The following is a 1,151,181-nucleotide window of genomic DNA, read 5'->3' as shown; positions in this document are numbered from 1 at the left end:
AACCCTGGTATTGACGTTTTGTCGATGTTGCTCTCAAGGCTAGGACTCCGGCAGCATCTCTGCCTGCATTTTATTTTGATGTGTGCGGAGATGCTGTAGTTTGCTTTGGAGACCAAATGCTATTACACCAATATGTGTTAGGTATCCATGTAAATGCCTCCCGGCATGCTCTTCATGATGGTAATGTAACATGGAAACAATGTTAACCTCTTAGTTTTGTGTTACATTTCTGGCCACTGACAAAAATGATCAAAATCGCACAGAGAGGACTGCGTGCAAGGAAGTGCACTCATATGTGGTCCCCTAAGCGCTATTTACCATGCCTGCGAAATGACCACCTATGAGCTCATCTACCATATGCCGCAAACAGCAAGAGGGATCTAGCCAATGGAGACCATCTTGGCAACATCTGATCTGTGAAACATGCATATATTACAGTGAAACTCACACACTGGGTACTTGATTCTTCTTAAAATGGGTGGTGCGTATTCCTTATCTGGAGTCTGGTAGGAATATCCACATGTTGTCCTCTAGGCTAAGGCTTAAACCACACAAAGCATGAGCAAAGAGTGAGGGTGATATTCTAGTGCAGCAAGAGGCCAACATGGCATATTACCGTAGTTCAATCATCTACACTTTTTAAAATAATCTGTAGCAATAAAGAGACTCATTCATAAGGACCAGAACATTGTTTTTACTTAAAGGTTGTACAAATGCAATGACCTTGTCTCTTAGGGGTTTGCGCTGTTGCATGTCAAAATAAAAGTATTGATGGAAATTGCTATGTGTGTTTTCAGGATGAAAATGAAACTACAATGGCTGGAAACAAGAAACAAAGCAATTCCTAAATAAAACTTTAGACAAACATACAATTGCGTAGGGCAACAAGCACAAAGGAAAGCGTTAAACATAATCCAAGAAGTCACAAGAAGCAACCAGTAGGTCTTCTGCTGTTACATCCTACCTTTAACGAATATTTAAAATCATAAATGTGTTTCTGATAAACTATGGGCAAAAGCCTGAGAAAAAGGCCTTTGCCCCTCTCTGCAGCTCTGCTGCGAGAGCCCACAGTGCCTCCAGGACCCAGGAAGACCCACCCGCAACAGCAGACACGAGAGGATCCTCCGCCCTGATCAAACATGCGGCCTCCGCCGCAATACACAAACTGGAGGAGCCCTGCCACATCTCCATGGTTTTGGGACGCAACTCAGCTGAGCCAGCTGACTGGTGCTCCACAGCCTGCAGCCCCTCATCTCCCGATTTAAAGGGAGAGGACGTTCCCCGCCAGGCAAAGCCGCTTTCAGGCAAAGGCCTGAGGAAAAGGCCTCTGCCCCTCTCTGCATCTCTCCGCTGCTCAACGGTGCCCGAGGGGGCCAGCTGCAAAACAAAAGGTAAGGCAGAGACACTCTGCGGAGGACTCATCGCCTGCTGCATGTATCCCCCTAGTGGAATGCTGGCCACTGAACCCCTGCTTCGCCCACCTCCTACTTCCTCTGCCCCCAAGTTCGCAACTCAAGGCTGGGAGTTTGGTTCCTTCCATGTGCGCATGTCCGACCAAGACACCGGCACCTAACAAGGGTCGCTGCTCCCTCCACACGCTCTGTGACCCTACATGCCTCAAGCAAAATGTGCGTCACTCTTTCCCTCGTGTCCGGTCACACGAACCGTGTACAACCCATGACTACTACAAAGACTCCTTTTCAACCTATGGATAGATGCTTCAGCTGCACCACTAACACCAATACTGACCTCACCAAAGACGCCGGATCACCCTTTCTTATCAGCTGTGGTCTGTCATTAATTAATGGCGCTGTGTTCAGGCCCGCTTTGCATGCCCTTTGCACACATGCCCATACTGTTGAAGGCTGCTCTGTGCCCGCTATCCCTCCTATGGATCAGGTCACCACCAATATGCCCACACCTCACGTTACTAGCCCTACTATGCTTGCGCATCTTGTTGTGCCTATGCCACTACCTGTTGATGCTGATGTTACTAGCCCTGCTATGCCTGCGCATCGTGTTGTGCCTATGCCACTACCTGTTGATGCTGATGTTACGAGCCCTACTATGCCTGCGCATCTTGTTGTGCCTATGCCACTACCTGTTGATGCTGATGTTACTAGCCCTACTATGCCTGCGCATCTTGTTGTGCCTATGCCACTACCTGTTGATGCTGATGTTACTAGCCCTACTATGCCATTGCATCTTGTCGTGCCCATGCCTATGCCTGTGCCCCTGCCATTACCTGCACGTACCACCATTGCCTGCCCAGCCATGCCTGCACACCCAGCTCAGCCCTTGCCACTGCCTACCCCCACCACTCCTCTGCCTACCAACACCCTCAACTGTGCACTCATTAATGCACGTTCACTACCAGCTCATGCCCTTGACATTAATGACCTCATTATCAAGGATAACTTCGACCTCTTCATAATCACAGAAACCTGGCTTAATGAAGGCTCTGGTCCCGCTCTGTCACTTGCTATCCCTACAGGGTACACAATATTAAGAAAAGACTGTACTCTTCAGAGAGGTGGGGGAGTGCCCTCATCGCCAGGGACACCCTTGCCATTAGGGAGGTTGAAGGTCAGCATAGTCACAACTGTGACTACCTGCGACTTAAACTGAACATCTCCCACAAATGCACCATCACCATGCACATTGTATATCGTCCCCCTAGTCCTATCGCTGACTTCCAGGAAAACTTCATCCTCTCCTTGTCTGACAACATCAAAAAGACTTCCCAAGTCGTGCTTCTGGGCGATCTGAACTTAGGCCTCAACGATCCCAATGTCTCCTATGCCAATACCCTGAAAAAAGCCCTTACCACGCTAGGTTTCTCCCAATCCATCCGTGAACCAACCCACATTAAAGGACGCACCTTGGATTGGATTAGTCAGCATAACTGCACCGTCCAAATGACTGCCAACACGCCTCTCCCATGGTCTGATCACCGTTATATTCAATTTAACCTTTTATCCAAAAAAGGCTCCTCTAAACCTACTGCCCCCTGTCCGGCAGCCCTTGCAAGGAGCTCTCGTCAGCTCACTGCTGAAAACATTGCACCCTTTCTAATGGTGCCCGCTTTGCAGGCCCCTTTCTCTGATAACCCTGAAATTCTAGCTAACACCTTCAAAAACATCATCACCCAAGCTGTTGACGCTATAGCCCCACTCTCCCTTAAGAAAGCGAAAAGAGCCAAACACTCCAACGCCTGGTTCTCTAAGGAATTGCTTGACAAACGCACTAAAAAAAGGTTAGCACTATCTGCCTGGAAAGCCAACCCTCAGATGCTACCAGGAGTGCCTTCAAAGCCATCTATAAAACCTACAAAGCCAACATCATCCAAGCCAAAGCTGCATCCTTTAACTTTAGGATTAATGATGCTAAATCTGGGTCCAAAGAAATCTTCACAATTTCTAGAGAGCTGGAAAAGCCATCCAAACCCCCACCCCAGCCCACTCTCCTTAAGTACGAAAACTGGTGTAACAGCATTCAGTCGGCTATGCTAGACAAACTGAATACTCTCCAAACCAAAATTCGGGGTCATCAAAAAGCCCTTAGCCGTCTCATAGTCAATTTGCACGGCGAAAAGCCTGTGGTCACCAAGTCTAACTCTGCCACCCCTTTTGACTTTACAGAAATGACGGAACTTGAAGTCATGGATTTGCTAAAATCCATCAACCCTCTAATTGTAAGGGCAATGCCTGCCCGGCTCAACTGATTAAAGACTCAACAAACCTCCTTGTACCCTTCGTAACGGCCTTCATGAACACCTCCTTCAAGTCTGGCCACGTCCCCAAGGATCTCAAGGAAGCTTGGGTTTGCCCCCTCTTAAAAACCTTCCCTCGACCCAACGGTCCCAGGGAACTATAGGCCCACCACCACTGCCTCTTGGACAAAGCAGCCTACATGCAAGTCCAAACATTTCTGGAATGTACATGGTACTGAAACGGCTCTTCTTGACCTAAAGAATTAAATGGATGATCTTAGAGATTCAGGCAAACCTGCGTTCCTATTGCTCCTTGACTTGTCGGCGGCCTTTGATTTGGTGGAGCACAACACCCTTTGCCGCCACTGCAGCCAACTTCTCCCCCAAAGCCTGTGCCTGCATCACTTCCTTTCTTCAAGAGAGGGCTATGAAAGACTTCTCTGACTCAGCCTGTGCCACCCCTAGCCTCATCAAATGCAGAGTCCCTCAAGGCTCCTGCATTGCGCCCACCCTATACAACCTCTTCACGAGGCCTCTGTTTAGTATGCTCGACTCCTTGTGCATCTCGTATACCAACTATGCGGATGACACACAGGTGCTTAACCCACTCACCGGAAATTACAAAGAGGACATGATCACCCTCACCACCATATACTCCACAATCCAATTTGAGGCTGTGCCTCAATAGTGAAAAATGGAAATCCTCCTGATGTGTTCACCCACTACTTTGGGCAATCTTGACCAGCAGTACGTGTCTTTCACCATTGACAACACTCCCATCAAGGTATGCAATAATGTCAAGACGCTTGGAGTCTACCTAGACTCAGATCTGACCATGGACAAACAGGTTAACACCACTGCCTCCTCCTCGGCTTACTACTCCAAATTCCTTAACGCGGCCAGACCCTTCCTATCCCGCCAGAATTGCCTTAACCATTGCTAGGGGAATAATTGGCTCAAGGCTTGATTACTGCAAAGCCCTCCTCATAGGGACTTCCTGTAAAAACCTAGCCAAGCTCCAACTGGTGCAAAACAACGCCCTTAGGGCTGCCACGGGCACCTCAAGGACAGACCACATCTCTGAGGTGAGGAGGCAGGCTCACTGGCTCCCAGTCAAAGAGAGGATCATCTTCAAGACACTCTCCCTGACCCATAAATGCCTCCATGACCTGGCTCCACCCTACCTTGCTCAAAGAATCGTTAAAAACAAATCCACAAGACCTCTCAGAAAGGAGTACTCTAACATGGTCATCACTCCAAAGACGCTGAAAGTACCCGCTGGGGGTTCAAGCTTCCCCACGATGGCCTCATCACACTGGAACACCCTTCCATCACACCTAAGGATGATCGAGTCCCACCATGCATTCCGCAAAGCCATCAAAACCAAGCTTTTTGTCTAAACTGCTTGGCTAACTCGTATATGTTCTGTTATCTCTGCTGTAATACTATTGCTGGCTCACTTTTCATGTATGTAATTACTTGTCTTGCTTAAAGTCACCTACCTGTATTGCACCTATACCTAAAGAGACCACGTTGGTCACCTGTATCCACCTAATACAAATTTCCTACAAACACCTTGTAACAGCGCCTCGATGCCCTTGGTCTGTAAGCGCGCTATACAAATGCAAATAAATAAAATAAATAAATATACAATTGTGAAATATTAGATATAGAAATTCACTAAAATGTATCAATTGGACGTGAGCATTTCATAAATGTGGTGTTAAAAGGAAAAACTATCATCCTTCAATTACTGGTTCATGAAACCTACCATGAAAGATTAACTTGTCTTGATGCTTCAATTAAATGTGCTCCAAATCACTTGTGCAGTATATAAATACAAGTAAAATGAAACGTGTGCATGCTTGCATCATCATATAATCAACACAGATACTGGCAATTATTATCATCAAAATTATTATTATTAGGTCTATTTATTGAGCATGGACCTAGCTTTGGGAGGTAACTGAACACTTTACAATCATAGGGGCAAGAACAAGGTTAGAGAGCAAAGAAACAAGAGAGTGGGGATCTAACAAAAGGGCAGAGAATGGAATTGTCAGCAATGGATATACAACTAACCAGGGATGGAAGCAGTTGGGATCAGATAACCCAGTCTCAGGTGTGGTGGGGATTGGACGGTGTACATAGCTCAGTGTTAGGGAAGAGCTATTCCTTGAAGAGGAGGACCTTGCACTCCTTCTTGAACTGTAGAAGTGAGTCAGATGTTGACGGGGATCAGGTTCCAGAGTCTTGAGGCACATGTCCTTACTTCTAGTGAATTGTAGGCCTACAGAAATTAACTGTGCTTCAAATGGTCTTGACTTCCAGAAATCAATAGATACTGAGCATTATGTTTGATGATGATGTTGACCTTTTAAGTTTGCACAGAGTGCATGTGCATAAGATTTCTTTTTGTTACCCTTTGATAGACCCAAGACGATAGTTGAGGTGCATGCGCCTATGCAAGAGCTATCATGGATTACAGAAGGCAAGTGGATGGTGACCTCATTTGCACTGCATGCCAGCATTGAACATGTTCCCAAATTCATTGTACTTCTCCAGGCAAGAAATATATACTTTGTGTGAGGAACCTGAGGGCATCCTCCCATCTACTCCCCTTGGGTCTTCCTTTACAGTGGCCAGGGAATGACCGTCGCTTTTGAATCCAGACCCTGGGGGTGGATATGCGAGGGAGGATCACCTGGTGGAGGGTCTTTGGGGAGGCATGGTATCCCCCTTTCACTTGTCAGAATACACCCTACCCTTCCCCTACCTTTGTAGGTTATTACCATTCTTCCCCACAGTCACACACACCAACTGTCCCATATCCACTCCCTTTAAGATTGGGACGAGGAAGGAGCAACTAAGAGTAATGCACACTTCCCTCTGTATACACCACTTTGGTACTGGGACGAGGAAGAGGACTGTGGAACACCACTCGAAGGGTCAGGCATGTCCCATTGACAGAAGTAGTTATAGTCAGGCAAAGGAGTTGCACCTGCAGCCAATTGAGCGGCTACAGGTGCATAAATGGAAGAGAGCCATTTGGAAAGAGAGCTCCACATGGGAAGGAGGACAAGGAAACCCGATGTGGAGAAAGTTGGAGTGGGGCCGGTGAAAAGGGCACCAACAACTGCAGAGAGAAAGAAAGACACAAGGCTGAGAGGGGCCTCGAGAGTGTTGAGAGCACTGCAGAGCCCTGAGCCGTGTGTCCCCTACTGGAGCTGGGGGACACAGAAGTCCCCAGTAGAAAGGTTAGGAAGAGGTGAGAACTGCTCGCCCAAACTCCCGACGAGAGAGAGGGGAGCAAACGAGAGCCATAGAGGAAAGAGAAAGCACCCGGAGGAGCGGCCGTACACCGGTGAGTGATACAGAGAGACCACTCATGCCGGGGTGCTCCATGGGCTTGGTATGGGCAAAGGAATATTCCGACCGAGTGAAAGCATGTACTGAATGGGTCTGGACACCAAATGGACAAAATTGAATACCGAACAAGTTACAAACTACTTAATGTGTTATTGAATACCGGACTAAGGAAAGGATATGCAAAAGATATGAAAATACCACACAAGTGAAAATAAAGTGATGTGCATTTGCGAATGAAGCGAATTTGAAGGAAGAGCATGCATGAATAGTGTGAAAGTACAAAGCCAAGTGAAAGCCAGTAATGAATACTTGTGAAGCTAGTGAAAAGCAAATGATAAGCACTATTGGATAGTGTGTAAGCAAGGTGGTGACAAAGAGAAATAACACAAAGTGAAGCGTGTGAAAGTCACATGTAGGCAGCGTCAAAAGGCTGTCAAAGTGAAACAGAAGTGCATATGGATTCATGACACAGATACAGAAAGGAACCCTGTGTTGGCAAGGAAGTCCAATGAGATGTAATGAACATTACAAAGTGCCTAGGGTTATCGGTTGTGTGCCCTGTGATGGTTGGATCGTGTGGTCTGACTACTGCACTTAGACAGAGTAACCCTACTTGGAGTGAATCAAGGAAAGTCAAGAGGCTGTAGCTGTGTTGCCTAACAAGTGTTCAAGTGACTAAAAGAAAAGGCAAATCAAGTGAAGTGTTGAAAAGCCTAAGAGGTTACAACGTGGATTTGAAATCAGTATTGAGAGTATTGAGAGTTAAGAAAGTTGAATTGACTGTGAATTTGAAGTCCAAGTTATTTTGGAACTGTGTTGAACTTGGGGAAGGGAACCCTGAGGGCTTTTGGAACTGTGTTGAACTTGGTGAACACTGTATGTTTGGTTGCTGACATCCCTACCCCTTGTTTATCTTTAATTTTGAGGGCAAGTATAGGTTTTGGAGACAGGCAGACTTTTGAATTGAACTTTATTACACAGACTATCCTTAGTTTCTTTAGGTAGGGAAATACAATCTTAGCACAGGGAAATATAGCCCTTACTCCATCCTGACATTCAAGAAATAAACCATTGATTTTTAGAAAAAGTGAATTTGTTGTCTGTCTTACTTCATGATGCCATCACATTTTCCACAGCACATGCTAGAGGTAAATAGCCAGAGTTATGACTCAATGATAAAACCTCTTGAGCAGTTAGTAGGTTCTAAATACATTGATTTATGCCTGGCTTCTTAGTTGTATTTACAATGGATAGAATGACAAAAAAGAACAATTGTTTCCTTCGCTTAATTACACAAACATTGTCTCACCTGTATTACCTATCATTTTTGGATTTGTGATGCCAAATAGAGAACACAGAACATAAACAGTATATATTGCAACAATTCACTGAATGGGTAACCGCCACCAACTCGTACTCGGTCAAATGCACACTCAAAATACAGAATTGCCACATAGTTGTGGTTTGCACCCTCCCTACAATTAGTGGTAGGCAAATTGTCATTTTAACAACATACCTGACATATGTAAACTCTGGGAAGAGAACCAGAATTGATTGAGGTGAATAAAGTAACTTTTTAAAGTGGGCAAAATGGTTAACACAACAAAGTGGGCAAATCCTTTTAGGCAGTCACAGGGAACACCAGTCATTGCTGAAAGTATCCCTGTAGACTGACCATAGGGGAGCTGAATGAGTGAGCAATGTTAAGGTACATTAATATTTCCAGTTGATCACTAGGGTTGGTTTACGCTGAAATTTTAGTGACCTCTAAAATAGTTCCAAAAGGACATTTGTTTCATAACCCCTTTTCGTTGCCCCACATAGGGCCAATGAGCTACATTTGGCTTTTTAAACTTCAAGAGGGGGTGTGGGTGGAGTGGCTGGTGTTAAGCACAGCCCACACAAATAACATTGAAACATTTTACACAAGCTTCATTTTACATCATTGTGGTGTTTACCCAAACAACATCAGGAAAGCTGACCTACCAGTGCAGGTAATGAGAAATCGGTGAGCTACCTAAAGGGGGTACAGGTTGGATTCCCAGGGCCCCACTACTAGTCAATGTCACCTCTCCGAGGCTCAGAATGTAGCATGTAAAGACCTAGGTAATAGTAATGATGATCTCCCTTGATCATTTCCCATGTTTAAGGCCAATAGCCCAACTGCACATGAGGTGAGAGGCAGGATCCCCTTGCTTTAGTTAGAACAACCAGAGTACTAGGAAACAAAACAACAATACAACCCCAATGCAATGCCAAATTTCATGCCTCACTGTCAGCTCTTCAATGCTAGTTGGAATCTTCTTGGTCATGCACCACTATGAAGGGGCCCCGTTTTATTATCATGAAATAATGCATCCTACTATTGTTTATCGCTGGCTGGTATTTGTCAGAGGAGAAGTGGCAGGAAATACAGGGAAGATGAAAGATCAGAGGAGGAGCTGCCTCAGTAGAATGATTACTCCTGGATCTGACTGAAGGTTCCGGATATCCTGGGGGATCTCCACAGACATTTGCTAAGGTGAAGGTGGGAAGGACGCCAGAGTAAAAGGCACTGTTCATTAGGCCTGCAGCACCAGTCAAATGGGTTGATGCCCTAGATAAGACGCAATACATCAATGAAGGGTCAGGAATCAGAAGCTCTGAGAGAATCAGGACAGTGGAAGTGATACTCATCAGGCTAAGAGCACATACCTGCACAGGCTACACCATTGCATATGGCAGAATAATGTCCTGTACATGGGCAGGGTTGAGTGGCCTAGAGAAGCTACAGAGTAGATTAGTGCTAATAGGCCCTGATGTCTGAATCCCTTCAAGGCTGTGCAAGTGTGTGGGCCACTGTTGACCTGAATAGAGAGCTTGGCACAATATGCCTGAAGAGTGGGTTAGGCATTATATTGTTTAAGGGTGTACTGGGCTCTAGATTCCTGGAGAGTGAGTTCGGCACTATGGCCAGCCTTTTCCAATAGGGTTCTGCCATTATTTGTATTTATTTATTTATTTATTTTGACATGTGTAAAGCGCACCAAACCCAGAGGCATCTGGGCACTTGTTGCATAAGAGGTTGGTTAATGTGTTTGCATGTTACATTGGTAGGACCAAAGGGAGGGATCTGATCTGAGTGCTGGAGGCAAGAAGTTCCATTATTTAGCCGCAATCACAGGGAAGCTGCATCCTCCATCTTTTTGGCGTCTGAATCTAGGGATAGCAAGTCAATGGGAATATGCAGATCGGGTGGGTCTCTTGGACTGGACTTTGGAAATTTGTCTGGCGATGTTTGACAGGCATTTGTGTGTTAGGCATTTGTGTGTTAGGGAAAGGGTTTTGAATGTGATGTGATCCCGAACTGGTAGCCAGTGGATATTTCGTCTGGCCAAGGAGATGTGTTCTTTTTTAGGTATGTTGAATGCAGCTCTTACAGAATTTTTCTGGATGATTTGTAGTTTGTTGATGTTTCTGGCATTAGAGCCTGCAAAGAGGGAGTTACAGTAATCAATCCTTGACAAGATGAGGGCTCTAGCGAGGGTGATGCAGTTGTCGGTGGTCAGGAAGGGTCTACTGGAATTTATCAATTTGCCTGTGTAGGCCGCTGCCATTGCAATAGCATTGACTTGCCCTGTTAGGGAGAGTGAGGAATCAAGATAGACTCCTAATGTTTTAACTTATTTTGCCACCATGATGACGTTACCGTCAAAGGTAAAATATTTGTAGGAGTGGGGTAGGTTGTTTATCTGAGATAGACTGCCAATGAGGAGTAGTTCAGTTTTCTCATCATTCAGGCATAGTTCGTGTTGTGCCATCCAGGCTTGGATGGTAAGGTAGATTTAATTCAGTAAGTTGTAGTCGGTGTCATAGTTGCCGGAGATAGGTAGGAGTATTTGGATGTCAACCGCGTAGTTAGTATACGTGACTCCTAATTTGTCTAGTAGGTCAAAAAGTGGCTTGGTGAACATGTTGTATAGTGTTGGTGAGACACAAGAGGCTGGGGGCACTCCACACATGACTGGGGCTATGGAGAGAAGTGGGGCTGCTGCAGTAGTAGAGAATACTCTCATGGTGTGGTTGGATAAAAAAAGATTAAATCCACTTTATGGCTTTGGCCGAGAAGTGGGCGGCTAGGGCAAGGTGTTGGCAGAGTATATTATGGTTTACCAAGTCAAAGGCTGCTGAGAGGTCAAGTAGGAGGAGAATGGCCAAACTGCCTTTGTCTTTAATCTCATCCATTTGGATTTTAAAGTCCAGTAGGGCGGTTTCTGTACCGTGACCAAGGAGGTTGTGAGTTTCCAAGTATTTTTGAATTTGCACATATGCCACTCTGTTGAGTATTCTTAGGAGGAAGAGTACCGTTGTGATAGGGCGGTAGTTTGTGGAGACATTGGGGTCCAATGTAGGTTTGTTGAGCAGTGGGAGAACCCAAGCTTCTTTCAGGTTTTCTGGTACATTACTGGAGAAGAAGGAGTTATTGATCAGGGCTGTAATGAATGGGGCAAGCTCTTCAGCGCAATCTTTGATGAAAGAGACTGGGCAGATGCCTCCTTAGCATCTAGATGGTTTCAGGCCATTAATGATTTTGGTGGTTTAAGTGATTGTAACAGGGGTGAATTCGAATCTGGGTGTGGAAGTGAGTGGTGTTGGGACAAGACAGTGGTCTGGATGGCTGGGGCAAGATTAGATTTATTAGCATTAATTTTGTTTTGGAGTAGGGAGTGCTTTTTGAATGTTCATGCACCAAGGTAGGTCTTTTTTACAGTGGTCCGGTGAGGGGGATGGTGATTCGAGTTCCCGTAATATAGTGAAGAGCTCTCTAGTGCCTGAGTTCTCTTTTCAATTTTCTCATTGTATGAGTTGTCTTTTGAGTGCATAGTGGCTTGTTTATACTCAGCGCATAGGGTGTTGAAGTGTAATTTGTTCGCATGAGGGGGTGTTTTCTTCCACACGCTCTCCGCACTTCTTTTTGTGGTTTGTAGGTCTTTGAGGCTGAAATTATACCAGGAGTTTAGGTGGGCTGTTGGTTTAGTTTTGCGGTTGCCCAGAGGCCCAACCTGGTTGATGGCATCAAGGAGAGTTTGGTTATAGAGTATCAGCATATAGATGGGATCAGTGTTGGTATGAGGGCAGGTAGTTAGTGGTAGTAGCATGGGGAGCTTATGGTCTGGAGTGATGTTTCGAGAGTTTCATGAGAGTTCCGCCAATGTATGTTGAGGCGGGTTATTCAGCTGGGCCACATCGTTGATAGAGAATAAAATGATGTTGTGGTCTGAGCAGGGGCATGGGTTGTTGGCTAGTATGTTAGTGTGGCAATTGAGGTCTGCTAGCCAGTATCATATATGTCCTTTATCGTGCGTGGGGTTGGAGATTCGCTGAATAAAGCCTTGTGCTTCAATAGTGTTTGCAAGAGTATGAGCCTGGGAGTCTGACGGGTCATTGAGACCTACATTGAAGTCCCACAGATGATGATTTTAGAAGAGGGCTTGGTGTTGGTAGAGAGGATATGTGCTATGTCTTCCTCGAATGATAGCAAGGGGCCTGGAACTCTGTAGATCAGGTGGGGTATGAGGGTTAATGTGGCGGACAGGGACATTTTGAGTGAGATTAGTTCACCCAAAGGGATAGCTAGATTGGGTATTTCTCTCAGATGAAGGTTATTTTTGGCGATGACAGCTACTCCGCCTCCTTTAGATACCAATATTTCTTTTCTGAGGATGTAATATCCCTCAGGGATGGCCAGGAAGAGGGCAGGTTGTTCAAGGAGATGAGATCAGCAATGTCAAGGGCATGTGCCTGGAGGGGTCTGCCATTGATGAGAGCACCCTTCAGGTGAGTTGTAGTGTCTTTTTTCCAGTCGTCCAGGGTGGTGAATTTTGTAGTGTTAGGTTCTAAAGGTGTTTCTTTTTTAGGCATAGGTTCTGTGGCTGAAAGAAGTTTGAAACTTGTAGTCTTGAGTGGTTTTGTGTAGTGGTTTGTAGCCCCTGATGGACTCGAGTGAGTGTGCTTGTTCTCCTCATAGTGTGTTGACTTCTGATCATTGAGGAGGTTTTCGTTCTGGTATTGAGCTGTTTGTTTCTTTCGGCCGATGGATAGGGTGGTAGTTAGTGGGATTTGTTGGCTGGTGTATAGGCGAGAAGCTAGGCGTAGTTCTAGTGCTCAAGGGAGCATGGTTTTTTGGAGTTTGGAGTGAACTTGTGTCCAGCGGTATGCCAGATTGTGGGGGTGTAGATTGTCTTGGTAGATAGGCGGGATGCTCGACGCTTGTGCCTTTGCTTAAGCGAGCATGGGTCCTTCGAGTTTAGTGTAGTCTTGTGTGCAGAGGTTTGCAGGGTTGTAGACGTGTGTATTAGTCAGGCCTTGGGAAGGCGGGGGGATGGTGGGATGTCCTGTGAGTTAGAGAGTACAAGTGTCATTTTCAGGGAGTGTAGATATTTGAGCTTGGTTATGGCTTGTGGACAGTGGTTGTTAAGGTTGACTGTTTGGAGATGGGAATCATTGGCTTGGTTCGCCTGGACAGGGATGGGGTTGGTCATTGTAAGAGGTGTTGTCACCTATGAGTGCCAGGTGGATGTAGCCTAACGAAATGGAGATCCTACTTAGATGTGGGTGTGGACCAAAAGGGCTGAAAAGCATTTAAAAATTATAACAAAATTTGCATAACGGCCAAAAGGGCCTGCAAAACATTTAAAAAGTAACAGCAAAATATGCGTGGTGGACAAATGGCCTGCAAAACATTTAAAAAGTAAACCAACATTTGCGTGGTGGCCAAAGAGCCTGCAAAACATTTTAAAATTGCACCCCGATTAGAATGGCGGCCAAAGGGCCTGCAAAACATTTAAAAGTAACACCAGAAATTTGCGTGGCGGCTAAAGGGCCTGCAAAGTATTTAAAAATTATACAAAATTTTGCACAGTGGCCAAAAGACCTGTAAAACATTTAAAAGTAACACCCAAATATGTGCAGCGGCCAAAGGACCTGCAAAGCATTAAAAAATTATACCAAAATTTGCCAAAAGGCATGCAAAACGTTTAAAAGTAACACGAACATTTGTGTGGCGGCCAAAGGGCCTGCAAACCATTTAAAAGTAATACCCAAATTTGCGTGGCGGTCAAAGGGCCTGCAAAGCATTTAAAAATGATACCAAAATGTTCACGGCGGCAAAAGGGCCTGCAAAACATTTAGAAGTAACACCAAAATGTGCATGGCCGGTGAAGGGCTAAAGGGCCTGCAAAGCATTTAAACATGATACCAAAAATTGCACTCAGATTAGAATGGCGGCCAGATTATAAAACGCTTCTGTATATTAGGCCCTCTTTATTAGCCCCTCTTTGTGACATTGGGCCTCATTACGAGTATGGAGGAAGCCATGCCGCTTTTAGCGAGATTGGTACCCCATACTGGGTACCGGGTCCGGGTTCCTTGAATGGGGAAATACCGGGCCATTCCGACCTTGGAGGACCCGGTATTTCCTCATTCAAGGAACCCAGACCCGGTACATCCCCATTCCCATTTGAGCCCCCATAGGGCTCAAATGGGAATGGGGAGGATGTTAACAACTGGCCCGTTAATGACGGGCCAGTTGCTAGCATCCTGGTCTGCTCGCGGGTCAAGCTAAGGACGCCTGGTTTTACCAGACGTCCTTAGTGGGACCCGCAAGCAGACCTCGTAATGAGACCTCGTAATGAGGCGGTAGAGGGTTAAAGGCGCTGGCAGCTCTAGCAGCGCCGTTAACCCTCTACCGCCTTCCTCATAATGACCCCCATTGTATTACTAAGTGATTAAATATATGGCACTATATTATTATTATTATTATTATTATTATTATTATTATTATTATTATTATTATTATTATTATTATTATTACACCTGAACACATTTCGAATATATGGAGTTGGGGGAAATATATCCCTCGGATTGTGTTTTGGGAAAAGACACAGCTGGGTGGTATATATCTGAAACTGTGTTTAGTGCTGTTTCCCCAAAATTATATTTTGGGAAAATAAGCGTGCATTTAGCAGACAAGAGATGTGCTAGGCATTATGTCCCTGAAACCAACTACAGAATGGAGATCCTCAGAAGTATGAGTATCCCTATCACAAGGGCTACCCTTTCCGATTATAGTCGATCCTTCCACTGCATATTTGTTTGGGTCATAGATAAGCTTAATGAAATCTGCTGACATGCCACCAAATGGATTTACCCTTACCGCCAATTGGTGCAGTGGAAAGACCGCCAGATTGCAAGTGGTGCTCGGCGGTGTTAGTCCCCAATTATTGGAGTCCATAGAAATCCATGATGATTTCGGCAGAAAATCCTCCACCTCTCAGCCACAATTGTAGTACAGCACTGCAGTAATGTGGTGGTAATAGGGATACTTCCGTTTCACTGCCGTTTTTCAAAGCATCGCCGTACTTCTAATGAGGCACCATATCTGCAGTCAGACTAAAGTAATTTACTAATTATAAATACAGCCACATTGAATCTTTTAATAACCTTCTTTTGGTGAGAATTGTCAGGTCACAGAACTGTTACTGCTGTGGCCCTTGGAGACCTACCTGGCAATGTTACCCGCGATGGCGCCTTGTATACGGGAGGGTAGAGAGGTGGGCATCGGGCACCGGGCTTGGAGTCCAGCCCGGCACCCAGCATTTCCATCATACAGGGCTCTGCCATGTTGATTCCAGCAGGCATGCCCGAGGACTCAGCACTGGTCTCTCGCGCATGCGCAGTCGTAGCAGCATCATTTGGTACCATGGCAAAGCCACCCATGGCATTGAGTATTTAAACACTGCCTTTGCACGGGTCTGATGCATCTGAAAGCGCTCTGTATGTGCAATTGTTCTTGCCTTCCTTACCTACTCTTGCCTCGGTTCTACAGTCCGGTCTGTTTGTGCGTGACCTTTCCTGTCTGTGCCTTATCTCGGCCTCTGACTGAGCCTGACCTTCACTACTTTTCCACTGCCTAGCTTCTGACTCTGGCCTTCTCTTCCCCGCTGGCTACCTTCCTGGTCCTCCTGGGTTGCCTGCTGCTCTCGCCTGATCCTCTCTGCTCTTCCTTGCCAGTGCCCTTTTCATGTACCAGCCATCAGGACTAAAATTGGACTTAGTGCTGTTCCATCGGTCTCCATCTACTCAGCACTCTGTGACTTCCCCAGCCAGCATATCAGCGCTGTTCCTGCACCACGTAAAACCGGGGAAACTTTCCCGTGGTGTGGGGGGTTGTTCTCCTTGCTCTCATCTCGAGTTCTAACGAGCAGTGGGCTTAGAGATGGCTTCTCATGTCACACATTGTTCCGACAACACTCTGGACAAGTCACCAAGACCAAGGCTGGGGAGACATCAGCACAACCTCTCCAGCGACGTGACCCGGTACAACAGAAAATTGAGTAGGTCTACAATCTCACCTAGCAGAAGTCATGGAAGAGCAACTGCAATCAACACAATCAAACATTTTTAAAAGGAAACCTTACTGTTACCAAATAAAAGATCATGCAAATTTTCTAAAAATTGACAAAAGAAAACTGCACAAAGAGACCTAGAAGACTTCCTGGAATATTATCATATGCCTTCCTTAAGGTATCTGGTTGAGGTAAAAGATTCTGTCATCACATCCAGAAGTTAATGCAGCCAAGACCTTACCACCTTCCTGAGGCTAGGAGAACACCTATATAAGAAGAACTTGAGCTAATAATGAAGTCTCTTTTTGTTTTAAATGCCCTACAGTGACCAGATTGAATATGGAACTTCTACAATGACTTCGACAATGTCAATAAATTACCAGAATTTAATGTTAAAACAATGCTGAGAATAGACAAATTAATAGTCGAACTGTAAATGCATATACCATACTTGTTACATAATCAACAAACTATTGCAACAAAAAGGTCTATTTTTAAGATTCTTCCCAGATCCATCGGAATTTTACACAGTCAACATTTTGTAATATGAATCATTACAACGCCATTTTATTATTCACAAAATATTTTTTTTTCTTAAAAAATTATATATATATCTCTCTCCCACATAAAGTTCAGATAGAACATAACCACTTATTTACAAAATATACAACTCATTTCATTATACCATTAAAAAACAAATTCACCCGCAATCGCTGTGATTCTGCTTTTTCACCCTAAATCAAAAGCAATTGAATTTAAGTGCAAATTATCCCCCAATGTTCCGTTTTTTTCAAAACATCAACAGTCTATCTCCTATAGCCTTTTGCACCCCAACCTGGACATATATCTGTCCTCAGCACGTCACTAGTACAATGGACATTCTTCAGGGGGAATCGTTACACTTATTTGTAGATGGGGAATTCAACTCGTTTTGTTATTACAGGATCTCCACTGGTGATTGGCCACGCATAACACAGTCGAAAAAAACAGAATACCATCCATTTCAATCAGTCGTCACTGCTTACTGTCTAATTTTATTTTAATCTATTTTAGTAGAAATGAAAGAATACCGTTTCCTACCGTTTCCTACCGGCTTCCTACTAATTGCAAGTAATTTTCAATGTGCTTTTACTCACACTTTTTCTCAAAACGACATTCTGAAAGAAAAAGACCAAACATAGGCATGTAACACGGGAAAGGCCTCTTTTTGCCACATCTGATTAAATAAATTACTGACCATTGTATCCCAAAACACAGTAGTTGGAAAAACAGGTAAAATGTACTACTCAATTGGCCCGTGCAAGAACCATTACAAGAGGGCACAAGGTAATGCTCACCCAATGATTTATGACTCCATGACTCTAGACTTATCACATGGTCCCAATAGCACTATGAAAAACCAGGAAACCGTGTTTTCACCATGTTTCAGAAACTGAAATCATTATAGACAGTGCCAAGTGCAGCCATCCCCTCCCTAACAGAGATAACAACGCAAGCATGGTAAGCATCAGACATATACTGTAGCTGCAAGGCCTCAAAAGAGGGGGGAACCAGTGTGTCCCAGGAAATAGACACAGAGAGGTGCTGCTCATTTGGGCCCTGCTCATGCACTGACGTGTGTCAGCGTGCTGCCCCTTTTATTGCGACTGCAGTCAGCTTCGTCACACTGCTGCGTCTTTAAAGAGACCCCACCAGAAGACGCTCATTTGAAACATCAGTTCTGGAAATACATTTCCATTATGTCACAAGGTCCTAATTGGTATATGAACACACTGGGAAACGTAGTTTATACCCTGCTACCCAGACTGACATCATTGCAGTTATATGCTTCGGCTTGAAAAAAAATGTCAAGGTATTTAGAACATTATTTAAAGAATATTTGACATTAGCGTTTCACTTGCCAGAGAAATCATTTCACCATTTAGACATACATCTGCTTGTGAATTAGCATGAAACATCCCAAGAAAGCCTTTTCTTACCTATTTTCTGAAGAATACCACGGATAATGTATTATGTTATGCATGGGAGCGCTGTTTATTTCACAATCGATGATAAAAATGACATTTTTTCGTTCAGACCTTTTCTATGATGGTATCCGAAATGAGTTCTAGTTCAGTTAGAATTCTCTTTCCTTTTACATCTGTTAGACCACGAACCTGTTGTGAAACTATCAATTTAAACTCTTCCAGCCGATGCTTGTTTTTTCCATGAAATGTTTCGCTAAGGGTGCTGTTAAAACCTGTTTTCTGATCCAACTTCTATGCTCTATCAACCTGGCTTTAACGCTTCTTTTGGTTTTGTCAATATAGCTCAAACCACAAGGGCAGGTGATCATATTTAACACAATTTGTGCATTGCAGTTAGTCATTTCTTTTAGGGTATCTGCGTACGCATGTCCAGTATCTATCTCCTTGGTGATAGTCACTTGAGCACACATAGTGGAATTCTTGCACGGGTAGTGTCCACTTACCCCTCCAAGTACCCAAAGTTCATTTAGAGTGGGGGTCTGTACTAAGGGATTTCTTTTATATAATTCTAAATAAATAGATCACGAACACTGGTGCTTTTTTAAAAAGCAAAAATTAGCTAATTAAGAACTGAATTACTACTATTCAAATCTTCCAAATTTTTTTAATGCAATTCTTGATTTTATAAGACACATAAGTGAAAATGGTCACACAAACAAACCTATGATCAACAGACCAGGGTCTCACTTTGTTCATTTAGAGCAGGAATTCCCTGTTGTTATTCCATGGCCCTTTAGCTGCTTGCTTGAGTTGTTTCCTGGCATACCCTCTTCCCTGTAACCTGCAGATTAGCCTATTTGCTACTTCCTCATATACCTGTTTCATCTAAGGTGTGAAAACTGTCCAAACGGATGGTTGTCCTTAATATAATTAGGAACTCTGGTAAGTCAAGCAGTCACGTCAAATATTCTTTAAATCATTTTCTAAATATCTTAAAAGGATTTTGAAGCCGTGTATTATTGCAATGATGTCAGTTGGTGTGACAGGGTATGAACTACATACTGCACGTTTGTATTCCAATTAGGACCCTGTGACACAATAGAAAAGCAAATCCAGAATTGATGTTTCAAATGTGCGTCTGATGCTTATAACGCTTGCATTGTTGTCCCAGCTAGGGAGATGAAGGCTGCCGATTTGACTCTTCTGTAATGATTTCATTTCTGAAACATGGCGAAAACTACGTTTACCTGGTTTTTCATAGTCCTGTTTAGACCACGTCTTATAATGAAAATGCAACTGTTGCTTTAAGCTTGGTTATGATGCTTACAAAGTTTGCACTGTCGTTCGAGCCAGAACGCTGATGGCTGTCAACTGGAGCAGAGTCTACGGTCATATATCATGGGGTGAGTGCAACTTTGTGCCTTCTTGTAATAGTTCTTGCACAACCCATTTGAGTAGAAGATTTTACCTGTGTTTCCATCTACTGTGTTTTGCGATAAAATAGTCAGATGGTTGAATGTAAGGGCTCCTCGCTAAACCCTGCTCTACCCAGGGGGGTTAGTAATCAAACAGACAAATGACCAGGGTGACTAAACCCGGTGTACACACCTCTAACAATCTTCACACAATGATCAACATTATTTCGGATTAATTAAACAACATCAAAACTCCAGGATAGACAAAATGTTTTTCTTTTTTTATCCAATGATCTAATACCTGACACATTGCTTTTGTTAAAACGTGTTTACAGGACACTCATCAATTTAGGAACAGTATCTCCACATGATACATTAGTGTTTACCCAAAGCTATGTGCTTGGATCACGGTACAAAACATATATATATAAACTTAAATCAGTAAGGGATCACATTAAAACAAATGAAAATGTAGACAAAGTGTATCTGATTACACAACTTTTACAGTGTGTGTTTTTAACACTGGCAGGGGGAGTCGACACAACAGTGTTTCGGTCATTCATTAGCTAATTTATGTTGCTGAGAGTTAGTATGCCTTCATCATAACGAGAAGAGAATTTGTAGTGGGTGGGTCCCGTTCTCTCTGTCAAGGAATGAGCAGAGACGTGTGTGTTAAAAGTGTGTGCTAGGTCCAGAATTGATTTCTTAAAGTTATTTCAAAAAGCCAAAAAATGCATCTCTTACTATATTAAACAAAGATCTCACTTTCACTGAAGGGAGATTAAAATGGTTTTACCGTGTTTCAGTTATACCACAGCGTAGTTCTATGACATCCAAACTTTGAATGAGTTCCGAAAACGCTGGCTGGCAATTCTAAATTAATTCTTGCACATCATGTTATCCATTAGTGAAAACAGCTACATTTTCAGGCTAAGAATCTACCCCCTACCTAAAGGAAGTGTGTATCACTATCATTGATAATATCTTACCCCATTTTCTGATTCCGCTATGAGCAGATCCTAAATATCTTCACCAACAGGAAGCGGATATTATATGGCGCTGTGAAGCTGGTAACTGTGGCCCTTTCCGTGGGTTAGGAAATGAGCCCATTAGTGCCTGCTTTGTCATGGTACTCAGAGCAAAATTTAAACACAAGTAAATGATCCTGCTGCAGGATCTGAACCTATTAACACCTTGCTACTGTTGGTACTAATTAAACACCCTCCAAAACAGAGGTATTACACAGCCACATTAGTGGCTGTGTAGGTATGGTTAAGTTGCTAATCCCATAGGAAGAGCACTTATTGGGCGGCTTATAACTTTGCTCTCCCTGGACAAATCTTCACCAAACTTTGCAACAAAAAGTATATGGCCCACTCTTAATTTTCCTGCAAAGTTGAGGTTTGGTCCAGAGGGGCCAAAGTTATAGGGGGGGTCCCAAAATGTATTTTTTTCCCATAGACTAAATGGGGAAAAAAACTTTGCTCACGCCAACAGCCCAAACCGCTAGACGGATTTTCACCAAATTTACGGCAGGAGCAGCGGCTTCATCCTGAAAGCGTGCTTTTGTAAATTTGGTGAAAATCCATCCAGTAGTTTTTTTTTTATACGACCTTTTATACGACCAAAATGTAGGTCACAAAAAATGAGTGATATCTATGTCCGCTCCACAGACGCACTTCCCTGTTCGCTCCGCGGACAAGACACTGATTGGTTAATCGGCTCGCGTCATGTCCGCAGCCATGTGACATGCTCTCTGATTGGCTGGGGTGAAGCGTGAAGTGCGTCAGATTTTTGGAGACGCCCGCCATCTTGTATTCACGTCCGGTGTCCGCGGACATTGCGGTAAAAACATATTCAAAAACACAACATTGCACTTGTCAAACTTATCAAATAATCTCTGGGTCGGTGAGGGCTGGTGAGGATGGGATGGGATATGGCTGCAAGAAGCAAAAAACAGGTGTTTTTTTGCTGCGAAAGTCCGAACAGTTCTGATGTTCGTGAACAGTCCTGTGCAGGAACGGAAGAAGAAGTGGTTGATTCCAGCTTCGCCTCCACACAAAGCACTTGAGAAGATTGTGTTTGATACAACTCTACTAAGAGATCTGACGGGACTCACAGCATTCTGTCACACGGTAGATTTGGAGGTGTTCCACAATATGTGCCTAAAGTACAGGCCAAAAAGATTGCATTTCGGCATTCAAGGATTGAAATATAGGATATTAATAGTGGTACTAGCACATAATGAGAATGTAGGCCGTGACCAACAAGGACTGCGGGAAACCTTGGGATGCTTCACTACAATATGGCCTTTACAAAAAGAAGCAAAAAATGGGTGGTCAAGCCAGTATATGATGAAATGGAATTAGATTTTTTGAAAGATCTTATAATTAATGTTTTGGAGATGTATAATCATGGAATTGCATGCGATTTTGTTCCGAGTACACATACATTGTCAGAAAACATTGCCAACTTGCCCTGTCCACCTAAAACAGAGCTTGTGGAACAGTTCAAATCCAGGTACAAATGATTACTATCTGTTTTTTTGATCAACAAAGTTTTTAAGAAGTGCCCAAATAAAGCATTCAATTTATCTGTTAAAATGTATCCTCTTTGTTAATTTTTTTATTCAACTACTGCAGTTTTTACAATTGCCTTACAATCCCACAAAAGGGATGAGACTTAGGCTACATAAGTGAAGGTGTCCATGACCTAAGCATAGGTGGGGCTATTGCTAGAAACACTTTGACTCCTTTTTGTGTACCCTCTACTCCAATTTTGGAGTAGGGCGCATTCTGTCATTGCAAAGTTTCCCACACCCCTCAGCAGCACCCCAATCATCGAGCAAGGACAGCCCCCACATTTTTCCTCCCGTGCCCGTGCATCACAATTACGGTTCTCATGGATGCGGTGAGCCAAGATGTTGCAAACTAAGAATGTATGTTCATTCTGGGTGAAGGGCACCAGCTTTGAATTTTTGCTTGCGAGCTAAGGAAGCCCATGCAACGGACACACAGTATAAGGTTCAATTGTTTTTTGACCTTGGGAGAAAGGGACCATTCCGAAAGGAATTGAATGAAAGGAAGGGTGTAATAATGTATGATATGATAAGGTTATTTATTCCAAAACTGGACTAAGGAACATGTAAATTCAGTTTATGAAAAATCGTTGGTGCAAACGGAGTCTGCGTTACGGTCTGAGTTACGCCAAGAGAATGGAAATGCCGAATATAATGTAAGTTGGACTTTCGACGATTTTATACCCGAACGAGCATCAACTTATCATTAGCTGACCATTATTGCTGGGTTATATTCCACTTGTTTGCTCTGTGTGGCATATTGCAATGAAACACAAGAATAACCTTTGTGTGTAATGTTCTTTCTACCGCCCACATGTGCAGTCCAGCATTGAGATGCACGTAGACTACTACTCGGTTCTCCCAGGATCAGCGCTAATATTTCATTAAAATGCCATCTATGTGCACCTCGAATTGTAGCGTCCGCTTCCGTATCCCGTTTAGAGTTGAACATACTACATAGCACTATCCTCAGAAGCAAATTGTGTAGTACTTTACATGTTGTCTTCTCTCTGTTGACATTGTTTCATGTCTGTGCTAATCCTTAGTTTAAACTCTATGCCGAATTAATACGTCAATAGATAAATTGTAATAAAGATTGGCTACTGAGACACATTTCTATGACGTTTTCAAAACAGGTACATCCTGCCGTTCTGCGATTTTCATAGATTCCAGATGCCAACTGACGGTTTCTTCAACCGGCAGCTGCAGATACTTGTGAACAACTGGATATATTTGATTCTTTTTTGGGACGATCGCCAAGGGCTGATATGCCCTTACACTGTACTAGTGATTGGGAGCAACATAACATCCTTTACGGTGGTCTAGCCCCAAGTTGATGAACAAGCCCCGCAATTCACTGTGTGACCCAAGCACTTCTTTTACCCAAAACGAACACCTTGTGTACCCAAAAGGAACAATGCGTGACTCACGATAAACATTTTTGGATCGCGAGTAAAGAAACAAATTTCCAATTTCATTGAATATGGCAATAGCCGGATGTTCTCGGAGCGTTTACTGTGAAATAAAAGCACTTTACAAATTGTACAGTCTTGCTGTTTCCTTTTAAAGTATGGTTTCATATTCCGAATTGTGACGTGCTGTGTTGTGAGATGATGTGTGTTGGTTTCTGGGTTCTGTGTCACGTTACGTAGGTGATGACTGGGCGCGTTTGGCTAGGCTGCCCAGTAACATCACTGAGAAAGGCAGAGAATATCACTAGATTTGGTGATGTCATCAGGCTCAGGGGCGGGGCATATGATTTAGTGCTGCCAGGGCAGTTCACCTTAGGGCGATGCAGCAACGGATAAGATTAGCACAAGATGGCCGCACCCTGCTGCTAGATTTCGCATGAGTACAAAAGAGGAAAACTAAGGTAAGGTGCATAAAAACACATGTCCGGATGGAATGGGATATTTCTGACCTGATTCCGAATGAGTTTACAAAGTTTGGCGGAATTCTGTCAAGAGGGGGCAAAATTAGAGTCGGGGTCTCAAAATATTGTAAAGGCTTATAAATGTGGTGCCATTTGACAAATCTACACAAAGGTTTGCAAAAAGATTATAGATCTAGATATACATTTTTTTCGTCAAGTCTGAATGGATTTTGTAAAGTGGGGGCTAGGTTATATGATGCATACATTTGACACTTTTGAAAAAATAAAACATGGGTGGATTTCCAGCAAACTTGCGTAAGGAGCATTGGCAAGGACATACAAGCATGGTTTTGGAAATGTGCCAGTGTTTTATTTTTTGACAAGTGTCTTAATGTAGCTACATAAAATAGCAGTATACCTTTAGTGACTGAGGGGTAGCCTGTGGCCATGGGCAGTGGCCAGATTGTCTGGGTCATGGAATAAGGTCATGATTCGGACAATCTGGCTACTGGCCATGACCACAAGGGACAAAACATAGGATTAAAGTGGCCATGTCCACCTGGGAGTGGCTTTGTGGTAAAGTTATTCGAAATTAGGATAGATTTGAAAGGGAAGAAAAATGTGCTTGTGGTAATATGATCATAGGGTTCTCTTTTTGCCTTCTGCAGGCTGCCATGGAAAGCAAAGTGGGGCCCTGTATGGAACCCCCACCTTCCCTTTGCATGGTGGTGAAGTGGGAAAATGGGACACCCCGTTCCCCCCATTCTCATCCAGACCCTGGCCTAGAGGATCACGACCCAAGCACCTCCCAAGAGAGGAGTATGACCCGCTCACTTCCTTACCAGATGACAAGGTACCATGTGTTTGCGGCCCACATGCACGAGGAGCCTGCCCATTAACATGTCCCGGTCAAGCCGACGCCTGCGACATGGACCAGATCGACTGAAACAACAGGCACAAGCCATCAACATTGTTAGAGATGCCATGACGACATAGCCAACTGACAGGAACACACGTGCCACCATGCACACTGGTCACTCACACACCAACCCACACGAAGAACATATCCAGTGCTATGATGTAGCGGACTGACTCATGGACGTGCATCGTTGTTATTTTTCACATAGGCCCAACAGCACAGCAGAAACGCAAGATGCCTCAAGAGCTTGTGTATACACTTGCTGACGCTTTATGCTACCTGACCCCTATAGAGATGCCGTCACATGTACATACAGTACTACTACTTGTGATACTCTGTTGCCCCGTGGCACCCATGTTGTGGATCATACATTGCTTCCCGGGAACTAGGCCCGAGTAGGCCTCAAGCAAGAGTCCCCAGGCAGGAGAAAACCTCTCCGAGACGAAACGCACTGCACTGACCAGGCAGAGCGAGCCTCAGCGAGAGCCATCACCAAGGCCGAAATGTTGCAACCCACATACCGAGCTCCCAGCTCCAAGGTTACACCTGCCGCCGCCAAGCACCCCCCAAGCCAATAAGCCAAATTAAATGCTCGTAATTATGCTCCAGCTACAGTCTCTCCACATGTGATCAAGCCAATCTGACAAGGTGCCAGACTCGCGAGACAGAAAGTCGCCGGGGTCCGAAGTCTGGAACACAGGTTGCAACAACGATGCGCCGAGTTGGACATTTATACCGATGGGAAAGGCGTGATCATCCGCCACTAGCAAAGACCTGTCCATTGTCCCCCATTAACACATAGTTACACAATGTTGCAAACGCCAGGTACCTCGCGGGCTAGGAACATCGATAGTCCCAGGCTTGGGGGCTCACAAGGGAACCAATCAGGGGACAGGGGGCTCTTTACTGATGCCATTTTGGTTAGCCAATCTTCGAGGGTCCCCATGTAACAAGTTCAGTGTAGCAAGTGTTAGAGACACCCCAAAGTGTGCCACCTGACCCGTCCTTACCCAATAACCTTCTTCCATATAAGCTTCTATACTAACCCTACAACTCGGGGAGCCAACTCGGGGAGCCAACCCGAAGTGGCGATAGGTTTTGTGACGATTTTTCTCAGATGAGCGAGTAGCGCATCATGTTACGGTAAAAAGGGCCTGCTAGCCCTCCTAAGTTTGAGACGGTCTCCCCAGATGCATACGGGCGAAGCTCTATCCCTGCCGTTGTTATAATAAACAGCAGTAATTACTTTGCTTTTGTGTGTGCCTTATACTCCTTTTGGGACACAGGAGGAGTTGTGGCCTCCCCAGCCTGAGAGGTCCGCGGACGGCTATGCTGGCCCCCGGGAGATCACCCCGACAAGTTGGAGGCACTGCTGAGATCTGGTTGAGATCTGCCTAAATTGCTCTAAGGGCACGACTACCAGGCTTCCTGCAGCGAGGCAACTTGGCAGCGCGGCCCCCTCTGCCGTTGCCCCCTTTCGAGGACTACATGACCATCGCGGAACTGCAAGAAGACCGGACGGCGCAATCCGGACATTGGCCCTCGGGAGCCGACTTGAAAAGTATCCCTCCCGCGGTTGACGAGTGTCCGGACGTGGTCCAGACAAGGGGCGGTGGCGAGCCGCTTTCTGGAGGGGGGCCCGCAGTTGAGCGGCCCTGACTCACAAGGACTTGGTGAGTATGGCACACCCAACCAGCAATGTAATGTTGTGCGGGAGGGGGGAGGAGTTGTAAAGAGGGAGGAGGGCGGTTGACACAGTGTGTGGAAATTGATTTTGGCTGTTCCATGGCAACAAAGGTGCGAAGCGTAAGGGGACAGACACGAGGGTCGTCCCCTATAGAGTTACGGAGTGGATAAGGTGGGGCTTCGAGCACCCACGAGTGGTTGTTAAAGGGTGCGGATTGGTTGGAGATCGCGGACACCTGTGTTAAAGGGGTGTGTGGCTTTCCTATGAGTTGACGTTATAGATCAATGAGTAGATGAGGTTCCCTACTAAGTGAGTGTTGAAACTCGTTAAGTAGATGATGTTTTCCTGCAGGAGGTAGCTAGATTGTTCCCGAGTGTGGAAGATCATTGGCTGGTTAAGCTCCTCTGGAGAGGGGGCGTATCACACGTGAGGCGACGCAGCGTGCGCTGACCGATTATTTTGATTGTGGATTTCCTTGCTCCAGTAGAGGCGAGAAGACAGCTGTGTGGTTAAAGGGGGATGAGAGGGTAATGAACAGGCGCTCATTGATAATGATTTGACATTGTGTAGGTACTTACGGTGCATTGTAGAGATCGGTGACGTCACCCACAGGGTTTTGAATAGGACACCGCAATACACTTCACGTCTCATCTTGCGTCCATCCAAGGACGGTTAGGGACGGAGGGTGCGGAAGAAAAGGATAAGGGGAAGAGGCGGACATGCATGGAGAAAGCCGGCCGCGTCCCGGGGAAGGGCCACAGGGAATGAGGCAGCCGTGCACGGAGAATGCCAGCAGCGCTCAACGAGGGTTTGTGAAAGTAAGGGGTGTGGTTTGAAAAGAAGACGAGCAGAAGAAGGGAGGAGTAGTTGCGGGGTAAGGTAGGAAGAGGAAGGTGGGGCCGTCCAGAGGCACGCCACACCGGACACATTGCCACAGGGGGCTTTGTGTACCACGGTCGAAGGGGGCCGTAGTAATAAGAAATAAACTGTTATATAAAAGTTGCTTCCTTTTCAGCGGACAATTGAAGTCCCCAGTTTACGGGGACAGGTAAAAGGTTGATATTTGGAAATGCAAAACTTGTAATATGGCGTTGTACTATGGATCGGGGCCAGTAGTGGGGTGCAGAAACATGGGGAGTGCATTAACAACTCCACTTCAGCACATCTGCACGACACTGACACAACACAGAGAGAAAATAATAAAATACAGTATAGAATGGACACAAGGGACGGACAATAAAATAAGGGTACCATGGCCACCCAACGGCAGCTTCGATGCATACACGCAGCATAATTTGTTAACATACATTCACAACACCTATAAAGGAAGAAATTAGCAAGCCATTTAGAAGTATTTGACCTCTGGAAGATGTTCCAGGGAACTAGGCCAGGAAATACAGGTATGTACACAGTACAAGGGGTAAACGAGGAGAAGGGAATGGAAGAAACACTACAAGTAAAGGAAGACAAAAAGAAAAGAGGAAGCAGAGGTAAGAAAAATAAAAACAGGCACAGTGCTGAGGAAAGTGAAGAGGAGGGGGAAGGTTTGTTTGCGGTAACAGAGGTAAAGGTGAAACAAGAAGGGGCGGAAGATGGGCAAATGGAAAAGGTAGTGAAGAAGGAGGAAGGGGGGCTGTACCCATTAACAGAACTAAGCGAAGCAGCCCAACAAAAACTAACGGCTGCTGATGGGTACTGTAGGGGAGGACTGGTCCAAGAAGACCCCCCCTCGCCTACGCTTTCTCCCCAGGTGAGGACTATGGCTCCTTTGGGCGTCCCCTCATGCCACCCGGGCCCAGGTGGTGGAGGGTTCACCCACTGGAGACATTGCCCGCACGTATTAATTGCCCACACGTATTAAAATTTAGCTAGGCATAGAAACCATTTTGTCTGGTAAAGATGGTGTGAGCTCAGCGCACTGTAGCGCGGCCCCCACCCTTGGAGGGTTTCAGTCATCCTTGTTGCCGCAGCACCCTGGCGGATCCGCTGCGAGCACGTTCCCACGAACAAGACGGACATGAGCTAGTGTAATACACTAACATTGTAACAATTCACCTCCCGCAGTGTATCATCGCTCCCAGCATGACCCGGCCAGCAGGCCTAGGCAAATGAAAAGAACAGTAAAATGGTTGTTATATGCCAGACAATCTTTGTATATTAATGTTGAGACTACTTGCAAAGGATGCTTTTCTCTCATAAAATCCCTTATATTACAAAAGCCTGTAAGATGTATAATTACAAGAGATCATGCCCCCATGATATAAGCGATGGTGGGCATATACCATTGCAGTTGGGTACTAATAATAACGGCACGCACCAGGAATCTGTTTGTTACGTGTATGACTGGAAAACTTGCACCCCATGGGCTCGTGCCATAACTGAACTAATGCTGCTAGAGGACACAAGAAAACGAATGTAACCATACAAAGGGCCCATGTGAAGAATGCATGAGAAGGCGCATGTCATGTGTGCATGTCTAGGCCCCACATGCGCCACCACCGTCACGAACAAGTGGCGGGTTACTTTCTATGTTCTCCACCAACCCTAACTCTACCTCACTTACTGCAAATATATATGCATATAACTAAATACTGCACTTGTTAAAACATAATGTATGAATAAGGTACTCAGACTGGGTATAATCAAGACACATCCAGCAAAGTTTAAATGCATGTTTTGTAATGTTTTAAATAAGTATTATAGAAGTGTTCAAATGTTTGTGATGTCTTTACCTAAATCGGCAACACACGAGGGAGATACCTTTGTGAAATACGTGCAAGGCCATTGCCCCTCCCACCCTGCGACGGCTGCCAAGGCATGAGAGCAGAGACCGCGCCGCGCTGCGTTACCTCCCCCAACTAGGCTGGAGCCGCTTGAAAGACTTGTAACCCCCTCTGTAGCACCCAAGGCCACCACCCGCCACCTGCATTATTTACAGCACAGCAGTAAACCTCTGCCTGAACACACGCGCCCCCTCGTAAACCTCACAACCCACCGGACCATCTCAGACTTATGGCCCTGTGCAATCAGGACACCCAACACTTTGACAACACACAGCGGAACATCCATAACAACTTCTAACAAGGCAGAAAGACATGTACCGCCCGTCCCAGGCCCCGAAGCTTAGCCCCTTGACCTATGGCCCCGGTCAACAGGACACTGGTAACCATGTCCTGACGTATTACCTCCAGACCCCTCACAAGGTACATTCCTCCTGTGTTGCATTAACCTGTTGTATAACCTATTGAAAGATTTACTAAAGAAGATAATAGCAATATGCCAGAATGACTGCGGTGTGCATGGCCTAGGGCTAATAAGTCAGGAGAAGACATTCATCTCTGCCACTGGCCGCGATGGCCCCACAACACCGCCTGGATGAACTCTGCCACCCTGCCAGGCCCAGCCCAACCCACGAGGCTGCCCAGTGACGTCTGCCAGCCAGAGCCAACCACATCACAGCAGCACCTATAGTTAGTCGTCGCCACCCAATCCCCATGAACTTGTGCCCCCTATAGTGTGTAGGTTCTTCTGACGTTTTTTGTAAATATATACGCCTGTCTTTGCGATTGTCAGACAGAGCGCTCTCGGAGTTTGCAGAGTCCTTTGCATGCCCTATTCTGATTGATAAACTCCCATTTACTCTCACCCGCACTCTGTCTTGGCCTTATTCCCATTTTGGGAGAGTCCTTCATTGTCTCTCATTGCGGGGAGGATCGTGCTGTGTGGGGACGCTTGCCTTCAGTGGTGACCCCGATAGCGTGATATTATTTCTTCCTAAACTCGTTATAACCGTCCCCTTTTGGCACGAGAATCTCCGGTCGAAAAGGGATACGCACGGTGAGCCGGCTCCGGGAGGCTGCCCGCCAACGGCGACCGGTACACTAAGAAGTGCGCACTCAATAGAGAAAGGGTACGGGATCCCGGTTGAAAAATCCCCTTTGAGTACCGCTCGCTGGAGTCGGGGCTGACTGTTGAGCTGACGGCGACACTGCCTGGACGGACCCAGTTTCGGAGACTATCGGTTCAAGACGGGCACGTGAGTACTGAGTGTGAGCGATTGTAAAGGGAGGGGGGAGAGAAGTGTAGGACAGGGAACGAAAAGGGGGTACGAAGGTATACTAAAGATTAGTCTAAAATTTCCTTTCTTTTTCTTTGCATATGGCCATTAGGCTTGGGAAGAAAGTAAGAGAAAAGGGGGCCTACTAGAAGGGGGAGAGCAGGTTAAAACGTATAAATATATGCATATGCGCATTCATCTATCTAAGTAAGACAAACAGGGACAGCCGGCTAGGGAGGAAAGGGAGGGCAGCGTGAATGGTGTACTGAGTGTTACCAAGAGGTGTGTGCACCTCGTATGTGTCAGAGGACAATTTGAGGTTGCGAATGTGTAAAACGGCTATAAATGTATAATTGTCAAATGGTCATGGTAAGTGTGACCGGATGAAACTTTTTTGAAGGCAACGGTGATACAGTGACGTGAGTGGGTGCCTTTTGATTTCCGGGCTGCTATTGTCAAAATAAATGATGGGTTGCTCTTGTATGTGTCCTCCAAAGAGAACAAAGTAGAAACTGTGTACAGTCAGTTTCGTATTGAATAGTCAAGGGAGGGAGAGCCCAACCGAGCATAACAGTGAATGTGAAGTAGAATACGAAAAATAATATTGATACTACATTCATATTGTAGTTGCAGACACACAGAGACAAATAAGCACAAGGAGAGCGCTGAAATGGGGGCTGAAACACCCTTATCACATATTTGTAAAAGTCTTCCAGGGTACGCGGAGCGGATTAAGAAATATCACGACCAATGGGTAACTGAGTTGAAGGGAGAGGGGCTACCCCAGATATGGCCAGAGGGAGGGTCATTTGATAAAAGCGTTCTGGATATGGTGGTCACATGTGTTTTCTTGAAATATAAAGGAAAACAGTTGCAAAATAGGAGGGAAATAATAGATCTCTGGAGGTTATTTGAAGAGGTACCACCGCCTAAAGCACCAGCATTAAATGCTGACCTCCCATCCACTACAGACAATCCACTGATGATACAGAAAGATATCAAAGAATTGCCAAGTGTAGCGCCACCAATAGAGGTAATAAGTTTGTACCCGATACTGAAAAAACCTGTACCCGCAGAAGGATACAGTGATCCAACGTATGTACCTCCCCCGACAACTACTACACCCCACAGGCCCACTGCACCCCCACCATATGAAAGTACAAGGGAGCGAGGCCAGGCGAGTACACAAAGGGTGGACATAGAGAAACTTACAGATGATTTACAGTCAAGACTCTCAATAGCAAAAGATGAGCTCTCAAGGATAAAAGATATGTGCGGACAAACAGCACTTAATGCGACTAGGTCAGGGCGCACGTCTAGAGCGCCAGGCGAGACAAGAAGACCCGAAGAGGGGTGGAAGAAAGGCGAGATACTGTTCAGAATTGAGGAAGAACCAACCCGAATAATTGAAATAGAGGCACATGAGGGAGATCCTGACAATGATGAAAGGCCTATGGGGGATAGAGATGAATTACTATGCGATATAAGGGACGAGTTAGAAGAAGGTGACAGGTTGAGCATGGCTATGGGAGGGGGAAGCGAAGGGGGGGATGGCACATGTTCAGTGAGAACACTGGACGATGAGTGGTCGGGACGACTAAGGAACAGAGTGGGGAAAATGGCATCACTAGAGACATCAGCACCCACATCAGGTCCGGGGGCCATAACGAAAGGAAAGCTGCAGCTCCCGTTGATACACAGAGGAGGAGGGAGACCTAACTATATCCCATGGGCACAAATGGATAAAGCCAACTTATTAAAGCTATTGCCCCCGTTATCAGAAGGGGCAAGTAAGTGGATATACGCCTTTGAAAAACATACTGCTGGGGTACCCCTAGCAGTAGGAGATGTGAAAAGTCTGCTCGTATCAGCGGTGGGCGATCAGGCTGAAAGAGTATGGGTTAAAGCCGGTTTCCCAGGAGTTACGTTAGATTGTGACCGCCATGATGGGGCCTCCTTTAACACAGTGCGGGCTAGGGTGTGGGACGTCTTGCGCGAAACATTCCCAGATACGCCGGACTTGCAGTCGGTGATGCAATGTACCATGAATGAGGGAGAGGAGGCTATGGATTACATTTTTCGGGTTCAAGAGATGTGGAGAGCGGAGACGGGCACGCCCTGGTATCAATCGACATCTTTATTTTACTTCATTATAAAAAGAGGGCTCCCCAAGGAAGTGCAGAAAGCGCTCGACAAGATTGCAGGCATTGAAGCGAAGGGATGGCCAGAGATCCAAAGCATAATAATACACCATTGTAAAAGGATAAAGGAGAGGGAGAAGGAGGTGGCACAGAAAAGGTTGGCAGACGAAGCAAAGTTAGTACAGACAAAATTGGTGAAGGTCGCAGCAGCAGTAGCTGCACTCCCACACAGCAGGGAGGGAGAGGACGAGGAGGAGGGGCTGATAGCAATACAAGGAAGGATGGCAACTAATTGGGCGGGAACAGGACAGCGGCAGTGGAATGAGCAAGAGCAAGGTGGAGGTCCGCAGTGGCAAGAGTGGACCCCTCGAGGGGGAAGAGGTGGGTACAGGGGCCGAAGAGGAGGCGGAACGGGGCATGGGGGAATGGGAGGAAATGGATGGCAGGGCCCTAGAGGTGCACAAGGAAGTTGCTGGAACTGCGGGCGATGGGGGCACTATTCTAGAGAGTGCAGAAGCAGACCCAATAACGGGTTCCAAGAGGTAGAACAATATGGCCATCCCCACCCGGGAAGCCCATATGGCCTCCCAATGGGGCAACAACAATTAAGAAACCCAAGCCAAGGTAATGCCGGCCAGCAACAGGGACCCCAGTATAGAACACAGAACCACCCACAAAACATGCCTAACAACGACAGCATGCAATATACACCAGGCAACCCTTTCGCGACAGCAGCAAACGGGGCCCCCGCACCAGCACCTTACAACGGCATGTCAGTGGTCTCAGGTAACGTATTCAATGAAGGGGGGGCGATGAGACACCCCGCATAGGACAGCCCACAGAGAACACTTGCGTGTCCAGTTCTATCTACCACCGACAGTGCAGCAGAGGAACCATTGGTAGGGGCGCAGATAGGAGACAGGCAATTTGTATTCATGGTTGATTCGGGAGCGGAGAAATCATGTGTCAGGGAGGGCCGGTTCCCGTTATCTAACAGGAAGTTAGAGACGCAGGGGTTCTCTGGGGCTGTAATTGAAGTTCCTTACACAGAAGTTTTGGATGTAACCGTAGGGGGCAAGACTGTAAAGGCACCCTTACTGTATTATGAACAGTCCCCGATAAATTTGCTGGGGAGGGACCTTATGAGTAAACTTAACATGACCATATCATTTACCGAAGGAGGAATAGTGTGTTCTACACCCGGGATATGCCCCTTGCGTGCAATGTTGGTAGTGCAAGCCTACACAACCACACAGGAAATACGAGGGCTGCCACAAAATGAAGAGATGTTTATTGAAGGGCTAAAGACTTTGGCCCTTATAGTTCCAGAGCTAAAAAGCATGGATTGGAGGATTCCAGCAGAATTCCTCTTCCGCCCCATAGTGTGTCCAAATGCAGCACCAGGATCAGTGGTGTCGTTGGATTTGCACGCTGTGCAGGTATCAACGAAACGGATCGCTGTTATTGGAATGGACAGAGAAGGATGTGAGTGGCGCACCGTGCTGTGTACAAACGCCAACCTCGCCCTACGCGAGGTAACAGATGAGGATCTCTTTTCAGACACAGAAGCAGATGGTGAGATAGTAATGGAAATAGCGATGCCCTGTGACATTTTGATCCAAGCCAGAGAGATCCCCGTCCAATTGATGGCAGTGGTAGGAACACCACCGTCATTTTTTGATGACGACATGAGGCTAGTACCAAACAAATTATGGACAACAGGCCCCCATGATGTAGGGCTGTTGCATGGAGTACAACCTGTGATAATAAAACTAAAACAAGGAGCTATCTTACCCCGAGTCAAACAGTATCCATTGTCCCGTGAGGCTGAAGAAGGGATAAAAGAAACGATAAATGCACTACTAGTACAAGGGATAATAGTGCCTTCAAACTCACCATGTAACACATGTATTTATCCAATCAAAAAAGCGAAAGGGGGATCTTGGAGGATGATACAGGACTTACGCCCCCTCAATGATGTAATACAGAAAGAGTTCCCTCTAGTCCCAAACCCTGCATCAATACTATGCAGTATCCCAAAAGCAGCATCACATTTTACAGTAGTGGACTTGAAAAACGCATTTTTCTCAATACCCCTGGCAGAAGAGAGTAGATATCTTACAGCGTTCACACTGGGGGGAAAAAGATATGAACACTGCAGACTGCGACAGGGATACTGTGAGAGCCCGAGCATATTCAACCGCATATTGCATGAAGACTTGGGAAACCTATCAGTAGAGAGTACGATTATTCAGTACGTTGATGATTTACTGGTGTGTGCACAAGACGAAGCAACATGTAGAAAAGATTCAACAACGCTCCTGACTTTACTAGCCAACAAAGGATACAAGGTAGACAAGGAGAAGCTACAGTATTGTCTGACTGAGGTCCTATACCTGGGACAGCTCATATCAAAAGATGGAAAGAGAATAATTCCTGACAGGGTGGAGGCAATAAGGTCAGTAGGAGAGCCCACGACAGTGAAAGACATGCAGAAATTTTTGGGGATGTGCAATTATTGCCGAGCATGGATACTAGACTATGCAGCATACACCAGACCCCTCCTACAAGCACTCAAAGAAGCACAACAGGAGAATGGAAAAATAAAATGGTCAGAAGAAATGAGCATATCATTTCAATCACTGAAAGAGCTAATTTCAAGCGCTCCAGTACTAGCAAACCCTGATTATGGACACAAATTTTACCTATTTTCCCATTGCAAAGGAACACTTATGACAGCAGTACTGACACAAAAAACATCCTTAGGACACAAGCCCCTGGCGTACTATAGTGGTACTTTGGATGCCGTGATGCAGGGTCATTTCGCGTGCGAACAATCGCTCGCAGCAGCCGCATTCGCGATTGAGAAAAGTGCCACAATAGTAATGGGATGCCCTGTGACATTGTTTGTGGAACACTCATTATTTGCAATACTTGAAAGATCGAAAAGCACACTGACCACACAGCGGGCAACAGCATACGAGATCATATTGTCCAGCGCCAACATCCACATAGTGAGATGTAAAACAGTGAACCCCGCCACATTCATTACAGAAGCGTGCACATTAGAGGATATGCAAAATCACGACTGCGCAACCCACACAGGAGAAGGAGGGGAGGACACAGTGGTGTGTGAAAACGCTCTCAGCGAGGGGGAAGTGTACTTTGTGGATGGGTCCGCATCAATTGATATGGACACGGGAGAAAAACACGTTGGCATGGCGGTAGTGAGATTAGAGGAAGGTGAGTTTGAAACATTAGTACAGTACCGCCTCCCGTCGCATTACTCTGCACAGGCAGCAGAACTGATTGCGCTCATAGAAGCACTACATGCAGCAAAAGGCTGTGCAGTAACAATATACACAGACTCAGCTTACATGACGACAACAGTACATGGAGGACTAGCAAGATGGGGCCGTAGGGGATTCAGAAGGGCAGATGGAACACCAGTGCAGCATGCAGAACTGTTAAAAGAATTAATAGAGGCGCTACAAAACCCTACTGCTGTAGCAATAGTGAAGTGCCAGGCCCATACATCCAACAGAGACGTTGTGTCTTTAGGAAACGCGGCAGCGGACGCTGCCGCGAAAGAGGCTTCTTATTTTCAGAAATACGACACAGGTGAGTTCATGATCAAGAACACAACAACCGAAGAACTGTCAGAAGGCTACAACATGATGTCTTTATCACAAATACTAGAATTGCAGGAAGGAGCTAGTGTAGAAGAAAAACTAACGTGGACAAAACGGGGATGCAGCCAATCAGGAACAGACCTATTATGGCGGCAAAATAACTCAGGAAAAGTGGTAATGCCACTACAGTTACTAGAAGTAGCCTTTCAACAGCTACACTTCCCTGCACATAATACCAAACAACACATCGCAGCAGAAATACAGGAAGAATGGTTTGTGCCCTGTCTCCAGGAGCATGTGTCTCGATTAGCACTGGAATGTACAACATGCCAAATATACAACTCAGGAATGACATTACGCACACTCCGGGGAACAATTCCAAAACCCATCGGCCCCTTCAGAGAACTACATATAGATTATGCAGACATGGGGGAAAGGTGTAATGGCTCGCGGTACATGATCGTGGTGGTGTGCCCATTTTCAAGGTGGGTGGAAGCGGGACCTTGCGCGCGGCCTGATGCAAAAAGCGCCGCCAAGTTCCTAGTAAGGGAGGTGTTCCCGCGCTGGAGAATTTGTGACGTGATTCGCTCAGACAACGGCTCTCACTTTGTGAATGAACTCTTCAAGGAAGTGACCACATTACTGGGTATAAAACATAAATTATGTTCGATTTATCATCCCCAAAGTAATGGCGTAGTGGAAAAGATGAACGGCCTGTTAAAAGGCAGGTTATCAAAACTATGCTTCTCATTGAAGAAAAATTGGATTTACTGTCTACCCCTGGCGCTATTTGAACTAAGAAATCAGCCAAGCAAAGACCACCATTTGTCCCCGCACGAAATTGTGACTGGGAGGAGAATGAACACAGCACACTCTCCACTGCGCGAACACTCAGATGCTCACAGAAGTGCCGCAATATTGGGAGACGAATTTACAGACTATTTACGAAAATTGACAAGAGCAGCGCGCGCCATATCAAAACAACTGTCCCCACCCTTCACTAGAGAAGAGGGAAACGTAACAGGATCTGTCACGGAGCCAGAGCAACAGCTACAGCTGATGCCAGGTGACTCAATTTATGTTAGAAGCTTTGTGCGTCGGTGGAATGCACCACGATTCCATGGCCCCTATGAAGTAATATTTTGCACACCCACGGCAGTGAAGGTGAAAGGATTGAGGTACTGGGTGCATTTGACCGACGTACGAAAAGCATACAGCAATGTACAAGAGGAGATAGATGAGGAGGCACAGACAACAGCAAACGATGCAAATGAGTAGGATGGCTAAATAACGACTTTCGTGTGTGTGTGTGTCAGCACTGGACTTGAATGGAATAATGACTGACAAGGATATTCCAAAAAAAAAAAAAATTGTGTGTGTGTGTGCTTTCCTTTTTTTTATCTTGTTGAGTGGTATGTAATTAATGAAATAATAATATTATAGCCTGTATATACCCTTGTCTGTGAATACCCCTCCCCCGCATCCCCACCCGCTTCCATTCCCCATCAAATGTATTGGCACAGATGGTGCCAGCAAAACGTTTACATGCATGCACTTAATGCACTTTTATATCTCAAACAGGAGCTTCCATGGCATCTAACGGGCAGCCTGCAAAGGATAGAATTAGTAGAATGAGAGAAGTAGTATATGAGAGATGTAGATATTCGTATGAGTGTGGATTATCAGTATGCATCACATTGTTTTTTATGATAATGTTTGGCTTGGTTACATATTGGTTTATAGCGTTCATCTCTATCGAGATGTACGAGGGGGGAGGGAGTAACAACACTACTGGACCAATTAACAGTACCACCGGGCCCAATGCAACTGCAGGGGTCAATACCAGGGAAGGTGATTTTTTGATATGGGACGGAACTAAACTTGTGTGGGGGTATCATACCACACCATCCAGTGTCGTGACCTCAAAAAGAGAAAAGCCACAAGGTGGAATGCAGAGCAACACAGTGTCTCCACCAGGGGTACCCAATTACAATGCCCACAGTCTTAATGACCGAAACCCGTCTGCCATATCATGGTTGTATAACACCCCCACCAGCCAGCTTGCCCCAATCCCAAAAAACAATCTGCCAGATAACGTCAGGAAAGAAGACGATAAGCTACTAGCAATGCACGAAATATTATATGATGAATGGGCCAAGGGGGGCGGGAATGAGAAAGGGGGGTCTAGTTGGTCCACTGCCCAGGGGGTTGGGAAGTACTACATGAGTAACAAGAACAACAGATGAAAGAGAGAAGCAGGGAGGAGGAAGTATGATGAATACTATGGGCTAGGTCTAGATAAGATGGAAGACCCACGACACCCCCATCAAACAAATAAGTGGTATGCAGACATGAGTGCCACCGCTAAACAGACTACAAACGAGACCTGTTATGTCTGTTCCCTCAACCCCCATGCATCAGGTACACCCAAAGTGTTGCTACCCAAAGAGTTGCCTATTGTGGATGCCCAATGTCTCCTTCATCTCACGATGTGCAGGATTAAGAACACCTTCCAGGCACACGATGTGACTCTTCAAATGCTGCAGAACGAGAAAACGTGTTACCCAAAAACGGCAGGAGTGGTATGTTTGAAAGAACCATTTTTTGTAATTGAAGGGACACTTTTTTCCGACAACAAGCGGAAGGATGAAGAAGTACTGTGCAAAGCGGAAGCACTAAGAGGAGTGGCACCGGATAAATTGCAGTGGATAGAGGAAACCTGTACACCAGTATGGAGAGAACACATTTCAAAACTAACTTGGGTAACTGCCATTGAAAAACCGTTCAAACTGCAAAGCGAAATGGACTACAAACTGTGCTTTAAAGGAGAAGGGAGAACCCCCATGGGAACAAACAAGAACTGCAACAAGACCCTCACCATCCCAGACCTAAGGAAAGGGACAGCGGCCCTGATGGACACGTACTGGGTGTGCGGCAACCAGGCATACCTACACCTCCCCCAGTCATGGAGTGGCAGCTGCTCAATGGCCACTCTGCACTCAGCCCTAATGGTGATACCAGAAAGCCACGTCGATGGGACACAGGAGCACAGTGTGGCTCAACCAACTGCAGAGACACAAATGTATGTCCTGTCTTCTGGAAGCAAGGGAGAAGTGCTGACCCGTAACAAACGAGCATCAAATTACATATCAAAGGCATCATCAGAACTGTTGGCTCAGATCCCAGACAAGTATCGATTATTCAGCTCGACAGAAACATTTTTTGCCTCACTCGTCTCAAGTGTCCAAGCAAGGGCAAACGCAAAATGGCTCCAGATAACACGCTGGGGATTGATTCAGCTGGCAAACGACACTGAAGAAGGATTCAATATTATTAAAGTGGAACTAAGGGCTTTACGACTAATGACCATGCAAAACAGGTATGTGTTGGACCTGTTGACGGCGATGGACGGTGGTGTTTGCCTTCTGAAGACGCAGAGAATGGCTCCCTATCCCATGTGATCGAAGCAGTCCACAACCTAGGAGAAAAAATGAAAATGGAATGTGGAGCAGAAGCGAGTACATGGTTCGACAACATCTTCTCCTGGGTTCCCTCATGGCTTGGAACAACTGTGAAATTTTTAATACCAGCTGTTGTGTTCCTCCTTCTACTTTTTTGCCTGTGCCAGGTGGGTCTTCGAGTTTGTGCTAACGCAGTACCAAATGGTGCAATGATGATGGTGACAATGGGCAACTCACACGGTACAATAAAAACGATGCAAGAAGCACAAGTACAAACAGGGATAGATAACTCGCCCAGGTACCAACTGGTGCCTATATACCACGATAAAGATATTGTAGATAAGTTGTGGCACACCACCATCAAAGAGCCCCGTATACTAGAATGGTATGAGGAAGTTTGGGTAGATTTGGAAGGAGATGGTGGGTGCATATATCTAATGTGTACCCCAGATGAATATGCCCGGAGAGGTGAGAGCTTAAGGGGGGTGTGCAGAGCATGGATGCCCATCAAAGGAACTCCTGCATGGGATGAGGCGGTGATGGACGAGGCAGAATGTAGGAGGATAGAAGATTTAAAGAATTCGTTACTTTAGTAACGAAAGGGGGGAAATGTAGGGGAGGACTGGTCCAAGAAGACCCCCCCTCGCCTACGCTTTCTCCCCAGGTGAGGACTATGGCTCCTTTGGGCGTCCCCTCATGCCACCCGGGCCCAGGTGGTGGAGGGTTCACCCACTGGAGACATTGCCCGCACGTATTAATTGCCCACACGTATTAAAATTTAGCTAGGCCTAGAAACCATTTTGTCTGGTAAAGATGGTGTGAGCTCAGCGCACTGTAGCGCGGCCCCCACCCTTGGAGGGTTTCAGTCATCCTTGTTGCCGCAGCACCCTGGCGGATCCGCTGCGAGCACGTTCCCACGAACAAGACGGACATGAGCTAGTGTAATACACTAACATTGTAACAATTCACCTCCCGCAGTGTATCATCGCTCCCAGCATGACCCGGCCAGCAGGCCTAGGCAAATGAAAAGAACAGTAAAATGGTTGTTATATGCCAGACAATCTTTGTATATTAATGTTGAGACTACTTGCAAAGGATGCTTTTCTCTCATAAAATCCCTTATATTACAAAAGCCTGTAAGATGTATAATTACAAGAGATCATGCCCCCATGATATAAGCGATGGTGGGCATATACCATTGCAGTTGGGTACTAATAATAACGGCACGCACCAGGAATCTGTTTGTTACGTGTATGACTGGAAAACTTGCACCCCATGGGCTCGTGCCATAACTGAACTAATGCTGCTAGAGGACACAAGAAAACGAATGTAACCATACAAAGGGCCCATGTGAAGAATGCATGAGAAGGCGCATGTCATGTGTGCATGTCTAGGCCCCACATGCGCCACCACCGTCACGAACAAGTGGCGGGTTACTTTCTATGTTCTCCACCAACCCTAACTCTACCTCACTTACTGCAAATATATATGCATATAACTAAATACTGCACTTGTTAAAACATAATGTATGAATAAGGTACTCAGACTGGGTATAATCAAGACACATCCAGCAAAGTTTAAATGCATGTTTTGTAATGTTTTAAATAAGTATTATAGAAGTGTTCAAATGTTTGTGATGTCTTTACCTAAATCGGCAACACACGAGGGAGATACCTTTGTGAAATACGTGCAAGGCCATTCCCCCTCCCACCCTGCGACGGCTGCCAAGGCATGAGAGCAGAGACCGCGCCGCGCCGCGTTACCTCCCCCAACTAGACTGGAGCCGCTTGAAAGACTTGTAACCCCCTCTGTAGCACCCAAGGCTACCACCCGCCACCTGCATTATTTACAGCACAGCAGTAAACCTCTGCCTGAACACACGCGCCCCCTCGTAAACCTCACAACCCACCGGACCATCTCAGACTTATGGCCCTGTGCAATCAGGACACCCAACACTTTGACAACACACAGCGGAACATCCATAACAACTTCTAACAAGGCAGAAAGACATGTACCGCCCGTCCCAGGCCCCGAAGCTTAGCCCCTCGACCTATGGCCCCGGTCAACAGGACACTGGTAACCATGTCCTGACGTATTACCTCCAGACCCCTCACAAGGTACATTCCTCCTGTGTTGCATTAACCTGTTGTATAACCTATTGAAAGATTTACTAAAGAAGATAATACCAATATGCCAGAATGACTGCGGTATGCATGGCATAGGGCTAATAAGTCAGGAGAAGACATTCATCTCTGCCACTGGCCGCGATGGCCCCACAACACCGCCTGGATGAACTCTGCCACCCTGCCAGGCCCAGCCCAACCCACGAGGCTGCCCAGTGACGTCTGCCAGCCAGAGCCAACCACATCACAGCAGCACCTATAGTTAGTCGTCGCCACCCAATCCCCATGAACTTGTGCCCCCTATAGTGTGTAGGTTCTTCTGACGTTTTTTGTAAATATATACGCCTGTCTTTGCGATTGTCAGACAGAGCGCTCTCGGAGTTTGCAGAGTCCTTTGCATGCCCTATTCTGATTGATAAACTCCCATTTACGCTCACCCGCACTCTGTCTTGGCCTTATTCCCATTTTGGGAGAGTCCTTCATTGTCTCTCATTGCGGGGAGGATCGTGCTGTGTGGGGACGCTTGCCTTCAGTACTCAAACCCCACATACAGCCCCCCGCCATATGTTCACCCTGATGACTATCAGAAGAAGACAGGGGAGGTAGGTACGGTAGACTCAACGACTGCGCCAGTAAGGAAGGGGGAGAACGGGAGGTACCTGGGGAGGTTTCCCGACGTGGGACCAGAAGAGTGGATAGCAGCGCAGGTGCTTCTGAAGCTTCGAAGAACATTAAGCAAGGAAGAGGAGGATACAGTAAAAAAGGTAAATAAAGAAGAGAAGATGGAAAAACAGATCGGAGGTGAAGGACGACTATCGCAGGAGGAGGAAGAGATATTGGAGGAAAGGTTGGTGGAATTGAGGAACATGAGAAGTGCCCTGCTCAGGCAGTTCAAGGAAGAAGCACGGAAGAAGCAGAGTGAAAAGAAAGCAAATAAAGAAGAGCTGGCGAGGATGAAGGCGAAGCAGGAAGAAAGGAAAAAGGAAGAAGAGCGCATTGAGGCAATAGCAGAAAGAATGGCACATGCAGTGCAAAGGGATATGAGGAGAAAGGAGGAGGAGAGAGAAGAGAATGACAGAGAACTGGGAATGTGGAAAAAGAGGATCATAACTGAAAGTGCACGGAAGTATGAAGAAGGGAAATTAATAGAAAGTATACTAAGAAGGGAAGGGAGGATGAAGGAGCGAGAGGATGATGAAGAGAGCATACTAGCAAAGGTAAGTGAAGAATTATGGGAGGAAGAAAAAGGAAAAGAGAGGAGATAGGTGGTAAAGTTGCAGGGAAGAAGGAAGAAGAGAAAAGAAATGCGTGGACGGAGAATGGAGTGCGGAGACACACACCACGATAATGAAATGTCATCAACATCAACACGAGTAGCAGAGGGTAAAGGAGGTGAGTGTATAAATGAAGATTTAATTGATCTAAGGACATTTACAGTAGGGGGCAAACGCACAGAGTGGGTATCGACATTAACTGATGGGTTTTGCATTGAAGAAGAGGAAGGGTTGAGCGCAAACGAAAGGAATGACAGTAGGGGAAGTTTAGACAAACTGTACATCACACGCACAAATTGCAACTCACCATAGGCATGCGAAAGAAGGGGAGGACCAATCCCGAGGGAGCAGAAGGATAGGGACATGACGGGGAAAAAGCCGCGACCACTACCACCCACCCCCACGTCTGCACAAACATCACGTCCACTTACACAGACACCCGTACACACTCAATATATTGACAGGCTTAGGGATCTCCCTGGGCATAGGCAGGAAGAGAAAGAAGGTACACATGTAATAGGACCACGGGAACACCAGAAGGGAGGAGGGATACAGAGGAAGGAAGGGCACACACTTGCAACACTGGCCACGTCGAAGATATACTAGACATAGAGGAAAAGGATGAACATAATTCCATGACTACATATGGAGGGCGAAGGTAGAGGGTACTGTGAGTCCCCGTCCATATTTAACAGAGTGATACAAATGGACCTGGGAAACATTGAAATGGAAAGCACGGTATTGCAGTATGTTTATGACATAATGATATGCAGTACAACAGAGGAGAAGTGTAGGAAAGACTCTATCAAGATGCTCACAGTGTTAGCAGAAAAAGGGTACAAGGTAGACAAGGACAAGTTACAGTACTGCCAAGAACAAGTAGCAGAGGGTAAAGGAGGTGAGTGTATAAATGAAGATTTAATTGATCTAAGGACATTTACAGTAGGGGGCAAACGCACAGAGTGGGTATTGACATTAACTGATGGGTTTTGCATTGAAGAAGAGGAAGGGTTGAGCGCAAACGAAAGGAATGATAGTAGGGAAAGTTTATACAAACTGTACATCACACGCACAAATTGCAACTCACCATAGGCATGCGAAAGAAGGGGAGGACCAGGCCCGAGGGAGCAGAAGGATAGGGACATGACGGGGAAAAAGCCGCGACCACTACCACCCACCCCCACGTCTGCACAAACATCACGTCCACTTACACAGACACCCGTACACACTCAATATATTGACAGGCTTAGGGATCTCCCTGGGCATAGGCAGGAAGAGAAATAAGGTACACATGTAATAGGACCACAGGGACACCAGAAGGGGAGGAGGGATACAGAGGAAGGAAGGGGACACACTTGCAACACTGGCCATGTCGAAGATATACTAGACATAGAGGAAAAGGATGAACATAATTCCATGACTACATATGGAGGGCGAAGGTAGAGTAAAGGGGATATAATTTAATGCCACTAATGGAGAGGGGAGGAGCGAGAACACAATACATCCCCGGAAGCATGCAGATAAGGAAAATATAAAATGCAGACTCCCATCACTAAGTGCGGGAGTGGGGAAATGGATATATGAGATGGAAAAACATACTGCAGGGTAGACGCTAGTGGTGGGAGACGTGAAGGGCCTCCTACTTTCCATATTGGGGGATGCTGCTGATGACATATGGAAAAGGGCTGGATATCCTGGGGTGAGAATACATGACACAGCACATGATGGAGCACCATATGCCAATTGCAGGCATGCGCTATGGCAAGCTTTATGAACACAGTTTCCAGACACCTCGGACATAGGGGCCATTACATCACGGAAGATGCGTGAGAATGAAGATCCTGTTGAGTACATCCAGGAAATTCAGGAGAAGTGGTGCTTGGAAACACAGGAACAGTGGGACAAAACACCAGCAATATTTTATCATATACTAATACAAGGGCTCCCGGAACAAGTACAGAGACAACTAAAGAAGTTAGTGGGGATGGAAGCTAAAGGGTGGCCGGAAATACAACTAACCATAGTACACAATTGCAGGATGTGGCAGGAGAAGATGAAACAGAAGGAGGAGGATGGGAAGGCAGAGGAGGATAAACTGGTTCAGAAGAAGTTATCCAAATATGCCATGGAGGGAGCGCTAATAACAGCCCCCGCACAACCACAGGCAACAGCGACACAAGACACAACACAACCACAAGTAGCACCGTCACTGCAGGCACAGGTAGTGACACAGCAAATGCTTCCTCTCCCGACATGTACACAACAAATGGGGGGGGTTATATGCACATGGGAAACGGATACTGGAACGGCTATAGAGGGAGTGGCGGGCAAATGAGAGGGAGAAGGTATGGTCCGCCCATTAATCAGCAGGGGGAGGATTCCGAGGGTATAACCAGCAGGGGCAACAGGGGTACCAGGACTACCCGGGAGGACTTCAATGGCAAGCAAGGGAACCACCGACATGCTGGATATGTGGGATGGTGGGACACATGTCTCGCACATGTAGAATGAGGCCAGTGCAGGCAGCATGGGAGGGAAGGGACAGCGGGGGCCTATGGGAGAACCACAAGTTTACCAACAGCAGGGAGTAAAACAACAATTGCCATCACAACAAACACCAACGACACAACAAAAGACACTGCAACCACAATTGCAGCAACAACCACAGGTGCAACCACATGTGCAAACACCACAACAGCCAATCGTACAACAACAACCACAAGCTCCAACAGGCCAACAACTGACCCAAATACAAGACAACGCAATAACATCTACTAACACACCTATAGCACAGACACAGCTTGGGAAGGTGACGATATTGGGTCACAACCCATACACAGGAAACGGACAGTCGCTATACCCACAATAGGATAGCCCACAGGCATCCTTGATGTGTCCCATCCCACCACGCATATACATACAGGTGACGATAGGTGACAAAAAATGTTCCTTTTTGGTTGACACAGGGGCCACTAGATCATGCATAAGAGAGGGGAAGTTTGAACTGTCAGGCGACGCCATGAACACACAAGGGTTCTCTGGGGCTCGAGGGTTGGTTCCCTTTACAAACAACATCTCCTTATCAGTAGGAGATCATGATATGTCATTACCACTACTATACTCGAAAACGTCACCAGTGAACATATTAGGCCGAGACATAATGAGCAGATTGAACATGAGTATTTCCTTTACTGATAAGGGAATAATTTGTTCAACACCGGGAATAAGCATGCTCACAGCACGACAAATATTACAGGCCTATTACGGCAAAACAGTAGCAAGGGCTGAGCCAGTAGACGGAGAACTATTTCAATAAGGGTCAGACATGGCAATAGCATTGTTGCCAGGGATCGAAGGGAAGGTTTGGAGGAGGCCAGCAGCTTACGTTTTCAGACCTGAAACACCAACAGGTGAGAAGGAAGGGGCAAGGATACCATTGAGAATTGAAAGCATTGTGGCAACACAAGACTACATTGCAGTACATGCCCAAGACGAGGGAGGGAGGGCATGGAGAGCAGTAATAGCGCTAGCAGAGGGATGCCGACTGACACAAGTATCGGATGAGGAGCTCTTCTCAGACAATGATGAAGAAGGAGAGATAGTGTTTCAAATGAGCGTTCACATCTGGGCGAAGGTCACCTACAGAGACGTAGAGCAGAGGATGGCATTGGCGCTAGAAGCACCAGCAGCCACAGCTGCGCGTTTTATGAGGAAGATATGGTGAAAGTACCTGCATCTCTATGGACCGCCAGTCTGTATGATATGGGCTGCATCAAGAGCATTGGAGGAGTGAAAATAAAGCTGAAAAAAGGGGCCATACTGCTAAGAGTAAAGCAATACCCACTATCGAAAGAGGCAGATGAAGGAATATACGAAACAATAACAGCACTAATTGAGATAGGAATATTAGTGCCATCAGAATCCCCATGTAACACGGCTGTGTATCCTGTGCACAAGGCTAAAGGAGGGTCCTCGTGTTTCATCCAAGACCTAAGACCCCTCAACCATATTGTAGAGGCAGAATATCCTATAGCGGCTAACCCAGCCACTATACTATGCGGAATACCAGCAGAGGCCTCACGGTTCTCTGTGGTTGACCTAAAAAATGCCTTCTTCTCAATACCACTACACCCTGACTCACAAGATTTGACAAGTTTCACATACCGCAACACTAAGTGGAAACATACAAGGTTGCCCCAAGGGTAATGTGAGTCCCCGTCCATATTTAACAGAGTGATACAAATGGACCTGGGAAACATTGAAATGGAAAGCACGGTATTGCAGTATGTTGATGACATAATGATATGCAGTACAACGGAGGAGAAGTGTAGGAGAGACTCTATCAAGATGCTCACAGTGTTAGCAGAAAAAGGGTACAAGGTAGACAAGCAAAAGTTACAGTACTGCCAAGAACAAGTGCTCTACATAGGACAGCTCATCTCACAAAATGGAAGGCACATTGCACCACAACGAGCACAGGTCATAACAAACACACCACAGCCACAGACAGTGAGAGGATTGCAGCAGTTCCTGTCATGATCTCTGCTTCCAAAAGGTCAGGGTTTTCCCAACTCCCTTGGAAGCAGATCCATAACCCAGGTTCCGAGTGCCAACCAGTCCCAATTGGGACCTTTTGGACCCAGTCCTGGCGCCAGTGGCACCAGGCTCATAAATATGCCCAGTCCCAGCGCTGGAAGCGCCGGGCTCATAATGCTTGGGTGGACTTACCTGCAGCAGACCATGCTGCTTACTTGCCTGCCAGTTGAGCCTCTGATCCTCTTCTGTTTGGAACTACTTTTCCTGTTGGGTGGGGCAGGAGCCACTCCCTAGATTCAAAACACTGGAACTCTTCTGGAAAGCAGGAACTCTTTTCTTACCTAGGCGTGGCTGTGGAAGGAGACACCTAAGCACTACAGGAGGCTATTTAAACCACACCCGATGGATGAATCTTGCTTTGCGTTATTCTACATCCTCTGCAGCAGAACGCTCATCGTGTCTTCTGCATCTGATCCTGGGCCTAAGGAAAAAGGCTTACCATCCTGAATCCAGTCTTCAGCAACACCTATAAAGACAAGAAAGAACAGGTTAGCATTACGGTCTTCAGTGACAGCTCTTCACTTACCTGGTCCATCGGCTGTCACCAACGCCTCGCGCTGCATTCCAGCATCTGAAAGACAAAAGCTTACCAACTCTTCGTACGCTCCGGAGGCCTTCGGCGCTGCATCCCGCATCTGAAAGACAAAACAAGGTGCGTTTAAAGACATTGGGGAACTTTAATACTCACGTGCCATTACTCCTTTCCACATCTAACCCAGTGGGTATTCCTGCACCCTGCAGCCGCTCCGAACTTGTACCTGCAAAATAAAAAGACAGTTAGAGCGCATCGTGAAGCAGGCAACAAGCGCTTACTTACGTGCTTCCAGGCGCTTCTATTCATCACACGGGCTCCACCTTCAACTCACTTCAGCCCGTCATCCGCCATCGCCGGAACCCTGCAAAACAAGAAACATCATTACTAAAGACTTTAAAGACATTAGAATTACTCGAAACTTACCGTTCGTGCAGTAAACGACGGACAGCAGTCCTCTGAAGTCAAGAGGCCTGCTCCCCTTATCCAGTGAAGAAACTGGTTACAGCACCCTGCCCCGAGGCAGATGGAGAGCACGGCGTTCACTTACCTAAGGTGAGAGCGTTAACCTTTGGGGTTCTACAGGAGAAGAGAAAGGGAAGAAGAGAGAGACATTCAATAACCCAGTTCCTTAATCCCATATTTTCTATCTGCAGACATCTTACCCTTCAAGTCTGACATACAGTGCACAGAGGTCCAGCCCAAAGAGCCAGCCATGTGTTACACATCACCTTTGCAGATACGGTATACGCCCAGTCAAGACCGGCGCCTCTACGGGAATCAGGTGAGCGTTACAGAACGCAAAGCCTACCACAAAACTCCCGTCCAGGCGCTATGGAAACCTCGGATACCGACCAGCTAGCCCAGTTACTTGGGGAACTAAGGGCAGAAGTGCATGCAGCCCGTCAGGAAACGAACGCTCTAAGAAGGGAACTGATTATTTCCAAGGAGCGAACAGATGATCTCGCTAGACAAATTCTACAGTCACAAGCCGGACAGACCCCGTTACCCGCATCTGGGTGAAATCTTCCTTCTACATACTCTATGAATCTAGTGCAGATCAACCTACCTGGGAATGTACCTCTGGCTCCGCCCAAACGATTTTCTGGTGACCCAAAGAGATTTGCAGTATTTATCAATCAGTGCTGGTTGCATTTCTTATGCCGGCCAGCAGCCTTTCCAACTGATCAAGCTAAAGTAGCTTTCGTGCTTTCGTACCTTAGTGGCAATGCGGCAGACTGGTCGATCCCTCTAGTAAATTAAGATGATCCGGTCCTCCATGATTTTCAAGCTTTTCAGCTCAGTATGGAAAAACTGTTCGCAAGACATTCACAGGGGCAGGCCTTGGACAATGAGCTTCTTTCGTTGCGACAAGGTAATCAAGACCTTTTGGCTTATATTGCGTCTTTCAACAGACTGATAGTGGAAACTCAATGGCCTGAGGACAAAAGGATTACGCTGTTTTATAGAGGTCTACGTGGAGAGCTCAAAGATGTGTTAGCCCAAGTAGTGAATCCCCCACAAGATTGTTCGGACTATATAGACTTAGTCGTTCAAATAGATCACAGACTGCAGAACAGGAAGGCCGATCGTTCCAAGTTTGATGCTCGAGTATTTTCCAAACCGCCAACTCCTTCCAAAGGAGTAGACTCCGGGGAACCCATGCAAATAGGGGGTCTGAAAGGTCCTCTAACACAAAAGGAGCGGGCAAGGAGAAAACAGTTGCAATTATGCCTCTATTGCGGAAACTCAGGGCACTTTCTTCGAGACTGTCCGGTGAAACCTGCCAAGAAGGCAGTAGGAGCTGCAGTTACGAAAGTTACAAACTCTGGCCAGGGAAACGACCTCGCCCGACAAGAATAGAGGTCCTCTTGCCGAGCGTGAAAACAAGTTCCGTGACCTCGCATTTCGTGATACCTATGGTATTCATTAGCCCTGATAATCCGGATCGATTACATGCAATTGAAGCTTACGTCGACAGCGGTGCCATCGGCAATTATGTGGATCATGAAATGGTTTTGAGGATGAATCTAACTCTTTGTCCCAAGGCTGTAAAGGACGTCATTACTACGGTGGATGGTACGGAGATAGCCTCCGGGCCAGTAACGCATACCACTCAAGAGGTGACGCTAGTAAGTCAAGATGGACACCATGAGAAGATCGTGTTCGATGTGATCAAGGCCCCACAGTTTCAGATTATTCTAGGAATACCTTGGTTAGAGAAACACAATCCTCTGATCAATTGGCGAGCAAGAACGGTCCAGTTTCCAGAATGTGTCTCTACTTGTCACCCTCCACCTGGTGTTGCACTGGCAGCAATTTCTTCAGAGACTCCCCAGTTACCTCCCGAATACCTAGAATACCAAGATGTTTTCCGGAAGGATCAGGCTAACTCTCTACCTCCTCATAGGTATTATGACTGCCAGATAGACCTGATACCTGGATCTACTCCTCCTTGTAGTAGAATTTATGCCCTCACCGAGCCTGAGAACCTTCACCTTCGACAATACCTGGATCAATACCTGGCAAATGGGTTTATTCGTCCTTCCAAGTCCCCTGCTTCTTCAGCTTTGTTCTTCGTTCCAAAAAAGGAAGGAGACCTTAGAACTTGTATAGATTATCGCTCCCTGAACCAGATCACCGTTAAGAATAGATATCCGTTACCTTTGATCCCTGAACTCCTGGACCAAGTCAGAAAAGCATGCATATATACAAAGCTGGATCTTAGAGGAGCTTACCACTTGGTACGAGTAAAAGAGGGCGATGAATGGAAGACGGCCTTCCGCACCAAGTATGGACTATTTGAATATCAGGTCATGCCCTTCGGACTTTGCAATGCCCCGGCCACCTTTCAATATTTTATGAACGATGTCCTCAGAGAGCTCATAGATGTGTGTGTTGTTGTTTACATTGACGACATCCTCGTTTATTCTTCATCAGAATCTGAACATCGGAAACACGTGAAAATGGTCCTCGAAAGATTGCGTCAACACAAACTTTTCGCTAAGTTGGAAAAATGTGTTTTCAACGTGACTGAAGTTGAATTCTTGGGATTCATATTATCACCTGGCGGAGTGCGTATGGATTCAAAGAAGGTCGATGCAGTTCTCAAATGGCCATCACCATCCTCCGTAAAAGGTGTGCAAAGTATGTTAGGCTTCGCTAACTTTTACCGCAGGTTTATCCCCGAATTCTCTCGAATAGTCCAGCCCATCACTGCCTTGTTAAAGAAAAACAAACGTTTTGAATGGTCTACCGAGGCGGAACAAGCTTTCCAGGATTTGAAGACTAAATTTATCTCTGCACCAATCTTAAAACACCCTCGCCCCGAACTCCCCTACATCGTGGAAACTGATGCTTCAAGCCTTGCCATGGGGGCAGTTCTATCACAAAAGGACCCGGTAACCAATCAGTTGCATCCCGTGGCATTTTGGTCCCGCAAATTCTCGCCTCCTGAAATCAATTACACGATTACTGACAAGGAACTTCTGGCTATCAAGTCTGCCTTTAAGGCTTGGCGGCATTATCTGCTGGGGGCCCGACACACCGTTACTGTGATTACTGATCACCGAAACCTGCAATATTTGAAAACCGCAAAAGCCCAATCCTCTAGACAACTCCGTTGGGCATTATTCTTTGCCGAGTTTGACTTCATAATTACCTATCGACCTGGTACAAAGAACGGTAAAGCTGATGCCCTTTCTCGGATGGGAGTGGAAGAACACTTGATCAACCCTAAACCTGTACCAATTATTCCCGAACAAAGAATTCTGGGTGTAATCGCCACAGAATCCATAGAGGAAGTTAAGGATAAGGCCAGGCAACTTGTAACTCCAGCAGAAATACAAAATTGGCATCTGCAGGGAAAGGACTTTGCAGTAAAGGACAACTTATTGTATTTCCAAGAACGATTATACCTACCCAGCACAGATTTACAGAAAAAAGTAATCTCTTGTTATCACGATTCTTTAATGGAAGGACATCCCGGTATGGCCAAGACCTCAGAAAAGATCAAGCGCTACTTCTGGTGGCCGTCTTGGAAAAAAGATATCAGAGACTTTATAATGTCCTGTGGAGTATGCGCCCAAAACAAGAGTCAAAAGGAAAGACCAGCAGGCCTCTTACGCCCTATTGACATCCCACCTCGCCCTTGGCATACGCTTTCTATGGACTTCATCACCGATTTACCTCCATGCTCCGGATACAATACGATTCTAGTAATCGTGGACTTATTCTCCAAGATGGCGCATTTCATTCCGCTCAAAGGCTTGCCAACAGCAGCAACTCTGGCCCGAGAATTTCTCGAAAACATCGTCCGACTGCACGGTTTTCCTTCGGTTCTAATTTCGGATCGAGGTAGTCAATTTATTTCACATTTTTGGCGAAGTTGCTGTCGGTCGGCTCAAATTGATGTGAGACTATCGACCAGTCACCACCATCAGACCGACGGACAAACCGAAAGGACCAATCAAACTCTGGAACAGTATTTACGCTGCATGCTGCAACAAACTGAAAAAACTTGGAAAGACATCCTTTGGATAGCCGAATATGCCTACAATAACTCTGTCCATTCGGGAACTGAGAAAACCCTGTTTTTTCTTTTGTACGGCAGTCACCCTCGAACCTCGGAGTTGGATCCCCTCCAAGAGCTTGAAACACCAGCAGTAGACTACCTGCATTCTACAATCACCCAAGCCTTTAAGGAAGCTGTTTCTCACCTTCAAAGGGCTAAAGAACAATACAAGAAAGGAGCAGATCAACATCGGAAGGAAGCCCCTCAATATCAAGTAGGGGATCAAGTCTGGTTATCCACCAAATATCTACCTCTAAAAGGGCCACGCACATTCAACCCAAGATACCTTGGTCCCTATTCCATCACTACCATAGTAAACCCAGTAGCGGTCAAGTTGGACTTGCCCCCGCACATGAAGATACATCCGGTCTTCCACGTCTCTCTATTAAAACCCGTGCAACCTCAAACCCGACTAACTAAATCTCCAAAACCTATCCTAGTTGATGGAGAACTCGAGTTTGAAGTCAAAAGCATTCTGGACTCCAAGATCTCCAAATCTAAACTATTTTACCTAATTGACTGGAAAGGCTACGGCCCCCAAGAGAGATCCTGGGAACCTGCTGAATATGTCCACGCTCCTCACCTAATCAAAAGATTTCACCGAACATTTCCTGACAAGCCAAAACCCCCGGAGAAGCCCGGTTTGGGAGGGGCCTTGAGGGGGGGTACTGTCATGATCTCTGCTTCCAAAAGGTCAGGGTTTTCCCAACTCCCTTGGAAGCAGATCCATAACCCAGGTTCCGAGTTCCAACCAGTCCCAATTGGGACCTTTTGGACCCAGTCCTGGCGCCAGTGGCACCAGGCTCATAAATATGCCCAGTCCCCGCGCTGGAAGCGCCGGGCTCATAATGCTTGGGTGGACTTACCTGCAGCAGACCATGCTGCTTACTTGCCTGCCAGTTGAGCCTCTGATCCTCTTCTGTTTGGAACTACTTTTCCTGTTGGGTGGGGCAGGAGCCACTCCCTAGATTCAGAACACTGGAACTCTTCTGGAAAGCAGGAACTCTTTTCTTACCTAGGCGTGGCTGTGGAAGGAGACACCTAAGCACTACAGGAGGCTATTTAAACCACACCCGATGGATGAATCTTGCTTTGCGTTATTCTGCATCCTCTGCAGCAGAACGCTCATCGTGTCTTCTGCATCTGATCCTGGGCCTAAGGAAAAAGGCTTACCATCCTGAATCCAGTCTTCAGCAACACCTATAAAGACAAGAAAGAACAGGTTAGCATTACGGTCTTCAGTGACAGCTCTTCACTTACCTGGTCCATCGGCTGTCACCAACGCCTCGCGCTGCATTCCGGCATCTGAAAGACAAAAGCTTACCAACTCTTCGTACGCTCCGGAGGCCTTCGGCGCTGCATCCCGCATCTGAAAGACAAAACAAGGTGCATTTAAAGACATTGGGGAACTTTAATACTCATGTGCCATTACTCCTTTCCACATCTAACCCAGTGGGTATTCCGGCACCCTGCAGCCGCTCCGAACTTGTACCTGCAAAATAAAAAGACAGTTAGAGCGCATCGTGAAGCAGGCAACAAGCGCTTACTTACGTGCTTCCAGGCGCTTCTATTCATCACACGGGCTCCACCTTCAACTCACTTCAGCCCGTCATCCGCCATCGCCGGAACCCTGCAAAACAAGAAACATCATTACTAAAGACTTTAAAGACATTCGAAACTTGCCGTTCGTGCAGTAAACGACGGACAGCAGTCCTCTGAAGTCAAGAGGCCTGCTCCCCTTATCCAGTGAAGAAACTGGTTACAGCACCCTGCCCCGAGGCAGATGGAGAGCACGGCGTTCACTTACCTAAGGTGAGAGCGTTAACCTTTGGGGTTCTACAGGAGAAGAGAAAGGGAAGAAGAGAGAGACATTCAATAACCCAGTTCCTTAATCCCATATTTTCTATCTGCAGACATCTTACCCTTCAAGTCTGACATACAGTGCACAGAGGTCCAGCCCAAAGAGCCAGCCGTGTGTTACACATCACCTTTGAAGATACGGTATACGCCCAGTCAAGACCGGCGCCTCTACGGGAATCAGGTGAGCGTTACAGATCCTGGGTCTATACAATTATTGCAGAGCATGGGTTTTTGATTATAGCTCATACACAGGGCAATTACTTGAGGCATTAAAAGAAGCACAGAGAGGAGATAAAAGGTTGAGATGGACAACAGAGATGACAGAAGTGTTTAAGGAACTGAAGCATGCCATCTCCTCCGCACCAGTATTAGCCACACCAAAATACGATGCGCAATTTTTCATATTTTCACATTGCAGCTCGACAGTAATGAGAGCAGTGCTAACACAAAAAACAAGCATGGGGCACAAACCAATAGAATTTTACAGTGGGCACTTGGATCCTGTAATGTTAGGTCGCTTCCCATGTGAACAGAGCTTGGCTGCGCAGCCTTTACTGTGGAAAAAGCGTCATCAATAACAATGGGGTTTCCAACAACATTGTATGTAGAGCATGCCCTTTTTGCCATCCTGAACAAACCCAGATCAACACTAACAACCCAAAGGGCATCAGGGTATGAGGTTATACTATCAAAGACTCAGTTAACAATTGTGAGGTGCAACACTGTGAACCCAGCAAGATTTATAGCAGAAGTAGCGGAAGGCAACGACTATGCACACGACTGCACACAGGCTATCGACACATATTGCAGCACAAGGAAAGTTGAGGAAAATGCCCTAGAGGGGGGAGAAATAATGTACATTGATGGGTCCTCAACAATTGACCAGGGGGATCGGGTCGCAGAATTGGTGCAGCAGTGGTAAAATTGACTGAGGACTGGACATATGTTCCAGTAAAATGTGTCCAACTACCCCAACAATACTCTGCCCTTTAGCACTCAAAGAAAGCAATGACAAAAGAGTAACTATATATTCCGACAGTGCATATGTCACATCAACTGTACACTCTGGGTTAATTAAATGGCAGCGCAGAGGGTTCAGGAGGGCTGACGGCGCACCAGTGTAACATGCCCTATTACTTGCTGAATTAATTGATGTAATTGAAGAACCTAAAGAGGTGGCCCTGTTGAAGTGTCAGGCCCATACAAACAGGGATGATCACATTTCCAAAGGTAACAAAACAGCAGACGCACATGCCAAATATGCTGCGTATTATGGAGAGATATGGATTCCCCCAGGAAAAGAAAAAGATAAGGGGAGAATGGGGACAAGGCACATGCTGATGAGGGATGGGTACACTCATATCCCTGAGAATGAAATAATGGAGCTGCAGGCAGCAGCACCCATGGCAGAAAAGGAGCTTTGGGTGAAAATGGGGTGCACAATGTCCCCTACAGACGCGTTATGGCGACAAAATAATACGGGCAAAGTAATTATGCCCCTAGCCTTATTGAAAATAGCCCTGGCACAACTACATCATCCTGCGCATATAGGGAAAGAGGTGATTGCAGCACGAATTAAGGAAGGTTGGTTCTGTCCTGAGTTAAATTCACATGTTGCAAATTTCATTAGCAATTGCCTTACTTGCCAACAGTTCACGGCTGGTCACATGCTGCATGTGATAAAAGGTGTTATATCCCGGCCGGAAGGACCATTCCTGCACCTCCACATAGACTATGTTGACATGATCTACGTATGTCAAGGGTACAGATACATGATTGTAGTTGCATGTCCATTCTGAAGGTGGATTGAAGCTGGTAATGTTCCCATGTGGATGCTTTTAGAGCAGTTCCTAGTGAGGGAGGTTTTCCCTTGGTGGGGGGTGTGCGAGGTATTGCAGTCAGATAACGGCCCACACTTCGCAAACAAACTGTTCCAAGACATAACTACCCTTCTTAGCATCAAACATAAGTTTGCATGTGCATATCACCCGCAGGCGAATGGCATGTGTGAACGCCTCAACAGCCTCCTGAAAGAAGAAATAGCGAAGATACACCAGTCAACAAAAAAGAGCTGGCTCTATTGTTTGCCCTTAGCACTATCTGAATTAAGAAACAGGCCAGGGTCGGATCACCACCTCACGCCCCACGAGGTGGTGACCGGGTGACAAATGCACCTTCCGCTGATCCCACCGTCAAGGGCCATAACTGACTGTCACACTGTACAAAATGTTTTTGGTGATGAAATGATAGAATATGTAAATTCCTTGATTACTAGTGTCACCTTTATCTCTCAACAGCTAGAGAAGACGCGGGGCGGGTCGAAGACCACCCAGCAAGAGGACAAGGAAACAGATGGACTGGAACAACCTTCACAGTGGACAATTAAGGAGGGGGACCACGTCTTCCTCCGTAACTTTAACAGCCGGTGGCACAGCCCTAGGTTTACAGGGCCCCACCAGGTGGAAGCAGTACCTCCTAGAGCAATTAAGTTAAAAAATAAGAGCGCCTGGAACCACCTGCATGACGTCAAGCCCTACAAAGGTAAGACCCGCCCTTGCGTCGATGACAGGGCCAACGCAGCAGCAGCGACAATGGAGGAAAACACAGTACCAGCATTAATAAAAGATACCAGTGACACAGACACTGTCCCCTCCCAAACCCCAGAAGCACATAAGGACTCAAACGGACAATCGCCCATAGCCCACCCCATGGTGACAAGGTCCCAGAGCAAACAAACACTGTCCCGGCCAGTACCGCCCCTGCCACTACCCCAGTGAAGGACATTGTCTAACAAACTGTATTATTGCACCACACTTGTAGACACGTGTATGTTCTCTTTCTTTTTGTCTCACACATGCAGGTACCGCGTTCTACTGTCTAAAATTAAAGAAAAGTAACTAACATTGCGTTTTGCCCAAGAGTAAATGCTGTCCACAGACAACGACACACCTGAAGAAATGTCCCACCAATTTGTATATGTTATAAAAAGACCAAAGTATTTACAGAAGAGGAAAATATGTGTGTATTACCTGCATCTTCACAAACATTTACCAGCCCTAAGAGATAGATCACTAAGGTACGCGTGGGAGCAGCTTTTCGCTTGGGCATTAAATGACTACCTAATAGGGAGGGCTTAAAATAAACAAAACTAACAAATTAATGCTTGTTCTTAGAAATTTTCAGGCGGGCATCTTTATCATCAGAAATAACAAGCTGCAGGACCGCAGCAAAGGTAAGAGTAACATGCCAGTGATATTAGCTATTATATTAAAGATTGTAGGGGTGTTGTTTATCACTGGTCTACTTGCTGCCACTGTCTGGCAAGCGCACTATGCTTCCCTTGTTATGGCTACACGCCCTACTAATGAACCCCCTACCACAGCTGCAACAGGTACGGTTCCCGGTGGCATGAGCAAGGAAGGAATAAGGAGGGGGAGGGTTAAACGCAGCATGTCCATTGATAATAATGGGGTTGACACATGTCTCACAGATTCTGCACACGTCTCAAACAACATGTGGTATCAGCACATGTCTAAAATTGGTAAGGGGACGACTAAAGATAACTGCTACGTGTGCTCACTGATCCCATACGCCATGAGTGCCTCGAGAACCTTTGTGGCTACTGAAGTACCAGCAACATCAGTAGAATGCCTGATATATTTGGCCATGTTCCAGACAAAAGGAAGATTTCAAGAGAGAATGGCGATGATGAAATGGAAGACGATGGATACATACCCGTATAAAAATAACTTCATAAAGACATTACACATGTACAATCACTATTGGTAACTAGCAGAAGGGCTCCAATATGTAACGGATGGGCCAGACAAAGGAGAGATGAAGGAAGTAACGCTGAACTATTTACCATGTGAATGGCGCGCAAGCGAAGTTGCTGGGGTAATGGGGTGCTGGGAAAGACCCCTATTGCTGATATATGGGAAGGTATACACGAAGGAGGGATGGACAGATGGAGTTGTGGGGAGCAAAATGATAACACTAACAAAGCCAAATATAGCAAAAATGGACGAAGAGAACAACAAGTGTTTCAATGGATGGATAAAGACAGCTGGACTAGTTACTTGGTTGGAGAAGGACGAGGACCCGGTGTCCATACTTCCTCTAACTGCACCGACACTATGCTACCAACACAACGGAGACGTCCATGTCGGTAGGAACAACAACTGCAAAAGAATAGTGACAATAATGAAGGAGGGTGCCGGTAGAGCAGTTTAAATGGATCACTATTGGGCCTGTGGAGATAAAGCTTACCACAGATTGCCACCATCATGGAATGGATTGTGCACTATGGTACACATAAATGTACAATCCTTAGTGGTACCACAGAAAGATGTGAACTTAGAAAACTTCCCTAAGATGGATGAAGGGAATAAAAGGAGAAAGAGATCTACAACAATTTCAGAAGGGAAAAGGAATAATAGAACAAACATGTTGTCAAGAGCAAAAAGACAGGGGGAGCCACTGACGGGGAATTACTTGTGGGAGAGATCAGAAACAGCTCTAAGCGATATCCCACCAGGACACAGACTGTTTAGCAGGGTGGCAATGTTTTTCTCCTCTATAATACATCCAGGACTGCAGGCATACGAAAATGCCAAATGGCTGCAAATTACCAGGTGGGAGCTAATGATGACGATAAACTCAACAGTAAACGGATTCAATGCAATAAAAGAAGAATTGAGAGCAGTGCGAATGGTAGCACTGCAGAATAGATATGTACTGGATCTTCTCACCGCAATGGAAGGAGGAGTTTGAGCAAAAATTGGAAAATCATGCTGTACATTCACAACTGCTAACGACGCAGACAACGGTACACTTACTGAAGCAGTGTCACAACTAGCCACAATGCACGCAAAAATGGAAGAAGAAGCTAAGGGAGTGAAGAAAGACGGAAGCTGGTTCTCTTATTTATGGTCCTGGATGCCATCATGGTTGTCAGACGGCCTTAAAATAATAGCTGGTTGCATAATATTGGGAATGGCAGCCATTTTAGGATTAAGATTTTGGAGAGCTCGGACTGCCGGAACTACTGACGAGATGATGAAAATGATTGGAATGCACGCCCTGATGCCAGCTGAAGATGATAAAAATGCAGATATAATAATAAGAGAAAGAGAAAGATTGCGCAAGCAGATATTAGAATCAGACTCACACCCTCCGTCTGTGAAGGTAGAGAACCCAAGGAACCTGAAGAGCTATGTTGGAAAGTGGGTTTATTGCAAATCCAGTGGTGGATGTGTATAAATGTACTGGTCGTTTGAAGATCATGTGAACCAGTATGGATATCTAGGAGGGATAACAAAAGTATGGAGGGCACGCGGAGAAAGATGAGCGGATAATTTTGTGGTTGACAAGTCGACCAGAGGGGGGACTGAAGTGGGAAAATGGGACACCACCTTACCCCCATTCTCAACCAGACCCTGGCCTTGAGGATCACGACCCAAGCACCCCCCAAGAGAGGAGTTTGAACCGCTCACTTCCTTACCAGATGACAAGGTACCATGTGTTCGTGGCCCACATGCACGAGGAGCCTGCCCATTACCATGTCCCGGTCAAGCCGACGCCTGCGACATGGACCAGATCGACTGAAACAACAGGCACAAGCCATCAACATTGTTAGAGATGCCATGATGACATAGCCAACTGACAGGAACACACATGCCACCATGCACACTGGTCACTCACACACCAACCCACACGAAGAACATACCCAGTGCTATGACGAAGCGGACTGACTCACGGACGTGCATCGTTGTTATTTTTCACATAGGCCCAACAGCACCGCAGAAACACAAGATGCCTCAATAGCTCGTGTATACACTTGCTGACGCTTTATGCTACCTGACCCCTATAGAGATGCCGTCGCATGTACATACAGTACTACTACTTGTGATACTCTGTTGCCCTGTGGCACCCATGTTGTGGATCATACATTGCTTCCTGGGAACTAGGCCCGAGTAGGCCTCAAGCAAGAGTCCCCAGGCAGGAGAAAACCCTTCCGAGATGAAACGCACTGCGCTGACCAGGCAGAGCGAACCTCAGCAAGAGCCATCACCAGACCGAAATGTTGCAACCCACATACCGAGCTCCCAGAGCCAAGGTTACACCTGCCGCCGCCAAGCACCCCCCGAGCCAATAAGCCAAATTAAATGCTCATAATTATGCTCCAGCTACGGTCTCTACACACGTGATCAAGCCAATCTGACAAGGTGCCAGACTCGCGAGACAGAACGTCGCCGGGGTCCGAAGTCTGGGACACAGGTTGCAACAACGATGCGCCGATTTGGACATTTATACCGATGGGAAAGGCGTGATCATCCGCCACTAGCAAAGACCTGTCCATTGTCCCCCATTAACACATAGTTACACAATGTTGCAAACGCCAGGTACCTCGCGGGCTGGGAACATCGATAGTCCCAGGCTTGGGGGCTCACAAGGGAACCAATCAGGGGACATGGGACTCTTTACTGACGCCATTTTGGTTAGCCAATCTTCGAGGGTCCCCATGTAACAATTTCAGTGTAGCAAGTGTTAGAGAAAAAGTGTGCCACCTGACCCATCCTTACCCAATAACCTTCTTTCATATAAGCTTCTATACTAAGCCTACAACTCGGGGAGCCAACCCAAAGTGGCGATAGGTTTTGTGACGATTTTTCTCAGATGACGCGAGTAGCACGTTTTGTTATGGTAAAAAGGGCTTGCGAGCCCTCCTAAGTTTGAGAAGGTCTCCCTGGATGCATACGGTGAAGCTCTATCCCTGCTGTTGTTATAATAAACAGCAGTAATTACCCTGCTTTTGTGTGTGCCTTATATTCCTTTTTGGACACGGGAGGAGTTGGGGCCTCCCCAGCCCCGGAGGTCCGCGGACGGCTCTGCCGGCCCCCGGGAGATCACCCCAACCGTGGCCATCTTGGTGTCCCAGAGTAGGAAGAAAAATCCTCTTTTTTAGTACCCTGGGTTCTCACTTTGGGAACCTAGGCTGCTAATGGCCTTCATCCCCCACTTCAGGGGATGGAATGGGGGGATAATGGTCCAGAGACCTCATTATCCACCCTCGCTTCACTTAGGCTGATAACTTCGTACCTCATGATATTTAATCCAATGATCCTTGACACTTTTTTATTAACATTAAAATAAGAATCTCTTGTACAGACTTTTCATGAAAGGTAAATGCACATGTGATGTCATCAGTGATGTCATCAATGACATTTGTGATGTCATCTTTGATGTCCTGGGTGTTAGTTTTAGCAGTGCACGGTGGTGGCGCGAGTGATGGTTGCTTAGCTTACCATAACTGGCGAATTTCAGGGGTTTTTCGGTTTTACTTGCAACCATAACGTCCCTTTAACAATGTTTTTTCAATGAATTTCATAGATTATTAGTAGCGCAACTTAACCATAACGTCCCTTTAACAACGTTTTTTCATTGAATATTATTATATTTCTATCCCTGTTCGTTATAGCCAGGGTGTTTGGTGCTCTTACCCCCATAAACCGCTTGAGTTGCTGCTGTGCGGAATATGTCAAGCCACCAGTATTAATTGTAGCTGAAATACGGGAGATTTAAAATCTAAGGGCCTCATTATACGGAATGCGGTAAGGGTTTACCGGTGCTGGTAAGGGCACCGGTACTGGTACACCCTTACCGCCTTGCTACGAGGTCCCTTTGCGGGACCCGACCTCAACGGCTGGTTTTACCAGCCGTTAAGGAACGGGCCCGCAAAGGGACCTTGGTGCTAATTACGGTACCACAATTTGCCGTACTGTAATTAGCTCCTTCCCCATTCCCATTGAACCCTATGGGGGCAAAAATGGGAATGGGGAAGTGCCTTGGTGAATGGGGAATTACCGCCCCCGCTCACCTTGGAGTAGGGCGGTAATTCCGCCATCCACCAAGGCGGATACGGTAAAATACCGGCGTTAACCATGGCGCTAATAGCGCCATGGTTACCGCATAACGTGTAATGAGGCTGTAAGTGTCTAAACCCATTTAATGTATATTGACATGCTGGATGCTTACCTAGAAGAGATAAATCATCAGACGATCTACGTGCATGAAAGGCGAAGCTGTGAAGCCTCCGGCTGCAGTTTTCAGAATGCCGTGCGGCCGTTATCATGATCAGTAATGCTTTTTGTATCAGCAACTAGCTTTGGATTGTTGACGTGGCAAAACCTGCTGTACGCCTCTAAAGCGTTAATTAAATCAAATCGATCTATGCAATGGTAATCATACACACAAGTGTAGTAGAAAAGTGGGTCCTAGATGTGCTATAAGTAGATTCACAGCAATTTGCTGGCACAAAGGGCCTTTGTGAAGTGATTAATGCAAGGGGCTGACAGATCACTGTGTGAATTTCTATCGACTCCAGAAAGTCGGGTTCTTTGGCGAGGCAGATTTAAGAATTTATGTTTTTAGGTACACCAATGTGCTTTTGACGCTGTAGACAACATGCCAGTTTAGTAAAACAAAGAATTGCCCTGAAAACGCTAGCCTTGACCCACAAATGCTTGAACAACAATGCCCCACCCTACCTTTCCGCGTACCTCACACTCCACATCTCCTCTCGACCCATTAGATCAGCCCAAACTCACAGCCTCTCCTTGCCTAGATTCAAACTCCATAAAGCGGGCGGTGTGAGCTTCCCTGTCCTAGCTTCCAAACTTTGGAACACCTTGCCTATTCCTATCAGAACTGAACCGTCGTTCCAATCCTTCAAGAATAATGCCAAAACCTGGCTGTTCTCTCATGATTTATGAGGCCCTCACTCAGTCCAGTATCCACGTGTATTATAGGCCATGAATATTCACCTCTCATTGTACTTTTATTATAATCTGCTAAGGGTATTCTCTCTGTATATTCCTCTATATTTGTGTAATTCGCTGTGTATTCACTGTTTTATTGTGACCTGTTCTCAAGATTATGTGCCCGGATGCCCCTGGGCCTGTTTTTCTGCGCTTTATAAATAAACAAACTACAAACTACAACTACATCTTTATTAGCTGCATCGCCATGTTTTTGAATTTACTGGATTGCACAGTCCATGTGGGTGGGGAAACCAATTAAGCAAATGAATTGGGCTTGCTTTGAACTCAGTGTGCTCCTTTGATGAAAGATCCGTCAGTTTGTTGTCACGACCATAGCCCCTGGCCTTGGGACTCGGGGTCTCTGGCCCTCACCACACTGTTCCTGCAAGGCCCCGAGAGCCCAGTCATGCCCCCCCCGGCTGTCCTGGAGCCAGTCCTGGCACCTTTGGCATCAGGCTCATAGGGCAGGTGGAGTTCCCATTGGGGAATGGATCAACATGGCTGCCCACACAAGGTTCAGTTTGGAACTGAACCATGCAGTCTAGCATCTAGGGCGTGGTCCGCCCTGGAGACACCTGGGATACCTGCAGGCTATTTAAGCCACACCCAAACTGAAGCACGCGCTTCGCGTGGTTCTGCACTCGCAGCGTGACGTTCACTGAGACCTGCTCGCAGCATTCCAGGCCTGCATCTACAAGGGAGGAGAAGAACACCATTATTCCTCCGTACCTGTTCTGCAATCCAGCTCCTCGATTGCTCCGGAGTCTTGCCTGGAGCCCTTCCTCACCAGCAAGCAACATCCTAGGGAGACGAAAAGCAGAGGCCAATTTAGAAAGCATTCGTCTTCCGATTCCATCGCCTTTCAGACTCACGCTTACCTATCGAAGCTCTCCTGGAATGCAACAACGGTCCGGACACCTCCCACTCTACTTTCCACTTCCATCTGGCTGCACTCCTTCTAGGAACTTCTCGGTGACCTGCAAGGGAAGAATAACTCAGGTTAGCCCGATTCTACGATGCTCATAGCGCCGCGCTCTGCACATTCACTTAACTTCGCGAGCTCCGGCCACTCCTTCAGCTCAACGTCTTCATCATCCCTTCTGCACCTACGAGAGAAGGAGAGGATTAACAGGGCAACTACTATTACGGACACACTCTATTTAAAGACTAAAGACTTACCTCAAGAACAGAGTCACAGCAGGACTGGACTCCCGGGCCCACGCCAGTGAAGTAACTTGGCTGTAAGGTGCCAAGCCTCGACGTGCCCCTGCACAGAACAGCAGGACGGAGAGTGCACCTTATCAAAATACAAGGTGAGGATGACTCTAAGGGGTGGCTAGGGGGACACGGGGGAGGCGGGCCCCGAGAGGGGGTGATTGTGGCTAAAACAGAACCCCAGTCTTCCAGAATAGATCCACGGCAGAGCGAGTCCCCAGGGGAGGTGAATCCAACTTAGAAGCGATCCAGCCCAGTCGGGTGGCATCCCTGTGGATACAAGGTGAGCGTTACATTTGTATTTCTTCAGGTGGCCAAGCAAATTCCTGGGGCCTTAGGCCTTCTCCATCAGGAATGTGGTTTCACATAGGTTGAACAGAAATTTAGCTTATATCAGACCCACTGGAGAATCAGGAAAAACAACTATTGGCCAATCCAAAAAAAGAGCTGCTTTCTGGCCATGCAGTTTAAAAAGTAATGTATTCACTGTATAACCTCTAACATTCGAACTTGTAATTATGGACAGTTGATACATTTAAAATATATGTCTCTCTATTTTTATAGTTGCCTGATTTTCATATTTGATATATGTTCACCTGATTAGAATGAAATACAATACAAAATTAAAGCACAGTAATGATTCATTTGAAAACGCATTGCATTGTGGCTTATGAAATTAAAGGGTCATTTGCTTGACTTGTGTAGTTTTAAAACTGATATTTCTAACGTTTAAACTGGATTTTCACCTGTGCTTGCTAGCATTTATGATAAAACATGTAGAAACATGCCCATGCCCTAGTGTTGCCCTGCATTTCAGGTGCCCCATATCTCTTGATTGCAGACTTTGGTAAAGTACCTCACTATTTTAATGATGTAAAGTACCACATTTTCTGTTCACAGTTTGAGAAAATGTATACCATAGATAAAGACAGCCACACATCTGTTCAGTGGTTGCTCCCTGATTTCCCCAGTCTCACTCTTCCTTCACTTTAACCTACCTTATGGAATATATATATTTATGTTCTCCTTAATTGTTCAGTATACACATGAACATCTCAAATGTAATGCTCCCCAGTGCAAAAAAGAAACAGGATAATTTAATCTGACTATTTTATTTTATTAAAAAAATAATAAATCAAGGAGTTAAACATTGTCCCCTACCTTAAAACGTTGGGAACTTCACCCAGGATATTTCCACTGTTCCTTTGTTTGTTTGTTTATTTCAGAATTAAATTTCATGAAACACAGACAAATAGTACGTATAAAATACATCAAAAAAACATTCATCACATATAGAATACAAAACAGTAATAACATTAATCAAATTCAAATTGGACATTATATTATGGTATTGCATTTCTTCTCCTTAGTCTAGCCACCTGTCTGAGGAACGATAATAGTGCCCAACCTATTTGCAGGGTTTCAACTCTAAGTAAATAATAAAGAGCTGGACAACATTGTGTAAGACCAGCCCCTTTTAGGATAGTTCTTATTGTTCTTGCCCTAACCTGATGATATGCTGTGCATAAAAATATGAAAAGTATTAAGTCTTTGGATAAAGCAGAGTACATATTGACATTTCGTCCTGATCATTCCCTTTCCAATTTGCTGTTATCACCCTGAGTGGTGAACAGTTGAAGTGAGCCCATGTGGAAAGCCATGTATCTTTAAGCATATTGCTATATAGCAGGTTCTGGATTTTATTTGTGGCAATCAATACATACTATACGTCAGGTCATTATTAATTTCAATTAGGGAATTATGCTTGAACCAAGGGATAGATAGTGCACCAAGTTTTTCCAAGGGTTTAGTGATAATAGATTGAGTTAGGATTGCTTTAAAGTTTGACCAGAGGCGTATCCAATGATGGCCAGGCACCAGCCTCCGATCATCCTCCAAGGGGTGAATACTTATCCCTAGGTGGACAGCATAATTGGGTGTGGATTGTGGAAGAACCGGCACATTTTTAAGGAAATTGTTCTCATTTATTTTGCACTGAGAAAACATTACATATTCTCCACAGCATGGCCCCATAACGTGCTACAGATTTAGATTTCATCGCATAGATTTTTAAAATCATGTTCAGGTTTCATGATTTACACATTCTTATATATCTTACAATGCCGCCAAGGGCTTGTTTCATTCTCAGTGTTTGCTTGGCAATGTGTGGGCCCCCTGTTAGGGATGTTGAAAATCTAATTCTAAGCTACTCAAATTCTGTCACCTGTGGGATTGGGTTATGCAACTGAGGAATGTTGTAATGTCTCATCTTTAGATAATATCCCATTATTGCAGACTTCTTAGTATTGACACGAAGATCTAAAGAATTCATGAAAGTGGAGTGCTCATTAATTAATCGCTGCAAATATCACACAGAGCGAGCAATGAGCACAGAATGATCTGCTTAGGCGAGCTCGGGTAAAAGTATATACCAAATCTGTGGTGCAACTGTGCCACTGTTCATAAGGGCCTCGTAGACACCATGTATATATAAGGAGAACAACAATGGAGCCAGAACACACCTTTAACGTACTGCTGCTGATGTCCTAAAGTAAGGGTTTCAATGGCCATTTGCTCCACTTCTGGCACAGGCTTTGGTGTGTGAACATATATTTATCAAGATGTTTAAAACATCTTTTCGACAATTCAAAGACCTGAGCACATGCCAGAGTTTGGATCTATTAACTTTTTCCAAGACTGTTCTCAGGTCCATAAAGGCCAGATAAACTGGTTATTGTTTTATTTAAAGAGAATGATCTATTATTAGATAAAGGTTAACCGCTTGTTCGATCATGCCCAACGCCGGACAGAAACCCAACTGAAACCCAGCAGGATTGTTGTTTTCATGTATCGACTGTTCTAACGTTTAAAGCAGAACTCTGCCAAAGTTGTTATCTGAAAGGGAAATCGGCCCCTAGGTAAAGGGGCTAGATGTATTTCATTTTTTTAATATTGTAAATATTATTGCCAATTTCCATGATTCGTGGACCCTGACTGATTACAATATTGAATTGTAACCAAGGAGGATTGGTGCCCAGAAATCGATCTTCTCTCGAAAACGGTCCATTGGAATTCCATCCGGACAGGGAGAATGATTTGCAGACTGTTTCATTATGAAAGCCATTACCTCTTGTAATGTACAATCGTTTAATACATGTCCCATCATTTGGTTGCCATTTTGGTATGGTGTAAATGATGGGGCAACTTCAGATGGAGGATTAGTTTTGTTGTTGAGTGCTGAAAAGTGTAAACCCACTCTTGATCCTGCACATTATTTTCAAGACCAGTAAGGTTTTGTTTATAAAAAGTGATGAACACAGTTCCCGTTGCTGCAGAAGTGACCGGGCAAATCTCATTTTGTGCCTTGGCCCCACATGGATTGGGACAACTTAATGCGCACCTTGCCCTCCTAAACACAGGGGCTGGCAAGTGGATTTTTGCAGTAGAGAAGCACACAGCAGGAATCACTGTAGGAGATATAAAGTCTTTGTTTGACTCCCTGTTGGGAAAGCAGGCTGACAAGAAAAGGAAGGGGTATGGAGGAGTGTCGTTGCGCAATACCGCCCACAATGGCACTTTGTTAAACAACTGTGAAGCACAAATATGGAAAGTTTTGAGAGACATGTACCCTGACAGACTTGAGATAAATTCTATCATGTTTCGCACGATGAAGGTAGATGAGGACCCTGCACTCTATCTACAGCAGAAACAAGAGATGTGGTGGTTAAAGATGGGAGGGGCTTGGTATAGAAATTTCACTGTTTTATTATCACATGTTGCACAAGGGTCTAGCTGCAGAGGTAGAAGCCAATTTAAATAAGGTGGTTGGGATCGAAGCAAAGGGCCGCCCTGAGATACAGGTACACATAATACATTAATGCAGACAGAAACAGAAAAAGGGTAAGGATAGGGTAGAGCAAACCCATGGGACAGAAACAAAGCTAGTGCAAAAAAAAACTGGCTAAGCTGAACATTGAAGGGGCAGTAATAACAAACACCATGGAACGGCAACAGGAACATAGCCCTGTCCAGCGAAGGACAGAGGAACTGACAGATGGTACAGGGGAAAAGGGAGGGTTCCAGAGGGGAAAAGGGAGGTTTCCAGAGGGGAAGAGGAGTTTTTCAGAGAGGTCAAGTTGGCAGATCCATCTAGATGTGTTCATGTATGGGGTAACAATTGTGTCAGGTTGGGTGCCAGGGATTAAGGATAAGATCTGGTGCATACCTGGGGAGTTTATATTCAGATCAGCTATCCCCCAGAAAAGGTCACCAGGCACCATTTGGAATCAGTGAACACCAAGGCAGACATTGTCATACTGTCCGGTTGGAATGAAGATCTTAAATGGTTGCATTGGTGCAGCACAGCGATTGAGGGAAGCATCAGATGAATGGCTGTTCGAAGACACTGAAGATGAGGGCAAAAGGATATTTGACATTTCAGATATGTACCCCACACCATACACTTTGCCAAGACATTACCTTTGCACATGCAGAGAGACATAAAGAAGGTGCTGTAAGGTTGCAATAGTACGAGGCCAACACAATGGTGGCATAGTAGTTGCTTTGGTTCAAAAGAAAAGGGGAAAACCTACCTAGCCCTAATGATAAGAGGGGTTTCCCTGCCTCAAATAATAAACTAAGGAGATTATCAGAATGTCCAAAATCATAAATATCCACTGCCATGGCAAATCCTATTCACTTCCCTTACACTTATAAACAACTAAGGATAAAGTCTCTGCTTGGTCTAGAAGCATGACTCATCCAGAAGAGTGTCTTGACAATTATACCGGGTGGAATGTCACCCTTTCCCTGGTTTTCTCTTAAGGTTTCCAATGTCAGGGGGAATGTCTTCCTTCCCATGTCCTCTTTCTCAGTGTCCAAGAACACCAGTGTGAAATGCCTCCCTCCCACTGGTTCCTTTGATTCTCAGTGCCATGAGGAATTACTCCCTTTCCCCAGGCTTCCTTCTAAGTGTACAACAACACATGTTGGTATGATTCCCTTCCCCTGGTTTCCTTCTCCGGTTTTCTCAGGCGTGGGTCCCAAACCCTGGTTGGCAGACCTGATTTTCTCCCTCACCAGGAACTGCGATGAAGAAGAGGGAAGGTGCCTATCTTGCTTCTTGAAATACCTGGTTCACTACCCTGCCAAGTGTTTGTGTGGTTCCTTCCCTTCTCCTGCTGCTCTTATGATAGACATTGTTCACTATCCTGCCAGGTACTATCTGCCACTTCACTCAGTGATTTGCAACTTCCACTGCTTTCCGGGTCCCAGACCCTCCTTTCTTGGCTTTCTCTAAGCCTTTCTGCTTGCCACCTTCTTCTTAGCTCCCCTTTGCCCATTTGGCAACCCGCGTACCTTTTGACATGGTCCATGTGGGCTCTGACCTCTCCTGGGCATCTACAGTTGAGCGGAAGCTTGTTCTGGCTCTCAGTGACTTCTCATTGTCGAGGCAGATCTGCAACTTCCCTATTTCTCTGGGCAGTGCAGTTCTCATTCCCCGCTCTGCCCAAGTCTCAGGGACTCCAGAAGTTACACTCCACCAGCTCAGTAAGTGGACTTGCCACTCTGTATCAGCTGGGAAGCGTCCAGCTCTCGGCTCAGTGTCCCAGTCTGCTTTTCTCCTTCCTGTCTCATTTGGCCTCTCACGGTTCCTCCTGGGATGGCTTGACTTCATGTTAAGTCCTTCTTCCTTTTTTATGTCACTTTGACTAGTCCGCTCCTGTTGGTTCAGTGGGGTGCTCTTCAGCACTCCACACTTCTTCTTCGTCTCAGGCAAAATAATGCTCTCTACTGAGTAGCTGCCATTCTTCTTCATCCCAGTTTTGTTTGAGGATTCAAATGGGCAGTCCTTACTCTGCCTCACCTCAGTATAAGGCATTGAGGTGCAATGGTCTACCTTACACATATAGATGAAGGTATGTGGGGCTATGTTACCTGACATAGAGTAATAGGGTCAGAGAGGCTGTAAAGGGGTAGATGAATATTGCATTCTCCCTAAAAGGTTTTCCCTCATCTCATAAGGGGTTTCCCTTCCCATGTGACCCCCCTGACGTTCCACCCCCAGGTGGGGTATTTGACTATGGCTGCACCGCCCGGGCTCCATGGGAAGGGTCCTCTCCAATGGTAGAAGGGACGACATCTAAGGATTTGTCACATCACTCATTCTGTTATGGACTAACAGCCCACATAGTGCAGGGCTGCTAAAGGGCATAGGGGCGGTTTGCATCAAATTGTAACCACATGCAGTGTTGCCCCAATTTTGCTAGTATCCCATGTCCAAAGAAACAGAGGAGGTGATCTATGAAACTATTGTAGCTTTACGGCAGCAGGGCATACTACAACCATCAGAATCACCATGTAACACAGTTATGTAACCTGTCAAAAAAGGAAAAGGGTCGTCTTGGAGGATGGTTGAGGACCATCTGCCCCTTTTATAATATTGCAGAGGCAAAATTCCCAATGGTCCCCAATCCTGCCACCATCCTTTGAAACATCCCCACAGAAGCCACTCATTTCACTGTAGTAGATCTCAAGAATGCATATTTCCCCATCCCATTACACCCTAAGTCTCAGCCCCTCAGAGCATTTACATATAAAGGCCAGAAATTCCAACACACTCATTCGCCTCAATTGTATTGTGTAATTGTGTATTTTTAACAGAGTAGTTCAGATTATTATTACAATTATTATTATTATTAGTATTATATTATCATTATTATTATTGTATTTATTCAGCGTAGACCTAGCTTCGAGAATCAGCAGAGTGCTTTACAGAGCTATAGAGCAGTACAGATGCATAAGAGAGCACTTTTCAGAGGTAACAACAGAGCAGATATACACTGGGGGGCTATTGTCCAGAGGGACACAGAGGATAGGTACATCTGTACAGGGTGGTAGGGAGGAGTGGGCCGGACGGTGTCTAGCAAGACAGGTGACACAGAGACGACATGATGAGGTGGGTTTGAAACATTTTCTGAATTGTAGGCATGTAGGGGCAAGTCTGATGCTGGCTGGGGGGAGATTCCAATAGCTTTGGGCATGGGCAGAGAAGGCTTGTTTCTTGGTCCTTTCCATTTTGCTGCAGCAGATTTCAAGTATGCACGTGTCCTGGCTTCTGGTGGTGCACTGTCTGCCGATGATGTTGAGTTTCTCTGAGAGATAACTGGGTGACTTGAGGTCAACTGCCTTTTAGATGATGCAGCAAGACTTGAAGGTGATTTGTGCATGCATTGGGAGCCAGTGAAGGTCAATGAGGTGATGTGGTTGTATCTGCATAGACCCTTGATGAGGCTTGTGGCTGTGAGTAGGACATTTCTCAGGGGCACAAGAGAAGACGACAGGAGGCTGTCAGGGAGGGCATTCCACCCATTTAGGTGGGATAGGACCACTGATTGAAAGGTTGATCTAAAGCTGTCTGGACGGGTGAACAGTTTGACTATTGTCAGGAGGGAGAGCTAATATCAGGCTGTCTAAATTTTCTTAGCTACGTTTTCTTGAAGGAGAGGTGTTTGTGCATGTGGTACCCAAGGGACTAGGCGCAGAAGGTGAGCGTGGGTATAAAGCCCGCAAGGTTCATGGTTGATAGCCGCGTCTGTTTGTCTAGGTGTTCGTTGTTGTTGATGAAGAGTAGGAATTCGGTCTTGGAGGGGTTGAGCTTCAAGTGTGCACTGGAAATCCATGACTGGATCAGCGAGGGGCAGGTTTTGTGCCCGTGGATGTCCTTGATGGAGTCGATCTTGAAGTATAGTTGTGTGTCATCAGTGTATTGGTGGATGTGGATGTTGTGTGTGACTAGGAGGTCTACCAGCGGCTCAATGTATAGATTGAAAATCACTGGAGAGTGGATGGAATCTTGTGCGATTCCACAGGTGACGTGCAGCATTGCCGATCTAGAGGAGTCTATCTGAACAAGCTGCCGACAGTTGGCGAGGTAGGACTTGAACTAGCACAAGGTCGCTGATCCTCATGCAGGGTGTCCGTTAGTGCCTGATGGTCTACTAGGTAAAAAATGGCCAAGAGGTCAAGTAGAACCAGGAGGCAGGGGTGGCCATCGTCAAGGATGTTGAGGGCGTTGTCGACCACCAATATGGTACCTGTCTCTGTGCTGCATCTTGGTCTGAACCTGGATTGGTAGGTTTGGAGATTGTTGGTGTCGATGTGTTGCTGCAGTTGCATGGCTACTGCTTTCTCGATGATCTTACCTAGGAATGGAAGATGGGTGATGGGGCGATAGATTCCTAGGTTGTTGGGATCCAGAGTGGGTTTCTTCAGTAGAGGGAGGATTTGTCCTGTCTTTAGGGTTGCTGGGAAGGTGCCGTGAGTTAGGGGGCTGTTGATGATCTCCGGGTAGGGAAGGAGTACTTTTGCATGGAGGGTCTGGAGGACGGATACTGGGAGGATGTCATCTGTATATGATGTGGCTTTGAGGGTGGCTAGGTTTTCTACCAGGTCTTCTGAAGAGAATGTCTTGATTGTTGTCCAGGGTGTGGAGATTTCGCAACAAGGGACGTGAGGCAGGTCTGTGGATGCAGAGCTGGTGTCTATGTGCTGGCGAATCTTGTTGATTTTCTCTATGAAGAAGGTGTTGATGGATGGTGGATTTTTCGATGGAGTGTAGAAAGGTAGGGTCAGGTACAGGTTGACGCACTGCTTCACCACTTTGAAGAGCATTCTGCCTTTTTTGTTGGCTTCTGCTATGGTGTTCTGATAGTAGGGGACCTTGGCTGTGTTGATTAGTTGTCGACGGGGTTCCTTGAGGATCGCCAGGTCAGATTTGTTCCTGGAGTGGCACAGCATGTTGAAAGGCACCCCAGGTGGTCAGACCAGTCAAGCGGGAGAGGAGAGCTCTAGTGGAGGGATGACAATGCAGTGATGATAAGGTTGAGGATGTTAGCTTTCTCATGTGTTTGGTGTTTCATGTGCTGTGTGAAGCTAATGGTGTCGAGAAGGTCGAGGAGAGCTTCCTTCATTGGTTGGGTGGCCTTGTTGCCTGGGAGGTTGAAATCGCCTTTGAAGATGTTGTTGGCATGCGTGAGGGACATGGTGGTGACCAGGTCGGTGAAGTCTTTGATGAAGGAGGCCTTGAGTTTTGGTGGTCTATAGATGAGAAGTCAGGTGACTACGTCCGTTGAGGAGAGCGTGAATTGGCAGGAGAGAACTCATAAGGAGCCAGTGTTGTCAATGTCAAGTCTGGCGCAGGGTCATGAGGTCTTGTGAATGATTGCTATGCCTCTGCCTGTCTTATTCAGCCGGTCTCTGTGTTGGATGCTGTAGCCATTGGGGCAAGGACATCTAGGATGGGGTGGAGGTGGGTGTGAACCATGTCTGGTGATGAAGATGGCGCCATGGTTATGTGTAGTAATGAGGTTGCCGATGTCTGCTGCATGGTTGATAGCTGAGATGACGTTGTTGAGCATGGACATCTTCCGTGTTGTGGAGGGGGAAGGAGTGCTGATGGGCTAGAGGCTGATGTGGGTGAGGTTTCTGTATTGCGGAGTCCTTGCCTGAGAGGATGGACGATGACATTGCCGTGGAGCATGCAGTTTTTCGAAATATTAGAAAAATCAAAATCCACTCTCACTCTTGTGGCCAATGTGCTTTAGCACCTTGAAACATCTGTGTGCTATATGGAATTAATAGTAAAATATCTCAGACCAAGTAACCGTACATACTCAAAGGAGATGGTAAAATACTGCTCTAATCTCAAAGAAGTAAAGCAGGGCAAATAACACTCATCAAATCGATGCATGCAGGATTAAAATGTCGCCTTGATTATACTTAGTTCATATATTGCTAGATTCGTCATCTATGACGTCATCCTAAGTGGCACACTACACAAACCTATTGAAGAGTAGGATTGGATAAAGGGTACATGTCAACATATAGAAAATGTGCATGTTAGTTCCTCATTGGTATTCTATTATCTGTAAGACACACCCTGAGCTACGTCTATACACTTGTAAGGCACTCGCCATAGCAGCAAATATGGTGCTGGAATAATATTTTGCAACATTGTATGTAAAAATGCATGGCATGCTATTCTAATTGGTTGGCAACCCAAATCCAACCTTGGACATTCGGCTTGCTAGCAGCATGTAAATAGAAATGAAACCCAGGTGCGTGGTGATACGTCAGCTTTCCCTTTGTTTCCAAATTAATCTACCCTCTCTCATCGGTAGGCCTCATGTATTTTGTTTGAAGACTGACCTTGCCAGTCTGCACTGTCTTGGGATGTTCGAGGGAGTGTAGGTACATCATTATCTTAGTTTTAGACTTAATGAATAGCCTTTGTTTACAAGCTCTTCATCACGTGCTACAAGACCATGTCCATATCGACGGTGCATTTAACATCATTTGATTGAATTATGATGGGTGCAGTTGCTCCTCTTGGCCTTTAGAGACTTGCTCACTCTATCCCATATTAACTTCTTGCCCTTTTAATTGTCCAATATTTGGCATCAGTAAATGTTCTTGTTCCTCCTAATCTTTGGGAAATATGTCCTTGCACATGGTCTGCTTGTTAGACTCCCTTTGTGCTTTCCTTCATCTCTCGAAATAGCATCCTTGGTTCCAAGCCAATGTACTCCTTTATTTTGCAAGGGAAAACATTCTTCATCATCTTTTCACGTTAAGATCCTGGAATTGTATTTTGAGATAGCTGGGTTGATTGACATGAGCCGTCATCCATCTTCTTCTAAGGGTCATCCTAAACGTTTGATACATACCTCTCATAAGCAAGCTTCTATGTATTCTTTCTACATTGCGTTTCAGAATATTTACAGTTATTGACCAATGAGTCACTACATTCTTCTTTGTATTTGTAAGTACTGCATTATGGAGTACAGGTTTCTCTTAGACTAGTGCTTCAATTGCATCGTCATTCTGAAGTATTTTCATATCGTTTCAGCATAGGATAATATGGGCCTCATTACACGTTGTGCGGTAAAATCCGCAAATTACCGGCATGGCGCCCTTAACGTGTCCGCCCTCGTAGGAGTGCGCTAATAGCGTACCATTACGAGTATGCGGACACGCGCTTTGCGCCATGCCGGTAATGCCCCTCCAGCCTTGCCGCTAATCTCCCCCAAAAGTCACTTACCGTCTTCCACGACAGTGCAGATAGTGACTCCGCCTTGACGCATCGTGCAAATAGCGGCCACCGCTAATAGCGGTGACCGTTAAATACCGGAACCGGAAATAGCATCATCGCACAGGAACGGGAAAGAGCACGGCGACCATCTTTAAAAACACAATCCATTGCCATCCTCTGCCCCCTGGACCTGTTCGTGTTACCTTGCTGCCTGAGACCCATTGCTACACTGTCACCATGCCCAAGGCATTAAAAAAAACAACAGACCGCCAGCGAAAGGAGAAGTACTCCACCGAGGAGTTAGTGATGCTGACTCAAACCTTAGCGGACAATGCAGAAGTGGTCTTCGCAAATGACATGCGGCGGGAGACCCTCCTAAAGAAGAAATCAATCTGGGCTGAAGTGGCAACAAAAGTGAGTGCTGTAGGCACCAGCACGCGCACTGTACGCGAGTGCAGAAAACGATGGGACGACCTGAGACTCCGGGTCAGGGTGATCCTGTCCGAGAACCACAAGACTGCCACCGCTGGAGGATCAGGGTCACCGATCAAGCTGAAGGAGTGGGAGGAAACATGTGCAAACCTCAATGGGGTAGAATGTTATGAGGGAGTCGGGAGGATGGAGCACGGCGTGCCGGACACTTCTGATGGAGGTAAGTGCACTGATGCAAGCATGCAATGTGAATGTACAAGTCCCCACAAATGGCAGCCCTGGATCACTGCATGGATGGCCCGGCATCCACACATGCATCCCACCCTGCGCATGTCAGCGCCAGACCCCAACACACAGACATGCATACATCAACAGAGCCAAGTGCCACACACAACACTGCATGGATGAGGCACTGAAATGACACCTCACCTGCTTCATCCACAATGAAGTTCAAACGGCCCCAAATGAATTCATGATGTAGCCTACATTCAGTACATGCGACCATAACCAATGACATCCCCCTTCATGTCCCCGACAGGGTCGCATACAGTCTGCGAGGGAGCACCCCAGGCACCCCCTGTGCAAAAGAAGAAAAGGCCACAACCCAGCGAGGACGCACCAACAACATCAGGTGAAAAAAGGGCAAGACCCCTATTGCAGCGCCCAAAACAACTCCTGCACGCCACTGCCAGTGCCACGCAAAACCTTACTGCCCCTCCTATGGAGGTTAAAATCACCGCCACCGAGGGTCCACCCTCAGCTGCTGCCAGTTCGGCAGGGGAGGCAGCAGCCATTGCCCCATTGTCCGACGTGGATGAGCCCACGGAAATCGATCTGCCAATGCACACCCCAAGCCCTGCTGTAACCCCTGAGCAATCACCCCTACACACACCTTGCTCGCACGTCACCGTTCACAAGTCTATGGAGGCCTTCAGTAGCCCCACAGAGGCGGCATCTGCACACCAGCCAGCATCAGGATGCGCAGCAGACACACCACCACAGGCCGCCACTTCCCCTGACCTGGCCAGCGTCATCCAGCGCCAGCAGGATCTCACAGACCTTGTAGGTCAACATGTGGAGGAGGTTGCCCGTCTCAGGGCTGACCTCGGGGAGACATCCAGGCACTCCAGGGAGGGAATGGAGTCGTGCACAGACAGGCTGTGTGGGGAGCTGATACGCGTCCGGGAGGTGCTAACATGCATCGCAGATGCTATGGAGCGCCAATTTCCACCAGGACAGTCTGCCACCTCTTCGACCACCAGTTCACGGCAGACAAGCCCAATCAGACGCTCTACACGCACCACCAGGCGCACCTCCAGCCAGCCCCCAAATGCTGGCCATGGCATTGAACAATAGGGCGTGAATGTCCATTAGCCTCTGTGCATGACTGGACACATACATTGTTGGAGACTCATGAGGGTCAGTTGGGGGGAGGGGAGGGTGTGATGGGACAGTTGTGGGGCGTGGGGGGAAGGGTGTGATGGGACAGTTGTGGGGGGGAAGGGTGGTGGGATGGTTGGGGCCTTGCACATTTTCCTTTTTCTGTTCATTAATACACTGTTGTTTGAGCAAAACACAGGCCTTGACTCCTTCATTGTGTGTGATCAATTTATTGACGGCAAGGTCCATTGTGAGCTAACAAACAGACACCAGTGCACCACCAGCCATATACAGGTGACAGTATGACTACATGTCACTCAGAATATTTGGTTAATCAAATGCTGCCTCACAGCACGTCCCTCCTGGCCATCCCCTCTTGCATGACCTGCATCCCCTTCACCTCCATCCTCATCCCCGTCATCATCCTCATCAGGTGCCTCCATTTCAACGTCAGGGGGCAGTGGCACATTCCGTCTCATACACATATTGTGCAGCATGACACATGCCGTGGTGATCTTTGCAACCTTCTCATGGCCATACAGGAGGGCGCCACCAGACCTGCTAATGCACCTAAACCGTGACTTCAGCAGTCCGAAAGTCTGCTCGATGACGAGGTGGGTACGGGTATATGCATGATTGTATTCTTCTTCGTGCCTGTTCTGTGGGTTCCGTACAGGTGTGAGGAGCTACCTCTTCAGGGGATAGCCGGCATCACCTACATGAGGGGAGGAATGGGTTCCTGTTACTTTTTGACACATGTGTGGCCTGTTCATGTCACATACTTTGGCCTATCATTTTGATTCATGTACACATTCAACTGCATCAATGAATATGGTCTGTGTGACTGCTTTGTGCAAAGGTGAGCACAAGCATGCAAGTAGACATGCCCCATGGATGCCTCCAACAGTGACTGCCATGTCCTGGGTGAGGCCAGGTCATTGGTGTCCCTGTGGGCAGGCACATTTGGTACCACACTGGTGGTGTACTGTCCTTCTGACATTGCTGTTGCCATGCTGAGAGGCAACACTTCAGTGGTGCCATGGGTTTGTGGTGCGTTGCCATAGCTAGGGGGTATACCTTTGCATGCATCCAATGGCACAATGCATTGTTGATGTTGTGCTGTAGGAATGCTGCATGACTATGTTGGCGGCATGGATGACATTTGTGTATTTCATGGCGTGGAGTGTCGTGCAATGTGGATGAGGATTGATGTTTGATGTCACCAGATTTGAGTTGTCAGCTCTGTCGTGTGGCATATACTTGCATGTCCGTTCATCCCAAGTACGTTGCTGCCCTCACAGATGCCCATTGGCGTACATTGGTACGTGCATTTGGGCGACGGACTACAGGCTACACCCAGTTGGAGTATCTATCTATCCCCCCCCATGCACACCCAGTTGGAGTATCTATCTATCCCCCCCAATGCACACCCAATTGGAGTATCTATCTATCCCCCCCAATGCACACCCAGTTGGAGTATCTATCTATCCCCCCCCCCAATCACACTGCCATGTGCTTAGCATGGAACTCACCAAGTAGCCACAAACGTTGTCCCATTTGTCGCTCCATGTAGCGGGGGATAGTTGAGTTCCGCAGGACCATGGAATCATGGGTAGATCCTGGAAATCGGGCACAGCAATGTGTGATTATCTTGTTTGCGTCACATACCATTTGGACATTGATGGAGTGGAATTGCTTCCTGTTTCGGTAGACTACTTCATTGTGATGTGGGACGACCAATTCCACATGTGTACAGTCGATGGCCCCAATGCAACTTGGGATGCCTGCCAGTGAATAGAAGCCAACTTTGGTGTTTGCAATCTCCTGGGCAGTCCGTGGCATGGATATGTGTTCGGGTGCATGCTTCAGGAGGGCATCGAGTACCTGGTTCAGTATGCATGAGAATACTGGTTGGGAGATGCCATGCATCTGCCCCACTGTATGCTGGTAGGTTCCTGTGGCCAGGAAGTGGAGCACTGTCACCACCTTGAGTAGAGGGGGGATGGCAGTTCGGATATCTATGAGGCTCACAATGTCATTGTGTATCATGTCCACGATGCTGGTGATGGTGTCCCGGTCCAGACGGTACAGGGTGTGTATCTCCTCAGGTGTTAGGTTAAATGGACTGGCTCTGATCCGGGGAATTGGTGGGTGCCTCTGTGGTATGATTAGGTGGCATGGTGGTGCTTGCTGTGCCTGTCTGGCCCTCCTCCTCCTCCTGCCTCTCCTCTATGCAGCCTGTTGTTGTAGCAGCAGCGCTGCAATCAGGTCCTCCAGGCCATGTAATGCTGCCAGTATTGGAACCATCTTGGTGTGGGAAGGGGTGTGGTGTGCTTCTTTTGAGCAGCCACAGTCTCCATTGCCTCCACCTGTGCTGATTTTGGCCACCTGTGGCAGGTGTTGACACTGCTTAGTTCTTTTAACGGGTGGTTCACGATGATGGTATTGCTGCCATGCCGGTAAGGGGTTTTGGGGTATTTACCATGGCGCTATTGCCGTGTGCACTGGCCTTGTGATGGTGTGCTATTAGCAGCATCTCGTTATTTACGGGTTGGTGGGTCGCGCGCACGCGGACTGACCGCTATTAGTGGCACCGTAATTAGCGGTGCCGCTAATGGCGGTGAGCCGGGTCGTAATCCGCATGGGCATTTATCGTTACCGGTATTCCATTACCGGTAATGTTAAATTCCTACTTCCATCCGTGTAATAAGGCCCTATATGTTCTTCAGGACATTAGCGCTGATGAGCAAATATTTGTTAAAAGGAGGATGTACGCGAATAAGGTAACATACCTTTCGTTGATGGTTCATCAATAATTGATTAACAGGCACTGTGTCAGGCGCACAGGAGCAACTGTGGTGAGACTCACATCAGGGGAATACAAGGTATTGTCAAGGGTGCCCCTGCCATCAAGTTACTCCGGCCAGGCAGCTGTACTAATGGCCCTTATCAGAGCATTAGAATTGTCCATAGGATGTCCCATGACTATTTATTTTCACTCAGCATATGTCACGTCCACAGTACACTCAGGCCTTTCAAGCCAGCCATTAAGAGGATTAAAGAAATCTGCTGGCACACCTGTGCAACATGCTGCATTATTGTCCCGGGACGTACGTGTAAAGCACTTCCTCAATATAAGAAAACGATTTTACAGTACAACAAAGAATGGATGCAGGGAACAGTGGGTAAACTGTTTAAACCAGGACCAGAAGAAGGCTTATTAAAGGCAATTAAAACTTACTAGAACATATGCTTATGTATTTGTTGGCAAATACATAAGCTTACTTATGTCCTACAGACAATATACCCAAGGACAAACAATGGTGCGCTAGCATCTAGAATGCATTAGCAAACAAAATAATAAATTTACAGTCCAAAATTGCAAAGAAAAAGGCCCCCCTGAGCTCTACAGGAACTCAGACTACCTCTCTGACTGACACACCAACCTCTGATGTACCAAGCAGCTGTACACCTTTTAGCTTCACCAACATTTCCATACTGGAAACTGAAAAGGTTATTTTATCCCTGAAACCATCGAACTGCCAGGGCAACAGTTGCCCAGCACAAGTAATTAAAGACACAGCTAGAGACTTAGCACCCTTCATTTCCAAGCTAATCAATGCCTCCTTCAGATCTAGCACTGTGCCCTCCAACCTCAAAGAATCATGGGTACTGCCTCTCCTTAAAAAGCAGACCCTGGACCCAGCCATCCCCACTAACTATAGGCCCATTACTACGGTCCCGTTCCTTCTTAAAATTATCGACAGAGTAGCCTACCTCCAGATCCAAAACTATCTGGAGACGAACCAACTACTAGGATCATGCCAATCTTGATTCAGACCTCAACATGGTACTGAAACGGCATTAATTGACCTCAAGACTCAAATCGACGAGTTGAAGGATAAAGGTAAAACAGCTATGCTTCTCCTCCTCGACTTATCGGCGGCTTTCGACCTGGTTGACCACGCAGTGTTATGTAAGCATCTAACGTCTGCCGCCCATTTCTCAAGGGAAGCTATAGCCTGGGTACAATCCTTCCTAGCCAACCGCACAATGAGATGTTCTCCCCCTTAGCCTCAACTGACCCAATACACATCACCTGTGGCGTTCCACAAGGTTCATGTGTCTCTCCCACAATGTACAATATCTTCACTAAACCACTCTTCGACAAACTTGACATATTGGGGATAACTTATACAAATTACGCGGACGACACGCAGATCCTTATACCACTATCTGGCAACTTTGTCGCAGACTCAGTTCTAGTGAACAAGATTTACCTTCTTATTCAGGCATGGATGGCCTCCCACGGCCTCTGCCTGAATGACGACAAAACAGCGATACTGATCCTGGGCTCCGACTCCAACCTCAAAAAACTCAGCCCTAGTTACACAGCCTTTAACATAGATCAAGGTGGTAACCGAGGTAAAAACACTAGGTTTCTACCTTGATTCCACACTTTCTCTCAAAAAACAAGTTAACTCTCTGGCCTCATCTACAGCCTACACCTGCAAATTAATCAGGGCCTGTAGACCCTACCTTTCCAAAACTAACTGTATCACGCTAGCCAACGCCTTAATAATGTCTAAATTAGATTATTGCAACGCCCTATATGCAGGCGCCAATAAAACCATCATAAACAAAATGCAAATTCTACAGAACAATGCTCTCAGAGCTGCCTTGGACATACCCCGAAGAGAGCATATATCTAATATCAGGAAAGACCACCACTGGCTTAAAATTAGTGACAGAATACTCCTCAAGACGCTCTCTATCACTTACAAAGGACTGAACAATACCGCACCACCCTATATCTTGGCCAGACTGACTAGAAAATCCACCAGACACCACACTAGAGCCTCTAACCATCTTCTGCTAGACACCCCCAGATTCAAACTCACAAAATCGGGCGGTGCTAGTTTCCCGGTTAGAGCGGCCTGCGCTTGGAATGCACTTACTTCTGCACTAAGAGTTGATCAGCCCTACTCTAGATTCAGATGTAAAGTGAAAACCTGGCTCTGGTCTAAAGACACCCACCAAACTGGTCCCCGGCACTAGACACTAGCAGGCCGATTCATGTAATTCCTCACAAAAGTGTTGCACGCGGCTGGCGCACAGCGTGCCCGTGCGAATGTCTGCGCCAGCCTCGTGCGATAAAATCAATTTCCGCGCACAGCGTATTCATGGATTCTCTCCTCCAAAAGCAGACGTGGCGCAGAGACCCTGCAGCAGCGCCAGTTACGCCCCCAAGAACGCCCTCACGCAAGGAAAAGCCATCAAGATCGCAAAACCATCGCAAAGGGCTGCACCAACACTGTACCAGTTTACCTGACTGGCAAATAGCAAACGCAAAGCGGGGAACGCGTATTACGGGTGTCGGGAACACGCGTGCGTGAGAAGTTTCACACGCGATCTGGCCTGGGGGAGCGTGTGCGTGTATTTCAGGGGTGCGCGAGAAGTATTACATGCGAATGGCCTGGGTGCGTGTATTTCAGGGGTGCGCGAGAAGTATTACATGCGAATGGCCTGGGTGCGTGTATTTCAGAGGTGCGCGAGAAGTTTCACACGCAATTGGGCTGCGTGCGGGTATTTCAGGGGTGCGCGGGAAGTTCCACACGCGATTGCCCTGGGCGCGTGTATTTCAGGGGTGCGCGAGAAGTTCCACACGCGATTGCCCTGGGCGCGTGTATTTCAGGGGTGCACGGTAAGTTCCACACGCGATTGGCCTGGGCGCGTGTATTTCAGAGGTGCGCGAGAAGTTTCACACGCGATTGGGCTGCGTGCGGGTATTTCAGGGGTGCGCGGGAAGTTTCACACGCAATTGGGCTGCGTGCGGGTATTTCAGGGATGCGCACGAAGTTTTACACGCGATTTCAGCAGGGTACGTGTATTTCAGGGGTGCCGGGGAGTCCTACATGTGATTTGGCAGTGTGGGTCCTCCCAGGTGTTCCCTGTACACCCTCCACAGCCCCTGCAGGCAGCCTACACCACAGGGGACTACCCTGCATCCCTGGTCATGTCCCGCAGGCAGCCCACCCAACATGGGCATGCCCCCCTGCTAAGGCACATGTCTCCTTGCACTAATGATCACCAACTCATATCCCCTTGCACCCTCACCCCCAGCATTTCGGGGCAACTGCCAGCAGGCCCCCACCCATGTCCAACTCATGTTCCCCACCACCCCCACACACCAGCACTATGGGGCACCTGCCAGCAAGACCCCACCCATGTCCAACTCATGTTCCCCACCACCCCCACCCCCCAGCACTGTGGTGCACCTTCCAGCAGGCCCCAACTCATGTTCCCCAGCCAACATGTCATCACAATCTAGATCCCTGGTCCCTATGGTCAGCCTCCAAATGCAAAACACCCACCCAAGTATTGCATCCACCCACTCAGAAATGGCAATTACATGACAGAACACCAATTGCAAGTTTCGAAACAAACACATGTCCCTCACATACACCCAATGGGTGTCAGTGAATCTCAAAACCCATATCATGATATGCATGAAACCAATGAGATGATACTACACATTGAAGTTCGATAAAAAAATATGTATTAAAGGAAACATAAATAGATTCAAAAATAAAGAAACAGAAATGGGAATGTACAAAAATGAAAAGAAGCAGGTCCGTGAAAAAAAGCAAAACCAAAAATCATAATCCAAAGTAATGGTGTCCAAAGTCACTGTCCACAAAAGCAAATCCAATGGGAAATAATAATTGAAAGCTATTGCTCCATGGGTAAATTGTGAAAGAAAAATAAAATCCAACAGTGAACTATGTACAGACGAACAAGCCAGGGTCCATTATCCCAACAAGAGAAATGAAACCTATCTAACAACACTAACTAATAAAATAAACTATATACAAAAATGTGGCCAATGTCCAAAAGGTCCAAAATAAATCAAAAAACAAAGGAAACCTAACACTACCTACATAACTATGTACAAGGGCAGTGGGCTAGTCTGACGGCTCACTTTTGGATGTCCCGGCCCAGGGCATCATCGAACTCCTGCTCAATGTCCCGGAGGCGGTCCTCCTCCATGGCCCCGAGGGTCCGCAGGGCCGTCAACGTGTCCACCTCCAACCCCCTGCGGATTGCCTCGAGGCACTCGGCCCACCTCAGGGCCCTCCGCATGGAGTTCTCCGCCCTGACCATTGTGAGCCGTGCCTCTTCCGCCCGCTGCCGCTCCGCATCTATGGCGTGGCCCAACCGCTGCCACACGGAAGACACTCTCTGTCCTGGGTCCTCCTGCCCTCCGGCCGATGCCTGCCCCTCCGATGTTGAAGGCCCTGAGTCTTCATGGCTCCCACCACGTTGCTGCTGCTGCTGTGGCTCTGCCCGTACACTGCCTCCTGCTGCCTGCACATCCTCCGCCAGCTGGGGTGCAGTCGTTGATGTGGCCACCCCTGCTGGACGTCCGACTCCCAACTGTGGCAGGGATGCCTCCTCCACCAGCCTGGCCGCACCGTCAGAGGCAGCTCCACAGGGCACCCAGGTGACTGATGGGTGGGAAGATGGCACGGAGGACGACTGGCGCGTAGGGGGTTCAGTTGAGGAGGGGGTCGTAGCAAGCCCCATCAAACGGAGGAATCCGGCCTGGGTGACCTGTCCCAGCAGGCTGACGTGGTCAACAAGCCATTAGAGATGACGTGCAGCCTCCTCATGAAAATACTGCAGGTCACCTCGCATGGCCTTTTGACGCAACGCCACACCAGTCAGGACAGGCTCAACCCGGACACGGATAGCCACATCTGCAGGCAGAGGAAGGCCAGTTGTCGTTTGCTCATCCCCTGCCTGAAAACGGGTCTGGACGTAGGCATCCCTGCTGGTGCAAGATGATGCAGGGACAGGATCAGGGACAGGATTGCACACAGGCACCTCCCCGGCGGCCTGTGCTGCCTCCTGTCCTTGGTCCTGCACTGCACCACTAGCACCAGTGGGATCCCCACCTCCAGACCCCATCTCTGTTGCTTGCACGGCCTCCTCCTCCACCAAACCCCCCACCAACCTGGATGACTCCGTGCCATCTTCCCCTGTTGGGCCCTGTGGGGTCCCAGCTGCCCCTTCTGCTGCCGAGGATTCCAACTCCAACCTCTGCCTCTTGGACCTCCCCCCGGCAGCTGCGGCCTGGGACGCGGCACCGGACTCCTCACTCCCCGACGAGATTACAACATGGGAGGGTCGCCAGGCCTTGCGTCTCCGGCTGGCGGTGGGATCCCCGCCGCTGTGCTCCACAGCACCTTCTCCGCCCTCTTCATCAGTTGATGCTGCAGACAGGGAGAAATAAAACACAGGCATCAGGGCACTGTACAATGGACACATACACACATGACAGTTGTACATGAGTGGCATTGGCAAACCTCAGACATGCCATCACAATCCCCAACACACATGTCATTTCAACTCGCACACATGAGCCATACCACAGCCATATCGCAACTGCCAGCACCATCCATACCCATACAACAGCATGAGCAGGCAAAGCTGAGGCAGACATCACATGCAACACAGGAAGTGCACCACACATGTACACACACCACCACACTTGCATGCATGTGTACACCTCTGCCAAGTGTCGCAGTGTACAGATGGGCATCCATGTCACATCTGCCAATCAGGCTTCCACATCCTGCTGTCACATGCATCCATGTTGCATCACTGTTGCACCCTTGTCAAATACACCCAAATGCACATGTACACAGTGCTGATACATGCAGCTGAAAACAACATACATGCGTGACATCACGGACATGTCTACTTACATACACATTCATCCAAACATGTGTGCCCACACAACTGCATCTGGCATGCAAGCCTACACACACAAGCACCATCCATGTCTCACACATTACAGCCCTCGCATGTGTTAGCCCCACGGCCCTGTACACCCCCACCCATACTCGACCCCATACAAACAGATGTGCAACCTGCACACTACTGAAACATCACCACACACACAGCTCACAATCAGGATGCATGTACACTTACCGCTCGACTCCAGACGGGTCTGCCTCTCAAGGACCTGGACGTGGAGCGCTGGGGATATGCGTTCCAGGACCCTCATCTGATCTTCTGACAAGTGGCCCCGGCGCCCCTTGGCATCCGCTGCCTTCAAGAGGCGCCGGGCCTTGTTCAGGGTCCTGGACCTGAAGTCCTCCCAGCGCTTCTTGACATGTTGGAAGTCGCGGACTGCCACCCCCTCCGCGTTGATGGCAGTCACGATGTCAGTCCAGATCCGAGTCCGTCCTTCCTTGTCGGCGCGGGAACTTCCGAAGAGAGCATCATACTGCCCCAGGACTTGCTCCACCAGGACACCAACTTCGGTGGCACTGAAGCTGGTGCCCCTCTGCCTCTCTGGCCGGGGGTTGTCAGTGGTGCCAGATGTTGCAGTGCCCGACATGACAACCCCAGAGGCAGGAGTGGGTGGGCAACTGGGTCCTGGGGCTGGGCTGTGGAGAAATGGAATCCCAGTCGGGAGTCCTCGGTTCCAGCAGGGGTGGTCACAGCAACAGCACCCCTGGCTGATGTGCAGGCAGAAAATGGCAGGGCACGTGGGCAGCAGGCAGTCAGGCAGCAGCAGATGGCAGGTGGGAGCGTGCTCGGGGCTCTGGGGGGCAGTAGTTCGGCCTTCTGGGCAGGAGCGTGGTCTTCCGTGTGCTTACGCGTGGCCAGCTTGATACGGAGTGATTTGGCACGTGAAAATTCTGCACGTCAGCGTGTGAATCGAGAAAAGGCCCTTACTGCGTGAGCGTGTCAGCACGCATACGCGATTCCATTGGACCAAAGGCCCTTAGCACGGGCATTGCTTTTCGTGGGGTGCAGTGCGTGTGTCTTGCAGGCGTTGGGGTTCACACGCTATTACTTCACAGCGGGTGGGTGTTGGCTACGCGTTCTTCTACACGCAAGGCAGACGGTGAGTGGTACCCTGCTCCCCCAGGCCCGATCGCGTGTAAAACCACCCGCAAGCCCCTGAAATACACGTACCCCGCTCCCCCAGGCCCGATCGTGTGTAAAAACACCCGCGAGCCCCTGAAATACACGTAACCCGCTCCCCCAGGCCCGATCGCATGTAAAAACACCCGCGAGCCCCTGAAATACATGTACCCCGCTCCCCCAGGCCAGATCGCGTGTGAAAACACCCGCGAGCCCCTGAAATACACGCACACGCTCCCCCAGGCCCGATCGCGTGTGGAACTTCTCGCGCACCCCTGAAATACACGCACACAGGCCAATCGCGTGTGAAACTTCTCGCGCACCTCTGGAATACATGTGCCCAGGCCAATCGCGTGTGGAACTTCTCACACACCTCTGAAATACACGCGCACAGGCCAATCGCGTGTGGAACTTCTCACGCACCTCTGAAATACACGCGCCCAGGCCAATCGCGTGTGAGAAACTTCTCGCGCACCTCTGGAAGACACGCACTCGCTCCCCCAGGCCCGATCGCGTGTGAAACTTCTCGCGCACCTCTGAAATACACGCACACGCTCCCCCAGGCCCGATCGCATGTGGAACTTCTCGTGCACCCCTGAAATACACACGCCCTGGCCAATCGCGTGTGAGAAACTTCTCGCGCATCTCTGGAATACACGCACACGCTCCCCCAGGCCCGATCGCGTGTGAAACTTCTCGCGCACCTCTGAAATACACACACACGCTACCCCAGGCCCGATCGCGTGTGGAACTTCTCGCGCACCCCTGAAATACACGCGCCCAGGCCAATCGCGTGTGAGAAACTTCTCGCGCACCTCTGGAATACACGCACACGCTCCCCCAGGCCCGATCGAGTGTGGGCCTTCTCGCGCGTGTAGGACTTTGGTGCACATTTTTTTCCTGCGCAGGGACGCTACCGCCTGCTTTCGTGTGGCGGACATGTATGGGCCTGTGCGCGTCTTTGGCCGTACGCTGTTTTTCCCTATTCGATTCCATGAATACGTGTTGTAGGCGAGGGTGTGGGCGTTCTGCGCACTTGCCTCCTGTACTTCCCCCGTGACGCCCACATTTTCACGAGTTGTTCCTCATTCTGCGTGTGACGCCCCGTGTTACGCCTACTTTTGTTATGTGCGCCGCGCTATGTGCGAATTCGCTGTGGCCTTATTGCACGGCGTTCGATGACCTGTGCGCCAGCGTGCGCCAGCGTGCGCCACGCACTTTTTCAGCGTACATCCCACATTTTGCGCGTGCACGGACTTCCATGAATTGATGTGCAATGTTTTCTGTGCGATAATCGCACTTGCACTGCGATTTTCGCTATTTCACTGCGAATCCCACGTTTTCGCAAGCGTGCGCCGTTTTTTCGGTGCACATTAATTCCATGAATCGGCCAGTAGATCTTTGCATGTAATAATTTGAAACCTGGACTGCCTTGAAACCTGTACTATAGACTAGTGTGATCTGATGTACCCAGCTTGTATATGTGTACTGTAAATACTGTAATAACATGTAACGCATTCATTGTATGTAACCAAGCTTAAGTATTCTTGTTACCGCTGCGCCCGGCCACCCCAGGGTTTTGAGCGCATTATCAAATAATAAACTAAACTAAACATATAAAGGGAAATGGGTGAAAAATAGGCTGAGCATACTTGATTAATGGAAAATGTTTGTAGAGGAACAGAATGTCCCCGAGAATGGTAAAGAAGGATTCAGTCAGGTGTACAGTCAGGCCACCGCCCCTGCCCCCTTTTGGGTCGTACCTGCTACAGCCTGCTGTAGGATACACCAAGCCCCAGTTCTCACCACCAGACAAAGACACAAAGGGAACATAGGGAAACCCAAGGACAAAACCAGAGAAAATTAGAAGGCAGAGGAGGAGCTGGCAAACAGCACAGTGGCAAGGGGAGGGGCAGTGTGTGTTTATAGGTACAGACCAATGGAGTGTGGGGAATGTTATTTTTAAGATTGCTAGTAAAGCTATCAAATATTTTCAGATTGCTACAAAGGAAGAAACACCCAACGCAGGGTAGGCCACAGGGGTCCACAATATTCGAGCGAACACAACAGTGTAGATCATGAATCGATATATACTGATGGAGAAGTAGAGGACAGTGACTATGGGTGGGGGAAGGAGAACCCAGAAGGGTATGATGCGAGGGAATGTATCACAGTATAAAAAGTAATTTAGTGTGTATGTAGTGTAGTTAATGAGAATGGGGTGAATGTTACTGCTAGTGTTATGTTGTGTATAGTTGATACATTGTAGATTCACACACAACATAATAACAAGTCTATCGATACAATGTGAACACAAAGTAGTTGTGTGAATAGATTGATTGGAAAGACATGTTGTTTTGGCAGACATTTTAAGATGCAGGAGTTTTCCACTGTTGATTGAATGAAAACAAATGTGGGGGCAATTTCGTTAGATTGGGCTGTTTGTCTCATTGCTATGTCAATTGTTTCCTAGGGCTATATATGAGCTCCGGTTCTTGCATTCTGTTCATTGGAGCAGTGTACATCCATCCTTCAGATATTTCCTTCATGTCCAGCTGCAAAATCTTACATTTCAATAGAAGAGTCAAACTTGAATCATGATTCACGATTATTTTCCTTCGAAGACATCACTTCACCTATGGTGCCAGTATTAAGCAACTTATTGAGAAATTCAAAAGACAAATATGGTGTATTGCTATTGTAACTTTTAAGTAGAAGATAGCATATTTTGGTATGATGCACAGGCATAAAACGTACTTGGTGGTACTGACTATTACGATTATATTGATTCATTATTTACCTCAAAGATGTTACAGTCTTACCATGGTTTTGAGGTGCATTATCATCATGGAGTGCTGAACTTATTTCTGTATTATTTTGTATGTGGCCAAGTGAGGGCACACACTATTTCATTTATTCAAAGACCTTAAAATCTGTATTTATATATTTGATTTATTTACAAAAGCCCAGAGGCATAGGAGTGCTAGAACATCACAACCACACACTCAAACAGATAGATGGAGTCATTCAGAGACCATTGTACTTGTGGCAAGAAGTAGGTCAGCAGAAAGTCTTGCTTTCAATTTCCTTTTAAATTTCGGAAATGCTGCTCAAGCTCGAAAATCAGGAAGAAGAGCATTCCACAGTACCGGGGCTGCATGTGGAAAAGATCCACGAGTAACACAGGACAATTGGGTATGTGGGGTGACCAGCAGGCAAGTGTTGTTAGACTGGAGGGCTCTACGGTTTCTACGGCTGGAAGCCAAGAGAGATGTTTAGCCAAATATTCAGGACCTTGCCCATAGATGCAAGAATGGGAGATGCAATGGACCCGAAACAGAATGTGCTTGCTCACGGGGAGCCAATGTAGGGCTCTGCGAGCAGCGGACACATGGTCTGTTGTAAGAAGACCTTCAACTATGCACACTGCACTGTTCTGGATAATCTGGAGCCGAGATAGATCCCCACTGGTGAGGCCTAGCAGGAGACTGGCACAATAGTCGAGTCCTGATCCTATAATGGCATGTGCCACCATAGCACAGTTGTTAACCTTCAAAAATGGCCATACTTGTGCGAGCAATATGAGGTGCATGTCATCAGGCTGTTCACCTGAGTCCACGTTGTCAGGTTCTGATCCAGGGTAACACCCAATGTTTTTACTTTTGGTTGCGTTTCCCAGCCACATCAAACTGTCATATTCTTGCCCTAGTTTCTTGATTTGGGGCCCAGAACTGACCACCATGAGTTCTGTTCTGGCGTCGTTTAGTGCTAGCTTAATCGCCAGAATCCATGTTTGAATCAGTCTGTAAGTGCTATTTGAGGAAGCAGAGTCAACATCATAATCACCTGACAGTGGCACAAGGCACTGCGTGTCATCACCGTAGTTTTCATAAACTATGCCAGCGGCATCCAGTTGGTCAAATAAGGGGTGCGTAAAGAAATTAAATAGAGTAGGGGACACGCTTGATCCCTGGGGCACCCCACAAGAAATGAGAAACTCCTCTGCACAAATGTCTTGGATATTGTTAATCATGAAAGCTCTGGCCTTATGCTCAGATAAGAATGAGTGTACCCATTGTGCCGCCTCCACTGAGAAGTATGCTGTGCTACAAAGTCTATTCACGAAGATGCTGTGATCAACAAGATCAAACGCTGCAGACAGATCTAGTAGAACCAGCAGGACTGTGTCACCCTTATAAAAGATGTTTAAAATGTTAGATTTAAGGTCTAAGAGGGTAGACGCTGTACTATGGGCACGGCGGAAGCCGGATTGTGCACATAGGAATGGCGTGAATGGAGGATAGCACAGGGGCAATGCACTGGTCTTGGAAGCAAGGCCATGAAGAGCAACAGAGGCTTGAATCCCGGAATCCCGGATCCACGCTTTGAAACCAAACTCAGCTATGGTATTAGGCGTGTTATAAATACCCAATTAAATAAATAAAATAAAATTGTTTCTGTTAGACTTTTTTTATCAATGGGGAGATCCAGGCCTGTTTAATACTCACCGGGGCAGAACTTTCCCTAAAGGGGGCATTTATACATTAAGAGATTACCGGGACCAATTGCGGGCCTCACTCATTGACGATCAGGGCAGGACAAATATCTCCCTTTCCATTTGTAGGTTTTAGCTGCCTTGGAACATTTGTGAGATGCTCCTCGCTAATGGGTTGAAACTCAAATGTAGGGTGTTGCACAATGTGAGTTGATCAGAAAGTTTCCCTGTGCATGCTTGGCTTTAATAGAGATGTTCTTTTGGATATTCAGCAATTTATTACACATAGGGCAACATTACAAGAATTGTGGAATGGGTTAATGTGTGCCGCTAATGGAGGCGGACCCGTTAACACCATTCTGCAATATTATGAGGTCCGCTCGCGGGACCCGATGTGGGTCCCGCAAGGGGACCAGGGAGCTAACAACGGGCCGGTCATAATCGGACCATTGTTAGCTCCCGCACCCATTCCCATTGAGCCCTATGGGGGCTCAAATGGGAATGGGGAGGGTCCGGGCCTGGGTTCCCAGTAGGAGGAATTACCGGGCCTTCCGAACTTGGAATGGCCCGGTAATTCCCCATTCAGGGAAGCCAGACCCGGTATTGGAGGCAGCCATGGCGCCAATAGCGCCATGGCTACCTCCAAAGTCGTAATGAGGCCCATGGTGTCTTCGATGGTCTGACATCACTTAATATACCTTGTGAACTGCGATGAAATAAGACATGGGTCCCCCAGTTCTTTAAGAATCCTAAACAATTCCTTTGCGTTGGAGCCCGCCCCCTCAATCCTCATGTTATAGATGCATTTTTTTGCTGTTAAAATTGCATTTTTTATTTTTTATTTTATTGGTTTAAATTCAAACCTTTAAAATATTACAAAAACAATTTCAAATCAAATCAGATCCATCAACTTAGATACAAAACCCCAAAGACCACCACCCTCCCATACTCCATTGTCGTCCTACTCCAGTCTAGTCAGCTAGTGTGACTCCACATGGCTTTGTTTGGGGTTGATCAGTCTGATGCTGAACATCCATATTTAGCCTCTCCTCTATTGCCGCCAAAAAGATGTTAATGGCAAGATTAGTTTCATGTCAGTACCATTCCACATTCTCATCCACCATTCTTCTGCGCACACAAATATCTTTTAGACCTGGACAGAACAACACCAAATGTTTGAGTGATTCCACTTCATTCTCACAGAACCGACAGACAGGATTCACTCCTGCATTGCCGGCCCAATGACTGTATCGCTCTTTAGCGAAACAGCAGAAAAAGTCTGCAGGCTTTTGGACTCGTAAATAAGTGCAGATATTTTTGTAGCACATTATATCCTCTTGCTTCTGCAGGTGATTTTTTCATTGCCCTAGCAACGAGACGCTCACTACAAGTGGCTTCCCAGTCTGCCTGCCAGATCTTTACTTTTGCTGCCGTGGGATTTCCTTGTAGAGTGACCAGACTAATATTATATGCGAATAAAAGATCTTCACAGCGTTTTGTCCATAAGGAAACCATATCCACTTCCGCATTGTGAACTATGCGAAATTGCAGAATTCCTTCCTGAGCTCTAGTTTTCCGGTATAAAGCCAATTGGTTCCAGATGATCCGAGCATGCAACGAAATTAACGCCAGTTCGTATCTTATGCATGCTATTGAAATTCCAATTGGAAGACTTAGAGCTTTAGTCCAGAACATATGTTCGAGCGATGCCCAGTGATTTGATGGACATCCGAAAGCATTTTCTGCTCCGTACGTAAGGATTGGCGACACCTTTTGTTCGTAAAAGTTTCTCAGGGGTTGCATCGAGAATCTTTCAAATTTTTTATTAATCAAAAGGCCCTGACATGCTAACTGACCACATTTCCTCTTTGATTCATGCGTCCAAGGGTCGTCGCAAATGCTGGAATTTACCATCATGCCCAAGTACTTCACGCTTTTTGATATGTGTAATTTATCTTGCCCAAGTTTCCACACAAATTTTGTCTCCAATGATCTCAAAGTAACGCTAGAGTTATGGAATATAAGTATTTCACTCTTTTTGGCGTTAATTTTCAAGTTGTTTAGATTCACGCACCTCTGTACAGCCTCTAGTTTGCGTTGTAGGCCGATTGGAGTCAAATCCAAGATTACCAAATCGTCAGCATACAACATCCAATTTATTGGTGACGATTTGAGCTTAGGTGGAAACGCCCTCACTGCTGATATTGCATCACCAATATCTGATATGAAGAGGCTGAAAATTGCAGCTGCCAGTGGGCAACCTTGTTTGACACCCTTATGTGTCTTAATCTGGGCAGATAGAGAGCCAGACTGGTCCAAACAAATGGTGATCGATGTATCCGTGTGTAGTTCTTTGATAGCAGCTAATAAACCAGCAGGGCAGCCCCATGAACCTAACTTTTGCCAAAGAAGCTCTCGATCAATCATATCAAAGGCACAGGAGAAGTCCACAAACGCAAGGTAGATTTTGCTGTTTGTGCGCTGTGCTTCCATTTTTAATAGGTTCAAGATGAGTAAGTTCAGCAAACACCCAACATTTTTGACAAAACCTGCTTGTCTTTCATCGATCCTTTTTGCTGATTGAACCCAAATAACCAGTTTTTTTTGTAATAGCGTTGCGTAGATCTTGCCTAAAACATCAAGCAATGCAATTGGCCGATAATTTTGAGGTGACCTTCTGTCACCTTTTTAAAAAATTGGCACAATTATCCCTGTTTTCCAGGAACTTGGCGACTGCCGAGACATGATTATTCTTGCAAATAAATCCACACATAAGTCAGCCCAAAGGTCAGGAAACTGTTTGATCATTACATTCGCCAACCGTCAGGACCGGGTGCCCTAGAGTTTTTGGCTTTCTTGATAACCTCGCAAATGTCTTCTCTCGGGAAATGTAAGTCCCATGGAGTAGGGTCAATCACTGTTAACGGCTGTACCAACGGGTCTTTATTGTAAAGTGTTGTAAAATGCTTCACCCACTCGAATTCGGTTACCGGACGCACTTGCAACGCTTCTTGTGGTGATTCCATGCGATTAATAACAAGCCAAATTTTCCACTCTGTTTGGTTATTAGGGTTTTCAGCATGGCCTCCGCGTCTTGCTGATGTAATAGAAATGTATGGCTTTTTAGCCAATTTTTATAGGCTTGTTTTGTGATTCTGTTTTTGACGCTATTTCACACTTTGGCCCATGGTTGTTACTCTGAATTTTGGCTCGCATTCATCTTTTGCGCTGCATCACTATTAAATCAAAACAATGTTTGTTATGAAATGATAGGTGTTTTAGACCAATGTTCTTTACTTTAAATTGACACAGTAGCGAAGCATATTCAGCCTCCTTCGGGCTGCCCTTTAATTGGTTACATAAGTTTAACACCTCTTGTTCTTCCAGCCTTACTCTTAAGGGGTTAGATTCGACCCGCACTTTTGTTCTCCATTGTCGTGGTTGAGCTACTATCATGTTTTGAAATTTCAGCTCTAACAATTCATGGTCACTATGAACCATTGCCCGAACTTTTAAAGAGTTTATCCTGCCATGCATAGCATCCGAAATGAAAACATAATAAATCGTTGACGATTGATCATCACAATGCCACGTAGACTTTGCTGGAATATCCCCATGCGTGCAGCCGTTTACCATAGTTAAGCCTCTTACATTCAATTCTTCCGACCAGTCTATCGCCAGTTGTGATTCAGCTGGATTCTGTGGCTTAAAGAAATCGATGTTTAGATCACCACATATTATCATTCCCCCCCTTTATTTGCTTCAAGAAGGTTGTCAATGATTGTTGTAACTTGATCAAGGAACGGGTAAGAACCTGTCCAACGATGATTCCAGTACAGGTTTATTAAATGGATTATATCTACCTCCTTTCCTGCATGATTGAATTTGCCTATCTCAGAGACTTGAATGTATGAGGTGTAATTTTTTCAGTTTAGTAATCAATACCCTGAAGATCGCTTAATCATTGTTAGCAGGCCAGCTATCGGTCTCCCCTTTTCGGCTCTAGTGGCAGGATTCAGTGCACATTCAAACTCTGAGATCACTGGTGTTTCTAACATCCAGGTTTCTTGCAGACACACCAATTGCAAATTGAGAAGCCAGTCATCATTTTGCAAGTGCATGAAGCCACGTGTGTTCCATGACGCAAAAGAGCAGAGCTGTGATTCCTCCTTCGTTGGGCATTAACTTGAAGTTTTAGTGTTCAGAGCACTAGCAAGCCAATTCCAGTCTCGGCTGCTTTCTCTACCCAAAGCGCTTCATTTTTATGTTTTTTAGTTGCTGCACTGTAGGTGGTTTTGTCTTGAACTGTCTGTGTTTTTGGCCATTGCTTCATGGCTCTCACCATTGCTATTTTTAACATTTGAATCTCAGAGCGATACAATTTTTTATTAGGTTGGTGTTTAAGCAGCCTAGGTTTTATTTGAGCTAGCATATTGACCGCCTTCTCAAGTGTGTTGCCAAAAGTCATTGCTAGTTTATCTGAATTATTTAGATTATTATATTGTCCGTCATGGGAGAGAGCAAAGGTGTAATTGCCGTAAGGGATAGCTTGCACAGTTTTCTATACAACGTCCATACCTTTGCAGGCTTGATTTTGTGCTGTGCAGGTAGGGACATATTCCATTCCAAAAGGAAATTGTCGAACCAAGGAGAGGTAAAGCTCTTGAGGCTATTTATAGAGATGTTCGGTGTGAGATGTTATGTAAAACCCCAGCCCCCCATAGTCAACTTCACAAGTATTGCCTGTGAGTCTGCCCTCAGCAGAAAGTCTGGCATATTCTGAGGAGGTCTGTAGAGGAGGAAGATGTTCACTGTGGTAATGGAATTCATTTCCAGTTTGGTCCAGAGTATTTCACACTCTACTATTGTAACATTATCTGGTTTCCTAATATGCAGGGAAGAGCGAAAGTAAATAGCCACTCCACCACCTTTGCCCAGCATCTGGTTAGTCCTTAAAATGCTAAAGTCTCTGGAACAGCCAGTGTGAGAGCAGGACCTGCTGAATCATGCAGCCAGGTCTCAGTAAGGGGCGCACAAGTCTATTCCATGTGAGGTGATGTAATCTGCTACATTAGAGGAGTGTTTAATAAGGGACCTAGTGTTAAGCAACATTCCTTTTAAGTCCTTAACATGACCTGAAACACCCCTGTCCTTCACGTCGCCTGGGTGTGCTTTCTCAGCATTTTGCGTAGAGTGAATTTGGACCATATTGGGAGCTTGCTTCTCCAGTGGCTCATCTCACAGATTGGTGCCAGTTTGTATCCCAAGTTCTGCTGAGCAGGAGACCCAGCCAATGAAGGATCATTGGCTCCTTTCCTGCCCAAGTTTGAGCCTCCAAACATCCCTCCTTCGCTTTCTCCATTGTGAAACGGACCTATGTCAGGACAAGTGGTGGGGGGTGTAACCACAGTCTGGGCATTACACTGTAGTTCTTCCCCTCCCTCTCCCACCGCACCAGAGTCGGGCTGCACAAAAGACCACAAAGATTTCAACAGCTTGTTGGCAGGATTCAGTCCCAGTGCCAGATATTTCTGGAGAATCTCAGCCGCTGTGGTGCGCCACGCCACTGGGGCAGGGGGCAGCATGGCTGAATCGGCAACAAGCAGTCAAGCACCACAACACTGTGACTCAGCGTGATCCAGCGCTAACTGGCCTTGCAGAATGCGCCAGTGCTGACGCGCCCATGCCGGGATTAAGAAGCCTGAAGGATGGTGGGATTTGTAGTTCACTACTCAGCAAGCAGTTTTAAATAACTATAAGCAGTGTGCTGCTTAGCCGAGTACCTCTAGTGTCAGCAACTCAAAGTAAGGATTAGCCCGAGTAGACCACAGCTGCCCCTAACAGTATTGCACCAAAATGTATTTTTCAAATACACAATCCACCAGCCACAATTCACAATTCTGTACAAATTCAATTTCAAACTCCCCATGTACCAGCATATATGAGCGAGACGCAACTCGCAGTCCCTTTTGAATACTGGCGCTAACTTCCCTTGCAGAATGCACCGGCGCTGACCGCAGATGCTGAGATTAAGAATCCTGAAGGATGTCGGGATTTGTAGTTCGCTAAGAATTAGCTACTCGCCAAGCAGTTTTAAATCACTGTAGGCAATGTGCTGCTTAGCCGAGTGCACCTCTAGAGGGAGCAACTGAAAATAAGAATTACCCTGAACATTCTTTTCAGTAGAAACAACATTGTTTTAAATCTTCTTACTACCGCAGTTAAAATACATGGCAGTTTGAAGCTAAAAGTAATTGCATTGTGGAAACTTTTTTTTTTTTTAACATAACACATTTGGTACATATGAGTATATGTATTCAAGTTTCATAATAATGTTGGTGTTTTTTAAAAAACAAAATAGTGTCTACCAGGCACAATATTTTTTCCAATAGGAAATAGCATTCTCAAGTATTTATTATTAACGATTTGATAGGTTTATAAGCGCGGACCCAGGGATCGAACCTGTGTTGCTCCTGCCGTCTTGCTTCCATGGCTCCCCTGAGCTATCCTCCCAAACGCAAACAAATATGTGCAAAATACAGTTTAGGAACTATATATACAGTAAAGGGGTTCTGATAATATGATATCTTTCGGCTGAAGTTCCTAGTTTGAAAATGTTTAGATGGGCCTATGAAAAGATGCACAACTATAACATTAGAAAGATTTGTTTCTAATTTTAGGGTAGCAAATCAAAGACGCACCCTAATTTCAGAAGATCAGTTTCCAAACATAAATTGTTATAGATATGAATTGATATGGAATCTCTAGAAAGGACCACAGAGCACGAAGCCCAGTTTACTCTTGTTGAGGGCACTCAATCAAGATAAATTGAACAACAGATAATCTGGACAAAGGTCACTTCAGAAGTTGCCAACTCCATTGCAGGGAACGTCAGGGTTCTTCAGGCTCAGACAGAGCTCCAGGAAACTGTCTCTATCCTGCAGACCACTTCTTGCTTTTGCAAGTCATCACCATCAGATATGCATAGAGGGCTGCAGGATTCTAGCACAAGCACTCAAGTGAACCAAATGGAAAGCTGGAGAAGACAGAATCTAATTTGTACCTTAAAAGACTGCTTTCATGGAAATAATAACGCCCACAGAAGGAGACTAGACAAAGTGCTGTGAGAACATTTAAGGATCATCGGGAGCCCAAACCAGATGCTACCCTTATTGCGCACAATGTCGGACTGCATGTACTGCAGCGGTTGCAGAGTAAGAGTAATGTTTGCCGATGCAAGCATACACAATATATTTTGGAGCAAGCAAAAGATCTTCTCAAATGCAGTCATAGAGGTATACCTTGGTACAAGGCCCAAGCAATGCCACCTTCACGAGCATTGGTAATCTCTTGCACAGAATATCAAGGAAGGCAAAACCACGGGCAAAGGCACTCACAGGGGGCCCGCTGATATTGCGCACTGTGTGGGCTCTCTGGGTCCAGTGGAAACCATGAACATTAATCCCTTGGCGCTGGAAAGTTCTGTAAGTGGCCCAGTGAGACTAGAATTAATCAGTGCGTCACAAGATCTGTTCTACAAAACGAATGCAAATGGCGCCACACAACAGATGGAAGTCTAGGAATGGCCAGACCCTTGCAAGGGTGTTTTGGAATAACCTCCTGGAACATAGCAGGTCTAACGTGTACATTCAGGGATCCCATGTTCATCTATTTTATATCGTCTTTTGTCCCACTAATATTCCAAAAGACATGGGAGTTAACTCCAATGCAATTAACTAATGTTCACAGGTTTTATACCCCAGCTGTGAAGAGCACGAGAGGCAGGAACAAAGGAGGTCTTGCAACTTACAACAAAGTTAACATAGACATCAGTTGTAGCCTGGAAATTATCTCCAACACAGTGCTAAGGGTCCATATTAGCAATGGCGTGGCAAAACCACTGTTAATTACAAACATTTATAACGCTTTGCAACAAAAAACCCTGAGCTCTGATATTTGGTTTCTATTTAATTCCCTCAATGAGCCCTCTATTACTCATTTACCAAATTTCACTGAAAGCCCAATGTTAATAGTTGGGGGTGATCTTAATATAAGGCTTGCTGATTGCTCCTCAGAGATGGGTGAATCTTACAGAGAAGTAATTCAGTTTTAGCACCATTAAGAACCAGTAAATGAGCCGACATACAAGATTGGATGGCCAGGAGATCTGTAGAAAGTTGAGTGTGTATCAGTGGAGAATGAGGAAAAGGAAAGAAATAACTGACTGTGTATCATCAGTTTAGAAGTAATGGCAAAGCCCAGAAGACGAGATAACTTCAGCAAGGGGGGAAGTATCAAGAGATAAAAGGAAGGGACCAACGACTGAGCCGTGAGGGACACCGTGAATGAGTTGGTGTGTATCAGAGGAAGACCCGGACCGAGAGACTGACAACTTCTTTTGGGACATGTATGATTTAAAGCAGGAAAGAAACAATCGGGTAAAACCAAAGGAAGAGAGATAAGCTAGAAGAAGGGAGTGATCCGCCGTATCAATAGCAGTGGATAGGTCGAGAAGAATACGAAGAGATGAATGTTTAGAATAACGAGCAGATATAAGATTATCAAGTACAGAAAAAAGGACAGTTTCAGTAGAATCAAAGGGACAAAAAACAGACAGAAAGCGAGGATGCATATTATTGTCAGAATCAAAAGTAGAGACTTGAGAATAAACAATATGCTCAAGTACTTTAGAAAGATACAGTAGCAAGGAGATAGGGCGAAAATGTAAAGTCATGGAAGGATCGGAAGAAGGGTTCTTCAAAATGACAATAACTGTAGCATGTTTAAATGAAGTTGGAAAAGTAGAGGATTGTTGACTGATATTAAAGAAAGAAGTAAGATAAGAAAGGTCATTAAATAGTTTCGTTAGGAAGGGGGCCATCAAGGGACCAAGCCTTTTGAAAAAGGCTGATGTAGACTGTAGTGTGGATTATTGTTTGTAGAGCATGTCATCACGCGTACTGCCTATTGGCTGCAGAGCGTGCCATTACGCGAACCTCCTTGTTCGTATTATGATTCAAGGGACCGGGATCGCGTGACGGCAGCTACAGTTGGAGGACGGCCGTAGAGAGGGATCCTTTCCGGCGGGCTCGCCGAAATAAACTTAAAGTGTTTAAGCACTCACCGTGTCTGGCCAACCCTGCCTTAAGTTTCGAAATGGCTTTCAGAACTTCATCACTCTCTATAGGGATAGATAGCAAGGCATGTTCCTCTGAGGTCAATGTTTTAAGGGAACACGCCCGAAGTAGTCCTGCATTTCCTCTTCTTCGAACGTGCTTTTGGTCATATATAATAGGGTGTAAATATTGTATCTTTCCCGTCCCTAACTTTAAAAACTGACCTCTCAGGCAAACAGAAAGTAAGGTGTCAGTTTTATCGCCCTTTTCATAGTATTTCGGTTTAACAGAATGCACCTGTGCAATAGCTTTCCCTTTCCAGACATCTTTAAGTTCTTGTCCTATTTCCCTTACTTCAGCGAGCCTTGTATCTAGTTGATCCCTTGCATTTTTCAATGCTGCTTCTTTCTCCTTCATTTCCTGCTTCAATTTAGTATCCTGTAGCATCTGCACCTTTTTCAGCTGACCCTTTAGAAATGAGTAGGCACAAAGCTGCATCTCAAAGTACATGAAGTGGTGTTTCCCCAGTGTAATTATATTGAAAGAATGTGTTGATCTCTTTTCAGAGGGTTTCTCTAAAATACCAGATCCCTATATAATGTAAGTGGTGCTAAGTGGGTGTTTGCTGCTGCTGCTGCTGGAGATTACTGTTTCTTTAATCCTGAGAGGAGAGAGTTCCATCCAGCATCGGGCTACGTACTACATGCTATGGTTTGTTTTCACCCTCTTTAAAAACACCATTGCTAGCAAAGTGCTGCTAAGTGGGTGTTTGCGGGTGTTCGTAGGGTTAAGAGAGCCCCCCTAAAACCTGTATTAGGGAGAGGAAGATGTTGCTGGATCCCAACAATCAAACATGAGCCCGGACAAGACACTAGGTGAGACGGCATGCAGCGCCTGCCCCTGTAGGATCATGTTCTATAGTGCCATTATTGCCTTAGTCTCTCCCAGGATCTCTAACTTCATTCTTAGGCCAGCTAAATCTCCCACCTTAACATCATGCCTTGTGACCCCGTTTGTGACTGAGGTCCATGGCCCTGGTTCCTCAGGTGTAGGAACTAGTATGTGTGTACCCTTCCAACTTGGAAACATTCAAGCAAATGTGGATAAGTCTTTTGTGACAAAGGTGGTTGATGCTTTGATGAACAGTACTAAAGGGGGAAATCTTGACACTATTGTTAAGCGGGACACTGTATGGGAACCCAGTGATGCAGCTTGTTTGGGGAGGGCTGTTGGCACCGAGGACAGAAAAAACCCACTTCATGCCATGTGCAGAACAATTCCCTGCCAATAAACCACATGCTGCCCTAGGAGGGGTCCACAGAGGAGCCTTTAGAAGCGATGCTTGACTGTGTAATTATTACACAATCCCCACAGCATTCTATTTCCTCCACGACAAGAGTTCTGAAAGGGAGGAAGTATTGTTGCCCAACCCGATGGATTACAGGGAAAGATCTACAATTCCAAGCTCCATTGAATGGGTGGGTCAACCCATAAACTCTGATTTAGCCGCAAAGTTGGTGGCTTACCTGTCACTCTTGACAGAAAAAATAAACACACAAAGGCAACTAAGTCTCACAATGATAAAAGACAGAATTGATGCTTTGAGTGATGATCAAAGTGCTCCAAGGGTGGACACTCCAACAAGAAGTGAGCCGAACCATAAAGTAGGTGGTTATCTACAAAGTACTAAGGAGAAATACCCAGGAAGCGAGGTGATTGTGGCCCGGTTGTCATGGAGCCCAGCAGTCAATTGTAACAGTGCATCTGTAAAGTGCCCAACTTTTTGGGAAATGTCTGAGGAGGACAAGAGCTGAAAAGAGGGGACCCACTCTCAAGTCACCCCAGTCAGAAGGCACAGCTCATCATCCGCTGATTTCAGCTTGCCGAACAATGACAGTGGCACAGGATGTGTGCCTCGGCTTGGAGGCCTTGCCCTCAAAGAAGATTTTGCCATTATCCAAAACACATTGATGGCCACCTTGGCTGTGTCGCTATGTGTAGCTATGTGACACACTAAACTCTACCATCCAAGAACAAGTGAGCCTCCTAATGTGTACGCTGAATACAAATCTGGCAAACCTTGATAGCTTCATGAAAAAGCTGGAACAAAGACTTGACACTGAGGTGGAATTCTCTAATTAGTGACAGCTACGGCTTTGAGATTTAGCCAGGACATTGATGGAGGCCATCATAGAAGATGGAAAATGGATGAGAGCCCACTGTAGTTCGACTCAGCATCTTGCCCCGACCATTAATACTGACTCTGTGGCGAGACAACGTGCTGAAGACAGGTTAGCTCTGAAAGCTAGTAAGGTGGCGGAAAATGGTATGGAGGATCTTCCTGAAATAGCCAATAGTGAGTCGGCGAAGGATAGTACCTTTGCCATATATAATCCTGCAGTTTCAGTGGTATGGCAAGCCCTTGGTTGGAAAAGAAAGAGTAATGTCCTACAAGAGAAAACATCTAAAAATCGAAAACAGGCTTCGAAAAGAAAAATGAATGGCTCACAATCCTTTCTACAGAATATCCAAGTGCCCTTACCAAAGGAACTTATTCACCCCAGGAAAATACCCTACATTGAATTAGTGATGGTTAAGGAGGCATTGTCCTTGGCGGATAATGACTTTGGTAGGCTGGATGAAAGTCTACAGTCTAAGGCCAGTGAAACCTCACCCCAGTCAGGCACCTGCCTCAGTGATCTTATAGAGATTATGGACAATGAGGAGGACGACTGATGGAACATCTTGAGTTACTCAGACGGGAAAGAAATTGAGAAACACAAAGCTTTGATCTCACAAAAGTCAGGATTCAAAAGAACTGTCTTAGGTGTGAATCCGGTTGGGAGACCCTTGCAAGAACATCCGGTCCCAATCTTCCAAATGTTGGAAGCAAAAGGATAGGTTGCTGATCTGAAGAGACGATCTGCCAATATTGGTCTTAAGGCACAAGGGGAAAGGAGGCAACAATCCTGTAACGATGATCGATTACGGAAGAACACAGAGCAAGACGGTCACACAATCTCCTCAAGAAGATCTGAGGAGGTCCCTAAAGTCTCCCCGGAAAGAATTCTAGCAGACTGCAAACCGCTAATTCTCAACAGATGAAATGTGATGAAGCTTCTCCAGTGCATTCCAGTACTGAGATTTATAACAACAAATGGCATTAGAGTGGTCTAAATTGTATCAGAGGATCAAGGACATTGGCTAATTCTCCACCTGGAATCTCAGCTAATCAGGGACGCCCTCCTAGAACATGGCCAGAAGTGATAACCGGCCTTATATCAATCAGGCTAACAAAAGTGCTGTCCCTCTCGCCCCGAAGATACATATGAAAGTGACTAAAGATCAAAACATAGAGGCCTTGCCATTGTCATCAAATGGAGTGAAGATTAATTAAATGAGATCCTTGGGGCAATTCACGGTCAAGAATTGAGGACTCAAAAACCCCTATAGTGCCAGTAATGTTCGACACGATTCTATCCAAGCTAACCCATCGGATTGGAGTTGGCTAGCCAGTGTGCTGGCCCAACCATCCTTAAAACTGGGTCATGGAACACTAGGGGTTTTAAATTTCTGTTCACAGAGGAAGGGAATGTACTTGGTGGTTACAATGTTTTGTGTCTCAGGAACCTTGGCTCTAGGGGACAAGCCTGCATGTGACCGCTATGAAGCTTTTTTAAACCCCACTTTGAAGGAAATTTTGGTTGGCCCTTTCTCCGGTCTTCTTTCGTTAATTAAAGTGGAGCAGGGTTTCGTAATTCGCAATCACTCAACGCCTAATCCATACGTTCAAATTCTGTCAATAGATAGGCCACATTCAGTGGGGGTATTCAACCTGCTTCTGATAAATGCTTGTGTATGAGCGCGATAGAAATAAAATATCAATCAATCAATATCGGGGTGTAAATAAACAACAAGCAGGCAAGTTTGTTGAGTACATTTTGGCGAGGGTGGATGAGGCACTAATTGAATAGGGTGACCCTGAAATTGTAATGTGTGGGGATTTCAATTTCCGCCTGCTATCATTAGAGGGGTTTCTACTGCGGCTGGCTGACCTGGAGGGGGTTGCTCGGGCGGGGGCTAAGGAAGTTAATTTGCATTAATTATGGCAAACGAAGGGTGATTGCCATGGAGCACCGACCTGGGGTAATGGTGGACAGGCAGCATGCCTGGACTATTGCTTTGTGTCACCCAATCTCGGAGGAAAGGTGTCCATGTTTGAAATAGTGGCTATGCCAAATAGTGATCATGGTCTGCTGTCTATCACCCTGCAGGTGCCTCCTATGACATAAGGAAATGCCAGTGGTGGAATTAAGCTCAGGGAAGAATAGACTGAACATTCCAACAGTAGATGTCCCACATCTACGATATAGGTTAGCCCAGGGTATACTTAAAGACTCAAAGTCTGTGGAGTACGTTTGGATTCTGTGTGATTTTAAACAGAGCCAAAATAGAGGGGGCACAACCAATCATACCACAAGACACACCTATAACATTGATGTAGTGAGAGCCCATAGCGCTTGTAGGGTGGACGTAAGGAGGAGAAGGTGACAGAATTCCCCAGACACACAAGAACAAATAAGGAAACGCAGACAGGCCTATAAAAATTGGGTCGAAGCATCTAAAATTGTAATAGGTCAGAATGATGCAGAAAAGATGCTTTTGGCAGTCTGCTCGAAAAACTCCTGACACATGTGGGAGCTTATTAACAACAGAGGTAATTTCAGGAAAGCCCCTATGATGGGTTGTGTGACTGAGGAAGGTTGAGTAAGTCATTATTCATCATTTTTTGCTAAGGGGGAAGCCCAGACTCCCACTCAGGAGGTTAGTAAGACCAAGGGCTGGGACTTTAAATTTGATGTGGCCGAGGCAAGAGCCATGATAATGAAGCTCATTCATCTTGAGCGGCCGGGTGCTGACAGCATATCCAATTGCACCCAAAAAAATAATCCTGATGTCTGGGCTGAGCTGACGGTGCTATTGTTTGATCAAGTAATATTGAATAGACAGCTTCCTGGGTCATGACGAGAGGCCTGGATTTTCCCGCTGTTCAAGAAGTGCAGTAGGGCTGATCTAAAGAACTATTGCCCTATCGCCCTCTTGATTCTTTGGGTAAACATTTTGCATCGGTGGTCCATAGGGACCTGAATGTTTGGGCGACCAAAGCTGAAATACAATACAATCGCCTGTGGGGAAAACTGAAAAATTGGAATTGTCTGATGTCTTGGAGGCTATTCAGTCTTTATATACAGATACATCTATTCAGATCAGATTAAGAACCAAGGGCTCGATGGTACGCCGGGGATCCCAGATGTGTGAATTTTCTTTTCTTTGGATATCACTGAAGCATTTAGTGAGTTTTGAATTTATGTTGAATTTGTGGGATTTTGTTGAGCTTGGCTGATTTAATGTATCTCTCTCTAACTCTGTGCCTTGATTTTATGTGAGAAAGGGAATGGAAGCCTTGAAGGCCCCAGTAAAAAAATCGATTTTTTTCTTTTAAGTGGATGGAATGTTGCATGAGGAGTGGGGGAGTCTTAACACTGTTAAAGGTTTATTTTGCTGTCTTGTGATGTTGGCATGAAACCATTAAAACTTTCAATTAAACAAAATGATTATTTATCGTTACAGACCCATCTCCTATCATGTGGGACACAGGCCTGATGTGGACTGATAATCTACACATATCATGGTCCAACCAGCCCATGACTTGGATATTCATTTCTAATCTTGTGGCTGGGAAGAAAAGGTGAATGCCTTTGTGTGAGCGTGCTTTGTTCACGTGTTTATGACAAAGTGTTCCCGGAGGAGGGCCTTCAAGTTATCACTGTCATGGATGGGCAGTGGGGCGGCCCCAACCATCAATGATGACCAGTCCTGCGAGGCATCCCCTATTAGGGTCAGGTCCCTTGCGCAGATTAAGAATCAATTTTTCTATTTGTTTAAAAATGCCATCACCTCACTACAAAATGAGATTTTCTCTTGGTTAGGAGCATAGATCACGAAACAATGTTACTGATGTGTGACCTATCGTAACATTGATCGCCAGAAGTAACTAAGCAATTCCCCTTTCGATCTGTTAGATGTCAAGACCCAGAGACTTCAGGATTGAAAAACCCACCCCTATTTTCTTTGAAGAGCCAGATGACCAAAATGTTCCCTCCAGTTCCCACCTCAAAATGAGTATTCCTCACCTTGTTTAAATGTGGTTTCCTGTAGTAAGAGAATGCCCACCCCTGATTGCATGAACTCCTGCACCACCATTGACCGTTTATAAGGGGAGTTAAGGCCTTTCCATTTCAACGACCCTGTTTACAAGTCGTTATTCTGAAGGCCCACTTCCAGCTTCACCTCCTTAGAGACATTCTCCTTTTCCTCACATTTCTCTAGAAGCTCAATGTCTACAGATCCCTGGTTCTCTCTAGGATGGACTACTGCCAAAGCCTCTTCCTCAATTTCCCCCTTCAGCTAACCCAGAATAGAGCTGCAACACTTATCCTTGGCATCAAGTTTAGGTACTGTATCTCTCCAGCCCTAAAATCTCTCCACTGGCTCCAGGTGGATGCAACAATCATATTCAAGACCCTCAGCATCATCCACAAGGCTTTCTGGGGCAAGGGACCACACTATCTCCAACTGTCCCTCCCTAAATACTTCCCTGCAAGAGCGCTCTGCCCCTCTAACTACACCTCTCTGCATGCCAAATGCTTCTCCAAGCAGAGAGTGGGGGCAGGTCTCTCTCCTCAGCTGGTCCCTCTCTTTGGAACAGCCTCAATGCCTCTCTGAGACTTGATCCGGACCTTCTTAAATGCTGGAAACATCTCAAAACACTTCTTTTCTCTACCTCTTTCCCTCTTCCATGCCAATCACCCCACTGCTGCTGAGACTGGTGGCCTGGTTCCCCATGAATCTCACAGGTTACCACGTCCTCTACCCAGCCAACACCAGCACCCCACCCCCCTCAGAACTGCCCTTATGCGCCCATGCCTGGTGGCTGTGCATCCCACCCATGGGATGCCTATTGCCATAGCACTTAGCCAGTGGCACCCGCCCCGGCTCCCGGTGGCACTTTCCTTCTGGGCTCCCACCCTGCTACCTTCACCCCCTCCTCCTCTCTATCTCCCACACTTCTCTTCACTGCTTTTGCACGTCCGAATGTCACAAGCCCTAGTAGGACCACACTAGTATATTTACTGTTTTTGATACTATTATTTCCTTCCCTGTTCCCTCCTCACTTAGCCTTGTGGCACCTGGAAACACTATTCTGTTGTATAGGTTCCTAAGAAATGCCCAATAAATAAATTAATACATTCCAACAAAAAATGAAAAGCTTCCCAAGGTTCTATCGTTTCCCCAGTCCACCCTCAATCCCTCCTGGTCGTGAAGTAATTCCAGGTCAGTATTATACCTTCCTCGATTCTGAGATGCCCTGTAACAGTAGGGCCCTTTTTTAGAAGACATTTGCCACTAGTTCACTCATAAAAATTGTCCAGTGTAACGGTAGAATCAAATCAAGATCCTAACATTTAGGATGATGTCCAGATTCTATTCCCCACTGCAACATACCTGCTAGTGCGGCAAGCAGTGTTCTAAATCAGGAATCAGTCAAAGACATTGGGCCTCATTACGGATCCGGCGGTAACCCTGCTGGTGCTACTGGCAGGTTGCCGGTGGACTCATAAAAAATCACTGGCTTCTGACTTTCTGGTGCCATCAGGCTATTACAAGTCCGGCAGCCGGGAAGTCAGGCTCTGGTAATTTTGTTAATCCCAATTCTCATACAGTCCGATAGGTTAATGTGCCAGTGCTTCCATGATGGCTTTGCCTACTGTGACCGCTGTGCCCGGCAGGGTCAGTGTGTGGAAATCGAAATAATATTGTACCCCCTATCACATTGTTTGAATGTATGTTGGCCTACGCCAAGTTGTCTAAAAACACTGTGTACATAGATTCCGCGGCAAGGTCTTGACCTTAATGTATTGTGCAAATCGCCATCTTGGATTTAGCCGCCATTTTAGGTTCTCTTGCAGTGTGGAAGTCACCCTGAACAACAAAATGGAGGCCGAATGACATTTCGAGTGGGATTCTGGCCGTTGTGACCTCCGCACACATGAATAAGTAATATGCCCGCAGGCCACTTGTTGGGGTCGCGAACTGAGACCTTTTCCTATCCCTGACCTATGTGTAAATGAACAACTGTATCAGCGGAACTGATCAAAATGCATACATTATGGGATTGACCTGGCAACGAACCCTAGGCCTGGTCCCAAGAATGGTTAACCCGCGAGGGGGTTGGCCAGAGCTGGATAAAGAGTATAAAAACCCAAGTATCCCAATGTACGCTCTCTCACACTAACACGGCGAACTACCGTTGATAGTTCGTTCTGTTACTCTGAGGGCCGAATAGCTATCCGTATGTCAGTTGACTTTTGGTAATTGTTGTAACTTTGAATAAAGCGCTTTGTATGTCCTTTGTAACCTGTGTTGGTGTGTTTCCTTTGGGCTTCCCGGCCTCATATCAATTTTTCTGTTTCCACAAGACCTGTTGGTCACAGCGTCTCTGGCAGGCAAACCCGTAGTTTGCCAGTGAGCTTACCGGCACCCTTATTTCCTGACCGGCAAATTTGTAATGAAGACCATTGTGTCATGGTGTGTGAAATCTGCTGAACTTCCTCATGCCAGTTGAACAACCTCTTTGTGGACACAACTTTTGCTTCCTATTTTCTGTATCTGATGCCTGGTCCCTATCACCAATTTCTGCAGTGTGATCTTCTGAGGACAGCCATCGCCAGACGCCTTCCACTTCCTCCCTTGATGTGACTCAATACTCCATACATCTGTGCTTAAAGGTCAGTGCGAACGGGGATGTCGGATGTGCCGCTCTTGCAACTATTTGGCCAATCGGCGGCATTCCCTCCTTTTGGTCAATGTCATTGCCAACAGGTCCTGGTAATATACACATTTACGTGCCTTTGAAAAGCATGTGCTCTTTCTCTCGTGCCTTTTGCGTGATGTCCTTCTTGTGCTTGAAATAATGACTCTTTGCAAGGATGGATCGTGGGCTGGAAGGAGGGCCACCCGCCCAATGAATTCTATCAAATCTAATTTCAGGGGTTGGAGGTTCAGCAAAGAGGCTTTTGATTACCGACTTCACTCGATGTTTGAGAACAATGTTGGACTCACCCTCAAGTGCTTTCAACCCCATGATTTGGATGTTAGAATGCCTCTAACAGTTCTCAAGGTCGTCTACTTTTAACACAAGATCAGTTTACCTTTGATCCATGTCCTGAATGCAGCCTTCCATTTTCATTTCCATGAGGTTGGTTGACAATGTTTGTTTTCCAGTGTTTTGAGTTTTTCTTTTACTTTATCAACTCGCCCCTTCAGTTCATTGATCGCTGTGGCTATTTCAGTCTTCATCGATCTAATTTCTTCCAAGAGTAGGCATATATCCGCTTTAGCGGATGCCTTCTGGTTAGCACCTGAGGTGGATGGCAAGTCTTCCATTTGCATCTCAGTGGCCATCTCAGATTGTCTGAAGAATTGTTCAGTGATATGGCCATTGAGGATTTACATGCAGTATCTGTGTATTTCTGTGCAACGTCAGTGAGATGCGTTGTTATGGTGGGTGAGTAGATGTATGGAGCTGGCTTGTCACTTGGGAGCCTTAGCTGTGAGAACTGCAATGTAGGGATTGCAGCCCCAGTTAATTTATCAAGTGTAGGCTCCCCTTGTGTGCAACAAGCTGAAGAGGATTCAACAGACATGTCCAGCCCTTGGTGTGACTGGTACTGTTCAATAATATAGCCCCCCCTCTTTTTTATTGTTTACTTTTTGCGTTTGAGCAGTTCCTGATCGACCGACACTCTGTCCCTCTGGGGGTTGAATGTCCCAAACCCAGCTACTGGCAAACTGCTGTGGTAGTCAGTGGGTGGAGGGAGATTTACTGGGGCCACAGATCTGGCACGGCTCACTAACATGTTATGTTGGCATTCCCAGGGGCCTCAATAGGATCGTAGAGGCGCTCTGCAAAGGGTCACAGGCTCCCCAAGTTTGGGTTGGCCTCTGCTGTGTCACTGTTCCATGGGGGTGACCATTCCAATCACTCTGTAGAAGCACTGGGTTCCCGGCAAGCTGCAGTCCCTACTGAGCGGCAGTCAGGCTGTTCCGTAGTCTCCTGTCCTCTTATCTCCACAGTTCCTAAGGGTATCCCATGGCCGTTCACCCTCTTTTACCATTTTCGGTTGGGTAATAATAGAAATGTATGTAAATATGTAAATCGCTTTAGATTAAAGCGCTATATAAAAAAGTATAATTATTATAATAAATGATTACACTCCACATTGCCCATGAGGCAAGGGCTGTGACAAGGTGGTTCTTCTCTGGAGTGGGGGTCATCGTCAGTAATCTGCAGTGCTCTCTCGCAGGCCACCAGAAGTACGGGCTGATATCTCAGCATGGGGCCGTCCGTATTCTTTGATCTTCGGTCGACAGCTTCTACACACCATCCGATTGCTCCCTGGCCCCTTCTAGTCCATGGATGATTTAATTAAATTTTTTTTATAATCTTTATAATTTGCTGAGCAATGGAGTGGACATATCAGGTTTTCATGTCATCTGCGTTCTGTGGTGGTCACCTTTATGATGTTTTTTAACCCATGAAATAAAGATTGTTTCATTTCAATAGGAAGTAGTATTCTCAAGTATTTATTTATTACAAATGAACACAAACAAATATGTCAAAAATACAATACAGGAAATATATATATATATACTAGAGTAGTTCTGAAAATCTGAAAATAGTATTTCTTTCTGCTGAGCCTTTGGTTGTCGATTCTTTGACCGGACACCGATTGCATCAATGCCAGAGTTCAAGTTGGCTGGTGGTTGGACTACCATTTGCAGTAGTTGTGGGAACCACAATGGTCTGGCATGGGCAACAAAGATTAGCGTAATGCTTGCATATTGTAGGTTGTAAGCTACCTTGCATACCAGTGGCAAAGGTTTGGTATTTTGAGTTTGTACTTTTTGTGAAAGGAGCTATTGTTGGCATTCCCCATTTGAGGAAGATCTGTTTAGGCACTTTTGTGTTTACCTCCTATTTGTGCTTTTGCAGCAACTGTCTTCTTAATCTGTCTGCTATACATTTATCACTTCCCAATACAGACTGGCTCTAGAGATGTGTCCCTCTCAGAATCCAGCACCAAAGCAATCAATATCTGTCATGTTATGTCTGAGAATGATAAGGACTGTTTTCTACTTAGTTTGTTTGTGTGAGACATTGCAGTGCTATTATCTGTTCCAATGAATATGCTATTTTATGCTATTTGTGTTAAAAAGTAGGAGAGTTTTGTGAACTGCTTTGATGTGAACTGCTTTTATGTATCTGGAGACGTGCTCCTCATTGTTTCATGGATGCATCTGTGGCAATGTTCCCTTGTGTTCAGGGATTTGAGAAGGATCATTCTCGAAAGAGTTTTGCCTTGTTCCACCAATTCAGTGCCTTGTTGGCCTCTTTGGGCTCAGCCGCTAAATCTTGCCAGCACACCATTCCTGTATTTGTCTCATGTGGAGCCTTGCATGTGGTACCGAAGAAATACATGACACCATTATGCCCCCCCATTTCCATGATTGCACTTACTGTGACTTTGTTTTGTGGCTGATAAAGGAGGCCCATCAATCTCTTTAGCTGAATTGGAATTAGGCTATGCTTTGTCACAGTTATTGACAACCTTAACTGATGTAACAGCGGTTTGGTAGTTTGTGTGTGCGTGCTGCCCTGCTTTGCACGGTTTCCTGTTATGATCACATCATTCAGGTGAAGATACAATTGTATACCTTCCCTGTGTAGATGGGCTCCAACACTATGGTAAAGACACATGGTGAAGATGTTAAACCAAAAGGCAGTACCTTGAACTGGATCTGGAAGTGTTTGCAGCCCACAAAAGATTCTAAGCTATTTTCTGTGTATCTTGAATATCGAAATGTGAACAAAAGCACCCTTCAACTCTTATGTTGTCATGCATATGCCCCTTTTTTTGATGTTTTTTTAAAGATGTCTTTATTAGTTTTCCAGGTATAAACAGTGCACTTACAATGCAATGAAAGAGTAATTACAGCTGAGTACAGTATGCAAATAAGAGACATTTTTCAACATAATAGTCTAACACTCCCACCCCTGATACACCCACATTTCCCCACAAAGGAGACAACTGTCTGGACACATTTGCTATTGAAATTCTTTTCCATGCCGAGTGTTACATACCACCCACACTCCCCATTGCCACAAACAACCCAAACCAACATGACCTGTTGAGCATGAAAAGTAATGCATTCTGTGGGATGTTTTTACCCATGCATACAAGCCCTACCATAAAACTGTGCAGTACTGGCATGGAAAACATCATGATGGCCAGAACTCCCCAGAGAGTGCACAGGGAAAACATGAAGAATAGGCTGCCATTTTGCCTATGTTGTGAGCACAGGAGGGCACTGCCTAAAACCACCATTGGGCTACACACACAGTAGCCTGAAACCATTGGGAATGGCAATGCTGATTGCCAAAAAAGCAACTCAGAACTGTGGGGAAATAATTTTCTTAATCCCAAAAATGGTTGCATTACCAGTACTCACCACTATCAGAAAGCCGGCGTTTTAAAACCACCAGACTTTTGTGTAAAACTGAACAAATGAAACAAAACCAGACCAAGGAAAGACTTGCTAAGAGGTGGATACAATGTAAAACTATATTCTGAAATGACTTGAAGGAAGTAATTATTTAATGTATATGTAAGAATTGTAAGTGATTTAAACTGGGAACAAAAAGTGACATTTAGCTGAAACCCGGCTTAATGAAACTGGATTCTGCTTGACAACTACCCCCGATAGGAGTTGAAACCTGCTCAGCCACTCTTCCCCTTGCCAAAAGGAGTTGTCACCTCTCTGATTAGATTAGGGGTGGAGCAGCTGGGGACTACAGGGAGTTGAACAAAGGCCTGTCCTGGACTCAGGCAAATGTTATATTGGGGGCGTCGTAAAATAGCTTCCTCTTGGGAGAAACTGGGGGGCAGCTGTGCCTCTGTGAAAAAGCTGGCTTGGGGGAAGTGGATAAACCAGTTATTCCACCCTGTGATGGGGGAAGACACACCCCTTTTTGACCAGGGCATAATTTTAAAAAGATAGATAACTCATAGTGCGGACTTGTCAGAATTATATAAGTAATATCATTATTTTTGTGATTTTTCTGTGAACATTTTGAGAGGCGTTAGGACCCTGTGGTGTATTTCGCGGGATTGCTAGGGGAAAATAGGGTCTCACTCCAAATGTATGCATGTTAAAAATCTGACACTTTATCATCTGTAACCCATATCCCTGGTGCACATTTGTGTAAAATCTGGAAAGGTTTAGAGGTCGTTATCTGGATGAAAAGGGGAGAATTCTGTCATCAGTGGACACGACATCGTACAAAGACAGGGATCGGATGGTTTGGTGCTACAGAAAATATGTAAACTGGACCTATAATATTAGAACAATGGTACATAGATAAATATGTATTTGGGTCAGAAATAGATTTGTGTGCAATCTGACAAGGGGAGGTTCCTCTGACCATAAAACCTACAGCATCACTCTGACTCACATTTCCTTCCCCCAATCAAGGGAGAGAGGAGGAATTGGCCAATGATAAGTGAGAGGGGCAGGTTTAGTTATGACCAACGCACACACCCACTTTCCAAAACACATAAAAAGAGACTGCTGGGACAGGTAGAGAGATTCAATTCCATTTGCTGGGGAGCATGCTGACCGACGACTTCACATACAGAGATCAAGACTTCAAATTCATCAATCTCCAGAACATGTAGCAGAAATTAACTCCAGAATTTGTAGCAGAGAGGCCTGAATCCACCAGCTGAATCGTCTTCAGCAGGCCTCAAAACTAACCAAACTATTCAACAGCCGGGCGAGCTGTTTCAAGTTTTGCCGAGAATTTTTGCAAGAACCTGTAGTAGTACCCAGAAAGCAGTGTTACATCCAGAATCCAGAGAGGCTAGACCAGCAGAGTAGAGCTGACCCAGATCGCTGTGAGCAGAACCGGTGCCTGACTGACCCGCCGAGCAGACAGAACCGCAGCCGGACGTGTTGACCAGATCCGTGACGAGGCGTAGTGCAAATTTATATTGTGAGTACCTAACAGAACTGTGCAGAACCAATCTCTTAGTTAAAATAATCTAATCCAAACTATTTTAACCTAAGTAGAACAGCCTCCTAGAAATCGTGTCATCTGCCATTTGTAAAGCTGCACAACTGTCACCTATCAATTCTGAAGCTGCAAGCTGTCACCTGTCATTTTGAGTTTTACTTTAAATCCGAAAATCTACCTTTATTAAATTGTCCGTATCTCTGGAACCGTTTGGGCTAGGAACGAGAATCTAAGCTTTCCAACAAGCCTAGAACCGACTTCCTACTCCTTATACTTTTACTGCAATCGCGATTCACGCACTCGCGAAATTTACCGCGATTTGTGATTTTGGCTCAATTTCTCCACTTGTCAAAATAGCAGCTCCATTCTTTCTTTTGTTAAAATCCGTTTGCAACTTGGTAATAACTCATAGAGTATTGCTAAAGTGAGCCTGAACTAATACCAACACGCATATCCCACTCACCCTGAATCTCTAGAGGGAATTAAAATCAGTTGGCACATTTTCCCATCCATTGCCATCACAATTAAAAAGCATTTTGGGCCTCTGTTTCAAACTCCTTCCTGTTTCCTCTAAGCTTGCTGAGGGGAACTGAATTTCATATTTTATTTGATTGCATTCCTGAGAACTGTGTGCTCCTCTTTCCATCTCCTTCAATTTCTTACATTGCATAGGGGAGGGGGGTGAATTGTCAGAGAAAAAGTGATTATCTTATCTTTTGCTAAAATCATATCAAGTATTTCTGTACTGCATTTTATTCCTCATTGCTTTTCCCTTGAAACCATAAAAGTATTTTTGCTACTTTATCCATCCTATACTAACTCCTCATTGATTTTAAAGAAGTATGCTAGTGCCAGATTACCCATTGATGATCAACATCATATGTCTAAGTGTACTATCAGATATTAATTTATTATAAAAGTGTGATATATATATATATATTGTTTAATTTTTCAAATAAACCTTTTAATTTGCAAAACAAACCTACTTCTTGGCTCAGTGGGGTCAGGGGGATTCTAAGAGGGGGGTTTTATACAAGGGTTGTCATCCAGAGTACTGAACTGGATATGAAAATACATCAATAAGGGTTTTCCTCAGCATCACAGACTAGGCATTGACTTGGCTGTAGTGTTGATTGAATATCGCTTACAAAAGTGGGGGCTCGGAGACGGGACATTCTGGGTTAGATTTACCACTTGTGCAGATTAATACACTGTGAAAGCATCCCTCAAAGGAACGCTCTAAGGAAACGGTCTGTTTTGCAAAATAAAATACAAACTTCTGTAAGTCAGGAAGGAACTCAAATTCCAGATTGACGACCTTGGTAGATATGAAAATAGCCAGAGAGCACTTCTTACATAAGCTATTTGTGAGAGGTGAGTGGACTCATCAGGACCAAACGGTCTGGTTGCAGGCAATCGCTCAACAGGTCACTGAAACAGGGTCAGATATATGGGGAGATCAGGGTCCCCTACCTGTGGCCCTGAGTGGCCCCTAAAGCCAAAGATGAACATAATAAGATTGCCAGGATAGCTGCATATTTGTATCTATATATGGGAGCCATGCAGGACAAATGTGCTGAAGGCCAAGATCTGGCAAATAGGCAACAGATGGCGTTAGAGAAGGCCCAATCTGATCTGGACTCTTCTGAGCAGAGGCTGCTCAGGAGCTAGGAGTCAGAAAAGGACAGCAGGCAGTACATCACTAAAATAAAGGAGGATATGGATGTGCTGCAACAGGAAAAGGCAGACCAGGATACCAGATTTCTGGCCTTGCAGAAGGAGTACCAAGAAGGTTTGGACTCCCTACTGCAGAGCCAGAAAAAGCTGGAGCAACAATTAGATTTCAATAGGGCATGTGCCGAGCAGGGAGTCACTCTGCAAAGCCACCTAGATAGGGAGAAGGCAGAGAGCAATAAAGTGATTTTGAAAGACCTGGATACCCAGGCAGAGTTTGACCAGGAGCGCCAGAAAGCTGGTGCCTTCCAAAGGCAAAGGGATGACCTGGCGGCACATATGCAGGCTCTTAGTCAGGAAAGGGATACCTTAGGCCAGGAAGTCTGCCACTTAAAAAGGAAAATGAAAGAAAATCACCTGGCCCTCCAGGGACTGGGTGACCTCCAAAAAGAACACCATAACTTGTTAGAGCACACCAGGAGGGTGGAGGATGGTCTGCCAAGAAAGGAGCAGGCCAATAGGGACACAGCTAAGGAGATAACCCTCCTGCAGCAGAGACTGGCCCAGTACTCCAGGACCAATCAGGAGGCACAGAGAGAAAAAGAGGCTCTCTGTCAGCACAATGATAGGCTCCAGCAACAGGTAGCGATGCAGGAGAGACTGATAGAATCTAGTAAGGCCTTAACTGAGGAACTGAAAGCGCAGGCTCTTGCATTGCAACAGGGAACAGGGGCGGATAGAGATGAGGTTCGCTTGGGAAGAGAAACTCCTGAGCATAACCTCAGGAGCCCTAGTGCCAGAGGCCTTCACCTCTACCAGTCCCTGGACTCTGCCACCCCCATGTTCCCTGGCGCACATGAGCACGGGGCCACAGGGATGGCAGATCACTATCCAGCTAAAAGTATGGGGCTCATAGGCCAGTACCACCCATGAATGGAGGGGCGGGCATCCGGGTATGGGCATCCAAGCACAGTGCAATTTAGTGGGGAACCCCAGGAGAGTAGGTCCACTAAGGGCATCCTGAAAACCTCTGCCCAGTTAGGTCAGTGGGGGGGATACCCAGCAAATCCTGGTAGCAAGGAGGGATCTGAAGACTCCTCTGAGCGTCACAGGACACAGGAGACCAGGTCCCCACATTCTGCCAGCCATTCCCAGGCTCGCAGAATCCGGGAAAACCTGGAAGATCAGACGGGCACCTCTGGGAGCAGTGCTTCTGAGTCAGAGGATGAATGGGCCAGGGTTACCCGAACCAAAAAGGCCAATAAGGCAAAAAGGGCCTTGCTTAAGGACCCATTGAAACAAATAAAGGCAATCAGGAGTGTCATCACTTCTTATCATAAGAACGCCAAGTATTCTGTTTGGGAACACTTGGAGCTCTATGAGCAAATGATGGAGACTTTCCATTTGAAGGACAGCAGTAGCTGCATCCAGTACGTCAAATGGACATTCTCCCCAGAATACTCCAGTTTCTTTGCGGGGCTGGAGAACCAAAATCATTTAAGATGGTCCACCTATAAGGCGGCCATCTTGAAACATTTTTCTGTGCACAGAAATCCTCAAGAGGCTCGCAAGGCAGCCTACAATTTGCAATGTGGGGAGGATCAGGCCCCACAAGAGTTTGTGCAAGAATTAAAGCGTGCTTTTGCGCAGACCACCAGAAGGGTGCGCACGGATAGCAGAGAATTTATCAATACGTTTTTCCATGCCTTACCCAAATACATAATGACCCAGCTCGTGAGAGATTTTCATGAGAAAAGATCTTTAGACTGGGTCATTGAACAGGCTACCCGGATCTATGAGGTGCAGAAGCCCATCGAAAATAAAAATAATGCGCCGAAAAACCCCAAAACCAACAGCACCCCTGCTGCTGCCAAGGTGGCAGAGGTAAAGGTTGCCCCGTTTTAGATTTGGAGATGGGGTGGCCTAAAGACCTGCCTGCACCAAATCATTCACAGCCCAGAAGGCCCTCGGGCCAGTCACAGACAGGGAGTCTAGGAGGTAGTCCCACAAATGGGGTCCCCCGCTCCCCTGACTATGTAAGTCCCCGCTACAAGGGAAACCGACCCATCCTGGGTTATGTGTGGACTCCTCCAGCCCAAGGGGGGATCCAGCCAAGCACCTGACCCGGGGAACTTCCCTCCTAACTTCCCCCAGGAGGGCAGAAATTCTCCAAATCCTGGCCAGAACTTTTTCCCCAGGTATCCACTCAATTTCCAGCCCCAAAATCATCCATCCTTCTTTCCCCAATTCCCTGAGCCCAGACAACCTAATCCGGGAGAGGGGAGGCCAAGGGTGGAGGGGTACCAAAATCTTCCCAACCAGGGGTACTACCAGAGAAGGGATAGCTACCCTTCCCGGGATCAGCCCAGGGGAGAAAATAGAGCCCCGTATCAGCCTGAGCGGGTTTCACGACTTGAGCGCCAGGTCCAAAATATGGCACAGGATATGGGTCACATACTGAGGGCTCAACAGAGCCCTCAGATGAGCATGCCACCGCTGAATGCCCCAAACTCTGGACCTGCTGCTCCAGGACAATGAAGGGGCAGCACCCCGATAACCCACCGGTTCCCAGGGATGAGGCACAAGGGGAAGGGGGGTGTAAAGCCTTGGAGGAAGCTTCCTTCCCAACTTGTAAACAGCCCCTGGAAAACCAGGAACCGGAAACAAAATCTCCTGCCCCTGAAAGCCTGCCTCCCAAGGAACAGAGGGGGGTAGGAGAAACAAAGGACCTAAACAGACCCACTTTGAGGAGGAGGTACAGGTCCTCCAATTTGAGGGAGAGAGATCCTCAGAAGATCCTGGGAAAAGGATCTTCTCCTTCGGAGATGGGGGAACTCCTCCCATGGAAAAATGGGTCCCAAGGGATGCCAATTGAGACTGGGGAGATGTGGAGACTGAGCTACCGCCGCCCATCATCTCATCCCAGAACCGACAATACCAAAATCCTGTGGGTCAAACACATCCTGAGGACTGCCTCCAAAAAGGGGGGGGGGGGTGGCCCAGAACCCGAAACCATTTCCATTTGCCAACTTTTTCTTTCAGATTCCCCAGGCTCTCCACAGAATTCTGCCCAAATCTCTTCGCTAGCAATGTCCAAAACAAGCAAGTTAGCCCACTAGTTGTCCAAAAATGTGCATTATCTGTGCCCCCTCGAGGAGAAGGAGGGAAGATACTATGCCCCGGTACAAGTACAGGGGCAGGGTACAATTTTGGCACTGGTGGACACTGGATCCCAAGCTACCCTTCTGTCCAAAAGGGCCTTTGATGAACTAAATGCAGGAAGGGGGGAGAATTACCGTATCCTCTCACCTCTCTTCCTGGACAACTGCAGAACTTTGACGGGAAGGAAATTCCTGTCGAGGGGACTGCAGATTTGGACATCAAAATTGGGCGACACAAGGCGAAACACCCGGTCATAGTAGTGACTCCCGAGGGCACCCCTTGTTTAATAGGGAATGACCTCCTAAGAAGGTTGTCACCCCTAATAGATTGCGTAAACAAGGTCCTCTGGACCCAGACTAGCCGACCAATAAAATTAAAACAGAGTGTCAACCATGTTAGTTTAAACGGCACCTGCCACATGGTTGAACAACAATCTGACCAGGTAGAATTTCACTTCCAGAACAACCAAACTCCAGACGTGAGTAGGACAACAGACTGGTGATGGGGGGTCCTCCCTATTTCTGAAAATCAACCTTCCTTACAGTTTAAGGTGGCATTCCACACTGGAAGGAAGCACCCTGAAATTCTTTACTAATCCACAATCAGAAACTCCCACTCCTATAGTCCAGAAATATGTGAAATCAGCTCAGAGCCTGGCTGATATTCAGCAAATTGGAGAGCAGTTGTTCATCCCTGTTCAGTTAAATGATGGGAAGGACTCTGTTCTCGCTCGAGTGTGTGTGAACAACGGTAAGAGCTTCATCAGCGAAGCCATGTTCCGCCAACACCCAAAAGATCCAGCCATTCCCACATTCAAACTGATAGACAAATGGGAAATGGACCTGGAAGCACCTAATTCCAAACATCTCCTGCCAAGCAGGTGTATGCTCAAAATCTCCATTGGCAAAAAGAGCATAGTCCATAATTGTTGGGTCGTGCGAGACGTCACTGCCGCCTTTTACTTAGGCAGTGACATTCTCAATCGCTTTGCCATTAGTTTGCACCTAATAAACTTCAAAGCTTGGTCCCAATTAGCGGATAATCCCATGGGCTTTGATGATCCAGAACAAGCATTTAGGTCAGCTCAATTGCTACCTTATGCAGTTGAAATTCAGATCAAAGAGGAAGTCACCATCCCAGAAAGGACCCGAAAATTCTCCCTGGAAGTGAAAGTTAAAAGAGGACAAAAATTGAAAAACCCTGATTCTTATATCCATCTAAATGCTTCTCTCCAACAGCAAGGGTTAGGGGTAAACCCAACACCATTAGTCAACATAGAACATGACACCATTCCAATAGAGGTGGATAACAGCGACTTAAAGAGTATTACTCTAGCCGCAGGCACCATTATTGGAATGGCGATTGATGACCGACATTTCTCCATTCATTTAGGAAATGAACTGTTAGGACCAATCCCCAAGGACTGTTTTGACCGTGACAGTGAGGACAATACAACACCAGACAGGATTTTCACCCGGCATGGGGGGAACTTCCTGGTGTACACTTCTTGCCCTTATGGTAAGGAAGATGTGACTTGTGACTTCAGGAGGGATGAGGTGATTTTCCAGGTCCATGAGGGCTGCCTTTCCCACCTGAAGCCTCCAGTCCAAATCAGCACTCTGACCAGGGACTTCTCCACCCAGCTGGAGGAGGCCGCTGAGATAGCCAAACCAGAAGTCTTTCCAGGCTTCAGGCAGATGGTGGAAGAGAGAGTCAACCTAGCTGATGGCTGTGTGACTCTGGAACAGAAGCAAAAGTTGAAACAAGTTTTCTTGGATTTCCAAGATCTCTTTGCGGTAGACTCATATGACTGTGGTCGCACCGACATCCACACCACAACAATTCCCACGGACCCTGGAATGACTCCAGTGTATGTGAAGCAATATCGCTTGCCTCTCGCATCCATGGAGTCCCTTACTGAAATAATTAAGAACCTTGAGACCCGGGGAATAATCCGTCCAGTCCACAGCACTTTCAATAATCCAGTGCTGGGAATATTAAAGCCAAACGGCCAGTGGAGACTCTGCGCCGACCTTAGGGAGCTCAACAAACGGGTCCATACTTCCCGATGGCCTCTGCCCTACATTGACCAAGGGCTGGCCCAGATTCAGGGGTCACAGGTATTCACAGCAATAGACCTGACCAATGGATACTGGACCGTGCCTGTCCGTAGGGAGGACCAATACAAACTGGCTTTTACCTTTGGGGGCCAGCAGTACACATGGACCCGGACTCCCTTCGGATACCTCAACTCCGGCAATGAATTCAACATTTTCCTACATAAGGCCATGCCCGACCTGGGTGCGAGGGGTAACTTGGCTTATGTAGATGATGTCCTCATCAAAAGTTCATCTGTGGAGGAACACATAGCGGAGATCCGTTATGTTCTGACACAGTTGAGGGCCACCAGAGCAAAACTTTCCTTTCAGAAAGCACAGTGGTGTAGAACCCGTGTTAATTTCTTGGGGCATGAGATTACTCCTCAGGGTCTCTGTCCCCAAGAAAAGAAAGTGGAAGCACTCCAGAAACTGAATGACCCCACAACTCTGCGGGAACTAAGGAGCCTCCTTGGACTGACTAATTACAGCAGAAAGTTCATTGAAGGCTACGCAGAGATCACTAGACCCCTGATTCATCTCTTGAAGGGGGGGTCAAGTGGGAATGGGGTCCAGAACAATCCGAGGCAGTAAGACAACTCAAGAGAAGCCTCTCACAAGCGCCTTGCCTAGCTTACCCTGTCCGAAACAAGGAGTTCTTCCTGGAGACAGGGTTCTCTAATACGTGCTTGACAGCAGTATTATACCAAAAGCATGACAAGGTCAATAAAGTAATCTCCTATGCGAGCAAAACTTTATCCTCTGTGGAGGAAAAATTCAGCGATTGTGAGAAGGCACTCCTGGCAACAGTGTAGGCATTGAAGAATTACCGCCCGTTTATCCAGGGGGAACACATCATAGTGGAGACTCCACACCAGCCTCTGCAATACCTCCAAAGTGACAGAATCCGGGCTGGAAATGTGAGTAATTCCCGAATTACTTCCTGGATTATGTCAATGCAAGGCTTTCCTGTAGAGGTCAGATATGGCCAAAACAAGAATAGTCCCCTCGCGCAAGGTCTGGCTGACTTGCATGATTGTGCCAGAGAAAACTGTCTCGAGGACGAAAGTCTCAAATTCAAGGACAACATGGAGGCATACCTTAATTCCCCACACAGAGTCTTTGAAGAAGACAAGTGTGAGGGAATGCCCACTGTCTATGTGGATGGATGCTCTTACCATGTTGACAACCACGGGGAGAAAGAACTGGTGGCTGGCGTAGGGAATGCATGGGTGAATGAGTCCCCAGAACCCTACGCTGGATACAAAATTGGTCCCCGAAGTAGTCAGGTGGCAGAATTGATGGCTGTGCATCAGGCCATCCTCACTGCTGTCTAACATCAACTCCACAAACTGGTCATAATCACAGATTTGGATTATGTACGGGTTCGTGGAGCACCTGGTTAATTGGAAAACCAGAGGCATGTTATGTGCTAATAACAAACCCCTGGAACTTGGGAAGCTAATCCAAAATATTGATGATCTGGTCACATCGAATGGGATGACCATCTACTGGAAAAAGATCAAGGGTCATTCCAAAGTAGAGGGACCAGACAAAACTGGAAATGACTTAGCTGATCAGCTGGCCAAAACCGGGGCCATCCAAGGGGATCTAATCGAAATAGAGTCCCTGTTGGGGGAAATCCAGGTCACTGCTATCACTAGGTCCCAGACAAATGCTCACAATGATCTTTCAACTGCCCAATGGAGTAAGGAGACCCCTGATGCTGATTTAAATACAGCTGAGAAGGGGGATCCAATTATTGGTAAGTTTTACCAACACCTTGAGGACCCTGAGAACTTTCCCCTGACGGATAACGATTACATTGGGAAAGAGGACCTAAGAGTGTTGATGAAATGTCCAAAAAATGTTCCGAATCCAAGACGGTTTGCTGGTAAGGAAATCCAAAGCTGGCCACGATCAGTGGGTGGTTCCTACCTCTTTCCGAAGCCTGATGTTAAGTCACGCCCATGATGCGGCCACCGCCGGTCATAGGGGGTTTCACACAACACTAGAAATCTTAAGAGAGGTTGCATACTGGCCACACATGGGGCAGGACCTCGACCAATACTTGAAGGGGTGTCTTCTGTGTGCACAATTTCAGCCATCATCCCTCACACACCGTGCGCCTCTCCAAAAGAGGGGGATGACACTGCCATGGTCAGATTTGCAAATCGACTTTGTAGGCCCTGTAATTCGCTCGTCTAGAGGAAACAAGTACATGTTGACCGTTACATGGTTGTTTACCAAGTGGGTGGAATGTCTCCCAGCCCCAAACTGCAAGGCAGAAACAGCAGCTGCCCTGATGATTAACCACATCTTTTCCCGTTTTGGTCTACCTCAAAGGATTGAGTCAGACAGGGGTAGCCACTTCACCAGTGAAGTAATGACAAAGATGTGGGAGATACTGGGGGTCAAAAGGAAGTTACATATTGCTTACAGGCCAGCTTCTTCTGGAGCAGTAGAGAGATATAACCGAACCATTGTGAGCATATTAAAAAAGTTTGTGGCAGATTCTGGGCCAAGTTGGGATATCCGATTACCTCTGGTCCTAATGACCATCAGATCTACCCTTTCATCTGCAACCAAAATGTCACCATTTGAGTTGATGACCGGACACAAGATGGTGCTTCCCCAGCATTTGCTCTACAGAACCCAAGAGCAAACGTTGATAAATGCCTCCACAACTCATGAGTATGTGGAGAATTTAAGGAAACACCTTCAGCATGCTTTTGCCTATGCTCAGAGGAATCTAGAAAGATCAGCCGAGAGCATGAAGACCCACTATGATTTAAAAACTACCCGAAAGGAATATAAGGTGGGTGATCGGGTCTATCTATACAATTTCCAAAGGAACCAGGCCAAACAGCGAAAATTCTTGCCTACATGGAAGGGACCGTTTGAAATTAAAGACAAGATCTCCCCTGTGGCCTACAAGATCGGCATCCCCAAAGGCGGTTTGGCAGAGGGGGAAGACAAGTGGGTACATATAAATCAGCTAAAGTGTTGCCATCCCAGGCAAACTCTGCAACAACTGGAGGAATCTACTGGAATCCCAGAGGGGGCCGCTCCAGAGTAATTCAGTTCCAACCCTAAAATATTCCACATATAGCATATAAAATTCTGTGATCCTTGTATATATATACATATGTTCTTGTCTCCTAAGTTAAAAAAGAAAATGTATATGTTCATATCTTCTGATTCATAAATGTATATGTTCGCCACACCATTAATAGTGGTGAAGAAATGTCTACGAATAGGTATTGCCGCTTTGCTTTATCATCCTAGGAGAGATGAAATCAGGGAGACTGACCAAGGAGGTCGACCGGGGACCGGGAGCAGAGACCCGAGGGGCCCGGGGTACCGCCCAGTCCTCCCATCAGGACCAGCAAGGAGAACTGATTGATCGACTGGAGGGAGGAAAAGATGCTGAACTGTGCCATCCATGGAATTGGGGAAGAAGAGGAGGCGAAAATCCCAGATCTTGCGAGCCCATTAGCGAAAGCCAGATGGCCATCGCAAGAGGGGGGGCTTGTGGGATGTTTTTACCCATGCATACAAGCCCTACCATAAAATTGTGCAGTACTGGCATGGAAAACATCATGATGGCCAGAACTCCCCAGAGAGTGCACAGGGAAAACATGAAGAATAGGCTCCCACCCATTTTTGCCTATGTTGTGAGCCCAGGAGGGCACTGCCTAAAACCACCATTGGGCTACACACACGGTAGCCTGATACCATTGGGAATGGCAATGCTGATTGCCAAAAAAGCAACTCAGAACTGTGAGGAATTCATTTTCTTAATCCCAAAAATGGTTGCATTACCAGTACTCACCACTATCAGAAAGCCGGCATTTTAAAACCACCAGACTTTTGTGTAAAACTGAACAAATGAAACAAAACCAGACCAAGGAAAGACTTGCTAAGAGGTGGATACAATGTAAAACCATATTCTGAAATGACTTGAAGGAAGTAATTATTTAATGTATATGTAAGAATTGTAAGTGATTTAAACTGGGAACAAAAAGTGACATTTAGCTGAAACCTGGCTTAATGAAACTGGATTCTGCCTGACAACTACCCCGACAGGAGTTGAAACCTGATCAGCCACTCTTCCCCTTGCCAAAAGGAGTTGTCACCTCTCTGATTAGATTAGGGGTGGAGCAGCTGGGGACTACAGGGAGTTGAACAAAGGCCTGTCCTGGACTCAGGCAAATGTTATATTGGGGGCGTCGTAAAATAGCTTCCTCTTGGGAGAAACTGGGGGGCAGCTGTGCCTCTGTGAACAAGCTGGCTTGGGGGAAGTGGATAAACCAGTTATTCCACCCTGTGATGGGGGAAGCCACACCCCTTTTTGACCACGGCATAATTTTAAAAAGATAGATAACTCATAGTGCAGACTTGTCAGAATTATATAAGTAAAATCATTAATTTTGTGATTTTTCTGTGAACATTTTGAGAGGCGTTAGGACCCTGTGGTGTATTCTGGGGGGTTGCTAGCGGAAAATAGGGTCTCACTCCAAATGTATGCATGTTAAAAATCTGACACTTTATCATCTGTAACCCATATCCCTGGTGCACATTTGTGTAAAATCTGGAAAGGTTTAGAGGTCGTTATCTGGATGAAAAGGGGAGAATTATGTCATCAGTGGACACGACATCGTACAAAGACAGGGATCGGATGATTTGGTGCTACAGAAAATATGTAAACTGGACCTATAATATTAGAAAAATGGTACATAAATAAATATGTATTTGGGTCAGAAATAGATTTGTGTGCAATCTGCCAAGGGGAGGTTCCTCTGACCATAAAACCTACAGCATCACTCTGACTCACATTTCCATCCCCCAATCAAGGGAGAGAGGAGGAATTGGCCAATGATAAGTGAGAGGGGCAGGTTTAGTTTCCAAAACACACCCACTTTCCAAAACACATAAAAAGAGACTGCTGGGACAGGTAGAGAGATTCAATTCCATTTGCTGCGGAGCATGCTGACCGACGACTTCACATCCAGAGATCAAGACTTCAAATCCATCAATCTCCAGAACCTGTACGAGAAATTAACTCCAGAATTTGTAGCAAAGAGGCCTGAATCCACCAGCTGAATCCTCTTCAGCAGGCCTCAAAACTAACCAAACTATTCAACAGCCGGGTGAGCTGTTTGAAGTTTGCCGAGAATTTTTGCAAGAACCTGTAGCAGTACCCAGAAAGCAGTGTTACATCCAGAATTCAGAGAGGCTAGACCAGCAGAGCAGAGCTGACCCAGATCGCTGTGAGCAGAACCGGTGCCTGATTGACCCACCGAGCAGACAGAACCGCAGCCGGACGTGTTGACCAGATCCGTGACGAGGCCTAGTTCAAATTTATATTGTGAGTACCTAGCAGAACTGTGCAGAACCAATCTCTTAGTTAAAATAATCTAATCCAAACTATTTTAACCTAAGTAGAACAGCCTCCTAGAAATCGTGTCATCTGTCATTTGTAAAGCTGCACAACTGTCACTTGTCAATTCTGAAGCTGCAAGCTGTCACCTGTCATTTTGAGTTTTACTTTAAATCCGTAAATCTACCTTTATTAAATCGCCCGTATCTCTGGAACCGTTTGGGCTGGGAACGAGATTTAACTTTCCTCTGTAAGCTTAGAACCTAAGCTTTCCAACAAGCATAGAACCTACTCCTTATACTTTTACCGCAATCGCGATTCATGCACTCGCGAAATTTAACGCAATTTGCGATTTTGGCTCAATTTCTCCACTTGTCAAAATAGCAGCTCCATTCTTTCTTTTGTTAAAAACCATTTGCAACTTGGTAATAACTCATAGAGCATTGCTAAAGTGAGTCTGAACTAATACCAACACGCATCTCCCACTCACCCTGAATCGCTAGAGGGAATTAAAATCAGTTGGCACATTTTCCCATCCATTGCCATCACAATTAAAAACATTTTGGGCCTGTGTTTCAAACTCCTATCTGTTTCCTCTAAGCTTGCTGGGGGGAACAGAATTTCGTATTGTATTTGATTGCATTCCTGAGAACTGTGTGCTCCTCTTTCCATCTCCTTCAATTTCTTACATTGCATAGGGGAGGGGGGTGAATTGTCAGAGAAAAAGTGATTATCTTATCTTTTGCTAAAATCATATCAAGTATTTCAGTACTGCATTTTATTCCTCATTGCTTTTCCCTTGAAACCATAAAAGTATTTTTGCTACTTTATCCATCCTATACTAACTCCTCATTGATTGTAATGAAGTGTGCTAGTGCCAGATTACCCATTGTTGATCAACATCATATGTCTAAGTGTACTACCAGATATTAATTTATTATAAAAGTGTGATATATATATATTGTTTAATTTTTCAAATAAACCTTTTAATTTGCAAAACAAACCTACTTCTTGGCTCAGTGGGGTCAGGGGGATTCTAAGAGGGGGGTGTTATACAAGGGTTGTCATCCAGAGTACTGAACTGGATATAAAAATACATCAATAAGGGTTTTCCTCAGCATCCCAGACTAGGCATTGACTTGGCTGTAGTGTTGATTGAATATCGCTTACAATTCAATGAGGCCTAAGATCAGACGGCACAGTCAGCATGTCCCACATTTCATGCCAAACACTGTATCATCAGACTCTGCCCCGGATATACGATTGCACTCTGATATATCCATCTCTGCCTTGACCGATTCACAGACTTTGTGCAAACAGGACCCAATGACAGGAGCAATGATGCACTTTCCAAAATGAACCCCAATGACAATGCCTTGGTGAGCAATCTGTTCTTCCTCCCTCGTTTGTCAGGCAGTAATACCAGTAAGCATGGTTGCACTGTAGCCTTAATTCGTACACCTGGGAGTCCTAATAGTTTGTCAAGTACTTGTCTCCAAAATGTCCTCTCTAATAACCACAGCAAATAGTGTCCAGGGCCAGAGCCATTTTGGCCACCACAACTTATGTCATATAGGAACTCACAATGCATTTATATTGAATCCATGGAATCAAGCATTCTAAGATACCTGTTTCGTGTGGGACAACACCCTAGCCCACTCCTGGTCCATGATCGGTTCATCTAGATCAGGGGTGCACAACTGATTTTGACAGAGGGCCGAAAGTACCTTACATGAGGGCTATAGTGGGCTGAAAAGTAAAAGTGGGCGGGCGGTAGGCGGGACATGTCAGGAGGCTTTTTCAACCCCCAATTTGTATTAAACACATGCAAAACAAATGTTTTTGAGGGGTTACGATTTTTATTGCATTTCAAACTTACATTTTGTACTACACATTTTCCATTGTTATCATTTATTTCAATGTAGTTATTGTATGTCGTCTGTTTAATTAAATTATACATATTTTATTGACCCTTGATTGGACATTCCGTTATTTTGGAATGCTATAGTTTGCTGTTTGGGTTGCTCAAGAGGAGTATGGCCTTCGTTGAGTCAGGTTTCCTCAAAAAAACAAAGGATGTACATCTCCTAACTGTGCCTGTTTTAGCTTTATTATTGAGTTCACTCTTGGAGTGCAACACTATGCCCCATGGCTCCCACCCCCAACCCAACACTATGCCCCTGTCCCTCACCCCCCAAGCAAACACTATGCCCCCTGTCCCTCACCCCCAACCAAACACTATAGCCCATGGCTCCCACCCCCAACCAAACACTATGCCCCATGGCCCCCACGCCTCAAGCAAACACTATGACCCCTGTCCCTCACCCCCAACCAAACCACTATGCCCCATAGCCCCCTCACCCCCAACCAAACATTATGCCCCATGGCTCCCACCCGCAACCAAACACTATGCCCCATGGCCCCCACGCCTCAAGCAAACACTATGACCCCTGTCCTTCACCCCCAACCAAACACTATGCCCCATGGCTCCCACCCCCAACCAAACACTATGCCCCATGGCCCCTCACCCCCAACCAAACACTATGCCCCATGGCTCCCTCACCCCCAACCAAACACTATGCCCCATGGCTCCCACCCCCAAGCAAACACTATGCCCCCTGTCCCTCACCCCCCAAGCAAACACTATGCCCCATGGCTCCCACCCCCAACCAAACACTATGCCCCATGGCCCCCACGCCTCAAGCAAACACTATGCCCCTGTCCCTCACCCCAACCAAACACTATGCCCCATGGCTCTCACCCCCAACCAAACACTATGCCTTATGGCCCCCTCACCCTCAACCAAACACTATGCCCCATGGCTCCCACCCCCAACCAAACACTATGCCCCCTGTCCCTCACCCCCCAAGCAAACACTATGCCCCATGGCTCCCACCCCCAACCAAACACTATGCCCCCTGTCCCTCACCCACCAAGCAAACACTATGCCCCCTGTCCCTCACCCCCCAACCAAACACTATGCCCCATGGCTCCCACCCCAACCAAACACTATGCCCCATGGCCCCTCACCCCCAACCAAACACTATGCCCCATGGCTCCCTCACCCCCAACCAAACACTATGCCCCATGGCTCCCACCCCCAAGCAAACACTATGCCCCCTGTCCCTCACCCCCCAAGCAAACACTATGCCCCATGGCTCCCACCCCCAACCAAACACTATGCCCCATGGCCCCCACGCCTCAAGCAAACACTATGCCCCTGTCCCTCACCCCAACCAAACACTATGCCCCATGGCTCTCACCCCCAACCAAACACTATGCCTTATGGCCCCCTCACCCTCAACCAAACACTATGCCCCATGGCTCCCACCCCCAACCAAACACTATGCCCCCTGTCCCTCACCCCCCAAGCAAACACTATGCCCCATGGCTCCCACCCCCAACCAAACACTATGCCCCCTGTCCCTCACCCACCAAGCAAACACTATGCCCCCTGTCCCTCACCCCCCAACCAAACACTATGCCCCATGGCTCCCACCCCAACCAAACACTATGCCCCATGGCCCCCTCACCCCCAACCAAACACTATGCCCCAAACACACTCAAGCATGCACCCATACAGACCCAAACCCCCCAAATCAGCACACTCTAAAACATGCACCCATACAGACCCAAACCCCCCACCCCCCAACTCAGCACACACTCTCAAACATGCACCCATAGAGACCCAAACCCCCAGCTCAGCACACAAACTCTGAAGCATGCACCCATACATGCATCTCAACATACACAACACAAACATACAAAAACAAACATTCTATGCACACCCAAACCCCCGAACCCCCAACTCAGCACACACTCTCAAGCATACACCATGCACCCATACAGACCCGAAATCCCCCACCCCCCAACTCAGCACACACACTCTCAAACATGCACCCATACAGCCACGAACCCCCCACCCCCAAAATCAGCACACTCTCAAACTTGCACACATACAGACCCGAACCCCCCACCCCCCAACTCAGCACAATCTCAAACATGCACCCATACAGGCCCGAACCACCCACCCCCCAACTCAGCACACACACTCCCAAACATGCACCCATACAGACCCGAACCCCCCACCTCCCAACTCAGCACACACTCTCAAGCATACACCATGCACCCATACAGACCCGAACCCCCCACCCCCCAACTCAGCACACACACTCTCAAACATGCACCCATAGAGACCCGAACCCCCACCCCCCAACTCAGCACACACACTCCCAAACATGCACCCATACAGACCCGAACCCCCCACCCCCCAACTCAGCACACACACTCTCAAGCATGCACCCATACCGACCCAAACCCCCAACTCAGCACACAAACTCTGAAGCATGCACCCATACATGCATCTCAACATACACAACACGAACATTCAAAAACAAACATTCATACACATCCGACATGCCCCCCCACCCCCATCTCAACATACACAACACACTCAAAAACAAACATTCATACACATCCGACACAGCCCCCCCACCCGCATCTCAACATACACAACACACTCAAAAACAAACATTCATACACATCCGACACAGATCCCCCACCCCCCATCTCAACATACACAACACAAACACTCAAAAACAAACATTCATACACATCCGACACCCCCACCCCCATCTCAACATACACAACACAAACACTCAAAAACAAACATTCATACACATCTGACACCCCCCCAGCCCCCATCTCAACATACACAACACAAACACTCAAAAACAAACATTCATACACATCTGACACAGCTCCCCCACCCCCATCTCAACATACACAACACAAACACTCAAAAACAAACATTCATACACATCCGACATGCCCACCATCCCCCCATCTCAACATACACAACACAAACACTCAAAAACAAACATTCATACACATACGACACTCCCCCCACCCCCCCATCTCAACATAAACAACACAAACACTCAAAAACAAACATTCATACACATCCGACATGCCCCCACCCCTCATCACAACATACAAAACACAAACACTCAAAAACAAACATTCATACACATCCGACACAGCCCCCCACCCCCATCTCAACATACACAACACAAACACTCAAAAACAAACATTCATACACATCCGCCAGAGCCCCCCCAGCACCCCATCTCAACATACAGAACACAAACACTCAAAAACAAATGTTCATACACATCCGACATGCCCCCCCACCCCCATCTCAACATACACAACACATACACTCAAAAATAAACATTCATACACATCTGACACGCCCTCCACCCCCCCATCTCAACATACACAACACATACACTCAAAAATAAACATTCATACACATCCGACACACCCCCCACCCCCCCATCTCAACATACGCAACACAAACATACAGCAGAACAGACCCGACACACAAACACAAACACACAGACCACTTACCGGAGACGTGCTGGAAGGCAGGTAAGCTGGAACGCTGGCGAGGTAAGTGGAATCGTACTACGGCTGGCGTGGCAAGCAAGGCTGAAATGCCTTCCGGCATCAAGCCTTACTGGCCACGCCAGTCGTAGTGCTGGCACTCCATTGGTGCAGCACACACGCACTATGTGGCTCGTAGGAGTGACGTGGTGCGTGTGTGCTGAGCCAATGACGGCCAGTGTTTTGTCCGGCCCAGAAGACAAGAAAGACTTTCCTAATGTCTGCCGCCCTCCATTAGGAAACTCTTTGTGCCTCCCGGGCCGGAATAAACAGCATAGCGGGCCGAAACTGGCCCGCGGGCTGTATGTTGTGCACCCATGATCTAGATCCTCCTCCCATTTACGTTATGGTCTGAACGTTAACTGACAATGACCAATCCCCTCAGATTGGAATTGAGAATATGCATACCTGTGCATGCCCAAAACCCTCCCCACAGACCTCTGACCACAGCCATCAACCTTGCATACTCCATAACATTGAGCCACACTTCATTGTGTAACGCACAGAACTGCCAATGTGGTAGTGCCCCATCGTCTGCATAGAAATCATCAACCCGCCCTTCCCAACCAAGCCAGGCCACCATTGCTTCCTTATATGGCCTCATAACATAACCCAGCCTGCCACATGACAACCTCAGCTCAAGCAAGAATGGAAGTTTCTATCCAGGAAGTCTTGCCACCCAACACAAAACTTTTATTAATATCTGTGCGACTCTTGTATAATTAACGATGAATCTAAATACACAATGCCGGAACAAATATACATTTCACTATGACCGATGTGAAAAATGCGGCGAAAGCTGAAGAGGCAAAATACCCTTAGCGAAAAGTTAATGTAAAAATGCCAGTATCTCAATAGGGCTCGTATTAAAGGAGAGGGATCAACATAAATTCGAAATAGCAATGAATGATTAGCACAAAAGCAAACTGATATAAGCTGGCGCCCATGTTAACTGAGATTCAGTAACCGGCTGCCATACAGATCATGCACTCGCATTGCCCTAGGTTACTTGGATAAACAAGTCGGTAACGCACGTGACAGAGAAACAGAGACTACCAATCTTTCCAATGCCTAGGACGTACACAAGAGTGGCTTGGTAAGTCGAATTAGATGGAAACAGGAACTTGGGCATTGTTTGTTTGTTTGTTTATTTGGTAATGCACACCAAACACTCAGGTAGCTTGGCGCAGCTCTTACAAGAATATTTGAAGCTTAGTTACAACATAAAAGGTCAGTACATGAACATAAACAATTACAGCGCATACAATGTGGGTGGGGGTGCATAAAATAGATATGTGCAGTAGTAGGGTCAATAGTATAATACAGATATGTGCAGTCATAGGGTCAATAGTGTAATACACATACAGTCACGCGGATTGTCCTGCGGTCAGAAACGCAAGGAGGTAGAGTAGGTGAGCGATTTCTTAGGTGTCCTTGGTACGAAACCAGTTCATTAAATTACGTCTAAATCTAGAGTATGGTTGTTCCACTCTAAAGGCAGTGGGAGTGCATTGCTTTTTCTAACACCAGAGCGGATAGGTTTAACTAACTGAGAGACATCATTTTGTTTCCCTGTAGGATGCGGTGACAGCCTTGTAGAAACTGGAAGCCATATGGGTATACTTTTACACAAAGGACTGGGGAAAGGTCAGTAATCTTTACCATACTGACAAGTAAGTGTATGCACTAGATATATGCTTGAGAGTTATGACACTATAACAACAGAGACAGTCACTCAAAAAGAAATCATCAACCTGGCCTTCCCAAACAAGCCGTGCCACCATTGCTTCCTTATGTGGGCTCATAACATAACCCAGCCTGCCACAGGAAAACCTCAGCTCAAGCAAGAATGGAAGCTTCTGTCCAGGAAGTCTTGCCTCCCAACCTGAAACCTTGATTAATATCCCCACCGTCGATAGGAGCAAACCAAGTTCCCGATCCCTGGCACTAATCCCCTCAAACAAATGCAGTGGCCTAATCTCAACTGCTATCATCCAGGTAATTGCATCCTCCCGTGGCACTGCAAACCAATTCACCATATGTTGGAGCGTAGCCATCCAGTAGTATCATAGAAAATTAGAGGCACCACACCCACAGTCCCAGCAGGGAGTTAGTGTCCTCAGAGGAACCTTTGAACTTCCCCAGTATCATATGCATCCTGCAGATGTGTACAACAGTCTAGGTAGGGCTATTATCTTGGCAAGAGTGACCTGTCCCACAACAGAGAGGGGGAACTTGATAAAAACGTAGCCAATCTATTGAAAAAAACATTCCTTGCCCCATGTCATACTCTTACACCCATTCCCAATCACTTCTATCCCTAAATTAAAATCCATAATTCAGAATCACCATGCCTAAGTACGTCAATGCGCTCCCCACACTCTCTGGGACTGTATAAAGGACAGATTTCGATTGAGTGATCACTAACCTAGATAATCCACCGAAATCCCTGTCTGTATCCAGAACCCCCTTGCACCGGTTCATAAATATATAGCAACACGTCATCGGTGTACAATCAAATACATTGCTGGTGGGATGTATTGACCCATTCCGCTGTGCTATGCGGCATCACTCTGCTACTTATGGTGCAAGAAACAGCAACAATGGCGGCAAAACTCTTGTGTGCCCCAAAAACCGCATTCTGCAACACACAAAAGGATGGATGCACAACCTGCCACCCATAGTGCATATGTGGTGGGATAGAGCACACACTGCCGAAAATGTGCCAGTGGGCTCCATGACCAGCAAACAGAGTGCAGAAAGAGAAGCAGCTCTTTGCAAATAAAACTCCAAATTGTGCCTATAAAGGACATTTGCTTTGTTGCTAAAAACTCCAAAATGTCTATACACAACACTTCTCAACATTTAAAATCTTGCATGGTGCTCAAAATCATGTAATCTTATGAAGCATGCCGAACATTATAATTAATTTTTTTATTTGATTTGGCTGAATTTAATTAACCTTTCAAAAATACAAACCAAAAATTCATTAGTACAATTCATAATACAAAATTCATAAAATATTTCTTAAAAGGTACATTAATTCATTATTACATTTATAACTTGATTAGACAAAAAAAGGAAATGAGAAAATGAAATAGAAAGAGGACACGAAACAAAGAAGACCTGTAAGAATATAGAAGAAATAAATTCACATGCATATATTATAAAATAAAAATAAATAAATAAATAAACCTGCCATTGTCAGTTATTCTCTTCTAACTTCAGGCTGTCTAGGAAATTAATAGCAGCAAGTCGAATTGCCATGTTATTACACCCCAATAAAACCGCCCAACATTCAGATTGGGATAAATTCCCCAAGTAATCACAATGTCTAGTGAATATAAGTTCTCGTTTAGATCTTAACATTGGACACTCTGTAATCAGGTGAACAAGAGTCTCGAGAATTGTGCCAACTTTACAAAAACAACATATGTTTTGGTCCGTGCACACAAGCCGGACGCCTTGCTTTTATGTCACCGGTCACCCACAAATTAAGGCGGAGGCGTAGTATGCCATTATGATATTTGGGTGAAGGGCATCGTATTAAGTATGGTGGCAAGAAGCCTACCTTTTTCGGTGGAAAGTGGGCCTTGCCGACATCACAAAAGGTTAGACAAAGGTCACAAGTCTATCCAATCGGTCTGCTGGATCTTTAGTTTTGCTTTATCAGGATTGGATAACAACAAGTCGATGGTTATATCGGCTTTAACTAGAGTATTGTAAGCTTTGTCCAACCAGGTGTTCACAAATGCATATTTAGCTGTAAAGACATAGTTCGAGAGAATTTTCAACAATACATTTTCGTTTGTGGATAACAGGCATTTCCTAAATAAGGAACACAGGCACCAGCTATAATGCGCCTGGAGTGAAGGCAACCCTAGCTCATATCTCAACCGGGGTATTGGTGTGCATTGGAGCAGGTGGAGTACTGAACGCCAGAATTTGTATTTTCTTGGTCCAAAAATGCCATGCCGGCAATATTGAGAATTTGCCATATTTATGCATGATAATGCGGGCTTGGGATATAGCTGAAGTTAACTTGGTCTCCACCTGCTCCAACTGCCCCTGTGCTTTCAACTTCCCATCGAAGATCATGCCCAAGTAACAGTAATTTGGTACTATCCCAATCGGGGTACAGCCAATGGTCCAAACAAATGACAGTGGGCCTACGCGTCTAGGGGAGTATTGTACAATCTGCATTTTCGTGGGATTAATCGAAAGTTCATTCAGTTTAACATATTCCTGAAAGGCATCAAGTAAGCGCTGTAGTCCGACCTGAGTCCTAGAAATAAGGACCAAGTTGTCAGCGTACATGAGTGATTGTATTTGTTGGTTGTTCAACTTGGGGGAGTCAGAGGTGACCTTTGACAGCGGCTCTTTGACATCATGTATATAATAGTTGAAAGCAGCAGAGGCCAAAAAGCACCCCTGCTTTTGTCCCCGAAATGTTGGCATTTTTTTGACAGAAGTCCATCTAAAGTAATTTGAATTCTGATAGTTGTTGCATGATGCAATGAATGAATGATTTCTTGCAATGCAATCAGACAATTGTCTCTTTTTAATTTATTCACTAGTAAAAGGCGGCTGACTGAATCGAAAGCTGTGTTGAGATCGATAAATGTAAAAAAGACCTGTTGCTTGGTCTCCTGGCATTGGGCTTTAATGGCATTAAAGGACAGTAGGTTGATGTTCGTTCCCATGCCCGCCATAAACCCTGTCTGGTTAGCATCACGAAAGTGACAGGTCTTTGTCCAGTTGTTAAATTCACAAAGTACAAGCCTAGTAAAGATCTTACCTGGGGCGTCTAGCAACGCTATTGGCCGGTAGTTTGCTGGGACAGTTCGATCACCTTTTTTAAATATAGGAATAATTATGGAGGACTTCCAAGACAACGGGATAATACGGGTCAGCATAAAGCTTTGAAAAATGTTCAACCCATGCTTGCTCTGATGCTCCACTGAGTTGAGCTTCTGCCTTCTGGTGGCAGGTGTGATTGTTTAACAAATACCACATTCCAGAGGAATTCTTACTGCGCATTGCATGCGCCATGACTTCACTATCTTGCTGGAATAGAATTGACTTTCGGGCACGCAACCAGTTCTTGTCTCTGCATTTAGCAGATTTGAGTTTAGCCCATTTAAGTGGTGATGTTGACATTAAAATTTGTTTTTTAGTCACCCTGAATTCAGCTCTTCTTTTTGATGTCGAATGGTCAAATGCATGTGGATGTCTGATAATGTTGCGCTGAGGAATTGTGACTGTTTGGGCAAAAGAACGTTACAAGTTTGTATACTCATTTCTATCAAGTGTTTTCAAGTTATCATTAACCATGTGTTCAAACTCATTCAGTTTATTCAGGTTCCATCTGAGTCTTGAACGCAAACTGTTGACTTCCAGATTACCATTATAATAGGCATTACTGCATTCTGGCATCATAACCAGATTAATCTGAAGGATCAACAAACTGTGATCACTCTTAGGGTGATCTTTGGTGGTTAATGATTCAATCTTTTGAAATAGTTTGAAGTCGACAAAGATGTAGTCAATTATGCTGGTAAATGAGCCACGATGCCATGTATAGTGGGCTGGGACATCACCCTGAACTGAGCCGTTTATCATATAATAATTTCGCTCACTCATGAGTGCCATCCACTTTGACACTACTTGGCTTTGAGGCCTATGCTTCCAACCATCTAAATTTAGATCTCTCAATAAGATGGTATATGTTATCATATTATCCAGTGCAATGAACTGTAAGGTGTCACTAAGCCCAGCAAAAAAGATTTCATCAGGCATGCTAACAACATTTCTATATATGTTAATCACGGCTAGAGTTTACGCACCATGGATGATCTTGACTAGCTGTATGTGTGATCCTACGGAGGTCCATGGCACAATAGAGAAGCCAGCTTTAATGTTTACTGCAACAAGTAATCCCGATGATGGTCTACCTCCCGTGGGGATGGCTAGAATCGGTGGCGATTCATAATTTTCCCAGAGTGGGAGTTTAGTTAGCCAGGTCTCTTGCAACACTATGATGTGATAAGAATCACACAACTCTCTAAATGAAGTAGACAAGTGGCTATGGCCTCTAGAATTCCAGCTAACAACATTTATTTTTGTTAAGGTGGTACATTTTAATTGTTATTGCTGTGAGCTCTCAGCCACCCAATTCTCTCTTGTTTCATGACGCATTCCTTGATAAATCTTTGGCATTGTTGCGGATGATTTGGATTTTGGTAAGGGATATTCTAGGTCCTCCGCTAGCAGTAATCCCATGTCAAATAGGAGCATTTTACTGCGCCAAATTGAATGCCAAACCAGGCCTGAAGGAATCCAAAGTCTGACCATAGAGAGTGGTGAGTCAGTTAAAAATTCAATCTGGTCTATGTCTGATGTAGAGATGTTACACAGATCTTCTATTTCGCCAAATATGTTCAACACACTTTAGTCATACATGGGGTGATTTCCCTCCCTACATTTTAAGATCAGTGTATGAAACTCAGCACGTTGAGGATGGAAATGACGTGAGGGCAACCGGATTTCAGGTTTGCGGGAATACCATTTCGGAGTGGTCGGAGTACCAGGGCGATCAGATGACCATGCATTCCTTTGCATCTGAGCATCCCTGGAACTAGCCGAATGAGTAGATGGAGGAGGGCCAGACGAGTTATTGGCACCTTGTGACACATCAGATGGACATGGAGCCTGGCCAACTATTTGAGCAAATGTCTTAGCAAGATTGATGGCTAAATATTTGTCCACTATTTTTTTAAGTTCATCAGTTATGGTCTGAGGCACAAAGGAGTCCACTGTGCGAGGCTGTTGTGATTAAGGCGCAAAGGATACTGATTTTGATTGAGTTGAAGGAACCATTGACAGTTGTAATGGCACTGGCATTTTCAGGGACCCAGGTTTAGCCGATATTTGTTGATCAGCATTTAGAACTGACTTGCCACATGCAAAGAAACTGGCAATTATATTTGGTTCTTGAGAAGAGAATTCCTGCGCCTCACACAGAGAGTGGACTAGTTGTGATAAAGGGGAAAGTCTTGCAGTTGACTTTGGATTTGCACTGATGTTGGTGGTTGAAAGTGGGGACTGGTGGGTCACTCCCGCTGTCTTGGCTTGCTCTGAATCACTAGTGGCAATAGTGATGGGTTGAAGTGCTACAGGCAAAGATGCTAGTTTACCAAGTACTTTAAAGAAAGTATTGAGAATACTTTTTCGGTTCTTTGTTCCGATCATATATTTTTTTTCTTTTTCGGAATAGCAGTTTTATTTTTGTTTTATTATTATTGAGCTTTGGGTTTCTAGATTTCAATTGTTGTAGGTGACTTTGCCTGTCAGGCACAATGGGTTGCAAGTGAGGCGTCTCCGTAACTTGAGGGGGAGCTTCATTACCCAAAGTTGGAGTTGGTAACAAAGGAGTGGGTTTTTTCCACATGAGAAGCCACAGGGCCTATTATGCCCGAGATTGGCGGAAAACGGCAGGGAGCCAAGACAGCAGGAAACACCACCAAAGTAATTTGAGTCGGTCTTTGTACGTTGGATACATTTATGTCACCGCCATCCATGTGTCTAGAAATCAGGATAACAGACTCTTCGGGGCATTCATGACTTTGGGCAATTTTATACAACTGCTGTGATGACAGCCATTTCATCAAGTCTTCAAATTGGAGAGCTTGACGAGTGACTTTGGAATCAAGTGATTCAAAAAGTTTACACAGACTATATACAGTGGTGTTAAGTGCAGTAAGCGCTAGGGGAATAATTAGGATAGTTTGCGCCGAGTTATCAATTGGATAGGGGTTATTAGGTCGAGCAATTGGCATTGCAAAAGACTTGAGCATTGGCAATTTGTTCACATAAGAAGAGTCACAAATTGCAGACGTGACACTAGATATGCAGTCAGCCCCTTGGGAAGAGGGATCAGACAAATGTGTAGTAGCGTGGATTGAAAGCGCGACTGAATCAGATAATAGTTGAGGAAATGCAATTGGGGAGATGGACAACTTCGAAGTATGCAAAATGTGACAATTTTTGGTAGATTCCATCATGGTCAAATCTGAGATTGGTTGAGTGTTAACTCGCCTCAAGGGTGTATATTGTGAAACATTAAGTTTCCCGATGGTTAGAGGGGAAAGCGTATGTGTTTCACATGATGAGATGGTCACAGGAGACAGCGGTGACATGCAAGGTCTATTATTATATTATTATTATTTTGGAAGTTAAATGGAAATCTTGTTTGCTTGTTGGCAGACCGTGGGGTGACAGATGAGGCAGAAAAAAAGTTTTGAGGTAATAAGGCAGAATCAAGTGAAGGTGGGTGTGTTGATGCGTCAAATTGAGACGCTAGCGACAATGGCACTATAGGTGGCATATCTATTGTTAGCTTATAATAGGAATAAGAGGAATAAGCAGTCATAAATGAAAAAGATACTTACAAAAACAAGTAACAGTGTGAGGCACAACAGAATACTCTCCCAGTGAAACAGACAGTAACAAAAGCTTAAGCAAAAAACCAAAACAAATATGCGTATTCGCAACCCATCTCACCTGAAAGAAAATATAATATTTGTGTCTGCTTTACAATAATCCAAGTGACATAGAAATTAAGCTCTACCGAGGCACCGTGGTTGCGTGGCTAAGCGGCCAAGCGGTACTTAACTTAGTACTTGCCCGAGATGCACGCCCGCGATGCGTGTGTGTTCTGTTTAAAATGCAGAATCCAATGAATGGGCCAGAAGACAAGCCAATCTCAGTGCGGCGGAGGCGGGCCAAATTTGGTAGTGTCAATCAGTCTAAAGAAGAAAGCGAAGTGGAGTCAGCAAATGTTCGAGCAAATGTTCGAGCGTTGCTTGGGCGAGGCAGAATACAATGTGGATAATCAGTCACCTGATAAAGTCAGTTCTCCAACGCTTCTCCGCCACCTGAAAACACAGAGCTTCAGTCGGAGCATACAGCAGAGTCAGAAGCATGCCGAATATTTAAAGTCCCAAAGTGTAAAGAGTAAAACATTTCTTCAGAAAAACTGGATTGTCTGTAAGCTGACAGCCCCAGCCAAAATCTGTGCACAGTACCCTGGGCTACCTGTGGATGACAGCTGTCAGATGAGCTCCTGATTAAACTTAAAAACATTTAAACTAAAAGTCTGCCAGATTACCAAACATAAAAGGATTGTTGCTAAAAGGAATACAGATCTCAGTTGTGTTTGTGATCCCACAGATTTAAAGCTCAGAAAGTAATGTATTTATGTTTGATGCAACAAGTTTGGTTTTTGCTAGATTTTTAATTAAGAATAACTTAGCCTGGCTGAGCTGCAACCCTTTGGAAGTGGAAAAACAGGTTTCTTCCAAGGGGAGGGAATATCCTCTCAGCAGAAACTCACTGGGAGATTATAATTGTGGGTTAACCCAGACTTTTGTCTACAGAAAGAGCATGAACAATAGCAGACCCTTCAGTCCAGGAAACAGAGGTGTGAAAGGGGTCGTAAACTGCTCCTGGAAGGAACTCCCAAGGGAGGGTGCTGCTCCTGGTCTGCAGGGAGAGACAAAGGAGCAGGACCATTTGCTGTTAAGCATGAACAATGAACAATTTTTAAAGACTCATAACTTGTGATTCAAAGTGGTGAAAAATATACCAAGGACAGATCTGTTAGTCTAATTTGTGGCTGTACGTTTTAAGAGGCGTAAGAACTGTGTAACATATTCTGGACATGAATAGCAAAATATGTGGTTTTATGTGAACTGTGTTGATGCTAAACTTGTGAAACTTTACACACATCCCTATGGTAAACTCACACATTTGTGGAAAGTTGCAGACAGTTTGGAAATTGTGTTCATGGCGAAAAGGACAACATTCTGTAGAAAGGTGAAACAAGATCCCACAGCTGCAGGACTTTGAGGAACAGATGCTACATAAAATAGGTATCTTTGTGTGTGATTTGCGTAGAGGTGACCAACGTAGAAATATGTATTTAGGATGAAATCCAATTTTGAGACCAGTGGCTAAAGGGAGGTTTCTAAGAACTGTAAAGCAAACCATAAAATGTGACATCATCCGGCCTTTATCCAATCACTCAGATGCAAGGCGGAGGTGAGGTTTTGATCCAATCCCAGCTCACAGGGGCAAGATTAGTTAAGCTGAAGCTGGCCCATACCCATTTTGTGTTGTCATTTGAAAGGATAAATAGAGACAGCTGACAACACATAGGGATTCACTGATCCACTCACTTTCCTGATTCTGTCGAAGCACTCTGATCCAGCATTTTACATCCTACTTTAACATCCTTCCAGATCCAGATCCAGATGCCAAGACTCTTGCCAGCAGTAGAAGAACTATTGACTTTCAGCAAAGCCTATAATCTTTAAACTTATTAACACAACCCAGTGAAGCGCTGTTGTGTGAGAAGGCCTTTTGAACCAGTATCCTGAAACTCTCTGGCTTGCTACTACAAGGCTTGCCTGAGGAACTCGCTATCCAGCTGATTGAAATACTCACAAACAAGAAGGGCAGATCCTGTGAAAATTTGGTGACCAGCCTAGCTGATCCAGTCCTACGCCTGATGTACTGTACTTCCTAGACCAGATCCAATCTATGACCAGAACTGAAGGTCCAATTTAATAACTTTTTCTGTGAGTACCTGTAGGAAGAACAGTGACCCATAATATATCTGCATTGTATGATCCCTATCTCAAACACATACCATCTTTCATTCAGAACCATAGTATTGCTAGAACTATCTTTGCACTGACTCTTTTCTCATCTGTGTTATTCAACCCTAATTTCTTATCAATTTGATTAAGAAAAGTAAATACCAGGAAGAAGTAGAGTATCCACAACAGGCAAGTTACGCTGATCACGTGACTGTAAGATCCATCTGTGGCATTAACCTTTTCATAGTCATAATATAGTGTAATCAAACCCATCTGTCATGTTCAAAGTGCATTTCCATTCTTGTGCCTATTTTACAAAAACAACTCTTACTAAAACCTCTATAACTCCCTCAGTTTTTATGATAGAAGCGAAATGTCAACTCCTAATTGCACCTAACATCGCTAGCTATCCATATAACCCAGTGCAAAACAGTGCGATTGGCCCGTTATAGTGAATATCGCGCAAGGAAAAGTTTGCCATGATTGGAAATTCAGAAAGGTTTTACTCGTGTGAAATAGCTTTAAATTGTTTCCTACTTGGACTTTGAGATTTCAAATGTTTTCTTTTGACTTACTCATTGTTTTTGATTGTGTGCGACTGTTCAAAGCGGCCCCCATAGGAGTTTATAATAATTTAAGTATTTTTGACCACATTTGTTGTTTTTGCTCAGTCAATTCCAAAGACAATTTCAAAGCCATGCTGACAGCTGATAAGTCAATTCCGTTTTTCTCTTGTGTTTGAAGTGGGAAAGTGGGAGTGATATTCTGTTTGATTTGTGCTATTCCTGAATACCTGCTCTCTCCTCACATCTATTTCATTGCCTATTGGGGGTTTGGGGGTTTGCAGGGGAACCCCTAACCCAAGTGCTATCTATTACAAACCATCCCAAAAGTATTCTTTTCTGTGCTGCATTTGTTTTTGTGCTCATTACTTGATTACTAGTGCATAAAAGATATGATTCTGTGTTCTGTCACCCCATTGGTGATTGTTGTTACTGATTAAAATATATTGTGATTTAAATTCTAAATACATAAATAAATATTTACCTTTTGCAAATTAGCCTGATTCCTGGTTCATTGTGACTGGGGGGGAGGGGGCCTCAGGAGAAGGGTGTGATATGAGTGGTATATCGTTCAGATTATTGAACTTATAGATAAAATAAATAAGGTTTCATTTGCGCACTACATGCTGAGCGCGACTTGGGTGAGTGCCGGATTGAAATCGCTTACAGCTGTTCAGCCTGCATAATCTAATCAACAGATTTATGCCTTGTGCAGATGATCCTAGCCATCGGTTCAATCAGAAGCACAAAGACCAGTGGCGATAATGGGCAGCCTTGATGTGTACCCCTTTGCACCAACCATGGGGTCGACACCACCACATTCACCCGCACCAGAGATGTCGATCCTTCATACAATAACTTAACCCAGTCCACAAAGGAGTAGCCCAGCCCCATCCTTTTCAAGATCATCCATTGAAAGTTCCAACAAATCGAGTCAAACACTTTATACAAGTCCAAACTAACAACCACAATTTCCTCCTTGGAGTCAATGTATTTATCAAAAATTAAGAACAACCTTCTCAGTATAATCCCTTTTTAAGTAGTGGAATTACTCTTTGTAATATCACCATCCTGAGCCTATGCACCTTGATGAATTTCTTTGCTGGGTGATGGTCAAGGACTGTGCACATTGTAAGGTGTTTTCTATGCACCACAAAGTATGATGAGATGTGGCATTCATGTGGGGGCACCTCTGTAGTCACCTTTTTAGTAGGATGGATATCACCTCTGATAAAAAACACCAGTGTTCTGGATTTGTATTGGAGTTCATTGGTGGGAGGGTGTAGGGATAGGACAGAAACTCTGCAACATCCATATTTTGCAATGTCTAGCACCCACATGTCTGAGGTTATTGCCTCCCATTCATGGGTGAAATGTTTGATCGCTTGTCCTACTGAGGTTGCATTGGTGAGTACATTACATTGTCACTGGTGCTTTGTGGTAGTGCCTCGTTCCCTACCTCTTCCACCTAAATGTTGTTGGTATAGAGAGTGGTGGGGTTGTGCCTGCTGATGCCCTCGGTGTCCCATGGGCCAAGCGACTAGGGGAGATTGAACACCCTGGTAATGTTATGTTTATATGGTGGGTGTGCAAGAAATCTGTGATTGCCCCATGGGAATATTCTAGCATTAAGCTGATATGAAGCTATAAAGGCCTCCTGTCTCTTTTGATTGTTATGTGTCCTTTCTGATAAGCTGTTAGTTTACGAGGGGAGCATGTATATTGAGCTGAAACGTGGTTATCCTCAGCTGCAAATACCTCTTTGGCCCTCCTTTATCATTGAATGACCTTTAGTTCTTATGTTTTCTGGCATTTTACTGACCAGTTCTGCAAATGCACCACATTGTGCCATGCAGCAGTGCCACTGTTTTAATAGGTATTCCAGTGCTCTATGCCGCTGCTGTAACCATGTTTTTTTCCATCACATATACAGTCTTTTGCTTTCCCTTTTAGTGGAGCACTGTGTGTAGCAGGTCTGTGCTCCACATCTCTGCCTGGCACTGGTTATGATCAAAGAGTCTGAGTTTGTCTTGGTCAGATCCCTAATTACAAGTGGGTCAGATAGTGAAAGTTTATATTTCTTCTCTATTCTTGTCTCTACTTCCTTACTGATAGTCAGAGCTACCATGGAGGCTTTTCGCTGGCGTTTTACATATTCCATGGGTGGACTATGTTGTGCCATTGCTTTGGACAAACATTTCCTCTGTGACTACCTTCTCTTCTACCTCCTGGATAAATGCGATGTTCCTCTTTGCTATTGGATTTTTTAATAAAGCTCCATATTTGGATTGATACTCTTTTCATGCTTCAGAAGTAGGTGGTTCTCTTGTATGTACTCAATATTGCAGTCTTGGGATTGTATATGCCTTCATTGTGAAGGATTGCCACCTGGCAAAGAGTGCAAAAGCCATGCCCTTTTTATTTTTTGTAATAATAAAATGATAAGGGTAATTCATTGAAGAATGTTTGGTCTGCTAACCAGACCAACCTTCCCCTAAAGTCTATGCCAAAGCCTACCGTACACCTGTGCCCTGCTCCATCAATATTCTGATTAGCAGCCTCTGCCCTCCCTTGGCAAAGAGCAGGTTTAGAGGTCACAGATCACCTGTTTGTCAGCAGCTGTGGCAGCCAAGACACCACAGTAAAAGGTTGCATTTAGGTTTACACCTCTGTTCCTAAACCATCATAATTATGATAGACTACCCAGATGGTGGCAGAATAATCTCACAATATAAGCCATACCTATTTTGGTGTGGTTGTTGGGGGTTTATATAATTATTAAAGCCACATCTAATTGCTATCTTACCAGCTTACCAGCGTCATTCCTTTGGACTTCAGGCACCTTTCTTTCTGCATTCCAGTGAATGAGACAAAAGCCAAGATTCCTGCCTTCATCAACTGTCAGCGAGGGAAGATAGCACCCTCTTTGCCAGGCCTGGGATCTCCCAGCAGGAGAACACATCTGAGTCTAGATTCAAAGAGACACATCTGTAAGAAAATGCCTCACACCAGGAGGCTGCACACCAGAGAGCTTTTGAAGCTGCAGGCTGGTCAAGTGGTCAGGTTAGGGCATCCAGGGAACAGGTGGATTGGAAGAAAGGTTTCTCCATCTTACTTTTCTTACTTTTCTGTGGGCTCTCTCCTTCCAGTCCTCTTCACTTCCTGTGGAACCAGGGAGTCAGTGCATGAAATGGAAGGCAAGGGACACGTATCACATGGACAGGTATTTGCCCCTTAAAGCAGGTTTGCTTTCCTCCTATCTGATGTGGCATTTTGAATATGAAAGAGAGGGTCTCTCACTCCCTCTTGGATTCACATTTGGACCATACATGAGTTAGGGAAAATGCATGTGGACCTCTTTTGAAAGAGTTGATCTTTCCGAAGCACTCAGCCAATTGAGGTGAAGAGGTTGTGCTCCAAAGCGCAGACAGGAACACTCCATACCCATTCCCAGGTCATATTGGGGGGGACTCTTGCTGAGGACCAAGGCCTACAACTCCACTTGCAAACCTCCCTTAGCTTGGAGGGATGAGGTTGAGAAGGACTCACTGTCCCCTACTGCCACTAGCAGTGGGTATCAAAGGATCCCTGTTTTCATTTCATCAAACTGTCTAAACTGTATTTGAGCAATTTTACCACACTCCAACCAAACTGACCGGCTGGTGCTGCTTTTGGAACTCTCTCAAACTTCGAACCGCCGCTTATGATAAATTGACATCTGACAATGGTTTGACAGTCCTGGCATTTTTATTTTTCTTTAATAAAAAAACAATGCAGATAATTCCATCTCTGAAAGGGCAGTCTTCTGTTCAGATTCGCCTTTCAAAGTCTCCTTGCCAAACGTGTAGTGTTATTTGTGATATGCTGCATCAGTGTCCTAATTTACAGCGCATACTCTTGCCAGAGGCATTAAGCAGGTTCACAGAAAACAGCTACCAATTTGACAACTGCAGTGACAGCCAAGTATCTGCATTGACTGGGCTGCATTTAAGATATGTGCCTTTGTACCAAAATTATAATGACCATAAGTAGCCATTGTGGCAGTAAGAGTTTTGTGTTTTCTCCCATACAGGTCTGACCCTGTCCTTCTGGAAAGAATATAGCTTGGTGAGATTGCCTCTCTTTGCTCCTTTGTAATGGCAAGTAACACTCTTCTCTTATGGACAGACTTTCTACAGGACGCTGCCCTGGGGACAAGAATCAAGGTGCACACAAATTCACAAAGAGCGAGGCCTCACACCAGGGGGCTGCATTTGCAAAGGTCTTGTTTCTATTGAGAAGGGAAGTGGAAGTGGGTGGAGTTAGAGCAGTCAGCGGAACCCTGTTCAAGGGAAGGAAACGTGCACCATTTTGAATCATTCTGCCTCTCTTTCTCTTTCCTGTGCCCTCCACTTCCTGTAGCACAAAGCACTTTGGGCGTGATGTCAGAAGGGCAAAACCCACTCATTTCCAGTGCTGGAATTGGACCCTTAAAGCGGACTAGCTTTAATTCAATCGTGTTTGGGCTTTTTGTCTTTAAAAGTCTTCCAGTTGTGAGGTGAAGGCAGGTGTTACAAGGAACAGGAGAGCTCTGTCACCTAACCAACCTCAGGGACCATTGGGGGTGATCTGATGCTGGAATAGGACTTTCCTCTCTGCAGCTATAGCGGTACCCAGGATCTCACCATGTTGAAGGATCCTTGTAGTTGTTGTGTGCCAGCCTACCCTGTGTTTGGGAGCACAAACACAAGGGCCCATCTTGTCCTTGAGTCCCTGGAGTGGGACTCATAGAAACCTAAAAAGTAACCTGCTGCCGAAGCAAGACTGCTGCTCTGCCAGCCACGATGTACCCAAGAATCCACCATGTTTAAGGACTCCCGCAGTTGTGTGCCTGCCTCGCCTGTGTTTGGGAAAATGAGAAAAGGACTCATCCTGTCTGTGAGCCCCTGGATTGGGACTCAGAGCACCCTGACAGCCAAGACAGCAAGGTAACTTGTGTTATTCACCATTGAACTGCTTGGAGAGTGTTCCAAGAAATGTTCAATACATATTAATCAGCAGCACCACCCATTACCGCCTTTTGCTCTCGCCCAACCTATCCATAGTACCAAGAAATCTGGTTTGGCACTGCTGAAACACCAAGAACTGCAAGGAAGGTACTATTGACTGGTAACTACCAACTCCTTGGTCCACGTTTGGGCCCTTGAGACTGGCTAGGTCACTTTGAGATATTTTTGCTCACAATTACATATCCTTTTTCATGAACATTGTTTCTTTTACTTGCCTTTCAGCCATGATTCATTACCCAGAGTACTGCATCTACTATTGCTTGTTCTGTGTTCTATCCTCAGGGGTGGATTTCATGTAGTGTTTTTCTAGTTAGTTATTATTGTACATAGTTTGGTTAATTGAAGCATAGTTTGTTTAATTGAAGCATATATATTTGTACAGAACATTGATTGGACATTCCTTTATTTTGGACTGTAATTCTTCATTGTTTGGGTAGCTGCTGAATCACGTTTCGCCCACACCACTTAAGAGTATAGAACCCTCGGCCCATGCTACAACAAAAGGTGAAGGAGGTATATCTCTTAGGTATGCTGGTTTTACCTTTATGATCGTGATGGCTCTTGGTTGAAGTAGTGTAAGGGGTGAGTGGGCGTTTTAGCCCCTACTCACCCTTGTACTCCAGCAGGGCAGAAGTAAATTCATCACATTGGTTGTCAGCGCTTGGGATTTGGAACAGACTGTGCCTGTAGCCTCGTCAGTCAGAATACGAGTGTACATTTGCTGTTATCTCACCGCCAAAGCATATTTTGTAAGTACACAATTGCACTTGATATGAGTGACGTAACCACATTGTCACTAGGTGAACTGTGAGAGCTTTGTGAAGCCAGGGATCTCCCCTATGGCAATAAGGTAAAGAAAACTGAACTGCTTAAAAGTCTCCAAGCTGTTGAGCAAGTTATGGGGCTTGAAGTTTCCCCAGAGGACAGCAGCAGTGCTGACTCTCCAGCTCATTATCCCATTTCTCTGGAGGGTGAAGAAGTGGATGTGGAGAGAGACAGTGATCGCACTTCCAACTTTCCCCCAGAGAGCAGGTAGCATAGTTTCCCATAAATCCCTGTGATCCCACAGGTCCCAAGCCTCATCCAGCTCCCAAACATCTGTAACAACAAGGGTTTAGTCAACCTACCACATATTTAACTATTAGGGAACTCCTCATTGACGAAAAGAAGTGGGCCTTAGAGCAAAGGAGAGAAAGAAGCAATGGGCTGCTGTGGTGCTAGAAGAATAGAAACAGCAGGACTGTGTGCTAATGTGAAAGATGGAGATAAAGCAGTAAAGGGAGGAATGGAGTTCTTGCAATGGGGAAGGGAGTATTTCCAGTGGTGGCACCCAATGGAAGCCTAGGCACCACATCCCCAAGGACTCCTTTTGAGATGGGGAAGGACATCATTGGTTGGTTTGAGGGGCTAGAACTTGCCTTCCAAATGCACAATGTGGGAGAAGAGTTTTGGGGTGCTGCCCTTATAATCGGTCCACCAACTGATGGTATTGATATAATCATTCAGTTTGCTCCCAAGGAGAGGCTCATTTATAAGACAATGAAGGCTGCTGTCCTCGCAAAGTTCACAAAACTTCCAAATAGTACCTCTGGAGCTTAAGAAAACTCACTAAGAATTGAGGACAAACATTTGAGGCCTTTCTGCAACAATCTCTAAAATATCTGAACGGATGGATTACAAGTAACAAGGTTGACCCATTCCAGGGCATGTTTAATGTGATTGCATGCAAGAGTATCCTTGAAAAATGTGAGATGGAGTTACACCGCTATTTAGTGCACAATAATATCACAGACCCTAGGGAGCTAGCCAAGTGCAAGGCTGCTGATGGGTATGTGAGTAAAGTCCAAGGCTATCTCATGTAAGTCAGATGATGAGGGAAATTATAGAAATCAAATGGAGGGAAATGACAGAGTTTCTGACCTTTCCTCAAAGAAACCCCCCAAAATATGAAGGGAAAACCCAGTCCCATGGTTGGTCACCCCCCACAGTAATGTAGTGAGTAACCCTCTCAACCATAGGCACCTTGCAACTTCAACACCCAGAGGTTGCTTTTCTGTGTGGGGATATGATACATAGAAAGGGAGATCCAGGTTGCAAGGGGAGACATAAGCAAGGAATGCTACCTTTTGGACTCCTGGAAGAGGAGGCCATAGTTAATGTAGGCATCTTAAAATATCAAGTCCCACTTGGCTAGGGATTGACTGAAAATTCCCTCATTCTTAGTGGGAAAGGTACCAGGTCTTTGAGGGGGCTTCAGTTCCCACCAGTGCTCAGATATTTCTGGAGAGTGTGCCCAAAAATGGGGAAAAGTCTCCCACTTAGAAGGAAGGGCAGTGCATTCCAGGACCAAAACAACTAGTAAGAGGCTTTGATGATCTGACCTACTGTCCCTTGGCAGAGGTAGAGCCTCATCCACTTGTCAATAACTGATAATCTGTAGGCACATTTTTGTTTTTCTGCCCTTTTCCATACTCAAGCAGCCCTCCTGCCTCCTTTTCTCTGCAGTTGATGAGCCAATGCAAGTGGGTCTAGGTCATGTTACTTAAGCCACACCCACCTGTCAATCACTGCTAATCTGTTGGTGCCTTGTTGTTTTGCCACCCTTTTTTCCTACTTAAGCATCTCTCAGCCTCTTTCCCTTTCCAGCTGATGGGCAAGTGCAAGTGGATTTAGGTCAAGTGACCTAACACCCACCCACCTTCTTAGTCCAGCCTCTTCCTTTCTGTTCTTAACTTTTAGAGCAAGTGTGTCTCTCACCTGGGCGTCTGAAGTAAAGGGCAGATGAATAAAAGTGCAATTCCTGTTTGGACCAGTTCGGACCAGAAGGACCCAGGACCAACACACCTGCTCCTCTAACAGCAAGTAAGCTGGAATATTCGTTTCAGCCATGTTTCACAAAACACAACCCTACCATCACTGATCATCGCCATCCATGCCGTTCACCAGCAACGTCATGGACACTGCATCGCAGCAACCTCACCCACATCACCATACAGCCCATCACCACTTCAGCATCCATCACTGTATATGACTTGTTTGCCCTCTTCATTACTGAGACTTGGATTACATCCACATCAGCCACATCAGCCACTAGTGTAAACTAGTAAGGAAGCTGCTGCTCGGCTGCTCGCTGGTAATTTTAAAGTATATTTGGTGTAATTTTATTCAATTGTGTTTATTTTTCCGTTTCCCAAAACCTCCTCTGATAGTGCTTACCTGAATTTATTTGTGGAGGCTTGAATTGTGGGTCACTTCTTCTGTAGGTGCCAAACAGCATTTACAGAAGAAGCGACCCACACTTCAAGCGGCAATAGCCTTAGGGACTATGCAAGATTGAGCAGAAACTTTGCCAACCGGCAGCCTGGACAACATGGGACAAACTCCCTCAGACAAACTACAATTGCCTTGATAAAGACCCATTGGGGTTGAAACACGTGTCAGCTGACCACCTTTCCTTTACCACATTTTCATTCAAGAGTAGTTTGAATAGCTACCACCAGGATATTCATCTCATGAAATCTGTTTTCTATATACACAAGGTGGAAAGTGTGCTCAGTCAGCCTACAGAGCTTTTCTCTGTGGTGCAGTCCCCTTTGTCTTCAACTGATACAACTGCTGGCATAATTCCCATACAAGCACTATGTGACTCTATGTCTGACTTCTTTATTAAAAAGGTCAATGATTTTCAGAACCTGATTTTTTCTACAGCGTTGTTTACTGATACCATCAATGTAGCGGCCCAGCCAGTGGTGAAGATGGAATCGTGGTCCGTTTTTCCATCTTTCTCACTGGTTGACATTATAACTCCAACTTAAATCAGCCTCCCCTTCGGATGCTATTCCCTTGAGGATTCTCTAGTACATTATATCTCAAATTGCACCAGGGGTATCCCAGACAGTCAATGTATTTTGTTCATCTGGCCTCATTTCTGTACAGCTAAAACAGTCCTGTATCATTCCTCTTCTGAAAAAAAACTTCTCTTGACCCCAGTGTGCTTGCTAATATCTGCCTCATTTCCCTCTTCCTTCTTCTATGAAGCTCTTGGAATCTTTGCTTTCTCCGTTACTCAATTCTTTTCTTGAAAACTCTAAGTTTCTTGATCCCTTCCAGTCAGGATTACGGCCTGGTCGAGGCACTGCAAGTGTCCTGGTCTCTATTTGGATGACATGACGTGATTGGTTGACCAGGGGAGTAGGTGCACTGATTCTTTTAGATCTGTCGGCAGCGTTCGATACAGTGGACCACCCTGAGCTGCTGCACCGCTTCTACCTGGCTGGCCTTTCCAGGCAGGTCCTCTCCTGGTTCTCCTCCTTTGTGATGGATAGGATACAGACTCTGTCTCTCTCCTCTTTTCTATCGCAAACCAATACACTTTCTTGTGGTGTCCCACAGGGCTGTGCATTGTGTCCTGCCTTATTGAACATTTATATCCAACCTCATTTGCTGCTCACCTGTTCCCTCAGCTTCCGCAGCTTCTCCTATGCTGATGACACACAAATCATTGTCTGGCTTGACCTAGCGCAGACGGACACAACGTTTCAGCTTAGGGCTCGCTTGGCAGTGGTGGGTAGCTGGATGGGTAGCAATTGGTTCAATTTGAATTGAGGCAAGATGGAGGTGCTGGGTCCCCCCTCTGCTCCCCGCTCTGGCTTCCCATCCCCTTCTTCATTCTGGTAACCTTCTTGTTGGCTTTTAGAACTTGGCCCCTGCCCTTCTCCTGCGAAGAATCTTGGATTCATGTTCGCCAGTTCTCTGCCTGCCTCAGACCAGGTTAGTTCTATCTGCAAAACAGGCTTCTAGCAACTAAGGGCTTTGTAAAAGGTTTTGCATTTTCTTCTGGCTCCTCTCCAGACCATGGTAGTTTCCTCCCTCATTTTGAGTTGGTACGTCTATTGCAATTCCCTTTGCCTTGCATCATCTGCAAAACGTGCGGCCTGTGCTGCCGCAGCAACTCCTCGCAGCTCACACATCTCTCCGATCCACTGGTCACTCCATTGGTTGCCTGTCCAAAAACTGATCAGTTTTAAATCTATTTGGTCCGTTCATCTGACATACTACGGACTGGCAGTGGAGTATTTAAAGGAGAGGTTCCAACCGTAGGTGCATAGCTGCCTCAAACGCTCGTCTGATATTCACCTTCTGGTGGTTCCCCGATGCCGACTTAGCCAGATGGGGGGGGCACACATTCTCCATTATAGCAGCCAAATTATGGAATGCTCTTCCCATTTATCTTTGAACTACTGAAGACCACTTGCATCCGCAACTTATTGAAAACTCATCTGTTTTAGGCAGCCGTTGTCTGGTTTACCATTCAGTGTCATGATGCCCTCACCGACCGCGTTCTTTATTAAAACATATGGGATAACATAACATCCTGGGTAACAGAACTCTACAACAAGACCGTCCAAACAAGATTGGTAGAGGCATCTCCATCATTCACAAGGCATCATGGCCATGTACCAACTGGACGTCACTATTGTTGGCTCTTTTGATAAACTATCCTATTGCTCCCCACTCTTCCCAATGCACACAGTCTCTTTTAACCTCATCTACAGACCACACAAGCAGAACAACACCTTCATCAAATAATTTGCAGACTTGGTCACCACCATGTCTCTAATGTGTGCCAGTATCTTCCTCAGTGACTTCAACATCCTTGGCAACCCAGCAACCAAGTCAGTGAAGGCAGAACTCTGGTGCCTACTCATCACACAAACCTCACACTGCAAACAAAAAAAGCCCCAACTCACAGGAAAGCTAATATCCTCAACCTCATCATCACTACCCTGCCCGCCTTCCATCACCACTATCCTATTGCACTTGACTGGCCGGACCATCTAGCAATCCCCTTTGATATTAGTCACACCACACCTCTCCAAGAACTCAACACCACCCTCACAAACAACATCAACCACCATGCCCCAGTAAAACAGTGCACCCTTAAGCCTAAACCTTCCACACCCTGCTACACTCAAGAACTCAACCTGAATAAATGAACCAACTGATGACAAGAAAATAATTTAGAAAAATCCTGCAGCACAGCCAACCTCGCCCTGCTCAAAAACACATTTTCCAAGGCCAAACAATGATAGCAGAACCCTCTTCAATGCTATCCAGCAGCATCAACCATCTACCTGACCCACCCTTGGCACATTGCATCAAAAAATGTACTGCCTGCAACTCTTTCTTTGTTAACAAGATCAACATGATCCACCAACACAACTACCTGGACAACCTTCAAGACCTGCCTATGGTAGACCTCAATGCCACCTTAGCATCGCCCAAGGGCACATCAAATGCAGATGGCATCCTCCCTGCCTCCGTACTCAAAGCCTTTCTGACTGAAGCACTTCTCCCCTACCTGACCATCAACACCAGTTCCCTAACTCTAGGCACCTTCCTGGCAAACCCTCAAGACTGGAAAAGTCCTCCCACTTCTTGAGAAAACAAAACTGGACCCTGACAAACTCAGAAACTATCGCCCCATCACTAATTTTCCCATCTTCCCTTTCTAGGTAAGATCCGTGAGTAAGAAGTATCCACGCATTCCTCCAACACTTTGAATCCATTAACCTCCCTCAGTCCTACCAATATGGCTTCAGACCCAGATTCAAACAGAAACAGCTATCATCAAGTTGATCAACAATGCCCTTTAAATCCCCTATGATGGCCGTCCTTGACTCCTAGTTCTCCTTGACGTTGCAGTAGCATCTGACACAGTAGAACAGCATTCACCAACAATCTACATTGCCACAATGGGATCATCAACATCGTCCTCAGATTGTTAAATTCATACCTTGTTAATTGTCAACAGTTCATACAAATAGATTCTTCCAGATAACCAAATCTACCCATCACCTGTGTAGTCCTGCAAGTATCCATCCTGTCCCCTGTGACCTTCAACCTTTAAATATAAGCACTCAGAACCCTACTTGCTCCACACAACATCCACATCCCAATATGCAGATGACATACAGATCTACATCAAGATATCCTCTATCGAAGACATCCACAGGCTTAAGGCCTGCCTCACATTGATGCAGTCCTGGACGTCTGGTGGATATGATATGGCATTTGTAACACACCTATACACAAGTGTTTCAAGGCGCGACGAGGCAGGGAGGGGGGAACAAGGGGAGACAGACAACGATCCTATTAGGCCAGGTGTCATTCAGATCCCGCAAGTGCATGGGTAGGGGGGGGACGGGAAAAGTGCAAGGGGGAAGGGAGAGGGGAAAGTGCAGTACAGGGTTAGTAATGAACAGGATAAATAATAAGGGCCAGCTGGTGGCAAGTGCAAGATAAGTGCAGACAAGTGCTGGGAAGGGGGGCTGTAGGAATACAGAGACAGTCCCGCAGTGAAGGGGTTGCCAGGAAGGCAGTGCAGGTGAGAGTGGCTGGGCCAAGGACCAAGATTGGTGAGTGGCCCAGTTGCTGATTCAGTACAGTTTCAGTGATTTAGCAGGGGAGAGGGAGAGAGAAAGCAGAAGCAAAGAGGAAGGTTTTGAGGTGCTTCCGGAACCGGAGATGGTTCTCCTCAAGTTTCAGGGAGGCAGGAAGGCTGTTCCAGAGGGAGGCCCCTGCTGCGGAGAGAGATCTCTCCCCAACTTGTTGCTTGGAGAAGCGGCTGACCCTGAGGGAGTTGGAGGCGGAAGAGCGAAGTGCTTGAGAAGGAAGATATTTAGGAAGGGAGAGTTGAAGGTAATTTGGCCCCAGGCCCCAGAAGGCCTTGTGGACAATGCAGAGGGTTTTGAAATTAATGCTCGCAGCCACAGGGAGCCAGTGAAGCGATTTCAGTCCTGGAGAGATGCGGTCCCTGGGCTTGAGGCCAAGGACAAGTCTCGCAGTCCTGTTCTGGATGAGTTGCAGAGGGCGGAGAGTAGAGGCAGGCAGATTTAGATAGAGGCTGTTACAATTGTCCATCTTCGAGAGAACCAGGGCTCTGGAGACAGTGAGCTTCTGGGGGAAGGAGAGGAAGGGAAGGATACCTCTGAGGAGGTGCAGCTGGTAGTGTGACTTCTTAGAAACGTCAGAAATGTGAGGAGAGAAGGAGAGTGTGGAGTCGAAGATGACCCCGAGGTTTTTTGCCTTGCAGGTAGGAGCAGGAAGAGAGCCAAGAGAGGCCAGCCAGAGAGCTGCAGGGAAGGAGGGAGTGGGTGTGCCGATGAGTAGAATCTCGATCTTACTGGCATTAAGGCAGAGGTCGTTAGCGGCACACCATTCCTGGATAGCAGAAAGACAGTCAGAGATGAGGGAGGAGAAGAGGAGGCCGAGGGTAGCCTGAAAATGAGCTGGGTATCATCCGCATAGCACTAAAAGTTGGGGCAGAGAGAAGCGATGCGGTGGGCGAGAAGTGCCAGATACTGGTTGAACAGCCAGGGAGAGAGGTTAGAACCCTGGGGGACACCACAGGTAGAGAAAAAGATGTCAGACAGGAAAGACCCCAGTTGGACCTGGGAGGGTCGATTTGAGAGGAAAGAGGTCAGCCAAGCCAGAGCCTGATCAGTGATACCCAGGTTATCATGGAGACGGTTAAGCAGGATGGTATGGTTGACAGTATCAAAGGGAGAAGAGAGATCAAGCAAAATGAGAACACATGGAATGTTAGAGTCAAGGTTCAAGAGCAGGTCCTCACGGATGTTCAGGAGAGCAGTTTCCGTGCTTCTGGCAGCTCTGAAGCCAGACTGATGGTCATGAAGGCTACCAACAGATTCAGCATCGAGATTAAGCTGGGAGATGGCAAGTTTCTCCAGGAGCTTGCCCAGGAAAGGAGTGATAGAGATAGGGCGATAGTTAGCTGGGCAGGACGGGTCGGAAGAGGGTTTCTTAAGAAGGGGGTGCACAAGGGAGTGCTTGAGAAGGGATGGGAAGACTCCAGAGGCGAAGGAGTGATTGCAGAAGTCAGCAAGGGCAGGAGCCAAGGAGTCGATGTGGTCCTTAATAGTTTTGGAGGAGCAGGGGTGGACCTGTGTTGACGAGACTTTCATAGATCGGACTTGTCTCGAAACCTCATCAGCAGAAAAAAGGGGAAAGGCAGAGAAGGAGAGAGGAGGGGTGGTTGCAGAAGGGCCAGAGGATGGGCAGGGAATAGAGGGGGGGAGGTGATGCGAGGAGAGTGAAGACAAGATGTCCGGAGTTTTTGAAATTAAGTGAGAGGCCAGTGCCGTACAGAGGGCCTGGGAGGGGACAGGAGAGGTAGAGACTGCAGAAGGGTTGGCCAGCTCCTTGCAGATTTTAAAGAGTTCAGCCGAATTGTTAGATGCCGCAGTGATGCGGGCTTGGATAAGGGCTCTCTTCTTGGTGAGAACGGAGAGCCGGTATTGCCTTTGGAGCAGGCGACAGGCCTGTTTGTCAGAGGATGAACATGAAGCACGCCATTTCCTCTCTGCCACCCTGCACAAGCGTTTAAGGGTGACAAGATCCGAGTCATACCAGGAGTTAAATTTGGCTTTGGGCTTCAGGCGGATTCTCATAACAGGGGCAAGTTTATCAAGAGTATCAGATATAGCAGAGTAGAAAGTGGAGAGGGCTGTGTCAGGGAGGGAGTCAGCCGAGGGGGGAAGAGGGGGCGAGAAGGTGGCAGCGAAAGCCTCAACTGACACACGCTTCATGGGTCGGATGACCGAGAAGGAAGATGGCAGTGATGAGGGTGGCTTTGCCTGGGGGGTAGGGAGGGTGAGGTGAGAGGAGAGGGGAAAGTGATCATTCCAGGAGAGAGGGGTGGAGAGAGGGACAGAGAGGAGAAGGTCAGAAGAGATCAGGGCATCAAGAGTGTGCCCAGCAGAATGGGTTGGCCCAGACGGGAGAATAGAGAGTGAGAGAGTCGCAGAGGTCGCGAAAGAGTCCAGAGGGGGGACAGGAGGCATCCAGGTGGATGTTGAAGTCTCCAAGAAAGAGGAGTTAAGTGGTTGAGGACAGGAGTGAGGAGGAGAGGTCCGCCCACTCGTAGAGGAAGGAGGAAATTTGACCAGGTGGCCGATAGATAGTAGCCACGTTAAGGGAATGGCTAGGAGAGAAAGAGAGTCGGCAGACAAGACATTCAAAAGAGGAGTAGGTCTGCGTGGGAATAGCAGTGGCAGGAATCCACTCAGGCAAGATAAGGGCCACACCCCCCCAGCACGGTTGGGCCTGGGCAAGTAGACAATCTTGTAGCCGTCAGGTAGGAGTGTGTCAAAGCTGGTGACAGAGCTGGCCGTGAACCATGTCTCAGTGAGACCGAGTACGTCAAGGTCCAGTTCCTCAAGAAGGCGGCAGATATCAGAGGAACGTTTGACAGCAGAGCGAGAGTTAGGAGTGGCAATGTGGAGGAGGTTGCCATCTTTGAAGGACTTCTGGGGAGGGGAACAGATCAGAGGTACGCCCTGCGGAGGAGAAGAAGGAGCACGGGAGGGGGCAGGGAGGTAGGGTAGAGGCAAGGTAGCCAAGGACAGAGGAGGGGGGACATCAGGCGAGGAAAGGAAGTTGATGAGGCGCGGGAAGCGTCTATCAAAGAGGTGAAGATTGGCCTGAGGGCCTTGGACCAAGACGGTCCTATTAGCGTAGACATTAATGATGGCCTTAGAGGAGTGGAAGGAGGCCAAGAGGACGTCCCAGCGGGTGCCACCATTAATGGGAGAAGAGGAGAAAGGAGAGAGCACCGAGACCATATGAAGGGTCCATAGGTCAGGTGAAGGCACGAAAAAGAGTAGGTCAGTGAGAGTTTCCTTAGAGGAGGCACTGGTGTAGGTGTCAGCGATAGGGAGGCCTGGGTTGGAGACCAGGATGTCCTTTTTAAACTTTTTTCTACTAGATTTAGTGAGGAGAGCAGGATAGTCAATGGAGAAGCAGTTAGAAAAGATAGGTGAGATAGAGAGCACCATGGGATAGGAGGGAGTGGGGGGGTAGGACATGCATGAGCGGGCAGGAAGAGAGCAGAAAGCCCTAGTTTACCACAAATTCAGAGCACAGCGAACACAGTAATGCATATCAGGTACCCAGTGGAGAGGCCACCTAAGTGTGAAAATCCTGCGAAGGGAGAAAAAACCCTAGTTTACCACAGATTCGGAACACAGATTCGGAACACAGTGAACACAGTAATGCATATCAGGTACCCAGTGGAGAGGCCACCTAAGTTTGAAAATCCAGCGGGGGGAGAAAACCCTAGTTTAACACAGATTCAGAACACAGTGAACACAGTAATGCATATCAGGTACCCAGTGGAGAGGCCACCTAAGTTTGAAAATCCAGCGGGGGGAGAAAAACCCTAGTTTACCACTGATTCGGAACACAGTGAACACAGTAATGCATATCAGGTACCCAGTGGAGAGGCCACCTAAGTTTGAAAATCCAGCGGGGGGAGAAAAACCCTAGTTTACCACTGATTCGGAACACAGTGAACACAGTAATGCATATCAGGTACCCAGTGGAGAGGCCACCTAAGTTTGAAAATCCAGCGGGGGGAGAAAAACCCTAGTTTACCACAGATTCAGAACACAGTGAACACAGTAATGCATATCAGGTACCCAGTGGAGAGGCCACCTAAGTTTGTGAGTGTTAACAGGATTAACAGGTTAACAGGTGGAGCTAACCAAGGTGGACCAGCGCCAAGCGTCCCCTGTGGACACCTGCAGACACACAGGGAGCCGCAACTGTAGGCGTCGCCCTTGGCCTTGGGGCCCTTAGCCGCAGGGGGCTGCTGGGCAGAGGGATGCCCAGGAGGGGGTGGTTATAGGCAGAGGGAGGAGAGGAAGGGGAGGGGGGGTGTGGGCGGGCAGGGAGGCGGGAAGGGAGAGGAGGTCCAGGAAATGGGAGGGGGGAACAGGCACAACAACGCACTCAGAGCGCGGAAACAAAAACAACTCATGGATGCCCGCAAGGGCCAGGCAGGGCTTCCTTGGCCTGCAGTTCCCTCAGGGCTACCGGCGACCGCTCTCCCACGCTCCACTGAACAAAGAAGCGAGCAGGGGGAGCAGCCGTCGAGTAGGCCAGAAGGGAACCAGCCAGACAGCCAATCAGAGGGGGGGTGGGCGGGCAGGGAGGCGGGAAGGGAGAGGAGGTCCAGGAAATGGGAGGGGGGAGCAGGCACAACAACGCGCTTAGAGCGCGAAAGCAAATAATCAATTTTTCAAACAAAAACAACTCACGGAGGCCCGCAAGGGCCAGGCAGGGCTTCCTTGGCCTGCAGTTCCCTCAGGGCTACCGGCGACCGCTCTCCCACGCTCCGCTGAACAAAGAGACAGAATACCCAAAGCACAACCCCTCCAACACTGAGTTCCTATAGCTGGCCAACAACAGTGGCTCTTGCTATAATGCTCGAAGGCTTCACGCCCTAGCTGGCCACATGTGCAAAGTCTCTTGGGTTCAACATCGACAAGCACCTCATGCACATAGCAAAGAAGAAACAAATGGCTTGATGTCAACTTTCTCTCCTGCGAAAAATCAAGCCCTTCATCCAAGAAAACATCTTCAGATCTGCAGTCCATGCCTTTGTGGGGTGAAAAGACAGCCGCAGAGTGACAGAGAGGGAGAGGCCACGCTAGGCCCCTTTTCTGAGAGTGAGGCTGGCTAATGTGGTGTTCCATTGAAACATAAAAGCCAGTAGATAACAGTGATTTTCGACATAAGGCCTAGTGACTTGGAAAGAAATGGGCCTAGTCAATGCCACTAAAATGGACAGGTGCGCAAGTGAAGGGGAATCTTCCTGAGAGCTTAAAACTGATGCATATTCCCAATGAATGGGTAATGACATGGGTGCTGCATAGGCTGACTTTGTGTAAACTGGGAAAAGGCACCTTTGACAGATGTAAAACTGCAGCAGTGCACGTGGAAAGAAAAGATACATTTGAAACACTGTGCATTTGGAAGATAAAAAGGAGGAATGATGCCTGACATTTAAGAAATAAAGTCAAGTGACGGATTGATTTTATCAGGAATAAGGAGATTTAATTTCCATCATATAAAATGACAGCCTGTAAAGAGAAAGAACCATTTATTTTTTGTAGAAGTGAACTCTGGTTTCCTATGTTAACTGTGGCCTATCTGTGTGTATAAGAATAATAATGAATCTACCTCTTTTCTAATATAGTAGAAAAGAAAGATTGTATTTTTGAACAGCAGGCCTAGGTATAATACAAAATGATACATGTGTCAATGTAAAATGCTATTCTTTTAGAATTATGGATGCAGCTGTTGTTTTCCCCACTCAACTGGAAGGTTGTGCCTCTGAACATTTGGACTGAATACCTTTGACTGAGGACCTCCAGGAGAAGAATGTCTGGTTTTCAGTTATAAATACAAAGAATATACAGAAAAGTAGATAACAATGGTGAGATTTGCAGATAACACAGCTAGCAGAAATTGCCTTTAAGATCAGTTTCCCCATTAACTGTGCATTAGTGGCCAACAGAAATGACCTTTTCAGAGATAAGTTGAACTCAAGAAATGGCTTCAGAGCCACTAATGGATGACCAAACATTGTGTATGAAACACATTGCTGATGAGCAGATGTTCATGTCAGGTACCAAGAACAGGCATTTATCTTAAAATTGGTGGGGGCTATGTGAAACTGAGGGACACATGGGATGCTTTGCCATTGACACTGAATACATTTTCTTGAATAAAAAGTGCATTGTGCATCCCAGTGAGCTCATCCGGTCTCATATTCAAGGGGATACATTTTGTGTGATGGTTATGAGAAAAATTATGATTCCGGCAATTCCATAATTCCAACAGAATAGAAAGTTGGTGGGATGGTAGGTTGTGGAAGTAAGGTTTGAATCAGGAAGGGGCAAATGTGTAACTATTTCAGCTCACGAGTAAATTGATAACAATGGTAGTTCCTCCCAGGTTGGGCATGCCGAGATATGATTAGTATTTTATGACTTACCATACAATATTGAACTCAAAAATATATATGTACCGGCAATTATCTGAATAATTAGGGTAGCTGCCATGTTAGATTTTAAGGACACTGAAGAAGTTAAATCCACTTGTCATTTTGGGATGATGAATCTTTCTCCTTCCTCAGCTGCCATCATTCACACCCCCTAACTTCTTGTCCTATTAGAATACAGTGGGCGTATTGGGGAGAGCGAGATGGAGAGAGCTTGCCAATCCGTAGCGTGGGAATTTTTATAATAACGGAGTGTCATCAGCACTATATCTTGACAAGCTCCATTGTATTTGGGGACTTGCAAAAAAACCACTATGGAGAGAGACAAGGAGAGCTGCCTAATACATCAGGGCACCACCTTGATAGGAGAACATAGCTAAACCAATGCCTACCTAGCAGGAGGGAGAAAAGGAGACCCAGGGACTTTGCTTGGAAATCTGAGAGAGGCCTGTGGCTGGAGATACCTACCTTTTGGATAGAGGCTTGAGGTGTGAACTGCTTGCCTGAAAAAGGGTCCTAGGATTGAGAGGGCTTCCTGAGCTAAGAACAGAGATCTCCCATGTAAGTTGATGTATCCCAATGTTATCAATTGCGTGGGAAGCTACCTGCCTTAATACCTTTCCCTTAGTGGGCGAAGGTGGGGGCAATACTGGGTAGACCTTGTCCATATTGAACTGAAAATGTAACTCAAGGAATTCTCTATAGAGGAACACTCTATCCAGTTACATTGGATTGTGTTGGAATCTTTCTGTTTAACCCTTACATTTGCATTGGTGGGTGCTCTCCATTAGTGGGAGGGGGTGAAACCGTGTATATCCTTAGAACAATTAACTAATAATTTAATTAAATGAGTTCCCATAGGGTCATGTATTGCGGGGTCAAAATTCAAAATCGACAAAGGATTATCCCAGTGCACTGTAAATGAGTCAATTGTTCAACACAAATGTTCCCTTGCTATCCAAACCAGAATCCCAAGGCCCTGCATTTCACGCAAATAAAAAGCCCAAAACAATGTTCCCCTTGTGCTCCTTTCCTTTCCTGACTATGCTTTTCAAATAAAAAAAACAATAATAATTTCATTGTGTCTACAAACCCTGCCTTTTAATCAAAAGCCAAAACGATTTTGCTAATTCATTCCCACTCCCTGTACCTTGCCTTCAAATTAAAGGGTCATATATAATTGATGCCTGGGGTTGGGGTTGCTGGGAGAGAAGAGCATTGTGATAACCCAAGCAATCACTGGGGGTTGTTCAATTTCATAATTGTTAATGTGCAAGAAATTCTCTGTGTGTGGTGCAAATTCTCTGTCAATTGGTGCAAGTAATTTGAAATTGTGACATTGTGTTGTGCCATGACATTGGTGGTTGATGTTTTGGGTTTCTATTATTATTTGTGAAACCTTAAATAAATATATATTCTTACTATATATTCTTACTATACACCGGCCTGGTTCCTAGCTCATTGGTGGTACAAAGGGTATTTGTTGGGGTGGTGCGAGGCAGGTTGGAGGACTCACTAACGTTGATTCTGAGCCACCTTGCTTGGGGGCGAAAGGAACTCCCTGAGAGTGACCACCTAATTAATCGTGACACCTTCGTCCTCTCCCACCTGGTTGGTGGCAATGACCTTTTAGATGGCCTTCCAGTGACTACCCTGTCATCCCTGAGATGTCTCTTGCATGCTGCAGCAAGTCTCATTAAATGACCCTGCAAATTTGACCACCTCATCCCGACCATCATCGAAATGTCCTGGCTCTCGCCTCAAACCTGTATCATTTTCAAATACTGATCCATCATCTACAAGGCTGTCACACTGAAGTCCCCAAGCTACCTCATTGAGAAGCTCAGCATCTCCTGAGACCTGCAAGCCATCAGAAGTAAGGAAATGTGCAGACTTGAACTCCAATGTGCCGGAAGGAAAGAACCAGAAGACAGACCTTCTCTGACTACTCTCCAAGAATCTAGAACATCCTCCCCATCAACCTCAGACTTTCCCCATTGCTTCTACAGTTCCGAAAGAGCTTAAGACCTTCCTCTTCAAGGAATGGCTCAACCCTAGATCCACACACCCTGCACTCCCCACCCTACCTGAGACTCAGTGATCTGCTCCCCATTGTATCCTCCGCTGGTTGATTGTAGATCTCTTGCTGCCCTTTTCTCTATGTTCGTCTCCAATGATTTTATAGCCCTCTGTGGCTTCCCATAGCTAGGCCCGTCCTCAATAAATACCCTAATATTAATACTAATAATAGTCATAATAATAACTTAAAGCTTAGTTGGATGGATAACACCTCCCTGTATCATGCTGCAGTGAATAACTGCATTCCAAACAATTGAGGCAGTATTTAGAGCACAAGCTCAAAGAGCAGCACAGGAGGAAATGCTTGAGGGACAATTCCCTGAGGCTTCCTCATCTGGAGTGTGTGAGATACTGGTCTCACCGGTAGCTCCCAGTCCAGGCTGTAAGTCCCCTGAGTCTCCTTTTCTTTTGAGAAGGCGGACGGGGAAGTTTCAGACCTGAAGGGCTGGAGCTGGATGAGTGGTCTTCAGCTGGAGGCCCAGATCTGGTTGACTTTCGCCAGGTACAGGGGGACTGGCCCACTCTAAAAGTCTGTTGAGGCAGAAAGAGGAGCAGGTGCACGATGGAGGCATTTAAACACTCCTAAAAAAGGAAAGGGTGCGAGTTAAAGCACTGGCCTCTTCCAAAACCAGGAACCAGTGCAAGGTGAAAGCCCTTCCCAGGTCAAAGACAAAGAGTCCAAGAATTTCGGGGCAGGGCACATTCAGGAGTTGGTTGTTCACTCAGGACTCAGGAGTTTCCGACCAGACTTGGTTCCTCATAAACCTGCTTGCCACATAGATGTAGCTGGGACATCTGACAGCTTGTCAGATCATTTCTGTAATCACTGCGTCGATTCAGAGTTGGAAACTGTGCTCTCAGTCCAATCCTGCCTATGTACTTACAGGACAGGAGAGGCACACCCAATGCCTTTAAATCCACTACCTGTGGTTGGCTGGTTACGTGAGACAAAAGGTAAATTCACTTGGGTAGGATTCCACCAAGATGTCATAACCTTAGGGGACCCAATGTCATCTCGATGGCTATGCAAACACCACAGAAACATCAGCAGGGCTCTGCCTGGCAAACCACGTTTCAGCGCTGGAAAGCTGGCTTAAGCAAGGCCCCAGTTCTAGAATTCCCAGACAATGGGCCAAGAAATAAAAGCCAAGCAGGCACCTGTAAAATTGGAATTGGAGTGAACCCAGTGCAGCTGAGCCTAGATGCTGCTGATCAGCCCATTACCTGTATTCACAGGTGACTGATGGGATTAGAGAGAAGCTGGACAGTTTTTGAGAAGAGTCAATAGCTTGGGCATGGGGCATCTCTCTATGGAGAGTTAAAAAGGGCATGTTGCTTGAGTCCGGACCTCAACATGATAGTGCAGGTTGTATTCAGTTATTTTCTCACCTTGAGGATGAGCCTGGCACTTAGAAGGGTGATTGGCATCTTTATTCACAGGCGGTGGGGCAGGTGTGTGATGAATTGCCATTAGGTAAGGGTGTGAAACCCCTGGCTTTTTTATTTTTATTAAATAATAAAATGATGCAGGTACATCTGTCTGCTGTTTAGATTCCCCTTTCATAGGCTTCATGCCAAAAGCATAGTGTTATATTGGACCTGTTGCATCAGTATCCTGATTTACAGAACCTGCTCTACCAGTGGCACAGAGCCAGCTCAGAGGTCACAGGTCACAGCTGTCCATTTGACAGCTGCAGTGACAGCCAAGTCTCTGCAGCATAGGAGCTGCATTTGCGATATGTACTTTTGTAGCAAAACTATAATGACCATAAGTAGCCATGATGGTGGCAGAATAAACTGTAAGACTAAAGCTATACCTGAGTTAAGGCATGGTGCATGGCCCTACATATGATCATTTAAGCCACATTATGTTTATATTGTACATGCGTCAGGCCTATGGGCCAACTTCAGCTGTGGAAGGGTTATGTGTATTCCACCAGACATGCCAGACCCTGCCTTACTTGCACGAATACAGCATGGTGGGATTTCCTTAATCTGTTGCTTTATAAGGGTAGGTAACACCCTTCTCCCAGGGATAGCCACTCCACAGGACTCTAGTCTGGGAACAGGAATCACAGAGCACAACCATTCAGAAAGAGCCATGCCTCCCACCATGGGGCTACATTTCTAAAAGGCCTTTGTTTCTATTGAGAAGGGAAGGGGCAGAGTTAGAGTAATTAGAGGAAGGGCACTTCGACCATGTTTAATCTCTCTCTTTCTCTTTTCTGTCTCCTCCATTTCCTGAAGCATAATGCACTTTGGGTGTGATGTCAAAAGGGCAAAGTCCATTCATTTGAAGTGCAGGAATTGGACCCCTAAAGTGGGCTAGCTTTAGTCTAATTGCCTGTGGGCTTTCACCTTTAAAAGAAGGGGTCCCAAACCATTTCTTAAAATCAACTTGAGCATGTTTTGATTATCACTTGAGAAGATTATTTTGGACCCTGCTGGGAGAGAAGTCCTTTTCAGAGTCCTCCAGTTGTTAGGTGAAAGCGGGTGTCCCATGGCAGAGGAGAGCTCTGTCCCATATCCAACCCCAGGCACCAATGGGAGATGAGATGGTGTTGGAACAGGACCTGCCCCTCTGCCAGCCTCAGTGGTACCCAGGACCTCATCAAGTTGAAGGATCCCTGCAGTTGTGTGCAAGCCTCTGCCATGTTTGTAATCCCGAGACCAAGTTCCTATCTTGTACCTAAGTTCCTGGAATAGGTCTCACAGCAACCTAAGAAGTGGCATGCTGCTGGAGCAAGACAACCTCTCTGCCTGCCACAGCAGAACCAAGGACCTCACTGTGTTGCTGGACCCCTGCAGTTGTGTGCCAGCCTGTCACGACCCGTGGCCCAGAACCCCACTGGCATGGTCACATGCCAGGTAGGGTTAGGGCTCGGGGTTCATTTGGGGCCCCGAGGGCCTTGCATTTCCACCGGGGACTCTCCTGGAGTCAGTCCTGGTGCTTTTGGCGCCAGGCTCATATTTGGAATGGGACTTGAAGGGACTACTTTTTATGTGGAGGCATGCAGCCAACATGGAGACACCCACACAGTCTAGTCCCTAAGAACCAGACTGTGCGGTACAGTGTTTTGGGGTGTGGTAGCCCGGACTACTTTACCTGGACTACTTTACAGGGTAGGCTATATAAACCACACCCAAGCTAAAGGACGTGCTTTGCGTTATTCTGCAGCCAGCAGCGTAACTCTCACCATGTTCAGAGACCAGCACCCGGCGTTCCTGGAATCGCGGACCTGCACAGGAGACAAAAGAACATCATTAGCAGTTCCAGCTTACCTGCAGTCTTCCATCCTTCACTCCCAGCTGCTCGCGGTCTTCCATTATCCCGTTGGCAGCATCTTCAGGACATCGTGCTCGCACCAGAACGAAGCACCTGGTGAGGAGAGAAAAAGGGACAAAGTTAAACAGGTTACTCAAGGCAATCATAGCAGCAACCGAAATCTCCTCACCTGGCTGGGCATATCTTGGCCGGTTCCGCTCCGGAAACGACCGCACGCCCAGAAAGACCCTTGTAACCTGAAAAGGAATAAAGAATACAGGTTAGCCCAAAAAGACATTAGCGCTCCGCACTTCGCGCTGAACCTACCTTTCTTCATAAGCTCTGCGTCCATAAATCCCAGCAGGAGCCGAACCCAAGCAGCGCACCCAGCAAACCTCTGCATACCTAAGGGGGAAACAATCAGGTAAAGACATTAATAGCCCAAAGGAAAAGCAAAGGCCCTCAGAGACTGCAATAATCGAACTTACCTCTTTAAAGACACTTGAATGGGTTGGCACCAGTGAAGTTAACTCGGTCGCTTCAACCCGCAGAAACTATGCGCCCCTGCACAGAAAGCAGGACAGAGAGCACGCCAGGCATCATAACAAGGTGAGGAGGGGGCCATCAGGTCGAGTCCAAGGGGCTGGTGGGAGGAAACAAAATCTGTGTTTAAGTCCAGTCCTCCTGTGTTTTCAGGCCCACCTGCCATAGAAGACATCATCCCTAATTGAGTACATCTGGGGGAAATCCGGCAACCAGGGCATACAGGTGTCCCCATGGATACCAGGTGAGCGTAACAAGCCTCACCCATGATTGGGAGAACAATAAAAGGACTCATCGTGTCCCTGAGCCCCTGGATTGGGACTCAGAGCAAGACCCAAGACAGCTGGGATGCAAGTGTTTTTTACCGTTGAACTGCTAGTAGCATGTTTCAAGGACTGTCCAGCACATGTGAACCAGAAATACCCACTGGTTCTGCCTTTTGCTTGCTTCTGAACTTTAACACAGCACCATGAAGTCTGGTTCAGTGCTGACAAAACACCAAGAACTGCAGAGAAGTTTCTATTGTCTGCCAACTACCCCTTTTCTCCATTCTCGGGCCCTAGAGACTGGTTAGGTCACTTTTTGCTCAAAAGTATATATAATTTTTCAAGAACATTGTTGCTTTTGCTTACTTTTCACCCCTGATTCATTACCCAGATTGCTGCATCTACTATCTTTGCTAATTTTACGTTCTTTCCTCTGTTAAGTGACTTCAATTCAGCACTCCAACTAAGTAAATGCCTAGTCTGGGATGCCCAAGGGAAGCCCTTATTTATATATTTTTATGACAAGTTCATAGATCTGGATGATAAACCCTTGTATAACGCTCCTCTCTCTGAATCTCCCTGATCTCACTGAGCCAAGAAGTAGGTTTGTTTTGCAAATTAAAAGATTTATTTGAAAAATTAAACAATACATATATATCACACTTTTATGAATACATTAATATTTGATAGCACACTTATGAATATGACAGTGATCAACATGGGTCAATATTACACTAGCACACTTTTGTAATCACTTAGGAGTTGGTATAGAAAGGATAAGGTAGCTGAGAATACTTTTATGGTTTCAAGGAAATGCAATGATGGAAAAGAATGCAGCACAGAAATAAACTGATAAGGTTTCAACAAGAGATAATATGATCACTTTTTCCCTTGTGGCAATTCACTCCCCCCCTATGCAATATAAAGAGATGGAAGGGGAGCACACAGTCTTCAGGAAGACAATCACAATACAATACAAATTCTAGTTCCCCCCTAGTAAGCTTGGAGCAACCGGTATGCTTTTAAAACATGCAGAAATACTTTTAATGTGATTTGCAATGAAGTGAAAATATGCTAAAAATTATTTTAATTCCCTCTAGGAGATTCAGGGTAAGTGACAGCTACTTTGAATTAGTTCAGGTCAACACTATCAGTGCTTCATAAGTGATTATCAGGTTGAAAACAGAGTTCAGCAGTTGCAAGCAAAAGGACAGCTATATTTTGACAGGCGGAGAAAATTGAATCAAATTGCAATTTGCTGCACTTTTTCCGAGTGCGTCGATCGTGACTACGGAAAACCTATAAGGAATAGAAAGTTGCTCTGGGGCTTGCTGGAAAGCATAGGTTCTTAGCTTTAAAATTAAAGTTAAATCTCATTCCTAGCACGTATGGTTCAAAAAGATATGGACGATTTAGTGGAGGTAGATTCTCAGAAATAAAGTAAGATTCAAATGACAAATGACACTTTCACAGGTTTGGAATCACAGAAAATGTACACACGATTTCTATGCAGTTCTAAATAGGTTGAAATGGATGGGATGAGATTATTTTAAACTAAGAGATTGGTTTTGCACAGCTCTGGCTGGAACTCACTCCTAATTTTGGAAGGAATGGGCCTCGTCACAGATCTGGTCAACAGACGGGAGTTCTGGCGGGTGGTTCTGAAGTCACAGCTATCTGGGTCAGCTCTGCACTGCTGGTCTGGATCTCTGGTTCTGGAAAAAGTTCTTGGCACTGCACTGCTTTCTGGGTCTGGTTCTGGATACCGCTCTGCTTTCTGGGTCGGGTTCTGGATACAGTTCTAGCCAGAAGCGAACAGCTCAGCCCGGCTGTTGAGAGTCAGGTTGCAAAAGATTTTGAGGCCTGCTGAAAATTGATTCAGCTTGTGGTTCAGGCCCCTCTACTTTAAGTTCTGGAATCTGGAGTCTTCTGGCAAAGCGCTTCGCAAAAAATCAGTTTGAAGTGGAAAGTGAATATGTCTACCTGGGTCTCAGTGGCTCTTTTTATGTCTTTTGAAAATGGGTGGGAAGGCTGACTTTCTATGCCCAACCCTCTGAGGATCCTGATAGGCTAGAGGATTCTCTGTCGCCTGACTGGGGAACTGAGTTGTGAGTCATCCCGTGTCATGAGACATCATTTTTATGGCATACAGAAAGAACACTCCCCTTGTCACTTTGCACACAAATCTATTTTTGACTTAAATGCGTATCTATCTATGTACAATTTTTCTAATATTATATGTCCAGTTAACATATTTTCTGTAGCGCCAAACCATCTGATCCCTGTCTTTGTAAGATGTTGTGTTCACTTCTGACAGAATTCTGCCCTTTTCATCCAGAACACAATCTCTAAACTTTTCCAGAATTTACACAAATGTGCGCAAGGAATATGGGCATCAGATGATGAAGTGTCAGATTTTTAACATGCATACATTTGGAGTAATACCCTATTTTCCGCTACTACCCCAGAACATACCACAGAGTCCTAACACCTCTTAAAATGTGCACAGAAGGATCACAGGAATAATGATAATATTGATATAATATTGACAATTATGTACTATGAATTATCCAGCTTTCTAAAATTATGCTCTGGCCTAGAGGGGTGGGGTTTCCCAAAGCACATGGGGGAATTTCTGGTTTGTCCACTTCCTCCAAGCTCAGCTGGCTCACAGAGGCAGCACCCCTCCCATTTCCTACCAAGAGGAAGCCATTTACGACCCCCTGATTTAGCAATTGCTTGGAGCAAAGGGAAGTTCATTGTTCTGTTTTCCTGCAGTCCCAGGTACTCCTCCCCTGATTCAATCAGAGAGGTGTGATCTCCTTTTGGTGGGGCAGCAGAAGGCAGGCCAGGCCTGTGAATGCAGTTGCTGGGCAAGTTTCAACTTCTGTCGGGGTTAGCTGCCGGGCAGAATTCAGTCTCCTTAAGCAAGGCTTCAGCCAAAGGTCACTTTTGTTCCCATTTTTCTTCATTCAAATCAAACTTACAATTTTGACACATGCAGCTAGAACGCTGATTCTAAGTTCAAAACTATGACATTTAAACAGTTGCAACCTATGTGACACTCAAAAGTAGGTCACTCATTTATTTTAAACATTTTGATTTTAGTTGCTTTAATCCTATTTCACTTAAGCTGCTGACATCCACAGCTTAGCGTGTTTTGTTATGAACATTATTTTAGGCTCTTCATCTTTCCAGATTTGGTATGCACACAAGACTTCATTCTACCAGACGTCTGCTGGTGTTCAGTAAGATTTTTGAATATCTTGCAATGTTTGAAATAGGCATTTTCAGCTTGCATTTCAGAGAAACAAAAGTGATTTCAAAGCGCTTTTTGAGCTAACAGGCACTGCTGTTTTTCATTTGGCACCACGTTTCACTCATGGCCCTCCTGCCCATCACGCTCGCACTAGTGGGTGGCAGGTCAGGCGACCATTTTGGTGTGCGCAAAAACTGTGCAGTTTTCCTGGATTCTGGCGCAAATGTGGGCTTTTCAGCCATCTTGGATTTTCTAAGCCCACAGCACCAAATGTTCCACATAATAACTTGAACGTGGGTCGATACACCTGACGCCTCAGGGGTGAGTTTTGTGTAGTGTTTTTCTAGTTAGTTATTCTTGTACATGGTGTGTTTTATTAAAGTGCATATATTTTTATAGAACCTTGATTGGACTTTTCTATATTTGGATAGTGATACTTTGCTGATTTGGTTGCCACTGAACCACATTCACAACCCTCTTAAGAGAAAAGCCTTTACTCGGCCCACGCTACCACAAAAAGCAAAGGAGGAATATATTGTGTCTCTGCCTGTTTTACTTTTATGATTGTGTTGGCTCTTGGTTTGTAGAAGTGTGAGGGCTGAGTGGACATTTTATCCTCTACTACCCTTGTACTCTTGCAGGGCAGAAATCAATTTGACGCAACACCGTTTTGTATCTTTTGAACCGGCTTGTCAATACATCGCACCAAGCAGAGCACATCACCTGTTCGGCTTGAACAATCAACTCACTGCTGTGGATGACTTCACACTGCCGCCTCTTCTGACATTGGGTCGGTCCATCAGGATCAAAGCTTCAAACCACCTACCTTTACATGAACTGATGTAGCACTGTATTAGTCAAACATTTACCAACATCTCAATCTGACTCGAGCAGTAAACCGACCCTGGATTGCTTGAATGTTGCACTCTAACAACACTGAGCACCAGTTCAAGCTGGCTCGAAAGCAGCTTGAATCGGTACAACACCCCACACCCGAACCTAGTTAGACCCACATCTTCAGCACCTCAAAGCCTGTTTCATAACTGGCAAACCACTTAACATTAGAATCATGTACTTTCAAGTGACCCTGTCCTCTGGCCTACCTTTTCAGTCCCTAGAGATTGGTTAATTCCTTTTTGCACTTTTTTCCATCAAGCTATATCCTTCTTAATCACATTGTTTAATTTTTTGTCTGTTTTCTCCCCAACAATGAATCTAGAGTGTTTATACATTTCTGTTCCGCATCTTCACTCTCCTATTAGAGGCCTGTGTTTTTGATAGTGTTTTTTGTTAATTGATTTGTTTACGTAAAGTCTATATATTTGTATAGAACCTTGATTGGACATTCTTTTATTGCAGGACTATTGTTCTATTGATGTTTGGGTAGCTACTGGCTCATATGCACACCCCTTCTGAGAATGTAGCCTTTCTTCGTCTCAAGATACCACAAAAGGTAAAGGAGGTATATCTATTAGCTGTGCCTGTTTTAACACTATGATTGTGATCACTGGTCGCTTGGAGAAGTGTGGGAGCTGAGTAGGTAGATTAGCAAATACGTATCATTGTGCTCCTGCAGCACAGAAGCCATTTTGTCACAGTCATCATCCCCATAATTGTGAATCTCTAATTGTAGAAGTAAAGTTAGTGTGACCCTGTTCCTCAATTGTTGGGGTTTTTGTCAGTGGTCTATCTTTCCCTGCATGGAAACCGTCCATCTATTTCTTTTACGAATGCTGACAGTAGCTTGTGACTGTGCTACGGTGTGTTCTTCCCAAAGAAGTGAATCATCTTCGGTGAGATCATATATAAAATCCTTCCATGAGTTGTATTCTACTTCCTCACCTTTGTCTTCCTGCTCCTCTCATATAAATTCAAAGTTTTGTGACTCCTTTGTGTGTAATCTGTCAGAAGCAGTAATTCTTGGAGGGTTGTGGAAAGTATCTAGATTGAGAGATTTTTTAAAACCTCATAAAAACATATTTTTTTTAAAACTGAGAAATGTTTGTGTACATAGTAGTCTGTTTCACCACCTCCGTAAGGTCCTGTATTTGGTTGCCTTCTATTTGCATGTCCTGTCTTTTGGCATCTTGTTTCTCACCACTATGTGTTTCTGCACCATGTTTGTCAGAGGAATTTTTGTTTGCACCATGTATTTCTGTACCAAGTGTGTTTTCTACCTGTGCGACTGCCCCCTCTTCTTGTGCTGGGTCATTGTCTTTGTGCTTGACTTTGGATTCTATACAGAGTCCTGGATAGTGTCCTTTGGACTTGCCTTCTGCATTTTGCCACCTTGAACTTTGAGCGCCAAGTTGTGCCTCCTGATCAGGTCGTCGTCTAGAGAGTTGTAGGTGATGGAGGCTTGCTGACTAGAGTCCCTTAACATGTGGAGTCCAGGGTGGCTCATTCGTTCGAGAGTCCAATTCATTAGCCTCTCTGTTATCCACAGTTACCTTTGCAGAAGTGTGGATGTTTCGTTCTCCATGAATTACACTGCCCAGTGTTGTGTCCTTGGAGGTCTTAGAGCTTTTGGTTTCGACTTTTGGCACAATGTGCACACATCCTCTAAAGTACCCCTTGCAAGACACCATTTGCACAGTAGATAAGTGTACATGTGTGTTCTAACCATCGTGGAGATGAGGGAAAGGTATGTTTTACATGTATAATATACATTTACACTGTGGTGGGTCAGAAAAAAAGACGCAGGCATTTTTATGGACATGGTTCATCATGAGCTTTTATTGAAGAACAAATATATAAAACCTAACTTGAAATATATATGTATACATGTTATTATTGAGTTCAATTGATCCAGTAGTTATAAGCATATTCAGATGTTGCTATATTTTCAGGTAAAGTATTTTTGTATGATGTCTTCTTTATTTACTTGGAGTGACACAAAGCATCACAACTTTTTGTAACTATGTAAAAGTTCTAGCACTTTTTTAAAAAAACTTTGTTTAAAATGTTGCTTAAATAAAAATAAAATGAACATCCAAAGTAAGTTATTTAGTAATTCACTCTTATTCTTTTTTTTGTAGAAAAGCTAACATACGATTATGTTACTTTCATTCATGACCTATCAAGAGAGTAAATGACCACTGACAAGCAGGTCTGCTGGTGTCTAGCATTCACTGATAGTTAAACGTGTTGGTGCTATTTTAGGGAAGCAAACATAATTTGTTCCTATAAGTTAGTTCAGTAAGGGATAAAAGTTCAAAACCAACCTCACAAAAACTGCACCTCAAATGGCAACATATGAGCGACTAATTTTGAAGTTTTTCAAATGTTGGGTTGAGGGTTGTGCACAATTTCTAACATAGACAGTTTTGGTAGATGTGCGCTGCTTCTTATATATTTGTTTCAATTAAGGAGCAGTGCAATGTCATCACCAATATGTTAAAGGCATATTGCTGTAATAAATATTTCATAAATATCAGGATTTATAAATATCTAAAATTCATGGTGGACCCAGCATATTTCTTTCTTTTCAAGTGTTTGTGTTCTTCTCATAATCTTATTGTATATATTCTGTTTTCATAGATTTCTGTCAATGAGAAAAACACGATTCGATCTAGCAAGTCTGTGAATTATCTTATGTGTGAAGGAGATATATGTTGTTGAGGTTTTGCAAATCTTACAGATGTTTTCAATGTTACCATTATATTTCACTATGTTCAATTCCTTGTCAGCATTATGTAGTTAAGGATCAAATGAGGAGTAACTTGCATACCAGTCCAAAATCTAGAAGTGTTCAACCCAATTCACAGTAAGTGACAGGGTGATTAACGTGCAGGGAAAAGCAGCCAGTGTCCTGGATCTACAATCAAGCTAACAACCTGAGTGTGTATCAGTATTTCTGCAGTATGTCACACATTACCTAGCCCAAACATATATTTTCTCGACTATCTTCTCAAGTCAATATAAAAATGGCACTCAGAAACATAATTTTGACAGGCGGTTGAAATAACTGAAATTCAAAAGGAAATCTTTTTTTCTAAAAATGTGTTTATTGTAAAATAGCATGATTTAAAGCTCTGTACAAAGAAACATTATTCAAATGGGTCAACGAAAAGGTAAATGAAATCAACAACAGGGTATGTACAGATATGAACATATTTGGATGTAGATTGTATTTACACTTAGCAGCACATAATTGATACACAATCAGTTTAGTTTTTTTGGTTTAGCAACTTCTTTTCTGAAAGGATAACAACCATTCATGTTAAAGAACAGATTACATTTTGCATAATGATAGTTCAGTAACCATATCGACCTTAAGGCACATGATTTCCATGAAAGTTACATAAATGTGATAACCCGTAGTCACATTTCCCATAAACAGAATATGCATTGCAATCATAAAATAAAAAGTGTCTCTTCACTATAGCAAAGAATGTTAAAAAAAACATTACTTCCTGAAATATAACAATGATATTGGGCAATGTTACATGATCAGTGGTTTTAAAAAAACAAATGCTCTATTTTAAATTCAACACAAAGTTTTTTTTAGATGCCATAGGTTGAACATGAATGCTGGTGCCTGGCATCCCTTGATAGCTAACATGTTGGTTCTATTTTGGAAATGCCCTGTCTTGTGAATTGGGATCACATACAATATTTCCCATTTGGTACATTGAATGAAAAACATATGGTAAATAACTCATATTTACCCCATGCAGCACTTTCTATGTATGCAATTTGGTAAATAACTCATGCCATACCAAGTTATACTTTGGTGGTATTTTTTTTTTTAAAAAAACAGTGGTTTCAAAATAGCTAATGTTTTAACAATTACCACCATGGTCAGAATGAGGCCCACTGTTTGTATGAATACTGAATTTCTATCTTGATACAAGTAATATTTGAATTACTCGCACATGTTGATGGTTTTATGCAAAAATCTATGGAAAAAGTGCTGTTCAACATTTCGACTTCATTGATATTTGATCATTTATATGTTCACAGACTGACTGAGAACGTGCTTCCTAGAATGTTCTTGATATCCACTTGTACTTCTGTTTAGGCATTAAGGATTATTTAAATAACACAGTAAGGTTTGGAGGATATAGCAGTGGGATAAGGACAAGGAATGTTGGAAACAACAAATGCAAATGTCGCCTCATGAATTGAATACAATTCTGAATTAACCATTATGAGCTGTTAACATTATCCCAGGTACAGTGGCATTTGTTTTAGTTAAATTCAGTTGTCACAAACATGTCTTAATGTAATGGATCCTTCCAATTGCTTGCTTGGCTACTTGTTTATGTTTAAATCATGTGTGAATAAGCACAATAACCTAAGTGACTCATGACATATCCAAATGACTGTGTACAAAGAAAGCATACTTTAGCATGATGGTGGTTTAAAGATACCTTATGTACAGAACATGCAAGTTATGCAACTGTGCACAACTTTTATCATTTCATATGTTTTAACGAACAATGAAAATAAAAATCAAAAATTCTTAAAGTATGTTTTTTTCTCTATGATGAAACTAATTAAGTCTCCTGTGACATTTGTCAGTCTCTACAGAAATGCTCCCAATTTTCCACCAAGTGATACACTTTTTCACACATATCTCACACATATTGCACCACATATGCCCTGATCCCTCAGGTGTAACTTAGATGTCGATATAACTGTGATAAGTGTAATATCTGCATTAGTGAATACCTATGCTAGTTACAAATTAGTTTATGTTAACCAATGTTTACATTTACACATTTTCCTCTACTGGGCAGCACCTTGGATTGCATACCTTCCAAATAGAGTTTTCCTTAAACAACTGTGTGTAGCATATTACAAAATGTACACACATTACTCAGTGGACATATCTTTCATTAATCGGCTATAAGCCCGGGGGTGAATTATTTATAACTTGCACGTTATTCACATGTACACCTTGAAAAAAGCTTTTCAAATTAGGTTCAATTTCATAACTAATTATGCATAATACACACAAACAGATCAATGAGATGAAAACCATGACCTGTACACTAAACAACACAAATTATGTGTATCTCAGAGTTTGTCATATATTGAAACTGTTAATCAGTGATTATTTATAAAAATACACTATCATTTTGCATTAAACAAATGTTGCAATTATGTACCAATTTAAATGATACATGTGACCTTTTTCATTGATGAATAGGTGCCATTTTTTCTACATTTGAATTATTCTGTTAAGCGATACACTACCTATTTAATGCGATTCAGCAGAAACTTGATGGTACAGGAAAGAAGATTAACTCTTGATTCCTGTACAATGGCTACCCTACATTGGGGCTCATTACGAGCCCGCCGGTCTGGAAAAGATTCTGCTAACAGTGGTTACCAGCACCTTTTCTGGACTGGCATACTCCGAGTCTGCCGGCAGTGCCTTGGTACTGCCAGCAGGTGTGACCTGCTGGCAGTTCAGGCCCCTGCCGGCAGATAATTCACTGAAGCACTGGCACCGTTACCAACTGTGCCGGTGCTTCAGTGGTTCCCATCCCATGGAGTCCAAATGGACTCCATGGGAGTGGGAACTTACCGTTCCGTCACCCCCCGTAATTTCCCAGTAACAATGGGATATCGGGCAGCGGAAACGGTAAGGCGAGGTTGCCGGGAACCCACTTATGATACCAGTACCTTACCGGCAACCTCCTAATGACCCCCATTGTACAGTTATTACATCTTACATTGTTGTATTTTCTTTCCCGCTGTGTTGAAACTGTTAATCTAGTTTTCACGATGTCCTGTGTGTGAGGGTGTGGATGTGCCCACAAACATCATAAAATATAAACAAAAACCCATCCAACTCTTCAGTGTTTTCACTGTAATTAGCATGCTCATTCCTGTCCAGTCCAATGTTAGCACCTTAATATTTTAAAAAAGACTTCTTCTGTAGATTAATAATGGCAAATACCTACAATGATATTGTGTATGCAAAAGTTGAAAGGAAAGGGTGTTTAGTGCAGAGTGATACGTGTAGCTTTAACGTGGTTGATTCTAGAAATATGTAGCACTCGAGATTAATCTTGCTACCACAGCGTGACTGTCACATTTCATAAATGATGGGCATCTTTTTGCATAAAGGGTCAATCAAGCAATGACTATTGAATGTTGATTGTGACTGGGGCAGACTATGCCTATTTAAAACACACATTAAGGGTCTTATTGGTACAGTATGGGGTAAACAGAATGTACTGCATCAGGCAGCTACGATTATGATGCAGTACTGGCTGTGCACCTAATGCAGTAAGTATCACATGTGTGGTCCCTCCCCAACTCATAAAAAAATAAAATAAATAAACGCTGTGTTATATAAAACAGCACATTTTAACTGTTACCAACACACACATGGGGCCCATAGGAGCAGAGCACACGGGAGATCTCACATAATTACACTATATTGGTCATTCTACTTTGAAATACATACCTATGCCTGACAATAGGCACATTAATAGGACCAGTCGAGTAAAAAAGAAACGCAAATGAAAGCACATACGTTTACAACCATATTCCATGTTTTCAGCTTCAGGTGTTTAAAGACAAAACAGATTACCATCCAATAGTAAGCAAAGTACAAGAACCACAACATGTACCTATGCCATTCAAACATTGATGTGTTTACATTTTTAATCCTGCAAAACAAAGTTCTCTAGTTCTGTTAAGTTCAAGCAACTTTCAGGGAAAAATATTAAAAATAAAGTGTACAGATTTGCCAAATTTAGCCTGAATTTCTCCAGAATGGAACAGATGCTCTCTCTCAATGGTTTGCTACATTTCTTGTGAATCACCTTACTTCACATGACTTTGTGTGTCCCTCATTTGCATCGCCTGCACATGGCCATTTCTCCAGGATCCCCTGCTTTGCATAAGCACATTGGAGGTATGCATCGGTCCATGCCCCAAAACTAAGTTGCACATATGTCTGCTTAGTTTTCACACAAAGCTCACAACCTGTGCGTGAATCTGCATGCGCATTTGCCTACCGCCACACATCTTTGAAACAGTGATAGTTTTCCCATATGCATATGCAAACTGTGTTTTTTGTATTTACACTCACACACAAGCATCTTTGTGAATCGGGCTCTATGTCTCCAATTGTAATGTCACATGGTGCCACTTCAAAGGGCAGCTGTTCTAGAGCATTTAATCCTGAACTGAAGAATGTTCTCCTCCCTTTCAACATTCGAGTCACAATGCACTTTGCCATTGTTCTGGACAAACATTAGTGTTACCATTAGGTTGACTAGTTGCTATAATAGAACTCAAACACCTGGGGTTGTTCATATGTGTTTAATGTGAGTCATGTTAAGATGAGGGGACTGAGGAGAGAATTTTAGGAGTGCATCATAAAATATTGGGCCTCATTACAACCCTGCCGGTCCAGTAACAACGATGCTGTTACCGGACTGGCAGAGTACAAGTTTGCGGGCCGGGTGCCTTTCTGCCCACCAGGTCTGACCTGGCAGGCGGAAAGGCACCCGCTCGCAGACTTTGACAGTAGCCCCGGCACCATTACGAATGGTGCCTGTGCTACCGTCTTCCCCATTCCCATTGAGTCCTATGGGACTCGAATGAGAATGGAGAGTCACTTTTTCCGGCGCCAGAAAAAACACACAACTCCGGCGGTAGCACGCCGTTTTTACTGGCACGGCTACCGCCAGAGTTGTAATGAGGCCCACTGACTTTTAAATAATACGTGAAGCAATATGAAACCTAATTCATATGTTTTAGTGTATTCGAAATTGCTAATACATCAGATCGTTATTTTTATCTGTGTATTTCTCTTACTGCAGATTTTTTTAACGGAAAAGCGAAACTAAGTCGAACGTGCCTGAAACAAAATCCTGACAAGGTCCACATTATTTCTCCAACCAGACCACCTATTGTGTTCCTGTCCGTAATTAAGTTATCTGTGTAAAGTTTAACAGCAGAGCAATATTCGGATATAGTCATATAGATCATGTCATTGATGTATGAACCAGTATTTAAGAAGAGTGAATGGCAACTCCTTAATGGGAACACACGCACATATCTGGGCAAGTTAAAGAAAAGCCTTTGGGCCTGATTTACAGAATTTTATCGCAGTGCAAAGTGACTTTGTACTGGAGCAAAGTGACTTTGTACTGCACAACATACACTGTGCACTGTTCTGTAAATCAGGGTGTTTGTTGGCAGTGCTAAGTCTCTTTGCACTAGTACAAAGTCACTTTAGACCACGCTAAATTCTGTAAATCAGGCCTGCTGTATTTTATAAAGCTGATAGTTCTGACTACACTATGACTGTTTGGTTTTCATCTCACTTTTTGAAACACACTCGGTTCCGCAGATGAATACATGGCTATCGTAACGAAATATATTCATAAACAAATAAATAATTACATTTAATCTGAAAATGGACCAGTAGATTTGTCGTCTAATATTAACACATCAACACTTTTCACCCAGGTAGGTACATCATACTAAACACCTAGGATTTGTGAATAACCCCCAAAAGTTCAGTGAAAACAGATCATGCATTGAGCCTCATTTAAGTCACTGTTTAAATAAGAAAAGTATTTGTTTGTTTTTCCATTAATGATACATCGGTAAACAAAACCTATTGGCGGCTTACAGAAAGAGTGCATCTTCCTTGCAACACGTAGATGAGTTCCACGCCTCAGGTAGTGGTTCCCCAATTCAAGACATCGTCAATCCAGTGAATCTTACAGTTTTGAATTAAGTAAGGTACAGCACCACAGTTTTTCGAATAAAATACATGTTTAGTGATCATGAGTAATGCATTCATGACCTGCTTCTTGAACCAGCCTCTGGTGTATCTAAGAATTGTTTATTTCCAGGTTGGAAGGTTGTTCCCTTCATGATGCACAAGTTTCTTTCCACACAGGCCTTTCACTTATTTTTCACTCCTTTACAACATTCCAGTTTTTATTCAACCATGACGACTTTGTACCTAAAACAGAAATTATATATTTTACAAATATTTTACTAAAAGCTGCTGTTAGATCACAAATCCCATCATTGCTTTTATTTAGTAACATGCTTTATTATGGATTAAATATAGTACCAGTCCTCTAAAACACCAACTTAAATTGGCTTTTCTGTTTAAAAAAATAAAAATAAAATAGTGGCTGTTAACATTTGGTTAAACCTCAGTAAGTGATTGCAAATAACATAGTGCGAGTGGAATGGGGTCAAGGCATCGGCAGTGTGGGTTTGAAATGGGGAATACCTAGCTGTTAGTGAAAATAGTATTGGAAGTTGAAATGCGGTTTCTATGCTTATGTTGGCACCCACAGCAACTATGGCATGGCAGTAGATCCACCTGGCACATTAAATGAGGCAGCAATGCTTTCCAGTATTGCAAAGTAGTTGCCCCATCACAGTCACTTGCATCAGACACAATCACTCAATGTTGGCACAGATGTGCATTCACATACAGTATCCCTCGAGCGGCACATTCATCCCATCCTATTAGGCTTAGCCATTCACATCAGGTAGAGATCAATGCTTAAAGCAAAGTAACCTCATTAGGCTCACTCGCCTCTGCGTGAAATGCCAACCCCGCTTGTGTAGCTCCATTAGACAAAGTCACCCTTTCCTGAAAATTGGCCCATGTCAGACAAGTGTGCCGGTCCATCAACTACGGTACCGCTAAACTTGCCGGTACCGTAGTTCCCGGACCGGCAAACTACGAGTTCTGCTTGTGTGTCCGTACTGGCACCTGCGAGCAGAGCATGTCAGATGCAGCAGCACCATTCTGAATGGTGCCGGTGCATCCAATCTTCCCATTCCCATTGAGCTGTAAGTGATTTCAATATTTCACTCCAACTAAGTCAATGCCTAGTATGGGATGCCCAATGGAAACCCTTATTTATATATTTTCATGTCAAAAGTTCTTTTAATTCTGGATGATGTACCCTTATATAACGCAACTCTCTTTGAATCCCCCCGGTCTCACTGACCCAAGAAGAAGGTTGTTTTGCAAAGTTAAAAGATTTATTTGAAGAATTGAACAATATATATCACACTTTTATATATAGGAATTATATCTGAATATCGCACTTATGAATATGAACAATGATCAGCAATGGGTAATATTACAATATCAACACTCTCTTTAATCAATAAGTAGTAGGAATAGGAAGAATAAGGTAGCAGAGAATACTTTGTGTGGGTTGAATGAAATGCAGTGATATGAAAGAACGCAACACAGAAATAAACTTGATATGAATTTAACCAAAGACAATGTGATCACTCTTTCCCCCTGTTATTACTCACTCCCCCCAGTATGCAAAATGTATAGATGGAATGAGGGCACACAGGTTTCAGGAATAACAATCACTAATTGCAGTTTCAATCCCGATTCCTCCAGCAAGCTTACAGAGAACAGTAATGATTTTAAACAGGTCAATTGCTTTTAAATGTAATATGAATTGAATGGGAAAAATGCAAAAAAATACTTTAATTCGCTAATTGGGATTCAGAATTAGTGAGAGTTGCTTTGGATTGGGTCAGTTCAACACTAGCAATGATTATAGAATGATTAGCAGATGGAAAACGAAATACAGAAGTTGAAAGCAAGAAATGGCTGTTTTACATGGAATGAAATTGATCCAAATGCAAATTCGTGGCAACTTTTCCGCGTGCGAGAAACGCGATTACGGAAAAACTATAAGGAATTGGAATGTCATTTTGAAAGCTGAGAATGTTAGCTTCAAAATTACATTTAAAGTTTGTTTCTAGGACGTACGGTTCAAAAGTTACATAGGTTTTAGTAGAGGTTGATTTTTCTCAAAAGGAGTCAAGATTTCCAATGAAATTGCGCTTTGAATTACAAACAGGTTGGCTTACACTAACAATTCTCATAGGATTAGATGGATGAGAAAGAATTCAGAATGGACAAAAGAGATTCTACAATGCAGTCTGGATATGTTGGAATGGGTTGGATGGATTACTTTAAACTAAGAGATGACTATGGACAGTTCTACGCTAAATACTCACACCTCTGGTTTAAAATGGACCCGTCAAAGATCTGGTCAAGGGTTTGGCTGGGATTCGCTCACCACCAGACAGGTCTCAGGCGCGTGGTTCTGCTCTCAGCAAGGCACTCGGGTCTGCACGGCCTCTGGGACTGGATCTGACGGGTTCTGGGTTACGGCTCTGCTAGACTGGTCTGGATCTTGGATTCTAGCATGGGTTTTGGCCAGAAGCAGCAAAACAGCTGTGCCAGGCTGTTGAATTAGCTAGGTTAGGCCCCGTGGACATTTAGGGGTTAAATCAGGTTGCAAGATTTTAAAGGCCAGCTGAGAAGGGTTCAGCTTTTTGGATTGGCCTTTCTGCTTCTGAGTTCTGGAGTCTAGATCTAGGTTCTAGAGTCTGGATCTAGGTTCTGGAGTCTGGATCTTCCTGCAGGGTGCTTCGCCAGTGGATCAGTTGATGAGTGAAAGTGTGTCTTTCTCTGGGTCCTCAACAGTCCCTATTTATCCATTTTCCAAAGGGGTGGGGAGGCTGATTCTACTATGCCCAACCCTCTAAGGATCTGATAGGTCAGAGAATTCCCCTTCTCCTGATTTGGGAAAGGAACAGTGTGTCATGATGTGTCATCATGTGTCAGAATGACACTGTGTTTAGAGTCCAAAGAAACCCCTCCCCTTTGCTTTTACCCAGCACTTCTGCTACCCCTTTTGGTGAAATGATGTCCCTGGCCCTAAAGTTATTTGCTTTCAGATTATAAATGATAAGGCTATCCTGTTGCATTGCTATTTGTGGCCGCTCTGGTAAAATGGTAAAAAGAATTTAAAGCAAATTTGTGACACACTTGTTCAGCAAATTTACAAGCATTCAAAACATCAGGAAAATGTTCCACAGTCTCAATATACACGTTGATATTTTACCTGCAGCTTCTTACTGCAACCTATTCCAGTGTATCCAGGACGGCATGAGCAGACATTCGGCGACACACATTTTCCTCCATATAGACATTTTAAGTTGCACAAAGCTGAAATAGGAAGGCAGTGCAGAATTAGAGAGACAGCTACCCACTGGAAATATACAATATTCCATTATATACGTGGACCTTTACAATTTTTATCAAGTGACATTTAGCATTTTTATTCTTTTATAAATTCTAAAGGCATGGGTGATATGCTTACGTGTTTGGCACTGCATTCCCTCCCAGTCTGGAAGACAATGGCATTGGTTTGGTCCTATGCATTCCCCACCATTCTTACATTTTTGAAGACAGACAGCTGAAATGAGTACAAGGGCAAAACCATTACTAATAATGTGGCAAAGAGTAGTAATATATTTAAGAATTCTTCAGGTCTAATGCTAAGAACAAGCAAAAGAATGCACGGCTTTGCAAAAATAAATGTTACTGTTACCTGGGCCTAACAAGATATAGATGAACAAGAGTACTGATAAGCAGTGATTTTAGAATTAGTAAAATGACAGAAACAAACATTTGCAGAGGCAACAGCTTTGGCATTGTGTTGTATAGGATAGGCATTTGCCAAACACATGCAATACGTTTATTACCTTGCCTCTCAATAGCTGGTAGGACAGTTTTTAAGGGCTTCATAAAACCATATCTGAGGCAACACAGAAACTCCACTCTTAGTATAAGACTGTACCACCTGAGAACATTTGGTAGCATAGACAGAGCAGCCAGGTTTATCTTAGAAGGGAGAGAGGGCTGTAGCTTGGTACAAATAAATTGTAGCATACATATGGTCCAAGAAAACACTTAAACACTATGGGCCTCATTACGAGTTTGAAGCTATACCTCCAAACCGGGCTCCATTACCGGGTTCCTGCAATGGGGACTTACCGGGTCATTCCGACATAGGAGGACCCGGTAAGTCCTCCTTGCAGGAACCATTCCCCATTCCCATTTGTGCCCCCATAGGGCTCAATGGGAATTGGGAGGGAGGTAACAAAGGGCACTTTACAAGTGTCCCATTGTTACCTCCCTCTTACTCTCGCGGGACCCGGAAAAGACGTCTGGTTTTAGCAGACATCAGATCCGGGTCCTGCAAAGGGAAACTCGTAATAGGCGCTCCCGTAATGAAGGGGGCAGGTCACGTACCAGTCTCCTTCATTACGGGAGCGCCAGGGTCGTAATGAGGCCCAATGTATTGTACAATTAATGATTTATTATAAATGTATGTACACACAGATAAATCTTTGGGAAAGTAAGTACTGTTACATATTATATAAACACAATCATAAAAACCAATTCACTACTTATGGCATAGAAATGAAAGTATAACCTTATTTAGAATTGCATTCAGCAAATCAAGGTGCAAAACCTAAAGTTATACATTCAGAATGGCACAATGCTATTCTTGGGGAATAAGACCGAGTTAATTATACTTTCTGAATACAATGGGCCTCATTACGACTTTGACGGTAGCCATGCCGCTATTGGTGGCATGGCTGCCGCCAAAATCCGGTCCGGGTCCGGGTTCCCTGAATTCCTCCCTCCAGGAACCCGGGCCCAGACCTTCCCCATTCCCATTTGAACCCTTATAGGGCTCAATGGGAATGGGAGATGGAGCAAACAACGAGCCGATTACGAGCCGCCCGTTGTTTGCTCCCTCTTCCCCTCGCAGGACCCGGTAAGGACGCCTGGTTTGAACAGGCGTTACTTACCGGGTCCCACGAGGGGAGCTTGTAATGAGGCGGAACGGGTTTAATGGGTCCGCCTCCTTTAGCGGAGCCCGTTAACCCGTTCCGCCTCAGTCGTAATGAGGCCTAATAAGTAATTCAAGGGCAGCAAACCATATTGCTCCTAATTCGCAGTGTTATTCAGGTATAGTATCACTTAATTAAACCAACACTGTTACAAGTATATAATAATAATAATAATAATAATAATAATAATAATAATAATTAGTATTATTATTATTATAAAAATGAGTTTATGAATGGATACAGTTACACCACCAGTATTAATATTAAGAATCAGAGCTAGTAAAGTAACTCATATACCTTCTAGAGGGGTCTTAAGCTACTCAGGGATAAGTATGAACACTGTCAACTATTTTAGAAGTGCAATAAAGCATTTCAGGAAAAAGCATAACACAATGCTATGGTTCAAGAAAAGGAACAGCTATTCAAGGTCAATATAAACAATTGGTATCTACACGTTTTCACAATTACTAATACAGGAATAGACAGTTTAACCAGGTATACTTTTCAGGAGTGTAGAATACAATTCTAGGGTAAGCAAGAATGGTAGCAGACTTTTAAGAAAGGCAATCAGCAGTTTCAAGGTAAGTAAAGAACTATATAATTTTTAGAGCATCAGTATGCAACTCTTAACACAAGTAAGAACATAAAGACTGTTTTAGACATGCTCTAAAGCAGATCAGAGGAAGCAAAACCCAATAGTACATTTTAAGAAGAGTACAAAGCTATTCAAGATAGGTAAACCTTGTTGGTAAGCCTTTTATACCCATTCACTTTAGAAATGATAAAACAGTACCAGCTCTTATTACTTTATAGAAAGTAAGTAAAATAACATATATACTTCTTAAAGAAGCAACAAGAAAGTTAAAGGTAAGTCATAACGTACAGACACTTTGTAACTCATTCTGTCATAGAGATAAAGTTGCAACACTAACCTCTTTAGCAAGTAAGTACTTTTCACACTGGCTGTAATTTCAAGATAGAAGCCTTAGCTTTTAAAGTACTTCCCTATTCCAGAGCATGAGTTTTCTCCGAGGCAGAAGAGGGACCCTTGTGGTTTAGAAGCCAGCTGTAGGCAGGTCAGGATAGGGTTCAGTTGCAGGAAAGTTAGAGTTCCAGAGAATATTGCAGCAAACAAGTATTAACTTCAGAGTTGGTTGAAAGTGTTCAGGGACTTCACATAAGGCTCCCTATGGGTGTTCCAGCATTAGTCCTGGGCAAATGGTATGGGCAAACTCCCAAATGCATGAATCACCCATCCAACCACACAGGATCAACACCAGACTTGAGGTAAGTATTACCCAAGCCAACACAGTACCTCAGCTAAGAAGAAGAGCTTGGAGATGGTCGACTTCCTGAAGCAGCATCATTCCTTGAAATCTTGGTCTGGATACTGAAGAAATGGACAATGGAGGGAAACTGGCAGCAGCAGTTGACAGGAGAGGCTTCCACCAAAGGATTCTTCAAGACCCCTAATGGTTTCCCAGATTTGGCACACTTTTACATGTATCTGATGAAGAGAAAATATCGCCAGTCGGATTCTCTTCACTCTCTTGGTCCTGCACTCTGGTGAGGGGACTTCAGGGATTTGAATCATGACCCTGGCGGTCCAGCAGGAGTCCAGCAAAGTTTCGACTAGAATCAGACTTCGGAGGACCATGCACTGCACACTGGCTCGAGGACCATTGGTATTGGTGGTTCACAGCCCATCAAGGTTGCAGCTCATCGAGGGATATGATCTGATATGATATGATAAGTCATTTATAACGTGCCTGTACTCAAATGTTTCTAGGCGTCACACGACAAGGGAGGGAAGACAGAGGGAGGACAAGACAAATGATCTTACTAGGGCTTGTGTCATTCAGATTGTGCAAGTGTGAGAATGTGAAGTGCAAGGGGAAATGAAGGGTGGAAAGTGCAAGGGAAAAGGAGAGAAGAGGGGAAAACAGGACAGCAATGTTCTGAGTAAGTGCAGCTAGGGCAGTACAGCTCTGGGTAGTGCAATGAGAAGAAGGGCCTCTAGGGTTGCAGTTACAGCCTCTAAATGCATGGTAGGAACAGAGACAGTGCAAGGGTGACTGATCATGAAAGTGAGACTCTGAGGGTAGCCAAGCAACCAGTCAGTACAGCAGACCGGTAGGTCGGGTAGGTCAGCAGGGGAGGGAGAGGGAGAAAGCCGAGGAGAAGAGGAACGTTTTGAGCTTGTTCCAGAACTTCAGGTGATCCGGCTCAAGTTTGAGAGAGGCAGGGAGGCCATTCCAGAGGGAGGCACCTGCAGAGGACAGAGATCTACCCCCCACTCTCTGCCTGGAGAAACGTTTAACCCTTAGAGATTTGGAGGTAGTGGAGCGAAGGGCTCGAGAAGGAAGGTATTTTGAAAGAGAGAGTCGGATGTAGTGCAGGCCCCAGCCCCAGAAAGCCTTTTGTACAATGCAAAGGGTCTTGATCTTGATCCTTGCAGCTACTGGAAGCGAGTGGAGAGATTTCAGGGCTGGAGAGATATTGTGCCTGGCATTGAGGCCAAGGAGAAGTCTTGCAGTCCTGTTCTAGATTATTTTGATTACGGCTCAAAATGCAGATCTCCTTTAGTATAGTGGGTCTCAATAGCCTCTTGGTAGGAGTCATAATTTTCACGACCCTCAGGTTGCTTGAAATGAAAGATTTAAAAAGGCACTGGTTACACTGCAGGCTCTCTGGTCGCTGGCATTTGTTCCAGCCATCTTTTCTTCATCTTCCTCTTCAGATTGTGTTCCAGTGATCGACTTGTCAGCAGCCTCCAGGATTGGACTACTTATCAGGTACTATAGCATAACTTCTGCAAACTCTCCCTCCATTTTACAGAAAGGGGTGGCTGACTGTCCAATCAGGACAGCCATTTCGACAGAAGGTACTAGTTCCTTTCAGGCAAGCTCGAAGACAATGGGCTGGAAAGCTTTGGACTCCTCCCTTGCTTCCTGCCTTTACAAACACTCTGGAGCCTGGCCCGGAAACACAAAGGGTCTCTGATGAAGATAAAAGTTCAACCACGATCTTTCCCACCTAGGATGGGACAAGAAGACCCAAGAAATAACAAGCAAACCAGAAATGGCAATAAAAGAAGCAGCCCGCCATTCTAGCAGAATGGTGACCCTCCTATGCATTAATGCAGCTGATTTGACAGCCTGTGAGTAATATGACTTAAACGTCATTAAGGTATAACCGATGCCACCAGCCATTCAAGTTAACTTGCAATTGTAACAAAAATGTTACCATGATAGTGAGAAAGGGGATACTTTGTATCTCCCCAGCACTCTACATAAGTTGGGGTGTGCTGCTATCACATAGCCAATGGAAAGGGGATTGGAATCCCACTTTACTCTTGGGAACAGTAGTTCACCCAAGATATTAAGAGAAGGAAGTCCAAAGCAACCCAGCAACACTGCCCATAATGAGCTGTGTGCCGCCATAGTAAATTACATACAGTCCAAAAGTTACACACACTATGGGGAGACATGAAAAGGTCACCCTGAAAAAGAGTACAATACTAGGTGAAAAGGGAACACATTCCCACACACCTAGGGACAAGGGAAAATACTCACCAAGTCCAGTAAAACGTTCTGGGGTTGACACAGGTCAGGAAGGTGTATCACATTTATGACAATCTTACCTAACAATGGCAACAGCTGGAAATTGTCTGAGTACATGTATATAAGATAGCAGTGCCTGGAAAATGCCCATCTAGCATTTGTGATGTCATCTTCCATGTCTTGGGTGTTAGTTTCAGCAGTGCACGGTGGTGGCGCAAGTTATGGTTGCCTAGTATACCATAACAGTTTCAGCAGTGCACGGTGGTGGCGCAAGTTATGGTTGCTTAGTATACCATAACTGGTGAATTTCTGGGGGTTTTCGGTTTTACTTGTAGCCATAATGTCTCCTTAACAACGCTTTTTCATTGAATTTCATAGGTTTTTTTATTAGTGCAACTTAACCATGATGTCCCTTTAGGAAACATTTTTCTACAACTTACTAATATCATCCTTACCCCAATATAACAACATTTCTGTCCAATTTACAAGGTTTCAGCTTAAAACTCGGCCATTCCCCACCTTCTAGCATCATTTTGAACGCTTCTACATGTTTTGCAACGTTTTCCACTGTTTTTGTGTTTGTCAACATCCGCGAACATCTAACATCATCGCAGACTTTTTGGACAGTATCACGTGAACACGCACTCATGCACGAGAATGAGTCTGTGGTTAGCGAACAGTTTGGAACTGCATTTTCTGCTAATTTAGGAACTTTCAAGCTCAAAATGTACCTTTGCACAGCTCTTACACCTATTCTTACTCATTATCCATTAACAATCTAGCACAGAGCACATACTTGGGAGAATATTAGCAAAACGGCTATTTATCTTAAAAATGGCATCAATTATTGCCATCACTACTCCCCAAGAGACACCACCAACAGCTGGAGGACCTACACAACAAAAAAGCACAGTATTTCAAAAGACAATGAAGAGGACCAAGAAGATGTGGTAGAGGAAGGGCCTATCTCTAGCACACAGAGAGAATCATGGGTGTGGCAATTCTGAACCACGGTTGGGAATGTACCAAAGGCTAAAGCTTCCAAAGTGAAATGCACTGAGTGCTCAGTCACAGACTACCTGGACAGTACTCCTACGGGACCACCTCCATTTAGCGTTACACCAAATCCAACCACTGCAATGCTCCCAGAAAGTTTGTTCCATTCTTAAAAAGTAGTAGGCTGTCTTCCTCCACCTCATCTTCCTCAACCAGTTTATTTATTTATTTATTTTATTTATTACAGGTATCACGGCGAAATACTGTAACCACACAGCCTACTTCTGTGGGATACCCAATTCCACCAGCTACCTTACAAGTGATAAAAGAGGCTGTTGATCCATATCTTTCAAAGACAACAGTACTCTTTATAGACTGCAACATATCACTCTGCAGGGGGGATCAATTTTGAAGTGTTTTTAAAGATGTAATCAAGGAGCATGTGAAACTCTGCCCCCTACCTTGGAGGTAATACACACACAAAATCTTCCCCTGTCCACTTGCCCTTCCATATTTGTGGTTGGTGCTTCTTCCATCATTTGCAACAAAACAAATCTTATAGAGTCCATCTACCTTACATTTCTCAGTAAAGTAGTTAGACTCAATAAGATTCTCCAACATTTCCATTAGCATTTTGTGTCATGCTAATGGGAATAACGGACAATTGTATACTAGAAAAAAATATAAAAGGACAGAAACAATTTTCTGTCCCAAAAACGTTTCTCTTGCTTACAATAAGGACCATAATTGATGGACTTTTATAACTATCCGCAGTCTCCACAGTCCCCTTTCCAGGCCATGGATCATTAAAAGACCCGGATGACAAGTGCACACTATCGTACAGGTCAGCCCTTTGACCCTTTTTAATTTTACTACCCAGACAAAATGCTTTCAGGTCCTTGCTAATGCTTGAGCGCAAAGGTGTTGTAATCAAGTCCACCACTTCAGGCTGTAACCGCAAGACTATTTTTTCCCATTTAACCTACCGCTTTGGCCATGCCACATGCCCCAATAGGCAAATTACAGTACACATTTCTCCTTGCTGACGGCCAGGCCCATTGCCCAGACACCAATGTTATATCACTGTGTTGTGTGCTTACATTTTCACACTTTCAAAAAAAAATAAAACACAGGACATTTTTCCAAAGCCATGCTTTCAAGTTCTTGCTGACCCCCCCATGTGCATATTTGCTGCAATCCCATCCAGCCCTTAAACTTGTACCCACAAGTAGATTTTTATTTTGCTATTCAAACCTCTCCAAATTTCAAAAAACATTACCACATAGCCAGTCCCTGGTGGCCATGCCCACTTTAACCACATTGGGAGTCCCTCATGTTCATGGCCAGTAGCCAGATTGTCTGGGTCATGGGCCATGGCCCGGATAAATCTGACCACTGCCCATGGCCACAGGCTACACCTCAGTCACCAAAGGTATATCACTAGTTTTTGCACCTACATTATGACACTTTTCAAAAAATAAAACACGGACACATTTGCAAAACCACGCTTTCATGTCCTTGCCCATGTTCCTTACACAAGTTTACTGCAAATCCGCCCATGTTTTTTTTTTAAGTGTCAAAATGTACGTATATAAAATAGTCATATAACGTAGCCCACACTTGACAACATCCCTTAAGATTTTACTCAAACATTCAATGTTGGGTCTATAATCTTTCGGAAAAGCTTTGTCCACTTTCATGAAATGGCAACAAAGTTATAAGCCATCTAAAATGTTGAGAAGCCCCCTCTAGTTTTGCCCCTATTGACAGAATCCCACCTAACATTGCAATAACATTCATATCTACGTCGAAAATCTTTTTGTAAACATTTGTGCAGATTCGTCCAATGGCACCACATATAGAAACCTTTAAAATATTTTGGGAGCCCTCTCTAATTTTGTTCCTTCTTGACAAACCAGCACCACACTTTGCAGAACCATTCAGAGTCAGGACTAGAATGATATTCCAAAATCTCATGCAATTTAATTGAGTGGCGGCAAGGTTATAAGCCATCAACAAACTGCTTTTCACCAACTCTGTAATGCAGAAATAGGTATACATTTCCCTTAACATTTCAGATGTTTGCGAACATCACAGGACTGCGCCGGACATCCAGACTGTTTGCAGATGTGGGAGTTGAAACAACCCCCATTTTCGGGGCTTTTTAAGACCATATCCCATCCCATCCTCATCACCCCTCACCTCACTTGTTTCATTAGTTTGACAAGTGCAATGTTGTGTTTTTTAATATGATTTTATCACAATGTTCGCGGACAACGGGCGCCTTTCCATGAATGTAACATGGTGGGCGTTTCCCAAAAATATGGCGCAGGCTCGCTTTTCAACATCCAATCAGCGGGCGTGTCCGATGACCGCAGACATCACGGAGGCCGACCGCGGAGCGTGAGTCCGCGGACTGAACCCAGATATCATAAATTTATGTTAACCTACTTTTTCGGCTGTAGGAATGAGCACATTTTCTTTTTCCGTTGCATCTATGGAAAAAATCACTCATATTGGGACCCCCCTATCACTCTGCCCCTGCACAAAACCTCACCAAACTTTGCACAATCAAACCAGGACGAACCCTGCATAATTTCAAAGTGAGGAAGGCTCCAGCCCCCTTATGCCATGTTTCTCTAAGTGGTCTTGTAAGGTGGTCTCATTTATTAGGCAACATGGCCGTAGGGTGGCTGACCCCTTCCATGCTGTGAAGCTAAGCAGGGGTTGTCCCAGTTACTGCAGGGATGGGAAATCCACTGTTGCGTTAAACATAGCTATTTTCTTTTATTATTGACTGGGAGACTACAAATACCAGGATGCATTTCAGCAAAAGGCAGAAATTGGCATTTGAGCGCAAAAGTTTCAAGGACTGACAGTAGCATGGTTTAAAAAAATGTATAATTTGGATGCCCAATTGTTTGCCCATCCAGGCAGTAACCAGAACTGACTCTGCATAGCTTCAAAGCGGGACTGACCCTGCTTAGCTTAACAGCATGGAAGGGGTCAGCCACCCTACGGCCATGTTCCCTTCAAAGCAAGGAAAGGGCCGGACCGTTTCTGTAAAGGGTCTTGTACGTTGGGGTTGTTTTATTGGGCAACTTGGCCTGAACGGCTGGCCCTTTTCTTACTTTGAAGCTAAGCAGGGGCGGTCCTGGTTACTGCATCGATGGGAGATCTGGATGGCAATCATACTGCTGATTTTTCGCCCCCAACTTCACTCTAGCTGTAAAAATATCTTTTAAAAAAACTGTAACCGAGGTACTGAACTACACATTACCTCGGCTATCTGTAGTCCTTCATATACATGAATTTCAGAAACACAGCTGAAAAAAATGCTTTGCTGTCCCTCAAGCGCTCACCAAGTGCCCCCTTCATCTGTGCCAGCTCCCCCACTCCCCAGAGGGCCTCCTTTGCCCTCTCCCTTTCCCTCCACAATACACACTGTTTCTGTGACACAGTTTGATTTGAGATGTCAGCTACTCGCACCTACAGCCGAGGCTACAGAAAGCTTTGTGTTGCAAATTCAGTACCTAGACCCCCCCCCCCAACTCCCAAATTTCACTTGGAGCCCTCTAGCCTGATGCCATCTGCATGTTTTTTGACATGAAAATGACTTTTTTCCTGCAATTCATTTTCACATATTCTCAGCTGTAACCTCGAATATCTCTTGCATCGAGAGAAAAACAAGAAGGCGGCTTTTTCATTTCTGAAAACCATGATCCTGCAATGCACCATGGGAGATATAACTATCCATTTTGAGAAGGTGACACATCTTCTCTGTCAAATATTTTAATAACTACTTTCCTGGGAATAACCCCAAACCATGCATGGATCGCAAGTCAGTGCTTTCTGGCCAAGTTATTTCGGACTTGGTCCAAATCCGTCCAGCGGTTTTGGCTGTGCTCTTTGGCATACATTTCCCTTGTTTTCTATGAGAAAGTAAATAGGAAGTAGGCCACAACTTTGGAAAAAAATATTTTTTTCTTCTTAGTAACGTTATTATTTTTTAACGTACCTTTACAAAGCTTTGCTGTCTGGGGAACCCATGATTCCCTAAGCTTATCAAAAATGTAGGTCAAATACATTATTCAAATCAAAAGTTATAAACAATAGAATTCTGAGGGGTTGCTATGGGAGTCCGACTCACCTTAACTATATATATAGGATAAATTACTCGCCGTAATCATATTACTAATGCTTAATTCTGCTTAGATTCACATGCTTTACATGGGCTGACATCTAGTGGAAGTTGCAGAGTATTGCACATAAAGTTTTCAAAGTTTGAAAAGGGACTACGACATGGTGTGACTGTAATACATTTCCTAGTGTGACGTACCCTATACCCATGATCCCTCATGCGTCGAGGTCCCTCAGATTATTTGTTTCCGACAAGAGGGAGTGTAAGTTGTAAGCATCAAGTGTAAGTAGAGACCAGGAGGTGTGAAAGATCTATGCATTTTTCTTTTTCTCAGGCAACTTCTACTCCAAGAGGGCTTCCTTCTAAAACCCACCTCCTTCTACAATACTGCTTGCTAATCTATGCAAAGCATGTGAATCTAAGCAGATAAAAGCATCAGAAATACAATTATGGTGTGTGATATATACCTTCTGAGGCGTGTGTATCTGCTTAGAATCACATGCTTTTCATATATTAGTAATTAGTACTAGTAGAAGGAGGTGAGTTTTAGAAGGTAGCGCTGCAAAGAGATGTTTCAACACCACTTGTCCCACCTGTGTATCACCCCTAGAATGTGTATCCAAACAGTAATGTTGGGTGAAGGTGTGTACTGAACTCCAAGTGGCAGCCTTGCAAATGGCATCTAGAGACATGTTTCCTATGAAGGCTAATGTTGCCCCATTGCCTCGTGTTGAGTGTGCCTTGGGCCTAAAGGTTAACGTTCTCTTGGCAAGAGAGTAACAGAGTTAGATGCAGTTGACATTCCATTTAGAAAGTGCTGCTTTAGGGATAGTGTATTGGGGAAATTGTTGACTAGAGAGCATGTGCCCCCCTGCCTTCCTCAGAAAAAACAGAATTACAAAATCAGAAAGGACACATTTGAAACTGCACTTTAAATTCTCTTGGAAATGCAGCTGACACAAAGAATAGTTAGTTTTGCACACAAGTAGGGACAGATGAGGCATAAGCTTACACAAATAGTGGATTTCTAAATAGAATAGACTAGGTGACAGGAAGGCGCCGTTGTTACCGGACCGGCAGAGTCCAAGTTTGTGGTGCCGATGCCCTCCCGCCAGCCAGGTCTGACCTGGCGGGTGGAACGGCACCTGCTCGCAGACTTTCACTACCGTCATCCACATAGCTACAGGACTCAATGGAAATGGGGATTAAAAATGTCCCGGCGCTTGACTTCCAGGAAGACCGTAAAGGTACACTAGAATAGGCTGCCTGCGCAAGTGGGCTGCCACCACTGCTAGGACCTTTGTGAATACCCTGGAGGCTGACGCAATGCAGAATCGTAGCTCCTTGAATTGGTATTGCCCGTTTCTCAATTTGAATCTGCCGTATTTTTTGTGCCATGGCAACATTGAAATATGAAAATAAGCATCTTTCATGTCCAATGTTGCCATGTAATGCCCTATTTTCAATAGTGGGATGACCTCCTTCAGTGTTGTCATCCTGAATTTTTTTAGGCTTCACAAACGTGTTTAAAGAGAGCAGGTACAGCACTGGGTGCATTGTTCGATCTTTCTTAGGAACAAGGAAGTACATTGAATAAATACCTTTATTTTGTTCCATGAAGGGCACCAGCTCGATTGCTGTAATAGGATTAGGATCTCCTCCTGGAGGATGTGGAGGTATTCGGAGGACAGTTGTCCGACACGCAGTGGGTGGTGTTCCACCGAGTATCCTTTGGCCACAGTATTGAGGACCCTTTGTACTGATTTTATTCTCTCCATTTGCTGGGCAAAGAGTGTTATGCGACCCCGACTGGGAATGCATGTGAGGGAACATGGATCGGCATGTCATTTGGATGTAGGGGATGCTGTTCCCATAGAGGCTGCAGCTCTGCCTTGTCCTTTCCCACGTCGAAACCCACGGTAAAATGACTGACCATGTTGGCTGTTAAAGGAGGCACCAGACCTAATTGCTCTGGCATGACCTTGTTTTCCCGAGCCTTCTGTCCGAAATTTACGGCATGTGTTAAACGCGCCTGTATGAACAAAGGGCTTGTTGGAGATCTGACCAAGGGCCTTGATTGTCTCATGCTCCTTCTTTGCTGTTTCCAGCTGGTTGTTGACAGCTTCGCCAAAAAAGCGACCCTCCTCGATGGACATGTTCATTAAGGCAGCTTGGTTTTTCTGGCTTAAATCCTGGGTCTCTGAGCAAGGAGTGTCTTTTTAAGAGAGTACCCTCTGCACTGACTCTTCTAGAGGTGTCTGCAGAATCCAAGACATGTTTTAGGATGTTCTGGGAACCTGTTTGCCAAGGGTGGTGATCTTGAGAGGGTGGGTGCGTGCTGGCTCTGGTACTGAGTCTAGATGCTGCAGGACCTCATCCCACTGGTTGCTGCTGTACCTGGTAAGCAAGGTGGTGTTGTTTGCTATCCTGGTGAGTTACGCATCTCAGGGTTTAATATGCTTTCCATGTGTATAGTCTTTTGCACTCCTTGTTGGGGGGTGCCTCAGAGGTTGAGAGTGGAATACCAGCACTTTATTCTGGTAGTGGTCAGAGAATCCGGCTTGATGTGACCCTTAATATAAAGGGGATCTGAAGGAGAGGATCGAAAAGATTTCTACACCCATGGTTAACTGCCCTGGTAATAGAGGGACTAGGCAGGGAAAGAGCAAACCTCTTTTTTGTGGACTCTAGGAGAGGAATAGTCGGTCGGTCCCGGCAGGGCTCGATTCTTCCCTGTCAAAGCCAAAATGGTGAGCAGACTTTTTCAGCAGCTCATTGTAAAGAGGCTGGTCCACAATAGGGGACGAGTGATCATCCTCAACTACGAAGGGGTCGACAGGGTCAACAAAGATAATGTCTGGGTCGTCCTGGTCTTGAAAGTAGTCGTCCCCATCTGCCTAGCCGGGAACATTATGGGCATCTACCCACATATCCTGGTCAGCCAGGATGGACTGCATGTCCTCTTGAAGATATCCTTGTGAAGGCTCCCCGGGCGGCAGGGGTGGGACTGGGAGAGAAGGCGTTGTTGACATTGAGGGAGGTATAGTAGGCTGCTCAGCAGGCTTTGAGTGAGTGGGCAGCTTACTCATTAGGTCCACAAAGAATGAAATTGTGCCCATAGAGTCCTCAAACTGTGATTGAGTCAAGGGGCCAGAAGAAATGACAGTGTCAACCGATGGAGTGTGGCCTTGCCTTGACGTATCCTTTGAGGCACATCAAGAGGGGTATGTGCTTATGGGAAGTGTTTGTGTGTGAACGTACGCTGGCTTCGCCAGAGACCATCATCATAGCAGCGCTCTGCATCTGCCTTTCGAGGCTGGGAACAGGTGTGCAGGAACTAGATTGTTCCATGGTGGCGTCCTCTGAATCAGAGGCTCGGCTGCCTAGGCCTTCGTGGTCTGATTCAACAATCCGAGCTGCTGTTTTCTGACTCATGCGACATGGCGTATGCTGCCCACTGCTTGGTCTAGCACTACTTTATGGTCTTGGGGCTAAAGAGCTTACACGCTGCGCAAAGGGATTCGAGATGGTCTCATGGAAGGCAGTGGTTGCAAACTCTGTGTTTGGCAACCCAAAGGAATTTTCTGTTGCACTTGGGACAGAATTTGAAAAGAAGTGCGATCCATAGTGGAAGGTGGACACAAAGGCAGCAGGACAAATGTAGTAGGGGCAGAAAATGGGGCTATACATTCTCTAACATTCTCTAACAAAGACGGATCAGTCCCCTAACTCTCCCTACTTGTTAGGACAAAGCCTGGTGTAGGCCGAAGCCGTCATCAGAACAGAGCGTCTGTTTCTGAAACCAGGATCAGCCATCGAATTTGTGCATTGAAAAGCAAACGACAGAAGCCGTTTGGATGATTTTTAACTCACAAAGTAGCTCAAGCTATGGACTCTGCGAAAGAACAACTTGGGGGAAAAAGATTATTTGAGGGACCTCGACAGGTGAGGGATCATGGGTATAGGGTATGTCACACTAGGGTTAGTATTACAGTCACACCCTGTCGAAGTCCCTTTTCGAACTTCGAAAACCTCATGTGCAACACTCTCCAACTTCCACTAGATTTTGGCCTCTGCAATGCATGTGATTCTATGCAGATCCACAAGCCTCAGAAATATATATAAAAAAAATAGATTGCCATCATGCAGAAGTCTGCATATTGTTAACAAATGACAAACAGGATTAATTTGATGTGCCACCTTATGCTATTTCAAAGACAATTTTAAATCAACAATGTGTGAGATACATTGAATGAGTATCTCTGCTCGACAACAGCACCTGGAATTCTTACTTTCTTTACAAAAAAAAAACTTTCAAGCCCTCTAATAATTAGCCATGTTTTAAAGTTTTTACGAAGGACAAGTTCGTCTTCAGCATTCCAAATTTCCCTGTGGAGAACATTTCAAGGAATAGAATCAGGTTTGAAAGAGCTCATCCTCTCCAGCCGTTCAATGCAACTTCCATCTAAGGGTTTTAGTAGTGGTGCATCTGTTGATTTCTTTTGTGGCCTTGGGGCATGTCAGACTAGTTTAACTCTTTTACTAGAGAAGGTGAGCAAAGCATCAAAATAATACAGATAGCAAGGCCATTTGGTGATTCCATTCCCTTCCATCTACAACAGAACACATCAATTATTGGTTCCTACTAAATACTTGCAAGGATACAATATTTATGAGTAAATAATTTGCTCTAAAATGTTAATATTGAAACAAAAAAGCACTTACGGGTGTTGCATCTTTTTCCTTTCCACCCTGAGGGACATGAACACAGGTTGGGCCCTACGCACCGTCCTCCATTCATGCACATTGGATCGCAGACACCTTAAGAGATGGCAGTATTGTTAGGAATTCAACGGCTCAGGATGTGATAAATTGGACAACAATTAACTTGTGTTGTGATTGGCATTGTCTTACTTTTTTGGCATCTTTTGCCATTATAGCCATCAGGGCAGGAGCAGACATTGTTCCGCATGCAGTGGCCACCGTTCTTGCAAGGAGGGTTACAGACCGCTAAAGAAAACAAAAACTCAGTAAATGGCATATAGACCAATATCAGATGCTTTTACTGAAAATTACATAATATCTGGCCTATCAACGCAAGCTTTTAAATATAGGTGGAAACTTTGCCATGCTTAATGTACGCCTACTACTGGCTATATGCCTGACAGCCTCATTCATCATATTATGTTTTGATCACCACATACCCTATACCTCGTGATTTACTGTCCTATTCCTTTCTCCAGCCTGGTGCCATTCCTGACCCACCATCCCCACCAAAGAGAAGGATGCATCCCAAGGCACACCTTCAACGCACATACTATTGTGACAGGCAGACAGACTGTGGTTAGTCAGTGATCATTGCTTATCTATAACAGCAAGGTCATTTGTTTGTTGGGCCATCCTCTTCCGACACCAACCTCCATGTGTAAACAGTAAGACAAGTACTAGCAACTATCCCTCCAAGCACACCAATGTACTCAGGAAGGGTTCTCCCAAAAAGGGGTGAATCCACACTGTCTCAGGAAGACATCTGCATGGGCCAGTCAGACTGGCTTTAGCAAGGTGTTAGGTGAGTGTCCCTGCACCAGGATCATCAGTTAGCTCTCCACCCCCACCTTCACAAGTACTCATGATGAAAGAGACTGATATTTAGTAGAGAAGGCAGTATTTGCAGTGACTCTTGCCCTGCAAGAGAGAAAGAGCAATGAGAGCACCCACAAGCCGGCATGTGTGCACTTTCCAAGCCATGTTTGCTATCCTCCCGGGCTTTGCACTGTGGTTGCTCCAACACCTTATACACCTCCCATGCCAGACAATCAATGACAACGTGTGGGGGAATTGGCAGCTCTAGGTTTTTTGTGTGAATACAGTACATACCTGCAAGTAATGACTGAGTGTGGTCAATACAAGTATTTATTGGATGGTTGTGGTGTGGTAATAACAATGCTGTAAATATTGACTAGTGGGCCCACAGCCTCTACTATCAACTATCCCACAATTAAACTACCAATGAAGGGGAGTGAGCATGTGCTGGTACAACATGCCCACAGGCCCTAAAGAGCAAACAGTCCAAAGAACACACATACATACTGCACATTGTGTCTACACTCTCCATACTGATATGCATCTTTCTTTGGGGCATAGCTATGGTGCTACTCCGTCTTGAAACCCCTCATCTGACAATGTGGTTCTTATAGTGGTCAGCGGGGTTGTGAGAAGTGGAAGTTTGTGGGGCGTGTTTGTAACAAACTGTTACACAGTGACTTCCTGGACAGAAAGAGCAAAAAGAGATGCAAGCATAAATGCAGATTCCACTGCACGTCTTTATTCTCTCTGCCCTATTTGCTTTTGCTTCGTTGAAGGCCCCTGGCACTACTATTACATTAAAAAATTTAAATATAAGTTCACCAATATGAGCTTTCTTACAAATAAATACAGGGGGTCAGGTGTGGAACATAGATTACAAAACAAGATACATTCCTATTTACAGAAATTACAGGCATTATGTACAATGATATAGTTATCCCCGTAAGGTAACATATATTGAGTCTTGGAGGTGAAATACAGTCCTTTCAATAGCAGGATTTGCAATGTTTAGAACTGTTATATGCTAAGGGCAGTACATAGGGGTAGCAGCTAGGGATAGGCGTTGTTAATTACTGTCCAGTTGACATCAAGTGATTTAATAGTCATTAGCTTTCAGCCACAGGATGATATTGGTTCTAAAGTTGAGGTTGGGTTGGTCTGTTCTCAGTGTAGGGGGCAGGGAGTTCCATAATTTAGCCGCTTTAAAAGGAAACTATTGCCTGTGATCGTGGTTAGTTTGAATTTGGGGATAGTCAGGTGGTCCCTTTTTACTGATCTGGTAGGTTTTATGGATGTCTGTTTATGAAATCTCTCTGAAAGGTAGATAGGTGCTGCGTTATTGAGAGATTTATGAGTTTATGAGTGAGTGACAGGGTTTTTAGCAGGATCTTGTTAGTTTGGAGCCAATTATTCTGTTGTCTATTTTCAGAAATGTGGTTTCTTTTGTAAATGCCTAGTGCCGCTATAAGGGCATTATTTTGTAGGGTTTGAATTCTTCTAATAGTGGATTTGTTGGACCCTATGTACAGGGTGTTGCAATAATCCAGGCGGGACAGGATGAGTGCTCTGGCCAGGATGGTACAATTGTTATTGGAGCGATATGGCTTTCCTGTTCTTATGTGTTTCTGAGGGCGCTAGCGTGTTGACCTGTTTGGAGAATGAGAGTGTAGAGTCAAGATAAAAACCTAATGTTTTTACCTCCTGTGCTACCTTAATGCAGTTACCATCGATTATGAATGAAGAGTAGTCGGGTCCCAGTTTTTTTTAATTGGTGCGGGTGCCCAAAACAATGAGTTCAGTTTTATCATCATTCAGGCATAGACCATGCGTGGCCATCCATGCCTGGATGATGATGTACACTCTGTTCACCAAGGCCAAATCCTTGTCGTAATCCCCTGAAAGTGGGAGGAGGATCTGAGTATCATCTGCATAGTTAGTGTAGGTGATACCAAGATGGTCCAGATCATCAAAAAGGGGCTTGGTGAATATGTTGTACAGCGTAGGTGAAACGCAGGATCCCTGTCGAACACCACAAGTGATGGGTATGGGGTCAGCAGCTGCAGAAGGTGAGAAGACCTTCATTGTTCTGCCACTTAAGAAGGACCTGATCCAAGTTACAGCGTCCTTAGAGAAGTGTGCTGCTGTGTCGAGATGGTTACATAATATTGTATGGTCCACCAGGTTGAACGCAGCTGAGAGGTCCAAGAGGAGGAGCAAGGCTGATTTGCCGTTGCCTCTAAGTTCGACGACTTCGGTCTTGAGATCAATGAGGGCAGTCTCTGTTCCATGTTGTGGGCGGAATCCTGACGTTCTAGCTCCTAATAAGTGGTGCAATTCCACATATTTTTGAATTTGTGTGTAGGCTACCTTGTCTAATATTTTTAGAAGAAAGGGGACTGTTGTGATTGTCCTGTAGTTGGTAGGTGTTGAGGGATCTAGTGTTGGTTGTTTTAAGAGTGGAAGTACCCATGATTGTTTGAGGTTCGTAGGTATAGTGCTGGTGGTAAAAGAGGTGTTAATGAGCTTGGATATGAAGGGTGAGAGGTCTCGAGTTGCATCCTTGATGAGCTGTGCCAGGCAAAGATCACCCTGACAGTTGGCCTTATTTAAAGGCTGCATTTCTTTCATCATCATTTAAAGCTATACAGTACACGTTGCAGTTTGCAGTACTTTTACCTATATTTGTAAAAAATTCTAATCGAAAGAATGCAATGTAGTGTGATATAGCCAATATGACAAAGGTGGAAATACTGTTGGCCCAGAAGTGTGACTTTAGATATCGTTAACTTGAATGAAAGAAATAGGTAAGGACTTAATTCTGAATAGCTGTGTGGTACTAAATGCATCTCCATAAAGCTACACATGCACACACTCCACTCCATTCTTTAATATATATTTTGTTAGCATTTAATGATTACTTCTCCAGGGCTGGTCATAGATGTAATTATTGCTCAAAAAAAGGGACCCGTGTTTACAAACTCAGAGGGTGGAGCCTAGTCCCACCGTCAGATCCGTGATCTTCTCAGCCACGGAGTGTACACAGCCATGTTACTGAATCCTTGCACTGGTGCAAATGCAATTTTTATATTATGTTAATGGCAAAACAACATGTTGTCAGGTCATTTTGGCACTAAGGCACACTTTGCCCTAATGAAAATAACATTCTCGTACTTTGGCCTGCTCCATAAATGAACATAAAGAATACTTGTTTGTGCTGGGAGATGTTTGCCTTAATGAAAACACCAGGAGTGTTGCTAGGACTGAAAAATATCCGGGGCTACCCTAATGTCAGGACTGTCGGGACTTGGGGCTAGCTAGCCATTTGGCCCCTGAGCTTCTATCTGGGGCTACAACCAAAAGACCCAGGGACTATAGCCTTCCTAGCCCTCAACCCTAGCAATGCCTCTGGAGAACACTATGAAGAATTACTGTTGCACCAGTGCAAAGATTCTGTAATCAGGTCTGTTGGGTAAAGATTTGAGGTAGTAGCCTTTGGGTGCACTACAACAACCTTAGCCTCCTGGCAATAGGACCCAACCTTTGGTATAAGTCTGAATTACACAAGTTGGTAGTGTGGCTGAGCAGCAAGGATTATCTCAAGAGCGGTCAATGTGAGCTGTAGAGTGGTTACACAAAGATTCACAGTGACATGTATCCAAATAAACACTTACACTCAAGGTTTCTTGATAAAACAATTCATTATTTATTTACCAGTCATTTGAATAAGCCTTCTTTAGAAGGGAGCAATATAATATCAACACACAAATACCTTCAAAATACACCCTCTTAGTTTCTAAATCTGCAAACACACATTGGGGATGACACACATACACTTCCTACACCCGCAGGTGACTTCAATAGCTAGAACAATGTGGTCATTGATATATTACTGTTGGCATTTAAAATAGTACTGAGATGAGTGTCAAAGAAAAGGTTATTAGAACAAACAAGAGATCACAAATATTCTTAAGCAAGCAAATACCTTTGTACGCCCCAGTGCAGAGTATATTAATCCCTTCATTGAACGATAGGTGCAACACAATGTCAGAGCAGAGAAGAGTCATTCAGTTAAACAGGCTAAGCCAAAGTCAATGGGCAAAAGTCTATGTGGCTGAAGCACTTCTTGCAGGTAAGTAAGAAAAGTCTTTGAAGAAAAAGAAGAATTAATGTAGGGCCACAAGCTGTTAGACTTGTGAGTAGTAGAAGATTCTACAAGAGGTAAGTTCTCTTAGACTGTACAGTACCTTTAACTAGAAGAAAAATGCAGCAGATGACTTCTGTTTCTCTGGTGATCCTGGTGTTCCTGGGCCTCAGTCGTGGGGACAAGTGGGAAGTCTTCTGGGGACTCTTGCACTGCAATGGGATGGTTATTGACAGCAACCAGCAATCTTCAAACAAGTGGCAATTCGGTTTTTCAGCTGTTTGCATCTACAGCAAACAGCAACACCATGGTTTCTGGCTGTCAAGAGGGGCTTTCCTTGCATCTGGGGTCCAGCACACTGTTGGGGTGGCTCAGGCTCGGCCAGTCCTGCTTCCTGGGAGTCTGGAGGATCTTCCTGGAGCTCTTGGCCAGCTTAAAAGTAACACACACAAACTGGTGTTCCTCTCCCTGGCTGTTTGGTTCCAGCAGCAATGGCAGTGGAAGTGCAACCAGCTTCGAGAGTAAGTCCAGGTGACTTACTTGATTGGTCCCACCAATTCAAGGGGAGAAGTCGTTCTTGCAGGGCTTCCCAAACGAAAGTGGAGTTTCAGCAGCAGGGCTTCACCGGGCAAGCCAACAGTCCAGAAGTTGCAGCAGGCGTCTTCTTCAAGTTCTTCTTCAGATTCCTTCATCCAGTGGTCGACTCTGCCTTCCAAGCCAAAAAGCCTCACCTTTTATGCTTGTTTCTCCCATTCATTTCAGCCTAGCTGCCAGTCAAACAGCAGGGTGGCTGTTCTTGCCGGACAGCCAGCCAGCCAATCACCTAAGAGTGCGTTCCTGTCTCCTAGGACAACACTGGAGGCAGAGGCGGGCTTAAGTCATGAATCCCGCCAAGGACAAAATGATCAAAGGGACCAGACCTGGTTTGGCATGCAGATTAAATCTCAAGAAGGACCTTTGCAAAGAGAAATGGTGGAAAAAGAAGACTGGGGCCATTTTGAATAAAATGGCACCCAAGGGTGCTTTACTGCAGCTGCAAACGCAGCCCGCGGTAAAGACACTCAACGGTAGTAAAAAGTAAACCACTGCCACCAGCCATTAATCATAGAAAGGGTAACATACAAATGTTACATGAGAAGTTTAGACAAAGGGGATACTAAGTAACCCCTCCAGCACCCTATTGTAGGATACTATGTGCTGGTTCTGGAAAGTTACAAATGTAAGTAAAGTCAATTTCACGTTACTGCTCTTGGAAACAGTAGTTTACCCAAGAGAAGGTATTCAAACCTTTGGGAAATCTGATTCCATGTGCCACTGCACTGACGGTGCTGTGTGTCACAATGTAAAACGATGCCTATGGAGTTTGTCAGACTCCAAAAAACAAAAGAAACACAGAGTTTAAATCACATTAAAATACATGAGAGAGTGGGAAAAAGGGTCTCACTCTCTGCAGGTAAAAATGAAAAAGTCCTAGAGACCAGCAAAATAGCTGGGGGTCTCTAAGGTAGAGAGGAATTAGCACATTTCTGAGAATTCTCCCAAACAAGGAAGGGATATGCATTTTGGTTATTTGCTTTGATTTCGGTAACAAAAATTGATGTCCCCTTCAGTGCATAATTCGGTTTGTGTATATATATAGATATATATAGATAGATATATATTTATATCTATCTATATATATATATATATATATCAACTCGATCGAAAATCATGAGATTCTGATTCGACCTACGGCACACTAGAACAAGACAAGATGTATGAAGCAAAGACAAGGACATTAAGCTAACCTGCAGGTACTGTGAAAATTAAACAAACCAGAGACTTTACAACATATAATGTGTGAATGTGAAACTCTCTTTAATTTAAGGCAAGAAATGTTCTCAACGTTTTTTAGTGATATTAGATGAATAAATACGAGTACTGCGTGGACTATGATGTGTCATGCCAGGCAAGTCTCAATGAATGTAGCTATTATTAACTATCTTGACAAAATCCAGCTGGATGATCACTTAAACAACAAAGTCTGATAAAGTAATTCTAAGAGGATAATATAACCCAAAACGATGAAATTGTACACTACAAGTTATTAAGTGTAGCCAATGTATTACATGCTTCCAAAGTGCAAATGTGAATTGTTGTTTAGTGATGCCCAAGACTGTTATAATTTCATTAAACTGATTGAATGCCACTTTAATATTTTTGAAAACGTATGTTTTAATAATTGATTTTGAGTTTTATTGATATGATCTTGTATGCAAAATCAACTTTTAGCAATTGTATGCGTAAAGTTGCATTGCAACTAATTCAAAATAATTAAAAAAAAATGGGTTTATATATTGAAAGAGTACGCTGTGTCCAACAGCTTGATTTGAACCTCACTCATTCATAATTATAATCTGACTGAGATAGAATCAAAACTGAAGCTGTTGCAAGTGCTCCTAAAAAAAGTTACCAAAAGAAGCAGCATGCTTGACTAATTTCATTAGATTTTCACCAAAATAAATATAAAAGAACGTGATGTAAATTGTACAATAAAGTTCACATTTGTGCCCCAGATGAGGCAATGAGAGTTTAAAGTCGTTGCACGAATCACATAAAAAATGTGTGGTAACGAACTGTAATGTACATTTATTTGACAATCTTACACAGTTAAAAATTGTAAATATTACCGTTCTGACATTGAGTACCGAAGAATCCATTCGGACAAAGGCAAACATTTGACTTTATACACGTTCCACCGTTGAGACAGACTGGGCTACAAAGTGCTGCAGGGTAGTAAAAGAAAATCGGAAACTCTTGAAATATGCAAGATAGCTAGTGTGTCAGGCAGGTTAGTGGCATTGCATCATACTATAAGCACATCTCTGTATTTAAGTCGGTGGATCACTCACACAGTAGTTCCTCATTCAAACTGAAAATAAGGTAATGTACCTGTGCTGCATGTTGGTCCATACCAGCCAGATTTACACTTGCAGACCTCTGGAGCAACACAATGGCCACCATTTTCACAGTGTCGATTACAAACCACTAGTAGATATACAAGAGAAATACAAAACTTTAGTACTGATACAGTGGGGATTTAGAAACAGAGTTACAAAATACATTTTGGTAGGGCCTGTGCATTGCTTAAGGGAGTTATGAAGCTTGAGTGTGCATTGAGTCTGAGCTTCAAGAGTTTCGTTCCAATATATTATAATGTTGCAATTACAACTAAGGGGGCACAAAGGCAGTAATGAACAATAATATGGCTGTGTGTATCTCAGTTACTCTGTCAGCAGCTGAAGAGAAGAAGGCTCTCCAATGGCTTCATGCCCCATATCAGCTTCTTTCTTATGTTACTATACTGGGATGTGCTAGCAATTCTTTGACTGAATGCAATGCTTTTCATGAAACAATGAGGATTTTGATTGTCTTTGCAATGAAATATCCTGTAAACTAATGCTAAACATAACAAGACCAAGAGTTGTATTCAAAAAATAAATTAGCTAATGCAAGGTAACTGTTGTATTTGTGCTAATATGTAGCTTGAAACATGTGGCAAACCAGGCACTTATAATGAAAATGATAGAATGTATATTATAATTATCTGATGTATTGAGTTAAATTTGTTAAAAGGTCTACACTTGGTTGGATTGTCAAACCAAGCAAAACGTACACTTCTAAATGGTCAAATTAGTTTCAACTCTGACAATGATGGTTATGCAGAGCTCAGCATTTTGAGAAACATACTCCATTATCCATCATTGTGACAAAGCCAATTAGGATGCTAATGTAACATCAGTGTTTACTCAGAGCAAACAGCTTAATGTAAATCACAAACAAATAAGCCAAAATTAATTTCAAATCCAGGGTTTCCATGTGTCTAATTTTGTAAGTGTAAATCCAAGCCCAACCTGGTAAGAGATTGAGGATTGCAGTGTCAGTCAGTAATGGAAACTTCAAATAGCATTTGTCTTAAACAACCCGTGGTCTCTGTCACATAACCAATCAATAAGGCCTCATCCAAAAAGTGCCCACTCTATTAGAGCAGCCCCTTTAAATGGGCCTTTTGTTCATAATAGCAGCTATTTTGTATTGATGTCAAAACATTAGCAACCCATGCAATTGTTTGCAGCATTTAAAACAATGAGCTTGATAAACAAAAGCATTTTTTAATAGGGAAATCACATTAAAAATGATTCATATATCAGTCTCAAGGTATTTTAAAGTAACACATAAGGAACTGCATTATTTGCTCTAAGTGAAGAACCATTTGTCTGATATGAAAAATAAAAATATATTTCAGAATTCAACAGAGCATCCCCATTGACCTGCATATATGTAAAGGATATATTCATCATCGTCATATGTTTTTTTCAGATATGCACAGAAAATTCCACAAAAACAGTGCAAAATACAAAAATACATTTCAATTGTAGCACAATAAAATACAACACAAAACATCACAAAAATAGCAACTAAAAAACTCAGAGCCAAGATCGTTAATAGTTTTACATAATCTAATTTCAAAGAACTCTATTTAGCATTTGTTTCTGCAGACAAAGTGCTGATTTCACATATGAGAGCAAAGATCAGCCCACACATGGTGAGTCCACCCACAGCAAGCATATTAGGGCAGGTCGGTATTGTGCAAAAAACAATTCCTGCAGAATGGGTCGTAAGAAGAAAGAAGAAGCCTCTAACCCTTACATAGGACGGACAAAAAATACCAGATGGGCCAAGTCTTTGTAGGGTGCCTCACACTCAGGGCAGGACCAGTCGGCATCCCCCCAGACCAGGCTGCCACAACTGCCCATAGAGGTATTCAATTAAACTGTGCCCTAGATAGGAGTACGCAATCCAGAGGGAACTCTGCCCACAACAGATAGCTCTTAAAAACCAGGGACATGATCATCATTAGCCCTTGGTTCTTAGGTTTCAATAATTCTGTACTTTCTCTGTTCACACTCACAAACTCATAAAAAACAGGCAGTTCATAGTTTTATCTCTCCATGAAAAAGCATACTACAGGGTGGGTACAGATACATTATATTAATCACCTTCAGCTGTTTCTTGATATGAGACAGCCAGGGTACCCTACCTCCCGAATCCTTGTCAATACAGCCCAATTCCGCATGCACTCTGAAATTTGGAGCAGAAGCTGGCAATTCCAGCATTTTCTTAAAGAAATGGTTCTCCGTTGTCTGGACCGCACTAACATTAAAGTAGCCCCACAGTTCCATCCCGAATCTGGCAACTGAGGCTGCTTTGTCCTTGTACAGTTGAAACAATGGATCAAATGGTCTAGCTCTGAACATGGCCATGGCCCTAGAGACCCCACCCAGAGCCTGCTTCAACCACACCGCCTGCTTAGTTATGTGGGCAGTGGTGCAGAAACTGGCAGAAAATCAATTCACATATTTTAATAATACGTTTATGCACGCAGATACATTTTTATAATGAATTCTGGGTGTGGATTCTGAGAGGTCACCCTTTTTACATTGAAAAGGGAGAAGGCACTGCTGTCTAGCCAAAACCAGACGAGGTAGAGTAGCAGAGTAGTAAGGGTTTGACTCAGGAGGGTGTAAGTGTTGTTTAGGGCTACAATGAGACACATACAGAGCACTCCAATATTCAAGTTAGACAAAAGAAGTACAAACATATACAATCATTTATAGACCTATGAATACTATCTAAGCAATGAAAACCTCAGGTAAGTATTGTCACAGGTTCTCATAGCAGTACACCAACACTTTACCTTTAAAACCACTAGGCAATTGTAAGCCATGTTAAAAGCGATACTTTGAAAATTAATAAAGAAAGTTAACAAAAATAAATTTAAAAATCAATACTTTAGGCTATTGTTTAGAATAAAGCAAGTGAAACGAGAACACATAATTTAAAACCAGCTGGATGCAGGTAAGGAAATATTTAGAAAACAGTTATCACACTCACATTACAGTTTAGTTTCAGGTCCCTAGTTCTTAATCACTCCTGCCCTAATAGGTGATGGGGCCTAGTGCCCAAAAGTGACCGGTTCCACAAGATTTGCTTTGCAGAGAGTCAGGAGTGTTTACTATCTGAACCAGACACAAGAGTTCACAAAGCCTGCAGTTACAGGTAATTGCTCCAGAAACAGAAAAGCAAGGTAGGTATAGTTCTTACATGGTCCTCTTCCAATCTCACCATAGCTGAGGGAGAGGATGTTTGGTGGTATGGCGGTAAGGATAGGTATGAAAACTCCAAACTTACTCCAATGTATTCAGCAACCAATTCAGGGTTTCCTGAATCTGCTAGGCCCACTTACTTCTAGGCTTTGCCCAGATGAGGGAGGTCCAGAGTTCACAGGTGCAGAGGTCACTTTTGCTATCGGCATTGGGTCAGACTAGTCAACAGTTCTGGGCTCTGATGAGATAGTACAGAGCAGACAACCTCAGGGAACCTCTAGGACATGAAGAAGGAGGGTTGTAGTGGTGGTTACCACAATCAGGCCACGATGGGCGATCCTCATGGCAAAAAAGAGGACAGTCGCTGCACAGCTTCTTTTCATACAGGAAGGCAGAAACTGCAGATAAACATGTCTTGTTGCACAGTTTCAAGATCTACAAAGAAACAAGACAGAACGTGGAACAGTGACAAGTGAAGCTACGTGGCCCAGGAAGGATCTAGTCAATACACCAGTTGGTGCAGGGACACTTCCAAAGGCTCAGCAGTCACAGATCCTTAAGCAGGGGTTGTGATAGGTTGGTTCCACCAGTTCATGAGTCAAAGCACCACTGATGTCCTTGTGGGGATCTGTAGAAAGAAGCAGGGCTTCACCGGGAATTGGATTGATGTATTGTTGTCGCTCATCTTCGGGATTATTAGCAGGTTGCACTATTTTCATAAGGGTCTTGGCTCCAAATGTGATCTGTTTAATGGCTGCTGGAGGCCTCCTTTTAACCCCAATTTGGACTGAGTTGTCCCTAAGCCCACCAATATTAAGGATCTTCACCATTCAAACCAGCAAGAGCTATTTTATCATGGGCAGCCACTGGCCAAGACATCTGCCAGCAACAGAAACACTTTGGCTAGGATGTGGTCTGGGTCCAAACAGACCCAATGATGCTACATAGGTGAAGTTTTCTGTGTACTTAAAGACAAATACATAGGAGGAAGGGAGCATTTATGGAAAATCAGGAAAAGGAAGAAAACTGGATTGTGGTTCCAGCTGGAAGTAGATTCTCCTTAATAAGGCCCTATTCAGGGAACTGAATACAGATGCATTTAAAATGGCAGAAACAGATCACCTGAGATTGGTTGTGGGAGTTGGTAGACAGACAGAAAGGAAGAGTTTGCCTGGTCGAGTTGCCAAGAACTGGTTGATCTGGTTTATGTCTTTGCCTCTTCTGGGCCTTTGGAAGACAAACAAAATGTGACTTAAATAATCCAGAATATTTAAACAAATGTCCCAACAATTAATGAAATCTTAGATAGTAATTTAAAGTGTTTGGGGGGACCTTGCATATTAGCTATGTCATGGAAAGGGGGAAATGTAGTACATGGTGCATGTGGTTTGTGATTGAACCGCATACACCATTGTGATTTCCGAAGGCCTTAGGCATCCAAAACTGAAATGTGGAATAATAAGATTTTGTGATTGGTGTCTGCCCTAGTCAATGTATTAGTTGACACATTCTCTAAATGAACATAATGAATTTGAGTGTTGAGAGGGTATACCTTTTAACACAAATAGACAGGCCCAGGTCCAGAAAAAGTGTGTTTATAGGGCGATTTTCATTTGTTTTTGTATCAATAATTTATAACATGCATAGCATGGCTAAGTTCAGAGCAGAAGAAACTTAATCTGGACATAGATGGAACTAAAAAATACACAACACAAGAGAGAGTAGGAGGAGAAATTATCAAAAAAGAAAAGTGTTTAAGCTTTTCCAAAAACCTATTAAAGAATGAGCTCTTCGACATTCTAATGCCATTGCGTTCTACCAACAAGGGCCCAACATTGACAAGTAACAAGTTACTAAACCTGTGAGTGCAGGGAGATCCCTGGCAGAAACTATTCTTGTTAGAGAGGGACAGTGGGGCCAGCTCATGAAGTAATTTAAACATGAGTCAGTGAACAGGCAAGGATCGTCTAGAATTTAGAAACTGAGGACAATGGTGCCAGTTTGAAGAGAAGATGTATAGCCAGATCTGATGTGAGGAAGAGTTGGCATTAAGGAAGGGAATCTGCTGGGATAGCTTGGCTGCACATTCATGTAGGTGCTGGCATGCCACATTGAATGAATGAATGTTGGTAAAATGTTTTATGCCAGGAGTCGTGATTTCAGGTATGTGGGGTGGAGGGAGGAGGAGTGGAAGCATGAAAGGGAGTAGGGTGGGTGTGGCACAGAGAGTATGAGAAGCATGCTGGAATTGGAGGTGTGTGGAAGAGAGTGGTCAGAGATGACAGTATCCAGTTTGCGGTGGGGTGGGCAAGTCCATGAAAAGATTTCCAGGCACGCAGGAAGAGAACTAGCATTGAGTTGTTGCAGGGACATCAGAGACTACCAAGGGAGGTTGTAAAGAGTGTTTGTCAAGTAAGAAAAAGGAAAAAAGAAGGAGTCCCAAGAGGATATGTAAGCAGTAGTCCCTCAGGCAGAAGGTCACTATGGAGATATGAGTTTTGGTAGAGTAATAAGTGAGGAGAAAGAGAATCTTAGTGATGTTTTTCAGGTTGGTGCTAGCAGCAGTGGCAGTAGAGGTGATACAGTGGTGGAGTTCAAGATCCAATATTCATGACAACTACTTAGTTATTCTGTTCCTAACAAGCACTTCTCAGGTATCCACACTTGATGATATTTTTGTTCCAAATAACTATTAATAACCTATCATGTTTTAATTGCAGCTTTGAGGGTGTCATGGTCTACAATGGCATTGGAAGCTTGCCTCTACCTGAATGTCTGTGGTGCGATGGAATCCTGACAAGCCCAAAGAGGCATATATACATCTGGGTAGTCTTGTTGTTCTGCGTAGATTATTTCACTGCTGCTATAAAGGAGTAACTTAATTATCATGAATCGCTGCAGGCTTACTTGTTTCACATCGGGGTCCGACGTAACCAAAGGGACAGGTGCAAACATTTCGAGCCAGGCAAGCACCCCCATGTTGACAAGGTGGATTACAAAATGCTGCAAATAAAAACATAAGTGTTACAACAAAACCATTACGAGTTACATTTTACAGTTGTTTATTGTATTTTACAATGTTTACTTTGCTGATGCTGTCAACTTGTTGAGGTCTAATTTACACAGACTTGTAGCCCCTTCACCATCATTTAATTTCCAGCCTGTCTTAAGATTCAACTCAAAATTAGAAATTACACTTTTTACAGGTCTCCTTCTTGTTGCTCCCAAAAGATACATTCTCTAGAAGTAGCCAAAGAGGGAAACAGCTCATGGGGAGGCAGCAAGGGTCACGTAATAGGTCAATCTTGATGATTAGAAGGGCGATAGGTTAAGGTGCATTCCCGCTGCTCTTGCTCTAGCTTTTAGGAGAATGTGAATTTAGGGAAACTTGAGTGCCCTCCACAACACAGCCACACTTGCATCTAGGTGTAGAGCACACCCTCAAAGAATATCACCCATTGTTTAATAATAGCTGATAACCAATCCAGTTTTTTTGGGACATATGCACACCCTTAAAACGCCAGTTGTATTTATTGCTTTTTTATTTTTGTACATAAGTTCAAATATTGACTGTGCAGCGCAAGCTCCACAGCCAACATCTGAATCAGGGTAGTCTTTCATTACAACCCTGTTCCATGTCCACACTCAAAAAGGGGGAGGGAATGAATTATGTCGCGGATGCATGTACCAATACAATCAGGTATGTGTGTGCATGGTGATATTCAATGGCGCAAGCATGCTGTTCCTTCTTTGTAACTCATTGTTGGGGGGCAAAAAAAGAGAGGTATAGAGGTCAAATCAGCTATGAACGTTTGCAAGAGAAGAGGACACAAAGAATGGTCAATCAACATCTCCATCATCATTTACTTTCATTTACTTTCAATAATGAAATCAGCAATAAGGCCTCAGTAACAGGCCTTGCGAGGGACTGTGTTAGGCAAGACTGTATGCAGTAACCATAGGTTGCACTACAACAAGCCTGACCTCCTGACAGTAGTAACCCAACCTTTGGTATAAATCTGTACTACACAGGTCAGTAGTGTGGACGAGTAGCCAGGCTTATGTCAAGAGGGGCCAATGTGAGCTGTACGGGAGTTGCACAGAAGTTCACAGTGACAAGTATCCAAACAAACACACACAGGGTTTCTTGATAAAACAATTATTAATTTATTTACCAGTCAGTTAATGTAAGCCTTCTTCAGAAGGGAGCACTGTACAACACCACACAAATATACTTCACAATTACACCATCTCTTAGTTCAGAATCATTAAATACCCTTTTGGGATGGCATACAGCAGAGACCTACACCCACAGGTGACTTCAATTGCTAGGGTGCTGTTGACATTAATGTATTACTGTTGGCATTCAGAATTAGTTAAGAGCAAGTAAAAAGGAAAAGATTATTAGAGCAAACAAATTACCACAAATATTTCTTAAACAGGCATATACTTTCAGATCCCCCAAAAAGAGTCATTCAGTTAAAACAGGATACGCCAAAGTCAATAGGCAGGATTCTAGATAGGCTAAAGCACTTCTTTGAAGGTAAGTAGAAAAGTCTTTGCACAATGTTTCAGAAGTTTTTGAAGAAAAAGATGAATCAATGTAGGGCCACAAGCTGTTAGACTTGTGAGAGTAGAAGATGAAAGCAACTGTACAGCAAGAGGTACAGTACCTTTAAAAGGAAGAAAAGATGCAGCAGATGACTCCTGTTCCTGTGCAGCTCAGAAGATCTCCCTGTTCCTGGGCCTCAGTCGTGGGGACAAGAGGGAGGACATTGGGGGACTCCTGCACTGCACTGGGACGGTCAAAACTTGCAACTGGCAAACTTCACATACAGTGGCTGTTCGTTGTTTCAGCTCCTCGTGTCTACTACAAATAGCAACATTGCGGTTCTTGGCTGTCGAGATGGACTTTCCTTGCTTCTGGTGCCCCGCACTGTGTTAAGGGGTCCCAGGCTCAGTCAGTCCTGCTTCCTGGGAGTCCGGAGGATCTTCCTAGAGCTCTTGGCCAACTTAAAAACAACACACACAAACTGGTGTTCCCCTCCCTGCCTCTACGGTTTTCAGCAGAAACTCTGTGGAAATTCAACCAGCTCTGAGATGGATGTCCAGGTGGCTTACTTTGGAGTTGATTGTTCCACTAACTCAAGGGGAGAAGTCGTCCTTGGAGGGGCTTCTCTGTCGATGCGAACATGGCGTTTCGGCACTGCAGCAGAGCTTCACTGGGCAAACCAATGGTCCAGGAGTTGCAGCAGGCACCCTCTTCAAGTTCTTCTTCGGTTCCTTTATCCAGTGGTCGACTCTGCCTTCCAAGCCAACAGACTCGCCTTTTATACAGTTCTCTCCCTTTCATTCCAGCCAGCTGTCACTCACCGAGCAGGGTGGCTGTCCTTGCCGGACAGTCAACCAGCCAATCATCACAGACTGCATTTGGGTCTCTTAGGAGACTAAGCACAGGGAGTTTTGGGCACCTCCCTCACTTCCTGCCTACACCAGACACCCTGGAGCCAGAGGCTGGCTTCACTTGTGAATCCCCCCAAAGACAAAATGAACAAAGGGACCAACCCTGGTTTGGTGCACAGAGTAAATCCCAAGAAGGACCTTTCCACAAAGAAATGGTGAAAAAAGAAGAACAGGGCCATTTTGACAAAAATGGCACCCTTGGGTGCTTTACTGCATCTGTGAACGCAGCCTGCGGTAGTAAAAATTAAACCACTGCCACCAGCCATTCAGTGAGGAAAAGGTAACGTAATATTGTTACATGAGAAGTTAGACAAAAGGGGGTACTAGGTAACCCCACCAGTACCCTATTGTAAGATAGTGTGTGCTGGGTATAGAAAGTTACAAATGTAAATTAAGTCAATTTCACTTTACTGCTCTGGGAAACAGTAGTTTATCCCCGGAGAAGATATTTAAACCTTGGGGAAATCTAAGAGACTTCCCTGTGTCACTCCACTAAAGGTGCTGTGTGCCACAATGTAAAAAAAAGATGATACCTATGGAGTTTGTCAGACTCCACAACCAAAAGAAACAGAGTCCAGAAATCACATTAAAATACCTGAGAGAGTGAGAAAAAGGGTCTCACTCTCTCCAGGTTAAATAAATTAAGTTCTCAAAATCCAGTTGCTGGGGGTCTCTAAGGTAGAGGGAATTGCCACATTTCTGAGAATTCTCCCTAACAGCCTGGTACAACCCACTCTAGCCAATGTATTGCCATTAGCACCTGTTGCCTGGCTTATCTTTTTTGGAAACCAGCTTGCATAATGTTCTCCACTCCATTCCGTAAAATGAAAATAAGACACTTCAGAAAAGATGATGACTAGGAAAACAAAAAAGGAGCTTGTTCAGTGCACTACAACCCGTTTTCAGTTTCGATAGTAGCACCCTGAATGAGATGACAACATGGCAGCACATCAGGTAATTGGTGTTATCCAGTTCAAATAGCTTTGTTTGGAAAATGAATTCCATCCATTGGACTACCTCGTTGGAGCCATCAAGGGCATCCTTGAAATTTAGAGGATCTTCAATTTGTACAATAAGATGCCTACTAGTGCATTTTCACCCCTTCTTGCATCAACAGAAGCCATGCACTACCTGCTCCTTTGTTAGTCCCTGGAAGATTGCCTGTCACACCCTGATCATGGTGACTCATGTTGCAACTCATCTTAGAAGCCTAGAGGTGTTCTGAGGTCACCTGCACTGCAGAAGTCTTCATCTTTTCGTTTTGGGTGTTCAGCTAGGAGGAGTCTGGAACCAATTCGACCGACTGAAATCCTGCGTCTGAAAGTGACCTTTGCACCCACAGCTCCTGGACCTTCCTTGACCGGACCAATTGCAGAAGACTGTGTGCCCAATGGATTCTGGACCATTAGCCGTAGTCTCTGGAGGCAGAGAGGTAAGTTAACATGGCTCTTTCTATCCCCCCGTTCCCAATAGAGTTACATGGACATAAAGTCCTATCCCTGAACTACTCTTTCCTCACTTTGGTCAGCGCATGCCTAGGCCTATATAGTGACTGGGATTGAGTTAGTTTACTTACCTGAACTTTACTTATGAATCATAACCACTGGCATTGTCCAACTCTCTTAAAGTTACAATGTGGATATGATGTCTTCAGGGCAGAAAAGGCCCAAAGCATATTAGGGATGGACTCATTAAATGTTCAGGAACATCCCTGTTATGCAATGTGCACCCCTACACCTATTCCAAACAGGCGCATGGGATTGCTTTAGTGCACTGCATGTTTAAAAGCACACCTTGTTTGTGCAATCAGGATCGACTTTTAAATGCACATAAGCACCCCATGAGTTACGATAATGCGCAAAGGTAGAAAAGCCCATCTGAATGTGCCATATAATATACACCCATTCAGATGTCCCTTGTGGATAGGGCTGCTCCTTTTCTCTGCGTAAATGATGAGATGTGCTAGCACATTTCATTTCTTGTATCAAGAAAGTTTTTGAGAACCTTGACCTTTGTATTTTTTTTAAATACCTGTTTATGCGAAAAAAAAAAAAATTTGTGGGTGTTTTTGCAGAAATTGCAGTGTTTGCCTTTTTTAAAAAAACACAATCATATTCATGGCATTTTGCGGGATTGTGAAATCGTGATAGCTGGAGGGTCTGGTAATTGCTGGAAGCACAATCTAGCTTTGATGCTAATTTTGTCTATAAAATGGTAAGTATAAGGTGACTAATCCTAAATTGCCTAGGGTCATACAGACGTGGACCCCTTCCTCACTGTGCTCTGAGAGGCCCAGCTCCACCTCATGGATGAGGCCCAACAAGGCTAAAACACGTGTATGGGGTTGCTGTTGGTACTCTTTTTCAGAAGGGAATTGCCATAACATTTCGGTGTTGGACTGCCCGTGTGGACGGGACAAAGACTCAAATGCATATGGATATTTTCTTTCTGTGAAAGGTACATTGAGTTTAAGTGTGGCTGCGGACTCTCGAGTGGGTACCTTCCCAAAGAACCGGTCATTTTGCCGTGTTTGTTCTCGCATAGGGGTGCCTATGACTATGTTTTGTTTACATTGTAAATGCATTTTCATTAAAATATCTTAATACAGAATTCCTATTTTTGGGACATTTTGCTTTTTTCCCAATGTTTTTGAATAGCTTACTTCATTTTGGTGGCCAGGTGGACTTAACCTGACATTACAACCTTTTTTGCCTTCCAGTCCCAGGAGTGCATCTCAGGAATGCCATTTTTACTCCTATGTGAATTCGATCAGCCTACAATGGTTTAAAGGTGTAGGGTGGTGACAGCTGTACTTTAGCTTTAGTTTCATCTGGAGTACAACCTATTTGACTGCGTTGGTAGCCTTTTGAAACTTGTTGGTAGCCTTTGGGTACCGATGCTTTATTTCAAATCCGCTCTCAGCCTTTTATATTTTAGGGGTGCCTTTGTTCAGGGCAAATGTGAGGCTTAAAATGCTTGTTGTGAACATGTATTTTTGGTGAACCCACATGGCATCTTTTATATCGGTTCCAATTGATTTAGACCAGTGTAGGTCCTTGGGCTCTCCCTCTCACTTCCTGTGTGGGTGGTTTACACTGAGTGGCAGCACTACCGACCACCCAATATGGTTGCTCATTCGATCCCTTGCATTCCCAGGCCTGTTCTAGCGTTTGCAGTGGTCATTAGGGCTCTTACTGTACCCTGCTCTCGCCTTATACAACTTGGAAGAAGCAGGTTAGACAACCTGATAAACAGGGGGTCAAGCCCTAAAAATGAAAGTGGGGCGGATTCATCAATAAACACAATGGCATGTGACGTCACCAGAAATAAGACTATACAGGTGAAATATGCACATTTCATTAAATGGGCTTTGCATAACCAAGCAAATTGCACAGGACGAATTACACTTGCCTTTTATAAAATCAACTCACAAAATACCAAGAGAGGATATTTTCTTGCAATAGTGTTTTTGGAAACGAAAAAGGTGTGCTTTTTTAAACTCCAAGAACCAATACACGTTTTCCCTGGAACTTGTAGTACTGAAATGAAACATTTCACCTTTAGTTGTTTCTTTTTTTTTCATCCGGTTATGTAGTGCAGTGGTGAAGTGTCTGGTCTGCAAACTGCATGACTGCAGTTCGAGCCCCGAGGTCGGCTTTAATTCAAAGAGGGCATTCAAGGTTTCTGATTTTAGCTGGGGGGGAATTAGTCAATCCTCTGAAAAAAGTGGGTGGACGGGTGTACCCTCGACTTGAGCCGTGCTGATAAATTAGTTTGCCCACATAGTTCAGCCCTTTTTGCCAGTTATAAACTCTCCCTTGGGCATATTGGCTGAGTACAGTAGTTTGGAAACATACTGTTTTTGGTCTTCTGCCTCTGGAGGTCCAATCCAGAATTTGCCTCCCCTCTTCCGCTGGGTCGGGTCTTTAATTTTGGAACTATTTTCTGGGGGGTTTTCCACTGCTTTCTGCAGTTTACAGCCAGGGTCTTCCACTTGTCTGTGGGTTGCGGTTGTTGCCTAGAAGAGAGCTGGGAGACCAACAGCCCACCATAGTCACTCTCTGGGACATCCTGGGTTCACTGCCACTCTTATACCCATGCTATGCTCGTGTTCTGCTGGACCTCCACTCTTTTTTGCTCACTGCATCACTGGGAGCCAGATTCATTGGTTCCATAGACTTCCAAGAGTCTACCTCACCTGATTCTTCACTCTTGGCTTGAAGGCTATCATTATAGGATAGATGTTTGTTCTTATTGTCTGCCTTGGGCATTGTTGTTGTCTTGGGGTTCAAGTCACTGGGCATTGGACCCTGTAAATACCAAACAGGAAAGAAATCTGTATTTACCCAGATTGTTTTGCCATGCTCGAGATGTTTTCGCCAAATCTGCTACTCTAGGTGCATACCACTGATGCCTGGGTGGGCAATTATTCAAGATATTCTCTTGTCCGGGTCGAGATTCTTTGGAGGCAAGGCTCAACTTCATTCCCCATTGCCTTACAATAGGGGTCTCCTGCTTTGTTGCAATTTCTACTGGGGCTTCTGGTTCTGCAACTGACATTTGGTCCTCCCTGAGGCTGTTTGTCATGGAATCCACACCTGTGTGGTAAAACAGATATACCACCATACAAGGGTTCCATGTAATTTCAATGAAGTAAATTACTTCAGTGCAATTTACTTCATTGAAATGAATACGAAAAAACATAAAGCGCCCATTCCCTCCATTTCTGCCCTACCCCAGCCCTCCCAGCCCATTTTTAACTCTTACCCCACAAACATATGTATACTTCGAAGCGTTTTCGAACTAATTTTCACAAGGTAAATTACATGGAAGTCATTTGCATCGTGGAAACCACAGGACAAGAATACAAGCGCATGGCCAGTTGTCTCTGTCCCATTGATTCCTAATGAACTTGTTAGGGAGTTTTATGATGTCCGCCTGTGGTAGGACTATAGAAGACTCACTCATTGGAGTACAGGGCTCCAACTCTTAGGTTTGGCCTGAACTACCCAAATGGTTTGGTAGCAATGGATGAGCAGCAGGCTTAGTCTAGGAGGGAGAAGGGCAATAGTTGAGTACAAAGACATTTGAGCACACTCATAGTCAAGGAAACACTTTCACACTGTAGTTATATAAACATATTTTTACTTATTATATATAGTAGGCAACGTTAAATTCAAAACAATTCAAGTATGTAAAAACAGTTCATACAGATACATATTTACACAAGATATTTGCTGTTGCAATACTTATTTCGAACAGTAGACTTTTATATGATAATCAGATAAGTACAAGAGTAAATTTGTGTTAGCAAATCATACATTAGCCAACATTTAAAGAATAGCAATACTGGTAGGTTAACAAATATAGGAAAGCCTTACATTTTGAAGTCCAACCCTACCTGGGAAATGAGAGTCTCAAAAGCACTGGGGGTCCAGTAAGCTTTGGGCGGAAAAACAAAGGATGACAGCCACTGTCAACTTTGTCAAATGCACAGGTGATGCTTTTTATAGAACTGAATAGCCCATTTTGTTTCAAAGGGTCCGGGGATTGGGCAGGCCCTCTGGACTATTTTAGCCTAAAGGACAGATGTCCAAAGGCCGGGGAGAACACGGTTTTATCACCCACACCAATGTGACTCTACAAGCTCAGTAGGAATTAATAGCAACAAATAAACAGCGCCTGTAAGCCCCCAGAAGTCAGACAGTACCTTCTATGTTGAAGAAATGTGGTATCTCTGGTAGTTTCCTATGGGAAGATGACAGCAGCTCTGGTTTGAGTCTATGGACTTGGCGGCTGAATAAGAACTTTTTGCGGGCACAGGGATGCCCAGCAGATGATCTTCACAGCATTTGGTTGTGGAGGCATCGATACAGGCTTTGGAACAGTGACAGTTGTCATCCAGCAGACTTTGTTCCTTCTATCAGTCTTCAACTATTCTGAAGGGAATTCTATGGTCAGGATGGAGTCACTGTAGGCTCAGGAGGATGCCCACATGTTTGTAGCCAGAACTGCACTCATGAGATGATGCACTGCAACAGTGCCTTAGGTCCCAGTGTATTCAGGTTTTGCAGGCCTGGAAGGTTGCAGAACTTTGCGACATAGCTCAAACTGCAGATGGTCTCGAGACTGGTTAGACCCACTAGTTCAAGGGAGGAAGTTGTCTGGTCTGGATCTTCCCTGTTGCACATAAGATAGGGCTGGAGCAGCAGCAGTCACTCAGTCAGCTTTGGCGGTCACTGGAGGTAGCTGCAGATTTCCTCTTCTTTCTTGTTCCTCGGAATGGATCTTCCAGTGCTCAACTTTGGCATAAGCATCAAGGCCTTTGTCGTTTATGCAGGAATGCAGCCAATCAACATGCATGCATGCAACATTCAAACTTTGGGTGGTGTGCTGTCCCAGTTGGACAGCCAGGCACCCAGTTAGAACTGGATCCAAGCAGACACAGTGGAGGACAAGGACCTGAGGAATTTTGGTGTCCTGCTAGCTTCCTGTCCTCCCAGACACACTGGAGCCTCTGGGCAGGCTCCCCAATGGGAGCCCATTGAACACAAAGCAGGACTTTCCCTATCCAGGTTAGAAGAGGAAGATTCAAGAAAGGGCAAGCTATTGTGAGTTGGGGAAAAAAGAAGACAGGCACCATTTTAGGTCCATGGTGACCCATGTGACCTTTACTGCAGCTGCAAAAGCAGCCTGTGTGTAAAACCATTAGAAAATATTCACTGCCCCCAGCCACTCAGATAGACTTGCCACTGTATCTAGAAAGTTACAGGAGAAGTGAGAAAGGGAATACTGTGTATGCCCTCAGCCCTCCAAATAAGGTGGCGTCTGATATCACAAAAGAAAAGCATAGATAGGATACAAAGTATCCCCCTATCCTGGTAACATTAAGTTATTACAGGAATATAAAAGAAACCAACGAGGGGAGTTCAAGGAGCCCCCAGCAACACTGTACAGAGGATGCTGTGTACTGCAATAGTAAAATACAGGTGCCATTGAAAAAGACAGAGGAAAGCAAACTCCATCAAAGTTAACCAAAAAGGGTTTCCAGAGTCTCATAAAAAGAATGAAGGAGTGAGGAAAAAAGGTTTGCACTCAGGAGAGTCGGAAAAACAATAGTCCAGCAAAAAGTGCTGGTAGGCTCACTAAGTGGGGATACATAAACACAAAATGGAAATGCTACCTAACATTCACCCCCCCAGACTTTCGACAGGAGGATCCACTCCTGGGTGGACTTCTGGTTCCAGTAGGTCAAACCTTCTGGAGAGTACATCAGAATTCTTATGTATGGACCCTAACCTATGCTTTATGTTGGAACTCATTACAAGTTTGACAGGCATTAAATCCACCTGGATACCAGCAAACTGGATTACCGTTACAGGTACTCGTCCCGGTGGAATGTCCATTGGATTCTGAGTGCCGGGTGACGGTGTAACTCCCTATTCATGGAGGCCCACAGAACTCCATGGGGGAGTTTTCTGGTATTACTGGTGCCTGTAATACCAGTGTTTTCTGCTGGTAAGGTGGTGGAATGACCTCCAGCTTTTTGCTGAGGCCATTCCGGCTACCCCACTGGAATACTTGTAATTAGCCAGTGCGGTAATGTGCCGGTATACCTTAATACCAGCACTTTATCTCTGCACCGGCCAAGTTGTAATGACCCCCTTGAAAGCTTATGTACCACCTGAGAAATATAGGATTCCCCCCCTTAATCTGCATCATCAATCTCAGCGGTTAGAGGCCAGTTTTAATTCTGAAGGTAGTCCCATACAAGTATGGCCTAAACTTCTTCAACAACCAAACTATGGCAACACACTCACATTCTATCGTTGCCTATTTCTTTTCCCTGGATGTAAGCTGGAGCTCTCAGCACTGGAGCATTGTACAATGCATCTGCATATAATCTGGAGATCTCAGCAACACTGGAGCATTGTACTAGGCATCTTTCAGCACCTGAAAAGCCTTCTGACATTCTTCTGTCCATTTTACCTTCTTAGGCTACTTGGGAGAAGAAATGTTATTCGGTGGTGCTGCTATTGTTCCATAATAAGCAATTACATTTCTATAGTATCCTGTGAAGCCTAACTGGACTCTCACTGGTGTCTAAGTAGAAGGGGTTACCCAGTCTTGTACAGCTTTTACTTTGCTGGGCAGGGCTTTACTTCTACCCCTCCTACCTTGTGTGCAAGGTAGACCGCTTTGCTCTGACCATCTTGCACTTGCTTGCCTTGATGGTCAGATTGGCCTGCTGAAGGGCCTGCAACACCTGATCAAGATGGGAAAGATGTTCCTCCAAGTCGGTGCTGTCTCAGTTCTGGTGAACAGGCATCAACAATGATTTCTAGCGTGAGAAGACTCCTCATGTCATCATAGGTTCTCACTTTATGGCCTTCAATCCACACATCTAAGTTCTTCAAGTACTCACATACCGAGGTTGTCCATAACATGCCATCCTTTTCTAATGGTCCCTAAACCTTTTTTGATATTGGGAAGGAGTCTTCTCATATATAGCTATTGGAGCTTGATTGAACAGGCTATCAGCAACATCCATCTTCAGAAGCACATCACAGCCATTCTGGGGGAGCCTAGAAAGAACCCATGGTACAAGTGCACTATCACTTACTTCTTGGATTTCACAAGCAAATTCACTCACCAAATCCTTAGGTAATTCAGGCTGTAAGCATCAGCCAAGGAAGACCCTGAGGAGGAGGAACAGTTACTGAGACACATCCTTCTAATCTCTAACTCATTTCACCATCTACCACAGCTTTCTGGGGCTCCCCTGAATCTCCTTGAATTAAGTGTGATTCATACTGAGACTTTGGACAAATGGTCCTGGTGTGCACTGTGCAAGTATGCACATCATCTGGATAACATCATTGTGTCCTAAATTGATGTTAGCAATAAACCAATGCTAGCAATGCTGATTGGGTCACCACAAACCCCCTGGCTGATTCTTGTTTATTTCCTGCTCCTGTTAAATATGCCAGTCATCTCAACCATGTACCTTCTGATTGTCGGCTGCCTGCTTCTTTGGTTTTAAAGCTTGATTTCCATCTGTGCCTGATTTGAACTTGTGTTAACCCCAATTGCAGACCATTTGACTGCCAACTGCCTGCTTCTTCAGTTGTTTACTTGAAACTTTGACATGAGCTCACTCAGACCGTGCCACTGGCTCAGGCCACCCCATAAAGTGTAACATTGGATTTACCCTTCCCTTCGTGTCATTGCCCCTCCATTGTTCTTTTGTCGGTTGAACTTCTCACTATCAATGTGTCTGGACTTTTCTTGCATAACCCTATTAACACTTAAGTTTCCATCCAGTTTTTCCTCTCTTCCTGGGCCTCTCTTGAATCCTATAACCACTGAGGCTGCAGCTCTGCCTGAATCATTTGGATTACACTGTCTAATTTCCAACTCTGTCTTCTGGAGCGCTCTGCTGGTAACTACACCCCTACTTACTTTGAACTTTACTGCATGTACCTCTTAGGACTCAATCATGTGCCGTCATATCAGGCTCCCAAGCTGCCATTCTTCTTCTTTTTTATTTTGGCCTGGTTTCATTGGGCATACTGTTTGGTCTATATAATCAGGTTGGTGGGTTGTTGGCAATAGGTTCAGGCCTGTTCCTCTCCTCCTCTAGGATATGTATTGTTTCTGGAAGGGCAGGGGATGTCCTTATTCACACCTTTCCCCCTGGTTCTTCTCCACTGCTTTACTCCTCTACCTTTTCAGTACAGTCTTTGGGTCATACTGGGTGTGGCCTTGGAGCGCAGTGGGAGGTTTGAGGGAATGTCCTTGTGGATACACCCAATTGCTGACAGGCCCCCTCCTTGCCCGTGTAGCCGTAAGGACTACCACTGCTTACAATGAAAATGAGTTACAGTGGTAAGTGATGTTTAAAAATAATGTCACTTCCTCCGCAGAAAAGTCAAAAACAAAGAAAGCCAGCAAAAAGACTAGTGATCTCACAAATGCTCCCTAAAACCAGCACAATGGAAAATCCTCCTTAGCACCTATAAGTAAACCATGAGTTCCAAGATCTCAGATTGGCTAAGCCGGACAATCACGGTGCTAATTACCTTGACAGTATAAACGGCACTGACTCAAAATGGCTGTTATTGAATGACAGCTGAGGCATTCTCCCAGAGAATTTGAGTAATCTACCTTTTTATCAAGAATATGCATTACAATAGGGAAACAGGAAGCAAAGGTTTCTTACCATCATCACACGTAGGACCGCCATATCCTGGGGCACATTCACAGATATTAGGCTTAATGCACTTTCCACGATTCTTGCAATCAGGTCGACACACAGCTGCGTAAAATAAAAGCATTGATTTAAATGACACATAATAAAAAACTAATTGACTGATTTAGGCCACTGTTATTTAATCATGCTCACCAGTTTGGCAGTTGTATCCAGAATAACCAGGCTTGCAACGGCATGTATTTGGCGCACCACACTCCATGTTTTTACCACATGGCTGCCTACATATTGCTGAAAACACAATAGCATTTATCAATACAGCACACATTTCTTAAAGTACCTCAGACGTCATTGCATTACTATGTAAAAGGCAAGAACCGTGGTAGCAAGTTTTATACACAAACACCTAATTATCACTAATATTATTATCATTATAATTATTATTGGTGGCAGTGAATAATAACAATAATGTTTGTGGCCACATTTTTTATTTGTAACATTCTATTTTATTCTGACATTGTTTAAACCAAAATGACACTTATGTAATAAAATATAGTATTTTGAAACACTTGGTTGAACAGGCACCATATATTCCTTAGCTGCCCTCCACCTCTCCTCATTGCTTAGCTCACTCTCCCTTTTATTTATTTTGAATTATAATGTTTGACTGATATGATTTTGATAGCAGTTCAGCCTCAAATGCTTTCTATCAGGAAATGTACGGCACTGTTAATCTGCAGAGGGGTTTGTCATTCTTTTGTATTAACAAACCCATCTTTCAATATCTATTGATTTTTGTAACTACTAGATACATTTGGTCATGTATCAATTATGTTTGTCAAATATAGATTCATTATTATCACCAATCGGTTCCTTTGTAGCAATTATATAAATGCTTGTAAAAAACGAGTTTGTTTCAGGGATATTATGCTAGGCTTGCCAGGGGTACCAATAGACACCCCTCACAACTCCAGTAGTTTCACTGGCACAGCCCTTGCATCCCCAGGCTCGGTGAGGGTAGGGTATTGTAGTAAAATTAAAGTAAACCATGCTTTGAAAACTTTCAGGAGCGCCATGCCTTGCTCCGACACTCGCTTCTCAGCAGCTCCCCATTGGCTGCTTAGCAGTTAGGGGTTGTCACTAGTGGTGGAAGCGCTACCAGGGATGTTGTTTCACCAACATGCCAGAGGAAGAAAACATGACGCCACACGGTCCTCTGGTGACATCACAGGAAGTGATGTCATTTGACCGCATCCCCAAGTGACATCACAGGAAGTGATGCCACATGACCTTTCACCTCTTGACAAAACAGGAAGTGGCATCACATAGCACTGTTCCTCAGTACATTAAGAAAAATATGGTTACAATATCACTGTAATATGATATACATTCCATACAAGAATGATGACCATATGTAGTGTTAAGGCCCATATTACCAAATTACTGTGAATGTAAACAGGCGCCCAACACAACAACCTGGGCTATTGTGCATCACTTGGGCTGAACTGTAGACAGACAGAGCATCTCGAAGAGGCCTGAACTCCAAAGCGCAGACATCCAGTGCCTGCCAAGTGTCTGGCCACGGACTCGAAACAGCAACTGACCAACACAAGTCCAACCAGAAAAACGATGGTCTGGAGGCTTGCCCAGAGCTGTGCCAGTGGTTATAAAGGATTTGAAACCTTCCAGCTATCACCTTTCTGTTTTGCTTATTTGGTAAGTAACCCACAGTTTGTTGTTAGATGGAAGATAGAGGGGAAAGATGTGTTGCAGGTAACTATATTTGTAGGTTTTTTATTTTAAAATGTAATCAGCAGCAGCAGCTCCACAACATCACCCCCAGAAAAGCCTGCTGGGACTACAGACTTAACTACTCCTCACTGATGATGCCCAATGAGGCTGGAACATGTGTGGGGATCCTAGAGGTCTCGTGCAAAAGGGATGTGACATAGCAGTTCGGGCTGCACTACCTCTTTTGGGGTGGGACCAAGCCTGATTTGCATATTCTATGATAGGTTATTTGTAACGCGCTTAATACCCAGAGGTTTCTAAGCGCGGACATGGGATCAAACCTGTGGTGCTCTGTGTTGTTTTGCTTCCAAGGCAAGCACATTGTCCCTGAGCTATCCTCCCGAGACACTCCCAAATGGTCTTTCCCCTCCTGTAGTGGCTTGGCAGGCTGAACAACGATGGTGTGTAGGGTTGCCCAGAGCTGTGCCAGTGGTTAAGAATGATTTGAAACCTTCTAGCTATCACCTTTCTGTTTTGCTTATTTGGTAAGTAACCCGCATTTCTTTTTGTTAGATGGGAGACAGAAGAGACGTGTTGCAGGTCCCAGTAATTGCAGGGTTTTTTATTTAAAAATGTAAGAGGCCGCTCCACAACATTACCCCTAGAAAAGCCTGCTGGGCCTATAGACCTAGGCTACTGACGCCCAGTGAGGCTGGAACATATCTGGGGATACGTTTGGTCTTGTGCAGCATAGAAGTGACCTAGCAGTTTGGGTTGGACTACCCCTTTTGGGGTGGGACCAAGCATGATTTATATATGATCTTTTCCATTCTGTAGTCTCTTGGCAAGCTTAAAATCGATGGTCTGTAGGGTTGCCCAGAGCTGTGCCAGTGGTTATGAATGATTTGAAAACGTCCGGCATCACCTTTCAGTTTTGCTTATTTGGTAAACAAATCACAGTTATTTTTGTTGGGAGATAGAGGGGAGGATGTGTTGCAGGTCACAGTAATTGCAGTTTTTATTTATTTTAAAATATAAACAGCAGCAGCTCCATGACATCACCCATAAAAAAGGCCCATTTTACTATTTTCTTTGACCCTTTATATCTTGCTTAATGCCAGCCTCCTCCAGCTTCTATGCACTGGAACAGGAACTGGACCCATGTTGCACTGCATCCCCTTGTTCCTAAAGCAAGTGCATTGCCCCTGAGCTATCCTTTCCCAATATATAGGAAGCAAAAGATGGTTTACTTCAAAGCTGAAGGGCAACGTCATGTAAATGAATGATCTCATCTTGCGTCTATCTACAGTGTTCCTATGATGTAGTTCTTCTGGCAGGTATGGGTCAGGCCACAGAGTGCCCAGGCAAGATTGATGGCAGAAGCCACTCGGGCACACCCCTCTCATCACAGGCCCGGTGGCTCACGCGATGTGCAAAGCAGACGACAAACACTGATGGGTTGTGCTGTCACTGAGTACAAGCTGCTCTTACCCATTCCCAGCTAACTAGACGTAGCCTTCATACCCATCCTATTGATACTGCACTGAGTATGAGCTGCACAGACAGCCTGACCTCTGAATCTAACCAATCAGGCATTCCTCACTAATGGACCGCCAACCTGTTAGTGATGGTGGCTTCATGGTTTTTCCTGCATCCCTGTGATTTCTCCAGTTAACGAGATTTAGATTCCTGGTGAGAAAAGCGGTGGCACCTTTTTCAGGCGCAACATAGATATCTGATCTTGGCACTGCCTCTTTGTCCAGTTGCCATGGGGTCGCAAGGACAGGTGTAGGGGGAAGCAGATGGGGATCCAGGGGAAGAGGTTGCTACCCATGGCAACCCTGAAATGTTGTCTTTGAGCGCCACTTTTCTACTCTCAAAGATCAGCACTGACATTGCTGACACATTAAGCATGAGAAGAAGGAAGCCATCAGCTGGCAAAAAAGAAAAGTCACAGGTTGGGTATTGGTAAGGAAGATAATGGCCCTCACTATAAAGTTGGCAGAATGGGTTTACCGGCACCGATAAAGGTGCCGGTGCCGGTAAACCCGTTCCGCCCTATTACGAGGTCTCCTCGCGGGACCCGCAATGGGCGGAAAAACCAGGTGTCCTTACCGGGTCCCGCGAGGGGACCAGGGAGCTAACAACGGGCCCGTCATTAACGGGCCCGTTGTTATCTCCATCCCCATTCCCATTGAGCCTTATGGGGGCTCTAATGGGAATGGGGATGGACCGGGTCCGGGTTCCTTGGACGGGGAATTACCGGGTCTGCCAAGGTTGCGATGGCCTGGTAATTCCTCATTCAAGGAACCCGGGCCCGGATTGCAGTATGGAGGCAACCATGCCGCTAAAAGCGGCATGGTTACCTCCAACCTTCTAATGAGGCCCAATGAGTGTTTCTTCCCGGTATTTGTGCAGTGTTAGAAGCTTAAGTTTCAGCCAGTGCCGGCAGCAAGTGGCTAGATCGGGGTGGGTTGGATTGGGATCACGACAGCACAGTAATACAATTAATTATGGCATGTGGCATTGTATTGTATTGTAGGATTTTATGAAATTACATATGGCTTATGAGCCCAGTAACTGAAAATGTGAGGCTGCACCTATACATGTGGTGGCTAAACCATGCATGTGAGGCATTATAAATGGTTTTGGAGGGTATTAACAGGTTATTATGCATTCCCTTCTGCTGCTCATGTTGCTCTTCGTACTCACATCTCCCCATGCGTTCTCCAATCATGCTACAACTTCTGACTTTCCTATCCCTATCATAAAACACAAACTCAAAACACCTACTACTCTATCTCTTCTGCACCACCAACTTCAAACAAAGGTGACAAGCTAAGCATACCTCCCCTAACACCTATCCACCTTGCCTATCTTACTCCGAGGCTCAACATATGTACACATCCTTACCCCATCAACTGAAAATTGCACCCTGGAATGTTCAGTCTGTATGCAACAAAACATTCTTTATCACTGACTATTTTCACTCCAGCTCTCCTCTAGACCTCCTTGCTATCACATCACTGAAATCTGGATTTCTCCATCTGACAGTGCCACGCTTGTCCTTAAGACAACATGTAGACTTTTTTTTAATTGTTATCCTTTATAAAATAGAGTTTTTGAACAGTACCAGGGATGCTATCCAGTTAATTGACAATAGCAAATACCATCCAGATCAGAACCTACTGGACATTTCAGCGTTATATACAAGTATACCACAAGAAGAGGCACTGGAAGTTGCAGAAATACCACTTACGCACCAACTGACTTCCTAGTATGACTGCTTAGACTAACATCAAGCAAACATTTTTTGCCCAGAATCATTTCCTGTAGATCAAGGGAATGGTTATGGGTGTGGCATGTTTGACTAATTTGTCAATTTAATTATGGTAAATCGCTTCATCCAAAAAATCCAAAATTGGCATTGTTACATTGATGACCTCTTGCTAATTTGGCCGAGAGACAGTAACGCTCTTCAGCAGTTTGCCAAATGGCTCAGCAGTCTGAACCCGAACCTAAAGTTTATGATAATTTGGAGCGCACACAAGATTGCATTTTTGGATTTAACCATTTACGTAGCAGGCCATGCACTATGTATTAGACTTTTTGAAAACCGACTGACAGAAATACTCTTTTGCAAAACTCTAGCTAATATCCTAGACATTTACAAGATCATTTACCATTCAGTCAGTTCTTGTGCCTTTGGCGTAGTTTCACCATGAAAGAGGATTATCAGAAACAGACAGAATACATGGCCATAACATTTGAAGAGAATGGCTAAAAGGGTATTGCATACTGACAGGGATATTTTGTTCAACTCGACAAAACAGCCAGACAATGATTCAATCTGCGCTTGTGTTGCCACTTTCTGTCGGTACACCCCAACCCTGAAAAAGTTGGTTAGAAAATATTGGTCACTTAACCTAACTACAATAGCGGAGGCCTGCCTTCTGTTTGCACTGAAGAGAGGCTATAATCCCCAGGACAAATTGGTGAGAGCAGCTCAGCAAACAAAGAAGAGCCCACAGAATATCATACAAGCCTTGGGGTGCCAAACCACAATGCCAAGGGACAGCACCCCTGCGGCCATTGTACGTCATGTAAATTCACGATTAAGACAATGGAATTTTCACACAATAATTTCCATTGGACCTTGAAAAATTATAGCACTTGTCAAACGAAAAATATGATATATGCCATAATATGCTGGTCCGATCGGTGGTATATTGATGACTTCACGCACTAGTAACACACACACTGTGGAAACCTGGCCCAATATAAAAATGGAAACATGCAGTCTCCTCTTGTTAAGAACTTCCATGACCAAGCCCACAATGAAAACAATTTGAAGTGGTATGTGTATGAGAATATCATTCCGGATTCCACCAACTTCTCCATGCCCAACAGATTTTATAAATTAGAACAACATTGGATCTTTCACCTGAATACACATAATGCAGGACAGAATCAGCAGATAGCTTGGACTGTCTTATTGGCCGGGTGAAACTTGACAGTTGCCTTCCTACATAGTCCTCTATAGCATAAAAACAATCTTTCAGAGTCTACAATCCCTACAGTTCCATGCAGCAAGTTGTGTTCCACAGACTGTATTGCCCAGGCCTTTTTTGGTATTTGTAACCTTTTTGAGCAACCCGAATGTATTTATCCAACATGGCCGACAAATTGATTTTATGCACGCAATGTTTAAGAGTAGTCTAGCATTCGCTCAGCATCACAAATGTTAATCGGAGAACGCAGCCACTAGAGGACAAAGATGAATGCGCATGCACTTGCATCTTCCCAACAGATACAATTGTGCTCTTTGAAGCAACAAAACCATAAGGTAACCCCAGCCTTGCTGTAACACATCTGAGCCTTACGTACGTAATTTGTGAGTATGTTTATACAGTGATCCATAATACAAATTCACCTCTTTCAAACAACAAATGACCATAGACGGGTGAGTGCTTGTGTGTTGATTCATGTGAGGCTCCACTGCTAATGTTGCTTTGCGAGACGCGTGGTACACACATCCCTTACATATGGGATTAATTACTCAAAACAAACTTTTCTTTCCCTCTCTCTTTAGTTTCACACATTATCCGTGACGCTCGATAATCCAGCAGCTACTGGTTTATGAAAGATGTAACCCCGGGATCAGGGCTATGAAAGTAAACCTCGACTGGGGTCACGTTCATCTAAAACGTACAGAATGTAAGAATTTGGCTAATACAGTTACCAGAATGTTTTTTTTGCTTTTAAAACTTCGGAAAAGTGTTTTTAAAATTACCAACAACAGTGTCACGCTGGTAAACAGCATGTTTGTTTTCACTTTAGAAATTGCTGAGTGCACTACAGTCCGAACAACATTGTGCCTGACTACTTAAACTGTATTAACCCCCTGAGGAGGGCAAGGCCACATTCTTGTGTTTTTTTTGGCAACCCAATCAGCCAAAACACAAGCTACTTGAGTCGACGATTTGTATTGTCCTTCGCATTATGAATATTGTGTCTTTCGTGCGTTATTTTTTGTGTACCTTCATCGTGTGTTTTTAGAGCACTCTAGTGTTAAGTGCTAAGACTTGTTTTTTGTATGCGTCAGACATTTTTTGTTACCTCAGCAAATCATGTAAAATCGGATGGCTACTTTTGCCTTCAGATTGTATAAGTCGTTTAATGTACAATGTAAATCCACATGTAGATAGTCTGGTTGCAACCAACTATGCAAACACTTTTTGAGATTATACTATTATTTAAGTAATTTCATTCTTTACTTAATTGTATGTAATATCTTCATTATTAAAAATGCACAATTCAATATTGCGATCATTATTGCAATTTCATTTATCTATGTGCAAGCTTGACATACTACAACAATGGATTTTCCTTTGCTACACACACCACTCTGGTGACCCTAACAAGACTCCAAACTATCCTTCATTAACTCTCCTCATCTGACTGGCAGCCTCATTGCCTCATAAACCTACAATGACAGGTCCTCTCCTGCCTCTTCTGAATGCACCATCTCTCCTATTGCTCCACCTCACTTGGTTCACATCATCTCCATCTATCGCCCTCCTAGTCCCACTGGGCAATTCTTTGATGAACTTGGGCAACTCCTTGATTCTATTTCCACTAAACATCACCTCATTCTCTAAGGTGACTTTAAGCTTCCCTCTACAACCACTTCTCAAAAATCTGAACTTCATTCTTTTTTTACTGACCACATTCCCCACGCTATCCATAAGCTACCAGCCCACGTCGGGAGTATCTCTGTGGACCTCTAATTCATCTCAACCTCTCTCTCTCAGCCACTAATACTACTGTCACATCATCCATATCTGATCACTCCATTGTTTCCACCACCATCTCCTTTCCACCCTCTGACCTCTCCTTACCACATGCATCACCTATTACTAAAAGGAAATGTAAACCTTCTGCCATTCTCCCTTTATGTAGGACCTAGAGTTCACACTATCCTCCTTCACACCTGATGCATCATCCACTAACACTGCCTATGCCACCTTCCAGTCCCAACTATATGACTCATTCCCCTCTCACTTCCCACAGCTAACTATCACCCTTAAGCATCCTCAGCTATGGGTCAACCCATTCATACACTGTCACTGCACAGGCATGCGTCGACTGCTGTACCAATGGAGGCATCATCACTCGTGCGAGGACCTGCAATTCTACCTCTCTTCCCTCAACTCTCTCAAGGCCTCTCTTGATAGTGCAAAAAAACTGAATTCTACCTCAAACTCTTTGCCTCTCAATTCAACAATCCCCACCAGCTACAGAGCACTATAAACTCACTTCTCACTCCTCCTAAACAAATGACTATCAACTCCACTTTCACAGCTAATGAACTAGCTGAATACTTTGACTGCACACATTTCCAAAATAAGACTCTCCTGTGACCTTCCTCACACTACTGTCTCCTACAATCAATACTCTGCCTACTCTACCATCATCCTCAGCCTCTATCTTCCACGTTAGTGACACTAATACTGAAGAAGTCCTATCTGTTCTGATGAAGGCTAACCCCTCTTGTGTCCCATCAGAAATTCCTGCTCTTTAGCTAGTCAAGCCTATTGATTCTTTAGTGGCATCTCACCGCTCTGAACTCTTCAACCTGTCCTTTGACTCTGCTTGCATCCCTCAATTTTCAAAATGGCTACAGTCATTCATCTCCTAAAAAAGCAAGGGACTGACCTGAAATTACCAGCTAACTTTCGCCATGTGTCTCTCCTTCTGCACTACTGTACTTGACAGTGTTGTGTTCAACCATCTTATACATGCTGTAGACATCCACAACCTTCAATACCCCTTACAAGCACGCGTGTGCTCCTGTCACGCCACAGAAACTGCTCTCATGAATGTCTCCAACTTCTTCGCCTCTGCTAAGCACTCCAACCTATCATCTATCCTAATTCTCCTTGAACTCTCTGCTGCCATTGACATTGCAAATCACATTGATTTCCTCAATACTCTCTTTTTTCTTGGCATTCACGATCAATCCCTTGCCTAGAATGAATTGCCAATTCTCTGTCCCCTGAACCAACAACATATTTCAACTCACTCCTCTAACTGTAGGTGTTCCACAAAGCTCTGTCTTGGTTTCCCTCCTCTTTACACTCCACAACTCTGCCCTTGGGGCACTAATGTCCTTGTTTTGTCCTCGTACCAACTCTTTGCAGATGCAACCCACAGCGTCTTCTCTTTTCCTGAACTCTCCTCTGATCTCTCTATCAACATTTCCAAAGGTCTCTCTACCATTAAATATGGGGTGGCTTCACACTCTCTGATGTTAAATTCTACCAAAACAGAGAAGATACTCTCACCTCTTCCCCTGCTTATCCAGTTCCCATCTGACACTCTGCCCTTCACTTCCTTAGCTAGAAACCTCAGCATCATCTATGCTCCTTCTCACAGCTTTTCTACTTTCATCTCAAAAAGTGCAACAACAGCTCACCACAACCTCTTAAATATTAGAAAAGTCAGGCAACTAATTCCTTTCAATACCACCAAGCATCTCTTAACCCCACTTGTCTTCCCTAAACTGGACTACATTGCCAGCATCCTGTTTGGTTTCCCCAGCCATGCTTTCTGTCGTCTTGAAAAGACCAGTAACTTTGCTTCCAGGACTCACTTTCAACTCCCTCACTTCACACCTACTTTCTCCTTCCGTCACCAGGCTGGATGGCTGACAATGCAAAAAAAAGGGCCAGACTTAAATTTCTTCTCCTGGCTTATAAATCTATCCATGGTAAAGCACCACCGTATCTATCCTCTATCGAACTTTACAAGCCTTCTTGTCATCTCCACTATTTCTCCTTGACTACCCTTGTGGCACCTCGCCATCCCAGTGCTTCCTCTCGCTTCCACTCCTTCTCTATTCTTGCTCCACTTGCACGGAATTCACTTCCGATGGACATCCTAGAAACAGTCCACACCGCTTTGTTCAAAGCCAAACTGAAGGTCTGCCTCCTTGCCTCTGAGTTACCCTATTAACCTACTCCTCCTTTGCCTCCAAGCTAACATTTTTCCCTGTCCTCTGACCTGCGTCAGTCCCTGACTTTCTTTGCCTCCCCTACAGCACTTCATCCATCATGGTCACATCCGTAATACAGCTGGCCGTACTGCCTACCTGCACTTCAAAATGTATAATGTTGATTGTCCTTAATCTGTTTAAGTCCACCCATGTATTGTCCATGGTGGCAGTTCCATTTACTCATCACCACAGCATGGTCTGAATGCAACTCAAACTCACCCCATTGTAAGAAGCACATTACTTCCAATCAAATCCGACCTCTTATCTAATGTACGTTCTTTTGTGATTAAAAGAGCATTGTTCCATCAATATATATAAATAAATAAATACAAATACATAAAGTATTTGATGCTACAGTTCCCATGTGGTTCCAGAAACCCCATGTCTGAGGATGCAGCGTTGTTGTACAAACTATAACTGACATGCGTGTCATTTACTTGCATTTAAACATCATTGGATGCTGCCCTATAAAAAATGATACCAACAACTGGCCATGTGGGGCCGCATTTTCACATTTAGTGATTATACCATGAACACGAGGTATCAGCTAGCACTGAATGAATTCATGTGGCATTTTATTCTGCTCTTGTCATACGAGTAACAAGACATAATGGCCTTTGCTGCCATGGTAGTTTTGCTCAGTTTTGACAGCTTTTGTAATTATTTGTTATTTTATCAAATATACGCTTGATACATTTTTATTTGACATCAGCAACTTTATGATTTCGAATTTCTTAATTTTTGAGATTTATTCATGGTCAAAAGTCATGTGGCAGCACTTTTCTGGCGCGGTTATCAACCCTGCGATGTCACTTTTGCTACATCTGGCATTTTGGGGAATGGATGTACATGGCTTGTTTCTGTCAAGAGAACATTTCAAGAAAAGCAAATCGATTTTTACTTGCGATGATTTGGTCGGGGACTGGATAGTACAAACTGAGAATTTCATGTTCTGTGTGAAATACATTATTCAGTTAAAATCAACTAATTTATTTTTGGACTAAAAAAATAAATCACCCCAATTATGAGCTATGTAGAACTTGGTAAAGGGCATGAGTTTGAGCTTTCATTGATGTAGGAGAAAAAGGACATGATTACGATACTATTGTTCTTAATAATCGATACTATTGTTCTTAATAATCGATACTATTGTTCTTAATAATGCGTGTACAATATTACACTGATATGAATTCAAATTGGTTATGTGAAAAACCTGATAACTATCCATACCAGATTGGTGCTTTATAAGGCAGTTATCTTAAACTGTGACTCGTGACACACAATATATGAATGTGCAATTAGATGTACACACATTTGTAGGAAGATTAAGCAGATGGTCACGCTTATGAGGGTGAAAGTTTCAGACTTTACCTCTCATGAGAGGTGTGGTTATTTTAGCTTTTTCCTGGCAGGTTTACCAGCCACTTTTTTAAAATGATGTCCTTAACCAGTGCCTCATTTGGTGATGTGCGCCATGACAGATTCTTGTCCTCTAAAGGTTGAGGTGCCCCAAAGATACCCTGCCCCTTCGTGGGTAATCGCTCACAGTTCACTCTGATACATTTGGTTGGGGGCTATCATTACTGTTAGGAAATTGCGGCTTTCCCTCTACTGACATCAGTGGAACACTCCCCTGCCCCGCCAGACGTTTTGCTATTGTTTGATGTCTGTCCTGACATTTTGCTTTACTTCCTTTTCTAATCTGTTTTGGGAGTGTGTGTCTGACCCTAAGGCTGGCAATGCAGTGGGGCTCTTTCTTCCCTTAGAACATTGATTGTTTTGTACATTGAATCAATGTTTCTCTTTCTTTTAGTAATGTTTCTGGTACTTTCATGATGTGTCCAAGACAAACTGGAGGCAGCATATATTTGTCTAACATGTTTTTCGGTTTTCACACGTCCATGTTTACATTTTACTACATAATGCCATTTTGACTACCATATACTCACACTGGCCCTGCCACTCATTTTTCGCCCTGTCTATTGGCAATCTTGCCCTTAGACATACTTCCTGCCTCTTCAGGTCAGGAAATGCCTAATATGGAAAGCCATGTTCTGGGCAAAGCCTAAACATTTCCGAGCAAAGTGGCAGTGTGAGCATCTGACCAGGTATGGGATCTGCAACTGTATGGTCCCAATCCACACTCTGGCCAGAGGTATGTATCTTGCTTGGCAGATGTTTGGAAGGAGGGTGTCCATGATTGGGCAGCCATTGCCAGTCTGAAAGGTGCAGATCCATTCCACTGCTGGGCTGGGGTGACAGTCTCACATTTAGAATACATGGACAAGTCCTGTAGCAATTTGACAGCCATTTGGAGCCAAGAACCCTATGAAAAGCTGCAGCCAAATGAAGACCCAAGGACAAACGTTGACGTCATCCAGTCTTTTCTCCAGCCATGTTCCAGTGAAGCCCTGGCTCTCCAGATTGCTCTCCTGAAGATCCTTGTCAGTGCTCCAACACTTTTGTTGGTGGGACTAACCATTCTGGAACACGGCACGGTGATCATACCCTTCGGAGCCTTCTGAAGAGTCCCATGGCCATCACTCCTTTCCTGGGCAAACTCTTGGAAAAGCTGGCCAACTCCCATCTTCATCTACATACGGAATCTGTTGGTTGCCTCCATGACCACCAGTCTGGCTTCAGAGCTGCCAGAAGCACAGTAACTGCTCTGCTGAACACCCGCGAAGACTTGCTCTCCAATCTTGACTCTAATCTCCCTTCTGTCCTCATTCTCCTATCCTCTGCTTTTGACATTGGGAGCACTGGAAAGCCCAGAGCTTGCTAACAGAAACTATGGCATGTTATTAGAGAACTGAAAAAGTACACATATCTCTACAATTCTGGTTGGGATTCTGAACTCTAGCCGCTGAACTGTGACTGCATCTGTCTGGAACTCTAATGTCTTCGAACAGCAGACCTGCAGCTGCATTGTTTAAGCGTTGCTCTCTTTCAGCAGCCATCCCACACCCTTCTAGCCTCCTCCTATTCTGATTAACTTTGTCGCCATAATAAGAATTTACAGACAAAAAAGACACCAGCATTGTCAACGGTGAACTTTTTAAACTCACTAGGATAGGCGGTTGGTGTTAAACAAAAAGAAAAAAATTGCACACAACCTTGCACAATTGCAAGGTTATATTCTAGAACCCTATGGTTAACAGTGGGGTGAACTGCATCAACAAGCCCACACCATATTCCTCTCAGAGACTGACATCCGGTCGAGAATACTGAGATTTCAAAGTACTCCATGATAGAGAGCACCATATTTTGAATCTGTGGTATACCCTGTAGTGTTGTCATTCACAGTGACCCTAATGTGTATGGTTATAAATTCCAAACACTAAAACACTCTTCCTTGCTATAGGTTACTTAGCAGTACCTGCACAACTGCATTCATAAATACATTGGGTGGGCAATCTCATATTGAATGTTATAAGCTATTAAAACAGTATCTTAACTACCCCATTGCCATCCCAAGAGTCCCCTGGACTGTCAGAGATCAGCCATGTCTACCACATGGTAAAACACGTAACACCTGAAGGAAACCTACCCTGTTGCCTAACTGTTGGTCTGTCACCTGCCTCAAAGAGACCTAAAGATTCTAAATCTAATACGCATCTTTTTGACTACTTTGAAGTTATCTCAGTCCACAGGAAATATGGCTTTCCGTTCCAGGAGTGATCTCTTGGGAGTTAGCTGAGGCTTTGCACCATCACTAACAAAAGACCTTAAAGATGTGTCGAACAATAGAGCATAGACTAATTCGAGAGAGGAAAATATGTAGTATATTGCTGGATGTGTACCCTCTTTATTACACACCAAAGGGGAATGCAGAAAAAGAAAATACACACCAGAAGGGAATGTAAAAGATGAAAAATATGGGTAGATCCCTATTTACCTTGGGTTTCACTCTGCCTCTGCAGACCCCGGGGGTCGCAAAGGCAGAGGCAGGGGTCGCACAGGATTTGCCAAGGGTCACCATTGCAACCTCTGACAACCCCCAATTGACGTGCCTGGGTAAGAGAGTGCACAGCCTTGTGCAATGTAGCCAGCTTTAAGAAAACACAAGAGTAGCAGGAGAATATTTGCAGGCAGGACAAAATAGAATGTAATCATTTTTAAATTCATTTTTTGTAAGTAATGGTGTATGCACTAGTAGTGTCAAACATTTCGGTATGGAGTACCATTCCAGGAAGGACCTGGGCATTGTTTATGCTGCTGGGGGAGTATTTGGACCATTAATTGATTAAAGCATATGGTGTGGAGATGTAACAGAGGGACAACAGAATTTGGATCTGATTCTCACTTGCGTTTGTTGATTAGGAACTAAACACATGCCTTGGCTTTTGTATTCCAGAAAAACGTTTTTAAAATGAGCTTTTTCGTTTAGCTAATACATTTGGCTCAAGTGGTATTTGACTGTCATGTTTCATGTAAGATTGCAAGCAATGTTCATATACATGAAGGAGAAGAAGGCAATTGTGCCAACATACATCTAGATTTGGCAGGGTTTTAACAAGTCGAGATTTTACTAAGAATACCTGTGCAAGTCGCGCCGTTGCCATGGTACCCATATGGACAGCGGCCACATTTGAATCCTCTCTCTTGACTGGGTTCACAAGGCACACCCGGAAAGCATGGGAAGTCTGCACACGTCACTGTCTTGTAGACCGCTGTCACTGGTGTTTCACCTTCTTCGGGAGCATCTGTGATCTTTACAGAAATTGGATGTGAAGAGCCAATTCTTTGCCTGACTGTTGGGTTCTGAAATCTGGAACCAGTGTTTCTCACAGGTAGCTTTTCTTTTAAAGTGCTCACTTCGCTCAGTTTTGTTTCAGCATGGGATTGAGTTTCTTTGTGGGTCGTTGTCAGATTTTTAAATTGAGTCCATATGTTGTTGTCTTTTTCTGGTAAAAATACATCCTTGATCCCACTGGTACCAGCCAATGTCTCCCCTACAAAAGATGTGCCCAACGGGTCCAAATTCTCATGTGTCCTAGAGCCCCGCCCTATGAATCTGGTTGCAGAAGAACGGCTGTTAAGGGATTCCTGGACATCAAGTGGCTTTGATGTGGTAGATGGCGGTTGTGCTTCAGGGGGAGAAGGTGACAGCAGATTCCTTGCAGCCTCTGGACTGGGAGTGACACTTCTATCAATGCCCGTTCCTGGATGGTCTATCGGGAGAGGCTGAAATTCTAAAAACAAAGAAGGAGTGTATTACTTGGAGAAAACCTCAAACAAAGTCAAGATTTTGAAATATGGGAAACTTAACTCTGCAAGAAATGCATAGATATGACAGCCCTTCTACTAAAGGTATTGAAGTTGTCAACAGCTTAACATCATTTATGACAGGGTTGTCCAACTCCAGCCCTCGAGGGCCGGCGTCCTGACAGGTTTTCAGGATATCCCTCATTAATATTCATGAAGAAAAATGTGCATACATTTAGAGTCATTGTAGGCACATTTATCTCATGATTATTAATGAGGGGTATCTGGAAAACCCAACATGGATCCGGTCCTCAAGGCCTGAAATTGGACAACCCTGATTTATGATGACATTCATGATGGATCAGGCAGTTTTTAACATCGAAAATATATTTGTCTATGAAATCTATTACTTATTACAACAAGTTTAGATTTCTAGATTTGTGCTGGGAACTTGAGTGCAAAGATGTACACCAGGGAGAGAGCTTAAATATAGCAGCCCTAATGGTGAATTCTGGTGCCTTGTTTCTATTTACCTGACAACCAGCTGGGTGAGTTGAGCAGTTACTGCTAGGATCTGCGTGTACACTGAAGGTCAACGATTTAAATACTGGGTTGGCGGAAAGCAATTTAATCTTTCAACCTTCTTACTAAGTTTGATAAATTGGGTACATTTAAATTAGGTTACAGTGACACTTAAAATGTTCAGTGTTGTGAAAGTGACAACACTTTGGCAGCAAGCACTATATATACATAGCAAGATGTTATGGTTAATATTGTTAATCGTTCGTTTATCCTAATGTTGCTGTTACATGAGCAGGCATTCACTTAACTGTTGCTTTTCAGCTGTATGCATCAGATGTAGGAGGTAACTGACCCACACTGACTGCGGAAATGGGCACAATAGGTGACATAATGGAACATTGTTAAGTGCTTCAAAATTAAATGTAGATAATAATAATGCATTTCTTATATAACGCTCCACAACCATAGGTCTCAGAGCGCTGAAATAACTGAAGACATTATTATGCCACAGAGTAGTACTCAATGTATCGACCTCGGAAGGATGAAAGGCTGAGTTGACCCAGCCAGTATTTGAGCCTGCCATAGCAGGTTTCACACAGATATCACTGTTGCGATTCAAACCTTCCACAGCAGGCTGCACACAGATTTCACAGGTGAGCGCTTAGCTCACTGTGCTATCTGACCAGCATATGCAAATGCCTGGTTTGGGATTTTAGCTTAGGAACAGAAGCATTGCTGTTGGAAAATAACATTCCAATATTTAATCGTATTCACTCTATTGTTAGGGAAATTTCACCACAGCCTTTTGGTGAGGAGGTTGAAGCGATATACCCGAAGAGGGAAATTAGTGTACCCACCAAGTTACACCAAAACTCTCTCCATGGGTGATGTAACAGAGAAGTCAGGCAATACTGTAAGGATAGGAAGGACTGGCAGCTAGGTACAGGTCGGCTGAATAGATTACACAAATGAAGGCATTGCTCAGGTAAAATGAAACATATATACACTATTCATTAAGTTGAAATAAGTGCTCATTAATATACAAGACCCAGGCAATGTCTTTATACAAAATAGTCAAGGTCTTTAGACATGACCCGTCCTACTTGTAAACCAGTTTCAGGGAGGATACCTGGTGAGAAGGGGATGAAAAGGGAATTACTAGACACAGGCAACATATGTATTGTTAGTCATAGAATCACAATGCTAAAACATGGGTTCAGCAGTGTTCTCTACTGCCTAAAATACAATACAGATGATCCTAACACATGAGTACTGAACACAGAGTAATGCATGAATACATGGTGGGGGAAAAAGGGGTTGACACGTGTGTGGTCCATAAAAGTCTCTTTTTTGTAATTATACAACACGTTTTTGGGCCGATACAGGCCACATTACACTCAAAACCTCACAGGAAACAACTGTAACAGTAGCAACAACAGGTATGAAATAATCAATGTTGTCCTATGGCAAATAGTGATCAGAAGTGATTTAGGGGCTCATTACGATTTTGGAGGCAGCCATGCCCTTAACAAGGGCATGTCTGCCTCTAAAATCAGGTCCGAGTCCGGGTTCCCTGAATGGGGAAATACCGGGCCATTCCGACTTTGGAGGGCCCGGTATTTCCTCCTTCAGGGAACCCGGACCCGAAACATCCCCATTCCCATTCGAGCCCCCATAGGGCTCGATGGGAATGGGGAGGGAGCTAACAACGGGCCCGTTAATAACGGGCCCGTTGTTAGCTCCCTGGTCCCCTCGTGGGACCCGCTCTGGAACCTTGTAATAGGGCGGAATGGGATTAACGGTGCCGGCACCATTACCGGCACCGTTAATCCCATTCCACCCATCTTGTAATGAGGCCCTTAGTATTCTAAAATAAATGATAAATCAATGGTAGCCCCTAAAATCATTGAACTGCTCACAAAGGATCTATAGCCCGGCGGACCTAGCACATGTTCACTCATCAGGTAATATATCCTGTTAGAGTCACTCTTGCAGAGTTTTTGAAGTTCACAAATGTTTTCCCATTGGAAACAATGAGACATATCCAACAGGTTTATCACAGTTATGGGGAAAAGCAGAGTAAGATCTTTTTACGCCATAGACACAACAGCTAGTGCAACCCACCAAAGGTAACACCAGAGGGGAACCCCACAAAGAGTACCAGCCCAGGCAGGGATTGAGAACCAGCAGCAAGAGTTGATTGCAGCAGGAACAGAGGTCCACTCCAGACAATGGAAAACATGGTAGACCTGCACCCATTAGAAATCCATTACTCCCACACACAGCAGAACCTTGATGAAGAGTCAAACGAAGATGTCTATCTCTCAGGACCCAGGGACACATACTTACATTGATGGAAGAATACTGAGTTTAGGCTCCAAATGTGGCTTGGGATAGTTACTGTTAGCAACCTCTTACTTGAACAAACTCAAACCCACTAACCACACATGATCCAGATAGCCTCAAGGAGGAACAAACAGGACACCAGGAAGCACAGACCTCAAGGCAGAAGCACCAGCATTCACAAAGAAGGAGAAAGGAGGATGTATAAACCGAACATAAATCCAGGTACAGCTCAAGGGGCTTAGATGGGTCAGCCAACCAACAAGAAATGCATTCAACCTTGGGTAATGGCAAGGGGTGACCCAGCCGAAGCAGAAGCAAGGCCCCTGACATACAAGCCAGGGTAACTCCCCACCTTAAGGCACTTGTTAGAGAAGAATTTTGCAGAGGGGCAGCACCCAAAGGCTCGAAATCTGTCCTATAAAGGAACAGGCAGTCTAGTGAGCATTGAGAACGTGGATGAAGAACACATGTTTGGATACCACCAGCATAGAAGAAATTAAGGTCAGAGGTGCTAATGTCCACCCAGTATGGACAGTCTATGTAATCAGTGGCAGCACACAATCTTAAAGTGCAATCTTCCACTATTACGGATATATATTAAAAGAATGCACAGGGTCTCCCACTAATAATATATTCACTCATATCTGACTTGCGGCCAATTTTGCCAGCCAGCCATACACACACACACACAAACACATGCAACAACGCACGCACACACACACACGCACACATGCGCCCGCGCGATTGGTAAGTTTGGAGACCTTGCCCTAAACTAGAGGGCATTAAACCAGTCTACAGTAGTTTTAACTCAGACTAAGGGATATTTCCCTCATGGCACGCAAGGGATGCCGAAAACAAACTGGTTGGGAGCAGGTTTTAAAAAGTGCATTAGTTCCCCTGTGGCTACCAGATAGGTACATAGAACTAGTGTTATGGTAAAAGTGACTACACATCTGGTGAAGCCAATGTGAGGGTTGTCAAGGGTTTTGACCCATGTTGAATTATTAGGCGACAACAAAAATTGAATTAATAGACTGGGTAGATGTGGGGATGAGCTGTTGCCACCCATCATTCTATCCCAGAACAAAACTAAATCAATAGACCGGGTAGATGTGGGGATGAGCTGTCGCCGCCCATCATTCTATCCCAGAACAAAACGAAATCAATAGATTGGGTAGATGTGGGGATTGAGCTGTTGCCGCCCATCATTCTATCCCAGAACCAGGAGAACCGCGCAGTTTTGCGCACACCAAAATGGTCACCTAACCTGCCACCCACCAGTGCAAGCGTGATGGACTGGAAGTGCCAGGGGTGAAAGGTGGTGCCAAAGGAAAAATAGCAGTACCTGTTAGATCAAAAGTGCCTTGAAATCACTGCTGTTTCTCTGAAGTGCAAGCTCAAAATGTCCATTTCAATTTGTTCAAAATCTGTTTTTATTGATGTCAACAAGTTGCTAAAATCATGGGCACAAGACCACTCTAAAGATTCAACCTTCTTGAGGGGGGTTACACATCACCACTCTACTGTAAGGATGCCCATCAAAACAATGGCAGCAAGGATTAGAGCTGTCAAGCAAAATCCTCCTGTCAAATTCAACTCCTAAAAATAGCAGTACCAGGTTTGGACACAAGCCAGCGCTAGCGGTCTAAACTCTGACAGTAGAACTGTACTTCAGGAGTTGCCAGCCTCCTGAGACAGCTGGAAACTTCAAAGCCTTTTTGGTTAATTAAAAATGTAAACACCTGCTGTTCCCAGAAGACAGGCTGATTCAATTAACATTGCAAGAGGCCGGGAAACCTTCTCACCTCAGAACTACACACAAGAAGCCAGGAGATCACATGGACATGCTAACCAAATGCAGAGTGGCCCCCTGGCCTGCTGACCTCAGCCGACACAATAGACTCTTTCTATTGAATAGAGTATGCTGATTTGAGTGTTGACTGTAAACAGAGCTCTGTCTGGAAGAAGAGACATGTGATCCCTGACTCCCAGGTTTCTGGGGGCGGACCCAAACAATGAAGTGAATTCAATTGAAGGCAAATATATGTTTTATAAAAAACACTGATAACTAATTGTAACCAGATGACAGAAATGTACAACTTTGGGATCTTTAAATTGACACATTCACTCCCAGTTCAAAACTAGACTGGTCGCTCTGTGATGTTCTGAGCCAAAACCCTGCTAATTATTAATACTACAGATATTGTGTTTATGCTAAAGAACTAGTAAATTAATGGAATATGGGTAGAAAGGTGGTGTACATGTGTGCCATTTTTGGTAAACGTCCGATATTGGTAAATCAACTAAAAATGAAAATAAGTTGTCATTTTTGAATGAGAGCCCCCAGGAAGATCAGAGTTGGGCCAGAATGTACCTTACATAATCTGTAATATGTACATGTAATGTCAAACAACTGTGTATCTGGGAAATATGTATAGTTATGAAAAATGATTTCTAAGGTAAAAGCAAAGCGGCGTTTCTTCAATAGATCGTAAATGGCTGACATCACTCTGACACACTATCCTTTCTCAAATCAGGGACCAAAGAATCCTTTGGCCTATCAAATCTTGAGAGGGTTGGGAATGCAGAATTAGCCGACCCACCCATTTTCAAAACACATAAAAAGAGCCACTGGAAGCCAGACAGGGACTTTCAATTCCCATTTCCTTGCGGAGCACGCTGACATACGACTTCACATCCAGAGATTCAGACTTCAAATCCATCAATCTCCAGAGACCGGTGCCTGACAGACCCAGAGAGCAGAGAGACCAGAGATCGCTGTGAGCAGAACCAGGCAGAGACCGTCCGTGGCCAGGGAACCGCGGTCCAAACCTGTTGACCAGATCTGTAACGAGGCTCAGTCCTTCCAAAATTAAGAGTGAGTATCCTTAGGACTGTGAAAAAACCCAATCTCTTAGTTTAAAATAATCTAATTCAAACTATTTTAACCTATTGAGAACTGCATCATAGAAATCGTGTCCCTTCCTTTTGATTCAAAGCTGAAAAATTGTCTTCTGTCATTCTGAAACTGTAATTTCAATTCTGAAAATCTACTTCCACTAAATCCTCTGTATCTCTTGAACCGTTGGTGCTAGGAACGAAATTTAACTGTCATTTTAAAGCTAAGATTCTGGGCTTTCCAGACTCGACTTATTCATTATACCTTTTCCCAAAATCGCGCTTGACGCACTCAGAAAAAATTGCTGCGATTTGCAATTTGGCTCAAATTTCTTCACGTGTCAAAATATTTGTCCTTGCTTTCCTTTGCTGAAATTCGTTTGCAACCTGACAATCATTCATAGAGCATTGCTAAAGTGAGCCTGAACTAATTTAAAGTAGCCATCACTCACCCTGAACCTCTAGAGGGAATAAAAATCATTTTAGTATATTTTTCACTTCATTGCATACCACCTTGAAAGTACTTTGCCTGTGTTTAAAATCAGCCTTGTGATCTAAGATTGCTAGGGGGGAACTGAATTCGGATTGTATTGTAATTGTATTCCTGAAGACTGTGTGTGTTACTTCCACCTCCTTACATTGCATAGAGGGGGGGTGAATTGCCAAAATGGGAAAAGTGATTATATTATGTTTTGCTGAAATCATATCAAGTTTATTCCTGTGTTGCTTCTTTTCCGCCTTGCATTTCCTTGTACCATATAAAGCATTCTCTGATACCTTATTCCCAGGTTCCTAGTCATAAGTCACCAGAACTGTGCTATTGTAGGATTACCTATTGCTGATTACTGCTCATATTCACAAGTGTGATATCAAATATTAATTTGGTATAAAAGTGTGATATATATATTGTTTAATTCTCAAATAAACCTTTTAAATTTGCAAAACAAACTTACTTCTTGGCTCATTGGGGTCAGGGGGATTCTAAGAGAGGGGTGTTATGTAAGGATGGTCATCCAGAGTAGACGAACTGGACATAAAAATATATAAATAAGGGCTTCCCTTGAGCAATCCCAGACAAGGCACTGACTTAGTGGGACTGCTTGATTGGAGTCTTTAACAGGGTATTCTTCTTCTCTGAGGCTTCACAGTTACTGATTTATGCTGTCAGTAAAGAGCAAATTAAATGTAGGGGCTAAACATACCTCTGACTCATTAGTAATCTCCCCACTAGATGCAACCAACACACAGGCACAATTATCCACTTGGAGCAGCCAAATTGCCTTAACCAGGTCCTTGGCCATCTTCACAATGTCCACTAAGGTATCCCACAACAACTCACTGGAGACTACATCAAAAGAGGCTTCGAGACCCACAAAGAAAGATAGCAATCACCCTGCCGCCACTTATGTCAACATGCTACATTTTTAGGAGCGCTGTTTGGAAACCCTAATCTATGGTAATTATTTGCTTCTGAAAAAACTGCCTAAACTGAAGAAATCATAAAGTCGGGCCACATCCAATCTTACACCCTCTGCAGAAATGAACCTCCGCAGAAACTTAGCTACAGTGGCAGTCTTATACGGGAATAGTGGTGGGGAGGCTAGTATAACGCTCTTTGTATATCTAGATGATTTTGTTAACCCCACATCCTCAAGATCTTGGCTACTTAGTGCATGCTAAAAAGGAATTTATCAACACCAGTAACAATGGGGTCCAGAACCCCAATTCTGTGCTAAATAAATCCATGAGTAGTGGATCCAGCTGAGGAGTCTAAAGTATTTTCTGGTTGACAGATGCTGGGCAAATAAAAACTGGGTAGAGGACTCTTCTTAAATCTGGCATATGACACCCCAATCTGCTGTATGTGGGGACTTGATGTTTATCAATATTGTCACCAGTTTTCACAAAGTAGTGTTTAAAAGTAGTGCAGGGGGCATTTTTGGAGTCATAGATGAAGTAATTCAATGTCATGCCTTCATAACATGTGTGAAATTGTCATCCGCCGAGCTGATTGGCGGTTACTTCTGCGTTGGCGGCTCCGTCGCGGAAGGCAATACCACTCGTTCCAGCATGTTTCATCAATACGCGCTGTGTGGGTCTAGTCGTTGCCCAAGATGGTAGCCGCTGAGAGGTACCAATTCATTCCTCTCCCAGCAACCGTTGCGTTGCAACCCCTGAATTTTGGCTTCCGCTTCTCTTTGGGTCAAGGGCTAGTTTTTTCCACTTCCTCGGCTTGCGCTTAGCCGCTCTCTATCCCTCTGGTCCGCGCTCCTTGCGTTCCACTTACCTCCCTCTTTCTTTAGCTGTCGGCCCCTCTCTTCTTCCGGCTGCTATCCTGCTCGCTCAATTTGTCCGCGGCCAGTCCTTCTTCCTGCTTTCCTCCTACCACCTCCTTTCTCTTCTTTTCCTTGCCTCCGCTCCTTATCGTCTCTAGGTGTTTCATAGTTTTTCCGCCTGTCCTTGCAGAGATTTAGTTACGAGGAACTTGCTCTGGATCCTCTTAGGATTTCCCCTGCTGGCTCCATCAGCTAATACTTGATATCTGATCTCCCTGGAACTCTTCATCGTAGCATAAGGGTTTTTTCTGCCTCCTCGGCTTTTTCCCTTAAGGCCTGATCACGGGAGCAGAGCCTCAGGACTGCTGGTTTCAAGAGCATTCACTGTGGCTTCCTCTCGTGACAGGCACACTTCATCTAAAAAGGAGAGAGATTATCTGGCACGTCGCCATCTCAGTCCAGAAGATTTGGAAACCTGCGACACAGGTGAGGGGAGTGGGGAGGAAGAAGGGCTAGAAGAATCATCAGAACAGCTCAGTAATGCACCTATTCCTACCTGTATGATTCTGGTAAAGTGATACCACAGATGGCACTCCATTTTTAAAGAGCCCATAAGATACTGGACATAACACAGAAATACCTTGTATGGTATCATTACTGTCTGTGATATTCGAAATTTATCACTGGACGACATTCACATTCACAGACCAAAAAGTGACTACGATAAAATTGCTGTTAATTATTTAAATATGAACGGTGACAAATTCATTAATATCTGTAATTTCTTCATTACCACTGGACATCACCTTTACAGAAAATAACATAACAGCTGTAAATATGACCGTAATGAAAGTCCCCAACAGTAGGATCAGCTCTGAACTAATCTTAAAAAGTGTCAAACCCAGAGCTAGCTACTGCTCAAAACGTTTAGTTAATTCATTATTCATGTACTTTGACAAAACACATGAAAACAAATAAATTACATTTCCTACAGCTCCATGAAACAGTGTTTGAAATGATGTAAGACTACATACCAGAAGCAAACCAAACATACGCTACAACGATGGCAGGAACATGCCAATGTATCAGGTTACTTTTCATCCATGAAACATGCTTAGCAATGCACTGTTGGAGGTGATGGCCTTGTTACTGTGTGTTGTTGCTGGACTCTTCCTTGCATACAGTTGCTGTACTCCTGGTAGCATCCTTCTAGCTCAGGTGCCTAGATTCTGGGGGTTCTCAAACTGCTTTCCTGGCCAAGAAATCTCAGTGGCTGCTAGCCGCTCTTTCTATGCTGTATTGTGGAATGTTCTGGTTCATCTCCAGTAATTGCAAGCTCACGGGCTCTTTTCTTCATGGCTTGCTGTTCCCTCCTGCTCACCTAGGCTTACCCAAGATCCTGGATAGGTCCTGTAGAGTTCTTCTCAACTGCCCTGGTGCCTCTGTCATCGTGCATGTCTCCACTTGGTCTGGATTCGGTCATGGATTTCAGCCCCTTCATCTGCAGACCACCGTTAGCCTAACCTAATCCTGACAATGTGAATGACCTATGCGCCTACGAGTCCTGGTCCATTTTGGTAGCTGACACCACTGTGATTACTCTGCCATTTGTACCTAGACCCTGGTGCTACAGGTATTTCTGTTCCCAGGTGATCCTTGGATCCAGTTGTGCTTTCCATTGGAAAGAGTGGGCTTTGCTCTCCCTTTGCAACCAGCTTTACCCGGCCGTCTGATTCATAAAACACGGGTATAAATGTTGCTTAAGGGGTCCTTCTGGTTTCCCATTTGTCTGGTTGCCCCTCCTGCTGCATCTATGTGGTAAAATAAGATCTAAGCCATCTTTTCCACATAACTGCAGCAAGGACAATAGGTTTCCCCCGCTGATTCCCTCTGGTGAAGCCTTTGTAAACCACAAATCTTCTGAAACACGATTTTAAAAGGTTCATACAAGAAGGGAAGCATTTCCTAAACAAAAAGTATAATTTTAGGTAGTAACAGTGATTTAGTACACATTATAATACAACAATTCACCACAGTTTACTCTTTCCCTCGGAAAATAATAGTGTTACTGTACACACTTGTGTTTACTAACAGAGACCTTGTCAGGCCCTAGAATGTAATTCTAATTGTATTTTGTGGTTGTTGCCCTTTGAGCACCTTTCTAAGAGCCATGAATGTCTAGAACATCTGAAATAGGGTAGTTCTCGATAGTATATTATATTCATTTGTTTTTTAAATCTATTACTATGTTTCTCTGTCAGTATATTACTTTCAATGTATTTGTTTTATGGTGATGTGAACCACAATAATTATTATATATAAAGCGGTAGCAGCCCTGTAGTTACGGTTAAGTTTCTCAACCTATTGTAAGAGCACTTTTTGGGCGGCTTAAAACGTTTGCGCTGTTTGACAAATCCTCACAAAATGCTGCAAAAGAAAGTATATGGCAACCTCAGAATGATTTTGCCAAGTTTGGTGATGTTTCATCCAGGGGTGTGGGGGCAAAGTCATAGGGGGATCCCAAAATGTTTAAATCCTCATAAATGCAATGGAATTTATTTTTGCTTACACCTACAGCCCAAAACGCTGTACAGATTTTCACCAAACTTGCACTGAGGAGCGTCGGCTTGGTCCCAAAAGCCTGCTTTTGCAAATTTGGTCAAAACCAATTGAGTGTTTTTTTTTAAAAAATTGCCAAAAAGTAGGTACAAATAAATGTGTGATATCTGGGTCCGGATCACAGACTAATTTCCTGATTCGGAGTCCGCGGACACCTCCGGACCAATCAGAGGGTGGGTTGATTGTCCGCGCACATCAAAGACGCACGCTGATTGGATAATCAAAAACGTAAGGTGCGTCAATATTTTTGAAACAGTCGTCTTATTGGATCCGCGGACAGCCGCCATTGTCCGCGACAGCACAGTGTGTGAAAGTCTGGAAATTACATTTGGGGTTATTTTGTGGCCGAAAGAGGGCTTGAAAAGGGTGGGGGAGTGGAAAAAAGGTAATAAGGAGCAGTCTTTATAGGTGGAAAAAGCAGTGCAAGTGCCGCTGAGTCTGCGGTCAATTTTACCATCCGCGGATGTTATTGGGAGTGTGGTGGTTCAGGGTGAGTATTGTTATTTGAAGGTGTATTGTACGTACTTGTTATATGGTTTCATTCTAGTGTGGTGGTTGTGTATAGTAATTATAGGTACGTAATATGGTGGAATGATATAATTGAAGTGTATACAGTGTTTATGGTTGTTGTACAATTGAAGATAGTGTATTTAAGGAATATGTATTTGTTTGTGAAGATAAAAAATAAGATCATACTTGGTATGGTTACTTAGGTCTCTATCACAGCCTTGGTGGCATCACTGTGGTAATTGCGTGGGGATACCGCCAAGACAAATAGCGTTACCGCTACTCGGTCCGGCACGATTTGTGCTGGATCCCGAGTAGCGGTAAGGTTGTAACTCCCCAGAGTCCATAGGCAGTGGTCGAAGTGGGCGGGAGCGGTAGCGAGCGGTGATCCTTTACTTTAAAAAAAATTAAGTTTGACTCTTCCCATATTTAAAAAAAAAAGAAACCGATCCGGAATTGTTTTGTTTTAAAAAGGAAACAGTTGAACATTGCACTTCAGTGCACTGCACTGAACGTTCCCTTAAACAGCAGCTGCATTTGTTTGGGGGTTTGTATTGTGCGTGGAAGGGGGTGTGGCAATGACATTTGTGGGGAGTGGGACAGGCCAGCAGGGAACATAGTTCCACTACTTACTTTCCTGCACATCAATCACTGTCTATAGGACTCTATGGGGAATTTTGGTGCTATTACTGCCGGGGGTAATAGCCCCAAAAATTCAGATGAAAAAGGAGAGAAAGTACAGAGTTTGGGCGTCATCACAAGTTGGGCGGTAGTCCTTAAATGCAGCAGTAACAATATTACTGCCTGGAATACCGGTCCACCCAATCACGACCGTGCAAAATCAACACCGGACCCAAAAGGGACCAGCGTTAATACAGCCAAAGTTATTAAAGCCAGGGGTAATACCACCGACAATACAGCGCGTTATCACAGACCTATCACAACCCCATTTCCAGCTCTATTACTTCCTGAAAACCAGCGACAATACAGCTGGAATGACCCCCAGCCTCCTGCTGGAGGTAAATGAACTCAGGTGCAAGGAATAAAGCTACAGGTGCATAATATGCACACCAGAGACCCACCCAGGCCTCACGCACACTTTTCAACACCATGCTGCCATACTCTGCTGGGAGCTTTGACATGCAGTTCAAGTACTGATTGCATTGTGGTGGGGTGTGGCTCTAGTAGTCTCCACCAGTTCTTGCATAGATTAACCAATCTGAATCTAACATCATGCACTCTAAGTTGAACATTGTCTTGAATTAATAGGACTTTCCTGATCCTGTTCTCTTTTTCTTTTTTTTCCCCAGTTCTAGAAATCTTTTGTTTCTCCTTCATCTTCCGGTGCCCATTTTATGTTATGGAACAGTTTCTAAAACCTACATGTAAATGTCCCCACCACTAAGCTTAGACTTGTCTTGAACTGATTTGCGTATCCCCCCGGAAGATGGCTGTAGAACGTATTTCCTTATTTGTACTCCTTCCTTTTTAGATGTTTCAATGTTTATGTATTATTGATGGTGTGCTCAGTTTCCGAGCTACTTATTGTTTTGTAATTGTTTGTATGTCAGCGCCCTTAAACCTTAGGGTTAGTGGAGCGCGGTATAAATACATTTCAATTCAATTAATTTCAACATGCTGCGCCTGGAGCTACAGATGCTAGGCAACCAGGGCAAGGCACAGGGAGCACAGGAGCAGGGGTGGAATAAGAATGAGGAGGAGGAGAAGGAGGCCAGCCCCAGCAAGGCATGCACCCATCCACCGAGTCAGGCTATCACCCTGGCCGGCTGGATAGGGCAACCATCACTGATCTGCTGGCCATGATACAAAATGACATTGGGAGCAGGATTGTCATCCTCGCAGTGGTGCTCCCATTGGTCAAGCTGGTGGCAGTCCTGCAGTTCCTGGGGATGGGCACCTTTCAGCACTCTGTGGCCATGATGCACGGCATGGCCCAGTTGACATTCAGTGCAGTCCTGGGCCAGGTGCTGGTTGCCCTGCTGCGCCTTGTCAACCTCTGTCGATGGCCCTATTGCATAAGCGGACAACCCGAACAGTCATATAGACCGCAGACTATTAATTGGGTTTTTAAAAACAAGGAATTTATCACAGAATAATGTATGCATACATATGAAGACCCACAATGCATACAAATCAGAGGCACATACAGCAAAACTGAGGCCTGCTTATTGTCCCATGTATGTGCACCATGAGCTGAGACCAAACCCTAAGAAAAGTACTTTTCATATTCTGACTGTCAGTGAACAAAACAAACTGGCCTAGATATGTCATTGAACAAAAACAAGTGGCCCAGGTATGTGATGTCATCAGTGATGTCATCAACGACATTTGTAATGTCATTTTTGATGTCCTGGGAGATAGTCTTAACAATGCACGGTGGTGGCCGAGTTATGGTTGCTTAGCGTACCATAACTGGTGAATTTCTGGTTTCTTTTTCGATTTTACTTGTAACAATAACATCCCTTTCACAACATTTCTTCACTGAACTTCATAGGTTTTTACATGTGCATCCTAATTTCCTACACGTTCCTTATACCTATTCCGATACGCCATATCTTTCATAAATACAAGTCTTTTTTATACTATAAATATCTTGTATATCATTCTCTCATATTTTTTTTTAAAACCCTAATAGGTAGTTTGTAACTATAGGAATGTTTGGAGTCTGGTCCTGCAATGGATGATGTTCGGTGATGTCGCGCCGTGTCGAGACCTGTCCGGTCTTGTGTGACAGACTTTTAATTAGAATGCGCACATCACCCGTCTGGCGTGATGACGTGTTCCCGATTAGAGTTCCTGCTTTCTGGAAATTTTGAAACTGCATTTTGGGCCTATCTAGGAAGTAGTTTCAAGTGACCACTGTGCCATTCCCCACCTCCTAGCAACATTCTTAACACTATCAACTTTCTACATATTTTTATGCTGTTTTTTGCTTGCCGACATTCGTGAACATCTGACAACATCACAGACTACCACAGACAGCGTCACGTGACCACGTGCAGCATGATGACGTGTCTGCAAATGGGTCCGTGCTTCGTGGACATTTTGAAACTGCATTTTCGGCTGATCTAGAAAGTTTCAAGTTAAAAGTTTACACTTCTACAGCTTGGACGACTATTGGCACACCTACTATTTAACTTCAAAAATGGCATCCATCATGATGATCCCTTCTCCCCAGGGCACACCACCACCACCACCACAAGCTGGAGTGCTTGAACAGGGGAACTGGAGTGACTAGCACAGGTAGTATAACTCAGTGGCAATGCGTTTGTCTTGGAAGCAAGACTACGAAGAACAGCACAAGTTTGAATCCTGGGTCCACGCTTAGAAACCTCTTCAGTATTAAGCGCATTATGAAAAACAATTTATAATTATAATTATGCAGAGGAGGATCAACAGGACCAGGACGATGAGATAGAGGAAATGCCTTCCTCCAGCACCCAAAGGGAATTGGGGGTGTGACAGTTCTTTAAAACCGTACAATAGGTACCAGAGGCTTGGGATGCCCATGTTGAACGCATTGAGTTTGGAATCATACTCAGTCGTGGACAACTCGGGCAGTACTCTTTTGGTACCAGCTCCATGCACCTCCACATCCACTCAAACCATCCAGATGCTCTGAGAAAGGCTACCTCATCTTCCTCAACCGCTCCTGCCACATCACAAGCTACTCCTTTTGGAACAAAAAAATTATCTTATAGACTCCATCTGCTTTACATTTTTCAGTAAAGTAGTTAGACTCAATAGGATTCTACAACATTCCCATTAGCATTTTGTACTTTGCTAATGGAAATAATGGACAATTGTATACTAGAGAAAAATACTTTTCTCTAGCATACAATAAGGAGTTTAATCCACAGGCCTTTGAAACTGTCCATGGGCTCTGCAGTCCCCTTTGCATGCCAGGCATCCTTAAAAAGACCCGGATGGCACGCAGACACCATCGCACTGGGCAGTCTTTCTACCTTTTCAACTTTTATGTTTGTAACACTCCCTCATTTGCTCCTTTCAAATAGTCAGACATCCATCAACCAATCACATCCAAAAACTCTACATGTAATCCTTTCATCTCAGTTCAACACTTCACATGTACTGTTGAACTCTTAGACTTCTTGTCTCCTGTTATTCACAGTCACCTCCATCAAAAACTACTGTGAAACTCTCCAAGATTCCTATTTACAGATTCAACACCCCCATGCACTGCTACACCCACTTAAACTACCCATGTGCTCTATCTCTTGCATATGCTGTCACTGTTCACAAATCGCAAGGTCAAACCCTAGATCACGCATTGATTGACATTGGTAGTACAGACTTCAAAGAAGGTACGAGTTATGTAGAACTTTCACATCTCCGTACACTCAATTGTTTATTCCTAGTTAACCTTGATGGAAACAAAGTCAGCGCTGAAATTGCTTGCATCCTAGAATATAACAGGCAGGCACTGTACACCCCATCTAGATATGTACCCTGTACCTCAAAAAAGAAAACATTTAAAAAGAAAACTAATACAAACAGAACCTATAGCAGATCTCCCAGCAATATGGCTGAAAAAACAGAGAACTGCTGCTTCATCAAATAATAAAACCACAAAAACCTCTAGTCCAAAAACAACTACATGTCCATCAGAATGCAAAGAGTCAAATATCTCTTCTAAAAAGCAACTGCGGGCCCATCAAAGGACATAGATGCACAACTCTCTGGTCCATTTGAATTCAGCAACACAACTGGAGTAAATTGCTATGCAAATGTAGAAATCAATCTTGTCTTCCAATTGCCACCATTTGTTCACAACATTTACTTGAACGGCTCAGATCAGTTGTGTTTGTAAATGCTTGTCCTTCATAAAAATGCCACAAATAATCCTGACAGCACTTACAGTGTCTCAGGTATAGGGCAAGAATTGGACTACTGTACAAGAATGGTTACATTCACTGTAAACACACAAGAAGATCCACAAGAATTCCTAATGTACTAACTACAAAAACATCCCTGTAAATTAAATCTTCCAGATTTTATACACGTGGAAACATAAATGAACTCTCTACAAACATGTTTTACAAGAGCACATCTCTAATTACAACTGTATTTTTTATGCGCTATGAATTTATTTCCCAATGTGCCAATGATTATTTCATGTCAATACAACAGTGTACCACACACTAGTGTTGTACCAAACATAGTACATGCAATCTACTATTTATGAGGGTGAAAAAAGTAAATCTATATGTACAATAGTATGCAATTAAAGGTTATAAACTATCTTGTTTAACAATTTATACTGTTTCTTTTTCACAGAAAAACTACTACAGAAAAAATTCCAGATTAACTACCATATGTAACTAATTAACCATGCCCAGTATTATCCTATATTTTTTTCTTCCAAAAGGAACAAATACAGATTCCATAAGCACTACCCTCAATTCTACTACAATCATAAACACCATATACACTTCAATTATATCATTCCACCATATTACAAACACTGTATACTCCCCCCACAATACCTATAATTACTCCACACATATTACTATGATCGTCGTGGTCAGTGTGTAGATTCTTGGGGTCATGACCTAAGTCCTTAACCCCAAGAATCTGTGCACTGGCTACAAAAAGTGGGCGGTAACACCGGCAGGGTTACCGCCGGGGCTGTAATGAGGCCCATTGTCTTGTGACCACTGGATTTGTCTTCTGTACAACCTACTCACCCTCATCTATACATGACAAGAATTAAAATATATTTAAGTAAAGCAAGATAAACTATTACTAATAACCATTCAATAAAGCACATTCTAAGAGTAATGCATCAATTAAAAAATTTCAATTTTATATACAACACATTTACATTCTTACTCTCAAATTATATGAATCCAAATAATAAAACATGATTGGTTATGGAAGGCTCATCAAAAAAAAAAAAATGTAAAAAAAAAAAGTCTTTATTGCAGATACGAAATTAAAAAATGCAATGCACTTATATCTACTCAGTGGGCCTCATTACAAGGTTGGTGGTCCGGAAACAAGGGTGCCGGTAAGCTTACCGACACCCTTGTTTCCAGACCCCCACACTACGAGTCTGCCTGCAGGGGCCGCTGCGCCAGGCAAGTCTGACCCTGCCAGGTGCATCGGCCCCGGTAGGCAGAGTCGTCACAGAAGCACCGTTAGCAACAGTGTTAAGTTTATGTTATGTTTGTGCTTGTAACGCACCAGAGCCCGCAGGTATCAGGGCACACATGTAACACCAAACAGGAGCCACGAAAACGGAAAGAACACAAATGAGTAATCTGGGCAGGAAGGGTCGATAGGCAGAAGCAGGTTTTCTATTTAATTAAAAGAGTCTTGAGCCTTTTTCGGAAGGTAGACAGGCTCTCCTCTGTGCGTATGTCGACTGGGATGTCATTCTAAGCAAGAGTAGCTATATGAACATGTGTTTGCAATCAAGGGGTTGTATTGTTTCATTCCAGATCCACGTAACCTGTTCACAGCTCACTGTGGGGTATTTTCCATCAAAATCTTAATCACAGTGCAAACAATTTTTATGAAACCCTAAACAATAGTGCTTGTTTACATTTGGTGAAGGCACCCTCTGTCACATAAATACATGGCAATTACTCCCATCTATCAGTGCTCAGATGCCTTCAGTTAGGGTTAAGTCAACAAAGTTCAATTCTCAACAGAAGAAAGAGAGTAAGCGCATGTTTTAAACAAATGTTCACTGCTTACTTACCAGGTGATGCCACATGAGCTCTGCATATATGGCCATCTCCAGAAAAGCCTGGTGGGCAGTCTCCACATGTGTAATGGTCTCCTAAATATAGGTCTTCAAAGCACTGAACTCCAGGGAAGCAGGGATTAGCAGCACATGGATTTTTCAAACCTGCCAAAATGTTGCTTTGCACTGCCGAACAAATAATACAGCATGTTAGCATTGGAAAAACAGGCAGCTTAGATCCAGTTACATTATCTAGGCTTTGTCTAATGTTTATTAATTAACTGTTGTGAGAAGTCCCTTTCTGTGGCATCTTTTGGTGTCCCGATTCAAGATTGTGAGTTCCAGTTTCAGTGTTGGCTTTAGATTCATATGTTGGTATTTATTTAGTCTATTTGATGAATATATTATGTTTGTACTTATTTATTATAGTTTTAATCTGCATCTGCTTTTTTTTAGAAATGTCTTAATAAACATATTTTTGACTGACTATATCATGTGATTATGTTTGATTGCATAACCTCAAGTTGCATTATGTAAAAACAAGTAGTACACCGTATTATGTTACCTCACCTATAACTGGTGCTCAAAGACCGCCTTAAAAAATAAAGTGATGAGAAAAACGAAGCTATCAGCTACATGAACACGCATTGGCAATGCCAACAGTTTTGGCTTTTACTGTTGTTCTTTGAATTTTGTATTTATAGGCACCAGAGTGCAAGGAGGAGAGTGCAAAGGTTTAAAGGAAGATGTAATAAGGAGTGCTAGGCGTGCAATTGAATGAGAAGGGGAATCGAGCAATGTAGGAAGTCATTAATGGAAGGTGCCAATGATGAGCAAGTTGAAATATGAGTGAGAAAGGGTGAGAGAGTAATAGAAAAAAAGAATGTGAGAGGAAGGATAACAGAAACAGTAAGGGCTGAGAGGAAAGTTGAGAGTTGGAGAAGACAGAAAATGTGATATCTTCAAGAGTGCCAGAGAGGCATCCACCGCACGTGTGGGGAGAGAGGGAGAGCGACAGCACACGCGCAGAGTGAGAGAAGGGAAGCGTCAGCGCCCGCCGTGAGAGAGAGAGTGACAGCACGTGGAGAGAGAGAGAGACAGCGTGCGGGGGGAGAGAGGGAAAATGCAGAGAGAGAGTTACAGCGTGTGGAGAGAGAGAGAGCGACAACGTGTGGAGAGAGCACAATTGTTGGAAAAATAGAGGATGCAGAATACTGGTGCTTCGTGGGAGTCCGGAGGATCTTCCAAAAGCTTTAGGCTAGTTTACAAGCAATGCACACAATCTGGTGTCCCTTTCCCTGGCTCTATGGTTTCCTGCAGAAACTCTGAGGAAATTCAACCAGCTCTGCATCCAGGTGGCTTACTTGGGAGTTAATTGGTCCCACCAACTCAAAGGGAGAAGTCGTCCTTGCAGGGCTTCTCTGTCAATGCAAACTTAGCAAGTAGTCACTGCAGCAGGGCTTCACCGGGCAAACCAACGGCCCAGGAGTTGTTGCAGGCGTCCTCTTCAAGCTCTCCTTCAGTTCCTTTGTCCAGTGGTCGACTCTGCCTTCCAAGCCAAAAGACTCCCCTTTTATTCAGTTATCTCCTTTTCATTCCAGCCTGGCTTTCACTCACAGAGCAGGGTGGCTGTCCTTGCTAAACAGTCAGCCAGCCAATCACCACTGAGTGCATTTGGGTCTCATAGGAGACTAAGCACAGGGAGTTTTGGGCAGCTTCCTTACTTCCTGCCTACCCCAGACACTCTGGAGCCAGAGGCGGGTTTCACTCCTGAACCTGAAGCCCGCCAAAGGCGAATGAACAAAGAGACCAAACCTGGTTTGTCACGCAGATGAAAACACGAGAAGGATCTTTCCACAAAGAAATGGCGAAAAAAGAAGACCGGGGACCATTTTAACAAAGGAGGCTCAGCGACATTTTGAAAAACATGGCTCCCGCGTTTTAACGTTACTGGAGCTGCGAACAGTTTGCGGTCGGGGTAAATCATCATAGTTCATACGAAAACCCCTGCCACCAGCCATTCTGAGAGGAAAGGGTAACATATAAATGTTACATGAGTAACTAGACATATGGGATACCAAGTAACCACTCCAGCACTCTATTGTAAGATAGGGTGTGCTGGGTCTAGCAAGTACAATGCTAAGTAAAGTCAATTTCACTTTACTGTTCTGGGAAACAGTAGTTTATCCCAGAGAAGGTATTTAAATCTTGGGAAATCTAAAAGACGTTCCTGTGCCACTGCACTGAAGGTGCTGTGTGACACAATTGTAAAAGATGATGCCTATGGAGTTTGTCAGATTCCATAACCAAAAGAAACACAGAGGTAAAATTCACACAAAAATACATGAGAGAGTGGGAAAAAGGGCATACTCTCTCCAGGTAAAAAAGTCCTCAGAATACAGCAAAGTTGCTGGGGTTCTCTAAAATTGAGGGAATTAGCACATTTTCGAGAATTCTCTCTAACACTCGTCGCCCCCATACTAAGGGACAGGAGGATTTAATCCACCCCTGGATGAATCTCCTTAATCCAGTCGGTCATACTTTCTGGAGTGACCATCAGCATTTGGTGATTACACCTTGACATGTGTTCAATGGTAAAATCAAACCCCTGTAGGCTGTTTGACTAGCTTCACAATTTACGATTCTCCCCCTTCATCTGCATTAACCATCTCAAGGGTTGGTGGTCTGTTTGAATCACAAAAGTAGATCCATACAAGTATGCTCTAAACTTCTTCAACAACCACACAATGGCAAAACATTCTCTTTCTATGGTTGCCCATCTTGTCCCAGGTTCCTTCAGTTTCCTACTGATGAAGCAGATTGTTCCCTGCCTTTCTCATCCAGCTGACTCAGAACTGCACCTCGGGATGATAGCTCAGGGGCAATGTGCTCGCCTTGGAAGCAAGATGACACGGAGCACCACAGGTTCGATCCCCAAGTCCGCGCTTAGAAACCTCTGAGTATTAAGTGCGTTATAAATAACCTATCATATCATATCATAACCTATCATACCTATACCTGTATTGGGAGTATCTGTCTGTACAATAAAGGATTGGCTGTAGTCAGGAGCTTTTAAGACTGGAGCTTGACAAAGGGCGTGTTTAAGTCCTTCAAATGCCTTAGTGCACTCCTCATTCCAGCTGACCTCCTTGGGGAATTTGGGTGAGGATATCACATTCAAGGGAGAAGCTATGGTCCCATAGTTCTCTCTGAAGTTCCTATAGTAACCTGTGAGACCTAAAAAGGCTCTCACTTGGGTTTGAGTAGTAGGGGGGCCCAGTCTTGGATGGCCTGTACTTTGCTAGGCAATGGTCTTATTTTACCTCCTCCTACCTCATGTCCAAGGTAGATCACTTTACCCTGACCAATTTGACATTTACTTGCCTTTGTGGTCAGATTGGCCTGCTCAAGAGCCTTCAATATATATCCTAGGTGGTCAAAATGTTCTTTCCAAGTAGGGCTGAACACTGCAATGTCATTCAGATCCTGATTCATCATCCTTTGGAATGTAGCAGGTGCATTCTTTAATCCAAAGATCTTAAATTGGAAGAGGCCTCCAGGGGTTGAAAATGTAGTTTTCTCCTTGGCATGGTCTGTCAGAGCTATTTGCCAATAGCCTGAGGCTAGGTCAAATGTACTGCGGTACTTGGCTGAACCAAGTTTGTCCACCAGCTCATCTTTCCTACGTAAAGGATGGGCATCAGTCGTGGTGACTGCATTAAGGGCTCTATAGTCCACACAAAATCTCAACTCCTTGGATCCTGCCTTTGGTACCAGCACAACTGGACTAGACCAAGAACTTGTAGATGGCTCTATTACCCCGAGGTCAAGCATCTTGTTGACCTCTTCCTTTATGTGGGTCTTACATGGTCTGACATTCTGTAACATCTGCTTTTAATAGGTAAACAGTCACCAGTGAGGATCTCATGCTGGCCTCAAGGGGTCAAGCCTGGTGATAGTGAAAACAGAGGGACAAACTGATTTAAACATGCTTTGCACTCCTCCTGTTGTTCCAGTGTCAGATCAGAAGAGAGATTTTGGGATGGCTCAAAATGCAAGTCTTCTTGATTCTAGTGGGTCTCACCAGGCTCTCAGTCGGGGTCATTGTTTTCACAGTCCCCAGGTCGATTGGAAGGAAGGGTAACAGCAGGCTCTGGTTACACAGCAGGCTCTCCGGTCACTGGAAATCATTCCAGCCAGAGATCCTTCATCTTTCTCTTTGGTTTTGATTCCAGTGGTCGACTACTACTTCAGCTTCCAAGATCAGACTTTTATGCAGGAACCCAGCCAATCAAACAGCCTTGCAATATTCAATGTGGGGGGTTGGCAATCCTTTCAGGACAGCCAGCCACCCAGTTTGAACTGTACTCTCACAGGCAGGCTGGAAGACAAAGGACTGCCGAGTTTTGGACTCCTCCCTCGCTTCCTACCTTCACAGACACTCTGGACACTTGTCAGGGAATCCACAGGATTCCAGCTGAAGATAAAAATCATACAAAGGAATTTCCCACCCTGGAGGTCAGGGGAAGGGACAAGAAATGACAAGGAATACTAAAATGGCAAAAAAATGAAGACAGGGGCCATTTTGTTAAAATGGACACCCGTGGGTGACTTTACCAGGCAGTGGTAAAGGTGCACCAAATTAATAAAATGGTTCACTGCCACCAGCCATTAAACGTATGATTGTCCTTGTAACATAAATGTTACATTTACAATGAGAAAGAAGATACTAAGTATCTCCCCAGCACTCCCCATAAGGTGGGTGGTGCTGGTCTCACCTAATAATATGTAAAAGGGATCCAAAGATCTTTTCTACCCTTGGGAACTGTAGTTATCACACGGTTAGCCAGAGAGAGTTAGAAGGGGAGCCTCTAGAGCAACCCAGAAACAATAGGCACTTATTGCCAACAAGTTGTCAAAGAGTTAAACTTTTAAAAGGCACTATGGAGAGTCTTAAAAATGACACCCATAAAAAGAGTAAACGATTCTGTGAGTGTGGAAAAAGGTTCCCTCTCACAGAGATATAAGGAAAAATAATCCACTAGTAAAAACAACATTTTCTGGGTTTGACACAGGTCAGGAAGATGTATCAATGCTATGAACATCTTACCTAACTGTGTTCATGCAGGAGCTCAGAATAAATACATCCAATTCCTCATTGAACACTAGCCATACACTGGTATGACCAGTGTATGTCCGAGTTAGCTGTGGGACAGGCCTCACGCATATAGGTGCCTGTTACAAAGAACAGTGGTACAGTCGCCCTGTGTAGACTAAGAAATGAAAAATGTGGTATACTGGGATTGATTGGTAAACAAAAGAAGTGTGATTAATAACATTCAATGAAAGTAGGGTCATGGTGCTTTCTCACAGATTTAAAATTCAATGCATGGGTCAACAGTTTTTAATAATCAAGAGAATCTCTCCCATTGCCACTCAATGGGCCTCATTATAAGTGAGCCGGTCTGGAAAAAAGGTGCCGGGAACAAGTTACCCGTCCTTTTCCGGACTGGCTCACTTTGAGTCTGCCGGTAGGGACACTGAACAACCAGCAGGCCTGACCTGGACTAATGTTGGATCCTGTAGGGAACATCTGGCTAACTACTGCCAAGTGGCAGGGACTAAGCAGGGACAACAAGGGATCCTGCATATTCCTACCCCTGGTCCATCGTCATCTACCCTGAGGAGGGTCATGGCCTCTTAGGTCATCCCTCTGGCTTTACCCATAGTCTGTTAGTGGATTTTGTCAGAGTGCTATAAACCCCTAACTAACATGACACCAATCCTCAGACAGAGGGTAATACCAAATACTGCTGCAACATGGGGGAACATTCTTGTATGTAATATCCTAACAAATCCTTGTGTTTACTGTATATACATCACATGATAAAATGTATATTGTGGATCTTTACTTGCCAGAAACAGACTCAGATGTTTGTTCATCGGTGGTTTCATTTTCTTCAGGAATTGAATGATAATATTCAGTTGTTTCACTATCCTCTGCATCAGCTTCAACGTCACCATAATCTGATTCTAAGTCTTCTGCGAGCACTGAATGTGAAGGGGTATCTGTTGGTAGTCGTGTTTCCACTGTGACAACAAGAGTTTAATTATGGTTTTCTACATAACTTATTCATACATATTTAGAATTAGCGAACACTTCTACAGTGCATCTCTGTTAGAACCCTTGAATGTTGTGACATCCTTGCAATACTCTCACTGAAAATTGGCAGAAAGGGCTAGGATACGCCCACATCATGATCATATCAAAACAGCAAATGCTTGCTATCCTACAACATGTTGAAATTCATCATTTAATTTCAATTAATAATCTTGATTCAGACATAGCCATATAATATTATTTGCCTGGTGTCCACAAAAGATCTACAGAATCAGATACTTAACAAGATTTAATGCAATTGACCTTTCTAATTGTGAACTCAGAATGTGTATATGTACTTAAAATACAAACATGCTTGCTTCCTATGCCAAACACAAAGACCTTCCTTACCCTCCGACAAAAGGTACGCACATTTAAAAGTTATGTGAACATTCCTACACTGCAGTCTGGCCAAAGAATATATATGCTGCCACAATCATTATTTCAGCTCCAAGCCAGTTTCTCTGGAGACCTGCTACTGGACCTGTTCACAGGCAATTCTTTTTAGTTTCATGTGAATATTTAGTGTGCAGATTCCATGGCATTCATTATAATTGGAAAGGAACGCATGGAGTTGTGTTAATATTTTCACACCCCTTTCATGATTTTTCTTGATGACTGAATGGAAAAATCACGCCGGCGGAAGGATTGGATGCTTAGTGTAGGGAGGAAGGTGTTGAGCCTTCTACTCCCCTTACCTCGTCCGAAGTAAGCAGCGATAGTACAGAAGATGTAGGATTAAAACCGCCTCAGCCAGTACGTTTTGCCTCCACAAAACACACGTTACTTTCAGGCAAACCTTATTTCCTGTTTTATTTGGATTCAACTTGTGAGGAGATCTGGGAAAAATCCTTCCACTGGGTGGATTAGCAATCACTCCTCACTTGTATCGGCATACAAAATTCGGTTTAGTTTGGGGATACACAGGGAAGAGAAAGTTACTTTTAAAAGCTTTTGTATAACTTTGCCGGAGTCACCATTTATCATATATGGGCATTATATTCGATTAGGCATTGCAACCAGAGTCACATTTCAAAGCAGTCTCTGAAATGAAATGTGAAATAAGGGGTTGGCTTGAACCTGAAATATCATTCTGTATTTTGTCATAGAGACTTTTCTTCTTGCAACATGGACACTCCTTCATAGAAGGAGATATCCAGCGCCAACAACATGGGAGGTAGAGTTTCCCTTTGACCCTCCCCCGCCCCGGACATAATGTCCATGCAATTTCCTTGACATATACAGAGAAGTAGTTAGTTGAAAATTGTACGCATTTCGGGTTACACATGCCTCACGACGCGCACATTATGAACAATTGGAACCTAAAAATCTTGCTGAAATGAAAAAAACGAGTGCATGCAAAACCACAATATGGCCCGATTCCCATAAATGTGCATGAGTGCCCAAGCCCCAGCACAACATGCAAAGCCATTATAAGTGGTGCTAATGCTGCAAAGACAGGAATAGAGAGCTACTGCCATAAGCAGGCATCCTTCCATGGGCTGGCTGCCTTGTGCAAGACAAGCAAAAACTCTAGTTTTACAAATGCTTCTTTCATTACCTAGATGATCTACATAGTATTGTGTTGGTGGCATTTGGAGAAGGTTGGCCAGTATCTGCATGCTGAAACCAACGTCCTCGTGAGTTCATTTTTTTCATTTGTGCCTTTGCTTCCTAATGACGATTTTCTAAACTTTCTATTCAAATTCTTTCACCAGTTTCATAAAAAATGTATCAACATCGTTTTTTAAACTTATGCAGAGTACATTCATTGTGTTTATGTGGTCACTCTTAACATATACAGTATACAATACTTGTTAAAACGGGCACAGTGATGATAACAAATGTTTTCAATAGTTACCGAAGCAGACCCTTCCATCCCCTTCCAGCCCACTGGGGCACGGGCCACAATGATAGGAACCAAATGTGTTCAAGCAAATGACTCCAGGAAAACAAGGGCTGGACGCGCACTCATCAACATCTACTTGGCAATTTCTACCTAAATGAAAAAAGAATGCAAGTGCAGGGAATAATTGATGTTAGCAAAAAATAGAAATCATGAATGTAACAAGTCAAGTTCAGGTGTATTTGGTTTTAGTGTGTGAAAACATATTTCCATAAAAACATTTCAAATTTCTCTTGCGCAAACATTTCAACACTATGATACATATTTCACTTTAACATGTTTTGCCTTTTATAATCTCAATATAACATACCAAATAGTTGTTTATAACCTTCTGTTTCTATAGCTCCAATTGTATTTAGTCAGACTACTTAGAAATTTTGTAACTGTTATTAACGGATAAAAAGACATACATACATTCTATATTTCTCTGGTTCACCCTGGTTTGATTACAACAGTCCATCTCTGCATCTAGAAATAGTGATGAGCCTTACATACATTTTAAGTAAAGACACTCCAATATCCTGCCCGTTTATTGTCTTTCCTGCTCTTTCAATGGATAGGGCCAGGATCAAAAGTATCAATCTTGTTTTAAGTAGCACTGACATTCTGCTACTGTAGCATATTAAATGAACAACACGCCATTTTTTTTACACATAGACACACAATGTAAAATAGCCAAAATGCTGCAGACCTCAGGAAATAATGTGACATTTATTAAGAACTTGTCACCAGTTTACAAATCGTTCCAAAGCCGTGCATTGTATATTCTCACTTTACTACGTGGCGTGCAAAGTGTCCTAGATGTCATTTTAATCCAGGAAAATCGTAATTTCCGCACATTTAATAGATTCCTCAAACATAGATTCATAATTGTCTCTCCATCCAAAGCATAGTTTGTTGAATTGTGATTAATTAGGCACTTGAACAAGGCACTGCTATTGTCACATCTTTTATAGTTTGTTAGAAAACTCTTTGACCGCTGGGACTTCAATTATTTATATACAATGGCAAATATTACTTTCAGTAATCTTCTTTTAGTGGCGTGTATCTGCTTAGGATCACATGCTTGGAGTATTACATATGTGTTCTTTCAATTTAAAAAATCAGGATTATTCAACACAGTAGCAAGGCAACTTTTGTGATTGAAGCTGGTACTGTTGGGAGTCTGATTGGTCTGCCTGTTAAGAGCTTTGTTTTGTCCACCATTGCTTAGCACCTACACATTTTTTGATACTATCACTAGATCGTCCCTTTCACCTGATACTTGGGTCCAATGACATGAGAGCCACTATTGTGTAAGGTATCGGTAGATAGTAATTTGTTTCTGGTACAGGTGCACCGCTACAACTGCAAGAACCTTTTTGAACACACAAGCTGCCATAGCTGTTCAAAAAAAGGTAATATATTGAATTGGTAATGATGTGTTCCTACTCTGAATTGAAAGAAACTTCGATGATGCAGGAACATTCCAATATGAAAGTATGCATCTTTCATGTCAAAGGTGGTCATGAAGACCCCCTTTATCCGCAGCAGGATCACGTCCTGGAGTGTGGTCATTCAACCATTTGGGTTTTTATGTATTTGTTTGCTGGTCTGAGGTATAAGAATTATGTTTTTGTTTTGTCTTTTTTAGGTACAAAGAAATAAAGGGAGTTAATGCTCCTGTTTACCTGCTGTGGAGGGAGTTGCACAATGGTGACCTTTTGAAGTAAAGCCTAATTCTTCTTCTGTAATAATTCTTGATCCTCACACGGTAACTATCTGTTGCATGGTGGTAGAAAGCATGTGCCCTTTCTGTAGTGTCTAGCACTCACTGATCTGATGTTTTTCCCCTTCCATGCATGGGCGAGTGAAGTTATACGACTTCCTAGGGGAATAGCATGGAAAGGGACCTGTATCCCTTTGTCACTGACTAGAAGATGACAATGTTTCTCTGAATGTTTGTCATATTCCCCTGGGCTTCCCCCTATGATGTTGTCTTGAGTGAGAGGAATATGTTTGCTGATGTTGCATGGCTGGATATTGTGAATACTGGGCAGATGGCTGATCATATGTGTTCCCATGAAATAACTGGCATTTTGTTAGTCTGGTAAACCTTGTTTGAAAGGTTCGACCTGATATTCAACCCAGAATGTTAAGGGTGTCTTAGGCCTGTTTAGCTCTTTCAAGCATCTCAGAAACATCTTTGGCACCGAGCTGAGATGATGTGGTAGAACTATGCAAGAAGGTAGTTTCCTGCATTTCAGTCTCAACATATTGTTCAACACATGTTTCACACGCTTCTTCCTACTCCTCTCTGGAGTCTGTAAAGTCTACCAGTGTATTCTTCTTGAGTGCTGCTGTGAGTGTGGAGATACTTTGTGAATGTGAGTGTCTGGATGTGATCCATGTCAACGGGATGGATGTCGAATGTGTAGTAAAATGTTTTGATGTACATTTTTCTGTCTGTTTTTGTTTCTGTGAAGCCTGAATCCCCTGTTTGTCTGTATCTTTGTCAGTGGTTGCTACTCTCGATGCCAGTGATGTTGTGTCCTTTCGTGAGTGGTTTGAGCTTGACCCTTCAATATTTTTTCTTATGACTTTAATTGTTTTGATGTTTTTGTTTATGTTTGTGAGACTTTGCTGCATCATGATTCCTAGAGGACTTTTTCCTGTCTCGCGCTGTCGTTGTACCATCAGAGCTGGGGATCGACTGAGTCTTTGCCAGTCGGCGCTTCCTTAGAGTTGGATACGACCCCTGTGATTAAAACCCTCAGCTTGAGACCACTTCTGATTCCGCCATGAATCTAATAACGTCCCCTCTAGCAGGAATTGCAGATACTAAATTAACACCAAAAGACCTCCCTTCCATACAAAAATTATATTTCAAATAAAGTATCAACAATTTTTATCCAAAACCTTTTAATGTGCACATTTGTTTTGCACAGGCAATCCAGTTGACTATAAATATTCGATCACAATAAATGCAATCCAGTGATATTAACGAAAATGATAACAGCGAATCACATCGAAAGTGATTTGATATTATTTTTAAAGGCACTATTCCAAATTTTCCCCAAATAGTCTGAGACTGGAGTTTGATTATATAATTGCACCAGTGCTAAAATATGTTGGAGAGGGTGTTTAGTGTCTTTAAAACAAACATTTAATTGTGTTCAATGTTTTTCGGTGTTATCGTTTGCTTTAATATCATATAGATCCCTATAAATACATACACTTGAACATGTATTAAAACAAACACATAAAGCAATTCGAGCTTTTGAAACATTTACAGAATTAATTAATACATATTTTCAAAAAAGAACCATCCATTGTGATAGTTTTTACTATGTTTAAGTCTCAAGGGAGGAAAAGATTCCTCATTGAAAGGGGTTCAATCGAAGTTCTTATTCCAAAAGGAAGATCTAGACTTATTTGAGCCTATATTCAAGGGATAAGGTCTAAGTATCTATTCCAAATATATGGTTCACCTCAATATCATTCATTCAACTACATCAGGACCCAAAACATTACTTAGAATGAAACCCTGTTGAATTACATCACAGGATCTAGCTCAATATAGCCATACATTTCTAATTACCCATAGTCCAGATTGCCCAGGAATAAAAATGATTTTGTTCACCATTCAGTGATTGATTGAGAATGTCCTGTATTAGTCAATTGTTCATTCATTTAATTAAAACATGAAAGGGAAGAAGCCCTAAAGCAAAGAGAGGGCAGTAATTAATGACTTCCAGAGACTACTCTCTGAGTACTTTCAGTATATGTGAAGGGTTGGTAATATTACTGTATCAAATATTTGCTTATGAACTATCTCTTATCATGGTGGGTATTCATAAGCAAACATTGCTGCCCACTGATTGTTGATAAAAAATAATCTGATGATGTCTGCGCATGAGGTAATCTGTACAAGTAAGATAGGCATAGTGTGACAGGAACACCCCTGTTGACGCCCCACATTTTTAAATTTGAAAAACTTATGTAATACTCTGAGGCAACCACTAGATGGCAGACTATGCTAGCATGTGAATCCTAGCAAATTGCGGTACCGTAATTAGCACCAAGGTCCCTTTGTGGGTCCCAACTTTAACGACTGGTCTACACCAGCCGTTAATGTTGGGTCCCGCAAAGGGACCTCGTAGTAAGGCGGTAAGGGTTAACGGTCACCATTACCCTTACCGGTGACCGTTAACCCTTACCGCCTTCCGTGTAATGAGGCCCTCATGGTCTCTTTCATTTTGTTTTTAGGCCATTATTTTTGGGGGGAAATCTACAAGGCAGGCCAAAAAGGATGATGGTGCGAACACAGGCTCACTTTGATCCCAACCATGCACCCTCAGTCATTGTTTGGGCTGTCTTAGAATGCCCATAGCCCTTGACAGGGCAATCAAAATACTGTGTGAGTGGTCCTGAGCATTTGATGGGGTTTACGGCCCGCCAGATTGGCTGGGCACCAAAACCATTGTGTGAGTGTCTCTCTGTGTGATTGGGGTGCTAGCTTATCCAAACAATGTGTGTTTGGGTACTTCGAAGGGAGACAATAACCTTGCCACAGTTCTGTTGTATATTTCCTAGAATTCTGAAAGTGTTCTTACATGCTGGAGCATTTTGAAGCAAAGCAGCTGATGTTGCATTTTAGGATAACATCGGCCATTCTGTGTTCTGTCCCTGTGGTTTGGGTTTAGTTATTGCTTACTGGTCTTCCTTCCGGGAGTTTTCCCATCCTCCCCCTGATTCTCCCCACTGGCTGTGCTGGTATCTCCATGCCGGAACAATTTCTATGTCGTTTTACTGCAGTCTTTCTGAATCACTGCCTGGGTCATGCACCTTGTGGTAGGAAGATTTTGTCATTCAGAAGGGTAGAAGGGACACTACTACCCTTTTTTATTGTTCATATAGGTTGTACTTTGTGGCCTGCACCATTGTTTCCTCGTGGGACTTTCTTGTTCTGTTTGCCCTGCTTTGCTCGTTGAGCCATTGGAGTCTGTTTGGTCAGGCACCCCTATCTTCCTGGATCCATCTTTGCAATTTGTTTCTCTCCTGGCTCCCACATCTATGAAGGGGATTGCTCTACTTTTGGGTTGCCTGTTCCTCTTTGATCGGGGGTTCAGGCCCCTTGTTGACTGATTCCTACAATTTGAATTGCAAATTAACACTTTCACTCATTGGGTTATTTGGCATTTCCTGATCCGTGTTTTCAGGAACTGCCAACATGAGTGCTTATCCCTGGGCCCTCGGTTTGTAAATTAATCAAGAAAGTCAACATGAGAGGTCGCAATGGTCTGAGGTCATGGTTTCTGCAGGCCCCCCCTTCAACTGCATTTTGCCTTGGATTTACATTGACCTGAATCCGGCTGCACTTCTCTTTTCCCGGTGGCTATTAGGTCTCAGACCTGGTACTGTAGGTCTTCAAGAAGATGTCCACTGAGTTAGGTTGCTGTCTTCTCTTCAGCTATGGGGAAGAACTCAGCCTCACCTGAATGCTACTCATAATTGTGTCAGTGGCAACAGACTTTGTCCCATTATATAATATGAAAACCTTTCCTGCCTTGGAAAACTCTACATAGGTGGCTTTACAAACTACTTAACTGAATACTGTTTTATTTTTCGTCCCCCTCCCCCATCCCCTCCACCCTGGTTTCCCACAAAAACAGTCCTTTTCAGATGTGCTCCTGATTTTCTCAATTTATCTAATGTCTAGATATTACACTCCTGTTACTGATTTATATGACTTCATTTTATTGTATATGTTTGTGTAGTAAACCCTTAGTCATATTGTACTATACGTGTGATTTATTCTAACTTTGGATGGCCCTCTGGGCTTGACTGTTAAAGTTATTTAAAACCCTTTTCTCCCTCTATTTACAATACTAATGTTGAGTGTGCATTTGTAACATGTATGCTATTATGTGGTAGTGATTTAGGAATTCATGTGACTATTTTCTTGTGGCATTTCGGATCCTGATAGGATTATGTGAATGTATTATTCTACTGTGTCAATGGTTCTCTTTCCATTACACCCTTAAATTTGTATTGTGGCTATGATCAGGAAGAGGGAAACTGTTAAATATATGCTTGCCCAACTCTATTGTGAGGGCTGTGTAACCATCTAACCTAATAGTAGATGTGTCACCTAAAAGGAAAGACCAGACTGTCCAATTGTAACCATAGCAGAGGAGTCAGGATTAACTTCAGGAAAGAGTAAGGATAGCAGGGTGGTTATTCCCAATAGTTATCACCCAATAATACAACACACTGGTATACTGACAAATACACATTTTTATTACAAGATTACACATATAAAGTCTATGTTAGGAAAAAATAAGTAGTCAGGTGAAACGTAACACCCAGCAGAGTATAGCGTAGATAGAAAAACAGTAAATCACTATGTAAGGCCTAGGTAACTCTTGACCCAAAAAAGCAAACCCCATACCTAATGGTAGACACTATATATATAGACTGCCAACTGTAAGTTAAGAGTAGACCATCTGAAAAATAAAAAAACAAGAATTGCCATCATATTCAGGATCCAATAATGCCACACCGAAGTTAATACAGGTTTCCTAATAGACTCTAGGTAACTATAACGCATAAAACCTATGCACACCCCACAGTGGGAAAACAACACAGGTGTAGTAAAACTGGGGCACGCAATATCCATCAAAGCCAGGTGGACTACAAAAGACCAGGATAGCTTTTAAGTTTATACTATCTGGGCCCAAAAGTCACCTTACCCCTCCAAAGAGGAAACAAAGTAAAACCAGTGAAACAGTGAATATCCTGAAGCAGGATGTTAAAAGCTTACATTTCAAAATCCCTAGAAAATCAGGGCCAGCCACTAAAAACCCAGATCTTGATGTAGATTCCAGGGACTGTAGAGGGTCCCTAGAAAAATGTCACAATTCAGGTAAGTCCTTCACATTGTCACTTGTAGGAATTAGTGTTGTAAAAACATGTATACCGACCTGTGGTGGTGATGATAAATGCTTAGTAAGTCCCATTTTACTTGCACAAGTGCAGAGATGACAAGGAAAAACCCCAGGGGACACCGGAGAAGACCACCAAGAGTAGAGCATTGCCAAGTTCAAGACAAAGATGCCTCAGTACACAATACAGACAAATAGGACACAGTCCCAGATGTAAGTCAAAGGAAAAAATGGGGTTGATGTCTGCCTGCAGGGACCTTCTACCATAGGCAACAGGGAACCATGAGCTTGAACATCAGAAACTAACCACCAAACAGGACCACAGGTAAGTACTTACTCAATTCCTTCCATGACTTCAGTCCCAGGGGGGAAGAACAATCCAGTAGAAAAAGCTTGTTTTCATAGTGTGAAATTAAGTTTCTGGACAGCCAGGGACTTGAACCCTGAGCCAACGACAGCACGGCAGCCCACACAAAGAAGAATTATCCTTTACAGCAATGGGAACCACCATCCTTAATTGGAATCAGTGACAGAGATTATTTTTGGAGAATAGAGAAACCTGCACAAGACATATTCAGGAGGCTCAGCATCAAGATATAGATGACATACCAGCAGAAAGGGCACCTGCAGATGAAAAATTGTTCTGGCAACCAAGGACAGCACTGAGAAGCCGTACTTGTCAGGTTTTGGTGTTCTAACAACCTTCCAAAAAGCATCTACTACCATCTCCAAAGAGGTAAACGGTTCCGGTAAATGGCAGTAAACTATGTTAAAACTGCTACTATAATTGTCCCAGAAAATTGCCCCATAATGCAAGGCCTGGACAAAGCAGATGAGTAGGACCAACAGCAGGATGAGGATGACCCAGCAACGACAATCACCACCACGAAAATTTAAACCGCAGCAAATACACCAGACCCACCAGTATGGCCATATTTGTCCTGAATATCATCTGCAACAGTTCTTGATGGCAAAATCATGCAGTAGGTAAGGCAACCTGGTTACCATCCAAATATACAGCAGTAATGAGTGTAGGAACAGTGTTTCCTCCACATGTACCTTCACTCATAAGGGCTGGTCATAGCCAGCTCAGCAATCACATTATCAGATTTAAAAAAAAAAAGATTTTCACAGTCAGACAATTTGGTTGGACCCCAAAACCACCGAACACTGAGGCTCACAAACAAAGGAAGTGTGGTGATCTGCCTAGATCACATAAATAGTTTAGCCCAGTTTAAACCACTGTTCAGGGTGCTATTTTGGTCTCACGATGAGCCAACATGTACAGAACAGTCATTTTAGGCCTATCACATGGTTTCCCTGAACATAGGCAGTCCCTGGGAAGGTCCCTAAAAAAATGGCTGACAGTAGGTCTTAAAATAAATTAGTATCTCAAATCCTACTACATAGGTACATTGAACTACTAAAGCGGTGAATCGGCTTACACCCCTAGTGAAGCCAAATCTAAATATTTGCAGCCACCACCTTACTCTCTAAATCCGATTTAGGCTAATATAATCACCTAAGGCACAAATTTGGTATTAAAGAAGCACTTGTGAGCTTAGAAGTTTTAGGGATAAGCCAGAATAATACACTCTGAAAGAGAGAAAATTGATCCCGTGACAAAGGGATTTAATAAATTAAAAGCCTCCAGAAAATAAAGGGGAAAATGCAAAATGATTTGGGCTTGCTCAAAATTGAATTCTGCCCTAACACACGCCCCAGAGTTGAACTCAGGGTATCTGATTCCTTTTGGGGTAAGTGGTTCCAGGTGGGTAAACTGAAAGAACAAAGTAACTTTTGCAGTGATTTCTAACTTATCGTTGAGAATACATAGTAGACTGCAGGACGTCCTTTTGGAATTGTTGTCCTACTAAGAGACGCCTTCAGTTCCAAAATACTCTTTGGTGGGTGGAAGATTTCTTCTCCCACCCACCAGAGAGTATACTATTCTTGTTATCAAGACCATCAGAAGAGAGTCATAATGATCCAGAGTGGTCTCCAGTGAGGGGGACACTAGGCCCCTCAGGAATCCTATCCACTCCTCTGGTAGGAGCAGATTGAATCATAGGATTCTTGACAGGAGGGGAAAGGGAACCACTAGTGTGGGATGTAGCAACCCACTCATCCAAGCCCTGCAACATCACTGTGTATTGCTGGCAGCAGAAACATCATAATGGCCACTGGAAAGCATGCTGCTCGCCAGAAATCACCAGAAAATGTTCAGTGAAAACCTGAAAAATAGGCTGCCACCCACTTTTGCCTATCTTAGTGAGCACAGGAGATCACTGCCTAAAACCACCATTGGGCTACCCACAAAGCAGCCTGAAACCACTTGGAAATAGCAATACTGATTGTAAAAGAAACAGAGCTAGTTTTAAAAATCAGTTGTCTTGGGTGTCAAAGTGCTAAAATCATGGCTCACAAACCACCCTAAAAGATCCAACCTCTTTGTTGGGTGTTCCACATCATTTACTGCAAGAATCCACACAAATACAATGTCAGAAAAAATAATATGTTCTCAGAACAAGATCCCTTTTAAGGATACTGAAAGAAAGACAGCTGTCAAAAATGGGTGTAGTACCGTTGCTCATCTCTACCAGAAAGCCGGCGTTTTAAAACTATTTTGGGTAAAGTTGAACATGGAACCCCAAACTATGCCAAAGAAGAGAATTCCATCAACATGCCATATAAAGTGCCACACAGTGATTTCATTGTTGAAAAAAGACTTGATTTAAAGATATGTTGCTTATTGTAAGTTTATAAATGTATATTTTTTTACAAGGAACTATGTTGCAATTGACCAGAAGGTAATCTCATTTAGTAAAAACTTCAAGAGGCCTTCTCTTCATGAAAACCCTTCACACCTTGGGCCTTCCCACCAACAGGAGAGGATATCGCATTGACATGTAAATCAGGAGACAAGGAGATTTTCTCTGCAGCCCGGAGGAAGAAACAATGGGGGCTTTGGGATGAATAGGAATATGCTGATTTGGGTGTGTCTGGTCAACAACTGCTCTGGGAGAGACAGTCAGTACATGTGACCTTTGAGTCAAGCCAGATCTGGGGGCGGAGACAAACCATTGAGTGAATTGAATTGAAAGCAAATATATTTTTTATAAAATTGCTTATAACAAAGTGTATCAAGCTGGCAAAAATGTAAAACGTTGAGACGGTTAAAATGAAAAATTCACTCACAATTTAAGACTAAGCTGGACGCTGTGTGATGTTCTGAGACTAAACCCCGGAATTATTAATATTGCAGCTGCAGTGTTTTTGCTATGAACATAAGAAATTACAGTAATATGCTCACAGAGGATATGTATGCATGTATCAAATTTGGAGAAGAATGAATATTGGGAAACCCACCAAAAGCTCGACATGTTGTCATTTCTGAACCCAAGCTCGTAGGAACATGGGACTTGAACAGAGACATGCCTTAATTAATCTGTGATGTGTATATGTATTATGAACAACGTGTGTATCTGGGAAATATGTTTTTTGGGAAAAATGGATTTTCTCTGTAAAAGCAAAGGGGAAGGATTTCAGTTAAGCCAAAAACACAGCATCACTCTGACTCATTCTGACACGCTGATCCTTTCTCCAGTCAGGGGACAGGGAATCCTCTAACCTATCAAATCCTTAGATGGTTGGGCATAGAGAATCAGCCTACCCACCCACTTTGGAAACACATAAATAAGGACTGCTAGGACAGATGAAAAACACACTCTTTTCCACTACTCAACTATTCTTGGGGCAGCACCCTGCCGGAAGATTCCAGAATCCAGATAGATCCAGAGACCAGACTCTAGAACCAAGCTCTAGAACCCTGAATCAGAGGCCCAATACCAAAAGCTGAACTCTTTGCAGCCGGCCTGCAGAATCTAACAACCTGATTCTTACCTTCAACAGCTGTGCTGTGCTGTTTGCTTCTATCTAAGAACCCTGTGCTAGAACCCAGATCCAGACCCAGAGAGAGCAGTGCTGTATCCAGACCCATCAGATGCAGTTCAAGAGACCTAGACCACCGTGCAGTGCCGAGAGCAGAACCCAGAGTGCCTGAGACCTGTCCGGTGGCGAGAGTGAAGTCCAAACCCTTGACCAGATCTTTGACAAGGCCCACTCAATTCTCAAGCCTGGGAGTGAGTATCTATTCTAGAACTGTCCTTAACCAAGCTCTTAGGTTAAAATAATCCTCTTCCACCCATTTCAACCTGTTCAGAACTGCATTATAGAATCTTGTGTCCATCCGGTTGATTTCAAATCTGTAAAGCGCATCTGTCATTTCTGAAATCTTGATTCTATTTCTGAAAAATCTACCATCACAAAAAACTCCGTAACTTTTGAACCACACGTCCTAGAAGCGAAATTTTAAAGCTAAGATCCTAAGCTTTCCAACGACCCCAAAAGTACATTCCAATTCCTTATAGTTTTTCTGCAATCGCATTTCATGCACACGGAAAAAATGCAGCGAACTGCAATTTAGCTCGATTTCAACACATGTCAGAATAGCTTTTTCTTGCATGCAACTGCTGCATTTCATTTTGAATTTGATAATCATTCATGAATCATTGCTAGTGTTGACCTGAACCAATCTAAAGTAATTCTCAATAGTGCTGAATCTCCTTTAGTGAATTAAAATCAATTTAGCATATTTTCACTTTCACTGCAATCACATTCAAAAGTATTTTTGCCTGTTTTAAAGTCATACCTGTTTCTCTAAACTTGCTTGGGGAACTGGAATTGAACTGCCTTCTTGATTGTATCCCTGAAACCTGTGTGCCCTCATTTCCATCTCTTCATATTGTCTGGGGGGGGAGTGAGTAGTCACAGGGGAAAAAGTGACCATATTATCTTTTGTTTGAAATCATATCGAGTCTATTTCTGTGTTGCATTCTTTCCCATTATTGCATTTCCTGGAATCACATAAAGTATTCTCTGCTACCGTATCCTCCATATTCATACGCCTAAGTGATTAAAGAGGTTGTTGATTTTGTAATATTACCCCTTGTTGATTACCGTCCATATTCATAAGTGTGCTATTCAGATATTATTTTGTTCATAAAAGTGTGATATATATATTGTTTAATTCTTCAAATAAACATTTTAATTTGCAAAACAAACCTACTTCTTGGCTCAGTATGGTCAGGGGGATTCAAAGTTTTATAAGGGTTCATCATCCAGATTTAAAGAACTTTGACATAAAAATATATAAATAAGGGCTTCCATTGGGCATCCCAGACTAGGCATTGACTTAGTTGGAGTGCTGCATTGAAGTCACTTACACTAGAATTAACCCTATTCTTCCTCTTGGATCTGGGGAGCTTCTCATGAAAATGGATGCCCCTTGACAAAGTGAGCAACTGACAGTCGGGTGGGCGGATTTAAACTCACAGCTCCTGCAATGAAATGTGTTGCTTCAAATATACTTCTCTCTTATATGTTATTTCCCAGTAGCACTCTTCCAGGGACTTTTTATTGGACACTAAAAGGAAAGTCTAACTTCTTGTCATTTATCTAGGGGAAGACAACAACTACAGGAAAAGTCTGAAGAAGACCACTAGATAACGCATATGATTTCAGCTGTCTTATTACTTGAAGCTCTGGCTCAAACAAACTACTGTCTACAACAGTCTATAGTTGCAGCAGTGTCTCCTATCTCAGTAGTTGATTTAGATTCAATAGAAATGGGATGGAAATACTGCTGGGTATTAAGAGGAAGCTCTACTTTCATTTTGAGACATTTCCCCCTTCTACAAAAGAGGCAGAAGTAATCTTCAGAATGTCTTCTTCTGAGCAATTCTCCTCAGAATCAAAGGTATGGAGTTAAGCCATAAGCCTGCATGCCATTGTGCAACACTTAATACTACCTCTGTCAATGTCAGGCCCACTACAGTCACAGCAACTGCCAGGTAGCCGGCAAATATCACTTTTGGAGAACAAGCATTCATGATGTGCTCCAGCCTGATCGGAAGGACCGTGCCTTGGAAGAAGTAAACCTTGTAACCATTCACCCAACCTGTAGGATTTCTCTGGAACTCATGCACCCAAGATATCCATTGGACACCATACTTCTTGACAGTCCTCCTAAAACTCTTCAGATACTGAGTGGAAGCCTTTCCAAATCGTATCAGAGCTCCCTTCATGCTCTCATACTCATCTCACAGCCAGCCATCTCATTAGAGATGTACAGGGAAACAGTGTGCCTCACGTCAGCGTTCAGAGGTAGAATCAGTATTCATGTCTTTCATGAGGCCTCAGATGAATGCCCATAATGTAAAAGGTTGTTCAAATGAGGTTAAAAAAAATGAAATACTATTAACATGTGTGTTAAATACTAACAATTCATAAACCATTTGTGGATTTATTCACTGTACTGTTCACATTGCGTTAGCACTCATCGGCTACGTGTGTTTGAGCATAACCATTTACAGACATGCAGGGTGCAGGCCTAGATGAGTTCTGTGGGGAAAAAAACAGTCAACATTAACATGTATGGCAGCTGTTGTTTATTGCTGAAAATATGAACATGCCGAAAATACCATACATTGGTATGTTAAAAGTGGACTCCATACGGTTTTGAGGATAATGCTGACTTACCTGTGAGTCCAGCTGTGCATTCACATCTGTAGTTGGTTATTTCATCGAAACATGTGCCTAGGCCACATGGGTTGGATGTACAGTCATCAATGTTTATTTGACAATCTTCACCCTCAAATCCCGCCAAACATGAGCATAGGTATTCTCCTCTCCCAGGAGGGAAGTTAATATTTGTTACACAAGACGCACCATTCATGCAATTGCAGCTTTTCACACTGACCTGCAGGAGACAAGAGAACAACAAACACTTATTTCTGTGCTTAGTTTTCAAAAACTGATCATTTTCACTGGTATTGTTGTCAGAAATTAAGGATCAGAGATTTTGAGGAATGGGCTTGTGCTAATAAATGTTTGATGGCAAGTTAGTCCAGTTGAAATCCCCCAAAATATTAATGTTGATAACTTTAGTTGATGTAACAGAAACACTTACAGTGAGACAGTAATTTGCATTAGCTTTCGAAGCCTCATGAAGGTGTGTAATAAAAGGCTTTGCACACTGGTGGGCTATTTGTGTGCCCATAGTCATTCCATTCTTTTACAGGAAGTGTCTTCCATTGAAGCAAACATTCCTGTGTGGTTTGAAACTCATGATATCTGCAAAGGCCTTGAATGGGGCATCCATCCTGCTGGTTAGATTTTATAAGAAACTCTGGTATATGGGTTGTTTGGGAAGAATTCCATTTAAGAAGGTTAGGTTATCCCATTTGGAGGGACCCCTCAATTTTTGCCTTCCCCCCCCCTTTGTTTTTTAGGATCTCTGGCTTATAGTTGTGGCTAGAGGGACTGCTGCTACAACTCATTTTTAGTATTTGGTCCTATGATAGCCCATAATGCTCATAGGACAACGGCACCTTTAAAGACCCACATTTTGGTCCTAATGTGATTATATACATATTATTAATTATTGTATTTCGTTTGAATGTTTCCTTAGTTTGAAAAAGGTTTAGGTGGGAGGTGAAGCAGAAGTTACAACTGGTATATTACATACACTACATTGCTTTTTGGGAGTAGGTTAATGTCAGCTGTAATTTAGTTTTGGCTTCATTAGAATTGTAAGTCAATGGGCCTTATTACGAGGTTGGAGGTAACCATGGCGCTAATAGCGCCATCGCTGCCTTTAAAACCTTACCGACTCCGCCCTGGTGAATGGAGCAATTACCGGTAATTCCCCATTCACCAGGGCCCTTCCCCATTCCCATTTGAGCCCCCATAGGGCTCAATGGGAATGGGGAAGGCGCTAATAACAGTACCGCAAATTGCAGTACCGTTATTAGCTCTAAAGTCCCTTTGCGGGTCCTGTCCTTAACACCTGGAAAAACCAGGCGTTGAGGGAGGACCCGCAAAGGGAACTCGTAGTAGGGCGGTAAGGGATTACCGGCACTGGTGCCCTTACCGGTGCCGGTAATCCCTTACCGCCCACCTCGTAATGAGGCCCAATGTATCACATTAGGTGCCAAACTATCCAATTGGTAGCTGTCAAGATGGATTTTCACTATCATGCCTGTGGACATATTCTGAGAGGCCACCACATTCTTTATGACTAGGGAAAGACACTAATGTCTAGCCAAACTCTAAATGGGTAGTGTGACTGAGCAGCAAGCCTTAGACTTAGGAGAGTGTGAGAGTGATGAAGGGTACACAGAGACCACTGTTAATAACACAGGTTTGGCAGAATACATGTAAGTACACTTATTTATACAGGACATACAAACATTCGTAGTGATTAAAAAACACAGATACATGTTACATCTAACATATTTACTACTGTTATAAACACATTCACTTTTCAGGCGCTCTGGCTAAGTTAAACATCCAGAGCACATGTAGTGCAGAAAAGGTTCTATGTCATAATTTTGCTTTTAGTAGGTCGCCAAACCAAAAGGCCGATTTTTTTTGGATGATTTTGGGCACCCTTCAAAAAGGGAAATAACGATGTTCCAGCACTCCCACCGTCCTCCGCCCCACCCCTATATCACCCCTATCAAACCCCCCCTGCCAGAAACAATTAGTTAAAAATTGGGAGGTTTCACTTGACAAACACCCCTCCCTGAGCCCCTGCCTCCATCCCCAACCAAGACTCCCCCCAACCCCCTCCCCACCCAAGACTCCCCCCGCCCAAACATACAAAACACACACAAATGCACACTTACCCAGTCCCCCTCAATGATGCTTCCGAGTCCTGTTGTGTGCGGCAGGGGTGTGATAATTCGATTTAGAAAGTCACTGAGAACACTCATGCTCCAAGAATAAGGGAAAGACTTCTAAGGATTCAGCCTTTGGTGTTCCTCTCCCTGGCACTTCGGTTCCAGCAGCAGCAGCAGTGGAAGTACAGCCATCTCCGAGACGTTGTCCAAACAAGTTCACTTTGGGGTTGATTGGTCCCACCAACCCAAGGCTTCTCTAATCGAAACGAATTCAGAGCTTCAGTACAGCAGCAGGGCTTCAGCAGGCAAACCAATGGTCCAGGAGTTGCAGCAGGCATCTCTTCCAATTTCTTCTTCGGATTCCTTCGTCCAGTGGTCGACTCTGCCTTCCAAGCCAAAAAGCCTTGCCTTTTATACGGGTTTCTCCCATTAATTCCAGCATAGCTGTCAATCACACAGCAGGGTGGCTGTCCTTGCCGGACGGACAGCCAGCTGGCCAATCACCTTTGGGTGCATTCCTGTAACCAAGGGGATTAAGCACAGGGAGTTTCGAGCACCTCCCTCACTTCCTGCACCTGCCAGACATACTGGAGCCAAAGGCGGGCTTCACTTGTGAATCCTGCCAAAGGCAAAATGAGCAAAGGGACCAACCCTGGTTTGGGGCACAGAGTAAATCTCAAGAAGGACCTTTCCGACAAGAAATGGTGAAAAAAGAAGACCGGGGCCATTTTTACAAAATGCGCACCCATGGGTGCCTTACTGCAGCTGCGAACGCAGCCCACAGTAACAACACACAAGGGTAGTAAAAAGTAAACCACTGCCACCAGCCATTAATTGTAGAAAGGGTAACATAAAAATGCTCCATGAGAAATTAGACAAAGGGGATACTAAATAACCCCTCCAGCACCCTATGGTAAGATAGTGTGTGCTGGGTCTCAAAAGTTACAAAAAATGTAAGTAAAGTCATTTTCAGTTCACTGCTCTTGGAAACAGTAGTTTCCCCAATAGAATGTATTTAAACCTTTGGAAAATCTAAGAGACTTCCCTGTGCCACTGGACTGAAGGTGCTGTGTGTCACAGGCAAAGATGATGCCTATGGAGTTTGTCAGACTCCAAAGTCAAAAGAAACACAGATAGTCCAAATCACAGAAAAATACATGAGAGAGTGAGAAAAAAGGTCTCACTCTCTCCATGTTAGAAATTAAAAGTCCTAAAGTCCAGCAAAAGAGTTCGGACTCTCTAAGGTAGAGAGGAATTAACACATTTCTGAGAATTCTCCGTAACAATTTATCTGGGCCTGCTTATATTTAAATAAACCATTATTTTTTTACAATACATAGTGCTTTAGTGTTTCTTTGGACCATTTGTATTACAATTTCATTGTACTGATTCTACAGCCTTTTCTCACTTCTAAGATAAGCCTGGCTGCTCTGTCTACGCTATAATGACTCAGGTGGTACAGCCTTATACTAAGAGTGGAGTCTTGTACTGCCTCAGTAGAATGGTTTTACTAAGCCCTTAGTTGGACTATAGAAAAACTGCCCTAACACATTGCCCATTGAAGATGCTTCTGCTACAATAAAAAAATGTGTATACACTATGGTAGTGATGGGCGCAGTATAATTACTGAATGACATAACATAGTATAACATACATCCCTTTGCCACTCCTCTTTGGAGACAGGCAAGTGCCATAGTAAGAACTTAAAATGTATATTTGCATATGAGTAGTGTTACCTCTACAGAAACTTTAGTTTCAGCGTTGCAGTCATCAGTTATAGAAAAATGAAACATCTGTGGCTCCTTTGACATGGCTTTCCAAATGAGAAGTCCAGCAGGCGATAGACTGGAGCCTTCAGGTCCTTTGTCCATTGTGAACAAGATGGCCGAGCCCTCTGGATCGGACGCCATAAACTGATACACAAAGTTTTCCCCATAAAATGTCTGCAGCTTGTGTTGCAACTTTTGAAACACAGGGGCTGTATTGCCTGCAACAAGATATTAGCTTTGGTAAGTGGCTTTTAACAAAATAAAGTAACACTTGCAAAAAGCATTATCAGTGTAGACTGTAATTATTTATTTAACCTATTTGCTGAGCACGAACAACATTGGCATTTCAATATAAAAATTGGAAGTGATGACACACTGTTTCTGCCTTAATGAAACATCAGTCGCCTTTGCAATGATGGATACAAACAGATTATTGTGGAGTCATTTAGCAAAATGTGGTAATCGCATATAAGTGACCACCAAAGTTAGTGTAAAGACACACTCGGGTCCCCTCAATGAAATGTTCTACATTGGCAAGATATAGTGTACAGACATTTGCTAAAGCAACATCACCATAACACCTTTTTTACATTTCGTTTTCCAAAAAAGTGTAAAGGAGACCTGTAATTAATGTATCATAGAAATCATTTGCAATGTATTCCCTGGATGACACAAAACAGGCAGATTCCATAGGAATCATTGCTGTTACCACAGCATAAACCGTACCTCTCCTCCAGAAAGTCATCTGTCAATGGGAGGCAACATTTCTCTCTGGCACCGAGCCAGTGTTAAGAATAGGCAGGTCTCAGAAAAATAGACCGCAAAGGGTTCATCAAAATTCAACCAATGTCAAATGTGTTTCTTTTGTAACCAATTTTAATTGTGTGTTTTTTAGTTTCAATTGTAGACATGTCCAAAAAGTGAGTTCATAAAATGTTAACGCTCATTGATTTCAAATCCAACTTCTATAATGTTTGCCTCTTACATTCGTAAATGTACACGTCTGTATTCAAAGTGTTCACAAAAATGGTAGGTAGTTACTCAAGCAGTGTTTACCTGCACTTGTGCGAAAAATGGAGAGTTATGTGCCCAAAAGCGCAACTTCTGGGAGTGATTGATGCAAGGGCACACACTAAGGGTTCAGCACATATAAATGCCTATATTCCCAGTGGTAGCAGGTAATAAAACATCATCACCCAGCCACATGTCCAGATGCTTGGTTACAGCACCCTTGTATCATTTCCACCAGGCAACTAAACTCAGAGGCCAATCAAAGGAAAATGATTGCCGTAGTTGGTGCCCACAAGCAAGGCCAGCCAGTCAGGTGGATGGCATGGAGGCAGGCAAGGAAAAGGCTACAGAAAGAATCCAGTGAAGGTCTAAGGTAACTGATGGCAAGTGGGGTAGTGCTGGCAGGCACCTGGTGTGACAACAGAGACATCAGAATGCATGTATGTCTGCAAAGGCTGGTTTCTGGCTGGCAGCATTGGACTCCATGTACTGATCTAGCATATAGCAATAACACATGTTAGCATGAATCTCAACGAAAAAGAAGATTTTAGCACAATTAAGAGGTGAAAAGGATCCATATATAAGAAATGGCCTGCTTTAGTAGAATTGGTTCTTATTAAACCCCACAGACATATTACTGAACTGGTAGTAGTATACCACCCAGTGGTATGCAACTCTCTTTGCAGAAAGGCTGGTAGAGCTGGGTTGTGTGCTTCACAAGTGGAGGACAGCATTCAACTCTGCCAGGAATATAGGGAAGAATTATCTTGGGGGTGTACGTCATGGGAATGTGGTCTGCCTCCTGCCACCTCCAGTGCCGTAAGCCAATTTACTATTTCAGTGCAATTGGCTGAAGACAAAACAATGCTCAGACAAAGACAAGTTTCAAGCATACCTTATTCTGGAGAGTGTATTTATTGTTCCGGGGGGGAATTCAAGGACTTCCTGCCACCTTAGATAGCCCATCTCCAAGGAGCCAAAATAAGTCCTTCTGCCCTACCTTCAGCAGGTGGTCAAAAGTGCCAGGCAGCCAGTTGTACCACTCACCTGGGCAGAGAGGAATTTTCCTCCAAGATTTTATGGCAAATCAACACAAAATTCAGCCACCATGGTATTTGCTTCCTAATACTTGCTGACACACTGACAGAAACAAAGTCAAAAAGGCATTCGAAAATGTAAAAGAAGCGTTATTGTATTATCAAAATAACTGGATTAATTGTAATGGGGTGCCAGCTACATTTCAGCAGTAACATTGGTGGATTGCTCCTGCCTTGGCCGATTTCTGCAATCACTCCTTTGCCACTGGAACTTTCTCCTCCCCTTTAAGCACTCTCTTGTGCACCCCCTTCTAAAGAAGCCCTTGCACAATCCTTCCTCTGTGGCTAACTATCGCCCGTTCTCCATCACTCCTTTCCTGAGCAAACTCTTGGAAAAGCTGGCCATCTCCAAACTTAATCTACATACTGAATCTGTTGGTTGCCTCCATGACCACCAGTCTGGCTTCAGAGCTGCCAGAAGCACGGAAACTTCTCTGCTGAACACCTGTGAAGACTTGCTCTCCAATCTTGACTCTAATCTCCCTACTGTCCTCATTCTGCTCAGTCTCATTCTCCTCGGTCTATCCTCTGCTTTTGACGCGGTCAACAATGCCATCCTGCTCAATCGCCTTCGCTACATCCTTGGTATTACTGATCAGGCCTTGGCCTAGTTGACCGCCTTTCTCACTGACTGACCCTCTCAGGTCCAACTGGGGTCTTTCCTCTCTTCTATCTCCCTCTCTACTTGTGGTATTCCCAAGGGGTCTAACCTCTCTCTCTTCAACCACTACCTGGTACCTCTTGCCCACTGCATCGCTGCTTTCTGCTCCAATTTTCAATGTCATGTGGAAGACACTCAGCTCTCTGTCAGGCTCCCCTCAGCCACCTCTGCTTCTTCTCTCATACCAGACTGTCTGGCCACAATTCAGGAATGGTGTGCCACCAATGATCTCTGCCTTAATGCCAGTTATAATGAGATCCTCCTTATTGGGACCCCTGCTCCCTCCTTTCCTATCTCGCTCTCTCTGGCCGTCCACTCTGGGCCCTATTCCTGCTCCTTCCTGTGAGGCTAAGATCCTTGGTGTCATTTTCGACTCCACCGTCTCCTTCTCTCCTCAAACCTCTGACATCTCTAAGAAGTCAAACTATCAGCTTCACCTCCTCAGAGATATTCTTCCTTTTCTCACTTTCCCGCAGAAACTCACTGTCTCTAGAGCTCCCGTCCTCTCTAGGGTGGACTATTGCAACAGTGTCTTTCTAAATCGTCCTGCCTCCACTCCTCGACTATTACAACTTATCCAAAACAGGGCTGCAAGTCTTGTCCATGGCCTCAAGCCCATCGTTTCTCTACAGCTCTGAAATCTCTTCACTTGCTCACAGTGGCTGCAAGGATCAGGTTCAAGACCCATCATAAGGCTTTCTGGGGCCTGGGGACACTCTACCTACAACCTTCTCTTCCGAAACATCTTCCTTCTCAAGCTCTCTGATCATCCACCTCCAACTCTCTGAGGGTCAGGCGCTTCTCCAAGCAGAGAGTTGGGGGCAGATCTATCTCCTCGGCTGGGGCCTCCCTCTAGAACAGCCTCCCTGATTCTCTCAAACTTGAGCAGAATCACTTTTGGTTCCGGAAGCAACTCAAGACCTTCCTTTTTGCTTCCTCTCCCCTGCTGATGCACCTGACTGCCCACGCACTGGTCACCTGTTCACCCTCTGAACTCGGTCACATGCTCCTAAAAGTCCAGTTGCCCTTGCACTGCTTCCAGGCTCCCCAGCACTTAAAGATCTGTATCTGCAGCCCTACAGTCCCTTCTCTCTGCACTTATGAGCCACCGCTGGCTGCACTTGTGAGTTAACTGTACTTCCCCGTTCATCTCCGGCCGAACACTTCTCCCCTTCCTTCTTCCCTGCAATTGTGCGATCTGAATGGCGCAAGGCCTAGTAAGATCAATTTTTTGTCCTCCCTTTGTTTCCACATATCATATCATGTGCCATTTTAAACACGCATGCTGTGAAAAAAAAATGATTTTTACACATGCCACGGAAAACTGACCTGCCACAAATTCTCTTGTGGGAAGCATGAACCATAACAAAAACATCACTTACTCTCAGAGATGGACCACGTTAATTTGGATATTTCGGGTCTGCAAAGTAAGCAGGGGCTGCTGGGGTTTGGGTCTCCTTCTCCATAGCAGAGTCCTTCGATGTTGCAGGTTTTCTCCTGTATAGGAAGGAGGAACAAAACAACAATAGCATGAACCGACCTATTTTAGATCCAAAAGTGTAGGAAGAAGCTTGATAACATGTTTGTATATAAAAGTATAGTTTGCAGTTAGTGCAGTTCATCACATATGCAAACATTCCTTTTATGTTTGCACAACAGTGAAGCAAATAGAACCCATATGTGGTTTGAATTGGGGTAGTAAAATAACTAGATAGTAGCATACTACAAAGTCTTACTACTAAATACCAGGAGTCCCTCGGTCATGGTGAGCGAAGAGTGTTTTCTTCCAGCAGCAGGTAAGCATAGAGGGGCTTGTGGCTCCCATAAAATGTTCATTAAAACGATATTTTATAAAAAATGAGATGCTTATCAACATATCTGATCTTGCTCACGTGGATGTGTTATTCGTTTCCAGATCAGACCTCAAATGGATTATCTGAATCAGTATTTCTGTTTATCTGCTTGAGCACAATCTCATCATGGCTACTAATGATTTGGGGATGGTTGAAAGTCTATTCATGGATTCAGTCAGTCAAAAATACCATGACGAAAAAGCATTCCTGAGAGCATATATGCTTATTTTCTGGTTAATTTTAATATAACATCACATGCCAAATTGTTGGTTGAAGATATAGAATATGTGAGCGTGAAATATATTTAACGTACAATTCTTTATATATCCATGCAATTATCCCCACTCAAACAGATATGTTCTTGTTTGTGCCACGTTCACCCACTGCAAATCAAAATAAAGTTTGTGCAAATTGCCAGGCAACATTATTTCCATCTGCATGCATAGGTGAGTAAATAATCGCATCCAGTGGCTTTAAGATGTAACTCTGCTGGCAAATGCTGTGCTTTAAAACAAATTATGCATATAACTAGCACATGTGTGTAGTTCTTGAGCATTATTTTGATTTACATGTCACATCAAATTATTTTTAAGACATTGCTGGATCCTGAGCCTTCATCCTTTTGTTAGGTGTTGCCATTGAGATCTTTCAGTCTCTCCGGAGAGATGCCACTCTCGGAGTGGACCGTTCCTAGTCGAGTGGATGTTGTACATTTTAATGTAAACGAGTTAGGGAAGTATTCCATTTGTTGGGGTTCTGCTGTTCTCATTTATGGGACTCCTAAACGTTTTGATTTTTCTTGAGCATTTTTCTGTTCTGTATATTTAACCTTGTTTTGTGGTCAAATGGATGTCTACTGAAGTCTCCTTGCCACTAAATCCTTTTTTCCTATACTGTCCTTTGGAAACCCATAAGGCTCCTAGGACAAGGGCGTTGAACTTCTGAAAGTCAATTTGAAACCTCCACAATTGATCCGGTTTCACTACTAGGACTATTGGCAAGGACTAGAGACTGTCATGACTCTATTATATCAGAAGCCAGCATCTTTTCCACTTCCTGTCAAACTATTTCTCTATGGGCCTCAGGAAATCAATAGGGTTTTAAATTAACATCCCTACCCGGAGGTGTTCGGACATAGTGGTAAAACCCTTTCTCTCATCCTGGTTCACTGTCAAACACATCCAGGAACTGTCTAAAAGCGGTTTGAAGTCCTCTTTTTTATTGAACAAGAGATCAGCAGGAATTTAATTGATCCCACATCATCTAGAAGACTGACCATCATTACAGAAGTGGCTTCAACTGGATCTTCCCTCCACTCTTTTAAAAGATGTACACGATACATTTGAATCTTGGCCCTTCTATCTGGCTGTGAGACATGATAATTACAGGGACCAGCTTGTTCAATGATCTCATAAGGACCATGCTACCGGGACAACATCTTATGCTCCGAGGTGGGAAGGAACACCAATGCCTTCTGATCGATAGAAAAGGAACGGGTGACTGCCTTTCAGTCATAATTGGCTTTTTTGTGTTCTTGGGACTTACTAAAATATGAATGTACTCTGGATCTAACTGCACCCATATGTTCCTTTAGACGTTGTGTGGTCTGGTGTAGGGGTAATATAGTTTCTTCTTGCGCTTCCAACATATCGAGAACATCGCTGGGCTCACGCACATAGTTCAAATGTTGAGAAGCTCAAGGAGTCATGTGGAGTTTTCAGGCCAGAAAATAGGGCCTACGGTATCATCATGTCCCAATTCCTCCCATATGCTTAAACAAGCTTTTTAAGGACAGTCTTTGGTGTTTTATTAAACCATTCTACTAACCCATCAATTTGTGGGTGATTCAACCATCAATTTGTGGGTTCTGAGGGTTTTGATCAGTAGAACTTGCTAAAAGTGGTTCCCTGATTGGTCAGGAATTCTTTCGGAAAGCCCACCTTGGAAAAAAAAAGGAAGACGATGTTTGAGGATCTGTTGTGTAGTGTTAGACCTCATTGGGAAAGCCTCTGGATATCTTGTGGCATAATCAACTATGACTAAAATATAGCTTTTCCCAATTTAGAAGGTACCACACAGCCAACAATGTCCATTCCTATTCTTGCAAAAAGGACATCAATAATGGGGAGAGTTTGAAAAGGAACTGGAGGGGGAGTAAGGGTAGCAGTTTCCTGACTCAGTGGACACGTCAGAACAAAAGCATTTGCATATACTCCTGGCCAATAAAATTGACTTACTATTTGCCCTTGGGTCTTAGCAGTTCCTAAATGTCCAGCCATAAGATATGCACATGCATTTTCTTGAACCATCCTCATGTGACTGTCGGGTACTACAATTTGACCAGTATCATCCTATACAGCAAACTATGCTTAATGAAAGAAATGGACTCTCTTTTGCTCTTCCCTCTTTCTCTGAGGTAACTTTGAGGAGAGCCCCCGCTAACATTGGGTCATTATGTTGTGTGAAGATCAAGTCGTACATGATTTCTATTTAATTTTCATTGATGGGGGTCTCTACTACCTCAGGAGTTGTTACTGGTTCTATGTTGCTCCTCCAAAGCCTTTGGTTCCCCCATCAGTGCCTTCTATCTCAGTTCTTTCTACCATGTTGGGGAACATAGATTTCTCCAAAATACATAGAGCTATTTTGTCTCTGGCTTTAATGTGATATGCTTGTTTGCCATCATTTTGTATTAGTATCTTAATATCTGCTTCTATAACACCAGCCATCACGTTTTGGGATTAATACTAAGTCTGTTGGTATCAATTGTTTTTCCCCAGGTTCCAGGATTACTTTCCCTACTAGTTGAGAGAACAAAACCTATTGTCTTCTTAGAGGCTACTGAAGTATTACTGGTGCACTCACTATGTTTGGTAAAGCCAAGGGTACCCCAGTTTGCATCTACCAGGTCTGATCCCACATGTAAGGGTGCAAAAGTAAGGCTCAGACACAAAGGTGCCATAGTTTTGGTTACAAACTTTTATTTACCAGTAAAAGGGTTGCGAAAATGGCCTTGCTATCTCTAAAGTTCAGAGGGGTTTCCCTGCCTCAAAGAATAAACTAGTTAACAAGTCAGGATAACAAATAAAGAGTCCACCACTGACCCTAACACTAATAACCTAAAACAAATGTGTAAGGGTGTTCTCTTCCAAATTAAAGTGGTAATGACAGTTCACGTGAACAGAAAGATCCCAATGTCTTCGGTGATCAAAACAACAAAAGAAATGCTCCACAATGTATAACTCCAAGGGTCAGGGGTTAGCTCCATTCAACTGGATTTTGTCTGCTTTCTTTTCCTTTCTTTATCTCCTTGGGGCAAGACACGTTGTTTTCTTGGACAAACATCACTGTACTTTTATATTTTTTTTATGGGTGCAAGCCCCAGACTTGCAGTTGTACATTATACCAGCTTGGTGTACTCTCCTGCCAAGCGTAGGTTTTCTTCTGATCTGTCTATTTCGCTTTCAGGGTCCCAGACTCTCTTATTATCAAATTCTCATGTGGGCGCACGTTCCAGACTTCCAAAGTGTGCACGCAATAGATTAGTTTACTCTTCTGCCAAGCATACAATTGGTTGTCGACGGTCTCTTTTTCTCTCTGGGTCTCAGACCTTCTTATTATTCGGCTCTCATATGGGTGCAGTCCCAGACTCGCAATGCTCTTGTGCAATAGCTTGGTTTACTCTGCTGCCAAGCATATGCTCCCTTCTGTACTGTCTCTGCCTTTCTCAGGGTCCCAGACCCTATATTATCTTGCTCTCATATCTGTGCGGGTTCCAGACCCTCTTATCCTGTGTTCTTCAGTTGCACCCCAATACCTGCAGGACCACCAGCACCTCTCGGGTTGCCCGGATACCTGTTTCTGTGGTTTGCGTCTTCCGAGCAGTGGTGCTTCCCTATGCGGCTCTGGCAGCATTGGGGCATTCTCTGCGATAGGTGGCATCCCCGCCAGTCAATTTGTGTTTGGGTTTCTCTTCTTGGTGGCTGTCACTCTGCCAGTCTGTTCTCTCTTCTAAGGGATACAGCTTTGCTTTCTGGTGGCTTTCCGGATCTGGGGGCACCCAGAGGTTTGTTCGGGCAGCAAGGAAAGTAGCTCATTCTCTGTGGACTACCTTTGTGTTCCTGTTCGCCTCTGTGCACAGTTTCTCCTGCTGTGGTCCACTGTTCGATGGGTCAGCGTCTCCTTGGTTTCCTCGTCAGAGGATGGCTCTCTCCATGTTGTTTTCCCTCTGCCGTTTTGTATTCCCCTTGGGCAGTCCAATGCGGTGAAAGACTAGACCGTTCACTTTGGTTCTCTGGAGTGATCTTCTTACTCCTAGCCATCTTCTTCTTCACAGTATTTGTATTGGAGTTATATATGAAAGAGTTGGTAGGGCCGCCAGTCAGATATAACATACCAGGTTGGTTGACAGGTTGGTTGACCTCACAATAAAAGGCATTGGTGATGATTGGGAACAGGCAAGGAGAGTTTGGTTTGGGGAAGGAGGGAGGGTCTAATAAAGCAGAGGAATACCATGTTCTTTGGGAATGGTCATCCGTAATCCCATAAGGGGTACCTCTCCCTCTACGGGAGAAGGGACGACAACCACCGATTGGTCACAGATTGTACTGTAGAAAAAGTGGTCCTAATTTGCATCTGAGCACTTTTATTTTAGAATGCCACCTTGCCTCTTAGATAAACTCTCTAAATAAGTCTAAAGCCTGTGTTTACCTTCACCTTGTTTTTATCTTTGGATGATATATAGCCTTTGTTGTTTACATTTCTTATTCTTTTGCTCATATATTTTTCTAAGTGGGGGTGCTCCAGTTAGCTTTCCGTCTGTTCCTATAGATTTTATTAGGTCTTTTGTGGTTTTATTTACGGTCTAATCATAAGGCGTTGTTTGTGAGTTGGCATTTACTGCTGATTTTAATTCTTTGGGTTTGTTATGTATGAATTGCTACTCTTCTTTGGTTCCTATGGTTGGGCTTTTCGCAAAACAAATGTGACATCCTTCTATGAAGGTCTTACAGTATGCACGTACTGATGGTGACAGTGCAGGGGAACAAAAGAGGATTCCTGCGTCTGAGTTTCCAATAACAAACAAGTATTCTTTTGTTTAAATGCCAGTTTAGGACTAAATGTGGAACCACAGTAAGATATGTTGCTGTGAAACAAAGTGAGGGGCAGTAGAACTAAGCAAGAGGAGGGGACGGTTTGATGGCTAAACACCAGTGCCTGTTAGGATGTCACCGTGTTATGAATTTAAGAACCAGTTCATAAAGAGGGTATCAGGGAAACATAGTCACTGACTTAGGTTTCTCTGCTCCTGAGGATTCCCTCTCAGACCAGCAGCAGACATTCAGTCACTAGGATGTGCACTGGGACCAGACAATTCCAGAACCACATACGGGCTCACACACAAACTCCCTCTTTGCAAAGGAAAGCAGGAGCTGTAAGAACGCAGGTGCTGTACCCAGAAAGAGATTCCCATGTTTGTCACTTACCAACCACAGAGGGCAGGAAGAAGGCCAAAGAACAAAATGGCCAAAGGACAAGCAAATACCTTGTGGCAAAACCATCTTAGGGTGCTGCCCACCTTTATTAGCCATTAATAGCCATTTATGGCAAATGCAAAAAATGCATAAATGCACGTGTAAAAAGCTATAAAACACAGTTGAAAAATATCTGCTGCCACCAGCTCATCCTGGGCACATTTAAAATCTAACCACAAAGCTATTGGAGGAAACTTTATAACAATACAAAGGGCCTCATTACGACCCTGGCGGTAGCCGTGCCCTTGTTAAGGGCACGGCTGCCGCCGGTAATGATTTTTTACCGGGTCCCAGAAAAGGGCAATAACCGGGTCATGCCGACCTTGGCAGACCCGGTAATTGGCCTTTTCTGGGACCTGGTAAAAATTCATCCCCATTCCCATTGAGCCCAACAGGCCTCAATGGGAATGGGGAGGATGCTAACAACGGGCCTGTTAATGACGAGCCCGTTGTTAGCATCCTGGACTGCTAGCGGGACCCGCTAAGGACGCCTGGTCTGACCAGGCGTCCTTAGTGGGTCCCGCAGCAGTCCTCGTAATAGGGCAGCCCGTAATGAACGGTGCCAGTCCCGTACCAGCACCGTTCATTACGGGGCCGCCAGGGTCCTAATGAGGCCCAAAGTATCATAACCACACTTCACTTTAGAGTGATGTGTGCAATTGTGACAATACAAGAAATTCACTAAAAGGTTCAGTTTTATTAAAGCAATTGTGTTACAACTTAGATGCATGGCATACTGCAAAACATTTAGGAATGATATTTAAGCTCATACCTTTAAAGTACATAAACCTTCAGATTGTGGGTCACAGGTTTGGCAGGCTCCATCAAACAGCGACATTATTTTAGGGTTACTGTAGACATAACCATCATTAGAAACCTGTAACAAATAAAGATGCCCACATCATAAATCCTGAAGCAAGACCATATGATCAGGAAATGAATGCACATCACTGTAAGCAAGTCTTATTAAGTCACTCGTAAAGTCTGTCTCTACCTTGATTTGCCACATCACAATCGGTTTATCATCCACCAGATCCACACCATCCGAGTGTTGCCCATCAGACGGCAGTTGGCAATCAATGGCCCTGCTGTTCCGGAACGCAGCATGCATAACCTCAGGCTCAGCCAGAAACCACTTACCATCGGAGTACTACATTGAAAGAAATAACACAAACATGTCACTATTGCAAGAACCATAACAATTGCTGCAATAAAGAAGCATAGGCTATGTTTGCACACATGTAGGGTTCAGGGATTTTGAATAACAGCAATTCATCTGAGCAGGTCCACAGAGCGTAAAGGTAACAGTACACTAAGGGGTAAATGGTTTATTATTTGCTCTTATTTTCTGGGGGGTGCTAAGAATGTTTGAGAGGGGTAGTGGAAGACAGGAGAGCACGTTCGATTCCTCATTTTCATTGCTGCTCCGCCCACAGAACCACCCAATTTTACAAATGCATGAGATTTTCCTGCAGGTGTAAAACAAATGGATTCCTAGGGAATCTGCCTGCATTTAGCACCTGGTAAAAGCAGTTGGATTCCATAGGAATCCATTGTAAATGCCATCTGCAAAAATTCATTTGCAGGCCACATTTACATTTTTCACAAAACAGAGAGTAATAAGAAAGAGTAAAGGTAAGTATGCCTGTATTTCCTCTTTCCTCTTTCCTGTTACACTGTTTCATGAACGTGGAAAATTGTATGCAGGTTATCGCAGCTTATAAGTGCAAACAGCGGCAGTCCCCTGCAATAAATTAGAATGTTTAATAATATTGATATTGATATTTTATTTCTATCGCACTCATACACAAGTGTTTCAGAGTGCGACAAGGCAAGGGAAGGGGAACAGGAGAGAACAAAATAACGATCTTACACACTCAGTGGGCCTCATTCTGACCCCGGCGCAAAGGGATACCGGGCACCGGTAAGGACACCGGTGCCGGTAATCCCTTTGCGCCTTATTCCGAGGTCCTCCAACGAGACCCGTAAGCTACGTTTGGTCGGACCAAACGTACCTTGCGATTCCCGTTACGGGAGCAGGGCGCAAATAACGGGCTTGCCATTAACGAGCCCGTTATTTGCGCCCTCCCCATTCCCATTGAGCCCTATGGGGGCTCAAATGGGAATGGGGATTGCCATTTTCAATGGGGACTTACTGGTCCTGCAAAGGTCGGAATAGACCAGTAAGTCCCAATTGAACCAGGGCGGACTCAGTACCGTTATTGGAGGTAGTCATGGCGCTAATAGCGGAATGAGGCCCAGTCTGTTTCTGTCTTCAAAGTTTTCTTTGGGGCATTAAGAACACTGTTTTTAACTTACTGGTTTCTCCCCTCCTAAGAATGGGCCTTAAATGCTCAAATACAAAACACATGAGCCAACAAAAGCTTACAGATTATTTGTTTGCCTAGATTTACAAAAGTACTGCTACACCCCAAGCATGGGGCTGGGATATTGCTAGTAACTGATACACCATTATATTGCATTCAATTCTACTATAAAGCCGACAGCCAGTAGTACTTTTGTACTCTAGCACCTTGAAGCGTCTCATGTGCTAGCTGGAATTACCCATAATGATCTCAGAACCAAATAACCGGACATACTCAAAGAATATAGAAGTTTATCTTCATGTATACAATGAATTGTGTGTTTGAGGCCTGCTCATTTCCCCATGTATGTTCACCATGAGCTGAGGCCAAACCCTAAGGAAAGTAATTAAAGAACATATGACATGGTTAACGTCTAGATATATAGCACCCTCTTCAGTTTTAATATTCTGACTGTCAGTGAACAAAACCACCTGGCCTATATATGTCAGTGAACAAAAACAAGTGGCCCAGATATGTGATCTCATCAGTGATGTCATCAATGACATTTGTGATGGCATCTTTGATGTCCTGGGTGTTAGTCTTAGGAGTGCACGGTGTTGGCATGAGTTATGGTTGCTTAACATACCATAATGGCGAATTTCAGGTTTTTTTTGGTTTTACTTGTAACCATAATGTCCCTAAAACAATGTTTTTTCATTGAATTTCATAGGTTTTTATTAGTGTAACTTAACCATAACGTCTCTTTAACAATGTTTTTTCATTGTATTTCATAGGTTTTTATTAGTGCAATTAACCATAACGTCCCGTTAACAAAGTTATTTCACTTAATTTTAAAGGTTTTTATGAGTGCAACTTAACCATAACATCCCTTTAACAAACTTTTTTCATTGAATTTCATGGGTTTTTACCACTGCGTGCTATTTTCCTATAACTTACTGATACCATACTTACCCAATATAGCATTATTTGTGTCGAATTTACAAAGTGTCACCTTAAACTCTGCCATTTCCCACCTTCTACAATCAATTTTAACACTTCTACACACTTTTTGCAAATATTTTAACTAATTTTGCATCCGTCGACGTCTACGAACATCTGACTTCATTGCGGACCTTCCGGACAGTGCCAGATGACCATACGTTGGCGCGCGACATAATGACGTGTCCGAGGGTCTGGAACGGTGGATACCGGCCGACAGCCCAGGTTATCAGCCCAAGCGAAGCGAGGGTGGATAACGAGGTCTCTGGACCATTATACCCCCATTCCAACCCCTGTAATGGGGGATGAAGGGCATTAGCACCCTAGGTTCCCAACCCAGGAAACCAGGGTGCTGAAAAAAAAGATTTTTCTTCCTACACCGGGACGCCTGCGGCATTCCGGTGTAGGAAGGAAAATCCCTTTCCAAGACGGCCACCAAGGAAAGGGAAAGCGAGGGTTCCATACAGGGCCCCTCTTTGCTTTCCATGGTAGACTGCAGAAGGGAAAAAGAAGACTCTATGGCCATATTACCACAAACACATTTTTCTTTCCTTTCAAATGTATGCTAATTTCTAATAATGTTACCATCAAAGTCAGTCCCAGGTGCATATGGCCACTTTAATCCTATGTGTTGCCCCTTGTGGTCATGGGCAGTAGCCACATTGTCCGGATCATGACCTTATACCATGACCACGACATTCTGGCCACTGCCATGGCTACAGCCTACCCCTCAGTCACCAAAGCTATATTGCTATGTTTTTTAACTACATTATGACACTTGTCAAATAAGAAAACACTTCCACATTTGCAAAACCATGCTTTTCGATTCTTGCCAATGAGCCTTATACACATTTGCTGGAAAGCCACCCAAGTTTTATTTTTTCAAAACTGTCAAATGAATGCACATACAACCGTCATATAAGCTGTGCACAAAATCTCAACAAACTTTGTGAAATCATTGGAAAGCAAGGCATAAATATTCCACCCATCATCATCACTCCTGACCTCCCCAAACATTGTTTCATAAGTTTCACAAGTGCAATGTTAAGAAAATATAAATTTGCTGTGAGGGTTAGACCATGTATTTTTATACATATGTTGATCTATCGCAAACATTTCCAAATCACCTTACCTCATGTCGCCTCTTTTAGAAACATATGAAATCTGGCTAAGGGGCGCGTCCATCTTGTGCTATTCTCATCCATTGCTGCATCTGCCTAAGGTAAACTGCTGTGACGTTGCTAAATCATATGACCCTCACATAACAAACCCTAGTGATATCCAACACCTTTCTCAGTGACGTTCCTCTTCAGCGAAGGCAAATGCGCCCAAATCACCTAAGTGACGTGACGCAGAACTCGAAAAGCAACACACATCGACTAACAACATACCGCGTCAGAATTTGAATTATTAAACCGGTCTTTAAAAGAAATCAATAACACTGTAGAATTTGTAACTTCATTTTATTTCACAATGAACTCTCCGAGAACATCCGACTATTCCCATATTCAATGAAATCGCAAAATTGTTTCTTCGCTTGTAGTCGAAAATGTTAATCGTGATGCACACATTGTTCGTTTTGCATACACAAAGTGTTTGTTTTCAATAAAGCAACCGCTTGGGTCGCACAGTGAATTCCAGGGCGTCTGCAACAACTTGGGCCTAGAGCACCATAAAAGATGTTATGTTACTCCTAATTGCGAGTGCAGCGTACGGGCACATGGGTCCTGCACGATCGTCCCACAAAACAGTCACAGTGAGCCAGCCGTTGACGACCAGGTGCACCTGGCGAATAAAAAACCCATCAGTTGGCAACTGGAATCCATGGCAATCGCAGTAAGGCAGGATGTAGCTATTTTGAAAACATAACAGAAAATAAGTATCAATACCTGACCTTTATCACAATATATCTATTGATTTCTTAATTCGGCATATAGTTTAAACTAACAATTAGCATACACATCAAACACTCTCAAAAAAGACAAAAAGAACGTGGAAACTGATACATAATTGGATATGGTCATACATGACATTTTAAAGAAATATTAGCGTTCAACCTGGGTGAATCTAGTGATACTCTACATACACTTACATTCTGCACTCCCGATAGCTACATAAAAAAGACAACCACACAGAAAGATAGTACGTGAGGTACATTTCCAAAATAAATGTTCAGCTAAAAATAAGTTAATGCTCATTTCAGTGTACAGTCGTTAAAAGCAAACGTACATGATATTCACCGTCTCCATTCTTTTCGCGTAACTCAGACCGTGATGCTCAATGCGCTCGGACCAAAGATTCTTTCTGAACTGATTTTACATGTTCCTTACACACTTTTGGAATGCATAACCTTATCAAATGTTCATTAGTACAAACCTCCTCTCACTGCATTTCTCACAAAATATTCCCTTTCTCTCAAGGTCAAAAATCAAATGACCCTTACAGTTTCTGGCCCATGCGTGGGCTTCCTTAGCTCGCAACCAAAAAATCAAAGCTGGTGACCTTCACTCAGAATCTAAATACATTCTCACTTTGCAACAACATGGCTCAACGCATTCATGAGAACTTGTAGTGGCATACAGGTGCAGTGCCGCTGTTTCCATCAAACACTGCAGGTGGCTGCCTCAGATGCCAGGCTCTTGGGGCGCCAATCTGACTTGAATATTATTTTTAATACATTGTAAAACAGACACATTAGTCCTTCACCTGTACTTTACGCACATTATAATAAGGAACATCTCCAAATGTACTGTATGACTTTCGTGACAAAAAAACACAATTTATTTGCTTCTTGCTGCCACATCCCATCACATCCTCATCAACCCTCACCTTTCGAAACAGTATTTGATAAGGTTAACAAGTGCAATGTGGTGTGTTGTTGTATGTTTTTTCGAAACAGTATTTGATAAGGTTAACAAGTGCAATGTGGTGTGTTGTATGTTTTTTCGGCGATGTCGGCGGACAGCAAAACACGGTTGAAAGATGGTGGGTGCATTGGAACAATCTGACGCACTTCACGCTCTTCACCATCCAATGAGTGAATGCGTCACATGTCCGCGGACTTGACGCAAGCCGATTACCCAATCGTTATCTTGTCCGCGGGGCGAACAGGGACGTATGTCTGCGGAGCGGACATAGATATCACTAATTTTTAGAGACCTACTTTTTGGTCGTTTTAAAGAAAACTACTGGACGGATTTTCATCAAATTTACAAAAGCACGCTTTCGAGACCAAGCCGCTGCTCCTGCCGCAAATGTGGTGAAAATCCGTCCAGCGGTTTGGGCTGTAGGCGTGTGCAAAGTTTTTTCCCCCATGCAGTCTATGGGAAAAAAAGACGTTTTGGGACCCCCCCTTTAACTTTCCTCCCTGGATCAAATCTCACCAAAGAAATTCAGAGAGGGCCATATACTTTTTTTGCAAAGTTTGGTGAGGATTCGTCCAGGGGGAGCAGAGTCATAAGCCGCCCAAAAAGTGCTCTTCCTATGGAAACCGCAACTTAACCATAACTACACAGCCACTACTGTGGCTGTGTAATAAGTATTAGTAATATCACTGGATGCCCCTTATCGAATAGGCTCGCCTTGAACCACCTCTAAATATGTATAGTACAGATTATAGCAAAATACCCGCAGCGGGTTGGCCTGTGCAACAGTGTATAACATGTTGCTACATAGACCCTCTTATGGGTTAGTATTCTCTCCCAAAACAAAACTCAGGAGCAGAAACCAAGGTCAGACTACTGCCCACTTGCCCAATGAGTCCATCATCTCTCATCGGACAGGACCCAAGCCAAGACTTCTTCTTTATAGTTGACCTTGCAGCCTGCTCTCTGGTCTTGGACTTTCAAGGGAGTTTAAGTACACCATTTTCTTTGTCTGGAGCTTAATGAATAGTCCTTGTTTTCATATTCTGAGTCACACAATTTTGGCCATTGTGTCCTTTTATTTACTGCTATTTGATTTAGTTAAGCTGGGTGTCATTACCCCTCTTGGCTTCTGTAGACCTGCTCACTTCACCTTGCAAGGGCTTTTTGCATCTTTGATTGTCCAATACTTGGCTCTTGCAGATGGTTTCTTCTTTGCTTAATCTAAGAGAAATATGTATTAAGTACATGGCTTATCCTCTTGACTCATTTTGTGCCTTGTAATTATTCCTTGAAGTGGCATCCTTGATCCCAAACTAACAGACTCCTCTGTGTTCCTCACACAAAGCTGTTTTCCAGCATCTTCTTACTCTGCAGCCCTGATCTGTCTCTGAGGTAGCATGATTGGTTTCAACATGAGTCTGACGTCCATCTTATTATCATGGCCATGTTATGTTTTCTTCTGCAGCAAATTTCTATATGTCTCAGCTACCTTGCATTTCTGTGTATATACATTTACTTCATCTCGTATCACTTATTCCTTTGGTGCATATTATTTCTTCACATTTGATTACATGTTTCTCTTATCACTCCAGTTACATCTATATCCTTTAAGTATTTGCATATCGTTTCAGTGCATCTTCGTGTCTTTCGTTAATGACATCACTCTGCCCTTGTCCAATTTCACTTATATCTCTTCGATGTCCAATGGTGTGTGTAGACATCCTTCCACTCTTTCCACTATTTCAGTGTGGGGGCACATTCAATATGGTTGTCTAAGTGCATATCGTCTTTCATACACTTGATGCAGTATTGGGACAATACCTGGCGTCCCACATAGAGCTCTTCTCCTGCTATTCCAATATGATGGAGGTGAGGAGGCGGGAGCTAGGGATGACGTGTCCATCTGCACCTCTACTCTTCCATGAGGATTGACCTAAATGAGCTTATAAAGATAAAGAAGTATGTGTATGCTTCATGTACTGGCATAGGCAGCTCATCTTGTCAATCTGAACCTTTCTATTGTTTCTGCTTAAAGTGTTCATTCTTGACTCACGTCAGTTCTGATATTGTATGACATGTTCAAACTACTGCTGTGGTAATATGTTATTTTAAGCATTGTAAGTATGGCATGTCAGTTGAAGTTGTAGTCACATAGCTTGTAGCATGACAATTGTAAAACAAATGATCATTGCGCATTGAAAGAGAGTGCCAGCTCCTGGTGTTGATACACACAGTAGACATATTCCCATGAAAAGAAAAACAATTTTCTGATGAAAGGACATTATGGCAACACAGCTATATGTACATGGGAAATACTGAAATTAGCCAGTTATGGATGATAAGGCAGCTGTAAGAGGTATTGTGCTATCACATTGTCATTAACCATGCCCTGCAGTGTGTACAACAGTGCTATGCCCATGAACAGTTTTAGGTAACAATTGGTTCAGCCACACTGTGTGAGACTACACAAGACTTATCTGCTTGGTGTTGGTACCCACCTTTTCATATAGTTCTGTACTACACACGTTGATAGTGTGACTGAGCAGCCAGGCCTATCTCAAGAGGTATAAATGTGAGCTGTAGAGCTCTACAGATGAAATCCATCAATACAAGTAACACTTACACTCAAGGTTTTAGTTATAAATATGTATTTATTTATTTAACATCAGTTTTAAATAAGCATTATTCAAAAAGGCAATTGTTTGTAATAGTTCAAGCAAACTTTGGAATTACTTTTCAGAATCAATAAAGATGCTAATACATTTCTCCTACACCCTTAAGTGATTTCAATAACAAGGATAGTATTGCATTAATATATCACACCAATGTATGTTTCAGATTCTGAGTTTCAGGAAGGTTAAGGAAAATATAAAGGTTAGAACAGTTCCTTATAATGTGAGACAACTGAATCCTCCAATGAAATCTAGGTAAGCCTTTCCCAGCAATACCAGTATTCAACAAGCTACAACCTATGGAGGGACAAGCAATGCCATAATCAATGGATTCAGAAAGGTGACGTTAAGGAGCCAGGACAGCCAAAGTCATTTGGACAGACTCTATAGTTCTGATTCACTTCTTGGATAAAGTATTTCACAAAGTTAGATAGTTCAAAGGAAATCACTGAAGACATACAAGCTGTTAGGCCAGAGATGAAATCAACTCAGAAAGTTAAGCAAGTGCAAATCTCAAGTAAAAGAGCATGACTTAAGGCAAGAAGGTAAGTACCCCCAAGTCCAAACAGTACCTCTGGTTAGAAGAAAAGTGATCCAGCTGGTTTCCATCTTGCTACAGCAAAGCAGACCCAGGTTCCTGAGCCTCAGTCGTGGGGACAAGAGGGAGGATGTCTGGAGGGCTCCTGTGGTAATACCTGGGAAGGTCGACAGCTACGGGCTCTCTTCAATTCATCAGCACTTTGTGTTTCAGTACTTCGCAAACAGCACTGATGCAGATCGAATATCCTCAGTTGGTCTTTCCTTGCTCCGTCAGTCCGGCACTCTGGTGAGGGGACTCTGGATCAGGATTTCCTGCTTCTGGAGTGTCCTTGGGAGGCTCCTGGAGCTTTTGTCCGGATTTGTTCTGCGGCAGATGTTGCACTCGGTTATGGACACTCAACCCATGGCAATTTGCTTCTGCAGCAACGGAGAGGCACAGCAAGTCGGGGATTGTGCCAAAGTGGAGTTCGTCTCGGGGTTAGTTGGTCCCACTAAAACAAGGGAAGAAGTTGTCCCGTGTGGTTCTTCTCTGTCGATATGAAAAAGGAGGTCAGCACAGAAGCAGAGCTTCACTGGTACTTTGAAGTCCAGGAGGTTGCAGCAGGCTTCTCTTCACGATTTCTGCTTTGGTTGTTTCTTCCAGTGGTCGACTCTGCCGCTAGTCCCAAAACCCTCACATTTTAAGCAAGTTTTCCCATTCATGCACAGCCTAGGCTGTCAATCACACAGCGGCAAATCAGCACTGGTTTCATTCAGGTACTCCTAGAGACAAATGACAGGGGAGTTTCGGGACCCTCCCTCACATCCTGGAGCCAGGGGTGGGCTTCAGGGCTGAAGCCCGCCAAAGGAAAGACTCACAAAGGGCTCATATCTGTCTCAACGCACAGCGTAAAAGCAAAGAAAGACCTCACAAACAGAAATTGGTGAAAAAAAGAAGACAGGGGCCATTTTGACAAAATGGACACCCATGGGTGTTGTACTGCAGCTGAGGATTCAGCCTGCGGTAGAAAAGCACAAGGGTCGTAAACATTAAACCGTAAACATTAAACCACTGCCACCAGCCATTTAAAGTAGTGAGGGTAACAGAAAATTTTACTTGAGAAAGTAGGATAAGGGGCTACTAAGTATCCCCCAGCACTCCACATTAGATGGTGTATGCTGTACCTACAAAGTGGAAAGGTAAGTAAGATCAATTTCACCAAAAAGGATTTCTCAGTGACATGCACTGAAGTCGCTGTGTGTAAATATACGAAAAGCAGATGCCTATGGAGTTTTTCAGACTCCAAAAAGAGTGAAAACATAAAATCCAAATCAGGGAAAAACACATGAGAGAGTGAGAAAAGGTCCAACTCAGGAGTTATAATTTAAAAGTCCTAAGTCCAGTAAAAGAGCTTGAGGTCTCTAAGGTTGAAGGGAGTTAGCAGAGAAATTAAAATTCTCCCTAACAAGCATTGTGCCACGAGTGTAGCCCAATATTACAGGAATTATACCACTGTACAGTCTGGGAATGGCCTGGAAATATGACTTGTAGGTACTGCATAGCCTAAACACCATCCCAATATCCACTTTACCCTCAGAGCATCCACACACTGGTGCTAATGGCATCTGTGATATCATGCATGATATCATGTGCAGTGCACAGCAGGTGTGAGTAATAGTTACATTGCTTGCTATGACTGGAAAATGCCAGTGACTATTAGGTTTTGCCTTATTCCCATCAGGTCCCTTCAACTGAGGTTTCATTCTGGTAATGTGGACCATAACTTCCTTTTATGTGCACTGCACTGCACAAAACTGAGGCCCTTTTGCGATGGCCCACAGACGCAACCTACAACCACAGGTGACAAGGATGCTGAGGACATTAATACCTTACTGTTGGCATTCAGAATACTATTTAAAAAGTAAGTAAAAGGCAAAGTGTATTTAGTACACAAGAATTTACAAATATTCATAAGCAGGGCAAATAATTTCAGATAGCACTTAGAAGAGTCATTCAATTCAATAGGCTAAGCCAAAGTCTATAGGCAAAAACCTTTGTATAGGATGCAGCACTTCAGGTAAGTAAATGGAAAAGTCTTTGCACAGGTTCCTAGGAGTCTTTGATAAAAATAGGAACCAAATGTAGGGCCACAAGCTGATTAGACTTGTGAGTTGCAGAAGTTACAAGCACTTCCACAGTAAGAGGTAAGTTCTCTTAGGCTAGTTATACAGTACCTTAGTAAAGAAGAAAAAGATGCAGCTGAAGACTTCTGTTCCTGTACAGCTCTGCAGATCTCACTGTTCCTGGGCCTCAGTCGTGGGGACAAGAGGGAGTACGTCGGGGGACTCCTGCACCGTATTTTCACCGTCAAAGCTGGCTACCGACAAACTTTACTTTCAGTGGCTGTTTCGTGTTACAGCTCCTTGCAGTACAGAAAATAGCAATAAGCGTGGTTCCTGGCTGTCAAGGTGGAATTTCCTCACAACCGAGGTACCACACCCAACTGAGGGGGGTCAGGCTTGGTCAGTCCTGCTTAATGGGAGTTCGGAGGATCTTCCGAAAGCTTTAGGCCAGCTTACAAGCAACACACACAATCTGGTATCCCTCTCCCTGGCTCTACGGTTTCTTGCAGAAACTCTGAGGAAATTCAACCAGCTCTGAGATGGGTGTCCAGCTGGCTTACTTGGGAGTTGACTGGTCCACCCAACTCAAAGGGAAAAGTCGTCCTGGCAGGGCTTCTCTGTCGATACAAACTTGGCAATTCGGACCTGCAACAGGGCTTCACCGGGCAAACCAAGGGTCCAGGAGTTGCAGCAGCCATCCTCTTCAAGCTCTTCATCAGTTCCTTCATCCAGTGGTCGACTCTGCCTTCCAAGCCAAAAGACGTGCCTTTTATTCAGTTCTCTCCCATTCATTCCAAGCCTAGCTGCCACTCACCCACCAGGGTGGCTGTCCTTGCTCGACAGTCAGCCAGCCAATCATCACAGAGTGCATTTGGGTCTCCTATGAGATGAAGCACAGGTAGTTTTTGGTACCTTCTTCATTTCGTGCCTACCCCAGACACTCTGGAGCCAGAGGCGGGTTTCACCCCTGAAGCCTGCCAAAGGCAAATGAACAAAGAGACCAAACCTGGTTTGGCGTGCAGAGAAGAAAAACTCTAGAAGGACCTTTCCACAAAGACCTGGTGAAAAAAGAAGACCGGACACCATTTTAACAACGATGGCTAGACGCCATTTTGAAAAAGATGGATCCCGCGGTTAACGTTACCAGGTCTGCGAACGGTCGCGGTAAATGCAAGCCTTGGTAGTTCAAAACGAAACCCCTGCCACCAGCCAGTCAATTGAGGAAAGGGTAACATAAAAGATGTTAGATGAGCATTTAGACACAGTGGATACTAAGTAACCCCTCGAGCACTCCATTGTAAGATATGGCGTGCTGGGTCTAGCAAGTACAATGCTAAGTAGAGTCAATTTCACTCTACCGCTCTGGGAAACAGTAGTTGATACCAGAGAAGGTATTTAAACCTTGTGAAATCTGGAAGACTTCCCTGTGGCACTGCACTGGAGGTGCTTTGTGGCACAGTTGTAAAAGATGATGCCTATGGAGTTGGTTAGACTCCATAACCAAAAAGAAACAAACATAGAAAACACATTGAATTGAAAAGTTCAAAGTCACAAATTTTAACAAAAGAGCTGGAGGGCTCTAAGGTGGGAGGAATTTGCACATTTTTGAGAATTCGCCCTAACACTCGTCCCCCCAGACTAAGGGACAAGAGGATCTAATCCCCAACAGGACGGATCTCCTGTAGCAAGTCGGTTAAATGGCTTGCCGAGTACACCAGCAACTTTCTGTAACACTTGCTATGTCACCCTCTATCAGTTGTTTTCATTTGTAAGCTATACGCTATATGACCTACAGACCCTCTCTTATTTAAGGTTAGGGGATCTGATCTAACAGTCCCTCAGAAGTTGTGACAACCTCTGAACCTACAATAGGCTATTCAAGGGGTCCTTAGAAAGGAATCCCTTAGACCTAGAGGGGCCTCCATGGTTCCTCACCACCTCTCTCACAAGAGCAGGTTGGGTCTCAGATATATTGGGTGGAAGGGCTGTGGTCAAGGAAGGTACATGCTTCCACTTCCTCTGAGATCTGGCTTTACCTGGTTTAGAAGTTTCCCTCCTAACATTAGGATTTACACTGGAGTCTTCAGTAGAAGATCCAACAGTCTTAAGGTGTTTAGCCTTAGACCAATCTTTCCTGGATTTCCACAGGCTTTGAGAATTACCAGTTCTCATATGCTTAGAGAGGGTTCCAATTTGCCTATCCACCACTTCCTCAGAAGCAGGTTGGGTCAGAGACTTTACAACTGGATGGGCAATGATGGAGCTTGGTTGGTGCTCCCATTTCCCTAACATTCTAGCCTCAGATTTACCTTGTTTAGAGGTCAACTTACTAACACAAGGGCTCACAGTGGGGGTCTCTGTAGAGGGTACCACAGGCTCAGAGTGGTCTCTTAAGGTTGCCTCTCTAGCATTTTGGTTTGGTTCAGTTTCGTCTTACTGCGAGACCTGGGGGTACCGGACACTACTCCTAGAGATTTTTTGTCATTCCCCAACAGGACTCTCCAAGGCACCTCATTCTGAATACTGACAGGAATCCTTGCTGTCATATTGTTTCACTGAATGAGCTGGTAGAATTGAACCAAGTGTAGAGGGCCTCCAGCAAGTCTAGTGGGACCTTTGGGTGCCTTAGCAGAATCTTCAGGCTTAAAAAAGCTTTCATCCACAACTTTTCTGTTCGCTCCAGTGTCTCTCTTGGCAGGAGTATCCTGTCCATTTACAAGAACACTGCCCATACAATACTCCTTGGAGTTGTCTGGAATGGAGTCATACACATCCATTTTCTGATCTTTACACAGACCCAGGGTCTCTAAGGATATACTGGCTTGAACACCAAAGGGTTCTTCAGCCAGTAGGTGAAAGTGGACACTAGCCATTTGTACTTATCCCTCAGGGAAGAAGGCTAAGGAGGCAGTGCTGACCTCTGCAGGTTTACCCTGGCATCTGGGATCTCCTTTCAGATGGTCTACAGACCCACAGACATAGCATTTACCAGATGCTCTCTGGAATGAGGGTTTCTGCTGACCTCCCTCTGGTTTGGCACCAGAGAGTTCACTAGACATACCAGGTTTCCCATGGGATCTACCCTTATGTGGTTTGGGGGTCTCTCCTGGTTGGTTGGAATTAGAGATATCTTTATTCTCACCTTTGTGCTGCTTCCTCTCAACCTTTTTATGAGTGGCCCAAGAATACTTGAGAGTAGCCCTGTTGGCTACCCATGAGTCAACAGCCTTTGCCAGCTTCTTGGGATCAATCTGTTTAGAGTCAGCCAAGTACTGTCTCAGCTTAGGAGAGCAAGCATCAAAAATAGATTCTAACAAAAACAGATTTCTCATTCCTTCAAAAGAGTTCACTCTTTAACCCTTAACCCCACTATCTAAGTTTTTCAAATATTCACACACCCAGGTAGCCCAAGGGGTACCATCAGTATTTTTGAGGGTCCTAAACCTCTTAAGGTACTGGGAAGGAGTTTTCCCAAATCTAGCTATCAAAGCTAGCTTCACATTTTCCTACTCCAATCTGTCAAGTTCCCCCACCTCCATTACAGCATCAGTTGCAACCTGGGGGAGCCTAGACAAAAGCCAATAAATCAACTGATTCCCTGTGAAACCCTGAATCCCACAGTCATATTAAAAAAACACTCAAACATTCCAAAATATCAAGTTTCACCTCAAACATCTCACAGCTTCCTTGGGCATGCAAGGTCTCTTTGGACTGGAAGACCTAGAAGACTCTGGGATAGAAACATTTTCAAGAGAGGCTTTCTTCATTTCAAGAGCATGTTGTAATTCCATTTCCCTTAGTTTGAGATCCTGATGTTTGGCTTCAGCTTGGAGTTGTTCTCTTTTAAACTCTAACTCAAGTCTCATTTTTCAAGAGAGACACACTATCTCTGGACTCAGTACTACACCTGGTAGGGTCCCAGTGTCTAAAGGTTGAGGCATAAAGGCCTGTTGAGGTAAAAAGGGGCTCACATCCTGAGACTCCTCTAACTCTTTTGACTCTTCAATAACATTAGAGTTAGACTCTGAATCATCATCATCCTCATAATTTTCCACATTTCCTGGATTAGTAGGTGTGACAGGCCTACAACCCAGATTTTGATTTTCTAACACTCTTGCAATAAGTTCATTTTTCTTTCCTTTAACAGGGAGAGACCTGACTTTACACATTTCTATCAGTTGCTCTACTGTCAAAATGATCAGGGCTTCATGTCTGAAGTTATCCATATCTAGCATGTTACAATTGCTTTTCTAGTGGAGTTTAGCCTTGTGAAGGTTACTACTTGAACAAAGGTAAAGTAAACTCTAAATGTAACAACTCACCAATATATCCCACCACTGCCACCAGTGTTAGGCAAAGTTTGTATGCAGTACCCTCTGGGAACGCTACAAACAACTATGACTACAGGTATAGGCAACTCACCCTTTGGTATAGGCTTGTACTACACAGTTTTGATAGTGTTGAGAAGCCAGGCTTATCTCAAGAGGGGAAATGTGAGCTGTAGTGGAGTTACACAAAGATTCACAGTTAAAGGTATTCAAATAAACTCACACTCAAGGATTCTTGCATAAACAATCAATAATTTATTTATCAGTCAGTTATAAAGCCTTCTTCAGAAGGGAGCAATAGAATAGTAAGACACAAATATACTTCATTACTGTACACTTTGAGTTAATGGATCAAACAAGGCCCTTTTGGGATGGCCTACAGACACAACCTACACCCACAGGTGACTTCAGTAACAAGGAAGCTGGGGACATTAATACCTCACTGTTGGCATTCAGAATGCTCTTTAAAAAGGAAGTAAAAGGCAAAGGTTATTTAGAACACAAGAATGTACACATATTCATAGGCAGGGCAAATACTTTCAGATAGCACTTAGAAGAGTCATTCAATTCAATAGGCTAAGTAAAAGTCAATAGGCAAACATCTTTGTATAGGATGCAGCACTTCAGGTAAGTGAATGGAAAGGTTTTTGCACAAGTTCTTAGGAGTCTTTGATACAAAGAAGAACCAAATGTAGGGCCACAAGCTGATTAGACTTGTGAGTTTCAGAAGTTACAAGCACTTCCACAGTAAGAGGTACATTCTCTTAGGCTAGTTTTACTGTACCTTAGTAAAGAACAAAAAGATGCAGGTGAAGACTTCTGTTCCTGTACAGCTCTGCAGATATCACTGTTCCTGGGCCTCAGTCGTGGGGACAAGAGGGAGGACGTCGGGGGACTCCTGCACTGTATTGGCACCATCAAAGCTGGAAACTGGCAAACTTTACTTTCAGTGGTTGTTTCGCATTTCAGCTCATTGCAGTACAGTAAATAGCAATAAGCATGGTTCCTGGCTGTCAAGGTGGACTTTCCTCACATCTGAGGTCCCGCACTCAACTGAGGGGGGCCAGGCTTGGTCAGTTCTGCTTCATGGGAGTCCATAGGATCTTCCAAAAGCTTTAGGCCAGCTTACAAGCAACGCACACAATCTGGTGTCCCTCTCCCTGGCACTACGATTTCCTGCAGCAACTCTGAGGAAATTCAACCAGCTCTGAGATGGGTGTCCCGGTGGCTTACCTGGGAGTTGATTGGTCCCACCAACTCAAAGGGAGAAGTCGTCCTTGCAGGGCTTCTCTGTCGATGCGAACTTGGTGATTCGGACCTGCAGCAGCGCTTCACTAGGCAAACCAACAGTCCAGGAGTTGCAGCAGCCGTCCTCTTCAAGCTCTTCTTTGGTTCCTTCATCCAGTGGTCGACTCTGCCCTCCAAGCCAAAAGACTTGCCTTTTATTCAGTTCTCTCCCATTCATTCCAGTCTAGCTGCCACTCACCCAGCAGGGTGGCTGTCCTTGTCGGACAGTCATCCAGACAATCGTCACAGAGTGCATTTGGGTCTTCTAGGAGACTAAGCACAGGGAGTTTCGGGCACCTCCCTCACTTCCTGCCTAACCCAGACATTCTGGAGCCAGAGGCAGGTTTCACTCCTGAAGCCCGCCAAAGGCTAATGAACAAAGAGACCAATCCTGGTTTGGCATGCAGAGAAAACTCCACCAGCCAGTCAATTAAGGAACGGTAACATAAAAGATGTTATGTGAGCATTTAGACACAGGGAATACTAAGTAATCCCTCCAGCACTCTATTGTAAGATAGGGCGTGCTGGTTCTAGCAAGTACAATGCTAAGTAGAGTCAATTTCACTCTACCGCTCTGGGAAACAGTAGTTGATCCCAGAGAAGTTATTTAAACCTTGGGAAATCTGGAAAAAATCCCTGTGGCACTGCACTGAAGGTGCTTTGAGACAGAATTGTAAACGATGATGCCTATGGAGTTTGTTAGACTCCTTTGCCAAGAAGAAACAAACACAGAAAACACATCGGGCCTCATTACGACCCAGGCGGTAAGTTACCGCCTGGGCCGTCACTTTACCACCATGGTGTAAACTACGTTTACGCCATGGTGGTTGGCGGACTTACCGCCCCATTCCGACCTTGGCGGGGCGGTAAGTCCCCAATCCCCATTTACCCTTCCCCATTCCCATTTTTGCCCCATAGGGCATAATGGGAGTGGGGAAGGCGTTAATTACGCCACCGTAAATTACGGTGGCGTAATTAACTCCATGGTCCCTTAGCGCCATGGATTTTAACACCCGCTAAAAGCGGGTGTTAAAAGCTCCATGGCGCTAAGGGACCTCGTAATTGGCGGTAAGGGGTCGGCGCAGCTAACGCTGGCGTAAACCCCTTACCGCCAGGGTCGTAATGAGGCCCATTGAATTGAAAAGTTTAAAGTCCCAAAGTTTAGTAAAAGAGCTGGAGTGCTCTAAGGTGGGAGGAATTGGCACATTTTTGAGAATTCTCCCTAACAGTAAATACCTTTTGGTTACTTTGAGTATCCACTCCTTCCAGCATGTGCTAGAGATAGAGGATACTTTTTCAGTGCTGTTTTTTGAAGTCTAGTATTAAGTATGTTTTAATGTTGCTGAAAGTTTGGATTTTAAATTCTGTCAATGTATTTAATCTTGCTTGGCATGTATTACTTTTATGAAAACCTTTGCTTTTTTCTGAAAGAATGCACATTTGGCTTATACATATATATCACAGAAGTGCTATTTGTATTGTTAAGTTGAACTTAACAACCATATCACCCACCTAGAAATGTGCATCCACTCTACCAATACCCCAAATATCACATTCCTACCTTTAGGATGGCACTATCACCTTCTCCCTGTGCATTATCACACATGAGCATTCCATGATTGCACTGCCGCTGGAATATAACTCAAACCTCTCATCAAACAGTTCATCACCCAAACTGATTTCCTACTGCAACAGACCTGACTGCAGAACTGGAGTCTTATAACTGTGCTGCCAGTGGGCAATAGTGCATGAATAGGTCCCAAAATAGTCTTTAATGACACTGATATTTTGACATGTTTAGGAAGTTCCTACCTGGTTGGGTGTTCTAGGAGGAGGGTACATTTGCCTCCTGGTCCTAATCAAAATCTCTGCATGGTTTGGTGAAACTCTGTCTAGAGGTTTTATTAGAAAGTCCAAAAGTGGGTCTGAATATGGAATATACTATTTTTGATCTTGCAGCAATATTGGGTAGGTCAAGTTTGTGATCTTCCTGCAAAAACATCTTGAAGAGACATATACCTGACACATGCTCGGACCCTGAGGTGGGCAATGGACATTCCTCACAGCAGTGGAATAATATTTCCCTTTTAAGAAAAGAAAATGTCAGAATTTGTGTGTTGTATTCATGCACCCAAAGTGTGGGGGTTAGATTGCAAATGTATGGGTAGTCGTAAGACATTTGTTAAATTACCTGAGAGGGAAATTGCGCTATTGTAAGCTAAGAAAAAATAACATCCGAGTGGCTGGAAGAGCATGAGCCTTTGTTGGAATGGAAATAAGTCTGTCCCACCCCCATAGGCGCTTTGAAGTGAGTTGAATCCCGTGCAGAGCTGTATAGTGTGCTAGGGGGGAGAGGACAGTGCTATGAAACGGCACGGATATAATATAGCGAGAACGATAAATGCATAGAATCAGTGCGTGTATAGAAAGGAACGCCATTTTGTAATTATGGTGATGCATAGTCTTGCATGGATGCGCTGCAAAACTTTAGCTCCATGGAAGAACTCGACTGGGCCCAGATCATTAAGACGCGATGAGCCCGCACGGCCAGTTCTCATGGAAGCTTCCCTTTGTACCTTCACTGTTGCAAAAACTTAGTATCACTGGGAGGAATGCACCCTGCAAGGTCGTGAGACAACACCAGGCTTTTCGCAGTGCCCATTAATCACAACCAAGTTACCAGCAGACCTCTAACCCCCCACCCAGCCTACCCACAGCCTTGGCCTGCACCACTGACCTATCCCAAGAACCCCTGCATTCCCTGAAAGTGAGTGACTGCAGTCCCCAGTTATAAAACCAATGGCCATATAAAACCTCTCCACATAAATATATCCTTTGTAACACGAGGTACAGGGAGGGATAAATTATAGATCAAAATGAGAGAGGAGGCCTTGAGTGCGAGGGGTGCAATATCAACAAAGCACAGAATGTGTGGGTCAGCATGCCTGTATTTCTTCTTCCCTTCCGCCTGGCACCAGTCCCCGAGCCTCCTAGGTGCATTCCATAGTGATATAGTAGTAGGCTTAGTGTATCAAAGCAGTTTGGATACTGTAGCATACGAGGGACCTTACCTTCACTCCTCGGAGAGTTGAGCCCAGCTGACACACTCGGACCTGTCAGACGGTGGAAACATGAACCAATCATAGCCTGGCATCCCCTATGGAGCAGGCCCATGTATATGGTCTCGCCAATCAGTGGTACTAGCTTTTACTGTTTATTGATGACTCTACACTGGCCCTCATTCCGAGTTTGGAGGCAGCCATGGCACTATTTGCGCCATGGCTGCCTCCAAAACCGGGTCCGGCACCGGTCTGGTACAATGGGAACTTACAGGGTCATTCCGACCCTGGAAGACCCAGTAAATCCCCATTGAACCAACCATTCCCCATTCCCATATGAGCCCCCATAGGGCTCAATGGGAATGGGGAGGGCGCTAATAACGGGCTCGCAAATAGCAGGCCCGTTATTAGCGCCCTGGTCCCTTATCGGGACCCGTAAAGCACGTGTGGTCAAACCACATGTCCTTTACGGTTCCCGCTAAGGGACCTCGGAATTGGGCGGTAAGGGATAACCGGCAGCGGTCTCCTTACCGGTGGCCGGTTTCCCTTACCGCCCAACTTGTAATGACCCTTACTGTCTCATAAGCTTCTACTGGTACTAAGTTAGACCAGAACATTCTCGAGCAGCAGAGTTCTTTGCTGATACCTTTGTATCTTGTACAATTAAACCTTGTTATCTTTGCATGCAATCTCTAGGCCTTTTTAGCTAGAGGGTTGTATTTTTCTGGCATGAGCGTAAACAGGAACTTGCCTTCACCTTTCTAATACCAACCTATATGTCACTCTAAATATTTTGGTATAATCCATTACATTTTACCCAGATCCAGGGGGACACATTTATTTGGGGGTCTCAAAGAAATCACAAGTGCAGTGCAACAATCTTTTAAAATATGTCGGCAGGTAGTCTCTCTATGCATGAAGCATGGTCATAGGACCTGCACCCAACAGCAAGCCTAAGGGATTGCCAAAGGTAATGCACTGGGTATTGTAATCTGAGGTCATGGCCAGGTGGTACTGTGAGTAAGGTGAGTGTTCCCTCAGAGTGCCTGGCCTGGCCTACATTCATACAGAGATTAAGTACAAATTCTCAAATTTGAACTGAAACAGCAAACATCCTAATATCTTGTATATCTTACCTGATGTTTTGCAACTTCACATTTCAGATTGGGTGACTCCCTGAATCCCTGACCATACACTCTGACAGATGTGCAGTCATATTGCCTAACATCGCACAAACCAGCATTCTCCAGTTCTATAATTTCTGGGATCTGATCTTTAGAAAGAATGCAGAAAACATATATAGTTTAGTCATAGATTACACAAAGAAATGACATCTTACATACTATGCACACTCATATCACATTTTGCAATAGACAGACACAATTAAATATCCAATACACTGAGGTGAGCACTAGAACTTAAACTCAAGCTGTGCCAAATGTGGTAAATATACATCGGGTGGTGACCAAGCTGCGTCTGCCAAGGTGGGGGGAAGGGTGCTCAGTCATCCCCATAATGGACCATGTTAAAGAACAACAGTTCCTTTATCAATATCATGCTTGATTAAAGTTAAATAATTCCTTAATTGTTTATCTGATTCAATATAATCATATATCTGGTCTTTACAATGTAATATAACATTTCAGTACTGTGTCTGATATTTGGTATTTTATTAGAGGGTTGCGGTTACCACATATGTCATTCAATTCAACATGTGTTTCGACAGGGGTCTTTGTCAAGGCTGATTATTAGTGTAAAAGAAAATGGGTGATACCATAAGAAGGGACATGTTAAGCAATTGATAAAAGGAAGTACCGGTTCCATATCATTTGAAAAATAACATCTGTATGTATGATTTGTTTGCGTCGATCAAACATGGCACAGTTTAGCACATAACAATATGTCAATATATGATGCAAATTTAGTTTGTGAACATTAAATTGATGAGATATTCCGTTTGAACGAGAGAATTGAAAATATTTATCGCAACCCGAGAGGAGGAGAACAAGGAAAAAACTAGAGAAACAACGTTACAAATGTTGCATAGTTACTAAATGGTAAGTGAACAAAGATGAGTATACGTTGCGAATAACTTGTCAGAGTCTTGTCTTACCTTTTAACTGGAAATAATCCTTAATAGGTGGTGCTATTGCGACAAGTTCAATGGCACATTATTAAAAACTCTGTATTATAAATCCAAAAATTGAAATTTGTACCTCGAGAATGATTAACGTCACTTTGCGAGGAATGAGAATTAGTGTGTGTTTAAGGATAACGTGAAAGGTAAATACCATGTATTCAGAGAGGAATTGCTTTAACAAATAGTGTAGTTTCTGTTATAGTTATCTTGTGTAGTGCTCACAATCTGAAAAACCAATCAAATCACTATTTGACTACTAGTGTCTAACTGGGAATACTATGAGGGATTAGCACTTATAATGACTGAGGAAATCCCCTTACCTATTAATTGCCCAATACTGGCTCCCAAATAACTGAAGTATTCTTAAGGTTCCATGAGATGAACGTTTAGCGTCAATTGAGATGGAGGTCATGTTGTTAAAGTCATAATTTCTGCAAGGAAGCCCATCTCAAGTGTAACTAAATCAAGAATGTCTGGTATAAACAGAAGTATATTCTATCTGCACCCCATCTAACTCACCATTTGATGTCAATGCATCTGGCTATTTTTCACCATAACCAGCGTACCACATGGAGAATCGCAGTCGCCATTTTGCTTTAAGCTTGTATTTACAGTGTGATGGACAATTGTAAATTACTGGATGAGCTACAATGTACGTGTAGCATATCTGATATCACATCTATACTTTGGGGTTTGTATGAGGACAAGTGTAGAGTACAAGGCAACTTCTCGACCTATGAATGGCAAGTCATCCTATATCTCCGACCAATAAATCCTATTTATGAAGGCACTGAACCGGTGTGACTGTACCAATACCTCAGTGGTAGTTGCCAAAGCAATATGCACCTCAGGGAGAGTACCAGGTTTGTTATGTAATTCTGAGTCCCCTGAATTGTGCACGTGTTATTTGATGCTAGTGAGCATGAGCCATTACACGTGGTTGCCTCTGGTTTTTTATGATGATATGCATGTGGGGGAACGTTGAGTGACAGGCTCCAAGTAACTGATGATTCTCAATGCTCTCCTATAACATAATAGGTTGGCATGTTATAGAAACGTATTCAACTCATGTTCTGAGTTAAGTCCATCAATAACAGTTCTAAATTTACAGCTCAACCATGATTCTTGCTGTCACAGTTCTTTTTCTCTGTCTCCTCTTCCCACCCCACAGGTGGCCATTTCAAGTCCAGCAAATGTAAGATTTGTCTTGTCATCCAATTGAAGTGATGACTGCCAGTGCGAGACAAGTAGATACTTGTTGAGGTGTTCACGGATCCTGACACTTAATTCACGTATAGTGCTTCCAATATATACACGTTTCCATACACAAATGATGGCATATATAACAGATTTGGTATTGCAGTTGATTTATAAAAACCGTGAGCATTGCATTTCTGTAGCCATTTGGGATTGTTTAGTGCTGTGTCGTGCATACATGATGGACTAAGCAGACTAAGAGAAGGTATACCCTTAAATGTAAAGATTGGCATATCATTAAGGTAGTCTCTGATAACATTGTCCATCTGGAGAAAATGCAAATGTTTATTTAGGATTTGATGAACCTGATGGCTGTTAGAATTATATATTGTTATAAATTGCATACTGTTGTCTCTTGCATCAGTATCTCTAGTCTTGGGTGTCAATAGTGCCTGTCTCTCAATGGCCCATGCTATCATTTCTTCTTTTTTAATACTGCCTGTATATAGCCTCTATCAGTAAATCTTTGGTGTAACAGTGTGGATTCCTTAGAGAAGGCAGCCTCATTGTTGCAATTTCTCCGAGGCCTGATATATTCACCACCGAGTATGTTTTCAATTACATTTCTTTGATGACAGCTATTAGCGTGTAACATAGAATTGACCTCAGAGGGTATCCTGTACTTCTGTGTGTGCAATCCGTCCAGATGCACCGATATCCATACATCTAGAAAGTCAATGGTGATATCATCACCTGTACATGTGATCTCAATACCAAAATCATTGAGGTTGAGATAAGAGATAGGTTTGTAAGAGCTCTTGGGTTCCCCTGCCAAACCATAAAGATATAATCTATAATTCTATGCATTTTAAACACATGGTCAAGATATTCCAGGTAGACAGCAATATGTGTCTTTTTGAAATGGTTCATAAACAAATTTGGAAGGGCCGGTGCATGAATAGCACACATGTTGTCTTTCTGGCGATAATAGTGCCCGTTGAACAGAAAAATATAATTTTTCAGGGAGAATTCGAGCATTCATTTACCATCTCCTGATGTGTAAAGTCTGCAGTGGATGGCATAGAATATGTAACGTCAATACTTTTGAGTGCCAATGAATGTTTAATTGAAGTATACAGTGCTCCGACATCAAGGGCAACTAACAAGTAGTCTGACTGCCAAACAAGTCCTTGATTATATGTAATATGTGCATAGTAGCTTGTATGTAGGAGGGGAACTTAGACACTACATTTTGAATGATACTGTTGATATCACACTAAGCTTGTGGGTGGTCTCCATGATAGCCAATCTGGCTTCTGAGCATCCAGAGAAAGGGAAACTGCTCTCCTGAACACCTCTGTAGACCTGCTGTCTAACCTTGACTCCAACTCGCCTTCCATTCTCCTTCTCCTTGATCTTTTCTTTGTATTTGACACAGTCAATCATTCCATCCTCATAAATCGGCTCCCCAATACCATCAGCATCATGGACTGGGCACTGGACTGGCTGACTTCCTTCCTATCTAATGATCCTTGACAGGTAGAACTGGGCCCTTTCCTCTCCTCCACCCCACTCTCGGCCTGTGCAATTCCTGAAGGCTCTGTACTGTCGCTGTGGCTCTTCAACATCTATCTTGCCTCTCTTGGCCACTGGATCTCCTCCTTCTCTCCTCATTTCCAGTGTCATGCTGATGACACACAGCTTTCCTTCAAACTTCCCTCCACTCCCTTTCGCTTCTCCCAGTTTCATTCCCACCTGTCTGACTGCTTTCGGGCATGGTGCACTGCTAATGGTCTCTGTCTTAATGCTAGTACAACTGAGATCCTTCTCATTGGGACCCCTGTTCCCTGATACCCCCCTAGTCTCTGGCCGCCCTCCTTGGGTCCTCTTCCCTCACCATCCGGTGAGGCCAAAAACCCTGGTGTCATCTTCGACTCCTCGTTCTCCTTCTCCCCTCAAATCATGGACCTTGCCAAGAAGTCCCACTTTCAGCTTCACCTCCTTAGAAGCATTCTCCCCTTCCTCACCTACCCCCAGAAACTAAATGTCTCTAGAGCTCTGGTCCTCTCTAGGCTTTACTACTGTAACAGTCTCTTCTTCATCCTTCCTCTTTCCTCTCTTTGCCCCCTTCAACTAATTGAGAATAGGACTGCAATACATATCCTTGGCCTCAAACCCAGGGACAGCATCTCTCATGCCCTAAAATCTCTCCACTGGCTCCCTGTTGCTGCAAGGATCAAATTTAAGACCCTCTGCATCATCCACAAGGCTTTCCTGGGCCTGTGACCCTGCTATATCCAACTCTCTCTCCCTAAATACATCCCTGCTAGATCAGCTCCAATTTTCTGCAGGTCAGACATTTTTCCAAGCAGAGAGTGGGGGATAGATCTCTCTCTTTGGCAGATGCCTCCCTCTGGAATAGACTCCCTGCCCCTCTCAGACTTGAGCCAGGCTTGCTTAAGTTTCAGAAACCTCTCAAGACCTGGCTGTTCTCTACCTCTTCCCCCCTCTCCCTTCCCTGCTAAATCCACTTCTGCCACTGCTACTGGCGGCTTTGTCCCTTATTAGTTTTACAGGCTACCAGGCCTTCCTTGACCAGTCTTTACCAGCACTCACCCTTCAGCACTGCATTCCCGGGCATCCCTCCCTGGCCAGCTTCCCTCCCGAGTCTGGTCCTTAACTGTCCGTGCACTTGGTCATTGATCCCTGACATTTAACCCCCTGAGCTCCCCTCAACACTTCCAGCACCTGGGCCCGGCCTCCTCCCCTCTGCACACTATACAGTTCCATCTTCCCTCCCCCCTCATCCTCCTTTGCACTTCTTTTTCCTACACTTGCATGATCCGAAGGTCACATGGCCTAGTAGGACTGTTTATTGCTGTATTATCTCCCCTGTTCCCTTCCCACTTTTGCTTTGTGGCGCCTGGAAACACCATTTGTTGTATAGGCGCCTTATAAATATTCAATACAAAACATATATATATATACATATATATATATATTCAGTGAAAAAACGTTGTTAAAGGGACGTTATGGTTAAGTTGTGCTACTAAATACCTATGAAATTCAGTGAAAAAAACTTTGTTAAAGGGACGTTATGGTTAAGTTGCGCTACTAAAAACCTATGAAATTCAGTGAAAAAATGTTGTTAAAGGGACGTTATGGTTCCAAGTAAAACCGGAAAACCCCTGAAATTCAGCAGTTATGGTAAGCTAAGCAACCATAACTCGCGCCACTACCGTGCACTGCTAAGACTAACACCGAGGACATCAAAGATGACATCACAAATGTCATTGATGACATCACTGATGATATCACATGTGCATTTACCTTTCATGAAAAGTCTGTACAAGGGTTTCTTATTGTAATGTTAATAAAAAAAGTGTGAAGGATCATTGGAATAAATATCAAGCGCTAATTAGTCCATCCAGTATACTAACGTGCTCATGTAGAAACAAAGGTTTTGTGTGCAGCAAACATGATGGAGATGCAATATTCATAAGCTTGCCATGTTAAATAGTGAAATGATAACTGTTTTCTTATTAGACTTTTGAATACTATGAAACATGTGATAAGTAGATAATAAAACCCACTTACTACATAATTGCATTATTATAGACAAAACACAAAGAGACAACACCACATACAAATATGAGTATATACAAAGAAATTGAAGTAAGAGAAAAACAGCAGCAGTAGTAGCAAAAAGTGTTCATAAACTAACTGATTACCTTTATGCAGATAAATGATTGTTCTGTTTCAAAGCTGCTACTTACCCTATGTATATATATATCACATGATATGCCTGGACTCTAATGAAAGTAGTGTGAATACAAGATATAAAAATAGGAGCTTATACAGGGATAGTAAGTAATAAAAAAACAACAGAACTATCAGAAAGTGCTGACAACGCTACTTTTTTTTTTTCTTTTTTTTTACATTTATAAAGCGCTCACACAGCCCACAGGCATCGAGGCGCTGTTACAGTAATTGTTTGTTTTTCTTAGTTGTGTAATTGTGTTTTTTTTTTTTGGTCTTAGTTACGTATTTATAACGCGCTTAAACACCCAGAGGTTTCTAAGCGCGGACCCTGGGATCGAACCTGTTGTTGCTTCGTGTCGTATTGCTTCCAAGACGCGCACGCAGCCGCTGAGCTATCCTCCCGGGAAATACTGATTATTTTAATGCACAGAAAGGATTGCTATCTTTCAAGCTTGTGTCTTCCCCTATGTATATGTTTCATATGATATGACTGGACCCTAAGGGAATTATTGTAAGAACATACTTGAAGGATAAGTCTACAAATATACTACCTTTTCCACTTTTAATTCCTGACTGTTACTGAAGAAAACCATGTGGCCTAGATATGTCAGTAAAGGAAAAAAGGGGGAGCCACACATGTAATGTCATCAGTGATGTCATCAATGACATTTGTGATGTCATCAGTGATGTCATCAATGCCATTTGTGATGTCATCTTTGATGTCCTGGGTGTTAGTCTGAGCAGTGCACGGTAGTGGCACGAGTTATGGTTGCTTAGCTTACCATAACTGACGAATCTCAAGGGTTTTTCGTTTTACTTGGAACCATAACGTCCCTTTAACAAAGTTTATTCACTGAATTTCATAGGTTTTTAGTAGCGCAACTTAACCATAACGTCCCTTTAACAAAGTCTTTTCACTGAATTTCATAGTGTCACAGACACTCCACAACTAAGACCAAGACCAGACCTACAGAGTACTCAGAACATATCTTACCTGAAATAGTAAGTGTACATCATTTTACTCATATCTTTATAAACTTTCTGTATTAGATACAAAAAAATTATTATATATATTTCTTTTTTTCTCACAGAAATGTCTAGTACTCTGGAATGGCTAGAGGAGCACTTCCCACATGACAAAATGTCAGAAAATAGTGAAGCTAATGGTACACACTTTACAATATAAACCATTTAATTGTTATTATTTTATATATATTTAACATATATATTTCTTTTTGTACAGAGCATACCAAAATAGAAAATATCTCTGAAGAAACTGTTATGGAAAACATGCTTGACAGCTTAAAAGAAAAAATTGATTTATTATTGAGCAATTTTAATAATTTGAAAACTTTTGTTGAGGATCATTTTAAAACAAAAACCTCATACCATTGTCCCATATGTACTTGTCCCCCCTCACCATATCCCAGTCAATTATCCCCAAACCATCTCCATAATCCAAAACGTTTTGATGAGAGTTCCATCCCTTCTTCACCTGATACCAATCATGTTGAAACCCCTAATTCTCCTGTTTTTGTTTCTGTTTCTGCCTCACCTTCTCTGTCATAAATTATTAATATATGTGAAATAAAGTTACATTTTTATATTGTGTTGTAATTAGTTCCCATTTTTTATTTTTAAAAAACAATGTAGATGTCCACAGACAGCACGGGTGTTCTGAAATGTTCGTAAATAAATGAAAATGGAGGTGTCCTGAAGAACACTATACCTGTCCGTACTGTTCGCTAGCAAGTTGAAACTGTTCTAAGAACCCAATTGGTGTCCTGAAATGTTTGTAATTAAACAAAAATGGAGGTGTCCTAAAGAGCACTATACCTGTCCGTAATGTTCGCTAGCAAGTTAAACTGTTCTAAGAACACAATTGATGTCCTGAAAAGTATGTAATCAAACGAAAATGGAAGTGTCCTAAAGAACACTATTTCTGTCCGTAGTGTTCACTAGCAAGTTTAAACTGTTCTAGAACACACGCAATGTCCAGAAATGTTTGTTTGATGTGTGACGCAGTTTTAATTAATTCAGGACCCGAACACTGTCCGTAGAACATCAACGCGCATGCGCAAACCAATGTCCGTGCATTTGGTGTCCTGCGGACAGGAGCTTCCTTCGCGGACATGTTCGCGAAGGGATCATGTGACCGCACCAACGCTAATCGCATGTTCTGAATGCGGAAACTGTTCGTGTCCCCAAACAAATTAAAAGTACATTTTTTTGAGTAATCCACAATATTTTTCCATAAAAACTCATCATGGCACAAGTCCCACATAGTAATCCTGAGTTTCTACATATCTTTTGAAACTTTTTGAACCCTTTTTTGTGTTTAATCTGTCCGTGGACAGCGCGCATGTCCGCGAACCGCGTACAAGCACCCCTATAAAAAACCACGCCCTAGAGCTTATTCACATTGTGTTTCTGGCTATTCTTCAGAGCACAGCTATTTCTCGTGCAACTTGCTGATTACAGTGTAAGTGTACATCATTTTACTCATATCTTTATAAACTTTCTTTATTAGATACAAAAAAATTATTATATATATTTCTATTTTCTCACAGAAATGTCTAGTACTCTGGAATGGCTAGAGGAGCACTTCCCACATGACGAAATGTCAGAAAATAGTGAAGCTAATGGTACACACTTTACAATATAAACCATTTAATTGTTATTATTTTATATATATTTAACATATATATTTCTTTTTGTACAGAGCATACCAAAATAGAAAATATCTCTGAAGAAACTGTTATGGAAAACATGCTTGACAGCTTAAAAGAAAAAATTGATTTATTATTGAGCAATTTTAATAATTTGAAAACTTTTGTTGAGGATCATTTTAAAACAAAAACCTCATACCATTGTCCCACATGTACTTGTCCCCCCTCACCATATCCCAGTCAATTATCCCCAAACCATCTCCATAATCCAAAACGTTTTGATGAGAGTTCCATCCCTTCTTCACCTGATACCAATCATGTTGAAACCCCTAATTCTCCTGTTTTTGTTTCTGTTTCTGCCTCACCTTCTCTGTCATAAATTATTAATATATGTGAAATAAAGTTAAATTTTTATATTGTGTTGTAATTAGTTCCCATTTTTTATTTTTTAAAAAACAATGTAGATGTCCGCGGACAGCACGGGTGTTCTGAAATGTTCGTAAATAAACGAAAATGGAGGTGTCCTGAAGAACACTATACCTGTCCGTACTGTTCGCTAGCAAGTTGAAACTGTTCTAAGAACCCAATTGGTGTCCTGAAATGTTCGTAATTAAACAAAAATGGAGGTGTCCTAAAGAACAGTATACCTGTCCGTAATGTTCGCTAGCAAGTTAAACTGTTCTAAGAACACAATTGATATCCTGAAAAGTTCGTAATAAAACGAAAATGGAAGTGTCCTAAAGAACACTATTTCTGTCCGTAGTGTTCGCTAGCAAGTTTAAACTGTTCTAGAACACACGCGATGTCCAGAAATGTTTGTTTGATGTGTGACGCACTTTTAATTAATTCAGGACCCGAACACTGTCCGTAGAACATCAACGCGCATGCGCAAACCAATGTCCGTGCATTTGGTGTCCTGCGGACAGGAGTTTCCTTTGCGGACATGTTCGCGAAGGGATCATGTGACCGCACCAATGCTAATCGCGTGTTCTGAATGCGGACACTGTTCGTGTCCCCAAACAAATGAAAAGTACATTTTCGAGTAATCCACAATATTTTTCCACCCCTATAAAAGACCACGCCCTAGAGCTTATTCACATTGTGTTTCTGGCTATTCTTCAGAGCACAGCTATTTCTCGTGCAACTTGCTGATTACAGCATCGAGATGGCATCCCTGGCTGCAGAACTGCCACCTGGTGCTGCACCTGCTTCAGCACCACCCCAAACCCCTCCACCACCACCACCTTCCCAAGGGCCTGAAGAGGGGAACAGGAGTGAGGATGCAGAGGAGGAAGAAGAGGATGACGAGAATGAGGTAGAGGAAATCCCTACTACCCGCACTAGACGTGAGTCTTGGGTGTGGCGGTTATTTTCCATTTATGGGAATGGTCCTAAGGCTCGTGCGAACCGTGTTATCTGCAATGAGTGCAAAATGATACTCAGTCGCGGGAAGCACGGTTCGTACAGCTTTGGGACCACGACCATGAAGCGACACCGGAGGTCATTTCACTCTGGGGCTATTCGCAAGGTTGTACCTTGCGAAGAACGTAGTAGGTTGATTTCCTTTACTTCATCCTCCGTTTCTGATCCTGTCACCACAAGGACCACCTCTGTGGGACAGTGTCTTCCTCAAGCTGCCTCACAGGCCATACAGAATTCTGATGACCCTTACCTTTTGAGGGTCACAGTTGTATGTATGTACTGTACTCTGCAGGGGGGAGCGACTTCGGAGTGCTTTTGAGACTATCGTCTCAGAGCACGAGAAGACCTGCTCACTACCCAAATAAAACCACTCTACATCTTCCTCTCTCAGCTCGCCCTTTCTTATCCCTGTGGTTGGTGTCCCCCCTTTACCCTCCTTTCCCCTCCTCTCCTAGTGTGTTGTGTCTAAAAAAACAAAAAAAAATACAAAATTACAAAAATCAAAAAAAATAAGGCTCTTTTCAGAGCCGCCTTTCACAGTTAAAAAAAAGAAGTGAAAATAAATGAAGCAGGGCCCTTTGCATTTTTGAGAAGTCCGCGGACAGTTCACGGACATAAAAAAAATGGGTTGGTACCCTATCATAACCATTGCAATTTTCTCTGGTAGGAAGTGGTGGCTCTTAAAAGAGCCTTTGGGAGGTGTTTGTATGTCAACAATTAAAAATACTTAACACCTACTTCAAAATAGATGCTGTAAATCTAAAAAAGGTCGTAATGCATTTTGTATATTTGTCAAAAAATCTGATTGCCAGCATAAGTAAGATGGACTCCATCTCTGCGAAAAATGTATGTACTACGAAACATAATATTTTCATTATGAGAATAGGACATGCCAACATCTCTTAGACAGGCACAAACAGCCTTATTAACATTGCGCCTTGCTTTTTCCATTCGTGGACCAAATGAAGAAGGACGAAGCCACATTTGTCTCTGTGCAATCTGTAAAATATTACTTGAGAATTAGGAAACATGTCCATGACCTTCCCAAGTCCTTCCTTCATAGAAAATTGCAAAGAAATTCCAGACACATGTCGTAAACTATTGCCTCCACAATGAATTACAATTATGTCTGGATGTTACTCTGTCTCCAAAGTAGCACAAAGAGGTAGCAAGTCCAACCACTTCATTCCACATACTCCATGTCAGTGTACTTCCACATGTGGAAATCCAAGATCTACAGCTACTCCACAGCTTTCTGCATGCACCTTCAACCAATGTATCCATGAATCTCCCAAAATCCAAACAATCTGTTTTCTGAAACACACAGCCATAGTTATCTGTTGTTCAACAAAAAGAGTATCTGAGAAACTCTCTCCTGGCACAACAAAAAAAGGATAGGACACTCAATAGCTCGATTCCTTCTCTTCAAAGACATGTATGTACGCAGAGAACAATTTTCTCTAACTCTTGCATACGCAGTCACAATTCATAAATCACAAGGTCTTACCCTAGACAAAGCAATGATAGATATTGGTAACACAGTCTTTAAAGAAGGCATGACCTACGTAGCATTATCACGCTTACGTACACTTGACGGACTAATTCTAATCAACTTTGATGCAAGTAAAGTAAACACTGATATTCCTTCCATTTTAGAATACAATAGACTTCGCTCACTATACACCCCCCATCTAAACACATATTCTGTTCCACAAAAAGTAAAACATTATAAAATAAAAATAAATCAAACAGAAATGCAACAGGATGTCAATGCAAATCCTCCAAAGAGAATACAACTAATAGTTCATCAAATACCACAAGCAAAAAAGAATCAATTAGGGAAAATAAACCAGGTACTTCTTCAAAGAAGGAAGTCAAACTCCAAAAAAAGCAGTCAGATACAGAACTACCTGGTCCATTTAAACTCTCAAATATAGTTGGTGTAAATTGCTACGCAAATGTAGCAATGAATATTCTATTTCAATTACCACCAATTATTGACAACATTTACTTACACAGTACATACCAATTGTGTTTGCAAATGTTAGTATTTCACAGAAATGCAGCAAACAATCCTGATAACACATATAAAGTGTTTATGGAATAAAACAAGAATTGGACTACTGTGCTGGAATGGTTAAATTCACTATACACGCACAGGAAGATCCCCAAGAATTTCTAATGTACCTACTACAAGTACTAGAAAACAAAAACATACCTATAAATGAAATCTTCCAGATTTCATACATGTGGAAACATACATGCACTCTCTGCAACGATGTGACACGAGAAGAAATCCCCAATGAACGCTTCGTATATATATCAATACCTAATTGTGAATCCATTCCATTTCAGCAACTTGTACAATATGCAAACCATGGTAGATTATGTTCTACCTGCAATTCAGATAATCGCTCCACATTAGTAATACAAACACATAGTAAATACGTAATACTAATGTTTCTACGTTACAATGCAGATGGTACCAAAAACAACTGCAAGCTGACTGGATTCACACATTGTCAAATATCAATTGGCAAGAAAACCTTCACAACAATAGGTATAATCTACCACGCAGGAGCCACAACCAATGCAGGTCACTACACTGCATATATAAAAAAGAAATGTGGATGGTTTGGATGTAATGATAGTACCATTACTCTCAAGCAGAGATTACCAGCAAATCTTACAAATGCTTATTTAATGTTCTTAAAACCAAAATTTGATAAATAAATTGTTCTTAAACCTTAACTAAACTTGTAGTAAAAAAATATAAACTGTTAGAATATTCCAAAAGCTATATAAGTGCCCAAAGATTCTAGAACAACTAATCAGATAAATGAATACCACTAAATTAGAGCAAAAAATAACAGTTAGAATACGCCAATTGGTATCTAACTGCCCCAAAATTTTAAAATATCCAAACAAATAAATCAATACCACTGAAATATATCAATAAATAGACAGTTGGAATACGCCTACTGGTATCTAACTGCTCCAAAATTTTATAATATCCAAACAAATAAATAATATTTTACTGCTCCAAAAAAATGTAACAAGCCAATGTATAAACCATTAGCCAGAAGCAACAAGTGAACACTGAAAACAAACAAACAAATAAACTGTAGCATAACAGAAAAAGGGTTTTTTTTAATCCAACATGGATTTTTTTTTCTCCCACAGACCCAATGATTTTAGCAACGAACACAGAAACTGGGCAAATTGCACAGTACTCTGGTTTGGTTTGTAATCTACTAAATATGAGGGTCCAAAAAAAAAGGTTGATTATACAATGTAATAAGTCATTACAAAATACTAATACTAACATGCTATTTTCTTTTATCACAGAAATCAAGAAGTAATACATGTACTCCAGTTACTAAACCAAACAGTAAGTATATAATACACTCTATGCCATAGCCACAACCATTGCAGCATATCACACCCATAATATCTTATAACTTTGTTCCTTATAAATTAGTTTTTGACCCAAAGTTATAAGCAACTATAACTGGGATATGCTGCGGTGGTTGTGGCCAGGGCATAGAGTGTTGGGTGCATGACCAAATGGTCATGCACCCAACACTCTATGCCCTGGCCACAACCACCGCAGCATATCACACCCATACACTCAAACATTTCAACTATGGCCTATGGAAACTTTTAGGGGCCGATTCATGGAACAAACGTGCGCCGAAAATCTTCGCGCAAGCAGGCGCAAGCAGGCGCAAGCGGAAAAGTCCCTGCGCGTGTTTACCTCGGGATGTGCGCCAAACCCGTGCATGGCGCACACGTCACTGCAACATCCCGAAAGACGTGCGCGACGCGCACAGTGAAAGCGCACAACCTCTGCGCATACACTAGAAAGTGGGCGGAACACGGGGCGTAACGCGCGGAATGGGGAACAACTCGCGAAAACAAGGGCGTAACTGGGGATGTACTGCAGGGAAGCAGACGGAACGCCCACACGCACCCGAACCACACGTATTCATGGAATCGAATAGGGCAAAGCCACGCACAGCGAAAGACACGCACAAGCCGAAACACGTCCGCCACACGAAGGCAGGCGGTAGCGTCCCTGCGCATTACAAAAGTGGCAACATACAGCAATCGTGCGAGCGGGGCACGTGTATTTCGGGGTTGCCGGGAAGTCACACACGCGATTGAGCGGGGTACGTGTAGGAGCGGGCTAAGTGTATTTCAGGGGTTCGCGTGAACTTTTTCATGCGATCTGGCCTGGGGGAGCGGGCTACGTGTATATCGGGGGTTCGCGTGAACTTTTTCACACGATCGGGCCTGGGGGTGCGGGGCACGTGTATTTCAGGGGTTCGCGTGAACTTTTTCATGCGATCGGGCCTGGGGGAGCGGGCTACGTGTATTTCAGGGGTTCGCGTGAACTTTTTCACGCGATCTGGCCTGGGGGAGCGGGCTACGTGTATTTCAGGGGTTCGCGTGAACTTTTTCACGCGATCTGGCCTGGGGGAGCGGGCTACGTGTATATCGGGGGCTCGCGTGAACTTTTTCACGCGATCGGGCCTGGGGGTGCGGGGCACGTGTATTTCAGGGGTTCGCGTGAAGTTTTTCACACGATCGGGCCTGGGGGAGCGGGCTACGTGTATTTCAGGGGTTCGCGTGAACTTTTTCACGCGATCGGGCCCGGGGGAGAGGGGTACCACTCACCGTCTGCCTTGCGTGTAGAAGAACGCGTAGCCAACACCCGCTGTGAAGTAATAGCGTGTGAACCCCAACGGATGGAAAACACACGCACCGCACGAAAAGCACGTACAGAACATAAAGGCACGCGGGATCTCCAAGCCCTGCCAGGGCAACGCCCGTGTGCAAAACGTCACAGACGCGCTTACGCTGTAAGGGCCTTTGGTCCAATGAAATCGCGTACGCGTGCTGACGCGCTTACGCGCTAAGGGCCTTTCCTCGATTTTCACGCTGACGTGCAGGATTTTCACGTGCCAAATCACTCCGTATCAAGCTGGCCACGCCAAAACACACGGAAGACCACGCTCCTGCCCAGAAGGCCGAATCACTGCCCCCCAGTGCCCCGAGCAGCCTCCCACGTGCCATCTGCTGCTGCCTGCCTGCCTGCCTGCCTGCCTGCTGCCACCGTGCCCTGCCATTTGGTGCCTGCACATCAGCCATCTGCAGGGGTCCAGTTGCTGTGTCCACCCCTGCTGGTACAGAAGACTCCCGACTCGAATAACATCGCTCCACAGCCCAGCCCCAGGACCCAGTTGCCCACCCACTCCTGCCCCTGGGGTTGCCATGTCGGGCACATCCACATCTGACCCCAGTGGCAACCCCCGGCCAGAGGGGCAGAGGGGCACCAGCTTCACTGCCACCGAAGTTGGTGTCCTGGTGGAGCAAGTCCTGGGGCAGTATGATGCCCTCTTCGGATCGTCCCGCGCCAACAGGGAAGGACGGGAGAGGATCTGGGCCAACTGTGTGGTTGCCATCAACGCGGAGGGGGTGGCAACCCGCACCATCCAGAAGGTCAAGAAGCGCTGGGAGGACTTGAGGCCCAGGACCCTCATGAAGGCCCAGCGCCTCGTGGAGGGGGGCCGGGGCTGCATGAGTTCCATCCAGTTGAGGGTCCTGGAACGCGCACACCCAGCGCTCCACGCCCAGGTCCTTGAGAGGGAGACCCGTCTGGAGTTGAGCGGTAAGTGGCCAAGCATTGCTTTGTGAGACAGGGCATGTTGCAGTGTGCTGGTTGTCTGATACTTGCCTGCATGTGTGACATAGGCCATGTACGCATGTATGTGTGCAGGGACATCATGGTAATGCATGTGCGATCAGCAATGTGTGAACCGCACGGTCGTTGCATGTGTTTAAATGCGACATGGGGAGCCCTATGCAGATTGTACACATGAGAGCATGGCAGTCTCTGTTCCTGGACATGGGTGGGGGTGAGGGATGGGTGCTGATGCCAGGTACATATATGGTATCCATGTCTGTGTGCCTGACCTGCGTGTCTGTGACTTGTGAATGCCATGGATGCATGACACATGTCTGTGACAATGTACAGATTCACTGATGCAGCCTAGTCATCCTTGTATCCACTGTGATTGGGGTGTACGGGGCCAGATGGATGTGACTGAGGTGAAGTGTGTGCATGTGATAGGCATGACCCATGATGCATGTGAGTAGCATTACATTGTATGTTTCGAGAGTCCATTGGACATGTATGGAAATGTCCATGGCATGCACCATGACTGTCACTGTGTGTGTTTTGCCTGGACTGACACATGTGTTGTGGGGGGACATGATGGAAGTGTACTTTGACAGTGGCACTCATCTGCTATTGCTTCCTGTCTAGGGGACCATTGTACAGTACCCTGATGCTTGTGTTCTATGTCTCCCTCTATGCAGCGGCTAGTGAAGAAGAGGGCGGAGACGGCGCTGTGGAGCAAGGCGGCGAGGATGCCCCCACGGCTGCAGCGGAAGGGGTGGGTGAGCCCCCACAGGGGCCTGCTACGGCGGAAGACGGTGAGGAGCCATCCAGGTTGGTGGTTTCCACAGAGGAAGAGAAGGCCGCCACTGAGGCGCACTTGGGGCCTGGTGGGGGCATCCCTGCTGGTGCAAGTGGTGCAGTCCAGGGGCAGGGGCAGGAGGCAGCACAGGTCACCGTGGAGGGGCCTGTGCATGTCGCTGTCCCTGACCCTGTGGGTGCACCACCATGCACCAGCAGGGATGCCCCGTCCCAGGCCCGTCCGCAGGTAGAGGGGATGTCCATGTCATCTGACTCCCCTCCACCTGCGGACGAGGGGACCCCTGGCCGTATGGAGAAGGTCCTGATTGGGGTCGCAATGCGCACGGCTGTGATTCGTGATGCCGTGCGTGCTTCCCAGGAGGAGCACGCACGTCATCACGAAGAGCACCGTGCCGACGTGGCCCAATTGGGATCGTCCATGTTCGGGGGTTTCCTGCATGTGTCGGCCAATCTGGCGGCCCTCTCCTCCTCTGTGGAGACTATACGCCAGTCGTTCTCCTTGCCGTCTTCCGGCCCAGATGCCACCAGGGCCCCCTGTGGACCTGCCCTGACCAATGCAGCCAGCTCGGTGGGGATCCCATCCCTGCCACAGTCGGGAGTCAGAGGTCCAGCAGGGGTGGACAACACAGCAACTGGACCCCAGCAGATGGAGGATGTGACGGCATCATCGGGCAGGGCACGTGCACGACGGCGTCGGTGGTTTCCATCATCCTGGATGCCGTCGTGCTGGCAGAGGCAGTGGCGTCGGAGGCAGCAGCAGGCTCGACGTGGGAGGCATCATTGGTCGGGGCCATCAAGATCAGAGGTGCAGGCATCGGCCGGAGGGCAGGAGAACCCTGGGATGGTAGTGTCTTCCGTGTGGGAGCAGTTGGTCCAGCGGATAGGTGCGGAGCGGCAGCGGGCGGAAGAGGAGCGGCTCACCATGGTCAGGGCGGAGTTCTCCATGCGTCGGGCGTTGAGGCGGGCTGAGTGCCTCGAGGAAGCTCGCAGGGAGTTTGAGGTGAACATGGGGTTATCCCTGCGAGACCTCGGGGCCAGGACAGAGTCCCGCCTCCAGGACATCGACATGGAGTTCGATGATGCCCTGGCCGGCAACATCACAGAGTGAGCCTCAGGACTTGCCCGCTGCCATTGTATATAGTTCTTTAGTTAGTTAGTGTTAGGTTTCCTTTATTTTTTGAGATTTTTTTGGACCGCTCGGACAATGGCCACTTTTCTGTATATAGTTTTTTATTAGGTAGTAGTAGGTTTCATTTATAGTGTTGGGCTCATGGACCCTGGAATATTCTTGTGTATAGTTGGATTTTTTGAAATACATTTTTTTGATTTATATTTGTGTTCACCATGAGGCAATGGTTTTTCCTTATTTTTTTTCACCATGATTTTGCATTTGGACAACATTAGTTTTTGGATTCCTTTGTTTTTTTGGATTTTTACATTACTTATCGGACATGGACAATTTATTTTGTTATCCCCATTGTTGTATGTTTGATTAGTTTACTTCATTTTCTTCGAGAATACATGTTTTTATAACTTTCTTTTGTGGTATTTTCTCATTGGTTTCATGCATGTCATGATATGGGTTTTGACATTCACTTGCACCCATTGTGTATGTGTGTGTGACGGACATGTGTTCATTTACATACTTGCCATTGGGGTTGTATCATGTAATTGCATTTGCTATGTGGGTGGATGCAATCCTTGGCTGGGTGTTTGTGCTGGGTATGCTGCCCATTACTGCCATGATTGTGTATCGTCAGGACCTGGGGGCAGGGGGACATGGTTGGGGGCCTGCTGGCAGGTGCCCCACAGTGCTGGGGGGTGGGGGTGCAAGGGGACATGAGTGGGACATGAGTGGGGGCCTGCTGGCAGGTGCCCCACAGTGCTGGGGGGTGGGGGTGGTGGGGAACATGAGTTGGACATGGGTGGGGGCCTGCTGGCAGGTGCCCCACAGTGCTGGGGGGTGGGGGTGGTGGGGAAGATGAGTTGGACATGGGTGGGGGCCTGCTGGCAGATGCCCCACAGTGCTGGGGGGTGGGGGTGGTGGGAGACATGGGTGGGGGCCTGGTGGAGGCTGCCCCTGGTGACTGGGGGGGTGGGGGTGCTGGGAGACATGGGTGGGGGCCTGGTGGAGGCTGCCCCTGGTGACTGGGGGGGTGGGGGTGCTGGGAGACATGGGTGGGGGCCTGGTGGAGGCTGCCCCTGGTGACTGGGGGGGTGGGGGTGCTGGGAGACATGGGTGGGGGCCTGGTGGAGGCTGCCCCTTGGTGATCATTGGTGCAAGGAGACATGTGCCTTTGCTGGGGGGCATGCCCATGTTGGGTGGGCTGCCTGCGGGACATGTCCAGGGATGCAGGGTAGTCCCCTGTGGTGTGGGCTGCCTGCAGGGGCCGTGGAGGGTGTACAGGGAACACCTGGGAGGACCCACACTGGCAAATCACATGTAGGACTCCCCGGTACCCCTGAAATACACGTACCCTGCTGAAATCGCGTGTAAAACTTCGTGCGCACCCCTGTAATACCCGCACGCAGCCCAATCGCGTGTAAAACTTCGCGCGCACCCCTAATACCCGCACGCAGCCCAATCGCGTGTGAAACTTTGCACGCACCCCTAATACCCAAACGCAGCCCAATCGCGTGTGAAACTTTGCGCGCACCCCTAATACCCGCACGCAGCCCAATCGCGTGTGGAACTTCCCGCGCACCCCTGGAATACACGCGCCCAGGCCAATCGCGTGTGGAACTTCCCGCGCACCCCTGAAATACACGCACCCAGGCCAATCGCGTGTGGAACTTCTCACGCACCCCTGAAATACACGCGCCCAGGCCAATCGCGTGTGGAACTTCCCGCGCACCCCTGAAATAGACGCGCACAGGCCAATCACGTGTGGAACTTCCCGTGCACCCCTGAAATACACGCGCCCAGGCCAATCGCGTGTGGAACTTCCCGCGCACCCCTGAAATACACGCGCACAGGCCAATCGCGTGTGGAACTTCCCGCGCACCCCTGAAATACACGCGCACAGGCCAATCGCGTGTGGAACTTCCCGCGCACCCCTGAAATACACACGCACAGGCCAATCGCGTGTGGAACTTCCCGCGCACCCCTGAAATACACGCGCCTAGGCCAATCGCGTGTGGAACTTCCCACGCACCCCTGAAATACACGCGCCCAGGCCAATCGCGTGTGGAACTTCCCGCGCACCCCTGAAATACACGCGCCCAGGCCAATCGCGTGTGGAACTTCCCGCGCACCCCTGAAATACACGCGCACAGGCCAATCGCGTGTGGAACTTCCCGCGCACCCCTGAAATACACGCGCACAGGCCAATCGCGTGTGGAACTTCCCGCGCACCCCTGAAATACACGCGCCCAGGCCAATCGCGTGTGGAACTTCCCGCGCACCCCTGAAATACACGCGCACAGGCCAATCGCGTGTGGAACTTCCCGCGCACCCCTGAAATACACGCGCCCAGGCCAATCGCGTGTGGAACTTCCCACGCACCCCTGAAATACACGCACACGCTCCCCCTGGGCCGATCGCGTGTGAAACCACCCGCGAGCCCCTGAAATACACGCGCCCAGGCCAATCGCGTGTGGAACTTCCCGCGCACCCCTGTAATACGCGTACCCTGCTCGCACGGGGCCAATCGCGTGAGGTACTTCCCGCACACCCCAGTGATACACGTAGCCCGCTTGCCGTGCTGGTACAGGGTTAGCGCAGCCCTTTGCGCTGGATTGGGGATTTTGATGGCTTTTCCCTGCGCGGAAGGCGTTCTTGGGGGCGTAACTGGCACTGCTGCAAGGTCGCTGCGCCACTGTGCGCCACGGCTGGTTTTGGTGGCTGGAATCCATGAATACGCTGTGCGCGGAAATGGGTTTTGGCGCATGCGGCTGGCGCAGGGTTTCGCACGCGAGACTGTGCGCCAGCCGCGTGCGCCACTTGTGCGCTGAATTCTATGAATTACCCCCTTAATGTCCGCGGACATCACCAGTGTTCTTAGAACACTTTCAATTTACCAGCGAACAATACGAACAGCGTCTTCAGGACACCCCCTACGAACATTTCAGAATGCCGCAAGAGTTCTTAGAACACTTTCAACTTGGCAACGAACAATACGGACAGCGTCCTCAGAACACACCCATTTTGTTTATTTCAGGACACCGCGAGAGTTCTTAGAACACATTCAGCTTGCCCCAGAACAATAAAGACAGTGTCTTCAGGACACCCCATACAAACATTTCAGGACACTGCTTGAGTTCTTAGAACACACCCCCATTTTGTGCATTTGCGAACATTTCAGGACACCGCCAGAGTTCTTAGAACACATTCAGCTTGCCACAGAACAATACGGACAGCGTCTTCAGGACACCCCCTATGAACATTTAAGGACACCGCCTGAGTTCTTAGAACACACCCCCATTTTGTTTATCTGCGAACATTTCAGGACACCGTGAGAGTTCTTAGAACACATTCAGCTTGCCACAGAACAATATGGACAGCATCTTCAGGACACCCCTTACGAACATTTCAGGACACCGCGAGAGTTCTTAGAACACTTTCAACTTGACAACGAACAATACGGACAGCGTCCTCAGAACACCCCCATTTTGTTTATTTCCAAACATTTCAGGACACCACGAGAGTTCTTAGAACACTTTCAACTTGCCAGAGAACAATACGGACAGCGTCTTCAGGACACCCCCTACGAACATTTCAGGACACCGCAAGAGTTCTTAGAAAAGTTTAAACTTGACAACAAACAATACGGACAGTGTCCTCAGAACACCCCCAGGACACCGCAAGTGTTGTTGGAACAGTTTCAGCTTACTTGCGAACAAAAGGGACACATTTTGAGTCCTCAGAACACCACCCATTCAGTTTATTTAGAACATTTCAGAACACCCGCGATGTCCGCAGACAAATCGAACACAAAAAGAATGTCCACCAAATAAAAAACGACAACATTTGACCTATCTCAAACCCTCCCATCCTCCCCAAACACTCCCACACAACAACACACTCTACTAAATACAGATTTCGAACAAACTTTCACTGCGCTGTCCGTGGACGTCCGCGAATCCAAGATGGCGGGCGCTACCGAAAATCTGACGCGCTTCACGCTTAACACCGTCCAATCAGCGAACACGCCATATGTCCGCGGACATGACGTAAGCAACTCGGCCAAACAGGACACTGTCCGCAGAGCGAACAGGGAAGTGTGTCCACGGACCGAACACAGATATCACTAATTTTTCTTTACCTACTTTTTGGTCATTTTAAAAAAAACTACTGGACGGATTTTCACCAAATTTGCAAAAGCACGATTTCAGGACCAAGCCGCTGCTCCTGGTCCAAATTTGGTGAAAATCCGTCCAGCGGTTTGGGCTGTAGGCGCAAGCAACATTTTTTTCCCATTCAGTCTATGGGAAAAAAAGAAATTTTGGGAGCCCCCCTATATCTTTTCCCCCCCTGGACGAATCCTCACCAAAGTTTGCAAAAAAATTCAGAGTGGGCCATATACTTCTTTTTGCAAAGTTTGGTGAGGATTCATCCAGGGAGAGCGAAGTTATAAACCACCCAAAAAGTGCTCTTCCTATGGAAACACCAACCTAACCATAACTACATGGCCACTATTGTGGCCATGTAATACATATTTAGCAATGGGCTCAGTGACCCAGCTTATCCAACTCAGGATGGGTCTTCTCTCTGGAATTTCATCAAAGTGTTCATGAATCTTAGGTAAGAAATATATAGTCAGCATCCTGGGATGTTCAACTATCAGAAATGATTTTTCCTCATCTGTGATCAGACCCTTTCCGTACCATTTAATAACCCAATTTGTTCAATTGTGATGTTGTTCTTGGTTGTGTTGGTCATGAGCTGTTCATAACAGTCAGGGGTCTGTATATGTCTAGCAGTCATCTTAATATAGTCCTTTCAATTGAGAGGGACACTGTTCCCTCCGTTGTCTGCCTCCTTGATAATGATGTTTGTATGATCTCAGAGTATTCAGTACCTGACTATCTGCTGTATTCAGACTCTTCCTGATTGGGCGTCTACCTATCTTTCTCCTGTCTTCAAGTCCATGAATATCTATGGTTACTGCCTGTTGGAATGTGTCAATGCCATTCCCTGATATGTTGAGAGTAAATCTAGACTTGCTCTTTACTTGCAGTATACCTAGGACGTATTCCTCTATATCCAAATGTTTGATCAGGTTATATTCTGAAATTTGTTCGCTTTCCTGTAATAAAAAGAGGAGCTGAGTGTGCTTCAGACCCTCAATCCTGATGTCACTGATTGAGGGGGCAGTCTCCAACTGACCTGAGATTCGCAATGTATACTCATCTTTGTTCACTTACCATGTAGTAATTATGCAATGTTTCTAACGTAGTTTCTCTTGTTTTTTCCGTTTTTCCTCCTCCTCTCGGGTTGTGTTAAATGTTTTCAATCTTCTGGTTCAAATGGAATATCTCGTCAATGTAATGTATATGAACTTGGTCTGTATCATATGTTAACATGATGTTATGTGCTAAACTGTTATTGCCATGTTTGATCTACGCAAACATGTCGTACATACAGATGTTATTTTTCAAATGATATTGAACCGGTACTTGTTTTTATCAATTGCTTTACACTTTTACACTTAGGTGAAACACATTTCCTTCCACACATATCTATTTAGGTCTTTTCTTTTACACTAACAATCAGCCTTGACAAAGAACCCTGTGAGTCGAAACACTTGTTGTCTTGATTGGCATATGTGCTAATTACAACCATCTAATAAAATACCAAATATTGGACAAAGTACTGACATTTCATATTTAATTGTGTAGTCCAGGTATTCAATTATATTAAATTAGATAAACAATTAAGGATTTTTCTAACGTTAATCAATCGCGATATTGCCAACAGAACTGTTGATCTTTTCCAATTCAACATCCAAACATAAATACATTTTGTATGTGAAACTCATAAACTAAACCCTAAAATAAATGTTGATTCAAATTACCAAATTGCATTGTTCTTTTTATGTATGAGGTGCATCTTGAAAGAAAATATATTTACTAGAGTTGGGGAGTGAAATGTGATCTTTCTCTGTTAACAAGCATGATTAGAAGAACACTTCTGCTAGCTTAAGCACTAATATAGAATGTTATTTTTGTATTGCCAGTTGTATTCAGAGGCAGATGAAAGTGGTAACTAGATCAGTCAAAAAAAACCTGGCCTCTGCTAGCCTAATGTCTGACCTGTGCTTTTAGCGTTTGCCTTATGTGCCTTGGATTGTAGGGGCAGGTGGCACTAGTGTAGATGAAACTTGGATTCTAGTGGGATAGTGAAGGTAGGAGACCTATGTGCGAGGCACTGAGAAAACAACACTGTTGCAGCAGTATTCGGCCCAGGTCGTGCCCCACAACAAATGAGTTTGATGGGCACGTGGCACAGCCAGACAGATAGAACATCCTTCCGGCTCAACCGATGCCTACAGGGGGGTCTTCAATGCATTTTGCAATTAGCACTACAACATTAGAACTAACAACCATATATCTGCACTGCATTTGTGCTGGAGCTAATGCCATTGCTCAGGTGTAGAATGTTATTGGGCTTACACAATTTACTATACTACCACCATACAATTTTTCAGTCACTGGCATATCAAATGTACATTACCCAGTACAGAGTTTACTAACACAGACACACAGGATTATGCCTTTGGCATATCGCATGACATCCTTTGCATGATTCTAGACATTATATCTAACATTAATACACACGTTTTTTGGCAGCTTGGCTGGTAACGGCCTGCTACTATGATGCAAATTAGGCCCAAGTGAAGCAAGATTTGGGGCCATTAAAGTCCAAGCCCGCCACGCAAATATGGGCCATAATGCATTTAGCAACCTGGCATGACACTCGGTGTGCTAACAGAACAGTGTGTGAACCTTACAAATGTTAACCTTGCCCAGGGGGCATGTGTCCCTTCATAAAAGGGGAGGTGGGGCAGTCTTAACAGGATTACTATGGACTGAGCCGTGGCTAGGAACTCCACCCTTATCACTGTTCATGGTAGCTGGTGTTGTGCTGAGTAGAATGTGGAATGTAGCCGGAGTAGAACTGGAGAGAGGAATTAAGTGGGGAGGAGAGAAGGAGAGGCAGTTGCAATATGGTAATAAAGAAGTACAGACATGCTGGCCGTCTCCTGTCATCATTTAATGGAGACATGGTGATTATAGTTGTATAAAGGAGGTATCCAACAGTTGGGGAGTGGTGGGTGGTGGCATGGCAATAATGCTGAGGGTCGTGGATGGAGCGGGTTTCATCACAGGAGGTGGGGGTGAGGGCAGGAGGGCTAGTGGGAAGGGGGATTTGGGATGTCAGGAGAATGATGGCTGCAGAAAGGAAGCTGTGGGAGGAGATTGGTGCCCAAAAAGGAGGTAGGTGATTGGCTTGTTCCCCTGCACCGGTTGTTAATGTAGATTTTTCAATGATTTCTGAGAGCCATGTTTCCTGATCAGCCACCGCTCCTATAATTAGTCAATCCTTTCCTTCCTGTTTTCCTCCCTCCCCCAATGTTCCTTTATACATTCTTCTCACCCAAAACCAATCAATTTTTCACTTAAACTCAATATCTTCAATTTTCTATGTTAGGTCTACTTATTCTGCATCAATTGCCACTGATATATTTACCTGAAAGAATACTGCAATCATAAGAACTAAATCCTTCAAAGCAGGCACATCCCCATTCCAAGCACTGTCCATTTCCACTGCAGAGTTTGGGACACTTTAATGCTTGGAGCATACTTTCCAATGCATCACCATATCTTTCAGCATTGTAGCTCCCTTCTTCCAAAATCCTGCGCTCACAATCATTCTCCAGCAACGGGAGGCCTGCCTCTGCCCAGGTGAGGTCATCCTTCAGCAACAAATCTGTAACACACATCTCCAAAACATCCCCGATCCTGCCCCCAAGAAGGTCCACACAAGATTTGGCGATGCTAGAGTTGCTGATGGTCTGCTGGCATGCCTCCAATGCACCGGCATGCGTAAGACCAGACGGTGTAGGCCAGGAGGGCATATACTCCTGCTGCGTATCCGTCGTGTGGTCCTCTGGGAAAAAATAGTTGAATCCTTCAAGGTCAGTTTGACTCAGGCTTTGAAACGGAAATGTGGGCAGGTATTCATAATAATTCTGACGTTTTAATCTATTTTTGATTGACTGTCCTTTAGAGGAATGGCTTCCATGCTCGCCCTTTCTGTCGTCTTCATCCACTGCAGGAGTGGCCATCTGTTGTGTTGTAGCAGTTACTTGTTTTGTTTCTTTCAATTGCAGTTTATTTCCAGAAATGAAGCTGACCAAATCAGTTTCATCGGGCGGTGACCGTCTGGACAAATCCCGGCTGTGTTCAACAGAGCTGATGTATTCTGCAGTGACATCTAGTCCCGGTATCAGGGTAGACTGCTGGACATTGCTGTTTCCTTTACACGGGGCCAGAAAGTCATCTTGGGATCCAGGCCCCGGCCGGTTTGAAGACTGATACGGCTCAGCGTCATCAACGGCACATCCGCAAAAATGCTTCCTTTTGGGCGAAGTCAAAGATGTGGGAGTTTTGTCAAAAAAGCTCTCCCCTGGAGGAATTCTGCAAAGGTGAAAACATTAAAAAGAAAAACACAGTGTAACTATGGTGAATGGAAAGCATTTTAAGTATATTTCTTGCGTTTTTTTTCCTTATTGTTTATCTAGAAGCCAAGTTCAGCTAAAGGGATTAAACACATTCATGACTGATTTTGATTTTATGGCAACATTCAACAACAGTTATTATATTCGATGTTAATTTACACCACTCAGAAATTAAAGACCATATGTAGATTACGTGCCAAAAAAAATTCAAATGGAGAAGCAATACATCTTGCTACAAATCTAATCAGGTGCGTCCAAACCTATAACCAAGCTATGTACTGTAACATTGTTTTATAGGCTTATGAATGTGACCTTTTTCTGTGTGGATTGTTGAAGTCAATGTCGTTTAAATCCCGACAACTGTTGGAAACAAAATATGTTACTATAGAATCTTTTAACCGGTCCTAGAGCAATTAGATAAAGGCCAACAAAAACACAGATTCATTCTATGCACTTTGCAAGGCAAAGGGCTAAGGCTATGCAAACATGGTCCTGGTGGTGCAAAATGCATTGGCAGAATATGTTTTTGCAGTAGGGCAAGTTTTGTTTTAGGGCTAATTTCACTAACACTACACCCAACTAAGTTTCAATAATACCAACAACATTATGGCCCTCATTACGACCCTGGCGGAAAGTGACTGACCTGACCGCCATAGCGTAAATAGCGTTTCCGCCATGGCACGACAGAGCAAAGTGCGGCCAATTCCGACCCATCGGGCACGAGCACTACGCCATGGCGGAAGTGCAAAGTCCGCGATGGCGGAAATGTCCCCAAAACGCGCCTCACCGCCGTCGTACGGTGCCCTAGGTGCAATTCCGCCACCCATCTTAGCGGTCACCGTAATGAGCGGCAACCGGAAAGTACGGTGACCGTAAACATACGGAAACGGAAGTAAAAACATGGGCCCGGAACGGGAAACAGCACGCCGTACACCTATAAAATCACAATTCCCACACAACCATTAAAAATACTACCCTGAGACACATCCCAACCCGTCATCCACCCCAGTGAAAGCAATAGAAATGGGAAAAGTAGCGAAAAAAGCGTGCGACCGCAAGCGGCAGGTCCACTTCTCCCGTGAGGAACTCACCGTGCTTACAGAGACCCTCCAGGAGAATGCTGCCGTCGTCTTCTCCACGCAAATGACCAGGACGGCACTTGCGAACAAGAAGGCCATATGGGCCCTAGTGGCACAGCGGGTAAGTGCGGTGGGGACCGCACCCCGCAACCCACTGCAATGCAGAAAGCGATGGGACGACCTGCGGATACGCGTACGGAGCATACTATCCGCCAATCGCAACATTGCCACAGCTACCGGGGGAGGATCGGAATCACCCATCAAGTTGACCCCCTGGGAAGAAATCTGTGCCTCCACCATTGGAATGGAGAGTATAGAGGGAGTCGGAGGGATGGAGAAAGGAGTGCAGACATCCGAAGAATCCGGTAGGTGGGCCAACTAATACAATGCCAAATCCACAATGTCCAATCATGTGAAGTACCATGTGTCCACATAGTGCAACAGTAACACATGTCCAGGAGAACGTCCACATACATTGGCCTGACAGCGCACTTTAAAACTCACATTAAATACATAAATAATTAAAAACCCTAAAAACACCCTCTACACGTGCAGCAGGCACACCCTAACTGCAGGCTGCAAAACAACTGCATCCTCAATCCACACAAAAATGAAACCACCTCCAAGGCCCCGACCCAAATCACCCTCAGGTACCACCCCAATGCATGTGATACATTGCCATTCCAATTTCCACAGACCCATAAATAACGCTCGCCCTCCTTTACTCCACCACAGGGTCCGATTCAAACGACGAGCTTCAGGACACCCCTACCAGCACACCTGCAAAGAGGGCCAAGACCAACGGCCAAAGACCCTCCACCTCAGCTGCACGCATCAAGACACGGCAGCAGCACAAATCAAGTGGCAGCACACAGGAGGGAACATCAACAGGCACCCCAGCAGCCAGCATGCCCACAACAGCACCACCACAGGTCCCCCCAATGGATGCCACAGAAGGCACTGCCTCTGGTGGCAGCAGCACCATAGGTGACACCCCATTAATGGCAGCATGCTCCGACACAGAAGACGGGGATGTCGGAGTAAGATCCATCCATGACCTGTCTCAATCCCCGTTTGTTTCATCCCGTACACCATGAGGATACCACGCAGGGGCACCCACAAGACGACGACTGGCCATCCCCCACAAGCCCTGTGGCAAGGCAACATGAGGTGACCAGCCCCTCTGTGACACCACCGCAAATGGCCATGGCACAGCAGAGGCAACAGTCCCTCGACCAGGTGATCGTGCAACAGCAGCAACTGGCCACGCTCCTCAAGGACCATGCTGATGAATGTGGGGGTACTAAGGCAGCCATAGAAACATCAACTGAGACGCTTAGGGCAGAAATGGAGAGAAGCACTGAGAGCCTGAGAGTACAAATGGAGAGAAGCACCGAGAGCCTGAGGGGGGAACTGCATGCGACGTCCAAAGACGTATGTGCTGAACTTGCCGCTGTGCGCCGTGTGCTCACTGAGCTCTCACAAACCCTTAGGGACATGCATGGACGTGAGCAGGCAGAGACATCATCCGTTGCAAGTTCCGTCCAGGGCAGCCCCCAACGTAGATCTGGGAGGAACCTGCGCTCCACAGGCAGGGGTGCCCCTGATACCCGGAGAGGGGGCTTGCAATAGCGTCTGCCCACTGACAATGAGCATCTGCGGACACTGGTGTTCGGGGGGGAGGTAGGAGGGTGGAGGGGGTGTGTTGGGCTTACTTGGGTGGCGGGTCGATGGGGTGTGTAACATAATTTCACATATGCTATAAAAATTACATAATCATCCAATGAGATGTGTGGACATTGATCTTTGTGTACGAGGCCTTTATAGGCGTACAGTCCATATTGTGCATGTTCCAGACACACACAGTGCCACAAGTCCCGTGTCCATGTATCAGCCACCAGGCGTGAGTGCTAGAAGCATGAATCTATGAGCATCTGACGAATGTCACGGCCCTCCTGTGCCTCGCGGACTCCTTGAGGTGCTGCCACATCCCCACCCTCATCATGACCATCTTCAGGTGCTTGCAGTTCTGCGTCAGGGGGCATGGGCACATTTCTACGTACGCACATGTTGTGTAGCATGACACATGCCATGACCATCTTTGCAACCTTCTCATGGCGGTACAGGAGTGCCCCGCCAGACCTGCTGAGGCAGCGGAAACGAGTCTTCAGTAGGCCGAATGCCTGTTCTATGACTACACGGGTACGTGAGTGGGCATGGTTGTAGTCCTCCTCATGCTGGTTCTGTGGGTTCCGGAGTGGTGTAAGGAGCCATCTCTTCAGTGGATACCCGGCATCACCTGTATGTGGACAATAAAGGATGTTTGTGGAATGACATTGCTACGTACGCACCTCCCCCCCTTCCTGCCAGGTCATTGCCGCATCACATACCCCACATCATCATGCATGAAATGAGACTCACCGAGTAGCCAGGATCTGTTCCCTGCGTGTCGCTCCATGTAGCGTGGTATTGTAGAGTTCCTCAAGACCATAGAATCATGGGTTGATCCAGGAAATCGGGCACAACAATGTGTAATGATCCTGTTGGAGTCAGACACCATTTGTACATTAAGAGAATGAAATTGTTTTCGGTTGCGGTACTGGGCCTCCATGGCATGTGGGACGACCAATTCCACATGGGTGCAGTCGATGGCACCAATGCAACCCGGTATGCCGCCAAGTGCATGGAATCCCACTTTTGTGTTCGTAATTTCCTGCTCCGAGCGTGGTAGAGAGATGTAGTCGTCTGCGTGCTTCAGGAGGGCATCGAGCACTTGCAATAGTGTCCGTGAGAACAGTGGCTGTGAAATGCCATGCAACTGTCTGACTGTGTGCTGGTAGGTGCCTGTGGCCAGGAAGTGGAGTACAGACACCACCTTCAGTAGGGGTGGGATGGCGGTTGGGCTATCTATCATGCTGACAAGGTCAGCCTGTGTCATGTCCACAATGGCGGTTATGGTGTCCCGGTCCAAACGGTAGAGGGTGTGGATCTGCTCAGCAGTGAGGTTGAACGGATGAGCTCGGAGGCGTGGGATTGCGGGCTGCCTGCGTGGTGGTAGTGGCTGTGCTGGTGGGCCTTGCTGGCCCTGCCTTGCCCTCCTCCTCCTCCTGTGTCTCCTCTGTGCGGCCGGTTGTTGTAGTAGTTGGTGTTCGTCTTCTTCTTGAAGTTGGAGTACTTGCAGTGCTATCAGGTCCCCCAGGGCCAACATCGCTAGTCCTGCCGGTAGCATTTTGGAGTGGGTGTGGTTGTGGGAGGGGGTTGGGTGTGCAATTTATGTGTTTTCAGGCTGTATAGCCTCCACCTGTGGTGATTCATTCCACCTGTGCCAGCTGCAATCCCCTTTGGGCGAGCACCGTACCGAGGTTCACCGACGGGCGGGGCGTCCCATTTGTGAGTGAAGCCAGTTGCCATTTACACACACTGCCGCACTACATGGATGAATTTGTGATTTCATGCGGTCACAGATGCCTTTTCGACGTGATGTTGCAAATGAGGAATTCGAAGGACAGCGCTTTCGGTTTTCAGCTAGCGGCGAGGAGACGCCCACAGGTCTGACTGCAAATATAACGTTCTATTGTTTAATGTCCTTGGGACAGGGGCCATGGCGAGTATGCTATGATTGATATGGATAGTATGGGATGCGCAATAGCGTAGTGGACAAAAAGGCAGGACGTTCCCAAATACATGTTACTTCACAACACTAGAATTCCGGCCTGGAGAACAGTGGATTTTGCAGACTGCATTACGCACAGACTCAATGGAAGTTTCAAATGTGATGTGAGTATATAATCAGGCGTTTTCATACCGGGATGAGGGAATGATGTATGGATGCATGGACAGATGATTTGATGGAGAGTTTGCCATGTACAGGGCTTTTTGGAATCTATCCACCTCCCCTGCGCTATGTCATGCAGAGCTGCCATAGTGGGACCATCGTCTTTCTGCCCTTGTTGAACCCTCCCTGTCTCGACGCGCCTTCAGGCACTTGTGTCTATGCACGTTACTAATCCCATCTGATGGATTCTGTCTTCACAGACGCATGCACACAAACACTCGTTTGTAATGCTGTTTTCACCTCGATTTTTATGGTTGTGATTCGCAAGTGATTTTTGGGTGGGTATATTCCTTTTGAGTGGGCTAGCAAGCATATGGCTGTAGATTTAGTGTGATCATTGAAGTGAGTTATACAATTGTAGTTCTGATGCCCATACTATTCTTTTTCATTTCATTTGGGTGACAGGTATCTCCTCCCCTTTTGCCGCTGCCATCTGTACGCCACTCCTGCAGATGGCTTTTACTCCCGACACCTGCTGCTTCGTGTCAATCAGTGGAGCACCATTACGATCTTATGGGACGATCGCCAATGGGCCACATGCCCTTACGCAGTGCTAGTGGCTAGGAGCAACATATCGTCCTTTCTGCTGGACTAGTGCCTACCTAATGGGACGGCCCTGCGGTTCTAGGCGCTTCCGTGTTGCCTTTTTGGACGTGAATGTAGCCCCTGTGTACCATGATGGAACAGGGCGTCACACAAGCAGAAGCTGGTCATTTCTTGCGGATGCAGCCCACAATACTGGAATGTATTTAGGAGTTCATGACCTAATGGGTGTATGGCCCTTGGTGGTTTTGTGGTGCATTAAATGTCTATTCTGTTTTTGTTTGTCTCATTTTTCTGCTCATGTTGCTGTACTTGGACCTTCAAATGCCTGTGCTGCATCAGTGCGGCAATGGTGCCATGGCAGATATGGATGCCCACTCACAAGGCACGTGGAGCCCCTGGATTCATTTGTTTGCTGGCATGCATGGGTGACTTGTTCATTTCACTGGTTGCATAGTGTGACTTCATTGCACCTACGAGGAGTTGTGCAATGTGGCCAGGGAGTGGTGTACAGGCACTCAGTAGGGCCGTTTACGGTTGATTCGCGATGCCGTACTTCTCACCATGGCGGAATGGTACTTTCCGCCATGCTTGATGGCGTTAGGTACATGTCCGCTAGGGTCGGAATTCGCGTACCGTTGCGCCATGGTGGTATTTACGGTTTGGCATGGCGCGCGTGCGCGTACTTGGTGCAGTTAGCGTTGGCGTTCGCTACGGTGTCGCTAATGGCATCGTACTTTACGGTGACGGGTCGTAATCGCACCGAGCGCTATTCGATGGCGGTATTGCATTTCCGCCATCGTTTTTCGATTTCCGCCAGGGTCGTAATGAGGGCCTATGTGTCATCACTAACATCCTGGTCCTATTAAACTATCAATTTCATAACCATTCCATGGAGAGATAATGCTTGGGTTAAAATCACAGCGTGCTTATTTTCGTTTCTCCTCCTTAGGATAATTGCTATGCGCCAATTATTACGTGGGGTTCAATGAAGAGTCTGTGGTAACAAACACAATTAAAGAGAAACAAATATGTGTCCTTGATAAGTCTTACCTCCATTCATTTATAAACGTGTGTTGATTATCGGTGGTCTGTGTGATTTCAAACCCATCACTGTCATGAAAATCATTCTCCATCTCTCCATCAAAAGTGCCGCAGAGTCCCAGAGTATTTTTGTAGTCTGAGCTTGGTGCACGAAGGGTCAGACTCATTCCCCATTCACTTACATCAGAACGGATAAAAGCTCCAGAGGAGAAGGCAATCTAGAAGCAGGTTTCAAATGTAAACTTACTAAGTTAGACTAGAAGCTCATATAGAATGTGGCAAGTCAATTACAATAGTACTCAAGACTCAGGCTTAACAACTTTTTTCACAAGAGGGGCTTGATAAAGGCCAATCAGGATGACTTGGGAAAACAGTATCAGAATAGAGGAATCACACTGCAGTTGTTAACATGCATTCTAAACAAATGAACTACGATTTCAACAATTCCCTATTGGAAAACAGGGCCCTATATCCAGGTTCCTAATTCCTCTGCTCTGTTCTGACTGTTGTCTCTTTCTAGGTCAATGCCTGAGTTAGATAGTGTTACCCTTGACCATGGGTTGCCTTCCTTTTACTCCGGAATGTTGAGCACCATACACCCTTTACCTACTCTGTATTATTCACCAATGCCTTTGCTTGCCTTATAAAATACCCCAGACATTTACCAGCAGGACTGTCTTCCACTCTGATGGACTGCTTGCCAGATTGAAGTTATTCACACCCACCAGCCAGGATCTGACCTCCTGGGATTAAGCCCACAACACTCTAGGCTTCCCGTTTCCTCTGGTTGACTCACTCATGCCAATGTCTGGATTATAGCCATAAATTGGCTAGCATCTGATCGTCTCCTTAGTTTTCTGTTGCTCTAGCTGTCATCTCAGCTATAGTCCCAAGCTCGTTCTCTGTAGTGGTTTCCTCCTTTGGTCAGACACGTGTCAGGGACTGAGTTATGGGTCTCAGTAATCTATAGCTCCCTGGGTTCTAGATTCTGCTCATCTTCCTCCTGTATCACCTCACAACTCCCTTATAGCCTGCTGATCTGTACCCCATTTTATACTTCTCTTCACCACCTAAAGTATCCAATAATGTACAGGATTATTCTGCCTATTATGGTGGTGTCATGTTATTAGAGGGAAGTCTTTATAGTCTGCCTTTACACAGAGTGTCTGCTTAAATCTTTGGTTTGCCCTCTTAAGTTAGTTAGACGCTCTATCTTCATTGCACAGACCACTGTACTGCTCTGGGCACTCCTCTCTCCCCGCACACACACCCGACGGGGGGCTGCTGCTTGGAAGTGGTTTGTGAGCTACCCACTGGTCTGTCATCTTACTCAGTACAACATGTGCCTCCTATGGCACATTGCAGTGGTCCGTGGGTCACCTGACTAATGGATTATGCTCCTCATTCCCTCAGCTGGGGTTTAGACAAGATGGTTTCTGTATTATTAGCTCCACATACTATACACTGATTGTTTACTATGAAAAGACGTATTTCTTGAGGGCTGTGCAGGCCGGCATTACTCCCCTGCTGGCGGCTGGTGGGGAAGAAGGGGAGGCTCTGGAATTCCACACCTAACACCTCCAAGGGTCGCTTTGATTACCACACAGCTTCCCCTGCCCTCTGCAGTCTCCCAATGCTCAGCAGAGGTCTACCTGGTCACAGTGGGCAACAGAAATGTATTGGTTACCAATTATCTAATTATGAATTTCACTGGGAGCACAGGTGGATATTGGCATGACGCCTGGGAATCGTGCATTTACAAGCATAACTAAAGGCAGGTGAAATACTCTTTACACTCATTTCGTGATGTGAGCGGAAGAGCCACTAAGATTCCTCGCATACCAATGTTATGCACTTTTTCTCTGACTCAGGTCCAAAAGGCAATCAAGTTGTCTCGAAAGATTTTCATTTTGCTTCATTCCCTCATGATAATATGGATTTTCAGAATCAGCCCTGTGGACAGTTTCAGGGAGGCCAACCTGTTCTGGTGAACAGGAAAATACACAAATGGCTAGAAACACTTTCTGTGTATTGTGTGACTGAACAGTAAGGCGTAGAGTTAGAGAGTGTGAGTGTGTGGAGGGTTCAGTTAAACATACATAGAGCACCCTTAATAATGAATGTAAAGAATGTATAAAAAAAAATAAACTATTCAGGCCTATGAGCAATGAAAAGCTCTGAGCAATCAAAAACCACTGCTAAGTGTTAGTAAAGATTTCTCTTTAGGCAACTTTCCCTCCATATTCTTTGGGCACCCACACTTTTTGCTTTTGTTTTTGAACCTGTCCCGACTTTTTACAGGGAAGTGAGGCCTTCAGCTTCAATCCACTGCCCTTATTTTGTCATGGGGAAACTGATCAGACCTTCACACTATCAGTACTGGGAAATTATGTTTCCCCTTGGTCTATTTACCTTTATACCATTTTGGTAACTTTTTATTAGCGCACACAGCATCTTACAATGCAGTGCAGTGGGGATAGATTTGTATCACCCTAGTCTATTACACTTGGGATTTTTGATTACTCTTATGTGTGCCGAAAGACAAGCTGGTGGCAGCAGATACATTTTTACCACATTTGCATAATTTTTAGTGTGCACATTCGTGTTTACTGCGTATGGCTACTAGATGTGGCTAGTGCCCTAAAATGGCTGTGCCACAAGATTTTCTGCTTGCCCATTGGCCATATTGATGTTTGGCCTTCTTCCTTCTCAGGTCAGAAAATCCCTTATATGGTCATGCTTTTTCCCAGGAAAGATGCTGATTTTACGATCTACTGCTAGCTTTGTGTATGTGGACCCAGGGTGTGGCTGGCACTGTCTGGTTCCACTCCACATCTGGGGTGCCTAAATGTGTAGGTGTGGGGCATGAGTGAAACTCACAGTGGTCCCTGATTGGACTACATCTGGCTGTTTGAATGGTGCAGATCTTTACCATTGGTGGGCTTGGACTTGCTTCCAGCCAGGATTTAGGATAAGAAGAGGACTCCTGCAGCCATTTCTTCTGATCTTCTTTGGAGTCAGGTATCCTGTGTAGGAGTGCAGCCAACTGAAGATCCATGGACGACTCCCGAAGTGGCCTGGCATCTCTTCTGGTGTTTGGCCCGGTGAAGCTCTGCTGGACTATCTGATCTGGAAGGCCCTAAGCAGTGCCTCAACCCTTAGACTGGTGGGACCAACCAGTCTCAACACATTCTCGAGGGTCCAGCTGGCCTGAGCCTTTGGAAGTGTCCCTGGACTACCTGGTGGACTGATCAGCTCTCCAGTGGGCTAACATGGTAGCATGGTCGCCGTTCCACTTTCATTGTCAGAACTTCAGTGGTAGTTGGCTCGTGCCTCAAGTCACCTTCCTGACAAAGTTCAGCCTCCCAACATCAAGGGATCCTGCTTTGGAAGGCATTCTGCAACCTCAATGACTCCAGCTGTTGCCCCGGTGTGGTAGTTGTCACTGGAACTCACATTCCCCGGTCTGGTGAAATGTCCAGAAGAGGTCTGCATCAATGCCTTCTGCATTTCTTCTACACAAAGGGTTGCACTCTGCTCCTGGATCAAATGGTGGGAAAATCTACCTCCAGCGATTGAGGTACACTTGGGAAAATTGAGGTCAGGGGGGTAGGTAATTGCAACACATTAACCTCCCCCTGTTCCCCTTAGAATATCTAAAAGCTGGTATCTGAAAGATAAAATTAATATTTTACATACCTGAACTTGTTGAATATCTTCTGGAATATTTTCACCATCACAAGAACTCTTCCTACGTCATTATGCTTGGATTTTATAAGGTTAGGGCAACATTCATGTGAAAAAAGCAGGCGTTAAAGTGCAACCCGCAAAGGGACCTCGTAATCAGGCGTTAAGGGTTTAACGGCACCGACACCTTTTACGGCGCCGTTAACCCCTTAACGCCTGTGTTGTAATGAGGCCCCAAGACTTTAATTTTACAATACAGTTAGACAGACTAGTTTTAATATATTGTACGACAGCAAAGCTCCAGGTAGGTAACAATAAGTTAGATAACTAATATGCTGAAAATAAAGAAGATAGAAACTCTATACAAAGCCTTCTACATGCAGACACTACACCTTAAAACTTCCTTTTCTATCTGGGAAAGAGGGGGCTTAATGCCTTAGAGTCACAGGTCCCAATGCAGTACACTTCAGAAGGCTACGTGTCTGGTCTTTTTAACAGTCTGAACATGTGTGGCAAAACCAACATGCAGCATGTACATGTCACAATGTTTGATAACAATTGAAGAAAAATTCTTAGCAGACCCTCTTCCTATCCAAACACTTTACGGGAAGCCGAGAGGAGTTTCCTTGAACAGAACTCTGATGCTCACAGTCTGGTAAGGGAGAGGTACTGTGAGGGCATTTCACCTGTTAATCCCTATAGAGGTGTCGTGGGGCAGAAACGGGTAGATTTATGCACCCCCTGTACGCTGATTCACTCAGGGACCACTGTAGAATTTCCGGGAATTAATCGTTGGACCCCCTTTTCTCATGCCTTGTTTCAGATAACAGAAGTCCAGGGGACTCAGGTCCAGAAGCCATTTTTGATGTCAGGTTTTATGGTCTGGTATTTCGTTGTTCCATGCTCTGATGGATTGCTTCTGGAAACTGGACAGCTGGACACTTCTAATGTGTGTCCTTTCTGCAGTTCGTTACTGACAGTCTTATGGTATAGTCAGTTTCCACATAAGTATGAGCAAAACGGGCAAGGGAAGTAAAGCAGAAGCTTTACTGACCTCCAAAAATCAGAACAGGGTTCCACAAAATAAGCAAAAAGACTGTGTGTCCCATAGGTATCTATGGAGCGAAAGGTGCAAAAGGAAAGTCTTTCCTAACAGGAGACTAATCAGTCCCTAAGACTATCAGTAGTGGGACACCCTGTCTTCTTATAGGATGAGTTGGTGGCAGTCTTTTTCTATTGTGTCTTTTTACTTTTCTCTGGTGCCCTTTTGCATTTTACTGGATAATGACATTTAGAGTTCCATATGCTCTAAAATAGCTGTGCCACAAGATGTTTACCTTTCCTGCCCTCTCAGGTCCATAATTGACTCATATCACAAGCCCTTTACAGGGCAAAGTCTCTGCCTGCAAGACCAAATTGGTGGTCTGTGTGTGTTTTCAGATGTGGGGGCTGTGTCTGTCAGAGCCAAAGTGTGTCTGTTGCTGAGAAGATGTGTTGGCCAGAGTCTGTCCATTATTCAACATCTCCTGCCAGCTTGGATGGTGCACATCCTTACCATTGGTGAACTTGGGGTGACTACAGTCCAGATCCTGGATACAAGGAGGACACCAGTCATTTGAGAGATCATTGTTGAAGCAAAAACCCCTATGAAGATGTGAAGCCCATTGCCGACCCAATGATGACCATTGCAGCCAGCCAGCATTGCCTCCAGCCAGGTCCTGGTGAAGCCCTGGTTCTCTCTTCAGATATCCAGAAGGGCCTTGTCGGTGTGTAAAGGAGGTTCCAGACATGACCTGCACCCCTGCCGTTCCTTTCGGGGTACCTGGAAGGTACTTGCCAAAGTACGTGACGTATGAAGAGCAAATGAACCAGCAGAGAGTTGCAATGGGACTCTGCCCAATGTACATTAGAAGATCTGTACCTGTTGAAGCGCCCATAACCAGACAACCCTGGGCAGCACGGTACCCTATCAGACAGCCATATCAGCCCATGATACGAACTGAGGAGAACCTACATACAGTCCACGAAGAAACCCCAAGAGCCTTAATGGAGGGCCAATGGAAATTCCCATGGCCTGACCCAGCTCGTGAGTAAGCAAAGTCAGCTATTGAAAATGACACGTCATAACAAGCTGTTATACAAACCAATGTGATAAACACAGGAAGGAGACGATGCTAAAAATAAAGGAAACATGTTACTAGACCTGAGGAGAACAACCGACCTGACAAATGTGTGTGTAAATAGGCTTGGAACGCAAGAAGCCATGAAAACGGCACTGCTTGCAACGCTTAGTAGAATATTAAAAGTGGCATGCGCCAACTATATAGCTACCTCAAAAGGCACGTTATACGAATGCGACTCCATTTTGTAGAGCAGAAATGGGGCCAGGCTGCCAGAGGCCTGGCAGTCCAAGTTTCACAACTCAGCCAGAATAGAGGAAGAGCGGAATCGAAACTATTAAACGGCGCTCCGTCATGGGAGGTGTTAGTTATGGTTACCCTGGGGTAGCCCGGCCTTTTCTACATGTCGTCTGCTCTTTCACCAAGTATAGCAATTAGGAGTCTCTTAATGTCTCCTATGGCTAGGGTGACACCCCCCGTCATTTTCTCTAACACATGTATCCACTTTCCGGCTCCCGATGTCAGCATTGGATGCTAATTTTTAAGGTTCTCTCGGTCCTTTGTGTGGCCATGGAATATATTGCGGTCTTCTCCCCCCTTTTCCAGCAATGGGAATTGGAATGCACAGTCCTCTTTCTCCTTCCCCATACCTCTCCGGTCTTTCACCGGGGTGGCGTTCCCGCCTTGCCGTTTACCTGGCAAGGTCCTTAACCTGTCCACATAGGCAGGTGCTGACGCCCCCCTCTGACCGTGGGGTGTTTCTTCATGTCGGTTGGACTGTCCAGCGGACTTCGTTGTACTACTTGTGGACCCACTAGCATCTGACCATCGTACCTCTCGGTCCCCTGGGAGCCGTTTGTTGCACCGTTTCCCTTCGTCTTGTGCCACTTCCTCCATTTCCCCACCGGAGTCAGACTCTGAATACTCCCAGTTTACACAACTTCTTGCATCTTCTTCGTTCTGCCCAATCTCTAGCCTGTCTAGGGACAGTCCCCTGCTCCCACTACTTCGGGAGACATCCTCAGTGTCATATAGCTGAGTGCTCTCTAAGCGTTCATCCTCCCTTCCCCCTTGGGAAATTAGTTCCAGTCCCGTCTCGTCATAGATTTATCAATCGTTTCCTCGATGCTTCTGGTGTCGAAGTCATCTTCAATATTTGTCCCGCTTGTACCTGGTACCGCATCGCTTGCAGGAAAGAATTCTTCTATGTCTTACCATTCTACAACAGGATTGGGTTTTTTAACTTCCCGTTGCAAATATTCTAGATCTCGTGCCCTCTGTCTGCACTTACGTTCTGCTTCCTCATCTATTTCTTTTCGCTTCTTCGCTTCTTCTCTAACCTTATCTACTTCCCTCATCTGTTCATTTCTATGTTCTTTTACCCTTCTACTTTCCTCGTCTTCCCGCTTCTTTACTTTCCTTTCTTGCACTCTCCTTTCTTCCTCTAACTTTAGCATATTCTGCCTGTACTTTTCATAGGCTGCGTATAGTGTGCGACTGAGCGGTATTCCTTGCTCTTCACGATATAGTTGTTCTCGCCTCAACCTATCCTTCTTTCTTACCCCCTCGTCTCTCATTTCCTTTTCTTTCTCTTTTTCCTTTCTCTGCACCTCATCAGACCGTTCCCTTGCTCTTATGTCATCACTCCCTTTACCATCAAGTTTTAGCAATATCTGACCTGCCATCCACTCGTCCTTTGCAAATCCTAACTCGCCACTTCCTTTCCGCTTCTTTCCCTCTCTCTCTTTCTCGAGAGATGCACTACTCTGTGCCTGATCCTTTCCTTCATCGCTGTGTCTCTCCTTGTCCCTCAGGACTACGGAGGAAAGATTACTTTTCTGCTCCTTTTCTTTGATGTCGTCACTACTGTATGTAGGCAACTCATATGCCGGGTTGTTGTATCCCGTGGCTGCCTTAAGTTCTCTTAGCGGGTAAATACCCTCTGACTTACTCCCTTCAATTATTGGCTCAGGCAGGGCAGGTGGAGCGGTAGGCGTCTCACCCCCCCTCTGTACATACATTTAATATCCAATCTGCGGGTGGTTCTTCCACCTTCGTTTCTTCAAACATTTTCCACAGTTCCAGCCCAGCAAGACGTTTCTCTAGCTTCTTGCCAGTATATGTGGCATGTAGGAAGGTGGTCATGTGCTGTAAAACAGCCTTAGAGAGTGACCCATTCTGGGGCCACGGCATAAACATCTTATTGGCAGTTCCCTTAGCCCATTCCTGGCTATATTTCTTCAACTTTATTGCATGCTTGGGCAGTTGCTTGCATAAATGCGCAAGCGTGGTAACTCCCTCCATTCTTTCTTTCGTCACCACAGTGATTATACAATTCTATGACATTTCAATAGTATGAGCGAGCACCAAATACGCAAGCTCCAATCCAATCTTTTCCCACCAAAGTTTATACCAACAATTTACTCAAAAATTGAGGGACAACCCCAGCAGGCACCACCACAGATGACTCAGGGCAATAATCCCAGAGGGGGAATTAACCCTGGAAATGGGGGAAACCCACAAGCGTACAGTGGACCAAACTAATATATAAAATAGGACAGCTCACGGGAGACTCTGATGTGTTCTATCCTATCAGTGACACCAGACCCTAAAAGTGAACCTAGGGTGAATGTCACCATAGGGGGGAAAGAATATTCCTTCTTAGTTGACACGGGTGCAATGCGTTCATGCGTACGAGAGGGGAAATTTTCCTTGTCTGGCGAGGCCACTGGAGCTTATAGTAGAGTTCCCTTTACAGATGCACTCCCTGTCTCATTGGGAGAGCGCAAAATGAATGTACCTCTATTATATTCACGCCAGACAAATATTCTGGGTTGGGACCTGATGACTAAATTAAACATGACCATCTCGTTTACCGAGAATTATATAGTGTGCTCCACCCCAGGAATGCATTATTCAAACGTGTGTGAAATGATCAGAGCATACTCAGGACGTATAGCCATGAGAGCTATACCGTTAGAACCAGAAGTCTTTGCATATGGCATGCGGGTGCTCATGGCGGGATTGCCAGGCCTTGCAGATAAAACTATGAGAACCCCTGATGAGTTTCTATTCAGACCAAGAATACCCATGCACGACGAAGAGGGACAAGTATTTCCCCTAATGATACAATCTGCCGCAGTGCGAGGATAAGTGGTATTGGTTGAAGGATATGACGATGAAGGCAGACAATGGTGTGCGATTATTGCCATTGAAGAAGGGTATCGAGTGACTGCGTCACCGACGACGATCTGTTCGAAGAACACCGTGACCTAGAAGAGACAAGGGTGGAGGTGAGTCTCATATTTTGGGTCAAAATGAGCAAACGGGAGGTGCCACAGAGAATGATGTTGGCACTGGTACGCCCAGAATACTTTGATGACGACATGGCCGAAGTGCCTGCTGCAGTATGGACTACAGGGCCCTATGATGTAGGTCTCCTGAAGGGGGCAGGTGAAGTAAAGATCAAACTGAAACCAGGAGAAATTTTACCACGAGCACGACAATATCCGATGTCCAGAGAGGCAGATGAAGGAATCATGAAGACAATCTCCGCCATGATGGAGCTGGGCATCCTAGTAACGTCAGAATCACCTTGCAACACAGTGATTTACCCTGTCAAAAAATCAAAGGGAGGGTCATGGCGTTTAATTCAAGATTTAAGGGCATTAAACGATATTGTCGAAGCCAAGTTCCCTCTAGTCCCGAACCCCTCTACAATATTCTGTAACATACCCACTGAGGCAAAATACTTCACGGTGATCGATTTGAAAAATGCGTTTTTCTCGATTCTGCTACACCATGACTCACAAGACCTGACGTCATTCACTTTCAGACAAATGCGCCTGAAAAGCACAAGGTTGCCACAGGGGTATTGCGAGTCCCTGTCTATTTTCAATAGAGTCCTGCAAATGGACCTAAGTAATATTGCGGTGGACAGTGTTGTTTTGCAGTACGTAGATGACATTCTGATCTGCAGCACCACTGAGGAGCAATGCAGGCATGATTCTGTCCAGCTATTGACTATACTGGCTGAGAAGGGATACAAAGTGGACAAGGATAAGTTGCAGTACTGCCAACAGGAGGTGTTGTACATAGGGCAACTGATCTCACATGAGGGGAAGAAGGTAACCCCAGAAAGGGCTGAAGCTATCATGAACACGGTCAAGCCGCGCACAATAAAACAAATGCAAAGCTTCTTAGGCCTGTGCAATTATGTCAGAGAATGGGTCTTTGCCTACAGCTCATATACCAATCCCTTGCTACAGGCCCTTAAAAAGGCCCAGGCAACTAAGGAAAAAATTGAATGGAATGAAGCAATGGAGAAAGGGTTTACAGAACTCAAGGGTGCAATTTGTAAGGCCCCAGTTCTCGGGATTCCTAATTACGCAGAGGAATTCTACTTGTTCTCTCATACCGATGGCAATTTTATGACGGCAGGGCTCGCGCAGCGAACCTCGCTGGGGTAGAAACCCCTAGCATATTACAGCAGGGTCTGGACCCGGTCATAAAGGGCCACTTCCCATGCGAACAAAACCTAGCTACTGCCGCATTCGCCATCGAGAAGGCGTCATCTATTGTGATGGGGTGCTCCATGACATTGTATGTTGAGCACTCACTGTTCGCCATATTAGAGAAGCCAAAGGGCACACTGACATCTCAGAGAGCATCCGCCTATGAGGTGATTATCTCTAATCCATCGATCAAAATTGTGCGATGTAAAACTGTAAACCCTGCTATGTTCATAGCTGAGCCAGTCACAGAGGGAGAACCTATACACGACTGTGCAAACTATGAGGAATTCTATGAAGAAATCCCCAGGGTAAAAGAGAATGCCCTGGCAGGTGGAGAGATTGTCTTTATTGACGGGTCTTCGAGAATTGACCAAGAAGACAGACAAAGGTATACAGGCATTGCAGTGGTAAAGCACCTAGTGAATGGAGAGTTTAAAGTACTCATTAGTGCACGAATACCATCTCATTATTCGGCACAGGCTGCAGAACTATTGCCACTGATACTCGCCATTGAGAATCATGCAGACCAGGAAGTAACGGTTTACAGCGACTCCGAATATGTGACGTCCACTTTGCATGCAGGTCTAGCGCGCTGGAAAAGGAGGGGCTACCTCCGAGCAGACGGCACGCCAGTGCAATACGCAGCCTTATTGGACAGGCTGATAAAAGCACTACAGCTTCCAGTGGGCATAGCGGTCATGAAATGCGCCGCTCATACAAAGGAGACAGATTTTGTGTCTCGTGGAAATCATGAAGCGGACATGGAAGCCAAGTGCATGGCATCCAAGAATGAAACAATCATGGACGTGGAGGTGGCACGTACCCATGAGCGAATGATGGTAGCGCGAGCCACACCGGAAGCCTATAGCAATATGGGGCAGACTCAGCTAATAGCGCTCCAGGGGGAGACACCACAGGAGGAGAAGAATTTATGGAAGTGTCAAGGGTCTTCTTTAAACCCCTCTGACGGGCTGTGGAGGCAAGACAGCACTGGTAAACAAGTAATGCCTGTCACCCTCCTAAAGGTAGCATTAGAACAACTACACTACCCCATCCACATGACAAAAGAAAATCTTGCTGCAATGCTCGCAGAAGACTGGTTCACACCGAATTTAGCAGAGCATGTTGCATTTTTCATGGTGAACTGCATTATCTGCCAGCAATTCACCGCTGGGCACACATTAAAAGTAGTAAGAGGAATCATTCCCAGACCAAACAGACCATTCCAGCACTTACATATCGACTACGTCAATATGATTCAAGTGTGCAACGGGTACAGGTATTTAATTGTGGTGGAGTGTCCATTCTCTAGATGGATAGAAGCAGGTCCCTGTACACACCCCGACGCTGCCTGTGCTGCTAGGTTCCTGGTGAGGGAAGTGTTCTCTAGATGGGGTGTGCAAGGTAATGAGATCAGATAATGGGGCCCACTTTGTAAATTCAGTGTTCGAACAGATTAGTTCATTGCTTGGTATAAAGCACAAGTTCTCGTCGGCGTATCATCCAGAGGGGAATGGGATATGTGAATGGATCAACGGCTTGCTTAAGGAGAGGATAGCCAAGTTGAAGCTTACATTAAAGAAGGGATGGCTGCATTATCTACCATTGGCATTGTATGCACTTCGGAACCAACCAAGCTCCGATCATCACCTCACGCCGCACAAGACAGTTACAGGCAGAAGGATGAGGACCCCTCTTACCCCTAGAGATAGAGCTATTTGTGATGCCCAGCCGACTAGGGAGATTCTGGGAACAGAGATGCAAAGGTACCTAAACTGTTTGACATCCAGTGCCTCTGTCATTTCAGACCAGCTGCAGTGACGGCAAAAAGGGGGTGGCACAGCACAAAACACAGCAGGAAGTGCTGAAGCAGACACCGAGCAAGGTGTACATGCGCCCTTTGCCTTCCCTGGTGACAGCGTTTTGGTGAAGAACTTTACCAGGAAAAGGTGGGACGAGCCAAGATTTAATGGCCCTTTAATTGTAGAGGACTGCACCCCCTCCGACGTGAAGCTCCAGGGCAGAAGGGCATGGATCTTCCTAAATGACATTAAGCCCTACATAGGGGAGAGCCCTCCTGCTGCAAAGAGACCACGAACAACAGGGAAGAACATCAGCACGTACAAATAAGATCCATGGTGAAGAAGAAGGACGCATGAGGAGCAAAACAACAGCAAAGAATACAGCAAGTTGTGGCTTCCAAAACAAGACATTCCCTTAAAACAAGTGAAAGGTGATAAAGAACGCTAATACAAACACTCTGTGCACCACAGTTGCAGAGTAATGAAAAGAGTTACGCATCCAAAGCCACAGCAACGCTGCTCATATGAATACCTAAAGCCGCACGAATTATTGAAAAGACACCAAGACTCTGCTAAGCAGAAAATAAAGTCATTCTTGAGAACCAAAAAAACAATATCAACCAGTACCAGGACTTTGTTCATCGAACCTATGGTATCCCCCTATAGAAACATCACTGAGGATGTGCTTTCCTTTTTCCGGCTAATATTAGAGACATATCCATCACTTGTAGGAACAGTTACCAGTATCCCAGAATTTATTCAAGATCCAGCAAACAAAAAAATAATCTGGCAACTACTGACTGCCATCATGGAAGCCTTCATTGTACTATCAGAGTACGGTGATAAGGGTACAGATGCTTACACCACGAGTGATCATTGATGAACTTACATATACCCTATTTTTCTGCATCATAGAGGAATGCCCAGGACTCGTCGGGAGAACCACAGATCCCTTATCCTTTATCAGAGACCCAAAAAACCATGGATTCCTGAACCAAGTGTGGTGTAAGCTAAACTACGTGGTCGCAATCCACGCAGCAGGAAATTGAAAAAACTGTTCATGTCACAAGAAAGCCCTGTGATCTAGAGACCAGAGGATCAGAACGAATGTCGTTGACACCAGAAGACAGCCAATATGCATACCGCGTTTTCTTTCACCTCATTGAGAACTTTCCAGAACTAGTAGGTAGACCCGGCAATGTTGACGTACCCACATTCCTTAAGGATCCTGTAAAGAACGTGCAATTAAACAAGCTCCTGAGGGCCATCATAGCTCAACTGAGAAGCAATTACGGTCATCCACTGCTGAGGAGAGCCTTAGAAGGAGGAGAGATCCACAATAAGACTTTCCACTGAAGAACAGACCGAGAAGAGCAGAAACAGGAAGCATGACATCTTGTTCCCAGTCTAATTTTATTCTTATTTTTACTTTGTATCTTTTTCTGTTTACCCCATTTTGTCATCCTTCCACTGTGGAGCAGACCGAAGAGAGAGACATTGTTCATCATCTTGTCACCAAGAGACAGAGTGAAAGGAGCGGACACAAGAACTCCACCATCTTGTATTTCTTTTCCTTCGTTTTTCTCATTTTTCCTATCTTTTCATATGTTCACTTTTGTTTCTATTTTTGGTTTTATATTTACAACATTTTAATTTTGTGTGATTTTTAGTAGTTCCATCTTGTTCATTCTTTCGCATTGAGCAAGTTCCAGCATGTCCTCAGGACCAGACCCAGATGAAGATGGCTACGTCCAGGACATTAAAACAAGAAACAGGGCGCACACCAGAAATCATGTGATCAGGTACGAGAACCCTGGCATCAAAGGATCAGGGATAAGATGGGAAGTTAACCCGAGGCTGAACGTTCAAAGAAAGACCGCAGAAGAGGCTCAAATCTGGAAGAACAGAGGCCAAATGCAGATCTGGGGGTCAGTGGTCTCCCCAGATGGATGGGAGGACGGAGTAGTAATCTGCCGAGCGTGGATGGTCCTTGGAGCCTGCAAAGAAGCAATAGAGAACTCGCAGAGGTTATGCAAACCTCTGTGGCCAGGTTGGTAAAACTGCTAACGTGGGTCAAAGATAGAGGAGGAATCCTGCAAATAGTACCACTGGAGAGCCCACAAGTATGTTTCAGAAACAATGGCACAAGGAAGGTGGGAGAGAATCAAAACTGCGGACGAATCTTTGAAGCTCCAGGAATGACACAAGGAACCGCAGTTATTATGGACTATTACTAGGTGTGTGGATTCAAGGCATACATAAGGTTGCCGAAGAACTGGGGAGGCATATGCACACTAGTGAACATCCACGTTCCCGCACTAGTGATCCCTAAGAATGACCTGAAGTTAGACAGTTTCCCGAAAGCAGATGCTCATCTAAGAAGAAGGAGATCTGTGGAACTGGTATCCAGGATGAAGAGGGAAAATTACTTTTCTCCCAAATCAGAAGAGGCATTCCATGCAATCCCGTACGAACACAGGCTATTCAGCCTCACCTCAACAGTATTCACAACACTACTCTTGCCCCACATCCAAGTTGGAGTGAATACTAAATGGTTGCAGATAACCAGATGGGAGTTATTGCAGACCATCAATACCACTATCAAAGGATTCAACGTGATCAAAGAAGAGCTGAGAGCAATCAGACTGATGACCTGCCAAAACAGATATGTGCTTGACATGATCACTGCAAAGGATGGAGGTGTTGTTTGTGCAAAAATCAGAGAATCATGTTGCACATTTATACCATCACACGATGAAGAAAACTGAACCCTAACAGAGGCCATAAGCATGTTGACAAGCCTGAAAAACCAGATGATCGATGAAAGTGATGAAGTGGACGATGACAGCTGGTTTGGAGACCTATTGTCGTTGGTCCCACAATCGAATGCAGATATATTCAAGTTTCTGGGAGCTCTACTAGCAATGGTATGCTAGGATTCTGTGTTATCAAGATCATCATTACACAGTGCCAGAAAACTGTGAAAAAAATCTATAGGGATGAAAATAATGGTCGATGTTGAACCAGGATGGAAGCCTAGAGACCTGACTGATGAAGAAATAAGAGACTTTGTGAAGGCCAGCAAATTTGCGCCAGGAGGAACAACTTTCACTTACCCTAAGAAACAAAGAAGGTACGAAGGAAAATGGATCTACTGGAGTCCAAATGGACAATGCCAGCTAATGACCTGGAAGAAAGATGAACATGTCAAAACAACAGGGAGTTTGAAAGGTGTGATAACAATATGGACTCCAAAAACACACATGTTCACGCCATCATGTGCCAAACCTGAAGACGATGAACAAAACACTGAAGAATCAAAAGAAATAGATATGTAGAATGAAGCAGAAGTGGTCGATGAACCGACCAGAGAGGGGAGTGTAAAGGAGGTCCCAGATATGACCTGCACCCCTGCCTTTCCTTTCAGGGTACCTGAAAGGTACTTGCCAAAGTACGTGACGTATGAAGAGCATATGAACCAACAGAGAGTTGCACTGGGACTCTGCCCAATGTACATCAGAAGATCTGTACCTGTTGAAGCGCCCATAACCAGACAACCCTGGGCAGCACGGTACCCTATCAGACAGCCATACCAGCCCATGATACGAAATGAGGAGAACCTACATACGGTCCACAAAGAAACCCCAAGATCCTTAATGGAGGGCCAATGGAAATTCCCATGGCCCGACCCAGCTTGTGAGTAAGCAAAGTCAGTTATTGAAAATGACACGTCAGAATAAGCTGTTATACAAACCAATGTGATAAACACAGGAAGGAGACAATGCTAAAAATAAAGGAAACATGTTACTAGACATGAGATGAACAACCGACCTGACAAATGTGTGTGTAAATAGGCTTGGAACGCAAGAAGCCAAGAAAACGACACTGCTTGCAACGCTTAGTAAAATATTAAAAGCGGCATGCGCCAACTATATAGCTACCTCAAAAGGCACGTTATACGAGTGCAACTCCATTTTGTAGAGCAGAAATGGGCCCAGGCTGCCAGAGGTCTGGCAGGCCAAGTTTCAGAACTCAGCCAGAATAGAGGAAGAGCGGAATCGAAACTCAACAGAAAGCTGCTCACGCTTGGGAAATCGAGGTCACCCAGAGAAGGGGAGGAGAGCGTCAGCTCGCAAGAACCAAACCTCAGAGCATACCAGCTCGCCCGTGAAGGTCAAGATAAGAGAGGCCCAGGCAGGTGGCAGGGCCAAAGCAGAATTAAATACAATAAAAGCTGGAAACTGAAGCAAATTTGTGGTGAACTGACACGTGACCAGCCAGGCGCGAAGAGGTACCATCGCCTGATGTCATCCAGAAACCAGGATGCCATAACTTTTCTCGATAAGAGACTACAGTTCCGAGGTCAAAGCCAGCCAACTAATTGACACATAGCCCTAAGATACTGATTGATGGAAGGGAGGCAGGGTGAAACTTGGTGCACCAGGCCCTTGGGTGTCCATTCTGCATGCTGCTAATTAAAATGGGGATTTATGTCTAGGGGTGTAACATGCCCAATCACAATGGACCAAGTTATCTGGAGTCCTATAGATAATAGAACCAATGAGACGTCATACTTATTGTGACGTCAGTCACGTGTGATGTAGTGGGATGGGCGTCGACGCCCACCCGATAAGAGTTATCCAATCCACATGCCCTATTATCATATACAGATATAGCACCTATACTTAAGTTACCTTTCCTAACCAATTATATTGCATGTCGAGTTTTGTAGAGTTAGACGTCAATGTTGACGAATATTGCCTATAAGAATTGGTGTTCGACTGAAGTTCGAGGAAGTCGGAGCGAGACAGGTGATCGCATGATAGCTGATTCCCATTTGTTTCCCTGTTTGATGTACACGTCATTAAACAGACTTCCCTTTGCCAAACTACTGAGTCCTCGTTATTGAGTCGTGTCGGACTAAGTGAATCCTGCACCCCCTATCCTCACATGGTGCAGCTATCTTGTCTTACAAGTTCTAGAGGGTGAGTGCTGACCAATGGGCCCGTCAGCGAATTCCTCTCCTCGAGAATAGGTGCTTTGACTACTACATTGATCGGATCATCCTGCCGGAAGCCCACCCAGCCAGGTCCCGGTGAAGCCCTGCTTCTCTCTTCAGATATCCAGAAGGGCCTTGTCAGTGCTATGACCCCTACATTGATGGGAACATCCTGCCCACAGCCCACAGCCCACCCAATGATCTGTGCCTGCTGAGCATTTGGATGTGTCCCTGGACCACTTGGTGGACTGAGAAGGTCTCTCCTGGGCTACCTCACTGCACTGGTCATTGTTCCGAAATCAGCATTGAAACCTGTTGTACAAGATGCTTTGCCCTGATTGAAGAGAAGTCACGCAGTGCCTGTCCCTTTGTTCGAGCCATGAGGATTGTCTGTTGCTGCCTGATTGTGGTGACCAACACTGCAACCCCCCTTCTTTGCATTCTGTCGCTCCCCTGGCGTTTCCTGCTCTATGTACATCTAACTCCTGTCCTTCTATGAGTGCCCAGCAGTCGAATCTTCAACACCAGCTCATCAGAGCCCGGACTAACTGGACTGATTCCAATGCCAAAAGTAACCTCTGCACCTGCGGTCCTTAACCTCCCTCAACTGGACAGTGCCTAGAAGCAAGGGAGCCCAGCGGTTTCAGAAACCCTTAAAGCGGTTGCTGAAGAAATCTGAGCACATGGGAAGAGTTTTCATATCTATTCTTACCCCACTCCCACCATAGGATTGTATGAGCGTAAAGTCATCATTCTACCTCTCCCTTGCCTAGCTAAGATCGTTGGTGGTCTGGTCAAGAATCCAATCCTGGGCTTGCCCTAAAATGGTCGGAGAGAGAGGGAACTGTAAAAACTCTGGAACACATACCTGCAACCATTAGCTTTGTCAGCTCGTGTTTTTGAATCACAAATTAAACATTCCTGCAAGGTGAATCTTGTGGAGCATTTTACTTTTTGGCGCTAGGCCCAATTTCCGGGCAGGGCAGAGCCTATCTACAAAAAGGGGACTACATGTGAGATTTCCTTTGGGTGCTTGAACTGTTTTCTAACAATTGGCCTGCCTGCATTCAACTGGTTCTAAATTGCTAACAGTTTATTCTTTACTTACTTTATTATACACAGTTGCTTAAAGTGTTACTCTTAACATGGCTTCCATTTGCATGACTGTTTTAAAGGTAATGTGTTGGTGTTCTGTTAGTGGAACCCCCAAGATTGAACGCATATATGTGTATAGGAGTTGACAATACTTATTATTATTATTATTATTATTATTATTATTATTATTATTATTATTATTATTATTATTATTACTACTACTATTCAATTCTTGTAAAGTGCTAAATCGCCCATAGAGCTCAAAGCGCATTATCTGATGTTTTCATTGCTTAGAGTGTATTCCAAGGCTGAAAATGAAATGTATTTAGATTGAAATCTTTTATCTAACTTGAATTATTGCAGTTTTCTGTGTGTGTCTCATTGTTGCCCTGGACCATGCCCACAGGTGTAGTTGCTTTACTACCCTTCCATGATTGAGTTTGGCTAAAAATCATTATCTTCAGCCTATTCACCTCTCAGAATCCACACCCAATAATTATTCTGAAAACCCATTTTAACAAACACGATGGCAGAGGTTTCCGAGGACAGCCCACATGAACAGAAGAAGTGGGTATTTGGGTTCCAATAAAAAAGAGGATTGATGGCAGGTTCCCACCCCAGGCAGACAATTGAGTGAGGCATGATAACGATACAGATGGCAGTCAAATGAACCAGGGACGATTCCAGCACGGAATCTCCAGCCCAACCATCCAGGAGGATCATGGGAAGAAAGCGCATAGCCCAGGAAGGAGGCCCAGCAACTGGAAATTGAAACGGCATTGAATGTACGGAACACATGCCCAGCCTGTATGGCCAAACCTAGTCACACAATTCAGCAGCAGCTTTTCGGCACCAAAATCTTCCAAGTAGGTAAATAAACCTACAGCCTTCATAGAAAAATACAGCATTATTGAGGTCAGAATCAGACTCGTCAATTTCTACACCTACACAATCTTCCCAGTGTCGCGCCTTGAAACACTTGCCATATCATATCATACCATATCATAATAATGAGGCAGCCTAAGTCAGCCCTCCATTCATAGACCAGGACATCGAAGGTTTGCCCCAAGAAATGCCACATTTCCTGGTCCATCTCCACATGATATGTGCTGGCCGTTTTATACTGGTCTAAACTAATCTACAGATGGTGCAATTCAGGGCTCGGTGGCAGCACGTGTGGGGACAATGGCCATTTGAGACCTGCCTCATTGTTTTGGCAAAATAAGAATGTTCTCAGAAACAAAATGGCTGAGATATAATGACTATAAGGCCAATATAGTGGACTTGGAAAGCACACCTGTTCTGAGAGCCATGTGGACGGGCATAGGGTCATATAAAAGTAAAGGATTCCAGTAGCAGGAGGTCAGTGATTCAAACAAAATATCATTGGGGGAGTCAAAATGGTGGTGGACCTTAAAAATAGAGAGCAGAACCACTAACCTGGAATGCTGCCCTAACCCACCTGCATTTGTGAAAGCAGTGTTTTAGGGTGACCATATCCTTAACCTATGTATGGACACAGTGGGGTGTGATGCACCCAGTGCAGTTTAATAATTAGGAGGATATCTGACAGCTGGTGCTGCTATATTGCAAGTATTTAAATGTAGGTTTCTTGTACAGCAGTTAAGGGTGCCACAAAGCTTATTCAGACTCTTGTAAGGGGACTGTAGAAAGGAAAGAAGATGCAGGAGTGTGGGAAAAGAAAGAAAGCAAGGGAGAAGGGGAAGATTAGTTTGGAAACAAAATCAAAGCATGACTGTGAAAGGAAACAGGGCCGCCTGGCATTAGGTTAGGGTGCAGAAAAACATGGGATAAGAATAGAGAGGCCCCAAGGATGCAGTTTTCTCTCTCCTACCAACAGTGCCTTCAGAAAATGTCTTCCTGTTCCTTGAATCACCTTACAATAGTTCCAATTATGGGAACCCAGATCGATAGTGAGTATTATTCTCAACCAGGTGCCCATCTCCCCAAACAGACTGGGCGTCTGGGATGAAAAGAACATTTGAGTTCAAGAAAGGGCACCCTTTCTGGGGAAACGAGGGACAGGCTTTGACACTAACCTAGTCCCGTGCAGCCAGACCAAGGCTCCTAAAATCCATAGTATGACTAGGTCGGTGAACGCACCATAAAGGCTTCAATGGACAGAGGGCTGAGCCCATGTTTGTCAGTGGGAGAAAGATGTGGGATTTAGGTCAGCAGCAATCACCCACTGCAAGGCATCTCATTGTATGTGTTTGATGGTCAAGCACAATGTGTGGGATTCTATCTAATATATGCATGACCAGGGCAATAAAAGCACTTTTTTCTGTCCTGAAACGCTGCTGCGTTTCGGGACAAAAAAAGAAAAAGAAACAACCAAGAAAATGGCCGCCAGGAAAGGGAAAACGTAGTCCATTTTCCCTTTCCATGGCGGCCATCCGGAGCGGACGCGCTGGGAACAGAAGTGTTCCCAGCGTGTCCGCTCTCGAAAAAAAAAAAGAAGCAGAAGGTAAGTGGGGTTGAGAGGGCAGAAGGGAGGGAGGGAAAAAAAAAAGTACCTGGGTGCCCAGCAGGGGATGATGGAAGCCTCCAACGTGTGGAGAATGCGGAGCAGAGATGGCCCCGCTCCGAGTCTCCACACTGCTGCAGGCTGCCATCGTCCCCAACCGGGGACGCAGGAGCAAGAAGGTAAATGGGGTGGGGAGGGCAGGGGGTGGGAGGGAAGGGAAAGAAAAAAAAAGCTTACCTGAGTCCCCGGCGGGGGGGAGGGGCAAGGCAGCCTCTCAGCCGCGGGGAGGCTCGGAGCGGAATGGCCCCGCTTTGAGCCTCCTCATTGGCTATGGGGCTGCCACGCCCCCCGCCGAGGACAAGGCGGCTGGAATCCTGGCCGAGAATCAAAGGATTCTCAGCCGGGTAAGGACCCGGCGAGAGCCAATCAGAATGCGTGTTGCATTCTGCTTGACTCTCGTCGGGTACTAATGCATTTTACATTCAGCTTGGAGGGAAGGAATGAGGAATGACGGCACAGTGAGGAAGAAATGACAGCAGAGGAGTGAATAAAGGTCATCCCTGGGGTTTGGGTTTAGAGAAGCACTGTGCGGGAGAAATAAGAAATACATGGCAACACGAGGAAGAATAGAAAAATACAATAAATGAAAGGTAAGCTAGCAACAGTACACAGGTGCATTGGAAAACATTTGAAGGAAGGAGGGACACTGCAAATGCGGGAAAGGAGTTTGATTCGGAAAGCGGGTGATGGAGCAACACCATAAGAGTGGCTGCTCGATCGACAGTGCAAAGGTGGGTGGAGTGACAGGGCTAGAGGGAGAAGGAGCGACAGTGTTAGGGCAGAAGGAGTGACAGCACAAGGTGGGAGGAGCGACAGCATAAGGGGAAGGAGGGACAGCGGATGGGAAAGGAGGGACAATGGATGGGGAAAGGAGGGATAGCCCAAGGGGAGGAGGTACAGCACAAGGGGAGGGACAGCGCAAGGTGGGAGGAGAAACAGAGCAAGGTGGGAAGAGGGAAAGCACAGGAGGGAGAAAGGAAGAGCAAGGGGTAAGCACAAGGGGGAGGAGCATCAACGCTTGGGGAAGGAGAAACAGTGCATGGGGAAGAAGCAACAGCACAAGCAGTGGAGAGGAGGGACATGCACGGTTTGGAGAGGAGGAACATTACAAGGGAACGGAAAGGTATAGCAGAATGGGGGGAGTAGCGACAGCACAAGGAGGGAGGGATGCTTGGGGGAAGGAGAAACAGCACAAGGGGAAGGAGCAACAGCACAAGCGGTGGAGAGGAGGGACAGCACAAGGGGGGAGTAGGCACAGCTCAATTGGGAGGAGGCACGTTGCAATGGGGAAGGAGTAACAGCACAAGGAGGGGAGGGACAGTGCAAGGGGGAGGAGGGAAAGCACAATGGACAGGAGGGACAGCACAAGGAGAAATGAGGGAAAGTGCAAGGGGGAGGAGGGAAAGCACAAGAGAATGAGGAGGGACGGCACATGGTAAGGAGGAGGGACAGTGCAGGGGGAAAGGAGCATTAGCTCAAGGGGGAAGGAGTTTTATTACTGAAGGGTAAGCTCATGTATAAGTGGAAGGACTAAAGAGCTAATAATACTTGGAACAAGTGGGAAGGCGTCCCGCCACTTCCTTTTGGGCCGTTTACCTACGTGTTTTGGTAAAGACTAAATTCTTTCGCATGTTAAATATGGCAGTGGCTTTTTTATTTGGCTGACTGTCATAGGTATTCTAAAAAGACGAGCAAGAAAAGCCCTTCAAGAGTGCATCATAGCATGCTTTTATTATTTTGCTAATGCTAATAGGTGCACAAACATATTTTACACATTTAGAATTTTTCAAGAAATACTGCTATTTCATAGTATACATTTTAGATCAAAATACATTCATTTTGTTTTAGAAATGTATTAAAAAAGAAAGAGTGATTGTTAAACATAATTGTGGCAGACATTCAGCAAATACAACATATCTAACACATATAGTGCACAGAGTCACCATCAATCATGTTTTTTTGTGTCTTGGGTGGATCATATATGCAAGACAGCATGGAGTCTGTGAGCTCTAAAAGAGACAGGGACCTAGTCGTTGGTCAACGTCAGGAATCAGATCAGGTAATGAAACGGGATTGTGAGAATGAAGCCCTCAAGGTTATGTAAACCCATGACGTTTCGGCAATGAGCCTTCTTCTTGGGCCTCGACTTGGTCTCCCCTGGACGGAAGTCCGGGGTTTAAATTGGCTTCTCGATGATGAGGATGGGGAGTTCAATTGAACTGTCCGACATCAGGGCTTAACAAGGAGAGAGTTGAAGGTAGATGTTAAATCTACTGGAAATGCTGGGGCACAATGATGTGCTGCCCGCAGCGGATAGTGGGCTGGATGCTGTGGGGAAGCAGTTCTTTGTTCGAAGTGCCTTGATGATAGGTTGCAGGCTGGGGAGCACAGTCAGGCAACCGGTGTCAGGGTACTGGAACCAGCACTGAGCCGTTCCTTAGTATTGCTGTGTTACCCTGTAAATGTCTTGCGCCGAGTGTATTCGCCGCTACAGTTGCAGTAGCCCCGTGCAAAGACCAACGACTAGGTCCCTGTCTCTTTTAGAGCTCACAGACTCCATGCTGTCTTGCATATATGATCCACCCAAGACACAAAAAAACATGAATGTATTTTGATCTAAAATGTATACTATGAAATAGCAGTATTTCTTGAAAAATTCTAAATGTGTAAAATATGTTTGTGCACCTATTAGCATTAGCAAAATAATAAAAGCATGCTATGATGCACTCTTGAAGGGCTTTTCTTGCTCGTCTTTTTAGAATACCTATGACAGTCAGCCAAATAAAAAAGCCACTGCCATATTTAACATGCGAAAGAATTTAGCCTTTACCAAAACAAGTAGGTAAGCGGCCAAAAAGGAAGTAGCAGGACGCCTTCCCACTTGTTCCAAGGGGGAAGGAGTGGCAGTGCAAGGGGGAAGGTGCAACAGCACAAGTGGGAAGGAGCAACAGCGCAAGGGGAAGGATCAACAGTGCAAGGTGGAAGGAACCACAGCACAAGGGAGAAGGAAGAACAATGCAAGGGGTGGGGAAGATGGCCAGTGCAAGGGTGGGAGGAGGGACAGCGCAAAGAAGGGAGGAGGGACACCTCAAGTGGGGAGAAGAGACAGCACAAGGAGGGATGAGAGACAGCACAAGGGGGAAAGGAGCAACAGTGCAAGTGCAGAGTGACATCTGTTTGTTGCAAGTATAGTTACAGAGTTTGGTTGTAGTTGTCCTATATTATATTATAGTTTTGATCTCAATGTGTATTTTATCAGTGGTTTTGCACCTATCTAATGAACTACAACCTGCATATTTCCTCACATCATTAAGTATTGAAGAGGTGCAGTACCAATGGCAACATACACATTATTGTAGAACTGCAGTAGATGTTTTATGAGGACATCTGTATGTTGTCAGTGGTACTGCACCTTTCCAAAAATGTTTTGCTCGTATGGTAGCATTATCCAGAAATTGAAGCCTACATATAGCCCAATGGGCCAGGAAAGTAGCCCACGAATAGCCCAACTCATTCTGGCAGTGAAATGAAAGCTCACTACACCATCCCAGCTTAGCTTTGAAAGTGACACAGACACATTACATGGTACAGAACTCCTGAATGGGAGAAAACTAGTTAAACAATCCACTATTAGATTACATCAGAGTAATGGAACAGCCGCTGGGGGTAGAAACGAGCTGGGATTAGATCTCTGTCTTCGGCTGGCTCGCTCCTAGCAGAGAAAGTTGAGACTGTGTCTACTGTGTTTCATCATGGGAGTGAATGAAACAGGTTGAACAAGGATGTTTTTCCAAAAGTAGGGTACTTTTTTACATACATAGTTCACATGCTGCACAGGTTGTTTCCATTTAAAAATAATACACGTGGATTATAGATTAATGCATACACCAAATTCTAATTTAACACATAAGTAGAACAAGAATCAAGAAATTCAGCAGCACTGGGAAATGGAACACATTAATGACTGTATGCATTGATATATCTGAAATATAAATACACAGCAGATATTAGAAAGATAATTTATAAAAAGAAAAAAAAAACATGCACAATACATACTGTAACTTTTCTTCCCAAGTAGGATTCGGTGATTCTGACATTATCACTGGTAGTGTCCTTGCTCTTTACAGACAAGTGGGGCTGTGATTCATGTAGCTGACCACTGCACATATCAAATGCAATGATGTCACTTCCTTCCTTGGCAACAAAGCCGCAGTTACATGATGCCGGAAAGTGGAGACTCCCACAGTCCCACTGCCGCACGTGGACTTCAAAGTCTCGAGATGCACTTTTGTATAACATAAAAGTTCCTGTTTTAAAATTATCATAAAGCCTGTCAGCAGAAGAAAAAGAAAGAGATAAGAAACATTTGCTGCACATTTTATGAATCCTACCATAGAACAGAATGTCCAAATGCATTGTAAGATTGCAATGTTTCATTTAGAGGAGTTATTTTTGTAAATATGAACACAAAATGTGCAACAACAAAAAAAATATATATTTGTAAATATTAACACAAATTCTGCAAGAATACACATCTCCACATCCACAAGACCAACTAGAGCGTCCTATTCAAATATGCTCACGTTATCCAAAATCAAAATAGCCCAACCAGGAGGTTCAAACTTCCCCTACCTAGCAGCCCTGCACTGTAACGCCCTTCCACCACCCATTCGAGCTGAAACATCTCATCTAGCATTCAGAAAAGTAGTAAAAACATGTATCTTCGCCTGATCACATGTTACGGCACCCATCTATCTTTTAACTACCCTGTAAGAAAATGTACACTGTATAATGATGTGAAAATGTAACCAAAGAATTATGTAAATGTAACTAAGTTGTGCACAAGTAAAAGCGCTGCGATGCCCAAGGGCTGCCTGATCGCTATACAAATGTAAAAATAAAAAAAATAAATACATAGCAGGTTGGCTTGGTTATTTTCGGAAGTTGCCATGGATGTAACACATTTTGGTACCTAGTTCGTGTGCTCTTGTTTATAGATCTGACTATGTTTCTATTGTACAGCACTCTTGCAGTGCCTGAGCCTCACTAGATAAACCCACTCACTGAAACGAGAACAAGAGGACGAATGAGTGCTGTCATCTTTATTTCATATTGAACTACTAATACCTCTGCTGTGGTTAGTGCTGTGCTGGTGTTACTATAGTGGATTATCGCACATCACCTCTATTCCATGATTATAGATCCACTTTCTGAGACATTACGTATATATCTATTTGTTCTGTGACACTGCTTCCTGTTCATAAGCACAATTCAAAAGCTATGTTGCCTCTCCACAGTAGCTCCATAAAATGCATGAGTACATGTGACGAAATTACTTCTGCTCTGCAGAAGTATAGGGGCGAGTAGTGAATACATCACCTACTCAGCCCTCACACTTCTACAACCCCACAGTGACCCCAATCATGAAGGTTAAACAGGCATAGTCAAGGGATATTCCTTCTTCACCTTTTATGGTCACATGGGCCGAGGGAATGTTATACTGTTAAGAGCGGTGCAAATGTGACACAGTAGTGACCCAAACAGCAAAGTATCACAGCTCAAAATAAAGGCAATGTCAAATCAAGGTTCTATTAAAATATATGTTTTTTAATTAAACAAATCATCTGCAAGAAAACTAAATGGAAAAACTGTACACAAACCCACCCTTGTAGAAAGAACAGAGAAGTTGCAGAAAGGAGAGAATGCAGCCACTCAGGATGAGTATTCAAGGGTGAAAAGGATCAGCTCACCTAATCAGTCTCTAGGGCCCAAAATCGACCAACGGGGTAGGGTAGGGACAAATAGTATCTTCTTTGTGTTTTTAGCAAGGCAAATCCAGTGATGTGATGCTGTTTGTGCAGTTCCAGGCTGTACAGGGGCAGCAGCGGTGGTGTTGTAGCTGGGCAACAGTGTTTATCGAAGGTCGAATGGGGCTTGTTGCAGTTCGAAGTCAATACTGGGAGATGAGCAGAGTGTGCGGACCACCAGTCAGTTTAATGGTCCGTTCAAATAAAATGGTCACTGGATTGCTACAATGAAGCGCTTGAGGAGTGGTGGATGGTGAGGGCCGTCAGGGTTGGTTTGATGGTCAAGTAGACAGTGAAAACCATGGAGACTGGATGATCAGGCCTTGTTTGAGCAGTTCAATGCAGCATATTATGGTGAGGCCCTGTGGATCCACCAGGGTCAGTTTGACTGGCAATCAGCAGCTAAGTTGCTGGGGATGCGAGCTGTGATTTGGTGGTGGCAGATGCATCAAAGGAACTCTTATTTCAATCCGAGGCAACAATGCACTCATCTAGTGTGGTGCAGTAGATCTAACAGGATCAAACGTGCAGTTTGAGTTTGAAAAGCTGAGTGAGTCATCGCAGCTATGGAGGGTCCTGCTGGTTTGAGATGCAGTGAAACTGGTTTGACAATGGTTTGACAAGTATGATGCAAGGAAACAAAGGCTATTGGCTGTCTTGCCTCTAGGGATGAAATGAGACTAGTTTAGTCCTTGTTTTCTGGCTCCCATATAGGGAGACTTGTGCACACCTTCAGGATCCCTTCACCAAGTTGAGGTCTGGGCAGCAGTGCAGCTGGCAAGGAGGCAGGTCTTGTTCCATCAGCAGATTCACCCCCAATGTCCCAATGTGGATGGGTAGGGAAAAGAGCTTACCTCTGACTGACACTCTGTTGTCGCCTCACTGGTGGAGGACTCTGGAAAGTTAAAGGTAACAGTCCACAGGTGATTCGACTTATACTAATCTGCCTTAGTGGTCCAATACCTCTCTTTGCCCTTCTGATATCACACCCAAAGTGCTTTTTGGGAAAGGACCCAGAGGAGACAGGAAGGAGAGGCAGAGACAGTGAGAGACAAGATGGCGGAATCCTCCTTCAGCTGAACAGAGGTCTCCCTGTCTACACTAACCCTGCCCTCCCATTCTCAATAGGATCAAAGTCCTCTAGATATGCAGCCCACTGGTGTGAAGCCTAGCCCTTTGTAAATGGATTCACCCTTTGATTACTGTTCCCAGGCCAGTTTCCTGTGGAGTGGATGTCCCCGGGAAAGGGAATCACCTGCCCTTACAAAGGAACAAAGAGAGGCAATCCCCCCAGGCTATATTCATGTGAGTAGGACAAGGTTCAGCCTCTCTGGTGTGAATATATATAACTACGCCACAGCAGAACTGGGCCTACCAAGCTGACACATATGTGATATCAAATTGTATGTGGCTGTAATGATTCTGAGCAGTGCCATGCACCATGCCCTAACTGAGGCCTGGATTATTTTTAGAGTTCACCCAGCGACCAGTGTGGGCTTCTCATGATCATACAGTTTTGATTATGGGGTGCATATCTTAAATGCAGCCCCTATGCTGCAAAGACTGGTTGTCCCTGCAGCTGTCAGATGGGCGCCTGTGACCTCTGACCCTGCTTTATGCCACTGATAGATCAGGTGCTGCAAATCACGGTACTGATGCAGCAGGGCACACGTGAGCACTATACTTTTGGCATGGAAGTTATAGAAGGGGAATCTGATAAACAGATTAACCTTTCAGAGATGGGATTACCCACATCATTGTATTAATACAAATCAAAAAGACAGGGCTTTTACACCCTTGTCTTACAATAAAAAACACATAAAAGGAAGCGTGCATGTTTCTAGTGCATTAGTGTAATATCATTAAGCATGTACATGCTCTTCATTTAAGTGCATTGTTCTCAGGTTAATTAAAACTATTCAAATTATTAATTTATAATTCATCAAACACATATGCAACACATGCCTTCGAGTAGTAAAACAAGTTTTGATTCCCCAGTTTTGAGATAGATTTACATGATGGATATAACACTTTAAATCAGAATCCTTGTTGCCACCTGTGTGAGGGTGAACACGAATGTTGTAGCACCCTAGCATTGTACACATATCCTCAGTGAACAGCGGGTTTTGGCAGAGGAAAGAGGAGATCTGTGATAGTGGCAACGGCATTGAGTGGACTAATGTGAAGTTTAAGTATCTAACGGAGTATACAACGTTTAATCAAGCTTCCTGAGTGGCAAGTAATAGACATGACATTTTATTTTGTACAGTACTGTTGTGTTTTACTTACGGAGGCAGATTATATAAACTGTGTAGGCAGCTATATTAGCTGCAAAGAGTCAATCTGGCTGAATCACACATTTTTCCTACACACTGACAAAATTGTCCGCCTGTCACATAGATATTGGATGGGGTGATCACAGGGGCCAGATGCCACTAACTGCGATGTGTGTCTCTGCCTGGGGCATGGTGGAGACAACCCTGCCATGTCGCAGCTCTTTCACAGAGGACTATGACACAAAGCCTCTCCCTTTAAGCAGTAACTCTATCTGTGTTGTGCAGTGCTGTTCTGAGTCCTTGCACATTATCAACATATACTCAGATATGCTGGCTGAGAAATGGAAGGGTGCAAGATTTACTGGAGCTGCAGTTTGAGTCTGGTTCAGATGTTTTCAGTGAAGCATGGATGCAGGAGCAGCAAGGTGTTGGAGCATTTCAAGAGGGTTGGCAGTACTCACACCATGCAAGCCAGCTTCAATACGATGGCCGAGAACTATGAAGGCTCAGCCTGTGTTACGCTGGGTCCCACACTTTTTCAAGGAGTACACAACCAACCTGCTCTAATGAACCTAACACAATTATAAACCTATGTTGGCCTACCAATACACTGTTCAGAGGAAGCATGACTCACAGGCAGGGGCAAGTGCTTGGGCAGGTGCCACACAAAAGCCACAAGCTTCCAAGTTACAGTGTGGCCATTAGGAGTTGTCAAGAGAGGCACAGAGACTGTGGCAGAGAGGAGTTTGTGGCATAAAGGAGACAGGACTCTGTTGGCAGAAATGGGCTGGACAAAGAGGCACGTGTAAGGAGATAGTACATGGATGAAGGTAGGAGATAACATCACAGAGGTTGGCAGAATGAATGTATGAGGAAGAGGTGGGCAGAATTTGCAAAGAGGAGGTTGACTGGAGTTGGCAGGAGGGTGCTAAATAGGGAAATGGAGAAGAGGTTGGCAGGAGTATGAGGAGAGAGTTGGAATCAGTCATGGGAAGTGTAGAGGAGAGTACATACAGGTGGCAGCTGCGTGGAAAATAAGAACAATGGTTGAGAGGGGCACAGTACAGGAGGTGGTAAGAAGCCAAGAGTAGGAAACCAGAGAGACTGTAGGTGGAATCAGAGAAGGGACAGGAGAATGGGGAGGGGGAGAGAGAAGAACACAGAGGGGTCCCCATCGGATTGCGACCATCGTGAATCATACAGAGTTGAGGTTTCAGGCAACAGAAATAGGGCCCTTGGGCATGAAGAAAGAGAGCAAGAAACATCATAACATGTCAGGTTACTTTTTCACTGGATGAAGCTCTATCCCAATACATTTCAATTGGCAGGGGTGCAGTGATTTATTGGATTACATTGTATAATGAATCATCGGTAAAAGCTAAAATCCCAGTTTTTGTTGAGAGACTATAACACAAAACATGCCAAATGTGAGATACATATGTACCCTTTTCTCCGTTACATTAGAGTAGTTTAAAAGTGTATAGAATGCTTTCTGAGAGAATAAATCATACAAAGCCAAGACTTGGCTATGGGTTAAAGCCAGGTAAGTACTTGTTCCATGTCACAGGTGTGGACAAAGAAACAACCAAACCCAGAGGAGGCCTCCTTGAAGAGCTTCAGTTCCAGGTTTAAGTTCCAGCCAACAAGAGAAGGAAGATAGAACAGGGTGCAGGCTAGTGAACCTCCTGTGTCATGCTTGTACCGTTTCCAGTTAATGACTGTGCTGCCTCTATGTTTGTTTGTTTGTTTATTGATTTTATATGGCGCACCAAACCCAAAGGTAACAGGGCACTACAGAGAACAGGAAAACAAGATTGCTTAAAAGCTTAGTTGCAAGGCACAGTATAAACATATACGCTTGTCAAGGGTTTTGACCCATGTTGAATTATTAAGCGACAACAAAAACTGAATCAATAGACTGGGTAGATGTGGGGATGAGCTGTCGCTGCCCATCATTCTATCCCAGAACAAAACTAAATCAATAGACTGGGTAGATGTGGGGATTGAGCTGTCGCTGCCCATCATTCTATCCCAGAACCAGGAGAACCGCGCAGTTTTGCGCACACCAAAATGGTCGCCTAACCTGCCACCCAGAAGTGCAAGCATGGTGGACTGGAAGTGCCAGGGGTGAAAGGTGATGCCAAAGGAAAAATAGCAGTGTCTGTTAGATCAAAAGTGCCTTGAAATCACCTCTGTTTCTCTGAAGTGCAAGCTCAAAATGTCCATTTCAAACACTGCAAGATAGCTAATACAGGAGACCCTTTGTTCAAAATTCGTTTTTAAATGATGTCAAAAAGTTGCTAAAATCATGGGCACAAGACCACTCTAAAGATTCAACCTTCTTGTGAGGGGTTCCACATCACCACTCTACTGTAAGGATGCCCATCAAAACAATGGCAGCAAGGATTAGAGCTGTCAAGCAAAATCCTCCTGTCAAATTCAAGACAACTCCTAAAAAAATGGGTGCAGTACCAGCTTTGGACACAAGCCGGCGCTAGCGGTCTAAACTCAGACAGTAGAACTGTATCTCAGGAATGCAAGAGGATCCTGAGCTAACTGGGACTTCAAAGGTTTGTTCCCAGGAGGCAGGCTGATTCAATTAACAGTTCAAAGGGCCTCTGTCCATGGGAAGCATTCACACCAGCCCTTACCAGCAACAGCCCAGGAGATCACATGGACATGCTAACCAAATGCAGAGTGGCCCCCTGGCCTGCTGATCTCAGCCGACACAATAGACTTTTTCCATTGAATAGGATATGCTGATTTGGGTGTTGACTGTAAACAGAGCTCTGCCTGGTAGGAGAGACATGTGATCCCTGACTCTCCCAGTTCCTAGAGGCGGGCCACACTGGAGTGTGAATTCATATTGCAGCAAATGCATGTTTGATTAAATTGCTTATAAAATCTTGTATTAAGCTCACAGAAATGTGCAATTTGGGGGTCCACAAAATGGAAAAGGCCCTCACGATTTGAGACCAAACTCCAATTTGTGCGGTGTTCTAGGACCGAACCCCGCTAATTATTAATACTGCAGACACTGTGCTTATGCTAGAGACCTAGTAAATTACTGGAATATGTGTAGAAGGGGGGTGTACATTTGTGTAATTTTTGGTAAAGATTTAACATTGGTAAACCAACTAAAAAGGAAAATAAGTTGCCATTTTTGAATGCAAGCCCCCAGGAAGATCAGAGTTGGGCCAGAATGTACCTTAAGTCATCTGCAATCTATACATGTAATGTCAACCACTTGTGCGTTTGGGAAATATGTTTAGTTATGAGAATGATTTCTAAAGCAAAAGCAAAGGGGCGTTTCTTCAATAGATTGTAAATGGCAGCATCACTCTGACTCACAACTCAGTTCCCCCAATCAAGGGAGAGAGGAGGAACTGGCCAATGATAAGTTGAGAGGGTTGGGCATGCAGAATGAGCCGACCCACCCACTTTCTAAACACATAAAAGGAGACTGTGCAGGACAGGTCCGGACATTCAATTTCCATTTCCTTGCGGAGCACGCTGACAGACGACTTCACATCCAGAGATCCGGACTGACTCCAGCAAGACAGAGACCAGAACTTAGAACTCTGACTCCAGAACTTAAAGCAAAGGCCTAACCCACAGGCTGAGTTCTCTTCAGCTGGCCTCAAAACCTAACCAAACTATTCACAGCCGGGCAAGCTGTTTGAATTCTTTGCCAAGAACCTTTGCCAGAACCGGTAGCAGACCCAGAAAGCAGTGCTGTATCTAGAGAGACCAGAGGTCCAGAGATCCGTACAGTGCCGAGTGCCATACCAGACCAGCAGAGCAGAGCTGACCCAGATCGCTGTGCGCAGAACCAGTACCAAGTGGCATGAGAACCGCAGCCAATCCTGACCCGATCCGTGACGAAGTCGCATTCCTGTCCAAAATATAGTGTGAGTACTCAGCCAGAACTGTGCAAAACCCAATCTCTTAGTTTAATATAATCTAATTCAAACTATTTTAACCTATTGAGAACTGCATCCTAGAAATCATGTCATTCTGTCATTCTAAATCTGCAAAACTGTCATTTGTCGTTCTGAGCTTTATTTTAATTTCGAGAATCTACCTTCACAAAATCGTCCGTATCTCCGGGACCGTTTATCCTAGGAACGAAATTTAACTTTCATCTTAAAGCTAAAACCGTCTTTCTACTTATACTTCCTCCGTAATTGCGCTCGACGCACGCGACTAAATTGCAGCGATTTGACATTTTGCTTCATTCCAGCCACGTGTAAAAACATTTGTCTTTTGCTTCCATTACGGAATTCCGTTTTCAACCTGGTAACCATCCCTGAATCATTGATAGGGCTGGCCTGGGTTGATTTAAAGTATCTCTCACTCACCCTGAACCTCCTATAGGGAATTAAAATCAATTTGATTATATTTTTCACTTCATAGCCACCACATTTAAAAGGATTGGGCCTGTGTTTAAAACTCATACCTGTTTTTCACTAAGCTTGCTAGGGGGGAACTGAATTTCGTATTGTATTGTGATTGTATTCCTGAAGACTGTGTGTGTGTTACTTCCATCTCCTTACATTGAATAGGGGGGGGGAGTGAATTGTCAGAGAAAAAGTGATCATATTATCTTTTGCTGAAATCATATCAAGTTTATTTCTGTACTGCCTTTTATTCATCTTTGCATCTCCTTGAAACCATAAAGCATTCTCTGATACCTTATTCCCCTGTTCCTAGTCATAAGTCACCAGAACTGTGCTATTGTAGGATTACCTATTGCTGATTACTGCTCATATTCCCAAGTGTGCTACCCATTATCAATTTATTCATAAAAAGTGTGATATATATATTGTTTAATTTTTCAAATAAACCTTTTAAATTGCAAAACAAACCTACTTCTTGGCTCAGTGGGGTCAGGAGGATTCAAAGAGAGGGGCGTTATACAAGGGTTCATCATCCAGATTATAACTTGCCATAAAAATATATAAATAAGGGCTTCCCTTGGGCATCCCAGACAAGGCACTGACTTAGTGGGATTGCTTGATTGGAGTCATTTAAGAAAGTGGGGGCTCGTCCGGGATATTCTGGATTAGATCTATCACTTGTGCAGATTAATACAGTGTGCCAGCTGACAGGATACATATCCGGTTAGATCACCACGCTGTGTTACGCTGTAAAGCACTCCTCAAAGAAACGCTCTAAGGAAACGGTCTGTTTTGCAAAATAAAATACAAACGTCTGTAAGTCAGGAAGGAAATCAATCTCCTGAATGACGACCTTGGTAGATATGAAGATAGCTAGGGAGCACCTCTTACATAAACTGTTTGTGAGAGGTGAATGGTCTGAACAGGACCAAAATGTATGGTTGCATGCGATCACACAACAGGTCACTACAACTTGGTCAGATATGTGGAGAGATCAGGGTCCCTTACATGTGGCCCTGAGTGAACTATATATGGCTCCTAAGGCCAAAGATGAACACAATAAGATTTCCAGGATAGCGGCATATTTGTATCTATATATGGGAGCCATGCAGGACAAATGTGCTGAAGGCCAAGATCTGGCAAATAGGCAACAGATGGCATTAGAAAAGGCCCAATCTGACCTGGTCTCTTCTGAGCAGAGGCTGCACAGAAGCCAGGAGTCAGAAAGCGAGAGTAGACAATACATCATTAAAATGAAGGAGGATATGGATATCCTGCAACAGGAAAAGGCTGACCAGGATACCAGAATTCTGGCTTTGCAGAAGAAGCACCAAGACAGTTTGGACTCCTTACTGCAAAGCCAGAAAAAGCTGGAGCAACAGATAGATTTCAACAGGGCATGCACAAAGCAGGTAGCCACCCTGCAAAGCCAATTGGATAGAGAAAAAGAGGAGAGCAATAAACTGATTCTGATACACCTGGACACCCAGACAGAATTTCAGGAAGAGCGCCAGAAAGCTGGTGCCTTTCAAAGGCAGAGGGACGACCTGGCGGCACAGATGCAGGCTCTTAGTCAGGAAAGGGACACCTTAGGCCAGGAAGTCTGCCAATTAAAAGAAAAAATTGAAGAAAATCACCTGGCCCACCAGGGGCTGGGTGACCTCCAAAAAGAGCATCACGACTTGCTAGAGCACACCAGGAGGGTGGAAGATGCTCTGGCAAGAAAGGAGCAGGCCAGTAGGGATGGGACTCAGGAGGTAACCCTCCTGCAGCAAAGACTGGCCCAGTACTCCAGGACCAACCAGGAAGCACAGAGGGAAAATTAGGCTCTCTGTCAACACAATGATAGGCTCCAGCAACAGGTAGCCATGCAGGAGAGAGTGACAGAGTCTAGTAAGGCCTTGGTTGAGGAACTGAAAGCCCAGGCTCTTGCATTGCAACAGGGAGCAGGGGCTGATAGAGATGAAGTTCGCTAGGAAAGGGAAACACCCGAGCATAACCTCAGGAGCCCTAGTACCAGAGGCCTTCATCTCTCCCAGTCCCTGGACTCTGCCACCCCCATGTCCCCTGGCGCAAATGAGCACAGGGCCACAGGGATGACAGATTACTATCCAGCCAAAAGGATGGGGCTCATAGGCCAGTACCACCCAGGAATGGATGGGCAGGCATCCAGGTATGGGCACCCAAGCACAGTGCAATTTAGTGGGGAACCCCAGGAGAGTAGGCCCACTAAGGGCATCCTGAAAACCTCTGCCCAGTTAGGTCAGTGGGGGGGTACCCAGCAAATCCTGGTAGCAAGGAGGGATCTGAAGACTCCTCTGAGCGTCACAGGACACAGGAGACCAGGTCCCCACATTCTGCCAGCCATTCCCAGGCTTGCAGAATCCGGGAAAACCTGGAAGATTAGACGGGCACCTCTGGGAGCAGTGCTTCTGAGTCGGTGGATGAATGGACCAGGGTTACCGAACCAAAAAGGCCAATAAGGCAAAAAGGGCCTTGCTTAAGGACCCCTTAAAACAGATTAAGGCAATCAGGAGTGTCATCACGCCTTATCACAAGAACTCCAAGTATTCTGTGTGAGAACACTTGGAGCTCTTTGAGCAAATGATGGAGACCTTCCATTTGAAGGACAGCAGTATCTGCATCCAGTACGTCAAATGAACATTCTCCCCAGAATACTCCAGTTTCTTTGCGGGGCTGGAGGACCAAAATCATTCAAGATGGTCCACCTATAGGGCGGCCATCTTGAAACACTTTTCTGTGCATAGAAATCCCCAAGAGGCTCGCAAGGCAGCCTACAATTTGCAATGTGGGGAGGATCAGGCCCCACTGGAATTCGTGCAAGAATTGAAGCGTGCCTTTGCGCAGACCCCCAGAAGGGTGCGCACGGACAGCAGAGAATTCATCAACACATTTTTCCATGCTCTCCCCAAATACATAATGACCCAGCTCGTGAGAGATTTTCACGAGAAAAGATCTTTAGACTGGGTCACTGAGCAAGCCACCCGCATCTATGAGGTGCAGAAACCGGTGGAAAACAAGAATCAGCCAAAAAAAACCAAAACCAACAGCACCCCTGCTGCTGCCAAGGTGGCAGAGGTAAAGGTTGCCCCCGTTTTAGATTTGGAGCTGGGGGGCCTAAAAACCTGCCTGCACAAAATAATTCTAAGCCCAGAAGACCCTCGGGCCAGTCACAGACAGGGAGCCAAGGAGGTAATCCCATAAATGGGGTCCCTCACTCCCCTGATTATGTCAGTCCCCGCTACAAGGGAAACCGACCCATCCTGGGTTATGTGTGGACTCCTCCAGCCCAAGGGGGGGGATCCAGCCAAGCGCCTAACCCGGGGAACTTCCCTCCTAACTTCCCCCAGGAGGGCAGAAATTCACCAAATCCTGGGCAGAACTTTTTCCCCAGGTATCCACCCAACTTCCAACCCCAAAACCATCCATCCTTCTTTCCCCAATTCCCTGAGCCCAGACAGCCTAATCGGGGAGAGGGGAGGCCAAGGGTGGAGGGGTACCCGAATCTTCCCAACCCAGGGTATTACCAGAGAAGGGATAGCTACCCTTCCCGGGATCAGCCCAGGGGAGAAAACAGGACCCCGTATCAGCCTGAGCGGGTTTCACAACTTGAGCGCCAGGTTCAGAACATGGCACAGGATTTGGGCCGCATGCTGAGGGCTCAACAGAACCCTCAGATGGGCATGCCGGAACAGAATGCCCCAAACTCCGGACCTGGTGCTCCAGAACAATGATGGGGGCTGCACCCCGATAGCCCACCGGTTCCCAGGGAGGAGGCACAAGGGGAAGGGGGGTGTAAGGCCTTGGAGGAAGCTGCCTTCCCCACTTGTAAACAGCCCCTGGAAGCCCAGGAACCGGAAAAAAAATCCCCTGCCCCTGAAAGTCTGCCTCCCAAGGAGCAGAGGGGGGGTAGGAGAAACAAAGTACCCAAACAGACCAACTTTGAGGAGGAGGTACAGATCTTCCAATTTGAGGGAGAGGTATTCCAAGAGGATTCTGGGAAGAGGATCTTCTCATTCAGAGATGGGGGAACTCCTCCCAAGGAAAAATGGGTTCCAAGGGAGTAAAATATAGACTGGGTAGATGTGGGGATTGAGCTGTCGCCGCCCATCATTCTATCCAAGAACAAAACCGCATCAATAGACTGGGTAGAGCTGGGGATCGAGCTGTCGCCACCCATCATCCTATCCGAGAACCAACAATACCAAAATCCCATGGGTCAAACCCATCCTGTTGACTGCCTCCAGAAGGGGGAGGGCGGCCCAGAACTGGAACCAGGGGAACGAAAAAACACTCCTATTTCCAGTTGCCAACTTTTTCTTTCAGATTCCCGAGACCCTCCACAGAATTCTGCCCAAATTTCTTCTCTCCCAATGTCCAAAACCAGAAAACTAGCCCACCAGTTGTCCACAAATGTGCATTATCTGTGCCCCCTTGAGGAGAAGGAGGGAAGATACTATGCCCTGGTACAAGTACAGGGGCAGGGTACAATTGTGGCACTGGTGGACACTGGATCCCAAGCTACCCTTCTGTCCAGAAGGGCCTTTGATGCACTAAATGTAGGAAGGGGGGAGAATTACTGTATTCCTCTCACCTCTCTTCCTGGACAACTTCAGAACTTTGATGGGAAGGAAATTCCTGTCAAGGGGACTGCAGATTTGGACATTAAAATTTGGTCGACACAAGGTGAAACACCCGGTCATAGTTGTGACTCCAGAGGGCACCCCTTGTTTACTAGGGAATAACCTCCTGAGAAGGTTGTCACCCCTAATAGATTGCATAAACAAGGTCCTCTGGACCCAGACTAGCCGACCAATAAAATTAAAACAGAGTGTCAACCATGTTAGTCTAAACGGCACATGCAACATGGTTGAACAAAAATCTGACCAAGTAGAATTTCACTTCCAGAACAACCAAATTCCAGACGTGACAGTAATAGCAGTAGGACAACAGACTGGTGATGGGGGGTCCTCTCTATTTCTGAAAATCAACCTTCCTTCCAGTTTAAGGTGACATTCCACACTGGAGGGAAACACCCTGAAATTCTTTACTGATTCACAATCAGACATTCCCACTCCAATAGTCCAGAAAGATGTTAAATCAGGTCAGAGCCTGGCTGATGTTATGCTCAAAATCTCCATTGGCAACAAGAGCACAGTCCATAATTGTTGGGTCGTGCGAGACGTCACTGCCACCTTTTACTTAGGCAGTGACATTCTCAATCGCTTTGCCATTAGTTTGGACCTAATAAACTTCAAAGCTTGGTCCCGATTAGCGGATAATCCCATGGGCTTTGATGATTCAGAAAAAGCATTTAGGTCAGCTCAATTGCTACCTTATGCAGTTGAAATTCAGATTAAAGAGGAAGTCACCATCCCAGAAAGGACCCGACAATTCTCCCTGGACGTGAAAGTTAAAAGAGGAAAAAAAAATGAGAAACCCTGATGCTTATATACATCTAAATGCTTCTCTCCAACAGCAAGGGTTGGGGGTAAACCCAAGTCATTAGTATAGAGCATGACACCATTCCAATAAAGGTGGATAACAGCGACTTAAAGAGTATCACTCTAGCCGCAGGCACCATTATTGGAATGGCGGTTGATGACCGACATTTCTCCATTGATCTAGGAAATTAAATGTTAGGACCGATCCCCAAGGACTGTTTTGACAGTGACAGTGATGACAATACAACACCAGACAGGATCTTCACCCGGCATGGGGGGAACTTCCTGGTGAACACTTCCTGCCCTTATGATAAGGAGGATGTGACTTGTGACTTCAGAAGGGATGAGGTGATTTTCCAGGTCCATGAGGGCTGCCTTTCCCACCTGAAGCCCCCAGTCCAAATCAGCACTCTGACCAGGGACTTCTTGACCCAGCTGGAGGAGGCCGCGGAGATAGCGAAACCAGAAGTCTTTCCAGGCTTCAGGCAGATGGTGGAAGAGAGAGCCAACCTAGCTGATGCCTGCGTGACTCTGGAAGAGAAGCAAAAGTTGAAACAAGTTTTCTTGGATTTCCAAGATCTCTTTGCGGTAGACTCATATGACTGTGGTCGCACTGACATCCACACAACAACAATTCCCATGGACCCTGGCATGACTCCAGTGTTTGTGAAGCAATATCACTTGCCTCTCGCATCCATGGAGTCCCTTACTGAAATAATTAAGAACCTTGAGTACCGGGGAAAAATCCGTCCCGTACACAGCACCTTCAATAATCCGGTGCTGGGAATATTGAAGCCAAACGGCCAGTGGAGACTCTGCACCAACCTTAGGGAGCTCAACAAACGGGTCCATACTTTCCAATGGCCTCTTCCCTACATTGACCAAGGGCTGGCCCAGATCCAGGGTTCACAGGTATTCACTGCAATAGACCTGACCAATGGATACTGGACAGTGCCTGTCAGTAGGGAGAACCAATACAAACTGGCTTTTACCTTTGGGGGCCAGCAGTACACATGGACCCGGACTCCCTTTGGATACCTCAACTCCGGCAATGAATTCAAAATTTTCCTACACAAGGCCATGCCCGACTTGGGTGCGTGGGGTAACCTGGCTTATGTAGATGATGTCCTCATCAAAAGTTCATCTGTGGAGGAACACATAGCGGAGATCCGTTATGTTCTGACACAGTTGAGGGCCGCCGGAGCAAAACTTTCCTTTCAGAAAGCACAGTGGTGTAGAACCCGTGTTAATTTCTTGGGGCATGAGATTACTCCTCAGGGTCTCTGTCCCCAGGAAAAGAAAGTGGAAGCACTTCAGAAACTAAAAGACCCCACAACTCTGCGGGAACTAAGGAGCCTCCTTGGACTGACTAATTACAGCAGAAAGTTCATTGAGGGCTACGCAGAGATCACTAGACCCCTGATTCATCTTTTGAAGGGGGGTTAAGTGGGAATGGGGTCCAGAACAATCCGAGGCAGTAAGACTGCTCAAAAGAAGCCTCTCACAAGCACCTTGCCTAGCTTACCCTGTCAGAAACAAGGAGTTCTTCCTGGAGACAGGGTTCTCTAATACGTGCTTGACGGCAGTATTATACCCGAAGCATGACAAGGTCAATAAAGTAATCTCCTATGCGAGCAAAACTTTATCCTCTGTGTAGGAAAAATTCAACGATTGTGAGAAGGCACTCCTGGCAACGGTGTGGGCATTGAAGAATTACCGCCCGTTCATCCTGGGGGAACACATCATAGTGGAGACTCCAGACCAGCCTCTGCAATATCTCCAAAGTGACAGAATCCGGGCGGAAATGTGAGTAATTCCCGAATTACTTTCTGGATTCTGTCAATGCAAGGCTATCCTGTGGAGGTCAGATATGGCCAAAACAAGAAGAGTCCCCTCGTGCAAGGTCTGGCTGACTTGCATGAGTGTGCCAGAGAAAACTGTCTTGAGGACGAAAGTCTAAAAATCAAGGACAACATGGAGGCATACCTTAATTCCCCACACAAAGTCTTTGAAGAAGACCAGTGTGAGGGAATGCCCACTGTCTATGTGGATGGATGCTCTTACCATGTTGACAACAACTGGGAGAAAGAACTGGTGGCCGGCGTACGGAATGCATGGGTGAAGGAGTTTCCAGAACCCTCCGCTGGGTACAAAATTGGTCCCCGAAGTAGTCAGGTGGCAGAGTTGATGGCTGTGCATCAGGCGCATCCTCACTGCTGTCCAACATCAACTCCACGAACTGGTCATAATCACAGATTCGGATTATGTACGGAATGGGTTCGTGGAGCATCTGGTTAATTGGAAAACCAGAGGCATGTTATGTGCTAATAACAAACCCTTGAAACATGGGAAGTTAATCCAAAACATTGATGATCTGGTCACCTCGAATGGGATGACCATCTACTGGAAAAAGATCAAGGGTCATTCCAAAGTAGAGGGATCAGACAAAACTGGAAATGACTTAGCTGATCAGATGGCCAAAACCGGGGCCATCCAAGGGGATCTAATAGAAACAGAGTTCCTGTTGGGGGAAATCCAGGTCACTGCTATCACTAGGTCCCAGACAAATGCTCACAATGATCTTTCAACTGCACAATGGAGTAAGGAGACCCCTGATGCTGATTTAATTACAGCTCAGAAGGGGGATCCAATCATTGGTAGGTTTTACCAACACCTTGAGGACCCTGAGAACTTTCCCCTGACAGATACCGATTACATTGGGAAAGAGGACCTAAGAGTGTTGATGAAATGTCCAAAAATGTTCCGAATCCAAGATGGTTTGTTGGTAAGGAAATCCAAAGCTGGCCATGATCAGTGGGTGGTTCCTACCTCATTCCGAAGCCTGATGTTAAGTCACGCCCATGATGCGGCCACAGCCGGTCATAGGGGGTTTCACACAACACTGGAAATCGTAAGAGAGGTTGTATAGTGGCCACACATGGGGCAGGACCTCGACCAATACTTGAAGGGGTGTCTTGTGTGTGCACAATTTCAGCCGACGTCCCTCACACACCGTGCGCCTCTCCAAAACAGGGGGATGACACTGCCATGGTCAGATTTGCAAATTGACTTCATAGGCCCTGTGATTCGCTCCTCTCAGGGAAATAGGTACATGTTGACGGTCACATGCTTGTTTACCAAGTGGGTGTAATGTCTCCCAGCCCCAAATTGCAAGGCAGAAACTGCAGCTCCCCTGATGATCAATCACATCTTTTTCACGTTTTGGACTACCCCAAAGGATTGAGTCTGACAGAGGTAGCCATTTCACCAGTGAAGTGATGACAAAGATGTGGGCGATACTGGGGGTCAAAAGGAAGCTACATATTGCTTAAGCAATATGTAGCTTCCTTTTGACCCCCAGCTTCTTCTGGAGCAGTAGAGAGATACAACTGAACCATTGTGAGCATATTTAAAAAGTTTGTGGCAGATTCTGGGCCAAGTTGGGATATCCAATTACCTCTGGTCCTAATGGCCATCAGATCTACCCCTTCATCTGCAACCAAATTGTCACCATTTGAGTTGATGAATGGACGCAAGATGGTGCTTCCCCAGCATTTGCTCCACAGGACCCAAGAGCAGACGTTGATCAATGCCTCCACAACTCATGAGTATGTGGAGAATTTGAGGAAACACCTCCAACATGCTTTTGCCTATGCTCAGCGGAATCTAGAAAGATCAGCTGTTTTCAACCTGGTAACCATCCCTGAATCATTGATAGGGCTGGCCTGAACTGATTTAAAGTATCTCTCATTCACCCTGAACCTCCTATAGGGAATTAAAAGCAATTTGAGTATATTTTTCACTTCATTGCCACCACATTTAAAAGGATTGGGCCTGTGTTTAAAACTCATACCTGTTTTTCGCTAAGCTTGCTAGGGGGGAACTGAATTTAGTATTGTATTGTGATTGTATTCCTGAAGACTGTGTGTGTTACTTCCATCTCCTTACATTGAATAGGGGGGGAGTGAATTGTCAGAGAAAAAGTGATCATATTATCTTTTGCTGAAATCATATCAAGTTTATTTCTGTACTGCCTTTTATTCATCTTTGCATCTCCTTGAAACCATAAAGCATTCTCTGATACCTTATTCCCCCGTTCCTAGTCATAAGTCACCAGAACTGTGCTATTGTAGGATTACCTATTGCTGATTACTGCTCATATTCCCAAGTGTGCTACCCATTATCAATTTATTTATAAAAAGTGTGATATATATATATTGTTTAATTTTTCAAATAAACCTTTTCAATTGCAAAACAAACCTACTTCTTGGCTCAGTGGGGTCAGGGGTATTCAAAGAGAGGGGCGTTATACAAGGGTTCATCATCCAGATTATAACTTGCCATAAAAATATATAAATGAGGGCTTCCCTTGGGCATCCCAGACAAGGCACTGACTTAGTGAGATTGCTTGATTGGAGTCATTTAACACATTACATAAGTTACATGCCAGTGTCGAGTATAGGCATATACTTGGCATCACAACAAATCAGTTAAAGAATATACATATGTACAGTCAGGTTAGTAGGAATGGATTGGTCCATGGTTAAACATGGGGGTCATTGGAATGTAGCCTTGCAAGTATATTCCGTCTAAAGCTGTAGTAGGACTGGTCTGTTCTGATGTCAAGTGTGAGGGCATTCCAGTATTGGGCTGCTTTAAATGGAAAGCTACTGCCGCCTGTTTTTTTATTCTAAATTTGGGTACCTTAAGGCAGTAAATGTTGGCGGTTCTGATAGTGCGAGTGCACGTTTTTCTCACAATTCTTGCTACCAGGTAGGAGGGGCTGCATTATTAAGACATTTGAAAGTGAGTGATGCTGTCTTAAGTGAGATTCTGTCACAGATTTTGAGCCATTTGTGTTTTCTTCTAGTGTTAGAAATGTGTTCTTTAGAAGGTAAATTGAGGGCAGTTCTAAGGGCATTATTTTGTAATGTTTGAATTTTGTCAATGATGTATTCTTTTAGCTCCCAAATACAGAGCATTGCAATAAATCCTCTTGGAGCAAGCACCATGGTTTCTGGTGTGATGGGGGTGTTGCAGGCTCCCCCTCTAGCCCAGTTCACTATTGACTTGAATTGTCCCGAATCCTTGAGCCACTCTTCTGTTTGTTTGTTTTGTTTGTTTTAATATTTGTAGTGCGTGCCAGACCCGAAGGTATCAGGGCTCAATAAGCATCAAGAGGATTGTTCAGTTTAGGTTACATTGCTGTGCAGGTACAGGCATTTATGATTACAAATGTACAAATTTACTCAATATACATAGTACACCTTAAACACAGTGAGCACGGACAAAGCAAGAAATATGATATGTGTAAAGGGGAGGTCAGAGGTCATTTTCCTTGAGCCAGTGGATGAGGTTTGACCTGAAGCGAAGGTAGGGTAGATCTTCCCTCAGGGGTGGTGAGAGAGTGTTCCAATATTGGGCCACTTTGACCGGGAAGCTGCTCCCACCAGCCTTAGTGCGTTTAAATCTGGGCACTGTTAGTAGATTGGCATTGGCAGTTCTTGTGGGGCAGTTAGAGGACTTTCTCATGAATCTGGCTGTGAGATATTGTGGGGCAGCGATGTTCAGACATTTGTGGATGAAAGAGGCTGTTTTTAGAAGGATTTTATCTTTTGTGGAGAGTCAATTATTATTTCTTCTAATATCAGAAATGTGGGCTTTCTTGGGGATACCTAGGGCTGCTCTCAGGGCATTATTTTGTAGAATCTGGATTTTGTTAGTTATATATTTGTTACTCCCTAAATACAGGTCATTACAATAGTCCAATTTCAACAAGATAAGGGCTCTTGCTAAGGTGATGCAATTGTTGGATGAGAGGCAGGGCTTAGCTGCTCTGATTAGCTTGCAAGTGTAGGCAGCAGATGAGGCCATGGAGTTGACTTGTTTTTTAAAGGTTAGGGTGGAGTCTAAGTAGAATCCAAGGGTTTTGACTTCCTTTGCTACAGTAATGTTGATATCATCTATTCTGAAGTTGTAGTAGTTGTGGCCAAGTTTATTAAGGGTCGTAGTGGTACTGAGGATGAGGAGTTCCGTTTTGTCATCATTCAGGCATAGACCGTGAGAGGCCATCCATGCCTGGATGATGAGGTACACTCTATTCACACAGGCCCAATCCTTGTTGTAGTCTCCCGTCAACGGGATGAGGATCTGGATATCATCAGCGTAATTAGTGTAGGTGATACCCAGGCCATCTAGATCGTCAAAAAGGGGCTTTGTGAAAATGTTGTACAAGGTGGGAGGGACACAGGAGCCCAGAAGCACACCGCAGGTGATGGGTCTGGGGTCAGCGGCAGCAGCAGGTGAAAAGACACGCATTGTCCTGTTGTCGAGGAAGGATTGTATCCAGCCAATTGCTTTTTGTGAAAAGTGGGCCGCGGAATCCAGGTGTTTACACAGGACTTTGTGGTCCACTAGGTCAAACGCTGCTGAGAGTTCAAGTAGAAGCAGTAGTGCTGCCTTTCCACTGTCTCTCAGCGCATCAATTTGTGCCTTTAGGTCAATAAGTGCAGTTTCAGTCCTGTGTTGAGTTCTGAAACCTGACTGGCGTACTCCCAAAAGAAGGTTGCATTCCAAATATTGTTGGATTTGAAGGTAGGCTACCTTGTCTAGAACTTTGAGAATGAAGGGGACTGTGGTGATAGGTCAGTATTAGTGGGCATGCAGGGGTCTAAGGTTTGTTTTTTTAAGTAGGGGGAGAACCCAAGACTGTTTCAGATTGTTCGGTATGGTTCCGGTAGAGAAGGAGGCATTGATAAGTTTGGAGATGAATGGGGAGAGATCACGTGCAGCGTCCTTTATGATTTGGGCTGGACAAGGGCCGCCTTGGCAATTAAAAGGTTTGAATGTAAGGATGATTTTTTCAACCTCTAAAATGGATACTTTATTGAATTTAAAGCGGGGAGGAGGTTGTTGGGGTGGTAGCCGAATGCAAGGGGGGGGTGGTGGATAAGGTTTGCTGGGCTTAGGGGGAGGGTGGAGCATTTCTTTTTTCTTGTCAATCTTGGCTTGGCGGGTCGCTATCTTATTCAGTAGAGTATTCTGAATGCTAGTGCACCATGATTTGTCCTTCAGGCAAGTGTCGGGGGCTTGTATGGGCATTTCCATCTCTTTAAGCACAGTGAACAATTCTTTTGAACTTGAGTTGGCTTGTGTAATGCGTGAGTTGAAGGAGGATTGTTTGGCGAGGATAATTTCTTTTTTGTAAAGCGTGGCTAATTTACTGAGGTTATTTTTGTTAGTATCAGAGGTGACTAGGTGACTAGGTGACAGTGGCTCCCTACCTCCAGGCGATTGGTCCAAGAGGATTTACCAAGGAGGCAACACAGAAATGAACTGGAAATGGTACCAGCATGGCACAGGAAGTTGGCCTAGGCAGGAGGACTCAGTACAGGAAGAGGAAAAGCACAACACGGCCACCAAGTACCCAAGAGAAAAAAGCCAGGGCAATGACAAAGGAACCAGAGCCCAGCCAGTATGGTCAAGCATGGTCCTGGAAAACCAGCATCCCATCTTCTTAGAAAATGTCAGGCAATTCAGATAAGAATTTACTGAACTCAGAGGAATGGGCAGGGTCTCCTGTAGATATAGTCATTGCAATCATAAACAAGATCGATACACAATAGTTTTGATGGCCAGCCAATGAGGGTGGCCTTAAAATTGCCAAACGCTCATGTCCACCCACATAATATACATACTGGTGCTATATGGAGAAGAAAACCAGGCATACATGAGGCTTACATGAGGCTGCATGACTGGGATAAGTGCGCAGCCATGTCAGAACAATCAGCATGTATGGCCTGCCTCTTGGTCCCACCGACAAATGGATGCCTAAACAAAATGGAAATGGGTAAGACTTAAACAGATACATACAATGGCTGCTATACTATATTTGGCCAATAATGTGGTAAAATAGGCTACGCTTCTGCAACCAGAACTGAATTACAGCTGCCACCAGCCTATGCCACAACACACTTGTAGTGTGATAGGAACATTTTAGGACACAAATGAGGTACTTAAAAATCACCCCTGTCGTAGGAACCATATGGGCTACCATAGCAAAGCACATTATACATGGTTGCAGTGGCAGGGGGGCTTCAGAAGATTGTACCCTCTAGCCAGAAAAATAAAGCCAAAGTTTCAGAAGAAAACAACAGGGGAAAGCACAATGTTTGTAGGTAGGCAGTAGATCCTAAAAAGGTAAATCTGTCGTAACACCGAGTATGAAGGTGTACATGTGCCTGAAAGTACCTGGGATGGGATTCCACTCACACTGATGAAGAGGAGCAGATAAACGGAATGGAACAAACCAGGAGACAAGAAAGCAGTGACAGGGCATTTACAACCCCAGTCCTGTAAGTGATTGTAAACGTATTTCCTTCTCTGTGAAGTTGAGATTTCCTGAAGTGAGAACCATTGAAAATCAATAGAAGCTTTCCTGCTTTTTTTGTTTTTGTGGACATTGCTTCACATTGCTTTTAATCATTGAAATGGTCCAATTCTCTAAATACCTGCTAAAAATCCTGCTTTAACGATACCTCTCTGTATCTGCCTGTTAAAACTACTCAGCTTTGTAACACCACAGAATTAGGCATTATAGAAGGAGCGCTGTTGCCACCTCTTCAGTGGATTTCTCTCATTTGCTTATCGGCATTCATAGTGCAAGTGAGTGACCCTTGAGTGTAAGAAGGATCTTCCTTGATCATAAATGTAACATCTGAGAAGATCAAAGCACACCCAGGTAGCAAGACTGCCTTGACTCTCCGAGGGGAAGTGTGGCAGAGCAGTAATAGCAATACTCTGAAGTGGGGAGCAGGGTGACAAGGAGCTAATAAGCATATGCACAGTGTCTAAGAAAATATGCTCTTTTTATAAGCTTAAGAGGTGTTGACAACATGCAGTATGTTATGGGCTAGTAGCCTTTTAGCTACAGGGTCTTTGTGATGGTAACGTCCTCAGAAGTCACCAAAAGTATTCAAGAATCAGTTCTTAAGCAGAGCCGCAGACAGAGTAGGGCCTGAGTGGGCAAGGCCCACCCAAAATATGTAAATGCCCACTCAGAAGCACTGTGTGGGCATTTACAGATGTTAATGTCACTGCACTGGGCCCAACTTTATAGTCAAACAAAACTGCCAGATGTTTTAGAGGCAGCACAAGCACTTTTGTTCAAAGCATGTTCCCAATGTTAATCTATGGGCCACATTTTATTAAACTTGATAAAGACGGTTAGATAGCCTTGTGGTTGTAGGTAAATGAGCAAGTAAAGTCAAGATTACTTGGGGTGAGCAGGCAGTGATCGCCCAGCCAAGTAAGACAGCGCAAGTACCCTTGATGAGGTCAGAGAAGTGTTGACCCGATGCTGGGTACTCTAATGCACTATTTAACATTTAAACATTGGGCAGCTGCCCAATCAGAGGTGGTGACTGCATTGAAACTTGCATGGATAATTCCTGGACAAACACACGGGTTGAGGATTAAGTGGCAATGCCCAGACACCCATTCATACATTTGCTGAGACCTGATCTCAGAATATACATGACCTTTGTACCACACTCTGTTGAGGATGCTACAACCACTAACCCTAGGCGTAAGCCAAGCCTCTCTTAGTGTAGGTAATGTGTTCATAGTGACAAACCTTAACTCTCAGGTAGGGGTAGTAGTTCAACACAGGGGTACAATTAGTCTACACACATAACTCCAGAAAACAGTACTTGATATACTGAAAAAGATATACTTTATTTTAGTAACACACATAATACTATCAGGTAAAATATGTAATTTGGGTATTATTATAGATTATTACAAATATCTCAGAATATTATAAAAGCAGGAATGCCTTCACAAGGACTCTCCCAACCCCAGTGCCTTTATGTGGGGCCCCTACCAGAGGTGAGCACCCAACATAAAATAACAGAGGTGGGGAGAACCAGGGAACCATACAAACCAGCAAGCAGGCCTACAATACACAGTACAGTGTTCCACAGACACATCACAGTACTGGTACTGGTATATGTGTAAGGCCCTAGACCTAGCTGGCAGCACCCAAAATATATACATATGGTTTGGGAAAAGAACAGAAATACAATTCTACCAACAGGAAAAAATATTTAAGGCCTAAAACAGTACTCCATATACATTTGAACTCCATAGGACATGATACAATTATTAAAGCACAGGCACATATAATAATATATACTAGGTAGAGAGAGAGTGGGCCTCATTACGACCCTGACGGTAGAGGTTTAACGGCGCCGGTAGAGCTGCCGGCCCTGTTAACCCTCTACCGCCTCATTACGAGGTCTGCTCGCCGGACCCGCTAAGGGGCGTCTGGTAAAACCAGGCGTCCTTAGCGTGTCCCGCGAGCAGACCAGGATGCAAACAATGGGCCCGTCATTAACGGGCCAATTGTTAGCATCCTCCACATTCCCATTGAGCCCTATATGGGCTCAGATGGGAATGAGGATGTACCAGGTCTGGGTTCCTTGAATGGGGAAATCCTGGGCCCTCCAAGGTCGGAATGGCCCGGTATTTCCCCATTCAAGGAACCCAGACCCGGTACCTGCGCTCTGAAACACTTGTGTACGAGCGCAATAGAAATAAAATATCAATCAATATCAATCATACCCGGTACCCGGTATGGGGGTAGCCATGCCGCTAAAAGTGGCATGGCCACCTTCATACTCGTAATGAGGCCCAGTGAAACCATTGTAAACACTAGTATAAGAGGATTGTGGTATGAACGCTAGAGGGTGCGCACTGGCTCTGTAATATTGCTGTGATAGTACATATGTTCAAGCCCACCGCATCACGCATAACCCAGAGGCCGTCCCCAAAGCCTCCAAAATTGTAAATAAATTTGTTTGGTGGGGGATGGTGGGTTGCGCTGTGCAAAGTGAGTATTAGGCTTAATCTCCAAAATCACAGATTAGTCTGTATCTACAAATTGGTTTATTGAGGCCATGTATAAGGCTGTCAAGTGCAGCTGACATGTGACGTCCTCAAGGCTGTCATTTTCCACAAAATTAACACAAAAACAAAAGACAAATAACTGCATCAAATGAAAATGAGGGGTACAATGGAAACAGTGTGTACCAATATGTGGCATATAGTATAACACAAATTAGAGTTAATGGGAGAGAAATGTTGGCAATTTAAGAAGGACACAGAAATATAAGCCAAAGCATCAATGGACCACCAGTGATCAGCACCCTGGTGTGAGGCTGGCTTTGTTACGTCAGTACAGCCTCTGAAGTACCATTCCTAAGAAACCTTCTTAGCAACATCTCTATCCCGCTGGGCAAGGTTTGACAGATCTATATCTGATGGCTGCTAACAAAAGGCTGAACTTGAAGATTTTTGGCCAAAAAAGGCCACACCTGCAAGATGGGTCTTTTGTGTGTGGCCTGCTTCTAGTACCCTTTTGGGGGGATCCTTCTGCACACCTCTCTGCTGCTCAGCCCCATCCCCTTGCAAACTGACACCCTCCCACCCCACTTACCTGAAGCACTTCTGCGGCTGCCAGCTCCTGACTAGACCGCGTGCCCTACAACCCTACGTACGGGAGGCAGCCTTATGCTTCTGTACTTCCTCTGTAGTCCTTTAGGGGCGTGGCCTATGGACAATGTGACAGTTCCTGCTGAAAAATGTAATCAGCAGTATCTTGGCTATTGTCTAACGGGGCACGTTGTCACGTGGTTGACCATGGTGTGATATCAAATTGATGTGGCTTAATAATTGTGTGTCCTTATCAGTCACCAAGCCACACCCTGGCAATGCTTATATTTAAAGAAGTATGCGCCACCAGCCTGTTTAAGGCAAATTTCAGAACTTAGGTCAGCATTGCAGATAGTCATATTGCTACCTCTGCCTGAAGTGACTTTGTGTCCAAGCAGCAGTAAGGGGTGCAAAGATCATTTTGAAAGGGGGCCTGTGTAGGAGATTCCCTTACAGAAACAGAAATACCGTTATAATTTTATTTTACTAAAAATCAACAAAATATCTGTGATTTCACACCTTTGCAGATGACAATCCCTCACAGATCCGTTAACATTTTGCTTTGACCCTTTCTCGTTTTTAGGTCATTGAGCTATTTATGAGGTCAAAGGGATTTCAATTGAAGTCCCCCTGCCACTGCAACCCTTTCTAATGACTAAGGAGTATATGATCCTGAGTCACCCATAAGGCTAAAAATCACCCATAAGGCTACCATCTTTCTGCTGTTTCCACTGATGTACTATAGCAGGCCTTTCATGCTCGGATGGTTTCCAGGCTGGTCTGGGGAAAGCACAGGGGAAGATTGGCTCACATAAAGCCACAGGAAGAAGACCAATGCACAATGCGGTGAGCAAAGGCAGGTATGGAAGGTGGCAGTAGGCGGTGAAGGAGAGGGCCGTGGAGCAGGAATGAGGTTGGGTGTTCCCTTAAAAGTAGAGGTGAGGAGAGTGGAGATGAAAAGAGTGGCATGTAGGAGCCGGCCAACTAAAATTAGCCTTCTGCAAGGTCACTCTTTCAAATGCAGCATTGGACAAAGATCCCTCTGGCCCATTTAAATGCCATCTTCCTGTTTGCCATCTTCCTGTTTTAACACCATGGTCAACGTCATTACTTGGAACAGTGTTGAGACTCCAACACCCCTCCCCATCTACTCACCAGAACCTTTGCTTGGTCACCCGCACCATATTACTCGGTGTGGGACAATTTTCAGTTGTAGTTTGCAGCGCTATCCTTTTTTGTAGTCATCCCCATAGCTGATTTGGGAATGAAGCTTTCTACTTACCAGGTTGTTTAGAATTTCTGGAACTGACCCTTCAGGAACCACCACTCTGAATACCTTCCTCTAGGCCCTGGGTAGTTGGTTATTTACAACACTTAACCTCTGGATCCTCCGGATCCGGCAGTGGCTGCTTCCTCCTGCCTATTCAGTAACCAGATCCTGTCAGCATTGTCCACTATCCACATTGTAACAATAACGGTTTTGTTATGCTATATCATCTCCAGGGTTGTCAATGGCCACTGTCCTTTAAGCACCAAGTATAAAAGACAGAAGCTCATCAACCATGACCATTAGCTATGGTCAGCGACTATCCCTGAGGCCCATTATCATGTCCCCCTCACAAAATTATCCAAAAGATTGTGTGCCTTCAGCCATGTTCACACTTCCTGTTGTATTAGGTAGGGTAAATAAGCTAAAAGACCATGTTAGTGGGACAGGCCTACAGCCAAGGCCCATATCCCCCTCGCAATTAAGTTATCAGATCCCACCGGCCATGGGCACTGTACTAAAGCTGATAGTTACATGCATGTTTTAGCAGTACATTTTCAAAAGGAGTTTTTCAGACCGTCCCTTTGTTCCCTAGGTAATTTACCTTGAAATAAATGCAAAATTATCTTAAACCATTCTCTTAACACTTTTAATAACTGGTTCATGTGACACATTTTGTTTTCAGAGAACATTTTGCAACATTATCACCGGAATACTGTGAGAGTCCACCGAAAATGTCCCCACTTAGACAAACACTTTCTTCCACAAATTAGCTGCCCAGACTTCTCCCAAACTCTCCAACTGCACATGTGGTCCCCTTTCCTCTACCACCTCCCCCCGTTTTCACCTCCGAATGTCTTTTTGGGCACTTTTACCTACCAGTTTCCCTCGGAAATACCATGGAAATCGCTTGAATTGAGCAAAAGAAATCGTGGCTTTTCATCTCTGTGTAAAGCTCACTTCTGCAATGCAACATGGGAGCTATAAAAATGTTTTTTTGTGACCAGTGGCACCCCTTCTCTGTCAACTTACAAAAAAACACCTGCACAATTTTACTCCAAACCAACAAAAGACACATCAACAATGGGGGGACGCAGAGTACATTACTTCCCACACCATCTGAATATCAAGATTTTTGTTGTTGCAATACATCAGATTACCTTAACTCGCTTTCCACTCAAGCTTTTTCACTGAATTTGACAGGTTTCTTTTTACTATAGTTTCTTCGGGGCCCATTGGCCATGACTGTTGCTACATATATACCACCTCCCTAGTATCTAACCAGATCCCACTAGCCACAGCCTAAGTCCATTGCCAGCATCCAAAAGGTCCACTGCCAATCATCCATTTACCCTGGGCCACTATCCATGGCATTTTTCCATGGCCAGTTGACAGTTCCTTTGGCTGTTTCCACTGTCCATGTTACCCCAAATATAAAAAGAAAACACACTGGGCCTTAACTGGTGGCCTCAAAATCCAATGGCCACAGCCTTCCAGCTAAGGCCCATACCATACCCCCTCCATACTACCTAACCAGATCCCTCTAGTCGCAGAACAAGTCTATGGACAGTGGACTCTGGGCTCATTGCCCTTCACAATTTTCCAGAGGCCCACTAGTCATGGCCATTGGCCAGGGCAAGTGGCCAGGTCCGTCTGCTGTGACCACAGTACATGTTGCACCAACTATTCCAAAATATCCCTATTCCCCTGCTTACCAAATGCCTACCAAATGTGATCCCACTTCTGTGCAGGCTTAAAAGACTGTCACCAAAAACCTATTGAATGTACCACTTTTTTCCCCTCTTTCTATTCCTGCGATAATTTCTCATGCTCCTTTCCTGCAATCCTCTATTCCTGTGGACATCATTCATGCAGAAAAAAGCAGAGTTAGCTGATTCTTGAGGTAACATAAAGTTTGTCATTTCTGTGGTAATGGAAAATTATAGAAAACAAAAAGGGCTTTGTTACAGGTTTGGTGGTATTTCGCTGGTATATTCACAAAAATACCACCAAAAAGACTTACCGTTATCACCAATAGGTCAGGCGGAATTACTGCCGGATTACAAGTGGCGGTAGGCAGTGTTAGTCTCCATTTATTGGAGTCCATAGGACCCCATGGGGATTTCGGAGGAATTACCGCTGGCATTCTGCTGGAGGTTTTACCTCATCTTTCCTCCATACCCATAGTGCAACGGTGCTGTAATGTGATGGAAATGCAGTGTTATCACGGCATTAACACCATTTTTGGCCACACCGTCGAGCTCATAATGAAGCCCAAAGTCTTACCCGTGCTCATCATCTGACCACCTCCCGTTTCTTGGTCCTCTATCCTCTCTTTTGTTTTCCTTCCCTGATCCTCTAAAATTATACCCTTTCACTCTTCAGTTTCTGTGGCACATTTTGTTTTTTTGAGCACATATTGCGATGTTATCCCGGCAATGCTAAACAGCCCTCCTTAAACCTCAAAACTCCCCCACTGGACATGAGGTCCTCATCTGATGACTCAGGGATATTGGAGGGGCTTTGGAAAATGCTCTGCATACCTCCTCCGATTTTCAAATTGTGCTATGGGTGGGCATCCCTAGACCTTTGAGTTGGAAAACAGGAAGGCAGACCATAGGTCTTTGTGAAAATGTGCTGATGTGCTTGCAATTGGAAGTCAAAATAGATACGATGGCACTTTTAAAGGTACTAAGGAGATAATTACTGGACACAGCTATCCAATGCTAAAACTGCATGAATTGGGGTCCATTGGTTTCTTTCAGGCACCCTGCTGTTTTTAGTTGATCAATTACATAGGAAATAATTTACCAAACTCCAACAATGAGCTGACATCCTGTTTGGCAGCAAAAATACTCAGGTGTGTGGTACGTTGAGGGAAGATCATGAATGTGCGGCCATGTCAATTTGTTTTCCGATGAGAGATTGATTATAATGTTTCTCCATTCGTTGCCGCTGCCCTAGTCATTTGTTCACCAGTCTCCTCAAAAACACATAGTTACAGGTATTCACTGTAGGCAGTTGGACAGGAGGGGAATACACGGATGCCTTTGATAGCAAAATGAATTCCATGAGCAAATCCCTACCAAAATGGCTGACACATATGAAGACAGGTATGTTACTAAGTATTGTTTTCCAGGCTTAGAAATGTAATGTCAACAGCCTGTTTCGGTCTGTTATTTTGCTGCCATTTGATGGAAAGAGGAAAGGAAGAAGTATACAGCTTGTTTGATCATAGTATTCTCCATTAGAGATGAGCGGATTAACTGCCCTCAGTACCATGGAAGTAGATGCAGGATTTAGGAACAATGCACCATCAGCTTCTACAGTATGGATTTCCCAGCACAACCCATCCTCTTCTCTGATTGTGCTTAATGTGGATACGTGGAAGCCACCCCGTTATGCAAGCATTTCAGGAAAACCAATAGGCTGGAATATTCCATACTTTAGGATTGGCTCAATTCAGGCAATCCATGGGCACAATAAATCAGGTGTCCTCATTGATTCCAATGCTTGTGTGCAAGGCCTGCTTCTAAAGTAATGGATCTGGGGTGGCAGAAAGTCGGACTGTACTCAGTGTCTGCAGCAGACGTTTCAGAGGGGAACTCTGCTCCCCCCGACTTTGCCCCTCGCTTTTTGCCATGAATTTTCTGAAATGATGTCTGGGTAAATCATTTTCTTGATTGTTAGAGTCTGGTATGGTGCCCTTTTAGGTCTTCTTTTTTCAATGTATGAATTCTTGTTCCATTATCAATAATTGTATTTGTTTTCTACTTTCCATTATGAATATGCCTTCAATGTCCCCCCTCTCTAACCGCAATACAAGTTCCATCAGTTTACTAACTGTATGTCGCTGCAGCATGGAGAATTAATTAAACCAACAAGAGAAAAGTTAACTGGAAAAGCAATGCCCTTCCAAACGTAGGCTACTTTTATTGCTCCCAAAACACCTTTTGTGGTAAGTAGATCATGGACTCATGCATCCAGAGAAACCTATAAATATCATACGGACACAAAGAGCAGCGGTTGTTGGTTTACTTGGATGGTTTTACTAGCTATAATTCCCTAAAATTGATGTTTGGACATGTTTAAGAACTGTTTACAACTGGAAATCCACCTGGAAACCATTTAAAATCAATTGTAGTGAGAACATGTCACACTTTAGCTCCACTAGATTCAAACTAACATTTAAATGCTTTGACGAAGATCTGTAATAAAAAAAAAACTTAACAGCTAAAACCCCACATATGTCATATTTAAAAAAAATTAAATAAAACTAATAATAAAACATGTACTGCATTGGGCACCTTTTGTTGGGGCTGTCAGGAGACAGTTGTGAACAAGGGCTCCTGGAAAGACCATATTCTGCCCAGGAGGGCTCCATGGTAAACAGGAATACAAGTGAACGGGTCAACCTGACAAGCATGCCCCGTTACTGTTCAATCACCATTAACACAACAGATCGAATACAACACCTAAATGTTTTTGTCTTTTATAGTATCTACTTATTTGTAAATTTAGGTATAGTGCTGAACATCATGAGCTACAGGGTGAAGCAATACAGATTTGCACAATAGAACGGAAGCAAGTGAAATTTCTTGCACATATGTCTAAACAGTTAACAGAATACAGATTTCTGCTGGCAATGCATAATGACAGGGGTCAATTCACATATACAAATGGAACAGGTATACAGGATGTATATCGGTAAAATACAGTGAAAAAACATTTGTGACACTGTGGTTGGAAAAGAGTTAGTCAACACCAGGGTGTTTCTGCCGTATAAAGGGGCTATATGGGCCAGATGCTTCTCACAGCCTTCGTCAGGACTGACTGGACAGTGTTGTCAAGATGTTCAGATGGTGCTCTAAAAGTGAACGAGATTCAGTAAGGGGAGTGCTAGAGAACATAAACATTACATGGGAGTGAATCAATAAGTGTCTCACATATGACTAATGGACACGGCTTACCTGTGGGGAACAATTTAGACCGCAGGTATAACAATGGGACAAGAGTTCAAGGGTCGGCAATCTCCCATCAGTGGAGGTCACAGTAGACTGCTATTGACAAAGGAAAATTAAAAGGATCTAAGAGTTGTCTCCTTTCCAAATATGTACCAAACATATTGGTTGTGCAATACTTTATAGAGGGGAAGCTTACCTAAATATAGGTTGCAGAGTTGTAATCACAACAAATGTGTGGCTGGACTGGATCCAGAGGACGTGTGTCCTATAACGGGAGCACATCGTCAGTCAAAGTGTTACTGTAGACAGTAGGTCACAGTGGACTCCTATTGACACAGGAAAATCAAATGGAGAAATGAGAGTTGTCTCTTCTCCAAATGTGAACACAAGCACATATTATAACGGGGAAAGCTTACCTAAACATAGGTCGCAGTATTTCAATGCCAACAGATGTGTGCCTGGACTGGATCGCCAAGACATGTGTCCTAAACAAAGGGCACAGCGTCAGTCAGCATGTTACTGTTCAATGGATGATATGAACGATCTATTCTAAAAGGGGTGAGACGAACAATACCTGGTCTGGCACTCGTCTGCGTGTGCGCCTGGGGCCGTGCAGGGCTTAATTCCCCCTAGAGTCCTGTGAGGTGTCAGGATGCATGGAGCGTAGATCAATGCAGGCTAATTCTGTGGTGGCAGGCACGGCTCTCCAGCATTGAGGACGCCGTTGCTAGGTCACAAAGTTATTAGTACCGGCACCCATCTTGGAACGGTGTGCGTGGATGGGGAGCGTAAACCAGGTAAATCTGCTGAATGAGTGTGAGCATGCACAAATAAAATAATTGTGGTGGATATGGTGGTCACATGTGTAAATGTGGTGAATAATAAAATTAATGTGTACTGCCGTTGCCATGGTGATGGGCCGGCGTATATGCGGCCTCACACAATGATGTGTTGATAATATGGGGGAGGGCCTACTGGCGATACCCCAGGTAGTGAGAATGACTACGGGTATGATCACGTCCCGTTGGTTACAGACGGAGGATCATGCTTTCCAATGTAGGATAAATGGCATGTAACTACAGCAATTGCCATTGTCAACACCCGGCTACACGTGTCTAAAATAAAAGAGCTACATGCGCGTGTCCCAGGGAGTGGTGTAGGGAGGAGGAAATCAGGTTCCTGGACGTGCCCAAGCATTATCTGTCCCCACAGAGGAAGAGCAGTTGCATGTTTTACCACATCTGCAAGATTATACACTTCTGTATGAAAAAGAGAGGGGGTTGTAGTGGGGATGGTAAGGAGTACAAATCAAAGGTGTCTCATTACAAGCGCCCAATCTAGTGGCACCACATGTACAGAACAGTGCATAGTTTTACATTCTCATCTAGATCTGGTGTAAGGGATCGAAGCGGATCACTGCTATGTGTGAGATCATAGGAAAGATTTCCACTCAACAGAGATGTTAAGACCAGATTTCACAGTGTCCAATTTGTGGACCCATCTTTGTACTAGTTGGGTAAGGGTCTTATTGAGGCCAACCCTCTTGTGGTTGGTGTCACTTTTTGGATAACAAACCACCTTAAGTCTGTATCTTTATGGTTCTTATTGCTGAAGTGGTCTACCAGAGGTTTGTCTTGGATCTTATTCCTAATGCATGATCGATGCTCTGATATATGCATCTTGATCGGGCAAATGGTTTTGCCTACGTAGAGGAGGCCACAGGGGGATTCAATGATGTAGATAACCCCTTTGGTGTTGCAATTGGTGTGTTTCTTCATTATCCACTTGATATTTTGTGTTCGAAGACTTTTTTCTGTAGTGTAAGGACACATGCCATGCATTTTCCACATTTGTAGTGTCCCACCACAGGGGGAAGGTTCCATAGCGTGTTGTTGACTCGTGAAGCTGGTTCCAGGAAAGTATGCACAAGAGAGTCTTTCACATTTTTGTTCTTTTTGAAAGCAAAACAGGGAACTTTGCTCAGCGTCCCTGCTTGCTTCACCAAGTGCCAATTTATCTTGATGGTCTTCTGTAACAGGTTGCTCAGTAGACTAAAAGTGGTGACACAAACCAACCTCTTGAGTTCTTTTTTGGGCTTGGTTTCTAAACAGACTTCTCTGGGGGGGGTGTTGCCCTCTCCCTAGCCTATCTGATAGCCTTTCGGGGGTATCCTCTTTCAGACAGCCTTGACTGCAGGTCTTCTACGTGTTTTTTGAACCTGTCTACTTTGTTGCAATTTCTCTGAATCCGTAAGATTTGGCCATATGGCAGATTGTATTTAAGGCCATGTGGATGATAACTCTGGAAATGTAATAAACTGTTACGGTTGGTAGGTTTGCGGTATAGTTCAGTCTTCAGGTATTCCCCCGACCTATATATATGGAGATCAAGAAAATCAATTTGGTGGTAATCCCATTGCATCGTGAATTTGATGTGTGGGTTAGGTAGGTTGATCCACTGGTAGAAGCTCTGTAGTTCAATCAATTATCCATTCCATATCAATGAGACACCCCTATTCCTGCGGTTATATCCTTGTCCTTGTTGTATGTCGGTGTAGTAAGTAGTTTGTAGGTATGGATATGTCCTTTCTTCAGAGAAATTGAAATCGATACGTTTAAAAACATCACTATAACATCACTATAGACAGAAAAGTAGCCAAATTCAAGAAAGATCTGGTCATCTACTCTGAAAAAAAAAATATATATATATAACCGCAGGAACAGGGGTGTCACATTCTCTGGCACATCCTCAAGTGGTAGTGGGAGTGACCCTACTCTCACTGGCCCTGCAGGACAACAACCACAACCAGCTTTTTTTCACAGAGGGAGACAGAGAGGGAGACCCAGGAGGAGACGCACACCGTCGGGCCAACAGATGCTTACACGCCAGTGCTACCAGAACCAGGGACCCCCAGCGGGATACCAGTCTTCAACCTATCCAAACGTTTGATCACAACAGCTGAATTGAGACTGCTCAGAAAAGACCTGTCTTTTGTGCCAGCTCAAAAAGCACAACCCTTCGAAACAGAATTAGAACTCTGCAGGTTCTTCAGAAACATCCGCCTCAAGTACTCTTTTGAGACCTATCTACCCAAGACTAGAGGGACACCCAGTGAAGAGGAATCCACCAAACTGGATAATACCACCGGTCTAAAACAAAAATCCTCTTTTTCTCCACCTCCATACGCCATTCCTTGTGAGATTGAAGCTTTTGAAAGAATAGTAACTAGGACGGTCATGGCAGGTTTTTCCAAACAGAACTTCTACCAGGATAATCTGGACTGAGAAGAAAGAATGGCATTGAGAAATCTAAAAATTGATAAAACTATCACGATCAAACCGGCTGACAGAGGCGGAGGAATAGTCGTTATGGACACTGTCGACTACGACACTGAATTCCGGCGACTATTGAGCGACTGAGGAGCATAAAGACCTCTAAATCATGATTCCACTATAGAACTGCAAGAGGAAATCAAAAGACTAACCCAACATACTTTCACACAAGGCTAGATCTGCGAGGACGAACATCAATTCTTGAATAAAACTCCTCAGCTAAAGCATCAGCTTTTTACATCCTACCCAAAATACATAAGGATGCCCATACACCTCCTGGGAGACCGATCGTGTCTGCGTTTGAATCACTACTTGAACCCCTGTCCCTCTACACCGATTATTTCTTAAAACCCTTTGTAGTCCAGATGTCTTCCTATCTAAAAGATACCACCAATACCATTATTCTACTCTTCCATGTCCACCTGAGACACGATAGCCTGATGGCTACTATGGACGTCGAAGCATTATACACGTCTATCCCACAAGCTGAAGGTCTAGAAGCCATTCGAGAGGTCCTTAACCTGAGAAGTAACATCACTGCAACCCCCACAGAATTCATCTTGGAATGTACCAGGCTTGCGAAGTCTGAAAACTTTTTCTTATTTCACAATCAGATCTATAAACAAACCAAATGGGTGAGTATGAGTACCTCTCTCAGGACCCCTTTGCCAGCCTCTCCTCTTCCTTTTTCCTCCTTCTCTCTGACAACACCCGATGAGGTTTCTAGAGTCCCATCTATGAAAGTGTCATTCAAACAGATGCGCCCCTGCTCTTTCAGAACTATTAAGGACTAAATCTCCACCCTCGCTTCATCCTTGGCTGATTTCATTAATCAGTATTTTGCCACCAGATCTTTCTCCTCTCTCCACAAGCATATCCTTGTACACCCCCTCCTAAAAAAGCCTTCCATTGTTCCTACCTCTCTGGCAAACTATCGCCCAATTTCTGTGACTCATTTCCTGTGCAAAATCCTGGAAAAGTTAGCCATCTCCGAGCTTACTCTCCACACTGAATCTTTTGGTTATGTCCATTACCATCAGTCTGCCTTTAGAGGAGCCAGAGGCCCAGAAACTGCTCTCCTGGACACTCATGATGATCTGCTCTCCACTCTTGATTCCAACTCTCCTTCTGTCATTCTCCTCCTAGATCTTTCCTCTGCTTTTGATAGGTCAATCACGCCACCCAGATCAATCGATTCTGTAAGAAACTGAACATCAATGATCATGCCCTGATGTAGCAGACCTCCTTCCTCCTGGACGGCCCTCACAGGTCTAACTTGGGTCCTTTCTCTGCACCACTTCCATCTCCACATATGGTGTCCCCAGGGCACTATCCTCTCACCCTGGCTCTTCAATGTCATCTGGCCCCATTGGCCCACTTGATCTCCACCTTCTATTCTTACTTTCAGTGTTATACGATGACACTCAGCCATCTTTCAGGCTCCCCTCAGCATCCTCTCCTTCCTCACTATTCCTGACTGTCTATCTGCAATTCGGGATTGTTGCACCTCCAACAATCTCTGCCTTAATACCAGTAAGACCGAGATCCTTCTCAGGCTGACCTCTGCTTTCCCTCCCTCACTCTGACTGCCCTCCTTGAGTCCTCTACCCTCGCCTTCCTGTAAGAAAAAAACCTTGGTGTCATCTTTGATTCCACTCTCTCCTTCTCTCCTAGCGTCAAAGACCTTGCCAAGAAGGCCCTCTTCCAGCTGCACCTCCTCAGAGGTATTTACCTCTTCTCACCTTCCCCCATAAGCTGACTGTCTCCAGAGTCCTGGTTCTCTCCAGGCTGGACTACTGCAACAGCCTCTTTCTCGATCCTCCTAATTCTTCTCTTTGCCCCTACAACTAATCCAGAACAGCACTGCAAGACTTTGTAAGAGGATTCAATTCAACACTACAGCTAAGTCAACGCCTAGTCTGTAATACTGAATGAAAACCCTTATTGATATATCTTTAGGTCCAGTTCATGCGTTCTGGATGACTACCCTTATATAACACCCCTCTCTTGGAATCCCCCTGACCCCACTGAGCCAAGAAGTAGTTCTGTTTTGCAAGTTTAAAAGGTTTATTTGATAACTTAAACAATAGATATATATATGATACTTTATAATAAATTAATAATTGAATATCACACTTAATCTGATATGATAAAGATCAACAACGGAGAATCTGGCACTAACACGCTTCTCTATAATCAATAAGGAGTTGACATGAAATGGATAAGATAGCACACTGATAAATAGGAACAAAAGAAGAAAGTGGTACAAAATGCTTTATAGAGTTCAAATGGATGCAAGGTTGAATGAATGAAATGCAGTATAGAAATACTCAATATGATTTCAACAAAACAATGTAATCACTTTTCTCTGGCAATTCACTCCCCCCCTCCTTATGCAATGCAAGGAAATGGAAGGAAGCACACAGTTCTCAGAAATGCAATCAATGTAATCAGTTCAATCCAGCAAGCTTAAACAGAAGTTTGAAAACACAGGCAAATGCTTTGATAGGTGCTAGCAATGAATGAGAAATATGCTGGAAACGCTCTTAATTCCCTTTTAGAGGTTCAGGATGAGTGGTATCTAGTTAATATTAGTCCAGGCTCACACTAGCAATGATGCAGGGATAGTTAGCAGGTTAAACGAATTTCTGGCAAATGAAATCAGGCAGCAGCAGTTTTTTTACATGTGAAGAAATTGCAAATCGCGGCAAAATTCGCGGATGCGCCGAGCGCTATTACAAAGGAACCGCAAGGACTATCTCTACCGTTTTGGGGTCCTAGGAAAGCCTGGGATCTCAGCTTCCAAATGAAAGTTATTGCAAGTCTCTAGCCCAAACGGTTGCGGAGATATGAGTAATTTAGTAAAGGTCGTTTTTGGTTTTGTAAATTTTAAACGCACACTTTTTCAAAATGACAAATTTTACTAGAAATGACAGGTGACAGATAGGAGGCAGTTCTACTTAGGTTAAATAGATTGAATTAGATGAATTTAAACTAAGAGATGTGTTCTGAGTTTTGCTAAGTACTCACAAGAGATTTTGAACAGGAAAGCGACTTGGTCACGATCTTCAGTCTGGTCAGGTCTTTCCGGATTCTGCTCACAGCGCCTGGTCTGGTCTCGGCTAGGCACAGCACTGCTTTCTCTCTGGTCTGGTCTCTGCTAGGCACAGCACTGCTTTCTCTCTGGTCTGGTCTCTGCTCTGGATAGATTGAAGTCTCTAGTTTGGCTTTCTGGAGTTTGATGGAGGTAAGTATGGATTTTTCCGGCAGAGCGTCCCGCTGCAGATGGATTTGGAAAGTCCCTATCTGTCCTGTCTGTCTGCTTTTATGTGTTTAGAATGTGGGTGTGTTCTAGCATCACTGACCCTACCTCTCTCTCAGCTTCTAATTGGTCAAACTTCCATTCCTCCGCTTGATTGGCAAACTGAACTGTGAGTCAGATTGATGTCATTTTACAGCCTGCAGAAAGTCCACTCCTCCTGTCAACTTACACACAAATCTAGATTTGAAACAAATACATATTTGCAGAGGTACATATTGTTTTAAAATCATATGCACCCATCATGCATCACAGGAGGTATCCCCTGTTCAAACTCTGCTCTTCCTGGGAGCTTGCATTCAAAGAGTGTACATAATTGACTTTTTAACTGCTTTTCCAATTTCCGACATGGACCCAACTTTACATGCATGTGTGCAGGGGGTAGGGACATTAACTGATGAAGTTTCAGATTTTTAACATGCACACATTTAGAGTAATATCCACTTTTCCGCTAAAACCCCCTTGAACATACCACCGGTTCCTACCACGTCTTAAACTGTGGGCAGAAAAATCACAAGAATTATGGTATCATTTATAAAATTTTCACATGTCCGCTCTATGAATTATTAATCTTTTTATAAAACCATATCCTTGCTGCAGGGGTGTGTCTTTTCAGGTCACATGGTACAGAAACCAGTCTTTCCAGTTTCTGCCAAGCCAGCTTGCTTCTCACAGGCAGTGCTCCTCCCAGCTCCTGCCAAGAGGAAGCTACAATTTACGACTGCGGTAATAAAAACCTTTGCCTGAGTGAAGAGGGCTTTGTTCACTCTCTTGCAGAGCACAGATAATTCAATTATCAGATAGATGGCATATCCTTAGCCTGGGCAGCAAAAGGAAGGTTGGCCTGGGAACACAGTGGTGACTCAAGTTTCACTGCTGATGGGATCCGTTGCTAGGAAAAATCAAGTTCCTTAAGCCAGACCTTCAGCTAACTTTTTGTTGCTTTTAAAATAACTTGTAATTTTACACATGCAGCTAGAATGCTGATTCTAAGTGCAAAACTATGACATTTCAACAGTTACAAAGGCATGTGACACCAAACATAGGTCACTCATTTAATTTAACATTTTCGATTTTGGTGGTTTTAAATCCAGTTGTAGTTAGGCTTAAGCTGCTGACTCCATAGCATTTTTGTTATAAGCATTGTTTTTGGGCTCTTCATTTCCCAGATTTTGTAGGCACACAAAACTCCATTCTGCCAAATGTCTGCTGGTGTTCAGTGAATATTTTGCACATGTTGCAAGGTTTGAAATAGGCATTTTGCTTGCCTTCAGAAAAACACACAGAGTGGTTTTAAAACGCCGGCTTTTGGATAGTGGTGAGTACTGGTACTGCACTCATTTTTGGGATTTAAGAAATGAATTCCCCACACTTCTAGGTTGCATTTGGCAATCAGCATTGCCATTCCCAATGGTTTCAGACTACTGTGCGGGTAGTCCAATGGTGGTTTTAAAGCGCTTTGAAGCTAACCGGCGCTACTGTTTTTCCTTTGGCAACCCATTTCCCTCATGGCAACCCGGCCTTTCATTCTCGCACTGGTGGGTGGCAAGTGAGGCAACCATTTTGGTGGGCGCACAAACTGCGCAGCTTTCCTGGATTTCGGCGCACATGTGGGTTTTCCGCCATCCTGAATTTCCTAAGCCCACAGCACCAAATGTTGTAGCAGGATAGCTTAAACGTGGGTCAGGACACCCAACAAGTCCCCCCCACGCGACGGCACTTTGAATTTGAGTCGATGGGGAGTCGCGTGCACAAGGGTTTTGACCCATGCACCGGTCTGTCCGCATAATCTTCTTCCTCTTCTGTAGATGGCACAGTTCAGCATCTTCTTCTCCATCCGGTACTGATCGATCGGTTCTCCTCGCCGGTCCTGATGGGAGTATTGGGCGGTACCCCGAGCCCGTTGCGTCTCAGCTCCCGGTCTCCGGATCGTCCTCCTTGGCCCGTCTCAAGGTTTTCTTTCTCCTAGGACGACAAAGGAAGAGCGGCAATACCTATTCATAGACGTTTTTCCACCACCGTTGAGATAGTGGGGCAGCATATGCATTTTATCATAACGAAACATTACATTCTTATTTTGATAAAAAACAGTATAACTAAGAAACAGTTTCATGCAAATCACAATATTTTAGAGACTAGATGTGGTATGTTTTATGGTTGGAACTGAATTAGTCTGAGACAGTACCCGCTATGATTCCAGAGGATTCCTCCAGTTGTTGCAGAGCGTGCCTGGGATGGCAACATTTCAACTGGTTTATGTGGACCCACTTGTCTTCCCCCTCTGCCGAACCGCCTTTGGGGATGCGGATCTTGTAGGCCACAGGGGAGATCTTATCGACGATCTCAAAGGGTCCCTTCCATGTAGGCAAAAATTTGCGCTGCTTGGCCTGGTTCCTTTGGAAGTTGTATAGATAGACCCGGTCTCCCACCTGATATTCCTTCCTGGAAGTTTTCAGGTCATAATGGGTCTTCATGCTATCAGCCGATCTTTCTAGATTCCGCTGAGCATAAGCAAAAGCATGTTGAAGGTGTTTCCTTAAATTCTCCACATACTCATGAGTAGTGGAGGCATTTATCAGTGTCTGCTCTTGGGTCCTATAGAGCAAATGCTGAGGAAGCACCATCTTGCGCCCCGTCATCAACTCAAATGGTGACATTTTGGTTGCAGATGAAGGGGTAGATCTGATGGCCATTAGGACCAGAGGTAATCGGATATCCCAACTTGGCCCAGAATCTGCCACAAACTTCTTTAATATGCTCACAATTGTCCGGTTATATCTCTCTACTGCCCCAGAAGAAGCTGGCCGGTAAGCAATATGCAGCTTTCTCTTGACCCCCAGTATCTCCCACATCTTTGTCATTACCTCACTGGTGAAGTGGCTACCTCTGTCTGACTCAATCCTTTGAGGTAGACCAAAACGGGAAAAGATGTGGTTAATCATCAAGGCAGCTGCAGTTTCTGCCTTGCAATTTGGGGCTGGGAGACATTCCACCCACTTGGTAAACAAGCATGTGACGGTCAACATGTACTTATTCCCCCTAGCCGAGCGAATCACGGGGCCTACGAAGTCGATTTGTAAATCTGACCATGGCAGTGTCATTCCCCTCTTTTGTAAAGGCGCCCGGTGCGTGAGGGATGATGGCTGAAATTGTGCACACACAAGACACCCCTTCAAGTATTGGTCGAGGTCCTGCCCCATGTGTGGCCAGTATGCAACCTCTCTTAAGATTTCCAATGTTGTGTGAAACCCCCTATGACCGGCGGTGGCCGCATCATGGGCGTGACTTAACATCAGGCTTCGGAATGAGGTAGGAACCACCCACTGATCGTGGCCAGCTTTGGATTTCCTTACCAACAAACCGTCTTGGATCCGGAACATTTTGGGACATTTCATCAACACTCTTAGGTCCTCTTTCCCAATGTAATCGGTATCCGTCAGGGGAAAGTTCTCAGGGTCCTCAAGGTGCTGGTAAAATTTACCAATTATTGGATCCCCCTTCTGAGCAGTAATCAAATCAGCATCAGGGGTCTCCTTACTCCATTGTGCAATTGAGAGGTCGTTGTGAGCATTTGTCTGGGACCTAGTGATGGCAGTGACCTGGATTTCCCCCAACAGGGACTCAATCTCAATTAGATCCCCTTGGATGGCCCCGGTTTTGGCCAGCTGATCAGCTAAGTCATTTCCAGTTTTGTCTGGTCCCTCTACTTTGGAATGACCCTTGATCTTCTTCCAATAGATGGTCATCTCATTCGAGGTGACCAGATCATCAATGTTTTGGATCAACTTCCCATGTTTCAAGGGTTTGTTGTTAGCACATACCATGCCTCTGGTCTTCCAATTAACCAGGTGCTCCACGAACCCGTTCCGTACATAATCCGAATCTGTGATTATGACCAGTTCGTGGAGTTGATGCTGGACAGCAGTGAGGATGGCTTGATGCACAGCCATCAATTCTGCCACCTGACTACTTCGGGGACCAATTTTGTATCCAGCGGAGGGTTCTGGGGACTCATTCACCCATGCATTCCCTACGCCGGCCACCAGTTCTTTCTCCCCGTTGTTGTCAACATGGTAAGAGCATCCATCCACATAGACAGTGGGCATTCCCTCACACTTGTCTTCTTCAAAGACTTTGTGTGGGGAATTAAGGTATGCCTCCATGTTGTCCTTTATTTTTAGACTTTCGTCCTCGAGACAGTTTTCTCTGGCACAATCATGCAAGTCAGCCAGACCTTGCGCGAGGGGACTCTTCTTGTTTTGGCCATATCGGACCTCCACAGGAAAGCCTTGCATTGACAGAATCCAGGAAGTAATTCGGGAATTACTCACATTTCCGGCCCGGATTCTGTCACTTTGGAGATATTGCAGAGGCTGGTGTGGAGTCTCCACTATGATGTGTTCCCCCTGGATAAACGGGCGGTAATTCTTCAATGCCCACACCGTTGCCAGGAGTGCCTTCTCACAATCGTTGAATTTTTCCTCCACAGAGGATAAAGTTTTGCTCGCATAGGAGATTACTTTATTGACCTTGTCATGCTTTTGATATAATACTGCCGTCAAGCACGTATTAGAGAACCCCGTCTCCAGGAAGAACTCCTTGTTTCTGACAGGGTAAGCTAGGCAAGGCGCTTGTGAGAGGCTTCTTTTGAGTTGTTTTACTGCCTCGGCTTGTTCTGGACCCCATTCCCACTTGACCCCCCCCTTCAGGAGATGAATCAGGGGTCTGGTGATCTCTGCGTAGCCCTCAATGAACTTTCTGCTGTAATTAGTCAGTCCAAGGAGGCTCCTTAGTTCCCGCAGAGTTGTGGGGTCTTTCAGTTTCTGAAGTGCTTCCACTTTCTTTTCCTGGGGACAGAGACCCTGAGGAGTAATCTCATGCCCCAAGAAATTAACACGGGTTCTACACCACTGTGCTTTCTGAAAGGAAAGTTTTGCTCCGGCGGCCCTCAACTGTGTCAGAACATAACGGATCTCTGCTATGTGTTCCTCCACAGATGAACTTTTGATGAGGACATCATCTACATAAGCCAGGTTACCCCTCGCACCCAGGTCGGGCATGGCCTTATGTAGGAAAATGTTGAATTCATTGCCGGAGTTGAGGTATCCGAAGGGAGTCCGGGTCCATGTGTACTGCTGGCCCCCAAAGGTAAAAGCCAGCTTGTATTGGTCCTCCCTACTGACAGGCACAGTCCAGTATCCATTGGTCAGGTCTATTGCAGTGAATACCTGTGACCCCTGAATCTGGGCCAGCCCTTGGTCAATGTAGGGCAGAGGCCATCGGGAAGTATGGACCCGTTTGTTGAGCTCCCTAAGGTCGGCACAGAGTCTCCACTGGCCGTTTGGCTTCAATATTCCCAGCACCGGATTATTGAAGGTGCTGTGGACTGGACGGATTATTCCCCGGGACTCAAGGTTCTTAATTATTTCAGTAAGGGACTCCATTGATGCGAGAGGCAAGCGATATTGCTTCACAAACACTGGAGTCATGCCAGGGTCCGTGGGGATTGTTGTGGTGTGGATGTCGGTGCGACCACAGTCATATGAGTCTACCGCAAAGAGATCTTGGAAATCCAAGAAAACTTGTTTCAACTTTTGCTTTTGTTCCAGAGTCACACAGGCATCAGCTAGGTTGACTCTCTCTTCCACCATCTGCCTGAAGCCTGGAAAGACTTCTGGTTTGGCTATCTCCGCGGCCTCCTCCAGCTGGGTGGAGAAGTCCCTGGTCAGAGTGCTGATTTGGACCGGAGGCTTCAGGTGGGAAAGGCAGCCCTCATGGACCTGGAAAATCACCTCATCCCTCCTGAAGTCACAGGTCACATCTTCCTTACCATAGGGGCAGGAAGTGTACACCAGGAAGTTCCCCCCATGCCGGGTAAAAATCCTGTCTGGTGTTGCGTTGTCATCACTGTCACTGTCAAAACAGTCCTTGGGGATGGGTCCTAACAGTTCATTTACAAGATCAATGGAGAAATGTCGGTCATCAACCGCCATTCCAATAATGGTGCCTGCGGCTAGAGTAATACTCTTTAAGTCGCTGTTATCCACCTCTATTAGAATGGGGTCATGTTCTATGTTGACTAATGGAGTCGGGTTTACCCCCAACCCTTGCTGTTGGAGAGAAGCATTTAGATGTATGTAAGCATCAGGGTTTTTCAACTCTTGTCCTCTTTTAACTTTCACTTCCAGGGAGAATTGTCGGGTCCTTTCTGGGATGGTGACTTCCTCTTTAGTCTGAATTTCAACTGCATAAGGTAGCAATTGAGCTGACCTAAATGCTTTTTCTGGATCATCAAAGCCCATGGGATTATCCGCTAATCGGGACCAAGCTTTGAAGTTTATTAGGTCTAAACTAATGGCAAAGCGATTGAGAATGTCACTGCCTAAGTAAAAGGCGGCAGGTACGTCTCGCACGACCCAACAATTGTGGACTATGCTCTTGTTGCCAATGGAGATTTTGAGCATACACCTGCTTGGCAGGAGATGTTTTGAATTGGGTGCTTCCAGGTCCATTTCCCATTTGTCTATCAGTTTGAAGGTGGGAATGGCTGGATCTTTTGGGAGTTGGCGGAACATGGCTTCGCTGATGAAGCTCTTACCGTTGTTCACACACACTCGAGCGAGAACAGAGTCCTTCCCATCATTTAACTGGACAGGGATGAACAACTGCTCTCCAATTTGCTGAATATCAGCCAGGCTCTGAGCTGATTTCACATCTTTCTGGACTATAGGAGTGGGAGTTTCAGATTGTGGATTGGTATAGAATTTCAGAGTGTTTCCTTCCAGCGTGGAATACCACCTTAAACTGGAAGGAAGGTTGATTTTCAGAAATAGAGAGGACCCCCCATCACCAGCCTGTTGTCCTACTGCTATTACTGTCACGTCTGGAATTTGGCTATTCTGGAAGTGAAATTCTACTTGGTCAGATTTTTGTTCAACCATGTGGCAGGTGCCGTTTAAACTAACATGGTTGACACTCTGTTTCAATTTTATTGGTCGGCTAGTCTGGGTCCAGAGGACCTTGTTTACACAATCTATTAGGGGTGACAACCTTCTCAGGAGGTCATTCCCTAGTAAACAAGGGGTGCCCTCCGGGGTCACAACTATGACCGGGTGTTTCAACTTGTGTCGCCCGATCTTAATGTCCAAGTCTGCAGTCCCCTCAACGGGAATTTCCTTCCCGTCAAAGTTCTGCAGTTGTCCAGGAAGAGAGGTGAGAGGAATTTGGTAATTCTCTCCCCTTCCTGCATTCAGTTCGTCAAAGGCCCTTCTGGACAGAAGGGTAGCTTGAGATCCAGTGTCCACCAGTGCCGAGATTGTACCCTGCCCCTGTACTTGTACCGGTGCATAATATCTTCCCTCCTTCTCCTCAAGGGGGCACAGATAATGTACATTTTTGGACAACTGGTGGGCTAACTTTCTGGTTTTGGACATCGCTAGCGAAGAGATTTGGGCAGAATTCTGTGGAGAGTCTTGGGAATCTGAAAGAGAAATTTGGCAACTGGAGATCAGAGCCATTGTGGGTTCCCCTGGCTCCGTTTCTGGGCCGCCCCCCCCTTTTTGGAAGCAGTCGCCAGGATGGGTTTGAACCAGGGGATTTTCTTGCTGTTGGTTCTGGGATGAGATGGTGGGCGGCGGTAGCTCAGTCTCCACATCTCCCCAGTCTGGATTTGCATCCCTAGGGACCCATTTTTCTTTGGGAGGAGTTCCCCCCTCTCTGAAGGAGAAGATCCTTTTCCCAGGATCCTCTGAGGATCCCTCTCCCTCAAATTGGAAGATCTGTACCTCCTCCTCAAACTGAGTCTGTTTGGGTCTTTTGTTTCTCCTACCCCCCCTCTGCTCCTTAGGAGGCAGACTTTCAGGGGCAAGAGATTTTGTTTCCGGTTCCTGGGTTTCCAGGGGCTGTTTACAAGTGAGGAAGGAAGCTTCCTCCAAGGCTTTACACCCCCCTTCCCTTTGTGCCTCCTCCCTGGGAACCGGTGATTTATCGGGGTGCTGCCCCCGTCATTGTTCTGGAGCACCAGGTCCAGAGTTGGGTGCGTTCTGCGCCGGCATGCCCATCTGAGGGTTCTGCTGAGCCCTCAGTATGTGACCCAGATCCCGCGCCATGTTTTGAACCTGGCGCTCTAACTGGGAAACCCGCTCAGGCTGATACGGGGCCCTGTTTTCTCCCCTGGGCTGATCCCGGGAAGGGTAGCTGTCCCTCCTCTGGTAATACCCTGGGTTGGGAAGATTTGGGTACCCCTCCACCCTTGGCCTCCCCTCTCCCGGATTCAGTGGTCTGGGCTCAGGGAATTGGGGAAAGAAGGATGGATGGTTTTGGGGCTGGATGTCGGGTGGATATCTGGGGAAAAAGTTCTGCCCAGGGTTTGGTAAATTTCTGCCCTCCGGTGGGAAGTTTGGAGGGAAGTTCCCTGGGTTAGGTGCTTGGCTGGATCCCCCCCCTTGGGCTGGAGGAGTCCACACATAACCCAGGATGGGTCTGTTACCTTTGTAGCGAGGACTTACATAGTCAGGAGAGCGAGGGACCCCATTTGTGGGGCTGCCTCCCCGGCTCCCTGTCTGTGACTGGCCCGAGGACCTTCTGGGCCTAGCATTATTAGGTGCAGGTAGGTTTTTAGGCCCCCCCATCTCCAAATCTAAAACGGGGGTGACCTTTACCTCTGCCACCTTGGCAGCAGCAGGGGTGCTGTGGGCTTTGGGGTTTTTCTGGGCATTGCTTTTATTTTCTATGGGCTTCTGCACCTCATAGATGCGGGTAGCCTGTTCAATGACCCAGTCTAAAGATCTTTTCTCGTGAAAATCCCTCACGAGCTGGGTCATGATATATTTGGGCAAGGCATGGAAAAACGTGTTTATAAATTCACGGCTATCCGTGCGCACCCTTCTTGTGGTCTGTGCAAAAGCCCGCTTTAACTCCTGCACAAATTCTTGTGGGGCCTGATCCTCCCCACATTGCAAATTGTAGGCTGCCTTGCGAGCCTCTTGAGGATTTCTGTGAACAGAAAAATGTTTCAGGATGGCCGCCTTATAGGTGGACCATCTTAAATGATTTTGGTCCTCCAGCCCCGCAAAGAAACTGGAGTATTCCGGGGAGAAGGTCCACTTTACATATTGAATGCAGCTTTGGCTGTCCTTCAAATGGAAAGTCTCCATCATTTGTTCAAACAACTCTAAGTGCTCCCAAACAGAATACTTAGCGTTCTTATGGTAAGGCGTGATGACGCTCCTGATCGCCTTAATCTGCTTTAAGGGGTCCTTGAGCAAGGCCCTTTTTGCCTTATTGGCCTTTTTGGTTCGGGTAACCCTTGTCCATTCTTCGTCGGACTCAGAGGCACTGCTCCCAGAGGTTCCCGTCTGTTCTTCCAGGTTTTCCCGGATTCTGCGAGCCTGGGAATGGCTGGCAGAATGTGGGGACCTGGTCTCCTGTGTCCTGCGCAGTTCAGAGGAGTCTTCAGATTCCTCCTTGCTGCCAGGATTTGATGGGTACCCCCTCCACTGACCTAACTGGGCAGAGGTTTTCAGGATGCCCTTAATGGGCCTACTCTCCTGGGGTTCCCCATTGAACTGTACTGTACTTGGGTGCCCATACCCGGATGCCCACCCCTCCATTCCTGAGTGGTACTGGCCTATGAGCCCCATACTCTTAGCTGGATAGTAATCTGCCATCCCTGCGGCCCTGTGCTCATGTGCGCCAGGGGACATGGGGGTGGTAGAGTCCAGGGACTGGGGGAGATGAAGGCCCCTGGTGTTAGGGCTCCTGCGGTTATGGTCAGGAATCTCTCTTTCCCAGCGGACCTCATCTCTATCCGCCCCTGCTCCCTGTTGCAATGCAAGAGCCTGCATTTGTGCTTTCAGTTCCTCTGTTAAGGCCTTACTCGACTCTATCAGTTTCTCCTGCATTGCTACCTGTTGCTGGAGCCTATCATTGTGTTGACAGAGGGCCTCATTCTCCCTCTGTGCTTCCTGGTTGGTCCTGGAGAACTGGGCCAGTCTTTGCTGCAGGAGGTTTACCTCCTGGGCAATGTCCCTATTGGCCTGCTCCTTTCTTGCTAGAGCATCTTCCACCCTTCTGGTGTGCTCTACCAAGTTCTGGTTTTCTTTTTGGAGATCACCCAGCCCCTGGTGGGCCAGGTGATTTTCTTCCATTTTTCTTTTTAAATGGCAGACTTCCTGGCCTAAGGCGTCTCTTTCCTGACTAAGAGCCTGCATTTGTGCCGCCAGGTCGTCCCTTTGCCTTTGGAAGGCACCAGCTTTCTGGCGCTCCTCATCAAACTCTGCCTGGGTATCCAGGTCTTTCAAGATCAGCTTGTTGCTCTCTACCTTCACTCTATCTAGATGACTTTGCAGGGTGGCTACCTGCTCCGTGCATGCCCTGTTAAAGTCTAACTGTTGCTCCAGCTTTTTCTGGCTTTGCAGTAGGGAGTCCAAACCTTCTTGGTGTTCCTTCTGCAAGGCCAGAAATCTGGTATCCTGTTCTGACTTTTCCTTTTGCAGCACATCCATATCCTCCTTCATTTTAGTGATGTACAGTCTGCTGTCATTTTCTGACTCCTGGCTCCTCTGCAGCCTCTGCTCAGAAGAGTCCAGATCAGATTGGACCTTCTGTAATGCCATCTGTTGCCTATTTGCCAGATTTTGGCTTTCAGCACATCTATCCTGCATGTCTCCCATATATAGGTACAGGTATGCTGCTATCCTGGCAATCTTATTGTGTTCCTCTTTGGCTTTAGGAGCCATATATAGTTCACTCAGGGCCACATGTAAGGGACCCTGATCTCTATATATATCTGACCCTGTTTCAGTGACCTGTTGTGTGATGGCCTGCAACCACACATCCTGGCCCTGTTCGGTCCATTCACCTCTCACAAATAGCTTATGCAAGAGGTGCTCTCTGGCTATTTTCATGTCTACTAAGGTCGTCATTCTAGAGATTGGTCTCTGTCCTGACTTACAGAAGTTTGTATTTTATTTTTGCAGAACAGAACTTTTCTTGGAGTGTCCCTTTTGAGGAATGCTTCACAGCGTAATGCAGCGTGGTGATCCGACTGGATGTATGTATCCCGTCAATTAGCACACTGTATTAATCTGCACAAATGGTAAATCTAACCCAACGTCTCGGCTCGAGCCCCCACTTTGTAAGAGGATTCAATTCAACACTACAGCTAAGTCAACGCCTAGTCTGTAATACTGAATGAAAACCCTTATTGATATATCTTTAGGTCCAGTTCATGCGTTCTGGATGACTACCCTTATATAACACCCCTCTCTTGGAATCCCCCTGACCCCACTGAGCCAAGAAGTAGTTCTGTTTTGCAAGTTTAAAAGGTTTATTTGATAACTTAAACAATAGATATATATATGATACTTTATAATAAATTAATAATTGAATATCACACTTAATCTGATATGATAAAGATCAACAACGGAGAATCTGGCACTAACACGCTTCTCTATAATCAATAAGGAGTTGACATGAAATGGATAAGATAGCACACTGATAAATAGGAACAAAAGAAGAAAGTGGTACAAAATGCTTTATAGAGTTCAAATGGATGCAAGGTTGAATGAATGAAATGCAGTATAGAAATACTCAATATGATTTCAACAAAACAATGTAATCACTTTTCTCTGGCAATTCACTCCCCCCCTCCTTATGCAATGCAAGGAAATGGAAGGAAGCACACAGTTCTCAGAAATGCAATCAATGTAATCAGTTCAATCCAGCAAGCTTAAACAGAAGTTTGAAAACACAGGCAAATGCTTTGATAGGTGCTAGCAATGAATGAGAAATATGCTGGAAACGCTCTTAATTCCCTTTTAGAGGTTCAGGATGAGTGGTATCTAGTTAATATTAGTCCAGGCTCACACTAGCAATGATGCAGGGATAGTTAGCAGGTTAAACGAATTTCTGGCAAATGAAATCAGGCAGCAGCAGTTTTTTTACATGTGAAGAAATTGCAAATCGCGGCAAAATTCGCGGATGCGCCGAGCGCTATTACAAAGGAACCGCAAGGACTATCTCTACCGTTTTGGGGTCCTAGGAAAGCCTGGGATCTCAGCTTCCAAATGAAAGTTATTGCAAGTCTCTAGCCCAAACGGTTGCGGAGATATGAGTAATTTAGTAAAGGTCGTTTTTGGTTTTGTAAATTTTAAACGCACACTTTTTCAAAATGACAAATTTTACTAGAAATGACAGGTGACAGATAGGAGGCAGTTCTACTTAGGTTAAATAGATTGAATTAGATGAATTTAAACTAAGAGATGTGTTCTGAGTTTTGCTAAGTACTCACAAGAGATTTTGAACAGGAAAGCGACTTGGTCACGATCTTCAGTCTGGTCAGGTCTTTCCGGATTCTGCTCACAGCGCCTGGTCTGGTCTCGGCTAGGCACAGCACTGCTTTCTCTCTGGTCTGGTCTCTGCTAGGCACAGCACTGCTTTCTCTCTGGTCTGGTCTCTGCTCTGGATAGATTGAAGTCTCTAGTTTGGCTTTCTGGAGTTTGATGGAGGTAAGTATGGATTTTTCCGGCAGAGCGTCCCGCTGCAGATGGATTTGGAAAGTCCCTATCTGTCCTGTCTGTCTGCTTTTATGTGTTTAGAATGTGGGTGTGTTCTAGCATCACTGACCCTACCTCTCTCTCAGCTTCTAATTGGTCAAACTTCCATTCCTCCGCTTGATTGGCAAACTGAACTGTGAGTCAGATTGATGTCATTTTACAGCCTGCAGAAAGTCCACTCCTCCTGTCAATTTACACACAAATCTAGATTTGAAACAAATACATATTTGCAGAGGTACATATTGTTTTAAAATCATATGCACCCATCATGCATCACAGGAGGTATCCCCTGTTCAAACTCTGCTCTTCCTGGGAGCTTGCATTCAAAGAGTGTACATAATTGACTTTTTAACTGCTTTTCCAATTTCCGACATGGACCCAACTTTACATGCATGTGTGCAGGGGGTAGGGACATTAACTGATGAAGTTTCAGATTTTTAACATGCACACATTTAGAGTAATATCCACTTTTCCGCTAAAACCCCCTTGAACATACCACCGGTTCCTACCACGTCTTAAACTGTGGGCAGAAAAATCACAAGAATTATGGTATCATTTATAAAATTTTCACATGTCCGCTCTATGAATTATTAATCTTTTTATAAAACCATATCCTTGCTGCAGGGGTGTGTCTTTTCAGGTCACATGGTACAGAAACCAGTCTTTCCAGTTTCTGCCAAGCCAGCTTGCTTCTCACAGGCAGTGCTCCTCCCAGCTCCTGCCAAGAGGAAGCTACAATTTACGACTGCGGTAATAAAAACCTTTGCCTGAGTGAAGAGGGCTTTGTTCACTCTCTTGCAGAGCACAGATAATTCAATTATCAGATAGATGGCATATCCTTAGCCTGGGCAGCAAAAGGAAGGTTGGCCTGGGAACACAGTGGTGACTCAAGTTTCACTGCTGATGGGATCCGTTGCTAGGAAAAATCAAGTTCCTTAAGCCAGACCTTCAGCTAACTTTTTGTTGCTTTTAAAATAACTTGTAATTTTACACATGCAGCTAGAATGCTGATTCTAAGTGCAAAACTATGACATTTCAACAGTTACAAAGGCATGTGACACCAAACATAGGTCACTCATTTAATTTAACATTTTCGATTTTGGTGGTTTTAAATCCAGTTGTAGTTAGGCTTAAGCTGCTGACTCCATAGCATTTTTGTTATAAGCATTGTTTTTGGGCTCTTCATTTCCCAGATTTTGTAGGCACACAAAACTCCATTCTGCCAAATGTCTGCTGGTGTTCAGTGAATATTTTGCACATGTTGCAAGGTTTGAAATAGGCATTTTGCTTGCCTTCAGAAAAACACACAGAGTGGTTTTAAAACGCCGGCTTTTGGATAGTGGTGAGTACTGGTACTGCACTCATTTTTGGGATTTAAGAAATGAATTCCCCACACTTCTAGGTTGCATTTGGCAATCAGCATTGCCATTCCCAATGGTTTCAGACTACTGTGCGGGTAGTCCAATGGTGGTTTTAAAGCGCTATGAAGCTAACCGGCGCTACTGTTTTTCCTTTGGCAACCCATTTCCCTCATGGCAACCCGGCCTTTCATTCTCGCACTGGTGGGTGGCAAGTGAGGCAACCATTTTGGTGGGCGCACAAACTGCGCAGCTTTCCTGGATTTCGGCGCACATGTGGGTTTTCCGCCATCCTGAATTTCCTAAGCCCACAGCACCAAATGTTGTAGCAGGATAGCTTAAACGTGGGTCAGGACACCCAACAACTTATCTTTGGCCTCAAGCCCAGGCACCACAACTCTCCAGCCCTGAAATCTCTCCACTGGCTCCCAGTGGCTGTAAGGATCAAGTTCAAGACCCTCTGCATCATCCACAAGGCTTTTTGGGTCCAGGGTCCCCACTATATCCAACTCTCTCTGCCTAAATACCTTCCTTCTCGCTCAGCTACCTCTAACTCTCTGAGGGTCGGATTCTTCTCCAAGCAGAGAGTGGGGGTAGATCTCTCTACTCTGTAGGTGTCATGCCCGCGCCGCTGGCGCACGCATTGGCAACCATCATGGACTACTTGGTACTCATTTATCCTCCTAATACTCCTTGAACAACTCCATTACACGCCTTGGTCTTTTATTTCCATTTGCTCGACTTTGGTTCTTTCTTATTTTATTCAATTAACTACATTTACCATAATGCACCTGGCTGCAGTCCTCAATTCCTGGCTATTCTCATTCATCGTTATTGGGACCACAATCCCCAGAAGCCCTAGCGGCCAGTGCTGCTTCCACCTGCTCAGGACCAGAGAGGGAGGAGGCAGATTGTCTTCAGGTGTGCTGCTACAGGTGCTTTCAATTAGCCTGCCTCAGAACAGGGCAGGGCTGTATATAAGCAGCTGCCTGCAGGAGCACAGTGTCTTGCATCTTGAGATCTCCCCGCTCCTGTTTGCCTGTATGCTGTTCCTGTTGCTGCATTATCCTGTTTTGATCCAGTGCCCTTTCCGGGCTCCCTGCCTTGCAGCCGATCTCACTCCGCTGCCTTCTACCTACAGCCCTTGTCCTCTGGGCTCCCTGCTCTGCAGCCTGCCTCACTCCAGCTGCCTACAGTCCTTGTCCTTTGGGCTCCCAGCCCTGCAGCCTGCCTCACTCCAGCTGCCTACAGCCCTTGTCCTCTGGGCTCCCTGCCCTGCAGCCTGCCTCCCTCCGGCTGTCTACAGCCCTTGTCCTCTGGGCTCCCTACCTTGCAGCTTGCAACCCTCTTCTGTCTCCAAGCCCTTGTCCTCTGGGCTCCCTACCTTGCAGCCTGCACCTCTTCGCTGCCTACAGCCCTTGTCCTCTGGGCTCCTTCCTTGCAGCCTGCTCCCTCCGCTGCCTACAGCCTGTGTCCTCTGGGCTCCTTCCTTGCAGCCTGTCTCCCTCCGCTGCCTACAGCCCTTGTCCTCTGGGCTCCCTGCCTTGCGGCTTGCTACACTCCTCTGCCTTACAGCCTGTTTTACACTTAGCTACCTAGGGCCCTGCTCCTCTGGACTCCCTACCTCGCGGCCCTATTCTTTTGGGCTCTCTGTCTGTCGCCTACTACTAATCTCTCTCTGTCCTGTTCTTCTGGACTCCCTGCCTTGCAGCCTACTACAGTCCTCCGAAGTCCACTACAGTTTGCCTGCACCTAGTGCCACTCTTGACTGCAGACCTGCTTCCTACTTTACAGCCCTTCTGTTTTTCTGACTGCTGCTCCCTGGTTCTCTTCCTTGAGTCCTCTGTACTCCACCTTAGGTTATCTACTTCAGTCTAACTTCCTTTCCTTCTGCTAGATTGCTCATTGACTTCATTTTCACTGGATATACCTGTTCTTGTCTTCTCATGTGTCTTATGTAATCCCTTTGTACAGAGCTTGCCAGTTGGTTTCCGGCAGGCAACCTCTGCCCCTTCCCTTGTCCCGTTTTCAGTGTTACAGACACCCACTGCTGTTGTTCCCAGCCATGAGCATACAGCGTGGGCCTCTGTTATAGCAATCTGTGCAGAAGGCTGGAGTTTCCTAAGGTTCGTGGAACACTCTTTCCCATTTCAGCATACACCCCAAGAGGGAATCCAGTTTGTTTGTACCTTTGTATCTTTTGCCCCTTTTGGCTCACAGCTACAGTAACCTACTCTTCTTTCTTGTTGAACTTCCTGCTGTGTGTGCTTATCTGCTACCTTACTTCAGCACAGCCACCCAAAGCCTACCTGGGTACCCTGTGCCACTCTTGACAGAGTGCCATTCCTGACAGTAGGTGCCTCCATCTGGAATGGCCTCCTGCCCCTCTCAGACTTGAGCTGGACCACCTGAATTTCTGGAAGCAGCTCAAGACCCTCCATTCTCATCTGTCTCTCTCTCTCTCTCGCTTCCCTGCTAACTACATGTCTGATGCACCGACTCATTGCCTGGGACCCTCACAGTCTCAATGGGTAACAGGTTTCCCCATGACCAGTCTCCCTTGCACTGCCTCAGGGCCTACCGTGCACTTTTGGGCTGTAACTGGGAAAAGTGACTGAATGCATTTTGGGCCTGATGTGGGGGGGTTGGGACTGTCTCGTCACAGTCCACATTCTAACCAAGTGTGTGTGTTGCTGGCCAGATGTGGTGGATGGAGCCTGTCCACGACAGTTTGAATGGGGCAGATCCTTACCATTGCTAGGCTCAAGGGAGTGACTCAACCTGGAATCTTGGATAAAGTTAGGACTCGCCAAGACCGCTTCAAAGAGGAGCATCCTTTTGAAAACTAGGAAATCCTCATTGCAGCCAACCAGAATTGTCTTCTTCAACCATCTTCAAGATCTGATCCTTTGCTGATCTCCAGAAAGTATTCTTTAGTGCTTTGTCCCCTGGACTGGTGGAAACAGTCAGGCATGCCCCCTGCTTGAGGATCCTGCCCTTGGAAGTATTTGAAAGTAGCCTGGGATCATCCTGTGGAATAACTAACTTTTGCCTACACTACCTTGCTGCATCGGTCACCATCCCAAGTTCGGACTTGGAACTTGGCAGACCTTCTACTTGGGAACAAGTGGCCTCCCACTGCAGTTGCAGCTCTGTAGCATAAAGGGGGCCATGCAGAACCAACTTCTTTGTACCCACCATTAGGGCCAACTCTGCCATTTGATCGCAGTGGCCATCAATGTCTCCCACCTACAACGTGACATGGACAATGTGGTGGTTGTTGCTTCATGATACAACAGTCATCCAGCTGTCCAGAGCCAGGAAACATCTTGCAATAGCATGTAACCGCTGAACAGAAATAAATCCCAAAGCTGAAACCAATTAATGCACCAGTGACCCCTGGGCCTCCCCAGACCGAACAAAACCATGAATTAAGTGGGCGCAGTGAATGAAGTAAGTGAGCCCAGTAAATTGAGGAGCTGCGGATGTGGTCCCTGAGAAACTCTGAGTACAGGGGTGAGTTAGTTTCTACCCCCACCTCCATAGAGTTTAAAAGGTGCAAAGTCTTAAACCTACCTCTCCCTTGCCTGACCATTGTAGGTGGAATTCTGTTCAAGGACTGCCCCAGGCCTCCCTTTAAGTAGTGGTAACTCTAAAAACACTTAAAAACTGCCTGTTGACTTGTTCAGCCTACATTAAAACTCATAGCTCCCTGAACGCGGTTCAGTTGGGACTTGTGATTTTAAGAGTGCTAGGCCCCATCTCTTCTAACAGGAAAAGAACTTTTAAAGTGTAAGGCCTGTGTACTGTGTTTTAACTCCTTCATTTTTACCTATTAATTCTGAAATTAGTTTAATGGACCTTTCCATTGGCCTCCTATTCAAACTCTAAATGTGAATGTTGAATCTACACCAGTTAATTGTGTTGCTCCTCCATGCCCAATTACCACCCCCCTTACGTCAATGGATAGAATTTGAATGTCGGGGTGAGGGTGAGTGTTTGGCTAATCCTTGTAATGTGTGTCCGCTTAACATTCCGATTAAATATAGAGGATAAAACAGTTTAAGAAAAATAAGAAAATGTTGTATCTTAATCTGAATAAACAAGCCATGAGGAGATTTGTGAATGGCCTTTCAAATAGGCCACTGATTAAAGCGGCTCTGTCAAGGGATGCTGTATGTACCCAAAAGGTCACCGATAAAACCATATCAGTCGAACAATCTGCAGTGGAAGAGCCTGATTGTGTCATAGTTAATGTTGAATCCTTGACTAATGAAATCCTTAATAAAATACAACCACCCTTGATTCCGGTAACGGATTTGGCTTCCCTAACATCTAACAACTATTTGAATGAGAACGCCTCTAATTGGGTGACAGTTCAGACCCTTTGCCTTATTCCTCCACCATGTGAAAATAATTTGATGAAGGCACCTACCGATCTTGCTCTCAATCAAACAATTGTATGTGAAATCCCCCCAACCCCCGTTCCTGGTGTGGGCATAGCCCCAGATTTTATTAGGTTGTTTCCATCACCCCATGGTCACAACATGCTGTGCAACATCTGTCATATCTATGAGGGCTCACAACAGGGGGAAGGGGATTATTGCAGGAAACACATACTCAGATCTATAGTGATTGAAGAGTTCCAAGGGTAGTGACTGCTCTAATGTTGATCAGTTCCCCCGACTTCTGATGGGTCCCGATCATTTTCGCAACAAAGCACCCTTGGTCTTTTCCAGTTGTGGTAAAGGCAAATGCTGTGATCAGGTATTCAGAGCATTATTAGAAAGTGTCCTACCTGATAACAAGCATGTGGCACTGAATTGCTCTAACATCTTATGCCTTTTAAATGCAATTCCTAACCACATGGCAATTTCCCCTCGAGACATTGATAGGATTGATTTTGTGGACCATTATAGAAATTATCGGGTTGAGATATACTTACGATCCAAACTGATTCATGACATATTGTTGAGTAAATTGTCTACTATGCGTGCCTATGGTTTTTATATAACACCATATGTGGATAGGGGTTGTTCTGATGTGGATGCGAATGTGGAGAATTTACCTCCTCGAAACCAGGTTCAGTGAATCAGAGTAAGGGCCCCAATCGAGTGATACAACTATGTAGGAGTAACTCGAACACCTTCAACTGGATAAAAGATTGGTCTTGGAGATCTGGAGCTTTGTGTGGAAACAAAGAAGAATAGTTACAGCATTCCTCCTGCCATAGATTTTTCTTGCTAACTGTTTTGTCATGGTACACTCAAGGACATACTCATCTGATAACTAATTCTCAACAGAGTTCGGGCAGGATGAAGAAGTGGCAGACATGACTTACTAAGATGCCAATTTTTTATGGCTATCTCTCTAATTTTCAACCCGCAAAAAAAGGTTGTAATGGACGCCCCTCGGGTGGTTTGTTTACTTTGGTTAGGACTAAGGGTAACGTGTCAATTATTGGTAAGTCTTCAGCCTAGTTTGGTATATTGCCCACACATGTTCAGCTCTTGCTGGATTCTCCCAATGATATTCTAAACATAAATGTTTATTGGCATATTGGCATTGGTAATATCAGCACCTTTATTGATCGTATTTTAAGATGCATAAATAACTGGTCTGATACATGGGTAGAGGGCCATTTACTTTTTGCTCGTGATTTAAACACTTTCTGTGCTAATCTAGATCTGGAGTGCAGAGCATTTTCTAAATTACTCTGGAAAGAATATCTAGGTTTTGTGTGGTCTGAATATTTGAGAGGATTAGGCCTCCATATGTTAAATGGATTAGTCAATGGTGATATTCCGGGCAAACATACCCGGACCAATGGATTATCCCATTCTACGCTTGATATATTTTTGTAAGTAGTGGTTTATTTGAAAAATGTTCATCTTTTCTCATTGATCCATCTGAATATAGTGACCACTGTATCCTGACATATAGTCCTAGAACAAGCCTGCAGTGGGCTACAAATAAGCCCTGCTGGTAATCAGGTGGAATCCCACAGCAGTGCAATGGGTAAACTAGGTAATGGGTTTCATATTTAAGTTTGATGGTACTTGAATGGCAGTATGATGTTTTCTCTGTGGATAACTTTGGAAACTGTGTTAATGACCTTCTTAATTATAACTTCAAGTTGGGGAAAAAGTGTTCTGCGACCCTTCAAAAGAAATATGTTCACGGTTTCGACCAGGAGGTTGCTAGGAAAAAAAGAGAAAGGAGAGCACTGATTGGGCTAATTATTTAATCTAATGCTCTGCCCCAGTCGTAAAGGGTTTGCATATTAAAAAAGTAAAACAGACCTATTAGAACTGGCTGAAGGGGAATCGTGCCATTCGATGTCAGCACGATGCAGAACGTATGTTAGAATCTCAGTGTAATCAAAATGCACAGGGAATTCGGAACTTATAAATGATCTTGAGAAACCCCAGTTTGAAAGTTTGATCAACCCTATCAAATCCTATAACCGGGTGTCACATTTTACTACCGTATCTGCTCTCCCTTTAGGCCGAGTAATTAGTGATCCCCCTGAGTTTCCACTAATCGACAAGGAATGGAAACTTTTAGCCGACCGTGAATCAATTGAGGCAATTATTACTAATATCAGTGCCCCTAGGGCCGCGGGACTCATACTTTATTGATACTTTTATTTGAGGGGAATGCCGAGGCATGGGCATATTTTCTGACCACTTTTAAAAAAAATGTATTGCTTTATCTTTTTGTTTTTCCCAAATCATGGTCAACAGCATATATTCAACCCATCTATAGGGTCTTGATTGGACCCATGTAATTACCGCCCCATAGCAATTTTGGATGCTGACATCAAGGTTTTTGCCACCTGGCTGTTGAAGCACATTGAGGACGCTCAACAGAGTTCGGGTAGGATCAAGAAGTGGCAAACAGGCTTTCAAAAGTACATCGGAACATATCTTAATAGTTTTCCCGTCAAGATCATCATGAGTCAGACAGGATTTAAGAAATACGACTCAATATATGTGGCAACAATCAACCTCTCGGCCGCATTTGATGCTGTGGATATGGGACTTGTATGGGCCAAATTAAGTAAATAGGGGATTCAGGAGGGCTGGTTTGCCTTATTATTGGTCTGTATGCAGAATCAAATATCCAAATTAGGCTTGATCATAAAGGAACCCTATCCCGCAAGATTCCAACCTATAGAGGAGTTAGGCTGGGTTGCATATTGGCACCCTGCCTTTTTTAATCTTTATATGTCAGATATTGAGGACTTTCTATTACTATCTGTATTTGCCTCTCCTAAAGTTAGTTACCTAAAGGCAATGTGGTTAGCCTAGGCTGATGTTTTAATTTTTGATTGTTCTCAACTTGGCCTACAACGTTTGATCAGTGCCTTTTTGGATTTTGCAAATATTCATTGCCTTCAGTTGAATCCGGGTCATGATATGTACAGCTCGGGAAGAATGCTTCAAAATGTAAATGGAATGCTGAGTCTGTTGCACTTGAACAGGTTGAGAGCTTTATTTATTTAGGATTCCCTATTTTTGCAAAACCAAATAAAAGTCTTCTCAAAAATTGGTTTGAAACAATAACAATTGCACTTTTAAATCACATGTTAAGAGTCTCCTCTAAGTATGGCAAATATTTATTGATTCCCACTATGAGATTTTACCAGGGTATGATTATGCCTAGATTTTGTATGGGATTGAAATATTGTCGTCATGGATTTTAGACTTTTTATCTGTTTTAGAAGCAATAATATGGAGAAAGGCTCACAAGCTCCGTATTGTATCCCGCTTTTGGTTATTAGATATGAACTGGGTCTGTACTCACTTAAATCTAGGGCTTTTTGGAAATTCCTAGCTTTTTTTTTTTTACAAGATCTTATGTCCAGTAAAGGATTCTTTATTTCCGGATTTTAAGATCAAAATCCATTTCCTCGCACAGCGTATTCAACCCCAACCCCTCCGCATGCACCATGCACAGCGCACAAATCCCGTCCATGGAGCACAGGCCAGTTGACCAGCATACAGGCCCCCAACCACGAAAACGCCTGTAAAACTCCCCGCGCACCCCTCCGAATACACGTACACCCCTGCGCGGGGAGAATCACACGTAATTGGCCCTGTGCGAGCGGGGTACATGTATTACTGGGGTTCGCGGGGAGAATCACACGCAATTGGCCCTGTGTGAGCGGGGTACGTGTATTACTGGGGTTTGCGTGGAGTTCCACACGCGATTGGCCCTGTGCGAGCGGGGTGCATGTATTACTGAGGTTCGCAGGGAGTTTCACACACGATTGGCCCTGTGCGAGCGGGATACGTGTATTACTGGTGTTCGTGGGGAGTTCCACACGCGATTGGCCCTGTGCAAGCGCGGTACATGTATTACTGGGGTTCGCATGGAGTTCCACATGCAATTGGCCCTGTGCGAGCGGGGTACGTGTATTACTGGGGTTCGCAGGGAGAATCACACGCGCTTGGCCCTGTGTGAGCGGGGTACGTGTATTACTGGGGTTTGCACACGCGATTGGCCCTGTGCGAGCGGGGTACGTGTATTACTGGGTTTCGCGGGGAGAATCACACGCGATTGGCCCTGTGCAAGCGGGGTACATGTATTACTGGGGTTCGTGTGGAGTTCCACACGCGATTGGCCCTGTGCGAGCAGGGTACGTGTATTACTGGGGTTTGCGGGGAGAATCACACGCGATTGGCCCTGTGTGAGCGGGGTACGTGTATTACTGGGGTTTGCACACGCGATTGGCCCTGTGCGAGCAGGGTACGTGTATTACTGGGGTTCGCGTGGAGTTCCACACGCGATTGGCCCTGTGCGAGTGGGGTACGTGCATTACTGGGGTTCGCGGGGAGAATCACACGCGATTGGCCCTGTGCGAGCAGGGTACATGTATTACTGGGGTTCGCGGGGAGAATCACACGCAATTTCGCTGTCAGAGCGGGTTACGTGTATCCAGTGGGGTGCCAAGGAAGTCCCACACATGAATTGGCAGTGTGTGCCCTCTACCCCCTCCACGGCCCCTGCAGGCAGCCCACACCACAGGGGACTACCATGCACCCCTGGTCATGTCCCGCAGGCAGCCCATCCACCATGGGCATGCCCCCCAGCCAGCCCACATGTCACCTTGCATTAGTGATCACCAACTCATGTCCCCCAGCACCCCACCCACCCAACAGTGAGGCTCAGGCCCTGACTCATGTCCTCTAGCACCCCCACCCACCCAGCAGTGAGGGGCACCTGCCAGCAGGCCCCGACCCATGTCCCCCAGCACCCCCACCCACCCAGCAGTGAGGGGCACCTGCCAGCAGGCCCCGACTCATGTCCTCCAGCACCCCCCCCACCCAGCAATGAGGGGCACCTGCCAGCAGGCCCCGACTCATGTCCCCCAGCACCCCACCCACCCAACAGTGAGGCTCAAGCCCTGACTCATGTCCTCCAGCACCCCCACTCACCCAGCAGTGAGGGGCACCTGCCAGCAGCCCCCGACTCATGTCCTCCAGCACCCCCACCCACCCATCAGTGAGGGGCACCTGCCAGCAGGCCCCGACTCATGTCCCCCAGCACCCCCACCCACCCAGCAGTGAGGCTCAGGCTCTGACTCATGTCCCCCAGCACCCCCACCCACCCAGCAGTGAGGGGAACCTGCCAGCAGGCCCCGACACATGTCCCCCAGCAACCCCACCCACGCAGCAGTGAGGGGCACCTGCCAGCAGGCCCCGACTCATGTCCCCCAGCACCCCCACCCACCCAGCAGTGAGGCTCAGGCCCTGACTCATGTCCCACAGCACCCCCACCCACCCAGCAGTGAGGGGCACCTGCCAGCAGGCCCCAACTCATGTCCCCCAGCACTCCCACCCACCTAGCAGTGAGGGGCACCTGCCAGCAGGCCCGACTCATGTCCCCCAGCACCCCCACCCACCCAGCAGTGAGGGGCTCCTGCCAGCAGGCCCTGACTCATGGCCAACAGCACCCCCACCCACCCAGCAGTGAGGGGCACCTGCCAGCAGGCCCTGACTCATTTCCCCCCAACACGTCATCATGATCCACAATCATGGGCCTCATGGCCTCCCAAATCCCACAGCATGCCACCCCTGTGCAAAGACCCAACCAAGTATCCCATCCACCCCACATTGAAATGCCCATTACATGATACAACCCAACTGGCAAGAATGTACATCAACACATGTCTGTCACACACAAACAATGGGTGCTGGTGATTGTGAAAACCTACACCGTGACATGCATGAAACCAATGAGAGAATACCACACATAAAAGTAATAAACCAAAATGTATTGAACACAAAAAGAATGCAATCGAATGAAAACATAACAAAAAATGTTTTTAAAAAAGATGAAATGCAGCATGTCCAAAACACAAAAAGAAAAACATGAAGTCTGAATCCAAATAAATCAAAATGAAAATGTGTCCAAAGTCTCCGGCCACCAAAACAAATCCAAAGGAAACGGAAACAGCTAAATCCATTGCTCCATGGTGAGAAAAATAAGAATAGATAAATCCACTGTTCAACTATGTACAAAGAAGTAATCCAGCGTCCATGAGCCCAACGAATGAAATGAAACCTAGCAAAAAAAACGACCTAATAAAGAACTATATACAAAAAGGTGAGGCATAGTCCAAGCGCCCCAAATTAATGAAAAAGATAAAGGAAATCTACAACTACAAACTATATACTATGGCGGCAGGCTAGTCCGATGGCTCACTTTCCGATTTCCCGGGCCATGGCATCATCGAACTCCTGCTCGATGTCCTGGAGGCGGTCCTCTTCCATGGCCCCGAGGGTTCGCAGAGACGATGCCATGTTGGACTCCAACTCCCTGCGAACGGCCTCGAGGCACTCGGCCTGCCTCAGTGCCCTCCGCATGGAGTTCTCCGCCCTGACCATTGTGAGCCGTGCCTTTTCTGCCTGCCACCGCTCCGCATCTATACGCCGGCACAACCGCAGCCACACGGAAGACACACCCATTCCAGGGTCCTCCTGCCCTGTGGCTGATGCCTGCCCCTCTGATGTCGATGGCCCAGAGCCATCATTGCTCCCACCTACAGCCTGCTGCTGCTGCTGTCCATGTGCCCTGTCTGATGATGCCTGCACATCCTCCATCAGCTGGTCTCCAGTTGTTGTGGTGTCCACCCCTGCTGGACCACCGACTCCCGACTGTGGCAGGGATGGGATCTCCACCAAGCTGGCTGTGTTGGTCAGGCTAGGTCCACAGGGGGCCCTGGTGGAATCTGGGCCGGAAGACGGCAGGGAGAACGACTGGTTCGCCAGAGTGCGCGACACATGTAAGAACCCACCGACCAGGGCCCCTCCCAACAGTGCCACGTCGTGACGCTGCTGTTCGTGATGGCATGCGTGCTCCGCCTAGGAAGCACGCACGTCATCACGAATGTCACGCGTGCGCAACGCGACACCAACCAGGACGGAGCCCATACGGTCGTGGGACCCCTCCTCCGCAGGTAGTGGAGAGGCAGATGACGTGGCACTCCCCCCTACCTGCGGACGGGTCTGGGACGGGGCATTCCTGCTGGTGCATGGTGGTGCAGTCACAGGGTCAAGGACAGCGACATGCACAGGCCCCTCCGCGGTGACCTGTGCTGCCTCCTGACCCTGGCCCTGGACTGCACCACTTGCACCAGTGGTACTACCCCCACTAGGTCCCATGTGCGGCTCAGTAGCGGGCTCCTCCTCCTCTGTGGAGACCACCAACCTGGATGTCTCCACACTGTCTTCTGCCATTGCAAGCCCCTGTGGGGGCCCTCCCGGCCCTTCCGCTACAGCCGTAGTGGCAGACGCGGCACCAGTCCCCTCGCTCCCGGATAATGGCAATTCCTGGGAGGGTGGCTGGGCCTTGTGTCGCTGCCCGGTGGAGGCATCCCCGCCGCTTGGCTCCACAGCGCCGTCTCCACCCTCTTCGTCACTTGACGCTGCGTAGAGGGAGACATAGAACACAAGCATCAGGGTACAGTACAATATTCCCCTAGACAGGAAGCAATAACACATGAGTGGCTCTGTCAAATGTCACTTCCATCCTGTCCCTCCACAATACATGGGTGAATGCACGCAACACACATGCAGAAACAGGCACGGCGCCTGCAATCAACATCAGCATCCATGTACAAGGGCCTCTTTTAACCAAAATGTTGCCTTCAAACTCACATGCATCATGGCTCACACTGATCCCTTGCACACACATCACCGGAAGGTCATGCATCATGGCTTGTACACCACAGACACAGTGGATAGACACAGTGGATACAACGGTGACCGCATGCAATCTACACATCATCACGGACATGTGTCATGCATCCATGGCGTTTCAAAGTCACACACACACTTCTCAGACACACACACATGTGCACCATACATGTACATGAGAGCAGCACCCATCCCTCACCCCCCCTCCATGTCCAAGAACAGAGACTGGCATGCATTCATGTGTGCATTCCGCATACAGCTCCCCATGTTGCATTGGAGCACATGCACCATCCATGTGGTTCACACATTACTGGTCTCACATGCATGACCATGATGTCCCTGCACACACACATCCATACATGGCCTATGTCACACATACAGGCAAGTATCAGACTACCAGCACACTGCAACATGTCCTGTCTCACACAGCAATGCTTGGCCACTTACCGCTCAACTCCAGACAGGTCTGCCTCCGAAGGATCTGGGTGTGGAACGCTGGCCTACGCTTTCCAGGACCCTCATCTGGATGTTGCTCATGATGACCCGGCACCCCTCTGCATCCTCTGCCTTCGCGAGGAGCCGGGCCTTGTAGAGGGTCCTGGACCTGAAGTCCTCCCAGCGCTTCCGGACGTGCTTGATGTCGCGGGTTGCCATCCCCTCCGCGTGGATGGCAACCACTGCGTCCTTCCAGATCCTCTCCCGTCCTTCCTTGTTGGTGCGTGATGTTCCGAAGAGGGCATCATAATGCCCCAGGACATGCTCCACCAGGACACCAAATTACTTCTCACTGAAGCTGGTGGCCCTCTGCCTTTCTGGCTGGGGGTCGCCAGTGATCTCAGATGGTGTTTGCCCCGACATGGCGAACCCTGAGGCAGGCGTGGGTGGGGAACTGGGTCCTGGGGCTGGGCTGTGGAGCGATTGTATCCCAGTCGGGAGTCTTCTGTTCCAGCAGGGGTGGACAGAGCAACTGGACCCCTGCAGATGGCTGATGTGCAGGCACCAAATAGCAGGGGCAGCAGGCAGGCAGCAGCAGATGGCTGGTGGGAGCGTGCTCAGGGATCTTGGGGGCAGCAAATGGCCTTTTGGGCAGGAGTGTGGTCTTCCATGTGTTTTTGCGTGGCCAGCTTGATACGGAGTGATTTGGCACGTGAAAAAAGTGCACGTCAGCGTGAAATCCGAGGAAAAGCCCTTAGCTCGTAAGCGCTTAAGTGACGTTACGCGCACAGGCATTCCCCACAACACGGGTGCATTGTGATTCAGCACGTGAGAAAACTGCACGTCACCGTGCTATTGGAGGAAAGGGCCTTAGTGCGTAAGCGCGTAAGTGACGTTGCAAGTGTGGGCTGGCTTAAAAGGTACGAGTATCACACTATTTTCTTTTATGTGCTTTTTGTGGAGAGCGAGCGGGTGTTTCTTGTACTTCTTGTCGGTTCACACGCGATTACTTCACAACTTTTCCAGTTCGTACTCCCTGTTTCCTCAGACTGCGTTCTTTTCTTCTTTTGGCGGGGGTGTTGCCAACGCGCACACGCGTGTCTTTTTCACGTTCTTTTTCAAGGCAGACGGTGAGTCGTGCATGTATTTTCCAACTGTGGTTCCCCTGTGTGTCACGTACCCTGGGTGCTACAGCGTAGTGCGGGTTCATTTTTCCACGTGGTCTACCAGGGGTTGGATGCACGTGTACTTTTGTTTTTGGGGTGCCTGTGCATTGCGTGACCCGTCATCTTCCCCCAGGGTTCACATAGAGCCTTGCTAGAGCACTAGGGTACGAATTCCATCTAGTACCCTACCCCTTTCATCCCAATTGCCCAGGACAATTGTTTACTGCAACTCCCATACGCACAACAACATCAACATCAGTGCCATGGTTGGGAGGCGACAAAGCAGTTAGGGAGGCAAAGGTGGCTGACCTCCAGAAGGTGGGCGTGGTGGGCACGGTAGGGGACATGGCCAGGATTTGCAGGGTGCCCCTAGAGCCCTGTGTGTGGAGGACTAATCGGGGACACCTATGCCCCCCACAATGGTTGTGGGAAACGTAGCTGACACCATCCCAGCTCAGCCCTTGTTGGACCGGCCCATTTTGTCACCTGAACCAGCACAGGATGACTCACAGGCTGACTTCCAGGTCAGCAAGTCTAATCCACGTGTGGCAGTGAAAGTTGCTGTCACCAGGCCACGTGGATCTGGGGCAGCAATGTCATCTGCTGCCCCAAGTAGCCAGGGTGGGGAGGCTGCAGGGGCAGCTGCAGCTCAATCCACCCCAGCTCCGAGTCTCCAAGCCGGGACAGTGTCGGTCCAGGTCCATCACACCGACGTTAGCCCTGCCGACATCACCCTGCAGCCAACGCCTGCACCAAGACCTATGGTCATTGTGCCTTTACAGGCTTCTAGTATCCAGTCCACCTGCGCTTCTGCCCCTACTGACCGCACCACCTTACAAGAAGAAGAAGAAGGGTGCTCTTGCACTACAGGCTGAGACCCCAGACACGGCTACACACTCCGGCACGTCAAGGAAGCCTAGCTTCAATGACGCCGAACTTGATGCACTTGTGGCCTATGTGTCGGCACATAGCCGCTAAATGTTGGTGACTGTAGGCTGTAAGACTACGACTGCTCAATGTAGGGCCCACTGGCAGACCATCGCAGACCACATTAGTGCCCTTGGATTTGTAAGGCGCACAGCTGATGATTGCTACAAGCGGTGGAATGACCTGAAACGCAGAGCAAAGAACAAGCTGGCTTCCAATCATGCATCTACTCTGGTGACTAGCGGTGGGTCTCCACCAGAGGACGACCAACTCACTGAACAAGAGTCTGTTGCTGGAACCTTCGTCACAGAGGAACAGATCCAAGGCATGGGAGACCTACCAGATTATGAGGCATTGTCCGGTGAGTGCCCATGCAAATGTGTGTAATCCATGTGTATGTTTCTTGGGTGATGTGTAATGATTGAGTGCCAGGTGAGGGTGTGTACTCCTGAGTGGTGTGGGTCACCCATGTGCTTCCTCCAAACCATTCACCGGCCTTGGGTTTGGGTATGACAGTATCCCTTCTGAACACAGTAACCAATTAGCGCCACATTACTGCAGTTGCCCTTGAACTGTCATCTTGCAACAACATTGTTCTGATTTTTCAGTGTTCATTCAGCCTGATTGTTTCAATCCTCCCATTTTTGAAACACATTTTTCTGCCCTAATGCCACATATGTGACATGCTTCTGTCATAGATTACAACCCACATTGGCCCACATTTATTAAGTTGTTATGGGAATGATTTGACCATTCAGGCTGATTGAGTAAGGGCCTGCTCACATTAATATTTGGGGCCTGTTTGAATGTGGAACATGATTGTTGTTTCCTGTCATGTTGAAGTGACCAACCATTGGTGTATCCATCTGCCTGCCATCCCTGTATTATTGCACACTGGATGTGTTACAGTGTGTGGCACATGCATATTTTGTCACACTATTTTGCATTTTTCATCTCATCATGTCCATCTCACATGGATGGGTGAAAGTACTCATTCACTGACATATGGCTGTACTTGTCAAATGTACCAAGGCTATGCTACGTGCCATTTGTGTGCTGGCATGTGTCATGTATGTGGATTGCCCATGTCACTCAAAGGCTAATATGTGATGCCAGTGCTATCCAGCATGCAGAACATGTGTTGATTTTCCATCTTGGAGCCCTCAGTTTCTGCTTTTTGCCTCCCCTTCCAAATCATTGATAGTGCATGCATGCCAGGGTTATGGTTGTGTGGGACATGTGTTATTCATGTACTGGATATCTGCCTTGTCAGGCCTATGTGTGTGCTATGGTGCTCATGCCTGTTTCCATTTGTTGTCTTTCATGTTTTTGCAGGTGATGACACACTTGATGCTGTTGAGGTGGAGGAGATGATGCAGACTCAGGAGGAATCTCAGCCTGGACCGGGCAGCAGTGGAGGACGTGGTGTGGTGGTGGGTGAAAATCCTATCCTCCTGCAGACCATACTGTCCACAGGTGTCTCTGGGTGCACCTCCCCAGACCTCTATGATTCAGGTGCTGAATCGGACAGTGGGACTTATGTGCTATCGCAGGTGAGTGTTTCTGGCAGGGATGCTGTTCTGTCCAACCCACCTGCACCGAGGGTATGCCCCTCTATGGGGATGTCAGCGTTGGTAACTCCGCCTTAGGAGGTTATAGATGTAGGGTCACACATCACAACATCTGATCCTGTTCCTGGGCCAGCAGATCAGAGGGGGATTGCAGTCCTGCAGCCTCAGGCAGTGCCAGCACAGCAAGGTGCAGATCGCCTTGCCCCAAACAGGTGTGGTGCCCGCCGACACAGTGGCCGTACGCCACCAGGCAATACTGTATGGGAAAACTCCATGTACAGTATAGCAGCACAACAGGGAGCATCAGTTGAAATGATGGCTCGGGCAATGGAGACGGTGGCCACTTCCATTCTTCCCCCTGAAAGGCAGATGGAGCAAAAACAGCAGGCAACAGACTCCATTTGCCAATCACACAGGGAAGACATGTTGGCGTCCAACAGGGACCGAAGGGTGGCACAGGAGACTCTGCACGAAGCCATATCTGTAGAGTCACAGGGCCACAGGGAAGCTCTATTACCTCAGGGAGACTCTGGGTGAACTTGAGGCTTCCTGAAATTTTAGGTCAGAACAGCAGCTGAAGCCGCTCACACGTTCGCTCTCAGCTGAGCTGCAGGCAACTCGTGAGGAGATCCAGGCATCACGCGAGGCCATGCGTGCAGAAATGCAGGCAACCCGTGAGGTGCTGCATGGGGATCTCTGTACTATCATCCTCCAGAATGAGACCTTCCACACCCGCATGCTTGCTGCCATGGAGGACCATACCAGGGCTTTGTGTGGGCTGCCTCAGATAGCACCGCCACCTCCTGATGTAGCAGCAGAGGGTGAAGAGAGCGACAGCGTAGCCGTGCAGGCCATGAGCCTATGGAGTTTTTTTTTTTTTCCGCAACATCCACGCAGGTGGGTGTTGGTGTGCACCCTGTCCTCAAAGCTCCTGAGTGGCCTACCCCCACCCCCGGTCCACACATGGCCATTTTTTTTGTATTTTTTTTTTTTTTACAGTGTTTTGCCTTATGTGGCACCCGTGGGCGTCCACTGTGTATTCCATCTGGGCACATCCAGGCTTGTCCTGTCTTTGGGTTAGATGCTTGGGTTCTCGACACACACACTCCTCCTGCTTCCCCTTTCCATGGGCTTGCAAAGGGTGTGACCAAGTGACAGTGACTTACACAGTGACATTGGGCTCCCATGAGCTGTGTGGGCAGTCTGTAGGCAAAACTGTGTGGACATCCCTAGTGGGGAATGTTGTTGTATTGGACACTGCATGGTGTATTGATATGTGCTTGTGCATCCATGTTTTCCTCCTTATTCACAGGTACCTTCTTTATGTCTTCACAGGGCCGTCTCCTTTGCAGATGCAGTTCATGTTGTATGCAGTACACGGACACATTTGCCTGACAGCAACACTCTTCAGTTGGAAGGGGTCGATGTTCTGGCTTATTCTGGTTGTAAGACTTGCACTACTTTGATTTTGTACTGTCATATGTTGCCACTGTTTCATCCTGTGTTGCTGTATTGTGTTGCTGGTAAGTATTTGTTCATGTGTGCTGTTTGTTATTGATTACTGGGAGCATATTGTCTGTGGCCTGTTTCCATTTGGGACAGTGCACTTTGTGACACTTGTGTCATGTGTTGTGCATTCATTTGGTTGCTTTCACATTGCATGACATGCCATGGTGTGTTGGGTAGCTGAGATGGGGAGGGGTTTGGTGACATGGCACTATTTTCATGTTGTATTTGCAAGGTGGTAGTCATTAATGCAGCATAAATGTGTGTCGTTTTGTGACACAGCATTGGTTGTCTTTCAGTAGGTAGGGATGCACACAATGTAACACTTCCAGGTGACAAATCTCAGGCTGGTATGGTTGTGACAGTTGACTGTCCCTTATGTCATCATCATTGATTGTCAGCTGGTATGTGCCAGGATTGTGTGCACTCCACAGGGGTGTGATTTTAGGTGAAGTAATTAGCCACCAGCTGTGTACGGGCTGCCTCACCATGTGACCTTTCCCCTCCCATGTGCAGTGGCCGTGCATGTGGTTGGGGATGTGGGGGCACCACCATGTCCACCGGCAGTTCCAGCGGGTTGCAACGTTGTGCAGGACACATGCTGCCACTATGATCCTGCACACTACTGGGGGCGCGTATAGCAGCTGCCCACCAGAGCAGTCAAGGGAGCGAAAGCGTGACTTGAGCACTCCGAATGTGCGCTCCACTATCCCCAGGGTTGCAATATGGGCTGTGTTGTATCTTACCTTGGGTGGTGTGGTGGGGTTCCGAATTGGCGTCATCATTTGGGTGCTCAGAGGTTAGGCACTGTCTCCTGGGGAGGTGATGATGGGTATCATTATTGGGGTTGTGACATTACTCAGTATCTGACATGCATGCTTGTGCAGAGGCATTTATACTCACCAAGCAGGCATGTATCGCCATGCCGCCCAGCTTCTAGGTCCCCGTTTAGGGGTGACATTCTGAGAATGAAACTGTCATGGGTGGACCCTGGATAGTTGGCATATACTGAGGTGATGATTCCCTTTGCATCACATACTACCTGCACGTTGATGGAATGCCAGTGCTTGCAGTTTCTATAGATGTGCTCAGTTGCCCTGGGAGGATGTAGAGCCACATGGGTGCAATCAATGGCACCTAGCACTTTGGGGAAGTGTGCCACCCCGTAAAAGTCCTGGACAGCAGCCTGCCTTTCTGCAGGTGTTCTGGGCATGTATATGTGCCTACGGACTGAAGAGCGTGCAGTCATGATGGCCAACACCTGGTGTAGGCAGCGTGACTGCGTGGCCTGTGACACCCCCCCACTATGGCACTTGTCCGCTGAAATTAACCAGTGGCCAAGAAGTGCAGTACATTGAGCACCTTTTCCAAGGGGCTCAGTGCTTGGGAGCACAGAGTGGGTGATGTGAGGTCATCCATCCACTCACTCACCAGGTCTAGTATTATGTGTGGTGGGAACCTGTACCTTCCATACACCTGGTCATCAGGCATCCCAAAAAGGCTGGTCCTGGGTGTAAAAATTCTGGGCCTGGCTATCCTCCTCCTCTGGCGGTGTCCCACGACCACTGCTGAGAGGAATGGTATATTCATCGTAGAGTCTGAACTTGTTTGTTGTTTACGCGCACTTTTATGCTGTGCAGGGACGTGTACGCCTGCTTCCTGGTGGCGTACGTGTTTCCGGATTAGTGGATCTTTTTGAATACGTGTTGTAGGCGCGCGTGTGGCCGTTCCGTGCATTTACCTCCTGTACTTCCCCCGTACTACCTTGATAGAGATTGGCTGGGCATTAATGGCTTTCCGTCTTTGCCAGAATAGGATGGCCTCTGAGAATCTGTCTCCAGGAAAGACTGTGAAATTCCATATTAGCACATAGTATGGCATACAAAGGCACGACATGGCACAAACACCATAACAACACTTTAAAAACGGCATGAAAAATCATATCAAGCCAGCACACAACCTACTCCCCACACTCTCTCCTACCACTTGCCTTTAAAGACATCTCCAATTTTCAATCTCTCACTTTGCTCTTGTAAACCCTCACTCCCCCCACCCAGTCTCAAATACTGTGTTGTACTCTGTGTGTATAAAGTGTTGGGGGAATGCCAAATTGTGTTAGGGGGTCTAGGTGTTCTGGGAGATATGAAACTTAAATGCAGCAGTGAGATTGCCACAAACCATGTAGTTGTGGCTGTACTTATACATAGTCGACAAGGGATTTGCTAGTCCCTTTGACTTTTCAGACCACTGAGCACCATTCAAACTATTGTTCACAGCAATCTGTTGAACATCTTGTAGACCCATGTTGGATTATAAGATACTGTGATGAAACTGATTACCTCCTTATTTGTTAGTCAATCATACAAAGTGTTATTTGGGGATCCCTTCTCCATATTGGTTAGTTTTCACTGGGTCCTTCACAAATCTACTTTAAATTGGGTTGCATAGACGTATCCTTAGTACTATGGGCATCTGGACCGATCAATATTTTATTTTACCTATTTTATATTGCTGTTTTGTAAATAGCAGGAGCTCACAGGATTCTTGCTTCAAAAAGTCAGGAACTGGGGCCTGACACAGTACAAAGCAAGGCAGGGAGGGGAATATAAAAATGCTGCAAGCAACCAAAGGTATATAGGAAGACATGGGGTAGGTTACAAGCTCATTTGTCACTAATTCCACTACGGTTGGGTTGGGTTACACAGAGGAAATCAGGCATTTTGCTAAGTCTTTGGTACACAAATAGCAAGGTTTTAGTTGTGATAAGATTGCAGTCATTACTAAACAGGGTGAGACAATATAGGTACATATATATTATGTTATGTTGTGCTATGTTAAAGGATATTTATACTGCACACTATCGCCACCTGAGTGGTCCCCTAGCACTCTGGCGGATCTGAAAACAAAGATGGTAGCTAAGTTAGTTGGACTGAGTGGAAAAAAAGTGCAAGAGAGCTGTGATGTGCTGTAAGCAGCTTCAGTTCAGTTTACACCATTCGCTGATTGTAGGTGTGATTATTAGGTCAGTAGTTGCCATGTGCTATTGTGCAAGGCTGTGTGTGGATTGTATCGTTGTTGCAGTGTTGTGAAGTGCGTTCGTATTTTTGTGCTGTATAGGTATGGCTGTGTTTTGTTCAGTGTTATAGAGGTGGAAGCAGAGGGATGCATTTTTTAGTGGGTTGGTTAGTGGTGGCGCTCCATCGTACCCTCACAGCGTTGGCCACGTGTGGCACAGGTCCCTGCCATTGTCATGCATTGTGGTGTGCTCAGAGATTTCCCTCCTATATTTTGTGCTGAGTTGTTTGTTGTCAGCAGGGATGTTTAGGGGTGATGGCTCCTCTGCTTTGTCCCTTGGCATATCCTGGTGTGCAGCCACCATTCCCGCCCTGTGCCCTTTGGGGGTGGGGGGTTCCTCTTCCCTGTGCCCGTGAGCTCCCTGGGTTACATGGTTTATCTTCTTGGTCACCCCTCTTTCTCCTTCAACTCTAATGCCCTCTGTGGTTCAACCTAGGACACTCCCATCTCTCTCCCTAGCCCTCTCACTTGGAGTGCCTCTCCACCTAGTCTCCAGTAGCTCTCCCACTTGGACGTCTTTCCACCTCCCTGCACTTTGTCATGGTTCGGTCTGGTTCTCTGTCTTACCATGTGTGTGTTCATGTTGCTCATTCGTTTTTGTCTGGTTCTGTGTTGAGCCAGGTTTTTGGGAGTTTTGAAAAATTTTAAATGGTCCTTAATTTTTCGTATTTCTCTTGGGAGGGAGTTCCAAATTTTAGCGGCTAGGCAAGAGAATGCTGATCCACCAAGTTTTTTACTTGTGTATGAGTTAGGTTCCAGGCTGATGATGTTGCTGGATCTGAGTGTTCTGGTCGGCTGGTTAATGGTGATTTTCTTTTGTGAGAATTCTGCTTCCCAGCCGTGGATTGCTCTGTGTGTCCTGCACATTGTTTGGAATGTGATTTGTTTTTTGACTGGCAGCCAATGTAGCATCCTTAGTGCTGAAGTAATGTGGTCCCTTCATGAGAGTTTGAGGATAAGTCTGGCCGCTGCATTCTGTGTATGTTGCAGTTTCTTCAGTAGATAATCCAGCATTCCAAGGTATCGGCTGTTAGTGTAGTCAATCCTGGACAGGATGAGGGAGATGATGGCCAGTGTTGTGTGCATGAAGGAGAGGAATTGTAGAATCTTTTTGATCGTGTGTAGGTGGAAGAAGCATTTCTTGATTATTAGGTTTACTTGTGGTTCTAGGGTAAACTCGTTGTCCATTAGGATTCCAAGATTTTTGACTACTTTGGATGGTGTGGGTGCTGTTGGCCATGGGATATATTGGTTGCTTCCCTGGTTTTTGGATATAATCATGATTTCTTTCTTGCCTGGGTTGACTTTCAGGCTGTTTGTTTTCATCCAGTCTTAGAGTTTGTTGAGACAGTCTACTAGCGTTGTGTTTTCCTCTTGTAAATCTCCGATTTTGTAGATGATTTGGGTGTCATCTGTCTGGTTGTAGCAGGGGAGGCTATTACTTTTGATGAGGGTGATTAGTGGAATCATGTAGATGATAAAGAAGAGTGTGGTTGAGGAGGATCCTTGTGGTACTCCACAGCTGATGTCCGGTGGCACAGATTTGAATGTTTTTTTTCATACTGTTTCTATTCTTTTGGATAGGAAAGATTTAATCCAAAGCAGGTCCATGTTGGTGATCCCTATTTCTTCCGGTCTCTTGATGAGGATGTTGTGGCTCACTGTTTTGAAGGCTGCGGAGGGGTCAAGTAGCATCAGTGCCGGGTTTGTTTTGGAATCCGCGTTGGTCTTTAGGTCATCCCAGATAGAGAGAAGTGCCGCCTCTGTCTCTCTCATGGGTCTGAAGCTGACTTGTGCCTGGTCCAATAGTTGACAGTTTTCTACGCGTGCCAGTGTTTGCTGGTAGACATAGGTCTCTAGCAGTTTTGCCTGAAAGGGAATGCTTGATATCGGTCTGTACTTAGAGAGGTCTTACACATCACCCGTAGTATCCTTGAAGAGTGGTTTGATGTACGGAGATTGAAAGCCTGTGGTACTTGCCCCGTTGAGAGTGATTGGTTGAAGAGGTTTCCATGGCATTCCATTGGGGTGCCCTGTGTAACGATTGATTTATAGATAACCTTTCACTGCCCATGCGGGATGGTTCAGGGTTAGCAGAAATGGATAGGGTCAGCTGGAGGCTGACAAAGCGCTATTTGTTGTACCCACATGGCACCCTGAAATATCTTTTGGTGTGACCCATGGACAACATTAAACATTTTTGGAGGTCATTAAGCAATTGGGTATCTAAGGCTGGATGTAATTCAAACTAAAGTCCTACGTTTCTGAATTCCTGTTCTCCTCTGCAGCCTATTCTCACCCTGTCCAGTAACAGTTTGATAACTTTGCAACATCGTTTCAGGTCCCTAAAGAATGTCTCTTGGTTTTGTTCCCAAGGCTTAATATTCCAGTGTACAATACACATCACACTCACACATTCAACTTCTACTATGATTAACACCATGAGATAGCTTCATTTCTAGGACTGAATGGTGGATATAGAGCTGTGGGGTGGTTTCTCATGACCTCTCTTAAAATTGTGCCACGTGCTGTGCTTAATCTGGCTGTGGGTGAACGTGGATGGGAAACCCATCCTCCAAAGCTTCATTGGTATTCCATTGATAGAAGATGTGATGAGACATGTCTGTGCCACACAGCTTTTAATAGAAATTCCTTCATAATTTGACCCCATTAACATTCACTGTCAGGCATGAAAGGGCAGCCAATTAAAACAACCCCTTCACTGCTAGGAGACTCGCCAGAAAACCATCCACTCCATGGCGGCAGGACAATGCCCAAATGTCAAAAGACAATACACTATCTTGTTTTTAAGAACAATCTAGAAGTAGATCCTTTTGTGGTTAATGTGTAACACATGATTCCAATTCATGTTTTCTTCCAAATATTACATGTTACCTCAATATTGTTTTTCAATAAATTGTACAGTTTGTCATGTCAATTTGTACAGTGCACAATTTGTGAAGGACCCAGTTAAGGTTCATATCTCCCAGAACACCTAACCCCCCTAACACAATTTGGCATTCCCCAACACTTAATACACACAGAGTACAACACATGTATTTGAGACTGGGTGGGGGGAGTGAGGGTTTACAAGAGCAAAGTGAGAGATTGAAAATTGGAGATGTCTATAAAGGCAAGTGGTAGGAGAGAGTGTGGGGAGTAGGTTGTGTGCTGGCTTGATATGATTTTTCATGCCTTTTTTAAAGTGTTGTTATGACGTTTGTGCCTTGACGTGCCTTTGTATGCCATACTATGTGCTAAGATGGAATTTCAGAGTCTTTCCTGGAGACCGATTCTCAGAGGCCAGCCTATTCTGGCAAAGACGGAAAGCCATTAATGCCCAGCCTATCTCTATCAAGGTAGTATGTCTGAACAGCAAGGCTTAGACGTACGAGAATGTGAGAGTGGTGAAGGTTTCAAGAGCACTATTAATAATACAAGGCAGGCAGAATGTATAGAAATACAGTAGTCGCCTCCATCTTTTTGTCAAAGAAGATAAATATATGAATGCATAAATAAATGCAGATATTTGCTGGAGAACACACAGCTTAACCACCAATGGTGAACTGGCCTATAGGGAAATCTGGAGACGGTGGTAACCTATGCTATTCTGGTTTCTAGTCCACCTCTAAGCACAGCTAATGTGCCCACCAGAAGCAGGTCTTGTGTGCACCGAAGCGACAGGGGAATCCGCCTGATCTCAATCCATCCTGGGACCCTCGTGTAAATGAAATGTTGGCAAGAGTGAGTGGGCAGGCAGCTCGGCTACTCCAGGGAAAGCATCTGCAAGTTGCTTCACCTGTCTCAGGTGTTCCTAATTAGAATCAGTGAAGTGTGAGAGTTAGCACTTGTGATATGAAATACAATATGAATAACGTGGAAGTGAACAGTTTAAAGTCCATGAGGTGAGCCATTAGGGGCTTCATAATCCTGTGACATTACAACAGGGCTTATTAAGTCAACGTATTTACATATAACAGTGGCAGGGTTATAGGGAGTGTTGCCTTCTTTAAATACAATCCACTCCAACAGATCTATGGCGTGCCACAAAACCCCAAATATCCACAGCCAAAGCAGGACACGTGTCTTCTGTTTGTCTTCCGTATGTTGGTGTCGTAGTTGCTATATCACACTCTGACATGTGATATGTTTTCAAGCACATTGTATAGACTAAAGTGAATGTTAACAAATATTGTAAAACAGTGCGGTAAGTATACTAGTGATTTGCTGCACGTGTGCGTTCTTCAGTGTGTCAGGGGCTGGTGTGTAAATTGCACCACGTGAGAATGCCCAAATAAAACTGCCTTGTTAAGGACTGTGTATATGGACACTGATACTTAAATATTCTTTTTACTGCAGGCTCCACGGTGTCCTATTTCCTTTCAACGCCACAGTATAGCAGATAGTAAAATATCCCCTCTCCGACCTCTGACACATCGGATGGCGTGTGGCATTCCGGGGAATCTCCCTGTCAATAGAACACACGTTGGAGGTCAGGACGCTGGGAATCGAGCAGCAGTGCCCCCAGCACTGTGCTCTGAGTATTCACAAGACCAGCTGGACCCCATCACCGTTAACAAGAAAACAGAAGCGCGGCTTCTAAGGTTGTACAGTGACCCATAGCCTGGGAATTTACGGGCACGGGTTTGTAAAATGTCGCAACTCTATATAACCATGAATCTTACTGTGAACTCCTGAGCAGGGCCTTTCGTCGCCATTTGCCTTCGTTTAAGTTCGGGGAAGCAGCACTCAAAGGGTTAAACGTGAATACTGATACTGTGCCATAGGCTTGGACGGTGGTGGGGCAAGGGCAGAGCCAGCACAGTCTATTGTTAGCAGTCTCATTGGCCAAAGGCGATAAGCATGTCCTTGGGTACAGATGTTGATGTGGGGGACATGGATGCGTTAAAGGTGCTCCACAATCACAGGTGCGTTTTGCTCTGATTAGGGCTGATAACAAGCGCAATTTAAATCTCTCCTCCGGAAGTAATATCACAGTCAGACATTCAACATCTCTCATAGCCTTTAATGCCATCCCTTTGAGCAACAACATGATTATTACACTGAATACCATTCGACGGTCAAACAAACCCTTGAGTACTTCCTGTACCGTGACCTTTGAATACCGCATTGAACTGACTCGCCTTGCACATCCTGACATCAGCCAGTCCGCCGTCGAACCTTGAATGTCAAACTGAACCTGGTGATCTCCACGATCCACATCGCTCGAGCATCTCTTCGAAAGGCAGCAAACCTTCAGTTCGACTCTGACTTAACATCTGCTTGCCGTCTGGACTACCGCAACTGCCACATTCGAGACCTAATCGAACTGCCAGCACAGTGCAAAGAAGCCTGGTTTGCCGTTGTTGAACCACTAAGTCACAGCAACGGTATTATTGCCTGATAACTGCCACCATGTTCTTTTCTGGGCCCTAGAGACTGACTAGGTCACTTTAATCTCTTTTTCTACAAGAACTTATCCTTTTTGAAGAACATTGTGGCTTTTATTGCCTTTCTCCGCTGCCTTCAGGCCCCCCACCCTTCATTGCCCATAGTGCTGTATCTTCCGTCTTTGCATAGCCAATGTTCTGTCTACAGGGGTGGGTTTTGTGTTGTTTCCAATTTAGTTATTATTTAATTCAGTCTGTTTAATTTAAGTATTATAATTTTATAGAACCGTGATTGGACATTTGTGTATTTTGGACTGTTGTATTTTGCTGTTTGGGTTGCTACTGTTTCACATTAACAATCTTCTTCCGAGTATAGGTGTTCCTGGGTACACATACCATAAAAGGACAAGGAGGTATACATCTTATCTGTGCCTTAACTCATCATTGTACTCTTGCAGGGCAGAAGTCGATTAATCACAGTTCATAATTAATGTAATGAATGGATTGACTCTTCCCAGTACTAAGTGATGTGATGGTGTTCGCAACCTGCCAAAATGCTGCATCAGTCAGTCTGTATACTGACCCTTAAAATTCAGGACACGTCCAATGTATATGGGACACATGGGTTTGTAAAAATCAGCCCACAAAACTACCTCCTTCCATGAGACGCCAATTTCTAAGAAGAGGAATACATTGTTTACCCTTAAAATACAGTTAATTATATCCTCAACTTCAAATAAATTACACAATAGTGCTTTGATTATGCAGCACTGCAACCCCCCCTTTCAGCAGTACACCGCAGTCTCTGTTTAACAACTTTACCTAAAATAACCCTTTGCACTTGTAGGGACACACAGGCATATTTCACGGAGCAGAATATTGAACACGCATTGGCAAAGCCAACATTTTTGGCTTTTGTGTAGGCATGGGATAGGCATTTGACAGGCACTGCCATAACAGTACTGCATGGCCATTAACTAGCAACAGCTGCAAAATGGCATGATTACCTGGACTTTTGATAGGAGTACCTAGCAAATGCCTATCTCAAACACAAGTCAAGCGTGTTGAATTTGTCAATGCTTATACTTAATAACAATAAATGCAGGTCAAGGAACAGATCAAAATGAATGGGATTACAAAAGCCATGGACAGTAATTGGGTTAGTAAATAACCAAACAATACCAACATTGTAATCTGCTGGTAATACCGGCCGACCAAGTACCGGTAACAGTAATTCCGTTTGGTGGTATCCTGCCAGCTTTCCTGGCGGGGTGCCACCAAACTTGTAGGACATGTGCTAATACAAGAAGTTCAGAATTGAGATCACCACAGATTAGTAGGGCCACCAAAGACAATCACCTCTGCCGTGGTTGGGCTTAATGGAGGCTGGCACTAAACGTTATATACACTTCAACTCTTGCTTCAGATGAATGGGAGGCACTGTCACCAGAACCGGGACAATTGGTAAAAATCAACAACAATCTGGGACTCTTTTGGGGATACAAATCAGACAACAACAATGGACTGTCCCCAAAAGCCAGGGAAGTATGATAACCTTAATTCCTATGTGCCTGTGCTCATCACCAGTGAGCCGCCATAAGTGAGTCGAGTAACTGAGAGGAAGGACCAAGGCCATGACAGTGAAATGGGCACATGCTGTCTGTGCCAAAAACGGTGTGTATGATCTGGTCTATTAGGAGTTTCAGTAATTATTTTGTCTGCAGTTGTCTGGTCCATTTTCAATGTTTGGTCTTTAATGAGCAAAATAAATAGATGGACAGAGAACCAGAGGGAGGAGGGGGGATAGAAAGACAGAGAAAGATGGAGAGAGAGAGATAGAGCGAGAGAGAGAGAGAGAGGGAGAGAGCGAGAGAGAGAGAGAGAGAGAGAGAGGAAGAGAAAGAAAGTAATAGAGATACATAGTGACACTCTTTCCTATGTGACGTGTTTTAAGATGGCTTTCTAAAATCTGGCCTGGTGGACAGATTTCAGCAGGCCACCCTAGTTATAGTGAACAGGGGAACTCTGAGAGGTTAGCCAAACCCAATCAAGTTGAGCATGGAGAGTGTAGCCTCAGGAGTGGGTGAGTATGGTCAGGGGTCCACAACTAGTCTACACAGTGAGAAAACACAATCATTCTTCTTAGGAAGTACAAAAATAATAATTATAGGCCCAAAACACACTAGAAAAATAGCAGGTAATATTACCACAACACTCAAATATAAAACATATATACAGTCACTGTAGGTTTGTAGAAATTAATACAATTCACCTAAACACCTAAAAGAAAAGGAAGTCATTATGCAGTTAGGAAAACCAGTTCACAAATTTAATCCCCTACCTTTATGAGTCAATTCCCTATGTTGAATGGGGCCTTGTGCCCAAAAGTCACAGAGTTCCTCACAGGAGAGGGGATAAAGTGAGAAAATGTCCATGTGGTGGTAATTAAGACACTTTCTATCTTTTCAAACAGTTTTTAAAACAGACATTTAAAAGATGAGAGAATGGAATAAACAAACGTTTATTCTAAGGTTTATTATAGGGGAGACAGGGGTGGCTGTAACTATTGCAATTACTCGCTCCCCTGACTACGATTTCCCAAATGGCTTGGCGGGTTGATTGGGAGTCACTGAAGACAGTTTTTCACGCCATTGGATCCAGTAGAAGATGACCAGGAGCAGCGGGTGCAAGGCGGATTCAGGTTGAGTCCAGGAGCTGAAAGCAACCCTTTCTGATGAAGATATGTAGCAGGCACTGATTCAGGCCACTTCAGGACACTCTATGAGACAGAGTAAGGCTAGTTTGTAGGAGAGGTTTTGAGCTAAAGAATGTGTGCAGTATATTCTGTGTGTAGTTTAGTACACTGATTATAACACTTAGTTTTGGGGGATAGAGTGGGTTGGATTTGTTAGGCCACGAAAGTACCGGCACAGCAGCAGGTGCATGAACCCACAGCTTTAAAAAATAGAGCAGAATGAGAAAGCTGAACTTGGAGGAAAGATTCAGAGCATGTGATGCATATTCCTTCCGGCCACCCGGATAGAATGGTGAACAAGAATGCTGTCCAGATGTCCCCAGAGTATAGGCTGGACAATTAGGAGGGGTGGTGACAGTTGACATCACTGAGTAGGAATGAAAATGTTAAAGAATACATACAGAGCCATCTGAAGCAGCAGTATTGGTTGAAAAGGGTTTAGAATGTACAAGACAGAAACATGTGACTTTGGTTTGGGCTGTGTGGGCTGGACTTTCTGCTGGAGTGAGTTGAAAACCTTTAGCAGACTAGCTCTGCTGTTCCCCCCGATCGAATCAAGTGAGAAACCTTGGGACTGGCTCATTAATTCTGCTACTCCTGGTTTAAAGTGGGAGGTTGCGAAAGGCTGGAACCTAGGGCTGCTGGTGGATGTGACTACTCAATATCTTTTGGAAGCTGGCAGAGAGAGCGGTGCAGGGAATTCATTGAAGAGAATGTCTGAAGTCTGAGATGATGACCTAACAAGAAAGAGTTCTGAAGACTGCAGGTGTGACCTGGGCAGCGCTCAGGCAATCGAGTGATGGGTCGTGTATAGCTGAGAAGGCAGGTCATGCCCCGTGGGGTGAGAACAGAGGCAGGCCCATATAAAAGACACCATTTGCATTGGTGAGTATGGTTTTGCAGGCAAAAAAAATAAGTGTTTATGGCTCTTCATGTAGGTTTTGTGTCAAATTGGGCACAAATAGCATTATTAACTTAATATTTCTGGTATCAAAACATTAATGAAATATGCAGCATAAATATATCCAATGGGAGATTGTCCCTGTAGTGCAAGAAGAGTCATGATTCAATAAGCCATGCAGTGAGGAGGGAGAAGGGAGAATTATAACATATTTCAGAAGAAAAACGTAATCTATAATGCTTTTATAGGGCTTGTACAACAGCTGAATATTTGGGGTTGTTGTAAACTAAGAAAAATATATGCTTTTTCTAAAGTTGCCATAATAATATACATTGTGTTTTGCTCATGTACCCTGTGATAAAGGTTTTCTTTCTTTGTGATTATGCTCATGCATGTAAATGATATAATGACAGTGCTCGTTTCTTGCTGATGAAATTTAGTATATAAAGGTTCTAACTTTACAAGTGTGTAGTGGTTTTCCTTGCATCTAGAGTGTGTCCTTTTTCTTGCATATAGAGGTATTTGGGCAATATGAATGAAAGGCCCAGTATGAAGCCTGAAGATGCCGAGCTAAGGTCCTGAGGTATAAAAATAAAGGAAGAGGAAGGTCAATTCTTCCTACAGGTTCCTGTGATAGTCACAACACACGTGCGACAGCAGCCGTCTGTCCAGTTATGGTTGAAGAAGACCTTTTATGACAGGCTCCCTTGATGCTAAGAAGCTGAAACTTGGCTGGAAGGCGACATCTAGAACAAGCTGGCAACCACTGAAGCTCCGGAGGAAAATGCAGAACGGTGACATGTATGGCACGGTAGCCCAATTTAAAGCTGCTCAGTCCACTGGGTAGTCAAGGGATGATTCTGGGGGCTCAAGGATGCAGGAATGCGAGAAGACGCAGAGACTGGTTTGTTCCAACAGCCCTAGGGTTGAAGCACCACAGAGGGCCTTCTCAGATCAGGAAGTCAAGTAAGGCTACACCCGGGCAGTTGAAGGAAAGGCTGCCAGGACTCTTCAGGAGTTGTCCATGGATCTTCAGTAAGCTGCACGGCTACACAGGATACATGACTCCAATGCCGATCTGGTGGAATGGCTGCAGGAGTCCTCTTTTTATCTCCAATTCAGGCTCATGGCAAACACTAGCCCACCAATGATAAGGATCTGCACCACACACTCAGCCAGCAGTGGTCCAATCAGGGGCCGCTGTGGATTTCACTTATGCATACACACCAGTATTTCAGGCACCACAGTTGTGGATTGGGACCAGACAGTCCCACCCACTTCCTGGGGCCAGGCACACATGGCATGCACTAGCCTGCGAAAGTGACAGGACAAATTGTCTCAGGACAATCCTGACCTGTGAAGATAGGAAGAAGGCCAAGAAACAATATTGCCAAAATACCCGAAAAGGTCTGTAGAAATAACTTTCTGAGATTAAGGTTAAATATTGCACATACTGGGGAAATCCTATCGATAAAAAACCAAGGGTAAAAAGCTGTGAAGCTTTGTGCGCTCTATGAAATGCTGAGTAAACAATCATTAAGACACCTACTAATGGATTGTGAGGGCACCTGGGAAGTGAGACTGTTACTCCTTAGAAGGTATGTGGATCGGGAGCAGGGCCTGATCTCAGAGTTTGTTTGGGGTAGAATGGCAGCTGCTTATGAAATATCTTTAACTGCTACAATAGTGCAAGTTCTGGAAAGATGTAACATAGCAATCTAAAGTAAACAAACTGAAATAAAAAGGTTGGTGCAGCAAAATCACTTACTGGGATACAAAAGCAACATAAAATGCAGTAATTTGTAAGCATGAAGTACCATTATGAAGAATCTTTTTCTTTCTTCTTTTAAAATGCATTGGTTTAATGAATTTGTTTTACCTTATCCTTTTATACATGTATTTTGTAAAGGTTTTTTCTTAACCAAATACAAATAAAATAAAAAAATATATATGGCCAAAGGGCAAATGAAAAACCTTGTGGCACAGCCATTTTAGATCACTAGCTATGTTTTATAGCCAGATGTGTTAAAGGCGAATGTACACACTAAAAAGAATGCAAACATTGTAAAAATGTAATTACTGCCACAAGCTAGTCCTTATGCACTTTCAAAAGTAACCAAAAATCCCCACTGTAAAAGTTTAGGGTGATACAAATGTAATGCCCAGTTACCCAAACAGTTAAAAAGTAAAAGACAAACAGGAAATATAGTTTTCCAGTACTGATAGTCTGAAGGGCTGATCAGTTTCCCCGTGTCAAACGAGCAAAAGACCAGGGAAGTGAAGCTAAAGACTTCACTTCTCTGTAAAATGTGAGGATAGGTTCAAAAACAAAAGTAAAAAGTGTGGGGGTCCATAGAATATGGAGGGAAAGTTGCCTAAAAGACAGGGCTCAAGTCGAAGACACGTGCGGGTGGACGGTGCCCACCCACTTATTTCAGAGGACCGACGCCGTCCCCTAGAGACCAAAATGAGAAACACAGACTGTCTTTTTTGATTTTATGAAATTACGCCGTCCTTGCGGCTTGAAGCATAGTCGCCAGATTTGCAGGCCGGGCACTTCACCACTGCACCAGATAAGCTGATGAATAGCAAACAACTAAAGATGAAATGTCACATTTCAGGACTGAAAGTTCCAGGGAAAACATAGTCATTGATTCTTTGAGTTTGCAGCATGCACACCTTTTACCATTTTCAAAAGACTATTAGAAGAAGATATCCCCTCTTGTTTTTTTTCTGTGTTGATTTTTTGAAAGGCAAATGCTATTTGTCGTGTTCAATTTTTGTATGGTTATGCAAAGGCAATTGAATGATATTAGCATATTTCACCTTAATATGCGAATTTCTGGTGATTTCCCATCCATTGTGTATGTTAATGAGCCCCCGCACTTTCTTTTTAAGACTTGCCCCCTGCTAAAAGAGACATCTTTGCTAACAACGCACAATACTTTTACAGCCCATTACCCACATAGACATTCATCCCTCACTCTGCACCAGCTTGCGAGTGGGGTGCCTGCATCCTCCATATTGCATCACTGTGATCAACAGTAATGAGCGAGGCGGCAAAACTGTGATCAAAACATTTTGCACCCTGCATTTTGTGTTTTTACTAATTACGCACTGCTGTTCACATTCCCATACTGATCGAATTGGGGCATCTAAGAGTCCCACGCAATGTAGAAGTAGCATTTTGCACAACTTCTAATAGGTTTTATGCGAGATTATGCATCTTTTCCTAACATTTCAATTTTCCAAGTGATGCACAAAGCGAATGTATCAGAGGTTTGTTTGGATCATGCCCAACAGAAATCAATGAGAAGAAAAAGGAAGGAACAAGGGAGTCAATACGCATAAGCAATATAAATCTTATGCAGGGGGAACAGGTGGTACTACACAGCTCTTCTGAACTTCATAAAATAAAAGGAAACCACATTCTAAAATGATACAATGAATTCCACGACTATTCCCAGACCTGGAGCACTGTCCGGTATAAGAGGATGGATTTAGTATGAATAAGTTCAAGTCAACGCTGGCTTATCCATCACATCTTGCTCAGACCTTATTGGCGAATGGGAAGAGATATTTAAAATAGTCATCCTATTCGACATTACCCTGTTACGTTGAATAAAATAAAGGGCTACTGTATTTTGGATAGACATTTAGGGCCTCATTACACGGACGGCGGTAAGGGTTAACGGTCACCGTTAATGGCAACGGTGACCGTTAACCCTTACCGCCGTACTACGAGGTCCCTTAGCGGGTTGGTGCTTTAACGCCTGCTTTTTGCAGGCGTTAAAAACCAACCCGCTAAGGGACCTCGGAGCTAATTACGGCACCGCAAAATTGCGGTGCCGTAATTAGCGCCTTCCCCATTCCCATAGAGCCCTATGGGGCAGAAATGGGAATGGGGAAGGGCAATGGCGGAAGGGGGATTTACCGCCCCACCGACCTTGGAATGGGGCGGTAAATCCCCTTACCGCCAAGGCGGTGCCGGTAATTTACCGGCATGGTCCAGGGTGCTAATAGCACCCTGGATCACCGCCTTCCGTGTAATGAGGCCCTTAGACATATCACTTTTTGTTCTTGATGTAAATGCTAACCTCACCAGCAATTCCAGCCATAAACATCCAAAGTTAATTGGCAGACTTGCCTGGTCACTGGATTGTAGCTATGCATATTTCCCCTAATCAAGATGCCAGTTTTCTTTTTGTCTTTTAAATTCAGAACATGGTGTGGTCATAGAACAACATCATGTCCTTGCAGTACAGCGGTCCTGTGTTCATGTATAAATGTAAAGCAACAGTGTGTAAATGTGAACAGAGTAAAGTCATATGTAAACCAAAATATATATGTAATATGTATGTTCTAACATATTTTTCACAACATGCAGATACTTAAATCATTGGCAGTCACTTTAAAAAAAAGAATCAAACACTGTATAAACACAATGTAAACATATTTATAAATGTACAAAGAGTCGGAGAAGTAATCAGAGTTTGAAGTAAACACTTTGGCATAAGCCAAACAATGGTCGAAATGCCAAAGATAACTGCCAAGGTTTTTCCACTTGTTTTTTATGTTGTTTTTGGCAAAAAGGCAGGAGATTAAACAAAGAAAGTACATGGGCTTTGAAGAATATGCAGCTAATCGTATCATGCCAAAAACTGTACCATCAAAAGTGGATCTTTCACAAGTTGTTGTGCAAAGCTAGAAAACGTGTTAATATGAATTTAGTTACCTGCCATCAAATGTAATTATATGAGGGTCTGTGAATGAGTAGCAAAATGCAGTTGGCAAATCCTTCACTGTAATCTGAAAAACATGTTATTCATTTAGTAATTAGGATTGTTTGCAAATGACAATTCAATAAATTATAGATACAAAATGTTTATCTTTTCAATTAACCACCAACATTATCTGTGTTTTGACAAGTGTCCCAATGCAGAATATGTGACATATATTGGTCTATTCTAACAGCATCTAATCTGGCCTACCACAACAAACTCGATCAGCCAAGTACTGAAAGTAATAAACAGACATTCAGATCAATATGACCAGTTGTGCCTTAACAGTAAGGGACTGATTCACAGGGCGTTTTCCGATGGGATTGCACCATTACAAAACACTTCTGTGAATCAGGTCCTAAATGTGTTCATGTTTAGGACTCTGCACTATTATGGATTTTGCAACCCATATGCGTTAATTACTGCCTACTTGCAATTGGAGCTATTAGTTCCACTTACAATAGCTGCATTGCTCCAAGTGGTATCTAGCTTAGCCATAATAGTATGCAGTAAGACTGCATTTCCCCAATAGAATTATATAGAATTCAATTGGACTCCAAAATGGGCAATAACTAACTAGGCTAACTCTGAATGATCCAGTATATTAATGTAATTGTGTGCTATAATGTTAATTGAGTTGAGCGGTATTGCTGGCAGTAAGTAGGCCCCCATTCGTGTTAAAAAATCTGTGCAATTCATATCCATGCAACCTGTCAATTGGTCAAAACTACCTACCTTAAATCCTAGCATAAAGCCTGGAATTACAAATGAAGGATTTCTCCGTGCAAGTAAAGTAAAAAAAATGCATGGTGAATGAACGTTAAAATACATTTTCTTATATGGTGGAACAGCCTACTACAAAGTCTTAGGCAACAACAAATTTACCACATGGTAAACCCCAGCTATGAGCCTCCTTGAATGCAGGAGGCCATCATCTTCCCCGCCGGGAATCAGGTAAGTGCACTCAGACTCTCTGTTGCCTCCTTCCCACATCTCAATTTCCACATACTCCACCCACCACCAACCTCCTCCCACTTACCTTGCACTCCACCGTCCCTGGCATCTCTCCTTTCCAGCAATGGCCACCATCTCAGCTACCTCCAACTCTCTGAGGGTCAGACGCTTCTTCAGGCAGAGAAAGGGGGGTAAATCTCTCTCCTCTGCAGGTGCCTCCCACTGGAATGGTCTCCCCCTATCCCTCTCACATTTGATCCGGACCACCTGAAGTTCCAGAAGCAGCTGAAGACCTTCCTTTTCTCCTCTGCTTTCTCTCTCCTGCCCCTGCTGACATACGCGTCTGCTGCACCAACTGGTCGCTTAGCTACCCTCAGAGTCTCTCTGGGTACCAGGCTCCTCCATGAAAAGTCTCCCCAGCACTGCCTACGGGCCTACCACGCACTTAGGGTCTGTAAGTGTAACCTCTACAGTCACTGTTTGCATTTACCCGGAGCAGCACTGCCCTGGTGGCACATACTTAGAGCAATGCTGCCCTGATTGCACTTGTGACTCTCCCTTCCTCCTGCACTTTGCATTGTTGCATTTGCACAATCTGAATGACACAAGGCCTAGTTAGATTGTTTATCTTGGCCTCCCCCTGTTTTCCCTTCCTTGTCTTGTCGCACCTAGAAACACTTCTGTACAGGCGCATGTTTAATGCCATATCATATCATATCATACTGAATGTAAGCAAAATGAATAATGTTGCCAAGGTATGAATCTAAAGAAGGTGGAGTACAGTTAGATGTTGAATCGAGAAGAATGCTGATGGTAATCTTTGCACTGATCCTAGGAGCATATAGAATTTAACCTCTAAACTATAGTAAGTTGACGTAGAGTTCAGTCTTATTTATTCCGGGGAACTGTTTAGAATGTAGAAAATGCATTTAACCCCTCACTCTCCATGCATAGGGAAACTAGCCCCGCACACACTTGCCATCATACATCACATGAAGACACCTCACACAGTACCTCTGCAATAAGAATGCAGCTAAATATCGAATTTTCATCATGATAGGTAGCTCCACACATAATTTCTCTCCTGCTCTCACATTCCCCTCTAGACAATTTATCTTCACCCATCCACATGCCAACTTCGACATGACTGGCTTTCAGGGACTTGGGCACATTTCATATCATCGTACTGGCCAATATGCACACACGCATATTATCACCTCCTCAAATTTCTTCCCATATCTGGACTACGGTCCACCTCGAGGGCGTTCAACCTACAGTGCTTTGTGACCATACTAATGGTGAAAGGCGCTATACAAATGATTCATTACATTACATTACTTTATTGAAAATGTTTGTCCTAGATGGTGCCTGACCAAGCACATCTATAAAATTAAACAAATTTAAAAAAAATAGTCTATTGATGCCTAGACCATCACAAGAAGAAAAAAAAGAAAACATGAATTTACGTTTATTCTTTGTTTCAGTCTGCAGGGGAAAGAGGTGTATAGAATTGCCAGAAACGACTAGCTGATGCTATTACAAGGTGAGAATGTGAAACGGGTTGTGGGACCAAAGTTGTGCATTTCGAAAAGTGTCTGCATTAGGAGATTGATTGGTTTGCAGTTACTTTAGTAAGGAGAAGCACAAACATGTGGTTGATGAACATCATGGTAGTAGGGTTCTACACATGCAATAATACTTGCCTGGATTGTAAATGTGTTAAAAATAAGTTGAAATAATTTTGAGATATAATTACCAGGACTATGTTGGATATTTGACAACTTGTAAACTATATCTCCATTTTTGTCAGCTTAGAAATTTGAGTTTAAGAACACATACGGGTCATAAAGAAAAGGACCATACATATCCACTGTCTGTTTAGTATTCAGTAAAATATTACACTGGCCCATGTTCTGTTACATTCTGTGTTGCACAACAGTCTTATAGGAAATTAGTACCCAGCGAGGGAACATGAGCTTGTAACAAGCAAGCTCTTTGGCCCTCGCCGGGTCGTTACCAGCCCGACAAACCTTTGTCGTGGATCCACTCCCAGCCGCGTCCTGGCTGCCATGAAGCGGGAGAAGGAGCTATGTGTAGTACCTTCCCTCTGGTCCCTGGCAACCATCTTTTTTGTTTGCTTTTTTCATCTTTTTTTCAATGGCCACCATGGGAGGGCAGAAAGGACTACATATAGTTCCTTCTCCCCGTTCCGTGGCGAGCATTTTATTTTTAATTTTTTCAGTTGCGCAACGCCAAAGGTGTCACGCAACTTTTAAAAAGTTACTATTAGTACCCTGGGCTAAGGGGCCAGGATACTAATAGCAAACAACCCCTCGCTGGGGGGCATTATTGTATCGGGTAATGCCCCAGGACCTTTGTTAAGGCCCTCGTGAATGGGCCCCGGGCCATCACCTGATGCAGTAATGCGCCCCTCGCTTAGGGCTTATTGCTTAAATAACAGGATGAGAACTGAGAGAAATGGTGGCATGAATGATAGTATGATATTGGCCACAAATGGGTATAATATAAGTGAATGCCTACATCTGTTTCTCTAAAAACTGGTTACTGGTTATATAGACTACAGAGAGCATGATATTGGACCCTCCCTTTTATGTCCTCCATTCTCTTGTTCTTTAGCCAATTATACGTATAGACAGAAATTATGCAGGTCTATTATGAACTGAATACATCTTCCATTCCCCGTTCCACTTTGTTTTGTAATATATCCACTAATTATGGTTTCAAATTGATGATTTTAGATTTGTAGTTTTAAATACTATTTATACATATAACCAGTCAAATACAATAATATTATGAAATAAAAGAATTGTAAGGATGTATCCAGTGTGTATTGGATTACATTTTATTTATAGGATGTTAATTGAATGAATTGGTAGCAATAATGATTGCTTTATTGATTCACAGCCTTTTTATTTATACCATTTTAAGATGAACATCAGGTTAACGGAGTTAGAAGTTGTAACTTGTACAGAAAGCTGTGTTATTTGAATAGTGAAACACAAAGTTTTGTATCCATTAAAAGGGTTGGGCTTTTTTTTCATCCCCTTGACCACCATGCTCCGTACGACCTTTTAATATTTGGAGAATGAAAGTATGTTTAATATGTAATATACGTCCCCAAAGTGTTTTCCACCTTGTTTTTTCCTAATGGCCATTTAACTTTTCTCACGACTGTTTTGTTGGAAATTCATTAAATACATCAGAAATGAAGGCGCTATTAACCAAACAGCATAATAGCAACGTGATGTTTATTTCTTATGTACATTTTATATTGTGACCTTCCCAGTATGCTTTTTTCAGTGATTTAAGTTCAGTTGTCATCATGTTTATTTCTGCACAACTATACTAAATCAGAAAAAATAGATGAATGCTGCTGTGTGTGTTGGTACATGTGCATGTTAATTAAAGCTATCACACGTAAGCCTCATTCTAAATAGACATTCATTTGCATTTGGACTTGAAGGTACAATGTGCGGTCTTCAAAACAAATGTAATGTCAAGCATATGTTGCTTATCCAAGCCATGCAGCCAGGCTTAAACGGGTATTAAGCATGGTGTGGTATTTTTATATGTGGTCAAGATCTTTTCTTGTAAATGGTGAACTATATTAATACGACCTGTTTTCTTACGTCTACGTAACCTATCCATCATAGGATTTTCAATTATGAAATAAAAACCTTGGTACAGAAAGATGGTTTCCTGTTGCTGGGCGTGTTTGTGGATTGTCTGCTTTGAAATCATTAAACTGTGGATGGTGTTATCCACCCAGCATTCCAATGTAGGCAACTGTGCAATGCTTGTTTGGGGCGAGTTGCCCTGAATAGATCTCACACAGTTGAAGGTTTTAAACTCTTATAATGTTTTTTGGCAACTTAGAGGGTTCAGCCATCCAACAAGATCTGCTTTACATTTTTGGAAACTCAGTGCCAGGGAGGATCAACAATGTAGAAAGTCCTTATGCAAGCATCCCCACAATGCTTCCCTTGACCTTACTACAGGATCATCCTCTACTTGCAGAAGGCTGCCCGACCACTACCTATTTCTGATGTAACTAAAGGCATGCATCATGTACTAGACTCCCTAAAGAAAGATTAAGGCAGGTAGTTTGCCAAACTGGTATGCTGGCAACTTTGCACACCTATTTAGATCTTGGGAGAAGGTTCATCATTTCTTGGAAGATGCTTTTGAAATGATTAGCTTGTGTATAGGCAATTTGTTGCAGCCTTCTTTTTTGTGTGGATGACAGCTCTGTCTCTTATGTGAGTGGTAAAGGAATGTGTTCATCAAACCCTATGAATGACCATCAAATGTGCTGTTGATCTTTGAAAAAGTAAAACACATTTAAATGTGGAAGACTGTTTTTTTTTGTCTGAGTTTCTTAGCTTCACATGAAAAACAATTATTCATATTCAAGAGGGGTACATCTTTTGGTAAATTTGAATGCATAGGCAATACTAAAAATAATGATTGTTGTGTGTCAGATTCCTCGTGTTTTTAAATGCTTGAATAATAGGTGATCGTATCATCTCATTTAATGATACTCAATGTATAGACTCAGAATAATGAAGAGTACTTTACTCATGAAATATCTACCCAAAATATACCATTTAAGAGCACCAATTCCAGGAAAACCAGACATTGATATATTAAAGTTAATGCTCCCTGCTTTTGTCTTCTAGATTTGTAAAATGATGTTCCTCTTTCCCAGTTTATTCATTTAGCTCCCTATTTTGTATATCCTTTCCAGATAGAGTGATACAGAAGAGATGCAGAAGAGTGATTCTGAAACTGTTTTTGATCTTCGTTTTTGGAGTGTGGTATGTGTTCTGACCCACTTCTGCTGCTTCCTACTTCTAGCCCTGTTTGCCCAATTACATTTACACATGTGTGTGTCTTAGCATAACAAACTATCTACCTTTGGTTTAGTATTTGCAGATGTTTCCATGTATTCATGAATTTGACTTGAGTGTTTTTAAATGTGGGAGTGCACCAAGGTTAACTTTTTACATTGTTCATTTTGTGTATGTCTGTATTAGTAGAGTTGAAACACCAGTGATTTTTGGGATTGATGATTATCATACATTGACCAAAGTCATTATGTCCAAACAAAGTGTAAAGAAAATAATTACATCTTTAACAAAAGCTGCAACAGCTAATAGAAGAGTCATAACCAATATGGCCGAGTAGTGAACCTCATCAGGAATAAGCAAGTTACATACTACTTTGTTAAGTACATAAATGAATGGATTCACATGTAAATTACCATTGCTACTGTTTAACGAAAGGTTTCAGCTAACAAGCAAATGCAATTTTCACTGGGAAACATAATTTTTTTACACCTGATGAACCAAAACAGATGGGAGCTGTAATCTCACTTTTGCCTACCTGTATTCCCTTTGGAGCATATCCATTCCAGAGAAAGTTGTCACTAATGATTGGATCAATAGCAATGTGTGTAGCTCTGTCTCCATCTCGGGCAAAGTCTGTCACTGCAGTGAAGAGTAGATTAGCATGACTGCATGTACCGTTAAGGCAATACATTTGCCGCAGAGCCACTTGACAAGTTGAAAGAACCACATTAAGGTCAGGCTGCTCTTCATCTGTTTGGATGACAGAATAATATTGTTCATGATTATTCAAAGAAAATTCTTCTGCATGAAAACGAGCCTGTGCTTCTATAAATTCATATAACATACAATTGTCATAGTTTTTGAACAGCCAGAATTTCACATCTCTTTAATACACTTGAACATCAGAACACATATGATGTTGTATGGGTACTTACAATGCTGTATAATGTCTGTATTAGCCAATATCCTGTGTCTGATTTGCTATATTCTACTGTATTCTAGTGAAGATTTTCACTTTTCTATGAAATGTTGTAAACTTTGATTCTAGTCTTTGTCCTTTATATGTTATATGTAATTCTTTAAGGATATCTGTGAATTGGGGACTGTGAATTCTCACAATGAAACCCACCCTTTCTTTTCTAAAGACATTCTGTAAACAAGAATGAAGATAAACATCAAGACAAGCCTAGCCACAAATGGGGTGACAGATGTGAGATACGTTTTAACCTGAGATCCAAATTCTTATGCTGTTGAATTAATAATATACATGGTCAATGCTTACAAACATGTTACTGTTAGGGTGAGTGTTGGAAAAACTGAATAAGCACCAAGCCAAGCATGCATTATGTACCTAGTGATTTAATCTTGCAATCCATTTAGCAAAGACATGTATTGTCAAATGTAAATATCCGTGTTCCCAAAATGTACTTGATTTATGCAAAGCAGACGGGAACCTGCATTGGTGCTATTCTCATACGGGTAGTTTGAACGAGTCCAACAGAGTGTAGCAGCTTATCCATATTGGGATTATATAAATTATTTATTCTAAAGTGTGGTTAGTGGCCTGATTGAACATCTATGTTGGGATGTGTATGTATATATTTGTTCTTGTGGTATATTTGTAGACAATATATTGCCTGGCAATACCTTGTGTATGTTAACTGTACTTTACACTTAACTCTTGATCACCTTTGCCTTGGCCTTACTGCTCATCCATTCTACCAGTGAGAGTGTTTCAACACTGTGCATTAGGCTTGCAGATACCCTCCGGTTGACTTCCTAGAACCATACATCAGTTGCCGTTCTTAAGACTACTTCTAACGCCTTGCATAATCTCAGTTACTTGGCATGGTCTTTCTGCTGTAACCCTTAAATATACAGGGCATTTGTAGAACAAACAAATCTATAGATAAATGAACGAAGTAACCAAAAAAATGACAGAATATGTACTGCAGTATATAGAAGCTACTTCACACTGCATACAATTAAATATATATCTATAGAGAGCATATTTTTATGGCCCTGTGTTATTTTTGTATACTTCTATATTGTTAGGGCACACTTCCATTTTTGCGGGGCGGGGGCTCTACAGTCTCATTTTATGGGACCACTACTATTTTTGCATTTTTCCATTTGGGTTTTCACATTTTCTTTTTAAGTCAGAAGGACTTTGTCTAAAGTCCTCCTGCCACTATATTCCTTTTGCACTTCTTAATGTTATATTGTCCTGGGTTGACTCTAATGCTCCTAGGCCCAGGTATGCTTCATAAGCATACCATTGTGCCCTAGGGTGGTTATTTCACCCTTCAGTGGAATTTGATGGTTGACTGGTAGCAGCTATTATTTAGTTTTGGCTTCCTCAGATGTGCAAGATGATTTACCACATTAGTAGTGGTCACAGATTGACTCAATAACACACAAACTCTCAAAGATGTTTCAAAGGTTTTCAATTCAATATGTGAGGGTCATTGCATTTTTCTCACTCATCTAGATTGGGCTTTTCCCTCCCTAGACCAGGTGTCCCTAAACCTCAAGCCCAGGTATTCCTGAACACCAAGATGGTCTCTAGAAGTCATTAACCCCTAATATGTAGCTTCTGGCTGGCAGATACTGAAGACCTAAGAGAAATCGTCTTACCTATATTGCTCCCTCCAGGAAATTGTAGGTGGATCCTAAACTGGAAAACCACAAGTTGAAAAAAAGATTTTGCTGGTGCAGATGGTAAGGGTTTCCAGAGGGCAAATTTAAATATGTCTTGCAATGGTTAATATGGGCCCCTAAGCAGCTGCTTTGTGGACTAGAAAGCTCTGGGGGAATTGGAACCCACAGAGAATACGTCAGTTGAAGTTTAGTTTATTTGCCCAAATGTTTAACAACAAAACCCCTGAAATTCAGTGCATTTGAGAAGTCATGACCAGCTTAACTTGCCGCTCTCCAGTTGATGGCCTCCATAACTCTAAATCCCCCATATGCCATTTTGAATCCCTTTCTCTTTTAATAGGTAGGTGCTCATGGGCTTTGCAATGGGAACATGCTGAGTTAAGCTGGTCATGACTTCTTAAATGCGCTGAATTTTAGGGGTCTTTTTGCTATAAATTTGGGCAACTTAACTAAACTTTACCTACATTGTTTCAGTTAATTTCAAGGGTTTTCTTATACCATAGTTTTTACTATGCCCACTGTACATTTTACAACATTACCAAGTCACTAGCGATGACCTTTGGCCATGGCCAGTGGCATCACCCTTCTTACATGCCCACTGTATATTTTACAACACTACCAAGCCACCAGTGATGGCCTTTGACCATGGATCTAAACTATGGTGTGGCAACAGCCGCATTATAACATGCATACATATATATCACTATATTACAATTCATTAAAATACACACACTCTTCATAGTTACACCCAAAATGGCACATAGAAAAGCACTGGGGAAAGCGCAAGTATAGAGCAAGGGGACGCAAGCACAAGTGTAGGAAAATCATGCCTAACTGGAAAGCTATTATGTGGCTCCCCCCACTGAATTTTATCAAGTGGAAGTGAAAACAAACACAGACAGATATACCAAACTGTCTGGCTAGAGACTGGAATCTTGAGATGAAACCTCATCATTACCCCATCTTAAAATTATGTCACACACAGACATAGACCTAGACGATGCAGCTGGGGTGTCACCCAGAGTGGGCACTCTGTGCAAGTCGCCCGGTCCAAGGGGCCAATCGACTGGGAACATCAGCAGGAAAATAGCCAGTAATATCATCATGAACTTCCCTAATAAACAGAAGGAGCGGATGGAGTTGGATTCTGTGAACTCAACCAGAAGGGTGCCTACGGTGCAAGCAAGGGAAGATAAGCAGTCAAGCAATTGTACATCCAATCCAACCACTCCGACTAAGGCACTTTCTGGGCGAAATAATGGCACTAAGGTAATGAACAGAAGAAAAGATGGCTTCATCCAGGTTCTTTGTAAGGAGCAGCACCAGCTTGGAGGGGTGATGTTTATTAGCGTGCTGTGGTTCATACACATCATAAAGTCCTAGCAGCACTGCACATTCCAGATTTTGCTCTGCAACAGTGGCATCCTCTTCAATTTTCATTTAACAATTCTAGTGGGGCTTCACCAACGTCACCAATGTCTGCACCACCATTTGATGGTCAATTGGGTGTAATTGAAATGACATCCTTGCAAGCCCTTTCCCCCTGGATAGTTCACTCAGAGGAAAGGGATTCCCCTGAAGAGGCTGTAGAAGAGGGTACCACAATAGCACACACCTCCAACAACCAACTAGAAAAATTGCACATAAAATGCATAGAGAACCGGTGGATGTGTGCAAACCAGCTGTCAACAATGAGCATGTAATTAGACTTAAATGAGTCTTTGAATAACTCCAATGGCTCAATTGATACCCTTGAAAGAAAGGTTAAGTCCTTGGCAAACAAGTGCAATTCCTTAGAGAGGGAGAGGGAGAACAAATTGCTCAGGCCACAATCCGGGGGATTAGCAACCCCATCTAACCTCACACTAACCTCACACTGAGGCTCAAGACAAAGGGAGCAGTTGTAGGGCCAGTTAGTGGCTCTTGATATGGATCCCAAGGTGACATCGGAGGGAGAAAAAAAGCAAAAAAAGTCCTGCTCCTGGTTTGATTAACCATAAAGAGACTTGTGTGCTACAAACATAGAAAAATGCCAGGAGGGACACCGTGAGGGGAGGGATGCTGCTCTCCCAACAAGAAAGCCTGCAGTGAACCAGGACTCTAGATCAAAGCTACTAGAAAGGTCCCATAGGGGTTCACCTATCACTCCGATGACAGGTCTGAAAGACGGACACTCATTGCCATCCGAAGCTGAGCATCTCGTGCTGGCTCTTATAAACACCCCAGGCTTCCCATCTTTAGGGCATGGGGACACTTTAGGGTTAATTTAGAAAATCTGCCCACTGTTTTTCAAAGACCTTTAATAATGGCCCTATTGAACCCCCAGGTATTTTTATGGCAAGACAGGTAGCTTAAATTGTTCAGCTCAATAAACAAAGTGCAGTAAATGTTATTGTTTTAACATTTAGGTAACCCAACACTGCTGCCCAGCTCAGACACGCCACACCTACTACACATTATCACAACCATTCCGTAATGAAGTTGTGGCACGTGGGTACATTCTATCCCAACAAAAACAAAATTGCACTTTTACCTAAGGATTACGGGTGTACAAGTGGGTGGATGGAGGTAAAATCGAGAGGGCATTGCTCAAAATTGATTTCTCAAGCAGTAAGGGGGGATGTTAGGAAACCTTCCCAACGCAAACTGTGGAGATCTATGCCTTATGATGCAAAGACACAGGGACTCATTTCGAATTCTAGATTCCATTTTTGGGCTACCCTAGATTACATTGATTGACCAGAAGCCCCCAGCTCTGTTTCTTCTGCGGGTGTGACCTCTTCACACCCTTTGCCCCATGCAAGACATCTTGGGACTCAGAGCAACACTGGCGTTAGCCTAGATATTGTGTCCTGGAATATCACAGGGATAAAGGACAAGCTTGAAAAAAAGGACATACTGTAATTTCTATATGCCCACAACTGTCTTCCTTCTGGAAACCTGGTCTATCGGCATTCCGGAATTGCGAGGGTTTATTTTCCATCAAAATCTCATAAATAACAAAAATAGAGGGAGGTACTCCGGTAGGTTTTCCACTTGGGTAGCCTCCTCCATGGGAGAATCAATTGAGTTCCTAAGTATAGATTCTAACAATGTACTTGGCTTAAGTGTGATGGTCCCCTCTAAATTTAACCTCGTTCTTTTTTGTTGTTGTAAATTGAAGTTTATTGCAATTTGCTATACAACAAAACAACAACATAAGAGGACACCATACCACTTCAACAAATAGAACCAACTTTGCACCTCATATTCACAACACAGATGGGTACTCTAAAAGTCCTCTTTCCAATATGGGGGGAACATGTCAAGAGATTGCAATAGATTCCAAAACCAAACTCTCATTGTTAATAGTAAGAGTCATCCCTTGAACTCCAAATAGAAACGAGCCATACCACACTTAGTCCCTCGCCACTTCTACCACCAAGATACAATAAACAGGCCACCACAGAGACACTCTATATAAGAAGACGAAGACTCTAAAGATATAATCAGCTGGAGATAGAAAAAGTATGCAGCATTATCACAGTGGAAGACCGAGAGTCCTCAACAAGACTCAGAAACCTCATACTTTATCCTGAGTGGGCAGTGTCTTAGCTGGTATGGTTGCCAACAACTTGTCAGCACTGTCTGGGTCAAAGAAGATGTTTTCCTTCTCGCACCATGTCACTCTGAGTTTCGCAGGTCTAAGCAACCCCGCTTTTGCCCCACACACCAAAAAAGACTTCTAATGATGTTGAGCCTCCGTCTTGTCTTTTCAGTTGGCGGGGCCAAGGCAGGGAAGATATGGATACACATTCTCCTGGAACTCCAGCAACTTCTTCAGTGCAGCAGCTTTCAAGGTCCTGTCCCTATCCCGAGCACCACAAAGCTTGACAATGAGTGCCAGGCAAGTAGACTGATTCAGGGATCGACTGGAGGAGGAGGACTTGAGTCTGTAACATTTCTCTAGGTATATAGGGTTTTCTACCACCTATAGATTGAGCAGTTCAGGGAGCCAATTAGGAACAAAGGTAAGAGGGTCATCTACTTCCACTCCCGTTGGCAACCCAATTAGCCGCAGTTGTTGCTCCCGGGACACATTCTCCAGATGTTCAAACCTATTTTATTTTGCCACATTCCCTTTAATAACCCATCTCCAGCCATGTCTGATGAACCAAGAGTGTGCACAATTTGTTGTCCCATTTCAGAGGTTCTCTGCACCAAGGTGGCAGTTCTAATTTTTAATTGGGTGACTTTTACATTTAGTATGTCAAATTTCCCTTCCACCGTGCTATGGACTGTTCGATCATTCCCAGCGCCGCTATCACTGGGTCCTGAGGTGTCTGTTTTTCCTGACTCAGTTGCTTACCCTGCAGTGAGAAAAAGTCTGCCTCCTCTGGCTTAGCCTTCTTACCGGACCTCCCAGACGCCATTGCTGCCCTTAGCACCCCACGATGGTACACGCTATAGCATGCATACCAAGGGGAGCTATCCTGCAGGCTCTCTTTTGCATCACAGACCCTAGAGCCACAGATCCTTTCTAGTGGGTGCCCCTCCAACACTATGACCTGATGGTATTTTCATGCAGGTGTTCCTTCTTGCATCAACACTTTGCATGTACCTGGTTCAGACTCGGTGCCCAGGTAGAAAAAAGGCCCCCTCCAGTATAGATTGCGGGGCCGTACCCTGAATCTCCTTGAGTCGTGTGAATTCCCTATAAGGGAATTGACCTGAGCTGCGGAAAAGCACATTTCCCTGCACTGTTTGAAGTAGTGCCTCAGCACTTATAGGGAATTCACACGACTCAAGGAGATTCATTAACTCACGACCAGTGGGGAACGACGTTACATTCTCTCACCACTTGGAAGCATTTTGCCTTTGCTGAATCCCAGCGTTTATCAGTACTCCAAATATTGGATATGGAGTATCAGCCGGGATGTTGCTTTAAAACAGGGACACTGCTGTTGAAAAAACAACTTAGGCATCATACCTTTGTTTGTATAATCACAATTGCCTGAATAGCAGAGAAGCTACGTTTAGGAGGATACGCCTGTCGTTTGATAACGAGGATTGTTTGCTCACATCTTTTTCGCAACAACCTGCCTTCTGGTCTAACATAACCAGTGATTCCAGGATCAAGCCATTGAAGCTCCTTATATTTGAGCATTGCCTTGATAAAGACCCAGGAAGGATCTAAACACGTGTTGGCAAATTTGGCAAATTTTGTACACTTCTGTTTCACAACCATGACTAAAACATAGATTGGAACAGTTGTAAACATTGTAATTCGTACATTTTCAGCCATTACATATTTTTTCAAGGGACAGCGCTTTGCCTTGGAACAAACAGTTCTGTTTCTCCTTTAATAGAGTAGGCTGGGGGAGCCTACAGTTCCATAGGTGTGCGGCAGTCACTGTTACATTTCACTCTCAAAACAATAGCACTGTAGACACTACGCTTGGGCACTCTACTACCTGGCACCCCTCATTTCTGTTTTAAGAAACAGAAGAGGTTGCATCCTTGAATAAATCCCGAAAATGTTGGTTGTTTGTGTCACATTCTCTGAATACGCTTTTGTGATCTCAGTGTCAGCTTCCACGCCTGGACAGAGTATTTTCAGGAAGTCTATTAAACTGAAGGAATAAACAGTAATGTATTATTAACCAGCCAACTGACCTTTGTTTTACTATTTCTGTTCCACCAGCTGAGTTCTCATTAGAGGTTAGTATGACTAAACAAGTCCCGGCCCTGATGTCATTCCAGTAGACCTTTTCATGTCTAATCTAGACATCTACAGCCCTTGCAGAGTGAGCACTTAATTAGCACTTGCCAATGACCTGGGTAAGGACCATGTTCTCACCAGTTTTTTCAACAATTGCAATCCTAAAATGTGATTTATTCCAGCCCACTAGCTTCTGAAAACACTCCTTAAAATCATTTTCTATGTCTGCCTCCACACAGGGTAAAGTTTTCTTTACCCTGTGTGGAGGCAGACATAGACTTTGATTCAAATTTCTTGGCCAGCAGGGGGCACTCTCGCCGAAACGTGACATGGATCTTATTTCAACTAAAACTCTTTAAAGTTCTGTTGGACCCCTTGTGGTTTAAATTCCCACATCGGATAGGAAGGTCCGATTTGAACTGAGTCCTGTTTGAGTCCACTTATGATTCTGGATCTCCTTATAACACTAGCACGTCGGCAGGCCTGCATATATGGGACTGCGAAACATGGAATACTAATAGAGGCTGCAGCACCTCTCTTCTTTCCTTTTTGGTTTTATTAATTATGACCAAAGTCTGATGCATTCATTATCTTTTGTCTTATCTCTTAATGTTGTTTGACTCTGTGTTTATTTCAAGATTCGAACATTGCACTACCTTAACCCAGGTTTTTGGTTTATTTTTGTAATCTGATTTAACACCTGTTTGTCATCATTTTTTGGTTTTGTTCCTTCTTCTAATTAGTAATGTCCTTTTCAACTCAATGTTCAACAAAATTTGTTTTGCAATTAAAAATGCTCTATTAAATTTGTTTTAATAACAAGGACTGTTTTCAGCATCTATAGAGGCTCAAAATAATTGTGATATCTGCTTTTGGATACACACCAGTTAAAATTAGCTAAACTAATTACAAATTTGTTCTAGCATAGTGGATACTATTGGTATATATATGTTTCCTGAACGTCCCAATCCACTTTTTAATTTAGGGACTCTCCCTACCATATTTGCTTTGTATGTAATCTAGACATCTGGACTCCCTTTTTAATGAATGTTTTAATGTAATTTGGGCCACAGGTCAAATATCGAGAGCAAGAGAAAGGCCCTTATCGTGCCGATCTATAAGAACGGAGATCAGACGGCTCCTCATATATACCTTCAAGCTCATTAGACACTCAGCAAGCTCTTTGCCAAACTGGTTTGCAGTAGGCTAAATGAGTGGTCTTGGCAGGAGAGATTGTTTCTGAGTCACTAGGAGGATTCCGCTTTGGGTTGGGCATGAGAGAGCAAACTCTTAATCTGTATCTCCTGGCGTCAAAATAATATTTTTATTCAAATCACCAATTTATCAGGTGTTTATGGACCTCTCTACTGCCTTTGACATGGTTAATAAAGCCAGGTTCTGGGCGGTCCTAGAAGGATATAAAATACCCCCACATCTCTTAGCAATAAAAAAGCTTTTACACTTTGATACTCAGTCAGCTATTCATTTTGTACCCGCCATCGAATGTACAAAGTTCTTCAACATAGGTAGAGGTGTGAAACAGGGGGATGGTTTGGCACCTCCTGTTTAAACTCTACACTAATGTTTTAAAGTCTGAGTTTAAGGCTACGCTCGGGTTCCCATGATTGATGGCGCACACATTCCAGCCACGCAGATGATGCAGTCTTAGCTGCTAGGAGACCTAGATAGAGCATTGCAGGCTCTTATTAACAAATATTCTGAATTCATGAGAGCTGGAGACCTAAAAGTCAAAGCCACTAAATAAAACATGATGATGATCGGGGGGCGCGGGGGGATTATCCTTTTCCTTTATGCAGGATACTACTAAACTTGAGCAGGCAGACCAATTTAATTATCTGGGAGTGGTATTCACAAATACCAGCATAAAGGTCCGTCTAAACAACCAAAGTCTAATTTCGAACTCTATACCGACCTTCCGTGGAGTGAAGCAAGGTTGCCCTCTGGCACCTGCCCTGTTAATATCCTTTCTCGGAGATTTCAAAGACATCCAAGAAAAGATAAGGTTCTTCCCACCAAAAATAGGCTCTACAAGGGTTCCGAGACTTCTGTATGTGGACGACCTGATTTTACTTGACCTTACTCAGGTCGGTCTGCAACGTCAACTTGATAATCTTTCTACTTACATCACCGAAAATAACCTCGAGATCAACAAAGCTAAAACAAAAATAATGATCTTGCAAAAACCAGGTAGCAAAAAGAAAGACCGCTTTCAATGGCACCTCAATGAGACACAAATCTAAGTTGTTGACTCATTTAAATATCTCAGAGTGCAACTGGACACCACCAAGAAATCTCGGAACATGCAAGCTATCCTTTGGGCCAAGGCAAAGAATCGAGCCGCACAACTAAGAGCAGTTGATCGAAAATATGGCAAATTTTCACTTCAACTGGCGATCAGTTTCTACAAGGCAGACATTATTCCTTCCCTGACTTATGGCATGGATGCTACACCTTCAATTCCTTCTCAACTCTGGCAAAAACTCGAAGGTCTCATTTGGAGAGCAGTGCTAGGGCTACCTAACTCTACAGCGGTAGCGCCGATTAGACAAGAACTCGGCCTTGTATCCCTGAAAGCAGTGGTGGACCACAGTACTCTACAGCTATATAGGAAAGTCATCCATCCAGATAGTCTGAAAATCTACCACATGATAGTTGAAGAGATTGAAAAAGGCAACAACCACTCTATGAACCAGTGGGCCACGGAACAAAAACAGAAACTACATACGATCGCCTGTACTGAAGAAGAAATGAGGAATAATCTGACTAAACAAAATTGGAATGTTGGGACTGGATCACCACTACTGATAAAGCAACCTCTAACAAACTTTTAGTCCATCTCCCCATGAACATGAACAAGCTGAAAGAACCAATGGCCTACTGTAAAAGATACCCCAGTAAATCTCTGATGAGAACCTTTTTGAAAGCCCGTCTGAACGCTCTACCGACGCAAGAATTCTAGCGATGAGAGCAAGATCAAAGGAAAAAACCTGCAGACGCTGCCAAAATCCTGAAGAGACTGAATCTGTAAAACACCTGCTGATGCGCTGCCCCGCCCTGCACCAAGCCGGAATTGCCTATTTCAGTCCTCTGACAGTAACCTCATTTGCGGGCAATGAAGACATCTGGTGGAACCGCTTTATAACAGACGAAAAGACTCGATGGCACACGGCAGCCGCTAAACTTCTGGAACTGGCAATGGAAAGGACAAAAGCGAGCACGGACGTCGGTTTCTCGCCTACATAACCTCGAGACTGCGGTCCTTACTAACTATACTGTCAACGAGATTTACTGTGAGTGGAATTTGCTCTTGTAAAAATCTATTTTTGATTATATACAAGTAATAAAACAAAAATAGCAGGGGAGGGATCACGTATATGAACAAGCTCAGTTTATGGACAAAATATGTGGATGCATTAAAAGTACTGTAAACTCTTTAGGTTACCAGCCCATTGCTACACACCTTATTATTTATAGGGCAAAATCATGTGTGATAGCACTTTATGGTCTATCCCAGCCAAAGGATGGATTACTTGGACCAGGTTGCTTCCTGCAATGTTAGGTCATTTATAACACATTCTAGGTTCCGTTTTCTGCTGAGTGGTAAGGTACATAACTGGAGAACAAACCTTCCCTCCAAAGCTCTACCTCCCCACACTGCCTTCAATTAGACAGGGACACCAAGCACTTTATCCTCCTATGCAAGTTATATTCAAAGATTAGGCAAGAAGACCTATTTTCCCCTGTTTAGGCGTACAGGTATTAGAACCATTGAGTTGGCTTTTAAATACTTTATAGCTGCCACAGAGCCGCCCATTTGAGCAGCCCTACCAAGCTACATTTGTACTGCATTATGGCTGAGAAATCGATATATATATATTTATATATATATATAGACAGGTTACCGAACCACCATAAGTATTTGGATCTACTTTTAAACAGTATGTGTTGTGTTATGCTAATAAATCTTCTATGCATTTGATCTATATATTTATATCAATGTTTGATTTACAAGTGATGTACGTATAAGGCTTCCGCCGAATAACTTTGTATGATGCTCCCCTAACTTAACATGTGCTCACTCTCACATCCAAGTACCAATTTCTCCCACCAACCAATACCTCAGCACACACACAATTTCAGTAAATCTCCTCCATGCTCTGATCCACAGTCCATCCTCCACCGAATTGCTTGGTCCACCTTCCCCTCTCTTGACTGAAGCGGGTTAATACCCTTATTTCCAAGAGAAATAATGAGTCAAAGACTCAATGGTGCGTAACTGTAGTCATTAGGTAACAGAATTGTATCCCTGTATCTTTTCAGCTGGGCATCAATGACTGGTATAAAGTATATATCTGAAAATCGGAGCATCTGAAAATAAATAGGCCAAATCCCTGTGTACTACGTTAGAAAATGAAGATAGAGTGTTACAATCTTATTACCTAATGACTACAGTTACGCACCATTGAGGATTTGACTCATTATTTCTCTTGGAAATATGGATATTCATCCACTTGAATAATTGGTTATAGAGGAACCAGTTTTGGCCTTGAGAACAACCCTCTGGTCGAAACACATGTCGGCTGTCCAATTCTCTGAATACATTTCGTCATTCAAGAAACTCTTGTTTGTGGAAATGTCCATATTGAGACAATACATACTTGTTATTGAATGATTTATCTTGTTTCTTGAGCACGACTCTCCTACCCATCATAACCACTTTGATAACCTAACATGTTCATCTGAAGCACTGCTTGTGGGAACCAACGCAGTATGTACTAACCTCTGGGTCCTTTATTGGTGGGCTGTTCCTGATACTCACTCTCATCGGTCCTGTGGTCCATGGTGGAAGATCCCTGCATATAGACTTCAACTGCGAATTCCTATTGACTTGCATTCGGGGCTGCATCCTGATTGACTGTGGTTTCTTTCCTGGGGCTGCTGTATCTGGAACCTGGCTCCGGAACTATTCTTGAGTGGCTTCTCTGGTACCCATGGAGTGGTTTCTGCCACCTATGCACCTGTGTGGAGTAACTGGGACTGACCTGGATTTTTCATCATCACAACCACAGGTCAGGCTGCAGACTTGGGTCTATTGATTTCCATGAGGCAGTTTTACAACACTAAAACTACTACAACTGGCACTGTGAAGTACTTACCTGAACTGTGACATGTTTGTAGAATTGCAGCAGTGACTTTGTTGTTCCCCACCAATTCCTGTAATTTTAATGACTAACTCTGCCTTATTGGGGATATGTTTCATCTATGCATTACTCTCCTGTTCAGAACATAAACTATCGTTGTGAGTTACCTGAGTGTCCCTCTTTTAAGTGCAATATGCTCATATGGGCCTAGATAGTGTAAGATTATAATATAAACTGAACCCTGGCCTCCCTTCTGGCTTGGTAGGCCATTGTGTACCACTGTGTTACTACTTTTATGTATTGTACCACAGTGCTGTAGTGAATTAAAGTGTAGTCAGGCTCATGGACTAAGTTCTCTGTGCCATCAATGGATCCTGAAATGATGGTAATTGCTGTGTGCCTCTTGAAGGCTATATGTATAGTTGCTGCCACCAGCTGTGGTTTTTGTGTTTCAAGGTAAAGAGAGAGTATGGCCTTGACTAGCCATTGGCTGTTTTATATTTACACTATTCTCTGCTGTTTGTCATGTTTCATACAAGTACTTATGGTACCTAACATACATATTGTGTCCATGACCTTGTACTGAAAGGGTATGTTTTTCTGTACGCCAGTATAGTGTGCTCTTTTGTGGGGAATATTGGGAACAGTTGCACCTCCCAGTCTACTCTGCTACGCCTTCCATCAGACAGTGCGGTCTTTCCTTTTGGGTGACACACTGTTCAACCATTACATTAGATAGCTACACAGCCCTTACACACGGCTACACAGCCCTTAGAAAGGGCTGTAAAAATGTCCCTGGCAGATATATTTGTACACAGTACATATCTGCCATAGGGAAAAAAAACCACTCAAAAACACAGTTGAGTATTCAAACATCTGGACTACCAATGCTCTCGTTATGATATGATAGGGCATTTATAACGCGCCTATACACAAGTGTTTGAAGGCGCGACAAGGCAAGGGAGGGGGAACAGAGGGAGGACAGACAACGATCCTAGTAGGCCAGGTGTCATTCAGATTGCGCAAGTGCATGGGAAGGGGAAGGAGGAGAAGTGCGAGAAAGGGGAGAGGACAGTGCAGTAGCTGACGTAAAGAAAACCAAATTAAACAGTAAGTAAAAGTACGGCCAGCAGGTGGCAAGTGCAAGGATAAGTGCCGACACCAGGTGTCAAGTGCTGCTAGTGGGGCTATAGGATACAGAAACAGTCCCCAAGTGCGGGGGGTTGCCAGGTTACACAATATCTATATGCGCATGCATGTTGAAAAAGAGCAGAGTATGCCTCTATGCATCATGTGCCATCTTGGGGATACCATTCAGTGCTGACATGCAAGACAGTTGATAATGTAATATGTTTTGTTATGGCTGAAATTCAAGTACTGGCTGCGTGATTTTCGTCTACCACACCAGCATGGACAACGCAAATATGTCTCTTTAAATTCCTTTACAGTGTTTCAATGAAAGGGTCAAACTCTGGGCGGTGAGTTTCACAAATGCATGGTATTGTATAACAGCAAAGGGTTCAATGCATGTTGGTCGATAGTTCAAATGTCCATGACAAATACTGTATGTTTTTCCAAGCAACTACTTATAGTCATTTATACTATATTCTTAATCCTTCAAGGATTGATGGATGAGACCAATTTTGAGTCGTTTTTTTTGTATTCCTCTGCTGCTTTCCCTAACTTTGCTTAATTTCAATATATGGGTTTAAAGCTTGCTCCCACCAAAAGGGTTTCTGTATTTTTTCCGATTGATTTCTTTTATCTAACTTTCCTAATTAATATGCAAGGTACTGGATTTATGAAAATGTATCAGAGTTTTTAATTGTCATTACATTATGTATTTCTATTCTAGCCATTCATATTTATTTTAAGTTTAGCAGCATTATTATTGTATTTTGTTTCTTTTGATCAGAGCTCAATCTGGTCGCCTTTCTAGTTACATATTTTCTGCCATCATTTTTTATTAATTGATTTTTTAGTGAGGTTTTTATGTTGCACTCCCGCTCCCTGCCCCATCACCCTCATATTTTCCTTTTTATAGTTTGCCTTTGTGTGGCCATTAAGTGACCTTTTCCTATCATGCACACTGCTGTTGTGTTCAATAGACACTGCCATGTTTTCACTTCCATTACCTAAAACCTATTTCCTAGATAATGGCCTGGTAAAAATAGGCATATTTGCCAATTGTTTTCAAAGTAATGGAATAACCAAAATGTGTTGGATGTGAATGTTCGATCCAATGAATGTTCACCATTTGGAATGCATCTGAGTAGCATTCCATTTCATTTCACCATTGTTTAGCAGGCTTGTGGCATTACAGAATGGGGTTAGCAATGAGCAAATCAGAATTGAACATATTCTCAAATGGTTACATCTGATTAATCTGTTAAATCTTGTGAGGCAAGGGCACATCCCAAATCATGCAAACAAAAGTAATCTCGACTACCAATCAGCCATATCGGACCTCATTATTGAGGTGCAGCATGAGCCGCTAAGCACAGCTAGCTCAGAACTCACATCAGAGCACCCGCAAACCTGTTATGGTGACTGTTAAGGCAGTTTGTGTACCGCCCTCTGTTGAGAATGGTACAACAACTAACCAAGGCTAAAACACCTGACAGAAAGGGAAGCCAAACTGCTCTTACATGTTGGTAGCATGGTCAGAGCAACAAGGCACTCTCAGGTAGCGGTAGTAGGTCGGCAGAGAGGTAAACTTATTCCAAACACAAAAACACCAATGCGCACCACCCTTATATACTGAAAATATATATTTTAATAAAGTCACACACATACTACAATTTCCAATACGTACTTTCAACATTAATACACAGTATTAAAAAGATACCAGTATATTATAAAAACAGTAATGCTTGTACAAGGGTCTCCTAACCCAAATATCTATATAGGGGTCATATGCCAATGGACAGCACCCAAAATTAAATACCAGCAGGTTAGGGAAAACTAGGATACTGCACAACCTAAGAAGTAGGTAAGTACCAAGTACCCTGCCCAACTACGTTAAGTGTCTTAAAGACACACCCCATTCCTAGTGCCCTAGGCCTGGTGGCCAACGTCTAACACATATGGCAGTGGGTAGGATTAAAATGGGAAACACAATGTAACCCAGAAGAAAACTAGATTTTCAATCCCTAGGCCTAAATCACAACTTCCATAAATGTACACTACCTACGTACGGCCTTATCACAGTATTAATGCCCAGTTGTCCAGAGCAATACATTAAGGATTCATTGAGGATGGAACAATAGTCACATTTAGCAAAAGCTTCTGAGACTCAATGAACATTTCAGCAATATGTATCTCCCTGTTACATGTCCTGGAGAAAATATACAACATTTTACCAGATACATTTACAGTGTTTCAGGTACATTTACAATTGCAGAAATGAAAGAGGTGACTACAAAGGAATAGAAGATCACAGGTAGGTATTGAAATAGTGAATCATAGTCCAGAGCTAACTGAACCACTAAGGGAGCTAAACAAGATATCTAGGTAAGCTAGGTACCCCAGAGTCACTTTAAGGAGGGTTTCAGTATCAGGTCAAAAGTGCCAATGCATATATTTGTGAACATTAAAGGCCCATCCACACTGAAGAAGGTAAGTACATTTCTACCCCACAGGTGCAGATGCTGCAATGATGAACCGGAGGGAAGGCCACTGGAGACTAAAAGGTAATGTTCCGAAGGTCGGAAGAGGGACCCTAGCTGAAGAGGTTGAAGAACAGGAGGACCCCCAGTGCAAGTCTGTGGGGAACCACGGTTATGACTCGCCTCCTAGGAATCACTACCCTGGACATGGGGAAAACCCATGAGTGAATAATCACCCTTTCTAGAACTCCAAGCAAAGTAATCACTTTGGTGGAAGGGCTACAAGGATCCGCAACAACCCAGTAAGTAGACAGCTCTTCTACACAGATGTGGTTTGAAGAATATGCATCCTGAGTGCTCAAACCCTCAGCCAACAATGCAGAAAAGAAACCAAAGCTCCTCCTAGTGGCTCTAACCTCCAGTCAGTCAGCAAGGGAGTCTCCAAGGAGAGAAGGGAACCCGAACAAACAACTCCAAGCAGCAGGGTGCACAACAAAAGGCATCAGCACAGAAGCAAATGGTCCCATAATGGGGACACTGGCTGGTGGCACCCTCACATGTCATTTTTATCTACTCTCTGAAAACCTGCAGCAACCAACAGCCAAGCAAAATATCCTGGTGTTAAACCGCGGTATGCAGTGCAAAAACAGCCCACAAAAAGTCCCGAAGTGGAGGGCCAATCCCAGTAGATGTGGGATTCACCAGAAGTGTCCAAGAAATCCCAACTGGGCTTCGGGCAGCAAAAAAACAAACCAGCATAAGGCCAAGCCACTGCACTTAACAATTATGGAGAAGTGCCGGAATTCAAAAATAGCTGAACCGCAGAAATCTTTGGAAAAACATCTAGAGTAGGTCAGCAGACCTGTCATCTCCAGGTATTAGGAATAAAGAAACAAGAGGGTGAGTTATGGGAAGGCTGAACCTAAATACCCCATGAAAGGGTGCATGGCCTCAGGCCAGTAAGCCAATCACAAAAAGGGGCTGGGGACAGAGGATCAGATGACCAAGCATACTGATGAGTCACTGGGACTGTCACTCAGCCACATCCAACCCCACAGGAAGTGATAGAGCTAGTCGAGGGACCTCTACTAGCCTAAACCAGTTAGGATACGTATGGAGGCAGACATGATGGGCTTACAAAGAGCCCACATAGTCAGAATGGCCATTTTCAGGCCATGTGGTTGTCACATAGACAAAGGGAAGCCCTAGAAATGAACATGGATGGGAGAAGGATTTAGACTAACCCATTGGTACCTCAATGGCTCCCAAAAAGGGGCATTTGGCTACCAGTGAGGTAACATGCTTGACCCCTTGGTGAAGCCAAAATTAAATCACAGCCACCTCCAAACTATTCCCTAAAACCAAATTACAGTGGCACAATAATTCTCAGGCGGAAATGGGGTGCATGAGAGGCAGCCCTGGGACTCGGCACCTTACAGGCTACCAAATTCCATATACCTTATACCAGGCAAAAAGGAACATACTGGCAGAGGGACTTCAGAATATGTCCATCGAGCCACCAAAAAAGATATAAAAAGGTACTAACGATACAGTGGGAAAAAGTAAACAGTAGAGGGGCCCCACATTTCTTCCCTAAAATCCCTAAAATTGAAATTCTGGCTTAACAGTGACTTTTGTGGGAAACATAAGGTCAGGATGGAGAGTCACAAGATGATGCTACTTAACCACTCCTATGTTATGTGAACTTGCATATTGCATCTGTCGCCACTATGGAATGGTCACCTGGCATCCAAGAACTGAAACAGTACACCCCAAATATGCTCCATAGTGAATTAGGAAGTGCAGTAAGGTTTTTAAAGAGATTTCATGTCCTGCAGGCTCTCCATAGGTTAATGAATTGACACAAAAAAAGAATGACCTCTCCTGGATTTTTAAGGCAAGGGGTTATAATGAAGGTTCCTGAGGCAAAATGGTAAATCCTTCAGTTACTTTATTAAGTTGCACACATACAGGTTACATCAGGAACATCAGGGACAGGAGGTTGTAGGCAGGATCTTAAGTATTACTGGGAGAGCCCACTGGCTCCCACCACCCGGGCTTCAGATCTCTCTCTCTCACTGTCCTTGGGCCTAACCAAACTCAAGGCATAACATTCCAGGCTACAGCATCAGCATGCGATGTGCATTCCATGACATCACATCCACACACAATGAATCTACCTAGATGAGCGAGGGGGTGGTGGAGCGGGATAAAACACGAGGATCATAAAGTAGCATTATGTGAGCCTACTTTATGTGTCTGCTGTTAGTGCCTGAGTTATTTTCTAAAAGAAGTAGGATATTGAAGATAATATTCACAATGTGCTACTCAAACAGCTTTCATGGTTTTATGGGTATTGTCTTGCAGCCAGTGTAGTGGAGTAGAGCGGGAGTTGTATGATCAGATTTTCTCTGATTCCGTAACATCCTCGCTGCAGAATTTTCCTCAGGCTAGAGGTGTTCTATCAAATAATCACACCAGGGGAAGACAGACTAGAAACTGTATTCCTCAGGTGTGATTGTGTAATCATTGCCCGCTCTGCGCTTCACACAATGATTGTTGGGCTAATTTGGGGGACTATCATTGGGCGTTTTTTCCTGCACCTCTCCGGCTTCTCTGGCATTGCTGCTTCTGCATGCAGACCAAGGAACCCCAGTGTCCCGGGAGGATAGCTCAGCGGCAACGTGCGCGCCTTGGAAGCAAGACGACAAAGACGACACAAAGCAACACAGGTTTGATCCCCGGGTCTGTGCTTAGAAACCTCTGGGTGTTTAAGTGTGTTATAAATACGCAACTAAAATAAACAAAAAAAAACAATTCCTGTAACAGCGCCTCGATGCCCGCGGGCTGTGTGAGCGCTTTAAAAATGCAAATAAATAAAAAATAAATAAGCACAACCCTGACACTTTGCTCCCCCCACCCAGACATGTTTTTCGTGCTCAAATCAGCTCAGGCACTGCGTGCTGAGCTAATCTCCCCCAATTCATTCCCAGGAAGGAGGGGGAGCAGGCATGGCCTTTAGCGGCCCACAGCCGAAGCAGAGTCCCTCGCTTTGCTTGGGTCTGCCATGGCACGGTCTCGATGGCTGTTAAAGGCCATGTCCGCCCATTTGCCAGGGCATGAAGGCCATTTAAGGAACACAGAGATAGATATTGTTTGTGTAATCATTGTGAGATAAAACACACTCCAGGGTGACTTATGTCTTCAACTGAAAATTGAAGAATTGAAATTGATGTCTAACATTTTTTACTCAAAGTAGCAGTTCTTTACTTTAGATGAAACCTAAAGTGCCAAAGAAAATGTGGCATCCATCAGGACCCCCAGATTCTTTACTACTATGTCTAGAGTGGGACATACCTTGAGCTGCGGAAAGGAGCAATGCTTACAAGCCAGACTTCTGGAGGGGTCTCCAACAGTAGAACTCTTTGTTCCTAGTATGTAACTTAAGATGGTTCCATCCCATCATTTTATTGATTTAGAGCATAGAGGATGTACAATTCTATATTGGTCTTCAAAGTTGGTAGTCATCTTAAAGCAATTAAATTGGTCAAATCTGGACAAATGTAAATGTCTACTCCTGATCCACGGCGCTGAGAACAATCAATGAAATAAGATATACAGATTCACATATACATTCAAAATGAGTGTGGGTAACAGTGAGCCAATGGGAACTCTAGTCAATGTCCCCCACCTTGGACTGAAATGGATTAAGGACTACTGTATGTTGTTTATTCATTACACATGATTAAATAAAGAAAAGGACTTGATCTTTGGATCCAAGTTCTTCCAAACACATCACAATATGTTGTAGTTAATTGCCGACTGGGGCTATTAGACCTTTTGGCAGCTTGCAACGGCAACATTTACATTATCTGCCTCTCTGTTCAGGTTGTGCAACTAGGATGTTGCCACCGACTGATCATATGTCAAAACCACAGCTTTTGAGTGACTTGAGATCAGTTTTTCGCCTATAACTTATTAGATCATTAGCATTTGCTGAGGTTTCTTTCTGCAGAGGTGTAATAAGGGCGGGTTTGAAAATTGTAGGGACTATGCCTGTAGTTATGGAGTGGTTCAGGATAGATCATAGATGACTCACTAATGGATCGCTGATTGCTAGAACTTTAGACATTCTTGGGGGCAGCTGGCTGATGGGAAACCTAAGCATTTGCTGCTCATAACCCATGAAGTGTACTTTGGTGTGTTCAGATAGTCAAAACCACTGAAAATAGGTGGATGTCTGTTTTTGGGGTAGGTTATGTCTGTGTAAGGGTAAGGATATGTCCTGGAGAATTTTAATTCCATCTTCTTCTGTGCAGTCATATGCAAATAACTCTTGTCTCTGCTCCCTAAAGGGATCTGTTTGGACCAGAATTGCCAGGCCACATTGCCTCTGTAACAAGCGGAGGCCAAGCATTTAAAGCAGTCCTGATTGGACGGTTTACCTTTTTGTCAAGGTAAAATCATATGTACTTATGATTGGTCCTCTTCTCTAATTGCACATCGCAGCTAAAAAATAATCCATTGGTTTCAACATTTTAATCCATGATATATGTTTTGAAGCATTACAACTTTGCCACAATGGTGGGTGGGCAATAATCTACATCTCAGTCATAATGTAACAAATGTGTTTATTGAAGTCAACAAAATTACCATTTTTGACAGCGGAAAGGATATAACATTTGAATATTAACAACAATTGTGGCATTTCTCTTGTCTGAAGAATGGATTATGTCATGAGCAAAATGTGTGCAAATGTATTTTACCTTCGTTGACTGTTCTTAGTTTTAGCAACACTTTGCATTCATGGTCCAACTGGCTGACTTCTGAGCAAGGAATCGGTACCGTACTTTCAACGGTCAGTAGGTGCTCTCGTCCATCTTCAGAAATACTAAAGGTTTCAGGAAGCAACTGGCGTGAGAAAGAGACATTAGAACCTGACTGCATAACATCAGATTACTGTTTCTCTAAATTGAATGTGAATGGATGGAAACAAATGACGGCATATTCATTGCTTATTGATCCAATAAATAGTGTAATAATGATTTACAGACCATAAACAAAAAAATAAGCGTTAATTACTAATGACGAATTCCCAGACATTTCTGCAAGGAAAATCGCAGTTTCTGCATGTACAAGCAGCATGTGTGCACAGTCAATTGCATGTGCACCAGTGTAAATGATTTTGCAATACATCTGTGCTCCAGCTAATGACATTGTACTTTCTCAGAAATTGGTGTTATTAAACGAAAGTCTATGATCTTGAGGGAAGCATTTAAATGACGGCAGCATTGTTTCTATGTTAAATTTGTAGCTTAAGGAATGTGTTGAAGATGCTTTCTAACAAGAGTTTAACTGTAGTTTAGACGTACATTTTGTAAATTGGTCAGCACAATGATGGGCAAAATACTTGGGCTCCTCTGCACGTTTGTGTGTGTGTGTGTGTCTGTGTGTCTTGTAATGATGATGTGAACTTAAACAAAAGAAAACCATGCACAGCTAAAGAATTAGCTAACATACAATCATCCCAAGACAAAACTGTTTATAATAAATCGTTCACATATGCTTGTGTATACTGAATAGATTGTGTTGAGATTGAACATAAATAAATCAAACACTCTTGTGAAATTATTGTTCACGTATGCGCAATACTTAGTTTAATGACTTTGGTATGTCTTACATTAAACATGCTATCTTATTACAAAACAGTCAGATGAAGGCATGTATTTGAATGATGGTAGAAAAGTGGATATTAGCCATACACAAAACCATATGCGTGCAGTTACAAACCTAGAGAGAGTTCCATTAAATATGTCTATGGCCAATTTATTCCATGTATATTAAAGTTTCCAGACATTTTAATTAACACCGATACATTCTCGTATGTTTTAACAGCACTTATTATAGCCTAGAAGCATGTGTCACTCAAGGACAGTTGGTATAACACACTAGCCATGTACATAAAAGCATTGAGCTGTGGAGCCCAGAATCCTACACTAGGGCACTGATTCATCCCATTAGAGAGTGAACAAATGATTCTCGTATTTGGGTCAAGACTATGATTCTCCATGCTGCTGCCCAGATCTACTCGGAATCCCTAGGAGTTGTAACCCAGGCTCACGCATTTCCATCCACCAGCATATGGATCACACTGAACTCTACCTTTTGGTGTCATTATTAGCAGCCATCTTTCTCCTCAAGACCTGTATCATTGAGGTCTTGTGTTTCCACACAACTCAAACCATCCATCATCACATGTATTCTCCTCTTTATACTCTCACTCTTGGTGTTAAGCGATATCTTCTCACAATATTTGCCTAATTTGATTTCTGCCAATAAAAGTTCATATTCACAATTGATTCATCTCTAAATTTCCATGCCCAAACACAGTTTTAATCATTGCATTTTGATGTTACTATCTTCATATTCTGAAGCAAATAAATACTTGTATCTCACGTTCTGACTTACACAATGTAAAAGAGATGAGATATAGGTCCATGACTTGGCAACTAATGACCAAACATATTTGTACAGCATTTCCCAAGACACCCTATGGGATAACTAGTTGATAGGTAGAATTCCATCCTGTGTGACATTCTCCCTACCTGGCGAGTGTCCCCAGCACTTTTTGCTGGACTGTTGTTTTTTTTCTGACTCCTCTGAGTGAGTAGGAACACTTTTTCCTCACTCACTCATTCTTATTTTGTACTCTCGGCACCCCTTTTTGGGTTCTTTTGATGGAGTCTGCTTTCCTCCATCTTTTTCAATGGCATCTGTAATTTCCTATTGCATTAACCAGCCCCATATGTGTAGTGCTGCTGGAAGCTCCTGCAGTTTCCCTATCATTTTTCCGTGTGAGAACAACTGTTCCCAAGGATAGGGGGATACTTTTTATTTATCCTAACCACCCTTCTGTTTGTGAGATCAGCACACCCCAGCTTCAGTGGAGTGCTGATGGGATACTTTGTAAACCTTTTTTCACTTCTCATGTAACTTTTTAGTTACATTAACAAATCCATCTGAGTGGCTGGTGGCAGTGGATGTTTTCCTACCATTTTTGTGAAATGTACATTGTAGGCTGTATTCACAGCTGTTGTAAGGGACACATGGGACACCATTAACCCAAAATGGTTCCTGTCCTCTTTTTCCACCAACTCACAATGTTTTTTTCTTTCTTGGTCCTTCTTATTCCATGCAGGGTGGGGGAGGTCCATGTTTGTCTTTTGTCTTCACCGTGGTCCCTGTGAAGGCCCGCCCAAAGACGCTAGTGTCTCTGGGAGGACAGGAAACTGGGAGGTCACCATAACTCCCCAGGTCTTTGTCCTCCAGTGTGACTAATTGGATCCAGTTAAAACTGGATGCCATAGGTGGACTTTAGTAAAACTCCTGCACACTAGTTACATTGTTTGACCTTAGCTGATTTAAACAATCTGTTAGGTATGAAGATGGATGTCAAACTCCAGAATTACCAGACTCAAAAAACACCACTCTGTGCTCTTCAACTCTCACAGTTCATTTAGAACGGACTCCTTCAGGGGAAAGGTAACATGGATTACGCAGTGAGGAGAAGTATCTCTGCCAGAATGTGCCACAACAGAATCACAGGTTCACAATAACAACATTTTTCTTACAGCTAATTTCGTGTTTAGACTGTGAAGATACAGTGCAGACTATGTCCACAGTACCTAGCAAGTGTCCATGATGCGTCGGCTTTTTGTTAAGGCAGATTTGATTGTCTGTGACCCCCTGTTGAGAGCTGTACAACCAATACCCTTATGGTGGAACAGAAACCACCAGTCCAAAAAAAACCCTAGACCTCTCCTAAAGGTGGGTAAGGTGATAGAGCAGTCAGGCCTACTTCTCACTAAATTGACGCAGGCTGACATAAAGGTACAATTAACTTTTAGCTTCATAAGAACAACATGCCAATTGTTTTCAAATAGAGCATAGATGAAGAAAATTCCTTTTCATCCGAATGATAAACTTCTTGCTGAAAAGATAAATGCTGGTGAATTGACATTGGTATGTTACATTTGTAAAACAAATAGTCAGAGTATGCAAACTAATGTTGAATGAAAAAAGTTCTTCTTTCCCTAACAGCAGTACCTTTGCACAGTGCACTGTCATCTTATGCACAAATTTGCGGAAAGAAATCACTGTGATGTGATTATAAATGAAGGCCTATTCACTTTAATTGACACACAAATAAATCAGCGTATTTAACATCTTAGGAATTAGTCATATTGAGCTATTAGACAGCAAATAGCAGTGTCCTAATTTTGGCTTTGTTGACACTTTTTCTTGTCTTATTCTTTTCCATTCTTCAGTAAATCTAATACAAAGTAACTCTTGTTCAGCTTACCTAGGAAAAACAAGGAATGGGGAGAGCCCCAGGATATTATGAGATGGCAATCCGGAGACACAAACCACTTCTCCAGCAATCAAAAGCACACATTGAGCCCAGTATAATAAAAGGATGCCAGTTCAAGGCTTAGGAAATTACCCAGAGCTGATGAAATCTTAGTTGGTCACACAGTGGATAGACCTAGTATTCATGGGCAATTGGGCATCTGCCCGCTCCTGTGGACTCTGCCTGCTCTTGAAGCCACCATCTATTGAACTAAGGGAAGGCTTCAAAATGGGTCATCTCGTCTATTCATATTCATCATTAACTTGAAATGAGGCCTTAACATACAGAGTTCAAATAAAGCTGACCATTTTGTATGACATTATTTGGTGCTTAAAAATGATTTTGTCTATAACGTCCCAATTCTTAGGTTCAGAACGAAAAGGACACATGTTCTCAAATGGGGAATATAAAAAGAAACACAACATAGTATTTATTAATACTTTATAAATGATATAAATAATAACAATACAATCAATGTGTATCTTACAAACTCATGTCACATATGTCACATATGTCTAAATTCAGTGTGGTAGGGCCTCTCTGAAAATCTGTATTTTATTAAAATGAGATACTTCTGCTGAAGGTTATGGTAAACATTTTGCATTTAATTCTACATTGCCTAGTGCCACCCTTGCCACATGTCCCAAAATATGATAAACATATAAAATGAAGGAGTCCATCATTTTGGAGTGTCAGCTTCTTAATAGAATCAGTGGGAACATTCTACCAACTCAAAATCAGAATGTAATATGACATAACGTGGGGAAATAACTACAGCGTATAGGAGATGGAAGTCACAGTTGGTATAGGGAGGGCACTGTGATTCTGAAGGCTTCACAAAGGGCAACATCTCTAACTGGATGAACATTGAAGTGGATTGATATCATGCTATGGGGGAAACCATGGGTTTTGTCCAATTGGAGGCCTGAAGCAGATTCTTGTGGAAATACCACCAAACTCATCTACTATTACCACATGTGAATCATGCAGGCAGGAAAGGGCAGCATGAAACACAGCCATTTACACCATTTGTGTATTCGCCACTTTGTAGTTCCATTAAACTCCAATGCGGAAATGTGGTATTACTGCATGGGATAGACTTTATGGGTAATGCATTTGTCTAGAGTTGATTACCGTCACAAAAAAAGAAGGCTGTTTTCAAATATTTCAGTTGAAAAACTTGTCATTTGGCAGAGCAGTAAAAGATCTGGTATTCAGAAACATTGGATGTTTTGCAACTACCGCCACACCGATAATGAGCCCTGGCAGTTTTATTGAACAAGCATGATTTTATTAACATAACACTGCTGCAGTTTGTAGAGCACATGATGTTTACATGCTCTGTATATATAGTGTTTCACACATGTTTACACCAAAATACACATTTAAAAAAGCGTTCCTCTTACCTTGACACCAGCAAAGAATTCACTGCTCTCCATGCTCTGGCTTTGCACTTCTGGTTGTTCCAGAAAAAAACTAGAACAGCTGCAATAAATCTGTAAACACAAAAATATTATCCCATCTTTTACTTTGATATTATTTTGACCCAGACAGCTTTGCAGTGCTAAACAATTTTTATTTTTAAAAGTTGCATTTTCATAACCAAGGTGTTTTAAAAGTTAAAGTTTCAAAGTTTTACAAAACGTTTTCTGAAGCAAATCATTAACTTACTTAAGAATGATAGCAGGCAATAAGAAAAACAAAACCTGACAATGCGAAGAACAAAGCGCATGGTCTATAAAAGGTACGTGTGGGGATGGCATACAGGCTCGGACTGGCCGATACGTCAATAGAGCAATGTCCGAACCAAAACCACAAAATGCTAGTGTGGGGCAGTTTTCATGGTCAACATGGCCCACCTTTAGGGACCATTTGGGTCAGTTTGATAAGCTACTGCACCATGTGGCTAGTAATTTGATCAGTTTTACTAAATAAATATTCTTTAAAATGCACAATTTGCATCAAATTATACCTAAAACCTTCCCCATGGGGACTACTCAAACAGCCTACCACAAATGGAATGAATTGCCATTTGCAACTGTGGGCCACTTTTTCATTGGAGACCATTTTATGCCCCAGTCCGGCCCTGAAGGCATACGGGTCAGCGGCAATCTGATAACTATAAGTGGCACGAGCAGCAAACCTAGACATTGTAGGAGTAGGAATCTAGACTCTGCATTTCAACATCTAGACTCTGCATTTCAGCATTCACATTTAAGCGAGGGTTTGAATTTTAAATAGGGCTAAGAGTGTGAGACTCATTGCTGGACTTAAGAGTATAAGTTTCAGTCTGAATTAAATAGATGCCAATACACAGAGCACATAATAGAAACTGATCACTTTGCTCCATGATGTTATTTTAATGAACTGAATTGCACTTTAATATAATACTAACATGAATCTCATATACTAATTAAACCAGCCCCATTTAACGTGTAACAGATTCCCATAATAACATTTAGTGCAAATTAGTCCATGAAATAGGCTGGAAGCAGATTGAGCCAATGGATAATGCTCTGAAAATGGGAAAGAGAAATGATTTAAACGTGCAGGCTGGATCTCAATGTGAAGATCCGTTTCTAAAGACGTCTCATTGTATTGGAGCAGGAAGTGCAAGAAATATGTAGCAAGTTCTATTCAGCAATGCAGTTAGCACAATGAGAAGGCACAGAGGAAATCATGTGATGTTTTAGTTGGATGATCTGATCAAGAGGAGGTGATCTTGACTGACAACTGGTTTGATGAAAAGGGTTTGAGGCAGAGTTAGAGAGGCAGTCCTTTTCTTGCACTCACGGCCGGAAGAACAGAAAGCGGGTGCTGGGCTGACTGTCCCGTGGGCTGACTGTCTGCTGGGTTGGAAATCTTTAGAAGAGCTGCAAAGTCTCGGGCAACCTTAGCTGTGGATGACCCTGGTACACTGCCAAGCTGAGTCAGGGAATATCACCAGTTTAACCTAGGTAATTATCTGTTAATTGAGGTGCTGGTGAAGTGAATGATACTACGTAGCACAGATTAGATAATTCAGTTCATTTTTAGGCACTGCATAAGAGATTCAAATGTAAAAGTGCATTTAAAACTGTGTTTATATTTCTCAATGTTTTGCTGTTATTCAGATTGCATTTTTCCGGTCACGTTTTGTGCAAAGCCAAGGTTGATTTGCCAGAGCACTGCACATCCTCACGTTAGAGCGTTGAAAGTCATTGCAGGAAAATCTGTTCACATTGTGAATTACAACGTGGGTGTACGTGTAATTCTGTGTAACTTGCATATTTCTAGTTTATGATAAAGAACAAGTTTGAAAAGGTAATTTAGTTTCAGCGTATTTCTTTTGCATTAAGTCTCTCTCGTTTGACATGCATAGAGAGATAAATGTGCAGTAAGAAATATTTCTAAACAAAGCTAGCCGCAGTGAATTGTTTTACTTAGAGAGGCTGACTGAATGTGTTGTATTTCAATTGCATGCTTTACATATGTTGGAATACAGCCAAAAGGGCATCATCGTGATATTGTAAATAAAACATCAAAGGAGAGCATGAGACATTTATTCAGAGTGTATTTGTTTTTTGTTAGTGACCCCGGTGAAATAATTATTAGGCAGTATTCTAAAATTAGTCTCACCGCTATAAAAATACCACTATAGCAAAGTACAGGAAAATACCAAAACATGCTATATATAACCCCACAATATATCCTACAGCATTTAGTTGGCCATTAAAAAACAGATATTCAAATGTTTCAAGTGCAATTGCAAAGTAGACTCATAACAAAGTTTGTCCAAATCTTATCATGGAAACATAGAGAGTGTCTTTGTCGTTCCTGGATTATCGCTGCTGATTCTGGCCCCGCCTCTGGCTGTCGATGCAGAAAAGCCTGCGCCACATGAAGAGTGACCACGAAGGTAGACGGCTTTGCTACTCTGTTCATTTCTTAGACAGATTACGCAGATAAGGTATTATGTATAATTTGACATGCATTGCAATCTGAGTAATCCTCGTACTTTCACTGAGGTTGGAACTGGTGCTGGCTCACTGAAGGAGGCTATATATCTTTGGACATGGCTATCAGCATTGCTTCATAAAGTAAGATTGCAGCGTAATTTACCTGCTGTATTAGTCAAGGGCCACCCCATCTCTACCTTCAGCCAGCATTTTGGAATGGGAATTAACGGCTTGTCAGGGTAATAATACTAGTGCTGTAAATTCAACAATCAAAATTAACTCTTTACTGGAGATCTCTAACAATTTACAACATGAAGTGAAGAGTATTGAACATGGCATTACAGCTACTGATAAACTTACATCTGGTGCAAATGCTGCTATAAACTATCATAACTCATCAAACGTGCTTAGTTGGTTAAATCCGTCCAGTAACAACATCATTGACATATCGATCTCTAATTCCATCCTCTCCAATCCAAAGTTTTCCTCCGACGTGCAACTAGTTGTGATACTGAGATCAATCGTGGCTACCTGCACTGCCATACAAAATGAAAAAAAAGTGCATTTCGATCTATTAAAACAGATTGACAAATGAAGTATATGTCAAGGAATGCACTCTTTGTTGAATCACAGGTTGTCATGTCCTTTGGCGCCAGGCACATATAGAGATGTGAGCAGGAACACTTTATTTCAGTGCGAGTGCTTTTATTTTACAAGAACTTTCCAGGAGCTGAAAGCCTTTATTCCAGAGAACATCCTCATGTGCTGACTCATCGGGTGTGGTTCCCTAGGCCTGGTCTTCATGTGCTGACTCATGGGGTGTGGCAGGGTGCGGCAGGCAGGCTGGTGGGCGTGGCTTCAGAAGCTCCGCTTTATAAGCTGCTCCATCCTTAAGGCCGGTGCTTCGCATTACTGTGCACTCGCATGCAACGTGACGCTCATCGCCACTTGGACCAGTTTACTTACCTTTGAAACCAAGCGCTCTCCTGCATACTCACCTCCAGGAAACCAGTGCTTCATTAGTTCACCTGCAGACTCATCTCCTGACATCCAGTGATCTTGATCCCGATGCCGCAGCACTGCAATCCACATCCACGAACTCGGACCCGGTGAAGAAGAAGAAATACAAGGTTAGAACATCCGTCCTAGGGCGGTGCCGCATTTGAACCCTGCACGCCCCCTAGTTAAAACCTTACCAGCTACTGTACCGCTGAAGTTTTATTCCTCATTCCCTCCGGCTGTCGCCTCGAGCTCCGCAGCTTCTGCTGGGCTGGCAACATCACCTGCCAGGGAAGAAAGCAAAAGAGCAAACATCAAAAGTGGAACGGACAGCAATACAAGACAACAAACTTCACAATACAACAAAAACAGACGAGGAAAGACAAAGACAAACAGGAACACTTACTGTATAGTGGCCTTGTTGTAGCAGGACTGGACTACCACGTGCAAGGGACCAGTGAAGGAATTTGGTCCATATCATACAAGCGCCCCTGCCAGAAGCAGCAGGATGGAGTGCTTGCCAAAACTAATCAACAGGTGAGCTTTCCATTTCCAGAGACAGCACATCCCACGGAGCCCACGGTTTGGGAGAAGGGGTCTGGAAGGGGATCAGGCACACAAGCTGGCATACTCAAGCCCCCTATTTTCCAAGCAGGAGCAGTCCCGAGCAGTATCACTTATTACCACCAGCCACCACATAAGCACACCGGGCGAAGTTGGACCCGAGCGACCTAACCCCTGGGAAGGCTGCAACCGTGCCCCAACACCTCAGCAGAGACCAGGTGAGCATAACATAATGCAAAACCTCTTTGAATCTCTGCTTGGGCGTTATGGAAACTTCTGAAATGGACCAGTTGGCCCGATTAATGGGAGAGTTACGGGCTGAAGTACATGCCTCAAGACAGGAAACCAATGCCCGAAGGGGAATCTAATTGTGAACCGGGAGCGGACTGATGAACTAGCAAGGCAAATTCTCCAGGCACAGACAGGCCAGATCCCACTGCCGGGGTATGCCCCTCCTGCCGCGCCTCCACAGCCCATGCCAGGACAGGTGGTTCTTCCAGGGGGGGTTCCCCTGGACCCACCATAACGCTTCACAGGCATTCCAAATAAGTACGCCATATTTATGAATCAATATCACCTACATTTCTTGTGCAGACCTGGGGCATTCCCCAATGATCAAGCGAGAGTTGCATTTGTACTCTTATATTTGGGAGGTAGTGCAGCGGACTGGTCAATACCCTTGGTAAACCAGGATGATCCTTTGCTTCGAGACTTCGGAGGTTTCCAGCGTGAAATGGAGAAAATATTTGCACAGCATACTCAAGGGCGGGCTCTGGACAATGAACTGTTATCACTACGGCAGGGTAATCAAGACCTACTAACATATATCGCTTCCTTCAATCGTCTGATAGCACAAACTAACTGGACAGTGGATAAAAGAACTACGCTCTTTTACCGAGGCTAGGAGGGGAATTTAGAGACGTATTAGTCCAAGTAGTAAATCCTCCGGAAGGATGTGCTGAATACATCAAGCTGACAGTGCAGCTCGATCAAAAATTGCTGGATCGGAAGCTGGATAGGGCAAAGGCTGAGGGCCAGTCAGTCTACGTTTGACCCCGTGAGAATCAAACCAAATCACACGATCAGTCTGAGCCAATGCAAATCGGAGGCTTGCGGAGCCCACTCGACAAGGCAGAGAGGGAGAAAAGGAGACAGCAGGAGCTTTGTTTGTACTGTGGTAAGGCAGGTCACTACCTCCCAGAATGCCCGGTGAAAAAACCCAGGCAAGCAGTTGGAGCAACTGTCAAGGGTGAAGAAGAAGAACAGGAATCAGGAAACTCCAACGCTCAGCAATCGTAGGGGTCCACTTGTCAAGTGGTGAAAAGGAACCTATGCAGACCTCACATCTAGTCATCAATGTGCTAATGGTAAACCACAAGCAACTGTCGAAAATACATGCCTTGGAGGAATACATTGACAGTGGGGCTGTGTGAACTTACATGGACCAGGATCTGGCTACCCGGATAGGGCTTCCTCTCCAACAGAAGCAGGTTTCGGAAAACGTCACAGCAGTTGATGGATCTCAGCTGTCATCCAGCCCAGTGACGCATTACACCGAGAAGGTCACGCTTCTGTGTCAGGACGGTCACCAAGAGGACATCACCTTCGATCTCATCAGCGCTCCTCAGTTCCAGATGATATTGGGAATGCCCTGGCTGGAGACCCACAATCCTAGGATTGACTGGCGTAAACGAATTCTGACATTTCCCCAAGTCTGTGCCGACACCTGTTATAGCAAGGGATTCGCATTAAAAGGTCTTACCAACCCAGGTTCGTCGAAGAAAGAAACCATACTGGGCCTAACCAGTTCACTACCACCTGAATACCTGGATTACCAAGATGTCTTTCAAAAAGAGCAAGCGAAAACCCTACCTCCACACAGACCGTATGACTGCCAAATTTACCTGGTACCTGGAGCTCAAGTGCCCTGCAGCCGGATTACGCCTTAACAGAACAGGAAAACCAGTATCTAAAAACCTACCTCGATTCCAATTTTTCATGAATGATGTGCTCCGTGAACTGTTGGACATCTGCGCTCTTGTCTATATTAATGACATTCTTATCTATTCGACCACCAAGGAGGATCACGTCAACCATGTCCGGGCTGTTTTGGAGAAACTGCGGCAACACCGGCTATTTGCCAAATTGGAGAAATGCTTCTTTCATGTGACAGAGGTAGAATTCCTTGGCTTTATTCTGACACCACGGGGCGTACGCATGGACACGCGCAAGGTAGACGCTATCCTTTACTAGACCTCACCGACATCCATAAAGGGAGTACAGAGTGTACTCGGGTTCGCCAACTTTTATCGCTGGTTCATTCCCGGGTTCTCCCAGATCGTCCACCCAATCACCTCTTTACTACGGAAAAATAAACAATTTAATTGGTCCGCAGAGGCAGAGAAAGCCTTCCAGGAGCTAAAACAACACAAGTCCCAAAAACAAAGTCCCACAGGTCTGCTACATCCTTTAGAAGTACCCCCAGCACCTTGACATACGCTATCAATGGATTTTATTACAGACCTTCCCTCCTGTAACATATACAATTCCCAACTCGTTCTACTCTGGCTACCGTGCCTACCGTGCTTTTGGAACAGATTGTCCGGCTACACGGGTTCCCATCAATATTGATATCAGACCGAGGAACTCAGTTTGTCTCTGCATTCTGGAAAAGGTGTTGAAAAATTGACAGAATCGACCTCCGGTTATCTACAAGGCATCACCCCCAAACCAACGGCCAGACCGACGGACTAATCAGACCCTCGAGCAATACATAAGGTGTATGCTGCAACAAACCGAGGATATCTGGAAGGACATACTTTGGTTAGCAGAATACGCATATAACAACTCCATTCACACCAGTACAGGACAAAGCCCATTCTACATAGTGTACAGTCGACCTCCACAGACTTCCGTTTTTGACCCACTCGAACCATTAGAAATGCCCGCTGTAACGACCTTACAAAAAACCCACACCCAGGTTTTTAAGGAAGCAGCAGAGCATCTTGCCAGAGCCAAAGAGAAACATAAGCAGTTTGCAGATCGACACCAAAGGGAAGCTCCCACCTATCAAATTGGAGACAAGGTTTGGTTAGCATCTAAAAACATCCCCCTGAAAGGACCACGGGCGTTCCGTCCCAGATATCTGGGACCCTACACTCTCAAGGCTGTGAGCAACCCTGCGGCCATGAAATTAGAATTACCGTTCCACATGCAGATCCACCCGGTGTTTCATGTCTCCCTCCTAAAACTATTGAGACCAGGTACGCAAATCGATACTCCACCGGATCCCGAAATAGTTGAAGGAGAACTAGAATACAAAGTTGAAAGGATCCTAGACTCTAAGATGGTCCGGTCCAAGTTATACTACCTTATAGACTGGAAAGATTATGGACCCCAAGATCGGACCTCGAGCACAGTGAGCATATCCACGCTCCCTCTTAAATTCTCGCAGCACTTGGACAGCATTACACGGTGTCCAGAATCATTGGCGTTACGAAAAACCGGAAGTAAGCACAGAAATCAATCTCTGTATGGCAGATCAGTCTAATTTAACAGCAGTACAAGGCAGACACAGAGTAGCAATATAATTTACTTCTGAGTAAATATGGTGGGGCTCGTATAATGCCTTGCAACATTCAAGTGTCTTATTACTTAGCAACAGCACTCGAGTCATTAAACGTACGAGAAGAGTGGTATTTATCTAAGACTCTGAGTGCACAAAATATTTATAAACACAACTTTTCACGCAATTAAGTCAGGCTAAAAGATATATTTGTAACAGTACAGCACGAGGGCCAGCTAGCACACACTCGAATAGGATGCCAGCCAAACAAAATGGTTGTCAATAAGAAATGCACAAACAACACCTATGACACAGCTAGTTGTCCTGAAACCATGATGTTATTATTTTTACAGACACACTCCGTGATGACAACAATCAAAGTCATCAACAACACGGAATTTTGATTTGATCCGACAAGGCATAGGAAAATATCCAGTGGTGTACACGAGACATCTAAATCAAGGAATACTGCCCGGGACACAAATAAACAAGAACAGGTGCGCATGATACCCACACTGTTTGAGCAGACCAAGACAAGCAGGTAGATATACCCACCCCCATTTAAAAAAAACTTATTCATTTTTTAGATGTTATTATTCAACCAAAAAAAGGTTGGGATAAGAAAGACAACATCATGGTCCCCCTCTCCTTCTTACCAGTTCTGAGGAAAGCATGAGCACAACTACCACAACAAAAGTAGAGAATCTTCTCATTCTGGAAACATGAGAAGTGTCAACTTGATATGTGTATTGGAACAATAGCAACACTATAAGTCACCATAAATACTAACCCCTCTAACTGTGTATTTAGCATCCCACAAGAACATTGTATGATTGTACAATATACTGTATCTGTGTGGGTACCAAGAGAACTGTTCAGAAATTGGGCTTTTTATGTGTTAAAGAGTTTAAGAGCCTCTAGTAGGTGTATTTTAACAACTTGTGTTAAATAAAATTGGGATTTTGTTGAAACAAAACAGTGGTGATCTTCTAAATGAGAAATGCAGATTAATTTAGTAATCTGTCTGATGTGGTGTACTACATAACTATAAGTGTGAAAGGGAGGGGTAGCCTGGGTCCTTTTTCATTATATTTTCCACATTTCTCTCAGTACACCAAAATGCAAGATGTGATTGCGTAACAAGAACAAAAATAATAACAGTAAGTCAAAAGGGAAAAATAAAAACTCTAAGAAAAATCTTTATGCATCTTCTACTATGAAGTAGTCTCAGTCTCAGTAGTCTTGCAGCAACATCAGAACAGCACTCATTATAGAAGACTGAGGACAATAGCCTCGAGCTGAAGGAAACATGGATTAGTAAAAAGAAAAGATGAAGAAGAGGATGTCTTCCAACCATGAATGTGCCACCTTAGGCTGATGGGTTGTGAGACTAAGCCACCATCTAACATTGAGATGTCTCACACCACTCATTTGGATGATTCCATTTTGGCCACTATGAACAGTTTGGACGTTGAGGTGAGATGCCAGAAGTGCATCCTCCAACCAAATTACATTAGAAATAATGAATACAGCCCATAGTCAGCAGCATATCCAACTACGTATGATGATGATTAGGAGCATGGACCGCCCGTCAGTAACCTCCCCATTTGTTTTAACTTTTCTGGACATTTTCCATACAAATGAGAGCTCACCACTGAATTGAACATTGGTCTTAAATCTTTTGAATATTATTTCTCCCTTTAAAGTAATATAGAGACATTAGTTTTATTACAGGTTTGGTGGTATTTCTGTGGTAAATCCACCAAAATACCACCAAATGGAATTACCTTTACCATCACTTGGTCCTGCGGAGTTACTGTGGGATTAGAAGTGGTGGTAGGTAGGTGGTATAAGTGGCAATTTTTCATTGGACTCCATGGGGATTTTGGTGGAATTACAACTGGCGGTAATTTCACCAGCAGTAATTCGCTGATTTTTATGCTTTTTGGCGCTAATGTGGAAGATTTACCTACAGCATTTTTGGGGAGGAAAATCCTCTACCTTACCAATTAAAGTTGTAGTTTGGCGGTGCAGTCATTATTTGGCACCATTTTTACTCGCACTCGTAATGAGGCCCAATTGATTTTAGTGAACTTCGAAAGGACTGTCGTGAGGGCTATTGGTCCCATATACATTGTTTTTTTTCTCATACTGTCAACTTAATTATGAGCCAGTCTGCATCACTTTGTAAAAAAAGGTTATGTCTTTGAAAGAAGCAGCTTGAGTACTTGCTCGAATTCACCAGTTTATGCATCTCAACCCAGTAAGTTTAAAGCGCTGTGCAATGAAAAGTGGCATTCGCTTTGCACCTATCCCATCTACAATTCACCTCTTGTGGACTATACATTTACTTATCACTAGGATAGGTTCCCACTACTTCTGGGCTCAGGCAGAGAAATGTATTCCTAGCTCTTATATAGGTATTATCCTGGTCATGGAATACCAGTAAGATACCGGTAAGATAGCTCATAGGTTTAGCACTAACTGCTGTGATCTGTGCGTGATATGCAAGTTGCAGGTTCGAATCCCTGCAAGACCAACTTAGACTTTCATTTCTCTGAGGTTGATAAATGAGTACCAACTTTGGTTGGGTGATAGTGCATGCAAACATGTTCTATGTAAAGCACTTTGGCAACAGAACTATGTAAATAACACATCATTATCATAACCACAAGACAGTCTCACTACCCAACGAAAAGAAGGATATATAATTTTTTATAAAACTATGATATTCTGGTGTTGTAGGAGACCTAGCTTATAACAGAGGTTACACTTAACATTTATCATGTAATGATGCTCCCCACTCAGAAGAGTGCTCAAGTCAAGCTGAGGGGTGGTTTAAGTCATTTGTATAACATATCTTTTAGAACTATTGGAATGTAAAATGCACGAAATTAACTACAATGTTTTCTGTGGGAAGTAAGTGTCAATGAACATAATACAAAGTTAACGTTTTCAAGGCGTATGACCCCCGCAACCGCCACTCTCCCAGGAATCAGTATACAGACATAGTTACTCCAGGCAATAACACTTGTTGAATCATCTATGGATAAATGTGAAACCAAGATTTTAGTATGTCGTGATGTTAATGCTTATTGTGATGTTGCTGCTTTAAGACAAGAGAACCTGGTAGTGCAACATGGTAGGGAATTATGTTCACCTTGGTCCATCTATCAAACTGTAAAGTGAGAAAAATCGCTCAATTGTATGCGTAGTTTAGGATTGCACACTGTTCGTTGTAAGGGTGAATATTTAACTTTTTTATGCATAGACATGTCAAGTTGCAATAGTCATAGATCAGATCCCATTTTAGCTGGAGAGGCAATGATGGATTGGGTATCTTCCTTTAAAATCCATTCAAATACACTGAGTGATCATTCTCTCTTTGGCCTAGTTTTGGAGAGGACTGTTGGCATACATTAAGACCATCTACCAGGCTCACATGAAATCAATATCTAGGCAAACAGAATAGCTTGGAGATAATTTAATATTAATAGATTAAATAAGCATATAACGAATGATGGCTTTTGCACTGATGACCCACGGAAAGATGTTAATATAATAGTAAATTGGCTGAAGTGGCATACCAGTTTGTTATGAGTCACAATGCACTGGTGCATGTTAATGGACAAGAAATGCAAGATGTTAATAGTAAGCACTTAATCACCAAATCACAAGCACTTAATTGCCAAATAAAAGCCCTGAAAACAATATAAATATTTATCAGCATTTGCACCATTACATAATCAAAACGGTAAAGACAAAATATAGAAACTGGCAGATTATATACCAAACATTAAAAAAACAATGATAATAAAAGGTGTTGCTAGTCAATAAAAAACATATTTATTTTATGTTTTATTTGTGTTTGCCTTGAACATCAAACCTTTTACAGTAAACATTAGAAATATACAACCTCAACATTTCTTACAATGCATCATAATTATAATACAGATGAAATAGCAATTCATAAAATGTTATAATCAGTAATTCATCCTCAATTTGTCACCTGATTATTTTCCATTTTATGGACTTCTCTTAATGCCAGTCCTTTCACTTTGAAACAAACAGTTGCATAAATAACATATCAGTACGGTGAATAAACCTTGATGATTTCATTTACCATAAAACAATGTGTTTAAAAAGCTGTAGCAATAGCAAGAACAATTTGAGAACCATTCAGAAACGTATCCCACCACTCTTACCAGAGACTTGCACCTGTAACCCCGTAGACATTTTTCAAAATAAAGCGGTCTCAAATCTTGTAGACCTATACAGGTTATCAGGACATGTTCCAGAAATTAATTTGTGTCTGTTATTTACACAATCTGCGGTGCATAAGACGTCTTGTAGTTTTCACCCTAGAATCTCATTTGTGGGATATAGATTCAGCTGAAATCTCATATAGTTCTTTGTCCAAAAATCACTAGGAAACTTTAAGAGATACCAAGGCAATGTGTGTAGTTTTTTGTTCACCTTTCGAAATATAACAATATAATTTGTACCCATTACATCCTGTTCTCATGGTGACCCAAACACCTAGCAACAGTTTCTGTTTAATCTTTAGTGGGTTATTGCTTAAAGTCTCCACTGACAATCCCAACTCTTCAATAATTCCCAAACAACAGCCTTTCCAGGTTCTAAAGAAAGCCTCGCCTCCAGTTGTCCAAGAATCATAAAGTTAAGAATAGAGAGAACATTTGTTAGAGACCAGACAATTCTGAAAAAACAACACTATCTTCCAACTCACCCTAACCTTTAGAGATATTAGACCCAGTTCAAATCTTATTACTGAGATTGGCACTCCATTCGGTAAACATAAAACCTTTAGTCAAAAGAGGCCTTCCAACCTACTCCATGTAGAAGAATGCAAATTAAATATAACCTCGACGCCATAACTTAAAACAGGGACACATTTTGATTTGTAAGAATACAAGATTGGCATTATCGAGAATCTACCATATTTGAAATGTATCGAATGGGCCTGATCAGCTAAGCAAATCATTTTCTGTCTTCATATTTCAATTCCAGTATTTGTTTTTTCAGATATACAGAATAATTAAGTACATGATTCTACTTGTTCTGAAGTGCCACTACTCAGGTACTCATTTAGAAGTTCTTTTCTTCACTGCTGTACTAGAATTTGAAATTAAAATCTTACTTTTTGGTATTCTACAGGCATATTCCCTATCCAAGGAGGAAAACAATTAACATTATACAAAGAATCTCCAATGGCGGCAATACACAAATTAAACAATGAGGGTGCCAACATGCATCCCTGTTTAAGGCCTCAAAAAGTAGGACAGTTCTTGATAATATGCCTTCTTAGTTCAGACGAATTGGGTGGAAGTATCCAAGGCCTTCTGGGGCCAAAGGCCTCAATACCTTCAACTCTCTCTTCCTAAATATCTCCCTTATCAAGCTCTTCGCTCACCCACTTCCAACTCCCTCGGGGTCAGTCACTTCTCCAAGCAACGAGTTGGTGGTAGATCACTTTCTTCGGCCGGGGCCTCCCTCTGGAACAGACTCCCTGCCTCCCTGAAACTTGAGGAGAACCATCTCCGGTTCTGGAAGCACCTCAAAACATTTCTCTTTGCTTCTGCTTTTTCTCCTCCTCTCCTCTGCTGATTCCCTGGCTTATACTGAAACTGTACTGGTTTACCTGGCCACCCTCTGATCTCAGGCCCAGGTCCACCCCCGCCGTCAGTCGCACACCTGCACTCCCCTCCTGGAAACCCCCGCACTTGGGGACTGTTCTCTGTATCCCTACAGTCCTACCACTAGAACTTGACAGCTGATGCCTGCACTTACCCTTCTTCCGTGCACTTGCCACCTTCTGGCCATACTTAACTTTGTTATTTATTCTATTATCCCATGTATTGCACTGTCCCCTTCCCCTTTCCCCCCTGCACCTCCCCTTCCCTCCGTCCCATGCACTTGCACGATCTGAATGACACTTGGCCTAGTGGATGATTGTCTGTCTTCCCTCTTTTCCCCCTCCCTTGCCTCGTCGCGCCTTGAAACACTTATGTATAGGCGCGTTATAAATGCCATATCATATCATAGGTAGATTGCTTATAATTTCCCACAGATATGGAGGGCAGCCCTACTTCTGTAACTTATTCCATAATCAAGGCCTATCTATACTATCAAAGCAGAAGCAAAATCAATAAAAGCCAAGTACATGGAAGCACCCTGAAAAATGGCACGCTGTTTAATAAAATGTATAATATATCCATTTAATGAAGTATTTAACAATTCTGCAAATCCTGATTAGAACATATCAATCTTTTTACTAGATATGGCCCACCCGTTGAGCTGCCATCTTACCAGGGTTTCAAAAATCTTACCAGGGATATCCAGTAAGGCGATCGGCTGATAACATTTTGGATTAATCGTATCGCCTTTTTAAAAATGTGGACTATTACAGAGTTTTGCCAAAACGTTGGAATCAATTTATCATGCAGTACTCTCCAGACCGCTTACTATGAGAGATTAAATCCAACACCTCTTCTACTTCAACATGCAAATGCCAGGATATTGCACAGTTATTGTGGGCAAAGGTTTCAACAAGAGGGCCTTTCTTATATAACTTAGAAAAATCAGACACCAAAGATTTTCTAAAATTGGATTTAGCTGAATTAAAAGTTGAGGTTTGGAATAGTCTTCGATAAAATTCCAAAAGCCTGCAACATTCTTTGTGAACAAACAGGTTGGCAACATTTCAGCATCTTTTTGTAAAATCTAGGCCTTGTGATTATTTAACCAATTTTTGATATTTTTGTTTTAGCCTCTTAACTCCCAATGTATAGCTTATAATGTTCGCTCTGCTCAGATTACATATAGCAGCTCCTAACTGACACTTCTGGTTGAGGATTTCTGCATTAAAAACAAGTTTATGTTTAAAAATCACTTTCCCAGTACCTAACGTATTTTGGTAGACCTGTTTTAGCATTGGTACATACTGCAACAGCGACTCCAGAGTGCACATGTCAATATCTTGCTCATTATAACATGATAACAATTTGAGTTTTAAATTAAAAATATTTAAAGATGCAACATCTAAATAAGAGATTAATACAATTTCTGAAATGGACTGGGCAGCACACATTCAAGCACCTTATCGCACATCTGAAACTAAATTGGTATTGCCCATTCCCATTGCTCATTGCAGTTATGCCCCCAATATGAATATTTCTACTCTCATGAGGATATTAGTGTTTTGATTAAAAGGCTCAAACCCTGCCACGCCGCATGCCCCGGGGTACGACGCATTAGCAAACAGCACAAATAAAAAGAACCCCTTAACTTAGTCTCAACTCTTGAATGTGCTATATAAAATAATTTGTTGCAATCTTATAATCTCAGATTCTTGGAAACATACTTATTTATACAATTTTCCGAAAATGGCCCTTGTAAGGTGTTTGGGGGGCTTAGTAAAGTCTACCTATGGTAGGACTAGAGAGGACTCACTCTTAGATGTACGGGGCTTCACTGATAGCCTATGACTAAAAACGACTAAAAGTAATAAAGGTAAAATCACTGCCACCAGCCATTCAGGTAAACTTGCAATTGTAACAAAAATGTTACCAAGTAAGAAAGGGGATACATTGTATCCTCCATCACGCCACATAAATTGGGGTGGACTGGCTAACTTTTACAAAATGTAATCAAAATCGCACACATCACAATGTATCAAACAATCCCCCCCACTCCCCCTGGTTACTATTCAGTGTCACAAAAGAATGAAAAGCCATTTGCAATTCTGGTTTTCATTGGGGCCCAAGACAATGTTATGGCCCAGTCCGACCCTGTAATGCCAGCCACGTTCCACCTTCATGAGCGCACACACAGGGATACACAATGAGGTGTCTCTGAGCCCCTCTTCTAGTCGCACGCAGACACCACTCATCTTGGAAGAGCCCACCTGGGCAACAATATCAGAAATGGCAATGTGTGTGAAACACAAAGAATAGCCATGTTCGTAGCCACTTGCTGCCTGAACTGGGGCACATGTGACTACCAGTGAGCTTTTTAGTACTATGATGTAGGCGACATTTTATATGGCGTAGCAGATGCCAGCCATTGGTAGACGGTTAGCACAGCCCGTGCAGCCAAACATGTTTACTGAAGGTAATCCTGCACTGAATGGGCAAAATGTTCGGGTACGTAAACAGTGTCGAGCTTGTAAACACACGTGTTCTCGATGTCTTAATAACACATGTTTAACATATTTAGGATTTGATTTAAGCTCAGTGCCAAATGAAACAAGGTCCATGGTATACATCATGTCAGTCAGTTACATGTTTAAAAGTGTTCACAAAATGATAGTTTAATAAACTGTGCCGTGCTTTATGGCGCTGCTTTCGGGGTCATGCTCAGTTTATTAGCTTAATTGAACATAAAAGCATACTGTAATGATCATGGGGGCTAATAGCGTGACCTGGAGTTCAGGGATGAGAAGGGTTAACTGCCTGCCTAATGGGAAGCATAAACAGTCTACTAGGTTCATATGGGCTGTGGTATTCTGAAGGCAAATTAGCCCAAGATGAAAACAAATATGCACCACATGTTTTCATTATTAAAGGGGTCTTTATGATCCTTCAGTGCGTCTAGGAAGCTCTTTGTTGGTTTTGTGATTTTCAATATTGTACATGTATTCCCACAAGACAATAGTTTGCCTTATATTTCTTTCCTCGAGTAATTATAACTTTCTTACTTGTGACTTCTATTGGTAGTCAGAAGCCATACAGATGTGAAATTAGTAGTTTAGAGCCCTGCTCCCTGCGTGGGAATATTTCTCACAACTGTCAATGAATAATGTCTTTGGGTCAGATGTAGGGAAGGAGCTCTTAGGCAGAACGCCAGCGCTGTACTGAAAGGCAGGCCTTGCGATCATTGCTCTGCACTGTGAATAGAGATTAGCCATGGAACTGCAGAACGCCGTGGTTTGCAAGCAGGTGCGTGATTTGGCTTCAGACTCGAGAATCATAACGCAGATAATGAATGCCTCATTTATGAGTCATAATGATTGACAATCAAGAAGTGTTGAATTGTGCCCATCTTCCAGCTATTAGGCCGGCTACATGGTTGTGTGAGGAAAACCAATGCAGTGGGACTGCAAGAGGAAACACAGTCCCTCTACGTGATATTGCCAAAATAAGCATCAGGGCTTTTTGCCTCCGTCCCAAAGTGACTCAGTATTTTTTTAGAAAGTGTTTCTACTCATATTAGCCCACAGCTCATGACTTCGGAACGAGCCTTGGCAAAGCTGGTGCATTGTTGGGTGTGCCAGTTAGTAGGCTAGTGCGCAGTTATGCTTGTATGAGTGTGGTTGCAGGTGGTGTGATGGATGCATCTGTGGACATGGTTATGCGACTGCTCTGTGGTTGGCTGACTTGGTTAATAACGCTATATAGATGGATGCAGCAGTGAGCTAGTATGATTGTATAGGCAGATGGATGCGAGGGTGAACATGTTTGCATTGGCGTATGGCCGAGAGGGTAAATATGATCGCATGTGTGGATTGGTGGATGGGTGGGGTGCATATGGTTGGATTGATGTGTCTGTCAACATTTGTTTGTAGCAAATGGAAGTGTGTAGCGAGGCCAATCACCTTGAAACATACAAGCTCATTTTATCATGAATGACAATCAGCATGATAATACTGCTTGATGCTCTCCGACCCTCATCCATCCATCGGGACAGGATACACAAAGTTTCAGACGGAGATTGTACACTAGTTAGATTAGGGTACTCTTTGGTATTGGTACCTGTAATATGTTTTGCAGCGGCAAGTCGTTTGTGTGCCTGCTGTGGTCTTCTCATGAATGGGTAGGAGGAATTGTTTGTGCTCACATGTTTTGAAATGTGGTCTGTTTGTGTCATGGGACAATGTGTTATGTAAAGAAAAACGTACAATATAATATCGGTTCAGAAGAGTAATACATTAGGAAATGCAATGTCTGCATTGCAGGTCACCAAATGCACACATGGGCAATGTACAACGTTCAAGGATCGTTTAAACAAGGTGGGGGGAGGGGGGAGAGAGAACGACAGCCCACGATGTGGTGCAATGAACAATAAGGATCAGTCTTTGTGTTTAGTGGGCTAAATATTAAAGTTCCAGTTTTGCCAGAAGTGCCTGGGAATTGGGACCTCTATGCCCCCTTCCTGAGTGTCTGTTTAATTTAAAAATCCCTTCCCAGATTTGGGGAGAGGGAGTGATCACTTGACTGTGGTTAAGTATAAAGTAATTTCCATGGATTTAAATAGGGTAAAATCATGTCCACCATGCCTGTTCCCTACAGATATGTGATTCACAGAGCGTTTTTCAATGGGATTGCACCATTATTATTATTTTTCTTTACAACCCTGATGACCTGTTACTCCTGGAGGCAAACACTGATCAGATCACAACAAGTATTATCCTCGCTCAAGGAGGACTGTGCCAACAGTGACCTTACTGCGAACCATAAGAAGTCCAACACAACGAGAATAAGAGGGAGCAGAAAGTTGAGTGTGTTCTGTGATCACAAGGAGAGTCTGTGTGTTTTGGATATGCCATTAACTCTAGAGATTTCTTTAAACCATTCTTCCACTGAAAAGAAGTGTAATCAACTAACTAGTTCTCTGAGCAGATTGTGCGCCAAGTCTGATGAATGGAGCAGCCTACTTTTTGGAAAAATGATATGATTGGAGGGTGATCCACCTTCTTACTGTGCATAACAGAAATTCTGTGCTCAAGGCGCTAGTTAAAGCGGTCTTCACTGGGAAGAACATTTCCGAAAAGTTATTTTGGATTAAGAAAAGGCACCACCTGATTTGACAGTGGTTTTGATCGGGGTCCCTAGATTCTCTGACCTTGCATGCATATTTATGCTTCTGAAATAAACATTTGGAGCATGAGCAATCGACTTAAGAATGTGCTGTTTTCTACCCAATTCAAGAATTGAAATTGTTCACTAAAAATCCAGCTGGTTGAATCAAACAAGTGTCCCCTTGTGGAGTCTCTTCCCTGAGAATTATGTGCCAGAATAGAATACCTATAAAGTCTAAAATAATTACAGAAGTAACAGGTTGGCAAATAATGCATTGTCTAAGGGCTATGTTAAATCAGAAGTAACGGATCCCCATGTCAGCAATTAATCCCGGGTAAGCAAATGATCAGCTTTTTAGATTCAATTAGTGAGGCATTTGGCTTTGCACTTGTGGGAAAAAATACCATATGGGATCTGCTTCTGGCCACTGGGTGGAAACATTAACACTTGGGGCCTGATTTACAAAAGTGTTTTATAATTGTGCAATTCCATTGAAAAATACTTTTATAAATCAGCCTATGCAGTTTCAATGTATGAAAATGAGTATAAAAATAATTTGATTTCTGTCTGTAAACCTGGTTAACATTGGATGGCACTGCAACAGAGACTAGGGGCTATTTCCAAGTCTGGCGGGCCGGAAATAAGGGTGCCAGTAGCAATGTACTGGTACCCTTTCTGGACTGCGAGACTACGAGATTGCCTGCAGGGTCCAGATCTCCTGGCAGGTTTGACCTGCCAGGCGTACCGGCCCCTGCAGGCATGGTTTTCACAGACGATCCAGTACCATTAGCAATGGTGCCGGTGCTTTCGTGTCCCCATTCCTGTGGAGTCCTATGGTACTGGAATGGGGACTTACAGTTTCTGCCACCTGACATCCTGGCCCATTTCCAGAAGTTGTTGTTGGGTACAACACACTTCCTCCAATATGACATTTCACTCAAGGGCCCACTTCATCAAGATCTCACAAGTTTTGCTTAACAGCCCATTATTCAAATTACACAATGTGTGTGTAAAGCTCCTGTTCCAAGGGCTGGAATGGGGGTAACGGCCCGGCAGCCCAAGTTAACGGCCTGAGCGAAGCGAGGGCCATTAACGAGGGCTCTGGGTCATTTCGCACCCTTTACTACCAAAGCGGTAAGCCGTGGTGCTAAAAAAAGTATGTTTCTTTGTTCAACGGGACGTGTGCGCTATCCCGTTATACGAAGGAAAATTCTTTACAAAGATAGCTGCCATGGAACGGGAAGGCAGGGCTCCATACAGAGCCCCTCTTCCCTTTCCAATGCAGCCTGCGGAAGGCAAGGGGAATGAGCGGATGCGGCGGCGGAACCTGCCACAAACCGGAATAAGGCAAGTAGGGGTGAGGGATGGAGAAAAAAAATAAGGGGACGGAGAGTGGGGGGAAGATGGCAGCGGAGGGAGCCAGCCGTCAGGCGGCATGGAACAGAGGCTTGCACCGGCTGCTCAAGCCTGCGTTTCTAGCCATTTGATTGGCTTGCTACCCCCACCAGGGTGCTAGTAAGGATTTTGGAGGTGGACTAATCACTCTCTTGAAGAGTAGTAGCATGTTCCATATCATTCACACCTAGAAACACTTGTGTACAGGCACGTTATAAATTACATATCATATCATATCATTCGGCTTTTCAAGGACAAGAGACCTAGCTCATACTGAACAGCCATTAATGGAACACAATTAGATAGACAATATCTTCTGCCACAATCTACCTTCAAAACTGTACAAGGATTCCTTATTAAACGATAGCATTGTCTCAAAGCCATAGATCGACCTTGGAACCATATCCTGTAATACTTGATTGCTGATAGCAAAGAAAACCTCCCTTATTGTTATTATTTTTTGATCATGTGTATAAAACAATCCACTTTTAGTTGAAGGGAGTTGTTAACATCCACATGTCATCATCTTCTCTGGATCAAAGTATCTCAAGTGGCCAGTGATCTCACCAGGTATATACTCCAATGTCCATTTAAATCAAAATGTTCTCTTATTTGAGGGGAGAAATATTCTTCATTTTCGTTTTGGTTTTTATTAATTTTAAGGTCATTATACACTGCATAATTATGCAATGCTACCAGCATTTTCTGCAAGCCAATTTGGGTGTGATCTAAGATTAGGAATATCATCAGCGTATGCTAATCATTTTATTTAAGTGTCACCCAGTGGCGGGACCCTAATGTTTAACCATCTTTGACTTAGAACAGATACATCACTGTTAAACAGACAGGGGGCCAACATGCACCCCTGTCTCAACCCTCCATGTGTAGGTATCATCTGATACATTTCCTACCAGTTCCAACCAGACCTGTATAAATGGGCTTGAATGCAAGTAGAGCAGGATATTTAACAGGCCATTTTTGCACATAATCTGTCCCAGTTTACTAGGTCAAAAGCATTGGAGAAAGCCCAGAAAATGATCTCAAGAGTGCGGGCTTGTGTAAATATGTTGAACAATCTTCACAATCTTAGAATTAGTATTGCAAACATTTATACAAAAACCTGACTGCTTTCTGGTGAGACAACCAACCTCATACTTCCACCTCTCTTAGAATCAAAGAGGAACAAAATGTACTTTCCACGTCTAACAATGTTATTGGTTGATAATTGATCAGGTCTATATGATTTCCCTTCTTCTAGATGTGCACAATGTACTATAATTTCCAGGAATCTAGCGTTTACAATACATACAATACAATGGCCCAAAATGATGGATTTACTTCCAAGGTATGATTTGATAAACCATTAGGGCCCAGAGCTCTCGAGTTACTTTTTTTTTCTTTTAATGTTTTATTGGTTTTAAAAGCAAAACACTAAATAAATCTATAACAATAACATGTTACATGACCATGTTTAATACAAAAAACCTTTAACATTACAGCTCAAACATTACAGCTCAATCATCATCCTTCTTCCATTAACCATCGGTTTTTAAAAGAAAGAAGAGGGCCACCAACCCCCCTTCATCCTAATCCTTTGCTGACAACAAGAATTCCAGCATTTTCATTGTGGCAATCACCAATTACGTTTGCTCACCTATCAATACCCATTTCCACCACTCTATAGGACTCAATGTGGTAATTTCCCCCATATGACCTTTCAGGAAGAAAGACCGAACTTGGAATAACAATTTGCAAACCATTATCAGATGCATTTGACCTTCCACCATTTCAGGTTGCTTACAAAATCTGCACCATGGGTTTAAGACCCCCAGCAGCTTCCTCCTCCACTGGACTTCCCTTGTGTACAGGATGTTTAAATTACCTCTTAAAAAGAGGTTGAGTATCTTCTGGGAGGGAAATTTCTGCAGATAGTTAGGGAGCTCATTCATACCCTTTCCATCTTCAATGGTCAAATTAACCCTGCTTATCTTTACCGCAGCAATCTCTGGTATCAATCCAGTCCCAAGTCTGGAGCTTTTTCTTCATCTTACAGGGGTTTGTTGTTAGATCTCCAATCACAATATCCCTCCCCTTCAGAATTTTCTCTACTTTCTCTTTCCAACAGCTCAAATATTGGTCACGAATCTCAGAATGCCCTTTCAGTAATTCAAAAGGGTGAGTACTAGGAGTTTTAATGCATTCAATGCATTAGCAATATAATGCCACTGTCTTCCATACCATCATGGACTACAGAGATTGTAATTTCAATTCTTGCCTTATCACACATATTGGCAGGCTGTTTGGAAACCGCAAGACTTTCCGCCAGAACAGGCCCTCAAGTTTATCCCACACCGAAAAAAGGCAAATGGAGGATCGCTTATGCTCCATAAGTTAATATTTGAGCCACTTTCTGCTTATAAAAAGCAATTATTGGTATTAGCGTAAATCTCCCATACTTCTCCTGAACGGTCCGCCCCTGATCTTTTTCTTTTGATGAAGAGGAGCATATCCTCGAAATCAAAATGAAGGTCCCATTTATTACTTAGCTGTCGGGTCTCCAGCTCAGTGAACATGGATCTACGATAGTATAGATTGCCAAAACGCAATCTCAATGTCTCCTTCTGCATCTCAAGTTGATTACATTCCATATAATTAATTATCAACCCAAAATTCCTCTCCTGATTTGCAGTAATCGCTCATATCATAAGTTCAGCATATTTCTAAAACATATATGATGATGTTGAATTATCCAGTTTGTGTATCTCTGTTTACAAAATTTAAGCAGTTGGACTTTGTCTGCTTGGTTAACTATGGAAGATTTGATATTTCTCAGCTCTCTTCTCATTTCGCTTTTTTCATAAAAACCTTTTAATCAAATATATGACAGTGCACTTTTTGTTTATTTTAGACTTTAGTACCAGTCATCTTTTCTCTCAAAAAGATATTCATCATTTGTTGTAAACGTACACAATGTAACTGGTCCGCACTTAGCCTTTCTACACACTTACCCAAGCAGATTTTACATGTTTTAACATTGATAGAGTTCCATATAATGTGATTCCCTGTGGGATTAGTGATAACATCCTCAGTTCCCATAGCTGCTGAAACACCCACATTCAATGAAAATGTCTAAGCTCTGTTGATTCAACCCTAAAACACCCCAATGTATGGAATATATTAGAATGTTCACACATATAATCTCCAACAGTAGCATCTCTCTAACCACCTTGATAGAATTTTTAGAGAAATCAGGTTGACCCGTTTACCATCAACTCAATGTCGCTTGAGGTAATTAATTTCAGCCTTGGAATGTCGTAAAACAGAGCCAATATGTTAGATCAGTTTAATAGAGGCTTGTTTCTGTCCTGCAGTATATACTCCACAACCACTCTAGGGGACATATTTTTTTTTACTTTAGAAGCCCATGATTTGTTGGGGCGAGACCACATGTTCTCCCTGTTATGTCGAACTAAAGTGGGGGCACTCTCTGACTGTCTTTGTTGAGGCATGTTAAGCGGCAGCACCTCTTCCTTAATTAAGTCTTCCAAGTTTTGTCATTTCTCAAATTGTGTTAGAAGTTTCATTGAATTTGACTGATATACTTCTTTTGGAGGCGGGATTTGTGATGTGGTCTCAACAGTCTGCCTACATACAATGCCAGCCAACACAGTCACTTCAGGATGCCTTTTCCTATCTTCTGGCACCAGCAGATCATTATTGTGTTCTCTTGGAGACCCAGATGGGTATTATTCATGGCAGAAATGTCACTCCTGGTGTACCCCATGGGTAGTGAGGACTTTTGTAATGTACCTCTTATTTTCCCCTAGTCAGCTTTTTCAACTCCTGAGAGGAACCACCTGCAGGTCTACCCCATGCTTCACGAAGTGTTAGAGTTTGCAAACATTTCATTGAGGTTCACCCTCCTCTGATTTCTTGTTTTATTTCCTTGATTAGCTTTAGGGAGCTGGTTAAGGACCTCTTCTGTAGGTGATGCAACTCCTATTAAGTCACATAAGTCCTTTATCACATCTTCCATGTGATTAATAGGAGGTTCATTCGACCTTCTTACGCAGTCAACCACCATACCGCCCTCAGACTCGGATGAAAATTATAGATTTGTCATCCTCTATTGTTAGTTCAATCTGTGTTCCTTTATTAATTCATTCTCAGAGTCCCATAAGTCTGTAATAACCAGTATGGAGTCTAAGCTAGCCGAAATATCATAAGGCGTGTAGTGTGTTTCACTTAAAGTTGAATGATATCATACAGCTTCACAATAAAAGTAATGGGGGAACCTTCCCCATTCCCATCAACTGCATGAGTATCAAGAGCCAGCTGTGGGACAGAAACTCTGTCAGCTGCTCATGGAAGCTTCCAGTGGACACTGTATAGTTTCATAGAGCGATACATCCTTGCCAAGCAGTCTTCTAGAAGGGGCTTTATTACTAAAAAAGTCAGTTATGTTTTCCGACATTGTAAAGCCATTTTAGCAGAGGCTCTACCATCTCTTCTGGAGGAGCTGGACTACCTCCCCACCCCCTCCTGACTGAGGTGTTTCCTCTAACATTTTGTCCTCTCCAGCGTTCATATTGTTACTTCTTAAATTATGCATTGGTCGGCCATAAACAGGAGAATCTGCCTCAAATGTCCCGGTGGAGTCCACCGGCTCCACAATCTCTCAACTGCGGGCAGCTGCACTCAACATGCTGCACTCCACAACAGCACACTTTGTGCAAGCAGTTTATTAAGGGGTCCAGTGTCACTGGCAAATCGTTCTCTGCTGCAACCATGCACGATAACTACATTAAACGTGTTGCACTCTGCGACGGCGATTCACTCCTAAGCTCCTTTCTTATGGCATCCGGTGTTGCTGCCAAATTGCTCCCTGCTGCAACAATCTGCAATAACTGCACACAAGTGCGCTCAATGAGCTGCACTCCACCATCACCCACATGTATGCACTTGCACAAGCCATCCCAAATAAAATATGAATGAACACATCATCGAAGTGCTATCAAGTACCCACTCTTCAATCGTTAATCCAATTTTATAGGACGCTGGTGAATATGGAAACTGGAACAGATGAGATTGTTTAGTTTCATTAAATGGAAATTGAAAAGGGACCATTAAAGACACCTTTGTTAATTCTCTTCTTCTGATAATCATATTTTAATTAATGTAGGTGGTCAGCAAATTAACTCCATCAGCATGATGGACTAGAAATGCTTCTAGAGCTCTCATATGGAAATGTTGCTGCTCATATGATAGATGAGGCGTAGAGTGAGTACTGTACAGCGAAGACAATCGGGTGTGAAGGAGATTCTGCTAACAGGCTGAAGCTAACATCACCAGCTGGATGTCCCCATGTGCTCCCAAAACATATCAAAGTGCTTGCATTCTCTCTTTACTGGGGTCACTTTAATGAAGAAATGACATCATGACTGGCAATGCTGATCAGGTCAATCATAGGCCAGCAGGCCATTACCACACCGAGTTTATCACCATGCCACACATTGCTCAAGCCAGGAAGATGGTATTATAAACAGTTTATGTTGTCAATTTCTTCCGAGTATCTGGTGCATGTCACTGTTATGAGGCACTTTGCAGCACACAGCTTGGACAGAAGACTTGGTATCCAATGGTGATCACTGGCATCCCATCAATGGGCAAGTAATCTTCAAATATGGGAGGTAACAGAATGCATGCAATTGTCATTTTCTCTGGTCCAGCAAATGATACGTTGATCTTGAGATACTATGTCATTGCAAGGCAACTACATTCCTGCACCTACAGGGACATATGGCCATTGGTAAATAGAAGTGGGTAAACTGTGGCAATAGGACGCTAAAGAGCAAATTGCTAGCTGGAGCTTGAAATGTGGGTGGTGGAATTTAGTGAGCGCATGGATTCTAAGGGTTCCCCTTACACAGAACTGAATGTGTGTATCATCCCAATAGGATCCTTTGCTCTGAAACCACTGTTATAAATGCTGCACAGCTGACATTTAACAGCCGGAAAAACACACAGAACATATGTTCATAATAGTAAAGTCCCACGTAAGTGCCTGGATCACACAGATGTGTGTCCCAGCAGCGGTAGGAAACATTTTCTTTTTGCAAATTTCCCTTTATAGTTTCCTTCTGTGTAGTGTTGCTGGGTGCACCTAGAGCTTCCCATCCATTGTTTCTTTATTTTTCTGACTAGCTCCTAAAGTTAGCAGGGCAAGGGGATTCTTTTGATCCCTTTGGTGGTTTATTTTGCGAGATGAGCACACCCCACCTTAAGTGAAGTGCTAAGGGGAGACAATGTACCACTTTTCTCGCCTCTCAAATAACTTTGTGTTACTGTGACAGGTCCATCTGTTCAGGCTAGTGGCAGTGTACCTTTTGCATGACATTTTGTGAACTTGTATTGCAGGTTGTCTTAGCAGCTGAAGTATGGGACATAAGGGACACAATCTACCCAAAATGGTGGTTTTACCTTTATAAGTCCTGAACACGATGACTTGGCCTTTCTGAGTCCTTCTTCTACCTATCTGTGTGGGGGATCTGGATGAGGAGGATTCTCGTGTCACTTTGTCTTCACCGGGCTTCCCAAGGAAAGCCTTGGAAGGGTCTCTGAATGCCGTGCAGGACAGGAACTGGGGGAGGTGATCAGAGCTCCCCCGTCCTTTGTCCTGCAGTGTGCCTGACCAAAACCAGTGCCTGACCAAAACCAGTGCAGACTGGGAGGCTGGCTGTCCCCATTGGACAGCCATCCCCAAGTTTGAATGGTGTATAGGACATGATTAGGGGACTCAGCCAGTGTTCCAGGATACATTCTGAGGTCCTAGAGCTGAAACTAAGAGTCAATCAATGGGAAAGATGTTTCCAAAGAAGAAGGATGAAGCAAAACACCACCAGTAACTTCCAACAACCGCCAGAGCCTGTTGAATCACTGCTGCTGTCTTGACCTCCTCCTTCTGAGTGACAGGGAAGAGCCGAAGAGGATGACTTGCTCTCATGGACTGGTGGGCCTAATCAGTCCCAAGACGAACTACAATTTGTGCCATCCCTGGAAGAGCTCTGACCGCCAAGGCCTGCAAACTACCAACAGTGACACCTCTGAAATTTGAGTGACTCATACCAGATAGGGACGGGCTCGTAAAACAGGCTGGCATCAAAGTTGTCAAAAGTTATAAAGAGTTTAAAAAGTTTACACATATTGGGCCTCATTACGGAAATTCTGGCAGGATACCGCCAGACTCGTATTACCATTCTGCCTCCATGATTGCCGGAATCACTGGGGCATTACAACCCCAGTGACCCGGTAATTCCAGAAGCGGAATTCAGTACATCCCCATAGGACTCAATGGGAATGGGGAAGTGGAAACACCGGCACCATGCTGTAATGGTGCCGGTGTTTCCATGTCTGCCTGCAGGAGGGTGGTGTTAAACCCGCCAGATCAGACCTGGAGGGAGTGACACCTCCCGCCTGCAGGACTTTTAATCAGCCGGTCTGGAAAGAACAGTGGTGGCGGATTTACCACCACCGTTCTTTCTGGACCGGCTGCCTCATAATGAGGCCCATTGTTTTTTTATTTGCTTGCTTATGTGATATGTTACCCTAAAAGTTATTCTAAGACTACTTACCTGGGGTTTATCTATCCTAAGAATATTGTGTTTGTATACTGTAAACATATGTTTTTCTACTTACCTGAGCTTAGACGTACAGTGTGCTTCTAAGTGTATAATATCTATTTTTATATTCACTGCAAAAAAAACTTTGTTAAAGGGATGTTATGGTTAAGTTGCACTAATAAAAACCTATGCAATTCAATAAAAAAACCTTGTTAAAAGGACGTTATGGTTACAAATAAAAGCAAAAAACCCCTGAAAGTCGCCAGTTATGGTAAGCTAAGGAACCATAACTCGCACCATCTACGTGCATCTACGTGCACTGACACCCAGGACATGAAAGATGACATCATTAATATAATTTTGGCGTTCCCGTTTGAAGAAAACAAATCCTTTTCCAAGATGGCCACCATGGAACGAGGAGGCGGGTGTTGCATAGAAACCCTTTTTCGCTTTCCAATATAGCTGGCAGTACATAATGTTTGAAAAAATTTGCGTAGAGAAGGCAAAGCAGTACGCTTTTTACGTCTGTACAAAACACTAACAAAGTTTTTGAAGTGAAGCACAATTACGTCAGAAATAGTGAAAGAAGACCATTGCCACTCACCTTTAGACACATAATTTTGTAAGTGTCACAGGTCGAAAGGTTTGAAGATGTGTCCAGTGGGAGGGAGTAAGCATGTATTTTTTTACAAACATTTTTTTTGTTCAGCATACATTTGTAGTACACCTTATCTCATTTTTGCTCTTTTAGAAAGATTTCAAATGTGACAACATAGCGTGTGGAGCCTGAACTAATCTTGGTCATTGGGGCATCTGGGTGACAGAAATTGGCCTGACGGCAAGAAAGCATATTAGATGGGTCTGACCCTTGAGTACCCAAGTGGAATGCAAAACCGTTCAAGGTAATGCATCGTGCCAGCGTATGGAAATGTGTAATGAATATGCTGGGATCTTCAAGGGCATTGACACATTTCGAAGTACAAGAGCACATTTTTAAATAAAAAAAAAACACTAACATGAAAGAATTAGTATCGTAGTTTTATTTCAAAATACACTGTGCGAAATCGTCGCCTTATTCCCATTTGCATAGAAATTGAAAGTTTGTGTCTGTACTGGACAATGAAATTGGTAATGTTGATGGTGTCATTGTTGTTTTGGAACACAGAAAGAATGCGTTGTCGGCACTGTAGTTGTTGTCCTCTCACAATCATTGGCAATATGAAATGAATCGCTGTGATGTACTGCATCAGAAAGGATGTTAGGTTATTGAAAATGTTATGTTACTGGGCACGTTGTTGTTTACCAAGACGGAAACTGTGCGTTGTCGGCACAGTAGTTATTTCCTCACACATTCATTTGCAGGACTACGTCAATCGCTGTGACTATGATACCAGAAAGGATGGTATGTTACTTCTTATTGCGACAGCTGCGTATGGGCATAGAGGTCCAATGCGGTCATCCCATTCAATAATGATGGACAGACAACCAGTAACGAAAAGTTGCATTTGACGGTTAAAGTAACCATCACTAGGACGTTGAAAGCAGTGACAATCGCAATAGGGAAGGAAATAGCTGAGTGAAAAGAAAAAAAATATATATCAATACGAAACCTTTACAAAAAGGAAAGGTGCAACACATAACATTTGTAATAAATAGTAATGTTAGAGGGGGAATTGTAGAACGAACATACAAATGGCAACAATGTGCAATCTGCATAATGGATAAAAAAATTGCAAAGGCACAGAAATGTCGTATTTCAATGGAAGGACATGTAGTGACATCCTACAGACGGTGCCAATATGCATTTTGCATAAAGGTGGTATGGCAACAGTAATATTAAAATTGTTGTATGGTAGTAGCTAAGCGACACAGGGGAAATGCAACAGGTAGCAGTAGGCAACCCATGCAGAAATCAAAGTTGTAACACATAACATTTGAAGTACAAAAAAATGCTATGATTGCAAATGTGAAGCCATTTTTTAAACTGCGAGAATGTGCAATCTGCATAATGGGAACAAAAATTGCAGCTGCACAGAAACCTTGTATTTCATTAGTAAGAGTACAATTTTTGTTTTGGGAAATTAACAAGGTAATGGCAGTTTGCGGTACAGGCGTCAAAAAGAAACTTACATTATGAGTCCTGGCTCCATTGCGTCTGCTACAGGCAGAGAGTAGGTTGTTTGCTGGAAACCTTCTTCGGGAACTGATATTTCATGTGTCGTACAAAGGTTTCTGAAGGATAACATTATCAAAGGGTATGTGGTTCAAACGGTGACTCCCTGCATTCTTTCTGTTGCTTCCATGTACCTCAAGGTGAAAAAACAACAGACCCTTATGGGTTTTGAGACATCAGCAGCCATACAGAGCGTGTACTGCAAAAATGAAACCTAGTGACCTTCACTCAGAATGGAAATACATGTTCTTTTTGCAACAACATATCATCAGGCATTCTTGAGAAACGTTATTCCCATACACGAGCAGAAGCGCTGTGTGTACGAAACAGTGCAGGTGGCTGCCTCAGATTGGAAAATGTAGGACAGCAGTCTGACCGCAGGACTGTTGTTTATGTCCTGTTACATAGACGCTGTAAGACCTTGTTGCACATTGACTACCAAGTTGCACTTTACGGTATGACTGTGGCAACATGAATAAACCACTGTTTGACTTGCTGCTGCCACATGTGAATAACACTCACCTTTTGACACAGTGTCCCATAAGTGTATCTTTGTGGCGATGTCCGCGTACAACAGAAAACGAAATGAACATGGCGGATGTATCGAAAGAAGGAGGCGCTCTGGACGCTGTGGCGGAACCAATCGGTGAAAGCGCAACTTGTTTGCGTGCAGCACGCCACAGATTAGCCAATTGAAAACTTCTACACGGAGCGAACAAGGAAATGTGTCCGCAAAGCGGACATAGATATCACAAAAAATTTAGTGAAAATCCGTGCAGCGGTCTGGCCTGTAGCCGTGCGCAAAGTTTTTCCCCCATTCAGTCTATGGGAAAGAAAGACAGTTTGGGACCCCCCCTATAACCTTTTCACCCCAGCACCAAACATTACCAAACTTTGCAAAAAAATTCAGAGTGGCCCATATACTTTTGCAAACTTTGGCGAGGATTCGTCCAGGGGGAGAAAAGTTATAAGCTGCCCAAAAAGTGCTCTTCTTATGGAAACAGCAACTTAACCATAACTACATGGCCACTGCCGTGGCCATGTAATTCCTCTACAGTGTATAGTGTTTTCCTTGAACCTTGGACTAAGTATCTTTATAAAATCCTCTAACAGCAAGGCTTTCTGCTCAAACCCTTTTTCCAGTCTTCTCCTATAAATTATAGAATGTCCTGTGTCCAATATCTTGCACACTCACCCCTAGCACACCCGTGCCTACCTTGACACATGGTTTCTTTAGGATCTCCCGTGTGCCAACATAATGACTCTCAGAGTTATTGGACGAATTGCAGCAACTTTCGTTATGGGCTCGTTAATATGAATGTTGTGCTGCGGGACTAGCATGACATAACTTAGCAAAAACCTACTTTGTGTTTAGCTTCTGAGCCCTTCCACCATTTGTGGTGCTTTGTGTGGTTTTGTGGGCTTGGATGAAGGTTGGGAAAGGTTGGAAAAAGGTTGTGTAAATGAAACCATAACAACATCTCTGCATTAGTTTGCAGTGCACAATAATGAGAACACAAAAAATGTGTCATCCGATCCAGGCAATCCTACCTAAAATATGTCCCAGGTTCTGTATTACGCTCACTTACACAATGCAAGATGGGGCAAAACTAAACATTATTCTGATTATGTTTTCAGTTCCTACTACACACACACCTTTATTTATTAGTTTTGTGCTTGTGTGTTTTTGAGATTCGCTTATTGAGTCACAGTCACATATGATCACTTTCAGTAACATTGTTTCCATGTATTGTTGTCTTCATTTTGCTTTACTATGAAACACAGACAGTTTAATTGCTCTGTTACATGTCACACTGTATTTTTTGTATTTGTTTATTATTTATATCACACACCGAACCCTGAGGTAACTGGGCGTTTTAGAATCTTTGGGCTACATACATATGACGCAGTAAATAGTGACAAGTACATAATAAAAAACAAGATTGGCGACCTCATTACAGTTGGTTCAGGCAAGCATAGGCAATTGTGCAAAGTCATGACAAGAGGAGACCAGGAACAGGTGGGAAGACATCAAGAGGCAATTGTGAAGTATCCTAATAGAAATACAGCATAGGAATAGTAGAGTACAGTAGTTGCTAGAGTGGAAGTGCTATGAAGTAGTCGGATGTGGAGGGTTTCAGAATTAGTGTAATGGCTTATTATTGAGCCAGTTTTTGAGTTTGGCTTTGAAAGTGAGGAAGGAAGGTTCCAGTCTAAGTTGGATAGGAATGGAGTTCCATCGTTTGGCCGCTTGTACAGGAAAGCTAGCTCCTCCATCTGTCTTTAGGTCGTACCTTGGTACCACCAACTTGAGTGAGTGAGTTGATCTGGTGGTAGCTGAGGCTTGATGTTTGCATATTTTGTCGGACAGGTATTTTGGGGCTGTATTCGAGAGGCATTTATGGGTAATAGCCAAGGTGCGTAGTAGGATTCTGTCACGAATAGGCAACCAATTGACGTGGTGTCTGTGCGTGGAGATTTGGCTAGATATGGGTAATCTAACAGCTGCTCTCAATGAGTTATTCTGCAGTAATTGTAGTCTGTTTTCGTTGAGTTCAGAAGAGCCTAAGAAGAGTGTGTTACAGTAGTCTAGTTTGGACAACGCAAGTGCCCTTGCTAGAGTGAGACAACTGTTTGTGGATAAGTATGATTTCCAGCTATAGATCGGTTTATTGGTGTAGGCTGTGGACAACGCCAAACTGCTGACTTGTTTTTTAAGGGATAACATTGCATCAAGGTAGACCCCTAGTGTTTTTATATATTTGGATACTTTGATGTTGTTGCCATCAATATCAAAGGATGAGTACCTTGAGTCGAGTTTATTCCATCGTGCCTGAGAGCCCACGATCATTAGCTCGGTCTTATCGTCATTAAGACATAAGCTATTGGTGGCCATCCATGTTTGGATTTCCAGGTATATGTCATTTAGTAGTTTGGAGTCTTGGACATAACAGCCAGTGAGAGGTATGAGGACTTGGGTTTCTTCCGCATAGTTGGTATAGATGACACCCAGTTGGTCCAGCCGATTGAATAACATCTTTGTAAAAATGTTATATAGTGTGGGTTACACACATGAGCCTTGAGGGACTCCACAAAGTGTGGGTATTGGGTGTGTTGAGGCTGAAGGTGACAATACTCTGGAGGTACAATTTGATAGGAAGGAGTTGACCCACTCAGATGCATTTGTGGAGAATTCTGTTGCTTAGGTAAAGTGCTTGGTAAGGATTTGGTATTCAACGAGGTCGAAGGCCGCTGATAAGTCTAGGAGCAGGAGGATCGCTAGCTTACTATTGTCCTTCGCTTAATCCATTTGGATCTTTAAATCCAGGAGAGCTGTCTCGGTGCCATGTCTAGGCCTGATGCCTGATTGTCTAAGGCCCAGAAGTTCAATTTCCTCTAAATGCTTCTGAATTTGCAAGTATGCCACTCGGTCTAGGATTTTTAGGAGGAACCGGATGGTGGTGATGGGCGGTAATTAGTGGGATATTTGGATCAAGGTTGGGATTTTTTAGGAGGGGCATCACCCAAGCTTGCTCGAGGTTATTAGGTGCTTGGTTGGTCGAGAAGGAGGTATTTATTAGGGTGGTGATGAATGGGGCTAGGTTTTTCACACCTTCCTTGATGATGGAAGCTGGGGAAATGTCACCTTGACAGTGAGAGGGTTTAAGGCTTAGTATGATGTCCTCTACTTACTTTGAAGTTACTTGTGAGAACGTGAAGGGGGCACAGTGATGTGGGATATTGGTGGGGACCGGTAAAGAGTGGGAGGCATTATGGAGACTAGCCTTCTTGGAGTCTATCTTATTTTGTAGAAGGGTGATTTTATCAGCCAGTGCTTGTTGAATTTTTGTGCACCAGTCAGCATCTTTGATACAATCCTGAGAGGGAGGTGCTGGGGATTCTAGTGCTTTTAGGATGCTAAAGAGCTGCTTAGTACTAGATTTGGCATTGTGGATTCTCAAATTGTAGGCTTCTTTTTTTGTAGCAAGGATAGCGGCTTTGTAGATTGCAGAGGCTGACGTGAATGCAATTTTAATGGTGTTGGTGGGCGATTTCCGCCAGGTGGATTCTGCTGATCATTTGGAGTTTCTAAGGACTTTTAGTTCTGGGGTAAACCACTTATTGAGGTGAGCAATGGGTTTGGCTTTTCTAAGTTTGGGCGGTGCCGCAATATCTAGTGCTGATATAAGCATGCTGTTATAAAGGTCTACCAACTTGTTGGGATCCAGACTCTTGAATTTAGATTCATCAAGGATGTTGTTAATGAGGGGCTGGAGGCTGTCAATGGTAATATTGTTGCAGTTTCTGGTTAGAGATGGGGGGGCTAGGCTGGCCGTAGGCGGGCAAGCTCCTGGGATGAAGAACCGGATAAGATGATTATCTGATGATCTGACCAGACTACTGGGTCAATTTGGAGTGTGGTGATGGTGCAGTTCAGGTCTGACACCCAATCTAGTGTACGGCTTTTAGAATGAGTGGTGGTTGTGACTATGTATAAAACCTAGATGTGTGATCGAATTATCCACAGCTAGGGCCAGAGCATCATTGGGGTTGTGCAGGCCTAGTTTGAGGTCTTCTACAAGGATAGTTTGGGACCCAAGTTTGGTGTTGTTGTATAGTAGGTTGGAAATGTCTTCCTCAAATGAGGGAGAAGGGCCGGGCGGCCGGTATATAAGGTGCATGAGTATCGTTTGAGTGGGTGAAAGTGTAAATTTCACCGACTGGATCTCTGCAGAGTGGAAACAGGCAAGGGGTAAGGCTCTGAGGGCCAGGTGAGTTTTGGAGATGAAGGCCACTCCTCCACCTTTTCCTGTGTTTCTGTCAGCCCTGATGATGGTATAGCTGGTTTATAGTGACATTTTCGAATGTCACAATTTTGAATGCATTTTTCTCAAATGAAAAATGCCGGAAAAAAATGTAGAATTCTTTTTTTATTATTATTATTATTTTTTAATGGGGGGGTTCGCCCCCCAAATCCCTGTTTTTTTTATTGACCCTTTTTTTACTAACTAAACCCAAAAAAAACCTAAAATAAAAAAAAAAATATTTGACATTTTTTTGGGGACTTGGTTTTATTTAGACAAAAATGCACTCGAAATTGTTCATTCGAAATTTTAACTGGATACCGGGATAGCCTCCTGGGAGGGGTAGGGAGAGTGCTGGTCCAGCTGCATGGTGTAGCTATGTTTCTGTAATAGCCAAAAAGTCGAGGCTGTTGGAAATAATGAGGTCAGCAATCTCTGTGGTATGGGCTACGAGAGATCAAGCATTTATGAGTGCTCCTTTAATATCAATTGGCGGAGGGGAGGGGTTGGGTTCTTTTGGGCTCATGCTGGGTGATGGGTTGATTGAAGGGGAGGTGGCAATGATGTTACTTGACCACGGTAGGTTGATAGACTTTTTAGGCTTGGGCAAGGTGTTATGGTTTGGGAATCGTGAGCCTAGTCTCAGGTTCCTAGTGAAGACTGGAAGTGGGATGAGTGGCGTGGGAGGTGTTGCAAAGTGCTCTACCGTTCAATAGGGTTAAGTGTGGAGTTAGCAGCTGAATTTGTGGATGCTTTGATGGTTGAATTGTGAGAGAAAGTGAGTTGGGTGGCTGGCAGAAAGTGTGTTGGGGGGATTGTGTGGACTAATAGTAGGATTGAGGCCATGGCCAAGGTAACTCTATGGAATGAGGTCATAATTGGTAGCATTGAAATGTATCACAGGTTCTAGATTTGATATCAGTTTGATATCAGTTGTTGAGGTCTTGGTAAGAGGCTGCATTGGTCGGGCCATGCTCATGAATCTGTTATTTTTTCTGTGGAATGCAATGTAATATGCTTACTTAATATATGGTTTTCATAAATAAATAATTGTGTGTGCTAGTGCTGCATCATAAAGAGTAATGAGGGCATGGCTTAATTTTCCAGCCGGAGTCAGGTTTGAGTCAGTTGATTTCAGGAGCATTTTTGGTATTTTTCTTTTGGTTCATATTCCCATATTTTTTCTTTTGACAGCCTCAAATGAGCCTTTAATTGTGTTTTGGATACATTGAAAAGGTTACAACTCTATTAATGCTCAATTTCATAAGAAAACATACTTACAATTATGGAAGAACCAAAAAAAAAAACGGGTACATATCACGTCCTTATTAAAGTGTGTAAACGGGATCACAAGATCAACGTTTAACAAATCGTGTTATGTTTTCTGGGTCATGCAAAGTTGAATAGCTTAAAATAACAAAAGAGCATGTTGTAACAATCATGGGGACTAATACATGACCTAAACTCCAAAGGTACTAAGTGGAAACCAAGGGCCTCATTTACAGAAGCGTTTCACAGTGACGCAATCCCATGTTAAAACATTTTTGTAAATCGGGCCCTAAGTGTCCACAGTGTTTATAAACTGCAGCATTTCAACATCACATGAGGTAAAGTTGGACGGAAAATGGACTCATACTAACATTCCACAAAGCGATAGTTACCAACGGGTTAACAGGCTTTGCTGAAGCAAACTGAGGGGTTTGTGATTTAAATAGATTCGTTTGGAAAAACAACTGCATTTGTCTACTTTGCTTTGGTGTGTAAATGCCTGTGCATGTGTTTTTCTGTGGTATAATCTCGATGCTCTGCACAGCAGCATCCTTGACTGTTTTAATTCCTGGTATTAAACACTAAGATATATAAAAAATAGTGCGTACAAAACTCAGCATTTGCCTTCAAATTACTGTTGTTTCATTTTGTATTGTTCGCACTGCAACTTCCTGCAAAATCCCACTGCGAAAAGGATGAAGTGGAAAATGATGTCGATGTTGGAGGAACTGTGGGCTTTGTACCTGCTTTAGAGACATTCAGTGACGACCTGGCTACCATTTCTGACAACATGTTGAACTTTTAAGAAAAGAAAATACAAAAATCAATTTCCCATCTCACAGACTGGATTTCATGACTATACACAGCAGGTCAACCTATATTGGAATCACACTGTGAACACATGATCCATAGTTGGCAATAGAAAAGTTGGATTAAAAAGCAGAATACTAGAAAGATAATTCCAGAAACGTTGTGATTAGCACTCAGGTAAAAAATGCCCCTTAGAGCAAAAAAACAAATGGTTGAATGGATTTTTGCACCACGGCAATGTTTTAGCCAAATCATAGACCTTTGGGAAACCTGGGCATTTTCTCAATTCTGGTGGATGTCTGCTAGAAGTCTGGAGGTTTATGAAGAAGTTTTGCCAGAAAGCTGCTGCGGCATTTTTAGGAGAAGGTTTGGCCAAACTAGCCAGAACCTGTGTCCATACCAGTTTCACTGCTTTTGAATTATTGTCTGCTGAATGTCTTTCTTGGACTGTGCTTCTTGCTTTCTGGGTGCAACTGTGATTGTTTCTTGACTGTTTTACCATTGTTTTCTATGCTGTCCTAAGGAATTACTCTCCTGGTCATAACACCTTAAAGTGGGAAGCTGCCATCATCATCCTCTGCGGCTTGTTTGAGCCACCCTAGTTTGTCTGAAGTATTGTTTACCACATCAGACCATTTTCTTCTGGCTATCTGCTTCTTTTTTTACTATCGAGCCATCCCCATCAATTTCGCCAGGTTCCTCCATCTTCCTGAGATCTTCCTTAGCACTGTTTTTACTTCTGGCTGGTAGGCTCCCCGGATTGGTGTGATTTGACCGTGGCATCATTGCTCGCAGCAGATTTGGCCATAGTCAATTTTGGTGCGAACCCAATTTTGCAGCGGGCAAAATCATACTGTCGAAAGAGAAAGTATATCGTGCCTCCTATTATAATAAATATATTAATATTGGCCTACGCCAAGCTGCTCGAAAGTCGCTTGCGAAAGAAATCCGTGTTGCAAGGTCCTGACCTTATATCCATGTAAACCGCCATTTTAGGTCAAACCGCCATTTTAGGATTCGCTTTGTAAAAGTCATCCTGTGAGTTAAAATGGTGGACAATGTCATTCCAGAATACAACATGGCCGTCTTGACCTCTGTACATAGCTAATATGTAATTTGCCTGCAGGCCACTTGTTGAGGTCATGTACTGCGACCTTGTCCTTCGTTGACCTGTGTGTAAAAGGATTACTCGTACAATGAAACTAATCCACGAGCATATGTTGAAACAATGTATTCAAATACTGAACGTAGAACATCTGTTTAACTACATTGTATTAATGTTTGAGAAGGCCTGCATGGAAAATTTTAGAGTACACAGTTATTGCATAGGCTTGTTGATGCATGTATTAAAGGCAAACCAGTTATAGGCGATTGTTCGAGACTTGGCACGAACCCTAGATTGGTGATGTATTAAAAGGAATATTAACCCGAGGTGGGGCTGGACATCGTGCCCACCGAATGTATAAAAAGCGAATGCATTCTAATGTACAACGTCTTTCACTGAACACACTGAACTATGCCGGAGTTTGTTGTGTTGTACTGAGGGCCGATAGTTATCTGATTTTGCTCTGTTTTTGTAACTGGATTCAGTATAAAATAAAGTACTTTGTATGTTCCTTTGTAATCACTGTTTGGTGTATTTTCTTTTGGGGTACTCAGCCTCAATATTTTGATTTTGTTTTCACAATACCAATCCATCCCCCCTCCCTGCCCCCCAATACTTCCCCACCTCCCTCCCCCTATATACCTTTCACCGTCTGCAATACGGGCCAGAACTGATGCTGCAGGGTCCCTTACATGGTAAGCTGGTTGCTGGTGTTTAGGTCCATGGGTCACTGTATCCTGGAACTCAACCAAAACAGAAGACTTTTACTCACTGGGTGGTTTCACCATTCCTGTACCAAGTTGTTAAGAACTGGGCGATTTTGGATCTATAAACCTTCCTTCCATTTTTGTTTGTTTTTGCCAAAGGACAATTTTGCCAAATTAGTTTTGGCAATATTACCGCTTGATTACACAAACGTTGGGGGTGGGAGTGCCGGCACCCCCACCCACACTTTTCACCTCCTTCCCACACACACTCCTCCGAGAAAAAAACAATTCTTCAAAAATGTCATTCGACAAAAGTGGGGAATACAGTTTTTCAAGCTGGATTCTCCCCTTATAATGTAATGATAATTGCTACAGACAGTGGGCCCGATTCATGGAATCATCTGCGCCGAAAATATGGTACTTGCGTGCACAACTGCAAGAAAATCCGCCTTCATCGATTGATGGAATTGAATGCGCTGTACTTTGCCTTGACTTGTGTGGAATTTGCGCTGACTTGGCACATCGGTGTGAGCCATTGAGGGTCTTGTGCGAGACTTGAGCAGAAAGTGGGCATGGCCTGCGCAGAGGGCTGGGAAGGGGGCGGAACAACAAAAAAGGGGAAGAACTTGCGAAAACGTGGGAGTTCTGAGGGATTACCTGCAGGCAGTCCCTCTCACGCCCACTATTGAATGGCCCGAGACGTATTCATGGATCCGATCGCGCAGCTTCTCGGCCGGGAAATGGCAACGCAAGTCCTCCAGATGGTTTGCCACCCGAAGGCAGGCGTAAGTGCACTTGCACAGAGGACTTGCTGGCGTTGCATGTTGCATTTCAGGGTGCATGTACTCAACCGGTGTTCCAATGTTACTTAGGGATGTGCGTAAGCAGTGTAGAAGGGTGCAAATATGGTTTACGGGGCTCGTATGCAGATTTTCCAAGTTCACACCAAGTTCCGATTTTTCATACGCAGGTTGTCAGGGTGCCAGGAACAGTTACGGGGGACCCTGCGCAGGGTCCCCGAGATGCAGGTCAGCTTGCGAGTGACCCCACAACCTGTTTGAAGGGTGCAAGCATTTGCGCCTGGGGGAGCGCACAAAGGTAGATGATCTGGCAGTTTTTTGATTTGCATGTGGGCGTGTTGGGGGCGTTCCGGCCGCGACTTCCAGATATGTTTACTCTGTGCAAACAATTCCATGAATATGAATTGCATGCATTTCTTCTTCTGCGCGCAGGCTTGCATAGTGTCCTTCTTGGCACGAGGCCTGTGAGTTATTTCTGGCTATATTTCGTTTTACCACCAAACTTGTAATGAGGCTCTTAATCAGGCCTTCCCCCTTTCACCTTTCCAAAAGTATGATTGCTTGTGCACCATGGAAGGTACCAGCAAAACATGAAACTCATGGAGGAGGGCATGCTGCAATCATTGATTTATGGAAAGAAAACAAAACTTGTTTGCCATCTTATGACCAGTTTCTTTGTAGAGAGCAATATGATGTGAATACAATACATCAGAACGTTAAGGCTTGGCACTAATATCTCTGTTCATACAGAAGCCCGTCACAGGCTTTAATACTAGCTGGGCTGACCGAGTTCTACATACTTCCAGCATTTATAATCTGAGTACCATTACGTTGGATAGCAGTAATAATGTTTATCTACAAAAGTGCAGCACTTCAAAATTGAAAGAAATGAAGTTACCAAGAGCTACAGCCAGAAGAAGAGAGCACCTCATAACATATTTGCTTTACCCAACACGCTTAAATAAAGATTTCTTTTGTTTTTACTGCTTTCCAAAATGTGATTTGGTGTTTGAGAATCAGCGTGATTGAGCAGAAAGGCAACGTTCTCGTCATGAAGGACAGCAATGCAGAAATCATTTTGCGGTGGTCTAACAATGAATGTGGGTTGAAAAGTTATCTACTGCCTAAACTTCAGACCGTAAATCTAAGAGACGCGTGCCTAAATCTCCATCTCTATGCTAAACCTAATTGAGTGAATCTGGGCAAATCACTTTACCCCAAAGGGCCAACTTTTCTTTAACTGTTCAAGTTGAGATCTCTGAGAAGGGAGATGTAACGTAATACCAAAATGCACCATTGTCTCTATCGAAAGGCGTTCATTTGCATAGGAATTTGGCGCTTTGTGTCCTGCAAGTAAAACTGTTGGGATTATAGTTGGTTTGGTGGGAGCAGAGGGTGAAGTGGTTGATGTTAGAACATTGACCAAGATACGTGATAAAGCTGTGCAACCGCTAACCTTACATGGGAGCTAACACAGCTAGCAAGGAAGGTAAGCCAAACCGGCTAAGTAACCTGTGCAGAGCAAGAAGGCTTAACTCTCAGGTAGCAAGCTGACAAAAAAGGTACACTTTGTACACACACTTAGACACTTAGACAAAGAACCCTGTTGCAGGCCCTATACCTGATGCCAAGCACACATCACAGTCAGGAAGAATGTGCATAAATATGCATATATATGCATACACGCCCCTACTATTAGGTAAAAATGTGTAGAGTCCCACTTTACTAGACTTATTGCTTGGTATTAGGTAATCATCCTTTTAATATAGGCCTGTACTGCGCACGTTGGTAGTGTGACTGAGCAGCCAGGCTTATCTTAAGAGGAGTATTGTGAGCTATACTGCTGTACAACAAAATCAGTAAATACAAGTATCCAAGTAAACACTTACACACTTAGAGTTATAGTATAAATACTTATTTATATATACACACAAGGATAATTAGACAATCTTTAAAAAGCAGCAACTACTAATAACATTAATCCCAAAGGTTAGAATTCAAGTCAAAAAGAGCAATAAAGCAGGGGAGTAAATTTTTTTATATGTTATTCATATTCCAGCACATTGAGTGACATCATTTGAGGTCAGTAATAACACTTATTTGTGATCACCATTGCAATATGGAGTTATAAGGAGGGAACGTTTATTGTTAGATCAGAACATACTTTGTACTTTGAAAAGCAGTTAGATTCTCCTATAGGGATGAAGGTACATGGGTGTAATTATAGGGGTGGGTTGTCCTCCCCAACTTCTGTGGCATGCCTATTTGTCCCCCCCAAATTTTAGAGGGAGGGCAGGGGGGCCGCAATCATCAATTATGTAATTGGACAGCGTGAGCCCGGCTGGGCTGCCTAGCAAGGCCTGTGCTGTCTCATTACATAATGTTGAGATGCCTGGCAGCCGTGCTGCAGCACATTCAGGGCTGGGATGCCGTGCATGGCTCCGTCCCTCACCCTGGCTGGCCTGACACAAAGTCAGCAGCCAGGGTGCTGAACTGGGTGTTGCAGGGCCTGGCGCCTCTGCTGCCATGCTAGCAGCAGCACTTCCAGGGGATGCGGCGCAGAGAATCACTTTCCGGATTTGTGTTCATGCAACACACAGACAGGAACTAGGAAGCTCATTCAGCTTGCTGGTTTCTGTCTGGAGGTGAGTGAGTGCGAAGAGGTTAGGTGTAACATGAAACCTGGCCAGGGCGGCATTTCAAAGCAGAGCAGAGGTACTTTAAAAAAAAAAGGAAAAACAAATGATTGTGTTTGTGCATGTTTGTTGGGGGGCTGGGATGCAGGCTGACCCTAGTGAGGGCGCGTGTCACATTTGGACAATGTGAGCACACATTAAGGCCTCAGGTACGAAGACACACTAACAATTACAAATGGTGCATTCTCTGTGGCAAGCAACAGCTCTGCAACACCTCTAAAATTAGTCTTGCCACTTTTCAGATGCAACTAAAGCACCACCATCCTAATTTCAAAATGAAGTTGGTGGAAGGTGCACCCTCCCAAAGTAAAGTGGAAAGAGTCAAGCTGAGAAAACCTGTGACACAAAACTCTTGTACTCTGCAAATTCTGTGAAATGAATTTGAGTGATATACGCCTGCCAAACATGGTGAACTTTTGTTAATCAGTTTTTGCTCTAGGTGCGCAGAAGGAACCGTATGGTATTTTGAGTTAAAAGCATACTTTTAGGAACGTGTATAACTTTTCCCCCTGCCGCCAAAAATAATCTTCACCAAACTGGCAAAAAGTATTTTGAGTTTTGCAGACACTTTTTCAGGACGGTTTGGTGCAAATTAGTAAATGGGTGTCACGGTTCAGGTTACAGGCCACCAACAACTGCTTCACTTACCAAACTAAGCAGGGGAGTATCCGGTATTGTAAAAGTGTGAGAGGGAGGGGTGAGCTACGAAATGCAGTGTGTCGAATTCCACATGGTCTCATTGGCAACCCCAAACCACCCACCTCTGCCACAATCTACTTTTTTTGGTAACATTAGTGGAATATGGCATTTTAACACACACCAACAACAATAAAACTGCAGGATCATTCCAGATGCAGGAAACTCATCTATTAGAGTTCTATCCAAGCCCTCTGAGGCAAAATACATGCAAACTTCCTAATTATTATATTGATTGCACCAACAGAAGTGACTTCACAGAAAAGAACATTGTGAGGCGCATCATCAGTCCTTGATAATTGAAGGCACCATGGAAGTGACTTTAGAATAAGTTGCCATAAATAAGCCAAGTGACAAATAACCTTGTGGTGCAAAATACCTAAATTGCACTTTTGTTATATGTGAAGCAACTCTATAGTCATTAGGCTTTTCCATTATAATAGCATGATACATTAACATTAGCTTTGAAGTGAATCAGCCACTTGCAGAGCTGCAGATAAGGCACAATGTGATTAAATGATTTGCTCAGGATCACACACTTGGCTAAATAGTGAAACTGGGATGTGGACAATTTAAGTGACCGCGCACATCTTTCCAGGTTTAATTGATATAGATAGTTATTAAGGTTTTGCTTTACATTTCATGTGCTCAAATAATTATTTATAGCAAAGCCTTGGAAGCAAACCACATTACATAGTAAACTAGCCTTTCATAGTAAACTAACCATACAATATATACATTGTCATCGAAATATGTTGAGCAGTGGGAGTATGGCTTTAGTTTTATTCTCCCCATTCTGCATGCAAAGTCACAATAGCATCATGTAAATTAATGTGAGCCTAACAAATCCCCCTTGGGTTTTAAAGCCATAGTCATTATTTCATAAAGCATGCAACAGTATGCACCCTTCTCACTTTTGATCGCTCCCTCCCATTCACATTTCTAAATGGACAAGGACAAAAGTCCCTGCTAATAGTACCCCTCTACCTCCCATCAGTGCCTAATCGCTCACATTGTAATGCTCTGTTGATACAGAGCAACGTGAGGACCCTCTGCAGCCCGGAGCTCCATATGACATTGTCCTGCAAACGGGACACCTCTACCATTGGGAACGGGTAAGGTGTCCTGCTGCCTGGACAATGAGCGTGCTGAGCAGGAATTGCTCAGCACGCAAATTGTCCTGCCAGAGGGACACTTTTGCCGTTGGGCGCCCTCTTTGATGTGCCGAATGGGAGAGTTGTCTCAATGAAAAATGTTCCGGTCTGGCTCTTAAAAGAGCCTCAGGGGGCAGCTTGCCTCCCCTGCCTCTCCCACTTGGTACTCCACTGCTTGGAGCCATTTGAACACAGGAAAACATACCTTCATTTTAATCAGTCAGAATCTTGTAGAAAAAATCTATCAGCACGTACACATATAAGGTGCTGCGCAGAACCCAAGTTTGGAGATGTATGGTATTTAAAAATTGATGCCAAGTATACTTGGTCACTCACTGCACTGCATTAACCGATGGCTTCTGCCTTTGAAAGAAAAAATCAAGGACATTTCAGTGAATCTGTTCCTTTCGGCCATGGGTTTATAGTTCAGCTAGGTCAAGTCAACTTAGCCCAAGATTTCAGGGATCAGGGGGTAATGAAGTCTGGTCTGCTCAATGGACGTTGCACCACTGTTTTCATGTATTATTGTGTATGTACATGTAAATGTTGTGTGCACACAGTGTAGGCAGTGTAGGCAGATCACTAGACTGGATTGCCCATCACAATTCCCCCCTCACAATCACAGGCAATACCCCCACCCCGTGGTCCGACCACCACACCATCACCTTCAACATCCCACCACCACAACCCCACCCCCCAACCCCTACCACGAGCCCTCATAAGAAGTGCCTGCCAACTGACCAAAGAAAGACTCCTACCCTTCCTAAAGACCCAGAAACCCTTGCCAAGAACTACGACACTGCCATCACGGCAGCATTCAATGCTATCGCCCCACTTAAACCACGCAAAGCCAAACCCACTAGCCACACCAAAGATTGGTTCACCGAAGACCTCCTCAAACTGCGTTCAGACAAACGAGCAGCACTAGCTCAATGGCAAACATCTCGTGATGATAAAGACAAACTTAACTTCAAATCTCTCTCAAATTAATATAAGAAAGCCATCATCAAAGCCAAAGCCAAATCATTTGAAGATAGAATCTCTGAGGCCAAATCAAACACCAAGGAAATGTTCGCCATATTCAGGGAACTTGAGACCCCTACACCCACGCCCCAAAACTTCACCAAAGACAAAGCATGGTGTGATGACATCCAAACAGCCATGCATAATAAGATTAGCTCTCTCCAAGCCAAAATTCTGAACACCAAACTAGTGCTCCCTACGCCCACACTCCCTCCCCAACCCCCCTCTCCTCACCCACACCCACCCTACCTTCTCATTCAAGACCATCCAGGAGAAGACATGATCAACATCATGAAAAACATCAAACCCTTGAATTGCAAAGGTGACCCTTGCCCCGCCTCCATCATCAGAGACTGCGCAAACACCCTGCCTCCTTTCTTAACAGCCTTCGCTTCCTTCACCACAGGGAGAGTCCCTTCATGCCTCAAAGAAGCATGGGTCCGACCACTCATAAAAAAAACCTACACTTGACCCCACCTCCCCCAACAACTATCGTCCCATCACCACAGTCCAATTCCTCCTCAAGATTCTAGACATAGCAGCCTACCTGCAAGTCCAGCACTTCCTTGAAGAACACAACCTCCTAGTCTGAGACAATCCGGCTTTCGCCCTAGGCACGGGACAGAGACCACCCTACTCGACCTCAAAAACCAAATGGATGAAGCAAGGGATCAAGGCAAACCTGTCCTGCTCCTTCTCCTCAATCTCTGCAGCGTTTGATCTTGTAGATCACGACATCCTCTGCCATCACCTCACCTCCACAGCCAACTTCTCCCAAGACGCCTGTTAAGAAATGGATGAATCCACATGGATCACCTCCTTCCTCCAAGGCAGGACCATGCAGGTCTTCTCTGACCTAGCCACTGCGTCACCCACCATCCCATCATGCTATGTGGTGTACCCCAAGGCTCTTGCCTCTCCTCCGCCTTACATAACATCTTTACCCGCCCCCTCTTCCTTATCCTTGACGCCATGGGCATCTATTACACCAACTACGCCGACGACACTCAGATCCTTCTCACATTAACAGGTGACTATGACACTGACTGCGACTCTCAACAGCATATATAACACAATCCAAATGTGGATGGCTATCAACAGCCTTTGCCTTAATTCCGACAAAACTGAGCTCCTACTCGTAGGATCCCCTGACACCCTCAAGAAACTTGACGCCCAGTTTAGCCACTTTACCATTCACTCTATCAGAATCCCAGTACTGGACACAGCAAAAATGCTAGAAGTCTATCTAGACTCCAACTTATCTATGACCAGACAAGTAAACTCAATCTCCTCCTCTGCTGCTTACCATGCAAAACTTCTCAACTCAATCAGGCCTTTTCTGTCAAAAGACACATGCACCAACATAGCCAGAGCCATAACTGGTTCCCGACTAGACTACTGTAATGTTCTTTTCCTAGGGACCTCCAACAAAAACCTTGAGAAGCTGCAAGTAATCCAGAATAGCACCCTGCGGGCTGTACAAGGCATTGCCAAGAGAGAGCACATCACTGTTGCCAGAAAAGCTCCCCTTTGGCTACCCATAAAGGAAAGGATTATATTCAAAGCGATAAGCATCACCCACAAATGCGTCCACCTCTATGCCCCAGCGTACCTATCACAGAGAATCAACCCGGTCTCCTCCACAAGACCCAGCAGGACACCCTATGCCAATATGCACTCCGTACCTAAGGTAAAAAGAGCTAGAGCAGGTGGCGCCAGCTTCCCCTACCTTGCTGCCATACATTGGAACACCCTTCCCACCTCTCTGCGAGCTGAACCTTCACTGACTGCTTTCTGCAAAGCCATGAAAACTACACTGTTCACCTAACCAACCCCATCTGTTCAAGCTCCCATGACTACCATGTATGATGTATTATGTTGTTTGATACCGCTTAACACAGGATCATGCCTCACTGTAACCCAAGGCACAACCTGTACCCATTGTAACTAAGTCTCCTTACAAGTAACAGCGCCACAATGCCCCTGGGCTGCCTGCGCACTATACAAATGTAATAAATAAATAAATAAATAAATAGTGTGCACACAGTGTATGTCAATGGAGGTGTTGGGTGCATTTGTTTGTGTGTGTGTTAAAGTGTATACAAGCATATGTGTGTTGACATGTGTGTTTGAATGAATGATAAATAATGTGTTTGTTTGTTTGTTCTATTGGAATTAAGTTTGTGAATGTTATGTTGTGTCACTGGGTGCATGGCAGGCCGGCTGAAGATGTGTGGGGGCCCAATTGAATTTTAAAGATAGGCCACCAGTCTTATGACACTTATAACAGAGCATCAGCAATGGACTCTTGTGGTGTAGTAGTCTAGTGTTATCCCTCAGGGATTTAGGTTGTTTGACTGAGGTATGAAATCACAGCGAAATTGACCGAAGTCAGTTTTGCTGCAAATATGTTTTTACCTCGGTACAAAAAACCAAATGCATGACTCCCCAAACCGCTAGTACACCTTCCCCCTCCCCTTACTTACCTTTTCTCCATCCGCTGCCTCTCCTGTACCATGCCATGTCAGATCCATCCATCCGGGTCGGATCTGACGCTGAAGGGTCCCTTTTTCTTTTTTTTTTTTTGGGTCCCCTGCCACCAATGCTGAGGAGCGAGGGACACCCCGCAACCTCAGCTCTTCATGTTCAGTATCTTCGGCTTCGAACTAATGCTGGTGACCGAATTCAGTCAAATCTACCATTCAACCAAATTTTATCGAACAATTTGGCAGAAACGATCCCTAAGAGCCAGCACCCGCCCTCCCTCCACCCCAGACCCATCCAACATTTTCACGAAAGTTACTCTGCTGTGTAGGTAGTCTTTTATCCCTGCAATAATAGTGTTCAACAATTAAAACCTGGAAGACAGGGAACAAGCGCTGCCAAAGCCAATATGTTTAGAAGGGGGTCTTAAGGGAGCCAGGACAGCCAGAGTCAATGGGCTAGTTCACATTTCTGATGCTCTCTTCTTAGAAATGTTTAAGGAAAGTCAGTAGTTCAAATAGAAAATCCCAAAAGCTCAAGAGGAGTCACCTTAAAGAAGCACAAGCTGCAAGGCTAGTGCAAGTGAGTTGAGGTCAACTCTAAAGAGGGTAAAATAGCACTCTCCAAGGTAGTAAGCACCACAATTGGCAAAGGGTAGATGTAACCTAAGCCCCACAGTACCTGTCAACTGAAGAATTTGTTCCAGCTGGATACCTTCCTGTTGCAGTGTAGCTGAACCTGGTTCCTGGTATTTGGTCGTGGTGACAAAAAGGAGGAAGTCTGGCAGGCTTCTGTGGTAGCACTCTATTAAGGGACTCTGCAGGAATGGATTCTTCTTGATTCAGCAGCTCTTTGTGGTTTTGGCATCTTTTTCTCAGCGCCAAAGAAGAAGAAACAGCTCTGATAAGATGTTACCTGAACCCTCAGCCCTGTACTCTGGTGAGTATACTCTGGATGAAGATGTCCTGCTTCTGTTAGCTCCTCTGGATGCCCACGAAGTTTTGCCCGGATTCACACTTCCAAAGACAATGCACTCACTGATGGTCAGGGGTCCCTAGGCATTGTGATTCTGCAGCCTTGGAAAGTCACAGCAAGTCGGGGGTTGTGCCAAAATGAAGCTTTTCTTAAGTCTAATTGGTCCCACTGGTCCAAGTGAGGAAGTGGTCCCATACGGGTCTTCACAGTCCAGATGAAAACAGGGTCAGCACAGCTGCAGGGCTTCACCGGGCACTTTGCGGTCCAGGTTTGTGGTGCTGGCATCTCTTCATGTCTTTTTCAATGGATGTTGTCCTCTAGTGCTTGACTCTGCCTCTAGTGCCACAAATCTTACCTTTTTAAGCAGGTTCCCAATCATTCACACCCTAGGCTGTCAATCATCCAGCAGGATGGCTGTCCACCTGGACAGCCAGCTAGCCAATCAGAACCGGTTTCACTCGGGCACACCTAGAGACAAAGGACAGGGACGTTTCAGGACACTGCCTCACTTGCTAGACTTTCCATTCACACTGGAGCATGGGTTGGCTTCTGGGCTGAAGCTCGCCAAAGACAAAATGAACAAAGGACTCAAACCTGATTCAAACAACAGAGTAAAAGCACAGAAGGAAAAATCGGACAAGAAATGGCAAAAGAAGAAGACAGGGCCATTTTGAGAAACCTTTCACCTTTGGGTGCTGTACTGCAGCTGAGGAATCAGCCTTAGTTAGTGTAACAGAATGTTACATGAGAAATGGGATAAAGGAGTTACTATATAACCCTGCCAACACTCCACATAGGGTGAAATAAAAAGGCCAGTCCAGGCCAGCAGTTAAGAGTGAAGCTGGCTGTTGCTATCCATTGGAAAATGCAGACCAGTCCAAAACACTTCTTTTGCCGACTGAAGGCCTAGTGACATGGAGAGAAATGGGCCTAGTAAAATTCTACTGCAATGGACAAGTGCGCAAGAGGAGAAAGACATGTACATTTCACAAATGAACTGAAAGTTAAATGGTAAATAATGGCCTATGTGTGAACAATAACGTCATTTCAACTGTTATATTAAAGAAAGACATTACACATGGACAGATTTCAAAACTGCAGCAGTGCACATGGAATAAAAATAAATAGTTGTGCATTTGGAATCTAAAAAGGAGGAATAATGCCTGTGCAATTCAGAAATAAAGTGAAGGACAGATTACAATCATCAGGAAGAAAGAGACATAGGGGCCGATTCATGGAACACAAATGTGCGCCGGAATTTGTGGCGCAAGCTGGCACAAGCGTGAAAAAGCAAGCACACACGTGTGATTCATGGAAGGCCCTGCGCGTGTTTTCCCCGATATGTGTGACAAATACGGGGGTGGCGCACATGGGCGCATACGTCACTGCAACATCCTGAACGCCGGGCGTGACACGCTCAGCGAAAGCGCACAACGTTAGCGCACACACCAAAAAGGGGGCGGAACAAGCAGAATGGGGAACAACGCATGAAAAAGAAGGCCTAACTGGGGAAGCACTGCTGGGAAATACACGGAATGCCCACACGCGCGCGAACAACCCGTATTCATGGAATCGAATACAGGAAACCCGCGCACGTCAAAAGACACGCACAGGTCTAAACATGTCCGCCACACGAAGGCAGGCGGAAGTGTCCTCGCGCAGTATAAAAGTGTGCGCAAACAACAAACATGTATATACAGCTACGATGAATGTCCCATTTCTCGCAGCACTGATCATGGGACACCGCAGGAGGAGGAGAATAGCCAGGCTCTGCATTCTTTTTGCCCAGGACCAGCGTTTTTGGGATGCCTGATAACCAGGTCTATGGCAGGTATAGGTCTCCACCTCATATCATCCTAGACCTGGTCCAGGAGTGAGAGGACGACCTCACATCACCCACCTTGTGCTCCCAAGCACTGAACCCCCTGGAAAGGGTGCTCAATGTACTGCATTTCTTGGCCACTGGGTCATTTCAGTGGACCACTGCCATAGAGGGTGGGGTCTCACAGCCCACGCAGTCACGCTGCCTACACCAGGTGTCGGCAATCATAACTGCGCGACCCTCAGTCCGCATTCACATATACATGCCCAGAACACCCTCAGAAAGGCAGGCCATGGTCCAGGATTTATACAGGGTGGCACACTTCCCCAAAGTGCTTGGTGCCCTTGCTTGCACCCATGTGGCCCTACCTCCACCTAGGGCCACAGAGAATATCCACTGCAACCGAAAGCACTGGCATTCCATCAACTTTCAGGTTGTATGCGATGCACAGGGAACAACACCTCTGTCTATGCTAACTATCCTCAGTCCACCCATGACAGTCTCATATACAGAATGTCCGGCCTGAGCCGGGACCTGGAAGCTGTGAAGCATGGCGACACATGGCTCATTGGTGAGTACAAATGCCTGTGCACATGCATGCATGTCACACACAGACAAATACACAAACCAAACTAATGACAATCATTATCACCTCCCCAGGGGACAGTGCCTACCCTCTGAGCACCCACATGATGACGCCAATACAGGACCCCACCACCCCACCCCAGGTAAGATACAACGCAGCCCATATTGCAACCTGGGACATAGTGGAGCGCACATTTGGAGTGCTCAAGTCACGCTTCTGCTCCCTTGACCGCTCTGGCGGCCAGCTACTCTATGCACCCCATTAGTGTGCAGGATCATTGTGGCAGCATGAGTCCTGCATAATGTTGCAAATGCAAAAATGGAAGACAGAGCTGGTATAGGTGCTAGAGTTGAACTTAAACTAAGAAAGGGAGGGACCGGTCACTATTAAAAGATCAACATCATTTTTAATAATAAGTCAAGAAGGTTAAAACATATAATTAAATTCAATGGTCCACAATACAGCAATTCACATCCAATATAAAACAAGGAATACATAACAGGCTATAATTGCAAGCTAAAACAAATTCACAAAAAAATATACATATACTCGGTACATATAAAACAAATAGTGATGTACCAGATTCAATTAGGATTGGTGTTCATAAATTTATAAATTTATATCTCTGTTTTTAGTCCACAGAACTGTCTCGACATGTTTCTGTTCTTTCAACATAAGTATAGAACATTCATCAGGAGGAGTTAGTTAGTACAAGAAAACCTAATTCCTATTGGATCATGGATTGAATAAATGTCTGTCTCATAGCCCCTTATTTGGTGCTTGTGGGGGCTCTCTACTTCGAGACGTAAGTAGGTGTAGGAGGTAGTTTCAATCCTGCAGTTATAAACAAGTTGAGCAAGAATGTCCATGTAGTCAGAATTAAATCAGCTAAGGTCAGAGGCAGGCGAGTGCGGTCTCCATATACAATGCTAGTGTTGCTCGAGCAGAGGTGCCCGGTTCTGATAGTGATAGTTCCACAGAGATGACTAACAGAGCTGATGGCACAATGTTGCAACACCGTGGGGCATACCAGTGGGCATGGTGGTGCACACACCCCCAACCACATGCACAGGCGCTGTTCATGGGAGGGGAAAGAGCACGTGGAGGCTGCCCAACTGAGGCACCCCTCACCTTTTGTGGCCTCCAACCATGGCACAGATATACTAGTACCAATGGAAGGTGCACACAACAATTGTCCTGGGCAACCTGGGTGAGGGGAGCAAGGTACATGATGCAAACAGCACCCCTGTGCTCCTCCAAGGCTGCCTGTGGCCCCTTAGGAAAAATGATGGGTCACGCAACGCTCAGGCATCCCAAAAAAGCAAGAAAAAGAGATATGCGACCCCTGTAGCCCACGTGCCTGTCAATAAACACAAGCAGTATGCTGTGGCAGCCAGGAACACAAAAAATGCATACGTGATCAACACACGGGCTAGTATGACCAAAAAAAAGGGGTACGCGACAAACAGGGACACCTGCAGTGGGAAAAATAGCATGCGTGACTCACCGTCTGCCTTGCGTGTAGAAGAAGAATGCGTAGGTAACACCCCCGCCAAAAGAAAAAGTATGCACTATAGCCGCTGTCAAGTAATCGCGTGTGAACCCCAACGTCTGGAAAACACATGCACCGCTCTCCACGAAAAGCACATACAGAGCGATGTAAACCCACGTAGGACCTTTAGCCCGTGCCGAGTGAAACAGCCGCATGCACGTTACGTCACCTACGTGCTTACGCGCTAAGGGCCTTTCCTCGGAATTCACGCAAACATGCTGTTTTTCATGTACCAAATCACTCTGTACCAAGCTGGCCACGCGACAACACACGGAAGACCACACTCCTGCCCAGAAGGCCAAATTACTGCCCCCCAGAGCCCCGAGCAGCCTCCCATGAGCCATCTGCTGCTGCCTGCCTGCTGCCACCGTGCCCTGCCATTTGGTGCCTGCACATCTGCCATCTGCAGGGGTCGAGTTGCTGTGACCACCCCTGCTGGAACAGAAGACTCCCGACTGGTGTTCCATTGCTCCACAGCCCAGCCCCAGGACCCAGTTTCCCACCCACACCTGCCTCAGGGGTTGCCATGTCTGACACAACACCATCCGGCACCAGTGGCAACCCCCCCAGCAGAGAGGCAGAGGGCTACCAGCTTCAGTTAAAAGGTAGTTGGTATCCTGGTGGACCAAGTTCTGGGGCATTATGATGCCCTCTTCACACCATCGCGCGCCGACAAGGAAGGACGGAAGAAGCGCTGGGAGGACTACAAGTCCAGGACCCTCAAGAAGGCCCGGCACCTCTTGGATGGAGCGGATGCAGTGGGGCGCCGGGTCCAGCTTACCACCCAGCAGATGAGGGTTCTGGAGCGCATTCGCCCAGTGCTTCACCATCAGATCCTCATGATGCAGGCCCGTCTGGCGTTGATAATAAGTTCCCATGCAGTGATGTTTAAAAGAGTGCATGTTGCAGTGTGGTGGTAGTTAGCTACTTGGCTGTATGTGTGACATGGGTCATGTATGGATGTGTGTGTGTAGGGACATGACGGTGCTGCATGTGAGTCCAGTCAGGTGTGATCCACATGGATGGTGTATGTGTTACAATGCATCATGCGGAGCAGCATGCGGAATGCACACATGTATGCATGCCTGTGTCTGTACTTGGACATGTTTGGTGTGTGAGAGATGTGTGCTGTTCTCACAGACATGCATGGTGTACATGTCCGTGTGTCTGAGTAGTGTATGCGCCATGGATGCATGACACATGTCCGTGACGATGTGTTGATTCAATGATACAGCCTAGTCATCCTTCTATCCACTGTGTCTGTTGGTATACGGAGCCAGATGCATGACCCTCTGGTGATATGTGTGCATGTGATCAGCATGTCCCATGATGCATGTGAATTTCAGCCCACCATTGGATGTTTCTACGCTGCCTTGGACAAAATGCGCGTGGAGTTTTACACGCGATTGGCCTTGTGCGAGTGGGGTACGTGTATTCGGGGGTGCGAAGGGAGTTTTATACGCGATTTCACTGGCACAAGCAGGTTACGCATATTCCGAGGGGTGCGGAGGAAGTTTTAAACGTGATTTCGCTTGCACGACCGGGGTACGTGTATTCCGAGGGGTGCGTGGGGAGTTTTACATGTGATTTTGCTGGCGCGAGCGGGGTACGCATATTGCAAGGGGTGCGCAGGGATTTGTACATGTGATTGGCCTGGTGCGTGAGGGTTGTGTGGCGTTTTTAGCACGTTTTCATGGTTGGGGGGCTGTATTCTGGTCCACTGGCCTTTGTGCTATGTATGGGATTTGTGTGATGTTTTTGCCGCACAGGATGGGGCTGGGGGCGTAACTAATGCTCTTGCAGGGTCGCTGCGACACTTTGCGCCACGGCTTGTTATGGATGTTGAAATCCATGAATACGCTGTGCGTCAAAAGGGTTTTGGCGCATGTGGCTGGCGCATACTGGCCCATGCGCACTCTGTGCGCCAGCCGCGTGCGCCACTTCTATGAATTACCCCCTTAATTTCATGATATAAAATTACGGCATGAACAAAGAAGGGCTTATTTAATTTGGTGTAGATGTGAATACTGCTTCCTTATGTAACCATGGCCTATCTGTGTGGATAGAGTGAACTTATTTCAGTTTATGTAGTATGTAAAGAAAAGATCATACTGTACATTTCAAATGTAACATGATAGCCTTTCAGAATGGTAAACTGCCCCTTGTTTTTCCCTCTAAGCCAAGATCCCCCACTGAACTGTGAACTGAAAAGTGTGTCTGGATTCTGAGCATGTGGCACTTTGGTGTGATGAATACCAGGGATACAGGACTGGTTTGAAATAGATGCTTAAATATACAGAGAAAAAGATTGAATTTGTGGTGAATTTCTGATAACATGACATACAGAAACAACCTTTAAGGTCAAGTACCCCATAAAAAGTGCATTAGTTCCGAACAAAGACCCTTTGAACATCTGAACTCCAGGCCTTTGGCTAGCCCCACCATGGAAAAAAGTCTGGTTGTCCATGTAAAATACTATGATACACAAAGAAGTAGACTGGATGTATTGAGGTTGCTGATAACATGTCTTGCAGAAGTGACCTTAAGGTCAAGCTTCCCATAAAGTGTAGATTACGCACCGATTAAGGCTTTAAAGACAAAGGAGGGAAACGGTTAAGGTAAACCAGATGGCTCGTCACATGTCTTAAGAGAAATGAAACTTACTGACACATGTAATGCATGGATATTGATTACACATTGAATACAGTTCTTCCTAAATAAAAGGAGAATCATGTGTCCTATCGAGCCCGCCCTGGGTTCATATTGAACAGAAGGAAAATCCCATTGGGACCCTGTGAAAACATGTACATAGGTTAATTTATGGGGAAAATTGTGATTCTGCCATTTTCATACACCTGAGAAATGGGAAAATTGGCAAAGGGATAGATCATGAAAACAAGGTTTGAATTGGAAATGGTCCCATGTTTAGCTATTTCGGCACAGCAGAAAACTGTGCAAAACAATAGCTCCAACAAGGAAGGGCGTGCTAAATATGCTAAAATAAAATTAGTATGGTCTGACTGGCTATACAATAGAGAACCCAGATATGTATATATATCTTCATGGGGTTATCTAAAGTTTTAAGGGAGTTGTCACATTCTGAGATTTTTCAGAACAAAAAGGGTAAAACTCCCTTTGATCTTGAAATGAGGTATCTTTTCTCCTCACTCAGCCTACATCATACATATCTCCAAACTCATGGTCCTAAAAATCTGGCTGGCTTCCTGAGCAAAGAGCATGGATCTCCAATGGATATCCCAAAGCCATCAATTGTGTGGCGAGCTATCTGTCTTTATTCCTTTCCATTAGTGGGTAAAGGGGGGGGGAGCGTTGGTGAAACCAGATAAGCCCTTGGCACAATTTATTAAATCTCATTCAAATTATTTCCCCATAGAAAAGCACCCCTCTGTTGAAATCACATTGTGTTGGGAACTGCCTGCCTTAATCCTTCCCATTAAAGTGTGGGGGAAGGGAGAGACACTGTGTTGTTCCTTAGCACATTTGATTAAAGAAAATCAATTAATTCCCATATAGAAAATCATGGGATGAGTGTTGTTAGAATTTGAAACTAACAAAGCTCATGCCCAGTGTGTTAGAGCCGTTATAGCCCATTATGACTTGGTTGACTGTTTTCTGAAATCCTTCACTTCTATATGGAAAGGGGTGTCAATAATCCCAAAATAAGTAATCCTAAATGCTGCCTTTAAAATCAGTGTGGAAGGTGCAAAAATGAAATTTCCAATTAATCTCCATACATTTTAAATCAGAATTACAAAGCATTGCATTTCACTTGTATGTGTGTTGCAACACAAAATTCCCCATTAATTTTAATTCAGAATTCCAAAGTTTTGCATCTCATGTTTATATGTGTTACAAAACTAAATTTCTGTTTTGTTCCCATTTTTCTCTGACCCCAAATTACCAAGTCCTACCTTTTATTTTCATGTGTGTTGAAAAATGACTTCCATTGGAGTCCCTTTTCCCCAACCTTGCCTTTTAAATAAAAGTTGAAAAACGATTTTTCCCACTGTTTTCCTTTCCCTAATATTGCATTTCTAGTAACAAATTAACAAGGGGAGTCCCTCTGCCAGACATTAGTCCTGGTTATGAGAGACTTACCCAGAGTCTTTAGCTCACAATATTTCACAGAGAAGAAATATCCCAAACATATCAGTCTTTGTACTGCCCTGGGGCAGTCCAGCACCGAAATGCTAGGCAATTCTCCTCTGATCAAGAGTACCAACAGCAACCCCAGACACGTGTTTTGGTCTAGTTGGACCTCATCAGTATGGTGGAGCTGTGCCTCTCTAAGAATAGTGAGCAAGGGGTCCAAGTCTGGATTCCCCAAGTAATTTAGGGTGAGACCCAAAGTTACTTAAATATGCAAATTAACAAATGGTGTCCTGGGAGTCCCACTGCCAGACAATAGTCCCGGTTACGAGATACTTACCGAGAGTCTTTAGCTCACTATCTTTCACAGAGAAGAAATATCCCAAACATATCAGCCTTTGTCCTGCCCTGGGGCAGTCCAGCACCAAAATGCTAGGAAATTCTCCTCTGAACAAGAGTACCAATAGCAACCCCAGACGCGTGTTTCAGGCAGGTTGGCCCCCATCAGTAGGGTGGAGCTGAACCACTCTAAGAATAGTGAGCAAGGGTCCATGTCTGGATTCCCCTAGTAACGTAGGGTGAAACGAGAGACTTACCCAGCGCCACAGGGAACCAAGCTGCACCTCACTGAGGAGGCCCAAAAAGGCCAAAACATGTCTGGGGTTGCTTGTTTTTCCGTGCAGAGGGCACCTGGCCTAGCAGCTCAGGCTGGGCGCTACCATTGGTGCCAGTACCTGACTGATTTGCATATGGCTGGACCCTTTTGCAATGGCGCAGACGGGCTAAACAACTGTGGTGTGGAAGGTTGCCCAGAGCAATGGCAGTGGTTCAGATTCATTCAAAACCTTCCACCTATCACTTTTGTGTTTACAGTTTGTCTCACTATGTGAGAGAGGGTATGCCCAGACGTGGGCCCCTTGCTCGCTGTGCCATAGCGAACCAAGCTGCACCTCACTGAGGAGGCCCAACAAGGCCGAAACATGTCTGGGTTTGCTTGTGTTTCCATGCAGAGGGGACCTGGCCTAGCAGTTCGGGCTGGGCTGCTACCATTGGTGCCAGTACCTGACTGATTTGCATATCACTGGACCCCTTTTGCAATGGCGCAGATGGGCAAAAAAACAGTGGTGTGGAAGGTGGCCTAGAGCAATGCTGGTGGTTCAGATTCATTCAAAACCTTCCACCCATCACTTTTGTGCTTACAGTTTGTCTCACTATGTGAGAGCGGATATGTTCAGACGTTGGTCCCTTGCTCGCTGCGCCATAGGGATCCAAGCTGCACCTCACTGAGGAGGCCCAACAAGGCTGAAAAATGTCTGGGGTTGCTTGTGTGTCCGTGCAAAAGGGACCTGGCCGAGCGGTTCGGGCTGGGATGTTACCATTGGTGGCAGTACCTGACTGATTTGCATATGGCTGGACCCCTTTTGCAATGGCGCAGACGGGCTAAAAAACGGTGGTGTGGAAGGTTGCCCAGAGCAATGCCGGTGGTTCAGATTAATTCAAAACCTTCCACCCATCACTTTTGTGCTTACAGTTTGTCTCACTATGTGAGAGAGGGTATGCCCAGACGTGGGTCCCTTGCTCGCTGCACCATAGGGAACCAAGCTGCACCTCACTGAGGAGGCCCAACAAGGCCGAAACATGTCTGGGTTGCTTGTGTTTCCATGCAGAGGGGACTTGGCCTAGCAGTTCGGGCTGGGCTGCTACCATTGGTGGCAGTAACTGACTGATTTGCATATGGCTGGACCCTTTTGCAATTGCGCAGACAGGCTAAAAAACGGTGGTGTGGAAGGTTGCCCAGAGCAATGCCGGTGGTTCAGATTCATTCAAAACCTTCCACCCATCACTTTAGTGCTTACATTTCTAGTAATAAGCCTGAAACGATTTCTCCATTAAATTCCCTTCCCAAACAGCACTTTTTAAAATAAGTAGTCAAAACCATTTTTCTATTGTGCTCACTCCCTGCACCTTGCCTTTAAATCAAAGGGATCATATTTAGTTGAGGCGTGGAGGGTGGGGATTGCTGGGAGAAAAGTATTGTTTCAAAAATTAAGCCATTCCGTGGACCTTGTATGGTAAATGTTTTCTATTGGTTACATTGAAATAAAATCTGTTGTAAGTTGTTATTGCGTGTTTCAAACTTGTTTCACCTGTGTTGTTTTATAGAACCGAGTTATTGTTCTGATATTGGCTGTCGCTACAGCATTGGTGGCTGATGTTAGTCTTTTTGTCAAATCTTAAATAAATAAATAAATACATATTTTTACTATACACCTGCCTGGTTTCCAAACCATTGGTGACGCAGAGTGTTTGTTGAAGTTGGGTGCGAGACGGGTTGGAGTCCTCACCAAAGAGAACCTGAAATCAAAAGTGCTTTATTGTGTGCCAACTCGCTTGGAGGAAAGGAACACCCTGAGTTGAGTGTGACCGCTAATAAACTGCGACAGAGATGTACAAGGGCAGTGGCATTGCACAAAAGGTGCTGTGTGTCACTATGCAAAAAACAGATGCCTATGGAGTTTACCAGACTCCATTAAACAGTAAGAAACATACACATCCTAGTCAGAAAAAAATGCATGAGGGAGTGAGAAAAAAAGTCCCACTCACTCAGGAGTTAAAATGAAAAATCCTTGAGTCCAGCAAAAGAGCTGGGGGGTCTCTAAGGTTAACTGGAATTGGCACAGAAATGAAAATTCTCCCCAACACCTACATCCAGCACTGATACTCCTCATTAATTTTGTCCCTCTAGCGCATATTATTTCAATAATACAAATGCCCATATCATAGTTAATAATAGTGCAAGAGGGTGGAAATAATTCCTATCCATAGACAAAAGGTTTCAAATATCAGGACATATTTTAGAATCAATTACAAGTGCAATACGCGTATATGCTTTCCCAGAAGGTTATCACTTTGTAAATGTCATACACACGTGCATATGTACCCCATTACATACAGAAAAGAGACTTGGGACTGTTGCAACATTCTAAAGCCTAAAACCATGTATTGAACCATCTATCCTAGTATAAGGATCAAACATCAACTATGGCTTGCTTGCACACTAGAATTTTCATTCACTGCAGAAGACGTTTGCTGGCCTTTTCCTGGGCACTGTTCCATATTTAACATTCTGTATCAGGTCATTCCTATCAAATGGCTGATAAATCTACCAGATGCTTAGCAACTGCATGCAGTATTCGTGCAAGATTCCAAACACAGCCAGAGGTAAAAATAATATAATCCATAAACGAGCCAGAAATACTGAGAACATTTTCCAGATGTGCTTGAAAAAAAATAAAAATAGGTCATGTCTTGGCAGCCTGTTGTTCACATTTGGCCTGTTGGCAACAAAGTAGGTCAGATTGCATAACAGAATGTAGTAAATTAAAAAGAAAAAAATAACCATGCCTCTGCCCATAGACCATTATCATGGCTTTCCTCATGCAGAATTAAGGCCCAAGCAGCAATCACCTTTTTGCTTTCTAAACATGAGCAGTACATTTTACAAACATATTTAGCAATTAAATGTTCATTTCATAAATGTAGGACTCACCCTTGTGTCTCTGTTTACAAAATGTGTCAATTAGTGTCCTATTTATTTACTTTAACTTATGGGGTTATTACAAACCTTTATCTATATAATCACACATAAAATCCATCAAGATTCATGTGCATAATCACGCATGCAATCCACCAAAATTCATTCACATCTGCAGACTTTTTTCTCCCCCTCAACTTTGACTCCTAAATAAAACAAACCTATTCACGTCGGTACATGATAGCCTATTAAGATATGGAATTCACAAACAAATATAATTCTTAGCCCAAACAGCCCATTAAATCTCTTTCACCATGTGAATCTTATTATGATAAAAACGTAATTCAAAAAATTAATCAACCTAAATGTTATTGAAAAATGTCCCCCAAGTAAAAATAAGACCCGCCATTCCTCTTCATCACACGATTGTCTATCTTCCAAAAACTTCCCCATATGCTTAAAGAAATCAAACCAGCACCAAGAAATGTTATATGTTTTGAGGTTTCTATCTCCCCATCTACATCTACACATTGTTGGATATATGTTCATACGAAACCTCATAAATTGGTATCTGAGCCAAGCACTGGGGAATTTGATTAGATATTTCAGAACATAATTGTACACTGTAATGTCCTATTAAAAGAAAGATAACTGCAAATGCAATTTTGGTTCATGTAACAAAAGAAAAATGAAAACAATACTGTTCAAGTTGAGCGTTAAACTGGAGAGGATCTCTTGTTTCCATTATGCAGTTTTTTTCGACTCTGGCCTCTTTTGATCAAAGGGAAAACATATGACTTCTTGAAGGGGAAGAAGAACAGCCTCCCCATGTAGGAGGCCTTCAGTGTCTGTCATGGATAATAACAAGGCATAGTAGGACCGTCGCTCACCTCAGCACACAGCAAATCACCTAAATAGCAGAATTTACTCAAAACACCTCAGATTTGCACCAACATGGGGCTCATTACATTTTGGCAATGTTCACCTGGGTTCTGCTGGAACAGTGTTCCCAAAACAAGTAATGCCACTAGTTGTAAGAACCCATACACAAATTCCTTTTAGGATTCTCATAAGTAGCTTACAAGAATTTGTGAGAAACTAGTGGGATTTTTGGAACAATAATAAGAACTTTATAAGAACTTAGATGACACCAAAAAACGTATTGAATTATAATTAAATCTTAAACATTTGAAAAAGGATTAATTAAGAACTTAAAATAATCTTATAAGATCCTTATAAGAAAATCAATAACACATTATTGTTTGGGAAATAATTGCATGGGCACAACCTCCTTGCAACTGTACTGAGTTGTCAGCAAATGCTTGCTGGAGAAGAACTTCAGGCAGCCCGGCTGAGCAAATTCGAATTGGTGTTGATTTCTAGCCAGCAGCAACTATTAGGGGGTCATTACGAGTTTGGAGGTAGCCATGGCGCTATTAGCGCCATGGCTGCCTCCAAAGCCGGGTCCGGGTAGGCGGAATGGGGATTTACCGGGCCATTCCAACCTATGCGGACCCGGTAAGTCCCCATGCCAAATACCATTCCCCATTCCCATTCGAGCACCCATAGGGCTCAATGGGAATGGGGAAGGCGCTAATAACTGGCCCGCAAATTGTGGGCCTGTTATTAGCTCGAAGGTCCCTTAACGGGTCCCACTAAGAACGGCTGGTCAGACCAGCCGTTCCTGCTGGGACCCGCTAAGGCACCTCGGAATAGGGCGGTAAGGATTTACCGGCACCGGCATCCTTACTGGTGCCGGTAAACCCTTAACGCCCAACTCGAAATGACCACCTTAGTCTCTTATGTAGTAATCTTTCTGTTGAGGTTTTACCAATTTCTGTATTCACCATAACAGCAAAACCGAATAAAACAACTGCACTGATTCATTGCATATGCATATGTTCATAAAAATTGTTAAACATACCTGATCTCCGAGCCTGAGGTTTATGCCATCCAGCTCTATTAGGGAGAACGCCTGAACCGTGGTCTCCTGCCGAAGCTCCTCTTTGATCTCATCAAGAGAAAGCCTGGACCAGGTCACAACGAAACCCACCGAGCTGTTTGTGGAAGAGGTTTCAAAGAAACACTTAAGGTAAATGCTAGACCCGGACAACTCTGCCACAATTTCTGGGACACCTGGTGGCGGTGGGAGCATTGCTGATGGTGGTAATGACAGGGGGGATGACTGCTTACCTAAGACAAACAAGTTAATAGCAACATATGAGTGATTTAATGCACCAATTAGGATGTTATGAATGACACATTGCAAAACAGGAATTGAGTATGCAAACAGTGAATATGTTGTGTTTTCCATTTTAAAGTTCTGAGAGAAGAAACAATATCAATGTCATGTATTTGTTTATTTTGGATTTGCAGCACATATGTCAAAAGGCGCTCATGGACAGCACTGACTAAACCGTAAACAAGGGAAGAATTACACAATATAGAAGTGGAAGATGGAAACAACAGCACAAGCAGTGTTAAATAATAGAAACAACAATGGTAACTTTGTTAACCAGTGCAACAATAGTAGCAGTTGTATGTAGATACACATCCCTGGGAATTATGTAAGCTTGGTTTGGGCACCATGATAGTGTTTTATGTTACGCTAATGACACAATCCTATTATGAACCCCTAGTTTGATTCAAGCGTTAATAGGGGGAAACAGCAAAGTCTGCTTTTTTTCACTTTATATTAATGGAGTTAAATGAGTGCAGGAAAAATGGCTACATTTGTGGGTGAATAAGAAAATGAATAGATCTGCACATATAGATAAACAAGCCACCTCAATGTTGCAAGTCAATGGGGATTTTAACCACTCAATGAGTTATGCTGGTAAGCAGTGTCGTGAATATCTTCCAAGTGTATCACGCTACTCGTTCGCAAAGAGGGGACCCCCAAACAACCCTTCTCCTGTCATGCACCCACCCTCTGGAACTTGATCCTGATATCTGCTCGGAATGCCCTCACAATTCTTCAATTTCGCAAATGTCTTAAAACACAGATTGATGCATGGACCGCAGCTCACATTACTGCACTACTGTTAAAAGACGCCAGCTCACTAGGTCCACATAACATTTTTTAAAGTCTACCAGGATTGGGCTGGATGACACTAATGTCATAGAGCACAAGTATAAAGATAAAAATCAAACAATCGAACATATCCACTTAAAGTGATTCTATCTTTACCAAAATCATCATTGAGCTTTGTAGTTTTCGAATGAACTATACCAAGGATATATATCCCTAGAAGGTAATAAGTGACCAATTTGGTTTAGGCTATCCATTCGGGCTATCCCTTCAGGCTAATACTTGTGGCACATTGTCTTGTACCGTTCTGGAGGATATTTGCAAGAGGAACCACACATCAAAACTCCCTGGCCCCATCCTATTGTCCATGTACGGTCACTGGGAGTGAAATGTGAAGGGGCTGTGCATTGTTCAGTGTCATGAATCATGAACTGAAGAAGAATATGGAGCTTGGGAAAAAGAAACATAGTAAACTCTGCAGAGAAGATTAGAACTTTCATGCCCTGGCAGGAGTGGGGGCGGACATGTGCTTTAATGATCTGCCAGTCCGAGCTTTGGTGGGCCCGAGCGAAGAAAGGCCGTAGCTCAGGCCTGGGGCTATTAAAGTCCATGTCCGCCCCCCCCACCAGGGTATGAAAGCTATTTGCACTTTGGAATTTTATTTTTTTTTCCTTCAGACTGGAGAAGGAAGCATCGTGATTGGCTCCTCTCCCCTACTTGGGAGCCAACCACAAGCCGGCAGGCTTGGAGCCGGCCCACCACGAAGGCACACACAAAGGCACTGTGCCTGTCTCCAGCCTGCTCGTCTGCTGAACCTGGAGGAGCAGGAGCTCCCTCCATCTACTGCTGGAGCAGTAGTCAGCCCTGCACTGATGCCCTCGAGCCCTGCCTAACTCCAGGTATGCCACAGCCTCCCTCAGGTGCATTTTAAAAAGCGGAGCGCGAGTGTGCCTTTTTTTAGTCAACTCCCGGCGGATTATTATTAATATATCCGTGCCGCACTTGCTTTGCCCAGTGGGCCTTTTCTACCCAGGATTTGCCCCTTATTGCACTCGGAGTGCATCCAGACACCATTGGGACCCACGAGGTCTGCACCACTCCAAGATGGCCGACCGTCACCGCCTCAACCCTCTACTCGTCCCCACAGCCCTGCAAGCATCGTGATTGGCTCCTCTCCCCTACTTGGGAGCCAACCACAAGCCGGCAGGCTCGGAGCCGGCACACCACGAAGGCACACACAAAGGCACTGTGCCTGTCTCCAGCCTGTTTGTCTGCTGAGCCTGGAGGAGCAGGAGCTCCCTCCATCTACTGCTGGAGCAGTAGTCAGCCCTGCACTGATGCCCTCGAGCCCTGCCTAACTCCAGGTATGCCACAGCCTCGCTCAGGTGCATTTTGAAAAGCGGAGCGCGAGTGTGCCTTTTTTAGTCAACTCGCAGCGGATTATTATTTATATATCCGCGCCGCACTTGCTTTGCCCAGTGGGCCTTTTCTACCCAGGATTTGCCCCTTATTGCACTCGGAGTGCATCCAGACACCATTGGGACCCACGAGGTCTGCACCACTCCAAGATGGCCGACCGTCACTGCCTCAACCCTCTTCTCGGCCCCACAGCCCTGCAAGCATCGTGATTGGCTCCTCTCCCCTACTTGGGAGCCAACCACAAGCCGGCAGGCTTGGAGCTGGCCCACCACGAAGGCACACACAAAGGCACTGTGCCTGTCTCCAGCCTGTTCGTCTGCTGAGCCTGGAGGAGCAGGAGCTCCCTCCATCTACTGCTGGAGCAGTAGTCAGCCCTGCACTGATGCCCTCGAGCCCTGCCTAACTTCAGGTATGCCACAGCCTCCCTCAGGTGCATTTTGAAAAGCAGAGCGCGAGTGTGCCTTTTTTAGTCAACTCGCGGCAGATTATTATTAATATATCTGCGCCGCACTTGCTTTGCTGAGTGGGCCTTTTCTACCCAGGATTTGCCCCTTATTGCACTCGGAGTGCATCCAGACACCATTGGGGCCCACGAGGTCTGCACCACTCCAAGATGGCCGACCGTCACCGCCTCAACCCTCTACTCGGCCCCACAGCCCTGCAAGCATCGTGATTGGCTCCTCACCCCTACTTGGGAGCCAACCACAAGCCGGCAGGCTTGGAGCCGGCCCACCACGAAGGCACTGTGCCTGTCTCCAGCCTGTCTACACCGTTGAGCCTAGAGCCACGACCCCTTGCCCTCCAGCTTACAGGGTAAGAATACTGCCGCCCTTCCACAACCTACTCCTAACGCTCTAGCCAGAGACCTTGAACTGTTCGCATCCATCACGGACCCGGCGTACATGCACCTCCAAACATTGCTACGTCCAAGGTCCCACTTGCACCGTTGTGTTCTCGAACTGCAACATAATGTTTCAGTGCTTAATGTGTATCTACTTAACCACCTACCATCCACTACTCCTGCGCAACCATAATTAACCTCCACTGCGGCTTCTCGCACTGCACAAGCATAAGTACCCAACCCACTCTTGCCTCATATTAGCAACATGTTTTTTTCGCCTGTTTGCTGCCCTGGCCCTGCCTTGCTGTATGCTGCCACTTGATAACTGCATCTGCATTACGGTCGCCCAGAGACCACTGTGATATTGTGTAATGCCTTATGGTCGCTTAGAGACCAATGTGATATTGTGTAGTGCCTTATGGTCGTCCAGAGACCACTGTGATATTGTGTAGTGCCTTATGGTCGCTTAGAGACCAATGTGATATTGTGTAGTGCCTTATGGTCGCCCAGAGACCACTGTGATATTGTGTAGTGCCTTATGGTCGCCCAGAGACCACTGTGATATTGTGTAGTGCCTTATGGTCGCCCAGAGACCACTGTGATATTGTGTAGTGCCTTATGGTCGCTTAGAGACCAATGTGATATTGTGTAGTGCCTTATGGTCGCCTAGAGACCACTGTGATATTGTGTAGTACCTTATGGTCGCCCAGAGACCACTGTGATATTATGTAGTGCCTTATGGTCGCTTAGAGACCAATGTGATATTGTGTAGTGCCTTATGGTCGCCTAGAGACCACTGTGATATTGTGTTGCACCTTATGGTCGCTTAGAGACCTTAACCCACCAGCTCTCGCTAACTTATCTCAACATGTGCACCTGCCACACATTGTACCTCCTCACAGGTCTAGTCTACACCTTACTGACTAGCACTATTGACTACTCCGTGCCCACAGGGCAACCCAACAGCCATATCATGGAACTCAGACACACCACCACACACGCTACTCCTCCCGAGATCATACTCAGACAGCAAAGACTCAGAACACACACACACTCCCTCTAGCTTTCCTCTCCACACCCATGCAGGTAACACCGAGGAACTCACGCCTAGGCTCTCGCACTCACACTAAGACCTGCTGCCCACCATACACTATTACCCGCAAGCACCTTAACAGGTCTCTGATGCTCGCTCCAACCTCACATGACCAATGTGAAGTCAGACATCACTTGACTAATAAGCCTACTCACGCTACCAAAAAGCTTATCCCTATTACCAACCTCAAGCCACCTCAACCAAAAAAGCTCCAACACCTTAAATGTGCTCTATTAAATGTTTGCTCACTCAACGCTCACGCTTTAGAAGTCAATGACATTATTACCAACCAAGACCTAGACATGTTAGCCATAACAGAAACATGGTTGCACCGTGCCTCTGGCCCGACCATCAGCTTAGCTGTACCATCAGGTTACTCGATCTTAAGACAGGACAGATTAACTAAAATGGGAGGTGGAGTCGCACTAATCTTTAAAGACACCCTAGCCTTAAGACAGACTCCCACCACAGGGGAAGACTCCATTGACATCCTCTCAGGCAAACTTACCCTCTCCCTCAAAGACACAGTAAATATTCATGTCATATATAGACCCCCAGACCCCGCCAACAATTTCAAAGCATAGTCAACCATCTTCTTGCAAAAAACATCAAACAAACTTCCAAAACATTGTTTCTAGGAGACCTAAACCTTGGATATAATGATAAACTTGACAACGAAGCCACCACTCTCGCCAGAAACCTCACAGATCTAGGACTCACACAGATAGTTACTGCCCCGACCCATAATAAAGGCCGTATCTTAGACTGGGTGGCTGATCACAACTGTGGCTCCACCCTCAACTCCAACACAGCCCTTCCTTGGTCTGATCACAACTGCCTTCAATTCTGCATCCCCATATCCTCCTACTCCAAACCTCTTATACCAGCACCGGCCATGCTAGCCAGAAGTGCCAAAAAACTTACAGCAGACAATATACGCCCCCTTCTCAACATCCCTTGCCTAGCACCCCCGTTCTCCTCCGACCCCAGCATTCTAGCAGAGAACTTCAAAGACACCCTCACCCATGCCACCAACGCCGCAGCCCCTCTTGAAAACAAAAAAGAAAAAAAATCGTTTCACTCCAACTCATGGTTCACGGAGGACTTACTAAATCTTCGCCAATGCAAGCGCCAAGCCCTCAAAACATAGCAGGCCAATCCCTGTGATGCCACCAAAGTAGACTTTCTCAGTATCTCTAAAAAATACAAAAATGCCATACTCAAGGCGAAATCAGAAACCTACAATAAACGTATCATGGAAGCCAACTCCCACTCAAAAGAGCTTTTCACCATCTTTAAAGAGCTCACTATCCCCCCAATCTGCACAGATGAGATTGTTAACGATGAGGCTTGGTGCAATAACATTCAAACAGCAATGTTAAATAAAATAGACCTTCTTCAAAATAAAATAGCAGAACACTTTAAGGCTCTGCACCCCCAACAGACCCTCTCCGTCAATACCGCCAAAGATAAGCACACCTCCAAATTCGATTTCTCCCCAATCACCGAGTCGGATACTCTCCACATCCTCAAACAGCTCAAACCATCTCAATGCAAAGGAGATATATGCCCCCCCAACATCATTAAAGAGTGTGCGGCACCCCTCGCACCAATCATCACAGCATTCATTAACGCCTCATCAAGACGGGCAAAGTCCCTGACAGCCTTAAAGAGGCGTGGGTACGGCCACTCTTAAAGAAACCAACCCTGGACCCTGCCCAACCTAATAATTATCGGCCCATTACTACGGTTCCATTTCTCCTAAAAATCCTAGATAAAGCTGCACGCATGCAGATACAGGCCTACCTGGAAAACAGCTCTGTCCTAGGTAAAAGGCAGTCCGGATTCCGCAAAGGTCATGGCACTGACACAGCCTTACTAGATCTGAAGAATCAAATGACCCTGATCTTAGACAAAGGCAAACCGGCCCTTCTGCTCCACCTAGACCTCTCGGCGGCATTTGATTTAGTCGATCACGCCATCCGCACGAACCATCTCACTCAGGCCGCACATTTCTCCAAACAAGCCACAAATTGGATCACCTCCTTCCTCGAAGGTAGAGTGATGAAAGTGTTTTCCAATACAGCCAACGCAGAGCCTACCACCATCAGGTATGGAGTCCCTCAGGACTCATGTACGGCTCCCACTCTCTATAATCTTTTTACCAAACCTCTCTTTGATAAACTGGACGCACTTGGGATCACATACACCAACTACGCTGACGATACCCAAGTACTCCTCCCGCTCACAGGACTCTACCACCAGGACGCAGCCACCCTCCAGAATATATACGCCACCATCCAAGCACGGATGGCCACGAACGGTGTATGTCTTAACGGAGATAAAACCGAAATTCTCATCCTTGGCCAAAAATCCACTCTCACGAACCTCGACCCACTCTTCACCAACTTCTGCATAGACAATTGTGTCATCCCAGTTCTACCTTCTGTTAAAACACTAGGAGTCCACATTGACGCATCACTCTCCATGGACAAGCAAGTCAACTCCATTGTCTCTGCCTCCGCCCTGAGCACTAAGCTCATTAATTCAATCAAACCTTTCCTAACTAAAGATAATTGCCTATCCATTGCCAGAGCCACCATTGGAGCCAAACTAGATTATTGTAATGCGCTATTGGCTGGCACCTCCAACTCCAATCTCAATAAACTCCAAACAACACAAAATAATGCACTAAGAGCAGCCCTCAATATACCTAAAAGGGACCACATCGCGCAAGCCAGAAGGGAAGCACACTGGCTACCTGTTAAAGAGCGCATTACATTCAAAATACTTACCACTGCACACAAATGTATTAACCTGTCTGCACCTTCATACCTGTCTGACAGGCTAGTCAGATCTCACTCCACTAGAACAACGAGAAAATACCACACCAACCAACTTAGGGTCCCACTCAGCAAACGAGCTAGAGCAGGTGGAATAAGCTTCCCCTACATCGCCCCTAAGCTATGGAACGCACTACCATGCACGCTCAGAGCAGAAACCTCTCTCACTGCCTTCCGAAAAAAACTGAAAACTACCTTGTTCAACTAACTCCTCCAACGTCATGCCTTCTGACCCTCTCCTCCTCCTCTCCTCTCTTCTCCTACCCTCCTGTAGCTACTACTTTTCTCTTGCAACTAAGTAATGACTTTTCTGTATGTATAACAAGTCATGTTCATATCTGTAACAAGCGCCACGATGCCCTCTGGGCTGCCTGTGCGCTTAACAAATGTGAATAAATAAATAAATAAATAAATAAAAGAATGGCAGCCACAATTGAAATGGAAAAGGGACTATGTCCCTTTTGAGATGACAGCAGCCATTGAAAACATGATCCAAAAAGGTCACTGTCATCCGAAAACTGACCTAGTCCCTTTTCTATTTCAATGGTGGCAGCCAGACGGGAGGATCTCAGGGACCAGAGTGCAAGGCTCTGGTCCCGCTGGTCAGTGGGGGTGGTGGGAAGGGGAATCAGGTCATTCGGGGGGTGGGAAGGCAACAGGGAGAGACTCCCTAATGCCTCCCCACATTAGAAGAAAAAAAATGAACATCAAAGTGCCATCCGCTGAAGGACCTCAGGTGGTTGGAACAGCGGGTGGTGATTGTGTTATCTTGCCCGCTGTTCCAGCAACTTGATTGGTTCACTCACCCAGGAGTAAATATAGCTTTCTTGTCCCGGTCAGGGGGCAGACAAAGGCTTTAATGACCCACCTGCCCAAGCATTGGAAGGTATGAGCAAAGCGAGGGCATCAGTTTGGGATGTGAGCCATTAAAGCGCATGTCCGCCCCCCACCGAGGCATGAAAACTATGCGCACCTCAGGATTTACATGTGTTTGGATAGTTCTCGTTTGTTTTTCCTTCCAATGGGAAATCTTCTCAGAGTGGGTGAATCTCCCGTCAGAGAAAAAACATTGTGATAAAGATGGCAGCCACCATTGAAATGGAAAAGAACTAGGTCCCTTTTTGGTTGACAGCGGCCATGGAAAACATGATCCAAAATAGCCACTGTCATCAAAAAGGGACGTAGTCCCATTTCTATTTCAATGGCGGTGAAGAGACAGCAGGAGCTCAGGGACCACAAGGCTTGGTTCCTGCAGGAAAGTGGGGCGGTTGGGGAGGGAAATTGGGTGATTTGGCGGGTGTGGAGGCAACAGCGAGAGACTCCCTGTTGCCTCCCCACATTAGAAGGAAAATAAGGAAAATCAAAGCACCACCCGGGGTACTGCCTCGGGTGGCTGCAACAGCAGGTGGGGATTTTGGATTTTCACTGGCTGTTCCAGCCACCTGATTTGTTTGCTCAACCTTTCCAGGTGCAAATTTAGATTACCTATTATGGATTGCAGAACCCATAGCAAAACAGTGGTAGATTAGTATAAGGTTTGAAGTATGTTTCTTAATATCTGCCTCTTTTGCTCCAAAATGGAGGAAACTGAGTACACCCACTCCCGCCTTCCCTGCAGCTCTCTGGCCGGCCTCTCTTGGCCCTCTTCCTGCTCCTACCTGCAAGGCAAAAAACCTCAGGGTCATCTTCGACTCCACACTCTCCTTCTCTCCTCACATTTCTGGCGTTTCTAAGAAGTCACACTACCAGCTGCACCTCCTCAGAGGTATCCTTCCTTTCCTCTCCTTCCCCCAGAAGCTCACTGTCTCCAGAGCCATGGTTCTCTCGAAGCTGAACTACTGTAACAGCCTCTATCTAAATCTGCCTGCCTCTACTCTCCGCCCTCTGCAACTCATCCAGAACAGGACTCGAGACTTGTCCTTGGCCTCAAGCCCAGGGACCGTATCTCTCCAGGACTGAAATCGCTACACTGGTTCCCTGTGGCTGCGAGGATTAAGTTCAAAACCCTCTGCATTGTCCACAAGACCTTCTGGGGCCTGGGGCCAAATTACCTTCAACTCTCCCTTCCTAAATATCTTCCTTCTCGTGCATTTCGCTCTTCCACCTCCAACTCCCTCAGGGTCAGCCGCTTCTCCAAGCAACGAGTTGGGGGGAGATCTCTCTCCGCAGCAGGGGCCTCCCTCTGGAACAGCCTTCCTGCCTCCCTGAAACTTGAGGAGAACCATCTCCGGTTCCGGAAGCACCTCAAAACCTTCCTCTTTGCTTCTGCTTTCTCTCTCCCTCTCCCCTGCTAAATCACTGAAACTGCACTGAATCAGCAACTGGGCCACTCACCAATCTCGGTCCTTGGCCACTCTCCCTTGCACTGCCTTCCTGGCAACCCCTGCACTGCGGGACTGTCTCTGTGTCCCTACAGCCCCCCTTTCCAGCACTTGGCTGCACTTATCTTGCACTTGCCACCAGCTGGCCCTTATTATTATCGTGTTCATTACTAACCCTGTACTGCACTTTCCCCTCTCCCTTTCCCCCTTGCACTTTTCCTGTCCCCCTTACCCATGCACTTGCGCGATCTGAATGACACCTGGTCTAGTAGGATCAGTGTCTGTCTCCCCTTGTTCCCCCCTCCCTGCCTCGTCGCGCCTTGAAACACTTGTGTATAGGCGCGTTACAAATGCCATATCATATCATATCATATCATCATGTCACAAATCGTGGGAAAATACTGCTTATAATATTGAAATCTTTCAAGGATTTGCAATTGTTGGCTCCCCAGATGTCCTGATAACAACTCCTAGCTGCCCTGCCAGGATAGTTAATATGGAGGGATCATTGGAGTGATATACCAAAACTTCTGGCAAGAGCGTCCCAGTGTTCTTTTTTTAATCACAACATTAAGGAGAATTAATTGTATGCACTTTGTATATTTATATTTGTTTATATTATTTTGAATTGTATGTACATTACTAGAATTGAAGGTGCTGTAACTTTAATGGTATTTACTCCAATAAAGGATAATAATTCAAGTACATGAGGCAATTAGATGCAACAGCACAAGAGGTTTAACATAAATGACACATCATTGGCAACAATGTAATTGGGAAAAACAGCACACACAATGTTATACTTTGAAGTAAACATTTGGATGAAAACCTTCTAGTGATAAACACTTTTTAAACACTTTTTAAATAAATCCATCTTTTTAAATGCAAACTTTACATCAATTTATAGAATTGTGGCTTCTCGAGAAAAACGTGTTTCTTTTGAGAAGCATATTCTGCTTTTTTGGGGAAACAGAAGATGATAATTGAAGAGTTTAGTTTATTTGCTTTTATAGCGCACCAAGCCCAAGTGTATCTGGGCACTTTAGAGGTGTATTTCTGAAATATTTTCATATAATAAAGTGGTTCAGTGAGGCTATGACTATAGTAGTTGACTGACCTTTCAGCCTATTTCGACTAAAGAAAGTTAATCGGGTGAAGGAACATCTCTTAAGCTTGGAGACGTGCCACATGTCTCGTATTCGGATCAGATCAGCATGGGAAGCAGTAGATTAGTCTATCATGGTCAGCCGGGGGAATAGTTGATTGTGTATTCAATCAACTATTCAATCTACCATTTTTTTTTAAATATAACACAAATGTTTATAAACGCACAAGGTGGCAGGATTGGTAGGTCAATGTGATGGGAGGTCTAAATTGTATACATCTGAAATGTATTTCCTGCAGATGCATTCATTCAACTAAAACAGCCATGCTGCTATGTCCAGCCCTCCGATCATGCACTCAGTTGTTTGCCATGAGACAACAATTCCCCAGATGCTCACTTGTTTAGTAAAGCAGATGTGTATGGACAAGCACCAAAGAAACGGGTTATGAGGGAGGTGGAATTTGATAGCTTTGCTTGCATGCAAACACTATGTGCAAGAGATGTTTGATACTTTTGCTAAACGACCAGAGACACTTGATGGGAAATAATTCTGGATCTGGCAAAGGCACAGTTCAGATGAGTACATGATAAACCCGTTAAGGAAGAGCAATTTGAAATGACTTAAACAGAGCTGCAGATGTGGGCTTAACATGATGCACAGGGTGGCTCCTACAGGGACGGCTCCATAATGTGTCTGCACGTGTCAGCAGGTGAAGCAGCCTCCCACTAACATTAAACAAGCCTAAATGATCAACTAACCCTCAATCCCTCAGTAACCAAACTGACTCACCATGCCCCATAACTTAGGTCATTCTCCACACTGAGCTCAAGGGAAAGGTCCAGCGGTGCTCCCACCTGAGTCCCATGGTGCAGTGTCAAACTCCTACCTTTCCCTCTAACAACAGCTAACACTATCCTGCTGCAATCACATTCAACAAGGTGGTTGCAAAGGCTTAATTCCACCTTCGAACAAGCAGAAGCAACCAGCTGCAGTACCAAGATGCGTCAAACAAAGAACAGACTGCCGTCAACCAGCACCAATGATAAGATAGGCTAATTTCTCGCACAATCACACTAGTACCAATAACCTCTTTAGCATTTTCCTGCCATACAACACTATCACCGGAAAGAGGGACACCAACCACTCACACCCATCACCTGCACTAGGAAATCCACTGTGAAGACGATCCATTTAAAAAACGATGGTATGGTGAAATTTAGGCCTATCTCCCACTTTACAGTATTCTCTAATCTAGGTGAAGTATTACTGCCTTCCATTCTGTGAAATGTAGGCCTTTCTCCTGTTATCTAAGTGTCCCATATATAGGCGCTGTTATTACTGCCTGCCATTCTGTGAAACCTAGGCCATTCTCCCGTGATCTAGGTGTCTCTAATATAGGTATATTTAATGTACTGCCTGCCATTCTGTGAAACATAGGCCTTTCTCCCATTATCCAGGTCTCTCAAATCTTGGTGTTCTAATTTACTACCTTCCATTCTGTGAAACCTAGGCCTTTCTCCTGTTATCCAGGTGTTCCAAATCTAGGTGCTCCTCTTACTGCCTGCCATTCTGTGAAACCTAAGCCATTCTCCCATTATCCAGGTGTTCCATATCTAGGTACTGCTATTACTGCCTGCCATTCTGTGAAACATAGCCTTTCTCCCATTATCCAGGTGTTCCATATCTAGGTACTGATATTACTGCCTGCCATTCTGTGAAACATAGGCCTTTCTCCCATTATCCAGGTCTCTCAAATCTTGGTGTACTAATTTACTACCTGCCATTCTGTGAAACCTAGGCCTTTCTCCTTTTATCCAGGTCTCTCTAATCTTGGTATTGTAATTTACTGCCTGCCATTCTGTGAAACCTAGGCCTTCCTCCCATTATCCAGCTGTCTCAAATATTGGTGTTCTAATTTACTGCCTGCCATTCTGTGAAACCTAGGCCTTTGTCCGGTTTTCCAAGTCTGCCAGACCTTAGTTCTGCTATCAAATTTTCTGTTGTGCCCCCGTGTAAGGCACTTTCTCCCTCTATCCAGGTGTCCCAATTCTAGGTACAGCTATTATAGTAACTGCTACTGTGCTTACTGTGATTGCATTTTCTTTTGTGCCCATGTTAGGCCCTTTCTCCCTCTATCCAGGTGTCCCAAATCTAGGTGCTGCTATTGCATTTACTGTCACTGGCCCTCATTACAAGTCTGACACTGGACCATGGTGCTATTAGCACCATGGTCCATGCCTGAGTCCGGCATGGTGGATGGTGGAATTACCGCCCCATTCCAAGGTGAGTGGGGTGGTAATTGACCATTCACCATTTGCCCTTCCCCATTCCCATTTTTGCCCCATAGGGCATAATGGGGATGGGGAAGGCGCTAATTACGGCACCGTAAATTACGGTGCCGTAATTAGCACCAAGGTCGCTTAGCGCCTTGGACTTTAACGCCTGCAAAAAGCAGGCGTTAAAGTGTCAATCAGGCGTTAAGGTTTAACGGCGCCGACGGCGCCGTTAAACCCTTAACGCCTGACTTGTAATGAGGGCCACTGTATTTACTGTTATTGCACTTACTGTTATTGCATTTTCTGTTGCGCTCTGTGTTAGGCCTTTTCTCTCTTTATCCAGGTGTCCGAAATCTAGGTGCTTCTATCGCATTAACTCTCACTACATCTGCTGCTATCTTAAACTCGGTGCATCAACCCTAATACCTTCTGTCCTAACCCTCTGTGTCTGCAGCTACTCTCTGCCCCAACATCTCTCACCTGCTGCACTACTCCATCCCACAACCATGACTGACTTGCCCAACCTGATGGAGATACCATGACAACCAAGCTTTCCTCTCCGCCCCACTCCCCTGCACCCTCTGCGCCAGCGCCACCCCAGCCAAATAACAATGCACCCCACCCAGCTCATGTCCTCCGTACTAGCTCCTTAATTCGTGAACCCCCCCTACATGCCACTTCACCACACCATCTCTGACCTCTCCACTCAAACACCCATTTACTCGGACCCCCCTCTCCCCACCCCAAATCACCATACCCCCTCTAACTCTATGATCACAGGAGCACTCTGGCATGCCTAATACCACCCGCCCCCTACCCACTTCCCACACACCTCAGCCCATATTCCCCCTCCGCCCTCTATCACCCCCCGGGCATCCACTGAGAACAACCCCTTACCCCCCATTCCTACACCCCATGCAATTTCCAACTCACAAGCCAGAGGAGCTCTCTGGCGCTCCAAACAACACATGCCCTGCCATTAACCCCCCATCACTACTGCAGCACTGGTGGGGTCACGCAAGAACTCCCCCCAGACCTGCCCCCCAACCTTAGTCCTCCGCGCCCCTGCCAAAACCCCTTTTACCCTTGCACTACCATTCACCCACTCGTCCAGAGCTCCACGTCACACCATCATCGTCAAACCCAAGCCAACACACATCCCATCCATCCCTCCACCTCAATCCCACACCTGCTCACCACCAATACCACTCCTGCACAGTCCCACCATCTCCTTGACAGCGCAGACCCACGAAGACCTCTGGAAACCCCGAACTCCACACAGCTCAGTGACTTCCCCACTTCACCTGTGAAACCCTCTCACTCAATCCCCTCTCACCCCTCTCCCCTTCACCCCCAGCTCCTCCTCGACCCCCACCCACAGATCACCCACTTAAACCCCTTTCCCTTCTCTCAAAGTAGCATCTCTTGCCCATTCTAAAACCGTCGCTTCATCCCTTTCCCCCTCTGACCCTCCGACACTCTCTCACACTTGTCTTGCAGCCAAACGCACAAAACACTGAAAGGGTGACCGGCCCTCTCCCTCGAGTCTCCATACCTCGCTATTTCTTCATGAGTTCAACCTCCCATATTTTCACAGCCCTGCCATCAGCCCCAACCCACCTGCCACTCCCCATCTCCATCTCTTTGAACATTACCTCACACTCAGTACACGTAAACCCCTAGCTCCCGCCAGACGTGAAGCACTGTCAACAACTCGCCTATCTCAACACACCACACGTGCACCACTCCCCCAATCCCTCTGATCCACCCCACCACATTTCACAAATATCAACCACTGCCTGCCTGCTCTTCCTGCTCCTCATCGAATGGCCCCACTCAGCCCCCCTCCCAAAGAACATTTGTGTCACAAACCCCCACTACTGCTGCCTGGTCAGCCTCAGCCATCCTGACTGTTCCGAGCACACCTTGCATTGCAATGACTGACACCTTACTCACTGCCTCTCAATCCAACCAAGCCCTACCAGCCACGAGCGTCAGGAAAACTGCCACGCCTCATGAAGTCACCTTCTCCTTTTCAATGCCTGCTTTGTGGTGAGAAACACACAGCATCTTTGACCTCCAATCCTCTGACAATCCTGACCTCATCTTCATCAATGAAACTAGGTTCTCTGACGATTTTGCACTAATGAGGCTTTTCCCCCAGGCTACTTGCTTATCTCCCACAACAGACCTTCAAGAGGTGGCAGAGTAGTGATCCTCTATAAATCTCACTTCTCCATCTCACTCACAGAAAGCCAACCATGCAATGCTAACTGTGAATCCCTTCTAGTAAAACTCTCATTACTGTCAACACTCACTCACAGCTACCTACTTCCTACCGCCAGGATATGACAGACATTTTGCCAACAATCGCTGTGACTCACTAGCTACCATTCAGGCAAACCACCCAACACTCACACCACTGGGGGACTTCAATATCTGGTTTGATGTATCAAACAACTCCATGACCCAACCCCTGGTCAACAGTCTAGCAGCACTCAAGCCCTCCTGACATACCACAGGTCCAACCCAATCTGGGGGTCATACCCTTCATGCAATCTTCAGCTCCTATGACCTCGTCTCTGTATCTAGCCCCATACCGTCCATCTGGATAGACCACTGTGCCATCCCTTTCTCTGTCCTCACTCCACCCCCTCCACCCAAGACTGATTCTGCCCGCACACGTGTTCACAAATGCTGGGGCAAAGTCCAGGTACTCCCCGATCTGGCTGAAGCCCTGCTGCACAGTCTACCAGAGTTTTCCCTGACGTGCTTTATCTGATTAGTTGACAGAGGACAGACCCTTATTCCTTATCCTTGCCTGACCATGATGAATGTATTATTTTGGTTTTTTTTGCCATCAATGTAAAATTTCATTTTAATTGGGGCACACTCATAAAAAGACACCCCAGAGGCAATTGCTTGGTCTACTGGGGAAGATTAAGTTGTTAAAAATGTAAAAAATGAAAAAATGCTCTACATGGGACATGATAGATGCAACATATTGTTCTTGACAGTGGAACAATTGTTAAAATGTAACTAGTCCGGGGTGTGTTGACCGGCCCACTGATCACAATTTTTCGTTTATGAGTATCTGACACGTTCATTTCATGTACATTCATGAACACAAAAGACCCAGAATATTCATATAACATGACTGTGGCCAGAGTGTAATTCTCATACACGTGCAACAAGGAAAATCTCTATCACCTACCCCAGCCCTTTTGCTTACCATAGCCAAAAACACGGTTACACAATGTATTATTAATTATTTTTACTTCATTTTACAATAACAATAGATCTAACTAAAACATCAATATGTTGATGTAAGTTTACTAATAAGTTTTTGCGATGTTCCAAGATGGCACCCATTCACACACCTTCAAGATAGCACCTTGTACATAGGGACTCTGAATAGTCCGTTTTCTATGTTTATGAACACGCATAGAGACAGAGAAGGTCTGGGTATGCTCTGTGTTTGCCGACAACTAAGAGGGTTGCCAGGGAGATGGGGAATCCCACCGCAGAACGCACGAGGAGCGCATCCATCTGTTTGGAGTACGCGCGACCTTGGGGAGTAGCACAGAGAAGAACGAAAAAGATTTTGTCCGCGATCGTGGATTTCCACATTAACAGTGCAGAGGTAAGCAGTAGCCAGGGAAGACAATTATTTATTTACTCCTTACATAGCCCCAAGAGGGGATTTTTAGTAACATAGCTCACTCCTCTATCTCTTTATTTTTATTTCTTTCTACATAGAAGATCAGAGATGATCATGTGTTAACAGCACCTGGTACGCTAGGTTTTACAGGCAAAGACGAGTTATAGCCCTCTTACTTTCTTCAAATCTCTCAACTTGGTAAGCCATTTTACTATTCACAGTGTTTTTTTCTAACACAGCAGTATATTTTTGTTTTATACTTCTATAGCCTAGTCATTTGGGTAAACTCGCTAATATCACATGCTGTAAGGGGCCAACAGTTTTATTCACCACATTTTTGGAGATTATACAGGATATACAACATCACAGGGATTTATTCCACACTACTTACAGATATATCCCCCATTTTTGTACTTTAGGTGCTCCACACTCACGAGAGGAGCATTTTTTCTAACAGGTGTGTGAGGAATTGGAACACACCATTTCACCAGATTCAGGGGAAGACACAAACTCCACTCACTCTACATTAAAGGTATGCTTACTCGAAACAACATGATGGAGAGTCGTTCTCATAACTATATGGTTTCTTGACTGATTGATTTTGGACATGTAGTGAGTATACCAGTGCACACTGGCTACAGTAGAGGCCTCTAAAATATTAGAATAACTTTGACTATCATGTTAGAATGTCTTTTGAATTGTGCTCAGAATGATATATCAACACATATACGACTAATTGGCAATGGTATGTATAGCTGAATATACTTTTGTAGATACATGAGGTTCATGTGAAGAACACAGGATTGAAACAGTTTTCATTTGTTTATGTTTTACAGTTTAAGCCACTTGGCTCAAGAAGAAGGGATGCTCATCCCGAAACGTGTCAGCCACTTTTGAATTGTATACATGGATTATCATTGCTTATCATCATATTCTGTTGACAGCTAATTTGGCTTTTTGCATTTTAAGTTTTAATGGTGAACTAATTGTGACTACAATTAAAATTTCTTTGGTTTTTTACTAGATGAATGATCATCTTAGTTATTCATAAAACTTATATACTATTGAGTTATAACAACCAGCTTATTTGACTTTGATGAACCATCTGTTGATGGATTTAAAATAGAGTGCAGGGGACGGGAGGTCTCCTACCAATCTACCTCAGAGACCCACTACCGCGAAACATGAGGACGTTCACTGCCAGTTCATCCAGACCTAGATGGTAACCAGGAACAGTAGGCTCCTAAGAGTACACCATGCACTCCAGACACTCACCTCTCCTACTACTATGCTCACTCTCCACTTCACACCAACAAACAATAGATCGCAGCTATACCCCTCAATCAATTTCAGCCTAGCTGCACACATATGAACAATTCTCCATGAACATCTCAACAACCTGTTAGAACGCAGCTGTACCCAACAAAAAATCGGCCTAGCTGCACACATAAACATCCTACACAGGCCTAATGCTGCCAGAATGCAGTCTCAGAGACCAACGACCTGACTGCACACGTTCGATTGATCTCTCACTACCACTGCACCTAGTGTTAGGATGCAGCCATCATCACACAAATCACACTGGCTACACACATATTGAGTGCACCGAAAAACTGTATTCTACCCTACTCTCTCGACTGACCTAGACTACGGTCCCCAATGGTGTTCAACCAACAAGTGCTTTGAAATCCTACCAATGATGGGGCGCTATATAAATGGCAAATAACAAAACATAACATACGATATGGGATTGATTTTATTTGGAAGCATCTTAGGTGTGGTGAGCTTCAGCTGGTGTTTGACCTGGTTAACATATAGAGGTTAACATGATTTATATGTGCATAAACATTTCCCTATCTTACTAGTCCACATACAAATAATTATCAATCTGAAATACTACAACTCTGGGGAAGAACGTCGTAGACTTATTTGTAGAAACACAACAGGAGAACCAGTAATTATGACAAGGATGTGTGAATGCTGAGAGAAGGAACAATGTAGTTAAATTAGACTTACCTCTGAACCCTCCTCTACATAACACATTCATATACTTAACATTGACCTGAGGTGACATGAATGAAGTCAGATTTTCATTATAAACCTAACAATTTCAAATATGAAAACATGTCTATTCAGTATCCATTAATTATTATTAAGTATTAAGCGGGCTGGATGGTGTTTTATCGGCCCGGGACCCGGCTTAAAGGCCTGAGCGTAGAATGAGCGTAGCGATAGCATTTACCGATGGTCCTCGGGCTGATAACAACCTGCATGCCACAGAGGGTATTACCGTGAATAGCACTCCAGATTGCATATCCTGTAACCCGGGGTGCTGAGAGAAAAGTATTTCTTTTGAATGAATGGGCTGCCGCCGCCATGGATCTGGAAGACGGGGCTCCATACAAAGCCTCTATTCTTTTTCTATGCAGGCAAGTGGGGTGTAGTTTAAAATGAAGGCAGGAAGGGAAAGGAGGGTGGATGGAAAATGGCGGTGCGTGACAGGGGAAGCAGCCAGAAGGTTGCTCGGAACACAGATTTAGATCAGTAGTTTCAGCCGCTGTCCTGAGCAACCTGATTGGTTGCTGCCCCTGCCCAGGGTGCTAATTGTATATAATAATTAGTGAACAATGAACTCACAGCCAATAACACTTATCATAGAAGCAATGATACTTACCAGTGCACACACCACCAATATCCACTTCATCAGGGCCACATGTTGGCAATGTGGTATCAGAAACAACTGCAAAACAGGTTTCTGAAGTTATTTGGTAGGTATCAGATAACAGGGTTATAATAAATTCTCTTCACTCCTCAAGTCGATTACGAGTGAGTGTGTCATGATGTTTTCATCTAATTATTTGTAAATAACAGTAGAATCTACACATTCCTCATAATAATCTCTACACAACATGTCTAACTGAAACATTTAAAAAAGGACATTAACAACACCCAAGAACCAAACCAAATTGATGCTGCGAAAATGTTGATTAAAAATGCACTTCATGGAAAATAGCAAACGGAATCTCACAACAATGGTATAATCTTGAAGCAGTGGCATTTTAAATGTGGCTTTGTTTATGAAATGTCTTCATCAATCACAGCCATGTTTGGCCCATCAGTGTGATGCACTTGGCATGCAATGAGAATAATATTAAACTACCTCAAGGACAGGGCAAGTAAGGTGCAGTAGAACATGTCGTTGCATATGTCCAAATCAAACATCCACCATAGTATTTCATCAATGAATTTCACCACAGAATCAAAAGATGTGCACATTAACAGAACATAAATAATAATGAGTTCATATATGTTTGTGTTAACTAATATGTTTTATGTTTTATGGGGAAGTGAGTTGTGTAGGTTAAGCAATGACTTACTCATATTTTTGATTACTATTGATTCACATTGAAGCTCTGCAGGTATTGCTACTGTTGTGAAACTTACCCTCATACATCCCTGTTAGGGAGATTTTCCATATTCATGCCTAGTCCCATCTACCTGTGAGTACCCCATCACTTTTTGCTGGACTTCTGGACCCTTTTGTTTGTTCTCCTAAATAAGGGGAACCTTTTCCCCCTGATTCATTCTTTTTGCTCTGACCATGGCAACCCTGTTCATTATGTTTATATTTGGTTTTATGGAGTCATGCTATCCACCATACCTTTTAGAGGTATCTGTAATTCACTGTGTAAGTGATTTCAATCCGCCACTTCACCTAAGTCAATGCCTAGCATGTAATGCACGACTGAAATACTTATTTATTTATTTGTGTCTAAACGTTCTTTTATTCTGAACGATGTACCACTTATATGACGGCCCTCTCTTTGACCCCCTCCCCCCCAGGTCACACTGAACCAGGAATCAGGCTGGTTTGCAAAGTTAAAATATTTATTTATATATTCACAATATAATCACACTATTTTTAAAGGGTATACAATAATCACCAATGGGGTGATGTCACATTAAGCAATCTCTTTAATCACAAGGAGTAATGCTGCACAGAAATAATCCTTATGGGTGTATATTCAAATCAAATAGCAGTGTAGTTACTATTTCCCCCTGCACGCCCCTCAATCCCCCCAATATGCAATATGAAGAAATAGAAAGAGAGACAAGTTTCAGGAATGCAGAATTCAAACAAATGTCAATCCCAATTTCCCCTCAGGAACACAAAAGAGAAACAGGAGTGATTGGCAAACTGTCAAAATGGTTTAAAGTTGTCTTTGAATGGAATGGGTAAAAACACTAAAAATGGTTTAAATGACTGAAATTGTTCAAATTCTAAAGTGAGCTGCTTTATCTGGTTGCAGACAAACACTAGCAATTATTTGACACCAACAAGCAATGTGCAGACTGAAATTTGAGGTTGGGTGCAATGAAAAGCTATTTTACATGTGTAATATTTTGCCAAAACGAAAATTTGCAGCAAACTTTTCTGTGTGCAGTAATTGCGATCACGTGAGAACTAGAAGGATTTGAGATGCAGTTTTTGAATCGATGGAAAGCCTAGGATACAGCTTAGTCTAGCCTAGCTACAAGCAGACACTTATATTTCTAGCATAATAATTGAAGAAGGTATGGACGTTTTCGTGGAGGTCGTTTTTTACAGATAGAGGCAAATTGGAAAACAAGGATGCGCTTCTAAAAGACAAACAGTATGTCTTTACACTAGGGATCTACTATGAAGAAGCAAATACTACACAACAGCACAGCCACCAAACCAGGACACCTCTGGATCAGGTTTGTGCCTGCCGAGACACTTGACTTCTTCAGATGAAATATATCAGCGCAAAGACCGGTTTAACACTAGTAGTACAGAAGGAGATAATAGGGATGAGATAGAGAGGTCAGGCAGTTCAAAAATATTTCTATCAATGCAGTTCTGGATATAGATAGGATGGATTTGGGTAGGGATGACTATGGACAGTGCATAGGTTAGTGACAGTCCTATACTAAGGATACTCACTATATAGGTTTGAACAGAACCGTCAGGAATTCTGGTCCATCAAGATCAGGGCTTCTGGTCAGAAATTCTGCTGGGCACACCAGACTGGTACAGGCTGCTGGGCACACCGGACTGGACTGGTCGGAAATGGCTCTGGTTCACAGCTATCTGCTCACAGCACGGCTCTACTGGGTTGGGTCTTTGGATTCTGGCAATAATTCTTAGCAGGAAAGCAGTACAGCACAGCCAGGCTGTTCTTTGGTTCCCCTTAGATTTCTGGGGTAAATTCTGATTTCTGGAATTTTAAGGCCTAGAATGGTTCAGCTATGGAAATGGCCTTTCTGCTTGCCAAGTTTCTGGAGTATGGAGAAGGGAAGATGTCAAGTTCTCTTGCAAAGTGCTCTGCCAGCAATCGGTTGGTTGGTGAATCTGTGTGTCTCTAAGTCATCAGCTTTCTCTATTTATGCATTTGATAAAGGGGTGTGTGTGCTATATTATCCTAGGCGTGCCTCCTTGGCTTGCTATAGGCTAGAGTCTCCTTTCTCCCTTGATTGGAGGAGAAAACAGGGTGTCACCATGATGATGTGGTTTTATGAGTCAGGGAATCCTCCCCTTGGCTTTTGAACATGAAATCTACTTTTCGTATAATACATATTTACAATTTTGCAGACTTTATAACAATAACATATCTAGATCACATATTTTGTGGAGCAAAGGCTCTTCTAAGCTCTGTCGTTGTAGGATCTTGTGTCGGCTTTTGACAGAATTCTGCCCTTTTTGACCAGAACACCATATCTAGTTCATCCAAAAGTGTGTACAACTGTGCAAATTGCATATGGGCATAGGTGTGTGAAGTTTCATGCTTTTGACATAATTACATTTGCTATAAAACCACAATTTCTACAGTTACGTCCCAGAACATAGCACATAGTTCTGGCTTCTCTTAAAATGTGCAGCAAACATTTAGGATCAGAAGTCCAGGCTTTATATATTTTTTTACAATTGTCCACAGTAAATTATCAGTCTTTTTAGAAATCTGCTTTTTGTCCATTATGAATCAAAAGTTGTCTGTCCCGGCCTCCTTCTCCTTCTTGCAGCTTCAGAAGCCATTCCCCGCCCCCTTCCTTCTGGCAGAGGCCATTTACGATCCTTCCTGAATAGCATCTCCTTGCCTAAGAGGAAGTCCAGTGTGTCCTTCCCAGAGCAGCTCAAGTGCTCCTCCCCTCTTAATCAACACATGAATGGCAGTTCCTGGTCTTAGAGAACAGAAGGGAGGTGCCTGGCCCTGTAGGGGAAGTTGTTTGTGGTTTTAGCCTGTAGTCAGGTTTACTTCAAATGTCATTTTGTTACATTTTTATTTGTTTAAAATAAACTTGCAATTTTAAACCAAACATCTAGAACACTGATTCCAGACTCTAAACCATGAAGTTTAAATAGTTACAACCTAGGTTACTCTTGATAACAGTTCACTTAGATTTTAGACATTAGATCTTAATGGTACACGTTTAACAGTTCTAATGCAGGCTTTTGAAAACAGCATTCAGGCAGCCACTGGTACTGCGCCCAGATTTTGACAGCTTTCACAGAGAGGAAAACTGGCAGTGGATGTTTTTGTGACCAATTCAGCTTTCCAGGATATTGCAATTCCACAATGCTTTCTTGACTTCAGTAAAATGTGACACCCTGCAAGAAGATTGGATGTTTGCGGGTGTTTAGGACCAGCATTTCGTATTTCCAGCAACCAGAAAAAGATTGAAAATAAGATTCCTGATTTCCTTCAGCAAGCACTGCTTTTCATGCAGTATCCATCTTTACTGGTTGGACAGACCAATGACATGTTTCAGAAGGGAAGTCTCCGTTCCACCACTGACAACATGCATGGTAGATTTGGCAGCCACCTGTTTGTGCTTTATAGAGCACAATTTCCTAAGGTTTTGGCACGCATAGGGGTTTTGCAGCCATTTTGATGATTCTGGTGCCACCAGCACACAGTGATGCCGCAGGGCAGAGCGTAAGTGGGTTAATACATCCCAAAAAGCCCCCCCTCGTGACTTGACTTTTGACCACCCGTCAAGGGGAAGTCGGGAGATTGGGATGTTCAGTTTTTCTCTTTGGTCTAAGTGGAAAAATGTGTCTGCTTCTCCCATCAGTGCTAGATCGACAGGTTCTCCTCACCGGTTCCGGATGAGAGTATGGAGCGATACCCCTGCCCCTTGGGTCTTTCCGCTTGGTCCCTGAGTGGTCCTCCTTGGTGCTTAGCATCCATGGTTTCAGTTCTAGGATGACAAAACAGAGCATTTTTGTAGACATTTCCCCACCACTATTCATGTGGTGGGGCAGATGCATATATTTGACATATAATTTACACTATTTCCTGTTTGCAATTATTACTGATTTTCAAAAGGTGGAATAGTTTTATAGTTGGAATTTCTAAGGTTCTGGAATGTCCCCCTTTGGGTTTCCAGATCAATCCTCTAGTTGCTGCACAGTATGCCTAGGATGGCAACACTTCAGTTGGTTTATGGACCCACCTATTTTCCCCTTCTGCCAAACTGCCTTTGGGGATACGGATTTTGTAGGAGACTGGTGAGATTCTGTCTACAATTTCAAAAGGACCCCGCCAGCTAGGAAGAAATTTGCACTGTTTGGCCTGGTATTTTTGGAAACTGTACAAGTAGATCCGGTCTCCTACTTGGTATTCTTTTCTAGTAGTCTTAAGGTCATAGTGGGTCTTCATACTGTCTGCAGATCTTTCTAGATTCCGCTGAGAATAGGCAAAAGCATGTTGAAGGTGTTTTCTCAGATTCTCAACATACTCAGGAGTTGTGGAGGCATTTATCAAGGTCTGATCTTAGGTTCTGTAGAGCAGATGCTGGGGAAGCATCCTTCGACTAGTCATCAGCTCAAACTGTGACATTTTAGTTGCAGAAGAAGGGGTAGATCTGATGGCCATCAGTACAAGAGGTAATCGAATGTCCCAACTTGGCCCAGAATCTGCCACAAACATTTTTAATATGCTCACAGTTGTCTTGTTGTATCTCTCTAATGCCTCACTAGAGCCTGGCCAGTAGGCAATGTGTAATTTCGTTTTGACCCCAAGTATCTCCCACATCATTGTCATTACTTCGCTAGTGAAGTGGCTACCTCGGTCTGACTCGATCCTTTGGTGTAGTCCAAAACGCGAGAAGATGTGGTTGATCATCAGGGCAGCCGCTGTTTCTGCCTTGCAATTTGGGGCAGGGAGACATTCCACCCATTTAGTAAACAAGCATGTCACAGTCAACATGTACTTATTTCCCCTAGAGGAGCGAATCACGGGCCCGATATAATCGACTTGTAAATCTGACCGAGGCAATGTCATCCCACTGTTTTGGAGAGGCGCACGGTGTGTGAGGGATGTTGGCTGAAATTGTGCACACACCTTCAAGTACTGGTCGAGGTCCTCCCCCATGTGTGGCCAGTATGCAACCTCTCTTAAGATTTTAAGTGTTGTATGAAACCCCCTATGACCGGCTGTGGCCGCATCATGGGCGTGGTTTAACATCAGGCTTCGGAATGAGGTAGGGACAACCCACTGATCATGGCCCGCTAAGGATCTGCTTACCAACAAACTGCCTTGGATTCGGAACATTTTTGGACATTTCATCAACACTCTGAGGTCCTCTTTCCCAATGTAATCGGTATCCGTCAGGGGAAAGTTCTCAGGGTCCTCAATGTGTTGATAAAACTTTCCAATTATTAGATCCCCTTTTTGAGCCGTAATCAAATCATGTGGGGTCTCCTTACTCCATTGTGCAGTTGAGAGTTCATTGTGAGCATTTGTCTGGGACCTAGTGATAGCAGTGGCCTGGATTACCCCCAACAGGGACTCAATCTCAAGTAAATCCCCTTGGATGGCTCCGGTTTTGGCCAGCTGATCAGCTAGGTCATTTCCAGTTTTGTCTGGTCCCTCTACTTTGGAATGACCCTTGATCTTTTTCCAGTAGATGGTCATCCCATTCGAGGTGACCAGATCATCAATGTTTTGAATTAATTTCCCATGTTTCAACGGTTTATTATTAGCACATAGCATGCCTCTGGTTTTCCAGTTAACCCGTGCTCCACGAACCCGTTCTGTACATAATCTGAATCAGTGATTATGACCAGTTTGTGGAGTTGATGTTGGACAGCAGTTAGGATGGCTTGATGCACAGCCATCAACTCTGCCACTTGACTATTTTGGGGACCAATCTTGTACCCAGCGGAGGGTTCTGGGTTCTCATTCACCCGTTGTTGTCAACATGGTAAGGGCATTCCCTCACACTTGTCTTCTTCAAATACTTTGTGTGGGGAATTGAGGTATGCCTCCATGTTGTCCTTGATTTTTAGACTTTGGTCCTCGAGACAGTTTTCTCTGGCAGAATCACGCAAGTCAGCCAGACCTTGCGCAAGGGGACTTTTCTTGTTTTCGCCATATCTGACCTCCACAGGAAAGCCTGGCATTGACAGAATCCAGGAAGTAATTCGGGAATTACTCACATTTCCGGCCCGGATTCTGTCACTTTGGAGATATTGCAGAGGCTGGTGTGTGAAATCTCCGCTATGATGTGTTCCCCCTGGATAAACGGGCGGTAATTCTTCAATACCCACACTGTTGCCAGGAGTGCCTTCTCACAATCGTTGAATTTTTCCTCCACAGGGGATAAAGTTTTGCTCGCATAGGAGATCACTTTATTGACCTTGTCATGCTTTTGATACAATACTGCAGTCAAGTATGTATTAGAGAACCCTGTCTCCAAGAAGAACTCCTTGTTTTTGACAGGTTAAGCTAGGCAAGGCGCTTGTGAGAGGCTTCTTTTGAGTTCTCTTACTGCCTCGGCTTGTTCTAGACCACACTCCCACTTGACCCCCCTTCAAAAGATGGATCAGGGGTCTTGTGATCCCTGCGTAATCCTCAATGAACTTTCTACTGTAATTAGTCAGTCCAAGGAGGCTCCTTAGTTTCTGCAGAGTTGTGGGGTCTTTCAATTTCTGGAGTGCTTCCACTTTCTTTTCCTGGGGACATAGACCCTGAGGAGTAATCTCATGCCCCAAGAAATTGACACAGGTTCTACACCACTGTGCCTTTTGAAAGAAGAGTTTTTCTCCGGCAGCCCTCAACTGTGTCAGAACATAATGGATCTCTGCTACGTGTTCCTCAACAGTAGAGCTTTTGATGAGAACATCATCTACATAAGCCAGGTTACCCCTTTCACCCAGGTTGGGCATGGCCTTATGTAGAAAAATGTTGAATTCATTGCCAGAGTTGATGTATCCGAAGGGAGTCCGGGTCCATGTGTACTGCTGCCCCCCAAAAGTGAAGGTCAGCTTGTATTGGTCCTCACTACTGACAGGTACAGTTCAGTATCCATTGGTCAGGTCTATTGCAGTGAATACCTGTGACCCCTGGATCTGGGCCAGCCCTTGGTCAATATAGGGAAGAGGCCATCGAGAAGTATGGACCCGTTTGTTGAGCTCACTAAGGTCGGCGCAGAGTCTCCACTGGCCGTTTGGCTTCAAAATACCCAGCACCGGATTATTGAAGGTGCTGTGGACTGGACGAATTATCCCACGGGACTCAAGGTTCTTATTTTTTTTAGTAAGGGACTCCATTGATGCGAGAGGCAATCAATATTGCTTCACAAACACTGGAGTCATGCCAGGGTCCATGGGAATTTTTGTCGTGTGGATGTCGTTGCGACCACAGTCATATGAGTCCACCGCAAAGAGATCTTGAAAATCCAAGAAAACATGTTTCAATTTTTGCTTCTGCTCCTGAGTCTCACAGGCATCAGCTAGGTTGACTCTCTATTCAACCATCTGCCTGAAGCCCCTGGTCAGAGTGCTGATGTGGAATGGTGGCTTCAGGTGGGGAAGGCAGTCCTCGCACACTTGGAAAATAACGTCATCCCTCCTGAAGTCACAGGTCACATCCTCCTTACCATAAAGGCTGGACGTGTACAGCAGGAAGTTCCCCCCATGCCGGGTAAAGATCCTGTCTGGTTTCGTGATGTCATCACTATCACTGTCAAAACTGTCCTTGGGGATGGGTCCTAACAGTTAATTGCCTAAATCTATGGAAACATGTTGGTCATCAACTGCCATTCCAATAATGGTACCTGCGGCTAGAGTGATACTCTTTAAGTCGCTGTTATCCACCTCTATTGGAATGGTGTCATGTTCTATATTGACTAGTAGTGTTGGGTTTACCCCCAAACCTTGCTGTTGGAAGTAAGCATTTAGATGAATATAGGCATCATGGTTTTTCAATTTCTGTCCTCTTTTAACTATCACTTCCAGGGAGAATTGTCGGGTCCTTTCTAGGATGGTGACTTCCTCTCCAATCTGAATTTCAACTGCATAAGGCAGCAGTTGAGTTGACCTTCATGCTTTCTCTGGGTCATCATAGCCCATGGGATTATCCACTAATCGGGACCAAGCTTTGAAGTTTATTAGGTCCAAACTAAAGGCAAAATGATTGAGAATGTCACTGCCTAAGTAAAAGGCGGCAGTGACGTCTCGCACAACCCAACAATTATGGACTATGCTCTTGTTACCTACGGAGATTTCGAGCATACACCTGCTTGTAAGGAGATGTTTGGAATTGGGTGTTTCCAGATCCATTTCCCATTTGTCTATCAGTTTAAATGTGGGACTGGCTGGATCTTTTGGGAGTTTGCAGAACATGGCTTCGCTGATGAAGCTCTTACCGTTGTTCACACACACTAGGGCGAGAACAGAGTCCTTCCCTTCATTTAACTGAATAGCGATGAACAACTGCTCTCCAATTTGCTGAATATCAGCCAGGTTCTGAGCTGATTTCTCATCTTTCTGGACTATAGGAGTGGGAATGTCTGATTGTGGATTTGTAAAGAATTTCAGAGTGTTTCCTTCCAGTGTGGAATGCCACCTTAAACTGGAAGGAAGGTTGATTTTCAGAAATAGAATGGACCCCCCATCACCAGTTTGTTATCCTACTGCTATTACTGTCACGTATGGGATTTGGTTGTTCTGGAAGTTAAATTTTACTTGTTCAGATTTTTGTTCAACCATGTGGCAGGTGCTGTTTAAACTAACATGGTTGACACTCTGTTTCAATTTTATTGGTCGGCTAGTCTGGGTCCAGAGGACCTTGCTTACACAATCTATTAGGGGTGACAACCTACGCAGGATGTCATTCCCTAGTAAACAAGGGGTGCCCTCTGGAGTTACGACTATGACCGGGTGCTTCACCTTATGTCGCCCAATTTTAATATCCAAATCCGCAGTCCCCTCGATGGGAATTTTCTTCCCGTCAAAGTTCTGAAGTTGTCCAGGAAGAGGAGTGAGAGGAATTTGTTATTTCTCCCCCCTTCCCAAATTCAGTTTATCAAAGGCCCTTTTTGGACAGAAGGGTAGCTTGGGATCCAGTGTACACCAGTGCCAGAATTGTACATTGCTCCTGTATATGGACCGGAGCATAGAATCTTCCCTCCGTCTTCTCAAGGGGGCACAGATAATGTACATTTTTGGACAACTGGTGGGTTAGTTTTCTTGTTCTGGACACTGATATAGAAGAGATTTGGGCAGAATTCTGTTTGGAGTGTAGGGAATCTGAAAAGAAAAGGCGGCAACTAGATATGGGAGAAGTTTTGTGTTCCCTTGGTTCCGGTTCTGGGCCGACCTCCCCTTTTTGGAGGCAGTCACCAGGATGGGTTTGAAGCAGGGGATTTTCACGGTGTTGGTTCTGAAATTGGATGATGGGTGGCACTAGCTCAGTCCCCACATCTATCCAGTGTGGATTTGAATCTTTTGGGACCCATTTTTCTTTGGGAGGAGTTCCCCCATCTCTGGAAGAGAAGATCCTTTTGCCAGGATCCTGTGAGGATCCCTCTCCTTCAAATTGGAAGATTTCTACCTCCTCCTCAAAATGGGTCTGTTTGGGTTCTTTGTTTCTCCGACCCCCCCTCTGCTCCTTGGGTGGCAGACTTTCAGGGGCAGGAGATTTTGGTTCCGATTTCTGGGTTTCCAGGGGCTTTTTACAAGTGGGGAAGGAAGCTTCCTCCAAAGCTTTACACCCCCCTTCCCCTTGTACCTCCTACCTGGGAACCGGTGGATTGTCAGGGTTCTTCCCCCGTCATTGCTCTGGAGAACCAGGTCCGGAGTTTGAAGCATTCTGCGCCGGCATGCTCATTTGAGGGTTCTGTTGAGTCCTCAGCATGCAACCCGGATCTTATGCCATGTTTTGGACCTGGCGCACTAGTTGTCACACTCGCTCAGGCTGATACAGGGTTCTGTTGTCTCCCCTGGGCTGACACCGGGAAAGGTAGCTATCCATCCCTTCTCTGAAAATACCCTGTGTTTGGAAAATATGGGTACCCCTCCACCCTTGGCCTCCCCTCTCCCGGATTAGGTTGTCTGGGCTCAGGAAATTGAGGAAAGAAGGATGGATGGTTTTGGGGTTGAAAGTTTTGCGGGTACCTGGGGAAGAAGTTCTGTCCAGGATTTGGATAATTTCTGCCCTTCTGGGGGAAGTGAGGAGGGAAGTTCCCTGGGTTAGCTGCTGTTTGGTTGGATCCCCCCCTTGGGCTGGAGGAGTCCACACATAACCCAGGATGGATCGGTTCCCTTTGTAGCGGGGACTTATATAGTCAGGGGAGTGAGGGATCCCATTTGTGGGACTACCTCCTTGGCTCCCTGTCTCTGTGAAGAGTCGGTGATGACTCGAAACACGTGCCAGGCTACTTCATTATTAAACTCATTGGACTTATATGAGAAATCCCTCCTTCTTTGAATTACTTGGAACACCTGTCACTAATGCACTGTTCAGTGCAGTGAGACTGAGAACTGTCTGTGTTCATATAGGTTCTTAACTATGGGTGGCATCTGGCAGTGCTCCCACACCCCTCAGCCTCCTGCAGCTTTAGTGTTTCCCTAATTTCTTCAGTGTACAAGCGTGTGGACTTTGACTTGTTCTGCCAAACCTGTGTGTTACCTCTGGGAGCAGTGCGACTGAGAACTGTCTGTATTCATTTCTGCTCCCAGAGGTGCCCGCCTGGTCTTCTAGGCTCTCCCGGATTCTGCAAACCTGGGAATGGCTGGCAGAATGTGGGGACCTAGTCTCCTGTGTCCTGGGGCGCTCAGAGGAGTCTTCTGATTCCTCCTTGCACCCAGGAACCCATACCCAGATGCCCGCCCATCCATTCCTGGGAGGTGCTGGTCTATGCGTCCCATATTTCTGATTGGATTGAAATCTGACATCCCTGTGGCCCTTGGCTCCTGTGCGCCAGTGGACATGGGGGTGGCAGAGTCCAGGGATTGGACGAGATGAAGGCCTCTGGTACTAGGGTCCTGAGGTTATGCTCAGGTGTTTCCCTTTCCCAGTGCACCTCATCTCTGTCAGCCCCTACTCCCTGTTGCCATGAAAGAATCAGCGCTTTCTGTTTCTCTACCAAGGCTTTGCTAGTTTCTATCAATCTCTCTTGCATTGCTACCTAACTGTGGAGCCTGTCATTGTTCTCACAGAGAGCCTCATTTTCTCTTGTGCTTCCTTTGTTGTTTTAGAGTACTGGGCCAGTCTTTGCTGCAGGAGGGTTACCTCCTGAGTCCTGTCCATACTGGCCTAGTCCTTCCTTGCTAGAGCCTCCTCCACCCTCCTTGTTTGTTTGTTTGTTTGTTTGTTTGTTTATTTGGTAATGCGCTCCAAGCCCGTAGGCATCTGGGCGCAACAATACAAGAAGGCTCGAGACTTGGTTACAATGCCTGACACAGGCTATTACAGAAAAAAAGAAACAGTGGTCGCTTATAATGGGTGGTGCAAGGTGATACAATACATATAGAATAACAAGGGTTAAGCGCATAAGAATAACATCTTAACAGGTTATGATGTTTCCGCTAGGATGAGGGCGTCTAAGGTCAGATGGGAGTGTGTTCCATGATTGTGCAGCTGTAACGCTCACCTGGTTCCCACGGGGGCGCTGGTCTAGTCTGGATTGCTGTGGTCTCTTCTAGCATGATGCGCAGGACCCGGAACACCGATTGGACAGGACCTCCAAATCGTGCTTGCCTGGCCTGTAGGAATATCCTTCTGCAGATGAGAAAGGGGATTAACAGTCTGCAGAATAGTGTGCTAGCTCCCCCCTTTCCCCCTTCGTTCCTCTCTAACTTCCTCCAAACCCCGGTTTAAGCTCACCTTATGGTTTGGAAGGATGAACTCTCCATCCTGCTTCTGGTGCAGGGGCGCGCGTTCGTCCAGTTACTTCACTGGTTTTCAGAATGGCACTGTCACTGGTTTTCAGAATGGCGCTGGCAAAATCCACTTGACTTTCCTGAGCGATGCGCCGTAAGTATGAAAGTTCAAAGTTCAAGTGAGGCCCCCTTTATGTTGTCTTTCTAACATGTGATCTGTCCTTTATTTCAGGTGCAGAATGAAGGCGATGCGTCGAGGGGTTAAACTGCTGAGGTGAGTAGTGATGAGGGCGATCCCTCTAAATGTCCTTGTCATTCCCCAGAAATGTCTCTTGTCCTTTCCCCATAGGGGCCGGGATACGGTACCTGCCAACGGGGCGGCGCCGACCCGAAATGTGGAAGAAAAGCCGGCAAGTATTATGGCTGTTAATCAGGCTTTCCTTCTGTGTTCCTTCTGCTCACCTTTTGTTTCTTCCTCTCTCCCCTAGGTGCAGAGATGTGGCGTCCGATGCTGACAGCCACGATGGAGCCGGGAGATGTCTCGAGGACAGGTGAGTGAAGCGTGGCGCTGCAGCGAGCAACGGGATGCTTTTAAATGGAAGTCTTTCTTCAAGGATGCTGGCGAGAAGATTCCGGATGCAGGAAAGAAGTTTGAAATAGTCCTTGGTTTTCACCTTTCTCTTCTCTTCCTTCCTTGCAGGTCTTCCAGGTTCGAGGCAGGCGTGGCTGGAGTCCAGGAGCAGGAGCAGACACAGTGAGCGTTAAGCTGCAGGAAGCAGAACAACGCGAAGCATGAGCTGCTGTCTGGGCGTGGCTTAAATTGCCTCCAAAGAAGTCCCAGGTATGTATCCTTACCCAACTAGGTATGTATCCTTCCCTGACCACGCCCAAGTGAAAAAATAGTCCCTATGAAAAAATAGTCCCTTTCAGGTCTCAGGGAGGCCTGAAGCGTGCAGCATGGTCTGCATCAGGTAAGTGCACAAAACCCCTCCCTTTATGAGCCTGGCGCCTATGGCGCCAGGACTGATGACCAACATGAGCCTGGCGCCAAAGGCGCCAGGACTGAGACCAAAGAGCCCCTATAAGGGGCCGCTGGGCTTTTACCCGAGGGCATGATGCCTGCTTCCGGGGGTGCTGGGCCTGGCCTGGTGCTCCGGGGGTAGGCATCATGACAGCACTCCCCCCCATGCCCCTCCCAAGGTCGTTCCTTCTGGAGGTTTCGGTTTGTTTGGGAAATTCCGATGGAACCTTTTTAACAGCCGAGGTGCATGTACGTGATCACTGGGTTCCCAAGACCTTTCCTGAGGCCCGTACCCTTTCCAATCAATTAGATAGAAAAGTTTTGATTTTGAGATCTTAGAATACAAAATGTTCTTCACCTCGAATTCAGGCTCCCCATCTATCTGAATCGGTTCTGGTGGCTTTGTTAATCTGGTTCCTGGGTGCACTGGTTTCAAAAGTGACACATGAAAAATGGGGTAAATCCGCATGTTAGCTGGTAGATCGAGCTTGACTGCCACTGGGTTGATTATAGCTTTGATCGAGTAAGGGCCTAAATACCTTGGATTAAAAGTTCGAGGCCCCTTGAGTGATAGGTGTTTTGTAGCCAAACATACTTGATCCCCTATTTGGTATGGAGGCGCCTCTCTTCGATGCAGATCCACATTATTTTTGTATTTCCCTTTTGCATGTTGCAAATGTGCAGTTGCATCTTTGAAGGCTTGAGTAATCGTAGAATGCAAATGGTCCACTGCGGGCATTTCAAGGCTCAGAGGTGAGTCCAAATCTGAAGTACGAGGGTGATGTCCATATAGGGTATAAAAGGGGCTCTGACCAGTTCCAGAGTGTATCGAGTTATTGTATGCATATTCAGCCACCCATAAAATTTCCTTCCAATTACCCTCCGATTGGTGCAACATACATCGTAGATATTGTTCAAGGGTCTGGTTCGTTCTCTCCGTCTGACCATCGGTCTGTGGGTGGTGGCTGGTCGAGAGTCTTACGTCGATTTGTGCCAGTTGACAACACTTTTTCCAAAAATGAGAAATAAACTGGCTTCCCCGATCGGAGACTAGTATGGACGGGAATCCATGCAAACGGATGATATTTTCGAGGAATTCCTTGGCAAGAACAAAGGCTGAAGGTAATCCTTTCATGGGAATAAAATGGGCCATTTTGGAAAATAAATCCACCACGACCAGAATAGTATTGTAACCATTACAAGAGGGCAGGTCCGTGATAAAATCTAGTGACACGGTGTGCCAAGGTGCTGATGGAATGTCTAAGGGCTGAAGAAGACCGGCGGGTCTTGTCTTTTGACCTTTGTTTTGGGCACAAACTCCACAGGACATCACAAAAGATTTAATATCCTTTCGCCAGGAAGGCCACCAGAATTGTCGTTTAACCTTTTCCTCTGTTTTGGCAATGCCAGGATGTCCTTCCATCAGGGTATCATGATGACGGGAAATAACCAGTTCTTGCAATTCCTTTTCTGGCAAAAATAAGCGTCCTTGGAAGTAAGGTAAGCCATCCTTGACTGAAAAGTTATACCCCCTTTTGATCCAATCCTGCAAGGCTGAAGAGTCCAGGAATTGTTTCACTCGTGCTTGAATGTCTTTAAGGGTTTGTAAAGTGATTATCCCCAAAATTCTTTGTTCGGGAATTATCGGCACAGGTTCTGAGTTTGTGTCTATTTCTTCCATTCCAATTTGGGATAGAGCGTCCGCCTTACCATTCTTATAGCCGGGCGGTAGGTGATTACAAAATCGAACTCAGCAAAGAACAAAGCCCATCGGAGCTGTCTAGACGATTGAGCCTTGGCAGTTTTTAAATATTGTAAATTTCGGTGATCAGTGATCACGGTGATGGTATGCCGGGCGCCGAGGAGATAATGTTGCCAAGCCTTAAAGGCGGACTTAATGGCTAATAGTTCCTTATCGGTGATCGCATAATTTATCTCCGGCGGCGAGAACTTTCTGGACCAAAATGCTACGGGGTGCAGTTGGTTGGTTTCAGGGTCTCTCTGAGACAGGACAGCTCCCATGGCTAAGCTGGACACGTCGGTTTCGACTATATATGGGAGATCGGGACGCAGGTGCTTCAAAATAGGTGCGGACGTGAACTTAGCTTTCAACTCCTGAAAGGCCTGTTCGGCTTCCTCGGTCTATTCAAAACGTTTATTTTTTCGCAAGAGTGCAGTGATGGGTTGCACCACACGTGAAAACTCCGGGATAAACCTGCGATAAAAGTTGGCAAAACCAAGCATGCTTTGGACACCTTTCACCGAACTAGGTGATGGCCATTTGAGGATGGCGTCCACTTTCCGTGAATCCATTCGGACCCCTTTAGGTGTCAGGATGAATCCGAGAAACTCAACCTCGGTGGTATGGAAAACACATTTTTCCAGCTTGGTAAACAGTTTGTGCTGGCGCAGTTTCTCTAGGACGGCCCTGACATGCTTTCTGTGATCAGATTCCGAAGAGGAGTACACAAGAATGTCATCGATATACACGACAACACAAACATCGATGAGTTCCCGAAGGACATTGTTCATGAAGAATTGGAAGGCTGCAGGCGCGTTGCACAACCCGAAAGGCATCACCTGGTATTCGAATAGTCCATATTTTGTACGGAAGGCTGTTTTCCATTCGTCGCCTTCTTTTACTCGTACCAGATGATAAGCCCACCGGAATTCTAACTTGGTGTATACGCAAGCGTCCTTCACCTGGTCAAGGAGTTTAGGGATCAGAGGCAGAGGGTAACGATTTTTAACAGTTATCTGGTTCAATGCGCGGTAATCGATACAAGTTCTAAGGTCGCCTTCTTTTTTAGGAACGAAGAACAAAGCTGAGGATGCCGGGGACTTTGACGGGCGAATGAAACCATTGGCGAGGTATTGATCTAAATATTGTCTCAAATGCAGATTCTCTGGTTCAGTAAGGGCGTAAATCCTGCTACAAGGGGGTTGTGCACCAGGCACCAGATCGATTTGGCAATCGTACGATCTGTGGGGAGGTAACGTGTTGGCCTGTTCCTTTTGGAAGACGTCCTGAAAGTCTTGGTACTCTGGGGGTAGTTGCACGGGGACTGAGGTTACTGATGCTAGATTAATCTTTGGATTTTCTGGGTAGCAGGTTTGTGCACAATCCGGGAAGGTTATTCTCTTCGCTCGCCAATCAATTCAAGGATTATGTGTCTCTAAACAAGGGATTCCGAGAATAAGCTGAAACTGTGGAGCCTTGATTACGTCAAACTCAACTGCCTCCCGATGGCCATCCGGACCTACAAGTGTCACCTCAGCTGTGGAATGTGTTACCGGTCCAGAGGCAATTTCGGTTCCATCTACTGTGGTGATGACATCTTTGTTGGTTTTAGGATGCAGAGGGAGGTTTAACCTAGAGACCAATTCTCGATCCACATAGTTTCCTATAGCCCCGCTATCGATGTATGCCTTTATAGCATGCAACCGTTTAGGCTGTTCCGGATCTATGAGGACCATTGGCACAATGAAATGCAAGGTCTGAGAGTTAGTTTTCAAGCTCGGCAAGCGGACCCCTACGCTTGCCGGGCGTGTTCGTTTCCCGATACAGAGTTTCCATGGATTTTATCAGCGGCTCCTACCACCTTCTTGGGCGGCTTAACCGGGCAATCTCGTAAAAAGTGTCCAGAGGACCCACAATAAAGGCATAATTGCATCTGTCGTCTTCTTTCCCGTTCTTTTTGAGTTAGGGGTCCTTTAACCCCTCCGATTTGCATAGGCTCCGAGCCATCATCCCCCTTGGGGTTAGCGTGGGTCTTGGCCAACACCCGGGTTTCAAACTTGGACCGATCTGCTTTTCTGTTTTTCAGCCTGTGATCCAATTGGACCACTAAGTCTATATATTCAGTGCATTCTTGGGGCAGATTTACAACTTGTGCCAGGACATCTTTAAGTTCTCTGCGTAGACCTCGATAGAATAACGTGATTCTTTTATCCTCTGGCCAACCAGTTTCCACAATTAGTCTATTGAAGGTTGCAATGTAGGATAGAAGGTCTTGATTGCCCTGTCGCAGAGATAGAAGTTCGTCATCCAGAGGCTGTCCCTGGGAGTGTCGAGCAAATAACCTTTCCATGCTTGTTTGAAATCCTTGAAAATCACGAAGAATCGGGTCATCTTGAGTTACCAGTGGGACTGACCAATCGGCAGCACAGCCGCTGAGAAATGACAACACAAAGGCTACCTTGGTCTGATCATTAGGGAAGGCCCCAGGTCTGCATAGGAAGTGCAAACGACACTGATTCATGAATACGGCGAATCGTTTGGGGTCCCAAGAAAAGCGTTCAGGTGGGGCCAGCGGCATGTTTCCAGGTAGATTAATCTGCACTGGGTTACTGGCGACCACAGGAGCGGGGTTCCCCCCGGAGCCGGGTAAAGGAGTTTGTCCAGCTTGACCTTGCAAAAGCTGTCTAGCCAGGTCATCAGCTCTATCCTTTATTACAATCACTTCCCTCCTGAGGGCACTAGTCTCTTGACAAGCGGCGTGTACTTCGGCCCGTAATTCCCCCAGTAATTGGGCCAACTGGTCAGTTTCGGAAGTTTCCATAGCGCCTGGGTGGGAATTTGTAGGAAGGCTTCGCGTTCTGTAACGCTCACCTGGTTCCCACGGGGGCGCTGGTCTAGTCTGGATTGCTGTGGCCTCTTCTAGCGTGATGCGCAGGACCCGGAACACCGATTGGATAGGACCTCCAAATCGTGCTTGCCTGGCCCGTAGGAATATCCTTCTGCAGATGAGAAAGGGGATTAACAGTCTGCAGAATAGTGTTCCTCTCTAACTTCCTCCAAACCCCGGTTTAAGCTCACCTTATGGTTTGGAAGGATGAACTCTCCATCCTGCTTCTGGTGCAGGGGCGCGCGTTCGTCCAGTTACTTCACTGGTTTTCAGAATGGCGCTGGCAAAATCCACTTGGCTTTCCTGAGCGATGCGCCGTAAGTATGAAAGTTCAAAGTTCAAGTGAGGCCCCCTTTATGGTGTCTTTCTAACCTGTGATCTGTCCTTTATTTCAGGTGCAGAATGAAGGCGATGCGTCGAGGGGTTAAACTGCCGAGGTGAGTAGTGATGAGGTAGATCCCTCTAAATGTCCTTGTCATTCCCCAGAAATGTCTCTTGTCCTTTCCCCATAGGGGCCGAGGTACGGTACCTGCCAACGGGGCGGCGCCGACCCGAAATGTGGAAAAAAAGCTGGCAAGTATTATGGCTGTTAATCAGGATTTCCTTCTGTGTTCCTTCTGCTCACCTTTTGTTTCTTCCTCTCTCCCCTAGGTGCAGAGATGTGGCGTCCGATGCTGACAGCCACGATGGAGCTGGCAGATGTCTCGAGGACAGGTGAGTGAAGCGTAGCGCTGCAGCGAGCAACAGGAAGCTTTTAAATGGAAGTCTTTCTTCAAGGATGCTGGCGAGAAGATTCCGGATGCAGGTAAGAAGTTTGAAATAGTCCTTGGTTTTCACCTTTCTCTTCTCTTCCTTCCTTGCAAGTCTTCCAGGTTCGAGGCGGGCGTGGCTGGAGTCCAGGAGCAGGAGCAGACACGGTGAGCGTTAAGCTGCAGGAAGCAGAACAACGCGAAGCATGAGCTGCTGTCTGGGCGTGGCTTAAATAGCCTCCAAAGAAGTCCCAGGTATGTATCCTTCCCCAACTAGGTATGTATCCTTCCCTGGCCACGCCCGAGTGAAAAAATAGTCCCTATGAAAAAATAGTCCCTTTCAGGTCTCAGGGAGGCCTGAAGCGTGCAGCATGGTCTGCATCAGGTAAGTGCACAAAACACCTCCCTTTATGAGCCTGGCGCCTATGGCGCCAGGACTGATGTCCAACATGAGCCTGGCGCCAAAGGCGCCAGGACTGAGTCCAAAGAGCCCCTAAAAGGGGCCGCTGGGCTTTTACCCGAGGGCATGATGCCTGCTTCCGGGGGTGCTGGGCTTGGCCTGGTGCTCCGGGGGTAGGCATCATGACAGCAGCTCTAACTGGGAAGCTCGCTCCGCCCGCCGTGGTAAGTTTGAATCTAGGGACTTCCAGTAGGAAGGTGTTGGTAGATCTTGTCAGTCGGTTCGAGGGTCTCCAATTGATTCTTTCCGCTAGGTAGGGGGGTGCTTGATTGTTGAGGCATTTAGAAGTAAGGGAAATAGTTTTAAGGAGGATTCTGTCCTTTATCTTTAGCCACTGGGCTTCTGTACGGTGTTTGGAGATATGTTCTCTGCGTGGGATGTTCAGAGCTGCTCTAAGAGCGTTATTAAGAGCGTTATTTTGTAATCTCTGGAGTTTGTCAGTGACCGACTTATTTGCACCTGAGTATAAGGCGTTGCAATAGTCCAGTCTGGACATGACAAGGGCATTGGATAGGAAGGGTCTGGTGGCACGGATGAGTTTACACGTGTAAGTGGTTGAGGAGGCGAGGGAGTTCACTTGCTTTTTAAGGGTGAGAGCTGAGTCGAGGTAAAAACCTAAAGTTTTGACCTCGCGCATAACCTTAATAGTATTGTTATCGAAGTTAAATGAGGCGTAGTCCGGGGTGAGTTTGGATAGGTTGTGGTCTGAACCGAGGAGCAGGATTTCAGTTTTATCATCGTTCAGGCAGAGGCCATGAGTGGCCATCCATGCCTGAATGAGGATGTAAATTTTATTCACCAGAGCCAAGTCCACTTCATAGTTGCCCGAAAGGGGTATGAGGATCTGGGTGTCATCTGCGTAGTTAGTGTAGGTGACGCCCAGTCTGTCCAACTTGTCGAATAATGGCTTTGTGAAGATGTTGTACATAGTGGGTGAGACACAGGAGCCCTGTGGGACTCCACATGTGATTTGGGATCGGCACAAGTGGAGGAGGAGAACACTCTCATGGTCCTGTTGGCTAGAAAGCATTGGACCCATGCTATAGCTTCTCCTGTGAAATTGGCAGCCAGCTTGAGGTGGTTGCATAAGACTACATGATCCACCAGATCAAAAGCTGCTGACAAGTCCAGTAGAAGTAGCAGCGCTGTTTTCCCATTATCCTTAAATTCCTCCATTTTTGTTTTGAGATCTATCAGGGCTGTTTCCGTGCCATGGAGAGGGCGGAAGCCCGATTGGCGTGAGCCTAGTAGCTGATTGGCTTCTAGGTACTCTTGAATTTGGAGATAGACTACTCTGTCGATAATTTTTAGTAGGAACGGTACCGTGGTGATAGGCCTATAGTTAGTCGGGATAGATGGATCGAGGGTTTGTTTTTTGAGAAGGGGGAGGACCCAGGATTCTTTTAAGTTGGCTGGCACTGTGTTGGATTTGAAGGATGAGTTGATAAGCTTCGAGATGAAAGGGGCTAAATCTCTGGCAGCGTCCTTTATTGTTTGAGCTGGGCAGCTGTCGCCCTTACAGTTGGAGGGCTTCAGTGAGAGGATAGCCTTTTCAGTGTCGATGATGGAGATGGGTTTAAAGCTAAAAGGGGGGATAGTAATGGGTTCAGTTACTAGAGGCACTTGTTGATCAGTAGGAGAGAGGGTGTCTTTTTTATTCGTTATTTTAAGTTGGAGGGTGGAGATTTTGTTCGATAGGGCATTCTGTATATTAGTGCACCATATCTTGTCCTTGGGGACCGTGTCAGTTGGTTGGATAGGGGATTCCATTTCCCGGAGGATGGCAAAAAGTTCCTTGGTTTTCGATTTGGCATTGGTAATTCTGTCGTTGAACATGTTTTTTTTAGTGTTGATAATTTCTGACTTGTAATGTTTGGTAACTTGGGTTAGCTTAGCTTTGTTGTCGTTGGAAGGCGAATTACGCCAGATAGTTTGGAGTTTTCGTTTCTGCTTTCTAAGGTCCTTAAACTGGGGGGTGAACCAGGCATTGAGGTGGGCTTCTTGCTTAGCTTTACATAGTTTTGCAGGTGCAATGGTGTCTAGTGCGTGAGACATAGCTTTATTAAAGGTGTCTACTAGTATGTCTGGGTCAGTGTTGTCCTTCAGACCGTTAATAGTAGGCAGGAGAAGGAGGATGAGTTTTTCAGTAGTAATGTCTTTTTTACTCCTGGTAGGGAGTGGTGGTATCATTTTGATAGTTTTAGGGCTGGGGAGGTCAAGTGTGGCGGTGAAGTTTATTAGAAAGTGGTCAGTCCATAGTTGAGGGGTGATGGCAGTGATGACTATGTTGCAGTTGAGTTCTGAAACCCAGTCAAGGGTTCTGCCTTTCGCATGTGTGGGGGAGAGAACTTTTTGGGTAAGGCCTTGGTCATTTAGGATAGCTGTTATGGAGAGGGCGTTTTTATTGTCTGGCTCATTAAAGCCGATGTTAAAGTCGCCCAGCAGCAGCGTTTGCGAGTGATTTTGGGTATTGTTCGCTATGAGGGTGGTAAGGTCATCTTCAAAGGTTCCCAGGGGACCTGGGGGCCTATAAATCAAGTGAATGGTTAGCGTGCGGTTATTGGAGAGTTGCATTTTTGCTGAAAGTACTTCGCAGGAAGCACAGGGGGGTGAGGTGGTGAGTCTGATAGGCAAGGTGGTTTTCGCGATGATTGCTAGGCCACCGCCTTTAGCATTGGGTCTGTCTACTCTATGGATCTGGTAGTTGTCAGGTACGGCTAACATCAGTGAAGGTCCTGCTGCCTCGTGGAGCCAGGTTTCTGTTACGGCAAGGAAGTCAAGTCTGCTGTTGTTTAGTATGTCAGCAATTTCAATTGCATGGGCTACCATGGATCTGGCATTAATAAGGGCACGAGTAAGTAATAGGGTGTTCTTGGGAGTAGGATGAGTTGCAAGTGTAACTGTATGCTTATTTTGACTCCGGTGTTTCTTTTGGTGGAGGTGAGTAGGAGTTGGGGTTGGGGTTAAAGGTGTCGTAGCTAGAGTTTGCTTATCCATGTGTGTCTGTATAGATGGGAATCTAGCAGTATTGTTAGTACTGTTTCTTTTGGGTTCGTATATGCAAGGTAGTCTTGCCCTGAGTCTCAGGTTTCTGTCTGTGGGGGGACGAGTGCTAAAGGTAGCAAAGGTCATGATTGTAGCTAGGAGGGTCAGGGATGTCAAGTTTCTGCACATTGTAGTTGGTGTGGTTCACTAATGCAATTTACTTCCCTTATTTCGCTAAGATGTCTGGCTGGGTGACGCAATGTGGAGTGCAAGTGGCTGGTTGAAGCCAGGGTTACGCCTGATGATAAAGGGCATGATATTCACGAAACACAGTATGAGCTAGAGTGCATGGCCTGTTAATGATAATAGGGCACAACACAATCAGGTGGTCCGTTTGCGACCATAAGGCACAACACAGTGTGCCTTTCATGCTCTTTTTGGAAGTCACTCAGTCCCTGAAGGGCCAGGTGATTTTCATGTATTTTCTCTTTTAAATGACAACTTCCTGGCCTAACGTGTCCCTTTCCTGAGCAAGAGCATGCCTCTGTGCAGCCAGGTCATCCCTCTGTCTTTGGAGCGCATCAGCTTTCTGGCACTCTTCATCAAATTCTGCCTGGGTATCTAGGTCTTTCAGGATTAATTTATTACTCTCTTCCTTCTCTCTGTCTAGTTGGCTTTGCAGGGTGACTACCTGCTCTGCGCATGCCCTGTTGAAATTTATTTGTTGCTCCAGCTTTTTCTGGCTCTGCAGTAGAGAGTCCAATCTTTCTTGGTACCCCTTCTGTAGGGCCAGCATTCTAGCATCCTGTTCTGCCTTTTCCTGCTGCAGGATGCCCATGTCCTCTTATATTGTGATTAGGTACTGCCTACTTGCATGTTCTGACTCCTGGCTCTGCTCAGAAGAGTCCAGATCAGTTTGGGCCTTTCCTAATGCCTGCAGCTTCTTGTTTGCCAGATCTTGGCCCTTGGCCTATTTGTCCTGTATTGCTCTAATATATAGGTATAGATATGCCGCTATTTTGGCAATCTTGTTTTGTTCTTCCTTTGCCTTAGGGGCCATATATAGTTCACTCAGGGCCATATGTAATGGAAGCTGGTCTTGCCATATGTCTAACCCTGTTGCAGTGATCTGTTCTGTGATTGCCTGCAAGCATACATTCTGATCCTGCACTGTCCATTCACCTCTTACAAATAATTTATGCAATAGGTGTTCTTTAGCCATATTCATCTCTACCAAAGTCGCCATTCCGGAAATATTAATTTTCTTCCTGACTTACAGAAGTTTATTTTATTTTTGCAAAACAGACCAATTCCTTAGAGTGTTCCTTTTGAGGGGTGCTTTTCACAGGGTAATACAGCGTGGTAGCACAGCAGGGATTATGTACCCCACTAGTTAGAAAACTGTATTAGACTGTCACAAGTGGTATATCTAATTCAGAAATCCCGGACACAAGCCCCCAATCTTGTAAGTGATTTCAACCCGGCACTCCACCTAAGTCAATGCCTAGTGTGTGATGCACAGTTGGAACTCTTAATTATATATTTTTGTCTATAAATTCTTTTATTTCTGAATGATGTACCCTAATATCATGCCCCTCTCTTTGAATACCCCTGGTCTCATTGAACCAGGAAGCAGGCTGTTTTGCAAAGTTAAAAGATTTATTTTATGAAGTTGAACAATATATATATATCACACGATTAGTATTTATACAATGATCACCATTGGGGCGATGTCACAACAATCAACAATCTCTTTAATCAGAAGGAGTATGGATAAGAAAAAAAATGCAGCATAGAAAAATACTTGATATGGGTTCAATCAAATGCAATGTCATTTTTTCCCCCTGCACACTACTCAATTCCCCCCCAATATGCAGTATAAAGAAATGGAAGGGGAGAACACAGCTTTCAGGAATAAATACTCAACAAATACAGTTTCAGTCCCAATTCCCCCAGCACGCCGAGAGAAATAGGTATGATTTCAAAACAGGTCAAATGCTTTTGAATGTGGCTGCGAATGAATGGGAAAATCACTGAAAAGTGGATTTAATGTACTAAATTGGAGTCAAGACTAGGGGGATCCGCTTTATATAGTTTCACGTAAACACTAGCAATGATTATTGAGTCACTAGTAGATTGAAAACTGAATTCTGAGTTCGGATGCAAGAAACAGCTATTTTACACGTGATGAAATTGAAATTGAACCAAACGAAAGATTTGCGGCAAACTTTTCCACGTGCGAGAAACGCGATTGCGGGAACATTATAAGGAGTTGAAATGCGGTTTTGGGTTTGTTGGAAAGCTGAGGATGTTAGCTTCACTTCGTTTCTAGCATGTACGGTAGGGAAGTTGTGAAGGTTTTAGTAGAGGTCGATTTTTCTCAGAAAGAGTCAAGATTTTCAAATGAAAGATGCACTTTTGAAATTACAAAAAGGAAGTTCTTTACACTGGGGAGGCTATGAAGATACAAGATACCGAACGGAACAGCCACCAGATCAGCGGCGCATCTGTTCTGACTTTTGTCCGCCGAGACACTTGTCTTCCTTCAGCAAATATATTATATTAGCACAAAGATATTATCACTACAATTATCAAAGGACTATATGGGTGAGGGAAAGATTCAGGAAAAACAAAAGAGATTCTACAATGCAGTTCTGGATGTGATAGAATGGGTTGGATAGGATTACCTAAGGATGAGGTACTGGTTATGGACTATTCTATGCTATAGATACTCACAACTATGGTTTGGAATAGGCCCCTCAAAGATCTGGTCAAAGGTTTTGGACTGGAATTCTGCTAGCCCACCGGACAGGATTCAGGGCACCCAGATTCTGCACTCAGCATAGCACTCTGGACACTGCACGGCCTCTGGACTGGATATGATGGGTTGGTTCTGGGTTGCAGCTATCAGTTTCCAGCTCTGCTCTACTGGTTTGGATCTCTGGGTTCTAGCAAGAGTCCTTGGCAAGAAGCAGAAACAGCACAGCCCGGCTGTTCTATTTGTGGTGTTTCCCTTGGAAGTCTGGGGGTAATATCAGGTTTCAAGATTTTAAAAGGCCAGCTGAGCAGGGTTCAGCTTTGGAATTAGGCCTCTCTGCTTTCAAAGCTCTGGAGTCTTGGATATGGGTTTCTCCTGCAGAGCGCTTCGCCAGTAAATCAGTGGATGGGTGAATCTGTCTCTCACTAGGTCCTAAACTGTACCTATTTATGTATTCCCCTAAGGGGTGGGTAGGCTGAATTATACTATGCACACCCTCTAGGAATCCTATTGGTTAGGTTCTGTCCTCTCTCCTGATTTGAGAAGGAACACATGGTTTCATGATGATGCAGTATTTTACAATCCAGGGAGTACCTCCCCTTTGTTTCTGTACAGTAAATCTATTTTTCACATAAATCATATTCACAATACAACCAACTTGCTAACAATACATATTTACATCACAGATTTAGTAGAGCACGTATCCGTCCGAGTCCCAGCTCAGTGAGAGCTTTGGTTCAAATTTGACAGTTTTTCGCGCTTTTGGTTGGGTCCCAGTGTCAGATCTGTCCACATTTTTCTACATATATGCGCATGACATCTGGGCATAATCCTGTGAAGTTTCATATTTGTAGCATCATCACAATTGCTATGAAATAACAATTTTGGTAGTCCTGTCTCTGAAAATCGCACAGAGTTCAGAGTAGTTTCAAACTGTGAGCAGAATTTTCAAGTTAACAACCTAGAAGTTACAGATTGTTACAAATTTTGCACAGTTCTCTTTGAGTCTTTTTCAAAAAGATATTTCCTTGTGGTTTAAGATACACAATTCTGTCTGGTCCCGCCTCCATGGTTTGCTGGGCCCGAGCAATCAAGGGCTCTCTTCCCGCTGGCAGTTGTTTCTGTTGACACCTGAATTTGCATTCCCTTTCAGTCCAGGAAGCCTATTGTCTCTCCCAGAGAAGGAGAGCAAAATCCCCTCCTCCTTTCATTAGCATCTAACTGAGAATTCCTGGGAAGAGAGCAAAGGGGAAGGCACCTTTGTTTGGGGCAAACTGTGGAATGTGGTTGTGAAGTACTGTGGCTGACATCAGTTCTCTTTAAAACACTTTGTTTAAAATTGTCTTTTCTAAATAAACTTTACATTTTCAACAAATATACACACAGATCTCTTTTTCCAGTCTTTTTAACACATAGAGATTGAATAGTAGCAACCTATATTGCTTTTGATGGCAAGTATCTTCTTTTCCACAATTTGATCTTAATGTACCAGTTTAAACTAACAGTATAAGAAAGTGACAGCTTTGACACAGGTGAACGGTGGTACTGCGCCCATATCTGACATATATTTCCAGGCAACCACCTTTTTGAATGTGGATATTCTTGTGATGAAAACTGATTCTCCTGACATTGCGCTTATGGGGATTCCTTACATAAGGTGATGGTGAACATCCAACAAGGATGTTGGATCTTTTCTGCTGTTTGGGGAACCATTATTTTGCAATTTCAACAGCCAAGGAAAAACAGATTTTGGAGCACTTCTATGTTTTCCTGGAACTGCAGCACTTTTTTTTTTAGTGGTTCCATTTCACTCTGTGGGCAGCCCAATGGCAGGTGTTGGCAGTGCGGTCTCCTGTTCTACCACTGACACAGGCAAAGTGGATTTGCATCCTATTTTTCCAGTTTCCCTGCACACGTCTCGGAGATTTTTAGCGCACATAGGGCTTTTGGCGGCCATTCTATTGTTTCTGATGAAAGCAGCATACAGTGATGATGCAGGGCAGAGCCTAGTGGGTCAGAACTTCCCACAATTACGTTTCTTGATAAAGGACCTTGTAATTTATCAAGGTACACAAAAATGACACACATGTCTGAATCATTTTTAGAAGAGAAAAATCAATTTGCTTAAATCCTACTTTTGAATTGTAGGTGCTAGGGAGAATTTTCAATTTAGTGTTTAGTTCCTCCCAACTTAGAGACCGCAGCTCTTTTGCAGAACTTTGGGACTTTGTACTTTTAATACTATGGGCCTCATTACGAGATTATGGCTGCCTCCAATACCGGGTCCGGGTCCGGTCTGGTTGAATGGGGACTTACCGGGACATTCCGACCTGTGCGGACCCGGTAAATCCCCATGCAACCAACCATTCCCCATTCCCTTTTGAGCCCCCATAGGATAAGACCCATTCTTCTACAACCATTTGAGTGCAACTACACCCACTCCTGAGGTCAGGGCCTCATTCATCCGCTCTCCCTCGGTAGCAGTGAAGTGGTCATTTTGCTGGAACCTAGATATCCAGTTGTCCATTCAGCACACTTCAGAGCTAGGCCCCAACAGAATTCTCTAACCTCAAAATAAAAAAACTCACAGACCACCTTACCACCCTGCGAGTGGTGGGCTACAAATTGCAAAATTGTTTCTTTTATTAATCAAAATATCACCACACACACCACATATCTCTAAACCAGAATATATATTGATATGTTATTACTGAACCATGCAACATCCTCCCTCTCAATTATGTCCTGCTCTATACACAAAAACAATCAGCAGTACTATATATCTTACATGCTTGTACATTTTAGATGATAATGCAGTCAACTGTACATTGCATTCAAAGCAACATGCCTAGCTCAATCTGCACAACTACATGCAGATGTACTGATGACTGGGATTGTCCTAAAGCTGGGAACCTTAAGTGAGTTATTGTAAACTCACTGATAAAATAGTGAAACTTCTCAGCATTGAATAATTATGGATGTCTGCAGTTTCATTATAAATGTTTAAGATCTCTCTGATGTTTGCCCTCTGATGAAGTGCCACCACCAGTTGATTTTACTCAGCCAGTTTTCTTAAGGCATGGAACCTACCGAGCCTGTTAGACTTTTACACTTACATTGATACGTTGTAATCTATGCATACTCCTTTTTCTGGAGCCTTTGTCAGTGGATGTCATAGAAGAGTTATCCATTCTTTGATCATTCATAAAGGTATCTCTCATCTACATAGTGCTTTTCAGATTATGCATCCTCCTAATAAAGGATAACATTCAGCACATGAATCCCTACTTTCATGGTTAGAAGAAGACCCTTACCTACTTCTTGAAGTCTGAAAAGCTCTATTTGCTGTCGAAACCCTGGTCTACCCTTGAACACATTTCAAATGAAAAAACGACTTCAAAGACATCAAATGCAGACATGTTTTACTCAGATTATTAAACCTGTGAAATGCATGAGCTAAGAGAATCCATTGAGACATTGTATGCTGTATACAGTGTTCACTATGCTCCCCAGCCCACCACAAACTCCCCGACTATGTGGTCCTCTTTCCCTCTCCCCACCAGTAGCCTGATATGAAAGCACCCCTTTTCACCTACAAAATTAATTTTGAGCAGTTTTCATTTCCCTCAGTATTACTGCAGGAATCAGTTGCAATGAGCAAAAAACGAAAAACAGTGTTTTTTCATTTCTGAAAAGCCTCTCTGCCACAAAACACCATGGGAGATATAGATACCAGATTGTCAGGAGCAGATGGCATGCCCTTTTCGATAGAATATTTGAAGAATTACTAGATGCAATTACCCTAAACCACCAAACGGCACATCTGCAACACATTGTGCCCAACTTTTTTATTTTTCAATTTTGCGCTGCGTTCAATTTGTATATCAAAAAACAATAAAATGTGATATGAAAAGAAAAAAAATGAAAGCACTTTCTCTTTATGAGTAAATTAATGGGACTAAGCCAAAAACCTCATTTTTGATTTTCTTTTCTTCATAACTCTTCCCTTTAATGAATTTCCCCCGAAATTGCTGGGGCCCCAGACAACATTTTTGTCGGGAAAATATCACCATTATCTATACAGCGAGTTAAAGGTTATTGGCATTAGAAGTTTGATAAAAGTCTCTGTAAACCCATTAAGCCAGTCCAGGTTACACTGGGCAAGTTACACCACAGCATTCAGATGAAACCTTAGTATCTGTGGGGATAATGCTCATCATATGCAACAGCAACTGAATTGTAAGCAATTTGGGCACCTCATGCGGCCACTAGGAATGCCTAAGGTTCAGCTTCATGCCACGACTGGGCACTGTGGCCTGGAATGCAAGAAGGTGTGTTTCTTATGCAAAATGTGCATGCCCCGAAGTATCCACATTCAAAGGCCGGTTCATGAATGGGGAGATCTCACACACTTGGAAATCAAAGCAACTTACATATTACACACATTTCACTAGATCATTATTCTGGAGCTCAACCATTACCTACATTACTTGGCATTTGCAACACATTACTTAATGTGTTTATTAGTGATACTGGGTATGGTGTGGCTCCAACCATCTAATTCATTTCAGTGGTGGATAAAAGAGAAGAACAAGACCATGATCTCAGGTGCACTCAAGTTCTAAAAGTGTTTCTGATATTATTGCCCCGATTGACAGTAATCGATAGGCAAACATTGATTTGAATGCCGTACGGTTATGATTTAAAGGTTTAACCTTCCATATTAAGCCAACTACAAGGGTTCCATGTCTTAAAGTCGCGTCAAAAATGGCTGTGTATACAAAATATTGCGGCAAACATGCTGTGATTTTGCCTCCACAATCATGTAAAGGATGCGGGGGAAACCCACGCAACCCCGGACCCATTATTTCATTTAAGGGGAGCAACCCTCGCTCCCCTTAAATGGTATAATGGGGTACACCTTTACCGGGTCAAACCACAGCATTTTGGCCGCAATTCTTTTTACCAGCGACATTTTTGCTGCGATTTTATTACCTGATACCACTACAAGAATATAATTAGATTCATTTATTTCGAAAGAAATGCTAGAGTGTGACATATTGGGGGTACCCCACAACTGATGCACACCCCTGCTACATGCTACTGAATTGTACTAACTGAACATATTGAAACATGCTGCCACCAGAAGTGTTTCATAAGGTCCATTATCCAACATTTGAATCCAAACACTATAAAATTTAACTCATTGGCTAAATGAACAATATCTAGTAGGTAGTCTTCATTATTTTAAGAGCCAACCTGATTCTACTTGCATGTCTCTAGTGTGCATTCTGTTTGCTTACCTTCTGCACAATATCCCATACATCCTTGCGTTGGCTGCAGTAGGTAGACATAGAAACCATCACAGTTCCTCACAGTCACAGGAATACGGAAGAGGCAGCAATCCTTCGAGCTGCTGAAAAAAAACTGCCACGTTGCACAGGCCGTGAGCTGCCTGATCTCTCCCGGTCCAGGAAGGGACTCTGACTCCCGCAGAGAAAGCCACACTGGGGCCTGGGTTCCACAGTGGTTCATCTGTGTCAGACAAAAGCAAACATCAGAACTTAGGTGCAGATGAAATGCTTTCTTATTTGAAACCCATGCACCTTCTTTATACATATCTTTAATGAGGAGAAACTTCTGAAAAATTGACTTTTCACTACTTGAGTCAAATACATGGGTAACACGTATTAACTCATAACAGTAGCGTTCAACATAGTCACTCAGCTCAACTAACATACTTTGTAATCAGTCTCAAATGTCTCGCAATGGTAACTCTAAAAGTCATGAGGTAAATGTGCATCACTAAATCGTAACATCTTGACGTACCAGGACTTCTTTTCAATTCTACTCAACTGTGACCCTGAATTAAATCAACTTTATGTTTGTTCAGAAGTACTCATTGCCAAAGCCTGTTTTTAGCTTGCTTCATGAAATGATAGATTTGGAAGAACACAAATGTTTGTGTATAATTAAATAACAATTTGACTAGCGTGTGACATTCTTGTATTGCAGGTTTACTTATCAACTTGACTAGTTCACCTAAAAATATTTTTGTGCAGGATCGTTCCCTGTTTAATCAATACTGGATATTTCAATTGGTTGGTTGACCATTGACATCCTCAAAGCCCGAGTGTATAATCTTAGTTTACCTACTTGCGATATTCTTGCCATTTAAACTGACCTCTTTGAGCTTTATTTAACTTAATATCAAATTCCATCTAGTACATTTTAGAGAAAAAAGGTGACGACTTGGTCTCATTATGATATGCCTCTGGCTCTAATTTAGATAAGCACCCAGGTGTCACTTCAGGAAGTGTCCTAGCCAATCAGAGACCTCAGGATGGAACGCACCTGTTGGTATTGGCCTTCAACCAGAGCCCATGTATGGACTAGGCACATTTACCACCATCATCCACCATGTTCTCTTCCGTGTTATCCCTGCCCGTCTTCCCTCAAGGATCATCAGATCGCTTTACATCTCTGCCACATCCACACGCCATATGCCCCTAAAATGTCTGCACACTTACTGAAACCAACACTTACCAGAATCTCACCACTCAGCTCTGTGTTGCCACTCTATTCCCAGATCCGCCAATAGAACTAGAGAAGGGACAACCAATTGTTTCCTTCACCATTTCCAACGCAAACATCCTTTTTGGTAGTTTTCAATATTAATTGAGAAATGGCAGAAACACTATGTACGCATCATCTCTGAATTAAAAAAGCAATACATATTTGCATTGCAGAGAATAGGCTGAATGTATGATAGTTATGATATCCCCTTCATAGACTAGCTTTTGGTGTGTTAATGGAATAGAGACCTGGTTGAAGGTCTGAGAGAATACCGCCTGGGAAAGCCCACGTTTGCAGTCATTATTGCTTAGCTATATGTAGTGCTGGGTTCAAAGATGCAAAGCATGGTATATAATACGATGATCAGGTATTTGATTGGCATGCATGATTCAACTTGGAGCCAGTTTAGGTGCATGTGAAGTGGGCAGGTGTGACTTCTCATTGGTGCTACAATGATCCGACTTGTCACAAGATCTTGTAATGCCTTCAAAGAGGCAGGAACCTTTTTTAAAGAAGTACTTTTATATAATGTATTCAGGACACAGCAATTGCTTTTATAATAGTTGCCTGTTTAAAAATAGGTTCAGTAGGAGGATCTGTTTGCTTTATGTATTTGGAGTTCAACGTTACAGGACGACTCTATTGCTTGATATTGGTTGTATTCTGTTTAAAAAAGAAATTGCAGGTATTTTTGTATATATCATGTAGGTTTTTTATGGGCTAGAGCAACTGTTGGCAGGAGGGATCGTCCCATTCACAAGGCAAACTGAAGATGTACCTCACATTGTACATGCACAGATTCTTTGAGAATGAGGTCCATGGTGTGCAAGAAGTAAAAGAATGTTAATTCCAACAGGAAGATGTTACATCAGTCTTCAGTTGGCGAAACTGAACTCAATGCATATAATGCGTTCCTCTAACTTTTTAGCTCCTCGCCTCTGGAATTATCTGCTGGGCAGTTGATCTTGGAGTCATCTCTTACAGTGTTTAAAGAAATCTCTTATCTTAATACCTTGTATTTTTCTTCAATGATTTTTTATGAATATTTTCTGTTTTTACTGGTCTTCGTTTTTAATCTTGTTATGTGCTTGCTATTTTTAAATAGTTGTTAGGTTTTTAATTTAGTTTTATCCTACTTACTTCTATTTATTTTGCTTTTATTGTGACATCGTGGTTGTTTGACTCTTTGCTGTTGTTCCCATTTGACTTTGGGACTAAGGTGCAATATGAATGGATAAACATAAACATAAAACAAAATTGAAATGGATTGAGGACTTGGAGATTGATTGCCTTAAAGAGAAGGGAAGATAGGGCTGGGGCTCTCACTTCCCCAATTGCTCACTCTAGTGAACTCCCTTATGATAGGTTTATTATTGCACTAGCAACCAACTTTACCTATCACTACATTGCCAATCACATTACCTTTTACTTCTGTCCTAAGTGTAGATATCCCAACCATACAAACACTGAAGAAACAAATCTATATATACCTATGCTGCTGGCTCAAAGCTCCTAACTGCTCTGAACTGTAATTGGGTGATAATCTTTCAGTGATACATTCTAAGAATACCTGTATTCAAAATGGTCACCTGATAAATGGTTAATGTGGATCCACAAGACACAAATATTTGTTGAGACTGTCTCTAATCATTTAATGAGGAACTTTTTTTAAGGTCATAAAATTAAGGATTTTAAGACGTTTAATTTTGAAATGCTTGGATTCTTAGTTACAAAATCAATTCCTTTATTTTGTTGTGTTGGAATAGCATGGTTTGCTTTCGGTCTGTAATGCTTTTTAAATACAAAATGTGCAATTGTTCTGAAGGCCCAGACCAAAAAAGCCAATTTAGAAACACAGAGGCATCAGTACTTCCAACTCCAACCTGCTCTAACCTCATCTGAAGACCCCTGTCCCATTCTGGCCAACCTCTTACTCCCCTACTGAAATTACTCTTCCTCTTTGGCATGCCCAATCTGTCTGTTAATAGATCGCCTTGACTCCCAACATTGCAAACCATATGTGATTCCCACTCTGAATGCCCTGAAAACCGCCCCATCCCCCAAATAGTTAAAATAAACACCTTTCTGTTGGTCTGATCATCATCAAAGGCATACTTCACTCCCTCTTCCTTTTAAAGCATTTTAGTACAGCTTCTTACTCTCCTACCCTCCTCACTATCCTGCTCATCTACTCACCCACCCGTCAGCCTTACTCGCTTTTTTGCCAAGCTCAACATACTATATGAATATCTCATGGCTAAGATCCCTAATGTCATCATGGCAGACCTCGGCCTCATCAACAAGGCACTGGACCATTACCAACAGCTGGATGCCACTTTCTGTAACTAACCACCCCTAGTCAGTACAAAACCTTCCTGCCCACACTTATAGCAACACATGACATCTCATGAGCCTATCCTTCACTCATGACTCATCTGCTCACTCTGTTGATTCTTCACCCTCTCACCACTCGCTCATTGACTCAGCATCTCCATCCCCTTCTCTCACCTTTCACCAACTCAACATTGAAGGCTGACTGCAACGTGCCCTATATTACCTATGTTGGGATATCACTCTGAGCTCTCATTTTCCCAATTGCTCACTCTAGTGAACTCCCTTATGATAGGTTTATTATTGCACTAGCAACCAACTTTACGTATCACTACCTTGCCAATCACATTACCTTTTACTTCTGTCCTAAGTGTAGATATCCCAACCATACAAACACTGAAGAAACAAATCTATATATACCTATGCTGCTGGCTCAAAGCTCCTAACTGCTTAAAGGGAAATTCATGTTGCCTTCTCCACCATTTCTAACTCTGCAACATCTTCCTAATATATTGATCTCCTATCCTCCATCTGCCCACTCCCTTGCAAACTATCCATGACCTCTCCAGCCTTAAACTTCACTCTATATCGTCTTTCCTTTTTGCTGATGCCTTTGCCCCTACTCCTCCTCTAATATCGCTAAGATATGTGCCACCCTCTCCTTCTCTACACCACCATCCATCCACGTCCTTTCTTCTCTATCTCACTTCCCTCTAATTTCCTCTAACAAAATCACATTCCTCCTCTACTTAACCACATCTGGGATCTAATGAATCCTGCTGCACTCCAAATAATCAAAGAGAAAGCATCAGCAATCTGCTCTCTCCTCTACTTCTGGCCAAATCTCTTTCAACAGCCATTTGTGCAGCCTCATTCTAGGAGTACATGATCATTCACATCACGAAAAAGACAAACAATGTTGAAACTAACAACACCCTTTTTAGAGGCCAGACATTTTTCTGCCATCCGGCTACAAAATCCTCAAGTGTGTTTTTTTTCTCTTGCCACAGTTACAACTATCGTGAGGTAAATGCTCTGAGCTACCCCATGAAAACTGCAATTGAGAAGACACTCTAAAGAAGCTGCTGTGGCGTATGTTTCTAACTTTCTTAATACAGCTCACCACGTGCACCTCTAATCTTTCCTCATTCTACCACCTCTCGGAAACCATTTACACCTCCTCCCTTCCTTGGCTTAAAGCACACCAAACACCCCATATGAGTGGCCTCCAATCTTTCAGACTATGCATTCTACATTGTGTCTAATGCTAACACTGCCTGCAACTACCTGCCCTTCGGTGTTCCACAGAGGCCATTGTTGGGCCCACACCTCTTCCATTCTATATACCTTCTCACTTAGCAAACCTGTCTCATTCCTAGGCTTCGCTTAACAACTATCTGGCAATGATACTCAGATTTGTTTTAATTTAGCGCCTTCACCCCACACATCTCTTACTTCATTAACCACTGCCTCTCGAACATTTTTCACTGCCTGACACTATGTTGCTTGATACTAAACTCATGTAAGAAAGAACATTGAATTCTTCAGGCCTCCAATAATACCTCCACTCTCCAATCTGCATTCCTATAAACCATCTAATTCCAGCATCAAAGGCTCAGAAGCTTGGGGTTCTCCTTGACAGCAAAGTTAAACTAGATCACTTAATTACTGCCACTGTGTAGACGATCACCAATTTAACAATCTAAATATCAGAAAGATCCACCACAACTCACTCACCACTCTGCTAAAACTCTAATCTCCACCCATGTCCTCACTAAACCAGATTACTGCTCCGGCCTACTCATGGGCCTTCTCATACACAGTTTCTCTGCCCTCAACAAGATACTGCATGTTGCTACTTACACCCTGACCAATTTACCTAGATATTTTCCTCCTACGCACTATCATCACAACATCAGATCACTCGCCTTTCACGTTTCTTCACCTAGTCCTCCAACATCACAGCGGTTCAGACAGTGGATATGTTTAAGGCCAGGCTCAAGCATCACCTTCTATCCATCCCACTTCCAAACCTTCCCCCAGGCTCTATTCCCACCCAAACTCTAAATATGTTCTCTTACAACCACTGGCCCAAGTACAAAAAGGATGATTGTGCGCCGTCCTATGGTGACCCACATGGAAGTGCAGAGAAAGTCACTTAGTAAATGTTGATAATTGTTCTGCACTGTATTTTCCCACATTGAATGGCAGATGACGTAACTTCAAGCAGAACATTTTTGGGGTTGTGTCATGAAAAGAAAAGTGTACTACAGATATTCTGTGATGCTTTATTAATAATACCTATAAAGTTTAAAACATATATAAAGATTAAAGCTGGGTATACAGATTTTGTGTTGACCTTTTCTGAATAAATACAGTTTACAAAGCCTGAGCAAGCAAATTATTAAATTGTGGAGCTGTTACTTAGTGAAGACTAATGGGGAGGATGTGCCTGTCTTTCTGCAAACAGCCTGTCAAAGTCTGATTCAGTTTTTGAGACTGAGACTGCCAAGTTGTCCTCCACTTCAAGTCCCATACTTTGGCACATGTGCAAGACTCCAAACCGACCCACCCCACCCCATAGTGGCAGTGTAACACCCCTGCCACTTTGCACAAAACAGTCACCAGTGTTAGGGAGAATTCTCAAAAATGTGTTAATTCCCTCCACCTTAGAGACCCCCAGCAACTTTTTTTACCTGGAGAGAGTGATACCCTTTTTACCACTCTCTCATGTATTTTAATGTGATTTTATACACTGTGTTTCTTTTTGATTATGGAGTCTAACCAACTCCATAGGCATCATCTTTTACAATTATGTTACAAAGCACCTTCAGTGCAGTGCCACAGGGAAGTCTTCCAGATTTCCCAAGGTTTAAATACTTTCTCTGGGATCAACTACTGTTTCCTATGGCAATAAAGTGAAATTGGCTTTACTTAGCATTGTACTTGCTAGACCCAGCACACCCTATCTTACAAAAGAGTGCTGGAGGGGTTACTTAGTATCCCCTGTGTCTAAATGCTCATGTAAACATTTTTATGTTACCCTTTCCTCAGTGGACTGGCTGGTGGCATTGGTTTTGTTTTGAACTACCTAGGTTTACATTTGCCACAACCGTTAACGGCAGACCCTGTAACGCTAACCGTGGGAGCCATCTTTTACAAAATGGCGTCCAGCCATCTTTGCTAAAATTGTGCCTGGTCTTTTTTTTGCCAGGTCTTTGTGGAAAGGTCCTTCTAGAGAGTTTCTCTGTGCGCCAAACCAGGTTTGGTCTCTTTGTTCATTTCGCCTTTGGCAGGGTTTCTGAGAGAAACCTGCCTCTGGCGCACAAGGGTCTGGGGTAGGCAGGAAGTGAGGGAGGTGGCCGAAACTCCCTGTGCTTAGTCTCCTAGGAGACCCAAATGCACTCTGTGGTGATTGGCTGGCTGACTGTCCAGCAAGTACAGCCACCCTGCTGGGTGTGTGACAGCTAGGTTGGAATGAATGGGAGAGAACTGAATAAAAGGCAAGACTTTTGGCTTGGAAGGTGAGTCGACCACTGGTCGAAGGAACCGAAGAAGAGCTTGAAGAGGATGCCTGCTGCAACTCCTGGACTGTTGGTTTGCCCGGTGAAGCACTGCTGCAGTGACTACTTGCCAAGTTTGCATCGACAGAGAAGCCCTGCAAGGACGACTTCTCCCTTTGAGTTGGTGGGACCAATCAACTCCCAAGTAAACCACCTAGAGATGGTTGAATTTTTTTCAGAGTTGCTGCAGGAAACCGTAGAGTCAGGGAGATGGACACCAGATTGTGTGTGTTGCTTGTAAGCTGGCCTAAAGCTTTTGAAATATCCTCCGGACTCCCACAGAGCAGGACTGACCAACCCTGACCCTCCTCAGTCGAGTGCGGGACCTCAGATGTGAGGAAAGTCCACCTTGCTATTTGCTGTACCGCAAGGAGCTGCAACGCGAAACAGCGACTGAAAGTAAATTTTGCCGGTTGCCAGTTTTGACAGTCTGGTGTAGTGCAGGAGTCCCCCGATGTCCTCCCTCTTGTCCCCACGACTGAGGCCCAGGAACAGTGAGATCTGCAGAGCTTAGCATTGTACTTGCTAGACCCAGCACACCCTATCTTACAAAAGAGTGCTGGAGGGGTTACTTAGTATCCCCTGTGTCTAAATGCTCATGTAAACATTTTTATGTTACCCTTTCCTCAGTGGACTGGCTGGTGGCATTGGTTTTGTTTTGAACTACCTAGGTTTACATTTGCCACAACCGTTAACGGCAGACCCTGTAACGCTAACCGTGGGAGCCATCTTTTACAAAATGGCGTCCAGCCAAGAACAGAAGTCTTCAGCTGCATCTTTTCTGCTTTACCAAGGTACTGTAAAACAAGTCTAAGAGAACTTACCTCTTACTGTAGAAGTGCTTGTACAGGTCTAATCAGCTTGTAGCGCTACACTTGATTCTTCTTTTTATCAAAGACTCCTAAGAACCTGTGTTAAGGCTTTTCCATTTGCTTACCAGTGCTGCATCCTATACAAAAACTTTTGCCCATTGACTTTGGCTTCGCCTATTTGATTTGAATGACTCTTCTAAGTGCCATCTGAAAGTATTTGCCCTGCTTATGAATATTTGTAATCTCTTGTGTTCTAATAACCTTTGCCTTTTACCAACTTTTTAAGCGTCTTCTGAATGCCAAAAGTAAGACATTAATGTCCCCAGCACCCTTGTTACTGAAGTCACCTGTGGGTGTAGGTTGTGTCTGTGGGCCATCCCAAAAGGGCCTTGTCTTATTCAGAAACTCAGAATGTACAGTATTGAAGTATATTTGTGTGTTACTAGTGATTCACCAGTCTGCAGGAGACCGAGAGGGCAGGAGCCCTTCTCACCCTGCATCAGCCCTCCAGCTTCACCCCCCGTCTTGAAGCCCACCCGCAGCACGAGGCATGTGATCACCTGGATCGGGGCCCTACCTACTGGATCTGCCCTTATCCTCGTGGTGAGCTATCCTGCACCTGAAATGTGTTGTGTATTTTGATGCCGATTCAACTGCATCAGCCGATGCTATTATCCTTTGATCAGCTGTTTTGTCCCGAAGCAACGCCTGGGTCCAAAATGGTGGGCGCAATGTGGACTCAAAACGATGCTCGCATCGGTTGTTAGGCAGCCTTTTACTTCTTTTACAATGAACATCCGCCGGCAGGCGGAAGGAAGCCGGCAAGCTGAATAAGGCCAGGGAAAAAGGCCTTGTTTGCCGTTGTTCGCCGGAGAGCGCAGCTTGCCGCACGGCTCTACTTTAAGGTACTGCTATTCTCTGATATGCTCTTGCCATACTCTCACTGGCCAAGTTGATTCTTAATTGCATTCATTCATGCCACGAACGTGCCCATTACACATCGTGATGCTTAAATCGTAAGCACTTTACTGCAACTCTGCTATTTGGCCATTCGATTATTACGGCACCTCATCACAAATCTCAAACTTTGAAACAGCCTGCATCAGATATCGGCTAGAACAGCCACCCCAACCTAAGTTAGCATGTTTCCCAACTGCTGAGTGACGCTGCTATTATCTTTAAACACTGTGCTTTATTCTGATTCATCCTACGGCCTGTATCTTGCCTATTACGCCGACCCTTGAAGCAGCCTACTGCCTACACTTTTTGCATCCACTTCTATGTTCTCTTGGTATTGCATGGACTTCAATTTCACGGACCTGCAATACTGAGTCATTTGTGTATGCTAAGTCTGCTTTGTACATTGTACAACATTGAAGTGCCCTCTGCCCATCATTTCAGAACCAGCTCCCTACCACATGTGATGTGTACAATTTAGGAAGCAGTGTATATATATCGAACTTGCCATTTTGCATTAGGCTAAAACCACACTAGATGGTACTAGCCTAGCCAACTTAACTACACTAAAACGGTATCAGCCTACTTTTGAATTCAACTGTATCTATGCTATGCGGGACTAGCCCATGTGACAGAACTGTAGCTATGATAACCTGGGCCTAGCCTACATGTACTCACTAGTAGCGTTGGTAAGTTTGATAATTGCTTAAGCGGGATAAGCCCTTTTTATGCTAATCTATGCTAATGTGGGAATAGCTCACCATTGACTTGTAACCTCCCTACTATCTCAAGCCTAGTCTAACTACCTACCTACCTATTAGCCACTAGCCTTTCCTTTCTTTGTCTTTTTAAGTGACACTAGTCCACCATACCGCCACCTCACTAGGCAATGTGGACTAGCCCATAGCCTTTGCATCTGCCTCCCCTAGATTATAACAGCCTTACCTGATTGGTACTACACGCCCCCCTACCGATTTCTGAACTGTTGAAGCCTTATAGAACAATGCATACTAGAAAGGCCCAGCTATCCAACACTCGACTATCACTCCTTTGCACTTTCATAATTATGGCCTGCATTAACTTCCTACCCTGCCCCCTGCAGGAAAGAAACCGCAGACTATGTTCAAGACTTCCCCGGCTCTACGAACCTAAAACCAATCATCAAAACCCCTACCTTAAGGACAACACTACCTACTCAGCTCAGGAACCGCCAATAACAGTACCCAAAATTTCAGAAAAACACAGAACTGCACCATCCGCCTACTCGGCACACACATAGGAGACTCAATCACCCTAAACACAAATCATCTCCTACCCAAGAACAGAATGACTTGACAGCTATCTCTAGAGCCCTGATTAATGCAAGATCTCTCATGGCACATACCATGGACATTTCTGACACACTATCCACTGATGATGTAGACTTCATGGCAGTCACTGAATCCTGGCTCCATGATGCAGCAGGCCCCGCCCTCATGCTAGCCATCCCAGATAACTACCAAACATTTAGAGTAGGCAGACCTAATGGCAGAGGAGGCGGCCTAGCTATTATAGCTAAAACTAACCTGGCATTAAGACTAACCACACCCCCGCAAATCAAATCCTGTGAAATATTATCTGCCAAAGTACCCATAACCAATAACTGCACACTTACTATTTTCTTGATATATAGACCTCCAGGACCAATAGGCACCATTGCGGAAGATCTATCAAGTCTCCTTACCAACCATACCAAGGACTCCACACAACTTTTACTCTTAGGAGACTTCAACCTGGGCTTCAATGTCCACGAGGACAAACACGCCCTTTCAGTTGAAGCCATCCTGACAGAACATGGTCTCACCCAAAAACTTCTTGCTCCCACACACACCAAAGGAAGATCACTAGACCGGGTTGCCTGTACCATTACCATCACCAATATAACACCACAACCCTGGACCGACCACCACCTTATCAACTTCTCCTCCATTATCAAGCCTCAAAACTTGACTAACAAAGCTATGGCACACCCCCTTCCCACCAGAAGTAAAAAAGACATTATTGCTGAAAAACGACTTCCTCACCTCCTCCCTACCCTCTCCTCTCTCAATGACAATGCCGACCCTAATGCTCTAGTGGAGACTTTTAACAACACCATGACCACAGCCCTTGACATTATTGCACCAGTCAAACTGCGCAAAAGCAAGCAAAAGACCCACCTTAATACCTGGTTCACCCCCCAGCTTAAAAAATTATGACTTCAGAAAAGATAACTTCAAGCTATATGGCAACACTCCCCCACAGCCAAAAACAAAGCCTGTTTAACTAATTTTGCCAATATGTACAAAAAAGAAATAATCCTCACCAAAAGGAACACATTCAATGGCCGAATTTCTAAGGCCAACTGCAACTCTGTCACCATCCTCCTCGAAATGGAAACCCCCACCCCTCCCACAGACAATGGGCCTCATTAGGACCCTGGCGGTAAGGGGTTTGCGCCAGCGTTAGCTGCGCCGACCCCTTACCGCCAACTACGAGTTCCCATAGCGCCATGGTCATTTTTCCGCCCGCTTTTTGCGGGCGTAAAAATCCATGGCGCATTGGGACCTTGGTGTTAATTACGCCACCGTAATTTACGGTGGCGTAATTAACGCCTTCCCCACTCCCATTGAGCCCTATGGGGCCGAAATGGGAATGGGGAAGGGTAAATGGGTCAATGGGGACTTACCGTCCCGCCGACCTCGGAATGGGGCGGTAAGTCCGCCATCCGCCATGGCGTAAAGGGACTTTGCGCCATGGCGGAAAAGTCCGCCGACGGCGGAAAAAATCCGCCAGGGTCCTAATGAGGGCCAATGTCCTTAAAGATAAGCAATGGTGCACCAGCATCCAAAATGCTTTAGCTAATAAAATAGCCACCCTACAGACCAAAATAGCTAATAAAAAAGCCTCCCTGCTCGCCACCGAATTGCAGTCTAGCCCACCTGCCTCATTACTTAGCACCCACATACCTTTCAGATTTACTAATATTACTATACCAGAAACTGAAAAAGTCATCCTATCTCTAAAGCCATCAAATTGTCAGGGTGACAGCTGCTCAGCCCAAATCATCAAGGATGCAGCTAGAGATTTAGCACTGTTTATCTCCAAATTAATTAATCCCTCCTTCAAGACCAGTACTGTCCCCAACAACCTCAAAGAATCCTGGGTTCTACTGTTACTGAAGAAACAGACATTAGACCCCTCCATCCGACGAACTATAGACCGATCACCACGGTCCCCTTCCTCCTCAAAATAATTGACAAGAGTAGCTTACCTACAAATTCAGAACCAGCTCGAAACCAGCCACCTATTAGGCTCCCACCAATCTGGATTCAGACCACAACATGGTACTGAAACAGCATTAATTGACTTAAAGACTCAAATTGACGAGATGAAGGATAAAGGTAACACAGCTACGCTACTCCTCCTCGACCTATCAGCAGCATTTGACCTGGTGGATCATGTAGTGTTATGCAAACATCTAGCATCAGCTGCCCATTTCTCAAGTGATGCCATAGCCTGGGTACAATCCTTCCTAGCCAACCGTACAATGAGAGTCTTCTCCCCTTTAGCTTCTACAGACCCAATCCAAATCACTTGTGGTGTACCTCAGGGATCATGTGTCTCACCCACTATGTATAACATCTTTACTAAGCCCCTCTTCGACAAACTGGACAGACTAGCTGTCACCTACACTAACTATGCAGATGACACCCAGATCCTGATACCCCTTTCGGGCAATTTCGGCATGGACACGGCCTTGGTAAACAAGATATACCTTCTCATTCAGGCATGGATGGCATCACATGGCCTCTGCTTGAATGACGATAAATTGGAGATCCTGATTCTGGGCTCAGACGCCAACCTTAAAAAACGTAGCCCTAGCTACGCCTCATTCGATATGGACGTCAACATAATCAAAGCAGTAACTGAGGTAAAAACACTAGGATTTTACTGTGACTCTACATTATTACTAAAAAACGAGTTGGCGCCATGGCATCCTCAACTGCCTACACATGCAAACTTATTAGAGCCTGCAGACCCTTCCTCTCCAAAGCTAGCTGCATCACACTCGCCAATGCACTAATAATGTCCAAATTAGACTATTGCAACGCTTTATACATAGGGGCTAATAAATATATCCTAGATAAATGCAAACATTACAAAATAATGCCCTTAGAGCAGCTCTGAACATCGGTGAGCACATTTCTAACATCAGAAGAAACCAGCGCTGGCTAAAAATCAGTGACAGGATCCTTCTTAAAACTGTCTCCCTCACCTTTAAATGTCTGAACAACGCAGCACCCCTTATCTCTCAGGCAGAATGATTAGAAGAACGTCGTCCCACCACACAAGATCATCCAACTCCCACTATCTAGAAGTCCCTAGATTTAAACTCTCCAAATCTGACGGAGCCAGTTCCCAGTGGAACACACTCCGTTTAGCCTTCTGAACTGAACAGCCATACCTTAGCTTCAGATGCAATATGTTAAACTGGCTTTGTGCTAAGGACAACTAATACTAGCCTGCTTTGATGTACCCATATGAGCACGTGATTTCTTGACCACCCTCTTTTCTCCTCAGTTGGCCTTGACAACAGCTGACTGTACCGACCATTGCACTTATCCTTGTATGTTACCTCGTCCCCTGCCACTCCCTAATGTAATTACTGTACCTTGTTACCTCTTTCCGAATGTTACCTCTTTCCCTTTGCACCCCCAAATGTCATTACTGTACCTTTTCTATGTTGTAACTAAGCTTTATGTATACTTGTAAACTGCTGCGCCCAGCTACCTAAGGGTTTGGTGCGCATTACCAAATAAACAAACTATTCTATTGCTCCCTTCTGTAGAAGGCTTTATAACTGACTGATTAATACATTATTAATTGTTTATGCAAGAAACCTTGAGTCTAAGAGTTTATTTGAATACCTGTAACTGTGAATCTTTGTGTAACTCCACTACTGCTCACATTTCCCCTCTTGAGATAAGCCTGGCTGCTCAACACGCTAACAAAACTGTGTAGTACAAGCTTATACCAAAGGTTGGGTTGCCTATACCTGTAGTCATAGTTGCTTGTAGTGTTCCCAGAGAGCCAAATAGACAGAAGGGCTTGCCCACCTTCCTACCTGCCTTCCTTAACAGCACTATAACCTCTCTGCCCACCCACCCAGAAGGGTGGGCCAGCATACATGATCACACTACCAGTCTCTCCAGTGCCTAATCTGCTCCAAGGCTCCACTCCACCAACCAAAAGTGAATAACCACACATTGAAGAATGCATGGACTAAGAGAGGGGTACACTACAGGGTGTTGTGTTCCTGGGAGAGCCACACCCACTGACTCCTAAGCCTGTTCCTCGTCACACTGAGTATTATTTTTATTTTGTTAACAGTGATTTCAAGCTGTGCTGCTGTGCCGTTAGAGGCATCAGGCTCTGCCCCTGCTAGTGGGGCACGCACCCGAATTTTAGGACCTATGCTCTATCCCCAGGTGCCCCATTTTTTATGCCTCCATCCACAAATCCCCTAGCCCCAAATAACCCAGCTCACCTCCACCAAAATTATCACTGTAAATATCTACATAGACCCTGAAAACAGACTGCCTCAGATGTCTTCTCTTAGTTCTCTGTACTGTAATTCTGGCAAAGGTGCCAAACCAACCTTCCAATTAAACTGGGCTTCATTACATCTCCGGTGGTAGCCGTGCCAGCAAAACCGGCACGGCTGCCGACAGAGTTGCATCTTTACTGGCACCTGTGAATGGGCAAGAACCGGGTCATGCTGAGTTCGGTGGACCCGGTAATTGCTCATTTGTGGGTGCCAGCAATAAGGGACTCGCCATCCACATTCGGCCCATAAGGTTGAATGGGAATGGGACTTCGGATGCACCGGCACCATTCTGAATGATGCCGGTGCATCCGACGTGCTGTGCTCGCGGGTGCTGATGTGCCCGCCAGTTCAGACCTGCTGGGCTGACAGGCGCCCGCGAGCACATATCTTAGTATGGTGGTCCGGGAACTACGGTACCGGCATGCTTACCGGTACCGTAGTTCCCATGCTGCCAGGGTCGTAATGAGGCCCACTGTCACGAATTCACATTTATGGAAGTTCTGGAGGAGCCGTCATTGATCAGCCCGCTACCTTTCTTCCAGGCTCTGTCTAGTTTTCATGCCTCTCTGCATACATCCTCGTCCTGGCCCCGCCCCCGGCGCATTGCAAATTTAGTCCCACGTTCGTTACCAACGTTCAGCTGTTAGTTTTTTCCTTCGCGTCCATTTTTAGATTTGGCTATTTCCCTCTGTTTTCTGCCTGCCTGTCCTTCCTAGTCATCTCCTTTCCTATAAGCCCTCGCTGCCTGCCAGATTGATTGTCATCGCTCCCTGCCTATCCGGCTACACACTGCTCGCTACCCTTCTTGCCTCCTCATTTCTTCTCTGTCCTCTGTGAGCTGCCTCGCCGCCTGCTGGCTTCGTTCCAGCCCTGCATTTTGGCTGCCGGCCGCTCGCAACCTAGGGTCTTTGCCATATTCCCTACTCCTGCTTCTTCATTTAGGCTAGAGTTTGCATCTGGACTCCTGTGTTCTTAGCTTACACCGGATTATATCCTTTAAGGTTTACATTTTCTACGGAGGATTATTTGGATTATCCTTTTCATCACCACCTTTTGAGGATTCCCTCAATCAACTTCCTCGCACGGGCTGGTTGCCTCAGGAAGAATACCGATGCCTCCATTCAATCGGGCCCGCCCACAGCAACCAGTTTGGGGCTTTTTTCTGTCTTTGGGCTTTTTCTACATACATGGGCTCAACTGGGGGGACGCCATTCTTTCTTGATTGTAACCTAATTGGAAATTGTGGCGAATCCTCGGAACAGACCCTATCTCTTCGAGAATAAGAAGGGAGACATAGAGGAACAAGCTGCTGAATTTTTAGACTCCGAATTCTTAGCAAGTGAGAGCGAGAAAGACCATCAGGTGAGACCTGACTTGAATGTAAACACAATATCAACATTGCGAATGGAGAACTAGGCAAAGTATTTGAGCAGAGAACAGCATTTTTTAATTTTTGTTTAGCGAATTTAAGTTTACCAAAATCATACACTATATGGGGCCTCATTACGACTCAGGCGGTAAGGGTTTTACGGCGGCGTAAACAGCGCCGACCCTTACCGCCTGATTCCGAGGTCCCTTAGCGCCATGGAGGTTTTAACACCTGCTTTTAGCAGGTGTTAAAATCCATGGCGCTAAGGGACCTTGATGTTAATTACGCCACCGTAATTTACGGTGGCGTAATTAACGCCTTCCCCACTCCCATTATGCCCTATGGGGCAAAATGGGAATGGGGAAGGGTAAATGGGTTAATGGGGACTTACCGCCCCACTCACCTCGGAATGGGGCGGTAAGTCCGCCAACCACCATGGCGTAAACGTAGTTTACGCCATGGCGGTAAAGTCACGGCCCAGGCGGTAACTTACCGCCTGGGTCGTAATGAGGCCCATGGTCTTCTTGCCTAGAGGTTCAGAGCTAAATGATGTGATATCTTTTATTCTGAGTAGGATATGTATTTAGGTGAGCCTCAACTGCCACTTTCTCCCCGTGTTTATTGTCGAATGATGCTGATTACGTTTCTCAGGTGTTCTGTGCGCGTGTGTGTGATTAATCGTTTGCTGTATAGACAAACAGAATAGTATTTGCGTTTCTGAAATGGTTTCAATAGCTTTGTGAATAGCAAAAAACGAAATTACGATTTAACGAGAATACATTCAAAAATAAATGATAAGGAATAGATGTTAAAGGCCCGCCCGCCTTCATGGCGAGGTTACTAGCATGGTGCTAACACATGAACACTGGAAGAAATATTGGGGGACAAAAGAGGCCAAGTGTAGTTCATGGAGTCTGAGTAAATCAAGAAAAGAGGTGAGTAAAGGTGAAACGTAATCTGATAAGAAATCTGTTTCCATAATCCGTAGATAGAAAATATGAAATATCATTTAATGTGTTGTGCCCTTCTTCTTCATTGCGGCCAATGTTACATGAAGTATCACATTATTTTGGGAAAACTGTTATATGTTTGCAGATGTTCCAAAATCCCATCATCAGAGGAGTGGGACCCATAGTGTAGACCCAATCCCAGCACTGAGAAGACAGCCTCGTTTGCTATTGAGTCAAACTCATAGGTTTGTCAAAAGGCTCTTGTGGACTCTGTGATTATTAACCCAGCCTCTTGACATTAGATATTGTAGAAATCGGGTGACGTGTGTACAGTGTTTGGGATGGTGAAGTCATCCCTATTCGTTGGAGGTCTGTCATGAGCGGGGCACTGTGTGAACAGTATCTGGAATATCTGAAATTATTTTTAGATGGCAGAATTTATGTCTATGCTATGCTTACCTATCTATGCTTACCAAATTAGTTCACTGGCAATGTTAGCAGTGCATTCTTAAATATAGGGGTTCAACATTATAAACCTCTGCTATGGATAAGCTGTACATTAACATTTGTGGAATCAGTGTCAAAAAATGTTCCAAAAAAAACAGTACACCTGACACTGCAGCCTTCTTCATCCTATATGTATAAAGTGTTGGAATCCTGACAGCCAATCAGGATCCATGGTTTCAGGACAATATTTGCCAGTGTAGGCATAGTTCCTGATGCCTTTCAGTATTCCATCATGTGCCCTGCTCCATTCTCGTCCACACCCTGACCATCTGCTCCATCCTACTCTTCATGCCTCTCCCCAGTGCCAATCTGGGTCAACACTGCTGGCTCTTACTTCCACCCGTCACAGTGACGCTACACATGACATCTGTCTCCTTCCACTATGTTGGCAACACTCTGCCAAAACAATAAAATCACTAATCCCTCTTGGCCAGTGAACACCCATTGCTCGGTTGCCCATTGCAATTTGTTGGGCTCCCCCTTCCCAGGGAAGTACTTTGCTCACATCCAGGTGCCAACATTCACATTGTTTACACCTGCAGGCAATATGACCACTCGCCTCCTGCACACTACCAAACCACTTCACACCAGTCCACCACCTTTTCACATCCCCACTTCACTCCACCACACCACCCCACTCCACACCTCCACTCCACACATCTATCCTGCCACTCCACAGGCCACATCACTCCACACCTCCACTACAAATCCTAACACTACCACACCCCGCAACACCACTCCATGCCACCATAAACCCTACTCCACAACACCACTCCACACCTCACCACTCCATGAACTCAATGTGGACCACTACTGTGCACCACCAGGTCTGTATGCCTCCTTACTCGAGACCTCCACTGCTTATCACTATCGCTTCACAAAAACAAACCATTCCAACCAACACACCACTCCACACCAACACCACTTCACAACACTCCAACACAACACCCCACACCTCTACACCACTCCACACCTACACACCACCACAATACCACTCCACCCCACAACACCACACCCACTTCCAACCCCCACTCCACACTTTACTTTCATGCCACCCATCACAACACCAAATCCAACCCACTCCACTCTATAACCATACACCTAATCTACACCCTTCTCCACTCTACCCCCTTCCGGCACACTGCCCTCATCCTCCACTCAACCTCTGCTGCTGCCCACCCCTAAACCACAGAACACTACCCCACCCATCTTTCTCTAACCCCACACACACCTTACACAACTCCCTATTTCACTCCTGCATACCTTTTTGCCCATATACTCCCACCTTATTCTACTACCACCCATCTCTGCCTTGCCTGAATCTTCCCACTCCTTCCCTGCCTCACACCTGCCCACCCGTCACTCCTGCCTATCCCCACAAACAAACCCAACCCAGCCCATCTCTTCCTCACCCCACTCATCCAAGCTCATTCCCATACTACTCCAGAAAACTCTACCTCCCCCTTCCCTACTTCATCCCTGTGCACACATACTTCCATACCCACCATTCACCCACTTTTCCTTCTTCACCACTGCTTATATCTCCCAACACACCCCCGGTCACATCTTTCTGTGCAAATTAACCCTGGTTTACCCATGCGTACCACACCCAATCCTGCACCTGTACCTTCCATCCTAGACAGCCCCTTTCAGTTCCACCTTAGCTAACTCTTAAAATTGCCATACTTACCTCACAATTACCAAAGATAGTGTTTGTTGACAAGTAAAATTAGTAATACACACAGGAAAACAAATATAAACACTGAAGAGGAGTCTCTATGTCTTTCTATCATATATTTTACTAACGTTATTTTTCAGCAATCACTCATTTACAGATGTGTTTGGAATTACTGCCCAGAGTACTCATCGCCTTCTTACCTATAAATGTTACTTGTTATAAACAACTACAAACAACACAGGTATTGTCTTTGGAAATGTTTCCTTACAAGGCCTCTGCAGAGGTTGTGACAATGCTCTAGTCCTGTGAAGAACAGATCTTTGCCTAAGCCCACTCTGTTCCAAAAAATTATTAGAGTGTGGATTTTATTTTAGTAAATAATGCTGCAAATGGGTGCATTTCCTAATGGCACAAGCCTGCTATCCGATGGATAGGTTTGAATCGAAAAATGGGTTCCAGTAGTTTTGCTTTAGATGCCGAGACTGGGGTGTTCTAAATGTGAAAGGCGGGTGCAATTGTAGATTATGCCATGGAAAAGTTCGTAAATGTGTTACCATTAGGGAAGCAACTGCTTTCATTCATCCCTCCCTGTACCTTTGTGACACAACAAGTGAAAGCATTCAGGTGTTTTCAACCTTTATCTAACTGGTCCATGATTTGCACATTGCCTGAATAGAATCAGAACAGTTAGATGGACCCTCTCCCCTGTCACACCTAGACTCTCTCCCTTGCTTTTGATGTTTGTTTGTATCTGCTCACACTTTTCCCGCCTCTGGCCCTTTTCATTGACAAATGACAGTCTGTATAGCCCAAGAGGGGGTACAATACACCTCTTTCCAAACAAGCCTCAATGCTATAAGAACATTACCTTGGTACTTTGTGCAGTTAAATGTACTTAGATGAGTGTTGTATGTGATTCAATATATATCTTGATGAGCCACCAAGAAATGAATGATCCTTGGTGCAGCATGCTGTATGTTAGGGAGTAGATGGCTGAAGTGCACTGTCCTAGTCTCAAATGTACTGAACAGTAGTAAAGGAAGGACTATAGGCATGTCTTCTATTCGCTGTGTCTTCATGAAATGGTGGAGTAGGTGGAAGAGCTTCATGTGATCAAAAGCATCAAATGCAGTGAGAAAGGAGCTGCATTGCAGAAAGATTATTTTCTATAATCACCATCATGTAGATGTAATTGGATTAAAACAAAATCCATCAAAGTAGAAACAGTCATATATAAAACACAGAAAAGATAAAAACGTTTTTTCAGATAAAAGTATTTAAAATACTGTGATTCAAAATCATTGAGCAACTATGGATTTCATTAAAGACTCTCGTAGACTTACGGCACAAAGAAAATAATATAGTAGACTCCAAGCCACTACTGGAGTGTTGGTCGACCAAATGAAAACCATCGCCGGTCTGCACTGTCTAAAGTTGAAATCACGTAATATCAGTTGTATTGTTCTGACCAGGATTAAGGTGAAAGCTGAACAGAAGAATCAAAAATGCATACAATCTTCTACTTCAGCATCACTTAATAAACACCCTTGGTCCTTTGACGCTGCTGGTTGGTCTCTAGACTACCTGCCAGTGACAACTCTGAGAGGCAGAAGATTAAATCACCACCTAGTTATCAGTATATGATCTTTTTTATGGTTGGTCCACAGAAGGTATTCAGTGACATTCAGCGTGGATAATAAAACAGTTGATTGATTAGAAATTTTTTGTAACTCAATCTGTTCCTGACCAAGCTTCAAATGGGAGATGAGATTCAGCAAGACTACTTTATGGTAAAGCACATTAATAATGGAATGATTAACCAAACAAGCTATTGCATTTACCTCAGCCAAACATTTCCGGACCAAAGAACACCAGGGTATTGGCAAATGATTTGCCTCAGCCTGTAGAATGTGGTTCAGAAGGACAGGGTTGCTTTTGCATTTAGCCAAACTCTGAACCACAATTGTACTGGTTCAGTTGGGATCTCATCTTCCATAGAGTGCATCCCCAATTCAGTATCCACAGAGAATGCATGAGCAGAGTTAGGTAGGGCCAATATATGCTTGAAAAGGCGGTTCTCTTGAGTTTGCAAATTGTTCACAACCTACATGGCCCATAAAGTTATGCCATATCTGGCAACTGTCTTAGCATAATGCTCACCGGTTGTGCTTCATATAGTTTGGCAAAACGCAACACCCCACCACATGCTTGCAACATTTTATTTTTCAAATGCTGAATATAGGTAGCCCCATTGACCCTAGATGGGACTACACAACCTAAATATTCATAGTTTGCACAGATGTTAATTGGATCAGTCTCTGCAGTAAAAGCAGTTAGATTACATGTTTTAAGGTCAGCTTGACAAACCATAGTAAGCGATTTTGAGACATTAATTGAGAAATCATGATCACGCATAAAATCAACATAGGCCATGATCAAAATCTGTAAAACGTGTAGGGTTCTTGCGAGTAGCACAGTATCATCTGCATACATCAGAACTGGTATCGAAATACCGGCCAGTTTTAGAACATCAGCATTTAGCTCATCCGGATGTTCATAAAGATTACTAACAGACAAGAAGAAGAATCCAAGTGCAAGTAGGCAGCCCTGACTCACACCAGCACCAACACAAAACCATGGTGTGCAATGGCCTTTTGCTCCAGATCGTACACAGGCCTTACTCTTCCAGTGTAGTGCAGCAAGAACATTGACAGGTCCACCTCGACAGCCCATAGAAACCAGAAAGGACCAGAGTTTTGGACTATTAGCCTTTTAAATGCCAATTTAACGTACATAAATGCTAAATAAATCTTTTAATTTGTAAACTAAACACATTTGAGATACCAAAGTACAGGTTAAGCCCTGATCCTGTGTGCCTAGGCCATCACTAAAGCCTCACTGAGCGTGTGTGAGGGTGTTGTTAGCTTTAACCCACCCTTGTAGTCTTGCCAAAATAGCCCTGCTAAAAATGTTAACCAAGAGTCCAGCAAAGAGAAGTGGCGGTAAGAAATAGTCACATTTTTCAGACCTTTTTTGTAAAGCTGGCATATAATCGTTTGATTCCAAGACTCAGTCAAAAGGCCGGTAGCAAACATTGAATTAAAAAGAAAGACAAAACCTCTTCCTGCCCTCAAAATAAATTGGCAGGATTGGCATCTGGACCCAGACTCTTATGGACTGATTGCTTCTTAAGAGCAACCGGTCAGATTACATGTTTTAATGTTTTAAGGGTGATCAGGGATGTTCGAATCAGTGTCGGTTTTGACATACAGCAAAGAAAAATGATGAACTCAATCCGTGACCTGGACACTAGTCTCAGACAAATTGTATTGTCTATGGTTTATCTTAGATACTATTATCAAGACAATAATTACATCTCTATTCTTGACATAGAGACATTTTTAGGACATAAAAAGAGGCTTCCCTGGTCTTGCCATGGCCCTTTGATACTTCTAAACTAAGCCATAAATAGGAAACATTGGGCCTCATTATAACTGTAGCAACTACGGTATGAACGTTGCCGGTGAGGCACCAGCGCCGTTCATACCGGCCTTCCGCATTACGAGTTCTGCTCGCGGGTCCCTGACAGCCCACCAGGTCTTATCTGGTGGGCTGTGCGGCACCCACGAGCAGAACTCGTGATTGCACCGTTATCAACGGTGCCGGTGCAACCATGCTCCCCAACCCCCTTCTGCCCTATGGGGCAGAATGGGGATCGGGGGCCCGGCATTAGCGCCTCCTGCAAATGGGCAATTACCGGCCCACTCATCTCATAATGGTCCGGTTATTGCCAAATCGCGGGAGCGGTGCCGGAGGAGAGCAGGGCCACAGCCGTGCCTAACCATACAGGCACGGCTACCTCCATGCTCGTAATGAGGCCCATTGATTTTTATAAAGCAGCACGCACTGAGAGTGCTGGGAGACATAGAACCTCATTACGAGTTTGGCGGTATTTCCCATGGATTTACTACCACTCGTCCTGGTTGTAAATTTGACTGATGGTAGATAGTTGATGGGAATCCCCATTCATGGACTCCACATACTGCTTCAAGAGTGCATGTGTTCTGCGCCCGAGGAGCACGCAAAGCTAGCTGTATCTGCCTTGGGTGTACAGTCACTTTGTGAGAACCATTCCATAAATAGGCGGAGCGCGCAGAATAACTTCGGCCCTAAATCTATGAACCGGGTTGAGGGACTGACTGTAGTACATGAAGAGTATTTCTATATTACCCACTTAATTCTTAACGTTCACCTAAACCATGGTATGATGTCACATCCATGCAATAGTCTGCAATTTTATTGGCCAGAAATGTGTTCAAACCCTTATTAATGATGTTCAGGAATAACTGTGCCCAATTTAATACAACATACTTAACACCATCATTTTTAAAGTGTTCAACGAAATGAAAGTACTTTTTCAACCGGATTATCAGCACAGTGCTTTAAAAAATGTGTACCTTCCTGCAATTGCAACCCTTTATCATAGTTTTTTTTTAACTGTAAGAAGGTCACTTTTCTGCCACACCTCTACTTGTTACATAGGTATTTCTCCAACGGATCCCTGTTCTAGAATCATCTTAAAAAAACATGTGTTATGCTTCAAAGGCAAGATGAGGTGCACCAATACCTCCACGCACTTGGTTGGCATCTCTGCTGGCTTGTCAAAGATCACAAAGCGGTACCAGCCGGGTGCCAGGGAGTGGTCGCAGATCAGATCTTGAATGGCTGACTGCTGAAGTCTCAAGGAATCGAAATCAATGCTTCTGTATGAATTCTGCAGAATCTGATGTCCGCTGGCTTTACACTCTGGAGCTGTGGTGGAAGTAAATAATGGATTAGTTATTATACGTTTGTATTTTTTCAAAACAAAGCAAAGCATTACATCTATACATTCCGAGGGACAAAACAACGAATCTGATTCAAAGATTTAAAAACTTGGGAAGAATACTAATATCCACAAAAACTGTAATAAACACCACGCACTCTCTCTCATCCCAATAGTGAAAGACTGAAATTAGCGACGTTTTTTAAAAAAAATGTTTTATTGTTTTATGGCATTGTCACATTCACATGAATATTACAAGCCTTTCACAAACTCTTAACAGACATAAAAAATACAAAATACATCTCAGTTTTCATTACAACAACCATAAATAAGCGATTTTACCCTAAATATCTTTAAAATGTAAGTAACATTTTTTCCCAAAAAATAGAAAGAGCCAGAAGGAGCGATAGGTTGTCCCCCCGTAGCCCAGAACAAATTCGCCCCACGTTTTTTAACCCCACAGTTCTCGAAGTGCGTTGTTCTGTACTCCCTAAAACTAGGACAGACAAGCCTGAGATGTTTTGGCGATTCTAGGTAGAAAGCCTGTTTACAGAAACGAAAACTTAAAGTCCCTCCTCCATTTTCATTCCATTTGCTCGTCCGGTCCAAGGTATGGAATATGCTCAACTTGAATCCTAAATACAAGCTTCTTGCCCTTGCTGATGGAAATAAATAAAGAGAGATATCTTGGTCTATCAGAGTGCTTCCTCTGGAACTTTGCTTATTCCCTATGGGAGGAGTATGAGCCCAATTTGTCAATAGTCTGACAGCAATCATAGGAAAGCAGTTTGTACTTAGTCTTGCCCGGCCTATCCTCCTCAGAGGGGGCAATATCCCCTAGCAGACTAGACATAATGTTTTTAAAAGAAACCAATGCAGGCGCCGATTCCTGCTGACACATTATTCACAGGTCTTCATACAGAGATTCCGGTAAAGGTTGTACTATTTTAGCATATAGGCTCAGTTCTCTCCACATGTATCTGGAACCTAAAGAAACACGCCCTAGTTAGTGCCTTCCCATTGAATTTGGTAGGGCCTGGGGCAGATCATACCCTGCAAGACATCAAGGGTTTGGCTCATATTTCACAATGATAGTTCCAGACCATACAGGAGCATAGGCTCTACCTTTGCCAAGTAGAAGTCAATCAGAGGTATAAGAGAAAGACTGCATAGAGTGGAATATATTCTTTTAAGTTTTGAAATCAAGGCTTTGCCTTCTGGTTCAATTGAACCCCCATTTGTGTCAAAGAGGTAGAATGAATTAGACTGTAGCCCAGGCAGCAGGTGGAGAAGACCTCCTCGAGTCGTTGCTCACCTACCACCCAGAACATAGTTTGGACTTCAGCTTATTTGAGGATTTCACCACCTTTCATTTAGAACTGCTCACCAAGAGATTATTTTCAGCTGTCTAGGGGTAAAACAAATCGAGCTGATGCTGTAGGCCTATAGGGTTTTGGTCAAAGAAGACCACATTATCAGAAAAAGCCAACCAATCAATCTTCATGTGGCCCATGCTGACCGGAAAAGTAGTTTGAATCACCCACAGCTTGTTAATATCTGTGATGTAACCTAATTCCAGATGTCTTCTGATGGGTGACTTTAATTTGAGGTTGGAACACCCAGAAGACCCTCGCCTCAGAAATGGAGAAGGCACTATTAGAATTGGTATTTGAACAAAAAGTACGAGCCCCAACACACCTCTTGGGACATACCCTTGATTGGATCTCCATGACTAATATCCAGAGTAGTGACTTTGAGACACTTCCATGTCCATGGTCGGATCACTCATTTATTCATTTCACCATTATAGCGGACTTCCCTCCAAAGATTAAACACACATGCCTGATGGGCCCTTTGGTTAGAAATACCAAACTTATCACTAAAGATAATATTATGCCCCTGTTAAGCCCCGGGTTGGATTTTAACAAGGAACTCACCAGCATCTATGTCACAGTCTATCACTGCTAACTTGAGTCACATTAATGATACATTGGAACCTTTGAAACAGCTGACAATTATTATAGAAAGAACCAGCAAAGCCTGCTTTACACCAGAACTACAAAAGAGTGAGTCTATGATGACAAAATCCTACTATATCTGGAAAGAAAATCCCCTATTTGAGCATCTGGCTACATATAAGGCAATCGCAAAAGCCTATAAATTAGCTATTGTGCAGGCAAATAAATCCTTTCACAACACACCAATTACAAACACAAAGTCCAACGTTCAAGAATTATTTAAAATCCTTAAAGAGAACAAATCCGTCACAACACCCTGAGCTCACACAATAAAAATGGGTGCATCCTGGTGCCAAGACATACAGGACGCAGTGCAGAATAAACTCTCTACAATCAGGGAACATAGTCCAAAAAAGAAAAAAGAAAAAAAGGCTACATGTCAGAACAATACAGGGACTATCTCATTCGTAAGATGCCCTTCCATTCCATTTCAACCGTATATCGGTGCAGGATTTGACCCTTGTCATAGAACAATTTAAGTCTATATACTGCATAGAAGACCCATGAGCTGCTTTAATTATAAAAACCTGCCCAACTCCTCTTCTCGAGGCCATTTGTAATTTTGTTAACTCCTCCTTTCTAGAAGGCCACGTACCATCTGACATTAAACAAGCATGGGTATCAACAATACTGAAAAAAACAGGCTTTGCTATTGACAATCATCTAAACTACAGGCCAATAACTAATATACCATTCTTACTTAAAATCATAGATCGTGTGGCTTACAATCAAATTTCCCAACATCTTGATCTATATCCCATCCTTAACGCCTGCCAATCCGGATTCTGCAAGGGTTGCGGCACAGAGACTGCCCTATTAGAGCTTAAATCAAGACTCTTGGAACGAATGGATAAGGGTGCTGCTTCCATGCTTATGCTCCTAGACCTGTCAGCCGCATTCGATTTGGTAGATCATGTGATTTTGGCTGACAGGCTAGGTGAAGTAGCTAATTTCTCCGTGGAAGCTGTTCAGTGCACCGTTTTTTTCCTGAGTGATCGAGTCAGCCGTGTCTTCATAGATGACGCAGCAGCTGACCCTGTGTCGGTTTCGTTTGGAGTTCCCCAAGGTGCCTGCTTGTCCCCTTGTATTTACAACATCTTGGCCAAATCTTTCTTTGACACCTTAGAGCGGGATGGAGTGTTGTTTACCAACTACGCTGACAAAACGCAGTGTGCCGTCCCTTTGGCAGGCTCCCATTCTTCTAATGAAGAAGAACTCAATAGAATGTACTCTTTGGTAGAGGAATGGCTGATAGAAAACAATCTTGTCCTTAACAGGGAAAAAACTGAATTAATGTTGGCTGGCACAAAACCCATGATTAAGAAACTGGGACAACTCTACTCAGAATTTCACATAGGTGATGTGATTATCAATCCACAGAAAAAAGTGAAAACGTTAGGTGTAGTGTTCGATCAACATCTAGATATGAGAGCTCATGTAAGAAGTTTGGTCACCTCCGTGATTTACTTCATAAAATTGCTTTCTCACTTACGTCCCTTTATTTCTCAAGCAAATGCTGAGACTTTAGCTAGAGCTATTATGGGATCAAAGTTGGACTATTGTAGCAACCTTCTTGTGGGATCTAGTAAGAACATCATTAACAGACTCCAAGTAGTGCAGAATGGAGATGTGAAAATAGAGATCGGTCTCACTCGTCGCGACCATGTTTCGCAAGCAAGGCGGTCCCTGCATTGGCTTACAGTAGCCCCTCAAATTCTCTTTCGGCTATTAACAATAACCCTGAACTGTAGATTAGGCTTAATGCCAAAGTACCTTCAAGATCTAATCTCTAAAAAGGCTAACAGCTGCCCCCTCAGGTCTAGCCGGCAAAACTTAATGACCATTCCTAGAAGCAAGTCCAAGAAGATGGAAAAAGGAGCCTTCCACCATGGCGGCCATTGCTTGGAATGCTCTTCCCTCAGACCTTCGGGATCGCTCATCTCCAGGACTCTTCCTCACTGTACCTTGTTTGTCTTGTCAAGTTGCGCCCTAACACCCAAGGGTTCAAGGCTGTGAGATATAAATGTTGTGAAGTAAAGTAAAATAAGAATTGAAAAGAAGTGGGGGCCAACACGCACCCCGACTTAACTATAACAAAAGACATAATCGACCTTCGATATATCCCTTCCTTAGTTAGCCGCACCCTAAGAGTTGCATTTTTATGTAAGCTCCCAACAGTCTTATGAAGTGAGCGGGTACTTGCCACTTCGCCAGCTTCATCCACAGTACACTGCAATCTACTCTGTTGAAGGCAGAGCACATATCCTTGGAAACCATATAAGCCTCAGCCATTTGTCCCCTCTTTATGAGTGCCCTCAAGTGTGGAAATACTGTTGCATTCAGTGATGTACCCATGCCTGCTCGTAAGTCCACTTGATATCTGGACAGAAACCCACATCTCAAGAAAATTATCTCATTAAGAGAACCACAGAGATTTTACTTGAAGCGTCGAGCAGAGCAATGGAACGATAGCTATTAGGGTCTCCAACTTCACTGCTTTTAAAAATAGTGATAATGAGCGATTCCTGCCAGGAAACCAAGGATAGTACAGGAATCTCAAATCACCCTAACTAGTGTTATCAAAACATTTGCCCATAGATGAGGATCAACTTAAAATACCGGACCAGGTGCACACAGGGCGTTAGTTCTATTAATAGCCTGTTAAGGATTTCTATCAGGCGATGCACAACTTAGCCTCGGCCTAGTGTGCAGCGCACGACTGAAATTCCTATTTTTTTTTAGATTAGATACAATATTGAGATGGTACACCACTCATATAACACCCCCTTTTGAAATACCCGGGTCACGATGGACCATGAACCAGACTGGTTGGTAAAAAATATATTTATTTATTTATTTGAAAATTAAAAAGAAATCATACACTTTTTAATATGGGGCAGCAATCACCAATGGGGTGATAATAACAATAGGAATGTAAGCAATGAACTTAGTTTAACCTTCTATTGACACATCCACAAAACAACAGGGAATAGGAGCACTTTTTGATTTTAGGAAAGATAGCACTCAAGTTAGAATTTCTCCCTGCAATGTTCCTGCAACCCAAAAATAATCAATTCTACATGGATATGAAGAAACAGCAGGTAATCAGGAATAAGAAGCTGAAAACGGAATTCAAATCCGAATTTCCCTCCCCAAATAAGAGTGAAAAACGGATTTGAAACCCTGGCAATATTAAAAATGACACTTGGAAATGGATGAATAAAATAATGAATGTGTGTAAAAACCTTGAAGCAGATACAATTCTTCACTAAGGCAACAATGTAAAGGTACAAACAATCACAAGCAATGGATTAGCAAGAGCATACAATTCGAAAAGTGAGTGGAAGATTAAAAACAGTTGCAGCAAATGACACGTTGGAAACTTTGCAAACTTTGCAATTCCCGCCTGAATTTAGTGAAATTACCCTGATGTTTTGGTTGGGGGATAGCTATAGATCACAGGTACAATAAGGAAGTGAAAGTAAGTCTCTAGCTGGTAAATTGGATGATGTATGCAAGATCTAGAAAGGTTTGTTTTGAGTAAAATGGAGCGGTGAAAAAGGAAAGAAAATCAGTTTCGACAAGAACAGTTTTACTCTACACTAGAATATTCAGGCTAGGCCACCAAAGAGGGACACAGTAAGCTGCAGGGTTGATTCGCGAGTTCAACCCCATCACCCCAGCACCCAACCCTGGCTGAACCAGTCTGATGACTCGAAATACGATTAAGGGCTTAGGATTTACACAAGGCAAAATTATTAAAGAGATGGCGCTAGCTCTAGAAATCAAGAGCAGGATTGCAAAAATGATTCAGACAGTTTGAACAAGGTATCAGGATAAGGATAGGGTGACTTAGAGAGTGGGATGAGGACAAAGACAAGATAGGCTATGGGTTTAGGTGGGGTGGCAATTGATACTCACAGTCCACTTTTAGTTATTGGATTTTGGACAGTCAACGGTTTGGTCACTACACGGCAGGGCACCTGGCAAAACAGTTCTGGTCGCCAGGTAGCACTTCTGGACTGACAATTCTGGTCACTGGATACTACAGGTTAGCTGGATGGCTGGATTGCAGCAAGCATGCAGTTAGTGGGTTCAGGATGGTTCCCAATAACACCAGAGCTTTCCCCTTTGGTTATTTGGGGATTTTTGCAGTTTTCAAATTTTAGGCCTTGCTGGAGCAGGATCAGCAATGCTTGGGTTTTGTGTGGACCCTGGAGCAGGATCAGCAATGCTTTGGACTTTTAGTTGGAGTCTGGATCTGGAAGATGATGGGAACAGGAAAGCAGTGCAGGAAATCAGGAAGAGTGTGTGTCTAGAGCCTTGTCAGGGACCCTTATTTATAGTGCATAACGACATCATCAAAGTATAGGCTGGGAAGGGTTAACTAAGAAAACCCCTAAACTACTTGGATTGGGTAGGGGTGCTAGTCTCCGCCTTGCTCTCAACTGCTCGGATTTCCAAAGAAATTATGTCAGGTGAGTTTTACAATGCCCAAAAACTCCCTCATTTACTTTACATAAAATCCGATTTTGCCAAAATCAGACATTTATACAATTGCAATCTCTTAGTAAATTATATACACAGGTTAAATATTATGTGCTGCACATATCAGTCCGATCCTCCAGTCTGTGGGACCTTGTTCCACCCTTCTGCCACATTTTGGTAATTTTGAGCATTAAAGATTTGGCCTAAAATTCCATAATATTATACACAAATGCAAATTATCCCCAGGGATGAATGTACAACATTTTATGTGTGCAACATTGATACTTTCTGATTTATCCTCAATACTTTGTCCTTTCTGCCCCCGAGGTGTCAATGACTTCTATCACGCCTCAAAAGAAAGCACAAAAAAATCACTTTTAAACTGCAACATTTTTACACATTTTCAAAGTCTTGCTGCAGTGATAGAAGTCTTTAAAGTTTATTCCTGAAATCGTCTTTGGGAACAAATGGCAGTCTCTTTGTTCCTGGGTCCATTTTATTTTCCTGTCCTTCAACTACTGCCAACTGTAATTTCCTTAGTGAATGGTGGGGTTTTTTCCCTTCATTGAAGTTATATTGCCCCTTCACACTTCAGACTTCCTTCCCTGGGAGCTTCATTGTCAGGGTCCCAGCAGAGACAAAAGTCTGTTCAACCCCGTAATTATCAGGGGGTTGTCAGTATCTGCTGAGAGAGAGCCCTCCTTTTGGTGCCACCCCTCCAAGCAGAAAACCTGTTTTTCAACTTGCAGCTCTAGTCACCATAGTTTTAATCTTTACTTTCTGATTTTAAATCCAGAAATAAAGCAAGCTGGTTGTATAAAATAACCCATGTCATATAGTCTCACCATCAACAAACCCCTTCATATTGCTAAGGACTGGCAGGCTTTCATTCACCAGTGTGCTGTTCCAAAACACAGGCATTTGTTTTTCTTTAATTTGCAAAAGCCCATTTTTTTTACACCTGGTGCAGCTGGCCTTCCTTCTTAAATGCAACTTTTCATCTCCAGCAGCCTGACACATTGTCTTGCAGCTAGTTATTCTCTTGAAATGCTGGAGTTGGTCTGCAGCACAGATACATTGAAACAGACATGGCTCAGCTAGTTAGAGTCTCTCTCTGAACAGCTGAGGTTTGGGATACTTTTGCAAAGAAAATGACTGTGTTTCCTGTGTAAGTAAAAGTAAAGTTCCTGGCTGATTTTTTTAGAGTTGATTTGACTGGGCTTGTCAATTCAAAATCATGCCTGGGTTTTCCGAGGCACAGTGAGACACACAGGGCTTGGAAGGGCATATGAATTAGATTGGTTATAAGGAAAAGTGGGAATTAGCGTCAAAGCCGCATTTTTTTTCTTAAAGGTGAAAAAGTGTTTCTTTTCAATGGGGATTTTGGCTTTTGCAGCAAAGCAATGCTGCTTTGTCCACTTTCTTCCTTTTGTTGATGCCGGAACACACTGGCAATCTCCTTCAATGTGTCCCCTTTGTTCCATCCTGCCCGATGTGTGCGTGGCAGGACGGTGCAGCCATTTTTGTTGTTGTTGCAAAATGCAGTGTTGACCCATGGTGCTATCAGGAGCCATATCTCCACAACCGTGTTTGACCTCTGTGCCCACTATAAATTGACTTTTCCTCCAATGGTGCCTCCGGTAGGCAGATGACCAATCCCCAATCGTACATAGTCAAATACCAGTTTTGCCCTGAGTTAAAGATCTGTGTCACCCTTAAGCTCACTCCTGCCAGATAACTTTCCTGTTTAGACCCCTGGTAGCAATCTGAATTAAAGTTCCCCCCAACTATGATATTGTGGGGGAGACCATCTTCCAACCAATCTGCTGTAACACTGTTCACTGCATCAAATTTCATTTCGTCTTCTCTCTGCCTCTCTCAACCCTGATGGAGCCCATTCCCTCTGCCGCCCAGCACCGGACACCGATCACGCAGGATTCCCCACCAAACCGCGCATTGCTGGCGGTAAGGATTGACTTATTGCGGACTTTACTTGAATCACAGCGAGTGAGTTTTCGAATTGCCATCAAATTGCACCTTGTGATTTTGCTTGACTTTCGTTGGTCCGGTGTGGCAAGCATGGCGTGCTTTGTGCAGAACCCACTTGGGTTCATTTAACATTCTATTTCTTGCCATATGCTGCCTCCATGCTTTGGGGCCTTCTAAGATGGCCGTTCATTTTTCATGTATTGATTGCAATATGTTGTCCTGTTATGGACCAGCCCCTGTGCCCCTCCCATTGGCTGCCATGGCCCCATTTGCCTCCAAATTGCACCTTGTGATTGTGCATGACTTTTGTTTGCCCAACGTCGACAGCAGGGCACGCTTTGTACAGAAACTACTTGGGTTCATTTAACATTCTATTTCTTGCCGTATGCTGACTCCATGATTTGAGGCCTTCTAAGATGGCCGTTTATTTTTCATGTATTGATTGCAATATGTTGTCCTGTTGTGGGCCAGCCTCTGCCCTCCTCCCAATGGCTGCCATGTTCCCTTTAGCCAATGGCTGGAGCCGGGAGGCGGGAGCCAGCCACTCCACCTAAGGCCCACAACGGGGCCCTGTCTAACCCTGTTCACCACGGTATGCCACCAAACACACCTCTATGTCCCGTGTGTGAGCCCTCTCCCCCCTACTTTTGTCCTCATGTTCCCCTGACCCCCACCAGTGTGTCTTTGTGCCCCCGCTCACCCACGCCATTGTCCTCATGTCCCCCGACCCCTGCCAGTGTATCTTTGGGCCCCCGCTCCCCCACACCATTGTCCTCATGTGCCCCCAATCCCTGCCAGTGTGTCTTTGTGCTTCGGCTTCCCCACGCCATTGTCCTCATGTTACCCCAACCCCGCCAGTGTGTCTACCCCCCACAAATGTTCCTCATGTTCCCCGGACCCCGTCAGTGTGTCTTTGTGCCCCAGCACCGCCCGTCATTGTCCTCGGGTTCCCCCGACCCCCTAATTGTGTCTTGTTGCCCCCTGACCCCTTCCAGTGTCCTTTTGTTCCCCTGTCCCCCGCAAGTGTGTCTTTGTGCCCTTGTACCCCCCTCTATTGTTCCTCATGTTCCCCCTACCCCCGCCAGTGTGCCTTGTGCCCCCGCACCCCTGCCATTGTCCTCATGTTCCCCCGACCCCTGCAAGTGTATCTTGCTGCCCCCTGACCCCTTCCAGTGTCTTCTTGTTCCCCCGACCCCCGCAAGTGTGTCTTTGTGCCTTCGTACCCCCTGCCATTGTTCCTCATGTTCCCCCGACACCTACAAGTGTGGCTTTGTGCCCCTGTACCCTGTCACCATTGTCCCTCTTGTTTCCCCTGACCCCTGCAAGTGTGTCTTGCTGCCTCCTGACCCCTTTGAGTGTCCTCATGTTCCCCAGACCCATGCTAGTGTGTCTTTGTGACCCTGTACCCCCACGTCATTGTCCTCATGTTCCCCCAATCCCCCCAGTGTGTCTTTGTGCCCCCACACCCGCTGCCATTGTCCTCATGTCTCCCCTACCCCCAACAGTGTGTCTTGTTGCCCCCTGACCCCTTCCAGCATACTCATGTTCCCCCGACCCCTTCAAGTGAGTCTTTGTGCCCTCATACCTCCCGCCATTGTTCCTCAAGTTGTCCCCGACCACTGCAAGTGTGTCTTTGCAAGGCCCCTTCCAAGGCCTCATTCCCCTCCTACCCCCACCAGTGTGTCTATGTGCCCACTGACACCTTGCCAGTGTGTCCATAGACCCTGCTACTCCCCTCCTTTTCTTTGTCCGCCATACCCCCGCCAGTGTGTCCATGTCGTCCCCTAGCCCCAACCTGTGTGTCCATGTGTACATGTACCCCGTGCCACCTTGCCATTATGTCCTCTTACTCCATCTCCCCCAGCCATTGTCTTGTCTCACCCCTCACTCCCTGCCCATCCCCATATGATCATCTCCAGCCCCCTCTCTTCACTTCTTGCCTTATTCCCTGTCGCTCCTTTTCTCCTCCTTCTCCCGCACCCCTTCCTCCCCTCTTTCCTTTTCTCCCTCCTTTGTCAAATTCAGGCACTACCCCAATTGTGGTTAGGCATAGTAATCCGTAGTTGCCTGTCTTTGCAACCTTCTTGTTCCCCCTGTCTACCTTTTTTCTCAGCACTTACTCATATCATCTGTCCCTGTGACCACTGATAATAGCTTGTCTGTCCCCCCTTTTTCCCTTCTTGCCTTAATCTCCCACTACCTCCCCTGCACTATCTTGAATAGTCGTCCATCTTTTTTTAGATAGTCACTTGTTTTTTCCTCACCTTACCCTTCCTTTCCTCTACCCCCGCCTCCCCTCCTTCCCCCTCCTCTTGTCACTCTTGCACTGCAACAATTGTCGTTAGACATAGTAATGTTACTGCTAGCTTTGTCTCCTTTTGTCCGCTCCTACCACTCCCTTATTGTTTCCATGCACTTGTACTATCTGTTATGATTGACAGTTACCTTTTCATATTCTGATCTCTTTCAAGCACTGTAAGAGTGTACTTGTTTTTTCTCCCATGTTCCCTCCCTTCTTGAAGCGCTTTGAAACACATTGTGTATAGACGCTATACAGATAAACAATCAAATCAAAAAATGTTCCTCCATTCAAACTGGCTGCTGGATTTTCATATATATTAATAAACTCACCACTGGAACCACATCTAAGCGGACTGCCAACACATCATAGGAAGGTGTTGATTTTACAGAGCTCTGCCCTCTGAATGATGTGTCTACTGCTATGAGTAGGTCTCCACGTGGTCGTCGTACAGTTCCTCTCCTTGCAGCTTTAGAAAATGGCACAAACCCCTCAATGTCCAGACGTTTACAGGTCATAGTTTCTTGCAGCATAAAAATATTTTTGTCATGGAAAACAGTGTCACTATTTGCTGCCATTAATACGTTCTTAAGTCCACAAACATTCCATGACACAATAGAGCATTTTACTGTTGTTTCAAAGGCATGTAGTGAATTCTCTTGATTTTTTAAACATTTCTATGACTGCCTACATCCACGACAAGTCTTGATTTTGGGAAGATGGGAGGACCATGGGTAATCCATTCAGTTCAAGCTGGGGTTTATTGAAGACGCTTCCCTCTACCCCATGGCTCTTTGCCTTAGGGCTTGTAGAAATGTTTCGATCTCCGTCAAGTTGTTCATTGCATAGAGATCATATCCTAAAGATCTTAGAGAGTCACTCCGGTCCCATACTAAACGGGATACTAGGTTAGAATGAACATTGCTAACCAATCTATCCTCCCCTCCTGCATGTAAACCACCAGATCAATGCCATCTGAATGCAGCAATCGCAGTGCTGCAATATTCGAAAGTAATTTACCCCTGTTAAAACAGTATTACCACAAATAATCGGGATGGAGACCCAACACAAACAGGTAATCATAGAACCAGGGGGTTGGGAATCCTCTACTATAGGTATACATGGAAGACATAGGGCCTCATTACGACCCAGGCGGTAAGTTACCGCTTGGGCCGTGACTATACCACCATGGCGTAAACTACGTTTACGCCATGGTGGTTGGCGGACTTACCGCCCCATTCCGACCTTGGCGGGGCGGTAAGTCCCCAATCCCCATTTACCCTTCCCCATTCCCATTTTTGCCCCATAGGGCATAATGGGAGTGGGGAAGGCGTTAATTACGCCACCGTAAATTACGGTGGCGTAATTAACTCCATGGTCCCTTAGCGCCATGGATTTTAACACCTGCTAAAAGCAGGTGTTAAATCCGCCATGGCGCTAAGGGACCTCGTACTCAGGCGGTAAGGGTCGGCGCTGTTTACGCTGCCGTAAAACCCCTTACCGCCTGGGTCGTAATGAGGCCCATAAAGTCACAGTATGTGATGACTGCTGTGTGTTTAGAGACTCCCTCGAGCCCCCTCCACAATGCTCTTGAGACAAGGCCTTATGAATGATTTCTTCCCCTCTCGTAAATGTTCTCATATCAGCAGGAGCGACTGCTTCAGAATTCTGGGCGATTGATAAATTGTGAAAGATGTAATCTTGGTTTGACAATTTGTTTTAGATCCTAGCCCCTGATCGTCTACATCCTCTGTATTTGAACTCAGGCAATCAATCGTGCTTTGTTCTTTAAACTTCTTATATTTCTCCGTAGCCTCCATATTATCCTGGGTTAAACCCACTGACTCCTCAGCTGATGATAGTTTATTCATAAAATTCTTTGCTGAGTTACTTATACTGTGTTTCACTAGTAGTTCATTTTTGGACTTCTTCAATTGTCTGGCTTTATGCCCTTTCTTCTTTCTCCCTCTGTAGACCTCCTACTGCTGTTCAGGGCGGCCATCTTCCCTGGTCCCCATAGGGGCGCAATTCGTTGGAGACACTGTCCCAGAATGTACATGCTGTTCTTCCAATTGGATTACTTCTACAACATCTTGAGAGGCATCCATAATTACACAGGCATTATTATCGCTCACGTTTCTCTTTCGGATATGCTTCCCTCTTGAGTGTTGGTTTGGGGATTCGTTTGGTGTATCATTGTAAGATTGAGTGTTCAAAGCTTCTGTATTACCCATCGGAGAAACCATTCCCAATAGGGATTCGTCCCCATCCGGGAGCCTGCCACTCACTTCTAATTCTATCTGACATTCCACCAAAGGAGTCGGACTATCAGGATACTGGTGCAATGAGATAATCTCCTCTGAATTCACCAGGTACAAAGCCTTTCCATCTGACCCTCCATCAGGGTCCATCTGTCTCCCTTTATTTGCATTTTTAGTAGGGTTTCACTGATGGAATAAGTCCTGGAATCGTATAAATATGGTTCTGATTCTGAGCCTGTGTAACCCCAGAAGAAGGTAACACTCGTGCTAAAGCACGACTTGTGTGATAATAAGCCGCAAAGTTCTAGATTGTCTTTTGATATTTGGCTCCTAAATTAATGGGTCAAGAATGCTCTGGAAGGGGGGTGTGGCCGGCGGGCGAGCAACGTAGAAGTGAATCTCATGGAGCTCCCATGGCCGACGCTGAAATCCTGAGAAATATCATGTTTTGGTTGAGACTGACAGCACATAAATTACGGCTATTGCTGGGGCATTAACCCAGGCATATGCAGTATACAATTAACTGACAATATCTGCCGGTTGAGAGGGCTGCAAGCGTGGGAATAGACAGACATCGGGAGCGACCGCCCTCACAAAATGGCGGTGGATGCGTCCCAGAGCTGAGAAGAAGGGGTGCCGGCGAGAGGAACCTAATGAAAGAGGTGTCGTCTGATCGGCAGTCCCGGACTCGATCAAGTGGAGCATCCACCCTTCCCCCAACCGACAGCTGAGCCTCATGAGACCTCCCGACACTAACACCCACACGACACAGAGCTGGGAAGATGAGGCGCCCAGAACACGAGTGCGGCTGTGGCCCTGGCTGACTCTGCGGCTTGGGACTCGGCCCTCCATCAGAAGGTGGAGTGGAGCTTGGAGGATTTACCTGGTCGGGACCCCTCACTGGGTCGTAGAGAGTGAGGCCCGGTGTGGTGGTGTCTGTCACCGGACAGAGTGGATGACCCGGCGTGGAGGTCCTTGTTTCCCATCGGGCCACTCCGAAGAGTGGGGGCCGCGCCGACGACCTGAGGACCGCTGCGATACGGCCCCTGGTCGCTGGATAGTGAGTCCAGAGCCCAGCGAAGGACTCAGAGCAGATGGACTCTCTTGCGCCATGATAGGACTGTTGTGAACGATCTGGTGCTGGGGGGCCCTCCGTGCCCCGAATGACATCAGAGCCGAGTGCTGCTGACAATAATAAGGACGCAAAACTGTGCGGGGTCGACGTGCCCCGATTCCTGGACAGAGGCACCACCCCCCGCATGAGCCTGTGCTCCGAGGATTCCATCTGCTGCGCCTGGACAAGGAACCAGCCATACCCTCCCAGGGATGGTGAAGAGACCGAGCGCCCCAAATTGCTAACTAAGTAGCCTGGGAACTGAAGAGGAGGTAGCTCGTGCCATCCCTGTGAAAGATACTAGCTGAAAGAGTGATACCTGAAGGGCGGTGCAGAGGCGAACATTTGCCGAGAGCTGTGGACTTAGCCACAGGTACTTGACTCTGTAAACCGCAAAAGAGTTTAGACTCTGGGCCGGGAGCCCGGGGACTCGGTTGTTGGCCCAACCATTTGGTACATAGGGTTGCCCCCGTGATGAAGCTGACCCTGAACAACTGTCAGTTACCGCTCACACCACGCCAGCCAACCCCAACAGCGGCACACACCACAGCGAGGTGGCGCAAGCAATAGGGCTCACTCCAGCAGAATAGGCATGGATAATGGTGCCCTCTGACATGGTTCCTACAGATGTCGTGCCATACCCACGCTGATAGGGGCTCTACCTATAACCTGGCCTGCCGGCCTAACATGTCGCAGACCAGGATATCTTGGGCAGTATCCTGTATAATCTGAACCATAAAGCACAAGTGATATTAGGTTCCAGTAGAGAGGCTGTACCACAAACGAATGAGTCCGCTGGCCCGACGGCCCGACTGGCCTGGTTCCCTGCGGATACAACCCTGGGTGCAGCTCCACTGAGCCAATCTACAATATCCTGAGGTTCGGGCTGCACAAAGAACTGGGAATAGAGCAACTGCGACAACCAAGAATTTACCCCGGCCCGAGGAGACTGATGCCTGGAACCTGAAGTGTCATTCCAGCAACACTTGAAGGCCCCGAACCTGACCACAGCAGTGCAATCACAGCGTGAATACCTCCAATGCTGATTGACTCCCAAGTGTGCAACGTCCGAGATAGACAGCACTACGACACCAAGATCTCCCTCAAGAGATTGGCCCGCACGATCAACGGTTGCACGTGTCAGCCGCCCGAGACAATCCAAGGGGGCCGCATGACTCACGGGTGGGCACCTCAAACTGAGACACCCCTGCAAAACAGAGAGACGCCTAACTGAGAGGTGCAGACCAGATTAAAGCAGTAAAGGCTCGCGTTTGCAGAGAGGTCTGCTCCATCCTAGACTTTATACACTGAGCTCCAGGGACAACCTATAGTCTACCTCGGGGCGTCTGGTTGTGGTGGTTTGGTGATAATCGGGGCCGAAGGGGATGGACACATGAGGAGGCGACTGTTTGGGGTGCACTTGCCTTTGCATATCTCCCCAGAAAGTGGATAAGTAGTGAGACGGTGCTCTCTGAACTCTTGTGGCACATGGCTCTGTGTCCGCAGGGCTCTCCAGACACCAACGCTATCTCCTGCACCCAAAAGGGGATGCCACACCCTCTCGCTTCACAACATGGGCAAAGATAAACTTAAGAAGACATCTACACAGAGCAGGATGGATCAATATGCAGTTACCGGTACCCCAGTCCTGATCGACCGGGTGCCCCTCCCCGAATGACCAGTCAAGGAAGACAACCTCTCACTGAAGGATGTGATGGTGGCCATAACCAATTCCCGCTCCTCGATGGAAAAAGAAATGGGTGACTTTTATCTGCCACGATTTGCAAAAGCTCCCCTCCTGTACTGGAGTGGCTGAGCAGTGCATCTCAGGAACGGAAGATGGGATCAGAAACATCAATCAACAATTGTCTCAGGCACTGACTCGTTTGAATACCCTAGAAACTAGAGTCGATGAGGGAGAGGGCAGATCGTGCTGCAACAACGTGCGTATTCTGGGGCTCCCGGAAGGAACAGAGGGACCCAGTGTGGAACCATTCTTGGAACAGTGGCTCACGGATATCTTCTCACCCAAATCCTTTTCCAAGTTTTTTCCGGTGTAATGGGCGCATAGGATTCCATCTGGTAGGTACGTCCCGGGAGCACCACCTAGAACAATAACTGCCAAACTACTAAACTACCAGGATCAAGACGCGCTTCTCCAGATGGCACGCACGAAAGGAACGATCACCTACAATGGCTTCCGAATCGCCTTTTTCCCGGACTATACACGCAAAGTGCAACAGGCCAGACAGTCATTTGAACCACTGGAGAGACAACTATCCTTCATGAGCATGAAGTACGGCCTACTATTCCCAGCCCAGCTCCAAATTCATCATAAAGGTACCACGGTACATTTTACTGATCTGCAGGAGGCCTGGAAATGGGCTGAAAACCACATTGAAGGCGACTGGTCCGGGGCATCGCAGCGTCAATGGAGAAGATCTCGCCCTCGCCCGGGCCATGCCCCACCCATGGAGCTCCCAGAGATGCCGGACTAGATCGCCCTGGAGCAGAAAATAGACCCTGAGAGACATCCACCTGGATGAGGCGGTCATTGAGACCTGCAGGAAAGTGTGTTGCAGACTGGGGGCTCTCCCGATGGGGCCTTTAACACTTTAAACCTTGAACTGGAATTTTCCACCAAATTACCACAACGGCGATGGGGGCTGAGGAAACTCCATTCTTGCTAGCACTAGGTGTCGTAAGTTTATTTGGAGTTGGGGCTGTTTATGCTATTAGTTTAAGCTGGCAGTATAGTTCTTGATCGCCAGCAATGTTCGGGTACAGATACTTCATGTTGGGGCAGAGTTTGGGGTTGGGGGACAGAAGTTATTACGTATTGGTTACTGCTTGGTGTTACTAGATGGTCATGTGGAAAGCCCGATACAATCACCCACCATGTACAGCTCACATACACATCCCACACAGCTTTTATGACCCAAGTGCTGAGTATCATCTATGGCGTACACACAGGCTTTGCTGATTACCACTGATCACTGTAGGTCCCTCAAGCTCTTCACCTGGAATGTGAACAGAATGGGTTCTGGAATCAAGAGGCGCCTTGTCACCCAATTCCTCAACAGCAACTCCCCTGACGTGGCCCTCCTCAACGAAACACATTTAGCAGGCTCGACCTGCAACCTCTTTCGCAGAACTAATTATCGCTCTGCAATCCATGCAGGATACACTATGGGGTCCCGGGCATTCTTGGTTCTTATTCACAAATGCCTTCTGCTTACACTGCTCATGGTGGAACAGGACCCCAGAGGCTAGTTCGTGGTAGTGCAAGGCACACTCTGGGGGGAAACGCTGGCCATTCTAGCAATATATTCCCCAACGGGCCTCAGTGACGTGCTTCTAGACGAAATAACTACCCTGGTAGCGAAACATCAGCCAGATATGTGGATCCTGGGGGGGGACTTCAAAGACGTAATGAACAACACCTTGGACCGTACTCATATCCATGCTCATAATCCGAACATCCCCACAAAACTAGCAACATTTACATCTGCACTAGGTTTTTGTGACGTGTGGAGAGAACTCCACCCCGCAGATAGGGGTTACTCTTTCCATTTGGGTGCCCATGCCTTTCTGTCCAGATTAAACTACTTCTTTCTCCCAACCCCAGAAACACATATGGTAACTACTGTAGAATTACTCCCCCGGGGCATCTCGGACCATTCGGCTCTGGTGATGGAGATGTGTATAGCCAGACCTGCACCCCCCAGGACGTGGAGATTAAATAACTACTACTTGGGTTTTCCTGAACTCATGAACCATATCACAGAGAAATCTGACGAGTACTTTGAAATAAACAGTACCACAGTGGACAGTCTTGTCATACTGTGGGAGGCTTACAAAGCGGTGCTCAGGGGGGAAATAATCTCCCGGACGTCCAACAAAAGAAAAGAACAACTGCAGAAATTGGCAGAGGCAGAGAGTGAAGTGGAAGAATGGGAAGCTAAATATATCCTAGATACTACCGCTGAAACACACCGTTCCCTCCTAAAAGCTAGGGAAACCCTCAGTAATATTGCACTGGACAACGCCAAACATGCACACAAGGAATCGAGGGCTCGGATCCATGAACACAGAGATAAAGCAGGCAAGATACTGGCCTGGCTGGAAAGAAGAGAGGAGGAGCACCAGCATGTAGATAGGTCATAAATTAGCAGAATGTACAGGCCCAAATGGACCCTGACATAGTTTTGCTAACTTCTATTCCACTCTCTATCGAGCCCCGTCGTCCCCATTGGACCCCTCCTTCTTAAACAATATTGCGCTCCACCAACTATCCGAGCAACAGAAAACGCAACTAGACCGAGACTTTACTGAAATTGAAATTACTGAAGCGCTCGCCCAATTACAATCCGGGAAAACAACGGGTCCCAACGGATTTCCGGTTGAAACCTGGAAAAAATTGGGCGGCGACAAAATGGCTGCTTTGGGAGTGTTAAGGCTGCCATTAAGCTTGGGTTTATTCCCATGCCATTCGGATCTTTATTGCAGCAATTGTACCGGTCCTTAAAAGCTCTGACATGCTCAGGCATATTTGTTGGACTAGTGGAGGAGAATACAGCCGTTCTCCTTTTTCGGCTCCCCCACTCGCCCCGTGCATGGACAGTCTCAAAGTTTTTTTCACCATTTAGCAAGCCCCGCCCACCTGGTGCCTTCCTGCTTGCCGCTCTTTTTCACCACTTAGCAAGCCCCGCCCACATGGTCCCTTCCTGCTTCCCACTCTTTTTCACCACTTAGCAAGCCATGCCCACCTGGTGCCTTCCTGCTTGCCGCTCTGTTTCCCTACTTAAGGAGCCCTCCGACTTCTTTTCCTTTGCAGATGGAGAGCAGGTGCAAGTGGATCTAGGTCACCTGGCCTAAGCCCCACTCACCTGGTGCCTTCCTGCTTCCCACTCTTTATCACCACTTAGCAAGCTCCGCCCACCTGGTGCCTTCCTTCACCATCACTGTCTTGTGGCCAATGCTGGATTTGACTTTTATGGACTTCATTAATTCACGGTTTGTTACTCTTTCGCAACTCTCATGCTGGACTTCCTTTGCATCTTGTACTCATGGTGGCCCTGAATCATGCTGTTCCCATCTTCATCTTGTATCCTGGCTTGCAACATTATGTGTTACTACTGACCTCTGCAATTGTATTCACTCTCCACTCTTGCTTCTCCACTCTTTTTTTGACTGCTTACTCTCTTTTCTCTCCTCCTTTCCCTTCTCCCTTCTCCTATCTCCTCCCCTTACTTTCTTCTATGCACTTACTCTATCAGAATTGTCCCTGGACCTAATATGATAGCAACCTCATCTGTTTCCTCCACCCTCCCATTACTGTTTTTTTTTCCTCCCCTCCATCCCTCCAGCACTATCTGAAATGTCATCAGGCCTAGTATGATAGTCGCTTGTTTTGTTCCTCCCCTCCCTTTCTGCACCCCTCTCCTTCACCTTTTGTTTTTCTCCAGCTCTACCAGAAATGTTGTCAGGCCTAGTACGGTAGTTGCCTGTGTGTTTCCATGTCCTTCCCACTCTCCCCCTCCCTTTCTTATCTATGTCTTAGCTCTTGCATTATCTGAATGTCGTCAGGACGAGTACGATAGTTAATTTCACATCCTTACTGTTCATGGCCTGTAAGAATGTGGTTGTATTTTCCCTTGTTCCCTCCCTTCGCTTGAAGCGCTTTGAAACACATTGTGTATAGGCGCTATATAAATAAACGATCATCATATCATAAAGTTTGCCTTTATTGCAGTAGGTTGCGATAGCTGTTTTTGGGTCTCACATAGCCCCACCTTGTGAGGCTTTTTCGGGGAATTTGCTGGTTTGCTAGTCATCTGATTACCCTTCCCAAGTGGGGATGTACAAATGGCAGCTTCCCTGGGGGCCAAAACATCTGCCATCTTCTTTGTAATTCTCTCAAACAGAAAGCTACTGGACACTTCCTCTGCCGTAACTGTACCCATGAAGGGATTGAGAACAATAGTAGCACTGTCCCTAGCGTGACCCTGTTCTAGAAGGTCCAACTTTCCAAAAGCATTTAATCGTCCACTTGTGCTGGCCAATTGACTTGTCTTTGAGGGAGTCTCCCTTCTTTGTGTGATGTTGAAGTACCCTGAATTCTGTAATGGAAGCTTCGTTTTGGCAGCCCCATTCCCACTGACTTCCTGTAGGGTGGAGCTTTAGCAAACGTTACTGTATTAGGTTTCGTCTGGGCGACTCGAGTCTTACCATTGAACTTTGATGATATAATTATGGCAGGAGGAAATCTTTTGTTTGGAACTTATTTATGTCATCAGAAACACTTGCACCATTTAAGCTCTCACCCCCCAATCTACACACAGGATGGGCCTGGACTACACAGCCCACGTTCGACGGTGACAAAACACTGCTTTTTTGCCCAGCAGTTGTGTTTGTCAAATTGATGGGGTCCTGCACAGAAGGTAACTCTCAGAACTGCTGTTTTAGATTATCGTTCTTGTCTTGCCTCAAAGTAGACAAGCTTTGTTTCATTTCGTTAGTTTCAAGGCCCAAGGCATTAACAACACTCCCTTCCAAATCAAAAGGCGTAAGTTTCCCCCCTGATCAGCCATCCCTTGTAATATATCAACATTCAAGATTTTAGTCTCTTGGGATTTAAACTGTATGAGATGGGGGGCGGTGGGCAGCAGGTGCTGCCACCTTTTCCAGTTTCTGCCAGAACCAGTGCAGTGGATGCAGTTACCACTGCATTGATCATGAAAGGAGCCGGTGCGGAGGCTAACAAGCCCCATTGTGAGAACCCTCCATCGCAACACCTCTCCGATAGTCTAAGAGGATTAGTGAGTTCAGTGAATTTACACACAGACAACGGAGGATCCTTTATAGGTATCGATTCACTGACCTTAATCATCTTCCTTTAACTGGATGCACTGTTTTGTTTTTCTCACGTGGATTCGCTCACCATATCTTGCTCTGTGTTCCATCAAATTGTTGTTCACAATGTTCACAAGGCACAGGGGGAAAGTCTCCCACAGCTACCCAGCAGCGAACTTCAGCCAGGTGTTTGTATTTTACTCCCACTCAGCTCCGCAGACGAGCTTTGATTGAGTAGTCTCCGCCTTCTAATTCTCTGACACGGCAGCAGACATGGGGGAAAGACATCCAAGCTGTAAAGTAACATGGTACATGGTACAGCCAACTGCTTCAACTCTGCTCGTACTCATTACCCCTATTTTTAAGAGAGGTGAAGATGGACCCATAGCCCTGCTCGACACCTCGAGTAAAGTCTCTGCAGTTCTCTCAATGAGAGATTAACCAAATATGATGGCGAGTGATTGCCAAATATCAGGCAACATTGACCAGAGGGCACATGGCAGGAAGTCACTTTTGTGAGAACTGTCAGAAACAGGGCATGAAAAAGGGAAGTATTGATTGAAACGGGGTTTGCAAAACTGGCGACCGTGCAAACAAATCCAGGAAATATGTGCCTACAAGATTCAAACCAAATACATATATAAAAAGGAAACATATGACCAAATATTCCACATGCACGAGGCACAAAGTGCAAAAGAAATATGGCAAGGAGAACGAACAGCCAGTAGCATGAATCTGTAACTTCATTGACATTGCTTAAACACATAAACTAAGAGCCAGTGCCTGGCAAATGTGCACTGCAATGCACGCCATCATTGGCCGTGCCTATTATAACTGTTTGATCATTTGGTAGTCTGCCATTTCACTGTGCACTTAAAGATTTCTGACACTGGCCATCCTTGTTAGGGATGGAATCCACATTCATTGTGAGAAAATGTTTGTGAAACCCAATGATGACAAAGGCTCCATAGGTTACTCTAATAATATTATTAATAATAACAATGCGTTTTTACATATTCTTCTTCTTCTTCTTCTTAATTATCGGAAGCGTGGGCGGACCCACGCAGGCGCTTCCCCATCCTATAGGATGATGTGCACCGCACCCACTAATTATTATTTGGCTCCATTTAAGCTCACAACTCCTCCCACCTCCCCGTCTGTCTCACAAAATCCAACATCACACTACTCCTCCTCCTGCCTCTCTCCGCATCACCTCCCAGTATAATCCTCTCACTCAGCTCAGCCACTCCCAACGCATTCAACCGAACCCTCATCAATTCTCTCTCCGTAACATGTCTTTCACACCTAATCAAAAAATGTCCCACCGTTTCAGGTACCCCACACACCGCACAGTCCCTTGATTCACGCTTCCCTATTCGAAATTTTTTACCTATTGCTTCAAACTAATCTCCTAACATTCTAGGCACTGTAATATTATCAACTTAACGGTATTTCATTTATTTACACATTTGTATAAAGCCGGAACAAGGCACACATGCATCTGACCACTTTACAGAAAAAACTACAATAACAAACACATTAATCAAATATTAAAATGTTCTTAACAAAACAGTAATAAAACAGCATATAAAATATTCCTAAAATGCTAAACAACGAAAACAAAAAAGCAAAGTTCCAGCACCACGAGTTTAAAGCTTTACAAAATCATAAATAGTCAAGGATTATGCGTAAATCAGTTGGGAGCACATTTTAGTGGGTGACAACACATTGGAAAAATATCTTTTAATAGAAACTGAAAGTCTAAACTTTGGAGCTTTAAGAATTGTCATCTCCTGACTGCACAAACCTCAATATTCCTCTGTGATCTTCCATTTGTTAGCCAACTATGTACTAGTCTGAACATGAATTGTCGTGTGAGTGATATAAATTAGTTGAAAAGAAATTATTGCATCTAAAGGAAGCCAATGAAGACTTTTTAAAATGGGAGAAATCCGATAATGACTTCATGGCACTGAATGTCAACTGCTAGCAGCATGAGACATAACTTTTAACAGAGCCGAAACAGATTCAGGGTGAATCAATAATACTGTATCACCATCATCACTATGAGACCAGACTACTGATTGGACTAACAAGTGAAAATGAGCAGACGAGAATTAGCAGACGTATCCAAATAATGAATCCGAGGAATCAAGGACAAATGAGAATCCAGAATAAAACCCAAAGATTTAGCAGAGGGAGCAAACACAGATGGTGCCCCTGAAATATTTTCTGAAAAAATCAATTTTCAATATATATTAGCAAGTTAGAACAAGAAAATAAAAGAAACTCTGTCTTGCAAGTGTTACATTTCAGAAAACTAGAGGCCATCTATTCTACCATGTCAAGTAAACAGTTCTGAAGACGATGCACTTCAACTTCAGATGAACTCCTTCTACACAAACACATTGCAATGGACACATTACAGAATATGTCATAAAAACAGGAGGGCGAAAAATCGTCAATCCAAATTAAATAAGCATCAACCCTCAGTAAAAATGTTATCTCCTAAATTGGAGTAATTGCCCCAAAAATATGTGGCTGGAACAATCGGAAGTATGTTAGGAGTTGTCAAGTAGTGTTTGGAATGATTCCAGCTTTGTTCCCTTTTAACTGCTGTAATATTGTTGATTTTTTTGTACCACAACAGAAGCATTACATTATTAATTGTATGGATTTTGCTGAGAAATGTGTCTTCTGCCAGTGATATTTTCACCCCTATATAATCTACTTATGGTGATATGTCCTATGGTGGTAATACTTTATGGTGGTAATACTTTACTGTCAGTGGGTATATGGAATAGCAATACAAATGCAATACGCATTACCACCTAGCAGAGACACAGTTTGACAACAGCACTCTTTTATAAGCTTGCCCCAGGGTTTATGGAAATGTTTGGAAATCGGGTGAGGAAAAGTCAACTTTCCTTGACCTACCCTAATAATCAGGGACGTCATTTCACCAAAATGCCAGGGGTAGCGGAAGTGACATCACACGATCCTTGACCCCTGATGACATCACAGGAAGTGGTGTTATTTGACCCCACCTGAAGTGATATTGCGGGAAGCGATGGAACACGACCTTTCACCTGTTGACAAAACAGGAAGTGGCATCACATAGCATTGCACAGTACGAAAAATATGGTTACGATATCCCTATATTGTGATTTACATTTCATACAATAATGGATCGCCATATGTATCGTTAAGATCAGTGTGTATAGGCCCATATTACCAAATTACTGTGAATGCAAGCAGACGTCCGTGAGCAAATGATAAAGATGTGTTTTTATTTAGCACTTATGCTTAAGGGCTTTATATAAAAAAAATATACACCCAATATCACCCAATATTATCGACCTCAGAAGGATGACAGGCTGAGTTAAGGCGTTTAAGAACAGACTAAATCAGGGACTCGCCCCCTGAAGTGTGCCTGAAATAAACCTTTAATGGGTCTAGCAATTATTGTATAGAATCCCAGAAAGACACATTATTTGGTATTCCTATTCTGTCTTATTTAGGGTCAGTGCTGAAAGTGGTACACTTGTGGCACTCCTGTTCTTATTTTTCTTATTTTTTTTGAGGGGCCTGAACAAGAAAGCCAGCCACTGCAGAAGTAAAAAGTCACATGGTTCTGGCCACAACCCAGAAGCTTGAATTACAAAAACAAAACAAAAAAATATGTTTTCGTTTTTTTTTTTAGCAGTCGCAAGGGAGACCACAGAAGTCGCAAGCGAGTCCTCAGAGGTCGCAAATGACATCCCTGCTAATAATATCAACATTTTCACAAAAATTGACAGTATTTTCATTTTAAAATATGACATTGTCAGCTGGAAGATGGGGGTTCTTCTCCTGAAGAAGGATCTGTACAGAGGCTTCATTTTAGGAACTGCGATTTAAGTGAAATACAGATTCACATTTACATATCTGGACTGAACCCAAAAATAATGTTATAACTCTTACTGTTTCAACATTGAAAAGGTTATTATGTAATTATAATTTTACCAACTATTATTGGATTATACTTTTTTGTTATTATTATGATGTACACATATTTAATAAATATGGATTGAGTTTTTGAATAGTTCAAATCATGGATACCTTAGTTTAAGATTGTGTGGAGGTTGTGGCCTTCGAAGTTTGAACAACAACGTGCCATCATGTGCCACTTGGAAGGAGAGCAGGTGAAACTGAAAATCTCTGAGAACAGCTTGTGTAAGACTCAGGCTCATGTGAATTTTGTGGGAGTGAGTAGCAGCAATTCAGAGAGGTTGTAAATATGAGTCAGAGCCTGCCTCTTGAAATGAGTGGATGAGACACGTGCCATTAGGTGAAACTTGGCAGGAGGAGAAGGTAAAGCAGCAGATCGTTGAGAGTACCTTGTGCGATATTAGGGTCATATGATTTTTGTGGAATTAAGCACCAGCGATTAAGGGAAGTGGGAGAATAAAGTTATTAGTGTCCACTTAATGAAGTGAGTAGATGAGGCACGTGTAATAAGGTGACCCTTGGCAGGAGGAACAGGAGGAGCAGAGAATACCTGAGAGTAGCTTGTCTGAGACTTGCACGTGTGAGATTTTTGCAGGACGAAGTAGCAGAGATTTGAGAAAGGTGGGATGGCTCCATCAGTGTCCCTTTACTGGAATGAGTAAAAGAGACACATTGTTTAGGGGACAATTGGTAGGAGGACCAGGGAAGCAGAGAATCTCTAAGGGCATCTTGAGATTTATTTGTGGAAGAAATAGTAGTGATTCAGGAGGGGGACACAATAGAGACCAGTCAAAAGTTAGTGTTTATTTTAGGAAGAGAGTAGGCAAGACATGTTCTATCTATTGGGTGTCAATAGGGAGTAAGAGAAGGAAGAGCAGACGTTGCTTGAAGGCAGCATGTTCAAGACTCATGCTTAGTTAATTTTTGTAGGAGGAAGTAGCAGCAATTCACAGAGGTGAGGGATACCAGCAAGTGTTTATTTCCTGTATTGTGAAGATGAGACACATGCATTGGCCGACATATGGGAGGAGCAGAGGAGAACCAGCTAATCCCAAATGACAGCATGTGTGAGACTCATACTTGCTTTATATTTGTAGGGTAAAGTAGCAGGCATTCAGGGAGGAAGCAGATACCAGTGATCAGGAATCAACCATCTTCTGAAGTGAGTGAATGTGATACATGTCAATGGTGAAACCTTGGAGGAGATTGAAGATATCTGGCTCGCAATGCACAACCACTTCATTTTAAAGTTCCTGCTTGGTTCTAAGTACCTGGTTTTCTGTATCTCTGTCTTCTCACAATCTTATTCCTTCCACTCCTTCTCTGCACTCAACCTCACTGTCCCATGGCCCACTTGAACCTCCCCTCATCTCTGCACTTTGTACCTACTCAGCCCACCTCATTGGATTACACTGCCGATCACAATTAAGGTCAGCCGGACTACATGACACTTATACTTGCATGATTTCTGAGGGAAACATAGCAGTAATTCATGGATATGGGAAATACCAGCCAATGTTTATCTTCTGTTTTCAGTGGATGAAACACATGCAATGAGTACCAATTGGGGAAAGAAGCAAGAGAACCAGAGAAAGCGTGATGGCTGCTTTGGTGAGACTTATGCTTCTTTGACACTAGTAGGAAAAGTTAAAGCGATTCAGGGAGGTGAGAGATACTAGCCACCAGGTAGTGTCCTCGTGTGAGTGATTGGGTTAGACACATGTCATTGGGTGACCTTAGGAGGAGGAGCAGAAAGAGCAGAGAATCCCAGATGGCGTCCTGTGCAAGGCTTACACTTATATGGATTTTGTGGCATGAAATAGCAGAGATTTGGGCAGTTGGTGATACCAGTCTTTGTCCTTCTCTTGAAATGAGTAGACAAGTTACTTGCAATTGAATGGCACTTTATAGTAGCAGTAGGAGGGTATACAATCCCTGAGGGCAGCTAATGCGAGACTCAGGATATTGTGAATTTCAAGGAAGAATGAAGTAGTTATTCAGGGACGAAGAAGAGACCACTCATTCTAGGGATCGAATGGCCATGCACCCTGAGCAGCCCGGGAAAGCTACCCTACCAAAGCTCATCAATATCACTATTGCTCCCATCCAACACCCTCAACCAAAACATACACCCCCCTCATGCCGATCAATGCTCACTCACTAATCACTCACACCACTTAGATCACTGACCTCATCTCATGTAACAACCTTGAGGCCCTTTTCGTCACCAAAACATGTTTACCCCCATTCTCCTCCCCCATGGTTTCAATATCCTGCTCCCCCCAGGCTAGAAAGGGCAGTAGGTTGAGTGGCAATCATCAACAGAAGCGATTGTCCATGCTCCATTGTCCCCTGCCCAAGAACACGCTAGTTGGATTCACTCACCATCAGGTTTCCTTTATGTCACAAGGAATCCATCATCTATCTCCTCATCTACAGAACAGCTCACAGGAGTGACTCCTTTAATGCGGACAGCGCCAACTTACTCTCTTATGCCAAACCAGCACACACTAATAATATATTTCTCTGAGATTTTACCATTCTTAAGTCTCCCGGCAACAACCACACACAAAGCACACTTTTTGCACTTACCAGATCCATGGACCTTTAGCTAATTTTTCTATCCCCTCAGAAAAGGCAACACCCTAAACCTGGTATTTTCATCATCACATGATTAGATCCCCACCATTCCACTTGACTGGTCTGACCACGCCACCATCCCCCTGCCATCCCACTGTCAATCACCCACTCAACCGCAATCCACAAAGGTCAGGATAAATGCTCCCTCACTCAGTGCTGCTCATTCAAAACATTTCCTGTAAATGGGCTAGAAGTAAACTATCCACAGGGAATGCCTTGGTCCTCCTAGAATTATTCAACAACCCAGGTATGAATTTGGAGGACACTCATGCCCCCCCCTAGTAATCACCTGTGATAACACCAAACAATAAACCCTGTTGTCCACCCCGCAACTCGCCACAAACAAATGCTCAGTCAGAGCCCCAGAGAAATGATGCCACAAAAACTGTAACCCTTGAGAACTCACCAACGTCAAATGTCTCTGTGCCAACTGTAGGATGCTGATTACTGGGGCCAAAGATGCTTACTACTCCACCATCATTTCAGCAGCCTCTAAGAGGAGCAAAGCCCTCTTTGAAGTAGTAAAGCATTATACCACCCCTGATGTGCAAGCAACTCAGGAATAATGCAACAGAATAACCAACTATTTTATTGAGAAAAATAGACAATATTTGACCGGTCATAAAATCAACCTCCCACACACTCACTGCCCCTCTGGACTGTATTGTCTCATCTCTATCCCCCAGACATCCTAAAAACAATTGCCTCACTTAAACCTACTTCCTACACTGATGATATCATCTCAGCATCCATCATTAAAGAATTGATGGGCCCAGTGCTCAATCACTACTCAGCATCATTAATGCCTCCCTCAGAGTAGAGTCATTCCCAGACCCTCTCAAGACTGGTCTTATATGGCCAAATACCCAAAGGACTTTGTCAACTAACGGCACATTATGAACATCCCCTTTAATGGCAAAAACTTTGCAAAGTATTTGCTACACAACTACTCACCAGAATCAGTCATGTACACCTCGTGTCTATCTGTCTGTGTTCAATCCCAAGTGTAGTCTCAAGACAGCTACCATCCAGGTGGTGGATGATGCCCTCCAAATCATGGATATGTGCGACTCGTGCCTCCATGTCCTCATGGACCTCTCGGCTTCATTTGAAACAGTTGAACACTGTATCCTTCTCTCCATCCTCGCCTACAGGTTGGGATTCTCTGGCAATGTCCTGCATTGATGTACCTCCTACCACTCCTACCTTTTGCTATGTATGCATATATATATGTATTCAAGAAAAAAACATCTGTTGCATGGACATTAAGGTGAGAACTTAACACAACCTCGGAAATTCAGCTAAAGCCACCTTAACTTTGCACCCCCTATTGCACAGCCTATGACACTTTGGGAAGTATGTGTTTTACTCCAATTTTAAAATGTTAATCATTTACAAAAGACACACAGAAAGAAATATACATGTATGTACATGTTTTCAAGCAAATGTTGAATTGAATAACTGCATTGCTTTTCTATACATATATAAATTCACAGTAATAATCACTTGTTTCAATAACCATGTTTGGAAATCTTAAAATATATCCTTACACTTAGTTGCAATTTTTTTAAAGCACTTCTCATTTCATTTAGAAAACAATACGTGTAAACATTTGTCTTGAATAAAACATTTGTTCATTTTAAAATGTAAATAATTAGGGTTCAACATGTGCCACTTTTTATTTATTTCTACTGATTGTTTTTGTAAATGTATGAACAGATTATATTAAGGTGTACATGTCTTAGATGTATTTGGCACAAACAGGAACATTATAAGCACTGTACGATTTATAATTCAGATATCTTTTACCAAATTACCACAAATGAAAGCTTCACAAGCAGTGATATGATGCATCTGTAGCTGCCTACTGTTTTAAACAATCTACTTATTGTTATGAACTATTCTAAAATGCTAATCTCACATATGTAGAAATGTAAGGGTGGTCCAAACAGTGGCAAATACATAGAGGGATCTTATGCCTGATGCCATTAGTTAAATAATCATTGACGTCATATATGGTGCTATTAGAGATGCCACCAGTGATGTAAGTGATGCAATCAGTGAGACCATAGATGATGTCATTAGTGATGGTATCAGTGATGTCATTATTGATGTCATCCTTTACATTGTGGTCATAGGCTGCACAACAGGGGGCATGAAGTTAAATGGCTTTAGCAGAATTTCAAGAGTTTTGTTGCGTTATGTACTCACCTTAACTTCCCGGCAACTAAAGTTTTTTCCTTGAATTTCAAGGGTTTTGTTTTTCCATAGACTTTTCTTTCCGCACATGGCTTTGGCCATGGCCTACGACCGTGCTCACTGTATATTTTAGAACACAACCAGAACACCAGCCATGGCCTTCGGCCATGCCCACTTCCATTTTTAGAAGTTAATCAATCACAAACTGATTTTGACTTGTTTAGACGGTGGTATTTGTATGTATAAAAGATTGCAGGCTTTGAGAACTCACAATGTTTTTAGGCAATGCGCAGTGAGATCACATGATTTGCCATGCATCACACACATTGGTTAAGCAGCCTGCTACAAGCCCCTTGTTTTATGGCCGCTCTCTTGATAACTGTTGTGATACATTGCGCAACAGCATTTAAGCAGCATAGAAAAGGGAACAAAAAGACTGGCTGCTTCAATAACATATGTCCAGGTAATGTTGCCCCATAGCTAAAATCAAAAGCTGGCACCCATGTATATAAGCACAGTAAGTGAACATGTATCTTAAAGTGAAAAACAACGAATGTAGTTCAATTGACCTTCTCCTTAGAAGAAATTGTGCAAGACAAAATAGCACTACACTTTTAAAGAAAGTAATGAACAGCAGAAAAATAACCTGAGAGAGGAAATGTTCCAATTAACATGCTTGTAAAGTATGAAAGGTGCTCACTTTGTAAACTCAGCAATCTGTTGGGAAGTATTCCCTGGAAAGCAAAACCCCAATAATAAACAATCACTTGTGGTCTGTTGGGTAAGCGTCTGCACTCGGAACATGACAACCTGAGTACATTCATGGCAATCAAACACTTGAGCAAGCATGCCAACCTCAGAAAAAAAGGGGTTGTGTCCGACCCTCTGAAAAAGGTTACATTCTCCACCCACATGTGTCCTTTTCTTGTGTCCTGAAAAACAGCCCTAATTGGGGGAGAATAACTGCACCAGTGTCATGAATTTCAAAATATCTAGCCACATTGTGAGCAAATACTCATGGCTTACTTGCCCTTTCATCATTTGCCCTCCTCACTGCGATGTCTGTCTTTCAACAGTACTCTGCTTTATGAAGATAACTTGAACTGTACACATACAATAGTGTCACTCAAATATATAAATCCTCATAGAACTATTTAGGAAACAAATGGTACAATTGTGGCATTATTCCCCCCATCTTGACTGGGAGACTACAGATACCAGAATGCAATTTACTAAAGGACAGAAACATGGTCTCCGAGTGCATTAGTTTCAAGGACTAACAGTAGTACATGGTTTAAAGGAAAATCATGTGGATGTTGTGTGTTTTCGTAGTGTGTTATGAGATATTTAACATGGACTGTCCCCCATCCATTCAGTTAACAGGACTCACCCTGCTTAGCTACAAAGCAAGGAAGTGTCCAGCCCCCTCAGGTCATGTTGCCTTCATATAACAGTTTTTTGAGAGGCCACCCTCAACGTGGGGAGTTCATTCCCTCCCCACTCAAGGTGTCCCACAAAAAACGGTTTAATGGATTATTGTATTCAGCCCTATCTCCAATTTATATAATGTCCCTTGTATACCTCCCACAGAGCTACCAATGAGCCAAGAACCCGGCCTGTGTACAAGAAATATATTTATGTTTATTTGAATTAGATGTTAAGAAAAAATCGCACAAACTACACCCAGCACCTTCTTTGTGGCTCACAATCAACGTCTTGTTACACAAATAAATCACACAAATTAATAAGGTAAACACCCAAATCACATGACTTTACCCCATTTTAAATTCAAGAAATAATTGCTGCTGGTCAGTGAACAAAAACAATTGTAGCTTTCACTTCACTTCTGAACTACACTACCCAGACCATCTGGTGGATCTCACAATGCATTTATTTGCATTCCAGGTGAGAGAGCACTGGTGTGAGACCACCAAGCGGTCTATGGCAGTCCATTGCCCTCTGGTGCCATCAGTCATATTCCACCCAAGGTAAGCCAGTGTGAGTGCTGCTCTTATTTCTGCTATAATCGAAAAAGTAAAAGCGGACTCTATGTTAAGAACCCGGCATCTGATTAACATAGCAGACCGGGCTTGCTCCCATTTTATTAAAGCATGTGACCTTCTTTCGGATAAGGATAGTCCCATACATACGATTAATACCGTAACAGATGACTCAACCAGAGCTTTGACCAACACTAATGTTCAATCAGACCTAAATATGAGGAAGCCTCTGGGCATTATGCTGCCTGCTCGTCTGGCTCATCACTTAATATGGATATTATAGTCAATGACAAAGGGCCTCATTACACGGATGGCGGTGAACCATGGCGCTATTAGCGCCATGGTACATGCCGGTAAAATACCGCCACCGCTTTGGCGGAAAGGGGAATTACCGCCTCATTCCAAGGTTGGCGGGGCGGTAATTCCCCCTTCCACCATTGCCCTTCCCCATTCCCATTTTTGCCCCATAGGGAATAATGGGAATGGGGAAGGCGCTAATTGCGGTACCGCAAATTGCGGTACCGTAATTAGCTCCCTGGGTCCCTTTGCGGGTTGGTTTTTAATGCCTGCAAAAAGCAGGCGTTAAATCCCCCAACCCACAAAGGGACCTCGTAGTAAGGCGGTAAGGATTTACCGGTACCAGTATTTTACCGGTACCGGTAAATCCTTACCGCCATCCGTGTAATGAGGCCCAAAGACATATTGACTAATACCACAGCAGATAACATCTGGTGCACCGGAAAAGAAGATGGGCTAAGCCAGCACACAAATGTTCCCTGTGAAGTATTAGCTCTCACTTCAAGTGGAGCTGCTAACAGAACTAGCTTAAGCTTTAAGTGTTTACTTCTTAATACTCTCTCCCTCCTTAAACATGCCTTAGGGGTCTCAACATACATAACCTCTGTGGACCCTCTGTGATCTTACTGAGGCTTGGAATCATGCAGCAACTGGACCGTATCTGGCACTGGCTATACCACAAGGCTACAACATCCTGATTCAGGCCAGATCAGAGGGAAAAGGAGGAGGGGTGGCTGTTATTTATAAAGACACTCTAGATATATGAAAAGTTGATGTCATTAACCTGTATGGCTGTGATATCCTCCATGTTAAATTAAGAACAGATGTCGAAAGCACTTTTAATCTGATACTTGTGCATCGACCCTCTTCCCTCATGTGTGATTTTACCAATCGAATATGTGACATACTTCTTTCATTTTTAAAAACTAATACCAGAACCCTACTTTTAGGTGATTTTAACTACTGGTTATCTGATGGGAATTACTCACAGGCCAGGCTGCTTGATGAGGCGCTTACAGACTTAGTGTTGAAACAATTTGTGAAGATCCCTTCACATGTAAAAGGCAACACGTTAGATTGGGTAGCTGGAAATAATGTTATTTTATCAAAACCCAACATATTCCTATGCCCATGGTCTGATCATTTCTTCATTCACATTGAGATTATATGCAAGGAAGAAGGTTGCAAGGAAGAAAGTCATAAAATCCTTAGTGCGTTGTAGAAACACTAACAATCTTACGTCAGATGCCCTTGGCCAATGGCTTTTTCCTCTACATCAGGACCTGATTGATTTTTCATCTGTGGATGAAATCGCATAGGTCTTTCAGGCTACCCTACAGAAGGCTGCTAACGCGATAGCCCCTTGGCGAACAAAGAATGTTATCCAAAGGGAGACAACCCCATGGTTCTCCGAAGATCTGCAGGTACTAAAGAATTAAAAAATTAAAACACTTTACAAATGGAAAAACACCAGTTCAAAGGCTGATTAAGAGGCGTATAGAATGGCCGCAAAATAATTCAAGCTAGCTGTCATACAGGCCAAAAAGTCATTTCTTGATGACCGTATTAAAAATGCACACTCACAACCGAGGGAATTATTTAAAATTCTCAGGGAGCTAGAACACCCTTACCAGGATAATAGGGAGGTAGTCATCAGAGACAGCGAATGGTGCACCTCAATACAAGATGCCATGGGCACCAAACTAAATAGCATTAAATATATGATCGTACTTGCCAAGAAAGCCTCAACCCTTGAAACTGTGAATATCACACAAAGGATATGGAAACCTGAAGATCAATTCTCATTTAAACCTGTCAGTGAACCAGATTTGGCTCAGATTATTGAAAAACTAAAGTCGACTAACTGTAAGGGGGATGTTAGCCCGGCTTTGGCTATTAAAGCATGTACTTCTTCACTTATCTCAACTTTATATCCATTTATCAATGCCTATTTTAGGGATGGCTGTGTTCCAAAAAGCATCCGCAACACCTGGATCACCCCTCTATTGAAGAAACTCAACCTTTGTCCACTCGATCCGCTGAACTACTGCCCTATTTCCAATTCTCCATTTTTACTTAGGATCTTGGATCGAGTTGCTTACTCACAAGTCCTAACATTTAAATGTTGATAATTTATTTTTAAGCAGTTTTTCTAAGCGGTCCTCTAATACTGTGGGACATTGCTCTGCCCTCCTTGAAGTTGTCCTTGGCCCTCTGCTCATTTTTCTTTCCACTTCCAGCCCACTACCTGTGTGCTGGCTGTTTAGAAGCCTTATTAACAGCACCCTCTTCCACCAGCATTTTGTGTCCATCACCACCTTTCTCTGAGTGCAAGTAATTCTTTAAGACATAACTCAGTGTGCTCAGTGTTCTTGGCAATTTCTATAGCCCTGTCAAGAGTCAGGTCTTTTGTAAAGCTCTCGGTTCCCAGTGATGACTCGGACATCAGTTGATGTTCTAGTTGTTACTTTAATGAAGTTCCAGTACATCTTTTATGTTTTATCATGTCAAATACATCAGAGCCTATGACAACATGCACCGGCATCCTCCCAGGTAGGCTTCATCTCACCAACGGACTCACTCAGAACTCTCAACCATGCAACAACATTCTCACAAGCAAGATTCCATGTCACTCACTCAGCATTCCATTCAGTCTGCAAAGACAACAGGGAAACTATATCACTATATATCTCCCCTCCTTACACAATGACAGCAACGCCTACCAAAACCGGTCACACTCACAACACACAGTGCACACACACACACTCCAACACATACGCGTGCACCCCAACACATGAACCATCACCACACCCGTAGAACCTCAATGCATCACCAGTTCAAATGGTGCCATAACACATACTAACGATGCCCCTCCCCTTTTCTACACAGTAAAGGAAAGACACTAATCACTGAAAATTGCACCACTACCCATCTTCAACACCTCAGGTACATCTCCTCCTCTACCACACAGTAAACACATAACCAATACTAACCTCATAGCCACCACACACACAACTCTGCGCTCTGCACCCACACTTCCAAAGAAGAAGGCTGGGCATTCCCAACACCCGAGTGTAACGACACAATAACACATTGCACCCCAAAGGTATCTATGCCGCCACCCTCAATTTGTCGCCTGTGTCCGAAAGGTCCACCATATAGACCAAACACAACTATGAGAAAGCATTGTCAGACACATCATATTCATAAAAGCATCACATTCACCAAAACAACAACACACTTGTTGCACACAGCCACTCATATCTTCACAGCCAAATTGAACACACAACACTATGATGTGCACCCCACCCTCAAAGAACCAGGTTGGATGTTCTAAACATCCAAGTGAAACAACAACCAATAGCACCAACAGTGTAAAGTTGCCACCCCTCGTACACGTAGGTTAAGGGCAACATACACCGGCATCCTCTCTCAGGGGACTACATAACACCAACTGTCTCACTCCGAACTCTCAATCATTCAACATTATCACCAGCAAGATTCCATGTCACTCACTCAGCATTCTACTCATTCTGCAAAGACAACATGGAAACTAAATCACTACATCTTTCTCTCCACATTTCCTCTCTGATCTTATTATTGATGTACTTAATATTCAGCTGATTCCTTATGTGTTCCTCTTGTCAATGATTGAACTGACACTTTATTTCCAAGCCTCACAGCACTGTAACACATTCTTCAATGGATTTGCCACTCTTTCGCTCCCTAGTTGTGAAGGGGTAACAAACTAATATTTTATTTTCCTGAAATTCATAATGTTTATCCAGCTTCACTATACTCTCTTCAAACTGCCCTGCATCTCCTAACCCTACTGGTTTGGGCAGTATTGTCAACACCTCTTGACATGCAGCCCCTAAACAATGAAACAAGACGGCCTTCCCCTCATTGGAAAAATGTGCACCAAATACTGCAAGGATATATTTCAAAATCCCTCCTTCCAATCCGCCTACCTTACCTTTGGCTCTCCAGGCGATGGCAAGAACAATGCAAGGCCCGACAGGTGCACCATGATCTCTGCTTTTCCAGGTGTGTCACAAATAAAAAGTCACACTATGATGTCCTTCGAAAAGTACTTTGACCATAATTCATATCCACTGTCACTTGACGAGGAAGAGGACAGTCAAGCAATTCTCATATCCATGTGACACCGCCTCCACTGTGCCTTAACTGAGCACACAATGAAAGTACCAAGATGAGGAGGAGCTCAGCAGATCAATCTTCACGAACCAAAGAGGTCTCTTTATCTAGCGTGACAGTGAGCATCAGAGACCCTGCCACATGCGCTGATGCACATCACTGGACTGTTGCTGACTGTGCTCTAATGGATGCCATTAGATGCCAAAGTCATCCAATGGTTCACTGGCCCATGCACAGCCTTGCCACCAGATCATCAAATGTCAAGATTGCAACCAGCACAGTTAAAGCTATTCATGAAAGTTTCCTCAGCTCTGAACCACTCTGAGGCACCGAGCAGGCATCCAGAAACGGCTCCATGGGCTCGACTCTTCAGTGCTGCTTCGAGGCTCCGAGGGGACATTGACTTCACTGAAACAGACATTATGCATCAGGGTCTGTTCACACACCTCCCGGACACCGCTGCCCCAAAGCACTTGTCGCCAGCTGTTATTTAAGTAACACTCTGCACGCTGTATGACTTTGTAATTCATCTTTATTTGAACTCCAATGTTACAGCGACCTCCCTCTTAGCCATCTGCCTCAAACTGGCTCCCAGCAGAACCTGGAACCTCACCATGCTCCACACTCTCCCTCAGAGGTTCCAAGTTCCATGCTTGCTCATAGAGCCATGGCAGGACCATCTCTTAACACTATGATTCAATTCACACTTCACAGTTCCACCTGTTTTTTGTACATTGGCTCACAGAGTATAACCCACAAATACATTATGCGTTACGCATGGGGAGTTCCGTGTGTGTATTGAATCTGTGGCTTCCATTTCTACTCTGTCAAATGGTTATCTAATTGATTTTTGGAGGAGACAAAGAAGACTATCTATCAATTACAAGTCTGCGGGTATTGCTTAAATTCCTTTATGTACGCCATGTAGTAGATTACATGGAAGCAAAAACCTTCAACCACCCAACCGATTTTCTGACTTACAGACCTTCAGCCAGTTGCAACCATTCCTAATAGCAGTATTTAGGTTCTTTTCAAAAAGGAACATTAATTTCAATGGAAATATATAAACTAGAGCTGCACTAAGCATGGCTCAATACCCATGCCATCAATGGAAAAGGGAAGTAGTGGTACACCGTTGCCTTAGGAGGGGAAACATGGTATTCCTGCACTTGTAGACTTAAGGACTAATCAGTACTCCTAAAACATGAAAGTGGGTTAAAAAGAACTTCACACCCAAAAATCAGGTCAGGGTTTCAAAACAGGAGATATGCTTGGTGCACCATGGAACTAGAGATATAAAAAGATATATCTTTCCTAACACTCACCTCCACTAGATTTAGGACAGGATGATCCAATCCATCCCTTAATGGATTTATTGTTGAAGTCGATACTACTTCCTGGTCTGACAATCAGCATTGGATTGTCTGTTCCCTGACCTATGCTCCATGGTGAAGTCATAGTCTTGAAGGATTATGGACCATAGCAGCATTTTAGTATTCACCCCTCTTAATGTTCATCAGACATTTGAGAGGCATGTAGTCAGTTTGGGTTTTAACACCGAGGGTTAAAAACCTCCTCAATGTCCATACTGCGACAAGCATTCACAGTTGCCCACTTCAGCCTTCTACAATTGATACATCTGCAGAGGAATCCAACTTGTTTTTCCATACCCTTATCCAGCAGATATAGGACTGCATCTGCATCTCATCCGATGTATCTATTTTGTCTATGAAATGTATCTAGTAGTGAGGAGCCCTGAAAGCAGGAACTTGGGAAAGAGCTTCCTTCAATCCCCTATAGGCCTTCTCAGATTCATCAGACAAAATTACTTTTTAGGGTATTTTGGTGAAATAATGGTAGCAAGAGTAGCTCCTATGCTCTCATAGTCCCATATTCAACCATGAGGTTTAGTATGGCGTGAGGGCCTCATAATGTGTGCCTAAATTTGAGAGAGAAGTTTGTTCTCCCACACTTGTACTGCCTCTACAGTACTGAGGAGGGGCTGGATTGAATACCCTCCTAATCTATAACCAAGGAAAATAATTAGACCCGACTCAATTTGACACTGTGAGACCTTAATGGGGATGTTGGTTTGTTACAGAGAATGCAGCACTCTCCTAAGGTGGGAAATATATGCATCTGATGTGGACCTAAATACAACAATACCATCTATATACGCTGAAATCAAATCATCTAGCTCATTCAAAATATCAACCACCAACCTTCGAAGGGTATCAGGTAGACATAAGAAAAGACTGCATTTTAAAATTCAAAAGTCATTAACCCAAACTGGAACTGGCGTTCTGGAGTTTAAAATGCAGCCATCTCCCTGGCAGGATCAATGAAGGCAATATATCAATAACCAGATGTGAGTGAAAAGTGCTGAGGTAATTCTAAGCATCTAACTCCTCCACCTACTCATCTGTCTGTGGCAAGGGATGGGCCTCTGCTTTAGTGACAACATTAAAAGTTCTATTCTTAACAAATAGATTCTGAAATTCTTAGATCCTGTTTGTGAAACCACCTCTACTGGTCTAGACCAAAGACTATTGGAGTGCTCTATGACCCCAAGTTCCACCATATTTTCCACCATAGTGTGTATGCAGTCTCTTATTTTGTCTGACAATTCTGTAGCCCTTAAGTTTCATAGTCAATATCATGTTGGCTCCAGTGTGTAATTCGAATAGAGAGTGAAAATAGGGAGGACAATTGCATTTGAACTTGCTGGGAAAGTCAGCTGTGGTGAGGGAATTACCCAATCTGAGCCAACTGAAGAGATACTCTGCAGCAAGCAGATCTGTTAGAGGCTTACTTTTCTCTTCCTCTGTCAGAAATTCATTCTAGGACAAACATTTGCACACTAGGGATGCATAACTTCAACCTGTGTATTAGGGGAACCCTTTGTTAGGCAAAGTTTGTATGCAGTACCCTTTGGGACCACTACACACAACTATGACTACAGGTGTAAGCAAACCAACCTTTGGTATAAGTCTGTACTACACAGTTTTGGTGGCAGGGCTGAGCAGCCAGGCTTATCTCAAGAGGGGAATGTGAGCAGTAATGATGTTACACAGAGGTCTAAAATCACAGGTGTTCAAATAGATTCTTACACTCAAGGTTTCTTGGATAAATACGTATTAATTTATTTATCAGTCAGCTGTAAAACATTAATTAGAAGGAGGTAGTTATATACCAACACACACATATACTTCCATACTTTTCAAAGAGGAGTAAAATGCAAAGGTTATCAGAACATAAAAGATTACATTTATTCTTAGGCAGTGCAAGTACTTTGAGTTCACCAGAAGAATCAATTCAATTCAATAGGCTAGGCCAAAGTCAATGGGCTAAAGTCTTGGAAAGGATAAAGCGGTTCTGGTAAGTAAATGGTAAAGTCTCTGCACAAGTTCTCAGAAGTATTTTGTAAAAAGAAGAACCATATGTTGGGTCACAAGCTGATTAGGTCTGCGAGTTGCAAAAGTTTCAAGCACTTTCACCGCGAGAGGTAAGTTCTCTCAGTCTTGTTTCACAGTACCTTAAAATGAAGAAAAAGAGGCAGCTGATGACTTCTGTTCCTGGCAGTTCCTGCAGATCTCGCTGTTCATGGGCCTCAGTCGTGGGGACAAGAGGGAGGACATCGGGGGACTCCTGCACTGCACTGGGACTGGTCAAAAAGCTTGCCACTGGCAAACTTCATTTCCGGTGGCTGTAACACACACAAACTGGTGTCCCTCTCCCTGGTCCTATGGTTTCCTGCAGCAGCTCTGAGGAAATTCAACCAGCTCTGAGATGGGTGTCCAGGTGGCTTACTTTGGAGTTGTTTGGTCCCACCAACTCAAAGGGAGAAGTCATCCTTTGCAGGGCTTCTCTGTTGATGCAAACTTGGCGATTCGGACCTGCAGCAGGGCTTTACCCAATGGTCCGGGAGTTGCAGCAGCCGTCCTCTTCAAGCTCTTCTTCAGTTCCTTCGTCCAGTGGTCGGATCTGACTTCCAAGCCAAGAGACTCACCTTTTATTCAGTTCTCTCATATTCATTCCAGCCCAGCTGCCACTCACCCAGCAGGGTGGCTGTCTTTGCCACACAGTCAGCCAGCCAATCACCACAGAGTGCATTTGGGTCTCATAGGAGACTAAGCACAGGGAGTTTCAGGCACCTCCCTCACTTCCTGACCACCCCAAGCACTCGGGCGCCAGAGGCGGGTTTCACTCCTGAAGCCCACCAAAGGCGAATGAACAAAGAGACCAAACCTTGTTTGGCACACAGGGAACACCTCTAGAAGGACCTTTCCACAAAGAAATGGTGAAAAAAAGAAGACCGAGACCTGTTTTAACAAAGGGGCTCAGATGCCAGCTTGAAAAACATGGCTCCCGTGATTTAACGTTACCAGAGCTACAAATAGTTTGCGGTTGGGAAAAATCATGGTCGTTTGTTGTAAAACCACTGCCACCAGCTATTCTGAATTTGAATGCTACATGCGTATATAGACAGAAGGGATACTAAGTAACCCCTCCAGCACTCTATTGTAAGATAGGGAGTGCTGGGTCTAGGAATTTAAAAGACTAGTAAAATCAATTTCACTTTACTTACTCTGGGAAACAGTAGTTAAACCTTGGCAACACCTGAAAGGCTTCCTTGTGTCACTGCACTGAGGGTGCTGTGTGACACAATTGAAAAAAGATTATGCCTATGGAGTTGGTTGGACTCCATAACCAAGAAAACACAGAGGTAAAACACATATCAAAAAACATGAGAGAGTGGGAAAAAGGGTCACACTCTCTCCAGGTAAAGAAATCAAGTCCTGAAAATCCAGCAAAGTTGCTGGGGTCTCTAAGGTGAAGGGAATTAGCATATTTTTGAGAACTCTCCCTAACACCCTTGGAGACTCATTGATATTAAATAAGTCATCTTAATAGCTGACCCTGAGCTGCTTCGCGCAAGTCAGACCTCAGTTCATTCCCAGTGGTGTCCTCTTTTCAGAAATGCATGGTGTTCAGAGTTTTCCTTGGTGGCTTGGACACCCTAGGCCCAAATCTGTATGGTGTGCACATTAGTAAAAATCTTGCAATCCTGCTATGCGAAAAGAGTTGGGTTATCAGTGTTTTAGGCTTTCACCCTTGGCGCCCAGGTAGGTGCACCAACACATGTGAGGTACCGTTTTCATCGGGACACCAGTGGGAATGCGGCACGGTAGGCCATGTGTTTTTGGCGGCGTGTTTAAAAATGCATCTTGTAAAGTCCAGTCCATTTCTCCTTTACGGAACGTCTTGGTCTTTTAGGCTCCATGACCAGTATGTCTTGAATGTGCCCCGTTTAACTCTAAACTCCTATGAAGATCAGTATGCCCTGATGAATAAGATTACCCATTGGTTTAGACATGCAAAGAAGAGGTCTGGCTGTGATTAGAGACAATGTTGTTAGGTGTATAAGGGCACCTATCCCTCAATCTAATCTAGACTACATTCAGGTGTTCCTAAAATCGTGGAAACTGGTGGAGGGGCATTTGAGTCTAGAAACCCGATCTTATCCCCCCACAAAAGCCAACATAAGACTTAAGAGTGTGGGAACGTTTTTCCTCAGGATTCGAGAAGTAGGGGATCGGAACATGCTGTTCAACCAAAGAGGTTTCATGAGAGAAACTAAAGAGAGGGGACATGGTATGGGAATGGTGGGGGGCAGGGGGATGAGGCCTCTGTAGACCTGCATGAAATTGACTGACTAGAGCCTGAGGAACCCAAAAAGGGGAACTGGAAGGATATCACTTCCTATCATGGAATGTAGCTGGGTTGGGTATGAGCCTTGATGATCCCGGATGGAGCGCATTTATAAGGAGCTACCACGTAATCCTAGTACAAGAAACATGGGCATTAACAACCTTATAGCATAGCAGCTATAAAGGGGACAAAAGGGCAACCATACGGGGGTCTGTTAATCTGGGTAGATATAACCAGCTATCCAGCACCAGCACCTGATGCAGCAACAGGCATACACAGAGTCCTCCACACAGGTGAAATCGCTGTATCCAACCCAACTCGTGGGCTTGCGCACAAGTTAAGCATTGAAGTGCTCTTGTTCCCGCTGAGCCCCCATGCAGATCCTGCCTACAGGGACCCTACCAACATGGTCAAACCAGCCTACAAGTGGACCAATGGAGGCAAGCTGGCAGGAGAACCTGGCCCCCTCCAAAAGCCCACTCTTAAGGCTACTTCCTGTCTTGCCCTGTTAGCCACACTGCTATCCAGCGCCAGCAGCTGAAGCAGCAACAGGCATAGACGGAGACCCCCACACAGGTGAAATTGCCTCCTCCGACCCAACCCGTGGGCTCTCGCACAAGGTAAGCACTGAAGTGCTCTTGTGCCCGCTGAGCTGCCCCCCCCCGATGCAGATCCAGCCTACAGCCACCCTACCAACATGGAAAACACTATGCACAAGGTAGCTAAAACCATGCTAAAATCCAATCACTGCACTAGGCTTCATCCAACGCATTTGATTCCCAACACGCGCGAAAGGCCGGACACTCGACTGGCTCGCAGACCTGAACAGTAATACATACATCACATCCAATGACCCATGACCCTGGTCTGACCTCTGTTAGGGCCTATCACTAATTACCCTCACATTACCTGCGACCCGAGCACCATGGTAGAACTCTACAATAACTCCTTGCTATTCACCCTATTGTATATCTATTAATGCGGGGCGTTGTCACACAATTGAGGCTTTAAGCCTCTGAAAACTCTCTTCTCATCTTCCCGTGGTACATGCAACCTCGCGCTATATTTCCAGAAGTTGGAAACTTAGGCCCAGGAGACAAAACCACTTTAACGATAGTCTAGAAGATGATTACATTTCTGCATGCAAGCTGTAATATGCCCATTCATTTTGACAAGGTATATATTTTTAATATAATGAAACTTGAGGACATAAGTATTTCTATTGAAAAGAAATTAATTTCTCTCTGTTTTAATGTATCTTTTTAGACAGTTCTTGTTATTAAGATTTTAAATTGTGTAAGGAAATTGTTTAATGAATGTGTATGCTTTTATGGCTATGTGCCAAAAAAAGTAAGCTTTTTGATGATGATATAAAAAGAAGTGGAGGCCAATGTTACACAAGCGATTGGCCTGATTTCACATAATTATTGCCTCAGCCATTATATACGTCATGCTTATTCTAAGTCCTGACAAATAATCCACCATATTCAATGTGCGAGCAATAGGGTGTGGGGTGCCCATCCTTATTTCACGAGAACCCTATTGCCTCAGACTGGGTGGACAAAGAGAAGCACAAAGGGAGGAAACCAACACCTTCTGAAGGTTTTCCCTATAGGCAAGTAAAATAAATGGTAGAACAACATCTCAATTCCTTCTCCAGGATTAGTCTAAAACACCCATCATGTTCTTTGAGTTTTTTATTTTTTTATATTTCAACTAAACCATAGATCTGTGGAAGGAAGGAGTTTGAAAATGTACAAGTGCACCACATTCCTACCATATGGCCTTTGTATAGTTGGTCATAATGTTGGACCTCCATCACACATAAATTGACCTCGAAATCCAACTCAGTTAAAAAATACTTAGGAGGGCTCTTGCCAATCTGAAGGCAGTCACGATAATCAAAAGATAGCATCAGCATATTTGGTGGCATGGACAACGACCACTAGTATAAATATGTTAGCTGATACATCAACAAGGCCAAGGGGACCAACAATGACAAACCGTATTTTGTCAAAAGTAACTTGGACAACAGAAAAAGGAACCGAATGTGCCTTGCTTTTTTAACCATATTTGACTTGTACTTGACATGTAGCGCAACTTTGACAATGCCCTTATTCTTGATCACCCATCTTGGACCAGCAGAAACAACATTTCCTTTGTCTTTTCTTACCCCATCTTATCCTACTAGTGGTACCGCCTGGATCCACTGCAGTAGGAAGGGACTAAATGCTTGGGAGCCCCTAACCTCCTGTGTTCTCCAACAGCAAACATTATAGGTTCACTGTACAAGAGCAAGTCTTCCCCTGTCTAGGGTATTGGTATGTACATTTATAATTTACTCTCAAATGTTTATGATATGCATTATGTTAAAATTCAGCCCTGAAGATGGTGCTAGTCACCGAAATGCATTGGCAAAAGCTGTGACTATATGTAGAGGATTTGTGAATACGCCTAACAAGTTGTGTGAATTGAACACAATTTCAAAAGTAAAGATTTGAAAAAGAAGTGGCTAAAATCGAATTTTTTGAATTTTTTGAATTGGTTATTACCAAGGACGATAAACATTTACAATATTGAATTTATCATATCAATCATCAAGAATAACAGAATTTTTAAAGCCGAAGTAATGAATTTAGCTTCCCGTTAGGAGGCAAACAGTGAGCACTGGGTATTACGGGGTGGTTTCCACTCCGTTTTTCTAACTATAGTGTTTATATCAAGGCCCGAGTGTCATTGGGTGACCACAAAAGTTATGGGTGGAAGGTTTTGAATGAATCTTTACCACTGGCGTTGCTCTGGGCAACCTTCCACACCACCGTTTTTTTGCCCGTCTGCGCCATTGCAAAAGGGGTCCAGCCATATGCAAATCAGTCTGGTACTGCCACCAATGGTAGCAGCCCAGCCCGAACTGCTAGGCCAGGTCCCCTCTGCACGGAAACACAAGCAACCACATGTTTCGGCCTTGTTGGGCCTCCTCAGTGAGGTGCAGCTTGGTTCTCAATTGCGCAGCGCACAAGGGACCCACGTCTGGGCACACACTCTCTCACATAGTGAGACAAACTGTGACGACAAAAGTGATGGGTGGAAGGTTTTGAATGAATCGGAAACACTGGCGTTGCTCTGGGCAACCTTCCACACCACCGTTTTTTAGCCCGTCTGCGCCATTGCAAAAGGGGTCCAGCCATATGCAAATCAGTCTGGTACTGCCACCAATGGTAGCAGCCCAGCCCAAACTGCTAGGCCAGGTCCCCTCTGCACAGAAAACCAAGCAACCCCAGACATGTTTTCGGTCTTGTTGGGCCTCCTCAGTGAGGTGCAGCTTGGTTCCCTATGGCGCAGCGAGCAAGGGACCCACGTCTGGGCATACCCTCTCTCACATAGTGAGACAAACTGTGACCACAAAAGTGATGGGTGGAAGTGCTTAGAGGTTCTCTATGAGTACAAAGAAGTCAGAAAGGTCCTCACCCACTGTCAGTTCTAAACCCACATATAGGAAAAGCAATGACAGGATCCGAGAGCTAACACCCTTGATGGTATTGTATAAGGTGACATAAGGAAAATAGGACAAGAAACACCACTTTGAATGTCAGCAAAGCCCACCAACCCTGTTGATCAAACAGGGACCCAGAAAGGCTAAAATATAAATGGGAGGATAACTTAATACATAAGACTCCTGACAAGGGACAAGTAGGAATAATGCTTACAGAATATTAGTACCCGGCGAGGGTCAATCAGAATGTTACAAACAATGTGATTGGCCCACGCCCGCGCCATACCCCACACAGAATCCGAAGCTTTCGCTTCTTTCACTTCCCAGGCGGGGTGGGGGGTATGTGTCAGCCCTTAAACTAATGAGGAGTCTCGGAACAGGGTAAGCCCTGTTTAGAGCCTCCGCAGGGCTGTAGGTTGCCATCCTACCCTGCTGGGGATTCAGGTAAGTGTTTTCCTTCTTTTTCTTCTGTTTTCGAGAGCAAACGCGCTGGGAACACTTCTGTCCCCAGCACGTCCGCTCCCGATGGCCGCCATGGAAAGATAAAATGGACTTCGTAATCCCTTCGCCGGCAGCCATTTTCGTTTACATTTTTTTTTTCTGTTCTGAAACGCAGCAGCATTTCGGAACTGAAAAAGATTGCTATTAGTACCCCGGTCTTGCGGGCGGGGTACTAATATCAATAAGCCCCTCGCTGCAGGGCCATTACCGAGTCAGGTAATGGCCCAGGGCCTTTGTTAAGGCCCTTGCTTCACTCGGACCTGTAATTATGGGCCCCGGGGCACTATCTGACTCAGTAATGGCCCCGCGGCTAGCAGCTTATTGCTTAAGTGAGGAAAACATAGGAGCTGGATACAACAACACTCTACAACTAACAATCATTATGGAATAAAGAGAGAATTGCAAAGGAAACCCAGAAAAGGACTCCAAGAGAAAGTAAAGGAACAGGAGCAGGGAAAACAAAAATACAAGTGCAAGCTCTACCACCTCCTCATCCAGGGAAGGAATGAAAAAGGTACAAAATAGTAAATCTACAAATAGGGGTGACTAAAATATCAAGGTTGCACTGCATAATAGGGAAAAGTCAAAGGAATAATGAACACAGTCAAACTGGGCAGAAGATATTGATAAGCACACTAAATTTGAAATCCAGGAACAAGAAATAAGAAACTAGACACCACGCATAAAATCCAGAAACAAGGGACTGATCACAAACAGGAACTCTGAAACAATGACCAGGGCAATGACCAAACTGCAGCTTTTATGGCTGGCTTACGATCACATGTCTCATGTGTGATGCTTGCTAGCACCTGCAGTCACAGGTGTTCCTTATCCTCCACCCAGCCTTGTCCTGTAAGTGTGGAGATGAAGCAGTGAGCAAGGAATACAGGGAAGCGTAGTCGTTTGACTAAAGAAAAAGCATACTGGCTGCCAGAAACTCAGAATGATCCGAAAGCGAAGTGAAATGGAAAATAGGGTGTGTCAACTCCCAAATCAGGACAGTACTGTGTTGTGGGGGTCAGAAGGTAAACCCAATATGGAACAGTTCCCAAATCATGCACCCAAGTGGTGGGAGTGAGAGCAAAGGGGCCAATAAGTATTCAGAGCTCGAGGAGGTTGAACCATGTTGGTGTAGAATGTGGATCTGCTTTGGCCACCAGTTCAATGGAGGGAGGCAACCTTGGCTGTTCCACCTGTGGAAAAAAAGAACACAGCTTGGCCTTGGTGTAAATGGGGTGGACAATGATTGTTCAAGCAGTAGGATTCCAGCATCAATTTATGTCTCTGGTGCTTCTAAGTTTTGGCTCCAATGGTCGACTGAAGTATGGCTCCAGATCGTCTCCTAATATATGGAATTTTGGCTTGAAAAACCAGACCACCTTTGCTGTCAAATAAAGGACAGATACATCCAGTACAGTCATGACCTCAGACAAGGTTTGGGATGTGTATTGGAGCCGTCCGCCTCCCATACCCACCACAATTCAGTCTCATGCACACACAGGGTACTTCCCGGGCCACCGCACAATGAGAGTATGCCCATATATGGCCTCATCTTTCCGTTTTACAGTTGAGTACAAAGGGATGGCTTGAACAACATGCCCAGCTTTCTGAGCACAGTAGTACATGACAGATTACCATGTGGTAAAGCCTATCTGGGCGTTAGTAAGGATGGCAACACAAACGCATACTTTCAAAGGAAAGGGCAACTCAGAACCCTGTCCTACTTCCCAGAAGGTAGGCAACAGTGCTACTCCATTGGCTAAAATGGAGACAGAGTCCCCTTGTGCTAACAACTTCTAGAAGCAACAAATGCCTCCAAAACAAAATTATTTAATCAAAAGAGTGATGTTAGAAATTCAAATCAGGGTCTCAAAAACAGTCAACAGATATGGAATTAGATGGAGCAGCTGGAAACAGAAAGCATATTTCCTAACATGCAGAATATGACAGCTATGTGTAACTGAATCTTCACAAGAGGTAACGTGACATTAAGTAGCTCCAGGAAACAGACCCCAGCAGCTGTTCCTCAGAGGAATTTGATGACATTTTTACACCAAGCTCCATCATACAATAGTTATGTTAAAGTGCTCTCTCGCAATAGGATGATGGCTACATTGGCTCCAGAAACACCTTTGCACGGTTTCTGGGTATTTTGAGGCTGCATACCAGCATAGGACAGTTTTCAGGGTTTCTAGCTTTTTCAGGTAACCATTATCCCAAAATAATATTGCTTGAAGAAAGATATTTTTACTCCAACCATCCAGCCCTTTATCCACATATTCTAGAAGTTGAGTTTATTTGTATCATCATACCAGTCCTCGAATAAGTTTAGATTTCTGTTTAATAGGAGAAAACAAAGTATTGTGGATCTCAACAATGCTTTTTTCAATTGAAGTGACATGGAACCCTGAAAATTATTGTGTGATTCAGTCTATCGATTTCTTCTCGAAGTTCGAGCAGGCAGCTTTATCATTTGTCTTCACCTTCTCAGGGGTTTCCAGGATTCATGTCTGCCTTCATACATTTTGTATTCTTGCCATTTTCATTTCTCTGCCTCTTCTCCGCGCTCTTTCTGCCACGCAGCGTTGTGTACATTACTGCAGTGCCTGTCCTTTTCCAGATACTCAGTGGTAGCTGGGCTGACTCTCCAAGTGTTTGGGTTTCATCCTTTGACTTGCTCTTCGACTACTTGCTAATGTCTTCCTGTGCTCTCTGGTGTTGACAGTCGTCCTCAGTTGCAAGCTCCTACTTGTCTGGCATCAGTGGTCCTTCTGACACTCGGGCGATATCTCACACTCCTGTGCTGCACTTTGGCAGTCTCCCTGGATCTGGACTGTTGCTGTTTTCTTCTAGCCACGTTAACATGGCCTTTGTTTTGTGTTTGCCATAAAGGAACAAACATTTATCATTTCTTGCTTGGTGAGATGCACAAATATAGCACAACATCACAGGAGCCATGGCGACAGCTTGCATTGCTGAACACCACGAGCTGGGTAATGAACTTCAGACCAGCACCAATGATCTATTTACATGCTGGAGGACCTTCCACTGTACATCAGTAGTATTGAACTCTTGAACAATGAATAATACCATGAAAGGGTGCGGCCATCTAAAGCAGCACTGAATTAAGCAGTGATCAGAATCAGCAATACTCTCAGTATGGATTAGTAACTGCAACTGCCACATTGCTTGACCATTAGCCAAGGAACATCAAGGGGAGTTAATTTTCCCTGCATTGCAAAGCCTCATATCTCTCTGCCACTGATGGAGTGGCATGGATACTCGGACCTCACAGACCCCTTTGCAATGCTCAGTTGGTTTGAAAAATAGGCACAAGCCAACAGACTAAATATAAGCACCCATTTGCAAAGCCGACAGATGTGGCTCTTCTGCAGGCACCACATAGGAATATTGCTCACTATTCTTAGAGAGACACAGCTCCTCCCTACTGATGAGGTTCAACCAGACCGAAACACGTGTCTGGGGATGCTGTTGGTACTCTTGTTCAGAGGAGAATTGCCTAGCATTTCGGTGCTGGACTGCCCCAGGGCAGGACAAAGACTGATATGTTTAGGATATTTCTTCTCTGTGAAAGATAGTGAGCTAAAGACTCTGGGTAAGTCTCTCGCAACCAGGACTAATGTCTGGCAGAGGGACTCCCAGGACCCCCCTTGTTAATCTGCATATGCAAGTAACTTTGGGTCTCACCCTAAGTTACTAGGGGAATCCAGACGTGGACCCCTTGCTCACTATTCTTAGAGAGACACAGCTCCTCCCTACTGATGAGGTTCAACCAGACCGAAACACGTGTCTGGGGATGCTGTTGGTACTCTTGTTCAGAGGAGAATTGCCTAGCATTTCGGTGCTGGACTGCCCCAGGGCAGGACAAAGACTGATATGTTTAGGATATTTCTTCTCTGTGAAAGATAGTGAGCTAAAGACTCTGGGTAAGTCTCTCGCAACCAGGACTAATGTCTGGCAGAGGGACTCCCAGGACCCCCCTTGTTAATCTGCATATGCAAGTAACTTTGGGTCTCACCCTAAGTTACTAGGGGAATCCAGACGTGGACCCCTTGCTCACTATTCTTAGAGAGACACAGCTCCTCCCTACTGATGAGGTTCAACCAGACCGAAACACGTGTCTGGGGATGCTGTTGGTACTCTTGTTCAGAGGAGAATTGCCTAGCATTTTGGTGCTGGACTGCCCCAGGGCAGGACAAAGACTGATATGTTTAGGATATTTCTTCTCTGTGAAAGATAGTGAGCTAAAGACTCTGGGTAAGTCTCTCGCAACCAGGACTAATGTCTGGCAGAGGGACTCCCAGGACCCCCCTTGTTAATCTGCATATGCAAGTAACTTTGGGTCTCACCCTAAGTTACTAGGGGAATCCAGACGTGGACCCCTTGCTCACTATTCTTAGAGAGACACAGCTCCTCCCTACTGATGAGGTTCAACCAGACCGAAACACGTGTCTGGGGATGCTGTTGGTACTCTTGTTCAGAGGAGAATTGCCTAGCATTTCGGTGCTGGACTGCCCCAGGGCAGGACAAAGACTGATATGTTTAGGATATTTCTTCTCTGTGAAAGATAGTGAGCTAAAGACTCTGGGTAAGTCTCTCGCAACCAGGACTAATGTCTGGCAGAGGGACTCCCAGGACCCCCCTTGTTAATCTGCATATGCAAGTAACTTTGGGTCTCACCCTAAGTTACTAGGGGAATCCAGACGTGGACCCCTTGCTCACTATTCTTAGAGAGACACAGCTCCTCCCTACTGATGAGGTTCAACCAGACCGAAACACGTGTCTGGGGATGCTGTTGGTACTCTTGTTCAGAGGAGAATTGCCTAGCATTTCGGTGCTGGACTGCCCCAGGGCAGGACAAAGACTGATATGTTTAGGATATTTCTTCTCTGTGAAAGATAGTGAGCTAAAGACTCTGGGTAAGTCTCTCGCAACCAGGACTAATGTCTGGCAGAGGGACTCCCAGGACCCCCCTTGTTAATCTGCATATGCAAGTAACTTTGGGTCTCACCCTAAGTTACTAGGGGAATCCAGACGTGGACCCCTTGCTCACTATTCTTAGAGAGACACAGCTCCTCCCTACTGATGAGGTTCAACCAGACCGAAACACGTGTCTGGGGATGCTGTTGGTACTCTTGTTCAGAGGAGAATTGCCTAGCATTTCGGTGCTGGACTGCCCCAGGGCAGGACAAAGACTGATATGTTTAGGATATTTCTTCTCTGTGAAAGATAGTGAGCTAAAGACTCTGGGTAAGTCTCTCGCAACCAGGACTAATGTCTGGCAGAGGGACTCCCAGGACCCCCCTTGTTAATCTGCATATGCAAGTAACTTTGGGTCTCACCCTAAGTTACTAGGGGAATCCAGACGTGGACCCCTTGCTCACTATTCTTAGAGAGACACAGCTCCTCCCTACTGATGAGGTTCAACCAGACCGAAACACGTGTCTGGGGATGCTGTTGGTACTCTTGTTCAGAGGAGAATTGCCTAGCATTTCGGTGCTGGACTGCCCCAGGGCAGGACAAAGACTGATATGTTTAGGATATTTCTTCTCTGTGAAAGATAGTGAGCTAAAGACTCTGGGTAAGTCTCTCGCAACCAGGACTAATGTCTGGCAGAGGGACTCCCAGGACCCCCCTTGTTAATCTGCATATGCAAGTAACTTTGGGTCTCACCCTAAGTTACTAGGGGAATCCAGACGTGGACCCCTTGCTCACTATTCTTAGAGAGACACAGCTCCTCCCTACTGATGAGGTTCAACCAGACCGAAACACGTGTCTGGGGATGCTGTTGGTACTCTTGTTCAGAGGAGAATTGCCTAGCATTTCGGTGCTGGACTGCCCCAGGGCAGGACAAAGACTGATATGTTTAGGATATTTCTTCTCTGTGAAAGATAGTGAGCTAAAGACTCTGGGTAAGTCTCTCGCAACCAGGACTAATGTCTGGCAGAGGGACTCCCAGGACCCCCCTTGTTAATCTGCATATGCAAGTAACTTTGGGTCTCACCCTAAGTTACTAGGGGAATCCAGACGTGGACCCCTTGCTCACTATTCTTAGAGAGACACAGCTCCTCCCTACTGATGAGGTTCAACCAGACCGAAACACGTGTCTGGGGATGCTGTTGGTACTCTTGTTCAGAGGAGAATTGCCTAGCATTTCGGTGCTGGACTGCCCCAGGGCAGGACAAAGACTGATATGTTTAGGATATTTCTTCTCTGTGAAAGATAGTGAGCTAAAGACTCTGGGTAAGTCTCTCGCAACCAGGACTAATGTCTGGCAGAGGGACTCCCAGGACCCCCCTTGTTAATCTGCATATGCAAGTAACTTTGGGTCTCACCCTAAGTTACTAGGGGAATCCAGACGTGGACCCCTTGCTCACTATTCTTAGAGAGACACAGCTCCTCCCTACTGATGAGGTTCAACCAGACCGAAACACGTGTCTGGGGATGCTGTTGGTACTCTTGTTCAGAGGAGAATTGCCTAGCATTTCGGTGCTGGACTGCCCCAGGGCAGGACAAAGACTGATATGTTTAGGATATTTCTTCTCTGTGAAAGATAGTGAGCTAAAGACTCTGGGTAAGTCTCTCGCAACCAGGACTAATGTCTGGCAGAGGGACTCCCAGGACCCCCCTTGTTAATCTGCATATGCAAGTAACTTTGGGTCTCACCCTAAGTTACTAGGGGAATCCAGACGTGGACCCCTTGCTCACTATTCTTAGAGAGACACAGCTCCTCCCTACTGATGAGGTTCAACCAGACTGAAACACGTGTCTGGGGATGCTGTTGGTACTCTTGTTCAGAGGAGAATTGCCTAGCATTTCGGTGCTGGACTGCCCCAGGGCAGGACAAAGACTGATATGTTTAGGATATTTCTTCTCTGTGAAAGATAGTGAGCTAAAGACTCTGGGTAAGTCTCTCGCAACCAGGACTAATGTCTGGCAGAGGGACTCCCAGGACCCCCCTTGTTAATCTGCATATGCAAGTAACTTTGGGTCTCACCCTAAGTTACTAGGGGAATCCAGACGTGGACCCCTTGCTCACTATTCTTAGAGAGACACAGCTCCTCCCTACTGATGAGGTTCAACCAGACCGAAACACGTGTCTGGGGATGCTGTTGGTACTCTTGTTCAGAGGAGAATTGCCTAGCATTTCGGTGCTGGACTGCCCCAGGGCAGGACAAAGACTGATATGTTTAGGATATTTCTTCTCTGTGAAAGATAGTGAGCTAAAGACTCTGGGTAAGTCTCTCGCAACCAGGACTAATGTCTGGCAGAGGGACTCCCAGGACCCCCCTTGTTAATCTGCATATGCAAGTAACTTTGGGTCTCACCCTAAGTTACTAGGGGAATCCAGACGTGGACCCCTTGCTCACTATTCTTAGAGAGACACAGCTCCTCCCTACTGATGAGGTTCAACCAGACCGAAACACGTGTCTGGGGATGCTGTTGGTACTCTTGTTCAGAGGAGAATTGCCTAGCATTTCGGTGCTGGACTGCCCCAGGGCAGGGCAAAGACTGATATGTTTAGGATATTTCTTCTCTGTGAAAGATAGTGAGCTAAAGACTCTGGGTAAGTCTCTCGCAACCAGGACTAATGTCTGGCAGAGGGACTCCCAGGACCCCCCTTGTTAATCTGCATATGCAAGTAACTTTGGGTCTCACCCTAAGTTACTAGGGGAATCCAGACGTGGACCCCTTGCTCACTATTCTTAGAGAGACACAGCTCCTCCCTACTGATGAGGTTCAACCAGACCGAAACACGTGTCTGGGGATGCTGTTGGTACTCTTGTTCAGAGGAGAATTGCCTAGCATTTCGGTGCTGGACTGCCCCAGGGCAGGACAAAGACTGATATGTTTAGGATATTTCTTCTCTGTGAAAGATAGTGAGCTAAAGACTCTGGGTAAGTCTCTCGCAACCAGGACTAATGTCTGGCAGAGGGACTCCCAGGACCCCCCTTGTTAATCTGCATATGCAAGTAACTTTGGGTCTCACCCTAAGTTACTAGGGGAATCCAGACGTGGACCCCTTGCTCACTATTCTTAGAGAGACACAGCTCCTCCCTACTGATGAGGTTCAACCAGACCGAAACACGTGTCTGGGGATGCTGTTGGTACTCTTGTTCAGAGGAGAATTGCCTAGCATTTCGGTGCTGGACTGCCCCAGGGCAGGACAAAGACTGATATGTTTAGGATATTTCTTCTCTGTGAAAGATAGTGAGCTAAAGACTCTGGGTAAGTCTCTCGCAACCAGGACTAATGTCTGGCAGAGGGACTCCCAGGACCCCCCTTGTTAATCTGCATATGCAAGTAACTTTGGGTCTCACCCTAAGTTACTAGGGGAATCCAGACGTGGACCCCTTGCTCACTATTCTTAGAGAGACACAGCTCCTCCCTACTGATGAGGTTCAACCAGACCGAAACACGTGTCTGGGGATGCTGTTGGTACTCTTGTTCAGAGGAGAATTGCCTAGCATTTCGGTGCTGGACTGCCCCAGGGCAGGACAAAGACTGATATGTTTAGGATATTTCTTCTCTGTGAAAGATAGTGAGCTAAAGACTCTGGGTAAGTCTCTCGCAACCAGGACTAATGTCTGGCAGAGGGACTCCCAGGACCCCCCTTGTTAATCTGCATATGCAAGTAACTTTGGGTCTCACCCTAAGTTACTAGGGGAATCCAGACGTGGACCCCTTGCTCACTATTCTTAGAGAGACACAGCTCCTCCCTACTGATGAGGTTCAACCAGACCGAAACACGTGTCTGGGGATGCTGTTGGTACTCTTGTTCAGAGGAGAATTGCCTAGCATTTCGGTGCTGGACTGCCCCAGGGCAGGACAAAGACTGATATGTTTAGGATATTTCTTCTCTGTGAAAGATAGTGAGCTAAAGACTCTGGGTAAGTCTCTCGCAACCAGGACTAATGTCTGGCAGAGGGACTCCCAGGACCCCCCTTGTTAATCTGCATATGCAAGTAACTTTGGGTCTCACCCTAAGTTACTAGGGGAATCCAGACGTGGACCCCTTGCTCACTATTCTTAGAGAGACACAGCTCCTCCCTACTGATGAGGTTCAACCAGACCGAAACACGTGTCTGGGGATGCTGTTGGTACTCTTGTTCAGAGGAGAATTGCCTAGCATTTCGGTGCTGGACTGCCCCAGGGCAGGACAAAGACTGATATGTTTAGGATATTTCTTCTCTGTGAAAGATAGTGAGCTAAAGACTCTGGGTAAGTCTCTCGCAACCAGGACTAATGTCTGGCAGAGGGACTCCCAGGACCCCCCTTGTTAATCACCACATAGGAATATGCCAGCTATTGTCATAACGGTACTACACGGTTATATAAGAGAAGGAGCTTGAACATGGTGAAATGACCTGGGCATTTGATAGCAGTGCATGGCAAATCTAAGACATATACATAAGACAATACACTTGGCTTTGTCACTGCTTTCTTAATAGGACATCACGGCTGCAAAAATAGACAACAGGTTAACAGTGCATCAAAATGGTGTACCACTGTTTCAACCAACTTCACCCCAGAAATCAGGTTGGCCCATTGAAAGCAGAAAACTTTAACAGTGACTTGATGGGATCTGTATAGCAATTATCAAAAGGGCACATTGAATTAACAGGATTCTAGATCCGGTCGGAATGCAAACAAATTGAACAGGAGAGGGGAGAAGGTTAGGCTTTGTGGTAAGGTCCACTCAATAAGGCCAACATATCACACAATAATCACACAATGTTCCAATTGATGGATAGTTGGGGTTGAAGAGGCTTCAAAGAAGCAAACCCATGTGTAGAGGTAGAGGATTACTAACTAAAGGAGGTCCTGTTAAGAGCATAGATGAAGAGTGGGTGACAGTGAGGAGACTGTCTGGAGCATGAGAGGGGTAACTGTGGGTGGCAGAGAGGTCACCAATAAAATCGGTTTCTGCAGCAGAATGGGGAGATAATGGCAGCACAAATCAACGACTGGGAGTACCTTGGGAGAGAGAGCAGGACAATCGGGTAAGTGAACTAGGAGTCGGGGGATCTGAATCAGAAATCAGGACAAGAACATCAGAGGCAGGTGAGGGTCAGCCAATCTTTACAGATGCCAGAGGGGCAATCGATGTGGAGTCCAGTAGACGGCAGAACAACTGTACACAAAACATCAAAGCAAGTGCATCAAGCAAGAGCACACCCACAACAGGAACTATGGAAGAACACTGCAGGATGGATCTGTAGAGTGTGTGTGTGCTCACCATGTAACCTTAATCTCGGGAATGCTAGGAATCATTGTCCAGACTGAACAAAGCCTTCTTTTGCACCTGCCATATGTGCTACAGTCGTCACCAATCAAAAGGCCGTGGAGGAGAGGTGGGTTTCACAGACATTTGGGTTTGGGAAACTGGAGGTATATGTTACGGTGGGGTTAATCTTAGCACAACAGAATTGATCACCCTAGTGATGGGCCACATGCCTATGTAATGAGTAACATGGTTTGTGTGCTGTGGCTGTGTAGGTGTCAAGTATATCACCAGACCAGATCCCCTAAGGTGCAAGATAGAACAGTCTCTAAATGCTTGTCCTCTTGTCACTCATCCTTAGCCTGAATAGATAACACATGGTTGCAACACGTGTTACGTATGATCTGAAGAGTATGCACTCTATCTGTTGCTGCTCATACGGGTGAGATGTTGGATAAGATATGTAGGTGAACACAGTAAAGGATGATTACAGGTGGAAGTATGGGGAACATTATCTGGGAATCCATTGATCTGGTAGACCACACTACGCTTACCAGCCACCTGACACATGCAGCACACTTCTCAAAGGACGCTGCATCCTGGGTAACATCATTCTTAGAGGGAAGAGCGATGAAAGTGTTCTCCAACATAGCACATGCTGCACCCTCCATCATCCACTGTGGGGTACCACAAGGTTCCTGTACTGCCCCCACGCTATATAACCTCTTTACCAAACCATTATTTGATAAACTAGATGCGCTAGGGATCACGTACACAAACTACGCCGACGACACGCAGGTTCTCCTCCCCCTGACAGGGAACTATCACCAAGACGCCTCTACACTACAGCAAATCTACTCTACCATACAAGCATGGATGGCTACTAACGGCCTCTGCTTGAACGGGGACAAGACCGAAATACTCATTCTAGGACAGAAATCCACCCTCACCAACCTCAACCCACTATACATCAATTTCAACATAGACAATTGTATCATCCCTGTCCTATCCTCAGTCAAAACACTGGGGGTTCACATAGACGCAAAACTTTCCATGGACAAACAAGTCAGCGCCATAGTCTCGGCCTCAGCACTTACTACTAAACTCATTAACGCAATAAAACCATTCCTAACCAAGGATAGCTGCCTCTCCATCACCCGAGCAACTATAGGAGCTAAGCTAGACTATTGTAATGCGCTCCTAGCCGGAACATCCCAAAAAAACTTATCTAGGCTCCAAACTACTCAAAACAACGCTCTCAGAGCAGCCCTCAGCATACCAAAAAGAGAACACATCACACAAGCCAGAATAGCAGCTCATTGGCTCCCAGTCAAAGACCGTATCTCCTTCAAAATTCTCACAACCACCCACAAATGTATCAACCTCACAGCTCCCTCTTATTTATCTGACACGATATGTAGATATCAATCCACAAGACCTAGAAGAGCACAATACACTAACCAACTAGCAATACCTCGCATCAACAGAACTAAAGCAGGAGGTATAGGCTTCCCCTTCCTCGCACCTAAACTCTGGAATTCCCTTCCTACTGACCTCAGAGCTGACACATCTCTTTTCTCCTTCCGAAAAAAGCTCAAAACTGCCCTGTTCAACTAAACCCGTTTTCATGTACTCCTGCTGCACTTGCATATCTGTAAAAAAGTATATCTACATGATCTGAATGTAACTAAGTAAGCAACACTGTAACTAGCGCCACGATGCCTCCGGTCTGATGTGCGCTCAACAAATGTGAATAAATAAAAATAAATAAATAAATTATTACATGCAAACACTGCCACAGAGGGCAGGGAGCAGGGTATACAAGGAAGGAGTATGTTGCAAATGGTAACAGTAAAGGTAAAGTTGGATTTAGCCAACCTTTTGCAGATGGGGGCTAAATGTCAGCTAAACTTCAATGAGCAATGATGGTGTAAAACATTGGCAAACTGAGATCACTTTTCTGATACAAGTACAGTGGGAGTTGCGTGTACATGTAAGCTCAATGTGTAGCAAAGGAAAAGTCACTTGAGGGGCACTGGGTAGTCTTCAATAGAAGACACAATGCACCATCTCGATAAAGGAATCCATTAGGTTTAGGATAGAGGTACAGACATGTTCCATGAAAAGCCTGACAATGAAATCCAGAAATGTGATGTGCCAGGGAGCAGGGAGTGGTAATAGCCACAGGAAGCCAGTAGGTTTGAGGGCACAGATTTGTCACTTGCATTTACATTACATGTCTGGACGTATGCAATGAAATCCTTGGCCAACTGCGGGCACGAGTGCATTAGTCGCTATTCTTCTGCATTCCCAGATGCCTGGGAGTTCTCAGATTGTGACATCAGTGCAAGGCCATTTAATATGATGACTCATCGGGAAGGAAGAGGTGGCTGCTATGGTAAGGCAACCCAATCATGATAACCAAATCATGTAACTACGAGTACATTTAACACCCAGACTAAAGGTCTCATGCTAATACAAACCATGCAATTGTGGCCAAATAACGAGAGCAACAAAGGCTCTGCTGCCTCGTGGTCATGGTCTGTGTCATAGAGATGAGGAGAGGATTGGTGGGCCCCATGATGGGGCAACGAAGATGTGCCCCCGGGATTGTCAAGTGTCTGTAAAGTATGCTGACCCCAATTCCAGCAATTTCTTTATGATCAGTATAAACTGCAACCTGGTTGGGGGCCACTTGTAGGGGATGGCACAATTCCTCAAACACAGTCTTGATGGCAAGAAGCTTGTGAGTATTAACGGCACTGTTGCATTATGCTGGTGAGAGCTTGCATGAGAAGAATTCAAAAGGATGGACATTAGTTTGTCAGGGCACTTCTGTGACAGAATAGCCACAATATCAATGGCTGAAGCATAGACTGCTACATGGAAATCAAAGTCAGGTGTGGAACACATCAGGATGGGGCTGTGGGGAACTCCTCCTTCAATGCTTTAAATACAGCAGAAATTCCAGTTGAAGTGATGCAAGGCCTTGGCAGGTATTGCCAAGAGATTGGATGTGGCTGAAACATTCAGAATAAAATGTCTAACAAAAATGAAGAAACCCATAAATCGTTCTAGGGCATCCAGGTTGTGTTGGACTGGCCAAGATAGAACTGTCTGTACCTTCCTGGTGTACTTTTCAACCCATACTAGACAAAGAATAAAACCAAGAAATTTCACTGTGTCAACATGGAAAATACATTGCATATTGTTGAGTGTGCAGTGGTGCACAAGACGTCTAGCACAAAGGAACCATGTCCCATATGGTGCACCATAGTTGGGAATGTATTTAATTTCATCTAGATAGATGATGATGCAGAAGTAAAGTATATCCGTATAACATCATTCATAAATAGCTGGTGCTCTGAGTACCTTGAATGGCATCCCTTGAAATACTATCAGGCCATAGCTGGTAGGATATGCACAATTTCCTTCATTCTCTGGTCACATTCTGACCGGAATGTATGCCCCGCGTAATTCTTGTTTCATGTACACATGGATGTAGCATACCTTGTCTCGAACTACTGAAATAAGAGGCAGGGGATAGCGATTTTAAAGAGTGATGTCATCTGCTGTGAGATAGTCCACATACTGCCATAAATATACTCCTTACTTTGGAATCAAAAACGGTGGGGTTGGGCAGTAGGTAACTTTGAGGGTCATTTAGAACCTCTTTGCAATCTTACCCATATGTATTGCTGCATAAGAAGGTCTTCAGGCTCTGTCAGGTGTGACGAATCCTGCAATGTTGTCACTTCTCCCTGAGGGGGAGCCTCTTCCCAGGAGGACAGGTCTTACACTAGGAACCCCAATGACCGCTCTACTGCTCCATGTATGTCTGTGAGACTGAGAGCTGCTCACCTACTGAGACAAGGAAGATTAGGGATGAGCTGACAGGAGCTTCCTTAGTAAGTACTGAGATGAGTAGGAGGAACATAGTTGCAAAGAGTCCTCAGGAGACCTTGAATGAGCATGCTATTTGTTGTTGCCCATTCATTATAAAGGCAAAGAAGGACTTACCAGGTTGTCATTCCCTCTCAGGAGGATCCGTGAGGCTGGAGAGTGTCCAGCATGGAGAAGAAAGGCTGCTGCTGACCGGGACGCATGCGAAGAAGCCGAGGCGTCACTATCTGGACAGTCGAGCATGGGCCAACCAAAGAACTGGAAGAGCAAAAGTCCAGGTGGAAGCAGTAACTTGATTGTGTGGTTGTGGCAAGACACATGCCCGCCCAGAGAGAAAGGCTGCAGAGCTAATGAAGAAGTCATGGAAGCAGCACAAGAATGCGAGAAGCCAAATAAGACATCCGAGGAGCATGCGGCCGATGGAGAAGAAGGTACATATGCTGTCAGAATCAAAAAAGGGACAAAAGAAACCTCAAACCCGGAGTCTGGGACCCAGATATACCCAAGGAGAATAGCTTAAGCCATTGGCATATAATAGTAAGTGGCAGGAGAGTGATCCATGTATATCAGGAACAAAATACAGAGGAAAAAACAGGGGTGGGAATCTGCAATTTGAGGAAAAGATCCTCACTAACCATCTTCTTCGCGGCAGTACCTGGAAAGCGACTGAACCATGTCGGCCCAGACAAAGCCCTAAATACATTTAGCTCTGGGACCCGCACCAACAAGTATATTTATGAGAAAGGGGAAGGGAGACATTTTCCCTGGCATTGTGAACTATGATAAACATCCTGAGAAAGGCCAGGGGAAAGGAATCATTCCCCCTGGCATTGTGAACTGTGAAAAGAAAGTCAAGAAGTGCCAGGGGAAAGTGTGTAGTACACCTTGTTTTGTGAACTGCAAGAACAAAGCAAAGGAGGGTTAGGGGAAGGGAGTCATTGCCCTGGCATTGTGGGATCATGAAATCAAATGAAAAGAAAGTCTGGGGGAAAGGAGTCATTACCCCTGGTGTTGTGAATTGTGAAAAGAAAGTCAAAAAGTGCCAGGGAAAAGTAGGTAGTACACCTTGTTTTGGGAACTGAGAGAACAAAGCCAAGGAAGGTTAGGGAAAGGGAGTCATTGCCCTGGCATTGTGGGATTATGAAAACAAGTGAAAAGAGAGTCCAGGGGAAGGGAGTTATTCCCCCTGACTTGGTGTGGGGATAACACTGAGAACCAGACATCAGGAGAAGGATGTCATTTTCCTGCTAATTGAACTTCCAAGAAGGATCAAACCAGTGTTCCAGGGGAAGGGAGTCATTCCCCTGGAGGAAAACAATACTGAACTTTTAATTTTAATGCAAAGTATTAAAGGATTAGTAATCTTTTTTGTTTTATTTTGTTTGTGAAACATCAAGAACAGGGTAAGGGAGTAATTCCCCCTGGTGAGGAACTTGCAAGCAGAGCTGTGCCATCCAGTCCAGGAGGGAGTCATTTTCCTGTATCAAAAACATTGGTGCAATCTTTAGTTTAGTTTTCAGTGTAAGGGACAGAGATAGGGACATTTGGCAGCAGACAGTGGGCTCTTTTCAGTTGCAACGGCATTCTGATAGACCCATAAGCACTGTTAGTTGAGGCAGGGAAACCATTCATAGATAGAGGGAAGGTAGGTTTTCTCTTTGTTTTAATCTTAAATAAAAAATTCTATAGCAATCCCTATACCACCTGTGTGCCAATCTCCTCCTTCTGCACCTTTACACAGGGCCTAAATCCACTCACTGTAATCTTGGAACATCCCACCATAAAGTGGATAGGGCTATCATAAGTACAATGAGGAGGCACAGATTTCCTTTTGCTGAATAAATCTGCGTAGTCTTGGTACTCTTTGGTAACATGGTGTGACAATAAGACGTCCGGCTACTGGGAAGCAGATTCATTCCACAACAATAGAACTAAGCTCCTCTATGATATGTAATAACCTGCACTCTGTCTCAAAGGACACTATGCGAAGAATCCAGTAAATTACTAAATTATGAAGGGAAAGCAAAGAGGTACCATGAATATATATGCTATCAATCAGATTGATGGTGATGGCCTCTTTATGGCCTTCAGCATACATCATGCTAATACATAATGTATTGAAGGTTATAGGTCCAGAGGAGGGAGGGGCCATCCATAGATAGTCTATACTCTGGACATTCCTACATAAGCCTGGGCATTTGAAGGCATCAGCAAGAGCTTTATCAATATAATTACCCACAACCCTTTAATCATTGTGTGTTATCTTGAATGGGAGGAACATCTTCGTACTGAAGACTAACTGAAAGATAAACGTGGGATATCTCAAGCGGGACTGTACTGGCGAGCACCTGGGAATTTTGGATTGTAGGGGCTATGCCCAGAGTTTCCATAAGGACCAGCCCATGACTTTTCCCACCATTTTGGGCAGGTGCCGGGGGCACTAACAAATTAAATGACCCATCTTCCCACAGTATAAACAGAGGCCAGAGAAGCATCTCAGTTCCCTGTCCATAGTTGCCAGGGTCTAGGATTCACCCTATTTAAAAAGGTTTGCTGAGGCATCTTGTGGTGTGGTTCTACAAGCATCTCATGGTTCAACTCTAGGTACCATCCTAACATTGGGAAAGTCTGGTCTCCTGCAGTCAGCATTCTGTTAGTCTATTTGTAAAACCAAATCCAGGCTGGGGATGAAATAGCCAATGAGGGACCATAGTGGTGCACAAGAAGCCCTCTAGTACTTCTTTTAAGTAGTCCCGAGGACTTTGGTAGAAGATTGAAGACTTCTGGGCTCCAGGGCAGCACTGGAAGCAGCCAACTGACTGAATTGAAATGCATATTGTAGCAATTCTCTGCAGTCCTGGAGGAGGTCCAGTAAATTCCAACCTAACTAAAAGCCTGAGTCTTATAATAGTTACCAAATACCTGTGAATCGGCCACTGTGAGAAAGTCAACAGCATACAGGATTGGGTCATTACTGTCCAGCAAAGAATTGGAGTATTCTGGTGTGACTCCCCAAAATGGGACAATCAAAATGCTGGGAAGGTAGGCACTTGATGACGAGAATGGCCTCATTACAAGTTTGCTGGTATCCCGCCGGTTATTTTGGCAGGATACCGGAAAGCTACCTACCGCTTCTGCCGCCTGATATCCCAGAATTTCCAGGATATTACAGGTGGTGGAATGGGCGGTCATTCCCCATCCCATGGAGTCCCATTGTACTCCATGGAGAGGAATGCTGGTATTTCGTGCACTATAAAACCAGTGTAAGAAACACCCGCAATGGGGGTCTGTTTTACTTCCAGCTCTTGGCTATAAATTAGTGAACCTTCACTGACAAACTTGCAGTTTTGTAGTGCGGGAAAAGTGCTAGTCACGGTTTTACCAGCACTTTTCCTGCACCACAAAACTTGTAATGAGGTCCATGGTTTAATAGTCTGCTTTGGGATACATTATCATCACATTCAGTATTAAGAGCTTTGCGAGAGATGATTTTGTGTTTTTGAGCAGAAGTTCAGATGACATAGGATCCATTAGCGTTGAGGAGCTAGGAGGAAGCATCTGTAGCTCCACTTGACATGCACTTGTATGTCTTCTAGGACCGGAGAGAGAACATAGGAATTTCATTGAAGCAGCACAATTATTCAGATTTTTGACTTTTTTGTGTCTGTCAATTCACAGTAACATCTCCTTTCCTCTTTTTGGGGACTGATGTCAAAGACAAGTTAGGAATTGATTTAGGACAAGCTTCAATATCTGAATTTGTGGGATGTCTCAACCCACTTTTTGCTCTGCTATGCTGCAGCACTGTCCTGATGGTGCCAGAAAAATCAAAATGGCTGCAAAACCCTTGTGCGCGCCAAAACCTCTAAAAATCACGGTTTTCAAAGCACAAAAAGATGGCTGCCCAATCTACCATGCATGTTGTCAGTGGTGGAACAGAGATATTACTCCTGAAACATGTCACTGGGCTCCACAACATGTGAAGATGGAGTACAGAAGGAAAAGCAGTGCTTTGCTAAAGGAAACCCCCAAATCTTGTTTTAAATTCCTTTTTTCTTTGTTGCGGAAACTGCAGAATGCTGGTAGAAAACTCCCTAAAACATCCCAAATTCTTGCTGGGTGTTACAATTCACTTAGTGCAAGAAACAATTGTGAACTTACAATGTCCTGAAAAGCTGAAAGCATCAAGGGATTTCCACAGCAAAAGTGGCCTACCTGTGGATCTGTCAAAATCTGGGTGCAGTACCCTGAGCCACCTGAATGACAGCTCTCAAGGGCCTGCAGGATTAAACTTTAACATGTGTAAACTAAAATCAAATGTTTGCAATCTCAGAGGCCTGTTATTGAGAGTAACCCATCTTGTTATTGTTTTTATTACATGGTTTAAAATCTTCACTAAGTAAGTATTTAGCTTTGATTTGATCCCACAAGTTTGTTGTATACTAAGGGAAAATTCAACAGAATTAACAGTTAAAATAAGCTGGCTAAAGCTACCAAAACCGGAATAACAGCTTTCCTCACAGAGGCAAAGCCTCTCCTTCCAGCTCCCTCCACCAGGAAATCACACCAAAGCGATAATTATAGGGTGGGGGAAGAACCTGGTCTGCAGTGGGGAAGGAAACAATGACAAGCTGCAAAGCAGGAAATACTAGGTGTGAGGACTGTCGTAAATTGACTCTGCCAAGAGCCAACAGGGAGGAGATGCTTCTGGACTGAAGGGAGAGAATAAGAGGCGGACCCAAACAGCCATCTGTGGCTGAACATTCACAAAGAACATTTTTTTAAATACATATAACTTGCCACTTAAAATTGTCAAAAACACAAAAAAAAACAGAATCGTAAATCTAAATTTTGGCTGCACATATCAAGAGGCGGCAAAATCGTGTGATATATTTTGGAAGGAAACGGAAGAAAATGTGATTTTACACCAAATTTATTTCTGCTAGAAGTATGAAACTTTATACACTTATGTCCAGGTTATACGCGCACACTTGTAGAAATTTGCTGATAAATTGGACATTGTGTTCCGGATGAAAAGGGAAAAATTCTGTGAAAAGCAGACACAAGATCCCACAGCTATGAGGTTTGGAGGAGTAGCTGCTGTACGAAATATGTAATCTGTTTATGTGGTTGTATAGAGGTTGCACATGTGTAAATATGTATTGTGTCAAAAGTAGATTTTGTGTTCACGAGGCTAGGGGTGGACTCTGAGCCTTATAAACACACCCCATAAAGGTGACACACTGTTTTTCTCCTCCTATCAAGGCAGAGAGGAGATTCTGACCAATCCCTGTCAAAGGGGCGAGCTTAGGCTAAAACAGCACACACACACCCTTTATCATAGCATAAATAGAGACAGCAGAGGGCAGCTAAACACAGCCAGATTCACCCACTATCTGAATGCTAGCGGAGCACCCTGCTGCAGAACTTTCCATCTTCCTTGCTCCAGACTCCAGAAACTTGGCAAAGCAGAACCCATTGCATAGCTGAACCGTTTTCAGCTAGGCCTCAATTTCTAGAACTAGAACCAACCCCATAAACCCAAGGGGAAGCATCAAAATACAGCCGGGCTATGCTGTACTGCTTGCCTGCTGAAATAATTATCATCAGAACCAAGAGGGGCCGATCCAATCCAGTCCTGTGCCATGCTGTGACCAGAGTGCATTGCAGATCCAGTCCCGTGCCGTGACCAGAGTGCCTTGCAGATCCAATCCGAGGTGCCCAGCTGTCTGTCCCAGAACCAGAATCCCTGACCAGAATCCCTGACCAGAATCCCTGATCAGAATCCTGACGGTTCTGTTTAAAAACATATCTAGTGAGTATCTATAGATAGAACTGTGTCACTAGTTTATGTATCTTGCTTAGTCCAATCTTAAACCCATCCTATCTTATATTCAGAAACAATATTGTTAGGAGTGTTTTTGAATTGTCTAAACACGCTATCCAATCCCTCCTATCTTCCTCCTGTACTAGTATTGCTAAACCTATCTTTGAGCTGCTCTTTTCTCATCGAAGAAGGCGTGTCCCCGGCAGGCAGTCATTCCAATCAAGTGGCTGTGTTCTTGTGGGGATTTGTTTTGTTCATAGTCATCCTCTAGTGTTAGAAATCCAATTTATCATTTTAAAAGCGCATTCCTATTTTCCATTTTTGCCCCATCTCGAAAAAATGACCTCCACTAAAACATCCATAGCTTCCACAGTTTTCATGCTAGAAACAAAATTCCAACTTCTGCTTGTAGCTAACATCCACAGCTATAAATTGCATCTAGAACCGGTTCTCCCGTTATCGCGCAGTGAAAATTTTGCCGTGAATTTCATTTTTGGGAAATCTTGACACGTGTAAAACAGCTTTTGATTGTTCCCCACTTGAATTTTAGCATTTCAAATTGTTTCTTGGTATAGAATCATTGCTTGTGTTTGTGTGCAACCATCCAAAGTGGCTCCCATAAGATGTGATAGCAATTTCAGCAATTTTGACCATATTAGTGTTTTTTCCCAATCCATTCTCCAGATAACTTTAAAAGCCATTCTGACAGCTTGACAGTCAATTCCGTTTTTCTCTTGTGTTTGCTGGGGGAAAGTGGGATTGTTATTTTGTTTGAATTCTGCCATTCCTGAATATATGCTCTCTCCTTCTATCTCTTTACATTGCCTATTGGGGGGTTGAGGGGTGTGCAGGCGGAACTAGTAACCACAGTGCTATCTGTTCTGAACACACACACACAAGTATTATTTCTGTGCTGAATTGTTTTGCTCATTATTACTCCTTGTGTATTAAAGAGATTATTCACTGTTACATCACCCAATTGGAGATTATTGTGTACCCATAAAAAAATAGTGTGATTAAATTGTAAATACATAAACAAATATTTTAACTTTGCAAACCAGCCTGATTCCTGGTTGAGTGTGACCAGGTGGGGGGGGGGGGGAGTTCCAGGAGAGGGGCGGATATGAGTGGTATATCATTCAGAATAAAGAACTTTTAGACAAAAATAAAAGAGGATTTCAGTTGTGCATTACACGCTAGGTGTTGACTTGGGTGTGTGCCAGATTGAAATCACTTACAAATTGCTCAAAATCTCAATTATGGAGCTATTGCGGTCCTCCTTAGATTGTGATACAATTGTTACTTTGCTTGCAATAAGTCTGTTAGTACCAACACAATTTATAGGCTGAACTTTTGCCATGGCTGCATGCTCCAAAATCCCCTGCCGTTGCCACAACACCTTTTCAAGGAATGACGACCTCTTTAGCATAAAATGCAGGAGGTCGTTGTTGGCGATTACAGCTGCTTTGATGTTATCCTATAAGCGCACAAGAGAATGTATTATTAGATTAAGTGCAGGAAGAGATGCAACTCCTAAGCAGGAGGAGTCACTGCCTGAGTCCATACGCTGCAGGGAAGCCAACTGTGAATGCATATGCATTGGGGATTAGGCCCCTGAAAGCTCCAACGAGGGAGAGTCTAATACGGAGCCAGAAAGACCCTTGGCGTTGTACTGCTGACCACTTGCGAGCTGGAGCCCATATTTGAATGCAATACCTCCTCAAAGCGGTCAGTTTGGCTTGAGACTGCCACATTAAGACACAGAGAAATAGAGTGCTGAGAAATTGAGGCTGTAGTTGGAGGATGATGAATTTGAGCATCAGTAACTGCGGAATTGCGGTCAGATTTAGATGTGCACGTGGTATTTTTATAAAATTTCTATTTTCCCTCATTTTACTGTTTTGTTTGATGCCTCTTTCAAATTGATGGAGAGTGACTCTGAAGATGTGCCCTTCACCTGGGGCCAGGGCATAAGTGATTTTAATTCTTCGTACAAACATGAGGAAAGGTGCGTCAGCAAACCTCAAAATTTGCTACTGAGGCACCTTTCTCTCTTAAAGCAAGGGGGCATATCTTTTGGTTTTCCAAACTTACCATTAGCAGCAGTACCATGACTGCTCACCCCTCTGAAACAGCTACAGCTGCACTTCCTTTGCACTTCCGCATGCGCTTTGGCTTTAAAACTCCTACTCCTATGTCAGCAGGTACGTGGCACACCAGAGAACTGTCATGCGAGTCAGAACTGAAGCAAACTGCCAGGCTCCACTCTTGCTACATGTGCACTTCACAGCACCCTTGCACGCACATTTTGCGTGCCGGGCCTGTGAGAAGGTAGACGTCACACCGGATAGCAATCGGCAGAGTCAGCGCAGAAGCAAACATCCAAGATCCAGCTGTAGCTCCAACTGCACTTCACTTGCACTTCCTACTCAATTCTAACCTCAAACGGATACCAATAGTTCTTGCTTTAGAATAGCTTCAGATCAGAAGAAGTTGATCCAATGTCAATACAGAGTAGTGTCGACCTGGGGGTGGGGAGGGGGGTCAAATTATTTCAGGCACCAATGAAAAAGTGGTCCTCATTTGCAAATGACATTTAGTTCTTTTTGTGACAGACTGAGTAGTACCGAAGGTGGAGGTTTTTGATAACATGTGATGCAAACTGGCCCATATGTACCAAACAATGTCCCACTTTCACCAAATCAACTGGCCAAGACTAGCATTTTGTTTTTTTTGGTTCGGGCATTGCCCTATTGCCCTATTGCCCTATAAACCAGACCAAGCTTGATACAGAGAACCCCCTGGTCCCAATAGGGTGATATTATTATCATGTTATTGTGACTTGTACCGCGTACCGCTGACATTTTTCAAGGTCTCCAGGCGCCCCGTTTGTCTTCACAAGTTCGGTGTCAGCCCTGCAGTGGATTGAGGGATTTACTGTGCTACTATGGGATATTATGAGGCAAGCAACACGTAAGCTTGTCTCCTTTTGTGAAATACCAAACCTCATCAACTTGCGTCACCAGTTTGTTCATGAACTCTCATGTCACTTTCCATAACAGCGAAATGCACCCTCGGCCCACTGAGTCACATAGCTCTACGATCACTGGCGTAACAGAGGCCCCTTTTTTCATTCTTTCATTCATTCTGTATGCATAAAGAAATGATTTCTGTAAAGACATTGGCCCTCATTACGACCCTGGCGGAAATCGAAAAACCATGGCGGAAATGCAATACCGCCATCGAATAGCGCTCGGTGTGACTATGACCCGTCACCGTAAAGTACGATGCCATTAGCGACACCGTAGTGAACGCCAACGCTAACTGCACCAAGTACGCGCGCGCGCGCCATGCCAAACCGTAATTAGCACCATGGCGCAAGGGTACGCGAATTCCGACCCTAGCGGACATGTACTTAACGCCATCAAGCACGGCGGAAAGTACCATTCCGCCATGGTGAGAAGTACGGCATCGCGAATCAACCGTAAACGGCCCCACTGAGTGCCTGTACACCGCTCCCTGGCCACATAGTACAACTCCCCGTAGGTGCAACGAAGCCACAATGCAACCAGTGAAATGTACAAGTCACCCATGCATGCCAACGAACAAAAGAATCACAAGAGGGGCCAATGGGAGCTGCAGGGCACAGATGGCACGAATACAGAAGCTATACCAATGGACATGACCCCAGTCTCCCACCAAGAAACGCACGCAAACACAGGCACCTGTGACCAGCAATATTCCGATAATCACATCATTCCACCAATCCACCTGGCTGACCGGCATCTGTTACACAAAACCTAATCCCCCGCCCCTGAGCATGACATCATCCAAACAGTCATATTGGCAGCCCTCACCCCTGACCTCACTGGGCTTCGTAGGCAAACGCGCCCAGCACAGTACCACGCAACTATACTCCGAAGCTGGAACCCAATGCAGATCTCCTCACAATACATCGCTCCCCAAATAGGAATATGCCACATCACTTGCAAAGAAGAACGCTACACGGCCCATATCAGAATAGAAATTTAATGCACAACAAATTCACCAAGCCCATACAGCCATTAGGCCATGAACTCCAAAACACATTTCACCATTGTGGGCTGCATCCGCAATAAATGACCAGCTACTTCTTGTGTGACGCCCTGTTCCTTCATGGTACACAGGGGCTACATTCTCGTACGAAAAGGCAACATGGAAGCGCCTAGAACCGCAGGGCCGTCCCAATAGGGAGGCACTAGTCCAGCTGAAAGGCCGAAATGTTGCTCCGAGCCACTAGTACTGCGTAAGGGCATGTGGCCCATTGGCGATCGTCCCATAAGATCGTAATGCTGCTCCACTGATTAACACGAAGCAGCAGGTGTCGGGAGTAAAACCCATCTGCAGGAGTGGCATACAGATGGCAGTGGCAAAAGGGGAGGAGATACCTGTCAACCAAAAGAAAAGAAAAAGAAAAGAATGGCCATCAGAACTACATTCGAACAACTCACTTCAATGATCACACTAGATCCACAGCCATATGCATGCTAGCCCACTCCAAAGGATCATCACCACCCCAAAACCACTTGCGACTCATAACTATCCATATCGAGGTGAAAACACTATCACAAACGAGTGTACCTGTGCATGCGTCTGTGAAAACAGAATCCATCAGATGGGATTGGTAACGTGCATGGACACAAGTGTCTGAAGGCGCGTCGAGACAGGGAGGGCTCAACAAGGCCAGATAGACGATGGTCCCACTATGGCAGCCCTGCATCACATAGCGCAGGGGAGGCGGACAGATTCCAAGAAGCCATGTACATGGCAAACACCGTATCAAATCATCTGCCCATGCATCCATTCATCATTCCCTCATCCCGTAATGATAACGCCTGTTTCCATACTCACATAACATGTGAGAATTCCATTGAGTCTGTGCGTTATGCAGCCTGCAAAATCCACTGTGCCCCAGCCCGTAATTCCAGTGTTGTGAAGTAACATGTATTTGGGAACGTCCGGCCTCATCATCCACTTCGCTATTGCGCATCCCAAACTATTCATATCAATCATTGCATCCTCGCAATGGCCCCTGTCCCAAGGACACTGAACAATAGAACGTTATATTTGCAGTCAGACCTGTGGGCATCTCCTCGCCGCTAGCTGAAGACCGAAAGCGCCGCCCTTCGAATTCCTCATTTGCAACATCACGTCGAAAAGGCATCTGTGGCCGCTTGAAATCACAAATTAATCCATCTAGTGCGGCTGTGTGTGAAAATGGCAACTGCCTTCACTCACAAATGGGACGCCCCGCCCGTCGGTGTACCTCGGTACAGTGATGCATGAGGGTCCACCGTTACTCGAGTACTACGTTCCACTGACCCTTCAAAAGTCTGTTCGCGACTGCAAAGAATGCATGTGAAACAATGGGACCATAGCCGAATGAACATATCAACCAATGTTACACGGCCATCGGGTACTAATACATGATTGTAATAGCAAGATGCCATTCCTCGAATTGCAGCGTTGTGTGCGGGACGTGCTCGCCCAAAGGGGAGAGCAGCTTGCACAGGTGGAATGAATCACCACAGGTGGAGGCCATACAGCCTGAAAACACATAAATTGCACGCCCAGTCCCCTCCCACAACCACTCCGAAATGCTACCGGCAGGACTCGCGATGTTGGCCCTGGGGGACCTGATAGCACTGCAAGTACTCCAACTCCAAGAAGAAGACGAACACCAACTACAACCGGCCGCACGGAGGAGACGCAGGAGGAGGAGGAGGGCAAGGCAGGGCCAGCAAGGGCTGCCAGCACAGCCACTACCACCACGCAGGCAGCCCGCAATCCCACGCCTCCGAGCACATCCGTTCAACCTCACTGATGAGCAGATCCACACCCTCTACCGTTTGGACCGGGACACCATAGCCGCCATTGTGGACATGACACAGGCTGACCTTGTCAGCATGATAGATAGCCCAACCGCCATCCCACCCCTACTGAAGGTGGTGTCTGTACTCCACTTCCTGGCCACAGGCACCTACCAGCACACAGTCGGACAGTTGCATGGCATTTCTCAGCCACTGTTCTCACGGACACTATTGCAAGTGCTCGATGCCCTCCTGCAGCACGCAGACGACTACATCTCTCTACCACGCTCGGAGCAGGAAATAACCAACACAAAAGTGGGATTCCATGCACTTGGCGGCATACCGGGTTGCATTGGTGCCATCGACTGCACCCATGTGGAATTGGTCGTCCCACATGCCATGGAGGCCCAGTACCGCAACCGAAAACAATTTCATTCACTGAATGTACAAATGGTGTGTGACTCCAACAGGATCATTACACATTGTTGTGCCCGATTCCCTGGATCAACCCATGATTCTATGGTCTTGAGGAACTCTACAATACCACGCTACATGGAGCGACACGCAGGGAACAGATCCTGGCTACTCGGTGAGTCTCATTTCATGCATGATGATGTGGGGTATGTGATGCGGCAATGACCTGGCAGGAAGGGGGGGGGTGCGTACGTAGCAATGGCATTCCACATAATTCGTTTATCGTCCACATACAGGTGATGCCGGATATCCACTGAAGAGATGGCTCCTCACACCAGTCCGGAACCCACGGGACCAGCATGAGGAGGACTACAACCATGCCCACTCACGTACCCGTGTAGTCATTGAACAGGCATTCGGCCTACTGAAGACTCGTTTCCGGTGCCTCAGCAGGTCTGGCGGGGCACTCCTGTACCGCCATGAGAAGGTTGCAAAGATGGTGATGGCATGTGTCATGCTCCACAACATGTGCGTACGTAGAAATGTGCCCATGCCCCCTGACGCAGAACTGCAAGCACCTGAAGATGGTCATGATGAGGGTGGGGATGTGGCAGCACCTCAAGGAGTCTGCGAGGCACAGGAGGGCCGTGAAATTCGTCAGCATCTCATAGATGCATGCTTCTAGCACTCACGCCTGGTGGCTGATACATGGACACGGGACTCGTGGCACTGTGTGTGTCTGGTACATGCACAATATGGACTGTACGCCTATGATGGCCTAGTACACAAAGATCATTGTCCACACATCTCATTGTTTGATCGTGCATTGTTTATGGCATATGTGATATCATGTGGAACACCCTATCGACCCGCCACCCAAGTGAGCCCAACACACCCCCTCCACCCTCCCACCTCCCCCCCGAACACCAGTGTCCAAAGATGCTCATTGTCAGTGGGCAGTCGCTATTGCAAGCCCCCTCTGCGGGTATCAGATCTACGTTGGGGGCTGCCCTGGACGGAACTTGCAACGGATGATGTCTCTGCCTGCTCACGTCCATGCATGTCCCTAAGGGTTTGTGAGAGCTCAGTGAGCACACGGTGCACTGCGGCAAGTTCGGCACATACGTCTTTGGACGTCGCATGCAGTTCCCCCCTCAGGCTCTCGGTGCTTCTCTCCATTTGGACTCTCAGGCTCTCGGTGCTACTCTCCATTTGGACTCTCAGGCTCTCGGTGCTACTCTCCATTTGGACTCTCAGGCTCTCGGTGCTACTCTCCATTTGTGCCCTAAGTGTCTCAGTTGATGTTTCTATGTCTGCCTTGGTGCCCCCACATCCATCGGCATGGTCCTTGAGGAGCGTGGCCAGTTGCTGCTGTTGCACGATTAACTGGTCGAGGGACTGTTGCCTCTGCTGGGCCATGGCCATTTGCGGTGGTGTCACAGAGGGGCTGTTCGCCTCATGTTGCCCTGCCACAGGGCTTGTGGGGGATGGCCAGTCGTCGTCTTGTGGGTGCCCCTGCGTGGTATCCTCATGGTGTACGGGATGGAACAGACAGGGGGATTGGGACAGGTCATGGATGGATCTGACTTCGACATCCCCGTCTTCTGTGTCGGAGCATGCTGCCATTAATGGGGTGTCACCTATGGTGCTGCTGCCACCAGAGGCAGTACCTTCTGTGGCATCCATTGGGGGGACCTGTGGTGGTGCTGTTGTGGGCATGCTGGCTGCTGGGGTGCCTGTTGATGTTCCCTCCTGTGTGCTGCCACTTGATATGTGCTGCTGCCGTGTCTTGATGCGTGCAGCTGAGGTGGAGGGTCTTTGGCCATCGGTCTTGGCCCTCTTTGCAGGTGTGCTGGTAGGGGTGTCCTGGAGCTCGTCGTTTGGATCGGACCCTGTGGTGGAGTAAAGGAGGGCGAGCGTTATTAATGGGTCTGTGGGAATTGGAATGGCAATGTATCACATGCATTGGGGTGGTACCTGAGGGTGATTTGGGTCGGGGCCTTGGAGGTGCTTTCATTTGTGTGTGGAGTGAGGGTGCAGTTGTTTGGCAGCCTGCAGTTAGGGTGTGCCTGCTGCACGTGTAGTGGGTGTTTTTGGGGTTTTTACTTATTTATGTATTTATTGTGTGTTTTAAAGTGCGCTATCAGGCCAATGTGTGTGGACTTTCTCCTGGCCATGTGTTGCTGTTGCGCTATGTGGACACATGTGAGTCACATGATTGGACATTGTGGATTTGGCATGGTTTTATTTGGGCCACCTACCTGATTCTCCGGATGTCTGCACTCCTTTCTCCATCCCTCCGACTCCCTCTATGCTCTCCATTCCAATGGTGGAGGCACAGATTTCTTCCCAGGGGGTCAACTTGATGGGTGATTCCGACCCTCCCCCGGTGGCTGTGGCAATGTTGCGGTTGGCAGAAAGTATGCTACGGACGCGTATCCGCAGGTCGTCCCACCGCTTCCTGCATTGCTGTGGGTTGCGGGGTGCGGTCCCCACCGCACTTACCCGCTGTGCCACCAGGGCCCATATGGCCTTCTTGTTCGCAAGTGCCGTCCTGGTCATTTGCGTGGAGAAGACGGCGGCGGCATTCTCCTGGAGGGTCTCTGTGAGTACGGTGAGTTCCTCACGGGAGAAGTGGACCTGCCGCTTGCGGTCGCACGCTTTCTTCGCTACTTTTCCCATTTTTCTTGGTTTCACTAGGGTGGATGACGGGTTGGGATGTGTCTCAGGGTGGTGTTTTTAGTGGTTGTGTGTATTTTGTGGTTTTATAGGTGTACGGGGTGTTGTTTCCCGTTCCGGGCCCATGTTTTTACTTCCGTTTCCGTATATTTACGGTCGCCGTACTTTCCGGTTGGCGCTCACTGCGGTGTCCGCTAAGATGGGTGGCGGTATTGCACCTAGGGCGCCGTACGGCGGCGGTGTGGGCCGTTTTGGGGTCATTTCCGCCATCGCGGACTTTGCACTTCCGCCATGGCGTGGTGCTCGTGCCCGATGGGTCGGAATGGGCCGCACTTTGCTCCATCGTGCAATGGCGGAAACGCTATTTACGCTGTGGCGGTCCGGTCAGTCACTTTCCGCAAGGGTCGTAATGAGGGCCCTTGTTTCTTTTTGAAGTCACTCTGACTTCATTAAAACATTATTTCTATTAAGGACCGAACCATAATGCAAATAATTTCGTTATGAAGGCAGATTGACTTAAAAAAGACACAATTTCTTTTTGAAGTAATAGGGCTCCCCTCAACCCCATGATGTGTGTGCGTGTGAGTGTATGGTGAAACGGTGCACACTTAAATGTATAGTTGGCTGCCTGTGTGAGTGTATGGTGAAATGGTTCAAACAAATGTATGGCTGGCTGGGTGTGCATGTACGGTGAAAGGGTGCCCATTTAAATGTATGTGTGGTTGCCTGGGTGTGCCTGTATGGTGAAAGGGAATTCACAAGGGGGGTCTTGGGAGTCCCTCTGCCAGACATTAGTCCTGGTTACGAGAGACTTACCCAGAGTCTTTAGCTCACTATCTTTCACAAAGAAGAAATATCCCAAACATATCAGTCTTTGTCCTGCCCTGGGGCAGTCCAGCACCGAAATGCTAGGCAATTCTCCTCTGAACAAGAGTACCAACAGCATCCGCAGACACGTGTTTCGGTCTGGTTGGACCTCATCAGTGGGGAGGAGCTGTGCCTCTCTAAGAATAGTGAGCAAGGGGTCCACCTCTGGATTCCCCTAGTAACTTAGGGTGAGACCCAAAGCAATGCAAATTCACAGGGGGGTTCTGGGAGTCCCTCTGCCAGACATTAGTCCTGGTTAGGAGGGACTTGCCCAGAGTCTTTAGCTTACTATCTTTCACAAAGAAGAAATATCCCAAACATATCAGTCTTTGTCCTGCCCAATCCTGAATCGGAGGATAGAATGTCAGGAATGAGCGACAGAGCAGGGGAGGCTGAGGGGAGCCTGATGGAAAGCTGAGTCATCTGCATAACACTAAAAGTTAGAGGAGAAGGTAGAGATCAGGTGGGCCAAAGGGGCCAAGTAGAGGTTGAAAAACCAGGGTGAGAGGATAGAGCCCTGGGGAACACCACAGGTAGAGAGAGATGGCGGAGAGATGGGGACCAAGTTGGACCTGGGAGGGGAGGGGCTGTCCAAGAGGAAGGAGGTCAGTCACTTCAGGGCGTGATCCGTGATGCCCATGTTCTCACAGAGTCGATTGATCAGGATGGCGTGGTTGACCGTGTCGAAAGCACAGGAAAAAGGAGGACAAGAACAGAAGGAATGCTGGAATCAAGGTTATAGAGCAGATCTTCACAGGTGTTCAGGAGAGCAGTTTTGTGCTTCTGGTAGCTCTGAAGCCAGACTGATGGTCATGGAGACAACCAACAGATTCAGTGTGGAGAGTAAGCTGGGAGATTGCAAGCTTTTCCAAGAGTTTGCCCAGGAAAGGGGTAATGGAGATTGGGTGTTAGTTAGCCTGGCAGGTAGGATCGGCAGATGGCATCTTGAAGAGTGGGTGCACAAGGGAGTGCTTATGAGGAGAGGGGAACGTTCCAGTGGTGAAAGAGTAATTACAGAAATCGGCCAAGGCTGGAGCAAGGGTGTCAATATGGTCCTTGATGGTTCTGGAGGAGCAGGGGAGCATAAGTTTGTACAACACTTTCATAGATCAGTCTTGTCTAGAAATCCTGTCAAGTGTTGTCAGAGAGAAAGAGGAAAAGGGAGGAGGAGAGGTAGAGATGACGAAAGGGGTCCGAGAAAGGAAGAATGAGAGGAAGAGGAGATAGAGGACAGGATGCCCTGATATTTAGCAGAGAAGTGAGAGGCCAGAACTGTACAGAGGGTCTGGGAGGGACCTGTAGAGGTAGAAACCTCAACAGGATTGGCCAGTTCCTTGCAGATTTTAAAGCATTTGGTCATGTTGTTAGAGGCCACAGAGATGCAGGCTTTAATGTGTGCTCTCTTCTTGATGAGTGTTATTGCTTCGACAGGCATTTTGGTGCAACCAATCTAGGTATGTCTAAATGTGGTCTGGCATGCTTTACTGTAATGTTATTACGCGTCTACACTGGTCTACATTGTGCAGCCAGTAGGGCATGTTTTCATTGTGGCATGGCATTTTTAATAGCTAAGTATTAATGTTCCAGCATTAATGTTCCTGTGCGCTGTTGGTGACTTACATGTATTGAATTGGTGTTACCCTGCAAAACAATTGTAAACACTGTGGCTTTATAGCCAATTTTTCACAGAAAATGTGTTGTATATGGCATTAAAACACATATTTATATCTTTCTCCTAGGGCAGAGCATGGCGTAGCCCTTCAGCAGCACGTTTATGTGTATTGTGCAATCGTGATCATCTAGGCTGGCACAGAGTGTGGCGCTATCCATAATTTGTTGCTGAGTTGGGGGGGCTTCAGTATGGCTCGCAGGGGGCCCCCAACATTTTGTGTCACGCCACTGTCTACGAGGTCCCATCGTAGCGTTTCATCTACCCCTCAGGCGATTGTATTCCGTCAGCCAGCTCTTTCCCCCAGCCCACTTTAGAAATGCATGCAAACCATGAAGCAATCACATCACTTTCCAGACTGTGAAGTAAACATTTAGACAAGTTACCTTCAAAAGGTTGAAAAGTCGTTGATTAGATTCGGTCCATCCTTAAACAATAGTGAAACAGCATTTTAGTAAGCCTACGTCATTGAAGGGTGCAAATCTCATCAATTTCAAATTGATGATCCACAGTAGAAACAGATGTGAAAAGAAAACGTAACTGTTGACATCTGTTTATATATCAGTTCATTTCATGTATATTTGCACCTATTCGTGGAAACCAAAAGTACTAAATGCATCACATTAGAGTTAACGTGGCATCCTCAATTCATAATGTGCGCCATGCTTAAACACTCCCTGATGTATGTAGAAACCATATTAGCTACCCTACTGGCAACCCTATAACAATGGCACCTTGTCAATTACAATTGACACAGCTTTCAACTCTTCTAGGTCATTTGCAATTGACCACAGAGTCACATTTTCTGTAATTTCTAGAAAATGTAAATTAATTAGTAATCAGTGCTCAGTGACTGAATATATACTATACAAAGAGACTGTTGTGACACTAGAAATTGCATGAATCTTACTGAATATAGAATATCCAACCAATCAAGCTGACTTAAGCACTTGCCTCAGACATGGAGCAAGTCTGTAGTTCGAAATTTTGAATCGCAGCAGAGCCGACACATCCGTTCACCCTTGCCAATTCGCTAAAGATAGTACTATTAAATTGAATATTAAGAACACCTATTATTCAGTGCTTAGAATCTAGAATAATTAGCCCTAATGTGTTATATGTAAAAAGTGTTAATATTATTATTATTATTATTATTATTATTATTATTATTATTATTATTATTATTATTATTATTATTATTATTATTATCATAGTTCCATTCAAAAATGCATTTCCTCTTAATCATCAGTAGCAAAAACAGACTATTTTGGGACAAAAAGGTTCCAAAGTAAAAACATTTGCTATCAGTGTTTTGGGGGTGGGATTTCGTTGACCAGGATTTAAACGAATCCTTTAACGTCAAATTGTCTTTCTGAATTGGGAACTCCTTCCTTCTCCTCACAGGTTTCAAATCCTAACATTGCCTCCTTTCTCCTTTAATACCTGGCAAATCTTTCCAGTGTAATATTTCAAGTTCTAACTCAAGATCATTATTGGAGAAAAAAAACACATTGTTTTGTCCAATACTTTGCACCACTCGTTGGTACTAGGTCATTAGTACCAACATGTTGTTGGTATGGTGTTATCTGTCAGTTATCATTGGGTGTTTTCACCAGAACCATAATTCCAGCTGTTGACAGGTATGCAACATGCACTTCAGGGCAAACATATGTGGATTATTCAGATTAGAGGATGTAACAGATGTATCACATAGATTGGTTTATTTCGATATTGTTTATAGGATCCGCCCTGATAATGGACACTGTGTCCACAATGCATTGGCCATAGATTCTGCCACTCTAACGACGGTGTACAGAGCAACAGCAATAAAAATGCTGTTTAAGAAACAAAATACACCCAGGCTATGTATATGTTGTTAGCATATTGAACTGCAGTAGTATTTACTACAAATGTGTCTCCAACACTGGTGGCGTTCCACCAGTAATTATAGATATATTACACAGCCTGCGGTAGCGGCCGTGTAGTTATGGTTAAGCTGCTCAACTCATACGAAGAGCACTTTATGGGCAGTTTATAGCTTCGCTCCACCCTGGACGAATTCTCACCAAACTTTGCAAAATAAAGTATATGGCCCGCTCTGAATTTTATTGGAAGTTTGGTGAGGTTTCGTCAAAGGGGGGCAAAGTTATAGGGGGGGTCCCAGAAAATTGCTTTTTTTCCATAGACGCAATGGAAATAAAATGTGCTCATGCCTACAGCCCAAACCGCTGGATGGATTTTCACCATATTTGCGGCAGGAGCGGTGGGTTGGTCCCGAATGTGTGCTTTTGTAAATTTGGTGTAAATCCATCCAGTAGTTTTCAAAACAAGCAAAAAGTAGGTAAAAAACAATTAGTGATATCTGGATTCGGTCCGCGGATTCACTTCCCTGTTCAGACGCTCCCACTCTTTGGATGGTGAAAAGCGTGAAGTGCGTCAGATTTTTGGAAACGGCCGCCATGTTGGATTGGCGGTCAGCCCCGTGTGTCCGCGAACATCGCAGTAAAAACATATTAAAAAAAAACATTGCACTTGTCAAACTTATCAAATAATGTCTTGGGAGGTGAGGGGTGATGAGGATGGGATGGGATATGGCTGTAAGAAGCCAAAAACATTTTGTTTTTCACCCTCGAAGTCCGCATACAGTCCTGTGATGTTCACAAACACTTCAGATGTTTGGCGACATCTATGCCTATTTCTGCAGTACAGGTTTGGTGAAAAGCAGGTTTGGATGGCTTATAACTTTGGCGCCACTCATTGAAACTGCATGAAGTTTTGGAATATTATTCTAGACCTGTTTCTGAATGGTTTTGAAAAGTGCGGTGCTGTTTTGTCAAGAAGGATCAAAATTAGAGGGGGGTTCCCAAAATATTGTAAAGGTGTATAAGTGTGGTGCTATTTGATGAATCTGCACACAAGTTAGCAAAACGATTATATACCTAGCTATGAATGTTGTTTTAAAGTGTGGTGGGATTCTGTCAAAGGGGGAAATATTAGAGGGGGGCTCAAAAGGCTTATAAATGTGGTGCCATTTGACGAATCTGCACAAAAGTTTGCAAAAAAGATTTTAGATCTAGATATACAGGTTTTTGTAAAGTTTAGTGGGATTTTGTCAAGAGGGGGCTAAATGAAAGAGGGGTCTCAACATTTTTAGATGGCTTGTAACTTTGTTGTCATTTGACGAATGTGGACAAAAGTTTTCAGAAAGATTATAGTCCCAACCTTGAATGTTTGTGAAAAGTCTGAATGGATTTTGTCAAGTGGGGGCTAAGTTATATGACTATTGTATGTACATACATTTTGACACTTTTGAAAAAATAAAACATGGGCGGATGTCTGGCAAAATCGTATAAGGAGGATTGGCAAGGATCTTAAAGCATGGTTTTGCAAATGTGCCCATGTTTTATTTTTTGACAAGTGTCATAATGTAGGTACACATAATAGTGATATACTTTTGGTGACTGAGGTGTAGCCTGTGGCCATGGGCAGTGGCCAGATTGTCTGGGTCATGGCATAAGGTCATGACCACCAGGGACGACAAATGGGGTTAAGGTGGCCATGTCCACCTGGGACCGGCTATGTGGTAAAGTTATTCAAAAGTGGCATAGGTGTGAAAGGGAAATAAAATGTGCTTTTGGTAATATGGTCACACCATTCTCTTGTCACTTTCTGCAGGCTGCCATGGAAAGGGAACAGGCGCTCTGTACGGAGCTCCGTCTTCCGTTTCCATGGTCGCCGTCTTTGAAAATCCTTCTTTTTTTAGGAGCCGGGATCCCGCTTTGGGAACCCAGCATGCTAATGGCCTTCATCCCACATTGCAGGGGCTGGAACGGGGGATAACAGTCCGGGACCTCATTATCCACCCTCGCTTCGCTTGGGATGCCAGGCTGTTATCCCCCGTTCCAGTTCCTGGAACAGGGGATGAACGCCACATTATTCCCATTAGCATAACACAAAATGCTAATGGAAATGTTAGAACATCTTATTGAGGCTATGTACTTTACTGAGAAATGTAAAGTAGATGGAGTCTATAAGATTTTTTTTAGTTCTATTTTTTAACTGACAGGTAGTTCCTAAAGGAACCTTTTTTTCTTGTTTTTGTATGTCTTTTGTATGCAGGAGAGGTTAGAATGTAAGGTGGGGAGCAAAATGAGGGAAGAGTCACCAAGCACTAATATGGAGGCCAGGTGGACAGGGGTATTTACACCTTCAAAAGCACTTCAAAATTGCTTCCCCCTGCCGAGTGGGGTGTTGCAATATATGCAGAGGACTGTTGTCTTCGAAAGATATGGATCAACAGCCTCCTGTATTGCTTATAGGGTAGCTGGTTGGATTTTGTGTCCCACAGATATTGGTTGAGGAAGATGAGGTGGATGAAGACAGCCTACTACTTGCTAAGAAAGGAACAACCTTTCTGAGAGCATTGCAGTGGTTGGATTTGGCGTGGCGGCGCATGGAGGTTGTCCCGTATGAGTACTGTCCAGGTACTCTGCGAATGATTACAAGTTGCACTAAGTGCATTTCACTTTGGTATCTTTAGCCTTCGGTACCTTCCCAACAGTGGTAAAGAACTGCAACACCCATGATTCTCTCTGAGTGTAAGAGGTAGGCACTTCCTCTACCTCATCTTCTTGGTCCTCTTCATTGTCTTTAGAAGTACTGCACTTTTTTTGTTGTGTAAGTGATGTCATCTTTGATTTCCTGGGTGTCAGTTTTAGCAGTGCGGGGTGGTGACGTGAGTTATGGTTGCATAGCTTACCATAACTGCCGAATTTTTGAGGTTTTTCAGTTTTATTGAAACCATAACGTCCCTTTAACAAAGTGTTTTCATTGAATAAATATATATATAGATATTTTCTGAATAGTGCCCTTCAGGTCTTGGCACACACCAAATACAGTTGGTATAACTATTGTCATTAATTGGTGGTGTTCGCTAAAGCATTTTTTAAGGTTCAGTTCTCATTAAAATATACTACGACATGGAAAGTACCATGGGAGTTCGGTGACTAAATAGCAAGGCTGAAAATCACAGAACTCCAGGGTGACTTAGAGCAACCGTATAACGCACAGTACGTGGTGTTTAATTCCTCCTATTATGGGGTCACAGCCATATCTCCTTCATTACGTGTTCTCTAAGTCCTTCTGATACAAGAGTCATTCGAGTTGTGTTAAGTACAAACTAATATGTTAGGCCTTGTAATGAAATGCATTTAACTCCTGAATTTCCGTTACGTTTCATTGTAGGCTCTGCCAAGTTCTGGATAGTTTTTCAATTTAAAATAAGTAATAAAATAAATTCAAATATCTGCTCTCCTAAATTAAACTCCAGCAGTGTACTAAGTAAACACAGTAACACTGATGTAGCCTCACCTGCTTATGACTTTAAATTGTTACGGGAGGTAAGTTCAGTAGAAAGGAACCTGAAAAGCTAGTCATAACTTTAATTAAGTGATTCAGTGCTCTGGGCTGGCTCTGTGAATTCACAGCCCAGTGCAAAACAGTTACTATAATGCTATGATTCATTCATTAAAAAAAAAGTTTAAAAGAGAGATATCACAAATCTATTTATGTATTTATCTATAATGCATGAACAATGAACATAGTTTCGAGGAGCAGTGGGGTGTTGTAAAACAATGGGTTAGTAGGCACACTGGTGAAGGGGCAAATGTAACAGCAGAGATGTGTTACTTACAAGTTAATGAGGACATACCCTGCAGCACCTGACTACTCTAAAGCACAAAAACAAATCTAATTATTCTTAATCCTGAACAATGTGTACTCTTTATGCATGTTCTACAAACTCGAACGACGTTTCAAAAGATTCTGTTTTCTCCTACTTCAATTAAAGGGGGACGTCGTCTTACTTTTGATAGGCCCGGCTTTAATCATGAGGAGAGTCCTCGAACGAGTGTGACATGCTTTTAGCTAACATCCGCATGTGGGACTTAAACTGATTTACTGTTGCCACGATGAAAGACACAGGAGGTTACTACCCGGCATATCATACAATCATGACTTTTATGCTCTTGGTTTTAATGGAAAAACAATGTTTTTGCAATAAAATCATGAGTCTAGTCCAAAATGGCGTATTTTACAAACATACCTCTTTCCATGGTACTAGACAACCATATACTATGCATAGAAAAACAGAAAAGTAAGCTGCGCCACTCAGAGCGGTCTACATTTGCATCTAAATCTCCATCTGCCACTGTGACTGGGGCCTGTCCCCTTCAGGGTCATACATGGGCCAGACCACCCTTATCAGTCCCTCCTGCATCCCTTCTCAGCACTTACCCTTGGGCCCCTTTTCCCAGAATAGCCAAGCTGGTCCTCCCTGTCCACCACACTCTTCCTCCTCTTCCCTGGCACTTGCCACCCTGACCCGCCCAGCACTTGCCAGGCACCCCACCCGTGGGGGTACCTGTAAGTGACTTCAATCCAGCAATCCAACTAAGTCAATGCTTAGGATGGGATGCCCAATGGAACCCCTTATTTATATATTTTTATGTCAAAGTTCTTTAAATCTCGATGATGAACCCTTATATAACGCCCTCTCTTGGAACCCCCCTGACCTCACTGAGCCAAGAAATAGGTTTTTTGCAAATTAAAAGATGTATTTGAAGAATTAAACAATATATATTTCACACTTTTATGAACAAAATAATATTTGAATAGCACACTTATTATGAATATGGACGGTAATCAACAATGGGTAATATTACAAAATTAGCAATCTCTTTAATCACTTAGGAGTATGAATATGTGATTCAAGGAAATGCAATAATGGGAAAGAATGCAACACAGAAATAGACTTGATATGATTTCAATCAAAAGATAATATGGTCACTTTTTCCCCTGTGACTACTCACTCCCCCCCTATGCAATATGAAGAGATGGATTGAGGGCACACAGGTTTCAGGAAGACAATCAAGAATGCAGTTCAATTCCAGTTCTCCCAGCAAGCCTAGAGAAACAGGTATGATTTTAAAACAGGCAAACATACTTTTGAATGTGATTGCAGTGAAAGTGAAAATATGCTAAATTGATTTTTAATTCACTAAAGGAGATTCACGATAAGTGATAGTTACTTTGGATTGGTTCAGGTCAACACTAGCAATGATTATCAAATTGAAAACGAAATTCAGCATTTGCAAACAAGAAACAGCTATTTTACAAGTGGTGAAGTGGAGCTAAATTGCATTTTGCGGCCATTGTTTTGCGTGCGTAAATCGTGATTATGGAAAAACTATTATGAATTGGAATGTCCTTTTGGGTTTAGGATCTTAGCTTTAAAATGACAGTTAAATTTCGCTTCTAGGGCGTGTGGTTCGAAAGTTACAGAGGTTTTTGCGAAGGTAGATTTTCAGAAATAAAGTCAAGACTTCCAAATGACAGATTGCGCGTTACAGATTTGGAATCAACAGGATGGACACAAGATTCTATAAGGCAGTTCTGAACAGGTTGCAATGGATGGAAGAGGATTACTTTAAACTTAGAGCTTGGTTATGGACAGTTCTAGACTAGATACTCACTCCTAGCTTTGGAATGGAATGGGCCTCGTCAAAGATCTGGTCAAGGGGTTTGGCTTCACTCTCGCCACGGGGCAGGTCTCAGGCCCTCTGGGTTCTGCGTTCAGCACTGCACGGTTGTCTGCGGCCTCTTGAACTGGATCTGATGGGTCTTGGATTACAGCACTGCTTTCTGGGTCTGGACCTCGGTTCTAGCGCAGGGTTCTTAGCTAGAAACAGACAGCTCAGCCCGGCTGTTGAGTGTGAGAATCAGGTTTGCAAAAGATTCTGAAGCCTGATGAAAAGGATTCAGCTTTTGGTTTAGGCCTCTCTGCTTCAAGGCTCTAGAGTTTGGGCTCTAGTGTTCTGGTCTCTGGATCTATATCTGGAGTCTGAGGTCTGTCTGGATATTGTCTGGATCTGGTCTGGCAGAGTGCTTCGCAGGAATCGGTGAGTAATGGAAAAAGACTGTCCCTTATCTGTCCTAAGCAGTCTCTATTTATGGGTTTCCAAAGTGGGTGGGTAGGCTGATTCTCTATGCCCAACCCTCTAAGTATTTGATAGGTTAGAGGATTTCCTATCCCCTGACTGGAGAAAGGATCAGCGTGTCATGAGGTGTCATCATGATGCTGCCATTTAAAATCTAGGGAAGAAACTCCCCTTTGCTTTTACTTAGAAAATCAATTTTTCATAACAAACATATTTCCAAGGTGCACAACTTGTTCATAATCCATATACACATCACAGCTTACTTAAGGTACATTCTTGTCCAACTCTGATCTTCCTAAGAGCTTTAGTACAGAAATGACAACTTATTCACTCTTTTGGTGGGTTTCCCAATATTGGTTTTGCACCAAATTTTACACATGCATGCAGATCCTCTCTGGGCATATTACTTTAGGTTTTTATGTTCATAGCAACAACACTGCAGCTGCAATATTAATAATTCCAGGGTTTAGTCTCAGACCATCACACGGCGTCCAACTTAGTCTTAAATTGTGAGTGAATTTTTCATTTTAACCGTCTCAACATTTTATATTTTTGCCAGCTTGATACACTTTGTTATAAGCAATTTTATAAAAACATATATTTGCTGGGCTACCTGAATCCACAATGGTGTGTCCCCGCCCCCAGATCTGGCTTGACTCAGAGGTCACATGTCCTGTCTCTCTCAGAGCAGTTGTTGACCAGTCACATCTAAATCAGCATATCCATATTCATCCCAAAGCCCCCATTGTCTTCACTGAGAGCAACATGCCAGGGTGTCTTGGCTGTTCCTGTTTACACCAGTCTGTCAATCTCTTGGCCAAGGGCAGAAGGAAGCTTCTTTTGTCCAGGGAAAAGGTGTGGAATCTGTTTGATCCCAGAGTGGGAAACTTTTTAACTCTGCAACCAATGTCTACAATTTGTCTTTTCTTACAGTATAACCCACATTTTTAATACATACATTAAAGAATTGCTTCCTTCAAGTCATTTCAGAATATAGTTTTACATTGTCTCTACCCCTGAGCAAGTCTTTCTTTGGCATAGTTTGGGTTCAGTTGTTCAATTTTACAAAGAATTGGTTTTAAAACGCCGGCTTCTGGTAGTGGTGAGTACCGGTATTGCACCCATTTTGACAGCTTTCTTCCAGCAAGCAATCCTCAAAAATATACTTTATCCAGATATAGATACACTTCTGTGGACCTTATATTTATGTAGATTCTTGCGGGAGAATGATGTTGACCACCCAACAAGGAGATTGGATTTTGTTAGGTGGTTTTGTGAGCCATGATTTTAGCAATTTTTGACAATCAAGAAACGTATTCCCAAACAGCTCTGCATTTCTTTTGGCAATCAGCATTGCTATTTCCAAGTGATTTCAGGCTACTTTGTGGGTAGCCCAATGGTGGTTTTTGGCCGGTGATCTCCTGTGCTCACTAAGATAGGCAAAAGTGGATGGCGGCCTATCTTTCAGATTGTTACTGCACATTTTTGGATGATTTTGAGCGAGCAGCATGTTTTCCAGTGGCCATTCTGATGTTTCTGCTGCCAGCAATGCACAGTACTGTTGCAGGGCTCGGATTAGTGGGTTGATCCATCCCACATACACCACTCCTGCACTTCTCCCTCACCCCTTCCCTTTGCACTTACCACCTTTACATTCAATTGCATGGTAGGATTATCACAAGATCAATATAACCCTTTTTGTTGTTTTACTTTTTGATTCCCATGCCCCCCCCCCATCTTGTCTTGTGGTGCTTGGAAACACCTGTGTATAGACGCCATACAAATGTCCAATTAATACATCTCTGCTTCCTCAACCAGAGGTGGGCACAAGGTGTGACCCAGGATTTATTTTGTTCTGCTATGCCGAGAGGTGAGGGGAGATTCATAAACTGCACCACCCTCCTCCCACACTCAGGGTGTTGGTGGAGAAAGAAGGGGGGCTTCCCTTGTGATGGTGCAAATAAGGCAAATGTTCCGTCGTGCACTGCCGCCCTTTGCCTCCAAAACATGAACGTAAATACAAGATAAGGGAGCTCACTTAAATGAATGATTCAAGGCCTTTTTCCCGAACTGTTTTCAATAAGCCTGAATACAAACAACACACTAACACACGTAGAATAAGGAAAAGTGTCTTATTTTGTTTCTGTCAGAATATAAACACAAGTAGAATAGAAGTAGTTTGCATCACTATAGGTATTTGTGCCACATTGAGGGGGGTTAGGTTGCAGCATACATTGAGAAGATCACTGAGGAAGGAATATAGGTTGCAGAATACACTAAAAGAGGCCTGCCTGAAAAACAATATTCCTGATGAACCATGAATATAGCACTGAGCAAAGGTCCTGCCATGTTGCAGCAAAGGCATCATGTGACAATTGCTCAACGTGTTATTTTAGAGCTGCCGCTTTGCAGTGCTAAGCCTTTTCTCACCTGAAAGTATGAGGCAGCCAAGGTTACAGTGGAAGAGAGTACAATATAGTGCTCGAGGGAGCAGTGAAGAGATAGTGGTTCTCATCATGAGTTGGGTGGTAGCCATTAAATGCGGCGGTAATGCTGTTACGGCTGCATTTAAGGGCTGGCTCTATTACAAGTTGGGCGGAAAGTTTGTAGATTTACCCTCCAACTTTTGCTGGAGGTTAAAATCCTGCTTTCCGTTATTACTGCCAGCACAATTACCACTGCCGGTAATAACACGTCCTACCCCATTTGGGCCAATCGACCAAAAGGGGAATGGAAACGTACCACTGTACCGCTACTCGAGACCTGGCGCTAGTAGCGGGATGCCACCAGACTCCTGACAGGGCCCATTGTTTCCATGATGCAAGAACAGATATGTAGCAATTATTTATGGTACAAACAGTCAATGAATATACACACAGATGCTTGATCAGCAGGTGCATAGTGCAATTATTTCTGGTGCAAGCAGTAATTGAATAAACACACAGAAGCTTGATTGCCAGGTGCATGGTGCCCCAAGATGAAATATCGACAAAACACTAAACTAATTTGTATAGACAGTGCCCCCTATGACCAATTAGTGCCACTATACCCTATTTTAAATATAGTAAAATAGAAGAAATATCCCCAGCTGATAGAGCCCCAAAAAAACTGGTATTCATCCTGTTACCCAATTAAAAGATTATGCACCTGCGTTGGCAGTGAGTATCGAAACAACAGTAGTTTACTAGAATGTTCAATATTATGGAAGCTGTCTGGAACAAATGAGGCCCTGTCATGGGAAATGATATCGAAACAACAGTAGTTTACTAGAATGTTCAATATTATGGAAGCTGTCTGGAACAAATGAGCCCCTGGCATGGGAAATGAGATGGGAGTATAATTGTGTTCATGGAAACAGGGGTTTGATCTCTCTATTCACAGCCACAGTAAATTAAATAATAATTGGACTGTCTACAATGGTTGCAACATTCAAGGCCACCCCAAGAGGTTCCATACAATGGCAGAAAAGTATTCTTGTCACTGTCAGTAAGAGGTGTTCCAACCAACCAGACCGTGTGATAGCAATATTATTGTATTGATGACTAGGTTTGAGAGGTCGGACCTGGGTGGAGTTGTAGATAATGTACTAGCCAATAGTAGACTCTAATGTATAGGTATCTATAAGGGTTCGCCCAGTCACCTTGTTAATAAAGTTGGTGTTTCTTGCACTTGGCGAACATCCTTATTTTTGTTAATGGACTGGTTGTGTGGGCATTAATACACCCTCAACTCAAGTATCGGCCAAAATTTCCTGGCTGTCAGCCAGCAATCAGGGTGAGAGAAATTCAGCGTAGATCTCAGCCAGGGAAATCTGCCTCTGCATTTACAACGTGGGCCAGATAGCCCCCACAAAATTCATGTAGGTAAGTGTTGCTAAACTGCCACAATCAAATGCAAAACCTATTTTATTTCATTGCACATTCCCTAGCCCAAAAACATACTTAGTGCACTGCACCCTAATCCAATACATATTGGGCCTCATTACGAATTTGGCGGTAGCCATGCAATTAATAAGGGCATGGCTGCCACCAAAACCGTGTCCGGGTTCCGGGTTCTATGAATGGGGAATTACCGGGCCGTTCCGAGTTTGCAGGGCCCAGTAATTCCTCCTACAGGTAACCCGGGCCTGGACCTTCCCCATTCACATTTGATCCCCCATAGGGCTTAATTGGAATGGGTGCAGGAGCTAACAACGGGCCAATTACCACCGGCCCGTTGTTAGCTCCCTGGTTCCCTCGTGGGACCCGCTATGGACGTCTGGTAAAAACCAGACGTCCATAGCGGGTCCCGCGAGGGAACCTCGTAATCTTGCGGAATGGGTTTATAGGGTCCGCCACCATTAGCAGCGCCCGTTAACCCATTCCGCAAAGGTTATAATGAGGCCCATTGAGTGTCCTGTCTCACAATACATGGCATACCTGATCCTCTGCCCCTCCCCGTCTCCTGAAAAAGAGAGTTATCATTCTATTTTGTTGCCTATTCATGCTCTGCCTGGTGACTTAAAATCTGTTTCACCACCCATGTCACCTGCCGCTGTACACATACTGGCATCCTCTGTTGAGTTGCCTCTTTGTGGAAATAGAAAGTACTGCTCCCTGTCTAGCAACCCTTGCTCAAAGTACACCCACCACATCCTTTTCCAATCTATTATGCCATATTTGTTCAGAACATAAAGCACTTTCTAATCCCCAGTAACTTTCTGGCCTTGCAACCTTACAACATTACACAGGGATGTCATTTGGGGGTCTCCAGGGGTCGCACCTTCGACCCCTGTGGTCTGTGTTGCTACCCCTGAGGTCTCCCTTGCTACACCTAAAAAAAGAAAATTTTTAAATGGAGGCTCCTGGGCTGTGACCAGCAGCATGTGGCACTTTGTTTCTGAGGTGGCTGGTTTTCTGGTAGCTATAGCCAGTAAGATAGCTCAGTGGGTTGAGCGCTCACTGCTGCAATGTGCGTGTGTGATCGCCAGGTTGCAGGTTTGATGCACGGCAAGGTTAACTCAGCCTTCCATTCTACTGAGGTTGATAAATGAGTACTAACACAGGTTGGGTGATATTGTATATATATTTGTTCTATCTATATGTGAGGATGGATGGCCGAGGGGCAAAGAGTTTGTCTTGGAAGCAAGACAACGAAGCGTCACACTGGTTCGAATCCCGATCCCACGCATATAAACCACAACGCTGGTATTAAGCACATTATACATGAATAATTAAATAAATCAAATATATGAAGCACTTAAGCGTAAGTGTTATATAATAACACATTATCATTTGGCCTTGGATGTCTACTTCCATTCTCAGTAATGTAGTAATATGAGCCTATATGCACTGATATTAATGGTACATATGTGATCCATTCTTGTATGCAATGTATAACACTTTACACGGATCACTCTCAAAATCCTCACCCTCACTCACAAATGCCTCTCTCTCTCCGCCCCGTCCTATCTATCAGAAACCATCCTCAAACCCTCCTCCTCCCGTCCCACCAGGACACAATACTCCAACCTAATCTGCATCCCACGCATCAAAAGAGCCAAAGCCGGAGGTCTAAGTTTCCCCTACATTGCAGCCAAGACCTGGAACGCTCTCCCTGCTGACATTAGAGCGGAAAACGCACTCCCCACTTTTCGCAGGAAACTGAAAACCTCATTCCTTGCGAAATATCCGTGAAACTCTCAGGAATCCATGTAAATATACTGCATTGCTAATGTATACATATCCACTGTAAATTCTGTATTTTATGTAATTACTGTATCCTATGTAACTAAGATATTGTCTGTAACAAGCGCCACGATGCCTCCGGGCTGACGTGCGCTCTATAAATCTGAATAAATAAATAAAATAAATACAGTGATCCCGTAACCATATTTTTCGTAGTGTACTTAGAAAAAATGCTATGTGATGCCACTTCTTGTATTATCAAGTGGTGAAAGGTTGTGTTCCATCGCTTCCTGTGATGTCAATTCGGGGCGGGGTCAAATGCCATCACTTCCTGTGATGTAATCAGAGGTCAAGGGTCATGTGATGTCACGTCCACTACCGCTGGCATTTTGGTACAATGACGTCCCTGACATTACATGGTAGGCATTATCGTTTTCCTTCCTCGACATGTGGTGGCGGAGGTGTCTCCCTCCGCCCTTCACAAGTCTCTGAAGTTCTCATTTCTTTTCACCCCAATTACCACTCTCAAGTTTCCTTCAGCAGCATTAATCCAGCATACTATCGGTGTGGGTCTAGCAGGACGCCCGCCAGTGTTTCTGACAATCAAGCATTGAGAGAAGCAAGGTGCACAAGTGAGCGACAGAGCTGTCAGTTTGTTCCATGACAACTCATACTGCCCTATTTTTGTCTTTGGACACTGAGACTTGTACTTTTGTTTTTCCCACTATAAATGCAGCCTGCAAGTCCCAGAATACAGAGATGGTGACAGGACTGCAAGGGCTATACATAACAAGTTGGCATCTCTGCACAGGTGACATTGTGTTGTTGGAGTCACCCCTAATAAGTAATCACAGGTGGGTTGTAACTTAATATTATTATAAAACCCTGTATATGTATTACAGGTTAGTTGTGACACAACTACTGACATATTAAAAAGAAAATGACATCACGACTTAAACAATAGTTGCACGTCCCATGGACTATGCTGAGTGACAATGGGCCAGGGTCCAAGTTAACAGCCCTGCACACTGCAAGGGCCTTTTACAAGGGTATATGGCAGGTCAGCAGCCATTAGAGCTCAAGAAATGGATGTTTCTTGCTATTAGCACTCTGGAGGTTGGATGGATGCTTGAAGTGGTAGCCAGTGCAGCTGCTTGAGGTTGGGAGTGTTGTGGTTGTATTATCTTAGTCTGGTAATGAGGCATGCTGCAACAGACTAGATGGCTTCTGGAGGGGCTGAGGTGACATCCAGGACTGCTGTGAGTTGGTGATAACCAGACAATTGTGCTGGTTATGGCGCCATGCACGGATCCCCTTCAAAACAGCCATCAAGAAGTTCCATCATACGTGTCTGAAAAACTCACCATCTGGGGGGCGAGGGGAGAGGCACTTGCAGCACGAGAAGTCATGACATTGCCAGACTTGAATCTAATAGATGCAAGACAAAACGAACCAGAAAACAGGCCTTCTCAAACTATGCACCTTTGTAAATGAATATATGGTTACCTGATAGTCTGCAAACACCAGCCCCCTCTCACGGCTGAACCAAATCACCAAGAAGCTAGACACCACACCATATGAGCCAAATACCACAAAATGGTTTAATACAAGTTCTACTTCTTGGTACTTGCCACTTCTACCTCTACCCGTTCCACGCCTGCACTTCCGGGAGAGCTCTGTCAGTTCCTGCCCCAGCACCGGAAGTGGCTTCTGGTGGAGGTTTCAGTGCTTTCACACTTCCTTTGGGTCCCAGATATATAATGCTTGACATAACACCGCTGGCATGGGATGTTTTTCTTGACTGCATTGGGGCTGCGTAAAGCGCTTGTTACTTTCAGCCAAACGCGTTTCATATTTAACAATATATCTCCACCAGTGCTTCAAATATGAAATTGTACAGGTGAGCAAACGAGACAAAATAGGTGTGGATGCACAGCCTGGCAAAGCCACGCCTCATGGCGCTGGGGTCCACTGCAGTAGTACAGGAAGCATAGAGGACAAGTCAGTGTGGGTGCACAGCCTGGCAAAGACACACCTCATGGTGCTGGGGTCTACTGCAGTAGTACAGGAAGCATACAGGACGGGTCAGTGTGGGTGCACAGCCTGGCAAAGCCACACCTCTCAGGGCTGGGGTCTACTGCAGTAGTACAGGAAGGATAGAGGACGAGTCAGTGTGGATGCACAGCCTGGCAAAGCCACACCTCTCGGGGGCTGGGGTCTACTGCAGTAGTACAGGAAGCATACAGGACAAGTCAGTGTGGGTGCACAGCCTGGCAAAGCCACACCTCTCGGGGGCTGGGGTCTACTGCAGTAGTACAGGAAGCATACAGGACAAGTCGGTGTGGGTGCACAGCCTGGCAAAGACACGCCTCATGGTGCTGGGGTCTAGTGCAGTAGTACAGGAAGCATACAGGACGAGTTGGTGTGGGTGCACAGACTGGCAAAGCCGTGCCTCATGGTGCTGGGGTCTACTGCAGTAGTACAGGAAGGATAGAGGACGAGTCGGTGTGGGTGTACAGCCTGGCAAAGCCACACCTCTCGGGGCTGGGGTCTACTGCAGTAGTACAAGAAGCATACAGGACGAGTCGGTGTGGGTGCACAGCCTGGCAAAGCCGTGCCTCATGGTGCTGGGGTCTAGTGCAGTAGTACAGAAAGCATACAGGACGAGTCGGCATGGGTGCACAGCCTGGCAAAGCCGCGCCTCATGGTACGGGGGTTACTTCAGCTATGTAGGTCAACAAAAACTGCAAATTAAGGTAGGCGTGCAATCTGGCAGAACAGCATTTCATGGTACAGGAGGCTGTTGCAGGAGTACAGATACCCATATAACACAAAATGAAGGTGGGTACACAGTCAAGCAGAGCCGCCACTCATCCACCCTCACCTTGCCCGGGAACATCAGAATATATTCCGCCTGCCGCTGTCGCAGTCTACTCTTGATGGACCCTTAGGAAGTTAGTTACGAAAGCTCTGGGATAACCGAAAGCTCTGGATGAATGCCATTATATATGTTTTTCAGTTTTACGAAAAGCGGTATGTAAATGTATGTTATATGGTTATAAAGGGTAAGTCGTCATTAGTTATATATGTTAAATGTACATGCTAATGCTTTGTTATATTTGATGAACTCTGAGGTTTCTCCTTGCCATGTGTGCGAAGGCCATCCGGTCATTTTCTTCATGGAATTCTGCTACTTGTAGTTTTCTCATATTTAAAATGAGAATGAAAAAAACCTCAAATCCCAGAATTCAAAGGAAATAGCAGGGCATGGCGGCACTCACACACTTGGCAATGGGAAACGTGACGTGAGAGTTCTGAGCCTTTAACGTAGAGCTACAAGATATAACACATCTGAATTGGGAAACGATTTTTGAAACGCCACTGCATGTAATTGGGGGTAAAGTTTAGGGTATTAATTCAAATCCTGCCACAGTAGAATGCCGGGTACAGTTCTACCAAGCTGTGTGCTTTGGGTAAAACCAATACTTGTCCATTACGCAAGTACATAAAACCTCTGGGTTCAAAGGAACTGCCCTCTCTTGGATTCCTAGCTCCTTCCCACTAGTGGGGGTTTACGAGGCACGTTGTGTCTAATTGAAGGGCGTAAATCTTGACTGCTGGGGACGCATGGGGTGCTGTGGTGGGGAGTCCCTGAAAGCTGTCACACAGAGACCAGTTTCTGACAGGTTTAATGGATTGACACATCAGCTGAGCTATGGAATGCTAGCAGGCTGGAATGCTTCCCAAAATACACAGGACACCTATCAAGCAGTGGGGGGTGCGAGCCGATGAACTCACGACAGTTGTTTGCGAGGTCCAGTGAGGAAATATACAATGTTGTGTTGTATTTCTCCAGAGTATGCAAGTGCACTGATCCGGAGGTCTTCCGTGGGAAAGGGGCTTCTTGGTGGGAGGCGAGTACCTCCCTGTACACTATGTGTTCAGAAATCTTAAAAAAAGAAATAGCCAACAGTTTGAACATCTGCAATAGTGAACGTTAATGTAGCATGCAAAGTGAGCACATGCGACGTCTGTAGACACACGGTAACACTAGAACATGCTGCACAACTTTAAACTGGTTAGCCTTTCATGTGTTAATTGTCACTTGCTGGTGCTAATTGCCTGGGCTGTGCACTCATAAATCCAGCTGTTCTTGTTTCCACTGGAGGAATTAGTCCATGGAAACAGCAGGGGGACCGGATTGCGTGCGTTTCCTTTGCGAGTGTCTCTTGAAAGCACTTCAACTTTGCAATAGGGGGAGGGGAATGCGTTCAACAGTCTGTTCAAGCGTGCTCGCCTCAAAAAGCAAGCGGTTTGCCTCTCTTGTCAAGTTTTCTAGAACATACTGGCCGTCAGCACTGGCTGCCAGGAGCTCAGACATCCGGAGCAAGGCAGAGTGCAAGGCAGGCAGAGCTCAAGTGCACTGCTCGGTGCAGAGGGGAAGTCTCCAGGGCTAGGGGCGTTCCACTCGCCTTGCAGCGCACCTGCACTTAACGATAAGCACAGATTTAAAATGTATAAGGCTTGATTTACAAAGAGTGTTCCTGCGGCACGTGCTGTAAAGCACTTTTGTGAATCAGGCATGCAATATAGATGGACCAGGCAGCCAATAATGCCATACGCTCACACATCGATTGGTTCAGTTATGGCACTTTTGAGTAGGTTACCTATTGGTGTACCAGGTCAGGGCGAACAGCCACTTCCCCAAAAAGTGGGGCGGGCACATAAAGTAATCGCCACAGCTTCAAGTGCACATCTCCCAACTAGGTCGGGGAGCAGGGGTGGGGCCGGGGGGTGGTTGTTGGGGGGAGGGGGGGTGCGGGGTCGCCTGCTGACTGGCGTTTCGTTTCAGCCAACAGCGCTTTGCACGTCGGGACTTGTAAGCGCGATCGTCCCATTACAATTATACGACTTCAAGACCCAGCATACAAAGTGCTGTTGGCTAAAATGCCAGGACTGGATGAAGATGACCGAAACTCCCCAGAGACAGGGGTAGACTCTGCTTGGTTACATAGGGCTGTGCAACCGCATTAAGTATGGACATGCCAGTGGTTGCTGCTGCCCCTGTCGCCCATGCAACTTCTGTTCTCTGTGGGCTATTGCATTGCATATACTATGTAGCATGTCACTACATGGACTCGGTGAACCTATATGTATATGCTGTCCGGTATTACTACAGTGCTCAGAAGCGGGCGGAATCCGGCATGGAGCTCTATACTTTTTTCTGTACTACCAGCCTACATGCCCGGGTTACACCTCTTCTTTAGCGTGACAGACATGTATTTAATATCGACAGATGTGCCTTCCGTCGTACATCTAATCAATGTTTCTACCCACACAGTGGCCCCCTGGGATCTATCGATCAACCAATAACCCTATGACCGAGACTGCGCCATCAACAGGTCAACGCACACTGATCACTCTACCCTTGTCATCTACCCAGTGCTCTGCTCACTGATCGCATTATAAACCCACTTGCCAGTGACCCGAACGCGTATACAGCAATCCACACGGAAAATACAGCTATAACCCCAGGCAATGTCTGGTTTCCAGAAGTGTGTATCTCTGGAAGAAGTGCAAAGCACCGTTCTAACATGCCCGGCCCATCTTCTGCAAGTCCAGCGACTGGAAAGGCGAAGCCCCTCTTACCTTGCTGAGCGCCTGCTGTCCCCAGAGACGTCACAAGGATCCAGAGTGCGAAGGCTGACTTTACCAGGGTGCACAGGGGCGGTAAGAGCCTCGGCCGGGTGGAGGGTTCGGTGCCCTGCATCGCCTCGGTCTTATCCCTTCTCCCCTTCCCGTTGCACATGCGATAACACCTTGGCACGGCCTTCCTTTCTCCTTCCCCCGAGTCCTGGCTGGGCTGGAAGTGCCTGGGCGCCGGCTGCAAGCAGATCTCACGCGCAGAGCATCGCAAGAATGCAAGATGCTGAAGTATGCGGACAAGTTGCACTTCCAGCCAACTCGGTCCAGAAGGCAGCGAGCCCTGTAACCAAAGGGCATGGCTACACCCCCGGCCGGCCATTGGCTGCTGGTAAAAAGACAGCCGCCCCGGCCTCCTCGAGGGCCCCCCTCCTTTCCAGACGATGGAGGCATGAAAGACAAAGCCATCAATTTCCAAGTAGTAATCTGTATTTCCCACCACTCCCTTCATATTCGTTATCACATCAAATCTGGCATTTGCGCGCATTTTCACAAACATCCTTTATATTATCATATGAACGTGTTTACTTTTTCACAGCTACCGAGTCACATATTCATTTCAACATTGTGCAGTGTGTCCACGCACGCTCTTGTTTTCCGCCAACACTTTTTTGATGCTCTCCATACGAGTGTCTTTTTCAGATTAACATATTGCGCATACTCTAGTATATTTATTTTCACGTCTCTTCTGTATTTTTTTATCCAGCCCAAGGAAATACCACCAACCCTTTTTTCCGGCCTTGTTGCAATGTGACCATTTGACTTCATATCACTTAAGATTTCACCTAATGGATTTTGGGAGTTGTAGCCTTGGGTTACTTCAACTGAACACATTTTGCTTAAAAACACTATATTTTAATAAAGGAACATAGTGCAGGAAGAGTGGTAGGTACCTCGTGAAACAGAATCCATTGGCCACTCCACCTTAGCAATGCAACAGTCAGTAGACCCAAGCCTTCACAGTATATTCCTTTTTGGGTATTGTGTAGATTGAAGTTGAATCACCTTCACGAGGATGTGTACTTTTTGGAGCAGAAGGCGCTGCCACAGATTCTGCTCTATTTGTGGGATGGGGTTGTTTAGGGATCCTCTTTGAATGGGATAGGTATGCAGGCATGATCAGGCCACATAGGTTGCCCTGCCTGTATTTGGTAAGACAGGAAGTTTAGGAGAGATGGAATGTGGTTACAGCCAGGCCATGTCTCCTAGACTGTTTATTTGTAGATGCAGCCACACACATTCTTGTGCTATATAAAAGCAAAGGTCTGAGTGCTGCAGAATCAGTGCTTTTCTATGTCCTGATTCTATCTGGCATCAAACAGCAACATTGCAACAGCTCTGTTGTTTGGGATGTGTCAGCGACCTTTCACGAAGTGGCATGAGATCTTGATCAAAAGCATCTGGCAGGTCTTTCTTCCAGTCCAAGCATTGGCCTGGTTAATATCCATGCATTAAAAACATTGGGAGCCCCTTCCTCTGCCTCCTTTATTTCTTAGGTTTATAATATTTCCAATGGAGCATGGCAGAGCTTGTCTTTATCCTACATATCATTTACTTTCAGCTCATAGACAGTGGTGCCAAAATGAACAGTGTAGAGTGTTTTGACAGAAAGGGATTGCAGTTTCGAGGAAGAAACATACCTCATATGTCTTTATATACTTCTACCTCTGGGGCCTACAAAACCCCTGGATCATTTGGTTTATGGTGCAACTCTATGGGGTCTCTATGGGGTCTGATGTACCCTCAATATAGGTGGTGGGTCTCGACAAGAGTCATTCATTCAGTCATAGAACAGAACAATGAACTTGGAACGAAAACAAAATAATGAAGTAATCAAATTACCAAAACTGGTTGACTGGGAGATTGGCTGAGAAGCATGACGTTAAAGTGATGCATATATAATATATGTATTCACAGAGGTGATACAATGAATGAGCCAGCATGTTCAGTTCATTCAAACTCGCCAAATAATACCTGCATAGCATAGCAGAGAGACACTATTTCTGTCATGTCTCCAGGGACATTGATGAATCTAGAGAAAGACAACACACTGGGAGACACAATTAGCCTGGTTTGGAATTATATGATGATATATATTCCCTTGGTCTACCTTTTCCTATTAGGAATGTCCTGCGTCCTCATGCAATGATTCTCTGGCTTATGCAGTGCTGCATATGCATTTCTTGGTAAATGACACAGTTGAATTTGTGATCTGTTCTAAAGAAGCCAGAGGTGCTAAAGTGAAGCAACTCCGAACTGCAGAAACCATAGCAGACTTCATATAAAAAAGTACACACATTATTGCTTATTGAATTGACTAAGAATGTGTTTGCTTTCAGGTCTGTGGCTCAGTGGAATAATGCCTCCAATACAGGGGCCTGTGTTTGACCACATGTTCACAGGTTAGAATCTCAGCATGTTTACTCAGCCATTCATCCTTCTGAGGTTGATAAAATGAGTACCATTAAGTTGGGTAAAAATAAAACATCTGTGATCTGTCAATAGACCAAGATGCCCCTCTGGACGTGAACGTGTGCTCTACAAACACACCTCTAATGTTATGTTATGCTCATTTCATAACTAGATTCACAAGGCAAAACAATGACTGTTATACTTTTTGTACACAATTTATATGTCTGTGTTGAAAAGTAGTAACATGGAAAGGGAATATTTGTGCTAGATATGACTCTGCCCTCTGGTGGAGAACAGCTTCAATTGCACACCAAAGAAATAAATGTATTTAAAATGATGAAAAAAAAACTTAAACTGTGTAAAAACGAAATGAAGCAGTTGTAAGTGATTTCAATCTGGCACACACCCAAGTCACGCCCAGCATGTAGTGCACAAATGAAACCCTTATTTATTTTATCTATAAGTTCAATATTCTGAATGATATACCACTCATATCACACCCTTCTCCTGAGACACCCCTGGCCACACTGAACCAGGAATCAGGCTAGTTTGCAAAGGTAAATATTTATTTATGTATTTAGAATTTAAATCACAATAGATTTTAAAAGGTAACAACAACCACCAATGGGTGACCGCACTGAATAATGTCTTTAATGCACTAGGAGTGAAATAATGAATACAAAACAAATGCAGCACAGAAAGGAATACTGTTGTGTTGGTTTGGAACAGATGCACTATGGTTAGAGGTTCCCCCTGCAACACCCCTCGACCCCCCAATAGGCAATTTAAATAGATGTGAGCAGAGAGCAGGTACTCAGGAATAACAAAAATCAAAAACAATATCACTCCCACCTTCCCACTTCAAACATAAGAGTAAAACGGAATTGACTTTTCAACTGTCAGTATGGCTTTGAAATTGTCTTTGGAATTGGCTGACCAAAAAAACCAAATGTGGTCAAAAATACTTAAATTATTATAAATTCCTATGGGAGCCACTTTGAACAGATGCAAACAATCATGAACAATGATTTAGTCAAAAAGATAACATTTGAAATCTCAAAGTCCACATGGGAAATAATTTAAAGCTACTTCACACGTGTAAAATTTCTCAAAATGTGAAATCGCGGAAAACATTTCCTTATGCGGTTTTCGCTATAACCCTATAACTGTTTAGGGTTCTATGGATAGCTAAGGATGTTATGGATAAGTAGGAGGTGAAATTTCGCTTCTATCATAAAACCTGAGGGAGTTATAGAGGTTTTTGCAAAATAGGCTCGAGAATGGAAAACAGAAATTCAGGTTTAGAAATGACAGATAGGTTTTCTTATGCTATATTAAGGACTACAAAAAAGAGAATGCCACACAGGAATCAGTCATTCACGGCCACTCATAACAATTCATGTGTTATACTCTAGTTTCCGTTTGGTTTGGAAATTACTTTTCTTAATCAAATCAATAAGAAGTTAGGGTTTAGTAACACAGATAAGAGAAACATCAGCGCAAAGATAGTTCTAGCGATACTATGGTTCTGAATTAAAGAGGGGATGGGTTTGAGATTGGGATCATACAATGCATATATATTATGGGTCACTGTTCTTCCTCTTAATACTTACAGAATAAGTTACTAAATTGGACCGTCAGTTCTAGTCATGGATTGGGTCTGTCAAAGAAGGACAGCACATCAAGCACAGGACTGGATCAGCTAGGCCGGTCACCGGATTTGCACAGGATCTGCCCTTCTTGTTTGTGGGTATTTCAAATCAGCTGGATAGCAAGTTCCTCAGGCAGGCCTTGTGGAAGCAAGCCAGAGAGTTTCAGGATACTAGATCAGAAGGCTTTCCTACACCACAGCGCTTCACTGGGTTTGAGAATAAGTTTGAGGATTTAGGCCTTGCTGAAAGTCAATACTTCTCTACTGCTTGGCAAGAGTCTTGGCATCTGGATCTGAAAGGATGTTAAAGCTGGATGTTGTAAGTGATTTCAATCCAGCACTCCAACTAAGTCAACGCCTAGTATGGGATGCCCAATGGAAACCCTTATTCATATATTTTTATGTCAAAGTTCTTTTAATTCTGGATGATGTACCCTTATACAAAGCCCCTCTCTTTGAATTCCCCCGGTCTCACAGAACCAAGAAATAGGTTTGTTTTCCAAATTAAAAGATTTATTTGAAGAATTGAACAATATATAGATTATACTTTTATGAATATTAATAATATCTGAATATCACACTTATGAATATGAACAATGATCAGCAATGGGTAACATTACAATTCAACAATCGCTTTAATCAATTAGGAGTAGGAATAGGAGGATTAATGTAGCAGAGAATACTTTGTTCGGATTCAAGGAAATGCAATGATAGGAAAGAATGCAACACAGAAATAAAGTTGATATGAATTTAACCAAAGACAATGTAATCACTCTTTCCCCATGTTGTTACTCACTCCCCTCAACATGCAATATGAAGATATGGAATGAGGGCACACAGGTATCAGGAATAACAATCAACAATGCAATTCAATCCATATCGCCCCCCCCCCCCCCCAGCAAGCTTAGAGAGAACAGGAATGGTTTTAAAAACAGGTCAAAATGCTTTTGAATGTGATTTGCAATGAATGGGAACATGTTAAAATTGATTTTAATTTGCTAAATTGAATTCAGAACAAGTGAGAGTTGCTTTGGATTGGTTCAGGCCAACACTAGCAATGATTGTAGAATGATTAGCAGATGGAAAATAGAATGAAATTGAGCCAAATTGCACATTCATGGCAACTTTTCCGCGTGTGGGAAATGCGATTACGGAAAAACTATATCGTTTTCTAGGATGTATGGTTCAAAAGTTACAGAGGTTTTAGTGAAAGTAGATTTTTTGGAAACAGAGTCAAGATTCAAAATGAAAGATGCGCTTTAAAGATTAGGAACCAATATGGACTTATACTAAGGGGCTATGAAAGTGTAAGATACCCAAAGGGACAGCCACCAGAACAGGGAGCCTTCCGCTCTGATGGCTGTGCGCCAGGACACTTGACTTTCTTGGGAAAATATCAGCACACAGATGATTATCGCTACAATTATCACAGACTATATAATGAGAAGGATTCAGGATGGACACAAGATTGTATAATGCAGTTCTGGATAGGTTGCAATGGATTGAATAGGGTTACTTTAAACTAAGAGATGACTATGGACAGTTCTATACTAAATACTCACTCCTATGGCGTTGGAATGGAATGGGCCCGTCAACGATCTAGTCAAGGGATTGGACTTCACTCGCCACCGGACAGGATCAGGGCACCTGGACTCTGTTCTCAGCAAGGCACTCTGGTCTGCGCGGCCTCTTGGACTGGACCTGACGGGTTCTGGGTTACAGCTCTGCTCTACGGGTCTGGATCTTGGTTCTAGCATGAGGTTCTTAGCAAGAACAGCAAAACAGCTCAGCCAGGCTGTTGAATGGATTAGGTTAGGCCCTGTGGAAGTTAGGGGTAAATCAGGTATGCAAGCTTTTTAAAGGCCTGCTGAAAAGGGTTCAGCTTTTTGGATTATGCCTCTGCTTCAGGGTTCTATAGTCTGGTTCTAGAGTCTGGAGTCTGGTTCATCTTGCAGGGTGCTTCGCCAGGGGATCAGTTGATGAGTGAGAAAGTGTGTGTTTGTGGGTCCTCAACAGTCTCTATTTATCAATTTCCCAAAGTGGGTGGGGAGGCTGATTGTCTATGCCAAACCCTCTAAGGATCTGATAGGTCAGAGAATTCCCTTTCTCCTGATTGGAGAAAGGAACAGTGTGTCATCATGTGTCAGAGTGATGCTGCCATTTACAACCTAGGGAAGAACCTCCCCTTTGCTTTTACTTAGAAAATCAATTTTTCCCAAAAAACATATTTCCCATATGCACGACAGGGTGCTTCGCCAGGGGATCAGTTGATGAGTGAGAAAGTGTGTGTTTGTGGGTCCTCAACAGTCCCTATTTATCAATTTCCCAAAGTGGGTGGGGAGGCGGATTGTCTATGCCCAACCCTCTAAGGATCTGATAGGTCAGAGAGGTTTTAAATCGCCGGCTTGTGACAGAGGTGAGTAACGGTACTACACCCATTTTTGACAGATTTCTTCCAACAACCATCTTCAAAAGTGGACTTTGTTCAGATAACATATACTTCTGCTGACATTATATTTATGTTGATTCTTGAAGTAGAATGATGTTCACCACCCAACAAGGAGGTTGGATCTTTTTGGGTGGTTTGTGAGCCATGATATTTGCAATTTTGACAGCCAGGGAAAAAACTGATTTTTAAAACAGCTTTGTGTTTCTTTTGCAATGATTTTGTTCTGTGGGCAGCCAAATGATAGGTTTTGGCAGTGGTCTCCTGTGTTACCACTGACCTAGGCAAAAGTGGATGGCGGCCTATTTTTCAGATTTTTACTGCGCACTTTCTGGTGATTTTTAGCAAGCAGCATGCTTTCCAGTGGCCATTCTGATGTTTCTGCTGCAAGCAATGCACAGTAATGTTGCAGGGCATGGACTAGTGGGTTGAAACATCCCACAAGACCCCCTCTTGCGATTGGCGTTGATCTACCATCAATGGGAATACGCAAGACTGGGATGTCAGTTTCATCTCATCTGATTCCACAAATGGCAAAGTTCATCATCTTTTCCTCCATCAGGGGTGGATCAATCGGTTCTCCTCGCCAGTCCTGATGGGAGTATTGAGTGATACTCCGGGCCCCTCAGATCTTTGCTCCCGGTCCCCAGTAGTCCTCCTTGGTTAGTCACCATGGTCTCCAATCAACTATAGGTGATCTTCCTAGGAGGACAAAGCAAAAAACATATTTGTATACATTTCCCCACCACTATTAAGGTAGTGGGTCACACATACATTTGATAAATCAGAACACATTTGTATTATTGTATTTTATAGGCTATATGTGGAATATTTTATAGTTGGAGTTTATGGATCGAGAGTGGCCCCCTCTAGGGTTCCAGAAGACTCCTCTAGTTGCTGCAGAGTGTGCCTTGGATGGCAACATTTTAGCTGATTAATATGGACCCACTTATCTTTCCCCTCTGCCAAACTGCCTTTGGGGATGCAGATTTTGTAGGCGACTGGTGAGATCTTGTCTACAATTTCAAAAGGACCCCTCCAGGTAGGCAGAAATTTCCGCTGTTCGGCCTGGTTCCTTTGGAAATTGTATAAGTAGACCCGGTCTCCTACATTGTATTCCTTTCTGGTAGTCTTTAAGTCATAGTGGGTCTTCATGCTGTCGGCTGATCTCTCTAGATTTCGCTGAGCATAGGCAAAAGAATGTTGAAGGTGTTTTCTTAGATTTCCAACATAGTATGTAGTCGACTTGCAAATCTGACCATGGCAGTGTCATCCCCCTCTTTTGGAGAGGCGCATGGTGTGTGAGGGAGGTTGGCTGAAATTGTGAACACATAAGACACCCCTTCAAGTATTGGTCGAGGTCCTGCCCCATGTGTGGCCAGTATGCAACCTCTCTTAAGATTTCAAGTGTTGTATGAAATCCCCTATGACCAGCTGTGGCTGCATCATGGGCGTGACTTAACATCAGGCTTCAGAATGAGGTAGAAACCACCCACTGATCATGGCCAGCTAGGGATTTCCTCACCAACAAACCGTCTTGGATTCGGAACATTTTTGGACATTTCATCAACACTCTGAGGTCCTCTTTCCCAATGTAATCGGTATCCGTCAGGGGAAAGTTCTCAGGGTCCTCAATGTGTTGATAAAACTTACCAATTATTGGATCCCCCTTCTGAGCCATAATCAAATCAGCATCTGGGGTCTCCTTACTCCATTGTGCAGTTGAGAGGTCATTGTGAGCATTAATCTGGGACCTAGTGATAGCAGTGACCTGGACTTCCCCCAACAGGGACTCGATCTCAATTAGATCCCGTTGGATGGCCCTGGTTTTGGCCAGCTGATCAGCTAAGTCATTTCCAGTTTTGTCTGGTCCCTCTACTTTAGAATGACCCTTGATCTTTTTCCAGTAGATGGTCATCCCATTTGAGGTGACCAGATCATCAATATTTTGAATTAACTTCCCATGTTTCAAGGGTTTGTTATTAGCACATAACATGCCTCTGGTTTTCCAGTTAACCAGGTGCTCCACGAACCCGTTCCGTACATAATCCGAATCTTTGATTATGACCAGTTCATGGAGTTGATGTTGGACAGCAGTGAGGATGGCTTGATGCACAGCCATCAACTCTGCCACTTGACTACTTCGGGGACCAATCTTGTATCCAGCAGAGGGTTCTGTGGCCTCATTCACCCATGCATTCCCTATACCGGCCACAAGTTCTTTTTCCCAGTTGTTGTCAACATGGTAAGAGCATCCATCCACATAGACAGTGGGCATTCCCTCACACTTGTCTTCTTCAAAGACTTTGTGTGGGGAATTGAGGTATGCCTCCATGTTGTCCTTGATTTTTAGACTTTTGTCCTCGAGACAGTTTTCTCTGGCACAATCATGCAAGTCAGCCAGACCTTGCGCGAGGGGACTCTTCTTGTTTTGGCCATATCTGACCTCCACAGGAAAGCCTTGCATTGACAGAATCCAGCAAGTAATTTGGGAATTACTCACATTTCTGGCCCGGATTTGGTCACTTTGGAGATATTGCAGAGGCTGGTGTGGAGTCTCCACTATGAAGTGTTCCCCCTGGATAAACGGGCGGTAATTCTTCAATGCCCACACCGTTGCCAGGAGTGCCTTCTCACAATCGTTGAATGTTTCCTCCACAGAGGATAAAGTTTTACTCACATAGGAGATTACCTTATTGACCTTGTCATGCTTTTGGTATAATACTGCAGTCAAGCATGTATTAGAGAACCCTGTCTCCAAGAAGAACTCCTTGTTTCTGACAGGGTAAGCTAGGCAAGGCGCTTGTGAGAGGCTTCTTTTGAGTTGTCTTGCTGCCTTGGCTTGTTCTGGACCCCACTCCCACTTGATCCCCCCTTCAAAAGATGAATCAGGGGTCTTGTAATCTCTGCGTAGCCCTCAATGAACTTTCTACTGTAATTAGTCAGTCCAAGGAGGCTCCTCTGTTCCTGCAGAGTTGTTGGGGCTTTCAATTTCTGGAGTGCTTCCACTTTCTTTTCCTGGGGACAGAGACCCTGAGGTGTAATCTCATGCCCCAAGAAATTGTTTGCTCCAGCGGCCCTCAACTGTGTCAGGACAGAACGGATCTCTGCTATGTGTTCCTCCACAGTTGAGCTTTTTATGAGGACATCATCTACATAAGCCAGGTTACCCCTCTCACCCAGGTCGGGCATGGCCTTATGTAGGAAAATGTTCAACTCATTGCCAGATTTGATGTATCTGAAGGGAGTCCGGGTCCATGTGTGCTGCTGTCCCCCAATGGTAAAGGCCAGCTTGTATTGGTCCTCCCTTCTGACAGGTACAGTCCAGTATCCATTGGTCAGGTCTATTGCAGTGAATACCTGTGACCCCTGTATCTGGGCCAGCCTTGGTCAATGTAGGGAAGAGGTCATCGGGAAGTATGGACCCATTTGTTGAACTCCCTAAGGTCAGCGCAGAGTCTCCACTGGCCGTTTGGCTTCAATATCCACAGCACCGGATTATTGAAGGTGCTGTGGACTGGACGGATTATCCCATGGGACTCAAGGTTCTTAATTATTTCAGTAAGGGACTCCATGGATGCGAGAGGCAAGCAATATTGCTTCACAAACACTGGAGTCATGTCAGGGTCCGTGGGAATTGTTGTTGTGTGGATGAGTTCACCGTAAAAATATATTGCAATTCCAAGAAAAATTGTTACAACGTTTGCTTCTGCTCCAGAGTCGCACAGGCATCAGCTAGGCTGACTCTCTCTTCAACCATCTGCCTGAAGCCTGGAAAGACTTCTGGTTTTGGTATCTCAGCTGCCTCCTTCAGCTGGGTGGAGAAGTCCCTGGTCAAAGTGCTGATTTGGACTGGTGGGTTCAGGTGGGAAAGGCAGCCCTCATGGACCTGGAAAATCACCTCATCCCCTCTGAAGTCACAAGTCACATCTTCCTTACCATAAGGCCAGGAAGTGTACACCAGGATGTTCCCCCATGCCGGGTAAAGATCCTGTCTGGTGTTTTGTTGTTATCACTGTCAAAACAGTCCTTGGGGATTGGTCCTAACAGTTAATTTCCTAAATCAATGGAAACATGTCAGTCATCAACCGCCATTCCAATAATGGTGCCTGCGGCTAGAGTGATGCTCTTTAAGTCGCTGTTATCCACCTCTATTGGAATGGTGTCATGTTCTATGTTGACTAGTGGTGTTGGGTTTACCCCCAACGCCTTGCTGTTGGAGAGAAGCATTTATATGAATACAAGCATCAGGGTTTTTCAATTTCTGTCCTCTTTTAACTTTCACTTCCAGGGACAATTGTCGGGTCATTTTTGGGATGGTGACTTCCTCTCCAATCTGATTTTCAACTGCATAAGGCAGCAATTGAGCTGACCTAAATGCTTTCTCTGGTTCATCAAAGCCCTTGGGATTATCCGCTAATCAGGACCAAGCTTTGAAGTTTATTAGGTCCAAACTAATAGCAAAGCGATTGAGGATGTCACTGCCTAAGTAACAGCGGGCAGTGACGTCTCGCACGACCCAACACTTATGAACTATGCTCTTGTTGCCTATGGAGATTCTGAGCATACACCTGCTTGGCAGGAAATGTTTGGAGTTGGGTGTTTCCAGATCCGTTTCCCATTTGTCTATGAGTCTAAATGTGGGAATGGCAGGATCTTTTGGGAGTTGGCGGAACATGGCTTCGCTGATGAAGCTCTTACCGTTGTTCACACACACTCGGGCGCGAACAGAGTTCTTCCCTTCATTTAACTGAAAAGGGATGAACAACTGCTCAGATCTACCCCTTCTTCTGCAACAAGGTTTTCTCCATTTGAGCTGATGACTTGATGAAGGATGGTGCTACCTCAGCATCTGCACTACAGAACCCAAGAGCAGACCTTGATAAATGCCTCCACAACTCATGAGTATGTTGATAATCTGAGAAAGCACCTTCAACATGGTTTTGCCTATGCTCAGTGGAATCTAGAAAGATCTGCACACAGTATGAAGACCCACTATGACCTTAAGACCACTAAAAAGGAATATCAAGTAGGAGACCGGGTCTACTTGTACAATTTTCTAATGAACCTAGCCAAAGATCGCAAATTCCTCCCAACTTGGCGGGGTCCTTTTGAAATTTTGGACAGAATCTCACCAGTCGCCTACAGAATCTGCGTCCCCAAGGGCAGTTTGAGAGAAGGGGAAGACAAGTGGGTCCACATAAACCAACTAAAAAGTTGCCACCGCAGGCATACTTTGCGGAAGATAGAAGGGCTTACCAGAAACCCAGAGGGGGAAATTCCGGACAACTAGAAAAATTATCAAATCTTCATTGCTTGCGCCTAAGAAAATGAGCTAAGGATCACTGAAGAATAAATAGGGAATATTGCCAATTGTTAGGGAATGCAAGTGTCTCTCCCACTACTGGCATCCTCCGAAGATGTGTGGACACAGTAGTGGGAACATTTCCATAACCATGCTATGTTCTGTTTTCTAGCATTTGAACTAAGAATCATCCCAAGAATCACCAAGGAGGACCACTCAGGGACTGGGCGGGGGGTGGGGGGGAACCCAAGGAGCCCGGAGTGTCGCTCCATACTCCCAACCAGAACCAGCAAGGAGAGCGGGTTGCCTCAATCACTGACGGGAGAAGCAGCTGAATTTCTCCATATAGACAAAAAAGAACATCCCAATCTCCTGACTTCCCCTTGATGGGAGGTCAAAACCTAGTCAGGAGGGGGGGGATCTGTGGGATTTGTTGACCCACTCCACTATCTTATGCGGCATCATTCTGATAGTTATGGTGCAAGAAACAGCAACAATAGCAGCAAAACTCTTGTGTGTGCCAAAAAACCTCCAAACAGCCTCTTTAAAGGCACAAATCGATGGATGCACAACCTGCCACCCATAGTGCATGCATAGTGGGATAAAGCACACACTGCAGAAAATGTGCCAGTGGGCTCCATGACCAGCAAATGGAGTGCAGAGAGAGAAGCAGTGCTTTGCAAATGAAACTCCAAAATGTGCCTATAAATGACAATTGCTTTGTTGCCAAAAACTCCAAAATGCCTGTACACAACACTTCTCAACATTCCAAATCTTGCTTGATGCTAAAATCCATGTAATCTAATGAAGCATGGCGAATATACACAGTCCTAAAGTGTAAAGAGCAAAACATTTCCTCAGACAAAATGAATTGTCTGTAAACTGACAGCTCCTGTCAAAATCTGGGTGCAGTACCCTGGGATTCCTGTGAATGACAGCTGTCAGATGAGCTCCCGATGAAACTTCAAAGTATCTAATCTAAAAGTCTGCCAGATTAGCAAACATAAAAGGATTGTTGCTAAAAGGAATACAGATCTCAGTTGTGTTTTTGATCCCACAGATTTAAAGCTAAGAAAGTAATATATTTATGTTTGATGCAACAAGTTTGATTTCTGCTGGACCTTAAGAAATTAAGAATAAATTAGCCTGGCTGAGCTGCAAGAAGTGGAAATACAAGTTTCTCCCAAAGGGAGGGAAATACTCTCAGCAGAAACTCACTGATAGATTATAAGTGTGGATTAAGCCAGACTTTTGCCTACAAAAAGAGAATGAACAATGGCAGATCCTTCAGCCCAGGAAACGGAGGTGTGAACGGGTCATAAACTGCTCCTGGAAGGACTTCCCCAAAGGAGGAGGCTGTTCCTAGACTCCAGGAAGAGACAAAGGAGCGAACCATTTGCTGTTAAGAATGAACAATGAACAATTTTTAGAAACTCATAACTTGTGATTCAAAGTGGTGAAAAATATACAAAGGACAGATCTGTTGGTCTAATTTTTATTTCTGCACGTTTCAAAAGGTGGTTGAACTGTGTTACATATTCTGTACAGGAATGGAAATATATGTGGTTTTATGTGATCTGTGTTAATGCTAGAATTGTACAACTTTACACACACATCCCTATGGTAAACACACACATTTGTGGAAATTTGATGAACAGATGCTACATATAATATGGAATATTTATGTGTGATTTGTGCAGAGGTGACCAATGTGGAAATATGTATTTAGGATCAAATCCGATTTTAACACTAGTGGCTATGGGGAGGTTTCTAAGGACTGTAAAGCTAAAGCATGAATGTGACATCATCCGGCCTTGATCCAATCACTCAGATGCAAGGTGGAGATGAGGTCCTGATCCAATCCCAGTTCACAGGGGCAAGCTATGCTAAGCCGGCCCATACACCCATTCTGTGATGTCATTTGAAAGGATAAATAGAGACAACTGACAACACATAGGGACTCACTGATTCACTCACATTCCAGATTCCGGCAAAGCACTCTGATCCAGCATTCTACATTGTGGGATGTTTCAACCCATTAGTCCAGGCCCTGCAACATTACTATGCATTGCTTGCAAAAGAAACATCAGAATGGCTGCTAGAAAGCATGCTGCTCGCTAAAAATCACCAGAAAGTGTGCAGTAAAAATCTGAAAAATAGGCAGCCATCCACTTTTGCCTAGGTCAGTGGTAACACAGGAGACGACTGCCAAAACCTATCATTTGGCTGCCCACAGAGCAAAAACATTGCAAAAGAAACACAGAGCTGTTTTAAAAATCTGTTTTTTCCCTGGCTGTCAAAATTGCAAAAATCATGGCTCACAAAGCACCCAAAAAGATCCAACCTCCTTGTTGGGTGGTGAACATCATTCTACTTCAAGAATCCACATAAAGATAATGTCAGCAGAAGTATATGTTATCTGAACAAAGTCCACTTTTGAATATGGTTGTTGGAAGAAATCTATCAAAAATGGGTGTAGTACCGTTACTCACCTCTGTCAGAAGCCGGCGATTTAAAACCTGCCTTGTGTAAAGTTGTACATTGAACTCAAACTATGGCAAAGAAAGACTTGCTATCAGAAGCCTAAGAGGTGGATACATTTCAAATCTATATTCTAAAAAGTCTTGAAGTAAGACATTTGTTGATGTATTTGTAAAAAAATCTAAGTTAGATTTTAAGACAAGACAATTTAAGACACTGTGTTTAAAAGGTAAAGTTTCCCACACTGGGCTTCAAACACATTTCACACCTCCTCCCTAAACAAAGGAATCTGTTCTCCTGTGCTCTGCTAAGAACTGGCAGGCTGGTGTGAAAAGGAACTGGGAGGGGCACCCTGGCCTGTTGCTCTGAGTGCAGACAAAGGGCTCCCTTCAGCTGAATGGAAATGCTAATTTGGGGCATCAATAGAAACTGCCCTGGCAGGAAGACAAGCCATGTGACTCTCTGACGCAGCCAAGACCTTGGAGGCGGGCCAGACTGAAAATGTGTATTTGACACTGGATTAAATATATGTTTCAGGAGCTTACTTCTAAAATATTGTACCGAACTGACAAAAATATAAAACTTAGAGATTATTAAAATGAAAAATGGGCTCACAGTTTAAAACTAATCTGGAATCTGTGCGATGTTGTGAGACTGAACCATGAAAGTTATTAATATTGTGGCTATTGTAGTTGTGCTAGGAACACGAAACATTACAGAAGTGTGACCAGATGGTATGTGCATGTATATGTAAAAAATTGTTCAGATCCGAAAATGCGTAACCAACCAAAAGCGTGAAAAAACGCTCATTTGTGAACCGAAACTTGTAGGAACATGGGACTTGAACAGAGACGTGCCTTAATTAATCTGTGATGTGTATATGTAATATTAACAGGTTGTGCATATGGGAAATATGTTTTTTGGGAAAAATAGATTTTCTACATAAAAGCAAAGGGGAGGTTATTCCCTAGGTTGTAAATGTCAACATCATTCTGACACATGATGACACACTGTTCCTTTCTCCAATCAGGAGAAAGGGAATTCTCTGACCTATCAGATCCTTAGAGGGTTGGGCATAGACAACCAGCCTCCCCACCCACTTTGGGAAATGGATAAATAGGGACTGTTGAGGACCCACAAACACACACTTTCTCACTCATCAACTGATCCCCTGGCAAAGCACCCTGCAGGAAAAACCAGACTACAGATCCAGACTCTAGAACCAGACTCTAAAACCCTGAAGCAGAGGCCTAATCCATAAAGCTGAACCCTTTTCAGCAGACCTTTAAAAACTTTGCAAACCTGATTTACCCCTAACTTCCACGGGGCCTAACTTAATCCATTCAACAGCCTGGCTGAGCTGTTTTGCTGTTCTTGCTAAGAACCTCGTGCTAGAACCAAGATCCAGACCCAAAGAGCAGAGCTGTAACCCAGAACCCATCAGGTCCAGTCCAAGAAGCCACGCAGACCAGAGTGCCATGCTGAGAGCAGAGTCCAGGTGCCCTGAACCTCTCCGGTGGCGAGTCAAGTCCAAACCCTTGACCAGATCGTTGATGGGCCCATTCGATTCCAAAGTCATAGGAGTGAGTATTTAGTATAGAACTGTCCATAGACATCTCTTAGTTTAAAGTAATCCTGTTCAATACATTGCAACCTATCCAGAACTGCATTATAGAATCTTGTGTCCTTCCTGAATCCTTCTCATTATATATAGTCTGTGATAATTGTAGTGATATTCATCTGTGCGCTGATATTTTCTGAAGAAAGTCAAGTGTCCTGGCGCACAGCAATCAGAGCGGAAGGCGCCCTGTCCTGGTGGTTGTCCCGTTGGGTATCTTGCACTTTCATAGCCCCTTAGTATAAGTCAATTTTGGTTCCTAATCTTTAAAGCGCATCTTTCATTTTGAATCTTGACTCTGTTTCCGAAAAATCTACCTTCACTAAAACCTCTGTAACTTTTGAACCGCACGTCCAAGAAACGAAATTTAAATGACATTCCAATTCCTTATAGTTTTTCAGTAATCGAGTTTCCTGCACGCGGAAAAGTTGCCGCGAATTTGCAATTTGGCTCAATTTCATACTATGTAAAACAGCTTTTTCTTGCTTTCAACTTTTGAATTTTGTTTTCCATCTGCTAATCATTCTACAATCATTGCTAGTGTTGACCTGAACCAATCCAATGAAACTTACACTTCAATTCAATTTAGCAAGTTAAAATCAATCTTTGCATTTTCCCATTCATTGCAATTCACATTCAAAAGCATTTTGACCTGTTTTTAAAAGCATTCCTGTTCTCTCTAAGCTTGCTGGGGGGGGAATTGGGATTGAACTGCATTGTTGATTGTAACTCCTGATACCTGTGTGCCCTTATTCCATATCTTCATATTGCATGTTGGGTGGAGTGAGTAACAACAGGGGGAAAGAGTGATTACATTGTCTTTGGTTAAATTCATATCAAGTTTATTTCTGTGTTTCATTCTTTCCTATCATTGCATTTCCTTGAATCCGAAACAAAGTATTCTCTGCTAGATTAATCCTCCTATTCCTACTCCTAATTGATTAAAGAGATTGTTGATATTGTAATATTACCCATTGCTGATCGTTGTTCATATTCATAAGTGTGATATTCAGATATTATTCATATTCATAAAAGTATAATCTATATATTGTTCAATTCTTCAAATATATCTTTTAATTTGCAAAACAACCCTATTTCTTGCTTCAGTGAGACCGGGGGGATTCAAAGAGAGGGGCGTTATATAAGGGTACATGATCCAGAATTAAAAGAACTTTGACATAAAAATATGTAAATAAGGGTTTCCATTGGGCATCCCATACTAGGCGTTGACTTATTTGGAGTGCTGGATTGAAATCACTTACAGATTGGGGACTCGTCCGGGATTTCTGGATTAGGTCTACCACTTGTGCAGTTTAGTACAGTGTGCTAATAGGATACATAAATCCTGTTGGGCTAACACGCTGTGTTCCACTGTAAAAGCACCCCTCAATAGGAAACAGTCTGTTTTGCAAACATAAAATAAAAAACTTCTGTAAGTCAGGAAGGAAATTAATATTTCCGAAATGGCGATATTGGTAGACATCAAGATAGCTAGAGAAAACCTTTTACATAAGTTATTTGTGAGAGGTGAGTGGACTGAGCAGGACCAGAATGTGTGGTTGCAGGCAATCACACAACAGATCACCGCAACTGGGTTAGATATCTGGAGAGATCAGGGTCCCTTACATGTGGCCCTGAGTGAACTATATATGGCCCCTAAGGCCAAGGATGAGCAAAATAAGATTGCCAAGATAGCTGCATATCTATATTTATCTGAAGGCCAAGATTTGGCAAGTAGGCAACTGATGACATAAGAAAAGGCCCAATCTGATCTGTACTCCTCTGAGCAGAGGCTGCAGAGGAGACAGGAGTCAGAAAATGAAATCAGGCAGTATATAGTTAAAATGAAAGAGGATATGGGTATCCTGAAACAGGAAAAGGCACACCAGGATACCAGAATTCTGGCCTTGTAGAAGGAGTACCAAGAAGGTTTGGACTCTCTACTGCAGAGCCAGAAAAAGCTGGAGCAACAACTGGACTTCAACAGGGTATGCGCAGAGCAGGTAGACACCGTGCAAAGCCACCTAGACAGAGAGAAGGCAGAGAGCAACAAATTAATTCTGAAAGACCTGGACACTGAGGCAGAGTTTGATGAAGAGCGCCAGAAAGCTGGTGCCCTTCAAAGACAGAGGGACGACCTGGCGGCACAGATGCAGGCTCTTGCTCAGTAAAGGGACACCGTAGGCCAGGAAGTCTGTCACTTAAAAGGGAAACTGGAAGAAAATCACCTGGCCCTCCAGGAACTGGGTGACCTCCAAAAAGAGCATGATAGATTGTTAGAGCACACCAGGAGGGTGGAAGATGCTCTGGCAAGAAAAGAGCAGGCCAGTAGGGACGGGACTCAGGAGGTAACCCTCCTGCAGCAAAAATTGGCCCAGTACTCAAAAGCAACCCACGATGCACAGAGAGAAAATGAGGCTCTCTGTGAGAATAATGACAAGCTCCACAGGCAGGTAACCATGCAAGAGAGACTGATAGAGACTAGTAAGGCCTTGATTGAGGAACAGAAAGCTCAGGTTCTTGCATGGCAACAGGGAGCAGGGGCTGATAGAGATGAGGTCTGCTGGGAAAGGGAAACACCTGAGCATAACCTCAGGAACCCTAGTACCAGAGGCCTTCATCTCTCCCAGTCCCTGGACTCTGCAACCCCCATGTCCACTGGCGCACATGAGCCCGGGGCCATGGGGATGTCAGAGTACTATCCAATCAGAAGTATGGGGCTCATAGACCAGCACCTCCCAGGAATGGATGGGCGGGCATCTGGGTATGGGTACCCAAGTACTGTGAAGTTTAGTGGGGAACCCCAGGAGGGTAGGCCCACTAAGGGTATCCTAAAAACCTATGCTCAGCTATGACAGTGGGGGGGTTACCCATCAAATCCTGGGAGCAAGGAGGAATCAGAAGACTCCTCTGAGCACCCCAGGACACAGGAGACTAGGTCCCCACATTCTGCCAGCCATTCCCAGGCTCACAGAATCCGGGAGAACCTAGAAGATCAGACGGGCACCTCTGGGAGCAGTGCCTCTGAGTCAGAGGATGAATGGACCAGGGTTACCCGAACCAAGAAGGCCAATAAGGCAAAAAGGGCCTTGCTTAAGGACCCCTTAAAACAAATCAAGGCAATAAGGAGCGTCATCACGCCTTATCATAAGAACGCTAAGTATTCTTTTTGGGAGCACTTAGAGCTCTTTGAGCAGATGATGGAAACTTTCCATTTGAAAGACAGTAGTAGCTGCATTCAGTATGTGAAATGGACACTCTCACCAGAAAACGCCAATTTGTTTGCGGGGCTGGAGGACCAAAATCATTCTAGATGGTCCACCTATAGGGTGGCCATCTTGAAGCATTGTTCTGTACACAGAAACCCCCAAGAGGCTCGCAAGGCAGCCTACAACATGCAATGTGGGGAGGATCAGGCCCCACAAGAATTTGTGCAGGAACTGAAGAGTGCCTTTGCGCAGACTACCAGCAGAGAATTTGTTAATACTTTTTTCCATGCTCTACCAAAGTACATCATGACCCAGCTAGTGACAGATTTTCATGAGAAAAGATCACTGGACTGGGTCATTGAACAGGCCACCCAGATCTATGAGGTGGAAAAGTCCATAGACAACAAGAATACTCAAACCAACCCCCCTGCTGCTGCTAAGGTGGCAGAGATAAAGGTTTCAACTGCATATGGCAGCAGTTGAGCTGACCGAAATGCTTTCTCTGGTCATCAAAATCCATGGGATTTACCCGCTAATCGTGACCAGGCTTTGAAGTTTATTAGGTCCAAACTAATGACAAAGTGATTGAGGATGTCACTGCCTAAGGAAAATGCAGCAGGGACATCTCGCACAACCCAACCATTGTGGACTTGTTGCCTATTGAAATTTTGAGCATGCACCTGCTAGGCAGGAGATGTTTGGAATTGGGTGTTTCCAGGTCCATTTCCCATTTGTCTATCAATTTAAATGTGGGAATGGCTGGATCTTTTGGGAGATTTCAGAACATGGTCTCGCTGATGAAGCTTGTACCGTTGCTCACACACACTCGGGCGAGAACAGAGTCCTTCCCCTCATTTAACTGAATAGGGATGAACAACTGCTCTCCAATATTCTGAATGTCAGCCAAGCTTTGAGCTGGTTTCTCTTCATTTTGTACTATAGAAGTGTGATTTTCTGATTGTAAATTTGTATAGAATTTCATAGTGTTCCCTTCCAGTGTGGAATAACATTTAAGACTGGAAGGAAGTTTGATTTTCAGAAATAGAGAGGACTTCCCATCACCAGTTTGTTTTCCTAGTGCAATTACAGTCACATCAGGGATTTGGTTGTTTTGGAAATGGAATTCAATTTGGTCAGGTTTTTGTTCAACCACGTGGCATGTGCCATTTACATGGTTGACACTATGTTTTAGTTTTATTGGTGGGTTAGTCTGGGTCCAGAGGACCTTGTTTACACAATCTATGAGGGGAGACAATCTACACAGGATGTCATTCCCTAGTAAACATGGTGTGCCCTCTGGAGCCACAACTATGATCGGGTGCTACACCTTGTGTCGCCCAATTTTAATGTCTAAATCCACAGTCCCCTCGACAGTAATTTCATTCCCATCGAAGTTCTGCAGTTGTCCAGGAAGAGGGGTGAGAGAGATTTGGTATTTCTCCCCCCTTCCCGAATTCAGCTGATCAAAGGCCCTTTTTGACAGAAGGTGGCTTGGGATCCAGTGTCCACCAGTGCCAAAAATGTACATTGGCCCTGTATTTGGACTGGGGCATAATATCTTCCCTCCTTCTCCTCAAGGGGGCAAAGATAAAGTGAATTTTGGGCCAATTGGTGGGTTAGTTTCTTTGCTGTGGATTCTGACAGAGGGGTGATTTGGGCAGGATTTTGTTTGGGATCTTGGGAACCTGTAAGAAAAAGGTGACAGTTGAATATGGGGGGAGTTTTGGGCTCCCATGGTTCTGTTTCTGGGCTGTCCATCCTCCTTTTTGGAGGCAGTCACCAGAATTGGTTTGGGCCAGGTGAATTTCCTTCTGATCATTTTGAGGCTCAATGATGGCGGTTTTAACTCGGTCCCCACATCTACCCAGTCTTGACCAGGATCTCTTGGGACCCATTTTTCTTTGGGAAGACTTCCCCCATCCCTGAAGGAGAAGATCCCTTTCCCAGAATCCTCTGAGGACCCCTGTCCTTCAAATTGGAAGATTCGAACCTCCTCCACAAAATGGGTCTTTCTAGGCTCTTTATTTCTCCTACCCACCCTCTATTCCTTAGGTTGCAGATTTTCGGGGGCTGGAGATTCTGGTTCCGGTTCCTAAGGCTTTACACCCCCTTCCCTCTGTGCCTCCTCCCTGGGAACAGGTGGGCTGTCGGGGTTCTCTCCCCGTCATTGCTCTGGAGTACCAGACACTTGATTTGAAGGGTTCTGAGTCGCCATGTTTATCTGAGGGTTCTGCTGAGCCGTCAACATGCGACCCAGATCCTGTGCCAAGTTCTGGACCTGGCGCTCCAGTTGGGACACCCGCTCTGGCTGGTACGGGGTCCACTGGTCTACCCTGGGTTGATCACAGGAAGGGTGACTAACTGTCCCTTCTCCCATAATACCTTTGGTTGGGATAGTTTTGGTACCCCTCCGCCCTTGGCCTCCCCTCTAACAGATTGGGCTGTCTGGACTCAGGAAAGTGGGGAAAGAAAGAAGGGTTGTTTTGTGGTTTGATTGTTTGGTGGGTACCGGGGAAGGAAATTCAACCCGGCATTTGGGCGATAACTGCCCTCCTGAGGAAAGTTAGAGGGGAAGTTTCCTGGGTTGGTTGCCACCTGGTTGGATCTCCCCCTTGGGCTGGTGGAGTCCACACATAGCCCAGGATGGGTCTACTTCCCTTTTAACAGGGACTGATGTAGTCAGGGGAGTTTGGGGTTCCAATTTTTGGGGTTACCTCACTGACTCCCTTTTTGGGATTGGCCCGAGAGCCTTCTGAGTCTTTGTTTAGTCAGATTTTGCGCAATAATGTTTTTATGCCCCCCATCTCCAGATCTAAAATGAGAGCAACCTTCACCTCCGCCACCTTAGCAGCATCAGGGGTGTTGGTTGATTTTGGGCTTTTATTGCCACTTTTATTTTCTACTGGTTTCTGCACTTCGTAAATGCGAGTTGCTTGTTCAATGACCCAGTCTAGTGATCTCTTCTCATGAAAGTCCCTCAACAGCTGGGTCATAATTTATTTAGGGAGTGCATGAATGAAGGTATTGATGAACTCCCTACTGTCTGTGCGCACCCTCCTGGTGGTCTGCGCAAAGGCACGTTTCAGCTCTTGGACAAATTCTTGTGGGGCCTAGTCTTCCCCACATTGCAGATTGTAGGCCGCCTTGTGGGCCTCTTGAGGGTTTCTGTGTATTGAGAAATGCTTTAATTGGCCACCCTATAGGTGGACCATCTTGAGTGGTTCTGATCCTCCAGCCACGCAAGTAAGCTGGAGTATTCCGGGGAAAATGTCCACTTGATATACTAAATACAACTTTGGCTGTCCTTCAGGTGGAAAGTCTCCATCATTTGCTCATACAATTCGAGGTGCTCCCAAACTGAATATTTGGCATTTTTATGGTAGGACGTTATATCGCTCCTAATATCCTTGATTTGCTTTAGGGAATCTTTCAGTAGTCCCTGTTAATTTTGTTAGCCTTTTTAGTTTTGGTCACCCTTGTCCACTTGTCAAACCAGATATTAAATTGTGCCTCTTATTACAAACGATTTGTATGTATATTGGCCTACGCCAAGTTGCTTGAAAATTGTACGTGAATAACTCTCTGCGGCAAGGTCTTGACCTTAGAAATTGTTGTGTAAGGCGCCATCTTGAATCAAACCTCCATTTTAGGTTAGAAACCGCCATTTTGGGGTTTTTATACAAAGTCACCCTGTAAATCTAAAATGGCCGTCTCGTGTGTCCTTGTTCTTGCCTTAACCTCTCCAACCTCCGTAGGGAAGTTAATGTCCAACCTGCCTTCAGGCTACATGTTAGGGTCATGTAGACCTTGTCCTTTGTTGACCTCGGAGCAGGGGATTACTTGAAATGCCAATATTAAACTACAAGTATACAAGTATACAAGAACAGTAATGCTATCCAAATATAACATGCGAAACATTGTTTGGTCTGTATTAAAGCAATCTATAAAGAGTGTAAATGTTAAATTGAAGAATAATGGAGTATGTTAGTAAATATATCGAAAAGTAAACCGCATGCGCAAGATATATAAATTAGGAAAATGAACCTGGCGCGACCCTAGCCCAGTGCATGATTAACCTGTAAGGGGGCTGGACATCATTTTAGAAATTGTATAAAAACACTGAAATTCCCTCACTGCTCATATTGGGCCTGCTGGTGGCCTCTGTGTACTATTTGTGTACTTTGTTGAATACGGTTCAGTTTTGTAGTAAAGATTCTGGGAATCTTTATAAGCCTGTTTTGGTGTATTTTCATTTGGTCAGTGTAACAGCCGTAATATTGTATTTTTATGATTCCACACACTCATCCTCTGACTCAGAGGCACTGCTACATGAGGCGGCTGTCTGATCCTCTAGGCTCTCCCTGATTCTACGGGCTTGGGAATGGCTGGCAGAATGTGGGGGACTATTCTTTTGAAACCTGTGGTGCTCAGAAGAGTCTTCTGACTCTCCCTTGCTCCCAGGAATCGCTGAGTACCCCACCCCGCCCCCACTCCCCTGGCTGGGACAAGGTTTTTAAGATGCTCTTTGTGGGCCTATTTTCATGGAATTCCCCACCAAATTTGACTGACTGATCACTTGATAGGTGATAATTCTGAGGATCCAGTTCTCTGATTATCCCCTAACTGGAGTCTCCCTGATCAGAGAGGCTGGCCCTAATATTTGGTAACCTGTACATATATGCCCGCCCATCCATTTCTGGTAGGCACTGATCTGTCGTCCCATATCTCCCATTGTGTTGAAGTCTACCATCCCCGTGGCCCTTGGTTCATATGAGCCAGTGGACATGAGGGTGGAAGAGTCCATGGATCTGAAGTCCCTGATGTCAGGGGTCCTGAGGTTATGCTCAGGGGTTTCCCTTTCCCATCTTACCTCATCTCTTTCAGCCCCTATTTCCTGATGACATTCCAAAATCTGACCCTTTTGCTCCTCTATTAAGGCCTTACTGGTCTCTATGATTTGGTCTTGCATGGCTATCTGTTTGTGGAGCCTGTCATTCTTTTCACATAGAGCCTCATTGTCTCTCTGTGATTCCTGCCTGAACTGGGAATATTGGGCCAAGTTTTGCTACAGGAGACTCACCTCCTGAGTTTGGTCCCTATTGGTCTGATTGTTCTTTGCCAAAGCATCCTCCACCCGCCTGGTGTGCTCTAACAGCTTTTCATAATCAGTTTTGATTTCCCCAAACTCCTGAAGGGCCAGCTTTCTTTACTCCAACTGTGTTTTTAAATGGCTGACCTCCTGGCCTAAGGCGTCCCTCTCCTGACTTAGAGTGCTTGATGCAATGGACCCTTTTCCTGCCAGGTATCAAGGTTGATTTAAGTGATTTGCTGTTTTATTTCCTGCAGCCATACCTGTTCGTCCTGTTCTGGCCATTCACCCCTGACAAACAATTTGTGCAGAAAGTGTTCCCTAGCGATATTAATTTCCACTGCAGTCGCCCTCTGGAAATATTGATTTCCTTCTGACTTATCTCAGGGTTACTTTACTTTTGCAAACAGGCCCAATTTCTTTGAGTATTTATTTTGAGGGGTGCTTGTACAGTGTAGCACAGTATGGTAACCGAACAAGGTGTATGTACCCCTTCGACTAGCACGCTGTATTAGACTGTCACGAGTGGTACGTCAAATTCAGGATCCCCGCACCAAGCCCGCAAGCTGTAAGTGATTTCAATATGGCACACACCCAAGTCACGCCCAGCATGTAGTGCGCAAATGAAACCCTTATTTATTTTATCTATAAGTTCAATATTCTGCATGATATACCACTCATATCACACCCTTCTCCTGAGACCCCCCACCCCGGTCACACTGAACCAGGAATCAGGCTAGTTTGCAAAGGTAAATATTTATTTATGTATTTATAATTTAAATCACAATATATTTTAATAGGTAATAACAAACAGCAATGGGGTGACCACACTGAATAATGTCTTTAATGCACAAGGAGTGAAATAATGAATACAAAATCAAATGCCACACAGAAAAGAATAATGTTGTGTTTGTTTGGAATAGATAGCACTATGATTAGAGGTTCCCCCTGCAACACCCCTAAACCCCCAATAGGCAATTTTAAATAGATGTGAGGAGAGAGCAGGTATTCAGGAATAACACACATCAAACAGAATATCACTCCCACCTTCCCACTTCAAACATAAGAGAAAAACGGAATTGACTTTTCAACTGTCAGTATGGCTTTGAAATTATCTTTGGAATTGGCTGAGCAAAAACACAAAATGTGGTCAAAAATACTTAAATTATTATACATTCCTATGGGAGCCACTTTGAACAGATGCAAACAATCACAAGCAATGATTTAGTCAAAAGAAAACATTTGAAATCTCAAAGTCCAAGTGGGAAATAATTTAAAGCTACTTCACGCGTGTAATATTTCTCAGAATGTAAAATCGTGGAAACCTTTTCCTTATGCGGTTTTTGCTATAACGGGCCAATCGCACTGCAGTTTAGGGTTCTAAGGATAGCTAAGGATGGTAGGTACATGTAGGAGTTGAAATTTCTCTTCTATCATAAAAACAGAGGGAGTTATGTAGGTTTTTGCAAAATAGGCACGAGAATGGGAAACAGATATTCAGGTTTAGAAATAACAGGTTTTCTTATGCTATATTCAGGACTACAAAAGGAGAATGCCACACAGGAATCAGTCATTCACGGCAGCTCATAACAATTCATTTGTGATACTCTAGTTTCTGTTTGGTTTGGGAATTACTTTTCTTAATCAAATCAATAAGAAGTTAGGGTTTAATAACACAGATGAGATAAACGTCAGCACAAAGATAGTTCTAGCGATACTGTGGTTCTGAATTAAAGAGGGGATTGGTTTGAGATTGGGATCCTACAATGCATATATACTATGGGTCACTGTTCTTCCTATTAATACTTACAGAATAAGTTATTAAATTGGACCATGAGTTCTGGTCATGGATTGGGTCTGTCAAGGAAGGACAGCAGATCAGGCTGGATTGGCGGGACTGGATTGGCTAGGCCGGTTCCGGATTGGCACAGGATCTGCCCTTCTTGTTTGTGGGTATTTCAAATCAGCTGGATAGTGAGTTCCTCAGGCAGGCCTTGTGGTAGCAAGCCAGAAAGTCTAAGGATAATAGCTCAGACGGCTTTCCCACATTACAGCACTTCACTGGGTTGTGAGAATACATTTGAAGATTTAGGCCTTGCTAAAAAGTCAATAGTTCTCTACTGCTTGGCAAGAGTCTTGGCATCTGGATCTGGAAGGATGTTAAAGCTGGATGTAGAATGCTGGATCAGAGTGCTTCGCCGGAATCAGGAAAGTGAGTGAATCAATGTTGTCAGATGTCTCTATTTATCCTTTCAAATGACATCACAAAATGGGTGTATGGGCCGGTTTAGCGTAGCTTGCCCCTGTGAACTGGGATTGGATCAGGACCTCATCTCTGCCTTGCATCTGAGTGATTGGATCAAGGCTGGATGATGTCACAAATATGGTTTAGCTTTACAGTCCGTAGAAACCTCCCCTCAGCCACTAGTGTTAAAATCGGATTTTATCCTAAATTCATATTTCTACATTTGTCACCTCTGCACAAATCACACACACAAAGTCCATATTTTATGTAGCATCTGTTCATAAAAATCCAGCAGCTGTGGGATCTTGTTTCACCTTTCTACAGAATTTTGTCCTTTTCATCATGAACACATTTTCCAAATTGTTTGCAAATTTCCACAATTGTGTGTGTTTACAATAGGGATGTGTGTGTAAAGTTGTACAATTCTAGCATTAACACAGTTCACATAAAACCACATATATTCCCATTCCTGTCCAGAATATGTTACACAGTTCTACCGCCTCTTGAAACGTGCAGCCAAAAATTAGACTAACAGTTCTGTCCTTTGTATATTTTTCACCACTTTGAATCACAAGTTATGAGTCTCTAAACATTGTTCATTTTTCATTCTTAACAGCAAATGGCCTGCCCCTTTGTCTCTCCCTGGAGTCCAGGAACACCCCCCTCCTTTGAGGAAGTCCTTCCAGGAGCAGTTTACAACCCTTTCACACCTCCGTTTCCTGGGCTGAAGGATCTGCCATTGTTCATTCTCTTTTTGCAGACAAAGTCTGGCCTAACCCACATTATCATCTATCAGTGAGTTTCTACTGAGAGGATTTCCCTCCCTTTGGGAGAAACCTGTTTTTCCACTTCTTGCAGCTCAGCTAGGCTAATTTATTCTTAATTTTTAAGGTCCAGCAGAAACCAAACGTGTTGCATCAAATATAAATACATTACTTTCTTAGCTTTAAATCTGTGGGATCAAAAACACAACTGAGATCTCTATTCCTTTTAGCAACAATCCTTTTATGTTTGCTAATCCGGCAGCCCTTTAATTTAGATACTTCGAAGTTGCATCAGGAGTTCATCTGACAGATGTCATTCACAGGTAGCCCTGTGTACTGCACCCAGATTTTGACAGGAGCTGTCAGTTTACAGACAATCCAGTTTGTCTGAGGAAATGATTTGCTCTTTACACTTTAGGACTTTGCATATTCGCCATGCTTCATTAGATTACATGCATTTTAGCACCAAGCAAGATTTGGAATGCTGAGAAGTGTTGTGCATAGGCATTTTGGAGTTTTTGGCAACAAAGCAAAAGTCATTTATAGGCACATTTTGGAGTTTCATTTTCAAAATGCTGCTTCTCTCTCTGCACTCTGTTTGCTGGTCATGGAGCCCACTGCCACATTTTCTGCAGTGTGTGCTCTATCCCACCATGCATGCACCAAGGGAGGCAGGTTGAGCATCCATCTATTTGTGCATTTAAACATGCGGTTTTGGAGGTTTTTGGTGCACACAAGAGTTTTGCCACCACTGTTACTGTTTCTTGCACCATAACTATCAGATTGATGCTGCATAAGATAGCGGAGTGGGTCAATACATCCCACACAGTGCATCACAACAAAATCTCTGATTGATCTGGACGTTGGATATGTTGTAGAACAGAAAACGCAATACCTATCAAATTATATGATAAACATTGGGGTCATCATGTTTCAAATTGCCTGAACATTGTGAAAATGGGTAAAATCATCAAAAATGATCAGAATTCAATCATCCAACATCTCAAAATGTTCACCCCGAATCTCAGTATTTAAACATATAAGTTTTATGAAGGTAGCACAGATAAGTCTAAAATTTGAAGAGAAAACTAAATTAGCTTCTCTTCAGAAGAGGGCAGCATCCCTCCCACCCTTTTTAGTCAGGTGGTTGGAAAGCCACACATCTGGCAGACCTCGGGTGGGGTTAGCGTTAAATATAAACGGATACCCATAGGACAGATGGAGAATAATGGACAATTTATTTGGGCAGTGTAGACTAAGGAGGGAAACAGACTGGAGATTGGAGAACACGTTCACTGTTTTACACAGAGGGAAGACTTGTCCATTGACCTATGCAGAACAGCCCATAGAAGCATGACCAGTCTGCACAGGCGAATTTACTTCCAAAAAAGCCACCTGAATTGCCGATTTGCAGACAGACTGATGCCTGCCTGACTGGGTCCCTTGCTGACCCTTCCTATATCAGAAGCTGCATCTTAAATGGTAAAGTAAAAGAAACCCCTAACAAATCCCTACATTGTCCAACTTGATCAGGGTGAAATCTGGGAAGGTAACAGGACTGGGAATGGAGGTGGGTGAAATTTAAAAACAGGTACACAGTGGAAAATATCCCAATGTTCTGTGTTATATATATATGGTGTTTGTAAGGCCCCATCCACTTTGCAGTGAAAAACACAATCCAAATCTGAAAGCATTTTGCTGCCATTTCAAAGTGGGATTGCTTTTGTAAAGTTAAGCATGATTTGTGAATATAGGTAGTGGCTCAAACTGGAGGACTTTCCTTTATGCCACGGTATTGTTGCAAGTATCACCACCTAGAGAGATATCATGCATTTCACATTCTTATTTTGATTGGGTAATAACAATAGTAATAACAATAATAATAATAATAATAATAATAATAATAATAATAATAATAATAATAATAATAATAATAATAATAATAATAATAATCATTGTAAATATGTGTGATGTAAAGTTCTCTGGATCAAAGCACTATATAAAAACAAATAATTATGCATCTGGGCATAGCCATAGTATAGACTGGATGTTGCACAAGACAATGCATGCTGAAAGAATTAATTATATTTATGAAGAACTTCGCAAAGTGCAACTTTATGCATTCCCCTGTACATTGATGCTCAGGCAAAGTCAGGTGTAATGTGGAAGGGAAGAGGGTTTCCAACTGAATACATATTACTGGAGAGTAGCACATCTCCAGCCCATAAATATAAAAAGATGGAAAGCATTGTATGGAGGCTCCTTTAAAACTGTGCATGCATTTGGATTGAAAGGAATACATCCATGTTAAAGGAAAGCCACACTCATACACATATGAACAGATTGCAAGCCACATGTTCCGATTGAGTGACATTCACATACACCTCCTATAGTGAAAGCTGTACCCATATATATGTGTGTTCAGAACATTAGTGGGGAATTCAAACTTACATGAGCCAATGTAAACAAGTTACCCTTTGCATGTACATGGCTTACGACATAGTCCTATGCTAGCAGGTAATTGAACATATGTTAAGGGGCCTCTACTCAGTTCATACAGTCACTTCCTCCCCCTGCATACTTTAAATTTCTCTTGTACCATCCTTGTATTGATGCTAGAAAAAATGAAATGTTTAACCATATTTCCATAATGCAAAATGTCCAATGAGAAATTAGGTATGTTTGCAGATTAGTCAATGATAAGTAGAAATATTAGTATGTCAAATGTCTTTTAGATGCTCATAGCATTTAGTGGTAGATTTTGGATTGAAATTGGATGTAGGCAGGTAAAATGTTGTTTTGTATTGCTTCGTATGCATACCATATTGTAGTGATCTCCAGGGTAAATCTGGAGACCCAGTTGTCTGAAACTGCAAAATGATTTTAAATAAATATCGATTTTTGAATATTTCACTGGCTGTACTTTGCAGTGGATTGTGGGGTAGGATTGTATAAATGGGGGCATTATATTAGTGTACCACGTCTGAATGTACCACTAAGCAAAACGTACAAAAATACTCAGCACTGTTCCCTGATTGCAGCTGGGATTTATATTTGCAGATTTTTTCAATTTTTGCTTGTCATTTGCATTGTGGAACTCATGTCTGTCCTTTTCCCCATAATACAAAGGCAATTTGAAGCAATGTAGAGTCTTTGCATTTCAAAGAAACACAATATATGCATTTTCTCCTCAAAAGCAAAGGATGGTGTTCCTGCCACCCTGCATAGTGTTGTGCACAGGACAGGCAAAAGGCATTCCAAAACAACCAACAACCAAAATACATGCCAAACACTATGCAGTGCATCAGAAAGACTTGTGAGCCAGTGGTGTTGATGTCACACTCTTCACCGTGTCCAAAGGATACTGAAAACTGTTGCCCATAGAAAACAATGAAGGACTCTTCACCCTTCCTTATTCCTAGCAGTGTTTGGGCTGGGGTGGTGTCTGAATGCTGATACCAACCACACCAATATTTTGGATGCAGGAAGAGAGATGTGGGACATGAGGCACCGACTCCGTAGCTTGACATGTAGCCCAAGTTATTGGAAAAAAGGGAGAAAGAATACATCACCACGAAGTGAGCAAAGGTGAGTGTAAAAAATGAAGAAAATGCCTTTGTGTGCCTGTGCATTTTTGTAATTATATGCATATGTGTAAAAGAGAGTTTGAATGAGTGTGTGCATTTGTGTGGGTGAGAGAGTGTGTGAGGATGTGTATACATAAGATTGGTTGCCTGTATGTGAGTGTGTCATGTGTTTGTGTGCATGTTTGGCAGAAAGTGGGGACTGCTGCTGCTCTCACTACCCCCCTTCTCCCCACGCCCTTAACTGGGGAAAGGCCACACGGAAGTACATGCATTTGGACAAATCTAATGTTGAAAAAAAAGTGTTTACAGCACAACAATGGCCCATATTGGAAACAGGCAGAACAAGAATTTGTTCCCAGAGTGGCATGCTAGCATATATTATGGGAAGCAAGTAAGTATAAGCATGTTTTAACATGGCAATGATGGCATATATTAAGCACAGCCACACCGAAATGTGTTCTCAAATTTTAGCATATTGGAACAGTTTGTGCCCAGTTGGCATGAACATATGTTATGGTATCAATATTGGAATATATGGGTCACAGTAAGGATGAGAACATTTTCTTACATTTTGGAATGCTATCTGATATTGAGCTCCTCCAGCATGGAAAGTTTTTCAGTCACAAAACTGGCACATGTTGGGCACAACCAGCATGCAATAGGTTTTTCTGAGGCATGCTGGCATGTTTTGATCTCAGCCTGCATGAAACACGTTGGCAAATCTTGAATATATTGGTTACAGGTAGCATGAAAATGTGTTCTTACAGTGGCATGCTGACATATTTGACACAGCTAGTATAAACATGCTGTAAAGTGGAAATAGCAGCATGTATTGGGAAGAGCACTGTACTTTCCCTTCATGAAACTGTCCATATGCCTTCAGCTCCAGGACTTTCATGGCTTATTAGTCTCACTTACGCCACCAGATACAGGAGGTCATTATGAATTGGGACGATTTCATAATGAAGTACAACTGGAGGTAGTTATCATCTCTGCCAGTGGTATGTATAAAAGTCCACCCAATTCAGAGTCCTAACTGTCCTCTGACTTCCTCTTTCCCTCTGTGTTCCTTGAATTCATATTTACACAGCCAGATCTTGGCTTTGTCACTTCTGACAGTTGCTTGGAGGTCCCAGATGATTTCTTAAGTAACGAACAGGGATGTTTAAATATTATTTGCCAATTAACCTCCACAGTTAAAGGGGACATTTAAGGGCATCTGAAGTCCATCACACAAGCATTTCAATTGTGAATTCCTAATACCTCCCAAAAATGTATGAATTCTCAGAAAAGCCCATTGTCACTGTAGCGGTCACTGCCTCTTTTCCTAATCACCAATTCATTTAATCCATTGCTAAATATTATAGACACACCCAACCACCACAGCCATGCACACTCCCTTGATCAGCCGTCAATATTCCAACTATTTCTTTTTCATGTCTGCTCAACTGGCAGTACACCCATCCTCTCTCTGCAGCCCTTTTCTTCTCAACCGTGAATCATGGTCTTGTCATCGCAGGCATGGACACAATCTACCACCCTCTGACAAGCTTCTGCAGTGTAACACCACCTTTTTGTGAATGATGCAGTACAAAACATGTTTAACATAACATATATGTCATGACAGAAGATATCATGAGGTTAACAGTCAGCATACAATGTGTTTTAACAGAAAATGCTGGCAATTATTGGGCACAGACATAACGAAAGGTGCCTTACAGTGGAATAATGGCCTATATTGGGCAAAGAAAGCATGGCATTTAGCTCTTGCAGTGGCATGCTGCTATATAGCTGGCACAGCCAGCAAGTAAATACATTATTAGAGTGGTATTACGGTATGTATTGGACACAGCTACCATGAACATACTTTACAGTTGCAATACTGGCATATTTGGGGCATTCAGATATTTTTAGATATGCTATTTTGTTTTTAGATATTTCCAGTCGGTCCTGATAAAAACACTTGCCCAGTAGGGATACCAGAGTTGTTGAAACTAGGAAATGGGTGACTGCTCAATCGCCTCCCCGAGAGCTCAACTATGAGGACTAGACACGATAAGAAGTCGTATCAAATAGTAGACTGTTGTTTTGTATGAAATGGACTATTGCGTATTTTATATTTTGCTATGACTGATTACATAACCTTGGATAACTTGAACAAGTATGGTCACCTATAGATTGTTTTGCACTTTACCTTTGGGTATGTTAATGGCCATGAAGGTCATTTTTTATGCACTGTATTGACCAATTTGCACTTGCACTTTATTGTACATTGTATGCATTGTACTGTTGTTGTTTTTCTAAGTATTGCCTTTCGTGCTGTTTAAAAAAAATATATTGATGTTAATGTATATAACATTGTGGGACAAGTGACTTAAGGCGACTATGTCAGACAGCATGCACAGCTTTTTTCGTTGGTGGACATCATACATTAATTATACGGTATGATAAGCCACCTTTGTGCACACCTGTTTTGTTTACATATATAGAGTGAAGCCAACAGGAAAAATACTTTAACAGGGTATGTTGGTATTTTTTGGACAGAGCCAGCGTGAACATGTATACAGTGGTAATGATTCTTTTTATTTATTTATTTATTTATTTATGAAATGTTTACATATAGATAAACAAGTAAATCAGTTAATCAGTACAGAACCACAAAATATACATGGAACAGCAAAACAATATAAGTGGTAATGATTCTATATTTTGGGAACAGCCATGCTGACATGTTTTTTGCAGTTCATCCTGCGGTTTGGGTATGTCTGACCGAATGCAAACTGGTCGTGGCAAACTGACCATAAATCAATTCGGTCAGTGCCCATTTTAAACGCATATGTGTTTTTTTTTTGTCCCACGCCTCCAATTTTAAGGAAGCGGGAGACACCCCAACCCCCCCAATTTTGCTAACTACCAGCCCTCGATAGCAGGGGACACCCCTGCAACCTCTGCTCTCCAGGGTTGGTATGTAGCAATATATGCGACCAAATTGGCCCGAAGGCCAAATAGCCGATATCATATTCAACCAAATTGATCATTCGGTCAGTTTGCCACGGTCAGAAATGGTAATAGCCATCATGGTGGTTTACATTCCGCCCAGCCAAATTACCGTTTTTCACAGTGGCAGTACTACCATATATTAGGTACAGTGAAGATGAGCATGTCTTTTCACAGTTTAGCATGCTGACATGTAACGGACCCAGCCAGCATGAAAAGATGTATAGTGCCAATACTGGAATACATTAGGCACATCCTGCAAAACATATGCTTTTCAAATATCATGCTTGTGTGTTTTGGGTACAGAGAGCCCAGCATAAACATTTATTCTTTTGCTTAGTATTGAATCTTCATTTAAGATTTTTCTCATTTTCCAGAAACAACAAAAATAAGAACAGTGCCACTTATGTATGGCCTGCTATGAAATGATGATAAGGCACTCATGCTATGCAGAGAAGTGACAGAAATGCCTCTTTACCTCAAACACAATTCCATAGCAAACACTTTAATAATAATACACTCTTTTGTTATTTGTTTTGTATGCAATCCAATAATTGACACGACGACTGCTGTGCATATAATAAGAAAAGAGAACAACAAATTGGCAAGTAGCAGTGAACCTTTCGTAATAGTGCATGTTGCAAAAGTTGCACGGTGGCATTGTATGTTACTCTTAAAAAGAAGACAATTATATTTGTCGCAGAGCCAGGCACATCAAATCTAATGACAGCAATAGCCTTTTGCATGCTATAAACTCTAAGAAGGAAACCAAACTTGAATCATGAACCAAAAGGCAAGAAGAGATCACACATAACATAAAAGGCCTAGCAACTTGTGGTGCGGACTCACAATAATAAAATAAAAACAGGTTAAGGTAGTGATAGAGGCTAGAAAGAGGGATCTGTTTATGCTTGCAGGGAAGCCATTTATCTTGGTAATAAATTCGATGAAGTTAGAGTCATCTTCCCTGCTGTATGATCTACAAAATCGCCCCTCACTTCAAAAATGGTCAGTTAGGCATCCAAAAAATGATAAATTAGACATGCATATGAGGCAGATTTTAAGCAACTGTTGTAGCTAGTCGTCCACACTAGGGAGTTTTACAAAAGTTCACCCATGGCAGAACTTTAGAAGACTCACTCTTAGGTGTAGGGTTCCAACTCTTAGGTGTGGCCTGTACTACCCAAAAGGGTTGGTAGCTATGGTCAAGCAGCTAGGCTTATTCTAGGAGGGAGAAGTGTTGTAGGTAAGTACAACATCCTCACAGCACAAGGAAACACTAACACACAGTAGGTATATACAAATATGATTATTATATATACTAAGGCAACAATCAACACAATACTAGGTTTTAGGTAAGTAAAAAACAGTTACACATATATACAGAAGGATGTTTCCATTCAATACTCAGATTCAATAGTAGACCTTAGGTGGAACACAGGTAAGTAGTCAGAGTAGCTTAAGGTTAGAGAATCATACCAATCAACATTCAATACTGTAGCAGATCAAAACTGGTAATAACTTTAAGCACCAGTCTTGGCTTAGGAAGTCCAACCCTATCTAGGGATGAGAGTCTCAAAGTCCGATGAGACACTGGGGGACCAATGTTGTGGGCAGACGAACAAAGGAAGGCAGACTCTGTGAATGTTGAACGTTTCAGAAGATTCTTCAATATTGCAAGTAAGCAAAGTTGTTGGTAAAAGAAGGTTTCAGAGCAGTTAGGTAGGCCCCCTGAAGGATTGTAGCCCCAAGGAGTGATTTTCCTAAGTCCTGGGAGAACACGATTGGACCGTCCAGACCAATGTGTCTCAAGAAGCACATGAGGAGCACAGAACCATGAAACAAGCACCCATGTGAATACCTAGGAGCAGGACAGTTCCTTAGTGAAGATGAAAGGCATATCACGGACGGGTCCCCAAGGTGAGACGACAGCAGGCTCCTGTTCGGATTTCTTGGCCTGGTTGCTAAAGCAGGAACTTTTGGCGGGAGCAGATGGTCACCCTTTTGTGATGGGATGCCCAGCAGATGATATTCGTCTGGGACACAACACAGGCTTTGGTTCAGAAACAGTTGTTACATGGAAGACTTCCCTCCATTGCTCCGTCTCTGACTCAGTTGAGAAGACATCTAGGAGTGGGAAAGAGTCACTGAAGCCCACACAGATGCCCACAAGTTTCAGCCAAAACTGTGCTTCATGAGACGGTGCACAGCAAAATGGCCCTGGTGCCAGGGCATTGGGAGATTACAGCCCAGGACGATCACAGTTCTTCCTGGGATGGCTAAAATTGCAGTTGGTCTCAAACCTGGTTAGGCCTACCGGTCCAAGGGAGAAGGTCGTCCAGTCTGGATCTTCTCTGTTGAGCAGAAGAGGAGGTTGGAGCAACAGGGGTTACTCAGCAGACACTGGTGGTCGTTGGAGGTGGCGGCAGACATCCTTCTCCTTCATCTTCTTCAGATTCTTCTTTCCAGTGGTTGACTCTGAGTTTCAGCTTCAGGACCCTTGTCTTTTATGCAGGAACAGCTGGAACCATCAATCATCAGGCATTTATTCATTCAGGAAATGGAGTAGCTTGTCCTCAAAGGACAGCCAACCTCCCAGTTCAAACGGGTTCCAGGTAGACACACTGCAGGACAAAGACAATTGGCGTTTCAGTGTCGTTCCCCAATTCCTGTCCTTTCAGGCACTCAGAGACCCATGGTGGGCTTTTGCAAGAAATCCCACCATAGACAAAATACCTAGCAGGACCTCCCCCACCTAGGTGGGCAGAAGAAGGCTCAAGAAAGGACAAGCCAACAAGAGATTGTGAAAAAACGTACAGCTACCATTTTAGGTCAACAGTGACCCATGTGTCCATTACCGCACCTGCGACAACAGCTTGCGGGTAAAGTACACACAACCTGGTCAAAAATATCCACTGCCACCAGCCATTCAGATGAACTTGTCACGATAACTAGAACATTACAGGAGGAGTGGGAAAAGGGATACATTGTATCCTCTCATAATGTGGTGTGTGCTGATCCCAAAACATAAAAGTCAGCTAGGATAAAAAGTGTCCCCCTGTCCTTGCTAATGTCTGTTGTCACAAGAAAAAGAAAAAGGATGGCTCAAGGAGCTCCCAGCAACACTGCATAGAAAGTGCTGCATGCTGCAACAATACATGGTAGTTGCTTTAAAAGTTATAGGAAAGCATGACTACAAAAATATATAACAAACAGGGTTAAAAGAGGTTCCCAAAGGTAGAGTAAAAGAATGAGTGAGTGTGGAAAAAGGTTCACCACTAATGCAGGGGAACAGGTAAAAAATCCAAGAGTCCAGCAAAAAGTGCTGGGGGACTCACAGATGGAGAGAATTGTGGGGTCTAACCACAGTCCTAACAATTATAACTGAAAGGCGAGGCTAGGCCCACTGGTGAATGAAAAGCCTGCCTTTAAAACTTCAATACTGCTACATGTGCCTAGCAAACATTAAAACAGGCCGTTCTGCCATTGATACAAGGAACATTATCACATGGAAAAGGCACATCACTGTGTTGGCTGAGAGACAAACAGCAGCATTTTTCATAGCAAACATTCAGCAAGTAAAAAAAGGCCTTTGTGAGTGATCAAACTGACAGCAGCCCTTTACTTTCAGAAAAAGTCTGGATTAAAAAATGCATTTCACTATAACAGAAAGATGCAAACTGCTTCAATAAGTAAAATACCGCAACAATTGAAAAGGCTATTTTGTTTTCATAGGTCACATGCACATCTCATTTAGGCCACAGACAGACCATCTCCCTGATTCATGGATTATTTGTGCGCCATTCTGCCCGCAAATCCCTATTTGTTAAACAGGGATTTTCGGGCAGAATGGCGCACAAATCCCGTTTCTTTCGGCGCAAACAATCCATGAATCAGGGCCAATGTTTCTCGTTGTTGGGCAGATTCTCAAGTGACTGACTGGCTCCTTATCTAAATGGAAGATCTCTGTGAAGCTGATGGGCACCAAGTATCTGTGAGAGGACCAGATCAACACAGACCCAGCCCTGGATGGGTGAACACTCTTGGAAATACATAGAATTAGATCAAAATATTGGCCTTTTAAGATCACAGGACATAAGAAGAGGTGCCAGGAAGGTGCCAGGAAGGAGAGCATTTGGTGCCTGATAAGAATCTCCTCGGCTCAAGAGAAGAAGGCTGATTGGTTTATTGAAGGCTGAACCAACAATGAGGTCACAGAGGTTCTGGACCACTTGTTTTTAGAGAAAGGAAGCCTACATGGAGAAATGGGGCTTTGGATTAGCTCAACATTTTTCAACATTTCCATTAGTTTAAAAGGACTATCATAATTGTTAATTTTCTCAACAATGATAAGTCACACTGAGTCAGTTCATATGTCACTTGAAAGTTGATGCCAAGCCCATTGCAATGCCATTAGTATTTGACATTAATATTCGACATTTGGAAACTCTTTTTATTTTTACATTTATATTGCGCACTAAGCCCTCAGGTATCAAAACACTTTTTCTTGACTGATTACTTGCACAGCAATGGACATATAACATGAGAAAGTACGTAACACCTATCCCAATACCTCTCAAGAGTGGAAGGACCAAGTGGTAAAGCGGTACAGAGTTATGTGAATAGTAAGGTTTTAAGGGATTTTTGGAAGACCCAATAGGAGATGTCCACTCGCAACAATGGCAGGAGTAGGTTCCACTGCTTGGCTGCAATGGATGGGAAGCTTGCGCCTCCATCTTTCACCCGTTTCAATTTGAGCTGAGCGAGGCAATGGGCATAAGCGGATCACCTGGGTCTGGATGAGGTAGTTCTGTTAATTCTCTGTGAGAAATAAGGGGGCTTCCTATGATAGGCATCTGTGAGTGATTGATAATATCTTGAATTGAACCATCTCCCAGAGAGGGAGCCAGTGTGCCTTTCTTCTTGCTGCACTGATGTGTTCACATTTGGGTATGTTCAAGGCAGCTCTGGCTGAGCGCATTGTCCTGGATGCATCTTCTTGATATTGTGTTCTGATGTGCCTGTGAAGAGTGCATTACAATAGTTGAGTCTTCATCCAATGGTGACTCGGGCAATTGTGAGACAGCTCTCTGTGGATAGGAAGGGTCTTGCTCTGTTAATTAGTTTGGTTGTGTAGGAGGCAGATGAGGCAATGGCACACTCTTGGAGAGAAAGTGAGAGTGTGGTGTCCAGGCAAACTCCTAGTGTCTTCATCGACTGTGAGACAGGGATTAGGAGTACCTGGATGACAAAGTGGGAGATCTGAGGGTCAAGGTTGATCATTGCTGAAGGGGCCACCAGGAGGAGCTCAGTTTTTTCATTGTTTAAGCAGAGATGATGCGTGGCCATATATCAATCTAAAATGTGTTTCTAGATGCCCGAGAATGTTAGAAATTCGAAAGATGGCTTGTTAAATTAGCTATCTGGATATTATATTTCATCATCATTGACTTGTATTCAGCTTTAAAACCATCATGTACAAACACATAATAAAACCAAAATTCTTATGGAATTCAATGTCCACTATGCAACATATTTTCCATCATGATGAAAATTGAGGAGGGCAAGCTTGCAGCATCACAATTGCATCAAAGTTTATACCAATTTCACACAGGCTATTATAGCTAGGGATCATCCTGTGACATTTGGACTCTATTTCTCATATATTTTAGTCTATGTATCCAAGCCCTATGTATGTAAAGGGCAGCTGCAAATACCACATGAGGCATTACTGAATGTTTACATACATTCATTGCATCCTTTGTTGAGCAGATCCCTACAGCTTTAAAAATTGGGTGCAGATAAAATCCTCTTAGCTTGTGATACATTACACAAGTCAGGAGGAAATGTGTAACAGTTTCCTCTTTTGCCTCACTTACCGGACAATCCCCTTTCTCATCTCTTCACCATGACTTTGTGAATATCACCAATGGCAGTGTTCCTAACCTAAACCGGACGTACGTTTATCTTTCAAATGGGGATTCATTTGATCTAAATAGCATTCTAATCCCACCCCTGATTTATGGAGTAGACACACTGGGCCCAATTATAGCCTATTGGCTGCTTCTATGAGATAATCTCTTATTTTATGTCTGCAGCCCTTGTTATTCTGGAGCGAGTTGAACCATTCACATCCCGTGGCGTCTCCCAAGCTTCGCTATTACAGAGAACTCTCAGAGTGTCCTTTACATGTTTCACCCACCCAAGGGTGTTCCCAACTTCCAAAGACAGTAGAGGCCCAACAACCTCTCTTTGCTGCTGTAATCCCTCAATGTGCCATAACCACACCCAGTACAGTGCTGGTTTCAGGCTAATGTAGTCACCCACTGGCAAAAAGCACAATTTCAAGCACACAAGAGCTGAGGGAGTTCTCTGGGGTAATAACAGCAAACGTTTCAAGAAGTTACATTCTACCCTGTCCAAAGCCCCTGTGTCCCTGTAACCCCAAATGTCAGCCTTGTATGTTGATACCGGCAAAGCCTGTTTTTTGTATTTGTTCCAGCGCAGGAGTAACAACACCGCTCCCATACTTTTTAAAGAACGATTTAGTAGACTTAGTATATTTGCAACGGTTCGTACTCGACTTTTCTATATGTTGCTGAACACTCCCCGTTTTCCTGGATACAGACTCCTAAGAAAATAAATATAAACTACTTGCTCAAGTTTCATGCCATTCATTTCCAATTTTAAAGTACAAAGCTGTATACCTTTAGGTCTGAAAGCCATTACCTTTGTCTTCCACATATTTACCTCCATCTGAAGATCTTCACTTTTTCTCTTGAAGATGTTTATGGTGGTCTTCAGACCTTGGGCTGTGGTTGCTAGGACTACTGCATCGTCCGCATAGAAAAGCGTTAGGTATTTTTCTGTGCCCATCTTGGGGCTGTCCAGACACTCCTCTAGTAGTGCATCAAGTACACTGTATGTGCACCGAGAACAGGAGCAGGGCAAGTACACCGCCCTTCCTTACACCTTTCTCTGCCTTAAAAAGGGTGGTTAATTCTCCTCCTACTCTATAATGGACTGCTGCACTATTCTCAGAATAAAGCTGTTGTATTAGGGCTATGAGATTCACAGGAACCTTCCATGAGCACAGAATTTGCCACAGCCGTAATAATCTTCCTGAATATTTTTCCAGAACTGTCCAGTAAGGAGATCGGGTGGTAGTTGGCTGGCAAATCTCTTCCCCCTTTCTTGTATATCAGATTATCAATGCTTGTTTCCAAGATGAGGGAACCTTTCCTAGTTTTACAATAGGATTACAAATTGTACATAAGACCGGCCCGAGATCCTAATTTCCTCCAAATAAAAATCAACAGGGAGAAGAAAGTCTGATCCTGCAGCCTTACCCCTTTTTTGAGACTTTATTGCCATCTCTGTGTCCTTCAAACTAACAAAAGAAAGTTGCCCTCCCCTGTGATTCTGGCTCATCAGGCTGTGGGGCAGTAGAGCTTTCCTGTTCCCAATTGCTGTATTAACTGCTGAAATAAGTCCACCATCCCTCTGCAGTAATGCAACAATTAAGGTCCTGGTCACCAATCAAATCTTCCCTGGTCACAAGCTTCCAGAATAGGATGTTATCCCACTCCTCACTTGCTATGAAAAGCTCATTCCATCGGTTCATAACATAATCTCTCTTTTTTTGAGCAACCACATTTTGGTATTCTGTTCTATGTATTTTCTGTTTTACTTTTGTCCACTTTAAGACAGTGTTTGACACTCTCTATAATCTTCTTTTCGCGTTTCGACATTCGTCATTATACAACCCCTTTATCTAGTACCTTCTTCTTGATTTGGCACCTCGGGAGTGTGATAAGGGGCATACGATACCTCTTAAGGCATCATATTCGGACAATACATCATTATCTTCACTATTGATACTGCTTATGACCCCAAGGTTATCTAGAATAGCCCTATAAGAGCAGCTTTTGGCACTTCCATAATCCTTGGCCAATTTGCAGCTTTACACATATGCTCAGTTATAACTATTTCCTGTGAATTAAGTGTTAACTGGGCTGTGCCCGCCTTCTTTTCTCCAATAACTTAGTGGCCTGTGATCACTGTCACATCTATCCATTACCTCAAAATCGTGCACCTAATCCGAACCTTTGTGATAAAAATATAGTCAATAATTGATTGACCATTGTAACCCTCAAAGGTGTTTTTTACAAGTTTGTATTTGCCAGAGCGACCATTACAGACCCTTAAGTTCAGGTCATAAAACAGTCAGGCAGTATCCAGTGCTAGCCGATGGGATATGATATGGCATTTATAACGCGCCTATACACAAGTGTTTCAAGGCGCGACGAGGCGGGGGGACAAGGGGAGACAGACAACGATCCTACTAGGCCAGGTGTCATTCAGATCACGCAAGTGCAGGGTAGAGGGGAAGGAAAAAAGTGCAAGGGGAAAGGGAGAGAAGTGCAGTACAGGTTTAGTAGAAACAATATAAATAATAAGGGTCAGCTGGTGGCAAGTGCAAGATAAGTGCAGACAAGTGTTGGGAAGGGGGGCTGTAGGGATACAGAGACAGTCCCACAGTGCAGGGGTTGCCAGGGAGGCAGTGCAGAAGAGAGTTTCTGGGCCACGGACCGGGATAGGTGAGTGGCCCCGTTGCAGATTCAGTGCAGTGTCAATAATATTAACCAGGGAGAGGGGGAGAGAATGCGGAGGCAAAGAGGAAGGTCTTGAGGTGCTTCCGGAACCGGAGATGGTCCTTCTCAAGTTTCAGGGAGGCAGGAACGCTGTTCCAGAGGGAGGCCACTGATGCGGAGAGAGATCTACCCCCAGCTCGTTGCTTGGAGAAGCGGCTGACCCTGAGGGAGTTGGAGGCGAATGAGCGAAGAGCTCGAGAAGGACGATATTTAGGAAGAGAGAGTTGAAGGCCTTGTGGACAATGCAGAGGGTTTTGAACTTAATCACGGAGTCGGTTGAGCAGGATGGTATGGTTGACAGTATCAAAGGCAGAAGAGAGATCAAGCAAAATGAGAACACAAGGAGTGTTTGAGTCAAGGTTCGAGAGCAGGTCCTCACGGATGTCCAGGAGAGCAGTTTGCATGCTTTTTGCAGCTCTGAAGCCAGACTGATGGTCGTGAAGACTACCAACAGATTCAGCATGGAGATTAAGATGGGAGATGGCCAGTTTCTCCAGGAGCTTGCCCAGGAAGGGAGTGATAGAGATTGGGCGATATTTAGCCGGGCAGGAGGGGTCAGAGGAGGGTTTCTTAAGAAGGGGTGCACAAGGGAGTGCTTGGGAGGGGATGGGAAGACTCCAGAGGCGAAGGAATGATTGCAGAAGTCAGCCAGGGCAGGAGCCAAGGAGTCGATGTGGTCCTTGATGGTTTTGGAGGAGCATGGGTGGACCTGTTTTGACAAGACTTTCATAGATCGGACTTGTCTCGAAACCTCGTCAGCAGAAAAAAGGGGAAAGGCAGAGAAGGAAGGAGGAGGAGTGGCTGCAGAAGGGCCAGAGGAAGAGCAGGGAGCAGGGAAGAGCAGGGAGTAGAGGGGGGGAGGTGACAGGAGGAGAGTGAGGACAGGATGTCCTGAGTTTTTTAAATGAAGTGAGAGGCCAGTGCCGTGCAGAGGGCCTGGGAGGGGACAGGAGCGGTAGAGACTGCAGCAGGTTTGGCCAGCTCCTTGCAGATTCTAAAGAGTTCGGCCGAATTGTTAGATGCCGCCGAGATGCAGGCTTGGATAAGGGCTCTCTTCTTGGTGAGAACGGAGAGTCGGTATTGCCTTTGGAGCAGGCGGCAGGCCAGTTTGTCAGAGGATGCACATGTAGCACGCCATTTCCTCTCTGCCACCCTGCACTTGCGTTTAATGGTGATGAGGTCCGAGTCATACCAGGAGTTACATTTGGCTTTGGGCTTCAGGCGGATTCTCATGACAGGGGCAAGGATATCAAGAGTATCAGATATAGCAGAGTGAAGCTTGGAGAGAGCTCTGTCAGGGTAGGAGTCAGCAGAAGGGGGAGGGGGGTTGAGAAGGTGGCAGCGAAAGCCTCAACTGACACACGCTTCATGGGTCGAATGACCGAGAAGGAGGGTGGCAGTGATGAGGGTGGCTTTGCATGTGGGGTAGGGAAGGTGAGGTGGGAGGATAGGAGAAAGTGATCACTCTAGGAGAGAGGAGTGGAGAGAGGGACAGAGAGGGAAAGGTCAGAAGAGATCAGAGCATCAAGAGTATGCCCTGCAGAATGAGTCGGCCCAGACGGGAGAATAGAGAGTGAGAGAGCATCGCAGAGGTCACGGAAGATTCCAGAGGGGGGACAGGAGGCATCCAGGTAGATGTTGAAGTCTCCAAGAAAGAGGAGTTTAGTGGTTGAGGACAGGGGTGAGGAGGAGAGGTCCGCCCGCTCAGAGATCTTTTTTGCGGTTCTAACAACCAATATGGGTATATCCCATATCATAGCCTGGTCCTCCCAAATACCTTCTAGCTTCCTATTAGGTTCAATCTGCAGGTTTATATTTCCTGCTACCAGAGTAACCATTTTATACACCTTTATGTTACTCCTCTATTTTTCCCTAGCAGAGAGCCTTTTTAATGTGTCCATTCCCCTGGATTTCGCTGGCCTATTATAAACATTAAACAGTGACTATTTTGTCCCCATCTTTAGTTACAATAATCAAGTGCTGGAGGTCAGGTACACCAATTACATCCTTCGTAACCTCCCAGTTTAGTGTTGCATCTATCCAAATAAGTAGGACACTGCTCGGTCTACCATTGGTGCGTTTTATTGCTGGTACACAATATGTGTAATACCCTTGTAGCTTCTACTCCTCTATTCTGCTCATGGGACGGTCAATCTACTTCATTTAGATTGATGCAAATGTTGCTTCTCCCATGTACTGCTGTTCCCTATCTGTTTCCATCAGTTGCATTGTTTGTTTTTACTACTGCCCAGACACTTGATTCAACAGGTCGAATCTCCCAATATAAATGCCATGCTAAAAAAGACACAGAGTGTTTGAGTGTTATTCTGACGTTCTCTGGTAGGTAAGACCTAATATCAAATCCCAGTATCCCATCAACCAATTCCCACGATCTTAAGAACACATATGTAATCAAACCTTGTGTTCGGAATAGGTGCCCTGATACACCTAACTAAGTCTTCTCTGATTAGTGAGAGACACCCTTTAGTGTGTCAAATGCAATGTATGACTTTATTGGTCAGGGTTTCTTGGTCTTCAAATGTGTTTGGGGAATAACGAGGTACATTGGCCATAAAAACAGAATGGCAGACTCTGTTAAATCTATTATGGTGGGCACCTCTTGTTCCAACCATTTTGCTATTATCCCTGCCAGATCTCCCAGTTGAAATTATATTGGGTTCTGTGAGGGGGGGTGGGAGGGAGGTTCATAAGGTAGAGGGCCAATTTCGATTCTTTTTTAAATGCATTTGGTTTACATATTAAACCTTACATTTATGATTCACATCAATTTACATTGTCTTCTTTAAAAATACTTTGACTTTACTATTCTTCTTTGCTGCTACTGCTTTCCAACATAATGGTTTCCCAGAAGTGAACTATGGTAGTGACCATCTTTCTGTTATTTCCCATCAGGATTTGGCTCCATCTTTCTTCTTTTTCCATTTCTACCAGGGCACTTAGATATTTATCGCTGAAGAGCAGTCTTTTTTGATTGAGTGCCTCACATTCCATAATTACATGGTATAAAGTTTCTGTTTTTCCCAATATTAGACATAATCTGTAGTCGCTATTTGCACTTTTGTGTTGACTCCATTTCCCCTGGACTTCTCTTGTTGGGAGTAGTTTCAGTCTTAATCTTAAAAACATATCTCTAATTATTTGATCTGGATATAAATTTAGGTAGTGTGGTAGTTGTTTAAGTGTTCATGCCTCTCCATTGCACTTTAAGGTCAGTTTATATCGGTCTTTCTGCTCTTGTGTCTCAATCCAATCGATTCGACTCAACTTCTTTTTTGCGTTTTGTGGCATCTTCGTCAATGTCTCTAATGCAATTCCTTTTTTGTTACATATGTTCATTGTCACTTCTTTCCATTTGTTTAATATTGTATCATTAACGTGTAAGTGTGAGGTTCTTAATATTTCCAAAGCCTGTATCTTATCTTCGCTCTTCAATTTTCTGAATAGGTCTAATATTTTCCATTCTATTATTGATTGTAGCGATTGGAGGCCCAGCTCATAACGGGTACGGGCCATCGGCATATTTTGAGGTAGGCCTAATACTTTCCGCCAGTAAATCGCCTCCAGTTTTGTCCATATGGATCGGTCGAGATTGATCATAGTTTCCTCACTGTACGCAGGGATCGCTGTCACCTTTTGTTTGTAAAATGTTACAGCTGGTTTAAGGGAACATTTCCCAAATTTCTTATGGATTGACAGACCCTGTCGTGCTAGTGCCCGGGTTTTAGACTTTAACTGTTCTGCCCATGGAGCTTCTGTAAGAGATTGATTGATCAATATTACTAGATATTTATAGGTTATAACCTCGATCAATTTTTCTTCCTGTATATAATAAGAGAAGGCTTTGTTCCCTTTTAGTTTCTTATTTGTCAGGTACATGATTTTTGTTTTCTTGATGTTTATTGTAAGTTTGTTTTTTTCCATGTATTCTTGTGTTTAGTTGAGTGCTGTTTGTAGTCCGCAGAGTGTTTTTGCCAATACAATTATGTCATCTGCATAGATCAAACATGGTACTGCAGTCGCATTTAATTTCGGCGGATTAATGCTCGGTGTACTTATAGATGCTTCGAAATCTGACGTGAAAAGGCTAAACAGTGCTGCAGCCAGCGGACACCCTTGCTTTAGGCCATGGCAGGTATTAATTTGGTTTGTTATTATGCCATCAGATGTCATTCTCACTTGTATTTTTGTATTATTATACAAGAGTTTTATTGGTTTGAGGATGTTACTAGGGCATCTCCATTGTTCAAGTTTGGTCCAAAGCAAGTCTCTATTGATTTTATCATAGGCAAGGCTCAGATCGACATACGCTACTATTATTTCCGTTTTTGTTCTTTCAGCTTAGTGTTTCATCAGATTTAGGATTATCAGGTTTATATTTGTGTCAACATTACATACAAATCCTGTCTGGCGAACTGCCAGATGGTTTGTTTGTTTTGCCCAAATATTTAGTCTTGTCAATAGAAGGTTGGCAAAGATTTTGCCCAGAGGGTCCAGGAGTGCCAATGGTCGGTGGTTCTTTGGCTCCTTAGATGATCCTTGTTTATATATTGGTATTAATGTTGCTATTTTCCAGGAGTCAGGAACACTTTTAGTGCGGTTAATCAAATCTATGATTTTACCACAGAATTGGGCCCAAACTTCAGGGTTTTGTTTTAATGTAGCATTTGACATGCCGTCAGGGCCGGGGGCTCTTGATGTATTTAGTTTTTTTATTGTGTTGATAATTTCAGTAATATCATAACTCACATTCCATGTCTTTTCCGTGCGTCGTTGGGATTTGTTCACTACTGTGGGTCTTTCTTCGTAAAGTTCCGTAAAGTACTTTGCGCACGCTGATTCTGAGACATCCACTATCATTTCATCCTCTGTGTTTTTGTTCGGTTTCAATAATTCCCATAATCGTCTGGTATTACAGTTTCTTAGGGAATCCATCATGGTTTCGGCATTTTCTTGATCTTGGATAATTTTTGCATTTTTAAGCCAGTTTTTGAATTTTTGTTTTGCTTGGCCAATTATTCTTTTTTTGGTCTGTGAGGATTCCTTTTGGGCTCCTTTTATAATAGATTATTTTTCATGTTTGTTTTCTGCTATAGCTTTGTTATATGTATACTTTCGTTCCAGCTGTAAGTGGTTGTTCTGTCTCTGCTTCAATTGGAATTGGTTAGTTAACCATCCATAATTAATTTTAATGAAATCTTCTTTCTTTGAATTCTTTAATGTTTCTGTGATTTCACTTAGTCTGTTTTGCGGAATCCTCAATCGATTCATTCTATTTGATAGAGTCAGACTAGGTATATTTATTTTGAGGCGTTCCCCTGTATTCATTTCCCATGAGTGCTTGAGTATGTAATGGTCGCTATGATCACTAAACAGATTCTTGGCTTCGATTTTAGTTTGAGTAATTCCTTTACTGGTGTAGATGTAGTCGATAATTGACTTGGTTTTCCCTCGTGACCATGTCGGTGCAGATGTATTTGTTGATACATTAAATGCATCCCATCTTTCAAAATTTCTATTGCGTGCCTCTGTTATCTATCTTCGTGCTCTATGTTCGAGCAACTGGTCGCCTATTATTTCTCCGTTGTCGTCAAATAGGTGCAGGTTGAAATCGCCACAAATAATAAATTCAACATCTTGATGTTTCTGTGAAATGTTGTCGATCTTAGTAAATATAGAATCTATTACTATTTCTTCTTGAACTTTTCTCGGGTTCCAATAGACATTGGTGATGTTTAAATATTTAGCCCTTGCTGTCATGTTATTGCTCCGTGGTTGTGTCATAGCTTGCATCTTAACTAAAGTATTTTGTGCCCAATTTCCTATATTCTGTTATTCAGTAATTTCTATTGCCAGATCTTGTCTGATTAAGGTTATGAGTCCTGCTGATGGTCTTCCTGCTTTGGTGTTAATTGCTGGATTCGTGTATATAAGGAATCCTTCGCATACTGGGGGATCTGTTAACCATGTCTCCTGTAGACATATCACCTTTGCTGAGTTCAGCTCTGGTCGTTCCATTTGGAAAAGATGCGAATGTCCCCTTGTATTCCATGTGCAAAGTATTACTGTTCGTTCGATGTTTTCCATTCGTTGTTATTGCCTCAGTTTTTCTGTCTTCTCTTGCCTGCTCGTTTCAATACTAATTTCTCACCAAAAAGGGCATTTTTCATAATTCCATCCATTTGGTATTTTGTCTGTATGTTGTCGGGGTTCATTCTTTTTTGATCATCCTTGTGCCATCTTTCCTCCTCTTTTTCTTTCTTTCCTTCGTTATCATTGTACGCAATGCCTGAAGCACTACTGATGTCGGAGTACGTTCTGCTGTTCTCTTGCTGAGTCGTGTTGAAGATTTCTTCAGTCTCATTGCCCAGTCTTAATTTGACGCTCTGAATCCTCGGGATTCAAGTTCTTTGGCACATGATGATATTAAGCTCTTCAGTTCCCATGAACAACAGTATATCCAGATTTTTTCCAATCTTTCTTCATCTATAAACTCAATTAATTTCAGATCTTTTGACTTTAACATTTTCAATTTTGGGATTGCATTGAAAAGGCGTAACAAATTGGTTCTATTCATCACTATCTTGGCCTCTTTTTCTGAGTTTCCTTCCAACTTCAATCTGATTACTTTTCCTTTGTAGTAAGAGTCTACAAATTGTGGTTGCTCTGGGTGAAGTCTTTCATCATTCATATTTTGTTTCTTATTCCGGTCAGAGCGTTCATGGCTAGATTTACTTGTTTCTTCGGACTGGTGGTCCTGTTCTGATCTCTCTAGCCTTGTTGAGCTCAGGGTACTATTTCCGGAATTTTGGATTCTTCTCAACCCATGATGGTGGCTGGTTTCATAATTATTCATACTCACAGGAGACAATCTGGTAGGGTAGATCGGACTTTTGGAGGGTACACTATTTATATTACCAAAATACCCTTCATAGTTGTTGAGTTTCTCTCCACATTGGTGTTCTTATGCTATAGAGTGCAAAACAGGGGGTTTTGGGAGTTTCTATACCGGCCTCAACTGGGGGGAGGTTCAACCAGTTTTTTTAGCTCACTATCCCGTTCACAGAAGCGTAATATCCACAACATATAAGTCTTCGGCCTGCCCAAGGGCAGTCCAGCACCGAAATGCTGGACAATTCTCATCTGAACAAGAGTACCAACAGCAACCCCAGACACATGTTGTGCCTGGTTGGGCTTCATCAGTGAGGTGTTTCTTTCTGTTCACTGGCCTGGTTCTTGGCTCTTTGTTGGCACAGGGGAAGGGATCCACAGTGCTCTATATGAGCCTTAAGAGGGGTGTAATCCAAATTAATGGTGCATTGTTGTCCTGTTTAATGGGGGGACTCCCTATGTTGAATGTGGTCTCTCAATATACTGTTACAGAATTTCACACAGAAATAAAAATCTAATCTAACACTTGCCACCCCAGACTAAGGGACATGAAGTTTTAATCTGCTGTGGATGAATCTCTAGTTCCAGTTGGTTACAACTATTGGAGAGTTCATCAGCAGTTTTGATAAGAGACTTTGATCTATACATTTATGGTTAAGCCTTAGCCTCTGCAGGCTATAAGACCTACAGTAGTTTCTAGAATACTCTTCTTCCCTTTACTGGGATGTTTGTCAGGGCCCTAAGTAGAAGGTCCTAAGGTTTCACAGTGGGCTCCAGGAAGGGAGACCCTAGGCCTCACAGGAATCCCATCCAACCCGCCTGTAGGCACAGGTTGGTTCACAGGCCTCTGGGTAAGAAGTCTAGGGGAATGGTCCGGTCAGCTTTTCAGTCCTAGAGGTTGCCCCCTGGACACTCTGATCCAATGATGGAGGGGAGTTTAACCTTACATCCCCTGAAACAAGAGTGATACCTCTTAATATATCTCTCTTTTCTAAAGGACTCAATTTTAGCATTCTGCTTGGGACATTTTCTGGGGCACTGACAGGAGGATCTAACTTCTTATCAGTTTTCCAAACCTCCTCCACCTCTGTGTCACCAGTAGGGAGATTTTCAGGTGTTTCAGTCACCCTAGCCTCAGCTGAAGGTGAGATCATTGGAATGACCTCAACCATTATGGGCTTAGGAAGTTGGTTCCTAGTCTAAGCTTGGGGTTTGGAGCCCTTGCATCCTGTCAAGATTGTTGAGAGGCCGATGAATATGTCATCCATGGACTCTGCCGCTCACACAGCACAATACCACACCAATGAGAAATGGTACTCACTAAGGCAACCATACCCCCCTTATGCCAGGCAGGTACAACAGGAGATGGACACAATCTAAGCTGAAAATAGCCTGCATACCCAAAGTGATATTTTGACAATACCTGTGCATGCATTAGACATGAAGCAAATGTGCACTCAACATGAAGAGCCCGCACACTACGTAACATATTCACCTATACATGAGGAAAATTAACATAACATCCATAAGACATGAAGATAACTAACATAAGCAATGTATAAACTGAATGCAACATGATTGATACTTGAATATAGCTCACTTACATAGAAACGCAACAGTAATGGACAACCATCTTTTCCAAAATGGAACCACAACATGCTTCTAATTAAACAACAGGCCTCAAGGCTTCATGAGAACACTATAACATGAAACCACAAACATACAGATCCGTGCATAGTTCAGGAAAGACCTGGTAACCACAACCAAGGTTACTGTGAATTAAGGGAGGGTCAGGATGTTGCAGTGAAAGCATGATATAGCAATTCCCAGGATGCAAGAAGGATAACATAAAGTTTTATAAGAATACAACCAGCCTTTATAAGCCAGATGCAGGACAACTATAAACCAAAAGACTTCATGAAGAATAACTCAAATGTGCCCCCAGTGGCAAGAGAAAACATAACACTTGCATCAGTATTAGGTAAATGCACAATAAATAAAGGGTGGAATAATTCCAAACACAGTCCCATCACACTTGACCCATAATTGGAGAACTCTGTCTATCATTAGCAATGAACACATATATGACACCTGACTTACTCCTACAACGTATCCCCGGACACAAGATGCCACACAAGGCCAAATACAAAGAGATCACCCTGGCTCATGGCCTAGAAATGAGGGATGATATCTTCTGTAATTGAAAGCAAGGCAGTCCGTTGACCTATCTCCCTCTGAGCCTGTCTGGCTCATGTCTTGACAGCCTGTCAGTTGTCCAAGGTTGGTTAGTAAGAAGTCAACCAATGAAAATCTCCATTGTTACACCGCCCATGAAGCAAGGTACCAGCCAATTATATAGTGCAGACGTGATGTCTTTTTACCTCTATCAATTTTGAGGTAGTCGCAGCACGAGCCCTAAGAAAAGCTTTATCCAATTAGGTATGTGACCCCTATAGAATGTATTTGTAATCACCGCTATTAGCCAATTCCCGCTCCCCGTAGGTTTCTGCTAACTAAGATTACAATATGATGTCAGTTATGACAAAGGTTGAATATATAAACCATTGATTTTTATGTAATGAGCAAGTCCTCCAAGAATTAAATGTGTATATGCTGTCCCTGCTTTATTTTGATGATAAGAAAACTGGATTTTGCCTTCCACTTTGTCTGTTTCCATTATTAAGTCCGGTTTGAACATGCTTCAGAAACTGTGTAATTTGGGACTTTCCAGGCCATCTTAACAGATGGTAGCAGAGGATGGTTGCTAGGAGTCGTCAGATTGTCAAGGGGTCTCCGCTGTGGCCCAAAGAATGTGCAGGTGGCCTTGGGGAGCTGAATTATGCGTACCAATGAGAGGTTGATAGGAGCATCTTCAGAGGAAGTCCTGTCTGGTCCCTGCAGGGCACCCCACAGGGTGGAGAGCTGTAAGGAAAGACTCAGCACAGAAGACCTTCAGCATATTCATCAATGTAAGTAGGACATAGGCCTTGTAAAAAGGGGGGATTTGTTTGTATATTGGGGGATTGTGATGAAATAAAGAGATGAATGGTAAGGAGATAACTTCTGACAAGGTTCAGGAAAGATCACATAGCAAACCTTTCTACAGGGTAATAATAATAAGAAGAGACAAATACCTCGCCAGGAGTTGAGAAGATGGCTGTAGTATATTTATTTGTGTAGTAATTGCTTTTGCCAGCCTTATGTTGTAAAATAGCTTATAATCTGTAAAAAGTGGACTTTGTGTATATATTGGTATATATTGTGGAGGATGTGAAGTTGTGTGGACCAAGGAGGATGATCCGGTGAGGGAGCAGCAAGCTGGGCCTTCTCAGAGTGTGAGTTATTGTTGTGGTGTCTCTCAGAAAGGTTGGATGGAACTGTGAGGTGGGGCTGTTGAGCGTGAGTGGCATTTGTGGTGCCGCTCTGAAGCATTGGGAGACACAGGAGGCATGGTCTCAGAGACAGAGAGAGAGAGAGAGAGAGAGAGAGAGAGAGAGAGAGAGAGAGAGAGAGAGAGAGAGAGAGAGAGAGAGAGAGAGAGAGAGAGAGAGAGAGAGAGGAGAGAGAGAGAGGCATAAGTATTGATTTGTGAACACATATTATTGGGAAAGGGTGTGAAAGAGAGGGATAAGAGGGTGAGAGTGAATTGAAATAAAATTTGGTAAGTATTGGTAACTTTTGACGTATTATCATGGGAGACACTCCCATTATCCATCTGTGCAAAGCATTACCCTCGTATAAGGACACAATTATTAAATACCACACGCAGAGGGTATGAGACACAGAGGGCAACATGTTTATGCCCTCACCGCAAGAAGGCACTCACTCAAAGACAAAACTACAACACGTGTGCATCTATTTACTTGCCATGTATAAGGGGAAACTGGTGCAGAATCGACAAGCGATTTTGGAACTTTGGAAAATGTATGGGGAAGAGATAGAGGAGCCACCGGCTGAAGAATGGATGCTTAATCAGAAAGCCGAGGGAGCTACAGCACCAATGGCTCCTCCTCCTCCGCCCCAGAGCAGTAATCCATCTTTTGAAGCACAGGGATTATATCCATTACAAGCATTAAAATCAGCAGCAGTGTATACTGATCCCACATATTCGCCCCACGGATACAGTAGTGAAGACATTATAGGTGAACATAAAATATGTGAGCAAAGACCAGTGTCCACACACGTGGAATATGATGAGCGTGGTGACTTACAAGCAAAATTGACAGAAGCCGAGGAGGCAGTCCAGAGAGAAAGAGGAATGCAGGTCAACAGGGATGATACAGTGAATGAATCACAATTAATGGGTACGAGGACAGATAATGCTCAAGTTGGATGGAAAGGGCATGGATGATTTGAAAGAAAGAGAAGGGAAGTTGGAGAAAGACAGGAACAGGAAGAAGAGAAAAGAGAGGAGAGTGCAAAAGAAAGAAGGAATGAAGAAGAATTGAAGAGAGGAAGGAAGCAAGAGGCAGACTGAATAAGGTAGAAAAGACAAGAAAGAGAAGGCAAAAATGAGAAGCGAAGAAGTGTGGAGAGAAAAAGATTAAGGAAAAGAGAGGATGAAAGGGAAAGAGAGCGATAACAAGATGTGGAAAGAAGTAGTTGAAGGTGACGAAAAGAAGTTTTCTGATATTATTAAGGGGCATATGTTCCCAGACTGAGAGAGATACAGGAAATAGCTCAGAGAGATGCTGCAAGGAAGTTGATGAGTTTCTTAAAATGCATACTCTTCCACATGAAGGGGCGATAGGAAGGAGGTATAGAAATCTGTAGAGGAGCAGGAGGGATGGCACTAGTAGCATAAAGGACGAGGGTCTCTGCAAGATGGGCGAAGGAATATATTGGATAAGGTAATGAGTGGAACGGATCGTACAAGTCCCCTTGGGAGACTAGATTTTGAAGACAGCGAAGACGATGAGGGTGATGAGTGTGATGATAATATGTTGGAAGATGAAGTGAGAGAGGAAGGCGCAGAGGAGGAGGCTGTACAAGCCCCTTCTAGAAGCATGGAGATAGGGAAAGAGATGATGTGGTTAGATTTGGAAGAACCAGTGAGGAGGCCAGAGCCTGTTCAATATCCCAGATGTCTGAAGATGAGATCAAACAGTTTAGAGAAGAAAACACCATATGTGAATAGACTGATGTATTTACCAGGATGGAAGAGAGTTTGTATGACAGACGTGGTAACAAAGACAAAGGGTGTAGCTGCAGTCAGAGAGGGTGCTGGGTTTACACAATTCCCCTTATTGTAAAAAAGGGGGAAGGACTGCCACAATACATCCCATGGGCACAAATGGAAAATATTTAAGTTGCAAATTGCCATCACTCACATCAGGGGTAGGTAAATGGGTCTATGAATTAGAGTGAATGACAGCTGGGATGACCTTAGCAGTAGGTGACATACAAAGACTGCTTGCTGCCATATTAGGTGAGCAACCTTACAACATTTGGAGGCCAGCTGGATATCCTGGGGTGACAGCACAAAGTATTTACCATGACTGAGCACCTTTTAATAAATGCGAGCTGACGAATGGAGAGCACTTAGGTTCAAGTAACCAGATTCGTCAAACTTGAGTATGATTATGACTTGTAAAATGAGAGCAGATGAAGATCTGAACCATGGGACAAAAACGTAACTCTTTTTTATCACATTTTATGTCAGTGATTTCCCAAAGAAGTGAAAAGACAATTGAGAAAGATTGTGGAAATGAAAACTAAGCCAATGATGGGGAGATACAACTGATGATTGTTCACCATTGTCAGTTAAAATAAGAGAAAGACAGAGAGACAGTTGAGGACAATATTGAAAAAGCAAAGTTAGTTCAGAAGAAAGTGTCAGCATTTTCAGTGAAGGGGCAGTATAAACAAGTGGGGCAGAATGTTTTCTTTCACAAGGGACACAGCAGCTACAGCCAGGAGCAAATTGACATTTTGCAGAAAGGAGAGTATAATAATATTTCACAAAGGCAACAGTTTACACCCACATGCAGAGGCTTTGATTTTCAAGCCCCACAAGGAGGATGGTTTAATGGGGGGGCAACCTAGGTTTTGAGGACAGCCAAAGCAGTGTTGGACATGTGGGAAGTTGGGACACATTTCACGTGCATACACAACCAGGGGAGGGATGCAACAGAACTGACAAGCAGCAGATGCACCAGGGGGAGAGCATACCCCCACCATATAGAGCAGAGCCACCTGAATATTTGCACACAATCACACACATTATCAGGCACAAGCGCCACTAATATAACAGATGCAACAAGGGGTGCCACCCCAAACACAGCAAGCACCAATGCACACACAGCAAGCCCTGATGCAGATACAGCAAGTACCAATGTAGACACAGACACTAGCACAACAGAATGCAGTGAAACCATGGAATGCAAACATAGTGCCACAGGCGCCTACATCTAGAATCGGGGGTGTGACAGTAGTGGGAGGGAACACTTTCATTGGCACAGGACTGGACATTTATCCACAATGAGTCTACAGAAAGACTTGATGTGTACTGTCCTTTCAATTACACCAGACCAAAAAAGAAGAACCGAGGTCTGGGGTGACCAAAACATTTTCCTTCTTAGTAGATATGGGGGCCACTAAATCTTGTGTCAAAAAGGGAATGTTCCCACTGTCAGGCATTGCCATGAATGCACAAGGAGTTTTGGAAGCAACAACTACGGTTCCTTTTACAGACTTTTTACCTATCACCATTGGAGAATATGATGTGTCGATGCCAGTGTTGTACTCTTGAAAGACACAAGTGAACATATTAGGGAGAGACTTGATGAGCAAATTAAACATGACAGTATAATCTACTAACCCAGAGATAATATGTTCTACTCCAGGGATCCATAATGTGAATGTACAAAAATAAATAACAGCATTTTATTGTCAGGAAGCACAACAAGCAGTGCCAATAAACCCATAAGTATTCCTTTTGCTGTTACTCATCAAATTTATGTTTTGGCCAGAAGTACCCACAGACATGGAGGAAGGCAGATAATTACAGTTGGCTTATAAGCAGCAATAATAATAATCAATAATAAAATAAAATAATAATAAAATATTGGGGGAAAACAGAGTCATTTTACATGGTGTTGATGTGAAGGTGCAAACTGGAGAACAGTGATCGTTCTTGACAAAGTACCTAGATTGACCGACTTAACAGGTGAAAGCTTATTTACAGATGAAGACTCAGATGATGAAGTGATGTTTAATATAAGTCTTACATATTAGTTACAAATTGAAAATAGGGAGATACCTCAAAGAATGTCACTAGTAAAGAAACGACCATCCTTTCTCCAGAAAGATTTGGCAAACGAACCAAGCACATTGTGCACATTCCATCTATTGAAAAGGAGCAGGGCAGTTGAAATAAAATTGAAGCAAGGAGCTATTTTACCACGAGTGAGACAATATCCCATGTCGAAAGAAGCTGATGAAGGTATCCAAGAAACTATTGCTGCCTTAGTGCGACGTGGGATATTAGCACCTTCCGAATCCCCATGTGGCACTGCTGTGTACCCAGTGAAAAAACCGACAGGGGGGTTGTTAATACCCCCATGAATAATATTTTTGAGGCAGAGTTCCCATTGGTTCCTAACCCAACCACGATATTATGTAACTTCCTATCCAACGCAAAATATTTTACAGTGATTGATTTAAAGAATGTTTCTTTTTCCATCCGCTTGCATGGCAAGAAGCAATATTTGACTTTGTTTACTTACAGTGGAATTAAACTAAAACATACTCGTTTACCCCAGGGGTACTGTGAACCCCCTTGGTCTTTAACCGAGTGCTGCAGATGGATTTGGGAAATGTACAACCTGACAGCACAGTAGTACAATACAAAGATGCCATTTTAGTATGCAACAACAAAGAGGAAAAGTGCAGGAGGGACTTAGTAAAGCTGATGGTAGTATTGGCCAAGAAAAGGCACAACGTTGACAACGAGAAAATGAAATATTGCCCGGAAGAGGTCTTATATGTAGGCAAGCTAATATCTAAAGAAGGAAGGAAGGTGACACCTGAAAGAGCAGAAGCAATCAAGAAGATATTCAAGCCAGAGACAGTGAAACGGTTACAGCAATTCCTAGGCCTCTACATTTATTGCATGGTGTGGGTTTTTGATTAGTGCACATATGGAAGGCCACTTTTAAAAGGACTGAAGGAGGTGCAAAAGAATAACAGTGATGTAGCCTGGACATGCGAGATGATAGACACCTGATGAATTGAAGCTACTAATTAACACAGCTCCCATGTTAGGGATACCCGATTACAATGAAGAATTATTTTATTCTCCCATTCAAATGGAGTAGTGTTGATGCTGTCCTCGCAAAGAAAACACACACAAAAAGGGGGAGTCCTCAAATTATTCATAAGCAATTTATATTGAAGACTACAAGATCAATTATGCAAAGCAGTGCAATCAGGTACTGAAAATGTCAATTTATTGACACATTTAAGGCAAAAGTGCAATTTAACATAACGTAACAAATGGGTGTAAAAACAATAAAGCACATCAATATTACTACCCAATACCAGATAAGCTGAAAATAGCCTTGCCGGAAAACACACACTCTCCAACCACCCTTCATACATCAGAAGTCATACTAATAATTATACCAAGCACATATTCACATAATTAAAACATACTGGCTAAAACACCAAGAGAAAAAGACAGTTGTTAAATTCAGGAGCTCCCTAAACTGGTGTACAGATCCAGTGGGTGCTGTCTTAATTGGTACTCAGTCCCAAAACATGGATAATAGGTGAATTAACACCTACGTATCTGCATCATGGTTATTGTAATACTTATTTAACTAATTATGGAACACACTTTTCAGCCCACAGTGTGATACACTAACAATGTCACACATGGCCTTCTTCAGGGTAGAAAACAAAGCATGAATGGTGGTCAGAAACTGGATCAAAGACATCTCTCAATAAAAAAGAAATAATGCACAGTGTCATTGAAACTGTACAGCAATTATATACACTCAAGGACACACTTAGTTTGCGAAAATGTCACCAAACTGGGGTGCCCGATTCTACACTCTCCAATCCCCCTCTCTCCCCTTCAGGGACACCACACCAAGGTACAGCAGGCATGTACACACAAAGCAACCGGTGTCATGTGCAGAGACAGCAGGTGATAACCAATGGGAGCCACTGCCCACGTAGTCACCAAACACCTGATCTGTGCGAGTGATGCTACCTACAGCATACAGTTCAAAACCCAAACATCACCCGTGTTGGCCCATTGTTGTAACTGTACAGCCTAAACAGTATCTCGCCCCTTGTCCTGGTGTACATAACGTTGTTTGGTACTGGTCCTGATGGCACCCAAAGTGCTCACACCGCGAAGGAGGGGAAATCCATAATCTGGGCAATGAAAAAGTGAAATCAAAAAAATGGCAAACATGGATATGAAACATGTTTCAAGCCCAAACAAATAAGAGCATTGTCTGACAGGCAATGCCCGCCGAGGCCATCCACATAATGTACATTTGTGATAATGTTTAAATCACACCTGCATCACCCCATTTATTGCCACACTCAGACACTACACGGTAAATAACTCTGTGCAGGAGTGTGGGTGATACCCCAGGATGTCTGGCTAAAACGGACCGTCTGCACCATGTGAGCATGCCGTGATGAATGGCTGTTCAAGTCTCTGAACAAATCGGCTGTATTGACCCATGCAAGTGTAGAACAAGTACTGTTCAGCTTGCTATCGCACTGCCGCATCAACAACCTCCGGTTAAAAATAGAAGATGGTGCTCACCTTGGCAAAAGTATGCCATATTCAAACAGGAAGCTGTATCAGTGCAACCAGGGTGGCCATCTATGAATGGTGTGGAGACAATGCTCTGCTCCATCAATGTGGGTTGAAAGCCAGCAATATTGTACACACCACATAATTTCCCGAGCACTTTCCAAAGGTATTCCACAGGTGAACCTGAAAACAATATACTATCAAACCACCTCCCTAATATTTCACAGGGGAAGGGCTAGCTCTAGTTGATCAAGAATCCCATTGGAGCTTATCATTGACACCAATAATATGGGTCTTCAAGCTATGTATCAATATTTGCTCAAGTTTTAAATGTCTTGACTTGGTAGAGAACCCCAAAAAGAATGGCTTCAGCTGGTCTTTAACGAGTACCGGGCAGGTCAGGCCTCATGAGAGTACTGTGCCCCTGCTAACAGACTCACAGTTTGGCGGTCTGGAAAGGGCCCGGTACTGTAAGGAAATAGGAGCTGCGCTGTTGGAAATTAAGGGCTGTGTTGTCCTGCAGGTTTGGAAATAGATGCTGCGGTATGGAAAGGGAAAAGACTACATTTCCCATGATTCCAGTGACAGTTTGTACAGGTGTGCCGGGTCACGTTGAAATGCCTACTTAAGTTTGTTACGCTCACCTGGTATCCACAGGGGCACCACACGATACTGGATGGACATCTAAGCGCTATCCCGGACCCCTCTCTGCTTGGTTATGTGCCAGACATTGGGTAGCGCCTATAACAGGAGAATGGATGGTTAAGATACTGGCTCTGTGATGGGTGGACTCCCACCTCCCTCTGGTCCAAATACCCTCCCTTGGGGTTATTGCTCACCTTAGGGTTTTTGTGCGTTGAACTCTCCGTTCTGCATCTCTGTGCAGCGGCGCGTGGTTGATGCGGGCATTCCGTGGACCTAGTTGCTTCACTGGTCCGTATGCCCTTATGTCGGGTCCAGACCGGCTATGACTCCGACTCTGCTTGCTGTGTTCCAGGTGAGTTATAATGTCTTTTCATTCTTTATTCTGTCTCTTTCTTTCCCTTTGATTTCTCTGTCTTCTTGGCGTCTTTTCTCCACTGTGCTGTTCCCTAACAATGTCTCTATTTGTTTTCACAGGGATGGTTGCGATTTTGGAGTTGCCACGCCAGATGGCGAAGACCACAGTGAGTTGCGCTGTTTATTAGTGTTAATTGCTAACCTGTGTTCTCTTCCATTCTTTGTACAGGTTGCGGCGATGTTTTGGAGTGATGAGTGATCGAAGCACTGCTTGCCTAGGTAAGTGCTTTGTTAATGCTGTCCTTGTTCCTTCACCCTTGCAGGTTGCGGGGAAACCCGGAGATGGGTGAGGTAAGAGAAGCGCAGGGTGCTGCCAGGACTCGCTGCTTGCCCTGGTAAGAATTGGTATTAATGCTGTCCTTGTTTCTTTACCTTTGCAGGTTGTGATGAAATCAGAAGATGGGCGAGATAAGCAAAGCGCAGGATGGTTTCATGACCGGTTACTCACAGATAAGTGTTCTTGCTCGCTAATGCTGTTCTTGTTCTTCCAGGTTAGATTTGGAATCCGGAGCAAGGGCTTCAGGATCGGGCTGCCGGAGAAGCAGATGAGCAGGAGCTGGACACGGTGAGCGTTACGCTGCAGGTTTGCAGAATAACGTGAAGCGTGTATTCCAGTTTGGGCATGGCTTATATAGCCAGCCACACCTGAAGGCCCGACCACACCCAAAACACTAGTCTGCATAGCTCATTTCCAGGAACTGAGCTATGTAACAGGTCTCCATGTTGGATTAAGGTCCAAAACTGGTATTGCCTTATTCCTGATAATGAACATGGTGCCAAAGGCACCAGGACTGACTCCATGTATGTTTCTGATGGAGTTTTAAGGCCCTTGGGGCCACTGTGAAGGGCTTTAGCCCCACTGCTGCCAGGGGGCTGTTATACCTGAGGGGGTCAGGGGCATGGATTGTGACAAGATCCTCCCCAGCCTGTCCTGCCTGTTGGTGATGGTTGTTGTGGATGTCACAGGCCGAAGACAGCAGGAGCACGGACGAAGGAGGTTTGTTGGCAGAAGTCGCGCCGGCGGTGAAACGAGGCGTTCCAATGCTTTGTGCCTTTCAGGAGCAGTAGAGGCGATGTCGGTGGCCCTTCCAACGTGGGATCATCTCCTGCCTGGGGTGGTGCTGTCGAGCCCCCCCCCCAGGCCTCAGTTAAGTCCTATGGGGGATAATGGGCACATCTAAAATTCTGTTGCATTTTCTACGCACCGCTCACAGTGCGCGGAGTAGTCTTATGTGGAACACTGTGAAAACCTGCATGAGTATGTTTGATTCTCATTCACACTTGTTGTGCCACGCTTACAGGACGCAGAACTTCTCTGTCTGGAGGGAGCCTGGTGAACTTGTTTAAACCTTTCATCTCAGGCGACCTGGATTACGTAACGCAGGTATCATCGTAACGACACAGAGGGACATGCTATGTTGTATGTGCAGCTTTCTCTTGTTGTTATTTTGTTGTTTTGTCGGAATTGAAACAATGTTATGCCTCCTATCGCAACAATTGTATGTGTATTGGCCTACGCCAAGTTGTCTAAACATCATATGCGAACAAACTCCATGGCAAGGTCTTGACCTTATAGAAAGTAATGTAAGTCACCATCTTGGATTAAGCCGCCATTTTAGGTTCTCTTGTTATATGGAAGTCACCCTGAACATCAAAATGGAGGCCGAATGACATTCTGAAGAAGATTCTGGCCGTTGTGACCTCCGTACACATGAATAATTAATATGCCTGCAGGCCACTCGTCGGTGTCGCGAACTGAGACCATGTCCTACTGTTGACCTATGTGTAAATGTACAACTATATCAGTGAAACTAATCAAAATGCATATATTAAAGGATTGACCTGGCAAGGAACCCATAGGCCCGACTCCTAGAATGGTTAACCCGCGAGAGGGTTGGCCAAAGGCTGGATAAAGAGTATAAAAGACCCAAATATTCCAATGTACGGTCTCTCTCACTAACGCATTGAACTCTCGTTGAAGTTCGTTATGTTACTCTGAGAGCCGAATAGCTATCCGTTTGTCAATTGACTTTGGTAACTGTTGTAGCTTTTAAATAAAGCACTTGTATGTTCTTTGTAACCTGTGTTGGTGTGTTTCTTTCTGGGCTTCCCGGCCTCATATTATTTTTATGTTTTCACAGTTTAGCATGCCATACTGCCTATAATGAACTACGTATCAAGGTGGTAGCTCAAAAAGGGGCGAAAGAGCAACATTGTGAATGTGGTGTATAGACATGTTACTTTGAAATTTGTGCATTGTGTTTTGTTTGTTTGCAGTGGCAGTAGTTGTTCATGGCCATCTAGAACTACATGTGCTTATGTTTTTTGTTTGTTTAGGAGTTAGGCTTGGTCAGGAACAATAAGGTAGCTACTCTCTAATCAAGAAGGGAGTAGCTCTAAGTCAAGTTATCAACAGTTGCAATCATTTATTGTACGTTAGTATCTTTGTATGTTACTTTCCCTTTGTTCCCTGTTACCCATCCAAGTGCAAGGAAACTAAAATTTTTCCCGGTTTTCCTAACCAGCCCCTACCTATCCACAACCTCTCCCTAACTCTCTTCCCCGCTTTGGCTGCGACAAGGTATCTGTTATATTCATGTCAGGGGCTTGTGCCAACCAAGGGTGGAGGGGTCACTTATATTTGGCTTCTGTGACTAGCAAGGAGTTGTGTATACACCAGGGGTGTGACAGGTACGTTGCTATCAGCAGCCTTATTTCTAGACTGCCAATCTTATAATGAAGGCCACTAACTGTGTGGGTATGAAATGTAGTCACTTCAAGAGAACACTCAGGTATGCCCCAGTAAGCAACATGTTCACAAGGTTTAAGACTGGGATGGTTATCTGGGGAAATTCCTCCTGTGGGCTTTGATAGAATTCATCCTGCCCCGAAATTGTATGTCACCTCCTAGTCTCAGCAGATATGCTTGCTCAGCTGGGTCTGTACCAGTGGCCTCCTCCGCTGTGGAACTATCTGTATCAGAGATGGTAACCAACATTTCTGGGGGTTTATTAAAGCCAGGATAGTTGTAGAAAGTACCATGAGAGACAAACATGTGCATTCTATACGGGAATTTTGAAACCAGTCATGAGAGGTCATAGTCCCTGCAAGCAAGCATTGGCGGCAGCCACCTTTGTGACTGCCACTATTCCTATTGGCTGCACAGTTACATTATACATTGTGCATGCCTTATTTGCCATATTTGAAAATGCCAAAAGCAAATTATCTACACAGAGAGCTTCCAGTTATGAAGCCATTATATCAAACCCATTGATTAAAATTGTCAGGTGCATAGTGATAAATCCAGTCAGATTTATAGTAGAACCAGTAAATGAAGGAGATAACATGCATGATTCCACTAAATACACTGAATACTATGATGAAATACCACATGTCAAGAAAAATGCCCTATAAGGGGGGATAGTTCTCTTCATAGACGGGCCATCGTTAATAGACCGGCGCACTGGCGAAAGACATGGTGGCACAGCATTAGTAAAGGCAAAAGAGACTAACAGCTTTGAGATGATGACAAGTAAGTGATTGCCAGTACATTTATTAGTACAAGTGGCAGAATTGGTAGCGCTGATTTTGACACTTGAAGCGCATGAAGAAGAGGCAGTAATGGTGTATTCTGAGTCTGCCTACATGAAGTCAACTGTAAATGCCAGATTGCCACATTTGAAGAGGAGGGGCTTCCTGCCCCAGATGGCACACCAGTGCAACATGTGCCACTAATGGACTGACTCATAGACGCACACCAACTCCCATCAGCCAACGCTGTGGTGAAGTGCGCAACACACACCAGAGATGCCGATTGGATTTCTCGCAACGAGCCAGCTGTTCTTGAAGCAAAAAATGCAGTATATTTTCTCAAAATCTCTGGCATTGCATCTGCACCAAACAAATGCACACGTTCACACATGTTGACGAAGGAGGTTTTTTTAAAAATGCTACGCTTAGCACAAATTTCCAAACACTACAGGGAAGGGCAACACCAGAAGAGCATCTGTTATGGAAACGAAGGGGGTGCTCATTGTCCCCCACAGATGCAATGTGGAGCCAGGACAGCACCAGGAAACCAGTCATGCCCATAGGACTGATTACAGTAGCACTAGACCAACTCCACTACGTAGCCCACACATCAAGATAGTGTCTTGCAGTCAGATTTTATAGGACTGGCTTGTCCCAAATACATCAGAACACGTCGCTATTTTTTCTGTAAATTGTATAACCTGCTAGAAGTTCAATGGTGGGCATGTTCTGTGAAAAGTGAGAGGAGTCATACCCTGTCCTACTGGACCATTTCAGCATTTGCATGTCAACTATGTACATTGCGGTCTCCAAATATCAATGGTAACTCTTTCAGCACCATTCTCTCAAAAGAGAAAACTTCCAGTTAAATATCTGTGTCATTGGGAGTAAAACCAGACTTGGGTTCAAAGTTAGTGATTGTGTTATTTTCCATGTTCTCTTAACCAAGATTGACCTGAAAAATAATTTGAGTTCCAATTGAGTCTTGTTTAAAGACACTAGGCCTCATTACGAGGTCGGCAGCAGGCTACCGCCAAACCTGTAACACTGTTTCCACTGCCTGACATCCAGCAGAACACAATGCACATTTTTCTGTAAATTGTTTAACCTGCCAGAATTTCAATGCTGGGCATATTCTGCAAAGAGTGAGAGGAGTAATACCATGTGCTACTGGACCATTTCAGCATTTGCATATGAACTATGTACATATGCTCCAAATATGTAACAGCTACAGGTACATGCTAGTGGTCATATGCCCCTTTTCCTGATGGATTGAAGCAGGTCCATGCACACATCCAGATGAAACAAGTGCTGCAAAGTTCCTCATACATGAGGTGTTTCCAAGGTGGGAAGTGTGAAAAGTGGTATGGTCTGATAATGGATCACACTTTGTAAAGGAGTTGTTTGAGCGCATAACTATCCTGTTGGGCATACATCAGACATTCTCATCAGCTTATCACCCACAAGCAAATGGCATTTGCAAGTGCTACAATGGTCTCATACAGGAGAGAATTGTTAAACTAAAAGAGACACTAAAAGCAGGTTGACTCCATTGCCTTGCTCCATTGCCTTGCTCTAGCTTGCATTATGCAATATGCTTGGCTCTGACCATCACCTGACTCCACATGAGTGGGACTCAGGATGCATATGCCCCTTGCACTTCTCACTCAAGCCCAACCTGATGCAGAGGATGCTGCTATTGTGTTACTGCTAGATCAGTAAGCATGAGTATAAGCTCTATAACAATGATAAACAAAATGACACCATAACAATTCCCTGTAGTAAAAACACACAGGTGAAAAGGCTAACAAGAAGTGTGCTAGATGACTCAATGCACCTGATCAAATACAATGGTTAATTGGCCCATGTTACTAACAATATGTTGAACAAGCACATGAGCAAATTGGGGAGAGAGACGTTTGATGAGAGTTATGTGTTTTCCCATATTCCCATATGCCATGAGCACCTCTAGCACCTCTAGAATGTTCATAGCCAAAGAAGTACCCTCAAACAAAGCACATGTGTGGGCGCATTTCTGACATACCAGGCATACAAGTAGGAACATCCTTGATAATGTATCACTATTGGGTTTGTGGTTCTGAAGCCTACAAGCAACATCCCCCAAATTGGGGAGGCCTGTGCTCCTTGGTAATAAGTGCACCAGCCTTGGTAGTACCCCAGAGTGAGGTGCAGATTGGTGATTTCCCCAAAATGAATACACACACAAGACATAAGACATAAGAGGGCCCTCACACTTGCAGGCATGAAGAGGAGCAACTACAAATCACTGAAGATGGAAGAGGCATATGACACCATACCAGACAAGCATACAATTTTCAGCTGAACTGAGATGTTATTTTCATCCCTCTCTACTGCTGGGCTGCAGGCCAACATGAATGCAAAATGTCTGCAAATAACCAGTTGGAAGTTGTTGCAGACAATAAACAAAGCAGTAAAAGGCTTTAATACAATAAGAGTAGAGATGAGGCCAATACGACTCATGCCCCTCCAGAACAGGTGCATTCTTGATCTGATAACGGCCATGGAAGGGTGTGTGTGGGCAATAATTGGGCCATCTCACTGCACGTACACACCCACCCACGATGAGGAGAATGGAACCTTCAAAGAGGCCATAGCCACCTTAACACAAATACACACACAAATGGTGGAGGTGGCAGACAATAGTGTTGATGATCACCGGGTTGGCAAATGCATTCAAAGTGCTGATGGCCATTTTAGTACTGGTACTATTTGCCTTCTATGTTCTAAGAATTGCAATAGGCCAATTCAAAAAGACTGCCAAAAAAGCAGTATGAAAGAAAATAGTAATGCACTTGGATGCTCATGTACTTGCGTGTACCCAAACAGCCGACCTCCCTCATGCCCGAGCAATGGAAAGCCATATTGCCCCTCCAGGATCAAAGCATATTTGTCCTCAGTACCCTTACAATTACACTGAGCACTGGTTATTTTGTGATTCCATTGAGGAATGCTGCTATATGTCTTGGAGCGTGGACAAACATCTTAGACATATTGGCTGCCTGAAGGGGGTGACTAAGATATGGATCCCCAAAGAGCATTATGTGGGGGAGAGCAGAAGGAAGAGTGTGCTTGAGGACTCGATGAGAGGGTGGAGTGTTGAGAGGTAACTGAATATGTCATACATAGCTTCTGCCCGTCCCCCAGCCCAATACTGCACAGGTAAGAAACATTGTTCACTAAGGCAACCATATCACCCTTATCCCAGGAAGGAACGGCAGGAGATTGCACGAATAACCAGTGACAGTACATGTGCATGCATTAGACACAAGGCAAATGTGCACTCAACATGCAGAATATTAACATAGCATCCATACGACTTGAAGACTACTAAGATAAGCAATGTATAAGCTGAATGCAATATCAATGACACACAAATATAGCTCACTAACATAGAAACACAACAGCATTTGTCAGCCATCTTTTCCAAAATAGAAGCCACAACAAGCTTCTAATTAAATGAAATGGCTCCAGGCTTCACAAGAACTCTAAAAGCTATAACCACAAAAGTACAGATCTGTGCATAGCTCAGGAAGGAGCTGGCAACCACAATCAAAGTAACCATGAATTAAGGGAGGATCCGAATGTTGCAGTGAAAGCACGAGATAGCAATTTCCAGGATGCAAGAAGGATACTCCCAGATTAATAACATTTTTTAAAAGAGTACAATCAGCCTCTGTAATAGAGGTGAAGGACAACTATGAGCCAAAAGACTCCATGAAGAACAACTCAAGGGTGTCCCCAGTGGCAAGAGAAAACATAACACCTGCATCAATATTAGCAAAACTCCCAATGAATGAAGGGTGGAATAATTCCAAACACAATTCCCTAACACATCGCCTATAATTGGAGAACACTGTCTATTCATTAGCAACGAACACAGATAGGACACCTGCCTTACTCCTTACACATATCCCCAGACACAAGACGTTGCCCAAGGCCAAACACAAAGAGATCACCCTGGTTCATGGCCTAGAAATGAAGGATAGTATCTTTAACTGAAAGGAAGGCAGTCAGTGGACCTCTCTCCCCTACTCCTGCCTGCTCATGTCTTGACAACTTGTCAGTTGTCCATGGTTGGTTAGCAAGAAGCCAACCAATGAAAATCTCCAATGGTACGCTGCCCATAAAGCAAGTTGCCAGCCAATTAAATAGTGCAGAGATGATGTTGTTTTACCTTTATCAATTTAGAGGTGGTCGCAGGAGGAGCCATTCGACAAGCATTACCCTATTAGAAATGTAGCCCTTACAGAATGTATATGTATGTTTATGTTATGTTTATTGAGTTTATATAGTGCTTTACACCAAAGCGCTTTACAGAATAACAACAGTACACAAGAAGAAGCAAATTTACAAAATTGAAAAAAATCAGTGGTACAGTACATGGAACAATAAACTCTGTAGGAGGCGGGAAGGGGGGAAGAGGAGAGGAGGGGAGTTCACTGGAGAGTATAACACCTGTGGGTGGTTACAGCTTCCTGTATGAGGTCAGGGGGATGAGGAGGAAGGTGGGAGGAGAATGGATGGGTAGAGGATAGGAGGGGAGAGGTAGGGAAGGAGTCAGGGGGGATTGAAGAGGAAGCGCACACATCAAGGGTTTGAGATGAGGACGTAGGGATGTAGGGGAGGGAAGGAGGGCAAGGGTAGGGATAGGGGAAGGAGAGGGAAGGAGAGTCAGGGGAGTGGAGGAGAAGAAGGGCTTTCAGGGAGGAGCGGAAAGATGGGTAGGAGGGGGAGGAGCGGGTAGAGAGGGGTAGGGAGTTCCAGTGGAGGGGGCCAAGAGTTGGAAGGAGCGGAAACGTGAGGAGGCACAAGGGGCTGGGGGTACATTGAGAAAATGTAGGTCAGCTGAGCGGAGAGAGCGGGAGGGAGAGTAGAAGGAGAGGAGGGAGGAGAGATAAGGGGGGGTTAGGTCATGGAGAGATTTATAGACAAGGCAGAGGAATTGAAATTTCAATTGAGAGAGGAAAGGGAGCCAGCCGAGTTGGGAGAGAGAGGTAGAGATAGAGTCACGAGGGCAGAGAAGACAAAGAGTGCAGATGGAGGAGTGATAAATGGATTTTAGGGGAGTCAGGTGAGTAGTAGGGAGGCCAAAGAGAAGAGAGGAGCAGTAGAAAAGACGGGAGAAAATAAGGGAGGATATTAGGAGTTTAGAGGCGTGAAAGGTGAGGGAGGAGCAGATCTTGCGGATGTTGAAGAGGTGGTATCGGCAGGCACGAGAGGTGAGAGAGATGTGGGTGGAGAAGGAGAGAGAGGAGTCGATGTGGAGGCCAAGGTTGCGGGCATGGGTAGAGATGGGGAGATTGGAATGGGGGAAGTGGATGAAAGGAGAAGGGGAGGGTGAGAGAGTGTTAGGAGGGAAGAAAAGCACTTCGGTCTTGTCAGAATTGAGGGAAAGAAAGTGGGATGACATCCAGTTTTTGAAGGCCTTGAGGCAGGAAGAGAGTGTGGTGGAGGTCAGAGGTGAAGGAGGTGAAGGAAAGAAAGAGTTGGGTGTCGTCCGCGTAGAAGTGGTGGGAGATGCTGAGAGATGAGATGACGGGGGCAAGAAAGGAGGTATGGAGAGAGAAGAGGAAAGATCCGAGTACAGAGTCCTGGGAAATGCCGTAATGCAGGGGGAAATTGGAGGAGGTACTGCTACACCATGAGACAGTAAAAGAACAGTTGGAGAGATAAGAGGAGAGCCAGGAGAGGACAGAGCCTTTGAAGCCAAGTGAGGGATGACCAACAGTGTCAAAGGCTGCAGAGAGGCCAAGGAGGATGAGGATAGAGGAGTGGTTGGCGTGTCGGGCGGTGGGGAGAGGGTTGAGTACATATGTGAGAGCAGTTTCAGTGGAGTGTGGTGGGCGAAAGCCAGATTGAGAGGAGGGGAGGAGGGATTGAGAGGAGACGAAAGCAGAGAGTTGAGAGTAATCACCACTATTAGCCAATCTCCATTGCCTATAGGTTTTTCATATCAAAGATTACTGTATGATGTCAGTTATGACAATTTTGAATATATACACCATTGTTTTTTTTATACAATGAGCGAGAGCTCCAAGAATTCAATGCTTGTATGCTGTCCCTGCTTTGTTTTAATAACAATGAATTTGGGTTTTGCCTTGCTGTTTGTCTATTTCCGCTATTGAGTTCGGTATGAACTTGCTCCAGAACCTCTGTGTAATTTCAGACATTCCAAGCCATTTTAACAAGACAGGTAACTTGTTCCTAGTCTTTGGAGAGAGGTCTCTAAGGGTGGCATTTCTGGTTTCCTTAGTTAGACACCCTTGTCATTGGACCAGGAGGCTCTGCTGAGTTTGAGGCAACTCCTAAAGTCCTTAGGTCACTGCCCAGAAGCATAGCACCAGGCACGTCTGTCTGAACACTGAAAGGTATCCTGTCAGTCATCTTGTTATAGTAGATGCTAAAAGGCATTATGGGGAGCATTTGTACAGGGCCTCCTGCTAATTTAGCAGGCATCAGTGGGGCCTTAGCCACCTCCTTTGGGTTGAGTAAGGACTCATCCAACACGCAGATGCTGGTTACAGTGTCTCTGATGGCAGGTGTAATGAGTACACTGTCCTTTCTGTAACACCTACGGTTCTATGGGATTGAGTTATGGTTGGATGGTTGTGTTCTCTCCCAGAATCAAGGTCCGCTAAAGAAACTCTTGCTCGAACTCCATAGGGTTCTTGGGACAGGGAGTGATAAAATGTACCTGTCACAGAGATTTCCCCTTCCTGAGGAAAGGCTAAAGAGACAGTGGAGAGCCCCATATACCTTGCCCTTATATTTGCAGTCCCCTTGTACATGGTCACCAGCCTTACAAACTGTACACTTTCCCAAAATGCGGTAGAAAGGGGGCTTCTGATAACCACCCTCTTGTTTGGCTCCATAGGGTCCACTTGATGATGATGGTTCACTACTAATGTTGGATTTCCCATGGTGTTTATGGGGCTTGTCACATTTGGGGGCCTGAGTTGGTTGGATATTAGGGGACTCATCCTTCTTGTGCTCATCCTTAATCTCCTTGTTGTGAGGAGCCCCCAAATCCTTTTGAGTGGTCCTGTTTGATGCCCATAATTCAGCAGCTAGTTCTAGTTTCTTGGGATTCAATTCCTTTGAGTCAGCCAGGTGCTGACTCTGGGGAACAGGCATCACAAATATTTTCCCGCATGTCAAGATTTCTCATGCCTTCACATGTCCTCACTGTATAGCTTTTATCCACCCATCTTCTTCAGGGATTCAAACACCCACATTGCCCATAACACACCATCCTTCTTCTAATATTCCCTAAATTCTTTTAGAATTTGGGAAGGGGTCTTCCCATATCTGTCAATGAAAGCTTGTTTGAGCAAGCTGTAGACCCTTATATCATTAACATTTATCCCCAGAATCACATCACATCCATTATGGGGGAGTCTACAATTAAACCATGGTACTTGTTGACTCTCACTGTTATCTCGCATTTCACAAGCAAGCTCCAATGTTTTCAGCCAATCGATAATATAATCTTTCACATCATATTGACTAACCAGCTCCTTGGCAGCTTAGGTTTTCTGGTCCTGGAAGTATCAACTGCAGAGGACCCTGAAATGGAAGAATAGTTATCCGGGACATCCTTCTAATTTCTATTTCATGATGCATTCCCTTTTCTCAGAGTCCATAGTTGAACTCTTGCTTCCTCAGTACCCATTTTCTATGCTCCAATTGTAGTTTAATCTCAATAATTGTTGCTTTTCGTTTCTCAAGCCTCAAAAGAACTTCAAGACAAATGGTTTGGAGCTGGAAGGAGTGGGGGAACATGTCAGAGGTTGTCCTCTAACTGGTGTTGCAGCAACATCCAGTTCAACATCTTCCTCCAAATCAAGTTGTACATTAACCTTTTCCTCCGTCCCTTCTAAATCAATATTCTAGTTGATACAGATTTTCTTGGTGACTTTTGAAATTGGATAAATTCTGATGTGTTGTCTTTACTGCGGAGGCCTCTTTCATTACACAATTCTCTACGTTTTTGTACTCTGATTGAGTCAAGAGCCTCCTGCTTGAAATTTTCCATACAGTGATATTGTTTTCTTACAGTTAAAACTCATTTCAAAAAGCAACCTTAGTAGATGTTTTTCTTGGCTACTGGTGTCCCAAAGACTCAGTGGGCCTCATTACGAGTATGGAGGTAGCCATGGTGCTATTAGCACCATAGCTGCCTCCATACCGCAATCCGGGCCCGGGTTCCTCGAATGAGGGCCAGCGCAACCTTGGCGGACCCGGTAATTCCCCGTCCGAGGAACCCGGACCCGGTCCATCCCCATTCCCATTCGAGCCCCCATAGAGCTCAATGGGAATGGGGATGGAGCTAACAACGGGGCCGTTAATGACGGGCCCGTTGTTAGCTCCCAGGTCCCCTCGCGGGTCCCTGTAAGGATGCCTGGTTTTTGCAGGCGCCCATTGCGGGTCCCGCGAGGAGACCTCGTAATAGGACGGAACGGGTTTACCGGCACCGGCACCTTTACCGGTGCCGGTAAACCCGTTCCGCTAACCTTATAGTGAGGGCCAGTGTATCTTAACCTACACACTCCCACTACTGTACCATCAGTTATAGTAGAGCGTTTTGCAAATGTCTACCTGTGGTAGGACTTTAGAAGACTTACTTGTAGGTGTACAGTGTTCCAACTCTTAGTATTGGCCTGAAGTACCCAAAAGGTTTGGTAGATATGGTCGAGCAGCAAGGCGTAGTCTAGGAGGGATAAGGGCTGTAGGTAAGTACAAAGTCCTCAGAGCACATTCACAGTTAAGGAAACTCACACTGTAGTTATGTACACAATTGATTATTATATATACTAAAGCTACACTCAACACAATGCTAGGTAAGTAAAAACTGTTATGCATATATACAGTAGGATGTTTGCATTCAATACTCAGTTTCAATAGTAGACCTTAGGTAGAACACTGGTAAGTAGTCAGAGTAGCTTAAGATTACCAAATCATATCAACCATCATTCAATGAAATAGTAGATCAACACTGGTAACAACATTTAGTTGCAGCCTATACCTAAGAAGTCCAACCCTATCTGGGGATAAGTCTCAAAATCAGATGAGGCTCCAGGGTCCAGAGCACATGGGCAGAAGAACAAAGGAAGGCAGATGGTGTCAAACTTAAATGTTTCAGAAGATTCTTATTTGTTGCAAGTAAGTAAAGTTGTTGGTACAAGAAGGTTTCATGGAGGTTGGGTAGGCTTCTAAAGTATTGTAGCCCCAAGAACTGGCATCCTAAGGGCAGAGAGAATATGATGGGGTGGTCCACCCCAAAGTGTCTCATGAAGCTCAGGAGGAGCACAGAACAACAGAATAAGCGCTCAGTTAACTGCCTAGGAGTGTGACAGTACCTTGATGAAGAGGAACATGCTGTTACTGGTGGGTCCCCAAGGTGAGATGACAACAGGTTCCCGTTAGGATTTCTTACCTGGTGTCTGATGAAGGAACCTTTGGTAGAAGCAGATGGTCACCCTCTTGCGATGGGATGCCCAGCAGATGATATTCATGATACTGGCTCGTTGGGAGTAGACACAGGCTTTGGTTCAGTGACAGTTGCCACATGGCACACTTTTCTCTGTTTCTTGGTCTTTGACTTGGTTGAGATGATGTCTAGGAGCAGGAAAGTGTCACTGTAGGCCCACGCGGATTCCCACAAGGTTCCAGCGAAATCTGCACTCCATGAGATGATACACAGCAAAATGGCCCAGATCCCAGAGTATTGGGATATTGCAGCAAAGGACCGCCACAGCTCTTTGTGGGATGGCTCAAATCGCAGTTGGTCTCAAGGGTGGTTGAGCCCATCAGTCTAAGAGAGGAAGTCATCTGGTCTGGATCTTCCCTGTTGAGAAGAAGAGTAGGCAAGAGCAACAGCAGTTACTCAGCAGGCACTGGAGGTCGCTGGAGCTGGCTGCAGACATTCTTCTCCTTCATCTTCTTCGCATTCTTCTTTCCCATGGTCGAATCTGAGTTTCAGCTCCAGGACCTTTGCCTTTTATGCAGGAACCGCATGGACCACCCATCACAAGGCATTCATTAATTCAGACAAGGGGGGGGGGGCGGCTTGTCCACAAAGGAGAGACAACCTCCCAGTTCAAGCTGGTTCCAGGCAGACACACTGCAGGACCAAGACCATGAGGGGGGCTTTGATGTCCTGACTCACGTCCTGTCCTTAGAGGCACTTAGTAATGCCAACTGAGTGTACTTGGGGGAGGGAGAAGTTCTGCAACAGAGCGAAGAGCTGTGCAACTAAATGTATTTTTTCTAGCATACCTTGTGCAGAGTATATCGCTCTTTCTTCCCACTCTCACCAATGGAATGCATCTCCAGTTATCATGAGCCCTAATAGTACACTGGGGGTATGTTTTGAGATGTAAATAGTACTACTAGTAGTGTAGTAATGTGTGGGCTCTCACCCAACTAAATGTGTAATAGTATAAAATGGGATTATGAGATGCAGCTTGTACTTTCTGATACACAGATCCAGTCTTCTACATAGTGCAAGAGGAGTATATTTCAGTAGCAAGCCAGGTCAGGTTATATTCAGCCACGAGCGAGAAACATGGTTGTGTAAGAGGGGTGTAGGGGTATACGAAAGGCTAAACTCTACACGTCACATTCATGTTCACTCTACAACTCAAGGAGACCAATTTAAACCTCTGAATCTCTGTCGTTACTGATTGTAGCCATTATTATTTCAGAAGCATATTGCCGAAAGTATGTAATTTAAGGCACAATGGTCACCTGCACCATTAGGATTCTACTCCCAGAGGACAGGCCTTGACCATCCCACTGCTCACTGTCTGCATTCATGTTATTCCATCGAGGGGAAGATCTGTCAGGGTACTGCTTTATCCCTAGAAATGCCAACTCCAGGGTAACCACCTAAAAGAACAGTGGTTTATATCAGCTTTGGTTACGAGTCGGGATATGCGCATTGCATCATAATGTTCACCTAACTGATTTTGTACCCTGAGAAGCAGGAAACTGTGTTTATGGTTTTCAGAATTGCTGAAATCAAGCACAGCAATCTATGAATGTAGTCTACACAAAGTTCTTTGTAGTCCCGTCATTATGTTTAGTCTCTGAAAATCATGTCATTTTGCTTCAGAAAGGGATCCGAACAAAAAGATAAACAGGAGAGGGGACAAGGGACAACATTGCCTTCTATCTCTCATGATATTAAAACATTTTAAATATGACCATTACACATAACCCTGGAAGATCGCCTAGTATGTAGAAGCCTGACTTTTCTAAAAACATATCTTTTAGCACTAAATGTGACAAGGCTCTAAAAATATAGTCCCACACTATTCAGTCAAAATCATTTTTAGCATCCAGTAAGAGATCTCGTATGTGGATATGTGCATCACATTCCCCACATAGCATGTGAAGTATTTCTCTGACATTGTCTCTAGTTATTGTACCTTGGACATATCCAACTTGAGAGGAGTCAATCAGCATATAAATGTATGGTCGCAATCTGTAAATCAAAAAACATTGGCTAAAACCTTGATATCTACAATAATCAGGAACATCTCCGAAGCTTGTTTCTTTTGAAGGTTTATGAATAACCCACTTATGGAGGTTCCAATATTTTTACAGGCACCTGTTAGAAATTTCTTTAAATACCCTGTCTTTATGGACCATTTTGTAAACCTTTTGAGAATCATGAATGCAAACATCTTATTGGAAGCATCAAGCAGGGTGATGTTTGATATTTATTAGGATTTCCTGTGTCACCCTTCCTATGAATGGGAATAATGTTCAATTAATACAATGTAGAAGGAATGACAGAAGATGTAATAATTTCACCAAATAGGGACTAATATATTTCAGTTCACTAGTTAGGGTTAGCCTTTATTGTGACATTTGCCAACCTGTCTGTTTCGAGCTTCATTATCACCTCCTTAACAAACAAGTGTGAAAAACTGCCCATCCAAGTTGTATATTTCAAACCATTATATAATCCGCTTGCCAATCAGGAGCGGCGGAAGTCCTCTCAATATGGTCCTTATGTACTTGTTCTTGCTATATGATTTATATGTAGATAGCTTTGACTAGTCTGCCATTTAGATACCAGGTACCATAAATGGCTGGATTCATTTAGATTTACAGTTAGCATCATTTCCTGGCAATTTGTGGTCAAAGCAGCTATCTTATGAGCATTCATCCAGTTTCTTTTCATACTTTTACTTAATGTGATTTCATCCTCATATGTACTCTTCACAATTGTTTCCTTTGTAATCTTTAGGAGCTCTCAACTACCTCATTAAGACCTTTTCCTCTCTCATCATTTTTTAAGCTCAGTGTTGGAAAAAAACAGTTATAAAGAATCAGACTATATGTGTTTGCAACTGTCCTTGAGAAAATAATTTCAGCAATCCAGGATGGATGCAAACCTGACAAATCATGAAGGTCATCCTGAGGTTCGAATGATCAGTGATACTAACTTCAAGCATCTTCATATTATTTTCTGTGCAAGCTACGTAATTGCACACTTTATTGATATACAAAGTACCTAAATTCAATTGATAAGAGGATGAGAAACTCTTTATTTCAATTAGAGCCAGGAGGTATGAATGGTCACTACCTTCACTATGGCGCCACATGCATCTTACTTCACAGAAAAACACAAAGCACAGCCCAGCTCATAACACCACATTCTCAAGTTACATGACAGATGGACAGAAGCGGCACAGCACACAAGAACTCTCAGCATCTGGTGCAGCACACATTCACAGCTGACCAGGTTATATGTCTTCACATGATGGGCATGTGCACCTTTTATTATTGGTACATATAGAACACATAGTATGAAGCACATGCCATTATTGTGTTTTGTGCCTGTAGAGATTCTGGGTGCTATAAGCAAGAACTCTGCCATTCAGGTTGAGGCACTAAGCTGCTATGTTGATGCAGTAGGCCATAGATGTTAGCTGAGAAAACTTGATTGAATTTCGGCTTGTCCTGCAAACAGGCTGAGAGTACAAGGGCAGGTGGGGAGGGTTGTGAAAAAGTTGCCAGCTCTTTATTGCAAGGGAAGCATTTCTCGAGGGACGAAAGCCTGGCCCCAAACAACAAGTGCTTCCTCATCAGATAGGGGAAAGAATACATAATATTTGTGAAGGCTGCATCAAGGGTTCTCAGGTAGCCACAATATGAAATGTGCTGAATAATATGCAGATATTCACCAAAATTATGTTGTAGGAGCAGCGCTCAGCAGTGGACCAGTCATGTTTGTTTCTAGAAGGCAATTAATTGCAGGAAGGGTACTAGGATGTGGTGTACCAGGACTAGCAACATGTAACAAGATAGGGAGTTACATAGTGAGCAGGTGCAGCTTGAGGGAGTAGTAAATGAATAAGGAGAGGTGTGTGCAATGTTGGTTTGTTGTTTATTCGTCCACCTCGGTGTGATGTTGCGGTCCCAATTGTCTATGGTGGCATGGTCCAATGAAAATTAAGTCCTTTATCAAACTGTTTTCCCAAGATGAGATTGGTGCATTTTTTGGGCTGATCAAGGTGGTCGCGATCATGTTGAGTGGGTGGTGTTCCTTTTGTAATGAAATGGTAACTGCCAATAGTTTTGGAACAATGTATAGTGTTGTTTAGATAGCTGGTGATGACCAGCCAATGAGAATGTTAGGACAATGTTTTTGTTACATTTCTACTGTGATATGTTAACGTCCTGTTTGTGGCTATTAAATGTTGAGCCCACAACGGGTGGGTCGAAGTAGGCTTGTTCTGTTCATCTTCCCAGCTGTGATGTACACACACATTTTGTGTTTTTTCCTGCATGTGGTGCACTCCTTTTTGAGTTTTGTGGATTGGTTTCCACTCCTTTTGCACCTGAGTTGGCAGTATCCGTACCTCTACATTCTGGAGGCTCCAGTGAGATCGCTTGAAACTAAGGGGCTGGAAGTGGAGTCAACCCACAGAGAGCTTTTGCAGTGCACACAAACAAGGAGGTATAGCAGACAATGAGTTCCCAAAAGGTCTGCCTGATCAAATGGGTGTGGCCACCAGTCCGGTTGGTGCAGGCATTTGTTAGAGCTCCAGCATCGAGGGAGATGGGGGATCGACAAAAACTTGAGTGCACTATCGCATGAAAGCACAAGGCGCAGCGTGGTATTTGAGTTTACAGATTATTTTGTTTTTCTCTTTTTATTATTGAATAGTGCAATGAGCGCAGGGACCGCTCCAAAGGTGGAGAAAGATGGCGCAGCACAGTACTGCATGAGTTGGTCATGATGTCATAAGTAGCATGACATTGTAGCATAGTAGTGCATGTGGATCAAGGAATGGGATCTCCTCTATTGAGAGGAAAGATGACATCAAGATTAAAGTAGTGTTAACATATTGATGTGGAGTAATCTTTGGGATAAATAGCTACCACGCTGCACACAAGTGATTATTGGTATGTGAAGGATAAGAAGAAATAATTGTGGTGTTTAAAAGTGTCTAATTTGGTCTAATTTGGTGGGAAATTGTTGTGGCTAGGGGTGTGCTTTCAAATTAGGAATTTAGAGGACAAACATTTTTGTTGAGTTTAAGGTAGGTTGAGTGTGGTATTTGACTTTGGATGGAAAGTTGTGTTTTTGTTTGTTTATATTTTGATTGATGAAGTATGTGCGATTGGAGGTGAGTATGAGGAATATGTAAAAGTATGTGTTGTGTGGATTTGAAGAAGTGAGGATTAACCGGTGTGGAGTGGGTCAAAGACGTCTTGAAAAAATTGACCTTTGGGCTTGTAAATGTATATGATTTGTATTGCATTAGTATTGACAAGGGGGGGGGTCAGCACGCAAAGGGAAGGGGTACTGGACACTGCTGGCACAGTGCTTAAAGGAGGCCAGGGGAGGTACACATCAGCATTATGGTGACTCCACTGGAGCACATCTGCAAGATACTCCCACAGCACAGGAACAGGATGTTGAAAAATCACTTTGAGTGGGTAAGAGAGACAGTATGGCAACCTTTCACACCATGGCCCAAATAGAGCACCCACGAGCGGGATATTATAGGGCATGTATATGCCTATCTCACAGCGAAATACATGTAGCAAAAGTTGAAGCATGTTTTGAAATTGTGGCAATCATATGACGAGAAGGGAGCACCCACAGACAAGTGGGGAAGGGTGAAGGAGGGCGTGAGCAATCAGGCCCAGGTTGTCCCCTTCACTGCTGCAACCACAGTGGCTGCTATGACACCATCAGCTCTGCCCATAGCAGCGTTCTTTTCAATAAAGGCCACTATAGGTCACACCAACGCCCGATAAGCCCCAGACAGGCAAAAAGATACAGTAAAAAACATGACCACACATGGCAGAATTAGGTCAGAAGTATGACAAGTATATCAAGGGACTCAGTTAGTGTAACCTTGGTTACAGAGACAGGGAAGATGTGCAGAGACAGATCGATGTGGTGCTGAAAGAGGCACAGGAGGTGCTTGTGCATGCAGAAGGGAGGAGGAGGGCAATATGTGACCACGCCCCGATCAATGGATATCAGGAAAGATAATGTTTAAATTGGACAGCACGCCGATTGTTGATAGGAATCTCCATTGCATGAGCAATTTGAAAATGATTTAGATTGAGGGGCCAAGGAGGAGCTGGAAATGTGGTAAATATGGGTGTATGAAGAGGGGGAAGAACTGGACGACAGGCCATGGGCAGAGAGACTTAGGAGCAGGCCAACCCACATAGCTGTAGCTACAACTAAAGGGGGCAGAGAGAAGGGTGAGATTAAAGAATTGAAGACGTGGTTCCCCCTTTTACAGAAAGGTCACAGTGGCACCCAGTGTGTATCTTGGCCAAATATGGAATATGGATGTGTATCCATGCCTCACCGCCAGTGTGGGGAAATGGATTTATGCCATGGAAAAAGAGACAGCTGGGATAACTCTGGCAGTAGGCAACATAAATTGGTTGCTTGTCACCCTATTGTGGGAACAAGCTAATGATTTATGGTGAAGTTTGGGCCTAAAGGGGTGACGATAAACAGTGATGCTCACAACTGCACACCATTCAATAACTGCAGGACAAATATATGGAAGGTAACAAGGGAGATGTACCCAGATTCCACCGACATGTAGTCCATCCTCAACCGCACAATGGGTCCAGATGAGGACCCCACATATTACATTCAAGAGATTACAGAGAAGTGGCATTTGGAAACACAACACACATGGGACACTAACATACTTGTTTTTGACCACATCCTATTGAGAGGACTCCCAGCAGAAGTACAGGCTGGTCTAGGGAAAGCATTCGGGATAGAAAATGAGGGGTGGTCAGAAATAAAGATCAACATAGTTCATCACGGCACGCAAAACAGGATAGGGATAGAAAGAAGGTAGACGATTCCCAAAAAGGCAGAGGCAAAATGAGTACAGATGAAATTGGCTAACATCAGCATGAAAGGTGCTGTCCTAATTGCCCTTCAACAAGGGGAACCCGTGCCCCAAGAGGGATTTATACCACTTCATACAGCAGGGAGGATTTGCACCCCAGGGAGGTTTTGCACCACAGGACACCTTCACACCACAAGGAGTTTTCATGCCACAAGGAGGGTTTACCCTCCAAGGGGGGTTTTGGCACTCTATATGGGTATTTTCCAAGAACATGAGGGGTGTTGCAAAGAGGAAGGGGATTTGGATATGGATGACCGAGGCCACAATACAGAGGGCAGTGTTAGGATTGTGGAGGAATAGGTCACATTGCAAGGTAATGTAGGAGTAGAAATCAAGCACAGTGTGGCTCTGATGGCACCCCGTGCTTACTACTCACAACCACAGCAGCAAACTCAGCCCAAGCAATACATGTTTCCCTAGAACATTCAGAGTATGCTGCAGCAGCAAACACCGCCCATGCACACATTTCCCTAGACACTCCAGACCATGTCACCACACCAACCTTTTGCTATCCTGAGTGCTCAGCATGTGCCACTGATGCCCCAGCTGCACACACCAGTGCCAACCACACAATTAGCCTCACAGCCACAGTCATCCTCATTCCTGCCCACTGGTAGCACCTCACAGCAATATCAGCCACTGAATCCTCTCCAGGTGCAACCACAGGCACATACTCAGATGTAGACACAAGCACAGACCAGCAAAAAGCAATGGGACACCAACTTGTTACCCTAGGACATGGTACCACAATTTACGGTAGCAGCGGTGTTGGGGGGCAATCCTTTCCTACTTCCCAGCACACACATAAACACACAATATGACAGCCCACAGAAGGCTCTGTTGTGCCCAATCCTATCATTAACTGCAGGTTATACTGGGATCCCTCAGAATGTGCTGTGGGTGTACAGTGTGTGGAACACTGAGCGTGCTTGGTTGTAGTACACCCCAGGAGTGGAATACACTAAGCCTTTGTCAGTAAATGAAATGGTCAGCTTCAATTTGCTCATAATAGCTCTGCCAAATACGTTAATCGGAGTGTCTTTGAAATACAATAGGGGTGCAACTATTTCCTAATTGCCAATGGTAAGGGGACAATGCCCAAAAAGTACTCTGAAGCCTTCGCAATTGCTGTTAAAGCTGGTCGGCTGTTTAGACAGACTGAAGAGATCAATGTACTGGCTATTCTTTCATACAAATCACTTGGACTCCCGATTTTTATTTTGCTATACTTGGCGCAGTGAAACTGGGACTTGTTTGTGTTACAATCAATACCCCTTGTCCAGTGAGGCAGAGGAGGGGATATATGAAACCATTGTAGTATTATGGCAACAGGACATAATACAGTATTCAGATTCACTGTACAAAAAGGTTGTGTACCATGTGAAAAAAAGTGAAAGGGGGTGCTTAGAGGATGGTGCGGGATCTCTGCCCACTGAACAACATCATGAAGGATGAATTTCTGCTGGTACCAAATCCAGCCACGATTTTGTATAATATTCCCATGGGGAAAACATGCTTCACAGTGATTGACCTTAAGAATGTATACATTTTTTTCAATACCATTACACCCAGATTCCAAGAACCTCACTGCATTTACTTACAGCGGTCAGCGATTCCAATACACCAGATTTCCACAAGGGTACTGTGAATCCCCATACATATTTAATAGAGTATTAAAGGCAGATTTGGGTAATGTACAGTCACAGAGCACAGTGATATAATAGGGGGATGACCTTCTGGTGTGCAGCACTGCAAAGTAATAGTGCACTATGGATTCGATAATACACTTGACATTATTGGCAGACAAAGGGTAGAAGAGATACAGAGAAAAGCTGCAACATAGCCAGAAAGAGGTAATTTACCTAGGGAAGATACCGCCATCAGAAGGGAAGAGATTAACACCTAAAAGGGCTGAATACACCCCAGCCAAACACAGTAAAATATATGTTGTAGTTCCTGGGCTTGTAAAATTACGACCGGTCCTAGATGTTTGACTTCTCTAGTTGCGCGAAACCAATACTGGAGTAACTTGAGGAAGCACAGAAGGTGAAGGTTGCTATTACCTGGACGGCAGAAATTATAAGTTCCTTTAAGGAACTAAAAGATGCACTAACGCATGCACCGGTATTAGCAACTCCAGATTACAAAACATTTTCTTTGCTGTTCTATCATTCTAATGGGGAAAGTGATGACAGCTGTCATCACCCAGAAAAATCCACAAGGACACAAGCCCTTGGCTTATTACAGCAGTGATGCAGGGGTATTTCCCATGTGAGCAATTGCTCGCAGAAGCAGCTTTCACAATTGAAAAATCATCTGCAATAACGATGTATTATCAAGTGATGCTCTATATAGAGCATGCAGTATTTGCAATTCTGGAAAAATCCAATTCTTCACTTACTACCCAACAAGTGTCAGGGTATGAGGTTATACTTTTGAACCCAGCAATTCACATTGTGAGGTGCCACATTGGCAACCCTGCGACTTTCGTCACCCAGCCAGTATAGGAGGGTGATGTTCTTCATGATTGCACCATATACAAAGAGGGACTAGAGGGTCAGCAGACAGTGAGAGGAGAAGTACTAGAGGAGGGGGAGATAGTCTTCATCGATGGTTCATCAACTATTGACCAGAACACAGGATGTCATCACACTGGGTCAGCAGTGGTGCACTTTGAGTGGTAAGACTTTGAGGTGACAGCAAAGATGAGATTAACATCACATTATTTAGCACACACAGATGAAAAAGTTCCATTGATATCAGCAGTATTGTTGTGTAAGGTCTGCTGTGCCACTGTCTACTCCAATTCAACTTATGTTACCTCCATGGTACATTCTGGATTGTCTAGATGGAAGAGGAGGGGTTTCAGGAAAAGTGTTGGGGCACAAATGCAACATGCATAATTGATTTCATGATTGATAGAAGTGTTGCTGTAACCATCAAGTCTAGCAGTGGTCAAGTTTGCTGCCTACACGGGAGATACAGACTTTGTGTCATGTGGCAATGAAGCAGCAGCCATGGTGGCCAAACAAGCATCTTATCTGCCATACGTTACATATCAGCCATCCATATTCACATTCATGACACAGTAGCTGGTGTAGTTAGCAGACTGCTATAACTTTCAACCAATAAAATGGATAACATAGTTACATCGCAGAGCCTCCACACAGAAACAGGAATTATGTAATAAGTGGGGTTGTTTCTTGTTCCCCACCAATTTAATTTGATGTCAGAACATTTCAGGGAAGCCAGTGATGACAGTAGATTTACTTTATGCGGCTGTTGAACAGCTGCCCCACCCAGCACACACATTGAAAGAAAGCATTGCAGCGGATCTCCAGGCAGAGTGGTTTATCCCAAATGTGCATGAACACACAGCAGAGTGTATGGGCATTTGTGTAACATGTCAGCGTTTAACAGCAGGGCATACTCTGAAAACTATTAAAGCAACCTTACCTCCCCACTCAGGGCCCATCTGCCATTTGGAAATGAATTAGATTGATACGCAAAATAGGTGTGCCAATTATCGATATGCAATAATTGTGGCTTGTCCATTCTCTTTTTGGCTTGAGGCAGGACCATGTGTCCACTGTGTTGCTAAATCTGCTGCTAAGTTTCTCATGCATGTGGTTTTCCCACGGTGGGCAGTGTACAAAGTACTAAACGCTGACAAGGGCCCACACTTCTCCAATGAGCTTTTTAAAGAAAAATGTTTATTATTAGGCATCAAACGCAAGCTTTCTTCTGTTTATCACCTTAAAGCAATGGTCTACTGGAATGCCTCAACGGCCTGCTCAAGGACCGCCTTGCAAAATGATGTAATAGTCTTCACAAGTACTGGCTCTACTGCTTGCCACATGCTCTCTTTATTTTGCATGATCAGCCGTGGTCCAATTACTATCTCACGCCCCATGAGATTTTTACTAGCAGGCACATGATAAGACCTCATGCCAGTGTTCCAAATGTTTGCCCTACCGCTGATGCTCACAGGAGGAGTTTAGTGGCTACCTTAGGATGCTTACTCGATCCCTCAGATTTATCTCAGTACAGACCATGCCCAACAACACTGGACAGCACCATTATCATCTGAGGCATCACCAGAGCAAGTGGAACAGGACTTCCTGCACCAACTGCGACTGAATAAAGTGTTGATCAGCAACTTTACTAGGAAGAAATGGCATGAGGCTCGTTTTTTTGTCCCCCTACAGTCTCACCTTCGCAACTCCCATTGTGGTAAAAGTAGAGGGAAAGCGTAAATGGTTCCACCACTCTGATATACGCCGGGATGAAAGCAATGCCCTGCACTGCAGGAGAAGAAGGGGAGGGCGACAAAAGGGAAGTTCATGCCATTTAAGTATTTCTTTGTGGTCTTCCTTTTTCAGCTTCAGGAGATGAAACTGTCTTTCACGATGGGGCAACAGAAAGGGCGAAAATGTTGACAACTGTGAGGTATTGCCTTGTTTTTCTTTCTTCACTTCTCCTCCTTTCAAGTGACTGGCCTGGGGTTTATGTATATATCAAGGGGAGCGATATAAGGCTCCTCTGGCAATTGATAATAATGTGACAAAAGTTAATGCAGCCCCAACCACTGCCCACACTATGGCACGAGCTAAGAGACATGTCTCGCATTCCGATTTGTTTTTGGGCCAAGCCTGGGGCCAACTTCACACCGACTCCTGTAATATGTGGTAAGACCAGGTACAACCACATGGCAACATTAGGGGAAGAGAGAGTTAATGGAACATGTTATGTGTGCACCCTGATAGCTCAGGTGACGAGAACACCCAGAACATTTATTCCAAAAGAGGTGCAGGTACAAAAGGCAAAGTGTTTACTGCATATGGTGCTGTGTGAAGTTAGAGGTCTTTTTCAGTGTTGGACGGTCACTGTACAGTTGTTGGAGGAAGGAAATGTAGTGCATGATGACAACTACATAAAGATGAAGAAGATGGAGGAAGACTCCGACACAAGGGACATGGTGTTGCATTTCGAGAGGGAGGGACCACAAATGGGGGAGGCCGTATTCACGACACCAACACATGCCTCAACAAGTCAGGGCAGTCCATACCCTTTTGTTGGACTCGCCCATTGATGTACATTGACAGAGCAGTTTTTTTCAGAGGTGAATGGGTGGAGGGGATGGTGAGCTGCAGGGCTAAGGGTTTGGTGGAATTTGGGCTTGAGGTGGCAACTGCCATTAACACATCCTGTTTGAAAATGTGGGAGGGGAATGTGCATGTCTTCACTTGGATATCAAACAACAAAACACCTAGTAACAGTAGATCCACTCACATGTCCTTCCCAAGATGATGGCGCTATCAGGTATGTGAGAAGGAACCTCTACCATTATGGACCTTTGGTGGATCTATGGGCCCAACACCTATCTCCAGTTGTCTCTATGTTGGGCTGGCTTCTGCTTCCCCGTTGTACTACACACCAAAGCTTTGTTAATGCCTCATTCAGATGCTGCCCCTCTCAATGTCCACACTGTTTCCAAACTTTCAACAGACGCACATTTTCTTCCCAAACATGCATTTGCCGAACATTCGGGTACTAATGGCTTGGCTATCCAGAAGGATATAGCAGATTCACAACCTAGGCATACCATTGCAGGACTACCGAATGCTAGGTACAGACACTTGAATCCTAGGCAATTTCTCACTAGCATGCTGGTTCTAGCATGGTAAAGGAAGAAGGAGTACCCACAACAGAAGTAGAAGAAGGAGGCAGATGGAGAATACACATCACAAAATTCATCACAATTGTTGCATGAGATACCAACCAAGTTTAGACTATTTTCTTCGACTGCTACATTTTTTGAATCTCATTTAGCACCAGGTTTTCAGGTAGCTGCAAATGCCAACTGGGTCCATATTATCAGGTTGGATCTTTGGCAGCTAGCTAATGCAACAGAGAGGGGTTTGAACATGATGCCAGAGCAGCTTAGGTCAGTGAGATTGGTGACCCTGCAAAACAGGGACACCTTAGACCTGTTGACAGCTATGGAAGGGGGTGTTTGCACAAAGATTGGCCCAAGCTGCTGCACCCTACCACCAACTAATGATGAATTAAATGCTAGTACAGCAGCCATAAATGCTTTGCATATGTTATTCATGAATATGGAAGCAGAATCCAGCATGTTCATCAAGGAAGATTGGTATGACACATTTTTTCATGGTTACCCACATGGTTGGCTCAGGTCCTGAAGATATCGGTCTCTGTCCTCGTAGTGGTGATCATTGTTCTTGCGCCACCCAAGTAACACTTGGTTGTTGTATGCATGTGGGAGGTAAGCTGGGGAAGAGAGTAGGGGGTACATTAGGGCAAGGACATCTGAGATGTTTGTGGACATCGGAGAAGAACAATCATCAGACTCTGGGATTTTATATGGCCCTTTCCCATCCTTATGACCCCTCACCTCCCCAGTGAGAGTTTGATTTTGTTGAAAAGTGCAATGTTATGTTTTTTAAAATATTTTTTTCCCGCAATGTCTACAGACTACGGGCGCTGTTCGCGAATCCAAAGTGGCATCCCTTTAAGAAGTTTTGATGCACCTTAAGTTTTTAAATGACCAATCAGCGGGAGGATACGATGTCCGTGAACCTCATGCTTCTCTCTGATTGTTCCAAAGGCATTCACGGACCCCGAATCAGGAAGTGAGCCTGCGGATTGGATCCAGATGTCACTATTTATTTTTACCTACTTTTTGCCCATTTTATAAATAACTGCTGGATGGATTTATACCAAATTTACAAAAGCACACTTTTGGGACCAAGCGACACTCCTGTAGCAAATTTTGTTAAAATCTGTCCAGCGGTTTGAAATCTGTCCAGTGGTTTGGGCTGAAGGTGCAAACAAAATTTGTTTTCCACACATTTTGGGACCCCCTGTCAGTTTGCCCTCCCTGGACAAAACCGCACCAAACTTCACCAAATAATTGTGACGGGCCATATACATTTATTGCAAAGATTGGTGAGGATTTATCCAGGGGTGGCAAAGTTATAAGCCACCCAAGAAGTGTTCTTTATATGATTTGAGCAACTTAACCATAACTAGAAGCCCTGTAATTTTATTTTGAACTCTGAATCTGCTGTCTGTGTCCTGCTTGATGATGCCTTCACACTCTTCACTTTTCAGGACTTGCTCATGCTTCTTGAACTCTCAAAGTATCCACCGGATTGCCCTATCTTCCTGACATAACTGTCTCCATTGATGTACCTTTTACTCAATGAAGCATCTTTGCAGAAAGACCCTGGCATGTGGACCTCCAATGGCATATTCTGCTGCACTTTGTCTGGACTGTAATCTGTGACCTTTGAAACAAAGGGTCATAATTACTGGGTCTCTGATCTTACATTTCTGAGACACTCTTTCACTCCTTGCATTTATCCAAGGGGTTCTTCTGATCTCAGTTAGGTATTCTGGTACACTCCTCTGTGGGTGGGTCATTTGCTATGGACCTTGCTTTCTGTCTGTAAAACCATGACCGAGTTACTGCTCTAGGGGCTCCACTCTTCAGTGTCCTTAGTGGGACACCTTTGGCTACATTTGTACATCAGGATTCTGCTCAGGATCCTCTGACTCACGTGTGAAGGTTTTCTCCATTCCTCCAAGGTAGTAGGGCTCCAATATGGAGCTACCCAATAATGAACCAAACCTCACCATTCCCTGCTGGTGATATTAGAACCCACCTATGCTCAGATTTCCAATGCTACACTTACGACACTCAACTAATTTTCAGGCAGCCCTTGGCCACCTCCTCTCCTTCTCTCATCTCTGTTTGCCTACTGCCATTCAAGATTGGTGTGCCGCCAATGATCTTTGCCTAAATGCCAACAAGACTGAGATCCTCCTCATCGGCACACCTTCACCATCCTTTCCCCTCACTCTCTGGCTGGCCTCCCTTGGGCCTCCTCCTACCCCTACCTGCAAGGCTACGATCCTTGGGATCATCTTTGACTCAACACTTTCCTTCTCCGCCCATATCACTGATGTCTCTAAAAAGTCAAACTTCCTACTGTACCTCCTCCGAGGTACCCTGCATTTCCTCTCCTTCCCCCAAAAGCTCATTGTTTCAAAAGCTCTGGTTCTCTCCAGGTTGGACTATTGTAACAGCCTCTTACTAAATCTCCATGCCTCCACTCTCCACCCTTTACAACAAATCCAGAACAGGACTGCAAGTCTAGTCCTTGGCCTCAAGCCCTGGGATCGTATCTCTCCAGCTCTGAAATCCCTTCATTGGCTCCCAGTGAATGCAAGGATTAAATTCAAAACTCTCTGCATTGTCCACAATGCTTACTGCGGCCTGGGTCCAAAATACCTTCAACTTTCCCTCCGTAAACACCTCCCCTCACGAGCTCTTCGCTCCTCTACCTCTAACTCCCTAATGGTCAGTCGTTTTTCAATGAAATGAGCTTGGGTTAGATCTCTGTCTTCAGCTGGTGCCTCCTGTTAGGGAGAAGTCTCAGAAATGTGCTAATTCCCTCCACTTAGAGACGCTAAGCAACTTTTCTGGATTTTGAGGACTTGATTTTTTTTAACCTGGAGAGAGCGAGAACCTTTTCCCCACTCTCTCATGTATTTTAATGTGATTTTTTAACTCTGTCTTTCTTTTAGTTATGGAGTCTGACAAACTCCATAGGCATCATCTTTTTACATTATGCCACACAGCACCTTCAATGCAGTGGTGCAGGGAAGTCTTTCAGATTTCCCAAAGGTTTAAATACCTTCTCTTAGCTAAACTACTGTTTACAAAAGCAGTAAAGTGAAATTTACTTTACTTACATTTGTAACTGTCTAGACCCAGCACACACTATCTTACAAGAGGGTGCTGGAGGGGTTACCTAGTATCCCCTTTGTCTAGCTTTTCATGTAACATTTTTATGTTACCCTTTCCTTGTTGAATGGCTGGTGGCAGTGGTTTCATTTTAACTACCGTGGTGTGCATTTATCGCAGGCTCTGGTCACAGCTGCAGTAAAGCACCCAAGGGTGCCATTTTTATCAAAATGGCCTGGTCTTCTTTTGTCACCATTTCTTTGTGGAAATGTCCTTCTTGAGATTTACTCTGTGTGCAAAACCAGGTTTTGTCCCATTGTTTGCTTGACCTTGGGTGGGATTCAGGATTGAAGCCAGCCTCTGGGTGGGTCAGGAAGTGAGGAAGGTGCCCGAAACTCCCTGTGCCTAGTCTCCTAGGAGACAGGAATGCACTTCTAGGTGATTGGCCGGCTGGCTGTCTGGCAAGGACAGCCACCCTGCTTGGTGACTGAATGGGAGAGAACTGAATAAAAAGTGAGGCTTTTGGCTTGGAAGGCAGAGTCGACCACTGGACAAAGGAACCGAAGAAGAACTTGAAGAGGATGCCTGCTGCAACTCCTGGACCGTTGGTTTTTCCGGTGAAGCCCTGCTGCTGAAACTCCAAATTCGTATCGACAGAGAAGACCCTGCAAGGACGACTTCTCCCCTTCAGTTGGTGGGACCAATCAACTCCAAAGTAAGCCACCTGGACATTATCTTGGACCTGGTTGCATTTCCACAGAGTTGCTGCTGGAAACTGAGACGCCAGGGAGAGGAACACCAGATTGTGTGCGTTGTTTTTAGGTTGGGCAAGAACTCCAGGAAGATCCTCCGGACTCCCACGAAGCAGGGCTGACCGAGCCTGAGCCCCCTCAACAGAGTGTGGGACCCCAGAAGCAAGCAAGGTCCATTTCGATAGCCAGAAACCGCGGTGTTGCTATTTACAATAGTCGCGAGGAGCTGAAACACCAGAGTGCCACTTGTTGGAAAGATTTACGGTTGCAAGCAGTGACCGTCCCATTGCAGAGCAGGAGTGCCCAGAAGTCCTCCCTCTTGTCCCCATGACTGAGGCCCAGGAACAGTGAGATCTGCAGAGCTGCACAGGAACAGAAGTCCTCTGCTGCACATTTTCTTCAATACAAAGGTACTGTAAAGTCTGAGAGAACTTAACTCTCATTGTAGAGTTGCTTGCATCTTCTAGCACTCACAGGTCTAATCAGCTTGTGGCCCTACATTTGATTCTTCTTTTCTTCAAAGAGTTCTAAAACATTGTGCAAAGACTTTTCTACTTACTTACCAGAAGTGCTTCAGCCCATATAAGACTTTTGCCCATTGACTTTGGCTCAACCTGTTATACTCAATGACCCTGACTTGGGGATCCAAAAGTATTTGTCTGCTTAAGAATATTTGTGGTCTCTTGTTTGTTCTAATAACCTTGTCCTTTTACCAACTTCTAAGAGTATTCTAAATGCAAACAGTAAGATATTAATGTCCCCAGCAACCTAGCTCTTGAAGTCACCTGAGGGTCTAGGTTGTGACTGTCGGCCATCCCAAAATGATCTTTTCTGATTTAGAAACTAAGAATGTACAGTTTTTGAAGTGTATTTGAGTGTTGCTTTTATATTGCTCCCTTCTGAAGAAGGCTTATCCTAACTGACTGATAACTAAATTAATAATTGTTTATTCAAGAAACCTTGTGTGTAAGTATTTATTTGAATACTTGCCACTGTCAATCTCTTTGTAGCTCCCCTAATTATCAGATTGACCCCTCTTGAGATAAGCCTAGCTGCTCAGCCACACTACCAACCTGTGTAGTACATACTTATACCAAAGGTTGGGCTCCTATTGCCATGAGGTCAAGGTTATTGTAGTGCACCCTAAGGGTACTGCATACAATCTTGCCTAACAGTGGTGGCAGCGGTGAGGATATATTGTAGAGTTGTTACACTAAGAATTTGCTTTGCTTTTGTTCAACTAAAAACCTTCACAATTTTAAGCTCCACTAGAAAAGCAATAGTAACATGCCAGATATGGATAACTTCAGGTAGGACGCCCTGTTCATTTTTAAGAGTAGAGCAACTGAAGGAAATGTGTAAAGTCAGGAATCTCCCTGATAAAGGAAAGAAAAAAGAACAGATTGCAAGACTGTTGAATAATCAAAGTCTGCGTGGTAGGCCTGTCACACCTACTAACCCAGGAAATGTGGAAAATGATATTGAGGATGATAATTGAAAGTCTAACACTAATATTGTTAAAGAGTCAGAAGAGTCAGAGGAGTCTCAGAAAGAGATCTCATCTTTACCTCAACAGGCCCTTTTGCTTCAACCTCTATCCACTGGGACCCCACAAGGTCCATCACTGAGTCCAGAATGTGTGTCTCTTGAGAAAATGAGACTTGAGTTAGAGTTCAAAAGATTACAAATCCAAGCTGAAACCAAACATCAGGACATCAAACTAAGGGAAATTGAAATGCAACATGCTCTTGAAATGAAGAAATTGTCTCTTGAAAATATTTCTATCCCAGAGTCTTCTAGGTCTTCCAGTCCAAAGAGACCTTGCATGCCTAAAGAAACAGTGAGTATGTATGATGTGAAACTTGATATTTTGGATTGGTTGGGTACTTGTGAATATAACTATGGGATTCAGGGTTTCACAGGGAATTAGTAGATTCCTTGGCTTTTGTCTAGGCTCCCCCAGGTTGCAACTGATGCTGTAATGGAGGTGGGGGAAATTGAAAGATTGGAGTATGAAAATGTGAAGCTAGCCTTGATAGCTTGATTTGGGAAAACTCCTTCCCAGTACTTTAAGAGGTTAAGGACCATCAAAAAGACTGATAGTACCCCTTGGGTTACCTGGGTGTGTGAATGTTTGAGAAACTTAGATGGTTGGTGTAAGGGTTACAGAGTAACTAATTTTGAAGGAATGATAAATCTATTTTTGTTGGAATCTATTTTTGATGCCTGCTCTCCTGAGCTGAGACACTTGGCTGACACAAAGAGATTGATCCCAAGAAGCTAGCAAAAGCTGCAGATGTGTGGGTTGCCAACAGGGTTACTCACGAGGATTCTGGGGCCACTTATAAAACGGATGAGGGGAAGCAGCACAAGAAAGTTGACCAAGAGAATTCTAAAACCTCCCATCCAAAAGAGGGCCACAAACGTAAGAAGGGTAAGCCATTTGGGAAACCAGGTCAGTCTAGTGAAACCTCTGGTGTCAAACCAGAGGGAGGTCAGCGGAAGCCCCCATTTGTCAAAACATTTGGAAAATGTTTTGCTTGTGGGTGAACTCACCATGTGAAAGGGAATCCCAGATGCAAGGGTATTCCTTCAGGGGTCCACACTGCCTCCTTAGCCTTCATCCCTGATGGAGAAGTACATATGGCAAGTGGAAACTTTCAACTATTGACTGAAGACCACATTGGAGTCTCTGCCAGTGTTTCTTTGGTGTCCCTGGGTCTGTGGGAACATCAGAATGTAGAAGTGTATTACTCTATACCAGATAACACAAAAGAATACTACATAAAGTTGAATCCCCTGTCAGAGATAACCTCCTAAGGAAAACATACTCTTGTAAAAATACAAAGTAGGGCCTTAGCCACTGCCTGAGCAGAAACAGTCCTTATAGGTATTGCTTCAGGATACCTGTTAGCATGGTCTAGCACAACCAATATAAATAGGTTGCCTGAAGATGTTGGAGGGTCTAAGGGACCAGCAATGTCGATTCCTACCCTCTCAAAAGGGACTCCCATCACTGGGAGAGGCACCAAAGGTGCCACATTCTTGGCTCCACTCTTGCCAGAAGTCTGACAAGTGTGACAGCTTCTACAGAATTGATCGACATCAGACCCCATTTTAGGCCAGTAGAAATAAAGAGAAATCCTTTCCTTGGTCTTCTTAAAGCTTAAGTGCCAACCAAAGGAATGTCATGGCCTAACAGGGGGAAGGTCTTCTTCCAGCTTTGTGTCAACATTAGTTGATTCAACCTCTTCTGGTTGCACCTCACACTCAGCCAGGATGACAGTATACTTGTAAATGGTCAGGAGACCCCTGCCATTAGAGACACTGGGGCCAAAATCACAGTGGTTGATGAAAGCTTTTTCAAACCTGAGGATGTTGCAAAGGCCCCCAAAGGCCCCACTAAGTTTGCTGGAGGCCCTATCCAAATGGTTCCAATACTACCAGTTCTCATCCAGTGCAACAATTTGACTGTAAGAATACATGTCAGTGTACAAAGTGGGGTGCCTAGGAGAGTCCTGCTGGGGAATGACTTAAAAACTCTTGGAGTTGTATCAAGCATACCCAGGCCTCCCAGTAAAAGGAATCAGGAGCAGACTAGGAAGGACAGAAAGCTCACTTAAAATGACTCACAATGGGGTGTTACAGAAGAACCTATAACACCCAGTCCACAGGAAGAGCCAACTTCTATTTCCAGGAAGAAAGAGACGAAGGGGAAACCCAAGGTCTCAGGAAACAGGAAAGATAGCACTCCTGTACATCAAACCAGGACATCCCTGAGAGGACAGTCCAAAGTCACACCTCTGACTCCTCCACCAGCTGAGGCTGAGTGTGAGGTCCAACCAGAAGAGGTTGAATCAGATACTGATGACACAAAGCTGGAAGAAGTCCTTCCCCCCTGTTGGAGATCTGGATTCTAAAGACCATCTTGAGCTGCAGTCTTCAATGGCAGAAGGTGGCCCATGTAGGGCAGACTTCAAGAGAGATCAAAGGAAGTGTCCTACTCTTTTAGGACTTTGTCAACAAGCAGCTTCCCATCTGGACGGGCAAGAGCCAGGGAAGGACAGGTTGTACTTGGAGGATGTCCTCCTCTACAGTGAACCTATTGAATCTACCCCGGAGATTACAGAAGACTTGTAGTGCCTCAGGAGGTGAGACTTCCATTTCCACAGTTAACCCATGAGATTCCTTTGGCTGGTCACTTAAGCTTCAAGAAGACCAAGGAAAGGATTTCTCTTTATTTCCACTGGCCTAAGATGGGGTCTGATGTAGATAAATTCTGTAGAATCTGTCACACTTGTCAGACTTCTGGCAAGAGTGGAGCCAAGAATGTGGCACTTATGGTGCCTCTACACTGGTGGGAGTCCCATTTGCGAGGGTAGGAATCAACATTGTTGGTCCCTTAGACCCTCCAACATCTTCAGGCAACTTATTTATATTGGTAGAGGTAGACCATGCTACCAGGTATCCTGAAGCAATACATATGAGGACTGTTTATGCTCAGGCAGTGGCTAATGCCATACTTGGTATTTGTACCAGAGTATGTTTTCCTAAGAAGGTTATCTCTGACCGGGGATCCAACTTTATGTCCCACTACATGCAAGCCATGTGGAAAAACTGTGGTGTGACCTACAGGTTCTCAACAGCCTACCATCCCCAAACCAATGGGTTGGTGGAGAGGTTTAACAGAACTATGAAGAGCATGGTAGGTGCTTTAGAAGAACCCCTTAGAAGAAAGTGGGACCTTCCACTGCCATGCCTTCTCTTTGCTTATAGAGCAGTCCCTCAAGCAGGTGTTGACTTCAGGCCCTTTGAGCTTCTCTATGTTCATCCGGTTAGAGGTCCATTGTCCCTAATCAAGGAGGGGTTGGAGAGTGTTCCTTCCCACAAGCCAGTGAGAGTCACTGACTATTTGTCAGGTCTCCGAAGGAGAATTACACACATGATGACAGAAGCCTCAGACAACTTGAAAGCAGGTCAGGCTCTGGTGAAGCATTGGCATGACCAGAAGGCCAACATAGTTGAGTTTACTCAAGACCAGCTAGTTCTAATTATGGTACCTACAAAGCAGAGGGCCTTACAGGGCAAATGGGTTGGACCCTTCAAGGTTGTGGGAAACTTGGAGAGATCAATTATTTGGTGTACTTAGGCAACCCTAAGGACGCCACCAGGGTCTTTCACAGCAACCGCCTAAAGACCTATGTCTCTAGACCAGAACTGGGAGCTTTGCTTCTAGCCTCTGTTCAAGAGGAGGAGGAGAGTGAACCTCTACCTGACCTCCTCAGGTGACACCCTTTAGATGGAAAGATAGAAGCAGTTAATTGTCACAACCACTGGCTCTATAGTAGGCTCCTAACCCAACTCCTGCACATATACACACATCTCAAAAACCGCCATTGGGACACATGGACCTCAGAGGCATTATTGGGGAGTTCGTGCCAACTCATGTGGAGGTACTGGGAAGTACAGTTGGGTACAATCATGGGGCACCTGGCACCGCACCCATTGTCCAATGGTTAAGGATCTAACCACTTCCTATTTCCCCCAACATGGGGGAGGACTGAACCAAGCAACACTGATGTGCAGACTAGCTTTTGGGTGTGTCTGGGAGCCTTTGGGCGTGGCTGGGTGTGGCTGACTATATAAACCATACCCAGGCCAGCAGCCCTCGCTTTGCAATACTCTGCTTTGCAGCATGACGCTCACGGGCACCAGCTCCTGCAAGAAAGATAAGAATCGTTATTCCAGACAGAGGACCCGACCCATTGTTCCCGCAATACTTACCTGTGATTCAACCCTGCAAGCAATACTGGATGCTCTAAGTCTGGCAACGTTTCCATGCAAGCTCCGCTCTAACACATTCCATCACAATTGCCGAACCTGCAGGGAAGGAACAAGAAAGAACAGTAAGTGCCGCACACATGGGAAAGAAGCGCATATAAAGACATAACCTGCATACAAAACAGCATCTAAAAAGGCAAAAGAAAAGGCACAGAAACCACGAGCAAAAGGAACACAGAGTGAAAGGCACAGAAGTCATGCGCAAGAAAGGAAAAGGTATAGAAACCATGCGCAAGAAAGGAAAAGGCACAAAAGCCACATGCAAAAGGTACCACAAGAAAAAGCAGAAAAGTCACGCGCAAGAGAGAAGAAAGGCACAGAAAGGGAAAAGACTGTTAAGGAAGCAGCGTGCTCAGTTCATAAGCACGCATAAAGACATTGGGCCTCATTACGAGTTTGGAGGTAGCCATGTCGTTTTTTACTGGCATAGCTACCCCCAATTTAGGGTCTGGGTCCCAAAAAATGGGAATTACCGGGCCATTCCGATCTTTGCGGGCGTGGTAATTCCCATTTTTCGGGACCCGGACCCAGTACCTACCCATTCCCATTTGAGCCCCCATAGGGCTCAATGGGAATGGGGAGGATGGTAGCAGCGGTATCGTTAATAACGGTACCGCTGCTACCATCCTGGTCTGCTTGCGGGTGCTAATTTGCACGCCTGGTCAGACCACACATGCAGTCCTGTATCCGCGAGCAGAACTCGGAATGAGGCAGTGAGGCAACAACGACATGGTTTCCTTACCGCCAGGGTCGTAATGAAGCCCATTGGCATATCAACCAATATTAAGACAGTTAAGGAAGTAACCATAAGACATTAAGGAATCAGCGTGCACAGCGCAGAAGCATGCATAAAGACATTGGCAAGTAGTCAAAAGACCAGGCAGAACTGCGACCACACTGCCAGAGAACAACAATCCATGCTGCAGCAGGTCTGGACTGGTGTCAAGCCTTCCAACCAGTGACATAACTGTTTTCCTACATGCGCCCCTGCTTGGAGAAATGGCAGGATGGAGAGCTCCCTTTTCATATAAAGAATGTGAGTGCAGTCCCTAGGGAATTGGGTTATAGGGAGGGTGCAGCGTGATGGGTGTGATCCGTTACACTGTTCCCTAACCCTAGTCTGTATTCTTAACAGAGGCAGTCCCAGTGCACCAACCACAGTCTCCGAGGGCCCCGCACAGATTCATGAGGGAAGAGGTTCCTGGTGCTCCTGCAGATCTAAGGTGAACATAACATTAATCTCTCTTCTGATCGAACACTGGAACAGCAGGAGGAGTGCAAAGGTCTGTTAAATCAGTTTGCCCCTCTGTTTTCACTCTCACCAGGCTTGACCCCTTCGGACCAGCATCAGATTCTCATTTCTGACTGTTTACCTGTTAAAAGCAGAGGTCACAGAATGTCAGACCATGTAAAAACCCACATAAAGGAAGAGGTCAACAAGATGCTTGATCTCGGGGTAATAGATCCATCTACAAGCCCATGGTCTATTCCAGTTGTGCCAGTTCCAAAGGCAGGATCCAAGGAGTTGAGATTATGTGTGGGCTATAGAGCTCTTAATGCAGTCACCACAACTGATGCCCATCCTTTACCTAGGACAGATGAGCTGGTGGACAACCTTGGTTTAGCCAAGTACCTCAGTACATTTGACCTAACCTCAGACTATTGGCAGTTTAAGGTCATGCCTTTTGCACTACAGAATGCACCTACTACGTTCCAAAGGATGGTGAATTATGTTCTGAATGGGATGGAGGACTTTTGCATGGCAAAGTTGGATGACATTTCAGTGTTCATCCCTACTTGGAAGGAAGATATTGACCACTTAGGATATGTATTGCAGCCTCTTGAGCAGTTCAATCTGACCACAAAGGCAAGTAAATGTCAAATTGGTCAGAATAAAGTGGTCTACCTTGGACATGCTAGATGCCACAGGAAATATCTTTGGCAAGCTGTCTTTGAATAAACTAGAGAAACGGGCAATTGAGGCAAACTGCATTAGTGACTGTCAAGTAGGTTTTCAGATGGGGGTTAGCACAACAGATCAGGCCTTCAGTCTCGGTATGCTGATTTATAAATATGCCAGACTAGCCTAGGGTAAATTATTGTTTTCATTTGTAGACCTTAAAATGGCCTTTGACGGCATCCCTGTGTCTTTATTGTGGAAATCCCTCATTAGAAAGAAAATCTCCAATCTCCTTCTGAAGCCCGTTCTACTGATGTATGCAGATAGCACAGCTGTTGTTGGGCTAGAAGGAGTAACATCTAAACAATTCCCTGTTGAAAAAGGGATTATGCAGGGATGCGTTCTTGCCCCCAAGCTTTTCTTAATTTACTTACATTATACAGCTTTTCCATGGATTACACTGATTGCCCCAAACTGGGTGAGCAGAAAATAAACATCCTTTAATTTGCAGACGAGGTAGTTCTTAATTCCCCCACACCTAGTGGTTTAAGTACATCAATTTAGCACATTCTGTGATAAGAAGGGCTTGATAGTTAATCCAGATGAAATGAAGTACATAAGAATTGGTAAAAAATTTAAAATGTTCACTAATCAGACAACCAATGGAGGACATTCTCCTATTGATGGGGTTACTTTCTTTGACTATTTAGGCTTTAGGTTTAGCAATAATAGGAAGTGGTCTTGACATATTGAGAAATCTAACATTAAACTGGACAAACGGAGTATGGCTGCCCTCAATTTCGTTAGAGGTGTACATATCTCATGATCTCGGAGGGGAAATTTATGGGGGTGACTGTGAGAAGCTTTGCAAGCCTAACTACTGCTGAAAATCTTTTTCTCAAAAAGGTTCTTATGTTGGCAAAATAACATAGCACTGAAGCTTTTAATGTTCTGGGCCAAAATATTGTCAAGTATTGAGCTGGCAACCTAGAAGGAGGCTCTACTGGACCTAATGGGTTGTGAAGGAGTGTTCATCAAGCTTACAAGCTCCAATTAGACCAGTTCTCAAATAATCCCGCCTCACTGCAATCTAGCAGTAAGGCAATAATCAAGTATGTTATAGGGACTTGGAACAAGCCAGAAGAGTGAAAAGTAGTCTGACATTGGCCATAAATTGGAATTACTTGAAAGAAACATCTTCTTATGAACGTGAGAGTTACCCACTGATTATTAAGTCTCTTTTTGAACGCACAATATATGAAAATTAGACAAAAATTCTCCCACTTACACCTAAAACATACCTCTGGTTCAAAACAGGGGCTGACTGTGTCCAGTTCTGTGAAGGCACTAACAAATCTTGACAGCATTTCCGGCTAGATTGCCTTGGCTTTTATAAGATCGGGCAGTTTAAACTGAAACATTGGGCCTCATTACGAGTCTGCCGGTCCGGAAACAACAGTGGCGGTAAACTACCGTTGTTTCCGGACAGGCAGATTACAAGTTCTTCAGGCGGGTGGTGTCACTCCCGCTAGGTCTGACCTGGCGGGAGTAACGCCACCCACCTGCAGACGGAAATGGAAACACTGGCTCCGTCATAGAGGGAACCATTGTTACCATGGTCCCCATTCCCATAGAATCCTGTGGGACTCTATGGGAATGAGGAACAACATTGTTGCCGCCTCCGGAATTACCGGCACCCAGGTTTGTAATACCCTGGTCTTACCGGGAGGTCCGGAGGTGGTAACTGTTTATGGGTCCGGTGGCTACCTGACGGTTTTTCCGGCACGGTTGCCGCCGGACTTGTAATAAGGCCCAATGTATTGTGAACCATGGAGTAAGCATTGTGCATGAGTACCTTGCATCAGGATGTGGTGGTTGCTGCATCAAAATTCCTAATCAGGGCCTGGAGAAAAGGGAAAGCCAATCGATCCAGCTAGTTTGACGGCTGAAGTGAGTTTTACGGAATCCTAGCCAATCTTATAATGTAAATGCAGTTTTTATGTAATATCGAAATATTAATTGTTGTTTTTATATTTGTATTGTATTGCTTTTATGTATTCTTTTATGGCTTTTAATGCTTGATTGATTGCATTTAATATAAATCTTTCAAGTATGTTTTTACTCACTCTTTACAATTTTTGTTATGTGTAATAACTTTTTTTATTCTTTTATAAGAACAAATGTATTTTATAATACTCTATTTGGATGGATTTTTCAAAATTGTTGTAGTCAGAGAATCCCCAAACCCAATTTAGACAGTTGGACATGCTTCAACGGTGTATAATATGACCACTTTGACAAACATTTCCATTGCCCATTTCATTCCACTAACCACCACAATGACATGTCTGTGCCTAGTCCAGGTGTTAGTCAAAATAGTAATTAGAACACAGCAATTGGAAAAACATGACATGAGTTTCAAATGAAATGATTTTCTGTGGTATATGTCCATGTTCTCTAACTGGAATCAACTGCTTTCCTGTTCTTTTCCAAACAGTAAAAATCTACACATGTGTTTATAAATACACCAATAGCCCAGGCCATCATTTGGCCGCCTTGATTTTCTCATTAGGGGGTTCATGTTATAATTATGCTAGTTAAAGCAACATGTTTCTGTAGTTGAGTTCTTTATCATGTCACTCCACTAAATAAGTGTTGTCTAAATGTTTACTGCTCTTTTTGATACTCTGTATCCAAACCCAAGGAAGATATAGATGTTCTTCATAGGAACATCCAGAATTCAGTAGCAATTGTTTGGCCCTATAATCTTAACATTTTCCCTCACCCAACCCAAGAGTTGAGGAACCCAATGATCTATCTCAACTGTGCTGGGAACTCATGTAGTCAAGGATGGGTTTTGCCAGTTAGCCTAATCTTTCCCTGTTTAGACTAGAAGCTCATGGCCCATGTTGTTGTCGCCTTGGTTCAGTGTAGAAATTGCTAAACCTTAGGAGTTTAGATGGGCCTTCTGGCTTTCTTAATCTTGGTAGGCTATTTCTAATAAATTACCAGCTGCATAAGCTACACTGCCTGCTTTCTAAAAAGACTTGAACTTTAAGGCCCTTTGTATTGTCTATTAGGTCATCAGCAGGTTGGCAGCACTTTTTCTGTCTAAAAGAATTATTAGCAAAAATGAGAAGAGACAGAACAATCAAGCAAGCATATGTATGCTCTCAACATATTCAACCAATTTAATTTTGGTTTCAGAGGGAGAGAAAAAATGAATATCAACACAAATAGTATTGACCAGCTCAGGTTTGGTCTTTTGTATCCACAGAAAATACCACCCTCGTATACCTCAAGGGTCCTCCTCATTGAGGATTGGGATATTGCTTACCCAATCAGTGATTCTCCCAGCTTTGGCTCATCTTTGCAGAGTTCTGGAGTATAGTTCGATTGCAGAGTGGCCAACAGGGTTGCCATGCAACTCCAAAAGTGTAATATCTTGCCTAACCTACAGCTAAAGGCCACAAGAGTCTCCTCTGGGAACACCAAACAAGAGGAAATCGCATTATCCCTGCAACACCAGGGACAAAATCAGAGAGACCAACCACTAATTTACTGGGCAATCAGGTGATGAGAGTGTGTGAGGTCACTTCTAGTTAGCGGCTTCACTTCCTGTTGGTGACAGCACATTAAGTCGGTGAAATCACTTCCTGTCTGTGACATCACTTCCTGTGGCCATTGTAATTCGACCCAACCTCTAGCTAAAGGCCATAAGAGACTCCTCTGGGAACATCAAACAATAAGAAATCACGTCATTCCCGACACACCGGGGACACAATCAGCGAGACCAACCACTGATTGACTAGGCAATCAGGTGACGAGAGAGTGTGACATCTTATCCGAACTCCGTAGGGCTGTACAGCCAAAGGCAGAGCAACAAAGTAAAAAGACCAACTATTGACTAGCCCCTTTGCCTCTTTGCCTATGACCCTATGTTTTTGCCTTTGTAACTGCTCCACCTGTGTGTACCCCTCACTTGCTAATTACTGTGCTGTTTCTCTGCACTGTGGTATTCACCTATTTTTTTTTAAATTAATTGTATAAGGTAAAAAAACATTCCTTTACAATCTCACCCAATTGGCAAGAAAACGTAAAACAATAGAAGAAAAACACAGTACAAATCTTCTACACCATTAAACATATACACATGCATTCAGAAAAAGAGTAACATGACCATACCTCAAAAACCATTGCGAGAAAATGACTTGCTTTGTGTGACCACACAATAAATAATAAATAGGACCATAAAGCCTCACAATCGATACATTTGGGTTGTTTCAAATTCAACACCGGACACATGACAACAATGTGCTTTAATTCCTTTGAAAAAATTCTTTACCTGACTAAAACTTCTTGGGTCAAAAGGATATTTAAACGCAACCTCAAAAATAAATCCATACCTTTCTTATTCGGAAATAAACATAAATATGTCGATTATGTGCCTTCCTTTTTATGGTCATGACTAAAATGATCAAAGGAGCTATAATGATGTTTTTTCACTCCAATCAGTAACATACATTGCTTTTTTTAATGAGCATTATGGTTGTTGGTATGTTTAAGTTATAGCCCAGTTTCTCCACTATTTCAGGGCATAAGTCCCCAATTTGCACCAAAGTTTGATTCAAGCCCTTTTCTATTAATGCCCCATATCATCGCAGAGAGAATTTTCCAACTGGTCCAAAAGTCTCCACTTCAGACTATTTACACCTTCAGCCTGGACAGAAGAGGAATACACTCAGTTCATATCTGATAAATAATATCAGCACACAATTTGGAATATGTGGGGCTTCACTCCAGGCTATGACTTCCAGATAATCACATTTCTCGGCTACCCAATACTGCATCACGCTCAAAGCATACAGTCTATTATGCACCACTTTCCCAGCATAAAAAAGCAGCAGGGGTTTAACCGAAAATGTTCCATATTTTCTATTTATCAGGTGCATCTGAGAACCAAGATGCTGCACCTTATTTTTTAAATATTCCATTACCTTCACCTTAGAAGGTTTATGAAAAATTGGGAACCCTAAATAAGTAAAATGATCTTACACTTGAGGCTCTTGTCGATGTAAACACCAGGAATAATTTAAAGGGTTCCTAAAACTTCTAAAATCCATAATCTTTGTTTTTTCCGGGTTGATAGCTGAAATCTTAGAATATAGGGCAAATGCGGAAAATCTATCTCTGAAGGCCCGGTTATTTACAGTCAAACAACATGATATCATCCACATATGCCTTCCAATAAAACCTTAACAGTGTAATTAAGGGGAAACAAAAGCGGCAGATGATATCTCCTCCTCTAAATCCGACAGATAGAAATTAAAGAGGCAGGGGCCAAAATGCACCCCTGCCTCAGTCCTGCATCTGTATGAATCTTCTGATGAGAGAAGTCCTTCATTATTTAGCCTAACCTGAAAGTTAGTATCATTGTGTAGTTGGACAATCAATCTCAAAAGCCCCACTGGAATCCCCAGTACTTTAACTTATGCCAAAGTAGGTTTCTATTAACCATATCAAAAGCGGATGAGAGATCCATAGAGGCCACAACGATATGACTGTATGTTTTTGGCTGTGCCAGATCTTTTAACAGTCTGATATTAAAACCATTCATGGATGTTCCTTGGTGCGTGTGGAAGCACTCCTATGTTTGTTTTAGTCTGCCCACCTTAGCTTACCAAGTCTCTAAATGATGTAAAAGTATAGATGTAAATATCTTTTAATCAGCATCCATAATCATAATGGCTCTATTATCAGATTGGTTAAACAGCTCACCTTTTTTATAAATTGGAAAAACATACAATGTATGCCAAGTGTCGGGTATAACAAAGGTTATAATTAGCTGTGAGAAAAGAATTGCCAATGTACTTGCCCATTGATCTGGTGATTATTCAACCCATTATGCCCTGCTGCCCAGAAGAATTTGCCCTTTTAATTGCCTTAAAAACAATTAATAAGTTATAGGTTCCCTAGTTATTATACATCATCACTGCCTATGGAAACCTAGGAGGCCACAGATCCCCTTTTATAAATGGACTCAAAATAATACATCCTCTGTGTCCCACCAATTGGATTCAGTTGAATCATGGCTTGATAGTTCTCCAGACCATTCACCACCTACCAGAAACCTGAGGAATTTCACTGTTTTAATAAAGTTACCATAGACTCCCCCTAATTTTGCAACATAATGCACTGAGGGTTTATCAGGCAACCTTTGTATCCCCATTTGGCAGTCTTCATCGCTAATATTTTATCCATTATGATTGCCCCACTTTTCTGTAAGGACCAAATAGAATGTTGTAAAGCCTTTTTACGTTCTACAAACACTGGATCAAATGTGCATGTCTCACTGTTACATTCTTCCTCTGTGATTGGGCCTTATTTCTACCCAAGAGTCTCCGACAAATAAACATGGAAGAGATCCTCATTAAAAATGTACATTTTCCATTCATATGTACTTGTATGCCAGTGTTGTAAGAGATCATAATTCATTATGGTCACTCAAAATCATTCTTGCTATTTTAACATCCTTACAATATTCAAATAAAACATGTTCCACAAATACATAATAATTGACTGAGTTCACCACTTCACATTCCCAAGTGGGTTGAGGTGGCATGTCACCCTTTAACTCATCATTTAACATTCTCAGTCCCAATGTCTCCATCAGTCGATCCCAACCCAGCCCCTGCATCACTTTCTTCGACAGTGCAACAGTGATCAATATATCCTCCTCATCCTCTTAAGACATGGATTCTATACAGGCCGAGTTTAAATCACCCACCATAATTATAGAATTGTTCCCTTTTTTGTCTAACCATTCCAGAACCCAGCTATCTAGCTTAACTAAAAAATCCTACAGGAGGGAAATCACCGCATGTGAATAGATATTCATGATTAAACAGTGGAAGGACTTGCTGACAATGGAATAACATTCTCTATGGACCCTGTCTGAATCATGAACTCTCTTGAACCCCCATCCAAAAGGCAGGACTTAATAGCAATCGCTAGGCCCCCCTGAAGGGCGCCTCCATGCTGGTTCACTGCAGTTTCAGAAAAAAATTTAAATCCATCCAATTTCAGACTTCTCAGAAGCCATGTTTCTTGGATGAGGATGATACTTAAACCCTTTAGATAACCACCCAAGTCAGTGTTAGTAAATGGATGACCATTGCCCTGTGTCACGCCACTTGCCCGGAGACCGGGTTTTTCCTCTTCCTTTCGACCAGCATCATCTTGGCGGGTCTACTCGCGCTTCCGCGCTTGGGGTTCCACTCTCCCGGGGGCTCCGAGAGTTTGGAATCAGGCTCCTCTGCGCATGCGCGTGCGACCGTGTCCACGCTTCCGCGCATGCGCGTTGGATTTGGCACTCAGAGTTACAAGAGCTTGCTTCTCAGGCCTCGTTTTGGGCTCGCCAGCGCCTGGGAACGAGGCAGCTTGCGTCCCAGGCCTCTCTGGTGCTGGCGGCGCTATAAGAGGAGCGATGAGCAATAGCTGATTGCGTCTCAATGCGGTTAGTTCCTGATCGTGTTTTCGCTCCGTATTTGCTTCCTGTTTTTCTGCCCGTTGCCTTCCCTGCTCTAGGTCCTTCCCTGGGCTCTTGGTTCCTTGCCCCTTGGTTCACTGCCTGGCACCTGCTCTGCTCCCGGGGTGGTCTTCAGTCCTGCCTGCCCTTGGTTCCCGTCTTGTCTGCCTTCTCTGGTTCCTACCTGCCTTCTGATTGTGTTCCACCCCTCCTGCCTGCCTTCTGGGGTCCGACTTCTTCTCCTCTCCAGCCTGCTAGGTTTCCTTGTGGAACCTTCCTTTCAGCTTCCTACTCTGCCGGATTTGCTTCCACCGTGGACAAGACCCTTCAGCTTCCCTTCTCTGTAGGATTTGCCTTGGGACTATCTACAGCTGCTGAAGGACTGACATCTCTACGCTCCCCCTGCCAGTGCTTGCACTGTCCAGACGTCACGAAAATCAGGGGTGAGCACACGTGACGTTGGGAGTTGGTTCACCCTCCGCCCAGTTTAATCTTGGGTTGAGGTCCGGGCTGATTTCCTGCGTCACACTTACCTCAGTGAAATACAGACAGTCTGGCACCCAATCCAAGATCTTCTGCAAGACATGCAGGTACGCAGCACTCCTGTGATATCGCTCTTAACAGATTGAGACGCCTGCCTTCCGATTCCGAGATGGAGGATGATCTTCGTGATGAGTTGCGTGCCGTTAGAGCTGAAATGACAGTATTACATCAAGAAAATCAAACATTACGGCAATTGGTAACGCAGGGGGCTGTGGGAGCCTCTTCAGCCGAAAGTACTTTAGCCCATACAGCACCAATCAAGTTTGATGGAGATCCGTGGCGTGTGGCCGAATTTTGTAATCATTGTCGGATCCATTTTCTCTTCAGAGCAACTCACTTCAACAACGACAAGGCCAAGATTGGGTACATGTTGGGGAACCTAGCTGGAAATGCCTTGGCTTGGGCAACTCCTTTGGTAGCCACCAACAGTCCCATACTAAATGACTTTGAGGCTTTTGAAAAGGCGTTTTTGGAGGTCTTTCAAACTCCCAATTTGGCCTCAGCCACGCAAAACCAATTGATGGACATAAAACAAGGGAACGCAGATGTAATATCATACATAAGTCGTTTCAGACAACTTGCAACCGATTCACAATGGCCAGAAATTACCCAGAAAACATTGTTTCGCCGGGGTCTGAGGGAAGAGTACAAAGACGAGCTTCTACACATTCCAGTGCCAGATACCTTCCAACGTCTCATTGAGCAAGTACTTCGGATTGACCAAAGATTGGGTGAACGGAAGGCTGAGAGACGTTGGTTCGAGAGATCAAATCCCAGAACGTCTAGTGTGCCTTCTGGTACGTTTGGTTCTTCGGATTCTGGACCCGAACCTATGCAGCTGGGGGCCATAAGAGGTACCTTTGTCCGAGGAAGAAAAGAAACGCAGAAGAAATCTGCGTTTATGCCTGTACTGTGGGGCTGCTGGTCATTATTTGGGTACATGCCCTCTACGTCCTCAAAAGAAGGTGAGAAACTAGAGGACCTGTTGTTCAATGGAAGGGCAAGAACAGGTCAAACTCCTCTTTCAGTCCTTTCCCTCTCCTGTTCGGTACTCCAGCCTATGCAACCAGCCATCTTGATGACCGTGAGGATCCACTTACAATGGCTTGACCGATCTCTGGAGGTCCATGGGTTGTTGGATTGTGGAGCCTCGGGGAACTATATTGATGAGGTGTTCGCTACCACAAATATGATACCGCTTTTTTCCAGAGGGACTGCTTTACCGGTAGAAGTCATCGACGGAACACCCTTGTCCTCAGGACCCATCCGTTTACACACCATGGAACTATCTCTCCAAGTCGCTGAACACAAGGAACGTATAGCTCTGGACATGATCAAATCTCCCACATACAAAGTGGTCTTGGGATTATCGTGGCTTCAACGTCATAATCCAGTGATCAATTGGGAAACCCGTACTTTGACTTTTACTTCAGCCTTCTGTCTTTGGCATTGCAATCCGCCTGTCTTGTCCCAAGACTCGAATATCACTACCTCTCTGGAACCCAATGGCAATACGTCTGGTTTATATTCTGTGTCTCAGATTCCACAGGCATACGTTGACTTTTAACAAGTATTTTCTGAGTCTGTTGACATTCCCTTGTCACCACATCAGCCTTTCGATTGTGCTATTGACCTGATTCCTGGTACCGACATTCCCCATGGTAAAGTGTACGCTTTAACCCAGACCAAAAGACAAGTTTTGCAAGATTACTTGGCCGATTGTATGAAGAAAGGATACATTGTTCCTTCCAAATCACCAGCAGGGTTTCCGTTGTTTTTTGTCAAGAAGAAGGAAGGATCACTACGCCCTTGTATTGATTATCGACAGCTGAATGACATTACGGTGAAGGATCACTATCCATTACCTTTGATCCGTAGTAATCTGGAAACACTACATTCTGCCCGGATTTTTACCAAACTTGATCTGCGGGGAGCCTATCATCTGGTCCGGATTAAAAACAGTGATGAATGGAAGACGGCATTCAAGACACCTTTTGGGCATTTTGAGTATAGGGTTATGCCCTTTGGCCTGTGCAACGCCCCAGCCGTCTTCCAGCGTCTAATGGATAACATCTTTGGCGACCTGATAGGCATTTCTGTCTGGGTTTATCTGGACGATATATTGATTTTTTCTTGCTCGTTGGATAAACATATCAGACACGTCAGGGAGGTTCTCGTTTGTCACAGAATCGGCTGTTCGCCAAGGCGGAGAAGTGTTCATACCACCAAGACAAAATGGAATTCTTGGGTTACGTGATCAGTAGCACAGGCGTTCAGATGGATTCCAGAAAGGTCCAAGCGCTCCAGGAGTGGAAGCCGCCTCATGATGTCAAGTCTCTTCAGCGGTTCTTGGGGTTCGCTAACTTTTACCAGCGTTTTATCCCACACTTTTCCCATGTTACGGTTCCTCTTACTAGATTAACCAGCAATAAGGTACCCTATATGTGGGATTCACATGCGGCTGTAGCGTTCTCCTCTCTGAAAACGGCCTTTTGTACAGCCCCCATTCTACGCCATCCTCAGGACGAGCTACCTTATATTGTGGAGGCTGACGCTTCAGATTTTGCTGTGGGGGCCGTTCTTTTGCAAAAGAATCAAGACACCGCCATTGAACATCGGTGGCCTACTACTCCCGCAAATTGACTCCCAGTGAAAGGAATAACGCAGTAATTGAAGGGGAGTTGTTGGCCATAAAGACAGCTTTTGAGGAGTGGAGACACCATTTGCTTGGAGGTCGCTTTCCGGTGGAGGTACGAACCGACCATCGGAATCTGCAGTACTTACGTTCTTTGCAATGTCGGACACCACGTCAGGCCCGGTGGGCCTTCTTCTTCTCTCCCTATGTATTCAACATAACATACATACCTTGTACTTCCAATCTGAAAGCCAATGCCTTGTCTCGCTCTTTGGAAAAGGAGGAGGGGAATCCCAATCAAGACTTACCTTTGATCTCACCTGATCATTTCTTGTTGACGCTGTCGTCCCATCCTCAGAACATTCAAAGGGAGACCGGGGCCGACCCTGAAAGAACGGCTCTTCTCAGACGGGTTTTCCTCTTCCTTTCGACCAGCATCATCTTGGCGGGTCTACTCGCGCTTCCTCGCTTGGGGTTCCACTCTCCCGGGGGCTCCGAGAGTTCGGAATCAGGCTCCTCTGCGCATGCGTGGGTGACCGTGTCCACGCTTCCGTGCATGCGCGTTGGATTGGGCACTCAGAGTTATGAGAGCTTGCTTCTCAGGTCTCGTTTTGGGCTCGCCAGCGCCTGGGAACGAGGCGGCTTGCGTTCCAGGCCTCTCTGGTGCTGGCGGTTCTATAAGAGGAGCGATGAGCAGTAGCTGATTGCGTCTCAACGCGGTTAGTTCCTGATCGTGTTTTCGCTCCGTATGTGCTTCCTGTTTTACTGCCCGTTGCATTCCCTGCTCTAGGTCATTCCCTGGGCTCTTGGTTCCTTGCCCCTTGGTTCCCTGCCTGGTACCTGCTCTGCTCTCAGGGTGGTCTTCAGTCCTGCCTGCCCTTGGTTCCCTTCCTGTTTGCCTTCTCTGGTTCCTACCTGCCTTCTGATTGTGTTCCACCCCTCCTGCCTGCCTTCTGGGGTCTGACTTCTTCTCCTCTCCAGCCTGCTAGGTTTCCTTGTGGAGCCTTCCTTTCAGCTTCCTACTCTGCCGGATTTGCTTCCACCGTGGACAAGACCCTTCAGCTTCCCATCTCTGTCGGATTTGCCTTGGGACTATCTACAGCTGCTGAAGGACTGACATCTCTACGCTCCCCCTGCCAGTGCTTGCACTGTCCTGACGTCACGAAAATCAGGGGTGAGCACACCGTGACGTTGGGAGTCGGTTCACCCTCCGCCCAGTTTAATCTTGGGTTGAGGTCCAGGCTGATTTCCCGCGTCACACTTACCTCGGTGAAATACAGACAGTCTGGCTTCCAATCCAAGATCTTCTGCAAGACAAACAGGTATGCAGTACTCCTGTGATATTGCTCTTAACACCCTGAGAATTCCATTAAGTCACATTCACTTCTTCACACGTCCTCAAGATGTCAAAGAGAGGATGCCTCCCCCTTATTTTTCAAAGAGGTACTATCCATGCCCAATCTACTTCCTCCCTATGACATGGTACACTAGTAGGGTCTCAGGAAATCTTACACCTGGATGTATATTCGATATATTCACTGTGATCACAAAATCTCAACCTCCCCGATCTTGATTCTCATGGCCACCAGACCCTTTCCTTCTCAATGGATAGGAAGAGACAGAAATCCTAAATTGATTAAGGATTTCTAGCTCAATTAAAATTAACGGGTCGATTCATGGAAATAATGTGCGCTGAAATTTTCGGCGCAAGCGTGAGAGAGCGTGCGATTCGCAGTGCCAGTGCGAAAATGGCAGTGAAACCCGCCACAGCGATTCATGGAAGTCCGTGCGCAAGGAAATTCCAGGATGTGCACCAAAATACTGCGTGGCGCACACTGGCGCACACTGCTTCAAACCATGTGCGCTAAGCGCACAGCGAAAGCGCACATAGCGCGGCGCACACAACAAAAGTAGGTGTAACACGGGGCGTGACACGCAGAATGGGGAACAATGAATGAAAGGGGAAGTACAGGAGGCAAGTGCGCAGAACTCCCACACGCTCACCTACAACACATATTCATGGAATCGAATAGGGCAAACCAGCGCACGGGCAAAGACGCGCACAGGCCTAAACACGTCCGCCACACGAAGGCAGGCGGTAGCGTCCCTGCGCATGAAATAAATGTCACCAAAATGTGCGCTAACAAAAAGGATGTACATACAGCCATGATGAATGTCCCATACTGTGGCCCACTAGGACAAATGACGTGCAAAGGGGTACGCGACAAACACTGACACCCGCTCTGTGATAAATAACGTGTGCATGTATTTCGGGGGTGTGTGGGAAGTTCCACAAGCGATAGGACTTGGGCGAGCGGGGTACCTGTATTTCAGGGGTTCGTGTGAAGTTTCACACGCGATTGGCCTTGGGCGAGCGGGGTACGTGTAAATCTGGGGTGCGCGGGAAGTTTCACATGCGATTGGCCTGGGTACGTGTATTTCAGGGGTGCGCGGAAAGTTTCACATGCGATTTTGCTGTCAGGGCGGGGAACGTGTATTTCGGGGGTGCGCAGGGAGTCCTACACGTGAATTGGCAGTGTGGGTCCCCCCAGGTGTCCCCTCTACCCCCTCCACGACCCCTGCAGGCAGCCCACACCACAGGGGACTACCCTGCACCCCTGGTCATGTCCCGCAGGAAGCCCATTAACCATGGGCATGCCCCCCAGCCAAGGCACATGTCACCTGCCAGCAGGCCCCCACTCATGTCCCCCTGCACCCCCACCCCTCATGTCCCACTCATGTCCCCCTGCACCCCCACCCCCCAGCAGTCAGGGGTACCTGCCAGCAGGCCCCCACTCATGTCCCCTTGCACCCCCATCCCCCAGCAGTCAGGGGCACCTGCCAGCAGGCCCCCACTCATGTCCCACTCATGTCCCCCTGCACCCCCACCCCCCAGCAGTCAGGGGTACCTGCCAGCAGGCCCCAACTCATGTCCCACTCATGTCTCCCTGCACCCCACCCCTCAGCAGTGCAGGGCCCCTAGCAGCAGGCCCCCACTCATGTCCCACTCATGCCCCACTGCACCCCCAACCCCCAGCAGTCAGGGGCACATGGAAGCAGGCCCCCACTCATGTCCCCCTGCAACCCCACCCCACAGCAGTCAGGGGCATCTGCCAGCAGGCCCCCACTCATGTCCCACTCATGTCCCCCTGCACCCCCACCCCCCAGCAGTCAGGGGCACCTGCCAGCAGGCCCCCACTCATGTCCCACTCATGTCCCCCTGCACCCCCACCCCCCCAGCAGTGCAGGGCACCTGCCAGCAGGCCCCCACTCATGTCCCCCAGCACCCCCAACCCCAGCAGTCAGGGGCACCTGCCAGCAGGCCCCCACTCATGTCCCCTTGCACCCCCACCCCCCAGCAGTTAGGGGCACCTGCCAGCAGGCCCCCACTCATGTCCCACTCATGTCCCCCTGCACCCCCACCCCCCCAGCAGTCAGGGGCACATGCCAGCAGGCCCCCACTCATGTCCCCTTGCACCCCCACCCCCCAGAAGTCAGGGGCGCCTGCCAGCAGGCCCCCACTCATGTCCCCCTGCACCCCCACCCCCCAGCAGTGCAGGGGGGTGGGGTTGCCAGCAGGCTCCCACTCATGTCCCCTTCCACCCCCACCCCCCAGCAGTGAAATGGCGATTCCATGACACAAACCAAAAGTCAACTAAGTACATCAACACATGTCCGCCATACGAAGGCAGGAGGTAGCGTCCCTGAGCATTAAAAAAATGTGCGCTATCCAAAAGCATGTATATACAGCTCTGATTAATTTCCCATACTGTGGCCCTCTAGGACAAAAGATGTGCAAAGGGGTATGCGACAAACACGGACACCCGCTGTGTCAACAATAGCGTTTATTTCGTGGGTGCGCGGGAAGTTTCACACGCGATTGTGCCTGGGCGAGCGGGGTACGTGTACTTCAGGGGCTCGCGGGAAGTTGGGCTTGCGGAAAGTTGGGCTCGCGTGAAGTTTTACACATGATTGGGCCTGTGCGAGCGGGGTACGTGTAAATCTGGGGTGGGCGGGGAAGTACAGGAGGCAAATGCGCAGAACGCCCACACGCACGCGCCAAAAAAGACGTGCTAATCCGGAAACATGTACGCCAGCAGGAAGCAGGCGTACGTGGACCCGCGCAGCATTAAAGTGCGTGCAAACAACAAGCAAGCTCAGACGCCAGGATGAACATACCATTCCTAGCAGCAGTGGTCGTGGGATACCGCAGGAGGAGTAGGATAGTCAGGCCCAGAATCTTCACACACAGAACCAGCCTTTTTGGCATGCCTGATGACCAGGTGTATGGGAGGTACAGGTTTCCACCTCACATAATACTCATACCTCTGCTCCTAAGCAATCAGCCCCCTGGAGAAGGTCTTCAATGTACTGCACTTTTTTGCCACCAGATCATTTCAGCGGACAAGTGCCATAATGGGGGGGGTGTCACAGGCCACACAGTCACGCTGCCTACACCAGGTCTTGGCCATCATGACTGCACACCCATCAGTGCGCAGGCACATATACCTGCCCAGAACACCTGCAGAAAGGCAGGCTGTTATCCAGGATTTCTACGGGGTGGCGCAATTCCCCAAAGTCCTAGGTGCCATTGATTGCACCCATGGGGCCCTATGTCCCCCCAGGGCATCAGAGCACATCTATAGAAACCGCAAGCACTGGCATTCCATCAACGTGCAGGTAGTATGTGATGATAATGAAATCATCACCTCAGTATATGCCAACTATCCAGGGTCCACCCATGACAGTTTCATTTACAGAATGTCAACCCTAAACCGGGACCTAGAAGCTGGGCGGCATGTCGATACATGGCTGCTTGGTGAGTATAAATGCCACAGCACATGCATGCATGCCAGATACTGAGTAATGTCACAACCCCACTAATGATACCCATCACCACCTCCCCAGGGGACAGTGCCTATCCTCTGAGCACCCACATGATGACGCCAATTCGGAACCCCACCACGCCACCCGAGGTAAAATACAACACAGCCCATATTGCAACCCGGGGCATAGTGGAGCGCACATTCGGAGTGCTCAAGTGACGCTTTCGCTCCCTTGACCGTTCTGGTGGGCAGCTGTTATACGCTCCCACAGTAGTGTGCAGGATCATAGTGGCAGCATGTGTCCTGCACAACGTTGCAACACGCCGGGGCCTGCCGGTGGACATGGTGGTGCCCCCACATCCCCAACCACATGCACGCCCGCTGCGCATGGGAGGGGAAAGGGCATGGGGTAAGGCAGCCCGAACACAGCTGGTGTCTAATTACTTCACTTAGAATCACACCCCTGTGGAGTGCACACAGCCCTGCCACATACCAGCTGACAATCAATGATGATGAAATGAGGGACAGTCAACTGTCACAACCATACCATCCTGAGATTGGTCACCTGGAAGTGTCACAATGTGTGCATCCCTACCTACAGAAACACCACCAATGCTGTGTCATCAAAAGACACATATGCTGCTAAATGCATGACCCCCTTGCAAAATACAACATGAGAACAGTGCCATGTCACCCAACCCTCCCCAGCACAGCCACCCAACACACCATGGCATGTCATGCTATGTGAAAGCAAACAAAGCAATCCCAAAAACCTGACACAAGTGTCACAAAGTACAGTGTCCCTAATGGAAACTGCCCACACCCAATATGCTCCTAGTAATATTGAACTAACAACACACATGTCCAAATACTTACCAACTAAACAATGCATCTAGACAAGTTCAAACATTTCTAAAACATGACAGTACTAAGTTAAAGTAGTCGTAGTCAAACAACCTGAATATGCCACCACATCGCCTCCTTCAAACTGTAGTCTTGAAGCCTTCAAAACTGGTCTGTGTACTGCATACAACATGAACTCCATCTGCAAAGTAAACAGCCTTGTGAAGACATGAGGAATGAACCTGCAAATTCAGAGGGATACATGGAAGCAAAATCATACATTAATACACCATGCAGTGTACAATACAACAACAATATACACAAGGAATGTCTACACAGTATTGACTACAGATTGCCCACACAGCTTATGTGAGCCCAACGTCACTGTGTACATCACTGTCACTTGGTCACACCCTTTGCAAGCCCATGGAAACGGAAAGCAGGAGGGGTGTGTGTCTCATGAACCCAAGCATCTAACCCAAACTCAGGACAAGCCTGCATGTGCCCAGCCGGAATACAGTGGATGCCCACGGGGGCCACACAAAGCAACACACTGTCAAATTATTTTAAAAAAAAATCAAAAATCAAAATTCAAAATTCAAAAATCAAAAATCAAAAATCAAAAATGGCCATGTGGGGGCTGGGGGGCGGGGGAGGCCACCCAGGAGGTCCGAGAACAGGGTGCGCACCAACAGCCACCTTTGTGGATGTTGGGGAAAAAAACACCTCCATGGGGTCAGGCCTGCAAGGCTATGCCAGTGTGGGAGAACTGTTGCCGTCGCTCTCATGACCATCTGCTGCTGCATCAGGAGGTGGTGGTGCTATGGGAGGCAGCCCACGCAAAGCCCTGGTATGGTCCTCCATGGCAGCAAGCATGCGGGTGTGGAAGGTCTCGTTCTGGAGGATTATAGTGCAGTGATCCCCATGCAACACCTGATGTGATGCCCGGATCTCCTCCCGAGTTGCCCGCATCTCAGCTGAGAGCGTACTTGTGAGGTGCTCCAGCCGCTGTTCTGCCCTAAAATTAGCAGACGTCTCAAGCTCAAGAAGAGTCTGCCTAAGGTTATGGAGTTCTTCACTCAGGGCTTCCCTGTGGGCCTGGGACTCCATTGAGATGGATTGGCGCAGAGTCTCCAGTGCAGCCTATCGGTCCCTGTTGGACGCCAACATGTCTTCCATGTGTGATTGGCAAATGGAGTCTGTTGCCTGCTGTAGTTGCTCCATCTGCCTTTCGGGGGGATAATGGAAGTGGCCACCCTTTCCATTGCCTGAGCCTTCATTTCAACTGATGCTGACTGTTGGGTTGCCATAGCGTACATGGAGTTCTCCCATACGCTATTGCCTGGTGGCGTATGGCCACCGCGTCGACGGGCACCACACCTGTTTGGGGCAAGGCGATGTGCACCTTGCTGTGCTGGCACCGCCTGAGGCTGCAGGTCTGCATTCCCCCTCTGATCTGCTGGCCCAGGAACAGGATCAGATGCTGTGGATTGTGACCCTGCATCCGTAACCGCGAAAGGCGCCTCTACCAACACTGACATCCCCATAGAGGGATCTACCCCTGGTGCAGGTGGGTTGGACAGAACAGAATCCCTGCCAGAAACACTTACCTGTGATGGCACATAGGTCTCTAAACCAAATCAAAAGGAGGACTATTTTTAGGGTAATGCAACTGTGTATTGCCCAATCTCGTTTTCATACTAATAATAACACAGTTATATCGATTTGTAGAGAGTTTTTCAAAGAAAGGCCAATATGCCTAATTGCGCTTTCCGAATAGTCTCTTTTTGTACTTATGGTGTGCTAAAAGACACATGCTCTACCACCTTGGCTTTGGCATGTGTTAGCTGCCCCCCAAATGAAGATAAACATTAATTTTATTAGGTTTTCTCTGGGTAGGCAGGTGCAGATACAAATTAGTTAAAATTGTGAAGAATTTTCTTCAGCGAAGGTCTCTCTTGAGGTAGGTCACTTCGGATAAAGAAAGGGTCCCTGGATACTTTTAACAGGGTACCCTCAAATGGAACGAACAAAAACTGTGCGGTACGTGTTCTGCACTAGGTTAGAGTCGTTCTCTTAGCCGACCGGTTTCTGTGGTGCAAATAAGTGGGCCACATTCATCAGGGCTTGTACATGACATCTGGGTGTGTGCCTGTTGTTAGTCTCATAAAGCAGCACTGTCTGCATATCTTGACGTCCTCTCCCCGCTCCGTGTGATCTGGTGGCTTAATCATGAACGGTGAGACGGCCCGATACCTGCGATTGAAGTTTTCTATATAGTTCTAAAAATAAGGCAGCATCTGCATCTCTTCTCTGACGAGTAAGTTCTTTCTTGATTTTCTCAGCAACAAGGAACTCATCCCGTTCAACAGTTGGTGCAAAATTACTTCCAATTACCCTCACGGCATACTGGAACTGTTGAGCTACATCAGCTTCGTTCTTGTTCAGGATCAAGCAGCAGAGGTTCTGCAATAGAACGTTTGGGGAGCGCTGATCCGGGTTCGCCATCCTGGCAAGAGTGGGCTGCACGCGTCTTTCTCCCCAGTCCACTAGATCCCCACCCCCTAAGCGTCAGTTTTGCAGTTACCCAGGCACATAGGTCTCATCATCCAAATCAGCACCTGAATAGAGGTCTGGGGAGGTGCACCCAGAGACACCCCTGGAAAGTATGGTCTGCAGGAGGATTGGGTTCTCACCCACCACCACACCACGTTCCCCGCTGGTGCCGGTCGTGCCTGGGATTCCTCCTGGGTCTGCACCATCTTCTCAACCTCAACAGCATCAAGTGTGTCATCCCCAGCAAAAACATGAAAGAGAAAAAATGGAAACAGGCATTAGCACCATAGCACACAAATAGGCCTGTCAAGCTACAGAACCAGTACATGATTGACACATGTCCCACATGACTATAACCCTCCCATGCCTGCACTGTCACTGAGTAGTAAGGGGAGGCAAAAGGCAGACACTGATGACACCAATATGGGAGAGCAACACATTTGCTGCATGCTGGGTAGCACTGCCATCACACATTGGCCTGTGAGTGGCATGTCCAATACACATATATGACACATGGCAGCACACAGATGGCATTTAGCATAGCCATGGTACATTTGACAAGTACAGCCATATGTCAGTGATTGAGTACTGTCACCCATCCATGTGAGATGAATATGATGACATGAAAAATGCCGCATACTGGGACTAAGTACACATGTGCCACTCACTGCAACACATGCAAGGTACAAGAATACAGTAATAGTTGGCTGATTTATTTTTCGTCACATTGACATCGCAGGAAACATGTGTCATTTTCCACATGCAAACAGGCACTCATCTAAACATTTGTGCTGGCCAATACTCCATCAGCCTGAATGGTCTCATTGTGCACATAACCAGGTAAAGCATTGCCCTAGTGTGGCCAGTAAACAATGACCGAAGCATATCACATATGTCACAATATGGTTGATAAATGTCTAGCAAAAAAGGGGAGAGTGGAAAATATTATCCTGAAGGCACACTTACAAATTCTGACCAATGTAGTTGCAAGATGGCAGTACAAGGTCAACTGCACAATTATGGACCTAATAGGATACTGTGGGCAGAATGGATGCAGTCATAGCCAAATACAAGGCACGTGATCCCATGTGAGGAAGGAAATGGGTGACCCATAACACTCTGGAGTACGCACCCTCACCTGGCACTCAATCAGAAGCCGTCACCCAAAATACATACACATGCACTACACACACACGCATGGGCACTCACTGGACAATGCTTTGTAATCAGGGAGTTCTCCCACACCTCGGATCTGTTCCTCTGTGATGAAGGTCCCAGCAACAGACTCATGTTCAGTGAGTTTGTTGTCCTCTTGTGGAGACCCACCGCCAGTCACCAGAGTATAGGAATGATTTGAGGCCAGCTTGTCCTTTACTCTGCGTTTCAGGTCATTCCACCGCTTGTAGCAATCATCAGCTGAGCGCCTCACAAATCCTTAATTTATGTGGTTGGCGATGGTCTGCCAGTGTGCCTTACGTTGACCAGGTGTTGCCTTGGACCCTGCAGTCACCACCATTTTGTGGCTATGTTGCGACACATAGCTCACAAGTGCATTAAGCTCCGCGTCATTAAAGCAAGGCTTCCTTGACGTGCTGGAGTGTGTAGCCGTGCCTGGGGTCTCAGCCTGTCGTGCCAGAGCATCCTTCTTCCTCTTTTTAGAAGGTGGAGCGGAGCCAGAGTGGCTAACCCCGCTCTGGTCAGTAGGGGCAGAATCACCGGTGGACTGGGTTGTTGGAGTGTGCAAATGCACATTGACCATAGGACTTGGTGCAGGCATTGTCTGAAGTGTGATGTTGGCAGGGGGAACATCAGTATGATGGACCAGGACCGACACTGTCCTGGCTGGGAAAGTCAGAGCTGGGGCGGATGGAGCTGCAGCTGCCCCTGCAGCCTCACCACCCTGCATACTTGGGGCAGCAGATGACAGAGCAGATCCACGTGCCTTGGTGACAACTTGCACCGCCACACGTGGCCTAGACTTGCTGACCTGGAAATCAGCCAGGGAGTCATCCTGCGCCAGGTCAGGTGCCACAATGGGCTGGTCCAACAGGGGCTGAGCTGGGATGGTCTCAGCCACGTTTCCCTCAACCATGGGGGGTAGCATGGGTGTCCCTGATTGGTCCTCCACACATGGGGCTCTAGGGGCACCCTACAAATCCTGGCCACATCCCCTACCGAGCCCACCACATCCACCTTTGAAGGTCGGCCACCTTTGCCTCCCTTACCGCTTGGTCGCCTCCCAACCATGGCACTGATGTTGTTGTGCGTATACGAGGAGCAGTAAACTATTGTCCTGGGCAATTGGGGATCAAAGGGGTAGGGTACTAGATGGAATTCGTACCCTAGTGCTCTAACAAAGCTGTCTGTGACCCCTGTGGGAAGATGACGTGTCACGCAACGCACAGGCAGCCCAAAAACAAAAAGAAATGTGCACGCAACCCCTCGTAGACCACGTGCGTGGAAAAATGAACCCTCACTACGCTGTGGCACCCAGAAACACAAAATTAAGCGTACGCATAATACACGCAGCCTACAATGACCTCTGAAGGGGAGTGCGACACATGGGGCAAGCACAGTTGCTAAGTACGTGCGGAACTCACCGTCTGCCTGGAATAAGAACTTGAAAAATACGCGTGTGTGCGCGTTGGCAACACCCCCGCCAAAAGAAGAATTGTACGCTGTCTGAGGAGACAGGACAAAAGGAGAAGTGAACACTGTTTGAGGAAACAAGCCCAACAAAGGTAGAAAAATTAAAGCTGTCAGAGGTAACAGGGAGTACGAACTTGAAACGCTGTGTGAACCAACAAGAAGTACAGAATTCACCCACTCGCTCTCCACGAAAAGCACGTACAAGAAAATGGCGTTCTACACGTACCTTTTAAACCGGCCCACACGTACACGTCACTGATGCGTGTATGCGTCATTTCCTCCAATTACACGTGCTGACGTGCAACTTTTCCACGTGTGCTCTGTCATCATGTGCTATTTTGTCCAAGCGGTCCAAAATAAAGAAAAAATGAAAGGAAACCTAATACTAACTAACTAACTATTTACAAGGGCAGCGGGCAAGTCCAACGGCTCACATTTGATGTCCCGGGCCAGGGCATCATCAAACTCCTGCTCGATGACCCGGAGGCAGTCCTCTTCCATGGCCCAGAGGGTTCGCAGGGACGATGACATCTGGAACTCCAGGTCCCTGCGAATGGCCTAGAGGCACTCGGCCCGCCTCAGGGCCCTACGCATGGAGTTCTCCGCCCTGACCATCGTGAGCCGTGCCTCTTCCGTCCACTGCCGCTCTGCACGGAAGACACTTCCCGTCCAGGGTCCTCCTGCCCTATGGCCGATGCCTGCCTCTCCGATGTTGATGGCCCCGAGCCATCATTGCTCCCACCTACAGCCTGCTCCTGCTGCTGCTGCTGCTGTCCATGTGCCCTGTCCGATGGTGCCTGCACATCCTCCGTCTGCTGGTCTCCAGTTGTGGTGTCCACCCCTGCTGGACCGCCAACTCCCGACTGTGGCAGGGATGGGATCTCCACCAAGCTGGCTGTGTTGGTCAGGCCAGGTCCACAGGGTGTCCTGGTGGAATCTTGGCCGGAAGACGATGGGGAGAACGACCGGCGCATAGCCTCCACAGAGGAGGAGAGGTCCGCCAGAGTGCGCGTCACATGTAGGAACCCACCGACCAGGGCCCCTCCCAGCAGTGCCACGTCACGAAGCTGCTCTTCGTGATGGCGTGCGTTCTCCGCCCAGGAAGAACGCACGTCATCACGAATGGCACACATGCACAACGTGACACCCACCAGGATGGATCCCATATGGGTGTGGGCCTGCTGGCAGGTGCCCCGCACTGCTGGGGGGTGGGTGTGCAAGGGGACATGAGTGGGGGCCTGCTGGCAGGTGCCCCCCACTGCTGGGGGTGGGTGTGCAAGGTGACATGAGTGGGGGCCTGCTGGCAGGTGCCCCACACTGCTGGGGGGTGGGTGTGCAAGGGGACATGAGTAAGGGCCTGCTGGCAGGTGCCCCACACTGCTGGGGGGTGGGTGTGCAAGGGGACATGAGTGGGGGCCTGCTGGCAGGTGCCCCGCACTGCTGGGGGGTGGGTGTGCAAGGGGACATGAGTGGGGGCCTGCTGGCAGGTGCCCCGCACTGCTAGGGGGTGGGTGTGCAAAGGGACATGATTGGGGGCCTGCTGGCAGGTGCCCCACACTGCTGGGGGGTGGGTGTGCAAGGGGAGATGAGTGGGACATGAGTGGGGGCCTGCTGGCAGGTGCCCCACACTGCGGGGGGTGGGGGTGCAAGGGGACATGAGTGGGACATGAGTGGGGGCCTGCTGGCAGGTGCCCTGCACTGCTTGGGGGTGGGGGTGCAGGGGGACATGAGTTGGTGATCAGTGGTGCAAGCGGACAGGTGGCTTGGCTGGGGTGCATGGCCTTGGTGGATGGGCTGCCTGCGGGACATGACCAGGGGTGCGGGGTTGTCCCCTGTGGTGTAGTCTGCCTGCAGGGGCTGTGGAGGGTGTAGAGGGAACACCTGGGAGGACCCACACTGCCAATTCACGTGTAGGACTCCCTGTGCACCACCAAAATTCACGTACCCCGCTCTGACAGCTAAATTGCGTGTGAAACTTCCCGCGAACCCCTGAAATACACGTACCCCACTCGCACAGGGCCTATCGTGGGTGAAACTTCCCGCGAACCCCAGTAATACACGTACCCCACTCGCACATGGCCTATCGCGTGTGAAACTTCACGCTAACCCCAGGAATATTGGCCCTGTGCGAGGAAGCGGGGTACGTGTAGTTCTGGGGTACAGCGTGAAGTTTTACAAACGAAAGGGCCCTGTTGAGCAGAGTACGTGTATTCCTGGGGTTCGCGTGCAGTTTCACCCACGATTTCAGCAGGGTACGTGTATTCCTGGGGTTCGCGTGAAGTTTCACCCGCGATTTCAGCAGGGTACGTGTATTACGGGGTTTGCGTGAAGTTTCACCCGCGATTTCAGCAGGGTACGTGTATTACGGGGTTTGCGTGAAGTTTCACACTCGAAAGGGCCCTGGTCGAAGGGAGTACGTGAATTTCAGGGGTGCGCAGCAAGTTTTACATGCGAAAGGACAACGCCCGTGCACAATACGTCACACACGCGCTTACGCGCTAAGGGCCTTTGGTCCAATGATATCGCGTACGTGTGCTGACGCGCTTACGTGCTAAGGGCCTGTCCTCGAATTACACGCTGACGTGCAAGATTTTCACGTGCCAAATCACTCCGTATCAAGCTGGCCACGCGTACACACACGGAAGACCACGCTTCTGCCCTGAAGGCCATTTTCCTGCCCCCAGAGCCCTGAGCACGCTCCCACCAGCCATCTGCTGCTGCCTGTCTGCCTGCTGCCCACGTGCCCTGCTATTTGGTGCCTGCACGTCAGCCATCGGCAGGGGTCCAGTTGCTGTGTCCACCCCTGCTGGAACAGAAGACTCCCGACTGGGATTCCATTGCTCCACTGCCCAGCCCGTGGACCCAGTTGCCCACCCACTCCTGCCTCTGGGGTTGCCATGTCGGGCACATCTCCATCTGGCACCACTGGCAACCCCCAGCCAGAGAGGCAGAGGGCCACCAGCTTCACTGCCACAGAAGTTGGTGTCCTGGTGGAGCGTGTCCTGGGGCATTATGATGCCCTCTTTGGAACAAGACGCGCCAACAAGGAAGGACGGACCAGGATCTGGACGGACATCATGACTCTCATCAACCTGGAGGGGGTGGCAGTCCGCGAATTCCATCATGTCAAGAAGCGCTGGGAGGACTTCAGGTCCAGGACCCTCAACATGGCCCGTCGCCTCGCGGCGGGGGGCCGGGTCAGCCTGAGCAACATCCAGATGAGGGTCCTGGAACACGTAGGCCCAGCGCTCCACGCCCAGATCCTTGGGAGGCAGACCCGTCTGGAGTTGAGCGGTAAGTGGCCAAGCATTGCTGTGTGAGATAGGGCATGTTGCAGTGTGCTGGCAGTCTGATACTTGCCTGTATGTGTGACATAGGCCATGTATGGATATGTGTGTGTGCAGGGACATCATGGTCATGCATGTGGGACCAGTTATGTGTGAACCACATGGTAGGTGCATGTGTTTTAATGTGACATGGGGACCTCTATGCAGAATGCACACCTGAAAGCATGCCAGTCTCTGTTCCTGGACATGGAGGGGGGATGAGGAATGGGTGCTGATGTCATATACATGTATGGTGCACATGTGTGTGTGTGTGTGCGTGTGTGCGCCAGAGAAGTGTGTGTTTGACTTTGAAACGCCATGGATGCATGTGACTTTGAAGGCAACATCTTGGTTTACAGGGGCCCTTGTACATGGGTGTTGATGTTGATTGCAGGCGCCGGGAGTGTTTCTGCATGCGTGTTGCATGCATTGACCCATGTGTTGTGGAAGGACAGGATGGAAGTGACATTTGACAGTGCCACTCATGTGTTATTGCTTCCTGTCTAGGGTGTTTTGTGCTGTACCCTGATGCTTGTGTTCTATGTCTCCCTCTACGCAGCGTCAAGTGAAGAAGAGGGCGGAGACGGCGCTGTGGAGCCAAGCGGTGGGTATGCCTCCCCCGGGCGGCGACGCATGGCCCAGCCACCCTCCCAGGAATTACCATCATCCGGGAGCGAGGGGGCTGGTGACGCGTCTGCCACAATGGCTGTGGCGGAAGGGCCGGGTGAGCCCCCACAGGGGCTTCCAATGGCGGAAGATGGTGTGGAGACATCCAGGTTGGTGGTCTCCACAGAGGAGGAGGAGCCCGCTACTGAGCCGCACATGGGGCCTGGTGGGGGTAGTACCACTGGTACAAGTGGTGCAGTCCAGGGCCAGGGTCAGGAGGCAGAACAGGTCACCACGGAGAACCCTGTGCATGTCGGTGTCCTTGACCCTGTGACTGCACCATCATGCACCAGCAAGGAGGCCCTGTCCCAGGCCCGTCCGAAGGCAGGGGAGAGTGCCATATCACCTGCCTCTCCACTACCTGCGGGCGAGGGGTCCCGTGACCGTATGGGATCCGTCCTGGTGGGTGTCACATTGCGCACGCATGTCATTCGTGATGACGTGCGTTCTTCCTGGGCGGAGAACGCACGCCATCACGAAGAGCAGCGTCGTGACGTGGCACTGCTGGGAGGGGCCCTGGTCGGTGGGTTCCTACATGTGACGCACACTCTGGCGGACCTCTCCTCCTCTGTGGAGGCTATGCGCCGGTCGTTCTCCACATCGTCTTCCGGCCCAGATTCCACCAGGGCCCCCTGTGGACCTGGCCTGACCAACACAGCCAGCTTGGTGGAGATCCCATCCCTGCCACAGTCGGGAGTTGGCGGTCCAGCAGGGGTGGACACCACAACTGGAGACCAGCAGATGGAGGTTGTGCAGTCACCATCGGACAGGGCACATGGACAGCAGCAGCAGGAGCAGGTTGTAGGTGGGAGCAATGATGGCTCAGGGCCATCAACATCGGAGGGGCAGGCATCGCCCATAGGGCAGGAGGACCCTGGACGGGAAGTGTCTTCCGTGTGGCAGCGGTTGGGCCATGCGATAGATGCGGAGCTGCAGCGGGCGGAAGAGGCACGGCTCACGATGGTCAGGGCAGAGGACTCCATGCGTAGGGCCCTGAGGCGGGCCGAGTGCCTCGAGGCCATTCGCAGGGACCTGGAGTTCCAGATGTCATCGTCCCTGCGAACCCTCGGGGCCATGGAAGAGGACCGCCTCCGGGACATGGAGCAGGTGTTCGATGATGCCCTGGCCCGGGACATCAAATGTGAGCCGTTGGACTTGCCCGCTGCCCTTGTAAATAGTTAGTTAGTATTAGGTTTCCTTTCGTTTTTTCTTTATTTTGGACCGCTTGGACAATGGACCACATTTTTGTATATAGTTTTTTTTATTAGGTAGTAGTTTTTGGTAGGTTTCATTTCTTAAGTTGGCTCATGGACCCTGGATTCTTCAATTGTACATAGTTCTACATTGGATTCATCTTTTTTAATATTTTTTTTGTGTTCACCATGGAGCAATGGTTTTTACTTTTTATTTTCCCTTGGATTTGATTTTTTGAACTGTGACTTTGGACAACATTTCTTTTTGGATTTCTTTTGCTTATGTTTTCTGGATTTTCATAATTTATCGGACAAGGACCATTTCTTTTGTTATTCCCATTGTTGTGTCTTTAATTTGATTTACGTTCATGTTATCTTTAATCTATATTTTTTTATACTTCCATTTGTGGTATCATCTCATTGATTTCATGCATGTCATGATATGGGTTTTGACATTCACTTGCACCCATTGTGTGTGTGTGACGGATATGTGATCATTTACATACTTGCCATTGGGGTTGTATCATGTAATTGGCATTTCTATGTGGGTGGATGCTATACTTAGGTGGGTCTTTGGCATGTGGAGGCTGGCCATAAGGGCCAGGGATCTAGATTGTGATGACGTGTTGGCTGGGGGACATGTGTCGGGGCCTGCTGGCAGGTGCCCTGCACTGCTGGGGTGGGGGTTCAGGGGACATGTGTGGGGGCCTGCTGGCAGGTGCCCCGCACTGCTGGGGGGTGGAGGTGCAAGGGGACATGAGTGGGGGCCTGCTGGCAGGTGCCCTGCACTGCTGGGGGGTGGGGGTGCAAGGGGACATGAGTGGTACATAAGTGGGGGCCTGCTGTCAGGTGCCCTGCACTGCTGGGGGGTAGGGGTGCAAGGGGACATGAGTGGGACATGAGTGGGGGCCTGCTGGCAGATGCCCTGCACTGCTTGGGGGGTGGGTGTGCAAGGGAACATGAATGGGGGCCTGCTGGCAGGTGCCCTGCACTGCTGGGGGGTGGGGGTGCAAGGGGACATGAGTGGGACATGAGTGGGGGCCTGCTGGCAGGTGCCCTGCACTGCTGGGGGGTGGGGGTGCAAGTGGACATGAGTGGGGGCCTGCTGGCAGGTGCCCCTCAGTGCTGGGGGGTGGTGGTGCAAGGGGACATGAGTGGGACATGAGTGGGGGCCTGCTGGCAGGTGCCCTGCACTGCTGGGGGGTGGGGGTGCTGGGGGACATGAGTGGGGACCTGCTGGCAGGTGCCCCTCAGTGCTGGGGGTGGGGGTGCAAGGGGACATGAGTGGGACATGAGTGGGGGCCTGCTGGCAGGTGCCCCTGACTGCTGGGGGGTGGGGTGCTGGGGGACATGAGTGGGGGCCTGCACGCAGGTGCCCTGCACTGCTGGGGGTGGGGGTGCTGGGGGACATGAGTGGGGGCCTGCTGGCAGGTGCCCCTCAGTGCTGGGGGGTGGGGGTGCAAGGGGACATGAGTGGGACATGAGTGGGGGCCTCCTGGCAGGTGCCCCTGACTGCTGGGGGTGGGGGTGCTGGGGGACATGAGTGGGAGCATGCAGGCAGGTGCCCTGCACTGCCGGGGTGGTGGGGGTGCTGGGGGACATGAGTGGGGTCCTGCTGGCAGGTGCCCTGCACTGATTGGGGGTGGGGGTGCAAGGGGACATTAGTGGGGGCCTGCTGGCAGGTGCCCTGCACTGTTTGGGGGGTGCGGGTGCTGGGGGACATGAGTGTGTGCCTGCTGGCAGGTGCCCTGCACTGCTGGGGGGTGGGGGTGCAAGGGGGTAATGCGTTGGTGATCACTAGTGCCTGGTGACATGTGGCTTGGCTGGGGGGCATGCCCATGGTGGATGGGCTGGCTGCAGGACCTGACCAGGGGTGCAGGGTAGTCCCCTGTGGTGTGGTCTGCCTGCAGGGGCCGTGGAAGGTGTAGAGGGAACACCTGGGAGGACCCACACTGCCAATTCACATGTAGGACTCCCCTGCACCCCCGAAATACATGTACCCCACTCGCACAGGGCCTATTGCGTGTGAAACTTGCCCGCACCCCAGAAATACACGTTCCCTGCTGAAATCGCGTGTGGAACTTCCCGTGCACCCCAGTAATACACGTACCCTGCTGAAATCGCGTGTTAAACTTCCCCGCACCCAAGAAATACACGTACCCTGCTGAAATCGCGTGTGGAACTTCCCGCGCAGCCCTGTAATACACGTACCCTGCTGTAATTGCGTGTTAAACTTCCCCGCACCCCAGAAATACACGTACCCTGCTGAAATCGCGTGTGGAACTTCCTGCGCACCCCAGTAATACATGTACCCTGCTGAAATTGCATGTTAAACTTCCCCGCACCCCAGAAATACACGTACCCTGCTGAAATCGTGTGTTAAACTTCCCCACACCCCAGAAATACACGTACCCTGCTGAAATCGCGTGTGGAACTTCCCACGCACCCCTCTAATACACGTACCCTGCTGTAATCGTGTGTTAAACTTCCCTGCACCCCAGAAATACACGTACACTGCTGAAATTGCGTGTGGAACTTCCCGCACACCCCAGTAATACACGTACCCTGCTGAAATCACGTGTTAAACTTCCCCGCACCCCAGAAATACACGTACCCTGCTGAAATTGCGTTTGGAACTTCCTGCGCACCCCAGGAATACACGTACCCTGCTGAAATCGCGTGTTAAACTTGCCCGCACCCCAGAAATACACGTACCCTGCTGAAATCGCGTGTGGAACTTCCCGCGCACCCCAGTAATACATGTACCCTGCTGTAATCGCGTGTTGAACTTCCCCGCACCCCAGAAATACACGTACCCTGCTGAAATCGCATGTGGAACTTCCCGCGCACACCTGTAATACACGTACCCTGCTATAATCGCGTGTTAAACTTCCCCACACCCCAGAAATACACGTACCCTGCAGAAATCGCGTGTGGAACTTCCTGCGCACCCCTGTAATACACGTACCCTGCTGTAATTGCATGTTAAACTTCCCCACACCCCAGAAATACACCTACCCTGCTGAAATCGCATGTGGAACGTCCCGTGCACCCCAGTAATACACGTACCCTGCTGAAATCGCGTGTTAAACTTCCCCGCTCCCCAGAAATACACGTACCCTGCTGAAATCGCGTGTGGAACTTCCCGCGCACCCCAGTAATACATGTACCCTGCTGTAATCACGTGTTGAACTTACCCGCACCCCAGAAATACACATACCCTGCTGAAATCGCATGTGGAACTTCCCGCGCACACCTGTAATACACGTACCCTGCTATAATCGCGTGTTAAACTTCCCCGCACCCCAGAAATACACGTACCCTGCAGAAATCGCGTGTGGCACTTCCCGCGCACCTCAGTAATACACGTTCCCCGCTCGGCGTTTGCTGTTTGGCAGCCCTGTATACTGGTCCAGGGTTAGCGCAGCCCTTTGCGCTGAATTGGGAATTTTGATGGCTTTTCCTTGCGCGAGGGCGTTCTTGGGGGTATAACTGGCGCTGCTGCAGGGTCGCTGCGCCACTCTGCGCCACGGCTGGTTTTGGAGGCTAAAATCCATGAATACGCTGTGCGCAGAAATCGATTTTAGCGCACGTGGCTAGCGCAGACATTTGCATGCGCACACTGTGCCCAAGCCGCGTGCACCACTTTTGTGCGAAATTCTATGAATTACCCTGTAGATCTTTAACTATCCCTGACACTGTTTCCATCACCACTAGATCTATTCTATGACAAACTCAACTCTCTCAATATCCCTTAACATAATGGGTCTCAAACTTGGTATTTCCACGAATAAGGTTCACTTATTCCCACGATTATGCGGGAATGAGCCCCCGCCCATCCCCTTAAACTCAAATGGCAATCTGTTGGATACTGACACTCGGGTCAAGTTGTCAGTCTCTTTCATCCATTTTTTACAACCAAAATTACCCTGGGCCACAGGGCCGAATTTTACAGGCTGAACTCTCACATCAGTAGACAGGGCATCCCGTAAAATACTTTCTGGATTAGCTAGTTCCTTAGCTACTGGGATAGAACCCACTCCCTCACAACACATTGGTTCAGCCTCGAGGCTACTTCCACTTCTCCTGATCTGTGGGTTTGACCATGGGACATTACCTCTCGCCCTAACTGACCTATCAAGGAATTTGTGAAGGGAGGGTCTGTTTCATCTGCTGAAATACATTATGAGGTTCTTGCACAAATTACATCTGAAAGGAACCCCCCTCCATGGGAACCACCAAACTACTGACTATGCTTCCTCCAGCGTCTAGATCTAAGCGAATGGCAGAGTCAGTGCCAACCTCCATGGAGCTTACAACATTGTTCACCCCCTTATCAATCGCTACAGTCCTCAGAAACTCCTCTGTGAGCATGTTGTGTTGATTATGCTAGCTTTGTAGAATAAGAGCCAGATCCGCTTCTAGGTTTTCCACCCCATCATGTGGATTATGGCATCCATATCACTCCCTGACGCTGGGATGGGGGTAGGGGTCCTAAAACCATCAACCGACCCTTACCTCCTATCGTTCACAAAGACATCCTTTTCCTCAACCTGCGTAGCCTGGGAAGACTCAAATTCCAAAGGAATCTCCTAGAAGAATAACTGTTTGTTTTCTACACTTTCAGGTGCTTAGACTTCCTAAGTTGCTTCCGCCTGTTTTGTTTTTGGAGCATACTCTACAGAAGAAACTGTGTCTACTGGGTCAGAATTTAGAAAACTCCTGGTATTAAGCGTGTTCTAAATAACATATCATATCATCATATCATATTGACTTCTTCTGTGTAGGTGGAATATCAATGATATCTAGAATGGTGGAATGAGGGCTCCTTCTGGATACTTATCGCCTCTTTCAACAAGGGGGCTGAAGCGGCTTGGGCCCCATTTGGCCCGACACTACCACAGCCCCATCAGAACATTGATGAAGATTCAATAGACCCATAAGAGATGGACTTGTAGTGGCCTCATATAGAGATGACACATTATTTTAAACCAAAGACCCCTCTCTGGCAACAAAGTAATCAAAGTAGGGGCACGGACCCCAGACCCCCTCTCCTGAATCAACGAGGTGCATGGCTTCTTACTCAAGTCCTTATCCTCAGTCCAAATCTTAATTCAATCTGCAAGATCTTGCAAGAATAACACATTATCTATCACTTTCTTATAGTGGATCACACATTTCATCAAAAGGCATTTAAAGCAACAATAGCAGAGACTTTCTAATCACTCCCCTCAGAGGTTCGTAACATAGAAGAAAGGCCCCTCCATTGAGACTGAGTGTGGGTGACGTAGAGGAGATATCACTGTCACTGTCATCCATAGCAAACTCCTTAAGAATGGGAGGAGTGTCAATATATTGATCACTTGCATGGCCAGAAAGCTGGCTCATATTGAGGTCCAATACATCAGTATCTGAAATAGAGTCTTCTGGTCCAACTTCCTTCTCCAGGCTCAAGAAATGCTGTGATCTTTGTTGGATCTTTACGTTTATGAGTGTCCATTGTTGCATGACTCCCCTGCTTGTGGAGGGGATAATCTCCTCCCCTAGTGAAGCTGGCTGTGCGAGCACCCTTATAATCTCCACTTGTTGAGCTAAATCTGACACAGCCGTAGGCACCATTTTATATTCATCTTTACTCCTTAGATTATATTTAGAAGTTAACACAACATTGGTGCCAAAAACAGCCAGACTGCCAAAGTGCACTTACAGCACTTCTGCACACTTTCGTGCGTATGTGGGTCTTTATAGGAGTGCAGCCCCTTCCTTGCAACCGAGGCACAATGAGTGATGACAAGTAAAAACATACTTCCAGTAGTTTTCAAAACAGATTCCCAGTAGTTTGCAAAAGCAGCAGCACACAAAATTGCTCCAAAACTGCTCTGTCCCGTAATAATGGATCAGGGTCACAGTAATACACCAGCACAGCCATCCGACAGTGTTGCTGCCAAACTGCACTTCGAGCATTTCCACCTATAATGCATTTGCTCCTGCTGCTCCTGCTGCTTCCATTACTCACCTCTCCCTACACTTTCTCCAATGACGCTATAACTTCCTACTTTCCTATCAATATCATAAAACTCACATCTAAAAACTCCCACTACTCCATCTCTCTTGTACCTCCTTCATCCAATAAACAAAGCTGATGAGCAGACAACACCAGACCTAACACATATCCACCTCCCATCTTTTCCTCTGAAATAAAGCTTCTCTACTCTTCCTTACCGAACATTGACATCTGGAATGCTCAGTTTATATGCAACAAAACTTATTTTTTATCACTGACTACTTTCATGCCAACTCTCTTCCCCTACATCTCTTTGCTATCACTGCAACCTGGATTTTTCTCTATTTGCTACTACCACCCTGGCAGCCACCCTTTCAGTTCTACATGACTCCAAACTATCCTCCATTTACTCTCCTCATCTGACTGCCACAGAGGTGGAGGCTTCAAAAACCTACTCTCTTCCTATTTTATGGTCTCACAAATCTGCAATGCCATGTGCTCTTCTACCTCCTTTGAATTCACTATATCTACATATCTACTATTGATCCATCTCACCCGGTTAACATCATCTCCATCTTTCTCTCTACTGGTTCCATTCTTTGATGAACTTGGGTAACTCCTTGATTCTCTTTCCACTAAACATCAATTGATTCTCTTAAGTCGCTTTAAAATTCCCTCTCCACCACTTCTCAGAATTCTGATTGTCAGTCTTTTCTTAGTGACCAAACTCCCCACACTTTCCATGACGTACCAAACCACACTGGGGGTAACTCTCTGGATCTCTTATTCATCTCCACCTCGCTCAGCCACTAATACTACTGTGATGCCTTTTTTATCTGATCGCCCAACTGTTTCCAACGCCATCTAATTTCCACCCTGTGTCCTTGCCTCACTACTTGCCTTACCTATTACTAAAAGGAAATGTAAACCTTCTGCCATTACCTCTTTTTCCTCTGACCAACAGTTCTCTTCCTCTCCTCCTTCACACCTGATGCCTCTCTCACTATCACTGCTTTCTCCAGTTTCCAATCCCTACTATATGCTTGTTCTCCTCTCACTTCCCACTGCTAACTATCACCCCTAAGTCTCAGCATCCTCAACCATGGGCCAACCCATTTATACGCTGTCTCAGCACAGACATGTATTGGCTACTGTACAAATATTGGCAAACTCACTCACATGAAGACCTGCAATTCAACCTCTGTGCCCTGAACTCTCTCAAGTGCCCTCTTGACAGAGTGAAAAGGGATTGTACCTCACCCTCATTGACTTTCACTCTAAACAACCTCGCTGGCTAAAGGAAATTCTAAACTCACCCTTCACGCTTCCTAAACTCATGACTATCAACTCCACTCTCACAGCTAATGACCAAGCTGAATGCTTCACTGCACATATTTCCAAAATTATACTCCCCTGACCACCCTCACACTCCTTACTCCTACATTCTACACTCCACTTACTCTACCATCATCCTCTACCTCTAACACCCATTTTAGTTATTCTAATACTGAAGAGGTCCTAATTCTACTGATGGAGGATAACCCCCTGTTGTGCCCCATCAGACCCTCTTGCTCCTCCAGTAGTCAAGTCTATAGAGCCTGTCATTTGGCTGAACTCTTCAGCCTATCCTTTGAATTTGCTTGTTTTCCCTCTATTTTCTTCCCTCTCCTAAAAAAGCAAGGGGCTGACCCCAATGCTGCAGTGGCACACCGGTGGGTAAGTCATCTCGGAACCTGCATCCGCCCAGACCAAATAGTTGATCCAAGTGGAAGATAATGTGTTGTCTCACTACCGGCAATTGAAGCACAAGAACATCTTACAGACTACACAAAGTACTTGTAGGGCCACCAGCCACCAAAACAGTTATCACTGCTGGACGGCAGGCACAAGTACTACTGGATAGATGATCACAGGTGACTATAGTGCATGAGCCATTCTACAGAAAAGACCATGTGCATATGCCATTGAAACCCTTGGCTTGACTGAATCTTCTCAGCGTGGGAGAAAACCCCTGCAAGAATCAGCGGTACATCCAGGTCAGACTGCAGTTTCCACATGATGTAGCTGGAGTCAGCACCCCCATCAAAACACTAACTCTGGTCTACAGCAGTCAGAGTAAAGAACCTGCAAGACCGATGGTGATAGAAACCACATTTCGATGTTTGATGCACTTGCGGTTTATGTCTGGAGATGCTATGCAAGCACCTTGTCCATGCACCCCATGTGCCGGCAGGCATACCTGCAGAGAGATCCATTCCAGTGCTCCACCTGATGGACCTTTTGGAGATGTTCGCACCACCTGGATTGAGCACATCATTATCCCGGCACACATCACTGTGATGGTCCTTGGCAGAGTGTGACTCAATGGGGAGCAACGTCATGCCCAATACATCTGGTGATGGAGGATCCAGAGCATTGGGAGCTCCCAGGGGGTTTACTGGTACAGCTGACACTGTTGACAATGGATGGCACCGTCCCAGGCATTAACATGGCCAAGAGCACTATCCACTAGCACAGTTCTACCTGATCACTTCTGTGGCCCAAGTCAGTGTTGCCATGAACCCATCTGAGATGGCACTGTATCCAAAGACCTTAGACTTTGGAGACCCCTCATTCCTGTTAAGGGACAATGCTCATCTCAGAGGACTGCTTGCCCTGCGCACTGAATATTTTACACCAACCTCTGGAACATCAGCAAGACCCTTGGAGTGGAACACCAGATGCATGTGAGTGACGTGATGCCCTTCAGGGAACAACTGTGACACCTGGCCCCAGCAGATGTGATGGATGGATGGATGCTGTCACATGGACAATCTTATGCTGGCATGGCTTGTCCAGGAGCCCATACACTTGTCCCATTATTGTCACCTGCCGGAAGAAGGACGAAGATCTCTGAATGTGCATCGACAATTGTCCACTTCACACTGGCACTATTCTGACCAATACACCACATACCGTTTAGATGTGGAATTGGACTTCTTGACTGGGAGTAAATGGTTTTCTGTCCTGGCTACTACCAGATCCCAATGCATCCAGTCAATCATGAGGTGAAAAGATGCCTCTCATCTGACCACTCAAATTCTGCACATTTGTTAGGATGCCACAAGGGATTTGCAGTGCACACAAGTAACATTCCAGCTCCTTATGGCAAAGATGGTTAGCGATATAACCCTCCTTGGGTTACTGGTTCACCTGGATGACATCACTGTGTTTGATTGGATCCTAGAGGGACACAACAGGAGGCTCAAGAAGGTGCTGGATTGCCTGCAGGAGCTAGGGCAAAAGGTCAGAGTGGACAATAGCTAGTTTTGGCAGATAAGCTTCAAATACATCAGACGCATTGTCTCCACAGATGGCATCACTGTGGATCCAGCAAAGATGGAGGCCCAACTCACCTAGCCAAGATATTAGACTGTGAAGGAGTTACAGAGTTTCCTGGGATTCAGCAACTACTACTGGAGGCTTGTCACGCGATCTGCCAACATTGTCTGACCACTTGTGGACCTCACCAAAAGATACCCATGTCTCCAGAGAATCTGTAGGACTACAGCCAACTCTGTGGACCATTTGTACCAACCACAGAAGCCCTTTGATGGAAGGTCAACTGACCAATGCAAGCATGCCCTCAAGGGGCTCAAGCAGACTCTCACCACAGGAACTGTCTTGGCCTATGTGGATCATCAGTTGCCTTATATTTTGCATGTGGACCCAAGTCTGGAGGGATTGGGAGGTGTCCTTTACCAGGAGACCAACATTGAGATGAGACCAGTCATTTTTGCCGGCAGCTGGATTCACCTCATGGAAGGAGATGTTTTCAGCATGCCTCAAATATATCTGCAAGGCTGCGTGTCTTCAGGAGATAGACAGGGCTAGTGGAATGTACTGCTTAGGATGCACAGCTGAGGCTATACCAACTGTTTATTGTGACATCACCAACCTGCAGGTATATGAGCTACTGCATTTGACCCGAGATGAAACCCATTTGTTCCAGCAAGCGAATACTGGCATCGCTCTGCTGCTGAAAGCTAAGACTATGGGTGCGGATGTGCCCCGAGATGTCGCTCAAGAACAAGCTGCAATGCTGAGGGGGTGGAGGATGCTCATGCAGAAGGGTGGAATTCTGTATAAGGAAAGCAAAGTTGGAGACTGGCTACTACATTATCTGGTGATATCACAGAGATTCTGCTGAGCTGTATTGTATGCACTCTATGACCAGGATGGACATCTTTGCACGGACAGATCCTTTGAGATGGTGCGCTCAATGTTTTTCTGGCGTAGACTATCAGCGCTGGTAGACTACTATTACCTGCACTGTGCCTTGTGTGTTACCAGGAAGACTGTGGCTCGCTATGCAGCATATCTTCATCACCTGCAAAGTTCTGGGCCCATGGAACTTGACTGTATCGACGTCCACAGTTGGACAAGCGAGTGGTGCAAAATGTCCTTATGGTGACAGACCACTTTTTTTGGAACATGTAGGCATTCCCCACCAAGGATCAGCTTGCCGCTAGAGTTGCCCACTACTGTGGAGGAAATAATGTGTGCACTACGGTGTACTGGTCAGGATTCATTCCGACCACAGAATGGATTTTGAGTCATGAAATAGACGCTGGAGATTTTTGGCATCAAGAAGACTTGTACAACTCCATACAAGCCTCAGGGGTATGCCCAATTGGAGAGGTTCAATCACACCATTTTAGCAATGCTGGGCACCATTAGGCCAGAGGATAAAACCAGGCAGAGTCAGCATGTGGCTTCCCTGACCCATGCTTTTAAAGGTACAAAGAACGATGCTACCAGGTTTGCACCCTACTACTTGATGTTCAGAAGAGATGCCCGGCTGCCTCTAGACCTGTGCTTTGGAGTGTCTGCAGATGGAACAAGCAGCAAGAACTGTGCCAGCTATATGAAGCAGCTCAATCGTGAACTAGACCAAGTCAATCAGCTCACCCAGGCTGTTGTGGATAAGATTTCAGAAGTAAACAAATGCTGCTGCAAACCCGAGGTCTGGTTTCACATGCTTCAAAATGGCAATCAATTACGTACTGACCACAGTCTGGAATAAGTGGGTGTCATAACCGTTCATCTTTGAGTATTACTTAGGAGAGCTCACTATCTACTGATTGCGAGAGGAAAGATGTCCAAGGAACATCAAGACCTTGCGCCAGAACCAACAGCTCCCAGTCAGGGGATAAGGTTGAGTTAGAACGGCCGTGATAGAAGAGGTATCGGCTTAAGGGCTGAAGACTAGAGAGCAGCAACTCTGTATTGATAGTCTTGAAGACATTGACCCTTCATTTGCTCAGTCCATGGAAGCTCTTCAAGCCAACTGGAAGCAAATAATGTCACTGACAGCGAGGGAGAGCAGTTTGACATCTACTATGCAGATTTTAGAGATCAGACATGATCACGATCCCACTCGTACAGAATCTGATCCCCAACATGAAAGTGTTCTATCTGAGACGAATCCTGATCCTCTTCCATCGCCCCTGCTATGCTGGAAATGGCAGAGGAAGCCTTACACTTTCCTCCATTTGAAGATAAGGGCCATGACTTGGTACAGGGCACACCACTGAGTCATGGAGAAACTGTAGATGAGACCCTGCCTGCTCCCCATCATTCCAGCTGGGAGAGCAGTCTTGTTTTGAAATTAACATTTGATTCATCAGGGGTATAGTGTGAGGTTCCCATTGCTCAGGGATCACATTTTTCCATCCCTCCTTCCATAGAGCAGGTTGCTGGGAGTTCAGGGGTACTGTGGGAGGTGCCTGAGATTCAGGGTACTGGCTGGCAACGGGTGACCTGTAGATCAAAATCATGGTTAGATACATTAACCATTCAGGCCAAGGCTAGCCACAGTGCCGTGAAAAGTTCAAATGGGGGAGCGTGGAACTCTCTTGTTGGGAGAAGAAAAAACAGAAAAGAAATGAAGGGTCCCCGGTGCCTTAAGCCACGCCGGGGACCCTTCAAAATAAAATAAATCGAATGTTGAGATGACGCAAGCAAAGTGCTGTTAAACTGTAATGGATGCCTAGCCCTCACTATGGATGGCCGAGCTAGGGCTCTACTCAGCAACGTGCATACAAAATGAAGAATACCCGATTGATCTTGCTGCATCTTTTCACCACCGTGAACTGAAAGTACTTTTACACAACAGTGCCCCATTGCCAGGAAGGGTGCCACATCAAGTTTACTGACACAGGCCAGGCGCATTCATTGGCGCTCCCTGTAAGGACAAGGAGGGACCAACATTCACTGCCGCCTCCCGGGGCTGCATCTATCATATGCAGTGCTCTCTGTGAGAGGTCCCTCCCCCTGATAAGTCGGACCCACAAAGACTCCATGGGCCACTGCTGGGAGATGTGGTCTGGGTTGAGAAACTCCCAAGGCCCTCCCGCCAACTGCTATGAATTCTCGGGGCTGCTCCCTAGCATACACAACCTGGCCACAAATGCACAAAAGGTTTTGCCCTCCACTTCTGATAACGTGCTCGGCTGTCCTGACATACACATCCCAGCCTACAAGAAATGTGAGGCCGCACACAGACTGCTGCTGCCCTGCCTGAATATTGAACATCCAAGAGCACCTACGACCAGCAGCAGAAAGGACCTTGTGACATCTGAAGTGGGAGAATGGAAGACCAGGCTCCCGTCCTTCACCTCTCGCGCTTGGCCTAGAGGGTCACGGCCCAGACACCCGCCGCGAGAAGAGTTTGTCCATTTACCAGACGACCAGGTACCCTGGTACAGGAACATACGGATGTGTCCACCTGCCTGCCCAGCAGCCCGCACTGGCCATGCCGACACCTGCGGCTCGGATCAGCTAGACTAAAAACCACACGTCGTTAGAGATGCCATGACGACCTAGACAACGGGAAGCACATCTGTACAAATATACACACTTAACATTTCCACACCAATCTACACGAAGAACATACTCAGTGCTCTGACGTAGGCGACAGGCATATTCACGGACGTGCATCTTTATTATTTTTACATAGGCTTTCAGAATGCAGAAACGCAAGACGCGTCATGAACTCATCTATAACGCTTGCTCACGCTTCTCTTGAAACCCGTTACCACCATGAGAGGTATAATGGAAACACGATACTGGTCATGGAAATATATGCTACTATAACCTAAAGCACCTATGCACCAAACAGACTACTTAAGCACCAGGCCCGAGTAGGCCTCAAACAAGAGCTCCCGTGGACATTAACAAAGCAAGAGTCAGGTTGCTGATCCTGCAGAAAGAACCCGGTGGAGCAACCAGCCAAGGTCGCAATGTTGCAAACCCACATCCAAGAACAAATCATCAAAGGCACAATGTTGCAACCTCGCACTCCGCGCCTCAACGATAAAGGCACGCCGACAAATTAAACCAGACGCGCAGTAGAAAAAACAATATTAATTGTGCAGAATTCTGCCTCTTTCACGGTCCCTCCCCACGTGACCAAGCCGAACCTGACGAGATGCCAAAACCCAGGAGAGAAAAGGCGTCTGGGTCCCTCACTACGAGACACAGGCCGATACACTTGAAAGGCTCAATGGACATCTGCTACAGTGGGAGCGGTCAGCCTTCCACCTATGAATAAATCCTCACATTGTCTGCACGTACCCATATTGAAACATTGTTGCAAACACAGGTACACCGAGAGCTGGGAACAACGGTGGTCCCAGGCTGGGAAGCTCACGGATGCACCAATCAGAACATGGGGCTCTTATCTCAGACGTCAGTAATACTAGCCAATCCTCAGGAGTCTTCATGTAACAATTCTTATGTATCTAATTGTAGGGACAACCCAGATATACCACCTGACTACACCTTGTCCACTAATATCATTCTCTATATGTGTACTATACTAACCCTACCACTCGAGCAACCAATTAAGAGTGGCGATAGGTTTTTTGTTAACTTTCTGAAGTGACGCAAGTAGCGCGTCATAATGCAGTAAAAAGGGCCTGCGAGCCCCACGATTGTGTGTGTGTCAGGACGAACGCGTACGCTCCTTGACCCATCCCTGCCGTTTTGTCTAAATAAACAGCAGAGTCACCTTGCTCCTTGTGTGTGTCTCATACTCTGTCTCGTCTGGGATATACGGGAGGAGTTGGGGCCTCCCTGCCCGGAGGTCTGCGGACGGCCCGGCCGACCCCGGCAGAATTTCCCCCCGACAAGTTGGAGGCACTGCTGAGATCTGTTTAAGATCGACTTTTATTTTTAGTTTTTCCAGGCACTCCCGTTGCGAGGAGGCCCGGCGGCGCGGCCCCCTCTGCCGTTGCCCCCTTCTGAGGACTACAGGACCATCGCGGAGCTGCGAGAAGACCGGACAGCGCAATCCGGATATTGGCCCTCGGGAGCCGGTTGAGAAGTATCCCGCCCGCGGTCGGCGAGTGTCCAGACGTGGTCCAGACGAGGGGAGGTGGCGAGCCGCTTGGAGGGGTGCACGCAGTCGAGCGGCCCTGCATCGAGAGAACTTGGTGAGCATGACACACACAACAAGCAATGCGAAATTGTGAGGGAGGGGGAGGAAGTAAATAAGGGAGGAGGGAGGTATTGTACAGATGTGCGGCGAAGGTTTAACTGAGTGTTGCCAATGGAATGAATGGTAGCGAAACGAGTGCGAGAACAGTCGGCTAACGTTACGCGAAAGAGGGGGGCGGGGCACGAAAACATCACGTGCAGCCGCTCGTAAGACACTGATGGCCTAAATTGCGACTACGTGTGAGGGTGGGTGTGTGTGGTTTCCTACGACTTGACATTTATTGATCAATGAGTAGATGAGGTTTCCTATTGTTCGAGCAAGAAACTCGATAGGTAGATGACGTTTCCCTGTGGGCGGTAGCTAGTTACATAGTTGCCCAAAACGGAAGATAATTGGCTGGTTAAGCCCTCCTGTTGAGGGGCGTATCACACGCGAGGCGACGCAGCGTGCGCAGTCCGGTTATATTATTGATGAGATTACCTTGTTCCAGGAGAGACAGGAAGACAGCTGTAGGGTTAGCGGGGTAGATTGCAAGTGTATTTTGAACTTAAAGAACATAACAAGAATATACCAGTAGCTCGAAGAAATCGGTGACGTCACCAATAGGGTTTTAATAGGATATCGCGTGCATAAGGAACTTTGGGGTTGAGAGTGGGGAGGAAGAGAAAGATGATAAGGGAGCAGACACGGAGATAACGGATAGACTAGAGGATCGGAAAAGGAGAAGGGGAAAGGGGCGTGGCTGCGCACGGAGAACGCCGGCCACGGCAAGTGTAAAAGGGGGAGAGAACGGAGAAACAGGACGACTGTATAAGATCGTCGTAAGGGGTACGCAGCCGCAGGGGGCTGCGTGCGCTTCGGCCGCAGGGGGCCGTAGGGGAAGGAATATAATATAACATCATATTTATTATTATTGCATAATCTGTCAAGGGATTGTCGTAAGTCCCCACACTTGCGGGGCAAGGTAAGCAATACGAGGTTGTATATTGTAAACTGCTGGTAAAGAGAAGGGTGACAAGGGGAGGGCCACTATGTCATACGGGAGAGGGTCGGGAGGGTGGGGGAACACCCTCACTACCCCATTACAACACATATGCACCACACTGCCACCACATAGGGAGAAATTAATTAAGTACAGCATAGAGTGGACCCAGGGGACGGACAACAAAATGTTAACACCATGGCCGCCTAATGGTAGTTTCGATCCATATGCCCAACATTCACTACTAAACCATCTGCACAATACATACAAGGGGAAGAAGATGGCAAACCATGTGGAGGTGTTTAACTTGTGGAGGATGTTCCAGGGGTCCCGACCAGGACCAAATGGAATGTTCACTATGGGGGAAACACCGGAAGAAAAGGAGATTAAGAAAGAAGGAACGGATGGGGAAAAGGGGTGCGAAAGCACAAAGAATACGGGGAACGGAGGACAGGGAGGAGAAAAGATTGATAAATCAAACGACATAAAAAAGGAACGGAACAATGAGACACCCATAACACCGGGAGTGAAAACAGAGGGAGGAGGGTTGTACCCTTTAAGAGAATTAGGAGAAATAGAAGGACAGTTCAGGGCGGCTGAAGGATACTCGAACCCGGCATACAGCCCTCCACCATATGTGGCTCATAGGAAGATACCAATGGGGGAAGAAAGGATTGGAGAAGAGCAGACTGTAGAGATAGGAAACGATGAGTGGGTAGCTGCACAGATATTATTGAAATTACGAGGCTCACTAACTGGAGAAGAAAGGGAGGCGGTAAGGAGAACAGACGAGGATAGTGCCAGAGAGAGTGAAATGAGGGGAGAGGAGCTACTATGGCAGAAGGAAGAGATTTTGGAGGAAAAATTAGCAAAACTAAGGGATGAGCAGAATGAATTGATCAAACAACTTGAGAGGGAGGAAAGAGAGAGAGTGAGGAAAAGGAAAGAAGGTAAGAACAAATTGGAAAAATTAAGGGAACGAAATGAGGAGCAAAAGAGAGAAGCTGAAAGGGTGAAAGCAGCAGCAGATAGGGTATCAAGAGTAGTGCTGAGGGAGAAGAAGAAGGAAGAAGAAGAAAAGGAAAAGGAAATGGAAATATGGAGAAGGAGGGTACTATCAGAGACAGCTAAGAAATATGAAGAGGGGAAGGTAATAGAGAGTATAGTAGAAAGAGAAAGGGTGAAATGGGAAAGGAAGAAAGAGGATGAACGAATATTGGAACAGATGAGCAACGAAGTAATGGAGGAATTGAAAAGAAAAAGGGAGGAAAATAGTAGGGAAATGGAGGAGAGAAGTGAAGGGGGAAGAGAAGGGAGGAGTAGGGAGAGTGAAAGATGGGGAGATGTATATAAAAGTAGAGAGGTAGCAACAACATCAGCACTAGGGGGAACAGTTGGTAACAACGAAAGGGGAGAAAGAGACTTAATAGACTTAAAAACAGTAACAATAAAAGGAAAAAAGGCAGAGTGGGGGGTGCCATTTATGAATGACTTTTGCAGTGAGGAGGAAGAAGGAGTGGAGAAGGATGGAAGAAAGAGTGAAAGGGAAAGCTTAGATAAGCTATACCTCACTAGAACAAACATAGATTCGCCCTGGATGAGTAGAAGATGGGAGGAGCTGGAGAGAAGTAAGGAGGGAGTGAAAAGAATAGGGGAAACACAAACCCATGAAACCACGCCACCAACATCTCCATCACGCCCTCCCACGTCACACCATACATGTTCAACCACCGCACGCTCACTGCACAGAATAAAGCTCGCGCCCTTCATGAACGAACTTACACCTTATGCATGTCGGCTTAGGGGCCTCCCTAGTCGCAGGCAAGACAGACAAATAGACATACCCATATTGAACACAGGAAATGACGAAAAAAGGGGAAAGGAAGAAGAGGGAGGTAGGAGCAGAGGTAGTAAGGAAGAATTTGAAGTAGTAAAGGAAACGGGGGAAGAGGAGGGGTGCGAAGACTCAATATTATGGAGCGTAAAGGGTGACACAAGACAGAATTTAATGCCACTGTTGGAGAGAGGAGGGGTTAGACCACAGTATTTACCTTGGAAACATACGGATAAAGAAAATATAAAATGTAGGCTCCCATCACTAAGCGGAGGTGCGGGTAAGTGGATATATGAAATGGAAAAACACACCGCAGGACAGAAACTAGCAGTAGGAGATGTGAAGGGCCTGTTAATATCAATATTAGGGGATAGAGCGGATGACATTTGGAAAAGAGCGGGATTCCATGGGGTAACAATAACGAACACATCGCATGATGGGGCACCATTTGCAAACTGTAGACATGCGCTATGGCAGGCACTGAGAGTGCAGTTCCCAGACACATCAGACATAGGAGCCATTACTTCCCGTAAGATGGGTGAAAATGAGGACCCTGTTGATTATATCCAGGATATTCAAGAGAAGTGGCGCATGGAAACTAGAGAACAATGGGACAAAACACCAGCCATATTTTATCATATACTAGTACAAGGGCTCCCAGAAGGGGTTCAGAAACAACTAAAGAAAGTAGTGGGGATGGAAGCAAAACCATGGCCAGAAATACAACTGACTATAGTACATCACTGCAGGACATGGCAAGGAAAAATGAAACAAAAGGAAGAGGATAGGAAAACAGAAGAGGCCAAACTAGTACAGAAAAAACTTACTAAATACACAATGGAAGGGGCACTAATAACTACGCCCACACCAATGGCCCAAAGCCCAACGCAAGTAGTGGCTGCACAAGATCCCGCCCAAATAGCGCCTCCACAAGGTGTAATACAGCAAGTGCCGCCTCTGCAATTACACGCACCAAACATGGGAGGAGGGTACCCCATGCAAGGAACTGGGTATTATAGTTATAACAGAGGGAGAGGAGGGTTTATGAGGGGGAGAGGATACGGATATAATACCCAACAACAGGCTGGGGGACTTAGAAATTACTACCCCACAGGGCAACCCGTATACCAGGACAACACAGGGAGCTTCCCATGGCAAAGCAGGGAACCACCCGTGTGTTGGAGCTGCGGACTATTAGGACACATGTCACGTACATGTAGGGTCAGGCCAGGAACACCAGCATGGAATGAACAAGCACAACCTAGGACATTACAAGAACAGCAGGGCATACAACAACAGCAGATGTCACAAAAGGGGAGTGACCCACAACAACAAACAACACAACAGCCACAAACCTATTCACTGCCACAACAACAAATAACACAGCAACTGCCACCGCCACAACAACAAGTAGCGTTAATACAACCACCACCCCAAACTCAACAAACGCAATTGGGTAGGGTGACGGTGTTGGGACACAACCCTTACACAGGGAATGGCCAATCATTGTACCCCCAATAGGCCAGCCCACAGACGGCCTTGGTGTGTCCCATCCTGTCAGTAACACCTAATAGTGCGGAGGAACCACGCATAGAGGTAACGATAGGTGACAAAAAATTATCATTTCTTGTTGACACCGGGGCAACCCGGTCTTGCATAAGGGAAGGTAAATTTAAGATGTCAGGCGAAGCCATGAACACCCAAGGATTTTCTGGGGCTAAAGGGTTGGTTCCATTTACTGATAACGTTCCCTTATCTATTGGAGATTATGATCTGTCAGTTCCACTTTTGTATTACAGTGCCTCACCAGTAAATATACTGGGGAGAGACATAATGAACAGGTTGAATATGACGATCTCCTTTACAGAGGATGGCATAATTTGCTCTACTCCAGGGATTAACATGCTCGCAGCACGACAGATTTTGCAAGCATACTGTGGACAGACAGCGATTAGGGCGGAGCCAGTAGATGGCGAGCTATTCCAATATGGCACAGACATGGCATTTGCATGGATGCCAGGGATAGAAGGGAAAATATGGAGGAGACCAGCAGCCTATCTGTTCCGACCAGAAACACCAGTTAATGAACTGGAAGGGAAGGTGTTTGTAATGGACATTGAGAGCATTATTGCAACAGCTGATTATGTTGCTGTGCACGCCCAAGATAAAGAAGGGAGAGCATGGAGGGCGGTGATAGCACTAGCAGAAGGATGTAGGCTGACCCAGGTGTCAGATGAAGAGCTGTTCTCAGAAGAAAAGGAAGAAGATGAAATGGTGTTCATGATGAGTGTAGAAATATGGCTAAGAGTGGCTCACAAACAAGTAGCACAGAAAATTGCAATGGCACTTGAGGCACCCGCAGGCACCCCAGTCCCATTTTTTAAGGAGGATATGTCAAAGGTGCCCAAATCATTATGGACTATTAGCCCTTATGACGTGGGATGCATAAAAAGCATAGGGGGTGTAAGGATAAAATTGAAAAAAGGTGCCATACTACCAAGAGTGAAACAGTACCCATTGTCAAAAGAGGCAGATGAAGGCATATATGAAACCATAACGGCCCTTATAAACAATGGCATATTGGTCCCCTCAGAATCACCATGTAACACAGCTGTGTACCCGGTGCGCAAGGCTAAAGGGGGGTCTTGGCGCTTCATACAGGACCTCAGACCCTTGAACAACATAGTAGAAGCAGAGTATCCAGTAACAGCAAACCCGGCCACAATATTGTGTGGCATTCCAGCAGAAGCATCACGATTTACAGTGATTGACCTTAAAAATGCTTTTTTCTCAATACCCTTACACCCAGACTCACAAGATTTGACAAGCTTCACTTACCGAAATACAAAGTGGAAACATACCAGATTACCACAGGGGTATTGTGAATCACCCTCAATTTTCAATAGAGTAATACAGATGGATTTGGGTAACGTTGAGGTGGAAAGCACAGTGTTACAGTATGTGGATGACATAATAATTTGCAGTACAAACGAAAGTAAATGTAGAGAGGACTCCTTAAAGATGTTGACAATATTGGCTGAAAAGGGGTACAAGGTAGACATGGAAAAGATACAATACTGTCAGGAACAGGTACTTTACATTGGCCAACTGATATCCCAACACAGACTGTGAGAGAACTGCAGCAATTTCTGGGGCTGTGCAACTACTGTAGAGCATGGGTATTTGATTACAGCTCATACATAGGACCCCTGCTTGAGGGTTTGAAGGAAGCAAATAAAGGGGAGAAAAGGTTGGGATGGACTATGGAAATGAGGGAGGCATTTGACGAATTGAAAGACGCGATATCAACTGCTCCAGTACTGGCATCCCCAGACTATGAGCGACGCTTTTTTATATTTTCACATTGCGACTCAGCAGTGATGAAAGCAGTATTGGCACAAAAAACGAGCATGGGATATAAACCAGTAGCATTTTACAGCGGACACTTAGACCCTGTGATGTTAGGCCACTTCCCTTGTGAACAAGGTCTCGCTGCAGCTGCCTTTGCAGTAGAAAAAGCATCAGCAATAACTATGGGGTGCCCAACTACACTGTTTGTGGAACATGCACTATTTGCGATATTGAACAAACCTAAGTCCACACTAACGACACAGAGGGCATCAGGTTATGAGATTATTTTGTCTAAGGCTGAACTAGCAATTGTTAGATGTAGCACGGTTAACCCTGCAAGGTTCCTAGCAGAAGTAATTGAAGAGGGAGATTACGCCCACGACTGCACCCAAATAACTAAAATATACTCATGTACTAGAAAAGTTGAAGAAAACGCACTAGAGGGAGGTGAGCTTTTGTTTATTGATGGGTCATCAACTATTGATCAAGGAGATGGGATACGAAGGACTGGGGCAGCAGTGGTAAAAATGATGGAGGCTCCGGTGTGTGTGGCTATGAAATGTGTACAGTTACCACAGCATTACTCTGCTCAAGCCGCTGAACTAGTTGCACTAATATTGGCACTGAAAGAAAGTTTTAACAAACGTGTAACAATATATTCCGACAGTGCATATGTTACATCCACTGTCCACTCAGGGCTAACAAAATGGAGGAGAAGAGGGTTTAGGAGAGCTGACGGCACTCCAGTGCAACATGCCCTCTTGTTGGCTGAATTAATTGAAGTAATAAACGACCCCCAAGAGCTAGCCCTAGTAAAATGCACCGCACACACCAATGGTGAAGACCATGTCTCAAAAGGGAATGCAGCAGCAGACGCACATGCGAAATATGCTGCATACTTTGGTGAGATATGGAACCCCACAGACTCACAGAGAGGGAGAGGGAGGGGAATAGCTAGGGAGATGTTAATAAAAGAAGGGCACACCCATCTCCCAGCCACACAGATTATGGAACTACAAGCGGCTGCACCAATGGCCGAAAAAGAAGTATGGGTAAAAAGAGGATGTACAATGTCCCCAACCGACGCACTATGGCGCCAGGGTGGCACGGGGAAAGTTGTAATACCGTTGGCACTGTTAAATACCGCCCTGAGCCAATTACATCACCCTGCCCATACAGGCAAGGAAATAATCGCAGCACGAATTAGAGAAGATTGGTTTTGTCCTGAGTTAAACTCTCATGTGTCAAATTTTATCAGCAATTGCCTCACATGTCAACAGTTTACGGCCGGTCATACTCTAAAAGTGATAAGAGGTACCATACCCCGGCCAGAAGGACCTTTTCGGCACCTTCACATTGACTATGTTGATATGATCAACATATGTCAAGGTAATAGGTATATGATTGTAGTAGTATGCCCATTTTCTAGGTGGATTGAAGCAGGGCCCTGTTCACACCCTGATGCGTTTAGAGCAGCCAAATTCATAGTAAGGGAGGTCTTCATGTCTTCCCCAGGTGGGGAGTGTGCGAGGTGTTAAGATCAGACAACGGCCCACATTTCGCAAACGAAATGTTCCAACATATCACATCCCTGCTGAACATTAAACACAAATTTGCATGTGCATACCACCCACAGGCTAATGGCGTATGTGAACGCCTGAATGGCTTATTGAAGGAGGCAATTGCAAAAATACAACAAACAACAAAGAAAAGTTGGTTGTATTGCCTTCCGTTAGCTTTATTTGAACTTAGAAATAGGCCAGGGTCCGACCACCACCTCACCCCTCACGAAGTGGTTACTGGACGTCAAATGCGCCTTCCCCTAACCCCAACGTCAAGGGCATTCACCGACCACGAAAGTTCAGCGAGTGTGTTAGGTGATGAAATGTATCAATATGTGTCTTCTTTGATTACTAGTGTCGTGTTTGTGTCTCAACAGCTCGAGCGCACACGGGGCGGGTCTACCAGCAATCAAGAAAAAGGCGCAAGTACAGAATTGGGAAAGGAGAACTTGTGCAAACTTGCCAAAGGTGACCACGTGCTACTTCGCAATTTCAATAGAAAGTGGAACGAGAAGAGGTTCACTGGCCCCCATCTGGTAGAGGACGTATCAACAAGAGCAGTAAAACTAAAGGATAAGCGTGCCTGGAACCACCTACATGACGTAAAGATCTACAAACTGCAGACCCGCCCCAGCGCCAACGACAGGTCCATTGGAAGAACAGCAACAACATCCCCGACAGCGGAAGAAAGTTCCACCACAGACAACGACCCAATTGTTCCCTCGGAGACAATAACTGACGAAGAAGGGGGTGATCCCCATACTGCCCACCCCATGGTCACACGCTCAAAGAGTAAAAATACTTCCGCCATCTGAGCGCAAACCCCCCCCCATTGACTGCTAAGTACAGTTGTAACTAAAACTGAAGGACATTGCTTGCAACAATACACATGTAAACACGTGAATGTTCTCTTTTTTCTCTCGCACATACAGGAACTGCGTAATATTGTATTGTTAAGAAAAAGCTAATTAACAAGTTCAGTGTACAGGCGTAGATGGTGCTGCCAGACGATAACTACCCAGAAGAATTGTCACACCAATTTGTATACGAAATAAAAAGGCCAACATACCTAAAAAGGAGAAGGGTACGTGTCTACTACACAGCCTTCCTCCTGGCCATAGAATATTACATGCCCCACCTCCGCCCATACTTGCCGGTCCTAAGAGACCGATCACTTAGAGTAGCGTGGGAGCAGCTCTTCGCCTGGGCACTGAATGACTACTTGATAGGGAGAGCTTAAAGGAAACAAAACTAACATTTAATAACGAGCACTTTTGAGAATTTTTAGGCGGGCAACTTTAACGTCGCAAGAATACGCTGCCAGGACTGCAGCAAGGTAAGAGCAAAATGCCGGTGAGATTAGCATATGTAATAAAAATAATAGGGATTTTTATGATCACCGGGTTCTTGGCTGCCTCTGTCTGGCAGTACAGCTATGCTATCGATTTTATTGCTGCACCCAAACCTAATATACCCCCGTTCCCTGCTGCAACAGGTGTTACGTCAGGTGGTAATAGTAATTTTGCACCCAAGCAAAATAGAGTTAAACGCAGCACATACTCAGACAATAAAGGTATTGATAATTATGTACAAGATTCAGCACACGTCGCAAACAACATATGGTACCAGCACATGACCCGCATTGGTAAGCAGACAACCGAGGACAGCTGTTACGTTTGCTCATTAATACCATACGCCATGAGCGCTTCACGAACATTTGTTGCCACAGAAATAGATGAAAAAACAGCACAGTGCATAATCTAATTGGCCCTGTTCGAAACGAAAGGAAGATTTCAAGGAACAGTAGTGCACATGACATGGAAAACACGAGACTCATACCCATATGAAAACAACTTCCTTAAGACCTATCTGAGTTATCACAAGACCAGTTTACATGCTGAAGCATTCAGGTACATAACAAGTGGCCCTGCAAAAGGAGAAACAAAGAAGGTAATACTGCAGTATCTACCATGTGATTGGTACGCCACTGAAGTTCCGGGTAAACAAGGATGCTGGGAGAGGCCGCTACTGACGATAACAGGAAAGGTGTATCTGGGCAACAGCTGGGAGATAGGAGTGATTGGCAGCAACATGGTAACAAAAGAAACTATCTCAACTATCGAAACACACAATCATCGATGTTGGACGACGTGGATCAAGTATGTACCAATGCTCACGTGGGTAGAAGAAGATGAAGACCCAATAACTATACTACCATTGACTGCGCCCAAAGTATGCTACCAGCATAAAGGAGAGGTGGACGTAGGATATAACACCAATTGTGCAAGCGTGATGGAGTTACCTGAGGGGGGAGCAGGAACAGCAGTAATAATGGACCATTATTGGGCCTGCGGAGAAAAGGCATATCATACACTGCCTCCCCTGTGGAATGGTGTGTGCACAATGGTACACGTCAATGTACCATCACTAGTGGTACCTAAGAAGCATGTCGATGTGGCGAAATTTCCTAAAATGGATGAAGGGGAAAAGAGAAGAAAGAGATCTGCACCACTTCAGAAGGAGCAAGGAAACAGGACCAACAGCAATGATACTGTCCTAAATAGGAGAAAAAGACAAGGAGAGCCACTGACAGGAAATTACCTGTGGGGAAGGTCGGAAACGGAACTAACATCAATACCGCCAGAACACAGACTATTCAGCAGAGCAGCAATGTTCTTCTCCTCAATAATACATCCGGGACTGCAGGCATACGCAAACGCAAAATGGCTCCAAATAACCAGATGGGAACTAATGATGACCATCAATTCAACAGTAAATGGGTTCAACGCAATTAAAGAGGAGCTGCGAGCTGTAAGGATGGTAGCACTCCAGAACAGATATGTATTGGACCTTCTCACAGCAATGGAAGGAGGAGTTTGTGCAAAGATAGGACAATCTTGCTGCACGTTCATACCTGCCAACGATGCTGACAATGGTACACTGACAGAAGCAGTTTCACAATTGGCCCAGATGCACTCCAAAATGATGGACGAAAGTAACGGTGTAGACAAGGTTAAGAGCTGGTTTTCACTATTATGGTCATGGATGCCATCTTGGCTGTCAGATGGACTGAAAATAATAGTGGGGTGTACTATTTTGGCTGGAGCTACCCTGATCATAATTAGATTTTGGAAGGCCCGGAAGGCACGCACGACTGACGAGTTGCTGGAAATGGTGGGAATGCACCCCTTAATGCCAGCAGATGACGGCCAGCATACAGGTGTGATAATACAAGAAAGGGAGAAGTTGCGCACCCAAATCATCACCAATCATCTAGACCCACCATCAGTGAAGATCGAGAACCCAAGGAACCCCAGGAGCTACATAGGAAGATGGGTATACTGTACTCCTGGAGGAACATGTGAATACATGTATTGGTCATTTGAAGATCATGTAAACCATTATGGACATCTCGGAGGGATAACTAAGATATGGAGGGTAAGAGGAGATAACGAGAAGGATATGTTTGTGGTCGACAAGTCGACCAGAGGGGGGACTGAAGTGGGAGAATGGAAGACCAGGCTCCCGTCCTTCACCTCTTGCGCTTGGCCTAGAGGGTCACGGCCCAGACACCCGCCGCGAGAAGAGTTTGTCCATTTACCAGACGACCAGGTACCCTGGTACAGGAACATACGGATGTGTCCACCTGCCTGCCCAGCAGCCCGCACTGGCCATGCCGACACCTGCGGCTCGGATCAGCTAGACTAAAAACCACACGTCGTTAGAGATGCCATGACGACCTAGACAACGGGAAGCACATCTGTACAAATATACACACTTAACATTTCCACACCAATCTACACGAAGAACATACTCAGTGCTCTGACGTAGGCGACAGGCATATTCACGGACGTGCATCTTTATTATTTTTACATAGGCTTTCAGAATGCAGAAACGCAAGACGCGTCATGAACTCATCTATAACGCTTGCTCACGCTTCTCTTGAAACCCGTTACCACCATGAGAGGTATAATGGAAACACGATACTGGTCATGGAAATATATGCTACTATAACCTAAAGCACCTATGCACCAAACAGACTACTTAAGCACCAGGCCCGAGTAGGCCTCAAACAAGAGCTCCCGTGGACATTAACAAAGCAAGAGTCAGGTTGCTGATCCTGCAGAAAGAACCCGGTGGAGCAACCAGCCAAGGTCGCAATGTTGCAAACCCACATCCAAGAACAAATCATCAAAGGCACGATGTTGCAACCTCGCACTCCGCGCCTCAACGATAAAGGCACGCCGACAAATTAAACCAGACGCGCAGTAGAAAAAACAATATTAATTGTGCAGAATTCTGCCTCTTTCACGGTCCCTCCCCACCTGACCAAGCCGAACCTGACGAGATGCCAAAACCCAGGAGAGAAAAGGCGTCTGGGTCCCTCACTACGAGACACAGGCCGATACACTTGAAAGGCTCAATGGACATCTGCTACAGTGGGAGCGGTCAGCCTTCCACCTATGAATAAATCCTCACATTGTCTGCACGTACCCATATTGAAACATTGTTGCAAACACAGGTACACCGAGAGCTGGGAACAACGGTGGTCCCAGGCTGGGAAGCTCACGGATGCACCAATCAGAACATGGGGCTCTTATCTCAGACGTCAGTAATACTAGCCAATCCTCAGGAGTCTTCATGTAACAATTCTTATGTATCTAATTGTAGGGACAACCCAGATATACCACCTGACTACACCTTGTCCACTAATATCATTCTCTATATGTGTACTATACTAACCCTACCACTCGAGCAACCAATTAAGAGTGGCGATAGGTTTTTTGTTAACTTTCTGAAGTGACGCAAGTAGCGCGTCATAATGCAGTAAAAAGGGCCTGCGAGCCCCACGATTGTGTGTGTGTCAGGACGAACGCGTACGCTCCTTGACCCATCCCTGCCGTTTTGTCTAAATAAACAGCAGAGTCACCTTGCTCCTTGTGTGTGTCTCATACTCTGTCTCGTCTGGGATATACGGGAGGAGTTGGGGCCTCCCTGCCCGGAGGTCTGCGGACGGCCCGGCCGACCCCGGCAGAATTTCCCCCCGACACATCCATGTCCAGGCTGTGTACCAGGTAATTTTTGGGGGCGTATGGTTTAAAATACAGTTTATATATTTTTGTATATTTTTTTTAAATACTTTGTTCTTATATTTTTAAAGGACTATTCATATTGTCAACTCTCTTTACGTTATGCAGCTGCCTACTAGTGACTTGTGATGTCCCCTTTTCTTAAAAAAGTGGAACACTGCTGGTGTTCTGGATGAAGGGAAGTATCTTTAAATGAACAAAGCAAGGTATCATTTAAATTCTGTTCAACATCTCACCAACATTTTAAGAACAGGAAAGTTGCTCTTCTACTATCCAATAAATACTCTGCTCAGACTCTTACAGGATGCAAAGCTCCAAGAAGGCAATCAAAAATGCAGATAACACACTATTTAAGGCCTGATAACATGACATACCAAAATGGCCTGACATAAGATTTGACATGTGTACTTTTTATTTTTTATAGGTCACATATTATTAGAGAGACCAGATTAAAAAAAGTAAAAAACTAGGACAGGGCAACTAACACAAACGTAGGACTACATCTTGAAAGTGGCTGTCAACGCAATACACTTGAGTTGCGGTTGGGGAAGGTGGTTTGAATGTTACTGTTGAAATAAACACATATTATAATTAATTTATCACAAGCTAACACTATCTTAAGCTGTAAAATGATATGAGATGATAGGTTATTTATAACACGCTTAATACCCAGAGGTTTCTGTGGTGCTGCGTATTGTCTTGCTTCTAAGACGAGCACGCTGCCCCTGAGCTATCCCACATTTCTTCTGTGCAAGCTGTGCTGACCGTAGGGTGGAACGATCCTACTAGATCGTGAAAGTGCAGGTTATTTATAACGTGCTTGTGGATCCAGGATTTGAAACTGTGTTGCTCAGTGTGCGAGTTGCCACAGAGCTGTTCTCCCTTCAGAGATATCCTCCCGGGCGTGTTATTGCATGCATGCTGTAGCTTCTCATATCCTGCACTTATCATACGTGGGTGATACGTGGGTGTACCTGAGAAAGCGGTTGCAGTACATGGGTAATGTGAAGCTGAGCCAGACTATGACGAAAGTGCATGCACCCGTTTAAGCAGTGTTTGCGCATCACGCAAGTTGCCATGCATAGAAAATGTCAGTACCTTAATGTACCAGGATGCACTTGGTATACGAGTAGGGTAGCTTTGCATATGAGGCTGTACGAGGTAATACATTAAGCCAGGCTCAGATATTGCACTCCCAATTTTGTCAGGTCAGGACAATTGAGCATTGCGTTATTTTCACATGTTCAAACGCATTTGGTAAAGCGCGGTTTACAGCCCAGGTTTTCTTGATCTGTAGCAGCTTTTCTCCTGCCGCAACATATCCGATGCCATCATTTTAAGGGTTGATCAGGGGCAGCAGAGCTGTCTGGGCTCATTTTCTAGGCAGACGAGGAGCCAATTCTCAAGGCAAAGGCACGAATGACACATATGTTTCGACCGCTGTTCCACCTTCTTTTGGGAACCGTCCGCGTGATATATTTGACTTGCTTTGAACCCTAGCTGAAACCCTAACCTTTTTACAGACATGTCACCTTTAACCCTGGCATTCCGCTACACCAACAGTTTATCTTCTCCCAGCCTGACGTTTCTGCTCCCATCCATCAAGAGCTTGCCCAGCCATCTTCAGGCAACCCCGTGACATTCTGCACGCGCCGGATATAGCTAATGAAGGCCTACCTTGGCATGCAGCTGTTTTGATCACAATTTCGATATAAGACTTTTCATGCGCAAACAATTATCATCTTTCATGTTTTTTTTTTTCCGGAATACATTATTTTTAAAACTTTAATCGCTTTATTTGCAGTTTATCATAATGATATACACACATGGTGTGTCATGCAGTTTCCAGTGTCACTTCCCTATCACATACACATGCAATACATCGCTGAAAGGGTCATGCTTTTCCAGAACCACATCATCACTCTTTGTACTGGCTATCGCAAGCTGTTATCCACCGGGCAGGCTACAGCAAGCTGTTATCCACCGTGCAGCAGGATCGCTAGCAAGCCGTAACTTGAAGAATGGCTACAGCAAGCTGTTATCCACCGTGCAACAGGTTAGCTAGCAAGCCGAAACTTGAAAGATGGCTACAGCAAGCTGTTATCCACCTGGGCAGCAGGATCGATAGCAAGCCGGAACTTGAAAGATGGCTACAGCAAGCTGTTATCCACCTGGGCAGCAGGATCGCTAGCAAGCCGGAACTTGAAGAATGGCTACAGCAAGCTGTTATCCACCGTGCAGCAGGATCGCTAGCAAGCCGTAACTTGAAAGATGGCTACAGCACGCTGTTATCCACCGGGCAGCAGGTTAGCTAGCAAGCCGGAACTTGAAAGATGGCTACAGCAAGCTGTTATCCACCGTGCAACAGGTTCGCTAGCAAGCCGGAACTTGAAAGATGGCTACAGCAAGCTGTTATCCACCGTGCAGCAGGATCGCTAGCAAGCCGTAACTTGAAAGATGGCTACAGCACGCTGTTATCCACCGGGCAGCAGGTTCGCTAGCAAGCCGGAACTTGAAAGATGGCTACAGCAAGCTGTTATCCACCGTGCAAAAGGTTCGCTAGCAAGCTGGAACTTGAAGAATGGCTACAGCAAGCTGTTATCCTCTGGGCAGCAAGTTCACTGGGCTTCATGTAGACACAGATTCTGAGAGAATTCCGTATGCTGAAAATGCTCTAGTTTGCCACCATAACAAGGGAAATGTATCTAGCTAACTATTTGGCTATTGCTATTTTGTTGTGTACATTATTTGTGTTTTGCTTGCTATTATTGTGAGACAAACGAGCATTGGCAATGCCAACAGTTTGGGCTTTTGTGCCTGCATGGGAAAGGCACTTGTCAGGCACAGCCGTGGTGGTATAAAGGGGCCATTCATGGTAAAAAGTGCAAAATAGTGCAAGTACCTGAGCATCTAAAAGCTGTGCCTGGCAAAAGCTTAATATTTATGCATTGAGCATCTGGAGACCATGCAAATGGCAGCGGTGCACGGTATGAATCAACATAACATAACAAGCCAAAACTGATGGCTTTCTTTGCCAATGCTTGTGTTTAACAGGACTTCAGTGAAGACAACGCAGAGTGTTTATGAATCGAGTGGCTGAAGACAGACCTGGTAAAACATGTTTATTTCACCAGTAGAGTGTTTACAACTCTAATTAAATCATTAACTCTCAGAAGACTGCTTTGAAAAAACACTGGCAGGCACTTTGAGTGCAAAGTTTGATGGCAAAGCTTGAATGGCCATAGGGATTAGTGTGGCTAATCACAGTTAATGGGTGAGCAAATAACCAAACAAAACGTACAGACTATGGGCCCGATTCATGGGGCCTCATCACGAGTTGGGCGGTAACGCTGGCACTATTAGTGCCGGCGCTAATAGCCCTACCGCCAAACCCCCCGGCGCTATTAGCGCTGGATCACGGGTTTGGCGGAAGGGTTATTGCCCATTCCCCATTGGGCCCATTCGGGAATTCCCCATTCCCCATTGGGCCCAATGGGGAAAATTTGCGCTATTACCACTGGCGGATTTCCCGCCAGCGGTAATCGTGCCGAAAATCTGCAATTTTGCCGCGGATTTCCCACCAGCACACAGCTGGGGGGAAATCCGCCAAAGCCATGATCCGGCGGACCCTTAAATGAGGCTGTAATAGCGCTACCGCCGCATTTAAGGGTTACCGACAGACTCGTGATGAGGCCCATGGAAATGTGCACAGAAATCCAACAAGGGCTGTGCGCCAAGAAGGACACTGTGGGGGTCTGTGCGGAGAAAGAAAAATGCGCACCTCGTGTATTCATGGAATTCACAGCGCAAAGAAACCGTATTCGCAAGTCGGACCAGGATTGCCCCGACACGCCCACATGCAAAGCATAAACAGTCTGAACAGCTACCTTTGCAAGCTCCCCTGGGCGTGAATACACAGATCCTTTAAACAGTGCATGGGGTCCCCTGTAAGCAGGCCTGCAACTCGGGGATCCTGTGCGGTGTCCCCCATAACTGTATCTGGCACCCTGACAACACGCGTATAAAAAATTGTAACTCGGGAAAACTGCGTGCAAACCCCCATAAAACATTACTGCACCCCACCACACTGCTTACGCGCACCCCAAAATTACATTGGAACCCGGATTGAGTACACAAACCCAAAATTCAACATGCAACCCCACCTGCACGCTGCAAATCAAATGCGCAAGTGTACTTATGCCTGCCTTTGGGTGGCGGATCCTATGAAGGACTTGCGTGGCCATTTCCCAGCTGAGACTTTGCATGCTTGAATCCATGAATATGTCTCATGCCGCGCAATTGTGGGCATGCAAGGGACTTCCTGCAGACCGTCCCTGGAACGCCCACTTTTTCTCAAGTTCTTACCCATTTTTGATGTTCCGCAACCTTCCCAGCCCTCTGCGCAAGCCACCCCCACACTCTGCTTGGGGTCTTGTGCAAGGCCCTCGATGGCTCGCACAGACGTGCTGAGCCAGCGCGTACTACACGCATGTTCAGGAAAAGTGCTGCACATTCGATTCCATGAATCGATGAAGGCAGATTTGCATTCAGATGTGTGCTCAAGTACCCTATTTTCCGTGCAGATAATTCCATGAATCGGGCCCTGTGTGTCCCTCCTCATATGCAATTCCTCCCTATATTTAATGTAATGGAATAGTTTGGGCTTATATGTGTCGCAAGTGACACCTAATGGCCCAGTCTAAAAAGGGAGATACAGAGCAGCTTAGATTTGGATGGAGGACAGGCTTTTACTTTGGACTTCACTGTTGATGACAAGCACCCTAGTTTAGTTGTGATAGGTAGGGAAACCCTTATTACAGGGATCAATAGGCATTTTTCTTTATTATTTTTCAACAAACCTTTTGAAAATGGCACCCATTTGTCTGTCTCCTCCTTCTGACCTACCACAGTAGGTTCATTTGTTTATGTACTTCCTGGCAAATTTCACCTACGTTAGGAAACAGGCAGCATGCTATTACAATGTGTCAGACTTCTTTGGTGCATTCATCTGTGGTATGACGGTTTGGTGGAGGCAGAACAATCTCGCTTTGAGGAGTATGATGTCCCTTTCACTAGTGCAATGTGTCCTGATCTGGGCTTTGTTACAGCCGGTATCCTCTGCCCACTATATATCTTATAATTGTGCAGGGAACCATGGTGGGAGGGGACATTTTACATTGCTTTGTTTGTATGGAGAAATGGAGCTGTGCTAATGATTTTGTACATATTGGGCTTCATTACGACTCTGGCGCTAAATGGTTAACGGCGCCGTAAAAGGCTGTGGCGCCGTTAACTACTTAGTGCCTTACTACGAGGTCCCTTTGCGGGACCCGATCTGAGCGGCTGTTCTGGACCAGCCGTTAAAGTAGGGACCCGCAAAGGGACCTCGCAGGCAATTACAGTACCACAATTTGCGGTACCGTAATTGCTGCCTTTCCCATTTCCATTGATCTCTATGGAGCAAAAATGGGAATGGGGAAGGGCCATGGGGAAATACCGCCCCACCAACCTTGGAATAGGGCGGTATTTCCCCATTTCCCCATGGCGGACTCGTTACAACACCAGCACCAACCATGGTGCTAATAGTGCCATGGTTTAGCGCCGGTGTTGTAATGAGGGCCATTGATACATTTGGCATGCAATTGTGGGGGAAACTAGCTAGAGTCCAAGAGGATCACTTGAAATAAAATCTGAATGTGAGTCTTAGGAATTATTCAGAATTCAACCCCTCAATATCCTCTGCCATCCCTTTGGTCAGCCATCCTCTCCTCGATATCTAACCATCCCCTATCGACATCCCCTGCTCAACTAACCCTGATTCTCTGAATAGCCACTGGTAATCCAACCGTAGGAATGTTACTTACCTAAGAGGCATGCCCATTGTCCCCTTGTCTTTCCATGCATGTTTGCAGGGTTCATTTGCGCACTATCATCGTGTGTTGTGTAGAAATGGTAAGATGGGCACAACAGTAAATGATTGTAAGGTATGTATCACAGATCACTAATAGTGTGTTTCTGTTTGCTGTTCCTGTCGACCTGCTTCCTCCACGCATAGTGTGTCACTAATGACACATGCAAAAAATGGACACCAATGAGTTTAGGAATTTTGCAATTGCATAGAGGGCCAGGTTTGCAGTGGCATTTCGAAGGAGAACACACATATGGCAGATCCCTCAAATGATAGACTGCCAATGGCTTCATTAGAGAGTGTATGGTAGCATGCACATTCATTTAGCGTTGTAGGCCTCCCTCAATTACCAGAAGTATTGACAGGGTGTTGGGCCCATCCAGATGATACAATGTCAGAATCTATGTGTCAATTAGTGCCCAAGTGGGCGGTCTCATCTTAGGGATGGGTGGTCTCCATGCTCTCCTACATTATTAGTATTCTTTTTTATGTTTTCATTTATTAGCATTTGGCTTTTTACAAACGTTTGCTATTTAAAACACATTATATTAATTTCTCACAAGTAAAAAAAGACCAATTTAAAATAAAATAAAACATATCCATAATAAAATATATATTAAGTATATAGATCCAGCTTGGGATTTAGCTATAGATTTGACAGATGAACAAATCATAGACTTTGTGAAGGCGAGCATTCATGCACCAGAGGGAACGAAGTTCCTGTATCCAAAGAATAATAAGTATATGGGAAAGTGGATCTATTGCAGCCCAAGTGGACAGTGCATGCCTATGACTTGGAACAGCATGTGAAATCAGCTGGATGCCTGAAGGGAGTCATAAAGATATGGATCCCAAAGAAGCATTTCTTCAGACAAGGATGTCTAGATGTGCAGGATGATGGGAGAGTGGTCGATGAATCACCCAGAGTGGGGTGTGTAGAGAAGTATCTAAGTACACCCACCTCAACTACTTTGCTCATATTGCCTATATGTTGAGAACCAGAGTGTGAGGCACGTGCGGCACCAGTGAAAATACTGATACTGAGGAGAATCCTGGAGGCAAGGTTCCTATTGAGGAATCCATACCTACACACGAGACAGTATGATGGTCATTTGAATGAAATCCCAGAAGAAGCAGGACCAACGAATGGCAAAGAAGAAGGGTGACGTTACACAGAGCCGAGCTGACGTACATGGAAGAAATGCAGAGACTAGAGAATGAAGATATTCTATAAGGCATCGAGAAAGTATCGAAGATAAGTGGAATCTTAGTATTAAGATGAAGATACCTATGCTACAGTAATGATGAAGATATTAAGACATTTTACACGTGTACAGATGCAAAGAAACGCAAACAGACGAAGTACTCTTGAGGCTAGCTTTATAGTGAATAGATTGTGGCATGCGCCAACATATACACACACACACACACACACACATATATATATATATATATATATATATATATATATATATATATATATATATATATATATATATATATATATATATATATATATATATATATGTATTCAAGCGAGTAAAAAATTGATGTTTCCACTACCTGTTCTAGCAGAGCTGGACTAAAAAAGGAAGGCATATTTTTCCAGTGTGTCACAGTGTCACAAAAGGAATTAAAGTACAGAAGCAGATCTCAGAAAGGCGAGACTGGATGAGCTAAGAAGCCAAGGTCTTATAAGGCTGGGGTGAGCAGACATTGGATACAAATTTTGTGAAAGAACAAAACTCTTGTTAAGAAGACATGGACAAAAACAAGGAGACGTCAGAGGTCTATTAGAAAATAATATTTCAAATACACTAGGGCTCGATTTTGTGGTCTTGAGTCACTTGGAAGGATGAAGTTGGATAAACACGGCGATCACACTTACGATTGAGGGCAGAGCGTGCCTTCACTCCCCTGAATTCTCCAGAGCAAAAGAACACTCGAAGGACAAGTTCAACGCCTCAATTGACAGAAGACCACTGAGGTGATGATAGATGAAAATGCTAATTGGTGCGAAGCTATGGTCAAAGACTAGCTCACCAGCACCTGGAAGTCCAATCTGTGTGCTGCTAGCGTAGGTGGAAAAGCACTGATGGAAATTAGAGTGCCAACCAATGGTAGGGGGCCATGTGATTAAGGGTCCTATAGTTTGTGTAGCCAATGGGACCTTGTGTATTTAGTGACGTTCATAGTGACCTGTTTAAGGGGAGGGCTTAGTTGCCCCACCTGATTTAAAGAAACCTATCACTTTTCTTCACTCTTTTAGATGATTATTGATCATATACTTAGATGTTCCCTCCAGTCCTATCACTTTCTTCAATAGGTTTTTGTAGTTTGCCACGTAGGATGATGTTAGTAATAGGTAGGTTGATGTCATCAATGACAATTTTCTGCTATAAAAGAATGTTTTCTTTTAAGATGCATTGAGAGATTTTACGCGGTAAAAACACACAATGGTAGTAAAAAGTAAACCACTGCCACCAGCCATTATTTGTAGAAAGGGTAACATATAACATAAAAATGATACATGGGAAACTAGACAAAGGGCATAATAAGTAACCCCTCCAGCACATTCTCGTAAGATAGTGAGTGCTTTGTCTAGAAAGTTACAAAGTGTAAGTAAAGTCAATTTCACTTCATTGCTCTTGGAAACAGTAGTTTCACCAAAAGAAGGTATTTAAACCTTTGTGAAATCCAAGAGACTTCCCTGTGCCACTGCACTGAAGGTACTGCGTGTCACAATGTAAAGATGATGCCTATGTAGTTTGTCAGACTCCAAAGTCAAAAGAAACACAGAGTCCAAATCACAATAAAAATACATGAGAAGGTGAGAAAAAGGGCTCACTCTCGCCAGGTTAGAAATGAAAAATCCCAAAGTCCAACAAAATAACTGGGGGTCTCTAAGGTAGAAGGGAATTAGCACATTTCTTGGGAATCCTACCTAACACATCCCCCTCCCCCCAGACTAAGGGACAGGAGGATTTACTCCATTCCTGGATGAATCTTCTTACTCCAGTCAGTCATACTTTCTGGAGAGACCATCAGCATTTTGGTGATTACATGCTGACCTATGTTCTATAGTAAAATCAAACCCCTGAAGGCTGATAGACCATCTTAACAATTTAGGATGTTCCCCTTCATCTGCATTAACAATCTCAAGGGTTGGTGGTCTGTTTGAATTACAAAAGTAGACCCATACAAGTATGGTCTAAACTTCTTCAAAGACCATACAATGGCAAAACATTCTCTTTCTATGGTTGCCCACCTTATTTCTCGGTCCTTCCCTGCCTTTCACATCCAGCTGATTCAGAACTGCACCTATACCTGTATTGGAAGTATCAGTTTGTACAATAAAGGACTGGTTGTAGTTAGGAGCTCTTAAGAATGGAGCTTGACAAAGGGCTTTCTTAAGTCCTTCAAATGCCTTGGTGCACTCCTCATTCCACCTGTCCTTCTTGGGGAATGTGGGTGAGGAGATCACATTCAAGGGTGCAGCTATGGTCCCATAGTTCTCTATGAAGTTCCTAGAGTAACCTGTGAGACCTAAAATGGCTCTCACTTGTGTTTGAGTAGTATGGGTGGCCCAGTCTTGTACAGCTTGAACTTTGCAAGGCAATAACCTTATTTCACCTCCTCCTACCTCATGTCCAAGGTAGACTTCTTTACTCTGACCAATGTGACACTTCTTGCCTTTATGGTCAAATGGGCCTGCTCAAGAGCCTGCAAAACATATCCTAAGTGGTCAAGATGTTCTTACCAAGTTGGGATGAACACTGCAATGTCATCCAAGTATGCCATGCAGAAGACCTCCATCCCATTCAGAACATGATTTACCATCCTTTGGGATGTAGCAGGTGCATTCCTTAGTCCAAAAGGCATAACCTTAAACTGGTAGAGGCCCCCTGGGGTTGAAAATGCAGTTTACTCCTTGGGATGGTCTGTCAGAGCTATTTGCCAATAGCCTGAGGTTAGGTCAAATGTACTGAGGTACTTGGCTGAACCACGTTTATCCACCAGCTCATCTGTCCTAGGTAAAGGATGTGCATCAGTCGTGGTGACTTCATTATGAGCTCTATAGTCCACACAGAATCTCAACTCTTTGGATCCTGCTCTTGGTACTAGTACAACAGGACTAATCCATGGACTTGTAGATGGCTGCATTACCCCAAGATCAGGCATCTTCGTGACCTCTTCCTTTATGTGGGTTCCTAAATGGTCAGACATTCTGTAACACCTTCTCTTAACAGGGAAACAGTCACCAGTAAGTATATCATGCTGGCCCCAAGGGGTAAAGCCTGGTGTTAGGGAAAACAGGGAGGCAAACTGATTCAACAGAACTTTGCACTCCTCCTCGTGTTGCAGAGTCAGATCAGAAGAGAGCTTAACTCCTTCTATCTTTCCATCTAAAGGGTGTCCCCTGAGGAGGTCAGGTAGAGGTTCACTCTCCTCCCCTTGATCAGATGCTAAGAGCAAAGCTCCTAGTTCTGGTCTAGAGCCATATGCCTTTAAGCGGTTGGTGTGAAAGACCAAGGGGGCCTCCTTGGGATTTCCCAAGTGCACCAAATAATTGACCCCTTCAAGTTTGCCCACAACCTTGAAGCGTCCAATCCATTTGTCCTGTAAGGCCCTCTGCCTTGTAGGTACCATGACTAGAATTAGCTGGTCTTGAGTAAACTCAACCATGTTGGCCTTCTGGTCATGCCAATGTTTGACCAGCGCCTGACCTGCTTTCAAGTTATCAGAAGCTTCGGTCATCATGTGTGTCATTCTGCTTCAGAGACATAACACATAGTCAGTGACTCTCACTGGCTTGTGGGAAGGAGCACCCTCCAATCCTTCCTTGATTAGGGCCAATGGACCTCTAACCGGATCAGCATAGAGAAGCCCAAAGGGGCTGAAGCCAACCCGTTCTTAAGGGACTTCTCTGTAAGCAAAGAGAAGGCATGGCAACAGACGGTCCCACTTTCCTCTAAGGGGTTCTTCTAAATCACCTATCATGCTCTTCATAGTTCTATTAAACCTCTACACCAACCCATTGGTTTTGGGATGGCAGGCTGTTGAGAACGTGTAGGTCACACCACAGTTTTTCCACTTGGCTTGCATGTAGTGGGATATAAAAATGGTCCCCCTGTCTGAGATAAACCTACCCTGGTAAAAATACCAAGGAGGGCCTTAACCACTGCCTGAGCAGTAACAGTCCTCATAGGTATGGCTTCAGGATACCTGGTAGCATGGTCTACCGCAACCAATACAAATCGATTGCCTGAAGATGTGTGAGGGTCTAAGGGACCAACCATGTCAATCCCTACCCTCTCAATAGGTACTCCCAAAACTGGGCCAGGCATCAAGGGTGCCACGTTCTTGGCCCCACGGTTGCTAAATGTCTGACAAGTGTGACAGATTCTACAGAATGTATCTACATCAGACCCCATTTTAGGGCAGTAGAAATAAAGAGAAACCCTTTCCTTGGTCTTCTTAAAAATTAAGTGACCAGCCAAGGGAATCTCATGGGTGTACTGTAGAAACTGGGGTCTCACCTCCTGAGGCACTACAAGGCTTCTGTAGTCCCCTGGGGTAGTCTCTATAGGCTCACTGTAAAGGAGGCCATCCTCCCAGTACAGCCTGTGCTTCCCTGGCTCTTGCCCTTCCAGCTGGGAAGCTGCCTGTTGGCAAAGACCCTCAAGGGTAGGACACTCTCTTTGTCCTCTGCTGAAGTCTGCCCTACAGGGACCACCTTCTGCAAGCAAAGTCTGCAGCTTAGGATGGTCTTTAGGATCCAGATCTTCAACAGGGGGGAGGTCTTCTTCCAGTTCTGTTTCACCAGTAACTGATTCACTATCCTCTGGTTGGTCCTCCCACTCAGCCTCAGCTGGTGGAAGGGTCACAGGTGTGACCTTGGACTGTCCTCTCGGGGATGTCCTTGTTTTGTGCACAGGGTGATACATTTCTTTCTTACTGGAATTAGAAGTTTGTTCTTCCTATGGCCTGGGTGTTATAGGTACCTCCATAACAACTCATTGAGAGTCATCTAAAGTGAGCTCTCTGGCCTTCCTAGTCTGATCCTGCTTCCTTTTACTGGGAGGCCTGGGGTTGCTTGATACAACTCCAAGAGCTTTTAAGTGATTCCCCAACAGGACTCTCCCAGGCACCTCATTCTGTACACTGAAAGGTATTCTCACAGTCATATTGTTGCACTGGATGAGAGCTTGTAGTATTGGAACCATCTGGAGAGGGCCTCCAGCAAGCTTAGTGGGACCTTTGGGTGCCTTAGCAACATCCTCAGGTTTGAAAAAGGTTTCTCCCACTACTGTAATGCTGGCCCTAGTGTCGCTAATGGCAGTGGTCTCCTGACCATTAACAAGTACAATGTCCATGTAATATTCTTTTGTGTTATCTGAAATAGAGTTATACACATCTACATTTTATGTTCACACAAACCCAGGGACCCTAAAGAAACACTGGCTGGGACTCCCATGGGGTCTTAAGGCAATAGATGAAAGATTCAATTTGCCATATGTACCTCTCCCTCAGGGATGAAAGATAAGGAGGCAGTGTAGACCCCTGAAGGTTTACCCTTGCATCTGGGATCCCCTTTCACATGGTCAGTTGACCCACAAGCATACCATTTACCAAATGTTTTCTGGAATGGGGGCTTCTACTGACCTGCCTCTGGTTTAGCACCAGAGGTTTCACTAGACTGACCTCGTTTCCCATATGGTTTACCCTTCTTATGTTTGTGGCCCGCTTTTGGGTGGTTGGATTTAGAATGATCTTTGTCAACTTTCTTTTGTTGCTTCCCCTCATCCTTTTTATGAGTTGCTCCAGAATCCTTGTGAGTGGCCCCGTTCGGCAACCCACAAGTCGGTAGTCTTTGCTAGCTTGTTGGGATCAATCTCTTTTGAGTCAGCCAAGTGCTGTCTCAGCTCAGGAGAGAAGGAATCAAAAATAGTTTCCAACAAAAACAGATTTCTCATTCCTTCACATTTAGTTATTCTGTAAACCATAATCCATCCATATAAGTTCTTCAAACATTCACACACCCAGGTAGCCCAAGGGGTACCTTCAGTCTTTTTGATGGTCCTAAACCTCTTAAGGTACTTGGAAGGAGTTTTCCCAAATCTGGCTATCAAAGCCAGATTCACATTCTCATACTCTGTTCATTCAAGTTCCTCCACCTCCATTACAGCATCAGTTGCAACCTGGGGGAGTTTAGACAAAAGCCAAGGAATCAACTGATTCCCTGTGAGACCCTGAATCCCATGATTGTATTCAAAAGCACTCAATCAATCCAAAATATCAAGTTTTGCATCATGCATACTTACTGCTTCTTTCGGCAGTCGAGGCTTCTTTGGACTGAAAGACCTAGTAGACTCTGTGATAGAACCATTTTCAAGTGACAATTATGTTGTTTCAAGAGCATGTTGCATTTCTAGTTCTCTGAGTTTGATGCCCTGATGTTTGGCTTCACCTTGAGCCTGTATTCTTTTAAATTCCAATTCAAGTCTCAATTCTTCCAGAGACACATATTCTGGACTCAGTGATGGACCTTGTGGGGTCCCAGTTTACCAAGGTTGCGGCAAAAGGGCCTGCTTAGGCAATGAGGGGCTTCTTTCCTTTTCTCTCTCCTCTGACTCTTCTAAGACAAGAGAGTTAGGGCCTCATTACACGGTAGGCGGTGGACCAAGGTGCTACTAGCACCTTGGTCCATGCCGGTAAAATACCGGCACCGCCTTAGAGGAAAGGGGAATTACCGTCCTATTCCAAGGTTGGCGGGGCGGTAATTCCCCCTTCCCCCATTGCCCTTCCCCATTCCCATTTTTGCCCCATAGGGCATAATGGGAATGGGGAAGGTGCTAATTACGGTACCGCAAATTGCGGTATCGTAATTAGTACCCTGGTCCCTTTGCGGGTTGGTTTTTAACGCCTGCTAAAAAGCAGGCGTTAAAGTACCAACCCGCAAAGGGACCTCGTAGTAAGGCGGTAAGGGTTACCGGCCACCGGTACCATTACCGGTGACCGTTAACCCTTACCGCCTTCTGTGTAATGAGGCCCTTAGACTCTGAATTATCATCCTCATTACCAATTTCCACATTCTCTGAATTAGTAGGAGTTACAGGCCTACTATTCAACCTTTGGTGATCTAACAACCTTGTAATCAATTCATGTTTCTTTCCTTTAACAGAAAGACACCTGATCCTACACATATCTTTCAGTTTATCTACTGTTAGAATGATCACGGATTGCTTCTTGAAGTTTTTCATATTAGGCATGTTAGAAATGCTATTCTAGTGGAGCTTAGCCTTGTGAGGGTTTTTAGTTGAACAAAGGTAAGGCAAACACTCTATGTAACAACTCTACAATAGATCCTCACCACCTGCGACCAGTGTTAGGCAAGATTGTATGCAATACTCCTTGGCTGCACTACAACAACCCTGACCTCCTGGCAATAGGGACCCAAACTTTAGTATAAGTCTGAACTACACAGGTTGGTAGTGTGGCTGAGCAGCCACACTTATCCCAGAAGGGGTCAATGTGAGCAGTAATCTTGTGACACAGAGTTTCACAGTACAGTTATCCAAATACACTCTTACACTCAAGGTTTCTTGCTAAAACAATTATTAATTTATTTCATAGTCAGTTGTATAAGCCTTCTTCAGAAGGGAGCAATATATGTAACACTTATAATACACTCCATAACAAACACTGTTTCTCTAAATCAGATGATACCCATTGGGGATGGCACACAGACACTTCTAACACCCTCAGGTGACTTAATTAGCTAGGACACAGTGGACATTGATTTATCACTGGAACATTTAGAGCAATACTACGTTTGGTGTAAAAGATAAAAGAGAGGAATAAAACAAAGGTTAACAAATAATTCACAAACTGGTAAGTACTTTTGAAAAAAGGGAAAACTAATTTTAGCCTAAAAACTACTTGGAACGATTCCTAGATTTGTTAATTAATGCTGCAAATACTTTGATGATCTTCTAAAAGAAACTATACTCCATTTAAGGCACCTATTTCTATATCAGAAAGCATCAAGATCAGGGAATATATCCTTTAACTTTCAACAGAGACAAGCACAGCATCTTTACCAATTTGGTTCATCCTCTATTTGATCATTGGCATTATCTTCCTGAATAACCATTGTGACATGCAACGGGGAAACACGTGTTGGGGACAGTTTTAGAGGACAAACATACTCTCTTGCAGCAGCACATCCTCTACTCGAAGCAAGAGGACAGATTTAGAGGACAAACATACTCTCTTGCAGCAGCGCATCCTCTACTCGAAGCAAGTAAATAAACAACATTGAAGGACAATTACTTTTTGCCAGCAACTCACCTCTATGACTACATAGTAGAGGTTGCTAAAGAGGATTACCTGAGTAAACAATTCTAAACAAATCTTCAACCACATTAGTCAAGCAATTGCAGGATCTTGGAGAACATTAACCTATTCAGCCAAGCCATCTCTCTCAAAACCCAGAAGATTATACCTGAAGAAAAATTATCTAAAGAGACTCAAATTACCTCTATAACACAACAATAGAGGTTCTTAACATAGCAATTTACAGAATAAGAGCATCAAGTACAATACTGAATAAGTAACCACTATCAAACTTAGTAAAAATAAATCTTTTACAGGCGCAGCAACCTGATCTTCAGTGTTCTATTTTTTCCTGGTAAGTACTTTTGAAACCTTCCAATGCAGAGTAAAATTAACCCTTTTCTGGGGGAAAGGCCAAAGCACAAAGTCAGAGGTAAAGGAGAGTCATTCAGGGAGCCAGCACAGCCAATGTTAATTGCACAATGTATAGGAGACCTGAAGATCTTCTTTGCAGGTAGGTAAAAAGTCTTGCACAACATTTTTAGAAAAGTTTGTAGAAGATAGAACACTTGAAAGGTCACAAGCTGGGAGGCTTGGCTTGTGAGGGGCAAATCTATAGCGACTCTGCAAGGTAACCAGACAGGCCTCAACTGAGAGCAAGCGAGGCTACACAACAAGAGGTAAGTACCCTTAGACTTTACAGTACCTCTGGTTAGAAGAAATGGTTCCAGCTGGCTTCTGTTCCTGTACAGCTCTGCAAATCCTGTTTTTCCTGAGCCGCAGTCATGGGGACAAGAGGGAGGACATCTGGGGACTCCTGCTCTGCAATGGGAAGGTCAGCCGCAGCAATGGGCAAACTTTGATTCAGCGGTCCTTCATGGTTTCAGCTCCTCGTGCCTGACAGCAAATAGCAACACCGCGGATCTCGGATACCACTCTGGATTTTCCTCGCATCTGGGGTCTGAGGATCTTCCTGGTGCTTGTGTCCGACTTAAAAGAAATGCACACCATCTGGTGTTCCTCTCCCTGGCACTTCGGTTACAACAGCAGCAGCAGCAGCAGCAGCAGTAGCATCAGCAGTTTAAGTACAGCCAGCTCTGAGAGGATGTCCAGACGGGCTTACTGTGGAGTTTATTGGTCCCACCAACTCAAGGGGAGAAGTCGTCCTTGCAGGACTTCTCTAGTCAAGGCAAATTCAGAGCTTCTGCACAGCAGCAGGGCTTCACCGGGCAAATCAACTGTCCAGGAATTGCAGCAGGCATCTCTTTCCTCAGATTCCTTTCATCCAGTGGTCTACTCCGTCTTCCAAGTGAAAATGCCTTGCCTTTTATGCAGGTTTCTCCTGTAAGCGATATTCAATCAACACTACAGTTAAGTCAATGCCTAGTCTGGGATGCTGAGGTAAACCCTTATGGTTTGTTTTTTTATATCCAGTTCAGTACTCTGGATGACAACCCTTGTATAACACCCCCGTCTTAGAATCCCCCTGACCCCACTGAGCCAAGAAGTAGGTTTGTTTTGCAAATTAAAAGGTTTATTTGAAAATGTAAACAATATGTATATATATATCACACTTCTATAAATAAATTGATAATGGATATTACACTTGTGAATATGAGCAGTAGTCAGCAAGAGGTAACTTATGAATAGGAACAGAAGAATAAGGTGGGAAAGAAGGCTTTATATGGTTCAAGGAAACGCAAGGTGGAATAAAATGCAGTAGAGAAATAACTTGTTATGATTTTAGCAAAAGGTAATATGATCACTTTTTCTTTTGACAATTCACTCCCCCCCTATGCAATACAAGAAATGGAAGGGGAGCACACAGTCTTCAAGAATCCCAACAAATCACACTTTATAATGCAATACACAGTTCCAGTTCTCCCAGCAAGCTTAGGGAAAACAGGGATGAGTTTTAAACACAGGCGAATTACTTTAATGTGGTTTGCAAGGAAGTGAAAAGGCGCTAAAATTGCTTTTAATTCCCTCTAGAGGTTCAGGGTGAGTGAGAGATGCTTGTTGGTATTAGTTCAGGCTCACTTTAGCAATGCTCTATGAGTTATTACCAGGTTGCAAACAAATTTTAACAAAGGAAAGAATGGAGCTGCTATTTTGACAAGTGGAGAAATTGAGCCAAAATCGCACATCGCGGTAAATTTCGCGCGTGCGTAAATCACAATTGCGGGAAAAGTATAAGGAGTAGGAAGTCGGTTCTAGGTTCGTTGGAAAGCCTAGAATCACAGCTTCAAAATGAAATGAAATTTCGTTCCTAACCCAAACGGTTCCAGAGATACGGACAATTTAATAAAGGTAGTTTTTCGGATTTAAAGTAAACTCAAAATGACAGGTGACAGCTTGCAGCTGCAGAATTGACAGGTGACAGTTGTGCAGCTTTAAAAATGACAGATGACACGATTTCTAGGAGGCTGTTCTACTTAGGTTAAAATAGTTTGGATTAGATTATTTTAACTGCACAGTTCTGCTAGGTACTCACAATATCAATTTGAAATAGGCCTCGTCACGGTCTGGTCAGGTTGGACGGGACTTCCGGCGGGTGGTTCTGAAGTCCCGGCTATCTGGGTCAGCTCTGCTCTCTGGGTCTGTCAAGCACCGGATCTGCTCACAACAGTCTGGTTTGTGGTTCTCTCGGGTTCCGGATACAGCACTGCTTTCTGGATACTGCTACAGGTTCTTGCAAAAATTCTTGGCAAAAATTCAAACAGCTCGCCCGGCTGTTGAATGGTTTGGTTGGTTTTGAGACCTGTTGAAGAGGATTCAGCTGGTGGATTCAGGCCTCTCTGCTACAAATTCTGGAGTTAATTTCTGCTACAGGTTCTGGAGATTGATGGATTTGAAGTCTGGATCTCTGGATGTGAAGTCGTCGGTCAGCATGCTCCGCAGCAAATGGAATTGAATGTCTCTACCTGTCCCAGCAGTCTATTTTTATGTGTTTTGAAAATGGGTGTGTGCCTGGGCCTAGCTAAGCCTGCCCCTCTCTACTTGTCATTGGCCCAATTCTCCCCTCTCCCATGATTGGGGGAAGGAAATGGATTGTCATCATGATGAGGTCTGTTTATGGGTCAGAGGATCCTCCCCTGGTCAATTTGCACACAAATCTATTTCTGACCCAAATACATATTTATCTATGTACCATTTTTCTAATATTATAGGTCCAGTTAACATATTTTCTGTAGCACCAAACCATCCGATCCCTGTCTTTGTACGATGTTGTGTCCACTGATGACAGAATTCTCCCCTTTTCATCCAGATAACGACCTCTAAACCTTTCCAGATTTTACACAAATGTGCACCAGGGATATGGGTTACAGATGATAAAGTGTCAGATTTTTAACATGCATACATTTGGAGTGAGACCCTATTTTATGCTAGCAACCCCCCTGAATACACCACAGGGTCCTAACGCCTCTTAAAACGTGCACAGAAAAATTACAAGAACAATGATATTAATTATATAATTTTGACCAGTCCACACTATGCGTTATCTATCTTTTTAAAATTATGCTCTGGTCAAAAAGGGGTGTGGCTTCCCACATCACAGGGTGGAATAACTGGTTTATCCACTTCCCCCAAGCTCAGCTGGCTTGCGGAGGCACTGCCCCTCCCAGTTTCCCCTAAGAGGAAGCCACTTTACGGCCCCCCCAATATAACATTTGCCTGAGTCCAGGACAGGCCTTTGTTCAACTTTCTGCAGTCCCCAGGTCCCCTCCCTTAATTCAGTCAGAGAGGTGTCAACTCCTTTTGGCAAGGGGCAGCAGGATGCAGCTAGGCCTGGGAAGAGTGGCTGAGCAGGTTTCAACTCCTGTTGGGGGTAGTTGTCAGGCAGAATCCAGTTTCATTAAGCCAGGTTTCAGCTAAATGTCACTTTTTGTTCCCAGTTTAAATCAAACTTACAATTTTTACATATACATTAAATAATTACTTCCTTCAAGTAATTTCAGAATATAGTTTTACATTGTATCCACCTCTTAGCAAGTCTTTCCTTGGCCTGATTTTGTTTCATTTGTTCAGTTTTACACAAAAGTCTGATGATTTTTGAAACGCCGGCTTTCTGGTAGTGGTGAGTACCTGTATTGCAACCATTTTTGGGATTAAGAAAATGAATTCCCCACAGTTCTGAGTTGCTTTTTGGCAATCAGCATTGCCATTCCCAATGGTTTCAGGCTACTGTGTGTGTAGCCCAATGGTGGTTTTAGGCAGTGCCCTCCTGTGCTCACAACATAGGCAAAAATGGGTGGCAGCCTATTCTTCATGTTTTCCCTGTGCACTCTCTGGGGAGTTCTGGCCATCATGATGTTTTCCATGCCAGTCCTGCACAGTTTTATGGTAGGGCTTGGATGCATGGGTAAAAACATCCCACACTCCCATTCTTTCCAGCCTAGCTGTCAATCACACAGTAGGGTGGCTGCCCTTGCTGGAAGCCAGCCGGCCAATCACCTTTGGTTCCATTCCTGTAACTAAGGGGATTAAGCACAGGGAGTTTCGGGCACCTCCCTCACATCCTGCCCTTGCCAGACATACTTGAGCCAGAGGCGGGCTTCACTCATGAATCCTGCCAAAGGCAAAACTGGTTTGGCACTTAGAGTAAATCTCAAGAAGGACCTTTAAAACAAGAAATGGCAAAAAAAAGAAGACCAGGGCCATTTTGACAAAATGGGCACCCGTGGGTGCTTTACTGCTGCTGCGAACGCAGGCCGCAATAAAAACACACAATGGTATTAAAAAGTAAACCACTGCCACCAGCCTTTAATTGAAGAAAGGCTAACATAAAAATGTACATGAGAAACTAGACAAAGGGCACACTAAGTAACCCCTCCACGACCCTCTCGTAAGATAGTGTGTGCTGGGTCTAGAAAGTTACAAAATGTAAGTAAAGTCAATTTTACTTCACTGCTCTTAGAAACAGTAGTTTTACCAAGAAAAGGTATTTAAACCTGTGGGAAATCCAAGAGACTTCCCTGTGCCACTGCACAGATGGTGCTATGGGCCTCATTACAACCCAGGCGGTAGGTTCCCTACTTTACCACCATGGTGTAAACTCTGTTTACACCATGGTGGATGGCGGATTTACCGCCCCATTCCAAGGTGAGTGGGGCGGTAAATCCCCATTCCCCATTTACCCTTCCCCATTCCCATTTTTACCCCATAGGGCCGTAATTAGCACCAAGGCGGGTTAGCGCCTTGCATTTTAACGGCTGCTAAAAGCAGGCGTTAAAATGGTAATCAGGCGTTAAGGGTTAACGGTGCCGACGGCGCCGTTAAACCCTTAACGCCTGGTTTGTAATGAGGCCCTATGTGTCACAATGTAAAGATGATGCCTATGGAATTTGTCAGACTACAAAGTTAAAATAAACACAGAGTCCAAATCACAATAAAAATACATGAGAGGGTGAGAAAAAGGGCTCACTCTCACCTGGTTAGAAATGAAAAGTGCTTAAGTCCAGCAAAAGAGCTGGGGGTCTCTAAGGTAGAAGGGAATTAGCACATTTCTGAGAATTCTCCCTAACACTCTGTAAATAGTATCAAGATATTGAATGACTACAGTGAAATGATGTGCATGGGATAGGATAGTAATTACATACGGTGATGAAGGAAAACACGGTGGTAATCCGGTGGTAACTCTGTACCCAATGCATTACTCAGAATTACTCAGTGGTAATTACTCACTGCATTACCGCCGCATTACCACATCACTCTAATACAACTTTGGCAGAGAAGTGGAGGATTTTCCTCCAGTCAAAAGTTGGAGGAAAATCCATCACCTTACCACCCAAAAATTGCATGGAATTGCTGCTGGCGCTAATTCTGCCGAAATCCCCATGGAGTCATAATATTGACTCCAATAAATGGGGACTAAATGCCACCTACCACCACTGTAATTCCACGGACCAAGTAGCGGCAATAGAAAATCCATTTGTTGGTATTTCGGTGGATTTACCACCAAAATACCACCAAACTTATAATGAGGTCCCACATTTGTTACTTATGTTCGTGGTTGTTGGTCAGCAATAGGAATTCAGTCTTGGAGGGGTGGGCTTCAGGTATGTACGGGATATGGAAAACTGGATCGTTATTGATGGAGTCCATGTTCAACCCACAGTTATACTGTTGGAAAGCAGGAAGAAACACTGCCCCTTAACTGCCATGAAATGCTATGTTTTTCTATTGGTGCGTTTTAAGTTACAGACCTTCTGATTCAACGTTAGAATTTGTCAAATAAAATGTGAAGAAAAATGATACTTTTGCTGAAAGTTGTCATTTATTAGGTTGGAAATTCTGCTGCTCCAATTATAATTAGTGGCATTTAAATGCCATGTCTCGGGAAAGCCACATGTCTGTCTGAGCTCTTTAATCAGCTGTGAAGCCAACAATGATGTATGAGCGTCTTCAATCATACAAAACGACGGCAGGATAATGCCTAAATCGCGTAGGCAAAGCAGCAATTTCAAAGGCCCTCTTAGAGAAAATTGTTTGTTGTGATGTTAATGTGGCTAACCTAATTGGAGATTTAAAACAACAACAATTTAAAATGAATAGGGGACAGAAAGTAGTTAAGCCTTTTGAACGCGTTATTCTGTGAAGGGGATGCCACACATGGCAGCCAGACACCCTGAACAAACCTTCGGTGCTTCAAACACTCGGGCCTATTTAGCTGGAAACTGACTGCTTGCTTTTAAACATTTATTTACACAAATTCCACGACTTGTTTTCTGTGTGGCATTCCTACTTTTACAGAGGGGAGCCAGGCTTACCTATTATTTGTAACTGTTCATGGGTTTTATTTTCACTGTGTTGTGATTGTCTCTGTAAAGAGACCATTGCAAGTTGCCCATCAGTCTAGGGCTCAGGGCAATTGGTATAAATCTGCCAATGTGTCACTGGATGGAGTCAGATCAACCATATACATATCGCAACCAGATAAAACCCTCTCTTAGGATAATTCAGTAATATTGCATTTATTCACATACACAGTTACTTTATTGACAAGTGTTATTCGCCAGAGTACCGAGACAAAAAAGTGTTAAACTACAAGGAATTATGCAAGTTCCATTTGTAAACATTGTTTTGCAAGAGACTCATATAAAAAAGAAAAGATAAACAAGGCCTTTGTGAGCTTGTCGCTGGCTGATTCTCTGTGGTGCCAACGGTTGGGTAATTATTGTGTTTTTGTACGGTCGTATCGAAAGAAAAAAAAAAATGACAAACTTTGCCATGCAGCATTATCTGTGCAGCACAACGCCAATACTATCAGTGAGTGTATGTGTTAAAATGATGGTTCCCTCATTTGTACCACTAAGACAATCATGATCATTTTAGTAACATTGAATTTGGAGGTAGAGTTGAACATATCTTACTTACAAAAATGATCGCCATTCCGAGAACGTTGAAAGGGACCCAGCCAATCATAAAGGAGGAATTCCAGGCAGTAGTCTCTACTAGTGTCTGTAATTTCATCATCGCAGTTGCTGACCGCCACCAACCTTCTCTGCGGCCCAACTTCAACCCGACTCACCTTTTCGTCTCCTACCACCTTTGCCTATCTCCCTCGGCTCAAGAAAGCCTCCAGTGCCCCTTCCCTTCTAGGCACCGTTGGCATGCTGAGTCTGTACCTCATGTCTGCCTTCTGGATGCTGTTGCACAGCTCTCCTGCTTATATCTGGCACCAGCATTGCCGTTTCCTCATCTGCGTCATGCCACACATGGTTTTTCAGCACATCCACCTCGCTTCCCCTCTTCCAGCCTCCACCCATGTCCTGGGATGGAACTAAAAACCTTGTGAATCCTCTTTGAGAACAGTGGCAAGCATTAGGTTCCCGTAGGCGTCCATAATTGTCCTTGCTATGCTTGAGGATGTTATGTCAGTTTTTACGGGCACCTAATGATCGACATTCCCCCGTTTGATGGTGATAACGCATACATATTTAGAGAAAATTGACGCTGGCATGTTCACATTAATTGAAGAGCATAGACTCAGCTTCACTCAACTTGTGTCCTCAAAATGTGGGCAATGACTTCTTGTAGTTGTCAGTAATTCCTTGGATCTTGATGGCTCTCTTGCCCAATCTGCACCAACGTTGTGTTTCTACCTCCTCTGTGCTCTGCCTTTGTTCACAATGTTATGTTGCATGAGATGTGGTTTTCCCCTCTAATCTGGCACCGCTGGCAATCGTGCTTGCTTGCCACCATCTTTTGTTGTGAATATTTACTGCCTTTGCTTCTGTGTCATTCCATTTTTTGTAACCACAGTCCTGTCAGAGAACTAGTCCCTGCATTAATTTTGGTTCATGACAAAGAGGGACAGCTTAAACTGACTCCACCCTCCAGACCACTCACCTTTATAGGTCCCTAATCAGATGATAAATTCGAAACCTAAAAGAATTCTGGAAATCCTCAATAGGTCTTTTGGGAGAAATAACCAGCCTCCTGCAAACACAGTACATCGTTTCAGTAACATCTAGTTATTCTTTGATGTCAACCTTTGGTTACCGCAACACATGATGAGACAAATTGGAATGTGTTACACGGAGGGGCTTGCATACCTCTCTATCGTCTGACTATTTTCATACCAGAAGCACGCATGTTATGCAGTCTCATGGATCTACAGGACCATGGCATAAATTCATGCAAGACAGTACTTTCCAGTCTTCCTTTCTATGCATGCTCAAGACTCCAGCAAGGGAGGAGCATACCCCAAGCCAACCTTAAAGACTATGTTATAATGTAATACATTCTGATTGAAAGGACAAGCAAAGGAGACAGAAAGCGACCATAATACAGCAAAGCAGTGGGCATATACAGAATGAACATTTAGATCCCACAAACCCCATTTTGCACTACAATGCAGCACATTAGACACATTTGTTTTATTTTATGTTAGAACAGGCCCTTGCTGTGTTAGAAATTATAACAGTTTCAGGGGTACCAGGGCTATACGGACATACCTTTAATTCTCCCCTTGATTGCCATGTAAATATAAATATTCAACAGGGTATCCATCTCCTTCTCTATCTCATCTTGATCATCAACAAAATATGTCATCATCAAATTTTACAACACAGTACAACATGTCACTTTCTGATGTTTGAGGGGGGCTGGAGGTCATTATGGGCAAGGCCACTATATTTGCAATTGCAGCAACATAACAAAACACTTGCTAAAAGTACAGAGAACAATATAAAACTTAAGGCGCAGATGACTAGAGTTTTCTCTTTGTCTTTTTCTTTTAATACACATAGAGAGAGTTGCACAATGTGGCATACCAGTGTGCTATCTGGAGTTGTTGTTTCACTTTATCAAAAACAAGTATATGACTTTCCTTCTTACACTCTTCCGTTTGCTGTACATGTGGCAACAGTTCAAAAAGGTTCCCAAGACTATCAGTAATTAGTTGGGTCTATTCCGTCAATATAACCTTTGGGACCTCGAAGCTGGTCAGAACACATTGTGTGTTCTGGCACTGGTGCTAAGTAAGACATGGATATCAACTGAAGATAATGCAATAATCTGTACGCAGCTGTAACCATCCTGAAACAAACAAGACAATACCACAGAGATGGATACTGTCTGCAAATCCCTTCTATATTATTTGATGTCCCACTAACAGGACTTTACCTCTGTTTAACCTGCTAAGACATTGCAACTGTGGAGGGTCCGCAATAAACAATTGCTGCATAAACCGGCACATCAGGGTTTCTCCTGCGGCACTCATGAGATATCAAGCTGTATTTCCAGGCGGGCTCACTTCCCACACTGCACAATGGGTCACCCATTTCCAGTTGCTATTTACCCATAGACCTAGTTCCATCTGACTTGTCTTGTCCAACATTCGAGTGCTTGATTCTTTGTCTCGAAAGGTGAACAGCAGTCCTCTGCATGTTCTGCAGTTATACTTCCACATGTTTCTCCATGGTCATAGATCTTCTGGGATACTGGAGTGATTGCCAAGTTCCTGCATCCATGCTTGAGGCTGCACATCTTCTTGAATGCTTATGAGCTGACTATTTAGGAAGGCTTGCATTGTGGTACAGATAAAGTCGCAGTCCAGTGCTGTTACTGAAGCTGTGATGTTTCATATGAGCTGGGTCTGGATTTCTCTGGTAGATGTAGTGATAGTGGGCATGATGAGAAGCTTGTCTACATTGACATGAACTTTCATTAGGTGTGCCCTATTATTAAGTCCTGTGGCAGTTAGAGTTGAACTAAATGGTTGCTAAGAGTCTAGAACCTGTATACACTCCATGCTGCAAGAGTTGACTTTTCTCCATCCCACGATTCATCAAAGAGGTCCCCCTTACTCCTACCAGAAGATATCTGCCACTGTTATGCTAAGCCTATAGCTGCTCCTCTCGAGGAATTGAAGAACTGGGACTTTACCTGGAAGGCACATAGAGAAATTGAAAACGTAATCAAACCTAGAAATGCATTCACAATAGTATATCGGCAGCCCAATACATCTATCTCACTGACCACAACATACCACCAGATGGTTTGAGATGATACTCTAGTCACCATTTTAAATTGAGACAGATTCATTATATGAGACACCTAACTGATGGTGACAAAGTAGATAAGATTAATGTACATATACTCAGTTCATTAAAGTCACAGTCTAAGAATTCATATAGGTTACCAAATAACAATAATTACCATTGCAGTGTGCTTCACCCCCAGCCTCCAACCCTTCCCTACCTACATTGCACATTACAGTCACTGCCTCCATGTCCACATCCTGTGGGAGGTTTACCTTTTGCAGGTCATTTGTCTATCTGCTTGGTGTGGTGACATGTTCCACACACGTTCCTTTACCATGCTATTTATAAACCCAGTCAGTTCTCTTACCATAGGCCGGCCACCATCTACGAAACAAATGTCAGAGTGACAACAAAGAAGAAAATTAGAAAGGAGTGATGGCTTGAGCAGATACATTTAATTCGGGAAAGTTGGAATGGGGGCAATGATGGTCAATGTTCTAGTTTGTGTTAGTGGAGATGGGGTTAACGGTGAGTCAGTGGCTGCCAGTTCTTTAGCATAATTCATGCTGAAAGCCAATTTGGGAGCGCATGATAGGGAAAGATGACCATACCTTATTGACATATTTCTGGTGATGAAAAACAATGGCACGCCTGCTGACATGACGTGACACCTCACAGGGTCTCCCAGCAACAGCATATACATTCCGCTGCGGTGCGCGCCCTCGCAGGTAGCATTGACGGTGGAATGAATACGCAAGCGTCTTTGGTGAGTACCGCAGATCTTTTGAATAAGGGTTATCTGCAGACATAATGTAATATCTAACCTAGACTTTTGATCCCATAGCCTGCGGTTTGATACAGATGAAAACGAACTGTTTGACAAAGGTAACTCGTTGAGGGGAGGGGGAAGGTCATGTTAACACAAGATAACACAGATGCCAACTGACATGCGCTATACATATATGTTTAACCTACAGCATGAAGGATCTTAGAGTAAGGTAGGGTCACAGATTTTTGCATATTGATTTTACGTAATGAATAACTCAGACATATTGGCACACCAGTGATACTAATGACAATTCCTATGATATTTCTTTCTTTTCCTTTTTTTCCCCTTTTTAATTTTCTGGGATAACATGAAACTGCATTGCTGTAATGGGTATGTATAATAACATGAAAATATTATGTTGTGTTTTGTGAACTATATAAATGTGGCTTTGATGTAAATATAGTCCTGAAGATGGAGTGACCCTCTGAAATGCATAGGTTTAAGAACCACAATTTGTGATTTGGGAAACTGTTCTGCCATTTCTGCCAATCTCTACATTGGTTTGAAACAATGAGATTAAATTGTTGTTTATGAAACTTGGCTTTCAGATTACAGCTATGGAAAGATGACCATACTTTATTGGCATATTTCTGGTGATGAAAAAGTAAGTCCACTCTGCAATTCCAGTTTGTGTGTCCCACCTTGCCAAATCATTATGTACCTGTCGCAATGCCATGGCATGACTCCACTTCTGAGGAAACCATGATGCTCCTAAAGCTTACCCATTTTATTTACATGTGTTCGTGGGCAGAGAGCCTAATTTGTTTAACATCCATGGAACCAGTCAGTGTGAAAACTGTGCTTCGAGTGTGGTTGTCAGCCTGTGACTCAGGGATATTAAAATCAGGGATCTAAAATCATTAGAATGTGCTAATTATGGAAAAGGAGAGTATGCTGGCGATGGCAGCATTAAAAGAGTCACTCCTGTGAGGTGGTCTGTAGATGAGATGGAAGGTGATGGATTCCTTGTGCGATAAAGTAAACGGGCAGGCGAGTGATTCAAACAAGCCTGTTCTGGGAGAGGGGATGATGGAGCATGGCCAATCTCTCCTTTGGATAATTGCCAACAGGCCTCCTACCCTTATTGGCCAGTCGGCATGTTGGATTCAATAGCCTTGGGGTAAGAGGATGTTGAAAAACCTGTTTGTAGGATAGGGTGCACCATATTTCAGTGATGAACAGGGCATCAAGGCTGTTGTACACAATGAGGTAAGTGATCTCTACACCATGAGTGACTGCAGAGTGAGCATTAATCAACATTAGAGGGTGTGTGCTTGTGGTCCGTGGATGTTGGATGGGGCAAGGGGCGATATTGATGAGGTTATCTAGGGTTGCCTGCCAAGGATGCCCTGGACGCTTGGCCATTCGAACCCTAGTGAAAGTGGGGATGGGCTGTGAAGGGAGGAGACGCATGGAGATGTATTTTGGCAAGTGGCAGCAGTAGCAACAAGTTTGTAGATGAAATGCGGGCGAGCGGGTTTGGCCCTTGGCCCTATCAGGCCCAAAAAGGTACAGACAGCTGAGCTCATTGTCTGTGTCTGTGTTTCCTGAGGATGCCGGCGATGAGGACGCCTACGGAGGACTGGTTAAATAGATGGTTGGTGAAGAAACTTAGTGGCAGGGCCTGGTTACGTGACCAGCAGCCTACTCAATGCTGTCTGCCTGGAACTGACATAGTTACCCTTGAACTAGATCTGAGCTTACCTGATGACCTTTCCTGTCCTTGTAAGAGAAGAGAGTCATTTTCACTGAACAGTACATATTAAATGCTACCAACACACAAATCTTGTAACCGTTAGGCTTCATTTCCAGATGCAACATGCCTCTTACAGTGGAAGGCGCACACACAAACATGTATCTTTTTCACTTTAGAAAGAGTGTAGAGACTAACAGTACGTGAAAGGGTCTGCACCATGCTAGTGCTAACACTGTATTCTGCTGGAACTGGCGCACCATTAGACAACCGCTTTGCTGGAGTGAGCGGACAGCCTCTCCTGGCTACTTGCACCTGCATATGAACTTTCTGAACAGTAGAAATCAGTCTTTTCCAATAGTTTAAAAGTATGTTGTCACTGACATGAATATTAACACATGCATTGTTCCTAGCCAGTGGGACGGGTAAACACAGTGGCCACCCACACAGGATTTTGTAAAGTCTCAGTCCCGTATTTCTTTTTTCAGCGCTCCACATGCTGAGTAATGCTAGTGGAAGCACTTCCTGCTATTTGTGGCCAGTCTCAGTGCAAAACCTGGCCACCCTATTCTTGATGATGCCATTTTGCTCCTCCACTACCCAACTGACTGAGGCAGGTGGTGGCTGTGTAGATTATGTTGTATGTTTACGGCTGTGCAATGTTCCTTGATCAGCTGGTTGACCACGTGGGTTGCCCTATTCCCTGTTTATACTGATTGGAACGCCAAAGCTCCTTTATTAATACCTTGGCAGCTCAGTTGGTGTCTACTCTCCTGCATGGGTGGGCTTCCACCAGGAGAGAGAAAACATTGAGAACAACTAACACATGCTTCAGATTATTAGACTGGGAGAGTTGAATACAGTCTATCTGCAGGTTGATGAACGCCTGTACAGTGGCGGATGCGCTCCTTGTGTGAGCACTCATTTCCCAATGTTGTTTTTTGGGGAGATAATACATGGTCTACAATAGACCTGAGGCATGGCTGGGTAGTCCAGTGCATAATATTTTTAGTTTTATGTAGGGATCATACCCCTCATCCCAAATGCACGAGTATGTGGTATATTCTAGTCAATTAAGATACAAGAATGCTTGCATCGACAAGGTGGACATGTTTGTCCCACCATAAAGAGTCCTCAGGAAGATGAAAATCCTTTCGTGCAGAAGAGTCTTTCTATGTGGCAGGTGCTTCTTCATGGATATGTGCTAATTTGGCAAGGGAAGTAACTATGGTGCACCATTCCTACTGAGCTTACACGCCAGATATGGCTGCCAGTTCAGCAGTTAAGTTTGTAAAAATATATATTTCCCCAAGCAACCATACATGTAAATGGTTGCTGTACTGCACATTTCATTATGATTATATGTTTGGTAACATGATAGCTTCAAACAAAGTTTCTATATAAGCATGATTTGTTATGGTTGAACCAGATGAGGACAGGAAGCTTGTTTGTTTCCAGAATTGACCAAATTAGTGTGCAACCTCAAATGTTTCTACAATGTTATGTTGCGGTAATTCTCTGCAATGTGATTACTTTGTTACTTTTTTGTTTCCCATTTTTTATAGTGAGCGCTCCATATATGCACCACTAACTTTGCTCTCACCCACCCCCCTGCCTTTCCCACCCACCTTTTCCAAACCATCAAACATCCATGTTTAAATATTTAAATTACCTCAACATGAATTAATTGAATCAAGTGCATATGTTTACTGTTTGCTTTTCTGCCGATATGCAGCAATGTGTCAGTGTGACCAGTTCTGTTGCTAGTGTTGATGTTACATTAGGCAGTTTCCCACTTTTAACCACATCTCCTAGTGTACATATTATATACCCTGCCACCAACAGATGCACTGGATTTCCTGCACACACACATTGTGCCAATGAAAGATAGTGGATTCTTTATGTGAAGACTTGGCCCATAGAACAACAGGAAGTAAAGTAAGTAGTCTGCATCCCACTGTCCTCATATATCAATCTTGCTACCAGACTTCAGACGGCTCCCACTTGAATAATGATGTACATAAATAAGCCTAGAGTGTGTGGTGGATTGTACATAACAACGGATTGAGTAGACATAGAAGTGAGTACATCTGAAGGAAGTGTAAGCATAGAGAAAGAGGTTGTTGATGGCAGCAGGAGCTGGCAAGGTGATTAAGGGGTCGATGTGGAAAAGGATGGAGATTTACAGGAGGTTATTAAGAAGAGAGCAGGTATTATAAAACAGAGGTAATTAGGAAACAGAACAGGAATAGGGGTAACACAGGAGGAGATGGTGATATTAAAGGAGGTGGTGACATAGGAGGAGGTGATGACACAGGGAGAGGTTGTAATACAGTATGCAGCGGTAGCACAGGTGAAACAGGAGGCTGGAAAAAAGGTGGTTTTAGAGGAGGCTGCAGTCAGACCAGAGGGAATGGAGGTGAGAATAACAACAATGAGAAGGTGGGAATGGATGGAGAGAGCCAGAGTGAAGTGGAAAGAACAAAAGCAAGTGGAAGAGAGGAGGAGAGAAGGAACAGCCTCGAAAGGATTACACAGAGGAGGGAACAAGGAGGAAATGGCACATGGTGAACCGTGGAGGAGGAGACAGGATCTAAAAATGAGGGCCAGTGTGCTGAGCGGAGAAGAAAGGAATCAGAAAAGGTCTCCCATAGAACAAGAGTATCCCAGCACAGCAAAATCGTAGAAGAAGGTGGGGTACAATATTGTGTAATACGAGTAAAACCTTCTGATGGATGGCATTAACACACCCAGCCTGAAAACTTCCTTTATTAGTCCAATCTATTATGAAGCCTCGGATGCCTGGACTGGAGGCAAGCCTTACTCCTGCCTGCAGCTGCTTATCCAGGTGCAGGTTAATCTTAACCATTAGATAAGGTTACTGAGGTCCTGGGAAATTAAGGAGAACACGGGATTAAGGGAAAATCCGAAGTAGAAACCAAATTAATCAAAATCCCCTAATTCACTGAAATAATCCCCCAAATAAATGTTTGGATTGGGAGCGACATTTTGCCTGGACGATTTTTTTTTTCTCACTATTTATTTGGGAACTCAATTTGTAATTTAAGCAATGTGCCCAGAAGGGACTGATTACATTTGCACTTAGGTGCAAATAAGGTGCCCTCCAAGCAATGCTCATCATTTGGACTGTGAAGCACAAAAGGGACTTGTAAAATGGTGGTGGAAGCGCCTTTACACCTCCCTCCTGCACTGCACAGTTGAGAATGAATTAACGGAATAATAGGGAATACTCAGCATATAGTCATTATATTTGTTCTTCTCACATGTTTTTGGAGTATTTGTTTTCAACGTAACTGATGAAAGTTGGGCAGTATTTATGCACGGATATTCCAAGTTTGCTTTTTTCTTATGTAAGATACTATGTTATTTTATAATTGGATTATTATGCCTTGGAAAGCGCAGTATACACGAAACGTGGCCCACGAGTCAGCAGAACTTCCCTGCGACAAAGAAATACATTCTTGATAACCCTTTTGCAGCATCCTCTTTTCTAAAGGTTTGATAAAGACATGTCTTATTTAATATAGGAAATAGTCTTCTTATTGTGTCCACGCAGTTTCAAAATGTATACATACACATTTGTGAATACATAAAGACCATTACCAAAAAAGTCCAAATACGGTGTTACTTTTCAATGAATTATTTCTTTCATGGAAATGTCCTCATATTAGTCTTTCAATTTTATGTGGCACACACTATGAACAGAGTTTAGTCCATTTTTTTGTATTGTTGATATTTAGGATTCACTTATAAATTAAACTACATTGTACATTTCCTAGACTACCTAATCCTCCTTTTCTTTGACAGTTAAATAATTCACTAACAATCATATGGCACAGCAGAACCACTTAGACATCTAAACTGGCCTTTACCCATACTGAATACATGATCTAGTTTTAGGCATGTGAGGAAAGGTCATCTGTATTGCCATTAGACAAAAAACACCTCACTTCTATGTTGAACTGAGGGTCATGCAGCAAATGAGCTTCAGCAGATCTGTTTGCTTTAATCATAAAACTTTGATCTCCCGGGTTCTTAAATACATGGAGCCTTTCCTTGAAGAAAATGGTTATTTACAGAACAATGCTTTATAAATGGAATTATTAATGATACAAGTGTTTATATAGCGGTAGCTCAACTGAGGACATCAAAGCACTGTAATAATCATTACCCATCACATGGTACTCAATTTATCGACCTTGGAAGGATGAAAGACTGTGTTGGCCATGCTAGGATTCAAACTAAATGGCCAGATGTCAGAAACGAGCGAAATGCAAAGATGTCAGAAACAAGCTGTCAGATCGTGGGGTGCCTTTAAAGGGCCCAAACAGAAATCCCTTTCACCTGAAAAGCCGCATTTAAACACTGCCACCAAAAACGGCCTGCGTTGCTTTTATGTTACATGAGTGGCAAGCATTGGAACAATATATGCAAAAACGGTCCTGCTTTGCTTTTATTTCACCTGAATTACAAGAAGTTATACACTGCATCCAAAAACATTCTTGTTTTACTTTTGATTCACATGAAGGGCAAGGATTTCAACACAATAGCTTTTGCTTTCCCTTTCACTTGAACAGCAGCCCTTTAAAGACCACAAACGAAAAATGGCGTGGCTTTTTCTTTTGTTTACGTCAAATTAAAGAGCCATGTGGAAGGGGGCCTACCCCTCATTATGAATGGATCAACAGCAAATGGAAACCTTCTCAAAATGGAGAAATCAAAGAATCCTGCGACCTACAAGACAGGGTTTTAAACATTAAAAGCATTAAAAATTGCCCGCACACGTGTGAAAAGAAAAACGGCTTTAAAAAGCCACAATGGGAAAAGATAGCACTGCTCACAGAGCAAATGTCAAGGAAATATGATGTGGGGGGGGGATTGAAAATAGCGAATGCATATTAGGTTCCAACCCACAAACTCCAGTCACCTTTGAAAAGATACTTATTACAGAAAAAAACAGTTCGGGCTGATGCAGGAAACTTCACAATTAAAAGCCCTGGTTCCAGCTGGAAGTCGCACCTACCAGTGAACGTGATGCTGCTGAGGGTGTCATAATTCCCTGCTCTGCCACACATGAAAGCAGGTGCCCAGTGATTTCAAAGAAGGCAAAGTGTGGCTAAAGCTTGACCAGGAGGTGTGAGCACTTCCTGCACCCACCTCAAAGAGAAAACTGCAAAGTTCAAATGGACTAATAAAAATGTCTGGTCACCAGCTGAGCCCAGAGGAAGACAAATGGCTGTGTGGGATGAAGCGGCCTTCCCACAGGGAGGACCGACACTCCCAATTAGTATAAAAATATTGATTTCATTAGGCATTTTTCGTAGCAATCAGAATGAGAATTAATTTCGTTTTATGCTATAGTTTCATGTAATTTCCAGGCAGTTTTAATAAGATAATTTGCATTAACCTCAGACTTTGGGGACTGAAATGGACAGTTAAGACTAGTTTCTGGCTGATCAGAACATGTGACGAATGGGACGGTTAGGGAAAAGATGGAAAATGAAATTAGGAACATGCTTGATCATTTGCAGAGTCATAACTATTGTACATTTTATGAAAATGACAAAAATGGTGCCAAAGGTCCATGCTACCTCGTACAGAGTTGGTAGTCGGCTTACCTAATTCCCCTTGACCAACTAAAACTGCATATCTAGTTCATATGGCAGGGGCTAGTATCATTATGAAGTTATGAGACAGAACTATTTTTTTCAAAAAAGTGGTAATGAGAACAAATAATTGTAATAAATGCAAACAGACAGGTGGTTCTCTCTTCCCTTTAACCAATAATGCCAGGGGGTGGGGAGAGGAATGGTAAACTGTCCCATCCAAGCAGCAGGGATAATTACAGGGTTCTCCTCCTAGATTGTAAAGTTAGTGATGTCATTCGGACTAAATAAGGGGTGACTGTACTGAGACACACACACAAAGTCCGGGGAGACAGTAGAAGGAGTACGGAGAGAATGCAGCTGAATCTTACCATCTTTGAGAGCGCAGTAACCAGACCCCGTGCCCAAGCTGTCCCAAGTGTCCGGAGATCCAGCTGGCTTTCCTGAATCCTAAACCAAGGCTTGCTTTGTAAGTAGCATATACCCCAGCCCTAAAGTGCATAAGCCCTTCATTTTGTAGTATTGCATCCAATATTTATCCCATTGAAAACCCCAATTGAAACCCCCATTGAAAATCCCATTGAAACCCCCATTGAAACCGCCCAAAATTGCCAGTGTAATTCAGTCACCTTCCCACAGAAGAATCTATTATTAGCCTGTCTATGTTAGCAGATCTCCCTAAAAAAAACTCTAAGTTGTCTGTGTAGATCCTTATCATTTTTCTTAAATAAATCAATTGATTTCCCCATTGAAATTCACGGTTCAAGATTGTTGAAGTTCAAAATCAACCATCGTGCCCCTGGTGTTGTATTTAATTATTATAGTCATTAAAGTATTGCCTCAAAAGAATTAGTCTCCTTGTAACTGAAAACCGAATTTGTCTGTGTATTGTGTGCATTACCAAACAAATTCCTATTTGCCTCTGCCTTATTGAACACAAACCGTTGTTCCATTTTGAGCAATCCCTTTTGCCTAGAGGTCTACCTGTTATGTGCCTCTGTCCTTGTAATTGAAAAACGATTTTCCTATTGTAAACTAAACACCTTCCCTGAGCTGCCTGTCATTGTAAACCCAATGTAAACAAATTTACATTTGCCACTGTATTTTTCTCTTTTGCATTTGCTTTCTACCAAAGCCGATTTTCCCACTTCATTTCAATTTTTGCCCTGGTGTGCTGATTAGTATTCTATAAACTTCCCAATCTCCTAAAGCGTAAGCAACACAAATCTCTTTTCATTCTCTCCCATAGCAGTTATAATAATCAGAATCCCATTCTTCCATTTTGCTCAAAAAACTGGTTTTCACTTTCTTTGCTGGCTTCTCATCGTGTGGTTGTGAACTTTACTCCAAATCCAATTTCCTCGCTCCATTCCTTCTCCATTCCTTTGTTTGGATGCCTTCCATCCAAACAAATCAAATTTAGCTGATGTTTGGGGATTAGTGTTGCAGGGACGAGTGCACAACCGTTGGTGCTGTCACTTTGTAAAAATTGATTTTTTTCTTCTGTTTTGCAATAAAGAACTTTGTGAATTGTATAGGATATCGTGACCTAATTGGTCTGTACAGATCATTGCATTTGCGTTTTCACAATAATGGTGGCAGCTGTATATTGATTATTTTCCTTTTTCATAAAATAATAAATGAATAAATATCTTATTGATACACACCAGCCTTGTTCCTAGTCCATTGTGACATGGGGTGTTTGTGGAGGTTGGGTGTGAGACAGATTGGAGGCCTACTCAAAAGAATCCATAATATATTAAAAATAAACAGCGTTTTATAGTGCGCCACATTCATTATAGGGGAAGGAGTTCTCTAGCCTGCATGTGCCATGTTATAAACTGTAACAAGATTCCTGTGCTATCTGACCGGCAGAATTCATAATTTATCAGAATTCACAGTTGGTCATTGGCTGTGCATATCACGAAACCTGTAGTAAAGTTACAGCATATACTTTCAGCATACATAAACCTATGTACACTTATTGCATATACAGAATACATAATAAAGGCATTCTTCACTTTTTGGAATGTAGAGAAGTGAAATATTGGAATAATGCTGTCACTGCAGGCATTGCTTATCATCAGCTTTGGTCACTTTACACAGCATGTTATTTTTCAGAGGAAAATATCTGGTGAATTTAATGCTAAGTACTTGCTAATATTTTTCAGCCCCATCAAGTGAAATCTTCGTCGACAAATTAGGAGATATATTAATAAAATGTGTTGTGGCACTGAAAAATATTTATTTTTGAAAATACAGAAATAGAGTTTATTCAATTGTGGTTGAAACAACCTGACATTAAAAATAACAATATGTTCCTAACATTTAAGCAACAGTTAATTTTTTGTAATTTTTTTTTTTTATTACTTGAATTTTAATCAAAACGATCTTTTGATTTTTACAAGAATCATCGAGTCTAAATATGTCTTGTGTTCTTTGCGGATTTGACTCCGAGCATCTTGAAGTCTTAGAGTTGCGGTTTCCCTCACAGAAGGAAGGACCAGGATGGAGTTAGATTTTACCGACAGACTAGTCTCACTCTTCGACTGGCATTTATTGATCACTGTTAGTTGAGCATATGGTAGCCATACATGTATCTGTGCCTGCCCCCTCGGGGCCACCTTGGTTTGCTGCCCCCTCTGTCGTCGATTGGTTGATCATCTTGAAGGCTAATTCTATTAGCTTGACAGGTGCCAGTGTCCATCTAGTTGTCTCTCCTGAAATTAACCTGTTCCACACCGAATCTTCATCAACCGTTACCGCTTCTTGCAAGAGAGACTGGAGATAGATGTTTCTGTTTTGTTGTGTCTTTGGGCACAACAACACTAAGTGTTTCAGTGTTTCAGCTTGGTCTCTCTTTTTGCATAGGCGGCAACCATTGTCTATCGAAGGGGATCAGATCACCAGGATTTCATGAGTCATCAACAAGTTGAGTTTCACTTTCATGAACATGCCACACATTCGTTTGTTCGGGTATTTCGCACAGTAATTCTGAGGTACTCTGACTTTGTTGAATGTAGGTGGGAGATGAGTCAGTAGTTTATTTGCGCTTGCTTTGTCAATTGTGATGATCCAGTGCATATATTCCATTTTGTGTTTCACTCTTTCTGGGTTGTCTTTCAGATCTTCTTCTGAAAATGCTATTTGGCTCAGAATTTCTTTTTGCCTTGCAGCCCAATTTTTAAGTGCCTTGCATGTTCTGCTCGCAAGTTCTTCGGAGATGATGTTATAGATTGGGAGGGTGTCCGCCATTAGAATTTTTCTGTACAATCGCATCGTGCTTAGCTCTACCTATGATGCCAAAGAAACCAGACCTAATTTGCGTCTAATTGCAGGCATCGAAGTAGACTTCGGTAGGCCCAGCACTGCTTTCCAAACGTGTCCTTCTAGCTTGTGCCATATCGTGCATGGCATGTTTCTTGTTGCTTCCATGCCATGGATAAGTGACGGGACGACCTTCGCCTTGTAGAAGTTAATGGAAGGCAAAATCGAGAATTTGCCAAATTTATTGTCAGCCGATCTTGTTTGGGTTGTCAATCGTTTTACCTTGTCCCATAGCTGATCTTGCATCGCCTTTTCTCTAGATGACCCATCAATAATCACTCCTAGGTATATGAAATGATTTGCAACTTCAATTTTTGTTTTGTCTAAGACCAGAATTTTTGTTTTTATTTTATTAATTTCCAGGTTGTTATCTTCAGTGTATCTCTCCAAATTGATTAGTTCGCATTGTAGACCAATTTGTGTTTGGTCTATTATGATGGCCTTGTCTGCATAGAGAAGTCATCATATAGTAGCTTTCCCTATTTTTGGTGGGAACACCTTCATTTTTGATTTGTCGTGTTGGTAATCTCCAAGGAAGGCAATGAAGAGAGCCGTAGCTAAGGGGCAACCTTGTTTAACGCCACGCTTGACCGGTATCTCCTCTGACAGTCTTCCTTGTTTGTTTAATTTTACCCGAATCTTGGTTTCGGCGTGGAGAGCTTTTATTGGGTTCAAGATCGAAGTTGGACATTTCCAGTCGTTCAATTTGGACCACAGTTTTTCCCGATCTATTTTGTCGAAAGCTTTGGATAGATCCACAAATGCAAGGTACACTCTCAGGGCTCCTTTAACTTTTGCTTTCCAGATGTTTATCAGCAGGATGTTTATGGCAGTGCTTCAATTTCTCTGAAAACCAGTTTGAAAGGTGTCCATGCATGGAGCATTTTTTGCCCAACTTCTGAAATGATCCAGCAGACATGTTGCAAAGATTTTGCTGATGATGTCCAGGAGAGCTATAGGTCTATAGCTCTCCGGATCTTCTCTGCTTCCTTTTTTGTACACTGGGACGATTAGGGCATTCAACCAGGTTTCTGGAATCATTTTTGTTTTTCCACAGTGGGTGAAGATTTTACTAATTACCATTGACTACTCTTTCGGTGACTGTTTCAGGTCGAGATTGGTCAGTCCGTCCGGGCCAGGGACTCTCGATGTTTTGAGTTTTCCGATAGCATTTTCAATATCATCTACATTTGAGACGTCAACCCATGTCGTGGTAGTGGCTCCTCCTGCACTGGATGCGCTGGACTGAGGAAGGTCAATTTGAGCCACCAACTACGTTGACCATTTTTGTTCTGATACATCATTCGAGATCTCGTTGGTGGAGGTCGTGGTCATCGTTTTAATTAAGGACCAAAAGTCACCTGATTTCTTTGTACTCAGTTTTCTCAACATTTGTTAAGAGTCTTGTTGGTAAAGGAGCAGTCTGTGATGTTTTAGCCAGTTGTTATAGGCTTTTGTTTCAATTTTCATGTTTCCCATGCTTCTTTAGTGTTCATTTTTTTTGCTGTTCTCCTGAGTTTCCGCACCACTTTTCTTTTTTCGACCACCAATATGTCGTAAATGTGTTTTGGTCGAGCCACCTTGTTTTTCTGACCTACTGCTGGTATTCTATATGGTAGTAGTAGAGGTGGTAGTTTGGTCGCTCGACAACACGGTGCAATGTGTTTATATCACGAGGCAGCTCATATTTAGCAGTTATCTTCAAAACGTCTGCTTCTGTCAGGCGTAGCCTAGATTGCTGGTTGTTTGCCTCCACGTTGAACTTGTAGCTCTGTATGGCTGGGTGCTTTCCTTGCCATGAGCAGATAAGAAGGTTGTGATCGCTGTGAGTAGTTCTTTGGACTTTGAAGGCAAGAATACTTGGTAGAAGGCGTTGGCTTGCAAAGATATAGTCTAAGGTGGCTTTTGCATTCAGACGTTCCCAGGTCGGGATGGTGTTTTATTGACGGAACAGACACACAATGTTGTGCAGGTTCCTTGATTTGGTGACAGACATCCAGGCCTTTCCTCGTTTGGCTGTAGCTCTATGTGTCATGCGATCCTTATCATCGTCGTGCTGTATGTTGCAGTTGGCGTTCAGATCTCCACACACGATGATGTCGATCTTCTCGTATTCCGCGTAGATCCAGTCTATTCTTTCTCCCATTTTCGTGCAAAAGGTTTTTATTGTAGTACGTTGGGGTTTCCAGTATGTGTTTATTATCGCCAGTTGAGTGGCGTATTCTGGCTCTGGAACAGTTAATTATATCCTTTAGTACATATTGCATATATGTATGAACATGTACACAATGTACTTTGAGATAAACAAATATAGATTCAAAACAAAATCGTGTTTAATCAGGTTATTGTTTATTTTTCTCCAGGATGAAATACAGTTCACAAAACATAATGGGGGTAATTCATAGAATTCAGCGCAAAAGTGGCGCACGCGGCTGGCGCACAGTGTGCGCGTGCGAATCCCTGCGCCAGCCACGTGCACCAAAATACATTTCCGCGCACAGCGTATTCATGGATTCCAGCCACCAAAACCAGCCGTGGCGCACAGTGGCGCAGCGACCCTGCAGCAGCGCCAGTTACGCCCCCAAGAACGCCCCTTGCGCAGGGAAAAGCCATCAAAATCCCCAATCCAGCGCAAAGGGCTGCGCTAACCCTGTACCGGCACGGCAAGCGGGGTACGTGTATCACTGGGGTGCGCGGGAAGTTCCTCACGTTATTTCAGCTGGGTACGTGTATTTCAGGGGTGCGCGGGAAGTTCCACACGCGATTCCATCAGGGTACGTGTACATCAGGGGTGCGCGGGAAGTTTCACACGTGATTTCAGCAGGGTACGTGTATATCAGGGGTGCGATGGAAGTTCCACACGCAAATGTCCGGGGTACGTGTATTTCGGGGTGCGCGGAAACTTACACACGTGAATTCAGCAGGGTACCTGAATTTCTGGGGTGTGCGGGAAGTTTCACACGCGATTGGCCCTGTGTGAGCGTGGTACGTGTATTTCAGGGGTACGCAGGAAGTTTCACACGCGATTCCATCAGGGTACGTGTATATCAGGGGTGCGCTGGAAGTTCCACACGCGAATGTCCTGGGTACGTGTATTTCGGGGTGCGCGAAACGTACACATGTAAATTCAGCAGGGTACGTGTATTTCAGGGGTGCGCTGGAAGTTCCACACGCGAATGTCCTGGGTACGTGTATTTCGGGGTGCGTTGAAACTTACACACGTGAATTCAGCAGGGTACGTGTATTTCAGGGGTGCGCTGGAAGTTCCACACGCGAATGTCCTGGGTACGTGAATTTTGGGGTGCGCGGAAACTTACACACGTGAATTCAGCAGGGTACGTGTATTTCAGGGGTGCGCTGGAAGTTCCACACGCGAATGTCCTGGGTACATGTATTTCGGGGTGCGTGGAAACTTACACACGTGAATTCAGCAGGGTATGTGTATTTTAGGGGTGCGTGGAAAGTTCTACACGCGATTCCATCTGGGTACGTGTATATCAGGGGTGCGCTGGAAGTTCCACATGCGAATGTCCTGGGTACGTGTATTTCGGGGTGCGCGGAAACTTACACACGTGAATTCAGCAGGGTACGTGTATTTCAGGGGTGCGCTGGAAGTTCCACACGCGAATGTCCTGGGTACGTGTATTTCGGGGTGCGCGGAAATGTACACACGTGAATTCAGCAGGGTACGTGTATTTCAGGGGTGCGCTGGAAGTTCCACACGTGAATGTCCTGGGTACGTGTATTTTGGGGTGTGCGGAAACTTACACACGTGAATTCAGCAGGGTACGTGTATTTCAGGGGTGCGCTGGAAGTTCCACACGCGAATGTCCTGGGTACGTGTATTTCGGGGTGCGCGGAAACGTACGTGAATTCAGCAGGGTATGTGTATTTCAGGGGTGCGCGGAAAGTTCTACACGCAATTCCATCTGGGTACGTGTATATCAGGGGTGCGCTGGAAGTTACACACATGAATTCAGCAGGGTACGTGTATTTCAGGGGTGTGCTGGAAGTTCCACACGCGAATGTCCTGGGTACGTGTATTTTGGGGTGCGCGGGAAGTTTCACACGCGATATCAGCAGGGTACATGTATTTCAGGGGTTCCGTGGAGTACTACACGTGAATTGGCTGTGTGGGTCCTCCCAGGTGTTCGCTCCACAACCTCCACAGCCCCTGCAGGCAGCCCACACCACGGGGGACTAGCCTGCACCCCCACTCATGTCCCCAAGCACCCCCACCCCCCAGCACTGTGGGGCACCCTCCATCAGGCCCCCAATTCATGTCCCCCTGCACCCCCACCCCCCAGCACTGTGGGGCACCCTCCACCAGTCCCCCAACTCATGTCCCCCTGCACCCCCACCCCCCAGCACTGTGGGGTACCCTCCACCAGGCCCCAACTCATGTCCCCCTGCACCTCCACCCCCCAGCACTGTGGGGCACCTGCCAGCAGGCCCCCACTCATGTCCTACTCATGTCCCCCTGCACCCCCACCCCCCAGCACTGTGGGGCATCCTCCACCAGGCCCCAACTCATGTCCCCCTGCACCCCCACCCCCCAGCACTATGGGGCACCCTCCACCAGGCCCCAACTCATGTCCCCCTGCACCCCCACCCCCCAGCACTGTGGGGCACCCTCCACCAGGCCCCCACTCATGTCCAACTCATGTTCCCCTGCACCCCCAACCCCCAGCACTGTGGGGCACCCTCCACCAGGCCCCAACTCATGTCCCCCTGCACCCCCACCCCCCAGCACTGTGGGGCACCTGCCAGCAGGCCCCCACTCATGTCCTACTCATGTCCCCCTGCACCCCCACACCCCAGCACTGTGGGGCATCCTCCACCAGGCCCCAACTCATGTCCCCCTGCACCCCCACCCCCCAGCACTGTGGGGCACCTGCCAGCAGGCCCCCACTCATGTCCTACTCATGTCCCCCTGCACCCCCACCCCCTAGTACTGTGGGGCACCCTCCACCAGGCCCCCACTCATGTCCAACTCATGTCCCCCTGCACCCCCACCCCCCAGCACTGTGGGGCACCCTCCACCAGGACCCAACTCATGTCCCCCTGCACCCCCACCCCCCAGCACTGTGGGGCACCTGCCAGCAGGCCCCCACTCATGTCCTACTCATGTCCTACTCATGTCCCCCTGCACCCCCACCCCCCAGCACTGTGGGGCACCCTCCACCAGGCCCCCACTCATGTCCAACTCATGTCCCCCTGCACCCCCGCCCCCCAGCACTGTGGGGCACCCTCCACCAGGCCCCAACTCATGTCCCCCTGCTCCCCCACCCCCCAGCACTGTGGGGCACCTTCCACCAGGCCCCAACTCATGTCCCCCTGCACCCCCACCCCAAAGCACTGTCGGGCACCTGCCAGCAGGCCCCCACTCATGTCCTACTCATGTCCCCCTGCACCCCCACTCCCCAGCAATGTGGGGCACCCTCCACCAGGCCCCAACTCATGTCCACCTGCACCCCCACCCCCCAGCACTGTGGGGCACCTGCCAGCAGGCCCCCACTCATGTCCTACTCATGTCCCCCTGCACCCCCACCCCCCAGCACTGTGGGGCACCCTCCACCAGGCCCCAACTCATGTCCCCCTGCACCCCCACCCCCCAGCACTGTGGGGCACCCTCCACCAGGCCCCAACTCATGTCCCCCTGCGCCCCCACCCCCCAGCACTGTGGGGCACCCTCCACCAGGCCCCCAACTCATGTCCCCCTGCACCCCCACCCCCCAGCACTGTGGGGCACCCTCCACCAGGCCCCCACACATTTCCCCCTGCACCCGCACCCCCCAGCACTGTGGGGCACCCTCCACCAGGCCCCCAACTCATGTCCCCCTGCACCCCCACCCCCCAGCACTTTGGGGTACCCTCCACCAGGCCCCAACTCATGTCCCCCTGCACCCCCAACCCCCAGCACTGTGGGGCACCCTCCACCAGGCCCCAACTCATGTTCCCCTGCACCCCCACCCCCCAGCACTGTGGGGCACCTGCCAGCAGGCCCCCACTCATGTCCAACTCATGTCCCCCTGCACCCCCACCCCCCAGCACTGTGGGGCACCTGCCAGCAGGCCCCCACTCATGTCCTACTCATGTCCCCCTGCACCCCCACCCCCCAGCACTGTGGGGCACCCTCCACCAGGCCCCCACTCATGTCCAACTCATGTCCCCCTGCACCCCCACCCCCCAGCACTGTGGGGCACCCTCCACCAGGCCCCAACTCATGTCCCCTGCACCCCCACCCCCCAGCACTGTGGGGCACCCTCCACCAGGCCCCCAACTCATGTCCCCCTGCACCCCCACCCCCCAGCACTGTGGGGCACCCTCCACCAGGCCCCCACACATGTCCCCCTGCACCCGCACCCCCCAGCACTGTGGGGCACCCTCCACCAGGCCCCAACTCATGTCCCCCTGCACCCCCACCCCCCCAGCACTTTGGGGCACCCTCCACCAGGCCCCAACTCATGTCCCCCTGCACCCCCACCCCCCAGCACTGTGGGGCACCCTCCACAGGCCCCAACCCATGTTCCCCTGCACCCCCACCCCCCAGCACTGTGGGGCACCTGCCAGCAGTCCCCCACTCATGTCCAACTCATGTTCCCCTGCACCCCCACCCCCCAGCACTGTGGGGCACCTGCCAGCAGGCCCCCACTCATGTCCAACTCATGTCCCCCTGCGCCCCCAACCCCCAGCACTGTGGGGCACCTGCCAGCAGTCCCCCACTCATGTCCAACTCATGTCCCCCTGCACCCCCACCCCCCAGCACTGTGGGGCACCTGCCAGCATGCCCCCACTCATGTCCCCCAGCCAACATGTCATCACAATCTAGATCCCTGGCCCCTATGGTCAGCCTCCAAATGCCAAACACCCACCCGAGTATTGCATCCACCCACTTAGAAATGGCAATAACATGATAGAACCCCAATTGCAAGTTTGGAAATGAACACATGTCCCTCACATACACCCAATGGGTGTCAGTGAATCTCAAAACCCATATCATGATATGCATGAAACCAATGAGATGATACTACACATTGAAGTTTGAACAAAAATATGTATTAAAAGAAACATAAATTGAATAAAAAATAAACAAACAGAAATGGGAATTTAAAAAAATAAAAAGCAGCATGTCTGTGAAATAATGCAAAACCAAAAATCATAATCCAAAGGAAAGGTGTCCAAAGTCACAGTCCACAAAAGTAAATCCAATGGAAATTATAATTGAAAGCCATTGCTCCATGGGTAAATTGTAAAAAAAAATGAAAATCCAACAGTCAACTATATACAGATAAACAAGCCAGGGTCCATGATCCCAACAGAAGAAATGAAACCTAGCTAATAACACTACCTAATTAAAAAAAACTATAGACAAAAATGTGGCCCATTGTCCAAAAGGTCCAAAAAAAATGCAAAACCAAAGGAAACCTAACACTAACTACAGAACTATTTACAAGGGCAGCGGGCTAGTCCGACGGCTCACTTTTTGATGTCCCGGGCCAGGGCATCATCGAACTCCTGCTCAATGTCCCGGAGGTGGTCCTCCTCCATGGCCCCGAGGGTCCGCAGGGCCGTCGACGTGTCCACCTCCAACCCCCTGCGAATTGCCTCGAGGCACTCGGCCTGCCTCAGGGCCCTCTGCATGGAGTTCTGCGCCCTGACCATCGTGAGCCGTGCCTCTTCCGCCCGCTGCCGCTCCGCATCTATTGCGTGGCCCAACCGCTGCCACACGGAAGAAACTTTCTGTCCTGGGTCCTCCTGCCTTCCGGCCGATGCCTGCCCCTCCGATGTCGAAGGCCCCGAGCCATCATGGCTCCCACCATGTTGCTGCTGCTGCTGTGCCTCTGCCCGTGCACTGCCTCCTGCTGCCTGCACATCCTCCGCTGGCTGGGGTGCAGTCGTTGATGTGGCCACCCCTGCTGGACGTCTGACTCCCGACTGTGGCAGGGATGCCTCCTCCACCAGCCTGGCCCCACAGTCAGAGGCAGCTCCACAGGGCACCCAGGTGACTGATGGGTGGGAAGATGGCTCAGAGGACGACTGGCACATAGTGGGTTCAGTTGAGGAGGGGGTCGTAGCAAGCCCCATCAAACGGAGGAATCCGGCCTGGGTGACCTGTCCCAGTAGGCCGACGCGGTCAACGAGCCATTCGAGATGACGTGCAGTCTCCTCATGAAAAGACTGCAGGTCACCTCGCATGGCCCGTTGACGCAACGCCACACCAGTCAGGACAGGCTCAACCCGGACCCGGATAGCCATGTCCGCAGGCAGAGGAAGGCCAGTTGTCATGAGCTCATCCCCTGCCTGAAAACGGGTCTGGACGTAGGCATCCCTGCTGGTGCAAGATGATGCAAATACACACACATGCACATGTACACAGTGCTGATACATGCAGCTGAAAACAACATACATGCGTGACATCACGAACATGTCTACTTACATACACATTCATCCAAACATGTGTGCCCACACAACTGCATTTGGCATGCAAGCCTACACACACAAGCAACATCCATGTCTCACACATGACAGCCCTCGCATGTGTTAGCCTCACGGCCCTGTATACCCCCACCCATACTCGACCCCATACAATCAGATGTGCAACCTGCACACTACTGAAACATCACCACATGCACAGCTTACAATCAGGATGCATGTACACTTACCGCTCGACTCTAGACGGGTCTGCCTCTCAAGGACCTGGACATGGAGCACTGGGGATATGCGTTCCAGGACCCTCATCTGATCTTCCGACAAGTGGCCCCGGCGCCCCTTAGCATCCGCTGCCTTCAAGAGGCGCCGGGCCTTGTTCAGGGTCCTGGACCTGAAGTCCTCCCAGCGCTTCTTGACATGTTGGAAGTCGCGGACTGCCACCCCCTCCGCGTTGATGGCAGTCACGATGTCCGTCCAGATCCGAGTCCGTCCTTCCTTGTTGGCGCGGGAACTTCCGAAGAGGGCATCATACTGCCCCAGGACTTGCTCCACCAGGATACCAACTTCCCTGGCACTGAAGCTGGTGCCCCTCTGCCTCTCTGGCCAGGGGTTGTCAGTGGTGCCAGATGTTGCAGTGCCCGACATGACAACCCCAGAGGCAGGAGTGGGTGGGCAACTGGGTCCTAGGGCTGGGCTGTGGAGCGATGGAATCCCAGTCGGGAGTCTTCGGTTCCAGCAGGGGTGGTCACAGCAACAGCACCCCTGGCTGATGTGCAGGCAGCAAATGGCAGGGCACGTGGGCAGCAGGCAGTCAGGCAGCAGCAGATGGCAGGTGGGAGCGTGCTCGGGGCTCTGGGGGGCAGTAATTCGGCCTACTGGGCAGGAGCGTGGTCTTCCGTGTGCTTAAGCGTGGCCGGCTTGATACGGAGTGATTTGGCACGTGAAAATTCTGCACGTCAGCGTGTAATTCGAGGAAAGGCCCTTAGCGCGTAAGCGCGTCTGCACAAATACGCAATTTCATTGGACAGAAGGCCCTTCAAGCGCAAGCGCCCCTGTGACGTGACGCGCACAGGCGTGCATGGGCGTTTCAGCGCGCATGAAAAACTGCACATCCGCGTGTAATCCGAGGAAAGGGCCCATGCGCGTAACGCGCGCGGGCGTTTCCCTCAGCACTGGTTAAAGGTGAGCGGGGCCAGCAGTTCGCTGTATGTGCCTTTCGTGGAGACCGACGTGTGTTGCTGCTTCCTGTTGTTTTGTGCGCCATCACAACTTCACAGCTATCAAGGACGCAACTCTTCTTTTGGCGGGGGTATTGGCTACGTGTGTTTTTCTGCATCGCGCTAGTCAGACGGTGAGTCGCACACGCTCTTTTGCCCACTGCGGGTGCCCCTGTGTATCGCACCCATTTTCGATGTCATAGTAGCCTGCGTGTCCCACGCGTACGCGTTATTCGTGTTACTGGATGCCACCGCGTACTGCGGGAGGTTGAATCCACGCACGTAGGCTGCAGGGTTGCGTGCACGGTTTTACTGCAGTTTTGGGGTGCCTGAGCATTGCGTGCACGGTTTTACTGCAGTTTTGGGGTGCCTGAGCATTGCGTGACCCGTCACTACATCACCGGGGTCACATACAGCCTTGCAGGTGCAGGGGGGCTGTTAACATCTTGCTTCCCACCCTCTTCACCCCAATTGCCAGGTCAAATGTGGTGTACACCTCCCATTGGCACTACTCCATCTGTGCCGGCACTACTACATCTGTGCCATGGTTGGGAGGCCACCAAAGGTGAGGGGCGCCTCAGCTGGGCGTACTCCTCGTGGCGGGCATGGTCGGGGACGTGGCCGTGGTGACCAGGGAGTAGGGGTACTCCAGGGTGTCCAGGGTGGCCACAGAGGGGGAAGAGGCAGGGGTGCGCCACTTGAGCACCATATTGTGCCATGTGTCGGTGCAGTCATGCCACCACCCCCTGTGGTTCCGGGGGATGCAGCTTCTGCATCTGGCACTGGCGCCCGTGTGACCCGGCAGTCCGTTCCATCGACTGCCACTGCCCCAAGGGTAGTGGTAGCTGCAGGTGCAGCTGTGGACACCGCCACCCAGGCTCAGGGTCTGCCAGCGCAGGCTGCGTTGGCACTTGAGGAGCCCTTGGTCGATTTCCAACCGGCCAGGAGGGAAACCATAGGGGCAGGCCGGGCTGCTCAGACCAAGACATGTGTCCCTGGGGCAGTTATGTCATCTGCTGCCCCGAACAGCCGGGTGTTGGCAAGTGCAGGGGCAGATGCACCCAACAACACCCCGGTTGTGAGTCTGCCAACCAGGACCGTTGCGGTCAATGTCCCTGCCACAGCTGATGTTGCTGCGCAGGGTCCATTAGAGGGCACCCAGCCGCCACTGACACAAGTCAGGCCTTTGGTTGTCCCACCATCTGCCACTCCCTTGGCTCAATCCACCGAACCCACTGGCCATACTGGTCAGGGCGGCATTAGCCAGCCAGGGTCTGCGCCACAGTCCAAGAGGAGGAAGGTTGCACCTGCAGCACAGGCTGGGACCCCACACACAGCCACGACCTCCTGCACGTCGAGGAAGAAGCCTTTCTGCAAGCAGGAACTGGACTTCCTCATGGGCTACGTGCGGGGCCACAGCCGTGACATGCTAGTGGGTGCCAATAGTCAGACTACGGCTGGCCAACGTGACACCCACTGGAAGCATGTTGCGGAACATGTCAGTTTATTCGGCCATGAGGTGCGCACGGCGCAAAAGTGCAAAAAGCGTTGGAATGACATCAAACGCAGCACTAAGGCTAAGCGTGCCTCTAATTACAACTTGACTCTGGTGAATGGCGGTGGGCCTGCACCAGAGGAGGAAGAGCTCACTCCACATGAGGCACTCGTTGCGGAGTTCATACCACCTGAATTGGTCGAAGGAGTGGGAGAGATGCTGGACTTTGATGCCCAGTCCAGTGAGTGTTGATGCGTGTTTGTTGAGGACGTGTGTGTTTCACTTGTGGGATGTGTTGTGCATGATTGCCACATATATTTATCTGAAGGACACAGGAAACCCCACACTCTGGGTCAGGGTATTAGTACATTACTAATTACGGAAGAAAACCAGAGGATACAATTTTGGAGAAAGAAGGAATCAAGAAATTTAATTGAACCTGATCCATTATTTAAATATCAAATTTTAATCGAGAATTAATCATAGCACTCAATAATTTTACATCGCAGGAAAGGAATTAAGAACACATAATTTCACATAGTTTCACATATAATCCATCTCATTCGTACACAGGCATCCAATAACCATTCATACATCCATCACAATAATACATGCAAGGTAAAACTTTATCCTAAAAAAGTCATAACAATTGATTTACTTATTGTCTTCATAAAAAAGAGAGAGAAAGAGATATATAATAAATATATATGAAAAGCCACAACAACAGATAGTTCAAGTGGTCATCAGTTTAGGATGGGTCACATCGATGTCCAAAGTTGACCTCATCACTGGTTTCTCAACCGGTTTCGGCGTATTTAACTTTAATTGAGTTACGCCTTCATCAGGAGAATAACAATTCAACTCTAAAAAGACAGGGAGATATACATATATGAGAGACCTCATCATAGAGTCACTAGAGAAAACAAAGGGAAACCCCCAATTATCAACCAATTCATATTCATTAAAAGTGATTTAAAATCAAACACAACCTGCCCCCTACCTTGTGCCATAACTCCAAGGGGGTACTTTGCATGCTATAAACAGTGCTACCATGATCATTGATGCCCCAAAGTGCAGAGAGAATCAACCCCTCGTGGCCATCAAGCGGACCCATTAAGTTAGTGAGAAGATACAAATTCCCATGTATTAAACTTGCGTGATCTATTTATACAGGCAGTGTGCTATGCGAGCGCTTATAGGTCTAATTTTTAATAACTAACCTTCATGAATGAAGAGAGAGGAGAGACAGCTGAAAATTCCTGATATGAAGAACAGGAGTACCAGCTATACAATATGCGATGTCCCAACACGTCTGTACTGCATAACCGTCAGCTGAAGATATGGGAATGGTTCAATCCTGCAGTGGCTGTTTTTCATGCAGGCAGCACCATTTCGGAGGAAAGGATCAATCCTCCAATATAAATTTTCATAGACTCAAGGGGTACACCCAGAGATTCACAACTCTCCCGTTCCCTATTTAAATGAGAAAAAAGGTCAGAACTGTTGATAAGGTCGAGTTGGGGCGAAGCAAAAGTCACGCGAATCACAATAACAATTCGGGTAGAACTCCCGAAGCAAAGATAATCAATTGCCAGGGCTCACGCTACTAACGGGAGAGTGCTCGGCATTGGAAGGGTGTCAGCAGCCGGAGGCATATATAATTCAACAAAGTCAAAGACTCACTGTATGCAAGCCTAATAAATACCGGGTAGCTCGTGGCTGAAAAGATAAATAATGCTTTCTAGCAAGAAACAGGAAGAGTCTACTTACTATTCCGGGACGAGCTGTTAAAAATATGCTTGCTCGCAGGGTCTGTGTGGTCCGTAACCCGACAGCACCCCTTGGCGACGTAAGAACTATTCCTACGGCTTCTTAAATACTATACTAGCGCTCACGTGACTGCAAGGGCCGCTCACGTGACTGTAGCTTGTCAATCAAGGTGAAAAACGGACTATGAATGGTATACCGGCCTGTTTTTCTCGTTCTCAGTGGCATCAGAGGGCTCGCGATGGACGGGACCTAAGGTGTTTCCCACGTCAACGTCTCAATGGTGGATCCCCTTTAGGAATATGAAAGACCTGGTTCTAGTGTGTTCAAACCATTAGTTAAAGTTTTTAGGTTAAAGATCCATAATTGTTCTATGTAAGCCAGTTTTTTTGTCATTTGGGTTACGTTGGAGGCAATTACTTTTTCAATACAGAACCACTCCATTTGTTCCGCAGTATGGCCCATTTGAACAAAATGAATTACCATAGGAGCATTTAGATTCCGAGTATTAATTTTTGAGCGATGCTCATTAATTCTGGTGCTTACTTCTCTCGTGGTTTTTCCAATATACATCATTTTGCAAGGACATGAATTTGCATAAATGACGTTTTTACTTTTACACGTGAAGGTGCGTAAGTCCCAGGTTTTATTTTCCATTATGAAAGAAGTCGTTTTTTTTTAGAACTTGCAGGCAGTACATGACGTGCATGGATAATGCCCTATCACTGGGTTAAAGTTGGTGTCCCTGATCGCGGTTGGTTTAGCTGAGGTTCTACTTGCACGTGTCATTTTTTGTTTTAGATTTTTGCCTTTCTTGAAAGCAAATAAGGGTTTTGGCAAAATCATGCCGGATGCATTCAGGACCCGCCAATTTTTTAAAATGATGCCTTTAATGGTATTATTGTATTGGCAATAGGTCGAGACACAAACCAATTGTTCTTTTTTAATGTTCTCATTTTTAGGTAATAGTAGCAGATCTCGATTTGCATAGCAGGCTCTCTTTCCAGAGTGTTTGATGAGCTTTTTAGGGTAGCCTCGTTCTAATAGTCTATTTTCTAGGATGGTAGCATGTTTGATAAAATTATCAATATCAGAACAATTCCGGCGTAACCGTAGGAACATACCGAAAGGTAAGTTCTGTAGCAAGCTGGAGGGATGTTGACTCTCAAAAGAGAGTGTGGTGTTCCTTTCTGTTGTCTTTCTGAATAATTCAGTTCGTAAGACACCTCTTTGTTCAAAGATAGATAAATCTAAGAAAGCAATCCTCGTAGTGGAGTACTCAAACGTGAAATGAATATCTGAATCAACATTGTTGAGCCATTCCACAAATTGAATTAAAGACTGAGTATTGCCTTCCCATATTAAGAGTATGTCGTCAATGTATCGGCGGTATAACTTAATCTGTTGCAGGAACGGATTTGAGTTTGCCAGGATTTTTTCTTCGTCAAGAAGAGCCATAAAGATGATGGCTAGATTTGGGGCAAAAGTACAGCCCATAGCAGTCCCTTTAATTTGTAGAAAGAATTCTTCCTTGAATTTAAAAAAACTGTTGGTTAAAACTAACTTGGCAGCTTCACACAGAAAATTGGTGGGAACACTATGTGGATATGGTTGTCTATTGAGTATGATTTCTAAGCTCTGTATAGCTCTTTCTTGAGGTATGTTTGTATAAAGAGCCTCAATATCTAATATGACCAATATTTGTGTGTCGGAATCAAAGTTCAGATTTTCTACCAAATTAATCACATCTCTGGAATCTAAGAGGAAAGTAGGTGTTGCCATGGCCAAGGGTTTTTTAGAGTTGAATTGTTATTCTCCTGATGAAGGCGTAACTCAATTAAAGTTAAATACGCCGAAACCGGTTGAGAAACCAGTAATGAGGTCAACTTTGGACATCGATGTGACCCATCCTAAACTGATGACCACTTGAACTATCTGTTGTTGTGGCTTTTCATATATATTTATTATATATCTCTTTCTCTCTCTTTTTTATGAAGACAATAAGTAAATCAATTGTTATGACTTTTTTAGGATAAAGTTTTACCTTGCATGTATTATTGTGATGGATGTATGAATGGTTATTGGATGCCTGTGTACGAATGAGATGGATTATATGTGAAACTATGTGAAAATATGTGTTCTTAATTCCTTTCCTGCGATGTAAAATTATTGAGTGCTATGATTAATTCTCGATTAAAATTTGATATTTAAATAATGGATCAGGTTCAATTAAATTTCTTGATTCCTTCTGTCTCCAAAATTGTATCCTCTGGTTTTCTTCCGTAATTAGTGCATGATTGCCACTACATGTGACGTGTACATGGTTCTGATGTGTAAGTAATGCAATGCTTCCGTGATGCATGTCTCCTCTGCCTGCATGCGGGTACTCCATGTAGGCATGCTCCCTTGCCCCTCCTCCGCCACTCTGCACCCCAGTTCCACCTTTGCACTGGTCTGCTTCAATCTTGCCAATGTGTACTTTCTTGTTCATGCGTCCTGTGTAGATGCTAACTTCCAGCGTAGAATCTGCCAGAAATATGCCGTGTGGTACAGCCTTAGTACTTGATGCAAGGTATCTCACTTGTACTGTGCATAGGTCAGATGTCCCGCAGGGACATGAGTTCCCATTCATGCTCCATGTGCATTGCACGCATGCCCCTATGTGTCCTTGACTGGATGATCACTGTAATACAAGTCCTTGGTTACATACATTGCATGTCATCTCATCAGCCTTCCCATGTCAACTGTGGCTCAGTACTGAGTTGCACACATGTTTAGGGTCTGACAATCTGTGTGGCTCACAGGCCTCAGCCTGTTCAATGGCTAATGACTCTGTCCAACTGTTGTTGTGTCTTCTTCACATGTGGGCGGCCTCCAGAGTTTTCATCATGTGTCCTGCTTACTGTCCCATCATCATTTGCAGTGTTGTCACTTGAATCACATTAAGCTGTTGATGCCAGTCAACACTGCCTGTCAATACACAGGTGTATGGTCATGTCATGATGCCTGCCCCCGGAAGACCAGACCAGGCCCAGCAGCCCCGGAAGCAGGCATCATGCCACTTGGAGCATGCCCAAAAGCCCCAGTTAGGGGCTGTTTGGGTGCAGTCCTGGCGCCTATGGCGCCAGGCTCATAAAGATAAAGTCAGTCCTGGCGCCATGGGCGCCAGGCTCATTATTGATAACTTACCTGAAGCAGACCATGCTGCATACTCACCTGAGGCAGACCATGCTGCATGAAGACTCAAGCCAAATGAGGCTTAGGAGGGACTATTTTACTGAAGGGACTATTTTGTTACTTCGGTGGGGCTGTGGAAGAATCCTTACCTGGATCTTCTTCCAAGGCTATTTAAACCACACCCGGACAGCCACACGTGCTTTGCGTTATTCTGCTTGCTGCAGCGTAACGCTCACCGTGTTTTCAGCAGCTCCAGTCTTCAGCCACGCCCGCTCCAGTCCTGGGACTCCTGAAACAAGACGAAAAGAAGGATAAAGGTTAGAACAGGAGTTTTAACTTTAATCCTTACCTGAATCCTGATCCATTTTGCCACGGAACTGAAAGACAGAAGTATTTGAAGCATCGCTTCGCATTCCTACGGCGCCACGCTGAACTCACCTGCTTGGCGGTACTTCAGCATTCCATCACGCTCTCTCCATCTCGCGGCCGCCCTCCGACACCTAAGGAGACAAAGACAGCAAGGTGAGCAAGGGGACTCTCTAAGGCTATACAAGCTACCCCCAAGGACTTACCTGATTTACCACGGGAGGTACTCACCTCATCTCGGGTCGGCGCAGTCAACTCTGCTTCATCGCCGTACCCCGGCCCCTAAGGGGAGAAAGCAAAGACAATACCAGTTACCCCCCACAAAACTTACCTGATTTACCACGGGGGTCTCACCTCATCTCGGGTGGGCACAGTCAACTCTGCTTCATCCTAAGGGGAAAACCACAATAGACTTACCTGAATCTTACCAAGTGCCATTTGGAAATCTTCGAGTGTATTAATCGGCAACCTGCAAGGAATCGGACAGAGTGAAGATCAGACATTTGAACTCTTATGAACAATTGGACTTTAGAGTCAATACTGGAACTCACCAATTCCTCTACGCCAGTGAAGTAACTGGTCATCAACGCGCCCCTGCGATCGACGCAGGATGGAGAGCTCATCCTTCCAAACCATCAGGTGAGTCTAAGGAGGGGACATCAAGAGTGATCTGTGGGAAGACAACGGGAGTGGGGAAGGTGGGTTGACACTCAATTCCACGGGTGGTTAATTCCTCTTCTCCTTTGCAGAAGAATATTCTTGCGAGCCAGACAAACTAGGCTGAGCGGGCCAGTCCAGTCAGTCACCTCGGCGCTACACGTCACGCTGGTGGACACAACAGCGGCCCAGCCCAGTTCCGGTCGACGCCCCCGTGGGAACCAGGTGAGCGTAACAGAACGCGAAGACTACCCACAAATACCCACCTGGGCGTCATGGAGACCTCGGAAACTGATCAGTTGGCCCAATTATTAGGGGAATTAAGGGCCGAAGTGCATTCCGCCCGCCAAGAAACCAATGCCCTCAGGAGGGAACTGATAGTGTAAAAAGAACGAACTGATGAGTTGGCCAGACAACTATTACAGAGCCAGGCTGGACAAACACCTCTACCAGGACTTGGGGCAAGTCCAGCTCCTGTACCATCAAGTAACCCGGTGCAGATAAATTTACCTGGAGCCGTTCCTTTGGCTCCGCCTGAACGCTTTGGCGGAGACCCAAAAGGGTTTGCAACATTCATGAATCAATGCTGCTTGCACTTTTTATGTAGACCTGGAGCTTTCCCAAACGATCAGGCCAAGGTAGCCTTTGTACTGTCATAACTCAGCGGCAGTGCGGCGGATTGGTCCATTCCACTAGTTAACCAGGATGACCCGATTCTTCGAGATTTCCAGGGTTTTCGAACAAGCATGGAAAGACTATTCGCCCGACACTCCCGAGGACAGGCTTTGGACAACGAACTTTTATCCCTACGTCAAGGTAACCAGGATCTTTTATCTTACATTGCAACTTTCAATAGATTAGTAGTGGAAACCGAATGGCCTGAAGCCAAGCGAATTACATTATTCCATCGAGGACTTCGGGGAGAACTCAAAGATGTTTTGGCCCAAATCGTGAACCCGCCTCAAGACTATGCTGAATATATAGATCTAGTGGTCCAGCTCGATCACAGACTTCAAACCAGGAAGGCTGACCGAACCAAGTTTGAGAACAGGGTGTTGGTTAAAACCCACGTAAGCTCCAAGGGAGTAGATGTCTCAGAACCTATGCAAATCGGGGGGGTTAAAGGACCCTTAACCCAAAAGGAGAGATATAGAAGACGGCAACTGCAATTATGTTTATATTGCGGAACTACTGGTCATTTTCTTCAGAACTGCCCTGTAAAACCACCCAAGAAAGTTATAGGAGCAGCAGACGAAAACCATGTGAAATCTGACTCGGGAAACGACCACGCCCGGCAAGCGTAGAGGTCCGCTTGCCGAGCTTAAAGAAGGACACTCTGACCTCGCATTTCACCATACCCATGGTCCTTGTAGATCCAGAGCAGCCATCACGCATGCACGCAGTAAAGGCGTACGTAGACAGTGGAGCCATAGGAAATTACTTGGACTGGGAATTGGCTACCAGGATGAATCTATCTCTCACCCGCAAAACCATGGCCGATGTTGTCACCACTGTAGATGGAACGAAAATTGCCTCTGGACCCGTAACTCATTCCACTGCAGAGATGACATTGCTGAGTCAAGATGGGCATCAAGAGGCTATGATGTTTGACTTAATCAAGGCCCCACAGTTTCAGCTGATACTGGGGATACCTTGGTTGGAAAAACATAATCCCTGTATTGATTGGCGAGAGAAGAGACTAACCTTCCCAGAATATGCTCACACTTGCTACCCAAGGAAAACTCAAAACTCAGTCCTGGCCCCAGTAATTCCAGTAGCCATACAATTACCTGTTGAATACCAAGACTTTCAGGATGTCTTCCAAAAGGAACAGGCAAACACCTTACCACCTCACAGATCGTATGATTGTCAAATAGATCTTGTACCTGGAGCACAACCACCTTGCAGCAGAATCTATGCCCTTACAGAACCCGAAAATCTCCATTTGCGCCAGTACCTAGACTAGTACCTTGCTAATGGCTTCATTCGCCCGTCCAAGTCCCCTGCATCTTCAGCTTTGTTCTTCGTACCGAAAAAGGAAGGCGACCTTAGAACATGTATAGACTACCGGGCACTGAATCAGATAACCATCAAGAATCGATACCCACTGCCTTTGATCCCAGAACTACTAGACCAGGTGAAGGACGCTTGTATATACACGAAACTAGACCTTCGGGGGGCATATCATCTGGTACGTGTCAAGGAGGGTGACGAATGGAAGACTGCTTTTCGCACCAAGTACGGACTATTTGAGTACCAGGTGATGCCCTTCGGACTATGCAATGCACCAGTAGCCTTCCAGTTCTTCATGAACGATGTCCTCCGAGAGCTTATCGACGTTTGTGTGGTCGTTTACATCGACGACATCTTAGTATACTCTTTATCAGAATCTGAGCATGTAAAACACGTCCGAGCAGTCCTAGAGAAGTTACGCCAGCATAAATTATATGCTAAACTGGAAAAGTGCATCTTCCACACTTCGGAAGTGGAATTCCTTGGATTTATTCTGACCCCGAGAGGAATCCGGATGGATACACGAAAAGTGAATGTCATTCTTAATTGGCCTTCGCCAAGTTCAATCAAAGGAGTTCAAAGCATGCTTGGCTTTGCCAATTTCTACCGCAGGTTTATCCCGGACTTCTCGCACATTGTACATCCCATTACAACGCTATTGCGAAAAAACAAACGCTTTGTGTGGACAGAGGAAGCCGAGAACGCCTTCCAAGAGTTAAAAGCTAAATTCACATCTGCTCCCATATTAAGACACCCGCACCCCGAGCTTCCCTACATAGTGGAAACAGATGCATCCAGTTCAGCCATGGGAGCAGTCCTTTCCCAAAAGGATCCCGAAACTAACCAGCTTCACCCAGTGGCGTTTTGGTCAAGAACATTTTCAGCTCCTGAATTAAACTATGCCATAACCGACAAGGAGCTGCTGGCCATCAAGTCCGCCTTGAAGGCTTGGCGGCACTATCTACTGGGTGCCAGACATACCATCACGGTCATCACCGATCACTGCAACTTACAATACCTAAAGACAGCAAAAGCCCAATCTTCGCGCCAACTCCGTTGGGCATTGTTCTTCGCCGAGTTTAATTTTGTAATAACCTATCGACCAGGTTGTAAGAATGGTAAAGCAGACGCCTTGTCCAGGATTGGAATGGGAGAAGCAGAAATAACTTTAGAACCTGTACCCATAATTCCGGAACAGAGAATCCTTGGCCTGACATCCATACAGACACTGGAGGACATTCAAAACAAGATCCACCAACTCTTTGATTCCGTTGCCCTACAGGACTGGGCAAAGAAAGGTCCAGAGTACTCTGTCATCGATGATTTACCTTATTACCAAGGCCAGCTATTTTTACCGCAAAAGGAACTACAGGAACTTGTCATTTCCCATTACCATGACACCTTAATAGAAGGGCATCCGGGTATTGCAAAAACCGAAGCTAAAATTAGGAAGCAATTTTGGTGGCCCACCTGGCGAAAGGATGTCAAGTCATTTGTCATGTCTTGTGGCATTTGCGCACAAAATAAAGGGCAAAAGAAAAAACCTGTTGGATTATTGCAACCATTATACCACCTACCCCTTGGCATACCTTGTCATTAGACTTCATCACGGATTTACCCCCGTACCAAGGTTACAATACCATTCTAGTTAATGTAGATCTTTTTTCTAAAATGGCCCACTTCATTCCATTAAAAGGGATACCTTCAGCTTCAATCCTGGCCAAGGAATTCCTTGAAAATGTTGTCCGCCTGCATGGCTTTCCTTCAGTGTTAATTTCAGATCGGGGCAGTCAATTCATTTCACATTTATGGAGGAAATGCTGCCAACTGGTACAAATTGATGTAAGGCTTTCGACCAGTCACCACCCTCAGACCGACGGTCAAACGGAGAGGACCAACCAGACTCTTGAACAGTACCTCCGTTGTATGCTACATCAGTCTGAGGGGAATTGGAAAGACATTCTGTGGATCGCAGAGTATGCGTACAATAATTCCGTACACTCAGGAACTGGACAAAGTCCTTTTTTTACCATTTATGGGCACCATCCTCGAACCTCGGATTTGGACTCACCCCAGCATTTAGAGATGCCCGCAGTGGACCATCTCCACGCTGTTATTACACAAGCCTTTAAAGAAGCAACCATCCATTTGCAAAAGGCTAAGGAAAAATACAAAAAGGATGCGGATCAGCACAGAAGTGAAGCTCCTCAATACCAAATAGGGGACCAAGTATGGTTAGCCACTAAGCACTTACCACTCAAGGGGACTCGGACCTTTAACCCCAGGTATTTGGGACCTTTTTCTGTCAAGGCAATTATTAACCCAGTGGCCGTCAAGTTGGACCTACCTGCTCATATGTGAATCCATCCCGTCTTCCACGTGTCTCTTTTGAAGCCAGTGCAACCAGGAACTAGGCTAACCACTCCACCTGAACCTATCCTCATAGACGGGGAGCCCGAGTTCGAAGTCAAGAATATTTTGGACTCAAAAAGAGTGAGATCAAAACTCTTTTACCTAATTGACTGGAAAGGTTGTGGTCCGCAGGAAAGGTCTTGGGAACCTAGTGACCACGTGCATGCACCTCGTTTAGTGAAGAGGTTCCATCGGGAATTTCCAGACAAACCACGGCCAAGGGGGAGAACGACTTTAGGAGAGCCTTGAGGGGGAGTGCTGTCATGATGCCTGCCCCCGGAAGACCAGACCAGGCCCAGCAGCCCCGGAAGCAGGCATCATGCCACTTGGAGCATGCCCAAAAGCCCCAGTTAGGGGCTGTTTGGGTGGAGTCCTGGCGCCTATGGCGCCAGGCTCATAAAGATAAAGTCAGTCCTGGCGCCATGGGCGCCAGGCTCATTATTGATAACTTACCTGAAGCAGACCATGCTGCATACTCACCTGAGGCAGACCATGCTGCATGAAGACTCAAGCCAAATGAGGCTTATGAATGACTATTTTACTGAAGGGACTATTTTGTTACTTGGGTGGGGCTGTGGAAGAATACTTACCTGGATCTTCTTCCAAGGCTATTTAAACCACGCCCGGACAGCCACACGTGCTTCGCGTAATTCTGCTTGCTGCAGGTAAACGCTCACCGTGTTTTCAGCAGCTCCAGTCTTCAGCCACGCCCGCTTCAGTCCTGGGACTACTGAAACAAGAAGAAAAGAAGGATAAAGGTTAGAACATGAGTTTTAACTTTAATCCTTACCTGAATCCTGATCCATTTCGCCACGGAACTGAAAGACAGAAGTCTTTGAAGCATCGCTTCGCATTCCTACGGCGCCGCGCTGAACTCACCTGCTTGGCGGTACTTCAGCATTCCATCACGCTCTCTCCATCTCGCGGCCGCCCTCCGACACCTAAGGAGACAAAGACAGCAAGGTGAGCAAGGGGACTCTCTAAGGCTATACAAGCTACCCCCAAGGACTTACCTGATTTACCACGGGAGGTACTCACCTCATCTCGGGTCGGCGCAGTCAACTCTGCTTCATCGCCGTACCCCGGCCCCTAAGGGGAGAAAGCAAAGACAATACAAGTTACCCCCCACAAAACTTACCTGATTTACCACGGGGGTCTCACCTCATCTCGGGTCGGCACAGTCAACTCTGCTTCATCGCCGTACCCCAGCCCCTAAGGGGAAAACCACAATAGACTTACCTGAATCTTACCAAGTGCCATTTGGAAATCTTCGAGTGTATTAATCGGCAACCTGCAAGGAATCGGACAGAGTGAAGATCAGACATTTGAACTCTTATGAACAATTGGACTTTAGAGTCAATACTGGAACTCACCAATTCCTCTACGCCAGTGAAGTAACTGGTCATCAACGCGCCCCTGCGATCAACGCAGGATGGAGAGCTCACCCTTCCAAACCATCAGGTGAGAGTAAGGAGGGGACATCAAGAGTGATCTGTGGGAAGACAACAGGAGTGGGGAAGGTGGGTTGACACTCAATTCCACGGGTGGTTAATTCCTCTTCTCCTTTGCAGAAGAATATTCTTGCGAGCCAGACAAACTAGGCTGAGCGGGCCAGTCCAGTCAGTCATCTCGGCGCTACACGTCACGCTGGTGGAAACAACAGCGGCCCAGTTCCGGTCGACGCCCCCGTGGGAACCAGGTGAGCGTAACAGGTCAGCCTTTTGATACCATGCTAGTCATCCCTGCTTTCGTACTGGGGTCGAGGGGTGCTTGGCTTCTAGATATGGTACACATTGAATGCACAATGCACGTGATGCCTGAATGTGACCTTGCACTGCCTTCACATTTCCTGGCACACACCATGGAGTCCTTGTACATGTAGGTAGTGAGTGGCGTACACATTTTCTGCACTGCATAGACCCACTTCCATGGAAACTGCCACCTTTCAACAGGTCTGATCACAGAAGCAATTCAAAGTTGACCCAGCATGCATGCCAGGTTATATGTTGTGTGTCACATGTCTGCCTGATGCATTTGTTGTCGGTGTGTGTGTGTGTTGTGTGCTTCTGACATGTGTAGTGACCTTTTTTCTCTCTATTTTTCAGGTGATGACGCAATGGAGGCGGAGGATGGTGTTGTCATGCCAGACACAGGGTTGTTACCACTATATCAACCCGGCACAAGTGGGGGTCGTGGGGTGGTAGGCCACTAAAACCCCCAAGTGCTACAGTCCATCTTGTCTCTGGCTCCCTATGAGTCCAGCCTTGATGACGACTCTGACGTCCATGTTGAGTTGGATGAGCATCAAGTCCATGTGTCAGGGGTGAGTGATTCTGATGTGGACACTCCTCTGTCTGCGACACCTGCACTGAGGGATCAGACAGTCTTGGTTCCTCCGCCCGTGGTGGATCGGGACGCAGGGTCACCCTCCACACCAGTCACTGATGTGCCTGGGACATCACGTCGACGGAGGCATGTAGTCGTGCAGCCGCGGGCGGTGCCAACACAGCGAGGACACCCGGTCCTTGGGTCCCGCAGGGGTCAAGCCCGGCAATGTGGTCGCCGCGCGCAACCGTAGTATACTGAGTGGGAGCAAGACATGACTGCCAATTCAGAACGGCAGGGGGCAGCAATGGAGAACATCGCTGAGAGCATGGAGCGTGTGGCCCGATCTGTGCTCCCCCCTGCTAGGCAGGTGCTTCTCCAGCAGCAGGCGGCACGGTCCACGGCCCGCTCGCTCAGGCTAGGCATGGCGGCCTCAGACAGGGCACGCCAGGCTGAAATGTCGTTTCTGCGTCAAGCAATTGCTGCTCATGCAGAGGCGCACATGGATGCCCTGAGGGAGGAGTATGCTTCCCTCAAATCCACTCTGGGTGTCCTTATGATGTCCCAGAGGCAGCGGGCAGAGGAGAGGGTTGCACAGCTTGAGCGAACCATCTCAGGTGAGCTACAGGCTTGCCGGGAGGTGCAGCGGTTGTCCAGCCAGGCCTTGCAGGAGGAACTCCGTGTTACACGTGCTACCTTGCAAGAGGAAGCACGTGTATCACGTGAGGTTCTGCATGCAGACCTACGTCACATTGCCACACAGAACCAGGCTCACCCGTCCGGCAGACTTGCTGCCGACGAGCGGCAAGCTGCGGCAAGGCATGGCCAGGCTACTGTGCCACGTCCTCCTTTCCAGGATGAGCCAGACTCGGACGACCATCTATCTCCCACATAGGTCGGGCTGTGCAGGCGTTGAGCCCATGGAGGTCTTTTTTTTTGGCTCATCATCATCGCATGTGGGTGTTGAGCAGCACCCTGTACCTCCCCCCTCCTGGGTGCCTCCCCTCCCCCCTGGGTCGTATGTGGCCATTTTTGATTTTTCTTTTAGTTTAGTTAGTTAAGTTTCTGTTTGATAGTTAGTTTAATTAGGTAATGTAGGTTTTCCATAGTTAGTGTAATTAGTTAATATAGTTTTAAATTGCTTGTCTATTGTGCTTTCATGTGACGGTGCGGTGCTTTGTGGCTTTTGAAGGCATCCACTGTCTGTTCCAGCTGGGCCCTTCAGGCTTGTCTTGTGTATGTGTTTGCTGCTTGGGGTCCTTGACTCACATATGCCACTCCTGCCTCCCTTATCCATGGGCTCGCAAGGATGGTTCGGTGTGACAACCTATTACACAAGGGCTTTGGACTGTCATATCTGTGGCATGTCTGGTGCTGTGTGACTTGTGTTGACACCCCTAGTGGGGATGATTTCGGTGTTATTGTCCACTGTTCAGCTTTTGCTAGATGGGGTGTTTCATGATTAATGTGTACATGCATTGCTATGCATTGTGTAGTATGTTTCTTATCTTTACTGTACACGTGCTTGTTGCAATTCATGCCGTAGATAGTGTGTTCCACACTTTGGATGTGAAAGACGGACTGATGGTGTGATTTCTGATGTAACTCTCTGACATGGTCAAGTAATGAGATGCCTGAAGAGACACACACAGATGACTTTAAAGCATTAATCATGCCCTTTCATGCCCTTTCTGCAGGGGGATGAGCCTCCAGAGCACCTTTGCCAGCAGACATGGCCCATTGGACGTCTGAATTCTGGACACGTTTGTTGGTGCCCACATGCACATGTATGCACAAGCAGAGGCACAGGGATTGCAGACCTACATCCTAGAACTGCTGACGAGTTCCAAGGAACTCCAGGCAAGGTGAGCAGCACAGGGGGGCCACAACACAGCAAAGCTTGCACCAGGCGAGTTGCACATGCAGGCTTAGTCACAGCACTGAGGGTGAGCTTGGACGAATATTGGTGTTGAAGCACACAATGCAGCTCAGATGTGTTGGTGCACTGATGGCTGTTGATTGTAAGGTTGTCTGGGACACCTGCAGGGGCAGGGGCACATACACTCCGGTACACCAACGTCCATTGAGACACTTGTATCAACCATGTAGCCTTCCGAGACATGGAAAGGGGCAGCTCACAGGGACATACAGCAAGGGACATACTCGGGTGCAGTGCATTTCATTTCCATGTACATTTTGATACATGCACTGCTAACTTTGTTTCGGTCATGGTGGAACACAACTTGTTCTGAAGTCATGCCTTGCTATATGGGTCTGTCTGCTTACCCAGGGAACATTGAATGTTGTGTGAATTGTGACACATTGGTGTTCCATTTGCCACGCACCCACCGGCGGCTGACTTACTGCATTGACTGTGTATGACCCATCACAGGGGTAATGTTATATATGGGTACGAAGCATCTACACCAGATTGTCTGTTTGTAGAGTAGTTTGTTGCTATGGGGCATGTTTTTTGGTGTGTTTTTGTGTAATGGGCACGTACAGGTTATTGACTGTGGCTCTCTTTGCAGCATTGCAGTGCTCCTGTAACCGGACCTGAGAGTGCGCAGGCAGGAGGCCAGCACTCAAAACCAGAGCTAAGTGTCTTGTTGTTTTTCTTTCAAACTGCTCTGCATAGGCTTGCTGGGGGTTGCACTAATGCATGGATGAATGTGTAATTCAATTTGGTATGTTTTATTTCCCCTAATCACCCGGAATCCTATCTAATGTTAAACCCTGTACCCTCTATCCGGTGTTCCTGCTTCCCGTACCTATCCAAGCAACGTTCCCTAACCCTCTTTCCCCGCTGGGGTTGTGGATGCCTGTGTAAGCCCCAAACTTGCAGGCGCCAAAACCCTAGAGGGGGTGGTTGGTTCGTGCCACTCCTAAGCCTGGACTACAGAAGGCCATGACAATGATGTTCAAGTTTGTTTGGATTGTGTATGTGTTCATGCAGGTAGTACATTTTCGTGCATTCACTACTTTCATGTGTCATTCCTCCTCCCCTCTCCTGCCACTCATTCCAGTTATCCAGTGTGCCAACACCTGTCCCGACTGCATATTCCTGACCCTCCTTCCCCACCAGGGTCTCAGAGGCCTGTGTGAGTTTGACCTTGCAGGCACCCGGGACACGGTGGGGGTGGTTGTTTCGTGACACTCCCGCGCCTGTACAGGGGACCTGTGACAGTACACATCCGTTCATGGTGCATCATTCTATGTTATGTACCACACATGGTTCACATCCTGTTGTGACATTGTTTTACTGTACTACCTTGGTTGTTACATCATTGTGGTAGTACTTGGCCTTTGTGAGGTACTGCTACGTAAAGTCATCTACTGGAGGGTGTTCTGGTTCGTTTTTCTGGCTTGGATTTTATGATTTGGCAAATGAGGGTGGACTCTGAGGGTGCAGGCACCTTTTTACACACAAGGTGGGAGATGGTGACGAAGGGGAAAGGTGATCCTGTGGCCAGGTGGAATTGAGGGTTGAAGGCTCCATGACCCAGGTGCAGTTGTTCAGTGGGTCATGGTCATTTGTGAGGGAGGGGGGGTTGTTGTTGATAGTTGCCTTGCCCTGCAGTGTGATGGGAACCCTGACATTGTAATGGTGGTATCCTATGTACATGTTGTGTTCTGCTGATCAATGCCTGTTCATGTGTTGTGTTTACCTTTCAGGTGTGAGGGGATAGTTGTGGTTTGACATGCTGGGGTGTACACATGGGGAATGTTCACATGTGATGTGTAGAGGACACTGATGGTCACTTGATTGCACATGCATATGTTGAGTGCATGTCCTTACTGACCCACACACTTGCACTACATGTACAACCACCCTTGCATATCCACGTGTACACTGTTTGCCTTCTGGTGCCCACTGTGTCCCTGCAGCACATGTTCTGTGACCAATTATGGATCCTGTACATGCCTAATTTGCTTTTTGATGTGGTCTGTTGCTTAGATGTGATGCTCAGGGTGTGCATCACACACAATGGCTGTTCACTGTGCTGTGCGCTGAGCAGTGTGTTGCAGGAGTAGGACACAGCACACATGAGCTGCAGTGTTGATTTTGCAATGCACAATATGCATGTAGACAGGCATTCATTGTTATGTTACGTCTACAACTCTTGTAATGCATTTGGAAATGACTTATTTTGGGTGGGAGGTTGTTGGTCAGTCATTTCATCTGATTCCATGTCAGGCATCATTGTCTGATGCCACTGTACATTTTTGACATGGCAATGTGTACCTTATTGTTACTGTGTTGGTGTATGGGTATTGCTTGCCATGTCATGTTGTGGTTTGGGAGGGTTTGAGTGACATAACAGTGATGGCCATGGCCTGTTTTGCAGGTGTGTGTGATTCACACCTTGCATGTCAGGGTCATCCGCTTCTCAAAGCAACTAGCTTGGGGTAGATCTCTCTCCGCGGCAGGGGCCTCCCTCTGGAACAGCCTTCCTGCCTCACTGGAACTTGAGGAGAACCATCTCCGGTTCCGGAAGCACCTCAAGACCTTCCTCTTTGCTTCTGCTTTCTCTCTGCCTCTCCCTTGCAAAATTCTTCACTGGAACTGCACTGGATCTGCAACTGGGCCACTCTCACCGACCTCGGTCCCTGGCCCAGCCACTCTCCACTTGCACTGCCTCCCTGGCAACCCCTGCACTGCGGGACTGTCTCTCTATCCCTACAGCCCCCCCTTCCCAGCACTTGTCTGTACTTACCTTTGCAGTTGCCACCAGCTGGCCTATTTATTTGTTTTTTAGTCTACTTACCCTGTACTGCACTCCACCCCCTCCCCTTCCCCTAGCACTTTTCCCTTCCCCCTGCCCCTGCACTTGCACAATCTAAATGACACCTGGCCTAGTAGTATCGTTGTCTGTCTTCCCTTGTTCCCCCCTCCCTGCCTCATCGCACCTTGAAATACTTGTGTATAGGCCATATGATGTCATGTCATATGTGTGCCTTTTGGTCACACAGGATAGCTTGTGTTTAAGTAGCTAGGGATGCAGACAATGTGGCACTTCCATGGCAACTATCTCAGGGTGGTAGGGTTGTGACAGTTGACTGTCTCTTTGTCATCATCGATTGTCACCTGGTATGTGCCAGGCCTGTGTGCACTCCGCAGGGGTCCGAGTTTAGGTGAAAAATGTGGCCTCAAGCTGGGTCCGGGCTTCCTCGCCACGTGCACTGTCCCCTCCCATGGGCAGCGCCTGTGCCTGTGGTTGGGGATGTGGGGGCACCACCATGTCCACCGGTACGCCCTGCCGTGTTGCAACATTGTGCAGGACACATGCTGCCACAATGATCCTGCACACTACTGGGGGTGCATAGAGTAGCTGCCCGCCAGAGCGGTCAAGGGAGCGGAAACGTGACTTCAGCACTCCGAATGTGCGCTCCACTATGGCCCTGGTTGCAATATGGGCGGCATTGTATCTTACCTGGGGTGGTGTGGTGGGGTTCCGGATTGGCGTCATCATGTGGTTGCTCAGAGGGTAGGCACTGTCCCCTGGGGAGGTGTAAATGGTTGTGATTATTGGGGTTTGTGTATTTGTGTGTGTGTGTGTGACATGCATGCATGTGCAAGGGCATTTGTACTCACCTAGGAGCCAGGTGTTGCCATGCTGCCCAGCTTCCAGGGCCCGGCTCAGGGCGGACATTCTGTATATGAAACTGTCATGGGTGGAGCCAGGGTAGTTTGCATAGACAGAGGTGATGATTCCCTTTGCATTGCATACATTGATGGAATGCCAGTGCTTGCGGTTTCGGTAGATGTGCTCAGTGGCCCTAGGTGGACGTAGGACCACATGGGTGCAATCTATGGCACCAAGCACTTTGGGGAAGTGTGCCACCCTGAAAAAATCCAGGACAACGGCCTGCCTTTCTGCGGGTGTTCTGGGCATGTATATGTGCCTGCGGACTGAGGGGCGCGCTGTCATGATTGCCAGTACCTGGTGTAGGCAGCGTGACTGCGTGGCCTGTGAGACCCCCCCCACTATGGCAGTAGTCCACTGAAATGACCCAGTGGCCAAAAAATGCAGGACATTGAGCACCTTCTCCAAGGGGCTCAATGCTTGGGAGCAAAGGGTGTGGGAAGTAAGGTCATCTTCCCACTCCCTGACCAGGTCTAGGATGATATGGGGTGGAAACCTGTACCTGCCGTAGACCTGGTCATCAGGCATCCCAAAAAGGCATGTCTGTGGTGCGAAAATGCGTGCCCTGGCTATTCTCCTCCTCCTGCGGTGTCCCACGATCAGTGCTGTGACAAATGGGGCATTCATCGTAGCTGTATATACCTGTTTGTTGTTTGCACGCACTTTTATACTGTGCGCGGGGACGCTTCCGCCTGCCTTCGTGTGGCGGATGTGTTGACGCCTGTGTGCGTCTTTTGCCGTGCGCGGGTTTCCCGTATTCGAATCCATGAATACGGGTTGTTGGCGTGCGTGTGGGCGTTCCGTGTAGTTCCCTGCAGTACTTCCACAGTGACGCCTTCTCTTTCACACGTTATTCCCCATTCCACGTGTTACGCCCACTGTTCCGCCCACTTTGGTTGTGTGCGCCGCGCTATGCGCGCTTTTGTTGTGCGCGTAGCGCACGCCGTGTGTGCCCGCGTGCGCAATGGCAGGATTGGGTGCACGGACAGCGGGAAACACGTGCAGCGTCTTCCTTGAAACGCACGCGTGCGCATGCGCTGCGTTTCTCACGCTTGCGCCACCTTGCGCCTGCTTGCACTGGGATTTTCGGCACACGTTTGTTCCATGAATCGACCCAAATGTCTCAGCCAAGTGTCTTCATTACCAGTGGGGTAGTTTAAGATATTTGTTAAACATGACATATTACATAAGTACTAACTTGTATCCCTGTTAACCTTTTCTAAATTCCAATTTACTTTATATCTATCTCCAATGACAATTGTGGTCCAAAAAATAAATGTCAAAGACTCACTGAACATATTGCTTTATGGAATGGAAACATGCACTTTTACTTCAATAATTTATATACAAGCCATGAAAAAGGGATCTAACAGTGCTTCCATTTGTGCCCCCTTAGGGTATTGATTCATAATTTTCTAAAATATTTCAGGTTTCACCTTTGCAGATGGTGGGCTGATATATCGGCCCAAGGCCAGCAAGGTCAGCATACCAGCTTGAGGTGTATTGGCCGAACTGAAATTTGACAAGCTCCACCCATTCGCCCTGCACTGGGCGGGATCCAGCCCTGTGCTATCAGTAAGGGTGATTTCGGGAGATTGACTATTTTGCGATTGTTGGCTTCAGCCCCACAACATTTGGTGGGCTGAAGTTTTGGCCCGAGGTCGGCATACAAGACTGGGGTGTAAAGTGGATAGTGAAAACTGACCAACCTCACCCATTCGCCCTGCGCAGGGGTGGAGCGGGGTTTGGCCCTGTGCTATCATTATAGGTGATTTCAGGAGATTGCTGATTTTGTGACTTTTTAAAAAGTAGGAAGTTATGGGGTGAATGAGCACTTTTATTGGCATGGCTGGAAATGAGCAGACACTTTCCTTTTCCACATAGGTTTGCTTATTTCACAACCCAGCAGCAGAGGATGCTGCTGTCCTAGGAGTTCTTTGGGCTCCCAGCAAGCCTGGATCTAGGCAATTCCACTCCTAGAGATTTGGAAAACACACAGACACACTAAGGTATCTCAGAATATGAGGTTCTGGCAATCCTAGGGCAACATTTAGCATACAGCCCCTTTTTAGGGACAGACAGGATTTTTCCACAAAAAATACACTTTATTTATATCTACAGGTCTCTTGTAACCTTCCAAAACCATTGGGGTCAAGTCGACCCACAAACCTGCACAGGGGCAGAGGATAACAATTAGGAGGTTTGTTACAGGAAATCAATCTTGAAGCATACACATTTACTGGCAAAGTCAACTTATTTACATTAGCTCCCTGGAGTTCCTTCACAGCCAATCAGGTCATTTGAGCCACGGGCTGAAGTGGACAATCTCAGCCTGCATCCCAAATGACCTCTTACCGCAAGTGCGTATTCTGCCACAGTGGGCTTTCCACCATTACCGTGTGGCTGATGCAGTTCTCTGGCCACGTAAACGTTTTCGGCAAACACTGATCACTGTAAATTCAATCAGCATAATGTGGCGCATTCCAGTGTACCGCTGTGTCGGCTCCGACATCAGTGGCTTCCTTTCTTTTGAGGGGTCACATCTCCACAGCAAACCTAATAATATGTGTGAACTAACGTCAGATGGCGTTTCCCCACCAGTACCTTTTCCTCTACTTGGCGCATCTTCTCTTTCTGAATGGCTTGAAAGGGGATTCAGAATTGCCTTCTAATTTTCAGCCAGACGATGGTGACCCACCAGTCAAATGACATTGTAACACGAGAAGAAGCACTAAATGCAACTGTCATTCAAAAGTATGCAGAAACCACTAAAAATGCAACTACATTGTCAGCGGATGCTTTTAGGTACTGGCTGCAAGAGAGAAAAATCAAGTGGCAATTAGAAACACTGCTAACTGCAGAACTGTGCACACATCTTCGTCATTATTATGCTGAAGTGTGCAGCACTAATGGAAATCCATATCATCCACAAACCTTGGTTTCAATCAGAGCTGGACTAAACCGCTATCTCACATCAGCGTCTTTCAATATTCTGCACAGCGAAGAATTCCGTCCCGCTAATGACGTTTTCACATACATAAGTAAACAATCACGCCCATCGGACTGGACCATACAGCACATATGTCACACATATCTACGTTCCTCTCCAGTATTTCGACTCTATTACTTTGCAGTACAAGTGTGCTTCCATGTGCAACTCCATTTCGTCGTGGCCGTGAAGAACTCTGCATCTTACCAGAAAATACCTTCACCATCGCAACTGATGAACATGGCAAAATGTGTGCCTCGATATCCTTCAAGAAGCCCGCCAAAAAAAGTTCTGGCTTAACCGAACACTCCCTCACTCTTTTCCGTCAATTCATTGGAACTATAGATGTCAAAATTGCCATCCACTGCCCCTTGTTTTTTGTGTATCCACTCAAATGTCCACATGTAACCTAATTTCCTCTGCTTGGTATAGTAAGAAACCACTTGGTAAAAAATGTTCCCTTATGAAAACTATCTCTCAACAAGCCATACTGTCTATACCAATCACTGTATCCATGATACTGGGATTCAATTGCTTGCCAACGCTGGCCTTGAAAGTCATCAAAGTATGGCAATCAGCGGGCACTGTCTGAATCTTCAGTCCGCAATTACTGACAACCTCTGCCCGAAATACAAAGCCAGTGTTCTGCACTTTTATCCCATGCTGGTTCCACCACGCCCTCTAAATCTACTATCCCCCGCTCTACCTTTACCACTGCCCATGCAACCCCTCTAGCACCCGCTGCCTTTTCCTCTTCGTCCTCCATTCCCACTTTCATAACTGCCCTATCTCATTTGCAGGCAAGCTTCAATTCAATTCCAACTAGTACTCGCGCTCCCCCCTACTCAGCTTATGCTCCCCTCCTCCTGTTTTCTTTTTTCCTATTTTTTTCTGTACTCATCCTATGTGTCTTTATTTTGATACACATATGATGTGCCCTTGTTACTTATTGCGGCATGCTTGTTGTTGGCAGTTAATTGTTGCTATGCTGCTTGTTGTTTTCTAGCTGCTCTATTTAATTACTGTTTGTGCCCATTGTTCTGTTTCTTTCTTGATCTCTCTTTGTTATATTTCTGATACATGCCCTAAAGTCAGAGAATTGATGTATGAAGATTACCCACAGGTACATTCACAGTTGTACAAGCAATTCATGAACTGGGAATACAGAGAGTGTGCTGAAGTATGGCTGCAATGCAGTGCTGCACTGCACTGATAATATTTCTAGCCACAGTTACTTCCTTGGGTGTAATCTTACTGTGCTTGCTATCCAACTAAATCTCTATGTCACTTGATATGGGAAGTGATTTGTCATGATGGCTAAACCTAAGTTTTCTTTTGCTGGTGTAGAGGGGGTCCCAGATATGGCCTGCACTCCAGCCACCCATTTTGAGATGCCAGAAGCATACTCGCCAAGATATGTGAGGTATAAGGAGCAAATAAACCAACAGAGAGCCACAGTAGGGCTCTGTCCAGTGCCCATCAGAGGGACTTGTATACCAATTACAACACCAATAACCAGACAACCATGGGCTGCACAGTATCATTGAGACAACCATACCAGCAGTTGACACGAATTGAAGACTACTTACAAACTGTCCCCAAAGAGACACAAAGGGCCTTATTCGAAGGCAAATGGTGAACACCACAAGGGCCCAGACAGACGCACAAACAAAACACAGATCAAAAGAAGTATCACAAAGATAATATGTTATGAATAATGACGTACTGAACATTGTAGAAGAGACGACATTGAAATCAAAAGGAGTCGTAACCAGGATTGAACTATGCAACTGGCCAAATGCCTTTAAATAAGCTTGGAATGCAAGAAGTTAAGGAATTGATACTGCTTGCAATGCTTAGTAGACGGATAGAGTGGCAAGCGCCAACTATATATCTACCTCAAGAAGCACATTATACAAGTGTGACTCCATTTTATAAATGCAGAATTAAGCCCTGGACGGTGAAGGACAAACCGGCCAGGATTCAGATACTAGCTCAAATCCAGACAAAGAGCAGAATCGAAACTCAGCAAGAAGCGGCTCAATGCCTAGGAATTCGAGGTCAACTCCAGGAAGGGAGGAGAGTGGCAACTCCAAAGACACAAAACTTAAGAACATAGAAGCCTGCCCCGTGAAGGTCGAGATAAGGAGGCCCGGCAGGTGGTGAGGCCGAACAAAGGAATCAAATGCACAAATTGCGGGCGAATGAAGCAGATTCACAGTGAAGGGACACGTGATCAGCCAAGTGCGAAGAGGTACCAATGTCTGATGCCACCCAAACAAGAGGGTGCCATAACTGTTCCTGATAAGAAGCAACAGTTTCGAGGCCAACCTCAGCCAACTAATTGTCACATAGCTCTAAAGCGCTGATTGATGGAAGGGAGGCATGGTGAATCTTGGGGCACTCCGCATCTGGGTGTCCATTCTGCATGCTGATAATTAAAGTGGAGATTTATGCCTAGGGGTGTAACCCACCCAATCACAATGGACCAAGTAATCTAGGGTCCTATAGCTAGTAAAACCAATGAGATGTTGTACTTGTAGTGACGTCTATCATGAGTGATGTAGAGGGATGGGCGTAGACGCCCACCCGATAAGAGTTATCCAATCCTCACGCTCTGTTACCATATACAGATATAGCACCTATACTTAAGTTACCTTTCCCGACTAATAGAATTGCATGTCAAACTTATGAGTTCTACACGTCAATGATGATGAGAATTTGCTATAAAAATTACTGTTTGCATGAAGAATTTTGAAGTTGAAGCGGGACAGGTGATCGCTTCACTGTTGATTTCCATTTGTTTCCCCGTTTTTTGTACTTGTCATTAAACAGACTTCCCTTTGCCAAACCATTGACTTGTCCTTATTGATTAGTGTTGGAGTAAGAGAATCCTGCACCCCATGCTCCTCAAGGTGGAGCTATCTCATTTTAAGGTGCCGGAGGGCGAGCTCTGAATCTCATGGGCCCGTTCAGAAGTCGCTCCGCCCTCAAGCACACTGGGAACAGGTGCTAATGGTAATATGCACCCGTTCCACAAGCAACACCGCAGGGTTTTGGCCTGGGATCTCCGTTAACCACCATTGCTTCGCTGAGGCCATTAACTCGGGCCTTCAGGCCATTACCTCTTAGCATTGCTTGTGGAATTGGTGCATAATGCCACAGTATAGTTCACAATGAGAAAAAGGTCATAAACTGCTCAAATCAAGACTAAGAATTACTGCTTGCTGTAAATCCCAAACATTCACATGGAGTCCTATGGCCTCAAAACATGGCGATTAACACCACCTTGCAACCAATTCTTGGTAAACCATAATTACCGAGTGCGTTGATATGATATGGCATTTATAACGTGCCTATACACAAGTGATTCAAGGCACAACAGTAAATGATTTGAGTGGCAGAAACAGTAAATGATTTGGGTGGTAACCCCACAGATTTAACACCAAATTGCCACTAAACGCATAATGAGATGCACTGTGAGTATGTGGGCATTGATGCCAATCCCTAGCCATGGTGTTAATTTGTGGAAATTGGATGTCAATCTCTGGTTCTGATATCAGTACACAGGCATTAGCTATGTTGTTAGCACCTGGACTTGGGATGGCAGTACATGCAATGTTTTGAATATCTAGGTATTTGTTGTCAAGCCATGCCAATGTGCTGAGTCCCTATGGATGTAATGGTAAAACCATCCTAACAGTGGTGTGTGTACCTGTACATTTGTTGGCAATCCCTAGCGATTATGAAAATACTCAGATATATGTTTCAATTCCATCCGAAAGGCCTAACTGTGATAAATAAATATGCATTATTTATACAAAGGCAGATACTATTAACACTGTCAATGCTTACATTCCAAGCATTGTTTTAGAAAAGATAACTGAACATTTTCTTATTAGTAATCTAAATGAATAACAAACTCAATGGTATGACTTGTTATCTTGGATTTACTGTTTTGTTATTCTGTGTAGTTGGGTCATGGAACTGAATAATTAAACCATGTTGTGGTGCAATGGAATTGCTATGACGTGTACTAAAACAACACAAGAATATGTATATTTTTAAATCGTATTAAATATTAACATCATGAAAGGTTTTAGTAAATCTGAGCCAAGAAAAAAAAAAGGCGTTCTTAAAATGTGTGTGTGTAAAGAAATAAAAAAAATACATACAAACCTGTCACATGAAACATGCTTTACTGTATTAAGAGAATGCCAGTAAAACAAACTGTTAGGTAAGACTACCAGTTATCAATCAGACCAGGGGTGATATTTTCTGTGTCTCACTTATCCATATACTCTTTAACAAGGGTGTTCAGTAGCTTCACAGCTTTCGAAATGTTTTACTACAAAGCCCACTAATAAGAAACATGGATAGCACATTCACATTCCAGACAAGATAAACAGAACAAGCTGTTGACTTGTAAGGCCCAGAATCACGGCTATGGATGAACACATTGATGTAATTTGGCAAGAAGAGCAGGGGAGAATACACTAATTATTCTTTACAATGAAACAAATGAGACCACAAGAGTGACAAGATGAAAGGAAGGGACCATGTGGTGAGATACCAGGAAGCCGTGGATACAGACGCATACGTCCCTTTCTCAAGCATCCTTCCTTTTCCTGGAGAGGTTTATTCGGGAAAATGTGAAGATAATGGAGACATACGTGTAGCTGAATGGGTTATTCAATCATGATGACACATATGAATTTCAATGAAAATAACAAAAATATTAGTGGAGGAAACGTTTTAAATCAATCAAAACTACACATCACGGGGGGAAACCGGTTGTCGCCAGGAAAGGCTTTCACTGCTGCTTTACTCTACTATAAAGAGGTGGAGATTTGTGGTACTGAAACTGACTGGTCATCTATGAAGCGCTGACAATGGTTGGAAGCCCAGCTCAAGTATGTAGCACAAGAGGCAACAGAGCTTAAGTATCTATGTAATGATTCTAGATGTATCAGGTGTAAACACAAATTAGAACCCATGGTAGGATGGTCTGTAAACGAGAACGATGTTTGGACGTATTCTTTTTTCTCTCACCCAAAATGGTTATTTCATAAACCCATATTGACTCAGTTTGTGCACCAAATGTTCCAGAAAAATGGTTGATATAGCCACTTCATGCTCTGTTTATCATTTCTCCATTAGGTGTCTCTTTGTCTTTCAACAATTTTGCTCACCCCTTCATCCTGACTAGGCATGCTAACACAGAGAGACAGATCGTCTTGTAAAATTCTCAGAAAAAAGGACAGCCCTAGGACACCAAAGAATTGATAGATGTCATAGGCAAGATCCTGACCCTGGGCTGGCTATCTGCGAGAGGACCGCATGAAGGGAGATGACCTTTGCAGGAGTAGGTGAGACTAACCAGATGATACATGGTATGCCACTCTTCCCTTGGGTGATAACTATAACCAAGGAATTCCCCAAGTCTCCATGACCCATTTTAGTGTTACACTAGAACGTCCCAAGTGTAAAAATTGATATTATTATTGTAGTCATTCTTAACCATCCAGTGTTTGTGATGTGGATAATCAGCTTAAGTTGAACTGGTTAGATCATTCTAACCTCTCTATCGTCACAGAGCAACACACCAAGAAGAAGGATGTGATGAGCAGGGCTGACTCGAACAGCATCCCCCACTCTGTGGAAACACTGAGACAAGGAAGAACCACGTACAATCTTGCCCTAACCATAGCACTGGTATGAAGAAGAGGGCCTGAATAATGAAGATTACTTGTGTGAAGCCACTCTGCATTCTAGTTGTTGGAAGATATTGAGTGGTGGCGGGACATTCAGAAGCACCACAGCTGTTATAAAACTAGGTGCAAGAGAGACAGAGATAGAGCCTGCTCTAAACATTTGACTTATTCTGATGCTGTTCAGGACACCAGAGGAGAACAAGAGAGCCAGAGACTGGAGAGTCATCTGACTTATGCTGACACTGTGGAGGACACCAAAGGCAAGCAGGCTGCAGAGCGTAGTGCAGAGGCCAACATACATCTCAGGGACCCATCAGTTTGTTTCAGAGCCTGCCATGGTACTGAGACAGCGCTTCTTGATCTTAAAGCCAACCTCCTTAATATTGTGGATCAAGGCCACTCCTCTATGCTGATGCTTCTAGATCTTTCATCAGCTTTTGATCTTGTGGACCACACTCTTTTAGTTGAATGACTTTAATGACGAGTTGGTTGCTCCAGTATAGAAACCTCTTGGATCTCTTCTTTTTTGGGGCCACGACAGGCCAGAGTTGTCAGCAGGGATGCCCATGCTGTGCCCTCTTCTATCACCTGTGGGGTGCCTCATGGTTCCTGTATCTCCCCATCTCTTTTTAACGTCTATATTCTTCCATTATTGGCACTGTTGGACAACTTGGGTGTCCAGTATACTAATTATGTTGATGACACTCAGGTTGTCATTAATCTTTCTGGACAATATGCCACGGACTCAGTCATCTTAGTAAGATCTATGCTGACATCCACAAGTTACTCCACCATTAATTCATTGGCTCTGAATGCCACCAAACCGAGCTTCTTATTGTGGCCTTTGCACCTAAACTCAAAACCTTCCTGCCGGCGTATCTTAGCTTTACCATTCTGAACGTTGTTATCCCTGTGGTTAAGTAAGTGAAGACTTTGAGCGTCACCTTTGATTCCAAACTGACCATGAAGCATCATGTGGCTCAGATACGTAGCTCCTGTGGCCTTGTCCATAGGTTGCTCAGCAATATCCGACCTGTTGTGTCAACTAAGAATGTCGCCATTCTGGCCGTGGTCTTCATGAATACAAGACTGGATTACTGCAACATCCTTCTGAGTGGCCAGAATGTTGCTGTGCATGCCATTACAGGCTTGTCTAAATGTGCACATATTACACAAGGAAGACAACATTTGCACTGGCTGATGGTAAAACATTGACGCACAAGATACTCGCTTTGACACACAAGTGCCTTCTTGACAAAGCACCCAAATATATTTCAGCCCGACTCAAGCATTATGTTCCAAATCGCTCTTTAAGATCTGAGAATCGGCTCACACTTGTTCATCCTCGGTTCAGACTGATTTCTGCGGGTGGACTGAGCTTCGATGTGCATGGCCCGACTGCCAGGAACCGCCTTCCGATGATTTTAAAAAGGGACTAAAGGCAATGCTATTCAATCAATCTCCTGATTAGTAGTTTTTTTCTTATTTCCATGACATTTTGACCTGTTTTGACCTGATCCTTACCATTATTTTCCTGTTTTGTTTAGTTTTTTTGTGTTTGCGCCCTGAGTCCTGCAGGCATGTGGCGCACTGCAAAAAAAAATTCTTATAAATAAATACATAAATAAATAAACAGTCACTTTGTGCAGAGGAGCCAGACTGGGAGATGCTCACTGCTTTTCAACAACAGGCAGCTGGAGCTGCCAAAGTAAAAGAAAGGTGAAGCAGGAAGCAAATAACTCGCTAGACACAAAACTAGTCAATGTATTGGGAGCACAGATGCTGGGGAAACACAAGGAACACTCAAGATGCCATCCATGACCGGTATGCACAAAGAGAGTGAGCGGTTTACCGGGGAGTGTCTGAGTGAATGGCGTGTACCGCGTACTATGCTAGAGAGGCCAAGAGGTAATATTGCTGATACATACAATGTTGAAGGAACAAGCCTAAGTAAAGGCAGAGTGAATATTACTGATATGTACATTGATGAAGGAACGAGCCTAAGTTAAAGCAAAGTGCATATTACTGATACAATCATTGTTGAGGGAACATGCCTATGTAAAGGCAGAGTGAATATTACTGAAACAAACATTGTTAATGGAACAAGTCTAAGTGAAGGCAGTGCAAGTATTACCAATACAAACCTTGTTGAGAAAAAGAGCATAGGTAAAGGCAGTACAAGCATTTCTGACACAAACATTGTTGAGAGAAAGAACTTGAGCAAAGGCAGTGAAATCATTGCAAGTACGAACAGTGTTAAAGGCAAAAGCCTAGATAAGAGCGATGTAAGTAACAAACGGTCGCTGACCCCATATTGGAACATTGTTGTTTTCCGGATAAAAGAGAAAGTCAAACAAAGAGCTCTGGCGGGTTAGTGAACCAGGCAACCAGAGATTCTGGCACTCACACACAAGCAAGACATTGACGACACCCTGACAGGCGAGTAAACCAGGGGTAACAAGGATTAAGGATAAAAAGGGAAGGTTCACCCCCTTTTTCAGGAACAAGGAACAATACCATGGCAGGAGAGTATACCAGGGAATGGAAGAAGGATTGAGAGAGCTCAAGGGATAAGGGCCCCCTATATGTGATCAGATAATGGAAGACTCGTGCCCCTTTAAGGATTGAAGGGAACTATGCGAGAACTGTGATAAAAACATTATTAAGATCACTCAAAAACATCTAGGGGAAGGGAAGCCCCTTTCCTGGTGGAACGTTTATTTTTTCCATTTGTGAAACTTAGAACCTTATGTTTGCAACTTCAAGAATAAGCTATATGTTTGCAGTTTAAAGAAAACCCCATTTTCACCTTGTATTTAGTTTAGAATGTAAGGGCCAGATTAGGGTTTTGGACACACAGGACTCAAGACTCTTTGTTTAACATCCTGACACGAATGGTCCTTAGTCTTGTTGAGGTAGGGAAACCCCATATAGAGTTAGGGATAGCAAGGATTTCGCCAACCCCTCTTATTATTTTAACAATAAAAGTTTATGACCAAAACTTAAAATGCCACTGTTTGTTTGTTTGTTTATTCACTTTTAATGCGCACCAGACCCAAGGGTATCTGGCAGGGGAGTTGCTAGGTCTGGAAAAGACCCTGGGCTAAGCTGATGTCAGAACTGTCGGGACTGGGGGCTAGCTAGTCTTTTGGCTGTAGCTCCTGAGATTCTATCCGGGGCTACAACCAAAAGATCAGGGGCTATAGCCCCCTTAGCCCCCCCTAGCAATGCCCCTGGTATCAGGGCGCAGCATATTACGACAGACCAAGGCTTAAAGTCTTAGTTACATACATAGGCAAATGATACAGAATAATTACAAAATAATTACAGGTTTAGCAGTAATGCACACTATGAACAGGGGTAGAGCACAAGATAAAACATATAAACAAAGTGTCATCTATATACAGCAGATATTTGATTGACTATGCATACAATCTACCTGGAGTAGGTATAGTACTGTATCTGAGTCTTACTACTGACTCCTTACAACAGACATAAAAGTAGAGAACTTGCAGGGAGGTGCAAACCTAGCTAGTGCGGCTCATTGCTTTTATCACTTCCCTCTTTTTGGCCCTTTGTTTTGTAGCTTGCGTTTTATCATGTAATTAATCATTCTTAAAAAAGATTGCCCCCATTTCAATCTAACACTATGCTTTCATTGTAGACCATTATAAAACAGTAGAACACTCACGGATGTTGTCAAACAGAAGTCATGCAGATGATCCCTTTCTTTCAAGGTCCCTGTCCATTCATCCACTCTACCAATTCTCTATTTACCAGCTCAACAAACATGTCTAACCTTAAACACAGGACACACTGTGTACTAGGCCCCGTCTTATTGATGGCAATCATTGCCTACAATGCAGGACAGATAAAGCAATGTGATGGCTATCGCTATAGGTTTGTGCATGTGCGGTGCAATTTGCATTCAGCACTAGACCATCGACTGGGTGGAAAACTGCAGTTTGTGTACATTAATTACTATTGATGACTAGCAAAAAGAAATACATGCGTGGGAAGTGTCTCTTTCGGATGTAGGGTATCATATTTCAGAAAAGCACACATCGTATGTCGGACGATATTACAAATGTTGAAGAAAAGTTATATATTCAATGATTTGAATGTATAGCATTGTTTGAATGTTTATCTGGACAATACACATCTTGCTCAATTAATTTTCAGTTGCTGACTTCAGAGTTATTCCTTGATCACATTTCAGCTTCAGAGTCAAACAATGTCAGTGCCTGTGTACACTGCCACCACTTCAACAATCATATTGGGCCTCATTACGACCTCAGCGGTAGCCATGCCGCTATTGGCGGCATGGCTACCGCTGAAATCGCGTCCGGGTCCTCAGAATGAGGAATTACCGGGCCATTCTGAGTTCGGAAGGCCCGGTAATTCCTCCCTCCAAGGACCCGGTCCTTCCCCATTACCATTTCAGCCCCCATAGGGCTGAAATGGGAATGGGAGAGGGAGCAAACAACGGGCCATTACGAGTTGGCCCGTTGTTTGCTCCCTCTTCCCCTCGCAGGACCTGGTAAGCACACCTGGTATGACCAGGCGTTGCTTCCTGGGTCCTGCGAGGGGACCTCGTAATGAGGCGGTACGGGGTAAACGGCGCCGGCACCTTTTACGGCGCTGTTTACCCCGTACCGCCAGGGTCGTAATGAGGCCCATTCTCTCTTCCCAGCTGTAAGGATAATTGTTTATAGGACAGTAGCCATGCCTTTGGCCATAGCACAGGCTAGGAAAAGCCTATCATTTCATTATTCCTTTTCAGTGATGCATTTAATATAGACTTCGTTGATGATGTTAAAGTGGTCAGGCAGCAGATGTGTTGGGATTGAGAGATGGTATTGAGCCTGCAGATCGACCTTAATTTGTGTCCTTTGTTTCTGCCTTCGTTAAAATCGTTGGCAACAAGATGGCACTGCTGCAGTTGTGAGTGGCCTGCTGACAATGGTGTCAGCTCATGTCCTCTGTTCATACTGCATTGCATGGTGCAGTGTAACGAGTCTGGATCCATAGCTGGTAAAATAGCTCAGCGGGTTGAGTGCTCGCTGCTGCGATCTGAGCTTTATCTGCAGGGCGCAGGTTCGAATCCCTGCAAGGCCAACTCAGCCTTTCATCCTTCCGAGGTCGATAAATGAGTACCAAATTCTGTTGGGTGATATTGTATGTGAATATGTACTCTGTAAGGCGCTTTGTGTAAAGGTCCTGTATACATAACACGTCATTATCATTACATGCAAACCCATTGTAAGGAAGGGCCCTGCTCATTGGGAGCAACCCAACAAACACAATCTACTCATAAACCTAAAGTGTTCTGTGATTTTCTTTATTTAAGGAATGGATGAGTAGGGAGGCAGGAAGTATATTCTCACTCCTTACACAATGAGTCGAGTACAGGTGGGTTAATCACACAGATTTCTATCTGAGTCTGCAACCTTTCATTATCCAAATATAAGGCTGCAATGATGCTCACAGGTGGTGGTGGCTGGTAAATTTGTAAACATGTTGATTAGCCTGAGTGAAACAACTCACATAAACCTAAACATCTTAATACTGTACACTACAGCTAAGTCAATGCCTAGTCTGGGATACTGAATGGAAACCCTTATTGATATATCTCTATGTCCAGTTCATGAGTTCTGGATGACTACCCCTATATAACACCCCTCTCTTGGAATCCCCCTGACCCCATTGAGCCAAGAAGTAGTTCTGTTTTGCAAGTTAAAAGGTTTATTTGAGAATTTAAACAATATATATATATATATATATATCACACTTTATAATAATTTAATAATTGAATATCACACTTAATCTGAGCAGTAATCAATGATGAGTGGTTATAGGATGGATAAGATAGCAACAATACTTTCATGGTTTCAAATGGATGCAAGGTGGAATGAAAATGCAGTACAGAAATACTCAATATGATTTCAACAAAACAATGTAATCACTTTCCTCTGGCAATCCACTCCTCCCCCCCTTTATGCAATGCAAGGAAATGGAAGGAAAGCACACCGTTCTCAGAAATGCAATCAAATGTAATTCAGTTCACCCCAGCAAGCTTAGAGGAAAACAGGTCGGAGTTTTAAACTATTGGCCCAAAATGCTTTGAATGTGGTTTGCAAGGAAGTGAAAAATATGCTAAAATGCTTTTAATTCCCTCTAAAGGTTCAGGGTGAGTGATAGATACTATGAATGAGTTCAGGATCACTTTGGCAATGCTCTATGAATGGTTGTCAGGTTGCAAACGAATTTTTGCAACGGAAGGCAAGCAGCTGCAGATTTTTTACACGTGAGCTAACCTTTCAATTCGCGGCAAAATGTCTAATCGCGGCAGATTTTTCCGAGTGCGCCGGGCGCGATAACAGAACAACTACAAGGAGTAGCACTATCGTTTTGGGGTCCTAGGACAGCCTAGGATCTCAGCTTCCAGATGAAAGTTCCTAACGCAAAAGGTTCCGGAGTTATGAACAATTTAGTAAAGGTAGATTTTCGGATTTAAAACAACTCAAAATGACAAGTGACAGCGTGCAACTTTGGAATTACATATGACAGCTCGCAGCTTAAGAATGACAGGTGACAGGATCTCTAGGAGACAGTTCTACTCAAGTTAAAATAGCTTGCATTAGATTATTTTAACTAAGAGATTGGGTTCTGCACAGTTTTGGCGGATACTCACTCTTAATTTTTAGAAGGACTGGGCGTCATCACGATCTGGTCAGCGGGTTTTCTTCACTCGCCACGGACGGTCTCTGCACACAGCGTCTGGGTCAGCTCTACTCTGCTGGTCTGGTCTGGGTCTCTGGTTCTGATCAGGTCTGTGGGTCCGGATACAGCGGTCTCCGGTTCAGCTGGTCTCTCTCTCGATACAACACTGCTTTCTGGCAAATGGCAAGAGTTCTTGCAAAGAATTCAAACAGCTCGCCTGGCTGTGAATAGTTGCAATGATTTGAGGCCTGCTAAAGAGGGGTTTAGCTTGTAGTTGACCTCTCTGCTACAAATTCTGAAGTAAAGTCTTGGTCTCTGAAGGTGGATAGATTGAAGTCTCTGTGTTGGCTCTCTGGAGGTTGATGGAGGTAAAGTATGGATTTTCCCGGCACAGCGTCCCGCAGCAGATGGAATAGAATGTGTCTATCTGTCCTGACTGTCTGCTTTTATGTGTTTTGAAAGTAGGTGGAGAGGCTAGCTTTCTAGGCCCTACCCCTCTCCACTTGTCATTGGCCACTTCCTCCTCTTCCCCTTGATTGGGGGAATGAAATGAAGTGTCATCATGATGAGGTCTGTTTATGATACAGAGAACCCACCCCTGTCAACTTTACACCCAAATCTATATCTGATCCAAATACATACTTCCCCGATAGACTGTTGTTTGGCATTGCATACACACATCATGCATTTACTGATGGTAGCCCCTGTTCCAATTCTGTCGTTTCTAGGAGCTTCGGTTCAAAAATGGCAACATATTTCACTTTTTGGTCGGGTTACCAATATTGGATTTGTCCCCGCATTTACACAAATGTTCGCAAAGCATGTGGGCATTAGGTGGTGGAGTGTCAGATTTTTAACATACATACATTTAGAGTAATATCCTCTTTTCCGCTAAAACCCCCCCTGAACATACCACCGGGTCCCAACACGTCTTCAAATGTGCACAGAAAAATCGCAAGAATAATGATATCACTTATAAAATTTTCACAAGTCCGCTCTATGAATGATCCATCTTTTTAGATTTATGTTCTGGCCCCAAAGGGGTGTGGTTTCCCCTCAGCACAAGGTTGAATTTCTGTTTTTTCCAGTTCTGCCAAGCCAGCTTGCTCTCACAGGCAGTGCTCCTCCCCTTTCCTTCCAGGATGAAACCACTTTTACGACCCCCCCAATAAAACATTTGCCTGAACAGGACAGGGCTTTGTTCAATTTCCTGCAGAGCCTAGGTAATTCAATCAGAGAAGTGTCATACCCCTTTTGGTGGGAACAGCAAAAGGCAGCTGTTGTGCAAGTCTCAACTCCTGTCGGGGGTAGCTGGTGGGCAAAATTCCCTCTCTCTTTAAGCCAGGCCTCAGCTAAATGTCTCTTTGGCTGCCAGTTTTCCTGTCCAAATCAAACTTCCAATTTTTACGCATGCAGCTAGGATGCTGATTCTAAGTTTAAAACTATGACATTTAAACAATTGCAACCTATGTGACACTCAAAAGTAGGTCACTCACTTCTTTTAAACATTTAGATTTTTAGTGTCTTTCAGTCCAAATTTAATTAAACTGCTGAAATCCACAGCTCAGCCAGTTTTGCTATGAACATTATTTTAGGCTCATCATCTTCCCAGATTTAGTATGCACACATACTTCATTCTGCCAGATGTCCGCTGGTGTTCAGTGAGATTTTTGGATGTGTTGCAATGTTTGAAAATAGGCATTTTGAGCTGGCATTCAGGGAAACAAAAGGTGATTTTAAAGTGCGGTTTTTCCTTTGGCACACATTTCACTCATGGCTCTTCTGACCCAGCACACCCGTACCGGGGCGTGGCAAGTCAGGCGGCCATTTTGGTGTGCGCACAAACTGTGCGGTTTTCATAGATTCTGGCGCACATGTGGGCTTTTTCGGCCATCTTGGATTTCCTAAGCCCACAGCACCAATTGTTGAATCATAATAGTCCAAACGTGGGTCAGAACACCCAACAAACCCCCCCGCCCGACTGCACTTGGATTGAGTCGAGGGGATGTTGGGTGCTAAGGATGTTGACCCACTTGCTGGGAGGTCCGCATCACCTTCTTCCAATTCCGCAGATGACAAAGTTCAACATCCTTTCCTCCATCAGGGGTGGATCAGTCGGTTCTCCTCGCCGGTCCTGATGGGAGTATTGGCGGTACACTGGGCCCCTTGCGTCTCTGCTCCCGGTCTCCGGATCGTCCTCCTTGGCCATTCTCCAGGTTTTCTTTCTCCTAGGACGACAAAGGAAGAGCGGCAATACCTATTCATAGACATTTTTCCCCCACCATTGATATAGTGGGGTGGCATATAGATTTATAGTCAAAACATATAAACATGCACATTTCTTTTTGCATTCAAAAACCAAAACACCCACATTGAGAAACTCAGAATTTGATAGGCGATATGTAGGATATTTCAAGTTAGAACTGAATTAATCTGAGACAGTACCCTCTAGGATTCCAGAGGATTCCTCCAGTTGTTGCAGAGTGTGCCTGGGATGGCAACACTTCAACTGGTTAATGTGGACCCATTTGTCTTCCCCCTCTGCCAAACCGCCTTTGGGGATGCGGATCTTGTAGGCCACAGGGAAGATTTTGTCTATAATTTCAAACGTTCCCTTCCATGTAGGCAAACATTTTCACTGTTTGGCCTGGTTCCTTTGGAAATTGTATAAATAGACCCGGTCCCCCACCTGATATTCCTTCCTGGAAGTTTTCAGGTCATAGTGGGTCTTCATACTCTCGGCTGATTTTTCTAGATTCCGCTGAGCATAGGCAAAAGCATGCTGAAGGTGTTTCCTTAAATTCTCCACATACTCATGAGTTGTGGAGGCATTTATCAACGTTTGCTCTTGGGTTCTGTAGAGCAAATGCTGAGGAAGCACCATCTTGCATCCAGTCATCAACTCAAATGGTGACATTTTGGTTGCAGATGAAGGGGTAGATCTGATGGCCATTAGGACCAGAGGTAATCGGATATCCCAACTTGGCCCATAATCTGCCACAAACTTCTTTAATATGCTCACAATGGTTCGGTTGTATCTCTCTACTGCTCCAGAAGAAGCTGGCCTGTAAGCAATATGTAGCTTCCTTTTAACCCCCAGTATCTCCCACATCTTTGTCATTACTTCACTGGTGAAGTGGCTACCCCTGTCTGACTCAATCCTTTGAGGTAGACCGAAATGGGAAAAGATGTGGTTAATCATCAGGGCAGCTGCAGTTTCTGCCTTGCAATTTGGGGCTGGGAGACATTCCACCCACTTGGTAAACAAGCATGTAAGGGTCAACATGTACTTGTTTCCTCTAGTCGAGCGAATCACAGGGCCTACAAAGTCGATTTGCAAATCTGACCATGGCAGTGTCATCCCCCTCTTTTGGAGGGGTGCACGGTGCATGAGGGATGATGGCTGACATTGTGCACACACAAGACACCCCTTCAAGTATTGGTCAAGGTCCTGCCCCATGTGTGGCCAGTATGCAACCTCTCTTAAGATTTCCAGTGTTGTGTGAAACCCCCTGTGACCGGCGGTGGCCGCATCATGGGCGTGACTTAACATTAGGCTTCGGAATGAGGTAGGAACCACCCACTGATCGTGGCCAGCTTTGGATTTCCTTACCAGCAAACCGTCTTGGATTCGGAACATTTTTGGACATTTCATCAACACTCTTAGGTCCTCTTTCCCAATGTACTCGGTAACTGTCAGGGGAAAGTTCTCAGGGTCCTCAAGGTGCTGGTAAAATTTACCAATTATTGGATCCCCCTTCTGAGCGGTAATCAAATCAGCATCAGGGGTCTCCTTACTCCATTGTGCAATTGAAAGGTCATTGTGAGCATTTGTCTGGGACCTAGTGATAGCAGTGACCTGGATTTCCCCCAACAGGGACTCAATCTCAATTAGATCCCCTTGGATGGCCCCGGTTTTGGCCAGCTGATCAGCTAAGTCATTTCCAGTTTTGTCTGGTCCCTCTACTTTGGAATGACCCTTGATCTTTTTCCAATAGATGGTCATCTCATTCGAGGTGACCAGATCATCAATGTTTTGGATCAACTTCCCATTGTTTCAAGGGTTTGTTGTTAGCACATAACATGCCTCTGGGTTTCCAATTAACCAGGTGCTCCACGAACCCGTTCCGGACATAATCCGAATCTGTGATTATGACCAGTTCGTGGAGTTGATGTTGGACAGAGGTGAGGATGGCTTGATGCACAGCCATCAACTCTGCCACCTGACTACTTCGGGGACCAATTTTGTACCCAGCGGAGGTTTCTGGGAACTCCTTCACCCATGCATTCCCTACGCCGGCCACCAGTTCTTCCTCCCCTTTGTTGTCAACATGGTAAGAGCATCCATCCACATAGACAGTGGGCATTCCCTCACACTTGTCTTCTTCAAAGACTTTGTGTGGGGAATTAAGGTATGCCTCTGTGTTGTCCTTGATCTTTAGACTTTCGTCCTCGAGACAGTTTTCTCTGGCACAATCATGCAAGTCAGCCAGACCTTGCGCGAGGGGACTCTTCTTGTTTTGGCCATATCTGACCTCCACAGGAAAGCCTTGCATTGACAGAATCCAGGAAGTAATTCGGGAATTACTCACATTTCCGGCCCGGATTCTGTCACTTTGGAGATATTGCAGAGGCCGGTGTGGAGTCTCCACTATGATGTGTTCCCCATGGATAAACGGGCAGTAATTCTTCAATGCTCACACCGTTGCCAGGAGTGCCTTCTCACAATCGTTGAATTTTTCCTCCACAGAGGATAAAGTTTTGCTCGCATAGGAGATTACTTTATTGACCTTGTCATGCTTTTGGTATAATACTGCCGTCAAGCACGTATTAGAGAACCCCGTCTCCAGGAAGAACTCCTTGTTTCTGACAGGGTAAGCTAGGCAAGGCGCTTGTGAGAGGCTTCTTTTGAGTTGTTTTACCGCCTCGGCTTGTTCTGGACCCCATTCCCACTTGACCCCCCCTTCAGGAGATGAATCAGAGGTCTGGTGATCTCTGCGTAGCCCTCAATGAACTTTCTGCTGTAATTCGTCAGTCCAAGGAGGCTCCTTAGTTCCCGCAGAATTGTGGGGTCTTTCAGTTTTTGGAGTGCTTCCACCTTCTTTTCCTGGGGACAGAGACCCTGAGGAGTAATCTCATGCCCCAAGAAATTAACACGGGTTCGACACCACTGTGATTTCTGAAAGGAAGTTCTGCTCCGGCGGCCCTCAACTGTGTCAGAACATAACGGATCTCCGCTATGTGTTCCTCCACAGATGAACTTTTGATGAGGACATCATCTACATAAGCCAGGTTACCCCTCGCACCCAGGTCGGGCATGGCCTTATGTAGGAAAATATTGAACTCATTACCGGAGTTGAAGTATCCGAAGGGAGTCCGGGTCCATGTGTACTGCTGGCCCCCAAAGGTAAAAGCCAGCTTGTATTGGTCCTCCCTACTGACAGGCACGGTCCAGTATCCATTGGTCAGGTCTATTGCTGTGAATACCTGTGACCCCTGAATCTGGGCCAGCCCTTGGTCAATGTAGGGCAGAGGCCATCGGGAAGTATGGACCCGTTTGTTGAGCTCCCTGAGGTCGGCACAGAGTCTCCACTGGCCGTTTGGCTTCAATATTCCCAGCACCGGATTATTGAAAGTGCTGTGGACTGGACGGATGATTCCCTGGGACTCAAGGTTCTTAATTATTTCAGTAAGGGACTCCATGGATGCGAGAGGCAAGCGATATTGCTTCACAAACACTGGAGTCATTCCAGGGTCCGTGGGGATTGTTGTTGTGTGGATGTCGGTGCGACCACAGTCATATGAGTCTACCGCAAAGAGATCTTGGAAATCCAAGAAAACTTGTTTCAACTTTTGCTTCTGTTCCAGAGTCACACAGGCATCAGCTAGGTTGACTCTTTCTTCCACCATCTGCCTGAAGCCTGGAAAGACTTCTGGTTTGGCTATCTCAGCGGACTCCTCCAGCTGGGTGGAGAAGTCCCTGGTCAGAGTGCTGATTTGGACTGGGGGCTTCAGGTGGGAAAGGCAGCCCTCATGGACTTGGAAAATCACCTCATCCCTCCTGAAGTCACAAGTCACATCTTCCTTACCATAGGGGCAGGAAGTGTACACCAGGAATTTCCCCCCATGCCGGGTAAAAATCCTGTCTGGTGTTGTATTGTCCTCACTGTCACTGTCAAAACAGTCCTTGGGGATTGGTCCTAACAGTTCATTTCCTAGATCGATGGAAAAATGTCGGTCATCAACCGCCATTCCAATAATGGTGCCTGCGGCTAGAGTAATACTCTTTAAGTCGCTGTTATCCACCTCTATTAGAATGGTGTCATGTTCTATGTTGACTAATGGAGTTGGGTTTACCCCCAACCCTTGCTGTTGGAGAGAAGCGTTTAGATGTATGTAAGCATCAGGGTTTTTCAAATGTTGTCCTCTTTTAGCTTTCACTTCCAGGGAGAATTGTCAGGTCCTTTCTGGGATGGTGACTTCCTCTTTGAACTGAATTTCAACTGCATAAGGTAGCAATTGAACTGACCTAAATGCTTTTTCTGGATCATCAAAGTCCATGGGATTATCCGCTAATCGGGACCAAGCTTTGAAGTTTATTAGGTCCAAACTAATGGCGAAGCGATTGAGAATGTCACTGCCTAAGTAAAAAGCAGTCTCGCACGACCCAACAATTGTGGACTATGCTCTTGTTGCCAATGGAGATTTTGAGCATACACCTGCTTGGCAGGAGATGTTTGGAATTAGGTGCTTCCAGGTCCATTTCCCATTTGTCTATCAGTTTGAATGTGGGAATGGCTGGATCTTTTGGGAGTTAGCGGAACATGGCTTCGCTGATGAAGCTCTTACCGTTGTTCACACACACTCGAGCGAGAACAGAGTCCTTCCCATCATTTAACTGAACAGGGATGAACAACTGCTCTCCAATTTGCTGAATATCAGCCAGGCTCTGAGCTGATTTCACATCTTGCTGGACTATAGGAGTGGGAGTTTCTGATTGTGGATTGGTAAAGAATTTCAGGGTGTTTCCTTCCAGTGTGGAATACCACCTTAAACTGGAAGGAAGGTTGATTTTCAGAAATAGAGAGGACCCCCCATCACCAGTCTGTTGTCCTACTGCTATTACTGTCACGTCTGGAATCTGGTTGTTCTGGAAGTGAAATTCTACTTGGTCAGATTTTTGTTCAACCATGTGGCAGGTGCCGTTTAAACTAACATGGTCGACACTCTGTTTTAATTTTATGGGTCGGCTAGTCTGGGTCCAGAGGACCTTGTTTACGCAATCTATTAGGGGTGACAACCTTCTCAGGAGGTCATTCCCTAGTAAACAAGGGGTGCCCTCTGGAGCCACAACTATGACTGGGTGTTTCAACTTGTGTTGCCCAATTTTAATGTCCAAATCTGCCATCCCCTCGATGTGAATTTCCTTCCCGTCAAAGTTCTGGAGTTGTCCAGGAAGTGAGGTGAGAGGAATTTGGTAATTCCCTCCCCTTCCTGAATTCAGTTCATCAAAGGCCCTTCTGGACAGAAGGGTAGCTTGAGATCCCGTGTCCGCCAGCGCTGAAATCGTACCCTGACCCTGTACTTGTACCGGGGCATAATATCTTCCCTCCTTCTCCTCAAGGGGGCACAGATAATGCACATTTTTGGACAACTGGTGGGCTAGCTTTCTGGTTTTGGACATTGCAAGAGAAGAAATTTGGGCGGAATTCTGTGGAGAGACTTGGGAATCTGAAAGAAAAAGTTGGCAACTGGAGATCAGAGCCATTGTGGGTTCCCCTGGTTCCGGTTCTGGGCCGCCCCCCCCTTTTTGGAGGCAGTCACCAGGATGGGTTTGAACCAGGGGATTTCGGTATTGTGGGTTCTGGGATGAGATGATGGGCGGCGGTAGCTCAGTCTCCATATCTCCCCAGTCTGAATTGACATCCCTTGGGACCCATTTTTCCTTGGGAGGAGTTCCCCCATCTCTGAAGGAGAAGATCCTTTTCCCAGGATCTTATGAGGATCCCTCTCCCTCAAATTGGAAGACCTGTACCTCCTCCACAAAGTGGGTCTGTTTGGGTCCTTTGTTTCTCCTACCCCCCCTCTGCTCCTTGGGAGTAGGGCTTTCAGGGGCAGGAGATTTTGTTTCCGGTTCCTGGGATTCCAGGGGCTGTTTACAAGTTGGGAAGGAAGCTTCCTCCAAGGCTTTACACCGCCTTTCCCCTTGTGCCTCCTCCCTGGGAACCGGTGTGTTATCCTGGTGCTGCCCCCGTCATTGTTCTGGAGCACCAGGACCAGAGTTTGGGGCATTCTGCGGTGGCATGCTCATCTGAGGGTTCTGTTGAGCCCTCAGTATGTGACCCAGATCCCGTGCCATATTTTGGACCTGGCGCTCTAACTGGGAAACCCGCTCAGGCTGATACGGGGCTCTATTTTCTCCCCTTGGCTGATCCCGGGAAGGGTAGCTATCCCTTCTCTGGTAGTACCCCTGGTTGGGAAGATTTTGGTACCCCTCCACCCTTGGCCTCCCCTCTCCCGGATTAGGTTGTCTGGGCTCAGGGAATTGGGGAAAGAAGGATGGATGATTTTGGGGCTGGAAATTGGGTGGATACCTGGAGAAAAAGTTCTGCCCAGGATTTGGAGAATTTCTGCCCTCCCGGGGGAAGTTAGGAGGGAAGTTCCCCGGGTCAGGTGCTTGGCTGGATCCCCCCCCTTGGGCTGGAGGAGTCCACACATAACCCAGGATTGGTCGGTTTCCCTTGTAGCGGGGACTTACATAGTCAGGGGAGAGGGGGAACCCATTTGTGGGACTACCTCCTCGACTCCCTGTCTGTGACTGGCCCGAGGGATTTCTGGGCTTAGGATTATTAGGTGCAGGTAGGTTTTTAGGCACCCCCATCTCCAAGTCTAAAACGGGGGCAACCTTTACCTCTGCCACCTTGGCAGCAGCAGGGGTGCTGTTGGTTTTGGGGTTTTTGGGTGCATTATTTTTATTGTCTATGGGCTTCTGCACCTCATAGATCCGGGTAGCCTGTTCAACGACCCAGTCTAAAGATCTTTTCTCGTGAAAATCTCTCACAAGCTGGGTCATGATGTATTTGGGCAAGGCATGGAAAAATATATTGACAAATTCTCTGCTGTCTGTGCGCACCCTTCTGGTGGTCTGCGCAAAGGCACGTTTCAGTTCTTGCACAAATTCTTGTGGGGCCTGATCCTCCCCACATTGCAAATTGTAGGCTGCCTTGCGAGCCTCTTGGGGATTTCTGTGAACAGAAAAATGTTTTAATATGGCCGCCCTATAGGTGGACCACCTTGAATGATTTTGGTCCTCCAGCCACGCAAAGAAACTGGAGTACTCTGGGGAGAATGTCCACTTTACATATTGGATACAGCTTTGGCTGTCCTTCAAATGAAAAGTCTCCATCATTTGCTCATCGAGCTCCAAGTGTTCCCAAACAGAGTACTTGGCGTTCTTATGATAAGGCGTGATGACACTCCTGATTGCCTTAATCTGTTTCAATGGGTCCTTAAGCAAGGCCCTTTTTGCCTTATTGGCCTTTTTGGTTCGGGTAACCCTGGTCCATTCATCCTCTGACTCAGAGGCACTGCTCCCAGAGGTTCCTGTCTGATCTTCCAGGTTTTCTCGGATTCTGCGAGCCTGGGAATGGCTGGCAGAATGTGGGGACCTGGTCTCCTGTGTCCTGCGCCGTTCAGAGGAGTCTTCAGATTCCTCTTTGCTGCCAGGATTTGATGGGTACCTCCCCCACTGACCTAACTGGGCAGAGGTTTTCAGGATGCCCTTAATGAGCCTACTCTCCTGGGGTTCCCCACTAAATTGCACTGTGCTTGGGTGCCCATACCCGGATGCCCGCCCATCAATTCCTGGGAGGTACTGGCCTATGAGCCCCATGCTTCTGGCTGGATAGTAATCTGCCATCCCTGTGGCCCGGTGCTCATGTGCGCCAGGGGACATGGGGGTGGCAGAGTCCAGGGACTGAGAGAGATAAAGGCCTCTGGTACTAGGGCTCCTGAGGTTATGCTCAGGAGTTTCCCTTTCCCAGCGAACCTGGTCTCTATCCGCCCCTGCTCCCTGTTGCAATGCAAGAGCCTGCGCCTTCAGTTCCTCAGTTAAGGCCTTACTAGACTCTATCAGTCTCTCCTGCATCGCTACCTGTGTTGGAGCCTATCATTGTGCTGGCAGAGAGCCTCATTCTCTCTCTGCGTTTCCTGATTGGTCCCGGAGCACTGGGCCAGTCTTTGCTGCAGGAGGGTTACCTCCTGAGTCCCCTCCCTACTGGCCTGCTCCTGTCTTGCCAGAGCCTCCTCCATCCTCCTGGTGTGCTCTAGCAAGTCCTGGTGTTCTTTTTGGAGGTCACCCAGTCCCTGGTGGGCCAGGTGATTTTCTTCCATTTTTCTTCTTAAGTGGCAGACTTCCTGGCCTAAGGTGTCCCTTTCCTGACCAAGAGCTTGAATTTGTGACGCCAGGTCGTCCCTTTGCCTTTGGAAGGCACCAGCTTTCTGGCGCTCCTGATCAAACTCTGCCTGGGTATCCAGGTCTTTCAGGATCAGTTTATTGCTCTCCTCTTTCCCTCTGTCTAGTTGGATTTGCAGGGTGGCTACCTGTTCTGCGCATGCCCTGTTGAAATTGATCTGTTGCTCCAGCTTTTTCTGGCTCTGCAGTAGGGAGTCCAAACTGTCTTGGCGTTCCTTCTGCAAAGCCAGAATTCTAGTATCCTGGTCTGTCTTTTCCTGTTGCAGTATATCCATGTCCTCTTTTATTTTAATGATATACTGCCTACTATCATTTTCTGACTCCTGGCTCCCCTGCAGCCTCTGCTCAGAAGAGACCAGGTCAGATTGGACCTTCTCTAACGCCATCTGTCGCTTATTCGCCAGATCTTGGCTTTCAGTACATTTATCCTGAATGTCTCCCATATATAGGTACAGGTATGCCGCTATCCTAACCATCTTGTCTTGTTCATCCTTAGCTTTAGGAGCCATGTATAGTTCACTCAGGGCCACATGTAAGGGACCCTGATCTCTCCATGTATCTGACCCTGTTTTAGTGACCTGTTGCGTGATGGCCTGCAACCAGACCATGCGGTCCTGGTGAGTCCACTCACCTCTCACAAATAACTTATGTAAGAAGTGCTCTCTGGCTATTTTCATGTCTACTAAGGTCGTCATTCTAGAGATTGTTCTCTGTCCTGACTTACAGAAGTTTGTATTTTATTTTTTTAAAACAGACCTTTTCCTTAGAGTGTTCCTTTGCGGAGTGCTTTACAGCGTAACACAGCGTGGTGATCCGACCGGATATGTGTATCTGGTCAGCTGGCACGCTGTATTAATCTGCACAAGTGATAGATCTAACCCAAACGTCCAGCTCGAGCCCCCAATTTGTAAGAGGATTCAATTCAGCACTACAGCTAAGTCAATGCCTAGTCTTGGATACTGAATGGAAACCCTTATTGATATATCTTTATGTCCAGTTCATGAGTTCTGGATGACTACCCCTATATAAGACCCCTCTCTTGGAATCCCTCTGACCCCACTGAGCCAAGAAGTAGTTCTGTTTTGCAAGTTAAAAGGTTTATTTGAGAATTTAAACTATATATATATATATATATATATATATATATATATATATATATATATATATATATATATATCACACTTTATAATAAATTAATAATTGAATATCACACTTAATCTGAGCAGTAATCAATAATGGATAGTCTGGCACTAGCACACTTCTTTATAATCAATGATGAGTGGTTATAGGATGGATAAGATAGCAACAATACTTTTATGGTTTCAAATGGATGCAAGGTGGAATGAAAATGCAGTACAGAAATGCTCAATATGATTTCAACAAAACAATGTAATCACTTTCCTCTGGCAATCCACTCCTCCCCCTTTATGCAATGCAAGGAAATGGAAGGAAAGCACACCGTTCTCAGAAATGCAATCAAATGTAATTCAGTTCACCCCAGCAAGCTTAGAGGAAAACAGGTCGGAGTTTTAAACACAGGCCCAAAATGCTTTGAATGTGGTTTGCAAGGACGTGAAAAATATGCTAAAATGCTTTTAATTCCCTCTAAAGGTTCAGGGTGAGTGATAGATACTTTGAATGAGTTCAGGATCACTTTGGCAATGCACTATGAATGGTTGTCAGGTTGCAAACGAATTTCTGCAACGGAAGGCAAGCAGCTGCAGATTTTTTACACGTGAGCTAACCTTTCAATTCGCGGCAAAATGTCAAATCGCGGCAGATTTTTCCGGGTGCGCCGGGCGCGATAACAGAACAACTACAAGGAGTAGCACTATCGTTTTGGGGTCCTAGGACAGCCTAGGATCGCAGCTTCCAGATGAAAGTTAAATTTCGTTCCTAACCCAAACGGTTCCGGAGTTATGAATGATTTAGTAAAGGTAGATTTTTCGGATTTAAAACAACTCAAAATGACAAGTGACAGCGTGCAACTTTGGAATTACATATGACAGCTCGCAGCTTAAGAATGACCGGTGACAGGATCTCTAGGTGACAGTTCTACTCTAGTTAAAATAGCTTGCATTAGATTATTTTAACTAAGAGATTGGGTTCTGCACAGTTTTGGCGGATACTCACTCCTAATTTTTAGAAGGACTGGGCCCCGTCACGATCTGGTCAGCGGGTTTTCTTCACTCGCCACAGACGGTCTCTGCACACAGCATCTGGGTCAGCTCTACTCTGCTGGTCTGGTCTGGGTCTCTGGTTCTGATCAGGTCTGTGGGTCCGGATACAGCGGTCTCCGGTTCAGCTGGTCTCTCTCTGGATACAACACTGCTTTCTGGCAAATGGCAAGAGTTCTTGCAAAGAATTCAAACAGCTCGCCTGGCTGTGAATAGTTGCAATGATTTGAGGCCTGCTAAAGAGGGATTTAGCTTGTAGTTGACCTCTCTGCTACAAATTCTGAAGTAAAGTCTTGGTCTCTGAAGGTGGATAGATTGAAGTCTCTGTGTTGGCTCTCTGGAGGTTGATGGAGGTAAAGTATGGATTTTCCCGGCACAGCGTCCCGCAGCAGATGGAATAGAATGTGTCTATCTGTCCTGACTGTCTGCTTTTATGTGTTTTGAAAGTGGGTGGAGAGGCTAGCTTTCTAGGCCCTACCCCTCTCCACTTGTCATTGGCCACTTCCTCCTCCTCCCCTTGATTGGGGGAATGAAATGAAGTGTCATCATGATGAGGTCTGTTTATGATACAGAGAACCCACCCCTGTCAACTTTACACCCAAATCTATATCTGATCCAAATACATACTTCCCCGATAGACAGTTGTTTGGCATTGCATACACATATCATCCATTTACTGATGGTAGCCCCTGTTCCAATTCTGTCGTTTCTAGGAGCTTGGGTTCAAAAATGCCAACATATTTCACTTTTTGGTCGGGTTACCAATATTGGATTTGTCCCTGCATTTACACAAATGTTCGCAAAGCATGTGGGCATTAGGTGGTGGAGTGTCGGATTTTTAACATACCTACATTTAGAGTAATATCCTCTTTTCCGCTAAAAAACCCCCCTGAACATACCACCGGGTCCTAACATGTCTTCAAATGTGCACAGCAAAAATCACAAGAATAATGATATCACTTATAAAATTTTCACAAGTCGGCTCTATGAATGATCCATCTTTTTAGATTTATGTTCTGGCCCCAAAGGGGTGTGGTTTCCCCCCAGCACAAGGTTGAATTTCTGGTTTTTCCAGTTCTGCCAAGCCAGCTTGCTCTCACAGGCACTGCTCCTCCCCTTTCCTTCCAGGAGGAAGCCACTTTTACGACCCCCCCAATAAAACATTTGCCTGAGTCAGGACAGGGCTTTGTTCAATTTCCTGCAGAGCCCAGGTAATTCAATCAGAGAAGTGTCATACCCCTTTTGGTGGGAACAGCAAAAGGCAGCTAGGCCTGGGAACACAGCTGTTGTGCAAGTCTCAACTCCTGTTGGGGGTAGCTGGTGGGCAAAATTCCCTCTCTTTTTAAGCCAGGCCTCAGCTAAATGTCTCTTTGGCTGCCAGTTTTCCTGTCCAAATCAAACTTCCAATTTTTACGCATGCAGCTAGGATGCTGATTCTAAGTTTAAAACTATGACATTTAAACAATTGCAACCTATGTGACACTCAAAAGAAGGTCACTCATTTCTTTTAAACATTTAGATTTTTAGTGTCTTTCAGTCCAAATTTACTTAAACTGCTGAAATCCACAGCTCAGCCAGTTTTGCTATGAACATTATTTTAGGCTCTTCATCTTCCCAGATTTAGTATGCACACATACTTCATTCTGCCAGATGTCCGCTGGTGTTCAGTGAGATTTTTGGATGTGTTGCAATGTTTGAAAATAGGCATTTTGAGCTGGCATGCAGGGAAACAAAAGGTGATTTTAAAGTGCGTTTTTTCCTTTGGCACACATTTCACTCGTGGCTCTTCTGACCCAGCACACCCGCACCGGGGGGTGGCAAGTCAGGGGACCATTTTGGTGTGCGCACAAACTGCGCGGTTTTCATAGATTCTGGCGCACATGTGGGCTTTTTCGGCCATCTTGGATTTCCTAAGCCCACAGCACCAAATGTTGTAGCATAATAGTCCAAACGTGGGTCAGAACACCCAACATTGCTCCAAACATTATCAGTGGTTCTGACAAAGTGAGTTGGATATTTTGCATTAAAATAGTATAATTAAGGCAGACAAGGTAAAAAAGTTAAAAAGAGTTTATTTTCGGGCCTGGTAGAACATTAAAACAGGATTCAGTTGAGGAACAGTTGGATACGTGAAATGGGGTCAAGACGTCCGACAATAGGGGAATTAATGTGTCTGTTTTAATTCTACTGATTCTGCTGCTTCCACGGCGTAAGGTGCAAAATAAATACAAACAAAATGCCAATCCAAATACAACTGCACCTTCCAAGGTAAAATGTACATAGTGAGTATGATACAGAAAAACATCTATGGTTTTATTTAATCCCTATTCCAGGCAGGAAAAGCGTACTTGAAATGTCTATTACAATACATACACAATATTTATTTTAAAAAATCACAAGGATAGCAATGCATTTTTGGCACGAAAATACATACAGAATTTGCAATTTTTAAATAGTACTTTTGAATGTTGGTAGATTCATGATTGTGTTGGCTAATACTTTCGAACTGTATTCGAAATTGCTGCTAGTCATAATTGAAAATCTTATTAGCTCTTTGTTTTCAATCAGATTCACATTTTTAAAATATTGTGTATTTTACCATATTTTATCTCTTCATTTTTAGTGAGCTAACTCACTTTCGTGCTCTCAGAGAGCTACAAACTTTATATTGCTGCTCTTTATAATCCTCGGATGGGGCATAGGATAGTACTCCCAGCAGGAGTGTAGTCCATAGGGCACTACGTATTTACATTTTAAGGCGCGAGAGGGACCAGCCGGTCTGTGCTGGTCAGTGGCACAGAGAGGGGCCCATTGCCTGCGGCAGTTCGTTCTTCTGGGATCCTGTAAGCGCCTTCTTACTTAGTACATCTTAATTATGAACACTGATACCAGTAGGAGATTTAAGGCGCTTGTAGTGCACGGGGCAGCATGTAGGGCTGCCACAGTCAAATGCTATCTTGAGGAAACGCCCTCTCAGATGGGATCAGTTGATTCAGGGTGTGCCCAAATCATGGGGACCCATACATACCTCCAAGAGACAGGATCCATGCGCGAGACTGATGTAGCTTTAAACATTATCCAGACCAGTCCTGCAGGTGTGAACATTAATGTTGGAAAAACAGATGCATGTAGGGGGGGACCAGTATATTCATTCTATGATCTCTCCACTAAATACTGTGATACACAATAAGGATGGGGATGGGAAGTATGTTCCCCAAGAAGTACAATCTATGAATAAACACAGAGATACTGGGTCCTGTGGTGAACCGGAAAACATTAGTCAGCTTAAAATAGTAATACTAAATACCAGGTCTCTTCTTAAGCATGCCCTGGATGTGGCCACTTATATTACCAACCAGGACATTGATTGTTTTGCTGTTAGGGGAAACATGGTGCCTTGAGGCAGCAGAACCCACTCTTGCCTTGGCGGTCCCACCTGGCTATAGCATTCAACGCCAGGAGAGGAAAGGGGTGGGAGATGCCTTCATTTTAAAAACAAATCTTGGTGCATGAAAAATGGAACCATGGGGTGTGGAGGGGTGTGAAATGACAATAATACAAATTAGTACAGATGCAGAAACTACTTATAACCTCGTACTAATCTATAGACCCCCATCCACCATGCCAGAGTTTGCTAATCAACTTAGTAACATCCTGCTACCTCTCCTTAAACCCAACACCAGAGCGCTTGTCCTAGGAGACTTTGGGCCTCATTACGACAATGGAGGTCGCCATGCCGCAATTTGCGGCAAGGCTACCCCCATACTGGGTAACGGGTCCAAGTTCCCTGAATGGGGAAATACCGGGCCATTCTGAACTTGATGGGCCCGGTATTTCCCCATTCAGGGAACCCGGACCCGGTACATCCCCATTCCCATTTGAGCCCCCATAGGGCTTAATGGGAAAGTGGGAGGATGCAAATAACGTGCCCATTAATGACGGGCCCGTTGTTTGCATCCTCGTCTGCTCGCGGGACCCGCTAGGAGCCCTCGTAATGAGGCGGTAGGGAGTTAATGGGGCCGGCAGCTCTACCGGCCCCGTTAACCCTTTATCGCTTAACATGTAATGAGGCCCTTTAACTACTGGTTGGGTAACAAAAATGACTCTCAGGCTAGGTTTCTGGAAGACTCACTATCAATTTTGGGCTTTGAGCAACTCATTAATTCTCCTACACACAAGAAGGGTAATATATTAGATTGGGTGGCCATACATAAGGCTATCACAACTGATGTGATGGTTTCTCCATGTCCATAGACGGAGCATTTTTTTGTTCCCTTTACCATAGTCTGTGAAAAACGATTTAAGATAAGGGAGGTGAACAAAGGCTCTATTGTCTCCAGGAATGTGAAGAAATTGACACAAGAAGCTTTGGAACCGTGGCTCTTGCTGTTGACGGAGCAGGTCAAGAACTTACCCAGGCAGAAGACACCATGGGAGCATACCAACTTTCCACTGAAGAAGCAACCAATAGTTTGCTCCCTCTGAAGAGAAAGTCGGTTGTGGAAAGAATGACTAATGCCTGGTTCTCCCCAGACCTTCAAAAATGTACAACCTTAAAAACAAAGTATTTTTATGCCTGTAGGGCCTTACAGCATATACAAGATAAGGAGGCGTATAGGAGGGGGACAAAATATATAAAACAGCTGTTATTGCTGCAAACAAATTATCCTTTGATGTTAGAATTGACAAAGTTCATTAACAATCAAAATAATTATTTAGATCCTGAAAGAATTGGAACATCCATGCTCCAATAAAGTAGACACCATTGCGAAAGATGGAGCATGGTGTACTTCCATTCAGGAAGCTATGTTAGGGAAGCTGAAGTGTATCACACATAACATAGAGATCAGCCAGATGAACAGTAAAGCAGCCACTTTGACAGTGGATATAGATGGCTGTACAGACAAGAGACTACCCTATCAATTCAATTTCAAACCTATGTCAGAAACTGAACTCGCAGCAATCATTGAAAACCTTAAACCGACTAGCTGTAAAGGGGATGCTTGTCCTCCCATGTTTATTAAGGCGTGCTCCACCACACTGATAGGCACCCTTTGACATTTGTCAACGCCTCATTTAGAGAGAATTATGTCCCGACCAATTTGAAAAAAGCATGGATTACCCCACTGATAAAAAATCCAGGCTTATGTCCAGAGACACCTTCCAATTACCAGCCGATTACAAACACCTTGTTTCTGCTAAAATTCTTAGATTGGGTTGTCTAGGAGCAGGTCTCAATGCATCTGAAGGACCATGGGGTCCTTAACAAATGGCAGGAGCATAGGACGGAAACGGCCCTACTCGACCTGAAGTCCAGACTGCTTCAGATCATGGACAGAGGGCAAGTTGCTATACTCATGCTCATTGACTTAACCACGGCTTTTCACCTGGTGGACAATAGGTTGTTAGGCACCAGGCTAAAGGAGGTGATGGGACTCTTAGACAATGCCGCCCTATGGATTAGTTATTTTTTGAACAACCGCTGATGTAGAGTATGTAGCAAGGAGGCAGAGGTAGAACCGTTGCTACTGGATTATAGGGTGCCACAAGGGGCTTGCTTATCCCCCACCCTTTATAATATCGTCACGGTTCCCTTCTTCTACCTACTGGAAGAAAACAAAATTGACCTCACAAACTACGCAAATAACAAGCGGTTTGTCATCCCACTGTCTGGCCATTAATGAGAGGATGAAAAGTCAGTTAACAGAATATATAATCTTATTCAAACCTGTTTGGTATGTAATGGTTTGGCGCTAAATAAAGGGAAAACAGAACTGATGTTGATAGGCACAGAAACCAAACTATGGAAGATGTATAAGGAATACTCCAATTTGATATTAAAAGAAGATGAACTGTGAAGATGCTTGGAGTATATTTGGATAAGAACCTTAATATGTGAGCCAATTGGCAGCGTAATCTCATTGACCGCTTATCACATTAAATTTTTAGGGCAGATTTGCCCTTACATCTCCCAAACCAGTTGCAAGACATTAGCCAGAGCCATTATAGGGTAAAACATTGACTATTGCAGTAGCCTGCATGTGGGCATTGCAAAGTCAGACAGCGCCACATTTCAGACTGTGCAAAATAGCACTGTTAGAGTGATTATGGGCCTCAGGAGGGGGGGGCATGTGCCTGAAGCCAGATGCAGTCTGCACTGGCTTCCCATCAAGGCCAGAATTCAATTTGCCTCCTCCGTATCACACAGAAATGCCTGACTAGAGTTAGTCCTGCATACTTAAGTGAAGTGCTGGTTAATAGATCCAACACCCTCAAACAACTTAAGATACCTGCATGTAAACCTATGCAGGTGAAGAAATGCATTTTCTCCCTCACTGCTCCAAGAGCTTGGAATGTCATCCCGCTGGATTTAGGGCAATCAGTGCCAATCCAGGGGGTAATTCATAGAATTCAGCGCACAAGTGGCGCACGCGGCTGGTGCACAGTGTGCACGTGCGGCAGTCTGCGTGACCCGCGTGCACCAAAATCCATTTCCGCGCACAGCGTATTCATGGATTTTAACATCCAAAACCAGCCGTGGTGCTGAGTGGTGCAGCGACCCTGCAGCAGCGCCAGTTACGCCCCCAACCCTTCGCTGTGCACCATGAACAGCGCACAAATCCTGTACATGGCACGCAGGCCAGTGGACCAGCATGCAGCCCCTCAACCACGAAAAAGTCTGTAAAAATCCCCATGCACCCCTCCGAATACACGTACCGTGCTGCGTGGGAAGTGTTACACGCGATTGGCCCTGTGCGAGCGGGATGCGTGTATTTCTGGGGTGCGCGGGAAGTTTCACACGCGATTGGCCCTGTGCGAGCGGGGTACGTGTATTTCTGGGGTGCGCAGGAAATTTCACACGCGATTGGCCCTGTGAGAGCGGGGTATGTGTATTTCGGGGGTGCGCAGGAAGTTTCACATGCGATTGGCCCTCTGTGAGCGGGGTACGTGTATTTCTGGGGTGCGGGGGAAGTTTCACACGCGATTGGCCCTGTGCGAGCAGGGCACGTGTATTTCGATGGTGTGCGGGAAGTTTCACATGCGATTGGTCCTGTGCGAGTGGGGTATGTGTATTTCGGGGGTGCGTGTGAAGTTTCACACGCGATTGGCCCTGTGCGAGCAGGGTATGTGTATTTTGGGGGTACGTGTGACGTTTCACACGCAATTGGCCCTGTGCAAGTGGGGTACATGTATTTCTGGGGTGCAGGGGAAGTTTCACACGCGATTGGCCCTGTGCAAGCGGGGTACATGTATTTCGGGGGTGCGTGGGAAGTTTCACATGCGATTGGCCCTGTGCAAGCGGGGTACGTGTATTTCGGGAGTGCCCCAACAAATTGGCAGTGTGTGTCCTCCCAGGTGTGCCCTCTCACCCCTCCCCAGGGCCTGCAGTCAGACCCCAAAACAGGGGTACACACTGCACCCCTGGCCATGACCCACAGGCAGCCCATCCACCCTGCTGAAGCCCCCCAGCCAGCCCACATGTCACCATGCACAAATGAGCACTGACCTATGTCCCCCAGCACCCCTATCCACCCAGCATTGAGGGGCACCTGCCAGCAGGCCCCGACTCATGTTCCCCAGCACCCCATCCACCCAGCATTAAGGGGCACCTGCCAGCAGGCCCCGACTCATGTCCCCCAGCAACCCATCCACCCAGCATTGAGGGGCTCCTGCCAGCAGGCCCCGACTCATGTAACCCAGCACCCCCATTCACCCAGCATTGAGGGGCACCTGCCAGCAGGCCCCGACTCATGTTCCCCAGCTCCCCATCCACCCAGCATTGAGGGGCACCTGCCAGCAGGCCCCGACTCATGTCGCCCAGCACCCCCATCCACCCAGCATTAAGGGGCACCTGCCAGCAGGCCCCGACTCATGTCCCCCAGCACCCCATCCACACAGCATTGAGGGGCACCTGCCAGCAGGCCCCAACTCATGTCCCCCAGCACCCCATCTACCCAGCATTGAGGGGCACCTGCCAGTAGGCACTGACTCATATCCCCCAGCACCCCCATCCACCCCACATTGAGGGACACCTGCCAGCAGGCCCCAACTCATGTCCCCCAGCACCCCATACACCCAGCATTGAGGGGCACCTGTAAGCAGGCCCGACTCATGTCCCCCAGCACCCCATCAACCCAGCATTGAGGAGCACCTGTCAACAGGCCCCGACTCATGTCCCCCAGCACCCCATCCACCCAGCATTGAGGGTCACCTGCCAGCAGGCCCCGACTCTTGTCCCCCAGCACCCCATCCACCCAGAATTGAGGGGCACCTGCCAGCAGGCCCCAATTCATGTCCCCCAGCACTCCCATCCACCCAGCATTGAGGGGCACCTGCTAGCAGGCCCGACTCATCTCCCCCTGCAACACGAAAGGAAGCTGCACAATCATGGCCCTCATGTGCACCACAATTCCACAGCACGCCACCCCAGTCTTGACATGCAATGATTTCACCAATCCACCACACACTGACATGCCTATGTCACGACACAAATCACAAGTCAACCATGTACATCAACACATGTCGGTCACACACACACACTGTTTGCCATAGATTGTGCAAAACCACAATTTGACATGCACAATCCCAATGAGCGAATCCCACACATGGAATTAAAATATCAAAATGTATTATTAACAAAATCAATGTAATGAAATGAAAGTAAAAAAAAATACAAAAATGAAATGAAATGCATGTCCAAAAATATGAAAAATGAAATGTAGATGCAATCCAAATAAATCCAGAAGAAAAACGGTCCAAAATCATTGTCCACCAAAACAAATCCAAAGGAAACGTAAAAATTAAAATCCATTGCCCCATGGTGAAATTCAAAGAAAATGCACACATAAATCCAAAGTCCAACTATGTACAATCAATTTTGAAAGGGTCCATGAGCCCAACGAAAGAAATAATATCTAAAAAACTACCTAAGAAAAGAACTATATACAAAAGTGTGGGGCATAGTCCAATCACCCCAAAAGAAATGAAAATGAAAAGGAACTCTAACACTAAAAACTATTTACAATGGCGGCAGGCTAGTCTGACGGCTCACTTTCTGATGTCTCGGGCTAGGGCATCATCGAACTCCTGGTCAATGTCCTGGAGGCGGTCCTCTTCCATGGCCCCGATTGTTCGCAGGGACGATGACATGTTGGACTACAACTCCCTGCAAATAGCCTTGAGGCACTCGACCCTCCTCAGTGCCCTCCGCATGGAGTTCTCTGCCCTGACCATTGTGAGCCGTGCCTCTTCTGCCCGCCACCGCTCTGCATCTATACGCCGGCCCAACCACATCCACACGGAAAACACACCCATTCCAGGGTCTTCCTGCCCTCTGGCCGATGCCATGTCGATGGCCCCGAGCCATCATTGCTCCCATCTACAGCCTGCTCCTGCTGCTGCTGCTGCTGTCCATGTGCCCTGTCCGATGATGCCTGCACATCCTCCATCTGCTGGTCACCAGTTGTTGTGGTGTCCACCCCTGCTGGACCGCCGACTCTCGACTGTGGCAGGGATGGGATCTCCACCAAGCTGTCTGTGTTGGTCAGGTCAGGTCCACAGGGGGCCCTGGTGGAATCTGGGCTGGAAGATGGCAGGGAGAATGACTGGCGCATAGTCTCCACAGAGGAGGAGAGGTCCGCCAGAGTGCGCGACACATGTAGGAACCCACTGACCAGGGCCCCTCCCAACAGTGCCACGTTGTGATGCTGCTCTCCGTGATGGCGTGCGTGCTCCCCCCAGGAAGCACGCACATCATCACGAATGTCACGCGTGCGCAAAGCAACACCAATCAGGACGGAGCCCATACGGTCATGGGACCCCTCGTCCGCAGGTAGTGGAGAGGCAGATGACGTGGGCCTCCCCCCTACCTGCGGACAGGCCTGGGACAGGGCATCCGTGTTGGTGCATGGTGGTGCAGTTACAGGGTCAAGGACAGCGACATGTACAGGCCCCTCCGCGGGGACATGTGCTGCCTCATGACCCTGGCCCTGGACTGCACCACTTGCACCAGTGGTACTACCCCCACCAGGCCCCATGTGCGGCTCAGTAGCGGGCTCCTGTCTCCACACTGTCTTCTGCCATTGCAAGCCCCAGTGGGGGCTCACCTGGCCCTTCTGCTACAGCCGTAGTGGCAGACGCGGCACCAGTCCCCTCGCTCCTGGATGATGGCAATTCCTGGGAGGGTGGCTGGGCCTTTCATCGCCGCCCGGTGGAGGCATCCCGAACGCTTGGCTCCACAGCGCCGTCTCCACCCTCTTCTTCACTCGACGTTGCGTAGAGGGAGACATAGAACACAAGCATCAGGGTACAGTACAATATTCCCCTAGACAGGAAGCAATAACACATGAGTGGCACTGTGAAATGTCACTTCCACCCTGTCCCTCCACAACACATGGGTGAATGCACGCAACACACATGCAGAAACAGGCACGTCGCCACAATCAACATCAGCATCCATGTACAAGGGCCTCTTTTAAGCAAAATGTTGCCTTAAAAATAAATCACATGCATCATGGCTCATACTGATCCCATGCACACACATCACTGGAGGGTCATGCATCATGGCTTGTACACCACTGACACAGTGGATACAACGGTGACCACACTGCATGAGTGAATCTACACATCGTCACAGACATGTGTCATGCATCCATGGCGTTTCAAAATCTCAAAATCACACACACACTTCTCAGACACACACACATGTGCACCATACATGTACATGAGAGCAGCACCCATCCCTCACCCCCCCTCCATGTCCAAGAACAGAGACTGACATGCATTCACGTGTTCATTCCACATACAGCTCCCCATGTTGCATTGGAACACATGCACCATCCATGTGGTTCACACATTACTGATCTCACATGCATGACCATGATGTCCCTGCACACACACATCCATACATGGCCTATGTCACACATACAAGCAAGTATCAGACTACCAGCGCACTGCAACATGCCCTGTCGCACACAGCAATGCTTGGCCACTTACCGCTCGACTCCAGACGGGTCTGCATCCGAAGAATCTGGACATGGAGCGCTGGACCTACGCGTTCCAGGATCCTCATCTGGATGTTGCTCATGCTGACCTGGCACCCCTCTGCATCCTCTGCCTTCACGAGGCGCCGGGCCTTGTAGAGGGTCCTGGACCTGAAGTCCTCCCAGCGCTTCCGGACGTGCTTGATGTCACGGGTTGCCACCCCCTCCGTGTTGATGGCAACCACTACGTCCTCCCAGATCCTCTCCCGTGCTTCCTTGTTGGCGCATGATGTTCTGAAGAGGGCATCATAATGCCCCAGGACATGCTCCACCAGGACACCAACTTCCTTCTCACTGAAGCGGGTGGCCCTCTGTCTCTCTGGCTGGGGGACGCCAGTGGTCTCAGAGGGTGTTTGCCCCGACATGGCAACCCCCGAGGCAGGCGTGGGTGGGAAATTGGTCCTGGGGCTGGGCTGTAGAGCGATGATACCCCAGTTGGAAGTCTTCTGTTCCAGCAGAGGTGGACACAGCAACTGGACCCCTGCAGATGGCTGACGTGCAGGCACCAAATAGCAGGGCACGTGTGCAGTAGGCAGGCAGCAGCAGATGGCTGGTGGGAGCGTGCTCGGGGCTCTTGGGGGCAGGAAAATGGCTTTTTGGGCAGGAGCGTGGTCTTCCGTGTTTTTTCGCGTGGCCAGCTTGATACGGAGTGACATGAAAAAATTGCACGTCAGTGTGAAATCCGAGGAAATGCCCTTAGCGCGTAAGCACGTAAGTGACGTTACGCGCATGTGCGTTCCATACAACACGGGTGCATAGTGAATCAGCACGTGAGAAAACTGCACGTCACCATGCTATTGGAGGAAAGGGCCTTAGCGCGTAAGCGCGTAAGTGTGTGGGCTGGCTTAAAAGGTACTAGTATCACGCTATTTTCTTGTACGTGCTTTTTGTGGAGAGCGAGCAGGTGATTCCTGTACTTCTTGTTGGTTCACACGTGATTACTTCACATTGTTTTTAGTTTGTACTCCCACGTATTTTCCAACTGTGGTTGCCCCCATGTGTCGCGTAGCCCTTCAGAGGTCATTGTAGGCTGCGTGTAACACGCGTACGCTTATTTTGGTGTTTCTGGGTGCCACAGCATAGTGCCGGCATTTTTCCATGCACGTGGTCTACCAGGGGTTGCGTGCACGTGTACTTTTGTTTTTGGCGCCTGTGCGTTGCGTGACCCATCATCTTCCCCCAGGGGTCACAGACAGCCTTGCTAGAGCACTAGGGTACGAATTCCATCTAGTACCCTACCCCTTTCACCCCAATTGCCCATGACAATTGTTTACTGCAACTCCCACACGCACAACAACATCAGTGCCATGGTTGGGAGGCGACCAAGCAGTAAGGGAGGCAAAGGTGGCTGATCTCAAAGCGGTGGGCATGGTGGGCACGGTAGGGGACATGGCCAGGATTTGCAGGGTGCCCCTAGAGCCCCGTGTGTGGAGGACCAATCGGGGCCACCTATGCCCCCACCAATGGTTGTGGGAAACGTAGCTGACACAATCCCAGCTCAGCCCTTGTTGGACCGGCCCATTTTGTCAACTGAACCGGCACAGAAGGACTCCCAGGCTGACTTCCAGGTCACCAAGTCTAAGCCACGTGTGGCAGTGAAAGTTGCTGTCACCAGGCCACGTGGATCTGGGGCAGCAAAGTCATCTGCTGCCCCAAGTAGCCAGGGTGGGGAGGCTGCAGGGGCAGCTGCAGCTCAATCCACCCCAGCTCCGAGTCTCCCAGCCGGGACAGTGTCGGTCCAGGTCCATCACACCAACATTGGCCCTGCCAACATCACCCTGCAGCCAATGCCTGCACCAGGACCTGTGGTCATTGTGCCTTTACAGGCTTCAAGTACCAATTCCGCCTCCGCTTCTGCCCCTACTGTCCAGAGCAGCACAAGCCACTCGGGATCTGCACCACCTTACAAGAAGAAAAAGAAGGGTGCTCTAGCACTACAGGCTGAGACCCCAGACATGGCTACACACTCTGGCACGTCAAGGAAGCCTAGCTTTAATGACGCCGAACTTGATGCACTTGTGGCCAATGTGTTGGCACATAGCCGCGAAATGGTGGTGACTGCAGGGTGCAAGACTACGCCTGGTCAACGTAGGGCCCACTGGCAGACCATCGCGGACCACATTAGTGCCCTTGGATTTGTGAGGCGCACAGCTGATGATTGCTACAAGCAATGGAATTACCTGAAACGCAGAGCAAAGAACAAGCTGGCTTCAAATCATGCCTCTACTCTGGTGACTGGCTGTGGGTCTCCACCAGAGGACAACCAACTCACTGAACATGATTCTGTTGCTGGAACCTTCATCACAGAGGAACAGATCCAAGGTGTGGGAGACCTACCAGATTACGAAGCATTGTCCGGTGAGTGCCCATGCATGTGTGTGTAATCCATGTGTATGTTGCTTGGGTGACATGTTCTGATTGAGTGCCAGGTGAGGGTGTGTAGTCCTGAGTGGTATGGGTTACCCATGTGCTTCCTCCAAACCATTCACTGCCCTTAGATTTGGGTATGACAGTATCCCTTCTGATGACAGTAGCCAATTAGCACCACATTACTACAGTTGCCCTTGAACTGTCATCTTGCAACAACATTGTTCAGAACTTTCATTGTTCATTAAGCCTGATTGTTTCAATCCTCCCATTTTTGCAACGCATTTTTCAGCCCTAATGCCACATATGTGACATGCTTCTGTCATATATTACACCCCACAATGGCCGACATTTATTACCTTGTTATGGGAATGATTTTACCATTCAGGCTGATTGAGTAAGGGCCTGCTCACATTAATTTTTGGTGCCTGTTTGAATGTGGAACATGATTGTCATTTCCTGTCATGTTGAAGTGACCAACCATCGATGTATCCATCTGCCTGGCATCACTGTATAATTGTACACTGGATGTGTTGCAGTGTGTGGCACATGCGTATTTTGTCACACTATTTGGAATTTTTCATCTCATCATGTCCATCTCACATGTATGGGTGACAGTACTCATTCACTAACATATGGCTGTACTTGTCAAATGTACCATGGCTATGCTACGTGCCATCTGTGTGCTGGCATGTGTCATGTATGTGGATAGCTCACAGGCTAATGTGATACCAGTGCTATCCAGCATGCATCATATGTGTTGCTTTTCCATCTTGGAGTCCTCAGTGTCTGCTTTTTGCCTCCCCTTCCATCTCATTGACATTGCATGCATGCCAGTGTTATAGACAAGTTGGACATGTGTAATTCATGTACTGGATCTCTTGCTTGTCAGGCCTATGTGTGTGCTATGGTGCTCATGCCTGTTTCCATGTGTTGTCTTTCATTTTTTTCCAGGTGATGACGCACTTGATGCTGTTGAGGTGGAGGAGATGGTGCAGACTGAGGAGGAATCTCAGCCATGACCGGGCACCAGTGGAGGACGTGGGGTGGTGGTGGGTGAAAACCCAATCCTCCCGCAGACCATACTGTTCACGGGTGTCTCTGGGTGCACCTCCCCAGACCTCTATGATTCAGGTGCTGAATCGGACAGTGAGACTTATGTGCCGTCACAGGTGAGTGTTATTGGCAAGGATGATGTTCTGTCCAACCCACCTGCATGGGGGGTAGACGCCTCTATGGGGATGTCAGTGTTGGTAACTCCGCCTTTGGCGGTTACGGATGCAGGGTCACACTCCACAACATCTGATCATGTTCCCGGGCCAGCAGATCAGAGGGGGAATGCATTCCTGCAGCCTCAGGCAGTACAAGCACAGCAAGGTGCAGATCTCCTTGCCCCAAACAGGTGTGGTGCCTGGCGTCGCGGTGGCCATATGCCACCAGGCAATACTGTATGGGAAAACTCCATGTACGGTATAGCAGCACAACAGGGAGCATCGGTTGAAATGATGGCTCAGGCAATGGAGAGGGTGGCCCCTTCCATTCTCCACCCTGAAAGGCAGATGGAGCTCCAACAGCAGGCAACAGAACCCATTTGCCAATAACACAGTGAGGACGTGTTGCCGTCCAACAGGGACCGACGGGCGGCACTGGAGACATCACGCAAGGCCATGCATGCAGAAATGCAGGTAACCCGTGAGGTGCTGCATGGGGATCTCTGTATTATCATCCTCCAGAACTAGACCTTCCAGACCTGCATGCTTGCTGCCATGGAGGACCATACCAGGGCTTTGCGTGGGCTGCCTCCCATAGCACCGCCACCTCCTGATGTAGCAGCAGAGAGTGAAGAGAGCGACAGCAGTTCTCCCACATTAGCTTAGTCATGCAGGCCATGATCCCATGGAGGTATTTTTTTTTCTTGCAACATCAAAGCAGGTGGGTGTTGGGGTGCACCCTGTCCTCGAACCTCCTGGGTGGCCTCCCCCCACCCTGGTCCACACATGGCCATTTTTGATTTTTGTATTTTTTTAAAATATTTTTTACAGTGTGTTGCCTTGTGTGGCTCCCGTGGGCATCCACTGTGTATTCCAGCTGGGCACCTGCAGGCTAGTCCTGTCTTTGGGTTAGATGCTTAGGTTCCTGACACACACACCCCTCCTGCTTCCCCTTTCCATGGGTTTGCAAAGGGTGTGACCAAGTGACAGTGAGTTACACAGTGACATTGGTCTCCCATGAGTTGTGTGGGCAGTCTGTAGTCAAAACTGTGTGGACATCCCTAGTGGGGATTGTTGTTGGATTGAACACTGCATGGTGTATTGATATGTGCTTGTGCATCCATGTCTTTCTCCTTATTCACATGTACCTTCTTCATGTCTTCACAAGGCCGTCTCCTTTGCAGATTCAGCTCATGTTGTTTGCAGTACACTGACACATTTGCCTGACAGCAACACTCTGGAGTTGGAAGGGGTCGATGTGCTGGCTTATTCAGGTTGTGAGACTTGCACTACTTTGATTTTATACTGTCATATTTTGCCACTGTTTCATCCTGTGTTGCTGTATTGGGTTGCTGGTAAGTATTTGTTCATGTGTGCTGTTTCTTAGTGATTACTGGGAGCATATTGTCTGTGGCCTGTTTACATTTGGGACAGTGCACTTTGTGACACTTGTGTCATGTGTTGTGCATTCATTTGGTTGCTTTCACATTGCATGACATGCCATGGTGTGTTGGGTAGCTGAGATGGGGAGGGGTTGGGTGACATGGCACTATTTTCATGTTGTATTTTGCAAGGGGGTATGAATGTGTGTCTTTTTGTCACACAGCATTGGTTGTCTTTAAGTAGGTAGGGATGCACCCAATGTAACACTTCCAGGTGACCAATCTCAGGCTGGTATGGTTGTGACAGTTGACTGTCCTTTATGTCATTATCATTGATTGTCAGCTGGTATGTGCCAGGGCTCTGTGTACTCCACAGGGGTGTGATTTTGGGTGAAGTAATTAGCCACCAGCTGGGTACGGGCTGCCTCACCACGTGCCCTTTCCCCTCCCATGCGCAGCGGCCATGCATGTGGTTGGGGATGTGGGGGCACCACCATGTCCACCGGCAGGCCCCGGCGGGTTGCAACATTGTGCAGGACACATGCTGCCACTATGATCCTGCACACTACTGGGAGTGCGTATAGCAGCTGCCCATCAGAGCGGTCAAGGGAGCGAAAGCGTGACTTGAACACTCCGAATGTGCGCTCCACTATGCCCCGGGTTGCAATATGGGCTGTGTTGTATCTTACCTCAGGTGGTGTGGTGGGTTTCCAAATTGGCGTCATCATGTGGGTGCTCAGAGGGTAGGCGCTTTCCCCTGGGGAGGTAATGATGGGTATCATTAGTGGGGTTGTGACATTACTCAGTATCTGACATGCATGCAGGTGTAGAGGCATTTATACTCACCAAGCAGCCATGTATCGCCATGCCGCCGAGCTTCTAGGTGCTGGTTTAGGGGTGACATTCAGAAAATGAAACTGTCATGGGTGGACCCTGGATAGTTGGCATATACTGAGGTGATGATTCCCTTGGCATCACATACTACCTGCACGTTGATGGAATGCCAGTGCTTGCGGTTTCTATAGATGTGCTCCGTTGCCCTGGGAGGACGTAGAGCCACATGGGTGCAATCAATGGCACCTAGCACTTGGGGAAGCGTGCCACCCTGTAAAAGTCCTGGAGGGCAGCTTGCCTTTCTGCAGGTGTTCTGTGCATGTATATGTGCCTGCAGACTGAGGAGCGTGCACTCATGATGGCCAACACCTGGTGTAGGCAGCGTGACTTCGTGGCCTGTGACACCCCCCCACTATGGCACTTGTCCGCTTAAATGAACCAGTGGCCAAGAAGTGCAGTACATTGAGTACCTTTTCCAAGGGGTTCAGTGCTTGGGAGCACAGGGTGGGTGATGTGAGGTCATCCTCCCACTCACTCACCAGGTGAGTATTATGTGTCATGGAAACCTGTACCTCCCATACACCTGGTCACCACGCCCCCCAAAAAGGCTGGTCCTGGGTGTAAAAATCATGGGCCTGACTATCCTCCTCCTGTGGTGTCCCAGGACCACTGCTGCAAGGAACGGTACATTCATCGTATAGTCTGAGCTTGTTTGTTGTGTGCGTGCACTTTTATGCTGCGCGGGGCCGCGTACGCCTGCTTCCTGCTGGTGTACGTGTTTCCGGATTAGCGCGTCTTTTTTGGCGTTTCCCCTGTTCGATTCCATGAATATGTGTTGTAGGCGTGCGTGTGGGCGTTCCGCGCATTTACCTCCTGTACTTCCCCCGTAACGCCCATATTTTAACGTGTTGTTCCCCATTCTGCGTCTTACGCCCCGTGTTCTGCCCACTTTTGTTATGTGCGCCGCGCTATGTGCGCTTTCGCTGTGCACGTAGCGCACGCCATTTGATGACGTGTGCACCAGCTGCGCCACCCACGATTTTAGTGCACATCCCAGGATTTACACACGCACTGACTTCCATGAATCGATGTGCGGGGCTTTGGCACGCTTGCGCTGTGATTTTCGTGCTTGCACTGCAATTCGCATGCTTTTGCACGCTTGCGCTGTGATTTTCGGCGCACATTAATTCCATGAATTGGCCTGCCAATCCTTAGGAAACAATTGAAGAATTGTCTGCTTAGGTGATGCTGATATGAATGGTCTCCCCAAGCCTGTCTCTGTTATTTGTTGTTGGAAGCCCCGCTGCTTGTACTACATGTTACCTGTTGTCTGCGCCCATAAGCCTCTAGGTCATTTGGTGTGCTGTATAAATATAATAAGATAAGATAAGATAAGATAAGATAAGATAAGATAAGATAAGATAAGATAAGATAAGATAAGATAAGATAAAGGATGACATGAGTCCTTTACAATGTGGTGAGAGAATGTGACTTGAAGACCAGATGTTCGGGGAAGGTGGAAACGTACACCAGTGACAGGGTCTGGGCAGAATGACATAGGAATGGGATGGTGAAGAAAGTGCTGAATTAAGGATGTAGGGCGTCCAATGGCGTGACGGAGAAGTGCTGTAGGGTTGTCCAAGAGGTATAGGAAGAGAGGAAAACAGGGTTATGCAGTAGCAAAGAGTGCTAGGAAACAAGTTCTTCAGACAGAAGGAGAGCTTTGAGGGTGGATTTAAATAGTGGTAGAGATGCAGTAGTTTGCAGATGGAGAAGAAGAGAATTCCAGAGTAGGGGAGCAAGGAGAGAGAGCGCGGAAATGAGAGGAAGCACAGCAGGCTTGAGTGGTGGGGAGATGGTGAACTGAGGATGATCCTAATGAGTGAGGAGAAGAGAAGATAGTGAGATGAACAGAACGGTACAATGGGGTGAGTCCATACATAGATACCCAGCCAATATGGCAATGGGAAGAGGAGTTAGAGGTAAAGCAAGAAAGGTTGAAAGTGTGCAGACTGTGAAGTTGAGGACTTTGTCCAGAGGTGAAAATGCATAGTTGGGAGGGCCATAGAGGAGACTGGCAAAGTAGTCAAATCTAGAAAGAACTAAGACGGAGATTAACTGTTTAGCAGTATCGAAAGGAAGATGCTGATGGATTTTTCTGATATTGAGTAGAATGAGTCTGGCTGCAGTGGCAGATTTGGAGATGAGGAGCAAGAAGTTGTGTGATGGGTTGAAGATGACTCCAAACTTACTACCAGAAGCAGAGTAAGGAAGTTAGTCAGGAGAGATAAAAAGAAGAGGGGGAGAGGGAGATGTAGCCTGTTTTACTGGAAAGTACAGAACTTCAATCTTAGTGGAGTTGAGCATGAACGAGTGCAACACCATCCAATATTTGAGGGCAGAGAGACAGTTTTGACAATTTTCACAACAGCTCATCAGATAAGGAGTGAAAGGAGAAGATCTAAGTGTCATCAGCGAACAGATGTTAGGAGAATTCGTAAGAGGAGATCGGGGCACCAGCAGCTGAAGTACAGAGAGTGAAGAGAAGTAGACAAAAGGACATGCCCTCTGGGAACTTAAACAGTAATGTGGGTGAGTGCGAAGGTAAGGCTATTGCAGGAAACGTATAATGTAGAGAGAAGATCAGAATGGTTGACAGTATTGAAGGCAGCTGAGAGGTCAAGAAGGATAAGAATAGATGAACGTTCCGTTTGCATGCCGAGCGGACGAGATGATGTTGCTTACATTGAGAAGAGTTGTCTCCATAGAATGCAGCAGTTTGAAGCCAGATTGAAGGGAGTCTCGGAGGTTGTGAGTATCAAGGAACTTCATGAGTCAATTGAATACTATTTGTTCTAGGATTTTTAAATTGTGTGGTAGAAAAAACACAGGGTGAAAATTGGCAGGACTGTTAGGATCTAGACAAGGTTTCTTATGGACATGGATGACACTAGCTGTTTTATAGGATGAGGGGAAAGTGGAATTGCTAAGAGAGGATTTGAAGATGGAAGTAAGAAGTGGAGCAACACTGGGCGCTATGTCTGTCACAATGTGCAGGTACAGTGGGTAAGTGGGGGTCACAGGAAAGGTTAGCCTTGATGAGTAGGGCAAGAATCTCTCAGGGTTGGTGGGTCAAATGAAGACATAGTAGCAGGAAGGAGTGGTTGTCAAAAGTAAGCAGGCGGTGATGATAGAAGGAAATTAACAAGGGTTTTGTGAATGATCAAAATGTTAGAAGTAAAGTAGAGTGCAAGATCATTTGCAAAAATTGTAGAGCAGATGGAGGTGGGTGAAGAAAGTGAGAGAATTGAGTTGAGATAGTAATTGGTTACTATTACTCGTTTTCCTTGATCGTTGAATTTATTTACTCTGAGAAGGGGTGATGAATAAGCATGTGTTGTGATAGATATTTATCTTACACTGTGTTCAACATCTTTGTTTGAATATTTTACAAATCCTTCAGATCACATTATGATAAATCAATTAAAAATTCCCACAAAAATCAAGACAAGAATTGCAATGAAAGCCATTAAAAAAGATTAGTAAAAAAATTCATAAAGAAACCAAGAAATACATTCAAAGTGGAAAATGTATGATATGATTTAATTTATTAATTGTTCTTATAAAAAAATAGGCAGTTTCCAAATAACACACAAAATTCAAACCAAGATTTTTGGGAGTGCAGCGGGCAAAGACGCACACATAAATAGTAGATTCTGGGATGTTGGTGCAGAAGGACAGTTCCTATCAAAGCCATGAAACCAATTTTTGAGTTACAGTAGCACATGGTAACATGTTCAACATACATTTCACGAATAGAATTCTCTTCTTAGGCTCTGTAATACAGTAAAAATAAGGCTTCATGCCAAAATCATTTTTGAACCTCAAATAATTTGACAGCAACAGACATACCTAAAAAACATTGTCCGAAACCCAATCATCAAAAGCATGTCTAAGTCCAATTATACCTTTATGCATAATTATTGCATTTCCATTCCATAAGTGAGCAAAACCTAGAATAGCTAGAATCGTCTTCATATATAGTACCCATTTCAATTTTATTACCCTTTAATACACACACAATCCAAGACAATTTCCTTTAACAGCAAAATATCTTATGAGAGATTTAGAAAAAGCCGAAATACAGCTGAGTCTGGATAGAATTTAATAAACAAGAGGGCGTAAACTCAGTTCTCTTTTCCAAAAATAGCTCTCCGAATCAATTACCCCAATCAATAAGGGTAGGGTAACTTTCCTAAGATATGACAAGAGTAGAGTAATCATTTTCAGACCCCCCACAGAACAGTCAGACTTAACTAAAGTACCATTAAGCTGGTTCACTATATTACATGTTATGCATGTGTGTAGCATCCTTCTATGTTTAAATGTACTTCCATGCCCGGATAGGCATACTGAGTGGTGATCTGCCACTCTACTCCACCTACATACCATAAGTAAGGATTATACTTTCCCGCAATGATTACTGCAGTTCAACCATGCTCGACAGAGAGATCATTGTCTCCCCTGTATTTCAGCAGGACATTGAAGGCCCTCTGTTAGCCCACTGGTGTGTATCCCAACAAGACTTTATTGACTGCGTAAGAGGGTGGAAACAGCCTAAACGGTATTAAGCCAAAAGGAATTCCTAGTTGTCTAATTATGTGTGTGTGGAAAGGCATACATACCCAGAGTTATCTCAGAGCTCAACCACATGACCAATAGAGTACCAAACTCTAATCAGAAAAAGAGACATTTCATAGTTTTCCTGAAGATCTTATTGATATGATGATTAGTGGATCCCAGAGCATTCCAGAGTTTGAATGTTAGGTATAAGAGCGAGCTCTACTTAAGCTGGGTGCTCATTTAGTTTGAGGTACATTAAGTAGTTTCTGAGTATTGGATCTTAAAGTATGAACTAAAGGTTGTGGTTTTAGGCAATGTTTGGTATTATGACAATGAGCGTAGATGGATTTATGCGCCACTATAATAGGTTTGAATATAATACGGGAGATAACAGGCAGCCAGTGTAGTTGCTTAAGAAAAATCTAAGAAAAGAAGTGAAGAATGACTTGAGGCATTGGTCGCTATGCTTGCTGCTGTGTTTTGAAGAACTTGCAAGTATTTAATTAAGTACTTGGGATACCAACATAAAGAGCACTGCAATTATCGATCTTTTACCCGATTATAGCTCTGGCTATATCTGCACAGTTGGAATCTCATAATGGAGGTCGTAGTTGGTGTAAGAGCAACAAATGAACATTTGCTGAACTGATAACCACATGTGTCTGTATAGACAAGGTTGAATCAAATATGATGGCTAACATTTTTATTTTATTAGATGGACAGACCGAAATACCTGTGGGACATATCTCTGGATATCCTAACATTTTAATGGTAAAAGTTTTGCTGAGGAGATTAATATACTTTCTGTTTTCTCAGCGTTTAGACCTCAATGATTCTCTATCATCCAGTTTTCAATAGTGCTAAAAATGGATTGGATGTGTGAAATGTTTTCTTCTGGATTTTTCTCTAATTTAAAGATAGTCGAAGATGACACAGAGATTAGCAAGATCACGTAGGGGCTTTAAAAGTTTCCATGTGATTATTCAGCACAAAAAAGACTGATTGGTTTGGCAATTTTTGCTGCCCTCAAAACATGGAATAGTCACTTTTTCGATGGTCTTCCCCCTCAACCCTGTCCCCCAAACTGATCCCATGCCCTTAAAATTGGGGGACTTCACCACCAAACGTCCCTTTACTCCCTCACAGACAGTCACACGCATGCAGAAACACACAAACGGACGCACTCACCTGCTCCTCCCTTCAGCCCAAGAAACACTCTTCCTCGATACCCAAGCAAACACATTTACACTTCCCCCTCTCTTCCATGTGACCCATGCTCCCTCCTGTCCCGCCCACAACTTCTGACACCCCATCGAGCACCTCTGCTCCTGTCAGCTTCTGCATGCACTGGTGTGGGTTAAGGGGATGACATTTTTATTTAGAAAGAACACTCAGAGCGGTCTCCGAGAGTTCTTTCTGAATCGATTTGTATTTATTGTTGCCTTTAAAAAAAAGTTTATTTCACTCTAGACTCTTTGAAAAGATGTTAAACACAAGTGGAGAGGGACAAGGATGTTATGGTCTTGCGTATCAAATGCAGAGAACAAACCCAATAATTTGATCAATCCAGTTTCACCACCATCAATAAATTGGGGTAGACTGTAATTGACATCTTGATTCCAGCCTTCCTTCGGTGCTCATCCTCCTCGACCTCTCCTCTGCTTTTGGCACAGTAAATCATGCCATCCTGATCAATAAACTCTGTGAGAACCTGGGACCTCCTCCTCCTGGACCGACCCTCCCAGGTCCAACTTGGGTGCTTTCTCTCCACCACTTCTCTCTCGACATTTGGTGGTCCCCAGGGCTCTATCCACTCTCCCTGGGTCTTTAATGTCTACTTGGCCCCTTCGGCCCACCTGATCTCTACATTCTCTTCTAGCTTTCAGTGTTATGCAGATGACACTCAGCTCTCTTTCGGACTCCCCTCAGTCTCCTGTCTTTCCATGATTCAGGCATGGCATGCCTCTAATGATCTTTCCTTTAATGCCATTAAGACAGAGATCTGTCTCATTGGGAACCCTGCTCCTGCTTTCCGTCTCTCACTCTGGCCGCGCTCCTTGAGCATAGTTTCTTTGCCTTCCTGTGAGGCTAAAAACCTTGGCCTCATCTTTGACTTCACTCTCTCTTTATCTCCTCACATCACAGACCTTGCCAAGAAGGCCCACTACCAGCTGCACCTCCTCAGAGGTATTTTTCCTTTTCTCACTTTCCCCCAGAAGCGCGCTGTCTCCAGAGCCCTGGTTCTCTCTAGGCTGGACTACTGCAACAGCCTCTTTCTCAATCTGCCTTCCTCGACTATCTGACCTTTGACACTAATCCAGAACAGGACTGCAAGACTTGTCCTTGGCCTCAAGCCCAGGGGCTGTCTCTCTCTAGCCCAGAAATCTCTCCACTGGCCCCCAGTGACTGCAAGGATCAGGTTCAAGACCCTCTGCATCATCCACAAGGCTTTCTGCGGCCCGCACCATATCCAACTCTCTCTTCCAAAATCCTTTCCTTCTCAAACCATTCGCTCAGCTACCTCAAAATCTCTGAGGTTCTGATGCTTCTCCAGGCAGAGAGTGGGGGATAGATCTCGCTCCTCTGCAGGTGCCCCTCTCTGGAATGACCTCCTTGCCCCTCTCAAACTTGAGCCAGACCACCTAAAGTTCCAGAAGCAGTTTAAGACCTTCGTTTTTTCCTCTGCTTTCTCTCTCCCCTGCTGACCGACCTGCCTGCTGAGCCAACTGGTTAATTGGCTACCCTCTGACGATCACTGGGTTACAGGCTCCTCCATGATCAGTCTCCCCTGCACTGCCTCCTGACTTACCACACACTTAGAGACTGTAACTGTAACCCTATAGTCCCCTGTCCCCTTGCACTTACGTAAATCTTTGCTGCCCTGGCTACACTTACTCAGAGCAATGCTGCCTTGATTCATTCCCCCCTTCCCTCTCCCTGGCGCTTCCCCTCTCTCCCTTGCCCCTGTACTCTGCGCTGCCACACTTGCACAATAATTACACAAGGCCTAGTAAGATTGTTTGTCTTGTCCTTACTCTGTCTTCCCTCCCTTGTCTTGTCGCACCCAGAAATGCTTGTGTATAGGGGCGTTATAAATGACATATCATATCATCCTTTAATGCCAATTCTGCCTCTTGCAGGAAGAAATCAAGACTGGCAGTCTCCTACAAGACTATGCTGTTCGACATATGACTGGAGTTGAATGAGGGGTGCCTAGTCTGAATTCTTTGATCGAAAGGGAACATTAGTAATTAATTGAAAATTAGTAAAGATTATTGGGTCCAATGTGTCTTTCTTAAGAAGTGGGTTCTGTTAAGGATTTCAATCAGGCAACACACACCTTGGTCCCGGCCTAGTATGCAGCGCACAACTGAAATGCTTATCTCTTTATATTATATAGATTCAATATTGAGATGGTACACCACTCATATCACACCCCCTTTTCAAATACCCTGGGTCACAATGGACCATGAACCAGGCTGGTTGGTAAAATACAATATTTATTTATTTATTTTAACATTCAAAAGAAATCATACACTTTTTAATATGGGTCAGCAATCACCATTGGGGTGATCAGCACAATGAGAATATGAGCAATGCATTGGGTTTAACCTTCTCATGGAACATATACAGAGTGCAGCGGAATAGGAGCACTTTTTGGTTTAGGAAAGAAAGCACGTGAGTTTGGATTTCCCCCTGCAATGTTCCCTCAACCCACAAATAATTGCATTCTTATTGGATAGAAAGACACAGCAGGTAATCAGGAATAAGAGGCAAGAAACGGAATCCTAATCCGACCTTCCCCTACCCAAATAAGAGAGAAAAACAGATTTTATACCCCTTGCAATGTTATGAAATGACACTCGGCAATGGACAAATAAATAATGAATGTGTTAAAAACCTTGAATCAAATATAATTCCTCACTAAAGCAACAATACAAAAACACTAATAATCACAAAGAATGGATTACCAAGAGCATACAGTTTGAAAATGAGTGGAAGATTTAAAACAGGTTTCAGCAAAATGACACGTTGGAAACTTTGCAATTTTTCAATTCCGCCTTAAATTACCCAAATGGTTTTTAATAAAAGCAGGTGAAATACACTGATTTGAAGTGAAAATGGGTCTCTAGCTATGAAACTGGGAGAGTCATGTAAGATATAAAAAGGTGCGCTTTGAGTAAAATGAAGCTGTGAAATAGGAAAGGAAAGCGTTTGTGACAAGAACAGTTTTACTTTAAACTAGAGTATTCAGGCTACCCCACCAAAGAGAGACACAGTAAGATCCAGGGTTGATTCGTGATTTCAAACCTGTCACCCCAGTGCCCAACCCTGGCGGAAACCAGTCCGATCACTCAAAATAGGACTAATGGTTTAGGATTACACAAGACAAAATTACTAAAGAGATGGCGCTAGCACTAGAAATCAAGGGCAGGGTTGCAATAATATCAGGGTAAAGATAGGATGGCTTAGAGAGTAGGATAAGGATAAATGCAAGACAAGATAGGCTGTGGGTTTCTATGGGGTGGCGATTATACTCACAGTCCACTTTTTAGTTTTGGGTTTTTCGGAATATCAACGGTTCTGGTCACTATACGGCAGCGTGCCTGGTTGGCACTGAACTGGAATGTCAATTCTGGTCACTGGATACTAAAGTTCAGCTGGATGGCAGGATGGCAGTGGGCATACAGTTAGTGGTCATCAGGCCAGGCTGGTTCAGGATGCAAAAATTACCACAGCTCTCCACTTTTTATTGGGAGATTAGTGGATTTTCAGATTTGAGGCCTTGCTGGGAATAAAATGGCTGGGCAGGCTTAACTAAATATGCCTCTAACAATTTGATTGGACAAGGGTGATAGTCTCCGCCTCACTCTCAGTTGGTTGGATTTCCAGAAAATGATGTCAGTTTTACAATGTCCAAAACCTCCCACAATTACTTTACTTAAAATCCAGTTTTGCCCTAAATGGCACCTTCATACAGTGGACACATCTAACCACTTACATAAGCAGGTTACATTTGTATGCAGCACATAGCAGTCCAATCCTCGAGTTTTTGAGATGTTCTTTCGCCCTTCTACCAGTTTTTCGCGCTTTTCAATGGGATTTATATTACTCAAAATTCTAAAACTTTATACATGGGTTTGGATTATCATAAGGGATGTATGTACAAAAATGTGCATTTGCATCATGGATGCTTTTCTTGTAATCCGCAATATTTTGCCATTTCTGTCCCCAAAGTGTCAGTGAATTCTACCATGTCTTCAATGAAAGCCCATAAAATTGTATTTAAACTATAACATTTTCACATTTTTACAATTCTCGCTGCAGAGATAAAAGTATTTCAAGTTTATTGATAAAATAGTCTTTGGAAGCAAATGGCAGTCCTTTGTCTGTCACTGGACCATTTTTTTCTTTCTTCAGCTGTCATACCTGTCACATCAGCCTTGTGTGGGGTGGGGGTTCCCAGTTTGATTGAAGGTTTCATGGCCCCCTCCACTTCACAGGGTAGTGTCCCAGAACTTATATTGTATCAGCCTGGAGCACAGACAAATGTATGATGAGCGTGTGAACTTTCTTTGTCTTGGTCCCTTCAAAGTTTTTCAAGCTTTTGTGTCCTGGAAGTTTATGGTGGCTCCCTTCCTAGGGGGAAGCTTTAACTCTGCCAACTGGAATAACCTGCTTTTGACAGCTTTAAAATCCAGCCATGGCGGTTTAAAACCTTTATTTTCTGATATTTGGTCCTGAATTAAAACAAGCCTGTGGAATAAAATATTCCATGTATGTATTTTCACCAGCCACAAACCCATTCACATTGCTAGGTAATGGCAGGTAATGGCAGGCTTTCATTGAACAGTTTACTTTTTAAACAGGTATTTTTCTCCTTTAGTTTTGCAAAGCCCATTTTTACACATGTGGTGAAAACTGCTAGCATTTCCTTTCAAATTCGATTTTGCCAATATTGCCTTGCAGCCATGGTTATTTTCCTGAGTGCCGGGTTTTTGTCTGAAGCACAGATGCATTGAAACTGACATGGCTCAGATAGCTGGAGTCTCTTTTGAACTACTGAGCTTTGATACATTTGTAAAGAAATGAACAGGTTTTCTCATGCGGGAAACGTGAAGCTCCTTGTTGATTTTTCTCAAAGTTAATTTGACAGGGCCTGGCATCCAGAAATCATGCCTGGTTTTTCTGAAGCACAATGAGATATCCAGGGCATGGCAGGGCCTTATTGATCACTGTGGTTTAAGAAAGAACAGAGGGGGTTAGCGTCAAATCAGCCATTTTTTTAAAGGCGAAAAAGCTTCTTTTCATATGGGCTTTTGGGGTTTTCAGCAAAGCAGTGCTGCCTTTTCACTGTCTTCCTTTTGTATATGTCAGAACACACTGGCACGCTCTTTCACTGTGTCCCCTTGTTCCATTCTGCCCAATGTATGCTTGGCAAGCAGTTTTGAGGCCATGGCGCTCACAGGAGCCAGAGCAGCCATTTTGCTGTTTCTGCACAAATGCAGCTTAGTGATGTGGGGAAATACTGTTGAGCGGCTCATTATATCCCACAGGTCACCCAAGCTTGTTTCATAATGTTTGGTCTGTAAAACTGTGAAAGAAGCATGTATATGTTTCTTGATGACAGGGCTCGGAATTTCAGCACAATCTTTGATGAGGATAGAAGGACAAAAATCACTAGGACAGGTGATAGGATTTATATTAATTAAAATGGAAAGAGTTTCTTGAGGGATAGTTTTGAAATTAAATGGAGGTAGGTTGAATATGTCACCTGATCTCACTACTGTCTTATGGTTATATGTCCCCAAAGTGATGTGACTATCAGTCAATATTTTTTATGATTTGTCTTGAAAGTGGTGTTGGACGAATTGGCATTAGTCATATGATGGACTGTGCATATTAAGCTTCTGTGAAGTTCTAGACACAGGTGTCAAATATTGTTTGGAGGAATGAGTAGCTGTCTCTATTTGAGTGGCATAATATGTTTGTTTAGCTTGAAATATAGCTGCCTTATGTTTATGACAATGACACTTAAATTGTAAAGTGAGGGCAGCAGTGGGACAATTTCCCCATGTTATTTATAATTTCCTAAGAGCAGATGTTAATAATTCAAAGTCTGGTGAAGTGCATTTATTGCCCATTGATCTAGTCTTGGCTAGCTTAGATTTCAATTGGGAAATTGTATTGATGGTACTAGTCACGCATGAGCTGTAGGTTTAAATGATGAGGTCTGGCAAGAACTAGTAATGAATGATGTATGTAAGCTTAGAAAGGTCAGATCCTAGATGCTGAATTGTTAGCTGATGTTCATTTCTGGATTGGATACACTTTTTAGATTGTTTTGCTTTGGGAACAAGAATCAAAGGGGGAAGATAAGAGAATTGCGGCATGGTCTGTTCATTCTATGTTCAAGACATTAGATTGTAATGGAGAGATAGTATGGGTAATGACCCAGTTAAGAGAACAACCTTTATTATGGGTGGGTGCGATCTCCAGAAATATAAATCCTAAATCAATGTAAAGACTTTTTTAAACTGATAGCTAATGTGTCTTTGTTATCATTAAAGTCTAGATTGAAGTCCCCTAAAATGAGTAATGGCATAATGGGCTTGATCTCAGATAATATAGATTCTATAAGGTAGATATAGAAATCAGGGTTCCATGAGGGGGTGGAGAGATATAGAATTATAACCTGAAGGATACAGGGAACATTTATCAAATGGTTAATGCTTAGTGCTGTTAATGCTCAGTGTCTCACATTGGGTAGTAGGAGTGATGGGGAATGTGGAAATGTCCTTAAAAATGCTTTCAGTGACCTGAGCTACTCCAACACCCATGTCATTCAATCGGTTAGACAGCATGAAGGTGTAGATCCCTGGTAGAGTGACTGATAAAGTGGGCCCTGAGAAGTCTTCAGCCATGTTCCAATTAAGACAAAGAAATCCAAGTCATGCTCAAGGATAACATCATGTATATATTTAGCATGACAGGAGACAGAGTGGGCATTTATCAGGGCTAATTTTGTAGGTATGGAATTGTTATGGGAGGAACCAGTTTGAGAGTGGAGATGAGATGGAATGGGTTCTCCGAATCTAATATAGAGAGGCGCTTTGATGGGAGTGTTAGGATTCTGGGAAGGGTAGAGTAGCCAAGAACCAATCAGATTTGGTAACACAGGGATTAGGTCTAACTGAATGATGCATGGGAATGGCTAATTATTACAGACTGCAGTGGCAAGGTATTGTCGGTATGTGAGCCATTATCAAATATGTGAGGCATTATTGAGTTAATAGGAATTGTCATCATTACAGAGTGAAATCAAGCTCCATGTATGGGCATCAATATACTTCTGTGGATGCCGTTGTCATGAGAGATGGTTGGTAAAATATTAAATGCAGATATATTGCTGGCACAATTATACATATAAAAGTAGTCTGTTTTGTTGTATGAAGTATTGTGCAGAATGAGATTCAACTAACCTGACAGGTGGCTCAAAAATGAGACCAGCAGCGTTGTGTGGCTTGCAGGCATGCATTTTCAAAATATAACGTTTGAATATTAGAGAAACAAGCAAGCAACCTTTCTTTGAGCCAGTTGGTGGCTTTGTCTTCTTACACAAAGATACCTCTCTTCTCAGCCCAACACAGTTGCTGTAGGAGAGGGCCACAATGGTTTTAAGAGATTTTGGGATAATACCCCAATCTATCAGCGTCTTCCAAAGCAAAGTCTGCCCCTGGTCCGCCAATAATAGCTGTTGCAATGTTCACAGAAGCCATACATAGGACATTGCTTCCCTTTGCTACAGCTTTTTTCATTGTGAGGGCCAGGGCTAGACTATTGAGGCAAACTGATTGTCTACCTCAGCACTTAGATTGGAAGTCCAGAAGTGGGTAATTTGAATCCACCTGGGATGCCAAATTCTGCACAAGACAGTTCTAAATTAAGTGCCATGGAACATCAAAAATGGCAATCATCCTGTATTAACTTGTTAGAACGCAGGGTCTGTTTTATGAATTGGGGCAATTACTGAGCTATGACAAGAATGAGAGTTTCAATCACTCTATGTTTTAGAGTCTCTCTGAGACTAAAGTGCTTTATCTTTCTCATTAGCACCCTGATTGGGGGAGCCAGCTAATCAGGTCACTAGGAATGGTGCTGAAACTGGTGATCTCACACTGCTTTCCAGGCCACCTGATTGCCGGCTGCCCCCACCCACCAACTTCCTCCTGCCCTATGTGTTATGCTCACCTGGTCTCTGTGGAGGCGTTGGGGCACGGTTGCAGCCCTCCTGGGGGTGAGGTTGCTCGGGTCCGACAACGCCCTCTGCGCTTATGTGGTGACTGGTGGTAATAGGTGATGCTGCTCGAGACTGCTCCTGCGTGGAGAATAGGGGGCGGGAGTATGCCAGCTTGTGTGCCTGATCCCTTTCCAGACCCCTTCGCTCAAAACGTGATACCCGTAGGATGCGCTTTTCCTGGAAAGCTCACCTGTTGATTAGTTTTGGCGAGCACTCCATCCTGCTGCTTCTGGCAGGGCGCTTGTATGATCTGGAACGAGTTCCTTCACTGGTCCCTTGCACGTGGTAGTCCAGTCCTGTTGCGACTAAGCCACTATAAGGTAAGTGCTCCTGTTTGCCTTTGTCTTTCCTCGTCTGTTTTTGTTGTATTGTAAAGTTCGGTGTCTTGTATTGCTGTCCGTTCCACTTTTGATGTTTGCTCTTTTGCTTTCTTCCATTGCAGGGGATGTTGCCAGCCCAGCAGAAGCTGCGGAGCTCGAAGGAAGCTGCAGCGGTACAGTAGCTGGTAAATTGTTAACTAGGGAGCACGCAGGGTTCAAATGCGGCACGGCCCTAGGACGGGTGTTCTAACCTTGTCTTTCTTCTTCTTCACAAGGTCCAAGTTTGTAGATGTGGAATGTGGTGCTGCGGCATCGGGATCAAGATCACTGGATGTCAGGAGATGAGTCTGCAGATGAAGCGATAAAGCACCAGTTTCCTGGAGGTGAGTATGCAGGAGAACGCCTGGTTTCAAAGGTAAGTAAACTGGTCCAAGTGGCGGTGAGCATCACGTTGCACGTGAGTGCACAGTAACGCGAAGCACCGGCCTTAAGGACGGAGCAACTTATATAACTGAGCTTCTGAAGCCACGCCCACCAGGTTCAGCCTGCCTGCCACACCCTGCCACACCTGATGAGTCAGCACATGAAGACCAGGCCTAGGGAGCTACACCCGATGTGTCAGCACATGAGGATGTTCTCTGGAATAAAGACTTTCACCTCCTGGAAAGTTCTTGTAAAATAAACAAGACTCCTGCACTGAAATAAAGTAAAAACACTCCTGCACTGAAATAAAGTGTCCCTGCTTACATCTCTAAATGAGCCTAGCGCCAAAGGCACCAGGACTGAGTCCGGCCAGGGCCCTTGTGTTTATGGGTCCCAAAGGGACTTAAGTGAGTCAAGTGACCCATTGCCCCATCACTATATGGTGTGGTTTTTGTGTTCTAGGGCCTGTGGCCATGACACTCTGTTCCTTTTTTAAAAAATGATTCCCCTCTTCTTCACGTACCTTTTTGCGGTACCCCACTGCTGCTGCCACTCCTTCCACACTGCCCCTCATGGCCTCCATGGAAAGGTAAGAGGGTTCCATACGGAGCCCCACCTTCCCGTTTCAATGGCGGCCATCTTTGAACACTCTTCATGGTATGGGGCTAATGGCATTAAGCTAATGGTGTTGGGCTTCGCTCAGGCCTTTAACTTGGCCTGCCAGACCGTTACCTCCCATTCTAGCCCTTGGAATGGGGGCTTAACGCCACATTAGGCTCTCATAACACAAATCTGAAAAACTGTTTTCATCACCATCACATTCCAACAATGGAACCAAGCTCTGGCCATTTCACAGGGTAGACATAAGAATTAAAATTGCATTGATTTTGTTCAATGGGAAAGTCAACAAACCTCATAGGGGCAGACTATAACATCACCAGCAAAGCAGGGCAGCATTACGAATTAAAACTGCATTTTATTTCGATGTAACACTCCACATAAAAAGCATTACACTTCTAACACACACGTATATGGGGCCTCCTTAGGTGCCATTGGATAAAAGGTAGTGGGTATGACATCCTTACTGTGCGCTCTTGAACATATTACAGTAATATTAAAATTATCAGAATAGTTACAGTGCTGCAGCAGCGAGGATCCCAAAACCAAAACCCACCCACTGGGATTTGTAACATGAAAAGTCAAAATTAAGTTCCAGGGATGTCTACACGTGCTCAGGACAAACTTCTTCAAGTTATCAATGTCCATAAATTAATTTCTTAAAGTATCAGAAGTAGATTCCAAGACGTGATTCATGCAAAGTTCTCCTGGTTGAGTTAGCCTGTTTTATTTTATCAAAGCAACAGCCGACACGTGTTTCGACCTCCCTGGTCGTTCTCAAGGCCTGTGTTCTAGGTGCTGAATTGACTTGGTCTGAGGGACTAGTCTGTCCCGAATTCAGTTGTGGATTGAAATGGAAAATTCTGCGGTCAAATGCAATCGTGGTGAATAAGATTTCTTGTTGCCGTGCTTTTTATATCAGTCAGATCTGAATGCTACTAATCCAGGGATAAATCGCACGCGTGATAGAAGCACCTCTAATGGTGTGATCGTGTAGAGCAAAATGGCAGGTAAAATTTGATAAAATAAAACAGGATAACTCAAGCCAGGAGAACTTTGCATCAATCACATCTTGGAATTTACTTCTTATACGTTAAGAAATTAATTTATGGACATTGATAACTTCAAGGATTTTGTCCTGAGCACGTGTAGACATCCCTGGAACTGAATTTAGACTCCTTAGGTGCCATACTTGCATGGTTGTAGGACATGTGAGGCTTTAGGATTACATACATACATACACTTGTCGAGCATATCTGTCACCCTAATCATTATATACCACACACAACATAAAAGTCATGCATGTAAAATACATATACATTTTGCTTGAATGCCATTTCTTTCAAAAGTATAATGTATTATATCCATGTCATGTGATAGACCATATATGGATGAATATGTGATTAATGACACATATACCAGGGTATGAGGCATTCTGAGTCCCGGCAAGCAAAGGGAAAATAGGTAGACCCTCAGGCAGCTTGACAATGTGGATCAATACCGGTCTCGATTGGCAAATGTTAATTATGGAATCTAACTCCCCAGATGTCCAGAATTTTGTGTGTGTTCCCAATGGTGGTCAAACCATCTCCATGTTTAATGTATATAAAAGAGTTATAGATAAACATTCGACCATTGCAGTAGAAGTGTCAAAGACACTCGCAGAAACCAGGGAAGTAATAGAGGGTTTGGGCTCCCGGACCATAATGGTCAGGGATTTTAATCTGCAAACAGAACCACTACTGGACATGAAGGGGGTATGGGATGACCATGATGAGTTGTGGGACGTCCCCCCATTCAAATCCTCCATGGCAAGGAGGGTGCATTTGCTAGCTCTCAGCTGCGCTGTTTCCCTCCCTGGTATGGATTTAAGGGCATGCAATGGGCAGTTAATGAGCGACCAGCGAGCTAAGCCCACTTATCAGGGGAATAAGGGTGCTTCGCAAGTTGACTGCATCCTCTTATCCATGAGTATGTGGCCTGATGCAAAAGCATTTGAGGTCTTAGACAAACAAGGAAGTTGTCACAGGCCACTGTACCTAAAACTATTGTATATGGCCATGCAAGAGAGGCTGCCCCAGTGTAAGCCTAGTAACACAATCCAAATTCAAGTGCAAGCAAAGCAAAGGATCAAGTGGTCTGACCTTGATCTGCCATCCCTGAAACCTGGCATTTATGCATCAACCATACCTGATTTGGAGCATCTACTGTAGATGGAATCTCCCGAGGCTGACACGCTCCTTGTATATGATACACTAATTTTGAGCATACAACCCAACTTCACAAAGACCTGCAAAAGTGTAAAAAAGCGGAATAATAACTGCCCGCTGGTACGAAGAGGATTGTAAAATAGCAAAGCTCGATATTTGAGTCTGCCTAAAGACTAGTCCGGACATGGGCAGAGTTGAGGTGAGGCACCTAAGAGCCTACTATAGACAGTTAATTAAGTCAAAAAAAGCTAATCAAGTGCGGCAGGAATGGGAGAGGCATCTGGAAGCTTCTAATTCTGGAAACACTAGATTGTTCTGAGAAATTGACAGTGGGAATAAAGATGGTGGTGGAAATTAACTGGTTGATAACATTACCACGAGTATATGGAGGGAACATTTCCAGAATTTCTATGGAACGATAGTCTCAGCCGAGCAAGAGCGCACAACAACACTTTAGGCCAATCTAGCTGCTGGACGGTGTGGGGAAAGTATTCGCCAGAATCTACTATGAGCATCTACAGACATGGGTTGTGCAGGAAGAAATCGTTGACCATCTGCAAGCTGGGTTCCAGCCAAAAATCAGTGCCATGGACCAGGTGTTCTGTCTGCAACCAGTCATGCAGAAGTACACAGTCCTGAGAAACATGAACCTATATTCAGTGTTCTTGGATCTCAGGACCACTTTTGACTTTGTGGCACAGGAAACGCTTTGGTCCATTCTAGCCAGAAGGGGGGTAACTGAAAACCTTCTGCAGATCATTGTACAACTTTACTCACATAGCAACACAGCTGTGTAATGGGACTTGGGGGCCAAACTGACAGATCCATTCATGGTAACTAGAGGGGTGATGCAGGGATGTGTGCTCACCCCTCTGTTGTTTCTTATCTATATTGATGAGGTAATCTGCTATGCCAGATCAAACTGCCTTGACCAACCAAAACCTGGGTCCGGAACAATTCCCATTCTTCTTTAAGCAGATGACGCAGTGCACTTATCAACATTAGGTAGGGGGCTGGAGACAACACTCAGCGCCTTTGTTGAAAAACGTACCAAACTACGACTTGAGGTAAACATAGGGAAGACAAAATCATTAACCTTCTCGCAAAAATTCAAAAGGTTCAATAAAATCAAATTGCACATTAATGGCACACCATTAGTACAAGTCCGATGTTTTGATTACCTGGCAGTAAGATTCAATGACCAGGGAAGCTGGACATCTCAACTTGTTAAATCCAACTCAATTCTCTGGTATTTATATGATGACTTGAACAATCAGATTGTTAGCCCTCGTGAAACACATTACGATTACATAGGATCTTTCATATGTCAATCTTCTCCATCCTGATAAAGGCCGACCAAGTAACAGCCACACAAGAACAGCTCAGAGTCCGAAACATAGTTGTGTAGACCTTTTTCTGTGTCACAACATTTCACCCACCAACAGTCCAGTTTATTGACTTGTACCATGTGTACTGCAATTGCATCTTACCTCATGTTATCCCCACAAGGGACCATAGAGATTGTAATTGCTGATAAACTTGTCCAAAAGAAGTCATTTTGGTGCATGTATTTGAATACTGTTTTATGTACGTTGTATATAGTTTATATGCTCCTTATATGAAACATATGCTCTGATGCATGAAAGTAGAATCACATGCAGTAGTCATTGTCACTATTTGTTCGCCTATTGACTGTCAGGTTTTAGTATTTCCTCTCCATGTGGGTTCCCACGCCCTTGCTCAATTGTATTGTGTAAAGGGGATATCATGCGTCCAGGAACATGTACCTAGAGACAATTTGCAATGTACACGGCATATGTCGGACAAGCGAAGCGCTAATACTATTCTGGCATTGCCATGACATAAATATTCTACATTTCGTGGCAAACTACATTCACCAGGCCTGGTCTATAAGAGCCAGAGCATTGACAGCTGGGGGTAACACAAGCTAAAGTTCTACACCAAAGTCGTGATAAATACAACAGGAACTTAATTATCCATTACTGATGCTGTCAATTGACCAATTGCACTTTATTGCTCTTCTGTATACCCTCATGGGCCAGAAGAAATTAACTTATCTTGTTATGAACTGTTAGCAAACTTGCGCATTAACTTTTCTTGATCTGTTGCACATTCTTTAGAGTCTTTGGCACCATCGATGGAGCCTATAGCTGTTCCTAAACCTGGCTCCCTCCGTTTGCATTGTTTGTGGATTGATGGAATGTGCTTTCTTCCATTGCTATTTGGGAACCGTAGGGGATAACAACAGAATTGTCGACCCAGGCTCATCCCGATTTTCTCAACTGTGTCAGGTATCTCTCCGCCTAGGGGACCACAAACTGTTGGACTGGATTCGATGAAGTAACAGTGCTGTGATTTTGTGACTACTTGGGCAAACTGAATTTACAAATGTTTTGATATAATTCAACCTGTGTTTTTATTAATGGATGTTATTTATATTGAATTATTGCAAATGTTGAGATTGTGTGTGCTTTTGGCAAATGACTAATTGTCAAATAAAAGCCATAGGATAATGCTGATGATGATGATGATGTATATGTTAGACACACATATTCATATACCACATACATTTAACATTTCTGGAAGTAACACGTGCCAGCATTTTTAGCAGATCTGTACTAATGCGATTCCACTAAATGTTGCCTCTTGCAATCCAGAAGAGCTGTAAACATTTCAAAGAGAAATAACACTTGTGCCTCTATCAAAACCCTGGAGCGCAGATAACTCCCTCTGCCCTCCTGCCCCACCACCGCAGGGCAGATGTCCCATCAAAATCAGGGCTAGTCATGCACTAACAAAAGGCACATTTTAGGAATATATATATGATCAAATGAATGTCAATTCTCTGTATACGTCATTCATACAGTTTTCTTCCCATATCTTAGAAAATATATTTATTTATTTTATTTGTTGCATATGTGTAAAGTGCCTATACAACAAAAGGTGCTTCAAGGCACCACAAGACAAAAAAGGGGGGGAAAGGGAGAATACTAGGCCTTGTGGCATTCAGATTGTGCAGGTTCATTTACAAAAAGTGCAAGGGAGAGGGGGTGCCAGTCTGTCCGAATGTGAAGTGCTAGGAAGGGAATTGCAGGTAAAGAAGAGAGAGTGCAAGTGAAAGGGGGTACTGCGGAAGAGAGCAACCGGGGCTAGGAGGGTGCTAAAGGGATGCCAGGAGGGCAAGCGCTATGGATTGCATGGGGTAGAGGTAGTGAGGGTCCACATGTTAAGTACGCGGAGGGGGGTAGACTGGGCGGGGGGACCTGGTGCTCTGTAGAACTCAGAGGGAACCAGGCAGTCATTGGGGCAGGCAGTCTTGTTAGAGGGGGAGAGGGAAGGGATAGTTGAAAAGGAGAGTCTTGAGGAGCATCCAGAACATAAGTAGATCTGGCTCAAGCCTGAGAAGGGCAGGGAAACCATTCCAGAGGGTTGCTCCTGTGGTGGAGAGAGATATATCCCCCAGTCTCTGCTTAGAGAAGTGTCTGATCTGCAGAGAGTTGGAGCTAGAAGACTGAAGGGCTTCAGTAGGGAGGTATTTAGGGAGAGTGAGTAGCAGGGTCCCAGGCCCCAGAAAGCCTTGTGGATGATGCTGAGTGTCGTGAACTTGATCCTAGCAGCAACCGAGAGCCAATGGAGAGATGTTAGGGCTGGAGAGATGCAGTTCCTGGGCTTAAGGCCAAGGATAGGTATCGCAGTCATAGCCTGCATTAGTTAAAGAGGCAAAGGGAAGATAAAGGAAGATTGAGGAAGAGGCTGTTGCAGTAGTACAGCCTAGAGAGGACCAGGGCTCTGGAGTCATTGATATTCTCGGGTAAGGTGAGGAAAGGGAGAATGCCTTTGAGGAGGTGCAGCTGATAGTGGGCCTGCTTGGCAAGGTATGCAATGTGAGGAGAGAAGAGGAAGAGAGGTCAGAGATGACACCATGTTGTTTGCCTCACAAGAGGGTGAGGGGAGGGGACCCATTGAGGGCGGCCAGAGGGTAGGAGGGAAGGATGGAGCATGCAGTCCCAATGAGAAGTATTTCAGTCTTACTGGCATTAAGGAAGAGATGATTGGCAACACACCATGTCTGAATAGCCGTCAGACAGTCAGGGATGAGAAAGGAGGAAGAGGGGACAGTAGCGGTAGAGTGACAAAGAGTCATAGCACTGTGAAGACCTGGTTTGACAAAGAATGTTCAATAATGAAAAGAGCTAATTAGTTATTGAAATAATTACTCAGCTAGTGAGTTTAGTAATATTTCACAGTTGCAGAAATAATGTAATCTACTACCCGAGTGGAAAAAACAAGTGTATGAAAAAAATGTTGGATCAGTTTGATGGGGGCTGTCTGCTCTAATGATCAAGGTACATTTTGAAAGATTGTTGCCCAGGGAATGAAGGCATCAGTGCAGTGTGTTATTAATGCCCCTTCTTAGCACTGATGAAATGTTGATAAGGATGATGATGAGATTGGTGTCACGATTCCTGCCCCCAGCCCCCGGCATATCAGGCTGGAGCCAGGTCACGACCACCGAGTCGGCCCCTAAGGGCCTCTCCATCTCCCCAGACACCTACTTGGACTCAGACTTGGCGCCTTTGGCACCAAGCTCCCACACAGTCCTGAGATCCACTTAGCATTGGACTTGCAATGTATTATGGGGCAATGGATGCCCCCATGTAATTCAGTTCCTTGAACTGGATGAGCAGTCTAGTCTTTTGGGTGTGGCTCAGCCCAGGGATACCTGGCATACCTACAGATGATTTAAACCATGCCTGGCCTAAGAAACACGCTTTGCGTTTCTCTGCACCTGCAGCACGACAATCACCATGCTCGGATCTCCTAAAGAGGCCCACTTCTTTCTTCAGCGCCAGCGCACCTGCAAGACCAAGAACATTGTTGCCAATACTCACCTCGAAGAGCATCCAACTTCTGTCCGGCTCTTCCCAGTCTTGTGGATTCCTACGGCAGAGTCATCTCCATTCCGGCATGCCGCACCCTACAAAAGGGGAGAAGAATAGAAGAAAAGACGTTAGTAAGCATTCAGCAATACTTAGCCCTCTCGAATTTGCAAATAGAGTTTAATCCTTACCTGAACTCCCGTCGATCAGACAACCTCTGCTCCGGAGCATCCCGCCGATCTGAAAAAGGGGAATAGACACATCAGGTTAACGAAAAACATTTAAGATGCGCTGCACATCGCGCTTTCTCACTGCTGCTCATCTTCTCAGCTCGCCTCCATGCTGGGTTACTGTGGCACCTAAAAGGACACGGAAAAGACGAACATTGTTTAATGCTAAGGAAGCCAACAAGCATCATGCTCCGCATTCCTACTTACCTCAGCAGCGTGTCACCATCCTCAAGACCTTCATCACCTAAGGAAAGAAAGATACAGTATTAAAGGGACTAGAGCCATCAGAATTTTTGTAAGACTCATTCCGCTTACCGACTGGGCTGAAGTTGCAGCAAGCCCCGTCCGCCAGGCCCGTGCCAGTAAAGAAACTAGGCACCCTCCAGCCCGCATCACCCAACGCACCCCTGCACCGAAGGTAGGACAGAGAGTGCCCCACATCAAAAAACAAGGTGAGGAGAGGTCCGGGGGAAGGTTGGGACCCACGGAAGAAAAGGGGGGCCAGACAAGCAAGACCAATAGGGAATTGACCTCTGGTAATGCTGTGTTTCAGGCCCAGTGCTTGGTTGAGCAAAGTCCAGGGAAGGGTTCGAAGTGGTCGGAAGTCCGGACCGGCTGAGTGGCGTCCCTGTGGGTTTCAGGTGAGCGTTACAGAATGCAAAGCCTCTCACCAAAATCCACTTGGGCGTCATGGAAATGTCAGAAACCGACCAGTTGGCCCAAATGTTGGGACAGTTATGCTCCGAAGTGCACGCAGCCCGGCAGGAGACCAACATCCTGAGGAGGGAGTTGATAGTTGCTAAGGAACGAACTGATGACCTAAGCCGACAACATCTCCAGTCGCAAGCAGGACATGCACCATTGCCGGGAAACGTACCTACAATGCCAGTACCATCAGCCAGCCCTGTTCAGATAACCCTTCCTGGGGCAGTTCCCTTGGTGCCACTGGGGCGATTCACTGGGGATCCTAAGAAATATGTCACTTTTATGAACCAGTGCTGTCTGCACTTCCTTTGTAGGCCCGGGGCCTTTCCAAATGACCAATCACGGGTCGCATTTGTGCTATCTTATTTGAGCAGAAGTGCTGCACACTGGTCAGTACCATCTGTGACTCAAGACGATCCTCTGTTACACAATTTCAGGGGTTTTCAACAGGAAATGGAAAAACTTTTCGCCCGTCGTACTCATGGACAGGCTCTAGACAACAAACTTGTATCCCTTTGTCAAAGGAACCAAGACCTATTGACATACATCCCCACGTTCAATAGACTTGTGGTTGAAGCTGAATGGCCTGCAGAGAAGAAAACCATGTTATTTCATGGGGGTCTGCGGGGAGAGCTAAAGGATGTCCTCGCACTAGTAGTGGACTCCCCTCAAGACTGTGCAGAATGTATTAACCTTGTGGTTCAGCTAGATCAAAGATTGCAAGACCGAAGAGCAGATCGATCCAGGCCCGACTCTCGCCCTATTTATGTGCGTTCAAGGGACAATGTTTCTTGATCAACAGAAGGCTCAGGGGAACCAATGCAGATTGGAGGCGTCAGATCACCCTTGACTAAGGCAGAAAGAGATAAGAGGAGGCAACAGCAATTATGTTTGTACTGCGGAAAATTGGGTCACTTTCTAAAGGAGTGCCTAGTGAAGCCACCGAGAAGGATAGTAGGAGCTACGGACAAGGAAGACCCCACCAAAGAGCCGGAAAACTGCCCAGCCCGGCAAGTGCAGGGGTCCACTTGTTGAGCAAAGAAAGAGAACTACAGACCTCCCATTTTGCACTACCTGTGATCCTGATCAATCACCAACAACCATCGTGGATGCATGCAGCAAGAGCGTACATAGACAGTGGAGCTGTCTATGTACGCTCTTGGTCTATGTAATTTAGTGGAGCTGAATTACATAGACCAAGATCTCGCAGCAAAGATGGGACTTCCTTTATGGCCAAAGTTAACCACAAAGCAAAAACAAAGAGGTGATGGCTGGAAGGTTTAGAATTAATCTTAACCACTGGCAATGCTCTGGGCAACCCTCCAGACCACCGTTCTTCGCCTGCCAAGCCATTACAGAAGGGGAAAGACCATATGCAAATCAGGCTTGGCCCCACCCCAAAAGGGGCAGTCCAGCCCGAACTGCTAGGCCACATCCCTTCTGCACGAGACCACAAGCATCCCCAAACATGTTTCGCCCTTGTTGGGGCTCATCAGTGAGGAGTAGCTTGGGTCTCTAGGCCCAGCAGGCACGGGACCCACGTCTGGGCATATCTGTCCCACTCGGGGTGACAAAGCAAAAACAAAGAGGTGATGGCTGGAAGGTTTAGAATTAATCTTAACCACTGGCAATGCTCTGGGCAACCCTCCAGACCACCGTTCTTCGCCTGCCAAGTCATTACAGAAGGGGAAAGACCATATGCAACGGTGGTCTGGAGGGTTGCCCAGAGCATTGCCAGTGGTTAAGATTAATTCTAAACCTTCCAGCCATCACCTCTTTGTTTTTGCAAAGTTAACCACAGACACTGTAACCACAGTCGATGGCACGGAAATAGACTCCAGTTCAGTATCCCAATGTACTGCACATTAACCCTTCTGTGCCAGGATGGGCATCAAGAATCTATCGCTTTTGACCTCATCAAGGCTCCTCAGTTCCGACTGATCTTAGGGATGCCCTGGTTGGTAGCTCATAATCCTCAAATAGATTGGCGAGCAAAGGAGCTGGCCTTCTCCACGACCTGTGCTCAAACGTGTTATCGCCAAGAGAAACAATCAATCGACGCCAGAACCTCTACTCAGGGAATGTGGCGGCCGGGACCCTACCAAGAGAGTACCAGGATTTTCAAGACGTATTTCAGAAGGAACAAGCTAATACCCTACCCCCACACAGACCATACGATTGCCAGATTGACCTGATACTCGGCGCCCAGATCCCTTGTGGATGAATCTACGCTCTCACAGAACCAGAAAACCAGCACCTCAAGTCCTATCTTGACCAATACCTGGCAAACGTATCCATCCATCCCTCGAAGTCCCCGGCAGCCAGTCCCTTGTTCTTCGTACCGAAAAAGGAATGGGACCTAAGAACGTGCATCGACTATCGCGCATTGAACCAGATTACCGTAAAATCACGTTATCCCCTTCCTTTGATTCCTGAACTGCTTGACCAAGTCAAAGACGCCCAAATCTACACAAAACTAGATCTAAGAGGAGCATATTACCTTGTCCGAGTTAAAAAGGGGGACGAATGGAAAACCGCCTTTCGTACCAAGTATGGCTTGTACGAATATCAAGTAATGCCCTTTGGCCTTTGCAACGCGCCAGCTGCATTTCAATATTTCATCAACAATGTTTTAAGGGGATTAATTGATGTCTGTGCTTTAGTATACATTGATGACATCCCAGTGTACTCTGCATCAAAACAAGACCACGTCAAACACATTCGATCTGTACTGGCAAAACTCTGCCAGCATCAGCTCTATGCCACGCTTGAAAAGTGTTCATTCCATGTTTCTGAGGTGGAGTTTCTTTGTTTCATTCTTAGTCCGAAGGTTATCCGTATGGATGTACACAAGCTAGATGCAATCCTGAACTGGCCATCACCAAACTCGTTCAAGGGAGTACAGAGCATGTTAGGTTTCGCAAACTTCTACCGCCAGTTCATCGCAGGATTCTCACAGATAGTGCATCCCATCACATCATTACTAAAAAAGAGCAATAAAAATGTCAATGGACAGAGGAAGCAGAAAGAGCTTTCCAGGAACTTAAGGCTCGATTCACTTCGGCCCCAATTCTACACCATCCTCGCCAGGACCTCCCATGCATGGTGGAAACGGATGCATCAAGCATGGCCATGGGAGCCGTCCTCTCGCAAAAGGATCCTGAAATGGGTCAATTACACCCAGTTGCCTTCTGGTTACGTAAATTTACACCCCCGAGCTCAATTACGACATCACAGATAAAGAGCTCCTAGCCATCAAGTCAGCCTTTAAGGCCTGGCGCCATTACCTTTTGAGTACAAGACACACCATCACTGTCATAACAGATCACCAAAATCTCCAGTATCTAAAAACTGCTAAAGCGCAATCTTCACGACAGTTACGTTGGGCCCTATTCTTCGCTGAATATGACTACGTGATTACATTTTGACCTGGAGTCAAAAACGGGAAGGCCGATGCCCTTTCCCATATGGGTATTGAAGAACAGGAGTACAAACAACCAGACCCGATACCTATTATCCCATGTGTGAAACTCCTGGGGATTACAGCAACCATCACTCAGAAAGAACTGCACTAAAAAATCCAAAACTTGATGAGTCCTAAGCAATCACAAGTGGTGCACACAAGGGGAACATTACACGATAAGGGACCAGTTGCCCTACTTCAGAAACCGCTTGTTCTTACCAAATCAGGAACTACGAGAACAAGTCATATCCAGCTATCATGATTCCTTAATCGAAGGCCACCCGGGAATCGCAAAAACTTTAGCCAAAGTAAAAAGGAATTATTGGTGGCCCACGTGGCGTAAAGACATTGTTCAATTTATCCGATCTTGTGGAGTATGTGCTCAAAACAAATTGCCCAAACAGAAACCGGCAGGACTCTTGCAACCGTTGGCTATCCCACCAGCACCCTGGCACATGTTATCCGTCGACTTTATTACTGACCTGCCATCCAGTCAGGGATTTAACACCATTCTAGTAGTTGTAGACCTGTTTTCAAAAATGGCACACCTCATCCTTCTAAAGGGGCTCCCAAACGCTTCCACTCTAGCAAAAGTATTTCTGGAATGCATTGTATGGCTCCATGGTTTCCCCTCGGTACTGGTTTCGGACCGTGGTACTCAGTTTGTGTCCAACTTCTGGAGGAATTGCTTCTCTTTGGCTCACATTGACATCCGACTATCCACCAGTCACCATCCCCAAACGGATGGTCAAACTGAGCGAACGAATCAGACGCTCGAACAGTATCTACGCTGTATGCTCCATCAAGCTGAGGAGAGCTGGTCAGATTTATTATGGATTGCTGAATATGCCTACAACAACTCCCTACACACCAGTACTGGGCAAACACCCTTCTATACCATATATGGTCGATACCCACGCACTTACAAGTTGGACAGCCATACGACCTTAGAAATGCGAGCAATTAAAACTTTACACACAACCATTTCACAAACCTTCAAAAGGGCTGCAGAACACCTACTCCAAGCTAAGGATCGTCAGAAGAAATTTGCAGACCAACACTGAATCAATGCCCCTAACTACCAAGTGGGAGACAAAGTCTGGCTGGCATCCAATCATGTACCCATTAAAGGGACCTGAACCTTCCGTCCAAGATACCTAGGCCCATTCGCTAGCACCTCCGTGATAAATCCAGTAGCTGTCAAACTAGCCTTACCAGCTAATATGCTAATTCATCCTGTGTTCCACATGTCTCTCTTAAACCCTGTTCAACCTGTTTCCCGCTTAACACCAGCACCAAAGCCAATAGAGATCGCAGGAGAGCCAGAATTCGAGGTCAAGGACATCCGGGATTCCAAGTATGTCAGATCCAAACTATACTATCTAGTGTACTGGAAAGGGTACGGTCCCCAAGACAGAACATGGGAACCCTGTGAGCACATCCACGCACCTCGTCTGCTTAGGAGGTTCCACCAAAACCACCCAAACAAGCCGGGACCAGAGGGGAAAGCCACCTTGAGAGGGGCCTTGGGGGGGAGTGCTGTCACGATTCCTGCCCCAGCCCCCCGGCATATCAGGCTGGAGCCAGGTCACGACCACCTAGTCGGCCCCTAAGGGCCTCTCCATCTCCCCAGACACCTACTTGGACTCAGACTTGGCGCCTTTGGCACCAAGCTCACACACAGTCCTGAGATCCACTTAGCCTTGGACTTGCAATGTATTATGGGGCAATGGATGCCCCATGTAATTCAGTTCCATGAACTGGATGAGCAGTCTAGTCTTTCGGGTGTGGCTCAGCCCAGGGATACCTGGGATACCTACAGACTATTTAAACCACGCCCGGCCTGAGAAACATGCTTTGCGTTTCTCTGCACCTGCAGCGTGACACTCACCGTGCTCGGATCTCCTAAAGAGGCCTTCTTCTTTCTTCAGCGCCAGCGCACCTGCAAGAACAAGAACATCGTTGCCAATACTCACCTCGAAGAGCATCCAACTTCTGTCTGGCTCTTCTCAGTCTTGCAGATTCCTGCGGCAGAGTTATCTCCATCTCGGCATGCCGCGCCCTACAAAAGGGGAGAAGAATAGAAGAAAAGACGTTAGTAAGCATTAGGCAATACTTAGCCCTCCCGAATTTGCAAATAGAGTTTAATCCTACCTGAACTCCCGTCGATTGGACAACCTCTGCTCCGGAGCATCCCGCCGATCTGAAAAAGGGGAAAAGACACATCAGGTTAGCGCAAAACATTTAAGAGTCGCCGCACATCGCGCTTTATCACCACCACTCATCATCTCAGCTCGCTTCCATGCTGGGTTATGGCGGCAGCTAAAAGGATACGGAAAAGACGAACATTGGTTAGTGCTAAGGAAGCCAACAAGCATCATGCTCTGCATTCCTACTTACCTCAGCAGCGCGTCACCGTCCTCAAGACCTTCATCACCTAAGGAAAGAAAGACACAGTATTATAGGGACTAGAGCCATCAGAACTTTTGTAAGACTCATTCCGCTTACCGACTGGGCTGAAGTCGCAGCAAGCCCCGTCCGCCGGGCCTATGTCAGTGAAGCAACTAGGCACCCTCCAGCCTGCATCACCCAACGCACCCCTGCACCGAAGGCAGGACGGAGAGCGTTCCACAACAAAAAACAAGGTGAGGAGAGGTCCGGGAGAAGGTTGGGACCCACGGAAGAAAACAGGGGCCAGACAAGCAAGGCCAATAGGGAATTGATCTCTGGTAATACTGTGTTTAAGGACCAGTGCTTGGTTGAGCAAAGTCCAGGGAAGGGTTCGAAGTGGTCAGAAGTCCGGATTGGCTGGGGGCGTCCCCGTGGATATCAGGTGAGCGTTACAATTGGTGAGGGAGATGACTCCATGATAAGATTTTGGCAGTGGTTTTGACTTTTACTGAGAGCGGGGTGGAAGTTGTTTTACTTTCACAACATTTGGGAAAAGCTACTGGCCCTGACAGAATTTCAATTGACTTATCCCCACAAAGACTGTGTGTGGATTCTTGTGTTCTCTTCTATGTTTAATGTAACCAATGAGTTATGTGTCATCCCTGATAGCTGGAAGACAGGCAAGTTTGTTATTATTTTTAAGAAGGGAAACTCTCTCATCAAGAAAATTACAGAGCAACATCAAGTTTATATTGTTTAATGAAAATGTAAGGAAAGATTATATTGGTGAGTTTATAAAAACTGGCTAGAGAACGGTAAACTATTATCAGATTCTGAAGGAGGGTTTAGGAGGAACCGTGGCACTGTCAAAGATGTTTTTATCTTAATTGCTCTTACACAAAAAATCCTAGTTGGCTGTATTTGTTTTTCATTCATTTTAAAACGACATTCACACTGCAAATGGGGGCGGGAGGTGCGTCTGGCCGGTCTTAAAATCTCTTGAGGTTCAAGTTAAACATCTTAATGCAATTTTAGTCTGGTACACGATTTGGAGCATGGAGTGAATGTATTAGCCCTAAAGGAGTGGTATCATGCATCGTTTCATTGCATTGGTCTAATCATGGGTGGCCATTGAAGGAAAGCATTTGGCCACATATTAATATAGAAATTGTACCCAGAATTAATCTTCAAATCGACACCTGAAGCAAGTAGATTCATGAGTGGAAGTGATACATGTTTTCAGCTGAGGCGACAGCTTGTCTGAAAGTAAACACAGGGCCAAATTGTATCACTCCCCCCACCACTGTAGACAATATAGCTGACAATTAAATGGTCCTGTATGTACATTCCTATCAGAGAGAGAGAGAAAGAGCGAGAGATAGAGAGATCTAGAGGGAAATGTGCTATTCAGTTCTATCAACTACTGTGACGTTTGTTAGGGAGAATTCTCATTTCTTTGCTCATTCCTTTCAACCTTAGAGAACCCCATTTCTATTGCTGGATTTAGGACTTTTCATTTTAACCCTGGAGTGAGTGCAACCTTTTTCTCACTCCCTCATGTGTTTTGACCTGATTTGGATTATGGGTTTCAGGGCAGTGTCACAGAGAAATACTTTTAGATTCATCATAAGGTTTAAATACATTTTCTTGTGTGAACTTCAGTTCCCAAGAATTGTAAAGTGAAATTGACTTCACTTACCTTTTGTCTTTGTAGGTCCAGCACACACCATCTAATGTGGAGTGCTGGGGCTTACCTATTAGCACCTTATCCTACTCAATCATGTAACATTTGTCATGTTACCCTCACTACTTTAAATGGCTCGTGGCAGTGGTTTTATTTTCCTACCATTGTGCTTCTTTACTGCAGGATGAATCCTCAGCTGTAGCACTGATGGGTGACCCTTTTGTGAAAATGGCCCGGTCTTCTTTTGTCACCATTTTCTGTTTGTGGGGTCTTTCTTGGGTTTAACTCTGTGCAGTGTTCCAGGTTTGAGCCCTTTGTTCATCCTCTGGCAACAGTGTGTCTGGAAAGGCAGATGTGAGGGAGGTTCCCGAAACTCTCTTGTCCTTTGTCTCTAGCAATGCCTGAATGCGACCAGTCCTGATTGGCTGGCTGGCTGTATTTCAGTACAGCCATCCTGCTGTGTGATTGACAGCCTAGGCTGTGCATTAATGAGAGAAACCTGCTTAGAAGGCAAGGGTTTTGGGACTAGAGGCAGAGTCGATAAGAAAGGTTTCCAATTAGAAAACCCGCGTCCCCTGCACACTGTTAATGGCATAAGCCTTAAAGATATTTATATAGGACAGCCTAGTGTCTGTCCCCTAAAGTAAGGGAGGCAGAATAGACGGTAGTATGTTTCAAGGGTATTCAATAATGGTGATTCATATGTTTAACATCAAACATGCAAGCATGTGATTCATTTAGGCAAAGAATGATTTATACAATTTGACACTGGAGGTACAGTATAAAAGTATTTAAATTTTTCAAGTGGCCCAATGCGTTTCAAGTAGTTTTCACTCTTCATCAGGGGCAATAATTCATTTCAATCAATTTCTACAAAGAAAAAAGCATTTATAAGAGAAATGTAGTTTGTGTCTCTTAATTCAAGTACAAAACATCTGACTGTGCTCAATATACAAGTTACACAAGAACTTCTAGCCCATATTTAGATTCATAATCACCTTTTAGATTTGTGTATTTGTGGACCATACAAAATTGCCTAGATAACAATTCAGAGCTATATTCTAACATCCAATATATGACATTCATTTAGTCATGAAATCTCATTTTTATGCACCCAACCCAGTACATCCGGCAGATAGTTTACTAATCAGATTCAAGTGGTCAAAGAAGTGTTTGTCGAAAGATCAGAACATGGATGAAGATTTTTTATAGAAAAGAGATTGTCCGCCAGATCTATATTCAGAGGAATTCCAGTCTAACAACCCTATCTGTGCAACCTGAAAGAATAGCATAGTCTGTCTGAACAACATTAGGATAAGAGCCCTGTGGGAACATAGATTCAAAAAACAGAAATGTCTATCTTTCCTAACACTCTGTGGGAAATCTGTCTCAGCACTAATAATCTCTTAAAATGAGGAATTCAGCAATGTCTTTAGGGGTTTGTGGGAAACCCACATGATATCCAGTGTATTTCGCTTACTCTAAAGTGGCAGAACAATACATTGTCAGTGAACCCTTTTAGGTCAATATTTATATGTGAATAATAAGAAATATGGCAAGAATCATACGTATAATGCCATTCATGTTGCTTCTATGGATGGTGTAATATCATCAAAGCAAACTTCCTTAACACTTAAGAAGTGGCAAAAGATGCCTGTGGGGAAATACTAGCCTTAAGTGAAAATGTCAAGTGTTTTTGGAAAAGAGTATTTAGAATAGAGGTATGGCTTACCAAACATGGTATCCTAATGTCCTACCGCGTCGGCTGAAGGAATCTGGATGATGGGTTTAAAATCCACAAATTGAATGATGGTGTATGTCCCAATAGATGCGAGTTCCCGCAAAAGGTGGAAGCTTGAGCAGGGCACCCGAGATCTGTAAAACATGTAATTTGGTAAGAATATAACGTTCAAACTGAGTGTCAGCATTGGGTTGTAGATCCCATTAACTTACTTGTGGTAGTTTAACAGAAGAGATGTGGTTTCAAGAGATACGACCTCCATCCAGAAACTGGAGCCGTTGATGCTGCATCTGCCAATATAGAGATGCGGCCATGTTTTTATCTACCGGGAAGTCCATGACATCACTCGGAGGTTGCGCGAGTGACGTCATTGTGAGCATTACAGAGACTAGATATTAAAAATGTTTAAACTATCTGATTATGCAAGGTAGATCCTAACAACTGAAAAAATGAAGGCCTGTTATAATGCAAAGAAATTAGTTGATAAGTTTGGATCATGGCAGTGTATGAGGTCACTTCGCGCATGCGCGAGTGTTGTTATGGAGCATAATCCAGAAGACTTACTGGTCTGAAAGGAGTCTCTGATAAAAATGTAAGGCGTTAGAGACCTTTCTTTCGTGTACCACCTATTTGAAATGTGGAAATAATGTAACATTTGAAGGGGAACAGTGAGAAATGGTAGAGCAACATCCTGTGTGTAATGAGGAGATGTTCGCCCCTACACTGTGTAGGGTGAACATCTTTGATTATTGTTGGAACACTGCTGGTAAACCTGGAAGTTAGGTGCCAGATGATCATTTATGAATGTTAGAAGTGTCAGATAAGCTTGTTCTGTGAATTGTAACATTTATACTTTTAAGTGCTTGAAGAAAGGCAAAATTTGAGGTACCATGCCCTACTGCATCCACTAGGAAGGTCCAAGGTCAGATATGTGACTGATAGATAACAAAGACCTAAGCATAATTGAAACAACACTTAGAATACCCATTATGTTTGTTAGTTATGTGTTCCACCACCTTTGTAAACTTATTGTACACAATATAAGGTAATCCTTCAATTACATAAATAATTCCTCTGACCCAAAAGGGTGTACAATATTATAAACACATGTTGCCAGCCTATATAAAAAACAGGTCAAATGTATCTGGACTTTTAAACATATATGGATGTACATCCACTATCATAGTTGTACATAAGACTGTCTGTTGTTACAGATTAAAGGAATACAACATTTAAATCATTATGTCAATTATTGTTTGAAAGTATTAACACCAATGAATGGAATATTTTTAGGGTGGTTTCCAGTCTTAAAAAAAGGTTGAGTCATAGGACTGAAGTGGTCTGAACCTATGGGAAATGAGGTTCCCAGACATCTTAGATTCGTGGTATTCATCTGTATTGCCCAAACATATATATTTTTATAGAAAGGGTCCTAAGTAGTAATTCTTGTTAATCCCAAGAGGGGTCATAGCATCCAATTTATGGATCCAAAATTATTCCCTTTGGGATAAGATCTTAGGTAGATTCCCTCCCCTTGTCGGGGGGTGTATAACTTCCAAGGTGACCACTCTCATCTGTAAGATGTTGTGTTTGTTTTCTCTGAAATGCCTAAAGACAGGTGATTTGATATTCTTAGTTCTAATACAAGATTTATGTTCTGTTCACCTCTCTTTAGCTTTTCTGGAAATCTTGCCCACATAATATTTTCCGCAGGGGCAGCAGAGTGCGTAAATCAATTTTTTATTTTGTGTCACATGTTGCATAGTTTTTCAGCATAATTTTTTTACCAGTATTGGGGTGTCTGATGTGTTCTCCTTTATTTATGCTGGAGCAATGTTGACAGTTTAGACAGGCGAAAGTGTCATGCTTTTGTTTGCTCAATGTGCTCTGGCTAGGTTGTTTAGTTCTTTCTGCCTTGATAGGTTTATCCCTGAAGTTCCTCCCTCTCTTGTATGCCATCATTGGCGGATCTGGGAGGAGCTGATTGAGTGTACTTTCAGTACTGATGAGGTCCCAATTCTTGTGGATGATCCTTTTCACTTGGAAACTTTGACTTGAGCATTTTAAGGTATGTATCAGGTTTTTTTCTTCCTTCTTGGTATTGATTCTCAGTAGGTCACCCCGATCTTGCGCATTGGTTCTCACAATGCCTTTGTTGGGTGTTTCGTCAGGAAAACCTCTCTCCAAATACCTTGATTTCATGTTGTCATGCTCGTATTGCAATTTGTCTGGATCTGATGTGATTCTTTTGAGTGTGAGTAGCTGATTATATGCAATTTTTTTTTAAGGTGTTTGGGGTGGACACTATTATGGTGTAAACTGCTGTTCACATCTGTAGGTTTTCTGTACATTTTGGTGTCAAATCCTTCGCCGTTTCTTTCTATGGTGACATCAAGGAAATTCACAGAGGTTTTGCCAATCTCTATAGCGAAACTGCTCCTCTCATTCCATCCATTGAGGAAATGCCAAAATTGTGTAAGTTTATCTTCTGTGCCGATCCAGATTCCAAAAATGTCATCTATGTACTTCTGCCAGCATTAAATTTTCTCCTTGCATTGTTGGTTCTCCAGTACATTGGTTCTTTCAAATTGATACATAAATATGTGGCGTAAGAAGGGGCTACTAAAGAGCCCATGGATGTACCGGCTATTTGTAGGTAGAGGCAGAGTCGGCCACTGGGAGAAATACCTGACAAAGAAACTATGAACGAAGCTTGCTGCATCCTCCTGGACCTTTGAATTGCCCGGTGAATCCCTGCTGCTGTGCTGAAACTCCTTTTTCAATTCGACAGAGAAGCTCCAGAAGGGAGGACTACTTCCCTTGGGTTAGTGTACCAACTCCCGAGATTAACTCCACTGAACCATCTTCCCGATTGGCTGTACTTCTTCGCTGCTGCAAGAACCTATTGCCAGTGGTCGAGAAATCGGAAGTCGAGTGCAATGACTGAAATCTGGCCAGAAGCTCCAGTAGTCTCCTAAGGGACCTCCAGAAGCAGGACGACAAGAGCTCAAGTCCCCTCACGAGGGTGCAGGACCCATGGAGTGAAGATCTGCGACTGTGATGTTTACTAAGTGCTGAAACTGCAAAGCGACGCTGAACTGAAAAGAGCCTGTAGCTGCCGACGACCTCCAAACTTCTGTCGCAGGAGCCCTCATGCCATCCTCCCTCGTGTCCCCATGACTGAGGCTCAGGAACACAGGGTGTGCAGTGCTGTAACAGGACAGAATCCAGCTGGACCACTCTTCTTCCAACCAGAAGTACTGTTTCGACTTGGGGTACTTACCTCATTGTCTTTGATGTGTGCTTTTCTCATTTTGGAATTGCAGTGGCTTACTTTTAGAGATGATTCCAACTCCCCCTTCACAGGCTTGACAGCTTGTGACCCTACAAGTGATTTTCTACAAACTCTCTAACTTTGTGTAAGACTGTTTCTGGTCTAAGAAGTTCCTCAGCTCCATAGACAGTGTTTCAATTGACTTTGGCTGTCCTGGCTCCATGAAGACTTTTCTCGTCCATTGACTTTGATATTGTTTGTCCCTCATAGGTGGTAGCTTGTTGTGAATGGTCACTGCTGGGAAAGGCTTTTCTAGATGTCATTGGAAGATTTAGTTGTCCTCACAGATACTGAGAACCTGTTTAACCTTTTTCCTTCCTTAAACCTTTCCTTTCTGTAACCTCAGAATCTGCAAAGTAACTAGTGTGATATGCAAATGCCATTACTGACCTTGTGAATGAAGTCACCTCAGGGTGTAGGCATTGTGTAAGAAGCATATCCAAAGATTATCCACTACTTGTTCAGAATCTGTAAAGTAATCTTAAAGTGTATTTACATTGTTAGACAAATTGCCTTTTTGGAGAACGCTTATTTAAACCTGGATGATAATTAAATAAATAATTATTTATAACTGAAAACATGAGTGTGTTACTTGTATTTGCGAATTTCATTGCTACAGCTCTACAGCTCACATGTACCCCTCTTGAGATAGGCCTGGCTACTCAGTCACAACACCAACTCGTGTAGTACAGACCTATACCAAAAGGTGGATTACCTAATACCAAGCAGATAAGTGTTGTGACCCTGTTTGTAATTATTATTATTATTATTATTATTATTATTATTATTATTATTATTATTATTATTAGGGTATTTATTGAGCGCTGACCTAGATTCAGGAAGCAACAGAGTGCTTTACAATCATAGGGGGAAGAATACGTTTAGAGCAGTGGGGATCTAAAAACGGGGGAGGGAGGGCTCTACTTTCAGTATGGATGCCTCAGCTGAACAATTTATTTTTAAATATCACGCTTCTATACATTAATCTATATTTGTTACTTTATAGAAGATATGCAGAAAGGCAACATTCATTCAAATATGGATTCCCTCAGTAGTGAATTTGAGGGTACATTATTGGGGTTTATTTCCATATGTATGTCATATACTAGGTCGAATTCTTTTCTTCCAATTGTCATCCATAATTACTTCAATGTTTAAAATAAACTATGATACATTTATTTTTTTATTTATTTTATTGGTCACTTGTTAGGCGCTTATACAATTATCAAAACTGTTTCAAAGCGCCCATGATGCATGATCCTACGAGACAAGTAGCAATATGAAATTTTGTCTCGCCACTTAGATCGCAAGAAACTTCTTTTTTATTCAATGTTTGGTGTAATCTTAATGTATATTAATGATTGAATATCTATATCGGTCTTAAAAACTAGATTTGACAAAATATGATCAATTATTTATTATTCGTCGGTTTAATTTTGAGGTAGATTGCATACATCCAGATTAGAATGGCTTCCTGGCAAACTCCAGAGACAGATTGTAAACAGACCTCTGACATGCTTCGGGGTTTTGCAGTATGAGCCCACAGCCTTACACATTAGCTGTATGTGTCATTTCCCTTTGAAATGGTAAACACCGGAACATTTAACTTGACATGACAGAGTGTCGGAATACTCGCCTGCTTTACGAAACCAGATACGTTTAACTTCTGATTTTTTCTGACAATTATACAAAGCAACCTACACACTCGTGTACTTTTAAACAGCTTCATAGTTCTATCTTTCAAGGAATGCTTCAAATGTCATTAGTGTTGACCGGATGAAGACATTTCATTGGTAGTTCATGTGTTTGAAGTACAGTATATGTTAACCAGAGGCTCGTGCTCAAATGAGAGCTGCCAGTCGTAGCTGCTTGCTGGGTCAGGTCAAGTGAGATGGATGGATAAGGGAGAGCAGGTCTGAGAATGATAGCCAAAGGAATGTCCGAAAGGTGAAACTAACCAGGGGAATGATTAACAGCCACTTGGAGAAATCGATCAGCTAAAGAGTAAAAACCGGGGTATTCACGAGTATGCTGATGCATGTAGTACATTCTTTCATAGGGAATTCAGAACAAGTTAATAACAAAGGATAACGAAAACCTAAGACCTAGCACTGGCAGCAATAGGAAATATCGGTTTCAGGACAGAAACAGGGTATAGTGTATTCAGTTGTCATCCTTGCAACAGATTATTTCTTCACGAGCATTACTAGAAGAAACACACGGGCGATGAGCAATGTCATGTATTGGCATGATGGTGGGTCTTTCATTATATCTGGCTTTTGTAATCAACATGTCTGCACATAAAATAGCGTTGACGACGCACAGTTTGTGCATCTAACTGAGTGATAGATTGAGCAAGCACTTTTATGACACCAACATTTCCACCAAAAACGCTACGGAGACGCAAAATGAATCGAGGGCAGAATTGCACTAACATCTATTGTAAGTGCATTGAAAATGACATTTTTTTGTGCTGCACCGTGATTTAAGTGTCCTTGGCATGTGTAAAAGAACGAGTAGCTTGGTTTAACCTCATCACACAACGCTGTTTGCATATCTGTGCTATTTCTTGTACGCAGCTTTGTGCAAGGCCCGTGCAAATGTGCAGTGTGTTGTGGCTCAGGCGAGTTACTCTGCCAATTGTGTATGTGCATGTTAAGTAGGCTTTTGTGGGCACTGGCTGCCTCAAAACTATGTAATACAGGTTCGTAGTGTGACTGTATTTCAGTGAAGGGCCCCTACCATTGAGCAGGGGAAGTTTTCAAGAATACGAATTGTAATATTTAATTGGACGAATACAGAAGGAATATTAGAACAGCCATGAAAAAAAAACAATTGTAATGTAAGTGTAATATAAGTGGTCTTGTTTAATTCCCTTCTGCCATATGGTGGCCTCCTTGCATGTGGCTCTTTAAGAAATGGGGCATTTGGGCCATAATTGATACTGTGGAGAGGCAGATGTGAATCCTGTGGTGTTGATGGGTGCAAGTTGGAAGCACCCAGTTCCTGTGTGCGATCTGCTTCCTTTGGGTTAGCTGGAGACCCTTGGAGTATCATCCATAGGAAAGAGTCCACGATTTGATGATTTGATAGACTACAGCTCTTTGGGTCTGGTTAGCCGCTGATGTGGAAGGGTGTGATAGGACTAAGAGGAGAGCTTGGTCAAGGCACAATTAGTGTTGATGTGATAATGGCTAGGCCTGCGGTAGGCGCCTGTGGGGGATTTGTGTGTGTAGTGTAAGATGGTAGGAGATCTGAGCTCATTGGATGGAGGATGAGGTGAGTAGGCCTCACAAGGGAAAACAACCTACAACCGACTACCCTGCTCTCCTAACGCTGGCCTCTTGTAAACAGGACTATCTCGTTTTGCCACTGTTCGTCTGTCTATCTCGCTCACACTCGCTGTTTCTGTCTCACATAAATACACTGTAACCCATGTGCCACTAAACAAGGATCTGCAGATTGGCAGATGAGGGTGAGGGGGATGCCTGGAATCTCCACTCATTACCATGAGGTACATGCTGAGGTTTATGCCAGGCAAAAACCTCTGTTTCAGGAATAGGTCTACTTAAAACGTAATGACAGCAGGTAGTAATTTCACCTTCCTTAGTATGTTGGTTGGTGGGCTAACTGATGCATCGAACCTCACTTCAACATGCTCAGGTGCTGTGCGCAATGTCTTTCTGGCATTTTTGCCTCTCGGGGCATCGCCTGCCAGGCATAGCACAATGTGTTCTTCTGCCATTTTTCAGGCAATCCAAACAAGCAGTCAGAAGTCTACCCTGCTGTCTCCTAAAAGTCTTAGGGGGTCATTACGAGATTCGCAGTAAAAACCAGTTTTTACTGGCATGGAGGCAATACCGTGTCCGTGTAGCAATGACGCCGCTAACAGCGGCCGATTACAAGTATGCGTGCATGCGCTTAGTGACATGCCGGTATCGACAATATTGGCTTCCCGCAAAAGTCCCAAAAACCCCCCTTAGCGGCATCATGGAAAGCGCAGACAGCCATGCCAAAGGCTGTTAAGAAAGGGGCATCCCGGCAGCGCAAGGAGCGGTTCTCCGAAGGTGAACTGACCATGCTTGCTTACACTCTGGTTGAAAATGCAGAGGTGGCCTTTGCCAATGACATAAAAAGAGCAGCACAGCTATAAAAAAAGGAGATTTGGGAGCTAGGAGCCCAGAAAGTGAGTGCGGTGCGCAACACCACCCGCACAGTAAAAGATGTCTGAAAACGTTGGGACATCTTGCGCCTCAGAATGCAGAAAAGTCAGACGCTGGGAGGAAACCTGTGCCAGCACTATTGGACTGGAATCAATTGACGATGTGGGAGAAATGGAACATGGAGACACGTCATCAGCTGATGGAGGTGAGTGTCCTAAGAAAACACTGTATTGCAAAGTATGAAGATATTCCACCAATGTGACCGTGCCATTAGGCAATGCATGGGTCATTACAGACACATGGGCACATCCCTGCCTAGATGCCGCCCTCAGCACTGACACATCCACATGCATGCCAATGCCATACCTGAGACACACCCCACAAACATGGAAACAGCATGTGTCACACTGCATGCATTCCACAACAGAAAGGCATGTCACACAGCATACACCACCTCATACATGTGTGAACCAGATGTATGCCTGTTTGATCCCCCCATATAGCAAACAACCTGAATGCCACAACTCCAATACCAAATCCCCTCAAATGTGTAGAACAGCAACAATACCAATGTATTCATGATGCATGTAGAACCATCACTGATGCCGTCCCTCTCTTGGTCCCCCACAGGCTCAGATCCTGACAGCGAGGCCCGGGACTCTGCAGCACAGGCAACGACTCCCAAGAAGAAGGCCAGGGGCAGGAAAGATGGCAACAGGCCTTCAACATCAAAGGGCCCAGGCAAGGCATATCTATCACAGAAGGCGAAGGCACCACAGAATGCCAAGTCACTGGGGCGGCAAAGGGCCACAGCCACAGCCCGAGTGCCCACAACAGCTGTATACACTGAACAGGAGCCAGAGGCCAATGGGGCCCTGTCTGCTGCCAACAGCTCTGTCGGGGAGGCAGCTGCCACGGCACCCCCTAGTGACGACGAGGTACAGAGCTGTAAGTGATTTCAATCTGGCACACACTCAAGGCAACGCCTAGCATGTATTTCACAACAGAAATCCTTATTTATTTTTGTCTAAAGGTTCTTTATTCTGAACGATATACCACTCATATCAATCCCTTCTCCTAGAACACCCCGGTCACACTGAACCAGGAATCAGGCTGGTTTGCAAAAGTAAATATTTATTTATGTATTTAAAATGTTATCACAATATGTTTTAATGGGTACACAACAATCACCAATGGGGTGATATAACACTGAATAATATCTTTAATATACGAGGAGTAAGCAGTAAGCAAAGCAATTCAGCACAGAAAGTAATACATTTATGTTGGTCCAGAGGGGATAGCACTGTGGTTAGAGGTTACTCCTTGCACACCCCTCAAACCCCAATAGGTAATGTAAAGAGATAGGAGAAGAGAGCAGGTATTCAGGAATGGCGGAATTCAAACAGAATATCAATCCCACTTTCCCCTTTTCAAACACAAAAGAAAACAGAATTGACTGTCAAGCTGTCAGAATGGCTTTTAAAGTTATCTTTAGAATGGACATGGCAAAAACACCAAATATAATCAAATTTGCCGAAATTGTTAAAAATGCTTATGGGAGCCGCTTTGGATAGTTGCACGCAAACACAAGAAATGATTTACTCCAAGGAAAACATTTGCAATCTTATAATTCAAGTCAGAAGCAATAAACTGTTTTACACGTGTAAAAGTTTCCCAAAACAAAATTTCGTGGCAAACTTTTCACTGCATGATAATTGCGATAATGGGAGAATCGCATGGATTTGGAATGCGGTTTCAGATGCGAGGGATAGATATGAATGTTAGCTACAAGCGGAAGTTGGAATTTTGTTTCTAGCAGAAAAACGCAGGGATTTACAGATGTTTTAATAGAGGTTGTTTTTTCGACATAGGCGCAAGAAAGGAAAATAGGAATTCGCTTTTAAAAATGACAAATGGGTTGCTTACACTAAAGGATGACTTTGAACAAAACGAATACCCCACAGGAACACAGTGACTTGATCAGGGTGACTGCCTGCTAAGGAACTCACCCTCTTCAGATGAAAAAAAGATTCTGAATACAAGATAGGATGGGTCTAAGATAGGGCTAAGACTATGCAAAGTACATAGTCTAGTGACACAATTCTTCCTATTTATACTCACTGGATAAGTTTTTTAAATGGAACCGTCAGTTCTGGTCAGGGGATGGGATCTGGTTTAGAACAGACGGCTGGGCATATCGGACTGGCAGCCTCTGCAATGCACTCTGGTCACGGCACAGGACTGGATCGGATCTGCCCTTCTTGGTTCTGATGAGATTTATTTTCAGCAGGCAAGCAGTAACAGCACAGCCCGGCTGTATTATGATGCTTCCCTTTAGGCTTGTGGGGTTCTGTTCTGGAATTTGAGGCCTAGCTGAGAATGGTTCAGCTATGAAATGGGCCTTTTGCTTTGCCAAGTTTCTGGAGTCTGGAGCAAGGAAGATGTAGAGTTCAGCAGCAGGGTGCTCCGCCAGCCTCGGGACAGTGTGTGAATCTGTCTGTCCTTATGTGTGGTGAGCTGTCCCTATTTATGCTTATGAAATGACGTCCTAAAGGGGTGTGTGGGCTGGTTTAGCCTAAGCTTGCCACTTTGACAGGAGATTGGGTCAGAGTCTACTCTCTGCCTGGATAAGAGGAGAGAAACAGAGAGTCATCTTTATGGTGTGATTTTATGAGGCTGAGCATCAACACCTAGCCCCTGGAACAAAATATCTACTTTCAGTAAAATACATATTTACACATGTGCAACCTCTCTAAAAATCAGATATACAGATTTCATATTTCACCTAGCAGCTACTGCTCAAAACCCTGTAGCTGTAGGATCTTTTCTCCGCTTTTCATAGAATTTTGCCCTTTTCACTCAGAACACAATGTCCAATTTCTAAGCAAATTTCTACAAGTGTGCATGTTTAACATGGGCATAAGTGTATAAAGTTTCACAGTTCTAGCGGAAATACATTTTGAGTAAAATCATATTTCTTGCCATTTCTGTCCAGAACATGTCACGCAGTTCTGGCGCCTCTTCACCCAGCCAGAAATTACATTAACACTTCTGTTATTTTTATATTTTACACAATTTTAAATAGTAAGTTATCAGTCTTTTTAAAATGTGTCCTTTGTCCTTCTTATGCAACAAATGGTTAATTCGCTCCACCCCTTTGTTCTCTCCACGGAAGCCCAGGAGCCATCCTCCATGTTTGCTACTTGCAGAGGCCATTTACAACTGTCCTCCCACTTCGAATTTCCTGAGCTGGAGCTTTCCATTGATCATTTTTCCTAGGTAGACCAGGTTCTTTCCCACCCTGTAATTAACACTTCTCCGTGATTTCCTGCTGGGGGAAGACCTTACTTCTGTGAGAAAACCTGCTATAACAGTTTGGAAGCTTCAGCCAGTTTTACTTTAATTGTTTACTCTGTTGAATTTTCCTCAGCACAAAACAACTGGTTGTATCAAATCACAGCTAGAATTCTCATTCAAGATTTAAAACCATGGGATCAAAACAATTACAATATGGATTGTTATCAGTAATAGGCCTCTTAGATTGCAAACATTTGATTTCAGTTTATACATGTTAAAGTTTAATTGGGCATCCCACTGACAGCTGTCATCACAGCAGCCCTCTGCTGCACAGAGATTTTTGACAAATCCACAGACAGGCCACTTTTGCTGTGAAACTCTCTTTATTCTTTTGTCTTTTCAGGACCTTGTAAGTTCACAATGATTTCTTAAACTAAGTCAATTGTAACATCCAGCAAGAATTTTGAATATTTGAAAGTGTTTTCTACCGGAATTCTGAAGTTTCAGCAACAAGGAAAAGGTGATTTAAAGCAAGATTTGGGGTTTCATTTAGCAAAGCACTGCTTTTTCCTTCTGCACTCCACTTTCAACTGTTTTGGGGCCCAGTGACACATTCCGGAAGTGTGAGCTCTGTTCCACCACTGACAATATGCGTGGCAGACTGGGCAGCCATCTTTTGTGCATTGAGAAGCACGATGTTCAGGGATTTTGGTGCCCACAAGGGTTTCACGGCCATTTTGCTATTGCTGGCACCATCATAGCAGAGTGATGCGGCATAGCAGCGCAAAAGTGAATCAAAACATCCCACAGAGCACCCCCTCCCGACTTCAGTTTGAACGCCCATCAAGGGGATGTCAGGAGATTGGGATGTTCTTGTTTCTTTGGTCCAGGTGGAGAAATTCAGCTGCTTCTCCCATCAGTGCTGGATAGACACGCTCTCCTCGCCGGTTCTGGTTGGGAGTATGGAGCAATACTCCGTGCTCCCTGTGTCTTTCATCCAAGTCCCCAAGTGGTCCTCCTTGGTGATTCAAAATTCTTGATCCCAGTGCTATGAGACAGAACAGAGCATTGTTATGGAAATGTCCCCACTACTTCTCCCCGAGGGTATAGTGGGGTAGAGGCATACATTGAATACAATTTACAATATTCCCTGCCTGTATTTACTAATGGTTTGAACAGGTGGCTTCTTCTAGGGATCTCGAATTTCCCCTTCTGGGTTTCCGGTTGGCTCCTCTATTTGCCGCAGAGTATGCCTGGGATGGCAACTCTTAAGCTGATTTATGTGGACCCACTGTCTTCCCCTTCTGCCAAACTGCCCTTGGGGATGCGGATTCTGTAGGCGACTGGTGAGATTCTGTCTTCAATTTCAAAAGGACCCCGCCAAGTTGGGAGGGATTTGCGCTCTTTGGCTTGGTTCCTTTGGAAATTGTACAAGTAGACCCGGTCTGCTACTTGATATTCTTTTCTAGTTGTCTTAAGATCATAGTGGGTCTTCATACTGTCTGCAGATGTTTCTAGATTCCGCTGAGCATAGGCAAAAGCATGTTGAAGGTGTTTTCTCAGATTCTCAACATACTCATGAGTTGTGGAGGCATTTATTAAGGTCTGCTCCTGGGTTCTGTAGAGCAGATGCTGGGGTAGCACCATCCTTTGTCCAGTCATCAGCTCAAACTGAGACATTTTTGTTGCAGAAGAAGTGGTAGATCTGATGGCCATCAGAACAAGGGGTAATCAAATGTCCCAAATGGCCCAGAATCTGCCACAAACTGTTTTAATATGCTCACAGTAGTTTTGTTGTATCTCTCAACCCCACCACTAGAGGATCGTTGGTAGGCAATGTGTAGTTTCCTTTTGATCCCAAGTATCTCCCACATCTTTGTCATCACTTAGCTAGTGAAGTGACTACGTCGGTCTGACTCAATCCTTTGGGGTAGTCGAAAACGTGAGAAGATGTGATTGATCATCAGGGCAGCTGCAGTTTCTGCCTTGCAATTTGTGAACAAGCATGCTACGGTCTACATGCACTTGTTCCCCCTAGAGGAGCGAATCATGGGCACGATAAAATCGACTTGTAAATCTGATTAAGGCAGTGTCATCCCCCTCTTTTGGAGGGGAGCACGGTGTGTGATTGATGTTGGCTGAAATTGTGCACACACAAGACACCCCTTCAAGTATTGGTTGAGGTCCTGCCCCATTTGTGGCCAATATGCAACCTCTCGCAATATTTCTAATGTCATATGAAACCCCAGATGACCAGCTGTGGTCACATCATGGCTGTGACTTAGCATCAGGCTTCAGAATGAGGCAGGGACCAACCACTGGTCATGGCCAGCTATGGATCTCTTCTCCAACAAACTGTCTTGGATTCGGAACATTTTTGGATATTTTATCAACACTCTGAGGTCCTCTTTCCCAATGTAATCGGTATCCTTCAGGGGAAAGTCTCAGGGTCCTCAATTTGTTGATAAAACTTCCCAATTCTTGGATCCCCCTATTGAGACGTAATCAAATCAGCATCTGGGGTCTCCTTAATCCATTGTGCAGTTGAGAGTTCATTGGGAGCATTTGTCTGGGACCTAGTGATAGCAGTGACCTGGATTTCCCCCAACAGGGACTCAATCTCAAATAGATCCCATTGGATGGCTCTGGTTTTGTCCAGATGATCAGCTAGGTCATTTCCAGTTGTGTCTGGTCCCTCTATTTTAGAATGACCCTTGATCTTTTTCCAGTATATGGTCATCCCGTTCAAGGTGACCAGATCATCAATATTTTGTATTAATTTTCCATGTTTCAAAGGTTTATTGTTAGCACATAGCATGTCTCTGGATTTCCAGTTAACCAGGTGCTCCACGAACCCGTTCCGTACATAATCTGAGTCTTTGATTATGACCAGTTTGTGGACTCTGCCAATTGACTACTCCGGGGACCGATTTTCTACCCAGCGGAGGGTTCTGGGGAATCATTCACCCATGCTTTCCCTAGGCCGGCCACAAGTTCCTTTTCCCCGTTGTTGTCAACATGGTAGGAGCACCCATCCACATAGACAGTGGGCATTCCCTCACAAAGGTCTTCTTTATAGACTTTGTGTGGGGAATTAAGGTATGCCTCCATGTTGTCCTTGATTTTAAAACTTTCGTCCTCAAGACTGTTTTCTCTGGCACAATCATGCAAGTCAGACCTTGCGCGAGGGGACTCTTCTTGTTTTGGCCATATCTGACTTCCACAGGAAAGCCTTGCCTTGACAGAATCCAGGAAGTAATGTGAGAATTACTCACATTGCTGGCCCGGATTCTGTCACTTTGAGGATATTGCAAAGGTTGGTGTGGAGTCTCCACTATGATCTGTTCCCCCTGGATAAACGGTCGGTAATTCTTCAATGCCCACACCATTGCCAGGAGTGCCTTCTGACAATCGTTGAATTGTTCCTCCTCAGAGGATAAAGTTTTACTCGCATAGGAGATTACTTTATTGCCCTTGTCATGCTTTTGATATAATAATGCAGTCAAGCATGTATTTGAGAACCCTGTCCCCAAGAAGAAGTCCTTGATTTTGACAGGGTAAACTAGGCAAGGCTTGTTCTGGACCCCACTCCCACTTGACCCCCTCCTTCAAAAGATGGATCAGGGGTCTTGTGATCTCTGCGTAGTCCTCAATTAACTTTCTGCTGTAATTGGTAAGTCCAAGGAGGCTCATTAGTTCCCACAGAGTTGTGGGGTCTTTTATTTTCCGGAGCGCTTCTACTTTCTTTTCCTGGGGACAGAGACCCTGAGGAGTAATCTCATGCCCCAAGAAATTGACACGGGTTCTACACCACTGTGGCTTTTGGAAAGAGAGTTTTGCTCCGGCAGCCCTCAACTCTGTCAGAACATAATGGATCTCCGCTATGTGTTCCTCCACAGTTGGGCTTTTGACTAGAACATCATCTACATAGGCCAGGTTAACCCTTACACCCAGATTGGCCATGGCCTTATGTAAAAAGATGTTAAATTCGGAGTTGATGTATCCAAAGGGAGTCCAGGTCAAAGTGTACTGCTGCCCCCCAAAGGTAAAGACTAGCTTGTATTGGTCCTCCCTACTGATAGGTACAGACCAGTATCCATTGGTCAGGTCAATTGCAGGGAATAACTTTGACCCCTGGATCTGGGCCAGCCCTTGGTCAATGTAGGGAAGAGGCCATCAGGAAGTATGGACTAGTTTGTTGAGCTCCCTTAGGTGAGCACAGAGTCTCCACTGGCCGTTTGGTTTCAAAATCCCCAGCACCGGATTATTGAAGGTGCTGTGGACTGGAAGAATTATCCCACGGGACTCACGGTTCTTAATTATTTCAGTAAGGGACTCCATTGATGCCAGAGACAAGCGATATTGCTTCACAAACAGTGGAGTCATACCAGGGTCCATGGGAATTGTTGTTTTATGGATGTCGGTGCGACCACAGTCATATGAATCCACCGCAAAGAGATCTTGAAAATCTAAGAAAACTTGTTTGAATTTTTGCTTTTCCTCCAGGGTCTCACAGGCAGCAGCTAGGTTTACTCTCTCTTCAACCATCTGCCTGAAGCCTGGAAAGACCTCTGGTTTGGCTATCTCAGCTGCCTCATTTAGCTGGGTGGAGAAGTCCCTAGTCAGAGTATTGAATTGGACTGACGGCTTCAGGTGGGGAAGGCATTCCTGGTGGACTTGAAAGATCACCTCATCCCTCCTGAAGTCACAGGTCACATCTTCCTTACCATAAGGGCAGGAAGAGTGCACCAGGAAATTCCCCCCATGTCAGGTGAACATCCTGTCTGGTGTTGTGTCATCGTCACTATCACTGTCAAAACAGTCCTAGGGGATTGGTCCTAACAGTTTGTTACCTAAATCTATGGAAAAATGTCAGTCATCAACCGGCATTCCAATAATGATGCCTGCACCCAGAGTGATACTCTTTAGGTCGCTGTTATCCACCTCTATTGGAATTGTGTTGTGTTCTATGTTGACGAGTGGTGTTGGGTTTACCCCCAACCCTTGCTGTTGGAAATTAGCATTGAGATGAATATAGGTGGTCAGGATTTTTCAGTTTCTGTCCTCTTTTCATTTTTACTTCTGGGGAGAATTGCCGGGTTTATTCTGGGATGGTGACTTCCTCTCCAGTCTGAATTTCAACTGCATATGGCAGCAGTTGAGCTGACAAAAATGCTTTCTCTGGGTCATCAAAGTCCATGGGATTACCCACTATTCGGGACCACGCTTTGAAGTTTATTAGGTCCAAACTAATGGCAAACAATTAGGGACTATGCTCTTGTTGCCTATGGAAATTTTGAGCATACACCTGCTAGGCAGGAGATGTTTGGAATTCGGTGTTTCCAGGTCCATTTCACATTTTTCTACGGGTTTAAATGTGGGAATGGCTGGATCCTATGTGAGTTTGTGGAACATGGCCTCGCTGATGAAGCTCTTACTGTTGTTCACACATACTCGGGCGAGAACAGACCTTCCCCTCATCTAGCTGAATAGGAATGAACAACTGTTCTCCAGTTTTCTGAATATCAGCCATGCTTTCAGCTGATGTCTCATCTTTTTGAACTATAGGAATGGGATTTTCTGATTGTGAATTTGTATAGCATTTCAGAGTGTTTCCTTCCAGTGTGGAATGCCACCTTAGACTGGAAGGAAGGTTGATTTTCAGAAATAGAGAGGACTCCCCATCAAAGGTTTGTTGTCCTATTGCAATCACTGTCACGTCTGGGATTTGGTTATTCTGGAAGTGAAATTCAATTTGGTCAGGTTTTTGTTCAACCATGTGGCATGTGTCATTTAAACTAACATGGTTGACACTCTGTTTCAATTTTATTGGTCGGTTAGTCTGGGTCCAGAGGACCTTGTTTACGCAATCTATGAGGGGAGACAATCTACGCAGGATGTCATTCCCTGGTAAACAAGGTGCGCCCTCTGGAGTCACAACTATGACCGGGTGCTTCACCTTGTGTCGCCCAATTTTCATGTCTAAATCCGCAGTCCCCTCGACAGGAATTTCCTTCCCATCGAAGTTCTGAACTTGTCCAGGAAGAGGGGTGAGAGGAATTTGGTATTTCCCCCCCTTGCCAAATTCAGCTGATCAAAGGCCCATTTTGACAGAAGGGTGGCTTGGGATCCAGTGTCCACCAGTGCCAAAATTGTACATTGCCCCTGTATTTGGACCAGGCATAAATCTTCCCTCCTTTTCTTCAAGGAGACAAAGATAATGCACATTTTTGGCCAATTGGTGGGTTAACTTCTTTGTTTTGGATACTGACAGAGGTGATTTGGGCAAGATTGTGTTTGGGATCTTGGGAACTTGTAAGAAAAAGGTGACAGCTAGATATGGGGAAAGTTTTGGACTCCCCTGGTTCTGATTCTGGGCTGCCCCCCCCCCTTTTTGGAGGCAGTCACCAGGTGGGTTTGAACAAGGGGATTTTTGTGCTGGTTATTCTGGGGTTTGATGTTGGGCGGTTTTAACTCGGTCCCCACATCTACCCAGTCTGGATTTGGATCCTTTGGGGAACATTTTTCTTTGGGAGGAGTTCCCCCATCCCTGAAGGAGAAGAAGTTTTTCCCAGGATCCTCTGAGGACCCCTCTCAAACTGGAAGATTTGCACCTCCTCCTCAAAATGGGCCTTTTTAGGCTCTTTATTTCTCCTAACCCCCTCTGTTCCTTAGGTTGCAGATTTTTCAGGGGCAGGAGATTTTGGTTCTGGTTCCTGGGTTTCCAGGGGTTTTTCACAAGTGCAGAAGGAAGCTTCCTCTAAGGCTTTACACCCCCCTTCCCCTTGTGCATCCTCCCTGGGAACCGGTGGGTTGTCAGGGTTCCTCCCCGTCATTGTTCTGGAGCACCAGACCCTGGATTTGAGGAGTTCTGAGCCGCCATGCTCATCTGAGGGTTCTGTTGAGCCCTCAGCTTGCGACCCAGATCCTGTGCCATGTTCTGGACCCGGCGCTCTGGTTGGGACACCCGCTCTGGCTGGTACGGGGTCCTCTGGTCTACCCTTGGTTGATCCCGGAAAGGGTAACTATCCCTTCTCACATAATACCCCTGGTTAGGATAGTTTGGGGACCCCTCCACCCTTTGCCTCCCCTCTTTTGAGGGTTGAGATTTGGAGGGTACCGGGGAAAGGAATTTGGTCCGGCATCTGGGGGTGACTGCCCTCCTGAGGAAAGTGAGGAGGGAAGTTCCCTGGGTTACCAGCTGTCTGGTTGGACCCCGTCCTTGGGCTGGGGGAGTCCACACATAGCCCAGGATTGGTCTGTTGCCCTTGTAGCATGGGCTGATGTAGTCAGGGGAGTTAGGGGTCCTATTTGTGGGGCTACCTCCCTGATTGCCTGTTTGGGATTGTCCAGAGGGCCTTCTGGGTCTGGGGTTGGTCAGATACTGCGCAGGAAGGTTTTCAGGCCCCCATCTCTAGATCTAAAATGGGGGCAACCTTCACCTCCACCATCTTAGCAGCAGCAGGGGTGTTAGTTGGTTTGGGGCTTTTTCTAATATTTCTGCTTTCTAGTGGCTTCTGCACTGCATAGATACGTGTGGCTTGTTCAATGACCAAGTCTAGTGATCTTTTCTCATGAAAGTCCCTCATTAGCTGGGTCATAATGTATTTAGGGAGAGCATGAAAGAAGGTGTTCACAAATTCCTTACTGTCATTGCGCATCCTTCTAGTGGTCTGCGCAAAGGTGCATTTTAATTCCTGGACAAATTTTTGTGGGGCCTGGTCTTCCCTACATTATAGGTTTTAGGCTGCCTTGCGAGCCTCTTGAGGGTTCCTATGACTATGATATGATATGGCATTTGTAACGCGCCTATACACAAGTGTTTCAATGCGCGACGAGGCAGGGAGGGGGGAACAGGGGGAGGACAGACAACGATCCTACTAGGCCAGGTGTCATTCAGACCGCGCAAGTGCAGGGGTAGATGGGAAGGGAAAAGTGTAGTACAAGGTAAGTAGAATAGAAATAAATAGATAAATAAATAAATAGGGCCAGCTGGTGGCAAGTGCAAGGTAAGTGCAGACAAGTGCTGGGAAGGGGGGGCTGTAGGGATACAGAGAACAGTCCCGCAGTGCAGGGGTTGCCAGGGAGGCAGTGCAAGTGGAGAGTGGCTGGGCCCAGGACCGAGGTCGGTGAGAGTGGCCACGTTTCAGATTCAGTGCAGAATTTAGTGAAGAATTAGCAGGGGAGAGGGAGAGAGAAAGCAGAAGCAAAGAGGAAGGTTTTGAGGTGCTTCCGGAACTGGAGATGGTTCTCCTCAAGTTTCAGGGAGGCAGGAAGGCTGTTCCAGAGGGAGGCTCCTGCCGCGGAGAGAGATCTACCCCCAGCTCGTTGCTTCGAGAAGCGGCTGACCCTGAGGGAGTTGGAGACGGATGAGCGAAGGGCTCGGGAAGGAAGATATTTAGGAAGAGAGAGTTGCAGGTATTTAGGCCCCAGGCCCCAGAAGGCCTTGTGGACAATGCAGAGGGTTTTGAACTTCATCCTCGCAGCCACTGTGAGCCAGTTTAGAGATTTCAGTCCTGGAGAGATACGGTCCCTGGGCTTGAGGCCAAGGACAAGTCTTGCAGTTCTGTTCTGGATGAGTTGCAGAGGGCGGACAGTGGAGGCAGGCAGATTAAGATAGAGACTGTTACAGTAGTCCAGCTTCGAGAGAACCAGGGCTCGGGAGACAGTGAGCTTCTGGGGGAAGGAGAGGAAGGGAAGAATACCTCTAAGGAGGTGCAGCTGGTAGTGTGACTTCTTAGAGACGTCAGATATATGAGGAGAGAAGGAGAGTGTGGAGTCAAAGATGACCACGAGGTTTTTTGCCTTGCAGGTAGGAGCAGGAAGAGGCCCAAGAGAGGCTGGCCAGAGAGCTGCAGGGAAGGAGGGAGTGGGTGTGCCGATGAGTAGAATCTCAGTCTTACTAGCATTAAGGCGGAGGTCGTTGGCAGCACACCATTCCTGGATAGCAGACAGACAGTCAGAGATGAGGGCAGGAGAGGAGGAGGCCGAGGGTAGCCTGAAAATGAGCTGGGTATCGTCCGCATAGCACTGAAAGTTGGGGCAGAGGGCGGCGATGCGGTGGGCAAGAAGTGCCAGATACTGGTTGAAAAGCCAGGGAGAGAGATTAGATCCCTGGGGAACACCACAGGTGGAGAAAAAGATGTCAGAGAGGAAGGACCCAAGTTGGACCTGGGAGGGTCGATTGGAAAGGAAAGAGGTCAGCCACGCCAGAGCCTGACCAGTGATACCCAGGTTATCGCGGAGACGTTTGAGCAGGATGGCATGGTTGACAGTGTCAAAGGCAGAAGAGAGATCGAGCAGAATGAGAACACACAGAGTGTTTGAGTCAAGGTTCAAGAGCAGGTCATCACGGATGTTCAGGAGAGCAGTTTCCGTGCTTCTGGCCGCTCTGAAGCCGGATTGGTGGTCATGAAGACTACCAACAGCTTCAGCATGGAGGTTAAGCTGGGAGATAGCCAGTTTCTCTAGGAGCTTGCCCAGGAAGGGAGTGATGTAGATTGGGCGATAGTTAGCCGGGTAGGAGGGGTCAGCAGAGGGTTTCTTAAGAAGAGGGTGCACAAGGGAGTGCTTGAGGGGGGATGGGAAGACTCCAGAGGCGAAGGAGAGGTTGCAAAAGTCAGCCAGGGCAGGAGCCAGGGAGTCAATGTGGTCCTTGATAGTTTTGGAGGAACAGGGGTGAACCTGTTTAGACAAGACTTTCATAGATCGGACTTGTCTGGAAACTTCATCAGCAGAGAAAAGGGGAAAGGCAGAGAAGGAGGGATGAGGGGTGGCTGCAGAAGGGCCGGAGGAAGAGCAGGGAACCGAGGGAGGGAGGTGATAGGAGGAGAGTGAGGACAGGATGTCCTGAGTTTTAGAGATGAAGTGAGAGGCCAGTGCAGTACAGAGGGCCTGGGAGGGGACAGGAGAGGTAGAGACTGCAGCAGGGGTGGCAAGCTCCTTGCAGATTTTAAAGAGTTCGGCCGAATTGTTAGATGCCGCAGAGATGCGGGCTTGGATAAGGGCTCTCTTCTTGGTGAGAACGGAGAGACGGTATTGCCTTTGGAGCAGGCGGCAGGCCAGTTTGTCAGAGGATGAACAAGAAGCACGCCATTTCCTCTCTGCCACCTTGCACTTGCGTTTTAGGGTGACGAGATCCGAATCATAACAGGAGTTAAATTTGGCTTTGGGCTTCAGGTGGATTTTCATGACAGGGGCAAGGATATCAAGCGTATCAGAAATAGCAGAGTGGAGCAAGGAGAGGGCTGTGTCAGGGTGGGAGTCAGCCGAAGGGGGAGGGTGGGGAGAAGGTGGCAGCAAAAGCCTCAACTGACACGCGCTTCATGGGTCGGATGACCAAGAAGGTGGGTGGCAATGATGAGGGTGGCTTGGCCTGTGGGGTAGGGAGGGTGAGGTGGGAGGATAGGAGAAAGTGATCACTCCAGGAGAAAGGAGTGGAGAGAGGGACTGAGAGGGGAAGGTCAGAAGAGATCAGAGCATCAAGAGTGTGCCCTTCAGAATGAGTAGGCCCAGATGGGAGAATAGAGAGTGAGAGAGAGTCGCAGAGGTCACAAAAGAGTCCAGTGGGGGGACAGGAGGCATCTAGGTGGATGTTGAAGTCACCAAGAAGGAGGAGTTGAGTGGTAGTGGACAGGAGTGAGGAGGAGAAGTCAGCCCACTCGGAGAGGAAGGAGGAAATTTGACCAGGTGGCCGATAGATAGTAGCCACGGTAAGGGAATGGCTAGGAGAGAGAGAGAGTCAGCAGACAAGACATTCAAAAGAGGAATAGGTCTGCGTAGGAGTGACAGTGGCAGGAATCCACTCAGGGAAGATAAGGGCAACACCCCCCGCTTCACGGTTGGGCCTGGGCACGGAGAGGATCTTGTAACCGTCAGGTAGGAGTGTGTCAAAGCTGGTGACAGAGCTGGCTGTGAACCATGTCTCAGTGAGACCGAAGACGTCAAGGTCCAGTTCCTCAAGAAGGAGACAGATATCAGAGGAATGCTTGATGGCAGAGCGAGAGTTAAGAGTGGCAAAGTGGAGAAGGTTGCCATCCTTGAAGGACTTCCGGGGAGGGGTACAGATCAGAGGTACGCCCTGCGGAGGTGTAGAAGAAGGAGGTGAAGAAGGAGCAAGAGAGGGGGCAGGGAGGGAGGGTAGAGGCAAGGTAGCCGAGGACAGAGGAGGGGGGACAGCAGGAGAGGAGAGGAAGTTGATGAGGCGAGGGAAGCGTCTATCAAAGAGGTGAAGGTTGGCCTGAGGGCCTTGGACCAAGACGGTCCCATTAGCGTAGACATTAATGATGGCCTTAGAAGAGTGGAAGGGGGCCAAGAGGACATCCCAGCGGGTGCCACTATTAATGGGAGAAGAGGAAAAAGGAGAGAGCACAGAGACCATATGAAGGGTCCATAGGTCAGGCGAAGGCACAAAAAAGAGGATGTCAGTGAGAGTTTCCTTAGAGCAGGCACTAGTGTATGTGTCAGCGATAAGGAGGCCTGGGTTGGAGACCAGGATGTCCTTTTTAAACTTTTTCCTACCGGATTTAGTGAGGAGAGCAGGATAGTCAATAGAGAAGCAGTTAGAGAAGATAGGCGAGATAGAGAGCACCATAGAGTAGGAGGGAGTGGGGGGGGAAGACAGACGATGTGAGAGCCTGCAGACAGGAAGAGAGCGGCAAGCACAAGTTTACCACATTTAAGAACAGCAACAGTAATGCGTTTTAGGTACACAGTGGAGAGTCCACCTAAGTTTGAGAATCCTGCGAGGGGAGAAAAACCCTAGAAAAATCCTGAAAAATGTTTCAGTATGGCTGCCCTCTGGGTGGACCATCTGGAATGGTTCTGATCCTCCAGCCCGCAAAGAAGCTGGAGTACTCAGGAGAAAATGTCCACATTACATACAGAATACAGCTTTGGCTGTCCTTCCGGTGGAAAGTCTCCATCATCTGCTCAAATAATTCAGGGTGCTCCCAAACCGAATATTTTGCATTTTTGTGGTAGGGCATGATGACGCTCCTAATAGCATTTATTTACTGAGTAAAGCTCTATTAATTTTGTTAGCCTTTTTAATTCTGGTCACCCTGGTCCACTCATCCTCTGACTCAGAGGCACTGCTACCAGAGTTGGCTGTCTGATGTTCTAGGCTCTCCCGGATTCTGTGAGCTTGGGAATGGCTGGCAGAATGTGGGGACCTAGTTTCTTGGGACCTGTGGTGCTCAGAAGAGTTTTCTGATTCTTCCTTGCTCCCAAGATTGGTTGAGTACCCCCCCACTGTCCTAGCTGGGAAGAGGTTTTTAGTATGCTCTTAATGGGCCTACTCTCATGGAATTCCCCACCAAATTTCACTGCCTGGTCTCTAGGTATGTGATATTTCTGAGGATCCAGTTCTCTGATTGGAGAGAACTGTTCACTGGAGTCTCTCGGATCAGAGAAGATGGCCTTAGTATTTGGGAACCTGTACACAGACACCCACCCCTCCATTTCTGGGAGGTGCTAACCTATTAGCCCCATATTTCCCATTGTATTGAAGTCTACCATCCCATGGCCCTTGGTTCATATGAGCCAGTGGACATGGTGGTGGCAGAGTCCATGGAATTGAAGGTATTAAAGTCATGCCAGGGTTCCTGAGGTTATGCTCAGGGGTTTCCCTCTCCCATCGGACCTCATCTCTTTCAGCCCGTACTCCCTGATGACATGCAAGAATCTGACCCTTTTGTTCCTCTATTAAGGCCTTACTGGTCTCTATGAGTTGTTCCTGCATCGCTATCTGTCTATGCAGCCTGTCATTTTTTCCACAGAGAGCCTCATTGTCGCTCTGTGCTTCCTGCCTGCATTCGGAGTATTGGGCCAATATTTGCTGCAGGAGACTCAACTCCCGAGTTTGGCTCTTACTGGCCTGAGTATTCTTTGCCAGAGCATCTTCCACCCTCCTGGTATGCTCTAACAGCTTTTCATAGTCCATTTTGAGTTCACCCAGTCCCTGAAGGGACAGGTGATTTTCTTCTAGCTCAGTTTTTTAAATGGCTGACCTCTTGGCCTAAGGCATCCCTTTCCTGAGTTAGAGTACCCCTCTGTGAAGCCAGGCCATCCCTTTGTTTTCTAATGGCAGATAATTCTGCTTGAGTGTGGAGATCCTTCACTATTAATTTATTATTTTCCTCCTTTAGTTCATCAATCTGCCTTTATAGGGCAATTGACTGCCCTGCGCAGACAATATTATAATTTAATTGCTGTTCCAGCTTTTGTTGGCTCTGTTGTAGCAAATCCAACCTTTCTTGACACTCTTTTTGCAGTGTCAGTAATTTGGTGTCTTGCTCTACCTTCTCTTGCTGCAGGAGATCCAGATCTTCCTTTACTTTTGTCAGGCACTGTCTGGGCTCTCTCTCTGATTCCTGGCTCTTTTGTAGCCTTTGCTCTGCAGAGTCCAGATCAGTTTGGGTTTTCTCTAGGGATTGTACTTGACTCTGCCAGATCTAGGTTTTCAGCATATTTTTCCTGTATTACTCCAATATGGAGGTACAGGTAAGCCGCTATTTTTGCAATTTTACATTGCTCTTCTTTTACTTTTGGGGCCATATACAATTCACTAAGTGCCTGGTGTAATGAACCTTGGTCCTGCCATGTATCTAATGCAGTGACTTGTTTTTTGATTTCCTGCAGCCATACTTTTTCATCCTGCTCTACCCATTCACCCGTGACAAGCAATTTGTGCAGTGGGTGTTCCCTTGCAATATTGATTTCCACTGGGGTCGCCATTCCGGAAATATTAATTTCCTTCAGCCTTATCTCAGGGTTACTTTACCTTTACAAAACATGCCCAACTCCTTTGAGTATTTCTTTTGAAGGGTGTTTTTAGAGTCTAGCACAGTATGGTAGCCCAAAAAGGTGTATGTACCCCGTCAGTTAGCAAGCTGTGTTAGACTGTCACAAGTGGTATGTCTAATTCAGGATCTCGTGACGAGCCCCCAAGCTGTAACTGATTTCAATCTCACACGCACCTAAGTCAACGCCTAGCATGTAGTGCACAACTGAAATCCTTATTTATATTTTTTGTCTAAAAGTTCTTTATTCTGAACGATATACCACTCATATCACACCCTTCTCCTGGAACCCCGCCAGTCACACTGAACCAGGAATCGGACTGGTTTGCAAAAGTAAATATTTATTTATGTATTTAAAATGTTATCACAATATGTTTTAATAGGTACACAACAATCACCAATGGGGTGATGTAACACTGAATAATAATCTTTAATACACAACGAGTAAGTAGTAAGCAAAACAATTCAGCACAGAAAATAATACTTTATGTTGGTTCAGAGCAGATAGCACTGTGGTTAGAGGTTCCCCCTTGCACACCCCTCAACCCCCAATAGGTAATGTAAAGAGATAGGAGAAGAGAACAGGTATTCAGGAATCTCAGAATTCAAACAGAATATCAATCCCACTTTCCCCTTTTCAAACACAAGAGAAAACAGAATTGACTGTCAAGCTGTCAGAATGGCTTTTAAAGTTATCTTTAGAATGGACTGGGCAAAAACAACAAATATGATAAAATTTGCTGAAATTGTTATAAATTCTTATGGGAGCCGCTTTGGATAGTTGCACACAAACACACGCAATGATTTACTCAAAAGAAAACATTTTCAATCTTAAAATTCGAGTCGGAAGCAATTAAAAAGCTGTTTTACACGTGTAAAAGTTTCCCAAAATGAATTTTCATGGCAAACTTTTCACTGCGCAATAATCGCAATAACGGGAGAATCACATTGGATTTCAGGTGCAATGGATAGATATGAATGTTAGCTACAAGAAGAAGTTGAGGGAGTTACAGACATTTTAGTAGACGTTGTTTTTCGAGATAGGCGCAAGAAAGGAAAACAGGAATGCGCTTTTAAAAATGACAAATGGGTTGCTTACACTAAAGGATGACTATGAACAAAACGAATACCCCACAGGAACACAGTCACTTGATGATTGTGACTGCCTGCTAAAGAACTCGCCCTCTTCAGATGAGAAAAATATCAGCAGAGAGATAGTTTTAACAATACTGGTTGTGGAGAAAAGATAGAATGGTTTGGAGAGAGGTTCAGACAATGCAAAGATACTCCTACAATACAGGTTCTGAATACAAGATAGGATGGGTTTAAGATAGGGCTAAGACTATGCAAAGTACATAGTCTAGTGACACAATTCTTCCTATTTATACTCACTGGATACGTTTTTTAAATGGAACCGTCAGTTCTTGTCGGGGCATGGGATCTGGTTTAAGGCAGACGGCTGGGCATATCGGACTGGCAGCATCATCAAGGCGCTCTGGTCACAGCACGGCACAGGACTGGATAGGATCTGCAATGCACTCTGGTCACAGCACGGCACAGGACTGGATCGAATCTGCCCTTCTTGGTTCTGATGAGATTTATTTTCAGCAGGCAAGCAGTAACAGCACAGCCCGGCTGTATTATGTTGCTTCCCCTTAGGCTTGTGGGGTTCTGTTCTGGAATTTGAGGTCTAGCTGAGAAAGGTACAGCTATGAAATGGGCCTTTTGTTTGCCAAGTTTCTGGAATCTGGAGCAAGGAAGATGTAGAGTTCAGCAGCAGGGTGCTCCGCCAGCATCGGGATAGTGAGTCAATCTGTCTGTCTTTATGTGTGGTGAGCTGTCCCTAATTATGCTTATGAAATGATATCATAAACGGGTGTGTGGGCTGATTTAGCTTAAGCTTGCCCCTTTGACAGGTGATTGGGTCAGAGTCTACTTTCTTCCTTGATAGGAGGAGAGAAACAGAGAGTCATCTTTATGGTGTGATTTTATGAGGCTGAGAATCCACCTCTAGCCCCTGGAACACAAAATCTACTTCCAGCAAAATACATATTTCCACATGTGCAACCTCTCTAAAAATCACATATACAGATTACATATTTTATGGAGCAACTACTCATCAAAACCCTGTAGCTGTGGAATATTGTCTCTGCTCTTCACAGAATTTTGCCCTTTTCAATTGGAACACAATGTCCAATTTCTAAGCAAATTTCTACAAGTGTGCATGTTTAACATGGTCATACGTGTATAAAGTTTCACAGTTCTAGCGGAAATACATTTTGCGTGAAATCATATTTATTGCCATTTCTGTCCAGAACATGTCACGCTGTTCTGGTGCCTCTTCACCTGTGCAGCTGGAAATTACATTAACACTTCTGTTATTTTGTATATTTTTCACAATTTTAAATAGTAGGTTATCAGTCTTTTTAAAATGTGTCTGTTTTCCTTCTTAAGCAACAAAGGGTTGTTTAGCCCCACCTCTTTGGTCTCTCCCTGGAAGCCCAGGAGCCATCCCCAATGTTTTCTCCTTGCAGAGGCCATTTATGACTGTCCTCGCACTTCAAATTTCCTGAACTGGAGCTTGCCATTGTTCCTTTTGTCTCTGTAGACCTGGCTCTTTCCCACCCTGTAATTTACACTTCTCTGTGATTTCCTGCTGGGGGAAAGACCTTCCTTCTGTGAGAAAACCTGCTATTCCAGTTTGGCAGCTTCAGCCAGGTTTACTTTAATTGTTAACCGTTGTTGAATTTTCCGTAGCACAAAACAACTGGTTGTATCAAATCACAGCTAGAATTCTCATTCAAGATTTTAAACCATGGGATCAAAACAATTACAATATGGGTTACTATCAGTAACAGGACTCTTAGATTGCAAATATTTGATTTCAGTTTCTACATGTTAAAGTTTAATCAGGCAGGCCACTGACAGCTGTCATCCCAGCAGCCCTCTGCTGCACAGAGATTTTTGACAGATCCACAGACAGGCCACTTTTGCTGTGAAACTCTCTTTATGCTTTTGTCTTTTCAGGACCTTGTAAGTTCACAATGATTTCTTAAACTAAGTGAATTGTAGCACCCTGCAAGAATTTTGAATATTAGAAAGTGTTCTGTACCGGCATTCTGAAGTTTCAGCAACAAGGAAAAGGTGATTTAAAGCAAGATTTTGGGTTTCATTTAGCAAAGCACTGCTTTTCCTTCTGCACTCCACTTTCAATTGTTTTGGGGCCCAGTGACACATTCCAGTAGTGAGAGCTCTGTTCCACCACTGACAATATGCGTGGCAGATTGGGCAGCCATCTTTTGTTCATTGAAAAGCACGATTTTCAGGGATCTTGGCGCGCACAGCGGTTTCGCAGCCATTTTGCTATTTCTGCAACCATCATAGCAGAGTGATGCGGCATAGCAGTGTAAAAGTGGGGCAAAACATCCCACAGAGCCAAGGCCTGGCGTGTGTCCCTGTGGAGGACGTGTCATCAGGCCTACCTGGCACACCCATACCCCAGCCATCACCCCAGATAACCTCAATCAGCACCCCCAATGGCAGTACACGGGCAGTCTGGAGGGGAGCCAGGGCCAGAGAGCTGGAGCCCCACAGAGGACCCACATGAATTGGGACCCTTGCCACATGCAGCATCCACCTCCACTGGTGTCCGGATGGGGAGCAGCGAATGGCACTGACGGAGCAGCACCAGGAGAAGCTGACAGGGCTAGTCAGACAGTTCATATCTGATGGTGCCCTGGCAAGTCAGGAGGGCCAGGACAACACAGCATCCATGAACGTGGTCATTGAGGTGAGCACAACTCACATCTGAGAGGAGCTGTCTGCAGTGGGGCAGGTCCTTAGCCAAATTGCAGATGCCTTGGAGGCACAGCGTCCTGCCCCGGGACTGGAGTAAGCAAGCACGGCTTCCTCTTCGAGCTCCACACAGACCAGACCCCTGCGCTGGTCTGCATACACCTTGCAGCGCTCATTCATGCCGCCACCAGAGGTGGGAAGTGGCCAAAAGTAGCAGGGGCATCCTGAATATGGCAATTGATGCAGACACCTGCAGCATTCGATTGCACACATGTGTGGGGGAGTTGTGAGGGGAGGGGGAGGGGGAGAGGGTGTGTGGGGAGTTGTGGGGTGAGGGGGAGGGAGATGGGGTGTATGGGGAGTTGTGGGGGGAGAGGCAGGGGGCAAGGGGTGTGTGTGAGATGGAGGGTATGTGCACTTTTTACTTTCTACTGTTTAATACACCCGTTGTGTACCAGAAAAAATACTGGACTAGACATTCCTTATTGTGTATGTGTCAATTATAGGTTTACAGTGCATAGTGTCCATGCACTCCCACACCCAGTGCTCTCAGTCCCACATTCATGGCACCCTCTGCACCCATGTGTCTTAGAAGTATTGGCCAATCACAGACTGGCGCACAGCACGTCCCACCTGTGCATCGCCACCGCATACTTCTGGTGTACATTCAAAACCCTACAGAAACATTCTGTTGCCCTGCTGACAAGGCAATATTTGGAACCATTGAGCTGTCAATGGAACATTCTTGTGACACAGTATTGTGGGATATTTCAACCCATGCAAATGCACCCTACTACACCCCTTTGCCAATGGGGAAAGAAAACTGGTATACATGGAGGCAATAACCCTGTGCATGCCAAATCTGCAAGACTGCGCATGGTTCATAAACCACAAAAGAGCTACACACCCTGTCATACAGGCAAAGTTGTTGTAAAAACAGGAGTCACCGGTCATAAGGCCACAAAAGTGCTAAAAATCTGAAAATGCCCTTAAATACAGCTCTCTAATCAATGACAACCTTCAAAGTGCTGTTTTGGCACTAAATTCTGTCATCTTTCCAGTGAATTATTGGAAGGAAAAGTGTGCTGAAATCAAAGATTCTCCAGCAGTCAGAGGAATCCATGCATCAATGCTTGACAGCTGCCTAAGGAAATAAGCTGTCAAATTGAGTTTAAAAGTGGGTTCTTTTTCCCAACGAAGTGAAAAATCTGCCTGTTTAAAGCATTTTTCTGCGAAGGGCTTAATTCCTTTAAAATGTCAAAATCCATTATACACTCTGTTCATTTTATATCTTTTAAATAAAAGATTGTAGGTGAATTTTACAGTAAACCAGTGGAAGTAACTGTTTAATCCTGATTGGGCAATGCATGGCCTCGGAAAGTTGACATCTCAGCTTGACACCCCCTTGAAAACAGGAAGCCTAATAGTTCCCCCATAATGACAACAAGCAGCACAATGGGACCTCAGTAGACTTTCGTCTGGGGCTGAACCAAGGACAATGGCAAGCTCCCCAACTGATCTCTACAGGGGAGCTTCCCTCCAGGAAGGGGACAAACCTTCCTGATCAAAGGACTGGATAGCTGTTGCCAGGGAAGGGGAGGTTACAAAGGAGAATTTTGATGTTAAATCCTTATTTTTGATTCAAGTTTAAAACTCTTTAACTGAACAACCTAAAGAGCCATGAATCTGAAAATTGGTAGACATTAACTTAATTTCAGGCTCCTGATGTGGAGACATTGATGAAACTTGTACCATTTAAGGCACCAAAGTAATGAAGAAAGTCTTATTATAGCAGAACGATTAATGTTGCAAACCCAAGATTGTATGTACATGGTCCACTGATAAGCACCCAGAGATGTACTGAGTTAGAAATTATTAATCCAAATTGTTATGTTTAAAATTGGTAAAATTCTATAAATTGAGAAAGACAGTTTACACAAAGACGGGGATTGAATGTGAATATAGACAATCAAATATGAAATGTGGGTGTCCAATTTTATTAGGGTACATAATGTTAGAAATGTACATTTGTTCAAAAGTTATGTTTTGGTAAAATCAATGTGGGAGTTCCTAAATCGCATTATAAAGATGACAGCTCTGTTCAGACTGCCAACCAAAACAAAGCATGTAACTGCAGCCACTCACAGCCGTGGGGATGTGTTTTTGAAATTGTGCCCACACCATAAACTGGGGGATGGCATTTGACAGTATAAACATAGGAGTTTCACTGCACATAGGATACATTGCTTCCAGAACCCATCCAGATTTCAGCACAGCACCTGGTTCAAGAATTCTTCATCTTTTAGCTGACTCCAGAATTCTTTGAAGATCCAGATTTATTTGCAGAATGTAGACTTTACCATTGCAGAACTCTTGCTAGCTTGACCCAATTGCAAACCTCCAAAACTTAAAAGAATAATGCTGATTCAGCTTGGCTTACCACCATTAAGGCTTGCCCATTGAAACTTGCATCCTGTAATCTGCCGGGTTTAGTGACCAGGAGGGCCATCCAAATCCAGTCTGAAGCGCAGTCCAAAATTGACCAGTACCATGCCGTGGATCCAATCCCTCCAGATGAGCCCTGCTGCCGGAAGACCCGCCCGATCCAATGACCAGAGCTGACGGTCCAATTTAATTACAAAGGACTGTAAGTATTAACAAGAAGAACCGTGACCCATAGTATATCTGCATTGTATTATCCCTATCTCAACCCATCTCATCTTTAAATTCAGAACCCTAGTATCTTTAGAATCCTTCTTGCGCTGACTTTTCTCCCATCTCTGTTACAAAACCATAACTCCTTAGTGATTTTGAATAACTAAAGTAAATCCCAGAAATCGAGTATCCACCACGGACTGGTTGTGCCGGCCACGTAGCTGTGAATTTTCAAGTGTGGCATTCTCTTTTTCATAGTCATTAATATAGTGGAATGAAACTCATCTGTCATTTTTAAAATTGAATTCCTGTTTCCATGTTCGTGTCTATTTTGCAAAAACGCCTCTCACTAAAACCTCTATAACTTCTTCAATTTTAAAGATAGAAAAGAAATGTCAACTCTCACTGATACTTAAGACCCTTTGCTACATCCACAAATAATAACCTTGTTGCAGAACAGTGTATTTGCCCCGATTTTCTCCAATATCGCATAGTAAAAGTTTGCCGGGAATTTGCAAAGTTCAAAAGATTACACATGTCTTTTTCCCATTGCAAAGTGCTTCTTCCATCCCATTCTGATCTTAAGTGTGTACTGTTGTTTATATTATATATCATGTGTGTTAGGACCTGTTTAGTGCAGCTTTCCACAGACATTCTATCAATTTAAGCATTTTGCACCCTTTTGCATTATTTTACAAAGCCATTTTTACCTGTCATTTTTAAAAAGTGTCATTTGCCCAAAACGGTTTTATCTCTTGTTTGGGGAGGGAAGATTGCCTATAAACTCTAGACCTAGTCTTTCATTCCTAAATACCTGCTGGTTACTCACATTTGTGTAGGTTTGCTCATTTGTACTCCAGTACTTTGCTGGGGGAACTATTAACTTAAATGCTATCTGTTCACAAACCAAAACTGTTCTTTTTCCTGTGCTTTCTATGCTGCATCATTATACGTGAATTCAATTACTTGACTTATATTCTGAATTGTATTGTCACCGTGAGGTGATTGATGCCCCACATATTTATATTAAATTTATGTGTGATTTAAATATTAAATAAACAAAATAAATATTTACCTTTACAAACTAGCCTGATTACTGGTTCAGTGTGACCTGGGGGGGGGGTATTTTGAGATGAGTGTGATATGAGTAGTATATCATTCAGAATATTGAACTTATAGACAAAAATAAATAAGTGTTCCATTGCACTACTTGCTAGGCGAGACCTGGGTGTGTGCCTGATTGAAATCCCTTACAGCTTGGGGGCTCGTGCCGTGATTCTGAATTTGAAATACCAGCCGTGACAGTCTAACACAGCATACTAGCCTGCATGGTACAGACACCTTGCTGGGTTGGCGTGCTGTGCTACACTGTAAAAGCACCTCTCAAAATAAACACTAAAAAAAACAATCAGGCCTGTTTGCAAAAAGTAAATTAACCCTGAAATAAGTCAGAAGGAAATTATATTTCTGGAATGGTGACCCCAGTAGAAATTAATATTGCTAGGGAACACTCCTAAACAACCTCTTTTTCAGGGGTGAGTGGCCCGAACAGGATGAACAGGTATGGCTACAGGAAATAAAACAACAAGTGACTGCAATAGAACTAGATACATGACAGGACAAGGGTCCATTACATCAAGCACTTAGCGAACTGTAGATGGCTCCAATTATAAAAGAGGAGCAGCGTAAAATTGACAAAATAGCGGCGTACCTATACCTCCACATAGGAATAATACAGGAAAAGCATGCAGAAAATATAGTTCTGGCAAAGAAGCAAGGGGAAACACTGCAGGAAATCCAAAATAATCTGGACTCTGCAGAGCAAAGGCTCCAGAAGAGCCAATAATCAGAAACAGAGGCTAGGCAGTATATTACCAAACTAAAGGAAGATCTGGCTCTCCTACAGCAAGAGAAGGCAGAGCAAGATACCAAATTGCAGACACTGCAAGATGAGTATCAGGAAAGGGTTGACTCTTTAAAACAAAGTCAACAGAAACTGGTGCATCAATTAAATTATAATAGAGTGTACACAGAACAGATAGTCACATTACAGAACCACATACAATCCTTGAAAGAGGAAAATAATAAATTAATTATTAAAGACATCCACTCTGAAGAGGAATTTGCTGAGGAGCGCCAGAAATCTAGTGCATTTTAAAAACAGAGGGATGACGTGGCTGAACAGAGGGCACTCTAAGTCAGGAGAGGGTTGCCTTGGGCCAGGAAGTCAGCCAATTAAAAACTAATTTAGAGGAAAGAAAGCTGGCTTTCAGGAGTTTAGTGAAGTTAAAACTGAATATGAGAAGCTACTAGAGCACACCAGGTGGGTGGAGGATGCTCTGGCAAAAAACACTCAAACCAATAATGACAGAACTCAGGAGGTGACTCTCCTGCAGCAGAAATGGGCCCAGTATTTCCAGTCCAGGAAGGAAGCACAGAGAGAAAGGGAGGCTCTCTGTGAAAAGAATTATAGGCTCCACAAACAGATAGCCATGCAAGAGCAAATCATTGAGATCAGTAAGGCCTTAATAGAGGAGCAAAAGAGTCAGATTTTGGCATGTCACCAAGGAATAGATGCTGAAAGAGATGAGGCAGGAAGGGACAGAGAAACCTCTGAGCATAACATCAGGACCCCTGTCATCAGGCACTATAACCCCTTCAGTACCATGGACTCTGCTGCCCTCCTGTCCACTGGCTCATATCTACCAAGGGCCACAGGGATGGTAGACTTCAGTAGAATTAGCAATATGGGACTGACAGATCAGCGCCTCCCAGAAATGGATGGGCGGGCATCTGTGTACAGATTCCCAAATGTTAGGGCTAGCCTCTCTGATCAGGAAGACTCCAGTGAGGAGAGAATCAGGAAACTGGATCCCAAAAAATACTGCCTACCAAAGGATCAGTCTGTAAAATTTGGTGAGGAACTCCATGAAACTAGGCCCACAAAGAGTATCTTAAAGACCTCTTGCCAGCTAGGGAGCCCATATTACACCCGTATTACAGGTGTAATAGGGGCAAGATAAGAAATATTCTCAAAACATTCTAGCAGTATTGTTTTTAAGATTTAAGGTTTAAATGTTTAGGACAGAGAGGTTTGGGGAACAAGGCATGAAGAGAGTTACAGTAGTTGCATTTTAATATGATTATGGTTTGGGCCCTGACTGACAGATGGTCACTAGTAAGGTAGCGGTGACTCTGTATTGAATAATCTCAAACAATAAGAGGTATTACTCATGATCAGGTTGATTTGAGTGAAAGAATCTGGTAAAGGATGAGCATATATGCCCAGTGACTTACCTTGTTAATTGTAGAATGGACAGAATAATCTATCTGATAGGAAGTGTGATGAGAAAACATGGATCGAGGACAGATGCGGGATTTACAAGCACAAGTTCAGTCTTGGTGGTGTTAAGACTCAGACAATTATTTTTAATCCAGGTCTTTACCTGTGTAACAATGTTAGACAGGACTACATTGCCTAAAACAGGACATGATGTAAGAGTGAAAAATAATTGAATTCCATTCACATAGCTGTGATATTCAACATATATCTTAGTGAGTATGTCATGAAAGATCTCGTCATAGATGTTGAATAATAGCACAGAAAAATCTTACACCTGATGAATATCACATTTAGTGTCAACAAAATACGTAACAGGGCCGGCCAAGGTGAGACCAAATCTGTGGTCTATAATAAAGGATAAGGAGTAGCAGAGACAGGGAATAGCAACACTGGAAACAGAGGATAATCTCTGGGCAAAAACCTGGTGATGCAGCTTACCAATTTCTGTGCATAGATCATGCATTATTAACAAAGACATTTTATTCCAAAGTAGGCTTTTCCTGACATCCAACAATGCAGTTCTGGTGCTGTGTAAATGACTGAAACCCGAATGGTGAATGATGAGACTCCATAAAGTATTTCAGTTGGGTAACCATAATATTTTCAAGGATTTTCATAAGGATTGGGCAATTGGTCATGGGACAATAGCTACCGGCTTTATCAGGATCCAATTTATTTTTAACAGTGGTGTCATACAAGTTAGTTTTAGTGCAGCGGTTGAACTCTGGAAAAAAGGGAAGTATTAATGAAATGAACCAAAGAATGGAAAAAAAATCTTTACAAAGTCTTGGATCATGAACACTGGATATGGATTAACTAGACAGGAAGTTGGACTCAAGGTCATATCTACTGAGCATGTTTGTTGTAGTGTTAATTTGACAAATTGAAATTAAAAAGGGATATCTAGGGTGACAGCGGGAGATTTTAAAACAGTGCAGTGCAGGCTAATTAATTGGGGGTCATTCCGAGATTGGAGGTAAGTACCGGGCTTTACAGGCATGGCGCAAAGAATGAGTCCAATCTGGCCTCAGACCGCTAATTGCGGGCCATCACGACTTCGCAGGCACAAGCTTTGCGCGATGCCGGTAAAGCACTTAGCGACATGCCGCAAAAGGGCCCGTAAAACCCCTTAACGGCATGATGCGTACCGTAAGTAATAATACCGCCATGGAAATAGCGGTGTCCGTAAATAACGGAGAACGTAAATTACGGACACAGCTAAATAACGGAACCGGAAATATCGTCATCGCACAGGAACGGGAAGGAGCGTGGTGGCCATCTTTAAAAACACAATCCATTGCCATCCTCATCGGGCAGCACCCTTGGGAGCATTCTGAACTATGGAAAAGGCCATCACACCCTGCAGGAATGCCAAAAGCCTGGAAAAAGTCTGCATACCGGCTCCGCAAGCAGCGATTTAGCCCGGAAGAGCTGCAGGCCATGGTAGACACCCTGGAGGAGCACACTGACGTCGTGTTCAGCGGGGACCTGCGCCCAGGAGGCGGCGCTCCATAAAAAGAACATCTGGGCACAAGTTGCCCAAAGGGTGAGCACAGTAGGCACCACCCCCCGCACCACCAGGGGTTGCCACAAGTGGTGGGATGACTTGCGGATGAGGGTGCAGAGCATCCTCTCCGTCAACTGGAGTCAGGCACAGCAGACCAGAGGGGGCCCAAGTTCCTCCATGAAACTCACGGCATGGGAGGAGACATGCGCTGCACTGATTGGGACCGCATCCATAGAGGGCTTCGGCGAAATGGAGTGTGGAGCACCGTCGTCTGCTGATGGAGGTGAGTGTCCAAAGTCAACACCGCCAATGGCAATTACATGATAAAGTCACACCCAAGGGCTGTCCAAGGCACCTTGTCAGGGTGCCCTCCCCCCATCCAAATCATGCTGAGCCAACTGCCACCCAAGCAGGTGCCAAGTGCAAGTACTTCACTCACATCACACATAGTAAACAAACTGGCACATCCCATGATGCACACTGTGCAGCTGGGTTGACAGTGTGCGAGTCAGACTGCACAGTACCAGACCAGGATGAGTGACTCTGACACCTGTGTACATATCAGACACATGTTGCAATGCCCAAAAGGCCACAAACCCCAAATGACTGAAATGTGAATGCAGCCATTAATGTAAATAGCGTCTCAAACAATCACTCATGCCGTCCCTCTCTCCTAAACCCACAGGCAGTGAGCATGAGAGTGAGGAGGCCAAGACGAGCCATCCCACCACCTCCAGGGGCAAAGGCAGGGTCTGCCGCATACCGGCCCGGAACGACACACCCACCCCGGCTCTTCCAAGGCCCATGGCGGGTGCACCACCCCCATCCCTCACTGCATCGGCGTCTGCCACAATGCCCACCCCAAGGTCAGAGGAGTTGAGCATCGCTGGGGAGGTGGCAGCCACGGCCCCCCTGGAAACCGTGAACAGCCCCTTGTCCATCTGTGGGACATCAGAGGAGGACTTCTACCCCACCGTCCACATCCCAGAGCCAGCAATGTCCCCCAGGTGTCGATGTTCTCAGCGTTCTCTGCGTCGCCGGGACATGCCTCCCCCGGGCCCCAGGAGCATGGAGTAGTTGGCATGTTGGGGGGCGGGGGGTGGTGGGTGAGGGTTTGTTGCAGAATTGGGGGGAGGGGGGTGGGGGTGAGGGTTTATTGCAGAGTTGGGGGAGGGGGGGAGGGGTGAAGGTTTGTTGCGGAGTTGGGTGGGAGGGGGTTGGGGGTGGTGTGGTGGAGGGAATGTTTACACTTATGCATTTAAATTTATAATACACCGTTGGTGTTCCAAAGTTTAACCTGTGCGGACATACATCATTGAGCATGTGTATTATGATGTCTGACAGTGCATGGTCTACAATTATCCACACACCCAGTGCCCTGTGTGCCCATGTCATGCCACCCTCTGCTGACTTGTGTTTCAGTTTTGATGTCCAATCAATGTTTGCCACACAACATGCCCCTCCTGTGCACCGGCTCCATGATGCTGTCTTGCCCCTTCCTCCTCCTCCTTCACTCCATCTTCATCTGGTGTTAGCAGTCCCATGTCAGGGGACAGGACCACGTTCCAAGGGGTGCACATTTTTTTCAGCTTTACACATGACATGGGGGTCTTCGATACCTACACATTGCAGTAGATGGGTCCCCCACCAGACCAGCTTTGGCAACTCATATGTGCCTTATGCAAGCCAAGTGGCTGCTTCAGCTCCACGCATGCACGGGTATGGGCAGTATTGTAGGCCTCCTTGGGCCTGTTCTGTGGGTTTCTGACAGGGGTCCTGTAACATGGTGTCAAGGGACAGCCACCAACACCTGCATATCTAGCCAATGAAGGCAAGTGTTTGGAATGTCATGGTGGAGAACTAAACTTGCCTTACATGGCAGCAGGTCATTGATGCCCATACACACATGTCCATGGATGCATTTAGCACATTCATGGCCCCAATATGTGTCCTGTGCAATGGAATCCTGTAGGGGGGAGCGTCTTCGAGATGGTCAATGAACAATGGCACGCACATCTCGTGGTACGTGCTTCATTGATGCATGCAGCAGTCTTGAGGTTAGATCCATGAAGTGCTGTGTACTGTGTGATTCCGTAGTTGGGTGTGTTGGCTGTAGTCAGTGGCATATTCATCATACTGCTCTGATCCGTACTATGGTGAATTCCACCACTCCTATGGGTGTGCCGAACCGGTGATGTGCTGTGGTATCCCTGCTGCCCTCAGTTCAATCCACGCCCAGGGATGACTCTCCGGTGTGGTGACATGCTGGAGGCAGCCACATTCTGCATATGCGTGTGTCTTCCTATATGCCCTTACGGTGTGTGGGGGCCGCCAATTAGTGGTGCATGTGTTGTGGGATTTGGCCTTGTCACATTTGGGTTATGTTGTGTTAGGTGTGTGCCTTACTCCATCAATGTGGGAATCTGTACTCATGTGCCGTTACACTGGATCTGTGGCACAGTGTTTGGTGGGGTGAACATCGTGCACTGGCGTCATAATTTCAACCCAGTTTGCTTATGCGGGTACCCACCTAATGTCACCGATGCACTGGCATGACACAGTCAGACGACTCACCAAGCAGCCAGACACGTCATCCTGCATGCCGCCCCATGCGGCGGGGTAGCGTGGAGTTCAGCTGGCCCATTGAGTCATGAGTTGGTCCTGGATGTCGGGCCCACCCATGTGTGATGTTCTTGCTTGCGTTGCATTCCATCCGCATGTTGGTGGAGTGCTATTGCTTGCGGTTGTGATACGCCACCTGCATGCCATGCAGGTCCGCCTAATCCACGTGGGTTCAGTCAGGGGCACCCATGTAATTTGGCATGCCTGCCAATGCATGGGGGGCAACCTTTGTGTCGTATATCTCCTGGGTAGTCCATGGTAGGGATTTGTAGCCCCTTGTGTGCTTGAGGAGGTGATTCAGCACTTGGTTCTGCGTCCGTGAAATGGACGGTTGTGATATGCCATGCATGGGCCCCACTGTGTGCTGGTAGGTGCCTGTGGCATGGGTGTGGGGCACAGGCGCCACATTCAGTTGAGCAGGGATAGCGGTGTGTATTTGTATGATGCTCACTTATCTCGTCATTTCTCAGGCCAACTATGGTGGTGATGGTGTCACAGTCAAGCTGGTAGAGGGTGTGTATCTGCTCAGGGGTTCGCTTGAGGGACCAGACCTGATGCTTGGGAATGGGGTCTGCTGAGGTGGTGACGGAGGCTGCACTGGTGCTGCATGCTGGGCCTGTCTCACCCTCCTTCTCCCCCTGTGTCTCCTCAGTGGTGGGGCCTGGTGTTGTTGGTGTTATTATTGTGGTTGTGCCCTTGCAAGCAGGGCTTCCTGCTTCATGTACTGCTACCACTATTGGTATCATCTTGGTGTGGAAGGGGGTGTAGAGTGTGCGTGTCGTCCTTTTGTGCTGTGGCAGACTCCATTGACTACACCTGTGCTGATTGTGTGCACCTGTGGCTCTGGGAACTACTGCTCAGGGTTCTTTACTCCTTCTCTGTGATGCTTGTATGTACTCCATGCCGGTAAGGTACTTTACGGGCTTAAGGAGGCCGTTAGTAACATTTGCGCGTTCCTTGTGATCAGATACGGTTTACGCCATGCTGCTAATATCGGCATAGTGTGTCGCGCGCGCGACACGAGACCGCTATTTACTGCATTGTACTTTGCGGTGCCGTAAATAGCGGTCTGGTTGGTCGGAATGGGCCGTAGCGGTATATGATGCCGGTAATCACTTACCGGCATCATCTTTCCCTTTACTCCAACCTCGGAATGACCCCCATTGTGTGCAATTTTGCTGTCCATAGAATGGAGATTATTCTGGACCAAGAAATAAGAAACTGTTTGCTTGATCTGGGACATTTGTATTTCCATGAAGGCAAAGTGTGTCTCTCTCCCAGTGAGGTCACACTTGCCTCGACCCCTAGCGAGGGTGTTGCGGAGTTCGGACACAGTTATGAAATGATAAGGAAAAGTAATCTACGGGAAGGGTCATAAATACAGAGCTTCTAATATATACCATTACCTCACAAACGAGAGCATGCAATGTTTTGCAAAGTTGAAGAGCGGCTAAGAAAGTGAACTGTATTTATTCATACCTGACCAACAGTAGACAAGGCCCTGGCTGAGTCGCACAAAATTAGGCCAATTTTACCAACAGCCCATGGGCAGCAAAACCTTCTCATGAGGTAACAGTGTTTGCCAGAAAACATGCATTCACTTCATCTGAGCCAGAACAGCCACTGCTGGAGGTGTGGAATTAACACATACATTGGTGACCAGTGCAAAGAGGAGGGAATGATGGAAATAAATCCAATATCGCACCTCTGTTGCTACAAACATTGACATACACCTTATTATGAAGATAATGCTCATCTTAAATGATGCATCAAAATGTCTGTCCCTCAATTGACACGTAAAGCTATGGGTCAGAATACGAACACTGACGACCAATAAAATAATATAGCCTAGATACAATAGACACAACTGCGTACAGAGTCCATAACCTGGAACAAATAGTTTAGCTCTTTTGGGCTCCATTTTCAGAAGTGTATGCTTGAACCAGCTACTGTCCAGGACTGTCCCTGTCTCTACAGCTGCATTATTGCTTTTTACAGGCGTACCCAACACTGGCTACTTAAATGTTTGTGTAAATAACTACTTGGGAGACCTGATAACTTACTCTTGGAGTGAGTTGAGTGAACGTTGAAGTTGAGTCAACTCTGGATTGTTATATGTCCTAATAATATCCTTGAACTAGATTTATTGATACCCAAATAAAAAGAAAATAAGGACGTGTTTTTAGCCTTGTGGTGATGGACATGTGATGTGACCTCAGTTTCTTGCTGCCTTTCCTAGAAATGAATAGATTTAGTCTGGAAATTGAGTAGGGATAAAAGATGGAGAAAAAGTGTTTGGATTAAAGGTTCTGAACACACTGTTCCTTCCTGAAGAGAGTCATTGAACAAGAATGAAACAGAGTTATGACCAATGGGCGATCTAAATGAATTATCTCTGTGGAACAGATATCTTGCAATACGCCTTAGCATTGTCAAGATTGGGCGTCCTCTGGTAACAATGGTTCAAAATGGGTAAGGTGTGCATGGAATTCAACTAATTCCCACAAAGGATGTGCATGCTATCCACTGAATTTTACATGACAGAGTCTATTTCCTTACAAAGATCATGTGAGGCTGTCACTGTGGAGGCTAATAATTTACAGAGCACAGATGTTCAAGGGAGCGAACATATGTCTTACGAGACTAATTGGTTTCAAGCAAAAAAGAGTTGTATTTGCATTTGCAGTGGAATAGTACTCGCTGTCAATCCAAAACAAATTTTTATCATACCAAACTGACAAGCGGGTAGGCTCTTTAGAGCAGTGGCGCACGTTTTAGGTTGCTGTGACCGTTTGAACGTTTCAGTAGCTTTGAACCACTCAATAATTCGTGATGTTTGATTGTTCTTCAAAATTAGAACACTCATGACTAGGAAAATCAAAGAGTCATAGGCACCCCTTTGCGAGAATGAACTAAATGACCTGTTATTTGTGAAGGTACCCACTCGGCAGTCCGCAGCCACACTTTAACTCACTGTACCTTTCAGAGAAGGGAAGTAGCAATTTGCATATCAGTCTTTGTCCCGCCCACATGCGCAGTCCAGCACCGAAATGCTATGCCAATTCTCTTCTGAAGAAGAGTACCAAGAGCAACCTCAGAAACGTGTTTCTGCCTTGTTGGGCCTCATCAGTGAGGTGGAGCTGGGCATCTTTGAACACAGTGAGCAAGGAGTCCACATCTGGAAGACCCTATGTGACTAAAACTAAGTCCCTTAAACAATAAAAAAATATTCACAGGCACCCCTCTGCAAGAGTGAACATGGCTAAGTGACCTGTTCATTGGGAAGGTACCAACTCAAGAGTCCGCAGCCACACTTTAGCTCCCTGTACCTTTCACATAAATATCCATTTGCACATCAGTCTTTGTCCCACCCACATGGGCAGCCCATCACCGAATGCTAGGCATTTCTCTTCTGAACAAGAGTAACAACAGCAACCCCAGGCACATGTTTCAGCCTTGTTGGGCCACATCAGTGAGTTGGAGCTGTGCCTCTCTGTGTGGCTGCAAACTCTCAAGTGGGTTCCTTCTCAAAGAACAGATCATTTAGCCGTGTTCGTTCTCACAGAGGGGCGCCTATGACCATTGTTTGATCACTCATGACTAGGACCGGCAATCACTCAGACATTTTCACTGTTTCATTATTCAAGCATTGGCCCTTGTAGTAATGAGGAGTGAAATCCTCCATAATGATTATTAGCACATTGCCTGTGATGTTAGGCTAAACTCTAACCTATCCGGGGCTCAGAACAGATAGCTTATTCTTGGTATAGGCCTGCAGTTCCAGCCCCTGGGTGTCCCTGACACTGCCAATTCTTGCTCCTTTCATTTTAGTCTCCAATGCTGCTCGGTGACACACTTCTCCCACCTGATGCCACACCATGCTGTCCCCCCACTAACTTGGAAAATGCTCCTGCACATACTTGTCCACCTCATCCAGTTTAAGGTCACCATAGAAATAGTTTATTGGAAACATGTAGTTCCCATTTCCTTTTCCTGGCAGCCATCTTCTTTTGTAGTTTGTTTCACCACTTAAAAAATAACAAGCTAATGTGATCCTATGGGCATTACCGGCTGATATAAGCCTCCACAACATATTTCTTGAACAAATTTGATTTGTGAGCACCATCTTCATCTTGGTGAACAGCCAAGGTCAACTGCCTATCAATATTTTCAAGTTTGCGTTCGCATCATTGTATGGCATTTCAGGGTTCCATTGAGTTGTTATACATGAGATGATTACAACTGAGCATGCACCGTTTCAACAGCTTCCATGCAGGAAGAGCGCACCTGCAGTGTGATAGGTAGTTCATTAAATAGTTGAGGCAAATGTGCTGCCAGAATGCCCATTAGAGCATGTTTTCAATGTGCACCCAATCCAGCTGGTCTAACAGTCTTGCCAGCGATTTTCTCATGACACCATTGGTTTGGTTGTGTGTATCTATCGTTATTTAAGCCTCCATGAAGGCACTTGCTCATCTGATAATGTAAGTAGATTCAGGCCACTCCGGTAGCCAGTGCTGTCTTTTAAACTCCCAGAATCCTCATCACTGAATAGATGTCTAAAACATGAGAAATTGCCGCTTTTCTCAGGGATCACTATCTAATTTGTGGATGGAAATCTCGCTGCTGTATAAGTATCTGTAGCCCCTTTCTTTTTTTATCTGGCATGCCAGTTTGGCTCAACATGTTTCATCACCCTCACAACTTGTTTATCCTATTTGCCTTGTTGCCATGCAACCTTTAAGTACAACATATCCCCCAGCTTCTCCTTTTTGCTAATCAGTTTCCTGTCAACCTCTCTTTTATCCATCCCATCAACACTCTGCAACTTGCCGAACTCTCATAACACCTCACTGCCACACACATCCCTAAGAAATGACTGTGCTGATTGGCACATGCTTATTTGAGAGGCATACCTTACTATTCTCCAACTGAGTACCACGCTTGATTGGAAAACAATTTTGTCATGTCAATACCTGACCACCATAAATGTAGCCCTAGAGGGCGATGGCGTCAAGTTGTTAAACAACTGCCTAGAATATATTCGGCAATGTTAATGTGTGCGAGGTACCGTAAAAAAAGATATGAATTGACTTGTCTACAATGTTAACTTGGTCTGTGCTTCCCATTTAGGCCATCACATACATTCAGCAGATTTATTTCATACTGGACCCTAACCAGACTTGCCGGAAGTCTAGGCCGGTGGATCTTGGACAGGAGTGAGGACAGCGGGTCTACATGTCAAAGGTTTCTCTGTACTACCGCCTTAATTGTGCACCAATCTGCTGATCATACAGAAAGCTTTATAATAGACCCAGCTACAGTGTGCTCCATGTTCATTATTACTGAATGTGTACGATGACTTCCTGCTCTCTTATATAACGTTTCCTATACTACCCCCTTCCAGGTGTGGACTGGGAACCAAACGATGCGCTGGATTGTTTTCAGTGTCCTCGTATTACAACGTGCACATCAAAATAAAATCTTCTCTGCGTGTGATGCATGCAGCAATATTAAAAAAAAGCTGTGTGCTCTCAGAAAAAAAGGCCCATGGTGCAGAAGCCCACCGGGCAATCTCCACACTTCCCTGTAGGCCAGACCACCACTACCCCTTCACCTATTAAATGACATAATAGCTCAAAGAAAGAGAATACAATAAATTCGTAGGGTTCGATTCACTAAGGATAGTTTTCACCTAAGTACAATTTACAACATGGAAAACCTAGTAAGTTATGTATGTAGAAGATACTCCAATTCATACATATACAATGCACTCGAATCACCAAAAGATGCCCTCAAGTCTTAATCCTGGGCCCATTTCCTTTCTCTATACGTCCCCCTTGGCCGGAGTTAGTTGCTCTTCTGCTCTCTCCCATCACTTTTATGCTGATAACACTCGGTCTTTCTTCCCTTGTCTTCATTTCCTACTGATATTCCATCTAAACTTTCTACAGTTCTCCTGGACATCCAATCTTGGATGTCGGGCTCATTTTCTGGCTCTTAACGCAGCTAAAACTGAGGTACGTTTCTCCCTGTTAACACCATTCCGTCTCCTCTCTCGCCTTCCTTTGTTTCATTTCCTCCTTCTCAGTTATCGATATCTCTTACAGCACATAATCTAGGACTTTATTTTGACTCTGAACTGTCCTTTACGCATCACATTTCTCTGTCCGCACGTGCGTGTTTTCATCTATATAACATCCGCAAAGCTTGTCTATTCCTAACTTTCGATACCAACAAGCGCTTGATATCTTCTTTAATATTCTCTCGCCTTTTTTACTGTTCCTCTGCCCTCTTTTGTCTCCTTCTTACCCGCCTCACACCCCTTAAATGCATTTTCAATGTCTCGATTTGGGTACTTTTTCTTCTAGCCACTTGCGACTCTATTTCTTCCTCACTTTTAGCTGGCTTTCCTTCCAGTCCCGTCTTAAATAGAACATTTTATGTTCAGTTTTAAAATCTCTCTATGGCCTCATGTCAGATTATCTCTCTTCTCTGGTTTCATTCTAAACCCCCACTGGCACACTTCATTCCAGCTCTCAATTTCACCTTGTCACCCTCCATCCCTCCTGCACGCAATCCCGTTTCCATTCCTTTTGTTTGTTGGCCCCTTTGTACTGGAATGCTCTGCCCCTTTCCCTTCGCTCTATCACAGTGCTTCCTCTATTTCGTGACTCTCTCAAGTCCTACTTACGTAACTCTGGTTAATATGGCAGTTAATTTTAATTTGCTATTTCTCATTTATTGTACGTCTTGATTCTATCTCCAGCGCTTTGGTGTAAATCGCTTTATAAAACTCAAATAAAATACAAATGTAAGGACATCCAACATTCTTAACCTGATCCTAAATCACACATACAAATATTTGAAAGCTCGGTATGAAACGCCAAAAAGCAAAGGACAAATCATGAAAGACAGCAAAGCATAACGTAAAGGGGAGAGTGACATATTGCACCGCCAATAAGGGTTCCCCTTGAATCAGAAAGCCACAGAAAGGCTCTGGCACTGCACACGCATGCTGGATACACATCACCAGGTGTCCAGTCAATTGGTCGAAAAAAAACTGGTCGACTGCAATTTGGTCGACGCAATTTGGTCGAAAAACAAATGGTCGAATTTTTTTTTTATTTATATATTTATTTTTCGGGTTTTCGTTTAGTAAAAAAAGGGTTTTTTAGAGAAAAAAAGGGGGTTGGGGGAACCCCCCAAAAAAATTAAAAAAAAGGGTTAAAATAAAAAAATAAAAATTCGACCATTTGGTTTTCGACCAAATTGGTTCGACCATTTGTCTGGTCGACCAATTTTTTTCGACCAAATGTCTGGCAACCACATCACCACACTGTGGAGTAATAGACTAAAACCAACAAAATCCATAATGCATCAAAGAACATGGGCTGGTTGGTATTACTTGGCAGCAAGAAGAACATCTACCTTGTTGTCTCTAAATGTCTTCCTCAATTCTTCCATCAGGCAGAACATCTGCAGGAATGATGGCCCTGTTCTATGAGTACCTCTCCATCAAATCTGAACATCACCACAGGTGACGTGTTATCCTCTGGCAAATGGAAACTTCTATGAGCCTCTAATCATAACTGCCGTGAGTTTGAAACAATGGTGGCAGGTCATGACAAACAACAGTATGTTGACAAGTCGCTGAATACCTTTACGCAACCAATTCAAGCCATTTTCATGTCCATGTATCACAGGACAAGGACAACAGTTGGGCCTGTACAGGGATGTGATCATTTTTGTGGACCTGCCAAAGACTGCCTTAAAACCTGTCCTTCAACAAGAACAAACGTCAGAACATCACTTGAGTAGGACGCATTGTCAATTTTGCACCCTTATGTGATAAAAAAAAATAATCAAAAATATGATGTAAACACTGCATTACAATTGGCAGAATCAATGCATAGGTGCCCAAATTAACAACATAAATAAAAGAAATTCAACAGCACTGCCAGACCTGACAACTCTAAAGTCACCAGATACCTTGGAGTCCATGTGTCTGATTGGTAGGAACAGCGACCCATGCAACAAAAAAAAACACGCCACACTTGTTTTCAATATAGTACAGTGCCACGTCACTGAAAGGCATGCAGCATACATTCAGGATCCCGCCTATATAAGGGGCCCAGCTATACATGTAGAAAACCAAAAAGTACAGATACCTCAATAGATACGGGTCATTGTCAACAGGGATGTCAGGAGGCAAAGTTAAGATGGCAAACTGCACCCTTTAACGACCACGCACACAAAACAACCACCATCACATGGGAGCATGTCTGGACAACGTACTAGTCATCTTACCTGTGGACATGCATAGCAAAGTCTTGCTTCTATGTCAATGATGATAGGCATTCTGGTACAAGTAGTCGCAGAAGCGTATGTTACACAGCTTACGAAAAGCAAATATTCAGGAAGCGCAACATAAAAAAAGTGACAGTCCCTCATCACAACAGCAACATTATGAGATCACCATGTAAATGGCAGCTCATTCATGAAACTATCAGGCATTCCCGAAGGACACACTAGCCCTGCGTGAGCCAATGCCATCAAGCATCATACCCATACCACAGTGTATCTGTCTTCAAGGTTCCCCATAGAACACAGTTCCCCCCACAGCGCACCCCCATCTCCACCTACATGTAATACTTAGTACAGTGACTGGAGCAAGAATATTTGCATCAAAGAACTTATGCTTAATATAGGCTCTCCACTGGTCCTCACCAATGGGATTCACTATTCTTAGTCCCTGATCCCCTCCAGCCTCTCCTAATACTTTCCAGATTCTTCGGTTGTTTCTACTCATGAGAATCTGAATAAAGCTCTCCCATTTTTCGCTTTGCAAGGATTTATGATAATGGTAGAGCCATGTGCGGTACTGTCGTTTTATATACTTAATCTCAGTCAATCTCTCCTGCTGACTCCTATCGCTAGTAGAGACCAATCTACAGAGTCAAATTTCTCGCTGCATTAGCCTTTTTCGGTCCCGGATCTTAATGTCAAACTTGCCCCTTTTAACTGCTTTCCATTTAGTTTTAGGGACTTGGGTAGGCTTAAAAAGGGACTGATTAAGAGAGTGTATCCATGTTTCAATTTCATCAGGGGATTTCCCCCTTAAATCACTCTTCAGACAACAGCCCTCGGGAAAGATCAATGCCCTCATTCTTTCGATGTTAAACTGAGACCACTGTATCCGATTCCCTTGGTTGTTTGTGGCCACATCACTACATACCGTCCCAATACCCTCACCTCCTCCGCCAATAAGAGTCAAGGTAATAGGGGCATGGTCACTATAGGAATTAGGTGCAATATGGATACCAATGACATTACCCAGAACACCTTCAGAGACCACCATGTAGTCCAAGACAGCCATCTTAGTGCCCATTAACCAGGTAGGCTGGCTAGGGTTATCACCGGTAGTGAGACCGTTCAATATTGTACACCTCCATTCCTTCAGGTAATCTACCCACAACTTACCTTTGGCGTTAGATGTTGTTTGAGGCATATGGCAGTAATCAAAAATGTTATCGTATTTACCACATCCTACCAAGTCTACGCATCTAGCATTCAGATCCCCACACAGGATGATGGGATTGCTTTCATGGTCAGCGTCCCAATCCGTAAGTATGGCATCCAATTGCTTGTGGATAGACTCAGTCTTCAGTGTACCTGGGGGGTGTTGGGTGTCCTGACCCACGTTTGAGCTATCATGCTGCAACATTTGGTGCTGTGGGCTTAGAAAATCCAAGATGGCCAAAAAGCCCACATGTACACCAGAATAGGAAAACTGTGCAGTACTGGCATGGAAAACATCATGATGGCCAGAACTTCCCAGAAAATGCACAGGGAAATGCATGAAGAATAGGCTGCCACCCATTTTTGCCTATATTGTGAGCACAGGAGGGCACTGCCTAAAACCACCATTGGGCTACCCACACAGTAGCCTGAAACCATTGGGAATGGCAATGCTGATTGCCAAAAGCAACCTAGAACTGTGGGGAATTCATTTTCTTAAATCTCAAAAATGGTTGCATTACCAGTACTCACCACTATCAGAAAGCCGGCGTTTTAAAACCACCAGACTTGTGTGTAAAACTGAACAAATGAAACAAAACCAGACCAAGGAAAGACTTGCTAAGAGGTGGATACAATGTAAAACTATACTCTGAAATGACTTGAAGGAAGTAATTATTTAATGTGTATGTAAAAATCGTAATAGACTTAAACTGGGGGACAAAAAGTGACATTTAGCTGAAACCTGGCTTAATGAAACTGAATTCTGCCTGACATCTACCCCCACAGGAGTTAAAACCTGCTCAGCCACTCTTCCCCTTGCCAAAAGGAGTTGTCACCTCTCTGATTAGATTAGGGGTGGAGCAGCTACAGGGAGTTGAACAAAGGCCTGTCCTGGGCCCAGGCAGATGGTTTATTAGGGTGGTCGTAAATGGCTTCCTTTTGAACAAAGCCCTTCCTTGACTCAGGCAGATGGTTTATAGGGGAGGACGTAAAGTGGCTTCCTCTTGGCAGAAACAGGGAGGAGCAGCCCCTCTGAGGACAGGCTGACCTTAAAGAAAGTGGATAGACTGGTTTCTCCACCATGGGACCTGGGAAGACACACCCCTGTTGGCCAGAATATGATTTTAAGAAAGATGTATAACTCATGGTGCGGACTTGTCAAAATTATCTAAATGATACCATAATTCTTGTGATTTATCTGCCCAAATTTTAAGAGGTTTTAGGACCTGGTGGTTTGATCTGGGGGGTTGCTAGCGGAAAATAGGGTTTCACTCCAAATGTCTGCATGTTAAAAATCTGACACTTCATCAATTAATGTCCACACTCCTTGCGCACATGTGTGTAAATTTGGGTAAATGTCCGATATTGCAAAACCAGTTAAAAAGTGCAAAATGTTGCCATTTCTGAATGCAAGCCCCCAGGAAGAGCAGAGTTTGAACAGAGTATACCTCATGTGATATGTGATGGGTGCATGTAATTTTAAACAACTGTGTATCTGTGCAATATGTATTTGAATCAAATATAGATTTGTCGGCAAACTGACCAGGAGAGGATCCTCTGACACATAAAACCTGCAGCATCATTCTGACTCACATTTCCTTCCCCCAATCATGGGAGAGGGGAGAATTGGGCCAATGACAAGTAGAGAGGGGCAGGCTTAGCTAGGCCCAGGCACACACCCATTTTCAAAAGACATAAAAAGAGCCACTGGAAGCTAGAGAGGACATTCAAATCCAGTTGCTGCAACGCGCTCTGCCGGACCACACAACATCCAGAAGATACCAGATCCAACACTTAGACTTTAAAACTCCAAAGAACTTGATTCAGAACTCAAAGCAAGGGCCTAAACCCACAAACTGAGAACTCTTCTCAGCAGGCCTCAGCATCCAGCAAACCTAACAGCGGTAGCAGCATCCAGGAGCCGTGCAGATCAGCGCTGTGTCCAGAGAAAGCTGTGCAGAAAGATCCAGGAGCTGTGCACAGACGCTGTACCCAGAGATCCAGGAGCCGGGCCAGGAGCAGTGTCAGACCAGACCAGCAGAGCAGAGACCAGACGCTGTGCGCAGAGACCGTCCGGGGCTAAACCAGAACCAAAGCCATCTTGACCCGATCCGTGAGACCTAGACCTTCCAAATACATTGTGAGCACAGCTAGGACGGTGTGAAACCAAATCTCTTAGTTTCCAGTGATATAATTCAATCTATTTAATCTAAGTAGAACTGCCTCCTAACTGTCACTTGTCAATTCTGCAGCCGCATAGCTGTCACCTGTCATTTTTAAAAGCTGTCACCTGTCAATTTGAGTTACTTTAAATTCGAAAACCGACCTTTACAAAATCGTTCATATGTTTGGAACCGTTTGTTCTAGAAACTTGGTTTAACTTTCCTCTGAAAGCTTAGAATCTTAGCTACTCCTTATACTTTTGCCGTAATCGTGATTCACGCATTCGCGAATTTTGCCGCGATTCGCGATTTGGTTAAAAATCCAGCCATGTGTGAAAACAGCAGCTTCCTTGCTTTCCTTTGCCAAAAATTTGTTTAACCTGCTAGTTACTCCTAGAGCATTGTTAAAGGGAGCCTGAGCTCATCCCAAGTATCTTTCACTCACCCCGAACCTCCTAAAGGGAATTAAAACCATTTTCAGCATATTCCTCACTTCATTGCCAGCACATATAAAAGCATTTTGGGCCTGTGTTTCAACTTCTATCCGTAGTCTAAGCTTGCTGGGGTGAACTGAATTACATTTGATTGCATGTCTGAGAACTGTGTGCTACTCTTCATTTCCTTACATTGCATAAGGGGGGGGGAGTGGATTGCCAGAGAAAAGTTATTACAGTGTTTTGTTGAAATCATATTGAGTATTTTCTGTACTGCATTTCATTCAACATTGCATCCATCTGAACTTATATAAAGAATTCTCTACCACGTTATTCTTCTGTTCCTATTCACAAGTGTGCTACCTCATCCTTATACTACTCCTGGGTAACCAAATCAGTTTACTAGTAGGACATTATTCACTGTTGATCACTGCTCATGTTTTAAGTGTGATATTAATTATTAATTCATTATAAAAGTGTGATATATATATATATATATATATATATTGTTTAAATTCTCAAATAAACCTTTTAAACTTGCAAAACAGAACTACTTCTTGGCTCAGTGGGGTCAGGGGGATTCCAAGAGAGGGGTGTTATATAGGGGTAGTCATCCAGAACTCATGAACTGGACATAAAGATATATCAATAAGGGTTTCCATTCAGTATCCCAGACTAGGCACTGACTTAGCTGTAGTGTTGAATTGAATCCTCTTACAAAATGGTGGCTCGAGCCGGACGTCTGGGTTAGATCTATCACTTGTGCAGCTTAATACAGTGTGCTAACTGACGGGATACATACATCCGGTCGGAAATCCACGCTGTTTTACGCTGTAAAGCACTCTTCAAAGGGACACCCTAAGGAAAAGGTCTGTTTTGCAAAAATAAAATACTAATTTCTGTAAGTCAGGACAGAGATCAATCTCTAGAATGACGACCTTGGTAGACATGAAAATAGCGAGGGAGCACCTCTTACATAAGCTATTTGTGAGAGGTGAGTGGACTCACCAGGACCAAACGGTCTGGTCACAGGCCATCGCGCAACAGGTCACTGCAACAGGGTCAGACATATGGAGAGATCAGGGTCCATTACATGTGGCCCTGAGTGAACTATATATGGCTCCTAAAGCCAAAGATGAACACAATAAGATTGCCAGGATAGCGGCATACCTGTACCTATATATGGGAGACATGCAGATAAATGTACTGAAAGCCAAGATCTGGCGAATAAGCGACAGATGGCGTTAGAGAAGGTCCAATCTGACCTGGTCTCTTCTGAGCAGAGGCTGCAGGGGAGCCAGGAGTCAGAAAATGATAGTAGGCAGTATATCATTAAAATAAAAGAGGACATGGATAGACTGCAACAGGAGAAGGCTGACCAGGATACCAGATTTCTGGCCTTGCAAAAGGAGTCCCAAGAAGGTTTGGACTCCCTACTGCAGAGCCAGAAAAAGCTGGAGTAACAATTAGACTTTAACAGGGCATGCACAGAGCAGGTAGCCACCCTGCAAAGTCATCTAGATAGAGTGAAGGCAGAGAGCAACAACCTAATTCTGAAAGACATGGATACCCAGGCAGAGTTTGATGAAGAGCGCCAGAAAGCTGGTGCCTTTCAGCGACAGAGGGACGACCTGGTGGCACAGATGCAGGCTCTTAGTCAGGAAAGAGACACTTTAGGCCAGGAAGTCTGCCACTTAAAAAAGGAAATTGAAGAAAATCACCTGGCCCTCCAGGGACTGGGTGACCTCCAAAAAGAACACCAGAACTTGTTAGAGCACACCAGGAGGGTGGAGGATGCTCTGGCAAGAAAGGAGCAGGCCAATAGGGACACAGCTCAGGAGATAAGCCTCCTGCAGCAAAGACTGGCCCAGTGCTCCAGGAGGCACAGAGAGAAAATGAGGCTCTCTGTCAGCACAATGACAGGCTCCAACAACAGGTAGCGATGCAGGAGAGACTGATAGAGTCTAGTAAGGCCTTAACTGAGGAACTGAAAGCGCAGGCTCTTGCATTGCAACAGGGAGCAGGGGCGGATAGAGACCAGGTTCGCTGGGAGAGGGAGACTCCTGAACATAACCTCAGGAGCCCTAGTACCAGAGGCCTTCATATCTCTCAGTCCCTGGACTCTGCCACCCCCATGTCCCCTCGCGCACATGAGCACCGGGCCACAGGGATGGCAGATTACTATCCAACCAGAAGTATTGGGCTCATAGGCCAGTACCTCCCAAGAATGGAGGGGCGGGCATCCGGGTATGGGCACCCAAGCACAGTGCAATTTAGTGGGGAACCCCAGGAGAGTAGGCCCATTAAGGGCATCCTGAAAACCTCTGCCCAGTTAGGTCAGTGGGGGGGTACCCATCAAATCCTGGCAGCAAGGAGGAATCTGAAGACTCCTCTGAATGGCGCAGGACACAGGAGACCAGGTCCCCACATTCTGCCAGCCATTCCCAGGCTCGCAGAATCCGGGAAAACCTGGAAGATCAGACAGGAACCTCTGGGAGCAGTGCCTCTGAGTCAGAGGATGAATGGACCAGGGTTACCCAAACCAAAAAGGCCAATAAAGCAAAAAGGGCCTTGCGTAAGGACCCATTGAAGCAAATAAAGGCAATAAGGAGTGTCATCACGCCTTATCATAAGAACGCCAAGTATTCCGTTTGGGAACACTTGGAGCTCTATGAGCAAATGATGGAGACTTTCCATTTGTAGGACAGCAGTAGCTGCATCCAGTACGTCAAATGGATATTCTCCCCAGAATACTCTAGTTTCTTTGCGGGGCTGGAGGACCAAAATCATTTAAGATGGTCCACCTATAAGGCGGCCATTTTGAAACATTTTTCTGTTCACAGAAATCCTCAAGAGGCTCGCAAGGCAGCCTACAATTTGCAATGTGGGGAGGATCAGGCCCCACAAGAGTTTGTGCAAGAATTAAAGCGTGCTTTTGCACAGACCACCAGAAGGGTGCGCACAGACAGCAACGAGTTTGTCAATACATTTTTCCATGCTCTCCCTAAATATATAATGACCCAGCTCGTGAGAGATTTTCATGAGAAAATATCTTTAGACTGGGTCATTGAACAGGCTACCAGGATCTATGAGGTGCAGAAGCCTATCGAAAATAAAAATAACGCGCTGAAAAACCCCAAAACCAACAGCACCCCTGCTGCTACCAAGGTGGCAGAGGTAAAGGTTGCCCCCATTTTAGATTTGGAGATGGGGGGGCCTCAAAACCTGCCTGCACCAAATAATTCACAGCCCAGAAGGCCCTCGGGCCAGTCACCGACAGGGAGTCGAGGAGGTAGTCCCACAATGGGGGTCCCCCGCTCCCCTGACTATGTAAGTCCACGCTATAAGGGAAACCGACCAATCCTGGGTTATGTGTGGACCCCTCCAGCCCAAGGGGGGGGATCCAGCCAAACACCTAACCCAGGGAACTTCCCTCCCAACTTCCCACAGGAGGGCAGAAATTCTCCAAATCCTGGGCAGAACTTTTTCCCCAGGTATCCGCCCAATTTCCAGCCCCAAAATCATCCATCCTTCTTTCCCCAATTCCCTGAGCCCAGACAACCTAATCCGGGAGAGAGGAGGCCAAGGGTGGAGGGGTACCAAAATCTTCCCAACCAGGGGTACTACCAGAGAAGGGATAGCTACCCTTCCCGGGATCAGCCCAGGGGAGAAAATAGAGCCCCGTATCAGCCTGAGCGGGTTTCACAACTTGAGCGCCAGGTCCAAAATATGGCACAAGATCTGGGTCACATACTGAGGGCTCAACAGAACCCTCATATGAGCATGCCACCGCCGAATGCCCCAAACTCTGGACCTGGTGCTCCAGAACAATGACGGGGGCAGCACCCCGATAACACACCGGTTCCCAGGGAGGAGGCACAAGGGGAAGGGGGGTGTAAAGCCTTGGAGGAAGCTTCCTTCCCAACTTGTAAACAGCCCCTGGAAAACCAGGAACCGGAAACAAAATCTCCTGCCCCTGAAAGACTGCCTCCCAAGGAGCAGAGGGGGGGTAGGAGAAACAAAGGACCCAACAGACCCACTTTGTGGAGGAGGTACAGGTATTCCAATTTGAGGGAGAGGGATCCTCAGAGGATCCTGGGGAAAGGATCTTCTCCTTTAGAGATGGGGGAACTCCTCCCAAGGAAAAATGGGTCCCAAGGGATGCCAATTCAGACTGGGGAGATGTGGAGACTGAGCTACCACCGCCCATCATCTCATCCCAGAACCGACAATACCGAAATCCCGTGGTTCAAACCCATCCTGGTGACTGCCTCCAAAAAGGGGGGGCGGCCCAGAACCGGAACCAGGGGAACCCACAATGGCTCTGATCTCCAGTGGCCAACATTTTCTTTCAGATTCCCAAGGCTCTCCACAGAATTCTGCCCAAATCTCTTCTCTAGCAATGTCCAAAACCAGAAAGTTAGCCCACCAGTTGTCCAAAAATGTGCATTATCTGTGCCCCATTGAGGAGAAGGAGGGAAGATACTATGCCCCGGTACAAGTACAGGGGCAGGGTACAATTTTGGCACTGGTGGATACTGGATCCCAAGCTACCCTTCTGTCCAAAAGGGCCTTTTAGGAACTAAATGCAGGAAGGGGGGAGAATTACCGTATTCCTCTCACCTCTCTTCCTGGACAACTGCAGAACTTTGACGGGAAGGAAATTCCTGTCGAGGGGACTGCAGACTTGGACATTAAAATTGGGCGACACAAGGTGAAACACCCGGTCATAGTAGTGACTCCAGAGGGCACCCCTTGTTTACTAGGGAATTACCTCCTGAGAAGGTTGTCACCCCTAATAGATTGCGTAAACAAGGTCCTCTGGACCCAGACTAGCCGACCAATAAAATTAAAACAGAGAGTCAACCATGTTAGTTTAAACGGCACCTGCCACATGGTTGAACAAAAATCTGACCAAGTAGAATTTCACTTCCAGAACAACCAAACTTTACGTGACAGTAATAGCAGTAGGACAACAGACTGGTGATGGGGGGTCCTCTCTATTTCTGAAAATCAACCTTCCTTCCAGTTTAAGGTGGTATTCCACACTGGAAGGAAACACCCTGAAATTCTTTTCTAATCCACAATCAGAAACTCTCACTCCTATAGTCCAGAAAGATGTGAAATCAGCTCAGAGCCTGGCTGATATTCAGCAAATTGGAGAGCAGTTGTTCATCCCTGTTCAGTTAAATGATGGGGAGGACTCTGTTCTTGCTCGAGTGTGCGTGAACAATGGTAAGAGCTTCATCAGCGAAGCCATGTTCCGCCAACTCCCAAAAGATCCAGCCATTCCCACATTCAAACTGATAGACAAATGGGAAAGGGACCTGGAAGCACCTATTTCCAAACAGCTCCTGCCAAGCAGGTGTATGCTCAAAATCTCCATTGGCAACAAGAGCATAGTCCATAATTGTTGGGTCATGCGAGACGTCATGGCCGCCTTTTACTTAGGCAGTGACATTCTCACTCGCTTTGCCATTAGTTTCGACCTAATAAACTCCAAAGCTTGGTCCCGATTAGCGGATAATCCCATGGGCTTTGATGATCCAGAAAAAGCATTTAGGTCAGCTCAATTGCTACCTTATACAGTTGAAATTCAGATTAAAGAGGAAGTCACCATCCCAGAAAGGACCCGACAATTCTCCCTTGAAGTGAAAGTTAAAAGAGGACAACATTTGAAAAACCCTCATGCTTACATACATCTAAACGCTTCTCTCCAACAGCAAGGGTTGGGGGTAAACCCAACTCCATTAGTCAACATAGAACATGACACCATCCTAATAGAGGTGGATAACAGCGACTTAAAGAGTATTACTCTAGCTGCAGGCACCATTATTGGAATGGCGGTTGATGACCGACATTTTTCCATTGATTTAGGAAATTAACTGTTAGGACCAATCCCCAAGGACTGTTTTGACAGTGACAGTGATGACAATACAACACCAGCCAGGATTTTTACCCGGCATGGGGGGAACTTCCTGGTGTACACTTCCTGCCCGTATGGTAAGGAAGATGTGACTTGTGACTTCAGGAGGGATGAGGTGATTTTCCAGGTCCATGAGGGCTGCCTTTCCCACCTGAAGCCTCCAGTCCAAATCAGCACTCTGACCAGGGACTTCTCCACCCAGTAGGAGGAGGCCGCTGAGATAGCCAAACCAGAAGTCTTTCCAGGCTTCAGGCAGATGGTGGAAGAGAGGGTCAACCTAGCTGATGCCTGCGTGACTCTGGAACAGAAGCAAAAGTTGAAACATGTTTTCTTGGATTTCCAAGATCTCTTTGCGGTAGACTCATATGACTGTGGTCGCACCGACATCCACACCACAACAATTCCCACGGACCCTGGAATGACTCCAGTGTTTCTGAAGCAATATCGTTAGCCTCTCGCATCCATGGAGTCCCTTACTGAAATAATTAAGAACCTTGAGTCCCGGGGAATAATTCGTCCAATACACAGCACCTTCAATAATCCGGTGCTGGGAATATTGAAGCCAAACGGCCAGTGGAGACTCTGCGCCGACCTCAGGGAGCTCAACAAACGGGTCCATACTTCCCGATGGCCTCTGCCCTACATTGACCAAGGGCTGGCCCAGATCCAGGGGTCACAGGTATTCACTGCAATAGACCTGACCAATGGATACTGGACTGTGCCTGTCAGTAGGGAGGACCAATACAAGCTGGCTTTTACCTTTGGGGGCCAGCAGTACACATGGACCCGGACTCCCTTCGGATACCTCAACTCCGGCAATGAATTTAAAATTTTCCTACACAAGGCCATGCCCGACCTGGGTGCAAGGGGTAACCTGGCTTATGTAGATGATGTCCTCATCAAAAGTTCATCTGTGGAGGAGCACATAGCGGAGATCTGTTATGTTCTGACCCAGTGAGGGCCGCCGGAGCAAAACTTTCCTTTCAGAAAGAACAGTGGTGTAGAACCCGTGTTAATTTCTTGGGGCATGAGATTACTCCTCAGGGTCTCTGTCCCCATGAAAAGAAAGAGGAAGCACTTCAGAAACTGAAAGACCCCACAACTTTGCGGGAACTAAGGAGCCTCCTTGGACTGACTAATTACAGCAGAAAGTTCATTGAGGGCTACGCAGAGATCACCAGACCCCTGATTCATCTCCTGAAAGGGGGGGTCAAGTGGGAATGGGGTCCAGAACAATCCGAGGCAGTAAGACAACTCAAAAGAAGTCTCTCACAAGCGCCTTGCCTAGCTTATCCTGTCAGAAACAAGGAGTTCTTCCTGGAGACAGGGTTCTCTAATACGTGCTTGATGGCAGTATTATACCAAAAGCATGACAAGGTCAATAAAGTAATCTCCTACGCGAGCAAAACTTTATCCTCTGTGGAGGAGTAATTCAACGATTGTGAGAAGGCACTCCTGGCAACGGTGTGGGCATTGAAGAATTACCGCCCGTTTATCCAGGGGGAACACATCATAGTGGAGACTCCACACCAGCCTCTGCAATATCTCCAAAGTGACAGAATCCAGGCCGGAAATGTGAGTAATTCCGAATTACTTCCTGGATTCTGTCAATGCAAGGCTTTCCTGTGGAGGTCAGATATGGCCAAAACAAGAAGAGTCCCCTCGCGCAAGGTCTGGCTGACTTGCATGATTGTGCCAGAGAAAACTGTCTCGAGGACGAAAGTCTAAAAATCAAGGACAACACGGAGGCATACCTTATTTCCCCACACAAAGTCTTTGAAGAGGACAAGTGTGAGGGAATGCCCACTGTCTATGTGGATGGATGCTCTTACCATGTTGACAACGACGGGGAGAAAGAACTGGTGGCTGGCGTAGGGAATGCATGGGTGAAGGAGTTCCCAGAACCCTCCTCTGGATACAAAATTGGTCCCCGAAGTAGTCAGGTGGCAGAATTGATGGCTGTGCATCAGGCCATCCTCACTGCTGTCCAACATCAACTCCACGAACTGGTCATAATCACCGATTCGGATTATGTACGGAACGGGTTCGTGGAGCACCTGGTTAATTGGAAAACCAGAGGCATGTTATGCGCTAATAACAAACCCCTGAAACATGGGAAGTTAATCCAAAACATTGATGATCTGGTCACATCGAATGGGATGACCATCTACTGTAAAAAGATCAAGGGACATTCCAAAGTGAAGGGACCAGACAAAACTGGAAATGACTTAGCTGATCAGCTGGCCAAAACCGGGGCCATCCAAGGGGATCTAATCGAAATAGAGTCCGTGTTGGGGGAAATCCAGGTCACTGCTATCACTAGGTCCCAGACAAATGCTCACAATGATCTTTCAACTGCCCAATGGAGCAAGGAGACCCCTGATGCTGATTTGATTAAAGCTCAGAAGGGGGATCCAATTATTGGTAAGTTTTACCAACACCTTCAGGACCCTGAGAACTTTCCCCTGACGGATACCGATTACATTGGGAAAGAGGACCTAAGAGTGTTGATGAAAAGTCCAAAAATGTTCCGGATCCAAGACGGTTTGCTGGTAAGGAAATCCAAAGCTGGCCACGATCAGTGGGTGGTTCCTACCTCATTGCGAAGCCTGATGTTAAGTCACGCCCATGATGCGGCCACCGCCGGTCATAGGGGGTTTCACACAGCATTGGAAATCTTAAGAGAGGTTGCATACTGGCCACACATGGGGCAGGACCTCGACCAATACTTGAAGGGGTGTCTTGTGTGTGCACAATTTCAGTCATCATCCCTCACGCACCGTGCGCCTCTCCAAAAGAGGGGGATGACACTGCCATGGTCAGATTTGCAAATCGACTTTGTAGACCCTGTAATCCGCTCGTCTAGAGGAAACAAGTACATGTTGACCGTTACATGCTTGTTTACCAAGTGGGTGGAATGTCTCCCAGCTCCAAATTGCAAGGCAGAAACAGCAGCTGCCCTGATGATTAACCATATCTTTTCCCGTTTTGGTCTACCTCAAAGGATTGAGTCAGACAGGGGTAGCCACTTCACCAGTGAAGTAATGACAAAGATGTGGGAGGTACTGGGGGTCAAAAAGAAGTTACATATTGCTTACCGGCCAGCTTCTTCTGGGGCAGTAGAGAGATACAACCAAACCATTGTGAGCATATTAAAGAAGATTGTGGCAGATTATGGGCCAAGTTGGGATATCCGATTACCTCTGGTCCTAATGGCCATCAGATCTACCCCTTCATCTGCAACCAAAATGTCACCATTTGAGTTAATGACTGGACGCAAGATGGTGCTTCCCCAGCATTTGCTCTACAGAACCCAAGAGCAAACGTTGATAAATGCCTCCACAACTCATGAGTATGTGCAGAATTTAAGGAAACACCTTCAACATGCATTTGCCTATGCTCAGCGGAATCTAGAAAGATCAGCCAAGAGCATGAAGACCCACTATGATTTAAAAACTACCCGAAAGGAATATAAGGTGGGTGATCGGGCCTATCTATACAATTTTCAAAGAAACCAGGCAAGACAGCGCAAATTTCTGCCTACATGGAAGGGACCCTTTGAGATTATAGACAAGATCTCCCCTGTGGCCTACAAGATCCGCATCCCCAAAGGCGGTTTGGCAGAGGGGGAAGACAAGTGGGTCCACATAAACCAGTTGAAGTGTTGCCATCCCAGGCACACTTTGCAGCAACTGGAGGAGTCCTCTGCAATCCCAGAGGGTACCGCTCCAGAGTAATTCAATTCCAACCCTAAAAGATCCTACATATAGCCTATCAAATTCTGTGTTTCTGAAGTTTATGTGTTCCTGTCTCTTAATTTAAAAAAATGTGCATGTTCATATCTGTTGAGTTCTAAAATATATATGCCACCCCACTATATAAATGGTGGGGGAGAAATGTCCATGAATAGGTATTGCCGCTTTTCCTTTGTCGTCCTAGGAGAAAGAAAACCTGGAGTCTGGCCAAGGAGGACGATCCGGAGACCGGGAGCAGAGACCCAAGGGGCCTAGGGTACCGCCCATTCCTCCCATCAGGACCAGCAAGGAGAACTGATTGATCGACTGGAGGGAGGAAAAGATGCTGAACTGTGCCATTTGCAGAATTGGAAGAAGATTATGCGGACATACCAGTGCGTGGGTCATAACCTTCTGGCACCCGACTCCCCATCGACTCCAATTCAAAGTGCAGTTGCGTGGGGGGGCTTTGTTGGGTGTCCTGACCCACGTTTGAGCTATCATGCTGCAACATTTGGTGCTGTGGGCTTAGAAAAGGCAAGATGGCCAAAAAGCCCACATGTACACCAGAATAGGAAAACTGTGCAGTACTGGCATGGAAAACATCATGATGGCCAGAACTTCCCAGAAAATGCACAGGGAAATGCATGAAGAATAGGCTGCCACCCATTTTTGCCTATGTTGTGAGCACAGGAGGGCACTGCCTAAAACCACCATTGGGCTACCCACACAGTAGCCTGAAACCATTGGGAATGGCAATGCTGATTGCCAAAAGCAACCTAGAACTGTGGGGAATTCATTTTCTTAAATCTCAAAAATGGTTGCATTACCAGTACTCACCACTATCAGAAAGCCTGCGTTTTAAAACCACCAGACTTGTGTGTAAAACTGAACAAATGAAACAAAACCAGACCAAGGAAAGACTTGCTAAGAGGTGGATACAATGTAAAAAACTATACTCTGAAATTACTTGAAGGAAGTAATTATTTAATGTGTATGTAAAAATCGTAATAGACTTAAACTGGGGGACAAAAAGTGACATTTAGCTGAAACCTGGCTTAATGAAACTGAATTCTGCCTGACATCTACCCCCACAGGAGTTAAAACCTGCTCAGCCACTCTTCCCCTTGCCAAAAGGAGTTGTCACCTCTCTGATTAGATTAGGGCTGGAGAAGCTACAGGGAGTTGAACAAAGGCCTGTCCTGGGCCCAGGCAGATGGTTTATTAGGGTGGTCGTAAATGGCTTCCTTTTGAACAAAGCCCTTCCTTGACTCAGGCAGATGGTTTATAGGGGAGGTCGTAAAGTGGCTTCCTCTTGGCAGAAACGGGGAGGGGCAGCCCCTCTGAGGACAGGCTGACCTTAAAGAAAGTGGATAGACTGGTTTCTCCACCATGGGACCTGGGAAGACACACCCCTGTTGGCCAGAATATGATTTTAAGAAAGATGTATAACTCATGGTGCGGACTTGTCAAAATTATCTAAATGATACCATAATTCTTGTGATTTTTCTGCCCACATTTTAAGAGGTTTTAGGACCTGGTGGTTTGATCTGGGGGGTTGCTAGCGGAAAATAGGGTTTCACTCCAAATGTCTGCATGTTAAAAATCTGACACTTCATCAATTAATGTCCACACTCCTTGCGCACATGTGTGTAAATTTGGGTAAATGTCCGATATTACAAAACCAGTTAAAAAGTGCAAAATGTTTCCATTTCTAAATGCAAGCCCCCAGGAAGAGCAGAGTTTGAACAGAGTATACCTCATGTGATATGTGATGGGTGCATGTAATATTAAACAACTGTGTATCTGTGCAATATGTATTTGAATCAAATATAGATTTGTGGTCAAAATGACCAGGGGAGGATCCTCTGACCCATAAAACCTACAGCATCACTCTGACTCACATTTCCTTCCCCCAATCATGGGAGAGGGGAGAATTGGGCCAATGACAAGTAGAGAGGGGCAGGCTTAGCTAGGCCCAGGCACACACCCATTTTCAAAAGACATAAAAAGAGCCACTGGAAGCTAGAGAGGACATTCAAATCCAGTTGCTGCAACACGCTCTGCCGGACCACACAACATCCAGAAGATACCAGATCCAACACTTAGACTTTAAAACTCCAAAGAACTTGATTCAGAACTCAAAGCAAGGGCCTAAACCAACAAACTGAGAACTCTTCTCAGCAGGCCTCAGCATCCAGCAAACCTAACAGCGGTAGCAGCATCCAGGAGCCGTGCAGATCAGCACTGTGTCCAGAGAAAGCTGTGCAGAAAGATCCAGGAGCTGTGCACAGACGCTGTACCCAGAGATCCAGCAGCCGGGCCAGGAGCAGTGTCAGACCAGCAGAGCAGAGACCAGACGCTGTGCGCAGAGACCGTCCGGGGCGAAACCAGAACCAAAGCCATCTTGACCCGATCCGTGAGACCTAGACCTTCCAAATACATTGTGAGCACAGCTAGGACGGTGTGAAACCAAATCTCTTAGTTTCCAGTGATATAATTCAATCTATTTAATCTAAGTAGAACTGCCTCCTAACTGTCACTTGTCAATTCTGCAGCCGCATAGCTGTCACCTGTCATTTTTAAAAGCTGTCACCTGTCAATTTGAGTTTCTTTAAATTCGAAAAATGACCTTTACAAAATCGTTCATATCTTTGGAACCGTTTGGGCTAGAAACTTGGTTTAACTCTGAAAGCTTAGAATCTTAGCTTTTTAACAAGCTTAGAACCGACTTGCTACTCCTTATACTTTTGCCGTAATCGTGATTCACGCATTCGCAAATTTTGCCGCGATTCGCGATTTGGTTAAAAATCCAGCCACGTGTGAAAACAGCAGCTTCCTTGCTTTCCTTTGCCAAAAATTTGTTTAACCTGCTAGTTACTCCTAGAGCATTGTTAAAGGGAGCCTGAGCTCATCCCAAGTATCTTTCACTCACCCCGAACCTCCTAAAGGGAATTAAAACCATTTTCAGCATATTCCTCACTTCATTGCCAGCACATATAAAAGCATTTTGGGCCTGTGTTTCAACTTCTATCCATAGTCTAAGCTTGCTGGGGTGAACTGAATTACATTTGATTGCATGTCTGAGAACTGTGTGCTACTCTTCATTTCCTTACATTGCATAAGGGGGGGGGGGGAGTGGATTGCCAGAGAAAAGTGATTACATTGTTTTGTTGAAATCATATTGAGTATTTTCTGTACTGCATTTCATTCAACATTGCATCCATCTGAACTTATATAAAGCATTCTCTACCACCTTATTCTTCTGTTCCTATTCACAAGTGTGCTACCGCATCCTTATACTACTCCTGGGTAACCAAATCAGTTTACTAGTAGGACATTATTCACTGTTGATCACTGCTCATGTTTTAAGTGTGATATTAATTATTAATTAATTATAAAAGTGATATATATATATATATATATATATATATATATATATATATATTGTTTAAATTCTCAAATAAACCTTTTAAACTTGCAAAACAGAACTACTTCTTGGCTCAGTGGGGTCAGGGGGATTCCAAGAGAGGGGTGGTATATAGGGGTAGTCATCCAGAACTCATGAACTGGACATAAAGATATATCAATAAGGGTTTCCATTCAGTATCCCAGACTAGGCATTGACTTAGCTGTAGTGTTGAATTGAATCCTCTTACAGGGGTCATCAATATCAATGATTAATAGATCTTGATGTTTTCCTCCTTTATTGGCCAAAGTCAATGCCACAGCTAGCACATTGCTACCAGGTTTAGGATCATTAACCAGTCCCGGGCTATATGTCGACTTTATTCCTATTAGGAGGCCGCCCTTTGGGCGGCCACAATCCTCCTTAATGGCCTCTGCTTGGAAAGTCACATACCCATCAAATTCAACCTTGAACGTAATCCATGTCTCTTGCAACACAAAGATTTCATGGGAGAACAATATTTCTTGCGCACTGCCCCCATTGAGCCAGTGGTTGAACCCCCTAGTATTCCAACTAACAACTGACCAATTTCAATCCAAACAACTGTTTGCTGCAATCATGTTTTTCAACCACTCCCAGCCTTGCTTATCATTACATATGTCTGTTGGCTTCAATTCACTTGTGGCACCTGGTATGTTAGTTTTTGAACAGTTACATTTAACACATCCTTCTTTAGGGATATCCAACCTTAATGGTATATCTAAATCATATCCCAGATATCCCAATGATGCGGAATGGGATCTGATAAGGGCTATGGTCTCAGGGAAACTGCAGTGCACTCTTGTAGTCATACTATTCGAGTTTTTCAAAGGTTCCACGAAGTCAAAATCTCCACAGTTGAGTACCTTAAGAGAGGGAACCTTATTAAACAGTGACAAAAGTGAGGCACGATTCAGCTGCCGCCCCTTTATGTTCACCTTGGGAGCGATGGTCAGTGTTCTCTGAGGTAACGTCGCAGGAGGAGAAGAGGAGGGTTGTACAGAGGAGGGATCAGGAGGGGAAATGGCAGCATTTTTTAAGGCCGTATTATTAACTGCCGGTCGAAGCTGAGTCTCATGTAGGGGGACATTAGGTCCAACAGCAAGGTTATAATTAGTATTATCCAGTTTTGTAGCTGCGGCCGCCTCCCGAGGGGACATTACATCAGCTGGTCCTTCCTCTATAAGCCAACTGGTAAGTGTACCAACGGTCTGTGCCGACCGTCTTTTACGCCTTGCTGCTCTTTTTCGTTGCTTTTTTGACATATTGGCACTACAAGGCAATAGTGTTGAATTTAATGCAGGGCAGTTTGCTTCCCGGATGTCCGGCAGTTTATGGGAAATCTTTCTTTGTATTATTGACATTTTCTGTTTCTGTTTAGTCTGTCTCCCCTGGCTTTTGGCTACAACCGCCAAGTCTGATGCATCCTTTATTAGATCTGCAAGGGACCGAGGAGGGGTCAAGGCCAAGTTCCCAGCCCGCGGTTCCACATTTGCACAATTTTGTGACTGGACTTTTACCGCGGATGATTTTTGAGGGACCTCCTCCCGCAGATCGATGATTGCCCTTTCTTTAGGTGAATTTAGGGTCATTAGATGCTCTCGTATACTTGTGATCGCAACCCCCTGAAGCTTCAAGTCTTCGTGTATTGTGCCACATAGTTTTAATAGTATTTTTACTGCAAAATGTAAGATACTATTATTATGATTTGCAGAAATCTCATGGGTACTATACTCCTCTTCAGTGAGAGTGCTTGAAGGTAGCACGGTGCCATAGAACATGTTTGGGCTAGCAGATAATCTAGCTGCCCCCCCCTGCATTTAGCTGAGGGGTTTCCTTTATTTCGGTGATCATAGGCATACCATCTGCCACCCCCATAAGGGGCGTGGATCCCAGGGTTATCTTGCTCATAGGTGGAGAATGAACTTGGACCTCCTTTATTGGTGGAGGCTCGGATAAAGGGGGCTGCAACTGTGAAAGTACTTTTTCTGTGGCCTCTCCTTTCCTCCCCCCTACAATAGGGGACATGCGATCTTGTAAGGCGTAGCAAAGTTGTAATAGTGAATCGTTGTCCAGATCCAGAGGGATGTAGCTACTTTCAGCTTTGGCCAATTGAGAAATTATATAAAGTGATGGCAAAGAAGTAGCCTGGGCTAAGGTTTTGGCAGGGAAAAAGGAATCCAATGGGCCTTTCTTTTTGCCCAACTCCTCTTTTGCTTTCGTGCCTTTATCCCCCTCCTTGCCATCGTTCAGTGATTCAACACTAGCTTCCTGAGTCAGTTTAGTGGAGCGCAGACATAGGGTTTCTTACCCCTATTACTCACTACTTTACCACGACTTGCAGCTTTGCCTGGCATTACCGTAGGAGAGGAAAATAGGGGCAAGTAGATAAGGGGGGGGGAGTAGGAGAGAATATGAGGAAAAGAAGAACTATATGCAAGAGAGTACAGGCGTTAAAAGCTCTCCCACTGCAGCTTGTTGTGATGGTTCACTTCTTTGGTGCCTCTACGTTCAACCAGGACTAAGGCATGTATCAATATAGGTGAATAGGTGGCCAGGTCAAGTTTAGCCCAAGGGGTGCCAGTAAAACGCCGGTATCACAAGCCGAGAACCGGTTCACAATACAATTAAGCACTTGCCTTGCCTTGAGCGCACCCACAGCCACGTGAGTCCTGTGCGCCTCAGTGCTACTCTTCCTGCACCGTCACGTCAGCCAGCCTGCAAGGGGGTATACGGGCCGAATTCACCCCGGGTAGTCTCCCTCTGTCTAGGGCACTCAGGCTCCAACGTGACCTGATTCTACTCGCTCGCTCTGCTCACAGGACGCTACTGCTCGCTCGTCACAGGATTGCAGAGTTAGAGTAAAGGACCCAGCGGAGCAGCGAGAATGCAGACCTAGCCTGTCCGTCAAGCCGCACTGTCTCGTATGCCAACAGAGTACCGGAGGTTCACAGACAGCCGCTTCCGACAGAATCCATGTAATACTTGTACAATGCCCCTGGGGCCAGAATTACCTGACCGGTAATGCCCCCAGTCCAAGGGTCATATTGCCATTAGTACCCCAGCACGTCGTACCAGCATAGTAATTGCAATTTTTCTCGAGTCGAGAAACAGCACTCGGACCGTTTCTCGGCTCAAGAAAAAAAAAAGAAAGAAATATGGCTGCCGGGGATTAGGGAGAAGGGACTACAAGTAGTAGTAGTAGTAGTAGTCACTTCTCCATCTCCATGGTAGCCAGCCAGTTGCAGAAAGCACTCTGAGCGCTGCAGAGACTCAGAGCCTTCTCAGGCAGGTAAGGCCCGGTCGAGGGCCAATGAGCTCGCATTTTCCAAACTCATTGACCCTCGACAGGTACTAATTCTCAATATGGAACATGTTTTCACACCCTATAAATATAAACACCAGCAATGCAATAAAAGACAAATTGACTGCAGCTTGCTGTCTGGACTCCTTCTAGTCTGTTTTGGTCGAAGTCATAAACACTAATAGATAACTCATCATTGAACATTGGTCCGTCTTGCCAATGAGCCTCATCACTGTACCTTTATAAATGCAATAGGAATTGGGTAACAGAACTTTGGTTGTCTCCGCCACTGGCCATGAGTGTTCACCATGGATAGAAAGAGCCAATTACATAACCCTGCTAATAGAGGGATTTAAACACCTAAGTGCTCCATATCGGAGCCCATAGAGAAAGTTGAGTGCTACAGACACACCTAGCAACAACATTAGCTATTTATACTGAAGTCATATTGAAGCTTGAATATATTAACATCTACATACAAAGACTCACACCCAGACTTGAGACACAGGCTCTGTTGAGCAACACAGCATACTGAAATATATTTCCTGTAGTCGAAGTAACAGACAGACACCATGACAGACAAGAGCAACCAACATGACACCATGGTGAATGGATACAGATTACAACGGACCTGAAATATCGCACCTTTGCTACCAATCAGCTACACCATTTCCACAGGCTTGTCCTTCTTATAAGGACAGTCATCATCTCATCGTCACAGCCATGTAATGAGACAGAGAGCAAGGGTAATGGTATGCACCCAAGCGGCTGACCCAATGTGTCCTCAGAGGCAGAGACTCAGAGTAAAATGTATGATGTACAAGAGAGCTTGTTTGTTGTTTCTGTTTGCACTGCTTGACCACCCATCTCCTCTCAAACCTCTCAAGTTACGAGTCACCCCTACCCTTTCCTCTGATGTCATCAACAATCGCCCTTCACATCTTTTGGAGAGCATCAACAGTGTTCTGGACTATATCCTGGATGAAATTCACAGTGTCCCTGACAGTCTCCCTAACGGATTCCGAAAGGCATTAGAAGGCCAAAGCCAACTCACTTGCAAACCCAAGCACACCACCATGCAAATAACTGAGCAACTGTTTGAAAGTGTCAATATTACATACTTTTGCATCACCTTGTTGTGTATTTGGCTCCAGCTTGCACCCAGAGCCAGAGGTGTCAATGTTGGCGCTGGAACATGCTTCAATACCATGTCACTGATCTTCACAGGACTGCATGGTTTGGGCCTACCTTTTTGGAATATTCCACTCCACAATGGGGCATGAGATATCCTGATAATGCAGCATCACTTGGAAGTAGCTATGCACTTGTGGTATTGTGAGCCAACTGAGTATGTGTTGACAAGGTTTTAGCTAGACACGACAGTGAGAAGAGGACATAGGAAACAGTGCATCCCTATGATCACCTGCTTATTGGAAGTATGTCTGTGCCCAGACCTACACTGCAGGCCCTGTTTACCTGACCAGAATTAAATGCTTGGACATCATCTGCAGCAGTCACTTATGTGGCAGTATTCAGGGCTGCCTGTGAGTACTCTAAATGTAGAGCATCTCCTCAATCCATTTGGCACTGTTGCCATGAAGAGGGCTTCTCTCGTTGCATGGATTGCTTCGCCTCTGGCATGATGTGGGGCATACTGTGGTCACTATGGCCAGGCTGGTGTCTAGAAGCCACCGTTTCTGACCAGAACCTGCAACATAACAAACTGGCAGTCAGTTTATTTATACACTTATTCACAAACTGAAGATCAGTTGGTGAATGAGTGTATACAAAAAATGAAGATTTTATAACCTTAGTTCACAGTAGTGGAAGTCTGTTAGTTTGACTCATGACGTAGTAGCCTATTTCCACCACAGTTCTTGATTACGTGGTGACACATGAAGCACTTTATGCAAAATTTGCACAATGTAATAGTATTACAGTCTTCTCTACCCCAAGTACTGTTTAGTTATTTTATTGATCTTGTATGTCTTTATTTTCGTTTGTTTTGTATTAACTTTTCATGTATCATGTTCACTGTGGTATGCATGAGTGACATGAATACATCTTATTTTCACTTGATTATTACCTGATGTATTCAGTTTTCTTAAAGCCTTTGAATGTTTAGCATTAACAACAGTGTGCATGTTAGGCTAATGCATTTGGTTTGACTTCGAAATGAATAATGCACTATGTAGCATGGAACAACATACTTTGAAACACTGCAGTGTGTCACTAATGCCAACTTCTGGAGTACCTGTGATAAAATAACTGCAGATTTGCTGGAGTACAGTGATGAGTACAGTGGTTGAAACTCCAACTCAGATCCGCATCAGCAGTGATCTCAGTCATAAAGTTGAAATAGGCACACCATGAATCGAACACCTCCTTTAACTCTTTTATATAGCATGAGCTGAGGGCAGCCTATCTTTATTCTTCTAGAGGGATATGAGCTAGCGAATAAGCATCAAAACAGCATAAGAGGCATAGGCAGAGTCAGTGGCCTTAGAAATCCCACAATGGTGGACCCCTGTCTTGTTCGCAACTTCGACTCTGGTCTACTGTAATTCCCCCCCACCCCCTCTGTCTGCCGTATATCAAAGAGACAATCTGGTGTGAACTCTACATTGTCCAGATCAGGCTTCTCTTTAAAGCACTGGTTCCCAACTAAGAACCCAGTGATGTACTTTAACCTCCTGGGAAGGTTACAAGTGTGATGACACAGATGAATACATCATTATTTCCTTCTGCCTGGCCCCGGCCCGATTACCGTATGGGTGAGAATCGTTGCAAACTGAGACAGCCATACCACCCTGTAAATATAGAGGAGGTTCACAAAATGAGTTTCATGACACATTATGCTTAACCAAAGTGAATCTGAATTGTAATCTACCATAAAGGATTAGTAAGATTGTGCGACACAAGAAGGGACTAAAAGTAGTTTGTAGAGTGCACAAACAGTGTGCGGTGTAAATAGTGCAATATAGCAGAAAGGGACAGGGGGTTCCTGTGTACCAAGGAAAGGGACTCACTACACTGATAGGGCAGTTGGATTACAGGTAGAGAAGATGCTGAAAACACAGGCAGGGACATCAGCATATGGCAGACATATTATATGCGTAGACATGGCTGTAGGTCACCAATTGGGAAATAGGGAAACAGGAGTGCAGCCAATTCCCTAATGCACAGGCTGCAGTAAGTCTCAGAATTAGCAAGGCTCCAGAACCCACAATGCTGAATTTACAAACATACACATATTGTAGAAACGTGTGCAGAGCGCAAGCAGTAGCTCACGGCCAGAGCCAAGCTCAGGAACAAGGAAGGAAATTATGAAATTATAGAAGAACAGAACACAGGCATGAGATAACAGGCCCTGGGACGAGAAGTGGTAGACTCCCAAGTTATTCAGTTTTAATAAGAGCACAAACAACCATTGAGGTCCAGGTACATGGGACGAGTAAGCTAAAAGACATCATAGAAAGTAGCTGAATAGCACATTGATTGGCCACAAAGTACACAACATGCACATTAGAATTAGCTAAAACCTCAATAAATAGAAGAAAATCACCCCTCTCAAACACAGTACCCTAACACGTGATCCATATAGGGAAAACACTGTCTATTCATTACTAGCCAAACATAGATAAGACACATGCAAAACTCCCTTAGCATGCAGACAGACACCAGACAGCACACAATGCTGAGTACAAAGGATAGAGAAGGCCTCATTGCCTTGGGGTGACTAAGAGTATTCACTAAGAGTATTCTTTAATTCTAAGTATGGCCGACCATGGAAGTCTCTTCCCCCACTTATCTCTCGCCAATATCTTGATGCCTTGTCAAGGTGTCCAAGGTTGGTAAGCTAGATGCCAACTAATGAGTTGTCCGCTTCCCACACCACCTAGGATGGATGGCGCCAACAAAATTAACTGTCCCTATAATGATGTATTAGAAGTAGTATCAATAGTGGGATGGGTACAGGCGGAAATATCAGAAAGGTATTTACCAATAGAGTGACTAACCTCTATACAACCTATATGTAGTTCAAGCCATTAACCAACCCCACTTTCCCGTAGGTTTTGTAGACTGATAGTGTAATGCAATGTCATTGTTGATGTTGTTTTTGTACAAAAGGTGCTTGCAATCAGTGAACATATGAGAACTATGAGAATTAAATGGTTTTATGCTGTCCCGGCTTGTATTTGTTGTTTGAATAGAATTGGGTTTTGACGTGCACCAGAGTCCTCCATCATTGAGTATTATTCTGACTAATTGTGTGATCCTGGGCGCACCTTAGCATGTGGTAGCAGAGGATGGTTCTCTAGGTTCAGAGGATGGTTCTCTCTCAGCAAGGGTGGTCTGTGGAGAGTGGAGATAACACGCAGTGGAGAACAGAGGTTGGCAGGTACCCATGTTGATGGAAAGCCCTGCATGGTCCCTGCAGATCGCCCTACTGGGCATTGAGGGGATGCAGGCAACTGGAGGGGACTCAATGCCAAAGACCCTCAGAGGATCAGTGGATGGTGCACGCCAAAACAGGGACGTTGGGGGTTTTGTGTGTTATTGCTTTATGAGAAGTAAAGATGATAAAGGAGTGAATACCTTTGACAAGGGTTGAAGAAGGCCTACCTCTTTAAGTAAGCCTCTTTACGGGGCAGAGATAAATAGAACAATCCCCAAATATATGGGGAGACAGCTGTATTTTGATTTGTGTTAATGTTTGCTGGTGCCAGCCTAGTGTTGTGGGATAATGTAAAATAAGTAGACATGTACTTTTGAGTGAATTGGTGTTGTCGACCAGCGTTTTTGGTGCTGCTCCAGAGGAAGATTGTGTGTTATAAGGTCCTTGGTCTCAGAGAGAGATGCAGGTGTTGTAATATTGGGGGAACCATTGTGGATTGGGGTTTGAATAGTAGTGAAATGTGGTGAGTGAGGGGTGAAGCAGTGTTTATTGGTCATTAGTAAGTTGTACTTTATATTGTTAGCAGGGCAGATACTCCCATTGTTCGTTTGTGTATGGCACGTCCCAGACATAAAACCAACATCCTTAAGTACAACTTTCAGTGGGTCAAAGATACTACTGGCAAGATGTTTATGCCATGGCCACAAGATAGCACTCTTTTGAAAACGGTGCTGTAACACATGTGCACAAATTTACATGCCACAAATAATGGAAAACAAGTACAGAGCAGATTGAGTATACTCGTGCTGTGAAAAATGTTTGAAGAAGAGGAGGTCGGAGCAAAGTCAAAAAGAATGGATGCTTAACCAGAATGATGGAACGGGTGCAGAGTCCACAACATCTTCATATCCTCTTCCCGAAAACAATGACGTGTCCTCGAATGTACAGGGAGTTTGTCTCGGGAGGATAGCTCAGGGGCAATGTGCTTGCCTTGGAAGCAAGACGACATGGTGCAACAAGGGTGTGATCCCCGGGTCCGCGCTAAGAAACCTCTGGATATTAAGCGTGTTATAAATAACCAATTACAATTACAATTATATCCATTAAAGGCCACTGCAGGATATTCCAACCCCATATATGTGACACCTGCATACAGTGATGAAGACAGTCCGAGAAAGTGAACAGTGAAAGTTCAGTGCTATTACAGGAAGAATCTGATGTGCAATGTAGGGTGCAAGCGAAGTTAACAGAAGTGGATAAGGAGCGGCAGAGAGCAAAAGTCATGCAGGGCGAAAAGGACGAGACAGAGATTGTATTTGATAAGTGAATAGGATCTCAGATATTATTGAAACTCGATGGAAAGGGTATTGATAAAGGTAAAGAGAGGCAGATGAAGTGAAGAGGTTAGAAGAATAAAGAACAAATGGGCCAAACGAAGATAGGAGAAGGAAAGAGAGCAGACATGCGGACGACAGGGAAAGAGAAAAGAGACGGGAAAAGAGAGAAAGAGCAAGGAAAAAAGAGATGACAACAAAATGAAGAGAGGGAAAAGGAGAGGAGTTTAGAAAGAAGCTGCAAGGAAGTCGATGACATCCTTAGAAGACACACAATATTGGACAGGGGAGAGGATGACATTATGAGAAAGAATAGTGACAGGCTAGTCAGGAACAGAAGGGAATCGTAAAAAAATGTTGACCTGGGAATTGCGACGGCCGAAAATGCAGACTTTTTTTTTTAACTCCCCCTTACACCACATATATATATGGGGGGGTTTAGAGGATAATATTAATATGGCGGTGGCTGCGGGGGGTCTCCCATCGCATATATATATGTGGTGTAAAGTGTTAAAAAAAAGTCTGCATTTTTGGCCATCGCAATAATCACATAAATCCGAACAGAAGGGATGGCACAAACATATGAGAACGTTGGGGACGGTATTCTCAAGAGGAAGGCAGGAATGTATTGGAAGAGGTAATGAGTGGGACATATGGAATAGTAGAGTTTTCGGACAGAAAGGATGAAGAAGAAGAAACACTGTCCAAAGAGAAAGGTGGAGACCAGGGAAGAGGAAGCTACACGAGCCCCGTCTACAGGCACGTGTGTAGGTTGAGACGAGAGGTAGCTTGGTGTGATTTAGAGGAATCAGGGGAATCAGGGGTAAGGCTAGAGCATATTAGGGAGTTGGAGGCGAGTTGTTTGCAGTCACTGCAGTGAGGAGAGTGTTTTTCCTTTTCCATTACCCTTGTGGAGGATTTACACATAAAAGCTCTGTAGTGAGCGGAGCGTAGTAGAGCTGGCGGTAAGATTTTGCAGCCACCACAGTCCACGCATTCGAGCCTGGTAAGATTGGTGGTTCTGGGTGGCCCACCGTAAGGGCGCCCTCCCAGCTACAATCTCAGATGCTGAAGGAATAGGACAGGGCGTGCAGTGAAATGTAAGTACATTTCCTCTACGAATAACCTAAAACAGCAGTGCATGCAGGAGTGTGGTTTCTCTGCCACGTGGAGTTTACCAGAGCCCGTGGCAACCCGGCAGGAAATACACTGCGCGAGGCTCATTCCATTGCCTTAACAGCTGGCCTTGAGTGGAGGTCCAAGGGAATTCCACCACTGTGTGCTGCCCCCCCCCCCCCCCCCCTTCTGATGCCAATAACTTGGAAGCTTTGAAAAATGCTGCGAGTGTCTATTTTATCAACTGACTTTCACAAGTTTTTGTCTTTCACCTAATGGCTTCTGGACTACGGCCTATTTTATGATTGGCTATTTTGTTGCATTTGAATTAATGTACGTTTTTTAAGTGATTAATTTTTGATACAATTTTACATTTTAAGCTTGTTGCTCACTATCAGTTTTGTGATATCTTTACCCCTTGAACTTTTTGAGAGGATCAGCGCTTGGTATCGGATTATAGCGCCTCATTTGGGATGCTATTTATTTGAACAGTACAAATTAAGATGACTTGGAAGCTAAATCTGAGGTCTAACAATTACAAACTGAGGAATAACGCACCTTACCCTAAAACGCAGGTGGGCTTTGGGGCACGAGAACGAGCAAAACAAAACATTGGGAATTCCTCTAAATCACGTGCAAAGAGCTCAAGCAGCGATAAGCAAAATTAGGCATGTGGGTCTGCCACTATCAACTATTATTTTCTATCAGAACTGGCATCCTTTCACTCCACATCTCCAGGCAACAGCTAATGGTCCACCCAGCAACATGTTACCTTGCAGGGAAAATAAAATTACTCATTCAGATTTTTCATTTTCAGCAATGGATAATAACTCTCTGCTAGTCCTGTGTTATTCACTGCACGACTCATTGACACCTGAAGCCCAAATGTAGAAACAACATCTGGGGCAGGATGTGTTGTAAGATAGGGCTACACCATCTGCCTCGTCTTGATCATGAACACAACAAAGACAATGATAATGGGTATAGGTTGTAGACTTCAAATACGAACCTTATAGAAGATGGGGTAGCAACTGCAGAGTACAGAGTACTTAGGGCAGCAGAGTGAGACCCAAGCCCAACTCTTGGTCTTCCAGTTTGTCATGAAGGTGGTATTGAAAATGTGTGGCAAGATTCTGGATGAGGTTTCAGCTCTGGCTAGTAATACTAGCCCAAAAGCAGATGACAATAACGAATTAGACACACTTTTTGCTGCCACCTCTTTTAACTTAAACCTACATAATGAGATGACATCAACAGAGGTGGCTAGCAGTATAGATGCTGATCTCGTTGCTTCTGAGGTAGACGAGATGACTGAACTACCAAGTGAGACTTCGACTATGTATCTAACCCGTAAGCAATGTAGGAAAAAAAGAGACAAAACCGTAAAATTGCAGTAAACAATAGGGAACATGAGGTCTTACATTATTGCTAAGGCTCAAATGTGTCACCAAAGAAAAGCCAAATAATAAAACAGTTAAAAAAGTAAATAGGAAAAGCAAGAAGGGTGACTCAGCCCAAAGGTATGCTAACTAGTTGGGTGCTGAATCACAGATGCCAATCTGCTGTGAATGAGGAGCTGGGGCAGAACACCAGTATGGTGGAAGTCTGTTAGTTTGACTCATGACGTAGTAGCCTATTTCCACCACAGTTCTTGATTACGTGGTGACACATGAAGCACTTTATGCAAAATTTGCACAATGTAATAGTATTACAGTCTTCTCTACCCCAAGTACTGTTTAGTTATTTTATTGATCTTGTATGTCTTTATTTTCGTTTGTTTTGTATTAACTTTTCATGTATCATGTTCACTGTGGTATGCATGAGTGACATGAATACATCTTATTTTCACTTGATTATTACCTGATGTATTCAGTTTTCTTGAAGCCTTTGAATGTTTAGCATTAACAACAGTGTGCATGTTAGGCTAATGCATTTGGTTTGACTTCGAAATGAATAATGCACTATGTAGCATGGAACAACATACTTTGAAACACTGCAGTGTGTCACTAATGCCAACTTCTGGAGTACCTGTGATAAAATAACTGCAGATTTGCTGGAGTACAGTGATGAGTACAGTGGTTGAAACTCCAACTCAGATCCGCATCAGCAGTGATCTCAGTCATAAAGTTGAAATAGGCACACCATGAATCGAACACCTCCTTTAACTCTTTTATATAGCATGAGCTGAGGGCAGCCTATCTTTATTCTTCTAGAGGGATATGAGCTAGCGAATAAACATCCAAACAGCATAAGAGGCACAGGCAGAGTCAGTGGCCTTAGAAATCCCACAATGGTGGACCCCTGTCTTGTTTGCAACTTCGACTCTGGTCTACTGTAATTCCCCCCCACCCCCTCTGTCTGCCGTATATCAAAGAGACACTCTGGTGTGAACTCTACATTGTCCAGATCAGGCTTCTCTTTAAAGCACTGGTTCCCAACTAAGAACCCAGTGATGTACTTTAACCTCCTGGGAAGGTTACAAGTGTGATGACACAGATGAATACATCATTATTTCCTTCTGCCTGGCCCCGGCCCGATTACCGTATGGGTGAGAATCGTTGCAAACTGAGACAGCCATACCACCCTGTAAATATAGAGGAGGTTCACAAAATGAGTTTCATGACACATTATGCTTAACCAAAGTGAATCTGAATTGTAATCTACCATAAAGGATTAGTAAGATTGTGCGACACAAGAAGGGACTAAAAGTAGTTTGTAGAGTGCACAAACAGTGTGCGGTGTAAATAGTGCAATATAGCAGAAAGGGACAGGGGGTTCCTGTGTACCAAGGAAAGGGACTCACTACACTGATAGGGCAGTTGGATTACAGGTAGAGAAGATGCTGAAAACACAGGCAGGGACATCAGCATATGGCAGACATATTATATGCGTAGACATGGCTGTAGGTCACCAATTGGGAAATAGGGAAACAGGAGTGCAGCCAATTCCCTAATGCACAGGCTGCAGTAAGTCTCAGAATTAGCAAGGCTCCAGAACCCACAATGCTGAATTTACAAACATACACATATTGTAGAAACGTGTGCAGAGCGCAAGCAGTAGCTCACGGCCAGAGCCAAGCTCAGGAACAAGGAAGGAAATTATGAAATTATAGAAGAACAGAACACAGGCATGAGATAACAGGCCCTGGGACGAGAAGTGGTAGACTCCCAAGTTATTCAGTTTTAATAAGAGCACAAACAACCATTGAGGTCCAGGTACATGGGACGAGTAAGCTAAAAGACATCATAGAAAGTAGCTGAATAGCACATTGATTGGCCACAAAGTACACAACATGCACATTAGAATTAGCTAAAACCTCAATAAATAGAAGAAAATCACCCCTCTCAAACACAGTACCCTAACACGTGATCCATATAGGGAAAACACTGTCTATTCATTACTAGCCAAACATAGATAAGACACATGCAAAACTCCCTTAGCATGCACACAGACACCAGACAGCACACAATGCTGAGTACAAAGGATAGAGAAGGCCTCATTGCCTTGGGGTGACTAAGAGTATTCACTAAGAGTATTCTTTAATTCTAAGTATGGCCGACCATGGAAGTCTCTTCCCCCACTTATCTCTCGCCAATATCTTGATGCCTTGTCAAGGTGTCCAAGGTTGGTAAGCTAGATGCCAACTAATGAGTTGTCCGCTTCCCACACCACCTAGGATGGATGGCGCCAACAAAATTAACTGTCCCTATAATGATGTATTAGAAGTAGTATCAATAGTGGGATGGGTACAGGCGGAAATATCAGAAAGGTATTTACCAATAGTGTGACTAACCTCTATACAACCTATATGTAGTTCAAGCCATTAACCAACCCCCTTTCCCGTAGGTTTTGTAGACTGATAGTGTAATGCAATGTCATTGTTGATGTTGTTTTTGTACAAAACGTGCTTGCAATCAGTGAACATATGAGAACTATGAGAATTAAATGGTTTTATGCTGTCCCGGCTTGTATTTGTTGTTTGAATAGAATTGGGTTTTGACGTGCACCAGAGTCCTCCATCATTGAGTATTATTCTGACTAATTGTGTGATCCTGGGCGCACCTTAGCATGTGGTAGCAGAGGATGGTTCTCTAGGTTCAGAGGATGGTTCTCTCTCAGCAAGGGTGGTCTGTGGAGAGTGGAGATAACACGCAGTTGAGAACAGAGGTTGGCAGGTACCCATGTTGATGGAAAGCCCTGCATGGTCCCTGCAGATCGCCCTACTGGGCATTGAGGGGATGCAGGCAACTGGAGGGGACTCAATGCCAAAGACCCTCAGAGGATCCGTGGATGGTGCACGCCAAAACAGGGACGTTGGGGGTTTTGTGTGTTATTGCTTTATGAGAAGTAAAGATGATAAAGGAGTGAATACCTTTGACAAGGGTTGAAGAAGGCCTACCTCTTTAAGTAAGCCTCTTTACGGGGCAGAGATAAATAGAAGAATCCCCAAATATATGGGAAGACAGCTGTATTTTGATTTGTGTTAATGTTTGTTGGTGCCAGCCTAGTGTTGTGGGATAATGTAAAATAAGTAGACGTGTACCTTTGAGTGAATTGGTGTTGTCGACCAGCGTTTTTGGTGCTGCTCCAGAGGAAGATTGTGTGTTATAAGGTCCTTGGTCTCAGAGAGAGATGCAGGTGTTGTAATATTGGGGGAACCATTGTGGATTGGGGTTTGAATAGTAGTGAAATGTGGTGAGTGAGGGGTGAAGCAGTGTTTATTGGTCATTAGTAAGTTGTACTTTATATTGTTAGCAGGGCAGATACTCCCATTGTTCGTTTGTGTATGGCACGTCCCAGACATAAAACCAACATCCTTAAGTACTACTTTCAGTGGGTCAAAGATACTACTGGCAAGATGTTTATGCCATGGCCACAAGATAGCACTCTTTTGAAAACGGTGCTGTAACACATGTGCACAAATTTACATGCCACAAATAAGGGAAAACAAGTACAGAACAGATTGAGTATACTCGTGCTGTGAAAAATGTTTGAAGAAGAGGAGGTCGGAGCAAAGTCAAAAAGAATGGATGCTTAACCAGAATGATGGAACGGGTGCAGAGACCACAACATCTTCATATCCTCTTCCCGAAAACAATGACGTGTCCTCGAATGTACAGGGAGTTTGTCTCGGGAGGATAGCTCAGGGGCAATGTGCTTGCCTTGGAAGCAAGACGACATGGTGCAACAAGGGTGTGATCCCCGGTTCCGCGCTTAGAAACCTCTGGGTATTAAGCGTGTTATAAATAACCAATTACAATTACAATTATATCCATTAAAGGCCACTGCAGGATATTCCAACCCCATATATGCGACACCTGCATACAGTGATGAAGACAGTCCGAGAAAGTGAACAGTGAAAGTTCAGTGCTATTACAGAAAGAATCTGATGCGCAATGTAGGGTGCAAGCGAAGTTAACAGAAGTGGATAAGGAGCGGCAGAGAGCAAAAGTCATGCAGGGCGAAAAGGACGAGACAGAGATTGTATTTGATAAGTGAACAGGATCTCAGATATTATTGAAACTCGATGGAAAGGGTATTGATAAAGGTAAAGAGAGGCAGATGAAGTGAAGAGGTTAGAAGAAGACAGAACAAATGGGAGAAACGAAGATAGGAGAAGGAAAGATAGCAGACATGCGGACGACAGGGAAAGAGAAAAGAGACGGGAAAAGAGAGAAAGAGCAAGGAAAAAAGAGATGACAACAAAATGAAGAGAGGGAAAAGGAGAGGAGTTTAGAAAGAAGCTGCAAGGAAGTCGATGACATCCTTAGTAGACACACAATATTGGACAGGGGAGAGGATGACATTATGAGAAAGAATAGTGACAGGCTAGTCAGGAACAGAAGGGAATCGTAAAAAAATGTTGACCTGGGAATTGCGACGGCCGAAAATGCAGACTTTTTTTTTTAACTCCCCCTTACACCACATATATATATGGGGGGGTTTAGAGGATAATATTAATATGGCGGTGGCTGCGGGGGGTCTCCCATCGCATATATATATGTGGTGTAAAGTGTTAAAAAAAAGTCTGCATTTTTGGCCATCGCAATAATCACATAAATCCGAACAGAAGGGATGGCACAAACATATGAGAACGTTGGGGACGGTATTCTCAAGAGGAAGGCAGGAATGTATTGGAAGAGGTAATGAGTGGGACATATGGAATAGTAGAGTTTTCGGACAGAAAGGATGAAGAAGAAGAAACACTGTCCAAAGAGAAAGGTGGAGACCAGGGAAGAGGAAGCTACACGAGCCCCGTCTACAGGCACGTGTGTAGGTTGAGACGAGAGGTAGCTTGGTGTGATTTAGAGGAATCAGGGGAATCAGGGGTAAGGCTAGAGCATATTAGGGAGTTGGAGGCGAGTTGTTTGCAGTCACTGCAGTGAGGAGAGTGTTTTTCCTTTTCCATTACCCTTGTGGAGGATTTACACATAAAAGCTCTGTAGTGAGCGGAGCGTAGTAGAGCTGGCGGTAAGATTTTGCAGCCACCACAGTCCACGCATTCGAGCCTGGTAAGATTGGTGGTTCTGGGTGGCCCACCGTAAGGGCGCCCTCCCAGCTACAATCTCAGATGCTGAAGGAATAGGACAGGGCGTGCAGTGAAATGTAAGTACATTTCCTCTACGAATAACCTAAAACAGCAGTGCATGCAGGAGTGTGGTTTCTCTGCCACGTGGAGTTTACCAGAGCCCGTGGCAACCCAGCAGGAAATACACTGCGCGAGGCTCATTCCATTGCCTTAAAAGCTGGCCTTGAGTGGAGGTCCAAGGGAATTCCACCACTGTGTGCTGCCCCCCCCCCTTCTGATGCCAATAACTTGGAAGCTTTGAAAAATGCTGCGAGTGTCTATTTTATCAACTGACTTTCACAAGTTTTTGTCTTTCACCTAATGGCTTCTGGACTACGGCCTATTTTATGATTGGCTATTTTGTTGCATTTGAATTAATGTACGTTTTTTAAGTGATTAATTTTTGATACAATTTTACATTTTAAGCTTGTTGCTCACTATCAGTTTTGTGATATCTTTACCCCTTGAACTTTTTGAGAGGATCAGTGCTTGGTATCGGATTATAGCGCCTCATTTGGGATGCTATTTATTTGAACAGTACAAATTAAGATGACTTGGAAGCTAAATCTGAGGTCTAACAATTACAAACTGAGGAATAACGCACCTTACCCTAAAACGCAGGTGGGCTTTGGGGCACGAGAACGAGCAAAACAAAACATTGGGAATTCCTCTAAATCACGTGCAAAGAGCTCAAGCAGCGATAAGCAAAATTAGGCATGTGGGTCTGCCACTATCAACTATTATTTTCTATCAGAACTGGCATCCTTTCACTCCACATCTCCAGGCAACAGCTAATGGTCCACCCAGCAACATGTTACCTTGCAGGGAAAATAAAATTACTCATTCAGATTTTTCATTTTCAGCAATGGATAATAACTCTCTGCTAGTCCTGTGTTATTCACTGCACGACTCATTGACACCTGAAGCCCAAATGTAGAAACAACATCTGGGGCAGGATGTGTTGTAAGATAGGGCTACACCATCTGCCTAGTCTTGATCATGAACACAACAAAGACAATGATAATGGGTATAGGTTGTAGACTTCAAATACGAACCTTATAGAAGATGGGGTAGCAACTGCAGAGTACAGAGTACTTAGGGCAGCAGAGTGAGACCCAAGCCCAACTCTTGGTCTTCCAGTTTGTCATGAAGGTGGTATTGAAAATGTGTGGCAAGATTCTGGATGAGGTTTCAGCTCTGGCTAGTAATACTAGCCCAAAAGCAGATGACAATAAAGAATTAGACACACTTTTTGCTGCCACCTCTTTTAACTTAAACCTACATAATGAGATGACATCAACAGAGGTGGCTAGCAGTATAGATGCTGATCTCGTTGCTTCTGAGGTAGACGAGATGACTGAACTACCAAGTGAGACTTCGACTATGTATCTAACCTGTAAGCAATGTAGGAAAAAAAGAGACAAAACCGTAAAATTGCAGTAAACAATAGGGAACATGAGGTCTTAAATTATTGCTAAGGCTCAAATGTGTCACCAAAGAAAAGCCAAATAATAAAACAATTAAAAAAGTAAATAGGAAAAGCAAGAAGGGTGACTCAGCCCAAAGGTATGCTAACTAGTTGGGTGCTGATTCACAGATGCCAATCTGCTGTGAATGAGGAGCTGGGGCAGAACACCAGTATGGTGTCATCCTTACCCCTCCCCATTATGTCTAACAAAACAGCGGTACAACCGCAACTGCATAGGCCCTTTACTACTGCAGCCTTACCACTTGATAGGCAGAAATACAGTGAGAATATTGTCTATGATACTACCCTAGAAGCGGTTTTGAAGGAACGTCGACAACCAATCACTATACAAAAGAGAAACCAGGGAAAATCCAGATCTTATCCCCATATCAACAGAGAAGATTTCCTGTCCCCGACTCGAACATTTCTGTCATTAAGAAGAATCCTTGATACCAGGGTCTTTGAATTTATAGAACCAATCAAGGATCCCAAATATCAGTTTAGTAAAATATATCGCAGCACAAATTAAAAAGCACGGATGATTAGATCATGCAAAGATCGTTCTGCAGACATTGGGTACAATCTTGACGTTGCAGAGGAGGTCCTTTCACCTGACCTGAGGAAACGCCAAGATCTGAGAACGATCAAGGAAAAAATAAATACCATAGGTAATAATGGTATGAGCGCAAACCCTAATAGTACACTGCAAACAAATATCTTGGGCATTCTGTACTGGCTCATCCTAAATAAAAATGCTGCTCAAATAGGTGGAAATTAAGATCTGGCTATTTCAACATGGAACACCGAGAACATTCTCTCATATGCTAGAGTCTGGAGGATCATTAGAAATTCTATTACAGAGGGATATCTTCCTGTTACAGGAAGTTTAAATACTTACGAGTTATTAATCGATGGATAGCACATTTTTCAGACGCTGGCCAATAAAGGGTGGAGAGGCCGTCCGTACGGGGGCCTCATCATTGGGGACCTCATCATTGGAGTTAAACATCATCTAAAAGCGACAAGAAATATGACCAGTGTTGAACAGCCACGTGTTCTTGTCGTCAAGGTGAGCCTTCAGAATACTGGCGGTGGTATAAATATCATTAATGTATATGATCCTCCTGGCTCAGCTAAAACAGACGGAATCTCGGATTTTGACCTTGGAGGGATTGGTAACATTAAGAATTCAGATGAACACAATCAGATTTATGTTGGGGGCTTTTAATGCTAGATGCCAGTGCCTTAATGAAATTCAGGAAACAGACTTTGTTGAGTGTAAGACTGTGACAAGTACTTTAGCAAAATAATTCTTCCACAGGCAACATTTGAGTTGATACATTGTTTGAATGGGATTGCTACATGATGAATGGAAGGGCAGCGGATGATTTTGCAGGGAAACGTACCTGGAGATCTGGGAAGAAAACCTTGACTCTGGACTATTTCTTCTGTAATTCCGTGGCTCTACCTCATGTCAGGTAATTAGAAATAACCGACATGTCCTATAGTGACCATGCCATGCTTACTTTGAATATTATATGTAATTCTTGCATTTGTCACCAATGGCGGGTTGGGAAACTTGAAAGGGATCCTGCTGGTAGTAGGATACGCTGGACCGATACAAGTGTTAAGAATGCTGGTAATTATTTTACCAGAAAAGTTGCTGTCTGTGGTGACCCGTGTATCAGCTGATGGGAATGAGGATTTGATTAAGGATTGCATTTATACTCTAGCAGTGCAAAAGGGACATTACACTATGCTTAATCATACTACGAAGAAATATTGATTTGATAAAGGCTATCCGAGAGGGGAAAAAGTCCTTAAGGCAGGAATTATGTGAGAACAAGAAAAATGGTAGTACACTTAAGGAGGTAATGGTTGCAAAACGAACTGCAAAAAATAGATACCGTAGTTGGGTAAAGGATTGGGTTTCTTCTGGTAGAAATGCCCAATGGCAATGCCTGGTAGCCATTGGAAAGACTAGGGATTTTCGGAAACTGTGGAAACTGCTGAGCACCTTAAATCCTAAAATAATAACGCATGACGTTTGTGCTATCGGTGAGCAGGAGTGGCAGAGGCCTGTTAGCAATAATTTTAAAGGAGAGTTCCGGGACTTTTTTTTTATTGTCCCTACGGGTCGGCCATGTGTTTGTAAGCATAAATCGGTAGATCGTAGGAAACTTTCCTATGGACCTTACCCGACTTTTCGCCCCTTATCGCACTCGAAATCAGCCTCCATTTTGTGATAATCCTATCATTCCGCCGCATCGACCTGGCTCACCTGCCTTTGCGGCACTAAATCAAATCCCCCGCCCCTGAGCCTGACATCAGCAGACGCGTACTGCCCATTTCAAGCACGTCTCGTGTCAACAATCGCTGCGCCTCAGCTATTGACGTGTTGCCATGGAAATGGCAGGACGCCTCTTTCCCCAATAAGTATAAACAGACCGTTTCACAACATACAGCAGCAGATTTTCGATTCCATTCCTCTCTCTGTGTTACTTTGAGTATTCTGTGACTCGTTTCAGTGCTCTGGTCAGCTACCTTCGCCGCTTGTAGCCCGTGTGAACAGATACCAGTACCACCGCTATAAATTATTTTACTATCTTTACCGCACAATGGCCACAATAATGCCGTATATGTACGAGCCCGAGTACACCGAGGAAGAACTACTGGAAAGGCAAGCACGCGAAAACGATGGGGATTCGGACGGCAGTTGGGAGGACCAGTCAACGGATGAAGAGCCTGGACCATGTCGCATGGACGGCGTCTCCACCTGGTGCACGTGCAATCGGTGCGAGCTAATGCCAACTGAGGAGGAGAACTGCTGCTGCCGTGAAAATTCCGGGTGCTTGGCCTACATTTCGGAAAGCGAGCAAAGTCAGCAGGAAGGCGAGCAAAGTCCGCAATGCATCACCGAGCTGCCAGAGTTCAGGGAAGCCTGCCTCTCACGGACAGTGTTGAGGATGATGATGGTGCTTATGCACGAACTTCGTGGCACTGTTCGTCCGCGTAATCCGAGTAACGAGTAAGTATACTCTGTTTGTGATGTCAGTGATGCCACCACTATTTCATGGTCGTCTCCCACATATAAAATTACATTTACATATCATTGGAACGCATGTAAATTGGTTCCATATAGTGCATTTTCTAGATATAATTTTTTTCTAAGAAAAATGACATGTGTTACCTGAATCGACATTGATAAGAAAGTTTGGTCAGTTTAATACAGTTTGCATCTTTTTTTTTCACAGGTGGTACAGGCTGGTGGCCTATCGTTGCTTCACTTGGTGGCTTCACGGGAGGCTCGGACACCGCGTTCGGAGAGTAATACCTGCCTGTGCGGTACTTGCCATTAGACAACATTTCCCCAGTGACAGTGGACAATACCGCGGATTTTCCCTCGATGTGCTGCAACCTCAACTTTACAATGTGTAATGTTTATTATTTATGTTTAATTAAAATCTAAAATAAAGCCCAACATATATTTTAACAATGGTTGTTTTGATTTTTTAAATGAATCTAGTGTATATTCTCCTGGGAGGGTGAGGTATTTATAAACTCACCCCCCTGCCTTCCATGTAGTAGATCCTGCAGCCATCCTCTTACATTCAGTTAGATGGCCTCTCCTTGGTGAGGCCCTGCGGCAAACGGGTCTTGTCTGCACGACCACCGCCCCGATCCACCCCCCGCCCTATCAAAGGCAGTTCGCACCGGGGTACTTGAGCTGCTGGCAAGTGGAGCTGTCAGGGAGCGATAAAGGCCAAGAGGTGCCAAAGACCATGTACACTTCAAAGTGGTCTATAGAGCATGGGTTTGTTGTTCCCATGTCTACCTCCAGACCCCGTGTCTCCTGCCAAGCATCCCCCTCACGCTGGACGGCCCCCTGCAATCCACATAAGTGTGTCTCCATTCACGAGTCTTCCTGTGTCTTGTCTGCACGACCACCGCCCCGATCCACCCCCCGCCCTATCAAAGGCAGTTCGCACCGGGGTACTTGAGCTGCTGGCAAGTGGAGCTGTCAGGGAGCGATAAAGGCCAAGAGGTGCCAAAGACCATGTACACTTCAAAGTGGTCTATAGAGCATGGGTTTGTTGTTCCCATGTCTACCTCCAGACCCCGTGTCTCCTGCCAAGCATCCCCCTCACGCTGGACGGCCCCCTGCAATCCACATAAGTGTGTCTCCATTCACGAGTCTTCCTGTGTCTTGTCTGCACGACCACCGCCCCGATCCACCCCCCGCCCTATCAAAGGCAGTTCGCACCGGGGTACTTGAGCTGCTGGCAAGTGGAGCTGTCAGGGAGCGATAAAGGCCAAGAGGTGCCAAAGACCATGTACACTTCAAAGTGGTCTATAGAGCATGGGTTTGTTGTTCCCATGTCTACCTCCAGACCCCGTGTCTCCTGCCAAGCATCCCCCTCACGCTGGACGGCCCCCTGCAATCCACATAAGTGTGTCTCCATTCACGAGTCTTCCTGTGTCTTGTCTGCACGACCACCGCCCCGATCCACCCCCCGCCCTATCAAAGGCAGTTCGCACCGGGGTACTTGAGCTGCTGGCAAGTGGAGCTGTCAGGGAGCGATAAAGGCCAAGAGGTGCCAAAGACCATGTACACTTCAAAGTGGTCTATAGAGCATGGGTTTGTTGTTCCCATGTCTACCTCCAGACCCCGTGTCTCCTGCCAAGCATCCCCCTCACGCTGGACGGCCCCCTGCAATCCACATAATGCCACGACATATACACGTCATTCATTCACAAACACACCCCTGGTTCGAATTCTTTATAACCCACCTCATATTTCTAATGAGAACTTCTTTGCGCTTTGCTAGTCAACCCGTGAAGGTGCTGGTTATCTGCTCTTCGTCTCTGTGAACTTCCGTGACCACTTTGAGCAAACTCGTCAGTTTGCAACCTGTGAACTGCTCCCTGTTCTACGACAAGAAACTACTCTGATCCCTGCATCTAACTGTTTGTTCGTCAAGGTAAGTCCATGTACCATAATCATTTTGCGTCCAATTTTTTAATTTATATCTATTTGCTAGTAGTCATCAAATTGCATCCATGTTTTCTTTTCGTTCACGACAGTACATGCAAGGAACTAGTCACATGTTCTGAGTTTAGTCAAATTACTTTTTCTATTTTTTGAAAGTTATTGAAATACTTATCCGCATGTGAATAACGTGTATAGTTCCAAGAACCAAAACGGACCTTGCATTGAACCTTTTATGTGTCATTTACTGTTTTAACACATTGGTATTCATAGAGAATTGTTGATCTTTACTTTTCAGAACTTTCCATAATGCCTGCCTGTTCCATTGGCGGTTGCCCTTCGAAGACCCATAACAAATCTGAAGGTACTATAATGCATGTTTTCCCTAAGACAATAGATCAGATAAGAGGATGGGTCCGATATTGCGGATATCCAGCCTCTGAGCTAGAAAGTAGAGTCCTAGAAGTCTTTGCGGACAAGAGGGGTGATCGATACCGCATCTGCAGCAGGCACTTTAGCCCAGACATGTACTCCACATCATTGCTAATAAAGAAGAAAACACCGCGAGCGAGGCGAAAATTGCTCTCAACCGCTATTCCCACTCTATTCGTCCACATGCCTCCACTGGTGAGTCAAGTTTACGGATCTAGTTCTCGGCCTTGCGGTAGTGTGTAGCAGTAGCTAACAATAATTTCCCCATTTATGTATCCACTCAATATGAAGGCGGAAGATTCTCCATCCGTGTCGTTATTGCAGTCATCAGCCACTTCAAGCGCCTATCGGGTAATCTTACTTAGCTATTCTGACACTGACTTGTTTTAGGCATGTAAATCAATAGTTTTAATTGATCGTGTAATTATTTTACCTAATGGTACACCCTTGTACTCGTCCTCTAGTCTTTGTTTTCAGTTATAATTATTGTTATCCAAAATAATGCAAGTACTGTCTTTCAGGGAGATGCTGAGGAGTCCAACGCATTGACGACAACCGTAGATGTCACTCAGATGCTCGAGGTACGTTTCTTTCGTTTTTAGCCATTGATATGTCCTTCTGTCGTCGCCCTCCTATTTGTCTTCTTTTTTCAATATTGTGTTCATTACTAATGAAAGTCCTATGTTTCAGGGAGTCGATGGAGCATTAGTCCAAGTAGAAGGGGGAGCATGCAGTTACGGGTCGGCGCAACAGCTTGCAGAAGTGTGCACCGCAGTTACATCGTCCCTTGATGTTCTTATGCATTTCGAGGTATGGATACTGACAGTTCGATCAAGCGAAATCATATGACGTGATTACATCCGCTATACTTCCTTCTTTATTAACGCAAGTACTATGTTTCAGGGAGATGACGGAGCTTCTTCTACAAGAACATCACCCCTAGTAGTTGATGCAGATCTCTGGGTGGTGACACTTCCAACGATCGAGCAAATCGAATCATATTTACATATCCATTATTTATTTTAGACAACTGATCATTTGTGCAGGTCTATTTAGATGAGCCGTTGACGCCTGCTCAAAGTTTATGTTCTTTTTAACAAAATAGAAAAGCATACTAATGCAATTACTGTGTTTCAGGGAGTTGCTGAAGCGTCATCTTCAATAATATCATCAATGGAAGTCTATGCGGAGCCCGAGGTATGGATCTTGACAGTTCAATCTAACTAGATCAACAATGCGTGAACTATTGTCGTTTGAATGTTCTACACAATGCGTTCATTCGTGTTTTGCTATTGAGATGTACGTATGGGTATTGGTCCCCAAGTACATTTTGTGTTTTCAATATTATTATACATACTAATGAAAGTTCTATGTTTCAGGGAGTCGATGGAGCCTCAGTGAGTGATGGATGTGCTTATCATGAAAATATAGTCGTTGCAGCGCGAGAGGAAGTGGAGACATGCACACACGAGTCGGAGCAACAGCGTCCAGATGTTGAAGTTCGAGGCAAGAAAGTTTCAAAGAAAAGAAAGCAAAAGAAGGTTAGTGTCCTGTTCACTATATTATGTTGTCTTTCACTGTCAATAGTTCAATACTGTAAGTTGTGTTTAAACTGAACATCCCTTTTCTAATCTGTCCTCTAGTTGCGAGTGGGTGTAAGAACTAAATCTACACAGACAGTGAAGCGAACGAGAGATGTTGCTTGTCAAACCTTTTGGCAGGGACTTGAGACTGGAGATGCATCGTGCCAATGGGAAGAATATGAAGTGATTGACAACGGAGCTATACCACCACCAGCCATTGATAGTGAATGTCCTCCTGGTAGTTTGGATGCAGTCGGAGATCAATTCACAGAATCCACACCCGCAAAAAATAAGAGCGCGCGAAAGTTGAAGACATTGTTTTTTTCTCCCATCTCCGGACAAGGAACAGATGTTGCAATGGAAGAGAATGACGTGGACGACAATGAAACACCATCAATATCACTCAGCATAGCGGAAGACGATATCAGAGATTGTACCTTTCATGCGAGTGACATGTCCTCAACGTTACAGGCCGAACCAGCTGGGATGCAGAGTGAAAGTATAAGGAAAGAGGCCAAATTCATTGTATTCGATAGCTGTTTGATGGATATTATTATGATGATGAAATGTGGGCATTCGGTTGGTGGGGAAGTATGTGGGGAGCCATTGATTAATGTGACTCGTGCAATTCGAGGCACTAACCTTAAAATACATGCCACCTGTACACAATATCATCCGTTCGCATGGTCTGCACAACCCATGCTGGGGCAACTGCCAGCAGGCAATCTACTTTGTGCAGCGGCCGCACTTTTTAGTGGTTCAAGTTTTAAAAAGTTACAGTATTTCTTTCAGTTTGTGGGAATCCATTTCATTGCGAAAAGTCAGTTCTACAAATACCAAACCGATTATCTATTTCCAGCCATCAGCGAAGCTTGGAGAATGGAAAAAATGTCAATGGAAAGTACATTCGCGGGCAAACGCTTCAGGCTAGCCGGTGATGGACAGTGCGACAGCCCAGGATTTTCAGCCAAGTACTGCACCTACCACTTTCAGGACATGGAAAGTAAGAAAATTGTGAGTTCGGTGGTCGTGCAGGTGTCACAAAGTACATCCTCAGTGGCCATGGAGAAAGTTGGCTTTGTAGCATCATTGCAAGAACTACAATCGCGGGGAATGGTGATCGACCTGATAGCCACGGACAGACACGTTTCAATTGCCAAGACAATGAGAGAACAGTACAAAAATATAAATCACCAATTTGACGTTTGGCATCTTGCAAAATCAATCAATAAAAAATTGTCTGCTGCAGGTAAAAAAAAAGAATTGCAAGGTATTTCACAGTGGTCCAAGTCAATCAGCAACCATCTTTGGTGGAGCTCAAAAACATGTGAAGGGTCGTTGGAAATTCTACTGGAAAAATGGCGGTCAGTAATGTTGCACTGTAGCAACGTACATCGATGGTCGACAAATGAGCATTTCCACAAATGTGAACATGGCCATTTGTCCACAGAGGAGGCACGGAAGAAGAAGTGGTTGATTCCTTCATCACCCACTCACAAAGCCATTGAAAAGATTGTATTTGATAAAACTATAACAAAAGCTTTGAGGGGACTCACGGAATTCTGCCACACAGGAGATTTGGAGGTGTTCCACAATATGTGCCTCAAGTACAGGCCCAAAAGATTGCATTTTGGCATGGAAGGCATGATAAATCGGACTCTTTTAGCGGTCTTGGCACATAACCATAATGTTGGCCGTCAACAAAGTAGGACGACCGGAACTTTAGGGACGCTTCGCTACAATAAGGCCTTCACTAAAAGAAGTAAACAATGGGTGATCAAACCAGTGTTTGAGGATATGCAATATGAGTTTATTGAGAGACTTATCGTAGATGTCCTCGATAGGCACATACATGGAGTGGTGAACGAACCTATGCAGGGGACAACTGCATTGCCACCCAACATTGCCTCTGTTCCATGTCCACCTAAAGCAGAGCTCATTGAGAAATACACATCACGGTTTAAATGATTGTAATTTGATTGTCTGTTCTCTCGAGTCTCCTCATGTTGCAGGCCCATTGCAATTAAACCAAACAGTAATATAAATCATTTTTACAAAAATTATAGAATGTTTCCGTATTGCAAAAACATGGCCGACCCATAGGGACAATAAAAAAAAAGGCACGCAGACAAGATGTCCCTAAAACTAACTGCAGCTAACTAGAAATGTGTGCTCGCTCAAAGTGAAGGTCAGCTGCTTTGATGTTTTGCTCGGGTGGCGGAACGGCCCACGACCCAATATAAGGTTCTATTGTGATTTGACCTTGACAGGCCGGGACCATCCTGAAAGACTAAGAAAAGATAATGAATAAAATTTCAGAAACGAAACGATGAGCCACGTTCATTAGAAGAAGTAACGTCGGCAAAGAAGGAGTGGTGTTTCGGGTCTGCCCTACACAGAGACACAATGGAAAATGCAAATATAATGTAAGTAACTTTTGATGAGTTTATACCGCAATTTCATTACTATACAGTGGCTTTAAAGACGGGTTCAGTTGTACTTGTTCGTTCTATGTGGCATATTGTTTTCTACCGCGCACTATCTTGAGGAGAAACATCTGCTTTTACTGAAGCACCTCAAAACCTTCCTCTTTGCTTCTGCTTTCTCTCTCCCTCTCCCCTGCTACAACTGGTCCACTGTCTGCGACCTCAGTCCTGGGCCCTTCCACTCTCCACCTGCACTCCCCCCCCCCTCCATGCCTCGCCACGCCTTTAAACACTTGTGTACACCCAGTAGCGCTGTCCTCGCTATGAAATGAATAATTTTAATAAGGATCTGATGGTGAGACTAATTTCATTTTTTATGTTTTTAGGTACATCATTCACTACTGTCTGTGTCACGAGTACCAGACACCGGCGGACGGCTTCTACAGCCGCCAGTTGCTTCTCCGCGTGAACAACGTTACCACCCTGACCATTTTATGGGACGATCGCCAAGTACAAGTATGCCCTTACGCGGTACTAACGGTTAGATGCAACATACCTACCATTGTGGTGGCCTAGCGCCTCGTTGTTGGAACAGCCATGCGATTATCAGTGCGACAGAAGAGCTTATTTTTATCGTAAACCAACACCCTGTGTACTGCACACGAACATCGCTTCCCTCAAGACGAACTAATTTGGATCGAGAGCAAAGAAAAATGCAAATCGCTGAATATTCTCTAAACATTTGATGTCCAATAAACGTACTTTGCCAAATGTACAATCTTGCCGTTTGCTTTTAAACCACGGTTTCACATTCCGAATTGTGGTGCTGTATTGTGAGATGCTCTAAGACCCTGTGTACAGCAAAGGACCATCGCGTTCCTCAATACGAACTTTTTGGAACATGAGCAAATAAAAATGCAAATCGCTGAATATTCTCTAAACATTTGATGTCAAATAAATGTACTTTACCACATTTACAATCTTGCGGTTTGATTTCAAAGTACAGTTTCATATTCCGAATTGTGGTGCGCTGTATTGTGAGCTGATCTGTGTTGATTTCCGGGGTCTGTGTGGAGTCGCGTAGAAGACGCCTGGGCGCGTTTGCCTACGCAGCACAGTCACGTCACGGATAGAGGCGGGGAATATGAATGTTTTGATAAAGTCTGTTTCAGGGGCGGGGGATTTGATTTAGTGCCGCAAAGGCAGGTGAGCCAGGTCGATGCGGCGGAATGATAGGATTATCACAAAATGGAGGCTGATTTCGAGTGCGATAAGGGGCGAAAAGTCGGGTAAGGTCCATAGGAAAGTTTCCTACGATCTACCGATTTATGCTTACAAACACATGGCCGACCCGTAGGGACAATAAAAAAAAAGTCCCGGAACTCTCCTTTAAGACACTGATTCTCCTATGGGAAACCTAATATGGCCAGGAGTCAAGTTCAGATTGAGCTTTAAACAGGAAGAGATCCTACTGCAAAAGGTGCCATAAAAGATTACAGAGCCCCTGGTCCTAATGGTCTTCCCAATGTAATAATACAAAATAATCCAATATTCTTGCGAGAGCGAATATACAATTTTTCGAATAAGGTATGCCAGGGGGGCCTGATTTCTAAGTCATGCCACTGTTCCCTTCTTGTGCCAATACACAAGAACGGGCCGAGAACACGCCCTAAGCACTATAGGCTTCTAGCTATGCTAGACACAACTGACAAAATGTTTGCTTCTTTATTACTTGATTGACTAACTACATGGGTGGACTCAATAAGTCTGCTGAGTGAGTTCCAAATGGACTTCCGAGCAGGAACTGTCCATTGCCAGTGGTTGTTAGATTTCCTCACCAAAATGGCCAAGACTAAGGAACAACCAGGCCTCTATGTAGCCATGATCGACTTTCAGGCTGCCTTCGACACAGTAAATAGGAGTACGTTATGGGTCAAAATGAATCATCTGGGCTGCCTGCAAGAATTGTAACTAGATATCATGGTTTACATGAGAAAACCTCAGTGCAAATTAGGCTGGATAATAGGGGCTTAATGCCCGGGTGCGCCGGTCATATCAAATCGAGGGGTGAAACTGGGGTGCTTGCTTGCCCTACTGTTATTTAACATATATCTGGCAGAATTACAAGATGCGCTTGAGTCGACCAACAGCTGTCCACCTACATTAATTTTGGGCAAGGTTTCTTGCCTTACTTACGCCAATGACTTGGTCTTGTGACCATACATTTGCCAGTCATAAACGATCTATGGAAGCACTACAGGTTTGCCATGGACCACAATCTCTTTTTGAACTATGAGAAGAGTAAGGTCATGCATTTCTCACACAAGCGTGTTTCTGTTCCTACCTAGGTTATTGTTGAGAATAACATTGAACTAGTCCACCGCTATAAATATCTGGGTGTTGAATTTACCACTAGCGAGGATTATGGAAAGTTGGTAGATGTAAGGAAACAAAAGAAAATTATCCAGCTGAATATGATGCACATATGTGTGAGAGAGGCTTCAGGTTTTAGTTTCCAAGGTATTCTCACTCTCTTCAGGCAGAGTTTTTGCACCTCGGTGCTATATGACCTGGAAGCAATTAGTATGAAAGATTTCACCTGGCTCGGCGTGTTGGAGGGCAGATTTTTGCAGCGAATGCTGAGACTGGGCCCTCGTGTCCCAGTCAAAATTATCCGCTTGGAGTTGGGTCTTAAGTCATTGTCAACTATGGCACTGAAGAGGAGAATCATACTGCACCTGAAATCACGTAAACCCCAATATGTCCATTGCTACACTTACTGGGCCAACAAGTGCCTACTGCCCATTCCGATTCGCTGGTATTGTTGATTCTTGCGAGTTTTGAAAATATGGGATGGAAACCTGGTTGGGAGGACAGTTTACAGGAATTAATTAAGAAGTCTTCCCGCAAGTTGGAGCAATGGGACTGGTGTGCAAACTTCTTACATATTGCTGCTAATCTAAAGCTATCTCCCCATTATTGACCAGCTGGTCCATAAATATAAGGTACCTCAATGTTACACTAATCTATGCCCTTCCCCAGAACTATGTAGGTTTGTACTACTATTAGGTATTGGCAGACTGCCAGTATTAGCTTCTATAGGTCCAGAGCATGGAATCCCAAAAGAGGGCGAGAGCTATCGCTCATGTGGTTTAATAGGAAACCTGGAGACAGTTCAACATGTGTTGATATAGTGCATGGAATATGGTCCACTATACATTAAGATGCTGGGCCCATTTGTATCAGAATACAATATTATTAAGAGTGAGCCATTCTGGTGGTACTGTTTGAATTCTGGACACAAATCCATGCATATAGCACTGTTCAATATCTGTAATGCAATACTCAAGCTGGTAAACATGGGAAGAATGCCCAGATTGAATATCTTAAGTTGATAGCTGACTTGTGCTTTGAAATCTGGTAGTAGCCATAAGGCCCTGAAGGAATCGCTTATAGGCCAAGGTGTATTTAGGAAAGGTATTGAATAAATTGTAATGATGAATATCCCACCCAGCTCTCCCCTTACGCCTTGGAAGCATCAGGACGAAGAACTGATATAAGATGGGTATCAGCGTTTGTGTATTATGCCCTGACCGGCAATTCGGATCTGTACTGTATTGTTTTAATGAGTCATGTAAATCAGAATGTAATGAAGTGTATTAAACATATTTGTGATTAATTGAATATTTGTATTTTAAATGTATTACATATTATTGTATATTATGATAAAGCTCATTTTGATCTATAAACATAATAATACATTGATTACATATCCACGGCTCTTGGGGAGGAATTTGAGAAGACCAGAGAGAAAAACAACATATGTGAACAGGCTAAGAGATTTACCAGGATGTGAAAAATTTAGCATGGTGGACTTGCCATAACAGACATAGGAAGGCTACTGTACCCACACTTAAAACAGGACTGACCCAATTCCCACTGTACAGAAAGGTAGAGGACTGACACAATACATAGGATAATGTACTGTGGGGTAAGTATGGATAGTAAAAGCGCATAGGTGATAAGCTATTGATTTCAATAGTCAATGGGTTGCATAGCTGCACACCTGTGAAAGTAGAGATTAAGCCTATATAATAGATATAAATACACTTTCACGATTGCACACTTGTCCCTTCAATGATTCTAACACACAAGATATTAATAACTTTCTGCCAAGATTATTTGTATTTTCAATTTATTAATCTGATTGCCAGGTATAATGTTGCAACACAAACAGAATTACACTTTGTTTCGGGAGGATTGTAACATTACTCAGACGCTGATAGAAATCATTAAAACAACTAATATAATCAACTTGACAAATCAAGATTCAACTTTACGACATCTCACAAATTGATCAATGGAACGACAGATGAGAAAGACACAATTGTAAAGCCTTGAAAATGACCAGAAGATCAAAACATGTGTTAGCAACAGTGAAACAGCGAAGCAAATAATAGAATGCAACTACAAATAATCTTAGACAAGAAATTCATTAATATCTTGTATCTTAGAATCATTGAAGGGACAAGCGCGCAACCATGAAAATGTATTTGTATCTGGCACAATATATACCTTGGCCACAGAGAGACACAAATCATTTAATTTACAAGTTACTGTCGCTTACAGCATGTGCCATTAGCTGTGGGACACATGAAAACCTTCTTTGCTGCTATATTGGCCAAATAATCTGATGATATTTTGAAACTTGCAGGGTATCTTGGGGGGTGGTGTCTCAAAATACAACCTCTAAATATTAGGGTACCCCAATTGTCATCAGCTAGTGCTAGTGAGATCCCTACCTTTTTTTCTGGGTACGGATAATATGTAACACCTATTGAGGTAGATAGATAAATTGACAGTTCATAGATTCTAGGTCATTTAGCAAAAGGACATACATTGCATTAATATATATATAATGAATACACAATGAAAAACATTAATAATGCATATAGATCATACATACTTTTCTAAAAAATAGTATGTGACTAGCAAAATGTCCTGTGTTTGGAAACTCTTAATAATAGAGTTCTTTCATTGAAAGGATAGAGAACATCTCTAATATCTTTTTAAGGCTATTATCAATATGCCTATCATGTTAATCCCTTGTACTAAAGGTTTTAGCTTGACACGTTTCTGTTCAAGGTCTTTCAATGTTGAACATTCCTCAGGAGAGTACATTGTAGTCACTGTTCTATTTGCGGGTTCAATATATTCTTCCCTTCTTTGTTTTCAGTAGCATGAGTCTTTGAACTGTAAAAATAAATCCTCCACGTGAGGATAGTTTTATAAAACAAATGCCCCTGATGATTAATGCTAAAACACAACATAAAGTAATGAAATAAGTATTGTCAGGTCCACAGTTGCCCCAATGACTAATGAGGAAAGACACTTTGTCGACATGCATAGTTAATGAGTTATGTTCTCTGATGAGAGATTATCCTTCCCCAACTACTGCAATTCTTGGCAATTCAGTGTAAAAGGTGCACTGTACAGCACTTTTTCTAAAGACTGAGACTAATAAATCCAAATATTCTATATGTAATTATACATTGAGCTCATCTACCAATCCAAAACTATAAGATCTACCACAATATCATAAAAAGTACTGCTGTACAGAGAAAAATAGGTCTATGCACCAGAAAACATTGTATGCTCAGCATAAACAATATGTCTAATTGTGGCTATTCATTTGGTGACACTGCTCAGAGACAATGCAGAATGCATTGGAAAAAAACACCCATGTTTATCATCAAAAATAAATATCACTTATCATATTTGATGTGGCTGGCAAAAAAATCGGAAATTATAAACTATTTGTAGATGGAATAATGGCAACGAAAAGGAATATGCCAGAAAACATGTCAATAGGAGTTGATGTGCCACTTTAAGTCAAAGGCCAAAAAACATGCCTCTCATAATTTGTGTACCTCAGAATGTGATGATCAGAATTCCTCTGCCTCTGCTTTTCATCCACATAACATTGTCCTATGTAGAGAGTTATGACAATACTTAGTCAAAGTCACCCTTACAAATTAGAAGCATACGCACTACCCATTTGTACTCCCAGAAAATAAGCGAAACAATGGACATATTGGAGTCTCCCCAACTTCTATGCACAAGACTCCACTGATGTTTTCGAATCAGTGACCAGTAGAGGAAGGCATAAGAAAGAACTCTAATAATGTTACTGACCTAGCTCAAGGGGAACTTTAAGGAGAAATAGCATATTTTAATAAGCATTACATATCGCTATTGGCATGGCTAAATACATTTGTACTCCTTGAAAAATCATTTGATTTCAAGTAGGGAGTAATATCTTATCAGAGCCCTTTGTGTAACATAATACATCCTATAGTTTTACCCACCCTTCCTCAGAACAGCCTAGTCAAAGCTTAACAAGAGCCTCACTGAGATTTCTTATGGAGCCATGCTTATGAAACCACATAGATTTGCCTTTTAAGGTAATAGCAGCAATGCTTATAGGTAAAATACAAGGACTGCCTTCTTCATAACTAGGTACCCTTCTTCTGCAATTAACTGTTATCAGGTTAACACAATTCATGGGGATGCTATAGGCAATAAACACATGATTATTTTTAAAGCCCTCAGCAACTGACCATAGAAAAGAACAAAATGTGCAGTTTCCTTGCGCTTTACCAAACAAACAATACATTTTCTTCATTATACTGTATTGCCGAAAACATCTGACTTGGTTTTTGAAAGTTGTTGATTTTTTCATCAACCCCAAAGTGTTCTCCTGTGCCCTTCCTCTCCAGATCCCTCCCTGGATCCTGTGTTAGCCTCCGATGCTAGTTGACAGGGCTCTGAAATAAGTGAGGGAGTGCAGTAGTACAATGCTCACTAGGATATTTGTATACCCACAATACTTTGCAAACAAAACATATTTGAAGCCTCAAGATGCAATTATGGGCAGTCTAAAAATTAAAACATGAATTTGCAAATACACAATTATATTACAGTGCATTGAAGAAGGTTTGTTAGATCCCACACCCGCATATTGTTGGGTAGGATTATGCAAATGCACAGTGCAACCATTTTCGTAAATCAGAGAATGTGCATATAATTTGTTAAGGTCTATGCCTGGTGGAACACCGAAAACATGAAAAGGATGGTGATTGTGTGAAACACATTGTAGCTGTCTAAATATCTGTTGCCTTAATGATATGTGCTAGTAACAATTAATGGCAGGCACACCCCTTATCAATTGCAGGCCAGGTAAATGACATTATAATGTTGTTCTCTGCTTAGGGTAATGTTAGCAATGCTGATGTAGGAGATGGTGAGTATGACATTTTCCTACTCAAAATCCTTAGATGGCAAATTAATATTTGGGTTAATAATGTGCTAACTTCCAGGGGTATTGCTTTTTGAGTTAATAATGCACTAACCTGCAAGGGTACTGCTTCAAAGTGCTTGTGTGACAGATGTCAAAGAATAGGAAGCATGGGATGGGGTTATACATCCAAGCAGCCTCATTGCTAACAGTATCCGATATTTGAGGTGACAATTGGGTTACATAGTGTGGGTGACACTTTTACTAAGACACCATGAGGGACAGAACTTCTGGGGTTTGAATGTTATTCATATTACAAAAAATATAAAAGAAGCAGATGTAGGTACAAGTCTGCTAATCTTTTGAGGGTCAAGGTTGTCCAGTGATAGCTAAATGCTGCCATTAGAATATAAGATATGTGTTGCACAGCCAGCCAAGTATAGAAGTCCTTGTTGGGAGGAAATATTATTTGGTTAATGTATGCTGGTATATCTTAGTTAGATCTCCTGGTCACAGTGCCAATTTTTGATATTCATTTTTAAACTCTTGAAGGTATATTCTATTTTCAGCTGCTTCTTTGGATTTTTAAGGTCATGCTCGCATCGTAGGGTGCTGTAAATAGGCTAGGCCAGAATATCGTCTAGTTAGTATAATTTAGGATTATTGAGAGAGAAAGCAAATATCAGGTAACTGCTGTGTTTGTGCTTTATTAATTCTTGAGAAGGTGGGAATTGTCTGTGTGCACTGTTAAAACTCTTCTATGTGGCACCCAGTAGGAAGCTGGGCAAGCGCGCATGCACACAACTGAAAACATTGGCCAGGTCCAAATAGGGGATAGATTAGAATAGAAGGCCACCAATTGCTGCAGTGCCATTTACCATTAAATGGAAGTGTATTTACCACCAAAAGGTGGGTGGACAGACTGAATGGATGTAGAGCACTAGCAATCCTAGAGCAGCCTGACATGAGTGTGTCGTTTGCAAATAAAGTGTGCCTTGAAGAATGTCTTGAATACACAAAACTGCTCACCTGTGTAGAAGATGAGGGAGTACCAGTACCCATAATACCAATCAAAAATGCAATTTATTTCTTCAGACATAATGGCACAGTAAAGGTTGGAATGAACACAGATTGTGGACATGTTTGTGATGTGCCAGGCATGAAAGTAGGCACAGCTATTCTAATGGACCACTATTGTGCTTGTGATTCAAAGGCCTACATGCACATTCCCCCAAATTGGGGAGTCTCTGCTCCATAGTGATAATAGGTGCACCCACACTGGTGGTGCCTCAGAGTGAGGTGCAGATTGGTGATTTCTCCCTGATGAGTAAACATTTTTTTGATGCAATCAGCAGAGACATATGAAGACATACCAGATGAACACAAATTGTTCGGTAAAACAGCAGTATTCTTTACCTCCTACCTTGCTCCCGACTTGCAAGCAGCCACATATGCAAAATGGTTACAGATAAACAGATGGAAGCTGTTGCAAACAATAAACACAACTATAAAAGATTGTAATGCAATCAATGAAGAGTTGAGAGCAGTGAGGCTAATGACCCTCCAAAATAGATATATCCTTGATCTGATAACGGCCATGGAGGGAGGCCTTTGTGCTAAGATAAGGTCCATCTTGCTATATGTACATACCAGCAAACAATGAGGAGAATGGGACCCTCACAGAGGCTATAACAGCCTTTCAGGAATTGCACACTGAGAGTATATCAAAGGGTGAAGACATTGAAAATGATGATTGGTTTGATTACCTTTTTTTAGGGGTACCCACCTGGTTGTCAAACCCATTCAAAATATCATTGGCCCAACCACGGAACCAATGTAAAAGGGTGTGCAAGAAGGCACTAGGAATGACCATAACAATACATGTGGATACCCAAGTACAGATGAATTCCCCCTGATGTACCTCTTAGACCGTCTTATTGGACCTCCTGGGACATTGTTCGAATATACCATTGACCCCCACAATTACACCGAAAATTGGGCGGATTGTGAAGCTGATGGGGATTGCTGCTTCATGACTCGTGATCCTGAACAGTATGTAGCACAAGGAGGCAGCTTTAGGGGGATGAGCAAAATATGGATACGCAAACATGATTATAATGGAATGGCCAGAAATATGGGTGTGGTCAATAATTCAACCAGAGGGGGGAATGTGATGATGCAGAAGAATGCGTCATTACTATCGTCTTCTCCGGCCCTACCCCATTACCTTATGGGTGAGAAGTGTTATATACTGAGATATCCATACCACCCCGTGAATCCCAATGCGGTTGATGTAATGAGTTAAACTGAGCTCCATTAAACAATATGCTTAACCAAATGAATATGCATGTAATCTACCATAAAGGACTAGTTAGATTGTGCAACACAATTTGGGCTACAATTAGTTTGTAGAGTGCAAAAATAGTTTGTGGAATAAATAGTGCAATATAGTAGAAAGAGACGATAGAGGTTCCTGTGTCCCAAGAAAGGGACTCACTAAACCAATAGAGCAGTTGGATTATAGGTAGATAAGATTCTGAATACACGGGCAGGTACATCAGCATATGGCAGACATATAAGACAAGAAAACACAACTACAGGCCACCAGTAGGGAAATAGGGAAACTTGAGAGCAGCCATTTTCCTAACACAGAGGCCGCAGTAAGTCTCAGAATTATCAAGGACTCAGAACTCAAGATGCTGATTGTACAAAAATACATGTATTGTAGAAACTCGTGCAGAGCCCAAGCAGTAGCCCAGAGCCAAGGTCAGGATCAAGGAATGGAGTAATAGATTAACGGAACACAGGCACAAGATAGTGGTTCCCAGGACAAAAAGTGGTAGACTCCCAAGTTAATACATTTTAATAAGAGCACAAACAACCATTGATGTCCATGTGCATGAGATGAGTAAGCCAAAACACTTTACAGAAAGTAACTGACTAGTGCCATAAATGTCCATAAAGAACACATGCATGTTAGAATTAGCGAAAACCTCAACAAATAGAAGGAAATCCACTCTCAAACATAGTACCCAAACACATGATCCAGATAGGGAAAACCATGGCTATTCATTATGAGCCAAACATATATAAGACACATGCAGCACTCCCTCAGCACACACACAGACATCAGATGGCACACAAGGCCACGTACAAAGGATAGGGGGAAGGCTTCATTGCCTTAGAATGACTAGTAGTATTCTTTAATTGTAAGTATGGCAGACCATGGAAGTCTCTTCCCCCACGTATGTCTCACCCATATCCTGATGCCTTGTCAAGGTGTCCATGGTTGGCAGCTAGATGCCAACCAATGAGAAGTCCCCTTGCCACACCACCTATGATGGATAGTGACAGACAATGAACTGTCCCTATAATGATGTGTTAGAAGTAGTTTCAATAGTGGGATGGGTCCAGGCGGAGCCATCAGATAGGTATCTACCAATAGGGAGACTAACCCCTATACATCCTATGTGTAGTTCAAGCCATTAACCAACACCGCTTCCCCGTAGGTTTTGTAAATGGATAGTGTAATGTGACATCATTGCTGATGTGTTTTTTGTTCAAATCCTGCTTGCAATCGTTGAAAATATGAGAGCTATGAGAATGAAATGCTTGTATCATGTCCAGGCTTGGATATTTTGTGTGAATAAAGCTGGATTTTGACATGCACCTGAGTCCTCCATCACTGAGTATTATTCTGACTAATTGTGTGATCCTGGGTGAACTTCAACACAATTCTTGGAATACTATTTTATTTTTGGGTGAAACTCAACCCTAGACAAAGGGGCACACACTACTCTCACGAAACAATGTGTAATTAGAAACCAAGTTTTACAAAAAGTTACATCAAAAGGGTTTTGGCCAGTATCATTGTATATTTCCGGATAAAAACCTATCAAACCAGGTATTTTTTAAATGTATTTATTAATCTTCCACCAGGTCTTACGAGATACACACTTCTATATAATATGCATCAGGGTTGCACACAGTTAAGGGCAGGCACTGGAACTTTGGGTCCAAGCAGGTGTAACCAAATTACCAGGCAGGCTCCTGGGGTGTCAGATGTTCAGACTATACTTTTCTGAATGGGCAATTATGTCAATGAGGTCTGATTAGCATATCTCACTTTCTGAAAAAGAATTACCAGTTTCACTTTGTATTAAAAATTACAAAAGTTCAGGCTTGTCCTTACTCACAGAGGGAATTCTTTCAGAGTACCCATGGTCGATACTTGTTTTTTGTGTCTTGAGTTGATGATGCATGGGCTCTTCACTATAGCCTGGGGTAATGTGTATTGCCCTTCTTAGGGTGGTCTGAAATACACCATTGCACCACTTCTTGTATTGCCTCAGATGCTGTTGAAAGGCACTGATCACAAAGAGTGTGTGTGTAATATCAATCTAGGGCCAGTCTCTCTGGGTGGTCTGAAATGTTCCTTTTCTACCCCCTTAGAGTAGTGAAAATCATGGCCTTGTCACATTCTCACTAATCTCTAGCTCATATCATGTGAGGTTTGGTTTACAGGTTCCTAGCAGTGAATCTTGTGACAAAATTCATCTCACAGATTCCAGTGATCATGGAAGGCATGGTCATTTCCTCAACATGTGTGCTCGCCTCTGCCATCTGCCCTCACCTCTGGCATGTCACATTGCCACATGTGTACTGAACTGCCCTTTACAGGTACAGCCACAATAGTCCTTGTGAGCAACATGTGCATGAGACGCAGACTCCGTTTTGGATTATCTGCCTCTGGAATCTGAATGTATGAGTGTGCATTTTTTACTGAATGGGGTGCTTGGTGTGCTGTTACAGTGGGGTGCATGTGCATGTGATGAGCGCAAGTCACCTGTATGTTCTGTTTTTCATATTGAAAAAGCATGCTGGGAGTTTTTTTTCATTGCAAAGTCATCCCTGTAGGCATTGCAGACTGGCTATTACTGTAGAAATGTTTGCATCAACTGTCTATTTAAACTCTCATAATTAGTTGCAGCACCCATCCAGAAGCCCACTCATGCCCCTGTATGGGATAAGGCATCATGTTGTACTGCTCTCACAGGAAATTAATAGAGTATTTTTCCACTTGCTTGGAAAAACATCTAAGTCACGCCCACGACACGGTCACAGCCGGTCATCGGGCGTTTCACACTACTTTAGAAATCTTGCAAGAGGTTGCATACTGGCCACACAAGGGGCAGGACCTTGACCAATACTTGAATGGGTGTCTTGTGTGTGCACAATTTCAGCCAACTTCACTCACACACCGAGCTCCCCTCCAGGAGAGGGGGATGACATTGCCTTGGTCAGAATTACAAGTAGATTTCATCAGACCCGTGATTCGCTCCTCTAGGGGGATAAAGTACATGTTAACAGTAACATGCTTGTTTACCAAATGGGTGGAATGTCTCCTGGCCCCAAATTGCAAGGCAGAAACAACAGCTGCCCTGATGATCAACCACATCTTCTCGCGTTTTGGCCTACCCCAAAGGATTGAGTCAGACCGAGGTAGTCACTTCACCAGTGAAGTGATGACAAAGATGTGGGAGATACTTAGGGTACAAAGGAAAATTCACATTGCATACCACCGGTCCTCTAGTGGGTGAGTTGAGAGGTACAATAAAACCAAATAGGAGACAGGGTCTACTTGTACAATTCCCAAAGAAACCAGACCAAGGAGCAGACATTTATCCCCGGCTGGCGCGGACCTTTTGAAATTGTAGATAAAATGTCAGCTGTCGCCTAGAGAAGCCGCATCCCCATAGGAGAACTGACAGAAGAGAAATGGGTCCTTACAAATCAGTTAAAGAGTTGTCACCTTAGGCATACTTTGCAGCAAATTGAGGAGCCAAGAGAAAACCAAATAGAGGAGACATCTGGAGAATAAGAACCAGACAAAGAAGAACCAGAAGGGAACAGATAGTTTTAGAGGTATAATTATTTAACAGGGAGTATGGTTCTTCATTGTTAGGACGAAAGTGATTCCCCAAAATTCTAGCCAAATCCATAGTTATATGTGTCTTGGGACTGATCAATTACTATATAGCCTAAATACTGTCATTATTGAATGTATGAGTGTCCCACTGCTCTCCTCCTCCAGAAGGGCAGTCAGTGGGTAAATGTAGTAACCGGTTCTGATTTACTTGATAGATTCATACTGGTTATGCCCATTTATCACCAAGGAGGACCTCCCCGGGGCCTGGGAAAGGAAAGAGCCAAGGAAAAGCTTGGGTGTCGCTCCACACCATAAAGAAATACCTAAGGGGAAGATGCGGGTGTCGCTCCGCACTAGAATGAGAGACAATGGGAGGATCGTGGAAGTACCAATCCCTGATGATGGATGGACTCCACCTGATGAGCCCCGTTTTGCCCACCGGATGAACCCCATTTTGCCCTACCGATGAATCCCACTTTGCCCTACTCTCTCTTGACAAGGAATATCAGAAGAGTCGGGGGGGATTTGTGGGATATATTTACCCCCTCTGCTGTACGCCCTTCCATAACCAAGCTGCGCTTCGGCAGAAGCAGCAAAATGGCTGCGCTGGCTCCTGGGAGCACCACTGCCTCACGGCAAAACTGCGTTTTGCAACTACAAAAAGATGGCTGCACCATCTTGCCAAGCACATATTGGGCAGGATGGAACAAGGGGGCACACTGAGAAAGCCTGCCAGTGTGTTCTTACATGTACAAAAGAAGGGGAGTGAAAAAGCAGCGCTGCTTTGCTGCAAGGCCAAAGTTCCCATTGAAAAAAGGAAATATTTACATTTAAAAATGATGCCGCTCTGATGCTATTTTCCTCTGTTCCTCATAACACTACTTTCATTATTGAGACCTTGCCATGCTTATCCACATTCACATGCTCCTGCAGCAGACAAGAACAGGGTTATATTAACTGACTGGTAAATACATTAATAAGTGTTTAGTGTTAGTGTTTGCTTGGATACTTGTCACTGTGAAACTTTGTGTAACTCCCCTACAGCTCACATTGACCCCTCTTGAGATAAGCCTGGCTACTCGTCCACACTACCAACCTGTGAAGTACAGATTTATTCCTAAGGTTGGGTTACTACTGCCAGGAGGTCAGGGTTGATGTAGTGCACCCTAAGGGTACTGCATACAATCGTGCCTAACAGTGTCTCTATTATCTCATTGTCTTTCAACCAGGGAGAAATGCAGTGATTCTGCACACCGTACTTTATACCGGCATAGCGTTACTGATTTAGCGCGTTATCCTCACAAGCGTGTGTAGCCGGGCCTTTAATCCCTTATGGGGCGTCATCCTTTATGCTTCACAGGATCCACGCTGAGCCTTTGCTCACGTTTTTCCTATAGCGCTGCCTCTGTAAGCCGTAACCTGGCAATCCAGATCTTGTTCTTTCTTTTCCTTGGGCGTTCCTGTGACGTGTTGCGTTGCCGAGCAATGTGTCACAATGGCAGAGAACTTGTGGAATGCTGCGTACGTGCTGTGCACTCTCCTACAGCTGGCACAAGCCCACGTACATTGGGAGTCATGCGCGCATGTGTGCGAGGCCTAATTTGGGGAACGCTGGTCCCCACCCCCCTCCAGGTGCAGCACATCCTCTCTGACCTGGGGCTCCAGTCTCCGGTCTCCAGTAGCGGCCGTGATGCCTGTCGCTCCTTTCGCTCTTCCTAGCCGTCCTCTCCCACAGATAATTAGCCCAGGAGGTTCGAACAGCGCCTTCAGGGTGGTCGGCCGCTACTCCTGCTCTCGTTCCTCATCGCCACTGATGAGTTTTGAGACACAGACGTCATGGGTGAGCAAGAAATACGGATTTATTAAGTTAAAGCCAAGCGAGCAACAGGCACCGAGATCGGCTCAGCCCAAACAGCAAACTGGTTCCAGAACCCTGTTGGATTCTGGAACCACATAAGACATGACATAAAAAAACAAGATGCACAACACAACACACTTCCTGAAGATTATCCCTTTCCTCTCGGACATAGTTATCTTTTTTGCTCTTGATCAAAGATCTATGCTATGCCCTTAAGTACCTCAGTTCCGTTCTATCAGAGCCCCGTTATCTTTTTAGGCAGTTTAGGATGTCAAGTGTGGCTATTTTACAATCCTCATCATACCAGATGTGTTGTTTTATAGCACATTTCTTTATACTCTTGGTAGGTTTGGTAACAAAGGGTTGTATAGACAGGACCACGTTGTCATATACAGAAAAGGTATATGCATTGTCAAGATCCATTATGGAAAGCCGCTCCAAATCCAGCAGGATGGTCTGATAGATATTTGGTCTCAGCGACTCCAGATCGAGGTCAGACCATCTGATTATTTTTTTTGGATTGTCCCTTGGTTTGGACAGAGTAGCTACGGTTGCTTTGATGGTTATTCTCATATTTACCCAGGTTGGTCAACATTAAGGACAGTGTCTTATGGTTACTGCCCTGTTTTTCCAAGACCTCAACATCTTTTGCATTTGTCCACAATTTCATCGATAGTTGTATATGATCTATGTGGAAGGTGCTATTAATAAGTAGATTTTGCCGTCCGGTCCTTTCCAAAGTGTCCAAGCCCTTAGGCCCATACCAAGAAGAGTGGCAGCGCATCCGAGAGCCTATGGGTGCACTCTACCTGGCGTGGAAGAGTCCAGGGGAGGGATGTCTCATACTTCATCATAATCATGCCAAGCCCTCTCCAACTATGGGAGGGGTTCAATTTGCAGGTTGAGGTCTCCAGCAAGTATGGTTCAATATTCCAAACTCTTACGTATTTGCCTTCTCTCTACAAGATTCCTTACCAATTCAATCACATGATTCATGTGTTTGTTTGTAACCCGATTATACACACTAAACATAGAGATCAATTGGGCACCTGGTGGAACGAGTTCTAAGAACTGGACAGCTGGGTCTGCCTTTAGGACCCTTGGTTGCCGGTACCTGGAACACCTAATACCCGCTTTAAATGTACGTCCCAATGAAGAGACTGGTCAAGAGTAAGGCATAAATACTCATATTCAGACACCTGCTCAATATCATGGGAGCCAATATTCAATCTGAGTTTGTTCCTGGGCTTAAGCTTAGTATTGGAAAAGATCATGGCCTTTGTCTTAGAACATTAATTTCCGAATAACAACTAAGTTTGTCTAAGGTGAGCTGAAGACCTTTCAGAGTTAAATCTAAAAGGACAAGGTTGTCAGCATTTTAACAGTCCCCAGCCGAGGTGGACAAAGCAAATTGGACTCAAGTGATGATTAAACGTCCGCAAGATATAAGTTAAACAACAGGGGGGCTTATATGCAGCCTTGTTTAAAACCAGAATAAGTACAGATTTGATCAATGGAGACCCCTGTATTGATAATCCTAACTTTAACATTGGTGTCCGTATACAATAAATCAACATTCTGGGCAAGCTGCTGGGATCCCCCAATTTGATAGTTTTGTCCATAACTTTTTGCGGCAGACTGTATCAAATGCTGCACTGAAATCTACAAAGACTGCATAGAGTCGCTGTTCGTGGACATACCAAGAGTACTCAATCACATTGATTAATATTGAGATGTTAGTAAGAGTGCCTGTTCCCTTCAAAAACCCTGGGCCTCATTCCGAGATGGGTGGTAGCCATGGAGCTATTAGCTCCATGGCTGCCTCCCATACCGTGTCCGGTCTCGTTCAATGGGGACTTAACGGTGTAGTCCGACCCTGGCGGGACTGGTAAGTCCCCATTGAACAGACCATTCCCCATTCCCATTTGAGCCCCCATAAGGCTCAAAGGGAATGGGGAGGGCGCTAATAACGGGCTTGTGACTTGCAAGTCCGTTATTAGCACCCTGGTCCCTTAGCGGGACCCGTAAGGGACGTTTGGTCAGACCACATGTTCCTTATGGTCCCCGGCAAGGGACCTTGGAATAGGGCTGTAAGAGATTACGGGCACCGGACTCCTTACGGGTGCCCGGTACCCATTACCGCCCGGGTCGTAATGACCCCCTGAAGTATGGAGGGGCAAATAAATAGGGCTTAATATATTTATTATATACTTTTATAAGATTAATTTTACATAGTGCTATGGATTAACAGGGAACATGAACTGTGCGTCTTCTCTGCTTGGCTTCTCCTCCAACTCGCTCCCACGTTCCATCTCGTCACCTTCATCCTCGTGCGCAAGCATTCTCTCGTGCAACTGCACGGACCATTTTACATGTGAGGATACTACACATCTCCCTTCTTTATATAGAAGACCTTTTTGGCATAATCCCTTTATTCTACATAGTCACACAGATATCTTGGCGGTCTGCATTCTCTTCCCGTCCTGGATCTCATCCTGTTACTTCCCTCTTGATGCTTATCTGATTCTGTTGCCAAGGAAATAACTCTCTTAGAAATTCTGCTCAACACCTCACTCTCCCTTCGTATGTTCTTATCACCCATGTCAACCGTTATACCAGCTCTTCCTCTCTCACTATCCACTTCACCCAAGCCAGCAGACTTACTCCCCCAACATTGATCACTTATATCCATTACTCTTTCATTGTTCCATACTCTGCCATCTTGGGTCCTAACGGCATGGGAATATATCTCTACCACTCTCACGGGCTTGGACCATTCGCAACCATCTACTCTCAAATTCGCAGGTAGTTTTATCCTCACCCAACCACCTACTTGAAATTCAGGCAATTTCCTAAAACGTTTTTTGTCATGTATTTTTTTGTTGTCAATTTGCCTGTGTCTAATATTCTCCTTTGCTTCTTCTATTTTATCGTTACTTCTCACAAGTTCATTTATCCAACCTGGAAACATATTTGTATTGGCTTTTCTGCCTCTATTGAGTTCAAATGGTGTGACTCCAGTTGAACTGTGAGGAGTGACTCTGTGGGCCAACAGAGTCTCCTTGACTGCCACCTTCCATTCCTTTCCATTGGCCCATGCCAATTTAATGGCATCTTTTATCACTCTGTTGAACCTCTCTACAATACCATTAGTTTGTGGATGGTAAATGGCACACAATTTATGGTTGATGGCTTTCCCTTTTAAATATGTCTTCATTTCCTCAGATTTAAACTGTGAGCCATTATCAGTGAGAACTATTTTGGGATAACCCTCTCTTTCACACACTTCTTCCATGAAATTTATAATGTTGCGTGTGGTAACTTGAGGTAGAAATTTAATTTCAGCCCACCTGGTTAACATATCAATTATCACTTAACAATAAGTAGCACACCCATCACTCCAAACGGGGCCAATCACATCCATAGCTAATTCACTCCACGGACTCTCGGGGACTTCTCTCAGTACCATAGGATAGTCCGCACCCCTGCACACTTTATCACTCTTTGAGCAAAGGATACATTTTCTAACTTGGTCTTCGATCAGCCTATCACAGCCGGGCCACCAATATGTGGTTCTGATTCTCCTTTTAGTCTTCACAATGCCCTGATGTCCTTCATGAGCCATTGTTATAATCTTCTCTCTTAGCCCGATAGGGGGTATTATTTTGTCTCCTTTCATGAGATAGTCACTTTGAAGATATAATTCTTCTCGCACTTCCCAAAAAACTTTAACTTCTGGAGAAAGTATCTCATTCTTCCTCCATCTCCCTTCTTTGACCATCTTCATAACTTCTAATAAAATGACATCCTTCACCATGTTATCGCTCCAATCTTCCTTGGATATAGCTTGACTAGATATTTCACACACAGCTTCTTGATCCCCAAAATCCACTTCTACATCATTAAAATTGGTCAAACGGGACAAACAATCTGCTGTAATGTTCTTAGAACCTGGAATGTATGTAACCTTGAAATTAAATTCTTGAAGTCTTGTAACCCATCTTCTAATTCTGCTGGATACTCTGTCGAAGCCTTTAGTACTGAATATTTCCACTAAAGGTTTATGATCTGTGTGTATGATGAATTGTACTCCCCATACAAAAGATCGGAACTTCTCAATGGCCCACTTGATTGCTAGAGCTTCTTTCTCAATTGTGGCGTAATTCTTTTCTGGTCCTTTAAGTAACCTTGATGCAAAAGCAATTACTAATGCTTGTCCATTATAATATTGCGATAGAGATGCGCCTAAACCCACATCACTTGCATCAGTGGTTATTACAGTCTTCCTGCCTCTAACATAGCTTTGCAGTGCCGGAGCTTGGGCTAAAGCTTTTTTTATGAACTGAAATTCTTTCTTGCTCTTCTTATTCCACAAAAATTTCTTTTTCATTTTCATTAGACTCCTCATTTCAACTGTGTGGTCTGAGAAATTTTCTATAAACTTGGCGTAATATTCAGCCATTCCCAAAAATGTTCTTAATTGATCTTTGTTGTCTGGAGTATTCATGGACTTGATAGATTCTGCCAAATCTTTCTTGGGTTTAATACCATCACCAGATATTACATGTCCCAAATATTCAATCTCTTTTCTGTTGATTTTCGATTTGGCTTCACTCAACACCATTCCAGCCTGGTGTAGTTTGTGCAAAACTTTGTTCAGCATCATATCATGCTTGTCCTGATCATTTGCATAGACTAATACATCGTCTTGAAAAAAAACTACTCCTTCCATATCACCAAGTATATTCTGCATCACTCTTTGAAAAACTGAAGCTGCTGAAATTAAGCCAAACGGCATCCTGCGAAATTGATAAAGTCCCTCTGGCGTGATAAAAGCCGTCAATGTTTTAGAATCTTCATATAGTTTAATTTGATGGTATGCTGCTGTAAGATCTAGCGTGGAAAAGACTTTTGCAGGGCCCAAAGTGGATATTAGTTCTTGTATATTGGGTAATGGGTGTCTGTCGGGAATTACACATTTGTTTAACTCTCTCATGTCGACACATATTCTGATTTTCCCTGTAGATTTCCTAACAATGACCAATGGCGAAACCCATTCTGCTGCATCAATTTTTTCAATAATACCTTGCATTTCCAGTTTGGTTAGTTCCTCTTTGACTTCCCTTTTGAGGGCCAACGGGACATTTCTGAGTTTCTGGGCTACAGGTCTTGAATCTCTCTTTAACAATATGCGATGTGAAAATCCTTTTAAACATCCTATGACATCATTTCTAAATATTTCATTCTTTATCTTCTGGATGTTACCATTATATGGTCCATCAATTTGGTAAACCATTTCATCAGCATTGGGGTCTAAACGAACTTTGAGTAATTTCTGGTGTGTCCAGCTGAGTAGAGCAGACTCTCCACTTTTAGATACATAAATTCGACCACTTGCTTGCCTCCCTTTGAAGTCTAAATTGGCGACAAACCACCCAATTAATTCTATCCTGACTCCTCCCTAGGCTTTGGGTTTTACATCAACTTCATATAAGTACTCTGGACCGCATTTCCTCCACATCTCCTCTGGTATCAGCGTATACTTCGCTCCAGAGTCAACCATCATATTGACTGGAAATCCATTCACAACAATTTCAGTTCTGGGACTCTCTATGTGTGTGTCTTCATCGGTAACCATGAATACACATTCCTCCTCATCGTCATCATCTCCAATCCAGTTAGAGGATTGTTCACCATTTGGGTTGGTCCTACAACACTTTGCTATGTGACCTTTTCCCCCACACTTTCTGCAAATCATCTTTAGAGCAGGGCATTCCTTATTGTCGGCCCAGTGACTTGGACTGCCACATCGGTAACATCCTCTATGTCTGGTCCTTCCCCTACTGTCCTGGGGAAACATGCTCCTGTTTTGACGTTCTCCTCCTGATGTAGACATCCTTATGATGTCGGGTCTGTTCCCTCTTCTGGATTCTACTCTGTCAGGTCTTCTTGTATTCGCTTGGTTGTTGTACATATCTCTGCTCTCAAACGGTCTTCGCCGAAAATTGCTGGTATTGGGTATTGCTCCATCTCTTTGTGGTTTCATTTTCTTTTTCTTGTTGCCTCTAATTATTCCAATTTCTTCATCTTGATCTGATTGTACAACACTAATCGATGAGTTGATTGATATGTCCTTCATTCTATTCTCTAAAGTGGAAACACACGTTTCCGTATGCTCCACTTCCTTGGCCAATCTAAGTACCACATCGAGTGTGGGATCATCTTCAGACCAAAGTCTCTCCCTGACCTTACTGCTCTTGCACTCGAGCATAAATTGGTCTCTGATCCTTTCATCAAGTTGTTGGTTGAAATTGCAATTTCGGGCCAATTTCCTCAAAGCAGTAACATACTGTTCTACGGATTCTTCTTTCTCTTGAACTCGCCTCCCAAATTTGTATCTTTCTAGGATAGTGCTCATTTTCTTGTCATAATGTTTATTGAGTTTAGCAATGGCAATTTCATACATGTTCATGTCCCCTGTTTCATCCACTGTGAGGTCAGGTAAATCCTCAAATTTCTCTTGTCCTGCTGGTCCTAAACAATGTAATAATAGAGACTTCTTTCTTTCTATACTGTAGTTCACTCCACAAACTACATGTGCGTAATGTTCAAAAGCTTTAAACCATCGTTTCCACGGAAGTGTAGGTTCGCCAACTTCCGGCAGAAACATGTGTGGTGGTTGCACTCCTTGCATGGCCATAATTGATTGTATTAGATGGACTCAGGGAGTCAGTCCAGATTCTGTACTTTGTATGATCTCAATTCCTTTATCTTTCCACTGTGAAGAGGAGGAGTATGAGGAGTAATAAGGATTACTGGAGGACGTAGCGCGGAAAACTTATTGTTTGATTTTACTTTGTTTTTAAAAAAATACTGTGAAGAGGAAGAGTATGAGGAGTAATGAGGATTACTGTTTGCTCGACGTGGAGTGGTGTGTAATGACAATGTAGTCGGTTATTGGCAGCATAATGTGGTTCTGCTAGGAAAACACAACTTAAAATTCGTAGGTTAGGCCAGGAAATAAATTGGTATTCAGCAGAGAGCAGTGAATAAATTAACTGATATAGTCAGCTGGGCCTTGCGGCTGGAATGTTCAGCAAAGAGCAGTGAATGAATTAACTTGTATTGCTAGCTGGGCCCGCCTCCTCTGGGACACTTAACGCAGTATGCGTAGGAGGTAATGGATTGGCATACAGCCAAAGGCAGTGAATAAATTAACTTGTATTGCTAGCTGGGCCCGCCTCCTCTGGGGCACGTAACGCAGTATGCGTAGGAAGCGGCGGTGATTGAGGCAAAACACAGATAATATTCAAAGTCACGAAGAGTGGGCGGAGACAGCACGATCGTAGCTTCGGACAGTCTGTATGTGCTGCAGGCGATCGCGGCTGGGATGGGAACCGCGGTCCTACCTGTTGCGCGGCCGGAGATCCTTCTCAACGGCCACTATTGTTTCTTTGTTTTTTTTATCCTCGTCGCCATTGAAGTATGGAGGGGCAAATAAATAGGGCTTAATATATTTATTATATACTTTTATAAGATTAATTTTACATAGTGCTATGGATTAACAGGGAACATGAACTGTGCGTCTTCTCTGCTTGGCTTCTCCTCCAACTCGCTCCCACGTTCCATCTCGTCACATTCATCCTCGTGCGCAAGCATTCTCTCGTGCAACTGCACGGACCATTTTACATGTGAGGATACTACACCCCCCTGTCTAAAACATCAGTATGATATTATAGTCATCCACCCAATTTGTCAATTCAGTTAAGAGCACTCTAGCAAAGATCTTTGACAGCCAGCATTGAAAGCAAGCAATCATTTTTTGCTTCTCGGCTGGAGCCCTTTTTGTGTACTGGCACGATAATACTATCGCACCAAGATGCAGGTGAGATGATAACAGCAGCAATACAATAGAACAGCTGGAAAAGAGGTTTGCCGCGTCACACCAGGCTTAGCTTTAATAGATCATTGCTGAGTCCATCAGGACCCAGAGAATGGGAATTTTTCAAAGATGCAATTATCTTACTTACTTCATGAGCATTTCCTGTGAGCACCCAAGAAGCTTGATTTAGATCAGGCAGGTTGGTCTCTCCAGAGGACAAACTAATATTCAAGCCAATGTAAGCTTCCCAATCTTCCTTACTGATGTTAGCAACCATCAGGGAAGTTAGTTTCCAAGGCCTAACTATTTTCCGATATGTTTTATTGATATTTTCTGAAATGGCAGTGATGAGAGTTTGCCGTCTCTGTCTTTTGCTCCTTATCATAGCATTTGTGGCATGGTTTATAACTTTTTTGGTGCATAGATCAAATCCCAAGACAGGGGCTGTTTTCATGATAAAACTGCATAGGTCCATGCAAAGGGCCCTCTTTGCATCCCTGACTTTACAGTGAAATCTATGCCTATGCTGGCAGCCAACCATTCTGTTTAGGCATGGGGGCTTAATCAGAGGGGCCAACACAGTAGTCAGGATTTTAGGATAGCCATCCAGAATAAATGTATACATGTTAGCTAAATTCTCAATAGGGTTAAAGGACTCATCGCCCACTAGAACCTGTGTAGTAGTTCCATCTCAGGAGCTATGAGTGCTCAAATTAATCACTGGGTCCCCAGACAAGCTTACCAACTGGAAGGATTCCAAGTGCAGATTGACCTCAGCTAGGTTGGTTGGGTTCTAAATGATCCTATTCCCTTGTTGATTTATAGCTAAAAAGAACACTCTATCAACTGGTATCATAGGCATCTCAGAACCAATTAGGGCCAGAAAGGGGAAATGGTTGCTTTCCTCTTGTGTCAATTTATCATATGCACGTTATCGTAGCACTAACTAGATGATACAAAAACATAATCAATGGTAATAGCAGAATTCCCCACAACACTAGTACATTTTCTGGGGAACTAATTAGCACATCTCCCGTTCAACAAGAGCAAGTCCAAAGAGCTTGAAGCTTGAGCCCAGGTCTCACCCTTATTGTCAACCATCTTTTGGAGGAATAATGACTCTGGGTTTCCCTCAACACAATGGGTATTGCAGGCAATCTCTTCATTACATTTTCCCAACAGTAACATAGAACACACTGCACTTGCCACACAAGGTAATGACTTTCAAGAATCCCAAAACACTCTCACACTCCCAGCTTTCACTTAACTTAGGCCTGGGGGGGCTCGCCGGCACCTCCCCAGGCAATATTTATCCAGCATTGGATGGTCACACTGTCGTGATCTGCTCTATCTCCTCAGTGAGGGAGAGAGGCTTCCCGGAACACTCCTCCTCACTGTCTGAGCCTGGGTCCATAGACTCTGACACCACGCTCCTCCTCACTGCCGGCCCGGGTCCATAAGACTCTGACACCTGCTCTCCTCTGGCCCGTGCCTACCACGCCAATAATCACCAACAGGCAGCACAGGCTGAAGAGTGCTTAAATAGTGTGCACGAGCATGTGCTGGCACATGAAACTCCATGTATTCTTGGGTAATGTAGTTCTCTGGCTGTCTTAGCCCATTAGTATAGTCCTCTCTTCCTTACAAACTATAAACGAGACACATGATGAGATACTACAATAGTCAAGTCACCTGTCAGCATCAGATTCAGTGTCAGTGAAAGTGATCTTGGGGTAATCAGTCTGAGTCTGAGTCTGAGTGATAGCTTCAGCTGAAGAACTGTGAACGACAAGAAGTCACGTAGATCCTGGAGGCACGCCATGTTAGTAAGGGAGGCTTAATTCCATAATCTGGGCTAAGGACCGAGTATGGTTGTTAGTGATGGAGGTGATTAGATCGCATTTTTCAATCAAATGTTTCAATAGTTGTTCCATTATAGTGAACTGCACACATGATTCGTTGGAATTAACAGTAATTTTAACCTTAGATGCTTGGTTTAATGATTGGTTTGCCGAAACTTTCCCAGTTGCCATGCAATCTAAGATTTATTGATCATTATCACCCAATGTGGAGTTATAAATAGGCATCTCAGGACTGCAAAGCAAGTTCTTATCAATATCCACTTCTGTATTGCAGTGCAAGATAAGCTCCTCCTGGACTAGTGGGTATAGCCTGTTAGACAAGGCAGGAACCGTCAGCACCTCCGGATGCTGGAGGGACGGGCGAGATAGATCAAAGTGAGGTCTAAACAGCAGTTGTAGTCAGCCTTAGGGCCCAAAAGGGTGTTAGCAAGGCTTTCAACCATTTTGGAGCCTAGACAGCTGAGTGAAGCAGATAGTTGGATGTCAAGTGCAGGGGACCTATCAGGAACACTCAATGATCTGGTGGGAAAGAACTAAGCAATGATCATTTTTGGAACACATTTTTTATGCTGACAAAGGTCATAGGTATTAGTAGGTGCATCCACCATCTGCAGGAAGGAGCCATGTTCCCCACACCATCATGATGCCAGCACCTTAATTCGATGCCCCAGGGATATCGCCAAATCTTCTTTAAAAAATCTTCTAAATTCCATTTTACACTGCTCTGAGAAAATCACTAAGCATTAATGTGCTCATTTAAAGATGCAACCCTTTAAAGCCCAAAATGAAGCTCCCACTTCTGCTGAATCCATTGAAAATAAAGGAGAAGGTATTATGTACAAGATGGCCACCGCCATGTGCTCTGGAGGGCCCTCTCTGAATGCCTCTGTACAACTCCTGCCTCAGTTGCACTGTGATTGGCCCAGTACTAGCCGATCTGCTGCCAGTAACAAGAGCCGACAGTCCCTTCCGGCAGGCCCAACTCAGGACGGCCCAGAAGCAAGGCCATTTCCTGTTGGGACCTTTCTGGGCCTGAAGGCCTGGGCACAAAACTCAGTTTCATGGTCCCTCTCCTCCATGCTGCCCATCATAAAATACCTACCATGCGGCATCCCCTCTGTGGTCTCTAACATAGGTAATTCCCATGCTGATTTGTACAATCCTCTGTCTGTCTGCTGTATCTCAGCTCCACCTTCAGCATCCTGCCTACTTGTTTCAAACCTACCACATAGCCTCCCCCCTCCTCCACTTACGATGTGTATGCCCGCTACCACACACTGTTCTAAGCCTCTCTCTCAAATGCACACACTGCATCATTCAGTCCCGGGCATTGCCTAACCTGCCCTCACAGTGTTATGCTTTTCAGCATCACATACTCCCAGCGGTGCACATCAAGTCATCACCATGGCAAGCAAACATAATCTTGCTCAGAACCAACCCTATCCACCCTCCACCATGGGCCTCATTACACGGTAGGCGGTAAGGGTTTACTGGTACTGGTATTTTACCGATACTGGTAAACCCTTACTGCCTTCCTACGAGGTCCCTTTGCGGGTTGGGGAATTTGACGCCTGATTTTTGCAGGCGTTAAAAACCAACCTGCAAAGGGACCAGGGAGCTAATTACGGTACCACAATTTGCGGTGCCGTAATTAGCACTTTCCCCATTCCCATTCTGCCCTATGGGGCAAAAATGGGAATAGGGAAGGGCAATGGGGGAAAGGGGAATTACCGCCCCACCAACCTTGGAATAGGGCGGTAATTCCCCTTTCCACCAAGGCGGTGCTGGTATTTTACCGGCATGGACCAAGGTGCTAATAGCACCTTGGTCCACCGCCATCCGTGCAATGAGGCCCCATACCTGTAATATGCCCTGTCCCTATTCCCTACATTCCTTCATCCCAGTATCCCCCCTAAATCAGCATCTGCTAAACGTGCAATGCATCATCAATATATGTCTTTAACCCTTGCATATCGTTTGGCGATTCGAAATGCACCTGATGCTACCTCTATTTTGATGTGTGACTCGCCTGATTTTACTGCTTCGGGTGCCTCACTGCATGACACTGCATTTGTTAGCTTGTTTCATGCTCCACTTCACTACAAAGTGATGCGTGCCTTGCTGGATACCACTGCCTTGTGTGCCCCACCTCTCGACACTACTATGTTTGCTGCTCCACATGCTAGCTTGAAAGGTGCCCTACCTGACTACAAAGTATTATGTGTTTAGCTTGATGGCACTGCCTTGTATGCCCCTTCTGATTACAATGTTCTGTGTGCCTCACCCCAGGATTATGCAATGTGGCCCACATACTTGGCTCACCTCCTCTAGAGACTCTGAGCCTCATTATGACTTTGGAGGTAGCCATGGGCATGGCTGCCTCCAAAATCGGGTCCGGGTTCCCTGAATGGGGAATTACCGGGCCATTCCGAGTTTGGAGGGCTCAGTAATTTCTCCTTCAGGGAACCCGTGCCCAGACCTTCCCCATTCCCATTCCCGTGCCCTGGTCCCCTCGCGGGACCTGCTCTGGACGTCTGGTAAAACCAGATGTCCACATCGGGTCCCGCGAGGGAACCTCGTAATAGTGCAGAATGCATTTAACGGCGCCGGCACCATTACCGGCACCGTTAAATGCATTCCGCACAGGTTGTAATGAGGCCCTCTATCTCTGTATTCCCTACACCTCTGACCCCCTTTACTAGGGCTGAAGATATGCCCACAGACCCACATATAAAGCCCTCCTCTTTCCTGTCCTGTGCTAAACCCTTCCCTTAGTCTAACACTCTGCACTTCCTCCCCCCGCCCTGCCTGAACTACTTCCTGTCCAAGCCTACAAGCAATTGAAGCCTACTAAGCTGCACTGCACCTGGTCACCTACCTGCCCTAAACCTATGAGTGCACTGCCACCCATGCAACCTAAGCCCACATGTGCCCTGCCACCTGTGCTACCTAAGCTCATGAGCGCCTTGCCTCCTGTGCTACCTAAGCACAGGAGTGCCCTGCCACCCATGCTTCCTAAGACCATGAGTGCCCTACCACCAGCGCTACCTAAGCCCATGAGTGCCCTACCTCCTGCATTACCTAAGCCCATGAGTGCCATGCCCCCCATTTACTTAGGCCCATGAGTGCCCTGCCTTCTGCACTACCTAAACCCATGAGTAACCTGTCTTCTGCACTACCTAAGCCCATGAGTGCCCTCCAACCAATGCTACCAATGTCTGTGAGTGCTCTGCCACCTGCTCTGTCCATCGAAATACTTGCACTCCCAGACCGAAACACAAGATCACTACTTCCTCCCCCTCAGAAGCCCTAAAATTACCCAACCTGAGCTCTAGAACTTCCTGGCACCCAGTTGATCTCCAACAGCTCTCCTACCCTATCACAGCCAACCTCAGACTGCTTAGGTTATCTAGTCGGACCTCACAACCACCACCCCGCAAACACCTTCCCCCTACCATTAGTCCACATGCCAACCCATCTCCTCCTAGTGTCCAGAACAAACCACTTAATTTCACCCTTATCACCATCAAATCCCTAGGTGCCCACGCTATAGAAGTTCACAACCTCATCATCGACCACCAAATGGACCTACTAACCAACACAGAATCTTGGCTACATAGTGCCTCAGGCTCTATGCTCAGCATTGCTATTCCCCCACAACTACTCGATCCACAGAACCGACTGTGCCAAGACAATTGGTGTGGAGTCACCGTTATCTACAAATCTGACCTCCATAACCACTCCCTTCCTCTGCCCCATACTGACTTATATGAACCATTATTACTTGAACTTAAAAATAATACCCAGATACCTTTCACCATCCTCCTGCTCCACCATCAGTCTAATGCCTCCAGCTCACATGACTCTGAAATCCCCCTCGTCATAACCCCCCTTGCAGAAATCACAAAGCGTGGTGCACTACTATACAAACTGCTCTAACTACCCAAATCAATTTACTCTGCAACAAAATAACGACTAAGAAAGCCAAACCTACGCACCTGTCCATCATAATACCGCCCAAATATAGCCCCCCCTTCCTACCGGAGCCAATCCCTAGCTTCTCCTTTAAATCTGTACCCCAATCGTCTGTTCTGAATACCATTCAGGCCCTCAAACCCTCCAAACCATCCAACTGCAAAAGATATACCTCCCCTGCCAACATCATAATCTCTGCGTCCCCAGCCTTACCCCCATCATCCCAAATTTCGCTAAATCCTCATTCAATTAATGCGAAATACCCACTACGATTAAAGCAGCCTGGGTCAGCCTATTACTTAGCCCGACAGTACCTACCAAGTTCAGGCCCATTACCACAATACCCTTCCTGCTTAAAATCCTAGAACGCATTGCTTACTTACAATGCCAGCAATTCCTAGAACAACACTGTCTCCATGGCGTCCGAAAATCTGGTTTCTGACCGAAACACAGCACCGAAATGGCCATTTTCGATCAAAAAATGCAATTTGACAGCATACAGATGTTGTCAATGCTGCCATCCTACTCTTCCTAGACCTCTCCTCTACATTTGATCTTGTGGACCACGACCCACTCTGCCAAAACATTTCTGGGAACTTCCACTTCTCACTGAAGTGGTCCAATGGGTCAAATCCTTCCTAAGTGACTGTACTCCAGAGTCTTCATTGACAACCAGTCAGCCAACCCCATCCCTGTCCCTCTTGGTGTCCTGCAAGGCTCTTGCCTTTCCACGACCCTCTACAACACCTACACTAAACCCCTCTTTGATATACTTGACACCTTTGGCATCAACTACACAAACTTTGCGGACAACATACAAATTCTTATCCCCCCTTTCTGCCAAATACTAACACCATTAAGAAAGTCTCATGCATCATTCAGTCTTGGATGCATAGCCATAACCGTTGCCTCAATGATGAGTTACTCATTGTAGGCTCACCCGCACGCCTCAAATCCCTCGTCCCTCGTCATCTCTTACGCTTCCTTCACCATTGACGGCTCTACAATTCCTGTCCTCAAACATGCCAAAACCCTGGGGGTCTACCTTGATGCGCAATTAACCATGATGAGGCACTTCAATGCTCTGGCATTCTCACACTGCCAAACTTATTTCATTAAGCAGACAATTCCTGAACCCCAGCAACTGCCTCACGCTCCCCAGATCATTTTCCTGAGCAAGCTAAACTATTGTAATGCCCTGTTCAAGGGGATATCTGCGTCCAATCTAGCAAAGCTACAGCTGCTTCATAACAAAGCCATCCAGGTGGCTCTGGGCCTCGACGAGAAGTACATTGGCTACCAATAAAAACACAGATGGACTTCAAAACAATGACTATAGCACACTGTTGCATCTACAATGAAGCCCCCATATGCTTGAACCATTGCATCACAAAGAAACAGCACTGTCGCTTACTCCACTCCTTTGACCAGCTTGCACTAGCTGTTTCATGCTTTAAACTAGCCAGAGCAGGAGGGGTTAGTGTCAGCACCACAGACTCCACCCTGTGGAACTCCATACCTCCACACTTAGGAAATGAGCCCTCTTACCTAGTATTCAAGAGAATGTTGAAATCTTGGTTATTCAATAAGTATGACTAACACTTTAAGCATGAATTGTCTCCTACTTTGCCTGTACTACTTCATACTAACATAATGATCTGTAAGGTTTTTACTCTGTTACTACCCTGTACAAATGCTGTGATACCTGTGGGTCTGGGCATTACACAAATGTTAAAATAAATACAAATAAATAAATAAGTGTCGGGATAGTGAGACTTATGGAGCCTTCAGAAGGTACAGCTGAATTGAGGATTTCCTCTATAATGGGCTCAGTAACCAAAGAACCCTCAATGTAAATAAGAGAGGAAGTTAGCTTCTGGCACTTCACAGCCTCACTGCCAGATGACGGTGTGACGGTAATGCACTTTGCGCATGTCGCTGTCATACCCCTGAAGCATCGCTTCAGTGCTTTTGGCTGGCAATATATGGTGGATCAAATGGCTCTGAGCCCCACAGGATCCACCTCCAATGACAGCATGGCAAGATGGTAAGTGTAGTCCAAAGGCAGCGCCGTTAAAATGCCAGGAGCCAAGCAAAAGCGCTGCTTCATCGCTAATAGTCGGCTTTATATGGTGAATCAAAGGGATCCGAGCCCCAGAGGCTCCACCTACAGAAACAGAACGTAAAGATGGTAAGTGTAGTCCAAAGGCAGCACAACACAGCAAGAATGCCAGGAGTCAAGAAAAAGCTTGGTTTGTTTGCAGCAGTGCTGTGTGATGGTGTGGCAGCGTCTGTCTCGCATTGAGTAGTTTGATGCTATGAGATATGCACGGGGATGCGGTAGATAACTAGCTTTGTGATGTGGGTCAACTTTTCATTACTGACCTTACTATCTATATGATATTGGCTCTCCTAGGTGCATGCCTACTGGACCTTGGGATAGTGTTCTCCTGCCAACAACTGGGGATGTTGACTCAGTATCCGAGACCTTGGCCCTCCGCACTAAGGATTCATAAATTGATTTGATACACCCCTCTCAAAGAGGTAAGAATGGGGTTCAAACATGTCAAATCTCTGGGAGAGGACTTGGTCCAATACGCCCGGTTATAAATGACACGCAATGTAGCACACCGAGATATGGAAAGAGCTAATCCCGTAACGATTGAAGCAGACACTACCAAACCACAAGACCGTCATTCACAAACCGACCAACTAACAAAGCAAGAGTGCCAGATAAATAACCAACAGGCGGATTCGGAAAGACTAACCAAAATTAGAAGCCCCCACAACGAAGCCAAGCCAAGACAACTGAAAGTCTGTCTTTTAAAAAAGGAGTCACCATAATTATCAGAGATTCCATTCAGATGTTCCCTTCCACTACCACACACGCAAGCTGTGAAATACTCCATCTGAAACACACCCCATCACAAAACTATTGTATTAACATCATACTATTATTCAGACCCCCATCCCTCATCTCTGAGTTTGATGATGACTTAACACAGCAACTTAACTCCCTAAAAGGCCTAAATTTTGCAACTCTGGTTTTGGGAGGCTTCAAAAGATGGTACGGGAACCCTAATGATAAGAATGCAACCTACCTAGAAGAAATCCTCAACAACATCGACTTCAAAGTCATGCATTCTGATCCCACCATGAAAAATGGCAATCAACTTGATTAGGTAATTACCCATAATCTGGAGACAAGTGGCTACCAAACTAAACCATGCATCTGGTCTGACCACTACATGGTGTCATTCCTGTGGACCTTAAAAAATGCAAGGAACAACAAAGAGAAGGATCTAACAATAATTAAGAACAGAAACTACAAAAATATCAGTCCAGTACATCTAGAGCAATGCATCTCCAAAACATTGGAGGGTTCGAAAGAGGAAGACACATGTGATAAATTGATCACCAACTTTCTAAACCACACCACTCTAGTGTTAGAACAAAAAGCCCCACTAAAAAACAAGTTAGTACGACCGAACGGCAATCACCAGAAATGGTCCAACATGCCTTAAAAATATTTAGAAAACAATAGAGGAGAAGGGAGGACAGATGGAGAAAATACCTGTCCCATGAAAACAAGGACATGTGGAAAGAAAGTGAGAAAACATACAAAAAAGGCATATGTGGCACAAAAAAACCCTTTTTTAACTAACAAATAATTTCAGCTGGAAATTTCACAAGCAAGTTGTTCAAAATCTTAAAATCAATCGAAAAGACCAAAGCACTAATTCCATCTTTCTCGCCATCCAAGGAAGACTGCGACAAAGTCCAATTAGCCTTTACAGCAAAAGTCGTCAAAACTTTAGAAGCTCCTATCCCCTGCCAACAGGAGCCTTTCTACTTTAAAAAAGTCACCACAGAGGAAGTACTCAAAACTCTGAGCCAAATTAAACCGACCACATGCGCCGAAAATGTCATCCCACCCAAACTCATCCTGGAAAATTCAAACATCTTCACCCCTCTCCTTACCAAAATGATGAATGCATCATTCCGGGATGGTCACGCTCCGGAAAACTAAATCAGTTACTGTCACACCACTAGCAAAAAACTCAAAGCTAGATCAAAGAGACCCAAGCAACCTAAGACCAATAACAAATTGCAATTTCTTATTTAAGGTACTCAATAGAATTGCCACCTCCCAATTTCAAACGTATGTGGACGCCAACAAAGTATTACATGGTCAGTATTTCCTACAGCCAATAGTACCGAAACAGCCATGTTGGACCATCAGGCCCACATGCTAAGTGTGGTGGAAAAGAGGAATTCGGGACTCCTTATAATGTTAGAATTTAGTGCAGCGTTCAATCTTTTAGACCACAATCAACTCAAGATTGCACTGACAAAGGCAGCCTGCTGCTCGATTGAAGAAATTAGCTGGCTCACATCCTTTCTATCGGACAGAAAATCCAGGATACATTGGGGTAACAACTTCTCTTACGAAGAGATCATCAGATGCGGAGTACCACAAGGACCAAGCCTGTCCACGTTGATCTTTAACCTGTACATAAGATCCCTGTGCTTAGTCCTTGACAAATTGGGATCCTTTTTCACTAATTATGCCGACAACAGCCAGCTTGTGGTGGAATTGAGCGGGGACTATGCACAGGATAGCGCAGGTGAAAGGACTATACAAATCCATCGAGAATTGGATGAACAACAACTTGCTGTGTTTAAACGCATAAAAGACAGAACTGATGGTCTTTGAATCAAATCAAGCCAGAGCCAAACCTGACTGCCAGTACCAATTCTTTCTCATAAATGACTCTCAAAGAAAGGTGGTCAACAAAGTAAAAATGCTAGGAATGTACATGGATGCGCCCTGAGCCTACGGCTCCTCAGAATAATTTGCCCTTACCTGAGCAAAGCCAATTGCTCCACAATAGCTGAAGCAACTATTCTATCAAGGTTGGATTATGGTAATGCCCTTATGCCAGCAGCCAACAAAGGATTCATTGCCAAGTGCCATGTAATCCAAAAGAGCACAGTCAGGATCATCAAGAATAAAGCAAGAAAGGAACACATCAACGAGGACAGAAGGAACCTTCATTGGCTAGCTGTGGAGGACAGAACACTATTCAAATCCTTGACACTAACAAACAGAAGCATTTATGGGAAGGCTCCATCCTACCTTAAAAGTAAATTGGTTACGTATGTGCCAAGACGAGCACTCAGGTCAGAGCCCAAAGGCCTAATTAAGATGACCAGGATTAAGAAAGCAAAAGATTTGGGCAAAGCATTCCACACTAAGGCTGCCATGATGTGGAACAATCTTCCCCTCCCTATCGGGTTACACAAGCTTTCAGTAAAAACTCAACACCCACCGCTTCAAATACACCACTATGTACTAGACAAAAATCCCAACCAAAACATTCTGTAATTACGTGTTATGTACCAACTGTCTATATGTTAGCGCCCTGATGGTTGCGAGCGACCGGCACTACATAAATAAATAAATACAAATAAAAATAGATAAATCATGTTGTTATAGTCTATTAAGACAACTATGTCTCTCTCTGGTCAGTGTAATGAGGTTGTCAGTCTCAATGTTTGCTCCCTGGCTGCCAGTTTGCTTGCCCCAGAATTCCTCTGGCATATCAGGATTTAGCTTGGTTGCATCTGTCAGGGATTCTGTTGTATTGCTGGGAACTCAGATGTTTGTGATGCCAAATGCTACATGTGAAAGGAGACAATGGACATGTTAATAACAATGTGAGTTTGTGATAGCAAATGTTCACTCTTATGTGTCCACTAAGTTGGTCTGTGCTTCCTCACATTAAAGTACAGAGGTGCATGCATGCTCCAAGTTGGAGGGAATTAAATTATATCCCTATGCATTAGATTGTGAGCGACAAGGATGGGGGGCTAAACAGAGCCAATGCCACACATGCCCTAGTGCCACCTAATAAGCAACATTGGAAGTTCAACTCCAGTTCAGAGCCAAATCAGCAGGGTTTTGTGGGTTTGCACCTTAGCCCAAACGCATTTTGTTCCAATGTCTTTGTCTTACAGGGCAGTGCTACTTCATACATAGCTTTTTCAACTCAAGGAAGACATTTCTCAAGGTCCGGCAATGATATACCTGGTTTTACCCTTATTAGGGCTCATCAGTGTAGTATTATCCTGCGATGCTTCTTCTTCTTCTTCTTAATTATCGGAGGCGTGGGCGGAACCACGCAGGCGCTTCCCCATCCTATAGAATGATGTGCACCGTACCCAGTAATTATTATTTAGCTCCATTTAAACTCACAACTCCTCCCACCTCCCCGTCTGCCTCACAAAATCCAAAATCACATTACTCCTCCTCCTGCCTCTCTCCCCATCACCGCCCAGCAAAGCCCTCCCGCTCAGCTCAGCCACACCCAACGCAGTCAACCGAACCCTCATCAATTCTCTCTCTGCAACATGTCTCTCACACCTAATCAAAAAATGTCCTACCGTTTCAGGCACCCCACACACCACACAGTCCCTTGATTCACGCTTCCCTATTCGAAATAGACAGTCATTCAGCCCCACATGACCTATCCTCAACCGATTCAGCATCACCTCCTCCCCCCTCCTCCATTCTGAACTCCATGCATCCACCTTCACCGACACTTTCCCACGAACACCGAACATCCACCTGCCCTTCACCCCACTCACCCACCTCTCCTGCCACTCATCCAGGACACGTCTCACCATCACAGCCTTCACCTCATCCACACTCAAAGGCAACCTCACCTCAACCGCTCCCCTCCTCATACCCTCACCCGCCGCCAGATCCACCAACTCATTTCCCAAAATGCCACTGTGACTGGGAACCCACGCCAACTCCAAATCCATACCCCCGTACACACACCGATCAATCTTCATCCTAATGTGCAAAATCACATCCTTCCTATCACCATCCCCTGCCACAATCGCCTGCAACCCACTCAATGAATCCGAGAACACCACCACTTTCTCATACCCCAACTCACACACCCTATCAATCGCCAATGCAATGGCCACCAACTCAGCCGTACAAATAGACACATCATTTGTCAGTCGTCCTACTTTATACTCCCCTGTGGTTGGAACATTGGGGCATGTTTAGCAAACACCAGCAACGTTATGGTGGTTTTAAAACAACTTGATAAAAAGCCTTTCACCTGAAATGTAAAAGTAGAATAATGCATTTGATCCAAGTCACGCATGTCACAGCTCCACCTGGTAAGCATCACTGGTGATTTACCTCCAGTCCATAGCTACATCAGCAAGGCATTGTGGGTATGCAAATTAGCCCAAATATAAGCCTTTAGCTCCAGAAAATGGCCTTTGTCTCACAGGGCAGCACTACTTTAGACTCGCTTTATCCACCCAAGACAGACCTTTCCCAAGGCTACAGAAACTACAAAACTGGTTTCA

At 44.9% G+C, this 1,151,181-nt stretch overlaps 1 protein-coding gene across 3 annotated transcripts; it reads right to left on the bottom strand.

Annotated features, from left to right (window-relative positions):
- Nucleotides 1-177,150: 177,150 nt before the first annotated feature.
- Nucleotides 177,151-728,103, bottom strand: VWDE (von Willebrand factor D and EGF domains). Of its 3 annotated transcripts, XR_011303393.1 has the most exons (33): nt 727,786-728,103; nt 630,808-630,992; nt 607,112-607,343; nt 576,752-576,817; nt 557,411-557,679; nt 495,691-495,780; nt 490,641-490,785; nt 469,278-469,492; nt 462,872-462,945; nt 376,023-376,296; nt 351,211-351,419; nt 343,710-344,659; nt 318,459-318,595; nt 298,156-298,311; nt 297,934-298,038; nt 291,157-291,271; nt 286,973-287,223; nt 283,093-283,312; nt 269,522-269,659; nt 267,417-267,590; nt 261,516-261,686; nt 242,933-243,586; nt 228,299-228,394; nt 228,116-228,211; nt 215,338-215,433; nt 209,216-209,311; nt 208,954-209,049; nt 201,472-201,567; nt 201,283-201,378; nt 186,315-186,410; nt 186,057-186,160; nt 179,596-183,112; nt 177,151-179,548 (listed from the first exon to the last, which is right to left on the bottom strand). XR_011303393.1 is itself a non-coding variant. In XM_069648623.1 (32 exons), the coding sequence occupies exons 1-32, from the start codon at nt 727,943-727,945 to the stop codon at nt 183,092-183,094; spliced, it is 5,883 nt and encodes a 1,960-aa protein (XP_069504724.1). In that variant the 5' UTR covers nt 727,946-728,103; the 3' UTR covers nt 177,151-183,091. The 3 variants fall into 3 exon arrangements, 2 of the variants coding, with proteins under 2 accessions (XP_069504724.1, XP_069504725.1); XM_069648623.1 differs by having other exon boundaries at nt 177,151-183,112; XM_069648624.1 differs by having other exon boundaries at nt 177,151-183,112; nt 630,818-630,992.
- Nucleotides 728,104-1,151,181: the final 423,078 nt, after the last annotated feature.

Source organism: Ambystoma mexicanum, chromosome 2q (assembly GCF_040938575.1).
Source record: "Ambystoma mexicanum isolate Mex_15411 chromosome 2q, UKY_AmexF1_1, whole genome shotgun sequence".
NCBI classification, from domain to species: domain Eukaryota; kingdom Metazoa; phylum Chordata; class Amphibia; order Caudata; family Ambystomatidae; genus Ambystoma; species Ambystoma mexicanum.
The sequence above is the reverse complement of the archived record's forward strand: the minus strand, read 5'-3'. Positions and strand labels throughout refer to the sequence as shown.

Bases quoted from the DNA above. Each gene is read 5' to 3' on its own strand.
- VWDE (XM_069648623.1), bottom strand. From the start codon at position 727,945: ATGTGCAACGGGAAGGGGAGAAGGGATAAGACCGAGGCGATGCAGGGC. The intron at 557,680-576,751 runs GTAAGTATCATT...TGTTTGTCTTAG, and splicing joins TATTGGTGGTGTGTGCACTG to GTAAGCAGTCATCCCCCCTG. The intron at 351,420-376,022 runs GTATGTATTGTG...ACCTGCTTCTAG, and splicing joins ACTTGGGAAGAAAAGTTACA to ATTGCCTTCTCCTCTGGAGC.